General features: G+C 40.8%; 15 protein-coding genes, 2 long non-coding RNA genes and 1 other non-coding gene across 46 annotated transcripts; 10 read left to right on the forward strand and 8 right to left on the reverse strand.

Moving 5' to 3' along the window:
- The first annotated feature begins 46477 nt into the window (after positions 1-46477).
- fbrsl1 (fibrosin-like 1) lies at positions 46478-407106 on the forward strand. 8 transcript variants are annotated; one of them, XM_032577744.1, is made up of 20 exons: positions 46478-47929; positions 152546-152764; positions 201726-201827; positions 207572-207607; positions 269053-269082; positions 290950-290979; positions 359893-359941; positions 384988-385408; positions 386800-387059; positions 392369-392619; positions 395533-395583; positions 395817-395912; positions 398761-398832; positions 399427-399456; positions 399759-399830; positions 400421-400553; positions 401648-401731; positions 402704-402787; positions 403640-403892; positions 404615-407106. In XM_032577744.1, the coding sequence occupies exons 1-20, from the start codon at positions 47606-47608 to the stop codon at positions 405906-405908; spliced, it is 3891 nt and encodes a 1296-aa protein (XP_032433635.1). In that variant the 5' UTR covers positions 46478-47605; the 3' UTR covers positions 405909-407106. The 8 variants fall into 8 exon arrangements, with proteins under 8 accessions (XP_032433635.1, XP_032433636.1, XP_032433637.1 ...); XM_032577745.1 differs by having other exon boundaries at positions 401648-401725; XM_032577746.1 differs by having other exon boundaries at positions 392369-392598.
- Positions 209643-220596, reverse strand: LOC116729314 (uncharacterized). The gene is made up of 2 exons (XR_004341132.1): positions 220372-220596; positions 209643-210437 (listed from the first exon to the last, which is right to left on the reverse strand). It is a non-coding gene; the product is annotated as an uncharacterized LOC116729314 (long non-coding RNA).
- An 18802-nt stretch (positions 407107-425908) lies between the features above and the next one.
- chfr (checkpoint with forkhead and ring finger domains, E3 ubiquitin protein ligase) lies at positions 425909-438799 on the forward strand. The gene is made up of 18 exons (XM_032578585.1): positions 425909-426038; positions 426882-427003; positions 427676-427775; positions 428063-428172; positions 428259-428318; positions 428400-428588; positions 428680-428763; positions 429874-429997; positions 430831-430985; positions 431950-432112; positions 432222-432439; positions 433433-433552; positions 433691-433774; positions 433939-434009; positions 434224-434311; positions 435559-435666; positions 435761-435833; positions 436006-438799. Exons 2-18 carry the CDS (start codon positions 426898-426900, stop codon positions 436046-436048), a joined length of 1896 nt encoding a protein of 631 aa, XP_032434476.1. The 5' UTR covers positions 425909-426038; positions 426882-426897; the 3' UTR covers positions 436049-438799.
- A 340-nt stretch (positions 438800-439139) lies between these two features.
- Positions 439140-475105, reverse strand: LOC116729801 (uncharacterized). 2 transcript variants are annotated; one of them, XM_032578583.1, is made up of 7 exons: positions 474697-475105; positions 456584-457563; positions 451610-451661; positions 450022-450142; positions 447779-447921; positions 441646-441882; positions 439140-440786 (listed from the first exon to the last, which is right to left on the reverse strand). In XM_032578583.1, exons 1-7 carry the CDS (start codon positions 474775-474777, stop codon positions 440091-440093), a joined length of 2310 nt encoding a protein of 769 aa, XP_032434474.1. In that variant the 5' UTR covers positions 474778-475105; the 3' UTR covers positions 439140-440090. The 2 variants fall into 2 exon arrangements, with proteins under 2 accessions (XP_032434474.1, XP_032434475.1); XM_032578584.1 differs by lacking the exon at positions 474697-475105 and having other exon boundaries at positions 456584-456850; positions 456937-457086.
- A 3744-nt stretch (positions 475106-478849) lies between these two features.
- On the forward strand, positions 478850-501086 carry golga3 (golgin A3). Of its 3 annotated transcripts, none has more exons than XM_032578095.1 (24): positions 478850-479096; positions 480702-480988; positions 483925-484191; positions 485854-485966; positions 486603-487315; positions 487393-487501; positions 489127-489433; positions 490035-490237; positions 490333-490470; positions 491204-491365; positions 491456-491824; positions 491910-491987; positions 493088-493351; positions 493465-493559; positions 493771-493987; positions 494123-494266; positions 494360-494557; positions 494690-494806; positions 495883-496022; positions 496121-496253; positions 496479-496601; positions 497444-497608; positions 497706-497872; positions 499351-501086. In XM_032578095.1, exons 2-24 carry the CDS (start codon positions 480868-480870, stop codon positions 499538-499540), a joined length of 4533 nt encoding a protein of 1510 aa, XP_032433986.1. In that variant the 5' UTR covers positions 478850-479096; positions 480702-480867; the 3' UTR covers positions 499541-501086. The 3 variants fall into 3 exon arrangements, with proteins under 3 accessions (XP_032433986.1, XP_032433985.1, XP_032433987.1); XM_032578094.1 differs by having other exon boundaries at positions 478851-479096; positions 497703-497872; XM_032578096.1 differs by having other exon boundaries at positions 478851-479096; positions 483925-484065; positions 497703-497872.
- Positions 501087-501186: 100 nt separating this feature from the next.
- On the forward strand, positions 501187-517789 carry ankle2 (ankyrin repeat and LEM domain containing 2). 2 transcript variants are annotated; one of them, XM_032578099.1, is made up of 13 exons: positions 501187-501273; positions 503973-504479; positions 505312-505506; positions 505644-505828; positions 508789-508977; positions 509063-509185; positions 509490-509553; positions 510627-510802; positions 510895-511001; positions 511093-511283; positions 512192-513035; positions 514540-514671; positions 516005-517789. In XM_032578099.1, exons 2-13 carry the CDS (start codon positions 503984-503986, stop codon positions 516216-516218), a joined length of 2916 nt encoding a protein of 971 aa, XP_032433990.1. In that variant the 5' UTR covers positions 501187-501273; positions 503973-503983; the 3' UTR covers positions 516219-517789. The 2 variants fall into 2 exon arrangements, with proteins under 2 accessions (XP_032433990.1, XP_032433989.1); XM_032578098.1 differs by lacking the exon at positions 501187-501273 and adding an exon at positions 502360-502551.
- Positions 517790-518011: 222 nt separating this feature from the next.
- On the reverse strand, positions 518012-527333 carry pgam5 (PGAM family member 5, serine/threonine protein phosphatase, mitochondrial). Of its 2 annotated transcripts, none has more exons than XM_032578103.1 (6): positions 526843-527333; positions 522107-522279; positions 521895-522020; positions 521692-521780; positions 520018-520151; positions 518012-518562 (listed from the first exon to the last, which is right to left on the reverse strand). In XM_032578103.1, exons 1-6 carry the CDS (start codon positions 527070-527072, stop codon positions 518412-518414), a joined length of 903 nt encoding a protein of 300 aa, XP_032433994.1. In that variant the 5' UTR covers positions 527073-527333; the 3' UTR covers positions 518012-518411. The 2 variants fall into 2 exon arrangements, with proteins under 2 accessions (XP_032433994.1, XP_032433995.1); XM_032578104.1 differs by having other exon boundaries at positions 520018-520148; positions 526843-527332.
- Positions 526969-610195, forward strand: zdhhc8b (zDHHC palmitoyltransferase 8b). Of its 3 annotated transcripts, none has more exons than XM_032578100.1 (13): positions 526969-527063; positions 528377-528443; positions 528749-529161; positions 595739-595860; positions 598933-599090; positions 600312-600484; positions 600608-600710; positions 600835-600926; positions 602106-602238; positions 603227-603332; positions 605056-605162; positions 605249-606312; positions 606850-610195. In XM_032578100.1, the coding sequence occupies exons 3-13, from the start codon at positions 529058-529060 to the stop codon at positions 606959-606961; spliced, it is 2274 nt and encodes a 757-aa protein (XP_032433991.1). In that variant the 5' UTR covers positions 526969-527063; positions 528377-528443; positions 528749-529057; the 3' UTR covers positions 606962-610195. The 3 variants fall into 3 exon arrangements, with proteins under 3 accessions (XP_032433991.1, XP_032433992.1, XP_032433993.1); XM_032578101.1 differs by having other exon boundaries at positions 602106-602196; XM_032578102.1 differs by lacking the exons at positions 526969-527063; positions 528377-528443; positions 528749-529161 and having other exon boundaries at positions 595739-598816.
- A 1269-nt stretch (positions 610196-611464) lies between these two features.
- ranbp1 (RAN binding protein 1) lies at positions 611465-617062 on the reverse strand. The gene is made up of 6 exons (XM_032578105.1): positions 616923-617062; positions 615551-615684; positions 615142-615299; positions 613697-613825; positions 613554-613622; positions 611465-612691 (listed from the first exon to the last, which is right to left on the reverse strand). The coding sequence occupies exons 1-6, from the start codon at positions 616935-616937 to the stop codon at positions 612543-612545; spliced, it is 654 nt and encodes a 217-aa protein (XP_032433996.1). The 5' UTR covers positions 616938-617062; the 3' UTR covers positions 611465-612542.
- Positions 613194-613321, reverse strand: LOC116730500 (small nucleolar RNA SNORA77). Its single transcript, XR_004341331.1, has one exon. It is a non-coding gene; the product is annotated as a small nucleolar RNA SNORA77 (small nucleolar RNA).
- Positions 617063-619476: 2414 nt separating the features above from the next.
- Positions 619477-624691, forward strand: trmt2a (tRNA methyltransferase 2A). 2 transcript variants are annotated; one of them, XM_032578215.1, is made up of 12 exons: positions 619477-619607; positions 619972-620596; positions 620709-620817; positions 621069-621250; positions 621389-621503; positions 621586-621701; positions 621783-621894; positions 622679-622801; positions 622998-623073; positions 623149-623265; positions 623359-623455; positions 624346-624691. In XM_032578215.1, the coding sequence occupies exons 2-12, from the start codon at positions 619983-619985 to the stop codon at positions 624488-624490; spliced, it is 1806 nt and encodes a 601-aa protein (XP_032434106.1). In that variant the 5' UTR covers positions 619477-619607; positions 619972-619982; the 3' UTR covers positions 624491-624691. The 2 variants fall into 2 exon arrangements, with proteins under 2 accessions (XP_032434106.1, XP_032434108.1); XM_032578217.1 differs by having other exon boundaries at positions 619518-619646.
- A 40-nt stretch (positions 624692-624731) lies between these two features.
- dgcr8 (DGCR8 microprocessor complex subunit) lies at positions 624732-635464 on the reverse strand. Of its 2 annotated transcripts, XM_032578213.1 has the most exons (14): positions 635337-635464; positions 634031-635025; positions 633579-633747; positions 632388-632530; positions 631206-631518; positions 630913-631110; positions 630727-630828; positions 630201-630299; positions 629303-629385; positions 629122-629222; positions 627979-628085; positions 627732-627859; positions 627510-627623; positions 624732-626415 (listed from the first exon to the last, which is right to left on the reverse strand). In XM_032578213.1, exons 2-14 carry the CDS (start codon positions 634739-634741, stop codon positions 626332-626334), a joined length of 2352 nt encoding a protein of 783 aa, XP_032434104.1. In that variant the 5' UTR covers positions 634742-635025; positions 635337-635464; the 3' UTR covers positions 624732-626331. The 2 variants fall into 2 exon arrangements, with proteins under 2 accessions (XP_032434104.1, XP_032434105.1); XM_032578214.1 differs by having other exon boundaries at positions 634031-635453.
- A 267-nt stretch (positions 635465-635731) lies between these two features.
- tango2 (transport and golgi organization 2 homolog (Drosophila)) lies at positions 635732-662314 on the reverse strand. 4 transcript variants are annotated; one of them, XM_032578912.1, is made up of 10 exons: positions 661245-661356; positions 657714-657789; positions 657512-657596; positions 652008-652096; positions 648638-648757; positions 648418-648535; positions 641026-641093; positions 640668-640818; positions 640341-640445; positions 635732-636961 (listed from the first exon to the last, which is right to left on the reverse strand). In XM_032578912.1, the coding sequence occupies exons 2-10, from the start codon at positions 657769-657771 to the stop codon at positions 636841-636843; spliced, it is 915 nt and encodes a 304-aa protein (XP_032434803.1). In that variant the 5' UTR covers positions 657772-657789; positions 661245-661356; the 3' UTR covers positions 635732-636840. The 4 variants fall into 4 exon arrangements, with proteins under 4 accessions (XP_032434803.1, XP_032434806.1, XP_032434804.1 ...); XM_032578915.1 differs by lacking the exons at positions 657512-657596; positions 657714-657789 and adding an exon at positions 662160-662314 and having other exon boundaries at positions 661245-661367; XM_032578913.1 differs by lacking the exons at positions 657512-657596; positions 657714-657789 and adding an exon at positions 662160-662314 and having other exon boundaries at positions 640668-640821; positions 661245-661367.
- Positions 662315-663812: 1498 nt separating this feature from the next.
- arvcfb (ARVCF delta catenin family member b) lies at positions 663813-934485 on the forward strand. Of its 9 annotated transcripts, none has more exons than XM_032578546.1 (22): positions 663814-664191; positions 739723-739810; positions 783532-783623; positions 788299-788346; positions 789808-790017; positions 843061-843228; positions 844500-844520; positions 853912-854552; positions 863480-863985; positions 874887-875070; positions 890799-890916; positions 890997-891168; positions 892519-892536; positions 895533-895604; positions 917917-918044; positions 920733-920883; positions 921044-921236; positions 923178-923289; positions 924068-924155; positions 926475-926566; positions 928707-928820; positions 931664-934485. In XM_032578546.1, exons 5-21 carry the CDS (start codon positions 789826-789828, stop codon positions 928806-928808), a joined length of 2958 nt encoding a protein of 985 aa, XP_032434437.1. In that variant the 5' UTR covers positions 663814-664191; positions 739723-739810; positions 783532-783623; positions 788299-788346; positions 789808-789825; the 3' UTR covers positions 928809-928820; positions 931664-934485. The 9 variants fall into 9 exon arrangements, with proteins under 9 accessions (XP_032434443.1, XP_032434439.1, XP_032434442.1 ...); XM_032578547.1 differs by lacking the exon at positions 663814-664191 and adding an exon at positions 703470-703583; XM_032578552.1 differs by lacking the exon at positions 928707-928820 and having other exon boundaries at positions 663813-664191.
- A 1069-nt stretch (positions 934486-935554) lies between these two features.
- On the forward strand, positions 935555-966796 carry txnrd2.2 (thioredoxin reductase 2, tandem duplicate 2). 2 transcript variants are annotated; one of them, XM_032578555.1, is made up of 17 exons: positions 935555-935670; positions 936802-936867; positions 936941-936997; positions 937075-937219; positions 937631-937705; positions 939176-939254; positions 940059-940121; positions 940739-940809; positions 944622-944641; positions 946126-946217; positions 946321-946495; positions 952782-952918; positions 957291-957386; positions 957934-958026; positions 962070-962141; positions 963437-963534; positions 964597-966796. In XM_032578555.1, exons 1-17 carry the CDS (start codon positions 935595-935597, stop codon positions 964718-964720), a joined length of 1539 nt encoding a protein of 512 aa, XP_032434446.1. In that variant the 5' UTR covers positions 935555-935594; the 3' UTR covers positions 964721-966796. The 2 variants fall into 2 exon arrangements, with proteins under 2 accessions (XP_032434446.1, XP_032434447.1); XM_032578556.1 differs by lacking the exon at positions 935555-935670 and having other exon boundaries at positions 936913-936997.
- A 4608-nt stretch (positions 966797-971404) lies between these two features.
- LOC116729780 (uncharacterized) lies at positions 971405-974901 on the forward strand. Its single transcript, XR_004341204.1, has 2 exons — positions 971405-972852; positions 973373-974901. It is a non-coding gene; the product is annotated as an uncharacterized LOC116729780 (long non-coding RNA).
- Positions 974902-978416: 3515 nt separating this feature from the next.
- On the forward strand, positions 978417-1010114 carry gnb1l (guanine nucleotide binding protein (G protein), beta polypeptide 1-like). The gene is made up of 7 exons (XM_032578558.1): positions 978417-978521; positions 986352-986486; positions 986968-987093; positions 987350-987512; positions 992623-992715; positions 1000091-1000306; positions 1008420-1010114. Exons 2-7 carry the CDS (start codon positions 986377-986379, stop codon positions 1008696-1008698), a joined length of 987 nt encoding a protein of 328 aa, XP_032434449.1. The 5' UTR covers positions 978417-978521; positions 986352-986376; the 3' UTR covers positions 1008699-1010114.
- A 5235-nt stretch (positions 1010115-1015349) lies between these two features.
- LOC116729778 (T-box transcription factor TBX1) lies at positions 1015350-1025265 on the reverse strand. The gene is made up of 8 exons (XM_032578557.1): positions 1024708-1025265; positions 1023239-1023584; positions 1021415-1021516; positions 1020877-1021048; positions 1019940-1020095; positions 1019237-1019304; positions 1018631-1018731; positions 1015350-1017489 (listed from the first exon to the last, which is right to left on the reverse strand). Exons 1-8 carry the CDS (start codon positions 1024874-1024876, stop codon positions 1017107-1017109), a joined length of 1497 nt encoding a protein of 498 aa, XP_032434448.1. The 5' UTR covers positions 1024877-1025265; the 3' UTR covers positions 1015350-1017106.
- Between the last annotated feature and the right edge of the window lie 33683 nt (positions 1025266-1058948).

Below are 1058948 nucleotides of genomic sequence, written 5' to 3' on the forward strand. Positions count from 1 at the left end.
TGCCAAAATTTGTTTTTTTTTTTTCAAAATTTACTTGTTCCATTAAGCAAATTTATTTTCGAAATGTCTAATTACGCAATTATGCTGTCAATGGAAACACAGCCAGTTATTTCCCATTGTGTCGACACCCTGTGAAGTTGTAAGAGTTTTTTTTAAAGTGGCGGAGTCACTTCAAAAACTGTGGTTCAAAATGCGACAAAGAGGGAAACACAGCAGAGCCGGGACACTGAGAATATGTAGGACTATTATACTGTGGAGCAATAGGCCGACTGCACCACTCATCTCCTTTTGCTTCCATTATTCTCTGCTGATAAATGACTCTCACAGCTGCCCCTGATAAGAGCCTTCCCTGCCTATTCATCAGTGGAGAATTCAAGGCTGTACACTCACAGTATAAAATAAAAAAAAATTAATAAAAAAAACCTTTGGCAGCAGAGTTAATGACTTACGGTTAGCTATCAGAAAAAAGGCGACCATCGTATGCACTGTGCCGAACAGTTGTCGATAAACCACCGGCTGTAAAGGCCCTCGGAGTATTCACTCAGGGTTAGAGTGTTAACATTGCACACAGAGAGGTACATGTGGTGTCAAAGCTCCTTGTAAGTGTGTATTCATTGCACCAGGGACAGATCAGTAACACTTTGTTTAAAGGCTCTTTTATTGGTGTCAAACGCTGGATCGCTAGTGTGATTTTTTTATTTTATTTTTTTGCTTTGACCATTTTGACATGAAGGAGAACTGAAATCAAAATCTCCAAACACAGCATGAATGTCTTTTAGTGAAACACTTCCACAAACCACTCAATTTCACTGACATAAAATCGGAATAACTTGTTTTTAGTGTTTTTGTCAATAAATGACGAGGTGGGGCAATTTTGGGGGGGCGGAGTTACAGTCCTCTACCGTCCTTGTCCTTATATGCTACAAAAGACTAAGAGACCACTTAAAATGATATGTTTCTCTGATTTTAATCTTAATAGGTATATGTTTGAGCAAAATGAACACTGTGCTTTTATTCTATTTACTATTGACAGCATGTCTCTAAAATTCCAATCAAAAATTTAGTATTTATTTGCAGAAAATGAGAAATGGTCAAAATGACTAAAAAGATGCAGTGCTTTGAAACTTCAAATAATGCAAAAAAAAAAAAACAACAACCCCAAAACAAATTCATATTCATTTAGAAATAACAATGCTAATGTTTTAACTTAATAGAGTTCAGAAATCAATATTTGGTGGAATAACCATGAGGTTTTCAATAGAGTTCAGTGCAGTGGGCTCTTCATATTTTTCCAAACATGTATATACAAACATGTATGCAGGGCTGACTGCACCACTCAAAATTGATTTGTCTTGGCACAACAAGCATATTTTATGAGTTTCTTTTGCTTGATGTTAACTTAAAAACACTTTCCAGTTCTCATTTGCTCTTTACTTGTTACCTGTTATTATGTAGCAGAGTATTTCAACACACATACCCTCCAATGTGCATTTTTGTAAGGGAATTAGATAAAAATTGATGAACTGTACTGGTAAAATGCACTAACACTCATACATTTCACACCCAAAGTATATAAAACCATTCCACTGTATGTCTGTTTTGACTCCTGGAAGCTCTCATTCCATTTCCCTCCAAAGTGTCAGAATTACTTTATGCCTTAGTTTAACTGCGTATCAGATGTTTCAACATAAACTAAAATTCTTAAAAAAAAAAGAAAAGATAGAAAATGTTTATGTCAGTGTGAACTGTTTTTGTGTTGACAGATGCCTGTAAAAATAAAATCTTGACATTGTTAGTTATGAGCTGAAAAACGGCATCAGACATCAAGCGGATGCCTCGCCAAGTTCAAGTCCAAGTGTTAAAATTATGAAGACAAAAAATGATCTGGAAAAAAATGTCTCCACACACAGACCACCGAAATGTTACCGACCTCCATTTTTGGATGTTACTTAAAAGACGTGCTTCCTTTGCCATGGTGGAAATGTGTCATGGATGGAAGTGAAGATTTGACTTTAATGCTTGCTTTGCCAAGTTTTAAATACAAACTTTTAACTAAATGTGTAAGGATTTGAGCTTTTCTGTGTGTTTATTTTGGGTTTCTGTGTCTTTTGAGTCTCCGTGTTGTCCTGTGCACCCCTTCAGTGTCCCCAGGTGTGTCTCGTTCAGTGATTACCCTCTGTGTATTTAATGCCACCTGTGTCTCTGTGGGATCCTCGTCTCGTTTAGAGTCGTACCAGTCTGTCAGTTCTGTTGTGCCGCATTTGATTTTTCCAGTCTCCACCAGTTTTGAGCCTTAGCTTTCTGCTCATCTGTGCTGCCTGGACTTTTGGATTATTTTGTGCCCTTTTTGTTCAACATTAAACTTTTAGTTCATCATTCCAACCTGGGTCCTCCGCGCTTTCCTCACCACCCTACAACCGCACCTCATGACAAATGGTGATTCTGAAAGTACTCCAAACTTCCAAATGTCCCAGGTTTCGGCAAGACATAATTCAAAGAAAAAAATTGCAAAAACACATGAAGGTCAGAAATTTTGTCACAAAATCAAACCTAAATAATAAAAAGCATTGATATCGGTATCAGAATACCAGAATTGACTTGGTATCACATCGATACCAAAATATGGCGTTTTGCACTTCTCTACCGGCTCCTTTCAGTGAATACTTGATCTGTTGTTTTTGTCAAAAACTAACATTTTCATATGACAATAATGCTTTACGTTTTATACTCATGTCAGCTATGAAGAAGGAGCTGAAGCACAGGCTTGTAATTTTAAACAAAAGTATTGTACAAGTCAAACCATACAAAGCAACTGAAGCACGTAATCCTTAGCTGGTGTATTTGTTCCCTCTTAATATAGAAAATAAAGGCATTCCTATATTTGCCTTTGAATGAAGTTGCACTAAATATAGATGTATTACTACCAGGACAGCTGCTGTGACAACGAAGAGCTCAGCGGCGCTCATGAACATTCAAGCCGCGCCGTTCCGACTTGTATTTTGCTATTCCGCCGTTTTGCTTAATAAACCTTCCTCTTGCACATGATTAAGTGTAGTAAACCCACCGAGGCAGTCCATCTAAACAGCATTAATCAAATCCCATATGCTCCAGTGAGACAGCTATAAGTGATCACTCAGGTCAGGGAGGCAAAGAGGACTGGGAGCTGCTCAGTTAGGAGGAGAACGGTCAGCTGAAGCCCTGCAAATTATCACACGCACACAAGCGTGAGGATAAACATTTGAACGAGCCAAGGACAGTCACACACACACACACGCTCGCACACATGCGTACCCTGAGAAGAGACAAACACTTTCTCTCCCTCCAAACGTGATCATACAATGCAGTGAGGTAATGGGCGTCAGGGGCCTGCTGCTCTGTTGTTGCAGCCTCAGCAGCTCTTGCGCGGTTGGGTTGGGGGGGCCCCTCTCAAAGGACCGTTCTGTCTGAAGGGGAGGGATTTCAGAGACGCGCAGCAAGCCAGTTGTCCTCGCAGCAAGAGTAGCTATGTTCCCACTTTGTGCTTAAATAGCAGTCTTTTGTAGCAAAGTCCTGGCACAAGGGGGAACACAAAGCATGTCCTCTGTGCTTGCTGGAACTGCGTCCTTCTGTAGAAAGTCAGGCGGCGGCGGGGGGAAGGGGACTTATGCTCACAAACAGTTACGCTCCTCAAGAGATGCCAATTACAGAGCATGTATGCGATGAAGCAGCTTTTTACAGTGTTTTCTTTTTCAGTTGTGTTCAGGCTCGCAGCTCGCTACGATGGAGTGTTAAAAAAATAAATATTACGAGAATAAAGTCATGGGAATAAAGTGGAAACAATACTAGGATAAAGTCATATTGTTGTGAAAATAGTCATATTATGACTTTATTCTGGGAATTTTATGACTATTCTCATAGTGCTGACTTTATCCTCATATTATTATGACTGTTCTAGTAATTTTATGATTTTATCCACATAATTTTATTACTTCTCATGCAAGCTTATTCTCACAATATGACTTTGCTCTTGTCATTTTACAACTTTTTTCTGGTAATCTGTTTTTTATTTTTCTTTTATCTTTTTCTTGGTGTGTATACTGTGTCATAGTTCGCAGTATACACATCTGAAAACAAAAAGTATGCAAAAAAGAATTAGCAAAATACAGGAGATCAGGCAGCTATTATTGCAAAAGACTAAACTGCAGCTACAGAACACGCAACTAGGGCATCAACTTATAAAACAATGGCAGCCTAAGTGAGTGTCTTGGTTATCAGGTAGTGTGAGTAAGGAGGTTCCACGCTTCATTATTATGTTATGTTTGTTGCAGTTAGCCTACATTTTCTCCACTCTTCTCTTTGTTTCCATCATGTTAATCAAGCTAGCTTAAGCATCTTGGTTACTAAACTCTGTCAGCTTTGTTCATCCAGGGCAGCACAAAGTCCACATCCATCCATTCAGTCACTTTCCATACACAAAGCCCATATGACAAGCTAAAAACGCGTAATGCTGCACCCATGCTAAGTGATAAGGCATCTCAACTGAAGTATAGTAGCCTGCAAAGCAATCCATTGAGATGTGATACGATGCTGCGCCAATGGTTATTGCGATTCAGGATACGATTCAGTTTGTTCCGCACCTTTACAAAAGAGCACACCCACGCTTAGCATTAGCAAGTGGTCTGGTTGGAGTGAATGGAAGTAGCTAATATTCTTTCTGTTGTAGACGAGGGTTAGTTCGGTGTTTTATTTGTGAAGCATTACAGTAACCTGTCAAAGTGTTGACTCGGTCTGCAGTTAGTTTTATAACCAAAAACAAAGCCTTTTTGGTTGTGCATGCCGTGAAAAATACTGATCAATCAGCAATCGTTAACCTCATATTTGTTTAAAAGTCCATGGCTCTTGTGGAGGGAGACAAATTAGTTTTTAAAATGATCTATCTGATGAAAAACTATGGAAAGACCAACTGTAACTGTCACTTCTGATTTGTACTCTTAAGGTTTTCTCTCTCTAAATGTGATGATTTTTGGCCTTGCAGTGAAACAGAACAGACTCATTAGCTGTCATTTCCTTAGGATCATCAACAACCTCGGTCCCTTTCGCGGCGCGGCGTGCGGGAGAACTGGAACTGGAGGCGGTGGTGATTATTGCTGTTTATAAAGAAAACGTTTGCTATCAGAGGTTTCAGAGTACAGGCATCCTCCCACATAATTGGATCCAGCACAGAAACCTCAACAAACTAATTCATCAACCTCTGCTGTCAGTGGTTCTTGACACCAGCTGTCTGCTGATGTCAGCTGAGAGAAAGCTTGCATCAGTGCGTGCGGTGCGGTGCCGTTGTCAGTCTCCGCCACGCAGCCAGGTCACTGTGCAGTACTGCAGCTGCAGTCGAAAGGACTTAGTTCAGGATCTGAAACAAATCTCTTCTTGGCTTTAACACCCTCAAGTGACTAACCTGAAGCTGTTAAACGTACATTTGTAAATGTGGTCGGGATTACTTTAGATTAATACTTTTTATCGTGCTTATCTTCAAAAATGAGACGTTTTTAATGTTGATTTTTTTTTTTTTTTTTTTTTCTCGTAGGAATCAAAGCTGCTGTCTCCGAAACCCTGGTTCATTAATATGTGGTGAAAAGGAAGCGAGATGGTAAGATAATTAAGCTGTCTTAAGTATTGCAAGATAATAGATCCCAGAAAATCTGTGCATCTGTGGAAGAGCTTGGCGACAGCAGTTTCCAAATGCTCCCTGTCATCGCGTGGCTCACAAAGGATTAAAACAATAGGGCGCAGCAGACTGTGTTTAAAATGTTTAAGTTGAAAAGAGCTGAATATTAACAAGAGAGAGATGAGATTAACTGTAGGAGTTTGTGTATGCGGCATGTTTTATTCATCGTTACTGCGAGAGAGGTTGTTTTTTTAATGCCCTAAAGCCTGCACTCTTCTGCTGCAGAGTCTCTGAATAATGTCCGCAACACTCGGGTCAAGTATTCTTCTGTAGATTGGTCCCAACTGAGGCCAAATATTTTCTGTTTACTGTAATAGTTTCCATATTAGCCATTATTTATCTGAGGGAAAATGACTGAGGTATTTGAAGACTACTACGCTAGTCTGGATGGTTAACCTTAATCAATCAAACCAATCCATACTGACATGCTAGCAGGTGTTGGCATGTGAGCATACTGACTTGCTAGCACTTGCTGACGTGCTAGCGTGCTATATTGACATGCTAGAAAGTGTTGTAGTCAAGACCACCTAACCCGAAACCGAGTCAAGACCAAGACCACGGCAGGGCGCTACACGACACAATAAAATGTGAAATATGACCAAAATTGCTTGCTCTGAAAGCTCCACGTTCCCATAAAAACACATAGACATTAAATACTTAGAGCTGAAATAAATTTAACCAATATCATTATCAAGTCAAGCTCTTCATTCTTCCATCTCGGTGCAACAATCCACGGAGGTCTCTTGCCATCCCTAAAAAGATAACGCCCTGGGCGGTTGCCCATATTGTCCATGTCAGAAACCGCCACTGTCTGCACCATTAAACATAGCAATTAATGTAATGCCCTATTTGTAAACAACGCTCAACTATGAACAATGTCCAAGGAGCAACAAGTAACAAAGCACAAGGCTGCACCATGACTGTTCTCACCCTCTTTCCCGCTGTAACATCTGCCGCCATGACAGGTGACGAAAACAACCAAAGAGCAATGAGCATGCTCTGCGTGCTCTTCCTTTCTTGTGCGTTATTTATCTTCTAATTAAATAAATAAATAACATAAAATAATAAAAGCTACTGCAGTGTACACAGAGCATTACAAGAACAACGAACAGCTCTCACCGAGTCTCCAGACCTATTGTTCATAGTAAAGAGCCGTTCAGAAGAATCTGATCGTTCGTGAATCTCACTTCACTGTATTGCAGATTTTGGTCACAGCGTTGTTCTATACATGCGACATGTCAATAATCCCCTACGCGCAATAATTCAGCCGGTGAGTGACGTTTTTTCATAACAAATGCAATTTGTCCCTGCACAGCTAGCTTTGCTGACCTCACATCCGCAGAGCTTACCATTTTTTGAGCTTCTTTTCAAAGTGTCAACAAAAGTTAGACGCAGTTCCCAGTGTCTGTGCAAGCGAAGTGCTGCTGAATTTACATGTTACCATATCTTATGATTTATGTAGCGGGATTCTACGCAGTGGTTTTCCCCGCTGCTCAGAGAAAACCACTGCACATGTCTTGGACCTCCATGCCTAGGTACTGGTTTTTATACATCTGTGGAGATGGAAGTGATTAAATTTTACTACCTGCTCTCTGTTTATGACATTTTTTTTCAAACAGGTGAGTAAAATTGTTTCAAAGAAAAAGTCATGTCAGAGGAATTACAGAGATAAAAGGATAAAAGGGAGGAAAAGTCAAAGTCCACAGAGTTTCAACAAAAAGACAAAAGAGCTCCTGACCGCCTGGGTGTCTCGTCTCTATATCTCAAAATGACCCACTTCTCTCTGCAGTCTAAGCTCGTCACTGAAAAAAAAAAGAAAGAAAGGTGTGAATATACAGCAGCGCATGAATAAAGAAGTGGGAGATAAGAAGGAGCTCTATCACTGACATTCTGAAAACTATAAAAGAGCTCTAACCCTGTCCCAGGCTCACTCCATTTTTCAGATGGTTATTAAAACACATCCGCTTGATTCTGGGGCTTCTAATCTTCCACAATACAAATATCCAAACTGTAACAATGACTTTATTGTCCACAAAACCTTTTGTTATATGCCACAGTTTTATTTCAAACTATGTTATCTGCTGCCTTTTAGTGTAAATGTCTTTGTGTGTATTTCTGTTTTGCTTAAATGCCTTTTAGGGACAGCGCCCAAAGACATCTGCACCCAATAAAATGGGATAAAAAAATTTATGTTTTCTTCAGGTAATCTTTACCTGACTCTTTACCTCTTTACCTGAATGTTTGAAATGGTAAATGGACTGAACTTATATAGCGCTTTTCCAGTCATTTTGACCACTCAAAGCGCTTTACACTAGAGTCACATTCACCCAGTCACACCCACAAACACACGCCCACACACATTTATACACCGATACGCAGATCGGTAGGCAATTTGGGGTTAAATGCCTTGCCCAGAGGCACATCGACATGTGGAAGCTGGAATCGAACCTACAACCTTCCGATCGCAAGACGACTACTCTACCATAGAGCCACAGTCGCCCTCGTTGAAAAATTCAACCCATCATTTAAAATTTTAAGCTAATCAGAGAGAACTTTTAATTTTAAGTACATGAAAGCCTCCCTGGGTATAGCACAACACGTCATTCAGATATGTTGAAAAACTCTCCATATCTCACCATCAGAGAGCAGCATCAAAGTGTGGCATTTTTGGGCTTCCAGGTCTCTATAAAAACTATTTGACGGAAATAAATTTCATAAATCCGACCCCAAGATGTGCAGTTGATTCACTCTTAGTGGTGCACACGCCCCTGCACCTTCTTAATCTTGATGACAACTTTGAGATTTATTTTAGGCTTTTTAACAAGAACACCTCAGGCAGTATGGACAAATGGGGGCCCGTCCGGGAAACACCCGTCATCCACAGGGTCAACTCAGGGTGTATGTTCTCTTTTTTTTGTATATTTTACACACATACGACTGTAATAGTGCCTATAAAAACGGATGTCAAACCACTTCACAAAACAGTCAAGGACAGCTCCGTGTCAAACTGTCACCTGGAGCTGAATATTAGTAAAAGAGAGGACAGGCTCATGAACTTGAGGATAACTCCCCACTCTGCTATTACCGACAATTACAATACAATGTTATTTAAAAACGAAGAAAAACAAACTCAGTGTCAGTGGTTGTCTGGTGACACTGAGTCACCAGACAACTGTAACTTTAATTGTAACAATTAAGTTTATCAGCTGCTCAGTCCAAGTTCAAGGGATCTCTAGCGGCGTCTATGAACAGACTGGTATGTACTTGGGAACAACTCTCTCAACTTTGACCAACACACTGCAGCAATTTGCCAGAAAAGGCCTACTTTCATAGGTCTTTTATTTTCACATTTAGCTTTACTGCTTGGTACAGCAATTTGTCCTTGAGAAATAAGAACGGTCTGTTCAGCCTTGTTAAAATGACCAGCAGTTGGCATTCAAAAGAGCTTTGTGTCTGATATCTGGAACAGACAGATTGTGAAAATGGCCAAAGCCATCCTAGCCAGCAGAGACCACGCCCTTCTAGAGAAATTAGTTCTCCTTCCCTTAAGGTCAAAAGTACAGATTACTCACTGTGACTATTCCTTTGTCTTGAGCACCATCAGCTTTGACCTATATTTTAGACAGTTGTTTTCCTTGTAAATTAGTGTGGGAATTGTGTTGACGTGTGTGGATTATTTCTTGATTGGATTATGCCCTCATCCGTCATCTGAGTGTGTGTGTATGTGATGCTGTGGGCTTATTTTTCCTCCAGATGTTGATAAGACACATTGCATCAAGAAGTCTTTGAAGAAACAGGAGAATTTCATTCAAGTAACATGGAAATTATTCACTTGAAACAAAATGGCTACTATGGCCACCTCAGTCCTAAATCCCATAGAAAACCTATGAAGTGAATTACAGAAAGGAGAACAGAGAGAAGCCAAGACTTTGGATAATTTAGAGATTGCATAAGGAGGAATATACAATACTATTGTAAGAAATACTCTTTAATAGTGCTACTTGCTGTTCTTCCAGCCCCATTTCACCAGTGGAAGTCACCACCCATCGTCTTTACCCGTGTATTCTTTAGAGTCACTGGCGAAGAAGCAGAATGCACTCTGGACATAAAACCAGTCCATCACAAAGCAGCCATTACCACACACTCACACCTAAGGGAAAATTAGGGAGACCACCTAAAATAATTAGTTTTGGACCATGGGAGGAAGTCAGAGTACCCAGGGCGGACTCACACATGCAAAGGGAGAACATGCAAGGACGACTCCAGAAAGGGGTTTGAACCTGGGACGTTCTTGCTGCGAGACGTGAATAAACAAATCCTTCTGATTCTTCCTCTTATTGTTGCATTTAGCCAATACAGATAATTTTGGTAACTCCAACTGACCTAAAAGATGAGAAGTTTGTTCTGATTTAACATCTGATTTCAGCTGTAGCTAATCCTGTTGGCACTTCTCTCAAGAAGTCACTCAACCACTGAAACAGGAAGAGGAATTGCTCATTAAGGGCAACTGATGCTGCTCGGTCTTTGTTAAAAATCACAGGCTCTTATTTTTTAAACACTGAGTGCCCATTTAAAGAGACATACAATGGTCATTAGTTTGAAAAGAGGAATAATTTTATTTCCCCCTCAACCCCAAGTTCTCTGTTCTACACATTTGTAGCTGTAACCATGTATTTTAATGGGGATCGATTGGACATCTACGCTGCGCAGTCCTCTCTCCGCCAATTACACGATGAATAGCAAAGAGCGTCAACAGTCATTTACTACAAAAAGGGCAAGAAAGGACATGCAAGGAAGACACTCACCTCAACGCTGTATGCTTGACCTGTAGTGTTCACGTTTCACAGCAAATTAAAAGCGGGTCGGTCAGCCAGCCAGGCTGCATTTTAATGCATCATGAGCTGATGTTTTCTACAGCTCACTCACCCTGGGCCCTGTGAGCCTGTGATTTGCCTGCAGGGTGCTAATTTTCAGCAAGACTGGCGGTCTGAACTGTGTATATTTAAAAAAAAGACAAAAAAAAAAACGGGAGTGTTACGTCAATAGAAAAAGTGTATTTTTCCATCTGTAGTCTTTATTCAGTGTTCCAGCTGAGGCGTAAAAAAGAATAAGCTGGCACGGGGATGTAAGCGGGGAGGACGTAAAAGTGCATTGTAAAAAAATAATAAACTGCAACCATTTCACTGACTCTACCTTTTGTGTCGAAATGTTTTAGGCGGCGGAGATGCCATGAAATGGATTTCACACGGCAAACGAGCTTGAGTTTACCTGCAGCTGGAACCCACCACCCCACCCGTCCCCGTCTTGGCGGAGGTACATCGTCTTCTACTTTCTGCTCGGCTCCAGGATCCAGGAGGTGAGATGAATTTGTGCTTCATGAGGGCAAAGCGTGTGGGCGAGATGTCACTTTTTTCAGCCGCAGTTTAGTTGGGGAACGCTAGCGGGGGTTTTTTTTTTTGTTTTTTTGTTTTTCAGACCATAATATCAAAATTCTTTTTACCACACTGTTACACGGCTCTGCTTGATACCTGATTGCTGTGGGGATGGGGAAGGTGTGGTGTCTGCTAAGTGTCCTTCCACTCTTCAGAGATCTACATTTGGGGTTAAGCTGCGGGGTTTTGAACTGAGTGGAAACACCAGCGTTCTTACTGTCTTGTAATGAAAATGTTTTTCTTTTTTTTTGTTCTGAAGCGTGTTCTAAAAACTGCGCTTTGATTGAATCTTAAACAGTTTTCCTGAGGGGCGCTACGGCAATAGTTGACCAAAAACAATATGCATAGTGTCAGTATGTCAATATATGAATATATTAGCATTTGTCCAGGAAGATTGTAAACTTTTAACTCTGGATGCAGACAGATGTGACCCAGTGATGCTGGCAGAGCAACTTAGCTCACTGATTTTAGCATTTCTTTTTATTATTAATGTTATGTTTGCTCTAATGCACATGTAGTTATATAATGTATATATAAGTGTAAATAACGCTCATATTCCCATGCGTCAAAATGCATTGGTTGGGAATACGGCACATGTTGGTCTGAATCAAAACACCAAGTGAATTGTTGGCTCAGGACTCTACTGACACTCATTTTGGCTCTTCTTCAGATCATCCAGATTGCGGCGCTTCGTTTTCCTTCACGTCTTTCTGGTTCAGATTTTCTTTCCAAAGTGTTTCAGAACGTTTGAGCTTGGCAGCCACTCGTTTTGAGCACAAGACACTTCCCCTTGCGTTCTTGGTCTTTGTTTTTCTCCCGTCTCATAAATGAGGACCTCCCCCTTTTGATGAATTGTTTTTCATTTCTACAGAATGAATGTAGTCGCTGATTAAACACCCCATTGCTATCTTTTTTTTTTTTTTTTAACGGACCAGCCTGGTTCAATCAACGCTTTCATTTCAGAGCAGCAGGCGTGACAAGACTTTTTTGTGGGTCTGCTCACCTGCTGGCACGTTTCTACCAAAAACAGTGATTGATCTGGTTAGAGACGTGAACTCTGCTTGTATGTCTAATTTAATAACAAAAAAAATTTTCTTGCTCGTAAACACTTTGATACGTAGTTTAAAACAAAAAGTGGATAGCCAATGGTTTTTGTTGTATTTCTTTGCACTAGAGTTGCAATAAAGTTAGAAATAGTGCCTACATCCTATTTGTCTCACAGAGATTGTTTAGATAATAAAGCTGTTAACCATTTTAGTAACCAAAGGGGATCATTTCTCCTCTTTCTTTTTTTTTTCTTTTCGTATGCCAAGAGGAAGAACAACAGACGGAGAGATGCGTTTGAACACATCTGTCCCCAGAGGGAAATTTTAGTGTTGTAGCAGACACATCGTTCAAACAAAGTATGAAAGCTGTATAAAACTACAGGTGTGGAAAACAAATAAATAACACTAAAATATACTTTGGTCGGGCATTCTAAAGAGGATGAGTCTGTAGCACACAAATAACAGACTTACCAGGGGAGCATTGTGTATTTTCCAGTCACATAGCCCAATTTTATAGCACAATCAAATAACTGTGACGTTCAGTTGTGACAAAAAGAAACAAAAAATGCTTTTTAATTCAAACGGTCTTTAAAAGAAGTTTGACTTCGCAGTTTGACGCCTTGAAATTGGCGCCAACAGTTTCAGGCTGAGGTTTATGGCAGCGCCAACTAAGCAACTAGCTAAAGTATATACATTAGTACTTATGTACTAAATTACCTCATAATTACATAATAGCAGCCATTAGCGCAGTAGAAGCATGTGGACCCTGGTAAATAAAGGGAAGGCTGTGTGCCTCCGAAGTGAGAAGGCTTTGCAGCGCTCATCTCGTGTCTCAAAATGAATGTCTGAATCCTCACATGATCTCACATGACTTATTTTTCTGTTTCAGGCTCATAAAATGTGTTCTCCCTTGTATTGGTCCCTTACTTTGGAAGTAAGGGACCTCTTACTTTTTTACTTCAGCATCTTGAAATGCTGAAGTAAAAAAAAAAAAGAAAGAAAAAGAAATGTCATGGGGAAAGAGTGACAAGTCAGTTGATAAATTGGTGACAGGTTTTCTTTGTAGCAACTTAGGAAACGCTAAATAAACACAAATTCACCGGATGTCAGAATCCTGACAGAGTGTGACATGAGTAAGTTGGGGTGAAAAACCATAAAGAGTCCCACCTTCAACCCAATTGGACACGTTTGAGATGAACAAAAGCATAGATTGTAGGTGAGACCAACATCCAACATCAGTGTCTGACCTCGCATATGCACTTCTTGAAGAATGGTGACATACTGCCATAAACACACGCTACTAAGCCTTAAAAGTGTTTAAGGTGTTACAAGATTAGAAATATTATATTTTGTGAATTCCATAAGCATGTAGGGAAATCCTTTTTAAAAAATACTTTGTAAAATCTCTTTGTGTTGATCCTCTAGGTTGCCATATATATATAAAAAACATCAACAACAAAGTGTAATTTCAACAGCACAGGGGAAATTAAGCTCTCAAAAATAAATAGAAGGGGCGTGCCGTGGTGGCGTAGCGGTTAGCGCGACCCGTATTTGGAGGCCTTGAGTCCTCGACGCGGCCGTCGCGGGTTCGACTCCCGGCGACATTTGCCGCATGTCTTCCCCCCTCTCCTTCCCCGTTTCCTGTCAGCCCACTATCATATAAGGGACACTAGAGCCCACAAAAAGACCCCCTGGAGGGGTAAAAATAAATAGAAAATTCCTTCCTGGGATGTGCTGTGGTGGCGGAGGGGTTGAGCACAACCCACATGTAGAGGCCTTGGTCCTTGATGCAGCCGTCGCGGGTTCGATTCCCGGCCTGGCGACCTTTGACACATGTCTTCCCCTTCTCTCATTGCCCCATTTCCTGTCAATTAACTATCAAATAAAGGCCACTAGAGCCAATAAAACCTTTATTTAAAAAAAAAACAACCTTCCCATTAATTTTTACACTCCCTGATAACTTGGACTTCATTCTGCCGCGGTGCGACCATACCCAGTGAAAAGCGCTTTTGTGTCAGAGAGGCGTGAATTTGCTCCACCATTGACAGCAATAGCTCAGCGTTAGGCAGTGATGAAAGAGAATTGCTATTTGAACGCAGCTGTGGGCACTTTGGCCAACTCGGGGAGCTGGATGCTTCATTTAATGATTTCCCAGACTCTGACAAAAAAAAAAAAAGTAGTAACTATTTTATGAGGAGCCAGTATATTACCAGGGCGGTGAATCCAAAAGCCTTTTATAGACGAATCTCCGCTGCACACTCGCATCTTCTATGCGGCGCAGCTGCTCAAATGTTTCTGCAAACACTGTATCACATCATTATCACATTATCTGTAAGCGAAGGCCTGTGGTACAAATTTAATGAGGCGGTGTTTACTTTTCCTGCAACCTCTCCAACTGTAGTTTATATACCAATGCAGCCGAAACCAGATGTTTACATGCACAATATAAAAAAACCCACCTTTTTTTCCCCACTCGCTGTCTAGAATGAAATCGGAATAAATTTTGTTCATTATACATGTAAGGAATACAACGTTGTTTTTTTCTTGTTGCAACAAACCTGAATAAGGAGGAGGAAACCCGGCCAATGTAACGCTTCCGAGAGGATAATTCATAACGTTGATTGAAAGCACATGTGTGGCTATATTAACACAACACGCTGCTTTCTTGTGTGGAAAATCGATTTCGCTCGACATCGGGAAGAGAACTGCGAACCTCCGAAAGCGCGGTTGGTCCTCGCGAAGAATTTCCAGATGGCTGAAGGCTGAACGCTCACCTGCGAGATAAATCGATTCCAGGCAGGTTAGAGCGTTGGAAATTGCCAGCTATTGTGCCGTTCGGAAAGCAGACGCACCTGTGTTTTGATGGGAAATGTTTGTAACCAGCCAATGGGCAGCCTGTGCAGATGAAGTGGGTAAAAGGAACGTCACCAAGGCCGCTCAGAAAGGAAGACGCCATTACTCCAAAAGCACAGGAAAAGGACATTTTCAAATTACACCAACGCTGGCGTTTTCACTAAACAAAACGATGCGCTTTGCCATCGTTGCACCATCGCTGGTGATTTTTGCATCACCGTGGCAACTGCAAAACGCAGGTGTGTGGGGGTCTTTTCCTGCAGGAGGGACCGGTGCAGTTCACAAAAAAAAAACCCATACTTCTTTAGAACAAATCTACAAAATATAAAATTGCATCTTCCTGTGTCTTCCTGGCAGCAGCCAGTCACTGCATGTTGGCATTTTGGATCATTTCGCTCAGCTTGTTTCGCTACATTTAGTGCAAGACCTTCAATCTCCCCAAATCCAAACCACTGTTTGTTTGTTGTTGTTTTTTTTCAGAAACTGTACAGAGCAGATTAACAAAGATAAATAAATAGAAACATAAATACAGAGTCAATTTGTGGAGTTCAGACAGAGGATTTTTGTCATGACTCGTCATCTCAGAAGAAGGAGGAAGGCTCGGTTAGGTAGGAAATAACTTTTATTACCAGAACCAAGGCAACGAACCACTCAGCTTGACAAGAGAATGCAGAGAATCCCACCCCAACTTAGGACTACAGGTGAATTTAAATAGGCTGGGAAAACAGGATTAGGAAAAACTCAAAACAGCTGCGCTAATTAACCCCCAAGAGGCGGGAATGACGAAAACCAACCAACAACAAAAAACACATTCTGACAATATTTGTAGGAATCGTTCAGTTAAAACCACTTTCTGCAGGAGGAATGGGTCAAGCCATTATGGGAAGCTAGTGGAAGAAACCCCCAAAACATTTGGCAAACGGAGAGTTTTAAAGGCAATTTTAATAAATGTGAAAGAAATATATGTAAAGGTCCGATTTTGAATCTATTTCTGTGTTTTATTAGATATTTATTTAGACCTTTTTTTTCCCAGGAATCTTAATGAGAAATACATTCTCATTTTCAAGAGAGATCTGTTTGAACAAGATATGAAACAAGACATTTAGCTAAACATAGCTAGTATAAATATTTGGTAGTAAAAAAAAAAAGGAAAAGAAGTCAGATTAAATACTCACTTTGAGACATTTTCTGTTGACAAATATTTTAACTTCAGTTTGAGTATTTTAAGTTTTTGTTCATTTTTTATTTATGTCTGTTTGCTTGTTTCTATCATTTTATGTCCGAAGTAAATGCTTAAAAAAAAAAAAAAAAAAAAAAAAAACTGTAATCCTAACTGACCTAAAACGTTAAAGGTTTCAGTCTGATTTAACATCATACAGAGCACAGAAATATCTGGTTTCAACTGTGGCTTTACTTCTATTTATACTGTAACCGCAGCAGTGAAGAGCAGGTAGTGATCTACCATCGGGTATGGTTTGCATTAAAGCAGCTAGAAAAAAAAACAACAATCCATCTGAAACAATTTTGCTTCTTTCTTTTTTTTTTAACAAACACACAGATGGCAGACAGAGGTGTGATCTGTGCCCTTTGACTGGTTCTGGGTTTCATTCTTGATTTTTTTTTTTTTTTTGGCACCACAAAAATTGCAGAGCAGCTGCCAAATGCTCTGCTCTGGCCCTCACTGTAAATATTAAGAGTTAATTCCTTCTGGAAAAGGCAGCTGTAAACCATGTGAACTGCTCTTAATCACAGCGAAATCCCACTGCCAACATTTCCACTTGCTCTCACTCGAACTTTGCAGCGCACAGGCCGCAAACATTCGGCGCTCGCTCACAAGACACACAATCAAAGTTCAGATTCACGGCCTTAATCTGTTTGCCAGGCACCGAGAGGCATCTGGAGCGTGTTTTAAAGACACACACACACACACAGAATCACAGCTGTTGGGAGACCGGTGAATTTTGCGATGTGTGATTTAATTGCACCCCCCCATACCCCGCCCCACACAACATCCCTCTTACAGTAGGTCGGACCAAATCGGAGAGACGAGAAGCGCGCGGGGGGACGAAAGTCCTACGTGTCAGCATTTTATCACAGCCGAGTGGCTCGAGGTGCAAAGGTCAATCCCATTCTGTTTTAGTTTTTTTTTTTTTTCCTTTTCAGCCACACTCACCTTGTTGTACCGACAGAGCTATCTAAAGGCAACATTGACTAAATCAGCCATCTGCCAACTCTGCAGAAGCTCTTAACCGGCTAATAGAGCGGCCGGACCAGATGGGAATACAAACCCATCGACATTATTGAACGCGTGCCACGCAGTTATGCCAACAATACAAACTTTAAATTCCCCCGCCGTGGGTTTCACTGCTCTATCTGCGGTTTTGAAGTATTTTTATGTTTTCCGACGGAGCAATTTGAGAGGCGAAGCCGACTGTGAACTTGTTAGGGGGAGAAAAGAGAAAGGGGGAAAAAAAACAAAAACTTGTGCACTCGAGTAAAAAGCGTTATTGTGGTGGGGGTTTTTTTGTTTGTTTTTTTAAAAATAATTTATGAGGCATCGCTCGAGGTAAGGTTATCCTGAGTTGAAGTCATGGAATCTTAAATTGCTGCCTAACTGATTGCTGAGCACCGCAGATCATTTTGCAGTTTTTGGTTTTCCTCGAACCTGCTTCTTGCACAATGCCAAAATTATGCAGCATCCCTTGGACATTTTCTTTTTTATAGTTTGTCATTTTACAACCACAAGCTTCAGTGTCTTTTTATTTGGATTTTATAGCCTGATATAAATTGTTGCTCACTTATTTGAACGTGGGTTATTCTGAATTTTCCAGGCACATAGTGATATTTTTTAGCACAATCAAGAGACTACGTTACCTCCAGTTGTTTTGAAAATATCGAAAAAATAAACTTAAAAAAAAAAACTGCATTGAAATTTCCCTCTGTGTCTTTAAGAACCTCCCCGCTCTTTCCGACGTCCGATGCAGGTGTTCACGTATTGCTGCAGCTGCTAGTCTGATGGAGCTCACACGCGGGGAAGCAAATGTCCGGCTTCTGTACTGTAAACGCTGCATGCAAAAGAACAGTGTATACATATGGATCATTTCAACATATTCCAAACGGAGGAGAACGTTGTGAGAGTGTGCAACTCTTGAATGACCAAAATGTTATTTAGCGTCTTTAATCTTCCATTGACCTGACGTTCGATTTCATCCCGGGGGGCGTTTAAGTGAAATATGTCAACATGAGAACAAACTCGACGCGCTTGTTCGCACGGATGACGTCCTTGTTTTGATTTCAGATTTTTTTTCTCTCTCTTCACACATCGCTCATTTGTTTGATTCGACGTTCAAAATTGCACATCAAAAGTGAAAGAGGCGGTGAGAAGAGGAGGGGTGTGTGTGTGTGTGTGTGTGAGGGGTTTGGGCTGTAAATGCTGTGAAATGACAGGCAGGGATTGGAAGGGAGGTGGTGCCATTGAAAAGCAAGCTGATCCAGGGAAACGAGCTGACACTTGAACACAGCAGGCTGACATGAGCAGCCAGCCCTGATGCAGCGCCTACCCTCACGACCTCCCCTATTTCCCCACACACACACACACACGCGCACGCACACCCCTCCTCTGGGGGATCGGTGGAGGCCTGCGCTGGTTCATTAGTTGTGACTGTAGAGACAGATGAAGCCCTGAACAAGAAGAAGTGGTGTGTGCTCAACTTATCCGTTATGGTTAAAAAAAACAAATAAAGAAAATGTCATGAGTCACATTCCAAATTAGACAGAACTTTATGAGAAATACATTGGATCAGATTGGATCAGATCAGAGCATTAGCTGGGCAGGGGAATCCACAGCGCTCATCTCCCTGCTGTCACACACACACACACACCCCCACACACACACACACACACACACACACACACACACAATCTTTTAGTTTCTAAAAATTATAATCAACACAAAAATTTAAGCAAGTTCCTTTAAGTTATTGAATATTGGATTTTAAATAAAAAAGACCTTCTATTACAGAAAGACGGTGAAGCTGCACACAAAGTGGAAGCTCTGCATCTGCCAAGACGAGCCAACACTACAAATGCTGCGGTTAATGCTCTGTCTGCTGTAGCAGGAAGTCGGTCTGCCACTTGTGTGGAGGTTACCGCCGTCGCTCTTTACTTTGTGTTGATTTTGGTCATGTGAAAGAGTCAGAGCAAGAGACAAACGGTTTTAGAAACCGAGTCGTATCTCACGCTTACAGGTACGCGTACGGGATTCTGTAACAGCTAATTTGACAAGAGTGCAGCAGATACGTCTATGTAAACGGAAAATAAAATAACTTAATCAAACGTAAACAACAGAAACATTGTCTTGTTTTATTAAAATATATTTTTCAGTGAGGAAAAAGCATTTAAGTAATAACATCAAAGCCTGAGGTTTGATTTTCCTCAAACTTGTAATTTCTTAGTTTTTAGCCAATTCTTGACGGATTTACTGGTGTCTTTTGGGGCGCAGAGTCTTGTCGCAGAGTTCACTTATGCTCCAGCTTTCTTGTTTTTCTATCACCTTCTCATGCATAGAAGATATTAGGATGGAATCAACACGATAATAAGCAGGTCATCTTGTCGCAACAAAAGTTTGACACTTTCAGCTGGATGCTCTTGTCCTCTTGTTCTGGTGTTTTACTCTCTTTTGTAAAGAACATCGTTCCAGATGTCTTGAGTATTTTTGGTCCAGTTTCTAGTGGAAACATTTTAGTTCACTTGAAATAAGACAAAACCAACTTTCAAGTAAATTTTTGCAAGTTATAGGAGCTTGTTTTAAGTCAGTCATTTCTTAATATTGATGAAAAACTACTAATTCCACTGGTAGATTATTTCACTGACAAGACATTTTCCCATGTTACAAGTAAAATAATCTGCCAATGTAAAAAAGTACTTTTTAAAATTAATATTAAAGAATTATTGACTTAAAACAAGCTTCTATATCTTGATGAAAAGTTACTTAGAAGTTAGTTTTGCGTTATTTCAAGTGAACTAAGACATTTGAAGTAGAATCTAGACTACAAATACTTTGTAAGATTTTGTGTTTTTTGCAGTGAAGCAATAATAAAAAAAAGCTTTCTTTCTTCCACAACTCCCAGGGAATTAAACCTAAAGATTTATGCTGTGTGATTTTAATTGCTTTTAAGTTGGAATAAATCTAAATGTGTCCTAATTTATTTCTGACCAGTAAGTGTGTTGTTTTACATTTGAGATTGTGAAACATCTTTTCTTCAGTTTGTCATGACTTATTTTTATTATTGATTTTTTATTTTTTTTTTTAAATAACTGATTAGAAAAAGTTTCAGTCCAGATATGCTTATAGTGCATTGAGAGTTTAACAGGATGTTCTACTTTTTTCATTTGACAGTCTAAACAGAAACCTGGGTGTTGATTGAAACAACAACAACTTTTTGTTACTTTTTCCTGCAGAACAAAACATTCCTGTAGTTTCAATAAAGGACATTTAAACACAATTCTGCTCCAGTGAAATTTCATTCTGTGTTTAAGTCCATCCTCGGCAGTAGCCTGTGTCAGAACACGGTAACATCCTGCTCCTGTTCTGTGAGGCTAAGTGGCTGACTGCACCATCCTTTAATTCTGGGTATTTAGTTGGCCATGATTATATTTAATTAAATACTACTTTATTAATCCCAGCAGGGAAGTTATTTGTTCACAGCAGCATGTAGTATCAATTAGTGTATATGGAAGATTTGAGAGAGTGACAAAACTGTTTCGGCTTGGCAGCCTAAGCTTAATAACGCCAGCTGCATTTACGGTGCCATAAAAGTATTTACACTCCTCCCACATTATGTCACGTTACAATATGCAAACTTTAATGTGTTCCATTGGACTTTTATGTGCCAGGCCGAAAATGAAGTAGCGCACAGTTAGGAAGTGGGAGGAAACCGACTAAAACGAGTTCAGATTCAATTTAGCCCCTTGTTACTTACTTTTGCTGTCGTGAAGTGTTTGTTGGTGGACCCAAAATGCAGGCAGGAGAAGGGAGCATAATTCATGTTGATTTGTTTTTAAAAGATCAAACTGAAAACTTCCAAAAATCACAGGGAGCAAAGAGCCAAAACTAAACCAGAAATCAAGGAGAAACTGAGAATGAGTTGCATATATATATATATATATATATATATATATATATATATATATATATATACTGGGAAGGTTGCTTACTGAACAAGGAACAGATGGCTGGTTAGGAAGAGGTTGCAGGTGTGAGTGGAGAGAGAAGGAGAAAGAGAGAGAGAGTACACACGGGACTAGGAAATATGAATCTAACACTTAGGCATAACTAGACATAAGACACATATTTAAAATGGAGTAGCACGGAATAATTAGAGATAAGAAATAAACATCACCAGAAACACTACAAAGGACAGAAACACAGCTGATCTATTGAAAGAAAAGGAACGAGAGGACACAGAAATGATGAAAACCCAAAATCAACTTGAGCAACCCAACTCAGAGGACACTAAGATCCCATGCTTTAGACATCTCACAGATTACTGTTTAGTCCATCATCAACGAAGGACACAAACGTGGAGAAAAGTGCTCTGTTCTGATGAGGCCACGATTGCACCTTTGGCAGAAATCCTGATTGCCATTTGTTGCAAAATGCTTACAAACTAAAGAGCATGGCGGTGGTGAGATCATTTTTTGAGGGAATGCAATTCTTTATTGGGATAGGGCATCTGGTCAGATTTAATGAAAAAATAAATTGTTAGAAATATACTGAGAGAAAAGTATTAGAGAGACTGTAAACATTTTGATTCTGAGCAGAGGTTAGGATAATCTTGCTAAAGCCAAGACCTCAATCCTCCTCCGGGGACGAAGATGCAGTTTCCAAGCTTCCGCCTCATAGAGCAACCCTCTCCCATGACTCCTCCCACTCTGCTCATTCAGACTAGCCAGCAGCAATTAGCAAACACCTGGAGGAACGGCACATCTGGTGGGCTCATTATAGGAGCTACTTCTCAGCTCCTCAGTGCAATGCTGGTAAAAATGTTGTTAAAAGGTTAATGGAGGAGCCATGTTGTGTTTACTTCCTGAGTGTTTACTGCTCTTCAGAAAGAGCAGGAGTTTTTTTTTAAAGAAACAGAGGCCCAATTTCAAGCCATTCAATTAAGTAAAATTTCTTTCAAATCAAATTTGATATATGCAGCACTCTTAGAACAACTGAAGATAACAAAGCAACATTCTGTGCTACAAAATGATATAATATGGCTAGAAAACGTCTAATACTGCCCTGTCAAAGCAGTTTCAAAACCAGATATTCTACAAGTATATGCATTACTTTGTGTTGGTTTAATCACATAAAAACTCAAAAACAATATACTTATATTTGTGGTTGTGACAAAGTTGTTTGGGGTTTTGGCTTGTAAGGTGAAAAACACTGCTGTGATTGGTTGTGGCTTTGTTCAAATGAAAGCGCAGCTTGACTTTTAAAGCAAACAGACTGGGTGTACTTTGTGAGCCTCATGCATACATGAGTGCTCAGGGAGATTGTTTTGTGTTTTTTGTACTCGTGCATTTACAAATGACTGCATGTTTGGGGGTGGGGGTGCGCATTTGTGTTCGGGTTGGGGTGTGGAAGCCCACTCTCCCAGAACACACTAACCCCCAGCTGCAAAAAAAACAAAACATAAAACAAGTGCAGCACGCAGGAAGAGAAGAGCGCTTCCAATGATCCATCAATTCCCTTTGGTTTGGACAGAGGGGGGGGGATTTATTGACTGGCACAGTAAATTCAAGGCTTACTCACTGTCAACACAAGCCAAGAGAGGCAGTGTGCTGGAAAATCTAGTTCTGCGGCGCCAGGTCGCTCCACATAATTCCCCCTGTAAGGGCTGCTGTCTGCGATGAGCCAGGCTCCGTGTGGCTGTGCGGCTGCTGGGAGGCCTGTCATTACAGGCTGCGCCCTACGGCCAGGCGGGAGGACCAGACTCAAACAAGATACACTCCAGCAGCATCTACTGCGTCACTCTTTAACCCCCCCACCCCCACCCCACCCCCGCTTATTTGGATTCGGGCTTTGGTTAATATGTCGTTAAGCGTTCGGGAATTAAACGGATATTAAACTCTCGGAAGCAATCGGAAAGCCGTCAGCTAATGATTTCTGATTGTTGGAAACGATGCGCAAGGTTGCTTTTACGCTCACGTTGGGGTTGGCTTCCCTCGACGCTGTGTAAGGCTGCCGTTGAGGTTAGCAGCACGGCCATTACTGTAATCCCATGTCAGCGGGATCACAGGCTTACGATTCGACTCGATCGTGTTCAGAACGTTGAACCATTTGGTGCAAAACATGTTTTCCATGCAGAGCCTTGAAAGCTATACACACACCTTTATTAACTTTTTCGGTTCAAAACGACACACTGCTTTGCATGTCCTTCGGATGTAATGTGCATTATTTTGAAGGGGAAGGAAAATGATACATTTTAAAGTGTGATGCACATTGGTATTAAGCCTGTAAACCATAAACCGCTAGCACTGACTTAAATTCAAACACACACAGAATAGAAGAATAAATGCAGAGACTAAACCCAAACGGAAGCGGACGGGTACGGCGATACTTTTACAGCAATATTATTGAACTAAATATGGCAAGACCTGTTGAGGAAAAATGAATGAAGGAACTGAGTGGAATCTGGTAAGATCTGAGAAAGTAAATTAACAGTAAGGAAATTAGCAAAACAGATACCAGTCCCTATCATCAGTAACTACTTCATAAATACAATAACTGTGTGTTTTATTTGTTGTCAGATCATTCTGTTCTTTCTTTCTTTTTTTTGTCTGAGCCTCGGTTTCTCTTAGGCTTGTTCACCAGTTTGGTTGGGATCATGCCCATCTCCCGCTGCCTGCATTTGGGTTATATTTGCAAACAGAATGTAGCGCTGGGAGATTTATAATTCTTTTCAAAATTATATTAATATTTTCTTCTGAAAAGTCATCAGTTTTGCAACCGTATCCATAAAAACGAGAGGAAATTAAACACCTGTTGTTACTTTCTGGCCTACGGTACTAAAATCTAGAACAGACTGTTCTTTTTGTCTCTCATACATGCTCTCACTTTAAAGTGCCCCCTCACCCTTTTCGTGCCCCCCAGCTGATAGATCTATTATTAATGAGAGCCCTTAGCACTAAACTAAATTTAGTGCATAAACTCCACTTGGTGAGCTCAGGAGAGGGATCAATAAGATTGCAGCGGCCACAGCGAGAGCCTCATTTAGCCGGCTGGAAATGCGGGATGTGGAGCGGCTGACCCTGAGTGCAAATGTTCCCTGTGACTAAATGAGAGCTTTAAAGTGGAGAGCAAGAGGTTCTGACAGTACAAGCCAAAATTCACTGGGTTATTGCTCTCCAATTATTACCTTATAGGTAATCTATAGAGGGGACCATTGACAGGGTGAGTTTTGGTGTAATTGGGTTCAAACGAGCGCAGAGTTACTGCCGGTTCAGTCGCTCGTGCTGCCTGAATCACATCTGAATCTTTAGTCCGTATGAAACTGAGGGAATTTTGCCTCCAGGATAATCACAGCTACAGCGGAAATCATTTTTTACCTAAGTACATGGTGCTAGCTGAACAGAGAGTATTGTCTTTAGCAGGAGTACTTATAAAGTAGACATCTGCTGAGGCAAACATTGAAATTTGCAAGAGAAGTATGTTTTTTTTAATTTTTTAAGGGAAAATAACCACTGAAATACCCCAGGTGATACGGTGGGGAAAAAAGCATGTTTCAGTAAAATAAACACAAACAGTAAAAGAAGTCTATGTTACCATGTTCTGCAAGCACTGACATAAAATGAATACAAGTGGAGGCGCCTCTCAAGTCGAAACATCGTGGAGTAGCATAATTTTACCAAGATCCCAGAAATCATTGCAGTGTCTGCTCTGTGATAGTCCTGAAGCACACTTCTGGTCCGTTTGATGGTCAGATAAATAAATGCCGTGACAGAATCTTCACCAGCCACCATTTTGAAGGTCAATTTAACCCAAATATTAGCCTACTAATATTTTTTTATTCAACTTATAGGTAATTCTTTTCAACTAACTATTTGATAGTCTTACCTTTAAACCTATGAAAACACTAAACTGGTATTTTGGGTCAAACCAAGAATACTAACGTTGATCAGTTAGGGGTTGAGTTAGTCTTTGACCCAGGAGGTCTAGAAAAGACTGAGAGGTAAAGTTAGAGAGGCCAGACTGAGATGGTTTGGACATGTGCAGCGGAGAGACAGAGGGAATATTTGGGAAAGGATATTCGAGGTGCAGCTGCCAGGAAAAAGACAACAAGGCAAGCCAAAGAGGACGCAGTTAGAGGGGACATGGTGGCATTCGGACAGAGGACGCAGGAGACGGAGATAGGTGGAGGAGGGTGACTCGTAGTGGGGACTCCTAAAAAGAGAACAGCCAAAAGTTAGAAAAAGGTTGTTCTTCGCTTTAGTTTTTTTAGAGAATATCTCTTAGCAATGGGTATACAATGTTACACTTTTTTCAAACCGAAACAAATATTCCTAGAGGAAGCCTGGGAGTGCCTTGGGATTTCTCAATATGCTAGCGATATTCCTGGATACATAAAGCACAATGAATGGGTCTCTTTTTCTATTCTTTAAAAGTCCATAGTCCTTGCACCGCACAATTGATTTCATTTTGCCACTTTCACACTAAAGGTTGTATCAAGCTCATGAAAGCAAATGTAGCTTTAATAAATGATCATTTTTATGAATACTTCAGCTCCTCTTTTGTAAGAAGCAACCAACACATGCCTAAGTTCGTGCTACGAATAAATCCAAAATTGATACGTAGCAGCTGCTAGCCACGGCTTGATCCGTCACTAATTATGCACCACAATCTTTATGCATGCGCTGCGCTTTAAATGGTCTCTGACCATCACATCTTGTTCTTCAAAAAGGTTCTCCCTTCATCAGTTTTCTTCACCGCGCTCGCTTATTAAAATAAATGAGAGGAGATGAAAGGCACTGTGTCTCTGAAGTTTACCTGTAAGAAAGGAGACGATGCAAAATGAAGAGGGCGCATTTATGCGCAGTCTGTGAGTGGGCGTACCTTAAAGCAGGCTTAACTTGAAGTGGATGTAAATTGAAGTGTTGCAGGCTTCAGATGGATCAGATGAACCGAGCCGTGGCTAATTTGAGTCTATATTTGTTGTTCCTGTTTGCCGGGGCTTGGAATGCGCTGCTCGTCTTTACAAACTGCATGAATTCATCATGTCACACGTTGAAGACAAGAAGCAAGGTCTCAGATTGGTTAAAAAATCAACCAATCTGGTTGATTGCCATTTTTTCCTAGTTGTAAATGTGAAATGGAGATCAAGCAATCAGAAAAAATGTACAACTTAAACTCTATTAAAGGTCTGGATGATGTGGATGAACAACGTATCACAATATAAACTTTTCATGTTAATAAAAATTGATAATTATTAATTTTTGTTTATAATACCTGAAATACTGTCAAGCTTGTGGTGTGTGTGACTTTTCCTGTTTTCCACAGTTTTCACTCCATTTTTAAGCTGTTATGAGGCAAGATGGCAAAACCTGAAACTGCTGCTGTGCAAGTTAAGGTCAGAGTTCAGTAAAATGATTGAATACTCCATCAGGCATATGATATGTTGTTATTGGAGGTGACGCTAACGGTTTGAACATACAGAGGGAGCTTGTCACATTGTTGCCATATTTATGAGTATTCACACCCCTCTAACACCTCTTTTTCAAATGATTATAGCAATAAATTTAGCAATTTCTTCTGGGTTTTACCCGCCTGCTACTGATCAGGAGGAGTTCGGCAAATGTCACGGTCGGGGGTGTCCCGCCAGACCGTCAGTTCCCAGGACAACACACAACCCACATGCACTGTAAAAAGTTCTAGCCCGCTAGACCGCTCACAGAGTAAACATCAGGAGGGTTAATAAAGACTCTGAATTGAAAACGTGTATCATTTTTAAGGCTCTTCCGTACTTCATCCGCAACTTTGAAATCGGCCTCAGACTTGTCTTGCAATTTCTCAAGCTGGCAATTTGGATTTTCTTCCATTGGTTTGACACCAACAAAAAGTGCCAAGATACAAGAGGTAAATGTTTTTAAAAAAATGTAAAAGTAAAGACATGGCTTTTCTAATCCTAAATGAAGTTCGACATCCCCAGCCCTGAGCAAGAACAGAAGAGTTCATGTCGCAACAAGCGTTTGGAAAGGAGTCGGTGAGTGGGTGCAGCGGCATCTCTCCACTCACTCACTTGAGACACACTCACGCAAAGTGACTGAAACCCTGTTTTGCCTTCTGCCCACGGGGCTGGCAGTAATTACAACACATCATTCACCTGCGGCCAACACCGGAGCGAGGGGAAAAACACGGCTCACTTTCCTGACAGTCGGTCTTGGGAGAGGCGAGGGGAAACCTGGGACGGGCCGGGGAGACGGGCTTCATGAATGACAGGTTTGCTTGAACAAGAAGGCGGATTTCAGTCGAGGAACGACCGATGGCCACAGCTCTAAAATAAAGGATTCATTTGCCTGACGCAACACGAGAGCGATAGTGACTGAAATATCAAAGCTCGCAGTGTGCCGGGTAGGCTGAGGAGTAGCTGCTGTTGCTGTTTGATCCATCACACAGCTGCTTGTTTTCTTACTAAAAGCTTTCCAGAAGCCTCTGGGTGCCAGGGAGAAGTGAAGCGAGGTGGAGAATCCTTCTAGTCTCTCTCTCTCTCTCTCTGCCTCTCTCTTTCTGTCAGTTCGCCTCCCTCCCCTGCATTCTCAGCCTCTCTCATCTTGTACAAATTTGCGAGAGCTCCTTTAGGCGCAGCGGGGACGAGAGAAAGCGTGGCGTTTGCCGGGACGGGGTGTGCGCGCCAATGCACACGCGAAAAGCGCTTGCTCCGCAAATATACACGCGCCGACGTGTTTCTGCTTACGCTTGGATTAAAGGTAGATCTTTGTCTCGCCTGACTTTTTATTTTCACAAGCGCGCAGATGCTTCTGTTTTAGCTGGAACATGGGGAGGAGGGAGGGGGGGGGGGAGCAGCAGCAAGAAGAAAGTGGAGAAAATTGACTTCTCTGTTATCTCTGCGGCTGCTCTGTTGCTCGGAGCTGAAGTGCATCTCAGGAGAGAGATCAGTGAGCGGAGCCTGCAGCTGAACAGCCCCAGAACTGTCAGCCCGGTTGCCACCTGGAAACCCACCAAATGGAGGCATCACCAGAAACAGTCATGCCCTCAATCTGTTGGACTGTACTTGTTGACTTACTTTGAGGGAGCCTGTGTTGTACTGCAGAGAAAACTGTCTATGCAGTTTGTTTTTGTGTTTTTTTTTGTTAAGCACCTTTCTAGGAAAAACACACTCAGCGAAAAGCTTACTCAGCGCCGACTGTTCTGGTTCAGTTGCCTTTGATCACAGACGTTAAAACTGTGCGTATTTTTATCCCCCCCGTATTTATATGCTACGACTGCAAACTTTGCTGTGTCTTACTGGAGGAATCCGTGGGATAGACTTACACAAAGTAGTAGAGCATAATCGTAATTATGGGAGGAAAATTACAAAATGCTTACAAGCCGAAAATCTGAATAGTAGAGTGCATTTGTACTTGAAACCCCCGGAGTTAATACATTGTAGAACCACCTTTCTGTGGAATGACAGCTGAAAGTCTGCTGGGGTTTGACTCTGGCAGCTTTGCACATCTTCAGATTGAAATCGTTGCCCGTTCTCTTTTAGCCAGCATACTGCTCCGGGTCAGCCAGACGGGATCGAAAGCATCAGGTTTTTCAACAGATTCCCAGTTAGATTTAGATCTAGATTTTGACTGGGCCATTTTAACACATCGATGTCGTTTGAAGGAACCAATTCCATTGCAGGTCACACGTTGTCAGCCTCACAGCATGAGTCGCATTTTAACATTTTCAGGAAAATTAAGAAAAAATGTGAATAAAATACGGGGGGGGGGGGGGGGGGGGGGGGGGGGAATCCAGATTTTGGACTGTAACAAAGTGTTCTGATATACTGAGGACATAGGCAATTAGGCTTGGTGATGTTGCAGTGTAAGGCGACTTGGCCAAAAATATTACTTAGGCAGTTATGCTATGAGGCTAACGATGTAGCTTGTAGCATGAAGGTCAAAAAGTTCCATTTTGATCCAGTCAAATGAAACTTTGATCCATTTGATTGATCATTTGATTGATCCATTGGACCAAATGGATCTACATAGCTTGCATCAAATGTGAAATAAGACTACTTGTGGCTTTTTTTTTCTCTACGATGATATTGTTCCCATTTCTATCCTCATCCAAGATGGCTGCCACAAAAGACCAACCCACACGGTAACCTTTCAAACATTTCCACCGCACACACACATTTCCACCTTCACTCCTTTATTGTGAAGGAATGTACACATTCCTTCACAATAAAAGGCTTGCAGCCAGTGGCAGATTCTAGAACTAAGGGTTAGATGGGAAAATACCCATTGCTTCTTAACAGTCTGTCATATAAATTCCCAATAAAACACAAGTTTGTTTTAACGTGATAAAACGTGAAAAAGCTGCAGCAGTTCGAACAATTTTGCAAGTCACTGTGTGTAAAAATGCTGCTTGTTTTTTTTTTTTTTATTGAATACTGCAAATACCCACACACCCACTACACAGACACAAATCCCTTGAGCAAAATTCAGTCTTGCAAGGGCTTTGGACATACAGAATGGGCTCTGGGGGAAAACCCTCGCTGCAGAGAGAAACTTGGTTTGATTTTGCCCTCGCCTTAGCAATTCCTCCCACCAGAGACCGTCGCTGAAATTATCTGCTGAGAAAGAGCAGCAGAGAAAAAGCTACACGTGTTGGTCGAACAGCATAAAACACACTGCAACATTCTGCGTAAGGATGTGGTGGGGTGAAACCTGGTCAATCTCGTCATGGTGCAATCTTCCTCTTGGATGTGGATAGGCTTTCTGATTGACACCGGCGCCCGTCATACCTTCAGTTGCTTCAGTTCGACTTGAAGCTCACTGACACTCCACAGGGTTGCCCACCGGTCAGTCAATGCATATTTAACAAGCTGTCTGCAGCAACTCCTCCACGAGGCTGTGGAAAGATGGATTCGGCGCGCCGTAGGCAACGAGGGCAAATGGGCGAGAGCGTTTCATCGCGTCCGTCCCAGCGCCGGGTATTAGCGACGGAGCGCGACTTCCGCGTTGCTCCGGCGCCCGCAAACCCGAGCACTCTTCTCAAATGAGATTCAATCATCTGAGTAGAAGTGGCCTTTTACTCTTAAATGAAAGTAGGACAAAATCTGCTTATCTTCTACAGTCTGGATCCTCTGCGTTTCACAGAGGATTAAGTGCTGGCCTTGAACTAATGATTTTAATGGGTGCGCACATTGTGTTGCGGAAGAAAATCCCTCAGTGTTATGCCATCCAGCAAGAGGATAAACACTTTCTTTCTCTTTTTTTTCCATATTTGCCCGAATGCAGCTGTATCAATTTACAGAAGCAAGCCGCTTAGCGTAAACCGGCTGGTGGAAGCGGTCCCCCTCCATCTGTAACGATGAAAATCTACCATCGCACACAACCAGAGATATTACATTTCAGACTTAAATAATTCATCGGCAGCTTGCTGAATAACTTATGATCCGAGTCATAAATTATATTTAACCAAGTCATTACAAGGGATGAACTCAAAAGTCGACTGCAGCGTTTTTTGTGAATAAAAGTAATATGCCAGCCAGGCCTCGTGTCTTCATTTATAAACCAAATTATCCACATATTCGCTCACAAAAGCCTCGCGCCTTATGCAAATCGTCCCGAGGTGCTCCTTCGTGATCTTTTTTTATGCCACACGCACCTCTTCCTCCTCGCACACTCAGCGGCAGCAGCTGTGGGTCGGGGCGAAGTGTGCAGATGCAGAACCCGAATGTGCGTTCGCTCCGGCCTCGTTTGCAATCCCGTATAAATGTGAGCAAATTCTTGGGCGTTAAATTATGCATGAAAACAAATCCGACTTGTGTAAATTGACAAGCTCTGAAAAATTATTCCTGCATTCCCGTCAATAAGCGGATTCACGTGGCACCCGCTTGCATGTTGTACATTGTCTGTAGTTAAATGCAACACACACACGCCCACACACGGGACGCTGCTAACGAGCACATGGTGTCTGTTTCCCCTGCCTCCCCAACAGTGAAGACATGAGAAACTGAAAGATCGCAAAATAAAAAGGCAACAATAGAGCTTACACTGGGGGGGGGTAAGCTACTATTATCTATTACTACCAAAAACAACCAATCAGAGCCAGGAGGAGGGAGTTAGCGCTGTCAATCACCGTTCGTTTATCGCCATTGTCAGTTTTATAAAACTCGAGTACTGCAGCTTTAAGGATAAATTCAATCTGTTGATTATTTTTAGTTTTAATTCTATTCAAGAGGGAATAAATGGTTTCAAACCAGAAGTCACAAGTTCCAATTGCAACGATATAAAATCTCAATTCAACTAAACGATATGGACGATTCACATTTTTCAGTGTAGAAACTTATTAGATGCCCTCTTTGCCACTCCGTCCACACTTCACCTCCACACAACTTCCATTTCTGTCCACACAAAAACGCATGCACTGATGCAAAGCAGGTATACACACACACACACGCGCGCCGACACGCAAAACTACACAATCAGATGTGGCTTAACTTGAATTGATATAGTTGCTTATGCAAGAGGGGGGAAAAAATGACATTTCTTTGCTGTGGAGTAAATCTGCTCCAACACAGTCAGGCAGCCAGACCCAACAAACTGTTTGCCTAAGCTGACAGGAGATGTAAAATATAAATTAGTAAATAAAAAAAAGTGATTTGCTAAAGATGACTCAAAATAAATATTTCATTTTGAGTTGACCTACCATCTGGGTGCAGTGATGGACTCTGATCTGAACCTTCGGAGCCACATAAAGACAGCTACAAAGTCGGCCTTCTATCACCTGAGGATTGTTTCCAGGACTAGAGGACTAATGTGCCAACGAGATCTAGAGAAACTCATCCACGAGTTTGTCTTTAGTCACATTGATTACTGCACAGGTCTGCCTTAAAAAATCAGTCGTCCAGCTGCAGCTGATCCAGAATGTTGCTGTTCGCGTTCTCACTAAAACAAGGAAGTTAGAGCACATAACCCAGTTCTAAAGTCCCTACATGGACTCCTTGTATCTCAGAGAATAGACTTTAAAATACTGTTGTTAGTTTATAAATCACTGAACGGCTTAGCACCACAATACATGAAAGATCTGGTGGTGTTGCATCAACCTTCCAGACTTCTCAGGTCTTCTGGTTCTGGTTCTGCTCTGCATCCCCAGAACCAGAACCAAACATGGAGGAGCAGCATTCAGCTTCTATGCATCACAAATCTGGAACAAACTACCAGAAAACTGCAAAACACAGAGCTCCTTTAAACCTAAACTAAAAACCCACCTGATTAGAGTTGCTTTTGAAACATCATAAATGAAACAAAATGTAATATTCTGACAAAATGTAGTTTCAAGTATTGACTTCAAGCTATACAAAGTTCTATGACTTTGTATTTTTGTGTTTCTTTTTAAGCTGTAAAGCACTTTGAACTGCCTTGTTGCTGAATGTGCTACACAAATAAACTTTATTGATTGATTGGTTGATTGATAACATGATTAAAAAAAAACCTAAACACGAACAAAACCACGTCCAAGAGGCAGTATCAGAAGCCTTTCTACTAAGAAGAAGCAGCAGCATAAAAATCGTCTCTGTCTCTTATTTTCCTGCAGTAGATGCGCGCACGCATCAAAAACTCTAATTGTCCTTACATGCGAACCAATGCCGGGCCTTATAAATGTGTTTTATCTCAGGGGCCGCTGTTTGCTAATCAAGAGCTTTGTAGAGGCCAGGGGACCGTCGCAAGAAGCGGAGCATAATACCGCCCGTCTCTCTCCCTCTGTGAACACACACTCATTTTACAGCCTTTTAACTTTCAATCTGTTAGTCACTGATTTGCTATTCTTCCCTCTCATTTGTTATTCTGGAAGCCTCTCGGCTGCTGTTAGGGTGTGTGAGCCGTATCTACACTTGAGATAATGCATATCAGCGCAGCTCAGAGGACAGGAAACTATAGCTTTTGTCATTCTTTTGTGCTTCTTTTCCTCTTTTCTTTTTTTTTAGTTGTTGGAGCAGTAGTTATATAGGGTTTGAAGATTAATGAAATGCGTCTATGACTGTCTTTTTTTTATTTTCTTCTGGCAATTGAGTCTCCACAAGCGACAGGTCAGTTCTGATCTGTTTTGACTTCAGACAGCATTAAAGGAGCACTGCAGGGCTACTGCTAGCTTTAAGTGAGAGATTGTCCTCCTTAATGGGATATAAGTTGGGTTTTTTTGTTTGTTTGTTTTTTTACACCAGTATACTATTTTAGCGTTTTACCTTAGTGGGTGTGTTTTGGGTTTTTTTTCCTTCTCAATAATCTGCTATGGTTGTTCCATCCTCTGCTTTTAACCGTAAGAAGCTTTGAGATGTTTTGTTTTTTAACCCTGTTCAACTTCCCAGAACAGGCACTGTCTTTTTCTTGTTTTACTTGCTGCCGTTTGTGTCCGTCTGATTTTTAAAAAAAAGTTTTAACACGCGTTTCAATTCGAACACAGCACTTTGTATCACCGGAAGATGAAATGCCACGATTTATCACAGCGCGCGCCACGAACTGGTCCCCGGTTCTTTATCTCGTGCACTTCAGACCACGGAGAAGGATGTGGGCTCGTCTCGGCGGCTCCCTCATTACGCGGGACGCAGACAGCGAAGACCGTCTGCCTGCCGTCAGTCTGTTTATGCTGCCTCCTTTGTTTACTTTTTTGTCTGTTAACATTGTGCTCATTATACCATGTTGAAAACAAGCAGAGAGGAGAATATCTCTTTCTCTCTCTCTCTTTTTTCCGTTGTTTTCTTTTCTTTTGCTTTTCTGTGTCATTCGCTCGATTATTCACACGTCCTTTAAAATGAGGTCCCAGGTGAGGGAAGTCCTCCCAGGCGGCGTCTTGTCATTTTGTGGCAGTCTGCTGAGTGCCACTGAGGAGACGTCACCCCATTGCTAACGTGGCGTCGCGTGACCTGGCTTTCCACGTTGAGAAATGGGCCATTTGTGAACAGTTACAGGCTACAGTACCCCACGGCTACGTCTCCGAGGATCTTAAAATATACTGTAGGTAAAGTGGGAGGACACTTTTTGTGTGGCTAGGTGGGAGGTGGCTGTTTGGTATTACGGTGTATTAGCACCATTATAGATGAAGGAGTAAATACCCGCCAAAAAACTACGAAATTTAGAGATTAATCTCAGAGAATTTATAGGGGAAAAAAGGACATTTTGGAGTTCCATAAGCCAAAGATTCTTGACTTTTGAAACTCGTGAATTTCGGAATTTGAAAAGTCAAACATTTTCTCGAAAAAAACAAAAACATTGTGAGTTTCATCTCAGACATTTTCTAAAAATTATTATTCTTTTTTTTTTTTTTTTTAAAGGAAATTTCAACAATTTTTGACTTTTGAAACTCAGAAATATCTGAGTTTGGAAAGAGGAAAATTTTCTACAAAAAAAACATCTAGAATTTTGTGATTAATCTCAGAAATATTCTGGAAAATACAAGAACATTTTTGAAAAACTCAGTTGAAAATTTGCAACAAAAAATATTTAGAATATTTTATGAAATCTTCGAAATTTTCTGGAAAATTTTTTTTTTAATTTTTGAGCTGCAATAGTTGAATTTTTTTTTTTTACTTTTGAAAATTTCTTACTATGAAAAGTCATAAATAGCAAGTAAACAAGTCAGACATTTTCTATAAAAAAAATTTTGTGACATTTCTGAGTTCCAAAAGTAAAAAAATCTTCCATTTTTGAAACTCAGTTAATTTTTTTCTAGAAAACTTCTGAGATTAATTTCAAAATTTCCGATTACTTACCCCTCCTTATGTTTTTTACTCCGTCATAGTTTGGGGACTTGACACAAAGCAACCGCTGCAGTGGGTGTGGTTTGGCTGCTCTGGTGCTAATTGCAGTGTGACTGTTGTGAATACTTGTCTGTCTCTCACAGAGGAGACAGAAAAGACACGCTGCATGTCAGAGGAATCCCCTCCCACCCCCGTCGGTCTTTGCTTCTGCTCAAATAGTTTAAGAAGTTTGGCGCTTGTGCACTGGTGTCAGAAAAGCTGTGATCGCCTCCGTGTCGGAGCTGCAGTGTGACGCCGCTGCTCCAAAGGTCACAGACCATCTAATTAATGGCACACATTGTCATGTAAATTATGCAAATTAATTTAATCACTTTGAAAATTAATTTTATACACAAGTCAGCTTATTTCGCCGAAAGAAATGCGTTGACCTTTGGGGACACAGCGTAAGCCCTTTAAAATTAACTTAGCTTTGCTTAATGAAAGCTCACATTTAATTACACTGTAGGGCTTCAAAGACAGCGTTCACCGAAAATATTACGATTTAATAAGTTGGACTGGTGTAACAATTTGTGCCCTTGTTATATAGGTAGATTCTATTTAGTATTTCTGAGCAGAAATTCTGTAACTTTTATTGCTGAACTAAACAATAAACCAAATTTAAACCCATTTTTTAAATGAATGTAATCATCTAATTAGAATAAATGAGACTTTCAAACTGAGAATCAAAATGGGGAATTATGTGGGGTCTATGTGATTTTGAATGCGTTGTTTCAGTTTAGCAGGCTGGTCTGAGTGTTTCAGAAACTGCTCATCTGGGATTTTCATGCATGAGTTTCTCTCCGGTTAACAGAAAAGAAAAAAAATAGATGTTCACTGGATGAAAAATATCCAGTGAGCAGCAGTTCTAGGCCTGTAAAATGCCTTTGTGCAGGGTGGGAGTTAAGACAAGAGTGAACAGACCGGTAGCTCAAATAAATAATCAGTTTAACCGAGGTATGCAGAATGCCATCACTGAAAAACACAGCAAGTTGCATCTTGTGGCAGCTGGGCAACAGCACAGAACATGAAACAGCTGAGAGATATCTTCTCATGACATGTGGGACTTAATATCATGTTGAAACACTCGCAGTCCAAGAGAAAGGTGCTGCTGAACTTGTCCTTCCCTCTAGGACCACAATGGACTCATACTCTGAAAGCTACATCCAGCAGAAGAATATACCATGTCACAAAACCTCAGGGGAATGTTTCTGACTCCTTGTTAAACCTTACATTACTAAATAATACAATTATAGTATGTACAGATTTAAAACGTACAAGCTGTGACGAGGCAATTCCAATTACACTGGATCCTCCATTTTTCAGAAAGAAGCTTCCCCTTTCGCTTATTTCAGTTATTTCATTGGCTTCATCTTCCATCTGAAGAAGCGTTTTGATGATTAAGGGATACAATGGTAACATTTTAAATCCAGTCTAACAACCTTGGCAATCTTTTCCTCGAGAATCACAGCTTCGCAATGACTGTCTCAGACCCTTGCTAGCATGTTTGACTTTAACGTTAGCATCACTGCTAAACACGCCAGAGCTTAAAAACAAACTTAACGTCTTGCTGCGACACCGAAATTTTGATCAACCACAATATCTCATGACAAGTCATAACTGTTACTCAGCTAATATTCTTCCATAATAAAATAAAATACGATTAATATGCCCCATAATTACGTATCTGGTTTCCATTTTAATAATGTAGGATGATTTTAATGACTTAGTTTTAGTTAAATAATGGCCTTCGTACACGTGATTCAAAAACATACTCAGCTTCGTGAACAGCTAAACCGGACTGCCACTGATGTTTTGGACACTTCTAAAGTAAAAGCGTTTAAGTTCTCCGATACAACAATGATATCTAGAGATGGAATCCTATTGCGTTGGCTTTCTTAAATCAAGACTGCATCTAGCATCAAAGTAGGCAGGGCCACATTGCTGTAATAGTAACCCGTGTTTGCATGACCTACAACCATTTGGATTATTTATGCGTTGGTACAAGAGTGTGTGGCTGCGTGTGTACGTCATCCCCCCACCCTAAAGCGGCAGAGTACAGAGTGAATTTTACCCCATTAACACCAATAAACACACACACCATACAGAACTGGGGGACATAAGCATGAACAAAAAAATTGAAGCCTTTTCAATTTATTTATTTACTGCAGCATATGAAAGAGAAAATATACCAACTCAACCAACATCTTTTGTTATATTGTAATAAAAATTTAGGTAGGATCACTCACAAAATAAAGTGATTAACAATTTAAAAACTATTTGTTGAATATATACTTCTTTGTTAAAATTTCAACAACTTTTAGCAGGTAAATTCCCTTCAAAATTCCCTTTCGTGGGGTAAAAAATAAAAAAATTAGAGCTAATCTAAAGAGAAATGTCAATAATCAATCCAAACACACAACGAAAGCCTTTCAGCTATTAACATTAGCTCAGATCAGTGGAGCACTTGAGAACATACCACATGCGCATAATGTTACAGCGATAGAACAACTTGGCCATGAGGGAATTTCAGAACTGAACAAGCGATGACTTCCTGACTGTACCTCCAGGGAGACGTGGTTCGCTGCACACACTCTTAAAGATATGAGATGATAATACCATCCGGGTGGAAGCGCCACAAGATGTGTGCGCTCATCTCAGAGATGAAGTCAGAAGACATCCTTATTTTATCTTTACACCAGCCGATGGGAATCGAAACGCCGATGGAGTGAAATATTGATCGGCTTTCCTTTCGGGGAGGCTTTTTTTTCTTTCTTTTTTACGCTGTCACAGGCGATACGGAGAGGCAGAGAGCTTTGTTGCTCTAACATCAGAGAGGGCATTCCACATCAAGGATCAATAAAAAAATCATAATGGCTTTTTTTTTTTTTTTTTTGCTCAAAATGTTGAGCAAGGCCTGGAACTGAAACAAGAATGCAGTGGCGAGGGGGGCGGGGTGGGGATTCTTGGCTCCGGGATCTCTGGGAGCAGGAAACACATTAAAAGATTGTTTTTAATGTTGGCATTTAACATGACATTTATCCACATCACTCTCTTCACTCAATTTATTTCACTAAAAAGGCTGGTCGCATTACTAATTCCACCCTGAATGATGACTGTAATAAAAGCTACAGTGCCTTTTCAAGTGTTGCCAATAAATTCAACTCTCTCGCCCGCACGGCTCAGGGGCCAGCAGGGGCCAGTCTTTCTGTTTGATTAGACCTTGCTCCTCGGTGGTATGAAATATCCGAAAGCGCTCGAATTTACAACCTGCCCACTTAAATTATTGGCATCTGAATGGCTCTGTCGACAGCTTTTTGTGAAGCGTTCGGTTGTTCCCTCGTTTATTCGAGGTGGTGGCATCCTTCCACTTGTGATGATGGACTACACAGCCAGATTAACGTTTCATAGAAGTCATGTTAATTTGGGGCTATTAGGGTTATTCTTATTTCAATGTGCGTTGAAATCACTGTCCAGATGAAATGCCTAATTTTGTCTCCGTTTCAACAATTCAAACTTGTCTTGCTTTTTCATTCCACCCAATTAACAAAATGACACTGAACCCCTGACAGAAAAATAGACCCTTAGTATGATTACACCACCTCCATGCTCAACAGTTGCAGTGGTATTCTTAGGTTTAAGTCCCTCATTGACTATTTTTACCCTTGTTCCTTTCATTGTTGCCAAATAACTGAAATGTTATGACTTCTAGCCACTAAATGTATCCAAAAGACATTTGGTCTGTACAAGTGGGCAGCTGTACATTTCAGAAATCCTTTAAAGTAGCTGCACTTCCATTGACTATGTATTGGGTTTCCCACAGAGTATTACAAGCCTGGCGGGCCACCAGGCTTTACTTGTCCCCCCACTGAGTTTAGTATTGTTTATTTATTTTAGTTTTTAGATATTTTTTTTAAATTATTGGCTTTTTAAAAATTTTTATAGTTGGTGTTTAGGTATTAATCTTCCAGTCTTCCAACAAAACATATCTAACAAGTGACATTTTCAAATTTCCTGTTGACATTAAATGTTTTTTAACTCAAAAACATGGCATCCAGCTGGATGAATGACTGCGCTAGCTTCCTGAGCACGGGGCTTAGCGAGTTTTCTGGGGGAAACTTTGATGTGGTTGCGCAAATTGGAATTAGGAAAATAAATTTTTGTAATGTAAACACTCCAATTTAAAGGAAAAAATGATTTTTTTTCCTTTTTTTGCTAGGACGAGGCGTTTTTTGTTGGCTGCGTCGAAATTAGTGTATTTCGCAAAACTGCAATGGAAACACTTTTTTTGCATCACACGAGTCATTTGATCAACCACTGCATGCTACTGCTGGTGTAAAAAAGACGAAGAAGACGACAGGAAGTGGTAGGAAGCATGTTTTTTTTAAATGAATTAACATGTGAATGACAAACTTATTCACGTGTAATTTTAATTGGGCTACGTATTTAATGGAATTGCAGCAATTTCGAAATTGCGGTTTTTTCCAAAATAGTAGAATATCGACAAAGGTTTAGGCACATTGGTAAAGGAAATGCAGTGAGTGTTGATGTTTGAGTGGCACTTCCTACTTGACAAACATCTTCTCTGTCTTGGCTGATGTAGACATTCTCAACTGTGAATAATGAAGCCCTTGAGTCTATGTGATTTTTGAGGTGCTTTTGAATATCATACGCCATTTTAATTTATCTAAGAGTGGCAGTTTTAAAACAGGCCACAGAAATAACACAGATCCACACAGAATAGGAGAGATGAAGATGAATAGGAAGAATGAGCAGGTTAATTTTGCACGCGGCGGTTGGCGTGATCTGACCCCCTGCGGTCCCATCGTTGGCCGTGGAGTGTTCCCGAGAGCAAAGCTCGCTGACTGAGGGCCCCGGGCTGATTTCTTGTTGAGTCCGCCTGTAAATTGCCACCAAACTGGTGAATTATTCTGTGATGTGTCACAGAGGAAGCCAAAAGCCCCATAGGCAAGCAACCACGTACTTATGTTTTCCCTCACAGACAGCCTGCCCCAGGAAGCAAATTGAGATGTTTCAGTCGGGAGTCCAACGAGTGCATATTTAAAACAACTGAGTGTTTGAGACTATTGAGATTCATGCTTTTTGCAGTTCGACAGATAAATAATGGCAAGCTATTTTAAGCAGCGTTTGAAAGGGTATACTTACGTGCAATCTTCCCTCATTTAAAGATCAGATTTATTACTGCATGTTGCTAACATATAGTTAGCACCCGAACCTGAAATACCGAGTTCTTCCATGTATGTGAAGAATAACCAACAATGTGAGAATGCAGTTGTTTACAACTTATGCTTAGCTCATGCAATGAGTTCTAGTTCCCTCTTCACAGGTAGGCTACAGCTTAGGAAAATCTGGATTCCAGATTCATCAATTTAGCTCTTGAAATCTCCAGGCTGCAAAGGCAGTTATGATGGAGACAATATGCTGTTGACGTTATTTAGTCGACTTCTTTGACATGTATTTAATATCATTCTTTCTACATGCTTACTTCTTTAAGTGCCTTACAGCAATGACATCTTCAACTCTCCTGGAAAAGCTGTCCAAAAAGTTTAGGTTCATGGTTGTGGAAAGTTTTCATTGTTGTTCCAGGAGAGTATCTGTGAGGTCATGCACTAATTTTGGGCGTGACAGCCTGACTTGCAGCTCCACCCCAATGGTGTTTTATCAGATGGAGGTCAGGGCTCTGTTCATCTTCCACCTCACCCATCTTGCTCGTCCGTGCGTTTATGGACCTTATTTTGTCCACTGGTGCACAGTCATGCATCCCCAAACTATTATCGCATAGTGGGAGCATAATCCCAAATGTCATGAAGCATTAAGAGCTCCTTGCACTTGAACTGAGGGGCTGAGTCCAGCTCCTGTGAAACTGCCTCACACCACAAGTCCCCCTGCGCCAAATGTGAAACTGGGCAGCCAACTCCCAAACTCAGACTTTGCGTTGGGTTGCCAGAGAGAGAAGTGTAATCAATCACATGTCCAATGCAGTAGACTCCAGTGGTGGTGAGTTCTATACTGCATTCAACACTGCATTGAATTTGGGGTTATAATAGAGGATTACATGCCCTGCGACAGACTGGCGACCTGTCCAGGGTGTACCCCGCCTCTCGGCTGAAACTTTCATTGGAGATAGGCACCAGCACCCCTGCTGACCCCATTAGGGACAAGTATGTTAGAAAATGGATGGATGAAAGACAGGGATACAGCTATATAATTCAGAGATGATGCTAAAAGTCAACTGGAAAATTCAGTGAAATTAAGGGTGCATTCACACCAGCCTCCACTTTAATCAAACTCCAATTTGTTTGCTTAGAACAGGGGTGCCCAAAGTCGGGGGCCTCGAGGGCCGGCATCCTGCGTGTTTTAGTTCTCTCCTTGGTTTCACACACTTGCATCAAATGATGGCTGATTAGAGGCCTAAGAAGAACATTGACATCCTGAAAAGATTGTTATTACCACCAGGGAGAGAACTAAAACACGCAGGATGCCGGCCCTCGAGGACTGACTTTGGGCACCCCTGGCTTAGAAAGTCTGATTAGTTTGGGGAGGTGTGACTCGAACTCTGATGCGGACCAAAACAAGTGAACTTTGATTTGTCTAAAAATCTAGGTCTCGGTTCGTTTGAAGTGAACTCTGGCGTGATTTGAATGCGTACATGGATGCAAGCGCAGCAGCGGAAGCAAACCAAGGCACAGGGAATAATGGTGAATACAACCAGAACAAACGTGAGAGTCTAACGCTAGCGGAAAAAGTGGCTTATGGTCTTTTACCAAACCAAAACAGAAACCCTACAGCTGCTAAAATCTAATGGCATTGACATATTGTTTACATTTTTCAAAAGAAGGCCGTTGCTCTCATTTAGTCTTCTGAGGTTTTAGTGTCTTTTTCTACAGTGATTTTTGGAGCAGCGCCACCACAGGCGAGGTGGTAAACAGGTTTTCAAAAGAGTTTGAATTGTTGGACAGTGTGTAAGCGAACCGCACCAAGCTGGAAATGTAACAAATGTCGCAGTTTTGGTCCCCAGTCGAACCGAGTCCACTGGACCACCAGGTGTGAAAACACCCTAAAAGCCATTTCTTCTGTGTACTTACTTCCTCAGATCAGAATCTCATTGGTGAACACTTATAACCCACCATTAAAAGTTCCAAAGTTGTTAATATAATCTGCACTCAAGACCTCTAATTTTTGTTGTTTATTCTTTTTGGGCTCTAGTCTAGGTGTCTGACCATATTTGAAGTGGCTAATGTCAGAAGATAAATGCCTTTCTATTTACACCACATGTGGTCCGCGGTAAGACTGCGGCTGTCTTTCTTAAAATACCTTTTAAACAGAGTATTTATCCAACACAAAATGTTTGTGAGACTCTTTCGGCTTATTCTGAGATCTTCATAGTGCGGGCAGCGGTAAGTGGCAATCCCGAAATACTTGCAGCTAATGTGGTGGTTCTGGGAAATTGCGAAGCAAAACTACTTTTATGCAAATTGATTGTGCTGTCGGGTAGATAGAGTACAGTGTGATGTACTGTGGGTGATTATACCAAGGACTACATTGAGCAAGTGAGGATAATGAGATTTTTTTTATTTTTTTTTATTCACATCTGATTATGCAGTGTATCTGAGTATAAACAAACATAGAGATGTTAGACGTCTTATTTCCTTTTGGTTTAGAGTACGAACCTCCATCTTTCTCCCTCGGTTGCTGTGGAGAACAGTAACTGGGTAGGTGAGCAACTTGTCAATATTCAAACCAGCGAACGGTCTTGTTTTCCTGTCGTTTTCCCCCCACTGTGAATAAACCCCTCTCTGTGTGAGCAGCTTTGCGAGAACTAATTCAGTAAGGAGCTTAAAAAAAAAACGGAGGACCAGGTATGGAGAGAGAGGGCTGTGAGGGAGAGGGAAGAGATTACCTCTGTTTCTTCCATGCTACTATTTGCCGTGAGTCTAATCCATGGCTATAGACTCTGAGCTCCCACATCGGAGTCACTCAAACACTGGTTTCTTTGAAACGCTTAGAAGCGCCTGTGCTTGGAGGTATGGGGGTGGGGGGAACGAGCAGAGGGAGGCTGTCACGCTTTTATGATGTATAAGTGGCAGAATTGTCTCTCTTTTTTTTTTTTTTTTTTGGTTTGCATCCTCGGCCACAATAAGGATTCGTTCAATCCGAGGTCAGGGGCGAAGACTGGCTTAAGGTTATTTTTTGATGAGATACAGTGATTCCGACAGTGTGTATTTTGTTCAGGCCTGGGACTGAGAAATGAAGGATCTGAGGGAAAGTAATAAAAAAAAAATAAATCTCTTCACACATAAACACCGTATCCTTTGTAAATGCTCTGGCTCCCGAGAAATCAATACCTCTAGATTTCACAGTGGAGCACCAGGCCGCTGTAAGATGCTCAAATCCCTGCTCTGCAGTAAAAGAAAATACATTCTGCTGGAGCTGGAAACATTTGTGCAAACATCCTTTTAGTGTATGAGGACATATTCTGGAAACAGTCCCTTGAATCGTTATGTTTTCTTTATACGGTAACATTTTTGGCATTTAATGTGGCCAAGGCAAACGAGATTCTTCTTTGCAGTCAGGGTGGTAAAAACACCAGCGTGCTGGAGGTATTTACATCTTCATCTTTGACTCGAACACTTCTCCAAAAATAACATTTTAAGTGTATGTTCCCTAGTCACCAAAATGTATGTAACTTTGAATATGTGAGACATATTTGTTGATAAAAACAGAAAAAAATAACCCTTTAACTCTGTAAGTCAATACTTAATACATTGTACACTGCGAAGGTATTCAACTTTTTTCTTCCATTTTGTCATTGTGCAACCATAAACTTCAATAGGTGTATGTGCCAGAAAACAAAATACCCCATTGTTGTCAATTATTTAACTATTTTTTAGTAATTGAAACTAAAACAAAATGCTATTCGAATAATTTAACCAGTAGGACAATCTCTGGAGGAGCTGAAGAGATATAGAGCTCAGGTAGGAGAACCTGTTGAGAGAGCAACTACACTATTTGTGTGAGCTCTCCCACTGTTGCCGTATGGGAAGAATGTCAAACAGAAAAACATCATTGAAAGAAAGAAAATGGAAAAAGGAGGCTGATCACTTGCAAAAGGTTATACTTCAGAGTTGACCACTATCTTGTCTGTACATTTTTACATAAAATACATTTACGTTTGTGATTCTGACAAGATGCTGTGCTGCAGCAACATCTGAGTGACATGTCTCTAAATGTAGGAGAGACGTGCCTAAATGTATTTTTCTCAGTAATATTCCTCAAGGCTTTTATGAATGAACTGATGAATCCTTGGGTACAGCAATTTAATTCGTAGCACAGTCTGCTTTAATGACTCTTATTTTGTAGGTTTTGTTTACGTCCCTTATGTATTTTCCATTAAAAGCACAGAGGTAATCCCAGCGAGAGACACTTTCACGGGAGATTACGGGTGATTGTTTCTGTTGCAGAGCGCAGAGTGCGTTTGTTGAAATAGTGGGAACGACATGGAAGAAGTACAGTAAGTTTAAACAGTGCAAAGAACCACATCAGTGAAGTTGCTTTATTTAGATCCATAGTTTTACGAATGACTTGCAGCTGAGGAGAGCATCATGCAAATCATAATCAGATATTTGCAAAACGGGATTTTTATTTATTTATTTATTTATTTATTTTTGCTTACTTATGAATGAAAATTAGATGTCTACACTCAATATAAGAACAAAAAAAATAAATAAATCCTGTAACAATGTGGCAAATCAATCCCAATTCATTAGAGTTAGCACTTTAATCCCATACAGGAGGTTCAGAGAAACTTTAATCTGTTGCTGCCATTCCTAAACGTTTACCTCAGACCTGTGACTATGTCACATATAGTGAATGAAAAGTGCTGCAGAAGTATTCATGGCAGCGTAGGTGGAGACATGACGCAGCAGAGAACTGAAACCTAAGGTTACACAGTGCAGTGATTGCATAACGTCGTTATCCTTAACTCCTGATCCAAAGGATGTACCTTAATCTGGCAGCGGTACAGGATTCCCCAGATGTCACTGGGGAAGTTTCCCGCGCTGCAGATCCAGAAGCACATGAATCTAAAAAGCCTAATCCAAGGGTAAGCTCGACAACCCATATGTTTCAAATAGTTACAGCGCGCTCATGAAATGTTGACCTTTACAGGCCAGTAAAATGTGGCTGAGCACACTTTGTGTTGGTAACTTTAGCAGAGCAGCAGACGGAGCTTTCACAGTCTGATGATGGATGCGTCGGCGTGTGGGCGTGTGCGTGTGTGTGTGTGTGTGTGTGCTTCTATTTTCTACAAGTGATAACCTGTCGTAAGGAAGCACATGACTCAGCTGGTTGAGTCTCCAATGGGGAAGGAGAGGCTGGGGGTCTCTCAGAGCTCCATCCACAGAGCATGATGCTGCTCAAAAGAAAACTCTACATCTGCACGTGTTTTGATAAGTAACATTTTTAAACCAGATTAATCACACTATAGCGCTGTGATTAATCACTATTGATCACCACGCTTAACTTTATAAGCTTGAATTGTAAATGTAAAAAAAAATTAAAAATTGCCTGTTGTCACAAGAATGTTAAAGAAAGTCTTTTCATTTCTCAAACCAAACCAGGTTTTTACATTCAGGACGGTTTAAAAGAAATCACTTTGATTCAAACGTCATTTAGACACGTTGACTATATGAACTGCCTTCATAAAGGCTTCGGTGGATGGATAATTCATCATTGCAATAACTACAGACTACTAATTGATTTTATCCAAATGTCCAAATGTTGTTTTTTAAAGTGAAATGTGCCGCAGAGCACACTAGTCTGACCATGCTCGCTCATCTTTTCGCAAATGCAAATGACCGCAGTACAAGACCGCGCTGTTGTGAACTTAGTAACCCTCTGAAGGAGAGAAAGGTTTGGGTTAAAATCAATCTGCATTATGTAATATTAATGCTTTAAACTTTTCAGATTAACCGCATGCATCCATGGACTAACGTGCGGACGTCAACAGCCCTAGTTTTTGATACAAATTAAGAAAGGAAATGACATTTAGCTGGGGGATTTATTCATGTATTCATGTCATATTTTTTAGTCCTTCACATAAAGTCAGTTTTTATTGCCAGTCATTCCCCAAATACTGCAACTATGCCAGTAAAAGTTGATGAGCCACCCCAAGATTCCAAGCAGCCCCCAGCTGACAACCCCATTGTGTATTTCTAGAAGCGCCCCTGGATGTAGCATCTGCTTTGGCACACAGACATACAAAATACACCCAAACCGTGTCAAAGAACGATTTTCCCCCCCTTTCTTTTTTTTCTTTCTTTTTCTTTTTTTTTTAAACGAGCTTCCTTCCTTTGGTAAATTGTAGGCCACGGGTGGCGGAAATACGTCAGTTATGTGGGTTTTCTGAAGCTCGAGTGCGTCTCTTAATTTCGGATGAAGGGAACGAGAAGGGAGGGAGAGGAGATTTTAATCACTCCTGTCGCTTTAAGGACACATATCAAAGCCTTATTATGCGAATTGAAAATACCATGAGCCAGTGAGCCAACTGAGCTGCCAGGGGGACGGACTGGAGTGGATTTATAGGGGAAACTCAACATTATCTGAGCTGGAAGAGACCGCTTCGTCGCCTTGTGGAGTTTGATTTCACACTGGATGGTTGGTTTATTCGGACGGCTCGGGTCATTTTTAATTTTTTTTTAATTTATTTTTTTCTCCCTCCTTGGTGGAAATATTGCGCAGAAGTACAGCTCTCTCAGACTTGGGATTCTTTACCCCCTGAAGCGAGGAGGAGGAATATCACTTAAAAACTCAACGCGTCGCGTGCGGGGATTATTCGCGACACTCGTACGTGTTGGTTTCGGACGGATAGTATCCCGCGAGCTCCCTCTCCGTGTCTGACAGCCCTGGATCATGGGCTGGGGTGGTGGAAAAGAACAACGGCCAGCGACATGATTCCTCTACGCCGTCTGCGGTACGCTGCGTGGTCAGGCTCGAACATCGCTGGCTATGATTCCCGTGCAACAAAAGTTGCGAGGCGGCTGTAATGCGCGGATTTTTCCACAGTTTGCCCGTTTTGCACCTGCTTTTACGGACGCCGCGTCGACACCGTGCGGATTCGTGACGGAAAAAGCGTGCGGATCCGCGCCGCTTCGCCCGCTCCCTCGCCGACTGTGCGGGATACTTGAACATTTGCCTCGCCGTAGTGGAAATCGGGGAGGTTTGTACTCAAGGTCACTGAGTGTTTTCAGGCGTTATTTGCCTTCCCATCCACACTAGCGCACACAGACGCCTTCGCGAACACACACACACACACACCATATACACACCATAGCGCACGCGCACATGCTCGCGCGCGCGTACTTGCACACGCGCGCGCGCGGCGCTATCCGCACGTTATAGCGCAGCCTCTAATTCTCAGTCCAGTGTGTGTTATTTGTTATTATACGGTTCCGCGAGTCTGTGGGCGTGCACGTCCTGTGGAGTTTTTTTTTTCTCCTCCTCTTCTTCTTCTTCTTCTTTTTCCTTTTTTTTCCCGTGTTATTTTGACACTGCATGCAAGCTCTTTCCAATAACATGGATGGGAAACTGAAGCAGGGTCGGAGATGCCGGGCCAAGCGGGAGAGGGTGCGGAGGTTGCGGGAGCCGGGGAGCAAAGACGCCCGCAGCCCCGAGCCCAACTCCTCCTGTTCTGACAGGGAGGGACAGAGTCCCGGGAGAGACGCCGCCTCCCCGGCCGCTAAAAAGACGCCTCACCCCGCTGCCGCCGCCAGAGCCCCGCGCCCCCCTCGGAGGAAGAGACGGGAGTCCAGCTCGCAGGAGGAGGATATCATTGATGGATTTGCTATTGCCAGCTTCATCAGCCTGGAACGTCTGGAGGTAAGGAGGAGCTGTATCAGTTCCCTTTGCGTGTGTGTGTGTTTGTGTGTTTCTGCTCATCATCAGTGATGCTTATCGAAAAGTGCAGGGGGTCACTGAGGTTGAAGTCTGGTCTAATTTGTCATTAGTTTCCTTCAAATGACGCCAGGTAGAACCTTGACTCTTCATGTCAGCTGATAGGCTGGATCAGCTATTGGTTTGATGATGATTCCTCAGGGCTGCTGACAGCTGTGTGGGTCCATATCTGTTTGTTTTGGGGGGCTTCCAGGTCTGTGCTGACATAAAAAGGAAATGGGGGGAAAAAAAATGTTTTGCAGCTACAACATCTGTCTGGTTTACTGAATCTTAGAAGTTTTGTGTCTGAGCGGTTAATTATTGACAGCATCTGTTTTATTGAGGGGAAGAAAAAATAAACATGTTGTCCTGTCACTTTTGGCTATGGCTGATGTGTTGCTTCATATTCTCATTCACTACCAGCTATCAGTGTGCTCTTGACATTGTGCCCTTTGATAAACTGCCTACTGCGGGGTTCATCTGTTATAGCCTGATATACCATGTGCTGATAAGTCTGTTCCTATCATTACTCTCTGGCATGCTGGGTGTCAGAAAAGGAGGTTTCTCCTCCTGACACCTTTCACTGTTTATTCATTTGATTTTTTTATTTTTATTTTTAATACTGCCATATTCTTTTGCTTCTTGGCATGTTTAAGGACAGCAATCCCATAGAGTGATGGTCATAAGCACTCCTGCTTCCTACATGCAGCTTAGTCAGATTTGCTCAACCAGTTGTCCACGCTCACGCTTCACTCAGTTGTAGCTGCATCATCAGTTTCCTACCTCCCATCTGTAAAGTTCAGCAGCTATGGGTCAGCAGTGGTTACATAGCTTTTTGAGTCAAAATGTACCAAGCCATCTGCTAGTGACCAGAGAAGAATTTTTTTTTTAACCTGAACACCCCAGGCTGGGGACTGGCAAGTTGGAAACTCACTCTAGATAGCGATTATGTCACCAGGTTGTAGCTACCATTTATGTGGAAGTTGGTACTAAGTCAAGATGAGTCAAAGGCAGCCCCTGCTCCAGACAAGTTTAACAGGTTTATTTTTGGGGGGAAAAAACGAATCCACGTAGCAATAACAATATTACTCAAGTAAAAGAAAAGGGTACAGTGCAGTAAAACTACTCTTATAAGTACCTTTTTTACAAAAAAGTTACTCAAGTGAATGTAACAAGTACTACCCACTTTTGAACATAGACAACACCAGTAGCCTTGTTAACAAGCTTAACGTGGTGTGTTGGTGTTAGCTAGTCATCTTTTTGCTAACACCTGCATCCAACAGCATTACTCAACTCAGTCGGTTGGCTTGGAGGAAAAACTATGCAAAGTTCTTCGCGTTTTGCTGGTTTGCTGCCATGATTCTAACACACACCTGAGCAGCTCTTCACAGCAGCAGCAGGTTGCCTTCCCTGCCGAACAGGTGTAAACCCAGCGCGCGTTGTAGCGCTAATGTTGCGTTTAAAGGCGGCTCGGAAGAGCAGGTTACGATGTGTTAACAATGGATTACACACTTTTAAGTGCTGAAAAAAGTGACAGAAGGAACAGATGTGGGAAGTGCGGAAGCCCCTACTCTATCAAATTGATGTAGGAATTACAGAGAGTTGGCCACTTTAAGGTTAATAAAAGTGGCTTCCAGTCCAGGGGGGGCACAGCTGACTGTGGGCGGGCAATGGCCGCCAATGACCTTGGCGGCCAGGCCCAGCGCCCTATTGGCGCAAATATTGCAAATATTTTTAGCATTAAAATGAAGCCAAATGAAGTCTTTGAAGCTCTTTACAAAGAAACCGTCACATCAGACATGTTTCTGGTTTAATTCGGCTGCAAGACAGAGAGAGAGAGAGCAGCTCTTTAGCAAATAACAGGAAGGCTAAAAAAAATACTGCACCACTGTTCTGTTTATCCTATTGAATTTTCAGTAAAAGTCTTTCATGGTACATTTTTGATTTATACATATTGGTAGCCTTTTGAAAATCTCAAAGTTAAAGTAAGGATTCATATACAGAAAGTAGTGTTTTTGTAGTTCTAACCAAAACAAACCATTATACAATGCTAAAAACCATTTAAAATGTGAAAAACCATTTAAAATGTGAATTCTGTTATCAGTCAGTCTTACTTTCGTAATATTAACAATATTCCACAGTGACTGCACTCTCACACACATGGCAATACTGCGACTGTGTCCCTGTTTCTGATGCAAATAGATGTAATCGGAAAAAGTTGATGTTGGGATGTTGAAGATATGTAGTGGTGGACCAATTGATTGGCCATTGACTAAAATTGGACAATTTGTCACTGAACAAATCAGTGTGCATGTTCCTTCTTTACGATCACCTCTGACTGGTGATCGGCAAAACAAAATCAGATTTCATTTAGCCTTTTAATGGCATCTGAAGAACTTTTGTAGCCCATGTTTGTTAAATTTGAGTTTAAACAAAAAGTTTACACATAACCATTAAAGAAAATCAGAGCTCCAAGTAGAGTATAAATCGGCATTAGCCAGTAAAAGCCTTTGTTGGTATGCGCTATAAAATGACAAAAAGTCCTGATTTCTTTGATGATTTACATCGATGCATCGTTTGATGTCCACAATAAGAGACAAACTAAAGCGTTTGTTTTCCCCCCAAATAACTTTGTTTCAATAGAAACGCCTTCACGCAGTGTTGTGTCGAGTATTTCTACCCTTTTGAGTTTTATGGACACCACTTCTAGCTGAGAGAGAGAGAGTGAGACTTTAAAGTCAGACGCAGCAAAGTGCCTCTGACTGGCCCTGTCTGCAAGGACGCGGGTGAAATTCATGCTCTGTTGGTAATCTTTTTACGTCGGCTCTCGTGCAGTTGTCATTTTAGTTTCCCCGAGTTTCACGCCAGCCGGGTACCTCGCTGCAGCAGAGATTGGGTTTCTTCTGAGGGCTTTATCTTCAAATGAAAGGAGATACTGGCTGGCGCTGGGGGATGTGAAGCCAGATAATTATCCAGTTTCTGTTTTACACATTTACCAGCAATAATAGTTTTCTTAGTCAAGTGCTAAATCAGTGTTGAGTGAACACAGAAAGTAACAGTGCGCTCTGCTGTACATAGAAGCTTATGTTTCAAGGCTAAGCAAATGAGGCATGATATGGCTCTATGTGAAATGATACTTGCATCCCAGCTACTTGCTGGTAATTGGTCTGATTTGCATGCAAATGGAGTGCGCTTATTAAAGGGTGCTGCTGGATCCGGTGAAATTAAAATAAGCTTTTTAGCGCCCTTTGATTCTTGTGCGTGTGTGGGGAGACGGAGCGAGCGCGTTCACTTTGTGCCAGCTTTCATCTCCCGTTTGCCGAACGCGACAAACGCCGCGTTTGTTTGCGCCGTAGCGTGAGTGAAAACGCCCCTTTAAAAAAAAAAAAAGAATTAAAAAAAAGTCTGCATCCTCTGGAGGCATCACATCATCGGCCGTGACTCATGCTTTCACCTGCTCGCTGCATGCTCGAGTGCAACTCATGACCTACACTACCTGCGCTAATTACCCATCAATTATGAGGAGGACACGGCAGCCAGGGAATAGCTCTGACCTATTGCATCACGCTCCAGTAAGCCAGCATGGCCACCGTTGAGCTGCTGTGTGCTGCTCTTAACCTCTTCGAGGTGACTGATAGCCAGCGCTGGTGTGTTTATATCTACGTGTAAAAATCGGGGAAACTCCATCTTTAAATTATACACCAATACTTTTGTAATTTTTCTGGAAATTGGGGCGGGTGGACTTGGAGCTTTATCATGATATTTTGTGGTACTATTGACGATAAGAGCTATGTGTTACTTTTATTTAGGTAAGTGTATGGCATAGAAGTCATACTCCACAAACACAAATGCTACTTTTTAAAAATATAGGCATACAGAGAAGTGGGATTTGCATGACTAAACTGCACACACTAATTGCATTCAGTCATATTTTTTTCAATTATTGATATTTATCGATACTACCATTGGACAAACAGTGGAGGAAATAGTAAAGCCAACAATCTTGACAGTTTTGGTGGGGGGAGTTTTAAACATTAATTTGAATTTATGGTGACAATGAGAATCAACATTTCTCTCATAACATAAATGTTCTCTCATAACATTCGTGATAAACTTTATCACGAATAATGATAATCGGTACCATAAATCCCCATTCCTAAATCTCACTATTCTGTATTTATCTGATTTTTTTTTTTTTCCAACGATGATTCATACAGTATGTGGACAAAGATGTGCCAGGAGCCTAAAAATACATTCACCTCTCATGTCTTTGTACTACCCTCTCTCACCAGAAGGACAGGGTTTAGTATTCTTAAGCATTTTTGAAAGTTTGGCGCATGCAGAGAGAGAGAGAAATCTTTGAGCATTTTTCTTTGGTGTGACCATTCTCTCTAGATCACTCACAACATGATTCTACAGAACACATGGTCCAGTACCGGTTCGGTTCACGTGCCGAAAATCGGCATTTTGTTGAGAACCGATACTGGTTTCCTTCTGTTTTGGGAACCAAGCATGTGTGACCAGCTGTGTGTGTTACACAACATGTACGAACAGCAGAAGAAGAGTAAGAAGAAGGCGGACCTTGATGCCCTGTGCATGTTTCTTCTTTATGTACACATATTTCTTTATGTATCCATTTCTTTCTTTCTTTTTTTTTTGTGCGGTTCAAACTTCTAATTAATATGGAATATGTTTACGGAAATAACAATGGATGCCGCCGACCGTGGATCCCATTGTTTATTCAGCAATGGGAGCCGACAAGATTGCCACAAGATCATAACAAGACGATGGAAGCTAACAGAAAAGAACAACTAATAGTGATGGTCTTTTGTGGGACATTGACTGCAACTTCTGTAGAGAAGTCTGTCTGGATTTGAAGTCAGAGCTGAGAGTGGCGGGATTATGTTGTGATGTGCGTCAGTGGCGTAGACTTCCTTCATAATTTTATAATTATGATTTTCAGCACTTGTTTACATCTGGTCTGGCTTCTTTGACACGTCTCATGTCAATGGTGTAAATGTCGGATTAAATGCGACATGACAGTTCAGACCGCAGGCGCTTTGAAAACTATGAGATACACATCTGGAAGTGGTTCAAATCTGTTTTCTTTTTGGGGAGGAGGGATGAAAAGATCGTAATTGTGCCGTTCAAACTGCCATGGAAAAGTCGGATATAGGTTGCACATAGGAAAAAAAAGTCCAATTTGGATTGCATCTGCCTGCTGTGTGAATATAGTCTTTTCTCCAAGTCACCTTAAGGGACTACTTAAGAGTTTACCACCTATAGAGTCCAAGAAGGTTTCCAGGGCATTTGGAAGAGAAACAGGCCCACACCGTGACACACCCTCCACACACACTCAACCTCATGGGACTCATGGGACTACTGAAGAGGTCTTGGACTTGATAAGCTTTTCCACATTCATCCTCTTAATTATATTGAAATTTAAAGTTGGACTTTACATCTTTCCTTAGAGTAAAACAAATCTCTCAGTGTCTGTGTATCTTTAAAGTCTGTGCAAGTTTTCAGAGTAACCTTTTCTCAACTATGTGTGTTTATCTGCAGATTATAGGTTTTTCTCTAAAGCATTTTGGCTCTAAAAATCCTCTGTTCCTCCTTGTTGTTGGTATTTCATCTCTGCGCTGATGGGACTCAGGCAGTACGGTGGTCTCGCCTGCTCCCCCATAACCCATTTCATTGCAGCCCGGAGCAATTTATAGCCACAGCTGCATTTGATTACGTCGTGTTTATTTGCTTTGAATTCCCCGGCTTCACATAGGAAAGCCGCTTACTTACCTGTGCAAATCGACTGTACATGCACAGCCGCGGTAGTTTGTCACACTTTCCTACACCGTTCAGAAAAGAAAAAAAAAATTGTTAGCGATGGTTCACTTGGAGGTATTCTGCTTCTGTTGGTTTCTGGAGGACAGAAATGTACAGCTACTGATCCTCTGCAAGGTTTATGTGCTTCCTTTAAAAAAAAATTGAGATGAGGGAATATTTTACTATCTGTGCACTGAAATTGCTCAGTGAACAACCTCTTTCTCCCCCGCAGCCCACTGCAAAATAGCCTAAAGGGAACAATTTGGACCATAAATTAGAATGATCCACATTTGGGAGTTATTCCAGTTTCTGGAAGTGCAATTTCCTGGACACTTCCTGGATAGTTTGTCACCTTACAGCAGTGCTGTAAAATAATTACCAGCTGCAGCTTAAAGCCTCCCAGTGGGTATCAAACAAGTGAGCGGATAATGGAAATGACACAATTATCCATCTGTCACAGTATTAATAAGATGTTTTATTTGCTCCATTTGGTGCGTGTGTGACTCTGAAGTTGTAAATCTCCCCTCCCTCTCTAATCCTACAATCCTTCTGTTCATCTGCTTCAACGTGAATTTGCAGATTTGTTTGGGGTCCTTTTTTATTATAATTATTATTATTATTGTTATTGTTATTCCAAAGGGTGATTTTACAAAATCACTTAAATGGGGATTTAAGTCGGACACTGTGGCGACATTAGGGAGAGGGCGAGGTGTTCTTGCAGTAAACAAGATCGTAGGTCATGACTGCATTTAGGATCTGTAGATAAAGACTTTTCTACCTCACGTCTGTGTTTGCCTAAAGTTTTGCACACTAATCGTCATCTGCTCTTGGCAGCTCTTCTGTGCACAATGGACAAATTAAGTCCTTTGCCCGAGGGGGAGCTTGGAAGTAGCTGTTTGAGAAGCTGGGAGTTTCTGTTCTATTGTCTTCAGTCCATATGTTACCGTATGAATCCGCGGCGGCAGCGAACCTCCTTACGGGTGTGTTTTCTCAGATTTAATTAGGTGCTTTGAAGTCCTCCAGGGAGCAGATTTCCACCTGAAATACTGACACTGTTGTTAGCACGCAGATAACACCACTTGTTGGCTATTATCTATCATCACAGTTCAGCTTGCACTCAGCAGATGACAGTTCAAGTAAGAACATCACCTTTTTAGATGAAAGACATAGTGGGGGGAAACGTTTATTGACGCCCCGGGTGATGGTGTGTAAAAAGTGTCAAAATACAGCTTTCATTGCAGTGGCGTAATCTCACAGTTTTTTTTTTATTCAGTGGAGAGAGAAAAAAATCTAACTTAGGCAACTGCAGTTATTGATATTTTTATAACAATTAGAATTGGATATTTGGTCAATAACCATTAGTCATTTTTTTTTCTTTAGGCTTCTATTTCTCTTATTCTGCTTGCAATTTGTTTTTTATGTTTGACTTAGTATTTGGTGTTTTTGGAATGCAACACTTTGGCCAGCGGCAGTTGGGCCAAGATTTATTTATGTAGCATTTAAATGTGCTATATTAAGAAAACAACTTGCGCAAATGTAAATGAGAGAAAATGAGGAATGTGGAAGATCAAGTCCTGTTATGTCTTAGAAGTATTTGTTGCACTTTTGATGCTTTCCTAATCTGAAGAGTCCATGTGTAGTAAGATCAAGGGAGTGGATTTCACATTTTTCCGCTGATTCTTTGTATCACCATTTTGTTGGTTTTTCAACCAAATTAACTGAACATTTTGGGAAGGAAATGTAAGGACTCCTATGGTCCCCAATATTTATTACTGTAATGAATCAGAAAGGAAGTATTACTGTCATTTTCCCTTCCAGTTTCAAGCATCCATCATGCTGATGTGAGGGATGCCACGACATAACTTCACATGATTGTAGTGCTGGGGTTAGCAGTGAGGCATAGATGGATTGTGAAAGTTGTGGTGCTTATTTGGTGATATGTTCACAATGTGACATGACCATAAAATGTGATGCAACCTTAAAATTATGCAATTATATTTTTGGGTACTTATTTTGATAGTAAAAGTGACAGTAGAATATTATTTTTCTTATTATTTGTACCGTATTTTCCGCACTATAAGGTGCACCTAAAAACCTTCAATTTTCTCAAAAGCCGAGAGTGCGCCTTATAATCTGGTGCGCCTTATATATGGACCAATATTGAGCCACAACAGGTCTCGCAACTACGGTAAGCAGCCGCCGACTTCATTTTCCCCCGTAGAAGAAGAAGCTCGCGGTGCGCGCTGGGTTTTGTGTAAAAACCCCAAAATGGCTCCTATTAAGAGACACGCTAACGACGCAGAGTTTAAGCTCAAGGCGATCAGTCACGCAGTAGAACACGGGAATAGAGCAGCAGCAAGAGAATTTAACATGAACGAATCAATGGTGCGAAAGTGAATATATATTGTGATTGCACTAACGTTTGATTTACCGTAACAGTATCAGACTGTTTTTTACGTGTTTATTGAATCGAGGAAAAGTTCCCCTCCACTATATGTTATACCTTGCTGTTGTTAAAAGATAAACTGTGTCACGAAAATACCACGTCACTGACTTTACCTCGGGGAAAATAATAAAACAGATGTTTATTCATTTTGGGAATGAACGGAGTTTTCAGAACGCTGGTTTTTAATCTATTAATAAAGTTTGACTGACCTATCTGACTATTTTGTTGACATTCCCTTTAGCGCAGCTCCATCTAATGGATGCATAACGTAACCCCAGCCTCTACTGTAGCGTCTATTCTATGCGCCTTATAATGCAGTGCGCCTTATATATGAAAAAAGTTTTAAAATAGGCCATTCATTGAAGGTGCGCCTTATGATGCGGTGCGCCTTATAGTGTGGAAAATACAGTAGTTTTTATTTTTAGGTAACTGCATGTCTCTGCTGTCAAAATCTACAAACACTGTTCTTAAAGAACATACCTATTTCAAAATTGGCTTCTCAAGGTCACCAATAACTTAAAAATAGCTATTATTATGACTAAAATGCATAAATAACAGCATGTATCATACCTTTGAATTTATTGATATTAAATATGGTCATATGGAACCAGCAGTAGAGAAAATATTAAAAATAATCTTGACAGTACAGCTAATCTTAGCTTTTTTTTTCTTTAAAAAAGACAGCACTCAAAGTTGTTAGAATCAAAATACTTGTCATGGAAAGGAATTGTTCACTCCACAAATAAGCAATATAAATACTCATACCTAGCATCAAATGCATAATAAGCATTATTTTATTACCGTAATACATCGTCTTACGCCATTGGAACAAAAGGCAGACGTTGAATTAGACTCTTAGTCATCCTAAATTGTTAAACAGAAAACATCTTTCATCCAAACTGTTTCTTCGGTTCTGAACATAGTTTTCGACTTTCAGGCTCATAAATCGTAGTCCAAAAGCTGAAACTACTACAATAATTAAAGTCACTAATAGGACTGTTATGGTCACGAGTCACTGACCCAAATCTGCATCCTACTTTGTGTCACTCATGATTTGCTACCTAGCAAGGGTAAGATGTTAGTTGTTCTGGTCACTTGGCTCATGGTGTGGAAAACTGACGACGATGTGGAAAAACACATAAAGCCTGCTAAGCATGGTGGATGATGTGTAATGTTCCTTTTCCAAATGCACTGGAAGCCTAGATGGAGTGCACCGCTTCACATAACTACAGTTTAAAAAAAAAAAAAACCAAACAAACAAGCAAACAATAAAAAACAAAACAAATTGGGACTGAACGTCGGTGTCCTGCTGCAGTAAAAAAAATCAATTCAGTCCGGGGTGTTCCGCAAATCATTACCGCCGGTTCCGATAAACGAGGCTGGCACATTACACGTCATGTCGGCCGTACCTGCGCTCAAGCTAACAGTGGCGCCGTTTCAAGATGTTTGGGTTGCAGACGCCTTAAAACAGCCTGAAAAATCCAATAATTTCACACCTTTTTTCCCCCCTCGTCCCCACAGTCTGTATAGCGTTTCTCCGCTGATTGCCACTTGAGGACAAACTGGTCACAGCCACTCTAATCCTCTGCTGCCCGCCTCGCTGTACTGAGATGTCTTGCCTTTCATGGTGAGGCAGCAGATTTGTTGCAGGGGTTGCAGCAATCTTGCTTCGCGTTCTCACTCTTTCCCCCCCGACAGTGATAGCGCTGTGCATCATATGCCGGCGCTGACAAACAACTCCGGCTTTAATTAACAAGGCAGCCCCCCCCTGAGGCTGGGGCTGCTCATTGGCTGACACATCCCACAGAGAGAGCTTTCTTAATGTTAGTGGGACGTCCCCGGGCCCCAGCTCTCTCTCTAACTGTCACACGCTGTAGGCAACAGCACGGTTGATAAATGCACCGTCACATTCACAGGCCTTCCTTCTCTCTCTCTCTCTCAAACATACAGTCAACATTGGACTTCCTCCGTGCTTCTGTTCAAGCCATCGACCAGTGACCTAAATATATCCACTCAAGAAAGGGTCTAGTGTGTTTGTGGAAGTGTGAGGATGTGGATATGGAAGCACGACTATCACTTACAGCTAAACCTCGCTGTGAAGATATGGGAAGCTCAGTCTGGCTCAGAAGCACAGGCTGAAAAGCGAAAGAAAACAAACTGCGGCCATGTTTCTTTTTTTTTTGTCTTGTCTGGGTTTACTTTTTATTTGCCATATTTCAAACATGTTTTTTTTTCTTTCTGGGAACAGTCTTTTTTTCCTTTTTAAAAAAAAGCTGATTAAAAGGTCAAAATTCATCTCAGCCAGAAATGATGAAAGTGAAAATAGTAGTAATAAAAAAATCATTTGAGAACTTTTTGGCTCACTCCAAATTATTTTGGAGCACATGTATAAACTTCACCTCTGACACGTAGCACTGCTTTGAAATATTATTTATACCCCTTAAGCGCATTCACATCTTGTCTTGTTGTGACCACAGGTTTCAGTGAATACTGTTAGGAGTTTAAGTGACAAACCAACAGAATGTAGTGAATAATTGTGTAACAGCAGGAAAACGGTGCATTGCTTTCAGAGCTCCTGGTGAATAAAAAAAAAAAAAAAATCTGAAAAGTGTGGCATTCAACGATTATATCAACAATTTGGTGCAGTGTTTTGACGTTTGTATTTTCCAGTTTTGCACATCTGAGAGATAGAATTTTAAAATCTTGTCTCAGATTCTCAAATGGATTCAGGTCTGGACTTTGACTGGGCCGTACTAATACGTATGCTTTGACTTAAACCATTTCATTGCAGCTTTTCTTTCAAAAATGGCTGCCTTCTTGCCATGAATTCTCCAACCTGAGCCACTGATCACTGCAGCTCATCCAGAGCATTTGTAGTTACAAAAAGATTCAATTACACACCTTTACTTTTTTTTTATCAGAACATTTTGTGAGGCAGATTTTCCACTTGTTTTTGTTGTTAGAACCACCAAAGTAACGGAGACTTTACCTTACAGCCTCCTGAGAGGCTGCACATCTCAGGATTTTATTGGTAAGACACTTTAATAAGCCATAAATGATTTTTCTCTAATTTCAGAGCCTATATGTTGTTGGTCCTATAAATCTAAAGGAAATAGACTAAACTTTTAGAATGGAATGTCACAAAACATAATAGTGGTGGTATTAATATGTTTACAGAACACCCAGGTTAGAAAATTCACCTATATAATGGCAATAAATACAGCAAACAGGGAAACTGCTGCACACAGCAAGTTTTTTTTTCTTAATAGTGGTCACAAAATGTGCTAAAACATGACACACTTGTTTAAGTTTGAGCAAACACACATTTTGTGCTACTTTGGTTTCCCCAATGAGCCAAGATGGGACTTTCTAAGCACACTGTTAGTGTGCCAAATCAAACACGTACTTAAAAGTCATAGAGAAAAAAAAAGATAAATAAAAATGATTTAGTTATTTAAATTCATTGGATGTAATTGGGGTTCTTCATTTTTGTAAGGCTGAAAAAAAAGAGCTTGAAATCCTGACAGCTTTTCCTTTGCTGAGACACTCCTCTTGTACTGCCAGATTTTGAAGTATCGCTTTACAGTTTGAGCTGCAGCTCTTTGAAAGCATAATACTCCAAAAGAGAGCTCTCTTTATTTACAGACACTTAAAAGGAGTAGCGGAGACACTGAGCCTTGACAATGCATCTGACACACATTAAGTGGCACACACAAAGCTTGTTTTAGGCATTATACATATACATCTATATCTATCCATTTCCTGCCAGTCGTTCTGTGTCATCTTCCATCTTCCTGCCTGTGTGTTTGTATTGCGGTGAATGACAGGATGTTATTACGCCGTGATTAAGATGTTGTCTCTGAGTCTGCGATAGATTAAGGACGGTGCTGTCAGATGGTTCCCCCCCTCCACCCCTCTTCCGTAATTATCTGCGGCTGATTTGTATCCCCCCTCCAGTTTTTCACCTTTCGACCAGCCCTTTCCAGTTCCTCGCCTCGCTGATTCCCCTCACGTTAATAAACGGTGTTAACGAGAGTTAACAAGAGTTAACAAGAGTTTGGAGAAGAAAATGAGTTGAAAATGAAACGGCGGTAATCATATTTGTCACTCGGCGGAGGTATTTTCCACACGTGTGATTTTTAGTTGTTATTTAATTCAGCGCTTGTCCGCGGAGCAGCCAACGAGTGGAGGGTTTACCATGAAAATAATGAAAACTAAATAGAGAGGGCAGCCTTTAAGTGGCTCATTAAGTAATGGCTGTTTTCCTTTTCAGCCGTGTCCTTCGCTGACGGAGAGAAAAGCGAGAGCTCTGAAAGCCCGGCTCGCCTTGGCCTTCACATCACTTGAGTCTCTTTTCAACATTTTTGTTTGCGTGCGAGTGCAGGTCTTTTTTTTTTTTCCCTGCCTGAGAGACTCATTCAGCACAAAGCGCCGTTGACTGGTCTCGCTCGCCAAGTTGTGTGCGCATAGGGAGAAGTTTTTTATTAGCGATTTCAGTACAGCTCTCCTGCAAACCAAGGAAAATACTTTTTAAAAAAAAGGAAAATGGGAAAGAAAAAAAACTGAACTTTTTTCTAAGCAGCTAAAATCAAACTTATACTATTTAGTTGGAAATAGCTGAAGAATAAGGGTTGTGCTACTAAAGTTACTGCTGCATAGGTTTAACAGCCTATTGACATAAGAAAATATGTTTTTTTTTCAACATTATCTTTATTGATTTTTCAACAATGTTTCCAATAATATACATGACATAAGTGTGCTTTCACATCAAAGGAGAAGTCCAGGGTAGCTAAATTATTGTCCAACATTCAAATTGTCTTTTCTTGCATGCCAGGTTGTTATGGGATATTTTAGAGCAGCACCATATTCATACAGAATATATGAGAAAAGAAAAACAATACCCTCAACCCCAACCCTCCCTGAAAAGAAACAACAATTACAACAATAATGGTTTCTCTATTTTCCAGGAAGTAGCCCAAATTATTTTAGTATTGTACATGGTTCAGAAAATACAAACTCGAATGTATAATTCAAAGTAAAGTAGTGAAGTATACAAAAAAAGAAGATTATTTTAGGACACTGCAGGGGACCAACCGCTACTATAACTCACCCCCGACACCCTTCATATCCATGCTTTCTATATATTCCATAAAAGGGCCCCAAATATTTTGAAATAGCAATAGTTTCCCTTTTATAGTGGAAGTAATCTTTTCCATTGGTAAGGTTGTGGATATTTCATTAATCCAGTTAATGAATTTTGGTTTACTGGTACTCTTCCAAGAGAGCGCTGTGGCTCTTTTTGCAAGTAGTAAACATAAATCCATGGCAGTAATAATCTTTCTGGACATATGATGTCTGTCGGAATATAAACCTAGAATGAACAATTTGGGGTCAAGAACTAGTACAGTCTCTAGCGCTTGTTTAATCTCCCTCCAGAATTGTATAACTTTCTTGCATTTCCAGATACAGTGGAAGAATGTTCCCTTCTCTTCTCCACATCTAATACACAGGTCTGGGATGGCACCATTGTACTTATTAAGCTTTTCTGGCGTCACGTATGTTCTCATTAGCCAATTATATTGCAGTACTTTGAGGCGTGTATTGGTAGTTTGTGTTTGTGTTTCAAAATATGTTTGTTTCTTTACTCAATTCTAGTTTATTTCATTAAGGACTGCACAGTAAGCAATGTCACATGATAAAAACAAGCAGTTATTGTTATGTATGAAGGTTTTCTGGCCACAGGCTAATTTGCAAACCCAGTCCTTGGTTAGACCTTACTTATTTGAACATGTCCTGAACAAATCAGCTGTTTAATATGCTGTTTTAGAAAGAATTAACACTGCAGCTCACGTTAATACTGTTCACAACACGCACCCTGTCATGTGAATGTAGCCTTTCAGGTTTATTTTGCCTTAAAGTGAATTGTGTGTTGTGTATAAAGGGTGTATTTATAAACTGTCTGACAGAAAGATTTGATTTTTTAAATTTTTGGATACTTAGATGTGAAGCCGAGCTTACCCACCAATCTTATATACCTCCGCAAAGGTCTGAAAATCAGCCATTGCCAGGTCTGCACATTTGCAGTTCATAGTCGTCCCACTTTTTACAAATTAGCGACTTTGCTGTTGTAGTTAGCAACTTTCAGGAAAAAATAAAATCAATCAGTATCGGACAAAATTGAAATCAGCAGGTCAGGCTTTTTAAATGTCGGTGAGCGGATAGAAAACTGCAGTCTGTGCACCCCTACTGTGTATTACTAATTCCAACTCACTCTAACTAGAGTGGTAAAATGCTAGGTAAAAGCCCCAGTGGGAAATTCAAGCATGATCCCAGTGGGTTCAGCTAATGTATAACGGCATGTCAGAAAGTGGCTTAACCTGTCTGCTGTCAAACACTAAACACACAAGTAACTATAACCTCTTTTTTTTTTTTACTTGAAAATAAGACTATAAATCTACTGGATTTTGGGAAACAGCATTCAGAACTGACAAACCCACTACACTCTACAACAAAGATAAGAGAGTAACTTTTATTTTCCTACAAGTCTCCAGTTTAAATGAGGGTTTTTCAGGTCCATGAACGATTCTGCAACATGGTTACTGTGGTAGGGCTCTCATCTAATCCGAAACAGAATGGAGTTTGCAAAACCATCCTCCGGTCCATGTGGTCCATTTGGTGTTGTGTGAGAGAGGGCCGTTTTGTTGTTTTTTGTTTTTATCTTTCATCAAAGGCATGACTCACACAGTCGTGACATTGCACAGAGTCTTTCTGCGTGTTTTCTTAATAGATCGCTCTTGGTGTGAAAGTAATTAGCGGTAACAGTTGTCGACATGTGCCTCTGCTACCAACACTCGCTATCAATACCAGCTCAGAGGGGAATAGTCTTTATATGGTGACAACAGTTGCTCAGCATCCTGTCTGAAATGTTACACAGAGAAATGCTAGGATGCTATTTATTACAGCTCATTGTTTGTCGGTATGGTAATTGTGTGTGTGGCTAGCGAAGCCAAATAAGGATTGTTGCTTCGGTGGTTTGTATGAAGGCTTTGGCAGCTCTGCAACAAGCCGTGGCCAAGATAATAGAGCTTAGATAAGGGACTGCTTATGCAACGTGGAATTCCTCTGTTTTCCCCCACTGCCACTTCTGTTCCATTCAGCGTCTGCGTGAGCTTTGCCTGACGACTCCAGGCTGAGCTGCCATGCTCAGGTTTTCCTGTCAGAATGAAGCGCGCTGTCTGAATCCGTGCTTTGCAGGTGGAGCGTTTGAGGAGGAGTTTGTCATTTGCTGACATGCAGGAAGCGAAGGGACTGCGTGTTTGTCACTGTGTGGGAGGTTTTCCTGATTTTGATGGTCAGCGGTGTCTACTTGCGATAAGTCGGAAGTGATGCAGTTCTTTGATTCTGGGTAGTTTTGACTGATGGATTCTTTTCAGAGGACGTTCGTCTGTAAATCGGAACATTTCAGAGGAAAGCTGTGGCCCGTTTACCGGCTCTAGCTTTTGATATGTGATAAATGAGGTATTTTTAAGAAACATTACAATCACAGTGTGTTTTGTGTTTTAGCACCAACTGAAATGTATATGCTTAGCTGGTTGCAAGGAATTTGTTTAACTGTATTGTTGTATAAATACATGAAGTAACCAGATCTCCTGTTCAGCCAGCTGACCTACAATGAGCCGCAGCAGGTTGTTGAATTGCAGAACTTTCTTTCTTTCTGAACAATTAAGATCTCAAGAAAACAAATACAAGAAAGAGACATGAATTAAAACATAAAGTTTCCAGTAAAATGTTCTATAAAACAAGAAACATTACGCACGAGGAAACTATTTATTGCAGGTATCTTTTTAAGAACCCTTTGCATCTTAGTAACAGGCTGGTTACTTTTTGAAATCTGTGGGTATCTGTGTTTTGATCAGTTGAAAGGCTTAATTGGAGTTACATAGCATAACAGAAAATCGTTTTAGTTGGGTCAAGATACAGCATCACAAAAAATTGGAATCAGCAGATTTCCAACCAGGTCGGCTGTGACTGTCATCTTGCCTGACAGAAACTGAAAAAATGTTTTTCTTTCAAATCAGTGAACACAAAGTACCTAAGACAAAGATTTCACGCTGATAAGAAACGCCCTTTGGTGTGGATGCTGCTAAAGAGTGAAGAAGACTCAAACTTAGAGATACTGTATTTAGAATCATGAAGATGTTAAAAATGAAGATAAAAGGAGTGCTAAAATATACCAAACTGAAACTGTATTTTCTGCTAAATATTTAGAAATGTCCGTGGTTCGTTCAGGCTGTGAGAAAGCGAGAGAGAGAGCAGGACACGAGTGCTGAACGGAGTCACGTAACAGAGTCAACTCTAATGGACACATTAGTTGATGTGAGGATCTAACTGCTGTTTTAGTCAACTGTAGCCTTGATAGCCATCAAATTAGGATACTTAAATCTATATTAGATTATTTGCTTTAAAATAATCATGAAGTTTTACACCTGCTTATCCCCAACACTTAGAAATAATTGACTTCTTGAAGCAGAAAAGTTAGAAAGAACCAATCTTGAATGCTGGTCTAATTTCTTGTGCTTCTTAAAGAAATGCTAAAATCAATTAAAAATGGACCAGGACATTGAAAATCTAATTTTGCAGCGATCTTATGTAGTAAGGAATAGAAAATAAATCTACGTTGTTTTCATATGACGTAGATTATATAGTCCCAGACCCTGAGCAAGCACACGGTGACAGTAGAGATAAAAACCTTCCCGTCATTAGAAGAAAAGCACCGCCTAGCAGAATTGGCCTCAGGAAGAATGGAGATCTGCTTCTCCCATCTGGTTTGTTTGCGTTTCTCTTCTTTCAGCCTTGCCCCTCCACTCCTTCATTCGGTCTGTGAGAAAAAGAGGGAGCCGCAGACTCCTTCACAACAACTTGGTGTCTGGAATTTGTTCAAAAAGGCACTTAGCAACAAATTAAGTGGCCTTATCGCAGCTACTTCCCTTTGGCGAGAGCAGCTTGTTGCACGGGTGAAATCAGCTCATGTGTGGGGAGTGACTCATGTTGTCAACGTTGCTCGGCAATGACTCAGCAGCATCGGTTGATACTGCAAACATGATGTATCATATTATTAAAACCGATATTTCACTGACTAACCCCTCGGTGTTATTCTGGGCAGTTTGCATGCCGGAGATATGTGCAGAGATTGGGATGGCTGATTTGGTTCTGAAAGCAACTGTGCATCAATAATACATTTTGTACAGTTGATGAAGAGCTGTAGTCAGTGAGCTGAGTTGTAAAAGGAAACTAGCGATGCTCTTTGACAAGGCAATCCTGCTTCAGGCATCAGTGGAAAACAACCTTTAGTGAAATATTGAAAACATGAAAACTGCAAATCTAGCTTTGATGTCTTGTTCAAGAGGAGGGAATTGAGACAGAAATATCGTCATATCTTCTGCCGATACCAATTTTTTGCTGATTCTCACTTTGCTTTGTGAAGAAAATTGTAAAAAAAAAAAAGAAAACTAATGCAAACAGCTTTCCAAAATTGATTTCTAGCCTTCCTACTGTATGAATTATTTACATGACACTATGTGTGAGTGAGCTCTGTTTCAATATTTTAAAACAAGAATAAAAAGATGATAAAGCTTAACATTGCAAAGTAGTGATTAGGGTTGCTATTCTGGCTAGCATTACTAACTTATTGTGTGGATTCCATAGAGAATATTGATCCTTACCTTAACTCTGACACCTACGTTTTCAATTCTAACATATTTAATGACAAAGGTGGACAGCTTGTTGACGTAGAACAACTTGTCTGTCTCATCTAGCCTAAAAAATCTCACTGTCTCACAAACTATGGGCAGCATGTCACAGAAAACAATATTGGCTGTTCGTGGTTCAGTATTTGCGTAAATACTGAACCAAAGAATTTGATTCTTGAAGTTATTCTTCAAAGAATTTGAATTCTTTGTAGAAAATTTGTCTATTTGCTGATACGTTTTGTAGATCGCATCTAAAATGTTTTGAAGAAAATGCAGTTTGGTAAGCTGAAACGACTAGGCATGGCTCTAGTTCTTCTGGTTCTAGTCTACTCTGCAGAAACGGAACCAAACAAGGAGAAGCAGCAGTCAGCCTGTATGCAGGGATGCATGGTATTGGATCTTTGGTCCGAAATACCGATAATTGGCCGATACCGATATAAATAATTTACTGAAAATATGCAACTCTTTGTACTGTGGAATTAAAAACCTGCATTATCTTTGTCAATGTATCCTGCTACTAAATGCAAATGCTAAAAAGGAGGCTGAAAATTATCTAACACTTTCAACTTGCATTATGTTTAATGTCTAATTTATTCGTGACATCTGCTTTCTCGAAGACGATGGCAAAACTCAAACAGTGCAAATTTGACATTGTGCTGTGCTGCAGGCATCATTGTCACTGGTTTGCTTATATATGACAAACCAGCAACGCCTTTTATATCGGTGAGTTATTTTGACGGAATGGTCGACGTCCGATATTAAATTTTACAGCTAATATTGGCCGATACCATGTCAATAATATCGTGCATCTCTACTTCTATGCACCGCAAATCTGGAACAAACTTCCAGAAAACTGCAAGGATGCTGAAACACTGAGTTCCCTTAAATCACGGCTAAAGACCCACCTGTTTAGAGTTACCTTTGATTAGTAGCAAGTGGAACACTGATCGATATATTTGCTGTATATTAGCTTGATGGTTTTGATGATGGCATTTAACAAAATGGAACGCTTATTGCTTGTTTCATAAATGATGGTATGATGTTTTTATAAACGGAAACTGTGCTCTACAAGTAAACTTGACTAGGCACAGTACTACTTGCTATGCTATTGTCTATCTTTTGCTAAGGAGCTAATACAGGAGTACTATTGATTTTCCTTGGTACTGATTGGCTGTAACCCCAAGAGCAGACATAAGGAAGACTGTAAATGTTAGCTTCTGTGCTAGCGCCAGCACTGTTTCCACTGTGTGTATTAATGCATATTCAGAAGGCGTGTTTTTTGTTTTAACTATTAAAACAGGCAGTTATTAGCGTTTCTAATAACTGCCTGAAGTATTTGCAGATGTTAACTTTTTGCAGGCGGTTCAGGTCTTTATACGGTTCATTCATTGATCAAAAAGAGGTCAGACTTTTCGATCTCTAACCAGCCAGTTCATTTCTCGACGGATCTCAGAAAACAGTCTCTTGCAGTTAAAGTTCATAATAGTTTTATAGGTTCCCTCTGCAATGTTCACTGTACTCAACACCTCACTGAGGTGATTTAAAGGCCCATTGATTTCTTTGTGGATCTCTAGGTAATTCTTCTACTTTTGTGGAACTCATCACTATTTAACAGACTCAACATTGCACCAGTTCAGACATTCGCTTTAGAAATCCTCTGAAATTCTATGAAAGCTGGTATGGAGAGACTTTGTGCTCAGCAGAACCAAAAGGAAGCATGTGTTTGAAATGAAGCGGGATATAAAATAAGGCCAGTGCAGTGAAAATCTGCAAGGACAAGTTAAGCTCCGTCACCCAGAGCGATCTGTCTGTCGGATCTGCCAGCAACAAGACCCAGTTTGTTCCTTCCCTCTATGCAGAAAGTCTCTGTACATCCATTTCCTTTTTTCTCCCCTTTTAATCTGTAGGTTGTTTACCCATAGATCAAAGGCAATAAAATGCATCTGCTACCCCCTTTTTTTTTTTTTTTTTGCAAACGGGCCACTTTGTCAGTGCGTCAGAAATTAGGACACACACCTTAGAACCAGCGGGGGCTTTTACCCAGAGCGTGGAATATGATCAAAATGACACACACGCATCCTCCGTACACACGCACACACACACACACGCCCACCCCCCCCCCACACACACACGCACACCCCAGCACAAGGCCAGTTGTTGAGTCAATAAAGAAAACGGGCATAGTGTGAGAAAGAGAGAACATAAACAGAACTGTGCCAAGCTTCTGTTTGCACACTGCATCTCTTAGCTGCATAGCTCAGCAGCAGCTTCAGTCCCATGTAGTTTAAATACTCCACTATTTATAGATACACTTACAGTATAATTTGCACAGATGGCTTTGATTGAACACTTACTGAATACATAAAATCAGTGCGGCTCTGTTTATTAAGCCGCCAGGATACAACTAGACACCAGCTATGAGCAAACTCCCCACCCCCAACATTTTTCTTCCTAAACAGAAACTGTAGACTTCAATACAGATGTCTCATAATAGTTTTAGAAGGTCATTTCTATAGAAGAATTGCTTGTGGAGCTTATTAATGAATGTTCTAAAGTTAAGTCATTATAAGCTATGTTTAACCGTTTTTTTCCTGATTTTCTTTTTTTTTTTATAACCACATTTACTATAGACGAAACTGAAACGAAACTGTTACACTTTAATTTGACGTACATAATCTGGACCAAGTTACCACATCACTACACTTGAGGTGAACTCCAGATGCTTCACCATTAGTCTGCCAAATATCAAAGAATCTTTTTTTGTCATTTGTCAGACAAGGTTTTAAATCATCTTCAAAGTTTAAATCGAAGCAGCTGTATGTTAGAAAAAGATGACACCAGTTACTGGCCATGGACTAATGGTACATATTTTCCTTTCTAAGCTTTGTGCCTCAAGCATAGTTAATGTCATCAAAAGAGGATTTGTTCGCAAGGTTTGTCGATAGAGGTACAGGTTATTAGAAAGTATTTCAAATGTAAACTAATTTTCTGACTTTATTTTTCATAAACGAAGAGACTGAAGGCCTACCAAACTTAAATGGATATTTTCCTGTGAACTTATTCAACTAAAACAATGTGGACGAAGATTATCTTCAGATTGCAAGTTAGTTTTGAACTACCAGACTCGATGTACATTTAAGCTGAGCACTAAACCTTTGAAAATGTGCTGATAGGACAGACCTAAAATCTTTCTTTTTGTTCTCTTTATCATGGACTACAATTTTTTGTGTTACAAATGGCTTTATATCATCTGCAAAGAAAACTCTAGACCAATTTAAAAATGAAGACCATGAGATTACCCTGACATGGAAAACAGGACAGATAAATCATTAGTATATTAGAAAATGTATGGAGTTCGAAGGATTATATGTTTGCTCGGTGCAGTTTATGAAAGGCAAAAACTACGATATTCAAAATGGTAAATTCCACTTATTTTACGTCATATTACATTAAACAAAAAATATCTATGAAGATTAAATATACTTTTTTCCCCTACTAAATATTCATGTAATTTTTGTTATATTTATTGAAATATGTTTTTTCATCCACCTTTGCTACAGGGACGGTTTACTAAAATATAAATTTTTATACCCTGATGAATTCAGTTATTCAGTTTTTACAGGCTAAAATGTGGATTGCTATTTTTTTGACAGTTTGATGCCTTGATTTTTACCATCTAGAAGTAAAAAAAAAAACAGCAGGTAAAATTATTCTGAAACGTTTTGTTTCTAAAGACTAAGCCGCACATGGTGCTAGATTTCATCTGATCTGAAGTCCCGGCATGTAGAGGAAGGACTGGGAGTCTATCTGCTGCCATGTGGGAGAAGAACATCCATTTCTTCCCAACACGGAGGCAAATGAGACCTCAACTCTCCCTTTATCAGCTTATTAATGAGACACGTTGCGGGGGTGAATACCTTCCCTCTCCTTCAGCTGGCCTTTGACACGGCTGCCCACCAGATCTTTAAAGTAGGAATCTAGTGTGAAAAAGAGCAGCCAGAGCAGACACACACAGACACAATCCTGAGGGTAAAGAGTTATAAAGCAACAGAGAAAAGAGAGTTCAGGGTGTCGTATTCCAGCTTCCTGCTTAATTGTTTTCTAGCAGCAGAAGTAGGTTGTCTCTCCAGGCATAAAACCTCCTATTTCCATTTAGCTGCTCCAGGTGTTGATGAAACTATTCCTCCCCCCCCTTCCCACTGAATAATCATATTTCCCCCTTTTCTGCTCGCCAGGACACTGAAAGAAAGTCAAGCACATACACACCTATGCCACCCATCACCCAAATCGCTTGCCGTACCTCGTCTTGTGTGTGTTCGCGCGCGCGCGAGCTCTCCGTGGCTTTTCAATTTGCACAATAATGCAAGGGGTGGAAAATGGTTACACTCCACACAAACAGTTGCAGGCCACACTGGAGCGACTGTATAAATTTGAATGTGTAAGATGGTTGCTACTCCGGCGCGGAGGAGGCCTTTGTCAGCTTAACATTTATTCAGTAAATAACTCTATCAATAGAAAAGCATGCAAGCAAGCTTGACAGTCCTCGTTCTGCCTGGTTAGTAAATCACTTCAATCCCTGATGAAATTTTTTGATTTATTTTGAACTGGAAACCTTTGATTTGGGTCTTTGGATTATTTTTTTTCTCTTCTCCTCTTTCCTCATTAGCAACTTAAATTCAGTTAAATGCCATGCCATTTTGTGGAAAAATAGCCTTCCTTTTAAGCAGCTTCCAGTCATTCGGCAGCCTATTGTACTGTCTATCATTCCTCGTTCCTAAAGTCTACACACTTACCTTTTGTAGCTGCAGGGGGAAATGCTAAAACCACATGTAACCCTGAAGGGGTTTCTGCTGTCATCGCCGCTTTATTTGTGGTAAAAGATATTCCCTTTTTCTGTGGAGTCAAAAGTAATTGTGTGTATTATTTCAGATGTTTGTTCTACTGATGACAAGCAGTTCAAACGGTAATCAAAGTCCCAATTTGGCAGGTGCACCGCTACATTCTGGGCTTCGTGTTTTTTGGTCGGTCCCGTCTGCCTTGCTGGCATCGCAGCCTGTTCCATGACGGGAATCCACTGCGAACAAAAGGGGACAAAGTGAGCTTATGTGTGTTTTTGACCCCCTTCAGCAAAACAGCAGGCATTGTTTCCAGCAGAACGCACAATGGTTTTTCTGTTCCAAACCAACACAAGTGAGAGCCTGTCAGAGCCGAGGGCGGAAAGATGGAGGCCAAGAGGAAAGAGGGTCTTGGTCACAAAAAGCAACCTGTGTGAGTGCTGCTGGTACGCTTTTAACCTGTTGGGTACAGTTGAGTGAACAGCCAAAGGTTTGAGTACTCCTCCTGTTGTTCCTCTTCTAAAAGAAACTTCTTTATTTTGTGTCAAAAAAAATAAAAAAAGTAGAGACTCAGCGATAGGAATTTTCTGGCACATATCCAATCTCTGATTTTTGCAAAGCTTTTATTCAGACTGTGTGTCGTCTTTTCTGCTGTGATTGGTTTACAGCAACAACAAAGTGAACATGGAGTTCTGTCTTCATCAGCGGTTAGTGTGTCTGACTTCACCAAAACAGTGGCGTCTGTGTGTGTTCTTTTGAGATCCGAGTCGGTTCCGGCCACAGCGAGGCATTGAGCGCCCGCCTTGCCTTTGACTGGAGTCGTTTTCTACATGCAAGTCAATAAAATGTGGTTTTATGACTCCAATAAATAATATCTACCCACAGGAAGTCACTCAGAGTTATCTTGATGTGATCAGGGTCATAATCGGTAATAATTTGTGAGTTAAGTGGATCAAACTGACATCAGAATCAGACTGAATGGGAATAGAGTCTGCAGACATTTTTGTAGGATAATAATATACAGACGAAAGGTGAGATTTGAGCATTTTTATCACCTCTTGACTTTATTCATAAAAATACTTAAATACAACAAAAAGTATGTACAAAACTGAAGTAGTCAGAGATGAAATAGTAATTTTAACTCTTCAGATTTGTTGTAAGACTGGAGATTCCTGGTCCTTGTTGCTCACAGCATCACTATACACAACGGTTCTTAAGATGATATGCTTTTAATTTTCCTTCCCTAAAGTATTTTGAATTGAATTGTATTAAATTGAATTTTGAAACTGAATTTTGATTTGAACTGCATTAAATTCAATGTGTAGCAAACGAAGCCAGACTTTCAAAATGACAAAGAATACTTGATGTCTTCATGTACTGCTCCATATGTCTGTTTACCACACAAAGTCAATGGGAATCACCTTTTTAATGTTCTAAATTGTAAGAGTAGTAGAAAATACTGAAGCTCACCAATTTATATTCTTAATTTTTTGAAAAAAGGAGTAAAAAGTGAATCAGGGTTAGCAATACAGTTTTAGCTTTAAAATTATTTTGTAAATGTTGTTTTTAAGCATTTTCTTTTTTTAACAACTGCCTCTCACATTTATATTAAAGTAACATAAAAATGAGCAGCTGTTTTCCTGTGTCAGTAGCTAAAGCAAAGTAAATAACCTGCTGTGCTCCGTCTCTGGGAATGCCAGACTCGGCCTCTTTTAGCTCATGTTTAGGTTCGGAGTGGATTCGTCACACATGCACTTTGTACATATTTGCCTTGCAGCCACCGATGTCTGTCAACTTTATGCTTAACTTGACGTGCGGCAATTATTGAGGCATTTAGCAGCCATCACGGATAATTGATACAGTGCTTTTAAACCATCTGCGCCGTCCCTTTAAATGTGAAAAATGTATCTCAAATACATGAATAGCCTGGAGCTTTATTTAATAAGGCTGCGTGATTCATGTAAATAGCATTGACAGCAAATATATCTCACAGTTACAACTGTTTAAACTAGTCAGGCTGAGTCCTAGTTTGTGTAAGAAGCGCTGGGAGCTATCAGTGAGCAGGAAGGATTAGCGATGCAGACTCTGTTTTTGTAGTAATCAGTGCAGTGATTTTAGATCAGCTTTTGTGGATTAATTGACTCGATGACCCGAATCTGGTTAGGGAGACGTCGGGGTTGTATGGGGAGACTCTCTCCGGCTGTGGAAATTTCGTCTGGTTTCTTTATTGCTTGTGTTTGTGGTGGGTCTGAGAGGGAGCCTGTCAAAGCTAATCAGCCCACAGCAGCTAGCCAAAAGCAGACATCCTGACTGCAGCGCTCTCACGCACACAAACACACCAAAAGGCACGCATGCACTCGAATTAAAGCAGGAAAACAAGCAGACTCTCACATTTATGTGGAGGTTTGTGTACTCTACATGTAAAAGGAGGAGGGGAAAAACCCCAGTATTGTTAACAAATATTCCTCCCGTTGTCGTGTTATTAGCGGATTCTTGGTTACCTCTGCATGTAGCCGAAAGTGCAAAGACGCACAATGTAGTGACGCTCTGGGAGTGGATGCCCAAACACATTTATTCAGATATGATGAAGCGTTGATCTCCGTGCTTCCTCCCCAGCTCCTGTAATGTAGTCGGAAAGGAACGGAGATAAATCTTTCCCTGTTCACCTCACTGAATAGCAGTATATTTAATTCTAAAGTAAAAGGAGAACAGCTCGGCACATAAATCACTTCCAACAAATGCGTTCTCCTCAGTCTAGCCAAGCTACGGGTTTCATGGGGAAATGTAGGCTTTCAGTATACTGACATTTTAGTACAATTTCCTTTTTTTATTATAAAGGAATAGGCTAAAGTAAAAATTGACATTTTGATCTTTTTTTTAGTTCAATGTAATGTTTTGGAAATGTATTTTCATCAGAAAGTGATTAAATCGGTTTTGCTGGCCTGTTTGTAACAAGCTAATGTATTTCTGGCATTTTGACAAGTTTATCTAATAATTCCTTTGATATCTATGGAAAATGCAAGGCTGTTCATACAGTTAATTGCGGAATACACAAACCTAAAGTCTTTGCATATGTATATTCTACAGATGTACTGAGAAATTGTATGGTTAGACCCATATGAAGCTTAGAGATGTTCCAATCAGTGGGCCGACAATGTGCAAAAACCACCTGTGTATGGAATGGAAGCAAGTACCGTACCTAGCTTTTCAAACGAGGTGATTAAAAATTAATTCAGTGGAAACACAAACATGCAAGAAGCTACATGAAAAAGGCCTTTATTCTGTACATGTTGAGTAGTACCTGCTGACTGCTGCATTCATACTTGAGTTTTCAATTTATCACTGAGAACATGAGAAAAATGTCTTGCTATAAATGGAATTATCGGCCAGTGGAACTTGTACTTTTTCATCAATATAACGGATTCATTGACTTAAAACAAGCTCCTATATCTTGTTGAAAATTTCCTTGTATGTTATTTTTGATTTATTTCACACCTGCTAAGATATTTGCACCAAACCAAAATTGCTTGCTACGATTTTGTGTTTTTGCAGCTTGCATCCAGCGACATGTTAAACAAATCCATGCAAAGCTAATAAAAAATGATCTTGAAAGCTGCCTCTGACCATTCAAACAACTATTGTGTGTTTGTTGTGGCTTTTTCCATCCCTTTCCCAAGCATTGTGATCGCAGCGATGATGCCAAAGTGACCAAAGGATTGCGTAACTTTAGTGCCGCTGCATAAACAGAGGCCTCCGATGTTCTGCGTTTCATCTGTGAAACGGGTTCGAGTGAGGCGGGGGAGAGGCAGGGAACAGCCCACACTTGTTGTGGATTACTCCCACACTGAGATGGAAGGAGATCAGATACGCTGAGTCAACGCAGCATGTTGATGGAGAGCCGCGTTAAGTGAAAACAATAATTAGTGGTGTTTTTAAAAGCTGTTTTGAAATACTATGGGACTGTAAAGACCCTTGTCAAAGATGAATAATTACAGCGTGAGCGTTAAATGTTTTTCATTTCTGTTTGATTGCTCAGTGCTTTATTGCTCTTACAATGCTGTGAGCATGTTATTGATACAGCAGCTCACGCCAAAGAACCTTGACCCTTATTTATTGATTGAATAAGTGCTGAACAGCACTAAAATATTTCTCGACTAGAGGAGATAGTGCTAAATTTGTAAAAAGCAAACAATGTTGAAGCACACTTTCCAAGAATTCAACCTTTATGGGCATTAGAATTACTGATGCATACAAATCAAAAAGATGTGTTAAATTCTACCTGGTGATGTTGATTTGTGGTTTGATTTCTAGAGGTATTTCAGCTAGATTACAATTAAATCGGGTTTTTTTTATTTTTTGCTGGGTTTTTTTTGTGGAGATGAACCAATCAGAGATTTTAAAGCTTTGACTGGTGACAGATTTTCAATTTTTAGTTGTTCCATCACAGACAGATGTTGAAAGCTCAAAGGTGCAACTTTGCTAACTTCCAGGTGTCTGCTGGCAGTCTTGCTTTCTCTCACTTTCTCACAGCCTGAATGAATCGCAGGTATGCTTCGACAAGTCTTAGAAAATACGGTCTCCCTTCAGACATCTTCTTAAGTTTCTGTTCTTCCACTGACTTTATTTTTAAATGTCTTTCCGTTTTAAAAAATTTGCCAACAGTGTGTCTCTTCTTCTAAGAACAACTCCCGCACCGAAAAGCAATGGTGTTAGCATAACCTTATATCACTCTAAAAAGTGAAAATCCTGACCCAGTTTCATCAGTTCTGTCAGGAGGAATGGGGCAGGATTCTAGCAAATCTGATGAGAAGCTTGTAGAAGGACAATCAACAGTTTTGACCCAAGTCATACAGTTTGAAAAACAATTATCCTTGATACTGACTAAATTTATGAAAGCTTCGAAATTCAAAGAAAGCTGCACAGAAAATCTTCTAAAAACATATTTTCACAAAGTTTTCTGGCATTTAGCAAACAGGAATAATTTTGGTAATTCTTAACTTGAAACGAGAGAAATTTGGTCTGATTTAACGTTAGACAGTGAGAAAAAAAATGTGAATGTGTATTTTTATTTGTTGTATGTAAATATGTGGTTTTGACTGTATGCGGTTCAAGTGGAAATAAGTTGAGAGGGAAAAGTTCTGTCTTAAAACTTACAATCTGTATGAGACTTTTGTTATATTCCGTAAAATTAAATGAGCATATTATTGTGTAGAAAGCGAATCAAAACTGAGATGTGCTAAGAGACGGAGAACAGCGAAACATTTGAAGCAGACCTGTAAACGGTCAACTGCGCTTTTGTCCCTAATCCGTCTTTCCTTTTGGGGAAGGGCTGCTGGTTGTGGTTTGCTGACAGAATGAAATCACTTTCTTCTTATCGTCGTCGTCTTCTATACTTGGAAGGATCCATGACAACACAGAGCAACTGGGACTAGATCTTTATTATCCCCGAGGGACAATTAACGTTTACGGCAACCCGTCATTACCACTCGGCAGAGGCGGAACAGGTGCACCACACCTCCACAGATAAACTCCTCAGCAAGTCTTTTGCAGGGAACTAGGAACATGCATGTTTGCATTAGACTCTATCAGAATGAAAATATATAAATTTCAGGTTTTGTTGACAGAAGAAACTTGATATTTCTTTATTGTGAAGGTTTGCTCTGAGGCTCAGTGACTGATCACCTTGCTGTTTTCTCTTCAAATTTATCAGCTTATTGATTTAGAATTGCCTCGTGGAAATAAGTTGTACCTAAAAATCATTGCTGTGTCTCATTGTTTTCTGTTGGCTCAGAGACAGAAATAGAAAAAAACAGTTTCATATTGTTGAATGTGCTTTCACTCAAGTTCTGACATGAAGACTTTGAGAGCTTGGCAGAAATTCAGGTGGGTAAAAGTTCGCTGCTGGAAGCACTGACTTTTTATATCTGTGCTGCTGTTCGTTAACCTAAGAGTTTTTATGTGTTCAGAAAGTTTTGGTTTGCTGTTGCCATTGCTATTGCTTCTTAGAGGGCAGGCCTCGTTCTGCTTGTGGAGTTTCTAGGTTTTGATCTTGTCAATTTTGAGTAGCTTTGGCAGGTGACCTTTTGGTTTGACAGTATCCAAGGATCATCATGTATCACTTCTCTATAAAACACGACGTCTCTTTAGTTTTACTCATCACTTTTTGTTTTTATTGTTGAGACTAAAAATCGAGAGCTCCGAGGACCAGCTTAGAAATGATACTAGAGTGCAGCAGAACATTGTTTTATAGTCACATCTGTTTTTTCTGCACCCAAACCCACCAAGGAATTTGCCCTTAAAAGCACATTTTATGATCATTCTACCAAATAGACAAAAAGTGCTGACCTTTTGTCATCTTAATGTACTGATAAGTCATATATTTTAGATTCCTCAGATCTTGCATCAGTGTTTGTATTTGATAAGCAGCAGATGGTGTCATAATTGGTCACTGCAGAGCACATCTGACCCACTTTTTCCAGTTTCCATTGAAGGTGGAGGACTGAAAAGCAGAGTTATGAGTTTGACTCTCAGATTCGTTCATATGTAGAGTCAAGAAACGTGAGCTCTTTGCGCTGCGGTGCTCAGATATCTGATGCTTCCTGGCATTGCCAGAAATGTTGGAAAGGCACCAAAATTCTATAAAATTCTAAAAGTGCCAATGACTACCTATTTTAATAGTGTAGACACCAAATATAACTTGATTTGCATTAATACAGATAGTGGAAACCATCTTAGCACTACCACAGAAGCTAATATCTACAGTCTTGCTTATCTCGGCTTTTGTGGATATAGCCAATCAGTGGAAAATAAAAATAAAAATGTTTCTTTATTGGGTGCTTTGCAAACGCCAGTCCACAGTGTGTCATGTAACATTGTGCATTGGTATTTTACTTCCGTAGCTGCATTTTCTTTGAATATTTTAGATATGCTCATAGATTTTAGAGCATTTTAAGCAGTGCTTTGTATTTTATATAAGCGATTAGCACTGCTATACAAGCTAGCTTTGACAAAACACCAGTAGCTCTTTTAGTTTCCTGAGAGTTTAGAGCCTTACCTAAACTCTGAGATTTACGAAATGCTTCCATCATTTTCAGATTTCACATTATCCCTACCACATAGGTTGAAAGCACGAAAGAATAAAAGAGAGCAACTTAGCTGTACTGAATTTAACCTTCTTGTTATCCGCTTTAAGTCTCGCACGCTCTCAGACAAAACAGAGACGTGAAAAGCTATTTAAAAGGAAACCACATTTCTCTGATTTCGTTCATTCTGAACATAGCTACCGTTGGGGGGAGTGGGGGTTTCCCACTCAGTAACAACTTCTACAATGAAAATTGTTGTGTTCAGTGCAGCCTGGTGGTATTTAAGATATTCCTTGATCGCTGCCTGAAAAAAAAAGACTTTTTTTTTTAACAAGTTGATGCCTCTCTACCTTCAAGTTCACATCATTTCCACAAACCAACTCGCCAAAGGAAAATGTGCATCATCCTTTGTCTCTGTACTTTTTTTTCTCCTTTTGCCATTTGCTCTTTCCGTCTTATTACATTTACCCTCCTCTCATTCCCATCATGCATTCTTCCCTCGAGTGTCCTTGTCTGGATCACAGTCAGTGGATGCTACAGAGAGAAAAGGGAGGTCAATAGTTTGTCTCCCAGGCTTATAAATAATATGACTCAGAAGCTGACAGAATGGGTTTGGATGGTGGCGAAGAAAGAGGGGGATACTTTAACTAGCACCACCACCACCGCCTCCACTGCTACTGCTGTTGTTGCTGCTGCTGTGCCCTTCTCTCTCCAGCTTGACTTGTGTAATCTAGGCGACAAAATACTTGTCTGACCTTGCGCCGTGTCTCTTTTCTGTTTGTTGTTCTTTAATGGAGTTTTTCTCCTTCCTCTCGTGCGTCACCGCTGGTGTAATAGCTGAGCAAGAAAGTGTTTTCTTGTCAAAGAACCATGTAATCGCATTACCCTCCACGTGTTTCAGTGTAGAACGTGTGTGCATGTGCGGCGCTGGCTGAGTGGCTGGCGGCGCTTGCGAGATTTACACACTCTCACGCAGACAAAGCAATGCCTTTTTCAAACATGTGTGTCAAGCGTTCGGGGTTATGTGAAACGCATTCACGCTTGCGTGGGGATGTTTTTTCCACGCGTACACGCATGACCGTGTCGGCGAGTGCTTCCCTGTTCCCCCACGCCAATTGGTGCGAGCGCTCCTCCGGGTTTTTGAGCGTCACAGTTCACTGCTGGCTGCTGCAGCGAGGGGCTCAGGAGAGCTTTGCCGTGCTGTAACTGAGCAGCTCATGGGAGAGGATTGTTGGGGTTGTTGAGGTGGGGCAGGGGCAGTACAGATTTCCTGTGGTGCCCCCGCTGCTCGGGGTGAACGGCGGTGTCAAGTGTTGGGTTACAGCTCAGTGTGGAGGCTGCGAGTTTTGTGCAGCACAATCGCTAGCACCAGTGAGTCTACTACCATCATGTCTTGGATGCATAAACATTGTTGTACGGCACGCATGCTTGCATGGTGATGTGAGATCACCAGTGGACTGGTTCATTATGATAAAAACCAGGCATACTCCAAGCTTCCAATGTCTGATTGGATGCTTGTAGTGCTGACTGTCGACAATAGAGGAATATGTGTTTGAATGCAGAAACAAAGAGTCATATTGTGTGTGTCTAAATGACTGAATATTTAATTAAAACAAAAATCTAAGAGCCTTTGTTTTGTACTTGTTGCTAAGATATTCATCACTAGTTGTTATAGAGTGGATATTTATCTTAGCTACAGGGCTTTGCAAGAGTATTCACCTGCATGCATTTTGTTGGGATTTATTGTAGGGATGCACCAATGTGAAAATTTCAATCTGATATGATGGCTAATAAATTATATATGTATATGTTCTTTGAACACTATAAAAAAATGGCCACACTGGTGATGCACTGATCCACTATTTTCATATCCGATAGTTTAGTATCGGCCGATACAATCTGATGCAGAAAAACGGTGTTGAATTTACTAAAAATGTGCCTCCTTTTAAATGTACTGAATTACATATTTATTTGATAACTCTGCAGCAGTACAACACATTTAAATACACCAATACACGTTTTACATGTTTGACCACAAGCTTGGTCAAACATGTAAAAACAACTTTAATTTGTTCAGTCAACACAAGTAGGTGTATGACAGTCAATGTAAAATACATAATGAAGAAACTGAAACCGACAAAAGCAAGAGGTTGACTACGTTGGTCAAACATGTAAAAATCAAACTGCAACAAACCTTCTTTTAAATGGTTCAGAAAGTGCAATTAGGAATTCAAAATATAATGTAAAATAATAACTGATGACATCACTCAGAGCTCGAAGTATAGAGTTAGACTCAATAGATATACCCTTAGGTATCGGGCACTTTTTCACTGATACCCCATCTGGAATTTTTTTTTTTTTTATATCGGAACCGATACAGATATTAATATCGGACCGGTGATTCTCCAGACCACACTACTGACATTTCCTCTCTGTTTCAGCTAAACGCCCCACAGTCCTCCAACTGCATCACCATAATTGTCACATGACCAAACAAATATCACATGACCAACCCCATCCCAAAGCACACACAAAAACGGCAATAAAATGAAAATATCTGACCGATACTGACATGTTAAAAATGACTAACATCGGCTGATACTGATGTTAATGCCAATATGTTCTGCAACAATAATTTATTATAATAGACAGAACACAAAATAGTAGATAATAATTTGACAATGTTCTTTTTCTGTCTTTTTTATAAACAGAAAATGCTGTCCAACCATACCTGCTTACCAGGACATCCATGGATAGACAGCATTTCAGCACAAACACCTATTTTTATTTTAAATGTGCTTCATAGATCTTCTGCGAAACATGCACACAAACAGATATAACAAACCCTCTGACGTTCGCTCTCTGCCAGTAAAGAAACAAGTTAGAACAAACCCGCTCCACAGCAACATCTGTGGATGCACTTACCCCCTTCCTGGGTCATCTTCATCTTCACTAACAGTAAGAACATCTCAGACTCGTTCCTCTGCCAAGAGCCAGTTCAGTGTGCACTTGCAGCTGTTAGCAACCTACCTTTGTTACATCGTGGATCCAGACACAACTATGTGTTTCTCGCCCTGCAGTCAAGCATCTCCAGAATCTCCTCCTGCGTTCAGCAAGCTCCTTTTCTCATCCCGTTTCCATAATTGTTGCCTCAAACTGTTCAAACATGACACAAATAAGGTTTGCTCAGTGGTATTTTAAGCTTTTGTACAAAAAGATATAAACAGATATTACAAAAAAAAGTTAATCAAATTAAATATTTTAAATCAAATAGACAATGCCGAGTATTGTCACTGGCACACAAATTTGGCAAGAACTCTGCAGAAAGAAATGTCGGCCAACTGGTCACAAGTACGCATTATTTACTTCAAGTTGTGAAGCCAAAAACACCAATCTGTCCACTGGCTTGAGTGAAACCCTGTGGCATGTTACAACATTTCTACTAAAATCATCCACTGAGGCAGATAATTTCAGGATAATTCCTCCATGTAAAAAGACTGCCATGCCGCGAGTCACAAGACTGAGTCCTGTCTGCTGATTGGCTTCTGAGGATTTTAATGCACCTCTTTTTTTTTACCTTTTATGCACTGTGTTTGTTTTTTTTTCTTTTTGAGATGGTATGAATACTCTAATGCAAAGTTACACATCTTCAAAACAACATTTACAATATTATTTATGATGTAAATCACCCTCCTCTAGCAGTTACTATGAAGAAGACATAGTCAATGTGATAGAGCGCCTGCCCTTTTTCCTCTGGAGAAAAAAGTGCCCTTGTGAAATCTTTTTTAGTTTTTTTTTTTCTCTTACATTGTATTTTTTGTGACCCTAGACAACATACGTCTGTTGATTTGAAATACGTATATATACATGATGTTCAAGCTGTGCCTGTACAAGAAACCTAACTGCTAAGGCAGCTGGCGCTTCCATGTGCTAAACAAAATGCCCTTTTTTTCACCCCCACTTCAGCAGCTTCCCCCAAAATGTCTGTGTACGCCCCTGCAAAGCTACAGTCTACAATGCAGTGGTCTAGATAACACTGCTTTGTATTGGAAATGGCCAAGTCAAAGTCCACGCTTAGGCTTTCCATAGAACCTCAGCTGAACTTGTATTCAAGCGGACTATGTGAGAGCTAATTTGCTTTAAAAGATGTTTCAGTCTCTAGATGAGACACAAACCAAAATTAAAGAGAATACTGATTATTTACATTTACGTGCTGCATTATGTTGGTCTGTCACATAAAGTCAAGGATTGGGAAAAGTCTAATTTTTCTTCTGAATAAAGCTATAATGAGTTTTTTTCCTCTCTAATTAACTCACAAGTAGCCTTTGTGTTGATATTTTGTGGTGTTTGTAAAAGGATCTATGATTCTAATGGTTTATTATTCCACTTTTTTTCTGAGAAAATAGGGATCACAGTAGCCCAGCTTATCCTTGCCTTCCTTATGCAGTAAAATTCCTCCAGATTCTATGATTTTGCTAAATGAGATTATACACAGTAGAGGAAAAATTATGCAAATCCCTTTCAGTCTTTGTTAGAGAGACAATTTTATGAAACAGCCCGTGATTTTCTCATCCAATTGCGTCATCTGTCAGCTCTTTTAACAACTCAACAGCTCCTTATTGCTAATGTCTCTAAATCGCCCTTCTGGCCACTCAAAACACGGCTAAAATACGAGAAAAGCAGTTGATGCATTACGGTTTATATGCGTATATCACTCAATTTCAACCCAAGCTGCTTCTTATTTCGCACTGTAACACTCGGCGCAGACGTGCGCACGCCTTTACTGCTGAGCCTCTCATCATTTTCAGCAGCCGAGCTCTACCTCAGGAAAAACTGCCTCTCTTGGGGAAGAGCCCTCAAAGAGCAGTTTGGTGTCTCGTTGGTTTTCCCTCTCTAACATTTGGATGTATCGCAGTTTGAAATGTCATTCCAGCTCTAAATTGACTCTTCAGGGGTACCTCGGCTTCTTTCCGTCTGTCGTTCAGCATTAGAGGGCAAAGATGAAGGCCTCTCTTCCCACATTGATTCAAGTAAAACACAATGCTCTGGCAAACACGGTTGCGAAATCTCCATTTGATTGACCGACATAATAAATCCAACACTCCCTTATTAATTAGGTAAAGTAGTTGGTAATTTAGTGTTTGATCTGTGCGTGGTTCAGATGCAAGAGCGGAGATTATGGTTTGTGGGCACCATGGTGTCTGTGGCCATAGAGCAAAATTACTGCACTAAGCATTTCCATAATGGGTTATGGTATAACATTTGTGCTGGTATCTGCTTTGCTCCGAAACGCCTAAGCAGTGTGGATCATGTTGCACGATTCACACAGTGCCTCATTTGATTACAGGCGCCACAGAAGGGGGATCAGAGGCAGATCTGATGACCGTGCAGTTCACGAGGCTCCGCCGCAGTTTTTGTAGGACATCCAATAAAGTCTCTCTGTAAGGCACAATGAACGGTCCACAATGTGATTTAAATGGGTTATCCCCGATTCGTCAAACTCTTCCCCGTTCACTGTAATTACAGCTGTTTGTGTGTGTGTAGGCTGGTGTGTGCGTGTGTTGCTTAGGACTTTATTCTGGCTGCTTCTCCCAGTGCTGCTTTGTTGGTATTACATCAGATCCTCCTATTAGAAGACTAAACGCTTGTCTTTGGTTTTGTGAAAACCAGACTTTGATTTCATACTACAGTGGCTTTGCAAGAGTATTGATGCTAAGATTTTTTATTTTTGTATTACAAATTGCAACCACAAACCTCAATCTGCTTTACCCCGCTTTACTGCTGAAACAATTAATCGGATTTGTTGCGTTTAATCGATTATTGAAATGATCCTCAACTAATTTAGTGAGTAATGGAGTATACACTAGCAGTAAACATCTGCATAATTTTTCTTATTAGACATGTCAAATCTGCATTACTCATTAAACTAGGAAAGTAGAGCGCATCACCCCAGTTCTTAGACCAGCTCCCTGTAGCTCAGAAAGTAGACTTTAAAGCATTTCTGTTAGTTTACAAATCATTGAACGGCTTAGGATCAAAATATATCTCAAACTTTATGTTGTTTGAGATATATTTCAAATGTTGTTGTATCAATGTTGTTGTTTGAACCTTCCAGACCTCTCAGGTCTTCAGGTTCTAGTTCTGCTCTGCATCCCCAGAACCAGAATCAAACATGGAGAAGCAGCATTCAGCTTCTGTGCACCACAAATCTGGAACAAACTTCCATAAAACTGCAAAACAGCAGAAAGACTGATTTCCTTTAAATCAAGTCTAAGTTGCCTTCAATTCATAGTAACTGGAACACTGATCAGTATATTTGATGAGTATTCTTGATACTCATCAAACATTTGACAAAATGCAACATTTATGGCTTGTTTCATAACTGGTTACTCCATTATGTTTTTATGCTGTGCAGCACTTTGAGCTGCCTTGTTGCTGAAATTCGCTACACAAATCAACTTGACTTTTCAACATTCATCATGCTGCACATATGGATGTAGAGGTCTACTGAGCACGACGTAAAGTTTTTTCTGTGTTGGATAACAGTTTTCACCGACTTCTCCTTTAATTTAGAGCATAAAAAGATGTGGAAGGTGCCACAGCAAATGCGCCCCTTCACTTCATCAGTCTGCTTTCTGGCAGATGCGGCCTGATCTCGTCTTAGAAGTGGTGTATAATGAGCATGTGTGCTTGTGTGTTTGGGGTTCAGTTTTACCGTGAATCTCTCTCTCTCTGTCTTGCTCTCACTCTCGCTCTCTCTGTCTCTGTCTCGGTGTGTATATGTGTTTACTCAGCTATGGATGAATGCTCCGGAAAGCAGGCTGCATGTGCTTTGTCAGCAGTGTCCCTCCAGACTTGTTCAGGGGAAGGTAGAGACTTAGTAATGGACTGATTTGCCTACTTCTTAGCCCCATCCTTCTGCTTCTCTTTGGCTGCATGGCGGCGCATTCTCCACGCGCTCGTTAACAAAGCCGCTACAGACATGAGGGCACACTTTTTGTCAGTTTTGCGTCACCCCCTCCTGTAAGCAAAGAAACACGAGCAGTGCCATATTAGCATATCCGGATGGGTAAAAGTGGTGTCTGCTTGCAAATGAATTGGGGGGAAGAGGGGTGTAAAAAAAAAAAGTATAGCACTATGACTGAGGATGACTATTTCACACCAGCACCTGTGTAGCAAACAGTTGTAGAAGTGCGGCCTGATAATGGCACTTACCTTGCAATAAAGATTAGTGTCAAAACCGGGCTTTTGAGCGCCCCCCTGTTCCGTCATCTCTCTCCTTCTCGATCTCTATCTCTTGCAGACGTGCTTTGCCCTAATTTGAAGTCTCTGCACTCAGGGTGATGTTTGTTCCCAGATTAATATGAGCCCGGTGGCTTTAAAGACAGCGTCAGATCATTAGCAAAGTCTGCGTCATGTATTCGCAGCAGGGAGGGTGGAACATGTGTCTCAATTTGTCTGTGGGAGCCCGCAGCGACTCCCATCAAAGCCGCCTTTCACAAAGTCTGAATCAATCAGTTTGTCTTATCTGATGCCCTTCGCTAGGGAAGAATAAAAGAACTCCATTGATTTTAAATACGGGATTAAACTGATCTTTCCCTATTAAAATCCCGGGCCAAGCACATGCTTATGTGCGTGCCAAGTTCCCGTCCCGCTGAAGCAATCGTTGCTTTGGCGTTCAACGGAACAATGCAGAATCAAAGTGCGTCGGCCTCTTGAAGCCATTTCCTGGATCTATTGTATGATCTCATAATTCTGTAATTAAGTGGATCGCACAAAAATGTGGAAACAACGGAGTAAAATGTTAGCTTTTATTTCGACAGCATTACTTTTCTTTCAGGCAGCATATGAAAGACCCGTTACTCAGCCGTAGCTCTGTTTGGTCGGGAAGTGTTTAATTCCTTTCCAGACTGGCATCCAGTGGTCAACGGGATGAATTTTGAGGAAAACAAAGCTACTGCTTTGTGATTGCAGCGGTAAGGGAGTGCCTCATTTCACCTACCACAGTCTGACCAACTCGCACCACAGTACGGGAACAATTCGTCAAAACCCAACGGTTGTTGGCCAATGGAGGAATTGAAGGCAGTGGATTTAAAAAAAAAAAATTTTATGGTCCATGCCAAATATTATTAGTGAAACCAGTAAAGACTGAAACTCCCTCAGCCAAGAGACTTCCTCAGTTTAATTTTCTTGGCAGAATAAAAACATTTTCCCGTTGGAAAATGCCTTCCGTTGAGCTGTCATTCATCATTAATCCACTTTTAAACATTTTGCAACGGCCTTACAGCAGAGACTTACTCATGACAGCTTCCAAAACTTGCTGTAGCTGTTTTTCCTTGAATGCCAGCCGTGCGTCACTTAGTATCCCCCAGGGATACTAAGTGACTCTGTAATAGGGCATGTTGGAACTTGCTAATATACAAACAGATAAAGTTATTATTATGCCATGTGACAAGCTTAATGCTTTTAGCCACTTCTATTAGCCACAGATTACATTAAGGATCGTTGAAATCTTTTGGATTTTCTGTCCCTCATAAGCGAAATATCTAAAAACACTTGTTGTTTCATGTTGCCAGAAACGACTCACTGTTTTGATTGTCAGTCATCAAGTGGGCTGTTCCAAGAAAGGGGAGGGCAAAGTGCCTGTAGTGTGGCTACGCAAAGTTGAAAATGATCCATTCTGACGCAAATCTGTATTTTTAAAGAAATCTTTAAGTCTTTTTATTATTATGCAGAAATAGAAATCAGTTTTCTAATAAATGCCCTGTGAAAACGTCATTACAATAATTAGAGATGGACCAATCAGAGTTTAGTGGAGTTCTAATTTTAGTTTTTTGTAAAGTGTTGATCTGCCATTACATATTGATTTCTGCAGAAAAGCTATACATTGGGAACATGCAGATTTTATTTTCTAGCCATGCTGATGTGCCCAGTCATAATTACACTCAACCTCTGCCTATTTGCGGTTCAGTATTAAGGGATTCATCTATTTCTGGATTTTTTTTAGTGAAATGTAACTCTAAGTTATTAGCAGAAACCCACTATATTTAAAGTATTTGAAGAGAAATGCAACTTGACAAGCTGAAATACCTATGCACCATGCTTCTTAGCGCATTATTGGAGGCGTTTGCAAAGCAGCCAATCCAGGAGCAACATTTATTTTCCTTGGCATTGACTGGCTGTATTCCAAACAGCAGTGATGAAGAACACTTTACTTGGTATTAGCTCCTCTGGTAGTGCTGAGATTGTTTCCTAAAATATTAATGCATATTAAGGTACATTTGGTGTACCAAAATGGTGCTCTGACAGGAAGTGGTCAGAGGATGATTTCTCAGCATATTTTTTAATGACAAATTGCATGAACAAATTTATTCACCTGCGATTTTAATTACATTTCTGTTTTAATGATAACGCAGCAGTTGAAAATTTTTATTTTTTTGACATAAACTGAATATCAACAAAGTTTTGTGCGCATGTAATGGAAACACGGCTACTGTAAACATGGTTGTATGAGTATTTTAAAACCAATGGAAAATACAATGGAGCTGACATTTTCAGCCATCTCATGTTGGGGATTAGCGCAGTTATGTTAGTAGTTAGTAGTAGTTATGTTAGCATTAGTGACTGCTATAAGTAGCAGTCTTTGTGGTGATTCCTTGTAGAGTGAGTACTCTCAAATACTATTTTAAGCCTACATTTTAGGTGAACACAGAGCTGAATCGCAGCTATGACTGTCAGGACAGCTTCGTTTGCCAGCTCCATTATGGGTAGCCAGCCTTAGCAGCTGACCTCGTTCCAGATAAAATGGGTGCACATCTCTGGAGCTGGTTAGCTGCTAATGCTGGGAGGCTGCCACCTGGGTAGATCGCCTCTCCGTTCAGCCAACACAAGCATCGCTCTCAACAGCTTGGATGGAAATTAAAGTGAGCCTTTCTAGAAGGAGTACCAGCACTTGGCTCCTCTGAAAGATTATTACATGCGCTGTATTGTTGATTCTGGTGCCAAGTTTCAGGTCACAACAGCAGCATAAAAACCTGAGCAGCTTCAGTTTGGAGCTCACAAAACTTAGTCTGTTTGTCACATTGGCTGTTGCAGCGGGGATAAACGGAAAATTAATGAAACTTGGAGCGTGTTAATGGTATTGTTAACTTTGCCGGTGAATCTACTGCAGCTCAATGCAACAGTTCACAGCAGACGCGACCGGCTTCGTATTCTTTATCAATTTCTGCCCTTTCCCCCAGTGAGCCAGTGGATGTCACAGTCATAAGACAAGATTAGGTGAAAAGGTGGATTGGTTGTGAGAGGGCCAAGGGTGACTCAGAGAGGCCGTGAACACAACAAAACCAAGAGGTGAGAAGTATATGCATGAGTAAGAAGAGAGCACGGAAAGGCCAAAAAACAAAATTATGACAAGGATGTTGTTTTTATCTAAAACCCATGTCTTGAGAAGAAGCACAAAAAAGGTGATAAAATATCTAAAGTTAACTGTCTAGTAGCTTTACTATTTTTTTTCCATTGTACTTTTATTGAGATAAAATCTACTCTTCCCAAAACAAGATACTGTATGTGACATCACATAAGACAACAGGTCTGAGGTCAGTATATCCGTTTTTTAAAATCAAATTCCTTCTTTAAAAAGCGTTCAGTTGTACAGCAAAATGTCTGAGCCATTTCCTTTCAAAACTTGGCACCAACTTAGTGGTGCCAAGTTTGGCACCACTAAACTTGGCGATTTGTGGAGAGAACTAGGTCAAACCTGAATGACCAGATTTTCTTATTAAAGTTAAACAGCAATTACAAGTGAAGGTGTTAAGAAAAAAAAAAAAAAAACGTGGTCAGGTTGAGTCATTCAATTAATATGATCTTTGAGTTTCTTGGAAACTGGTGCACCACCTGCTTTAAAAGATCAATCAGCAGAGAGACTTAGGGTGCTTTCACACCATGCCTGTTTACTCAACTATAAACTGAACTCTAGTTCATTTGTCTAGAAAGTCTGGTTAGTTTGGAGAGGTGTGAATGTGGAATCAAACTCTGATGTGGACGAAACCCCCCCCAAAAGACCCCCCCTCTCTTTTTGGGGGATCTGGTCTGCCTAAAAACGTAGGTCTTGGTTCGGTTTAGATCAACACTGGTGTGATTTGAATGTGTATGTGATCACCAAGCGGACCAGAGACCAAGCAGACTGTAACGCAGGGCATTATGGGTAAAAACAAAAACAACAAAAAAAATCTCGTGCTTTCTATGTAATTTCCCTCAGTAGTTCATGGTGCAACACCTCCACAGGTGAGGAGGAAAGCAGGTTTTTTAAAGGGTTTGGCACATTTGACACAGAGCAGCGTGAGAGCGAACCACTCCGGCTGAAAATGCAACAAATGTTGCAATTTTAGTCCTCAATCTAACAGACTCTACTGAACTATATAAGATGTGAAACATCCTTATAATTTACCCAGTCATAACTTTTACCCCCACAATTAATTCACCTGCATGACGGCCTAGCCCCTCAGCCTTTCCAACATAAGTAAGAAAAATTTGGCTAAAAGTATGATAAAGTAGTTCACACAGTGCTATTGCACCAGCAAATCATGTGTCTGCTTAAGATATGTGGTTTGGTTTGGGTTGAGGGTCGGGCCTCACCAATGACAGGTCACTAGTCAATCACAGGGTAACACAGGACAAGCACACCCACACACACACACACCCACGCCCGCACGCCCACCCCGCCACACACACACATATACCAAGTGAGACTAATTAACAGTCACAAGGTGAACATGCAAACTCCATGCAAACCCCAGGATGGTATTTGAACCCTTCCTGCTGTGAGGCTGCAGCGTTACCCGCAGTGCACCCCGAACAAAAACCAATCAGCTGGAAAAACTCAAAGAGGAAAATAAACAGGTTTGTAATGGTTACGGTTCTGAAGGCGGTCATTGTTTTCTACGGTACAGCATGCCACCCAGCTATAGTGGCTGTCAGCAGCTCCGTCCTGCTTTGTGTGAGCCCTGCTGCTCGGCTGCCTGCCCCGCAGCCCAACATCTGCTGAGCGCAGGAAGCATTTGAAGGATAATTAAAAGGACCGGCTTCCAACTCATTTCCCGCCTCCCATGGCTAAGCAGCAACATGCTGCTTGACAACAAGAACTGCAATTATTTAGTGAATTGCGAAGAGAAACAAGTAAGTATCAAATGTGAGCAACAAGCAGATGTCTTTAGCTTTGAACGCAACTCTTTCGTGTTTGCTTTTCTATTAATCGCTGGAAGGTCCAATTAGTCGCCAACCCAAGAGCTGTGTCCTTTTTTTTTTTTTTTTTTTTCTTTTTTACCCCTCCAGGGGGTCTTTTTGTGGGCTCTAGTGTCCCTTATATGATAGTAGGCTGACAGGAAACGGGGAAGGAGAGGGGAGAAGACATGCGGCAAATGTCGTCGGGTCCGGGAGTCGAACCCGCGACGGCTGCGTCGAGGACTCAAGGCCTCCAAATACGGGTCGCGCTAACCTCCACGCCACCACGGCACGCCCAGAGCTGTGTCCTTTTGCACGGCCAACAGGAACACTGCTCTCTTGTTTAGTGCACTCCGAGCATGAGGCCGAGGATTTGTAAGAGCCGCCTCGGTGCTCTGCGGAGCCAGCTGAAACTCACAAAAGGCAGCAAATGTGCACATTCTTCACCCCTCACTAAGCCTTTTCAAGAAGATCCTCAATAAAGCGTTCCCTTACTTTAAGGGGTGGGTTAGTGTGCGCCGTTAAACAGTAGAGAGGTGAAATATCACATCACCTGTAATGAGAGCCGAGTTGCCTGGATGACACTAATGAGTTAGTGTGACTCTGAAGTGCTTGCTCACTCGGAGATGTTAATCAAAACGGCTTAAGGCCAAACGCTCAAGGCTACTTTTTGTCTTCTGAGCAGCCAAAAGAAAACAGAAAACTCGGATTTCATTTGGAGCGACAGGCTACGAGGAAGGATTCGTTTAGCTTCCTGTAGCTGTTGAATGAGGAGTCCATTATGTGTCCACCAGGGAAGGAATGACTGTGGCAGTGTGTGTTAACTGGCAAAATTTGAGAGTTGAGCTGAAAGTCTGGCTAAAAGGGATAGTTTGTATTCTTTTTTTTAAAAAAAGTCTGGTTCTGTGGAGTAATTGGTGATATGTTTCTCAGCTGAAATAGGTCAAGCGAGTTTGTAGCAAAGGGAAGAAATCTGTAGAGCAGAGACAGCTGATCAGACAGTGGGGAAATTCAGGTGCACCTGCAGAGATAAACGTTAGCGGAGAACAATCAATTTGACTTTACTTGGACCGTAACAATTTCTTTTGTTTCTTTAAGGAAATAATCCAACCAAACCAACTTTTCTCGACTCTTAGTTAAATAATCCTGTGGGTTTCACATAAAAATGTTTATTTTGGTATAATGCCCACAGCTGTGGTAATAATTAATGACTCATGATTCAGTAGGAACAAAAATCTGATTTATTTATTTAGTTATTTTGTATTTTAGCCAATGATGATTCATAAGGTCTGGTCCACATGAAGATGAAAATAAATGCATCAGCAAAAGTATATTGTCATTCAGTTCAAATTTATATAATGAAGGACAGCAGCGTAAACAATGCTACATGTTCGTTTGTACATTGGTTTTCTAGCCACATACTAATTTTTTGGATAGAAAAGGAATTTGGATAGGAATTGGATTTGGATTGCATTTTTGGATACCAGAAATGATCATGTAGGAAAACAGGTTCCAGAGTGGATACATTTCAAAACACAGGTTTCATGTTTCAGTTGGTAAATGCAGGCTGCGTTTTTCTCTTTTTTTTCTTTAAACGATGACGTCGTAGCTCCATCGCTCTCTGCAAACTGCATTCAGCTCATTCCCAATAAAAGAAAACATGGCGCCTGCGTCGTTTGTTGTTCACAGTGTTCTTGCCTTCGTTCAGTGTTGCAGCGCCACCAAGTAGCCTGGCATAACTACTGCAGTGTTTGTCCTGTGGACCGTTTACACAAATTTACAATGTTCGTTTCTGCGTGGATGAGACGTAAGTGTGGATCAAGTGGAAATTGTCGAATTCTGATTTTTGACTAATAAATCTGCATATTTCTTTTGAAGCCTCTGGCTGTTTTCTAAGGAACGACCATGTTGCAATTTGAAGCCATGCTAGCGCCAATATCCAAGAGTACAGTGCTCATTGGTTGTTGACGACTTGGAGCTTGACGGGGTTCAGCGGCTGATGGATAAAACCTGCAGCCTCCACAAATGTAACTTTACGTTGGGACAGGTTTGTTGTTTGATTGAGAAAATGGGCACAAATTTAGCCAGACATGCATGTATCAGATTGTCTCTTGCTAAAGTTTAAAATCTTCTATTACCCTCACTGGTCACTTCATTAGACACCTTGCTTGTCCCAGTTTTGCTTTCAGAACTGCCTTAAATGTTAATGCCATATGAGTTACGCTTTAACGATTGCTTAACTTCCCTTTAGTTTCCCTTTGATTTGCTACATGTGGTAACAAGCAATTGAACAAGACCTACTAAAAAGAATCATGAGTTTGCAGTGTTGTGTCCTTCAGATACAAACATTTTCATTGTGTTGTTTTAATTAGCTCAAAATCGAGCCCACTAGCCTCCCACTGCTCTGTTCTCTGCTCTTTTCCTGCTTTTCTACACGCTCACTCTGATTTGACATCTGTCTCCGGCAGGTAGGGGCCCCATTTGTGATAGTAACTTCACACTGCCTGACTTCAAAAATCAGAACTGTCCCTTTAATCTGTTTTTTTTGTGAGACAGCAGTCATGTGAATAGGGACCAGAATGGACAGCCAGTCGCCTCTCTCCCTGCCAAGTCATGTGCAAGTCCCAACGCAGTAGCAGCACTTGAAAGAGAAAGCAATAATCAATTTTGCATAGTTAGCCTCTGAAAGGCTTGTTTTGTTCTCTTTGCCCGACGATTTGAAACCAAGAGGCCAACAGTGGCGTTTGTGAATTCTTTTTTTCATTGAAATAAACAGCAACATGTTGTCCAAAAACCCCCGGCGCTGCGGAGAGTAAAGCTTCATTTTATTATCTTTATAACCACGATGCGTTTGAGTGCTCTCTGAGTTTACAGTCGCTTTACATTTTTATCATGTGAAAGGGCGCTTTTACCACCCAATCTTCCAGGTCGAGATACTTGAGAGGACACAAGCCTTTTAACTGAGCGTGTTCTCACAGGGCTGAGATTTTTTTCGGCAGGACAGCCAAACCAAAAGCTCTTTTGTTAAAACCGGTATATGCAAGTATTTATGGCTGCCTCAATTGGCTTTTGTTGGCAAACACCGGGAGGGGGTCGCAGTGATTTGCACACCGGCTCTAAAGTCTTTTGTCAAAGTCAAGAGAGAATCAGTCAGGCGCTGCTGCGCCTGGCGGCAGTGAGCAAGGCGGGGTGTAGCGCAGCTTTTCTGTTTCCCCCTGAAGGTTGTTTATCGGCTGAAGATAGCGTCTGGGAACTTACAGGGACCGTCTCGGGCTTTATGCAGCTGGTGTATATCAAATAGCGACATTTACCTATCTCTCCTACTCTCCACAATGTTTGCATTATTCCAACTTAAAAAAAAGCACCTGTGTAAGTTCTGTTTGGGCCAGCGTGAGATCTTCCCGGTATTATCATGTTGAGTGGAAATAGCACGCCTTTAAAGTGGCGTAACCTTGACGGCTGACTCGCCTGTGATTTCCACAATCCAAGTGAAGTGTAGTGGAATTTCTATTTTAGCTAGTTGACCGGCGGTCTGCAGGAACTAGTGTGGGAGGGGCAGTACTATGTTTCTTTCTTGTCCATGCAAATGAAGTAATCTATGTGCCCTTTCATGATTTTAACCCATATGTCAGAATATTACTATAGTAGCTGTTGAAAACGTTGCCATTGGTATCATTAACCTGTTTTTGAAAACGAGCATCTAATAAATTAGAAATCAGAGATTGGTGGTTGATTTCTGATCTCCAGTTTTTATGAATTTTTGGCCCCACTGTACGATTTCTTTTCACGTTTTATTGCCAACAACATTCAAAACGTTTCTATTTTGCCTTCTGCGAGCTGACATTAATTATTTGTCTCGGCAGAAGAGGCGACGTCACAAGGTGTGTGGGCAAAACTATTACCTCAACTTAAACCTTTACAGAAGAATGACATTTCTAAGTCCAGCATAAACCATAACTGCTAGAGGTTTAAGTTTTTAAAACTTTAGGTAGGCAAAATGATTCTGTCAATTAAATGCTCTGTTTACACAGTAAAAAAGTTTTATACCACATGATGATGTGTACATAAAATTATAATGATTGGTTGGAACATATGGCAACCTTTCTCTGCCCCTATCAGATAGTAAAATCATCAATTAAGATAATTTGTTGACATAAGAGGCGGCCATTTTTCTGAGAAATACACAAGTTCAAAATATCCCACATATAAAATAGAGCAACTTTACCTCTTTGCCAGTTGAAGGAAACTTCCCCAAGCCATTATAAGCCAACATCCTTAATGAACAACTAAATACCACATCTTGCAGCTTTTGTTGGTTCCTCTGACTATTGATAATGTAAATAGCTAGCTGACTTTTTTTGCTTTTTTTTATTGCATACACTGAATACTATTGCGGTTACAATTAGCTGTTATAGTGCATTGCATTTGTAGTCAGAACTCGGAAAATGAAAATAAAAAATTAACTGGAACGCCATCCAAAGTCTGTCTTACCATGTGGAAAAATAGAAGCATCTCAAACTACCCCCAGTTACGACTTGTAAGTCCGAATTTGCGTTTCAATATGGCCGATCTTCGCAATAACAGCAGTAAGTTGCAGTGGGAACCTGCTTATTTTACAAGGCACACTTCTAAGAGTGGATCTGAAAGTAATATCCTACACTGAACAAATTTGTTGGTCGGTTCAGGGTTGGTACAATGGGTACTTAGGCATCGGTGTGTTGAAATCTCGACTGTGTTAACTGGAACAGGGGAACTTGAACACAGCATTAGTGTTTTTGTACGTTGCATTCACTTGTTGGAAAAAGGTCAAGTTTTTGAGTACCTGAGTGACCAACCACCCATTAGTCAGTCAGGCTGAAAATCTGCCGATTCCAGTCAACAGATGATTTCTCAGTTTGTCTTCATAGAAGAACCTGTGTTAATAAATCATGTTTATTTGCATTCATTGATATATTTTTTTGCCCTTTGTGTAGCCGGTGAAGGGTTGATAAATGGCTTTCCCGTCTGTTTGCCGCCTGTTAGCTCTGCCCCTCTGTGCATCCACACGTGGATGTGAAGCGTTCACTGACCCGTGACCAATTGCTTGTGTATAATTACTGTGATCACACACACTGCTTGCCTTTGGCCAGATGACACCGCACGCCCTAAGGCGCGTGAACGGGGTCAGCCTCTTGCTGAAGGTTGTCTCCCTTTCTCCAGTCCTCCAGACATGTCCTCTGCCCCCCCACATCCCCGCCGGGGTCGTCCGGGTTATATGAAACCACGGCGACCACCTCGAATGCCAACATTTCCTGCTAAATGTCAGCCATCTTCAGTGTGTTTCTCTTTTTCCGCTCTCCTTGTCTTAATAACCCTTGTAACGGGGTTCAATTAACACCCGGACCAACCTCCCTTCCCCAGAGAGATAGCTGGGATTGTGCTGCTCCGCTTCGGCCCTAAAGATTTCCTCTAAGTGGGATGAAATGAGAATACGCTCAGCAGACCACAATGGCTCCTTTCCAGGCCTTGCCTTGTACAATAAAACTTGGCTCTGCTCAATATGATGGGCTCTGAGGAAGCCTCTGGAATGTAGTAATTGAGAGAAGGGATGTAGTGGAAACTGTTGCCATTGCAGAGCACGTTTTCTTTTTTTATTATTATTATTTTTTTATTTCTGTAGTGCATGCTCCTTTTGAAAAATCGATCTGCTGACCAAGAACAAACACCATTTTGCAGACAACTTCTCAGCTAGAGAGAGATATTTTGTTACCTTTTTTTATCCTCAATGTATTTTTTTTAATCGAGTTTCAGCAGCAAATATCTCATTCTGATGTTTTATATACGCTATATCTTTTATGTCTTCATAGATCGTTTCTAAAATATCCAAGTAAGGAGTTTTCTTTTTATCACGCTGACCTTCTAAAATAAAATTAAGCCTTTGGGCTTTTTATGATTCTTTCTCAGCTCTAACCTGTGAAGCAAGGTGTATCAGTTTATTAAAAACTTGTTCACTTCTCTGGTTTTCAAATGTTTCTGTGCTCTCTTCATACAATCTCTGTGCTTTATTTTGCTACAGCAACATTTTATTCAATACTCACCATCTTGTCAGTATGAAAAAAGAACTTGAAATGATGCCCTTGAGACGTTCCCTATGTGATAGCACCACAGAAAGAAATCATCTTATCAGAGTGTTTACACAAAAATATAACATGCAGATGAATATCATTGTCTGCTTGTTTTTTATGAGCATAGAAAAAACAAGACAATTATTGCTACTGCTTCTATTAAAATGCAGTATTGGAATGTATGCATGATTTGATTCATTAAAAAACTAAATTGTAAAGTGCCTTTAGATGACATGTGGTATTGACGCTATATAAATACACTAAATTCAATTAAACTGAATTAATATATCGATGGTTACAGTAAAAATATCGCTTATTTCTTGGTTTTATGAAACAGAGGGAAAAAAAGCAAACATACACAATAAATGCCCACTGGTTTTATTGTTAGTTCTAAAGTGCTTATTGCTCACAATATCACACCTTCTCTTTAGAAAGTAACACAGAGGGCATAACAAGCTGATATGAGCTCAGATGGCACGTCTGTATTCCTCTGCTTCACAAACATGACACCCTCAGCTTGCCAACTGTAATTTTAAAGGAGTGTGTCTATATGAATATATTGAAAGGATTTCATGCTACATCGTTTGGACAAGAAATGCATCGAAAGAGAAAGTGTAAGATGAGGTTGGGAATCTTATGGACTTTGCATTTGGGGCTTCAGCTGCAACTCCCACACCATAACTATTTATTTATATCAAAAGCAAGAAAAAGGTGTATGAGTTTTCTGCTTTTAGTTGGCTGAATATTAGTGTGCAGCAACAAGTGGGGAAGGGGGACATATGGTAAGGTAACCTGTCTTTGCTCCAATCAGATTGTCATTAGCTATGTTTCCATTCAACTGTCAAGCAAATTTTTAGCTAACTTTTAAAATTTCGTTAAAAAAAAGAAAAGAAAATGAAAATTAAGTGCATTTCTTTCTACTGCTTTTAAGCAAATCAATCAGGCTACACAGAGTGTAATTTTGTCAAATGTTGAAGCTACACCTGGCAGTAATACACAGGAAGTAGAGGTTGCAAACACACACATCTGAGAAAATATGAAGAGAGTTCTCCCCTCCAAGCTGGAGGTTTAGATTTAGAAATTTTCATATACTGTAGTATAACAGTGAATGGGAAAGTTTGCTATGTCACAACTTATTTGGAAAATGTGTTTCCAACTCACCTGTTTTTGCATGAACTATTTTGGAAATCCAAAAACTACTGCAAGTGGACGCAAAAACTTTTTTTTTGCAAAACTGATGAAGTTAATTGTTAATTTTAGCGTTTCTAATGCGACGCTTTAAAATACGCATAGCAAAAAATATGGATAAAAAGATAGCTACCGTCTGCTATCTTTGCGTGACGGGTGAGAAGTTCCAAGATGGCAATATGTTGTCCAAAAAGCCCCAGCATCCTTTGAGTCTAGATATGTCCCTGCTCCAGCACGCTTAATTCAAATGGTTGAATGATCTCTTCATCTTGTTAACAGGCGTGGAGCCTGCTGATCACACATTCAGGTATAGACACCATTACAACCACAACCACTATTGTTTTTATTCCACATACCAAGGTGTTAGTCAGTGAGTCTGATCTCAGAGTTTCTCAATAGATAGAAAGAGGCCAAATATTCTCTGCTGCGGCCATCATGGATTTTCTTTTTTAAAAAGACTCCTTTTTCATTCCTTTAAAGCGTCATCGCCCCGCCTGATGATGATGACATATGTTGCCACTCTTCACATTTGACAGTTTCAAACGGCATTAGAACAAGCATCGAGGCTTTTCTGATTGAATATGGAAGGAGTCGGGAAGTTATACCACTGCCAGCTCAACACTCCTCGTGAAAGAGGGATGTTTTCGAAAGCAATTAAAGGAAGGCAATAAACTCCCTTAACGTTACTTTCTCTTGCTCCTTGCTGACTTTTATTGGCAGGCATTCCTGTTTCAGCAGGCAGACCGTTCTGGAGAAAGGCAGCGTTTCAGTTGACGTGTAGGCAGAGGTGTTTCCATTGAATCACACACTGCGGTTCGCTTTAGCAGAGATTTCCTACCCAGCTACTTAAGCACGTTTAGACTGCTCTGTCTGTGAAGCATCTGCAGCTGATTTTTTTTGGGGGGGGGGGGGGAATCCTTTTGAATGGTGCTTCCTGCTGACTTTGTGAAATGCATATTTAATGTCTTTATGGTAAACAGGTTAGCTAGCCCCGATAACAGCTTGGGTCCAGCTCAGATTTAACTAATCCCCGTACCTGCTGAGTTGACCTTTTTTAAAAAACCGGAGGCAGCTTTGCTCAGGCTTCATCCGAACAATATTCATTTCGACTCTCTTGTGTTTTGGCAAACTGCCTGTAAACAGACTCAAGCTAAACTGTTATAAAAAGATAACAGTTTATCTGTTATCTATATGCTTTTGTAAAATTCAAAATGATCCTAAATTGCAAAGACTTGGGGCAAGGTGTTAGTTGGCTTTATGCAACAATTAAATGACACAGAATTCCTCCTTATGGAGATGCACAAAACTGCTGTGGTTCAGCGATGCAATAAAGGCATTGTGACATTTGTGCATAGTAGGACTTGGATATAGTTTGGTGGGAAAGTGCAACAAGCCTATGACATATTAAGATATTATTTTATGGCAATTTTACCAAAATTCTCTACTTCTTACCAAAATGTTTTTTTTATCACTTGAACTTTTACACATCTTTCTATATTTCTACCACAACCTATAATGTATTTTACTGAGTTGGGATGTGAATGACCATAATTTTACAATTTAAAAAATTATATTTTTCAAATGTTTTTTTTTTTTTTTAGAAATAATAATTTGAAAAGTTTGGCTTTAGTTTTCTTTATATTCTAGAATTATGCCACATTTAGTAACAGCATGTAGTTGTAGCTCTGGTATGTTATGTTCTGATTTTTTTTTATTTTTGTAGACTTTTCTTAATTTTTTGGGGGTTCAGGCTTTGTAGTCAGTGATTTGCAGTAAGGAGAGCCAAGTGAGAAATTGCCTAATCTGTAACCCTGAAAAGTAAAGTAGATGCTAACAGTAATGAGAGAAAATCAAAACTTCCTATAATTTTTTTCAGAGGGAGTAAAAGACTTCTAACTGGGACAGAGGTTCACCTTGCGTAGACAAGGACTCTACACAAACCGCTAGAGCTACTAAAGACTGATTGTAGCACATTCTTGTGGCCTAGTACAAGCCCATACCAAAATTCATGTGGAAATCTGAGCAACGACTTGAAAGTTAGGTAAAAATGTCGGTCTGTAGATGTGTAATGTTGTAAAAGACTTGCAGCTGAAAGGCGTTTCTACAAACTATTTGACTCAAGTAATTTATGGCTTAACATTCCAATAAAATGCATTTGACTAAGAAAATGTGAAACATTAAGGAGTATAAATTCTTTAACTGTGCATAAAAAGTAAAACTCTACCCTCCCCAGCCCCTTCGAGGAGAAATAAAACGAGTCAATGTATTTTGTCTTAAATAACTATGTCCATAAATTACTCAAATCAACATCTGCTCCTGTGTGCAGACCCAAATGAAATGCAGTGTTCAATTTGTTTCTCTCGGCTCTAATGCAGCTGTGGCAGAAATCCAGTAATTCTGCCATAAATAAAACATGCTCATTTTATTCACCAGTGAATAGACAGAGCCTCCTGATGGTTAATAAACGAGCTCTGCAACAAGATGTTCTGGGCCTTTTCTTTCCCCCCTCTGTTGAAGATTAAAACTTGCTCGCTCTAAAAAACAAAACAATTGTTTCACACTTTTCTGATCGCCTTAAGTCACTGCATTACTTGTACCTTCCTTGTGCTGTGTCTTCACTTCCTCATTTCATTCATCCTTACATTTGATTCAGAATATTTTCCCTCAGGACAGGTCAATGGTTGCATTGAGAGAGCATCAGTCTCTTTTTTTTTAAAACCAGCCTTTAAGAGAACCAAATTAGATTATTGAAGGTCTGTGCTGAGAGATAAACTCTCTCTGTTGCGTCACACTGCCTTTGAAAGATACAACACCAGACACATTGAGTGAATGAGTGCAGCTGTTGAACTAAATCTGAACCTGATGTGGTAAGATTGGTACACTAAAGTCACAGGTCTAGTACAAAAAAAAAGAAAAAAAAAAGGGACGAATATGCTGCTTAAAGTTCGCTGGTATTTCATTTCACACAGGGACACTTTTTTTTTTTTCTTTTTTCTGAATGCTTGTTGCTTAATGGAATTCTTATGCCGTCTGCTCACTTTTCAGTGAGACATTCAAAATGGATGCCGGAAGCAAGAGAGAGTTTGGTCGCGTCTCATTGATGCGTGGAAAGCGTGCTTTAGGTGTGTAATGGCTTGCCCTGTCTATTGCTTTTGTACTAATGAGAAAGGAAGATGAAGCTGCGGCGCGCGTCGTCTTTGACAACACGTTGGGTCTCAACAGAGGACGGCTGTAAAGGTAAAGCTGCCGATTTTTGAGATGCCACGATGCATTGTTGGTTTATAACTAGGTTAAATGCATTCGCGTGGGATTTTACATAAGCCGACACAAAATAGTACATGACTGTGAAAATGTAAGAAAAGGGATATATTGTTTTCAGTGCTTTGCGGGGCCAGTCATTTGAATTCAGCCCCTCTGGATCAACACTTTGTAGAATATGCGGCATGTTTCTACCACCTGGAGACGTTGACAGTGTTTCCTGTCAAGCACACCTTGTTCAAAACACCAAGGTGTTTTGAACAAGGTGTGCTTGACACCAAGGTGAGAAGGTTGAAAGTTGCCGCAATGTTGTGGACCAAATGGAGGCATTGTTTGAAGAGCATCTGACGTAAAAGATGAGAAAATGTAAAAATTTGTATAATACATCTATGAGGGAAGGTAAGGACCTTCAAAGGATGCAAAAATACTTGGGAGGAAATAGCTCAGACCCTGCGTAAGGATGAGCCGCTGTGTCTAGTTAAATGAAATTGTGGGAAATGAAGGAATTCGTCACGAGAAATGTAGGAAACTGGTACGCTTGATTATTAAATCTTAGCAATTCATGGACAATTTAGTCTTCATGATGCCTGCTTTTCAGTTTCTCAATGGTTGTGGTCTTGGCACGACAAAATGTGAAAGAGTACAAACAAAACTTTTGCAAGGATCAGAAAAGGGTCAGTCAGAACTAAAGGTGACTTCAAGAGGCAGTTTGAAATGATAAAATGGTAAATGACCTGTAATTATATACCACTTTATCATTATCACCCGTTCTCACACACACATTTACACACTGATGGTGGTGAGAGATACCGTATCCACAGCTGAACTTGGGGTAGACTGACAGAAGTGAGGCTACCGAACAAACACCACCAGCAGGCAAAGCAGGTGAAGTGTTTCGCCCAAAGACACAACGACTGAGATGGACAGATTTGGGGTTTGAACCTACAACCCTCCGATTACAGGAAAAACCCCTACCTCCTTGAGCCTCTGTCGCCAAATAATAAAACATCATTTGTGAAAATGTTTATTTTAAGTCATAATAGATCCTTGGGTCAAACTCTGAGCCAGGCTGACAGTAGTGATAAATCAATCGTTCAACACTAGAAAACCAGAGGTTCACCTAATCAGAAAGTGTGTGTGTGTGTGTGTGTGTGTGTGAAGAAAGATTACTTCCAGCCTTGTGTAGCGCACAAGCCGAGTACCAGCTGAGCCCCTGCAGCTGTCACTCATAGAAATGACTGGGATCTCTTGACCCCCACCCACACTGGTTTGTTGTATTTGCCAGAGTGCTGGCTTTGCCTTTTTGAAAGCTGTTCAGGGCTGGAGGGCTTTGCAGAGACACTATTTGACTTCATAGCTTAGCTGTCAGAAACACAGAAACACGTATATCAGATTGGATCAAATCTGAAAGAAAAAAATAAATAAATAAAAGTTCAACATCTCACTGTAATTTATATAAATTGAGTGTTTATGTGTGCCTGGGGTGTTGTGGCATTTCAATGTGGTTGGGAGTATTGATGCATTTCCAAGTGAGAAGAGAGATAATATTTTCAGTTATGAACTTCTGATACAAAACACAGATGGGGCCGCAGCATTGCAGATATTTACTCATTATTTGACAGCGCCGGCTCACATTTCCATCAAACTGGATGGCTGATACATAGGTTAGTGCTAACAAAAACAACTGACTTTAATATTCCCATGAGTATTGCCATGGTATGTTTGAGTTGTACTCTGGTGGTGAACATTTTCAGTTCCATGGCGGAAACATCAAGCACTTGCTAAACTCAGAGATTCATTCATGTGGTCACACATATAAAACAGGGTGAAACCCGCAAGAATACACAGTCTAAATGCACACCGTACATTTGATGTTTTCTGTCAAATTTAACTAACAGCGCATAGTATTGATACAGTCCACAGTTGTATGTTGTACGTTGAATTGAAATCATTTTATTTGAATGGGACAATGCACATTAATGAATGGACAATATTACCATAAATACTCCGGATTTAATCAGATGTTAGTTTCCCATGCAACAAACATCACAGCATACAAAAATGACAAATAAATCCAATATTTTGAATATATTGGGATATTCAAAGTGTATTTTTTATTTGGTAATGCTATTGCTAATAACAGTTAGCATCACAACAATTAGCATATTCCTAGCGAAGTCCAACTAGAACTACATATGCCCAGAGGAATCAAAGTAAATCTTTTACCAATCAGATGCACCATAAATTAGCTGCAGGGCATGTTGCAGTGACTTCAACAGTCTTCAGAGTGGATGTTGTCACAGTGGGAAGATGACTCAAAGACAGCCGTTTTCAGTATCCGTTTGATGTTAAATGATGAGAGCAGAAGATTTAAGCAACTCAAATTATTTTCTACATGTCGAGGCATATGTCCTTATCGTTCAGGCTGCGGTAGAGGGAGAGAGAGCAACACTTGGAGCAGATAGCAGAAGGCTAATAAATAAAACATGTCAATCACTGTGACATATGAACACCATAACTGTCTATGTATGAAAAGTAATAGCAAAACAATGTTTGAGACTGCTTTCTCTAAAACACAGAGGACTGTCACCTCTACTCTGTATCTAAATAATTAATGACCATCCACAGCAGGAAGGCTAGATAAATATTTTTGAATAATTGTATGTCTTCTTGTAATGTGTTTTTTAAACATTAAGAAATATATGTATATATTCAGAAATTCAGAAACATGAATTCTGATTTGATCATCTAACATGAGCCCGACTCAAATGTGACCTCAGATGTAATTTTCCAGCTTGAGGCAAATCAAATCCAGCTTCAAGATGTTGTCAGTTTCATCCTCTCAAGATATTATTCAAACAATGTAAGGATGTTTGAATTAAACATAATCATATTTGGTTTATGATGCTCACATTAGTAGAACTTGGCAGAGAAAGTCAGCATTTCATTGTCTCTCTCTTTCTTTTTTTATTTCCCAATAAAACTGCTGTTTGTCTGAATGTTTAAAACATTGTCTGCTTTCTAGGAGTGTATATCCTAGAAGAAACATTACATAAAGCAAGAAAAAAACTGTAATGCTTCATAGCAGTGCCTTACAGAAAAAAAACCAACCTGGCAGGGCTTTTTTAAAATTTTAGTAAAGCAAACAATGTCATTTAAGATGCCCTTTGAGTTGTTGAAACAACTCTTTTTTCTTGCTTAGAGTATGAGAGACAGATTTAGTGAATCAACACTTAACGTTTTGTGCAGGGTTTTTACATGATCTCAAAGCTACAAGTGACTTTGACAGGAAGATTAATGAGGTGTGACTTTGCCCTCTCTGGCGTGTTGCCTTAAGAAATGCTTGCACAGTAGGTTTTGATAAGATCCTATCTGCTTCGGCTTCTTATCACTCTCATTTTAGCAGATGATTGTTGGATCCGACACTTTGCTCTCTCTCTCTCTCTCTCTCTCTCTCTCTCTATAGCTGTGGTAACTCTTAACATGGCTTTTGGTTGGGAGAGCTAGCGTCTTTTCTTCAACCACAACACAGGAGTCTTGTTTCCCCACGAGTGTAAACCGGAGGATTGTAGCAAGTAAAGACATCAATAATTTGTTTCAGGAAGGAGTGATTTACCTCAGTAGCTCAACCAGAGTCTGTTTTCATCTTTTTCTTCAGCTGTTACCATCTCTGTATTATTTATGGTTTGCTGCACAATAAGAAAGCAGGCTTGTTCAAACGACGTGAAAGACAGCAGGTTATTGCGAGAGGTGGAAAGCCGCCAACAGATCCTGATCCTCTGCAGTGTGTGAAAACAAAGGGTTGTGGAGAACATGCTCTTACCTGCTCATGCATTTGCCACCCTTTCACTGATATTTAACTGATTTCACCCGACTGTGTTGCTTAGAGTTACCAGAGCATCTGTCTTCTTTAGGAAAGATGAACTGCCCCAGTCCTCCAGCATGAATTTCTAATTAGCTGATGTATGCTTTCAAATGAGGCATGGGCTAGTTACCGATATCAAGACTCATTCTGAAATCGCGAACAAGAATGAATGAATAGAGATGCATATTGGCTCCACTCCAGAACATCAGTGTGCAGGATTTGGGTACCGGGGGAATCACTTGTTCTTTTTACTGCAGGAATCCAAATCGACTATTAGCATGAGATGAAGACAAACTAAGGAAAACTTGAAAATGTGATGGACTATTTCAGTGACAATTAACTGATACAGGGGCTTTAGGCATAACATATTTATACTCATTATAATATTTTAAATGATTATTATTTGCTTGAAATTATTCTGCAAAAGTAGCTATTTTACAACAAAATTCAGTTTCAAAGAAGATTTCTTTTTTTTTGCGGTCAACTCATTCAGAATTCATAAAAAATATAAGAATAAAAAGAAACATTTTTTAAAGAGGTTTGTCATTATTAAACCAGCTAGGACACAGAGTCAAAATACTCTTAGTAATAACTTCTACACTGAAGATTGCTGTGGTTCTTTTCTACTGGCATCTACTCGAATTGGCTTTACTCTGTTATAAGGGTTTAACGCTAACGTCTACATGGTATCAGCCTATTTTTTAGAACCCACTTTGCTGGGGTTCCAAGCGTGCCGAGTTGGGCTGAAAATATCAGAAAACTGTCACAGATTGTGAACGGTGTGGAGTCACTGGTGTCATCACAAGGAAGACTCTCCGTCTCATGTACTTCTTTGCCCACAACTTTTTCTGGTTCTTTTTTGTTTTGACAAAAAGTCACAATTTACCAAGTTAAATACATTATATAGATTAATTTCACACAGACTGTGTTCAAGCCTTTATTTCTGTTCAATGATGATTTTCTGCTTACAGCGAATCGAAACACATTTAAGATTAGAATATCATATCAGACCAATAAAAACATTTTAAATACAGAAATATGGACTTAATAAAATGTTTGTCAGATTAAAATGTATAGCCAAACCTTAGAGTGCATTTCTCTTTGTTGATACTAAATATTTGACACATTTTACTATATTGGACATGTGGAGTTTGACAAGAAAACATATTAGCAAAAAACTGTTAATTATTATTATTATTATTATTTTACATGCATTTGCATTTTCCAAATGTTGAATAGCCATGAGAGCCACCAGAGCACCAGACAGGTAGAGCAGGGGTGTCAAACTCCAGTCCTCAAGGGCCGCTGTCCTGCAGTTTTTAGATGTGCCACAGGTACAAAACACTGGAATGAAATGGCTTAATTACCTTGTGTGGATAAGTTCTCCAGAGACTTGCTAATGACCTAATTATTCTGTTCAGGTGTGGCACAACTAAAAGTTGCAGGGCAGTGGCCCTCCAGGACTATAGTTTGACACCTGTGGGTTAAAGCTGCAAACTACAGGCTGGTAAACATCCTAACTTTCTCACAGAATACAAATGATCTACTTGTGGTTTGCCATGTCTTCTGTTCATTTTCTCCGAATTACTACTCAGGGTGCTTTTTGAAGCTAGGATCTGCTGCATGTCGAGTTTCAAGTCCATGTCAAGTCATTTCCTTCTGTTGGGCTGAGATCAAGGTTTTGCTGTTCCAGTAACTTCAGACGTTGCTAATATTTTCAATTCTACTTTCACCTTTGAGACTCGGCTAGGATTTCATAAAGGATTTTCGCAAGATCTTATGTTTTGAGCAAATGTAGTCATCTTTGTGAAATGTTGATTGAATTTGTGTTCAGATCGTCTGGATTTTTTCGTAGTTCCAGATACACTAATTCTGATTCAGATCAAGGAACCTAACCCTAACCTCTCATTTAACCAGAGGAAATCCACCACACTCAGTTTTGTTGGACTGCTAGAAGCACCCATTTCAAAGTAAACACAATGATAATATAGATATTGTTACGTCGACTAAAGATGCAAGCTGTGGTTGGCACTCAAACCACAAGTAGAAGTCTAATTTTGACATGTTAGAGTTTCTGTCACATTCAGCCTGTCTGGTTACAGCTATAGAAAGTAAGCACACCTATCTGTTCCTACAGTTTCTGTCTAATAATTGGCTATTGCTGCCTGAATTCCATGTTTTCACAGGTACAAAGCGCAAATGTAATTGCACTGTAGCAGTTTACAAACTTTTCGCTCCTCTGTCAGCTGCAACTTTAACTTTAGGAGCAACCCAGCAACAGCTGTCTCCCACTGTCTCGGTCTCACCTAAGCGTTTGTCCCTCTCTCTCAACGGCCGACAGAGAGCCCCAGGAAGCTGCTGTCAGCTGCCCTGGGAACAGAGTGAGCGATGCAGGAAGCGGCCATCAATCCCTCCTCATTTCCTCTTCTCTCGGGGGCCCCTGCCTGCTGGTTTTGGACAGGGCACTCCCCGAGCTGCACACCATCAATATGCACTAATGATATGAATTAGTAATAAACCATTGGACGTGGACATTATGCAGATCAACAAGACGCTTGTTCCCCCGTTTAGCATGCTGCTAGAGCAAAGGAGCTGCACCCTGTGCAGATTAGGAGCAGATTGAATTAGCTGTGGCTGGACAACTATAAGAGAGGCCTTTAGTGGTTTGTGTGGTATGAAAGTACATGTGGTGGAGGCTGCAAAATTTGAAAGGCAGAGGAAATGGAAGTAGTGAATAGAAGAGCCCCGAGAGGCCTGTGAAGCACATTTTTTTCCATGATCATCTCTTTGTCTTGTAACAAAGACAGGAAACATCAGAAGTTGTCTGGTATTTTATGCCAGCACACTGTCGCCTATATTTAAAAGACTGTTGACTTGTATGGGAAGATGTTAGCTGACTGACAACAACTTTCTTTGACTCTTTACATCGATTCAAGAGTAACCAAATGTGAGCTTACGGTTTGTCTTTACATAAACAGCCAGAAAAAAAGTGAAAAAATATATGTAGCTACATATCTTATCCATTTAGCAACAGCAGAAACATGGTACAGACATTCCTTTGGGTTTGACTTATTGTATCTACTTGTAGCTAATAAAACAATTTTTTATGAGCTTTATGTTAGAGACAAAGGGTTATGTTTCTAACCCTTTGTGAATCAGAAATAATTCTCCAGCCAAGTCCTCTTGAACGCTAGCTAGCTCATTAGCTAACTTTAGCTGTTGTGGTTTGCCTTTGGGTTTGCTTACATTAGGTGCATTCATTTACCATGGCAAAATTAGCAGTCATAAACAGTTCTCTGGGTCAGTAATTAGGTTTTCAGTCCTGTGACAACTACTGCAAGTAGTCGTCACAGAGCCACTGTTTGATAGAGCTGAAAATCATCAGCACAGAAATAAGACAGATCAGAAACTACCTAATAATTTGTCCCACGGTGATAATATGCAAAAGAAAGAGAATGGATTCCAAGACTGCACCCTTAGGTGTCCCACATGGTAAGAGTTTGACATGATCTGGTTTGCAAAAAAGACAAAATGTTCTGCCTGAAAGGTAGGAGTTAAGCCACATTATAAACCTACAGCAGCTAAGAGAAGTAAGGGAGAGCTCAGATCTGGGAATGATTTTAGAGTTCAGCATGTTCTGGATTCAATTAGTTAACCTTTGGTAGCTATTTGCTGTTTGCTGTAGCACCAGCTGCTATAAGCAATAAGCATAAGCAAATATTAGGCATATTCTTTACAGTTTATGCATTGTTCAGGACTGTGTGCGACTCTGGTTATTCATAACTCAAAGATTTGGTGTTAAAAAGCTTAAAACTGAAACTTTTGCCCCGTTTTAGATGCCTGGCAGCCATGTTGGATACTAAACATAAGACTGCTCCACAAACTCGGACTTTTCCAGAACTTATTCATTCTTCAGTTGGCATTCTTGTTTAATTTTAGACTGTGAGCTTTGGACATCTAGAAAATACAAAATATATAAACTCAAATCTTGTCATTCTATTTCAAGTACCCTATTCATGAAAACCATGATTGTTGAGAGGTTCTGTAATAGAAAGTTTGTGATTTGTAAAAACAAAGAAATTTGGGATTTTCCCCTAATATTTTCCCTCTCATTCTCATGAACCCCATGTTGTGTATCTTAATTGAGCTGTTGAAAGTCTGTTCGTTTTGGGTATGTTGCGGTACGAAGACGGGAGCCCAACAAGACTCCCGAAAAGTAACACAATAAACTCTGTGTCTGACGGGGATAAATACGCTCATTGTGTTGGTGTTATTGAGCTCTGCTCTGAGTGTGACTAAAGAGGCATTTCTGCTCCTAATCATCGTGTCAGCTGTCTGTCATTGAGCGCCGCTGACCTCACCCTGACCTGTTGCTGAAGAGGGTGTCGTTGCCTCGGGGCCAGATCCGACCAGTGTGGACAAATTCTTTGGTATTTCTTAATATATCGTTTATGGAGGAAGAGCAAACGGCACATGCCTTCCGGGCAAGCAGCCTGGTTGTGTGAGGAGAGAGTTAACCAATTTTCAAGCATTGTGGCATTGTTGTCTGCTTTTACATCTTTTCCTCTACTTTTTCTTTCCCCTGTTTCTTCATCCGTCTCTGCATAAACATTCCGGACCTTCTAGGAGTGGCTTTAACAGCTGGAGTCGATTTTTTTTTTTTTTTTTTCCACAAACCACAGCCCAGTGTTCTCCACATTCCCTCCTCCACATGGAAGTTACTGTGTTTCTGGCGTTGGAGGACTCCTCTTCCGTCCTCAACAAAAAAACTTTTGCTGACTTTTCCCGTTTGGGGCCAGATATTGTCATCGGCATAAAGACTTCCGCTTCCTCGCGCTTTAAAGCAATTTTGTAGGAGACAAGAGGCAAAAGAGTGTAATTGCTGGGGTGGAATGTCCCATGCACCAATTAATGGCAGTCTCCTCTGAAAGAGTAGTATTGAAGGGGTGGGAATGACTTTCACCCTCAATTGTTGCATCTTGATTGAAGCCTCTTGAACACAAGGAGGCAGTCAGGATGGAGAAAAAAAATAATCTCACTCAAACTCACTACAAAATAAAAAAAAGAGAGACATGTACAATAGTGATTCACCCAATTTCAGACTCCTGTTAGGAAATTTGAACAATCTCTACTCAGAAATGATTCAACCCGTCTTGACATCGTTTTATTGTTAAACAGAAAGGATTCAGGAGGGATGATTCTTTGAAGTCAGCATCCACCCCTTGTTTCCTGCGCAGCCGTTACATCAGACGAAGCTTGCTCTGTCGAGTTTACATCTCGGCCCTTCAAAGGCGGCACAGCTCAATTTCCTGGCTTTCTCTTGTTCAATCGAAAGCCTGACAGTTCTCTGTGCTGCAGGAGTCTCACGAAAGCCTCACGACCCACATCAAACGGTCCGACGGCCGCGGCGGACACATGCAGGTTGCCTTATGTATTTTTGCTGGTTGCAGCACCAATGGACGGATTGCATTGTTTCCCATAATAAAGCCTGTTTAAGGCTTGCAACGCTTTGAGGCTTGTGAGAAAGTGATTTCAAATTAAAATTCCCCAAGCAGCATTTTTCTGTAGCACAAAAAAAAAAAACACCCAAAAAAACAACACACACATATGGTTTGTTTTCTCGGAGATCTGAGGGATGACTGATCTGTTATTCGTCCTCCGTAGTGCTGGAGCTCTGTATCGTTTCATGCCATTCAGACCAGCTTTGATAATCCAATGAAATACATCAAACGTATCTGAAAGTGAACATCCTCATCCGTCACCCCCTCCCCCCCCAAAACTCCCTGCTAATCCCCATCATCTGTGAATCATCGGTTTACTAGTTTGGCGGCCACTTCGCGCGTATCGAGGATCGTGACCGCAAAACACAACTTTCAGAAACACTTTCAGACTGAAACCGAACATTTAGGTTGAGGTGTCTCTCTTAGATAATGCTGACTAAATGTAAACTACCAGTGACAAAAACAACAAACTTCTGTGGCCACCAGGCCTCTTTATGCAGAGAGAAAAAGAAAGTGAGCTAACAAAGGAGGAACTATATATCAAATGGGCCACAGCTGTTTTGCGGGGCACTTAGTCTGTTTTTCACAGCGTCATGAATCACTCTGCCTTCCAGCTAGGATTTTTAATTAGACTTGATTTTCCACATAAATAGAGTCTATTAAAAGAAGTCACTGAAAACTTGTCTCTTTACATCAATGTCATTGATTCATAAGAAGTCTTTTAAAACACACTTTGTGCCTCTGATTGGCTCTGAACTCTGCCTGCAATGTGAACATGTGACAAAGCTTTACATTTCTTCACTGCTTAGCCTTGATATTTTCTACTTTAATATTTACTCCTTGTTTGTTTATGTTGGAAGCAGTCAAGGACTGCAGGCAGACAGGTGCAGAACCTGTATTAGTGTGTTAATTATGGCTGAGCATGTTCCTCTTAGACATCCTTTATGTCATCTTTTAAGATTTTTTTCAAAATCGCTGTGAGCTTTTCTGCTCTAATGTGCACAGAAAAGTCATTTATTTAGCACCAATGAGAGCATGGCAGCATCTGGTTTTTGCAAAGTTGACCTGCTGATACGAATTTCAGTCAGTTGCATTTTTCTTTTTAAGGACTACAATAAACAGTACGTATTGTGTAGTAGCAATTGGCCAAGTTAGCATCTCTAGCTGTAAATGTAGGGCCGGAATGTCCAAACATTATTAAAAAACAATTATAGCACAATTGCTTGATGCAGATGAACATTGTTCTTTTTCCGTATAGTTCTAGGTTCTAATACTTTAAACTATGCATTTATCTGTCATCTGCAACGATTGGTTGCATTTATTTTAATTCCATAGTAAATGGAATCCAGGCAACATCCATTCATAAAAGTTGACCAACTACATCAAGTGTTTTGTTTTTTCAAACAGAGGAGAGCAGATATGCATTTTGTTTCTTAGACATAGAAATTAAAACAAGAAATGAGGACACTTCATGCCTTTCTTTTAGTGAGAAATAAGTGAGATCCGTATCACGTTGCAGCTCTACAATGGTTTGCAGATTCCTGTTCTTCAACAGACTACTTTGATTAAAACATGTTTAGTTTATTGTTGAGCAGGTAAAAGTTAATAATAATAATGAAAAAATGTCTTTAAAAAAAAGGTTTTCCAGAATAACCCCTTGCATGTGTTTCATGTCTAAATGGGAGAGGTATGTTGTTCTTATTGGAGCATAGATGTTATGACCTTTTTTCTACGTACTTGGAACTGTTAGAGAAATATCTGTTTATGTGATGATTTTTTTTAAAAAGAACTATCATAAACTAATAGCCCAAGGATCCTAAACAGAGAATTCAGGTGCTCTTCATTAACCTAATTTTTGCCTTATTTTTCCTTTGGCATGGTACATCCATTTTTCATTACTCCCTTGTTACCTCCCTGCAGCGGCAGCCTGTAAAATTACCTTGGCATTTACGCTGGCTCGAAGCAAGGTCAAATACCTCGGATATCTTTTTTAAACACCGAGGACGGAGGAAAACAGTCCGATACGTTTGAGATCAGTGATGAAAACTTTGACGCGCAAAGGTCAGAACAAGCTGGCGCTGCCTTATGAATAACAGCGAGCAGCGGGCAATTGCAGGATTGTTGTTCAGAAAGGCGCTCACACCAGCAGCAGCAGCCCAGTCTCTGTGAGATGCAGTGACAGGACTGACAAGGGTGTAGCTAAAAGATATTCGTGTGCCTCCCCTCGCACGTCTGAGATCAGGCACTGACTCTGAGCGCGTCCAAACACACACCAGGCTGCCAGAGACAAGGCCATGTTCAACAGCCAGGCTTACCCCCCTCCATCATCAAAGCAAGGACTGGCATTATATTCATATATTTCCATATATTTCACTGCTGGTCCTTGATGTGGCACCACAAAACTTTTAAATTAGATATAGATATTGCATTTCAATTGAATTATGCACACATTTTTCAGCATCCATATGCAGTTTGTAGGTATTTTGACTGCAATTTCTGTTCCAAAAGAATACAAAAACAATGTAATCAGAAGAAGTGAACGAGTCGGCCGCTTTCCCTTTCCTATAATTTTAGCTTTGCCAAAATAGAATCCACTGTATAACGCCTAACATTGTGGAACTTAGTAATATGTGGATGTGATCAAAAAAACATGGGTCAGAATTCAGAACACTTCTCGTCCACACCGCTCCTCCAGACTAGTGGCAGCAATAATTAGCAAACATCTGGTGGAATTGCACATCTGCTGAGCTCAATATACAAACTACTTCTCAGTCCAACACTACTAAGGTTGCTAGTAAACGGCATAATGGAGAAACTTCGATTTTGATGCACTAAAGGCGTAGCATCTGAAAGAGTAGGAGCTTCTTAAAGACACTGAGGCCAATTTCAAGACATCCAACTGCGAAGTCAAATTTCTTTTTAAGTGAGTTTAAAAGAAATTGAAATAAACTTTAATTTTGGTTTGAATTGGTTACTTTCATTTGTTACCTTTAATTAAAACAACTGAAGGTAACATACTTTCTTGATTGTGCTATAAAAAGGCACTTTGTGCATGAAAAATGCTTAATACTGTCCCTTTAAACTTCAAATTTAGCACACAAGGACAATTTTGGTAATTTTTTTATAATCGCCTATATCTCAAGATGCAAACATAAAAAAAAAATTGTCACAACTGAACTGAATTAATCCAATTAGACTGATAAGGAACACATGATTCAAATTTTTTTTTTAAATCCAATATTTTCTTTAAGTGCAAAACACTCGATGCTTTTTAATGCTCATCAACAAAAAAAGTATGATTTGCTAAGTTGGCCAGCACTAATAGCTTGCATCGCAGACACATGTATGCAGACAACTGTCATGCTTGGCACAGGGATCAGATGAATATGCAGACAGGAAGGTGGAAGTCTCGTGACAATCAATTTAGTAAAGAGTTCAGCTAAACACTTACAGCAAAACCTTCTCCAGGGAGGAGAGCGGGTGACGCAGAACACCGGGGTAACACAAGGGAGAATCTGACACAGGTAATGGGGAGCAGAAGGGCATATAGGTGTAATCAAGGGAATGAGGAACAGCTGGAGGGAGAGCGCAAGCAGAGGAGAAACGAGGAGATAGATAACAGCTGAGCTGAGAGACCGGCTAACGTGAGGAAGGAGGGAGAAATAGAACCAAGCAAAGTGGAAAACCTGAAAGTGACAAAAACAGTAACAGAAAGAAACATTAATCAAAGGAAGCGTATTCTAAATGCTCATTAATTAATAAACCAAGAAGAAGAAACTTGACACACAGGAGAAGTCAAGTTTATTTGCACAGCACATTTCAGCAACAAGGCAGTTCAAAGTGCTTTACAGCATGAAACACAATAGTCACCAACTATAAAACAAGCAACAAACATTACATTTTGTCAAATATCTCCATCAAAATCATCAAACAAACGCAAATCAAACACGCTGACCATTGTTCCGGTTTCTCTAAACAGATGTTTCGGCTGTTCTCAGGAAAAAACGGACGCAAAATGTTCTAAGTAAAAGAAAAACAAGGAAACGACCAAAACAGAAACACGAAAGAATTAAGAGCATAACAGAAAACTGCTAAATGTAAATCTACTAAAGACTTCGCCTAGTATTGACTGTAAATCCATGTAAGCAGCAGTAAAACCATTTGGAGAATGTTTCTTTTCTTTAAAAGCAATGTTAGCTCTTTGCAGCTTATTCCACTCCTGAAGCCCTTTCCACTGCATCGGTAACAAAGCTCTTGGAGAACTGCCACTGGACTCTCCACTCAGTCCCTCATCGCGATTGCTTAATAACATTTCTTATATTCAAATTCAAAAATGCCTTTAATCCCATTAAGCGGGCTGTCTGCTGCCAGGACCGGGAGTTTGTTTGCCAGCTCTGTTTTGGAAATGCTTTTAATTAAATGATATTAAAGGAGAAGGGGGGGAAAAAAATAGTGTGCTTTTTTTTCTCCAGTTGTGTCAAACGTGGCGTTTTATTAGCCTTGTGTGATCCAAACAACGTTGACGCGACGCTGATTAGAGAACACTCGCAGAGCGCTGCGTGCTTTGTTGATTTCTTTTGTCATCATTAAAAGCTGAGCTATTGCCTTGCTGCAGGAGGATTTTCATTTTCTCTTCCTCGTTTATGGACTAAAATGCCTGTGGCCTATTTTCAGCTAATGTACTCTCGGGTGCTGGAGGCCTATTGTGTTTCCCACAGACAATCTTTTTAGTTACACAGCCTTTTGCTCCGATTAAACTGCTTCGGCTTCGTCTGTGCGATCCGCTGTCATGGCAAACCTCTCTGCTTGATATCAAAACAAAGGGAGGGGGGGAGGGGACCAAACAACAAACAATGCATCTGAATTCGCAAAAGAAGGAAGAGAGGAAAAAAAAATAACACCTCCTCTTAAGGGTTGTGCCAAGGTTTTCACACCCCGCCAAAGTCTGAAGCCATCACTTAATGTATCGGCTCCACTTCTCCCATTACGCGGCTAGTGTGAACCGCCAGCCGTGCGCCGTTAGCCGCCGAAGCACGTCAAGAGGTTGGCTGATGGAGGAGATGAGCATTCTAAGCGCGCTACATTATTAGGTCCACAGCTGGAGGCCCGCAAAGCCTCTCATTTTGGATTGCCGCGACGGGAGCATAAACAACGGTGTAATCTCCCTAACTTCAATGATGTAATCAGCGGTAAAAACTGCCGACGGTCCGCTGCGAACGAGCCCGCTGTGACACTGATGCAACACAGGCTCGTTGCGATGGCAGCGCCGCGCTTTCTTTATGCGGGCTGTCAGTGCGAAGGAAATATGTCCATTGTCCTCAGCCGTGTGGGGCCACTTAAGGTCAGATTACGACTTGCATGCTGATTAGTTTATTGATCTGCACTTGGAAACGGGGTAATGAGTCATGGCGTGCGTTATGTTGTTCGACTGGAGGCCACAGATGATCCAGCTTATCTTTCTATCTGTACGAGTAATCAACAGCTGTCTCTTCAGGCGAACGTAGCTGGAGGGGTTGGCTCGGTGAGAATCATCTGTTCCTGTGTTCTGCTTTTAGAAAACATGCATAACTGCATTTGTTGTTGTCGGTTTATTTTTGTAGGTGTTACACATTTTTATTGGAACATTCAAATACGTTAGAAGAGACTGCGATTCTTGCCCTTACGTGAACTTTGTTTACATAAAAATAAGCTTTTATTTACAAACTTTGAAATGGGGGAAAAAAGAGATCAAAACCGCCATTAAGACCCAGCTGCAACTATAAATACATCACAAAGTTTATGACAACCATTCATGACCTTCTACAGTGGTTCTCAGGTATTTGCTGGGCTTAACGACCATAACCGTCTGTGAATAGCTAAAGTCCACAAATACTTGAGAAATCCTCTAAACATTTACATAGTTCAAGCACCAAATATACCTTAATATGTGTTAACACACACAGTGGAATCCGCCTTAGCACTACTGTAGAAGCTCAATTCTATAGTTTTCCTTATTTTCACTCTTGGGGGTTCAGCCAATCAGTGCCGAGAACAATAAATGGAGCTCCTGGACTGGCTACTTTGAAAACGCCAGCCAAAACCAAACCAGTCAAGTAGTATTGCACCTCTTCAGAATATTTAGAATATTTTAGGTATGCTCTGCAAAAAACCATCCCCAAATAAGTGATATTTCCATCAGTAATTTTGCGCTACGTTCCACAGACAAATTTGCAAATAGGTATCAAATAGGCGAATCCACGATTACTGAGTGGTGAATAGTTGGGGGTTCATTGTACCTGGTTCTTATTTAGCTAATGCTTCAGTTTTAGTCTGAAATGAGGCCAGACATTATTGAGTTTAATCCTCAGACGTCACCTTACATCTCCCATTGAACAAGTCAGTCTAAGATGAATCAAAAGGTGGACTGAGCACCCAAAGTAACCTCACAACGCATTTGAAAATCTGATTACAATGTAAGAATTGAATGACATTTTAAAAAGTTCAGTTCAAGATTGTGACAGTGATGTGATTCAATTGGCTTCTTATCAAAGATCATCCTCCTCTGTGGTTTGACTGTAAGTGCTGCTTGTGACTAAGAGATGTAAATCATACCAACACTGTTGCGTAAAAGTATGAAAGCTAGCTTTTTCAACTCTGCATAACATACTGCTATGCTTGTCAAACCTCAAGCATGAATCTAAGATGACACCAAGAAATTCTGCATCTGTGACTTGTGTGTTAATTTAACAATCGGTCTTTAGATTTGAATCACTACTGTTCAGAGATTGAGACATTGAGGGACAACAAATTGAGACAGTTTTGTTTACCTTTACGTTGGACATTACTTATCAAATCATATTGCAGCAGACTATATCGCTCTGAAATACTTACCAGACAGAGTTATATGTATACATCTGAATAGCATTTATATGTCTGAAAAAGAAGTGGTCCAAGAACGAAGCTCTGAGGTATAAATTTTGCAAAGCGATGAGAGATCTCGCCACTTAAGGCAACATATTGATCACAATTCAGAAGATTTGAAATCACCTACTGTGAAATTAACTTAAAAAATATTTGTTGATCATTCCTGAATGAGAATACGATGGTTGAAAGCGTCAGAGAAACTTCTTTGAGATCCAGATCCCAAATGGATCACAAAATTAATCTAAAGAATATCCTATCAAGTTAGTTATTGGTTAATATTCAATGCAGTTCTTTGAGATCGCTTCAAGATGCTCTGTTTATCAATGCAGCTCTTTTTCTTTTTTTTTTTTTTTACCAAGTTTTATGCAAACTGACCTGATGAATATTTAATCACCAGACAGACTGAAGCACAAACGGCAGTAGTTCGTTAATAGCAAATAAGACAGACTTTGGTTTATTTCATTGTGATTTTAAGTGACAAACCAGCAAGTAGTAAATACCTGTGAAGTGGAAGGAAAATAATTCATCAAGCTCATTTGTTTTAAATAAAAACATGCAAACTGTGCGGTGAAAGACTATTTGAGACCCTTAAAAAAACCAGTGCCAGCAGTTGCCCTTAGAATTTATCAAAGCAGCCCCCCTGAATGCAGTTTAATGTCTGAATACATGTAGCTCTTTTATGAAGACCTGGGAGGTTTGTTAGACAACATGAGTGAAGAAAGAGCTTCATGTTTTACACTTTTATGGCTGTGGGGAGATGAGATGAGGCAGTTAAAACTTAGCAGATAAGATTGTTATAACTCTCAGGATCAGGTGTTAATGAGTTGCTGAGCTGCTCCTTAGAGTGAAAGCAGAACGTTAGCACCGACGTTAGCATCTCAAAGGAAGACCTCCTTAAGTTTATGCCTAAGTTTATGCTTGATTTAAGGCATATTATTTGTGCAACACTCAATGATAAAGCTGTACAAATTATATGAAATGTCTTTATAATGACATGCTGTCAGTATACTCTAGTACAGGGGTGTCAAACTCAATTTCACCAAGGGCCACTTCAGCATATTGGCCACCCTCAATGGGCCACATTGACGGTATAAATCAGGAATCCCCAAGTGCAGTCCTCCAGACTGCAACTTTTAGATGCGTCTCTGCTAAAACATTCCCCAGACAAAAAGTTGACTTCCCTCATTAGCAGCAACTCAGTTCTGTAGAGGGCTATGAATGAGTCAATGATCCAGGTGTGTTAGAGAAAGAACGCATCTAAAGTTGCAGAGTGATAGGTCTGGAAAACTAGACTTGGTCAACCCTAGCATAAATGTATGAAAATACAATGTTAAAAATAAATTAAACAACACCTCATATTGTTAAATAACTGATTTTATGTATTCAAGTTTTAAATATTACATTTGAGTTTGCATGGATGTAAAATTACTGCTCAGTTTAAAAATTACAGTATTTTTAAACTGAGCAGTTTAAAAATATGCTCAGTATTTTTAAACTGCTCAGCTAAACTTCGCTCTTTAGCTTGTTAGCTTGTCGATGTTTCAGTTTTATTCGCTGGGAAAATTAATCTTTGTCTGCTTTGAAGATAAGCAGACAAAGAATAAAAACAAGTTTTGATATTAACTCTCAACTTCATTCACAAAACTTTTTCGTTATTTATTACACAACGAACATGTATTTCACATAAGAACAAAACAATGAGGTGATGTTGCCTGTCCTTGAACACAACGCTGATCCTCTTCACCCTGTCACCAACTCACACACATCCTCATTGTGTTGTGTTCTGTAAATAAACACAAAACACAAGCAAAATCAATAAACTATATGCATATTCCAGTATACTGAGTTTTGGTTTTACATTCATTCTATTTAAATTTAGGTTGTTTGTGCTTACCAATGTTTTCTGGCCGGATGTCAGGCACCGTTTTCCCCTGGTCAGTTCGTCCATGTCTGGTTTTAGTTCTATTCTGTGGCAATCCGCAAAATGGCGTGTAGGTTTTCGTCAGTAATGCGCGACCTGTGCTTGGTCTTGTTTAAATTCATTATTGAAAACATCTGTTCGCACAGATAGGTGCTTCCAAACGTGGACAAAACACGAGCTGCGTGGAGTCGAAGCTGTGGCATCAAATCAGGGGGCAGTAGACGGTAAAAGTCCTCGATTGAAACATCACGGAACTTCGCTCTTTAGCTTGTTAGCTTGTCGATGTTTCAGTTTTATTCGCTGGGAAAATTAATAATCAGCTTGAGGTGACTCTGCTGCACTCTAGTGGCGAGAAGCCGTAATGTTGGCTGGTAAGAATCGGAAGGCATTATGGGAGATGTAGTTTGTAGTCAATTCGTTCTCAAACCCTATTTTAAGTCAATCAATGTGGCTGTAAAACGGTGGTGGGGGGGAGAGGGCCACATAAAATTACGTAGCGGGCCACATGTGGCCCGCGGGCCTTGAGTTTGACACATGTGCTCTAGTAGATGATTGCAGATGCTCAACTATTAGAAGTGTCTTTATTGTCCAGAATGAGTTCCACTTGTCTCAGTTCTGGGCAATATGGTTTTTGAGAAATAGGCTGGTGGACATCGTTACAGTAGACAAGGTCTGAGTGATGATTGGTCAGTCAGGAACAAAAAAATCTGATCTACTTTTGTGACCATTGAACGCACCATAAGAGGTTTCTCTTGCAGTACTTTTCAGTGTGGAAGTTGTTACTGCCGCAGGAAGACACAGCTCACTGTCTTCTGTAACTGCTCCTTCTCTCACGGTGTGTAATGTCACACACTTACATAATATAGTATAAGTGAGTAGATGTACCATATTTTCTGGAGTATAGGTCTTATCAGTCAAAAAATAAATTATGAAGAGATAAAAAAAACACATATTAGTTGCCCTGGACTGTAAGTGTTGGACTTGCCAAACTATGAAAAAACCGGAAAATACAGTAATAATATAAAATGTAAAAGTGTTTTTTATTTCTTGTATGATCCCAGAAAAAATAAATACGAGTATATTGTGTCACAGAATGCTACATTTTAAATATGGCAAAGATTGAAGATACACAATATCTGTCTTCAATGATGCCGAGATATTCAGCTTTGAAACTTTGTCCTGTTTTTTGAAAAAAAATCCTTCCCTAGATATTAAAGATAAACGATTAAAACAGTTCAATTTTTGATCTAGGCATTTTGTTGTTCTTAAATCAAACTTGGAATCGGATCAAACAACAGATTACAACTTTGCAAAATTACTGATCGGAGATCAAGTTTTCAATCGGTGCAGCTCTACCTCGAACTGCAACATAAAACCAGATTTTGGTTGGTTGTTAATGCTGCGCATCATTTTCAACATCTTGTGCATTCCAACTTTTTTTTTTTATGGTGGGTTTACTAACCCATCATAAAGAAATACTGCACTCGGATTCATATGCATGCAGTAAAATTCCCAGTAGTTTTAAGTGGATTTTTCAGCACTCAGCTCAGCGAGCTAATTGACATCAAACCCACAGCGAAGCAAACCATTCTCCTGATTAAACTCAGCTGGCGGGCAGCAGAGCTCGGCCTTCTCTGACGTCTCACCGCATTTACCATTAAATTTGCTTGTGTCTATAAAAACATTGTACGACATGCCGTGTTTGTAGCCGTGCTTGCCCTGCGCTTTACCCCGTAAAATGGTTTACGTTACACATAAATCCGCCGCAGAGAGCCACGTAATCACCCGGCTTTCTCCCCATTAGGGTTTCCATGACAGCGGAGTGCGTGGGGCCGGGCAGGTCGCAGAAGAGATGAGTACTGCTCACCATATCCAGCGTCGTTTGAACTTAGTAATTATATTCAGCTCGAGAATATAATTATTCTCAGTTTTTCTAAGAAAGTTTTTTTTTCCGTTAAGCTCAGTTTCTTGCCGTTTCTTCACGGCTAGTTTAAGCGCCGCTTATTGAGCTTTTAACAATACCGCTTTTGTGCCAGATAAACCTTCTAGACAGCGCTCATCAGCGCGGCGTAAGATCCCTGCCTGCCGGAGCACAGAGCGCCGCCCCGGGGGCATCTTATCACTTCGCCGACAATCACAAATACCCACCGAGATAGATGGGCTTCTCGGCGCTCTCCGCGGGGAGCCCTTCATCCGACAAAGATGGCTCCTCGCTATCTGCGGACGTTTCTGAGTGGCAGCTTGGCAGACAGACAAATACAAAAGTACAGGGAGAAAACGAGAGCTATTGACGGGCGGAGAGCCTGCAACCCACACACAGAGAGGTAGTGGTCTCCTTGTACACAGTCACCGAGTGACAGATTGGCAGGCAAGATGGAGATGAAGGCAGACAGAAAGCTGACATATGCATATAACACACGCATGAGGATACATTTATGCAATAGTGCTGGACACACACACCCACATGTGCACGCCTGCATTCCACTCTCCCACACAGCAGCTCTCTGTCTCTGCATTCCAGCCATATTTTACTGAAAGCTGGAATGGCAGGATCCACACATGGATATTTGTGCATTATGTTTATTGAATTCAACACCAAGCTCAAGTGGCCGTCTCACCTCTCCAGACTGACGCTCATTCTTAACTCAGCTATTGTGTTACTCTGGTGGAACGACTGCAGTGTTTCAGGAGTTCAGTATGGGACTTGTGACTTGGTGAAACTTATGAAAATCTTTAGATTTTTGTCTCACTGCAAACCTCAATGTATTTTATTAGAATTTTACACAAATTAGCTCTTCTTCAATGAAAAAAAAGGCAATAGCTTTACTTATTATTGCTCAGCCCCCTTTTACTTGAATAACCTAAAATAAGCTACAGTAGGTTTGAAAAGTTTGTTAGAGTGCATTAGTGAATAAGTAGCATCATGAATCCAGAGGAAAATAAACAGGTCAGGAAGAATCAGGATTAGGGCTTAAAAAAGGGCCACGACTTTAATACGTTGATATTGATTAATTAACTAATAGACTTTAATTTATAAAGATTTTAGTGTAATTTTTTTTTCTTAGAGACAAAAGTCTCAAACTGGAACCTTTCGTCTCTTCTTGTTTGTGGTACACCCGTAAATCTGACGCACAGGCGACATCTGCAGACAGCAATGGACAAAAATCCTGCTTCTCTTGGCTCACTAGGGGTTAATTTTTACTTCAAAAAATGATCTTATGGGAAGCTGGAAACGACTACTGTACTGTTGCGTGGTAGTTGTGCAAAAGTTAGTCAAACCTAAAACAGCATCTCAGTGCTAAATATTTTGCAGCTAGCACAAACGTCCACAAAGCTAATGTCAGCAGACTAGAGCACACATTTCTGAAGGAGCTACAAGAATCATAAGGGCTTCCTGCAACACTTGAAAGCTGAATAATTGCACTTTGCACCGATTTGACGGTTGAAATACCTAAATGACAGATTAAAACCAATGAACATCTTTGTTTTTGAGCTTATATGGTTTTTGAGCTGAAAATGTTTATTTTGTCAAGTTTTTTGGATTAGAATGTGATTCATTTTGATGAATTAATTATAGACCCTGCATTTAACTCCATTGAAAATTGTAATTGAGTCCCACGAATAGTTTTAAAACAATACTCTAAGCTTTATAAACACTCCACAGGGCCCTATTCAGTCTGACATGACAGGCCATGCAAAGAGGCTGGCCACTAGAAAAGCCACAGAAAGCGCTCTGGTCAAATGCGACCAAAGTTGAACTTTGTAGCTAAAATTGTTAGCTTTCATACTGAAACTGTGCATCATGCTGGGAAGCTGGTCAGAGTTAATGGGAAGAAAGATGGAGGTGATCCTAAAGTTGTTGTATTTTCTTACGAATTTCATCGATTGTTAGTTGAAAAACATGGTGCTACATTCGTTGAATTACTTTCATACAGTGTGTCTGATGAGTACATACCTCTCTGTGCTTCTGGGAGATGGAGGGGGAGGGTTGATGTTCTGTGCTTGTGATTCAGGCACAACAGACAAGCCATTTGTCTCCATATTGTAATGAGTCAGTGTTTCAAAACAGTAATTACCTTTTAGAACTGCTGACAAATGACAAGAATATTGCCGACACAAGGGCCGACACGGCCATGTGCTCCGGTGCGAACCTGCGCAGATCTGAGGACTGCGTCAGGTTTGTGATGACCTTCAGTCTCGCTGCTGTCACATCATCTCTGGATGGGAGCTGTAAAAGCCAGCAGATGCTCGTTAGTGTGGAAAAGTCCTGGCACACGCACAGGAATCTCTACGATGTACAGATTCCACTCCAGGAAATTCGAACGGGACCCGAATCATTTGCCTTGTAAAACTTGACTCAGTAGACGCTGAGTTGAGTAAAAATGTTTTTACTTGCTATTCAATATTTTGAGCTTGATGGATCAGCGGTGGCCAGAGCTATCCACATGACCTTTTTGCTTTATATAGTGGTAAAAAGCTGAGTGGGTCTACAACTGGATTTTATATGCTTTTTATGGTTTTTCCTCAGCCCAAACGCAATCCAGTCTCACAGGATATCTGAAAGAATCTGATTTAACAAGACTCAGAGAGACTTCTAGCTGCACAAAGTCTCTCTTTGCTTCCGTTTTAGAGCTTAAATGCGGTGCATACAGGGTGTGCGCGCAGCCCAGAAGCGAAAGCAGAATTTAAAGAGTTAGGAATGGACCGGATGAAGGAGATTTTTGTCACAATGATAGAATATTTTGACGAGAGGTGATTGTCCCATTAATGTCAGCAACATCCAAACTATTAAAATTGGAAAAAGAAGATTTTGGCTTGTTGAGAGGGATTTCACCTGCAGGAAAATCAAAAATAAAGTTTAGAAGCTGGGAGCAGCAGTGTGCAAGCGATGTGGAAAGAATGTTTGAACTGCTTTTAAGTTGTAGGGAGGTCACCGGTTCACACAGCTCCAGGTGGTTGTGTGCCTTCGTCTCCCTCTCCACCTGTCACAGCATTGGCTTCATTTATTCACAACCTCTGCAAAGATGTGGTAAAAGCCTTAACGTAAAGTATCACTGTGTTGGAGTAGCAAGATCTCAATCCAAAAAATCTTTAAAAAATCAATTTTTTTAACATTAGCACAATGCAGTTAAGAACTGGATATTAAGAAATAATTGGTGACTGTACTGGTTTTGATAGGCTTTTTAACTCAGCTGAGTCGAATCGTTTCATGTTGCTCACCTGTCCCACCAGTATGTATACAGTGCTCCGTCTCTCTTTTTAGCTTTTTTCCAGGATTGGACTGAATTCTGGATAAATAAAAGTCCATCAACCATGTTTGTTATTCAGCCTGGTCCATTCAAGTTTTGATCCTAGGTTCTAATGCCAGGCAATCTAAGATCTTAGACCCATTTCTTTCAGCCCCTGGCTACCAGAATGCATGAGGATCCGTATTTGTCTTGCCACTGCAGATTGTGGGCTGGAAAAATAGTAAAGGAGGTATCCAGATCTCTTCATTAGTAATGCATAAGAAAGTGTGGTATCTTGTGGTCCCCACATCTCCATAGCAAATAGACGCTATGGACCAGCTTATGCTTAGACTGTAATGACCCTGAAAGGCCTTCTCCATCCTGTTGTCTCTAAATATGTGGACTTGGCTAAAATCTGCTGGACCACATGTTTTGGTTAAATCGTATATGGCAACACAGGAGTTGTTCAACACCAAAAAACATGCAAGCGTTTCTCACACAGAGAAAAGGACATTCAATCCGATACAGTTTTATGTTTTTAGTCTTGATGTTTATTTTGCGATTATTAACTAGTGATTGTCTGAACACAGCGGTGGTTGATTAGCAAATTTAAACAGCTGCTCTACTGATAATCTGTCAGAGAGTTGGTGTGTGAGTCGCCTTTTTGTTTATCTTTTTACTGAACTAAAACACACCAAATTCCACAGCACATCTTGATGTTAAGGTTGTCAAAGGCAAGCTAGCATAACTGACCTGTTTCCCTGTCCCTCACTATTTTGAAATGTGACACCCTTGAACCATGTTATCTAGTTGTCATAGTGTTGACAATTAGTAGCAAAGCACTTTATCCCATTTTCTTTTATGTATCACTCAAACACTTAAGACTTATGTTGACAACTTGAAAGTTAAAACCAATCTTCGGTGAGCAGTTTTTGCGCGTGATGTCACGTTTAAAAGTGCAGCACACGGTTGTTCTAAACTTCTTAGTCTCATCTTTGCAAAAAACAAAAACAAACAAAAAAAACATACATCAACAACATAAGATATATGACCTGGATTGCGAATCAGCTGTGGGGAGAGAGCCAGACACGTCTCTGTAACACGGCGAGCAGACTGCTGTGAATGGATGGTTTCCGTGTTCTGAGAGGGACTGTGGGAGTTGGAGGCACATTTACATCACTCCATCAGAATTTAATAGGGATAAAATGAGGTGCTACTCAGCTAAAAATGAGAACTGGATTGGCAGCAGTCGTTTATAAGGCCATTTGAATATTAAGTCACTGGACATGAGTGGAATAGACCTCTTAAAAGCGAATGCCCCGATGTCATTAACGAGGCTAAGGGAGACTGCGAGGGACTGAATGAATAGAGCCAGTGAAGATATGTGTTTCACTTTATTTAATGGTCTTTGAACTGGAGTATATATATATGTGTGGGGGTGTGTGTGAGGGTGGGGTGTGTGTGTGTGTGATATTAGTTTTTATAGGGGCTGTAAAAAGTTTAGCTGTACGAAGACACAAATCTGGGCTAGCCGAGGCAGGGCCTTTACTGGCAGGCCCGGGTGCACTGCTGCCGCCAGCTCTCTGGGTGAAAACCCAAACAGACAGTCCCAGCGAGCACACAGCACGCTGATCCACATAATGCCCCGTGGAAAGACTGAGGCAAAACCTGGCAGCGTGAGTGATTTGGAGGCTGAGGATGCATTTTTCTCCACATAAAGTCGGTCCCCAGGCTGCATTTCCATGCTGCGAAATCAAACCCCTGGCAGTCGGAGCCAGAGTGATGGACTTCGTGTCACAGGATGCATGTCACACCACGCTGTGATGGAGGGCTACCGAGTCACAGATTCCACAAATACATCTCCATGAATTAGATCTTTTTTCCCCCCACAAATTCAAATGAAAACGCAAATTTATATATAGATGCATTAAAGCTGCAGTATGTAACCTATGTTACATACCGCAGCTTAAGCAGAAAGTGATGTAGGCCTATTAAGCAGAAAGTGATGTATTTAGTTTAGTTTAATGATTCTGAATCTCAGAACATGTGGATATCACATAAGACAGATTATAGAAAGGATTTTTAATACAGAGCGGATGTCCGGAGGACGCTTCTAGCCCCAACTGGCTCGAGTTTGCTAGTGCTCATCCATTAGGATTTTGGGAAATAAAAGAATTTCTCACAAGAAATGTAGACAATCGGTACACTTCCCTGTGAAATCTCAGCAGAATACACACTTGTTTAATGTTTTCACTGTTATCCATAACTGCTTAAAAAAAAGATCAGGATAGAGCAAAAGGAGAAAATGAGAACAACAGCTTGAGGAAATTGCGAGTAAAAGAGGTAACCTCACTAGTTTGGAAGTTTTTTGGATCTTTAAAACAAACTAATGAATAATTATCAACGGATTTGAAATGCTTATGTTGTCATATGTTTTACAGCCATATTACCCAGCCCTAAGATTGGCTCTTTAAGTACTTACTCTAGGGAATAGTCCACACTTTTTGAATGCTCTGAAGGCTGCAGTCATTCATGTGCACTTTTCTGCCACAATTTGATTTTCATTCAATTTCCCATTAATCTGAACTGGAATAGCACTCTGTGTACAGCCAGCTTCTGTAGTAATGGCGGTATGTGGTTTACTCTACCTTTATGAAGGGTGTTGAGAACTGCTGGACATCGTCAGCAGTCCGAGCCATGAATAAGTCTGATCTGTTCTAAACCTTCTAGCACGTAAAACATTCAACAATTGTACCATTTTATTTGTTTCTGCTAATTGTCTCGCAGCATCCTTTTCTCCCTCAGCCTCCTCAGAGTTGGGTGACAGAGTCAGCTGTCAATTCCCGATTACAGCACGTTGTTGTTGAAGAGGAGAGCCCATTGTGTTTATCTGCTGTGACAGCCGGCTGGAGGCAGCTGGGGAACACAAACTGTCACTGTGCCTGGTTTGTCTGTGATCCGGCATCTGCCTAGACACTCCACCTTCAGTGCTTCTTCACCTGCTCTGCCCTTTACTCCTCTGTTGTGGAGCTCCAGCTCCGACCCCAGAGCAGATTTAAAGAGTTTATTCGTTAGTCATGTGTCCTTTTTAAGATTGCACACGGAAAGGAGAACAATCCAACCTGGATTGGAAAACAGGTGGGTAAATTTTGTTTCCCTCTAATGTTTGCCGATTACTACTCCTGGCTGTAAGCATGCAGATTCCCCCCGCTGCGCCCGAACGCCTTTTGGCTGTGATTATTTCATAATGCAGGTAGCAAGATGAATCACAGCTACCTCTGCTCTCTGACTCGGACTCTTAATTTTCTCAGAGGGTGTTGGGGGGTTGTGGGATGAGGGTTGCCTTTATAATAAATTGTTGCAACCGCAACAAACTCTCTCACCTGTCACGCTGGGCTTCATTTCGGGCAGCCGCTCGGCCATTGTGACCTCACGGAAGCAGGCCGCGATAAAAAGCCATTGCAAAGCCCAGCGATACGCTTCTGAGTCGAATGCGATTTGGTTTGCTGCATTTCCAAAAGGTGCTGTGGGGCAGAGAAACTAGATCCTCCAACGGACCTGAACGAGGGTCGGTGGTGAGGGAAATTCCTCTATTTGTTAACTCAGAGGTTTGTTTGTTTTTTCGGCCCGTTCGCTGAGCGCAAGCCGTCTGTTCGCACTCTAGCTGCCGCGCTTGATGTGTGTCTCTTTGCCACTTGCACCGCGGTTCTGTTGACATTTGACCAGAGTGCTTCTGTAATCAGTTTTTCTGCTCCCGCGGCCGGCGAGCTGGAGCTACATAAACATGTCCTTCCTCAGCGGGAGGCGAATGGATCACTCCTCATTAAAGTGTGGGAGTAGGGAGACAGGAGGCGCACAGCACAACCCACTACTGCTGTTAGAGTCTGCTGAAGAAGAAGAAGAATCCGGTGTCACATGGAGAGGTTTACAGACACGTACATGTTGGCTGTTGGTTCAGTTTTTAAATGTTTGAGTATTGTATACATTAATGAAAATATAACAATATTAAACGACACACTTCATATGGGCCTATGAGCTTTGTATGTAAAATATGCATTGCTTTGCAAAAACTTTATAAATCTTTGGAACCCTCATAAACTTGACGCCCTGGGTTACTGCCCCTGGAAACCGTTTCTAAAGTCCTGCTGGTGGCTTACTGTGACTGGCAAATGTAGTCATGCTTCTTGAATGAATACATTCAAGTCATTGTTTTTTAAGGGGATTACAATGTTATAGGCCCACACTAAGTAGTATAGGATTTGGAAGTTTAGCAAAGTAAAGTAAAGTTTAGGGGTTTTTTGGATAAAAACTCACCTAAGCTAACTATCAGTTTAGATGAATGACTGTAGCAAAAATGTCTGCACATCCTTAAAAAGTCTTAAGTTTATAAACAGAGCTTTTGATTGAAGCTACCGGTGACTAGCTGCATGTATTCTATGCAAAAATGTTTGCCATTCTTTGGCTAGCATCTGCAAAGGACCCAATGTAGCAGCACAATTTATTTCCCTTGGCGCTGACTGGCTGTAACCTCAAGAGCAGAAATAAGTAGGAGTGTAAATATTAGCTTCTCCAGTAGTGCTAAGATGGTTTCCACTGTGCATATAATATTGGCTGTTACAAGCATTTTTAGAAGGCTTCTCAAGTATTCACAGATTTTAGCTTATTCCTGGCTAGCTGTGGTACCTTACCCCCACTTATACCGGGGGTCAACTGTACAGGTTTCAATGAATCTGAGACTATTAATGATGCGACTGTTGTGATACCAGTGTAGATAAGTGTAGTGACTATCAAAATCTTTTACACTCTTCTTATCATAGGGCTGTAGAGGTTGAGTTGACTCACTTTATGACTTTTTTATCTTGAAAATAAATGGAGAAAAGTACCAGTCTGGCCTTTTTCTGCCTCACTTAATTATTAATTGGAATATTAAAGGAGCAGTATTTTGTACAATTTACTTTTTTGAGCTTTTCATCATGTTATGATGTTATCCCCTCATCAAAAACATACCTGGAGTGTTTGCTTGATTTTTTCATGCATGTTTGAAAAAATTCTTTCATCTCCATTGGCAACCATTCAGCTGTGCAAAATGCCTGGGTGAACCTGGTGGGGCCTTTGAGGCACAGCTCCTTCTTGGAACTGCAGTTTCCAAGCTTGCAAGCTTCTGCCTCATAGAGCACCCTTCCATGCAACTCCTGTACTCAGCTCCTTCAGACTAGCCAGTAGCAATTAGCAAACACCTGATGAAACTGTGCATCAGCTGAACTCATTATAAGAGCTACTTCTCAGTGCAACGCCGGTAACAACGTTGTTGAAGGGATGTTGTGATGACTTCCTGAAGGCTAGAGTTTCAGAAAGAGCAGGAGTTTTTAAAGTGACAGAGACCCAATTTCAAGGCGCTAATTTACAAAGCCAAATTTATTTTAAGTCCTGCTTGATACACTTTTATAACAACTGAAGGTAACATTGTTCCTTGCTTGTGCTGTAAAATGGCACTATGTGGCTGGAAAATGCATAATACTTCCCTTTAAATGTGCTTAAACAAACTTACCCTGTCTTATGGAAGTATATTAGAGTTCTGAGATTTAATCCTAAATTAATCAAATCCTTAACTTTTTCAGGCAGGTGCCACTAATCTAGTCTATTTGCGACCAGTTTGACCTGAGGTTACCATCCCAGGCCCGTCCCTCACCACACGTCAAAGCACAGCGTGGTGGAGCTGTAGCCGACGCCATGGTAACAAGTCGGCCTCGCACCACTGCTCTGACACCGCAGTGGCTGATGAGTCATCATTCTGACCCACTGGACTCTCCAGGCTGGGCCAGCAGTGCTGTACTGTTACATGCCCCACTGGGTGACTGACAGGTCAGAATCTGTTCCAGTAAGGCAGCATGTGGAGAAGCGCTGAAAGAGACAGAACTGGTTCACAGAGGCAGATGGCTAGAGATGTAAAGTTCAGGCATAAACGGTGTCGCATTCTTTTGACTCTTACTTGATTACTATTATTTTTAATATTAAACAAATTTGCCGAGGTGTTACTTTTTGTGCGGCCGTTCACATAAAGAAACGTTTAAATGCGGTTTTGCTTTTTTTTCTAGGCTAATTTGAGTGGCATAAAAAACGCTGTTAAATACCATGAATGCAACTGTGACAGTAGGGGTTGTTGATGTCTGAAATGCGCCGTTGTGAAAGGCCTTCAGAGTGAAACTCACTATTAATAATTGCCTGAGTTCAGTGTAACTGGAGTTTTATACTTGGAAGTGAACTCTTCTCCGAGGGAAGACGATCTTTCATAAAGATAAAACATGAATGATCCCGATTGGGAAATTGGGCCATTGAGGCAATAAAAGCATTGGCGATATTTGCAGAAGAAGAAAGATGAGGGAAAGGATGGCAAATGAAAAACATTTATCATAACCGAGCCGCAGTTTACCACACAGAAGAGCTGTTTAGAAATGGATCTAAATTAGACATGGTTAATAACCTTTGCAGTGGCTGAATGGAAAAGCACTGAAACAGGAGTTATGCTTATAATTAGCAGACCGTACTGATCCCTGAGAAGAACTGTATTTCTCACAGAGAGGGTAAACTTAATTCATACATCAAGCTGTGTATCACAGGCTGCCTGAAGTGCACTTGTGTGGCTGCTGTTAATCAACCTTTTTTACTTATCTGGGGATTTCTGACCAGTGTATTCTGGGCTTTGTTTGACTTTCAGTCTGATAGGATTTGTTTAAGCACTGCAGGTAAAAACTGCAGACAAAAGGACCAATATGGTTAATGCGTTGCACTTGCGTAACACATTTTTAAGCTTATCTAGATTCTGTGAGCGGCTTTGTAATGCGTTGTTTATCACAGCCATTAAAATTAACACTCAAACACAGCTATTTCTGTGTTTTATTTGCTCTTTCCCAAGTACGCTTAAGCACTTGGATTTTTTATTTCCATTATAAAGCCACATCCAGTGTAAATATGTATTAGAAAGGATATGCCTTTGTGCAATTGGAGATTTTAAGCTTAATCATCACCAATTATATTTTGAATCCATGAAATATGTTTATCATATTGTCAAAACACACAAGGGATGCAATATAGGGATATGTAGCATGACATATCCTGATATTAAAACACTATAATTTTTTGTTAAAATAAATGTTTTTTTGTGTGACTTAATCAGCTGAGATAAGTGTAAGCCATTAACATGAGGCCTGGATATTAACTTCTTGGACTCTTATTTTGAAGTAGCTCTCTAGTGTTGAGATAGTAGACCAATAAAGACTTCTCGTCAAACTAGTTGACGACCATAAGGACCAAAAAGGCCTCAACCACTGTTAAATTGTTCATGTGTCAGCGTTTCATTTACCTTGAAGAAAAAATAGAATAAACTGTATAAAACAAATGACTTGTAAACACTATGAGAGTACAATTGTCTGTTAGCGGCTATAGATTTGTAGCTTCCAGTCAGCACTAAACTAAACGGCTGTCTCACAGAATGAGTGTGTACCATGCTTTTGATTATCTTGAGTTAAAGACATGTTAAACTGTAACGTTTATTGTAATGTAAAGTTTATTGCTTGATTCATAATTGCTTACTGTTTTTATGGTGTAAAGCACTTTGAACTGGCTTCTTGCAGAAGTGTGGCATTTAAATAAACTTCATGCTCAGACTAATTAAACCTGGGGTGGATATAAATCTCAATGTTTCCATTGTTCAGAATGGCCACATTGATCAAAATAACTATAAGTTAAGCATTTAATAATAATTTTTGAGAATTCACACCCTTTTTCGTATTTTCAATCCATTCGAACGAAAGTGATCGCATTGAAAAACGTGATGAATTTCCACACGTCTGATTTTTACATCCCTGCTTAAAGGGACGTGACGTACGCGTAGCAACGCGTACGTCACGTCGCGGACGTCGTACTCGAGGTAGACTCAAAGCTGACATGTCTGTACAAAAGTACATTTTTTACAAACGCATACTCTGTCGCACAGTAAACCATTTGGCGGGAAACATCATTCACATCAAACTTTTTGTATGCGACACCAAGCTGATAAGGTTGAGAGTTGGCGCAACTCATCACAAAAGAAGGCCAGTCCACGTGACTGCCACTCTGTGCCGCACTGACAGGTGTGCGATGGCTAGCCTGGTGGAGAAGAAACGGAGCAAGGCACCTTATGAGTTTGTCAAACCTGCTAATGTCCATTTACATTGTGGGAAATGAAGGAATATGGCACAAGAAATGTATGTCCGAATAAGGGGGAACCTTAACAGTGAGTGCGTGGTACAATCAATACTTTGCCAAATAAATAGGGGGGTAATAGTGCATCGCTCTTTGCCATTAAGACCACATCAACATTAGGCAGGCTTAAAAACCACAATGTATGGACTAGTAAAACCCAGGCTGAAATGTTCTGCACTGACTGCAGATTCCTTTAAAAACCGTTTGTGCTTTGTAAAACCATTACTTTGGGTGTGTGAAAACATTTCTGGAATTCTGAATTTCCCCTCAAAACACTACATAAATCCTGTCTTGTTTTCTCAAAGTCAACACTATGCGTCGTCTCGTCTTGTGAACTGGATGTATACCTACGCCTCTGGAACCCGCCGGGCTTCCCTGACATGTTGAAATTCCTGCCAAACTTTCTGCAATTGCAGGTTAGAATATTTTTAGCCATATCAGGTGGGAAGATGTGTGAGAAAATCTGATCATCAGCGGAGCAGTGACTCTTCTTCGCTGTCTTGTCCTAATATTCCCACTGATTATTAACACCCGTCAGCTATGAAGCACGGCCAGGCGGGGCTGTCTCCCCGTCTTGGCAGCAGGTGGATTGGTGTGTAATCTTTTTCTCCTGATGTAGCTCTCTCTGTGTCTCTCCTCGCGGTAAAGTGATGTAAACCCGGGGCTTAAGGTAAGACCTAATTAGCCCCGTTCTCACTGTCTCTCACTTTCCCTTCCCTTCAGTCTGATTCTGGACCTGTTAAATGCAGGATTAAAGTGCACTCGGCAGGGTGCAATTATACAGTGAGCGCCGTTGCGTCCGGGGTTAAACACAACCCTCACTCCCTGCTCACTTGTCTGCTGTAGGCTGCTGCTGCCTGGAGATAATTGTATTGCTGTCAGCCTTTGGTTGATGAGTTGCCACTGTAATTGCTTTACGGTTTGACCTCTGGTTTTTCAAACAAGGATCTGCACCGGGCAGATGAAGGATGAGAGTGAGAGTGTTGTCTTAATGGCTCATATGATTTTGGTTGTTGGTAGAAAGATTTAAAAAATGCTCGTCCCGTCACTCCCTCACTCGTGTCCTTTTTTTATTCTTATGGTATCTTTATGGACTGTCCCACCCGTCCAGTTTAAAATCAGCCAGTCAGTAAACAGTGTATCTCTTTCACACACTGTTACAGACCGGGCATGGGCTAGGATGAGTTTCTCACATTAAGATAACCTTCAGTAATAGTACCATCCTAATTAAACATCCATTCATCGATTGTCTATACCCAGTTCTCCTTGCAGGATCATGGGGGAGCCATAGTAGATATCAGCAATTGTAATTTCTGCTTCTTTTAAAAACAGAAAAGCAACAATTGTTTCTACAGCTGCTAAAATAATTTTAGGATTTTCCCCAAAGACAATCTTAACACCTATCTATTCATGTTTTTATACCCTAAGCAATAGCCAGCTTAGGGTTAGGTGCCTTGCCTGAGGGGATATCAACCTGAGCTGAAGGAAGCTGGAAGGAAGTCACAACCTCCTGATTGAAAGATGACAGCTCTTCCCCCTCTTTAATCCTTCTGATAGCTGGAGAAAGCTCTACTTTCTCAGGAAAGAAGGAAGGAAGAGAGGGAGAGTGTGTAATACTTAAGTCTTTTACAATATTACTGAAAGTCTGGATATTTACATAGGTAATATTACTTACTCCAGACTCCCCCTACTGGTCTGGAGCAGTTTTGTTTTGTGGAGCAAGTTTGCAGCTTTTCACATTTGCAGTTGTTTTTGCTATTTGCACCATTTTCCCAGAACAAGACACAAGAACTCTCAGACTGGGGCTGCAATAAGACAATGATGTATTTTTTTTTTTCTTACAGCCCGAAGTGAGAGAATAAATTTGTTCTTTTAGAGTATGTGTTGGCTTTTGGACATACCTTAACTGTCAAATACAATTGTAAACTTCAAAATAAATAGCAACTTGTTTAAAGTGTTTTAGTAGAGATAGAATAGTAAAGGGTTATTGATCAATAGCAGGTTGTTTTCAGACACAGAGCTCATTGGTGCATAAACTACTAACAGCTGACATCTAGTCCTAGTTGGTTGCAAAGGACTAGAAATCTAATTTTTCCCATTTAGCTTGTACTTTGACAAAAAAAAAATAAAAATAAAGTTGAAAGTTAACCATGATTAAAAAGGAAAAATTTTATCATTTGTAAACTATACACACATGCATCCTTTTGAATGAAAACTTTTTGACAACTGGTGAGTAAAATATTTCCAACATTTTTAGCCCATTTGGTTGAAAACATATGTTAGTAGCTATGCTAAGTTATGTGCAGGAAGACATTTATGATTGTGTTTTATGATTATTTATTTAACTTTGGGTTTTTTTTCTGATGCTTGTTTGTTTGAATCTAAAAAAATCCAAACCTGAGTATTTGAACTAGCTCTAGGCCAGTATGCAATTTCTACTTAATGATAGCCTAAAGTCAGCTTTAGGTAAGCAAGCGTATTGTGCTGAATGTTATCCTCTTTTATCATTGTGCTCTTTGTAGACTAAGACTAGAAAATCTAAGAAGCTGATATTAGCTTGCCGTCAGCTGCTGAACCAGGCACCCTGTAGCTACCTAGATTACTAGCTTGCTATACTTTCAAAACAGTGCTAATCAATTAAGAGTGGCATTTCTTTAGTTTCTACTCTGTGGCTTTACAAACTGCTGACTTTTTCTACCATGTATGAATGCTAGCATAAAGTCAGTCAGGTTTTAGGTAAGCAGGCATATTGTACTGTTTTGTCTTTCTGCTCTTTCTAGACTAACACTCAAAAGTCCAAGAAGTTGATATTAGCTTGCAGTCAGCTGCTAAACAAAACATCTTGTAGCTACCTAGCTTGCTAGTTAGCTACACTTTTAAAATGGTGCTAAACATTTCAGAGTGGCATTTCTTTACTTTCTACTCCGTGACTTTACAAACAGATGACTTTCTCTACTTTGTAAGAAATTAATATGTGTAGGAGTGATTAGTACCGTGGAGGAATGGGTGAGGAAATGGTTAGAGCAGCACACCATGTCACTTATTCTCTGGCCTCTCAATAAAGACGTTAAACCGTAAGAACAGTATAACTGAAAATTCAAGCAGTTTTGAATATGTAACATTAAATATAAGTATATCTTGGTCATGTTAAACAGTGCTTGCTACACTTTGGGAAGCTAATGTTAACTAATTTAGAATGGCTTGCTCATGTAGCCCAACCCTTCAGCTTTACCATTAAACTTTTAAAAATATTTATTAGTATAGTATTTTTCCCACGGTACTCCCATAAAGTAAGTTCTTGTATTGCTAAATCTTTTTGGCTTTAGCATGAAGTAGCATTCTATTCAAGCTATTGGTCTGAAATTGCTCAGCAGGTCTTTAAGTAGGTAATATTTAGGTATACTTATTTAACATTTTCTTAACAATATCCTAATAGAGTTCTACTGTATGCCTCTTTTTGTTTCAATTTATGAAAGCTCACAATGACAAGAGACGTGGCTAGGTCAGTAGTATCCAGGACCCCCATTAATTTCTTTAGGGTTAGTTCATGAATGTGCAACACATACCCAGTGGGTTAGACTAAGAACACATGATACCAATAAGTCTAAACCCAGAAACGTGCCTTGACTGACACAGGAAAACTGTTGAGCAATGCTATTTCAGCTGGAAATCAGAAAAAGTAAAAGAATAGAATGTAGCTCCATCCCTTTAGCCAACGCAGTTTTCACCCAGTAACCAACAGGAATTTGTCTCCTAATTGAGCAATATGTTCTGTTTAAACTGATGTCTGGGAGGATCCATCATCACTATGTCTATAGAAAAATGAAGACAAGTGTGTGGTTATTAAATTTAAAAATGGTTATTACAGTTCAGACAGGTGCTGCCCTGACTGCAGTGATACATTATGAGGCTGCTGGTACATCTGTGCTTTTTCCTATCCTGTCGTCTCGGTCTGGGATTTCTTTGCACTGTCAACACCCTGCTGTGAGAACAAAGCCGACTCTGCACATAGATTCGGCTCACAGCAGGACATGATCAAAAATTCAACTTCTGTCAAAACACCTCTGGGTTAGTCAGCAGTGGAGAGGAAACTCATTTTTGTAATCTGTTTGGAACCACTGTCAGAAAACTGTCAGTAATCCAGATGGAAGAAAAAAAATGTGCTTGTTAGTATTCAAAGCTCATTCCTTTCTCTTGTTGGAGAAGCTTGCCATTAAAGTCCCGGGTGTGTTTTTAGCAGTTCCACCCATGAGGATCATACTCAACAGTTGGTGCTGAAAATATGTTCGGCTGATTTGTTGACAGTGTGAAACCAACACAGTGTATTTACAAGAGTTTATGTGTTATTCACTTTCAGCAACGGGGGAATATCTGTTGCCGAGGCAACACTTCTCCTCTCGGGAGGATATAAAGGAAGGAGAAACCTGAGGAATGACACCAGGCCATATTTTTGGGCTGCAGTATGTGGGCTGAGCAGTGGAAATCTCCCAGATTTCCTGAGAAAAATCTAGCTTTACAGGACAAATAACCCTCTTTAGGAAGCACCTCTTATACTGAATGTTCCATCAAGTAGTTCCTGGATAAATCCAGAGGGGATAAGACTTATAATACCAGTAGCAGGTGAACTCTGCTTTAGGAATCAGACTTATTTTTAACATCTGTCTTATTCCAAGAAACTACCAAACATTTAAAAATGAATCAGTATTTTCATTGAAACTAAGTGTGTATATTTTAGCTTGACAGCTCAGGAGCTGTAAATCATGCGTTCGCGGGGGATCAGTGCACCCAGCTGTAAAGAACCATAAAACACGGAGCCCGTGAATGCATGCTGGGCTTGCAGTCGGAGGAGAAATGCAGCAGCTGCAGCAGCATCAGCAAAGTGCTCAGCAGCTGAGGCTGAGCAAATGAGTTAGACAGCTGAAACAAACAGCTCAATTAGTGTTAGCCAGTTCAGCCCACACATTAGCTGATGTAAAGTACAACATTTACATTTCAATTTATTTTCAGTTGTTTGTTTTTTTTACTCCATAGCCGGGCTGGCATTTAACGAGCTTTCCATTTCAGCTAAGTAAAAATGTGTTCTCAGAAGATGTTTTTGACACAAAGTGTGATCTTTGCCAAATACATGTGCATTATCACAATGAACACATTGTGCTTTCGTGTTCATTCTCTAATGATCTCTGTGACTATTACTTGCAATTCTCAACTTATGCATTTATGTTGTTTTTGATTTTAAGCTTTTTTTTGGGTTTAACTACTGCTGCAAAGTTGTCCTCCCACAGTCCAAGAATCTGCATGCTAGGTTAACTCAGCACTCTAAAGCTGCGTTTCCATTACAAATGCAAAATGTTTTTGATATTTTGCTACTGTGGAAAACACTAGAGTTATGCAATTGGGGTGTTTGCAATAAGAAATACAATTAAAATCACACATTAATATGCTTTTCTGTGTGATAAGTCATTAAAAATCCTGGTGGCATCGGATGTAGACACCTGCTTGAAATAGATTCATATTTCAGTCCGTGGCAACCATTACACAGTGCCTTAATGCCTTCTCATACAGTGCACCTCCTATTTACTGAAGCTCCTGAGCCATAGAGCAAATCTTCCCTGTGGCAGCAGCAATAAGCAAACACTTCGTAGAACTACGTGTCTTCTGAGCTCGTCATACAAACTATAAGTCTCCTAAGAACGCTTGTAAACTGCGTCAATGGTCATCAAGTGGAAGCATTGTTGCGATGACGTGTTGAAGGGGGAGTGTCAGAAAGAGTTGGAGCTTCTTAAAGAGATAGAGGTCCAATTTGTAGCCATCAGATATGGTTATGTGATAAAGTCAAATTTCTTTTAAGTTTTTGCTATGGATAACATTTTCATAACAACTGAAGGCAACTTGATTGTGCTATAAAGTGGCGCTATGTGCTTGGAAATTGCATCAATCCAAGCTGCGCATCTGTGTAGCCACAGCAGCACATTAGTCATTTCCTCCTCTGCTTTCTGTCTGCTTACTGCATTCATCTCATTTATACAGAACAATATGGTGGAGGGCCTGTTGCTGCTCATACTAGCCAGCTTCTTGTGATCTTGTCCAGGTGGTTTGGTCCACTTTCAAAATTTTCCAGCATTCCGTGGCTAAATCAAATCCACTCCACCCCCAGCCTTCCCGACTAGCCTGACTTGAAAACTCTGTAAATCGAGCGCGAGTGCCTCCATGCATACTTACTCTCTCTCGCTGACCTCTGGAGATATCGCCCTTGCACAACTCCACACACATCCAAGGATCAAGCATGTTTGGGTGTGGCCAGTGAATGGAGGGATTTAGCATTTGTGCTTTCAATATATTCCTTATAGAGAGCCTCAAACTACTCAGATGCCGTAAAGTGTTTCCATGTTTTGTCATTACAAACATGAGAAAATGGGCTTTAATGTGATCTTATGTGATAGACCATTACAAAAAAGGCATATATTTGTGCTCTGCTGTCTTTGTAAAATTTAGTGCCACCAACTGTCTTCAGACGTTTCCTGATCAATGAATAGATTTTACCTGTGCGATTTTGTCTTTATATAAATCATGCTGTTCTGTGAAGGTGTAGAGCAAAAAGTAGGTCATAAAACTTTGAAGATATCATTGAAAATTGTTCAAACCGTCATGGGAATTAGGAAAGAGTATGGTGCAACTGTAAGCCATCCACCTAAACTAAAAGACCTGCCAAGGAGAGAAATAATTAGACAAACATCGAAGAGACCTATGATAACTCCAGACCCTGCAGATATTCACCGCTCAGAGGCTAATACTGTCACAGAACAACTATTTGTTGGGGATCCACAAATCTTGACTTCATTAAAGAAAGGCAGAATCAAACCCAAAGCTGCGAAAATCTACATATGAATGCCGATTTTATTTTATTTTTTCAGATTTGTTGAACATTAAAAAATTTTTTTTAAAAAACATCTTCATTTCAGCCACTGCATAATCGTGAACTTATTTGATTTGCATTACCACATAAAATTCTCATTTACGGAGTGAGATAATAACGACCAAGTGAGGTGGGAAGAGCGCGTATTAGTTAGCTTTTATGAGTGGGATAGAAAAAGCATTAAGAGCTGCTGGACGCGAACACCTCACACCTTCTGTTCATTCCTCTGCTCTCCCATAACACTTTTCACTGCTTACATTCACAAAGAGTTAGGCCTCGTACTCTGTAGTGAAATTAGGAGCGAAAAAACACCGCGTTCATGAACGAAAGGGGAAAAGGATGTGGTTTATTTAGTGCGAGTTCTAGCCAATTAACAACAATGATACACTGTAGAAATGTGTCGTCTCTCTCGTGTTCACAGCCTGATAATCTCCTTGGCACAAACTTTGTTCTCATTTTTGTTTTCAAGTTAAGAACCATCTAATTATGTGCTTTGAGAGAACGAAGGGAGGGGTGGAGAGAGCCAAATTAATCAGAATTGGAATTAATGTAGCTTCCAGCAAAACGAAACAGAAGGTGTACGCATTCTCTGTCGTGCTTCATGCACAGCAGCACCAAAAGCTAGTTGGTGCTTCATGATTAAATCAATCCCGTCGACACCATGACAAGTAAGGGAGATTTATCAGGCACGCCAGGAGCGCCGTAATGCGTTCAGAATCCGTCCAACAACTGAGCAATAAATCTAAACAACCCGACTGCAGCCAGCTTAAAGGGAGCTAAACACTGTTGAAGTGGTGTGACAAATGGCACTTCTTTGCTGCTTACATAACAAATGGGAAGACAAAAGAGCCAAGCTTTTCGATATCTTCCACATTGGAGTTGCAAGGCAGAAAAGCACAGGTGGGCCAGAGTATATAACTCAGTCCAGCTACAGCACATTCTTGCCGGAGACTGCAAATCTTTTTCCAATAGCAGCCCAGAAGCCGATTGTCAGACCATGATGACAGATGGCTGGGTTAATGTGAGGGGAAAACATCAAAGAAGCTCTGGACTGAATATAGTTGTCATACAGCAAGTGCAAACAGATGGTTGTATAAACCTTTAGAATAAGTAGTGATACTCCTAAAAGGTGGTTTTTCTTCTTTGCTTTTAGAAGTTTTTAGATCCGTGTGCGACATCAACTCACAAATAAGCTTTATTCATTCATGTTCACAATATACTCTAAATACATTTACGGGTGAAAGCTTTTATGACGGAATACAAAGAGATATGTTTTAGTCTCGTTGTGGTTGTAGTGTTCTGCATTTACCAGACACTTCATTAGGTACGACCTGCTAGTATTTGTTTTGACACAATTTTGCCTTCGGCACGGTCTTGATTCTTGATGGCATAGATTCAGCGAAATGTCAGAAATGTTCCTAATGTTTTGGGTCATATTGACGTGATGGCATCACACAGTTACTGCAGATTTTTCTGGCTGTACATCCATGATGTCAACCTCTCAAGTCATCTCAAATCAGTTTGAGATGGCAGAGCAGTACTCATCAGAAGATGGGTGCACCGTGGTCATAAGGGGATAGACATGGCAAGGAACTCTGATTGATTTTGGCATTTCAACAATGGTCAATTGGCATTAAGGGGCCAAGAAAATATCCCACATGCCACTACCACCACCACCACCACCCTGACCCATTGATACAAGACAGAATAGATCATGACACAAAGTTCTTACCTCACCCTTTGAATTTTGTGGATGTAAGGCTCTGGATTAGTTTCTGGAAAGCTAAAAGATGGCTGATTGTTTATGAAATACTTGGACCCACTCATCTGGCACCAACAGCAATCCCACATTCAAAGTCGCAAGAGTCCCCTGTCTTTCTCATGCTGCTGTTTGTCCCTAGATCAGCAATTTGTCTTCACTTGAACTAAATGGCTAAGTGTTCTTAGCCATTTAGTCTTAGCCATGGCATGTTCCTGCCATGCGACAGGCTGATTTGATGGCAAGGCCTAAGCAAAGAGCATGAGTGCTGTAGTTTTTTTTACACTACTGCTGAAGTTTGTTCAGATGTCTTCAATTGAATTTGTAGCCTAAAAGATGTGGGGCAGATGTCTTGTGTCTGAGATGATGACTGCATTCTCACATCATATCCACATGGAAATGTTTTTTTTTCTCAAATGGGTTGTTGATTTTGTTGATTTTGTTGACGCATGTCCACACCGTTTACACCCACAAGGAAACATACAGTGTTGTATAAAGTACTGAAATCTCAGAGTCAAGTAAAAGTACAAGTACCTCTCCAAAATATGACTTTGGTAAAAGTCGAAGTCACTGACTGAAATGTTACTTGAGTAAAAGTCTTAAAGTATTTGAAACTTCTTGTACTTAAGTATGGAAATTACTGTAAAAATGGATGTACTCAAGTAATGTAATGAAAAGTACAAGTAAAAAGTAAAACAAAGCAAATGCAGTTTGAATGACATTTTTTATATTTTGGTAAACTTGTCAAATACACTTAAAATAATGTACACAACCAAGTGCAGGCAAAATTAAACCTGCTAATAGATATACCTGCAGGCATCATTTAGTTAAGAAAATTAGGTGCTTTACCTATAGCACAAGGTTAACTTAACCTGCTTTACAACTGAACCAGCTTCTTAGTATACCCTCCAGGACAGAAAATACAAAGTTTTTGTAAGCCTTAAGTTTTCCCTTCAAGTAAGGTCAGTGCTGAAAATGAGAAAAATAAATAGTACAGAAAATGCGGCCAACATGAAGAAAAAGAGCTGTTACGATTACTCTACTTCACAAATCAGTGAATCAGTCAATGCTACAGTCAGTAGGTGGTGCACACAACTGGTCATTATGCAAAAGAAAAAAAGAACTGGGAGGAAAATGCAGCTTATTGGCATCTGTAAACCTGGTTTTGAACTTGCTTGCCTTTCCTATATTCGTTAAATTTAGTCTAAATTGCTATCGCTATGGCTTCTGTCCCCCCTTGAACAGAGGAGTCTAGGTAGCCTGCTACAGTCAACATTAGGCCTAAGCTAAATACACCACGTGTGGAACTGAAACAATGCCAAACAAAGTTCATTTATGGTCAAGATTTCACAATACAGTAGTGCCTAGTGACCAAGCTATAGTTACTGAAACACGAGGATTATAACCATTTCATAAGAAGTTACCTCGATGTGTTTCTTCAAGTTGGACGGGGAGTTTTTGTAAGATAGAATTTCCATGTGACTGCTACTGATTGCGAGACTTGCTTTGTGTTTAATGGGAGAAGCGAAACAGGTGTATCCTAATTAAAAGTAAAGAAATCAAGAAATGGCAAAAAATGTGGAATGAAGATAAGAAAGGAAGAAGATTATATGAAGTACAAAAGTCAGTTTGAATTCGAAGCATTAATGAACGAAACAGAAGAGAAGAAATAATAATTAGTAGATTAAGAGTAGGTCATACCTACTTAAATGACATGCTTTATAAAATAGGGAGGAAAAATAATGATAAATGTGAGAGATGTGGAGAGAAAGAAAATGTAGAACACATATTGATGAACTGTAAGTCAAATGAACTCAAAAGGGAAGAATTAAAGAGAATAGTTAGAAATATGGGGCATGAATGGAATCTTAAAGGTATATTAGGAAATGAAGGAAACATAACAGATATTCACAAATTAAGGAAAGCATTGTTTATTTATCTTAAGAATACAAAATTAAAAAGTAGAATTTAATAGATATGAAGTAATGCTTCTACACACTCATGTACAGTAGGTGGCGGTATGCACCTTAAAGTTGCTTGTGATCCCTCCGCCATAATAGAAAAGAAGAAGAAGAAGAAGTATCCTATTGGTGGTGATGAACAAGCCCAGGCACTTTGTTCGGTAGCCTACTTGCTACTTGCTAATCAGTAGGTGGGGTCAAAACACTTGCGTTTCTCTCTCTCGCTTTTTTGTAACGAGTAACTAAACCACACATTGAAAATGTATCGGAGTAAAAGTACGCAATTAAGTTCGGAAATATAGTGAAGTAAAAGTGAAAGTCATCAAAAATTTTCATACTCCAGGAAAGTATGAAGTACTCCAAAATATACTTAAGTAAAGTAGTGAAGTATTTTTACTTCGTTACTATACAACACTGGAAACATAAACCCCCCCCCCACTATTTTTACTCCCCCTGACCTGTGGTGCTGAACATAAAGTATGGGACATGCAGATAATGCCTCGACACAAAACGCAACGAGAGTATGTCGTCGTTCATCAGCCTTGACTTTTCGGTCAAATAGTATAGCATACACAGAATTTCTTGAAGTTGATTGATGAGGTTCTGCAGCACAACTACAAACACATAGTCCACCGTTGTTGTTATGTATGACGCATTCAGGGTTGTAGGTCGGGTTAGAGGTTGGGCTAATATGTCAGTGTTTTCTCTAAAGGGGCATTCTCACTATCCACATGAATACACATTGGGGAATTTTTCGCTATAGAACCAGGAAAAAAAAATAAAAATCTAGTAACGGTTAAGAATTGTCCAATTTTAGTCAAAATCTTTCCTGTGTGGACTGTGAGACTCAAGAGGCTTTCATAGAAAGGCTAGAGACTAAACACAGACTTAAGATTTGGGACTTAAGGCTCTTAGGCAGTGTTTATCTCAGGTAATCAGGGGTCAAAATAAGCTGATAAGGAAGCTCCAGATGGCAGCTGAGGCTGGCATGTCCAGGTCTTCATGTGCATTTTATCAAGGACATTCAGTTCTCATGCTGAGTTCTCTGTTAAATGACTTCAGGTTTATTCAGTATGAAACAGACTTACCCTGTTTCCATCGTTGTACTTTATTCAATGTTAAACCAGCACAGATGATGATTTCTTTTCTTACTCTGAAATTAGATATTAACCAGATATGTTTTTTTATTGTACTTTTTATTCTTTTATCGTTTTAGTTTTCTTTTTTATGTAATTTGGACTTTAAGTCTGTAATAAAAAAAAACTATCTATCTATCAATGCTAACCAATTTTCAATTTTGTCTTCATACATCAGTGTATTTTTATAGTTAACATTGTGCCACATCATTAGAAATAATTCACAACTTCTCTCAGCAGTCTGTTTCAGTGCTGAATGAATAGTTGAAAAAGTAATTATTAAACGTCCATGTATTTACCAGAAAAACAGTGCATGATTGAAATGAATAACTTTTACAAACAGTGTTATTTAATGAAGGAACATTCATCTCAGTGATTAGAGACTTCTTGTACTTGAGAAAAAAACATATTTCTCTTGCATTGAATTAGGACTAGAGGTTTATTTCACTAAAAATTTCTTAGAGGAAGGACAGTTCAATCTATTGTGCCTGTTATAGTTTCACTTCCACAAATATTACTGTTTGAAAGAATTTCGATTGTCGTTAGCAAAAGAAATAAATTCCAGCAACTCTTTTATTCATAATTTATTAACCTTTTCTCTCCTACATACAATACAAATCTTTGTCAAAGTTAACGCAGACAGAAGGAAAGTTGTAGATGGCGAAGGGATAGAAAAGTTGTTGTGGACATTGGAAATTCTGCACCACACCCTTTTAAAAACCTGAAAAACATAGAAACTCCCATCAAAGTAGATCTCAGAGGAATCCCTGTGTTTTAGCTCCGACTGTAAACTTCAAAAGTTTTTCCCACAAGTTGGTAGTCAAAGGATTAGGACTCCAAGACAGCAGCTGTGCTAACATCTAGAACTGATATGTATGGGTGGTTTGGTTAAATATGTATTGTTACGTTCATAAACAGTGTCTTGGTACACTTCTTTACTTGATTTTTTTTTTTTTAGCATATGATCTATTTGATTTAGCTTTTAATGAAGAATGGAAAGCTGTTTTGAAATCTCCTAATTGCCAGTTTAGTTTTCCGCTCCGGTGCGACAGAGGGCACTTTTCAAGATTACACTGTAAACTCTTTGTGGCACTGCTTATTGTCAAGGGAGGTGTATCCTGCAGAGCTCTTTGTGTCTCTTAAATAATTACTGGCCTTCGAAAGAGGAGAGTGCAGGGGAGAGAGCTGGTTGGCAAGCATTAGACGGCCCCGCATGTCTTTATCTGCAGCTCTCTTTGCTCAAAGCGTCTACTTTTTCTTCACTCCAGGCTGTGCTTGTGAGGAACCCCTTCACCCTGTGGTTTATGCATGTCTCAATCTGGCCCCTCGGCCTTTTTGCAGGCGGCGTCAGGAGCGCTGACATTCCTCTGTTCAGAATGCATGAACTCTCCTTTGGGAAGTAAATCTGTTTCCATAATTGGTCTCAAGACCACAGGATAAATCAGACATCCCCTCGCTTAATTGTTACCGGCGCAGAAACCCGGGTGCTGGGCTGGACGCAGTCGCAGCCACATACACACTTGCACGTCTCTCCCCGTGCAGCTTGTACCAGTTCTGTTGCCAGGGTAACATGATCAGGTCAAAGCGGTTGAGTGATCTCTCCTGTTCCCAGCTGAGGACACTCCCCCCACCCCACCCTCTCATTCCCTTCACCACCACCTTCTCACCGTCTCTTCACTCGCCCATCTTTTGCTCTGCACTCTCTGTCCATCCTCTTTATCCTCTCCTCTCTGCCTCCTCTCTGTCATACGTTTCCTCTGCCTCATCACATCTTGATCTGCCTCTTCATCACTGCTTGGTTTCTGTCTGCCACACAGGATCAGAGTGAGAAAGGTCAGCCTTTATTTGCCTGCTGGGTTTCAGTAAAATAACTATGCTAACACACACAGGTGTTCTTTGAAGTGGACAGAGAGATGGCAATAATGAAGTTGTATCACGCGAAGCAATAGCAGATAAAATCTAACTATACATACAGCTCTGGAAAGAATTAAGAGACCACTGCAGTGAACCCCTTTGAAAACCTCACAATTATTCTAACAATTATTGATTTTTGAACTCTTCCTGAGTTAAAACAGTAGCATTGTTGTTTCTAATTGAATATGAACTTGTTGTCTGTGCATCATTTGAGGTCTGAAAGCATTCATCTTCTTCGTTATTTTGACCATTTCTCATTTTTTGCAAATAAATACTAAAATTTTGCTTGGGAATATGTTGGGAATATGTTGTCAGTAGTTCATAGAATAAAACAACAATGTTCATTTTACTCAAATATATATCTATTAAGATTTAAACCAGAAAACAGATCATTTTGCTGTGGTCTCTTACTTATTTTTTCCAGAGCTGAATATTAAATATGTTTTTCTGAAAAGGTGCGTCCGTACTAAAGCTGCACTATGTATTGAATTGCCATCACAATATTGGTGTGTGCAAGTTCACAGCTATAAAAGTGTGTTTGGATGTAATATTTGGTACAGTGATATGCAAGTGTTGTACAAGCAAATTTCTCATGCCAGTATTTTTGGATATACATTTAGCGTCCAAAATGATTGATGTACATTTTTAGAGGCTAAGCTCATAAACAGTCCTGGGACATTGGGATGTAAGAAAAGAAGAAAAAGGGTCAGGAAATGTGAGTTAATCATATTTGATATTGCCATCCCGATGTTCAGTAATAGTATTGCAATTAAATATTTACCTGATATTGATCACTCATAGTCCTTAAGTTAACTCTTGCATAATCAAAATGCTGCCATCATTTTCAAATATGGCACGTTTCATGACAGCGGTTGGAACTTTAAGCGATGGAAACTACATCTTTGCTGTAGCCTTCATGTTACCTGCTGAAAGTCTTGCTCTCGCTCACTTTGTCACAGCTTGACAACTTCAGAATTGCCTCTACATGCTCTTGAACAGTGTGTGTCACCAGGGGGCCCTAGGGAGGCCTAATAAAATAAAAACATAATGTTTTTTAATCAGAACATTTTCATACATGTTTTTTCTTTATCATTCTTGTAAAAGGCAAAATATTTTATTGAAATGCTATGAGACATGCTCATCTTTCTGATGGGCTGCCGGTCAAATTTATCAAGCTGCTTTGCCCCTCAAACTAGCATGGCGCGGACGGCTTAAATTGAAAGGTATGAGACAGCATTTATGCTACGCAAACATAATAATTATTGAAAAGAAAGTAAAAGTTCTAAAATTTGATGTTTCTTTACATATTTTGTAGCATCGTCTTGCGAATGGGGTTCCTCCTCAGAAGCTAACGCTGTTTTGAGGGGCATAGCATGGAAGAGTTTGGGAACCCCCGCTCTAGAAAATACTGCTTAAAATAGCTTCTTCCTCTCTTTGCTTCTCCTTACTAACACTAAAAGTAACTGTTTTTCCGTCTTTTGCTGGTTGTAACAGCTTTTGATCTGCAAAGTGTTGCTATTGGTGTGATTTCTTAGCACTTATAAATGGCAGGACCACTATTGTGAAGCGCAGGGGGAACTTTTCAACCTGAAAATGGCCCAGTTTTGATTACTGGACAATTTTTCTATGCATCTCTAAGGACAAAAAATTAGCTCTCTTTGAATAAAGATAATGTGTTAAATGACCAAGGCACCAGCCTGATTGTGCTAATTAACTCCTCATAGAGGTTTTAGCAAAATTACATACGCATGTCTGCAGTGGCATTATTACTTTTACAGCTTATTGAAAGACAAAATAACCACAGGGATTTGCTGCACAAAGTCCATGTTTCTATTAATAACCGCGGAGAAGGAAGCCTGCCCTCCATCATGGCTGACAGTCACAGTTGATATTTAGCTCTGACTTAATGGAGTAAAAATCCTGGTTCTGTTACATGCACTGGCGTAACAGCTCTTTAAATATGGCCCTCCAGGTGATGAATGGCATGACAAGTAGCCTGTTAATACCATCTGGTCCCTCGTGAGAAATGATTGTGTTTCTAGATGAGGTGAGAAGAGCTGCTTTGTGCTGCTGGGATGTCAGCGAGATAATGTTTAACCGTGCTGTCAAAGTGGTGTCAAACTGTGAGCGGGGCTTTGCTTACAAACCGTTTGTCAGTGTTTAAAAATGTATTTCGCAAGAGTAAAATGACAAGACTGATACAATAATTACTTCCCCCCCCCAAATACAAAAGCCTTAGTGGTTTTAATCTTTTATTCGGCGCTGCTTTAATTAGCACAGTATGTGAGTAATCAAGTGTTTCCCTTGCACAGCAAAAAAAATGCCGCCAGTGTCGCACCCAGCCTCCAGAATGTTTGAATGATTTTTTTTACTTCCAAATCTACAGAGAAGGAAATCCTAAATCTCTGTGTGCGTGTGTGTGTGTTCAGTTGCTGACACATGGACACCTGTTGCGATAGAAAGTGTCACACCATCTGCTAACTTTCCAACCTTGGGCAGATCATTTTGCTTCATTTGGGCTAAGTTTTGTTGGTTTTAGCTAGATGCTTATACATCAGTTAGCTGTGGTGTCTACTGAGAGCGTTAGGCTGTAAGGTTACTGTTTCAAAACACGCTGTACTCTGTCTACTTCAGCTCACACCAATCAACCTGAACTGAGTTCAATTCTGCCAGTATTTCTGCCATAAAGCTTAAACGGTTCCTCTCACGTCCATTTTAAGGTTTAAATAACAAGAAAAAGTCTCTGGTTACTTGTTTGTGCCAGAGAGCAGAGGGGAAAAACGGTCTAGCCTAAAAAACTGCTGACCAAACACTTCAGTTAGAAATGTTGAATATACTCAACATTTGCCTAAATAGATGTTGATTTAATTCTTCAGAAATAAGTCACTTCAGACTTTAATTTTGATGACTCAAGGCAGGTGGTACGTGCTCAAACAATGACCAATTCCAGGCTGGAAAAGGCCATGTTTTAACATCCAGGTTTTAGTTGCATACCTTAGAATTGGTGATGCACCGATCCGATATTAACACCCCTATCGGTCCTGATATTGGAAAACATTCCAGATCGGATATCGTGAAAATGCACCTGATCCATAAAGGCACATCTACTCAATCCAATTCTATCCTTTGTGCTGTGAGTGATGTCATCCTTTTATAACTTATTTATTTACATTATATTTAGAATTCCCAACTAATTGCACTTTCTGAACCATTTGAAAGGTTTGTTGCATTTTATTTTTAACATGTTTGACCGATGTAGTCAAACATGTTAACATGTAAGCTTCAGTTTCTTTGGCTGCTGTACTCCTAATTGCGCTGACTGAACAAATTAAAGTTGCTTTTACATGTTTGACCAAGCTTGTGAAGCTGTTGGTGTATTGAAGTGCTGTACTGATGCACAATTATCAAATAAACTTGTCATTTAGTAGATTTACGTCTGTGTTTTAAAAAAGAAACCTCCAGCATTGTTTTTCTGTATCGGATTGGTATCAGTAAACACCAAAACGCTGATATCTGTATCGTATCGGAAGAGAAGAAAGTGGATCGGTGCATCCCTAGTTAGAATGACGTCAAGCAAGATAAAAATGGTGCGTTAGTTCAACAGTTATTTTCTGCGCTTTATAGATACATCACTGACGCATAGCAGGATCCATAATATCACTTGATTAGTGGGTGTCCTCAATAGATACTCCTTCATTGTCAGTATATTTCATCTTGGGTCTGTTCAGAACAACATGCACTGAGGCAGCCATCTTCTCTGTGCGCCTGCTGGTGTTTGAGGGCAGAGACGGATAAACCAACCATTTATCTGGTGAAGTTCTTTCCGGTCTGACCCGGCTGGTTATGTTTAAACCACTGAACTGGTATCCACCCTCCTTCAGAATTATAATTAAGCCAACACGTCCCACTAGACTTTCCCTCACAGTTACCCACTTGAGTCTTTTCACTGAAGCTTTTTTTTTTTTTTTTTTGCATAGATCCTGGAGTCCATTTCATTGTTGAAAGGAATGAGTTGTAGGAAGGTTACCAAATATGTTTAAATAAAAAAAAGATGTCATTTCTAACCATCACAGTAGGTTCAAACATTAAATAAGAAAAAAAATCTCTCTCTCTATGTGTAATGACTTCACCTGAAGAAAAATAAAGTCTTAAAATGATCTAAGACGAGTCCAGAACCAAAGACTTGGAAAATCTGTGGGGGTCATCTGGACCGGGCTGTGGAAAAGAGAAGCTCTCGTAATTTAGTTATATTTGGAGAACATGTGCAAAAGTAGAGAAGAAAACTGTTGCCAAGTCTAGATGTGGCATGTTGATAGACTCCTAAAAAAGAACACCAAGTGCTAAAATGGAATGTGCCTTAACAAAGTTTAATCCAAGGGTATGCATACTTCACTAAGCAGGTTATTGTACCCCTGTTTATTCTGTTTAAAATGTTTTCTTTTCAGATGCATTCATTTCTCAGTTGAACTCTACTGGATAAATGTCACTTGGGAAGTGAAAGATACTTAGAGTTGTCCTTTTGACATTTCATAAAACTGACATTTTCTCAGAGATGTTTCTACTTTCTCTATCTACTTCAAATATGTGCAGAGTCCAACATTTCCAATCTCAGAATAAAAACAAACTAATAATTCTGACGTGGCTGCAGGTCCTTGCTGCGCTTCAACGTCAAACTGTGCTAATTGTGACGACGACGGCTGAAATCTCCACCAGGCTTGTTGCCGTCTCACAGGAAATGATGCATCCACGATAATTTGATTTATGTCTTCCACAGTAACGTCAGGTTCGAGGAAAGAGAACAAGCTCGAGCTCTTACAGTAACTAAAACAGCACTTTGAAGTGAAAATATTTTTTCTCCCTATATTTAGCATTCTCAGCGGATTTCTTGGGGGAGGACGTAAAAAACAACAACAACAACAACCCAGAGTCGGATATCAGGATGTGCTAAATTGTTTTTGAATTCCTACAAGCAAACACTGGTTCAACCCGGGCTGTAGCCGAATTATAAAAGGAACGATTACTTAAAGAGGGGAATTGCTTGGTCATAGTTGAACTGTGAAGCAACTATATTTTCTGCAGTGTGCAATAAAGGAGCACTTCATATCATAAGCTCATTATATCTGAGCCATAAAGTGATTATGTTCTCCAGTACAGCATTGTTCTGCTGCTGACAGGATTAAAGATGACTTTAAAAGAGGAGGTTTAGCATCGCCGCGCTCCGCTCTAGTGTTTGCTTGTTTTCTATAAGCCAGAAGTGAAAGGGGCCGTGCACTTGACTGTTTGCCAGCTGCGGCACACCCACCGTCCTTTCTTTTAACGCATTTATCTCCTGCCAGTCCGGCTATCCATCTACATATGCCCGCCTTTGTTCTCGTTGGAAGGCAGCGTGAGCCGCTGCTTTTCACGAAGCCGTCAGCGCCATCATTTCAAGGTTTTTAGGAAAATCCTTGAAATGTTCGAGACTGTAAATCTGACACGAGTTTTGCATTGATCCGTCTGTCACTTGATGCCGGATTCTGATTGCGCTTTGTGAATTATTCCTACCCCATGAACTGTATGCTACATATTTTTGGTCTAGTTTCTAATGCAGATATCTAAGTGCACTTGAAAGGAGACAAAACTAGATGCATCACCTTGTTTTAAGTCAATAATTTCTTAATTTCTTGATAAAAGTGAAATTATCTGCCAGTGGAACTAGTACTATCTCATTAGCATTAAAACAAGCTCCTATATCTTCCTGAAAAAATACTAGTAAGCTAATCTTGTCTTATTTTTAGTGTTCTAAGATATTTGCACTAGAAACTAGACAAAAAAGGTGGTACAATTTTGTGATTTTGCAGTGTTCAAATGTTAAGTTTCGTCCTCACTGTATAGTTTTGTGATTTTTTTGTGTGTGTTTGTTTTGAATTATTTTACACCCTTGAGTAACATTCAATGCAATCAATTACTTTCAGTAGTCACCTTTTTATTAGTCTATTTGGGCAATTGGAGTAGCTTTGTTGCTCTAAACTTAGCTTCTAGTGTTTTGGGATATGTCTCTATCAGCTCAACACATTTAATGCAGAATCTTTTGCCTTTTCTTCGTTCTAAAATTACTCAATCTCAGTCAGATTGAACGGAGAACATCTGCGAACATCAACATTCATGACTTAACAGACTGGAAAGTGAACCTCCACTTCAGTGTCGAGTTTCAAGTGGCGGCCTCTTACAAGCTTTTCATGCAGGGTTCCTCTACATGTACATAGGCCAAAAAATAAAACTTTTGTCTCCTCTGTCCATATGTCTGTTGTGTTCAAACTTCAAATATAACTTCTTACGACAAAATGACACTCGAGGTATTGAACATTTCACCAAGACGCTGAACATCGTCTTGTAATAAAATCCTGTAACAAACATATGTGAGGTCATTTTTTTTATACCCTACTCACGCTGTTTATATAGTTTTAATTTCTGGATGCTTGAACACATGTGGCACGAGCATCTGCCGAAGTCTGACCGTGACATCTTCTTTGTCTGTAGAAGAACACCAGTGTCATGAAGAAGGAGACGAAGGAGTGGTGGAAGGAGAAGAAGACGACGAAGCAGCAAAAGCATGAAGACGAGGACAAGGAGGAGGAGGAGAACGTCCAGCCGGCGGTGGACCCTCTGGAGAACGGCTTCCTGCACCACGCTCAGCGGGAGCAGGAGAGGATGAACGAGAGGCTGCTGAAGAAGACGTACTCCAAGAAGAACAAAATGGTAAGCGTTTACTTCTGGGTTGTATGGTTCCAGTCTTGCCCACTTGAACGGAGGCCAGGTAAGGTCTAAAGTGTTGGCTGTGGTAGAGGAGAGGTCTGACGGGGAGAGAGTGTTGCTTTTTTATTCCTTTCAGATTTATGAGTGAATTTACTGACCTTTCACTTTTTGCTGTCTTATGTGACTTTTTAGTAGGATGTAGGATATTTCGTCAGTTGTTGCAAGGATTTTATATCACATTTCTGGTTTGCAATCTGCAATCTTTTTTTTTATTTGATGGGTGCTTGTGTTTATATTTTCTGAAGTGGCCAAGAAGGTCAGTCTGTTGAATAAACCACCTTTCTTTGCAATTTAAAGTTCCAATTACTTTCAGGTGAACTTTCACACTTGAGTTCAGTTACTGGCAGTTTTTAAAAGGCTGTCAACAAATATGGATACATGTTATATTTATCCCTATCAACTTTGATCAGCTTCCCTATTTCTACTAATGGAAAGCACATCACCACAGCATGATACATCCACTACCATGTTTCACAGCGGGGTTGCTTTGGTCAGGATGTTGGTTTTCAGTCACTGTTAGTGTTTTCTATGTTGACTAAAAAAAGATTCTGGTCACATCTGACCACAGCACCTTAGTCCATATTTTTGTTGTGTTCCCTACATGGCTTGTAACAAATACAGTGCACCCCCACTTAGCAGTGGTTCAGTATTTGCGGATTCAACTACTCGCAGATATGTCCTGTGGAATTTAACTCCAAATTATTCACGCAAAATTTGTCTATTTGCTGGTCTTTTGTAGAGCACATGTAAAAATCCAGCTTGGGAAACTGAATTACCTCAGTGCATCGCTAATTGACACTCTATTGGCTGGTGTTTGCTAAACAGCCAATCCCTGCACACCAGTCATTTCCTTTGGCACTGATTGGCTGTACCTCCTGGAGCAGCAATAAGGAAGACTGCAGATGTTAACGTCTTGTGCTAAGACGGGTTCCACTGTTCACATTCATTTATATTAAGGCATATTTGGTGTTTGATTTCTGAAAATTAAGCACTTATGTTTGTTTTTAGCACTGGCCTCCAATATTTGTGGATTTTAGCTATTCGTGGGCGGCTGTGGTACCCAACCCCCTGCAAATACCAGAGGTCTACCACACTTGTTATTGGCTTTCTTTCAACAATGAACTTCCTCTGAAGTTCAAAGGGTACGAACATTTTCGACAGGCCCTGTGAATGTGTCCTGATAAAATGGGTGTTTTGGGAGTGTACTCCTCTGCTCATTTAACTTAATAAAACAAAAGAAGGAAACAGATGAGATCGACTGGACAGGCGTGTTGATGGGGGAAATCAGGCACACAGCACTTTTGTTCTGTCATTAAGAAGATCCCTGTAAAATGTTTGTTTACCGCTGAGCCATTGGCTTCCAGAACTGTTTGTCTTTCATGAACAAACTGATAGTTTGCTGCCTTCAGGTGGGTTTCCACTCCAATCCCATCCCTATTTTCCCTCCCTCCATAAGTGGCTTTCTGCTTGTGCCGATAGAGGACTGCCAATATCCTAAGCTTTAAGCACACTGCTGAGCCCACCAAGTCTGAGTCTGTCCCACTGAGATAGCTCATTTATGTGTTAACAGTTTGTTTAAATGGCGGATGTTTTTATGCTCTTGTCCGAAGCCAACATCCACTATAGGGCTGTTGAGGATAAGAGGGGAAACATAGTCAGGAAGCCAAAGCAAATAATGAGGCAATGCAGCCCGGAGGCCTCCACCACAGACGAAAATATCTCTCTCAGATAAGATTTCCTCAGGAAGTTAACATGGCTGAAAACGTGTTTTGGCCGTGATACTTAGTTTGCTGAGAAAGTATGCGTTTAAGTTGCTGCTCTTATCCAGCGTGCAACGAAGCTTCAGCTACTGAATCACATCTACATTCCACTACAGGTAATAAAACTACTGTAAAACCACGGCCCACTGCAACTTCTGCCATTCTGAACTTTATGTTTTAGAGTCACTTATGTTTTAGATTTAAACACGATCAAATAAAAGAATACTTGCTAAACAGTTCCCAGAGGAATCCAAGATCAGTAACTGTTTTTTTATGCAAATTTTGAAGTATCGCGTTAGAAAAAGTTGATAGAAAACAGCAAAATTTGAAATAACTTCCTCAATTTCACAAAAAAATGTAATAAAAAAAAATCACTCACTTGAGATGGTTTTTGGCTTTCCTGAAAAAAGAAAAGAAAAGGAGATTGAAGCATATTTGCAGAGTAAGTTCTGGTACACTTTTGAAAACGATTAAGAAAAAACATGCATCCACACAGAAAGATGCAGCGCCGCAGAAAATGTTGTAGTAGGTATGCTAGTCCAACAGGTGGCACTGTAACACCCATAGAGAATGAAATAAAACACACAGAAAGACACCCTGTTTATTTTTGCGACTTAGGCTCATTATGTATTGAGAGGGAGATGGAGCTATGACATCATCGTTAAAAAAAAAAAATGCATGTACAATTGAAGCATGAAATTGGCATCCTTAAATGTATCCACTTTGAAACCCGGTTTCAAAAATGATTGTTTCTGGTCTTCCAAGACTCCGAATCCATGTGGATGTACAGCCTAAATGTCAAAAACACTTAAAAATACACACTTTCTTTTTTGCAACCTTTTAAAAGTCTCATGACAAACAGAAGGAAACATAGCTAATGTGCTTGAACAACTCGTCTATATAGCTGTCGGTGCTTTAGTATCTCTACCACAATTGCTTTGTTCAAACTTACCTCAGAAATAGCTGACACCAAGATTTCGTCTACCAATAGACCATATGACAATTGTCTACTACAGGTAAGAGCAGTGAATATTACTGATGGTAACTTCACTTAAAAACATCCAAACTGTCCCTTCTAGACCAGCTTGTAGTTCTGACTCGCAGCCTGGAAACAAGCTGCTTCGCTGTACTTTGTTTACAATATGTTGGCTAACTCAGGGTAACTGTTGATGTTAGTCTCACAACCACATTTCTGCATAGGCTGTCATTGTTGAGGCGTACCAGCAGCTCTGCAATGCTCATGTGAAGTAGAAAGCAACAAAATGCCACTGCAGGAAAAAGTGCCTCTCATGAGTAATCATGTTGCATACCTAATGAATCAAATCTACCATGAATTATTCATCTGCTAATCCAAATCTCAGCTGGAGTGTTTCTGTGTCAGGTTTTCTCCCTGCTGTGTGGGTTTTCTCCCAGTGCTTTGGTTCTGTACCGCAGTTCGAAAACTTGTTTTGTTGGATTAACTGAACACTGAAATGCTCATTCTTTCTGTCCCGCTGCTGATGACTAACTGTAGTCCCCCAAGGCCCTGAACAGGGCTAGGTTGTATGTATCTAAGTAAGAAGGAACGAATAAGGAAACTAAGAAGGAACCAAGGAAGGAAGTAAGAAGGAACCAAGAAAGGGATGATGCAAAATAAGGAAGAAAGGGCTTTGCTTGTATCTAAGGAAGGAAGAATATAGGTTAGAAAGAATGAAGGCTCTAGGAAGGAAAGAAAGGAAGAAGGAATGATTTAGGAAAGAAGGAACCAAGGAAAAAAATTAAGAAGGAAGGAAGCAGGAAGTAAGAAATTAGGAAGCTTGTATGTAATAAAGAAGGAGCAGTTTAAAATAAAGAACTAAGAAACAAAATAAGAAAATACAGAGCTCTGGGAAAGTTTTTTCTTTTGCGTTCCCTCGCAAAACTGTACTGATCAGTTCATGCAGCATAATTGAATACTGTAAGCCTTTCTTACGGTGGCTGTCGTACTTTCTGCTTTAATATAAGGTTATGTAAGGATTTTCCATGAATGTTAATATCTCGTTGTGAAATATCTGACGTTTTATATCTTTTTCTTTAGGATAGAAAGGCGCCACAAACCTGTGATATAAACAGAAACCTTCCGTAAGAAGGAAAGAAATAAAAATACATCCTAATTTGGGCTATTTCTGAGTTATTATCGCGGGTAAGAAGTCATCTGACAGTTTTGATTGTGTCTCTGTTGTGCTGGTTGCCTGAATGGTTTAAAGGGCCGTTTTCATGTTCAGTTCCATCTCAACCTTAACAGACATAAACATGCAGTGAATAAATCGATTTTCAATCAGTGTTTTGCACCAAAGACTTAATAATAATAATAAACACGTTTTGTTATTAAAAACACGACAAACTAATGATGGTAAAGAGCCGCACTAGGTTAACTCTGGGAATCTCATCTGTCCGTGTATCAATCAACTCCAAACCTCTTCTTTGTTCTGTCACAATTATCGATTTATTCCATTTTGATGATCATGCTCCAAACTTTGCAAGGACTGACCGCCCCACTCACCGCTTCCTCATACACACAAAGCCAGTGTCCTTCCCATTCATACCTGGTGACGTCACGCCCACATCGACACACACACCATCCAAGTGTCAAAGCCGCTGCTCCTGTCATATCAATAATTACTTATTTCATTCATATGGCTCTTACAGAGCCTCAGTGAAAATGTGTTTATTATTATTAACTGTTTGGTGCAAAACACTGATTGAAAATCGATTTTTTTTTTTTACTGCATGTTTATGTCTGTTAAGGCTAAGATGGAGCGGCACTGAAAGCAGCTCTTTAAACCATTCAGACTACGAACACAACAGAGACACAATCAAAACTGTCAGATGATTTATTACCCGCGATAATAACGCAGAATAGTTTGGATGTATTTTTATTCCTTTCCGACTTACGGAAAGTTTTTGTTTATATCAAAGGTTTGTGGTGTATTTCTATGCTAAAGAAAAATATATAAAATGTAGATATTGGAGATACAAGGAGATATTGGCTTACATGGAAAAACCTTACATCACCTTGTAATAAGGCAGAAAGTACAGCGGCCTCCGTAAGAAAGGCTTACAATATTCAATTATGCCGCATAACTGATCAGTAGATTATTGCGAGGGAACGCAAAACCTTTTGCGAGGGGACGCAAAGGTTTTGCGAGTTAACGCAAAAGAAAAAAAATTCCCAATGTCCCCTGGAGGGCTCCGTAAGAAACAAACTTAAGAACTAAAGAAAAAACTAAGAAAGGAATGAACTAAAGACGGAGGAAAAAAACTAAAGTGAAAAGGAAGTGGTTACATAAGGAAGCAATGAACTACGGTAAAAAGGAAGTGAAGAAGAAAGTAAAACTAATAAAACCACTAAGAACAGAATAGAGGGACAAAAAAAGGAATGAAGAAGCTGAAATATGAATGAAGGAATTAACTTTCATCTTGTGTCTGTGTGTCCAGAAGCAAATCCACGAGTCCTGTGTTGTTGTTGTTGTTTTCATTGTGATCTGCAGGAGAATCAAGTTACATCATATCCAGCAGCATGTATTTGACCTTCAGCATGCTTTAAATGGGGATCATGAATAAAACATGATGCTGACTTGTACGTCCTTCAGCACAGTTGCTGTGTTTTTGCGCATAAGAAAGCACCTGTGGACATGGTTATTAGCTGGGACCTGATGCTTGCCTCAAGCTCTTCATCCTCTCACTTTCAGGCCGCCCTGCTATCACAGAGCACCACCATTTCGTGTGCCCTTTTCCTACTGCAGCTGCCTGAAGATTACTTCCCCGAGTCTCATATCTAGGTGTGTTTATAAGGGGTAAGCCAACTGGAGGCTGATAAGATAAGCTGGGGCATTGACTGTGCAGCAGAGCATGGTTCAGGGCTAACCCGAGAGCTGCCGAACACACAAACACCACTGACCTGCAACGTTGTGTTTAGCAACTTTCATGTCAAATATATTTTTACTCGAGATGGACCGCTAAAAGATTTAGTGTCCGATTTCTGATATCCAGACTTATAAAGCTGCAGATATGCTTTTTATTCATTTCTGATGTTTGTTTTTTTGTTTAGCTATTTTCACATTCATAACATACACATATATAATCTATGATTTAATCAGGAAAAAATCTCTTCCTTAACATAAAATAGTTTTATCATAAAATTTGAACTCAAAACATCTGTCTGGCTGAGAATCTAAAGAAATGCAGCATATTATTCTTATAAATCAAATTAGAACTCACTATTTTTTTTCTATTGTTTTGCGTATTTCGAAGGTAGATCTATAAAGTTATTTCTACAAGATCCATTCAGTAAATGACAGCTGTGTTGTATGTAATATTTGAGAGAGAAAAAAACAGATGACATATTATGTCATTTTATCCATTTTATTCACATTAACAATAAAGAAGCTTAGAGGCTTACTGTCATGACTGAGCATAATTTACTTTTGAACAATGTGTGTGTAAGGGGGGAGCAAAATGTATGCTCCATATATCTGCAGTCAAATATGATTTACTTATATTTCCAAGGAGAATATTAGTACAGTTATCCATTGCTCTGGCAGATGTAAATTAAAAGTGAGTTTCATTCAGTCAGAAAGGGTTTGCAGACATCTAGAAAGATAATAGAGTTGTGTGAAAGGGGTGTCAGTTTTAGAAAACATTATTGATCTGTTTTACTTCTACATTTTGATAACAACAAATACTATGTCAAATCATATTTATACATATGTAGGTTATTATAGGAAGACTCTTCACTGGCACAATACCAATGACGAGCACTACTGTAACATGTAATATCACCCTAATCTTTAGCTTTCAGATTCTGATTGGGCTTCATGTTGGGACTCTGGATTGGCCATCCATCTTCCATATATGCCACAAAACACTAAATATTGTCTTGATTATTGAACCTCTACTGCCGTCTCCGTAAAATGAACATGTTTCACTTGTGGCTCTTTAAGGAGATCATTGAAAAATGCCACACACAAAAAAAAAACACCTTAAAAGCAATTATGTGCTTGAGAGCTTGTAAGCGGGAACTTGATAGAGAATGTCTTTCTTCTGTTCGTCAAGTTAACTCCGCAATTTAACAAGAAGCATTATGAGATGAGTGGATAATGAGCCACGGCGCAGAGGTGTCTGCAGGCACGTTGCATGCAGGAGCATGCGCTGGTTTGCGCCCCGGGGGTTTGCGTGCGCGCACAGACGCACGCGCATTCTTAGACGACCACAAACAGACTAGAGTGGGTGACCGTGACTTTTAACAGACCTTGACAGATAAAATAGCTTAGCAGCACTTGGAACGTGCAGAGGCTTGCTGGATCACAAAGTGGATGTCTCTCTTTACCACATCAGCTGTCAGGTGAACACTGCACAAGACAAATAAACACCAAGAAAATTAGTTTAATTCAAAACTACAAAAAGAATGATTAAGCTGGCGGCTGTAAGCAAGAGTTTCCAATGAAATCATATCTTGCTTGCATCTAATTATCAAATAATAGAATGCTTTCATTTCCATTTTGAGCAATTTGTTTACATCGAATTAGGTTGTATGTTCTTATCTTTCTACCAACATAACCTTGCTTAAAAAAAGATGTTTAAACTTTCTGGAACTTTTTATCCACAGCCTGTATAGATTTCTATTTCTATTGAACTTTTGCAGTTGCGTTGCTCAAGGATGCCTCAGTCACAGCAGCAAATGGGGGGAGAAAAAGTTTATTCTTTCACTAAGTTTTCAACCTGTAGTCATAACGCAAAAATGGAGTCAGAAAAACTATGACATGAAGAGATGCACTAATCACCCTAAATACTGCAGGGCATGCCAAATTTCTCTTGTTCATTGAATACATCAAACAAATTAATTCCACCTTTTTTGGTCTATTACTCAAAGTAACGGCGTATTCTTCGAAAATTAGAAGAAAGTTGTTGAGATATTCTTGGGAGTAGAACAGAAATACCCTTTATTGTTCCGCACATTGAAATTCTGATGCAACAGCAGCAAGGTGACAGGCAACTGAAGCATGATTCACAAAGAAAAGAATATCAAATATACGGTATATGTAAAAACAGAATAAAGAATGACATACTGTAGAATGAGGGCAACATTTCAACATAAACACTGTTAAAAATACTCCAGGCCAAAGGAAAGTGCAGTCAAGTAGGTTAATTTGAAAACAGAAAACATAATGTGCATTTGAGCATTAAAAAACAACAGGCTAGCTACAATAAGTGACAATTGAACCTGTGCAACAACAGAGATGTGCAGATACCAGCAGAAATGTTTTCTAAACTGAGCAAAACTGTGGAAATACCAGCATGTATGAAAACGCTTGTTGAGTTTGTTGGAAGATGTGGCGTTTATAGAGTGAAGGATTTATGATGACGCTCCTTTGTTCACTTAGGAGCTCTGCAGTTCAGCAGCAGCAGTCTTATGAGCTCTTTCAGTAGGAGTTAAAACTTTTACCTTTATCAAATCTGTTTTACATTTTTCTCTTTTCTGTGCTAAAACTCGTTGAAAAGAATGAAATCAATCAAAACTGGAACCAGCAGGTCAGATGTCAAACGTAAAACAAAATAACGACGTTAGCATTTTCAGAAACTGATGAAATGTTGGTGGGAAAAAAAACAACTTAGTAACTAATTCCTTCAAAAACAAAATTCAAACACCCCCTTTAAAAAAAAACATGTTCTCTTGCTTTATACAATAGCAAGTTTTATACATGAACAAGATCAAGATATACTTTTCTGTGTATGAAAAATGAAATCAAATTCTATTATTTTTGCAAATGAAATTCAATGAACACAGCGAGTCTTTACTGGAAGGGCATCCCTGTGCGAGAAACGTTTCTGGGAGTATATATTCCTTTTCTTTATGTGCAATTTCAACTTTCCTAAATGCAATCTATTTCTGCTCAGCAGACAGCCTGACCGCTGTGGATTTAGTTAGAGGAGCCAAACTCGTCCCAGTGGGTTTCCACTGGAGCTGCCCGTGTTGACTTTCCTCAGGATTCGAGGGGGGAAAGGCTGGGAAAGGCGAGAGAACAGCTCCACTGGTGTACAAATAGAGGCTGTGAGAGGGCAAATTTTGCGTCTGCCTCTCCGGTCTCGGGGGAGGGTTCGGACGTTGAATTTGGAGAGCCAGTAAAACTTTGAGGTTGAAAGGATTTCTGTTCCTACTTTGACCTGAATGAAGTATTTTCAGGCAAATCGAAACTCGTTACTTCCTTTGACTGCAACCTTTCTGAATATTTGTCCGGTATAATTTCTTACTGAACGGCGTCCTGGCCACGCTCCATGTCAGCAGATAACAGAAATGTTCACTTTGTTGTTGTGCAACCGCCATTAATAATGAACAAATTCTTTTTTTAATGGGACATTACATATTAATACCATCTACATGTAAACAAATGAGATTATAGCCATGTGGCTAATTTCCATCTATAGTGAAATAGGCAGGTTGATATTTATGATGTTTAATAATAATAACAAGAAAACGCAGCCTCTCACTACTGCACAAATAAATTCCTCAACATAAAAACAGTTTGTAATTTGTAGTCTATGATGATTCGATGAATTTCACTTATCAGCTTACTTAAGTTGATAAGTAAGTTGAATAGAATCAAAATAATGGTGCTAAAAATAGTTGCATAGACATGTTCCAACAAGATTGCTTGCCAGCAATGATTGCATCGGTTTTAGGCTGTAAAGTTGTCAGTTCATATCTAAAATGTATGCATGACATATAAAAGAACAAGGGATGCAGTGCTTTGATACTGATTGTCAACAACTAGATAACAAGGTCAAAAGGTATCGCGTATCACAGGTCAGGAAAAGGTTTTACTCAAAAAAAAAAAAAAAAACTTGAGTGAGGGAGAGGGAAGTAGGTCAGTTATGCTAGCTTGACTTTGACAACCTTAACAAGTAGCTATGCTGTGGAATTCGGTGTGTTTCGGTTCAGTTAAAAAAAAAGGCAACTCGCACACCAGCTCTCTGACAGATCATCAGTAGAGCAAGTGTTTTAAATTTGGTAATGAACCACCGCTGTGTTCAGACGATCACTAATTAATTAATAATCGCAAAAAAAACATCAAGCCTGAAAACATAAAACTGTAGCGGACTGAATGTTATGTTCTTTCTGTGGGAAATGTTTACGTGTCTTTTTTGGTGTTGAATCCTGATACACTAGTGGAGCTGTTTACACTTGCTATGGTAACGTAACCAGCAACAAGAAAAAAGAAAGATAAATACGAGAGGTTTTGAGTTTTTTTGTGGGTTTTTTGCGTTATTTTCTCCTTGCTGTGGCGCGCTGCACTAAATTAATAATCCTTACATCTCCAGGTTTTGTTTTGTTAACAGAATTGTTATACCGTGGTAATGTGGATAATGCTGGCTACAATTTTCTACCGCATAGTTTTCACATGCTAAACATGCCATGTACCTTGTTTGACGAAATAACAATGGACGGTTTTGGCCCACCGTCCATTGTAATCTAACACTGTAGTCTATTTAGATGAAATTGCAATTTTAGTGTGTCACCCTTGAACAGTTTGTGTCCCCGCCTGGCTCCCCTGAGAAAAAAAAAATCTAGCCACTCCCCTGTTTACTGAAGCCTTTAGCTTCACCTGCTGCTTTCTTGGACTATAAGACCAAAGAAACAGACCCTGAAAGAAAGGAGAGCTAGCATGATTGAACAAACCCAGACAACCTCTTCACCCGCTGCTCTTCTCCGGGTGAATATTGCATGGAACAGTGCTCAGTGATTAATATCAGGCCATGTAAGGTGGCTGGCTGGATTTGGTCTATACACACACATGCCATCACTTTCAACAAGTCACGGGCATTGAAATGTAGCCGGGTTACCGCAGAGCAACCACTCTGGGGACAATTAGTCCTGGAAACAGTCGTATTTCATAATTCCTAAGTGCTGCACGGGAGAAGAGGTTTGTGTGGAATCATGATTCATTTCACATGCTGTTGCATTTCTATATTTCAGAACAGTCACTGGCTTTTAAGCTAAAGAGGTCGGGGTTAGCCGTTGTAAATTTCGGACATTATTTCCCCTCAACTTTGCAAACGTTGTCCTTGTGATTGCCTTTTTTTTTGTAATTTATTAAAGTGGGACTTCTGAGGCTACATCATACTCCAGTTCTGCATCTGCTGGGGAGTGTGTAGCTATAGCAACACCTATATTGCTCCTGGTAGATGTTTAACTAGAGCAGACAATGGGGACCGATGCTTTATTACATCCTGTGCTTTATGACTTACTGTATCTTTGGGGTTTATCTTACAGTACTGTTTAGTGAGCGTATCAGGAATGTGTGTTGCATTAGGTCTCTGGAGCAGGCAGTGCTATATCTACTTCAGAAGCTTACTACAAAATCTACTTCACTTGAGTTTACATTTGTTGAGAAATCATTTCAATAAATTTGATGTTTACAGAAGTCTATGTGGAATTAAAGTATTTTAACCATTTAAATATGAGGCAAACAGTATGTGTAATTGCTTTCATCTGTGTGTTTAGGTGTACACACACTTTAGCTTTAATAAAGATTTTTCTTTCTGCATCTACTACTTATTTGAAGTGTCACAGGAAGTGCTGTGTTGCTTTGAAGCTGAACAGCCTTTAAGACCTGCTGAGCTCTCTGGGGAACAGGGAACAAAGTGTTAGAAACGAGGTTTCTCAGCGAAGATTACTAAATTCTGTCGTTTTCACTCATCTTGGACTAAAATATGGAACTGGGTGTATACAAAATTTATAATAGCTTTTGTATGACCCCAGTTTACTTCTTAATGAAAATGCGCACTGCTTGAGAATGCTTTAGAACTTAATTTTTTCTAAATATATAACATGAAAGCATCAGATTTTCTAGGTCTCTGGACAACATATGCATTGTTTTATCACATGTACCTAAAATCTATTGTCGTTGCATTTGAGTGAATTCTTAAAAAAAAAAAAAAAAAACATAATCTGATTGCAATAAAGTTGATTCTGAGTTTAAAGTCATGTTGAAGAAGAGGGGTCAATCAAAGTATGATCCTTATGACTAATATTGGTGAGATAAATGTTATTTTAAAAATGCTGACTTGTTTTTTTTTAGGTGGAAGTCATCTTTAAGAGGTTGTGCTAAGAGGTTTTGGGGTTTAGGATTTTTTTTCACAGTTATAATATGTACATATCAGGGATACTTAAGAACCCTGCTACACTCCTAAGGAACAATTGATTATCAACGATCACTTTAACAGCAAGGTGAAACCTAAAATACTAATCTGTTTCAGCAAAACATATATTTTTAAATTTATCTGTACTTATATGAACCTGTTTACTTTGCTCAGTACTTGTTCACAAACTTGTTTGCTTAATTCATTCAGTATTTACTTTGTCTTCCTCAGTACTTGTACTACTTACTCCTTTTTATACTTACTTACAAAAATTAATAATTGTGTATGCGTTTGTGCATGTGTGCAGAGGTAAGTACCTAGGAAACCGCTTACTTACTGACTTACTTACTTACGTACTTACCTAAGTAATAACCTTATCAGTTACTTGTGCATTCATACATGTGTAGGTAAGCATATGCTAGCCTAATTACCTATCTACTTGCACTACTTGTTAACTCACCTGGATTCACACCATTGTTTACTCACTTATTCTTTTTACTTAAGATCCCTACTTATCTCACTACTTCTTAAATTATTTATTTGCTTACTTAGACAAAGTCGAAATACTTATTGACTTAGTATTTCCCTTCCTTCCTTACTAACGTATCTATGTACTATATTAATTAGTTGTGTATGCATATATTCGATACTTGCATACCAACTTATCTGCCTGTTTATTTACTTAATTACTTACCTAATTATTTATTCTCCTACTTGTTTATTTACTTATTTAATTAACTACTTACTAACTGCAATAGTTATTTACTTACTGAGTTACTTACTGTAAGTACTTATTCACATGCAAGTACGTTTTCCGACTTACAATTTAACTTCCTGACTTACTCATAACGTGGGTGCTATCCTAATTACCGACTTCATTTATTACTTAGCTTCTTACTTATGTACTCTATTTACTTGCTTACCTAATTACTATTTGACTTCATTTATACTTATTTACCAAGTTACTTACCTAAGTAAATACTTAACTAATTATGCATACTATATCAAAAACTTACCTGTTTACTTGCTTTCTTGTTTATTTATATACATATGGATTTATTTTATTTACTTTTTGCTTTCTTATTTACTTAATTTCCACTTGTTTAATTAGTAATCTCTAGTATTACTTCTTCACTTCCTTATGTACTGACTCAGCTAATTACTGTACTTAGTTATGTGTTCATTCACTTTAGGTACTTTATTAGCATACTTGCATAAGTAAGAACTTAACAGACGACTTAATGACTCATTTACTTATTCATGTTCTTGTGTCAGTTCATGTGTAAAAACACGTCAGTAGTGTGGTGACTGAATGTAAGTGTGCTGTTATCACTGTTAGCATGAACTATTACAAATGAATCATTGCATTTTTATAACTAAACTTTTATGAACTATATTTAACCTTTAGCCTTGGGCAGAACAATAAGGATTTATGAAATGGAGGCACCACCCATCCTCCTTACCAGAATTAGGATATAGAATCAAAGTTAACTACAGGACTAAACAAGATGGAAAGACTTCAGTGACTTACTTTTTACAACAACAAAAAGCCAAACATAAACAGACATATAGCTGACCAGGGTAGAATTGCCAGACAGAGAAAAAAATGAGTATATGTATATATACATATATATTTGTTATATTCATTGATGTTGGGTATAAGACAATCAGGTTTTATTTTATTACTTAGAATGACATTTGCTTTTGAGTTTTCAGTGCATTTTACTGCTTTGCATTCCTTAGTTCTTTGTTCTTTTCACTGTGGTTTGGGTATTACATGGTGTATTTATTGTATATTATGCACAAGGTCAACACATACCTCGCATTTTAAAGCTTTTAGCTCATCTACTTATGTATTACTGCTTGTGACCACCCTTGATTGACAGTAATGAAGCGTCTGCCTACTGCGTTTTGTAGGATGTTAAGTGTTTCAATGCCTCTTTAGTTCATAAAGGTCATTATGTCAGCAGGATTGACAGTCCATGTTTTTATAGCCTTTTACTTAATATGACAGGGGTGGGGGTGGAGGTCAAGGGGTCATCAACACAGGGCTTTAAAACTGTGAACGATACTGATGTCGCTGAGAAACAAGCAACTCTTGCTTTTTCTCCAACTAGGCCCATTTTTTTGCATGATACAACACTGACCCCTGCTGTATTAGACAGTCATTGCACTTAGATATACTTGCAGGTGGGGATGCTGTTAACCCTTTGGAAGACTTCATTGTCTCGTCCATTGGGGGTCACTGTTCCCATTTGAAAAAAAAAAGAGTCTTCGCTAGGCTTCCCTTTCTGCCATTTTGACTGCCTGATAGAAAATATTTCAGGAATCGCGAGAATAAACGCCCAGCAGAAGACGCTGAGCAGGTTTCATCAGCGACTCCTGCTGTAGATTAAATTAATGCAGCTTCAAAATGTCATATTGCCACAAAGAGAGCATAATCAAAGGTAGTGAACGGCTTTTTGAATTTTAAGGGCATGTTGAACAGATATGTCCCCCTATCAGTCATTAAAGCAGCTCTATTACGTCAGGGTAAACAACTCCTTTTTAACTCAGAAATCATCCCACGACAAGGACACCCTTCAATTAGTAAGTAGGCTTGCTTAAACATGATGGATTCAAAATGTTGACGGCAAGAATGACATCATGTTTTCATGGACTGTGATTTAAAGGCTATTGTTCAGAATTATGCACCTTCAAGTAGACACCATGTGTTTTGTCCCGTTTTTCCTTCTCCTTTAAAGGCCATTCACACAGTAGCAATTGAACCGAGGGCTATAATTGTGTTTTCATGTACTATAGATCCTGTCATTAGGCCCCCGGGTCTGTAGGCAGTTATATGATGACAGCTGACGAGGGGGCGCGGCTCCTTTGAGGAAGAAGGGGAGGGAACTGAAGGGTGGTGATGCGGGAGAGAAGTGGAGAGGGGGGAGGGGGAGGAGTGGGGACCACACGCACAAAAGCCACAATTACTTCCTGGACGGTCCCCAGAGCTCAGCGGTTGGAGTGTGTATGTAAAATGATGTGGGATAGGCCATTTGCAAAACAAAGAGAGGGGCGGTTGGCTGGTGAGAAAGATTGCTTTGGTACAACAGTGCATGTGTACCCTGAGGCAGGAGGGTTAAAGTGGTAGACGGAGGGGTGAAAAGGGTGGAGGGGTTAGACAGCCTTAACAGACTGTGAGGATCTGAATCCAGATGGGAGTGCGGTTTATGTGGTTGACCTCGTTAGAGTGAGGGGGGGTCAGGGTTCATTGCTGTTACCCGAAGGTGTGAAGATTTTAGGGTATAGTGGCCTTATTATAATGTGAAATAAACAATGTTTACTTAGGGGAGGGGGGTCGGTAAAGAATTGTTTTACAGCATGGTGGATTTAAACCAATTTTTCTGAATTATATTAGTATATTAGATGAACTGAGAGTTGAATGTTGAACAGGGCAGAGTTTTCTGTGGGTTTGGCGGTTCTGTTGTTTTGTCTTCTATGAGTTGGATCATCTCAGAAACCTTAAAGGAGAGTATTCAGTTTTCATGTGATAGACCGTCAGGAATTATTGCATAGCTGTGAAGCAGAAAAATAAATGATTGACTGTTTTCGGGCATTTTTAAAAACTACAATCTGGAAAGTGCGGCACACATTTGTAATTAGCTGCGGTATGTAACTTTAATGAAGAATGTGGGGTTTTTTATATTTGTTAAAGCTGTCACCATGTCGTGACTGTGTATGTAGAATGAAACAGATGATCCTTGATTTAAAAAAAAAAAATCAAGCTCCTCTACCTTTTGCCAGCACCCCCTTCAAAAATACAACACTCAGTCAGAAACAACCAATCAGAGCTAGGAGGAGGGTCTTAGTGCTACTAAGTGCAGTAGTGCTTGTGTACACGCTGCTCACGGCCTCCCCCTTACTCTTTGCTACTGCTACCGTTTCTTCCTGATAGCAGAGCTTGTTGTAAATGCTAAGGCTAGTTAGCATGGCCACTGATGACGGCAGATAAACAGTTTTCATGGGACTGTATGTTGTTTGTTGATGCTCATTGTTCACTAAACCTCTGAGTCCTTCATAGAACAGCTGGATTTGTCATGACATTAATGACATTATGATTCTGTTCGCTAGTCCGTGACTTCTAGTGGCAATGGGTCAGAAGGTTTAAAATAGTCCTGCCTTAGACAACATGCAATGACTGAAATTGTGCAAGTTCATCCTTTGAATTAATTATCCCACATGCCCAACATTTGTGTCCAAAAGAAAACAAGTTGATCTCATTTGAGGTGATCAGAAAAAGCTGAATAGAAATGCGCACCAGACTTTTAAGACTTAAATTTGCTTAAAAAAAAGGTTGAAATTATGATTATTTTTCTTTACAATTCATAATTATACACGTTTTGTTGGCTTTATCACAAAATTCATAAGAAAATAAATGGGAAATTGCGGTTATACCATGACAGAAAGAAATGGTGTGAATAGTTTTGCCAGGCAGTATTCCCATAATTTTAATTTCACAAAATCACCATTACATTTATACTTACAGACACTTTCTCCACTATTGACTGAAAGCCAAGCTCTACTGTTACCATGGCAGAGTTTTAGTAATTGGAGTTTTCCTCTCTGTTCCCTTGCTAGAATGTGAAAGAAAAGCCTAATTTGAGAAGAAAATAAGACAGATTGATTAAATTAAGGAAATTCTCCCACCGTGTTGAAGGTCTCATCCTATTTTGAAGTGTGAAGATGATAGCTTTCAGGCTTTCTGAGGCCATATTGTTATCCTGGAATGAAACCAAAGGATTGGACTCGAACCGGTTTTCGAAACCACTTCGAGCACGCTCGCGTTATTAGACACCATACAACATGAGAAACATGTCACAGTAATTGGGACATATGTCATGCGTTTGAAGTCAAAGGCCAGACTAAAAGTAGAACAGTGAAAAGCAGACATAACATCACCAATTAGCGGCGTGTGATTGCGGCGCTGATTGGATAACATCTGAGTGGCGCAGTGAGCTGTGAGAATGTTTTGCAGGGTCACAAAGCTGAATTAGCCAGGTCTCCTTTAGTTTAATTAATGACCCAGTGGTAGCCACATAATTGCCTGTTAGAGTAGGGTCTCATCTGATGCTGATATTGAGCAACAACTTGCATGGAAATGTAGTTTCTGGTTCTGTCTCCCTCCCACAGGGGCTGTGTTTGCCAATGATCCTCTCAACCCTTAACCTCTGACCTCTGCAGCTGTCCCAGTCACACAGGAGTATGTGCTACTGCTACTGGGGCACATTAAATACCAATTACTAAGCAATCTCCTCCATATTTGAAATAATACCCTGCATTTGTAAATGTACTCTGTTTGAACCTCTCTATATTTTAGGCCTGGATTAAAATCATCCTTGGGATGATGGAAATATAAACAGTAGAAGAGGATGTGAATAGGAAAGACTTCATGTTGAGATGATGGGATAAAAAAACATCACAGAAAACATCAAATAATGTTTAAATGTTGATTTTTACTGTATGTATTTCTTGGGAAAAAAACAGGAAAGGAGGTTACAATGGTGTGTTATGTCTATGTCTGGTTTTTCATGAAAGCAGCCAGTCAAGGTTTTTTTCCCTGTGTTGCAAACAGTTGCTATTAATTTCTTCCCCGTTCTCTACTTTTGCAGATTTGGTCTTTTCATGGCCATTTTGACAACCAATGATTTAAAGTACGTTTTTATAATCTGTTCATATCTGCTATGAAAAGTGTGTATGTTACTTCAGTAAATAATGTGTGTCAGCATAAGGTCACTCATAACTAATGTAGAGATCATAATCTGTCATATTTCATGAAAGCTGACTGACCAAGAGGAGAATCGGTGTTACAATCAACATAAATGTGACTTAAAACCCTCTGATCAAATTATCTGTTCTGTTTTCTGCTGAGTCACCTCGATCATTCATAAAAATGTCTTAACTAGAAACAGAAAAAAAACAACACAGACCTAAGGATGTGGTTGTAAACAGTTACGAAACAAATGTAGAAAGGAACAAAATGGCAAAAATGTTTTGAATTGGAGAGTATGAATCGACCTAAAGGGTTATTGACCCTGAGCCATCAACAACATGCGCTTGCCTGTTTAATGAACCATCAGTAGTTGCATTCATTTTCTGTTTTTGATTTTTGTAGCAAAGACGAATAGCGTTAGACCAAAGTTTGCTACCCACTGTTCTAGCCTAAGGAAGTGTTACGAGCAAAAACTATAATGTGTCGGCGGACATTCTCAGAAATGCACTGAGCTAAAAAACCTGTTTTGAAGTTTGCGTGACACTTGAACACACAAAATCCCAGAAACAGTCACTTTCAGATTTTCCTTTTATTGTCTGATTGTAATGGAACGCACACGATGGCACAGTTTCCCTATGTGCTTGTGCACCTCAGTTCGGACAGCAAGCCATTAAACATTAGTGCCGTTTCGTGGCACAGCTTATAACATGGTTATTCCAGTCACTGAGCTCGCCTTTTCCACTGTGCAAGTCCGCTGTGGCTCTTTTGTTTGACAAAGCCAGGACAAATGTCTAGCTTTAGGGCAAGCCATCTTGCGAGCCCTGGGGTTGTGAATATGAAAAACATGAACTCAAATTACAGAAATTGTAGTTAGATTGTGTACGCCAAATTCTTGTCATGGTCCTGCTTGAAATGTCAGCACACATCCATAAAGACGTTTCGTAAAGACACAAGCTGAGACTAATGGAACGGTCAATGTTAATCCATTAATAGTCTGCAAACACAACCTCTCTTAACCAGTAATATGAAAGGACTATTATTAAGACAATTGGGCTTTTTCAGATTAATAATCATTTCATTCAGCATCAAATTTATTTTATGTCAGCTGATGGAGAAAATGTAACCATAGCATTAATCACCGGCCACCCAGCAAATTAGCCAGAGCAGTTTGACCTTTCACTGGTTTTGTTAATGTTGGATTGTACTCAGTCCAAAAGTACATTTTGTTGTCATTCAAGCATTAAGGGTAAAAAAATATCTGAAATGTGGTGTAAGTGATCAACATTATTCATTTAGTTCAGATTCATAGTGTTACAAGAACAAATGAGGCAACTTTCTTTTTAAATTTTCTTGTCTTTTATGGTGACAAATTGTATTTTAGTGTTGGATGAGAAATTGACATTTTAAACCATTTTATGACTTTCAGTTTTCAGGGCTAGTAACTTTAAGCATCCATCCATCCTTCCTTCCTTCCTTCCATCCTTCCTCTAACACCCTTGTCCCTAGAATCTGGAAAATAGATCTCAGTATTTCCCAGGTCTTGGATGAAATACAATTTCCACACTTCATTCCCACCATTGTTCAAGTGTTGTGACCTTCCTTTTATCTGTTCTTTTGTTTCTTTCCTTGCTTCTTTGTTTCTTTCTTCCTTTGGCTCTTTGCTTCATTCTTTGTTTCTTTCTTAAGTTTCTACCTGTTCCAGCTTGTAGAGGCGAAGCCAGTCTCCTGTAGTAATATCTGCCATAATGTCACACTGAACCTTATGACTTGAATGAACATAGACGACTAAGAACTATGGAAAGCTGAGTCTGGAAAAATAGGACATTTTTCTACTGCAGATGGTTTTAGTGTTTTAGTGTCGTCAGTGTAGAAATTTACAGCCTATAATCTAAGTTATTTCGATTTTAGTTCAGGATGGTTACTGTACATACAGTCCAGACTGTTTTTGTATCTTATCAATCAATTGCACTGAGCAGCTCTAGATTATTTTCCTTTCTTACTTTTAAACAACAATCTCAAAATTGTGCATCCTAAAGACACAGTTACCTCTCTAGACACAGTCACATGCTGACTACAGCTTTGGTAGACAGACTTCACTCTGACAAGAAATGTCTTGACCTTGTGATATTATGTTACTGCTGTATGAATGAGATGTAACGGTAGTAAAAAGTAACTTTAGTCTACAGCGATTGTCTTAAAAATGTGAATCATTTACCAGCTACAGTGCTGGTAAGGCTTCATTTGGATCAGACGACCTCAAGAGTCTGTTATAGGCAAATAAATCTAAGACACTCCAACTCTGGATGTCTTTTGTTGTCATCCATAAACTAAACTAACATTATTAAATCATACTTGAGTCGCAATCTTTGTTTACATGATGGCAGGAACTTGTTGCAGCTCGTCCAGCTGCTGGGAACATCTGCTCTGTCTGAACAAGGAATCTGTATTTACCGCCAGATGAATGTCTGTACTCGACGCATCACTTACCGTACAGTTCATCAAATATTATAAATGGTGCTGCTCTGATCTGGCTGAGTCAACAGATGAACTGAATGTCTGCTCTCTGCTTTACTGAACAAGGCTTCATAGTTTATATCCCAGGTTAAGACCGGAACAGTAGGGACTCATTAAGCAGCAGACAGCTACAGGACAGCTATCATCAGTCAGTCTCAGTGGCTGATTTTATATTTATTTTTTTGTTTAGCAGTTCTGAACATATTTAACCGTTTTGCTGTATTTAAGGAAAGCCTCTCAGCCAGAACCTGACATGTTTGCTCATTAAATCTTGACTTAACCTTTCAGTCTGAATCGAAAGCCTCTAAATTACCACCAACAGAGGAATACGATAACGCATTATAGAGCAGGGGCAGATGGGGTATTAGCTTGCTTTTCAGAAAGGGCCCTTGCATGTCCTTCTACATGACAACCTCAGTGACACCTCTGGCCTTTGGGTGGCGCAGAGGGGTTTGTCTCAGCAAATGACATTGACCTCCCCGGTGCTCCACTCCCCTCCCCGCCACCTCCTGGTGGAATTGATTAGACATAATTGGAGGGAGTCAGAAGCTGAGGCAAGTGGCGCTAAATAAATTTGGATAGTGTTAATTGCAGATTCCGCTGTGTCTGTGTGTGGTAGTGTGAGGGGCGCAGAAACACTTAGCCACTGGCTGACAATGGAGGATTAATTGGTCTCCTCCAATGAACATAATTAGACTGATTGTTGGGAAAGATAAAGCAAAGGTTTTTTTTCTTGTGTGCAGCAGCACTGTCACTGTTAAGAATGTCATCTTTCCTCCGCATTCCTTCCTCTCTCTGGCTCTCCTTCTGTAGCATTATACCCTGCACACAATCAGTGGCTCTTATTTGTCTTCTGGCTGTAAGAGAGTTAAAGTCTCTGCACTCAAGGGTAGAAGTTGATCACAGGTTTATGATTACCAGACCTTACAGTGCTAACATCTCTTTAGAGAAAAGTCCATTCTTGTATTCGAACAACCACTCAGACATATTGTTCCTGTTTAAAGCTGCTATTGATTGATTTTTTTTAAATGCAGTGAAAAGGAACTGAAAAATCTGCCTCAAATAATGAAGTTTCATATGTTAATCAGTCACTCCAAGTTACTTGCCTACATTGGTGTGATGTAGGTAATGATAGTGACATGGTGTTTTAGACTTGAATCGCTGATAGGCTAACTAATTTTTTGCACAACTTACACTCAACAATGGTCTTTTCCATTGTGCCATCAGGTCATTTTTTTGAAGCGAAAGATGAACCTCCAGCGGGCCAAGAGAAGCTGCTTTGTTGTCCATCGTTGTTGCTTGTGGATGTCGCTTGTGCGCCACAGTTATGGGCGTACCTGAAACGCATGAATACAAATTTTCTGGCCAGTACTGTTGTATGTAAAACAAAATATGATTAATTGTGTAAAAAAAAAAATTATGTGTTAAAATCTATGTAATTACTTAATCTAAATTAAAGTCCGGGTCCAAATTAAAAGTAATATTAATCACACATACAAGGTATATTAACAAGAAAAACAGTACATAACACATTTCCTTTCAAACTTAAAGGGATTTAAAGTTTAAACTGAGTAACTTGCAGTAAAGCAGTTTTGTGTGTAAAGCTTCATTGTCACACACCAACGTGCTTGCTGTCAAACAGCAGCAAGAATGATTCACTAATTATGTGTTTCACAAACATCTGGAGAATCCCTTGAGAATAGTTCCAAAAATGTCCAAGTAGGAGAATTAAATTGTGTTAATTTTGAAAACCGCATAAGTCTACAGTATAGTTTCTAATGTCATCTATCGCTGTTGTTTTACGTCAGATTCACAGGCGCATCAGAAACACGCAAATACAAAGGTACCAGCTCGGGACTTTTGGCTTAAAATCTATGTAATTAAGTAATCAAAATGAACACATTGTGGTTTGAGGTATTTTGTATAGGAGAGATGTTATTTTTGATCATCTTTTTATAATAAAAAAAAGATGATTTGTTGCCTTCCAACTCAGTCACATAATCACATGTTGAAGTGTCTAAAGATTCCCACCCCTAGTAACTACTACATGAGAATATTTAACAATCCTCTTCTCTGTGATTTATTTGAGTGGAAAGCTAAGCTTTTAAAGCACTGAGATGATTTTTTTTCAGCATCTTCTATTTCTATGATCAATTGTTCCTATGAAGTTAAACATTCACTACTCTGTTAATTGCTTGATCTTATTGGATATTTTTTATGATGCAGCTGGTAAATACAGTTGATACAAAATATACTCTATTGTCATAGCTAAATCTACATATATTTTTCTTCTGTTCAAATAATTCTCCTGTCTTTTCTGCTCGACATATTGCGCAGATTCAGTGAAAAACTGATCTCACTTGTTAAAATAATCCTCCAAAAATCTTCAGACAACTGGAAACATGTGTACAAATGTGGTTTCCATGGACACCTGTCATGCTTCGGCCCTGCTCTGTATGAGAAAACAGTGTCGGGTTTCTGACCTGAACCAAGTACTAAAAAAAAAAAAAGTCAGCTAGCTTTCCTGACTGACAAGCAGGCAGCCTGGGGGTTTGGCTGAGCTGAGCAGGGTTGCCGTGGGCTCGGGGTGAAAACCTTGACTCCGGCACCCGGAGTGTGATAGAGAGACTTGGCCTTCCAGCTAGACAGAGGCCTCGGCTCAAAGTGAGGTACCTCAGGGAGACGTTTTGATGCATGATGGGTGGAATAACATAAAATAAAATGGGATCATCCCTTGCCCCGGTTGGTTATGGTGGAGGGGGCAGGGCGGTAGCTGTAGGCCTCTGGCAACACACAACCTAAGGCTAGCGTTGCCTTCTCTCATCTGTGTTTTAACTTATGAAACTCCCACTGGTGCCCTAAGAGCAAACAGCTTGTTTGAAAATGTTAAGAAGAAATACTCACACATCATCATATACATTTTAACAGAGAAAGGGAAAGAGACTTCCCTCTGAGACGAGCTCCCTGACCTTCAAAGGAACTTTTAAAGAATAGAGCCAGATTTTTTGCCTTTCGTATTTTTCTTCTTCGGGCTTCATAACATACAAACTCGGTTGTAAAGTCATTGACTTATTGCTCTCGTCATGCCTGTACTGTTAGTTGTTACTGCTTGACAATCTCTGCTTTGTCTTAATCCATTACATTAGCTGCTTGTGAGCTAAAGGCTGTGTTATGACTGAGGCTGAAGAGCACCGTGACAAACTGTGTTTTTCAGATAGTTTATGAACTTAGTGGCTTACAGAGGGAAAAACACTGATGCACTTGGTGCAAACTGAGCCCTGTATGCTCTTTGATTGATTGTTCCTCTCTTAGTGGCTCTTTCTATCAAAGCAGGGCCGTGGGGGAAACAAGGCAGAGGTGGTGATCCAGTGTGTTCTCTTCAAGAGGCCATCTCATTATTTTTGTTTTACCTTGGCCACTGGGTGGCTCCCACTTGGCCCCAGTGGGGTTGTAGCTGCCGAGGGTTGGACGAGGAGTCACGGCCACAGATTAACTCTGCTATTTATGGCCAAGCCCGTCTAACTGCTGCCCAAGAGATGGGAAATATTGCTCACTTAGCAGGATTACTGGGTGCCGTAATGCCCCAAAGGCCTGGTTTATGGCAGGCCATAAATGTTCCCAGGGAGAGGCAGCGAGAGTCAGATTGATTAGCGCTCTGGTGGAAAGTCGATCTGTTACTCACGCCCCGCTGGGGAACACTGTGATGGATGCTTCCGGGATGTGGAGAGAGACACTGAAAGGGAGGAGAGGCCACTTTTCTCTGCATCATGCCAGTCTTAGACATCCCCACTGTGACACAAGATGGAAGGCTCCTATTGCTTGCAGGGCCATGGGAGGTTGTCAGGTTGCCACAGACCTATATATACTCTATGCAACGGCCCTTCACCATCCAACTGGCAGACAAATGAAGAGGCGACCTTGACATATACCACCATTTACCAACGCCCCCTTTGACATCATGCATCCCTAAGGCATCTGTCATTTCTAAAGACAGATCCCACCAACACATAGCCCCTGTGCACCAATCATTTTCTGCAATTAAAGGGCTAATGTACAACCTTCTTCCTTTGCCACTAATGTTTTTGTTAGTTGTGAGAACAGTTTAATCTGTGCCCATGTCTTGCTGTAAAATTTAAAAAAAGAAAAAAACTAACCAAGATCTTACTATACAGGCTAGTAATAGTTTTTATCGATGAAAGTCAAGGTGTTTGAAAAATCCACAGTGGTTCAAAACCATGGGCATCAAACTCCCACACCTCTACTCTAATTTTGGGTGATGCCCCTTTTCCATCTATTTAAGGGTCTGGAAGCTGCCTTGATGGTATCACAGAAAGGACAATCGATCAAGCAGTCATTAGCATAACTGTCAGGCTGCAGATATTAGCATGATCGGTTTACCCAATATAAGACACCATTATTAGGGTTCAGAAAGTTTTAGATTCTAATGGTAAATTGGTTAAAAGTTTTAATGGTGTTAACATTGTGAAATTTCCAATGACTAGTGTTGGGTTTTGTAATTCTCCATCAAACAATACTTAAAATTCAGTCAGGGGGAAATAAAATTATAATGAATTCTATCACCCTACACTTTGACCATAGTTGTATTTTGGATTTACACCCAAGCAGGAAGGACTGCTCAAAGTGTTTTTATACGTATTTATAGAACTCTGCTTATTTACAGTATATAGGGATGAATTATCACATTGTAGTCACAATGCTAAAGTGTCCTGTGGTAAAATCTATATTTTTTTGACCTTTGTTTTTTTGGGGGGTTTTTATGTGTATTTTAGTTGCATCTTGTGCAGCTTTTTGGGATTTTGTACTTAATCATAATGTATAAATTGGCGTATTCATTCAAATTAGGCTCATTTGTCAGATAAATAATATATTTTATAAAATATTAACTTTTCAGCAGAAACATTAATATTTAATAAAAAAATTTATTTTGTTAAGCCCACATTTCTGCATAAAATGTTTTTGTTGGTCTTATGTAACATTTGAATCTTAAATGTGTTTTCATTAGCTCTAAGTAGAATGCCATCACAATTAGCAGAAACAAAAGTTTGAAAGCATCAGTGTATGTGTAACTAATCTAATGGTTTTCATTCAGTGAATTGAGTTATTGAGATAACAAATAATTATTGAATATTATTCTAATTTAGTAAATATGACTTGGAAGTTTTGCATGAGCTCTTCTGTCTGGTTTTATAACATGTATGTTTACTCTTCTTGTGTTGTCATATTATGTATTGTACTTTAGATCATTTTTTGTATAAATTAGGGACATAAAGTAATAAAAATGCGATTAAAATTTAACAGTAAAACGATTTATGTTGCTGAAGAAAAATGGCTAGCATGAACCAAGCTTATTATGACATAGTGGAGAACATTAGAAATGGACATAAATTGGAGGCATAGTCAAGCTGGTATAAGAATTGATTTATTTTGTTCATTCTGACCAGGGTTAAGCTTGGCAGCAGCTTGGGACTGAGGTCTACCTGAGATTCAAGCAGTGTGAGAGACATGCCTGGTAGTTAGTCTTATGTTCATTTTTTTTCATGCTTCTATGTACTAATTTTACTGTTGATCTTTAAATTTAGTTTATATCTTTCTAATAAAATTCTGGCTGTATTGGACTGCTTTTTGTAGCCTTGTACTTACTGTTCCTGGCGATGCTAATTTTTTATCATTTTTTTTTTACATCCTGTCTGTACCATTTAACTTTATCATTCACAATCATCTGGTGATTAATTTGAGCCTTTAGCATTTATGATTTTAGCTTGCACAAAATTCAAAGTACAACAGGATAACAGCTAGGTGGGTGGACTCAGCGTCTCACTCACCAGGTAGTACTGACTTCTTTCAACATGCTTGCTACACTTCTCTTGTTGTCCTCATGGCACCCTGCTGTTCTTCAGCCTCCCCGACATGCCTTCACAGTGGGACTGCAGCTGCTCTTACACGGGCCTGTCACTGGCTTAGATGTTTTCCAGATGCCTGTTTTAGGTTGTTGCTTGCATGTGCGTGTGTCGGCTTTTGATGTTTGTAAGAATCTGTTCGTGAACAGTTGTGCTTAGAGTTTATTTTCAGATTCATGTATTGTACGTATGCCAAATGAGCCTGCCCATATCTGAGGTGCTGCAACACTTCCATGGCCATTTATCTTATTTGTGGTTGGGTGCGGTATGATGAAAGAGATTATTAGTGTAGCATGCCTGCAGATGTAGCCTTCTTCTGAAAATACATGCCATTTTTTCTGGTGTAGGTACAGGTTGATATACGATTCTGAGCGTATGATAATCTTAAGTAAAAATACCACAGTCTCACTGAATTTACATATTTAAAAAAAAGCATTTCAAACAAACTGTAAGACATGATTTAAATATTTTAATTTGTAAAAGCAACAGTTATCCAGACTGCTGCTAAGGTAGTTTAAAATTTACATAATTTCAACTTTTATTATATTTATAACATTTATAATTCTTTTATCTTTAATACACAGACTTAAGAAAAATTGTTGACTAAAGCCTCACAAAATGTTTTTGCACATATTATTATTTTGTGCTTTTACTACTATTACTACTACCATTTTAACATTATGTTCATTCTGCCCTTTATAGAATAACACTAGGAGCATTTCAAGCTATTTTCTAGCCGATTAATCAGTGTATTACATTCTGTTCATTAGGGTTTTGTTTTTTTTTACTTGTAAGCATGTATAAAATGTAGTAGCCTTCAGTTCTGCATTGCTCTGTACAGCCATATGAAAGTCATGGCTGTACTGAAGTGTATCACTCACTTCCTCTGCCATCTTATTAAAGGAACGTTAAACCACAGAAACAGGTGGGCAAAAAGGTTTTGTTGTTTGAAGTGCCATGGCTAGCATGATGTGGTGTGTATTCTGGCTCTTGTCCATTGAACAGTTTTATTATTCTTGACCACAGCCTAATAGTATATTGTCTCTCGTTTTGGTGCCAAAACAACCATTACCCATCAAGGTATGGATTCCCTTAGAACCTTGATGGTGTAAAGTGGGAAATGGTACCAAGATTTAATCAGCAGGCGCTTTGAGTCCTGCAATTTGCAAGGTGGAGTGTTTGTCCATCGTCCAAGCACATCTGACAGGTATTAAATTGGACTGAGATTTGGGGAACTTCATATTGTAGCTTCCTTCACGATCAAGCTAGGGCATTACATACATCATAGCCAAACATTATTGATTAAGTAAAATCACGTCCGGTCGTTTTAAACTTCATCAGAGTCCATGCCTCAAGCAGGGAATTGGTCCAGATCATCCGTACAAAGCAAAGCGTTGAACAAGGGCATGTTTTTTTTTGTTTTTTTTTACCAGACTGATGTCAAAGTAACAGCAATATAGATCACGAAATACATGGCATCCTAAGAAAACATCGGCCCAACCATCACACAACCTCTTCATGTATTTTAAGGTTGGACTACTCAAGTCCTTGAGCGTCACTGTTCTACAACTTTTGGATGCGTCCTTGCTCCAAAATACTTAAATCAAATGTCTGAATTACCTCTTTGGAATGTCATCAAGTTTTGCAAGGACCTGGTCAGTAACCATTCATTTGATCCTAGTAAAACATTGATGGACTCCATGAGAGCTTCAGGTTTGGAGATGTGTTCCCCCAGTTATCTAGCCATATGCAGTCCTTATTCATGCCCATTTTTTCTGTTTCTACTGCATCAACTCGGAGGACAAATAGCTCACTTGCTGCCTAATGCAGGCGCTATAATGAAGAGAGAATGGGTGTTCCTCACTTCACCTTTCAGGGTGTGTGCTTAACATTATTTTTGCTACACGAAAACTCTTAGTCGATGTAACTGGCAGCTTAAGACTGTTTGGCACAATGTGTGGTAGGAGTTTCTTTTCTTGTTCAACATGTTAAACAAGAAAAGCGAGTGTGAAGAAAAAAAAGACTGTCAAGCAGATAAAACTGATTACAGTGCTTATCTGATTCATGGGGGTAATTATGATGGTAATGCAATAGAAAGAGCAGTGGAGATAATACAAAACTTCCCTGCTGCCAAAAACCCATGGCAGGTGATGAAGAGATAGAACAAGTATGCCTAAACTGTGTTGCAGAAGACAAAGCAGGGTTGGCATGAATTCACAAAGCATACCTCATTCCAAACATCACAGGTCAGTACCCACAGATCAGTCCTGAGAATCTACTGGGATATTTGAAAGCATCTAATTTGGGAGAGAGTCAGTTGTTTCTGATGAACTAGTTCAAGTCTCTTCATGCTTTTTTAAAAGATTTGGCCAATAGCACAACTGTCCTGGTAGACAGTCCTTTGCTTGCAGGTCTTAGTCATTATAGGCCTCTGTAAGCTTGGACAATCCCCTCTTCCTCAGCCTTCATGTGGGATGTACCCTCACTCTGAGCCTCTGTCGTACTGCTGTTAGTATTATTGAGTTACTGTCTACTTACTGTCACTAACCACACCAGGCTTAAAGCACAGGGATCACAGTGGCACAAATGGCTTTTTATGATGCCTTTAAAAACAAATATCCAGCTCTATTGGATATTTGATCACTTCAACCCCATATATATATATATATATATATATATATATATATATATATATATATATATATATATATATATATATATATACTATATATAGTTGGAGTGATCATATATCCATCCCTCAGTTCATATTTTATTGATCATTTCAAGCTGAAATGATCATCTTGTTTTTTTGTTTCTTAAACCATTAAAGAAACAAACCATGCAAAGAGGAAAGTCCAATGCTTCATGCACATTCTAGAAGTGACCCCAACGGCCATGTAGCTTTTTACTGAATTAATACAAAAATAGGTCAGACTACTGTTCCATTGGAACCATTTCAAGCACTTGTATTAGAAGAGATGAAGTACTGTTATCATTGGCTCATCACTATGACACTTGAGTAGCAGCTGCATATTTTTGTTTTGTAGTGGCACATATCTAAGGTGTATATATGGCATCTCTAAGTTGCAACAGAATTTGTTGTATGCCAAATGAAGTCCATGCCAGCCATTCTTAGCTGGAGATCACATTACATGTTTTACAGTAGCAGACAGTTTAAAAAAAAACAATGCTTACCATTGAAACACAAGACAGATAAGCAGTTTGGGTATCCGGAACATGGCAACCATTTTGTGGCATTGCCTTTTAATTTAATTAGGTCCATCAAAGTTGTGAACCATCTTTAGGGTAGACAGAGGCAAGACATAGAGGAAATGTCCTGTGATTGACAGTTGTGTGGACAAAAGTGTCTTCTTGACATTAGAGGAGAATGGCCATGCTGGTTTGAAAAGAAACAATAGCTCAAATAACCACTAGTCAGTGCCAAAGTATGTAACAATATTTGTAAACACATAAGACATCACACGTTGGAGCAGATGGGCTACAGCAGCAGAAGACTACAACTCCTCTCAGTTAAGATCAAGAAACTGACGCTGCGTTTCACACAAGCTTTTCAGAAAGGGACAAACAAAAATGTTGCCTGTTCTGATGAGCGTCAGCTGCAACATTCATTTGGCAGGTTCAGAATTTTCCAGAAATAACATGAAACCATGAAACCCTGAAACCGTCCTGCTTTGTGTAACAGTTCAGGTTGCTGAAAGTACTGTTGTGATGTGACAATGAGCTGTACTCCAGTAGCCTCCACAGTCACCATATCTCAGCAACAGGACATTTGCATCATGGAAGTGTAGCAGACAAAGCTGCATGAACTGTGTCATATTGATATAGACCAAATAGTTTCTCAGACATTGTGAAGTTCATGCAATGAAGACTTAAGGCAGTCCTGAAGGCAAAGGATGGTCCAACCAAGGACTTACAAGATGAACCCAATAAAGTGACCGGTGAGGGTGTACCTATAAAATTGAAAAAAGCCATATATCTGGGACACAAATCCTCTCCAAAACTAGAAAAGTATAATGAATATACCCATTGATACATGATCAGACTTTGGTTTTATGGTGTAATTTGGTTCAAATTCCAGGGAATCTGATATGATGTGCTTAGTTAGTCTTCAAGGTGGCAAAACAAACAATAGAATAGAATAGAATACAATTCAACTTTATTGTCATTGCACTGTCACAAGTACAAGCAACGAGATGTAGTTTGCATCTATCCAGAAGTGCTCTGCGAGATATAAATATTTATTTACAGATGTACAAGACTATGTATGTATGGACTATAAGGGGTTATAGCAAAGAGATATAGATATTGTGTATAAATATAAATATGGGAGCTATATGCACAGATTATACAGATTATACAAGAATGTTAGGGAATGGATTATATATGTATATAATATAATACAAATGGCAGATAAAACAAGTTCTGCACTTTAAGGAATCATATGCAAATGTATTTTGTTTTATTTCCCCAAATGCATGAAATAGTATCATTAACTCTGTAAAAGAAATTATGCTAAAGTTGCATTTGTAACTCCATTTAAAACAGCTCTACAATAACTCCAATGGAAGTGCTCAAGACAAATAATCTGTACAGTAGAAGAAAGAATTCCTAAGCCTTTGTAGAAAAAGATGCATTGAGTAGGAAGTCTGTGTCAAAATACCATTAAAGTTCTATGACTGGACCACAAAGCTGTATGACAGCAGAAAAGCAAGACAGACACCTCTTAGTAATTTTGTGTTTACCGGGGTGTGTTTGAGTGCATGTGTGTGTTTGTCTAGGTCCAGGCTAAGACTTTGAAGGCTACTTGTTTGGATTCAGCAGACGGAGGCGATCCTCTGGGGAACTGACATCATTAGAGCTAAGAGCAGGTCCCACCTCCTCTTCAGCTTCCACAAGAAAAGGGGAGAGGAGAAAGAAAGAGATGAGGAGAGGAGGGCAAGTTTAAGCAATGCAAGGTCACGACGGCTGCACAATTACCCTGGCAGTATTGTGCCCTGGAAAGCCAAAGCCCCTGACTTTTCACCCTGCCAAGGTTGCCCAGGCCCCTCCCCTAGACAATTACCCTCCCCAAATCCTCCTGTTTTCTCATTCAGCACTCACCCACCCACCCCCCCCGTCTCCAGCTCCTCACTCTGCATTGCACAGTACATTTTCTCCTCCTACAAACCAATAACTTTCCAAAATGGATTCAAAAACTAAACATTGTATTTGTTAAATCAACCTAAGCTAAAGTGTGTTTGTGCATATAACGCTACGTATGAGTCATCAGTTGTGGATTGGAAAGGGTGTCATGTCGAGCACAGGGACACATTGTAACAGGGATGTTATTTCTGAATGTGGGTCATCTTTGACTACATCACCTTGGGCAACTCTGCTACGTCATGTTCTGAAGAAACAATGTTTGGTGACGAGTTTTAAAAAAAATAATTCTCTCATGTATATTGTCCATATTTCATGTAGCTGAAATTCTGCTTTTATTTATTTTGGACTATTGTAACTGCTTTATTCCTGTAGAACCCAGATTACATCCTACATTTGGAAACTTTGACTGGGACTAGGGCTAAAAACTTACCAAGATATAAGTCAATATCAATAATTGTCTATCGATAATTATTGATTTGTTTTTTTGTTTCAAAAACCTAAAATATCACCAAACTGGTGCCGTGATATTTTCTGTATTCTCCACAATTTTCCCTCCACGGCGTTCTTTTCATGGTTAAGCTGTTGTAAGGCATGGTGTAAGGCTTAATCTGCTGCTGCGATTTTTACTCAACAGGTTGTAACCAAAGAGTGAGTGAGTTACTTACCATCAGAGGTTGAGCGGCTAACGTTTTTCCTCTGCCTACATCTCCCAAAATGCTGTGCGGTTCTGCATCGAAGTTCAACAAATATATATATATATATATATATATATATATATATATATATATTACTGATTTATTGTCCAGCTTTGACTGGGACTGAAATACAGTATTATACTTACAAAAATTCACTAATAAGTGCCACTATAAAAGTAATGACATTTCGGCCTATAACATTTTGGATCTTTGGATGATTTTGAATTTGATGAGGCAAGCCACACCAATGTCTATCTTAGCATTTATTTTATTGTATTTTATTTTTTTGCTGCTTCGTAATAAATGAAAAACCTTCTAACTAGATTTCATCCTGCTGTTTAAGCTTTAATGGCCTTGGAGGAAAGATGGAGGATTTTTGAAATCTCGAGAAAGCTGCACTGTTTTTTGTTTTTTTTTTCTTCAAAAGTTTTCTCTGTTCTTGGTCATTTGAGACACAAGAGAGTCTGATGTGAATGTAGAATGAATAAATGTTAAATAATTATTAGCCCTATTAACAGGATACCACCGCAACTGTGTGCATGCAATGCAACAAGCAGTGCCTGTCAGATCCTCTAACATCACAAACATGCTCACCCACACACACCCCCACACGCACACACACCCCCCCACACACATTCAGCACGGCCCAAATCCCAGCACATGTCAGCATTTTGAGGGATCATATAGATGCAAATGCAGCCATGTAATTGCAGAAGCAGTAGATCTTTTCTCTCCAGACTGGATGCTGTCATGTCGACGGCTGATTCCATCTGCCTTTCATCATTTCTTTTTTTTTTCTCTCTCTCTCTCCAAAAACCTGATTTCCATACCAATCCAAAGCTTTGGAATCCTCTCATCTTATCTGCTCCACTCTTCCCACTTTCCTCCTCCGTCTGCTTTTTTAAAACTTCCTCAGCAACTTGCCTCTGCTAGTCCTTGTCAGGAGTGAAGCGGCTGACAGCAAAGAGGCAGATGTCACCGGCAAACTCACAGAAATGACACGGAGGAAGCTTCCTGCATCATCTCTGTTCTTCTTCCACTTACTCCCGCCTATCTGCTCACCTGAAGCCTGAATCTATCCTTCTCTCACTTCTCTCTCATCTGAGATGCAGCAACCCTTTCTGGATGCATTCTCCATTGATTTTACACTCCACCCTGCCCTTCCACCCCAGGCTTAGTCAACTGTTCTTCAATCCACAGCTTCCTTCTCACTTCAAGTTAACTCTTCTGAGTTTACTCACATTTCACCCTTAACTTGTTTGAACTCCACTTGTCCTCAGTAACCTTAATATTTTTTATTTTAGTTTGACATCTGTTGCGCAAAGCTTTGAATGAACTTTCGACGTTTTGTCCACTTATAACTTACTTTATGCGTCTTTTGGGTATTTAATGTGATAGATCAATGCAAAGTGGTGCATAGTTGTTAGGTGGAAGAAAATGTATGTTTTTCAAACATTTTTTTTCTTCATAAATACAAATCTGAAAAGTGTGGCTTAGTCCCCATTTCTTTAATACTGCTAATTAAAATCCAGTTCAATTAGTAATATTTATCAACTGTGTCTTCATGAAAACCAAGAAACACTGCAGTGGAGCTTTATTCAGAGAATCAGCCAATGGGTGATTGGAAGTACTGCATAAGTTCACAGCTCAAGAATATCTTGATAGGTCAACTGTTAGTCAGGCAAGGAGAAGGAAACCCCTCATAACACCAGCAACCAAGTGTCCCAAACATGGTAGTGGCACCATCATTCTTTGGGAATCTTTGTTTTGTTTCAGCTGGGGCAGTCAGACTTGACGTGTTGATGCGATTGATGAAGCAAAATACAGGGCAGTCTTGAAAGAAAACATGTCAGGCTTAACGGTTGACATGGAGAATAATCTTCAACGCACAGACAGATCTACAGTGGAGTAGTTTAGATTCAAGCATATTCGTCTTTTCTAGTGGTACAGTCAAAGTTCAGCCCAAAATCTGTTCAGGAATTTGAGGCAAAACTCAAAAATTGCTCTTCCAACACTTTTCTGACTAGCTTGTGCTGCTAACAAAGAGATGAGCAAAAATGTCCATCTTTAGCTGTGTGAATCATGTAGAGACATACACACCCCACACACTCCATATGATATAAAGAAGTTACTGCGGTATACAAACACACACACTCCATATTTTTAAGAGTTTTAGTTGTAAAACAAATAAAGTCATGCATCACTTCCCCTCCACTGACATGCACTGCTGTCTATTGGTCCTTAACATGAAAATTCCAGTAAAATATATTGAAGTTTACAGTTAGAGCATAAAGAAAATGGATCAATTCAATGGGTAGGATTGTTTTTTGGCAAAGCAATCCTACCCATTGCTTTGTAGGAATGGGTAGGATTCCTACAAAGCAATGGAATCCTACCCATTCCATGGACTTTTTTTTTGCCTGACCAAAAAAAAAGTCGCCACCTGGATTTAACTAAGCAAACAGGTACAAGCCTCCTATTGGATAAGTACTGCATAGGCGATTATCTTTCAGCTGGCAACAAGTTATTTAACCCCAGCTGATGCAATGAGTAACTCCTCATTTCTTAAACAACCATGGCAAAAGACACATCCTGTGGTCGTGGAAAAGACGTTAGTCTGTTTAAGAAGGGTCAAATCATTGGCATGCATCAAGCAGAGAAAACATCTAAGGAGATTGCAGAAACTACTAGAACTGGGTTAAGAACTGTCCAACGCATCATTAAAAACTGGAAGGATGGTGGGGAACCATCGTCTTCCAGGAAGAAATGTGGTCGGAAAAAAATCCTGAATGATCGTGATCGGCGATTACTTAAACGTTTGGTCAAATCAAATCGAAGAAAAACAACAGCAGAACTCAGGAGTATGTTTAATTGTGAACGCAAACGCATTTCCACACGCACAATGCGAAGGGAACTCAAGGGGTTGGGATTGAACAGCTGTGTAGCCGTAAGAAAACCTCTAATCAGTAAGGCTAACCAGAAAAAAAGGCTTCAGTTTGCTAGGGAGCATAAAGATTGGACTCTGGAGGAATGGAAGAGGGTCATGTGGTCTGATGAGTCCAGATTTACCCTGTTCCAGAGTGATGGGCGCATCAGGGTAAGAAGAGAGGCAGGTGAAGTGATGCACCCATCATGCCTAGTGCCTACTGTACAAGCCTGTGGGGGCAGTGCTATGATCTGGGGTTGCTGCAGTTGGTCAGGTCTAGGTTCAGCAACATTGTGTGCCCAAAGAATGAGGTCAGCTGACTACCTGAATATACTGAATGACCAGGTTATTCCATCAATGGATTTTGTCTTCCCAAATGGAACGGGCATATTCCAAGATGACAATGCCAGGATTCATGGGGCTCACATTGTGAAAGAGTGGTTCAGGGAGCATGAGACATCTTTTTCACACATGGATTGGCCACCACAGAGTCCAGACCTTAACCCCATTGAGAATCTTTGGGATGTGCTGGAGAAGGCTTTGCGCAGTGGTCAGACTCTCCCATCATCAATACAAGATCTTGGTGAAAGATTAATGCAACACTGGATGGAAATAAATCTTGTGACACTGCAGAAGCTTATTGAAACAATGCCACAGCGAATGCGGGCTGTAATCAAAGCTAAAGGCGGTCCAACAAAATATTAGAGAGTGTGACCATTTTTTGGTGGCAACTTTTTTTTTTGGCCAGGCAGTGTATGAACATATGGGAATTTTAAGTACCCCTCATTCGGAAGTTATAGTTTCATAGTCTTTTTATTTTAGAGCGTGACAGGAGATATCAGTGTTCAGTCCTGCATCAAGCTCAGCTGGACGAGGAACGTGTTAGTGATAATAATGTGCTAAGTAATCCCCTGTCCTGAAGTAACCTATAATGTTTTACCTTCTGGAGGTTTTCAAACCTTGCAAAACAGAAATGAGAACTGATAGTGTTTTTATGATTTTATAAAACCCACATCTGTGTTTCCGCAAAAAAAACACAAGCTTTGCAAATGTAGTTGTCAATAAAAACATTTAATAACCAAAATTTCTTTGGATCCATTTAATTCCTCATAAAATCCCAACTATGTGCTTTACGTTATGCACTGCTAGTGTGTATTAAAGTATTTCTTAGATATTTGATTCAGCAGAGACTTTGGACCCACTGTCTTTGATTCCATCTTAATTTGAACGTGCTGAAGCCAAAAAAAAAAAAAAATGCAACCACTCAAACATTTATGGTCCATCTTGTGTATTTTTTACATTTCAGCTCACATGCAAGAACACGCATTCAAATAAATCCATTTGAGTCCGACACACACATACACACACACACGCCCTCAGCTCTTCTTCTTCATCTAACACATAACACTTCCTCCAGAATTTACTAGCTGTGTGTGCTGTGCAGGCATGAGATAACGTCCCAGAAGTTTTCCAAGGGCAGAAAGTGCGCTCTGAGCTCTCAGACATCAGAGGGAAGCCGCACCGCCGAGCCGAGGCTGATTCTCTACATGTGTTGCATCTGCCTTCTATTAAAAAGCCAGGAGCACTCTGGCTGCTTCTCCTGGTCTCTCGCTCTCACTCTCTGCCTGCAAACTACCTTTCTGACTCGCTTCAACCTCCTCTCCTTCTTCTTTCTGATTCTCTCTTAAAACTTCTTCCGTTTCATCTTTTTTTTTTTTTCCTTTAAACTCGCGGTTCTCTCTGAACTTATGGTTTATCTCCTAATTTTGGTAGATGACTTCTGACACAGTGTGACAATTTAAATTAGAGGGGTGTTGTGTTTTTTCCCCCCTCAGTATTTGGAATATCTGACATTAATGTATTTTTGTCATTCACTTTACTGTTTGTTTTTTTTGGGGGGGGTGGGGGCTTGGGGGGGTTGCATGAAGTTGGTTTTGTTAATGTTAAAGTTAGTAGTTTCTAAAATTGAAAAAAAAAAAACTATTTATAGCTCACTAAATACCAACCACCAAAGTGACTCTGTTATTGTTATCGTCACATTATTGGTACATACATTTTCTTAGCGTGTTATAATCAAAGCTAATACTTTTGCCGCTATGAAAATGTTAGCTTAATCATTTCCCATATGGTTTGTCGCACCCATGCAGAGCATCTCATATACATGTTTACAGTCCTGGATGGAGCCTTTGCAACTTATTCAGTCGAGGTTTCAAAAACACCTCTGTTAGGGGTTTGCAACATTCTTTTTCTCATGCCTTTCTTGATCATTTCACTTGATCTCAGTGCTGACTTTGATACCACTGGCCTTGAAATCCAACTCAATAAGTAAGAAGCTTTTGGCTTCATGTGGCTTCGTGTTAGACTGCTTTTTGTCATCAACTTTCACTATTAGGACAAACCAGTTTCCTAATGCTGCTTAACCTGTCTGGTTCCACAAGGCTCAATTGGTCATCTTTCACGTTTTATGTCGATGACATTCAACTTTAAGTTTGCAAGATGGATAGTCTGTCCTCCTTAGTCTGCTGTTTGACCCAGGTCAGTGACTGACTCTCTTGTCTTGAAAGCAAACTCGACTTGAGTTACACCTGAGAATCAGCAGTGCTCTTCATCTCGGTTTAATATTTGAATTGGCCTTGAGTTTTTATTTAAATATCAAATCTGTTTCTCATCCGTGTTTCTCACATTTAAAGGACATTTTTGAATAACACCATATGGTTTCCTGTACGGGGAGAGATTATTTGCACTGGCTCCTGATATAATTTAGAGTTCATGTTGAAATGTTCATATTGACCAATCACTTTGGACCAATCAATTTGGACCAGTCTCTTTGGACCAATCAATTTGGACCAGTCTCTTTGGACCAATCAATTTGGACCAACCAATCTGCTTTGGATCAATCGATTTGGACCAATCAATTTGAACCAGTCACTTTGGACCAATCACACTACTAGTCTCAGAATATGTCGTACCCCATTCTATATTAACAACAAGGCATCACATAGCGTTGTCATTGTGCCACAGATTGAAAGGCCAACTTTCGCAATGGCTAACTTTTTTTAACAGATTCTATGGATTATTTTAGAAGCAGTTAAAAACGTTCTTATTTAACCAGGGTTGTTCTGGAAGTTTATTGATTTCCATTGGTTTGTGGGACTTTTCTTCATTATCCTTAAATGGTGTTTGACTGTCTGTGAAAAGAGCTTTAATAATAAGTTGTACTTATGTTACTTAGATGTACGTATATTCTCTAAATTGGTGCTTTGTAACGTGTATGTGGGACATTGGCTTCACATTATAGTTTTTCAAATTGCTCAGTGCATTAAATCTACTAGTCTATTAATCATTTTTATGGTCACTCGACTCATCATGCCAATCTATAAACTGCCTACATATGTCTTTATGTGCTATACATTTGAGTTACAGCAGAATGCGTTTTTTATTGGCTATACATTCTTCAGACACAAGGAAAGTGTGAGGGGAAAATCAATAATAAAATGTTGTCTAATTTTATATTGAACTGCAAAACATCAATATTTTAACTAACCAACATTTTAATATTAAACTAACCCGCATTTGTTTGTATTGGTATGAGATGCTTCATAACCTGTGACTGTTTTTAAAATTGGTGCAGTGAAATATGTCCTGAACAGCACAGTTCTGTAATTTGTTGGCAAATAAAAAAAAGATCCAAATTAAAAACAATTGTTGCTACAATAGAAACTTTAAGGAACTGAAATGAACAATGTCTTGGTGAGGAATGGAAATCTTTGATTGAAATTCTGATTGAGATTGAAATTCTGTCGCCAAATGTGGCACATCTGTGTTGATTAAAAACCTCATTTAGTTTTGGGATTGAGTCTGAGTTGCTGAAACTTTTTTTTCTCATAAAGAAACAGAGAAGAGTCATTCTTCCATGTAATAGTTCAGAGCGGACACCTTATGTCTGTTTTTCATTTTCTTATTTTTAACTAAAAAATGTAGCAGTTCTTGGGGCTGCACTTTTGCGTTGACAAGAGTGGTCACATAAAGACTTGTAAACACTGTGAAAATACTGCTACTGCTAATCACGTGACGCTAGCATTGCTAAAAGCTAGCATCTGCTTCAAAGCACATTTTTCAGCTTGTAAAAACAAAAAAACGGTCAGTTTTCTATAAACATTGATCAAACTTCAGCTGAAGATGTTTAAAGCAAGCAGCTTTCTAAAACATGCAGGGCAATTTGCCTTGAAGACCAGGGTTATAAACCTCTGCCCTAATCAGAAGGCTAATTAAAGTATCTGCCTTACCTAAGTGAAAAAAAAAACAGTCTAAGGTTAGTCTGTTCATCTACCACAGTTTTTAATCAGTTGCTCATTTCCTTCAGCCCACAGTCCTATCTTCAGTGTTTAAATTATGGCAGGCTGAACGACAGCTGGGGCGAACCTGTGTGTGTTTGCGGGGTGTGTATGTGTGCTAGAGTTTGGCGGACTTGTTAAAAGGAGCCTTTTTGCAGCACTTATGTCGGCTTCGGCTGATAATTATTTCAGATTACATTAGAGGAAATTAAACATTTCTTAAAGTACGTGTGAGGGTGACAAAGTTATCGAGTGCAGACGGAGGAGAGAGTGTGAATGTTACACGTTGAGAATTGTAATTTTTTTGATTGCTAATAAGATCATTTTCAAGTGTTAAAAAATAATTAGTGGCGGCAGATCAGTTGAGTAGAATGGTCGGCTTGGTGCCACGTTCAACACTGATGGAAATTATTTAAGAACAACTTCAGGTAAAAAATAGAAGTTTTAAGACAAGTTTTAAGACATTTAAATAAAACATTTAAAAATATTTTTTTAGACCACGGATGCTTAATACTGCTTTACAAAGCAGTTTAATAATAACAATAATGACCGATGTTCAGAAAAAAAAATCTAGCAACCAGAATTTGTCCATTTTCAACTTGAACATTTTCTTACTGACAGGAAAACACTCAAAAGTTATCTACTTTCAGTATCAGATGCATACAATGGAGTCATAAGAAATTAGAAAGGACACTGTATTTTCTATGGCATGTATTTTCTATGAATTGTGTGCGTTCAGTTCACTCAGGCTGCAAGAAAATGAGAAAGAGCAAGACTTTCAGGAGATAACAGGGAGTTTTACGTCCAGCAAAAGTGTAAGTTTCTTTCCTGTAACCTGTTGGGATTCAAAATGTTGGCTAGCTTTTGGAAATCAGAGTTAAAGTGAGAGAGTACCCACAGAGACTACTGTTTACCAATGATAAAAGCCCGAACCCTGAACTAGCTAACTGCTTAAATTGACTTGAACAACTTAAGATGTTCAGATCAGTTTAAAATGTCAACTCTTTAATCAATTTGTCTTTCTTTTAAAATACTACTAAACCGATGTTTCACATTGACTGATATCAATGTAACGTCTTTCCATCCCTGCATCATCCACTATGAATCACTCACCACAAGGAGGCTAAAAAATCTCTTAAAGGTAAATTACTACCGGCTAACATCTGTATCAGTGCATCAAAACCCTAAAACCACAGATTGGAAATCAGTCATAATATTCTGACTGGATACCATTTATAATAATGATAATAGTAATAACAATATTTGAGTTTTTTTTAAACTCAATTATCATAGATGTTAAGGCGCAAGACGTAATGGTTTCTTTGATGTTATGACAGTTTTTGAGTTCATGTTGTGTAAATCTGTGTTCGTACTCACATATAGTGGTTTCAACATCTGTCTGGCTCACTGAGCTGTCCTACCAGCAGACTGCCATCAGCTGATAAGAGTGTTTACGTCTGCCTTATCTCTGTCTGTTTAAGTGTTGCAGCCTGCTACCGAAATGAGATGAGAGATGCAGCGTGCCTACACTACAGTGAAAGTAGTGACAGAACTACTATAGAAGCACAAGTAATGGTGGAGCAATATGAAAATCGCAAAATTAAATTCCAGCAAAGGTGAAGAATACTAAGCTGGTATGTTAATAAAAAATAAAACAATATTTTTAGGCCCTATATTTTTTTTCAGGAAACAACTTACATTTCTGTGCTATTGCTGTTGGACTAAATGTTTTCATTTTTTACTGTTAATTCTGGTAACATCTGTTTTGTTAAGAATCGCAGACATTGAATTAGATCAATTTTACAATACCGATCATAAAATGTGTGAAAAAAAAAAAATTTGTTTTCCATGACAAAAGAACCTGCAGTACAAATAAATAGATGAATAGAATTTTCTATTTCTTTATTTTAAGTTAACACCTATTTTCTAAAGCAACTGGTTTGTAATTGAAAATATTAGCAATTTTCTTCATATTACATTCATTTGTAAACACACCTAGTTACAAATCTACACAACTAGTTACATGAATGAAAGCTACATGCACACCAAACATGCAAATGATTCTCATTTTCAAAGGATACTTAGATTTTTTGTTTTTGTTTTGTTTTGTTCTTTAATTGCGTGCAAATCAAAGTACAACTGGAATTGCTTGAAGCGATAGACAAAAAAATATATATAATAAAAGTATAAATTCTTGAATTAACCCAGTTAGATTTTATTAGTGAGGTAAATATTTTCTAAACTACCTACAATGCTGATGTCACGCACAAACATACAACTTATATTCCTGGATAAGAACGAAGAGTGTAGAGAGATAACAATAATAAGTTATTAGCATTTTGACACCACTAGCTTAATGGCTGCATGTAGGCGTGAGCGTGCGTCTTCCCTGATGTTTGACTGAACGAGGTTTGGGAGTGAGGGGCGAGGGAGGGCTCTGCTCTGCGGTCTTGTGCTTATCAGCGCAGGGCAGATATTGTTCCTGTGGTTCAGGCTGACAGTTGAGGTGTGCTGGCATGCGTGTGTGTGTGTGTGTGTGGGGGTGTGTGTGGGTGTGTGTGTGATAGTTGCATTTGTCAGTGAACCCCCAGGACAAGTGCTGAGGGATGGTTTTGTATTTGGAAGCAGGTGCTCCTCCCCTTCCCCCCTTGTTCCCTTTTTCCCCTAGGAGGCATATGGTGAGAGTGATTGCAGAGACCTGATGCCTGCGGGGATGGCTCCTCCTCCCCTGCTCATCTGTTCTGGATGGGGCCCTGTGGGACACTCTGGGCTCTCCTGGGGTCTCCGTTGGCTGCGAATCAGACCCTTGCTTTCAGGTTGACTTCTTTGTTGCGCCGCTGGGCGCTAGCTGCCCTGTCAGCTTTACACGCCGCAGCGTTCTGTACAGCAGTGTGGAGGGGAGGACAAATGCCAAATGGCTTGTAGGTCATACCCTCTGATTTGTTTACACCAGACCTTTTTTGTACATATTGTTGCCTCTAATCTGCTGACTCCAGCTTCTGTTGTCATTACTCGGAGTAGAATACCATCTTGCTGTGATTTTTCACAAGCTCATTTCACAAATGCGATGCGGTTCAGAGCAGGGATGGGGATGGGACTCTCATAGTAGGATAAATTGCAATGAAAACAAGTCTGTTGCAATAAGCAATAAATCTATTAATGGGGCAATAAATTAAAATGAGCTAAAAAATGTCGCTTTTCTTGTCTCTCAATGAAAAAATGGATAACAGAAGTCATCCATTTTGCTCTTTTTGGAAGGACAATGTGGTTTACAGAAACTTCAGTATCCATGTTAATTGTGGTTTCAAGTTTTTGTTCATGGTGGATATCTAAAATGTCTCCCAATTCCAGTTTTTAAATGTTCATTACAAATTAAAATGTATTTATATATGAAAGGATGAACTTGCATTATGATAGTTTTCTTTGCATAACTTGAAAATGGTCTTGAAACAGCGATATTATCGTTTATCATAATAACTTCTGGAACAACTTATTGCCCAGCAAAATTTGTTACTCCGACAGGCCTAAATAAAAGTTTTATGACTTTATTGATTACCAATTGAGTCAATAAAAGACCTGGATAATATTATCCAAATGGGGGTTTTTAAAATCCAGATTCTTTAAAAACGTAGACATAATCTGTTTAGAGCTGCTTTTGAATCACAATATATGAAATATGGACCAACATATTTGATGTGTGCTGTTGGTCTTGATGATGGAACTTGTCAAAATGTAATATTTGTCACTGGTTTCACCGTTGTTGACTGTATGATGTTTTCATGACTTCTCATTCTTGTGTTTCTATGATGTGAAGCACTTTGAACTGCCTTGTTGCTGAAATGTGCTACACCAATAAACTTGATTGATTTACTTTTTACATCTAAATACGAATAACCTGCAAATGCCTAGTTCACAGTAGAGCTGGGGAGGTGCACATTTCAGACCTTATTTCCAAACGTGCATCTCTTCCTCAGTGGTAATTTATTATAAGGCGAGCCCGATGAATAATGTATGATTAAAAGACTTAATGGATACACAGGGACCCATCAAAATAAAAGTAAAAATCCATTTGCTCTCCCTGCTCTAAATCCACCGGCCTGTCCTTGGGCTAATTTCCATCCGCGGCATTGGGGAGGCGTACGTTTTGAATTTGATTAAATGGGAGCTGCTGTTTGTGCCCTTAATTCGTAGAGAAAAGAAACGTACGCTGTGACACGCAGGTGAGGAACACACCCACAAACACGGAACTCTCCAGACGCATCCGTTCTTCGAAAAGCCCAACTCTCCGGCTCTGTTCGTCTACAGCTCCGTCCCCCTCACCCCCTCTTTCTCCAAGCAGCTGCCTCTTGTGCGCCTGAACAAAATGAAGGCAGATGAATCAATTTGGCCTGTGGCCCTAAAGTGCACTTGTCTGCGCCCCAGCTTGGGCGTGGGGGATAATGAGCCAATAGATTGAGCTGGTGCCGCAGCCCGGCACTAAGCACCGAGGTCTCCGCCTGGGCCGCCCTCACACACACACACACACGCCTGCACGCACACTGCTGACGCCTCCCTGAGCCGCAGCAGCAGCTTGTCGCCGGGTTAATAGAGGTGAGGGTCCTTTGCGCAGGACACTTTTCAGAACAAATTAGAGAAATGATCTGTATCCGTCATCTTCAGCTTCTTGCCGAATCCCTTTTTTCCCCCTTCTCTTCCCCCTCCTTGTCCTGCGCCGGCGAAGCTCTAAGAGCAGCATCGTAGCTTGAAAAAGAAGAAGAGCATCGAGGGAGCTTGAAAGGAAGGAGCAGGTGGGAGGGCGAGGTCCTAGATCCTAAAGTAATGAGGATTGACACCGGGACAAGAAGGAGGCGCAGCTTCCCCTCAGTGCTAATGACAGGTGATGGCAGCCAAGGAGAGTTGAGGCAGAGTGAGAGAAGAAAGGGAGAGGAGTGAGGTCAGAACTAACAGGCTCTCTGATCCAAGGAGGAGGACGAGGGGAGACCACACAGGCCTTCTGATGCCCCCTCACTCCCTGCGCCCCCCGCAAAGTGAAGGAGGAGGGAGGATCAAAGGAGCAGGACAACAAAGCTTCACCCTGTAGCCTTCAGCCAGGTCCCTGCTGACAAGCTGCGGATTGATTGACACCGCAAGGGCAGCGAAGGAAGAGAAGGGAGGGCCAGCCAAGCCGAGCGCGTTCTGATGTGAGCCGTCTCTGCCCGGTGTAGGCCGTACTTCACAGGGGGTCTCTGTAACTTAACCCAGGGTTAGAGAATTATAAATGTACAGACCTCAGCCAGCATTACTCAACTAGGGGGAAATTAAGATGCTGGAGGGTCCTTTGAAGATAATTAAAGAGCACAAAGCAGCGGCCTCCAGAGACAGACTGCAGACATGTTCAATACCGAGACTAATGGAGCTAATTTCTAGTACATTATTCATGTAAAACCCAAGCCTTTACTTAGCTGTGATTTTTTTTCTCCCTTCTCTTTAACATCTATAGACTTAAGTTGTACCCGTCATGTTCAACTCTCCTCAACACAAACACAATTACTCACATTCATTGCTTTAACCTGATTAACCTTGCCTGACTACTTCTTAAGAATATCTCTGTTTAAAAGGAACGTTAAATAAAAATAAAAAAAATGAATCCCTAACTGCGAATTTCTTAAGCAGCTCATTAGTGAATGAAGCCTAGCCAAAGCCTTTCCACTGGTTCCAGAGTTACAGTGAAACCTCTTAATGCCCCAAACATGTATTTTACTCTGTACATAAATGTAGAAGATGACCTTGGCTGGTATTCAAGCAGTCATACTGCACAGTTCGTTGTGATTTTTCAATTTGGGAGAAGTTTAAACTTCTTTTCCTCAGCGCTGACGAAACAAATCTGTTGTCTGCTGGCGAGTAATTTAGCACAAAAACAAAGTTGTGGTGCATTTCAACCATAGGCCAGAAAAAAAACTCATATTAATTTTCCTGTTTTTACTTGCAAACCTTTAGACATTGATACGAGTTTCGCCAGCACTTTTAAATGTGGGTTGTACGGGGAGCCAGTGCTGCCAAAATCTTTGGCAATTGTGTTGGCTAATGGGCCAAGTGCAAAATTCTGCAGGACAAGTCAAAAAACTGAATGATTGCCTCAATTGTGGTGACTGGGTTTGTTTCAAACAGAAACAAATTCATTATTGTTATTATTATTATTATTATTATTGAATTCTTTTGGTTGCATTTTGCCATTCAATATTATTGCTGCTGCTAGGACGAATGAATAGAAATAAATGTAACTTATGGTTTTCAAGACATAAAAATCTCATTTGAATGAATTAAATTTGTATTTTGATGTTCTACTATTTACATTTTTTAAATAGGGAATGATCACACCTCTCTCAAACACAAACAGCCTTTCATTTTATTAAATAGTAGTGTGTAGCAAGATCTATATTGTCCTATCCCATTGAGTGAATTAGTCACTTGATGAACTGTGAGCTATCAGTGAATCTAAAGTTTTCCACTAAAATTTGAAGTGGGAAATGAGTTGCTTTGTTGACTGAATCATATAATAAAGACTTGCTGTCTGTCTGGCAATATTCAGTTTATAAAAGCACTTAATAAGCCCCCACTTCTTTTAAATAATTTGTGTAAGAATATTTTGGCTTGGCACTAGAAAAAAAAATGCAGACAAAATCCAAACCATTTGTAAGCCCTCGGGGAGTTCCATGCTTGGCTAAGCCTTAGCCGCTAACAATGCTGATGTTAGAATCTGCTTCATTGCGATCAGCTCCAAATTAAAGGCCTATTTTACATCATAGACGTCTCCTCTGATGAGTAACTGTATTGTTAGACCCACACTAAAAGGAAGAAAGAAGAACCCAGGCCAATTAAGCACCTCCCCAGACAGGAAGTTAGTCCCTACATAATCACAGGCAGTCAGGATTGCCAGTCTTTTGTCAGAGTTTGCGAATTCCTTCCCAGATCAATTGCCATTCTGTTCCATTGAACTGCAGCTTGGGGAATGGTCCTTGCACACCGCATCATTAACCTAGATGCCTAATTAGAAGCTTTGCTCTGATCAATTGCCAAATTGATTGCGGACGTGGTAATGTACCCCCAGGGCCCTGGAGAAGATGAAAACACTTTGGGTGCCTTCAGGAATTTGTCAGCAATACCGATGGTGGGTAAACAAAGTAATCAACAGCAACACTTGACACCGACGTGACACCGACTGTACCTCGAAGCTCTGTCTCTGCTGATGTGCCTGCTTGCCTGCCTGCCTGCCTGCCAAGGAGGATTGCTCTCTTTGTGCTCCCTTTGAGAGGAGGAAATCAAAAGGGCCACCTTCTATTTTGAGATTCAAGAAGTGATTAGGCTGACAGCAAGTCTAGAGAAACTGAGAGAGGCTGAGGGAGACGCAGTTAGATGTGGAAGTCAAACCTGATTAAGCCCACCTGCCAGGTTTATCTTCCTTCCATCACTACATCCTGATTGCTCGGTAGGAGCCCCCCCTTCCTTCATCTCCCCCTATTTAGCCCCTACACTATCACTATTGACCTCAGCGGACTGCTGATGCCCCTTGGCCAATCAGCGTGCAGGCATTGGCAGCAGCAGGGTAATTAAAAGTGAATTGTCTGCTTGGCATGTAAGCTGGTGGGCACAAGGGTAGGCAAACACTTTCTCTCTCGGCTGCCCTGTCTTCCCCCTCTTTCCCAGCCAGGTGGTAGCGTACAGGACCTGTCAGATGAGCTGATGACCCTTTTAATTCTAGCCCAGCCGGGGGCCATAATTGATATTTACCAGGAAAGGTTAATTGTAGCAGTGATCTGCTTAAATTACAGTGGAGATCAGGAGACCGGGGCCAGACACCACACTTGCCACCGGGGGAGCTACTACACGCTCACTGCTAGTCAAATGGATTACACCCCACAGTCATCACTGTTGTAAGCCAAGATGGAGAAGCAGAGAGAGGCATTTTCATTGGCTACTCCACATCAGCGCCGGGTCCCCCTCGCCGAGTTCGCCAACCTCCCATCTGGCTGGGAATTTGGAGACACGCCAACTGTGTGGCTTGACAGGCTGCAAGATAGCAAAGCGTTTATTATAAGGGTAACACTGATGCGGGTCAGAGAACATGCGCTCACTTGTACGGTTATGTTTAACAAAAACAGATGCACATAATTATATATACATATAAATCAATTAATCAGATTTAGATGTAAAACACGTTACAGCATCAAGGCAGTTCAAAGTGCGTTGCATCATAAAAGCACAAAAATCAGCAATTGGAACATTACATTTTGCAAAGTGCCGTCATTACAGATCAAAATGTGTAATGACTTGTTCAGCCTTCTTTTAAAGCTGTGAAAGAATTGAGACGGATGAAGGATAACAAACCCTAAACATGAAACCAGAGCTACAATTAAAAGGTATAGATCAAATCATATTTACATGATATTTACATGCTAGAATGTTCCAAAGTGTAAACCTAATCCAACTGAGTATCTTTGGAGAAACTGGAGTGTACCGTTTACTTATGGTGAGCTATTTTCAAAATAGGATGAACAAACCTTTCTGTCTGGTGGTGGCTGGTAGATATTTTTCAGATTTCCTTTTTTTTTTTTAAAAAACAACTCATGTGTCTATTGTACTTATGCTGCACAGATATGCTCAGTTGTTGTTGCTATAAATAGTGGGTGAGAATAAAATAAAAGAGAGAGCTTTAGGAATGCCAGCCTGAGTTTGATCTACCTAAATTTTGGACATCAAACTCTCCGGTATAAATTACGTCTTGGAGTAATTTACACCAAGATGTACTGTATGTCGTAAAAGCTCCAAATTCAGAGAAAAACAAACCCTATTGTTTTTGTTACTTCAATGTGCTAATGACTGGTTGAGTAACCCTTACACTGGTGTGCAATTATTTCCACCCATCCATCGTCTACAACCATTTATCCTTGCAGGGTTGCACTCATATGGCGAAAGGCAGGTTACACCCTGGACAGGCCACTAGTCCATCACAGTGCTATTCAACTATTTAATTGTTGATAGTTAATAATAGTGAATTAGTGATGAAATATCAGCAGGTGGAAGTCTTGGTTCCTTTGGTCTGTGGATCTGTAATGGTTGCTGTGTTTCAGTCAGGGGTTGAGCTGGTAACGCAGAAGTGAAATTTTTCTTTCTTCTTTATTTTTATTTTTTGTACTCCTTTTACATAGAAAAAAATGAACTTTTCATTTCACAGCCAATAAGTTAAAAAACACACTTAGAAGTAGGTTTATTAGTGAACATGAAAGCAGAAACAGCATTGCGAACACCAAGGAACACAACAGACAGGTCAGAGAGAAAGTGGAAGAAAAGTTTAAAGCAAATGGGAATGTTTCTCAAGTGCTGTAATTGTGTTTGTGACAGTATGATTCCTGCATCATGCAGTCACAGCAATAGAATTACCTAAAAATAGGTATTAAGTTGTTCTTCTTGTCACTTTTATCATTGTCGCAATAGTACCACAAAATATTGCGGTAAAAATCCATATCGCCCAACCATTCACTAAAGTTTGTGGCATTAAAATGACATTTGAAATGATTTAACAAAGGTGGATGTTTGGTTTTTTTTGGAAGGTCATGTAAATGGTATATTCCACTTGTGTGCATGTTTGTTTATGTGTGATTATCAATATAGTTTTTTCAGACTTCTTTCCTTGCGTGTCTTCGGCAGATCAAACCTTTGGCGCCGCGTCCGGTCAAACTCAGAGAGGACGAGACTTTCCAAGAATTTAGTCGGCCGCACAGGAGCAACTCCAAGGAGCAACTCAGCGAGGTGAGTCCCCTGAACAAGAACCTTCCCTTTTCCCCCAGACCTCCCACTGAGAGCTGCAGTTTTCATTCCCTCAGACTAAACCCAGAAACCTGTAAAATGAGAATTTGGACAGAGGATGGCAGCACTGAATGTGCACTGAGGCTGAAATCAGAGGACAGGTGGTGTGGTGCTGTCGCCTCGTAAAGCTCCTGTGCATTAATAAGGAAACCAACATACAGGAAATGATTAAGGTGGTTACACAGCAACAGCAAGTTGGCCTCATGGTTAAACGTAGAGATGACTTAACATAAATCACCCTGGTGTGAGCTGACCCCCGCCAACCCCAGAATGGAACGAGTTAAAGAAACGCTCCAATTATCGCCTCACCGACATCCATATGCAAGCCCATTTAGTCGGAGGAGTAGGTGGCAAATCAGAGCGGAAGCCAGGCATCGCCGCGGTGTAAGGAATAAAATAATACAATTTAGAAACAGGGAAAGTAATGAGAATTTATGCAAAATCCCAAGCGTCTCATTTTAAAGAATGTAGAAATATGATTCTTAACTAATGCCTGTCAAGCAGGAGCCTCCCAAACCTAACGAAACCTGATTGTTCATTTAGCCGAAGAAAGCCTGCAGAGAAGGGCGGGAAAAACATGGAGATTTTTTTTTTTTCCCCGGAGAGGAGAGAAATGATGGAAACAACAACGAAGAAAATACAAACTCATTAGGTTCATTGTTTTAAGCTAGTCAGCATTTTAGCTGGGATACAAAGAAGTGCCTTAAAAAGATTGTTTTTTAAATCAACCAGGCTAATTTTTTTTTCCAATTTTCATTCTTTTTCTTTTCTTTACTGTGCTACTCAGCTCCTTCGGCACAATACCCCCCCCCACACACACACCCTCTTCCCTCCACTCCCTCCCCTTATGCTATTTCTCTCAAATTTGTATAAAAGGGTGTCTCTTAATGAAAAAGTCAGGAGGAAGAGGCGGGCTTGTCAGATAAAAGACCGGCGCTTGTTGACAGCTCTGACAGGGATATACGACAAGCACCGAGAGGGAGGGGGAGCGAATGGAAAGGAGGTGGGGGTGACGGGAGCGGCGGTTGTTGTGGTGATGGTTGTGGGTTGGACGGGAGGGGGGAAGCAGAGGGGAGGAGTTTGGGGGATTCACTGTTGAAAATTGCATGCTGTAATCGCCGACGGTGTTAGATGTGGCATGTCTCTCTAATCTGTTGCCAAATAAACGACGGCCAGACGCTGAGCGTTGTAGCCATGGCATATCCATCCATCCATCCATCCATCCATTCATCCATCCCTCTCTCTCTCCCTCTTTGCCTGTCATTAACATTTCTCCTCCCTCTGTCCTGCTTCTCTGCCTTCTTCCTGTCTGTACTCTAGTTAAGGCCTGGCAACATTCCTCACTGCCACATTGTCCCCATCGCTTATAAATATATATACATATAAATATAGCTATTTTTTTGAGTATCTTTTTACAGATCCGTGAAATCTCGACGAGTGCGTTGAAAGCGCTGCTAATTTTCATAAAACGTGCTCCACCACATCAAAGTGGCTCCCCGGCATTAAGAGCTCTCGACTAATGATGCCTCGTCGGCGACGGGTAAAACGGATTTCTCTTGTCTTGCCGCCAAAGGAAAGAGAGACAAATGGCACGTCCGCCCATTCGCCTGTAAAAAAAAACAAAAAACAGTCATGCGTCAATTTGGTAGAAGAGGGGGTGGGAAGTAAAGTTTAAAAAAAATTGCAGGGGGATGTTTGTTCATTGCCATGGTGGGGGTCTTTATCTGCTTATTTTGACTAGGTAATTGTGCCTGCAGTGCAGCGGGGCTTCACCACTGAGCCGCAGAAGGATTAGGGAAATGTGAGGTGGCTTCCTCCGCATGTGTGTCGCGCAGAGAACAGGGTGGTTCCTTCACGTACTCCTACCCACACACACACAACCTCATCGTTCTACTGCTGAGGGCAGACGTGCAGTCGTGGTTCTAGAAGTCGTTTATTCGTATAGCACATTTACAGCAACAAGGCAATTCAAAGTGCTTTACATCATAACAACATAATGCAAGAAACGAGCAATAAACATCACATTTTGTCACCAATCATCAAGCAAATACACATCACTTATGTTGATCAGTGTTTGATTTACTGCTAATCAAAGGAAACTCTAAGCAGGTTGGTATTTTAGTCTTGATTTAAAGGAACTCAGCGTTTCAACTGTTTTGCAGTTTTCTGGAAGTTTGTTTCAAATTAAAGGACCACATAATCTGAATGCTGCTTCTCCATGTTTGGACATTAGTGGAATAGAAAGTTGATACAACAGCAGCAGATCTTTAAAGTATTATTTTGCTAAGCTGTTCAGTGATTTATAAACTAACAAAAGTATTTAAGTCTATTCTCTGAGCAACTGAAGATAAATGGATGGATGAATTTCTCTATGTCCTTTAAACCTGGAAACGTTCTTCAGGAGATAGAAGGCCGACTTTGTAACTGTCTTTATGTGTTTCTGAAGGTTCAGGTCTGATTCCATCGCTACACCCAGATTTCAGACCTGATCTCCCGTTGCTAGCTGTAACAATGAAGCTGCGTTCTGACTCTAGATCGTTCCTCTTCAGGTCCAAAGACAACAACTTCAGTTTTGTTTCCGTTCGGCCGGACAAACTCATGGCACATCCACACATTGATTTGTTCTGATTGGCTTTCCCCCGGCAGTGGCAGAAATCACCCTCTGGTTTGAAAGAAGACGGACTGGACACTCCCCTCCCATTGCCATGTTTTTCTTTCTTTCTTTATTGTCAAGAGAGTGGAGGAGGGGGGGGGCATGAAAATAGGGAGAGGATTAGGGGCTGGATTTAGCAACACTTTTGTTCTCCAAGGCTGTTTAGTTAACCCTTAAATGTTGCCAGCATCCGCCCCATCCCTCTCGCCATTAGCCGTCGTAACCACCACGCATACACACACTCTTCGTCTGCCACCATCCCCCCTCCTCCCCCTCTCTCCTGGGCGGGTTCTAAATCCTTTTGAAGTCCTAAGCGCTGCAGAAATCCATTGAGAGCCATGTATAATGGCTTTTAAAGAGAGAGTGTTTAGCTGTATGCCGACCCTATGGCTTATGAACCGCTGGCGTTTTAATGGATCCCCCCCCCCTTTTTCCCTCCTCTATTTTATTTTTTTCCCCTCCTTCACCAGCACTAAATCCAATGGATTGTCCCTCATTATCATTTAAATAAGCCTCTCTTTTTACTCAGAATGCTCCAAGTTGAATGAACTCTACATAGTAGGGCTAATTCCAAACGGCTCCGGCTTCCCTCCACCTATGCGCATATGCTCTCGCACAAACACACGCATATAGACTTGAGCTGACAAAACAGCACGCATCCCTAGAAATATGAGCACACTCTGCCTTCCTATTTGGTCTTTTTTGTATTTACAGATTTATTTATTTTTTTTGCCTTCTGTGCAGTGTTGCCTGCTCTCTCCTTTCTCACTGTGGCAGCAAGGGGTGCAGAGAGGTTGAGGAGAGAGGGAATAGCCTTTTGATTCCCACAGGGCCTGCTTTCCGGTTCGCGGCAGGACTCCTTGGTAATCGTCGCCACAGGAGCTGTCCTGCGAATCAGAGGGGCACACAGGCGTTGATGAGGGGCTGATGCCTAGAGCAGGTGTAGGTGAATAGTTGAGGGGCACTGGGAGAGTGCAGAACAAGGGAGGCAGGGGCAGCGGGTGTGCGTGTGTGTGTGTGTGGTGGGGGAGGTCATTTTGGATTGAAGGTGGACCTATGGATGAAATTGCTCTAGCAGAAAAGTTCCCTCCAGAGACCAGGGGGGAGAAATTGCCAATCTAGACGGAGGAATAAAAGCAGTGAAAAGTGGAAGTGGAGGAAGGGATTTGGAGATTGGTATTCGTGCTGCGCTGTGACACACAGAGAGCCAGAGAACAGAACAAAAGCTGGCTTTTTCCCCCCTTGTCCTCTTCCTGCTTTGCTTAGCATTTTGGGGGAAGTACATAAAAAAAAAAAATTACAGAGTTAGTTTGATGGCGTTCCAAAACCCTTCCATAAATTCATAAAGAGATCGTCATGCTTGATACAATAAGCGCTTTAGGAATCTAATATGACTTGGCTTGGGTAAAGGCAGCAGAGATTGAAATAATAATAATATTAATAATAATGATAATAAAACTGATTAGTTAAAATAATGACATCAGGTAAATTGCATTAAAGTTCTATTTACATAAGTATTACAGTTCCTTAAGTCTTGCATTAATGAGCATTATAAAAAAGCTGTTCTCAAAAAATGTTACAAGTTTAGAAGATTAGCTTTCCTTTGCAAACGCGTGCATTAATTCAGTTCAAATTCAATTCAAAAGAATACTGTATTAATCCCAAAAAGTGAAATTAAACACTGTTGTAACTCATGCCATACAAGCATCTTCAAAGAGTTGTGGTGGAAGGTGATGCAGTAGCAGTCAGTCTTGCAATGAATTTGAAGAAGCCTCTGACTGAAGATGCCGTCGCTGTATGACTCATGATCCTCATGACAAGCTAACGGCTCAATATCCGAACAGCAGAGATGACAATTTACAGCAAAATGTCCCGGATGACACCATAAGTTGCTGGCAGTGCTGCTAGTCCGCCTCATTTGCTTTTGCGACGCCTCTTTAAGTCTCCGTCTGGTTTTATGGTTAGAAAGTCAGGCAGAGAGCCGCTGAAGTTGGAGATGTGATCTCTGCTCATTGTGATCGATGGAAGAGATGGCTTGAACTTCCTCCTCTCTCTGCTCTTTTGTCCTGATGTAAATCCAGGAAACCTATATTTTCTTTTAACTCCTCTCAGGTTTGGGGTTGTAGTTCAGGGATTATTTGAGCTTTGGAGATGCTAGTAATCTGCTCCTCCAAAGCAGGTTATTTGCAGAAACAACACCTTGCTGCAATATAAACCAAAGACAAAATGGATCTGGTAGTCAATCATAACCTTTGCATATTTTATTTGTAATTAGCACAGTTTGAGCCGTTAGCTTTGCCATTGACTCTGAAATTTCCAAAGGCATTCAATTTTCCAAAATTATTCAACCTCTGTTGATCAACAGAGGTTGAAAACAGGGCTATTTTGTTGTCCTTTGATGAAACTTGTTACTTAAGCAATAGAAAATAAAAAATGTTTTCCTTTTTATAGTTTATTTTATCTCAGTGCTTCTTCTGGCTTCATTTTTGAACACCTGACTCTTACCTTAGTAAAACCATCCACATCGAAGAGTGTTGTTGTCACCATAACCCATTAGCTCTTGGTATGGGGCATTCACTGACCGACTGGATTATTGAGCTTCAACTGGCATTCGTTTCTGGACTAATGGTCAGTGTCTCGTTAAGTCACTACTGCTTAACCTCTGGTGCTGGAAAAGCCACAATGTTTGAATTTATAAAATGCTTATTTTGCTAGATACGATTTAGTTTGGTCGCTGAGCCCCAAAAATGAGCAAATTTAGCTGGTTTTCCAATTTGAAAGTAAATCCTGCTCAGTGAGGTGTGACATCATCCCCACAATCCCTGAGAGACAGAGTGGCAGGTTTCCCCTGGATCTCCTCCTCCGTCCAGGCAGGAGGAAAAAGGAGTGATGTGCGCAGGTGTCGGGTACATGACAGGGTGGGCAAAAGGTTAACGTGAATATTGATATTAAAGCGACGTTGCTTCATCATGTCTGTGTGAGCGAGTGAATCGCTCCTCAAAGGTCATCCTTGTTCTCCTCTCTCTCCCCACAGAGCTCCACTCACTCTCTGTCGGGCCGCGGCTACTCGGTAAGTGACATTTTCATGCTTCATAGCTTTACGGCTGAATTACAATCTCCAACGACTCGCTTTATGGCCCCGGCGCTCGACATTTTAATTATGTTAAATAGAGTAATGGAGAAATCATGATATTAGGAACATTAATTCTGGCTGACTGAATGATTAAATTGTGGGAAGGTGTCCTGCACTACCTTGACGAAAAGGGCCCCGCTTTATTGGCATTGATCGGTGCCATTCGCCAGCAGTGCAATTTGGCACCGAGTTTCACATTTTCCTGCTGTAACAGTCAGTGGGGCATCTTAATGTTCATTACGATATAAATCCTGTTTTCCTTAAATAAGGCAAGGTGTGGGATGGCAGCTACATCTAGTCTTTATTCTTCAAAGAAAATTGGATTAGAACTTTCTAATGATTCATGAAAAACGAGTGCATGTGATGGGTTTTCTTATAAAACACGGATTGCCTTTTTGTTCTGGTTTGTCTTCCTGGTCACAGTCAAATGTTTCAGATCACCGGAACTGTTTTAATATCAAACATAACCTGAGTAAATAAAAGTGTAATAGTTTTCCATTCAAAAGCTAATTTTCTTTTAAGAATTAAACAACAACTATCCAACCCGACCTGGTCCTCTAACATAAGATCTCATCCTGGGCATTAGCAAGAGTAACACAGTTCATAATACAACATCTCTATCAGATTTATGTCCTGACTTGCAAAATGTGTTTTGGGGTGGTTTTTTGGCCATTTAGAGGTAGACTTGCTAGTTCTTGACTAGGTCTTTAAAACCTTTTGTTTTTTGTTTTTTGTTTTTGAGGGACAAAAACAAAAAACATTTTAATTATGTTAAATAGAGTAATGGAGAAATCATGATATTAGAAGCATTAATTCTGGCTGACTGAATGATTAAATTGTGGGAAGGTGTCCTGCACTACCTTGACAAAAACAAAAGGTAGCCCCGCCCTTTGGCAAAAAGGGCGGGGCTACCTTTTCGTCAGGTAGCTCACTTGCAGCTACCTGAAGTGAGCTTTAACTGAAGGTCACAAACCGATTGCTCTGTCTTCTCCTTTAAGATTTTCTGGGTGACAGCAGAACTTGTCCAGGTTCTGAACCAGCAACGCAGCCCCAGCATTGGCTTTGGCCCTGGAACTCTCCCATGAATGCCATTTGCCCTGTCTCTTACTTATTGTTGAATCATCAACAGTGACTTTGACTCAGACGAGTGAGGCATGCATTGCTTTCATTTTCTCGCCTGCTAGATAAGTTGGAAATGCACTCTTGGAGTAATTCTGGTAGACCAGCCACTCTCAAGGTTCATCACTGTTCTACGTTTAGTTCCCTTTGCAGATATTTTGTTTCATTAGATTTATCACCTAATGAAAGGCCAGTGCCTCCCATTTTTGATTCTTCAGGCACCTATCTACCCATATCTTATGTTTGTTTGTTTGTTTGTTTTTGGACGGGCTGTACGGAAATGTCAGTTTCCTCCCTGGGGGACTAATAAAGGTATTCTATTCTATTTTATTCTGAATCTCTTTCAATAGAAGAATGACTTGGTTTTTAACTTTATGTTGCTGAACAGATGCTGTTAAAGTACTTTTTTTATTCTACTTGTATGGTAGCGATCAGGCCCAGTCGGGAACTTGGATTTGCTCCTCTGTCTAATCATATTTTGACAGGACCAGGTTGGTTGGTATAGCATAGAATTTGGATTTATTTTTCATTCACAAGAGGAAATTGTCACTTGAAAACATCTTGTATTTACTCAGGCTATCTTTGTTGATTTGACGATGTGAACAATTTAATATAACAACAAATTTTTAAATGGGCAAATGTTTTAGAGTTTATTTCTATAGTTAACCTTAAAAAAAGGAGTTACTTTGTTTTTATTGTTTGTCAAATCTTTCCACCTTCCTATTTTTATCCCATTTAAGCATTTGTTTCCCCCCCCCTTTGCATTGACGAAGTAAAGCGCATTCCTCCGCTCCACTGTTTGTTGCCACGATGTGTCAAGTCTCGGAATAATGAAGACAGCGCTTGTCCTTTATGCCCTTTGCTAAAAAGGGAACTCATAAGAGGTACTTTATTTAAGACATGCTCCTTATTTGCAAATGAGCGGCATATGGTGCGGGTTATTGTCGCTCGGAAGCAATCACCCAAACAAACAAAGCAGCTATAAATGGTTTGTCATCCTTAATCTGCCTCAAAGGGCTACTGTTAAAGCGCCGAACAAAGCAAACTTCAAAAAACATTGATCTCTGTGGAATCGGGGGGGAGGGAGTTTTTTTTTGTTTCTTTCTTTCTTTTTTTATGTTGTTTTAATAGAACATGTCACATTCCTGCTCCCCGGCATCAGCACACTCACAGAAGGATGAAAACAAACAAGACCTCCAAAAAAAAAAGCTGGCAGAGCCCTTTGGCTCGAGCTGTCAGTTTAAGTTGGAAGGGAACGGGGCCTTCTCTTTATCTGAAAGGCGAAGGGGAGGGATTCGGAGCGAGAGAGGTGCAGCATGGCTCGGAGGTAGTGGTGTGGGAGGAGGGAGTGGGTGGGGGGGAGATTGTGCAAGCAAAGCAAAGTCTAGTAACGAGGCCAGGAAGTTTCATGTTGTCTGGCTCCCCCTCGCCGGCTATCTGATGGTGCTATCTGCAGTGTTTGTAGCCTCCAGGCACCTCCTGGGTACTGAGCTCTGACACTCAATCTGCTCGGCTGCAGGGTCCGCTTGATTTCTGGGGGCTGCTTATCTGCAAGTGCTCCGGGCTTTACAGTACGATGGTTTTGAAGGAGGGCTCAGGGTGCTGGGTCAGAGGAGCTACAGGGAACTGCAGGGCAAAGGCTGAAAGGCTGTAGGAGGAGGAGGAGAGTGAAGAAGAAAAACATGGGTAGGAGAGAGAACAGAACGTTAGAAAAGAATCAAGAATTCTGTCCGTCTAAGACAGACCCGCAGTAGCATTGATAAGTAATCTTATAAGTGACTATTTAAATTGATTAAGATCTAATGATGTACCTCCCCGCAGATAAAAACTAATCAGTCGCGTGTGTGGAGACTGTTTAACTGACCCGAACCAGTAAGAGAAGATTAAATATGTCTAATATGACGGAACATTTCAGTTCAAGTTTGACAATCTGACAAAAAATTTCATGATTTTCTTTATTTTTTTTACACAATTTCTCTTTATTAAAATATAACTATAAGAGAAAAAAATCATCATGTTTTGACAGCATAAGACAGATGATCAGTGAAAAACGAATTAAGCACTTCTGCCTTTTCCCAGTTCTCCCAGTAATAACAAAAATACGCCACTCAGTCAGAAACAGCCAATCAGAGCCAGGAAGAGGGTCTTAGCGCTATCAGTCACTCTCATGTGAAAGCTGCTCTCACCTTCCCTCTTGTTCTCTGCTGTGTTCACCACAACATAGCCTGTTGCAAATGCTAAGGCTAGTTAGCATAGTCAATGATGATGGTGAGTAAGCGGTTTTCCTGGAGCGGTGAGTTGTCTCTCTGCCATTAGCACATGTAGCAGCACATACACAAGGTTGATTAACCTTCCTCCTGGCTCTGATTGGTTGTTTTTGACCAGGAGCTGTACATTTCTTCAGACGGCAATAGTAGCACTGGAGGAGGTCATAGATTATCTGTCTCATATTATACTGTTATAACATGGTGATTGTTTTAGCAGTTAGGGTAAAAACATATTTTTGTTAAACTTATATACTGCAGCTTTACAGTTGAAGAAACTTTCTGTTTGCCTCAAACAGTTTCCCCCACTCCCCAACTCAAAAATGCTGTTTTATTTTAAAAGATTCTAAATATTAATTTCACGTAAAGTGCACTCTTGCGGTATAATAAGTTTGAAATTCAATAATCATTACACCGTGCAAATTTATCAGTGATCTTTTTAATTTCTACATTAATTGTTTTATAATCCCTATACTAGTAGGGGTAGTTATATAGCAGCAGTATTACTTATTTTTTTCTTATTATTTTAGTCCTCTCTCACCACGCTTCTGCTAGATTATATTTGTCAGGCAGTAATTACAGTTCGGGCACACAGTGCACCCAGCATTCAAACAATCTCTGGCATTTGTTTTTGTTGGGTTTGGGCCCAGAATGTTCTAGGATTCAGAACACACCATAATGTCATAATGGACCATTCAAAACGACGCCCCCCACCCGAAAAAAAAAAAGTACCTCTTAACCATTTCCATTATGTCTGTTGCCTTGGTTATTTATTTTCAAATAAGTTAGAGGATAATAAAATATTTGAAGCAATACCATAATATAGAGTTAGATGCTCTGACATGTTGAAGATGTTTTGACAGAAGTGTCGTTAGTAGGTAGAAATTATCTTAATTTCCATAACTGGCAATATAATTTCCATAACTGGCAATGGGAAAATATGTTTCCATGTATACATTTACAAGATTAAGAAATTGCCTTTTGGAACAGATCAATTTTATATTCAGTGGTTCCTCTGTATGAACTAAATACTAATACTAAAATACACCATGGTAATTGATAAAATCAGTTTTAGTTTAATCCTTACCACTTAAAAAAAGTATTTGCTAGCTGAAGGGAATGGAGAAAAAATAACCTGGTGCATTGCAGTAACAAGGCTTTGAATGTCTCTTACAGGCCACCGTACAGTCTCTCTGCTTGGCAGCTACAATCTAATTTCAGTTTGTTCATGCTTCCCTGTTACTCTGCCTTGCCGGGCTTCGATGTTTCAGTCAGTCTGAGGCTACCATGTCAGGTTGAGTTTGTTTTGGTAACGCTAACCACTTTGTGCTAATCTGCAGCATAAGATGCTAAAGACAAGTTTAAAATCTAAATTTTTTTAATTTAGTCTATTTTACTAAATAATAATATAACCCTGTTTTCTAGCAACTGCTCTCTCTCTCACTCACACATAGCAAAATTTGTATTCTCTGCTCGTACCATGAATAATTAATGACCACTCTAATTTTTATTTCTTGCCTTATGGTTTTACAAGGGAAGTTGGAATTGAATAGAACGAATATCGGCAAGTCAAACAAAAACCACAGGTGGGCAATTGGCGGATCTAATAAATATCTCATAATTTAAGATGCAATGTCAGCTTTGGTTCTTTTCTGTCACAGTAAGAGCAACTTTTCTCAATAGTAATGTATGAACTACAGTATATCAGGTTGTTATAACGTGGCATTTGTGCTTCTGTGGCATCACTAGACTTTCGGTGACATTTAGCTAAGTGACTGAAGAGGGACGAGAATTAGAACTAATCTTTGGAGCACCGAGTGACAACAGATAAGCTACGCTTCGACTTATCCTTACTGTCTCAATCACTGTGGAGAACTGGATAGGGAATTGTTTCCCAAACCAATTCTCTCAGCGCTTTGGGTGGCTTCATTATAACCTTAGCAGTGGGGAACTACAGTATGTGGGGATTATTTCCTTTGCTTAGCACCTGCTTGTTGTTCAAGAAGAGATGTGCAAGGGTTCCAGGCAATTTATCATACTCTCTGGGGCTTCAGGATTAAGAACCCCAACATCTCCCTCTGCACCCGGGAGATAGGTGCTGCAGGAGATGCAGAAAATGTCACAAAATCTCTTTACAATGATCTGGCCATCCCGTTTCTTCCTGTGGGCTGGGCAGATTGTACCTCGCGTGTTGAAGAGGGGAGAAGGGCGGGGGGCAGATGGGTTTGGTGGGGTGGCATTTCAGCTGAGCTTAAAAGACAACACACCACTCCTTCCCTTCAGATGAAGTGATTAAGCTCAAGTCTCCAACCCCCAATCTTTTGAAACCACCCAAGGCCAAGAAGCAGCTCTTGTTTTCACGCACGATAAAAGCACAGAGCTTTGTCTGTGACAGTATATTCTGACTAGTCTGTTTTGGGAAGGTTTATCTCCACGGTGTCAGGGAGTAAAAACCTTAGCTGGAGTGCTTTTGGTTGAGCACGGAAGCTCAGGCTCTCAGACACCCCTTCAGCTTGTCATAATCACGTTTAACTCTAAATGAGTCTACTCTCTAAACAGAGCTATTCTCAGAGTCATGTGTGCATCCTTTAACAGTTTTGTTTAAATAGATTTGGATTCTACGACCCCTCTTTGTTGAGGAGAAAAAGACACTTAGCTCCCTGCCAGATGAGGTTTTTTCTAAAGATCTCAATCAAATACTGGATTATGTCAATTATAATTATCTAATAAAACTTTCACGCTGCATTGCACAAAGCAACAGTAATTCATTGGATTAATTGTTGCATCCAGTGAATATAAGGCGATTGAATACAAATTATATTTTTTGCACAATATAATTTTTGTAGCGATAATTTGCTGTGTTGCTAGTTTCTTTTTGAGCAGTCACTGGTGTTTAACTTTCTCATTTTTCTTTGTGTTAGAAATAGAGAGACAGAAGCTGTGTTTTTATTGACCATATGATTGTACAATTTGACATTTCGAAAAGAAATTCGCTTAATGGAAACTCAACAGTATCGGAAAAATTGCAGTGCGCTAGGATGAGGCAGTTTTTTTTATTAAGATTAGCTTGAACTGAGATGGAAGTACTTTTTTGAGCATTTCACGAGTCACATAACCAACAACTGGATGTTACCAGTGGTGCAAACCATGAAGAAGAAGATGGCAGGAAGTAGTTGGATATTTTTTAATGACTTATCGCGTGAACAAACCTATTCATGTGTGATTTTTATTGCCGTTCTTATTTAATGGACCGCATTAAAGCTGCGCCTTTTCTATATTAGCGGGATGCTGACATTGTTTTGCTCACATCTGTAATGGCGACGCAGTTACTGAATAAGGCTGGTGAACAGAATCCGACAATTTTCATCTTGATGAACTTGTTAAGAACTCTGTGAACACAGTGAACACAGCGTATGGAAGCTCTTCTTGTCAGGTGTGGAAGTTGTTACTGCAGGACAAATTCTATAAGCACATAGAAATAAGAAGGAATTTACTTGCAAGAGACTGAGAGAGAGCAGTACTTCCAACAAATAACGAGAAGGCTCAATGTGGTACAGCAACGTTTCTTTATTTTATCCTTTTGAGCTTTCAACTTGTGCTTGTTAGGAAGCATATTGGATTTGGAAACCTCAGAGCCAAGACAAGGATTGTCATTTTCTAAGGAATTAGTACATAGACCACTGTTCTGTTTCAGTTTTGCTAGCTATGCTAATCCTGCTAAAAGCAGATTAAAATGTCAACTCTGTGATAATTTTTTCATATATTTGTAAAACTCTGTTTTTCTATAACCGTTCTCTCAGACATGATGTTGCCTCTGCTCCCAACATAAATATTTAAGAGTCGCTCGCAGCAGAAAGGCAAAAAAAAATAAAATCAAATGGAGAATGACAGTTGGCCACAAAACTCTTATCGGTGCATCGCTGCTCCGCTGCTCCGCTGCTCTTTTTTCCCCGCATGCCTCTTCCAGTTTTTTCTCACTCTGCTTAATTTCCAGAGACATGCAGGTGTCTCTATACCACTGACTTTTCACAGGGTGAAAATTAGAGATGGAAACCAGGAGCCCAGCAGGACTCGGCTGGGGCCCCGACTTTGTCCTGGCCTTTGGGTGAGGCACTGCTTGTCAGGGGCCTCTCTAAGAGGGCTGTCCGCTATAAAAGAAGAAGAAAAAAGAAACCCTATTTGTTTATCCCTCTGTGCGGTCGGACTTCAGTTCCTGAATCTCGCTGCTTTTCGCGCACCAGGGACCTGAGCTGTTGCCGGTAGCAACAGATAAAAATTGCTGTTAACCACAGCAGGTCCCATAACACATCAATCAACGGGTCTGCAGATAAAGGCTGCAGGCTTCTGGGGCCCTGGGTGAATGGCGCGGATGAAAATCCTTTCCCAGTGGCTGAGCACACAGCTCAGATGATAAAGGCCTGCTATCATTCAGAGCTGTGAGAGGAAACTTCATCCTAAGCTGTGCAGCTCAGGTTTTGTTCTAATGGGGATGCATTAAAACAGCACCAAGCATAAATGGGACTCCAGGAGAAGTCATTTGAATAAAAAGGCGACTCGTAAAGCGGTGATGACCCGTCCTCAGAATAACGACTCTAACATACTTTGCTCGTTCTTAATGAACTCCTAATTGCTTTTTACCAGTTGGTTTTGCTTTAAATACTACTTAAAGGCTGAGACGTTCAGCTGCTAGGGGATCCGTATGCTTAAGCTTTTATGTTGTTATGAAGGAATTCAAAATCAGCGCCTGGAAATTACTACATTCAAGAGTTTTTGAAAGACCTTATGGGTGGAACAAAATCACAAGTTATTAGAGATACCACTCCCATAAATGTGTGTGTGTGTGTATATATATATATTTTTATATTTATATATATAATTTTTTGCATTGTTATGGTGAGAAATCTAGTTCAAGTAAAGATAGAAAAATTAAATGCTAATTAAAGTGATAGCTTTGTAAAAGATTTACATAGTGAACATTTTAGAATATAGTAAATCCCTTTTGGCGTAAGTAAGTCTGTCATGGTAGACCACGCCGCCTGCTGGTACCAAATGATAACTAAATTTTGCCAAAATCAACAAATCTGCTCTGATCCTTAGATGTTCATTTAAATCTATCAAATGGTGTGTTGCCCTTTAACCTGAACAAAAACAACAACAAAAAAAGATTATACATTTTCCCAAAACCTTATTTTGTCTTGTGAAGCTATGGTTGTGCCGGATGTAACTCTCCTCTCTTACGCTCCTGTGGATCTCTACGTACATCCTGTTGGCCAAAGCGTCTGTTCATACAAATGGTTTCTTGAAGGTGACTTCCATGGATTATACTAATTCTACTGCACTGAAATCTAATTCATGATGATAGCTTGTGTTCCTGGTAAGAAAGAAGAGCAATAATGACCTTTCCTCATATTAAATCCGGTTAATGTATTCCCACATGAAGCTCCCTGCTATCACCCATGTTAAAGTTAGTCGAAATGAAATGCGGGCTCTCATGGGTAAAAGCATTACTTTTATCCCCACAAGCCCAGCCTTGATTATCATGATTCTTAGTTTGTCCTGGATGCGCTCTCCCCTAACTCACATTTGCCCCACTTTAAACAAATAGGCCTATAATGTAACAATCAAAGAGTGCTCCAAGGATTTGTTTACCGCAGGCCCCTCTCACCATTAAGTTTCACGGACACCGTAGACAAATAAAGTGGTAATTCCACTTTATCATATGTTACATATACCACAATCAAGCGGCAATTACATGCTCCTTCCATTTGTAAGAGCTCCCAGTGCTGACATGGATGTTTTAATGAGGGCTGTAATGAACGCTCAGGGTGTTTGGCAAGTCTCTGAGATGATGCCGAGGCTTTTATGGCTTCCCATTATAACGTACAATTTGCATCAGCAAATTACAATGCTCCATATCATTATCCTGCACTGAGGCCCGATCATAAATTAGAGCTCCAATTACAAACATCTATCTGAGAAGCAGGAATGAATGCAGTGGCAGCCCACCATTTGCAGACAGACGGGATTGAAAGCCTCCTGTGGACTGTGGGATGACATTTCCGTAGAGGTGTGATATTACCATAAACCATCCTTGTAGGGAAGGAGCAGACCTTGCTGCTGTTTTGTTTTGTTTTTGTCTCTGCCGTTCCACACGACATGTTTCACGTCAATAAAGTTTTTTGGACTTTAATTGCTGTCCACGAACAAACAGTTCACACTGATTTCAGAGGCAGACTGTTTCACACTTCTCATTCAAACATATGTAAACCGGCCCACTGAGCTGGGAAGAGAAGGGAAGCCCTGACTGTTGTGCTTCTGTTCGTAACGAGCTGGGCCTCCATCCTGTCCACTCTGCTTCTGCTTCAGTGTGACCCTGCTGGACGGTGAACAGAGTAAATGACCCCATCTCTTAAGACCGCGGGAGAGTTAATCAAACTTCAGTTAGTTTGACTGGAAAGTCTGGTTTGTTTGGGGAGGTGTGAGCGCGCAATCGAACTCTAATTCTGACCAAAAAAGCGAACTCTGGTCCACCTTAAAACCTAGGTCTTGGTTCAGTAGAAGTGAACTCCTGTGCATATGTGAATGACAAGCGAACTGGAGATTGCTCCAAAAGCAGGAAGCGGACTATAACATAGGGCATTCTGGGTAAACACAACTAAAACAGATGAGCAAATCTAGCACTAGTGGGTGCTAAAATCCAGTATCACTCCATCTTTGTTTACATTTTGTGAAGAAGGAAGTTGCACTCCGTGTCTTCTTCAGAGGTTTGTGTCCTTTCCTTCAGTAGTTCTATGTGCAGCGCCACCACAGGCGAGGAGGTGAACAGGTTTTTCAAAGGGTTTGATTCATTTGATAGAGAGCATTGTGAAAGCAAACCGCACCGGCTGAAAATGTAACAAATGTTGCAATTTTGGTTCCCAAACAAATCTACAGGTAAAAATACCCCCAGCTACAAAATTTTCCTGATTTAAAGAGGTACTGCAATCTTTTTGATATCTCCTAAGAAACTCAGAGTAAACCAGTGACAATCGTAATTAAAAACCCTCCCCTACCAAAACTCTTAAATCTTTTTGTTTTTTATTACAATCATACACACCGCTCTCCTTTTTTAATATAGAGACCCACCATTCTCCCAGGCGCAAACTGTAGCTGCAGATGAAACGAGCAGCAGTGTGTCTATGATGACTGTGTTGCCTGTAATCTGCGACCTGTGACCAAATCTTGCATGGAGAGGTAGAACAAAAGGCACACGCCAACAGATCGCTGCTAGCAACAGGCAAAAACCCACCTCTACAGATGAGACAAAAGGCCCGCGGGCTTGCTGCGAGCCCACAAGAGCTCCGCAACACTGCACAAATATAGCCTGAAATTAGGAATAGCCGAAGGCAGGCCCATTTCTACAGCAGAGTTAACATGTTGCTTTTTCTTTGTCTCTGCACATTTCTAGCATGGGGTTGTAGCAGGACAAAAAAAAAATATAGAAGAGATTTGTTGTTTTTGCTCAAATATAAAGGAAAACCAGGTTTATTTTTTCCCGTTTTCATTCTCCAGTTGTATTCACACCCCTAAGAGCAATCTGTAGGCTCATTTTAAAGGTATGGTAATGTGCATGTTTTGAGGGGTTTTTGCATTTGCACCTCATAGCAGTTATTACAGCTACTGCTGCTGCTCCTTTAGCGCTGCTATAAATCAAGTTTGGGTGGCTTAGGTACCCCCTACCTCCCCAACTCTGCCTGTGCGAGCAACATTTGTGAAACCTTTACAGTAAAAGAAGTTCTACTAAGTAGGTCATGTTCTGCCACTCTCCTTCTAATCACTCAACGAAAAAGAACATGTTTTTTTTTTCCTTCCCCGCCCCCCTCTGCCCGCCATTGGAGCCCCTCAGCCTCGCTCTTGGGATTTTTAGGAGCAACACACATTCATTTGATTTTCCTGGCATGTGTTTTCTCCTTCTTCTCTCCCCGCACAACCCTCGTTAGTTTGCTTTCCTCGTATCTGACGATACACGAGCAACACCTACCCTGCTCCAGCTTCCCCTCCTCCCGGTCCTCCTCCTTCCCCCTCACTCCCCCCCGCAACTCTTTCTCGCTCACGCCGTCTCTCCGTCTCTCTCTGTGGAGAAGGTGTCTGACAGCAACAGCAGGCAAAGTATAAGATTACAGGAGAAGCAGGGGCAATTATACCTCCAGCCGATGCTGGTGTGTTTATGAGCAGAGTAACTGTTAATGACAGTGTTGTGGTTTCTCTAGAGTCCAGAACACAGCTTAAGCATGCCTCCTGGTTCTGTTAGCCGTGGCAGACATTCTGATTTTTGTTCTCTTTTTCCTCTCTCGAGCTCTGCCTGTTCTCGACACCAAGTAGACCTCATTATTAAGCTAGGTAACCTTTTGCTGCTGACTGATTAGCGATGAAGAGCATTTTTTAATTTTTGTTGTTGTTGTTTTTCTGTGCAAACACTTGTCCTAAAGAGAAAAAAAAACATGCAGGTGTTAGCAACTGGATATCCATCAGCAGAGCTTCGGCCACTTTTACCACTTCCCTCCTACGAGTTTTCACACACAGCAGACAGATTGTGTAGATTGGAGCGCGGTTCATGTTTAGATAAAGGAGCTGAAGCATAATTGCCCCATAGGTTTCCAGTGTCCAACAGACAGTTTCCATATGGAGTGCTCCTTGGAGATATTAAGCTAATTTTTAAACACATAATGTTTGATATTATTGGTTATGCTGTCATTTTTTTGTTATTCCCCTAAACACCTTTGTTTGTAAAGATCCTCAACTGTTAAAGTTTTAGCTTTATCTGGTTCAGATTTAACTAGAGGAATGCAATGGTATTGCATTTTAGGCAGTAAAATGCTTATTATTTATATTTATTATTTTATTCCATAATTAAATTATGGAATAAAAGTCTTTAGTTGTCAACGAGAAATATGTAGAATGTGGGATTTTTTTTTTATCCGATTAATTGAATAATAATAATCACAATCGTTTACTATAATAATTGTTAATTGCAGCCCTAAAATACTTTGAATGTTGTGGTTTCACAATGTCTAAGGGGTGTGAATACTTTTGCGAGGCACTGCCTTTTCCTAGTAAAGGACAAATCTTCAGCCTAAAAGTTATATTTGCCAATCGTCACCTTGCTAAACACAATAGCTACAGTTCAGAAAGAGTGCATTAACATGACAGCCGCCCTCAAGTCTTTTACCCCTGACCAGCCGCGCTCAGAGCCCGTGCTCCGCCACCCCAGCATGTGCTCGGCCTTGGCCCCCGTTCACGCTGGGGCACATGAGAGATTAACTGGGCTGGCTTACTCACTCAGCAGGTTCCGCGACTCCCCTCCACTCATCCTGGCCCAATCTGTCAGCTAACCTCCTGCTCCGTCGAGCCAAGGCAGCAGGACATCTCAAGCCCGACCCGCCTTCATTACGCCTGCCAGATGGGCTGAGAATTAGATTCGAACACCCACTATGGAGAGGGAGTGGAGAGAGATTGAAGAGGGAGGGAGGTGGTGGAGGAAAAAGGAAAGAGGTGTAGGGTGGGGTGGGGGGAGCGCTTAAGAGAGAGAGAGAAAGATGCAGGGGGAAGAAAGTAATGTTTTTTTGTTTTCATTTATGTTGCAAGTTATTACATTTTAATGTCACACCCCTGGGATCTGGCAGCATTAAATGCCTGTTCTTGAATAATCGACACTAACTGCAAGCAAATGCTGGGGAGAAATGAAATTAGTGAGCACAGCAATTTGGCATAGTGATTATCAGCTCCTCGGAGGCACTTCCTGGTGATTTAAGAATGCTAACATTTAAGCAAGTCAGATCTCATTACTCTTCAAGGTTAAATCGAGCTGTGGCGTAGGGGAGGCAGATGCCTGATTGGAAGCAGTGATTCGCTGTCTCTGTGTCTCTCTTCATTTCTCTTTGTTCGTGCTAATGTTTCTCACTTCGGTGGCAAGACGGCGCAAGCAGAAAAGAGGGCCGTGCGAAATCTGTCAGACCCCAATGACACCTTTTGCCATCTCTTAATTAGATCAGGAATCCTCGCTCTCGAAGGCGTAATTCGTCCTTTACTGGAGATCATCGCTTGTTCAATGCCTTGTCGAGGCCTCGGTATTGTTCTTGATGTTAGTCCGCTGCAAAGGCAAAGATCATTGAAAATGAATTAACCAGAGAATTTACTCTGCTTTGATGGCAGATAATCTTGGTGGTGCTTTGCAGGCAGGTTTTGACCACACCAGAGCGCTGGAAGATTATGGTTAAGTGCAATACGTTATACGATACGTTTCAAAAGCCATGCATCAAAAGCGTTTATGAAGCTTTACTGGATCTCAGTACTGCATTTGACATAGTTGATCATAACATACCGACAATTTTCCATAGACTGTAAAATTGCTCAGGAATGTTTGTTACTGTGCTAAACTGGTTCAGATCTTACTTGACAGTCAAGGACAACTTTGTGTCATTTACCAGTTTTACGTCTAAGACTACATCTGGTGTTCCACAAGGTTCCATTCTCAGGGCATAGCTTTTTTTCTATAATATGCCCCCCTGTAACTCAGACTATGAAGTATTACTTTACCATAAATATACTGATTACAAACAGCTTTATATTTCTATGTCACAACATAACAGTAACATAATTAGCTACTGTTTTTCACTGAGCTGTATGGCATTAGTCAGTGCGGTTTGGTACCCTACTTTTTTCTGTGTCCAGTCTATACAACGACCCATAACACACCATTCCTGGCCCCCCTTCAGATGTAGGATCATAGGACAATAAGATATGGTTAGCATGGAGCTGCTGGTGTCACACAAGACAGTTTATTAAGAGACAGAATAATGGCAAAGCTTGCAACGAGCACAAGACATACTATTGCAAAACGTTGGTCATCATGCTAGCTTGATGCCACATTAGCTATTTGGTTATAATTTTTGTAATCTTTCCAGTGAGAGTCCATCTGCTAGTGGAAACATGCTCTTGACCATAATATAGTGTACCAAACCGCACCAACCCATGCTGTACCATGCACCGGAAACAAGTATCAATCAATCAATCAATCAATCAATCAATCAATCAATCAAGTTTATTTATGTAGCACATTTCAGCAAGAAGATGTTTTACATCAAAAAACACAAAGTCATTGTACACAAGTCAATGAAACATTACATTTTGTCAAGTGCCATTGTTATAGATCAAAATGTTAATTAATGTTCATTTATTATGGCTCAAAAGCACCTCTAAACGGGCAAAGGTTTTCATACTTTGAATGGACAAGCAGAGTTTTATCCAGCATCATGAAGGAATGACAGATGTAAATGTTTTTGGTTCCAAAAAAATGTAATGTAATGTGTCATGATTACTTAAGCACTCAATAAAACTAAAACCCAAAATGCATACAAGTTTTGATGCTTTAGAGATCAACTCTCTAAAACATTTGATTTTCAGAAAATGATTGCCTCTTCAAATCAAGTCCAAATGAATGACTATTTACTGCATATTTTCTCTTATTGTATTAGATGTTTTTTTATCAGATCTTAGCTATTCATTTTTTAAAAATTTAATTTAACACATTTTCTATTTCATAACTGCATTTTTCTTTTACTGCTTGAATATATTTGCTGCTGCTGATATAATTTCCTTTGCATCTGTTCCTTTTTATTTTATTTTATTTGCATTACCTTGGGTGTCAGTGTCACTATACAAATACACTTGCCATACAAATCCACTTTGAATTCATCTGCTACTCAACTCTTTAATGAACAAAGTAATCTAAGGAGTCTTTTATCCATACCAGGAGGGAAAACGTTTATTACCTTCCAGGTTGTGCAACAAATATGCTTTTATGCTGTATTTCTAAGCCGTTCTTGGGAGCCAGCGACATTTTTCAAAGCAATTTCGGTTCTGGCACCTCCTGGTCCGGTGTTTACCTCAAGCCAGCCGTACACATCTGTTCTCCACACACACTTGATCCAATTAGGTGACACCAGACAATGACCGACTCCTCAAACAAGCCCAGCTACAGCACCAGGGGCCCAGAACAATACGGAAGTGTTTTTCTCTTCCATTACGTTGCGTCAGATCCTTTTAAATGTGTTTACCTGTTGCCGATGTGTCAGCCCGTGTTTTCCAAAAGCGGGTCTCGGCTAGCTGGGAGGAAGAGAACTTGACGATGTGACTAATACAGGTGCACTTTTCACCTCCCACCGCCCTGATACAACTTTAGGGGACAGATGGGTTGGACTGTTGTTCTCACTTTCTGCACGCCAATGAAGTCAAAACACTTTTTCCACTACAGTGATGAGATTTATTTACAGCACTAACAAAGCCACCTTTGGGAATATGTCTATTTGTTTTTCCAAGCTGTTGTTTTCTTTCGCGGGAGGGGAAATCATTGCAAGTCAAATGTAATCATTCCACCGCTTGGTTATGCGCCGTCTCGAATAATAATAGTATTAGTTCAGTCCCTGGTATCGCATACATCAGGCTTGTAATTTTAATTTCTGAGACACAAGTGACGGGGCTGATCATAACCAATCATGGATGTCACTTTTTTTTGTTTTGTTTTTTTTCTTCCATAACAGCTTTATTCTTGGGTGCGTTCTAAAAAAAAAAAAAAAAAAAAATTTGGCTGCCTGAATTCATTATCATGTGCAATCCATGTTGTAAACAAACATGGTAAACTGCAGTGTGGGAATGTTTTTCCTTCTACTTACACGGTATTTGCGCTGTTCCGCATCTGATCTCCCTACATCACATTTCATCTTTGTTGTGGCCAGAAGGATTTCTGGATTATAGCTGGTTTACCCCAGGAATGAGGGAAAGGCCTCTAAATCGTACCTAGACATTTCCACATAAAACATTCATACTTAAGTATGATTAGAGGAGATTAAGGTGGGTTTGTTTTGTGTTTGAGGCGGTCCCTTGACAATTTGGGAATGGATTGAACAGCTTTCGCTTTCACAGCCTTCTTAATGCCAAGCCAGAGTTTTCACCCAGATTTACACTGTTATTTACATTGCAGTTCTGCTCTCAAGAAGCAAGGTAGTGGTTGTAGAGCTAAAAGTAATTACACCTCTTGAACTTTTCCACCCTGTAACATGACAACCAAAAGCTTAAAATTTATTCTGTGGGATTTTTTTTTTAACATGTAATAGAGAAACACAAGTAAATATTCTGGAATTATTTTGTTCTCACTTTGCACAGATTAAAATGTGAATTTTGTTCATATGTATTATTGCAAAATAACTCGCACTCAGTCAAATCTCACAACAATGTTGAGTCTTGCAACACATTCTCAAATGGATTTAGGTCTGGACTTTGACAGGGCCATTGCAACACATAATTATACTTCAATTCTAATCATTTACCTCCATTGCGGTTCCAGTCTCAGTGTTTAGTGTGACTAATATTTGGTCTTTTAACAGATTCCCCCCACATGAGCCGTGGATGACTCCAGCTCCCCTTGAGTCATCACTAGCACCTCCTTTTGAAGGACAGATGACGGACATAAGAAAACGTCAAATAAAATGCAAAAGAACAAAAGAAACAAATAAAACTTAGATGAACTTGACCGCCAAAGTTTTAATCAATGCAAATTTAGCACAATCTAAATTTCATTAGAAGATTTACAGCCATGGAAAGAAAATGAATATGAGATGTTTGAAATTGAACCCACAACTCTCAGATTTCAAGATAAGTACCCTTCCCACCAAGTCTCAGTGGCGTGTGAAGAATTTCACATAGAAAAGTTTCTGTTGTAACGCAAAAGCATTTGAAGGACAAGGAATATGATGAGGGATACGCAATTCCAAGGCTTGTAAGCTAAACCCACTAACTTTATATTAATAAAGAAAAAACCTGAATGTGTGTGTGCGTGGAGTTCACAGAGTGTTCAGTATTTTGGGCATTGGGTCCAACCCCGAGCGCTCTCTCTTCAAATAGCGAACTGTTCTCCCAGATAGCGATGTGAATCCATCTCTCCGTCTCAGCCGTTCTGCTGCCATGTATCCCATTTCCATATCATCTCCGCATCATGTATATGAGACGGTGCCCTCCCATGTGCTAGATGATGCCATCCCCAGATAGATTCGTTCAAACATAATGATAAAAGATGAGTTTGGACAGAGCTACTTATTTGACAATCATTGAAGTGCCACTGTGATGGATGGCAAGGAGAACTTCCACTCCTCTCTCCTCCCACCCCATAACCGTGGCTGCGATCCCCGATCCCTCCTTCTTTATTTCCCCTGCCTGAGCTCAAGGTCTTGTCTCAATTTGAAAGAGAAATTTCAAATTGAATTAAAATTGCTCACTCACCCAAAGCAGGGGCCTATGCGCCTTAAAAATCACATAAATATTCCGACAGCCCCCTCCTCACGCTACCGCACCCCTGCTTTTATGGTCACCTGGTAATGTAAATTATTCATGCCAGGGGGCCCACAGCATCACTATTACATTAAAGTGCCTGTGACACAACTGATAGCACCACCAAAGGCGTCACGTGTTAGCTATGCTAACATATTTGGTAAGGTGAGTTCAAGGAAAAACATCAGAGATAGAAAATCTGACTATATGAAAGATATTTTAAGGAGAAAAACACACAGCTTCAGCTTGCTAGTCTTCACAATGAATCCTTCACTGAAGTAATGATTTTATGTCTTTGGAATGGCAATACGAACTGGGAACTGCAGGGTCACTGTTTGAAACAGATTAAAAGAACTTGTTGCTGTTATTAGTGCTACATAAGAGAGATTAATCTTATACATTAGTTATGTATAAGATTAATGCACATTAATCATGCACATATAATCCAAACCTTTCTAAAACCAGCCCCTTCCATAAAAGAGGTGACGACTGTGGCTCAGTGGTAAAGCAGTTTGAGTGGTCAATATGATTGAAAAGACGCTACACAAGTTCACTTTATTTATCATTTACCAACACAAAGAAGTTAAAGGACAAAACAGAGCAACTTTGGCGTTCAACCTTCTTCGTAACAACTAAAATGACCTCTGGATTGCTTTGCGTCTTTGCCAAATTCGTAAAATGTCCCCAAGGCGGGTATGAAAGAATGCTGATGGCTTCATTTCAAGACATGTATGAAACATCCAAAACTGCAAAGGTGTAAAAAATTAAGAAAAGTAGAAAATGTCTTCCACTTTTTAATGAATTCCTACATGATTCCTCTGAGGTCCTTTTTAAGTAACTCACTAGCTGTGTTTGCATTACAAATGTGAGCAAAACTTTGACAATGTATCGCTAATGTAGAAAGAAAACATAAGTTCGCAATTGCGGCGTTTCCATTAAATAATAAATCTAATTCAAATCACAAGTGAGTGAACTTGGTCACGCATTAAGTTAAGAAATTACATGTGGCGCCATCATTCTCCAACTACTTCCTGTTGTCTTCTTCTTCGGGGTTTGCTCCAGTGGCAACATTCGGTTGTTGATCATGTGACATGTGTGATGCAAGAAAGTGTCTCCATTGTAGTTTTGTGAAATACACCAATTTCAAAACTATTTTTTTAAATCAAAAGATGAATCTAATTTAATTGATTTAAGCAATTTTCAAAATGTCAAATTGCGCACTCATACGGTCAATGGAAATGCATCTTCTGATAATCAAATAAGCTAAATTTGAATCTTCTTTTCTTGCAGTTCTTGTAATCTTGGAGTTACTGCGTCCTTGTAGCACCTAGGTAAGGTGTGTTAACTAGTTGGAAATTATGTCCTTTTTGTGGAAAATCTTCTAATTCTTGTCACTAGTGATTTTTCTTACTGCACCTCTCTAACCCATTGTAATGTCTTGCTCAAGTTTCACTGTCCACATTAGACTCCATTTTAAGACTCAAGCTTTTTGATCACTTCAGCAGGGAGATTATCTTTCTGCTCCTGAAAGAATGCTTCTCAGTAGCAGTCAGGCCATTACTTTGCATCCATACTGGGCGCTATTTATTGGAACCAGGAAATCTAATCTCTGAGCTCAGTTGTAAGTGCAAAGAATCACTTTGATCACGATATTGAATGAAAAGCAGCAGTTTAGCCTCGTGGAAGAACATACCCACAGTGAATACCTCTGATGTAGTATAATGTCGGCCCAGAGGGACAGGACATCATTCAGCAATAGCTTTTATACAAAGGTTTAATAACGACTAAGAATTATTTGATTGATTGGGATTTTCAAGCTGTCACATCTTTTATCACTACTACATATGTACCCAGCAGATTTAGACACACACACACACACACAAAAAAAAAAATCAAACTTTTCACAAATTACATTTTCTGAACTTGCAATGAGCCACTGCAAGCTGGCGGTGTTGGTGTGCAAAGTAAACAAGAACAGAAAGAGAGAAGACGAGAGAGGGAGAAAAGAAAAAAAAAGGTTGAATAGGGTATGAAAGTGTTTCCACTGACAGTTTGTGTTAAACCGGTCTCAGATATGCTCTTTGTGAAGCTTTTCTCGCCTTTTCAGAAACCACCCGCGCGTCTGTAAAGGTGCTGGGCGAGATGAGCGCAACTGATACTGTGGTTCCCACACGCTTTGCCGTCTGAAATTTCACAACTGATAGTGGTTACTGACAGGGAAGGCTTGATAAAATCTCACCTGATTAGAGCGAGAGAGAGAGAAAAAGAGCCAGAGAGGCAGTGAAAAAGAGTTGAGGTATCGGTGAGTAAAAACGAGATGAAATGGCAGGCTTCGCTGGGTCTCTGAGGTTGCGTTTAGGTTTCAGTTGACACACCTCTGGCTGGGCCAACATGCACCGCCATCTCTACAAGCCAGTGGGTTGAGTCAAGACAGTCAGAAGAAAAACCACACAGACATTGCTTTATCTTGTGATTGCAAATTTGCAAAGAGTGGGTTGTGAAGGTCGGTTACCAGGTTTCTTTTTCAGAAGTTGGATTTTTAAAAGAAACAGCATAAGCACCTGCTGATTATTATGTTTCGTTGTGATGCGTTTCGTTTTTTGGCTTTCATTGTTTATAGTTTCTACTTGAAACTACCGACAAGTCAAATTCTCCACATGGTTTCGTAATTGCGACTCACTTTCCCCAGCCCAAACTAGGCCTGACAAGTGGGACGCCTCCAAGGAGCCGAAAGATGAGCTTATCCCCACGTAGGCAGAAGATCTGACCCCAAAATAGCTAACCTTCCCGGCTCCTGGGAGCTGTTAAACCGAAAATGAACTGCTAAGAGAGATAACATCGCAGCCAGGCAGCGACTTTTTTTTCTCTCTCTTTTTTTTTTCTTTTTTTTTCTTGTTGAGAAACAGAAGAAGGAAGGAAGGCTTCAAGATGGCATCATCCTGTTTGCTCTTTTTCTGACTAACTCCACCGTGATTATTCTCTTCCTATCTGATTATCTCAGATTCTATGCGCCCTGTGTTGTTGCCATTCAAGATCAAAAAGAAAGGAATTCGCCGGGCTCATCAGCATAGGTGCGAACGTGTGGCAGCGAGCGCTCTCTGAAAAACAAATTTTCTATCTAAAATTTACTCTTTTTTCCCCGAGATGATTGAATCTTTCAAAGTTCAGTAAATAGACATATGTCAGACAGAGTCCACCCTCTCCCCTCCTACCCATCCACCTCTCTTCTTCCGTTAGACATTCTTGCTAGCAGAGTTACCATAGTCCCTCATTACAGTGACAGCTCCGTCACAACCTATTACACCGACTGGAAGCCTGTGTGCCTTGTAACTGGAACCAAATATTGGTTTTGCAGATAAATTTAGGGGTAAAAAAAGAGAAAAAAATTACATTAATGACGAGAAAAGTAAACAGGAGGCTTGTCGACAGGATGGGGGTGGTCCCTCCCACAGGGAAAGGAACCTCAGGGGTGTAAAAATAGCAACGGCATCACCCAATACGGCTCCCACCACCTACCCAGAAAATCTCTACCCCTTCTCAGAGAAAGCTGCTAAGGCACGCGATAGCTCCAGTAAGACAGCAGAAGATTTCATTTGCCCCTCTGCAAAGATCCCAATCCAAAAGCACGCCGCCTTTGGGGTAATGTTAGGTCTTTTTATAAGTTACAAAGATGTAATTAGACAAATTAGCTCAGCAGACACTCAGGGTTGTGTTTTTTTTAATAGCGGCATGTTGCCTAGCTTGGTAATTAGCAGGCAGCCTCTTGCTACAAAAATCACACGCTGCTCCCGAGGCCTTGCATTTGTAACCTGACAACCAGTTTCTGCACAGTAATGAAGGCTTATGCATCCCACAGGCTCCATTTGTCTCAGTTGCAGCCAGGTTTGATGTAGGAATTCACACAGAGCCACTGTGCAAAATCTCTTGTTTATTCCCCGCGTGTCGTTTCCTCGCAGCTTAAAACGCATTGGTCCTTTTTTTTCCCCACCGCGGCGACGTATTCAGATCAGGCCGACGTGTTTTTGCTTTTTGGGGGGGTTTTGGTTTTTTTTTTGCCTGATAGGCAGAGACTTTCATTCGAGCCAATCACCTTTATGGCTCAATTCATCAGGGCCACAGCCGACGTGTCCTGTTGGGTCTCCTGGCACCCGAAGAGCCGATCAGCCATTTCCACACCGGGCTTGCCGCTCTCCCACTTTTAATGACTTTGCCAATGGTGTTTTTGACTAAGCGTCTGTTTTTTATTAACTCCGAATAAATTCCTCATCTGCATGACACTAGATATTCTCTGTGAATTGGATGGAGTGGGCCGAATGCCAGATCGCAAAAAAAAAAAGAAAACAAAAAAAGGCCCGGCGAAATGCAGATTAACTGGGAATGGAATTGATTTGCCTATTTACTCTGTGCGACCACATTCAATTTGTGTCTGTTTATCGCAAATATGCCTTAGTTGCGAGCTTTTCACACTTACAATGGGTTTTCATATGCGGGCGGAAATTGATTTTTCTCTCCGTTTACTCTTCGTTTGTATCCAGTCGCACAATGAGAGGCGACTTTTTATCTGAAAAGACATCACATGTAAGGTGCTTTGACTGGGAGCACATAGTAACTCACTTCATTCACCAGCATTTCTCTACTCTTAGCTAGTATTATTCAAAGCATGTTAAGGCCTTCTGTTTCATAAGTTAAAATGATTGTAAACCATCAATGCGCACAGTACTGTCCAAATGCTTGATTGTTTTCACATTTTTTCACATTGCATTCACAGATTTAATGTACTTTATCGGGGTTTTATTGATAAACCAACAGAAATAGTGCTTAATTGTAAAATGGAAAGAGAAGTAGAGCATAGTTTTCAATTCTATTTACTAAATTAAATTCCAAAAAGTGTGGTGGACAGTTGTAGTCAACCTCTTAACTTAAATGTCTGCAAAGACTTTCAGCAGTCAACTGAATCGAATGAATACATTATATTGGTGGAGTCCAGATGTGTGATTTGGTATCAGTATTAATCCATCTGACTAAGCAATAGTCTAACCCTTTTAGTTGTTACTAAACATTTTTTCTTTAGCAACAACAGAGAAACAAACTTCAAGAAAGCATTTTTGATATTGCTGCAAATAACTTTAATTCACAGTAAGTCAGACATTAACCCATTAAATATACAGCCAGAGCTAAATGAGTGAAATGTTTGTGTTTTAGAGTGTCCTAGTCAAAGTCCAGACCTAAAACTTAACTGAAAATCTTTTGCAAGGATGAAAATTGATGTTTGCAAACAATCAATTCTGAGTGAACTTCTGTGTCTAGATTGGAAAAGCTAGTAGAACGTACCTGAAAAAGTATTGACTGAATTCAAACATGTTCACTTTTCCTACTTTTCTTTGGGAAAAAGCATAATTTCCTTTACACATAAAAATCAAGCAATATGTTGTTCTATCACATAAAATCCCAATAAAACAGATTGTATTTTGTCATTTTAACAAAATCTGAAAAAATCTCAAGGAACATGAATCATTTTTTATTTTAAGTATATATTTATCCTTCTTTGCTGGCGACTGGTGTGCCGCTGTCATACACCCTGACATCAGTATACATTTTCCTCTCAAACATAGTCTTATTTGTAAGCAGAATCTGGCACAACGTCCTGCATTCACCCACACTGCAAGTGTACAGTTGGAGTGTGTTGTGAGAGAATACCAGCACCCATAACACATGAGCTTTGTGGTACAAAAAGATAAGGCTGGAGCTATCAGTATGACAGGGAGCACAGGACTGGAGGACAAGAGAGTGCAGCCTTAAGGCCAAAAGACTGGGCCGAGAGTAATGAGCGCCAGCTCTCACCAAGGCTGCAGGGGCAGCTGCCAGAGCAAGACAGGGTGAAGAGCAACAGCAGCCTTGGAAAGCAGAAATGGCTGCCTCCAAGTGGTAACTCACTAAAATTTGGAAAGGATAGGAATGAATAATAAGGAGCACATCTTTAGTCAGCTTCATTTTCAATCAGCTGGGATCCTAGGGAGCTGTGCTGCTAGGGGTTGGCATTTATCGTATCGGTTATTATTTATCGTGATACAGTTCTTAAAATAAGAATTTTGATTTATTGTTGTCGAGGTAAATGCCAATTAATGCTGTCTAAATTCCCCCCAGACCCTCAAGCTGTCCATATTGTCGGGATTGTTAGCTTTATTAGTTTCGTGTACTGTTTGATCAATGGGAGTAACAATAAATTTGATAATATGATTAAATGCAGTTACTGTTTGCAGTTTAGTGATACAAATCGCTCTTCTTTATGTTTATCAACAGCGTTATCGGTGTTTGTGAGGCTACGATTGCCCTGTCATGCTGTCGCCGCCATACAATCACCGAAAAAATACGCAACAGTTCTTATCATCACCTTTATGAGCGTCACAATATTTCCTCAAAATATTGTGATAAAACCTTAAGTCCATATCGCCCCGCCCTGCTGCCCTCAGCTGCTCCCTAAGCTGTGGTTCATCTCATTCCGACTCTTGCTGTTCCACCTCCTAACTAAAACTGTGAACCCGCGTGCCTTCAAAGCATCAGCAGGTTACATTCCCGCTGCAAACATGTTAGCATTTTGCTCCAAGCACTCCTGGAAATATGCACATATTTGTTTTACCTCAGGAGTATTTGGCAAATTAAGGCTAAACTGCGTGACAGCTTTTATTCCTCTTGTAAGCCTTTCAGTACCGGTTAGGAGTAAACACTTTATTTGAAAACTTCATTCCAGTAAAATTACTTCAAATATATATGAAGTAGCTTTCGTGTGTTTTACGTAATAGTGCAATATTTGAGAAACGCACGAAGACGGGAGGCTTTGGGGAACAATAATCAGATCTAACCAGGGGGAAGGGTCAGGTGACATCTGAAAAGGAAGTGACTTTTAAGTCACTGGGGGCCCCAGGAAGCTCCTCAGAGGCCACGGTTTGAGTTGAAAAATACTTTTAATTTGAGCGCCACTGTTTCTCAGGTGTGGATTGTGACCCATCAATTCTCTATTACATCTTTAGCTGCCTCTAATGGAATTTGCAGGTCTGTTTCGCTCCCTCTTGCTCCATCATGTCATCCACACACACACACACAAAGCAGTGGTTTTCTGTGACAGGGCCTGCCCATGGCACAGGCATGTTGGATCATTTGATTCCAGCTAATAACCAGCACCAGCCCAGAGAAAGGCATAAATGAGTTGTGGCCTCCCTCGGCTCTTCGCGCCTCCTCTCTGATGCCGGAGACGGCTGGAAGGTTTCAGTCGGAGACTCATTCTGTCACAAAGGTCTGTGTGTCTTCCAGAGGAAACTTTATAAGCTGTATTTTGTGGGGGGGAAAAAATCAAAGTTTTTATCTGTAGTATCATAAGCACTGACTCCTAAATGAAAGTATTATTGCTTTGTCTTAAACTTGGTTATAGTTTTATTTGGTTATTTGTTGCATTTTGTTCTGCCTCTGTTATCCAGTTTTTTCTTTGGTGAGTCATTTGTAGTGCAGAAGATGTCACGGGACGAAGATTTGTTATCGCACACCAGAGTACAGTCTACATCCTACACAAACAGCAACACCCGTAGATTCACTGATATGACAGCAAAACCTGCTCCTTCCTTTACACTTTCACACACAAATACATGTTCTCAGGTAAAACGAGACAACTTCCTTTTTGACACATTTTAGTGCTTTGCGGTTTGATTAATGAGAAAAAAGGAAGTGGTAATGAACTGTGAACATGCTGTTTCCTTTCATTTAGAGACCAAGCATCAGCTCACTCAGCTCATTCTTTAACTCTCCCCCACTAAGACTTTAATGCTCCGTTCCTACAACGCTCCCAATTACCTCTGGCAGCTCTGCTGTCCTCTCTACATATTCAGTGTCACAACGGCCATTTGCTCCAGTTTTTGTTGCACATCGATCGCGGATGGGTTCTTGGTCCACTGGAAGTTGTCACATTTCGAAAGTTCGTGATATTTGTGTTGTTATTTTTAATGCATGACTGACTAAAGACTGACATGTCTGCTGGTTAGCGTAGCGCTGTATGGATGTGTGTGGCAGATGAATGTATGTGGCTCTAGTATAAAGTGCTTTGATTGGTCAGTATGACTAGAAAAGCGCACAGGAAGTACCAACAAGTAGGCCTGTTGCAAAGAAGCAATAAATCGATTCATCGCGGAATAAATTAAAGAGAGCTCAATAATTTACACCTGCATGATTTATTGTTTTATTTTCCTCTCTGAGTGGTCAGTTTGTTGGTTTGGTCTCAACTAACTCCTATTCTAGGAGAAACAACTTTTTTGCTTATTTATTTTTGAGATATTTAAAATGTCTCCCAGTGTTAAATGTTCATTAGAATTTAAAGTTTATTGATCTGTGCGGATTTTCTCCAATGCCAACTTCCTGCTGCAGGTGGAAGGAAATGCTTCGATCTGCAGGTCGACCTTAATGGTAAAAATTTCATAGGTGCTAAATTCTAACACTGAATTGTAATCAGTTCTGTTGAACCAGCCCTCTATAGTAAAACTCTGTAATTAAATTTCTACTCAACAGATACTGTAAATGTAAGTATGATTGTATCGTTTTTCTGTGTCGGTCATGAGGATATTTACCACCACACAGAAAGATCATGCACATCTTGTAAACTTTCTGGTTTACTGGAAACATTCAACTTTAAGTTTGGCTTTGAACTTTGATTTAAAGCAGTGACCCACTGATCTAGTCTCAGGATGCGTCGTTTGGCTTCACATGTGCCATCTGTCTGATGTGAAAAGAGTTCAGTGCAGCATTCTGCAGCAGCTTGTTCCCCAGGACAAAAAGACTACAAGCTACAAAAAGGCTTTTCCATTTTTAACATTAGAATCTATTAAGTCTGCAATTAAGTCTTATGAGGTTTCAAAGTCAACATAGTTTAGTTCTCCTACTTGGACATATTTACAGCCATTCTCAAGGGACTTTGCAGATGTTTGTGAAAAGGATAATTAGTGAATCATTCTTGCTGCCGTTTGACAGCCTCTAACAAGGTGGTGTGTGAAAATGAACCCTTGCGCACAAATCTGTTCTTTATGTCCCTTTGAAATTAAAAGGAGATATAATATGTATTGTTTTTTTTCTTTTTAATATACCCTGTGTGATTAGTATTACTATTAATGTCTCTATAAAAATGGGCAAAAATAATGTCCTGGCAGAAAGGGGTCAGTACATTTTCTGCGTTTCTGACTGCTTTGACATATTGCAGTACAAGTAGTTCTGCTAATTAAGAGCAGAATAGTGTGTACTTTCACAATGTATTCCCCGTGACACAAATATCTAAATGGTTATGACATTCAGACAGGCATAAATATATCAAGTTCAGTCAGAATCATAACATTTTATTTTTCCCCTTACAGGCTACTCAGTTTACACTTTGTAGATCCAGACATACAGTATAAATGAATCCCTGTGGCCTGAGAGAAATACACAAAAATAAAACACAGTCAAATCAGCAGCAATACTTGGACTGTCCACAGTGGACTTAGCTCAGGCTTCAGAATAATGTTTGCCATGTAACTACACTCGAAGAAATGTCACCTATTTGACCTGTTGTTTGATGCAGATGGAAGCTTTTTACATCTTAGGGCAATATTTTTACTTTCAAATAAAATTGCCCTAAATCAGAAATAGTTTGTTAAAAGACAAAGTGTTCTCTCTTTATCAACCACGTCCATTTTAAACTCATAGCAATCTGAACCACAGAAATTCAGCGACTTTTACTCAAAAGCAGACTTGGACAACTTGACATTTTAGGCACTCAAGCCATAAATCTTTGATATCATTCCTACAGGATCAATATTATTTAAGTAGCCTGATGGCTGAAAGAGTGAAAAAAACAAAATCGTTCTCTAAAGGTACGTAGCACCATTGCTAAGACGGCATCAACACAATCTTCTCCGAATTGACACGGTTCCTTTTATTAGTAATTCTTTTGACTTTGACAAACTAACTTCCAAAGACGAGGATTGTGTTATGGTATTGAGTCAGTAAATGATAAAAAAAATTTAATATAAAATGAACTGAGCAATATAAGGATTATAACAGCTGTTGATATAACATTATATGAATCATTTGCCCTCCCCTTGCTCGGCTCGTTCCTAATCACCGGTCTCCCATGGGTTCACATAGGCGTACATACCGAGACAAGCAGAACCCCTTGCAAGCACGCAGACAGATGGCAACCATTATTTGATTTTTAACTCAGAAGGAAATCAATTCATCTACCAAAAAGCAAATTAGCATTGTCTAAACATTTGAAGAATGAGACCAACGAGGACGTTGTCTGGAAGACTGATTTTTTCAAGGATGGAAATTGTAATTTTGAGCTTTAAGCGAAGCCATTAGCGGGGAAATAAATAAGTGGTGGAGCGGAGACGGCCGTGTCGTTAACCTCGATGACACGCCAAGGCGCAACGGCAGGCAACGTTGTGGAAGTGTGTTCTTTGATTTTTAATTTTTTTTTTTTAAAGTTAGACTCTCTCCTGCACAGGATGCCACATGTCAAACAAAGACCTGGGGCCTCACACAGGAGGAAGTGTCTCCTTTATACAAGCACTCTGCAGCGCAACTGCCAGTGTGCTATTTGCCAGATGGCCTTTGATGCAATCCAGTATGCAGCACTTCTGGTTCTTCTTTGTCCTTTTAGGTTTTTCTGGATAACTTAAAAACTTGAGAGTTGGTCAATAAATGCCAGAAACACAAGTGCACGTCAAAATTTTGATTTATGATTCAAAAAAGAAAGGTTGTGTTGGTGGATCACATAAAATGTTGAGGTTACAACATGGAAGTTTGCAAGGTGTCTTATGTGCTGTTCTTTTATTCGGGTTATGCTAATTATTAATTATTAATCACTTTCTTGCAATTTGTAAACCATTTTTACAAAAACTGGACTACTTTAGCACCTGCTGTAAATAAAACCCAGATTTCTGCTTCTGATCTCAAAGACACTAAAGCTGAACTTCTAAGACAACAAAAGCTGTGTTGTGTTGCTATGGGAGCAGTAATCTCCGAGATTTGGCTTGTTTGACAGAAGAACATTTATTTCGGACTGAAATATTGCTTTCTCACTCTCTCCTGTCGTGCACGTCTTGACCTGACTCCACTTGAGTTATCCCAAAGAAAAATGTATCCTTTGACTCTTAGAAAGCGGAGAGAGAGAGAGAGAGAGAGAAAAAAAAGTCTCCCTCTTGTTCTTCCAACACCAGTGGTCCAGGCACCGTCGAAAAAGTTGAGCTGTAATCTAATAACTGTAACTGATATTTCTGTGAATTGTGAATTGTAAAAAGGGAGATTACAAAGCTTCAATGTACCCTTTAGGTCAGGGGTCTCAAACTCAATTTCCCCGGGGGCCGCTGGAGGTAGAGTCTGGGTGAGGCTGGGCCGCATTCACACACACGGTCTCCTCAGCCGAACCTTTCTGATTGCCTATTACCATATTTGGCTGTAGTCAGGCGCTGTAACAGCCGTAATTGTGTAGTGTCTCTTTAAGATACTCTAGTATTGCTAATGATGTCAGAAGTATGCGCCACGGCTTCTCTGTAGAGAGCCTGGGAGAAACGTGCTAGACGAACATGTTAGCTCCCTAACTTTTTAGTAATGTTACGGGTTGTTTGGACGCTGCTCAATTTTCATGTCTGATAATATAGCAGCCGTTCAACCGGGCTTTGTAAGGTTGGTGAAGACCGTATTTATTAAAGGACAACACTGTGGAATTCCCAGTACCAGTGTGGTTGTGAGTTTTTGACCGTCCTGACGAATCTGCCGCCTCCTCTCCTCCCTTAAACACAACCCAAGCGTTACAGCGCCTAACCTTAATTACGTTACACTGATCAGCGACTTCCGGGTCTAGACTGGATGCTGAAGCACGTGAAGCGGGAGCGGCCGCGGAAATTGCGCATGTACCGCATGCAAATAATGACAAATAGAAAATGCAAATAGGCCCGGCCGATGTCCCGCCCCCGAGAGCAATATACTCCACCGTGATTGGTAAGTTCGTTCAGCTCCGCACACAACACTGAAAAGTGCCAATTATATCAAACTTGCGGGCCGCACTAACATTAAACTTTCATATTAAGGCAGGGGCCACAAACTATCGTTCCGAGGGCCACAGTTGGCCCGCGGGCCGCGAGTTTGAGACCCCTGCTTTAGGTCATTATCATCTGGAGCTTATTACTTGCCTATAAATCTTTGCTCTGACCTCCACCAGGTGCAACTAAAGAGATCCACCGCCGATATTTTGGTCAGGTTTGTCTGTTTGTCGTTAGCGACATTTACAGCCTGTATTCCCTCATTTTATATATTTCTTCAGGTTACTGCGTCGTGGATTCCTTCAGAACTAAAAGAGGCAGAGTGAGATAATGCGGTGTGCCGCAGACGGCGCTTTAAGTGTCCTCACCCTGACTTTTACAATGATAGAAAGGTTAAGTTAGCACTGTGTTAGATTTATGCTGCCTTTCAAGCATCCTTCAATTCCACTTACTTTCCAGATCAAGCTATCCTGGACCAGTCTATAAAATCCCACAGCTTACTTTTCCTTAATTAAATGCCACTCGTAACGCTCCCTGGTGCACCCCCGTATATCCGCAGCCGTGGCCCGCTTCTTTAAAAAGCAAAGCGCCGCCTTTAATGCAGCTGCACCGAGGGGAACGTCGCTACCAGACATTCATCTTAACAAGGTCACGCTGTTTGATTTTTCTTTTTCTTTTTTATACATAACGGTCACTGCTCGGGCCCTCCATTGAAATATTATCGTTCATTAATGATGTGGAAGCAGACCCTCCCCCCCCTTTCCCGTCCTCACAAAACCCATCAGCGATCGTTCTCCACGTGAGGGTGAGCACAGTCAGATCCATGGTGAGACCTGCTCCCACTTACTGCCAGATCTTGGCCAAAACCTTCGTTTTATAGGGCAACTTTATGGCATTCATTATGCACTCTTAACAGCCGCTGTAATTCTCCCACATGGGATGACGAAGTGAGGCGATTAGCTGCTGGGTCTGAACGTGGGCTGCCAGAGACTTTGACCTTTGTTTTGGACATGAAAGATGATGTCTCTGGCTCATTCTGGGACATTTTGTCTCTCTTTTTCTTTTTTATCTGTGCGGTTAGTACTCTGTTAAGTTCTCCGCCTGTATGATCGGAAAAGACGTCAAGAAGACTCAGTAAGGTCTAAAAACGAAGAATTTAATATTTTCCTCACGGCTTGTGTAAGTGTTGCTTTTTTTCCTTTCTTTTTGTTTGTTTTTGTCTTTTATTTTACTTTTTCCTTTTCCCACTGTTAAGGGTCTATTCATGAGGCTTAAAGCACAAAAGCTGAGCCGAACTGACTGGAAGTAGTATCCGCTTCGCTACATGCGAAATGTAAAAGTAAAGCTCTGAGGGTCAGGGTCGAAGACATCTCACACTCCTACGCAAACAGCTTATTAGAGGGAAGCTTTGGTGGAGTGGTTTGACTTTTCTGCACTTGTTTTCTGCTTCCCACTCACTTAATGTTGTGCAGGGAAAGAGGGGACAAACATTAAAAGCAGCGCTTTGCAAAAGACTGCAGATTGCACTTGTTCTGTTTTAGAGCGTTGAATCATGTACACAGAATCATGACTTGTTCTGTATAAATTGTTTTTTTGTGTGTGTGTGTCTGCCAGATAGCACTTTAACCAGGCCTTCAAAAACACTTTTTTTTTTAAAGTGACCCTATTTGGATGCACAAAGTATTGGCAGTCAAGGGAAATTTAGGTAATAAATCTGCAGGCAGTGACCTCATAAAGTGCGCTTGACCTCAGAGATGAAGACCCTGAATGGGTCATGAATCATTAAATCCACTCCTGCCATTCAGGCTGGATTTCCCTGCTCAAACAGTATGCGGTCAGAACCGGTGGCTGTGTGGAAACACACACTGAATCGATGTCCTGCCCCAGCGGCCAAATGGACCGTGGCTAATATTTGACCACGTTTTTATTGATAATCAACCTCACAAATTCAATCCTGATTGGTACCAAAAAAAAAACTTTACATTCATACTTAGGCTGTCCAGAAGCGTGCTTATTGGTTATGTGAGGATAAACTCCAAAGAGTGAGAGAAATACACTACATTTATCTGTATAGGCTACGGAAGACGCGGATGGCCATTGCTGCTATAAATACTACTTAGTGGTTTGCTCCAGATAACAAGCATTGCCTCATTATGAATATGTGTTGTGAAAGTTATTTTGTGACAAGATAATTTCACAAGAGCCACAACATCGATAAATCTATTTTATCATGTAATAACATCATTTCATTATCTGAGAAAAAAACAAAAACATGTTTTTATTGTGGCTAGATAACAAGATGGCTCATTATCTCGAGTGCGGGACACACAAAAAGAGCACCCGGCAAATCTATATATATTTCATTATTACATGTGAATTGTGAAGATCTTACATTAATTTAAGAGGAAAAAAAAACACACATGACTTGGTTTTCTCTTGAGCTTAAAGTTGAAACACAACAATAAGAGACAAAGCAGACTTTAGTCTGCTCCGGCGGTACTTTTTAAGAGCTCCACTTAAAGTCTCTTTTGAGGTTCCAGATGTTTTGTGTTGCTTTTTATGAAGCTCGTAAACAGGCCGACAAAAAGCAGCTGGCATAATGATGGAGCGGGAGAACGGCAGTGACATTATTGGACGGTCTTATAAAGGATAGCTGTGTGCTTAATTTGATGTGAAGGTTCAGTTGGGGACTTCGCTGCCTATCGAGAAGGTGGTCACCAAATATAAATGCAAAGCAGAACATTTTTCTTCAATTCATCAGAGCTGACTCAATCACTTGGAACTCTGCCCCCAAGACAAAAGGAACAGCGATGGTTTAACAAAGTCATTTTCAGAAGAGATGTTTTGGTGAAGGTTATCTGTAAGAACTCTGATATGAAAAAATAAATAAATTAAAAGCGTTATAAATATTTTCATCTAGCCTTCCTGTGGTTAACAGTTATTAGTTATTTATGTTCTGAGCAGAGGTAGCAACTTGTTGGAGTGCAATAATTACTGGATGATATATTCTTAGCGTTTTGAAGTTGTATTTTTCATGCTGATGCTATATTTAGCTAGCTACTAGTCTCACGGCAGATGCTAACACCGAACACAAAAAATGATATTGCTATAAATGCTAAAGTCTGCATACTGTGTGAAGCACAGATTAGAAAGAAAGGGAAGGAATAAAACGGGCCTATATCGCACTTGGTATCATCATCGCAACATTTACCAATGCTGTTGCCGTCACTAGCCCTAGCCTTTAGCATCCCTTTAGGGATTAGCATGGGTATGATTATTAAAACAGACGTCTACTTAAGTGTCTTTGCTGGAAAATATGGATCTTATCTTAATATCAAGACTTCCAAGAGGTTGCCAACATTTTCAAATCCATGACAGAGAGAGGACAAAACACAACAACTTTACTGAGCTCTGTGGAGCCTTACTCTAAGACCCTCATACCTGGTTTTCTTTTAATTAGCTTCTTCTTCATCTTTGTTCTTCCTCTGATTCCATACGAAGTCCAAGACCGACAGTAGCTGATTTTGAGTGTTTTGCGCTAATAGTGTGTTCTCACTCTCACATGGTAGCACTCGCATTTTATCAGAAGAAGATCATAGTTTTGGGTTTCCAACTGGCTCATCACCAGCCACGTCCGGTCAAGCTGAAAATCATGCACTTTAAGTCAACAGCTGATTACTCTTTTCATATCTACAAAAAAATCCACCTTATTGACATTACTCATCTTGCACGTAGTCAACAAACGCTGATCCTTCTAGGTTTGAGAAACTGCCATTAATAGTATGGCAAGTTTCGGATTTTAGTATATTTGTCTCATGTGAAGTTTTCTGTTCTGCTGTTTGAGTCCAAAGTACATCTTCATATTTTATTTGAACCTGGAATTTTATCTTTTGAAAAAATAAAAAGTTAGCAAGCTTGCTGAATTTTTCTAACACATTTCAGAGATAAATGTTAGAAAACACTTTGATGCTTTCACATTCTTTGACAGTTTTCATTACTTTCATTCAACTAGACACACAAACACGCACAAACAGTCCTCCGTGTCTAACACACACACACGCGCACCCCGTCACGCACACACATGCGCACCCATATCTTTGTTTGACGTATGGCAAGTCCTGATCTGTATCTCCCACACACACTTCCCCAGAGGATTGATTAAAATCAGAGAGACGGGCCTTGAACATAGCTGCTTTGTGTGAACAAACAAAAGCGGCTAGTAATTGGATTCACATTGAGAGAGGTATTTAAAACAGCCTGATTAGTAACACAAGCTCCTGGCTTTTGTGACCCAGACACCTTTATCGGTCTCGCTGTGCTTCAGCAATACACACTTCTGTTAGACCGCCCCTTCTCTAACCTTGAGGAACATTATTATAAAAAAAAATCTATAATTCAGAACACCTCACTGGTCGTTTAGCTTCCCTCACAACCCCCCATTCTCCCATTATTATTATTTTTTTCTTCACTTGTTAGACACTGAAATTCGTTATTATTTCAATAGAATTTTAAAACTGACCAATATGTTTTGGATAAACGTCGAACATCTGTGTGCGACGTTTAAAGTGATTAAATGCAACTTAAAGATAAAGAGGGCCTGTGAGAGGCTGACGTGACCTGTGGGAGTGTAATCCAAGCAGGGCAAAAAAAAAAAGAAAGAAAAGAAAACCACAAGTTACAGATAATTAAACCAGTGAAGGGCTGATTAGAGACAGTGAGACAAGAAATCAATGAAACATGGCCCAACAAAGTGTGTCTGATTGTTTACATACCTGGAACAGGGGCAACAGAGAGGAAAGGAGAAATGGGGAGAAATGACTGCCATTTTATGTCTGGGTTTGAGGTGAACAAGATAGAGATCAACACCAGATGGCTGCAGTCGGAGGTGCTCCGGGGGCTCAGGGGACGCCGCCGCTTCACAATTTATCTCTAACCGAGACACAGACACTCCATTACCCTTGGTTCTGGAGCTGGATTAAATCCTATCCTATTGATGATTGTCTTTCCACCCTGGCTCCGCCGCGTTGACAATGGCCTCCCCAGGTTGAGCAAGCAGCTCCGGCTGATAGCTTCAGCAGCACGACCCAACTTGGCGGCTCCTGGAAGATTAACCCAGGAGAGCCAAAAGAGATCTGAGGGGTAGATGATTACACCAAGAGGGGAAGATGATTGCACCACGATTGCTGGCTATGTTAAGTGCATTTGCCCAGAAGGTTGTCCTAGCAAGGTGATAAACATAGGGAAGGCTTGTAATCAGACCAGGGATGTTGAGTAATGCTTTGCTTATACGAGTGGCTTATCTAGGTTTGGCTACATATTATACCACCGTGTGTTTGCTTTGAAACGTTGACCTGTGGTCTATCAATGTTAAAAGCTTTGTGTTGGTCGCTCTAAGGTCAGGAGGGTTCAGCAAGGGTTTTCCCTCAGTGGTTTCCAGGAATGGGTTGAAAAGTCAGTTCGGTTGTCAGAATGTCAGCGAAATTATTGATGTTTGATAAGAGCTGTAACCTTATGAAGACATGTCATTTTATTGAACTAATAAATGTCCCATAAATGTTTTTTTTTTTTTTTTAATGGGCGAAAAACATTACGGCATATTTTTATGGATGATAAAATAGATTGGATGTAGAGATCATTGCTGAAAAATGTGTGAAACTGTATTTTTGACTATACTTAGTATTAGCACTTATTTTACATATTCCACTACTTGTGCGATGTTAGGCATTTTTCTCAAGTACATTTCAAACACTTTAACCTCTTGAGTAAAACTGTTACACAAGATTATTACACTGTTTACTAAAATACATTAAAACATTTCAGTCTTTGTTCCCAAAAATGGTTTCTAACTTTACTGCAACATTAAAACTAACCTCTGGATGCATAAAGTGACACATGTGCAAACCACTTTGATAGGTAACCTATATGGATGTTGTGATAAGTAACGCAAATAAAGAAAATATCCTTTATACGTAGAAGGTAAACAACTATCATTGACATTGAGTGAAAGTGTTGTACCTCGTTTCTTCAGTCAAGGTTCAGCTACAGTGAGCGTATCTTTCCATTTTTTTAATCCTGTCCTTCATATTATATGTATCAGAGTGTGCCATGCAGCAAAACTGAATTGCACTGGGAATCATCACATGCAACATTCTTACTACTCAATGAGGCAACTTGTTGCACTGAAATAAACAGAGAAAATTGCCTCGTTGAGGATATATATTAGTTTATTTTCACTTCTTTATTAACGTGTTTATTTGATCCTAGGTATGCCGCAAACATGGCTAGATTCCTTCATCTAGCCAATATTCTTCCACTCATTCTAAGTTTAACTATCTTCTCAAGGGAATTATAAGTTAAAGACAGGAAAGATGCCATTGCCATTAAGAAGCAACATGAAATGAAAGGAGAACACATATTTACATAAAGATGTCTTTAGATCTCCATATATGGTTGAAAGATTGATCGTATGGGATATCCAGTTCTGTCTCTCAAATTTCTTTGGTATGACTAAATTTGGGACAGAAAGTAAAAGTTTTAATTTTATTTTATATTTTGGGGCTAAAAAATAAAGAACTGTTCAATCTGATTTAGATATACAAAAGATGCCCAGTGTTGAAGGTAGTAGTAGTTACTAGATATTACTAGTATTACTAGTTACTAGTAGAGATATCTCAAAGATTCCTTGCCATAAAAGTGCTCATCAGCTGCTCCTAGTGCACTGTTATTGGATATCTTATATCCAGGATATTGTATTTGTTTTTTGTTATGATCCCAATCTAATAATAATTGGGTAATAGATCAGTGTTGGAAGGCAGAAGAACCAGGAAACTGAGACCTGTGCCTTTTTGATCAGCTCTTTCTTCGCCACAACACACCCATTCGTATGTCCTCTGCTTCATTCTGCCATCATCAGGATCAAGATATCACAATACTTGAGGCAAAGATTCAGTTCAGACCCAGTTGGAGCTTTATGACCTCAGAAGAACTGACTCATCTTGACTGATTGACACTCTGCTGTAAGCCACTTCTGTGTTTGCAGATGCTAACAGAACTATGTCATCTGCAAGGACCAGAAGTGAAACTCTGAACTAGACCGCCAACTCTCTGCAGCTTCATCTTGCAATTTTATCTAGGAGCACCGCAAACTGAATTTGCAACAAACAGCATCCCTGACAAATTTCAGCCTGTACTGGGAACGTGCTTGATGCTGTGTTAAAGACTCTTCTGTACTTCTTCCTAAACGGTGAAATCAGTTCTGATTGGTGTTGTAGCGTGATGAAAGTTGCCTCTTCTTGTTGGCAGTGAGGCATTCTCCTCTCCTTTTCGACATCTGACCGGTGTTGAACTATTTCGCACAGAACTCTGAAGTGTTGTGTGATTGGTCAGAAGTTTCTTGTTGTATTGCTGAACATTGATGTTGATATTTTGCTTCAACTAGTCCACTTCCACGGTCTGGTCGCCTTCATGTCTGCAGGTGACATGAATAAGTTTGAGGAGTGTTTTCTTAGACGTGCTGAGAAATTGCGTACATTTGTATGATTCTTCACAAAATACCTACAAATATTGTCAAATGGCAAAATAACTAAATGATGAAATTGTCAAGTCATCCATAGCATGCTTAAGGGTGTGACACTCTTTCTATGTGTGGTATGACCTACACTGAGAAACGGGAGGAAAGGAGGAAAAATGTGTATGAACACAAAACATCTCGCAAACAAGACTACGTCGACTGTTCGGCAGAAGTACAGGAGAGCCTTAAGAAAGCTGACAAAAACGTCCCATAAAAGTTCTGCTTGCATTCCCTGCAAAAATGCTTTAGGGCAGGGGTCTCAAACTCCAGTCCTCAAGGGCCGCTTTCCTGCAACTTTTAGATGTGCCTCTGCTGCACCACACCTGAATAGAATAATTAGGTCATTAGCAAGGCTCTGGAGAACTGATCTACACAGGAAGGAGGTAATTAAGCCATTTCATTCCAGTGTTTTGTACCTGTGGCACATCTAAAAACTGCAGGACAGCGGCCCTCGAGGACTGGAGTTTGAGACCCCTGCCCTAAAGCATTTTCCTCTCTCTGTGAGTTGCACTGTTATTTTATAGTTAGGTTCATCAGTTGCTTTGAGCCTCCTTTCCTACATCCTAGAACAAACATCCCTGGGGGACTGAAATGTGTATTCCCCTGATAGCTGGAACACACTCTATGGATCAATTCATTCACACGTAACACACATCAGTTGTTTTCTATTACACAGCCCACGCTGGAAGCATCGGTCAACGCCTCAAGGTGTGGCGAACTTTTTGAACCTGAGAAAACTACCCACGGCTAAAGTTCAGTAACCTGTTTCAGGCATCAATTGACGAGCGTTGATGGTCCTTATGCCCAGATATATTTTCTTCTTTACGTATGTAGCACATTATGAAGAGTTTAGCTGCTTTCCTTCTCCTTACCGTCTTAGTTGGGGGGAAAAAATAGTTCCAAGGTACAATATGAATAGCAAACAATAGAGCGAGGTGATATGTACTGAGAATGAGTGGGCATTTCAAGCACATTGTCATTTCAGAGGGGAAATTACCTGATTGAAATGGGAAGTCATTCTTATTATGATAAAACAGACCAGCTACAGAATGAAGCTGAAAAATGTAAAACTATACATTTCCCAAATATAAAGTCCCAAATGGACAGGAAATAGAAACTCAGCTGTAGTTTTCAACAGCTTTAAGTCATTTCCATCTGAGGAGGGTGGAGCAGCGTATTAACAGAAGCCTGTTCAAGGTATACAAATCAATACATTTAACTAATATATTTAGCAGCACTACCGCAAGGCTCAGTTTCCCTCTTCATCTTTAAAGAGTCCTCTGTGTTCACCACAGAGTAAATGCACTGATGAATATTTATGCTGTTATTTATTCCGTTTGCATTATTAATTACACCAAAATAGCCCTCCAAGAGGATCTCATTAGGGTGGGAAGTTAGTCAAAGCTAATATTGTTCATAATTTTTTTTTAAAAAAGCATCTCTGCACACCATTCTGCATTTCCTCTTTTATTTCTAGTTGTTTCCAGCGCTGACATTCATGAATGGCAACGTGCATGTACTGAGTAAAATTAGTATTTCCTCAGACTGAGCTGACTGGAAAAAAAATGTTAGTGATTAAATATTAGTTTGAATATAATTAGCATTTATTAGCAAACTCTGCCACGGCTGATAATGAAAATCTTAATGAAATGCTTTGTTGAATTTTGTATCTGGAGGGGGAGACTTCTCTCACATTTGCAGTCAACATGCTGAAGCTCAAAGAACAATATACTTAAGCGTGTGTGTGCGTGCAGGGGTGTGTGTGCGGGGGCGTGCATGTGTGTGTGTTTGGTATGACTAAAATTGTAGATGGCAGCTGTAATCGTAACATCCAACCGTTGGGCCTTTCCCAGACTGTGTTTTGAGTCCGTCTGTTACATTCGGCAGCCTACAGTTAGTTTAATGGGCTCCTCTGTCTGGTGGAGCTATTACCAATTCCAGCACACGCCATTAGGCTGCATTGGCTTAATTACAAATTAATTGGCTAATTAGTCCTGCACTTTGTTTTTTCCCCATTTTCTCAAATCTTCTCCCTCGTTCTGGCAAGCACTTGGTCATTTAATAGATTTCCCGGTTTTATTATGTTTCCCGGCGCAGTGCGAGAACGTTGCCGGCGCTGTCATAATCCAGCCTGAAAGTTGCCGTGGGGAGCAGTTTGCTGCGTGTGGGTGGGAGGTTGCGGCTGAGAGGATTGATGGAGGCCCCGGGTTGTCTTTCTCCCGCGTTGTCATGTTGACCCACAACACTCGCTGCGTTTCAAATCTCTTGCCAGCGCAGGAGCCAGAACAAGGCGCACACAGATAAATAGGCTGGCACTCTCTGGTCCTCAAGGTAGGTTATTTCAAAACTTTTTTTTTCTTTTTCTTTAAAGGGATTTTATTAGAGCCGTCCTCGTGTTTCTCCCCGCCGCCATTGTCTGCGCTTTAGGCGTGTGCCTCGGCACTCTCAGATTGCCGCCATTAAAACCCGGGGAGCCATCTGATGGAGTTATCAAAGTAAATGTTTGGCGCATTTGATGGCGTTTGAAATATCCTCCCATAATAAAGCTCTCTGGGGAGAGAGAGGGGAACAGGCTTTTCATGCAAATAGCTGGGTGTCTGATATCACACGGCGCTGAAATATCCACATTTGTCTCTGCGTTGTCAACAAATACACAGAGGATCTCCTGAAAACGGAGGTTGATGTCTGGGAGATGAAGGAATTGCATTCACTTCTAACACTGTGGGCCAGACGACGTGTAATGAAGTCATTATCTCAAACTTGCATTTGCCAAGCTGGAGGTCGAGTTCATGGCAGTTTAATTGCTTGTGTGCGAAACATATGGAAGCCAGGCAATTAGACAGCAGAGATGATGTAAAGGATCTCGGTGAACACATATTAAATTACAGACATGTGCTACTGGATTTAGATCTCCTCTGTGCTGCATTATAAAGGCTCTTAGTCATCAAATCAATTTTTACTACCACGCGTGACTGAAGCCCCAGTCTACTTCATCTCCGCATCTTGTTAGCATGTGGTGGATAAAATGGACACCTCCAGCTGGCCACTCCTACACACAGGAGCAATGTTCAATATGTCAGAAAATAAAATTTAAAAAACCATTTTTGAACATTAGGGCATTATGATTAAGCTCAGTTATGTCAAATGATTAAAGGATAAGTGTTTTAATTTAAACATTGCACATGGATTTATTATGTCCATATGTGCTTTTTCAAGGGGCAATTATTATGTGTTTTCCAAGCACGTAGTGCCATTTTATAGCGCAATTAAGTAAGCTGTTAAAAAAATACTATATATATAAAATATGACTTAAATTTGTTTTAATTTACCTTGAAATTGGGCCTCTTGTTGCTTTAAAAACTCTTGGTCTTTCTCAAACTGCCTACAGGAAGTCATCACAACAACATTTCTCCTCTATTAATCCTTCAACAATGTTTTTGCAACTTTATGAAGCTCAACAGACGCAGAGTTCCACCAGGTGTTTGTTAATTACTAACTTACTTTTGAACTAAGTTAGGTGAAATTGTTGAGTCATGCAACTGGGTTTTTTTTTGTGGGAATTTAATACATATATTCAGTTCATGTTTTACTTATTGGGCTTCCCTGCAGTGCAGCAAAGTAGGTGTCAAAACATTAGTCTGAGCACATAGGAAGAAAAATAGACCAGTCCTGCAGGTAATTACAAACAGGACCAACATAGAGAACAGTTATTAATATAATATTGTAAAGCGATAAATGGATGCCACCAGATAGTTTGTAGGTGGTAAGACAGGACAATATCCTACTTGAGAAACTTTATGCTCACAAACACCTGCAGCTGTCACTGTTATTCTGGCATTCAATTGTTCCATCTCTTGAAGCCAAGATTTGAGTAGTTTCACAATCCTCAGGCAGGAAGGATTTTGAACACGGAAATGTTGTGCTTTAGCAGGTGAGTAAAAATTCCCCAATTCACCTATTTACTTCAACTCAGAGAACCTTTACTTTTAGAGAAGGAAATGTTCTCACTTTTTTCCTTCTTATGTGTTGCAAAACATTTATTAACCACATTATCATTAGGAAAGAAATATTTTTAAACAACAACAGACAAAAAGGTTGTTGTGACCTTCCCCTGACGCTCTGCCTTAACAAACAAAAGCAATAGCCTCCTCTGCCCGACCCCGATGGGTTCCCTCCCGATTAGACAAGTTAAAGCTCATTGGTTGAGTATTTCCAGAGAGGAAAGCTGTACTTGCTTTAGTCTCCGCGTGTTAACAAATAGCCATAAAGTGTGATTACTCCAAATGTTAAAATGTTCCCAATAAACACCGGCCTGTTTTCGTTTGGTTTATTATTCATCCCCTCCAATTACCTTTCTAAAGGGGAATGTTTCTTGCCAGTCGCGATGGGAATAGGAGATTAAAAGGCAATGAGGAAACATCTGTGTCTCTGCTTTGCCACGAATCTGCATCTCATTCCGGCAGTCCGCATTTCAATAGATGGCGCCTACAATGTAGGGTAAAAAGCAAAACGCCAATGCTCACAGGGCTGGCAAATAGAGGGAAGGGTTACCATAGAAACTCATGCCTCACATGGGTTTTATGGGCAGCATCCTATCACATGCTATCAGGAATTACCATAAATCTTGTGGCTGCGAGGGCGGTGGTTAAGGTGCACCTCAGCAGTGAATGACAATGTGTTGATCCTCGCATATCTGCCGAGGCTTATTCAGCCTCGGAACCGAAAGGAAAATAAAAATCAGATTTATTGAAAGATGGCGAGTGTGTCTAATGCATTTCCTTTCATGAGCTCATATGCCCACAGATATTTTATAAACCAAACGAAACCAAGACGCTTTTTTTTTTCTTCTTCTTTTTTCCTCTTGTATTCACGTCTTTGTAGAGATAAATGACTATAAAATCAAAGACTTGGTGGAAAGCATCATGTGCTTCGGGAGCCGTACGTGTGCGGCTCGTGGATCGCATCGTGCTTGTTGTACAGCTGTCTGCTGGGGGAAAAAAAGCCAAAAGCTTTTGCAGCGGGAACAGTGTCAAAGCACAGCGGCGTATCAGTGCAATTTTCACAAATGACATCTTTCCCTGAGCTCCCATCCTCTCGACCTCTGGCGCCGAGCGGCGACGCTGAGAGCATTATCAGATGTGTTTGAGCAGCTCCCGTTGGCGCGACCCCGGTGGGCGGCGCAGATATCGAGTGACCTTTTCTGCATGGTTCTCTGATATTAACGCAATCTCCTACCTTATTACCATGGGAACATTTCACAGAGTATTAGACTTAATAAATGACTTTTTCCTGGGCTCCCATGTCTCCTCTCCCTGTGTCTTTTTTTATTATTATTATTCCCACTCCCTGGTCGCTGGCGCTTCCGTGCCCCTCGTTTTCCATGCTCCTGAGCCGATAACCCAACCTCCCCGGGGGCCCAGCCTCTATAATCGCGTCAGTTCATGGCCCTCTTATTCTTGCAGAATTGGTTAATTGGTATGTGTTCTACATAACTGTAAGAGTATTAGACTCACAAATGAAGGTTAGAACCTCAGTGCTTGTAATCGACTGAAAGAAATTGATTTGTGCTCAGCTGCCCTTCTGGGACGAGACTTTATGGTTCTCTGAAGAAATGAAGCTTTTATAATTGTGTGTTCTTTCCCCCCCAACACTTGTTCTCTCTGTCTTTTGCTCATTTCCTCAAAGCTTACCGCCTGGTGGACATTCATCAAAAGGAAAACTGACAGATTCTAATCTGACGGGCTTATGCTATCGCATTTTAAGCAGCAAATATCGGTGTGTCGCTTTTCAGATCATATGTGCATTCTCTTGGTTGCTGATGGAAGTATGAGGTGGTCAGTTTAAATTTTGACCGTGTCCAGGAATACATCAGTCAGATCAGAATTGCTCAGCAATAAGAACTCTAATTTTAAATGTCATCTGTCTGATTAAGCTTTAATGTTTTACTTTAAAATTATATTTCTCATACTATTGGTATAGACTTGATTGTGGTACGCAAAACCACTTGAACTTGCCCACCTTTTGCCACAGTAAAGTCACCCTTGGGACAAATGGTTTGCGAGTAAAAACTTCTTACAAATAAAAATGTTTTTTTTGGTAGGTTTCTAGCAGTTTTTCAGATGTAGAAACCCACATTTTTCTTTACCAAATAGCTCAGGGTGACTAAGATTACTGTAATTTCCAAACTATTGAGCACACCTGTGAACTGCACGCACTAACTTTAAAAAGAAAAAAAACATTTTATCCATAGGCTGCACTTGTCTATGCACCACAGTTGTCCATGTTTCACTAGAACATATTTAAGCAGTTTTTTTCTTCTTTTTTTCTTGTAAGAAGATGCAAGAAATATGCGTCACGGTAGCATACACAAATACGAGTAAATGCTTTTTCCAAACAGTGCCTCTCTAAAAATACAGTCGCCCACCAGGAGAAGTCATTGATTGCCATCTTCATGTTCCTCCTCTGCACTAAAACCACTAAGGTTGTCTTTTTCTTCAGAATCTTCAGAATGACTTCATCACACACATTCATCAGTCTCTCTTTCATTGTTAAGCTCAGTAGTGTCGATATTCTGCTGATGTCGACAAAAACACAATTTCGCAATTGTGGTGTTTCCATTTAATAAGAAAAACACAAATAAAATCACATGAATAAGTTTATTCACGCAATAAGTAATTAAAAATCATGCCGCGCCGTCTACCTCCTATCATTTCATGTCGTTTTCCTCGTTCTTTCAGCCAGTAGTAACATCCGGTTGTTGATCACATGACTCGTGGTGTGAAAAAAAAAATCCTATTGCAGATTTTGCAAAAGACACTAGGGGGTGCGCCCCACACTTTGGGAACCACTGCCATAAATCATTCCGTAGAAGCTTTTGCCACATGTTTAGAGTTGGTGTACCACTGGAAGGCCTCAAGTCCAACAGGTTTTTTGTAAAAGTTTGCTTTTGAACTCATCAAACCAGAGCGCATTCTTCCACATGTCCTGCACAGCTTGTGAAAACTTTAAACATTTCTTCTTATGGCTTTCTTTCAACAATAATTTTCCCCTTGCCACTCTAACACACATTTGAGGCCTTCACAGAACAGCTGTATTTATACTCAGACTACATTACACACACACACACACACCCACATACACCCACACACACATGGCATCTGTTCACCAGTTTAATGACTTTTGAAGGTAATTGAATTTCCTGGACTTTGTTTAGGGATATCACAGTACATGGGACTGTATTCAAATGCATGCCATGATATTCTGATTTCTATTATTAAAAATGAAACTATGTTGGTTTTTTTTGTGCTGGCAAAATAGCAAAATAATACATTGAAGTTTGCGGCTGTATGATTACAAAATATGCAAAAAAAATTTTTAAATGTAGCAAGGCAGCACATGTTATTTAGAAAATAAATCTATGGCATGGACGTTTAAAAAAATCAAACGCACAAGAAAATAATAATAATAATTTTGTGTTCCTCAGGGAGGATTTAAGGATCTGGTCTTCATGTGTTACTGCAGCTGTCTGGCAGCTGTCTCATGCATGACAACCTCTCCTGAGTTAGGTGACCACAGATTATTCACGCCTGCTTTCCAGGTGGAGGGGGGGAGAGATAGACTCAGATGTACGCGGCGCCGAGCTTTGCTCAGCGCAAAACACATCGCATTTCACGCTCGCGCTAATGTCACCCGGCAAGTGAAGAGGAGTGAGAACTGGCAGGTAGTGTTTACAAATGAGAGCACCCCGAACCACAAGCAACCCTGACACCAGATGCTGATTTGATTATGCGGTGGCATGTAAAGTTGTACGAATGCATGCAGCAGGCGAGGTGATGCATTCACAGTTGATTAAGTGAAACAGAAATGACTGACGCATTTATTTAGCCTATTTTTGCCCAAACAGACGTGGCTGCGTGTTTTGAGATCGTTGAAGACTTCTAATTCCGTTTAAGTGCTTTCAGACGGAGTTGTTGGTTTGTTTACTTCTTTAAATAGTTTTTTATTTTTCTTTACTTTTTAGTTGCAGACATTTTTTGTGTGTGTGGGGAAACATTCTATGTTCTGAATATGGATTTGTGGTGTGTTTAAGCTTTGCTGTAGGTGTTGTCTGTTGTGTTCAGATAGGGACATGTTTACTGGTTCAGTCAAATAGGTCAATTTAACCAACAGAACTTCATTGAAAACTCAAAATATGTCATGTAATTTTTTGAGAAGTTTTATTGTTTTTTAAAAAAAATAAATAAATAAATAAATCTGTGGAACAATCTGCAGCCTGGGCAGATGTACTCATTTCCAGCACAATCAATTAACTATATTACCTTCAGTTGTTATAAAAAATATTATCTATATGACATGACTTCAAACAAATTAGACTTTTTAATTTATCACCTTGAAATTAGGCCTTTGTGTCTCTATTAACCCTTTAACAATGTTTTTACCTGCGTTGCTCTGAGAAGTAGCTTGTATGATGAGCTCAGCAATGCACAGTTCTACCTGGTGTTTGCTCCTCCAGACTAGTCAGCTGCAGTTAGCAGAGTGGGGACTTCTGCTCTGTGAGGCGGGAGCTCAAACTCTTGGAAACTCCGACGATGAGTTTCATCTCGAGGTCCACCCCAGGATTTTGTCTAGCTGAATGGTTGCCACAGGAGATTAAAGGATTTCTCAGACATGCATGAAAGTTTCGAGATAACACTGCAGCTAAATTTTTAATGAGGGAAAATGCTTTAAATGCTGATAATGCATGTATTTTTTTAACATTCGTTTGTCACTGTTGATTCTGGTGATTCTGCCACCACCATGTTAATACAAACAGTCCAAATATAAATTCTACACACATTTCTCTGCAAGCACTCATTTTTATCCTTAAAAATGTGGAGTCCAAAAGACTTATTAGATATTATATCCTCTCTTGTTTGAAATATGAGGTTAACATTCTACTTTAGATGATCTGGACCTTCTCTGCTTACTTGAAGCCTGGACACACACTGGCGGTGTTGATTGCTGGGGCTCAATGACACGGCATATTCTGCCAAGGCTTAGCCAAGGATAAGCGTGGATCAGCCTGTTTTAGGGGCTTTTGTCGTATTGAGAAAGATAAACACCACAAGGTCATGTGTGTGACATTATTTATTTATTTTCTTCTAAGATGAGCAGACCTTTTATCCAGATGGGGACCAGTTGGGAGAAAACTGAACCGTATATTTAATGTTTAATTTACAGAATAAGTCCTCCATGAACTTACCTTAGTGCTTTTCAGGGGGCGGATCGTAACTCCAACGCAGATAAAGCAATTTTTACAGAAAAATATAGATTCATATATGGCTATGCTGGCAGACAAAGGGACATGTATTGGTTGTAATTAATTGCAAATTAAGCTTTGACGCCTCCTTCCACTTGTACTAGACTAGTCTAAGCCCGTAATCAACTTTGTGTGATTCTAGCGTGCATCATGGGCATTAGTATTCCAGAGCAGGAGCCCCGCTTGGATCCAGGCTAGGATTATCCAAGCTCTTAACATGTTTGCTAAGCTGGTTAACACCTGTTTTTATTGACATCTGAACACCATCCCGGTGCTCCATCTTTTCTTCCCATGTATAAAGTGCTATATATGCTAATATAGGTTCCCACAAATGTCGTAGGAGTAACTCCGTGTTAGAATTAGGTACAAAAGAAGAATGTTTCTTATTCTCCTCTGTAGCAAATTGATAACTCCTCACTTTTAGTAGTCATCTGGCCTGTTTTCTGTAGGTTCTGACCTCTGCTGTTTCAAAGTGCGTAGCTAGAGTGAGGAAGGCGGGGGGGAGGAATTTAAGATTTTTCCAGGGATTATTCTAAATATGAAGGGTATGTATCCTCTTAAGCATGGCGGGCATTAAAGCTGAGCCCTAATAATGGTTCCATTAACCTAAATTTCAAACCAGGCTTCACAGAATGACCACTACGGCTTCCCAGATTTTACCCAGCTCTTGATCCCTCGCTTCAGACAGATAGGGACGTCTGCAGTTTTCTGTAATATGTCCTCATAGGTAAAAAAAAAAATAACCACAATGAAAATCTATCTCATACATTTGAGATGAGGTGAACAGGGAATCATAATGGCGTTAGCAGGTGGGTAGAAAGCGTTTAGATTGGCCAAAGATAACGTCCCAATTTACAGATTTATTTTACCCATTCTAAATGAATAGCAATCATTTTGGACCGAAGGTGGGGAAACGAAGGAGAGGAACGAGCGTGCGCCTTCATTAGGACTAAGGGAGGGTGAGCAGCAGAGTGTCTGACAAGCCAGCAACGCCTCATTGTTCCTGATCTCAAGTTTCATAAATTTCCACGGCTCTCGTTAAAGGACGTGTCGCTGCTGTCACCAGGCGCTAACTCGTTATCTCCTCGACGCCGTAAAACGCTGTAATTAACATTCAACAACTGTAACCGATCCAGCATTGCTCCTCTCTCCGATAATTGCCACACTGTTGTGCTTCCACATAAGTGGGGCTTTTGTGTCTGCTTGGGGGTACGCGTTTTTTGCGGCTCATTTTGATTGTAAATAGATGTGAGCAGATCTTCTCATCCGAGCTAAAAGGTGAACGGCTTCTGCCAGGTTTCTCTGTCAGCTCTCGTTGGGTTCGTGCCTCAAAGGTTCCTCTCAGCAGCTCCTTTCTGATTGTTTTTGCAGAAATGTTGAGCGTCTTCTGCCCTGGAGCATAATAGTCTTTCTCGGGGAGTGGCTTAATGATGTTACCTGTGTTCTGCCACTGAAGATCATGCTCATCATCTGGCGCTTTGGGAAAGGCTGCATACGCCCTGAACTTTTCCCACATTTTTTCAGCTTACAGCTTCAGCTTTTGGTGTATTTTTCCTGGGATTTTATGTGATGAGCCAACAGAAGTAGTGCTTAAATGAAAAAAAGTGGAATAATCAATAGTTTGCAGAACAACCTTTTGCGACTATATCTCCTCACGTTCTGCATATCTAATACCCATTTTTATTAGCAAAACTGCTTAGATTTGAGAAATAGAGTTTTGTATCTGTTGAATTTCAACTTTCATGTCTTTGCACAGATATTCAATTGGATTTAGGGGTTGCCTTTAGCTGTACTATTCTAAAACATAGATATGCACTGCATCATTTCATTGTTGCCCTGGGTCTGTGTTTCAGGTTGTTACCTAGTGGAAGGTGAATGTCTGCAAAATATCTCAATAAAATACATGCAACTGTTTTGGTTGCAGTGGGGATATTGTGGGTCTTTGCCCATATGGAGGTCAGTATTTGCAGATTCAGCTATTAAATATAATAACTCCAAATAATACAAAACAAATTGGTCTATTCTGGATTTCTGAAATATTCAAACAAAAATCCAGCTTGGAAAGCTGAAATGCTTTTGGGCATGATTGGGTGACTTTTTTCAAATACAAAGAGAGGAAATAAGGAAAACTGTAGATATTGGTTTCCACGTTCGTACTAAGATGGTTTCCAATGTGCGTATTAATGCATATCAAGGTATGTTTGGTGTTTGAACTATCAAAAAAGGAAGTTATACGCCTTTTTATGGAGGGTCTCAAGTGTTGGCGGGCAGCTGTGGTCCCTCATTCCAGCAAATGTTTGGGTCCAGTGTAGATTTGGAAAAGCTCTGTCTGAACTTGCCTGGGAACATTATTTTACCAATCACAATTTATCTGTGTAAAACCTTCACTTAGGAACTTGTAGTTTTCCAACTCCTATCCACCAACCATCCTACGTTGTCTGGAGAACTCTGTTTACTCTTATGGACGTATCTTTTTTTTTTTACTTACTTGGGATTACATTTTATGTCCTGACACCCAACACTGCCAGTTCTTGTTTTCTCAACTGCTTCTGTCTGACTTGATCGGAGCGGCACCCATCACAATAAGGCCTTATGAATAATTGGTCCGGGTCAACTGATACCCTGCGGCTCCAAACGCTGCCGTTATCTACAGCACTCCGTCTGTGCCAGCCAAAAGCCACTGAACCGTGCACAGTTGCTCCCCACGTTGAATGACTCTTGAAGTATAACCCGCTCTACGTAAGTCGATATCTCGCCCATCGAGGCTAAGCGCAGGACGGAAGAAGGGATGCGTCACGTCGGCCATGTTTGATGGCTGCAGCTACCACGGTGGTCCGTCACTGATACGCAGTCACCTGTTTGGCTGGGCTTTCTTTTTTGTCTGCATACAGGCTACCTTGCATTTCATTCACTGGGGATTAGAGTGAACGTGAGGGTAATGTTTCTGGAAGCCCAGGCAGCCTCGGGAGGACAAGCAAAACTAAATGGTTGCCTGGTGTTTCTTGTCCTGGTGTCATGTTCAGGTCAGAGGAGAAGTAGTGCAGGCGTCTGGGGATTCAGATGTATTGATGGGGGTGAGCTGGAAGCTTCATAGTCAAGCATTCAATAAGCTTGCGATATCATTTGTCTTTCATTGTGTTGTATTTTTGAACTGCCCAGCAGAAAGGGACACTTTAGTGTTAAGCCACAGACATCCAGAGTATTAGTCACTCCATTTCGATACGAAACTGTATCCAGTCTTCGCCTGTTGATGGAGTTGAGGGGATATTTTTATACTTGTATCGAAGTGTGTGGAAGCTTCTGATGTGAACGTGCGTCTCCTCTGACCTCTAGGTGAGAAGAGAAAACGAGTGTTTATTTGTCAGGACTGAAGGTTCGGTTTGTGTTGGGCTGCGGTTTCAGCCCATGTGCAGGTTATCTGCTCTTTTAGCAAGTTCTACCACTCTGTGGTTTTTCAAGTTTGCACAATAGGCACATAGGTTGTGGTCTCTCTCGTTTTCTCAACGGATCACCACCAACAACGCAGCTAAGTGTGAACTCTCACCGCCTCCCCTCCTTCCTTCCTGCTAGACTTACATACAGACTGACATGATATCTCATTAAAGATCTGCTTTCCCCCAGAGCGATGACATCGAGCCGAGGTTCCAGACATGCAGTGCCTTATAGAAGTGCTTGAACTTTTTTACATTTTGTGATATTGCAACCACAAACTTTGATGTATTTTTTATTTTTATTTTTTGTAATTTTGTGACAGACCAGCACAAACCACACCAGGAATGTGAATTAAACAGAAAATAATTCATGGTTTTCAAATTGTTGTGTTTATATTCAGCCCTCTTCACTCTGATTACCCTAAATAAAAGCGGTTCTCTTTAAAAGTACTCTCTCAGTAGAAATTAACTTTTTTTTATAAAGGTGTCCGGTTTCTTTTTGTAGAGAGAACAAGAGTGAACAAACAGCATCTTGAAAACCAAATAACACAGCAGGCAGGTCAGGAAGAAATTTGTGGAGAAATTTAGGTTAGGTTATTTAAAAAAGAAGAAAAGTAATTGCTGAATAATAATTCCAATTTCCACTTTGCCACAATCCATATAAAAACAGATCTTGGTCAGATGAGCCTGAAGTGTAACTTTTGGTTCTACAACCACATTCAACCAATTAAGATTAGGGTCCTAATTAGGATTTACCTTTTAGCAAGTATTATACATATTGATTGACAATAAAATATTAATCACAAATGTTATGTTTTCATTAACCATAAGCAGAAAATCAACATAATTAACAAAAATAAAGGCTTAAAAATGTTAGTCTTTGTGTAAAACATTATTTTTTCTCTTAAGAAATTGAGTTACTGCAATAAATTCACTTTTCCAGAATATTCATACAGTACAGACCAAAAGTTTGGACACACTTTCTCATTGAATTCAATGAGAAAGTTTGGACACACTTTTGGTCTGTATTGAATACAGACCAAAAGTATATATTGAATATTAAAGGGATAGTAAAGGAGGAGCGGAGAAGGATTCCAAGTGAGAATCTGTGACAAGATTTAGAAATGTGGGTTTTTTTATGGAGGCCCCTGTCCAATGTGACTGAGCTTTAGTTATCTTCAAAACATTTTTTACTTTGTAAGTTGTAAAGTAAAGTAACGTTGTTCGGGGTAAATCAATTATAGTTAACTTGCCCCTAAAGACAACTATAATTGACAAAATGTGAAAAAGGGAAATATTTGTCAAAACTCCACTGTTCGCAGAAAGCTCAAGTGTCTCATTTTATGGGAAATTAGAAACAAATTGTTAAACAACAAACTTTTTAGGTTGCTTTTTTTCAATTATTTTTTTTAGCATATCAGTGTTAGCTGATGTTTGGATAAGGCAAGACGACACCGTCCACTTAAGTAGTAAATTGAGCTCTTAATAAGTTTTCATGCTTTTATTGGTTCATATTTGACCTAAAACTTCATTAGAGCCATTTGAGTTCTCTATGCTTGCTCAACTGGACATAGACCTAGAAAAAAAAGTTTCTTCTGATGAATTTTATTTTAGGCCACACAGATGGTGGCACACGGTTACAGCTCAGTTCTCCTTTCACAGGCCCTGTGAACAAAGGAGAAGTTATTCTCTTGAAGGGATTGCAGAGGAGAAAATGGAAAGCATAAATGAGGGAAAGTGTCATCATATGGCTGTTTTTATTAGATTGTTCAAGATAGATCTAATTTTGATTTGGGCTAATGCGAGGAACACTATCAGCCATTGACTAAGGGTGTCTTATGACTTAGTTGACGTACTTCGCTCAACAGTCTTGTGCTTTTAGTCTGCAGTTTCGGTTCAGACGCCGTTCCAAGTTCAGGACTCGTGGTAATTTTAAAAGCTCGTGCAGCCTCTATTTATTTCATGAACTTTGGCGACCCCGCCTCCCTCTTTCCCTTCCCTTCAGCTCCTAGAAGTGTAACTATATTAAGATCCTCCAAAGAGCGTCAAAACATGTTCATACAGACTTGTTCAGTCACTGTTGAAGTACCTGTAGCAGATGAATGTTCACGGAAACCCATTTGACACAGAGTCTCCTGCTTCTTTAGATGAGCTACATTCATCATTTGGAAAGTTGGACCTCTCTGACTTTCCTGATTCACTTTCCTGTTTTTGTCGCAGAGTTGAGGCTGGTACGACATAAAAATATGTACTGCAGTTAAATTAAAGGCCAAAGCAGCTGCTTACTAACACTTGCACTGGGTGCGGGGGACATTTTACAGCTCTAATGAAGGCACTAGGGAGGGAAATAGACCACTTGTTTTTATTTGTTTTATCTATTCCAGTCGGTGAACTCTTGGAACAGATTGATCTTTTTTTTTCCTGTCCCATTGCACTTTTCATCTTCAACATAGGCTACTTTGTTTTCAAGCAAACTACACAGCTTACGCTTGTATGCTAATATATATACCGACATTTTAGGCCACTTTTCTTTTCATAGGAATAGCAGCCACTATGTTCACACGAATCCTCCGCCCGTACAATGCCGGTATTTTTTTATGTTGATTGGGAAAGAGTTCCACATTTAGATGCATCCAAGACACTTTGAGTCAGTTGTAGTTATCATGCCAGGCCACTAGATGGCAAAGCTATTTTAGCATGTAATTGAAAACGCATGTGTTTTTTTGACCCTTAGCTTGCACCTCACTAGCTAAGCCGTCTCCCATGAACGAAGTGCTGATGTAACTCATATATTCCTTATCAGACATTGTGGTGAATTCATCTCTCCATAGAATAAACCCTACAGCCAGGCCTTCTTCATCTGTGTGAAAACTTCACATCTACTGTATACTTTGGTGTTACAGAAAAGTCTCACTCTAAAACCTGGATTTCAGAAAGTTCTGGTGCTGGATCGCAACAAAGTTGTCACGGTTTAACTAAAGAGCAGCTCAGTGTAAACTGGCCTATATTTGCTAAACCTTTCTAATAGCGAGTAGAGAACATTCTTAATTCTCCACAAGGTGTCTGAGACATTCCTCAGAGATTTTGCTCCGTACTGACATGATATCATTCTGCAGCTGAGGCAGATTTGTCGGCTGCACATCCATCATGTCAGGTGGGGGAGGTTTTAATTAGGTGACTCTGGAGGCCATTGGAGATGGTTGTGAGAACCATTTTGAGATGATTTGGTTAGAAGATGGGAACACAGTGGCCATAAAGGGATGGAGGTGGTCAGCAGCAGTGCTCAGTTTGGCTGCGGTCTTTAAACAAAAGGCCCAACTGCTAGTAAGAGGCCCAAAGTGTGAAAACCATTCCCCCAAAACATTCGGTTATGATTTCCTGCATACCTTCGTTGTAATGAGTGGCTAATTTAGCTTCTGTTACCTTTCTTTATCTGGAATAGAGCTGCAACTAATACTTATTTTAGTAATCGATTATTCTATTGATGATTCTGTCAATGTCAAAAAATTTTACATTTTGTCTTAAGCTTTTTAATACAATGTTAGAAACACTTTAATATTTTTTTTTAAACCAAAACATACCTTTTATTCCCTAAAATGTAAAAACACATGTAGTGTATACTTCAACTATTTGTAGCAAAGGATGCATCTACATCTAGAAAACAGTTCTAACATCAACATGTGAAAAGCTCACCTGTTTCTGCTTGACTTAACATCAATACACTGTAGGGATAATCTGTTGACAATTTTTTATAATAACTAGTTAATAATTGGATAGCATAAAGTGCTTATAGGAGATTTTTCTTTCTTTCTTTTTTTTTTGCAGAATTTGAACCAGGTGAAGTTAAAACGATTTTACTTGAGGAGTTTTGGGTAGAACGTACAGATGATAGTTAAATGAAAAATGTATATACACAGTTTTGGCTTAATAACTGCTCTGAGCATGTTCTGTCATTAAAAGGCCTTTTTAGAGTCTATGAAGTCCATTGGATTATTTATCAATTGCTAAATCAGCGGGTGATTATTTCAAGAATCGGTTCATCATGATTAACCTGATTGTTTCCTTCCTAATCTGGAACCTGCCTGTCTTTTCTCCATTTATCATTGATGTTAATGAGGCCTTTCAGTCCACTCACCTGCCACTCTTTGAACATTTTCTCTTCTTCTCTCTGTTTGTTTGTGTAAACCTGAGCGATGTTTGTGGGTGAAAATCCCAGCAGATCAACAGTCTTGGAAATAATCAGATCTGTCCTTCTGGTGCTAACAGTCACACTCAAAGTCAATTAAATCCCACTTTACTTCTATTTTAGTACTTCAGGTTCAAATGCCAACAAACAGTCCTCACCTTGAGATACAGCGATTTGCTGCCATCTGATTGGTTGACTCTCCATATGTGTTAACAAGCGATTGAAAGCGTCTACCTCGGGATTGTAAGCTTCAGCTAAGGATCCTGCGACTCAGAATATTATACCAACATAGAACTGACTGTAAACCAGCATCTTCTTATGGCTATTTACTGAAACGCTCATCTGTGAATCCCTTGTAGGCATCGGTTAGCTAAACAACACGTCTGAAGATTGAGTTAAATTACCTTTTAAATCTCGTCAGCCCAATCCTTCTTTGGCTCTCCCGCTTTGCTCTCTCCCTTTCCTCCCGCCCCTTGCTGACCTGACTATTTACCCAGCATCCCTCACTCTAATGAAGGGCATTCCTTCGGCAGCCATGTTTATACTGTAGAGAGGATTAACTCAGCTAAAGACTTAATGCACAGGCACAGTCAACCTATGGTCTGTTTGCCGTTTCCAGGCTGCAGATTGACATCCAGCTCTCTCCCGCTTGTTCTGCGTGTCTCTGGGCTCCTGTCGCCTCCGCCTCCTCCCTCGTTCTCATTTTGCCTGAATTAATTGAGTTCTCTTTTTTTTTTCTTCGTGAGAAGGCTCACAGGAGGGCTGTGCGAGGATAGAGAAGAGTGATAGAGAGGATAGGAGAGACAGAGAGATCAGCGGCAGAAGCCTAAGGGGCAGAGCTTTCCCAGAGGTAGACAGGCCCCCATTTCCTTGGGGACCCTGTGGCCCCTCCACAGTGACTTATATCTTTATCCTCTCAACAGTCATCTCTCAGCACTTTAGGGAAAAGACTCATAGTCTGCTAATCGGGGTCAGGCAGATATATTTCTTCAGCCCTCTCTGTCTCAAGGGAGGTTTTCACCTAATTTAAGCTCTTTGTATCTAGAAAGCTGCATAGAGCACAAATTGAGAAAAGTATTAAAAGGATATGGCTGCTGGCAAACGACTTCAGAAATAATACGTATGCCGCGCTTTGCAGAAGTATTTATACTGGCGAACTTTTTCACATCACCGCTACAGATTTACGTGTGTTTTATTGAGATTTTATGGGAGAAAGCAGGGCGTGATTAGAGGGGAAGGGAAATGTGGCATAGCTTTCAAAAATGATCCTAAATCTGTCTGGGACACATTCATATTCAGCGCCCCTGAGTAAATATTTTGTAGAACTACTTTCTGCTGCTGTTACAGCTAAAAGCTAAAAGTTAGTCTTTACAAGTGCAAAGCTGTAGATGTTTTTTTTGCCCATTTGTTCCCAAATAGCTCAGTGTTTCTGTCTTTGTGATGCTTTTTTGCCTTCACAGAACAGCTGCATTTACATTACGATTAAACAAGATAAATGGAGTTTATTTTATTAATTGACTTCTAAAAGTATAAGTAGCTACAATAGAATTTATTAAGGGGTATCTGAGTAAGGGGAGCTGAACACAAATTCATAGTACAATTTCTTGATTTTGATAATATTTTTGAAACTATTTTAGTTTTGCATCTCAGCTGCCCTACTTTGTGCCGGTCCATGACATAAAATCCCACTGATAACACAATAGCGTTTGTGTTTTTAATGTGGGAAAATGTGAACTTAGCATGTCGTGAATACTTTTTCTTATGCTGCTAACTACAAACTAGTCAATTCTTTTCTCTACAATGACTAGGTGAGTTTGTCAGATACTTTGAATTGTATAAAAATATGAAATAACTTACCGAAGGGGTAATGCAAATTATCCTCCCGCAACGTTTGTTATGCTGACATGCCTGGCTGTAAATATAAGTAATAAAGCATTTTCTCTTGCGTTTCTATGACGTCACAGCGACATGTTGACCTGTTGACCTCGCCTTTAAAAAATATGAAGTCGTTCAACCCCTACTACAAACTTAGTAAGCCCAGCAAACGCAAAAATAAGAGCCTAAGTGAAAGTAGAACCTTTGAAAGCCTCGTTCTTTGCCGACACAGCGAGCTGCCAACATTTGAGTACAACTTGATGTTCCCACATAAAGGATTGACAACTTAAAGACATCCACTCAACATGGGACCCAAGGACTGAGTGCGTTCTTTCCGTGGAAGCGGCCCGCCGCTGGATGGGACTCCGTGTTTTGTTTGGCTCCGGTCGTTACGACGACAGGAGAACTGAAAGAACAGACACGATGTGCACCCTGGACTCCATCTTGGTCTGAACCCTTTCAATTATAAACCACTACAACTTCATCCTCTGCAATATTCATGCGCAGGGAGATAACTCCATCAGATGTCTTAGATGGCTGTAAGTTGAGATAAACACTTGCCGAGTTGTTGCAGCCAATCGCCCGCCTCCATTCTTCAATGTCACAGCCTTAGCACTCAATAATTCAAAGCTTGGCGGTAATGAGCTCCCCGTAGGCCCTGTCCCCGAGGAGCCTCCCCGCTGTGCCCCTACTGTAATGTAGTTATATCTCATGTCAGCTTTCAAATCAATTACATTTCTATCTGATGGCTAAGTAATTGTGCTTGATTGAGTTTTTGGCACGCCAGCCAAGTGTGCGGTTCTGGAACTCCAGCCAGTCAAAACAGGAAGCTTCATCAAATGAAACTGTATTTCATCCTGATTGAGGCTGCTTGCATGATAAGCACAACTGTAATTATGATAATAATAACAATAGCAATCTGTGTTTTCTCAGCTTTGTTGTTGTTATTCTTTTCTCTCTCTTTTTTCCCCCCGTCAGCTCTCTTGATGAATTCTTGCCCAAAGGACAATGAAGTAGTATTTACTCAACTCAAGATGCTAAAACTGATTTGATTGTTTTTAACTTGTGCAATTTAGTTGATTAAATGCAATTTCTAGCAATAATCTTGAAACACATCATTCTTTTGGATGTCGATCTACACACCGCTCTATACTTTGTGATTAATTCTTTACATCTTTGAGGCATCTGGCAAGAAAAGAAGTGGGAAGTGAAGTTTGAAATGTTGTTTTTGGGTGAAATTGAGATCCACTAGTTTTTAATGTTTGTATCAGTAAAATACAATTGCTTTTGTTATTTGTTTTGTAAATGAGATCACAAAGGGCTCTTCTTCCACTGCTTTTCTTGGAGTGGAGCAATGCTATTTTCATCAAGCTATGTTATCACAAAGTGCCGCATAGTTTAAAATTTCTCCACAGTTTCTAACATTTTCTTGGCACTTGTCTCTCCATAGCTAGAAATAGCACATAGAATCAACAGCGTCAACAGTATAGGTGTAGCGGAAACGAGTTTTGTCTTGCAACACACAAAACTTCCGACCTGACCACAATGTGCTTATTCCAGGGCAGATCATTTCCCTCCAGGATATTCAGTAATCAAAGTACCTGAATTATTCGACGAATCGTTTCAGCCCTAGTGTTAAGCTAAACTAAAGTTTTAAATGGTTATAGAAATGCAAGAGACTTCCGCCTTTCCCCTTACTCTCTGCTTCGTAACAGCTCTGACCTGCCATGAATGTGGAAGCTAGCAATCATGGCCGCTGGCGATGATGACGGATGAACGGTTTTCCTTTAACATTAGGTTGTTTCTCCACCATTAGCACGGCTTCTAGCTTGCGTTTGTGCACCCAGCAGGAGGGTAGGGTGTGAGCAGCGTGTACACAAGCATGACTGACGGTGCTAAGGCACTCCCTCTGACTCTGATTGGTTGTTTCAGACCTGGAGCTGTGTTTTTCTGTTTCTGCAGATGGCAGTAGGACCACAGAGAGAAGGTAGAGGAGCTAGAATATTTTTTCACAGATTATGTCTTGGGCACAGCGATAGTTTTAGGAAATTATGTAAAAAGAATATATTGCCATAAAAGGCTCCTACCGTCGCAATAAGAGAATTTGGAAATTTTTTGTTATTTGTTATCTTTTCTTTGCTTCACCATGTTTTATTGTGTGGAACTAAATCATCTTGTATTGAATCAAAGCACTGAAGCTGAGTTACTTTAAATAGCACTGAACCCTTTTGCTACTGGTGCTTTTGTAGCATTAAACTAGCAATAGCAATAGGTTTGGATAAGCTAAACCTAGCATACCAGCAGCTAGCATGGTGCAAAGGTCATGTACCATGTGCATGGTTTACTTTCACTGACTGAGGGTATTGATAGATGTGTGAACAAATGATCGAGGAGTCTCTGCATATGTAGATGAATGTATATAACAACGGATGGACAAATAGCCAGAGGGATGTATGAATGAATGCCTGGGCGATTGCTCACATGAATGGGTGGACAACTGGAGATATGCAGGGAAAGATGGATCAACACAATGCATGCCTGAGTGGACAATGGGATTCTCTAATGGAAAGGTATTGATATAGATGAGGGGGAGGATGGTGTGGTTAGGTGCATCAGCAGCTAAATAGTGATGAATTGTGGCTGCTTTCAGCAGCACTAAGTATAACAGACACAGTAAAGCAACCGAGCTCATCCATAATCTGCAGACACAAATGACTGTCTTCATGCCAGAGGAGGACTTCTCTGGAAATGAAGCCCTGTGAGTATCTGCCAACCTGCCTCTCTGTCTCCGCTTCATCAGCCTTTTTCTTTCTCTCTCTGTTTTTTTTTCATGTCTCCTTGTTGTTGGCGTTACCCTTTAACTCCACGTGTGTTTTATTCTCTTGTCATTTCTCTCTCCAAGACAGTAAAGCATCTCTCTGCCTGTCTCTAAAGCTGTGTTCTGTGGGGGTTTTATTTTGTTCTCTTATTTTTTTTTTTTATTCATTTATTTATTTATTTATTTATTTTGCAGTCAGGGAGCCACTGGGTGCACATCTACAATCTCGCCTTTCATTTCATGGCTTCTGGAAATGGATGTTTTACTGCCTTCATTAAGGCGTGCAGCAGTCAGCGCTGTGTTTTCCCTCTGAAGTTTAGCTCCATGAACCTCGCTATTAGAGGACATTATGGCCCCAGATTTCAGGGCACAGTGGAACACTGTATAATTTGATTAGTGTTATTAATCAAGTGTAATACTGCTTTTTGCCCTCGTCGCTCTCTCCCTCTCTCTCCTTCTCTCTCGCCCCCTTCCCCTCTTTCTGCTGTTTTAATTCTACTTTCAAATGCTTGCCTTACCTCTTCCTCCTCCTCCTCCTCCTCGTCTGTACTCGGTGTACATCACCTGCAGTACAACAAACATCCAGAGAAATTGACAAAAGGCTCTACACCTTCCGGTTTAAAAACAATGATTTACCACTTGTTATTTTCCTCTCTCCAAACCCCGTAACCTTGCTTTCCACCGCTACTCCCCCCCAACACACACACACACTGAGTGATGCCCCCTCATCTCTTTACCCAAGACATAAATCAATTGAGATGAAAGTTCCATAATTGTGCTTGCTGGGAGGGATTTGAGCAAAATTGCGCTATGAATTTTTTAAAGGGAATTTTTACTAGCTCTTCAGCGAGACTTGGGCAGCGAAGGAAGGTGAGGCCACAAGGATTTATGGGCCTGGATTCTTCATTACTGAAGTAATTTTCCTGCAAATGATAGTGCAGCACCCTGGAGGGGCGGGGGTGCTGTGTAGAGGGGGCAGGAGAGAGAGAGCGCTTGGCCGCCTGAGAGAGTACAAACCTGCTTAATCTCTTGTGGAGAGAAAGAAGCTCAGAGCACTAATATCATCTGTAAGAGACCGAAGCGCCATTTGTTCACATCTAAACCGCAGCCAGTCTATTTGTGATTCATAGTAATTGATTGCTCAGATTTGTTCCAGGACTAGTGGTACGAGCTGAATTCATTACAGGGGAGGTGGGATTCACACTGATACAGGACCCACCTTCTTGCCGGAGACGCAACAATCAGAGAATTCGGGGCTGATTTCCGATCTCGGTTTTTTGAAAAGCTTTGTTCTGCCGCCATTTCCAGTCAATTCAAGTTATCTCCTTAAGAACGCCAAACAAGCTACATTCAGAGTGTTTTATTCGTAGCGTTCTTTAATTATTTCTATGAAGGGCAGAGGCGACGTCACACTGTGTGTGAAGAGAGGAGTTTTAGAAGAAGTACCAAGTCATCACAGTTGACATGTTGGCATATTAGCATTACTAGCAGGTAAAATCAGTTTCCATTTGTCTTTTGTGGAAAATGCAGAATATTACATGAACTCGAAAATGTCCCCAAACTGACAACCTTTTCTTTTAGACCCTGCATCCTCCAAAGCAACCTGAGTAAAGTTGCCCCTTTCACCCATTCAAATCAAACATTGGTGTCAAACGTTTGGGCATCAAAAAATTTTGTTTGTGCCACTATCTTTTTTAAAGATATTAATAGATATTCAAAGATCAAAGGTCAACCAACCCCCTCCCCCCCATATTTGCAAAATGAAACAAATTTGCTTTTGCTAAGTTGCCATATTGTTTTGGTATCAATAAGCTGCGCTACCAAATTTTAAGTTGCACAAACATAGCACAATTAATTTTTATCAAGGTTATCTCTGGTGACCTCTGGAAATTTTGTTTTTAAACTTTGAAAAATTTATAACGGCACAAACGACACCACTGATTCTGTGAACGTAGACTGGCTGGTTGACCTTTACTGACCTCTGGAAGCATTTATTAATATCTTTAAAACGATTTCAAAATGAAGCAACCTTGCTGTGATACGTTTAGCTGTCCTGGTACGTGTCCCTACCTATTTGATGATAATATCTACATTTTGTCAGTGATGATAAGTTTTGAGTAATACAAAGACCGAAAGTGTCAACATGTTGACCGTGATACTGTAGCTAAGGTTTGTTCTAATGCTTCCACTTTTTTCTTCGTGCGGTTTCCATCCTTTTTCTATCTGCGTGTAGAGCCTATGCCCACCTCATATTGATTTAGATTTGCTTTTGCCAAGTTGCCATATTGTTTTGTCATGAAGAAACAATATGTCTCTCCGTGTCTGTCTCCCTCTGGTCTCTCCTTCTTCCTCGTTGAACCTTTCTCAGTCTAATATGGCTGACATTCTGTCTCCATCTCTTTAGGTGCAGCCAGCAGCAGTGGCCCTCCACAAGGTTAGTGTGTCCATGATGCCAGGTCTCATTCTGTATACTGCCTGCTGTCCAGTCAATTTTACAGCTCAGTAGCTTGAGAAGCACAGGGGCAAAATCTGCTGCAAGATGGAGAACGAGAGGGAGAGAGGTGGGGGGGAAAGATGGGGGTGGAGGGAGAGGGGTGAGGAGGGACGGGAAAAACAAAATTATTGTGCACCCTGTCACCGACTGAAGTGGGTCCCCATTCCCAGCACACTAACAACTCAAGACAATTAGTCACTTCTCACCAGGCGAGACCTGAGAATTACTTAAGTGCCAAAAAGAGGCAGGCTGTAAAGAACCCTCTAGAATATCTATGAACTGCAGCTACCGAGGCAACTCAATGGACTGAGTGGAAACAGCAATGAAATAACTCTGCCTGAGTTTTTTATGCAGTGCCTTTTTTATGACAGTGAGCTAGAAATAAGGTTCTTGAAACTTTACTTTGGCGAAATAATGGCTTTTAAAAAACCTACCTTTAATTTCTGGAATTAGGAGCAAAAACACTCCAACTAAAATAGTTCTTCGGATTTTTATTGGCACACGCTTAAGCAAAAATGTACCAGATAAATTTAGTTTCAGTTTTCAAATCTGTGTTGAATAAGTTGTACTCTCTTGCTATTCTATTCCTCATCAAATAACCCTCAATGTCATATAGAGTTAGCTAACTTTCTTCTGCTAACCAGTTCATACCGACTGTCACCACATACATCATTCACAAAAGTCTGCACAAATTCTGCAGGAGTCATTTCAAGATAAGCATAGCTCAATATTACACCGTGTTCCAAATTATTATGCAAGTGATATTTTCTCAGATTTTCTTAAATGGTCAATGCAAATGATGGTCAGTATAATTTTCAAGTCATGATCTATTACAGTATAAATCAAATTTGACTGAACAAAGCTCCCCATGAGAACAGTATTTTTTTCAAAAATAAAAAACTCAAAATGCACTGTTCCAAATTATTATGCACAGCAGATTTTCTAAATATTTTATGGATTATAAAGAACTGCAAACGGTCATTCTTTGAATGTGCAGCATTAGGTGGTCACATGTACTAAAATCAAAAGCTATTTCAATCAAAAATATCTTAACAGACAGAGTTACATGTTAACATGGGACCTTCTTTGATATCACAGCACAATTCTTGATCCATTGAACTTGTGAGTTTGTGGAAAGTTTCTGCTTGAATTTATTTGCAGGATGTCAGAAAACCTTCCCAGAGCTGCTGGTTGGATATGAACTGCAATCCACCCTCAGATCTTCTGCTTGAGGAAACTCCAAAGGTTCTCAATAGGTCAGAGGTCAGAGGAGGATGGTGACCACACCATGAGTTTCTCCTCTTTTATGCCCATAGCAGCCAATGAAACAGTGGTATTCCTTGCAGCATGAGATGGTGCATTGTCATGCAGGAAGATGATTTTGCTACTGAAGGTTCGACTCTTCTTTTTGAACCATGAAAGAAAGTGATCAGTCAGAAAGTCCATATACTTTGCTGAGGTCATTTTCACACCTCCAGGGTCTCTGAAGGGGCCGACCAATGATTCTTTCCCCATGATTTCAGCCCAAAGCATGACTCCACCACCTCCTTGCTGACGTCACAGCCGTGTTGGGATGTGGTGGCCATCCACCACCAATCCACTACTGCATCCATCTGGGCCATCCAGGGTTGCACAGCAGTCATCAGTGAACAAGTCTGTTTGAAAATTAATCTTCATGTACGGCTGGGCCCACTGCGACCGTTTCTGCTTGTGATCTCTGGTTAGGGGCCCAATAGTAGATTCATGCACCACAAGCCTCTGGAGGATCCTCCACCTTGAGGTTCCAGAGGCACCAGCAGCTTCAAAAAACTGTTTGCTGCTTTGTAAGGGCATTTTAACAGCTGCTCTCTTAATCCGGTGAATTTGTCTAACAGAAACCTTCCTCATTCTGCCTTTATCTGTACAAACCCATCTTTGTTCTGAATCAGCCACAAATCTCTTCACAGAACGATAACGCTTCAGTTTTTGTTAAATATCTAATGTTTTCATACCGTGTCGTACGGCTCTACACTATCTGATGATTTTCGTCAGCAGAGATCCTTTCTCTTTCCCATATTGCTTGAAACCTGTGGCCTGCTTAATAATGTGGAACATCCTTCTTAAGTAGATTTCCTTTAATTGAGCTCACCAGACAAACTAATCAACCAGCTCTCTGAAATTAATTATAGTGATTCAAAGAGCCCTGACACACAATACCATCTATAAATTTAATAGCACAACAAAAAATTTAATCTTTATGACACTTAAATTCAATTTGCATAATAATTTGGAACACGGTCTAATACTTTATTCTTTAAGAAACCTCATCAAATCAACTCCGTGTTTGCTTGAAAAACAGGGCAGCATCATTTTTATTTTTCCATCAGTGACTTTTAGGATAATCCAGTCTCTCCTTCCTTTTCTAGACAATGAACAGACAGTCACAGTTGCTCTCTGGAGTTCAGCCTCAACATGCTTCTCCAACTCAGGGTTAGCTAGATAAGGAAGGTTACTATGTTCTTACAATAGGTCAGCTAAAACATTATTATGTCTTACGTCTTTGTTTTTAAAGGGGTAAAATATAATAAGTTGTGTTTAGGCTGAGCTAACTGCACTTTCTTTTTCTACCCTGAGAACTGTACCATATGTCACAACCAGACATGGACCCCCGTCTCGTCTTTCTCACTGTAAACATCATCGTAAAGAAGGAAACGGGTAGAGACTCTCTGTAACACCCCGATTAACTCCACAAAATAATGTACACAAACTGGGATGCAGTTTTACAAGGAGTGCATGCAAAAATTAAGTTTGTTAAAGAATTTGCTCTGAAAAACACAACTGCATGTGTTGTTAGGTGTTGATATGACAGACAGTAAACCAATAACAGGTATCAATCAATAGTCGAGTTTCATCAAGTAATCAGCAGGAGTGCACCAAATGCAGTTTTCTGGCCGATCATGAGATTTAAAAAGCCTGACCTGCCAATTCCGATTTTGGCCGAAACGGATTTTTTTGTCTGTAAAGTAGATAATGTTGTGTCAAAGCGACCAAGGTGGCAACAACGGGGACATCTGCTAATTTCAAGACATTTGCGGAGGCAGAAAATATTGCCAGATAAAATCAGTTTACCCTTTACGTATCGGCTGATTGCACATCTCCTAAAATTAAGGAAATTGGGGCCAATTTATCAATCAACTGATATATCAGTGCACCTATACTAACCCGATAGATAATGTGATCAGGACCCCCAGTCAACACCTTATGTCAGATCAACAAATTTTGAGTGGATACGGAGTTTACTTTATTAGCCTATAACTGTCTTGATGCAAATTGTGTTCAATTTCATTATTTTTTATTACTTCTTTAAAGCTGCAGTATGTAACTTTATTTTTAAAAAAAAGTATTTTATTTACATATTTGTTAAAACTGTCACCATGTTGTGACAGCATGTCATGAGACAGAAAACCTGTGAAAAAATGGATCTCCTCTACCCCCTCCCTGAGCTACTATAATTGCCATTTCAAGAAATCCACTGCACATGGTCAAATACAACCAATCAGAGCCAGGGGGAGGGTCTAAGTGCTGTCAAACATGCTCATGTACGAGCGGCTCAATGTGCTAATGACAGAAAAACAACATGTGGTTACAGGAAAGCTGTTTATTTGCCAATATCAGTAACCATGCTAACTAGCCTTAGCAATCTTGGCAAACTCTGCTATCAGGAAGAAGCTGCACCATAGAGGAGAGCAATGGAGAGGGTGTAAGCAGCACATACATGAGGGTGATTGATGATGCTAAGCCCCTCCTCCTGAATCTGAGTGGTTGTTTCTAACCGAGGTCTGTATGTATGCAGCTAGCAAAAGTAGTACTTGGAGAAGGCAGATGAGCTCAATTTCTTTTCGCAGATTATCTATCCTATACCATACTAACAGTTTTAACAAATATGTAACAAATATATTTTTTAATAAAAGTTACATAATGCAACTTTAATTGGAAAAAAAAAGCTAATATGTCAATCACACTTTACATACACCGAGTAGTTCATCACTTTTGTTTTGTGAGTGCCAGCCACCACATCTCCCCTCCCCCCATCCACCCTGAACAAAAGTAAAGCCTGACTAAGGTGGGTGGTGCGTGGAAGATCAGGGAGAAAAGTTTGTCCTGGCCCCTCTGCAGAGACTCAGCGTGACCAATTGGGGCGAAGGGGATGAATAAGGCCATTCACTGGGCTAATGAAAGAGCTCCCGCCGGGCCCTGAATGAGGGTGGGCCCATCTGCAGCACATAGGCGTGCACAAACCAGTGACCTCAAAAATTACCCAGGAAGCACTTCAGGACAGTCACCCCAGCAACAGGCTGGGGTTTGCATGGTAACCAGCCGCTTCAGTCGGTGCCAGGCAGCGTCTCACACAGAGCTAATTTCTCTCTCGGCATTGAAAGGAGTCCGCGTGAAATCAACGTCATGGGACAAACCCCAGGCGTTTTCCTGAGGGGGGAACTGTCAGCGCTTCTCTCATGTGAAACTATGCAGGAGCTGTCCTCTCCTTTTGAAAGGTGAATGATGCTGCCATTAAGTCTTTTTTTTTTGTATTCTAAATTAATCCACCCAACTGGGCATACAGTAAAGCAGTTTGGAAGATGAGACGTTGTTACAGTCTTACGGACGAGAGACAAAGATCCGTCAATACCCTACGGACCAGACATAAGGTTTACAAACATCTCTGATAACAGCGCTCATTGGGCTTTATCTATGATATTCGATTTAATATATTCATCCTTGATGAGCCAGGTCATTGAAGTTTCGCTGCCCCCCCATCCCCTGTAGAACTTTTGACAGCATGAAATGACAAGCCGCCCCTGCATGCATCTCCCACGTCAAAAAGTAATGAGATTGTGCTGCTAGAAATATCACTACAAAGAATCGGGCCTGCGCTCGGGTCTGACTGCACCTTCAAACGGCGCTGCCTGCCAGCTCGCCTGCCTCGCCTGCTGCAACAAAAAAAAAAGAAAACGAACAAAAACAATCAGAATCAGAGCGAGCGAAACGGCAAGGGAAGCTCCCCCGCGCCGACACAAACGAACATGCCGGGGCCTTTCATCCTGAGAGTGATTAGCCATCCGAAACGTTTTAAAAAACCCCGGCTTTGAGGGGCGTTCGTCAAACGAAAGCGTTCCATTGAGGAGCGGCGGTGAGATATTTCTCGCCGGGAAGTGCCAGTGATCTCGTCTCTAATTGTGACACCGCTGACAAGGATGGTGTTTCTGGGAGCTTTTTAAGCGGGGCTTTTCGCTGTGCTCTTGTTTCCCCCCGTCCTGTCAGATCCACCACCAAAGGCACTGGGGGGAACAAAAAGGGCCCCTCAGATTCTGTTCTCTCATCCATCTGCTTATTGCATTGTGCATGAATACAGGCCTAATATAACACACTGTGGCCTATTATGACCTGAGCTAGTTCCTGGTAAGGCAGCATTTGGCGTTAGACGTTCAGAAATAGTCAAAATAAGGACGATCTCGGTTGGTCGGTTCGCCTACTTACCTGCTTCATACCTGCTTCTTGCCGTTCTAAACCCTTGTTTGTGATTTTAATTCCCATATTGTCTCACACCATAACTGAGCTAGCATATCAATTGGCTTTTCTTTGTAAAAATGAATTCATGAAGTATAAGTTATCATAGAGGCTACAAAACATTCCCCAGGTGGCGGATAATAGGACAAAGGTCAGTGCAGAATGTCCAGTTGGGTATGAAATGACCCAACTGGACATTTCATACCCAAGTTGTTGAGGGACATGTATTTCTGCAGGTTCTGCATCATTAACAATGTTTGTCAAACTTACGCTATCAAGTAAATACTTTGCATTCTTTCTAAGAGTGTAAAAGGCATTGTTCCTGATAAGTTGGCCACTAAAGTCTACTGCGTGATTCAAGGTACAAAGTGAGAAAACCAGGAAATGTTTCAGTTTTTAGTATACGGCTTAACAGATTCTCATCTTTCTGTTCTTCTTGATTTTCCTAAAGATAGGTAAATTCTGGCAGTGGCAAAAATAAATGACCAACTACTGTACTAACTTATCATAAACTAAGCTGCAGGTTCGCCAACTCACCAATTTTTATATGAAAGGTAACTTCTAATTATTAACGGAAAATTCTTCTATTTATGGCTTTTTGGTATAGCATAACTAAAACATTGTGATATTACATGCTATTGTTTAGTGTTTGCAAAGCAGTCAATCCAATACCTCCATTCATTTTCCTTACCGCTCATTGTTCATAGCCGTAAGAGAAATAGATGAGGAATACCGTGGATGTTAGCTTCTTCAGTTGTGCTAAGACAGTTTCCCCTCTGTGTATATTAAGGTGTAATTTCTCCTTGAACTATTAAAATGTACAATTCTATGCATTTTCAGAGGGCTTCCCAACTATTCCTGGATTTTATCCCAGGGTTCACTGTACATTTTAAGTCTTAGAGAAGCAACACTTTTCTTCAAGCTAGCTTTTGAAGTCAAAGCTAGCTTGAAGCCTTCAGAATTTGGCTCAGCTTTCCCTCGCTCCACTCGGATGGCAGATTCTTGAACGTTTCATGAAAAGGGGGGTTCTGCGGTCTGAAGAATCAAAGACTCAGTGATGGTAGGGGGCGGGGGGGCGAAAAGCAGGAGATATATGCGTCAAATAAACAGGAAAGAAGTTAAGCTTTGGCTCATAAAAATCAGTATTATAACAACATTAATTGATGCTGCTGAGTGCCATATGTGGCACCATATGGAATAGCTGCCCCAGAGGCCCGCTATAATAGACAGCCTGCAGTGGTGCTCACAACTTGGCACATTTACAAACAAGGGATGTCCCATTAATATCAGCTACACAGACTGAGCAGCAGACAGTGAGAGAGAGAGAGAGACAGAGAGGAAGGCAGAAGGATCAAATCTGGCTCTGTTTATGTGCCATCTCCTATTTATTATTTTTTTTAAAACTTGCAAGATATTTAATGTTTATAAATATCCGTCATATTTCACATACAACTTCAGCTTCGCTATTCCCACGGTACCTTAATTGCAGTAATAAATTGCCCCTCCCTCTTGGGTTGCTCAGACCTCACTCTGTCCGCCCAATTGCCACTCCCTGCACAGATGTCCAGCAGACCTTTCATGGCACATGCAGGTCCACTCTTCAGCAGGTTAGGTGATTCATGACAGCTTGATAAAGGTGGCGTCAGCGAGCTTGGCTTAACCTCTCGAAGCCTAACTGTAGGGCAGCTCTTTATTTACAGCTGCTACCTGCAATTTGCAGTGCTTCCTGTTCACAGTGCTGCTGCTTCTGCTGCCGTCTTACACCCAATGATGGCTAAAATATGTCCAGGTGCCCACAATGTGAGATTCCTTTGAAACGCATTTCATTTAAACCAAACTATTCAAGTGGATAACTTGTTCTAAGTGTTTGTAGTGCCTTACATAAATATATCATGTCACAAATGCAAACTTGATTGCATTTTAGTCAGAGATTATGTGATGGAGCAACATGTAGTAAATTTTAAAGGGAAGGTAAAATGTTTTATGGTATTTGAGAGTTTTCAGAAACATGTATGCATGTTGAAGGGTCTGTTATTTTGTGGAGCCATGTTTTACTGCATTTCCAGCTGCAGGACTGTTTTATTCGTCTTGGCAAAACAGCTCAATCTGAGCTCAGCTCAGATTGGACAGAACATCTATGAACGAAACAGCTGTAAAGTCTTGCAAAAACTCAGGTGAATTAAGGACTGGACTAAAGCTGGGAAATAAATCAATAACAATATGTACAGTGATAGACACACAATGAATATCAATAGATAATACGTCTGATAGAATTTTCAGCGGTTTCACTGAACTACAGTTCAGAACCGCACAGGATTCTGGAAGATGTAGACAAAGAAAAGCTAAGCTAAGCAAGGTTGGTGGCATCAACCACTCACTCTTTGGTTACCTAGCAACTACCTGCTGAGGAACATGTGCAGCAGCAGTTTCAGGTTTCACCACCATGCCTCATAACTGCTTCAAAATAAGTAAAAAAACAGTGGCATGGAGTGAAAACTGGATAAAAGAATAAAGGTTATGTTGCCGGTTTGGCAGTATTTCAGATATTTAAAACAAAAAAACCGAATCAATAATTATCTATCAACCAACACAAAATGCTTATATTGTGATACTTTTTTCAGCCATATTATAAACCCTATTCTGGACTGTGACTGTGCATCTACCTGGGCTGTGGAACGCTGCAGCTCTGCATTTCCATTTAGTTGGACAGTCACGTCTTCAAAGGATAGCAGCGGTGCCTTTCTCTTTTCGTGAATTGTTCCCTCACATAAACAGCACAGTGAGGTCGGTGGCTGAAGAGCGTCAAAACCTGAACAAGTTCAAGGGTTGAACATGCTTATTGCAAGGCGCTGTGTATGCCCCTGGCAGGGAAGGGAACAAGGTTCTCATGAAACAGAGTTGTCAGCCGTTCTGTTGAGCTTCATAGAATGTGAGGTAGAACAAGAACAGTGTACAGCTGTATCCTCTCTGACACAGAGGGAGGCAGATGAAGAGCAAAAGATGGGAAAGAGATAGAAGGAGAGAGGAAGAGGTAAAGCAAAAGAGAACTCTCTCTGATGTGCACTGATGTAGCTACAGCTCTGGGTCAAACGCTGCCAGTGTTTTGTGTTCATCTTCGTCTCGTCTCCCCAGTGCTCCTTTAAATTATTCACAGCCTGCAGTATGCAATGTGCCTGCCTCCCTCTTTCCCCTCTCTCCTCCCCTTCGACATCGCTCTGTCTCTCTTTGACTGTCTTTCCATCTCTTACATTATCCTTTATGTGACAAAGAGTTTCCGAACCTTCCAGCCTTTTCCATCTACTGCCAAGCTATCAGTACAGACACCATCCCTCTCGCACATTTCCAAAACTCTTGCTCTTTCCTCCTGATGTCAGAACTAAAGTCAAGGGTTTCTTTGTGTTGGAGGGTGAGTGTGCTAGCTGTTAGCATCAAGTTTCTGGAACTTCCAATCCGTACTATGTATCCAAATGTCTTTAACACTCCGTAACTTTACTTCATCCAGGATGCAGTGATTAACCTTGATTAATGATTATGATGTTTATGTTGTTTGTTTAGTTTTTATCAGTACATATACCTACTATAAACCTAAATTGCATTTTGCATGTAGGGAAATTTCTTTGTGCCAAGATGTTGGTCTACAATACCAACTCACATGCTATGTTAGCAAGATTCAAAGACTGTAATTAGGGCTTCAACATTAACACATAAATTTTGATTAATTGATTATATGAATTTTTAAAAACACTTTTCTTTTGGATGAGCTTTTGGATGTTCGTGTTTCTGGTATGCCTGTGAATCTGACGCACAAGCAACATCAGCAAATATCAGCATTGGACAAAACATCGGATTCTCTTGGCTCACTGGGGGTTAATTTTTGCTTCAAGAAACAATCTGATGGAACACCAGGAAAAACTGTAGTTGACTGTAGTTGCACTAAATTTAGTCAACTTATCACCGAAGACATTCAAGCCTAAAATACCATCTCAATGCAAAATATGTTGCAGCAGTGCAGATGTCCCCAGCAAATACAAGTCATGTTTGATAAGCTAGATCTGTCCTGGTCATAAACTCAAAATCAACAGTTTTTGGTGTGGTGGCTGCTACTTATTGAAGAAGACTGAAAGCCACTTTCATCATCAGTGAGGTGTTTGAAATGAAGTGAGCGCAATCTTTAAAGGTATAAGAAGCAACAGAGCGAGAGACAGCAAGACTTCAGCAGACAGGCTGAACATATTGCAGCAAAGTTTCTTCAGTTGATTATTTGTTTTTAAAAAGTTCTTTATGACTCTAGTGGCCATTATTTAATAAGTGTCAGACTGGACAGTAGGCAATGAAAGAGGATAAATGCATGCAGCGAACCTCATCTTCCCGGGAATTGAACCAGTGGTACCTGCGGTTAAAACTAAGGCCACCGCGGCACGCCATTATTATTATTGTTTTAAATATCTGTCTATTATGTTTAATGTTGATTGGGCAGAAGTAAAGTGCTGTAAATTGTAGTTCTAACAGAAAGAGCCACAATTTTACAAAAAAACAAATACTGTAAAATCAACCATAATATTGAAATCGGTGCGCATCCAGAAGGTCTCGGTGAGAGGACAAGCTGTGCCCCTCATGGCCACCTACGGAGCGAGCAGAGCTCAGAGATTAGCTGATTCCAGTTCCAGCCATTGCCCACAGGACTCTCATTTGTAATTCTGCACCCTGTCTGTAAGAGTGTTTGATCATTGCAAAGAGTAAAGAGGAGGAACCGGGGAAGGGCTAGGGGAGCCAAAGCTTTTGCCCTCTGAATCACCCCCACCTCCCCAAACTCTTTACCCGCTCTCGCAATTGCTGTCACCCTGTATGAATGCCCCCTCTGGCCTGATGACAAGTCTAGCGTGAAACACTTGGCTGCCCCCTGAAATTAGCAGTAGAGCCCCCCGGCAGCACAAGCTTCTCATGACCAGCACACAGTGGGCTACCGCCAGAATCTTTTCATTATCACTGTGGCCTGCCAGCCCCCCTCACTCTACTCGTTCTGCCTCTTCCTCCATCAAACCTCCCTCTACTCCTCCTTCCCCCTGTGCCTCGGCCAGAGCTCAGTCAACAGCATCTGTAGGGCTCATCACGGTTTGTCGGAAGGAAGAGACAGAAAGAGCGTTCCAGACTTACTTCTTCATCTGCGTACATCTCTAGATGTTTCCTATTCGTGTTAAATGTTTGATTTGGTGCGAAGAAATCCCGCACATGCATATGTGCTGCGTTTCTATGCCTCTGCATGTTGGCTTGACTGGATTAGTGGGGGAGAGAGAGTTAGCAGTAGCAGCATGGAGTGAGACAGAGAGAGGGAGAGAAAGAAGGAGAGTAGAACAGAGCAACGCCTGGAGGCTCAATCTGTTCCTCACTGAGCTACATCAGTGTTAGAGACGGCGGCCCGGGCCGCAGGGAAGCCTCCACTCGCTCCATCAAACTGTCAGGCAGCCAGCGGAGCTGCACAGGGAGACTCTCAGCTGCCCCCGGGGCCAGTTCAAGTCAACATCCCATTTCCTTGCCTCCTCACCTAATTTCTCCTAGGCCCTGACTTAAATTTCCAATGCCCAGTGTCTCCCACTGCAGCTCAGCAGCACGGGTCCAGGGCCATGTCAAAACACAGCGCGGTGCTCGGTAGTCTGCGTGTGTTGGGTGTGTTTTAGCATTTCTGACCTTATGAAGCCCATTTTGTCAACATATACTACTATGTGAGGACTCGCTGCTCTTTATGGGGCCCAAAGTCGAGGCGCCAGAAGAAAAAGGGCTGTTTTTGGGCCCAGTGGTTACGCTTAAGACTAAGGAGTAAATGGGGTTTATTGTTAGACTATAGAAATGAATGAAAAATGAATGGAAGTCAATGCAAAGTCCTTATGAAAATAAGTATTCTATATGTGCGCCTTGTATTTCTTACATTGCAAGAAACATTTTCCTAATGTGTATTATGTTGTGGGGACCGACTGCTCCTTATGAGAACCAAAGCCTGGGCCCCATAAAAGGAAGTGCTGTTTTAGTGTTAGGAGTTAAGTTTAGGTTTAGTGAAATGAGTTTAGGTTGTATTTAGGGGAAAGGTTAGGGTTGGGCTATGTGTCTAGACCGATGTGTCTAATGGACACTAAAGCCCAGTCCTAGTACAGTGGATCCTCTTGTTTAGGGTCCACTGTACTAGGGTTAACAGAGTTAACAGGCATGATGAGAATTAGGTTTTGGTTAAGGTTCGTGTTAGGAAGAGAGTCGTACTTATCAGGGTTATGGAAAATGCCTGGTTTAGGTATTAATGCAGTTATTAAAAGTAATGAATGTCAATACAAAGTCATAATATTGGTAAAAAAAAATACCAATGTGTGTTTGTGTGTGTGTATACGCTAAACACTAAAGTTGAGATAGCAAACCAGCTATGGTCACACAAACAACAGAGGCCAGAGGAAGTAAGAGAGCTTATGAAAAAAGTGGGTTTCTTATTTCTTCCAGTCTTTCTCATCCTTTGGCCCATTTTTCTTCCTCCAATGTATTCATAGCACAGTTGTGTATTCCCCGTCCCTTCAGGTTTTTTGGCAGTTCTTTCTCTCTGGGCTGAATAAATGCTCCCCATTTGCTCATACATCTGCCATTACTGTCTGTTTTTTCCCCCTCACCAAACTACTCCAAGCATCACACTAGCCGCTCCGCCAGTTCTGTCACTCCCCGCCGGGATTTTGCTGAAAGCAAAGGTTTGAGGGATTTGGAGAGGACAAGCTGGTCATTTGATTTAGTAAAGGAGGGGGATCGCTCTTCAAGTCCGCACTGCTATCACCATCAATCTGTCCAAATCCTGCAGCTCTGCAGCCCGCTCCCCTCACCCCCCAACCCCACCGACTTCCTCCAGGACTTCTCCAAATACTTTGCATGGAAGTGAAGTGAAGCAGTGCCAGGTCTCAGTGCTGTTTACATGGACTCTGGGTAATGTTAAAAATCTGCTTAGTTTGGCCCCAGGTCAGGACTATATCTCTCCTCGCCCTGTCTTGATTTACATGACCCCTGCTGACTCTTCCCTGAAGTGTGTCAGCTCTAGACCAGAGGCGGCTGCTGTGTCTGTCTAATGCAAAGAGCCCTGAACTTGTCTACTTCAATCCCCCTCCACTCTCTCATTCACTCTCTGTCTTCTCTCAATAGCCCCCCCCCCACCGTAAAAAGAGGCTTTTTTTTTTTTTTTTTTGCCGACACCTTCTCTGTTTGCACAGCCAAGTCCAAGGTCCCGAGCTCAAATATGGTTTTGCTTTGGAGCCTGTCTAGGCTTCCCGGTCGATATCATTTCTGCCCGGCAGAGCTTTTTCTTCCAAGCTCATTCCCTGCGGACCCTGCATCTTCTCTGCGATCAATACTTTCCTAATCCAGGACTCCCAGGTTGACCCTGAGTAATCAGCTGACTTCCCATTCGGCCCCGTCGGGGAGGTCAAGTGTCAAATGGTTGTATATATTTGATCCTGTGACCAGATCGCTGTGCTGGGAGCTTCTCTCACATGCAGCCAGAGGGTTCAAGAGAATTCACTGGACAGATGTTGTCATTTTTAATTTGACTGAAATGCGCTTCAGTTAGCGCCACATTGGTAGCTGAATTACAATACTTGAACATGTTTGATTTGTTTTCTCTGTTTTTGGCATTTTTGCTCCATTTAAGTCTGAATCTGATAAAAAAAAAATATTCCAGCACAACTTAAGAAAGCAACTGAAAAAAGTATTCACACCCAACAAACTTTTTAACTTTCACCCTGTTGTAGCCATGCGACTGTATGTGATAGACCAACACAAAAGAAATGCCTCAGAATTTTTAATAAATAAAAATCAGAAAACATATTGGTGCTCATTTCTCTTCAGGCCCTTAATGTTAATACCGTGTGTACTTTAATCAATCTGTAAGTAAAATTGTTCCATGAAGACATAGCTGTTCACTTGAGCTGAAATTTAAGCACACCCATGTTAGAATGGCCCAGTTAAAGTTCAGACCAAAATGCAGTTGAGAATTACTTTTTTTTTTTTTTATCGCCCCACAAGGGGTCTTTTTTGTGGGCTCTAGTGTCCCTTTTTTCAAAGTAGGCTGACAGGAAAGGGGGAAGACATGCGGTAAACGTCGTCGGGTCCGGGAGTCGAACCCGCGACAGCCGCGTCGAGGCTACGTTTGCCTGAATGTGGGTCGCGCTAACCCCTCCGCCACCACGGCACGCCCGAGAATTACATTTTTTATGCAGATGCTTCTTAAGGAATTTGTGCTATTTTTTAAAAGAAGTATGAGCAAAGTGTTCACTGTAAATATGCGAAGCCAATCAGGACATAGAAATCTATTCGATAAATTGAAATATTATTGAAAAGTTCAATTATTTCATGAACTTTATCAATAAGTGAAACACATTACGCAGATTAGTTACACCAGGATAGATGTTTAAAAGACTTTAGTTTCTGTTAATTATGATTTTTTTTCCTGATACTTAGTTAACAATCCTCCAAACGCCCCCCAAAAAGCTGGAATGCGGTTTTAATGAAAAGTATGGTTAATACTTGCTTTTAGAACTTTATTTTCAAAAAGTACTCTTAATCATGCAAACAATCCTCACCAGAACACATACTGTAATTTAATAAATATGACTGTACCTCCAAAAACTGTGGTTCATCAAAGTATTAAATCGGGTTGGCTGAATACAAAAGCATATCGCACAAAATACTTATAGGCATGACATTTTCAAAATCATAATTTTTCTTCCTGTGATGGTTTATCATAAACACAAAAGTTCCAATAAAATCCATTGAAATTTGCTGTTTTAACATCGCATCTTGCGCAGTAGTTTTTCAGGCTCTGTACGTGAAAAAGGCAAAGTTTGCTTCTTTGCACAAGGTAAATGAAACTTCCTGATGTGTCGCCGACGCTCCACACACTTGACAGCACGTCCACGGATGGATTTGAGGTTCTGTGTCCACGCCCCCATCCGAACAGCCACAGGTCCCACACACCCCCACACCTCACACCTCATCCCAGCATCTGCAGGAGGGAAATTGCAGGAGAAAATTGTTGTTGTTCAACCCTGTATCAGACACTTCTTTGGTCCTCAACTATCTAAAAGGACCATTACCCCCTCGGTGGGCTCTCACTCCAGGAGGTTGGGGTTTGTCAAAACTCTTCTTTCTTTTTTTTTTTTTTACCATTTATGGTATCTCAGTGGAAACATCTTCTGCACTTGAAGCCAATTGTGCATTTTTTGCATTGTTATTCACTTGAATAGTGGACTGAACCGGCAGCTGTCAGAAGTAAAACAAATCATCCCAACATCTGCAATGTTTCTTGAATTAATCCATAGTAACCTTAGCTTCTATTTTTTTTTTAACTCGTCTTCTTTGCATGTCACGTACTACACCGTAAAGCTTAAGGCCACAAGGAATTCATCACAAATTGCCACTTAAACAATCGTTTGCATATGATCTCCTCCTCTGTTTTGTTTCCCTTTGTCTATAACTTCTATTGGAACAAGCAGGAAGTGACAAATAAATGCCAGGAGCTCTGGAAGCTCTTGCATTGCATTTTTTCTCTATGTCTTCTTTTTCATTCTCTTTCTGCATTTCCCGCAGCAAGTACAGGGTTGCGATCAGTATTCAGGATGACAGTTGTTGACGCCCTGCCAGTATTTACTTAACCAGGCAAGTTCCTCTTTGGTTCCCCCCACCCCACCCCTGCTTTGTGTCTCTGAGGCAGAACCACGGCTGACCATGGCATCGTCTGCTCTGACAGTGACGGATGGGACCGTGTGATTAATTTGCTCTGTCATTTTAATGCGCTCGGGGACGGAATGCGTTTATTTTTTCTCCCCAGCTTGAAAACGCAGGCATCCATCCATCCGTCTGATTTCGGGTTGCGTTTTCTCCTTGGCTTCCTCGGCTCTGCCGTGTTTCAGGGGTGAGCCACGGGGTCGTCATCGGGGACGGCCCAGGTCGCGGCCTTGCTCACTCCAGGGCTGCTGGCTGGAATAAATAGGGTGTGTGTGAAGTGTTGAAAGCTGTGTAAATGTCGGTTCATGTTGTGAGGAGAGGAGGGCATGCAGAGGAAGTGGTAAACTGGGTGGATGAAAGGGAAAAGGATTTGCTTAGCAAGGCCTGTCTGAGTGTAGGAATATTGCAGGACAGAGGTTTGTACAAACTCATCATCAGCATGAAGGACACTTTCATTTTGGGCTTTTGCTTCATTTATAAAGATTAAATTTTATGTCTCCAATCCACACAAAATTACACATAAATTATGACATTTACACAGACACACACGTTAATCTGTGATACAAGTACCAGCACCACAATCTACTCCTCAAAATTTGGCTAAAAGTTTCAGTCTCTCACATGGACAAGCCGAATTTGTTCCAGAGGAACATCTTAACTGTATGGTCAGAGGATTTGATAGCTGGGTTTCCATTGACCACAAAGTTGCACATATTGGAACTACGAAAATGAACTTGCTCAAGGGAAAAACGGAGATTAAAAAAAAAGACCAGTTTTTCAATAAAAATGCTTTTACGCCAGGAGGAGTTGGGTTTATTGTTTAAGTACTTTTTGTTTGCATCGTGCTAGTTTGCATACAGCAACAAGGCACTTATTTGTAGACGCTGGCCTCCTTGGAGAATGGACAGCTAGCTCCACCCGAGGTCTCAGCATGGCAGCGTTCATCAAATCGTGTGTTTGTTGTCTCTTCTGTAAAATCGCCGGCTACAATTTCCCCAAAACGGTGCAAATATTTGTAGCTGCTCCCAAGTATAGGAGGCTTGCCGCTCCAACACCTGAACAAGACGCTGACATCTTGTCTGATGATGAGCGTTAGTGCTGTGACTAAAATATGTATCTCTTGTAAGTCTCCCCATCATGAATCTTAATGATTTATCACGTGAACAAGCTTAGTCACATGGGATTTTAATTGCATTTCTCATTCAATGGAAACGCTGCAATTCCATAATAGTGTTTTGTTGACATTAGTAGAAAACCAAAAAAGATTTGTGCACATTTGTAATGGAATCTCAACTAGTGACAGAGCTGGTTGAGCATAATGACAAAAACGTTAGGAGGACTGAAGGTGACGTTTTCGAACTTACTAACGTACCAAATGCCTGGCGATCGTAAGGCATCACAGTGCAAGTTTACTTATAGATGCGTTAGGGCTGCATAATGTATCACAAATATATTATCATCTCAATATCAGTGTGTGTAGAATATCGTAAAAGACTCTTTGCAGTGCAATGATAAGAATAATAACAAGATGATGCTGGTGATGACTCAGTTTTTTTATCCACAAGCGTCTTGGTTTCTGTCAGGCAGTTTGGTGAACAGCATTTTTCAATGTCCACTTGGACAACTTTGCATTTTCATAAATTCATAAGATGCCTTTTTTCACAAAGTATTTGTTAAAACTACTGTCCTGGAGATGACACTTAAAGACGCCCTGGATGTTAAATGACAGTCTCGTTTTGCGTCTACGGTCACAATTTTCCGCTTTTATTGTATTCCTTCCTTCGACTTGCCTAAGTGAAATAGCCCAACAGGGCAATCACACACAGTACCGACAAAATTGCTGGAACATTACATCCATCCTCACTTCCCTTCATCTCTGTAGCATCCCCCTTTCCCCCCTGCCTGTGCTTAGTGTTTAGCTTCCCCCGTTCCACCTGCCTTCCCCCTCCCCTCCCGCTGCGTTGTGCTGTGTCTCCGTCCCCGTCTGAGCTAGTATTCCCCTTTACGCTCTGCTCAGTGCATGCTTCTTGTAAAAGGATAAGCACCACGCTGTGCTCTTTTGATATTATTTTTCCTCCTCGCCTGCTCCAGCCTGACGAGGCCTCATCTCTAGTGTCAAGGCTACCGCTGCAGCAACAAGGAGAATCGTGCACCTGGGGAATAGACAGAGCCAGTTGTTCATCTCCATCACCTACGGTTTATGCTCGTCCTTTTGTAATAGAGTGGAGCCCACAACCGCTGTGAGATGGAAGTCATCCTTTTAGCTGCATGCCAAGAATACGTTACGACCAATTTCGTGAGGATACACGATTTCATCCATTCTCTCTCTCTTTTTTTATTATTTGCTTTGTTTTTGGGCTGCACGTATAGATCAAAATAGAAAAATATGCCTATTGTTCTCTAAAATACTGTAGCACGTTGAGACAAATAGGAAATTTAAATTTGGACTTAACTAGCGTACAACACCAACTATAAAGGGTGGTGTTCTATTACAGTCTGATAACGTAAGACAAAATTAGTAGAAATGTTTATGAATTTTCAGAAAAGAGAACATGAGCATATAAGTACTAAATGTTATTTTCCAATGACCTTGGAAGCCTTAATCTCTGATCTTTATATCAGTACCAATATAAATGACAGCAAAAAGTATTTAAAAAATCATTTTTATATCATATTGTCTTTTTACAACACATCTGTCATTGTATACAGTAAAGTCAGAGGCCAACAAACAACAATATTGCTGTGCACTTCAAAGACACAAAATCTTACCAAGTATTTTTGGTCCAGTTTCTAGTGCAAATTTCTTAGTACACGTAATAAGACCAAACTAAGTTACAAGAAACTTAAAGCTTGTTTTAAATCGATAGCCCTTTAATATTGATGGAAAAAATACTATTTCCATTTTCAGATTTTCTCACTTACAACAAAACATTTTTTCTGTTATAAGTGGAAAAAATCTGCCAATGGGACTAGTACTTTTTCATCAATATTAATGAATTATTGACTTAAAGCAAACTCTTACATCTGACTGAAAATTAACTTCTAAGTAGTTTTGTATTAAGATATTTGCACTAGAAACTAAACCGAAATTACTTGCTAAGATTTTGAGTTTCTGCAGTGTAAAAAGAAAAACATCACAGCATAGGCGACTTGAGTGCCCCAGTCACAAGAAGTGGTGCTTCTGCACTGCGCCGCTAAGCAGTACACAATAATTGAATTTAACTATACAGTCAATATGGTTTAAATTAGATTGATGTTAATTGAGCTTTTATGAAACCAACATTGAAAACATAATAAAAGTCTGGCAAAATAAAGAAACAATCCAATCATATTTTCAGTTTTTCACCAATTAGAGTTTATTGTTGTCACAAGAAATCATAATTCTTTTCACAAAAGAATCACTGAAGTAGTTACTTATTAAAAACTGGGCAATTTTTCCGTGTCAAATCAGCCATATTTCCTGTTTCTGACAAGCACTTAACCTGCTGAATACTTATTGTTATTTAAATAATAGAAAACGTTAAACTTCTATCAGAGAAGCTTTGTCTGTGAAAATATAAATTTAGGTTTATTTGAGTTCTGTGTTCAAGTGCAATATCGTCTTAATATAAAATTGAATGGTGTTATGTTAAGATTTGATGAAATTATACAATATTTATTACAGCTACAGAATACATATATGTAGTTTGGCACAGGTCCGCGCTGATGCATTTATTAATATAGTGTGATTTAAAAAAAAAGAGAGAGAAACCCAAGATGTAAAGATCATTCTTAAACCTGCAAGATCTACAAATGAAGGTTAATGTCAAAATAAATAAAAATTGTATTAAAAGGATGTCAACAGGTCAGCAGCATAAACTTGTTTTTAAAAAAAGTAGGCATTCACAACCCTTAAATTTTTCACATTTTGTCACCCTAGATTCACAAACTTGAATGTATTCTGTTAGAAAACTAAACATAGTAGTGCGTATTTGTAAAATGGAAGCAAAGGCATAGAAAAAAGTGACAAGGCTCAAGAAATATGGGTACTTTTACAAGCCACCTCATATATAAATGCCTGATTATAGCTGACTAGTAATAATTTATCTGATAGTTTTCCTTCTGTAGACGCAGTGCCAGTATGTTAACAAAAACCTCAATTCACATTAGCAAGAATAATACTTGTTTTCGTGTGGAAAAAAGAACCCAGACCTTCTTTGAGTGTTTATGCTTCAGTTAGTAATGTAAGCCCTAGCATTATAACCCCCCTAACAGGCTGAGAGGCATTGTTCTTTTTCCCATTGAAGCCCTGTCGCAGCATGGACGCCTGCTGTCTCAGAGCAGTAGGAGGAATCATGCTTGCACGGTTCCCCACACATTCATGCTTCCATTATCGTCTCCTGAGAGATCCTGGTCACCGAGTCCTTGCTGTGATTACTCTCGTTACTTAATTATACATTTGGACCCACCGCGCTCACAACAAAAGGCTGCTGTGCCTCCATTGACCCGGGTCCCTCCTCATCGTGCCCAGCCCATACAGGGAGTCAAACAAAATGAAAAGACTCCACTTAAAGATGTTGTGGCAGGGACTTCATTGACACATCGAAGGCAGATTTGCGCCGGGGACCACTCCGCTCGCTCGTTGTGGCTCTTCGCTTCAATTGCCCTGCCCCTTGTGCATCCCGCTGTGGGGTCCAGTGGGACGGTCCCGCGGTTCCACCAGTCCTGTTTTCATGGCTTCACCACATACTGTCTCAGGGGGAAAGGGGTCACAAGTGAAAGCTTCAAATGAGTAGCTGCATTTTCATTGGCCGTAAAGTTGAGCAAACTGGAATTATAAAAATAAATTCACCGAATAGCAAACAGAAGTGGAAGTTGTGAACGATGGCGTCGATTTTCTGATTTAAAGATGTAGTCTGCCTGTAGTTTTGGCAATGGCAGCGGAGGAAGTGAAGCTTCATTCACTTCCTCCGCTTCATTCACTTCGGATTGGCACTTTTCTCTTCGCAGTGGAGGATGGTTGTTTCCGGTAAACTTCATAGCGCCACGCCAAACATTAGCGATTGGGTAAAATGTTAAATTTCAAAAGAATCCACGCCTCCGGGAAGCAATCGTTCTGCATAGCCGGGAGTCCAGAGGGTCTCCCTCTGCTTTGCTTTACGAAGCAAAGCGTAGAACAAGGGGTTGGTTTTTACTGGACTAACCCGCACCAAATTACCTAGCTATAGTGCAAGATAAAAAGCCTAAATGGTAATTCCACTTCATCAGAAGTAAGTAGCCATTCAAAAGCATTGAAACCATAGCTCTTCTGTACAATCTTGAAGTAAAAGTTCCTCAAAACATCACATAGCCGTACTTGCTCCCTAGTACAAGGGGCTTGTTTCTCCAACGCCTCAATAAAACGCAGATGTTTCCTCTGATAGCTAGTGCTGCGGCTGAAGTATGAATATATCTCATGTAAGTGTTTACATCCATCACTTTTAAGCTTATTCACATTTGATTTTAATTGCATGTCCTTTTTAATGGAAACACCACAATGGCGAAATTAAGTTTTTGTGTTTTGTTTTTCAAAATAAGCAGAACATCTTAGAAAATACAAGAAAAAGTCTTGTGCATATTTGTAATAGAAACGCAGCTATTGATAAAAATGCAATAAATGGATTCAGTTTTCAACTTTTACCTTTATTATCATTAACTTCACCTTAACTTCCTCAGAGTAATTTACAGCATTTGTGTAAGTCTTTTTGAACGTATTTACTTGCTGAAAAGAGACATTCCTGTCTGTGAGCATACCTGAAATAAAAAGCCATGTCCCCCATTATCTGTTTCTCTGCGGCAAGGTCTTGGATTTCCTTTTGTCCTCACAACACCTCTGAGCCTAATCGTCACGCGCTTTAGAGGCGAAATGACTTATAAAAAAAAAGAATTTCAGCGTCGAAGACAAACCACTTCACTTCCAGGGTGAACAGAAAGTGATTTGGCCCTCTGCCACGCTAGTCAACGCACACGTCAGAAAACAGCCTTTCTTGTTATTCACTTCGTTTACCCTTGTAAAAGTCTGACATAGAAATTAAAGGCGGGCTCGTCACAACGCAGATTTGAAATACCACACTTAATAGGCGCAGTGAGAATTCAAAGAACCTGCGTCCTTGAGATCCTGTCGTCCAATTTTAAAGCACACTTAAAGCTGCAGCTGAATGCAGAATTACCGAACGGGGCTCTTTATTATAGAACCGTGTGTCGCAGAATTCGTTTTCACATCTTTTGCAAACTTCCAGCATTGAATTTGTAACAAAAACACCAGAATGGCTTTCTGTGTGTCTGTGCGCTCCTTTTGAAACTTCGAGGGAAAGAAAAAAAAAAACCCTCTCTCTTTGACTAACACACTCTCCTTTCCGTCTTCATCCTGTGCTGTTTGCTCTGAGAGCTGACAGTGAATAAAAGGTGGCACACAAAAATAACATCTGCAATGATCATGCTACGTGGGGGAGCCGAATGAATAATTCCTAACATTTCCCCGTGTTTGTCTGTTTTCTGTTACAGTGTGACAGCGAAAGTGACATTGACGACAAGGTAAGGCTGCTTTTCCTGTGTTTATTCACACGCCACATGAAGTGACTGGGAGTTGTGAATAACAAAATTAAAGCTCCCGTCTAGAGAGCGAGAGAGAGAGAGAGAGAGAGAGAGAGAGAGGAGGTAGTCAGAAGGTGTGGGGTGAAAAAAAAGCCGCAAAGAACCACAGCCTTTGTTGATTATTTTTCATCTTGCAGAGATTAAAAAAGCCAACAGAAAGAGTCACAGAATGAAATTTATTTTATGTTTTGTGTAAAACACTGGATTTCTTTGAGTAATTTTGAAAAATCTTGAGCCGTACAGCATCTAGCGTAGCAGCATGTGTGATATTCAGTCAAATTTTGCATCTCTATGAGGCATGCCATTGCAGACACAAACAAATTTTACATCTAAAAATGTGTGAAAATCCCTGGTGTACTGATGGCACAATTATTGGCAGCCCCAATAATTTCTTTTAAAACATGGCTGCTTTAAAACCTCTATTTACCTTGCCACCATGCACAGTGGACAGGATTTAAAGGAGTTTAAATGATATACAAACCATTTCTCAACATTTTTCTCTACTAAATAAATCCTCTCAAGGTAAAGGTTGATTTTTTTTTTTTTTAGCATTTTTCTGTATGAGGTTATAGCACTGCAATTAAAGATTAATTTAATTTAAGGCTTTTTACACGCATTTACCAGAGGTACTGACAAATGTGTCTGTCAGTGAACATTCAACACCTAACAGAGGTTTCTTATCTGAAGGTTAAGCGTTTATTATTTCAGCTGAACATTCCAGAATTGTGTTTGTAAAAAGAAAAAGTTTTCTCCTACAGGGAAAGTTTTTTTTTTCTTTTTTCTTAAAGTTAACCATTTTGATAATTCCCTACCAGCGCCATATCAGTTTCACCTTTGTGAATGTGTTTGTTGCCGACTTAAAAGCGGTTGGCTGATAGCAACCACCTGTTTACAAGATGAAACACCTTTGGGGAATCTCACGGATCCTAATTCCTCCACAGTTTAGCAATTACCCTCTGGTAAATGAATAAGATAGCATGCCTAATCTTCTGTAAGCATAGCTTTCAGTTCTGTGAAAACGTCTGCACCTCTCCTTATAAATAATACATTGATAGCAAGCGCAATTTGCATTAACTGTTGCCTGGCAAGTCAATAGGCTTTTATCTCTTTACTGAAGCGAGAAGGAGCGGAAGACGCTTGCTAGTTGACACGTCAAAAAAAAAAAAATGCAACTAGCCTGTCAGTTTCCACGCTGCTGCCGAGGAGTAGCGTGGAGGGTAAAACTGGATAGGAAACTCAGAGTGTTTCTGGTACAAGGTTTTGTTTTCTCTTCTGCTCAGTTACTTCTGACACACATCTTAACACTGTGTCAAATTTAGTGCTATTAAAGTTTGATTCTGTAGTTGAAAAACAAGCTGCGTTCAAGCAGTTTCAAAGAAACTCAGGGTTTTTTTTTTCCCTATGTGTTTCTGGTAAACAGTCTAAACATTTTTTTCCATATTTAGTGTTTGAATAAATGTCGTTGAAGGTTGCTTCAAGGCCAGGTTTTTAGCCAACTTATGTCTTTATTACTGCACTCTCCACTCTTGCCATATAACTTGGACTTTTTCCACATTTTGTCACATTGCAGTTCCAAACTCCAGCATATTTTATTGGGATTTTAGGTGATAGACCAAAACAGAAGTGTACAATGGTGAAGCGGAGGTCAACTTTTGCAGTAAAGAACTCAAACGTTTACCATACATTTGCGTTCAGCCCCATTTACTCTGATACCCCTGAATAAAGTAAAACAAATTGTCTTCTCAAGTGACCTAATTTGTAGATCCAGTCGCTCTGTATGCAATTTAGTCCAAGTATAAACTCTGCTGTTCTGTCAAGGTGTCAGAAGTCTAAAGAACATCAGTGAACAAACAGAACCATGAAAACCAAGGAACACAGCATAACACGACAAGTCAGTGAGACAGCTGTTGAGATGCTTAAAGGAGGTTTGGTTTCAGAAACAACAGCTCAAGTTTTGAAGATTTCACAGAACACGCTTCAATCTGTCACCGCAGACTGGAAGCCTAGAAAAATGTCCTTCCTGAAAACAGCCACAGGAAGTCCTGCTTTCAGTTTGCCACAGTCCGTGCTGGGGACACAGAAGGAAGGTGGTCTGGTCAGCTGAAACCGAATTTTGTTAATATTCATCTGTGTGGTAGGAAACTAGCACCGCACCTCAACGTCAACACAGTCTGCCACGTGTTAAACGTGGTGGAAGCAGCATCATGCGTTTTCTTTGACAGTGACGCTGACGCTGGCCACAGTAGACAATTTAAGAACACCTTTCAGACAACGACCCTCAACATAAACCCAGACCTGCACTAGAATAGTTTAAATCAACAATTATTCATGTGTTGAAATGGCCCAATCAGAGCCAACACCTAAATCTAACTGGGAAACTGTGGCAAGACCTGAATAAATTGAAAAGTGATGGATGAAAACCCAACAAGGTTGAGTAGTTTTATAAAACTATTTCAGTCTTTAAAGTTGCAGCTAAAGGTTGTCTGGCAAAGTGGGAGACTGAATGCAGAAGCAAGCCGCACTTTTCAGATTTCATTTGTAAAAGAAATCTCACGTCCATAAATAGTTCTGTCTACTTTGCAAATTGAATTGCATTAGTTTGATGTGCCACATAAAGCAACTTTATATGGCACTTTACTGTCCTGTACAAATAGCTGAACTTTCATTTTAATAATATGTTTGAATTGTTAGAAAAAAAGTTGTTGATGGGATTTTTTTGTTTATTTATTCTTATTTTATGCAGTATTATACATGCTCAGAAAATACAGAACAAACCACATGGAAAATCAACTTTAAATTCAAAATCTTTTCCCCATCCCACTTTGTAAACCTTGTTTCCATCCATCCATTATTTCATTCATCCATCTAGCAATCTTTTTGCTGTTTTTTTTTTTCCCTGGTGATCTTGGGTAGGCTTTTCGTCCTAAGAAAATAACCTCCAGGTCTAGAAATTAGTGTCAAATTTTAACATGAAAAAGATGGAAGAACCTTTGCACCAAACCACTGAATGCAATAAAAATCTAGATAACAACCAAAGCAGCGATGACCTTTTTGTTCCTCCTAATCGCACCTTCCACTAATCAAGGTGATGAGAACTGTGAAACAACCATATCGAATTACTGAGCGGACGAGGACGAGCAAAAGATAATTTGACAAGCCATCACCAAATTCAGTTTAAAAAAAAAGAAAATGCTATGAAAGAAATTGGGTTTCATAAGGAGAAAGACAAACACTGTCATTTGTAATTGCCTGCACTGAAGATAGCTTGACAGCGATAATTTTCTGCAACCTTGTGCTGAAGCAGGTGCCAGCTCTTCCCCATCTATCCCGTGAAAAAGAAAAGACTCCTTTCATATCAGATTAGCAGCCACCTGAACACCCACATTGTCAGGATTTCACAGATTAACTTCATTAGAATTTGGCTTCCAGGTGCGGCTCAGGGGTGCAATCAGTTACGCTGTATTTGAACAACAGTCTCGTGTTTACTACAGCAAAGTCAGTTCGGGTGGCTGCGTGTGGAGAAGCTTCCAAATATCGGCGCAACACTTGACAAAACCCACAGTGATGTGAATCCAGCACGTATTAGACTTCAGTTCTCTGAAGGTTTCCGCCAGTTCTTCCAACATGACTCAGTATCTGTGAACTTAACTCCAAAACGACGCACATGAACAATATATTCCAAAACTATTCAGTTTGCCCCAAGACCAGAACACGAGAAAAAGACTTAACCTTCCCACTCATTTCTTACTCGACCTATGATTCAAGCTTTTAGTCTGTCATGTTGAAGGACAGGTTGACAGTGACTGAAAAAGGAAATAAGTCCATGACTGAAAGTGTTCTGAAGTGAACATTAATATAACAATGCATTCGTGACAGCGTAGCTTATTCATAGAGGTGTGTACCTCAGTTATTTCCTTAGAGTCGGTTTGATGTAACCCCCGAGTCACGGTTAACATATAAATGTGAATACTTTATAATAAAATGGGTACTATCTTGGACCTTTCACATGATTTTGGTTGGTCTCTTCTACAGCGTCCTTTCTGTAGCTCAGAGCATGTTGTCATGTTTAAAGCAAAACACTAAATTTTTGCTCAATATTGACTTTTTATGCAAACTTTGTCTCCATCTTATTGATTGGAACCACTTTAAAACAGGCAAATTATCAACAAGTCATATCAAAGCAGAGGCTTGCTAACATTAGCTCCAAAAGGTGAGTTTTTTTAAGGTTGTAGTTGTATTTACTGAGTCAGATATACTGTACATTACATTTCTAATGGTACCGTTATGTAGTTAGTTCTATATTACCATTTGTCTTCTATGTATAAAGATTATATGCTATTTTCCAGCAGTTAGCTGTCATGTGAATGTTCAGCAGGATGAGGTAAATGACTGCAAACAGCTATGTGTCCGTTTTGGACATTTTTTTTGTTTTACACCAACGTAGTAAAACAGAACCTATCGACAGTGGATATTGTTAAATGTGTTATTTCAACTACAGCTTTGGAAATCTTCTTCATGCCTCTGTTCCACATGTAGAGCAAGAATCCGCCAAACGTTTCGATCTCTGCCCGTTTGAAATCAAAACTATCATTCTCTGTTATTTGAGAGTCGGATAAACGGAGCGGGATTTATCTCCTGTCAGTAATGGCGATAGGATGACATTCTTTCAGAGTCATCCTATCTTCATTATGTCCACTTGTCTGTCTTGACCCGGCTTCTCTGGTGTCTTCTGAGTTATCTCCGCTGTGCCGATATTGCGTTTGATGTCCGTCTGTGTATAAAATTGCAGAAGCGTCGCAGAATCGCCACCGCCTTGGCACAGAACACCCGGTTGGCTAATTCCATTTGGTCCCATTTGCTGAGCAGCGTCTCAGCAGAAATTGTCTGTCTCTGAGAGGGTCTTCGAGAACCATCGTCTTATTCTATCTGTGCTTCTTTTATAGCTCTGATCTAGTCGTTTATCGGGGCCGCTCCCTGCCTCGGATCGACATTTTAATTCCTCCTCTTCCTCTGTATCTTCGTCCAGGTTACAGAATGATGCTGCACATCATTTACACCATCGGTTATGGTGAAAAACAGAGATGTTAGGATGCAAAATAACCCCTAATATAGGTTTTTCACGTTCTTCATGCTCTCTCTGCTCTCCTGAGGTTGGTAGAATACCCAAAGATTTCATTCAAGTAAAAGTAGCACTACTTTAACATATTTTTACTCAAGTAAAAGTAAAAAACAGCCAACCAAGAAATTACTCAAATAAGAGCGAAAAAAGTATTTGGTAACAAAGGAAACTCAGTTAGCCTTTTGATCAGACTCTGCAATAATTAATTTTAAAATTATGTTGTTTGGAAAATTTGGTATTTTAAAGACATAAATGAAAATGGTTCATTTAAAAACCATAATAACAAAATAACAAATCAGGCAAAAGAAAAAAAATTTTTTGTTCAAATTTATATATTGTTTCAATATAAAACTTATGAAATTCTAGCAAAAACAGCAGGTGTGTGTGTCACGTGAATGTTTGGTTAAAACAAGCTTTTTCTTCATTCAGTGAAGTCACTCACATTGGCTCGGGTATTCAGAAACTTTACTTGAGCAGCATTAGAGATATTTCAGTTTGAGTAAAAGTAAAAAGTACACCATTGTAAATCGCATCTGAAAGTTTTTTTATTTTTGATAAAGTTACTCAAGACTGCTACAGCTTCTTTTCTGAAGCTGAAACACCAACCACTAATTTTTTTATGTTTATAGCAAAACACTAAATTTATGCAGAAGATTGACTTTTTATGGAAGTTTCGTCTCTATCTGATTGATTGGAACCACTTTAAAACATGCTGCCAGGAATATTATCAACAAGTCGTATGAAAACAGAGAGCAAACATGCTAACATTAGCTCTAGCAGAAGCAAGAAAGTGAGTTTGGATATATTGAGTTGGATACATTTTAATAAACTAACCATGGATTTATGCACATTTCAGGTGACATGTTGTTAGAACATACAGACGGGTTTTTTTTAAGTCTACCAGGAAATGTAACTGAGTAACTGTAACTAGTTACTGCCCAACTCTGCTGCTTGCTAACTTTTAAGGCCAGGATTTTTTACTTCTCCTCTGTTGCCAACTTCAAACACTTAAGAGTGGACATCAATTTATGTACGACATTAATTTAATTCCTCCTACACACTCATCCATAACCTCTGCTGCTGGGTTGCATCCAGCCAGGCCTCCCAGAGTCATCATATTCTATCATAAACAGACCACCCACCAGGTCACTGACAACCTCAACATTTTTTTATTTTTTTTTTACCGACGTTGAAAAGGGATGATGTTAATGTTTCGACACAAGTGATCATCCGTCCTCATCTCTTTAATGAAATTAGATTAAGTGCACCTGGGAAAGAGCTGAGAAAGCAGAATGCCTTGCCACCTTCTTTAATCTAAAACCAATTTGCCAGTAATATTCCTTCCCACCCACCCCCCAGCTTGGGATTCATCTGCCCTGATTCAAAATGGAGGAGGAACGAGATGAGACCAGAGCTGACTGGTTGCATTCAGCTCCCCACAGGCGCTGTGAAATTAGAACTGACATTGGCAACACAGGCCTTAATATGGAGATGTCATTTTTCTGCTCTTGTCTTCTTTTTTTTCTTCTTCTTTTTCCCCTCTTTCTCTTTCTCTGGCTTTTTGCTCCTCCTCAGTTACATCCTTTCCTGGAAAAGACAAAGTGTCATAGAACCCAACAAGACTTCCCCCGAATTTTGAGAACGTTTAGATGCAAACAATTTGAGTAAAGAAAATAAGAGTGGCTAGTAGATTTTCTGTTAGAAATAACCCATAGTCACCAGGTGGTCATATGACACTTCCTCCGTTTAGTCATTTCACAAGCTGTAATGTCTTTGCTGTGCCTAATTAAAAGTGGAACTGTTTCATATTTTCTCATATTAAAACCAAAAACTTCACCGTATTCCAATAGGATTTTGTGTGTTGGACACAAAGTAGCTTATGATGAAGAAGTGATGACAATAGAGAATTTTCAACATCTTTTACAAAGAAAAATCTGAGCATGTGGCATTCGGTTTTATTCAACTCCCAGCAAGTCAACACTTTTTGCTGTAATTGCAGCAGCAAGTCTTTTGGTGGATGTCTCAAACTCAGTCAGATTGTGTGGAAAAGATAAAAATCGAACAATACTTAGAAATTACAAAAGACAAAAAAAAATAAATACAGAGCAAACAAAACAAGTATAACATACTAGGGGGAGACTCTTATTCCAGTATCACAAAATTCAAGGGTACCGTTCATACCCGAAATTAGTCCTGTAGCGTTGATGTGATGTTTATCCATTTTTCCCATTTGTCCTGACATTGCTCTTCTCGTGTCCTCAGTCTATGTGTTAGAATGCCACCATCATTTTTATAGTGAGGGTGGAGTCTACAGGCTGATGTGCTGGGTTAGCCTTTTGAATAAAGGGCTAAAATCTTCCAACTGACCAAAGTACAATCTTGTAAGTCTATGTCCCTTCAATGGTTTGAAGAAAAAAGCGTAAGCTTAATGTTTTAATACTTTCTTTCAACAGTAACTTTTATCTTTTTAGTCTTCCATGAAGGCCAAATTTGTGGAGACTTCCCCTCCTTTAGTTGTGGATCTCTACATCTTGGCTACTTCTTTGATCAATCCTCTCCTTGCCCAGCCTGTTGGTTATAAAAGCTGACCCTGGTAGGTTTAGAGTCATACCATATTCTTTTCTTTTTCAGATGATGGATTGTTCCCTGAAATCCTCAAAGCCTAGGATATTGTTTTATAACCTCATCCTGTGTTAAATTTTCCTGCAACTTTCTCCTGTTGTGTTTCTTGGCCTGCCACGTTTCAAAAGCCATTTACCATTTTCATTCCACTTCTCAATCGTAAACCACTTTGTGTTGGTCTATTGTGAAATTCCACTAGTATGCAGTGGAAGTTTGAGTTTTTAAACAAAATGTATACATTTAACAGTGTATTACTTAAATTAAATGAGCATGTGGTGGCAAGGGAGCACATTTGCCTCTGTCGTGAGAAAGGGCACCCATAGTCAAAGCAGCGTGTGATGCGCATATGCATGTGTACGTGTTTGTCGACGAGCTGGGAGGCAAGTGAGTCTGCTGCCACGCTTGGAGGTGGAGACCAATCCCAGTGCATGTTGGGAGGAAAAGGCGTGATGACAGAGAAAGACTCTTTGAGCTCCTGCAGGGCTCGCCGGCAGACGGAGCCAACTGACATCAGCGAAGACAGCTTGTCAGTAGCAATGCATGTCATCCGCTAATGCAGGGACAGTCAGCGTGGCTGCGGCGTCATTGATGTGGCATCCCGTACCCCGGTCCAGATTCCCTCTTAAAGGTTAGCCATGATGCCGGCATCGCAAATAAAAATGGAAGGCTTGCGGAGGCAAAAGCACGCTCCCCGCTCAGAACAAAGGAGGTGTGAAAATACAACACGGCATCAACACTGTAATCTTCTTCCACTTACCGCCATTGCTCCGGGAAGCTGTTTGTGGGGCAGAGAGTGTCATCAGAACTTCCGTTTGTTCTGGAGAGGTCCTGACGAAGAGTTTGCTTCGCTTTCTTCCAAAACGCCAGTAATCTTAACAACTTTTTGAGAACAACCCCGTCTCCACTCAGCCATGTTTAACTGCTTTCGATGATTGCTGTTGAGGGAGTTATTGTCACCTGGATGAACACCAGGTTTTGATGTGTGTTTTTTTTTTTTGTGCTCTTGCTAGATCCATTTTTAGAGGTTGGTTTTCTTCAAACACTGTATTTCTCCCACCTGAAAGCCCCGCTTCTGTAATACAAGTCTTCAGCAACGGCTGGCTGAGACGCTCGATTGAACAATTTTCTGCTAGAGATCTCTTTAGTTCAATGATACGGCAATAGAGAAATCATGGTACGCCGTATCAAACAAGACAAACTGGGCGGTTTTACACCATTTCTGTGCCATGTTCTGTCTAACTGGTTATGTATCTGAGCATTACTGTTTCGAAGTGTAGGGAAACAAATGCACAATTACTTTGCATTTTTTGGAATTCATGTGAAATTTAAATTGAAATCTTTATTTTGAACATGTACAAAAAATTCGGAAACTAAAAGTAGGAATAAGGATCAAACTTAGAAAGAAAACTTTCACATTCAAATTGAAAAGAAGGAAGGAACCAATGATAATTAAATCTACCTCCAGTTGACTCATCCAGTGTATACATTGTTTCATTTTAGAATTTTTTGTGCTATATTTACACATCAGATTTGTTCATGTCTAAATTTCTTCACTTTCAAAAATCTATGCATATAATTAATTTATTAATATACACTTTGTACCATCTATTCTACCTACAAACATGTTATTTAGGTTTCAAATGCATATTATCACACATTTAAATGCAATGATAAAAATCCAACATCCCATCAAATAACAGGAACAAAACTGTCCAGGAGTGAAACACTGAAATGGCCAAATTTTCACTCATTGTTCACTTTATTATGCATCTCTGTTCAGTTGCTTGTAGTGACTGAGTTGGTTTCAGGTCAGCAATAATGCGGTTAAGATAACTTGCTGTAGTTTAAAACTAGCTTCAGGAAATGGAATTGGATGGAACTGAAGAAACCTTGAACCTGGCATGGTTGTTTGTGCCGGACAGGTGGGTGTGAGTATTTCATAAACTTATTATCTACTGGGATTTTCATATCCAAACATCACCAAATGGTTGTAAGAGGTTATAAGGGGAAGGAAAACCTTGTTTGAGGAGTTACAAAGGCAACATTAGCTTAAGTAACCAATTGTCAACAACCATTGTGGCACTTTTTCAGCTACAAGTTACACAGGCTCTCTAGAATTGGACATTCGAAAATTAGAATACATCGCATGGTCCGATGAGACTTGATTTCAGCCGCAATATTCAGAAGGTAAGGTCACATTTTGGTGTAAATAATATGAAAGTGTGATCCATCCTGCTTTGTACGGATGGTTCAGGCTGCTGATGGCGGTGTAACAGTCTGGGCGGACTTTTTCTCGAAGTCAAAACAACAGGAATCCGACGACTTGCAGTTAAACGGACTAGCTCCCAGCTACATGCCTGTCCACTCTGCTAAAAACCTGCATGGTACAACATTCTGTTTTTTTCCAAAAGGGCCTGTGTTTGAATAACAATCCCGGACTTATATACATTTTTCCACATGAGTAATAAAAGCAAAATTGATTCCATACTGAGTGCAGATGTTCTGTGGAAATATAAAAAGCCGCAAATGTTTTTGTGTGTGTAGATGTACGATTTGAGCGTTTCTGATCGTGCATAAACACAATGCCTAAGTGAGTTTTTATTCAATAAACATGGCTGGACTGTAATTACTTACACATTTCTTCTGGATGGAAATTCAAGACAGACTTTTTATGCATTTGGAGTTGGCACACTAAAACCCGATGTCTCTCCCTGCCTTGGCTCGTCCGCCGAAAACTTCTTAATGCTAAAAGACTCGCTTTTCCCTCCACTGCAAATGGCATATGCAATCGGGACAAATATAGAATTCTCCTGGTGGTTTTTGGAACCTGTGCCGCCATGGATCATTTTCCCCCTGAAGAAGTGCTGCTTCCTCTTTGGTCAGAAAAAAAAAAATGGTTCGGGAAACTCAATAAACGTTTGTGTAAAAGAGATCTGTCAGCAGACTAGCTCATTTGCCAAGTTTAAAAATATCATCATCCATTTTACATTTACCATAAAGGCGCAAACCCTAGTTTTTTTTTTTTGAATCCCTGTGTTTTGCCTCGAGAGGCCAAATATTTATTTCTAACGCCAAGTGAAACAACTTTGCATCTTTAAGGGGAAAGAGTATCCACTGCCCACCGAACGGTGAGGATTGACAATCAAGGAAGTAAGCAATGAGCCTCTCTCCCACCCACTGCGACCATTTTTCTTTTCTAACCACTTGAGGGTCTCCGAGTCAGTCTAAATACTTGGATGCCTGTGGATGTGCTGGCGACTGTCAGGCCTCAAATCCCCACCGATCTTCACGTGGGCTCTGGAGGAAATTTTTCTTGTGGGCAAATGTGTATGGGAAGAGGAAAGCTGAGAACCCCGGAGAGTACACCGAGCTCTGGCCCAAACACATACAGAGTCCAGCTGCCTTCAATTAAGCTAGAAAGCCCAGCCATGGCAGTCCCTGATGTGAAAAGCCAGCCTGCTTTGATCTGCACCAGCTTGTGGCAGGGGGGGGAGAGGCACAAGGGCTTCGGGGATTACTGGAGAAAAAAAAAAAATTATTGTATACCCCATTAAAATTAACAGGGATTTTTAAGGTTAGAAGCAGAAGGTGGTAAATGTTAATGATGGCTGTCGCTCATGTTCATTTGCCACTTATTTTCGCCTTCCTCCCTCGGTTTCAACTTTAATTAGCTGAGAACACCTGGCCTCTCTAACAAGTGAACTGTGGAACATTCCGGTCGTAATTCCTATGAGCGCCGAAGAACGTCTCTGAATCGACCGAGGCGCGGTGGCGCAGCCACGGATGATATGCTTGTCAGTTTCATCGTGACACACAGCATAGGAATATCGGCTCTTGGATATGTATGAGGTTTGGAGCCTGAAACTGAGATTGGCGTCAAAGCTGTCCCCCTGCCAAGCACCTCAGATGCAGGCAGCATGGGCATCCATTAAATTAATTTGACTTCATTAGTGCAGACCTGCTAGGACTGGGGTGCCCACAGAGATGCCAGTGGGTGGGAAGAATGGTGAGCAGAGGGGGGATAGGAAGGAGGGGTGCTTAGTGGTTGAGTGGCACCAGCCGCTGTGCTTTGAGGAGAGCAAACACATGGCGCAGACAGGAGGAATATGGGCCCAGTTCTTGCACCGGGACGGCTGCCAAGCAAAGGCAACATGCGTCACTGGCTGTAGGGGAGCTTCAATCAACACCCAGTCAGAGTATTAACGCCATGTGCCCCACGCCACATCAGTCAGGAGGCGGCGGGTCACTGGACAGCATCAACTCAAGCGTGTGGAGACGGTGTCTCATAATAGGGAGGCGATGCGACTAATAAGAGTTACTGCCGTTACTTTTGAATGTGCTTTGAAAAAATTATTTTGTGTTGCATAGTTCCTCTCAATCAAGTTTTCACACTGTCTTTTTAATGATGCTGGGGATTTTTTTTTTCAGTACTTTTGTTTTTTGGTTTCAATTCCCATTGATTTGGCGAGGGGCGGGGCTTCAGCGCACATTAGAGAGGCTGACACATCACATGTGTTGACCAAGCTGCCGTCTTTCTCCAGCTAAAAAAAAAAAAAATTCTGCAATGGCTGCTTCAAGTCCAGGTGGGCCGTCTCAACCTCAGGTAAGTAACCTTGTTGTCTATCCTCGCTATTCCACCGGACCGAACCGTTGAACCTTTGGTGACTCGGTCAACTAATGATGAGCAGCTCGGAGGCCCCGCCCCTCTGGCACGCCAGCAGACGCCAAAACAGTGATGAGAACTGAAACTGAAAAACAGCGGCACTAAAAAAACTCCATCAGCAAAGAATTGTCAGTGTGAAAACTTGGTTGTTTTCAATTTTTGTTTTACTTTCAATACTAAATTTTTCAGTTGCAATTATGTTTCTTCATGCCAGTATTTCTTTTCAGTTTCATTTTAAGTTGCCATCATTTAAACCCCATTGTCTAGATGATATCAATCTTACCCTGTCTACTTAGATCAGTGGTACCTTTTCTGAGGTACCGAACCCATCAGTTTCATATGCGCAGTCACCGAACCCTTCTTTAGTGATAAATAAAAAATTTTTTTTTTCCAAATTCAAGACATAGGTATATGTTTTTTTGCTGGTGCACAAAATGAGTCGTGCATGAACGTCACCTTTGCTCAAAGAACAAAACCATGAACTCATGACTTCATTCTGGCCCCAAAAAATATTTCGGCCCCATAAAAGAATTTCAGCCCCCAAAAAAATTTTTTTACTATTTTACTAATTAAAAATAAATTTGGATTTTTTTCAAAGAATTCAAATTTTTTTAAATAACTTCTTTGTTTTATTTTAAATTTAATTTGTTTTTTGTTGTTTGGAATCCACAAAATACTTTTTGGGGCCAGAATAAAGTATTGCACAAATGACATACCTGCAAATCAGTGTGACTCCTGCTGTTGTTTTTGGGAGACCAGTTCAGAGAGGCGTGGCTTCACCTTGGCAAGTGCGTCTTCAGAGCAAAGCCTGTTCATTTTCTTCTTCTTTTGCTCGACATATTTAGTGTGGATTAAAATATTAAGAAAGAAACCATGCGACGTACAACTACAACAGCCGCTGATACTGCGCGCACTAAATTCCCCGCAGCACTGATTGGCCGAGCAATGTAACATGATCCTCTGCAGCAAGTGATGGCCAAGCGGGGCGGGTCATCACGACTTTACACAAGTGTGTCTTTACCTCCGCAGCAGAGGCTCCGCTGAACCCCTGAGACCGACTCATCGAACCCCTGGGGTTCGATCGAACCCAGGTTAAGAACCACTGACTTAGATAGTTCCACTTCAAGATTGGCTATTGTACCAGGGAGAATGAGAGTGTGTTGATTTTTCCAAGCACTGCATTGTTCTGGCAACAGGATCCCAGAGGTTGTTCCTGGAATCCACCAAAACCAAATCCACTGGTTTGGAGTCACAGCCCAAAGTGCTTCTCTAGTTCCTTTTAGAGAACTTGACATCCTTCAGCCCTCTTCTTTTTTTTCTCTTGATTTTGATGTCACTTGGTATCGCTTTGTCTATCACTAATTACATGTTTTCTGCTTTGACCGACCCCACGATGTCCGGTTGGTTAGTTATCACGTGTTTACCAGTCCAGATTGATTTCACACTGGGTCTTACGCCTATCTTTCTCACCTACTTTTGGTTCTTAGTGGTGCCTCTCACATATGGGATCAGCATATACATATCACTGATCTTCCTGTACACTATTCCAGTGAAAGTGTTTTGTGCAGTCATCTTATGTCCTGCCCATTGTTGTAAACCCCAGCCTTTATTGGCCTTGTGCTGAGTGCTTGTTCCTGTGCTGCCATGATTATTGAGTCTTCGTTGTCTTTCAGTCCAGCCCTCTTTAGCCATTGATATGTCAGCTTGATACCCACCTCTTTTTCTTTAATCTGTTGACTGTACAGCACATTTCATCCAGGGTCTTGTGACTCCTTCATGGCTCGTCCTGGTCTATCCAATTTCCACCGCCTAAGATTTTTTTTGCAGTCTCATCCTGGATGGTGGATCTTTAGCACAGGCCTCTACCTGATCAATTCATAGCTGAATAAATAAATGAACAAATAAATAAAAGCAGACGTGACGTCCTGTCAGAACTGGAGAGGTAGCCTAAGGGTGCTAAGTGTTCTGCCTGACAACAGCAAACACTTTGATCATAAGGCCCCTGTCTGAAGATCGCTTCCACATCTGCACATGGGGAACGAGCTGTAAACTGCCAAAAAGCATTTTAATGACAGTTGGATTATAAAATGAAAGAGGGCTCCAGATGGCAGGCAGTGCAGCGGCTGTGGTTCAGGACTGGAGGCTGTTTAAACTGCTTTTTTATTGATAAAATATGGGGTGAAAAATTGTGCTAGGCTTATTAGGCGTCCCGCTGTGATGTTGCTCAGCTGGCCAAGCTGTTCGATGTGGCCCTTGTCCAAATGTGCCTCCATAAATTTTTTTCTCAGTTCTTTTAAATCTGGAAGACCTCTGCTTGTTAAATTCATCCCAGTTCACTCAACCTCCCCACCCCCCTCTTTTTTCTTTTTTTCTTAAAGAGTCAGTCCTTTGAACGACCGACTTGTTTTCCCTGTTTTTTAAGCCGGTAGGATGAAAGCAATACCAGCAGCACAGCATGGATGAAGTGAAGTGGAGTCCCATCTAAAATACTTATTAATACCAGCAGACATCAAATTTCAGACTTCACGTGCCAAGACAAGCCTAGATAGACCTTCATTGTGTTTCAGAGCTACACGTAGAAAAGATTTAGCATCGATGTTGTCCTGAGCTGGCACGTACTGGAATGGGTTTGACTATCAGATAAGCCTGCTTTCTGTGTGTATTCTCGCACGCCGACATGGCCCGTCTCTGTTTGACACGCGCAAATTATCCAAACCGAAAAGCAGAGCCAGCTTCGCGAGGGTGTTTTTCATTTCACCACTAAGATTCAGTCTATGTGCGAAAAGGTCTTCAAACAATTTAATTCCTCCAATTATTTTAATAGCCGTGCTGTAAAACAGATTAAATCCACCTGACTTCACCAACTCGACACACTGTGCTGTCATCAGAACGTGGGGATGCTGAGCAATAACCTTCACTTCGCGGCTGCAGCAGCGGTCTTAAGGAGGGATGGGCTCCATACTGAGTTAAAATCACAGCAGCGTGGCAGGACTTTGATAAGAAAAACAGAGAATTCTCCAACATTGAGATGTTACACACACATGCTGCCTGGTAAAAGCAAATAGTCAGGAGGACGAATGATTTATTTGCTGGAGTAAGTTTTTGTCTTTTTCTTTTGCAGTCGTATTTCATAATCATAATTTTAATCCTGGGCTCAAACGAAATTTGCCTACACTTTTATTAAAAACTATTAAAACTGCATAGCATGGAAACGTGGTTTTATCCCAGTTGGCAGGGGTCATTCACAGGTCTCAAGTAAAACCAAGGGTTTTTAAGAGTTATTGTTTTTGAAGCTGCTACAGTTTCCCCTCATATTATTTCCATGGTTAAGTGTTTTTAATGAGATGCGGGAGAAAGTGCTGAGTTTTTCTCTGGAGTACAGTGTAACTCGGTGTTTCATGTTTTTGCATTAGTTTTTCTGTGAAAATCAAAATAATAACCAATACTCAACATGGTGTTCACTTTTAACTGTAGCAGCAGTAGCTTTTACTTTCTTTTTATAAAACAAACATTAAAAATAAATAATACATACTTATTCTACATGTTTGAATCCCATGCCTAATGCCTGTGAAATGTCTATGTATCAATATTATACATTTTGTTTCATTTTAGCTCATTTTTTATCGATGTCAGATTCAGAACCACTGTGTTGCCAAACAAATTTCACACACAAGTCATTTGTATTGGTGTGAGTGCATATATTTAATGTTTTAGTGTTGGATGTAGTCTAAATAATGTTAGCCTTTGTGTCTTTGTTCAGTGAAAAGCCAAAGCTTTGTATGATCAATTAAAAAGCAGATTGATTTCATATTTGACTAATTCTACCTCATGTCTCTCCATCCAGATTATCACCTGGATCTTGTCAATCTCATTTATTGTTTATCAATTTGTTATTGAATCAATTTGTCAATTCGGTTGTTTGTTTGGCTTATGTCACTTAAAAACTTTCATCTTCCGTCCATAAACGTTTGCCTCAATGGTGCTCCTCTTTGTTCACACCTTTATAGACAATAAGACATGAATCCTTCCAGTACTGAGCTGAGAATGGACAAGGCTTGGATTTGTTTTAATTTCACAGAGTGTTCAGCTCTGGGACAGATTATGACACCTGATCCTCTCCCTTTACTCTTCTGCCCTTTTTGTTTTTTCCACCAATTGTTTCCTGTTTTTTGGGTTTGTGAAAAAAGCGATGGCCATGTTGCTTTCGGCACATTCTGACGCTCAAAGCTCCTGGCGCCTTCCTATTCCCCTTTGCTTTCCAGCCCAGTACCCGTCTCACATCTCTACCTCCATTCTTTCTCTACCTTAACATGAATCCCCTAGGATAGAACTGGGAAAGTATCTCTGAGCATTCGGATGCGTTTGAAGTGCAGGACAGATGGGGGGAGGAGGCTTAAGGGACTGTGAAAAAATGAAGTGAGATAAGGAACAGGAGAACTGTTTTGAATACTCACCCTTATAAGTTATTTATTAGGTGCCCTTTGTTGTGGAGGAAGGCTTCACATAGCTGTTAATATAACATCTAATGACTTGTGGTGGGAGGAAAACATTAGCAGGGAAGTTGCTCAGTTGTCCAAAATAAGGAGGAGCAACACTGACGACTCATTTTTCCTAGGATGCAACTCTGGTTGGAAAAGAAGTGTGCAAAGAAAATGTCCCAAAGCCCTCCTTCAGTGAATGACATCACAGAAAACACAGAAAAAGAGATTCTGTATTATAGTATGATTTTAGAATAAGTGGGAACTGGCTTCCTATTAAGAACCAACCCCTGTGGTCACCTGACCAATATCTGACAAAATATTCTGGATGAATCAGCCAATGAATTGGTGAAGATCTGTGAAGTATGTGTCGCCCATGATTTGATTAGTATGTGGAAGGTTTAGAAGGCAATCCATAAGAGAGCTGAAGTTGTTTTTTATACTGCTGTCAATATCTTTTTTTTCTAAAGTTCTATAAGCAATGTTCTGTTCACAGTCTAGTAGTACCTCTGATAGGTCAAATAATTATTGGCTGAATTAATCAGAAAATGCGTTGAGCATTCGTCTTGTTGTACCTCCTTCAATCAAACGGCATGCAAAGATGACTGAATCTTGATAAATGCAAAATAGCTTCTGTATGTAACATGAGATTAACCAATTGTATTATAAGAACATTTTGAGGAGTACTTCTGTAAATTTCTTAGTAACAAAGCACACGTGTGGTAAAAATAGCATCACTAGTTGCATTTCCATTGTAAATGAGGGCAACTCTTGGTCCATAATGTCGAAAAAGTATAATTTCACAAATGCAGTGTTTCCATTAAATAAGAAATTAAATTAAAATCACACACAAGTAAGCTTGTTCATGTGATAAGTCATTACAAATCATGGCAGCGACTGATGTAAACAGTTACATGAGGTATATTCATAAACCAGCCATGGTGCTAGCCCTCATCGTCTATCAGCCGTCAGAGGAGAATTTGGCATTAAAGTTGTGACTGTAATGCCATTGTATTTTTTGTCATCAATCATATGCCACGGTATTACTATAAGCAACATATAGTTTATTGAAACACAAGATAGATGCATAAGACCATTTCCAGTGCATGGCATATTAAAACACGACTGAGATTGAGTCAGCACTTCAAGAGAAACTCTCCTACTAAATGAACTGTAGCTGGTAGCTGTTTAAAGCCCGCTTTAAGTCATATATCTTCTCTAGTCATGTCCTTATCTTACATTACATACATTAAAGGTCTGTAGTAACATTTTTCCCAGAAGGCTGAGCTCACATTTCATCTTGATCTTTGAAAGCATTGAATGTCCAATTCGGCAAAAATGTGAACAACCATAGAAACTGTGGTCAGCAAAAAGTGCAAAAACTACTATCTATTACGACCTGACTGTGCTTATTGCATTGCTGTCTTGTACATGTGTAAAAGTATACCACTGATGCATGTGTGAGGTATTTTTTAAAATACTTTTCAAGAGACGTATGCTGCCATGAAGGCAGCATTTTACATGTCCATAGTTACAAACCCAGAGCTTGTTCTTCAGTTTTATGAATACAGAGTGTGTGTGGTCAGAGAGAGCTTTTCCAATAGCAGTCTCATAATGGCACCTATAAAACAGAGAAAGTGAATCGAAATGTAGCTGGGAATACATGTAGTGCTGTTACAATAGATGGCATTGTCTGAATAATATTGAGTGCTGCAGTAGTGACAGTAAAAATCATTTCATGTATACTTTTGTTTGTCCACTTAAGGTGCAAAATCAATCCACAAATTAAACTGCTGGCACATTTCCAGAGGCTACAACAGTAAGGAACACGAGTTACCTGTTTTCCCGCTGCTCTCCAGGATCATATTGTTCTTTGGCGTCAATCTGCATGTCATCATTTCATGACAGGCCTCCACACAGCTAAACTCCTCCCCCCCCTCCCCCTTACAGGCCAACTTGGGCTGTTTCTGATCACAGGAGACTAACGGCCTCTGAACTGATCACTGAGGCTAATAAAGACCAGCTAACAGCTCGTCCGCTTCATTTGTAGTAATTACTCTCCCTGGACCTCTGCTGTGGCCCCTCTCTCTCAACATCTGTCATGAGCATATTCCTTGACTCAGCTCAAGCACCCTGCCCTGGGCCTCAAAGCCGAGCTCACCAACAGGAACAATTGTTCTCTTGTGTTCTTTAACTGTATCATGGCAAAGCAAGTGAAATTTACCTAAAACAGTGATTGATCACTCTGAATTTCATTAATGAATGATCACTGCATCACGCTTGAGCACTTTACTTTGTTTCCAAAGCGCCAAACTTTGTCGAGAGGCCTAGTGCAACGACTGTTGCTGTGGACACGGACTTTCCCTATTGCTGCGCCAAGGATTTTTTTGAAAGAATGTCACCCAAAACTCAACAATGAATCACCGGAGAGATGTTTCAATGCTGCATATATAAAATGTTAAAGTAACAGACAACTTAGCAAATAAAAAGGAAAAACTGTGGATTGGACTTTTGTTACAAAACTAGATGCATTCAGTTTAGTTGAGTGGACATACCTGGAATGGTTGGCATTACGAAACGGCTCTCTATCTTTAGCCTGAGGTAGAGTTACGCCTGTTCCAAAGTAAGTTAGGTTTCCATGCTGAAAATTGCTAGATTTTAGTTCCTTACCTGGTGTTAAGTAAGAGTAGTGCGTCATCTGCATTTTCCTGATTTACAGGATTATTTTTCATACTTTTTTACCCTACTACAATGTGCAGTTGTTTAAACAATGTATAGATCATTTAGGTAAAGTAGGGCCACTTTTTCAGTGTGGCTGACTAGTAATGTGGCAGTGGTGATTTCAAGAGACTGACGTGTGGTGCAGCATGACAATGGACTGCAATTTGCATATCATTTCATGTCGGGGATATTAGATTAATGGCTTGTGACTAGTGTGATGAATACTAATTTAGCCTTAAATCATGTCACTGTTAGACATCAACAGCCTACCTAACAGTCCGCAAAAGCTCAGCAGCTGGACGTTTTATAAGGTCAGCTTACTTCTCTGGCCAGATTCTTCTTGTGCTTTATTCACAACAGCCCTTTATGGCACTAGTAAATGTGTGGCATAACTGGGGCATTTGGCTTTGCTTTGAGGCTATATGGACCCACAACTGGGATTAATGCCATCTCAATTAAGGCTGCCAGAACATAAAAACCTGCTGATAGAGGAAGACCAGTCCCCCCTCCACCCACCTCTTACAGGACCCAGTTTGACTCCCAGCATGCCGGTTTCTGGGGTATAGTACGCGTTTGTGGCCACAAGGTGTCAAGATGTTAATGTTGTGTGAAAAGGCTACAGAGTTACCTAGGAGAGCAGCATATCATGCAGCGCTTTAATGCCGTTTTTAGACGGTTGGGACATATTCCAAAAGGTTAAACCGTAAAACAGCATGCGGAACCTGGGTGGAAAACCAAAGGCAACAGTGATTACTGTTCAGGATTGATAGTTAAATAAATTTGCATCTGATTAACTAAACTAAGCTAAGCTAAAAATTAATGTATTTCATGTTCATTTTTATCTTTTTAATGATGCAATGGAACATAATTAATTGTGCAACCTTGAATCTAATCTGCACAGTCCAAATATTCTATATGTGATATACATACACACCCAGTGAGAAATTATTGAAATGCCTCTAGCAATGGGCACTTTAGGTTCACACTGGCTGAAGCCATTAACAAACATCTGGCACAATTCCGGTTAAATATTTGCACATTTTTCTTGGAGGCCTTGGTTAGAGTTCATTTCATTTGGTCAAACGCTCCAGCTGTCAAACTTTGAAGCATGGTTCATAAATTCTCCGCATGATTGAGGTTGGTGTCATTCCAGAAGCCTAATGTTTAACCTTGCCAAACCAGTTTGATTTGTCTTTTGCATCATGAAACTGTAACATTCATACAATTGTACTCCATTTCCAACTAAGCAACTCTGATTAGTCGAAAAATTTAGATTAGTCCTCCGTCTTTGTATAATATGCTAGTACCACCAAGAACAAAACCGGAGCCTCTGCAGGATTTTACCACCATTTTACGATGGCAATCCTCTTGAAAAAAAGTTTACTCTCCCACACACCACACCGACGTGTCTCAAAGGCTTAAAATTGGTTTTGTATGACCTTAAACCGTAAGTGGGCGGCTGCAAATTTCAGTCGATACCTAAATAAAAAGAAAAAAACAGTAACACTGTTGTTCGAGCATCTCAAGCTTGTGTGGTTCCTGTGATATTGTTAAAACATTGGAGGTACTAGACCTAGCAGACTCCAAACAAACATAAAGAATAGTTTTGGAGGCCTTATGTTAGAAAACCCTGTCCTCAACAGAGTATCTGACATTCATGTCCCATGATTGATGTACAATATGTAAACATCTGATATTAGGAATTAAATTTTTGTCTTACCTTTGTATAAAGTAGCTGAGCTAAATGTTTTGCCAGAACAAATCACGAATAAGTCAATTTGACAAATAGTTTATCACAGCTCTCAGTAGCACTCGAACTTGACAGTAGATACAAACATATCATACTGTCTGCAGGTCTTTAGAAAGCTAGTTAACAATTATTCCAAGTTGTCACAAATTTCCATATGTGCTAAACCATTCTTTGTGATGTTTTTTTTTTTCCTTTTTTTTCCACTTAGGCTATCGGCATGTTTGTGTGCATGTGTCAGTTGATAGGTTCTCCTGAGAGTAGATGGCTAGCTCAGCGTATGGAGGAGGGAGGTGGGAGGGGGTCCGGAGGGAGCCGTTTGATTGATGTGTTTTAGGGTAGGGGAGCTGTGGGAGGGGTTGGTTACATGAAGAGGGGATAGGAGCTTGATGGGATTCTGCTCTGAGACGAAGGCATGGCTACTAACAGGAGGAGGAGGGAAGGAGGGAGCCTGAACAATCTCTAGATTGTTAGTGACAGGCAGATATTTCAACACTTAAAGTAGAAGGTTTGATTTAATCACAGAGCTGTCATTTGTTATTTGTCTGGCTCACTCCTCTGGGGCCATGGCTGATCAACTGCCTGGTCCCAGGAGAGCCCCTTTTCCCCTGTAATGTCTAAATCCTCTGCACAAATTACAGCCTACATCTCCCATCCCTTCCCACTCTCTCTCTCCCCCTCCACTCGCTTTACTCCTGCCACATTAACAGATGAAGGCCAGAATGGAGGATTCACAAAGAGAGGAACGTGTGTTGGCAAGAAGGGAGCCGGGGAAGGGGACTGGTACGGGAACAAGAGATGGCGAGATGGAATGGCCCGAGGGCCACTGAAGATCATTAATAGGACTGTCAGAGAGGTTTCCAGTTGGTTATCTTCTCATAAATAACAGATGAGCTCCTCCCTCCCTGCCTATTCTAGTTAATTAATAATGCCTGCTGTGGCTATTTTGTTGCAGTGTACTTTAAAGGGAGGAGAAGCGGGGAGATGGAGGGATTATCAAGGGAATAGTAGGAATGGACTGCCCCTCACGTTCATGGCCTCCGAGGTAATCTGAGAGGACAGCATCCCAAATTAACATTGAGACCTCAATAGTACAGCTCAGGCCCGATTAATCCCACAACTAGTTATATTATCAAACTCTGAGGACTGGTGACAAAAAAAGATGAGCATTTATTCAGAAGTTCTACTTGCTTTGCCTCGTGATGGCTCTTAGAGGGGTCATTTGGGTGTTTTGAAGCAAGGCTTGTGAAATTATTATCAGTAATAGTTCCCTTCACTGTGAAATCCAACATGAGAGCTTGATGAATGAATTATAATATGATAACCATAATTTAATTTCTCTTAATGTTTTTTTTGTGTGTGTGGATATTTGTAAGTGCAAATTATTGGAAAAAATGCTGTTCTGATGGATTTACTTTGAATTGAGAATGATACTATAAGAAAGTTGTTTTCTAATTAACCAAATAATCTACATATGTTAACTTAGGTTTCTTTAAAATAACATTAACTTTGTTATACTGTCAGAAAGTGGCAGATCTGTATCCTGTACCCAAATAAAATGCTGGTACAGATTGTACCACCATAGAGGGCAAGGTGAAAACTGCCTCAGCTCTACTGCAGAAGCTAATATTAACTGTCTTCCTTTTTTCCACTCCTGACAGTACAGCCAATCAGTGGCAAGAAAAATAAACGCCACTAATGGATTGGCTGCTTTGCAAACATCATCCAGTAGAGTGTCAGGGTATTTCAGCTTACCAAACTGCATTTTCTTTTGAATATTTAGACATATTCTTCAAATAAATTTGTGAATACGTGGATTTTCCACTAATAAGTTCCTCTGAATAATCCATGAATGGGTAAATCCAGGAATACGGAACATTGCAGTTTAGGAGATGGGAGCGTAGGGGGTTCACTGCACCCAGATTAGCCTGGTTCAGATCAAGAAATCCTCATAACATTGCAAGGCTAACAGCTAGTCTCCCAGACCACCCAGTTTAGCTGATCATACCAAATCAAAACAACAGACGTGTTTATCAGTGGAATACAACGGTTAGTCACATATGTCCAATGCCATAAAGGGGAACTTTTACTGAATATAATCCTGTCTTTTTGTTGCAGCTATTGCAGGGATTTGTTTGGTGTTTGGGAACTACGGAGGACCCTTGTTTACATCAATCATTCTGAATGTATCTCAAGAGGGGGAAAAAAACATCAGACAGAAAAGTGTAATAGTTAGAGCACCAACAAGCAAGTTTGGAGAGCTAACCCTAATTGCACAATATTTGCCCTCTAATTAGGGTGGAAGGATTTGATTCTTCTGTAAAGGCCATGGGCTTGGGTGTTGTTGAGACTGATAGAGGTTAATGTCCTTCATTAACCCTTCTTCTTGCACCTCCTCCCCTTAATCCCAAATAAAAGGCATAGGCAGGCCACAAATGACAAGGTGAGTTACGCTGCTGAGTCTGCATGCGGGCCTGAGGTCTGCCAGGACAAACTGGTTTTCCCACCAGAAGGAAAAGAAGCCTGCCGTCCAGCTGTGGCCCATTGAAGCCATGTAGTTACATCTGCGCTGCCCAAGACGTCATTTACAGTAAAAGTGTCCCTAAAAGCCTTTAAGTAAATTCAGCTTTTATTGCAGTAGGATAATCTCACACTGAAAGATGTCTAAAATGAGAACCTATAATTTGATCTCTAACTTTCAGTATTGAAGGAGTCTACTAACTGCTGTATACTTTCTGTAACCAATATGGGAATATTTGGGATGACAGTGTCTTAGTGGTTAGGGGATTGTCCTTTGGGTTGCCTGTTTCAATCCCTTGCTCTGTCCATCTTATTTCTTGTGTCCCTGGGCCAGACACTTCACCCGTCTTGCTGGCTTTTGGTGGTCAGAGGACCCTGTGGTGCCCTTGCTTTTGTCAATCTATGCCAGGGCAGCTGTGTCTACAGTGCAGCATACTACCATCAGTGTGTGAGTGTGTGTATGAATAGGTGAATGACTGTAAAGAACTTGACAGTCCTTGGACTTGATAAAGCGCTATATAAATGTATGACATTCACCATTAGTTTCTCCATATAAATTGACTATTCTTCTGAATGACAAAAATAGCGAGTCTTGTTGATGTATAGATTCGTGTGTGTGTTTCTCAGACACTTTGACCTCTTTCTCTTTCTTATAATTTCTGCTTATTGACTGCAGTCAAAATGAGGGGGGCGGTGGGTGAGAATAGTTGGGAGACCAGTGGCAAGAATTTGATTCATTCTTCCTCCCTGGTCCTGATTAGGAACCTTGAAACTGTGATCAGCTAACCTCAGACAAGCCTCAAATCAAAGGCAGATAATATATGTGCTGAGTGAGGGCCAAAAACATAAAGACATAAAGGGCTATGGCTCTAAGGTGCACAGCGAGAGGTTGATTCACTTTGTGCGGTACAACTTGAACAAAGGACAATGACAATAGGGTCAGGGAAAGATGAAAGACTGGCATACCCCTCCTGGTGACTGTGTTGTGGCAGAAAGGCCGCACCGTGTTCTCCGGTGGGAGCTGTCAAACCGTAAACGTGGATGAGCCTGACCTCCCTTTACTCCTGTCTTGTGCATCACTGTCATGGTCATGCAAGGTAAAAGTCAACAACAAAGTAAGAGCAAGCACATTCTGCTACTCCTCTTTAGCCAACCATTTGATCCAGATGCGTAATCTCCTCATCATCCAGTCCACTGCACCCAGATCTTATTTGAGCTCATGTAGTCCCTGTCTTTTTTCCGTCCAACATTGTCCCTCCTCACCGTCTTAATCCGCTGCTGATGAGCCTTCAAGAGATGAACACACTGCAAACAATTTATGGTGCCTTTCTTAGGAAGTAAGATCTGGCCCAAATACCTTGGGATTGCTTTTTCTCTTCATTTCGTTTTTTGCTGTGCTGCCAAAAGAACATTCTGATATGTAATCTTTGGCTGGAGGAATGGCAGACAGACAGACAGATGTGCACAGTGCACATTTGTTTTCCTGCTCTTGACCTACGATCGACTGTAAAGCTGTGGAGAGAGAGGGAGTGAAAAAAAAAGTCTGCTTTACAACAGATGGTTCTCCTTAAGGAGCTGAGATGAAACTCTTTGTGTTGCAAGTGCTCTTTGGTCTTTTTTGAGACTCCAATCGGTTCAGGCTCCCCCGCTGGGCTTCATTCCAATGTGCTGAGGCCAGCTGAGTACGCTGGCATGTGTGGATACGGTCATGTATGTTCTCACCTGTTTTTGCAACTGGAGGTATTGGGCAAAGTTGATTGATTACTTCTGAAATTGATTTATGATGGCACTGAAGTTAGAGATGCACAGGCAACTTATCTGTTGATCGGAATTGGACGATTTTGACCTTCAGCGACTGGCGACAGGCCGGTTAAAGACAAAGAAAGTCTGATTATTTTCTGGGTGGTAAACGCACCATATCAAATGGAATATGGACAACCATCTTTAGTGTAGATGTCTTTCACAGAGTGACGAAGGTTAAAAGCTGAGTATTTCATTATCAGTGAGGTGTTGGTAATGAAATCAATGACGGGAGATCAAAGGAAAACTGTGTCTGTGGGTTTCTTTATACTGTGAGAAAGTGAGAGAGAGCCAGACTTTCACCAGATAGCAGAAATGCTGAGCAAAGTATATCAAAGTTTGTCTGAACTCTTTTTGCTTTCTTTTGACCTTTTAACCCACTGCCTGTTATGCAATATGCTGGCATGTTGCCAGCCTTTTTGGAAATCCTAGTAAGATTTCCAGTTACATTAATCACTAATATAACAGGCTTAACCACTTTAAAATATGAACTACGTCCTTTTTTTCTGTCTTTGTTTTGAGATGGCATATGTTTGAGGAACATGTCTCTCACACACTCCATGACATCGCCTCTGCTCCTATATGAATAATTAATGAGCCTTCTTGGCAGGAAGCCTAGAAAAAAAAATGCATTTTGAAAGCTGTTCTTACATACTCCTGTAGCTCCTAAAGAGAGATCACAGCTGACCAAAATCTGCACTGATGGGTCAAAACTTTACAAACACCAGGTATTGAAAATGAACTATTAAGCCCTGATTGGTGAATCTGTATGTATATATATATATATATATATATATATATATATATATATATATATATATATATATATATATATATACAGTACAGACCAAAAGTTTGGACACACCTTCTCATTGAATTCAATGAGAAAGTGTGTCCAAACTTTTGGTCTGTACTGTATATACTGTACGTATATATATATATATATATATATATATATATATATATATATATATACACAGTATATACGTATATATATGTGCATTGTGATTGATTTTTAACTCAGGTTTATATTATATCAATACAAGACCAAACTATGTCATTTGTATGAAGTAACACTTTTTTATAACATATGCTTGAGGTTTATTATCAAAGTTACTTATAAATAACTTCCTTGGCCTTTTAAAGCAGATATGTTCAAATGTACCCCGCTGAGTTAACCCAGTATTGTTGTTTCTGAGGCTTTAATGAACGATCACTGCACATGTTCTCATCCAGCAGTCTGTTACAACCGATATCTGGAGCCTCCAACAGATTGATGTTGAATCTGAATAGGAAATGGAGTGCATCTAGCAGCTGAGGCATGTCTCAGAAGGAGGTGGGGAGCAGGGGTAGGGAGGGGGAATGTGGGATTGCATCCCAGCCAGCACGATGGCATCACTTCTCAAAGCGCACACGCTTGTGACAAGTAAACTGAAATCATCATTGATGTTATTTATTTTCAAATGCTCCCCGCTTGACAGGCGACATCTTGTTCGCCGTGTATCCCAAGGGAGAGCTCGGTGCTCAGCGTTTCTCGGCTCCATCACGCTCAGACAGCCGCTCAGTGCTGACACCAAAGCAGTGCGACTCGCTAGAGACTTGCTCTGGAATTTGTCACAATCCTGCACCATGCAAAGAAAACACAAATGCACTCAACTCCCTATTTACACTCATATACCGATCCGTCTTAATGTCTCCTACTTCAGCAGCTGTCATCGGGATGAGGAGGAAATTGTTTCCTAAAATAAAACAAAACAAAAAACAAAAAAGCCATTTTAAATGTTATTTTTGAAAAATGTAATTAATGTCTGTCAAAATCTTAAAATATTCCCCAAAAGTGCTACCTAATATGTCTCTGCTGTTGTGATGTTTTGGTATGTCTACCAAGAAAGCAATATTATACAATGGCCACTGGTACATTAGTCAAGCATATTTTGTTCATGTTTTTATGGAGATCCAGACATCCGAAATTTGTTGTCAATTTTTAATCTTAAGTTTTTATAAAAAATTTTACATAACACCGGTTTGAGAATATTCCAATTTCTCTAATTAACAAGAAATGTTTTTCTAGCATTCCTGTCGTGAGTAGTCAATAATAATATATATATGTTTGAAGCTGAGGCGATGTCACACTGTGTGTGAGAGAAAATATAAGATTAGGTTTTATTAACGTAATACAAAGACAAAATTATTACAGAATTTACATTCTATGTTCCTACAGAATCTTATATAAGGGGTTAACATGATTACCAATATTAGCATTACTAATTATAAACATTAATGTTTGTGTGACTTGAAATTTTTACTGAAACTGAGATTTCCAAAAAGCTCCCAACGTTTACAGATCCAGGATGTGTAAAGACAGAAGAAGGTTGAAATCCTGAAGGGATAAAATTACGCTAATCTGCCGTAGTCTGTTCAACTATTATGTTTTATGCTACAGTCAACAAACTGGAATTTGCTAGCCAACTGGAAAACATGCCAGACAGCTCCTGTTTGAATCCAATAAAATTAGATGAGAAGAAAAACTGCAAAAAGACAAAAACACACAACCTGTTCAAAATACCTACGTTCTTTTTGGGGGGTTTTTTCTTTTAAACACACCACCTAAACTGAAAATAGCTAACATGAGTCTTGTTCCCTCTGTAATTACTTCCACACCAACGACTGATATTTGCTAGCATGACCTGTTAATACTCAGGTTGGGTGTGTTGGCCGATCATAAAAAGATGGCCATGTTTGACTTTGGTCATCAGCAGACTTCTTGTTGCACCTCTACTAGTGTTTATTCTGAAGCTAGCGCACGTTTTCCTTTGCCAGGTTTCCAGTGTAATCCATCACAGGCTTCATAGCGGTGGCTCCAGGCGCACAAAACCAGATCAGCCTGCCAGCACTTCCTATCCCAGTCAGGCTCAGTGTCTTGTGTGTATGATTGCACACTGGTGTGTCTCTGAAAAGCCCGGCCCATCCATTCATGTGTACATGGCCTCATTAACAGTTGCTGTCGGACCTCTGGGGAGGTGGTTCAAATGAAGAAGCGAGCGCGGCGGTGGGCAGGTAAACCAGCCATGAGCCAACAACAGAGCCTAGATACCCTCAGCAGAGCTCTGCTAAAGGAGTCCATTTGTCAAACGTGCCTCCGCCGAGCATCGCTAGGGAGTACATTAGTGGCTGAGGCCCCTTCAGGGATTGGTCCTCTGACTCCCAGCCACTCTAACTCACCAGGCTGGCCGCCCATGGTGCTTCCTGCAGTCAGCGGTGACCGGCCCCTCCGCCTGCGCTCTTTCGATTGGCTCATTAATAAAACAGGCCCGACCCAAGAGCACAGGACATGCTCCGACGCTCTGGACATCACTCTCTCCAGCTAATGGGACCAGCCGGGAGAGGCTTTTTTGTCTGCGTCTGACTTCGTCACATCCTTCAACATTTCAGACAGGATGGTGCAAGTATGGAGGGAGGGGTTTTGGTGTAAAGACCAGATCATCTTGTATTTTATCCAGGGCTAAGTAGTCGGTATTTATTGTGAAACCTTAATGGATCGTCAGTCTGAGGGAAATTACCATTGTGGCCGGGGGGTTGAGGGGAGTGCTTTCTTTCAACACCATCCTGGACTGCCTTACATGTGTCAGCACCCTGAGATTGTCTTCACATCACTCGGTGTTTTCATCCAACTTACATCAAACTCCTGTACCTCCCTTTGTTATTGTTAAACCAAGACACTGTAAACTTGGTTTTCCCTCTCTACTTCTGTTTTGCATGTTGAGGCCTGATAGAAGCCGCTCTGATTCACAGCTGCACTCCTGTGGGAGAAACAGGAGTTTTGTTTGTGTTGTTGTAGGATGTAAATCTCACAAGAGAGGTGGAGATGGAGCAGTAAGGCTTATGGATCCCTCCGGAGTCTTACTCAGCCCCTCACTAAATAAATCTGAATTGAAAATACATATGGAGCTGTAAACTGTTCACATAAAGGAGCGCTTGTTCTCCTCAAGGAGAGTATCAAATTTACTAGCCCCACAGTCTACTGGATCCCACCCTTTGAGCGGTAACACAGAAAAGGAAAAGCAAAAGAAAAGAGGGAGAGAGACACACAGCAAGCATACGCAAAACTCAATACCGCGCACAAAGTCAGCGCCCTTGAGAAGTTGAGAAGTTGAAGTGACATCCGCCACATGAAATATTTGTCTGAGTTCACTGCAACCCCTGTTCCTCTACGCATCTCAAATGAAATTTGGGGAATATTTTATTGCAGTTATTACCAAAGATATACATTTCCTTTTGACTAGAGTGCTGTGTCTGCACCATGATATTCCCAGACAGATCTTGCAGAGGGATGTAGCCCCCCCCCCTCTCATCTCCCCATTATTAGCTTAAGGAAGCAGCCTGGAGATTTATGAATATTCCCAGTTGGCTTGGAACGGCTCTAGTCACTTCCATATGTGACCCTTAAGCCGAGCGGTTGACAGGGCCCTTCCAGGCAGATTAGGCCTTGCTGAGAGGCCTCCCTTGTTGGCAGCTAGGGGCCAGGGGAGCGCAGCCTCTTGAGCTCAATTGGTAAAGATCACAGATGTAGAGGCCCAACGAGGGGTAGCTAGTTACTGGGGTTGCCACAGCAAGTGAGGCCCTGTTCCTTGACACTGGGTTTACTGTTACGCTCAGTCCCTGGAAGAGGAAATAACAGAGCCACCAATTAAAGCTTTAAGACGTAAAATAAAAACCCTCTGTTGTTGCCTTTAAAACATCCCACTTAATTCTTGTTTGCCTTTACGATGGAGCCCCAGTCAGCTGCCATCACTGTGTTTTTGATTAAAATGAAATTGAGTGGTTTTGTGTTGGGTTTTTCTTCTTCTTCTCCTACTCCAGATTTTGGTTTCCTTGCTTGCCAGCTTGCAGCTTAACTTCTATATAAACAAGCTTTTTATTGCTTAAAACATTTTTTTAGGGGGAAGGACTTTTATGTAAAGTGAAAAACTTAACCCTGCGAACATCAGCAGATGGTACTAAGTATATTTTCTTTAATGCAAATTTAAAGTGATCTCTCCAATCAGAAGATTGGCCTTCCCTGATAAAGGACTCATGATGAACCATGAGACATTCTGAGGTTTTGACGGCCTGATTATTAAATCTAGCTATTTAAGAATCCCTGGAATCTAAAAGCTCTTCTCAAATTGAACAGACTTTAAGTCAAAGACTGAAAAAAAGGTTTTAAGTTGAAGGGCAGATTATTTTCCAGCTGGTACGCTGCAAGGCTTTCCAAACAAAACCCAGATACTTTCTGTGCTGTTTGTTGTTTTGATTTTTTTTTTTTAATGATACGTCCTTCACTTTTTTTCTGTGAAGATGCATATTGTAATGTTTGTCTCCTTTTATGATTTACTCCATTTCTGCGCAAGCCTCCTAATGAAACACAGCACTCATTAGACATGACAAAACACAATATTCTGCTCATAACATGATACAAGATTTTAGAGCTATTTTGGAAAAACTAAGATGCACTTCTTGATTTTGTTTCTTGTTGTGTATCTTAAAGAATTTCTGCACAGGGTGGACTTATCATGTTTTAAGTTTGGCCAAAGGAATTATTTTTGATTTTGAGTAATCAAATACAGGGCAGACAAATTTCTGAACCATTGACAGTGCCCAAAGGAAAAGATAACTAAGTTTTGTTAGCAGCTAACATTTAGCCAGTCACATAATTGTCAAGGTTATTGCAATTCTTTCTTAGTTTCTCTGCTACTATTTTTTTTTTCTATTGAGAACCCACAATTATCTTTATGAATAGATCAGGGGAAACTCAAGAATTATTTCCTTTCTAACGTCAAATGCAGATGTGTAAAAATTCATTTTCAGGAATGGTGATAATGGCCTATACCTAAGCTCAGCTGGTAACATGCAACCGAATAACATTTTGCAAGACAAGACTTCAGTTTGACAAGGCATACAATGACAATCTCATGCCATGAGATGCTGTTAAACTCTAGTGTTTCTGAATAGCTGGAGAAAAGTTTTAAAAAGCAGAAGTACATTGTGATCTTCTATTTTTGAAATTATCCACTCACATAAAATACATCTTGTTCAAACACTTAAGAATGGGTCATGCTGTTAGAGATTTGGTCAAAAATGTCCACGACCAGGAACTTCTCAGGAAATCTCAAGCGAGAAGCAAGAAGTTCTGATCTGGACTCTGACAGAGCACCCACAAAGGAACAAAGGGACAAAAGACCAACACAAAATTATGTCAAAGGCTCTTAGTTTTTCCTCTCCAAAAGCTGTATGGGTGTAATTAGCGAGGAAGGCCCTTGCCCTTGCACTGGTCTTTTGTCAACCCCACTCCCATTCCCACTGGGCTTCGGCCTGTGCGGGGCTGGGGTGGTTTCCTTGAGGGAATGGAAGAAGTGGCCATGTGGGGTAAGTCCCCAGGGATAGACGGGGTTAGAAGTCATGACAGGCCTGCGGCCAGCTGAATGAGCGAGCTGCAATGCAAAGAGGCTTTTCTGGAATAAGACTGAGCTCCCCACGAGCTAAGTACCTAATCCATATTACATACAAAAAGGTCTTGCAGTTTCGCAGCCATTCTCCTCCCCAAAAATAAAAAAAGAATTAAAACTTATCATGGGAGAAGGGTCATAAAAGTCTGGAGGGAAAAAAGTCCTTTTAACAACAACTGCTGAGGAGACAGTTGACTCAAAGGTCCTTTGTAGGTTAAGAAATTCAGGTTAAAAAATCTTAACCTCTAGTGTGGAAATCATTAGTTTGGAGGCCAAGAGTCTTTTTTTTGCTAAGAATATAGGATTTAGGATACTGTAGACTATAATGGAAACCATGTGACTGGCATTAATGTTATAACTCATTTACAGTGGCTTTTCTCCACACAGACTAAGGTTTGAAAGCCAGACAGGCAGTAAAATCTGCTCACATAGGAACTCAACAGTAATATAATGGCTGTAGGCATCGCCTGAGTTAGACTGTACTTTATGTAATGAGATGTGATTGAATAAAGGCAATTTTCTGTTAATGTGCTATAAGTGGTTGAAATCTAATTTCACTAATTTTGTTGGTCTCTTCGTCATTAATTTGTCATTAGCTGCGTAATATTCCACATTATTTGCCTAAAGTGGGTCTTCTTGGGTGAAATGGCAAATAGGAGTTACATTATTGATATTACATAAGGACAAACATGATGATTAGAAAAATCTATGGCTTGGTTGTAGAATTTTAATGCTATGTGCTCTATTTTAGTCTGAAATAGCTGGACTTGGTTATTTTAGGATCTGTTGTTCACCTGACAGCAATTAGGTAACTCGTGGTTTGTTTACCTTGATTTTTTTTTTTCTCTTTTTTCAAGTAGACTCCTTAGGACACCAGGGAGATTTGTCACCAGTTCAGTAAGGAGTGTAAACATCTGGCCTCTTAGTCCCTAATTCCATTAAGAATACTGTTGGACATTTTATTTTGGATAATGTAATACTCCTAACTTAATTTAAACTAATTACTTGCTGTTGATTTGTATTACGCAGGGGGACTTTTTTTTGGACCATTTTCCAATTTAATGGATGGTTTTCTTCCTTCTTTGACATGAGTTAATATTAAGTTACGCTGCTGGTTTTAATGCCGTCTGCGCTGCAATCAGAGGCATTTGCGCATTCAATCATGAGGAAATCATTTAAAACCATTATTGGGGCAGCAGTCTGCACAATCTGAGTGGTTGAAAACATTTGCAATCGTTTTATAACCCCTCGCTAACTTGTCTTTGAGCCTTTTCATTAGGACACTGCTCCATTAGTCTAAAATTGGGCCAAGGGCAGAGTTATTCACAGAATTTGTTTTTTCTTTTTTTCTTTTTGAGGAAGGATATAAAAAATGAAAAGCACAATTTTCCCACTCCGTGTTCCTTATGAGGCAAATCAATAAAACTTCACGGAACATGGTTAATTTATCCGCCACCATCTTAGCAACCTCTGTTCAGCATGAGAAAAGCCGGCAGCCATTTTGTTTCCCTGTTATCCTGAGCGGCTCCTGTGAAAAGCAGCCGCCTGTGCACGCAGTTAATTAAGCCATAGTTTTAGAGCCATAATTGATTGAATCATAGAGTCATAATAGAAATTGCAGGGCCTCAGCAGCTGTGTCTTACTGAATTAAAACCAGTGGCATCCTCTGCTGGTGAAAGGATATGTTAATAAGGACTTGAATGCAATCAGAATTTGTTGTTTTTGTCCTTTTTTTTGAAGCTCGGGTGCTTCTTTTTTCCTCAACACTTTTCCTCAAGGGGACTTATTACACACTTCTGTAACACTGGAGAGTTTGTGCACGGCGCAGTGGGATGCCCAAAAAAGACCCTCCCCCCCGGCTTCCTTAAATCTGTCAAAGCATCTGCCTCATCCACCCTGACAAATCCTTTGACGTGTGGGGCTAAAGATCAAGCCTTGTATCATTCATGAATGCTGGTGGATTTCCATATCTGACACCGCGCTGCCTTACTGCTGCGAGACTTGTGTCCAAGTTCAATCCGCCACCAAATTGTGGCAGCATATGGCGGCCATGAGGATGATCCCGGCGCACAACTGTTCAACATCATACGCAATCAGCCCACAGCCGTTATGTTGCACACATTCAATTGCTGTTGTTGCCCAAATAAAGCGAAAAACTGGAAATCGCAATCTGCTGAAAGCAATGCACGCAGTTTTACACCAAGCGTTCGCCGTGTCTGTTGTGATTTCTATCATCTCTCTTATTTGTGCTCCTTCTTGCACCTACTCACTCTATTTCCTCGGCTGACCCTATCTCTGCAGTGCTATAGTGCAGGGAGGTAATGATGAGAAATGGAGTTATACTGCTAGTTGTTAAACCTCGGGCCATACAACAAATGTGCTTCAGAGACCTTGCATTTGTCTCTGAATGGATTAGGTCTGTGCTCCGGTAACCCTATATTTAATCTCTTTCCAGTCTCTCTTGGCAACTTTGTGTTCCTCTGAGTGAGAAATATTTTGTCATTTTCTTTTTTTTCTCGAGTCTCTCGTCTCCAGACAGAAGACTAGAAACCCAAATGCTTCCTTTTGTGTGTTTTCTTGTTGGCCTTGAATGTCAAACTTGCTTCAAAAACAGCTGGTGCTGTTGCAAAAGTTGTTCTTTATGCCAGACTGAGTGTCATTGCTCACCTAGTAATGTTACATTTCAAGATGGTAGTTAGTTGTTTCCTGCTCATTCTTAAGTAATTTTTGAGTTTTAAGCCCATCAACTAGGTAGGTCACTAGCAATGGCACGTTAACATTGTTTTTTTCTGTTCAAGTGGAAGTTGTGTACTTATAATACAGGATTTGTTGTTGATTTACAATCTTGGCTTTTTGCCTGTTTTGACCTGCCAAGGAAAAAATTTTGTATTCAAAATCTTTCTAGCCTTCCTGCTATTTTTTGCAATAGAATCAGAGGCAATGTCCAACTACGTGGCAGAGTGAAGAATAGCATTGAAAAGTAGGCTAAAATTAAGGTGCATGTTTTACACAGTCTTTAGCATCCTGGATTAACAATTAGCCCAATTAGCATGGTTATTTTAAGTCCTAGCCTATGTCCATGTGTTTTTTTCTGGAGAATGAGGAAATTTACCTAGCATAAAACAGACCAAGTTTGTTGTAATACATTCAGCCTTCCTCCTGAAGTCAACTGGGTTTATTTGACAAAATTTGATGGCGAATTCAGCGAATTTCACAAATTAATTTGGTATGTCTCCTTTTCATACCTAAAATAGTCGATTACTCATATTTTGTATCTTGGATATGAAGCTACCAAAACTACAAAAGTAGAAATTTGCAAAGGAATTAAATGCTGAAATGTAGAAATCTGTTGTAGTAGCTTGAATGGACTGCAAAAACTTCACTTAAAACGGATTCTCCCATGTATGTGTGTTTTGTTACACCTCACTGATAGTGAAAATAGCTCAATTTGATTCTTCCAGCAGTAACAACTTCCACACTGAAGAGTGTTGTGGTCAGGCGATCACCGACCAAAAGAACATTCACAGGGCAAGACCTAAAAAAATATAAAATCTTATGATTCTGGTTACCAACCTCTTTGTCTATGCGACTTTTCTTATTGTTTTTTTTGGTGATACTAGATTAGCTTGCGGACATCTTATCTTTTACTAATACTTTTAGCTTTACCAGGCTTTGACTAGCTGATATGGAAATATTGGTTGTTTCCTCCTAAGGACTACATATTGTATAGAGAGTATTCTCAGAGAGGAAGAGAAGTCATAGAATGTTAATAAACTGGTGCCAGTGTGTATTAAATTATCAATGTGCATGAAAAATTCATCCCCAAACGTCTTTGGCTCTCTCCGAGTCAGAGCACAATTCACTTTTATCTTGTTAGAGAATGGAAATTTTATTACAAGGGAAAATAACACCACTTGTTTTTAATTTTACGTCTCACATCCCAAGCAGATAGTTCGGAGTGAGATAGTTCTGATGACTGCCAATATGTGCAATATTCACGCATAATTTATTCACACTCCGCATTTCCTGTATGTATGCCTAATAATTCTGGAGCAAGTCTCAGTTCAGAATGAAACATTAGAGATATCATATCGTAGTAATATACTCGCTGATTTCACTTCTGCAAGAGGAAATTTGAATTATGCTCAGGTAGAGACAATTGGACTGAAAGACGCCACAAGATTAAGCCTTCTGTTTTCATGGTTATTAGACAAAAGAGGCGTTTGTATTTCCATCATTCTGCCCAAGAACTCAGGAGTGGTGGGGGAGGACAGAGGACTTGTGTGTCTTTGAACAATTGTTTACTAAGTGCCTGATCTAGTTTCCACACCTCCTTCTTCCAGAACTGTGAACACAATAAAGAATGCCAAGGTGACATGTGCATGCGTTTGGTGTGAGAATAAAGCCAGAAGTGTCCTTACTGATTCTATCACGGGGAGCCGTTCTTTACCTCTTTCACTGAAAGAACAGAAAGAGAGAGAGAGAGAGATGGAGGGGGTTGGGGAGCGGAGAGGGGGGAGCTCTGAGAGGGAGGTGCTTGAGGAGAACGAAAATCCAGCGAGAGGGCATAACATCGCTCCCAGGAACGCCGGTCTAACGAATGCTGTTATCAGCTCCCAACTGCTTTCCTCCCTTGATCGATCTGCGGTGTTGGGCAATGCAAATGGATGCAGCTTGCCCTGGGTGTTCCATCATCAATGGAGAGTAATTATCTTCGGCAACAACCAATATTGGATTGTTAAGCCTCAGGATAAGGTAGCTGGCAGAGCCTTCAAACAGTCACTCACCTCCATGGGCTTGAAGGCTGATGGATGGATCAGCTGGGACTAGCTGCTACAGGCGCTCCCGAGGCAAACTAGCAGAGCTACCAGCTCTCATCTCTCCCCTCTCTCTCTATCTCTCTCTCTCTGCCCTAACAGCCCTTTGAATCCCAGAGAAAATTCATTTTTAATCTGCCCGGCGGAGGACGCTTTTTGTTCTACATCGCCTTGATCAATCGGGGGGACGATTCATGTTAAACAGGAACCTCCAGAAACATTTTCCTGATGGGTTTTGATGAGAATATTCAAGGCGGTTTACAAAAAAAGATTTTTTTCAAGCATAAAATAGACAGTACATGGAAATATGACAGCAAAAAAACCCCCAAAAAAACACTTAAAGATGTAATTCTAATGCAGTAGTTGTTATTCCGTTAGTTGTGTATCACTTGGGTTCCCTGCCACTGTAAAGTCCTTCTGCGTGTCGCATAGTGTCTGACGTTCTCTGGCCTCTGTTCTCAGGAGAAGTACTCATGCTTTGGAGAGCACTGATGCTCCAAATGGATGACCTAGAAAGCCTGTCCATATTGAAAGATGGGAGTCATTGAATATAGGTGCTCATTCTCACATCGTTGGTCTATGCCACTCGAGCCCCCGTAATGAATAAATCATGGCCTCTGCGAGGCACTCTCCAGACCGAAATTACAATGTACAGCCGCAGAAATAAAATGGAATAAAACATGACTGGGTTCCGTTTTGATGGCGACAGCTAATGTTATGCGTCGGCACCATCATTCCTTGTAGTAGTCGGTGTGGAGATAAAATACTGTCTAAGCCAGCGGTGGAGTTCTGTTAGCCTTGGTAAAGCAGCTGCAAAATGTTTTGCAGCCTTGATCATCCATCCAAGAAAACAAAATGTCTGCAGCTTCTCACAAGGGCTTAAGTCCCAAGTATTTTATTTTTCTTAAAGAAAGCATGAGTCAACAGTTTCAAATATTTGCTTAAAAGCTTTGAACGAAGCTTGTTCTTTATGGTCAAAATAGTAAAGATGGCCTGTCATCGCTGCCGTCCTTCTGCACAGAAAAGCTTTTAAAGTGCATGCACCTATTTTAGGAGGCTGTTGAGGAGGGAGGTATTGTATGCCAGATGCTATTTCCACAAGGTAGATATTTGGACCAGGCCTGCAGATCCACTCAGTCAGTGGAGGCTTACCTGAGATTAACTGTTCTTCTGGCTGAGGCTGGTAGCATTAGTGGTCCACAGCTGAATGGACTCGAAGCTGAAAGCTGCTTGTTAAAGAGCTGAAGGTCAGGAAATACACTTCGGCTTTTCTCGCAGAGTAAATGCGGCAGTTAAACTTTCTGTGGTTTTTGCTGTTAGCATAGACTGACTTGCATTACAAGGTGGTTTTATTTACTTCTACTTCTTCTAGACCGCTGTATATAAGAAACACTGTTTGTTGAACACTGGGCATCACTTCAAAGATTGCAGAACACAGTAGGTATGAAAACCAATCAACAACGATAGATAATTTAGTGGTATTAGCAATGACTGTGTGTCACAGAAGAACAGTGACAGGCGATACTCTTCAGATTACCAGCAACAGTTCAGTCGGGTTTCAGTGTTTGGCCCAGGCCAAAACACAGGTGTAGTGATCCATCCTACCTTTTAGCATCTTTCCATTATAGAATTAAGGAAGTTTTCTAAGATAACATTTTGGTCCATCTTAACCTTTTCTGGTTTTGTTTATTTTCCTTCACAATTGTATTTTTGTGTGTGTGTGTGTGTTATGTTTCAATTTCTCCTCCATTCATCAGTTCAATTCTATTCAGTTCATTCAGTTTTCCTTCAACATATGCATGATCTTGGATACGTTGATCTTGGATCAACTTTTCTATGATACGTTGCAATGAGAACACATCTGGAAGGAGAACCAAGGCATTGTACTCGCTAGCACATTCTAAGCTATCCTTTTTTGGCTTTAGTGGCCCTTATTTGATGGTTGACTGGAAAGTGGGTTGTGAGAGAAGGGGAAGAGATCCGGCAAAGATCAACAGGCTGGGACTCGAACCTGTGATGGCCACGTAGTAAACTGAAGCCTCCATCCATAGGTTGTGTGCTTTTACCCCTGCAAAACTGACACGCCAGTTCTAAGCAATCATAGGCCCAAACTGATATATATATATACAGTATATATATATACAGTCCATCCAGCAGGTTTTGGGGGTTTTGTGCCAAACGGCTTTGAAAGGGGAACTTTCAAAGTGAGGCACCATCGAGGACACACAGATTAGGTGCCCTAACCACTTTGATAGACTCCTTCCGATATGGATGAGCATTGCCTCCACATTCGAGCTCATGACGGAGCGCGACACCCTACCTTTTAGGCACACCGGTAACTCTTAAGTTTGGCTTTTTGGTTCAGCTCTTTCTTCACCACATTATTCCAGGTTCCTGCAAACAAGATCCAAAACACTCTATTCATCTACCGCTTCATCCACCCATCATATGTGAATAAAACACCACGGTGCCTGTAGTTGTCTGCTTGGGGCAAAGACGGACCCTGAACCCAAAGGGAGCAATTCACTGTTTCCATGTGAAGAACTCTGGCTTCAGACTTAGAAGATCTGGCTCTTATCCCCGCCTCTCTCTCAGGGATATCTGTGGAGTCTAACCCAGCGCGGCACACAGTAAACATGGATCTTGAACTTGTCTTTAGGGAGGATGTGTTGCAAAGGATTCCCTCAGCCCCCCTTTTTTTTTTGCCTTAGCATTTTGCAGGCATAGGCCTCTTTCAACCTGACTTCAATCAAGGCTAAGTTAAGCAGGTCATAAGAGCGAACAGGATAACCTCAGGGGTAACTTTGTTGGAGATGTCAAAACTCCATCCTCCTCTTCTTTACCCTCAGAGAGTTTTTCTCTAAAATACATTAGAAGGTAAACATCTTTGCTTTACAAAAGAAGTACATAGAGGAGTCTGCACGCTCATGATGCCAATCCATACTCCCCGTGGCTACGAAGTTGTAGGGAATTGTTATAGACTGAAGGGGTCAAAAGGGGAAGGAAAAGGAAACCCCCCACCCCTCACTGTACAAGAAGACCAAGTATAGCTGAAAAGTAGAAACAGCTTTTATCCATTTGGTGATCATTCCTTATGTAGTACGGTTTACAAATGAGCACAGGCAAATGCTCTTCATACATTTTTATACTTTATAGATTCAGTAACATGGACGCTAAGACTGTTTTGCAGTACAATGTGATGAGTTCATGCAACATGAATATTTTGTGTCCAGCTAAACAAAAGAGTACATAATTGAGAAGTAAGAGGGAACATGTCTTGTGGGAGATGCCGCTTCTAGCTTTGCACAGCTGCAGGACTGGCTGACATGACAGCTGAAGCTCAGTCAGTTTGGATGGGGAGCAAACCTCGCCACAGACTCTTCATTGGACTCGGGTTTGGACTTTAACTGGACCGTTCTATCACACGAATGTCTTTTGATCTAAACCATTTCATTATAGCTCTGGCTGTGTGTTTAGGGTCATTGTCCTACTGGGAGGTAAAGTCTTCGGTCTTATAAAGGCTTTTTACTTTCAGCTACTGCAGAAAGGCATTCCCACAGTATGATACTGCCAACACCATGGTTGACAGGGGGAATTTTGTGGTCATCATAATGTTCGTTTTCCTCCACATAGGTTTGACCAGATTACCTTACTTCACATGTTTGAGCATGTTTTCCGAGTTGGTTGGTCTCCATGGCGCTGTGTTAACCTTCATGTGTTAACTATTAACAGTTAAACTCTATTTACTAATTAGGCAGCTTTCTGAAGGGAATTTGGCTTTATTTAGAGGTATCAGAGTAAAGGGAGCTGCATGCAAATGCACAAAACACGCTTCAGAGTTTAATGTGTAAAAAGTGTTCAAAATAATTGATGATTTTCTTTCTACTTCAGAGTTAAAATCCAACAGAAAGCAGTGGCGTTTGTAGTTTCATCCTTAAAAAAAACAATATGTGGGGGCGGGGAGGGAAGGGTGTGAATATTTTTTAGAACGCAGGCATTTGATATCTAAGTTTACTGGTCATGCATGTATAAACATTAAATATTGAAATTGATTTATATTTTATTCGGAGTGCATGTATGCACGGGAAACACATTCGCACACACCCCCACTAAATAATCCATGTGAGCCGTTAGAGGAGGACAACCTTAAGCAGAAACGCGTTTAAACGGATTTAAAGGAGGGAAACAAATCCCCGGTTCGTTATTGGCAATAGTGTTAACAAATCAGATCAAGCTCTCGTACATTGATTGCTCTGGTCTCGTCCTGTCCTCATTTTCAACAGCTGCTGCCACACACACACGCACTCGCACACGCACCCCGCCTGACGCGCAGAGCCGCACTGCCTTCTTGTTCTGCGCGCAGAGAGCAGGTCGGAGAGCAGCAGAGCGCACTGCGTTTTTTCTCGCCCCGCTGTCTTTCCACTTAATGTGCCCAGGATCTTATGGATAACCGTCCGCCGCCTTCCCCGACGCACGGCAGAGCCCCCGCGCGGGTCGTGGATCTGTATTTCTCCGCGTTCGCCGCTTAAAGATCGACAGATACTTTGTGGAATCTACACCGTGGACGATCCTCGGCGCTGCCTCTCGCCGTCCGGCAGCTTGGAAAGCCGCATGAGCGCCGCTGGCTTATGGCAAATGCCCGCTGCGTTCTATTGAGCTCAAATAATTGCATTTGAGAACTTTGCTTTTTTTAAAAAAAAAAAATAAAATAAAATAAAGAAGAAAACAAGTGTCGAAAAGAAAGAGACTGAAAGAAACTAAGGCGTTTTCTTTCAAGAGACGGACGCGAAGATTTATTGTTCCAGCAGGTTCTGAGCTTTTCACATCGTCCACAACCTTTGAACAATCTATTCCCCCCCAACGTTTTCATCTCCAAGTTGGATTTAACCATAACAAGCATATTTATGAACGTGTGTTGGCATTTTCTTCAGCCTGGCTGATTTGGATATCCTCCTCGACCGATCGCTGCGCATTTGGAATCGGTAAGATGGCATTCAGTCGATGTCTTGCCCCCCTTTTTTAGTGTCATTTTTTAGTGTCTATATCTGAAATTATGATTACACGGACACGGACAAACATACACGGTTTCCGCTAAGACGAAATCACTCCAATATTGGAGTAATCCGCTTGCTGGGAGCTATGTTCTTTTGTAGTCCGTCAGCGTCGGCTGCAGGCGCATTTCCTCTCCGACGAGTCGCTTCTGCACACTGCAAGAACACGATGAAAATAAGTTCCGAACTTCGATGACATTTTTGGCTTGTTTTTTTTTATATCGGATTTATTTATTCATTTCTGCCCACCTTTTCGACTAGTATTTCTATAAACGTAGGGTAAGTAGATTTGAATACGTGGACGTTTTTATATGTGCAAGATGAGGTTTCTAAACCAAAAAGAAAAAGCGAACAGCAGCCAGATTTAATTCAGATCTGGTTGTTTTGTTTCTGTTGGATCCGGTTTAAGTCGGATCTGGTTGCAGCCACGATGCAGTCACGCAGTCTTCCATCCATTAGGCGGGAGATGAACACAATCTGCGTCTGTCCCGTGTCTTATACAACCACGGGAGGGGCTCTTTAATAAGGCTCTTTCTCCCCCCCTCCACATGTCGACTCCAGGAATCGGAACCACCAAGGTCAGCCTCACGTTGGCTCCTCATGACACCATGCTGACAGTCTGGTCCAGGATTAGCCTGAAGCCACAGAGCAAACTCTTGTTTTTGTTTTGCTTTTGTTTTTGAAGATTTAACAACCTGGAACATTTTTCAGAACAATCCTACAGGGGCTTATAGATGCGTGTCCCATTTGTGAGCTTATGGTGCTTTGGCCCACTTTATTCTTTTCCCAGAGCATTACCAGAACACCGTCCAGGGAGACCCACAAGTGTTGTGTTCATTAGTGATGCACTCCTCCGTTCATCTTTGCTCTGTGTTTATCCGCAAAGTGGGAAAAACAACCTTGAATCTTCAGGAATTTCACTCGAAGAGGGAATAAAATACTTTCGATGTAGTGATTCTGAATATCTGCTTCTTATCTATGTTAGTCTGCAAAAGTTCTCAAATATCTCTTTAGTATTAAACTAAACCTAATTGTTTTGTTTTCCTTTTACAACAGATTATATACTGTATATAGTTATACTTGCACTGAGTAAAATGCTATTTATTATCCTTTTCTTAAAGGTCTAAATTAAGATTATAATGACATAATCCAGAAATAGCAGATTACAAATTCAGTACAGGACATACAACAAAAATAACACAACAACCTCCAGAGAGAGAACATAAAATATGACGGGTATTATTATTCAGCATAATCAAATAAACAGCCGGTCCATGTGCAAAACAGCATCAATGCCAAACCCAATCACATTGACTGGGTCAACTCTGTTTTTTTTTTTTTTTCTTTTTCCTTATTCCATTAAAACAGGCTTACACTTCCTCAATGTAACCAGTTCTGTCTAATTCAGCTCCTGTTGTGCATCTTTCCAGGAAACAGGAAACGCTCTGACCTTAGCAACAGACATCTGTTATCCAGAATACAAAATGTTTTTTAAACAGAATGTATATACTTGTAAAAGGTGTGCATTTAATTGAAAAGTACCTAACGTGCAGTAAATGTTATAAAATACTTGTTTACCGTTTTCTTAAAGGTATAATATAGACATAAAAGTATTCTTTTGCAATGCTCTTACTCTCATGTGCAACACTGCACACATTATGAGCTGCTTGAATGCAGCGTTTGGGAAATTATTATACTTTTAAGTGCCATGCATCCATGTTTTGAAAAGAAAACGGCGAGTTCGTCATAACTTGTGTCATCATCACAATATTTAGCCGCATCACTAATAATGCAGCCCTACTGTCTAGTGCTGTAATCTCCATAAAGGCTGCTTTACAAATATCATTTTGTTCTCATCAGATTTAGTGGGAAGCTACTATTTAAAGGGATCAGAGCAATAATGAAGTTCCCACTGAATCTTCTCAGTCCATTCATTATCTCCTCGCGTCGCCTGTCGGTTCCGGGCCTCTTTGGGATGGGAGAGCAAATGACATTGTAAAACCAAAATTGCTTCTTAACCTGCGACGTCTCCCACCGTCATGTGAAAATGCGAATCTATTTTCCGCTCGCTGGCACCTATCTGCAATCTGCTGCAGATGGGCCCCTGGAATTAGCTTGCAAAAACCCTCTCTTATTCCTATCTTCAAAAGCCCATTTATCTCGAGCGGAAAGCCGATAAGAGACAGGCCTGCTTGGCAAATGTGATAAGAGGGTGAAAAATCCTCCAGCTATTTGTAATGTAAGAGTTCGGGCAGATCACAGCTGGGGAAGACATGACAAACCCCGCATCATGAGACTAATGCCTTGTGCCCCCCGAAGCCTGGATAGGAGATAGAAGAAGAAGAAGAAATGGAGATTTATTCCGGATGCGTGCATGAGCTCAGAGGTGAAAAATGAACGAGAGCAGCGTTCGAGAAAATAGTCCCAGCGTTCAGATGCGACGCTGTATTCTCAGTCGTGACGACGGCGCCCTGGAAATGCAGAATGCCGGAAAGTCTGTTTGCCGGCTGCTGTGTGTCTGATTTCTGTTCCTCGCAGACTCCCTCTGATAACCTAAAATCAAGGGTGAGGTGGGGAGGGAGTGTGGGGGAACTTTCAGTTTTAGATATGTTGCTAAAGCGGCGCTTAGGGTGGAGCTTGTACTGAAAGTCCCAACTGGAATCTGTCTAAAAATGTGGAGTTTATCCAAATTGGCTTATACAGCGAGACTTAAGCTGTCCTCTGAGATACTCCAAGAAATATAGAAGGGTGCTTGTGCTGCAGATTTGAAGAAAATGTTCCACTCCTCCAGCCTCCAGGCAAATGAATGCCAGCAGTACTCGTCGTACTGTGTGTATATATATATATATATATACATGTATATATATATATAAAATCTGTTCTATCTGCAAGTTGTGACGTTCTTCACAACTTGCAGAATAAAGCGCAGGTTTGTTCTGGCCGTTATCTTTCTGGTGATGAAAATCAAGTCTCAAAAATCTTTGAGAAACCCTCGTGTACTTTTTCAACATACCCACACCTGAGTACTGAAGCATTATTATTCCTTTAATTTAAAAAAAAAATAAAATTTATAGCACTGGTCCACAACAGATACAATCTTTAGGCAATTTACAAGACAAATAGATAACAGTTTATTTACACAAGTATGTAATCTAATCTGTTCGGAGCATATAGACGGAGTCAAATTCAGTTCCTCCAGCCCAGTTTGCCAACTGATTAAAGGTTGTCTATAAATCACGCTGTGGATAAATTTGCTAAAAGCATGCATAGAAAGACTGAGTTTCATAAAATGTACTCCCAGCTAGCAATTTCTCTCGTTCAGACGTGTGGGTCAGAGGAGATGTGGACATTCATCACTTCCTAACAGTTGATGCACAGCCTGTGACGTTAGTACTTCAAGGACACTCCCAGAGCTCCGGCACCGGTCGGCGGAAGACGGAGAATTTATGCTCGTCCCTCTGGCACTTAGATCTACATCTTTATCCTGACAAGAGACCCACCATAAAACACCCTCCCTGCGCTAGAAACGGAACGAGTCTTCTCAGGGGGTGCAGTAGTGGGGGGGAAGCAATTGGCAGGCGGGTTTCTTAATGCACATTACAGATCCGTCTCTGTTTTCAACATTTAGGGTTATAAATAAACTTTAGGTGCTATGCAAAGCCAAGGGGCTGTGAAGGGCCAAAGCCATGTCGGCAGGAGAAAATCTATTTTTCCCTTCCATTTATATTGTAGTGCTGTGATTTTTCTTTTTTTATATATTTTAAAGCTACCGGTGTAACTTCCGTCAGACAGCGGGGGATTTATGTCAAGGTCCAAATGGAAGTGACCGGTGACCTTTCCTGTGGCGTTAGCCGGCTTTCAAACTGCCACACAATTGACTGTTTCGACAATGAGCCACAGCTCTTTGTCCTCATCCCCTTCCCTCTTCTGATGCTATTTCCTAAATGTGGGCATCTGCTCGCCGAGGGACCCGGGGCTTATAGCGCCGCTGCTTTTTTTAAAATTTGTTTTTCTCTCTCGGCTCAAAATGTCAGCAGCGTGCGGCTGCGGCACAAAGCAGTCATCCAAGGTCTTTTGTATACCTCGAGGTCGGCTGAAGGCCTGGGTCACTCGGTCGGCGGGTAATATGTGTTTGAGGCTGCGGGCTGAATGTGCAGAGCTCCTTGCATGGCTTCTCTGGCAAGTGCCAGAGAGGCAAGGTGGAAATGGAGGACTGTGTCCTCCTGTGATGTTATTGTTGCTTCCTCTTGTCTGCCTGACAAGGTGGAGCCCTTTTCCTTCAAACAGCTCCTGTACATATTCCAAGGAGTTCTCCCTTTAATCCCCCAGTTCTGCTACAATTAGCGTTTGCTAGCAGGTCACGATTTACAGAGGGAGGGGGGGAGACAAACCAGATTCTCTTTGATTCTGAGCTGCTGAGCATCTCCTGCCCATCTCAAGGAGACGTGGAAGGCTGGGGGGAGGAAACACTCGAGCGCATTCCCCCCCCCCGTCTTTTGAAGCTACCGACCTGGATCAACCTGTGATTCTGGCAGTGGGCCACGTTCCACCTCTCTCTCTCTCCCATTTTCCGATTTTCCCAAACTCTGCTTCCCCAAGAGCGGGCCGCGTCTTTTGTTACCTTTATGAGGCGTAATTAAATGTGCGCGGCATGGCACAATGTTTGAGCAGGAACCCCAGGCGTGCCATTAGCCAGATGTAGCTGCTCAGCCCCTTAATGATAGAGGAACAGAGGCGGAGAAGACGAGCCCAGGAGTCCTTCATCACGCTATCCCGAGGTGTTGTGAGGGCCTAATTGCCCCATCGTTTTGTGCACCATACGAGCCCCCGTGACACAGAGCTTCATGCATTCATTATGTCTTCTCGCTGTGCTGCTTTAGGTCGTGGTGCTTAAGTGTACCCAGAGGTGGGCGTTACACTCCAGCAATACTTTCAGCAGGGAAAAAGGGATTCTTGAAGGGACTTCCTAACACCTTTCTTTTAAACATTGGGCATAAGTCATGGATTAATGTACATCATGATCTAAGTATTGGAGAGTTTATTGTAGAGATGAATAATTCATTCCTCCATTTTTCTCTCATTTTGCTTAGATCAGAGATTGTGGGTCTAATACGTAAGGGTACATTCACACTAGCCCTCTTTGGTCCACTTTAATCAAATTCTAGTTCATTTGCCTTGAAAGGGCGAGTTGTTTCGGGAGATGTGAATCCGCAATTGAACTCTGATAAGCCTTGGTCTCAGTTTGGTTAAAGTGAACTCTGTTGTGGTTTGAATGCATATATGAAGGCCAAGTGGACTATCGTGCAGGGCATTCTGGGTAAATACGACCATATCAAGAGCACAGATCAAGCGCTAGCAAGAGAAATGGCTTGTGGTTTTTAGCCAAAGACAAGAGAATATATTTTATTCTGAGCTCAGAATAAAGCAGCACCACTGCAGGCGAGGTGGTGAGCAGGTTTTTAAAGGGTTTGGCTCGTTTGACACGATGTAGTGTGAAAGCAAACTGCTCCAGCAGAAAATGCAACCGATGATGCAGTTTTGGACCACAATCCAACCTCAATTTCTTCCCTGATCAACTAATTTCCGAGAAACCAAGCATGTACTTTAAATTACTTTTAGAAGTTGGTAAATGTTAGCTATTCATAAATGGTCAAAGTTATGTAATTCCTAGATTTTTGGTTAGATTCAGTAGAGAGCTGCACAATACATGGAACAGCAGTCCTCACCACAAAGTCAGCATGTGCAACAGCATGAATGCAATATATAGTAGGCAATAATTTTTCAGGTGCTGTGCACTGAAACTCTACTTTTCAGGAATATTTGAACTTTCCCACACATCTGTGAGATCTCGTGTATCAAGATCCTACACAGGAAAGAGACTAGTGTGGAAAGTGGGCCTTAGTCACAATACTGAGATTTTAATATTCAACAATAACTTGAGGTGGTGTTTTCTAAGCCCCCAATTTAAAACTACTACTTCTGTCAAAGCACTTGCAACTTATTTTTTCTTTTTTCAGAGAAAACAGAAAAAACAACCTAACCAGTATTGGCCTGGAAACGCCTTATCACAGCATCTCTGGTTGAAAGTGTTTGCTGAAAGGACGCTGTCATTACATACTGGCATCATCTATGCGCCTAAAAAAAACATCTTAAACCGAACTGTTGTTGCTGATTCGCTGCCAGTTCTGGTGTGGGTTCTCTTTGTGTGTGTGCTAGTAGTCAAGAATTGATGTACACGTGAAAGAAGAAGCTACCAGGAGTGTTAAAAAGACACTTTTCTAGAAACAACTTTCTTGTCTGTTTCTGCCTGGGGGCTTTGGAATTGCTCAGGGATCAGACTGACAAACTCTGACTGATCGGCTCACATTCACACAGCATTTCCTTCCAGCTTCGCCTGAGATCTTACCATAGAGACTTCTCATATTTCTTTCTAAGCCCCTTTCACTTGTAGTGTATTAAAGCCTCCCCCCGCTTTCCCATTCCACTTCACCGCTCTCTCCTCGTCCTCTAATCCAGGCCGTGTGTTTTTTCTTTTTTTTTCCTTTTTCCCCCCTTAGTAAGCAGATTCGAGTCGGGAGCTTTAATTAGATGTGTCTTCTCCGGGATGTGGATGTGTCGGGTGGTCCAAGCACAGCCTGGGGAGTGTTGGGTGGAAACGGGCCTACATACCAAACATACGGCACCCTCGCTGAAAAGCAGGCCTCTTCGTTAGCGAGGAACTGACGAGCTGCCGCTCACATTTGGGTAATTAACACTGCCACAGATTGTGGAACAGCTGTGCAATTTAGCACTGTGGAAACACCAGCGAGTCGAGAGAGACTCTGCAAACAGAAGACGGAGATGAAGTGGATTCATAGAGCACCTCGCTCAGGCCTCATCCAATGTCTCTCCGGCGGCCAAACATTACACTTTCCTTCAGTTGTTTGGCAGAATGGCATGACAAATTACTTAAAATCACATTGTTTGAAGGAATTCCACTGAATGGATGCAACCAAGTATCACTGAAATTGTACGTTCAGGCTTAGTCCACACGTAGCCGGGTATCTGGGAAACTGAGTCGACAGGTCCACATACGCATTCCATCGACACGTAAAACTCCGGGTAATGTCACAAAAAATTATTATTGATAAAAACTCAGACCAAAAGTGGAGATTTGCGAATTCTCCTCATTTGGAGGATTGTGTACATTGGAAACTAGAGATTTAGAGGTCAGCGTGACAGTCTGCGACAAATAATGTGCCGCTGACATCACATATGTGCATGTAGTGGAGGAGAAATGGCTGCCTCTGAACCACGGTAAAAACCAGCATCTCTCTGATGACGATTTGGTCATTGCTGCTCCAATGTGTTGAGTTGCAAAGTATTCAATTCAATTCAAAACGTTATTTATCTCCAGGAGGCAATGAAAGTAAAAACAGCTACTGAAGATCAGCTGTTTTACACCAGCTATTCCTCCCAATATGGAGGCAGAATGTCTTTCAACGGCCACATATTTGCTTTAAAATGACTCTCTGACGACGTTGTCTTGTGTTTCATTAACTTTACATTCACTCATTTACAACACGGTACCTCTCTGTCTGTCCTCACATATGAACCTCCTGGTGCCATGTTTCATTCCGAACAGGAAGTCAAAGTTGGTTTGAAGGATTTCAATTGACTGATGTAGGTTTTAGCTTTGCCCTCCGCTGCCCCCCATGGGTGTGGCATGTTTAAAACAACCCTCACTGTTGTCATTCAGCAGGTGGATGAATGCTCTTCTTAAACCGATCCTGTTTGTGTGACATTGTTTCTTCTTCTATTTTTTTTTTTTTAAACGATGTGGCAGAGATCATTTGTTTTTACGTGTGTACAAGCCCTGACATTATGAATCCCAGAAAAAGTCGATTTCTTTTAAGAAACTACTCCTCCTCCTCTCATTACCAGTGCTTCCCAGCTCTTTTTATTTAGTCTCAGCCATGTTGAAACAACTTGAATCCATCAGGGTTACAGTCTGTTCCCATGGGCCGTTTACAGTAAGTTTTTAATACAAATCATCAGCCCTGTCTACAGCTGTGGAGAATGGATGAAGAGTGTATGTACAAAGCCTCTGCACTTTTTTTCCCCCGTGTAATTTGAGTTCCTTTTCATCTTTCCCTCTTTGTTGAGCCTTTCTTGCCCCATAAAACCAAATTATATGCGAGAAGAAATTAAATTGTCCTGGTCTTCGTTTTGTTTCTGTTTGATTACAGTTAATGTGTACCATTCCCTCCACCACTTTTATTTGCCTTGTATTTTATCTCTACTGATCCGCAACATCTGGTTTTTGGTTTAAGCATCAGGGAGTGGTGAGAGCTCAGGGGGAAAAAATGCTTGTACACATTGAGTTGAAGCATGACACTGACTGAGGGCCTCTTCCTGCTTGTTACCAAAAAAATGAATACAAGCATATTGGGATGTGTGTTTTATTTTATTTTATTTTTTTATTTTTGTTAAGATAGGTAAATTTTACAACAGTGCAATGATACAGAATGCTTTACAAAAGTATTCACACCCCCTTGGACGCTTTCATATGATTTAGCAACAGTCTTTTATGTGTCGTTTTGGGATTTTGCGTGACGGTCCAATGCAAAGTACTCCACAATTTTGAAGTGTAAAAAAATATTTTTTTATAAACAAATATCTGAAACGTGGCATGGGATTATTCTCGAGCTCCCAGAGTTGATTCTCTGCTTTGGTTCATGTCTTTACCAGCTTTGTACCGACTAAATACTCAAGGAAATTTTTTTTTGAATGTTTTGTTTGTTTTTGGGGCTTTTTTTGCAAAATAGCTCAAGCTGACTCAGATTGTCTGTGAATAGAACAGAAATGAAATTCCGTTTTGAAGGAAAGATGAGAATAGAAAGTATATAAAAACATGATAAAAAATTAAATTCTGAAATTACTGTGTAGTTATTAAAAAATAGCTTGCATAGGATTTATTGGACCTATAAGTCTGGACTTTGACTAGGACAATTCTATTCAATGAATATGATTTGATATAAATAGTTTAGTGTTCTTCTACAAAGTAGACCTGAGTTGAATATATTCTTCACAGTATAAAACTGCCACCACCATGTAGGTGTGACATCCTTTGCTTTGTGTGTTTGTTTTGTTTTCAAGCGTAAAAAATTCGCCTTTTGTCTCATTTGACCAGAGTGGTTGCAAACCTCAAACAGAATTTCTTTCTGCATGTTTTTTCCCTCTTGCTACTCTTCTACAAATGATCTCAAGGCCTCAGTTTAGCTCGATGTCCATGTCTTGGTAGGTTTGCAGTTGTGTACTTCCTCTATTTTCAGGTAAATGATTAACTAGTTCTCTGTGACCCTTTACTAATTCTAATCCAGGAACTTTTAAAATACAAGTCGTGTTAGTGGAAGGATTGACATGGATTCTGTTAACGAGGTTTCCTTTTGAAGAGAAACTGTTGCACTTGATTTTATTTATTGAGAAGTATCAAAATACAGGGGGCTGTGTCAACATATTCGCCATACTTTTTAAGCACACCTTAACACCGTCTTGCACTGATTTGTCTTGGTGTGTCACCAAGACGAGTTTGTGGAAGTAACATGCCAAAATGTACAAAAGGGCTTTAAATATCTTAAGAGGTAATGAATATTTCTAGGTTTTTAATACCTAAAGCTGGTGGAAGGTGGTATGATTAATTCAGGCGTTTCAGGGTGGCTCCTCATCGCCTCTCCTCTCGCCTTTCCTCTCGTCTATCAAGTGTCAGCGACGGCGTCGTGTCCAGGCCTGTCAGGCGGCCCTGTTGTGGCACCTCAGTCTGTCAGGCGGCGAGCAGAGAGAGAGCGAGCGAGAGCCCAGGGAACTTGTTAAAATTTCTGCAACGCTAGGCCATGCTGACTTTGACAAGAGACATTCCCCTCCCAATCTCCTCGGGTCCTCCGCCGGCATCATCAGCCACTAGCTTGGCTAGTGAATGGGGCAGCAGATGACAAAGCAACAATAATAATGTGGAAAAATGTCTATCTGCTGTAATGCCAGGTGAAGGGAAGCGGACAGGCAGGGAGCCTCCACGGCTTATTCCGGGAGGCTAGGCCGAGCCCCGGTGGAGCTGTCATTTATTTATCTACGTGGAGTGTCTTGAGAGGTGGAGGAGAGGCAAGGTGGCAGAGGCTTCACTCCACCAGAGGGGCCTGGCTTGTTCTTGGGGGAATAGGGAATATAATTGGCCTGCTTTCACCCTTGGCTGTGGCACCAATCAGGCATTTTCTCCCTCCTCCTCTCCCACCCAGCTGGCTCTCAGACATAGCTGAGGAGATGAGACAGTGCTGGCCTTTCGGGCCCCGAGCAGGGACGAACCCAAACAAGACTTGTCACTTGTGCTTACAGTGGCATTTATTTGATTGGAGGAGTATTTTCCTTCCTTCCCTCCCCCTCAGCTCCTCGCTCTGCATTCCGTTACCGTGTCTGCCCCAGCGCTGGAAACCCGAGCGTTTTGTGGCTCGCTCAAGACTGTCCGCGGCCTCTTCCGTGTGTGGAGGACGACTTTGCTGTGAGGGACGGGCCACCTGTTAGTGGCAGGGTGAGGCCGGGGGTACATACAACAAGTGTAGCTGTCAGGAAGGCAGTTAAAGTCGACCCCCGGCAGTTTCGATAGTTTTCCGCTAACCCATCAATCATCGCACATTGTGTGCCTGCAAATGCTCCCCACGTATTCTCCCATTATAATTGCCACTCTCACAATGTTTGGAGCTGAATTTCCCCGGGTAGCCAGCAGGAGAGATCCAAACCGAGCCCTTTTTTTTCTGTGTGTGTGTGTTTGGAAGCTTGTTGAGTATCTGTCAAAATGGTTCATAGCATAAGCAATGCACTTAACCCCTGAGCCGATCTGTTTCTGTAACTGTGTTTTTATATGGAGTTATTGATCTGTAGTGGGTTGCAGGAGCAGGGGATAAAAATATTTCCTCCCAACTCTGGCATCCCACCAGGAACCCTGTCAGCCATGGATCTGGGCTCCAGTCAGAGGAAGCATCTTAGTCTTCCAGGAGCCCACTGGGGTTTCCAGTTACATGTCGCTGGCTGGGACACCACGGCATGCTGCATCATAAGGACACCAGCCGCTGCTGCGCTGCACCTGAACAGTTTTTTCTTTACCAACAATAACTTGTAAAACGCTATAAATGCGCTCATCATATATCGTGACAAAAATCTTACCGTGATAGGAATTTCAATTTATCGTTGCATCAATGGATTTAGATTAATAAAAACAACAAGATAACGAATGCCTCTTTAGTCATTCTTATCGTTATCAAATTAGTATCACAAAATATTGTGATAAAATTCTAACCTTTTAAATCCTGATAGCACAAAGATTCTTTTATAATGAAATATCAAATGTGTTTCATTGTGCAAAAGAAACCATGTTTGACTCATTGTATTATTTTCTACATTTCTTTGTAGCATAATTAAAATATCAGACTTTTACGCTGATTCAACCGTCATAACCAAAAACATCTATTCCGTATCCAACATAAAAACAGCATTATATAGTTCTTAAAAAGCATTTATTGTGCTTACCAATTCAAGAAATATATAAAATATATGCATTTGGTGTTAATGGGCTGTATTCATAAGTAATAGGTGGTGCTGCAGGTGCTTACACATTATGACCATGTCGGGTGTTTTGTAACCGTTAGAATTTCCAGCTGCTAAATTCTTTTATTGTTTTTTTTAGTGATGGAATCAGCAGGGCTCAGCAACAGGTGGTGGAGGGGCAAAGCTGAATCACTTTATGCTGCAAACACCCAGATAAAACTCAGGTTATTATTTGACTTTAGCTGGCATCAACATTATGAAAACCTTTCAGCTTTTCTGAATCTGTACATTTTTAAGTCTTTGGTATATCCTGATCCTGGTAGCTTGTCCACAGTTTATGAAAAACCCCCCCCAGAAGAACAGGAGTAAATCATGACTACATTGTATCCAGGCTCTTAGAAATGCTGATAGAATCCTTCTCTCTTCTATCAAGCTCCTCATTTTACTAAACAACGATCAAACCCAAAAAGGTCTTGACCTGATGATGGTATCAACGTCATCTCCATTCATGCAGACTTTTCTAATCTTCCACCTTTTTCGGTCTCGACTCTGCTTGCATTGGATTCCTCGGCTCAGCGGTATGCATCTTTGCTTGTGACAGACATGCCTTGCAAACATCCATTCACCTCCATGCGCTGAATGAATGCAGTGTAGAGGCCCTAGGGCCCGGACCAACTAATCCACGGATTCTGGCAGATGTGAGAAAAGGCTGCTTGAGCACACAAGCTGCTCCCTTCACTTCATCTGTTTGCATATCTCTTATTCAAATACTTGCGGTAGCCATATGGGTCGTGCCGGGTGGGTCTGGATGAGCATATGATGAAATAACTACAGAAAATAGAACCCGCCGTAGGATTGCTTTCAATAAACAAGCCGGTTTTCGGCTCAATTTGCTAATCAAGCCAGTCGTTAGAGAAATAGAGGGAAAAGAAATTGGCGAGGAGGGCGAGTTCCTTCACAAAAACACCTCAGCGTTCAGGACGCCATTCACCAGGATAATTGTCCTGGTGGTTTTATTGACAGGACGTTTGCCTGTTTCGACAATCCTCCACTGGTAATGACTTGGTAAGCCTAGTCTTTTCCAATACACTGCAGACGAATCAATCCAGTGCAATATGTTTGCCGTCTCCATTTACATCACTGGTGCTGGCATTTTGAAGCAAAGTGACTGAATTCTCCATATGACTAGGTTCTGCAGATTTATTTTGCTTAGACAAAATATAATATTCAACAGAAATAAAAGCTTCCAACAAGCACCAAGATATTCATTAGTGCTACAACAAACAAGCCAGGAAAAGCATTTTAGCGCTCTGGGGAGCAATTGCTTTGTTTTTCTTTTTTCTTTACACGTAAATAATTTAAGCAGCTGCATGTAAGACAAAGTTGCATTTACTTGCTTCATTATATTTTAATCTAGAGCAAATTATGCTACACATGCAGTAATGTGGAAAAGTGTTCATACCCATTGAACTTTTCACATTTTGTCTCAGTGCAACTACAAACCTTCATGTGTTTTTAACGGGTTTTTGGATAGATTAACACAATGTAGTTCATAACAATGAATCCACAGGAAGATGTTACTTTATTTTCAGATTTTACTCGGCATGTATACAGCGGTGGGAAGTAACGAAGTAGAAATACTTCGTCACTGTACTTAAGTACAATTTTGATGTTTCTGTACTTCGCTTAAGTAGATTTAATAATCTATACTTTTGACTTTTACTCCACTACATTTTACAGTAAATGATGATTACATGAAATCCAGGGCAACCAAATTACTTCAGAAGACATTAGTCCGATTTCAAGTTATATTATCCTATTGCTGTATTCTACATCTGTTTTGAATGAAGGAGTGCAAACACAAAAGTAAGGGTGTTTTATATGGTGGAATAGGAAGAAATGTTGCTTAACAGAAGAAAGACTTGATTTTCTTAAAACATATAGTGCAATGTGCAGGTAATGGGTTTAAATATTCAACCAAGCTTTTCTAATCAGATTTGCATTTCATAATTTTTTGGTGATAGAAAAGTTTTAAAAAGAGAGTTTTATTTGATTAAGTTTTACTGAATGGAATATGCAGAAAGAATAGAATTAGGCTGAAAGGCGTCTTGGTTTATGGAGTATTCAGGTAGTACGTTGTTTGCGTTTGGTTAGAGGGGAACAGCAAATGTAAAAGAAGTTGCTCAAATAACCTTTGTGACCTACATGCTCCTTGCTATACGCTAACATTGACACTGCCAAACACGGTGGTGGCAATATAATGCCTTAGGGATGCTGCTCTTCAGCAGGGACTGCGGGTCAAAGTTAAGGAGCTTCACAACTTGGAAAAAAACCTTTGTTGAGGTCATTAAAGGTGGTTCTACAAAGACATTACTTGCATGTCCATTGTCAAGGTCAGGACAGAGAATGCCGTCCCAGATTGATAACACTCTCTAACAGTCCAGTCTAAAACAATGAGGACTTTCACAGGACCTCTGCAGTTGTCATGGTGGCGCTAAGCTAGCCTCTCCCGGCTTCATAGCGATACACATTTAGCTTTCCTCCTCTATCATCTCGTCCTGCATAAAGCAAATCTCCTTACATGTCTGACTGATATGTCACCACGGTTATTAATATTTCCGCACTTCTCCTGGAAAAGTTACACATGTGGGCTGTCAGTGACTGAAGAGCTCTGCCATGTCATAAAACAGACACAAGAGGAATGGGAGATTTTTTAGCTCATTTTATGGCTTCACTTTCCTTTTTCTTTTCCAAATGATTTCTTTTAAATCATTCCTAAATCAGTTAGGAATGATTTAGTATGAAAGTCAAGCATTAATAGTTTAAAGCTGCAGTATGTCCCTTTTATTTAAAAAAAATGTTTTTCTTTTTTTTCTTACTTATTTGTTGAAACTGTCACTGTATGGTGACAGAACGGTATGAGACAGATAATCTGTGAAAAAATCGAACTCCTCTTCCTTCTCCCAGTGCTAACTAGAAACAACCAATCAGAGCCTGGAGGTGGATCTTAGTGCTGTCAATCACAATCTCATGTGCTGCTGCTCATTCTCCCTCCACCTCCGCTCATTTTCTCTCTGCTACGCTGCAGCTGGCATAGCCTGTTGTGAATGCTCAAGCTTGTTAGCATGGCCACCGATGACCGTCTACAAGCAGTAAGTTGTTTCTCCGACGTTGGAACATTTAGCAGCAGGTACATGAGGATGATTGACAGCGCAAAGATGCTTCTCCTGGCTCCGATTGGTTGTTTTGGTCGGGAATGTTGTATTTCTTCAGACAGAAAAACCAGGTCAGGGAGGAGGTGGAAGAGATCAATCTTTTCTCTTGTCTCATGTCACAACATGTTGACAGTTTTAACAAATGTGCATATATATATATATATATATACAGTGTATGTATATATATACAGTATATATTCTTTATAAAAGTTACAAACTGCAGCTTTAACAGAGGGCTGGTCTACCAGACGAAATTGTCAGTAGCAGCTAAATAAGTCTGATAAAATCTGTCTACAGAAACACTCTCTCCCCACCCCTCCCCAACATTCTTCAGCCACCACCTCCAGCTCTCTTCTGCTTTTATAATGACAGCTGTGCAGCAAAGGCATATGTAAAGGTGACTGCATGGGTATTCGGTGTCCTGGCAAACCCTGCAGTAAGGCTTCCCCCCCCCCCCGAGGGAGAAGCTTGGGTTTCAGCTGCTAGAAACCTGAGGCTTGATGTCCGCATCAAAAGTAAATTCCACTTAACGTGCCACATCCTTTTCCACAGTGGCCCAGGGGCTTCAGAAGCCACAAACACCTTTATATAGTGCATGCCATGTTTGCCTTGAAGTAGGACGGAGGTGTGAGAGCAACCGGATGCTGGGCAACGGGTGCCAGTCTACTCTACCCCCCCTTCCAGGTTTCCACTCCACCACTTGCCATCTTGCTCCTACCCAACTGTTTTGTGGCTCAGTAGAGCAAGTGGTTGTCTTTATCCTTGGGGCGTTGTTGGTTTTTACAGGGGATAGAAGTGCTCAGTATCTTGTAAAGTATTTATACAACTTGTACTTTTTCACACTTGGTCATGTTACAACCAGGGAACCACTAGTTCACTTTCGATACTGATACAGATGTCTATGGTTTAGTATTGGCCGACACTGATCCCTTTCAGAAAAACAGTGCAGAAAAACAGATTCTGGTTTAGACTTTGACTGGACCATTCTTACATTCGAATACCTGTTATCTCAGCCAATCTTCCCAGAATGCTCTGTGTTTAGCTGTATTCATTTTGTACCCCGTACATGGCTTGTGGCGAACTTCAAACTGAAATTTGCTTTGCTATCTTCCAACAACGACTTTCATCTCACCACTCCTACATAAAGACCAGATTTGTGGAGACTACTAGTTGTTTTTTTAACAGATTTTCTAGAGTCGTGGATCTCTGCAGCTCCTCCAGAGTTACTATTGACCTCTTGTTTGATTCTTTAATTCAATTTCCACCATGTTTCAGTAACCTTGCGAAACCTTGGGTCATCCTCTTTCTGCTCTTAGATTGTGGAATCTCTAAAGCGTTGGACATTGTTTTGCTTCATCCCTTGACCATTGGTCTTCATGACGCTGAAGCTAAATTGATATTGAGATTAAACTACACACAGATGGACAATATTTACTAATTAAAGACGCTTGAAGGTGGTCGTTTTGACTGGACTTTATTTAAAGGTGTTCGACTTGGGGGATGAACACAAATCCCAAACCTTTCATAAAAATCCCAGTTAAATCCATTGATGTTTGTGGTGTAGCGCAAAAAATGTGCGGCATTATTTTGTTCCTGTTCACCCTCAAGCCTCCATCACCTGGTGCCAATCATTTGAGAGTTCTACATTTAGCCGAACCTGAATCCGAGGGTTCACAGACATGTAGTGGGCTCATCGTGTGCAGACTCTGAATTTGTGGGATGCAGAATCCCACCGGGGATATGGAGGCTGGTAAAAGCTTGGATCCCTTTCCGTAGCCTAGAGTCGGCATCAGGCTCCCACCGGTATTAGAACAATATTTATTTGTGTTAGAGGGGAGGTGATTCATTTTACTCAAAAATCACTGGCATAGCATGGGTGAGAGCTGCCTCTCGCTGCACATTTTTTCCTCTCATTAAAGGTGTCCGCGCCCAGAGGAGCGAGCCAATGCCTACCGCAAATTTCCGTGTAGTGCCAGCTCCGGCTTTTCTTGTCTTTGTGAGCTGTCTTTGCCCCTGCAGAACAAACTCACCATGTGTGGGTTGAGGCGAGGGAAAGGGTCACCGCTTTTTCTTTTCTTTTCTTTTTTTAATCGCTACATTATTTAAAATCCTACTGAGTTTGTTTGTTTATCTCTTTTTCTCCCCCCCCCCACCCCTCTTAGCAAATTCATCCAAGTCAACAGCAAAGTGTAATCTTGAGAGAAAAGAAGAAAGGAAGAATGTAAGTTGTGTAGCCTGAGGTGGGCGATGACTCACCTAGACATTGTTCTGATGGACTGGGAAAAAAACCCTAAAAAAACAAGTTCAATGGGAGATTTTATTGAGCAGTGCTTAAAGCCACCTTTCTCTTAACAAGCTGCAGTGAGAGGTGGTTTGCCTACCAAGCTCGCCTGCAGCTCTCTGCAGGGTGATTATGTCACAGCGGGCCAGTCAGAATGATGTGTATCTCTCTGTTACAAGGCGGCTCAAATGCAGCAAAGGCTCTGACTAGGAATATTATTATTATCTCCTCCAGGATCCTCCACTCGGCATCAACACTGGTGCATTGTGAGAGCTCTGGGGGGGAAGCTGTTTTTGAAATAATCCGCCTGTCTACTCTCCTGTTTCTCAGACAATAATGTTCACACAAAGGCTTTTTTTTTTCTCTCTCTCTTCATTATTACTATTTCCCACCACCCACACGGACAATAGTGGAAAGGCTGTACGACAAAGCGATAATCTAGATGCGCGGAGAGTGAGCTTTTTGTGTCCCGCCGCCCGCTATCTTGCCTTCTCATGGCAGCCCAAGGGGAACGTTTTGGTTGTGGCTCCTGACCAACCAATCAGGGAGTGGTGAGCCGTGTCTTTACAGGGCTATCTGCCATCTCTGCTGGCGTGAAGCCTGGCGAGCCAGAGGAGGCCGGCGGTGCTCCGATCTATATCAGGGCAACGGTGTAATGACGAGCAGCCTCCTGATACCGCAGAGATTATCCCAGCTTCTTATCGCTGCTGGCATACATTTTGACATTAGAAAGACAAGACCACTCCGCCCCCTCTCACACTCACTGTATAGCTCTGAGAGTGGACTTTAAATCTGCGAGTTTATAAATCACTGAATAACTTAACGCCAAAATACATTTAAAGACCTGTTGTTGTTTTTGCTATTGTCAACCTTCCAGACCAGTCAGGTCTTCTGGTTCTGGTCTGCTCTGCATCCCAAGAACCAGAACCAAACATGGAGAAACAGCATTCAGCTTCGACGCACCACAAAACTGGAACAAACTTCCAGAAAGCTGCAAAACAGCTGAACAGTGAGTTCCTTCTAATTAAGGCTGAAAACCCACCTGTTTAGAGTTCCCTTTGATTAGTAGTAAGTGGAACATTGATGAGCATCGATGTGTATTTGCTTGATGATTATGATGATGGCATTGACAAATTGAAACCTTACCAAGTATTTTTGGTCCAGTTTCTAGTGGAGTTTTTTAAAATAAGACAAAACTAACTGGCAAGTAACTTTTCAGGATACAGGCACTTGTTTTAAGTCAATATTGAAGATAAAATACTATTTCTACTGGCGGATTATTTCACTCATAACTTGGGGAAAATGTGTGGTTAAAATTAAATGGAACTCGTACTTTATCATCAATACCAAGGTGTTTTTGACTTAAAATTAGCTCATATATCTTGCTGAAGTTACTTGGAAGTTACTTTTGTCTTATTTCAAGTGTGTTAAGGTATTTGCACTAGAATCTAGACCAAAAATACTTTGTAAGACTTTGTGTTTTTGCAGAATATGATGTAAAGCACTTTGAACTGTCTTGTTGCTGAAACGGGCTGTACAATTAAACTTGACTTTCTTCTCTGAAGAGACTCGGCTCATTTCCTGCTTCAGTTTCCCCACCGTCTTCCATTTGTCCACCCTGGACTTACTACCCCTCTGGAGCCTGGCGTGCTTTTTAAACCACCAAGCTCCAAATCTAAGCGTTTCGTTAATTGAGTTAAATGGATTGCGGTGGTTGAGATAATTTGTCTGTCGGCTTTTATTGCCGCAATTTAGGCTGTGCCTCATTGCGTTATGCCACCTAATGAGAGCCCTCACCAGATGTTTTGTCTCCTCTGGTATTAACATCCACATGTTCACTTAGGCGGAGATAGCGTCGATGCGCTGGCGCTAATTTCCTCCAATTTGTAGCTGTTAATCGAATAAAGGCACTTTCGCAAATGGAATTCCTGTACTTTTCATATTCTGTATCTATTATTCATGGAGTTCCTGTCTGTCTGTTGGGCTGATGTCGTGATTTGTTGCCTCATCGGTCCCTGCGCCCCATCCCTATATTTCACTCTTGGCCCCCTCGCAGGGAGTTCGAACAGATCTGGAGCCCCTCTAGTGAAATATGTCTCGTCCTTTTTCCTTCATTTCTCCTTATCTGGTTAGCGTTGGCTGCGGGCCTGCTGCGCCGTTGATTTGTGACTTTCTCTGTCTGCGGCGGTGAGAGACCTTAATGCAATGCGCGCCTCTGCCCTTCTCCCTACTGATGAAACGGGCTCCTGCATTCCCCTGATAGACTGCTAATTTGTATACTAAACTGACAGCCAGCAATGATAAGGGTTAGCAACTGCTTCACAGCCCAGGAGAGAGAGAAATAGAGAGAGAGAGGCAGGGCGGAGTGATGGCGCGGGGCGCAGCAAGCGAGATCGAGGGTAATATTTTACACAAAGCTCATGCCCCCGTGCACTTCCATCGGTATTCATTTCCTTGCGTCTGTTGCTAGGGCGAGCGGGGGCAGGAGTTTCCAGCCCTGGTGCTCTGCCATACACATGCAGGCGTTTATGTGTGCCTATAAAAATGGCACTTGGGGCTAAGTACAAAGTGGTTTGTGTGTGTTTTTTTTTGTTTTTTTGCAAGCATGCGAGGGGAGGCCACTTCATTCTACTTGGTCACCATGGAATTCATTATCATCTTAATGATCCTCCAGTCGAGGCGAGTATCCGTCGGTTGACAGTTGCGTGGGATCCTACCTCTCTCTCTCTCTCTGTCGTCTCGGCGCATCCCGACGTGCTTGCCGGGGTTCCGCATTATTACTGGCTCTCACCTGTTCTGACAAGCCGGCAGCGGTGGATGTGTAGAGGAGCGGAGGGTGGGAATTGGAGGCAAGGTAGATGGCGTCTGCTCCCATGGAAGGCACTGCTGCGGCTCATAATAAACGACCGCTCGGGAGGTCATTAAGTTTCTGGAACGGTGTGAGGACAAATGCTGGGGAGATAATTAATTCGGTGTCTCCTGTTGTGGCCTGGGAGCTGTAGTCCCACTGTGCATGGCTAATGCAGCATTTGTTGCAAAAGTGGCTTCAGCACAATGTCTGGGGGAAGAAATGGTTGGGGATGCAGAGTGATCTTGTGGTCATGCTGTTGTGCCACAACAATAAACAATTTTAAATTTTAAAAGTTGCACGCATTTTTGATTCATAAAGTGAATTGACTTTGCTGGCCTGGTGTTCCAGGCAACTCAGCCTCACCTGTGAGCCACACCATCCTGAGCTCGGGTGGCCAAATGTGGCTTCAGGAGACACTCAATGGAAGTTAGCAGAGAGGGCAATGAAGGAGGAAGCTGACAGTGATGAAACGCCAGGCAGGGAGGCAAATTAACACTGCATAGGTTGGAGTGTGGGTGTGCACGGACGTGTGTGTAGGTAAGGAGAGGGATGGACAGACAGGTTCAACCTGGGTAATTGAGCGCCTGATTGCCCGTGCTAGGAAATGTGCCCTATGGCCCATTTGGCTCCTTTCATTTTCCCTCTCATTTTCTTCTGGCCTGCCGTCTGCTGAATCCTTTTGTGCCGTGTCACGGTGCAGCAATATAAATACAAACATGGTGGTGTGTACATAGAGGCCTGTCAGGCATCTTCGCTTCCAACGAGATTTTTGCTTATCTTGTCTACAGGAGCTGGGCCGGGCGCTGAGGCAGGAATAACAGTGTGCTGGGTTTTTTTTGTTTTTTTTCTTCCGTGAGTTGCCTTCTTTTGTTCTGCCCATTAAACTTGTTTCAGGAATTGTTCTGTAAGAGGTGATATTTCTATAAGAATATTGTCATCTTCAAAACTTTTTGGTTTCCAACTAGCCCGTATCTGGTGCTTTCCAAAGTATTCATATCACTTCAACCTGCCTGAGCTACGTAATAGACCAAATAGTGAAACCCCTCTACTCCCAAAATTCTATATTACAAGGTTTTTGGAAGGAGTCAGTGTATGATGTGCTGAAACAGTAAATAATAAAGCCACCTGTTTAACGCGATGGAGAGCGTGACTGAAAAGTGCTGGAATCGTCAAGTGGAAGAAACACCGACTGCCTTCGGGAGTTACTTAATTGGCGAATAGAGTCCATCTGTGTGTAATGTAATCTCAGTGAAAATCCAACAGTTCTGCAAAGGCCCCAGAGGTTCATCATAAAGCAAACAGCATCATGAAGACCAGGGAACACAGTAAACAGGCCAGAGGTTAAGTTATAAAACATTGTCCCAACATCTCTGTTCAATCCATTAGCGACGACTGATGCTTGTGTGTACTCTGCAAGAGTTCAGAAGTTGGTTTTTCCTCCTTCGGTTCTGCTTGTTCTCAACACATCATTCAGCTGAAACAGATTTTTTTTTTTTTTTATGTGCTCTGTCTGACAACTATTGTGTAATTGGTCAGAAATTGGAAGCGGGCCTGGTTAATGCAGCATAGGGGAGATGTTATTTCTTCCGCAATTTTTCCGTCATCATCCCAGGAGTTCGGCGCTCGACATAAACTTGGCCGGTGTGAGCTCCGTTCTTGTCCTTGCCACCTCGAGTAAACTAATGTCTTTGTTCTCGCAGTGTATGTACAGAGAGGCCTTTCATCATGTGTTCCCAAATTCTGGCGCTTGCAGTAGATTTTAAAAAGAAAAAAAAAAAGCCGTGGAGAAAGGAGGAAAGTAACAAGACGTTCTGTTTGCAGCTGGTGACACGGCAAACATGTGGAAAAAAGAGCTCTAGTAAAAAATAAAATAAAATTAGACCAAAATGTAACTTTTTGACCTCCAGCATGTTGTGTGTGAACATATCATCCACATAGAGGTGGCAGAAATATGATGGACTGAGTTAAATTAAGATGAACATTTTAAAAATATCCTGTCGTACGAATACTTTTCTCTGGCACTTTATATATGATTAACACCAAACACCTCAGACTTTGTCCAACAGCTTTCTGTCTTATACATAACACTCCAAATGAGTCAGAACTAAATAGCAATTACAGTCTTCACTGACATGAACCTGCAACAAAGCCTGTCGACAAGTTTGTTGTTTTAACGCCAAAGCCGTCGTGATTAAGCTGCCTCAAGGTGTTTAGAAATGTACCATGGAAGGGCAAGGCTGTTCTTCCTTTACCCAGAAATAGAGGAGGGCTGTACCAGGAATCTGCTTGTATTTGGTCTGGGGCTTACCTAATCTCTGACTGCAAGGTTTCTTACTGCTAGGAGATAATTTGCTCTGCTATGTGGAATGCAGGGCATTAAATAGAGCTCCCAGATCAAAGGTAAGACTGAAAGCCTGGGGATCATTTGATATAAAGCAGGGAGGGGCTGATGTGTGCTGGGTTATGGGATGTGGGGGGAGAAACTGGTCTCTCAGCAGTCTTTACTAAATGAGGTTAATTGAGTCTGGGGTAATTGCTGACCTTCGTGTCTGAGTGAAATCACATCCTTAACTGATCAATGCTTTTCATAAATTTTATGCCTCAAGGTCATTCCGCTGATTATTCGGCCCTCCCTCCTCGGCTGGATTGCCTTGCTCCGGTGGCCTATTGTGCAGAAATGAAGCGTGGAGGCGTTTCGCCATTAAAAGAACGCTATTAAGGTTGTCTCCGATATTTCCAAATTAATTAGCCAGCCGTGTTGTTAAGTAAAAGCAACGCGGACATGGAGACTTTTCTCTCCGCTCTTCCACTCCCTCCCTCGGTTTGCCTCCTCGTCTGGCCTCGCCGTGCGCGTCTCACTCACCGCCTCCCCCGCTCTCCCTCGGCGGCTGCGCCGTTGTCTGGAGGATTTATGGAGTGAATAAGTCATCTGTGTTCAGGGGGGGGGAGTTTTTGTGGACTTCTTAAAACAAACAGCAGACGTAATTTGTAATTTGGCATTCCCTAAATCTGGGGAATTATTGTCCGGCATGTGGCGCTTTAGGGATTTAGCGCTGTAATGGTGGGTTTTACTGGCCAAGCTCTCTCCTTAACTCTTTTCTCTCCCCCCCCACGCCCCCTTCCGTGTTCTTTTTTACGCCTGCCGAGGAAACGGGAGGATTTCACAGCTGCTGGGAGCTGAGCTCCGGCTGGGCCCCGTGACCTCCTTCTTTCTTCCCCCGCTCCCCCTCTTCATCCCCCTAGCCTCACTTCGTTTTTCTCCCTCTATCCAGCAGTCTCTTTCCTCGGGGAGCTCTTGTGTGGCTCAGAGGAAGCTGAATCATAAAGCATAGCTAATGAATAGAATAGAGAAGGAAAGCGGAGGCCAGCTGACGGCCCTCCAGAGAGGGGGCCAGGCCCCTGAAGCCCCAGGCTCAAATAGCAGACGGCCCTCGCAAAGGTCAAGCTTCCTGCAGCCCGCTCCGAGGGCTTTTTGGCTTCTTAGGCAATGTGGCTTAAATTCCCTCCCCTCCCACCACCACCCTTTAGTTTTGTTTAATGGTTAAATTTCCCCGCTTCCTTTTGAAAACCGTGCCCTTTGCTCCTCCGTTTCGTCGTCTTTCGGCTTCCCTCCATAAGCATTTCCTGTCCGTCTCATCTTTCTCTTGGTCGGTAATGGCAGTCGGGGTCGCCTCAGCAGAGAGAGTGTGAAGAATTTGTTACACATGACCTCCTCGCACCCCAACCGCAGGCGGCTCGGTGAGCCGGCAGCGCGGCCCCGAGAGAAACCGAGAGAGAGAGAGAGAGAGAGAGAAAAAGTTGTCAACCTGACCAACAGCAACGTGCAGGAAGAAGCTGCCACAAAAAAACAACCACCAGTAGAAACAAGAGCTCTGCTGTGACATGCCCTTTTTTAAGCATCGCCTTTACAAGCCAGCCTTGTAATTGTGGATTGTGTGACTGACTCATGCAGACTTGGCAGGTGCAAAACGCAGCATTAAACTCTTAAATGTTGGTTCGCTGTTACTTGGGATTCAGGTACAATTTAAAAAGAGCTTCTGTTCATCATGGGGTTGGAATGGGAATGAAGAGATGTTCCAAACACAGCTCGTCTGTTCCTGGGAACACACTTTGTCTGTGCCGCACTCCGGATAACCACTTTGGTCTCAACTGTTTTTAGCTGTTACATGGAGTCATAGCCTCACCTAGCTCGTTTTTATTTTATTTTATTTTTTTCTACTTTCGTGACCCCGTGTCACTCTGAGCATGACCCTAAGCCACCTTCTGTGTCCATTTGACAAGCTTCATTTCACTCTGAGCCCATATTTTTCTTTCAGGGCCTGCAGGGCCATGATTCAAGGCTGAGGTTGTGCTGTTTTCGGTGCCGAGGGTTGGTACTGGAGCGTTTAATTTCATCCAAAGCCAACAAAAGAGTCCGTGCTGGAGCCTGGCCGCTCTGGTTTCGGGAGATTGAAAGAGGGCAATGCACAACTAGTCTTTCTCTCCTCTAGAGCCAGATCACTTTGTCTGCTGCAGGAGGAAACGGAAAAGATTTCAGCTGAGAGTTTGTCCTTTTGTTCCGTTTGTGGAGACCAAAGAAATGTTATTAGACTTCCTACACAGTCTCAGGCTCTGACGTATGACTCAAGTGTTTTCAGAATATAGGCATTCAAAAATATTTGTGTTTGAAGACCTTCATCCATGTCCAGTTGTATAAATGATTCAATTTATCAATTAGTCTATTTGTTCCATGTTTCTTTCCGTCTGTCTTTCTGTCTCTTTTTTCTGTATTTCTTTTGTTGTGTCCCTTTTTCTTCCTTTCTTTCTTTCTTTCTTTTTCTTGTCTTTTGATCTTTCTCTATTTCTGTCTTTCTGTATTTCTCTGTCTTTCTTGCAATATTTATTTCTATATTTCTGTCTGTCTCTTCCTTCCTGTTTCTTTTTTCTTTCTGTCCGCTGCATTTGAAATAAACCTCAAAGCGATTTATTAAGGTGCATGTGGGTGTGTGTGTGCGTGGGGGTGGGTGTGTGTGGGCGTGTGGGTGTGTGTGTGTGTGTGTGTGCGCGTGTAATGCTCCACTTGTTCAAGCAAATGTGTTTTACTTCTTTGCACTCAGACATCAACTCTGAATGCCACGCTGCTGGACAGGACGCATTAAGAAACAAAAGGGAAGAAAAACAAAAAGCTAAGCCTGATTAAAAACATAAGATAACGTCATTGTATTATAAAGTGATAAATGAAACGTGCTGACACATCCAGACGTATCTAAAAAAAATAATAACAATGATAAGAAGAGGCCGTAATCGATTCAGTTTAAGGCACTTTCACAAAAATAAAATGATTTTGTCAATTTGTCCTGTCACCCAGTAGTTTCTGTTCACTCTCTCTACTCATTTATGCATCTGTCCTTCTGTTCATTCATCCATTTTAAACATTAATCTGTGAATGTATGTATTGATCCGTCCATTCAACCGTCCATAAATGTGAAAACTTTCAGGAATCTTGAATATTTGCTGCGCATTTGCGGTCTAGTAGAACCCATTGCCGACATGTTGCTACTGCTACTCCTCCTGCGGTAGCTAGCATCTGTCCACTCAGCAAGCAGCTAAAAACAAAACACTCAGTTAAAGAGTTTTGTGCAATAATCATCGAGTGTTTATGTCGAAAATCTGTTCAGTCCATTACTGCCTGCAATCTCTGTGGAGCTTCAACCAAGTGACTCACGACGTCTCCTCGTGGAATATATGCCGCAGAACTCGACAGAAAAATATTTCTTTGTAGTCATCAGCGGATCCTCTCCCCTTTAATGCTTTCCGTTTCTGATTCGACTGTCGAGTTCCTCGGCGGAGGCTTCCCCTGAGCTTTCATATCTCTGTTTTTATGCCCTGTTAATAAAGCAAGTTCATAAGAGAATCAACTTTCTACTCGAGGTCTGTTGTGGTTTGCGAGAGAAGAGACATCCAAACATAGTAGGAAGGAGAAAAAAAAAGTCAAATCTCAGTAAAAGTCGGAATCCGAAGGTCTTGGAAAGAAGAGGATGTCCTCAAAACACTTGTGAAGAACTAACTGGGATGCCAAGGACAGCCATCTGTGTTTACAGAATCATCCGCTTTCTCTCTATGTCTCCCTTGTATGCTCTCAAGATTCGCTGTTCATTCTTTACATATGCTCCCTTTGTGCAGCATGAAATACACGCGTGGCAGTTAAGGACACTCGGGGGCCCTCTGGGTGGAACATATGCCGGGCTCCTGCGGATTTTTTAACGAGTCAGACGAAAGGAGCTGAAGCAAAGGGAAACAATCGCCTGGAAAACGGGGGCTGGTTTTTCTCCCGCTCACACAAGTTGCGTTGCAGCAAATTTGATTTAAGTCGCCAAACTTCATGTGACCATCAAATCGTCCTCAGCTTCCCTCATATTGACCTCAACCAACATCAGGTCTCCTGCTTACCGACTACAATGTCATAGCACCATGAGAGATCCGTTGTTGAAATGAAATTAGATGAATTAGAAATAGAAGTGCATAGTGTTAATTGGTGGAAAAATGTCACTGATTTCCTAGCAGCAGCATGTTTTTTTTTCTCCCCTCCATGTCTTTGTCCTCTGATGCTGCATTGTCAAGCCGACTGCCTTCCTATGTCCTTGACAGCGTTTCTTGTGTGGGGGTTTTCAGGTGGCCCAACACTGCCACCTAATGTTACCTCATCAGGGGAAAGTCAGGCTCCAGAAGCAGCTTCCTGTCCTTGTTCGATCGGGCGACTGCTGCTGATTGACTCTGTGACGCCGTCACCTGCAGATAAATAAATCAGCTTCTGCAGTTGTGGTTCTGGAACAGAAATGCTAGGAGCGCGAATGATAATTTTAATTAGTTTCTTTCAGATTCATGTGATCTCTGAATTTCTGTGTTTCTTTTTTTTTCTTCCCCCTCCAGGTTTCTGATGTAGGATCAGAGAAGCTCTTTTCCCCTACCGCACCCAAAGGTAAGAGCCTCGTCCGTTTTCTCCTCCGCTTTATTCATAAACAGAGCAAAATCTGTGCCCTTTTTTTTAATTTTTATCTTTTTAGTATTATTGCAAATGAGCCCACGGCTCTCTCTGGCTCTCTAATCCTGCAGCTCCCATTCAGATTTAAATGTCGCCAGACATAAGCAAGGTCTGGTGACTACATATGCATGCGTTTTTTTTTTGTTGTTGTTTTTTTTTTCTCCTCCTGGTGCACAGTGGTGTTTCTTGGACGACCCCGCCAAAGGCTTAGCCCTCCTACATATTGGTTCATTAGGGAGGATTTAGAGCCTCCCTGCCACATGCTCCCACAAATGGGTACTTCCCCTCAGGCATTACAAGCTCTCTGACAGCAGGCCTGGATCATAATTGATGCCAAAGGAAAGACAGAAAAAGAGCTTTGTCAGCCCCCAGACAACACGAGCTCTTGTCCGCATTCACATATGCACATATGTGAATTATTAGGCCCTTGTTTTTGTTTTTTTTTTTGTTGTTGTTGCTTTTTTTTCTTTCTTTCTTTTTTTTGTACGCCGTGACCACTTGGGATTCCACATGCTTTTTGTGTGTGTGTGTATTCTGTGACACACATCAACAGGTATTTCTGGCACATGAATATTTACCACATGCAGTGAAGCTCAGCTGGTCAAATCAGGGGGTGAAAGTGTCTGAGCTGCAGATGTGGGTGTGGGGTTTGATGGGCACAGCCGTGACAGATAGCAGCAGCATGGCGGCCGTGTCCCCTCTGGGCAAGAAGCAGGAAGGAGGGCCCTTTAAGACAAGGTGAGGTTGGAATGAGATGGATCCACATTGTGTGAGCTATACGGACAGATGAGGAAGGTTGCACAGGGAGACTCAACAAACACATCAGCATTCATCGGCTTGAATCGAACGTATTGATAAACTGTGTGGTTCAGATGATCCATAACCAACATGAGAGTTGTGAAACAAGCATTTCTAGTAACTTTTATGATATCTTACTTACAGCAAAATTTCCCCTGTGTTTACCAGGTGAAGGAAAGACTCTGTAGTTGGTGCTACAGTGAGCACAGGGCAGAGGATTAAATGGCTGGAATTAAATCCAGACAATCCAATCAAAGTCTCTCTTGATTATCACACAGATCATCCAGATCCTATTTGGGCGATGAAGGCGAAGGGTCCAGAGGAAGAGGTTAGAGAAAGTGAGGTGGCAACAGAATCTTTAAAAAAAAAAGAAAAAAGAACATGAAGGACAACGTTATCACAGTTAAATTGGGATAACTTCCAGTCGGTTCTCATCTCACATTCCAGTCTTGTTTTCTGGAGCTGTAATAGATACTGGGACGCTGTCTGCTTGTGGCCAAGACGGGTTTTTCTGTGTGTGGACATTGTGTGTAATACAGGGAAGCCCACAGGCTGTTTTCCTCTGGTTTGCTGTACAACACTGCATCTACAGTGTGTCCCATTAGCAGCTTGGGGCCCTGAGGGACTGCCGAAAAGGAATGGCTTCTTTCCTTTAATCACCAGGCCTGTGGAGCTGCTAGCTGGTAAAGTCAACAACAGATGCAAACACACACACTCTTACCATAAACATATACAGTACATACTAGATTAATATACATACATAGTGCTGTGAATATGCTTGTGTGATTCACTTGATAGGTGTTTGTTTTGTTTTTATGTTGCTTTTTTTCAGCTGATGTCCTGATTGCCCACAATAGATTCGGGCTGGTATGTGATTCTAATGATTAAGAAAAAAAATGTTACATAAAAATTGAAACCAGTAGTAGACTTACTATTATAGGAACTATCACTATTATTAGCTCCATGTTCCTATTAAAATTCATTTTTTAAACAGTTTTTACTTATTACAAACAGTACAGTTTTAAATAGGAAAATGTACTATTAACTATTAATGAATTACTTGCAGAAAAAGAATGAAATTCAGTGTATCTTAGTAATCTATCCTTGACACAATAATTGTGACTCCATCAACGTTTTTTGATGCGCGTTTCGAAGAATCGTGTTAGGAGAGTGTTGGTGGAATCTATGAAATTGGAAATAACTTACTGAATTTAGCAACAATCGTTATTGCGCTCACTTCAGGTGTTTTTTGGCTTTTCCAAAAAAGAGTTAATGCTCTACAGGGAAGATGGAAACACGTTTTCCGAACATTTACCTGACATGACTGATCAGTCGATTCTTTCCTGTCCTTTCTCTAACGTCTCTGACATGATCAAACATTTACAACTTTCCTGATAGCGACACATTCCTGAAAATTTCTCTCCATTTTTCTGAGATATGTGGTCCATGCTAGCTTTCAAACTCTACTTCCTGTTTATTACAGCCGTGCATAGCATAAAAATTTGACAAAATTAGGCTCGATTCACTCGAAACCATTAGATGGAAACAAAGTTAATGTACTTTTTTCTCCATTTTTGTGACATTCTTCTCAAAATCCACACAACAGTTGAAAACAGGCATAGCTACTAGTTAATAGAGGTGCACCGATTGCATTTGTCTGGCAGGTCGCCGATTAAAGACCTTTTAAAAAGCTTAACCTGCCGATTACGATTTTGGCCAATACCAATTTTTTTTTGTCTGAAATGTTGCTCAATATAGTAAGAAAGTTGTTGAGTTGGCAACAGTGGATCACTATTATTAATTGTAAACGAGTAGACATAACTTGGTGAGCCGGTCTGTCAGTCAAACCTTTCTCTCCGGAGAGCAAAAGAGGACAGTGGTTGATTCTTAGAGCTTTGCCAAGCTAGATAAGATCGGTGGATAAGATCGGCTTCACATGTAAAAATCGGCTGATCTCCCAAAATTAAGAAAATCTACACCGAAAATCGTTGCACCCCTACTAGTTAATAATCAAAAACTCAGAGATATTAGTGTCTGTGGTTGCTGATGAAACGGGACTCCCTTGCTTTCTCTCTCTCATGTTTCATTTTTATCATCTCTCCACTGCTGCTCTTTTGACAACCTGATGATAGCACAGCGTAATAGTATCAGGAATGGCACTGTGCAATTCTCTGTGGACGCTTTTACCCAAGAGCTAGTGCGAGTTCAGTTGAGTGTCTGTGTGTTGGTGGTTACGATGTAGGAAGGTGCATCAGAGGGCAAGCATTATCTAACAGTTATTGGTTTTTGTTTACTTCCTGCCTTAAACCTCCTGCAGATTATCGATTTGCTGGAGGATGGCGTGTTTAAGTAAAGATGCTGCAAAGACTTTTACGCTTCACCGCGAGCTGCTGTTATTGAATCGAAGGTCAGAGTTTAGCGTTGTCACTTGCTCGAAGGCGAATAAAGAGCTAAAAGTAGCTGCCGAACATGCACAGGGCTCCTCCACGGAGCACAGATAAACACTTTTACATGACATTTCACAATGCCAGGCCTTTCCAAGTAGCAGGGAGTTATCACCCAGCTGTCAGCAGCTCGAAATATCTGAGAGGAACTCTTAGGAATCTGCACTGATGATGTTGAATGTTGCATGGGTGGGTCTTAAAACCGCCTTTCGCCAGGCCTGTTGTACTCTCTGAGCATCTATCGTCTTCGCCTGACGGGTAAGCCAACACGGTGTGCTTCCCAACCAGAAATCCCAAGGCATCTTGGGATAGCAAAGGAGGGGCGGGGAGGGGAGGGGGGTAAGATTGGTAGAAAACCCATTTCTGAAGTGGATTTGTGCCCTTGTAATCCTGATTAATTTTGACCCGTTGTGCTCATTTTAAACAGAGCATTACAGTAAGCGTGAACACAGCAAGCTCCGGGGCGAAACTAGGAGCTTAGCGGCTTTGGGAGGCTTAGCTGCAGATGGCATTTTAAGCCGGACTTAATAAATTGTTTCCATTAAACTTACCGGCCCACACATACTGGATTAGGCCAGTGGAACAAAAGAAAGAGGAGAGTGTGCGGAGTCGGAGGCAGAGGGAAAAGAGAGCGCACACATCTGCCGCCGTTCGCGTCTGACACCGTTAGTGTTTCTCGGAGGCCAGATAGGAGGTGAAGTCGAGGTTACCGCGGCGTTGGGGGAAATCGCAGCTTTTAAAAGACATGACTTCAAAGTTCACTCGCTCAGGATCTTGTGGCTCATTTGGGGATGTCGAACAAATTAGCCTAATTGACATCGAAGTAAACAAACTGGGGGGTAAAAAAAAAAAAGTGCATAAAACCATTTAGCTTGGCGGTGGATTTAGGGCTAATCCCCTAACTCTTGTTTATATGTAAACACATTACCAGCACTGTAGCTTAAGGATTTAGTTTCTGCCTGTATAGTTTTTTGTTTTTTTTTCATTATTATTATTTGGACCATTTCTTGCACAGATATCCAAATTATTTTGTGTCCAAATGGTTTTCTTTATGATAAAAACCCCTCCTCTCCTCCACTGTCAGCCCGCTTCCACTGTACCTCCATCCCCCCATCGGTTCATGGCTCGCTCCCTAAGCTCTCATGATGTGCTAGACAATCTAGGGTCCCTGTGTCGAATCGCTAAACAACCACCCTGTCTGTAGGCCTTTTCTCTCAATGGGTTCTGAGTGGCCTTTGTTCCACCGCCGCTGTTTGCTGCATGTCAATAAAAGGACCGGGGTCCCCTCCTCTGCTATTACTCTGACCGGGGCCGGCGGTGCAGAGGTCGCACTCGGCTGTGGGAAGCCCGCGTTAAAACGAATCGCAGCATCACCTGAGCGGCAGAGAAGGGAGGAAGGATGGTGATTGCCGAGGGTACGGTAAGGTCAGGGATACAGGGAGGGGGACTGAGGAGCAGCCCAGACATATAGCGCCAGACGGGGAGAACATGTTTGTATTCGGCTGAGCGGCTCTCCTCTGGCCGGGTCAGCATAATGTATCACTAACCTCTGTGGCCGGCTCTGCCGCTCGTAGCCTCTCGCCTATTAAATAATGAATGTAGGCTGGCCCTCTGACCGACTAATCAGCTTCTCGACTCCGCTAAGTCAGGATTGAGTGCTGGTAGCCAGGAGAGGGTGGCTGGCTTTTAGGCACGCCCTGTAGCTGGAGATTGGATGTGACACTGGAAAAACATACAGGGCTCCACGCAGCTTGATTAGCATCACAGGTGTGAAATAAAAACCTGATGAAAGTCAACTGAGTTTATGTTGGACAGAAAATAGTTTGTAAGACCAATACTTTGTTCAACTACCTCTCCACAAGACTGCAGATTTCAATATATGATGTCAATGTATGTTGGACCTAATTTTGCTTTATGAAAGATAAGCTACCAAACAAAGTGACACTGATTTGAGATTTGTGGCCAATGTATGATTTCAGGTCTTTTAGAGCTTTGACCTACCAATACCGATTTTAGCTGCCTCAAATTCCTGTTTGAAAATTATAATTCAGAGGAACAAAAATGTTTTTTGGCCTTTCTACTTTAAAGACTCGTTATATATATATCAAAGCAGAAGCACCATTCCGCTGAGTGCAAGAGAGTAGTTGTAAAACTGGGTTTTGCTCAGTTGAAGCAAAGTGATGTATTAAAATTAACTTTCTTAAGAGTCTTATAATAGAAATGAGTGTTGTTAGGTCTGTTTCACAAAGTGTAAACATTAGTTCATGTTAGTCTTCGGTAGAAGACGCATTTTACCTTAAATCTTAAGATTTCCAAAAGGCTGCCAACATTTGCAAATTCAGAATGTTCCAAAAGCCTGACCTGCCGATTCCGATTCTCACCAGTACCGATTAGTTTTGCCTGAAAAGTCGCTCAGTTGGCACCAGTGGGGTGACTATTGTTAACATTGAACTTGCGGACGTTACCAGTCAGTCAGTACTCTCTCACGGCAGAGCACAATGGGACAGCGGCTGATTTTCAGACCTTTGGGAAAGTAGAGAAGATTGGTTTCTCGTAATCTCCCAAGATTAAGAAAATCTGGACAGATTTTTTTCCCTAATACAAATATTAACATCCTGTGGCAGGTGGCCCTAGCAAAACTGCAAAAGTACAAAATAGGTAGGGATCAAAACGACCCACACCTGTGGAAACTCTGTGTTGTAGCAGCCTGAGTGAACAACCAACATTCCTCTGTAGAAAACGCAGCCTTCGTTCTTTCTCAGTGTCGCTGAAAATGACAAACCTGAAGTCCTTCACCTGTCGTACCAACCTCCACCACTCAGTCTTGTAGTTAGACCAATCCAGGAAATTAGTTTTATTTACCGTTAGAGTAAACTCATCCAGTTTCTATAAGGAGAATTTCTCATCATTCTTTGATGTAGAATGATAAGAATTAAAGAAATACAACATTAAAAGGATACAGAATTGCTACAGAGGGCAAAAGGTTTGGTTAGATAAATATTCAGGAGGGATTCGGTGAACAAAAGCATAACTTCTTCTCCGTTAATCTTTAGTATATTACTGATCACAGCCACAAGACCGCTTGTGAGCACAGGGATTCGTTTTTTGAAGAAAAAGCCCGATATTAAGCTCCCATTTATTGATAGCGCTAATGCTGTTTGTGCAGCCATCTCGTCGGAGAGATGAAAATAAATAGGGGGGGGAGCTCAGCTGAGATAAGACACGTGTTTAATTATTAATTGAGCCATTACTGACAGAGATTGGCTTTTTTGATTTAAAGCAGGAAGGTCCGCTTCAGGGACAGAAAAAGCAATTACAGGACTCCCAGCTCTTACTGCAGATGCCCATCGTTCAGCGTGCGCAACAAAAGGAGGAGGAGAGGAGGGACACAAACGGCTCCAGCCCACATAAATTCTCTTCTGTCTTGTGACATTCTGTTGTCCAATAAATAATTTTCATTGTTCCTCAATATTTATAGCTTTTAAAATTAAAATGGTCTTGTCTTGTAGTATTTATGTAGTGTGGCAGACGGTTAAGGGGGATGAAGGCAGCCTGTGGCCTGGCATCCTAAAAAAAAAAAAAGCCGACTACAGAGAATTGTGTTTGTTTGGTAAGATTCAGACAGTGATGTCAAGGCTTTTACACGCCGCCTGTTTTCAAAGGCTTGTTCGGCTTTTCGATGCGCCGCTATTATCTGGCTTGTAAAATCACTGCTGATCTTCCACACTATTCCCCAGTGCCACTCCTCGGCTCCTTTAGTGCATTATTGTGTCCATTAGAAACATGCTTGGTATGTGCAAAGAGCCTAGGGTGCATCAAATATTAACTTACTCCCTTTAGAACATTTGTTCGCTGCTGATTGAGTTTCATTGTTGAAACCAGAGGCCCGTTTGATGATCAATGCGTTCCTCTCCCCCTCTCTCGCGGGTGTTCGTCGTTACGAGTCGGGACGCTCGGCTTCTGTCAGTCAGCGGCGTGCCTGGCAGCTGCTGTGGCAGAAAGCGGGAGTCGCGTCAAAAGTGCTGCGTGTCCGGGGCTCGTCGTGTGGCTGTGTAATCATTGACCGACTATGGATTCAGCTTTAGCCGCGAAGAGAGAGCAATTACACGATCACTAGAGGCTGCGAGGGACTTTTGGAACAGATTGTCGGGGTCGCGACCAGCCTTTTGGAGGGCGCGAGTTTACAGAGTGAATCGGATCATGTTTTTGCTCACTTTTCAAGCACGTCCCTTCAAATTAAGAGTTTGCACTTTATCTTTTCCATTTTTGCCATTATTGTTCCTCGATTCTCCAGCACTTCCACTATCGTTACACTGATGCTTAGTAGAAACATATGTTGTTTTTGGTAAAGAATGGTCCAACACCGCCTTTTCTTGGATCTGATGCTGTAGCGTGTTCAATTTGATCACTCGGCTTGGCTGAATGTTTGGTTTTGTCAAGGGTTTTAATTTCACAACTCTGAGACACTGTATACACAAATGTGCGTTGCTGCTACTGAATTTACTGCTTAGTGCTACTTACTCAAAATGCTATTCAAATGTTGTAGGCCTCCTTAAGCCTACAACAGGTGAGTGTTGATATTAATTGTATCTATTGACTGTATCCTTAGGGACTACAGATGAAAACTAGCCTTTATGGCTAACTGACATATTATGTGACTTGCATTGTCCCTTTTGAAATAAATAAATAAACAGCCACCATGAGCCAAGGGAGGATGGCATATTCTCATGCCACATTGTGCAGTTGTTCTGTCTGCACTGATGAAGAACCACATTACCAGATGAAAGTTGCTCAACTTAGTTACTGATTTATAATTAGCGGGTCATCTCTACAGCTTTAAAGAGTAATTTCTAGATGTCCAGTAGATCTTTAGATATAGAAACAAATCAAAAAAACATTGTGACATCACGTTAAAAGTTACATCTTGAAGCAGTTCAACGCTTTGAATGCTACACCATTTGTCACGCACTGCATGAAATGGGCAACATTTTACAAACTATCTTCATTTTCTCTAGTTTCGAAAAAAGAAAAAGCTCTGCCTTTATAAGTGCGTAGCCCCTCAAGCAGTACCAGCTGCTGTAGTTCATGAACCAGCTTGCATTATCATCTCACCGCATAACAGGCATTTGGTAAAATAAAATCTAGGTCTGTGTTTTGTTTTGTTGTTTGTTTTTTTTTTCTTATGAGGGAAGAAAATAAAATAACGGCTAACACTGGAGAACAGCAGCTTTCACCACATCTTCTGTCTAATCTTAATCCTCTTCCTCCTCCAATGAAAACACAGCCAGCTACATTGTGGAAGGCTTTCTCATTGTTTACTTATGAGAATACACAACCGGCATCTTATCACTGCTGTCAGGCCTGAAATGTAAAGTGTGACGCCTGTGATCACTTGCAGGTTTTTCACGCTTTTAATCTTTTATTCCCAGCTTTAGTCTGTCTGCCAGCAAGACTGTTTTTCTTCCCCGCCCTGGATTTGTTTGAAGATCCCAGCTCCTTGCTCTGTGCGTTTTAAGCTCATTTATGTCGAGAGGTTCACAGCCAATGTTGTTTGCAGATGAAGCCGCAACGCTCATTGACAAAGCCAGATGGTAGGTGATTGTAGCCAAACACAGTGCTTGGATAATGGACAAATGTTGGCTGGGGGACAGTCGTCAGCCTAGATGGATATTACAAGCGTGCTCGTAATGGATTGGACATTTAGGGAAGCAGTTTAGAGAGGCTTATAAAAGACTGAAAAGACGTCGCCAGGAACAGAGCGGGTATGAAATGCTTTGAATTCCATGACAGACGAGGACATCCAAACATCAGAAGAATGCGCCGGAGTTTCCGCGGCAGGAAGGAGACCATCTTCGTAAACACAGTCCCAAGGAAAACAGATTCATCAAACTCTCAGTTGAAGAGTACGGCATGCGTGATCATATCCTCCAGGTCATAGTTCAGTATGTCTCATCCCACGATATTACCGCAGGTTTGACAAATGAGCGGCTTTGAAAAGTTTCACTTTGGAGACCGGCTATCCATCTCAAACACATGGTGAAAGGCGTAATCTGACACAATTCTAAGAAAGGGCTTGTGTTGGGTTAAGTGTTTCACCTGGAGTGAGCGCCATTAATCCTGCCAGTGCTCAGAACAAAGGGAATAATTCATCCAGACACAGAGGTCTGTAATTTTGGCCGTATCAGCGGTGGTTAGGAAACAGAACATGCACACTGTGGTCTTCTCCAATATTGAAGCGGTCATCTGTTTGGCTGTTGTTTTTGGCTACTAGCGAACTCCCTGCCCTGGGCCCTGGTGCTGGGGCCCCTAATGGCCTTTGACTGACTGTAATACCTCATTCAACAGAGCCCTGGCTCCAGCCTCTGCGGCTGCTAGATTGAAGCTGCTGTGTTGAGGGGTGAGCAGCAGGACTGGGATCTCACTGCTGTTTGCTTTGGAACGAGATTGTTCCAATGTCACACAGACCAGCGAGAGAAGAAGAAAAAAGTGTTCAGAGCACAAACAACAGTCAGAAGCAGGCTAGGGTTGTTGAAAACTATTGTTGAAGTTTGCTCACACCAGCTTGTTCTGACTGATCTAACAGTGAAATGTAATATTCAGAATGAATACTGAAATATTTGTATATTTATAAATGAATTTATAAAGATTTAGAATTTTAATGTGCAGTAATCAGAAAGGTCTGTTTCTAATCTCTGTTTTTTGAAAGCTTCAGCCTTACTATTCAGGTGTTTGTCTTAAACATGAATTAAAGAAGATGTAAAGATGGGATGTAAATAGTTTTTTTTCCACCAAACCTTCCTGTCATGACTGGGCACTGATTATTTATATTAGGAGGCAAGGCAATATCACACTGCAGTGTGAGAGAGCAGTTGCTTTTTAAAATAAAACATAAGGATTATTGACTTATCATTTTAAAACAGCTTTAGTGTCTAATGTCCTATACAAGTAGTTAGCTTGTATATGTCCTACATTAATGGCCACAAGATTGTAAATATGTATAAAGGACAAGCTTTGTATATAACTTTTCTATATACAAACAAGCTATAGCAGTAGCTAAGCAATATCTAACTTGTATTGTTAGGAAGCTTGTACAGTTAGCCTGCTAACCATATAAGCTAACTTGTATGGTTAGCTTTTATAGGTCCTATAAAAGCTATTTAAAAACAAACTGTGCAAGCATAGTTAGCTTGTGTTAGATATACAAGCTAACTTGTACATGTTGGCTTACATAGTTAGCCAATGCTTTTCTGTGCAATTTGACTCGATTCTCATCTCTATTCACATCTCTTGACCTGGATTTATCCCATTGAGGTAAATTTCAACCGGGCCAATCAGCAAACAGAAGGAGGAGTTATGAACGATGGCATTGATTTTCTGTTACGTTTTAGAAATGTAGTCTGCCTGTATAGGGTTGTACTTTGGTAATGGGAGCAGAGGAAGTGAACGAAAGCATTCAGTCTGTGTTGGACACACGTACTAATATTGAGTAATTCAAGTTGGACCAAGAGGAATGTATAAGACATTTTATTGCTGATATGGTGACCTTACTCTCCACAGGGTTCTTTACAGTGCACGCAATTTCGGATAAACTTGATTGAACTGCGACATTACATGCTTTACAAATGTTAGCAATTTGTACAAATCAGATCCAGTCACTTAAAACTTCAACAGAGTCCATGAAGCAACCATTTCTCAATAGCTGAGGGTCCAGACCCTTTAGACAAAGTAAGGTGTAGAATAAGGAGCTGTTTTTTTACCAGGCTACACTAGTTAGCAGCGCTAGCATTATAAAACAGCAATGATGAATGTAGGCCATTAAGTAGAGAACACAGACCCCTACAGTAATTCTGAGATTTCCAAAGGGCTGCCAGCATTTCCTGCATGTTCCATCCTCTCTCTCGCTCTGAATGAAGCGCCTGTCTAAGAAAGTAAGGTTTCCTTTTAAATAGCTCCTTGCATCTCTGTGCTTCCTCTGACTTCATTTTGACCATCTCGCTTTTGCTAAAAGTATATACCTAACTTTCAGTTTCCCTTCTAAAATTTTATACACTTTCTTGTTTTTTAAGTTAGTGCAACACCGTGACAAATTGCCACATTTTGAGATTAAGAAAAAACAGAAATCAATGAGCAGCTATTGCTAGCGCTAATGATACATTTATTGACCCGTCAGCCGTTATGTCCGGGGCAAGTGCTAAAGTGCTCGGGGCATCTTATGTGCTGTATTAGCAGCACCCAATCCTGGCAGCAGGTGCCTGTGTAGCTCGGCTACAGCGGACATGTTTTTCAGGCGCGATGAGCCATCTGGGTCTTGCTACTGTATAGTGCTTAAAACCCTCTCTCAAGTGTGACACTCCCAACACTTGGCTCCGAGCTGCTCGCTTTAATGTAAGAACTGGCTGCTAAAAGGAGGGAAGGGGCCGTAAAATCTCCACGGTTTGATGAGGGTCAGAGTCTCTGTCTCTCTTTGTGGAAACAGTCGAACACATTGGACTGATTTTAAATTCCCTCTAACTACTTTAGCATTGTCATCACCCCTTGCAGTCTGAAGTGTTTTGAGCCGTACAGAGAAATTGTGTTTACTTTAGACTGTTTGATTTTTCTTTTGTGCCACCCAGGCTTGTTTGTCACTTTTTTTGGAACAGGGGGAGGAGGAGGGCTCTTGTTGTTTGCTTTTTCTTTCTTTTTTTTTTCCCCTCCCCGGTGTAGTCTGTTTCATCTTGCTAGCGATTTGTATCGTTACAGAGTCCAATTATGGTCAGTGTACACCGCACACACCCCCTCTGTCCTTACACGCATACTCACATTCACACATTTCCCCAAACTGTCATGCAGCTTTCACACTCCAAACAAATCTTTTCTTCTCTTGCAGCGCTTGGAACGCGATAGTGAAATGTGGCAGCTCTGCAGATGTGAAGGCTGTTGTTAATGTCCCCTGTCCATCGTGCCTTGAGAAAACCAGACTCAGTTTACGTCAGAGACCTCTGTGTGTGTGTGGTAGGAGCAGCCACACGGGTCAGGCCTTGTCTCCAATAGTTTATTTAACACAAATCTTTAGCCAGCCCTCTCCTTATTCCTCTGCAATCCTCCCACCCATGTCTGGGTCACTTTACTACTTTTTTCAGCCTCTCTGTCTCTCATTTAGAATGATGAATGAGTGTCAGTGAAGGACAGCACGTTTGCAAATCCGATACCTCCACTTGTCACCCTTCCTGCAGTGCTGAGGTTAACTGCAGCTGGGAGACGAAAGGCGTTGGCGTGTGTTTTCTAAGTTCTGTTTTTCAAACTGCTTCACTGCAGTCCTCTTAAGTGTGTCATCAGCTCTGAGATGTTAGTTTTCAACACCCCTCGCCCAACCTTCCCCCAAAAGAAAAGAAAAAAACACAGACTTTAGCAACAGTTCCTAAAAAACTTCCCTTTCAAGTACGCTGAGCTCTGATGGGAGAAAAAAAAAGCAACTTGTAGTTCATAAATAATTTTGACATGAAGGGGAAATGATGGTAGATCTGGTCTCGTCATCAGCAGCTGCTGGAAGCCTAATTAAAGCCCAGAAGCAGTTCTGCTGCAGGATCCTTGTTTGCATTATTAGGCACATTCTGCACTAATGTTTTCACTTTCTCCTTACTGATATGTGAAACTTGTGTTGAAATGTCCTGAGACACAGTGGGACTCTAGCGTTTGAGAAGTAGTCTGCTAAGATGTTACAGATCATTTCTGTCACATGAACATTTATTTTCAATTGAGGATCATTTAGAAATAATCAAGAGTTAGGTTGAGGGCATGCTAGTTATTCATTTTTTTTGTACATGTTGCAATGCACTTACCTACTGTAATGAACTTTGGTTTTAAAATAGACACTGGATATTGTTGTGAAAGTAGCTTTTTTTTCATCTGAGACAACTGGCTAAAATAATAAAATATCCTGTCAAAAGATGGAGTTAATACAGAAATCCATGTCCTTATTACAGCTAAGGATTGTTGAGAACGGCTGGGTAAAATGAATCATTGGTAGCTAGTTATTCTACCTCTTGTCGTCAGCTTGTGAGAATTACTGCTGCACAGTTTTTAATTCTCTGCAGGAGCATTTTACTCCCGTTTTATCATCAGCCTTTGCTGCCTATTCACGTTACAGTTCCTTTAAAATCATTTAAGTGCCTAAGTGGTTATTTCATTCTGTTTGAATGTATTTTATTCTATTTATTTCTGTTTTTTGCCTCTACATCCATTCAGCCTGCACTTGCTGTTTTTTAAGTGGTGCATAAGTAATCTTGGCTTGACTTTATCCTACTGTAACTGATTATGCGGTTTTATTCAGAAGGCGCACACAGTCTGAAAAGCCTGAGGCATGATGTAATGTACAATTAAAGGCCTGCTGCACTGATGGAGTCTTGAAAGATTAGAAAAGTGGACGCAATCTTCTATCAACGTAGCGAAGACCAGAAGCCCTGTCTTATAATAACAACGTGCTTCGACGCGGAAACGCGACAAAAAAAGAAATGTAGCGGCTGACGGGTGATGTAGCTCTCAGGCACACGTTGATGATGGGATTATTACCACCTGTACCCCCACCTGGCAGGTACATCAGTACCTTTAGCTTAGTTCATTTGTTTTAGATCATGAAATAGCGGGAGCACATCTCAGACAACACTTTAAGTCGCTGCAAAAACACTTGACGAAATGCGATATGTTGGTGGTGGAGATGTTTGTCCACTCCCCCGGCCCCTCCGTCTCGTTGCACTTAGCTTTGACGGCTGCAAATGTCAAAACAGTCAGTGAGGTATGGTGAACGGTTGGGAGCTGTCAGCTTCCAATTGTTGCTTTGAGCTCTGGATAGTGAAAATTGAGATGGAGGAGGAGGAGGGAGGAAAAGAAAAACACACAGGCTCTTTCAGCCCACTGCCACGCCACTTAAGATTTGTTGAAGGATTTTCACCCAACCATTTCCATCCCATTGAGAAGTAATCAGTACGGCACTGAAAGATAATATTATATCCACTTAGAGGCATGTGGGCTTCTCGCGTGTTTATACATGAAACGAGGGTGGAAAGCTGTGTCTCTGTTTGCGCCGTCGAACGCTCCCGCCCTGCATCCCTGCTCAGACTTGAAGCTTCCCGGTGAAAGCGGCCCTGTCTTTGTGTTTGTTAAACTCCACCCCGCTATCACCCTTTTATTTCTAGCTCCCTTTCTTGCTCTCTCTCTTCGGATTGCGAGCCAGCTGGTGGGCTAATGGAGGATGCTTTCCTGTGGGGCACCAAGCTGATACTGTTGAGGCGTTCTGCAAGCTTAAGCAAAGCTGACACGCTGCTCAAGATCTGCGGCCCACACTGAGCTTCACAGAAGCCCGTGGAGAGACGCTGAAAAGGTCTTAAAGGTACGGGAGACGCGGGGAGGCTGCCGCCGTCCTCCCACCGCTGCGCTGTGATGTGGGAAGCAGGAGTTAAGTCCTTTATTAGAAGTGGCAGGCGGTGTCTCCAGTCACCTCGATAATTGTGGCGCCACGGCTGCCGCTGTAATCAATTGAGACAGCTGCTGCAGCGGCGTTCAAGTCCATCAGGCAGGCATGTCATGCTAATTAATGAAATGATAAGGCTAGTGCCTGCAAGCATTGCACAAATAACTCCTGGAGGATCTTCTTTTCAATGCGGAAATCGTCTGCAAACTCCCCTCTGTTTTCCTTCGTGTTGGTGTTCTGTCCGCGGCGGCCTCGGAGCACAAAGGGTCACCGGTTCTGGTTAGGGGTCGCCGACGGCAAAAAGGGGTCAAATTCCAGGCCGGCAGGGTGGGCTGATGTCGGAAGGGCCATTAGACGCGAGCTTTTCTCTGGGAAGTCCCAAGATGTCCGCCCTTTTTATTTGGTGGAACCCAGCAGCACTGACCTCAGACGACCCAGCGGCGGTCATAAGAAGCTGTGACTGATGGCTGTTCCAGAGCTCTGCTGTGGGGTGGGGAGACAGAGGGTGGGCTCTCGTGGATACTCCAGGAAGGATGTGTGCGAGTGGAGGCGTCTTGTTTGTCTGCAACGCGTTACTGTCAGAGGTTAATGGCGGTTTAACTGCAGTTTGGGAGCTCCACTGGACTGTGTATGACATAAAAGGACCCAAAGAGGCAGAAGCTTCTTTTTCAGAGCCGTTTCATCATAAAGGGGAAACCCCTCTCTGAGCTGGTGATTCATGAGTCACTAATCAAGCCAGTCATGTCCCACATGTGAGTTTTCAAACATGAAGCTGGCAATGCAGAAGGCTTGGGGTTAGGGTTAAGGTTGACCTACAGTCTTACACATGTGGGGTGCTTCTTATTCTGAAGGCAGAAATGCATTAGTGTTGTCTGATGCCTCCATCAGTCTAGTTCTTACTTATTTCACCTTCTTCAGCATAACCTTTCCAATGTGAGCTACACATCAAAGTAACACAAATAATTGCCACAAGTTTGCTGGAACCCGCTGTCCTTTCAGAAGACGCTTTGAGATGGTGATGAGGCCATACCTGTCAAGTCTACCGTTTTGGCCGGGGAACTATCCTTTTTTTTACCCCCCTTTCCCGCCTTGCTCCTGTATTGCTGTTTTTCCGTAAATGTCCCATATTGTGCCGGCCGCTCTCACGGTTGTACACAGTAGCACCGGATGGCGACATTTCCAGTATTCTGAAGTCCAAAACTTGACGGGTATGGATGAGGCATCTTAAGTCCTGACTTTAAATGGGGCAGTATTATCTATTTTCCAGGCATATAGTGCCATTTTATAGCACAAGCAAGAAACTATTTTAACTTCAGTTGTTATAAAAATGCTGCATATACCAAATGCAACCTAAAAAGAAATTTGACTTTGTAATTTGACATTGGGCCTCTGTCGCTTTAAGAAGCTCCTACTGTTTTTGACACTCCAACACAACAATGTTTCTCCATTATGCAGCAGACTCGCAGTTCCAGCAGGTGTTTAACTGCTGCTGCCGCTAGTCTGTGGGAGTGGAAGAGGGGTGTTTTGTGAAGCATAAACTTGGATGGAGACTGCAGCTCCGAGGAAGATCTTTGTTTAGAGTTTTGTCGACAGAGCAAGTGTTTGGGCACCGCTGAATGGTTGCCATGGGAGATTCAAGGATTTCTCTGACCTGTGTGAGTCAGTCAAAGCAACACTCCAGGCGTGTTTTTGACGAGAGAATAACATTATAGCATGATAAAAAAAAAACTCAAAAGAGTCAATCTTACATAATACACCCTCCCCTCCATGTGCCTTCTTTAAAAGCTTGTTCTCAGCCGTTCTCCCTCTCTCACTTTTCTCTCACCAATTTAAAGCTACGCTTCCTGCAAGTTGCCTCCCTTCTACAACAATAGCATATGTGCCACAAGGAGTGACTGGCATATGCGCCTCGCGCCATATGGCCCGGGTTTGAGCCGGGATCCGATCTGCACAGCGAAAAAACTTCATCATCCCGCAGCTTGAGCTGCCAGCTCTCTGAAACGAACATTAGGCTCCTTGATTTATGCCTGAGCGTCTACTGTAAACGTGTTGCAGCTTAACACCCATCCTCATTCTTGTGCCATCAACTCCTTTTGTGAGCCGAAGCACGGAGACGGAGAGGAATAATTGAAACGTGCCAGCTGTCCCCACTCTTCAGCTGTCTTGGCCGGCTTCTCGCTTTTGCCCACTCCCCCCGTTTAACATCTCTGAGTGATTTGCGAAAACATCGCCTTGGCTCCCCTCTTCACCAGCTTGGAGATGCTAGAAGCAGATTACATAGCGTGATGGGGGGGGGAAGCAGGCCGGTGTGAATATCTCCTGTGATTTTATTATTGGCGCAATGATTCAACACAGCTCAGCCCTTCTGTTCCTCTCATGCGAAATCATTTATTTGAAATCACCCTGCCTAATTTTTTTTTATTTTTTGATGACTGAATACCTCATGGCCATGGAGTGTTGATTGGCAAGCCTGTGGTTTGCACAGTGCTGCCAGGTTCTGCTCCAGCCATCTTCCACAGTTGCTCGCTCGTGAGCTAAGCTTTGGCTCTGAGCAGGCTGCTCGTCTCAGAGAGGAACAAAAACCAAATCGTCGCGAGCCCGACTGTCAAGAGCCGGGGAATATGTTGTCACCCAAAACCGGTGGGAGTCGGATCAAGATCAGCCACATCCCCACACACCTCATGCATCCTCCGACATCTTTACGCAGATATGTTGCTTTATTTAAATACCTCTGTTCATGTCATTTGTCAGTGCCCCAACTGTTTATGCTTTGGCAAAGCCGTGAAGGGAGTGAACCACAGTGTTTGCTTAGGAAATGAGAACACCCAGCCGCCTTAAGCTTCTTTTATACCACAGCGTCCCCCCGGCAGGGGGAGAATTTGCATATTCTCGTATCTAATCTTAAAGAGGTTTTTTGCATACAGGTTCTGTTTTCCTGGTTGTTGTGTGCGCCTGGCCCTGGTGTTAGCAGTGAGCAGGTAATTTATGTGACGCTGCGATTTGCATGCGCGGCATTAGCTTACTGAGGGTTTTAGCTGGGAGCCGAACGTTCTCTCAAGCGGTTGTCTCTAAGCCTGCCACAGTAAATCAATTAATCTCGTGGTGAATAAAAATGAGCGTGATTAGGGCTGGATGATATGGCTGATAAACGGATCACGATTTAAGCGTTTCACATCAGTCGATATTGATAATTGCATATTAGAGTTTTTGCTTTACATATCTGAAATATTGCCAAACTGGGGAAGTTTCCTGTTTTCCCCACAGTTTTCACTTTATGCTGCTGTTGTGGCGAAACCTGAAACTGCTGTTGCGCAAGTTACTCAACAGGTTGTTGCTATGTAACCAGAGAGTGAGAGAGTTAGTTGATGCCACTAATCTTGCTTAGCTGGCCATGAAAGATTGAATGGATGAAGCCATTCTTCTATGTACATCCCCCAGAATGCTTTGCGGTTCTGGATTGAACTTTGGTGAAATGATTGAGTTTTCCATCAGATATATTATGCATATTATGCATTATATTATATAATGTATTATATTATGTCCCCCGGAGGAGCTGGAGGAGGTGGCTGGGGAGAGGGAAGTCTGGGCCTCCCTTCTGAGGCTGCTGCCCCCGCGACCCGACCTCGGATAAGCGGAAGAAGATGGATGGATGGATGGATGGATGGATATATTATGCATTCATATTTTGATCACATGCCTATCACAATATATATTGTTTTTGATTTGTGTTCCATAGTTTCCATTGGACAACCATCGTTAAAGAGACGCTTCTCTTTAATGTCGTTGAAAACTTATTTTGAGAAACATTTCAGTTGTTACTTTGGCTACCTGCCACTTTTGCCTGTTTTCCCTGTCTAAGCTGAAGGTGATTACTTTTTCCGACATTCAATTTTGGTTACTGAAACTTAATAATCAATTTTAATTATTGTTGTTTTAATGATTTTGTTTGATTATTTTGGATATTTAAAATGTTTCCCAGTTCCAGTGTGAAATGTTTCTTAGAAAAAAAATGTTTTTCTTTGAGTGCATACATGCATTAGTAAGCCATTATTATTATTATGTTAGTTGCAAATGGTCTCAAAATGACAATATCATTGTTAATTGCAATAATTTATCGCCCAGGAAAATTTATCATGGCAACTTTTGACCGCAACTCTTTGGGATTTCACAACAAAGCTCCACTGTACTTTTTGCTTTTGATTCCCGAGTCAAAAGGTGAAGCAGTGCTTCCTCTAGATGATCGTAATTAACCCATCCTTGTACAGCTCAGAGTCAAACCGTTTCAGACCGTACCATGCTGGACCATCTGGCGCAAAGTCCCCTATAGGATCAGATCGGCGCTGGCTCTCCAGATGTTCCACAGGGACAAACGGGGTCAAATGTGAAGGATGGCGAAGGCGAGAACAGCTGTGCAGCGACGCTTTCTTCACCCCGGATCCCCCCTTTGGACACATCAGTCATAACCAGCAAATCTCTGCAGCTTGTTGTCCATCTGCCACCTCGGCCCCTCTCTGCCCCCCTTCCCAACATGCAGAGTCGTAGCACTGTACACCAAGGCACGTGCCCCCACTGCAAGTCTCTATCCAACCTCCCCTCAATGAGAGAGCCACGGGTGCAACAATAAAAAAAAATCAATACTGGGATGAGATGTCAGCTGGTAAGCAGACCTGCCAACACCCCCTTGGGAAAGTCCCTGCCCCCCTCCATCCCCAGTGTGCTAACCCAGCTAACAGGAGAGGGGGATCTGCCCCCGGCCCCCTCTGCCCCACCACTGGGCTGCCCTCCAACCTGCCTGACTCACTAACACCATCTGCTCAGGTCTGCAGGCAGGATTTTTCGACACCATTTTTTTTTTCATACACACACTCGTAAGGCATTTGTTACACAGGACTTCCTGTGGATCTCCTACTGTTTTCTCAGCAGGAGATTGAAAGCAGCGCTTGTTTTATGTCCAGACAAGAAAAAAAAAAAAAAAGCTGAAAGTGGGTGAATCCTGAGTTAAGATGTGAGAGTTTGTGGCAAGTTTCCGTTTGATTTTTGTGTGTGTGTGTGTGTTTTTAAAGCTCCTGCCTTTACCTGATTCTAATTCGTCTTCAAAACATCTACAGTAATTATTAATGCAATACGTTTTTCTACTTTATGGATGAATTGAAAATTTAACTGTTTTAATGATAAAATCTTTCTGGTTAAAACAATCAGTTATTCTTCAAAAAAGCACAGAGTTACTGCGTATCAGTGCTTCATTGAAAATATAAAAATACTGTAAAATAATCTCGGTTCTATGCATCATATCTATATTCAATCTTTTCCTGCAAACTTATGTAGAAATAACTAACACCTGCATCCCAAAAAGCTCTCTTTCACACACTTTACAGTTTGTGAAAGAGAGCAGGTGATTTATTAATTTTTCACTAGTCATCATTATACAGACTGAAGATTTAAGATACATATAACCCCCCTAGGGATTAGCATGAGCAGAGCTATTAGTGGTTAGCTCTAACAAGTGTATAAGTGTGTAAATGTAATTATTATCTTAATAGTGAGACATTAAATAAATTGTCAACATATTTATAACATGAACTCCAATGTTGAGCATCACACCGGAGTTCCAAAGTATTTGAGTTCTAGCAGGAATAGTTTTTACGATGCTAGCACCATGACAATAATATTGTGTTTCTCTCCACTTTATGCATTAAAATGCAAAAAGAATATTCTGGATATTTAACAGCCCTTTGTGTGCTGCTGGTTTTGGAAAGACACAGTCCATCACAAATCCAAAAAAAAACTATCTTATCTCAGCTCCCTTTATTTGATTAAATATGCCTGGCAGCCATGTTGGATACTAAATTTGGTGTTGTTTCAGGAGCTCCGTCTTTTCCCGTCCTCATTCCAACTTCAGAGGGTTTTATTGTTTTTCTGATAGGAAAATTGAAAAATAGGACTTCCGTGTGAGCGTGTGGCACGTCTTGTGAAAGTTACAGTTTCCTGGAAGCTTGTTGCAGCTTTTCTGGTATTGTTAGCTGTATTTTTTTTACATTCCTCAATGATGCACTCCTTCCCCCAGCTACAACACCCACACTGAAGAGTGTTGTTACACTCAGCACAAACTGGTAGCATTATGTATTTTGTCCTTATTGTTGTGGAAAAACATCAGATTTGTAGTTTCTGACCTGGCAGCCATCAACCAGTGCCAGTTTTTGAAGAAACAGGATGGGTTGATATACAGAAATAGCAGCCTGAAAGAAGAAAGATGGTATTAAATTAAATTTTAAAAAGTAAGTGTAGTTTAATTCTCTCTGTTGTTGTAGTAGCAATTACACACATCTGTACTCAGACTGTCAGACACCAAAAAACCCTGTTGATGCCATCATCCATTCAGAACCACATAGACAATTTCAGTGATCCATTGTTTTGCTTTGTTCGGACAATTGTCTCCTTTTTTGCTTTTTGATGTGCTCTGATAAAATGAAGATGTATGGGCTTAATTTGTTTGCGTCTGCCTGTGCCAAGAGTGAAAACACCAGTGTCTGTCATTTGTTGTATTCATATGTCCGTGTGCGCGAGCTTTTTGCAGCGATTTTAATGAGGGGTCTGCGCCGATACCTCCCAGCCTCCATTAGAGCCCATTAGCATCATCATTAAGATAACCTGGCGCTCGCTGTGGCCCTGCCGCAGCGGCATTAATATGAGAAGCCCCCTTCCATCTCATGGCGGTTGTACCGAGACATTTTTCAGGATCGTTCGCCTCGCATTGTGTCTGAGAAGAAAACCAGTTGCCAAGGCAACATCACCCGGCGGCGACATTTCGACTGGATATTTGTGGTTTGTGTGTGGATGCTTGTCTCTCTGTCGTTGCCTCGAGTCTTCCTTTTTCCTTTTCTTTTTTTTTTTTTTTGCTTTTTTGCTTCTTGCTTGCTTGCATCAAAAAAAAAAAAACAGGCTGACAGTTTAATCCAAGTCCCAAACCTCTATAAATCGGGAGGTCTATATACGCCTGGACTCCAGAATTCATTTGAAAATCGTGACATCTTAGCTAGGCCCAGTTCACTAATAAATGCAGGGACGAAGGGCGGGGGGAGCTCAACAAATAAAAAAAATAAAAGCTCTGCCCTGCCTTTTTATTGGCCTTTTTATGGGTGTTAGGATCCTTGAAAGATTAAGCAGCCTGTTAATGGGGACTGGATATTCCATTAGTCTGCTCCATGTCGAGTTTTACTGGCTTGACAGCAGCTCCCAGCTCTTGGCTTTTCTTTTTTTTTTCCTTCTTCCTCTTTTTCTCTCTTTTCTTTTTTTTAAAACCGCCAGGAATGCCCATGGAGCTTTTTTAATTGAAACACGAGTAAGGCTTTGACTGAAGTACCGCTGCATCTTAGTTGTAGATTAAAAAGACTGTTCTCATCATTGGACTGTCTCTTTCTCTTCCATTGTCGACATGCATATGTGAATACCTTCTGTCTTTGATGTCTCGGCGCATGTGATCTCCCCGTGCTTAGCGTGAACCCTACCAGCCGCAGCTTTGATTAGCTCTAGAGCTTGAGAAGTAACGTCGCCATTTCATCAAACTCCTAGAGGTCCGTTCTGCTTTTCATTTGACTGTAGGGGAAGCAGACAGTCTCTCTTAATAAAACAGAAGAAACGTCCAGCATTCTAGTCCTTTTGGACTTTGTGATAAATGCATTAGGATGCTGATTATTTTTGACACATTATAGGTGTTTCCACACCTGGTAGTCCGATAGACTTCGTTCGATTGAGGACCAGAGTTGCAACATTTGTTGCATTTTAAGCTGCTGCGTTTTGTTTTCACACTGCACTCTGGCAAACGAACCGAATCCATTGAGAAACCTGTTTAGCCCCTCGCCTGTCGCTCTGCACCTCGAACCAATGAAGGGAATGAAGGGAATGACAAAATAATTGTGCTTCCTTTACAAATGTCTGCAAAACTATGTCAATATTTCGCTAATTTTGGAAAAAAAAAACATTCTGCTATTACGTTGTTTCTATTAAATATGAAACACAATTAAAATCACAATTGCGTAATTTTTGTCTACATGATGTCATTTAAAAACCATGTCGCGCCATGACTTTCCCACTGCTTCCTGTCATCTTCGTCAGTGTGTTTTGCACCAGTAGTAACATCCAATTGTAGATGTGCATTTTATGTGATGCCAAAAAAGTGTTTTTATTGCAGTTTTGCTAAATAAACCAATTTCGATACGGCCATAAAACCAACCCGTCCTAGTGGCAAGATATCTTATAGAAAGTCTAGAGTTTTTTTGTAATTGGCATTAAGCAAATTTATTTTTGAAATGTCAAATTGCGCAATTATATGGTCAATTGAAACACAGCCAGTGAGCACAACTTCTTTCTTCTTGAAATGTGAACTAAAATTTGAGTGGCGTCAGATTTGAGGAGCCATAGGATTTTTTTTTTGTCCTTGGCAAAAGACCACAAGCAATTTCTCCTTCTAGCACCAGACATACAAGTTTGTTTTGGTTGTATTTACCCAGAATGCTCTGCGCTATAGTCCGCTTCCTGCTTTTGGAGCAGTCTCCAGCCTGCTTGGCATTCACATACGCATTCGAACCGCGCCAGAACTCACTTGAACCGAACTGAGAACAAGGTTTTTAGGCGGACCAGAGTTTGCTTTTTAAGTCCACATCAGAGTTTAATTGCGCACTCACTCCTCCCCAAACAAACCGGACTTTCTAGGCAAATGAACTAGAGTTCGATTAAAACTGAATAAACAGAGCTAATGTGAATGCACCCCTAATGTACCTGCCACAAAAACACTTAATTATAGCCATTAACTTTAAGAAACAAGAGTACCAAAAGTAATTTAGGGGGAATGTTGGTGACAACAGCATCTGCCGTGTTAAAAAAGACCCCTAATGAAGAGAGTTTGGCCGAGTCCGTTGGGTTTCCTGTGCTTTCAAAGATATCTGCAGACTGAACAAGAGAGCCAGGACGTAGTGACTCAGTGACAGAGAGGCCATCATCTCTCTTTACAGCACAATTGAAACATAATTATTTCATGCCAGATTGTGTGCTCAGCAAAGCCCTGAATGGGCGCTGACATTTAACTTTAATTAGCTGTGATTTATTCATACTGACTTGATCGCAGGAAGAAATTGGATCATCTGATTATAGTCAAGCATGAAAATGACCTGATTAAACACTTAATGGAACCTAGGGAGAGGAAACAAGGGGAACCTTGCTCAGAGGACACTGGAGCGATGCTGGGAAGGAGGAGAGGGGCGTCCTTTTTACTCCATCATGGAGACCCATTGATTAGCTATAATTTCTTTAGCTACGCACAGCTGGAGAACTCTTTTGTGACTATTGGAATCTTTTAATAATGCAGGTTAATTTTTCTGCTCAGTTAAAACTTGTACACTCACCTGCCACTGTATTAAACGTGTTGGATTCCCGTTTTGCTTTCAGAAGTACCAGGAACATTTAGCCAGTAATGACAGATACCATCACGCAGCTTCTCCAGACTTCTTGGCTGCACGTCCATGATGCAGATATCCAGTTTGACCACATTCCACAGACACTACTCTGATTTGATTTGAGCTTTGTGACACGATGCATCACCTTGCTGTATGTAACTAAGGTACGGTAGCAGCTGATACCTTCCTGTCACCTCTAGAACAGTACACCCATCCTTCCTTGAGTTCTGAAAAGTTTTTTTTCTTTCATCCACACAACTGCTGCTCTCTGGACACGTTCTCTTTGAGAGATGATTATGAATCGACCTGTCTGGTATACCATGTTCAAAGTTCACTTCTTAATTCTTTTGTTTTTACCGTAAGAGATTTGGTTGATGCCGTGTGATTGGCTGATTTCTCATCTGTGTTACCAAGTAAAGGAACAATCTGACCTGATAAAGAGACCGGTGAGTGTATAGTTGCAATATGGCAGACAAGAGGGTCCTGCAGAAGATAGCAAGGGGAGCTGAAAGTTTATTGTGATGAGAATTCTTTACTCATTTCGCTGCAAGCTGTTGAATATACAAATCGAGGCTAAAAACATTCGGCTGTTTAGAGTTGCCTTTGATGAATAACAACTGGAACATTGATCCACATATTTGATGTGTGTTTGCTTGATGGTGGTGTTTGACAAAATGTAGCATTTATTGCTTGTTTCATAATTAGTGACTTTATATTTTCATGGTGTAAAGCAAGATGAACTGCCTTGTTGCTGAAATGTGCTTTTCAAATAAACTTGACTTAAAATCATTTGAGTTCAATTTGAATGTTGATGTTGATTATTTTTGGTCATTTCTTCCTCAGGTGTGCCAGCGAATGAGAGCTCCGTGTCCAAGACTTGTGGCTCCGCCAAAGTGTCAGGACTCCAGCGCAGCCAGGAACAGAGCAACACTGAGGTGCCCTTTGCACCGCCCGTGCCCAGCCCCACCCCGGCTTCGGCACCGACGGGCTCCCCGGCGCTCGCAGCGGCGGCAGCCCCCCCTGAGCCTCGGGGCTTGCGCCTTCTCACCCCGCCGCCCCTCAGCGTTAAGAAGGAGCAGCAGCCTCCGCCCCCTGTCCCGACCCCGCCCCTGCTGAAGGCCCCGCCCCACGCCCCGCCTCACCTCCCTCACCCGCACTCACACCCGGAGCCCCGCGTGCTCCCGCCCCCGCCTCACCACGCCCGGCCGGTGATCAGCCACCAGGTGCACCACCCTCTGCAGTACAACAGCCTCCACGACATCAGGTAATTTAAAGAGTTGTCGTCGCCTTTGGTGGTACAACCATAAAAATAAAAAAAAGTGGGACTCTCGGTGAGAATTTAGAGTGGAAACACTGCAGGTTTATGACAAACTCACAAACCTGCACAAGAACACTCATAAACATGCATGCTGTACATAGACGGTGGGCAGATCATAACTTTTAACCCCTTCAGACCTGATATTTTTTCTGGTCTCAAAATCTGGTCTTGCTCTAATTCTCAATTTGTTCCCACTTGCCTTATTTCTTAAATCCAAGCAGCCGAGGTCAGATGTACTGTATCTCCATTTCCTTACAGTATTAGAGTTTATATTCAATCATGAAAAAGACAAAATGCAAAATAATTTTGAAACTACAATTTAGCCTTACGATGCCTAAAGATACGTTTTTCTTTGCATGGTTGCACTAAATAATTAAGAGTTGAATAATGTAGCCAAACTCCTGAGGTCCAATTGGATGGACATTTAATTTAGAAAAAAAATCCTGCAATTTCATATTTTCAAAAATAACTTCAAATACTGTCACTTGAAATACTTCAAATTATACTTGGAGCACTTTTTGTAGCCTAGCATGAACATAAATAGATATTTTTGACAGAAAACAGACACTTACTCCTTCCCTTCTGTGGTTTCATACCCCTGCTCATCTTTTTCTGATGTTGAGAGTCTGAACTTTACTTTAATTTAATTTATTTGGTAGGGACAATGCACAATAATTAACATTTTAGTAAATGTGCCAGAATTAGCCAAAAGGCTATTCTTCATCTGTTGTCCCTGGACAATGAGTAATTAGTCTTGTTAAAAGCAAACAAAAGTTATGCAAACAAGGTTAGAATGACTTAACATTCAAAATGTTGTCAGTCAATTCAATAATTATGTTTAACAATTAACTAATCAGTAACAAGCAACATGCAAATAACAAATTCAGTAAGTAAAACCTTTTAAAAATGTCTTCTCCATTCCAGTGAACAGATTAAGATGGCAACCTGAAATTTGTTGAGCCACTAAATTTTATGTTTACCTTTCAAAATGTAATGTACTACTTATGTTGGTAACAAAATTAACAAAGAGACACTTCTAAATTATACAATTACTGATTTCTCTCGTGCGCTCTGCTCCACCTCAGGAGATGTCAAAAGCAGCTGGGCGATTTGCTGTTTTGCTATTGAGTTTTACTGCCGAGTTCACTGCTTCCTGTTGCACCCTGTCCATTCGGAGCACCGCCCCCCGCTGCGGCCAGATTAAGCAATTAGAAGTCTTTCTGAAAATTGAAGCTTTTTAGGAAATTTCTCCGCTACTCATTGAGAAATGCATTCAGGCTGAAGACTGTGTTTGCTACTGCTGTAAATAATCATTACCTTTCCTGTTGACTCTCCAGCCACAGCAGCAGTCCGCTGGGTCTCACCAAGCAGCACTTGCCCCCGTCCCCTCACCACCACCTCAGCGGGCTCCCGTCCTCAGCCCCTGCCTTGCCTCTGTCCATAGCAAACCTCTCTACCTCGCACTATTCCTCCCTACGGAGTCCAGCCCATCGCCATTCGGCCATGTTTGCAACCCCAGCCACACTGCCGCCACCGCCGACCTTACCGACCAACAGTTTAGTGGTGCCTGGACACCCCGCTGGCACCCCCTACCCAGGTAAAGCCACACACCTCACATGCTTGGTGCTAGCTTCAATGCTACTTCTCATCTGTCAAACTTACGTAATTGCAGCCAAAAAATTTTCGTTTGTCCCATAACTTTTATTTCGCATTCTCTCAGATTACAACCACAAGCTTCACTTTATTTTATTGGTACTTTATGTGACACAAAGTAACAAATAACTGGGTGGGAATGGAATGGCAAGATACATGTAGCTTTTCTTAAAGGGGCAGTATTATGTAAAATGTTCTTGTTTGAGCTTTACATCATGTTATAGTGTTGGTTCCTAATCAAAAACATAGCTGGAGTGTTACCTTGATTCTTCCGAGCATTTTTGAGAAATCCTTTAGCTGACTTCCCCACTCAGCTCCTTCAGACTAGATAGCAATAATTAGCAAACACCTGCACATTTGCTGAGCTCTTCATAGGAGCTTCTTCTTCTTCTTCTTCTTCTCTTTTTTATGGCAGTTGGCAAACAACCTTTTAGTGCATTACGGCCACCTTCCGGATTGGAGTATGAATCAGATGCCTTCACTACTACAATCTCCCCAAAACGCCCGGTCTTCTTAAAAAAAACTAAACATACTACTAAAAACTAAATCCCCAGATGATCTCTGAAGCAATTCCCTTATGTCTAATTTACTTTTATTCGTATCTAAGTTTCTAATTAACACCTCTCTTTCACGAACATACTTATTACACAAAATATACTGTATGTTGTACAGGAGCTACTTCTTTCGTGCAACACTGGTAAAAACGTTAAATGGTTAATAGAGGAGCAATGCTGTGATGACTTCCTGTAGGCGGAATGTTGGAGAGAGCAGAAATTTCTTAAAGAGACAGAGGCCCAATTAAATAAATAACGAAGTCAAATTTCTTTTAAGTCATTTTTGGTATATATAGCATTTTTACAACAACTGAAGGTAACATAGTTACTCGATCATGCTTTAAAATGGCACTATGTGGCTGGAAAACATAATATTGCCCTTTTAAGCGCTATAAGATAGTTTGTGGGTTTATAAACTAATTTATTTATATACGACTCTTTATGGATTCCAAATATAATTTTTCTATGCATAAAGTTTTAAAAAGTAGCTATATTTATGTGTCACAACAATTTAGTCAAAGTTCTGGCCTAAATCCAATCGAGAATATACGACTGTAACCCAACAGCTGAAGTTATTCTGAAAAGTTGTTAAAAGTATTGACTCAAAAGGGGTTGAATACTATTAAAATCTTCATTTGTTAAAAAGAAATAAGTTACAACTTTGTTTTCCTTCCCCAGTATTGTGCTAAGCCCTCATAAAATACCTTGAAGTTTGTGGTTATGAAATGAGTGGAATTTATAGTCGTAGCTATATTAATAAAATTGCAAGGCGCTGCAGATGTGGTGTCCTAATGTTACTTTTAGTTTTAAAAAAAGTTCAAATTTTTCAATAGCCGCTTAGCATAGAGAAGATTTCATGTTCATTTTCCCTAAACCTCCCTGTATTACACTACGGAAGAGCAGGACGTTCAGCCGACAATCAATAAGTATGTTTTATTGGGCTGAAAACAAAGTAATGTATTGTGGACTCCTCTGGTAAGTACTTGTTTATTATTATTTTTTTAAAAATTTCCACTTCTCAAATGATTTGTGTGGATTTTTTTAAGTAGCTAAAATCTACCAGAACTCACTGTTTATCTCTCCCATCAGTGAGTTTATCTAAAGAGGCCATTTCTTCAGGGTACAAGGTCCTACTCATAGCCGCTGGTGTTTATCTGGAGGACACTTTGCTTTTGGTTAACCTTGTGTTGGGAAACATTGCTTTCATTATTCTCTCTGGTGTTTAGCGAGTTTAATTGGTTTCCCACAGTCCTCACAGGGGGGACAGGAAAATAAATCTATTTTGAAAATAATATGTGGAAGTTGATGAAGTAGAAACACTAGTAGATAGTAAGAGTAAAGCACCTAATTATCTTCCCTGAAGGCCTGCAGCCATCTTTAAGGTTAGTGATGCTAACATCAACAAGCTTAGTCGAGATTTTCAACCAGAAACACACCAAATGATTCCACATAATCACCCTTAAGCATCCAGGATTCCTTCTTAGGTAAACTAATTAGCATCATAAACGTGTTGTAAACATTGGTTTGATGGCGCATCACCAGTAGATGGACTGTATTTTTACATGTTTTTGCATTGGAAGAAGGGTCATAAGGTCACAGTTAAGAAAGCATTGAAAAAATGTCAGCTAACGACTCGACCGCCATCCCAGCTGGAGACTTTAGAAATTAGCGAGAGCGCTGCTTCAAGTGAATCATGGTGCTCTCGCAAAAATCCTGCCAAAACCGTCTGATTTGCATCCCTTTAAAACTCCATATAGACTATAACTATTTTATTACCAAAAAATAAACAGACATATGGGGCACAAATTTGTGAAATAAACAAATGGAGTCTCCAGTGATGATGGGTGAATACATATATATGTATATATATATCACCTTGCAAAAGTATTCCTACCCTTTGGTCTTTGTCACGTTTTGTTACACTACAACCACAAACTTCTATTATGCCTGTGAAGCGGAAGGAAAATGGTACAAGGCTGTTACAAAGAAAGTCTGAAAGGTTGGGTGTGCCTTTGTAGCCTTTTCCCCTCCAACCCCAACCCCAGTCGTTACTTGTAAAACCACTTTTTGCTGAAAATTCAGCTCCAAGTCTCTTGAGTTGCACCTCTATCACCGGTTACCCCATCTCAAGACTTACATTGTTGCCTGTTGCTCTTTGCAAAACGTCAAGATTTGAGTCAGTTTGGATGGAAAGCATCAGTTTTAAAGCCTTGCCTGAGATTTTTATGTTGGAAATTGGCCCACTCTGGCATGGGAATCCTTGGAAGGTGTCTGCAGGGTATCTACCGTAAAATGTAATGTTGGTCTCATCGGACCAGAACACCTTCTTCCTACATTTTTGCAGTTCCTCTACCTGATTTGTGGCAAACAGCATTAGCTTCTTTTCTGATTAGCTTTCTTGGAATATTGCTTTATAAACTAAACAATCTCTAAACTTTATCACAACTTTTCCACCCTGTACTGACTGATTTGTTCTCGAACAAACCTCTTCACAAAACAGCTAAATATACAGCTCTGGGGAAAAAAAAGAAGAGTCCACTTCACTGAACCCCACTGAAAACCTCATGGTTATCAATGAGGTTTTTATTGAAAAAACCTCATTGGAAATCAACCAAATTTCTTATTTCTGAACTCTTCCTGAGTTAAAAACAGTAGCATTGTTGTTTCTAAATGAATATGAACTTTTTTTTTTTTTTTTTTTGCATTATTTGAGATTTGAAAGCACTGCATCTTTTTTGTGACTTTGACCATTTCTCATTTTCTGCAAATAAATACACAATTTTTGCTTGGCATTTCAGAGACATGTTGTCAGCAGTTCATAGAATGAAAGAACAATGTTCATTTTACTCAAACATATGCCTATAAAGAGTAACATCAGAGAAACTGATCATTTTAAGTATTCTCTTAATTTTTTTCCAGAGCTGCATATTCGTATTAAGATACATAAAGTTAAACTCTCCTTACAAATTAGTGGCTTCTTAACAGAGGTAGCGTCAACGGAATATATTCCGTATTTGACCGATTACTATTTTAAACGACGGGAAAATTTGAAGCCCGTCTGTCATTTTGACAGGTTATAATTAACACCCTTGACTGGTGCATATGGGCAGACATTACAACCTTCATGCAAAGTGTTTATCGCAGAGGCAACTAAAATCAATTAATAAATAAAATTCTTTCTGAATATCATCTCATGGACACTGAACTAAAGGCGTCTTTCTGACCGGGAGCTGACGGCGTGTTGAAGGGTTATGGACCGCACGCTTTGGAGCGTCTGGTTCAGAAGTGCATTCCAAACTTTTGGTTAAAATGGCGCGTTTAATTCCAGTCTCCTGTACATACAGAACAGAGAAAAATGAAGAGTTTTCAATGTTGTGTTAATCCATTTATAGTCTAAACAGAGGAGCCGGCAGTTTATCTTGAGGGAATAAATAAAGGTTCAGAAGTTAATTAGAGTGTAACATGCGCAGTGCGCTGCAAAACCAATGCGGACGCGGGCTCCACTGCTGCGAAGAATTAAACTTAACTCATCCTGCGGTTTCAACAAATGGAGCTGGAAGACGGTTACCCTCCTGCGCTCAGAAGGAGAGCGGCGTTCTGGAAGAGCGCAGCAGACGAAACATCTGTCCGTCAAAACCACGCAACAAAAAAAACCTCGTAAAAGCGCAACGTACGGACCGCGCACAGGGTAAAAACGCGCAGAGTTCACAACAGATCCAACTGACTGTCTGACTTCTTTTTTGTCACTACGGAGAAAAAGTTAGATCCGTTCATCTGCTTTATGTGTGATGGGATCTGATTTCACAGTTCAACTAGGTGAATATTAACTAAGCCACATAAAAATGCAGCTAAATAGCCTATGATTTAGCTACATTTTTATGATTATAATTTGACGGGTAAAAACAGTACATAACCGATTTTTTTTTTTTTTTTAATGCTGTCGGTCAAAATGGCGGAGAACCAAAAAGTCTAGCACGACCTCTGCTTCTTAAGGCACTGGAATTTATTGTGGAGGATGGAGTAAAGGGGCATAAGTACAAATGCACACCAGATTTTTCTTTTATTTCCTTAATAATCCCCTTCCTTCCTCTTCATTAATACTTTGTGGTTTATCACAAATCAAAGGTTGTAGTGTGAGAAAATGTGGAAGAAAAAAAAAAATATATATATATATGTATATTTCATACGAATACTTTTGCAAGGCACCAAAAACCAGTTGTGCTTTTCTGACCTCATAGAGGGCAAGAGTGTGTGTTTTCTGCTGGGATGACTCTTGGTTCTCTCTTGTCTTTAGATACCAGCCTGTTGATATCATTCAACCAACCAATCATGTATTGCCAGCCTCATTCGGGGATTCTGATTGGCACATTGTCACAGGCAACTCTCTTACCACCACCAATGAGTCCCCACGTAGAAAACCCTCACAGCATGAGCTGGAGAAACAGAGAATGCCAGGTGACTATTTTCTTTCTTCTACCCTTGTTGTGAAGACTGACTCGGCGCTCGTGCCTTTTTTTTTTCTTGTGTCCCCTCCCCCCCCCCCCCCCCCCCCCCGAACTCCCAACTCCTTTCCTTTCCCCGCCTCCCATCTTTTTTTCTTTTTTTTTTCTTTCCTTTCCTTTTTATTTTCTTTCTTTCTTCCTTTCTTTGTTTTCTTTTTTTTTTTTTTTTTTTTTTTCCTCGCTCTCCTTTCTTGCAGAGCATGACCTCCTGAGGCAGGAGCTGAACAACCGCTTCCTGGTTCAGAGTTCGGAGCGGGGCCGGGGGCCGTCCGCTTCACCGCTGGCCCCCGTGTCGCTCCTGAGGGCCGAGTTTCACCAACACCAGCACATGCACCAGCACCAACACACCCATCAGCACACCTTCACGCCCTTCCCCGCCAGTCTGCCCCCGGCCGCCATCCTCACCCCGCCCACCGCACCCCCCATGGTGCGTACCCAAGCCAGAAATGTGAGGATAAGTAACAAGAAAAGCCCCCACCGACCCCCGCTTCTCCCCCCTTCCACCCGTAAACCTCCAACCGACTCACCTGTCGCACCTCCTCGAATCTCCTCTTCAATGCGCTCCTCTGTTTTTTTAAATTATTATTATTATTCTTATCTTTTTCCTCAACTTTGTTTTTTTGGGTTTTTTTTTTTTTTTTTTTTTACCAGATAACGTCCCAAATCTTTTATGAATTTTACATTTCTCCCTGCTTTCTTTCAACCGTTCTCCCCGGAACGCTGCGTTCTTTCGATGAAAAATATTCCAGAGGAACTTTCCCAAAGAACGGCACGCCCACGGCAGCGCCGCGCTTTTACAGAACTCCACAGGCTAATTTCATTTAAACCCTCGTCTTCCCTCTAACTTACACTTAAGATTTTTGCAGATCAAACAGCAGAAATGCCCTGAAGGCGTTTTTTCTTTTTCCCTCTCTCAATTGTTTGCATATGGAAGCGTTTGCAAAGAGCAACGAAAGCCCCATTAAACAACTCTTTCTCCCTGTGCGTGCGTGCGTGTGTGTGTGTGTGGGTATGGGTGTGGGTGTGTGCGTGTGTGTGTGTGGAAGCATTCCTGCATATTACATGGTTTCTATGTGGGGGGAATTAATTTATGCTTTTTTTCCTCTTGTATGTGTTTGTGCATTTATGTCTTTAGTTTTAAATTCAAAGCTTTGCTCTCAGTCAAGATGACTTCATTGCAGATAAAGGCTGATGACATCACCGCCAAACTGTTTTGATAACTTTTCTAATTGCTTCCTTGCCTCGACTGCCATCAATTCAGAGAGAGAGAGGGAGAGGTGGGGGCCAGTGGGGTTGCAACGCTGGCAGCTCTCAGATTATAACTGTTCATTCATCATTTCCAGCGCACAGCCGATCTCCGGCAGCCTTCTCAGATGGGTCCCCTGTTTGTAGCTTTTTGGCATTAGTTTAATAGATATAATCCATCACTCTGTGACCTTCTGATTAAGAGCCTGTGGTCCCATTAAGGCCTCTTACAAAGATTATTCCCATCATGTACATTAGAAATCAAAGTGCTGGTGTTTACGCCGCAGACTCGGGATAACTACAGAGAGAGCGTGCGGCAGGTTTTCCTGAGCCAACATGCTTTCTTTTTTTTTTTGTCTTATTATTTTGTTATCTGCTCTGCTGCTCATTCCTGACATGGTTTGGAATTATGGTGCAGTTTGCAAGTCATCCCTTTGATCATGAAAGGAGTGATTTTTCTTTTTCTCCCCCTAGTTTCATTTTATTACACCCGACAGCTAATTTTTGTCCTTTTTCATGGAGAATTTACTTTTTTTTTTGTTTCACTTTGCTCCAAAAAATTTTTTTTTATTCCCTAAGAGAAACAAGATTCATGATGATGCTATTGCTTTTCTGTGAAAGGACAGAAGCCGTATTTCCTCATTGTGTTCTCTCTCTCTTATTTTTTTATGTATTTTTTTTTATTTTGTTGTTGCTTTTTGTGTTTTCTTGATGCCCCGAGTCAATTAAACTAGCCTTTGGCTAATGGCTGTAATTAATGAAATTATGAAGCTTCTATGTTTGTTTATTGCTTTACGCCCTCAAGCAGCTGGCTTGCCAAATGGTAGCAGCGACCGGCCGCGCCTCCCTTCCCCCCCCCACCACCACTTCCATGTCTTTGAACAAGGAGTCTCCCGAATTGTTATAAGATGGAAGTATTAAGGTTTAATTAGGCAAAGATGTTTGCCATAAATCTGTGACAGCTACTATAAATTATAAAGGCCAGACTTTGTGTTTTCCTTTTTTTTTTTTGTCTTTTACAAGGCCATAAAGCGTCCGGCATTCTTTTTCAGTGTCAAACATTAAACAAGCTGCACCCCTCAGAAATGCAGAGCAGCTGTTTAATGAGCTCTGCTTCTCTCCCCCCCCCGCCGTAGCTGCGTCTGCTCTGCCGCTTCAGGTTCAGATGCAACGAGCCCCTGCGACAGAAGACAAAAAACGAAAACTCCCGACCCGACCCTGGAATCTGATTCGTAGCCCTTTGATTTAACGATTTTACACCCTGTACGCCGAGAGGGCTTTGCAGAAGCACTCTCTCAAAGTGCCTGCAAACGGCTTGTGTGTTTGCGGAATGCGCATTAGCTGCCGCTTCCTGTAATGAGCAAATTTCAAAATAGAAGACCAGTGTTGGTGTGCGCCAACCAAAATTCATTCATGTGTCTCCCGCTCGGCTTCACATGCGTTCGGGCCATGATTGGAGACGTTTTATTTTTCCAGCCTAACCACAGGTTTTATTTCATGTTTTACTTTTTATGCTAAAATCCTTCTGAAATGATTCTAATTGGCTCAAGCCGTGACACAGGAAGGGTTTCTTCACTTCGCGTCCTCCGTGAAACGTTGTCAGTTTCATGCTGATCTAGCCTAAATTGACTCTGAACCATTGCAAATGGGTTCATTTAGTTTCAGTCAAATGAGACTCATGCTGCTCATGTAATCTGCTCATGATGTTGTGCACAGACCTGCTTTTTGACCAAATTTAATTTGAGATGTGCTTTTTCTAACGCTGGGGGAAAAGCAAAAGCTACTCCCTTTCTGTGTTTATCACTAGTGCATTTTGTCAAAAAAAAAAAAAAGTATTAAAAATATATATATATATTTTTCTTTAAATATTACTCTGGCTTCAAAATAATTTGATCCCCATGACTGTACTTTTAATTAGAAAGTCAAACTTTGCCATGTTGTATAATGAAATCTGTGGCCAGTGCAAGCTAGCTGCTTTACCTCAGGGCTTTTTTTTATCAATATTATTACGGATATGTGTCTGAATTTGACCAGCTGCACGTGTGTCATGTTTTGTGCTGTAGCAATATCCGTGTGAGACGCTCCCTAATTCTGTCCTTCTCTTCTTCTCCTCCAGTTCGACAAATACACCCCCAAACTGGACAATCCGTTCATCAGACATTCAAACGTGAGTTTCCTCTGTCATTCGAATGTAAATATGTGTTTTGCGTTTTGCAAATCAAATATTTGGCATATTTGAATGCTGCGTAGTGGGGGCGTAGATTGTGGCCGTGGCTTTGCGTGTGCTGAATCGCTCGCGTCCTGTACGAGCCTCTGTATGATTTTGTGTGTTGTTTATTTTTTTTTGGTTTTTTTATTTCTTTGTTTTCCTCCCTCCATCCCTCCCTCTGTCCTCCCCAGTTCTTCCCCTCCTATCCCCCGACCATGCCAGGCATGCCCCCGCTGCTCCCGCACTCAGGACCCTTCAGCTCGCTGCAAGGAGCCTTCCAGCCTAAGGTCAGACCCACATCCCCGCCCGTAACCCACAGGCTACAAAACAGGCCGGGAATACCAGGAAATATGCACACAAACTAGCGACTGCATAGTTGCAAGACGAAATGCATGGGTTTTTACTGTTTAGATGCGCTATGCTAACACAACAGGTCAACTCAAAACCTACTTCCTTTCACGATGCAAAATACGAGCTGTAAACGTAGATGCAACCTGTTGTGACCCGTAGATGCTAACAATATGGCTCTGTTTTAATTTTGTTACATTCTTTTCCATATAATAGAGAACTCTGTATTTCTGTTTACATCTTACGAGTACTTGAATAATAATAGATTTTTTTTATACAACTACACGGCATTTATGTCGAAATTTTGCCCTTAGTTACAGCATTTTTATTCTTCTGTGTCTTAATGTATAAATATATATATTATATTCTATCTTCGTGAGAGTCTGTTTCCTGTTATTGCTTGACATTTTGCTGCTGTTGCAAGGAAATTTCCCCATTGTGAGAACAATATAGGATATTTCTGTTCAATTCTCTAATACTACTATAACTAACAGAACCTAAGCCGATGTCAAAACTGGTTCCTAACCAAAGCTATCACAAGTAAAAAAAAATTAAAAAAGCAAAATTCGTGGTTGTATTTTGACATGCACTAAACTAGAGTCAATAATTCTCAACATAGTCAACAAAACAGGCCAATTCAAGAACTGCTTCCTCTTTTTAATGCACAATAAGAGTTTTAAACATAGATACAACCCAAAGTGATGGCCTAAATCTGTTTCATCAGATGAGGTCAGACAAGAATTATGGTTTTGTGGTGTTCCTAGAATAAACTCAGTACTTTTAGTCTTACAAAATGCTTGTGTAACATCACTATACCTAATAGAACCAGAACCAATGTCAAAGCTGAGTCCTGACCAGGTCAAAATAAACAAATTGCTATTCAGAGAAACCAGAGGGGGAATCAGGGAGGGGATGTGAAGGGTTAGGCCGGGTGAGTCTGTCTGACATATACTCAGAGGCTGTGACCTGGAGGAAGACACCAATCAAAGCTGGCCCAAATCCGCTGGCCCCAGTCCCAGCTGGCTCAGGCACTGAGGGACCCTTCTGTCGAAGACCGCTCCAGATGGTCCAAGCAAGGCTCTTACACAAAGCCCCTGCTAAGTATTCTTGGAGATGAGCTAGGGGTTTTTTGGGGGGTTTTTTTGTTTATATTAGCATCAGCTATATAGTAGCAGTAATTACGGATTAGGGAGCTTTAGTGTTACTGAGGAAGGCCGGGGTTTGATATTTATCCTGGTGACATAAATCTGGAGGATCACACAGTGATTTTTGAAAAGATTTTCTTTTCTTTTTTTTTTTCTTTGCTTTTGGCACACCTCGTTCCAAAGTCATTGGACCTCAAAGTAAATCATGAAGTTTTATTTCCCAAGTGATTTTTTTGCAAAAGTAAATGTGAATAAGCCATTTCATTAGACTTATTTTCATTTTTGAAAATGTATTAACTGCTGCCTAAATGGCCCTGTGTGTTAAAAATATGTTTCTCATCTTAAGATAATTTACCTGGAAAAATAGAGGATATAATGAACCAATAGAAGTAAAAAAAATTATTTTAAAAATTATTCTTATTAGGAGCAAAGCCAACATTCCACTTTGTTAGGAGACTTTGAAAAGAAAAATGTGAGAAATATTTAAAGGGAAAGGAGATTATACTGGAGTCTGCTCCTACACCTGCAGAAAGAGAAAAACGAAACATAATCAAGAAACCATGTAACAAACAACATAGGCATATATAATAATAACAATTACAACGTCTCTCAATGTTGCTCATTTAAAACTAAAATAAAATAACCAGGAACTGACATTTCAAACCATCCTTACTGTCTTACATGTCTGGTTAGCCTGATTAGCATTACTAGAGCTAATATGTGACTCAGTGTGCTTTTTCCTGGAGAATGCAGACTTTGACATTAACTCTATGGTTTCCAAGATTCCTTAACAGGAAGAGGTTGACTTAGAAGTAAACATTTTGGTTCAGTAGTTAAAATAGGTCAACTTTCCTGTTATATGTTCAACCTTCCAGTTCTGTGTACATCTGCCATTTCACCAATTTGATGAAACATCTCAGAGTTTGGCGATCATTGTCAAAACATCTGATTCAATTATAAAACAACCAAGTATGAAATGGATCCAAATGACCAGCAAACACTAAAATGTAGCTCTCTGTTTTAGTAGCCTGAGTAAACAGCCGACATGCCAATTACAATAAATAGTTTTTTTGCTAAATAACTTGTTGGTGCGTTTGTCATTCACATTACTTCATTTTCAGATACCTCGACAATGCTTAAAACAGCTAACTTCAGGTCTTCTTTGTCTTGTAAAACAATCTCTGTAGAGAACAGTGTTGTTAACCTGTGCTCTTGTGCACAGTTTCATCAGTCGGGGCCGGTCAAACCAAACAATCTGTCAAATCTGGTCAAAAACCTTAAATTTCCCACTGCATTTCTAGTCATACTTTACAGCAGCTTGAAATTAAAAGCAACAGAAAAGCAGCAAAACTTTTCTGTTCCACAGAACTTGGATATATCAAGTTGGATACAGCAAGAAGCTTGACATCGCCACAGAACAGAAAAATTGGCAAAATGATCAACAAGAAACACCCAAGAAGAAATGCACTAATCCACTCAGGGAACACCTGAGCACACCTGCTGAGTTTAAGAAATCCACATTGAACACGCCTCGATCACAATAATCTTCAAAGAACACATTAGGTTGCTAACGTCTTGTTTTTGTCTCTTTTAGTTCAGACTTACTTTTAATACCACACATCTTTTCTGTTGTTTCTGTCAGGCTTCTAATCCCATTGACGTAGCAGCACGTCCTGGAGCCGTTCCTCACACACTTCTACAGAAGGATCCGCGGGTAAGCATGGCCGCCGTCATTCTGCTGTAGTGCTTCTGGTAAACACACCACACACACCACAAGTGAAACTGTCGGGTGCGTTCCGTTTACCTCTGAAGTTGGAGATGTGTTCGAGGTAATGACGTACCGGTTGCCATAGTTGGAGAAATCGGGATTTTAACATGGCGGCGCGCAAGTAGACGTTGTTTGCAGTACTGCCTACGAACATCGTTTTAAGCGAACGCCACTTTTTAATTTGTTCAGGTTAAAGTTGCTTGTGCATTGTGGGAATGTTGACTTTAGATTCACTGTTACAAGTGTGTCTTGTAAAATAAAATGTTTCCACCACAGCTTACTGCTGTTGATGTGGGGAGCAGCCATATTGAAATGCAAAGTCGGCCATAGAAGTCTTAGCTGGGGGGTAGTCAGAGTTACTCCGAATTTTTGACTTCAGTGGACTTTCCAGTAGATTTTTCTGACTGCAAATGGAACGCACCATAAGTCTTAGCATCTTTAGAAACTTGCATTTTATGAGTATAAACATTAAACTTGCTTTTTTAGAATTTGGCATATGTCTATATTTCTGTTATTAATGATCCTCTGTTGTCCGTACAGATGAGTGATCCGTTCAGGACGTCTGTTAGGGTGAGTTGACACATTTGTTGATTTATCTAAAACCCTTTAGTTCTCTGGCCAGGCCACAAAGTCTCATTTACAATCCCAGTCAAGCTGGTGCTGGGCTTTGGAGTATTGGGGTTAAACATAAGCTGCGTACTGGGTTCAAGCCAGGGATACCTATTTCTAAATTGGTTGCCTGGTTCAAATTTCTGACTTCCGCTTTGTTGTCTGGCCAGAAATTCCTAATGCCAGCATTGATTTTTTTTTTTTTTTTAGCTAGCTAAATTAAAGCCAGGACGCTGACTGTAGTTTCTCTTCAAATTTTTTAGAAACCTGGCAAGTGGTGTGCAGTACATGTCCAGATTGCATGGCAGATCTACCACCACCAGCAGAAAATGAAGGTGCGTGAGACGGACCGTTCTGTCTTCCAGGAGATTTGTTGTCATGTCAAACCAGACACATAGCAGTGATTGTTAAATAATCACCTACTACACACAGAGATTACATATGCTAAGAATAAATTACCCACAAACAAGCTGCTGGTTTGAAAAGACTAGGCAGAGCTGGTAACTGATGGTCATGAATACTTTGGGTTCACTGTATTAACGCAAACCATATAAACCAGAATAAAAATGATCTAAATGTTTATATTAAAAACAGGAAACGCCAATTATTCCGTCTTCTAATGATTATAGTAATATTAATATCACTATAACATATACACTATATAATATCGCCGATAATAATTTTATCTGGAGTTTTTTTTATTTATTAGTTAGATTTTGATTGAAAGGCTTTCTTCGGGTTTGGACCTTTGTCATCAAGGATTTATTGTTCCTAATCAGCTTGCATGGATGGTTTGACAGAGCTAGCCAGAATTGGAGAAACGTAGCGACAAACGAACAAACCGCCCGCTGTGTCACTGGAAAGGCCTCGCTGGCCTAGTTTTCTTTTGTCTGACTGTCGTCGCCTCTGCCTCTTTGAATTACAGCAGATGCAGCTCGACCCTCACAAGCTAGACATGAACGGGAAGCTGGACCTGTTCAGTCGACCCCCGGCCCCAGGAGTCTTCCCGGGGTTCCCCTATCCTCACGACCTGGCACGACCCCTGTTCCCCTCCACAGGTCAGCTGATTTCCTAAAACCTAAATGCAAAAATCACAAATGATCTGATTACTGAAGCTTTTCTGCCTTTATGCAAATAAGAATTTCTAATTTCATAAAAAAAAAAAAAAAAACATGCTGATGAAACAGAGTGGGTATTTTTCTTCTCGTGTAGTGTTCGGTTAATTATAGGGCTTTTTCAGCAAATGTTTTGCCAGTAAAGGAAATCAGATTTGTCTATGAATATGCATGACTCTCAGTTAGGTAATTGACTGATTTGCCCTGCGTTGGGGGGAGGGGGGGCTACAGCAGAAAGGAGAATGCCCTTTGACTGGTAATTATGCTGTGGTTTGTCAGAGGCATTCATATAATTGGCTCTTTCATTAACAATTCATGAGATGTGGTTGATAGTAACAGTGTTTTGTAAAAGAAGCCATTTAGTTGCGCATTCAAAAACTGACCTTGCCGTGCCGCTGTAGGTTCAAGCACAAACGCGTAACCGTGGCAATAAAAGGAAAATGTGAATGGCAGCCCGTGTCTACTCTGTGTTCAACATGTTTGTGCATTTATTCACATTTTATTACTTCTTAGCGTAGGAGCATTTAAAAGAACAGATCGAGATGTTTTTCTTTTCAACGGGTTTCTGTGGAGTAGTTCTCGGTGGTCAACATCTTACCTGCACTGAACTCCTTCGGTGTCTTTGCTTAGTGTAAATCTAGGTCTTATAATAATTCTAATCTGAAAAATGACACAATTGTTTATGCAAATGCTTTTTTTTTCTACTTTGTTACCATCATTATGTTTGCATTATGTGATTACTTACAAAGAAGCTGGTAATCTGATAAATGTGTGAAGATCAGTGGAAAACAGAAAGGAACATGTAAGGATTGTTGCTAGAGCACCACCGTCTTTTTTTTTCTTCTCCATTAAAGATTTAAAAGTTGAAAAAAACAACAACATTAGGATTAAACCCCTGTTATGTTTTTGAGATTGGATTTTAAATCTCCCACACCAACTAACCTACATTTATACTAAACAAGACTTGTTCTTTGGGGAGTTTCTTAGAGATAAAATTGCCATGTTACTGAATAATGTGAGTGCGTCTGTGTTGATAGGCTCTGCACACCCAGCACCCTCTCCGTATGGCCCCGCCCCCCACCCCAGTGGCTTCCTGCCTCCGAGCCATTTGGCAGGTAAGTGTAAGTAACCGTATATTCACAATCGTTTAACCATATATCTCCTCTTTCTCTCCATGCATTCTCTGCTCATTCTCCCCGTTTTTTGACTCATGTTTGAACATGGCGTAAAAAAAAAAAAAAAAAAAAAAAAGCCACCAGGGTGTCATTCAAATCGCAGATAAACAAAGTTTGGATCTCAGGTTCGTTTTTTAACGATCCCGTTGACCACGAGCAGCTCTATGTTTTTTAAGGAGACACGTAGCTCATGGATATATCTGGTATAACTCCGTCTGGGCTCATAAACACAAACATGGCCTCCAGACAGAGACTGTGTTACACTATTTTCTGTGGAACATAAATTTTGTCTTTTACGGAAACAGATTGGATTTTACATTTATTGTATTCCATTTATTTCATTTTTTTAATTACAGAGAGCTTATTTGGACCTAGAGTTACCGACTGATTTCATCCAGTAAACTGAAAATCGAATTAATTTTTATCTGAAGAAAATAAATAGAATTAAATGAAACATTCTAATAATTTCAGCTTTTTTTTGATGAATTATTCATTTAAAATAGACTGATAAATGTTATTCATACGTTCCCCCCCTCACTCCCTGTCAGGCTGCTACACTGAAGTCAATCATTCACCAGATTTTCAGTTTAATTAGCTCTCAGCTTCCCTGTCCAGCACCGGACCACCATCAACATTGCTCCAAGAAATTCAAACTAATTTCCACATCAGGGAGATTTGTCTCTCTTGCCCTATCCAGCTCCAGTCAGTGCCAGTAAATCCTGCGTCCTGGCTGCCATACGATTTACCAGGCAGGGAGTTAGGATGGAAGTGCTAACAAGAAAAAACAACAAAAAAAAGAACAGACAAAAAAAACCAAAACTCGCTTGTAAGAGAAAAGCTGAGTAAAACGGGTTGGTGTTGGGGTGAGTACTGCTAACCGGCTCCCCCTCTTGCTAATCCCTGTTTGGCATTTTGCAGATCCTTTCAGTCGCTCCAGTTCCTTTGGCGGCCTCGGCAACCTTTCAACCAGTGCCTTCGGAGGATTAGGCAACCCCTCGCTTGGTAAGCGCTGCCCGGCTCTCTCCTCCTCCACCGGCTTCCCCTCTTCTCAGTCAGGGCCCCCTGTGGCCAGAAGCACAGCACAGAGCAGAGCAGAGCAGGAAAGCGTTAGGCAACAGGGAGAGCGAGGAGGGGAAGGCAAAAAGACACTTAGCTCTAGTTTCTGTGTCAAACCAAAAACCCCTGGCCCTGGGAGACCCGACAAAGCAGTACAACACACAGCAAAGCAAGGCTCCTCCCTGCCTCCACTTCATCCATCAGTGACGTTTCCAACAGCCTGACTTTGCTGCTGCCAGCAGGCTCTCTTAGGTTTGCTGTTTGGTGACAATTCATCTATTAATTATTCGACAAGCCCCCTTTTTGCATCTCCGTGGAGGGGCTTTCTCTTTTCTCCCTCTGCATCCTTCCCTCTATGCTTTCCTCTCGTTTTCATTATCCCTCCTGTTTCTGTGTGCCAAATCACTCACCCTGTTGTGAAAATGGGATGTGATTGGACTAGACATGCTGTGGAATGCTAAGGTCTCCCTTGGCTTTTCACAGCTTTCTTCTCCAGAGGGCGAGTGAGTCTCCTCTGTTCATCCGGTGCAGAAAATGGAGAGGGGGGAGACATGGGGGTGTTGGGGTGGGGGGAGAAGCCCTTCAGTCCCAAAGCAAAGCCTGTGTTGTGGGGAGCCATTAACCTCTAACTCTTCCAAGCAGCTTCGGGGAGAGAACCTCCAGAGACAAAGACAAAAGCAGCTTTTGTTGTCGAGTCTTTCTCGTCTTATGTGTCCTCAAGAAGGTTTTGTGCCCAATTAACTTAGAGAGTCCAATGTCTGTCTGCTTTCTTTCTTTCTTTCTTTTTTCCACCATCAGGGTCCAATAGTGTGTTTGGTTCCAAGGAGGGGCCAGGAGGACTGCCCACTTTTGGCAGCCCCCACCACGACACCTGGAACAGGCTGCGACGCACACCGCCATCTTTCCCCACCCCACCGCAGTGGCCCAAAACCGGAGAGGCTGAGCGAAGCAGTTCCGCCAACAGCCATGACCGAGAGCGGGACAAAGAGCGAGAACGGGACAGAGAGAAAAGAGACTCGTCCATCGGGAAAGAGGAGAAGGATAAGGACAGGTGGGTAGAGGATGGATGGGTTTTGTTTTCATACACTTGGGACCTTGTTTAAATCAATATTAGATGTTGGTGTAACCCTCTAAAATACTATAAGTTTTGGGTTACCAGATCAATCCCCACTTCGTCCGTCTTCATCATTTTGTTCTTGCGCAAGACACTTCACTTGCCTGCTGGTGGTGGTCAGAGGGCCTGATGGTGCCGGTGTGTGCAGCTGTGGCTGCTGCACAGTAGCTTGCCACCATCAGAGTGTGAATGTGTGTGTGAAGGGGTGATTGACTGAATGTAGTGTGAAGTTCCTCAGGGATATCTGGACTTGATAAAGCGCTATACAAGTACAGGCCATTTACCATTTCCTTCTAGACAATGGAAGAGCAACTGGATCTTGAAAAATGTGAAACTCCAACTATTAACCCTATGTAGTGTCCATGTAAAGTGATTTCTAGTTGCCTCCTATATGTAGATAAGCTATATCACAAAGCAAACTAAAAGCAGATGTCTGAAAAAAGTTGACAAAAAGAAATTGGGAGAGTTTCTCTAAGCGAGGGCTTAGCACATTGTAGAGGTGACTGAAATTCAGAAGCAGAATGTAATTAAGATGAAGATGACAAATTGATTTTTCTTTCGGAAAACTACTTTGGAGGCAAAATAGTATCATGTGATTGAAAAGAATCTGCTTAATATAATGTGCTGATTCGACAAATTGTTCCGTTGTACCATTACAGGGACTCCGTGGATCGCAACCGCCACTCTAACCGCTCTTCTCCTGCCTCGGCACCAGTCAGCTACCAGATCAGCAGCCTGATTCGCTCAAACAGTCAGAACTCTAGCGATTCAGGTCGGCATCACAGCGGCAGTGTAGACCGCGTCCGGGAGGCGGAGAAAGAGCTGCTAGAGCGCCAGAGGGAGTCCTCTCTAGCCGACATAAAGGTAAAGGAGAGCCGCTCGCCGGGGAAGGAGATGCTGGAGAGGCGGACCTCAGAGGACTCCATCAAACCCACGCAGCGTACGCCTTCGCCCTACTCCAAGGCCATGATCAATGAGCAAAGCATGAAGCTAGCCGGTGGGCTCCCGTCTGTGATCAAGGACATAGAGAGAAAGGAGCCCCCGTCTGCAGAGCTCCTTCACAAAGTGAAAAATGACATGAAGATTAAGGAGGAGAGAAAGGAGGAGCAAGAGGTCATGGTGGTGAGTTCAGAGCCAGCACCCCAACCTGCAGTACAGATCCTTCCTGTCAGCCAACCAGGAAACCCTCACCACCACCACCCACCGTTGTCACAGCAGCCTCATCTTCCCTCGCCCCGTGGCAATGACATCCCGACACCGGGCCTGCACGGTGTCCCCATGTCTCACTCTCTTCCTCTATCCATGAGTGCCATGCCTCAAATGGGCAGCCTCAACGTACTGGACAGAGCCCGTATGGCTCCCTTCATGGGGGTGAGCCCGCTGGCAGGACGAGAGCGCGTGCCACACACCGCCTTCCCCTGGGACCCACTTCGAGAGGCCTACCGCAGCCTGGACCTGCAGCGGCGCATGGACTTCCAGCTCAGGGCCGAGCAAGGACACCGCTACCCCAGCGTGTACGAGCAGGAGCGCGCCTACCGCGAACGGGAGGCTCACGACTACTCTCACCACGAGCACCTCTTGGAGGTGCGCAGGGAGCACGAGAGGATGCGACAACAGGCGGAGGAACGAGAACGCCTCCACCTGAGGGAGGAGCTTGACAGGGCCCGCCTCCATCAGCTACACCAGTCGCCGATGGAGGGCCATCTACCCCACATGCCCCCCTTTATGCCACACTTAGGAGGCATGCCATACCCAAGACTTAGCCCCTCCACAGGACACAACGGTCCTCTGAACAGAACGCCCCCTACCGCCGCGTTAAGCGCGCCCCCGCCTCTTGTGCCAGCTGGCAGTACCCGGCCAGCCTCACCCAGGAGGACTACCCCCCTCACCACCACCCAGGACCCGAGGGACTATTCCCCGTCTCGCAACCCCAAAGAAGTAGAGGCTCGGTAGTTTCTGGAAACTCGACAAGCCTCACTTCTGTTTTGTGGAATACCATGATCAAAGATGCACTGCTCCTTCACCAGAGAGGAGCGAACCTCCCCAAGGGAAAGGGTATGATTGTACAAAGTAAAGGTGTGTAAGGCTAATAAAGCACATGCCATGGCTATTTTTAGTGGACTGGATGTTCAATAATGTCGGTAAAGATGACACAAATGTGTGGATGTTTATTTCCGACTTAAATATTTGATAATTATTAATATATTAATCCAATACCTTATTTCTGCTTTGTGCCGAAAAGAAAGGTCCTAAATAAGTTTGTACATTTCCTATCTTTGTTCCATGTATAGATATGATTTCTATGAATTTTATGTACTTAGTGCATTAGTCTTGCCTTTTACAATATTTATCCCAGTCTATTGTGAGACATATCCTTTATGATAATGTAAAGACTTGACTTTGGATTCAACCATCAGTAATTTAACCTCATGGTACCTGGATATCCTCAATGATGACAATGTACATTGCTACATTATCAATTTATTTTGTTTATTTGGTTTGCCTTTGAGATATGCAGATAAATATATATATATATATACATATATATATAATTATATATATAATGTTTGTTCAGTCTCTGTAAAGAAAACTGATGTAAATAATCTGTTAATATTCTTTGCTGCAAGATTGCATTGTAAATTTATTAGTCTTTTTAACCATTTCTAGAAAAACGAAATTAAACGAAACAACGTGGAATCACCTGCCTGTTGAAAATCCTGGTGTCAAACAGCCGGCCAACCGATGGAAGTCACGAAGGGAGGGTGTTGTACGGAAGCCTAGATGGATCGTTTGCAATCTATGCAAAGCAGCACACAACACCCTAACAAAACGAAATCTACTGGAACAAACTGACAATACTGGAGAAGCTGAGAGAAACTTGGATTTAGCACATGTTCATATGTACCAATGAAAATCATCTGGATTATTCAAAGACTTCCAAGTCAGAAACTGGACCAGCTCCAAACAGAAAAGGACACTGTTGGGTGGACATCAAAAGGACTTTATCTGTCAACCTTGTGGTGTTGTGCAGTTGTTTTTCTTAGACTCTTGTATACAAAAACAGTAGCGTTTTAGGCGTGGAAAAAAAAAAGAAAAATGAACATTCATGGTTTAAAATGTACGGAATAAAGTTTGGACCTAATGTCAAACACTTCCGGTCTACCTTTCGTCCCGCAGTAAAAACGAGTAGCTAATCCGTCTGCTGGTTAAAGCTACCGAGTGGTATTTCAAGATGAGATTGATGGCTTTGCCGATAACGCTTCTGCCTCCGTTTTTTCACAATTCAGCGCTTTCTCATTTTATATCAAGCTATTACTCCGAAATCATAAAGTCAACTGAGCTGGGGCAGCCAAGTATAGCCCCGGCCATCAGATCATTTGACCATAATCTGTCATACATGGGCTGCAGAGCTCTTCGTGGTGGAATCAATGGGATTGGGCCAAGGCAATACAGGGTGGACTAATAGAACATTGATTTTGTATGAAAGCGGGTTTTGAGTGTTTGTGTTGCAGGTAACCGGTATCGACTGGCAACCCAGCGGCATATTGACCTGCGGTCTGGACTCATTACGGGGAGCAACGCCTGGGAGGAAGGCTATCGGATGGCGGGGAAGAAGCTCTCCCTTCCTCGTGCGTGCCACTCATCTGCTTTTCTAATGAGGCCGGAAGTCTCTCCGGAATGGGTTGCAGAGGGAGTCCTGAGGTGCCCCCGTCCTGTTATCGACAGGGCAGCGGCTGCGCTCGCCGCCTGTCTAGAGACGGCCAATTCATCCTGATAATGCTTCGAATACTCATCTCGCCGCACGGCGCTCTGCACCTCACAATCCCGTGCCATGGTAGCAGCCCCGTAATGACAGCGTGGATCAAACCGTGGCCAGGTCATTAGGGGATGTTATTGAAAATCAATTGTGCTCCTGTGTCTCGCACACTCCAACAGGGTTTTTTTTTCTTTTTTTTTAAAATGGCTCCTTGAAAAGACTGTTTGCCAGAATGTGGCCGGTGTATTGGGAAGGCTTAAATCACTATCACTTTCAATTTAGACTCCTGGTAATTGAACCACATATTCCTCATGTGGGTAGCATCTGTCAGAGGCCAGCCTCGCATTAGCACTGAGTGGTCTTCGACCCAGGATGACAAAAAAACAAGGACAGTGTTTAGCAAAAGTATTCATATGCTTTGTTATATTACGGCCACGGCATGCAGCTGTACAGACTCATTCATTGAGTTAGGATGTTATTGAAATATGCATTTATTTCAGTAACTCCATCACCAAGTGGCACACATTATAAAGATTAATCAGACTAATACTGATGTTTTAACACCTTTATTTCTCTTAGATGATTTTCTGCTTACAGTCATTTAAAAAACTAAATATAAGACTAAAGTATAACACCAAAAATAAAAACAGTTTAATAGTAATGGTAAATTTTTATGTGCCACTTTTCTAAAAATGGCGACAGTTTACGGGAATCAAGCAAAATTACAAACGTAGCGCAAAAAACAAAATACTAAAAATACATAGCAGTGGACATAAAAACACACAACAAGCATAAAGCAGGACATTATTTGTACTTTAGAAGCTGTTCTGAGAAGGTGCATTTTGAGATGTTTTTAAAAACAGAAATGTTGGCTTGATTAAAATACCTGCTTAAAGGATGTTTTCAAACGGTACTTTTAATCTGACAAACAAAACTCAACGGGATTCATGTTCTAATTTATTGAATGTGGCCGTAAAGTGTAAGAAAACTGATATATGGTTTATAATTTAGTTTCTTCATGCTATGAAAACTCATTTTTTTAAAATTTGGCAAAACAGGCAAGCTGGTATCAAAAAATACAAATGCATGCCACACTTTTTTAGAACTCTATTTGTGCATAAAAATAAAAAGGAAAACCATAAATCATTTTGTTTCATCTTCACATAAGCATTTTTTCACCTCTGGTTTTGAAATCCCCTGAAATTTATGATTGTAGCAAAAAATGTCAACAATTTCATTGGGTGTGGACACTTTGTGAGCCCCTGATTCATTTATATACACTGCCTGGCCAAAAAAAAAAGTCACCACCAAAAAATGGCCACACTCTCTAATATTTTGTTGGACCGCCTTTAGCTTTGATTACAGCCCGCATTCGCTGTGGCATTGTTTCAATAAGCTTCTGCAGTGTCACAAGATTTATTTCCATCCAGTGTTGCATTAATCTTTCACCAAGATCTTGTATTGATGATGGGAGAGTCTGACCACTGAGCAAAGCCTTCTCCAGCACATCCCAAAGATTCTCAATGGGGTTAAGGTCTGGACTCTGTGGTGGCCAATCCATGTGTGAAAAAGATGTCTCATGCTCCCTGAACCACTCTTTCACAATGTGAGCCCGATGAATCCTGGCATTGTCATCTTGGAATATGCCTGTTCCATTTGGGAAGACAAAATCCATTGATGGAATAACCTGGTCATTCAGTATATTCAGGTAGTCAGCTGACCTCATTCTTTGGGCACACAATGTTGCTGAACCTAGACCTGACCAACTGCAGCAATCCCAGATCATAGCACTGCCCCCACAGGCTTGTACAGTAGGCACTAGGCATGATGGGTGCATCACTTCACCTGCCTCTCTTCTTACCCTGATGCGCCCATCACTCTGGAACAGGGTAAATCTGGACTCATCAGACCACATGACCCTCTTCCATTCCTCCAGAGTCCAATCTTTATGCTCCCTAGCAAACTGAAGCCTTTTTTTCTGGTTAGCCTTACTGATTAGAGGTTTTCTTACGGCTACACAGCTGTTCAATCCCAACCTCTTGAGTTCCCTTCGCATTGTGCGTGTGGAAATGCTTTTGCGTTCACAATTAAACATACTCCTGAGTTCTGCTGTTGTTTTTCTTCGATTTGATTTGACCAAACGTTTAAGTATTCGCCGATCACGATCATTCAGGATTTTTTTCCGACCACATTTCTTCCTGGAAGACGATGGTTCCCCACCATCCTTCCAGTTTTTAATGATGCGTTGGACAGTTCTTAACCCAGTTCTAGTAGTTTCTGCAATCTCCTTAGATGTTTTCTCTGCTTGATGCATGCCAATGATTTGACCCTTCTTAAACAGACTAACGTCTTTTCCACGACCACAAGATGTGTCTTTTGCCATTGTAGGAGCTATTTCTCCATTATTTTCAGTTAAAGTTTAGAATGTAGATTATTTAGTTTATTTTTTTGTTTTGTAGTTGATTTATAATTAGAATGTTTATTTTGTTGTTTCTAAATAAGTTTTTGGTTAGTAATTCACTTAATTAGTTAATTGATTTCAGTTTGGGAAGTGGGTGTGTTTCACAGTATAAATACGTAGAGTTTAGATGAGTCTTGAGGCATATGGGTGGTCTTATGGTTTTTTACCTGTCTGTCATCAGTCAGTCAGTTTTATCAGTGAGAACAGGTGCAGGAGTTAGGGTAGGTTTATCCGAAGCCTGTAACTTGTTTTAGCCAAAAAACTGAATAAAAGTAAACAAAGAGCTGCATTTTGACTGTTTGACCTTTTGTTTGGACTGCGTAAACCAGAACCCATGATGCCCAGTATTGACTGTTTGAGTTTATTTCATTTTGCTTTGATCACTTTTGAGATTTGAATTTTTTCAATTTTGGAATTAAGTTTTTGGGACAAATAGTCAATACAGTCATGGTTGTTTAAGAAATGAGGAGTTACTCATTGCATCAGCTGGGGTTAAATAACTTGTTGCCAGCTGAAAGATAATCGCTTATGCAGTACTTATCCAATAGGAGGCTTGTACCTATTTGCTTAGTTAAATCCAGGTGGCGACTTTTTTTTTGGCCAGGCAGTGTATATATATATACTATATATATATATATATATATATATATATATTTTTTTTTTTTTTTTGTATCAAAGTGTTTACCAGGTGAGCTCTGGTGTACAGAAACACACTCGATCAGCCTGCCTTGTGTTTCAGTTGTTTTTACCGCTGCAGCCCTCCAGAGATGAAAAGCTCCATCAATTTCACTCATCGTCTGGCAAGGTCAATTTATTTCAGCACACAGTCTATCATCAGATGGGAAACAATTGACACCTCGCCTAACACATCCAACCTAAGGTGGATTATAAGAGAGTCTGCAGTTGTCACTTTCTTTTTAGAATCATTACTCATGTGTGAACGCGTTTTTTTAAAGACTGGACTGTACATAATATTTTTCTTTTTTTATTTCCTCATTTGTCACTGACGTTGATTGTCGCTATAACAGGATTTCTTGTTACAGCGCCTTTGCGAGATGGAGAGAGCGCTCTTTTTGGACAATTTTTTAACATTTTGCTCATAATCCCAATTAATAGGATACAGCGGCATTTGAGGTAAGACATTGTCTTATTGTTCCAGTAATCCTTTTTTGTTTCATTTATCTGGGAGAAACCTCGATGCTGAGGGTTTGGGATTGAATTTTCATGGTCTCAAATAGCTCCAAAAAAAAAAAAAGCGCCTGGCACAGAGCTGCACCCCAGATTCAACGAGCAGTGGAACAGGCCAGAGGGACTTCTTACGGAGCACAATGGCAGCTAATAACACAGTGCCAAGCTAATAGGATGGGCAAGAAATGAATGGTTCGGTCCAAGCTTCTTTTCTCTGTCCTCCCCCGGCTGATAAAACATGTATGAAAGCCTTTCTGAGCCACCGTACTGTGGCTCCCTTGACTTCTTTCCCCCCAGCGAGACTTAATGCATTAGTTCTCATTTGAAAGCTGTTTTGAAATGGAAATTGCTAATGAGGCGGGAGGCCCCGGCCATGATCCGCATTTGGATTGCCGGGCTCCTTTTTGCTGGGGCCTGGTGATTTGGGAGGTGGCGGCGGCTCTTCTCGGTGTTCAAGCCTTGTCTGTCTGTCTGTGGGGGCCAGCAAACCCTGACGAGTCGACAGGCATTCTGCGCCACGAAACTACATCTGAACGGAGTGAATTTGGTGAGAGAGCACTGCGTCGAGGAGGGCTCGCTGTCACAGTTCTTTCTTTGTGAGAGTGCGTGTTGTTTTGACCGCCTAAAAAGGCTAGCAGCGCACATCCTTCATCTTTTTTTAGCCCTCGGTGTCAACTGAGCTGCAGCTGACAGAAGCCAGGCCACTCATTGGTTAAGGAGCTGACTGGGACACGACGAAATGGTGTGAATTCCTTCCCCGGGTGACAAAGTGCTGTCTAATGTCTTTGCACCTCTGGACCTATGACAAATATTCCAGCTGCCTCGCAGCGCCGCCTCTAAAGCTATGCCGGGAGAAGAGAGCTTTTTTTTTTTTTTTTTACCCCTCCAGGGAGTCTTTTTTGTGGGCTCTAGCGTCCCTTATATGATAGTGGGCTGACAGGAAACGGGGAAGGAGAGGGGGGAAGACATGCGGCAAATATCGTCGGGTCCGGGAGTCGAACCCGCGACGGCCGCGTCGAGGACTCAAGGCCTCCAAATATGGGTCGAGCTAACCACTACGCGCAGGGGAGAAGAGAGCTAGTAAAATTGGAACGGTACGGGTGACGTCATCGACTTGCGCCTCTGAGTCGAAACTGCGACATCCAAAATGGCGGGAATGAGTATTAGGGGCCGTACTAATAAAAAAAATAACAGTATAAATTTACGAGAACAAAGTCGTACAATTATGAAAATAAAGTCATAATATTGGGAGAATAAACTTGTGTGAGAAAAAAGTAATCAATTACAAGAATAAAGTTTTAGAGAATTAAGTCGTAATATTACGAGAATAAAGTCAGAATATTACCAAAATAAAGTCATAAACTATTACTTTATTTGCGTACTTGTTTAATCTCATAATATTATGACATTGCTCTCGTAATTTTTTAAAACTCTATTTCGTAGTTTTGCCATTCGTACTTCTAAAACGTATTATATAACCATAACTAGCAAGTGATTTTAAATGTCCAGCATACGCATATCTGCGTCCCAAAGTCATTTCGTGAGATATGTTTTGGTTGTTCCAATGTGTTTTGTTGTGACCTGTTGAACACAGCCAAATTCAATATCATTGATATTCGTACAGTAGAGTGAAACAAAAAGCATTTCAACACTTTACATTTGAAAACTGATTTTTTTTTCTCCAACATTGCCACATTTCTGCCTTTTAATTGAGAACGTCACATGCAGCAATGAATTGAATTGTGGGTGATACACTTCGCCGAAGTCCACTTGGATGCGGGCTTTAGGCGAATCTGAATCAAGGGTGCAAGACCACACTGGAGAAGTGGGACACACTACACACTTGAACCCTTCGGCAGGAGCAAGAGTCACTCAGAGGAACCTCGGAAAGCAAACGAGACCGGCGGAAGCAGAAAAAGCAGATGGAAAAAGAGCAGGTCCAGTTGAAAAGTAGATTTTCCACTTCGATTCAATTTTCAGGATTTTTCCAGCCTTTCCCAGAGCCTCGCAATCTCTCACACTGGCCGTATTGTGTACACAAGCCGAAAAAAAAAAAGAACATTTATGCAGCTGGGTGCATCTGGCAGTGACACGCTTTTCATTCAAGGACTCTCAGGATGGCAGCGTGCCTACCCCCGCCACCCTCCCCGTTCCATGTATGGACACCAGACAAAAGCAGACTTAAGGAATGGGTATGTTGGGTAAAATGAGACTCCCAACGCTTTGGTCTTGTTTTAAAATTAGAGAGATTCTGAGGGAAATGTAAGCCATATGCATCTTGTCCAATTTGGCACAGCCAACGCACATGATTAACCGAAGAGACGTTAATCAAAAGTGGCTCAGCATTTGAAGGGGCGGTGAGAAGCGCTGCCAGCTGGTGACAACATGGCTTGTGTGCGCAGGCCAAGAGTGAAGTTTATTTGAATATGCGTCTCGCCGTGACCGTTTTAGTTTTCTTTTTCTTTTTTTTTTCCCCCTCCTCCACCTTGACTCGCTCAGCAGAGCATTCCTGGCTCATCGCTGGAATCGCCTCAGAGCCGTTGGCACCTGGGAAAGACGGAAGTTTTCCCAAACCACAAAATTAGAAATTCTGTTGTAGCCGATGCCTTCTGGTGGCACAAGCTTTTGCTCAGTTTGACATTGGCACACCTAGTTTCTGGCGTCCGTGAGTCAACGTTGCCTGTGCAATTGGAAATTATGGAATTCATACCAAACAAATTACCAGCACATTCAAAAATAAAACACACTTTCTTTCCATAATAAGCTGTTTGATGCCCCTACTGAAAATATTCTGCGGTGTTTGTAAAATATAAATAGAGCGTAATAATTAGAAGTAAGTTAGAGATTTTATTACACAGGAAGCTTTGCTTGCTACTAATATTTAGCAGTTGTCAGGAATGTGATTCAAAACAGCCCAGAGGATTGAAAAAAAAAACCCTAAGTACTGCATTTATAATTTTAGGAGTCTAACTTCATCTTACAGACTTCAATGTTAAAAAAAAATCCCAACCCAAAACATATTAAAGTCACACGTTAGCCAATAGTGCTTTGCACAGTCTGTCTAAACACATCACCTTTAGTTCCTCTTTCTGCAGACTTTCAAACTCAGATGGAGTCTGACAGGCCAGGTAATTGATCAAAATGGTGGTGTGTGGAGCAGCTGCCCATTTTTTTGTTTGAAGTGTGACTAACTAACCACATCGTGGACATTGTGTGTTCAGTGGTGATGTGGAGCAGATGAAAAGTCTGGACAGCCTCAGGAGAAGTGCCTTGGACACTTTCCGCTGCTAGAGAGAATAACTCTCCTCAGGATGGACATTAAGCGGTTGTAGCCATGTTCATTTGTAATATGCAGTAAAAGCAGAAAACATCCCAAAAGTAATAATCTTCCATTGTTTTATGAAAATAAAACGTGTTCTCGTTGTCTTTAAAGTCTTTCTCAAGTGGTACAAGAGGATTGTGTGTCCCATTTTATATTATATTATATAATATTATATTATATAATATTATATTATATTATATTATATAAGAACAGTTACAGCATAGGGTGTATGAGAGTCATTTTATTCACAGACTTCACATTTTTTGTGTCTTTGGTGTGTCATGTTAGCAACCAGCTAACATAACTAGCTAGTTTTTGTAATGGTGAGCATTACAAAAACAACTCTCTCTGTCCATATATTGTAGAAAATGTAGATTACCTTGCCTTGCTTTTATATTTTCCAAGTAGCTGTAAACTTCCAAATTCAACATGTTTCCCTTGTCAGTCTACTTGTTATCTGCAGAAAGTCTTGCTCTCTCTCACCTTCTCGCAGCCTTGAAAAAGATATGTCTCAAACCGCAATAGAAAATAAAGTTTCCATTTTAATGGTCTCCTATAGTTCTGAAAATACTGAAATATATTCCTTAAATAATAGCATCCCGACCAAAGACCATTGTTATCAATTCAAACTTCCGGCTTATAAAAATCAAATCAAATTTTATTTGTATAGCACATTTCAGCAGCAAGGCATTTCAAAGTGCTTTACATCATATCAAACACAGAAACACAATGCAAGATAGAATCAACAACCAAAACAAAACATTAAGTCAGGTTCCATCAATAAATTTGTAATTGATTACGTTCAAATACAATCCTAAACAGGTGGGTTTTTAGTCGAGTTTGCATCCATAAAAGGTTTACCTGTTACACTTCTGCTGTGTTATATGGAACATATACCTACCTGTTATATACCTATCGTCTTATCCTGAACCATAAAATCAGGAAGCCATCTGTCTGTTGAGTATCCAACGGACCACTAACCAGAGCTGAAAGTTGTCCAATTCCAGACAAAAGCTGATTTCCCCCTGTATTTCTACTTTTATTACATGTAGCTATATGCAGTGGGGACTCGATACTTTTGTATTTATGTGATCAAAAAGCTTCTTTAAAAGAATGACAAGGAAGCTATTATAAGGTTTGTATCATATTCTTCGTTACATCCGCTCCAACAGGCCTTCTCACCATCCCAGCCCTCACCTCCCATGCTTCTTTGGAAATTTGTCTGGCAGCAAACACACTTTGAAAAGCCTCTTATCTCCCAGATAACACGCATTATCTTATCTTGCTGTGTTCGTTAATGTCACAGCTTGTTCAAGAGGCTTGTTCTTCCACTTGCAGTGGGGCTTGTAGAGCGGATTGTTTTCAGATTAGTCAGCGGTAGGCCTCCGGAGGTCCTGGACCCCTGTACGACATGCCTGTCTTCTCCCACAGGTACGACTTTCTCGCATTCCCGTGTGCAGTCTCGTACGGCGGAAACTCTCACCCAAGTCGCTCAATCAAGACTGTGCGACGTCGCTTTTCATCAGATAAAGCTATGTGCCAAAAAGCGTACCATTCAGAGTTAACCGTGCTGCTGAATATTTTGCAGATGACTTGGTGTTACTCAGCTACAGATTACCACAAAGTCCTTATCTAAGATACACATACTCGAACCTATCAGTGTAGGAAAAAAAAAAATCCCAGGTTCCCATACTTGATAGATCTTGTCCAATGTGTGTGTGTCCGGGTCCGTGTGTTCGTGAAAAAGAATGGAGGCGAAGCTCCATTGGCTGAAACCATCTGGCTATCTCACGCAGCCCCTTGGCTACACAGTGGCTCACTCGGCGATTGATTGGGGTGTTGAAGGCCAGCTATTTAACACATCAGAACAACAAGCTCCGCTATCATGCTGGCTCTTTCTCCTGTCTCGTTTCTGTGCCATTCAAGAATGTCTCTTATCTCTTCCCCCATTCACCCCCCTCCTCTGCTTGTTGGTTTTAGCCAGACAAGCATATGCCCACATTCCCAATCGCAATAGACTGTTGTACCTCCGGTGCAACCCTGCGTGCAGATGTGCTGTAGCTTTTACCCTTGTGCTGCTTCGTGAGAACCAAACCTACAAGTAAAGAAATAACAAAAAGCTGGTTTCGACGTTGCAGGGGGATTCTTCTTTTCGACGTACCCTCTCCGGACGGTTTACACCGAAAGAGTGACAGATGAAAAATAAAGCTCTACTGTTCCATATCATTAAATCCCACTCTCTCACCTGATTACGCTCTTATTGTCTCCCCCTGTTTTTCTCTCGTTATTGTTACTTCTGGGTGAGACGTGGCTGATAACGCGTGCTCGCTCGACGGATGCGCAACCCGCTCGTTGCCATTTCTGATTCTTTGTTGTCGACGAATGGTTTTTAAATGAAACGTGCGACTGCGCTGTAATTACAATTCCGGGGGTATTATGAAATCAAATATCACAATGAGCGTAATTTTATTTGCTTGTAATCTCGCTCACCCAGGCTAATAGGCCTCTTTTCAAAGGACACACTTGTGTGTGGGTGTGGGGCTTTGAGAAGTGGACTGTCTCCTAACAGAATTGCTGGTTTCTGGTCTCCTTTGGCTCTTTTGTCTCTGATATACACACGCCGCGCTTGACAGTCTGGGGGATGAGGGAGATTCATCCGGCCTGTGATCTCAACGCTTCTCTGACAAACGGGCGCTTTTGGCAGGGCTGCTGGAGGTACGGCTTCCCTGCCCCGCTGGAGTCCAGATCAGACTGCTGCAGAGCTGCTGGTGATGAAGTCAGGGCACCGGACCAACCTGCTGCCACAAACCACCTTTGATCCATGCACGGAGCTGATCCTTTACCAGTAACCGGAAATGTGTGCCACACGTTTTTCTGCGTAGGTTCGTCATTCTTTAACTTTTCATCCCGAGCACCTCATGAGAAGACTGCGAGTTTTCCGAGTACTGCCGTTACGACTTGCAATAAAATGCACTTGCACAAGTTTACGGTGCTTGGGTGTGAGTTTTGGTATCTTAAAAAAATTATTTAAGACAAAGGTGAGCTGAGTAAGATTTCAAATGGTGACTTTTTAAATGATGACGTAACAATTTTAACCATTAGGTAACATTCTGAGTTCAATTTCTTTAGAAACATACTTCTGCCTGAACATCATGAAATCACTTGAAATAGAAACAGTCTGGCTTTCCTGATCTAAAGACATTTAATCACAAAGGAAAAACAAAGTCATCTACATCTGTCAATATGGAAAAGATTACAAAGTAATCAGAGTTTCAAAAGAACCATACTGTGTAAAGCTGCAGTATATAACTTTTATTGAAAAAAAAAAAAAATTACATATTTGTTGAAAATGTCCTGACATTTTGTTATGAGACAGGTAATCCGTGAAAAGATCAAACTCCTCCATCTCCTTCCTGAGCCTCTTTTGCCGCCTGAAGAAGTGCAAAAACAGACAAAAACAACCAATCAGAGTCAGGAGGAGGGTCTTAGCGCCGTCAATCAACCTCATGTACTCGCTGCCCAAAGTGCTAATGGCGGAGAAACAACTTGCAGTTCCAGGAAAACCATTTATCCGCCGTCATCGGTGGCTATGCTAATTAGCCTGAGCATTCACAATAGGCTATGTTATTGTGTAGCTGATCATCCTCTTGGTTGTTCCCAGTTAGCACTGGGAGAAGGAGGAGGAGCTCTATTTATTCACAGACTAACTGTCTCACTAACTGGTTTTAATTTGAGGCTTTTCTGAATTAAGCTTATGTACCATTTGTGGTACATGTACCACACTTTGAGAACCCTGAACCTAGATGAAAAGAGAAAAACAATTTCAAACAAAAACCGCCAAGTCAAAAACACTTCATGTTTCATATTTTCCAACAACCTAACGTGACCGCTGCTGTTTTGTCTGCATCCACATTTTTTTGGCTCGTGGGGTAATCTGGGGGATGCAATCGCCAGCCAGTCAATCTTCATTACATTCCACTCAGCCGCTCCACCAAGCCCACAATTGTTTGACATTGATTTAGCAGATCCTCTGCGTCCATGTAATTCCTCATGCGGTGTTTGGTAAAGATCTTTCCTCTTTTTTTGTGTGCGCGCGCGTGTGTGTGTGTGTGTGTTTGAGAATATTTTCCGCGCAAACTCCGATGTTAACAGATTGCATCCTTAAAATTTAAATCCTTCCCCTCCCCCTTTAGCATAAATGTACCCATGTCAGCTGCAGGCTGAGCAGGAAATAGCTCATATTGATTGTGGACATTCCCATCCCACACTGAGCAATCTCAGGCCGTGAGTGCTGCTCACTCGGTGCAGTCCAACATGGTTGCCTCTGATTTCAGCTCACAGTTTGAAGAGTGGGGTGTGTGTGTGCGTGTGTGATTGTGGTTCATAGGAAGAACAAGCGCTACCCCTGGTGGCCCAGCCGGCTCGGTGCAACAGCGGATGAATGGCACCTCCAGCTGCTTCTGGGCCCCCTTCAGATAAGTTAACCTTGTGATAACATGCTAATGCCTGATTAATGTTGCAGTAATTAGACACAGCTTTTCACACTCAGTTAAGAGGACATCCTCCAGCAATTAGCTGGAGCCGCCGAGAGATAATTTCGGTGAACACAGCGGAATCACGCTCCTCGCGCGCTCGCTCGCTCGCCTCCGTTCCCACTTGGCAACATTAAGGGTTTTTTAAAATTTATTTATTTATTTTAATTATTATTATTTTCTCATTATTTCATTTAATCACTCGTTTGATGTTTTATACAGCTGCCACAAGTAATCTATGATCCAATTAGGAAACGCCTGATTGACGTGAGGGGTTGAGGGCGTGGCTTTCAACGAGCGGCTCGTGACCTTATCAGAGGATCTGTGGAGGTTTAACGGAATAACATCGAGGCTAATAATTGTGCTTGAAATATAAACTGCGCGGGTGCGTCTTTGTGTGTGGGGGTGGGTGTTCGCGGGCGTGTGTGTACGTGTGTGTGTGTGAGAGAGAGAAGCAGGCTCGCGCAGATATCTTACAATGAGGAATGAAGCCATTAGTGAATGGAGGCCCCTGTGCTCAGAAGCCCGCACACTGAACATTAATAATGCACTGCCAGGGAGTAGATGGGGGTTTGCTGACATTAGGCCTGCATTAAAGACTCGTTTGCTGTTTCTATTAGAGACACACTGTATAAGGAAGGATCTGCCCTCTTATAATTTGACGGAAAAAATCTGCTACCGATGTTTTATTTTTCTTTCTACTCAGCCTAAATTGTAAGTAGGTTCCAACAGATTCATTTTATTTTCCTACATGGACATTGGTTACACACCTTTAATGACTAGGTCTAAAAAATGAATGACTGTGAGATTAAACCAGATTATAGAGACAGAAAAGAAGCTTTCAGTGTTTATCTGAGGTGAATATTCAACAAAATGAGAAATTGTGCTATAAAGGGGTATGGAATGGAGACCCTTCTTCTTTAAGGAGTATTTTAAATAATTTAACATTATGTAATTGTTGTCTGTTCACTGTGGGGGGGGTGCATGGCGGCCCACACCATTACACTACCTCCACCACAAGTGCCAGAGAAGATTGTTCCCTGATAGCTCCCAGTAGGTCATACTGTCAAAGTTAAACTTGAATACTTTAAGTTTGGTGGATTATAATGCCATGTTTTTATAAAACGTTTAGTGCCGAGTTTCTGGACCCCCAAAGGCCTTTGAAGATTAATTTTCTACACTAGCTCTGTGTAGTGATGCAAAAGCAGGACTTTCACAGTCACAGGGATTTTAACTTTATTTATTCAACTTTAATGATTTAGTTGAATGTTTCGCATAGAAATAACCCTCAACGTCCTCCAGTGGGGTAATTCACCGCTATAAAAGTGAAGCCTGCAGACAAAAATAAAACGCAGAAAAACAGAAGTAGAAATAATAGATTATGCTGTAAGGGCAAATTTACAGACTAGGAAAATAGTGTGCAGATATTAAAAATAATATACCGTAATACATTTAATAGCGACTGAGTAGGATAATTAAGAAAATGTACAAAATGCATATTTGTGCATAAAAACAACAGACAATAGAAATTGTTATTTGTGCAGAGAACAAATGTCAGTTGCTTATTTGCATGTTCAGCCAAAGGTCAGTCCATCCTCCAAAGTTAAATGCCACTGAGCAGCTAACATGAACCAGAAAAATCTTTATTCTGTTCCCGGAAAGAAGAAAGATTCTTCAACATATTGTTGAAATCTAGTCTGCCTGTACAGTTTGTACTGTTTTCCATTAATGTGCTTCCCTTTCATATGGATTTCAAACATTGTAATCACATGAAGTGCTCACACTCCAAAAACTGCCAAGAGATATTGTCGGACTGTACTATTCACATTATGACTCCCTAAAATTAGCAGATAAATTGTACATTTGTTGACAACGTAATCTCTCCTGTCTCTTGTTTGTGAGTTTGAAGCCTGAAATATTAAATATAAGGATGCAGGATCCTGGAATGTCATCCACTTAGGTCATGTTTGCACTTGATTTATGTTCAGTTTTAATCTGTTTTATTAACTATGGCTTAACGGCTTGCAGTAAATCTTGACTGGCGTTCTGGGCTTGATGTATTTACCCACTGAAACAGCATAAGCATGAGGATGAAGATAAAAGCTTCATAAGCACAAATGGCAGATCATATATCACAGTAATTAAAGCTTCTCTTTGAGAAAGTAGAAATGAAACCCTGACATGATGAAATAGCTCTGCTGTTTTATCCCGCATTTCATAATACTGGTTAAAATCAGCGGCGTTCCTGGATTTTGTTTTTAAGTGAAATACTTGAATAGACTCAAATTAAAGCTAACATGGGCTTCCTAACAACCAACAGATGAGTGGGAAGCATTGTTTTTCTTCATGACCAGAGCAATGCAGTGCCAAAGAGTTTTTTTTTCTTTCTTTCTTTCTTTCTTTCTTTCTTTCTTTCTTTCTTTCTTTCTTTCTTTCTTTCTTTCTTTCTTTCTTTCTTTCTTTCTTTCTTTCTTTCTTTCTTTCTTTCTTTCTTTCTTTCTACAGCATCCAAGATTTATGTAGGGAGTGTGAAATGTCTCATTTATTTTGGCTAGAATGAACAGTGACTTATCTCCCAGACACTGGAAGATAATGAGGGTCGAACTGATGCAGATAGACAAATCATTACGTGTGAAAATGCAGCAGAAGAGCTTCGGTCTCTGCAGACAGCATCAAAATTTGCTCGACTCTGACAACTTTACAAGACCTACAGTGCCTTGCACAAGTATTCAAACCCCTTTAACCACAAACTTCTTTTTTTTTATTAATAGTTTGTGTGATAAACTAAGTAGAAGAAAGGAAAATGTTTCTTTATGATTACAAATTTGGTGAATGTGACTTGTATTTGTATTTGACAACCATTTTAGGATTAGGAGAATTGAGAACTGGTTGATGTGGGAGTTGGTCAATACCAAATCTGGACTATATGGAGGAATGGAAAAAAAAAAACAACTTGCTTTTTTTAATCATTATTTTTAAAAAGATCCATACAAAACCTTGTTTGGGCAGTGCAAGGGACACAAAAACTGTGCTAGAAAGTACTGAGGTCAGATAAGAACGGGATTAGACTTTTTGATCAAAATGCAAAACGCTTTCACCCTGAACACATCATCGCCACGGTGGCATATGGTGGTAGAATTACCAGGTCCAAATCAAATTTATGATCTGCAGCAAAATTTAAAGAACTTTGTGCAAAAAAAAGAACTGGAGTTGTATTTACAGCAAAAGGTGATTTTACCTTTACCATTGACTTATGGTGACTGAACATGCCACACTTTTCAGTTTTTACTTGTAAAAGAAATTCCAAAACCATGAATGCTTTTCTTTCAACTTCACCGTTATGCATTACTTTGTCTGTCACATAAAATGGCAACACAATTGCCTTTTTCTTTTTATCATATTCAAAAACTTGACAAAATGTGAGAAGTTCAACGGGTATAATTACTTTTGGAAGTTATTCAGGGATGTGCACAGATAACCACTAGGGGGTGCTAGAGTGCCTTTCTTTTTCCTATGGACAAAAAAGTGCCCTTTTGAAAGCTTTTTGGTTGTTTTTTTGTTGTTTTTGTTTTTTACAGTGCATTATGTGTAGCCAAGACACAGTTATTGATTTTAAATATTGAAATCAACTGTGGAAAGACTTAAAGTTAAAGTAAATGCTCTCTTGTAATGTATAAAATCTCTTAATCAGCTTGTAAACAAGATTTTTTTTGTAAATGCTTTGACTAATATCAAGTTGTATTTTAGTCCTATTTTTAGGCCCAAGCAGCTAAGCGCTGCAAAGGCCAATTGTAATCATCCTGTTTGTTATTACGATCCTGCCCCTCTAAAGAGGTGGCTTTTTAGAGGCTTTATCATATTCAAAAACTCACCAAACTTGGCAGACGCGTCAAGTCAACATTAGCATTCTGGAAACAACCAAGCTAGGGTGTAAAAGTAATATATTTTTCATATGAATGCTTGTCTAAGAAACTGCCCAATAATCTGATAATACAATTTAAACAATAAGATCCTTATCTGTTAGAAGGTAGTCGCTGCAAACTCTGGCATTGTTAGTTTCTGCACCTCCTCATTTTTCCTGTACACTGCTGATCCATGTTTGTCTTCTTTTTTTCCATACATACATGATTTTAAATTAACTCCCTTATGACCAACTACCTTCAGAACATGAAAATAATATTGATTTTTCTTTTAATTAGAACAGTTTGAACCATATACGACTCAAACATTAAGCATTTTGAAGCTGGATCAGTGGAAAGTAAACTGGCTCCATTTCCTTCAGATGAAATCCCCAACTAGCACCAACGCCACACACTGCAGACTGCAATCAGGACGTAAATGCAGCCAGTTTACTTCTGTTGATCCAGTTTCAAAATGCCTAGAGTCTGTTGTGTACAATTGTTTCAACCTTTCTAATCAAGAAAAAAAACAAACATTATTTTCATGTTTTGAAATAGTTTGAGCCATGTCTGGTGTTGAGTTCAGCAGGCACATGCCTTTCTACTAACAAAATGAAGCAGTTTTTGTCATGAAATTGGCTTAACAAGCACCAATTTTGGCATTTCTTATTCTCAACGAGACATATCTGGTTAAATAATGGCTACATACAGTACTGTACGTATATATACATACATATTGTTCAAGCTGTGCCTGTAAAACGAAATGTCACTCTACTATAAGGTAGTCAGCGGTTCCATAAAACATGAAAGAGGAATTGGAGAAATGCTACATCCAGGAGACGTTGTGTCCTATTCTGTGTCAGAAATGAGTTTTACAAACAGAGCAGGGATGTAGTTTGGATACTGAACAATCAGGTTTTTCGATGAGCCGTAACAAACTGTTAGCCTGACAGATAAATCTCTAAATGCTCATGTCACCCTGGTTTCCCTCAAAGTAAAGAAGCACATGGTGATGAAGATGGTCTTTTCATCTGTACTCCCGATGACCTACACAGCTTTGGAGCCATTGTAAGGTTCCTGTCGTGTGACGGAATTGAACGGTGCATCGTTGCTTTCCGTCTTCATGACTCTCTGTTTTTCCACACTCCAGCTTGTAGCACCTGAGGATTTTCAGGAAATCCCTGAGGTACCTTGAGGAAGACAGGCCTGAAATTTGGCTGCACCTGGAGGTAATCATTACCCCGATGATGGATGAGAGGCAGACCAGACAGGGGGAACTGCTGGACTTCACGAAGGTGCTGCCACCTCCAGGGATTTCTCCTGGCTTTACATTTCTAACTCTGTCAGCCTCTGTATTCCAGGGAAGAACGGCATATATGACTCTCGCCATTGTAATGAGTTTAAAATATAGTTAGTAGTTATTTTGAACTTAAATCTAACAAACGCAAGACTAGCTTAAAGATGTGGACTTTGGGGATCATTTATAAAGAGTGGATTGTTTAAATTATATGTGACCTGCTGCAGAATTGCATTGTGGGGAAATTTTTGTGATATATGGCTTTTCATTCTTTTTAACAGTGTAACCTGATATGTTTTTTTAGATAAAAATGTTTTCTAGTTATTATTATTATTATTATTATTACTGTATTATTATTATTATTATTGTTGTTGTTGCCTTTTTAATGGAAGAAGCTTGTTCTTTTGCCTGTGTTGCTCTGTAATGAGGAACCACAAATGAAAACTACCCTTTATGGCTAACAGTGACATATTATTTTATGACAGGCATTGTCCATTTTGAAATAAGTGAACAACAACAGAACAAAAGCCTTTGCAATCAGTTTTCTCGGGTTGCAATGACTTGGGTGTTCCCTCATTAGTCATTGTGCAGACACATGCATTGTTTCCCGTCGGTTATTGTTCCTTTCCAGCCTGTTGCAGGCAAACTGGGCTTTTTAAACACTGGTTCACTTGGAATTAGCTTTACAACAGCTGTGTAGGTTGTGTGTTTGGTGTGTGTAACGTGCTTAGTTTAAGCATTCATGGTGATTGGTCACAAAGCAGAAGAGAGTTTATCAAATCATTGATCCAACCCTGGCAGATCCTGCTGATAGTTTCAGTCTGAATTTGTTATTTTCTCAGAATTACAAACGTCAAGGAAGAAATAGAAAAGCAGAACTTACTTGGGGAAAAAAAGCTATAGGGTTTCTTTTTACTCTCTTGAATAAGAATTATTAATAGCAACAATTGAATTAGATTTCTAAAATGAGTTTATCCTTGTAAAAATTTTGTTTCGGCTATCTGTAGTGTTCACCAGAGATAGGAAGAATGTATTTGTGGATAGGTGTAAAATCAACACACATGAATTGAAAACGAGACATTTTTCCTAGAAAAATATGAAGTAAGTCATAGCTGGCATGTTGATTTTTAGATGGGGAGAATTCTTACGCTTTGAAGGGATTTTAAAATAACCCAAAGGCATTCCTCATCAATATACATTTTATTTTGACTAGTTGGAGCGTCATAACTGATATCTCAAATTTAAGTGCAAAGTCAGAGGATCTATTTTCTTTTATTATTAGTCATTTATAATAATCAATACCTTAAAATAGAATTCCTACTATAGAAATACACTTTTTGATAGCGTTATTTTTTATTTTTACTGGTACAAATGCTATATGACGAGGAGGGATTATATTATCTGGAAACAGGTGTATGCTTTTTTTAAATTATTTTTATTAAATGTTATAACAGCTTGCCATAGCCTCCTGCGCCCCACTTTAAATAAGGTATTAACGCCCCTCCTCCGTCAGCTGACCGCGGTCCATGTTGTCAGGAAGTGCTTCGTTTTTCACATCTAACCGGAATATAAGGAGGAGTAGCTGTTTAATCCTACGCTCCTGGAACATCACACCGAGCGTTTCATGGTAAACTAGGAGCTGTGGGACATAAGTGTAGCGGTACAGAGATGCGGGTCTGAGTGGACGGTTCTGGTTGGTTTTTGCTGGAACACGGATGCTAATGCTAGTAGTTTGGTTAGCTTAGCACTGAGCAGAGTTGTTTGGGTTTCGTTAGTTGCTCTAATGACACGTTAGGCGAAAACTTTTTGAAGCGTTGGTGCTTGGCAGTTGGAGTAACTGTGACTTAGTTTTAGTTTATGACGAAGTTAAAACAGCTGAAAGCTGTAATGTAGTCAGTTTTTGTTTTTTTAAAATGTAAATCAGAATTATAACTACAGCTCATATCTAATTCTGCCTGTTTGGCAAATTGCTCGTTCTCTGTAGTTGTAGATAATATTTTTTGTCAACGTAGAAAGTCTGTTCATGACGTCGGCTTTCCATAAATTTTACAACAGCACCTAATGGCACCCAGTCTGTTTTAAACTGGCCACTCAGCTGTGTTTTCACTAAAAAATCCACTGTATTTTTTTGGCTGGTTCAAGTTGGGTTAAAATGTCCAACGATCGCTGTTATTATTTAGGAAAACATGACTTAAAAATAGCTGCACGGTTAAACGTGGCAAAGTTATTTTTGCTTTACTGTAAAAAGCCTGAAAAAAAATCACACATATAGATTTGATCTGGAGATTTAAAATTCTAGGTTAACATTCAATTACCTATATTGGGTGGTAAATATTTTACATTCTCAAAGTTGTTTAATTTCACTTTCTGTTTGTTGCACTATGTCATTTCTCTAAGCAGTACATTCCAATAAGAAATAGTAAATGTGTCACATTTAATCTCTAAACTTATTTTTTGATGCTTTCCCTAGGGTCATCCATTGAGACATGGAGAACTACAGCAGTGGTCGGCCATGGGGGAAGCTAGTCAAAGTGGACTCCAATGAAACAGTTCTGCTTTTCACTAAGGAATGTACAGTTGGCAGAAAAAAAGGTAGGAAAGTTGTGGGGGTTTTTTTTTGGAACAGACAAAGACGTCTCATTTTCCATTTCTAATTTGTGTTATAAGCGGCTAGTGTTGATCCCAGTTTTCAGAACTGCTCTCATTGAGTAAAAGTCCCCATTAAGAGAAGACGGCCTTTTCTGCGCTGTAAACGTCTCTGTCAGTGTCTGGAGCCTTTATAACCTCCCCCTTGAAAACACAAAGCCTCCTTTAGTGCCCCAAACTTAGACAGCCCCTTGTGATGAGAACAAAAGATGTCTATTGACAACATGCGTGTAGAATATTAAGTAGATTTTTTTTTTTGTATGGGTTTCGCTTTAGAGCTGGTTAGGGCTATATATCCCCCTGTGTGTGCTTTGTGGTTGAGAGATTATGGGAATCTACTTTTTCTTTTTTACTATGCAGAGCCACTGGGGTTTGCAAAGATTGCATAAATTAGCCAATGTCTGGGTAATAAGAGTCAAACATGTCATGGCAACTTAGTCTTTAGGTGCAAGGTGGGTTTGTTTTGAGAGAATTGTTCACTATATGTTGCTGTATCATTTAGAATTTGTGATAAGAATGACAATTTTGAAGAATAAAAAAGTAAATATTTAGTTCTGGATAAGAAAATGGTGTTTCCTAAATGACACTTTTTGTTTTACTTTTATGCTTTTTTTTAAGGCTGCTATCTGTCCTTTCCATCCAATAAGCTTGTCTCCGGGGAGCACTGCAAGATCGTAAAAGATGAACACTCAGGGCTGGTTTGGCTTGAAGACACGAGGTACTGTACCCCAAGAGTTTAAAATGAAATTTTAAATGTGGGCAGGGGGTTAAGCACCAGGGGTGTACATAGTTTTGGATGCCACCATAATTGTATTTCCAGACTTTGCATATGAGTTTTCCTTCATTTAAAGAAGGCCTAATATTTCCTAAACTTTGTGGCTTCAAAAAAAAAAAAATCAAAAATACTTGGTAAGATTTTATACTTTCATATGAGTTGGATTTAATTTTTTCTAAATGAGAAAAGATATGCATTGACTTGTTGCAACTCTGAACTGTTTTCTGCAGCACTAACGGCACAGTGATCAACTCGTCCAAAGTGGTCAAGAAGCAGACGCATGTGCTGCAGAACGGTGATGTCATCTACTTTGTGTACAGGAAGAGTGACCCCGATCAAAGTAAGTTGCTCAGAATCGGTCTATGCTCATTTATTTCCACAGGCCTTTAATAGAAAATACTCACAGCACGTCTTGTTACTCTCTAGACATTGCCTATGTTTACCACTCTTTAAACATGGAGGCCGCTGTTCCAGAAGACGGTTATAGTGAGTAGATGGATAACGTCCTACAAGTGGCTCGTTATATTCCGAGTCTGTTGATAGTTTTCCATCTCCGTATGCATACAGAGAGGCCAGCCTGCAGTCTTTTTCCGGTTCTGGCTTCAGAGATGGCCCTCTCTGTGGAACCCGTAATGCTCACAAGAGCTCCTTTGGAACCAACTCAGGAGGAACCTCAGCCTTCCACCTCCACCTCCCACCTTTGTATTAAGAAGCCCTCATCTAAAGCCCCCGTTTCATCAGCTTCTTCTGCTTTGGGTATGTTGTTTTTTGTTTTTTTTTTTTTTTTATTGATTGATTGATAAATTTCTTTGATCAAGTAATTTTTGACGCGTGTTGGTCTTACCAGGCCAAGTTAAGGATGGAGCCTCGGCAGTAGAAGAACACTCAGGCAACCGGGAGCCAGAATGCAAAAGGAGGAGAACAGATGATGGTCGGTTTCTCATTTTGTTTTCTGCGCAACTGTTTTTGTCTTTTTTCTCTTCATGTCTTATCTGGAATGTTTTTGTAAGTGAAACCAGACAACTGGTAAAAAGTCATGGTCAGCTGCAATTGATGACAAATTAGGGCTGTTGTAAACAAATATTTTAGTAATCGAGTAATCTTATCGATTGTTCTTACGATTTATTGAGCTATCGAATAAAAACATTGATCAAATAAAATATTGGTAAATCTGGCATAACACTGGTGTTACTCTCAGATATCAGTCCAATTTTTCATATGTGAACTTCCCTAACAGTAACTTTTTTGTAGTTTAGAAAATTAACCTGTAACAATAATGGCTCACTTTCTAAGTTAACCAGAAGAAAATTTATACAAAGATCTGAAATTGTATTCAATTTAATAATAAAGAAGTAAAATACGCTTATAAAACATGTCTATACTCCAGCTTTTGGTTTTTTGGTTTATGTATTCATCTTCAGTCAGTTAAATAGGTGAATTCTCACCTTGCCCCATACCTGTCAAGCTTTGGGTTTGAGAATACGGGAAATGTCGCCTGGACTTGGGGGGGCTTGCGGTGGTGGGGGTGGGAGGGGCAGACGAACGAACGACCGTAAGATGGGGTGAGAGGAGGAAATAGACCAGGGGACAGACCAACGTAAGTTCAGGGGGGAAAGACGACCGGTAGACCAGGGGACGAACGTAAGAACGGGGGGGAGGGGGTCATTTTAAGTGCCAGTCATTTTAAGGATGCCTACTGGTCCCCCAAACAAACGATGTAGACCCAGGCATTATCATTAATTAATAAAATCCCCACGGGCCGAACTTGAAAATTGGATGTTATGCCGCCAACACTTAACTTTCTTCAACAACTCAGAGGCGGAAGTGAGAGCTACACGCAACGCAAATAATGTCCCGGCCGGAAAACGGTGCGCTAAATAATAAAACATAAATTAACAAAGCTTCAAGGCAGGTAAATTTTCCTAGAGGAATTTTAATAATCGAGGTACTCGAATCATTCGAGGAATCATTTCAGCCCTATGACAAATACAAATGTTTTTACAGACTCTTGATTTGTGCTGAACACGTACCCTTTTTACAGATGTGACAGGATCAGCTAAGGGGGATGTTCTGTCTACACCGCCAGTGAAAGAGACTAAAACGGACAAGATGGAGGAGTCGCTGACATGCGTCATTTGCCAGGACCTGCTGCACGACTGCATCAGGTGAAAAGTCAGAAGAAAGGTCCTCAGGGACAGATGAGCTCCAGATGGGTTTGGAGCACCGGCCCTTTTCATCTGGACATAAAAAAGTGCCCTTCTGAAATGTCTTTTATTTATTTATTTTTTACAATGCATGGAAGCCAAGAGAGGACTTACTGCATATACTTTTTCCAGATGCTTTTCTCTAGATAATTAGTTAATTTCCTGTTTTTTTGAGAAAACAAGTCAATTTCTAATTTTCTCAACATAGTGAGTTAATTTATTGATGGTGTTCTGGAGATAATGAGTTAATTGCTCATTTTGCTGACATAAAAAGTTCATTTACCAATGGTTTTCTCAAGATAAGTTAATTTCCTGATGGTCGTCTCGAGATAAGCCAGTTAATTTCCTGATGTTTTTCTCGACATAACGAGTTGATCATGAGATGTTTGTTGTGTGTGTTAAACCTGATTGTTGTTGCTCACATTTGAAGGATAACTCGATATTTCAAGAAAACCGTTGAGAAAATAACTTGATCTCAGTCAAAATTATGCAGATTCATCTGCTTTTGACTTCTGTAGTGCTGTGTGTGGCTCAATGTAGCACGATTTAATAACCCATGTTGCTTGTCCCCCACGTTTTTGTAATTTTTCCCAACAAGACTTCATGTAATAAACCTCACACTGGCTAGGAAAAGGTGCCATTTTTTTCCATTTGAGCTCCTGTCCCCCAAAATTTCTTTGCACACCACTGCAAGTCCTTGAAATTTTTTTTGTTTTGTTTTTTTGTTTGGTCTGGAGTGTAATTTGCACTTATATCAGAGTTATAAATTTGGCTCTATCGTTTTGTGCTTTCAGCTTACAGCCTTGCATGCATGTTTTCTGCGGCGCCTGCTACTCTGGCTGGATGGAGCGCTCGTCGCTGTGTCCCACCTGCCGCTGCCCCGTGGAGAGGATTTGTAAAAACCGCATTCTGAACGACCTGGTGGAGGCCTACCTCATCCAGCATCCAGGTTTGCACACACGCACGTGTGATCATGACATGCAATAACACAAGAGAGACCAGGGCTGGGCGATGTGGCTTAAAAATAAAACTTCTTTTCTCGGTTTCCAATTTTAAGTGATTTTTTTTTTTTTTCCCCCAATATTTTTGAAAAACTGGCTTTTGTTTCAATCGTCTCTTCTGTGAGTTGTGCGAATTTTTGTTTAACCCCTCAAAGCCTGACACACAAAATAATTCTCAGAACAAAGCTTTTGCTGAATTCTGTATCTAAATATTGAAATTATTTCAGCATTACATTGATAAATTGCTCACAAAGGGCTAATTAAAAATATATTTAGTGCAATACTGTAGTCCAAATGGAGATGTGAATGTACTTTTTTCATGATAGTATAAAACAGTCATCTTAAAACTCTTCAAAATAGACCGAGTCATTTGCTCAATCTTCTCAAGTTCTGCTGCTGATAACAATTTGATGCGTTAAAAGATAATGTCCTTATTCGTAATCTGATACCAAATTGTAACTTGACAAGATGCTCAACATTCCTCTTTTTAATTTTGGATTTTTCATGTAGGAGTTCCCATAACTTACCACCGCATTCTGCTAATATTGTGACATTTTTCTCGTATTACTGCAGCTTTGTTCTTGTAACATTATGACTTTATTCTCGTCATAGTAACAATAAAAAAAAAAACATAGCCTGCCCTTAATGTTCTGTTGTGGAGTTGACATGAATTTAAAGTCCAAATAAATAGAAGCTGTAAAACGCGCTTGCCAAATAAGTCGGTCGGCCTTGGGTGTCTCTGAACTACAGGAAACCAAGGAGCGCATTGGTGGGAAAAAAAGAAAAATCCCAATTTTTCAAAGATTACATTTTCAAAAATCGATTTTATCTCCCAGCCCTACGAGAGACCAAGATGTGCCAACCTCAAGATTGTGTTTCTAAACCCGAAGCGTGCCTCTCTCTGTCTTACAGAGAAGAGTCGCAGTGAGGAGGACCTGAAGAGCATGAACAGCCAAAACAAGATCACTCAGGACATGTTGCAGCCCAAAGTGGAACGTTCCTTCTCTGAGGAGGAGGGCAGTTCAGATTACCTCTTTGAGCTGTCAGACAATGACAGCGACTCTTCAGACATTAGGTTAAAAGAAAAAACAACAACAACAAAAAACACAGCTTAGCTAAACCAGAGAAGCATGTTTGTTTCCTAAGACCTTACTCACCTTTGCTTTGCATTTCTTTCCCTGCAGTCAGCCCCTTCTGATGTGCAGGCAGTGTCCGGGCTACACGCGGGATATGGGCCAAGTTCTGTTTGCTTCGAGCTCAAACTATTTTTTCACTGGTCTTCCAACTCTACCACCTGTCCAGCCTCCTCCCACACCTGCTTGTGGGGAGGGGGCAGCAAGGCCGGCCGGAGAGCCGGCCGGAGAGCAGCCCTCCACGTCCTCCGACCGGCCCTCAGCTGACGGTGAGTCTAGATTAGGCGCCGGCTGGTGTGAAGTTCAAACAGTATGAAAACTGAGTTAAAGTGTCACAGTCTGTCACAGTCGGCTAATTTTTGTAGATTTCAAGTGTGTAATGTGTAAAATAATGTAACGGGCCAAACGGGACATTTTTGTTCTTGTAATAATGACAGACAAAACGGGAGAGGACAATAAAAAATAAAAAAAAACATGTTAAAATTTCGGGGTACAAAAATTAGAAGTTTAAAGCGATTGTGTTATTAGGTTTATTTAATTTGCATATACATTTTTTTAATGTAATTTTTATTAAAAATATATATATATATATATATATATACACACACACAAACATCAGTTTGATACACAAACTGATGTTTGTGTATCAATTTAATTAATTAAAAAGGACTAAATAAGTTATGAAAAAATATTTGCAAGATCAACTTTAGCTTATGTTTAGCACTGCCATGGTTGCTAGGTAGCAAAACATATGCAGGGGTAAGGGAGGCTAGACGGTTCCACGCCGTCACACACTGTAGTTTTGTAATGTATTGTGAACAGAAAATGTTTTTTGTAAATTTGGAAGCAAAGTGTCTAAGCTTTCTGTCAGCCAGCTGACCAGCAGTTACAGCAATAAGTGGAGGAGGGAAACCTCGCTGTCATTCCTCCTCCATACAGTCGGAGACAACGCTTTCTCTGGTATCTCATTAAAAAGCATTATTACTTTAGGGAAAATGTCAAACCTTGAAACAAAACCTTGATATATCAGTAAAGCGGGCCTTGTCGAGACTAGACACCCATCAGATCAAACATTGTTTTCGATTCTTTCTTCCAAATTTGACAGAATAACATTTTATTTGGGTCAAGACCAACAAATTCTGATCCCAAACTTTTAGAAAAGTAAGATTTCAGGGGCTATTTAGTTTTAAGCAGAAGCTCACTATATAAACTAGCCTTCCTGTAACGCGTCTGAAACTCCTCTTCTTGCCTCTGCTGCACAGCACCTCAGGAGTACTGCTGCCCCCCGCAGGGCCGCCACCTCATCTGCACCTGCTGCCTCCAGCCGATGCCAGACCGGCGGGCCGAGCTCAGCAGCCAGCAGCAAGTTATCGCTCAGCAATGTGAGTTGTCCCATCACCTGCTCGTCCCTCTTTGTACCTTTAAAAATAAATAAATAAAAACGTGTGCCTTATAGCTGCACAGAGCACGATAAATGAAGCTCAGCTGTGTAAAAACCTTCATATGTTGCGTGTTGGTAGGTGTGCTGTGCCAGAGTCCGTTCTGCCACATGTACTGGGGCTGCCAGAGGATTGGCTGCCATGGCTGCTTGGCTCCATTCAGTGGTGTGTATCACAGCCATTCATCATTTAACATATGTGTGGTTTACTGATTTGATCGACTGCATTGTCTTTAGCTGAACACCAAGCTCCTACTTTCTCAGTTTCCATTAAAAGCACTTTGTGACCTGTGACATTTTCACCCATTTTTTATTATTTTTTTTCCCCAGAGCTTAATCTGACTGAAAAGTGTCTGGATGGCGTGCTGAACAACAACGCATACGAGTCAGAGGTTCTACAAGTAAGTAAGGCCTTTATTATTTGTTTCAAATCAGAGTTGTTGTTTTTTTTTTTTTTTTTATAGCATGATTTTTAAATGCTCATGTGTATGCACACCATAGTGGAATAGAACTTCTGACTGCAGGGTCTACTTTGAATTTGCATGAAGTCTGGATATGAAATCCACATATCAGTGTACTATGATATTTAGTGTATTGTTTTTATATTTTCACCAGAACTACCTTTCTGCTAAGGGAAAGACATGGAAAGATCTGCTCCAGGAGTCCTTGCAAGGCTTACAGGAGGGAAAGTTTCTCCTGACAGGTGATTACGCACTTCAAAGTTCTTTAATTACTGCTCACTGAATCTTTTTTTTTTACTCAATGCTTCGCAGAACTATTTATTAGCCCTTGAACAGCCTTCAACTTCAGTGCATTCCACTGGAATGTAATGTGGTAGACCAACACAAAGTAGGGCAAAGTTGTGAAAATAAAAGAGAAGGTAAAATTAAGGAGAAAAAGGAACAACAGACTGGTCAGACAACATAGCCATTAGAGTGACCTAGTCAAAGTAATGATGCACTAATTGCAAACACATGCCACACTTTTCAGATATTGGTAACGTTATATTAGGGCTTCTATTAACAATTATTTTAATAATTGATTTATTCTGACGATTAGTTGATTATTCGGATAAAAAACATTCTACAGATTTTTTTTTAACCATTTTTTATACAATATTAAAAATACATTAAAAGATGCAAATAAGATTCAGTTCTTTTTATTGCCTAAAATTCTATCTGAAGATCTGAAACAGGCAAAGCTAATGGTACACCGCTAGAGGAGTTTAGGCTAAAACATATTTCCAGAAAAAGGGTGGGTTTTTTTTTTGTTTGTTTGTTTGTTTAGTTTTTTTTTTATCTTTAATGCAAAATGTTTACGTTATTTGTACAGTTTTGGCTTAATTGCTGCTCTAAATGTGCTCTGTTGTTTTTTTTGTTTTTTCCAAAACAACTTCTTTTTTTTTTTTGAGTCTGTATACCCCAGTTAACGATTAATCAGTTGCTAAAATTAGTTGACGATTAAATAGTTAAATCCGATTAACCGCTTCACCCCTACTTTATATTCTTTTTTTTTTTTCCCTCCTAAAAATGACTGCTGCCCTGCAGTAGCACTAAGTCAAATAATGAGGTCATTAGCAGGACTCTGGAAAACTTAACTGCACTTGGTTAAGTGCAGTTAACCAAGTGCACTTAACCAGGTGTAACCAGGGAAGCGATTCAGCTGTTGGATTCGAGTGTGTTGGACCAGGGAGACATCTAAGAGTTGCAGGACACCGGCCCTCGAGGACCAGGATTGCCCACCCCTGCACTAAGTGGATAATATGTTAATATATTGAATAAAATCCCAATGAGACACGTCGACGTTTGTGTAATAAGAAAACACAGACAAAGTTCAGAGAAGGACGAATACTTTTTGTGTACATTCACAAAATGCCCTTTTCAAGAACACATTGGCGCTCTCGTTTTGATGATGATGATGATGATGATGAGTGCTGACTGTCTCGTTCAGATTGTCGCATCTCGACGGACACCCTGCTGTGTTTCTGCTGCGGCCTGCGAGCCTTCAAGGAGCTGGCCTACAAGTACAGACAGAACATCCCTCCGGCTGAACTGCCAGGTCTGAATTTTGCTACGCCGAAGCTGCGGATTTTCTTTACTTGCACATTTCAAAACACTTTGACTGCGTTCTAATAGCATTCGTTCATCCTCAGCTTCTGTGACATCTCGTCCCGACTGTTACTGGGGGCGTAACTGCCGCACGCAGGTGAAGGCGCATCACGCAGTGTAAGTCCTTCAGCCACCAAAGTTTGATGTCAGAATTTTGTGCATGTCTTATCCCTACACAACCACTAGAGGGAGACCTTGTATAAACCCCTTCTTTTTGTCTGAACACCCGGGGAAGATGTTTCTCTGTGGTTCTTGAATGCAAAGCTAATTCTTTCCTTCATCATTTCAGGAAATTCAACCACATATGTGAACAGACGCGTTTCAAGAGCTGAAGGAGCCGGACGGTCGGTTCTTCTGAGTCAAATGCACATGTGAAACACGACCTCGATGCGTCTCGCTCTGCCCGCCGTAGACGACCCGCCTTATGCAATTGCCTAATGCACTTATTAACAATCAGTGTCCATTTACAACAATGACCGTGTTCTCCACACATATTCAGGAGAACGGTATCTATGCACATTCGGATTATTCCCTTTTGAGTGAAGGTCTTTTCACTCGTACAAGTTGCTGTTGCTCAGAATAATAAACACCCCGAAACAGCCGATATCTGGTAAAGGAATCATTTGTTTAGGTGGTGAAATGGTTAAAGGTGCTAGTTAATGTCGCTGTCACCCTGGGCAACAAAAACTTCAATTTTGTTTTTAGATTAGAAGTTATTTGTGTATGGAAAAGGGATATGTACGCATGCTAAACAAGCTTTTTTTTTTCGCCCCGTTTTCTTCATGAGAGAATTATTTTTGAGCATTTTCCCAATATGCTAATGTTATTATTAAGGGATTTCCATAATTCATTACATCTAAATAATCATGTGAAATACCTTTTACTAAGTAAATTACAATAGCATTCATTTATTTCACAAATTCTACTCAAAAAGTGAAAGTCTTGGAAGATAAAGATTCATTACTCTGTTATGTATTTCAGTGTTTTTTGTTGCTTTTTTTTTATGCAATTGAAGGTTGAAATGAACAAAATTCCCAAAAATTACTTGAGGGAGGAGGGAAAATGGGAAAAAAAAAAAACATGTTTTGGTCGTTTGCAGTATTTTCTGATTTGATGTCATGGCAAACACAATCACTCAGAAGACTACCAGCAGAAATGCACTGACTGTTTTCATTGAAAGTAAGCCACAAAAGATGATTGCTAAAAGGATCTGGAAAGTTGAGTGGAAGGAAAAAAAAAGTGTGGCACATCTGATTTTTCATATTGAGTTACTTACTCTTACTCTTCCAACTTATTCAGACGCACCTACCAGGGTCACCGGAACAGTAAAGTATTTTCAGTTTAAAACAGCCCATCACAATGCTATATGTTGCTAACATTAACCAGTTAAGTATTACCGCTTAGGGATTTTTTTCCCCCTGCTTATATCACTGCGTTTCCAGGCAAAAGCAAAAAAAAACAAACAAACACACACACACTAAAACTCTAACACATTGTGGTCCAGTGTGATATCTGTACAGGATTTTGTTGTTGCCGTGTAGTAAGGGCTAATCTGTGTGATGAAATGCGTTGCTTCCTTTTGTAGAACTTCAGGGATAGAAAAGCAACATGAAGTCATGCTGCGTTTACAGGAAACTCTTAGACGGATCAAGCCAATAAGAGACGCGGCATGCGCTCAGTCGCTCGCATTCATCTTACCTCTCATCAGAGCGTTGGATCTCTGTTGATTTTTCTCTCATCGCTCCTCAGGTTCACAACACTTTTATTTTGAAACTTTCTTTGCAAAATGGGCAGGGGGGGGGGGATCTGAAGCGCACTGACATCCTCTTTAAGACTATCAATATCTCCGATTGTTAATATAGTAACAACTGGACAAATCACGCTTGGCTTCTAGTTTCTGTCTAGCTGACACTTTTATAAGGTAGATTTAAAGTTTTTTTCATATATATATATATATATATATATTAAAACTCTAAACGTATCACTAACCTTCCGTTTATTAGTGTGTTGAAAATGGTGATGGATGTAAAGAAGTAGAAATGCTTAAAGCAGGCCTTAGAAAGGCTAAGTTTCACGTGGATTTCTTATTGATTTTTTAAATTTATGCAGATTTGTTTTGTTTTTATATTTTCTTGGACATGGACGATCTTTACGCAAGTTTCTCACATTTAAGAGAAAGTTCAAAACATTACTAAACTTCCTAAGACATTCTGTGCTTGGCGCATTGAAAATAAATTGCCTGCAATATCTGGGTTTTAATTGTACAGAAAGATTAATTCCACAATATAATGGAGATTTCCGCACAAACAAAATTCCTTTATAGTATAAGAAAGTTGCTCATTTCTGATGTACATGTAACTTTTATCATATTTAGTTTTATGTTGCCTGTTAAATCAATGAGGCAAATAAAATAAAAAAGTAGTTAAAGGGCACTTTCCTGCTTCTACCTTTGTGTGTGGGGTTAGGTCACTGTTTTCTGTATTTTAATTTTTAATATATATATTTTTTTTATTTCATGCTGAGTCTAAATATACATTCTTTAGCAGCTCAGCCTCTTGGCACAAGCCTGATCAATCCCGCCCGCAGACGAGTTTTAATTATTTGCTGCAGGAGATCCGGCTGAGCTAACAACAATCCCAAGCCGCTCCAATGAGGAATTGGTATTAGCGGCTTTTGAGGGGTGCTGTAAAAAAAAAAAAAAAAATAGAAGAGTCCGGACGAAGGTGCTCAGGAGTAAATCAGCAGGTTTCATTCTACCTCATCGCAATACATATGAAAGATGTTTGGATTCAAAAAGGACAACAGAGAGAAGCTGCATGTGCTTCCTCTGTAAGAGGGGGTGTAAATCTTTCTAAATGCCTGTAACGCTTGGATGCATTGCACTATTTTAAGAATGAATCTAGATCATAATCAAGTTCTAGTTGAATCGTAGATCAGTAGGGAGATGCAGGAATTAGCCGTGGACTTTGGGGAAATGTACGTTTCGTCGCGTGGTGTCGGCAGTACTGAAGCTGTGTTTGAAATGCCTTTAGCTCTGATTTCTGATCATTTAAATATAATAAAATTGATATAGTTCAAAGGAAGTCTGGGTTGCTGTTTTTGTTCATGATAAAAATGTACTTTACAGCCAAACGACGAACTCGCATGTTTTAGATTTGTTTCTGTTTTACGATGTAAAAGTATCGTCCATGCACACAGGACTCAGTCGCTTGCATTGGGAACGTTGGAACAGGGACACATTTCTCTTCTATAAAATTTTTTATAAAAAAAAAAAAAGAATATATGTATGTATTCATAAAATAAATGGGATTTTCAGTGATATTCTAATTTATCAGATATGATAAAACCTTCACGGGATGTTCACAATTTCGGTCAAAGCATCCAAGAACTTTTTTGTTTTTGCCAAATTAAGAACACCAGACGTTAACAGTAGCGTGTTTATTGAACCTTTACTTGCATACGAACAACTAATGTTTAAGTGCTCTGTACTACATAACGGTCTCTATTCTCACTTTATATAGTAGTCCAACTTCCCTTTTATAATCCGTTATCAGTAGTAGGAGAACGCGTACACCGACGTGACAATGATATAAATGATTTGTCTATGCCCTACGTAATACTTGTGGGTAAAAAGCGATGATGACCACATGGAGAGCCGCAGGAAGGTGCAGCGGCTGAAATACAGGAACTAAAAGAAATGAAGAAACGCCGTTCGTGCTTTTAACAAAAACAGTACCTCTGGAAAATCAACAGCTTTTTCTTTGTCCAAGAGCTTTTTTATATGTGTACATATGAAATGATAAGCCAGCGCAAAATCTTGCCAAGTATTTTTGGTTTGGTTTCTTGCAGTACCGAATAATGTTGTAGTACGCTTGAAACAAGACAAAACTGTCTTAAAAGAAGCTTTTCAGCTAGAAATAGGAGCTCGTTTTAGGCTAATTTCTTAATATTTATGAAAAAGTAATAGTTTTAATCTGCCAGTGGAACAAGAGATGTTTCCCATTTTACAAATTCTAATTTGGAGGAAAATGGCAACTTTCAATATAAAAGTTATAATATAAAAATAATAACTTTTAATATCATTTTTGTATTAACAGTTATAACTCAAGCTTTTTCATCAATATTAAATTACTGACTTAAATAAAGTTCCTATTTCTTGCTCTAAAGTTAGTTTAGTCTTTTTATTTCAAGTCTACTAAGATATTTGCACTGGAAACTGGACCAAACATACTTGGTATGACAGCGTTTTTGCAGAGTGGAGTTTGTAAAAGTTGATGTCAGAAAGAAAAAAAAAAAAAAAGGTGTTTTTTGTTGTTTTCACAGTGCCACTAGTTCAGAAATCCAGGTCTCGGTCAGCACAGTCTCGGCTCCTGGTCACATGTGGTTTGTCACGGAGCACAGCCCCGTGGACAGACTAACGGACGGCTGGCCGTTCTTCAGCGCGTCTGACTCGTTGGACGCTCCTGAAGCTGGCGGAGCGGCTCCCCCCGACACCTGACTGCCCCACGGCCTCCACTCCGGCCTGACCCTCTTGGGGCTGACGCCGCCCGCGGGAGGCCGTTTGCTCTCGTGCTTCGCCCTGACCGGTCCGTTTGTCTGCTCCAGGTGCTGAGCCGAGACCAGCGGCTGCCTGTCCTCCTCCTCGGAGATGGCGAACACCGGCACGCTGATGTGATCGCCCTCGCCTGGGAACTCCAGCCTCTTTCCGGCCGGCGCGCTCTTGACGTGGCACTGAGCAGAAGAGGAGGAGGAAGAGCAGGAGGAGGGTGAGGAAGAGGAGCCAGGGCCGGTCTCTGAGGGGACGCAGCCCGGGTGGACGCCGCCCCCCTTCGGTGGATCTTTTGTTTCGGAGAGAAGGCCGAAACACGGCCCGGTGAAGCGGGAGCGGCGCAGGTTGCTGGCGGAGTTGAGGCGTCGCTGGCGCTGTGTGGGCTGCATGAGGGGGTAGGAGACGTTGCTGGTGGAGGAGTCCGAGACGATGCTGCTGTTCGCCTGGGCCTCTAGGTGGGCGTCGGAGAACACGTTCCTGCTGTTGCGGTCTTTGCGGTCGGGGATCAAACCGGATGGCGGCTGAAATGAAATATTCGACGGGTTAGAAGATATGAAACTGGGCTCTCAGTCGCCGTAAAGCACCACGTGTCAAACTCAAATCCAGATCTTTATGCGTCCCTTCAACAGTTGTGTGCTTAAATATTATTTTACCAATCAAACCAAAACGGCTTTTATCTGTGTACTGCCAAATTGCATCTATCAATTCCAATTCCACGATCGCGGAGATCCACAGAAATTTACTTTTTGTCCTGTCTTTAAGAGTATAATTTTCTGCAAGACAAGCCAAAACTTTGGGTTTAAGTGATGCTAGGGGTAATACACTGAGCTACAGAAATCAAACAAATCTGGTGTTAATCACCTGTGCTACGTTTGTGCTGCAAAAATTTTCCAGCATAATATTTAACACCAATTTTATTTGAATTGGGTAACGTGATGGGGCCGATTGAACCATTGACATGTAGATGTTCAATAATGTCTTCAAACCAAAAGCAGCACAAACAAAACAATTTATTCTGCTGCACAAACACGCACAAACGTAGCACAGCACAAATTTGTTTGATTTCATAAATGTGGGAGAGGCTGGTTGACCTTCTACGACCTCCTGAAACTTTTAATATCTTAAAAATGATAGCAGCACAAACAAATTGCTGCACATTCTTAACATTAAATAAGAACATTATTTAATTTACTTTAAATAAATGAGATAATATTCATGCATCTCACAATAGCATTGTCTCATCAAAGGCAGACAGTGCTATTTGTTAACATTTTAACAGCTTGTTAGTGGGTTTTATGAATCCGTTCAGGCTCAATCGGCCCTTTATGCCCCAAAGTGAAACTGAGTCGGGAGCCCAGCAGTAAAGAGCCGAGTACTGACGTTGTCCACCAGCTTGGTGAAGGGGCTGGTGGAGTTCCAGCTGCACCACTTCTTGTGAAGCTGCGGCAGCGGAGGCAGGAAGTCCTGGAAGGTGCGTACGCTCCACGCTCTCGGTCGCGAGCAGACGCTCTCTCGAAGGGACCTGGCCCCGGCCGGCGAGGTGTTGGGGTCCGCTGAGGGCCAGTCGCATGAAGGACCGGGGCCGGTGTCACTGTGTCGCAGGAACCTCTCCCGCTGCTAAGAAACACACAAGTCTTTCAAGTAAAACGTGAATATGAAAGAATCCAACAACAACAACACAAACATATTGGTACACTTTATGCAACTGTCACGTTTTATCATGTTGCAGCCGTCAACTTTAACGCATCCTATTGGACTTTATGTCATGAATCAACAGGAAGTAGATGATAGTAATGGAGTGGCAGAAAAGAGAGACATGATTTTAAGCCTCTTTTTTTAATATTCAAATAAAAATCTGAAAAGTGTGGCATACATTTGTTTTCAGGTCCATTTGCTATGAGACCCCTGACTAAAATGAAATAATAATATTGTAAATATTTTTAAAGTGTGGCACAGAAAAATCCACCAATACTTGGTCTTTTATCTGAACTAACGTGCCAGACAAGTCGGGCATTTATCATGATAAATTTCTTAATAATTTTTTATTTGTTAAGTTTTAAAAAATTAAATTGTCCATGTTGTCACTTTTAATATTTTCTCCAGTTTATCCTATGTACTATCATTACATATCAATAAAATTAAAATAATGCAGTTTCTGTGTGCAATTTAGTGACACGTCTTCATGACACTGCATTATATGTTGTCTTCCATAGTTCATCTAAGTTAACTTTCCTTTTTTCTTCCAAATCTCACAATTAAAAAATATATATATATATATATATATATATATCGCCTACTTTTTTTTCTTTATCATTTATGTATTTTACACTTTTTCTTGGTTGCTTTTTCTGAACTTGCAACCTCTGCCTGTGGGGATTCATGGATACCAAACAAAACAAAGGAAGAAGCTACGTGGCAAATAAATGAGCAGAGTTGCCCAAACACTGTAAACAAATAAATTAGAAATGAGGTTCAACAGACAACATAAATAGCTTCCATATCAGAGACGGCATTATTCTTAAGCACTCAACTGCAGCAGCAAGGTCGCTGACCTGCACCGGGCCGGACAGGCCGTCAACAAATAAGGCACGCCTCTCTGCTTGAGCAACAACCGACGTTCGTTGCTAAGGACGTACAATCTGTGTCTTTAACTGTCAAACCGTCGCCTGGAGAACTAAATTAGACCGAGATTAGCCGGTTTCTTATTGTTAGTGTTGCAAACTTAATGATTAGTCAGTGTGGTTTTCGCAGGTTCTTTTATTCAATAAACGCTGGTAACAAGAGCGACAGCGAGCGCCTCCGTTACCGTTGGCTCTCTAAGTCAGGAGCGCTCACCGTGCTCCATGTGCCAACTGGTGGCGAACTGCTGTAACTGCAGTTTAATGCATCTCAGTTCAAGAAGAAGTGCAGCTTATGAGTAAAGTCAACAGTCCTTAAATAAAGTAAGATAAAGGGAGGGGGTGTAATTATTTCTAATGTCCATTCTGTCACATTAGCATCCTCTGCTGTCAAACGACGGTCAGATACGGTTTGTTTCAGAGGGAAGACAGCTTTACACCTGAGCGTCCCCCAACGCATCTAGTTTACGATGCTTTAGCCAAAGCAAAGGGTGCTGATTAGCCGAGCCCACTAACTGCTCGGCTGCAGTCTCTTCAAATCCTCATCATTTTTTTTATTGAGGGTTAAAAAAAAAAAAAAAAAAAGCTGTTAGGAGCACAGGTATTAATTTTGGGATGATTTCAGTCTCATGTGGAGCAAAACTGCACTGCAAAAAAATAAATAAATAAATTACCAAGTGTTATTGGTCAAGTTTTCTAGTGCAAATGTCTGAAATAAGATCAAACTAACTTACAGCTAACGTTTTGGCAACAAATAGGAGCTTGTTTCAAGTCAATAATTCCTTAATATTAATAAAAAATACTAGTTCGACTGGCAGATTACGTCACTTATGACTTGTACATTTTCAACAATATTAAGGAATTATTTACTCAGAACAAGCTCTTCTATATTTCTGAAAAGTTTCTTGTAAGTTTGTTTTGTTTTGTCTTCTTTCGAGAGTACTAAAATCTTTTAACTAGAAACTAGACCACGAATATTAAGATGTTACGTTTTTGCAGCGCAGACACACACACACACACACAGGCCTTTTTTTCCAAGTAAATGTAAAAAAAAAAAGAGCAAAAAAGAAAGTGCAGCTTTTGCGTGCTTTTATAATATTCTTTAAATCTAGCTGCATTTTTAGATTTGCCACACCATCATTACCTAAACAGAGATGAAGCAAAATGCCAAAAAATTACTAAAATAAAAAAAAAAAAAGAAAGCCGCTTCCATTGAATTTTTCTGGGAAAGTAGCGGTCAGGTGCTGCTCGTCAGATGCACTCGATTAGCTGACGATAAAGCAGACGTGCGCTGAGTGGACCAGCCACTGACCAGGTTTGGATCATTTTAGGTTAATCGACCCCGACGGGTGGAAACTCAAAAATCCTTTCTCCTTTTGATCAGTGAACCAATCACAGAGCCAACCTGACGCAAAACACTCTCTTCGAGGTAGAAGTTGTTACCAAGTGGAGACGTCTCGAAATGGGTTGAGTAAAACAGTGAGGGGTTTCAAGAGCGAAAGACGCAAGAAGGAAGCTTTATTCGTTGTGTCATGTGGTCGGAGGTTGCTTCAGGTTGTGAAAGAGAAAGACTTGAAGCAGTAGAATACACACTGCAAAAACACAAAATGCTTCTGGTCTAGTTCTTCAGTACGCTTCAAATAAGACTCACTTTTCTGCAAGATAGAGGAGCTTGTTTTAAGTAAATAGTAACGACGGGAAAGATGCATTTTCTATCAATATCGGTAGATTATTTAACAAGACATTTTTCCAATGTCATAAGTCAAATAACATAAGGTTTTGTGTTTTTTGCAGTGCAGCAATGGGCCCCGTTTTAAAATTTAGAAAAACCTGAGAGTTAGGATAATGGTGCGACATACACATGGAAACCGGTGGTCCAGGGTGAATGCTGGACCTTAAAATATCAGCAAACTTCAACAAACTGAAGAAAAGTAATGCGGCAAATGTACCACGAGCAGGACGAATAGTCATACAAATTAAAATAATATTTTAAAAAAATTACTTTAGCTCATAAATAATGATGTAGTAGAATGTGGAGGGGAGATTACATTTTCATTTATATAATTTCATAGCATTTCATAATGTCCTGATATGCAAAACCCCTGAGACGAAATAAAATCGGTCGTTGTGGCGTTTTTGATGCACATTACATGTTGTAGTTTTCCTGGAGCGGCAAAATCCAGTCAGCAAATTAAAAGTGCAAAAGTCACTTCATCAATTTTGATCAGCCAGTTGCCCCGTCGATCAGCACAGGACGGAGGCTTCGGTTGTTTCAGAGAGAACTAATCCTTCCCACAGCGGCTGCAGCGGCCAGCTTTGTCTAGACTAGAATTAGCGCGGGGGGCTTTAATTAAAACGTTCTTTTGCCCGGTAAAGCCCCGCAAACACAATGGCAACTTTTACATTTGACACGAGGCAAGAGATCAGCAACTCCAGTCAATCAGAGATCGAGCTGGAAACATTTCAGGAGGAGGTGGGAGGCGGAGCGGGTCAGCGGGTGGGGAGAGTGTTGCTCGGGGAAAAAAGCTCGGCACACACAACTTCACACAGATTAGGAGAACCTGTCCAACGTCCAGGCAGCGAGTAACGAACCGTTCAGAGCCGGAAAGCTCGGCTTTTCGGCGAGAATGCTGTCGAAACGAACCATTTTCTGATAGTGTTTTTTTTTTTCTTCTTCTTCTTCTTTTACACCAGCAAAAATATCAAATCCAAGCCGAAGCATTTTTAAAAACACGGCAGTTAAGGACCCATGCACGAACATCTACCTTCCAACCAACTTCCACGCCCACTAATTATTTCTGCAATGCGTCGTTCTCATGTAACATTTACCAAACATTACTGACATGGTTTTCTGAATCGAGGACACACACAGCCAGACCACACACTGTGTGTCAAAGCATGCAGCGGCACAATACAGCGACACACACACACACACACACAAACACACACACACACACACACACCCCCACACCCACACACACACGCACACACACGCACACTTTGAGCTGGGAATCTGGCTCTGAAGATAATACTCCATTAGCCTGGGCTGCAGAAAAGCCTGCCAGTCCTTCAAAAAGCTGCCAGAGTTGTTTTATGCCAACTCTTATTCCAAAAGAGCACAAAAGAGAGAAAAAAAGCGCCTGTTTCCTCAAAGCTATTCCTCCTCTTTTAATTATCCTCATTTCCCATTCATGTCCTCATAGTTGACATAGTTTTAGATTGTACCTTGCGCACGTCGGAATAATCGTATCGGTCTTTTTGGGAACATTAGGTCAGTTCAGGAAGAAAAAGAAGGAAAAGCCAATGCTCTGCCACCTCCCGATGTTCATTTGTTCTGGGAACTTTTCCACATTAGCGGGTCGAAACACAGAACTGAGGGGTCCGCCGCTGCGATTACATAAACTTTTTTTTTATGCTGTCGTCCTTACAGCATCGCGTTTGGGCCGAGACCTTTGAACCAGCGTGCAAAGTGAGGCAGCACTGTGAGGAATTCACAGCCGTGTCGCGCCCCTGGTTAGCGGATAGCATTCAGCGCCATGCTCGTCATTTCACATCGGAGAACCAACGTTAGCGCGCTGGTGCTACGAGAGGAACGGGGTCAGGAGCTCAGGGAGAGCTGCGGGGTTTCGTTCTCCTACACTGGCAACAAAAGTGAAGGGGAAAAAATGATCTCTTTATATTGCTTTAAGCTAACTGAAGTTTTCTTAAACTTCAGTTAAGCTAACTTCTGAGCTAACTTTCTTAAAGCTAGCTTAAAGCAACATGTGCTGAGTCCATGTAGATTACCTGTCCTTTTCAGTGCAGCACATTACTGTAAAAAATTTCAAGTGAATACAAGCTTAAAAATTTGTACTCTCACCCCTCCGGTTGTATGTTTTTCACATTTCCCTGTGAGCCACTCGAATTTCAGGACGACGGTTGTTTTTCAAGATGGCCGCCGTTTCTCAGCCTTTTAAAACCAGTCATTGCCATAAGATGTTACCTGTTTTCATGACTTGAATAAATTGTATGTCGTATCATATGCTTTCGACTTTGGTCATCCTGTGTATACAACTTTAAAGTAATAATATGCATCAAATCAGAAAAACATATTTATTGACAGTTGCTAGAATGTTATTGATGTAATTGTAGTGAAAAAGAGGCTGAGTAATAAAGCATGTCACAAATTTCAGGACTTTTCTCTCCTCATTTTGAAAAAAAAAACATGTATCAATTTTAAATTTTGCTGCCACTTCAAAACTGTAGGCACGTTATTGTTTGCATCCGCAAATTTCGCGGATGCGCACAGCGCTGGAGGGCCAGAGAGTATTCTTTTATTTCCTATCCATAGCCGCTCTGCCTTGGTAGAACAATTCTGTTGTTAATTAGTGATCTTCTGAACACAGCAGTGGTTCATTAGCCAATTTAAACATCTGCTCTACTGATGAACTGTCAGAGAGTTGGTGTGTGGGTCACCTTTTTTAAAATTTATTTTACTGAACTCAAACACACCAAATTCCACAGCACATCTACATGTTAAGGTTGTCAAAGTCAAGCTAGCACAGCTAAACTACTTTCCTGTACCTCGCTATTTTTAATTAAAACTTTTTCCTGACCTGTGAAATGTGATACCCTTGGATCTTGTTGTCTAGTTGTCATAGTGTTGACAATTAAAACCAACGGTAGTCATTGCAGTATTTTGCACTCCAGCAGGGAGCTGGAGGGCGGGGTCTTGCGCACACGGCGTCACTTTGCAACGTGTCTACACACTATTTTGTGTCAGTCTATCAAATAACCCCCCCCAAAAACACATTGACATCTGTGACTGTGGGACAAGTTCTGGAAAGTCTCTCAGGGTGTGTACTGTTTTCGTAAGGTTCAGTAGGTATTATGGTTAACATCCAACAGGTTCTTACAGCATAAGGATAGAAGGGCAGCCGGCTTGGGCAAGCAGCTGGTGATACAATGAAAACCTCATCTGCACCGAGATCAAGTTCAGTCAAACCGCTGCAGGAGAGCTCCACGTCTACAGTCTGGGGCGCATCGCCTTCAGCAGCGACTGCAGAAAGACCGAAAGAAAAACTATTAGACAACTTAGCAGGGGCTTTGTGTCCACGCAGACACACTTTCACAGCTAGGAGGAAGCTTGCGAGCTGCAGCAGTTCTCTGTAAAATGATCTGCAGCCTGATCTGTGTGGCTCGTCACCAAAGGTAATGGCATTTAAAACAAAGTAGGAAGCTTCTGAAGATGGAAAACAACCTTTTTGTTGTTGTTGTTTCTTAACAATATTAACTGGAACCACAATGGCGTATGTAGTAAGCTAAATTCTCAATATTAAGTTGTAATAAAGAAGAGTAATTGTGCTAGCATTAGCTAAGCACTTCCTCAGACCACTCGAAATGAAAACACTGTAAAAGACAAAAGGAAACAAAGGTAAAAGGTTGATAAATATGCTGCTGATCTTCTGCTGATAGTTTCTTAAAATTAGAAACTATTTCTAATTTTAAGAAACTATCAGCAGCATATTTATTTAGTTTGTTTATTTCATTCATTTACATTTGGAAATGAACCCATTGTCACACGTTGACATAAACAAACGTTTTGAATGAAAAGGAGTAGTATGAAGAAAAAAGAAACTTATATAGTCAACCCCTTCTCTCAAAAGTCAATTCACTAAACCATAAACAACTAAACATCAATCAAGCATCCATATATATCTTTAAACACAATATAGACAATGTGTATAAACAGATAATAAAGAAAAAATATGGAATTTTTGCAACGACAGTGCTCTACTGAATCAATGCACTACATTATTCGTTTTAAATATATTATATTTTATTATTTTCATCAAAGTACAAATTGATCTACTCTCTTTGGTGTCTTTAGACAGATTGTTCAACATATTTGTTCCAACAACAGAAATACAGAGCTCCATTTATTTAGTTCTCACTATGTTTTTATCTTTATCTCTGATCTTCTCAAATTATAAATGCCATCTCTTTTAGTGAATCCGTTTTGTAAACATGTTTGTAATATACTGTTACATATTTTGCAGACTATAATAGTACACCAAGTCGTGACCTTTCATGAATTTGAAGTTGAAGGTCAGCGGATTTGTTGGATCTCTGTGACGGTTTCTGCATGTATTTTTTGCAAAAATAAAAAGAGCACTAGCACGTGCTTTACAGGTTGACCCGCAGAAAGTTCAGTTTGAACAAGCCCATACAAAACGCTTTGCTGCACTTCTCTGATAGCGACCTTAGTGAGGTTTTGCCTTGACATAAACGCCACCGCTGTGAATTTATCGAGCCTCGGCTGTCACAGATCCAGCTGTTTAAAACATTTTGATTACTGCTCTACCTGAAGATATGGACAAGTTTAGGCAAGTACATACAAGGATAGTTTCTGCTATACCCGACTGGCATGTTCTCTTGTCTTTCTTATTTTGTGAATGGTTAAGAGAAATGGAATTATGTGTTGCTTCATATTAATACAAGAAACAGGAAGTAAGGGATTATTATACGGGTCAGTTAAAAAAAACAAAAAAAAAACAAATGAATAAATAAATAATTCTGTTACTTTTATTTTCTAGAATTGCTGTGATGCTAAACCTTTGACTCAGCTGATTTGATTAAAAACGGCTGGACTTTCTATTTCTTCTTCTTTTAATGTGAGATTAACAACAACGGAATGATTTCATTTAAGGATTATAACGCATGTTTGGCAGACGTGCATATAACCCCTGGCACTTCACAAGTGGAGTACTTGTTGAAAGAGCAAAGAAAAGGCAGCGTGTAAATCAGAGAATCCATTCCCACGCAGCCAAACTGATAGATCTTCTTCCCCGCCCTGCGTGGAGGAAACACTTTAACGTCTGAAAGAGCACAATGACCACATGAAAAGATTGATGTCCTTGATGGTGTTATTATCATTCATGAAATATTCCAGCCAAAAGTCAAAAAAAGAAAAAAAGTGGCGTGAATAAATCTAAATCGACATCCACAATAGCTTTGCTTTTGAAGGGCCCTCGGCTCTTGCGTTCCGGGGATCATAGAGTTGAATTTAAGTAAATAGCTGAGCAGAGTAGTTGCTCAGTCATTAAGGAATTCACATTGTGGGAATACATGGATCTGTGCAGGTGTGTCACCTCCCAACCTGCACGGGGCTGGTTGCTGTCGATGTCCTGCTCTGCGGTCATCTCCGGACCAGCTTCATTCTCAGCCATCAGCTGGAGCTCACTGATCTCGGCGGCAACACTCTGGACTCCCTCCGCGACCTACAACACAATGCACACAGATTATTCATCATATCAATGCTTGAAACACATTGGGTGCTGTGTTAAGGCCCCACAAAAAAACAAAAACAAAAAAAACATGAAAATCTTGGAAAGTATAGCTTCACCATGGATCTGACAATTTCCAACATGACTGGCCAAGTTGGAAAGTAAATTTGGACTTTTTTCCCCAATCAATAACACACTGGTCACAAAACTCTTCAGTGTGGAAGTTGTTACTGAAGGAAGAAGAGAGAACAGTATTTGGATGTAGTCTTTACTGGGTGCTGCTTATTTTTCATTCTGGTTGGAAAGAAGATTTTCGGCTTTACAAAGTTCGGAGATCGGATATTGACCAAATTTATCCGATTGGTACTCTTCTCTTGTTTTGCTTTTGCTGTGCTCCACATGTCAAGACAAATTAAGTTGGTAGTCTTGAATGACTCTGCCTCATGATTTGAGATCATTTGTTCACACTTAGTTTATGATGTGAAAAATGATGATTTTTTACGCTTTAAGCAAAATAAATGTGCCTTTTTTTTAATTAGCTGGTTATAATCACGTTTTCCGTTGACTGAAGAGTTGAAAAGCAAAAATGAATCAAAGTCTAATTTCCACTACAACAACACAGATAAGGATAATAAGGCCGTAAAGCAGGCTTGGCAAATGTTACCAAACAGCCTTTGTTGTAAATCTGTGACCTGGAGTGAACCTCTGCTGGTTCGGCTCAGTGGGGAGTGGGTGAGGTAGAGAGCCACAGAAGTAGGCGGCGTTGGCCCTCGGTAGCGAAAATATATTAAAAGAAATGTCCGGTGATCCCGGATAAACCTCCATTTCCAGAGGAATGTCTGACAAATGAATCAGACAGCAGAGACAAGAAGGCAGGTAGGGGATAAGTCTCATGCGGAGAAACAAACGGGGATGAGCGAGGAGAAGCAGACGTATTTAAACAGGGACCGGCATCTGATCCTTCTCATAAACAGTCTTTAGATGAAGACGGTCCACTTGAAAATATTACGAGAACATTTTAGCATATAAAGAGGAATAGATTTGTCAATAGCAAATGATCTCTAAATCTTGTTTGTTTTCTTTCTTTTTGTGAAATTCCGTGCCAGACACGTAGGCATCCCGCAAATTCTTTCACCACACGAACAGCTATGGAAAAAAGAAAAACAACAGGCGCCTTGACGTCAGAGATTTAAACAAGACAAGGTCCACCTCTCACTCCCTATGGAGTCTCTAATAATCAGCGCTTAATATGGAGCCCCTGACTCCAATTTTATGGATTTAACAGTCTGGGGTTGTTCCTCCCCCCACCCACACACATACACACACAGTTCAACTAAAAAGTTACTAAAACTGTTAGCTTTGTGCATCATGTATTTCCAGCACCAAATTTTCAGAAGAATAAAATGCCAAACAGAGAGGATGTTCAGGAAAATAAAACAAAAAAACATTTTGTTTCTGTACCTCAGAGTTGCTGGACGTGCAGGAACTGGCTCTTTTTGGACACAGTTTGGGTCTGGAAAACAAAAAAAAATAACCATGATCAATTCAAGTGCTAATTAAAGACAGATCTGTGAGAGAAAGCACTTTTTTTATTGAAGGAAAACCATTCTGATGTTCACAATTTGACCAGAAATGTAAAAATGGACACAGTCCCATGTAGCTGTGCTGAAATGGGAGCTTTCTGGCAATATAATTACCTCCATTAACTTTTAGTATAATAACTCCCGCATACCTGTGGCGATCCGACTCAGTATTTGTTCTGTTGTGGCCCTGAATAATGAAGCAAGATGCACCGCAAAAACTTGATTTCTCACAAACGCTCTAGTCGTCTCCAACCGTTCCTGTAATGGCTGTTGCTGAGCTGTCGTTGCATTTTTTCACTGGTGGGAATTTCAAACTTTGTGATGTGTGATAACAAGCTCTAACCGGTCTCTCCATTACCAATAAAGGAGGATCGGCATTATTCCTACATTTGCCTTGCCTTAAACCCATTTTTTGACATGTTACAACCACAATCTTAAATGTGTTTACAGGGTTTTTTATGTGATAGACCAGCACTAAGTAGTGTATAATTGGAAAGTGGAAGGAAAACGATCCTTTTTTTTTTTCTTGTAGTCTGTGCTTGTAATCAAACCCCAGAGTCAGTGAGCTGCACATTTACAGACTGAATTCTTCCAGTTATTCTCAGCTAAACAGAATAAGCTTCATCAAACTAGACTGACGGAGTACATAAACATCATGTTTGCCTCATTTTCCCTAAACTTGAATGGACCGTTCCAGTAAAGGAATGCTAACATTTCACTGCAACCAACTAGGAGTGCGAGCTCTTAATGGACTTCTGACTAATTGTTGATTAATGGTTTATTAGATTGAAATTAGTTCCAATCGATTGACTCAAAACATCCGCTTAGACTTTTGTTCACTGTTGCAGTTTGCCTGTCGTCCAGCAGAGGGCGCCTCCAGTGATCCAGAAGCCAAGTCAGTTGATACAGAAACAAAGATGGCGGCCCTAGACTAGGCCAGAACGGTTCAGAGAAATGGTCTGAACAGAGTTTGGTGTTTAATGACAAATGCGACTTAGGCGGTTCTGTTTTGAAATATAAAAACTCAACAAGCTGCTTAAGTTTCACCTTAATAGAACTCATTCAAATATTACTTAATTGCCGCAAAGTATATAAGGACTTTCTGTTTATTTAGTCAGTGTTTAATACTGCTGACACAAAATAATGTAATAATATATAGTGTAATAATAATGTAGCTCTTTGTGTTATGGAAAGAGGATCAGCCCTTTTGACAAAAGAGAAAAGCAGGTGTTGTTGTTTTTTTTTTAAAAAAAGGCCGTTAATTAATTAATTGCTAGTCCATCGATGAGATCAATCAACTTTAGATTAACTCATTAATTGATAACTTGCATTCCTGCAAACAAACTTAGGCTGTAAAATTAACCTCTGTCCAGTTTCAAGTTACTTACATCTCCTAACAGGTCTTCAAACATTTTCCTGTATTTAAATCCATCCATCTTCCCATAATCCACCCTCTCCTTCGCCCGCACAGCGTTTTTCATGCAGGCCAAAAAGTTACATTTTGAATTTACCTAACTAGAACACATTCTCCCCTGTTTGCTTTGTCCCCCACCTAGATAGTGGCAAACTTCAAACAAGACTTCTGATGGCCTTCCTTCAACATTCGCTTTCTTGTTGTCACGAAAGGACAGATATATGGAGTGCGCGGCTAATAGTTGTCCTGACAACTTAAACTGCGGATCTTAGCAGCTGCTCTAGATTCACTGTAGGGCCTCTCGTCTGCTTTGGTGATTAATGCTCTCCATGTTCAGCCCTGTCAGATTAGGCGGTCCATCGTTTCTCAGGTCGCTTTTCGTTGTGCCGTTCTTTTTCCATTTGGATTGAACAGAGCTCAGGGAAATGTTCAAATTGTATTTCATAGCCTAATCGTGCGTTAAGCCTCTCCATAACTTTCACCTCAACCTGTCTGCTTGGCCTTCATGTCCACTGTTAGCCTCTGTTAGCCTCAAACCTCTGACGTCCTTACATAGTAGCAGGGTTTATCCTGAGATTAAATTACACACATGTGGAGTCTACTCACTAATTTGCCAGAAACTGATGGTGCTTGAATGCGCCGGGTTTAATTTAGCGGTATCAGAGTAAACTAAGTTGACTTTTCAGAAGTATTTATTAAAAAATATATTTTTTTTAAATGTGGAAGATCCCAGGATTCTTTCCTTCTTCTTCACAATCATGCACCACGTTGTGTTGTTTTGTCATATCATAAATGTCAATAAAATACGTACATTGATGGTTGTTGAAAAATGTGAAAAACTTCAAGGGGAGGGAATATATTTTTGAATATTACCCCCCCTACACACATGGCCATTGTTATTAATATTCTTAAAGGATGGAGTACATTGTCAGTCTTTTCTGGAGAATGTGCCTAACTTTCCTCCCCGTTTTGAGATTTATTTGACCCAGTCAGGTATGAAATACACAGGCATGGCTCTTATTAAAAGTGAATATCACAGCTGAGTGAGTTCATTACCTGTCACCAGTAAACAGACAGCAACCCCTGTGGATACCCTCATCCACCTCTGGCTGTTTCCTAACAATTTTCACCTTTGAAGGTGAACTCAGTGCTACTTAAAACCTGCATGATTGTGCCTGGCTAGCCTGGCTTGGTGCCAGCTGGTTCAGTGAACTCGTATAAATTAATAGGGAGCATCAGGAGGGAAAACAAAAACAAAACAACAACAACAACAAAAACAGCTACTGAGCTTTTGCGTTTGGAGTTGCATATTAACGCGTGTTCGTGCGTCCGCGTTTGTGGTGTTGTTGTTGTTGCTATATACACTTTCCTTTTTATGGAACACGTGTTTCTAATTTTACTGGCCTTATAAAGTGAGAGCCTGCAGAGTTATTGTGCTCGCAGAGGGACCGACGTACCAAGCGGCTCAAATTCTTTCAGAAAGTTGAGGATTATTACAGGCACAAATGTAAACCCTTCCAGAGGTTCAGACCCATCGACAGCAAGGGGGTAAAACAATCAGCTCCGTCAGAACGGATAGTATTACGTTTTCTTAAGATTAGCTCCACTTATTTGGGGCTGGGAACAAATGTAATTTACACCTTTATAGCAGCCTTTGAATGGTACTGCTACCAAACTCATACTGGGCTCTGGCTCTCCCGGTTGTCCCCCTAGACGCTCAGTTACCCGCCCTTTGCTTTCATCCTGCCTTTCTGGTTTTGTGGCGCTGGAATTGATGCCAGGTGCTGCACCTTGAATGCCCTCTCGGTGTTTGGTGAGAAAAGCCGACATCAAGGAAGACGCACTGCCGCAGCCAAAGCCAGCTAATCGCCAAAGGTCACCACATCAGGCACCGAGGCGCCCAGCTGAGTCAACATTACAGGGGTGCGACGACGCAGGCCAGAGTTTGTGCATTTTCTGTCGAGCTACGCAGCAGGAGATGCAGGAGTTCAGATCTTGTGAATCTCTCTCTGGGTTACATCGCTGTGTTCAATTTGCCACATAAGTCAGAGCTCTGACATGAGAGAGACATCACATCAGTGAATCTAGAGTAAAAAAAAAACTGCAGGTTTTGCTATCTTGTTGCTTGCATTCTGTTGCGATGCTAGAAATGACTGTAAACACCAAAAACAATGCATTACAAAACAGGTTTACTGAGATACAACCCATCAGAAGTACTGATGAACAATTAGTTCTTCACTTTTACCACATTTTAAATGCATGGCAGCCATGTTGAATAGTAAATTCTGACTTTCCATGTGGGATTTTTACTGCGTTCGATGCTCTATTTGACTTTTTCAATTTGGAAATCGAAGCACTAGGGAACAAACTGAACTCGCCATATTAACTGAGGCCTCATGTATTGGTTTTGCATTTGAATTTGGGTTTTGACTCCTTCCAAGATAACATATTTATATTAAATAAAAGCAAAGTTGCTGCTAGCCTTAGCCCTAATCCAATTTTATTATAATTCTTATGAAAATTTGATTTGTTGAATAGATTTTGACATTTTTAAAAGACTCATAATGATTTCTGAGGGTCCTTAGCCATTTTGTGTACGCAGTATTGTTTGTTTTTTCACACAGATTTTTCAGGTACGAAGCAGAGCCATCTACCAGGAAGAACATTTTTGATAGTAAAGTATGCGGCATCATATTCACGGCAATAACAAGTGTTTTCGTTTTGAACTCTGTCTGTTATGGAACAAGGTGTGTGCTTGAGGCTGAAACATTTCAAACGTACACCTTGGAAATCTTCATGCTAACATAAGGTTCTGCATTCTCTGCGGACTACACCTGGAGAATCAAGTTCACGGATGCTAATATTGCTAATCGCTAGCAAAAGATGCTGAAGCTAACTCAAAATCATTTTTGCCTTTGTTTTTGTAAAACCTTCCTTTACAGAAGCTGCTCTCTCACATAGAGGGACATCACTTCTACTCAAAATATAATTAATTAACATAAAAATAAATATTTTGGTTTTTTAATGTTGTTTAAGACTTATAAAGAGAAATAAAAAATAAACTAATATTGATATTAATGTAAATTAAGATGTATATTAATGTAAATCGGAAATTGGTTGTAAAATTCTGATTAGTGTATGCATCCATCTATTCCTCTGTCGTTCCAAATTAATCAGTCAACAAAAAACAGTTAGCAAAACCGAAAGTGGTTTATTATTTTACATTAAGTTAATTTAGAGACTCCAGTTACTCATCTTCCAAGGAACAAACTTGCCAATGTTTAATGAAAACCGCGAGAAACTTTTAGATGGTGAATTTCTGCACCTTCCGGTGTCAAACACAAATCACCGACTGTATTAAGATCAATTAACTGTTCCATTAAGCCTTTTTCTAGGCACCATTACCAGTGGTTTAAATTGTTTGGTTGCTTCTGTTACCTGAAAATGATGCAGAGTACAGTCGTGAGTATCAGAGCGAAGAATGCGGCTCCGCTCACAGCGGTAAGAAGGGAGTCCACCTTGCCGCCTGATGGGGACGTGGTTCGTTGGTCCCCTCCCGGCTCGGTCAGGTTGTGGTAGTGGAACAGAAGCGCAAATCCGCGTCCCCAGTGGGTGGTGGTGATCAGCTCCATGATGACCTCCACCATCTCTTGGCTTGAGCCAAAAACCAGCTGGCTGCTGGGGGGGCGGTTGGACCCGCAGAACCTAGAAGAAAAGGTGATGAGGTCTGAGATGTAGAGGACGTCGTGGGGGCAGGCGTCAAAGATGGACTGCTGAGTTTCAGGGCTCACAGGAGGAGTTCCTGTGGAGGGTGGTGAGCCATAGGTGGTGTCCTCCATAACCGCGCTTGGGTTCAAAGTGGGACTGAGATTTTCATTTGAGGGAGAGGCAGAGATGGAGTTGTTGACCTTGTCTGCAGGTGGCGCAGCACCAGGTAGGAGAAGGAGGGAAGAAGGGGCCAATGAAGACAGACTAGAGGACAGGTCTGCAGATCTTTTGGCAGAATTTGAAACTTTGGCAATCTCCATTTTTGTAGACTGTTCCTGGACCACGACTTGATTAGGAACACCATCTCGGGAAGTCTTTAAAAGATCCCCTGTGCTCTGAAGCGCTGGTTTTGCGGCTGCCGACAAGCTTTTGTTAGCGGATAAGCCGGTAGGGGTGACCTTCCCTCTTTCCTCTGCTGCTGCCTCTTCGTCTTCTTCTTCAAAATTAGAGAAAGCAGAGTACTGAGCTTCGGAATCGTGACTTTCGAAGACGTCAAAGTCAAATATCTCCAGAACAAGCTGGTAATCGACTGGAACAACAAACTGCCAAACACAGTGAGTACCAGAGGAGTAGTTGTAGGGGAAGCCAGGAGACAAAATGAGGCCCTGAACGTCCATCACATCCACCCTGGCACCGCAGTCAAAGTACACCTGAAAAACATAATAAATACAAGTCATTCTGCTTCCTCCCGGCGGTAAGAAGATGCACATTTTCACTTAAGCCTGCAGTAAATCTTCCAAAAAAGATATCTATGTCAAAGATATCTAGCATCATTGTAAAAAATGAATAAAGCTAGTTTAGAGACAATAACAACTGACTATAGAACTGTGCTACTAAAGACATTTACAGGACAATGAAACTGATAAGAAAACCCAGTGTTTTGAACATTGAACAAAGTGGCAACCCCAGTAACCCCTGTAGGGGCAGCTGCCACGAAGACCTGGTCTCCGTTATCTTTTTAATCTCAATGGAGTTTCAAGAGTTAAAACGTCACTGAAAGCCTGAGCATATTCCCACAACAACTGAGAAATTGGTTTGTTTAGTCAAAGTGGCAAGAACAGAAAATGTTTGTTCTGGTCAGCACATTTTGTACTTTCTGAGAATCTCAAGTGCAGCGCTCCAAGGAAATCTTCATGGCTCCTTTCATAGGCCCTATTTCTGGCCATGCACACAACAGCTGTCGGGACGCCACATGAGAAAAGAGCTTGTCCATATCGTGTCCCAAGAATTTCCAGACTAGAGCCGCTAAACAATAATAATATCATTCTTGTCCTACAACTTTGGGTTTCTCGGTTCTTGCAGAGTAGATACAGGACTTTGGGTAGTCAGACACCAACATAAAGGCTATTATAACAGTCCAAACACAAGAAAAGACACATGACTTTTTCAAGAGCACTAAATAAATGCAGCATTAATCTTTGCAATTACCCATAACTGAAAAAAGCGAGTTTTAAAGACAGAGTCCGGAGTCCAAAATCCTGTCAAGGTTTCCAGGAAAGGGCAAGCAAAACCACTCAAAGGGTCAAGTTCATAATTATAAGTAAAAAAAAAATAGGACTTCTACTTTGTCTTCATTTAATTTTGATTTAGTTTCATCTATTCTTAGAAAATTAGAAAATGTTTCAAAATGGCTTTCAGAGGTGATTTAGCATTATGCTTCATTCATAAATACACATATTTGTCATCTGCATAGTGATGAAACAAAATGTGACTGGGCATTTAAAAAAAAAAAAAAACTTATTCAATTAAAAAAATTGGATAAAAAAAAAGAACAGGTGCAAATACGGACCCCTGAGGTACACCAAATGAGAGAGGAGTTTCTGAAGAGAGTGTGTCTTCTTGTGTGGCTGCAAAAATTCTGTCAATCGATTAAGACTTAAACCTCTGCAATGTTCCTCCTTTAATCCATGGATAAGAAATAATGCTGTGGTCTACTGCATCAAAAGCTCATGTCTCAATGTGCCAAGGTGGTAGGATTCCATGAAGCAGTAAAAGATAATTTATGACTTTTAAAAGTGTAATTTCTGCATTGACTAGACTAAAATCGTCTAGTAATATCATACTGATTTACAAACTGCAAACGCAAAAGAAAGACAACTTCCCCCAGCAACACGGAAATAAAAGAAAATTTAGAAATTGGTATGAAATTAGCTTACACTGACTGTCTGGATTAAGATTGTGTATTTTCAGGAAAGGATTCAGTAAAATATTCTTAAAATCAGCCACAACATGCCCATATTGAAGACTAATATTAATAAACAGATAAAACATTCGTCCCATTATGTGAAGTATATAAATTAATAAGTGAAATGGGACGGTGTTAAAGCCAAGTAGTAAAAGCACACACTCCCAAATCGATGTGAAACAATGTAGTTGTTTTTTGCCTTTTAAAAATTAAAACGAGATTCTCATATCTCCTATTATTTCTGCCCTACAAGTACAACTGTTAAATGATGCGATTTTGTATAGTCGCGATCTTGAAATGAGTGTTTTGTTTGAAATTCAATCTAATGGCAATCAATGACATTGATCTGATAAAATATAACGAGGCCAAATCAAGCCGTAGTCTTGATTTGCTCACTCATATGAACCATCTTGGAGTTGAACTATTCAACTCTGCCTGTGTAGCAAAAGCCTGTGTGCTGCCTGTGTGGTTGGCCTTGGTGACCTTTTGGGGGCATTCCTTCAAACCCCACTGGCAGTAATTCTTCCCAGGTGTATGGAGATTTAAAAGGGGCCCTGGCCCTAAGCGTAGGCATAGATGTTTATTGGTCCGGGGAGCCGAAAACCAGACCTTTGTAGGGGAGCTGTGCGTTTATGAGGCTTCCTGCTCACCTCGGTTCTTAACTGTGGGAAAGCCCCAGACGAGGAGACCCCCCCTCCCTCGCCAGACAGGTAACAAACTCAACACCCTGCAGCAACACTTGCGTTGGAGACAGGAAGAAAAGTAGACGGGGCTGCTCTGTAGTTCCACAAAAACGTTCATGTTGCTCCTAAATTGAAGCTTGGAAGTTTTTTTTTGTTTGATAAGAGTTCTCAGCAAGCTAGCTTTTTTTTTTTTGCTCCTGCTTCATTGTTTGTGAATTATAAGCTAATAAGGATCCACAAAATTCCATCAAAATACAATTAGGGCCTACTCAACAAATTAACTTCATCACCTGATTGCTTCTTAGCGCATTCATAAAAGCATGTGTTTGGGAGTTTGGGGCACATGGATGTGTATTAAGACAAGGCCAAACAGGAATATCATCAGCAATAATATTAGAGAAGTCAAAATTGTGTATCCAGAAATCTGAGTGGTCATTGCCAAACTTTTCTGAGTTCATCATATTTCAGCTAAAAAGATTTTTTTTTATGAGGTCCGACCTCGTAAAGAAATACGTGAAAACACTTCATGGCCTCCGTTAGCATGTTTACAACAGTACAGTTAGAATGATATGTGTGGGCTGTTCAACGGGGATTCAGGCTGTTTATGTCTTACAGAAAGACGGGGCAGCTTGCTGAAATACATTTGACAAAAAAAAAAAAAAGCTCCCATAAATTAAGTGGAGCTGACAAGTTATGAAAATGAGTCTGTTGATATAATTTCCGAACAATTTCATGAGGTGCTCTAAAGATCTAGGACGTATTTACGCTCGTTGAACTGTTGCCAGTTTTGTCATATTACAAGCACGCACTTGAACGTAACCTGTTGGGATTAAGCAGTACTTAATAGCAAAGTGAAAGGAAAATGACAGACGGTTCTCTACATCGCTTACAAAAACGTGGTGTGAAACTGTGTTTTAGACCTCCAAGGTCAATACTTTCCAAATCCACCTCTCACAAAAACCTGCTACTGTTGGTATTTGAACATTGTGAACCATCCAAACATTGGCCACTTTTGTTGCCTTTAATCAACATTGCTTTACTTTCCACTCGGCCATAAAAGTCAAAATGATCAAATGCATAGTCGTCCCGTCAACAGCTTTTCCCACCTGAGCTGTGTATCTCTGCAGCTCCCTCAGAGCTACCAGGGACCTCTTGGCTGTTTCTCTGATTAATGTACTCCAATTCAAGCCTTTGAGTTAAGGTGGACAGCAATGTCTTCAAAGCTTTTCAGTCGTGCTACGCTCGTTTCATTTTCGGATGACGAAGTAAACCAATACTTGAGATATTGATTTATAATCCAAATTTAAAACTTCTTCGTAACGTCAACTGTGATTGGTCTGCTGTGATCCCTGGTCTTTGTGATGCCCGTTTGTTTAGGAGTGTTCTTCAAATGTGGTTGGATTGTCTTATCAAAAGCACACTATGCTGTAAGTTGATCCCAAAGTGTTTTATGCACAAACCTCGACCTTACACCACAAGTGTCTGCTCGTAACCACTCAACGCTCTGCTTCAGTGAGAACAACAGCTGGAGATACAGCAAGCTGCAAGTCGAATCTTTGTGCAAAATTATCTTGCACTGAACTACAGCCTCTGACCAACTTATGCGCAATGGAAGTGCAGGCATTAGAAGTTGCGACGCGGGTCTTGGAGAAGGCATGTCAGACATATTTGTTAGCTCCAACTGACTTTCCAAGAGTTGCAATGGGAAAGTGTGTGGCTGACCAGCTATGCAGCAATTTAACAAGCTTACTTCCCTTGCATACTTTGCTAATTGCATTTACAAACAGACATACCATTGTCGTAGACGACCCCACCGTCTCTGGCACATGAGTCGTGTTAAAACTGGTGAAATGAAACATTTGCCGACTTTGAAAGGGAACCACGCGCACTGATGTCAAGTTAGCCGTTGCTGGTACTCCTTTGGAACGGACATTTAATGTAATTACATTAGCGCTTGGCATGCTTCGCTTGGCCTGCCAGAGCACCGGAAGTTATCGTTACAGGGTATGCTGATTTAGGTGTTTGCAGCAGAATTGAGCAATGAGGGAAACCACTTTGAATTATTATGGTGGAAAGGAAGGACAAAGTGCTGCTTTTTGGATTTAAAACATAAACAAAAAAACAAATGGGCTGCTTTTGTCAGCCAAAACGAAATAGCAGATGGTCAACGAGACAAGAAGAGGCAGCAAATATTGCCCAGCCTGGAGTGGGTAGTGGTGAAAAGACAGCTGTGTAAGTGATGAGACCATCTCATTTCTCCCTGGCTGGGAGGTCCACTGCTCACTGGGACGTACATGGTAGACTACACATGAAAGGACTCTGAAGTGCAACAGTGGCGAGTGGAAATAGGGCATTCTTATAATGCCAAACATCTCAGTTCTGTTACATCACAGGCCATTCCACTGGCAGGCCGCTAATTATTCCAGGATGCCTTTTCTCATGGCAAAACAATGAGGCCGCAGTGCTGTTTTAGTGAGCCACTCCACAAATGGGCAGGCTGGCTGGATCATATTTTAATGAAGTGATGCTAATAAGGTGCAAGTTGGAACTTTATGTAAGAACCAGCTAGGGCGCTTGTGTCCCAGTTGGGCTGGTGGCAGCAGGTGCGTCCCTGGGCAGGGGAAGGTCAGCAGAGGACATGACGGCCTGAAACGTCTCATTCAGTGGGACATCTGAAAAGATGCGGCTATCTCCGAGAGGGTTGATTTGTTTTTGGAGTGTAACTAGGTTTCTGATTGAGCTGGTGTAAGAGCTGAGTGCACCTAAGAAGGAAAAAATATGCTTCCAATGTATACAACTGAACCTACAAGTTTTCATACCTCTAATAAAAGGACACATGCCCACCTTTTCTCTGAAGTTAACGTCAGATCAAACGTGTCTCTTGTCTTGGGTCAGTTAGAATCACTAAACTTATTTCTATTTGCTCAATGCCTCAAATTGGAGAAAGAATATTTGTTTACACCGTGTTCCAAATTATTATTCAAGTGACATTTTCTCAGATTTTCCTAAATGGTCATTGCAAATGATGGTTAGTATAATTTTCAAGTCATGAACTATTACAGTATAAATCAAATTTTACTGAACACTGAGAGCCGAAACACTGAGTTCCTTTAAATCAAAACTAAAAGAACCCACTTGCTTTTGAGCCATAATAAATGGAACATTGACCGTCGTGTTTGATGTGTGTTGATGATTTTGATGATGCCACTCAACAAAATGTAACGTTTGTTAATGGTTGCTCAATCCGTGACTGTGTGCTGCTTTATTACTTTATTTTTATGATGTAAAGCACTTTGGACGGCTTTGGTACTGAAATGTGCTATACAAATAAACTTGATCAACTGACAGTTTTTTTTTTTGCTTTTTTTTTTTTACCTTTCCATCTTGTCAAACACTTAAGCTCGAGGTATATATTTTTGATAATTGCTATCAATTACAGCAAATAGAAATCATTTTCTATGATCTTGGAGTGTAACTATGTTTCTGATTTCAATCAGAAACTATTTTTGATTGAAATCAGAAACTATTTCAGATTGAAATAGTTCAATCAGAACTTCTGGTTTCAAACTGCAGCTCATGAAAACACCAGGACCAGCACTTTACATGTAAACAACCCTCTACTTTACAACTGAGACCATCAAGCTGCCCTGTTTGCTGCACAATGCTTTCTTCTTTTTTGTTTTTTTGCAACCACCCAGGCTGGTGACGCTGCCGTGAAAACTCTGCAACATGAGCCACCTTCTGCTGAAGTACTGTTAGCGTGCACGCACGCACGGACACACACGCACGCCGTCACACCAGCCTTCATGCACAAACACTCTCAGACTGGCTCACAAACAGGCAGGCAGGCCCCTGTAAGGGGGCAGGAATCCTCAGCAGCCCTGTTTACTAGAGGAGAAGAGTGACACCGCCTCACAGGCTTCTGCTTCAGAAAGCGCGATCCACGCGGGAGGCATTACAATCATCCATGATATGTGGAGGAAGCAACGGCAAGAAACAGCAAAAATGTAGCAAAATATTAATAAAAAATTTAATTTGTAGATTCACCTTTCAGTTCGACGAGGGTCGGTGTGAAATCCTGGACGCAAATGACAAATTTTTAGTTTTGTCATTTGTCATTTTGTTCATATTTTGGATGAACCAAACTAACGTCCAAGACTGAAACAGATTTTGTAAAGAAATCCTCAGAGAGGACAAAAAAAAATTCTGAAAAAAATAAGAGGAATTATGCAATTGTGTGAATGTAACAAAATTACGACTGCCTCTAAATTCAATTTTAGAAAAAAACGATTTTTTTCTTGGAGTTCAACAAACATACAGGAATTTTCCTGGTTATTCAAAGAAACCTTGCAAGTTCTCCTACAGTCCTTAGAGACGAGGAAAGAAAAACTCAATTCTCTCATGAAGTTTCTTGTAACCAGGACAGACACAGCCACCATTAAAAAGGACACACACATACACACACACACACAAAAAAAGGTTAGGTTTAGTTTTGGATTTTTTGGCACAGCTGCATGCAGAAACTCTGATAGGAGAGGAGCTCCCTGAGGTCCCTCTGCACAGCTGTGGAAAGGCCCTGATGCTGTGCTCTGGGTTTTATCACACACTTTTTTCTTTGTTTTTCCAGATTGGATCAGTGGAAGTGAGTCCACTCCACTGTAGGTTTTCGAACACAACAAAAAACAAAAACCGGACTTATAAAAAGACCTCTCTGAACCCAAAACAACAGGCTCGCTCCACATAACAGTAGTGGCCACGGAACGATGGTCGTCACCGGAGGCGTGGGGGAAACCGTAATTGATTGCTGCTGCGCTCGTAAAACGTGCACAGATATGTGGCCGGGCGGGCGAGAGAAGAAGCCCTCTTTTCCATGTCTGTGGTTTGAAAGCAATTAACATATTTTCTCATAAAAAAAAAAACAAACTAGCTGCTGCAGCTGTGGTCGTTGTCAAGCGAGTCTGTGGAACTCTGTGGTGAATCCTGACCTCCTCTCCGCAGTGGTAAGAAAAAAAAAACAGTTTTAAGAAATAATTCAAAATTTTGTTTGATATCCAATGAATGCCTTTAACTATAATTACAGGGTTGCAGGAGAGCCTCGCTTGGCTAAATTGCCAAAAGTAATAGTCTGAAACATTTTTTTTTTTAAAGCTCAAAAAAAGAAGTAGAAACTGACTTTTTTGAGGGGCTGCACAGTGGCGCAGGTGGTAGCACTGTTGCCTTGCAGTAAGAAGGTCCTGGGTTCGATTCCCGGCCGGGAATGGAGTTTGCATGTTCTCCCTGTGCATGCGTGGGTTCTCTCCGGGTACTCCCACAGTCCAAAAACATGACTGTTAGGTTAATTGGTCTATCTAAATTCTCCCTAGGTGTGTGTATGGTTGTTTGTCCTGTATGCCCTGCGACAGACTGGCGACCTGTCCAGGGTGAACCCCGCCTCTCGCCCGGAACGTAGCTGGAGATAGGCACCAGCAACCCTCCCGACCCCATTAGGGACAAGGGTGAACAGAAAATGGATGGATGACTTTTTTGAGCTTTACATCATTCTATAATGTTATCTACTCATCAAAAACACACCTGGAGTGTCGCTTTGATTCTTTCATGCGTGTTTGAGAAATCCTTTAATCTCCCGTTGCAACCATGCAGCTGCACAAAGCGCTTGGTGGGTCCGAGAGCTGCTTTCAAGGACAAAGCTCCTCTTCAGAGCTGCAGTTTCCAAGCTCCAGAGCTTCTGCCTCACTGAGCAGCCCTAACCTCTGCTTTCAGCTCCTTCCGACTAGCCAGCGGCAATTAGCAAAACATCTGGTGGAATTGTGCATCTGCTGAGCTCATTGAATATAAGTCCATACATGTCCTTCCAGAAGAATTCAGACCCACGCAACTTTTTTTTGCTTCTGTCACATCAGAACCACACATTTAAATCTGCCATGTTGGAATTTGTCATATAGATAAACTAGCAAAAGTACTGTGAAGTGGAAGTGAAATGACACAATTATTTCCTCTATTTTTAAACAAGTCAGTATCTGAAAAAACGTGGGATACATTTTCAGCTACCCGGAGTCAATACTGCACATCCAGAGACTCGATTTCTTTTTTTTCTATGCAAAACAAATCTTGGTCAGATTGGACGGAGAGCATTTGTGAAGCACAGATGCAGTGTAGTTATCCTACTGCCTCACCTTCCAGTTCTTTTTAGACTAGTTCTCACATTTGTCCTTTTCCTTTAGCTCCTTTAACTCTTCCATTTTTTCTCATCCCAGACAGAAAAAAATTTACTAATACCCACAGCATTTTGCACATAAGCCAAAAAAAAGTGCTACATTGCTGTCAACTAGCCAGAGCACCTTTTCCAGGGCTTATTCTTAAGCCCTTGAAAATATGGCTTGAGAATAATATTTTTTTATACAAAATTTGATTTCCGATTATCATCTATTTTTGTTCCTCACTTCACAAATGACAGAAAATATCTTGAAAGCTGGCTTTTATTTCAATAATTTTTTTTTATGTGAGTTGACTTGAATTCAAAGTCATAATAATTGGAAGCTGTAAAAAAAAAAGCTCTTCAATTAGGATGGTAACTGTAGGAAGGGCTAACATCAAACTAAGCTACGGAAACCTAAGAAGTGTGTTGCTAGAGAAAAAAAATCCAGATTTTCCACAAATTAAACCATGAAAAAGAAAAGAAAATGATTAATCGATCAAATCTCTGCACCTTCTCAAGAGTTAAAACTAACATCTTGGCTGCTTCTTTGATTTCCCATCTCTTTACTCTTTGAATTCAGATTTGAACTTCTCAGGCTCAAGTTTATTATTCATACAACACATTTCCAACAACTCATGCTCTGAAAAATGTGCCTCACAAACTAAAATAAATTAAATGCACCAAAATGACGCAGTTTTATCCCTGCCCTGTCAAAGCTCAAAAAATACTTTGCGTGTTGGTTCTGATTAAGGATATTGGCAAGTTGGCTGATTCCTCTCCTTGACTTTTATTAGGAACATCAGAGCAGGTGGTACATGTTGAACCGATGACTAATTCTGAGATGGAAAATGAGATAAAAATGGTCTGCGAGTTCCACAGTTACTTCCTGCCCCAAACAGATACATCACTGATGCTGCATAATCCACGGTCTGTCGTAAATGGTGGGTGATCTAAATAGATACTGAGTTGATGCCCTTCCTTATCAATACAAATTGTTTGGGAACCGTTCAGAACAATACGCATTGGAAGTACCATCTTCACTGTGCGCCTGCTGGTGTTTGAGGAAAGAGACAGAAAAGCCGGTCAGTTATCTAGTGGACTCCTGTCCGCTCTGACCCGGCTGGTCGTATTTATCTAACCCTCTGAGTTGCAGCTTACTTTTCACACATTTCACTCCTCTTAAAGTGGCAATTAGAAAAGCATTCATACAGAATGTTTATACCTCAACACCTGTGTGCATTTACTAAACAATGGACCACTGAAGCCAATTCGTTGCACTGAAATCTTTTCCGTAGTATCCAACTGATGTTCTCTTAAACATTTTGACACCTGCTGTAATTTAACTAATAAACACAGACAGACTTACTGACTTGGATATGGAGACCTTCTTTATTTTTTAAGGTTTCTCCTTGTTCTCGGGGCCTTTATTTAGTAGTGAAACAACAGGAAAGACATGCGGCGCAGGTCAACAGGTCAGGAACCGAACCTGTGACGGCCACGTCGAGGACTAAGGCCTCCATGTGTGGATCCCATGCTTTACCACTGCGCCACTGCCGCGCCCAGTTCAATTCAGCGACTTCTGAAGGCGGTTGGTTTTACTGGATTTTAGATGTGGTCGTAATGGAACAAAACGCGACAGAAGACAATTACCCTGGCAGCGGATACTAGAATAGCACACTGTGGACCAACGCATGTGTGTCTGTGGATTTTTCAGTGGAACATAACTTGAAATTATTTGTAAAAAAGAAAAAATTGACTATTCACTCATTTTTCAAAGACCATATCAAAAATATTCAAAGCTGAAATACCTAGATGCAATGCTACTTGACACGTTATTGGTGAATTCTGTCTTTGGCTGAGCAGAGATAGGGAAATGTCATGTTCCGTGTTTTTCTGTGTGCTTATTTTGAGTTTCCTGTGTCTCTGAGTCGTGTTGTCCTGTCTTCCCCTTGATTGCTCCCAGGTGTTTCTTGTTCCCTGATTGCCTCCTGTGTATTTAGTCTCACCTGTGTCTCTGTGTGTTGTTGGGTCCTTGTCCATGCGTGTAGCCTGTTGCTACCAGTGCTGAGCCCTAGCCTTCCGCTCGACTGTGCTGCCAGGTTTTTTGGACTTTTGGGATTGTTTAAGCCTATTTTCATCATTAAACTTGCATCATTCATCTCATCTGGGTCTGCTGCGTTTCCCTCACCGCTTTCACCACCGCACTTCATGACAGGAAGAAGTGCAGTATTAAGTGCCAAGATGGTTTCCACTGTGCATATCAAGGTGTGTTTGGTGTTTGGACTGTTAAAAGTGTTTTTAGAAAGCGTCGCATGCATTTGCGGATTTCAATTATTCGCGGGTGGCTGTGGTCCCTAACCCACTGTGTGCCAGGACCTGGGGTCCGCTGTACATAACCCAGAGTTTATTCATTCATCTTATCAAGGAAAGAAGAGAAAATAAATCGCCAAGCCATCTGTGACCATTCATTAAGGAAGGGTTGATATGTTACCACAGAAAAGGTATGCTACTCATACTTAGTGTTAGGCCTGTCACAATAATCAATAAATCAATTAATTGCATGATAAATTAAAACAAACTCAATATTTTCCATTGGCATGATTTATCGTTTATCTCTTTTTTTCTCTCTTTCTAGCAAAAACTGGATTATAAAGGTCTTCAATTTGGTGCTTTGGTCTCAACTAGCCATTTTTTGAAGGACAATTTAGTTTACAAAGACTTAAAAATTCATTTTATTTGTTGTTTTTTAATTTATTTTGTATATTCAAAATGTCTTCCAGTTCCAGTGTTAAATGTTCATTAGAATTTAAAGTTTACTGATCTCTTAGAATGTGCTCCTCCATTATTATTTTGCCATTACAGTATATTACTTAAAAATGGTCTCAAAGCAACAATATCATTTATCGCAATAACTTCTGGAACAATTTATCATCCTGCAAAATTGGTTATTGTGACAGGCCTACTTAGCGTTATGTAACAGATTTAAATGTTCTGGCTGCAGGGCTCCTCTCTCAAAAGTTGGGGAAAAAAAAAAAAAAACTCCTTGAGAATGAAATCAGGGCTTTTGCACAATCTCCTGCTCATTTGAAACCCTCTGATCACTTAGCTGGTGACCGGAAGCGGTTCATTTTCAGCTCAGCTGCTCTAATCAGACCCTGGCAGATCCCAGTTATTTATGCTTTCGCTGATAATACAGGCTGCAGCAACACATCCTGTGAACGGCCCACACATATCCTCGCCGCACAAGTCTTTTCAGGGTGAGCTAGCAAGGCAACCTGTAATTTGTAAGATTGGGACAACAAACTTAATCTGCCACTCATAATAGCCCCACCTGGCTGAGCACGCCTAAAGGGAGAACACAGGCAGCCGCAAACGCTTTTTTCTATCTTTTACTGGCATCGGTGATGAATAAGTAAAGCCAGGACAAAGGAAATGATAGAATTGCTCAAACATCATGACCACCCACCTTTTAGCAGTTGAGAAAAGAGCTTGGAGGAGGCTGATGCACCAACACACAGTGCAGGTGATCAATGTCAGAGGTGTTGTGAATGGAAATTATTCATCACATTTTTGTGCCACACAGAAGTTACAAAAGTCTAGTTCAAACAGTGGCCTCCGGGGGATTCTCTGTAATCAGTAGGGATGTTCTTCTGACCCGATCCCAGGCGTTGGGACTGATAAAAAAAACTTTTTTTGAGAGATCGAAATTAAGAGTCCCCGAAGAAGCTCAACTCACATCCACGTCCTTGATCAAGCAATTCAGCTAAGTTTTGCACAGAGAACTTCAAAAAATTAAATTAAAGAAAAACAATTATTGGTGTAACAAATCCGGGATTTTCTCTTACAAGCTGCTTCCAAAGTTTGCACTGATGTTCAGTACAAAGGAGAGACTGCCAGCTGTGCCCACACATCTCCATTTCTTCAGTGTTTTTTTAACAAAAGAAAAAAAAACATTGTTGAATTTTACTCTGCTTTAATGTGCAAAGTAAAGTTCTGAGTTTATTCACCACAAGAACAACTCTTCCCGTCTCTTTTGTCTGCCAGCGATTGACTGGAAACACGTGTGTTGAATTATCACTGAATCACATTGACACAGGAAGTAAACATGCCAGCGTTAGCGTAGCCTAGCTTAGCACTTCATCAAACCGCTTCGCCATTAGGAGCAAGATAGTAAAAACTACTATTAAAGGCTGTAGCTGTATGTTTTGAGCAGTATTTGGAAAGAAATGATACAGGTATGTGCATTTTAGGTGACTTTATCTAAACACTAAAGTTGCTGTTTAACATAGTTTAGCCTTGTTTGAGCAAACATGTCGAAGTTCCAATCAGGAGACCTCGGCATCCAAGCTGTTTGTGGAAACATTTGTGAAAGAATGGGCTCTGTAAATTCCACAACGGTACCTATGGAATAAGTCCAGTTTTGAACTCGTTAATAAATATCTCCCCGTGAACCATTAGTGGTAATATAACAAAGTGGAAGCGATTAGGAACAATAGAAACTCAGCCATGCAGTGGCAGGCCAAGTAAAATCAAAGATAATGAGGTGCACGGAGCGCCGAGCCCACCAACTTTCTGCAGAGTCATCAGCCACGGACCTACAAACTTCATGTGGCACTCGTCAGAAAATGCAAAGAGTTGGATGGTGTGTATAGCGCTCCGATACTGGACTCCAGACTGGTGTAGGTCTGCTCACAAATGTAAAGTTTTGTGCAGAGGGTGTTATGGTGCAGGGCTGCTTTTTCAGGAGTCCCTCAGTTACAGTGAAAGGAAGTCTTGCTGCTCCAGCCCATTAAGACATTTTTGGACGATTCCACGCTCCCAACTTGGTGGGAAGAGTTTGGATTTCATCTCTTCCTTTTCCAAGCAGGGTCCAGGAAGAGAAGGATGGGCGGGGCCATTTCAGAGACTTGATAGCACACTTTTGGGATGAATTAAAGTAGAGGAGTGTGAGTCAGGCCTTCTCATCCAACACAAATGTCTGACCTCACAAATACGCTTCTTGGAAAAACAATGAAAAATTCCCCGTAAACAGATTCCTAGAGCTTCTGGGAAGCTGCTGAAGCCGTCATGGGAGCCTGACATAAGAAACCCCCCCCCCCCCAACAACAACAGATTAGCAGTGGGCATTTATCGTATCGTTTATCAACTATTGCGATAAATTTCTTACCATGATAAGAATTTAGATAAGATTGGTAATTGGACAAATTCAAATGAACAATGTTTAAAAAGCTGTCCATATTGTTGGGATTGTTAGTTTTACCATTTTCTCCAATATTGGTTCATTGAAAGTATGAATAAATTCAATGAATTCTTTCACTTCATTATCTGACTGGTGCCCTCAAGACGTGAATTACAAACGGATGTTTTTCCAAGAAAAGTATTTGTTTGTGGGATATGGCTACTGTGTCGTACAGTCAGAGCCATACAGTTGCCTAAAAAAAAAAAAAAGTTCTTATCATCACTTTAATTATCATTATAGCACCACGAAATATCATGATAAAACTTGAAGCCCCCGCCCCCTTTCTATAGATTATCAATCATGATGTCACTTAATTTCTTCATCAAAGATCTGACTGGGACTATTTATCACCATATGTGTATTTTTAAATGACTTCGCTCTGCACTGGTGACAAAAAAAATCCACAGTCCTTACATTCTAGCTGGATTTTATTTGTGCCTATTTCTAGAACACAAATATAATAATGCGAGTCTCAACCTGTTGGTCCTGTCCAAACTCAAACTACACATAAAACCCAAGTCTGACTGTTCAGTGTTCATCCAATCCAACAAGTTAAATCATCAGCGGTCATCTTTTACAAAGACACTTGCTGCAATAACACTGCCCATTTTCTCTGTCCTTTCAGCGAAACTTCAAGCTGTACCTGTGGGGGTGGGCCCCTTTTTGTCCCATTCCCACTTCAGTCCACTGACACTCGATGACATGTTTAGCTGTAGACGGGCTGTGTGGACATATTGTCTTATAATTCACCAGAAGAATAAGTGAATCCACTGTTCACTTGTCCCACAACTCACTTCAATTAGTAATGAATGCCCGCCTCATTCCATCTCAAATAAAACCTTCCGAAACACAAAGCGGAGCACTAAAACAAAGATCAAATTCACTCTCCTGCCACCAAAGAGCTGAGAGAGTTGTGGACCGACCGCCTCTGTTGCTCTCAGGGGGCATAGAATAAATTCCAAGCTTATTTATGCTGTTCCAAAAATCAACTTAATACAAAAGGGAAACAGAGGACAAAGCCATCATTTACTATGCCCCCTCAGGCAGATAATCGCAAAGATAGTGGGCACCCTATGCACATGGGAACTAAAGCGGTGGATGCAAACAATTCGATACACCGACGGTTTATTGCAGCCCAGTTCTAAGAAGTCTGCTGCAGAGCCGACCTGCTCCATAAGCGGAAGAGGATGAGTCCTGACAGATGGAAGGCATGGGTCTTCCTCCGCTCCTGATGACCTAAAAATATGTGTGCCAAAGGTAAAGCTCCTTAAATTTAGACGTCAGTCACAGGATTCAGTCATCTATAAAGAAAAAGAGTCAGCTGAGGAAGTTCAAAAAGTACTTTTAAAGGCTGCACTTCAGTCGGTGTTTACACGTACATAGGAATTACGTTTTAAGAACAAAAATTGTGAAAAAAAAATCATTTGAAAAAAGTATTCACACATGTAGTCACTTGCACAAACACCGGCGAGGTTTTCCCCCCAGAAAACCTGCTGAGCCCGATGGTAGGGGCACTAGGGCAGTCTTCCAGCAGCTCACGGTGTTTCTGAGCTAAGAAATGGTTTGAGTTGAAAGGAAATTTGAAAACTTGACCAGGTAGTTGTGTTTTTGGAAGACAGTATAAGCAACATCTATACATCAACTAAAGTCTCCAAAAAAAAAAGAAAAACTAAAATAAACAAACAACATTCAGCCTGGTGGGGGTGCAAGTAAAGCCTGGTGGCCCGCCAGACTTATTATACACTGGAGAAAACCCTGTTTGGTATCTCATCAGGGGTTTTATGAATAAGACCAACACAAAGCATAATTAGGAGTGTCCCGACACAACTTCTTCACTTCCAATACGATACCAATTTTGCAGCTTTGCATATTGGCCAATATTGATATTGAGCCGATGCAATAACGGCACAAATCAAACCCACTTTTATTGCTTCTATTGTGGTGTGGAATGCTAAAAAAAAAGGCTAGATCAAGCGATATTACGCAAACAGAGAACAATAGTCAACAACAACAAGTATGAGAACAACTGACCCACTTATTATTGACCAGTGAGTCAGCGTGTGGGATACAAACACTTCTGGGTAGAAATGATGGGGCGGACTAAATGCTGGAGAGGATTGCCGTGCCTAAGTCAGAGATTTTAGATGCGGACCGATATAACACCATTCTCTCTCCGACATCAACGTCGGATCGGGACACCATGATATGTTATTGTGCAGAAAGAGGAAACTTACACCGATTTTTTTTTTTTTGCTATTTAAAATCTGAAAAGTGAGGTTTGTTGTGGGCCATTCTTACTCCGCTACCCTTAAATCAAACCCAGTGCAACCAGTTGTCATCAGAATTCACTTATCTTAGAAATCCACTCATCATTTTCCTTCCACTTTGCAAATAGGCCTACATAAAATACATTTAAGTCTGCTTTTGTAGCACCTCGAAACCTTTCATCGGGGTACCGGGATTTCACTGCACTCGCACCCCAATCAGCCAGACCTGAATGCAAGAGCCTTGACAGAATCCAAACAAAAGCCAAAGCATGCTGAACAAAACTGACAGTCTGGGCTTGCCTGTATACACATTATATAATGTCAGGAGCAAAGCGTGGGATTATATACTGAGTGAAAACATACAACATGAGGTGAGCATACGCTCAATGTGGTTCTCGTTTCAGCAGTTTGGACTCTGCACGCCATTCTCCAACCCCGAGCTGCGCAGGAACATCAAAACACACCTGTGGCATCAAAACAACCCCTGAAAGCCGCGCTGCACGCAATGAGCAACGTGGAAGTTCAGCTTAGAAATAAAAAATAAATTAGGTAAATAAAAAAAAAACAACTAAAGATTGGATGGATGGTGAAGTACAGCAGATCTGCTTGAATCGAGATGAGTAAATAAGTCCCCACCGACGTGACGGCGGATTCTTTTTTCTTTTTTTTTTTTTTAAACTGTCAAACGGCCGCATGCGCGTTCCTGCTCAACAATCAACAAAAGTCAGGAGGCAACACGAGGTTATCTGCGTCGTCGACACAAAGTAACGCAGGCTAAATTATTTTGAACACACACACACTTTGAAATGTCACATTTCACAACGTGTTAGCTTGTTTTCAGCAGTTCACGCGCGGTTAGTCACAGCAGTGCGTTAAGAATGAACGTGCAGATGACGCAATAGGTCCATCATGTATCATCTTTATCCCGAATTGAAACCTAGTTTGTCTTTTGAATAATAAAAAAAATCACTTTAAGTCTCACAGAGTCAAAAAAACAAAACAAAACAACAACAAAAAACCATCGCAAAACTTTGAAGTAAACAGCTGATTAAGTTACTCAGATGAAGGTCGTGGTTTGAGTGGTATCCAGGAGAAAGACACGCTGGACTAAGGCTGTGAATCACTTTTTTTTCTTTCTTCTTCTTCTTCTTCTATTTTTTTTATTTTTTTTATTTTTTTTTTTTTTAAATGCAGCAAACCAACGTTAACTTACTTTCTGTGCGAAACATCCCGCAACGAAGAGCAGACATGCTGTCAGTGAAGCGGGCGCTCCGGGCGACGTAACACAAGTCATTTTTCCTCCAACTCTTTGGCCGTTTCTCTAACGCGACGCACCAGCGACCAGCGTCCCGCTCCTCTGTGCTTCCCTCTGGATCACCTGAAGTGTCGGGGGCGCGCTCCCATCGCTCATGGACCAACCGGAGACCCCCGGAGCTCCCTGCCTCTCCACACACTTCTACTGTCAAATAATACGCCTCCGCCCCCTCCTCGCCTGTCTGCTTACGTTACTAAATGTGTCTTATTATTATTATTATTATTATTATTATTATTATTATTATTATTATTATTATTATTATTCCCGAAGGCTCATTCAGAGTATTAATTGGTTAAATTATACTAAACGCAAACGAGTAGGCACACGGTAAAAGATTGGAGTGCTATCTGTCTCTTATGCGAAGGCTTTGCACTGACTGATAATCCCACACAATAACTAAAGTCTCCACACACACACACGCTTCAACTCAGTGGTGCCCCTAAAGGTGTTCAAAGAGGTTACAAGGATGATGTCCGGTAGCAGTCAGTGTTGAGACAACACAGAAGAGGCCTCTGACTAAAGTCTGTCATGACATCCTAACAGCTCGGTATCTGGGCAGCATAGAGGATAATCCTCCGTTGTCGGCCAGCGCTAATCTGTCTCATTTGTTTTTGCCACTTCCCTTAAAAATCTCTGCCTGGTCGTATGCACGCACCGTTTCCAAAAGTTGCCTGGTGGACGTCAAGGCAGATGCCAACTTGGACCACGAGTGTCCGATGTTGAGTTGCTTTGAGTTCGGAGATTAAATCTTTTTTTTTTTTTAAACTATTGAATAAAGTCAATGAAAAGGTAGAATGTGATCAATTCAAAGCTAAAATTCAGCTGGTGTGAGCAGTTTCTATTTTATTTTATTTTATTTTTTTCACCCAAATAAGTGTTTGGCTCTCCAGTAGTTACCTTTTTTTTTTTTTTTTAAACAGCATCAAGACTGAGACCAGGATCACAGCTCCACCCATTTATATTTATGTCTCTGTGTACTTTCTGATTCCTCTCAGAGCTTCAACTCTCATGTAAAAATCTTCGACTCGTTCCTGTTTCTTTCACTTAGGAAGCATTTCTAAGCTGCGACATATGGTCTCTTCTGCTGATCTGGAAACAATTATTTGCATGCATTTGTGTCATTGCGGTGGGATTATTTCATTAAAATTAACGGGGAGGAATGGGCGGGCGGGGAGGGGTGAAAATGCAATCTAGACTCCTTTACGACCACTGAAATAAGCCTTTAATTTGCCACTGAATTGTGAGGTTAGAAACCAGTGGTTGATGATGCTGAGGAAGCATCATCAGCCACCAGCAATGTAGAGCAATATCTTCTGATGGCGCTTACAACACAACGCATTCAATACCATTATACACTTCAACTGCTGTACAACTGGCACAGAGCCATGCCACCCATATTAAAAAATGTAATTTTAAAAAAAAGCTAACCAATGGGGGAAAAAAATCATTTCTGGGGAAAAAGCTGTTTGTGAAAGAAGAAAAAATAAACAAATACTAGGCCTAATTGTAAAGGATGTGATTTATTTTGCCCAGAAAAAAACAAAACAAAACCCTATCTAATCATTAGATCAGAAAGATAAAAATCTACTCAACATCATGTGTGCTTGACGTGAATTAAAGTATATCCACAGACTTTAATTCCAAGGCATCATCATGCCAACTATTCTCATCTAATTTTTTTTTACCCATCAAAAATGCATATATATATTTACTTTCATCATAACAGTAAATTTGCAGGGGTGGCTTTTAGACTTTGTATTTGTAATTCTTCGTATTTACCGGTAGATGGCGACAAAGTAACCAGAAGTGCATGGGTGAATTTATTATGTATGTGTACCTCGAATTAATTTTGCGCTTTTTGTTTACATTTATACATCTCATATCTGCGCAATAGTTGTGTGCTAATATTTTAATAAGAATACATAAAATATATTACAGCCCACTAAAATGATAATTAGCTCAAACCATGTTTACTGTTTATGGGATATGCTTAAACCGAAGGGTGAATGTGGCTTAACTCAAGTTCTCGAAGCAAGATCTGGTTTAATCTTATTACGTAAAGCGCTGGCATGATATAACAGCTGCACTTCATGCACTCAGTGGCTCATCTGGGGTAAGGTTCATGAACTGACACCAGAGGTTTAAAGCGTATCTCACATGAGAGTTGCACAGCTGGAATGCGGCGATCAGCTGCAAAGCGCGAGAATGAAGACTAGAGATTCAAGAGTAGACGCTGCATCACTCTTGCGGCAGAGTTGCCGCCATGTTGTGAGTGGCATCTTTGAGACAAGTGTTGAAACTGTGAGGATTTAGCAGCACAGAGACAAATTTGTCTCCCAGGACCTGTCCAATTGATAAATGAAAAGAAAGAAGGGGGAAACAACACACAATTATATTTCTTTTTACAAACATACCTTGAAACAAACAGAAACACAATACTTACATGGGAATTTCTGAACTAATACATAGGAATGTAACCAGTGTTTCCGAGAGGGTTCAGGAGGTTTGGACAGCTTTCTGCAATTTCTCTGCATTTCTTAGTTTTGTCTCAAAAATCATGTTTGATGTCAACCCCACAATTTAACTATTGAACAATGTTGTTTGCATTAGGCTGGCCATAACATAATATATTGTTTGTTTTCTGTTGTGTTTCACTTTCACTTACATGTCATTTTTAATTTTGGTTGCCATTTCTTTGATTTGTCTTATTCAGCCTCTTTTCTTTTAACAATGGGACTTTGGGGCGTGCCGTGGTGGTGTAGTGGTTAGCGCGACCCGTATTTGGAGGCCTTGGGTCCTCAACGCGGCCGTCACGGGTTCAACTCCCGGACCCGACGACATTTGCCGGATGTCTTTCCTGTCAGCCTACTATCATATAAGGGACACTAGAGCCCACAAAAAGACCCCATGAAGGGGTAAAAAAAACAATGGGACTTTGCTTGGGATTTTTGCCAATAGCTTGGCCTCACGTTTGTGTTGTTGTTTCTTGTCTTCTTTTTAACAGTGCTCACAGGAAACTACAAACTATATTTTACCACTCTAGATCAGGGGTCTGCAAACTTCATAATTCAAAAAGCCATTCTTTTCCTCAGTGAAGCTAAATAAAGCTAGTTGACTGTAAAATAGAAGTTTTTTTTTTATAAATATCTACCATAGGAAATGTGCTGCCATTTTTAAAGAACTACATTTTTATAACAATTTGGAAGTTATAAAATCAGAAAAAAACATACAACTTTTGCTGGATGATGAAAGCAGACCGTTTCCAACTTAATGACAACAAAAATTAGACGGCAAAATTTTAGTGGTATTTCTAGTGTCATCCTGTTGTGAAAATTCAATGCAAATATTCCATAAAAAATCCTTCATCCTTCATTTTTTGCCATCTATCTATCTATCTATCTATCTATCTATCTATCTATCTATCTATCTATCTATCTATCTATCTATCTATCTATCTATCTATCTATCTATCTATCTATCTATCTAGATATTAATTCGATTTATTAACCGACACAGCTACGTTTGGAAATTCGATTACTGTATACATATCTATCTATATCTATATAGATAGATAGATAGATAGATATATCTATATCTATCTATCTATCTATCTATCTATCTATATATATATATATATATATATATATATATATATATATATATATATATATAGAGAGAGAGAGAGAGAGAGAGAGAGAGAGAGAGAGAGAGAGAGAGAGAGATATGTGTGTGTATAATCGAATTTCCAAACATAGCTGTGTCGGTCAATAAATCGAATTAATATCTATATAGATAGATAGATAGATAGATAGATAGATAGATAGATAGATAGATAGATAGATAGATAGATAGATAGATCTATATATATATATATATATATATATAGAGAGAGAGAGAGAGAGAGAGAGAGAGAGAGAGAGATGTGTGTGTGTATAATCGAATTTCCAAACATATCTGTGTCGGTCAATAAATCGAATTTGCCACACACACTATGGAGGACCGTTTTTACTGGGCAAAGAAGCCACGCAGTCTACTTGCTTCTATTTCTATACATTTTACCACATACGACACTAGAAACTGTGTTCTCTCCATGTTATGATTCGTGTAATTAATATACCAGTGTTATTAGCATCTGAAGGATAACATCCGAATAATTTATATATCATACAGTAAACTCTCTAAGAGGACAGCTTGATTTCTTTTTTCTTTTTTGCACAGTCGTTGTCTGTTTCTCGTCGGACGGGTAAAGGAACGGAAACTAAACAGCCACGTAGTAAACGGCGGAGCTCACCGAAAGGGTGAGTTTTTATTGTCCTTTAGGGAATTTGTCATCTTATCATTTGCACTTTGGTGCGGTAATATACTTACGTGATGTTGGGTAATTGGTTTGCCTTCTTACAATTTTCCAGAAAACGCCTTTCAGGTGGCGTCGTTAATTTATGTTGCTAGCAACTTAGCAGCTTTAGCTTCCCTTTGGGTACACACCTAGCTGTTTTGTTAGCATGCTAACCAGCTTTAGCCACATACAGCCTGGTCTGTCATCTGCTTCTGGCTAGTGTGGGTGAGCCAAAAATAACCGAGCTAACCAATCTTTACGAAACATCTGGATTCTGTTGATCAGTTATGGGTTTGAATCGTTCCACTGACCGCCTCTACACCTGACCTGCAGTACGTAACCTGTCCTGTCTGCTGTACAGTAGGTAAATTAGCCTCCAAGTCAAAGGTTGTCATAGTCTACACTAAATAACATGATGCAAAACACAAAGGAGGTTTGGGTGATTCTACGGTGACAGTGCTCCTCAGTTCAAAAGTTAAATATTTGCCCAGTGACTGACAGAATGTCACTGCTTATTTCCACTGAGTTTTGCATTTATTGCAAATGCGTGCTGATCGATTGTTCTGGTGCATTCGTGGACACTGGGGCAAATTTCCCGAAACAATTGAGCAAACTATTTGACAGTTTTGAGCAGGGGCTCGAATACAAAGCCGCTGATATTTACGTGATTTTTTCCCCCCTATTGCAGCTGTTGTTTTTGTAATTCAATTCAAAAATACTTTTTTATCTCAAAAGGAAATTAAATGTTGTTGTAACTCATATCACCCAAGTATCTTCAAAAAGTCATTGTGGACGGTGATGCTCCGGAAAGAAAGGATCTCTTGTAGCAGTCAGTCTTGAAACGAATCTGAAGAGGCCTCTGACTGAAGACTTGCAGTATGACGGTCTCATGACAATTTGTTTCCTCCAAAAACTAAAAGCAGATTAATTTTGTTTCTGTGGATTTTGGAATAAACTTTGTTATAAATTTCATGTCATAAAGTAAAATGTAAACAAAGGTTGTAGTATACGCATGAAGTGACACTTGACTTGTTAGAAAAAACATGTCATTATGTTTTCATGACCACTATTCATGTCAAATGTGATAAGATTGAATTGCATCATAAACAAAGAGTAGGCTACTTACTTTTATTGTAATAACGGAGACCGTAACATTTTCATGTAACCTAGAAACGAGTTGTATTTACTTGTGTTATGTATGAGTTTGTCTTGAATATTTCTTATTTATTCAGACATCAGCATCATTTACACACAGTTGGATGTGACAGTAAAATAGATTTGGTTGGCTTGGTAATTTCTTTAATTTCTGAAGTTTGTTTATAGGTGTCAGAAATGTTAAAGGTAAAGTCAAAAAAAATTATAAAACTATTTATATTTCGACTAGACAAGACAGCCCTGTTTACAATTTAAGGGGTTCTCAATCTACTTAACTGTTGTAGCAGCTTGTTACAGTGCTTGACTCTGGCTTATGTTTAAAGTACGCTGTGCTGTTACATAACACAAGCGGACACTGGTGAGAAGCTGCAAGATAACTGATGTATTAATTGTCATCCTTTTCTCTCCTCAGTCATCAGACAGTAAAGTGTTCCTTGGCTCAGACACGTTCCTGGGGAGCCTCCGTCCCCAGAAAATGCTTTAAATAAGACGTCATTTGCAATACAGCGCCCGCTGCGCCGTGACTGTTGCTCTTCTCGGTGGAAGTGGATCGTGGTGGTAAATCGGAGGCTGTTGAGATGGAGGCCAGTAGAGAAGACCAAGTAATAAGATGTGAGGAAGAGGGGGACTCCACTGTGGAAGTCAACACACTCAAAAAAGGGCTGGAGAGCATCCAAAAGACAAATGAGCTTCTTAACGGTGAGTGCTCATTCTGTACGGATAAGGATTATTTAAATTGTGTGGTTTTGAATGAATGGTATGCGTTAACGTTAGCCTCCACCCTACACTGCGTGTCAGTGACGTAAAGAAGGTCGCTGGGTAACTGGAGCAGTTACGAAGAAACGGGCACTAAACCCCTTGGGCCTCCTCTTCATTCCTCCATAGTATCACACATACTTTGTTCAGTTTCACCTCTGCACTTTGTTCTGCAAATGTCCTTTTCTCTATGCATATTACTGCTAGTTTGTTTCTCCACAGTTTAGTCTTTTGGCAGGTCTGGCCCGTTTTTGGTGATTACCACCAAAGGCTGAGCTTCTTACTGCTCCATGTCTCACAGCTCTTTGAACTAACATGCTAAATAACTAAACAGAGGTCTCATTAGTCATCAGCTATGTTTGTGTTCTGCGCATAGCAAGCTTTAGGAGGGGGAAAAAAATAACTGTGTTTTAGTCTTTGATTTGTAAACAGTAGGGGGGAAAAATACAGTAAAACAACATAAACAGCTTTACACACGACAAGCTGTATTTTTTGCAACCTTTGTTTTTGATTTTGGCTTTTTAATGCCAATAGCATTTACATTTAAGGAACCTTCAGCTCAAAGTTTGTCATCATTTAATGGATAATTTAATTTTAATGCTGAGGAGCAGAGACAACGTGTCATAGCGATTTGGTGTATGACTCTGTAGACCTCTGGAAACCCAAGAAAATGTTGCAAAAACCCTGTTTCACACACAGCTTTGGTGGTAGTGAATATATTTTGAAGTTTTATTGACATATATTTTTTTAATATTTAAAATGCAAATTGATGCGGGCATCAATATCTCCAACTAGTGCGTATGCTTTGGGCATCCGCTCATTCCCCAAGTCAATACACCATTTGAAATCGTGTGTAAACTCTATAATACTAGGAAGAGCAGCAGCATTGGCAAATATGGCAAGTTGTGATAAATCCCCATTTTTCCAACACTTTTCTCATGTGTATTTCTGCCATTCTTTGGTTGCTGTAATGTAACGTGTCAGGTCTGGACGTTGACGTCAGCGACGCTTCATCCAACTGCCAGTGTATTCCAAATGTCCTTTGAGAAATTAATATTGCACTCACTGATATTGCAATTACTATGTATGTACCAATTTCTTCTGTGGATGCCAAGTGATGTGCACAGATTAATAGCGATATTTTTAAAAAGTCTATATTTTTTTATTTTATGATTTGATAGTGACTAAAAGCTTTGTTACTTTAAAAACATAGGTCAGACAGTCTTAAAAAGGCTTTAAAAGTCTTAAATTCTCCATCTAAAGTCAAGGCCTTAAAATGCCTTAAATTTATTTTTTAAAAGAAATTTAAGTTGGTCCTATTTACACTAATCACAAGTCTTAAAATTATTTCATGACAGGAATGTTCAATCTTCCATACAGTGTTGTTTTTTCTTGCATGACTTTCTGTCAGGTAAAAGTTTGAGTCTCACACAGACGTCTTCATTATGTTTCGTAACTCGAGGCAGTCGGTAGCTAGCTGCAACTTATCATAGGTAATAACCCTGGCAGCTAGTTTTTCTCTCTCTGTGTGTGTGTCCGTCATGGATATGTGCAAATTTCTGACCAGGCGACGTCCATTTTTACCACTGCCTCACTTCTGTTGCCAGCCCGTACCGGCCAGGAAGATCCCCCAGTCATTCCCGATCATTTTCATTCCAGCTGGCATTAAAAATGTCTTAAGTTTTACATTTGGATTGCTCAAACCTGCAGATATCTTGGCTGTCACAATACTTTGTGGGTTTGATCAGTTTAAATGGTCTACTGCTTAGCAGATAATAAAAATAAATAAATCCTAAGAATCTCTGAAAGCAACAAATGACATATGCGTCTGTTAATATTGCGACAACCTCTTACCATCCATAAGCCAGGGTTTGTTTATGATGTAACTGCTACTAATGATGAAGCAAATAGTTACTTGAACAATACGCAGTTGTGCAAAAGTAAAGGCAGCCGCAGGGAGGTTTTAGCAACCAAGTGTTGCTTTAAAATCACAACATAGTTGCTCGACAAAGCTGATCAGCCGGTTTGTCAGGACAATCGCATCTGCTACAGCTGGTTCATGGCTACGTTTCACCTTCCGTAGAGGAATGCTCGCTTAAGGAATTTTCAAGTTATGTTCACAAAGGAAGCGAAAAACGCCTATATGTGCTCGAATATTATCCGCAAGGCCCGTAGACGCCTCCCATTCTCCAAAGAAATGTCTGCTGTGGCATATTTAGAGGGAATCGGTTGGGGGAAGAGTTGTTGTGCAAGATGTCACAGCTAAACGCTCCAGACAATAACGGTACAAGTGATGAGACGTGGGAGAAAAAAATGAATCCAATGAACAGGACGGAAAGCTTGGCGAAGAGAGGATTGTTTACCAGAAAACTGGTGACTGTTTCAGCAGCGCAAGATCATGAATAACTGGGAAGCAGAAGGTGTTTAGAGCTGCTTTAATATCTTTTTGTCTTAAATCACCAAATAAGAAAAACAAATTAGACGAAGGGGGAAGGTTGTATATAAAATAACAAACTGCTTTCTATACATTTGTGAAGTTTATTAGTACAGCACATTTCAGCAATAAGGCAGTTCAAAGTGCCATAAAAGCAATACAGTAACCAATTTTGAAATGTGCAATATACATTACATTTAGGCTAATACCACCATCCAAATCATTAAGGAAATACAAATCAAATGTGTTGATCAATGTTTCACTTACTACTAATTAAAAGCAGCTGTAAACAAGTGGGCTTTAGCACTGATTTTATAGGAACTCTGTGTTTCTGCATCTTTGCAGTTTTCTCTGAAGCGTTAAATCGCCATAGAAACGTAATGCTCCCAACAGTTCAAAAATCACCCGAAACCACTATGACGTTTTCCATTCCCATCTTTTTCAGGTCCTCTCTCTTCAGACGCGCTGCCAAACGGGAACGGACCGGCAGACGGCCTCGGTGCCGCCGGAGGCACCCTTCCAAACGGATCCCCTCCGCAGAGCAGCAGCTCTCCCATCAACCCGCCGAGCCAAGAGTCCTCCCCAGGTGTGGCTGCTTATCCACCCATGACGGTAGAGAAGGCTGAGGGCTCTAGTGCTGAGGTCAAGGTTCACAAGGGTGACGCTTTGCAGTCCCTCAAACTCAGTATGCCTATGCAGGAGACTGAACTGTGTAAGCAAAAAAACAAAGCAACAAAATATCAGGAGTGAATGCCCCTTTCTCTCCCTTTCTCTATTTTTAATCCCTTTTTGCTGTGGAATGCTGTGATTGTTCACTTGTGAGAAGGTTTCATTGGAAGTCTCTTTATAAGTGTTGTTTTTCTGCATTTCTAATCTGGAGTTGACGGATATCTTGATCAGTTTTTGGTGTGGGTGCTTCATTTGGAACATCGTGTGGGCTAATGGCTGTTTTGGAACTAATCCCTGTGTCATGTTAACTTTTCTTTGGTGATGTTTCAGTTTGGTGATGTTTTTTTGTTTTTTTTTTGTTATGATAAATGCTGTTTGTACGCATGAAAAGGCTTATTTAGTTTTGCTCCTTATTAACTTCTAACTGGAAAATAACAGCATCATTACGGCATGAATCTGCTTAATGTGCGACATGCAGGGTTCCTACACTGTCTTGTTTTCTTTTCCATGTCTCAATGGGGATGCAAGAACACAGAACTACACTGTGTGATTATATTTTTTTTATATTATTATAGGAATTGCAAATATTGTATTCATGCCATTTTAAAATTGAACATGTTGAAATTGTGATCGAAACCGCATTGTTCAGATATTGGGCACCTCTAGAAAACCACATTTACAGAGTTAATTCTGTATGTTAGCTTCTCTAAAAGACTAAAAAAAATAAATAAATGAAGCTTGAATTTGCTCGGAAAATTAGCTATTTTTTATAGTACCTTAATATATTACCTTTAGTAAACATTGGGAAAGACCCAACGAATCCAACTTAGTTTATGATTGTGGATGTTAGGATATTCTCGTAACTCGACTCTGTGCACTCCTAAAGTTTAAATAGCTTTCTCTATTTTACGCTAGTTGTAAACCTAGCTTTGTAAAATGAATATGATCTTGTATTGAAGAATATGTTTATAAGAATATCAACTCATAAGAAATGCTGAAAAGAACAATATACTTCCATAAATGCTGCTACTTGTTCTGTACTTTCAGTTTACAGCACATTGTTGTTAGGAGTGCGCTAATTGATCGGCCCCAATTTTCTCAATTTTGGGTGATGGGTGATAGTTGCATTAGAAGCTGATCTTATCTGCTTTCACGAAGGTCTGAAAACAGCCAGTCTTCCCTTTTTCTCTGCCGTAAGAGAAGACTTACTAAAAGGAAAAAAAAGTCACCGCACAGTTGCCAATTTAGCAACTTTTTTGCCAAGTCTAGTTGGCAAAAAGGGACTTTTAGTCACTTTTATTTTTAGTGACTTTTCAGACACCTCCACTGACTTTTTTCCCCTTAAAAGCCCCAAAAAGCGACAAATCTGTATATTTTGATTTTATACCGGACAGTTATTTAAAAAAAAGTTAAGAATTGGAATCAACAGGTCACGATTTTTAAAGATTGGTGATCGGCCAGAAAACTGCAATCGGTGCACTCTTAGTATTTGAAGTTGCACATAAATAAATTTAAAAAACTGCCAGAAAACAAAAATTTTGAAAAGTGTAGAAACCCTGTACAAGTCTCTACTATTCCATAGGGATGTTGTGTAGATCCTTTTTTTTTTTTTTTTTAATTACTTGCTTTTCTAAGTGGCCTTCTGGGAAGCTTTACCCATTAAGGAGGAAGAGTCTTCAGTTTGGCCTACTTTCTCTCGCTGCAGCCAACCAGAAACCATGCCTAGAGATGGAAAACGAGGAAAAGATTCGCCTGGAAGCTCGCCGGCGTCTGGAAGAGCAACTCAAACAGTACAGGGTTCAGCGGCAAAAGGAGAGGGTGAGTGAGTGCTGCCACTGCTTGGCTTTTATTTCCATACTTATGTCATCTTTGATGAATCCAAGTTTGCTCTTAAAATGAGCCACGCTCGAGCAGAGCCTCTGCCAAAACTTGATATAAATCAAATTATTGCCCCAATTTGGATCGTACGAGCTCAACCAAAGGAAAACGATTCCTCTTTTTTTTTTTTTTTTACCACCTGTGCTCTAATCCATTTGTTGTGCTCCTCTGCCTTCATGCTGCTGTTTATTCACTCATTCAGCTGGATTAAAGCTGGGATTAAATTTCACACAGAACAGCTCATTGCCTAGTTAGGTGACTCTGACCTGAAGGCAGTCGGGTGCACTGGAACTGGAAGACATTTTAAATATTAAGAAAAAGTAAACAAAAGTACAGAAAAAAATAAAATGTATGTAAACAAAATTGTCCTTCAAAATAAGGGGCTTGTTGAGACCAAAACACCAAACGGAAAACTTTTGTCAGTTTTTGGTAGAAAGAGAGAGAGAGAAAAAAACGATAAATGATGCAAGTGGAAATTATTGAGCTTGTTTTAATGCATCATGCGATTAATTGATTTATTGCTTATTGTGACAGGAATAGTTATTGATAGTTTTTATGACTCTTTCCTCTTCCCAGGCTCATCGTACCCCTAAAAGCCGGCCCTTCAGTACTCTAGATCCTGAACTAATGCTCCATCCTGAGGCGCTACCGCGCGCTAATACTGTTGCCATGACCAAGGAGTATTCTTTCCTCCGGACCAGTGTTCCACGTGGCCCCAAACTGGGCAGCCTTGGAATTCCTCCCAGCAAGGAGAAGAAATCCAGATCTCCACGTCCCAGTAAGATTCATTCCTTAGCTGACTACAAGTCTCCTGAGAGCGACGGCGGAGGGGGAGGCGGCGGCGCTGGAGGCGGGGGCATGACCTCAGCAGATGTCAGCCGGTCCTCCATCAGCTCCGTGTCCACGCTGTCAGAAGTCAGCACGCTGTCAGAGAGCAGCGCATGCGAGACGGACTCGAAGGCCAGCACTTCGCTCCAGCTCAACGACAACAGCTCGGAGATGGATGGCAGCGAAGCCGGAGCGAAGCCCGGCAACGACGGCAACGACAGCGACAGCTCCTCCTACAGCAGCGTGTCCACGAGGGGAACCTATGGGACGCTCTCGGCCGCCGTGGAACGGCAACAAGGGCCGTACACGGTGGAGGGGAGGGAGATCGCCCCCGAGGCCATGGGTCAGTTCCCGTCGCTGCAGGAGGTGCTGCAGGCGGCGAGCGACGAGCAGCACCTGCTGGAGATGGAGAGGGAGGGAACGGGAGAGTCGCGCAGCCGGAGGGACAGTTTCTCCAGCAGGTATTGAATATTGTGTTATCCTTTCTTTTTTTTTTTTTTTTTACTTTTTCTAACTCTTCTGCATTTTTAAATTGCAGCGTTTCTTTGGAGAGTTCAGTGATGGGTCACGATGAGATGCTCCAGGTGCTAAAAGAGAAAACGAGGCTCGAGGGGCAACTGGAATCCTTGTCATCTGAAGCCAGTCAGGTAATAAGCCATTAATGTCATTTTGTTGCTCCTTTCACATAAAATATTTATTAATTAAATCAACAGTTTAGATATCCTGGGAGAAAGGCAGAGAGGAAGCTGAATCCCATGTAAGATGTTAACTAGATAAGATTTTGTGTTTTTAAAATACTAAGTGATTTATGAGAATTTTTTAATATAATGTGTTTTTTATGGTTTATGGGAAACTTTTTTTATTACCATTTGTTCTTATTTATTTGTATGCGAGGTCTTTTAGTTTTTAGTCAGGAATGTAATTTTGATTCCTTGTTTCTCCCTTGTTTAGTGCTTAATCAATTGACAATAAAGTAGACTTTAAATAATTTGGACAAAATTAATTTAGAGATTTTTAAAAATCATACAGAATAGAATAGAAATATCCTTTTATTGTCATATGGTAGAGAAATTCAGGTTTAACAGCAAAGATAAAAAGGTATTAAAGATATATAAAAGCAAATTAACAAAATGAAGAAAAGCATGCCGTACATTAAAGATAAGAATATAGCTTAATCAAACTGCAATTTTTGGAAATAATAATTGCACATCCCTGATCCAAGGAATGTGCAACTGAGTAGGATATGTCTTTCAAAGTTGTACATAATGTGTTTGTGTATTTTGAGACCAGACTATTTACAACATTTAAAACTGTATTTCCGGTTTGTAAAACCAAATACCAAAGTTTAACTTCACAAGATGCTCAACAATCCTCATTTTATTATTTATTATTTTTTTGTGTATGAGTTCTCATATAATTACTACTTCCTTTTCTTAATATTCTGACGTTAATCTGGTGATATTATGAGATTATTCTTGTATTATTACGACTTTTTCTAGTATTACTGTTACTTTTTTTATATTAAGAGATTATTCTTGTATTATGTACGACTTAATTGTCGTGAGACTTTATTCTCATACTATAATGACTTTATTCTTGTAAAATTACAACTTTATTCTGGTAATTTAATTATTTTTTTCTTAGCCTAGTCCTAGTACTAGGCTAAGTACTCTATGGTGTTTCCAAATCCAGTTTTTTTCTCGAAAATATAAAACAACCTTAATGTATCGTGTAAAGCCTTCCTGTTATCTCCTCAAAGTCTTGCGCTTACTCATTTTGTCGCAGTCTGAATGAATTATATCTCTCTACATGTCACACAAAGTAAATTTTTTTCTCAGTAGGTCTACACACCTCTGCTTCGTCTGACTTCATTTTAAATCTCTCACTGAAACTGAAAGTAGCCTTCTGTGGGTTTTTTGATGCATAATGATTTTATTTAATTTTTTTGCCTGAGATAGTGCTGTGGTCAACGCAAGCTGGTATTACTTAGTTATTGTGGAAATAAAACCAGAAGAAGTGTTAATGCTGACGGTTGAGATCATTTCCCCCCGGTACGGAGTGGACAAAAGCAAGACAAATCACAAGCCAAGAACTAAATATGTAAACATCTTTAAATGTCATCAAAAAAAGCATGAATATTACAAGTGTATTGGAAAGCCACAGATGCAACACAAATGAATATATACAATCATGCCACCCATAAACTATTGCTACTCACGAAACTCCTGGAACACTTGGCTGAAGTTCTCTTACTACTTCCTGTTCCCTCTAGGCTCTCAAAGAGAAGACAGAGCTCCAGGCCCAGCTTGCAACAGTGAACGCTCAGCTGCAGGCCAAGAGAGAAGAGGCTCAGATCAGCCAGGAGAGGCAAAGTGCTCTCAGCTCAGAAGTCGGCACGCTCCGCCAAAACTGCAGACAGCTAGAGAAGGCTATGGTGGAGCTCCAGGGCAGTTTGGAGAGCAAGAACGCCAGTTTGACCTCTCTAAGCAACGACCTGAAAGTTTCTGAAGACCAATACAACCGGCTGATAGCGAAGGTGGAGGAGCTGCAGAACACGATGACTTCAAGGGACAACTCAGGTGACTTAACAGAGACAGAAGGGTTTCCTTTACATGTAATTGATCATTGCGCCACCACACCTTCAGAATGAAGTAAAAAAAAAAAATTCTATATATATACAATACAGACCAAAAGTTTGGACACACCTTTTAATTCAATGAATTTCCTTTATTTTCATGACTATTGACCTTGTAGATTCACACTGAAGGCATCAAAACTATGAATAACACATGTGGAAATATGCACTAAACAAAAAAGTGTAAAACAACTGAAAATACCCCTTATATTCTAGTTTCTTCAAAGTAGCAACCTTTTGCTGTGATTACTGCTTTGCACACACTCTGCATTTTCTTGATGAGCTTCAAGAGGTAGTCACCTGAAATGGTTTTCACTTCATAGGTGAGCCCTGTCAGGTTAATAAGTGGGATTTCTTGCCTTATAAATAGTCATGAAAATAAAGAAAACTCATTGAATTAGAAAGGTGTGTCCAAACTTTTGGTCTGTACTGTATATATAAATATAAAAATCTATCCTTGAGGAAACCCTGGACCTGTAGAGATAAGCACGATTAGAAAACTTTTTTTTTTTTTTTTTTTTGTCAACTGTCATTATTTTTTGCAGTTCATGACTTGCGTCAGCAGATGTCGGGCCTCCAGGGTCAGCTGCAGCAGGTCCAGCTGGAGCGCAGCACCCTCCAGAGCCGACTGAAGACCTCCCAGGCTGAGATCGACTCGCTGCAGCAGGTCAGGCAGTGGTACCAGCAGCAGCTGGCGCTGGCCCAGGAGGCCAGGGTGCGACTGCAAAGCGAAATGGCCAACATGCAGGTAGGAATCCGCCGCGGTGGCAGTGAACTAGCAACGCGTCGTCGGGACGTTGCAGTTGAGACGGGTTGCTTTTCACATCAACCTGTCTCTCGAAGGCGGGGCAGATGACTCAGTTTGGCGCCATGGAACACCTGAAGCTGGAGAACGTGACACTTTCCCATCAGCTGACCGAGACCCAACACCGCTCCATTAAAGAGAAGGAGCGCATCGCTGTGCAGCTGCAAAGCATTGAGGTATACTCGGGTTCATATGAGTGCTTGAAATCCTTGGAAATGCTTGACTTTCAATCAGATGTGGAATGTGCTTGATATTCAAACTGCACAGTTTTATAAGAAATGCAATCTAATGTTTGATTTTATTTTTATTTGTTTTAACTAGAACACCTAGAGATTCATCATCTCATTTTCCAGGGGATTCTTACAAAACAAACAAACAAAAAAACAGTAATAAAAATCGTAGTAAGTAAATCCGATATATGATACCAAACATTCGAACACGGAAAACATTTACAGTTGAAACTAGATATTTTCATACACCTAATAAAATCCACACACACTATTTCTTATTCTTAATGTGTCAGTGATTTATTGATCTGTTGTACTTTACACATTAAATGTTATTAAAATAGTTTTTTTCTTTTTGTTAAATTAGTTTTGTCATCTGTGTTGAGAGAAAAATTGTAAAACATAACATTTTGCTGTATTTTAGTTATCCTTGTCCCAGCTGTAGAACTTAGAATACTTTCTAAGACATTATTAATAACAGTACCGGTGATAAACAGTATCAAATAATAGTGAGTAATTGAAACTGTCTTTTTTTTTTTTTAGTTCAGTTTTAATCTCCAAAGTGCGGTGTGGGAAAAGTTTGAAAACTTACGTTGCAATTGCTTGAAAAATACTTGGAAATAAAAACCTAAACTAAAAAGCCGCCAGGTTCATGGTTTGAATTTTTCCGTTTGTGATGCAGGCCGACATGCTGACGCAAGAGGCCGCCTACAAGCAGATCCAGGACGCAAAAACCATGGTGGAAGACGACCTGCAGCACAAACTGGAGGAGTTTGAGGAAGAGCGAGAGCGCCTGATAAAGCTGGCTAACACAGCGACAGCTCTGGAGAGGGAACTGGAACAGGTAGTTTCTGCAAAAGCCAGAGAAAAGCTGACTTGGGCGGTAAACTTTGTGACCTCCTCTGACATACGTCTTTCATTTGTTCCGCGATAGGTCAAGTTGACACTTTCCCAAAAGGACTTGCAGCTGCAGTCGCTTCAGAAAGAACATCTGGAGCTGATGCGCCAGCTGACGACAACTCAGGAGACGCTACAAACCAAAGAGCAGTCCATCAACCAGCTGGAGGCCAGGTACCAGGAGCTGGAGGCCCAGCTGGCCGAGCTGCAGACGGAGAGCACCGCCAAGGACGACACCATCCAGTTCCTCCAGAACGAGAAGATCGTCCTGGAGGTGGCGCTGCAGGCCGCCAAGGCCGATAAGAGCCAGCTGGACGAGGGGGCCGAGCGGCTGGGCGAGGACGTCCTGGTGGCCTCGGACGTCCTGGACCAGCTCAGACAAGAAGTCCAAATCAAAGCCAGTCAGGTAGAAGACAAGAGTGGAAAGGGTTTGTCGTAGTTTGAACACTTTCTTGAGGATCACTTATTTAAAAATGTTTCAAAATGTGTAGATTGAATCTCTGCAACAAGAGAATAATTCTCTGAAGAAACAAGCGCAGAAATTAAAGGAGCAGTTCCAGCAACAAAAGGTAATGCATCTTCTTCTTTTAGTCTTTTTTTTTTCTTGTCGTCTTTATTGTTAAAATCTGAAGACAGGACGTAAATGTAGAAATTTGTCCTGAATGTCCCAGCTGGTGACGGTGTTGTGGGAGGATGCCAAACGGCAGTCAGCTTCTCTGACGAATGCCTGAAGTGCTGGTTGACGTGCCGCGCTGCATGGAGCAACGGCTGCTTTATCGCTCCGACAGGCTGTCACGCAGAGGGTGGAACTGATTGACAGAGCAACAAAAAAAAAAGTTCAATTTACTGCATCTTTAAAAGTTGGAGCTTTTTGTCGAAGCGTCAGCGCTCGTGTTCATCAAATCTATGAAAGCAGTTAGCCGGCGACGGGTTTTGTGGAAAATGTGGTTTGTGTTCGGTTCAACGTATCTGTGTGAGAGAGGCAGCAAAAGCATGAAGTTGTCAAATGTGCTTTCTACTGAAAAGAACAAAAAGCTAAATATTTCTTTTTGTTACTTCACAACCACAATATATACATATATATCTTTTGTTTATTGTTTGACACTAATTACACAGCCCACGGGAGAATAGGTGTGTTTAATTAGCCAATGAGTTTTGTACACTTTGGGTAGTTGATAGAATAGAAATATTTATTGTCCCACAGTGGGAAAAATTTGTTGAATTTTTGTCTCATTTGTTATTTTTTATTAAGTTATATTTACCTATTTAATTAATTTATTTTTTTAAATACCCATACATTGCACATAACTGTGTCTATTAATTTATATTGTGCCTTGCCAATTGTTACTATTTAGACATGCTAAAGTTCCTAATGCAGGTTTACTACATTTCCTAATGGTCAGTAAGAAGAAAACTGTTTTTGACCTGTAAATTTTATTATTATTATTATTTAATTCAGACGATAAAGAAAATAAGGTTACATTTCTTTTACTCACAGTGTTATCTTAACATCTGACCCGAGTTCCCAAATGATGAAGTAGGATTAAAACAGCGTTGTCGCTCAAAGCAAATATAAGCAAGACATCTCTTTAAAAAAGTTCTTTCTGAACATTTAATCAGACTAAAACAAAACAAAAGTAAAAAAAAATCAATGTTGCTGAATGGACAGGTGATGGTGGAAGCGTACCGTCGGGACGCCATCTCCAAGGACCAGCTCATCAGCGAGCTGAAGTCCACCAAGAAGCGCCTGCTGGCTGAAGTGAAGGACCTGAAGCAGGAGCTGCTGAGCGCCCAGGGCGAGAAGCAAAAGGCCGAGCTGGAGCAGGCCCGCTTGCAAACTGAGGTGGCCAGAGTCCAGGAGCAGATGAACAACATGGAGGCCCATCTGCAGGCCATTCAGACGGAAAGGGATCAGCTTGAAACCCAAATTCAGGTACTGTTGTTTAAATCAGTTTTTTTTGTTTGTTTTTTTTAAGGAAATTTTCAGTTTATTCAAAGTATATTTTGCTGTGAAGGAAAAATATCTTCTGTCCCCTCCTTACTCAGTCCCTGCAGTTCGATCAGAGCCAGCTCACCGCCGCGACTCAAGAGAATGAGAGCTTGAGGAAACAGGTGGAGCAGATGGAGGCGGAAGCCAAAAAGTGAGTCATGTTCTGCTTTGGAGATTTCAGCAGTTAGAAACAATCCAACACAGATTATTTATATACGTCTCAGAAACACAAACAACACGGTTCTCGTACAGTGTCGATTTTGTCTGAGGATTAACACATCCGAGTTGTGCCTGTGTGTGAAGAAGCCTGCCCTTTATGTTCTGAGCCGGCCTCGTTTTAACTGCTGCGTGTGTCGAAACAGGGCCATCTCGGAGCAGAAGGTGCGCATGAAGAGGCTGGGAACGGATCTGACCAGCGCTCAGAAGGAGATGAAAGCCAAACACAAAGCCTACGAGAACGCCGTGGGCATTCTGAGCAGAAGGCTCCAAGAGGCTCTGACCGACAAGGAGACGGCGGAGGCAGAGCTAGCCAAGCTCCGCGCCCAGCTGTTGGATGGCGGAAACAGCCAGGCCTTACAGGTGACGTTGACGGAGCTTTAAAAATCTTTAAGTGAATATTTTATACACAGCTGAAACTTTGAATCTTCTTTTTTTTTCTGGCAGAAAAATCTGATTAAGTGGCTAAAAGCTGTTAAAATTATATATTTTATTCAGGAAAAAATTGAGGCTTTGCAAGCCGAACTGCAGACTGTCACAAAGAGCAAGACCATGTTGGAAAAGGAGTTACAGGAAGTGATCACTCTCACCTCCACGGAGCTGGAGGATTACCAGGAGAAGGTTCTGGAGCTGGAGGATGAGGTTAAAATAATAATAATAAAAAAAGCTTTTTTTATTTTGATCTTTCAGAATTTCTCAGAGTTCATGTTCTGGGTCGTTTTTTTCCCCCTACAGCTCCAGGAGTCACGCTGTTTCAAGAAGAGGATCCGGAAGTTGGAAGACGCCAACAAGAAGTTGGCGCTCGAGCTGGAGCATGAAAAAGGGAAACTCGCTGGTTTGTCACAGTCCCATAATGCACTGCGGGAGCACGCTAACATTTTGGAATCTGCCTTAGCAAAGAGGGAGGCGGATCTCGTCCAGCTAAACTTGCAGGTGAAAAAATAAATTACGTTTGCAGCTCAGTTTAGGCAACAAGCTTCTCTATGGTATGCCTGAAATGTCGAAAGAGAAAAAAAAACAGATGTGAGGAGTTGGCTACATTTTTTTCTTACCGTTTCTCTTTAGGTCCAAGCTGTTCTTAAGAGAAAAGAAGAGGAGGACCAACAAATGAAGCAGTTGGTTGAGACTTTACAGCTTGCTCTGGAGAAAGAGAAAACCAAAGTGAAAGACTTGAAGGAACAGGTATGAAGAATAGCAAAGTGAAGTGTGAACGGAAGTGGTTAAAAATCACACTGTAGCATAGCAGGGACCAAACTCCTTAAGATTTGAATTCATTACACTTCCATGAAAGGAATTCGACTTTTGCATGATTGGTATCTAAATTTAGATGGTCTTCTTACACTTTTTTTCCCATATGTGCCATTTAAATGATTTTAAAATAAAACTGTTGTTTTTTAAAATAATTGGCTGGAGTAGAGAAAATACCTCTGCTTTTTCAAAAAAAAAAAAAAGAAACGTGTTGCATTTACGGATGTTTATAATCTTTAATTTCAGCTGAATAGGTGAATTTATTATTAAAAGTTGATTACTTATTGTATTGGAGTAACGATTGATTTAAAACTAAAGAGGAACTTTGAATAAGAGTTGCACAATATAACAAATCGCCATTGCAGTATCAATATGAATATTATGGCAATGAAAATAAATTTTTTGGCTATAACATGTTTAGATATTATACTGAATATGCATATACAGCCACATTGAATATGTATGTGCACAATGCTTTGGCCTGTTTAATGGACATTTGTTGCCCTCAGTGTTTATATTTAAGTTTTTGGCAACATTGTGATTAAAGGAAGAAAAATAAAGAGTCAAAAAAATCTGAGTTAATTATAATCAATATATTTACATTGCAGTAATAGTGCAATTACATGCTCCCCCGATATCATACATAATGAGCATGTTTTATATGAGACAGATTCTAAAAATAGAAATAATTGGGAGCTGCAGCTAATTATGAAAGGTGCAAATGGAGGAGAAAAGTTTGTATCTTTACAGATTTCATGCAAAATATAACAAGAAAGGCACCAATGAAGAGATCTACATGTAATAACAAAATTTTATGCAATTCAGCTTGACCATTGTAAAGAATACAGATACAATTATATCTCATAGCATAGTTAGAAACTAATATATAATTTCTAAAAAAAAGATTTTTATTATACATATTTGTTGCGTTCTTTAATTCTGGGTTAGAACTTGGAGATTCTGTAAAACTTTGCTCTTTTCAGGTTGTAATTCTATGATGCATCCTCTAGGTGGCAGCAGCAAAGGCAGAGGCAGCCCATAACAGGCGGCACTACAGGGCGGCCATGCTTGAGCTGTCGGAGATCAAGAAGGACCTGCAGGCCAAAGAGGACCTGGTGAAAGCTCTGCAGAGCGAAGCTCAGAAACTACAGTACGTGCACGTTGCCCTGACGACTGCAGAAATAGAAAATGCACGTTTTAATCTATAGTCGCATGCATAATCCATGTGGAACGTGTCGCGCTCTGCAGGGCTCAGGACGACCAGCACGCTCAGGATGTTTCCAGGTTCCAGCAGGAGCTCGCTGAGGCTCATTCCCAGCTCCAGATCCTGCGGAAACAACTCGATGAGGAACTCGCTAAGCAGCCCCTCACCAACCAGGAGGTATAAACTTCCCCAAAGCTTATACCTAAATCACTGAAAAGCCACAATATTCCTGTTGATGCTTTTCTTCTGCAGTTCCTTTTATAGCCGAGGCACTTTGGATGTGCAGCCTTTCAGTTTTATAAAGACTGATGCAGTTCTTTTTTTTTTCTTTCTGACCCATCACTCGTCGTAGATCAAATATCTTCGAGTTGCATGGATGCCTAATATTTTCTGCTGATTCAGGTTGAGGACCTGAAGTGGGAGGTGGAGCAGAGGCAGAGGGAGATTGAAGCACAGAAGCAGCAGGTGGAGATGATGGAACAAAGCCACCACAGAGAGCTGGACAACTTACAGATCGCCCTGCAGGCAAGCCTCCACTTTGCTTCTAAAGCAGTGTTTCTCAATCTCATCCCATTTAACAAACATCACGGACCACCTAGAAATTCCACCTCCGCGCAATAGCAACATCTTAATAAACACAAACTGAAATGAAAATATTAGTCTCTTTACTCACAAATGAGAAAGGTGGTGCTGCTTTGTAAATGTGACTGGCCAGGAACAAGTTTGCTCAGGCCGCTTTGATTCTGAAAGTGTGGATTCTAAGCTTTCCGATGGTTAAAGAACACAAGCAATTCAAAAATGAAATAGTTCTTTCTTACAAGTGTTGTATGTGTTAACATTTTAGGGCTATTTGTAATTTAGAAGCATAATAAAAGAAAAATAGACTCAAGTTGCTTTGGCAGAAACAAAAACCTTCTTTCGGCGCGAAGAGAGCCCGACATAAATAATAATTTCATTTTAGGTATTAAGATGCAGTTAGTCAGCGGTGGGGCGCAGTGCTGGTGGCATGCTATGTACCGTAATAGTGTAATAAAAACAAAAGTTGCTCAACTCATCCCGAGAAACTATTCTTATCTATGACTATTATTGTCCATTATTATTTTTAATCAAAAACCTTTGATAAGCTAATTTCGCATCGTACTTTGAGGTTACGTCGCTGTAAATTAGCGCTCGTTTATATACAGTACCTTGCGGATCACGGTTTGAGAAAGACCGTTCTAAAGTATACACACAAAACTATATGGAATAGTTTAACGAATGTTTAAATCGTGGAATTGCTTTGAACAAAGCTACCTGTTCGTTTGGCAGGATGCCCTGGTTTCTGCTCTTTTTGTTGTTTAAATTGAAGTACAGCTGTCTTGTTTCAGAACATAAAGGTGGAGCTGGACACCGTCCAGGAAGAGCTGAGCAGCACCAGGAAGGACAAGTTCATGCTTCAGGCCAAAGTGGGCGAGTTGAGAAACAGCATGAAGACCGTCCTGCTGCAGAACCAGCAGCTCAAACAAGACCTCAAACAGACTCGTCTCAGGAAGGTAAGACATCTTTCAGCTCCCTTTATACGAGGCTGTGTAAGAGTTGAGAGCTGACGTGACTAAACGTGTCCCTGTGATGATGTCGTCGTTGCAGCAGCAGCGGATGGAGCTGAAGAGTGACGGGAACCCATCAAACCCAGTAACCCCAGTTAAGATCCCAGACTGCCCGGTGCCTGCCTCGCTGCTCGATGAATTACTGAAACCGTCAACTTCCGTAAACAAGGAACCTCTGAACAACCTGCACAACTGTCTACGACAACTAAAGTAAGCGAGTGAGCTGAAAGTAATCGGCAAACTTCGATGTGATTTATTGGGATTTTATGTTGTACCGACACAAAACTCGACGTAATGGTTAGAGAGGAAGTAACTCTGGATGAGCTACAGAGATTCACAGCTCTATAGCTGTGAGAGAGAAGATTTTTTTACAGGACAACTATCTGTTAGGCAGTCCACAAATCTGCCTGTTTTATGTAAAAATGGAAAGAAGAAAGCAGTTGCTGGAGGAAAGTCACAGGAGATCATGTTTGCTAAAATCTATATGGGGAACATAGCAAACGTGGATGAACAAATGAGACCCTAATGTAACTAAAACTAACAATGTTTAGACAAGCAGAGAGGAAATGGATGTGGTAGAATGACTAATGACAAAATCCAGACTTAAATGCTTCTGGAAAATTGATGTTCAGAGCTACTCTCCATCCAATTTCACTGAGCGTAAAACCATTTAGTAAAGAAAAAGCGGTGTAAACTTTAGAGTCGGTGTGGGAAAGTACTGTATACACACCCCGAACAACCTACAGTAGGAATTTCAGCAACATTATTGTTTTATCAAAACAAGTCTCTCTTGTAAATGAGATCTTGGATCTCAATGAGAGAACCTGTATAAGTAAAGATGAAATAAAAAATAACATGCATCAAATCAGGTACAAAGTATCAAATCAGGGCAGGGCTAACCATGCATTTCAGTTTTCTTCCATTATTTCTCTTAGCTTAACAAAGATATTGAAAATCATTTACTACAAGGGTGTCCACACCGCTTTAAAAAGTCTTATGAAGTCTTATATTCTTGTATATAAAATTGAGGCATTAAAGTGTACTAAAACAATCCCAATTAGCCTTGTGTACATTAATCTGAGGTCTTAAATTTTCTCGTGACAGGACTGTTTATTCTCGTTTTGTCTTTCCAGTTTATTTTTCTTGTGTGAATTTTCTGTCGAGCAAATATTTGAGATGCATGCAGACACCTTCATTCCGGTGTTTGAGGCCAGCGCTAACTAGCTACTAATAGGCCCTTGCTAGCTAGCTGGCTAACTTTTTTTGCCTCTGTCACCGCCAGTTGACTGGGCTACGTTCGTCTTTGCCACGGGCTCCCTTCTGTTTCCAGCCCATGCAGGGTTTACACACGTTCTGCTACTTGTAAAAATTGTATGTTTTACAACATAAAATATGCAATTTTCTTTTGACCATTTCTGTTGTGATACAGGTGTTAATTTTCCTTCATACTTGTCTTAAAAAGCATTAAATTCGCGTTTGTGAACCTGGAGAAACCCTGTATTACCTTTTCATTACTGTGGCTTTATTATATTCTATCACATGAAATTCCAATAAAATGCAACTTTAGTGGCTGTAACATGGTGAAATGTGGAAAAGTTCAAGAGATATAGATAGATTTCCAAGGCACTGTATTAGCTGTTGTCACATGGCACTTTGGGATTAAAAAGCCTTCTCCTTTTTGCTCTTAGGGAGGAGATGGACAGCCTCCAGAAGCAGATGGAGGAACACACAGTGACTGTAAATGAATCAATGAACTCATGGACAAACGCAGAAGAGGAACTGGCTCAACTGGGATTTGACAACAATACCTCCAACTCGCCAAGTGCGGCAAAACGTGTTGTGGAAAACAATAACGAAGCAGAACAGCAGCAATCATAACTACACAGCCCTTTCTCAGAGGAAGCGGGACGGGGGGGTATTATCCACAAAGGCACTTTTGAACCCCCATACTCGCTTTCTCTAAAAAGAAATTGCTGCCAACATTTGGCATTCCTCCCTTCAGCACTCAAGTGCTTTTGCAGAGTGATACTTTCTATACCACAGCTTTATTTTTTTGTGTTTATTTTATGGGTTAAATTTATGTTATGCATTTGTCACATTTATTTATTAAGACTTAAGAAATTAGAATGTTTGAAAATAATTTCCTTATGAGGATCCCCCCTGTAAAAGTTTCAGAAATGGCATAAAGATGAATCCTGTCCCTCACAAATTAGCTAGTTTTCTCCACTAGATTCCAGTAAGTCCTCCCTCCCTCCTTGCAAAATCGGTGGCGTCGATGCTGCTCAGCGATGAATCGTGATTTTAAGAAGAGCTTCTGACAGAAACTACATCCTGTTCTTCCATATATTCGTGCCTGTTTTCTTGTGACGTTTCCCATCTGCTGTTTTGCTAACACCGACTTCGGTTTGTAATGAAACTGTTATCACTCCTTTTCGTAAAGTTAGACGTCATGTACAGCTGGCGCTCAGACTTTTTTTTTTTTTTGGATTGCCTCCTGTTAAAATGCAGTGTTTGTCAGGTAATCATATCAACTTTTATTTCCAACCTGTAAAAATATTTCTGTTATGTTAGTCTAACATGAACTGCAGTAATTTGTATGCAAAAAAAGCCTTAAGCAATGTTAAAAATGCTGTACAGGACAAAGCTGTTTGGAATGCGTGTCTTTTCTGGTCAGAGTGTGTGCAAAATGAGATGTTATTGTACAGGTGAACTAATCCTTACTGAAGAGCAGTTTATTGTAAGTAAAACACATGAAGAGATATTGCACACTAGATGTTCAAGAATGAACTGACAAAATAAGCTGTTAAAATGAAATGAAAAGTTACATCTACTAACAGCAGGTACTATTGCTTGTTTATTTTTGATTGTTACATTTGGTACTTACTGTATTTACAAAAAAAAAAACTAAACTTGGATTCACCAAATGATATTGGTGAACTCTGTTCCTGGGGTTATGGGAAGGTTCACTGTTTTTCAGAGGTTAATATATAAATATGTGTCCTTTTTGTTATATTAAGTGATCAGCTTTATGATGGAATAACAATTTTAAAAAAACCTGATATCGAAATGCAAAAAGAGATCTAATGACAAATCAACCAGGATTTCAATGTTAGGGTTGTGATGGATTGTTTCTTTCTGCATGCAGTTGTGCTGCAGCCCTTTTGCTCCTGGATTGTAATTATTAGTCCTATGCTACTGTATTCTTGTAAACTATAAAAGGGACACCAATATTAAATAAATGCCTGTTCGGGGTATTAATAACAAATGTACTCAAACTACACTATTCATTTATTTTGGGACGTCTGTATACTTACTCTGGCTGTTTTGTTCTTCTTTTCTCCCCCAAAGACTGGAATTGTTCCCGATGAAATGTTTGTTTTGGAAAATGTCATCGCATTCATGATAAAGAAAATTGCACTATTCATATTCCATCTCCTGTCGTCCTTCTCTGTGTGGTTTTTAGGTATTGTTGTCCCTTACAATTCAACGTTAAAGGCGTAATTTTGTTCAGGCGATATGTTGGACGAAAGAGGGTCCTGACGCTCAGCATTTTGAAAGCGTCGCGGTGAGAAGACACCTAGCATTAGCAGCCGGGGAGAGAGGAGGAGGAGGTTGGCATACTTCATTTAAAATATTTATTTCTAGCCAGCAAAGCATTATGTTTTAGTTGCAAATATTGTATAACTGGGGCTGAAAATTATTTATCTGTAGCAAAGTCACTGATTAATATCCAGGTTAGTTTCGAGTGTTTGTGGTGTGTAACCACTAGCTTGTCATGCTAGTCGGCTAATGACACCGTACAAACTGTTCCTTACACCAAATCATTAAGCTGGTGTCGCTGTAAAGTTTTTTCCGAGTCCATATCTAACACACTGTTTCACAGGCATACCCTTGTAGAGGAATTAGTTACGCCTTAAACGTGTTAAGCATACGTTGGCTCACATACATATCGGTTATATATTTTATAGCTATGTTTACGTTTCTGCATGTTCAAACGTTTCGTCATAAGCTGTCATATCTCATGTTGGCAAGAGAAACGTGATATCAAGTTTATCAAGCGTTCACGTCTTGCTTTTTAGTGCAAGGTGCTGCGTTCACGCCACACGGAAAATACGTACACACACCGATTAGGTATAATAACTTGGCCATCTGTGTGTTTGTTCCCTATTTGTTGCCAAATCAGTCTTGACACATACAGGCATAGGGTCACTCAGTACCTGAGAGGGGCTGTGGTTTAGCTGCAGATCGTGTAAGTTGCCAGGTGGAGCCTCCCTGGATCGGACTTTTTTGGTCATATTTCACGGATGCTCGACTTGATTGAGACCTTGGGAATTTGAAGGCTAGATCACCGTTTCAGGCTCATTTAAGCAGGATAACGACTCTGCAATGAGAGACAAAATTGTACTTGCTGCCCAATTGGTTCCATCCACTAGTATGTGGCATAAGGATGAGACCGTCAGTGTTATTCCCTTTACCTGTCAGTGGTTAGAATGCTATGCATAGCTGGTGCGTGCAAATAATTTTTTGTATTTGTTTACAAAAGGTTAGGATGCTTATAAAAATAGTGCAGTGCTGTAGAAGTTAATCAGCGAGACCCGTCTGATGTTGAAATCTGTCTCTGGTGTTTTGTATTCAACACTGAAACATTGTTGTTGTTTTCTGTTTAATCGTTTTGTGGCTCGGTGGTTATCGCTTTCAAGCCGTGGGGTTTTGGATTTTCCTTCGGGCCGCGAATGCGACGCGCGCCCTCCCTTTAAAGTGAGCATGCGCATGACATGTTGTAAACAATGAGGCTGTTCCAGACCGTCTTGAGCTTTGTGTCTAAGTTTATCTGTGCAAAACTAACCGGTACTCCACACCTGCGAACCTCTGCAGCGAGATGTTCCTCGGTGAGTATAAGGACATTATTGCAGATGGATGCCATCGCTTAAACACGTGGATGTTTATCAGCATCATTTCCACGCATCAGATTTGTCCGAAAAACCCGTCTCGAATGACATACTTGGGCGTGACAGCATGCGAAAGTACAGTCCAATATTGACTCCCCGTTTTCAGCTCGCTAAGCAGTTGCATTCGTCCTTTTATTCAGCATTAATAATTTCCGCCGTAACAAAGCGAAGCGGTTTGACGTGAGCCGTGTGTTAGCTTTCGTACGCTCTCACTCCCCGGCTTCTTATCTCGAGCCTTCCTGTTAGCATCCTAGCCAGCCGAGGCTAGCCCAACTTTAGTGTCGTCTGTCCTTCTCAAATTATGTTCGGAGTGAAATTTTTACTGTTAGTACACATTTTTACGAGTGTTTCTTTAAAGTACTCCATTAATAACCGTGCATTGAAATTAATTTGAATGATAGAAAGCTATTATAAATATTAAATACGTCCTACACAATGAAAAAGAAACGCCTGTTTGTCGTCGGCTAGCATATTTTATCTCTTAAAAAGCTCCTTAATGTTAGAAAAAGTGATGAAATTCACATTTAAACTTAGGCAACATTCGAAAAGATTGGGTTAAAATAAGTTAGAGATGTCAATCCCTATGTCACGTTTTAGTTCGTTTATTTCCTGGATGTTGTGCACCTTCAGAGATACTCAAATTAAGTTATTTATAGCCTTATAATTTAATTTATACAAAAATTTTCAATTCTATAATTTTGTATTTGTTTTTTTTGTATAATATGCATATTAAGATGGTGCCATATTTTTCTTTCTCACTGTCACTAAGGTTTTAAATTTCTTTATGCATAGAGATTCTCCAACCAGTCGACAAGAATGTGGAATTTGCTGATTTTGCATTGTTGATGCAATCTGTAATTATCAAGTCAAATATTTAAATGAAAAACAAAGTCAAATGACTCGATGGAATCTGCTGGATTTCCTTATGTAGAAACGTTTTAATCTACTTTGAATAATTAATTGCGCTTACTGTACTGTGTGATAACAAGGAACAACTGGAATGTACGTGTGGATAGAATTGATTTCTTTTCTTTTGTAAAGTGCCTTGACCTTTGTTGTGAACTGGCACTATATAAATAGACTGAACTCAATTGTATTTATTGAATTATAACTAAGAACTGCAACATTTTTTCAGTACATCAGCTCATCCAACCAACTTTGATGCACTTTTCGAGCTTGATAAAAATCAGATAACGCTTCCGCACATATTTTTGGAGGAAAAAACAAACAAAAAACTGGAAATCTATGACAGCTGGGAAAAGCCTGATTGGTGCATCTCTTAATTCACTTCTTTACGCAGTGTTTATGAAAATTATGAATTGCAGTGATCATAGTTGCTTAGAGTGTGTGTTGCGTTCCAGGGAGCTGAAGAATGGAGGTGGTTCTGACCAGGCTGAGGGGGCTGAGCGCCGCCGAGCTGTCCGAGGAGTTCGTCAGAGCAGACCTAAAGTGTGGCCCCATCACATCGACGACCCGAGCCACCTACGAGAGGAAGCTAGCCCGAGTTCTGGCCGGACAAGAGGGAGCTGCTGCCGCTGAAACAGACAGCAGCTGTTCATCCCAGGTCACAGACGGTGCCGCCAGTTTCTCCAAACCTGCGGCAGGTGACACCTCAGCAGTTTCACTTGAGTCCGCTGCAGCCAACAGCAGCACCTCTCAGAGAAATGGTGAAGATTTAGACTTTGGATATGATGTGGGTCTAAACCCTCCCGATGAAGAGGAGATCTCAGGAAAGTCAGATTTTAACAGCTCGGCCGACTGCAGCAGCTCTCAGTTCAAAGCAGAAACCCCTTCAAAGCCAGCACAAGCGTCTCCGACGTTTTATTATGGAGTTTGTCCGCTGTGGGAGGACGTGATGGCACGAACCGGTAAGATGGAGAACCTACTCCACTGGGGTTCATGTAACTGTTCTTAACTGTTTCTCTTGGATGAAAAACAACACATTGTTTACTGATGGATTCTTCTTAGTATGCAAATAGCCGTTTGAATCTATCTATTTTTAACTGAGTCTGAAGTCCTTCTAAAGTTTATCCTGACTGTTTACCAATGACTGTTGTCAACTCCTCTGTTTTTTGTAATTTTTCTCCCTCAACATGTGCAACTTTTTGTCTATTTTGAACATTACATGGGTAGTTTTTTTTCTCTATTTTTGCTTTAACTAAATCATTTTGCTTTATATTAACTCATATAAACTCATTGTACTTTTATTACGTGATGAGTTAACTTCTTGTGGAGCATACAATTTAGCATTTTCAAAATTGCCTGAATAGGCTCACATTACAGATGATTGGGGAGCAGGGGAGAGCAGAAAAGCTTTCAGGAAGCAACAGAACAGAAAGTGTGAGGTTGATCAGGACATTTGGCTCCTGTTCTTCCTGTCACCCTTCGTGACTTTTGATGTCGACCACGCACCAGGGACTTTGGAGTGGGCGCATTTTGTCATGGTGCAATCGCAAACTTCATTTTCATTTTCTTATTGGGATTTTATGTGACAGATCAGCGTAAATTTAGGAAATATCTCTATTAGTTTTATAAATCAGGTAGATGAAAGTTACACTATTAGAAAATCTGGTGACGGTTTTGGTAAATATTGTAATGATGACATTAAGTAAACATGATGGAAACATTTGGGCCTAGAAGCACTCGGCAATGTAGTTATCACCGAACAGGGTTGAGTGTCTTTGTGTGTGTGTACTGCAGAGGGAGCACATGTTTACACGGATAAGAAAGACGCACTTCAAGCTGTAAAGACCAGGAAGGGTGCACGCTTCAAAGCCTTTACCAGCCGGGAAGAGGCGGAGAGGTTCTCTAAGGGACTCTGTGACTACTGCCCATCTCCCAGCAAGTCCACACCCTGCATCTCGCCCATCAAACCCGGACTATTTGTCGGGAAAGGTGGGATTGTGTGCGTGGCGATCGGACCTGTCGCATTATATGAAAGACGAATAAAATCACAATTTTTTTTTTTTTTTTTTTTTGCTTGATCTTTGAATACTGGTGCTATTTTATTTTAACTTTTTTTGGCATGACAGAACACGTGGAGGTGGACACAATCAACAGGGAGAAGGCCAACAGTTTTAAAAGCCCGAGGAGTCAAGACCTGACAGCCAAGCTCCGGAAAGCCGTGGAGAAGGGGGATGAGCAAGCCTTCAGCGAGCTCGTCTGGAGCAACCCTCGCTACCTGATCGGCTCGGGGGATAATCCCACTGTTGTCCAGGTGAGAGCAGGAAGTTAATATTTTGATGTTATTTAGCGTTCGGCTACATTCACACAGCAGGACTTGGTGCGAAATTACAGTCACACAGCAGCGCACCGTTTATGGAAAAAGTATTGGATTGAGCCATTTATGGATGGAGTTTAGAGTTAATCAGCAATAGGAGTAGATATTGTTGTTGGATCATAATAATAGTAACAAAGCTCAACTAATAGTGATGGGCTTTTGTGGAGCATTGACTGCAACTCCTGTAGAGAAGTCTGTTTGGATGTGTAGTCAGAGTTAGTGGTGGAATTGTGATGTGATGTGCTCCACACTTCTTTCATATTTTCTTAATCATAATCTCCAGCTTTTGTTTTTGTCTGGATTTACATTATTTTGATTTTTCCGATGCAGAAATTTTGACGTGTCTCACATCAGTGAAATAAAAGTCAGAAAGAACGCGGCAGTCAGATAAATTTCGGGTAGGAAATAGATTTCGAATCCGAAATTTTTGGGGGGCTGCTTTACCTGCAGTGGAAAAGCCGGATATGGGTCGCGTTTGGAGGGGGGAAAAGTACATTTGAGTCACATTTGAAAGTTTCCCTAATTCTTTAGTAGATGCTAAAAACAACATTGTAGGGATTTGTTGGTCAAATATTTCAGCTTGCATTTTATCAGATTTGGTTTTTTGCCTACATTTATTTGTGTTTTTTTTATTTAGTATCAGTCTCTGTAGAATCTTTAGCTGATCTCTCTAACATAATGGTGTGACGGGGTCTGTGGTGCATTCATGGTCATCTCTTTCAAAGTCAACTCCAACCATCAGAACCGTTGAGTTGTTACCAATCTGTCGAACACTTGCAGCCGGTTTCCTGCTGAGGTTTTCTTGTATTCTTCCCCCAGATCTGAACTTTGATCAATTCTGGTGTCAGTATTATGCATACAGCCTGACTGAATTAAATTTAATTTAGGCAAACGGGACTCCAGAAATTCCCCTATTGTCTATGCATTAGATAAAAGAGGAAGAATCCAACCGTGTTTGAAAAGGTCACACTTGCATTGATAAAAGCTTTTAGTCAGCCTCCTAAACCACGGCAAAAATGTGCAAGACCAAATGTGTCAGCTTTCTGTTGGAACAAGCTTCCCCCCCGTGCAGGAGGGGCCGTTAGTCAGAAGAGGTGTTGGATTTAGCTGAGAAATCAAACTTTGCAATAATATCTGCTGAACATTCAAAAGCCAATCTCTTCTCTGTTTTTTTCTGTTTTACTTAAACGTATTTGAGATGTTTTTATCAAAACCTTAAAATTTTTCACACCCAGTAGGTTATTTTTATTACACACACTATCCACATTGTGAAATATAGTTGTGGCAGGTCTATGTTGCTAGGGAAACTGGTCAAAGCTGATGAATAGGCTTGACCTAAATACAGGGCAATGCTAGAAAAGGAGAAAACCAGATGGAGCCTCCAAAACACTTGGAACCTTGGGATATGTTTCCCTCTCAGCAGAGCAACCTTAAACATAGACCCAGAGTTACAAAGCAACCTGTTTATTGTTTATTTTTAATTCAAAATGCAAAATAATAGAAAAAAAATTGTTGTAGGTCCCAAAAAAGGCTGCAGAGGTTTAGATCAAAACATGTTCATCTGTTTGAGACCCAGTCAAAGTTAAAATCTTGAGCTATTTTGCAAAAATAAATATATATATATATATATATATATATATATATATATGAGCAAAACTTTCAGGCTATAGCTGTTCGAAGTTAATGAGGACGTCCCATAAATGACATGCAGCTGTAATTTCAGCTAAAGGAGGTTCTATAAAGTAACTACTCATTGGGTGGGGCTGTGAGGGAGAGGCTAAATACAGATGGATGTTCTTACTAAAAATTAGAAACTATATATCCCTTTCCTTTTACTTCACAGCTATGAACTCAAAGAAATCCAGGCGTTTGCGGCTGTAACGTGAAAAAAGATTTAAAAAAATATAAAGTTTTTTTTTTGCAAGGCAGGCGAAGGGGATGAATCCACATTAGAATAAATCTGAATTAAACGGCCGACTTCCAGAGTGAAAGGGTATCCATTCCTACTAAACCTGATGACTCTTTGGTTGTAATTTTGAAGCCAAAGTTCCACAAACTCTGGAACGTCTCTTCTATTAATAGAGGAACCCAGTCCGGCCTGGAACCTTGACGTGTGTTGATGCGTAAACATCTTTTCCATTGTCGGCGCCAGCCTGCAGCAGCAACTTGCTTTCAGCCAGCATCAAGAAGAACATAGCCAGTGTTGGAGAATAAGAAAATACGCATTTTCTTTTCTAAAATGAGATGCCTTCAGTAAATCTGACCCCAATGAAGCTAAAACTAATAGGGATGTGTGATCCACTATTTCACTTCCGATACCGATACAGATATCTGAGATTTAGTATTGGCTGATATGATCCGATACAGAAGAACAGTGTTGAATAGACTTGAAATGTTTCTTTTTAAATAAAAAACACAAATATAAATGTACTGAATGAAAAATATGTTTACTACTGTGCACCAGCATAGCGCTCTTGAATACACCAATAGTGTCACAAACTGGTCAAACGTATAAAAACAACACAACTTCAGTTTGTTCAGTCAGCGAAAACTATTTTTGTATAGTTTTGGCTTAATTACTGCTGCGCATTTTTCAAATGGCTCTTTTAAGTCTGTATACCCTAAACTAATATGTAAATTAACAATTATTTCAATAATTGATTCATCTGATGAATTGTTGCCTTTGTCTCTTGATTGCATAAATTCACTACATAGTGTCTCGATATGAGGCATTTCAACATAATACTAACAATAATGGCAGTTTTGAGCCTTCATTCTTTAAAAATAAGCGGACGCTGACAAATTTGTAACTTCAGCTGGCCAAGTTGATTTCTGAGTATCATTTCTATACGTTATTTTTTTTGTGCGTCTATTTTTTTTTTTTTTTCTACCGTCAGGAGGGTTGCCGGTACAATGTGATGCATGTGGCGGCCAAGGAGAACCAGGCGGGGATCGCTCAGCTGCTACTGGACACCCTGGAAAACCCCGAGTTCATGCGCCTCATGTACCCAGACGACCAGGAAGTCATGCTGCAGAAACGAATCCGCTACATTGTAGATCTTTACCTCAACACTCCAGATAAGGCTGTCAGTTTTAGCTCCATAACCTCAACCCCATTGACTTGCACGTCGTTTCGAGACGCATAAGGAGAGTTTTTCGTTTCTGCTTCAGAGCTTTGAAACGCCGCTCCACTTTGCCTGTAAGTTTGGATGTCCGGATGTGGTCAACGTGCTCTGCTCGCACCCCGACATCGAGAAGAACTGCAAGAACCGGGACGGCCAGAAGCCTTCTGACGTAAGGAGTTATAAACACTTCCTCATCTTGACAAACTCCTAGTCAATATTTACTGCGTTGTCACAAAGAAAGGCTTCATTAACATGTGAATGCACACAGTCAGAGCTGTCAGTCAGCTAGCTAGAGAACAACCATGCTTATTTTTATGTTGTGTGTGAGTAGCTGCAGAGGGTGTGACCTTTTTCAAATATGTTGGCAGTCACTGACTAAATAATGGAAGCTAATTATAGATGGGCAAATTGTTCTGACAACAGTGGCGTGTGCAGACTTGGCATTGCTCATTTGTTTTCCTTTCCTTCCACAGCTTATTTGTAGCAGGAAAAATAAAACTGCAGAAGTGAAACAGAGAATAAGTGACTACTTGGAGGGTAAGGATGACCTCTGTTTGTTCTTCCTTTTGCCTAATATGGAGTTGCATGTACCAAGAAGGAACAAGCTAATGAGGAATGTTACATCATGGAGTTTTGAATTTGATTTGGACTTTTTAAGTTATGTTAAGGACCAAAACTATTTGTTCAAAGCTCATGGGGGTCAGCTGATTGATGATTGGCTGGTCAGAAGATAAAGACGCTTTCTGTACATGAGCCCCAAAAGATCGAGCTAACACTCACTGTTCAGTGTGGAAGATGGAACTGATGGAAGACTAAAAGTTAGCTAGTTTTACTATCAGTGAGGAGACCCACACAGATCACTGTTTATTAGGGAATGTTTCCAGTCTTGGTTATCTCATAGTTAAGGTACGGGTAATAAACACAGGTAGTGCTGTTAGAAAAGCTAACAGCACTACCATGCGATGCTGGGGACCAATTTCAGATAATTTAGTCAAATCCAGTTAAACTGCAAAGCTATGTAAGATAGACACTCTCTCTAGAAGACATGATAGGATGCTAACTCTGGTCTTGATATTAATAATTAATAATCAGTCATGCTCTCAATAGTTACAGAAAACCTAGCCATAGTCTCTCTTGTGAAAGTGTAAATTAGATATTCTGCAATTATTTTCACTCAAGGTTTGTATTGGTAAAAGCTTCCCAAAACCTTGAACATTTCATGATATTTGTACATTTCTGGATGACTATAACTTTTGATATTTTTATAGAGAAATCATTCATCTGTTTTCCTACTTGATGTGCATGGAAAATACATAATACCGCCCCTTTAAAATAAGAATCCTCTGGATTTTTTTTTTTTTTTTAAATTCTGGGTTTTACAAATGACAGATGCTGCTTGTAGACCAGTACTGTCATGATTTTAGAACTTGGTGCTGGTGCATTTCCTAAATGGCCGCCAGCTAAATACACCAACTCACGTTCTTGTGGCAATCCACAACGTGACGGCACTCAGTTATCGCTTGAGCTGTTTGTCTGGAGTGAAAATGTTATCCAAATTAGACGCATGGCCACAAAAACCTATGTAAAGTTTATGTTGCGTTGCCTCACAGACCGCTGCTATATTCCCTTACTGAGGGCGACCGACAACACCTCTCTGCCCATCATCGGTGCTTCCTGGTCGCCAGAGTCCTCGGAGAGCCTCTCTCTGATCCAGCGACACACAAGGAGCCCCACAGATCCTTGGATGACGGTCACAGCCTTCGCCGGCCCACTTAGCCCGTCTAAAGCAAGTTCACTACTCTGTAGCTTGGATGCTCTATCCCCAAAATTAACCACCGTCACCAGTTGTTGACAGCAACGTATCGTCATATCCTGCAGGCGGATGATTTTCGTCGGTCCTGGAAGACGCCACCAAGAGACCGGGCTGAGTTCTTCCACCACATTCTTAAATCCGACCCGGACAGAGGGGCTGAGAGGGTGGGCAGGTACGTCCTAAGCCTCACAGTCCTGACAATAGTGAGTAGAAGGTTTCTGCTGTCTTAACCACTGAGTAATCAATAACTTCTTCGAATTCAGAGACCTGGCTCATGAGATGGGGCACCCCTGGGCTGAGTATTGGGGCTTCCTGGACTGTTTTGTGGATCTGTCCTCCTCCGAGGGGCTCCGTAAGCTGGAGGAGTATCTGAGCAAGAAGGATTTTAATCACCGGGCTCATGAAGGGGCGGGGCCAAACGAGACCAGCAACAGGTTCAAAACTCCCTCGCCAGGTAGGTGCCTTCTGTTTATTGAGAAGCTGCAAAGTCTTAGTTAGTGGAATAGAAAACAAATGAACTAGAGGTGCACTGATGAATCTGCATCGATTTCCTTAATTTTGGGAGATCGCGACAGACCGATATTTACACGAACCGAACTCATCCACCAATCTTATGTACCTCGGCAAAGATCTGAAAATCAGCCCACCAAGTCACGCCTTCACGCATGTGAGAGTAATGGTAGTCGCCCCACTGTTGTCAATTTAAGTGACTTTTGTCCCTATATTTAGCAACTTTTCAGACAAAAAAAATCTGTATCGGCCAAAACCTGAATCAGCAGATCGGGCTTTTTAAAGATCGGTGATCAGCCAGAAAACGACAATCGGTGCACCTCTTGTTTTTACCCGAATAATCGTGTTGTTTGATTTTATCACAATAAATTAATCGTAATAAGCATTAAAAAAGATGATAAATGAATTAAATTGTGATTTATTGTTGTACTTGTCATGATAAATGTTATTGTTCTCACAATAAATTTTAATGGATGATGTTTGAAGGACCTCTCCACTGTTTGTTCAATGAATATTAATACATTTTGAAGCATGATTAAATGTGCAGTTTAGTGATTCAAATCACATTTTTTGTTACTGTTGTCCTAAAGAAGCATTTTACAAATGGAAATGCTTTTCAATAACAGTATTTATTTTTGTCAGCCATACATTTACCTAAAAAAAAAGTGGTAAATAGTTCTTGTTGTACTTTTTAATGTTATCACAACAGTTCCACAAAATATCGTGATAAAACTTGTAAGTCCGTACGGCCCATTCCTAGAAATTGCCATAGGAAGTCATGGATTTGCATGCTTCTTTTGTAATTGGCTCCTTTCTTAATAAATCCATCTCGATTATTCTTTGTGTTCCAAGGCAAGCCCAAAAAATTCTGCAACTCCATTTCAGTCGGTGCCTTCCTAGATGAGGGTGACGACATCAGCCTGGAGGAGATAAAGAACCGTCAAAACGCGGCGCTCTCCAGCATCACCTCGTCCGCCGTGTCCAAAGACACCTTGAAGGGCGCCGTGGGCGGCCGGGAGTTCCACATCGCGCTGCGCCACCGTGGGGCCGACTTGATCGAGAACGCCGCCGAGCGGGACCTGCTGTGCTGCTGCGACGACGGCCTCCTGTCGCCCGGCGTCGTCTGCAAAAGCGGAGCGTGCGCCTCCTCTTCCTTGTCCTCGTCCAGGGATAGAACTCACAACGGAGAAAAGGCGTCCCCACGCGGCTCTCCGTCCTCCTCCTGCATGCTGTCGCCCATCTCCAACCTGATGGCGGAGTTCGAGCGCATGTCGCTCCGCGAGCCCGCAGACAGCCCCGCCGGATACTTCGAGCGGCGGGGCGGCAGCAGGAACCGGCACAAGGACGGCCGCAACTCGTGCAGCTCCTTCTCAGCCACGGACCTCAGCTCGGGCCTGAACCGCCTGTCGCTTCGGCAGGACGGCAGGGACCGGGCGGAGAGCAGCGGGAGCGGTAGCAGCAGCGGTAGCTCAGACGAATACTTAACCGCCGAGGAGAGTCTGGAGTCGCTGGGGAGGACTAGAGGGTCAGCGTCTGGGGTGCGCAACTTCTGCGCGAGATCCAAGTCGTGGGACCACGGAGGCCGGGACCTGAGCAGCTCCGGCTCCTCGGGATCTTCGTACAAGTCTCTAGATAACTCCCACGAGTTCCTACCCAGGACCCCGCCGCACTTTAGGAGAGGACTTTTTATCGAGGGGTGAGTCGCGTCGCTTTCCGTTGCTGTTTTTACATCTTTAGCGACATCAGGAGGAAGTTAGTCATTTCATACTGTATATTATTATTGCTTAAGTAAAGCTCTAAAGCAGGGGTGTCCAAACGTTTCACCATGTTGGCCGAAACCATCAAGTTGAAAATGATTGTGGTCCACAAATACGCCAGTCGCAGTAAGTCAATTAATTGCATGATAAATTAAAATGAGCGCGATCACTTCCATTATGATGATTAATATTTGTTCACGGAGACTTCATAATTAATTTTATTTGTAGTTTTATTTATGACTTTTGGGTTGTTTTTTTATTTGGTTATGTAAAATTTCTTATAGTTGCGATGTGGGGTGTTCTGTACAAAATCAAGGTTTATTCACCTTTTGGTAGTGCGATCTGACATTGTTATGCCATTAGTTGCAATAATTTCTGGGACAATTTATCATCCAGTAAAATCTGTTATTGTGGTAGGCCAGGCCTCAAAATGTTATTAGTATTATTTTTTTTCTATTTTAATTTAAAAAGTTTTTACAAACTCTTTGCTTGAATGACTATAAACAAAACACAGTATGTAGAAAAGGGAGCTGCAGATTATCGTAAAACTGAAACAAAATCTCTGAACAACGTTCTTAAAGACGATTACTTTACTATCTTTGGATTTTTTTTATTTATCGGTTGTTCATTTAAAAAAATCTTGCAATTTTTAGCCAAGTTTTCAGAATGGATGCAACAAAAGTAGATGTTTGCTGTCCTGGTTACTATGAAACTGAATCAACATGAAAAACGTTTTACTCATCTTTTATCTGGTTGATAAAAGATGAGTCCTTCGTCTTGTGTGCACGGCCTTATTTAAAAGAATAAGGGGCCCCTGGGTTGGAGTCAGTTTTGGTGCCCTATACCAAGAAAACAAAAATACAGTTCTCATCCAAACAATAATAAACAGTTTAAAACGTATGGCTGATGGCCCCAAAAAGATCATTTTCAAAGATTTGAGTGCAGATTGAACTAATAAAAATCAAACTTTATTAAACAAAAAAACACATGCAAAATGAGTCCATGAGTTTAATGTAATGTTTGTAAAACATACACAATATATACAAAAAAAACAAAACATTTCTTTAGGCCGCCCACAAAACTCGTGGCCCTGGGCTGCTGCCCCTATAAGCCCCTTCTAAGGTCTGGCTCAGCTTCAATCTTCCACTATTAGATTTTAAAATTTCCTTCTTTTTTTTGAAAGGCAGAGAACATTTTTCTCTAAGACTGTTTTCTTTGCATGAATATAAACTATTTATTTGTGCCACAAATGGCCCCTCGGCCACACTTTGGACACCCTTGCTCTAAAGGCAACAGCTAAAGCTTCATATTTTGGGTCCTGTTGAGTCTAGTGTGAAGCAGCAGCAGCTTCTACTCCAGCTTTACTTCCACAGCGGGTCATGACAGGTGGGGAATGAGTGTTTTGATAACAATGCAGCTGATGAATCCTGCGTGCTTTAACAGTGACTCGCCCACTAAGCTGGACAGCGAGGTCATGTCAGCGTTGCGGGACGCTGATATCGATCCACAGAAGTATCCCAGTGTGCATAAGTGGAAGAGCACAATGAAGTCGTACTCTCCATCGGACATGCAGAGGTCAGTGGGTCGGCAGTCTTTTTCTTTCTTTCTTTTTTTTTTTTTTTTGCGCTTTCAGTATCTGATGACTTCAGATTATAATATATATATATTATATATGATCCTAACCACTCCTAAACTCTATTGAAGAGTACTGTTTTCACAATCTTAATCTGCGAATATTTCCAGTCACACCAGTTGGACTCCTTCCAACACCCAAAGGCACTGCCTGAATATCTGCAGGACTACGTAGTCTTCAGTGTCTTCTGAAACTATTCACATGGGAATTTTTTCACATGTTGTTGTTCAGCAAGTACAGAGTTATTGGGATTTCATTTTATAGACCAGCATGTTGTGAAGTAGAAGGAAATAAAAAGGATGCACTGAAAGGATTAATCGTGATTAGTCGATTACTGAAATAATTGACTAATTTAGTAATCGATTAATCGTTAACTGGAGTATACAGACTTTTAAAAAAGGCCATTTGTTGAAAGAACAACATACTCGGAGCAGTAATTAAGCTAAAACCAAAAATATATATATAAACACCTAGCATTTTTGATAAACCTTTGTTTATAAATATGTTCTACCCAGAATTTTTAGTGCCATGTTTAGATTCACCTCGTTTAGATTCTGTAAATAAATGAATACATAAATAAAAATCTTCTGTTAAGCATCTTTCGCTGTGCATTTATGATTTTTGTTAAGCAAAAAAAATTATCGACAGATCAGCGCCGCACTGTATTGATTAATTAATTCACGTGTTGATCGATTTTTTTTTTTTTTTTTTTTTGTCAGATGTAGTGTAGAGTACATCACAAATGATCAAGCGTACACTAAAGGGACGCTGCTATTGCTTTTTAGGCAATACAATTTCTCAGTTGAATTTTTTATTTGCATGTTTTTATGTATTTTTAATATACAAAAGAGGCTTAAGTTGATGAATGAAAAATCTGGAGCATATTCTCTCTTTTTTTTTTTGTCTGATTAGTCGATTAATCGTCAGAATAATCAATACAATTCTCAATTACTAAAATACTAGTCGGCTACAGCCCTACTTCCTGTTGAAGGATGGAACCGCATAATAAGGATAGTGTTCTGGAAATGTACTTTTTTTTTTAATATACATAAAACCAGATTTACTGAGTGCACAATACATTTTTTTTTTCTAGCAACAGGAGCTTGGCCCAAACTCGTTTAGTTTTCAGGCGTTGGATTGAACAGTACTCTGTGATTTATTTATTTCTTTTTTTAAAACTGTAGAAGACTGTTTTAGATGCAGATGCATGCCACATTACTTACTTTTGAACAGGCGATACAGGAAAGCCTAACCTGTGTTGTGTTTGTTGCTTAGCTGGCCAAGCCCTGCCGTGAAACCCCGACTCAGGATGCAGCAGCAGCAGCAGACCCCCGGTTCCCCCGGCAGCGGCCTGATGTCTCCCACCGGTCGCTTTAGTCCGGTCCGCCACGCTGCCTCGCCAGACTTTAGTCCCAGCCGGTACAGCCCTGCCAACGTCAGCTACATCCAACGCCTCCGCTGCAAGCACCTGAGTGAGCCGCTATTCTAAACTGCCCCCCCTACCCCCACCCGCCTCTCTCTTCCTCACTTCTACCAACACACACACACACACACACACACACACACGCCCTCCACCCCAGCTACACCCAGGTCACAACACCCAGAGCTCAGAAACCACCAAACTTGACAGAAATATGCACAAGTGTCTGGAAGATTTGTATCAATGATGTATGGTACTACTAATGTAAAGCAGGAATTCTCATCAACATTAGACTGTAAAAAAAAAAAAAAAAAAAAAAAAAATGGAGCATTTGAAATGTTTGTTGACGTACTGTACGGGTGTGGAACTATGTCGAAATTCATGAAAATGTGTTCGTGGCAACTGTGAAAACACCTCTGATCATAGCCGGAGTCCACTTTTTTCTTTCTTTTTTTTTTTTTTTATTATATTGTGAACACATGCCACACTTCTCCCCCCTTCCAAAAAAAAAAAATGTTCAGCCGGTCACTTAAAAAAACAACAACCCACAGCCGTCAGGATTCTGTCACCGAACAATGTCGTGGAAAATACTAAAACGAGTAAAAAAAAATTGTCAATATTTTAAATATTTTTTTGTATGTTGGTCAGTAGCACAAAAAATAAGAAATGTTTTTATTAATGGTGTTTAAAACTGCCATTTCCTGTGTTGTTCCTCAGTTCAGGAATCGCCTTAATTTTCTGAAGTGATTGATTTGTTCTGTCGGTTTAGACTCACTTTAGCTCGTACATGAAATGTATGAGGAGACAAAAGGAGAGAAAAAAAGCGAAGATCTTCCATATTTTTGTGTTGATCTGTAGTAAAAAATTAGCATTTTTTTTCATGTCTACCAGATGGCTCCAATATGTTTTGACATTCTGCATCCCATTAAGGGCAGCCTTAAACAGTGCCATTTCCTGTTTGGTTTTTTCCATGTCATAAGCATGTCCTTCAGTGCATAATTGGCACTAACCAACCATAAGTCAGGTTTAATTTGTTTTTTTCCTATCCGGAGATCAGATTTAAAGCTGATTTAATAGGGTGGGGATTTTTTGTTGGTTTTTGTTTTGAGCACTAGAGGGCGGTGTGACCCAACACCACCATCCACACTTGTTTAATATCTTGAGGATCCATTTGAGATAACATGTCAACTAAGCAGAAGCTGCCTTATGTGACTAGACGAGTTGCATCCAGTATTTATATCCGTTCTAACGATGCAAAAAAAATAATAATAATTTGACTCCTGGGGGGGGGGGAAAGCAACTTTAATCAACCAAGCTGTGTGCCAGGAGTCTTGTTCTGACTCAAAGTGGCTTACCGCGTATTCATGTTACATGTTAAGGTTTTTCAGAACTAGCTGAGTCAGTTATGTTTAGATGAAGGTTGGAAAAAAAAAAATATTTCCAAATTGACACCATCCTCACTCAAGTTGAGAGCAACAAACGTTCTGAATGTATTTTTCTAACCTTTTGTCTAAGAGCACAATCCACTTCACCAAGAAGATTGTATCGTCATTCTCGTGCTCTTAGGTGATGAGATCGAGTTCTGGTCTCTGAATGTTAATGAATGTGGAACTTTGCAAAAGTGCACCTAAAAAAAAAAACTGATTTGAACATGCTTCTTGTGCTTTTAGCATTCTGTATTTTTATTAAAATAAACTTTCATGTTTTTGTTTTCTTTATGTATAGACTTAATTTGCTTTTATCTAATCAATAAACCTTCACTCCCACTTTCCCTGCCGTTGAGTGTTCCATGCTTTTTTTTTTATTTTCTGTTGAATGTTTCATTTCTGGCCCGGGGAAAGAAAACGCAGCAAGAACCCAGAGACGTTTTAAACTCTTTATTTACCACAATACAACAAATATACCTTCAAACTTAATTGAATGCAATATGTTAAGCTGACGACTTGAAATGCATTGACTGCTAGATAAATAGAGCCTTTTTGGTGTAAAAATCTGTCACTTCTGTAAAAGTCAATTACATTCAGCAGGAGTTGCTATGCAGCCGATTCTCACTTCTCTTGGCGATGGCGTTGAAGTAACCGCAGCAGCACAGCCTCGTATCATGATGCTAGGTTGGTTATAAAATGAATTCATCAAAAGTTTATTTTCAAGACACTTGAGGAGGAAAAATAATTTAAAAAAAACAACAACTGAGATTTAACCCTGAAACCTTTTCAACTTTTTTTTTTTTTTTTCCCCTTAAAGCTGCTTTGTGCTGAGATTTTAGGTCCGTGTCAGTTTGTCTGGAGGCATGAATCCCGCGTCTCCCAGGGTCCTGAGGGCCACCCTGCCGCTCGGGCGGATGGTGAGCCAGGTGATGCTGCCGTTGTTCAGGCCCATGCGCAGCCAGCCCTCAGGGGGGAACTGCAGCGCTCTGAGTGGGGAGAAAGATAAGTGATTACAACTGGAAATTTACATGTGCAGGTTTTAGAAATGCTGCGTTGAGTTTCATCTGCTTATAAGAAACATTTAACTGATTCTGACTAAAGGTTTTTCAGCAAACTAAGTAAAATATTAACTAGATCTCTATCAATGTGATAAAGTTGTTGTCTGTACTGAAAGTTTTTCCAGACAATGTTTTTTTTAATTGGATATTCACTTAAGACGGAAATCTAGTCCCTGCACATTTTTCCAGAAGCTTTCTGGGCATTTGAGTACAAAACATTTGGTAAAGTTCTGATCTGTAAGTTTGACAAACAGTATTCAAGACAGTTTATAACATGGTCATGTGTATTTTTAACTTCACTGCCTTTTGAGACACAGATCAATTCAGATCAGCTGTATTTATAAATCTGACGCTTGAACTTTATAAATCTGGACTGATTATCCCACACTTAACAGATTCTCTGAAACATGGTTTGTGATCTACGATACATTTATTTTGTTTCTAAAGAAATCTTTTGTTTGACATCTAGTACATAGTAGGTAACTAGAAAATGTCTGAAAAAATGTAAATGTGGTCTGCCAAAAGTATGCGCACCAAACCAGGGGTTCTGATGGTAAAAATTAGCAACAATGCTAAGGTTAGCTAAAATGTAGTAAATATCATATGAGGTATCAATAGCATGTTGACCAACATGGACTGACTCCATACAGTATGCTAAATATAACTAATATAGCAAAAATGAGCTAAAATGCTTTTTTAGACAGTAGGGCTAACGTTAGCTTGAGGGCTATCACTACCATGTAGAGCGAGTAGCATGTTGGCGCCATCAGTAGAATGTGGGTTCTCACCAGCATGCTGACCAACAATGACATTCTGCATGTAGGTAAGTCTAACTGTTATATAAAAATTAGCTAAAATGGTAATTTTAGCTTAAATGCTACCTGTAGTGTGAGGGCTATCACTAGTATGTCGACACTACCATTAAAATGTGTTAATACTGTAGTATAATTATAGTATCTAATGTAGCATAATCATAATATACTAATAGTAATATAGTAAATAATGTAGTATAATAACTAGTATAATGTAGAGTAACTACAGTAAATGATGTAGTATGATTATCGTTAAAAATGGCTTTCTAAAAGTTGGTTCACAGCTATTGCCATGTCCCAGCCCGTTTTTCATTGGCTGTTGCCAACACGCAGTTGGGTTAGGTTATGGCGACCCCCAAGGTTTTATGTGACAAAATCTCCCTCCTTGTTTTTTTCTGAGTAATGAGTAAACATTTGGAAGAACATGAAAATGTATGCAACTGATGAAAAATAATTATTTGGGGGGTGGGAACACAACAAAACAGCAGTGTAGTGTGTTGGACAGTGGTTAGCCAAGCAAAAAGCTGCAAAACCAAACTGTGGTTTGAGTTGAGCCGCCGCCGCCACAAACCTGCAGACAAAATAACGGATGACATTGGCATGACACACGATGATCTCATAGCTGTCCTCTTTCTGCTTGGGGTCAGCCCGGTGGATGTAGCGGCGGAAGGCTGCCTCAATGCGAGCTCCGTCTTCGTGGTACTGCTAGAGGACGGTAAAGAGGTTGAGAGCCAGCTTTGTCACATGAGAGGGTTCAGTCTGAACCCCATCATTCTGGGCTAAAATCATTACATGGTGCTAGCTGCTGTGTACTGCCAGGAATGGGTGAAAGGTTTCCTTCCAAAGTCAGATCCATTGCCTGAAAAAGCCTTGTGGGAGAAGGCTATACAAGCTGCTCACTGTGTTTCTAGGTAATAAATGTGGCCAAACTTACTTTAAGGATTCTTTGAGATTACTTCTCAAAATCGTGATATTAAAAACAGTTAACGTTATTATGAGTACCAAAGTATTCAGAACTGGAAAGCTAAAAACTGTTCGTTTTTTTTTTGGCCTAAGCTGAAGAAAAGCAATTCACTGTACAATAAACCATGTCACATTTGTCAATTGATTGGAAAACCCGACCAAGCAATTAAACCGGTACCTTTGTGCCCATTTCCACCGATATGCCAACCGTTTAAGTGCTTTCTTATTGACTTTGTGGGTCTACCACTGAGGTCAAAGGCAGAAAATGTGTACTTACTAACTGTGACATGTTTAAGCACTTGTCGTCCAGCTGCTTGCCTGATACGAAACGTTACCTCTAGATCATTTTGTTTTGGGCCCTCTAGCAGTTCTAGAGGACGTGTGGCACAGGCGCCGCTTACTGTGAATCTGGCAAAGTGTGAGTTCGCTAAGGTAACAGTCACTTATCTGGGTAAAGTGGTGAGTCTGAGCCATACACCATTTCCCATCTCCATCAATGAAAAAGGCAGAGATCAGAGATCCACAGTTCAGGCAGGAGAATCTGTTAAGTACTCTACAAATCTGACCTTTATGGACAAATGACGAGCTTGCTTTTATGACAAGGAAAGCTAAAGGAAGTCTTGTTTGCAGCTTCAAACAAGCAATGTGTTTAACCCGGCACACATGAAGGTGTAGTGGTGGCATGAGACCAAACTAGCACTTTTAGGGGCTACATGCACATCACTTGCTCAGTTGATGAGAAGATGAATCAGGCAGAATACAGGACGATTCTGTAAGAAAACCTGACTTTAAAATACTTAAAGCAATACAGTCAGATCAAAGCACACTGAGGAGTGACAAAGTCCAATCATAAATCCAACCGTATCTGTGACAAGACTATGGAAATGATCTGATCTTCAGACTTTATTTAATCTAACTGACTATGAGCTGTGTTGCAAAGAGTAAGCAACTATTTCATGCTGTGAGTGTCAAGTACTGGCAGTATTCTGCAAAGCATTAACTCACAGTGTAAAGTGACAAAATGCAAAAGCTCCAGGAAGTATCAGTGCATTTTAAATCCACAAACACCAATCAATGGATCATCTCTTATCCAACATCAGGCCTTTGGAAGTTAAGTCTTTTCCCATCCCATCCCTGCAGCAGTGCACTGATATATTGCTAGTAGAGTAAACAAGTGACATCTGCTCACAAACAGGCAGCACAGAGTGAATTTAACAAGAGGAAACAACAACATCGAGCTGACAGTCGATTCCACGGCCAGAGTTTGAGAGTTTTCACTCACCACAGCGTCAGGCTTCCAGTGGGTGACCGGAGGAACTGGTTCCACAGGAGCTCCCTCTCTCAGCAGGTCACAGCTCACCAGATCCACACCTACATTTGGTTAGGGGAAGAAAAACAAAAAACTAAATTGCATAGCATTTGCATTACATTCTGTCCTCAAATGACAGCGTGAAGCTTCTGTGGTCTGGTTGACCTCTGAACTACCTGGGATGTATTTGCTGATGATGTGTGCAGTCTCGGTTGCCCTGGTCATGCTGGAGTGGATCAGAACGTCGTATTTTAAACCCAACGCTGCCAACCTCTGACCCGTCAACTCGGCCTGCTCACGGCCTGAGAAAAAGGGAGGGAGACGTAAAGCCGGCCGGAGAAATGAACGGACTGCATGCTAAATCAAGACATTAGGTGACTGTTAAGACCTAGTGGGGTGAGGACCCTCTCCGTGTCGCCGTTTCCACTCAGGTTATACTGGGAATGCCTGATGAGGAGAATGTGGCGCGTTGCTTTGGGCTTGCTGTTGTCCTTCTCAGAGCTGGGGTCTTCTGTTACACTCTCCCTCTTTCTCCCGTTGGACAGAACAGACGGATCTCTCCTGACAAAGAGGTGATTTTGAGATTAGGGGAAGCTTAGCGTAAAGGGAAAGAAAACATCGTTGACCCAACAATCGTCGAAGATCATGAGGAGAATCTCTTAATATGGCCTGACAAATCCCTACACTAAACTGTACTTAAACTGTTGCCCTTTAAATTGACTTGCATGTTGCTGACAATCCATCTCCTGGATTAACAAACGCTCTAACCCAATTCTTGTGATCATGACTAGAAGTTCTCCAGAAGTGTCCATCTGATATGACAAAGATTTATGGATTGATAAACTAACACGCACAGAATGACGCACTGCTACCTTGTTTGCGTTTGAAGAACTGAATGCCTTTACGCAGGCGACACAGAGTTCAAACAGATACGGCGTGTTGAAAGATATTTCTGAGATGTCGGTGAACTCAAGCTTATATATGCCTCTTCCTTGGAACAGAGGCATATATACGCAGGATGTTTTGATAGCACACACACACAAACGACAGATCTCACCAGACCGACTTGTTTCATTAAGAGGAAGTAGTAAGTACATTCCATCCAATGCTTCTCTGTGAAGCTCTTGCCAAGTTGTCTTTACTCTATCTAGGGTATTTGCATGCTCTCTGTTATACTAAACACGACTAATGTATTTGACCTGCAGAGAATGTAATGGAAATATTTGGTTGCATAGGTGACTAATGCATATTTATGGCCATTACTGCTCTTAGGTAAATGACCTATGGTATCCATGGCTATCCTCTCATAAGGAACAGTCATTATTGGTAAAGTCTGCAACTGGGCACGGTCTGAAACTTAGTGGCTACTAAATGATAGTCATGGCATGTTTTGCAGTATTCAGCGACATCTTTATATAACCCTGGCCAATAAAAACTCAGGATTACTGAACAGTATTCTTTTGGCACAACAAATCCGGGTTCATCAATGTCTGCTAGATACAAACGTTTGTCCTTTATAATGAAAGGTTCTCCAGCTAAACTTTTTAACTCTACAGTACTTTCTTTTTCACCCTCTTCTTTGTGTGCTTTGTTAAAGAGACATTTCAAAGGAGGATTGTTTTCCTGATTCTCTTTAAAGTTATTAGGGAGATCAATGGGGGGAGTTAATGGCAAGGCAGGTTCAGCAAGTTCTGAACTGCTTTTGTTCTCCTGTCTACATTGTTGTTTTGATTCTCTAACTTTACTTCCTCCTTCATATAAATCATCATCTGCATCCGGCAGGGGTTCTAATCCCTTTTTCATTGAACGAGTGAGGACAGCACAGGAATATGCATCAGAGTTTTCTTGAACCAAACTGTCTAAGATTAGTAAATCTTCCCCTAAGATAATGTCATATACTAATTGATTCAAAACTCCAACCGTCTTTGCCATTTATTATCACATCCACCACATGCTTGTAGAATCAAACCATCAGAAAGTTCATAATTATGATCTTTGGAAGGTGCCACACATAACTCTGCTGACCTAGGTTTTCTTAAAGGACATAAGGACATTTTGTGACCAGGCTGCTGACAATAATAACAAATGAGGTTACACTTTAGGCTGTATTGTACAGGTTTCTTGCCACCCCTTATGTCCAAGTTGTCAACATTCATTGCACCTGGAGGTTTTACCTCCACAAACCTTGGTCTTGACTTTGAAGGTTCTCTGTGAGCAGCCAGGTAGCGTTCAGCCAGATCTGCAGAGTCCCCTCCTGTCTTTAGCTTGTTCTCCTTCGCCCGTGTGCGGATGTCTGATTGAAGCATATGTAGATACTGCTCCAAGATGATGGTTTCCCCAATCTCTTCTTTACTCCGACTGTCAAGCCACATCCATCTCTTGTAGAGTCCCTTTTTTTTTTTTTTTTTTTTACATTTTTCTTTCCATTTTATTCTCCGAAGAGTTTTTGCGGCGCTAGTGGCTCGTATTTTTGCGACAGTAGGCAGACAGGAAGGAGGGTGAGGAGAGGGGGGAAGACCGGGACCGGGAGTCGAACCCGCGATGTCCGCGTCGAGGACTAAGGCCTCCAAACGTGGGGCGTGCTAACCCCCTGCGCCACCACAGCACGCCCCATTGTAGAGTCCCTTTATCCAACTGTAGATTCCACGTACACTTTCCCCCACTGGTATAATGGTGTTTCTAGACTGATATTTGTAGGTCTTCTCTGACACATTAAGCTTGGATAACACTGCAGCTTTAACAGCATCATAAGAGTCAGACTGTTCTTCATTCATTCCAGCATAGGCCTCAAGAGCTCTCCCCGTCAATAATGTGACCACTCCAGCAGCCCATTCAGCTGGTTGCCATCCCCATGTTTTAGCTATGCATTCAAAACATATGAAGAAACTTTCAGGATCCTTACCTACCTTAAAGTCAGGTGTTCTAGGATCACCATCATGGGCACCTTCTGCAATACGCAGCTGAGGCTGTGCAGGAAGTGGTTGAAATGGAGAATGAGGTTCAGCTTGGTAAACAGAAGCTCTTTGGAAATGCTCTGCTGCAGACAGCTGAGACAGTTTCCTTGTCTCTCGCTTCGGGAAAACTGCAGCTGTAGAAATGTCAGTCTAGAATAGACAGACGCCTCATCATGTCCAGTATAAACATCATTTTGAAGCTTTGGCATATTACTGCTGAACTGTTTAATCTGTTCAAACAGTATTAGTTCAATTTGTTTTGAATGTCGCATAAATTCTCTCATTTCATCAATGTTGTCAGGTTCACAGTTGGTACTCACAGCACCTACTGTGCCGTACTTGGGCCGCACCACTGGTCCAAAAACATCTTCACCATCCAAGGCTCCTTCAGGCGGTGGATCCAGCTCAGTTGTTCCTCCACTTTCTCTTTCTTCCATATCAGAGGGCGGGCTTTTTCCTCGTTCCACAAATGTTGTTCACATCCTACTCCCCTCATTACGCCTGCGATCTTCCTTCATTCACAGGCGTAATGAATACCACTTCTGACACCCCTTTTTTGCTGAGAGGTGTGGTGTGTAAAAATAAGTCAGTCAATCTTAGCTGTACAGCAAACACAGCTGGTTTATTAAATCTGGTTCAACACAGCGGATTTCAAATATGGCAGCCCTCCCATCTGTCCTCCTGCTACATCCAGCAGTCGGACTTAAAACTCGCCTCCTCAATTTTCACCGGCCAATCACCTCACCCTTCCAGAGCGAGGGGAGAAAGCGAACAAAAATAACTTTCACATACACAATGTAAACACTAACAATTATTTATTAAAAATGTCAGGCAAACATTTAATGTATGCAAAATATATCATTTTATTTCTTTTAACTACTTTAAGCTTTAGCCAATCAAACTCCGGCTCTTCTCACTGCTCTTTCCATTAAAGAGCCAGGCTTGAGGCGGGCCTCTCCCAAGATGGCTGCCACTAAACACATGCGACATTTCAACCACATACAAAAGGTTCGTAATGCTCACTCCAGAGCTACGGTTAGAGAAAAACACAGTGCTTCTTAACACCGACTTGTCTAGGTTTTTTTCTACACTGTTGCTCCTAAACTTGTTTTTCAGTTTGGTTTCGCTCCTTAATCAGGTCTTTTCTGATGAGACAATTGAAACTCAGCAGTTGGAATCAATGAGGTCGTCTCATAATTCGTTTTACATTATCACCACCCGTTAAAAGAATCGTACTACAGTATTAGAGATAAAGCAAAACAAAAATGACATCACAAATGCCCTACCTGGCATTTGACAATTTCCAATATCACACATTTAGGCTCTCATTATTACCAGCCTTTTAAAGCTTAGGTATAAACCATGTTAACAGTGAACATGTTGTAGATATTAAAGGAACAGCAGCAGGCTGGTTTAAATAGTGTCTGTTAGACAGATTCCAGTTTGTTCATGTGAACGGTAAACCATCATTACACTCCAGCGTTACTTGTGGAGTACCACAGGGCTCTGTGCTTGGGCCAATTATTTTTAGTAAATGTATCTTCTTGTACATTTTGAAATTTGACAGTATACAGATAAAAACTGCTTTGATTTAATTGATATTCTATTTATGTAGCCGTCCAGAGGGTCACATAAAAAGCTACGGCGGACCGGATTTGGCCCCTGGGGCCTCGAGTTTGACATGTGAAAAATAGACTGAACTGAAATTGAATTAAATAAAAGTGGTGTGGCAGATAATGGTATCAGAGTATATGTCCACCCCACATTTTCCAGCACACTGCAGGTCAGCTGGCTGAAAAAAAGCCTGTTAAACTAAACTAACAAAATAAATAATTCAGGTAGGAAAATAAACAAGATGTACGCAACAAGCAGCACAACCTGCTAAGCAGCTGACTGCAACCCAGCTAAGTAGCCAAGTTATTAAACCTATTGAATTTATGTATTATTACTCGCAAAAGGGATGAACTGATCAGTAAACACATTAGGTAGGAAATTAGTACTAAATTCCTTAGGTGTTTTGTCTGCAATTCCCTTAATCAACTGTGCAGTTTTAAAGAAAACATGTCAATGTTATACATCCCTGCTTGCCATTTTAGTGTAAACATCAAAGCGGAACTGTCCATGACTAATTAGGAGAACCAGACTGTCGCGAAGGAGCAGAAGAACCTACTTGTCCCAGTTGAAGTCCCAGCCAGGTCCGGTCGCGGCTGGTGTGTGGTTTACCGGGGTCCGAGCTGGCTGCGCCGCGTGCAGGACGGCAAATCTCGACCACCGGCTCGCTCCCTCTCCGCGGTGCTCCCCGAGGTACCCGCGGGAGTCGGCGGCTGCAGCCGCGAACACGACGGCAGCAGAGCCTCCGGCGAAGCCGCAAATCAGTTGTAAAGTTTTACGGTACGACATGCCGCCGCCGAACAGGCCGAATAATGTGGGCTAATTAGCCGGACTTTAACGGGTCTGCTGTAAATACAACACGACGCGGTTTATTTACTTCAGCTGGAAGGCGTTTAGCTGTAAATTTCAACTCGAACGATGTAGATAAAAACAGCCGCTGTGCGAAAAAAATGTAAAATGGGCGAATTCACCCAACTGAGATAAATTGAGTGAACGTGAACGCAAGCTAATCAAAGCAGTGTCTACAAATAATACGGTGGCCCGTATGAGCCATAAAGGTTTAATTTCCGTTATTTTTGTCATATCTTATTCCTTGTCACAAGAGGGCGCTCTTGTACTTATTTAAGCAGTAGAAACACATTGACAGGGAGTAAATTTACTGTGGAACAAATATAGTTCTTCTTCGACGGTGGTTTACAGTTTTACCAGTGGCATCTAACAGAAATGAGTGGGGCTTTTTACAAAAAGGTTTGAGGTTTTCGATTTCTAAAACTTAGAAATTTATTCTTTGGAAAAACATTTTTTGAGCAAAAAAAAAAAATTAGTATGTTTTAGAAGTTGAAAAATTGCTCGACAAAATTCAGGTATCAGAAAAAAAATCTTTGAAAAGAAGAATTTCAGTTTGAGAAGTCAAAAATTTGCTTGTTACAAAAATATTTCTTTGAGAAATACATTTTCAGGTTTAAAAGTACAAAATCTGCTCGGCAAAACTCTGAAATTTTTGAGGAGAATAAAGCATAAAATAGCATAAATCTGCTCAAAAAAACAGACAAATTTATTAGAAAAATTATTTTTTTGTTCAAAAATTTTTAAAGTTTGAAAAATAAAATAAAAATACTAAAACAACTCAAACCTTTTAAAAATAATTTTTGACAAATAATTTTTTTTGTTTGAAAAGTCTAAAAATTTTCTCAAATGTACTCAAGCTTTTTAGATTTTTTTTTGATAAAATATATTTCAAAGCTTGAGAAGTCAAAAATGTGCCTGACTAAACTCAGATTTTAAAAAAAAATTGTTTTTAACAAAAAAGGAGAAATTCACAAAACTAATTCTAAAACATTTCTAAGTGTTGTCAAGCAAATTTTAAACTTTTTAGCTGAAACAAATTCTTACATAATAAACATTTCTCTTTTGTTGTCTTGCTTTATTACGTTTTTTATTATTAATGTTGGTGGAATTCTAGGATATTTTGTAGAAACTTGAATAAGGGTTTTATAAAATATTATCAAAAAGAGACCAACAATTACATATTCTATTGAATAAATGTATTAAGTTGATGATTCTGATCCCAGATTTATTCTAATAATTTCCAGCTTTGATGCATCGTTGGTAATGATGTGCAGAGACCACGCCTGCCGGCGTCTCCCCGGGTTACAAATGGTGCGTACCCACAAAATTAATGAGTGGAAGACAACCTTGAAAGTTTGCATAAACTGCAAAATGGGGCAACATCAAGCTGGCACAGCCTTAGTAGAGAGACCAAATAACGTTTATAAGCTAAATAACAGATTTTAAGAAATTTGATGGAAAAATCATGTCAGTATGAATTGAGTTGTGGGCAGGAGTCGGTTATAGTTGCTTGTAAAAGAAGACAATATTATATTAGCTAAGACTTGGGTGGAGAAAAAAAAAAAGTGTAAAAACCCAATAAAACAATTTCTCCAAACATGTTCTGACGTTTTCAGGTTTTTGCCAAGCGAAGCTCCACCTTTTCGAGCGGCTCGGTGACCTCAGCAGTGGGCTGGATTGGAAAGGGTGGGATTTCCAGGCTCTCGCAGAGCTCCGCGTTTTGCTGCTTATTAACGTCTTGGACCTATGCGGCTTCAACCACCGAGCAGAGACGGACCGCTTGTGCCATTCACAGCCACAGAAAGGGCTCCCCGCACCCCGCACATACTCACACCCCGCTGCACGCTGGACGCTTTCTCTTTTTTTTTTTTTTCTACATGCGCCTCCGACCGGAATAAATAATTGAGGAATGTGGAGAATACAGAATGCCCAACAGCGCTGGAAAGAGATTTAAACCCACCAAATACATCCCGGTGTCCACTGCTGCCACGCTCCTGGTGGGATCGACCACTTTATTTTTCGTTTTCACGTAAGTTTGCACCGCTCCTTTTTTTTTTTTTTTTTTTTTTTTACTCAATCTGTGCGTGTCTAGATTTTTTTTTTCACCCCCTCCCACCCCGAAAACTGTGTGCGCCCCTGGGACCATTATGGCTGCAAGTTCGAGCGGCTGGATCGAGCCGCTGAGGTGTTAGAGAAGTGGCGATAAGGGAGAACATCTTTACCGGCTGACGGTAGCAGCAGATCTGCAATCGTGATGCGAGGAGCAGCTTTAGTGCGTTTATCAGTGCAGCTCTGGAGAGATTATGAAGCTCGGATGCTTTCCAGGGAAACTTCCCATGACACATGCAAAAGGCTCTTTTCCTGTAACTTCGTATAATTCCAGTCAGTGCGGGGCGTTTAGCAGACATTTGCATTTGTTTCAGTTACAGCGTCCTCCTGGGAGTTGAGGTGTTTGGTCAAAGTTGGTGTCTGCAGGGGCGATCCTGACGCGAATGCGGCCTCGGGTAAGCTGGCCCTCCCTCAAAAAATAGATTTCCACAGCTAGAGCGGCCAAGGAAGTGGGAGTACCGATTGGAAAAAGCTGGAACGTTAACAAGGCTGCTGTTCATGTAAAAGATAGGGAAAGTTTTTCGGCTGCGTTAGCGGAGGTTAACTAGCGGCCACCTGCAAATAACTAACGTCCACAAATACTTGAGATGCCCGCAAGTATTTTGCTTATAACTTTCCGTTTCCGTAGGTCAAACACCAAATATACCTTAATAATACATTAATACACACAATGGAAACTGTCTTAGCACTACCGCAGAAGCTAAAATGGACAGTCTTGCTTATTTTTGCTCTTGGGGGTACAGCCATTTAGTGTCGAGGAAAATGAACGACACCCCTGGATTGGTTGCTTTTGCAAATGCCAGCCAGTAGCATGTCAAGTAGCATAGCACCCAGTTGTTTTAGCTTCCCAAGCTGCATTTTCTTTCCCATGTTTTAAATGTGCTCCACGGAAAAGTCCGCAAACAGACGTGTTTTCCACAAATAATTTAGAGTTTTGTTCCACAGAAGAAGAAAAAAAAGAAAAACCCAAATACTGAACTGTGAATCCACCGTTAGCTGGATCTAACGTGTATCGTTAAACCAGTGGCACAAATAGTGCTGTAACCAATTCAAATGCATTTCGATGGACTTATGTATCAATAACAACATATGGATTACATATTAACTTCAGCAGTCATAGAGACCTCTGAACTTGTACCAGGACTGTTGTAGCTACGATTCGCTCCAGTGGCGACGTCTGCAGTGATATGTTTCATATTGAGATGATCATGTAAGCTTGAACTGCTGCAGCTTTCAATATATCCAGTTTATATTAGGGACATTATCGCCACCGACTCGTCTAGAGCGTTTACAAGAGAGTTAGCAACAGTGAAGGGAACTCAATTCAAATTCAGTTAAATTCAGAATACTTTATTGATCCCAAAGGGAAATTAAATGGTGTTGTAACTCTTATTCAAATTCTTCAAAGAGTTACTGCAGGTAGAAAGATAGAAGATATTGTAGATATGTTGTAGATAGAAGAAAGGTTCAATTGGAATCTATTTTCAAAGGTGTGTTTCAAATAATCAGTGCTCAGTTTACTTTGTTTCTTTTCTTTGTTTGACAAGTTCATATTTTGGGATTTTTGTATTTTTTTTCTATATTTATTTTTAAAATGTAGACATCATCAATCTCAGATTGTGTTTTGAACAATCAGTGTTTAGTGTAAAATATTTCAGTCCAAGATTTTTTTGTTTTGTTTTTAGAATTTGATATTAAGATCATGAAGATTCCAGATTCCTTAAAATAAGCATTTAGCTTAGCACCGTAGCTAGCTAGGTGTCATCAACTTCCACCAATATATATTTTCATACACTATGCACAACACATGGGGAGAACCAAGGCAAATTTCTATGGACTGGACATGCAAATAAGTTGTAGAAAACTTGATGGAACAACCTCCCCCCCCAAAAAAACAAGTTAATTAAGTTCCACCCCTTAATGGAAGAACACCCTGGTCTACCACCCAGATCGTAAACCATCACTGGAGTCAAACTAAATTTGAAACACCTTTTACATTGTCAATGTGGGTCACACAGTTGCTAGGCCTTTGCACACTCCTCCACCTGAGTAATGTGGAGGTCAACGAGGTGAGCGGGACGCAAAGCGAGTGATGCCGTCGGTCTGAATTATCTGGCTCCTATATATTTCTGCCTGCAGAGAAAACCCGTCAGGTTATCAATAAAATCCACATCCTGTTCTACTCTACATCTGCTGCGTAGCCTAAAGGGATTCTGGAAACGTCTCGGCTTCTAGATGTGCGGTAAACTGACGGTGTTGTGGAGGGCCGCACTGGGTTATCTCGGAGAATTTCAAACTGTCCGACGCGTGCTCCGATACACTCCAGGCCGCTTCTTTGTTGTTGCAATCATCAATTTATTCCACTTTGACTGCCATACTTCAGACTTTACAAGGACCGACACATACTGACCAGGCTAAACCATACAAAGGTGCAAACAATAAACGCCATTACTGTATAGCATTCGTCGGACAGTTTGAAATTCCCCAAGTTAACCCAGTGCAGCCCTCTACAACACCGTTAGTTTACTGCACATCTATCGTCAATAGAAATTATGACCACCCCGGCACACCCGCTTCCTCATACATACAAAGCCAACGCGCCAGTATGGCTCCCATTCATACCTTAATGACAGTCACGCCCACCTCGACACACCCACTACCCAAGTGTCAAAGCCTTGTGCCCCTGTCACATCAGTAATTGCTTATTTCAATCATTTGGCTCTTACAGCTTCTTTCGGTTACATCTGTATTCAGGAGAAGTGGAACTGCTGTTTGGGATTCCTGGCACCAGGGAAGCTGACACGCAGCATGTTCGTGATCCGTCCCACCAAGACGATCACCGAGACTGTAAAACCCAGAAAAAGCCTCAGCTGCTCTCTGAGTGCTTCTGTTCTCAGTTCAGTGGATGAGGCTGAAGGAAGCATATGTTGTTTTCATGCTTTGCTTCCAGGCGGGACTGTGTCTTTAAAAAAAAAAAAAAAAGAAAAAAACATGCGCTCCTTGGTGTGCTGCTTGTGGCTTTGCATAAACAAATGGTTTGTTGTACAAGTCTTTATAAAAAATGAATGTATCCTTCGTTTAATCGCCCATAGGAGCCACTCTAGCTAGCAAGCATTTGCTCCTTGTAGGATCATTATTCTTTGTCTGGTTGGGTTCGGCGTTTTAAAGATGCATCCTGGAGCAGATGGTTGCAGGTTCAGGATTAAGACCACCACTAGTTTGCTCTTTCATCTGCTGGTATAAAAAGACCCCGTGTTTCTAGCAGCAACCAACCAGGAGGGTTCCTTTATGTCACACGGCGGCCATTACAGTGAACCCAGTCAGGCCTCGTCTCCTGCAGGAGCAGAAAGCTCCGCAATTACAGCGCGAGCTTGAGAGCGGCATGCCTTTATCTTAGTTCTCTGAACCAAAATAGCAAGAGTCCAGGGCAAAGCCGGGGGTATAGCACATCACATGACCAAAGTTTAGACGCACTAGTCCGTCGTGTACACATGGACGGACACACGGAGGACACCGAGACATGCAAGCATATACTTTTGTTTAAGAACAACACCTTGCCTAAGTATTTGTATCCCAAGGGCTTTTTCCACCACAAATGTTGACATAATTACTTGGACTGGATGTGATTGTCCTTCACAAAGCAGTGCATAATTGTGAGGTGGAAGGTAATGCAGAACTTCTGTCTCTGCCTTAAGGCTTCGGCAGACTTCGTTAGAGATTTTTCTGGGATTATTTTGCCTTCCGTATTTCTTCCCATCAGCTCTAACCAGCCTCCCCACAGCATGATGCTGCCACCTCCATTGTTCTGTAAACACAAATACACATTCATATATTGTTCTTTTTTTAAAATAACCTTATTCCAAGGTGTCCCCCAGAAAACCGTTTCTTTTTTATATTTTTTTTTACAGTTGTGTAAATCTGCGCGCTTCCATTTTGCCTGTGACTTTGCTGCAGGTCCACGTGAATTTTTGAAACCAGGGGCGACAAAGGCTACTTCTGTGCGCTTAGTTAGCATGCATGTTCTTTGAATTCGGCCAAACTGGAATTGCGTCCACGCGGCACGACGCTGCAACCACAGTTTCTCACCAAGCGGATCGTGTGTTAACCTAAACAAAAACAAAACTGTAACTTAGAAATTTTTTCATTTGTGGAAAAAAATAAATAAAAATGACACTTGACCCACCTCGAATCGCACCCCCTCAGCATGTTGCAGCCGCTATCTCCCACCATACGGGTGGTGTGTTAAGCTAAACAAAACAAAAAAAAGTCTTGCTTAATTTTTTTATTCATTTGTAAAAGAAAAAAAAAATGAACATATGTAATCTTCTTCAGTACTATGCTCTACTTACAAAAATAAATCAAATACATGCAGGTTAGTAGTTGTTACATGGGAAGGCTCTTCATAGTAGATTGAATCCCAGTGTTGCCAGCTGGCTAATTGGTGTCAAATGGTAAACAGAGAATGAGAGCTAGTCCTTGCACATTAGCACAGCTTGATCACAACAAAGACGATGATTTCAACCTCATCGCCATCTTATGCAGACATTCAAAGTCTCTGTGTCTAAATTCGCTCCAAATGACCATTCTTGCAGTAAATAAGCTCCCCCCCCCTCAAAACGTTTTAGCGATTCCTCACAATGGCTTAATCCCTGCCTTTAAACCATATGTCACATGGATAAATTATCCAGGAAACCAACCTGCCAGCTTGGCCTGTGCTGCCAAGCCTCACGCTACACATTTTAAAGTCCGCAAGGCGGTGTGTGGAAACAATCAGTAGATCATCTGGACAGGGCTAGTGTTCAGCAGGGGTTTTTTTAATATTTTTTTTTACGCTTTGTGCTGTGCAGAGGTGAGTTATGAGGGAGGTCGGCGGCGGTGGCGGCAGGTCGGAGAGCCGACCGTAGAGCCACCGGCCTGAGAGGAGCAGAGCCGAGCTGCGCGCGAGAACAGGCCCCCGTCAGGAATCTAATCTTCACCTTCCGCAGCTGTTTCCTCCTTTTCACTGCAGAGCCAGCGAATCAGACGTCATTCACATCCATCTCGGCCTGTTGTTTCGCGTTTTGTCCTCCAATCTCGGGGGCTGCTGTAGAGATTTTTGAAAGGTATTTCCTGGCATATTGGTTAAGAGAGAACAGAACAGTGCGGAGATGTCGAGCTGCCGTCAAAGGGTCATTTTCATTCACCAAATAAGACCCCTTTCTTTTTCTCAATTCAAAGTGTCTCTTCTGGCTACAGAGTGCAGATTGTTTTGGAGGGGGACAATAATTGAAAATGTAATGGATTTTGTTTTTGTTGTTTATTCATCCCAATCAGCCTCTGTCGTCCTATTTTTTTCTTCTTTTTTTTTGCCAAAGGGGTACAAGCTTTGTAATTATTGCTGCTCCGGTCCTTAGCTGTGGTGTCCGTCCTGTGGGACATTGTTTCTTTGCGTTTGTCTGCAGTCAAATGAATTGTTGCGTTAGCTAATCCTGTTTTAAGCCCAGCCTGGTGGGAGCCAGAACGTCTTAGCCTGCTTTAAATACTGCTCCCATGACGGGGATTGCTGATTTGAGTTTATTTTGTTGTCATTTGTTAACAGTCGACTCCAATAGGAGGATTTATCATGTATCATTTATCATTACAGCCTCTGGATGTAATGCCAATGCCCAGGAATAATTAAAGCTACTACCCAGTCTTCTCTGTAAAGTCAACCAAACTCTTTGATATAGCATAGAACAACATGTCATGATGAGTGCTTCTGTTAGTTTCGCTATTTTATTATGTAGTCCAGATCAAATTTGTCTTATAGTAATGCACATTTCTCTGATGACATCGCAAGTGGTCAGAGTTACGTTTGACGTGTGTACTTGTATTTCTCGTATTCATTCTTTATTAGTGCGGTTACAGAGATTCCTCCTTCAAAAGGTAGGCTATTTACTGTACTTTTTACAGTAAAACATTTGAGGCGCACAGGAAAACATGGGATGGATTTCCCAACCGTCAGTGTTAATCCGATGGTAACAATCCCAATCCCACCAGTTGCAGTGCCACTGTACATACACGTCACTCAAACATTTACGTCAGTATAGGCAGAACACCGCATCTGCTCATTTTACGAAGGTATGTACAGAAGGCAAGCAGAAATACAACCAGATTCATAACGTCAAGTTTTTAAGGCAATCACTGTCGTTGCTTCAACTTCATGGCCTGGGCCTCACCAGGGTCAAACATGCGGTTTGAACTACTTGCAAATGCTGCAAAATCTATGCCAAAATCAATCAAAAGTCGCTCGACTATCATATAAATTACTAGTCGCCAATCAGCTCTGATCTTGTGCCTCTTCTGAATTCATCGACCCCAATACTGAATTAGGCAGAAAATAAACCCACCGCTGGATCTTATCTGCAAAGAGCAGATAGCTATCTGCAAGAACACACAAAACTTTACCATGAGAGTTCTAGATCAGTATTCAACTTCCCCCTGTCCTAAAGTATCAGGTGTATAAGGTATTCCTCAAAACATTGTTAGAGCCACACACACACACACATTAGGGTTTCGGTCTCTTGGTTGTGGAAGATTTGTGGCAATCCTGGTCTCATCTTTTATCCGAGATACAATTTTGGACAACACATTCATGGGCGTTTTGGCTCTGGTACAAGTGCACCAGAGCCAAAATGTCCCTTTTGGATCATTCATAATACCCATGCAGTGCAGTTCACAGTTTTGCTGAGATAGCTCATGTAGCTTATTAACTGTAGATAAGACCAACAGAAGGTTGTAGCAGAGAGGGCTAGCTTTGACAGATTAGATAAGGATGTAATATCCTCTGCAGGTCCTCATTCGTCAGCTGCCTGGAGTGAGGGGCCCGGAGGTTGACAGCAGCGCCGCAGCACTGTGTCACCGGGACCGGGCTGCCATAACAGAAGAAATAGGTCTTCATTCACAAAAGGAAGACAGTGTAACCATAGGCTGAAGGCGTGTTGTTTAACATTGCACTCCTAATGGCAGTTAATGGTAGATCTTCAGTCTGCAGCGGTTTATTGTTAATTTTCACTCTAATTGTGGGTTGTGTGGCTCACCACAAGGCACATTTCCGCCCTGTAATTTTAGTGAAGTTGACCTTTGTCTCTGCTTCTGCAGCTTTACTCCGCTGCAGCAGCCACATAGTGATATACACCGCCTTGCAAAAGTATTCACACCCCCTAAAACGTTGTTTTTTTTTGTCCCATTGCAATCGCAAACTTCAGAGTACTTTGAAGAAAAGTGGTGTTAGAGGATTTCTTTGTGGCCAGAGCATCCTCACCCTAACCTTGCACGTCTGGAGACTGAAATGTCTGGTCCCTTGACAGCAGTGGTTATCTGATCATCAAGACTCACTGTCCTTCATGTTTTAGATGTCTCTACTCTAACAGTTGATTCCAATGATTGCGTGCCTCCTCGGTATACGAAATAGATCATTGATCTGCGAAGCAGTATCAAGCTTGGATAGATTGGATGGAGTGTTTGTGTGTGAGCGTCACTTCTTAAGTCTTCCCACACATCCTCAGATGATCAGGCTGCATGTTTAGGGTCATCATCCAGCTGGAAGGTGGCCTTCTGACCCAACCTCAAGTCTTTTGCAACCTCTTGACAGATTTTCATTCAGGACTGCCCTGAATACTATCTTTTCGTCTGACAAGATCTTCTCTTTCTGGCAGCATCCCCACAGCATGATTCTTTAACTATCATGTTCCAGAGGGACTGAGTGTGTCCAGGGTGATGTTAGTCAGAAAAAACCTTTTTTAAATTGTTTTGAATCTGACTAGAGAATCTTCTTTCATCCCTACATTGCTTGTGGCAAACTACAAACACAATTTCAGATCATTTCCACCATAATTGTCTTTCTGCTTCACAATTATGTTTTTTTTTGTGTTGGTCTAGCACACATGGCAAAAATATTATATTCATACCCTCAGGCTTGATGTCATAACAGACAAAAAGTTCAAGGATGACTTTGCACAGCACTGTATGCTACGAAAATATCGTATTTCTCTTTTAAATGACCATCAGTGAATCAAGTCATTGACTTTTGGATTCGTTTACTCACACAAGTAGTAACAGATGATATTAAAGATAGAAATTCCTCTAAACTTCTGTTTGATTCTATCCTGCACGTTCACTTCAACATGCTCTGCTTTTAGTCCTCAGTACCTTGTTTCACATCTGCAAGAGGATTTTACATTGGCCAGCAACCAAATCCCGACATGTTTTTTTTCTTCTTTTATTAAGTAGATTTGATAGAGCCAAGTACAAAGTACTATCCTCACTCACTCATCAGGCCTATGCTAGTCAGCCGGTGAATGATCTGGGTAAAAGTCATGTTAAAGAAGCCATAGCAATGGTTTGTTGAATTTTACATGTCGCTGTAACTCAGGGATGACCTGTCGGAGCAATCCTAGATTATTATGTAATAATGGTCATGGATGAATAAGATAAATGTGGCACCTTGGAATATAAATCATCAGGCACCACCTGACAGTTAGACAGACCGGCTCAAGTGGCTCTCTAAATAAAGAATAAATTCCTAAATGAAAAGCATTTACATGATGTTACACACTTTAGCGTAGATTTTTTTAAATAAATGCGGTGACACTGAGAAACCGCAGTAGCTTCATAAGAAGCGATGATCTACTCAATGTCTTTCACTTTTCTTCTATCTATTGTTAAAACATCTGGGCTGCTTTGTATTAGAAATAGGTTCCACTTGGAATATTTTCATATGACTGAATTGTTTTGATTATATGTTTCTCTGTATGGACTTAACCTCAGTCAGTCTACGAAAAGCACCTTTAGGTGGCATGTGTTGTTCACTGGCAGTATATAAATTTACCGCATTAAGCTGCATTGATTCAGAGTCTAAGTCCCACACATGTCCTGTCCTCCATGATCTCCGACATGCCACCCTGGTCTGTCAGCGTAGGCATGTCCAGCTGTTCTGTGCCCTCAAGGTAAAGTTAGAAGTGGTTCTGGTTGAGGGTGTTAGTGCAGTCCCATGATTTTTTTTTTTTTTTTGAAAGACTCGTGGTGTTTATGTGTGTGTTACAGTATATTAACAAGGGTAAAACACCCCCGCCCCCACACAGGGTCTTCCTCATGTCAATAGGTAACTTTTCATCAGGCAGATAAAGGTCACATGTGGGATACCCCAGGGACTCCATCTCCGGCTCCTCTTATTTAATATCTACATGGCTCACACTAGTTTGTATTATAACAAATAATACTAGTTATAATAGCTACACAGATGATACACACATTACAATGATGTAAGGGGACTATGAACCCATTCAAGAACTGGACGGATGCTTAGGATAAATCAATGCTTGGAAATGCCAGAACTTTCTTCAACTAAATAGAAGCAAAAATGAGGTACTTATTTTTGGACAATCAAGTGCTTCAGCTATAACACCTAGAAACTAGAAAAAAGGCCCAAAATCTGGGTGTAGCGATTTACTCAGCCTTGAATTTCTAGAGACACATAAACACAGTTACAAAGCCGGTCTTCTATCACCTGAAGAGCATTTCTATGATTAGAGGACTAACGTCCCAACAAGGTGTAGACAAACTCATCCATGTGTTGTTTACTGCAAGACAGTAAACAACACTCTGTTGGTAGACCTGTTGCTCACAGGTCTACCTAAAAAAAAAAAAAAATCAATCGTCCAGCTGCAGCTGATCCAGAACGCTGCTGTTTGCATTCTCAGTAAAACCAGGAAGATGGAGCACATCACACCAGTTCTACAGTCCCTACACTGATACCCTGTAGCTCAGAGAATAGACTTTAAAATAGTGATGTTAGTTTATAAATCACTGAACAGCTTAGCACAAAAATACATTAAAGATCCGCTGTTGCTGTATCAACGTTTCAGGGTCTTTGATTGCTTATTGTGTCGTGTCTTTATCTTGTAAAGCACTTTGAATTGCCCTGTTTCGGAAACGGGGCTGCACAAATAAACTTGACTCTGACATGCTGGCAGAGCATTCATGCAGTGAAAACGGTCTGCGACCGTCAGCGTTATTGAGTCAAACAGATCCTGAAGAATAGAAGGGCAGCTCTTTTAATCTCATTCCTTCTCAGTCTGCCTGTCACCAGTCGACAACCAGGTTAAGATAATGCTGATTGATCCTCGTCCACGGCCCTCTGGCTCTGCGTCCCGGAGCCAGGCCTCTGGCAGCGCTCCGCGCTAAACACACATGTTGCATCATTCTTTAGACTTTCTGAGCACATTTAGTGGCTTGTAACGCCGATTTGTTTCAATTACGACTACATGCGGTCAGCAGCAAGCGAGGCCGGGTTGGTGAGTGATGTCCTTTTTTTTTTTTTGCTCGGCGTGATGAGAATTTTCAAAATGTGAACAGGCTGAGATCATTGTTCGGTGATTATCACGATTTGTTCAAAAATGAATCAAATCAAGAACATCCTAATCTGAAGCAGCGGGTGACTAAGAATGTAATTTATGTGCTTCATGGCCTGAGCTTGATATTTTTCCAGCACATTTAATAGAGAATTAAGCTTTTTTTTTTGTAATTAGCTTTTCTTTATTCCAAGCTGCGAATTGTGCTTTGAGGAAATTTTCCACACGTCTCAGAAAAAACACGGTGGATGTGTGGAAGCTTGGTTCCGGCGTTCCAATGGGTTCCAGATCAAAAGCTTTTTTTTGGGTGGGGGTCATTTACGCTGATTTCCTTTGTCACTGCGGTTTCTGGTTGTCGTTTTTGTTCAAAGTCATCTTAAACCCATTTCAGTCGTCGCAGAGCAGTGAATTTCTGGATCTCCAGCGCTTGCCAAAAAAAATCAATTGTGCCTTGTGATGCCATAGTTGAGCTAAATAGATCCACGTGGGTTGAGTGCGCAGCAGTGTGTGGGCGAAAAGTGCGGGAAAGTGCACCAAAGAGCTCTCGGAGTTTGGTTGCACTCCGCCGCCCTCTCACTGGCCGAGCGAGTCCTGGCCGTCTGCAGAGTTTCCTCCTGGGGAACATGTGGGATCAATTTAGACCTGCAGCCTCTCCCTCCTCGGGTGTCTCCACCCTGTTCCTCGTGCTGTTTTGCCAGAGGGAGACTGCGACTGGTAATAAGGAGAAACAGAGCTCCGAGTCTTAACACTCTCAGCCGGAGTGGCCCTCTTAACAGATCAAGGAGGCTATAGAGACGAGGCTTTGGGGGCTTACGAGGGGAATAGCCGTGTCCTTCTGTGGGACGCAGAGAAAGACGGGGCACTCTTGACATTAGGAGGGATCTGACTTATTTCGAGACACACTGGCGGATAAGGCTGGACGATCTGGCTGAGAAACGTATCACAATATAAGTGTTTCAGATAACGATATAAAAAATGATTGATTAGTTGTTTTTTTGTGTTAAATATTTCAAATAGTGCCAGATGGCGTGATCTTTCCTGTTTTATCCACAGTTTTCACGCCACAATATTTTTTTATTTTATTTAAGCAGTTATGAGGCGTAAACTTAAACTGCTGCTGCTCATGTTACTCAACAGGTTGTTGCTAGGTAACCAAAGAGAGAGTGAGTTAGTTGATGCCAGCCTGGCTCAAAGTGAGAGGTTGGGCACCCAAAGCCTTTCCTTTGCCTACATCTCCCAGAATGCTGTGCAGCGGTGGATCAGAGTTCAGTGAAGATTTAATATATTGAATATTCTATCAGATATTTTATATATTGATTTTTGGAAATAGATATTTAATTTTTAATTAGTAAAATTGTGGCAGATTTCTTAAAATGCATTTGTCCAAATTTGAGTATTACAATGGGAGACATAAACCAGACATTTTATCACTACATTCTGTAGTATTTATTTTTGTGACAGTGAAAGTGACATTAAATACTATAAACTAATATCCATTGGTCTTTTTTGTTATAAACGTGCTAGCGCATGTTAGATGTTAGCCAGTTGCTGTACATAGATGTTTCAAACTCTTGTGATTTCAAAATGTTTTTGTTGGACCATTTGTGCGGAGGAAGAACGGAACTGATCCAGTTTCCTATTTTCTGCGAATGCATGGCCAAAGAAATATCAAAGCAAAAAAAAAATCAAAACTGCTGTCTGAGCGCATTTCTGCGTAAAAGACGGCTACGGGTTTCTGACAAATCGCACAGAGCCGGATGCGGACAAGATTACGCTATTTTTGTCACGTCATTATGTCAATGAGAGACGATTTCGGCACTTCGGATGAAGTATGGAGGAGCTTTCCTATCACAATAATACGTTTTTTTTCCTGTTACACAGCATATGATATTACCCGTTTTTGACGTCGAATTCATAAGTACATCTTGTAGCTTCTGCCATCGGGTTTTTGCGTTTAAAATCCAAATTAAATGTCTATAATAAGGCGGCAAGTTTTAGGTTGTTTTAAATCCACAGGTAATGTGTCGCAGACTTAACATTTTCCACTCCGTTTACTGGTTTTCCGCTCCACAGCTCACCCTCACCGCTCACACTGAGGTTGTTTCCTCTAACCCCCACACACACGCACATACATGCACATGACAAAAAAAGTTTTATATATATCTTTAAACAGCTCTACACTTTCAACCCAGAACAAAGCAGCGATGTATTAATAACTGGCTGCTGAGGAATGCTAGTAAAGAGAAAAGACGATTAAAATGGCATCGTATTAGCACTGATACACTGATTTTACACTACAAAATGAGTGGAAAATAAGTAATACAAGTTTATGTAACAAAAATATCTCAATACATGTAGCTTTCATTCTAAGCTGATGTAGATCTACCATATCCATCAAACGTGTGTGCATAGAGTGACATCCTATAAATACAAGCTGACTCTTTGAAGTCATGAATCCAGGGGGGCTCCAGGCAGGTTTACCTCCGTAGCTTTGGCTTGTTCCCTTTTAGGTTTTTAAAGGTGACCTTATCCTGCAGCCTATACTATACTATACTATACTATACTATACTATACTATACTATACTATACTATACTATACTATACTATACTATACTATACTATACTATATTAGCAGATCTTTCCAAGCAGTTGAAGATCAAGCATCTGTTCCACACTCATACATTTGATCTGAAGATTGAAACTTACTTTGTGGTCCTTCAACTTTGTTTTGGATCTCGTTGTGTTTGGAAAGGATGAGGTCGTATTCTTTGTTGGTTTTATTTGAATGTGTTAACTGGGTGTGCTAAAAATGTTAGACCACCACTAGTAAGAGCCCTGCAATTATGGCACGAGTAACGCCGGTGGGAACCGGGCTGCCTTTAATGTTACTCAGAGCGGTCTTTATAAGGCAAATAAGGACCATATTGCACTTGAAGGTGTAAGCGGCTGAGAAATTTCCAACTTTCCTGCTGGGAAATAAAACCTCACACGGATGGCTTTGTTCATTTTTACAACCTGGAACTTGTAACTTTTGACTTCAGATTAAAAACGGACTGCATAGTCCAACCGCGTCCTTAAACTAAGCATGTAGTCCATAATACATGACCTTATTTTTCTTTCTCTAAGTCCTGTTGAACTGTTGTTAGAAAGGCTCTGTCAATGTCGTAGTACTTGGAAGTCTGATTATTAGCTGAAGTGATTGAAAAAGTTTAAACCTCTGAAATAAGGCAGTCTAAACTTTCAATAATAACCACTGAAGGTTAAAAAGATTTTAAAGAAGTAAATATTTCTTCCACAGTTTGAATCTACAGGCGTGGTTTCGAAAAGTCAGAGTGCAGTCTGGCCCAATCCGGAATCAGGTTGCCATCTAGATTCCTGTAGTCACTTTTTGCTTATGTGCAGCTGTAACATTTCATTAAACTGTTGAGAAATACCTCATTCAAATGGAAGGTGTTTTTTCACCACATCTCTGACAGAAACAAGACTGATAGATATTGCTAAAGTTCTAGTTCTGTCTTTGAAAGCCCTGGGTAGGGGGCTCAAATTTGGATCTGTAAGCTAAAACACCTTTTTAGAAATCAGTCATGATAACCGGGCCATCTGGAAGATTTCAGCAAACACTGTGGAATGTAGTTTCCTTGACATCATCGTGTCTTATCTTTCCTGGGAAGAGGATGTCTTAGTTTTGTTTTTTCTCTTTTTCTTCAGGAGATTCTAGTGTTCTTCATTTCCCACTCTTAATAGATGAACCATTTATTTATAACATTGTAAAACTGAATTTATAAAAAGTCCACAAGGGAAAGGGACATAATCAAGTTCAGCATGTTTAGCATGTTTAGCATGGTTAGCATGGTTAGCATGCGCAGCTACCGACTCATAGCACTGAAGTAGCTTTTAGCAGCTAGGCCAAACACTTTCTGACAAGGTAAGATTTATTTTGACCGTGAGTCATTAGCTTGATAAAGTCTAGTTCAAGACTAGCCTGTCCTGGTTATGTCTGTGGAAGATAGTATTGCATTAGCTTAGTGGGCCTGAAATACAAGTACAATTGGAGTTTAAGTTGTTTGACTTAGGACTTTCAGAGAATACAAAATATGCTAGGAACTAGCTCAGACATTGAGTGAGGATGAGGCACCGTGTCAAGCTAAGTGGAAAATGAAGGAAATCGTCACGAGAAATGAAGGAAATTGGTATCCTTGACTATGAAATCTCAACAGCATGCAGAGTCCACACGGCTAGCACAATAGGCTGCGCACAGTATGTCTGAGTATGTGAAAGTCTTACATGTATAATTCACAAAATCCTTCTAAGTTGTTCAAACCTATTCTCCCGTCATTGTAGCTACTAGTTGTTGACAAGTCTTAGCTGTAGCAATAATCATGTTGTGGAGTTGGAGTTAGGCGTCGAACCTGCCCCAGAGCAGACGCTTCACTCTGTTTCAGGATGGGCACACTCTACAATTGTTTTTACTTTTTTTCTTACACAGCTCAGAACTTTCTGTCTGCCCTTTTCAGTAAAACTCTTTATAGCAACAGGCCAAATGAGATGGCGACCTTAAACAAGTCATTAGGTCTCGTGCTGAGAGCCACTTTACTCCAAATTAGGTTCTTAGTCGGAGCCTTAATCCGACCAGAGTTTGTGAGAGTTGTTCATTTTCAGTGACCTGGTTCAACCTAATATGGTCAGCAGCCTAAGGCCTTTTGTCGAAAACTGAAGCGAACCGCAGATTTTGTTCAAGGATGTCTCACCGTCCCAGTTGCTTGTGCCACAAAGAGCGACCGCTAAAGTCCTTATTAAACTGCCGTGGAGCTATTAGGCTCCTGGCCAAATACTGGCTGATCCTTTAAACTGTTAATTGTTGTTCCTGCTGATACGAGTGTCGCTGTGGGGGCTAAAGGCACGAGCATTACGTCAAGACATAAACCTGCCGTCAGTTTTTACTTCAGACATGTCAAACGACGTAACGGGCGTCTGGAGAGCCCCGCATAAATGCCGAGTTTGATTTCTGCTTTGCCTTTGATAAATTTATGGAAGTTGTTTTAGAGGTCACGTCAGCTTAGTTTCGCTCTCGGCTGAAACAGCCCACTTCCACTTTGCTCACGTAATTTCAATAATGCAGCAGAACTAATGTAGCCCTTTTGCATGATTCCCACTAGCGTTCTTGCGTTTAGCTTCGCTGAACGTCGGGGAGAATAACCACTGAATATCAACTAGTTTCACTGCTATTTTATTGACACTATCAAGCTTACCACCTGCTATGCTCCTTAATTCATTCATCCTCCTTCACCCTGAGTTTCGTAACATGTCAGCTTGTGTCACTTTACATTTTGCTCCTACTTTAGGGCTGTGACCTGCCTAAAATCTTCATGATCTTAAAGCCAGCCTTGGGACAGTGCAGATGATTGACATTTAGGCTTTGGGTGTCTATGCAGCAGCTCCAAACACCGTATGTCAAATGTGTTCTGCTTAGGTCGAGGAAATGCACTTGTTTTTGTCTTCTCCCTGAGGAAGATTAAAGATCCTCCTGTGGGCGTAGCCTCGCCACGCGCAATCTATCTCGCTTCATGTTAATGGCATCGTTCAGGGCGGTGGAGCTTATTTTCTGGCAAGTCTTGATGTTTCTGGTTTCTATAATCCGGTGTGATGCAAATTGAGACGTTTCCCCTGAGAATGTGTGCAGAATGTTATTAGCTCATATCAGGTCTTCCCCAGAGAGGGTTGTCACATTTTACTCCGACTAACTTTCTTTTACCTTCTCAGCTAAAGAGCAGAAAGTGAAGTGAGATAAGATGAAAACATGCCCTAAAAAAAGTTACATTTTTTAACTAGGCAGTGAAAAGTTCTTCATTTATAGGTCGCAACCAAATGATATTCAGGAGCAATAGAGGTAAAGCTACAGAAACAAATAAGAAATTATATCAACGTGTGATAAAAAAGAGTTTCTGAAAGTTTGCAAAACCAATATATAAGTACAAATAGTATGCAAGTGATACAGTCAAGTAAAAGCTGGCAACAGTAGCATCAACCGTGGCAGAAATAACATGTTTGTATTTATGCAGATTTAACTTAGAGTTACATTAACACTAACACCAACTCCAACCAAAAATACATCATAGCTATTTATGCCAGCACTGCTTTATAAAACCATAAATCTCAATCACTTTTACTTCGTGTGGTTATTTACACAAAATTATTACATACGCAGGAAGTGGATGGTGGAGGCGGTGCACCTCCAATTACCTTCCTATGTGAAACACATCCACTGCTAGCCGCTTAAGACGGTTTCATTTTCTTACCACATTCATTTTGTGTTAGACGGTTCCTCTGACCAAAAGATGTTTTGTCCTTTGTACCTCCGTTGTCTGTTTCGCACAGGAAGATCATTGGTGGCGCACAGCCTCTTACTTCCATTTCCTGTGTAACTAATCACCTGCTTCTATGCAAACAACCACCCAATGCAAACATGACGGCAGTTTTGAGGTCCACTTAATATCGTTCACCGGAACGACTGAGGCCTTTGACATTGAAGTTGGTTTCTGAATATTAGCTATAGCATTGGGGCCAAATAATGCAAATTTATGCTAAATGAAAATGTGAAAGCTACTACTGCATCTCCTGTTTGCTGCAGGTAAGATATTGCCTGCTTATAAGCTTTTAACAGAATCTTGACTTGCACTTATAGATGAATAAATCAAAGAGTCTGTCAAACCTTTACATACAGGGAGAGAATTTAGCAGCATACGGCTAGCAGAGTTGATATATTACTGCTCCGTGCCTCAGATCTTAAATGCATAAATAAGGTTTGTGTTAAAAGTTTCCCATTATGGAGGAAAATAACTAGAAATCTGATAAATTAATAATAATAATAATAATAAAAAAAAGATCAACGTATTTATTTTTTTAAAAGAGTTGTAATTTCTTAAGGCCTGTAGAGTCCTAGTCGTTGTCCTTCTCCCAGGACGGGGTGACGGGGAATGTGACAACAGCTGGCCGGGACGCCTCTGCCTTGTTGTGGCCTGGGTTGAGGCGCAGTGACAGCTGGGTTGGGAAAACACACAGAAATGAGCAGAAATAAACCTGTGAGGAAAAATCATTAGCCTGTAGATTCTTGCCAGATGACATTTCTCCACCTTTTGCCTAAGCATCCTGTCATGTTGAATTTAGTTATTTTCTCCTCTTTTTTTCCTGTTTGAAGTCTAGAATTAAGCAGAATATTCTTGTTTTTTTGTTGTTGTATGTTTTATTGGCTCTAGTGGCCTTTATTTGATAGTGAATTGACTGGAAAGCGGGTAATGAGAGAAAGGGGAAGACCTGCGGCAAAGGTCACCAGGCCGGGAATCGAACTGTGTCCAGGACTAACGCCTCCATATGTGGGTTGTGCTTAACCCCTGCGCCGCCACAGCACACCCTATGCAGAATATTCTACAATGCTGTAGTAACAACAATGAAGACTTAAATAATATATTTTGTTACCTCTGAGGAACTTTATGTTTTGAGACACAGGCACGTTTTAAACAGAAACAAAATATTTAGAAATGGATTTCTGTTACATTTTCAGGGCCTAATTTGATTTGCGGCCTCAAATCTCAGTACGGATCTCGCTGCAGAATCTGGACCTCGGAGGGAGGTTAGGGCGGCTCAGCCTGCGCTCTCCCGCGTAATCTGGGTGACTCCAGGAGAAACCAGTCGGGGATAATACAGTCTCTGGGTCACGCTGCGGGGGCGAGGAGCATCCATCGCCTGGCCGACTTCACACTTCATCTGTTAGATGTGCACAAAGCAAGATAAACTGTAGTGAAGGGGCGATCGGATGCCGCTATACCAGCTTTGAATAATAACATTTAAACTTGTCTGTGTGCATAAATAGATTTTTATGGTATGATAACCTTGAGTTCAAAGTGCCTTTTACAGGATAATAACACAAACCAGTGACTAATTAAGAAACGAGCAAAATTATGAAGAGTAATCATCATCAACTATATGTGAAATATATTGATCAATTCCATCAGTACCAGATGTTGTTAATCAGAGGCAACGCTAAGCAGATGGGTTTTTAGCCTTGATTTTAAACCACTGCGATGGTATGATGAACAATTTTAGGAGCTTTGAGTTCTACTTCTTTGATATGATTAAAAAAAGAGAAAGAAACGTATCTATTACAATGTTATTTTGACAAAAGCTTCGATATGAATCTATAATAAACACCCACTAGATTTAGTTGTTTGGACATTAGTGTTTAGCGTGTTTTCCCTCGGCACAGAGGGTATTTGCCCCAGCTCGACCCTGAGGCGGAGCGCTGCTGTGAAGCAGTCGTGTGATTCCACCCGACGACGCCTCCGACCCGCAGCGTTCCTCCAGATCAGAGCCACGTTGAGGCGCTGCGGCTTAATGAGCCACAGAATGAGGAAGGGTATCAATCTTCTAACGCGTTAGTAAAAATATTAGGGATGTGTTATTTGGTAATCGATTATTCTGACGAGTAATCGCATTAAAACATTGTGACATTCTACAGATTTTTCATTTAACCATGTAAGTTTTGTTTTTTTTTATTCAGTACATTGGATTAAGGTGCAAAATATGAGATATTTTTTAATTTGCTTTTACAGAATTTTTACCAGGTGAAGCTAAAACTATGCCACTTTAATACTTCTGTATATAACATGTTTAGAAAGTTTTTTTTAATCTTAACTTTTTCATTTTTTAAATGTTTTTGTATAGTTTTGGCTTAATTCCTAGCCAGAGAGGCATGTTTTTTCAGCAAATGACCATTTTGTCGGGTTTATACATTCCACTTAGCGATTTATCGATTACTAAGTTAGCTAAAAATGATTTCAATAATCAATTCACCATAATTAATTGTTTCATCACGATTAATCCGATTAATTGTTTCATCACGATTAATCCGATTAATCGTTTCAAATCTTAAACATGTACTACATTTATCATGCATATTAAATAACACCAACAGTTTCTCAGATTTGTACTTTGACAGCTGAATGTGTCGGCGTCTCAGCGTAGTGTAACCAACATGCGTCTGCCTGTGAAGACCATCTATCACCCTCCCTGTCACCAAGAGGAATCAATTCTCCCCTCGGTGTCAGACGCTGCCTCACTCGGCTCGTCACCACGGCCACTTTTTGCCACTTTTCATCCTTGAAATATCGTCGGGTCCCCTTTTGGACTGAACAGCCCCACACAGAGCGACAGGGACCGCCCTCGTCCTCGTCTGCCGTGCGTTCGGACCCTTAACGCACGGTGAGCGTTTTCTGCTCAGTGCGTTGCTGCTTTGCAGTCAGTGTGTGCTGCAGCTCAGAAAGCCAGCAACAAGGCCTGCCATTCAAGGCACTTCAGTCTGCTCATTTACAATCTGTTCTCCATGTTTCCAGGCTAAGTGGTGACTGAGCGAAGCCTATTTTTATCTCCCCTTCCTCTTGTAACTGGAGCACAGCGATCTCTCATTGAAATGGGTAACAAGACCATGAGGCAGGTAGTTGTCAGTCAGTGGCTACGACAGTTATTGCTTATTTTAACTTGCCTCAGGCTTCTCTTTTTTTAAAAAAAAAACAGCAACATTTAAACAGACTGAGAAATAAAGAATAAATTAGCAGTCAAACGGCCTCAGGATCTTGTTCTCTGTTAATGCAACTGTTGCTGCAGGGAGCCTGTAGGTGTTTGCATTTAATTTGAGAATATTAGTTGCATGTTTTGGGGCTCATGCTGATCGTCAATCCAGACCCGGAGGAGGAATTTATCCTCCCTGCTTGTGCAGAAATGAAGAAGCTGAGAAAGGCCTGGCAATTTACAGAGTATACTGTTTTAATGAAGTTAAATGGATAATAACTATATAGGTTTTACGTTGCGTTATGTTGATCTGAACCATTTTCAGGAGCTGGTAAACTTGGCAGAGATACTTTTACGCCCAGTGCTTGACGTTTAATCGCTCCCTGCTCACTAGCTGACCTGTAACGCCCGTCTGTGGCTGTGATCCGTTTGCTTGGCGGGGGGATGTATGGCAGAAACAGATGGACCTGGGGATTATAGGTCTCTCTGCGGTTCTGTCCATCACACCTGTTCACCACAAGTGTTCCTGGTGGAGTCACTGCAGCATGTGTCTGCGTGCGCACGTTGATCTCCTGGTGCTGGTGTAGGCCGCGGTCAGATCACACTCCAGCAGATGGCCATAATGGGCTGATTTAAAAAATTGTTTGGTTTTTTTGCGTATCAGACCAGAATCATTTTGTTGGACCAAAAGAAAGGCTTTAGAAGGCTTCTGTATCTGCAGATTGTTCATTTTAATCAAAGTGGAAAAATGGGTTAAAAATGCACCGATCAGAGATACCGATATTCAGCCCATTTTTCTCTAAACGGTATGATTAATGATTTTTAAAGGGGCAGTATTATGCTTCCCTTGCCATTTCATAGCATAATCAAGTAACTATGTTAACTATAAATAACCTCAGTTACATATAGCATATTTTAAAAATGCTATATATATTAAATATGACTTTGTCATTTAGCGCTTTGAAATTTGGCCTCTGTCTCTTTAAAAACGACTTTTTCTGAAACTCCACCTTCAGGAAGTCAGTACAACATGGCTTCTCTATTAACCCTTTAACAACGTTTTTTTTTTGTTTTTTTTACCATCGTTGCACTCAGAAGTAGCTCCTATAATGAACTCAGCTGATGCGCAGCTCCATCAGGTGTTTGCTAATTGCTGCTGGCTAGTCTGAAGGAGCTGAGTGGGGGACCAGCTCAGACGAGGACCATTCAGGTTTGCGCAGCTGAATAGTCGCTATGGAGATTGAAGGATTTCTAAAACATACATGAAAGAATCAAGGCGACACTCCAGGTACATTTTTGATGAGAGAGTAACAGCACAACATGATGTAAAGCTCAGAAAAAGTTAATTTTGCAATGTAAACATTTTTAACAAATTTTGAAAAATTCCACCAAAGAGGGCGGAGCCAAGAGTCAACGTCGCAATGTGGGTACGGTGTTAATCATGCAGTGAAATGGGGCTTTACTGGTCGAAAACAAAGCCAAAGCTGTCTTCAGCATTATTTATGAGCTCAGTAGCTTTTATTGGTTAAGCACAATTTGTGTGGATACCATCGCTAACTATAAGCATCATTCTTTGTCAGTATTCCCCAGGAAAGACCGCCGTTTATTTCCAGATCCAGCATGTTAATGACAGAAAGGAGCTGAAACGGCAAAGAGAAAGAAACCAAGGCAACAACAATCTTTAGTTCAAACTGAGCAAACAGTGCATTTGTTGTCGATCCTTTTCACATAAAAAGAGCACATTTTTGCAGGTCCAGGATTGCGTATTACTTATTGACTGAAACTAAGCGACTGTGAATAAATTAACGCATCGCTTAGAGTGACAGTGTGGCTCGCTGATGTGCTTTTAATGGGTTTTGGGCTCAGTGGAGCTCTGCAACACAGGGATGATCTATATTAAGCCTCGATGACACAGCCAATGTCAAAGGAAGCAGTTTGTAACTTTTCATGCGAGTTGTTAAATTAGGAGGGGGAATAGTAAGATAAGGCACATGGAGTAGTAAATGTACTAAACTAAAACACTTCTTGAATTCATTCAGTATTACTGACACTTTTCAGAGATCTACGATTGCAGTAAATGTCAAGCAATCCTTTAAAACCCTCTTAAGGAAGTTTCAATTTGCAATTTTTGCCCATTTATTTTAGCATGCCTTTTTTTTTGCCATGAACTAAAATCATTTCAATGCTTATCGAGTTCTCCACTTCCACCTGACGCTTCTCAGTTGTATTTCATTTCTGGTCTTGCATGTAGGCAAAAAAAAAAGATTTGCTGGACAATAAATTGTCCCAGAAGTCATTGCGATGAACGATAAAATTGTTGGATTAATACCGTTTTCAAGTAATATGATGGTAATGGCATAATAATGCAATAAGCTCTCTGAAAAATCAATGAATTTAATTTCTACTGAACATGTAACACTGGACGTGGAAGACATTTTAAATATCCAAAATAATTAAACAAAACAAATAAAATGCAAATGGAAGTCCCTTTAAAACTAAATTGTCCTTCAAAGAAGGGGCTAGTTGAGACCAAAGCACCAGTGTGATGGAGACCACGGGTTCCATCCCATGTTGATTATTGATATTATGTTGTTTTCAGTTCAAATGTGTTTGTATTAGTTCTTTGTTTAGTTATTTTGTGACATTTGGTGAACATTCTTTGTGGGTGGGGAGACTGGCCATCTTTCCTGTTCGGAGAATGTGGGGGGGGGGAAATGTCAGTTTGTTTTGATTTAGATTAGTTCAATTTGAGTTAATTGAGTATTTGCCTTTCTGGGTGTGTCTCAGCAAGGTGGATCAGAGAGGGAGACGAATGCTCCTGGAGCATACCAACTTCCATTAAGAGGGGGAATACTCTGAGGATTTATATTTAGTTATATTTACTTTTGATTGACTTTAGATTAGTTTAATTTTAATAATTTGCATGCATGTAAATATTTGTTGGATCATTTATTGTTAGGTTTGTGTAAGTAGTGTTTGTTTGTCTTTTCTTTTTGGATCACCCCTTTACCTGGTGTAAGTGTTGGAACTTACCTCAGGTATAAATGTCAGCTTCTTTGTTTCACTAAAATAGGAGGGTGCTGGTGTAATGAAGATTTGGAGCTCCCAAATAAATCCACCTCAAAGACATTTGTTGCCTCACTTCCTTCATTAAACGCAGAGCCTCCGCCGGTCAAAGTGACAAATGGTGTCAGAAGTGTGGCTTTTGGAGGAACAATGAGACGATGATGACAAGAGGTGGTAAAAGAAGTAATGAAACTGAGAATCCAGAGAGTAGTGCTGCTATGAGTGGAGCTGAAGCAGCTACTGGTGCTAGCGCTGATGACAAACTGGATCAGCTGGCTAGCCTCGTCAAGTCACTGATGCAGTCTCAAACTGCCCGAGACCAGCAGATTGAGAAGGAATCAGCACGCCAAGAAGTAAGATGGAAGAATTTACAACAACAGTTTCGACAACTCCAGACTCATGTGGAGGAATTGAAGGAGGAACGACAACATGAGGGTGACTTTTTGGAGGAGGATCCTCACACTCATGATGACGACGGCGACAGCCATGATGATGGACGAAGTCAGATGTCTTTCCAGCTTCCAGCCACACAGAGGGAGCCAAAGCTGCTTCCATTGGCTTCTGATGATGATGTGGAGCACTTCTTGACAACTTTTGAAAGGATAGCTAAGGTCTGTCATTGGCCTAAAGAGGAGTGGGCAGTCCGACTGGTTCCGCTACTTACTGGGAAAGCACGTAGTGCTTATGTGCTGATGGACATTGCTGATTCTCACATGTATGACAAGGTGAAAGATGCCGTTCTGACCAAATATGAGATAACTGCCGACACCTATAGAAGGAGGTTTCGATCCCTGGACATTCATCAGGGTGAGACGCCGAAAGCACTTTATGTTCGGCTCAAAGACATGTTCTATAAGTGGGTTAAACCAGAGACTTCTACAGTGAAGAACATTTCAGAACTGATGATCATGGAGCAGTTCCTGAGGATGGTGAATCCGAACTTGGAGGTGTGGATCCGGGAACGAGCCCCAACATCTGCAGAGGAGGCGGCAAGTTTGGCAGAAGTCTTCTTGTCAGCGAGGACAGGGACCAGAAGAGCCCACTTTGGCCGTGAAAACTTTCCTACGGGAAGAAGTAAGTCTGATGGGGGTGAAAGGGGTGGTGCGCTAGGTCAGACTAGGAGTTATTCAGCTACAAAGTCATTTTCTGTTGCTAAACCCAACCCTGCTAAGAACTACTCTTCCTCAAGACCAGATGTCAGGTGTTTTCAGTGTAACAGAATGGGTCATACACAGTACACATGTCCTGCCACTATACGAAGTAAGCCCTCTCTTCTTTGTTCAGTTCCCAGACCACCCTCCCCATCCCCTGCCCCTGAATCTGCTCACACAGTCCCTGTGTTGGTTAATGGTCAACGTGAAACAGCTTTGTTAGACACAGGAAGTTTCAAGTCTGTGGTTCTGTCTAGCTTAGTGCCAAGAGAATTGTGGGGTGATGCTAAGACAAAAATAAGTTGTATTCACGGTGATGAAATGGAGTATCCTGTAGCTGAAATTTATCTGACTATAGGAGGTCAGACATTTCTATTACCTGTAGCATTAGCTTCAAGGCTGCCTTATGCTGTCATTTTGGGTTTGGATGTCCCCATTTTGACTGATTTAGTGTCGAACACAGCAGTTGGACATTTGACTCAAACTGATGGCCAGGAGGGATCCCGGGTAGAAACTCAGAACACTACACTCTTCCAGAAACATGTCCCCATAGTGGCGGGAGTAGAACTTTCCTCTCCAATTTGTAGCTTGGTCACTACTAGAGCCCAGGCAGTACAGAACTCACTTAAGGAATTACCATTCTATGATGTAGAACTGGAGGTGGGTGGTGTAAAACCATCCAAATCCAGAGCACAAAGAAGAAAGGAGAAGTTTTTGGGTTCGGCCAGAATGGAGGTGGAAGGTAAAATGAAACCTTGCCCTTTATTTGACTTTGATATTCCTTCAGATATTTCTGCCCATCAGAGATCAGACCCAACATTAAAACCATGGTTTGATAAGGTTACAGAAGTAGAGGGAAAGAAGCAGGGTAAACTAAATGCCTTGGAAGATGAAACTTATGTTGTGAAGAATGGTGTCCTTTATCAGGTTAAGGGTAGATCGGAAGCCATTGCTTTACCACAGCAGCTAAGGGGAAAAGTGATGGAACTGGCTCATTCAGTTCCTTGGGCCGGGCACCTGGGATTTCAGAAATCCCTTCATAGAATAGCGAGTCGGTTTGTGTGGCCAGGCATGTACACACAGGTGCAACAGTTCTGCTCTTCCTGTCACACGTGTCAGTTAACTACGAACAGAGGTGTTTCTAAAGCACTTCTACAGCCATTACCTATCATAGAAACACCATTTGAAAGGATAGGAATGGATGTTGTAGGTCCCCTGGGGAGAAGCTCCTCTGGTAACCGTTACATTCTGGTTATCTGTGATTATGCTACAAGATACCCTGAAGCTTTTCCTTTGAGATCAGTGAAAGCTAAACAAGTAGCTAACTGTTTGCTTCATCTGTTTTCACGGGTAGGCATTCCTAGAGAGATCCTTACAGACTGCGGGACTAATTTCCTGTCAAACCTTTTGAAGCAGGTCTATCAGTTGTTGGGTATAAAGGGTATAAACACCACCCCGTACCACCCCCAGTCAGATGGACTGGTTGAACGTTTTAACCAAACACTGAAGAACATGTTGCGCAAGTTTGTTTCAGAGACTGGCACAGAGTGGGACAAATGGTTGCCCTATATGCTTTTTGCATATCGAGAAGTTCCACAAGCGTCAACTGGATTCTCTCCATTCGAGCTGCTGTATGGACGACAAGTACGGGGGCCGTTGGATCTTCTTAAAGAGCAATGGGAAAGCCCAAGTCCATCGGGTGAGCATGTGGTGTCTTATGTGATAAAAATGAGAGAGAGACTTGAACAAATGGCTGTAATGGCACATCAACACATGACAACTGCTCAAGCAAAACAAAAAACCTGGTACGATAAAAAGGCCAGGGAGAGGAGTTTTCATCCTGGACAGAAAGTGGTGTTGTTGCTCCCCACCAGTGATAATAAGCTTCTCACGAAATGGCAGGGACCTTATGAGGTCACACGATGTGTTGGGAAGCTTAATTATGAACTGTATATGCCAGACAGGAAGAAGAAACATCAGACTTTCCATGTTAATCTTTTGAAACAATACCACGATTCACCACAACAGTTTGCAATGCCGTCTGTTTCTCAGTCATCTCAACAGGTCTCAATGCAGAATAAGGAGCATGCAGACACTGTTGTACCGCAACTCTTTGTGCGTGTGGTGGACGATGAGGAGGAAGATGAGCTATTTTTTCCAGCCTGTAGCTCCGCACCTGTTGCAATTTCTCTCTCTCATCTTCAGCCATCCCAACAGCAGGACATGAAACCCCTTTTGGATCCAGAGTTGTTTCAGGAAAAACCTGGGTTTACAAGCCTGATGCAACACAGGGTTCACCTCAGAGACGATGCTGTACCTCGCAGGAAGTTCTACAGGGTTCCGGAACGTCTCGTCCCACAACTCAAGAACGAGATACAGTTCATGTTGGAGCTGGGGGTCATTGAGCCCTCTGTGAGTGAATGGTGCAGTCCAGTAGTGCTAGTACCAAAAAAGGATGGCACTTTAAGGTTTTGTATTGATTTTAGATACCTCAATAGTGTCTCTAAATTTGACCCTTATCCAATGCCTCGCATTGATGAACTGTTGGAGAGAGTTGGGAGATGCAATTTTATTACCACACTTGACCTCAGTAAGGGCTACTGGCAGCTGGCCTTGGCATCAGAGGCGAAAGAACTGACTGCGTTTAAAACACCATGTGGGGTTTTTCAGTTTAGGGTGATGCCCTTTGGCCTGCAGGGGGCACCAGCGACATTTCAGCGCCTCATGGACCAGGTGCTGAGGGAGGCATCTGACTTTGCTGCGGCATACCTGGATGACGTGGTGGTTTTCAGCCAGACGTGGGAGGAGCATGTTCATCATTTGCAGCATGTTTTACAGCTCATTAGATATGCGGGCCTTACCATTAACCCTAATAAATGTAAGTTGGCTCAGAGGCAGGTAGAGTACCTGGGCTATGTGGTGGGACATGGCCAAGTTAGACCTCAAGTGGGAAAAGTAGAAGCGATTCATGCATACCCAGTTCCTACGACTAAAAGGAAGGTCCGTGCCTTTGTTGGGTTAGTGGGGTGGTATAGTAAGTTCATTCCCCATTTCGCAGACAGGGCTGCTGTTCTTACAGATTTAACAAAAGTCTCTGCACCAAATAAAGTACAGTGGACTGAGGGGTGTGACAAAGCTTTCAGGGACCTGAAGTCTGCAATTTCCAGTGACTCTGTTCTCTACAGTCCAGACTTTGATGAACCGTTTATATTGCAAACTGACGCCTCTGGAGTAGGCCTTGGTGCTGTATTGCTGCAGGACATTGATGGTGAGAGACATCCTATTGTTTTTCTCAGTAGGAAGCTTCAAGACAGAGAGACCAGGTATTCCACAGTCGAAAAAGAATGCCTTGCCGTTAAGTGGGCTGTGGAATCACTGCGGTACTATCTGTTGGGCCGCCATTTTACCCTGGAGACAGATCATCGGGCGCTGACATGGCTACACCAAATGAAAGACTCTAATATGCGCATTGCAAGGTGGTATCTGTCACTACAACCTTTTGATTTTACAGTGCAGTATCGGTCAGGGAAGTCTAACCTTGTGGCTGACTCTCTGTCGAGGATGTTTGAGAACTGAGTACTGTTGTCCTGGGTGACGGGGGAGGAAATGTGATGGAGACCACGGGTTCCATCCCATGTTGATTATTGATATTATGTTGTTTTCAGTTCAAATGTGTTTGTATTAGTTCTTTGTTTAGTTATTTTGTGACATTTGGTGAACATTCTTTGTGGGTGGGGAGACTGGCCATCTTTCCTGTTCGGAGAATGTGGGGGGGGGGAAATGTCAGTTTGTTTTGATTTAGATTAGTTCAATTTGAGTTAATTGAGTATTTGCCTTTCTGGGTGTGTCTCAGCAAGGTGGATCAGAGAGGGAGACGAATGCTCCTGGAGCATACCAACTTCCATTAAGAGGGGGAATACTCTGAGGATTTATATTTAGTTATATTTACTTTTGATTGACTTTAGATTAGTTTAATTTTAATAATTTGCATGCATGTAAATATTTGTTGGATCATTTATTGTTAGGTTTGTGTAAGTAGTGTTTGTTTGTCTTTTCTTTTTGGATCACCCCTTTACCTGGTGTAAGTGTTGGAACTTACCTCAGGTATAAATGTCAGCTTCTTTGTTTCACTAAAATAGGAGGGTGCTGGTGTAATGAAGATTTGGAGCTCCCAAATAAATCCACCTCAAAGACATTTGTTGCCTCACTTCCTTCATTAAACGCAGAGCCTCCGCCGGTCAAAGTGACAACCAGATTGCAAACATTGGTCAACCAGTGTTTGGTAGAAAAAGAGAGTGATGCAAGAAAAACAAACAATCACGCATCAGAAATTATACTCGTTTTAATTTATAATGCGATTAATTGATTTACTGCTTACTACGACAGATTTAGTTGCATTTTCCCAACATCAGACAATTGGCCCAGCCGGTCCGGATCAGGGTCCTGACCAGGGTCCTGACCAGGTTATTACTGCACTCTGTGTTACACACACACACACCCACACCTGTCTCTGTGCACCTCACAAATTTGCCCGCGCTGTAATGTTGGCCATGATGTCAGCGTTTCGCAGCTTGGGGAGGGAAGGCATATGTTTGCATAATTGCCACCTGCATGCTAACCAACAAGCCGTGCACACGTCTCCATATGTGAATTAAACAACCATGTTTTGCCACACTGCGCCTCATACGTGCACACGCTCAACCCTGCCCCATGCCGCGCTCATACATTTATATGCACCACGTCTACGCTGATGGCTCATTACCATATTTAAGCAGATTGGAGGGGGGAAAAAACACAGACAGCTGGTGAGAGCAGAACTTTGAATAGTGGAACGAGGCTCGTTCTTGTAACGTTTTGTCCCCCTTTTACATGAAGAGTGGAATATAGCACATCCGACGCAGGCACTTTGTAATTTTATCCCTTTTAAGTTGAGATAGAGTGTCAGGTCGCTTGTTTGATCACGGGGAAATGAAGTTCACTCTCTGTTTTCAGTTATTCTTTTCTACTGTCAGAAAAAAAAAGAACTGAAAACGTATTATGCTGGTGATTATGATTCAAACCAGAGCTGTACCGATCAGAGTTTTGTGGCAGGTTTGCTATGTCTAGGTTTTGGACGTCTCCAATAAGCCAAAATCGACCTTAACTGACTACAAAGTCGCTTTAAGAGCTATAATGACTATAAAGCAGCGTTCAATATTTTTGCTCCTACCCTCCCTTTGTGAATAGTAATTTATTTTTCATATTTGGATCAAAGGTGATGTCATGTCACCTTTTAGAGATATCAATCAATTACTAAGAGACAAAATTATTATTTTAAATATTTGGGTTCATTTAAAGTCTTCTTTTCAAAATGTTGTTCACATTGTGAGTTTTAAACCAAATATTCAATTAGCCAGCAAATTATTTAGCTTAAATATCCTTCCTGTTTGTATGTCAATATTTGTATTAAGTGAACCAGGAAAGTGAACAGAAACGTAGTTTACAAACTAAATATTTAGCTTGCTAATTAAGTATTTATCTAGCAGTGTAAATATTTAGTTAGCAAAAGCAGGCTAGCTAAATATTTAGATCCATCCATCCATTTTCTAACACCCTTGTCCCAAGTGGGGTCAGGAGGGGAACCCACGCATGGGCAGGGAGAACATGCAATCTTCGTGCAGAAAGACCCCAGGCCGGGAATCGAACCCAGGACCTTCTTGCTGCAAGGCAACAGCGCTACCAACTGCGCCACTGTGCAGCGATATTTAGATAGCATGCTAAATAATTCCTTAGCAAAAGCATGCTAACTAAACATTTATCTCCAAGCTGAACACTTATCTGTTAAGCTAAATATTTGCCCAGCAAGCTAAATACTTAGTTAGCAAAAGCATGCTAGCTAAATATTTAGCTCCAAACTTTAAGCATTTAGCTATGAAGCTAAATATTTAGGATAGCAAGCTAAATAATTAGCTCCAAACAAAAATATTCGACTCCAGGCTATACTGAGCTTGCTAGTTTGCTTGCTTTCAAGCTAAATGCCTTGAAACCATCATATTCATAAATAAATGACCAGCTTTACAGAAAACACAGTAGCGATAGTGCTAATTGAGCAGTCATGTGATTTCAGTGAGATTGTGGCTTTGCGGCTCCGGCTAAATATCCATCAGTCCATTACATTCAATCGGACGCCGCACAGACAGACAGACAGACAGACAGACAGACATCTCCCCACCGCTACATGCGGCGACAGGGTTCCTGCAGCGCAATTGTCACAACTGTTGTTAAAAGTGTCAGCGGGCCAGAGAGAGTGGACACAGTCTTTGTATGGCAATATTTGTTTTGAGTGACCCGTCAGGGCAGAGGTAAGCTTTAAGGTGAACGGAATAGTCAAATCAGCAGTTAGAAGAAACAAAGCGCAATGTTCGATTTGTGCTGAGCCTCCGACGTAGGTGCTTAAACACAAAAGGCGGAGGCAGCCGCGTCTCACAGTGAGATCTGACAGCGTGAAAAGACTAAACAGGCTGTGCACAAACAACGCAAGAGCATACTTAGCTGAGGGTGTAGATCTTTTCATCTGCTTTTTATTATTATTTTTTTTTTTTTTTACGATTTGGTCTGGCTGTGAAGAGGTGTGAGGTCATGGCAAGGCGACCGCAGAAGCAGAGTCTGGCTTCTCCCGACTAATTATCCCTCCTGGATGAGATTATTAGCTCCACATAATCACGGCTCATTCGTTCTCGCTGCTTCTCTCCCTCCCCCGTTTGGTGCATCAGCACATCTGCAGCTTTGTATCCTATAACAGCTATTCAATGAATGTTTTTATCTAAAGCACATTTGTTGAGACACAGACCATAAGTAGGCAGTGTGCACACACTCCATGGTGCTGTAATGTCCTGCTTTTATCCAAAGTGCCTTCATTAGATGGATTATAAATGTAGCCGGTTGCTGGCTCCAGGAATAATGGAGACTCTACCTATGGAAGTGAAGAGAGAAGAGTGCATAAAAAATATATATATATATATATATATACACTGCTCAAAAAAATAAAGGGAACACTCAAATAACACATCCTAGATCTGAATGAAAGAAATATTCTCATTGAATACTTTGTTCTGTACAAAGTTGAATGTGCTGACAACAAAATCACACAAAAATCATCAATGGAAATCAAATTTATTAACCAATGGAGGCCTGGATTTGGAGCCACACACAAAATTAAAGTGAAATAACACTACACGCTGATCCAACTTTAATGTAATGTCCTTAAAACAAGTCAAAATGAGGCTCAGTATTGTGTGTGGCCTCCACGTGCCTGTATGACCTCCCTACAACGCCTGGGCATGCTCCTGATGAGGTGGCGGATGGTCTCCTGAGGCATCTCCTCCCAGACCTGGACTAAAGCATCTGCCAACTCCTGGACAGTCTGTGGTGCAACGTGACGTTGGTGGATGGAGCGAGACATGATGTCCCAGATGTGCTCAATCGGATTCAGGTCTGGGGAACGGGCTGGCCAGTCCATAGCTTCAATGCCTTCATCTTGCAGGAACTGCTGACACACTCCAGCCACATGAGGTCTTGCATTGTCCTGCATTAGGAGGAACCCAGGACCAACCGCACCAGCATATGGTCTCACAAGGGGTCTGAGGATCTCATCTCGGTACCTAATGGCAGTCAGGCTACCTCTGGTGAGCACATGGAGGGCTGTGCGGCCCTCCAAAGAAATGCCACCCCACACCATTACTGACCCACTGCCAAACCGGTCATGCTGAAGGATGTTGCAGGCAGCAGACCGCTCTCCACGGCGTCTCCAGACTCTGTCACGTCTGTCACATGTGCTCAGTGTGAACCTGCTTTCATCTGTGAAGAGCACAAGGCGCCAGTGGCGAATTTGCCAATCCTGGTGTTCTCTGGCAAATGCCAAGCGTCCTGCACGGTGTTGGGCTGTGAGCACAACCCCCATCTGTGGACGTCGGGCCCTCATACCATCCTCATGGAGTCGGTTTCTAACCGTTTGTGCAGACACATGCACATTTGTGGCCTGCTGGAGGTCATTTTGCAGGGCTCTGGCAGTGCTCCTCCTGTTCCTTCTTGCACAAAGGCGGAGGTAGCGGTCCTGCTGCTGGGTTGTTGCCCTCCTACGGCCTCCTCCACGTCTCCTGGTGTACTGGCCTGTCTCCTGGTAGCGCCTCCAGCCTCTGGACACTACGGTGACAGACACAGCAAACCTTCTTGCCACAGCTCGCATTGATGTGCCATCCTGGATGAGCTGCACTACCTGAGCCACTTGTGTGGGTTGTGGAGTCCGTCTCATGCTACCACGAGTGTGAAAGCACCACCAACATTCAAAACTGACCAAAACATCAGCCAGACAGCATAGGTACTGAGAAGTGGTCTGTGGTCCCAACTGCAGAACCACTCCTTTATTGAGTGTGTCTTGCTAATTGCCAATAATTTCCACCTGTTGTCTATTCCATTTGCACAACAGCAGGTGAAATTGATTGTCAATCAGTGTTGCTTCCTAAGTGGACAGTTTGATTTCACAGAAGTTTGATTTACTTGGAGTTATATTGTGTTGTTTAAGTGTTCCCTTTATTTTTTTGAGCAGTGTATATAAATACTGGTCTAAAGTTAGTGTCTGCTTTTAAACTGGGAGTCTGCCGGAGCTCCAATTATACCTTGTTGCCAAGCAGACTGGGGAAAAAGGTTTTATTACTGCGACTTAAATCTAAAACTTCCTCTTCTGATGTTTGCTGAGAATAAGACATTTCAAATTAGAACACAAAGCAAACTTTATAAATATTCAGTGTTACATGTATAATGTGCTTCTTTTTTTTTTGCAGCTTTAAATGTAGAGCTAACAAGCGCGACAAGCATCTTCATGTTTTTGTTGTATGGGTTACCATGGAATCCAGCCTGTTTTGTAGACATATTGTGTGTTGGAAGGAAGATTGTTGAGTTCACAGTGTTCTTGGAAGGATAGGGGAAGTTACTTTTTGCCGTGACCTCAATGTGTTGTTCGTTCTTTTTGGGGGGGGTGGTTTCCCATCCGAAATGATTACCTAGCCATTTTGGGCTGAATGTTCAATAATTCTCTTTATAGTGTATGAGTGTCCTCAAGTGATTTATTAATTGTTAGCTGAATTTGTCAGAAGACTGGGCTAGGTCCCCTGTCGCGTCAGCGAGTGTTTAGCAAGCCGAGGTGAGCAGATCTTCAACGGTGCAGACATAGCGTCTGCGTAGCGCAGGATGAGACAAGACGATGTTATTGCCAGGTCATTGCTGTGATGCTTGAATAGTACATTTCACAGCAGTGGAGCATATATGTTCCAATTTTCAACTCTCTTAGTGCTCAAGTTTGCAACTTCTTCAAACAGCATGTTGCCGCTTGACTTCGTCCTGTTCCTGCTCTCCATTACAACAGCTTATAGGAGTCTGGATGGTAAATAAATATGCCTACTAACTCTGTTAATACTGAAGTCATTTGTTACATTTGGTATCGAGAATAAAAATAGTTTTAGTCTCTCAGGACTGCAGCCACTGGTCTCATCAGTTCTCTGCTGGCACGACTGCATGTCCGTCAGACATGCCGGCAACACAGGGAGATTTATATGGATGTCTTTGATTTTATTTCCAAAAACATCAGTGTGACAGGTCACTTTAATGTTGGTTTGGTAGTGGGAGACAGTGAGTGTGGGACCTGAAGCCTGTCACGCCGCTTCCTCCATCATTCTCCAAAAAGCCGGCTTGCCTTGCTGGACTTGGCACGCTTCGACGATCAGGAAACGGATAGCCGTAGAAGAGGGTGGCATTAATCAGCCGTGTCTAAAGTTTTAGGCTTTGAGCTGAAACGATAATTAAGACTGGTGTTGCAGTTAGAAGTCTAAGAAAGAAGCACATAAAGAAAAACTCATAGCCACTCCTGGGAAATAATCCATTTATAGGCAGCTGTTATCATTCAAATCTACTGCTCTACCCTGTTGGCAGTTTCAGGGACACTTTAAAGAACCTGAATGCAATGCTGGGAAAACAGTATTTGCCAATTTACAGATAATCTGTATTTTCATCTTTTTCTTTTTTTTTTTTTGCCACACTTAAATGTTTTTGGATCATCAAATTGATTCTCGTGTGAAGCTAATCTGACATAAGTAAATATAAAAAGCATATTTCAGAGTATGTTTTGATTCAGCGAGGAGGATAAAGCTTCCCAAACTATGTGAAAATATACATTTCCCCTTGTTAAATCATCGATTATCTATGATTAACCACATTGTTTTCTGTCCTGTAACCAATACAGCATTTCAGAAAAGTAAGTTAAACTTAAAGGATTCGAAAGCCGCTTGTTGTGTTTACTCTATCAAAATTAGTTTAATGATCTAAAATGATTGGGACAAGACTCCAAAAAAATTACATAAAAACACTTTTCCATGGCACTGCAACATTAAATTTGTGCATTGTGTCATAAATTGGGTTTCCAAAATTCTATTTTTCTGTTTTTTTAAAATTATTATTCAGTAGAGGAAGGGGGACGTTTAGGTGGAACCGTCACTGTTTCTGCGTGGCGTTAATGCATGAACGTGTGGGCGGATGAACCGCAGAGAATGTAGGTTGAGGAGGGAGAGAAATGGGACAATACGAGCTTTTAAAAAAAAAAAAAAAGCTTTTGGTTATCAGAATACCGTTTTCAACAAAGCATTGTGCTGTAGTTGTTCTAGAGCAATTATTTCCACGCCCGTTATGCCAAAACTCACTTCCCTCTGCGCTCTGTGGTCGTAGCAACGCATTTTTGCGGTAACTGTTTAGACATTTTTCTGCAAAGCGTTTTTGTTGCCGCCATGAAATGACCACTTCAGGTCACCACCCCAGCAGGTTTGGGACTTTTAAACTCCCTCCTCCAAGTAATAAAGACAATCTCTCCAATCGCACGGTTAAACCAACAGCCTCAGCTCACGAATTCATAAATGTCAAGTATGTTTAATTTTGGCTGCCACATCTCTGATGAGTTCAAGACCCTGGGAGGATGAGGCTGCCCTGAACTTGTGACAGACGGCATGGGAGGAATGACTGTTCAGCTGATGAGAATGGTTCTGTGAGGCGCTGCTCAAATCAAATTATGTTGTCAAAACAAAGCCAGCAGTTAGGATGCAGTTGTGCAGATATATTAGTTTGGCAACAAGTAACATTTTCATTGGCGTTTTTTTTTGTGTGTGGAAAAAGAGGATGTGCTGTGCCGGGTTGAGTGAGTTTCTGCAATCACTTTGCGTTTTCACATCTGTGACTTTAAAGCTGTGTCTCATTATTAAGATGTTTTGGCACAAGACACATCAAGACTTTAACATAGAAGTTGTGATTCAGAATGAATTCAATTTATTCATGTCAAAAACTCGTCCAAATTATCGTAAAAATGTCATCGTGGACGGTGACGCTGTAGGTAGGAAGGATTTCCAGTAGCAGTCGGTCTTGCAACGAATCTTGAAGAGGCTTCTGACTGAAGAGGGCTGCTCAACAGCTCAATTTCCAGGCAGTCAAAAAATAAAAAAAGATTTCCATGTCAAACTTTGATAGCTGTGATGCACGACAGGAAGCTGTGGGGTTGGTATTGTCTTCGTCGTCTGCTAGCAAGCTAAATTCAGACTGAGCGAAGAGCAGCGAGAACAGAAAGTGTGGCAACAGAAAGCAGACGTGGACTAAAGTCGTTTCTGGTTATTCAGTTAACTGCCAAAAGTGTTGATAGAATCGTTGGTTACCAAAGTAATTATCATTTTCACACCAAGCCACAAACAAAGGAATCCATATTAGATTAAAAAGATATCAAGAGAACTGTTGCAGCACCAAAAAACAGAATCTGGAAGTTTAGCAAAAAAAAAAAATTGTTTGTGCTTTTTTATTTACATTTATATTTTAACAATAAAGGCTTTCCAACAAATTATGGATTCGTTATAGATAATGGTCAGACTTTGCTGAGGACTTTCAAGATGACTTCCTGGCATTTCTAACTTTTACTGGGCCTAAATTACTTCTTTTTTTTTCTTACCTACAACTGTAGCTTCAGAATATGGAAGAATTAGCTGCTGGAGTGGTGCAACAATTACAGAGATCCTAACACAAAGCAGAAAGAGAACAGATATCGGACTCCAATTAATAATGTAGCCAGAGGCGATGACTCTAAATGAAGCTGGAGACGTTAAATCTGCTCAGAGCAGCCAGTACAGAGGAAGCAAAAGCTTCTGGCTGAGCATAAAGTATTCTCCCAGGTTTATGGGAATCCTTTTGCCTTGGAGGGATATAAAAAAATGGCTCCCTCAAACTCTATTAAGGTTGTAGATTTTCTAGTCGGAACAGAGTTCCTTAAAATTATTCTTCCTAATCAAAGCTGTAGTTGCAGGAAAGGGTCACTTTTTGGTATTCTGAAGGCCAGCTTAGTGGAGCTTTAAGCTTAACACATTCCTTTTTGTGGTATGTATTTTTAACTTTAAGGCCCTTCTTTCAAAATGCAGACCATAAAGAAAGTTATCAAACACCAGAGAAGATATTGACTGCTCATAAACTCTCAAAAACCTCCTTGTCAAAAAATAAAGTGCTTTTCTCTTCTTTTTTTTTGTCACTGTTGGTGTGGAGTTGTGTGACCTGACTAGTAGAAATAAAATATGGGATTATTCCATCGTTCTATTTTTAGTTGCAAAAATGATCTTAACTCTATAATCCAATTTAAAGTGTGATCAAATAAGGCTACACAAATCTGACACTTAACTGAACTTCTACATTTGAAAGGCTCTGCATGTGTAGCTCTCACTCTCTCACTCTATACACTTAAAAAACACACACACACACACACGTTTGCACAGCTATCTTTGCGGGGACTTTCCACTGACTTCCATTCATTTCTACAGCCTAAACCTTACCCTTACCTTAACCCTAACCCTATCTATTACATACCTAACCCTAACCAAAACTCAATTCACACCTTAGTCCTAAATCTGACCCCTGACCCAAAAACAGCATTTCCCCTTGTGGGGACCAGGCTTCAGTCCCCACAAAGAGCAGTGTGTCCCCACAACGTAGTACATGTCAGGAAAATGGTCCCCACAAGGTATTAGAAACAAACGCGCACACACACACTACACAAGCACATATTGTGAAGGTGAACTTATGTGGTATTTGATGTGGATGAAATCGTTCTGCCGTGTCAGAAGGCTCTTTCACCCTACCTGCTGCTGGCTGTCGTATTTTCCACTGTGGGCGGGAGCGGCAGAACCTCCAGGCCCAATAAAGCCCTCATTCATTCACGAGAGCGAGGGAGGAAGCTCCAGGCTGCACCAATGAATGGCTACTTACAACATATTTAATGCATAGAGGGAGAGAGCTGTAGTCATAATTGGAATTTAAGGTGACATTTGTGATTAAATGGAGAAGTAACCAAGCTAGTATCTTTTTCTACACAAACTAGTGCATCATTGTGTAGCAGAAGGAAAACAATGTATTAATTATTTTCCACATTTTTACAAATTAAAAATCTTTAAAAATGTGTCAGACGTGCATTTGGGCTCCTGATTCAATAATGTGTAGAATCGCTTTTTCCTGCAGTTATAAATATTTGGGGTCTGACTTTATGGGGTGCCATTTAGTCTGTCAAAAGAAGTAAAAAAAATTAAGGCTTAATTTTTCAAATTCATATTTTCACCATGTTATTTCTTCATTTATAAGCTAAATACTTAGGAAGCTAAATATTCAGTTTGAATATAAATATTTCATTAGAAAGCTAAATGTTTAGCTCCAACCTAAATATCTGAGTAGCTAACTATTTAGCAGCTCCAACCTACATTATTATGTTAGCAAGCTAACTGTTTAGCTCTAACCAAAATGTTTCATTAGCAGGCTTGGTATTTAGGTCCAAATGAAATATTTAGCTCCGAGCCAGCTAACTATTATTTACAAGCTAACTAGTTAGCTAGCTCAGAGATAAATAGTTAGCTAATATGCAAATTCACTTGCCAATAAGTGGTGTTGCTATATTGCAATGAAATCTGGGTCTTGAGAACTTCGGCGTAAACGCCTGCTAGTGAAACTGACTCCTCTGTTGCTGTAAATAAATAAAGTGATAAATGTCTTGAAAATGTCTCAACATTTAGCTGAACTGTTGTGTTAGAAAAGAGAGAAACAAACAGTGATAAGGAGGATTGGAAAGCAGCAGTTTATTAAAAGGTTCAGAGACTGAGCTTTTATTTTGATAATCCACTTCCGGTTATCATCGTCAAGTGAATTTTCATATTATGTAAAAATTTAGGTTCAAACTAAATGAAGCTACATATTTATTTTTGCTTACTACAATCGCATTTTGGAACTGTGGCATTTATAAATGAATGAATAACTCGGTGAATATACGACTTAGAAAAAATGAACCCCCACTTTTTTCTCCGGTGCCAGGCTAAATAACCCGGATTATTGCTGCTAATATTTGACTGCATAAGTTTACAAAAGGTGTCTTTTGCCATCTCTGAGCATCTAGAGACGGACATTTTAGTCAGATGTGATGAATAACGTCTGTAAAAACCAAGCGTCAGTTCCTGCCACACATTTTGAAATTGATTCGGATTTAAACTTTGACTGGGCCACTTTAAACTCCTGAAGTTTCCTTTGTCCTAAAACCATTCCATTGTAGAGCTGCCTGTATATTCTACCATCGGTGCACCTCCAGTTTAACGTGATGCCAGTGTTTGGTATGACTCACTCAGGACGATAGTGGTGATTTTACAAAGAACTAAAATAATCTTTTGTTTGTTTCCATTCCACTGATATCCTGCGTGCATAATGCAGGTTTTACCCCACGCCCTTCACCTGCCTCTGCTTTTGTGACTGAGATGCACATGAGACGAGTGTCTGTTGTTATCCGTAAAGTAATTAATATACCTCTCTGGGGCTTTTCTCAGTTTAATTTTATGAGACTGTGCTCCACCCTCTCCCGCTGAGCAGCAAGCACGAGAAATCTTACCACCAACTCCTTTCTTGACTGTAAAATGGAGGCCAGGGCGGTTTTACCGGATCTCGTTCTCAGTTCATGCTTACCTCCAACATTATTGACATCGTTGCCAAATAGATGATCGAATATTATTTAGTCCCACCTCACAATACAGGTGATCTGCTTCAAGCGAGCCGTATTTTCCTCCAAGGAGGGACCTCTGTTCAGCTCCTGATACTCAGCAACAAGCCGGTTCTCCTTCCAGAGAGAAAAAGACGATGAGTGCTCAGCGTTTCGAGTTTGAAAAGTGACAAGGGAAAATTGTGCAGTTAAAAATAGCGACATAGTAAAAACCGGGCGAGATGAGGGAGTTTTTAAAAGCTGGATTTGATCTTTTGCTGAGAAGGAGCAGACAGATCACAGCGGCAGAGTTGTGTCTTTTCTTCACTTTGTAAAACTTGCGCTAAGTCACATTCACTGATGCGTCCATGTGCCTGCCCTTGCGTCTGCCATCGCTAAATAACATCTCGACTCCAGTAAAAGATTTCTTTAGACGTGTTCTGTGTGTATTCTGCTGCTGCAGGAAGCCGAGCTCGACCCGGCTCCATAATGAGAATTGTCTCAGTGAAACGCCGGGTTTCCTGACTACCTAATCTCCTCCACGCTCATGTGCACCACGGGATGTTCCTGTGGTAATCATTTCATGTGGGATATTTTGCCCCCCTCATCGTGTGTCTTGAGTTCTGCCGATGATGTCAGGCTGCATGCTGGAATCACAATGAAAAAGCTGTTCAGACAGAGGCCTGGTGGGCAGAGCTGTGTGTGAGTCTGGCTCGTCGTACGGCGGTGAAGTTGAAAAAGGGCAGCGCTTAGGTTCATGTTGATTTAAAAAAAAAAACAAAAAAACGTAATCTCAGCTGATTCGCCTGTCAGTTGAGATGGCTAATGAAACGGCTTTGGAAAAATACAAAATTCTGATTGGAGGAAAAGTGTGTACTTCATGCTGTCCTCTGTTGTAAGTTTAGCAAACTATTCTTTTACTCTTGAAGATTATAAATAAGAGGAACTTTGTAAAATCAACTTTACTGGCTAAAAAAAATGTATTGTGTACAAAATTGTGTTGGGTAACTCGGAGCAAAGGGAAGAACAGTTCCTCATCGGTAAAACATTTGATCATTGTTCGTTTCTGTTTGAACCTGTTCCTTTGATAAGATCAGTTTCCCTCAGTAGCTGCATTTCCGTTGACCATATAATTGCAAAACGTGAACATTTGGAAAATTAACTCACTTAATCTAAACACAGCAATTTCGGAAAATTGTTTTTAGCTTTTTGATGAAAAGCTTTGGCGCGAGGATTAGGTGTTTTTTTTTTTTGTTTTTTTAGCCGTGTCAAAATTGGTTTGTTGTGCAAAATTACAATGGAAACACTTTTTTTCAAATCACACATCACCAACAAACGGATGCTATTACTGCCGCAAACCATGAAGAAAACAACAGGAAGTAGCTGGATGATCTGACTTCTCCTGTGGACAAACCTGTTCATGTGTGGGTTTAGTTGTAGTTCCTATTTAATGGAAAAAACAAAATTAGTTTTTTTCGACATTAGCGGAATATTGACAAAGTTTTGCATACATATGTAACGGAAACGCAGCCGGTGAGACGCATTGTGGTGACTTTGTGAATATCTTTGGTCGTTTTGTGTGAGCAGGTTTTCAGTTTAGCAAGCCGCACAATGTAAATATGTCTGTGAATGCTTCACAACAACAAAAATGAACATTTGAAAAAATTGCGATACAGCAGGCTTCAACCTGAGAAGAAAATGTAAAGACATTGCTAGCCCTGTCGCAATAAGCAATAAATCAATTAATCAATTAATCACATGATAAATTAAAACAAACTCAATCATTTTCATTCACATGATTTATTGTTTTTTCTTTTTTCTCTCTGTTTTTATCAAGAACTGAACGACTAAAGTCTTCAGTCTGGTGCTTTGGTCTCAACAAGATCCTTTCTTCAAAGGACAGTTTTGTTTACAGAGACTTCATAATTCATTTAATTTGTTGTTTCTGTTGTTTTGTTGATTTTTTTTGTCTATATTTGAAACATTTTTCATTTCCAGTGTTAAATGTTTTTTAGAATTTAAAGTCTATTGATCTTTGAGAATGTGTTAAATCTATAATTATGCCATTACCATTAGGTTGCTTGAAAATGGTCTCAAAACAACAATATTATCGTTTATCGCAATAACTTCAGGGACGATTTATCGTCCAGCAAAATGTGCTACCGTGACAGGCCTAGACATCGCAACAGAATAAAAACATTTATTTGTATAAGACTGATTTGTTTCAGGGGTTTTTTTCATGCTGAACTCATCTCACCCAGGTTTTTAAAAAACAGAAGTAAAGGAGGTTTTTGAAGTAAGCATCGCCGTCCCGCTCCACGACACCCCCGGCCTTTTACCTCCCTTTGTTTGCCGCTGAGCTGCTGCGGCCCGTGGATGTCACATTGTGTTCGCAACAAAAGCCAAGACTGCCCCGGCTGCAACCAGATTCATATTTAGAAAGGTCGCGATTGTGCTTGTGTGAATAGTGTGGCTCCAAAGACCGGCCCCGGGGCCTGTCAACCATATTCCGCTCCTTGGATGGTAACAGCTTCAGACTGCTGCAATAAAATCCTCGTCTGCTCGCTCACCGCCTCCTCCCAGCATTTGTACGGGTCTGAGAGGAGGGATTGTGATCTCTGCACTTTTTGAGGCTGAATGTAGATCTTGGGGGAAACGCTTTTGTTAGTTTTTCAAACACTACCCTGAGGTGTTGTGTCGGGCTGATGGAGAAGGCTTGGTGGGATTGAAAGCTGAGACAATGTGGTTTCTGACCACGCGGGGGCTAGGGGGCTGAAATTAGCAGCCCTTGGGCTCCACTCCTTTTTAGCTTTTGATTAATGGCGCTCCAGCAGTGCGATGATAACTCTGCACCAAAAGGGTGTGATCAACCTGTCCGGTGGCTGCTGCTGAAGCCGGACTCGCACCATGTTGACCCGTCACTTGATGTCCAGCAAGTGTTGTGCCTCCCAACTCGTCCCTCAGCGTTGGCGTTGGAGGAAACGCAGCAAAGTGTGAAGCAACACCTCCTCCCTCTTTCCCCCTTCTTTATTTCTTCTGCTCCGATGCTTTGTCGTCTGTCTGGAAACACAAACTCTCTTCTTTGCAGCCCTGGCAGTCAGGACCTAAAATGTGTAAAAGTAAGAGGTTGTATCAACTGTTGTCCGAGTTCATACAACTTAAATATCCTTTTTGTATCATTGGTTTTGACTTATTCCTCCTCGGTCCTACAGTGGCTTTCGAAAGCAGACATTCTTTTTACATTTTGACATTACAGCTGGGGGTTGGCATTTATCGTATCGTTTATCAGTTATCGTGATACATTTCTTATCGTGACGTGACTTTTGACTTATTGTTGTCACAATAAATTCAAATTAATATTTAAAGGCCCCCAAAATTGTCTGTATTGCTGGTGTCATTGTGACTAATTTCTTCACTTGTTAAATGAGAGAATCAATAAATGTCAATAAATATGAAAATATGATTAAATGCAGTTACTCTGTGCGGTTTAGTGATACAAATCACACTTCTTTATTTGACTGCTGTCCTAAAGAACCATGTTTCACATGGATGCAGCTGTTATTGTTATACAGTGACCTACAAAAGAGGTAATATGTAGTTTTATTGTCACTTTTCTAATTATCACAATAGAACCACAAAATAAAACTTAAAGTGCGCCCCGAACATCAGTCACAAACTCGTAGTTTGTTTTTTTTTTAGGTGTTTTTATGTGTGGATTAATGTGTTTTATGTGATAGATTAGCACAAATAGCATATAATTGCAAAGAGAAATTAAAATAAATGCATGAATTTAAAAGTGGGGTGTGCATTTGCATTAGTTTGAGGCCCCTAAATAAAATCTCTTGAATTTAATTGGCTCACTTAATTAGTAGTTTGGTTCCTCTGTGTGTAATTTAATCTTCATATCTATCTGGTCGTTCTGTGAATGGCGGTACTTTAGAATATTAGAGGCACTGTGTATAAATATGCACCTTAAAAACAAACCTGAAAAATGTGAAGAAGAAAAAAATGTATATATTTCTTTCCACACTTTAGTCCTGATAAAATTAACAATGCAAAAACTGGAACGTGTGCGGATGCTTTTGCCAACACTTAAGAGCAAGATGTAAACTCTGAGTTTCAACATGGCCTTCACTTAATATGCCTGAATGCAACTTTCTCCAGTGAGTTCATCCAAACATTAGTATTCAGAGTTGGCTGCCTCGCCCTCTAAAGTTCAGTATTTAGTTTTTACTCCACATTGTTTGTGCTGGAATTAAACCGGTGGAGTTGATCAAAAAAAGTAAGAAAACGTTCAAAATAGTACGTAGTCAAAATCTGTGTTTGAATGGTTCCATTGTATTGGTGCGTTATTGATTATAAGCCTATTTTTTGCCAACTAGCAAGCAGAAAAGAAATCATGTACCACTTCAGCAGGACATCCTCCCAGGAGTAAAAGTGATGAAAGCTTTAGTTTCTTAAGTGCTTTTCCTCACGCACATTTTCACGGCACATACAAGACCGAACTGCTTTGGTTTTCCTTCCCTGATCAAGAGAATATTGGGAAATAAAACATAACTGGAAAACAGATCCTAAAGATGCAATAGGGGAACCAGAGGGCTGGGATACCGATGGGGTGGATTGGAGAGGATTTGGTCCTTTAAATAGAAGCACCTGTTCGGTTTGGATTAGTACAAAGCAGAGCTCTATTTTGGTTCACTATGGTTGTTTCCTAATCCCGCTCCGCGACCCGACGGCTGCCTGGGTGCGGAGCCGAGCTGCGGCGCTCCAATTTGAGGTTGCGGTGAGTTTGAATCACGCTGTCCTGGCACGACACCAGAAAGTTACTGGTGCAGATTTCTGCACGGGTTGGAGGAAGCGGTCCTCTTTCTACCGCAAGTGTTAGAGAGCAAATTATTTTTTTATTTTTTTATTATTAGGCCTCTTAGACTGGGACATGAGTTCCAATTTCACACCATAAACGTAAATGTGAGCTGGTACGACACTAAAATGAACAGAATCCTTGGAATTACAGTTCAAAAGTAATCATACCTCCAGAACTTTAAAAAAAAATTTTTTTTTACATTTTGTCACATTACAACGACTATTTTATGAATGACATTTATGTGATAAACCGACACAGAGTAGAGTGGATAATTGTGAAGTGAAGTACAACAAAAAAAATAACAATTGACCTTAAATGCGAAACATAATGTGTAATGGAAAATGAGCAGAGCACATTCTCCTGAATGAACCACGGTAGCGGCACCATCATGCTGTAAATGTTACAGTTTGTCAGCAAACGTACATCAAACATGTTGATCAATGTTCCAGTTGTTATGAATCAAAGGCAAATCTAAACAGGTGGCGCTTTAGTCGAGGTTTAAAGGAACTCAGGGTTTCGGCTGTTTTGCAGTTTTCTGGAAGTTTGTTCCAGATTTGTGGTGCGTAGAAGCTGAATGCTGTTTCTCCGCGTTTGGCTCCGGTTCTGGAGATGCTGAGCAGAACCAGAACCAGAAGACCTGACTGGTCTGGAGGGTTGATATGACATTTTTTGTATGAATGCTTTGATTTTGCCACGTTGTACTTTCTTAGATGCTGGAAAGCGAACAGATTACAGATATTGTTAAAAGTAAAAGTGCAAATGTTTCCTTTCAGCTGACTGAAGGTTGCTCTTTTATTTCGTGAAATTCTTTGAGAGTTGCCAAAAAGGCAGAGGCGGTTTTAGTGACACTTTAGCACTACATGGCGTCTCTTTGTTTTTAGAGTTAGACATATACATATACATGTATGTCGTAACATTCTGCTAAATTCACTAAATCATTCTGATTCACGTAGATGTATCCACTCACAAATCTCAGCTAAAAACAAAAAATCAAGTTGTTGTAGTTTATCTTTCATCTTCTGCTATCTTTTTATATCGAGCTCTAATTGTTTTCAGAAGATCTCCCCAGTCCCAGCCAACTCATGAGGATTTTTTCTGGGTTTTTTTTTTTTCTTCTTTCTTTTCTTTTTGGCTGACTTCAAACAGACTAAATCTCAGATGACTCTACTCCACCTATAATTAGGTCAGTGTGGGTATTTATAGACTGAGTTCTTTTTTCTTTCTTTCTTTTTTTCTTCTTCTCCAAGACCACAAAGCAAAAACTGAGCTAGTTTGGCTAAATGGCCCAAATTGCGCTCACAGTAAACAGCCATTATCACTCGCCCTCATTAGCGTCAGCCTCACCCAGAGTAAAATGCAGCTCGACAAATCTGCAACATGGACATGCAAAGGAGAAGCAGGCTGTGTTTGTATTTGTGTAATATTGCACAAATGAGATCCCCCCCCCTTTGCTGTAGCGAGCCATGCGAAGTTAAATGGCTTGAAATCACAATGCGGTTATTAAATCCCAGTCTTCCCGCGAATGTGTTGTTACTGTAAAAAGCCCAGCGGAGCAGCTCCAGAGAAAGATCCCAACAACCCCTCTAAGCGGATCAGGCCTCACATATTGCTTCACAATTTCATTAGGGTGGAGGCAGGGGTGGGGTGGGGGTGGTGGGGCCACGATCGCAGAGGCTGTCAGCGGAGTAATAAACTCCGTAGCAGATGGTGAGACCCGAGCGATCGGGGGAAGAGCCGTCCGCGAGAACTCCTGTAATAAGGGAGGTGAGCCACGGCAGGCGATTTATAAGTTGCCTCCTGCCTCCTCTTTCCGTATACAATATCCACAACATCCTTTGCTGAGCCTGTGAAGACCTGCGAAGTTGTAAATGGTAGCGTTGCTCCATCGGATGCTGCTTTCCTTTTCAGCGTCTGTATCTGTACGTTTACATGGACGCGTCGCCATTTATCCACACACAATATCACAAGATAACATCCGCAACTTAACTATGTCTGCGGCTTAAAGCTGAAGTTTGTAATTCTATAAAAAAAATTCCAACATATTTATTGAAATCGTCACCATGTCTTGACAGTGTATAATATGAGAAAAAAAAATCGATCTCCTCTGCCTTCTTTCAGTGCTAACTATAAACGACCAATCAGAGCCAGGAGGCGGGTCTCAGCGCTGTCAATCAGCCTTTGTGTGATGCTGCTCATTCCCTCCTTGCTCTCTGATACTGCTGCAGCTTCTTTCTGATAGCACGGCCTGTTATGAATGCTAAGACTAGTTAGCATGGCCACCGATAAAAGGTTTTCCTGGGACAGTATGTTGTTTCTCCACCATTAGCACATTGGTACAGCGAGTACATGAGTTTGATTGGCAGCATTTAAACCCACCTCCTGCGTCCGATTGGTTGTTTTTGATCGGGAGCGATGCATTTCTTCAGATAGCAATAGTAGCTCAGGGAAATCAATCTTTTCACATATTAACTGTCTCATATTATACCGTCACAACATAGTGGCAGTTTTAGCAAATATGTAAAAAACAACAACATTTTTTTAAATAAAAGTTACAAACTGCAGCTTTAATCTTTCTCACTTACAATAGATGTGCAACCATTATGTCTAAAACCCCTAATGCACCCTTAATCGGGTTGCACCGATTTACTGGCCAGCCTATTTATCAGAGCCAATTTCGTCATTTTTGGGAGATCGGTGTTTGGCTCACACTGCATGTTTGCAGTTAGCAAAAACTGTTGCCTAAATTTTCTTGCTGTATTTAGTGACATTTCAGACAGAAAAACTTGGTCTAGACCTAAATCGTAATCGGCAGGTCAAGCTTTTTAAAAGGTCGGTAATCGGATACCAGCCAGGAAACTGCGATTGGTGCAGCTTAACTTGGTGTTAACAGTTCCTCTGAGGAATCTATTACATTACAGCCACATCATATCAAATGAAAGACATTTTAAAATGCTATTTAATGGAATGGTAAAACTGTATTTTACACTCTATTCGTCGAAAGAATTTCTGAATGCACACGGCAGTGAGGGCTGGAGAATTATTCTGAACGCTGTTCTTGTTTCTTGTTGTCATTTACAAAAAAAAAATACAACAACATGATAATCACAAATCTGCTACAAAATTCTTCGGTAATGGCAGCTTTTTTCCAAGCCTCAGCCACCAGTCACCATCGTTTCTTTGATGTGCCTCATGCTGGCCGACCTGGATCCTCCATCTACTCTTCATTACTGCAGAAGCTTATTTTGTTGCTGGTGGGGCCAGGATGCTGTAACAGAGGCTGTGTGGGTTTAATGTCAGCAGCCTATATTTACTGCTGTTCTCTGGCAGCCTGCTTGCCAGCGAAGCAGAGCTCTCTGAGAAACGGTGTGTAGACTGGCACTTGTTGACGTAACATGCTAACACATTTCCCCCTCTTTTTTTTTTTTTTTAAAGGCTGCTTTTCGGGGTGAATGTGTCCAGTCATGCAGCTCTACTCCACAACGTGCTGCATGTTCAGAAAGCGGGTCAGTAGAGTTTACTGACCCTCGCCGCCCACTTTCTGTTCCTTTCTTTGTTCCCAAGTTCTCAGAGAACACAGATAGGATTCTGCCCAGCGCTGCCAGCCACTTTTTTTTTTTTTTTTTACTAAATGGAATCATTGTGTTGTTTTGTTGCTGCGTGTTAAATCAATGGGACCCTTTGTTCGCCGTGCAGCACGCGGGACGACGAGGCCCGGCCCGTACAGACGTGTCATGATTGCGGCTTGCTGATTGTATAGACTCAGCAGTTTGGGGAGATTTTTTTTTTTCTTTTTTTCTTTGGGTGTCATTTTAGAACTAGCACTCTGTCACATCTCAGTCCAATCAGAGTAGAAATGCAGGAATTATATCAGAGTTGCCATTGGATTCCCACCACACTTTTTTCTTTTTCTCAGCCACACTGGAAGGAAGTCTTAGCCACCGGTTCATTCGTGGCTGTGTTTCCGTCTGCATGCTTGGCGGCCCGGCCTTCCGTGCCTCCAGTTGATTTCACGACGCTCCCTTGCAGGATGGAAAGGAAGATAAAACCTTGTTTGACAATTCACAATTAAGATTCCTACAGATGTGAGGCAAGCGCAGATGAGTTCCTTCTGCCGGAGGGAGCTGTGCGTGTGGGAAGTTGTGCAGGCGGAAATGGAGAGAGGAGGAAGAGCGAGCGGGCGGAACTGGCGATCTTTGGGGAGGTTCAGTGAAAGCACCTGCCTCGGTTCTGGGACTCGTGATGGATGAAGAGAAACAACTGAGCAGGGGAGAGGAGAGGGAGGCGGTCTTGATTCCAAAGCAAAGAACATTTTGTTCTAAATGGTTCCCTTTAGGCAGAGCAAATCACAGGGCCATGCTAAACATGGGGTTCATTTGTGTTCGAGAATCGATTATTTTTAAAGCACCCAAGGCTAAATGCTTATTGCTTTGTGAAACTCTAAAGCAGCTCTCATTAAAGTCTTCTCAGCCTCTGTAGCCTGACCAAATGTATGCTTTCGCTGGTGTCATTTCAAGATTGGTTCTTGCAATTATTTTTGTTTTGGCATGATTAAATCATTACTACGTGTTTCCAAATCTCCCTTAAGTTATAACAAAACAGGAGACAAATTGGCTCGCTGCATTGAGGCTGCACCAGATTTTTACTTTGCGTGCTAGTTGGCTGCGCTTGGTGCTCGTTAGTTCGCCGAACAAAGTCAGGAAGTCGTGTTTGGTGAAAACATCACAGGATTCCTTTTTTTTTTTTTTATTAAACCCTGTCTAGTCATCTGAATAGGCCTGTCATGTTAAGCTTTGCTGGACAATAAACTGTCCCAGAAATAATTGCGGTAGATTATAATATTGTTGTTTTGAGACCATTTTCAAGTAATATAACGGAAATGGCAACAAAACAGTCTCAAAGATTAAGAAACTTTAAACTCTAATTTACATTTAACACTGGAACTTTAAAACATTTTAAATAAAAGAAAAAAACAAACAGAAACAACATTAAATGAATTATGAAATCTCTGCAAAGAAAATTGTTTCTAAAAAAATTAAAATAAAAAGGCCAAAGCACCGTGAAGACTTCTGTCATCCAGTTTTTGGTTGAAAGAGATAAAGAAAAGAGAAAAACAACAAATAATAGAAATTATTGAACTCATTATCATCCATTTAATTGAGTTATTGCTTGTTGCGACATCTAAATAGGAACATATATATATGATGTTTGAACATGAAAGAATACCCTTCATTAGCAAAAACAACAACAACAAAAAACATAACAACAGTCACAGAGAAGATTATACTGAATCTTCTTTCTCTGAACACTGGCAAGCAGAGCACTGACTCACACCAGTTCACAGATCATTGAACTGGTGAGTGTGCAGGATGCAGTCGTCTACCTGCAGCACTGAATGCTTCAACATCTGCTGAATGCTCTGAGGACTGGGTCTTTAGACTTCCTCTGGGCTTCCAGAGCTATCTAACCAGCACTGCTCAGCTGGAAGGAACCGGAGTTGATCATCGTCTGCTGCCTATGCCATTAAGTACCTCTCCAGCTGACAGCAGAGTGCACGGCTTTACAAAAAGCATTGGTGTGGAGTACACAGCGTGGGAATCCTTTTCAAGTTTGCTTGGATAGAAAGGAGCAGTCTCTCAGATTTTTGTGTTACTTGTACTTTAATGGAAAGAATCAAACCTTGAAACCTTGGCAAATCAAAGCTTCAGATCCATCCACTGATTTTTTTCAGGGTCAAAGTCTAGAGACTGGCAGTGCTACTTTCTAACCCTAATCTTCTTCCTTTATTTGAGTATATTGTCTTCATTGTTGTGAGTGGTGTGGAATAGGTTCTCCATCAACTCTACGTAATCTTGTTTGTTGGCTACTTCATGCATAATGTCATTATGTAAGCTCTTGCATAGCAGGAGGTTTCCATCTCTGTGGATTGGTATCTTTAGAGTCTTCAACTCTTTTTCCCCAAGCACACCAAATGCCAAATAACTTTCTGTTAAACCTTGTCTGAATCATTTAGATGTTCACAGGCAAAACTAAAACAGCTTCAGTACAAGGCAGTGCATTATCCTGCAGTGTGCTACCTATGGCGTTTGTGGTGACTGTTGTCCAATTGCCTTCAGATCATTAACAAGCAACTCACTTGCAGTTGTGTTATGATTGTCTACCTTTTTCTTGATCATCCTCGTAAAATCACGAAAGACATTTTCAAGTATCACACCAACATTTATCGCCTTTTGTATCAAGCGTCTTGTTTGTGTGTTCCGAAGCCCATCCCGCCCATGAAATGGATCCTATGGACAAGTGTCGTTGGTTGGTTGGTTGGTTGGTTGGTTGGTTGGTTCAATTATTGTGGCACATGGGCCCATAACCAAATTGTGTGCCAATCGTTGAATATGTCAGGACAGAGCAAGTTATGGTACATAAAAATCAGTCCCAGGTTTAATGAGTGATGTTGCCCTAACAGCCAAACCTCAGTGTCACAAAGATGAGGATTCCCAGACAAATCACTTTACTCTAAAAGATTTGGTCATTTTGTAGGTACCTTGGTGCTTACACCAACAGCAAACTAGAAAAAGTGTGAAAGGTCTCATCTGTTGGGAAGAGTGAGGATATTTGTTTTGTGTTTATGTATATAAGGAGGACTGTCCTCATAGTTCAAACTATAAAGAGGACAGTTTGAACCTTCAAAGAGCTTTTGAAAGTTCAAAAGCTCTTTGTGTTGTTCTCTGTCTGAAAGACAGGAAAAGAATGAATAAAGTGGCCAGAAGGACCAGAATCTCTCGCGATTTCTTTCTCTTTCGAAATATGCGGACGAAACAATGGGGAGCGTTTCCACCTTGGAACTATGGGGCATCAATAACAGTTCAGAAACAGCAGATAAAAATCGTTATGCTTTTTCACAAGAAAGGGGCTGGTGCCTATCTACAGTTATTAGCTGAGACACAGGGTACTCTTTGGATAGGTCACCAATCCATCACAGAGACACAAACCATGAACACATGACCTCATAGTCTTGTTTTTAGACTTTTGGAGGAAGCCAGGGAGAAACCACACAGACACAGGCTGACCATGCCAGGATTTAAACCCAGGACTTTCTTGTTGCAAGACAACAGTGCTACCACCAACTGCACCACAGTGCCGAACATCATGAAACAATGTTTTCTTCTCAAGCTGTGGAGGGCAAATTCTGTTACTTCTGCTACTTGTGTTATCTTGCTTTGATTCAGTTTTTATCCTCAGTGAAAATTACCCTCACAAATACAAACAATTTTACGTAGCATGGCTAAATGCGCGTGTGTGACATCAGCAATTCGTGAGATGAAGACGCACAGGGAGGCACATGTGGACAGCTGTGGTGGGAGGGCAGGTCTGGTCCCGGGCCTACTCTGTCGTAATGCATCCAGCCATGTAAGCACCCAACGGAGGCGGGGCTGTTCCGGCGCCCACCACCACGCCACAAAAACCTCCCTTCAGTACGAAGGTGGTGCACTTCATATGGAGCACATACGCTCCATTGTGGGCTTTAAAAACACACACTTTTAAAAATACTGAGGTGTTGGCTTACTGAACAAAGAGCCCCTTGTGCTGAGCAGAGACCTTACATTGTTGATGCCTGATAAAAGGGTATTTCAGGATTATGAAGAGGAGGAATGTTCTGATTTTCTTTTTCTTTTTTTGAAAGAACAAGTTGCGTCTTTTTTTCCCTGCTTTTATAAGGCAAAATTTGAGCCACGCTGAGGTGAGTGGTAGTGATTTCAACTTACTTGAGTTAACCGTTTTGAAGAAAATGGACGTCTAAGAGTGGTTTTACTACACCGCAGTTTTTTCTTTTAACCGTTTTGAAGAAAAGCTACTCTTAGCTGAACACAATCTCTGTACTACTCACAGCGGGTCGTTTCACTGAGTGCAGAACAGGAACAGTTTAACCAGCCAGGCACTCTCACAGGCACAAAGCCAAACAGTTTACGTTAAAGTGACTTCTTATGTATATGAGCTGCCTTTCTCTAAACTTGTTTTTCATCTGCTGACACGGTTGTGCCATTTGGAGGTCAAGTAAATATGCAGTATATAGAAAATCTCATCCGTTGATGTGGTCGTTTTGTTCCACCTGTGAAAAAAAATGCCAAAATTTTACACTTTATTTGAATTATTATTTGAAAAATAACACAAATGTACCTCTAATTTTATGTTATTTTACACAATTTCGCAAAATGAGTTAAACTAAACATTACGATTAAGCAATCTCTTTTTACTCCTACTTGGGTTATTTTTTCGCTGCTGGTTGACTAACTATGGAGATGTGACTGTATTTTTAGTTTAATATGATTTTTTGCTACTCTACCCACTTCTACAGCCAAGTGATAAGATAGTTGGAGCAGAGATTTTCTGCTCAAGGCAATATGTTTATCAAACACACCGTGTTGCTGAGTTCACATGAAGCAGTCAACACCTTTGAAAGACAAATAAGCAGAATATTCCTTGAGCGTAGGAAACGAGCAATGTGTTTATTGAACTGTGACATACTACTGTACCAGTGCGTGAAGCTGTAGAAACATCATCGAAATATTCACATTTACACAGGACTGCAACGACTGTTTGCTTGCATAAGTCCAATCAGATGTAATGTAATATTTCGCGAGTTGGACAATCTGATGGCAGCTTGGACACAAATGAGATTCTTCAGAATGCTAATAGCCTTTTGAGTGATGGACACAAAGATAAGAAAGAAGAAAAGAGGCAGAGATTGCAGCTGATGCTGTCTTTGCAATATTTGCCGATATCCTGCAGGTGTCATTTATTGTTTGCATGCGAAAAAGCAGGGGAAAAGTCGGAAAATTGTCTGAGCGACTAACGGTAATGGAAATATATAACTAATAAATATTTGAGTTGGCTTTTCAAAGCCTGTCTGTTTATATTATACAGTTATTAATTATTGTTCGGGTCAATCTGACAATCTGACAACGCCTGACTTTCAGAGTCTTTGTACTAGAGGCGCACCGATTGATTGGTCAGCAGGTCACTGGGCCACGATTTTCAGCAATCTGCTGGTACTTACATGTGAAATCGATTTGATTTACATTTATGTAGCCACAACGCTGTTTCAGTTGGGCTTTTTTTTTCTTCTTTTTTTTTTGCAAACCTTATACACAGGTCACTTTACTGGTGGTTTAGTTTGTTTTGTTAGTTTGTCCTCTAATGACTGCAAACCTTATAGTTTTTGTAAAAGCAAAATAATGCAGTGGACTTTGTCTTTGGTAAGAGGCTCAAATCAGACATGGAGTCTAAAGTGGTAAAAAAGTTTTGTTTATTTTTTTAAACTGTGAAAAATAAAAGACTAAAAGTACTGACCCAGTCTGGTGTCATCCATCTCTGCCGTCCTCCGTATCAGCCTGTGCTTGAATCAAACTGATTGATAAACAGCTTATTAGGCTGATGGGCTCTGCAGGGCCAGAAGAAAAAAAAAACAAAACAACACATTGGCTAATAAGTTGGAATTAACATCCAAGCATAATTTGCTGAGGCTTGGCACCGGCCACTTTGCCGGTTTAGCTTTGCCAATTACCCGAATGGGAATTGCATTATCGCACAATATGGCTAATGCTGTTATTTTCATACAGCGGCACGCATCCTGCGTAGTTTAAATGTTATTGGTGGTATGTTTTTAATATTAAGTTGATGAGCTGTGTTTGTGCTTCTGATTTAATCAGTTTCTTTGGACTTGTCAAAGAATATCCTGATTGAAATGTCCCCCGTAATACAGTGTGGACAAGTAATCAGCCTTTCTGCCTGGACAGACGCAATATGACACACATTTGTGCGTGCAATTTAGTTGCTCTGTTCTTCTTTTTTGCAATTCAGGTAATTTGTAAATTTATCCCCCAAAGATTTCATGAAAAAAAAACCAAACCTTTCATAATTACTAAAGCTGCTTTTCTATTGCAAATGTGTGCAACTTTGTCGATATTCCACTAAATTTCACGGAGTAAGTCATTAAATAACATGCAGCCACTTTCTGCCGTCTTCTTCTTTGTCGTTTCCGTCAGTAATATCCGACAGCGTCGGGCCCTGCTCTACCCAGGTTTTATTGTGTTCGTTTGTCTTATTTTGTTCTTTCGATGGACTGTAGTGAAACAAATTTTAAAGGCTGGCTCCAATTCTTGTTGATCACATGACTCACGTGATACAAAAAAGTGATTCCTTTGCAGTTTTGCAAAATATGCTAATTCTGATACAACCACTTCAACCTAGCGGAAACACTTTTTATCAAAAAGAAAAATTCTTTTTTTTTTCCAAAATTGCCGTCCTTCCATTCTAACTTTGTAATTCTAATTTACGCAATTTTCAGGTCAGCGGAAGCACGGCGTAAGTTGACTCTGCGGTGAAACAAAGGTTTACCTTTATTGCAGACAAGCTTGAGCTTTGAGGACACGATCTGCCAGGTTAGTAAGTGCTGCAGACTATGAGGGCTGTTCTGTTTTATGGAGAGCAGCTTGTGTTTGTGTCGTTTTGGACTCGACCTCTCTAAAGCCAAATCTCAGTTTCCTTCAGAAAGCAAAAGGAGAATTGGAATGGAGCAGCTTTTGGATTGGGTTTGCTGTAATAGTCACAGTTATGCTGGACAAGGTGGCAGCGCGCGAGGCTCGGTTCCAGAGAGTGAAGGGTCATTGTGCATTCAGCACACAACTATTTAGGTCAACAGCTTCTTGACTTGCTTCCTAAAACTCCGAGTGTGTTGGGTTGAACCAACCGCCTTCAGTCTCCGTGTGTCTTTTGCTCTCTATTTATTCCTCAGCCTGTGTGTCTCTGTGCCGGCTGCTGTAATTTTGGACTACCTCCTCGGGTTTCAGCTCAGTTCCAATTATGTGCTCCTTGCTTTTTCTTGGAATAGCTTTGGAAGCCTGGTGATGGATCATAGCTTTGTTTTGGAGCCAGCTGGTTAAATCCAAAAAAAAAAAAAAATGCATGCATCAGACCTAGTATTACGTTTGTCTACAGCTGTCAGGTAATGTGTATACCAAATGTTCAAATCACCACCATGCTGACAGCAACCTTAGAACAGCCGTACAGCAGAACTTGAAATTCTCAAGTTTGTTGTGTTGTGCTGTAGGAAAAAAAGAAAGAATAAAGTTTTTTCAATTATTTCTGTTAGGTTGGTTGATGTATATGGTTGAGTTCTGCGTACCAATATTACTCAAAAGGTAACATTTCCAAGTCAGAGGTTGGAAAATAAAATAAATATCCCACATGAGAGAGTATCAAAAGTTCAAGGTTTTTTTTTAACCTGCAACCTCAAAATCAAATTTGGTTGCCATGGATATACAACTTAGGCAATGCTGCAGTTGATAAAAAGAAAATTACAAAGAAAAGTACATTGCACTTCTAAATCTTTTCAAATTTAGCGGTGCTATAATACTTTGAAAGTAGGCAATGCAATACATTGCTTTCGATAGATACAAACTGTTAGATTATGACAAATATTAATAATTTATTCCTGCCACATTAACTGTTTTAAATGTGGAGCAGCCATATTTAAAGAGGCTTTAGGATTCCCCAAAGCATTCCGATTTAGAAAACTCAAACTTTGATTTTGAGGATAAATCTTTTTTTTTTTTTTCTGATTAGGAACTCCAAAAATTTAACCATTTTATTTTTTACATGCTTTTTTTTTAAAGTTCTTTAAGGCGACATTTGCTCTGAATCTGTGCTACATAAACACATGAATTGAACTGAAGGTGAATTTCGGATAGAGTGAAGAGGTCCTAAATGAGGAACTCACAGCTGAGCGTATTTTAAGACGACAAATTCCACTGGAGCACTTTTTTGGTGTGACGGCTTTCACTGCCGCTTAAGTTTAAAACATCTGTTTCTTAAAAAAAAAAAGAAAAAGATCTGTGATGGAATCCAACAGTTTTTTATGGCACTTTTACAACAGGTTTTATAGGGTGAACACCATTCATTCTCCCTGTTGCTATGATGACTATACTTAACTACTGTAAACAGCTACCATCTATTACGCCGCTACCTAAAAACAGCTAGCAGACCAAAACGAATGACTCCGTTGCCTCCCGAGCGGTCGTAACTCTCGGCGCTCCTGACGGTGGCTGCACATGTGGGTTGTGGTGCTTAGAGCCTAGAATAAGGTCGCCGAGGAATGTGACGGAGGAAAAGCCAACTTTCTTTCTCCTCTGTACGTGCTAGCCTAGCAACTGGAGGTGTAGCAGGCTAGCAGTGGCATGCTAGCTAAATCCACTCTCTTATCTGTGTCCACACCCTTGAAAGCCACTGTCCGTATCGTGGGGACGTGTAGTTTCATATTTGAGATTAGCAAAGAACTTGATACAAACACATTAACACACGCACACGCGCCCACACACATAAGGACAACAGTTGTGCTAGCCAAAACTGCTCCAGTCCAAATACCCACAAATATTTACTACGCTTGTCTCGCTAAGCCGCAGCGTATTTTAGCTTGTTGAGCCTCATTTATAGCAGCTGACCCATGGTACTGTACTGGGTTTTAGTTTCCCACGGAGTGTGTGTGGAAAAAAAAAAAAAAGCCAACACACATGTCCTCTGCCCCTTGGGGGAAGTTCTGCCCTTGCCTTGCCCAACACACAGTGGATCAGAGTGTGTGTTTGCTGTGCCTCTGTGATGGCAAATGTTTCCCCAAGCTGTCTTTCATTAGGAAAAGTAATTGACGTTTATTTTATTGGATTATGAGAGCAGGGAATGGTGATTTGTTGAGTACTCCCCGCCCCACGTCAGAGGCATTTCTCATTGAGTCGTGGTTAGCGAAGATGACCGAATCCTGTGGACTTCTGTCCTCTTATACAGTTTAAAACCGATAAGATAATGAGAGATTAGGCAGATATTGTCTCGTCTTGTTAGACGAATGAAAATGGGAGCTAATGTGCCAACTCGTTCCTCTCACTCAAAGAAAACATTTCGAGGGATCAGTTAGAGCCATCTGCTCATCCCAAATGTTTATCTACATTGACCAAAGAAGAAAAAAAAAGCTTTCAAGGCATTATGTATGGAGCATCATTTTTTATTGTCATTGATTTAGAAGGGGTTTCTAATTCATATTTACAACCGAACGGCACGCCCGGCTTCGGGTCAGGTCCCATTCATCTGGCAATCAGATGTTGAATGGAATATAAATCATTCTGTAATGAATTTCCATGCCCTCTAGTCTGTCAGTCTGTCTATTATTCTATGCATCCTGATTCTGCCTCTCCTGCCAGTGTAGTCAGAAAAAAAAACAGTATTTCTAAATGTCTCAAGTTAGAAAAGAACCATGTTGAACTGAACTCCTCTGTTGATGTTAAAAATGTCCAATACTGATATTTCTTTAACCCCGTATTTTCCCACTCCGGCTCAGTTTCTTACTGGATGTTTCCGTCATCTCGCATTGTACGCTCCACTACACTTGGTGTTTTATTTTGTACTAATCTGAAATCATACCACAAGTGTAAGTGAGTGGTAGATTTGTATACAAATGACAACATTTCAATGCATGCTGTTAAAATATTTCGCTGCATTTATATTCCAAAACCTTCCTGGAATAAAAGAATCGTTGACCGGTTTTAAAGAAAGTGATGCTTTCCTTCAGATCACAATCATGCAAGTTTTAAATATATATAAAAAATTATAATTCAATAATAAATAAATATTGTAAACTTCTTCATGCTTTGAAATTAATTTAGTTTTGCTTCACAGAGTATTTTTTGCTAAATAATCACTGTAGAATCCCAGGTTGTAATCCTGACCAGAACTCTCTCTTTTTTCTACTCCGACCGACTAAACAAGGATGACCGCGAAGGTGAAACTCACTGAAACTTTGTCAAAGTTTTACCTTTCCCTGAAGCTTTGTGTGACTTTATGGGAGACATGCAGTGTAATTGCTGTGACAGAATCTTAGTTTTTAGTTCTGCTGCTGAAAATCACAGGAATTTTTATCCCCACAGTTTTTTTTTTTTTTGTTTTCTAACATTGTCTAAATAAAATGCCCAGATGGAGAAATGTGTTTGAAGTTGCATATTTCTACAGAGTTTGAATCAATAGCTTTTGATTTTGACCTTTTTTTGTGTGTCTCACATTCTTTTTTTGTGCTGCAATTCTTTTCCTCAGATCACAGCAGCCATACTCAAGAGGAGTTTAATTATTGTGTTTTTGCAAACAATTTCACACATTCCCACTGTTAAAGCTGGAATTTAATACACTGACGGGTAGTATTGCATGTATTTTAATTCTTACTTGTATTAAATATTCAAAGTAGTGAAAATATTGCAGGAAATAAAATAAACACAGGCAACTGAAGGATCTGGTAAAATCAAAGATTCAGGGAGAAAGAAATGTTCCAGATAATATTGACCAAAAAAAACCAATATTCCAAATTATTAATGACCCCTTAGATTTCATCAGTTTTCATACATGGCAAACGATTCAACATAATCCTTTTTGGTGATAAATTACAAACTAGGAATGAAATTTGAAGTGTACGTCTTGCATGTAGTTAGAGTGCGAGCTGCTTTTCTGGAACAGAAAAAGAAGTTTTCTTCACCAGGCAGCGGGTTGATAAATATGTAAATATATGTAAAGGCAGACTTTGGGGGCAGAGTACTTCATTGCTTTTCATGTGGCCTCCTTATTATTAAAATGCAAATGACTGTGAGCAAAAAATGCACATGGAGATGAGCGTGCGCCCTTCAGCTTCTCAGGTTTCTTGGTGTGTGAGAGGCAGCCTTGGTCAGTAAATCATACTCAAGAAGAAAATGATACCAAAAACTATTAATATAAAATAACAATGACAGCTTAAAAGTGTTCACCTGCAGGATTCATAAAAATGAGTCAAAAGACCTCTTGTGTCACATTAGGACCCTGTTTTATTCCTAAACTTTCTCCTAAACAAGTTGGACCTTGGGTAGACATCAGCCAGTTGGCAGCAAAGTTCTGACTGAACAGAAACAAAAGAGCTCGGTTAAATTGGTTGGTTTGATGGAGTCGGCCCAGTTTCCAAGCCTACATTTTTAATGGGGTTCGGTTTGGGGCCATTCCAGGACATGATGCAATCTTGCTTTATCCATTCCAAAACCAGTCTAGGTGTTCATCTGGAGTCACTGTGATAAATATCCTGTTGGACTGCCCAATGTTTAACAGTTTAGCTGTTAAAACTTACTTCATAGTTTATGAAGTAAGTTGTGTCTTGACATATCCAGACAGAGCTTTTTCTTCCCCTCTTTAGTTCAGGTATTTAGGTATAAAACTTTTCTCCAGAAGCCAAGGCGTTTGGTTTGTCCACATTGGTAGCTATCGTGCATGAATTATTTATGGAAAAGTTACCGATTCCTCTGAGGCAGACGACCACATATGCACCCAGAATATATGAGTTAGCTGTTCTCATCCCTATTGTTGTTGACAATTGTTCGATGTTTGAGAAATATCACGTGGTGAAGGCTTTTCAAACGTTCCACACTACAAAATAAGTAATACAAGCACGAATGATTCGTGCTGAAATTGTATCGGGTTAGTATCGGTATCGGCCAACATTCAAAGCTCTGATATCTGTATTATATCAGAAATGAAAAAGTTGTATTGAGACACCCCTAGAAAAAAATGGTTCAAACGCTGGGACAAGTATCTGTAACCACGTGAGTAAGACTAAAATTTAAAGTAAAACTCTATAAAGACATTATTTACCTTTCTAAAATGTTATCCAGAAACATGTTCTGTGTTTAGAGCTCACTCTGAAATCTGCTCTGCCTTTTGTGGTGTCCAGGAAAAACATATCCTTTATGAATGACACTGGGAGCTGAATTTCATTTTGCCTTCTCGGACTGTAAAGTTGTGCTCCTCGCCTGACCTTCCTGGAACTGCTCGGCTCCACGCCATCAGAAAACATCTCCTCTATCGCCTCTGACAACAGTCTCTGCGCTTGTGTTGGGGTGTGTGTGTGTGTGTATATGTATATGTATGTGAGAAATACTGAATACTGTGTGCTGGGACGCCGAGTTTCAGGAGAGCGGCACGTCCCGAGATAGTACGGAATAAGCGATGCTGACATTTCGGTATCTTAATTGGAGAGTGGTGATGATTTTTGAGAGGGGGGAACAACATCCATCAGAGACCAGTGTAGAAAAATTCTATGAAGGACTCGTGAGGACGCTGATATAAATATAAAAAATATTTCTACTTATGCCTCGGAGTTGACCTCTATAAATCCTATTTTTTTGTGATTTCCCTAAAGACCCTGCTCTTAAAATCTCCTGATGGGTCAAACTGATCTGACCTGGCAACAGATTCTGGATCAGTGAGTGTCAGCGGGCGACCTGTGTGAGAACAGGCCTCCCCTGTGATGCTTTCTGGGTTCAGACTTAATGAACTAATCAATAGGACGGCTCACCAGGAGTTGAATACATTACTGTAATTGTTCCCAGTAGCCTGGTGGCATTGCTCGGTGGTACAGGAGCCTGTCAAGTTCAGCTTTGGCTCTAATCCACATATAAAGCACTTTTTCCTTAAGGAAACATCTATAAAATGTTAATTATTTTTAATAGCATACAGGTTTGTTCATTAATGAGTCACAGTAACTACATTTTTTTATATTAGTGTCATATGACTTGAAGTCAACAGGGAAAAAAGAACATTGCGAATGACTTTTAAAGTGAAAAGTTTGCCAAAGCATATGTTTAACTCTTTTAGGACCTTTTGGTCATGTCTCTGAAATTATGTCACCAGTGTGATTTTTGCGGTTTCATCTTAAGCTGTCTGCTTTTTCTTACTCCTGTAAGGCTGGTAACTGAACACTAAGCTGCTTCAGAGGTTATTAGCTAACTCTGCATAAGGGTCAGGTAACTGTGGGTCTTCCATGTTATTTTAGTGTTTGTATCATAATATTATGCAATTTTCTATGGTTTTAATTGTCAAAAGTTGTATTGCTGGGATTCATTGATCCATCATTAACAGCTTATTTTCAATCTCGCCCGAGGAATGGCCTGAAGTTGACGCTCTGAAAGGACGTTAGGCTGTAACACTAGCGGTTAGCCTGGTTAGCATAACTAACACTCAACATCAGTCTTTGTGTGTATTCCCTCCAGAATGTAGACTCTTTACTTTATCATTGAGACTGCCAAAAGTCCCGGTCCAGAATGTTCCATAAGGCTGAACCTCAAAATGATAAAAAAAAAAAAGAACAACTTTGCTGTCAGTCATTTAGCTTTTTGGTTATGTACCAAAGACGGGCCGTTTGCCTCTGTGCCTTTTTGACATAATGAGTTTAATAAATGAATTAATTAAAAGCAGATTTGTTTGCACTTAAGTCTGTTTTTGAGTATAAGTAATTCAATTAAATTCAAAAATAATTTATCCCTAAATAGGGAAATGAAATGTTGTCATAACTCACATTATTCACATTTCTTCAAAGAGTCGTGGATGGTGATGCACTGGGCAGATCTGGACGGATCTCCGGTAGCAGTCAACGTTTCAACAAGTCTGAAGAGGCTTCTGACTGAAGACTGTTGCTATTTGACATTCTCATGACTCTCATGTCACGCTAGCAATATTTTTACAGCAACTTGTCCTGGATGATACTGTCAGTTGTTGGCAGAACTGCTAATCCAGCTCATTTGCTTTTGCCGCTCCTTTTTAAATCTGTCTGGCCGGATGGTTAGAGATGCTGAAGCCTCATTTCCAACTCTTCTGGGATTTGGGGTCGTAGTTCAGGTATTACTCAAGCTAATCAGCTGCTCCTAGCTGTAAAAACACCTCATTGCCACAGTTACGCATCATAACAACTGTCCAAAGGTTAAAAAAAAGAGTCAGAGAAAATGTTCTCCAAGCTGCAGAGCATCCAAAACCAGAGGGAGTAATTATCCGGACATGCCATGCCTCAAACAAACAAACAAACAAAGAACAAAAGTCTACAAAAAGAACAAATCAGAAGTAACATAACAGCGCTACGTCAACCTGCTGCCACCATGGATGTGGTTTTTAGATCTCCTCTCAGTCTCAGTCAGGTGGTGGAATGAAAATAGTCACCTCCTATTCTTTTGAAGGCTGTTTTCGTGCCTCTGTTGTGACTTTGTGTTTGATGTTCAGAGGCTGCACACCGGCACCTTTAGATGCTGATTGGTTGGAAGGGGCGCCTGCTCGCTCAGATCTCCCGTTTTCTGTCTTGGGGCATTTCGATTGTCATCAAGAATATGCGGCCCAACTCGGTCAAAGTCATTACATTCCTGCACTTTTGGCAGCGAGCGCTACTGAATGAATCACTGCCCGCAAATTGGACAGCTGATTGGTTTTCTCCCTCTGTTTAATTATCACACAGTAAAATAGACTAGCAAACAATGTTTATAAGAACTTAGTATTTACTTGTTACTCCTACGCTATTAACGAGCGAGTGCGTGTCCCTTAATTAGACTTTTCCGCCCACACTGTCAACTTCCAGGCGACTGAGCTGGCGGCCATTAACTGCACTCCTTGTCTCTTTTTTTGGCAGCAGCTTCCCACTGTGGGTAAAAATACACGAGCCTTTGAAAGGTAAATACATCGTTTTTTGTAAGTTGTTGGGACCGCTTGCTGTTGCGTTTGTGTGAAGATGCTTTGAAAGATTTGGACGAGCCTTGCTTTGTTGCCAAAGCTGCGATGGCGGCCCGGCGCGTGACGGCGACTCCACAGAGAGCCGCTTTGATCTTCGCTTCTTGTAAAAGTAAATGCGGCATCTGTCACAAAACGAGCCACTGAAGCCGCGTTGTAGAGAGACCGAGGCCGTGAAGATGACTTTTGAAACGCTCCAGCCGTGGAGTCGGGCGGCTTCGTGTCAGTTCTTTTTGACTGACTTAAATGAGGAAAGCGCGAGTTTATTTTAAAGTCAGCCTACGACTTTATAAATCTTAACTTGCTGCTGTCATTTATTGCAGTGGATGCGGAATAGACTAAATTCATCCATCCATCCATTTTCTGTTCACCCTTTGTCCCTAATGGGGTCGGGAGGTGCTGGTGCCTATCTCCAGCTACGTTCCGGGCGAGAGGCAGGGTTCACCCTGGACAGGTCGCCAGTCTGTTGCAGGGACATACAGGACAAACAACCATGCACACACACACACTCACACCTAGGGAGAATTTAGAGAGACCAATTAACCTGACAGTCATGTTTTTGGACTGTGGGAGGAAGCCGGAGTACCCGGAGAGAACCCGCATGCACAGGGAGAACATGCAAACTCCATGCAGAAAGACCCCAGGCCGGGAATCGAACCCAGGACCTTCTTGCTGCAAGGCAACAGTGCTACCAACTGCGCCGCCACTGTGCAGATAAATAATGATACTAAGTGATACTAAATGAGACTAAATTCGGGGATAAAAAAAAAAAAGAAAGTTTGGGGTTTTTCGTTCTAATTTAGTTGTTTTTTTTTGTGACTTTTTATCTAATTCAATAATCTAATTCGTTTTGAAGAGCGTGTTCGCTGGTTTTTATTAGTTATTATTCGATAATTATTGTTTGGTTTTACTTTAGTTTTTTTCTATTTCTATTGTAGTTTTTGTCATAGTTTGGTTTATTTTTAGATGCAGAATTCAAAGAGGTCAAAGCATTATATTGTGATGACATACATTCATTGGGTAGTGAATACTCAACAGAAAAAAAATTATAATTGTTGAACAACCAACTGACTCTGGGCTTTTCTCCCAATTTTCGCTGTCGCCATTTTGTGGGCTAGCATTTCAGTTTGTTTTTTTTATTATTTGTTTCATTTAGCTATAATAACCTGGAATCCATCACTGTAGGAAAATAACTTAATAAGCCATTTATTACAATAAGTTGTTCTGAAAGACAATTTCTGATATATCTTCATTGTAATAATTTTCTTGTACTCCATTTCTTTTTCTCTCTGACCTACTTATGTATACCACAATGTGCTCTTTACAGATGTAGCAGATGTTTGGGTAACACTATTTAACGGGGTGTGCATTAGACTGACATGACAATGTCATATACGTGATGTAGCACCTGTCATGAAGATGAGGCAGTTTTCATAAATGTTTACAACTGTTGTCATGAAGTCATTTGGTAAATAATGACACTTTTATTGCAAAATTATATTAAAAGTCAATTAAAATGGTCAACTTTGCATTAAAAGTATCATTATTTACCGAATGACACTTTGTGACAACAGTTGTAAACATTCATCTTCATGACAGGTGTTATGTCATGCTTGACTGTGTCAATCAGTCTCATACACACCCCGTCAAATAAAGCCTTACCGATGTTCGTAATGGGATGTAGAAGCAATTCTCAATCTTCTTACAACCTGATAACCAACAGGTCTCTTAACTCCTTTATGCAGAGATCCATCTGAATTTTTTTTTGGTCTGATTTCCAGTCCCTAGTTTTTGTAAACTTTTGATCCGTAAATACTAATTGTCTTTTGGAACAGCCAACTATAAACAGCCTACATTGTAACACTGTATTGTAATCAGTTGTCGCGTTGTGGCAACTTGCGCGTAACCAAATAAATGCAGTTTACTTTTTTTTTTTTCTTCCTTTTAGCACATTAAATGTGCGGTCAGCAGGGCTAGCATTAATGAACCACAGGCTTCATCTTTGTGTATTCCTCAGAGAGTTTTGTTTGTTAAGTCTGACATGCAATTAAGCTGGCTTAGGTGATGCTCAGAACAGCTACGCTGCAGTGACTGCCGGCTGACTCGGGTATGATAACTCACAAACACCCACAGGAAGAAAATTAACAGTCCCGAGACACCTGAGGGAGGTCAGCCGTGACTGCTGCCGGTGACACGGCCAGACGAAACCTCCCACCAGGTTGCCACACAGTTGATGACAAGAGAGAGGCCGGCTCTTCTTAGCAGCTCTCTATATTCTGCTTTAGCGGCTTTTTTGGAGCCACAGCTCTGAATAATTCAACGAAGCAGAAGAGGACTGTTGGGGCAGCAGAGGAGTTATGGGTTGAAGATGAAACTCAAGGCTCAAGTACCAGAAAATGCTTTTGTTTTTTGTGACGTCAGAATTACCTCGAGTGGCATGTTCAAAGGGTCGAGTGAGCTTATGGCGAAGATTTGCGCTATAAGAGTTGGAGTCATTGTGTCGAAACGCATGGCAGAATAAGTAGGTCTGTTTGTGGAATACTGTCCCTCCTTCGTTTTTATGAGCCTCTGGCTTTAGTCTAGTTTAATATGTCTAGAATGACAGCACAAATATTTACGTTTACCGGCAGGAGCCCATTTGGCACCGGTTGCGTTATTATTTGATTTCAGGTGATATTCGTTTGCTCATTAAGAGGAATTGCTGTAAAGTCAACAACTCGGTGCAATTTATCGTTCGCTGAGGCCACATGATGCAGTTGGGTGGATTTAATTTAAATGTTTTAATTTCACCAAAGGGGATAGTAAGCTGACCCTGAGTGTTGCATTATGACTAGGGAAGGCAAGGCAAGTTGAGCAACAAGGTGATTTAAAATGCGTGGCATGATGAAATCAAAAAACAGCCAAAGACAATAAATTGCACTGGTAAAATATAGGAACTAAATTAAAGGTCATAATGGGTTTTTAGACTTGATTTAAAGGAACTCAGCGTTCCAGCATTTTCCAGCTTTCTGGAAGTTTGTTCCATATTAGAGGAGCATAAAAGCCGAATGCTGCTTCTCCATGTTTGGTCCTGACGCTGGGGATGCAGAGCAGAACCAGAACCAGAAGCAGAAGACCAGAGTGGTCCAAAAGGCTGATACGACATATTTTCATATCAACGGGTTTGTAGAACTGGGTAATTTCCTCCAGGTATATTGATTTGAGACCAGCATTTACGCTGGACTTGGTACCAGACTGTACAACACCAGAATGTTCTCAGTAAAGAAGTTGAGAAATTCATTGCAAGTCCTCACAGTGTGAAGTTAGGATGACACAGTTCCGGGAGGATTTGTTAATCTCTCAACCGTGGCCAAACAAGACTACCAATAATAGTTTGCTGTTACTATTTATCAAGTTTTGCTATTGATTTCAGAAGAGAACGATTCCGTTTCATGATTCAATTGCAATTTATGTCTGTGAAGCCTCTCCACCAGGATAAGAAGTAAAAAGGAGTATGGAACTGAATTTGATTTGTACTTTGTGCATCTCACAAAGTACATTGAAATAACATTGGTTGGGAATTAGCAATAAGCAAACTGAAATAAATTATGTAATTAGTTGGTTTTTTTTGTGTGTTTTTTTTTGCAAGTTTGACATTAAAACTTTATGCAGCAAATTTAACTTTTGGCAAAATCTGGTGGTTACAATATTTTTTTTCTTTAGCCTGGCTAAAGAATTTTAATTCACACGGATCAGTGCAAATGAGATGACACACACGCATCCCGTGGAGATTTCAACACACGTCGAGTTCAAAGCGTTTATGTTTGCGGGCCTTCTTGTTCAACAGCGTCGTTTTTATTTTTCAGGTGTCCCTGGTTGATGAAGGTAATCTCTCCCGCTGTGCCTCTCTACAATGGCCTGGTCTTCCTCTTCGTCTTGGCCAACTTCAGCATGGCAACCTTCATGGACCCTGGTATTTACCCCCGAGGTTTGTGCTTAACTCACACACCTGTCCTGACTTTCTTCCCACATTCATCATTCAAATCTCCGATAGCCACCTGCACTGCTGCCGATGAAAACGAGCGTTTCCATCCCCGCTAGTCCTTGAGGAGAAAAGTTTATCGGGGGCCACATTTATCAAAGCGCTAAGCTGCGGCACACGGTGTTTCACTGCAATGTGCTCAGAAATGATAAGAACCTGTCAGGAGGAGGTTATCATGTTTCTCTTCACAAAGGGGGAATAATCAGCAGGTTGTAAAGGCTGTTCCCGTCTCTTTGTGTCACATTCTGTTGGCAGCCCAAATTAAATCCTAATAATTAAAACGCTGGCACATAGAACTCAGAAAAATAAAAATAATACAATTTTAAATCTAGTCTACATTGTCAAAGTGTGTGTGAAAGCTTGATAGTGTGTACCTCTTCCAAATGTTCTACTTTTTTTTTTTTTTTTTTTTGCATTTTTATTGCCTTTGGGGGAAAATGCATCTTTTGGATTGAAAATGGTTTCCAGAACTCTTTAAATAGCTTCAGTGTGAAAAGATTTATTTCTACTCTTATTAATTGTTCAGATGAAGGCTGACTTTTATCATTTAAATAGTCAGAACTAGTGCAGTCCGTTTCTGCTACGCCCTATAGTGAAAAAGAAAAAGCATTTCTGTTTAATTCAAGATAAAGTTTCAAGTAAAGTTGCAATAAGATATAAAATTGTGTATATAAAGAGGTTTATTAGCAGTTGTTAAAGCAACAACTTTCCTCTGATCTGGATAAGATGTGTGTATGAATTTAATCCATTTTTTTATTTTAAAACCTTAAGTCTCTGCTACACTCACAGCATCTTCCCAGCAAAAACAGCAAAGTCAGTAACCAGGCAGTAATGGCAAGAGAGCGTTTGAAACTTTTTATACAGAATAGCTCATAAAACAAAGCTCAAGTAAAAACTCTGTTTTACTTACCCATCGGCCAGTTATAGGAACCAAGGCAAAGCGAGGTTTTGAAAAGTTATAGCTTCAAAAAACGCTCAAATGTCTCCTGCTTCCACTCTTGTTGTTTTAATGTTTTCCATCAGACAGACACCAGAGAAAAGATTGTTTATTCTGCCGCTGAGTAGAGCACGTAGTTTACCGCCATGTTCCCTCATTCCCACCTACTGCTGGTGAGCTGCAGGTCCGGCCTACACGACGGATAAATCCATCTGCTTCTACACTTTTCCTCTTCTGAAAAACGGTGAATCACTTTGGTGAAAGTGTAACGCTGTCTCGAGGCCAGAGTTATGAGCGATGAGTCACATGGCGGTAAAACGGCTAACTGCAGGCTACCTGGCTACAGCATAGCTGATTAACTAGTAAATATCTGCCTGCCGTACATCTGTTAGAGCAGAAATATATTGTTTTGCTCAAAAGGCCCTGGCAAATCACAAATATATATTTCAATCTGTCTTTTTTTTTTTTTTTTTTTACTATTACACGTAGGTAATAGTAAAAAATTGTCTCCCGCTGGTCATTTACTACCAACCACGCATCATTTCGTACACGGGGAGGATATTTTGTACCTTTTTTGATAACCAGTGATTTAGATTTTTTTTCTTTTTCTAATAATTTGCTCACAGTTTGCTCTACGGTGCTGGGAAGCATAGTTGTATCCAGTAAACAAACTAACAGCAAGTTGCTTAGTTATTTTAGGTAGATCAATGTTTCTAGATACGAGTCATCTGACTCAAACCAGAATGAGACCTGCATTAATTTGAGATAAGGTGTAATATGAAGTTTACAACAAATAATATACAGTCAAATGGCGTTTGGGAAAATTATCAACATAAGTCATGAAAATAAATCCTATTTATTGCCAACAGGTTTGTCCTCTTTGAAGAGGATGAATTTCCCTCATTTCATGTGTCAGGTGACTCATGTTTTCCAGAGATAATCAATCGGCCACCGGTTAAAAATCCTCAAAAGTGCACAACCTAAACCACACACTGAGCCGAATTCGTAGTTGTTAGGCTCAGACTTTACATGTATGTGAATGCAGTTTAGATCAATTAAGACCGTTACTCGTGATATTTAAAATTTTGTTATACAAATATGCACACCTTGTGTAGCAGGGTGGAAAAAGCTAAACACTATAAAAACCTAAATGTCGTGTTTGGCTGAATAAACGCTGAAATGTCTTTGAAAATGTAGTAAATGGGTCAATTATTTTTGCCTATTTGCATTAGAATTTGTAGCAGAGAAGCCGAGAGAGAAGATGCTCTCTCCCTGTTCAAATCTATTCAAATCGACTTGAGAGCCATTATAGCAAAGCTAATGTCTTTCTGTGTTGCTGCTTATTTCTGTGCTCTGCTTTTGTTTCGTCCCCCCCTCTCGCTTTTATTTCACTTGCCTTGGTCCGCTTTCTGCCACAGAACCTACCTAGCTCTCCCCGCAGTTATTACTGTACTGTGAAATTATTTTCTCAAGTTCAGGCTTCAGTTGAATGTACCCTTTGATCAGGTGAAAGACTTTCCCCCCGCCCCCCCACCATTTTCTGCTGCAGCTACAAAATAAACACTTTGTGCTTTCAGTCACAAGGTTAGGCTTTACATAAACGGAATAAAAAAAACAAATAAAAAATGCAATAATAGACAGTTGAAGGTTGCGGTTTTAGTTACCGCTCTCAGCAAAGAGTGAAACGAATTCGCGGAGAACTCGCACGCAGAGAAATAAAGCCAAGCTATTCACTCTGTACATGAGTCACAACATTCCCATTAATCTGTGTTAATGTTCGCAGCAGACTGAATAGGTCACGTCCGCACAGAAGCGTTCGCTTCTCTCGGTGTGTTTGCTCTCGCCAGGAGCAGCCGACAGCAGGGACGAGCTTCGTTTAAAAGGTGCTTCCCCGTTGTCCCTGTCAGATGGATTCATAAATCAAAACCGTGCGTCTTTCCGTACGTCTGCGTTCGTCACACCTGAGTGAGCTAAATGATTTTTCCTCCTGATCCGTCACGGGCATCTCTGCACTCTGATAATGTCTCTGTGGGCGTGAACACGCAAGCATGTGTGTGTGTGTGTGTGTGTGTGTCTCGTAGCTGACGAGGATGAGGACAAGGACGACGATTTCCGGGCGCCGCTTTACAAAAACGTGGAGATCAAAGGCATTCAGGTCCGGATGAAGTGGTGTGCCACCTGCCACTTCTACAGGCCGCCCCGCTGCTCACACTGCAGCGTCTGCGACAACTGTGTGGAGGTGTGTATGCGGGGACACAAACGCGCACCACTTCAGCGCACGTGCAGCCTAAACGTGTGCCAAGGGTAGACTGAAAGTTAGACTAATAAAAGCAGTTGTATCACAAATGTCAGAAATGACCGATGCAGCAGCCCTGCGAAACATAACGCTTGTTTTCACCCAATACGTGTTTGGAGATTGGCTTATCTCGCAAGAACACAAAGGAATTGGCAAGAGAGCAGCGGTAAGTGACCATAGCTACCGGCATGAATAGAATATCTTGGCCATTTCATCCACTTAACGGTGTTATCAGCAACAGCTTTTAAAGTCCTATCTTACTGTTGCACCAAATAAATAAATTCAGAGATATCCACATTAGAACTTCACACATTCTTTTGGGTTTGGTAGATGGAATTTCTAATAATTAAATTAAGAGAATTGTTTGAATATTTGCCAAAAGAATGTCCCAACCACATTGTTTACATACACTATATAGATTGACACATCATTTGTCCTCACTGTCTCTCATTAAAGTAAATGGCTAACAGTTAAATTGTTTGATTTGAGAGGTTGTTCTTTTATGTATTGAAGGGGAAGTATTATGTCACGACATGTTACTCTCTCTACAAAAACATACCTGGAGCATTGCCTCCATTCTTTCATGCATGTTTGAGAAATCCTTTCGTCTCCCTTGGCAACCATTCAGCAGTGCAAAACGCCTAGGTGGACCAAGCTCCGCCGTAAAGGACCAAGCTCCTCCTCCGAGCTGTACTGTAGTTTCCAAGCACCTCACAGAGCAGTCCTACCCTGTGGTTCCCTCACTCAACTCCTTCAGACTAGCCATCAGTAATTAGCAAACAAATGGTGTAACTGCGTATCTGCTGAGCTCATTATAGGAGCTACTTCTCAGTAAAAGGCTAGTAAAAAAAACATTACAGGGTTAACATAGGAGCGGTGCTTTGATGACTTCCTGAAGGCAGAGCTTCAGAGAGAACAGGATGTTTTTAAAGAAACCTGTTCGATATATACAGAATTTTTAGAACAGTTGGAGGTAAATTAGTTACTTGACTGATCTATAAAATGACACTATATTCATGAACAATACATCCTACTGCTCCTTTAAGATTCTGAAGTTTACATAAATTTCATTAGTATTTTTGGTAGACTCGCCTTTTGACTTGAGTCGCATATTTTGTATTTCTTCCTACAAGCGTCTTACAATATCTTCCTTCCTCTCCTCAGGATTTCGACCATCACTGTCCGTGGGTGAACAACTGCATCGGTCGGAGGAACTACCGTTACTTCTTCCTCTTCTTGCTGTCGTTGAGCGTTCACATGGTGGGAGTTTTCTCCTTCGGCCTCATATTTGTCCTCCACCACAGAGAAAAGCTGGGAGGACTCCACACCACCGTCACGTATCCTTTCACTGCCGCAGTGCTAAACTGTAGTATATAGAGTTTAAAAAGTCCCCTGCTATATAAATCGACAATGGCCGCTGAGCAGGATTTCTACGTTTCGCCTTGACTTGTGCGAACCAGCATGGTGGTGATGTGCATAGCGGGGCTGTTCTTCATCCCGGTCATGGGCCTCACGGGCTTCCACATGGTGCTCGTAGCTCGGGGTCGAACGACTAATGAACAGGTGAGGGGCGCTGATAAACGACTCTGTAATAAAATCCACACACACGCTCATTTTTCTGATCGTTCTCCTCCGTCTGTAAATATCCGCGTTTTGTGCGACCTTGTGACGCATTGTGCCTCCTCAGGTGACGGGCAAGTTTCGTGGGGGAGTAAATCCATTCACCAAGGGTTGCTGTGGCAACGTGGAGTACGTCTTATGCAGTCCGCTGGCGCCCAGGTAACATGCTACGCTCCAACGTGAGAGCGTACACACACTTGCATGCATTTTAACTTCTTTTTTCCCCCCCTTCCCCGTGGACACCCGTGTGCAGCATGAGTCAGCACATGAATCCAGATGCTGTGGCTCATTAAAAGCTCATGACATCGACGCCGTTTGCACAGACTGATCGGCCCCACCCAGTCACTGCAGCGGCGTCCTGCATGTATGTGGTTCTGTCTGACAGCAGCCAGCAGAACCCTGTGGGGGAAAGGCAGATGGCCGAGAGATTTCACTCACCCTGCACAGAAACGGCTAAAGGGAAGCAGAGGCAGTTAGCATGATCTGTCGTCTAACAGAAGGTCCTTAAAGTGAGCAGATATTTGAAATCCAAGTGAGATAAGGCCCCATCCCCAGAAACGGTAGACACTTAAGATGTGCTCTGTTATCTGCAGCTGCTGTTTAACTGTTGCTTGGAGATTTTTGGATTTACACGACTGCTGGTTCAAATCAGGTTTAGTATGATTGCTATAGCAAACACTTAAGATGATTTTTTTTTTTTTCTTTTTACACAAATCTGGTAGCCAGTCAGGGATGATGATTTAGTAATCTTGTAGTTGCTTAAAAATACAAAAGAGAACAACAACAGCATTTTTAGTTTGTTTAAAAAAGAAATCCTATCTTTTCCCCAAAAATATTTTCAATTTAGGAGTAATTTGTTTGGATTTGGCTTTAACTCGTGGCTCTCCAAACTCCACAGAGCAAGTACCAGCAGAAATATTCGCAATGCAGTACAACCTGACTTACAGTTAAGCCTAAAATTATTTATACACCTGGCAGATTTCGGTTTTCATTCAACCAAGAAGTTTATTTCTGACAGGAAGTCAGACAGGTTTCTCTCCAAAGATAATAAAACAACGTAAAAATATCATCTTTGAATTTTTTTTTTTTTTTTAAATGTCAGGTTTTAGCCTGGTCACTGAGTATACGCTTTAGCTAATCCCACCTGTTCTCTATTTTCTCTTTTTGAAAAGGGAAGAAAAAACATTTACCTTCCAGACGTTTGATCCCAACATTCCCAGTACGACCGGTAGTATTTGTACAGAGTTTCAGCATGTTGGGTCTAAGGTTCAGCATGTGTCAGGAAAGCTGAGTCCTGGATGAAGAGCTTGTCTGTTCATGTGCCGCCATTTTGTACAGGTACGTGTTGGACCCCAGGAAGAGGCCCCACGTCAAAATCCAGCCCCCGTTCATACGACCGGACCTCTCTGACCGTCAGATCACCATCAAGGTCAGCGACAATGGCATGCACAGCACGATAATGAACTCCAAGGTGAGCAGCTTGCAGTTACCACTGAACTCCCCCCTCCGAAACCCTGGTCATCCCGTCAGCGTTATAAACAACTCCATCCTCCATCGTTGCCATACTTCCCCATTTTTAGACAATAGTCAAGTCCTTCATATCAGAGAATTTTCCATGTGACTGCCTCAGGAGATTATTAGATTCTTTGACTTCAAAAACAAGTGACTCAGATAGGAGACAAAGAATTTGATTAGTAATGACTCAGAACTTTTGTTCTGTTTGTCTGGATTCAGTGCGTGGTTACAGTATAATTTTTTTTTTTTTAAAACAGGCAAAGACAAACGTTTTGCATTTATGGTTTTGTATCTCAGTCAGACATCTTGCTTTTGTCGACAGCATGGAGAGAGGGAGATTTACCGACGCACGATGATGGCAATTAAAGGAGCTCTTAAAGACAACATGTTCCAAGAATCTGTTTAAATGCCATTGCTTTTAAGTCGTTTCATAACACGAATAAATAAATAAAACCTTTTCTACAGCTTTATGGGATTTGCAAAAATATTTGTACGCCTTGAACTTTTTCTAAAATGTTGTCATATAATAACCACAAACTGCTCCATCCAAACACAGCTAGCTGCCTAAGGAAGAGCGGTAATCATTGCACTAGATTTCCTCAGCTTCCTTCATCTCTGACTGGCAAACAGCTTGATCATCCATTGGCGGCTCGCAGTAAACCCCTGGAGATTTTACTCCTAACAGAGCTACGCAGGCATAAACCTTGATTAACAAAATACTCGCGTAAGATGCATGAAAAATGTTTTTATCCTTCATTAGTTTCCACTTAGCAAAGAATGCATTTAACGCGAACAAGTTGAGTTGCTTCATGCAGCCGTCCATGGGAGTTGCATTATTAGTGCATCCTTAGCAACAACAGATGGTCCTCTCAGTTAAACGTGCCAATCCCCCCCCCCACTCCACCTGTTCTGGATGCCTTTATCTCTCCCTCTCCTCCTCGTAGTCCAAAAGCAGCATCGACGGCCTGGACGGCAAAGAAACCCAGCCGCCGCTGCCCCCCAAAGCTGACAGGTACAACCAGCTGAAAGGCCAGCTGACGTCCAGCGAAGGTACGACACTCCTTTGCACTTCTGGTATTCATGATCCTACCCTGGTTAGTCTTTTCTGGTAGGGTTGCACCAAAAGACAACCTTCCCAAACTCCATCCGTAGATGACAAGCATCCTAGTTCTTGGAGTTGGCTCTGGATAAGCCTCGTGATGAGTTCATGTTTGTTCCAACAATCTTTGGTCGTTTTAGTGTCCGAGCCAAGGAACTGGCTTGATCTGTATTGAAGAGACCAGCTCTGCATAGAGAATCAGGAGCAGATTTGGGGGGGGGGGGGAATGGAAAGAAATTTTAATGAATCACTGCCCTTTCTTTTGTAGGTTGTCAAAAAAACTATTTCTTTACCTAAAAAGGTTGTATAAATCTGTGTGAATGGTACTGAGTAGGTAGAGTCCCATTCATCAGCATGAAGTGTCAGAGAAGGATAAAGCAATGTAGGCAGCAGGTTAGCTACTGAATATCCTGTCATGCTGCATTTTGTCAGGGAGGGAGCACGTTTTGATTATCCACAGAGCACCACTGCCATCTGGTGGTGCTTTAAAGTGCTGCTGGTGTTTCTAAAGCGTATTTGTTGAAAAAGGTCTAATCATTTTGTCAATTTGTCATTAAAGTGGTAATTCTGCAGTCCCTGCTGCCTAAAGCTCTCATGGACAAGTTTTGACTTTGCTGAAAGCATATAATTCAGTAGGGGGAGAAGACAAACAATGCAACATTTTAAACACTAATAAAATAATTACATTTTTCTCGTCTTCCTTTGTTTTAAAAACTAGGTTGGGAATCCAGCGTTAACAGCGAACTACCAACAGTCCTGACTATCTTTTTTCCTGCATCAGGATCTTGGATGTTTATTTTAAAACCTTTAGAAGACCATACTTTGATAGTTGTTAACGTGGCATGCAGGAATGAACCTCAGAACCAGTCAGATCTTAACCACTGCAGTTGACAGCTTGTCCTTACTGCATTGCCTGTAAAATTTCAATGAAATAAAAAGCAGAGTACCCAGTGGAGAAACTTGGGCGGTGACGTGGGGTCAGGTGAGGCAGAGCAAGAGTAAGAGACAGTAACAGCGAGCTAGCCATACCGTCAAGTGCAGCGATATATTTATAGTTTTCTCCTATTACCACAGCAATCACTTATTAATAATCGCAAAATAAACATGAAGCCTAAAACCATACCACTGCATCAGACCGAATGTTCTGCTTTTTGTGTGGGAAATATTTGAGTGTTCTTTTTTGTGGCCTTGTTAGTAGCTATGGCAACAAGAAGCGCATAGCTGCGCTGATACAGAGAGCGAGAAAGACGTGGTTTTGAGTTGTACTTTTAACGATTTTTCCCTTTGCTGTGGAGCACAGCACGACATTAATGATATCTACATGTCCAAGTTTGATGGCGTTAACGGAATTATTCCACGGCGGCAGCGCGGCTATGCATGTAGAAGAACAGTCTTTTTGCCCTCCAGCGTTGTCCACATGCGCGAAATTATTTGTAAATCTGATTTTGATTAAGTCAGTGCCTCACCAGCCATGAACCTCACCACACGTCACTGACCTTAGGGTACACCAACACTACTGTCAACCATTTCAAATTGTCGCGTAAGCACACTGGTTTTCTATTACCTTTTATGCTTCTTTTTATTCATTAGAGCACAGAGAGTGTCATTTGTATAAAAAAAAGAAAAGCAAAAGACAACTACTAAGTGTTTTCTTTGTATTTTTTGTTTATATAGAAAGCTCTCTTTCTGGAAAAACCCACCCTTCCACACCAGCTATGTACAGATTCAAGCCATCCTTTGGCACAATGCCGAAAGTCCACTACCAAACTGCCGGAGAGAAGGTAAGCAGAGATCTTTCCTTTTTTTGGCTCTGAACTATTGTTTCAAGGTTTATGAGGGTTGTTTTTTCCCCCCCTTTGCTTCTCAGATTGTTATGCCAGATGGTCGAAAAAATTCAGCCATCTTGGAAGAAGGTGTACGATCTGACTATCGATCTGAGCCAAACCTGGATCTGCCCGAGTATGCCAACGCTCCGCTCCACCGCACTTTCCAGTCCTCACCTCACCAGCTGGATGCTGATCCCACCAACTCCCGCACGCTCAGCCTGAAGCAAGGTCACCGCCGGCCAGAGAAGGGCCAGTTGCAGGCGCTGCCGCCCCAGACGGTCGCTTCCACTGCGTACAAGGGTGTTTTCTCTCCGAACACTCTCTCCAACCGCAACGGGAGTCTGTCCTACGACAGCCTGCTCAACCCCAGCATCTCTCCAGCCAGTGCCAATGAGTGCATGGCCCATCCGGGTATGCCATCCATGGGATTCCATTCACCCTACCTGCCCACCAAAATGTGCCACATCCGGGAATCTGAGATCCATAGACAACAGGTTGCTCAAACTTACAGTCCGGTGATGCCTCACAGAGGGTTGGGCAGACAATCCCCTCACCTAAGGGACAGAGAGCCATCTCCGGTGCGCTATGATAACCTCTCCCAAACCATAATGGCTTCCATCCAGGAGAGGAAGGAGAAGGAGGAGAGGGAGAAGCGGCAGATGCTGCATGGACTCTCCCAGACCCATATCTACGCCCAGGACTCTGGCGTGTTTGACGCAGGTTATGGCCCACCCGCCAACGCCGGCTTCCTAGATGGACCTCGTGGGCACGGGTCTAGAGGCCCGACACCGCCAGCGTACGGTGGCTCCAGGGACAATCTGATGGGGGTCGGGCTGGCAAACTACGGCCAAAGAACCCCCATATTGCGCCACGCTGGTACCACTCTTGGCCGGGCCCCCAGAACTTCATCCACCTCCTTACACACAGACCACAGCAGCTCTAACAGCAGCCAGGGCAGGGGCCCCAGCCACGAAGGCTCCTACCGCTCCCCCACCCACAAGCCTCGATCCCCAGCCATGCCCAGATCCCCCTCCTACTCCCACCAGAAACTTTCCTACATCAGCGCTCACGACAGGACAGACTCTCCTCGGTTAGGGGGCCAGAGGTATGAATCCTGACATTCCCCCCCTCCCAGGGGGTTGCATGCGTTGTAGCGATCGAGAGGGAACTGTTGGACTTTCCACTGGAAGCTCTGCTTGTTCTGGTGATCATAGCCAGCAGTTCATCACCTCTAATGTGTTACGCCTAACTGGGGCAACTTGTAGCATCTTTGTCCTGTTTATGGCATTCTGTTCTCCATCTATTAATTTGTTCTCTCGGTGTGACTTTGCACATGTCCTGTATGATTGCCTTCTAGAAAACACCTTTTTTTTCCTTTTCTTTCTCAATTTGTCCGTTTAATAAAATGATCTGAGTCCCAGTTTCGTTTTCATGTGCATGCCTTCGTTTCGACCACTTGTCTTCCATCTCCCTTTCTCTCCTCTAACAAAACACACCAAAATAATCCTCCATGATGCTGTTGAGATTTCATTCTTTGAGATCCGAACAGGTAACCTGCATGTTTCCACTCTTTGTTCTGCGTTGAAGCGCTTTTGCTTTTGGTGTTGAATCGTCTTTGTTTTTGTCTCCTCTTTCCACTTAGAGAGGCCATGAAAGTTAATGGGCAGATGGACTGCCACCTGAGCCCCAGTCGCCACGGTAACGTCAAAAAGGTAACAGGCGTCGGAGGCACCACATACGAGATATCTGTGTGAGCGAGGAAAGCACCCTCAGCTTTTTCACAACAACATCGCCGTGCAGGGGAGAAATTGTCTTTTGTCCAGTCGGGGCTCGTTAGTACCTGGTGATATGATTTAACTGTCCAATCAAAGGAACTCATTGTGTGAGGCGGTCAAAGCAATACTGTATGAATCTGTGCCGACGGAGAACAGTAGTAGAAAAAAAAAGAGAAAACGCCTCGAGAAGTGGTGTGTGTGAGCGTGAAGGCTTTTGTCGTCAAGAATTCTGACTCGCCATCTTGGTCGGTGGAACAGGAAGTCCGGCAACTTGTCGTGAGGCGGCTGCTCCGGACATCCGAACCTCGGCAAGAAGAGTCGGCGTGGCAAGAATTTATGGTGCTTCACTTTTTTCTCCTCCAGTACCGTTCACGTCGTCTCCGGGGTGTTCTGACGGACATCTTAAAGGCTTTGAGAGTCAGCAAGGAAGTTTAGGAAACATAACAGGAGTGGAAAGAGAAGGTGAAAGTTTTTCTCATCTCGTCTGATGGTTGCATTCCAAATTCAGTTGCTTTTGATTGAAAAAAGGAAACGATAACCTTGTGTTAAAAATATTTTTTCTCAGGAATTAATGCAACCGGCAGACATGCTAGTTGACATGAATTCATATAATATGATTGTGTTTTTTTCATTGATGTTTATTGCAGATTATTTAGGGCTTTCTTTCCCTCTTTTACCGTCACAAGAGGGCAGTGTGGAGCTGTATGCCCTTGTTTTTCAGAGACTGCCCTACAACACAGGAGCCGGGCTGGTATGTTTGCATTCTGAAATACTAGAATACCTCATCACAATATTTCTCATGGACTCCAGATAAGTTCAGACTTGCACAGCCCCAGAAAAACTCATGTTTCATCAAATAAAGAAAAAATATATATACATGTGATTTCAAAATGAGAGTCAAATAAGGTGTCTTTGATACAATTGTAGTAGGTTTTTTTCCCTTTAACATGCCCAATCGCTTAAAAACCATGTTTGATAAATATTTTTATACCTATATTTGGTTGGATTTTAATGTTTAAAGTGAGGCACTCCTGGTAGGTATGCTAAAAAAATTAAGAAATTATGAAATGATTTCATCTTTTGCTTGCAGTAGCATAATCTAAACCTGATTTGTTTTTCTGAAAAATTTAACCTTTAACTTGAGTATATGTATTCAGTTGGGGGTAAAAAAAAAAAATTATCCAAAGAAATTAAAGTTTTTAAACACGTGGCACAATCAGTGCTACTCCTACAAATCGCTTTAATAGAAAAGTTTTATTTAAACTTTGTAAAGCTGATCAAAGTTTCTAGGAACTGCTGAGTATTAATACACAGCACTGATGTCTTGGAGTAAATTTATGACATTAACAGACCCAGGCTTGGTGGGGACCTACATTTATCTTGCCATCCTACAGTGAGCAGGGTGATAAGGCAGATGGTAAAAATATTTCCAAAGCTCACTGTGATGAGAAGACTGGCGTCCTGCTGCCACAAAGTCCCCATAGCAAGTGTTAGACAGTGAAAACAGGTTGTTTGGAAGGGATGCCAGCAGAAATGCTTTTCTGTCGTAACATCACAAAAGAAAAGATGGATTTTGCCGTCTTTCTGGAAGAATAGCTGGAAAGTGAGATGAGACTAAGATTGAGCTTTCCAGCAATACCTCAGGTAGGTTTGGTGTGTAATAAAGAATGAATATGAGGAATAGCAACTTATACCCACTAAAACACGGTGCAGGATCTGTGATGGTGCGGGGCCTTTTTCTCTTCTGGAATGCTTTTTGGAACTTATCTTGGTATTTTGTTTTGCCTTACATACCAGGACTTTTTAAATAAAATGTGCAAACGTTGTTGTTCTGTAAAAGGCAAAGTACTAATAGCAGGAGTACCAATAAATATGCCACTTTATGATTTTCTTTAATACATGTTTTTTTTTCATCTGGATAAATATACTAAAAAAAATTACTGACAGATTATGCTACTGTAGCATAAGATCCAATTTATTTTAAGGTTTGTTTTTAACACATCTTTACCAGAGTTGCCAGTAAATGTGTCCAGGTATGTAAATATAACATTGCCATGAATTCACTAGATGAATCAGATCATGGATAATAGGTAAATTGAAATTTTGCTTGTTTTATGTTGCTGTGCAAGACTAAGTCTATGGTAAATCGTGACGGATAGATTTGTGTTTTGGAAGTTAACGTTAAAGTGACATGACTAGTGAGCAGTCACATGGTCCTTATGGTCAAACATTACAGATCAAGGAATGTGCATGTCATTAAAGCTGCCTTGAGTTATCAATGCCAAACGTGGCCATACTTCTCGGAACACAGCAAACGGGTGACATCTGCGCTTAAGTAGGGTGGAAATAATCGGACTACTTGCAGACGCTGTCTGGTACAGCGTATCGACGTTTTTCTTTGCTGTTGAGATGTAAAATCCTGGAGGCAGAAATTAATACAAGCTACGTGTCAGATTTGTTTGCGCTACAAGAAAAGCCACCGTTGCCTTTTTTTTTAGTGAAGAAACCGTTTCCTACACAGCTAAGTGTGTCTGAAACACTGCTGAGAGACAATGAAATGCAATCTGTTAATCGGATTGAGTAGAAAGTGACTCTGGAGAGCAATTTGGGCTGGGTGAACCTTTTAAACTGCAAAAGAAAAAAAACCCAAACAAACAAACAAAAAAAAAAAACAGGGCGACTCGAACGTGCAAGTTAGGAAACCCCAGTTCCTCTCATCTGGTTGGTTTAAATTTCTCTGAAGTTCAAAGCAGAAAAACCAGAGGCTTTTGCTAAGGTTGAACCTTTACTAACAGTCTGACCAACATGGTTGCTCTTTAAGGTCTCACCCAGCTGCCTTAAACAAAACGCTCTTGTGAGGCTGTGGTCAACAAGGCTATTTTGGCAAATGCGATGGTTGGGTGAACCAATAAAACATAACGGTTGTTTTGTTTACTTAACTCCTGTTTGTAATGACTTTCAAACCCCTGTCTGGCCATGTCTCCAAATGCAAACAACCATCATTCCACCTTAAGGTGACTGCCAACGTTCCTTTCCTATGATGGACATCACTGCAGGTCAGGGCCCCATTCCTGACGGTCGACAATGACCAACCATTTTGTTTCAAAGACATGTATGTATAATAGAGAATACACAATAGCTGTATATGTGTTCCTATTTTTGTGAAGAGGAAATATTCCCAATGACCCAAAAGAATAAAAGTTCCAACTCTGAGCGAATCTGATTCATTCTTGATGATCACCTGCAAGAGGAACTGATGTCTTATATGTACTGTGTCCAAAAGAGGGCGCCAGAGCTCAATATGCTCAAATCGCCACAGGCACACAGACTTCGTGGTGATTTGAGCAAATTGAGCACTACCGCCCTCTTCTGGACAGCATCATGATCACAGTACACCTCAACCAGAATTCGTCATCACAGGCTGTTGTATACTATTTTAGTAATCTATCGATTATTCAGACAATTGAGTATTTGAATAAAAAAACCTGATAAAGTAAAATATGGTAAATACTGTCAAAACCTGCAACAGCTCTTACTTTGAGACTTCATCTGGATCCGCCAGTTGCTTGACCTTATCTACCCTTGATGAGTCGGGTGGATCCTCAGCTTGCTTGCAGTGATCGTTTCAGTGTCCATTGTTGATCTGCTGGTGGTTCCAGAGGCCATTTCTTCTCCTCAGATGTTTTGGGGACGCCAGCAGCCAAACAAACCATCGCTGAGAGGCCATGGTTGGTCGGTGTCTTGCTGCCTTGCTTAGACACAAAAATGGCTTCCAAAACGCCATCAGGGACAAAAAAACAAACTTAGAATAATGTTTCAGAAAACACTTCAACATTTTAAGTTTTGAAAATATAAATTTTTCTAAGAACAAGCCAGTTTATATCATATATAGTTTTACAATAATTTACAGAAACGGTGAAAATTCATTATATATATATATACTGTATATCACGTATATATATGATATTCATTTGCACTGAGACTAGAGTCAAGAGCCCCCAGAAGAAAAAAAAAAAAACCATTACATGAGCTACAGCTGTTGCATTGTGTTAAACAGACATCAGAAGTTTCTTACCTGGACGGTTGCCTAGTGGTCTGAAGTTTTTCCATAAGAGTAAATTTTATTGGGTTTCCTGACGAGCTTCATGGAGGCGCTTTTGTTTTCCAGCAGGATTTGAAATTGGCTCACATTGTTAAAATGACCAATGGTTACTGAAGCATGCAAGACGAATCACTAAGAACTGAGTGAACATGCTGTAAAGTACATGCACAGAATTTTTAGTAGGGAGACATTTCAGTACTAAAAATCCTTTTTATTTTCCTTATAATATTCAAGTTTCCTACTAGAAAAGTGAGTTTTCATTCATTCTAGCCACAATAAAGCTATATAGTTACAAATTTTTAAATGATTTAGTGAAATAACGTTTCCGATGACATTTTAATTTACCGAGATGCGGTTTTTCATACATAAATGCAAGCGTGTGATCTTTACCAGCTTTTATTTGAAGGTGGAGGAAACATTTCAGATCATCTGAGTGCAAACGAAGAGCAACATTTCATCCATATACATGTATTTACAGATGCACTGGCACTTGGATGCACTGAAGAGTCAAGGTAGAGAGAACGTATTCGGTGGAAAGAGTAAAGAGCGGGCGGTGAGAACACAGAACCAAGATGGGGCGCACTCCGTTACATACACTTTACATGCTTTGAAGTCTGGGAATGTTATGAGCTAAAAACATACAAACTTATCTCCTGATAAGTTGACATGAGTCAGGAGAAAAGGAAGAAAAAAAGCTGCACAAATTAATGAACCGTTTTTACTTTGGACTTAATAGTTTTCAAGACTTTTTAAAAGAAAAAGAAAAAGAGAGATTCTTAACTAAGTGCATCTCATTTGTGGTGGACACTGTGACTTCGAAACACTCATCTGATGCTCCCCAACTGTCCAGAGTGAATTCCTCCTTTAGTCAGATTCCGACTGAACTAAACCGAGGGGTAAATCAACTCAAGGAGACGTCTTCACCTTGCCGTCTAATAGTGGAAGTCTGGACAGGACGCACAGGCCAATAGAGAGTCATCAGTGGGGGTCACCTTCAAAATGCGCCTCCATAATGCCTGGTTCCTGACCTGGTGCTGCTAATGAGCAGGCTACATTATCCCCTCACCCTACAATTGAACTCTGCTTCAGAATAACAAAAAACAAAACAAAACAAAAATACCCCAATGTGGGAATCATCGCTATCACAAGCCTCTTTTTCACAGTTTGTTAATCGTAATGTCAAACTCTCAAAAGTAAGGGTGGAAAAGTGTGGGCTTCCACCGAGCAAATTGGGAACAGGGTCAGAGAAAAATATATATTTGTTATTAACTTTGTTTCTGATATTTTTTCCAGTGGCTTCAAGGACTTGTGATCTTGAGGCAAAACAGATTTAAAAAAACAAAAAACTAATATGCAAGAGTCCAAATTCAGTTCATAGAGTCTATTGTAGAAAAAGAGGAAAACTGATAAAAACAAAAACAAAAAAAACTGAAGATCAGCAAAGCAAGTTCTTGGTTCTTAATTCTTCTCAGCTTTCACCTCCTTTTTCTCATCTTCATTCTTCTCAGTTTCCTTTTTGTTCTCTTCCTTCTTTCCCTCAGGAGCCTTATCTTTTACTGAAAGCTCCTCCAGCTTCTCTGCCACCTTGTTTGCACCGTCAGTGTTGCCTGTGGCGAAACAATACAGGATCCATTAACATTTTTAGCAATTTTCTTGTCTTAAAATGTATCCTGATTTCTATGACTGCGTATTAAGGTCATTGTAGATAGAAAGAGTAAATTTCTACACAAAGAACTCAGAAACAAGAAAATGTCCAAGTTTGAAAAATCAAAAAATTTGCTAGAACCCCTCCGCCCCGAAATTTTGAAAAATTACAAATATTTGAAAAAGTTTGACTTTTGGATATCATCAGAAATGAAAAAAACAACAAAAAACAAACATAATAAATAAATTGTGAGGGTTTTTTCTGGCAAATTTGCCACTTTTCAAACTCAAATTAATGCAATTTTTGGGTGTAAAGTTACTCCTCTTTATTATTATTATTTTATCTACAATGGCCCTAATCCACTGTCATATATTTCCATCGCTGGTACAAAGTATTTAAAGAAAAAGAAAAAAGAAAAGTTGCCTCTTAACCAAAAATGAGTAGAAATCTATTTAAAAAGAAGCCGAAATGTAGAAAAATGCAACACCAGCAGACTTTTAGCAAAGCTAGTCGTGTTACATTCTGCATGTTTATGTAGCAGACAGAAAAAGTCCCAGGCTGGAGTAAGCAGCAAAGAACAGAGTGTGTCTGCATTGCATTTACATTTTATAATGTGTTTTTATTATTTATGTCAGTTCATTTGGTAGAATTCATTTTTTGTTATAAATAAATTCTACCAAACATCATCCAGCTAAACTGGGGTCCTGGAATGAATTAATGCTTGTTGTTTTATTCAAATGTGTCTACAACTGTAAACAGCACTCTCAAATGTACTAAATAAACTAGGAAAATCTGAAAGTGAAAAAGGCTTATGCATCATTTACCTGATCCCTCTAGTTGCTTTTTAACTTCCTCTTTACATTCGTCAAACTTCACCTTGAACTTCTGAGCGTCTGTTGAAGGAAAACGCAGTTTGTCAGCTACAGCAAACAGGAACGGCCTTCTTTAAATACTGGATAGGACTCACTTTCCGCGTTTAAAAAGCGTATCGCCAGGAGTTCTGGTTTGGGACTTTCGTCAGTGTAGTCTGCTAGTGTGTTCCACACCCATGCTCTGTCGCTGCCGGAGTTGGGCTTCAGCTCCATCAGCGGGCTGACTGCAGTTTACAGGAAGGTCAAACTGTTACAAAGGGAGAACCGACTGGAAGTACGTCTACGTGAGGACGACACCGCTTCACAGTTTATGAGTGCTGTTGATTTAAATCAATGTGAAATGTTAGTTCAGTCCACCAGAACCGCCTAAATGTGCTAGAACAACATTATTTGCTTTACCTTTTCTCTCTGGCTAACAAGTAGGAGGTGAGAATTGATTGCACTATCTTGATAAATTCCGTGTCACGATTATTTTGATTTATCTTTGTCATGACAAATTCCAATGAGTGGTGTTTAAAATCCCCCATTACTGGCCTTGCTGTTGGGATTGTCAGTTTTACCATTTTCTCCACTGTTTGCTCAATTAAAGCATCAATAAATACCAATGAATTTGAAAACAGTTTTAGCACTTGCAGCTCAGTGATACAAATCACACATCTTTATGTGACTGGTGTCCTAAAGAAGCGCATTGGAAATGGGAATGTTTTTCAAGACTGACATCTGTGTTTGTGGGGCTCTGAATGCTGTGGCACATGGTATATATAAAAAAAAAAAAAGTTGCATACATTTCTTATTGTTACTTGTATTGTTATCACAATAGTACCGCAAACTATTGTGATAAAACTTGAAGTCCATATCGCCCACCTTTACTAGCAAATATGTTTGAAGTGCGACAGAAAACGAGGCACTCAGTTCTGATTTTAATTTCATGATGTTATTCAATTAGATGTAGACATGGTTATACTTCTTGTATGATAACTTAGGTTAGAAAAACTAAAGTCTCACAGTATAAACACTAAAAAAGCTAAACATTAATAAAAAACAACCAACCAGGCTTCTTTCAGGGTACTATGAGACTGGCGGGCTGCCAGGCTTTACATGACCTTCCATCAGGCTAAGTGTCGTTTGTTTATCTCAAATAGTGATGAACAAACGAGCATTACAAAAAAAATTTCAGAACAGTAATGACGAATTACACTAGGTTTACAGACGGTGAACCAATTGCACCGTCTCTGCACTTGCCCTTTGGCTTCACATATTATTTTAAAATGATGATTCCTGCTCCAAATTTTTGTAACTTAACATTTGTCAACACAAAAAACGGTGGGCCACTGGTGGACTACCCGTCATCGCCCCCAACACCGGGCTTAGCAGGTTTTCTGAGGGAAACCCTGAATAGATTTAGTTTGTCTCCAGATCATGACAGTGTGCTTTGGCACCTGAAACATATATATACTATATATATATCTTCTTTTTTTTTTTTAACTGGGAAATATTCTAGTGATCCCTTGTTAAGATAGCATTCGGGAAGCTGACTCACTCTGATGATTGGCACAGATCTTCAAAGTTCGGTCTCTCCTCATCAGGAGGCGGATGGTGCCCTTCTCTTTGTGTTTCAGCAGCTTCACGTCCCCTGTCCCCCTCTCTTTCCACTCTGGAGGGTCGTTCTCAGAGGCAAAGCGATACAGTTTGGCTCGCCTGGGTAGACAGCAACACTTTGTTTCAAAAGATGCAGATACAATTGAAGTGACAGTTTGGTAAAGAGGTTTTTTTTTTTGTCTTCGACTTACACTACACTTAAATATCAGCCACACATTGATAGGATAAGCGTTGGCTTCTGGAATCTAAACAAAACTTGGATTTTAAAATATCTACTCAACAAATTGCTATGCATTTCCATCCAACAAGCTATAAACCGAGATGTGAAAACCTGTGTGGCAAAAACTTACATTTTAAAGAGCACCTCTTCGTCCTCTTCTAATGTTTTAACATCCTGCTCAGGAAGAGACACGATGGGCTCAAAGTGGGGATCATGATTAGTGTCCTCGGCACCGTCTCCAGTGGTTTCATGGTCTTCCTGGTCCTTGAGGGAAAAAGTGAAATTAGTTTCTCCAATAACAATGAAAAGAAGTGCCCCGTCTAAGCAAAGCCCCTATATTCTGGGGTGTGCATTATAGATTAAAATACTCTAAAACCAAGTGATTTCAGTGAAGGCACTAGCGGACCATGGTTCAATGGAGGCGAGGGGGGAGGTGGAGGATTATATGTATAGCTTTTGCGACAGAGGCAGCAGACAAAGCCTTTTGTACATGACTGCTGCTGCTGACCCCAGCTTACTGAATACCACTTGGCTTTATGTGATGAGAAAAATAAATTTAAGGAAAATAACCACCAAATTAAGGAAGACCCCAAAACAAATTATTGCAACTTTAAAAGCTGATTTTTAACATTTTAATAATGTGAAGGTGTGAACCCAGCTTGAAGAACACGGCTGTTGGTTTAGCTAGTAGGTAATAAATCTGGAGCTGGCGAATGTTGTGATCTCATTTGAATTTAACGCCAGCCAACAAACTGCTGTTTCACTTTAATTTTCTGTCAACTTGTAAAGTTACCCGGCTTATTAAAGAGGCCTCCACCTTAGCAGGCTAACAGCTAGTTGCTAAGCCATTAAGTCTATTTAGACACTCCCTACTACATGAAAGGCAAGCGGCAACTTACACATAATGACAAACGTTAAGTTAAGCGAGACTCGTATATCGTTACGCTAAAATACAACAGCGAACGGAGTTTCTTTCTTCAGCGCCCAGCCATTAGCGCTAGCACTAGCAAGCTAACGTTAGCTACCATAATAAGGAGACAAAGGTATGTAACGAAACTGAACCCGTTATTTCTGTGCGGCACATTGAGTCGGTTCAATTAGCTGGCAAAAATAATAATATTCATATATTATAGCAACGTGTATTCACTGCTTAATGACGCTCGTGAGTAGAGTAAGGAAGCTAACATGCTGCACACTTCACAGGACTTCTTCGAGCTCGTAAACCTCAACTCTAAAACGACATGTTAAAGAAAATCAAGCATCTCATGTGTCACTCAGCACTTCTTACGATTCTACATGAAACTAAATAGAGTCACATTATTTATCATGTCTGAAAAATCCTCCCAAATATATTTTCTACAGTCAAATGGCATACTTGTCGGCTTCTCTTTTCCCTTGCCTAAATTTGTCGAATTTCCGCAACAAAATATGACTACCATCAAAAAAATTCTGGCTTTAAATTAAAGCGCGTTTATTAACTAACCTAAAAAGCTTGACCCTACCTTCGTGTCTGCCATAACAAAGCAGATGTTAACAGATTATAGAAGTTGCGTGAGAGGTTCAAATCCCGAACTGGCCGCCGTTTGCGTTCTGCTGCTCCCACTTCCTGCCGGAGCTTCGCGCGCCGAATTCTCTGCGCATGCCCGCGCGCCCAGCATGACAGCGCGCGAGCAGCCTCGTTCTGCTCAAACACAGGAAACTCTTTGATTTTATTTCACAAAAACGTTCTAGGGCCGTGGTCCGCAACCAACGGACCTCGGTCCGGATACGGACCCATATGCCATCCCATCCGGACCCGGAGTAAATTGTTAAAATATTTGTTAATTTTGACGGGAGAATTAATTTTAAACCGGAGCATTTATTTTTTTCCCTATCTGACACAAGTGCTTTTACCAACACTGCACTGAGCAAGGATTGGAAGCTACAAACCAATCGCGTGCGAGTCATACTAACCACGTGGTTCAACTAGCGAATCAAATCGCCAGCCTGAACTCAGAGCGAGTTGTATGAGCAAACCGAAGCAGAGGTTTGTAGCCAGGCACAGATATCCACGCAGTGTGATATAAGGAAGAGGAGGTGAAAGGCGAGCGAAAAGCGATTGAAGCGAGAAACGCAGGGAGGTGATACAGGAAGATAGGGCGTGAATTACAGTCAGAAGAGGTGCAAACACTATGGCGCTATCTAAAAAGAGAAAAGTAGATGCCGAAAATCGAGCGTTCAACACGGAATGGACGGATGCATACATGTTCATTCTTCCGCCCGCGAGCACGAAACCAGTGTGCCTCATATGCTCCGAAACCGTGGCACTTGTTAAAAGTGCCAATGTCAAGCGTCACTATGAGACTAAGCACAAAGCATTTGACCAATCATACCCCCCTAAGTCCGAACTCCGGACGCAGAAAATTCGAAGTCTCACTGCCCAATATGATCAGTCCACCAGGGTATTAAGCCGTGCTTTCAGCGCACAACAAACATACACAACAAAAATATCGTTCCAAGCTCACCAATGAGCATCTGCACATGTGCATGAGAATGGCCCTGACCTCCTTCAAGCCCAGATTTAAAATGTTGGCAGGGCAAGCCAAAGCTCAATTCTCACACTGAGCAAGGGAAATTGGGGGAAGACAGATGTAAGAGAAATCTGTAAGAGAAATAGTTCAGGTGTTTTGAGAGTTGTTTTGTTGAGCAGAAATATTGAGATTGTTCAAACAAAAGGAAACTGAAGCTGCTATTTTTTCTTAAGCACTTTCTTTATTTTTGAATACATAATTTAGTTATTTTTAATTTAAACTGCAGCCACACAATGTTATCCTGTGTTTCAGTGCTAATAAACTTTTTTGAAATTATTTTAACCTGTATTATTATTTTTTTTAACACCATGTATTCCGATATTGTCATACTGCAAATAGACGATATTGCGGACCTCTGCTTGAGGAAATTTCTTTGAACTGGACCTCCTCACAGTTTTCTTGAATACCCCTGTTCTAGGGTGAAGTAGTTGTTTCAATAAATAAAGCGTCTTATCAACACTTTGCACGTCATTGATTTTGCTTTCAGAAATTAAACAGACAAACAACTAATTGTGTGGGACGACTTAATTTCTAAACAAAAACACACAGGAAATTTTTTTTTCTAGAAGTTGGATAATTTCTTGAGAGACTGCAGCCATTGAAAGCAGCTGTCAGTTTTGCCTTTAACAAAAAAAAAGAGAAAAGAAAATAATTTAAATGTGTTTAAATACTCACAGCAAACCATTTTCTAGCTGAACCTTAAATGCCCAAAGCACGTTTTATACACACTTGGGTCACACACAAATAGTAAAAGCTATAAAATCACTTCACTTTGAGTTTTCTAATTGTACTATGATATAACACAAAGTGAAGGGTGGAGCCAGGAGACTGATGGATTAAAAAACAAAACTTAAACAACTTAGTGTTGTCGTAAATCTTAAAATGCCCCATCTTTTCTAGAATTATATTTGAGCGTGTGCATTCATGTTCCTTGCTCCTCTTGTGCTGCTGTCAAATTAAGAGAGTAATTATATGACACAAAATTCAGGTGCAATCCTTTGCTGTAAGATAAAACCCAGTAGCAATAAAGTATTAAATAAATTGAATTTAACGAGCGTTTTTTTTTTCTTTCAAAAAATGATGGGAGATAAATGAGGGACTATAAGTACTTTCTCTTTTATGATGACTGAAAAACTGGTCCAAAACAAGCGAATACAAATGTAATATATTAGAATATAATGTATGATTATTGATTTGTATTTTTTTTATGGCAAGTTCTGTCTGTCTAAACTAGCAGGAAAAAAATAGCGTTTTTGTTCATTTATTTGGTATACTTTTCTTGCTCAAAATTTTGAGGTTACCATTTCTTGTTATGAGATTATTTTCCCCCCATTCTTCCCCTTGAAGCTTAGTTGTACCGCTCTAGTGTCACATATTACTAGATTTACATCTTTAAAAGTTCCTCTTTAGTCTTGTTAAAAGTCAAATACACATTACGCCTTACGTCTTCCGCACAAGTCCCATTCTGGACAGTCTGTCTCTATCGTTGTCCGAATGCGAAAGGGACGCTATCGCTTTAAGAAACTCGCGGTTGACGCTGCACGTGGTCGGACCAACATGGCGACGCCCTGTTCAGCTTAGGTGGAAGTGAAATCGACGTTAAACAGGCGTCTGGAGGTAAGACGCGTGGAAAACATCCACTGAATATTATTGGGAGTAAGTCACTGTTGTCGTTGATGCCGTTGAACATGAGCTGGGAAGTTGTGAATGTACAGAAATGCTCTCCTCTGAACAATATGTAACTCCTGTATTTATCTAAACATTACAATCTAATTCAAGTGATGAAGATGCATTTAAGACCCTCGGACAACCAACACTCTTATTAGAAATCCTTCTATTAACATTGGGGAACTGTGAAAAACTAAACGGTTACTGTTACATTGAAGTTGGTATGATTAATATCGTCTACTAAAACTGATAAGCAGACTGTTTACAATGTTTTTAACGTGCATGTAAGTGCCTTGTGATTGTGTTATGACAGCCGAAAGAGTGATGGCGGATCTGAGTGGTGTTGCAGCATCAGAGGCTACATCCTCAAAGGAGGAGAGACCTGGCGATGATCTCACTCAACTCTCCAAAACTGACGCCCCCAAGCCTGATCCTCCAGCTGAAGGCAGCGAGGCCGACACCAACATGTACCGTTACATCAAAGTAGACCTCTTCACCTCAGAGATCTACAAAGTGGAGATCAGGAACCTGCCCAAGTTCGTCGGATTCAACGACCTGAAGAAGTTCCTGGCCAAGCACGGCCTGAACCCGCACAAGATCAAGCTCTTTGGCAAGCAGACGTTCGCCTTCGTTACTTTTAAGAACGAGGAGGAGCGCGACAAGGCCATGAAGATGGTGCACGGCATGCAGTGGAAGGGCCAGGTCCTGAGCGTCAGGCTGGCCAAACCCAAAGCGGACCCCATCCTGAGGAAAAGGAAGCAAGGGGAGGAAGAGGGGCAGCCGGCGTCCAAGAGAACAGAAAGGGGTGATGAGGAGGAAGAGGAGCCGCTCAGCGTTCAGATAGCCAACGCCGTGACTCCTCTGTGGAAAGTGTCTTACGAGGAGCAGCTGAAGATCAAGGAGCAGGAGGTGGTGGAGATTCTGCAGAGGCTGGCCAAGTAGGTGGCCCCATTCATCTGGATCCATATCAGACAAATTGTTTATTACTGACTTTTGCGTTCGTGCCTTGTACGATTCATTGCGACTGACCCATCATGTTTTGATCTTCAGGGAGATAGGCAGCACCAACAAGGCCATGTTGCCGTGGCTCTTTGCGCAGAAAGGAAAATTCAACAAAATGTGTTGCCCTCTCGAAGCAATTCGACCTTCTCCAACGCAGGTATTTAACCCACATTCCAATATTTAACTATTTAAAAGACTGCGCAGGAATGGCTTGTTAGTGCCAGGAAGTAGCCTCATCTCGTAAACATTGGACTGTAGCTTAGGTTTGCAAAAGAGGACCTGCACTTCCTTCAGGGCTTTTAGAAATGAAGTGTTGATGTTGAAATGTCTAAACCAATAAGTGTTCTCATTCAAAGAGTCTTGTACAATATGTCAACGTTTCTGCTCGTGTTTCTGGGTCTCGGTTAGACGGAGTACAGGAACAAGTGTGAGTTCCTCATCTCAACGGGGGCAGACGGGGAGGATAAGACCATCGGCTTCCGCCTCGGGAAGTACAAAGGAGGCTCGTGCGCCGTGGTTGGACCGGCGGAGACCTGCCACGTGTCCACCGAGGCCAAGAGGGTGGTCCACGAGTTCCAGAAGTTTATCAGGTGCTTCCACTGAATACTACCAAGGATGCTATCTTTTCAAATTTTCCAAAAAAAGGATTGTTGGAGTTCTTATTCCAAGCTTGGAAAATGTCAGTAGCTTCTCGTTTCATGTATTTTTCTCTCCAACTCTGGAAACAGGACTACCAAGTACTCTGTGTACAGTCCTGAGACGTACGAAGGCCACTGGAAGCAGCTAACCGTACGCACTACGAGGACCAAGCAAGCTATGGCGATCATCTTCTTCAACCCGCAGGTGAGGACATATCGTCAGTTTAGCTGCACGTCATTTACTGTTGATTTCTTCCCTTGTGAAGCCCCGTTCTATATTCTCACAGAAACTTGAAGAGGAGGAGCTCAGCGCCCTGAAGAACTCCATGAAGACGTATTTTCTCGAAGGAGAGGGTAAAGAGAGCGGCATTACCTCCCTGCACTTTGTCCGAGAGGGTCAAAGGTGAGGAAGATGAACTTGAATCAGTCCCCCAGAGTGAGCTGGATAGCAGAGTTAATCACACATTTTCGGCTTTGTTTGAAGGACGTCTCCCAACCTAGAGGACCTGCCCTGTGAGCTTGTGGCCGGAGAGAGCTGCATTCACGAGGAGCTGCTCGGCCTGAAGTTCAGGATATCCCCGCATTCCTTCTTTCAGGCAAGCAGGAGATTCATGGCCACTTGTTAACAGAATCTCCCTAGAAATAAAGTCAAATTTATCTTGAAAAAACCTCATTTAGGTTAGTGTTGTGGAATAATATCAATGACAAATACAGTGGTGGCCATGTTTATGGTCATGGTATGGTAAATGTGTGTTAAAGGCCTTAAATCCCCAGAACAAGAACCAAACATGGAGAAGCAGCGTTGGGTTTTTATGCTCCTCTAAGCTGGAACAAACTTCCAGAAAACTGCAAAACTACTGAAACAGAGTTTCTTTAAATCAAGGCTAAAACCTCCACTTTTTTTAGAGCTCCCTTTGATTCCTAATGACTGGAACACTGATCCAATATATTTGATGGATATATTTTGATGATGGCATTTGGCAAAATGTACTGTATTGTGTTTTCATGGTGTAAAACACTTTGATATGCCTTGTTGCTGAGATGTGCTATGCAAATAAACTTGACTTAAAATAATTGATTTTACTGCAGTAGCACATCAGAGATTTAAAAAAAAAAAAATCTCCAAGCAAGTCCACCGCATCACAGATCCCCCACCGTTTGCAAAATGTGTCTTTTCCCAGATATCGTTCTTTTTTTGTTTTACACAGGTATTCCTACAGAGCCTGATGTTGTTTTGCTCAGTCTCATTCTAGATCCAACGCGTTTATGTTTGTGGTGGTAGAATTAGAATCATTCTCGTACTTAACAAGGCGATTGTGCACGTATTCATTCTTTTTGAGTAATTGTACGTAAAGATGAGTGTAGTGTGTTTGTTTCCAGGTGAACACAGGAGCTGCCGAGGTGCTGTACTCGGCCGTGGGGGAATGGGCTCAGCTCGACCAAGACAGCACGGTGCTGGACGTTTGCTGCGGGACGGGAACCATCGGCCTCTCACTCGCTAAAGTGATTTTTGTGTTTTTTTTTTACGTAATTAAAACAATCACGCAGGCAGTATTCACGTCTTCAGGATAAACTGCATTGTTCCTTAAATATCTAAAGTTTGTCCAGGCTATATTGAACACGTCCTATTGTTGCGGAAGACATCAACAGCTCCATGTTGGAGAAAGTTCATGGAGTTTCCAACCTTTTTGTTTTCCAGAGAGTTAAAAAGGTGATCGGCGTCGAGCTCTGTCAGGAAGCGGTGGAGGACGCCAAAATGAACGCCAAGCTTAACGGTACGGCAGCCGTTTCCTCATGTGGGCACGAGCGTGAAGTCACGTTTTTTTCTTTTTTTCTCTTTGCGTGCGAAGAGCTCAGCAATGTCGAGTTTCACTGCGGAAAAGCCGAGGACGTGTTCCCCAACATCCTGAACGCTCTGGTGTCCCCGAACGTCACGGCCATCGTGGATCCACCGAGGGCGGGCCTGCGTGAGTAGATACCCCGGAGAAATGCGAGATGCGGTTGTTTTAAAAAAGCGGCAATGAGAGTTTTTTTAATTATGTTTTTAATTTATTAACCAGACACCAAGGTCGTCCTCGCCATCAGGAGAGCGGAACACCTGAAGAGGCTGGTTTACGTGGCGTGCAACGCCAAGGCGGCCATGACCAACTTTATCGAGTGAGGACTTTTAGCTTGTTTCACCCGTGGGAAAAATTCTCCTCCATTTTAAATAGAAGCCTCACGGGGTTTTCTGAAGTGTTTAAAATAACATACCCAAATCAAATCAGCAATTACAAACTATTTCAAAAATTTAAATTAAAGCCAACACTTGGGAGACTCCATCAAAAGTGTAATTACAGCAGCTGCTTTAGTTTCAGAAAACATTAAGATGCAACATTAAAAAAAATTGGGATTTTTTTGTGCCTTGCCAGCATTTTTCCTTTTCATTATAGAGCATATGAACTTTTTAGAAATATCATATGGATGCAAACATTTAGAAACCATAGATGCAGCCTTGGTAAAATTAAGCAAATTTAAAGGTTTTAGTCAAAAAAATCTACAAAACTGGGGATTTACTGTTTTTACTTACTAAATTTAAACTTATTTTTGCATGTCTAAAATTGTTTTTGTTTTTTTATTCAATTTTGATAAAATATACTGCTATATTTCACTCCAATTGAAATGTATTGTTTAGATCTAGTGTAAAAGAAAATGTAATCACATTTTACAGAAAAAAAAAATGTAATCCACCAACATATATTCTTTTTGGCACTACCAGAGCTCCCTAAAGTGTCTTTTTGATGAAGGTTCCTGGTCGCGGACATCAGTCCCACTGCCCATGGGCTTCTAGCCAACAGTTTTGACGTTTCCATGGATACCAAATGTATCTTCTGTTTAACAGGTTGAAATCTGCACCTGGTATTGGATGGAGTGGGGTTTTCTTGGGTCACTTTGGTTAAACCTTGGCATTTCTACCCAGCCCACGTCTGGATGGTGCTGAAACTGTCGTTATAAAAGGAAAGCGCATGCTTTCTCAAATTAACGGTCAATGTTTTTGTCGTCCTCAGCTTGTGCAGAGCTCCCTCCAACAGAGTTCACGGCGCCCCGTTCCGTCCGGTGCGAGCGATGGCCGTGGATCTGTTTCCGCAGACCAAGCATGTGGAGATACTTCTACTGTTTGAAAGAGTGGACTACAAGTCCCAGCAGACTTAGCATCGACTGGAAACAGATCAGCTGTTACTTTAGTGCTTTCTATTCTCTAAATGTATGCACACTTAACTAGCTTAGTAATTTTTTTCCCTCTTTTTTGGTAACAAAACAAAGTCCTGAAATATTTTGGTTTTGATCCGCAGCATTTCTGGTGCAGAAGAACTCGCACAAACTGTGTATATGAAGAATAAAGACAGTTCTCTACCTCTCTGTGTGGCTGAATAAACCAAAGCACCTCTAGATGTCAGTAAAGACATTTTTATTTTGCATAACAAACATCACTGAAGTCAAGAGTTCAGGTTGCAACACAGTTTCTAGGCAGCAACGTTTTCAAACATTTTATTGATGCAACGCCACATAAAACCAGAATATTATTTCTCTCCTTACATCATGACTTGGTGAGTCAAGACACGTACAGATGAGGGGAGGGGGGGAGACAAAAAAACACATTCTTGAAGCAATCTACACAATCACAAGAGCATTGCTTAAACATATGCCTCCTAAAATTGTTTTTTTGTAGAAAAAGCACAGCAGTTTGTATTTGTTTTTGCTCCAGCTAGTGCCACGGTTAAAACTGATTTTTTTTTCCTGCAACATGTAGATTTCTAGAAAATGCATAAGACTGGATGTAAGCTTTGGTATACACTGTTCCTCCCAACTTGAACAAGGCTGCCTTCAGAGTTTATTTTTACTATATATTTATAGCTAGCATGATCTACTGTAAGGATGATGGCAAACGTACAAAGTACACACCAATTAAGACAACTCTGAGAGCGCGTCTCCACTTAAAACGTACCAAATGCCTAAGGAGTAAATGCTTTATCAAGTAAATGGGGGTTGGTCTTTCCACTTCCTGTTGAAGGGCGTTTTAGGTCCGACCTCTTTAGAGTCTGAGCCCTTCATGAAATGAATTAACTAAGGCAACGTGTAGCTGACTTTGTTTTTTTAAAATGGACCAAAAAAAAAAAGTCTGAAATTAGCAGTAGTGTAGATTAAAAAAAGCTAGTTGTTAAAAGAAATGTCAAAGCTAGCGGTACCTCCAACCCTGGGTCGGGTTTACTGCGACTAACTGTGTCCTACTCAAAACAATCACGTCCCCACAAACGGTTATTCTCCGAACAACAGCGGAGAGTGACGAGCGAAAAGTAAAATCCAACCAGACACGAGTGCATGGTGACGTTTTTTTTTCCCCAAACGGCCACTTCATGACGCAAGTCATGCAAACAAACACGACGACTTTTCAGATTGATTAACAAAAGTGGTACACTTTTTTTTTTTTTTTATTATTATTATTCCTCTATCCTTTAAATATCCAATAAACAAACTGATTTTTTTTCCAATTAATTGACTAGTATAAATACAAGCATTAGTAGTCCCTTTTGAAAACTTCAAGCACTAAAAAGAAACAAACAAAAAAAAATAAAAAAAACAAGTGCGAGTACTAAAAGATTGACTTTTTAAAATAACACATTGACAACAAAACCAACGTTAGGATTGGCTTCTTTTTTTTTTGTAACAGTTAAAAGCATGCATTTCTGTTCCGATGTCATTCATATTCTTGTTGTTTAGGACGCATCTAGAGAGGTAGACAGTTTTTCCCCCCCCCAAATCTCTAGGCCCCCGTAAGTGCATTCAGTCCTAACCCTCACACTCTTTCTTGCTCAGCCTTTCAGGCGGAGCCGTGGGAAGCGAGCGGCGGCGGCGGCTCCGCCGGTCTGATCAGTGTGACGCTACGCTCCTCGCCGGATGTCAAGTGATGCGTTCTGTCGTGGACGCCATGATGCGGTGTGATGTTTGACAGTGACTGGGGTTTCAGGGCTGTGGTTCGTCAGTGATTCCGAGACTTAAACGTCGACAGTGCAGAGGGGCTCGCTGCCCGGCTGGGCCGACTCCATTATGGTCATCTTGGGCTTCTTCCTGGTTTCCTCCTGATGTGGAAAGAAGAGCAAGCGACCACAACAGATGACTGACGCATTTAGAATGGGACTAACGTACTCGGCTATGGAATCACAGCTACATGCCTTCAAATATAGGGGTTGGGGCTGAAACGATTAATCGGGACAAATCGATTATTTCAAATGATAGAATTTAGTAACCGATTAATCGTTAACTGGCATATACAGACTCAACAAAGGCCATTTGCGGAAAAAAGTATATACATCTTGCATTTACGGGAAAAATAAGTTTTTCGTCTTAAAATATGTTTTACCAAGAATTCCACTTACGGCACAGTTTTAGCTTAACCTTGTTCACATTCACTAAAAGAATGATGTTATTGCATTTAAGGGAAGGAAATATTTTCGTTTAATAAAGGAGTTTGTTTATTTTCATTAGTTTAAAGCATTTCTAATATGACATTAAAAAGCTTAAGTGGTGAAATAAAAGATCTGACTATTTATTTAAAATTCTAATTAAGCCATTAGTCGTCAAATTAATCGATAGAATAATCCATTATTAGAATAATTACTACCCCTGGTAGAAATGGGGAATGGTGCATATTGTACACTGCGAGGAGAGAATAAAATTTATTCTGATAGGAATTAGTAATTCTGTCATTAACCATGAGAATATTGGCCAAGTACATTCCATTAGAACTTCTTTTTGTTTTGTTTATAGAGAAATTGTGTTTTTGAAGCTCAGAAAGGAAGCAGGCTTTGATTCATGGTCAAAATAATTGATAATAAAAAAAGGTATTTTTTTTTAGCCACATTACAAATAAATGCAACCAATATTGTGATCAACTGCATGAAAAAAAAATACAAGGACTCCTGTGCTACCAAGTTTCTGCAGCTCGTGTTTCTACATCCAGTTATGAACATCAGAAGCTGTTCTAGAAAATATGGCCATGTTGGACAAACAGGGTGTGTGTGTGTGTGTGTGTTCAGACTGCCTTCCTGCTGAATCTGAGACTCAGGATCTAACAAAGCTGCGATTATTTTCTTCTGCTCCGCACAGAGAAATACAGATCAGAAGAACTAAACACCAAACGTGTAGCAACACACCAGACGTCACAGACTCTCACCCTCTGAGCTGCCAGTTTCGTCATTTCCTCCTGCAGTTTGTTCAAGATGTGAAGGTTTGGCTTGTTCTTTTTGGCGTACTGCTGCAGCTCTATCACGCTCTTGTCTGAACTCTCCTGAGAAAAGATTGTTTTGTGCACAGAGCTTTACATGAGCCATGCATTCAGCTCTCCAACCCGTGGAAAAAAGTGGCAGAAACAGTGCGAGACGTTGCGGATCTTCACCTTTTTGACCATCTTGTTGCTTTCTCTGCCGTACATGCGCAGCAGCGAGCCCCAGTTCTTGACATGGGGGTGAAGCATCTGGAGGATCTTCTGGGACGCCAGCTGTTTGCCGACCCTCTTGTTTTTGCCTGGTTGGGACAGAAAGCCAAGGAACAGAACTATTCTGAAAACTCCGCGTGCGTGGTTCCGTGAGGTAAGGAAGGAAAAAGTCGTAAATTGACGAGACTCAGAATTTGGTTCTACTTACACCAGCCTCGCACCGTGTGTTTCCCACACGTCATAACATATTCACTCTTCTGGTTCTTTCCCGGGATCACCTCAAATTTAATGCTGGTGTCCCCCATTCCATGGTTTCTGAGACAAAAAAACAACAACAACAAAAAACATCAACATTTATCTAGGTCGTTTTTAATCTTGCCACACACAAGTCAAAAAAAAAAAAAGCTGAAAAAACAGAACAAAAAAGCAACAAAGAGATCACTCTAGTACAGAAATAGGTAATTACATTTCTGTAATTATTGGCAAAAACACAAAGTGTAGACCGAAAAAAGGATCACTTTTAATACCTTCACCTTTTTTTTAATACCTGCAGCATCATCAGAATCAAAACAGCCGGATCTTTCCTGTACAACTTTTGAAAACGTCTCCAAGGAATTCCAACCAAGTCTAAGCAACATAATTAAACCTTATTGCACTTGTTTAACAATTATTTTTTTAATATTTGTCCTGACCTTTATTAAAAAAAAAAACTCAAACAGAAAACCTCTCTTAGCTCTTAAGTTTTTCCCCCCCCCACTTCAAACCCTTCCTGCATTCACTTTGGAAGTTTATTCACCTTGGAAGGAGTTTATTCACATTGGAAGGAGTTTATTCACATTGGAAGGAGTTTATTCACATTGGAAGGAGTTTATTCACATTGGAAGGAGTTTATTCACATTGGAAGGAGTTTATTCACATTGGAAGGAGTTTATTCACATTGGAAGGAGTTTATTCTAGGCTTTATCGGTGCTGTTCTGAGCTCTACTGAATCATAGCATTTTAAAGTACGCAATGTAAGAAATATTTCATTAGTTGGATGGAAATCGGATGCAGTTACATATTGTCACCTTCCTAAACACCTTTTAGAAAGAAAGAGGTGGTGATTTTATTATTTCTTTTGCAAAATTCACTTTTGTCAATAAAGACTTAGTCCATTATTTTTGGAAGAAAGTGATATGAAACCCGTCAGTCCCACTGGAATCCTGTTGGTGTTACAGAAAAAGTTCCTAATTAAGGACCAGAACTCTTTAGCCGCTAGCCATGTAGCTGTTGTGTGACAGTAACAGACAGCAAACCGTTTTCCTCCCAGTAACCCGGAAAAGAACAAACTAAAAAAAACAATCAAATTTACCTTTTAAGGCACTCATGAAGAATCTGATATGGCGAAAGTAGACCTGCTTTGTTGGTCAGCTCGTACACTCGCGAGTCTTCTATACTGATATGATTAAAATACTGCAGGACAAAAGCAGCAGAGGAGAGAGAGTTATTTCCGTGGTAACGATTCAAAGGTTCCTAAAGTCGGCGCGGCGTACCTCCAGCTCGTCGCCCTCGACGGGTTTCTCCTCCGAGGTCTGCTTCACAAAGTCGGGGATGAGGATTTCCAGTGTGGCTCGGGCTGAGGAGAGTTACAAGCGAGTTCGGTTCTGTTACATGTTAGCTAGCAGAAGCGCCTGGGAATCTCGTTGGCACGCTGCCATTTTATCTCGCTCCACCGCGCACGTTAATGTGCAAACGCATGGAAATGAAAAAAAAATAAAAACAATTAAGCAGGGTTCCATCACAGTTTCTTTAAAAATAAAAAAAATACAAATTTGTCCAGGTTCACATTTCTATTTTGTGTCGTGGCATCTTTTAAACTTGTCTGTCGAATAAGGATTACAAGCTAGACTTAAATTTTTGAACAAAAAAAAAAAAAAAAAAGGAAGAAGGAGCAGATAACACTTTATTAATTTCCCCTGATTTCATTTGAAGACCAGTTCATCCTACAAAATTTGTACCAAAATTATGAAATGTCCCTTTTTATGATTCTTCAATGTACATGCACTGAGTACGGATAAACTGTTACAAAATAAAAGGTTCAAAATATTGTTTAAATATAAATGTATTTATATTTGGGGCTGTGTGTTTATTGTATTGTTTACCGAGATAAATTTCTTATCACAATCAGATTTTGATTCATTACTGTCACAATAAATTCCAATTAATAATATCTGAAACTGTCCGTGTCGTCAGATTACGCTATGTTGACCATTTTTCTCCGCTGCTCGTTCAATGTAGTTGTGTCGATAAACATCAATTCCAAAATATGACAAAATGCAGTTACTGTGTGCATTTTAGCAATACATATTATAGGTTTTTTTTATGTGACTGGCATCTAGCAGCAGATCCATAGAAAATGTGCAACAGCTGCAAATGAAAATGTGAAATTACCAGCTTTGTTTTTGGCAAGTTTTTTACTGCTCGCAGTTCCTGTGCCGTAGGTGACTCCGTCTATAATGACTGAAGCGCCAAAGGGTTCACTTGAGTTCTCTGTAGGGAACAAAAACAGTCGGCTGTGAGTATTCACACAAGTTATATAGAACAACAACATCACAAAACTAAAAACTGAACTACTAGTTTATTTGCAAAGCATTTTAAGACAACAGCAGCTGAAACAAAGTGCTGTAAAATCATTCAAAACATGGAAAGGACCAAAAAAAAGAAAAAAAAAAAAAAGAAGAGGCAATAAAACAGAACTAAACACTTCTGTGGTGACAAGGTAATGCATTTTCAGTTTGGGTATTTAGATTAGTCAAATAAATTGAGGAGACATGTTAGTGTTAGCATTAGCCCGCATGCAAACATAGAAAAGGAGAACATTGGATGCAGCTAAAAGGCTCATATTACAGGTCACTGAACCACAAAACAACAATTGTCCACTTCCTCCAGTAACTCCAGTCACTACAAAACAACTTACCACAATCAAAAAAGTTGTAAACAGGCCGAACCTTCAGGACCCGCTGCATGTATTCATGCAAGATGCAAACTTCAGACTTCCCATTAGGATTGATGACAAACTCTGGAAAAAAAAAAGAAGTATATTTTCAAGAATAACTTCCTGACTGTGACAGAACCTCCAGCCTCGCGTCGCCGCACTCGTTACCCTTCTTAGTGGGAGCGTCCTGGACCGACAGGGTGATGAGCTTCTGGTTGGCGGGAAGGATCGGCCTCTCCGACTCCGCCTGCTTCCTCTTCATGTCTCTGTTGAACTGCCGCCGCTCGGCCCAGGTGCGGAACTTCTTGACGGTGACTTGTTCGAAGTCAAAGCATTTTTCCAGGTACAGACGGAATTCTTCAAGTTCTGTGAGGGATTTTTTTTTTTTTAGGAGATATCCTGTTTCATATCGAAAACGGAGACCCAACGTAACCCGTCCGCTCAACGTCAAAACTCCTTACCTACGGATTCGTCCTTGCACACCTCCACCTTGGCCTTGACCTGCCCTAAGGCGCCTTGAGCCGTGTCGTACGCCTGCCCCTCTTTGCTCTGTGTGCCGCTCTCGTCCACGCTCTCTCTGACTTGGCCACTTTCGCCGACGGTGGACGAAGGGTGTTCCTCCTGGTCCTCCGCCGACTTGTCCTCCTTCTCCATGTCACTAGCCTTCGCAGCAGCCTCGTTAGAGCTTACCTCCCCGTTGAGCTCCCTCTCCTCCTGGTCCTTCATTTTCTTGTAGTGTAAGCAGGGGATGCTGCTAGTCGGCGGGTCGTGTTTCTGAACGAGAAGCCACGAGAGTTCAGAAACGCTTCTTCGACAAACCCGGATTACGTCTCAGGTTTGTAAATTAAATCTTCCAACCGAGAAGATCGCCTACGACATGCGTACTGGCCGTGTTTCTATTGACCGTAAAAAAAATTGCGCAAATTGAAGTTACCAAAATAAATCTGCTCGATGGAAACACTGAAAATTTCGAGAGCGTTTCTCAGTAAAAGGTTTTTCTGTGCTAGGATGGGGTAGCGCTTTTTTTTCTAGCTCTATCGGTTTTCAATCTGATTCAACTTCCAAATTGAGACTCACAATTTAGAAAGTCTTTGTTTTCACAGAACGTTCTACCCGTTAAAGGTTGGACGTGCTGGGACACACTGCCTGTCGCCAACAGAGAGAGCTCCTCCAATCAGCTGAAAGGATGGCTGGTTGGTACCTTTGAGGAATTCAGCGTTTAATTTCAGAAGCAGACATAGTTTTGTAAACTTTTTCCCTGCTATGTACAGTTCTTTTTTTTTTTTTCCAATGGATGGAAATGAGCATTTCTCTAAATCCGGTATATTTTCGGTAACATTGTACGTTCTTTATGCGCCGTCTCATTTAAATCAATCGATCGCTACTTGCGGAAAAGACGAAGAAGACTACAGGAAGTAGATAGAGGATGACGACGGTGTGGCATGTTTTTTAATTAGTTACTGTGTGAGCAAACATATGCATGAGTGATTTTAATTGTGTTTCTTTTTACTGTAAATATGGCAAATTGTGTGTTTTTTGTTTGTTTTTTTTTCTTCAAAATTAGCAGAATATCAACAAATTTTGCACTCATTTGCAATGGAAACGCAGCTATTGTTAAGACATGAGCCTTTGCTGCAGCTCACCCTGATGCTGCCCGTTCCCAGGAAGTAGGGCCTGGACCAGGTGACCACTCGGGTCTCTCTGTGCAGGTAGACTGGAATGCCTGAATTATGGAATGTCATGATCCAACCGTCGGGAAGAGGCTCGGTTGGTGGACGGCCTCGACCTGTCACACGAAAAATTAACAAAGAAAAAAAACCAAAACATTAATATACGGTTAATTAATGCTGCCGTGTGCCAGATGATAAGCAGATCACGAGCTGAAGACACTTAAAAGAAGTTAAACTTGTAGAAAGATCAGTTGCAGAAAATGTGGTTACTATGATGCAATACTTTACTATTGTATGTAGTACTTTTTATTTGTAGGATCGACACCTGCATGTATGCGATTTTAATTATGCATATGTCATAAAAATCTTTATGCATTTCCACAGCAACCATTTTCTTGACAACCAGTTCCAAAAAACAATAACAAAAAAATATTTTTACAGCATTTGTTTGCACACCATCTGATGAACTGCGACCTGAACCTCCAGAGACACATAATAAGATAGTTACAAAGTCGGCCTTCTGTCACCTGAAGAACATTTTGAGGATTAAAGGAAAACATGAAACAATAACAAATTTTTCTGGACAATAAATTGTACTAGACGTTATTGCGATGATAACACTGTTGTTTTGAGATCATTTTCAGGTAATACACTTCGATTTCAATGAACACTTAACATTGGAAATGGAAGACATTTTCTATATCCAAAATATAGAAACAATACAACAGAAACAACAAATAAAACAAATCATGAAGTCTCTGCAAACAACATTATCCTTCCAAAAAAAGGGACCAGTTGAGATCAAAGCACCAGACAGAAGACTTTTGTCCTCCAGTTTTTGGTAGAAAGAGAGAGAGAGAGAGAGAGAGAGAGAGAGAGAAAAGAGAAAAACAATAAATCACACAAATGGAAATTCTTGAGTTAATTTAAATTTTTCATGCGATTAACTGATTTATTGCGACAGGCCCAGGACTGATGTCCCAACAAGATCTAGAGGAACTAATTTATGCATTTATCTTCAGTCTGATTACTGCAGTAGTGTCTTCACAGGTCTTACTTAATACCAGCTATATGACCGTTAAACACATCTTTAGTAGGTGTGCAAAGAAAAGGATATCTGTTACGTAAAAGACAGAAACCAGTCAGAACGAGTCCACCACTCACTTTTCAGCACAGTCTTGATTTTGGTCACCATCGGCTGCACCCCCCCTTCGCCGTCTCCGTCGAACTGGTGATCGCTGTCCCCGGCATACTTGTCCTCCGCTAAACGCATCTTTTTTGGGACTGGCATGCCCTCTTCCAGAAGAGCATCCACATCGTTGTCGAAGCCCTCCTGGAAGAGGAAGCGGTTAGGATCGGCAAACGGAAACGGCTCGGAAATGCAGTCATGAATGCTTCCTCTTGGGGAAGAACAGACCAGACCACACCAGACACAAAGACTCACGAGGGTATATAAAAAAAAAAACGATAATACCAAAGGACATTCTCTAAATTGAATGCCTTGTACAATTTTGCGAGGTGTTATTATGGTGAGAAAAATGTATCTTTTTTTCCCCCTTAACTCTACCTTGTAAAAGCGGTTGAACTCTGGACAATAAAAATGAGCTCAGACGTACCTCGTAGGCGTAGGCCGACGCCTCGTCGTGCACCTCCTCCTGCTGAACTATGGCATCAGATTTAAAGCCGCCCTGCTCCCCATCGTCCCGGTCCAGGAGGTTCTCGTAGTAGTCCTCCAACTCATCCAAGACGGCAAACTCTACCTTATTCTCCAGGTCTACCTCGCTGTCCTCCGACTTCCCTCCTGCTGCGTCCCCAGCTCCACTGCTACCCTCAGCATCCTCCAGCAAGCTCGTCATGCTTTCCACTTCACCATTCAGACAAGCTAAGCCATCTTCACTTCCTGCCTCCTGGCCCTCGCCTGTGTATAAAACCTTCCTGTCTTTGCCGCTGCTAACGTTACTGGTACTGCTGCTGCCGCCTTCAGAGAAGCTCACCCTGATCTTAACATTTCTGAGCTGCTTCAGGTCCGGCAAAAACTTGGTGACCTGAGGAGCGTGGCGGGCCGTTCTGGGGCACCGTGGGTTGGGACTGGCCTCACTGGAAAGGTGGCTACAGAAGACCAGAGAGCCCTCGCTCGTGCACTCCTGCGTCTTTGCTTCCCCGTCCCCCGGGGTGTATGTGTGTCCATCACCACCAGAGCTAACGTCCATTACCTCTGCGTCACTGGACGTTTGCAGGGGAGGTGGTGGAGGGGCTCTGCTCTGGTCTAGGCTAAAATCATCAGGTGGCTCCAAGGGGAGAGGGGGGAGTACGTCATCTGTATCCATTTAAAATATATATATATATTTAATTTTTCTTTTTTGTGTGTGTGGTTAAGTTAAAACCTAAATCTGATGGAAGCTGACAACTATGAAGAAATCTTTGCAAATTTCCAATGCAGAAGATCATCCCTGTATAGGCCACGTACCAGATGCTGAATATGCTAAGCTGACTACATTGCTCTTTTCATTAATGTAGACAGCCTTCAGAATCACTGTCTCAATTATTGGAAATCACAATGCATTCAGCTTATTTTGGAACAGAGGCACTGATCATTCTCCGCTGCGGACATCTAGGAGATAAAAGGGGGGAAAACGACCACAGAGAATAGGCATCGGATTAAAATACATTCAGGACCAACTTCGTAGTCTGTTCGCGCGGCAACTTCACAAACGGCCACCAAAATTACAAAAGTGAGCCACAGACACAAACTCGTGGAAGCCTAAAATGGAGAGCGAGCATCCCTTCAGCCTGGAGTTGCATGTTAGGCCTATACGATGGCGATATTCTCGATGCTAAAGTGCTAACGAGCAAACACAAGACGCATGAAACACTGCTTTCGAATCAGTAAACGGCTTAATAAAACGCCGAGGAAGTACTCACTGAGAGATATACGAAACGAATCTCTTCACACGGCTCCACAACCTTTTAAAATGATCTTATTTTCCAACTGCTGCCATTCGGCTCCAGCAGCAGCTCCGCCATCTTGAGCGAAAACACATCGGGCAATCTTTACATGCCCCGCCCACTAGCACCGGCTTTTTTGATGACGGATTGGTCATCGGGCCAATCGCTGCCTTTTCCCGCTGTTACGCAGATTCGGGATCCAGCCAATGAGCAGGTTCTTCATGTTAAACTGCAGACTCAAACGAAGGTAGGTACCTTCAGAGCTTACAGAAGTTTTAGGTTTCTCAATTGTTTATTTTGTATTATATTTAAATATTTACTCTACTGCATGGCATGATAATTTTGCTTCCACCAGGATTATGACAACGAAATAAGAAACAAATGCTTTATTTCAGTACACTTGACCAGGGGATGTCGCTGTTTGCATGCTGATGTAAGATGAGCTACATTGCTGAATTGTAAAATTGAAACATACTGAAAGGTGTTATTTGTATGTAAAGATGTTGGGTTTTTAAACAAATAAATCATGCTTAAGACTTCATAGTTTATCATATTTAGGCACAAATAACACCATTGACTTTAATCACCCACAGTTGCAGTCAGAAGTTTACATAAAATCATCAAAGAAATTAGAGTAAATGTGAAACCCCACAATAGCATTTTTTTTTATACCTTTCTGGAACCGTTTGGATCAAATAGCTCAAACTTTGATCAAGTTGGGTGTTCTAATCAATACCAATAACAACCACCTGCATAATAAAACACACGTCTCAAATGTTTAGGAAACTAAATTACATTCAAAATGTAAAAAAGAAACTTCAAATATTAATTTTCCCATGATGTATTTTTTTAGACTGCGATTGAATAAACGGTATTCCATGTCTAATGGCTGTAAATTCATTATTCAACAACAGAGGATGCCATAAATACCATAAAATTTCTGAAATACCCAAGTGCTGTCAAAGTAACCACTAATGGAGAGGGTTACCTTCATCTATAATATGTTGTTCTGTCCTCAAACTTTGGTAATTTGACGTTAAAAGTTCCAGTCTGAAATCTGGAAGAGTCTATTTCTTTTTTAAATTTAGAGGTAGAAAGTTTGACTCCAACAACATTAGACGGCATCACGAGGACTTTATGGTTGCCTGGACAATAACAGATTAGACGTTCTCAAGCATCCCAGCAGGTGTATTCTGTGACATGTGGCTAAAACGTTTTTATTCATAAAAATGTAATTGTCCTTTGGCGATTTATTTAACTTAGCACAATTTAAAAAAACAAACAAACATTTGAACTCAAGGGCAGAGAGTTCATGTGGTTGATGTACATGAGACAGACGGCGTCTAGCTGAAGAAAAAAGTGCACACAAGTCTTTCTGCTCTTGGTGCTGCAACGAGGGCAGAGCAGCTGCAGCAGAGTGGCTGATGGAGGGGGAGAGAGGCTGCAGAAAGGCACAGAGTTGGTCTCCTCTAGCTCATCTTCATGCCTGGAGGTTGAACTGGAAAGAATTGGTGCTCCACTTGCTTGTGTCGACGTCGAGCATTGTGCGCTCTGTGAAGGTGACATTCCCCTCTGCATCTATCAGGATTATTGTGTTGGTCCTGAATGGGAAAAAGAAAAAAGAAAAAACAACAAAACAAAACAAAAATTAAAAAAAACAGAAAGAACAAGTTGTCACCTGAGAGTGATCAGCCAGGGTCAAACAACACGTCAAGGTTTTCTTAAGGTTAAATAAAGACATGTTTAACAAAAGTATTTGCATCCTTTGAATCTTTCTGTATTTTGTCGTATTACAACCAGAGGCACAAAAACGTATTTTCTGAGGTGTGTGTGGAAATATTGTAGGCGCCGCCCTTATTTCATGTTACGCATGACAATCAAAAACACACAAAGAAATTGTTTTATAATAAAATGTAACAGTAGCACCCAATGCTCAATCAATTTTTTGTTGAATACACAAAGCAACGTAGTTTTTAAAAAATAAATATCTTCAAACTATTCACTTGTGATTAAATGACTGTTTCTACACTTCCACGTGACATTAAGCCAACCTGTTGCTTTCCCCTGTCTATCCTGATTCTTTCTCTCTTCTTCTCTTCTTTCGCTCCAACCTCACAGCTGAATTACATGAACTTGGTGTTAAGTATGTTTCTTGGATGCTGCATCCCATCAGACTTCTCAGATACTTCATCACTGCCAAGTTCTATAATTTATCTTTTTTTATGATTCTAGTTACCTAGCTAAACAACTGATTTCTGTCTGAACAACAAAGACAAAGAGTGCCGACTAGAAACAATTCATCCGCCATCGCTTTGGCGCCCCCTCTACTACAGCGCCCATATGTTTTGATATAGTTTAATACCCACTTTTTGCACCACTGGTGCACCACATGAAATTTCAATAAAGTACATTTTGGTTTGAGGGTGCAATGCGCCAAAGGTTCAAGAGGTATGAACATTTTAGCGAAGAACTATGGCTACAGTAATGTCTGCGTCTGCGTATCACACCAAACGCTGCCCCCATTTCATTTTCCTGCAGTGGTTGATTTTAGATCCGAATGTTAAAAAAAATACGTCACAGTGACTTCTTTTACTTTTACATTCTCAAAAATAAACTTATGGAATATTTTAAAGAGATAAAATGGTAACACTTTATTTGAAGAGGTGTCCATAAAAATCTAACGTGACACTGTCGCAAACATGACATAACATGTCGTGAAGGAGTAAAGGTAAAGGTAATTTTATTTATACAGCACATTTTCAGCAACAAGGCAATATGAAGTGCTTTGTAGGAATTATACGGAAATGGAAACAAAATAACAGACTAAAGGAAAGACCAAAAGAAGAAAAAGCTAAAAATGTTGATCCAGAGTACATAAACTAGATACTCCTCTTGTTGTTAGGTAAGTATAAGTAAGAATCCTCTGGTCTAATTCCTTTTCTGGCTTGGAAGAACAGGAGTCTAAAAAATAGTTGCTAAGTTTGTTTTTCTGGGTTCCAAGTTCTAATCCCTGTTCTGGGTTGCTAAATAAGTTTGTGTAAGTAAGTAAGTAAGTAAGTATCTTCTGGGTTGCTAGATAAATATAAGTATTCTCTGGACTTTCAAAGTGTGCTCTAAATTTGTAAAAGTAATGAGTACTCCACAGTTTCTAAGTAATAATAAAAACTAAATGTTCCTGTTCTGGGAGAATTTTTTCTGGATTCTAAGTTCGTTCTAATTCCTTTTCTGGATTGCAATAATAGGAGTTTTCCTGCATAATAATCTAAAAATTAATCTAATATTGATCTAAATAGTGAGTTCTGTACACTTTCTAAAAAATAAGCTAAGGATATAAGGATAAACAATCTCCGTCCTCTACCCCCATTCTTTGTATTTGGTCTAAAACATGGCTGTCCTAGTGGTCTAGACGACTTGGCATCTCAGCTGTCTCTGTTTGTACTCAGTCTGAAAGATGCTTATCTCCTGTTTTTATGGACTTTTATGTTTGATTCTTAAGTTTAAAGTTAAATCTAAAATGACAATTTAAAAAACAAATCCTTAGGTAAGATTAAAGCAACCCTGCAACTAAAACACTGTCTTTCTGGCTGAGTACAAACAACCAGAGCTAAGGTAGCAACTCGTTTTACATCACTAAAGAGCAGGAGATAAGCGTCTTTCAGACCGAGTACAAACAGAGACAGCTGAGATGGCAAGTCGTCTAGACCACTAGGACAGCCATGTTTTAGACCAAATACAAAGAATGGGGTAGAGGACGCAGATTGGGTAGAGCACTAAAGAGCAGGAGATAGGTGTCTTTCTGGCTGAGTACAAACAATTGGAGCTAAGGTAGCAAGTCGTTCAGACCACTAGGAGAGCCATGTTTAAGACCAAGTACAAAGAATGGGGGTAGAGGACGCAGATTGTTTATCCCGCAAAAGAACAGTAGGGGTTGTCTTTCAGACTCACCAAGAACAGTACAGGGCAGTGATAAAGAATTACAATAAGTCATTAACATCTGCTCTATCTAATGACATCAATAGCTACCACCCGCTGCGGTCAGAGGTGTGAAATTCATTAACACAAACCCCCCCCCCCAACTCTCCCTCTATTTTTCATATTCATATTTGGTCATAAATTTTGATCGAAGTGTGTACCTAATATCTTTCCCCAGTCTTCTTGTTAAGAAAATTTGATCAGTTACATTGAAAGTTCGGTTGACCAGACCCATAATTTGTAGATCTGGAGGATGTGCAAAGAAAGACTCCAGTTAAAGAGACAGGAGAAAAACAGAGCAAACAGGGCAGGCATGGGCAGGGAGGGAGCTGAGGAAAAAACCGTCCGCCTTCACCGAGAGCAAGAGAAGCCTTTATAAGTGTTTACGATTGTTGTGCAACATTCAGTGCACCTTTGCACATTCAGTGCAAAGGTGCACTGAATGTTGCATTAAAAGTTCATTAAAAGTGCCAACTTTGCATTAAATGTGTCATTATTTACTGAATGACACTTCACGATTCATAAACATTCATTAAGACTCTTTTTTTAAATTTTGATTAAGAATCCTTCACGTTCACAACAGGTGTTAGGTCATGTTTCTGACAGTGTCATGTCAGTTTTATACACACCCCTTCAAACAAAGTGTTACCAAATAAACACAATTGTCAGATTTTTGAAGAGCATAGATTTGTTTATTAAAAGAAAGACACATCTTTTATGAAAAATTTGGAACAATTGCTATTCTCAACACAAGAACAGAACGCGGCTCAGTTTTTCGTCATAAATGCTGTCTGTGACTAATTCAGTGCTTGTCCTGGTCGGGTCAATTTGTACTGTTCTTGACTTGCAGGTGTGGGCTGCCCAAAATTACTCTGAAGGCCAGAAATGGGCCCCTGTGCCGCACTTTGAGCACCCCTGACCTGAACAATCTTCTGGTAGTCCTTCCAGTCGCAGCAGGGTGGCGGTCGGAACAAACAGAGAGATTTGTGGAGGTTGGGAGCCACTGACCTTGTGCCATAATGAGGAGAGCGGACGCATACAGCTGACAGAGCCTGGACCATGGACCTGCTGTATCCTTCACCCAGCTGCTCTTGCAGTGGGTCAGGTGTGTTGCTGTACAGGAAAGCACGGAAACAGAAAAGAAAAATCTCTTAGTAAATATACTTTATGTGAATTCAATTGATACATTTTTTTTCTGACACATTTATAAAAGTTGGGACATTTAAAAAAAGAATTTTCTCTGAAACCTGTTTTTTTAAGTGTCAGATTGAGAGAAAAAAAAAAATCACAACAGAGTATGTTTTTCATGCTTTCGCGTGGGTGTTAGTCACTCACAGCTCCTCGTTGTTAAGGACGTGGAGCAGCGCTTGGACCAATCCGTCGCCGGACAGCGACTGGTCACCGACGACGTTGGTAAAGTGCTCCTTGCCTTTCAGAAGCTTCTTCCACGGAGTGTCCAGGAGTGAATTGCTTAAGCCGTAGATCCCTGCTGAGGAGAGACAACATGAACGATACAAAGATGCGTCTACACAATCTCAGCTGGGTGTCCTTTTGGCGTGAGCTTCAGCAAACGACACAAGCTGAGAGCAACACCGACAGAAAATGTCAGGCAAACGCGGACGGGCCGGAGGCCAGGAGGAAAGGTGGATGGGGAATGAACGGTTTTTACAGCAACCATAATAAAAACACAGACCTGGATTCAGACGGATGGGTTCAGAGCTGCCTCTGTTTCCATAGTAACACACAGTGTCTTGTTTGGCTCTAGATGGGACACAACAGCATAGAAAATTTGACATTTTACAATTAAATACATCTATGTCTAGGTGAGAATGCAGTGGCAAGAGTAGTAATGCAGCTATGCTAGTAAAATAAACAAGTACAGAAATTATGAGTCTATGGGGAAAAAGGTAAAAACAACAGTGCATAATACATGTTTCACTACATACCAGTCTAGGATTATTGGAATTAATACATTTACATCACTTTTGCAAACTGTTTGTATTGGGAACTAGAAAAAGAAGACACTGAAGGGACTGTGGGATTGAACATTGTGCTGAACTGTCGGGGAAAACGACGGCTTTCATTGTACAATCCAATGCTGCAGAGCATTTAACTACAGTGCCGGATCTCCTTTCGAACCGGTCCGTTGCGGTGAGTTAATTCATTCTGAGAAATCTATCCAACATCAAGGGCATCTGTCACAGATTTAGTACAGCAGGGAGAATCATAAATTATGACCAGATCCTTTGAACTGGAAGGCCAGTGAACTTTTTGATGTCAGTTTTATGTCGGCCGTAGCAGTGGCATCAGTCAATCTGAAATGTGGTGCAATACCGCTCCAACATCGAACTCGGATGCTATTCAGAGAAGAGCTGGAAACTTAGAGCATGATGCCGGGTCTGTGGTCGTAAAATGGACAGTGACATGTTTCAGAGTCATGGAACCCACAAATATCGAAACCATAAAACGTAAATCATATTCAGCACTTAGTAGTTTTAAAAACTCTTCGGTGCTGTATTTGTATCCATGACAATTAGCAGTAGTAATACTGTTTTATACTTTGTGTATGAACCAAATGAAGGAGAGAAGATTTGACTGCAGATGGCAGTCTTTAGTTGTTGGTGGTTAAATGCAGCTAAATTCCAGTAATGCAAGCAAAACACGGCCTGAATATGTGGAAAAAACTGAGACATGCATAGTCAGCGCTAAGCTACCTGATACAAAGCAGGCTATTCCAAAGAGAAGTTTTTGCAACATATTGATGGTACCTGGTTGTGCACATCAGAATCCCAATGCTGATCAGAATATTTCAACATGGATCTGAATAGAGGCAGAATTTTGGTTGTTTGAAATACAGTTCTGTTTACAAGTGGCCATTTGCCACTATGGTGAAATACAGACAAACTGGGTAGAGTATGTGGTGAGCCTCAACTCTAGAGCCTACAGACATGTTAACACAACACTGGAGGGTAAAAAGACGATTCTTTTTAATTGCCATCCATAGCTGCGGTGCCGGAGTAGAACGATACCATGAACAAAATGTAACCTGGAGATGCAGCTATTATTAATTTAGAGAAGTGCGTCACAGCAAAGGGAAAATAATGCAACAAAAAACCCACTGAAGAACATCTTAAATTTTTTCGTCCTCTGTCGGCTATGTTATGCATAGAGCCGTTGCTATATCAACTGACTGACAAGAGCCCCGCTAGTTCTTATTGCTTATGTATCAGGATTACTTGCAAAAACGTCATGAGATAGAGCAGATGTTAATGACTTATTGTAATTCTTTATCACTGCCCTGTACTGTTCTTGGTGAGTCTGAAAGACAACCCCTACTGTTCTTTTGCGGGATAAACAATCTCCGTCCTCTACCCCATTCTTTGTATTTGGTCTAAAAAATGGCTGTCCTAGTGGTCTGAACGACTTGCCACCTCAGCTGTCTCTGTTTGTACTCAGTCTGAAAGACGCTTATCTCCTGCTTTTATGGACATTTATGTTTGATTCTTAAGTTTAAAGTTAAATCTAAAATAACAATTAAAAAATAAATCCTTAGATAAGATTAAAGTAACCCTGCAACTAAAACACTGTCTTTCTGGCTGAGTACAAACAACCAGAGCTAAGGTAGCAACTCGTTTTACATCACTAAAAAGCAGGAGATAGGCGTCTTTCAGACCGAGTACAAATAGAGACAGCTGAGATGGCAAGTCGTCTAGACCACTAGGACAGCCATGTTTTAGACCAAATACAAAGAATGGGGTAGAGGACGCAGATTGGGTAGAGCACTAAAGAGCAGGAGATAGGTGTCTTTCTGGCTGAGTACAAACAATTGGAGCTAAAGTAGCAAGTCGTTCAGACCACTAGGACAGCCATGTTTTAGACCAAGTACAAAGAATGGGGGTAGAGGACGGAGATTGTTTATCCCGCAAAAGAACAGTAGGGGTTGTCTTTCAGACTCACCAAGAACAGTACAGGGCAGTGATAAAGAATTACAATAAGTCATTAACATCTGCTCTATCTCATGACATCAATAGCTACCACCCGCTGCGGTCAGAGGTGTGAAATTCATTAACACATAATCACCCCTCCCCTCACTCTCCCTCTATTTTTCATATTCATATTCATAACCGGTCATAAATTTTGTCGGCTATATTATGCATAGAGCCGTTGCTATATCAACTGACTGACAAGAGCCCCGCTAGTTCTTATTGTATCAGGATTACCCGCAAAAACACACAAACATTTCCCACACAAAGAGCATTCAGTCTGATATAGTTTTATGTTTTCAGGCTTGATGCTCATTTTGCCTGTTGCTGCGTTGCTGGACACAGCAACAGCTAATTTAAACACCTGCTCTACTGATGATCTGTCAGAGTTGGAGTGTGGGTCTTTTTTTTATTTGTATGTTTTACCTGAACTGAAACACACCCAATTACACAACACATCTACATGTTAAGGTTGTCAAAGTCATGCTAGCATACCTGAACTACTTTCCTCTCCCTTTTTAATCAAAACATTTTCCTGACCTGTGAATCATCTAGATGTTGTAGTATTAACAATTAGTATCAAAGCACTATGTCTATTTTTCTGAAATGTATATCAGGCTTGCATTTAAGATTTAGTGGATTATGTTGACAACCCGACAGCTAAAATTAATGGTAGTCATCATTAGCAAGCAGTTTTTTTGCCATCCAGCAGGGAGCTGGCTGGCGTGATCTCATACATGTGATGTGTCTGTGGAAAATTAGCAAGAAGTTACATTAAATATTGTCACATAAGACTCTAATGGAATACTCTAAATCATTAGCAAATATCCAAACGTGCTTGAGGAGGGTGCGAACTGACGCATGGCAGATAAAACAAGTCCTGGGGCAGACAGTTCCCCTTTTGTACCGCAAAAAACCCTGGGCACAAACAAGACCAAAACTGTTAAAAAGTACAAAACTGAGAAGGGCGCAAAAAAAACCAAAAAAAAAAACACTCAGCCATACGCTTTAATATCAGCAAAACCACACTACACTGAGGAGAAAAAAAAACACAAGGGTAGTCTGACAAAAACAAATCTAACACTTCTGAGCAGAGCATGTTCTAGAGGCACGGAAATACGTGTTAAAGAAGGAATCACCAGACACACAGAGCAATCCTCTAAGCTGCCAGCTGACACTACGAAATCCTTCTGACAACAGCAATTCCACGTCCTTAATATTGTTTCTTGTACCCAGAGCCAGCTAAACATCATAAATAAACAACAACACTGTCTGCGTCCTTACGGTGACAGTCAGCACAGCGGCAGTAGACGGTGTTGACAGGAGTGATAACAGACACTGCTCCTACCAAGCTCTGATGCTAGTCATTCAATAAAATTTTTTTTTAAAGCAGCTGGAAGTGTAATCTGAAGGGAAATAAAAGAATTAGTAAGGCACAATAACCAAGCACAGAGCATGAAATATTAGTTTTGTTCTTGGAATTGTGGCCTGAACTAAAGACCCTCATGTCGGTGATGTGGATCAAATTGACCATGGAGGAAGCAGGTGGAGGATTTTGTGGAGAAGTAGAGAGAGACAGAGAGAGAGAGATAGAAGAAGAAGATAGAGAGTGGCCGTTTCTGCTTCATGAAAGTAGCTGGAATATTGAGGTTCCCATCAGCAGGGCTGTGGGTTGATTTGGGCAGAGATGAGGGAACAGCAGGAGATCAGAGCCACTGGGCATAAAAAGAGAGACGGCAAAGAGGAAAGAGGATTTTTTTCTTGAAAAAAAAAAAAAAAAGAAGGAGCTTTTTTTTAAGATCTCCGGCAGAGAGATAATCAGTATGCCGGCTGAGATTGGTTCAAATGAAGAGCCCTTTATGTTGGCGCTGTAAAGAAACTTCCCTATCGCCAGCTGTGGCGCAGTTGCCTGGATGAGCTTCCAGCGCAGGAGAAGGTGGGTCGGGCTTTTAGGCAACGACAACAAGCACTCTGAAAACTCATCGCCCAGAATTTTAAGTGCACCCATAAATACAGATGCACAGGAAAAGCCACGGATAGGGGGAACATATCCATCAAACAGTAATCTTCAGTTAGAATGAACCGATCAAAGTCCGGACCAAAACCTAGTTGAGCTTCTAAGCTTGAAAGATTATGTTCAAAGACGCTCTCCACTCAATCTGACTTTCTTTTACAAAGACAAATTGGTAAATATACCAGTCTGTACATGTGAAAGCTGCTGATCCAAAAGACTTTCTGCTGTAATTGTGGTAAAAAAAAAAATAAAAATAAATAAACATTTTGGCCAAGTATCGAGTGGAGGGAGGTGAAAACAAAAGACATCTCAAATTGTCTTTTGAGAATTTTATTTATTTTAAAAGCTGAAAACAAAAAATGATCTTCCTCCTTTTTCACATTGAGGTTTGTGGCTGTAACCTGACAAAATGTGGAAAAGATGACGGTTGGGATTACCTCTGCAAACCACTACGGCTTCACATTAACTTCATCTACTGCTGTAATTCAGCCAGGCTTTTCAGAATTATGTTTATAAAGTTTTTATATGGAATTTCTGGAATTTGTTGACATACCATAAAGCTATGAGGCCAAATCTTTATGAAATCCAGTGGCTGCGCATGGCAAAAGCAATTAAACGAACCAATCACATTTCCCCTCTGGTTGTGTTCTGTGGTAGCTTATGAATAAGAATATCTAAAAAACCTAATGATTGGATAAAATAAAAAAAACTTTTGTAGAAAGATAAACAGGAAGATTAAAGGCCCACTTTGATTTCTCATCCTCCAATATTGACCTCAGTATAAGCTTTTAAGATTTTCTGTTTGATTTTCTAAATGTTCTCTTCTTCAAAATTCGTCGTGCATTTTTTTCCCACTACTAATTTCCTTTTTATTTGAAGTCACTCAAGAGGATGTAAAAAAATATTCTGTGATCCAAGACTGCTTTTATTCTGGACACAGCAACGCTTTCTTTGTTTCTCTAAAAAAAAATTGAGAACCACTAATGCTGTATTATTTTAAAAATAATCATCGTAGATTTTCCTTTAAAACAACTAGAGTTTATCTAACCCTTCTACTTTGTAATGTGTATTATTGGCAGAGTCTCAATGTTTCTTTCTAAGCTCAAGCAAAGTTCTGCCAAGCATCACAACCCATGCTTTTAGGCAAAAAGGTTCGGCTAATTTCTGAAGTTACGATTCCAAATCAGCTGCACTCAAGCCGGAAGCAGGTAAAGCGAGAAATTTCTCAGTAGGTGAACATAGAATAGAATAGAATAGAATAGAATAATCCTTTATTGTTTCGCTGTGGGGGAAATTCAGGTGTAACAGCAACATTGAGGCATGTAGATGGAGCAAAAGGTGCTAAAATTCTATTTAAAAAAATACAGGATATACAGTACAGTAAGGACAAGCTCGTATATTTCAACCGCTTTATTGTGGGGTTTAAAACCCGCTGTAAGGTACCCACTGATAAAAATGAATCACAAAATCAGCCAGTTAAAGGTTAGAAATGATTATTCAAAGCATTATTAAGTAGATCACAGTGCCAAAACAAATCAGGAAAGAAAAAAAATCCATTACAAAAGAAGGCAACACCTTGACCTAATCTTCAGCTTCATTTGGAGTAAAGCTGCTCCTGGCAAATGAGTGAGAAATCCTCTAATTACAATATAAAGCAGTGGCCGTCTCCATCCACTCGATGTGTTATTGATTGGCGAAGAAGCAGCCTATTTCTCCAGCGCTGTGGGTCACACTGCAGCCGAGAGGAAATGAATTGCTAATGCCGGCGTTTATTTAGAAGATGAAGGCTTTCTTTCTCTGTGTTTCCTCTCTGTCCGCAGTGAAAGCAGTTTTTGGTATTGTTTTTTTTTTTTAACAAAAAGAGAAATGTGTTCTTAACGTCGTTCCCATTCGTGCAAATATGTAAAAAAAAAATATGTGTAGGAAATGTGAAACAATCGGACGGTTTTTGTTGCGTCGGAGCTTTTGCTTCAGGAAAGAGACGAGTTGCAGCAGGCGACGATCCCGCTTGGTGGAATCGCAGAAATGTTGATAAAACAAAGCAAAGAAAGGGAAGCGCAAGCTAAAAAAAAATAAATTACATTTTAAAAAAACGACATCGGTTCAAGATCCAGCTAGAGGCCATGTTAGCAGGATACACACCACCTGACACCAAAAACACCTTCCATCACACCTTTCTTCCCCTGCAGGAATCCATTTGGGTGTGTTTGAACCCAACTTCCAACCTCTCCCTGGCAGTCAGTGATACAGGTTTCCATGTCAGTTGCCTGCAGGGACTTCCTGCTTTGCTAGCATCTTAGCCTCCACTGAACCCATTTTGAATTCTCTTTCCTAAGCAGGTCACTGGGATTCAGTAACTTCAGGCTGGTGAAGACAAAATAAGACAACCCTATGTTTTTAATGCAGTTCAGCATCACTTCCTTTTTCTTTGTGCTTAAAATTGCTCGTATCAAGAAGCAGATTTTACAGCTGTGTTTTGTTGCGGCAACAAAACACAACCTAAGAATAAAAAGCTAATTGTTTTGTTAAATATTACAATGTGACAATGCATTTAAAGAGTTCTTGTTCTTCATGAATATAGAAGACGCATGAAATTGCGTACAAGACGATAATTGTTCTGTTTTCCAACTTTAGCACATAGGCCTGTCGCAATAAGTAATAAACGCATTAATTGCGTGATAAATTAAAACAAACTCAATAACTTCTGCTTGAATTACTTATTGTTCTTCTCTTTTATTTTTCTTTCTACTAAAAACTGGATGACAAAAGTCTTCAGTCTGTTGGATTGGTTGTTTACAGAGACTTTTTAATTATTTTATTTGTTGTTTTGTTTTATTTTGGATATTTAAAATATCTCCCAGTTCCAGGGATAAATTAGAATTAAAGGTTTATTGATCTTTTAGAACGTGGTCTTACATTATTATGCCATTTCAATTATATTACTTGAAATTGGTCTCAAAACAACAGTATTATTATGTATCGCAATAACATATCATCCAGTAAAGTTTATCATGAGAGGCCAGGTCTGGCTCGCCTATGTCCGTGGAGGGCGAATAAAATAAAGGCACAAGTTTCACCTTTCACTCACTTGAACTCAGCTGTGATGAGATTGAAGCCGTTGTACAAGTGGCCTTCTGCAGACACCTTCTTCAGGTAGGAGTAGCTGTCCACATCCTTATCCATAAGGTAGTTCGACACAAGGAACCCTGCAGACCGGTAAACGGGGAAACGGTGAACAACGCTGGCATGTGGGATGGGTAGCGGTCCAGATGTGATCAGATGTGGTGACCCCGGCGTGGCAGGCTTACCTCTTCCTTGTGCATTAGGGTTAGGATGTCCTTCCATGTAGTTTGTGATGGCGGCCAGCTTGCCCCTCTTGCTTATTCCCAGCCATGATCCACCTTCCTTACCATACTCTAGGTCCAGACCTGGTAAAGAGAAATTGGTGCAATGTTTAATCTATCAGTCCCTCCAGCATAAAAACAAAAACAAAAAAAAACATTTGTGTGTGATTTTGTTTGCAATCAAAACCACTGGTTTTGTGCTGCAGCATTAGAAATATTTGCGAGGAGTTTGGCAATATTTTAAAACCATTCCGAAATCTACATGTAGAAGAAAGAAAATGAGAAACAAAGTAACAACTAAACAGCTCAATTTTTGTTATTTGGCATTTTGATCATGGACAATAACTTGACATGAAGTAAGGCTTAGGCAGCAGTATAGTGGCAGTCACTTAAACCCAATGTTTTTGACTATTTTTGCAGAAAATTTACAATAATCTGACAATTGTGCGTAGGTGGGGGGAAGGGAGGGAATGCAGGGATCTGTTGATTTTGCGTAAATTTCCGCAAGATTGTGAAAAACTGGAGAGACTGATCTTAACTGATCCAGAAAGGCATTCCTCAAGTTCTTTTAAATTCTGTGATGTCATGACAACAAACGTCAATGTATTATATTTGTACTTTATGTGATAGACCAAAGCAAAGTAGCCTCTAACGGTAAGGTGGGAGGAAAATCTAAAACAAAAACAAAAAATGAGGTGAATTTGTATTCATCCCACTTTACTCTTAAATAAATTTTAAAAAAAAATAAAATTTGCTGCAACCATCTGCTTTTAAAAGTCACCTAATGAGTAAGTGGTGAACTCTGTTTACTAAGCGTTAGTATGTAGTTTAATGTAACTATAAGGTAAGGTAAGGTAATTTTATTTATAGAGCACATTTTCCAACTAAGCAATTCAAAGTGCTTTACATAATTAAAAGGAAATACAAACAAAATAAGAAACCAAAGGAAAAAGCAAAAGAAGAAAAAGAAACTAATAATGTTGATCTAAAGTAAATAAACTAGATGCTCTTGTTCAGGTTAGATAAGTATAAGTAAGAATCCTCTGGTCTAATTCCTTTTCTGGGTTGGAAGAACAGGAGTCTAAAAAGTAGTTGTTAAGGTAGTTTTTCTGGATTCTATGTTCTAATCCCTGTTCTAGGTTGATAAATCAGAGTAAATAAGTAAGTAAGTAAGTATCCTCTGGACTTCTGGGTTTCCAGATAAGTATAAGTATTCTCTGGACTTTCTGCTCTAAATTTGTAAAAGTAACGAGTACTCCACAGTTTCTAAGTAATAATAAAAACTAAGTGTTCCTGTTCTGGAAGAATTTTTTCTGGATTCTAAGTTTGTTTTAAGTCCGTTTCTGGGTTGCAATAATAGGAGTCTCTCTGCATGATAATCTAAAAAGCAATGTAAGAAGTATAATATTCGTCTAGATAGCAAGTACTCTACAGTTTTTAAAAAAAAAAAAGCAAAAGAGTGACTAAAAAGTGAGTACTCCACAGTTTCTAACAAGTAATTATCTAAAAAGTAGGACGAAAAGACTACATTGGGCAGGATATGCCACATATAGTAAGACAAAGACATGCCGGCAAAGGCATTGAGGTCAGAGGGTTGTGTTTGTCTGTAACTATGATGTGCTTACAGATTAGCCCAAGTCTCTCACAGCCTGTTCTCCCAAAGAAAGTCTCTGATAAAGGTGAAATAATCAAGAGTGAGTCCCTGAGAGTTCAGCCATAAGATTCCCCGGGTGACTTCAGGAGGGTGAGGTGATGGGAAGGAGCAGTTTGTCTACATAAACTCCAGGAGATTTGAGATAGCCGCCAAGGCCAAAGGGAGCCAGATTCAGAATAACAAATTCTCTTTAGATCGGGAAGACTTAAAATTTCTGTCTGTCCCAGTGTCTTTAACTGGTATATTTCTTATAGTTTTTCCCAATTATCCAAACTAGTGTGGCTGTTCCACCAAACCAAAGCTAGCAACTTCTCCAAGATCGATTCCATCCTGTTAGTGGGTTTTGAGTCCTCAGCTGGGCTGCGAGTCTCAGCAAGACTCACATCCACCTTGCGTCTCTGTCCCACACCAACAGTCTGAGTGTTCGCTAGCTTGGCCAAATCCGTCACAAATTGTTCGGTAAGCCAGGTATCCGCAAGCTCCAAACAGCAGAAATCCTGTTATCATGAATAAATCCAGGGTGAATCCATCCCGACCGGTGTGTGCCCGCAGGACAAGAGGGCTCTCCTGTGCCCAGTCTTCTCGTTGAGAAAATTTGATCAATTGCATTGAGAGACCAGTTGACCAGATCCATAATTTGTAGATTTGGAGGATGTGCAAAGAAAGGCTCTAAAAAAAAGCAAAACAAAAACAGAGCAAGCAGAAGAAAAAAGCGTCCGCCTTCACCGAGAGCTAGAGAGAAAAAAAAATAGACTCTGTGAACTGTTATAAACTTTGACGAATAGCTTTTATTAAAATCAATACCATAAATCTTCTGTTTTATTGTACTGATAATGAAATAATGTACTGAAGTACAGATTATCCAGTTTAACATAAAATTTTCAAAAGTATTTTAATTATGCCTTATATACTGTATGATTGTATGTATAGTACGGACCATTAAACACCAAAAATTATAATTAACAATATTTCTTTTGGTATTGGACGGACAAATTCAACGTGTTGCGTCGCGTTAAATGAAACAGAGTCCATTCCCTAGCTGCTTTCTTTCTGGATTCCTCTCCCTCACATTGCCCTATTAAAAGGTGAGTATGTCAGCAGCGCTTCCTGGTGATCAATTAGGACAGGTCCTCTCCACCGAGAGCTAAATGCTCCCGTTCCTCTGTGGGGGGGGGGGTAGATAACTGCACAGATCCCTCGGGGTGCTATTGCTTACTTCCCTTCATGGTCTGTCTCCTTCAGGGTCCTGCTGCTGCCCCCCGCGCCAACCCCCTCCTCCCCTCGTGCCAGCCCTACAGATAAGGCAGGGCCATTTATTCCTGTCACATCACATAAAAACAGCCATCAATTACGGACCCGCTGGTGGAGTCCTGACCCCTCTATTAAAGTGGCGAGAGGAGATTGATGAACAACGAGGTTATGTCTGTGTTTCCTTCTTACGCGGGAAGAAAATAGCAAGAAAATAAAAAACAGCAAATGATTGATTTCCTCTGCACCGGGCACCTGTAAGATTGGATATGGTAGTTTAGCTTACTGTGGGCCAGGTTGTTCTGTGGCACATTAGAAGAAAGACTAAATGGGGAAGTAAAGAAGTAATTCCACCTTGATTACTGGAAAGACAGTTAGCAAAGAATGTAAAAGGCAGTCAGGCAGTGATATATCTCTAAAATGTCAACTTACCACTGAGGATTTCACTGTTGGTGCCCCAGAAGTCGGCAGCTTTGGACGGTCTGTTGTAAAACTCATCTCTATTTGCAGCCAAAATTAGCCTGAGGAGATTGACAGAGAGGCCAGAGAAGTTCTTTTTTTAGATTTGGTCAAAGAACACAAAGCCCCTGAGCCTTCGGGTGACAGGTGAGTTTTCCCACCTGGTTTGTAAAGGCACTGAGATAAATCACAGAATTCATTTTCATACTGGAAGTTTTCAACTGTGCAAAAAAAGTAATTCATACTTCTTACTTTATTGAAAAACCTATTGATTTCCCTTAAACCTCCCGCGTACTTAGTGCGGTGCTCAGGAGGAGAGTGGCAGATGTCACGGTCAGATAGCGGATGGGTTGTCCCGTCAGACCGTTAGTTCCCGAAACTTGTAAAAACTCACACGATGTCAGTGCGACCTCGCTGGACCGTACAGAGAGTAAAAAAACTTATGGGATCCAAATCACCCCGACTCTTAAGACCGCACAAGGGTTAAAATGGTGCCACATTTGTAGGGATGCCACATTTATGCATTGAGGATCTGTTGTGCCCAAATCCTCTCTGCCAAAGCCAAACGTTTTATTCTACCACTCACTTGTGTTTGGTGTCCCTTATTGGATTGGATTATTAATGTTCAAAGACACAAGACACATTAGCAGGGAAACAATTTATTCCCTTAAACAAGGTCAGTACTGCGTGGAAAGTAGAAAGAGCTTGGCACATCCTGCCCCTTTTTTTGATCGTCTGGTGACCCATCCAGTTGATGCTGCATATGCTCGCCTGTCACGGTTGATAAAAAGATTTGGACCTCAAACCACAGAATTATCGATTTGAAGCTTGCCATCTCGCCACCTACTAAGGTGTTGTTGTGGGATTGAAAACGCTGATGGCGATGTTGTCGTTCCAGGAGTTTACACCGACGAAAGCAGTCTGCTGTAAATGAAATCGCTTGCGAGCAACCCCTGGATTGCTCTACCCCTCAGGTTGCAAAAAACAGGGAGGAACACCACAGGATCTGCAAATGGAGACGAATCTGGCCGGGGCTGACTGGAAAAGAACTCAGTCAGCCTGTGGAGAAAGGGCTTAAGAGTGGAAAAATGGGATTGCTGCTGGTTGCAGAATATGAACTTGACATTTTTCAACTTGTAAAGACGATAAGCCTCATTTTCCCATTGAGTTAGATTCCACTCCACACCATCATGCAGGAAGAGAGGATTTCCCAAGCTTGAATGCAACACCACTAAGGTAAGATAAGTAAGATTTACAAAAGCAATATTTATCATTAAGACAGCTAAAAAATTTAACCAAACTCAAAATTTAATACTTTTTTTTTTTGGCAAGATTTAAAACAAAGCCAGAATGATTTTTGGAGAAGTGGTCATAACATTTATTTATTTTTTCTTACCATTTACATACCAAAGTTTTATGTGCACATAAATTTACTCTCCAAAATTCAAAGACTCAGCACACAAAGAGAGCTTGTTACTGAAATAGAGAAACACAATAAGGGAGTGAAAGTGATGAAAACTAAAATAACCATTACTTAAAAGTTCCACTTGTGTAAATAACCACTCCTGATGCTTTCCCCACTCTGGTGTGTCAATTGGATTTTACTGACACATCATGACTGCAAAACAATTATAACCTTGAATGGGATTGACAGAGTGTGCCTGTAGGTTAATCCCAGAACTGAACTTTGACCCGAGTTACTCAGTTTCTCCGAGAGAAACGTTGCCATTATGTTTATGTCTTTAACTTTTTTTCAGCTCCTACAGCCCATGAACTATCATAACATTATAAATATAAACCTGCTAACCTCTACTAGTAAACTGAAAAAACGCTAGAACATCCGTCGACTTTACTTGTCATGCTCAACAGCCAGGCTAACTACCAGTAGCAACACAAGCCAATAACAAAGTATCTCTCTGCATCCTGTAAATTCAGTATGACAACATGCTCAGCATAACAAAGGCTACAAATAAACAATAATACAAATAAACGGTTCATCACTGCAGCTTTTGCAATATTGTAAGTATTATGGCAGCAGATTTTCCCACTTCTGTTTCAGAATTTACGATATCTTCCTGTTTATTTGTTGCAACTCTTAAACATTTTATTAAATCATAAAATAGTAAAAGTCCAACTCCTGACTGCTCTTTAAAAATGGCTATCATTAAAGTTTTTTTAATTTGTATACACTCACATGATACATGAACCAGCGGTGTTGCTGAAAACTAATTATGCTAATTACGACTGTGCTAACTGCTGTGATTTTCTTCTGCAGAAATGAACATTAAACCTTTAAGCTACACCTTCAAGCTTTAAGTCATAATTTATTCACATACAAAAGTGCATTTTATAGGATCTTAACATAATATCACAATTCTGCAAAGCACATGGACTTAAACTAACAATAAAATGTATTGATTTAAACGCCATCTGTATGTTTCCCCCGAGCTTTGGCCGTGCTCCACCAATTATTCTTTCAACTTGGCCGCCAAAACACAAGACTAAACTCTCCTCTTGGGGTGTTTCAAAGGCTAATGACAGCCTCCTGCAGCCCGCACTATGTGAGTCACCAGTGTTAACTGGAAACAAAGCAAACACTAATGATGCTACACCGGGCACAGCATCTGCTGCTGGATCCTAAGGGGGAGATCCCATGCAAGCATCTCGATCTCCAGTGTCAGGCAGCCGGCTGTATTGTGTTGAAGGCATGCTGGGAAGCGGAGAAGGATCAAAGCGAAACCAGACCTCAGATGACATTTGTTTCTTTTTTTGTTCAGCAATGAACTCATGCGAAATGTTCCTCGCAATTTCTGTCTGCCCCTAATGATTCATCTGGTTCACGTATGAATGACCCTGAATGTTTGGGGTTTCTTTTTGCAACTTGGAAAACATTATTTCGATGTTTAATGGCAAATCTTAGTGAATGGACAGAAAATTGAGAGGGTCACCTCGGCGATCTTTTGTGCAAATCTGAAAGGGTAGGATGGTGTGGCATTAGGGTGAAGGTTTAGTAAAGTCGGAGCCATCCTCCGGGAATAAAAGATGTTTACAAAAACTTTGATCATGAAGGAAAAAAAACCAAAAAAAAAACGATGTTGGTGATTGTACTGCAAAACAAATTTGCGATTTTGTGTAGTTTATGTGTTCACATGAGCAAGACTATAGAAGGTGTGCGTAAAAAGATAAAAACAGAACCCCAACAAAATCTGGCAAGTCTTAGCTGAAATGCTGAAATACTGGAGCTCCAGTCATACGGTGAGAAAAACACTACTATTTATGAATCAAGCTTGTACCACTGCCACTAAGCGCTGTGCTAATTGTTTCAAGCAACAATTTATGTGTTTCTGAAAAAACTGCTGAGGAATTCTGCCTTACTCTACTATCCAACTAATACATTGTATTTATTTATTGGTTTATTTATTTATTGATCTCCTTTTTGGTCTTGCTAGCACCTTTTTGGTTGATAGGTTTTGTGGTTTTAACCTCCACTGGTTGAAGTTGTGGAATTTAACCCCAGGCCCGCTAGTTAAACATTAATTGCTGGTGTGTTGTCGTAAAATGAACTGCCCTTTGGGACATGAATAGATAGTAGAGTAATGCTATGTTATTGCATTTTAGGCAATAAAATTTTAATATGTTTTATTTTTTTTAAAAGATATTCAATTATTTGCTCATTTGCATCTTTGAATGCATCATTTGTAGCATTGCACAAAAAAAAAGGCTCAAGCGGTTAAAAGAAAATTCTGCAAAATTAGCATTTCTTTTATTTGATTAATGAATTAATTGTGAGACTATTCAATTACTAAAATAATCGTACGTTGCAGCCCAAATATTTGGCCAACCACAGCAAATCAAAAGTAAAGTGGTCAATGCCGATCTCTGGCCGACTGATTGCCGCTCGTTAAACTCGTTTTGATTTTTTGTTTATTCAATGGCACAAATCAACAAACAGGGAGGGGAAGAGGAGATCTAAATTTTGTGAACTACCATTTCAGAATGTCTCATGAGTATGACTGGAAAACTTAGTATTTACTAAAAAGACAACACCAAAGGACGGTAAAGGTTCAAGCATCAAGAACAAAAAGTTATTGTGATAAAGAGAACTAATACAAAAAAGGTAAAAACGAATGTGGAAGAAAAAAAGAACAAGCTACAAGGAGAGCTACAGGCCTCCAGTCATAGTAGAGGGGAAATGAACTACATAAATAAATTACCCTGTTTTTTAGCTTAGTCTTTGCTGAATAAATAAGTGTGAGATATGTAGTTTGCCAGTTTTTAGAACCAATTGCAATATTTGTACCTGAAACCAACCAGCAAGCCGAACGAGGACACACCATAATTACATCATTATTTTAAATACGACTCTACCGTGTCTACATATAAACCATAATCACATTACAATGCCGCTCGGCTGCTGGGGGAGTAAGTTTTGCTATGAAAACTCGCAAAAGGAGGAGAACAATATAAACCAGAAATTAGACGTCAAGATAGAGAAATAACAGCATGTGGGTAATCACTGAGTCATCCAAGCTGATTAAGAAGCCGTCTCACTCCCGCAGAAACATTTCAGTCATTTTGTTTTGCGACTTTAATAATTACATCTGATGAAGTTGCAAATTTGTTTTTAAAACCGCAGAAACCAGAAGTTTACATACACCAAATAAAAAGGCACATTGTGCAAACGTAAGGATGGGAAATGTACAAATGGAACCTTATCAGTGCTGCTTGGAGTTTACTGAATAACTGGCTGAAATGGCTGGCTAAAATGTATTGAGTAGTCATATTAATTATTACAATAATATCCCTTATTAGTGTCATATCTCTTATAAGACAGGTCTTTAATGTGTTCTGTCTGCAGGACCAAAAATGACAAGTTGCACAACAAATATGGGTGTGGTTGTCCTCGTTAAAAGAGCTGATGAGACCCAGAGAAGTATAAACTCAAATCTAAATGTTATTTAAATTCGAGTTTGCCTTGTGTTCGTAGATTCCTGTGGTCAATGTCACTGATCTAATCTCTGCTACAACATCTTCACAAATATTTCATCTTAAGTTCAAGCAGAATAAATACCTCAGACTGTAACCCCACCTGATCAAACAATATAATTCCTCATCAACAGTGAATTATTGTGGTGTCTCTCAATCCAAGTTGTGTTATTTAAATTATAGCTTGCATACGTAAAATGAAACTAAATGGCGCGTACAGTAACTGTATTAACTACAGCACAAAGACAAGAAAAAGACTTTTCTCTGCCTCAACTTGATCAAATAACCCTGAATACATGTTTAAATGAAAGAGGGTTCTTCTCAACAATAACTCACGTTCATCTAACTTGCACAAAAAGAAACAAAGTATTTGAAAAAAAAAAAAAACAGCTGGACTTGAGTTTATGTAATTACTTTGCTATATTTTTTAAACCGTTTATGTTTTTGTCCTGGATGACTGAGGACCTTCGCCAGCGTAAACTTGCACTTACCTGTGACTCTTTGACCCTGACTGACTGTCCCTCTCTCTCTCTCTCTCTCTCTCTCTGCGTCCCGCTCTGTTCTCTGTTGCTTTGCCTAACAACACCATGACGAAACAATTTCATAAAAACTTCAGCCATTTTTTTTGTTTGTTTTATGTTTAGAAAATGGTGTCATTAACTTCCCTTTCAAAGTGCAGCGTTTCTTACTTACTTGGCCTTTTTGCTGCACTGAAAAATGATCGGGTGTCATTTCTTCGTTTTTCTGCCATATTTACTGACGTGGTTGGCTAACAGAAAAACACAAACACACACTGCATGTTACTTGCAGAGAAGCAGAGAGGCGGCAACGACCTACTGTGAGGAGCTTGTGGAAGGAAACCCAAAACATTTGACCACAAGTCATACGCTTTAATGCTCCCAAATAGAAAACGCATCTAATCTTTTCTGATATATTCTTTCATTATAGTGGTATTAAGCAAATAATTTTTATGAGTCTAACTGACCCAAAACAGGAGAAGTTTGGTCTGATTTAACTTCCGACAGAGAAAAGAAACGTGCTGTTTTATTCAGGGTATGTAAACTTATGGTTTCAACTGTACATAATAGACTTCAGGTAAATGTAGCAGCACACAATACATTTCAACTCTCCCCAGGTCCCACTTAGTACTCATAACACACCTCTGTTGTCCACTCCTTAGGCAAGGTCAGGGCTGGAGAAGGACAGAGCAGGACTATGGCCAGGCAGAGAGTTTGCCCTCAACCTCTGGGGGAATATAATGACGTACACCTCCGTATTGCGCCATAGCCCACACTGACTGCTTGTAGCGCACCAGTCTTTACTTCCAGCTGAAAGGAGTTGCCATTTACTACCGGATAAGGAACATGGAAACCACAGGAAAAACAAAACAAAACTGTGAATTGATAAAAACTGACTGTAAAAAAAAGGCTTTTGCTTAGGAAGTCGAGTTTACATTTGAACAATTATTGTGAAGTGATTATCTAATCTCTGAAGTGAAAACTAGGAAGACATCGATCCACTTTTTTCACTTCCGATACGATACTAATATCTGAGATTCCGTATCGGATAATAAATATCTGATACAGGAAAACAGCGCTGAATTGACTGAAAACATACTGAATGTACTGAGGTTGTATTTATTAAAAAATCATGCGATCAACTATTTCAATCGGCGCATGAAGTAATGAACACTAAAGTCATATAAATAAATACAATGGCCTCACTTCAGAGCTCTGTCAGCAACACGATCAGCCCAAACTAAAGTAGTACAACTTTTTCACTTCTGACACTATACCAATGTTGCAGCTTTGAGTATTGGCCGATCCAATTGGCACAAATTAAACATTCTTGTATTACTTATTTTGCAGTGTGGAGTGTTAGGAAAGGCTTGATCGAGTGATATTAGTCGGAGAAAAATAGCCAATAACAATAGGCATGAGAATAGCTGACCTATTTATTATTAACCAATGGGTCTGTGCAGGATACAATTTCTATTGGGGTGAACTAAATGCTGGAGTCGAGTTCTTCTATCGACGGCGGCTTTAGACGTAGGCCGATCTTATCAAATATTAGATTTTTTGGCAGATGTCAGACAAATTTCTAATATTAGTATAGAATTGGGATACCCATACAATTTAGTGTTGGGATTACAGTATTATAAGTAGCAATGTTCCACTGTCTGGACAGTACCAAAATGTTTTTATTTTTATATTGAATGTCAATATAAAAACACAACAGGTCATGGATTCCTTCTAGTAGTTCTCATCTAAAAAACTACTTTAGATGAAAACTAAAAAACTACTTTAGATGAAAACTAAAAAACTACTTTAGATGAAAACTAAAAAACTACTTTAGATGATAGCTTTGTCGCTTGTGATTATAACGGTAATAGATACAGCTCAAAAAGGCAAAAATTAAAAATTAAAAAAAAAAAAAATTTTACCTCATCACTTGTTATTGTTTTGTCTGCCTTTAGTGATTTTGCTGGTTCTCACTCTGGAACCTTCTGGTTGTTTTCTGTGACAATACCTGTTGGCCCCAACTCTGTTGTTTGTGTCTCCCCCCTCAACCTTTGCTACTGCTGCCAGCAGCATCCTTTCTCATTATTTCTGGGAGAAGCAGCGGAACCCTCCGACAAGTGGAGGCCATCTGACGCACATGTTGTAAGAGCCTCTTATTTACCGTCACTGATTTTCGTCCTGTTTAAGCAGCTGTGCTCTAGCGACTGAGTTTCAGATCGACTGACAGTCTGGAAAGAGTGCATGAACTGGTTATGAGGCAGGGATACTTGAAACTAACGCATTCGATCTCCTTGCACCATCAGGGCCTCTCATTTCTAACCAAGAGCAAGCCGGCCGAAGCATATCCCAGCTGATCTTCAACTGCTGTTTTCTTCTTTCCTGTTCTGGAGTTGTTCCCGCAAACGGCCTGTTTGCCCAGGGTTCGAGCATCACAATTTATCTGTGTCACAATTCATCAAAATATGTCAGTTTCTGTTTTCCACTCTGATGTATCCACGCTGTGACTATAAAAGTGATAATGACACATTTTACACAAAATCTCCATTTCGTAAGACGTCTGATGCGTGACCTGTGTTGTGACATTTTTCCCTCAGCTATATTTCTGGTGATTCAGCCAATGTTTACGAAACTCTTACACATCTATTTCACAGCAGGACGAATCAGATCCAGCACGCAGAAAAATCATGGAGGACATTTTAAAGTTAATCTCTGTCGATGCTCATGTGGAAAAAATCCGACCCAGTTAGACTTTATGCCACCCTCTTTGTGTAAAACTCAAACAGATCTTATTCCATAATAGCAGATATATACAAACCACTCTATTATTTATCTTCTAAAACTGGCTGGCTGTTATACTCTGCATCGAGAACTGTACCCCAGAGAATTAAAACATAAAACTTAAGCTACTTAAGCTGCCTTACTTTGTACTTATTCATAGTTAATGTAGAAAAGCTTTAATTATATATGAATGGGTACATTCTGAACTTGATTGGTCATCATAGGCCAGAGGTCTGCAAGGCATAAGTGGCTCTTTGGACCTTCCACAATGACTATTAACAACTATCACAAAAACAGGTAAAGAACAAACTAATGTTTGTAAATATGGATAAATACAGACAAATTCATAATTTAGCAGCTTAAAGCTTTATTTTCTTTTTTTTTTGTGGCATAATTACATTGAATTTCCACAACAAAATGACGCTAAAAGCACCAGTAATCAATATTTGGATCAACTTTTCTTGTCAGTAGGTTGGCATTTTTAAAGAAATTTTTCCACAAATATCAACACCCCACAAAAACACCCCCACACCCCGGGGTGTAAAATGCCATTTTACGGGCATTTTACACCCCGTAAAATGCATCCATTTTCTTTTTTTGCTAAAGTTGTTCTTTAGTACAAAACATATGTCAAAACTAGAGGACTAGTCAAAATGCATGCCATTTTTCAAACATGTCTGGTAACGTTTGTGGCTCTAAATGAGTTTTACTAAACTGGAGTGGGGGCAAAAATGGCGTTTTAGACTGTAAAGGTTGCAGACCTCTAAAACCTAGATTAACTAATAATCTAGATTATTAGATTATTAAAAAAAAAAAGGCATCTTATAACTTCCTGTTCTTCCTACTAAAAATCAGTTTAAAGCACTTATTTCCTTAAGTTTGTTCAGGAGGTTTTCACATCAAAGCATGGATGGTTTCGCCTTACCTGTAGGCATTTTTGGACGCAGGCCGAGGATCAAACTTTAAGAAGATTATGCACATGGATATTCTGAAGCCTGGTGACAGGAGTATCACTCAATCCACATCTGTCTTTGTTTAAAAGGTATGTCTGAGGCAAAAAGAGAGAATCAGATCAATTGTTTAGTGTTGAGAGGATGTAATATCCGACTATTTCAAAGTGCACTAATATCCACCACTGACATTCTGAGCCAAGATAAAGGCATTTTTATGATGCAAAAAAAAATTTAAAAAAAAAAGTAGTCACACATGACAAAACTTTTGTTTGATGCATGTCATACACGCCGTCTCCAGCTGCCGAAAGCCAAAGCATTCTTATAGTTTGAACTTTCCCACATTTTGAAATGGCACAACCACACCAAACACATCAATGGATTTTGCTGGAATTTTACTAAATAGGTCACCAGGATCAACACATATTAAATTAATTTGACATGAAAAGAAAACATATTAGTGCCAATACTTAGGAAAACACCATTTCACTGAAGGCCTTTTAAACAACAAGGGGCTATACTTTTTGCCAAATTGGACAAACAAAACACATTGAGGTTTGCCATAGCCAAATTCCAGGAAGTTCAAGCGGTATAAATACTTTAGCAAAGCGTTGCACCTAACAAGCTAAAAGGATAAAGGCTGAGACCTTGACTGTATATTCCACTTTATTGTTCACAATATATAACTCAGTTCAACTGAGTTAGCGAATGGCATTGACACAGACTATTGGTGTCCATTTGCCCGAGTTGCTCTTCAGAATGAACAAGCATAACTGCGACAATAATGGATAATAAAGGCTACTTTCAACATAACTCAGTTAATAACCAGCTAACATTAGCCTACTTACAAGGTACAGCGAGAACACAGCAGGTGAAGTTCAGCTGCCTACCTGACCGACGTGACACTACAGAACAGACGCGGTTATTTGTTCAGCAAAGTGTTTCCCAATCGTCTTGAACACCATTTACTGCTAAGAGCTACTGTTCAGTATCCATTCACATTCCTTGTTGACAACTAAAAGGAAGCGCTTCCAAAGAGTTGCCTCGATTTGTCCTGTCGATTGAGTCGGGCTTCGCTTAACCAACGATGTTTGTCTGGTTCGCCATTAACCCCGCCTTTCTGAGCTTTATAAAATAGACAAAACGAACGCATGTCAAACGGGGCTCAGGGGTTGGATGCAATTCGCGGCTCCGCACCATTTACCCGCCTGCGTGGCAAGCGGCACGGCGAGCAGCGGGAGTTTTCTCTCCATTTGATTTTATCCGTAGCAAGCGGAGAAAGATGTACGTGCAATGACTGAGTAACCGATAGTTACATAGAAGGGATGATGTTCACATCAATATATTGTTTGGTATTTGTCAAAGTGAGTCTGCTTAACACCATTAATTCCAGATAGGGTGTTAATGAGCATGTAAACTTGGTCGGGCTTTCCCCCCTATATTTTTCAATTAAATTATCAATATTTATTGACCTAATAATTGATTTGCCTCGCAGTCCGAGGTTGAGAACAATAACTTTGCGATTCATTTCACCTTGAAACGCCTCCCTTCCGCCTAAATCACACGCCGGTTGACGGAAAAGGATTAAGAACGACGCATTGGCTTCGTCGTCCTTTAGAAATGATACGTTAGTGCGTCCGCCATATTGTGAGTGCCAGGGTACCCTGTACAGAAAACAACGAAAGGCATGGCTAGAGACTTTAATTAATAACTAATGTTTATGTCAAAAGCAATTTTTAATAGACAATATATTAACATATACAATTTACGAATGACGATACGAAGTGGGACAAGAAATAACAACAAAAATATTAGGGTGGAACAATTTTGTTGTTTTTATGCTAAATAAGCCTCTTTATTTTTCCTGTTATTTTATATTAAGTAGTATAATATGGAGAGGTAAGAAAAAAACCTGTATTATTATTATTATTATTATTATTATTATTATTATTATTATTATTATTATTATTATTATTATTATACTATCACATCCAGTAACTTAGAATAAGTGTTTCAACAAGACATTGTCAAATTAAAAGTACATTTTGAAAATAACCTTTAAGCAGGTATTAAATATACTTTTCATTCAACTCACTTAAAAATTTTTTTTGTCTTTTATTGGTCTGATGTAATATTCTAAGCTTATGTCGTGTTTTCATTAACTACAAGCGGACAATCACCATAATTAGTGGAAATAAAAGCTTGCAAACATCAGTCCGTGTGTAAGGGACCTGTATATTGTGTTTCACTTGTGAATTTACTACTGAAATAAATAAACTTTTCAATGTTGTAGCTTATTCAGCGGGACTATATAGGTAAATAAGCTAAAAACAAACAAGGGGTAATGATACTCATTAACAATTGTTTTGTGGAATTTAGAATAGTCGTTTAAAAAAATATATATTTTTGATACAGTTTTCGTACATGAAGTATTTACATCGGCGCAATAGATTTACTGAAGTCATTAGAGTAAATAGCAGATTTCCACCGCTGCACAAGTGGCGGCGGGGCGGAGACAAGACTCGCCGTGACCGGCAGCATCCAGCACTTTTTGTTGATGACAGGGATAAAGCCTGCGCTCCTGCTTTTCACTCAACGTCAACGTCGCAGTAGCTAATTCGCTATTAATAATGACCGCTTTGAATGCAACTTTGCAAGCAGTTGGATTACTTTAGTTTTTTTTTTTTTCTCTCCCTATGTGCCACTCGACCGAAGAGACACACAAAGCTGGCAGGTCCGACCGGAGATTCTGGAGCTTGTAAGAAAAAAAAAAAAAAAAAAAAAAGAGAGTAGTCTCTGCAGCAGCTAAGTTGCATGCAAAATAACGGCGTTCATCTGAGGCTCCGGTTCTGATCCGCTCCCTCACAGGGGGCAGAGTCACTTCGGCTTCGAGGACAACGATGACCAGGAGAAGAAACTGAGGTACAGTTGCAATACCGCCGCCCCCCCTTTTTCTGTGCTGTGGCTGTAATGCCAAGTTTTGTTTTTTTTTTTTGTTTTTTTTTTGGCTCGTGCCGTTGCTGCTCAGTAGGAGGTGGGTGTGACAAAAAAAAAAAAAAAAAAAAATTAAAATAAAATTAAATATCAGCCGTGTAGTAACGCAGTCAAATAGCACTGAGAAAGATGCACGCGTCCTTACGGAGGAATTAGTTCGTGGAGCGTAACGACGGCAAGGATCTGCTTTGTTTACAGTTATCTAGTTCAAATGAGACTTGAGGGGAATGTTACTGTTAATGAGGGGTTAGCTGCGCAAAATAGGCTGACGGATATAGCTATTTATTATTATTACTATCACTATTATTATTATTGTCGTGCTCGTGGCTGTGGTCCTGAACGCGTCTTGCCAATGGATGCAGTGAACTGGACCGAGCGCTAGCCGCAACGAGCTGTCAATCATCTTTCTAGTAGTCCATTGTTTTGCTCCTCCTGTTAGTGACGGAGTTACCATGGAGAGTCTTCCGGTTTCCCCCCCTCCTGTAATCACCTTATTTGGAGAAGGGGCGGCCATAAAGCAGTTTGACGGATGGGTTTCTTGTTTTAGTGCGTAGTAAAACGCTGGATTGGAGGGGCGGTGGGGGGGAGACGTTTCAGAACAACCATCAGCAAAGACCTCAGACAAAGTTCTCATTAAAGTTTAATTGGCGCTGGTCAGCTTTTTCACACCCGATAGCCTCTAATAGCCTCAGGAGGCTGGAGGAGGCACTTACTGCTAGCGTGGACATCCACTTTGAAACTCGAGATTTGAGATATGCGCGTTTGTGTTGTTGATATTAGTTTCTTTTACGCCTCTTATATATTGGCTACTCAGTAAATTAAAAGACACATTTGCCTACAGTCATTTTCAATATTCCTGAAATAATACATCCTGATAAAAAATATTAGAAAATTATCAATTGACAGTTTTATTATTATTATTATTATTATTATTATTATTACAAAGCCCACATCTGTTGTATTCATTCATAATTTCCCCTTTTTCGTCATCTTTCGTTATGCTTTCACCACTCTGGGATCTTGGGCATCAGATGTGGATACACACAGCAGCAAGATTAAATAGGTTCGTTATATTGTTAGCATGTAAAACATAAATTCCTGATGCCTGGGTCATTGTTGTCTGTATTACATTGCGAGCAGTGCTTTGGGATATTAATATTGTGTTATGTTAACTGACATCACAATATTATGTGATACATTGCGAAGCTCTGAGTGCACAATTCAAGGCAGCTTGTGACGCTTGTCTACTGGCTGTACAGTGTCAACAATCTGTGTGTTTTTTTTAGCTACTTCTGAAGATTTGTTTCATCGTACTTAAATATTATTAAAATAATGCATTCGAAATATTTGCAATTTGCAAAAAAGCTTTTTTTTTTATAGTTTTAAATCAATGGTCTGCATTGAAGGTAAATACATTTAATTTTGTGCTTTTTGCATGTTAGCGTGGACTTGAACTGTAAAGTTTTGTGGAGATAGCTAAGGAACACCAACAACCGGTTGCGAAAGCAGTACGAAAATGAGAAATTAGAGGAAATTAGAACAGAGGCAACCCAAGATTTTTTTTCATTTATTCATTTCAATCCCTCTAGTTGTTGTTATAGTCCAGAGGTTATTACCCAGCCTCTATAGGCTCATGCCTTAGAAAGCATTGATCTCTTATTTGTCAGTCTGCCTCTTGAAATTAAATTACATGTTGGCAACATTGAAATTTTAACAGGATGCATTTTGTGCTCATTTGCAGTCAGAGAGCAAATTGTTCTCAGCATAAAATATTTTCAGATCACTTTCTGAACACGACCAGAATCGATAACTGACGAAAAGTGAGCAAAGCTCTGCTAAAGCGGAGGACTAGACATGAATACTAACGTTAAAATATATACATAATACTCGCTGGCTCTTTCGCATATGCACAATGTGATGAATATCTTCCTTTTTCCAGTCAGTGTTCAGTGCAGGTTAGCTAGCTGGGATGAGGACCTATTCATTTTGTTTGTTACATCCAACTTCTCTTTCCTTCCTTTTTTCCTTTCCTATTATGAAATGCTAAATGTGGATGCGCCGCAAGTTCTTTGATAGAAGTAGTAGGTTTTAATCCAACAGAAAAATAAGGAATCGCATCATCCCTAGGTATGCATCAGAGCAACAACACATAATATTTATCTCATTTTGTATTAAACTCAAAACAATTACACTAACCTACATGGTGTTAGTTGTTTAAAAAAACCAAAAGAGAAAATAAGAAAATCCAGAATTTTCAAAATTTGATTTACCAATAAAAGGGAGAACTAGTTCGAACTCGGACTAAGCTAACTGAGAGACTTGTATTGTAAATGTCACCAAAACATTGGGGTATTTCTACTATACACACATGGAGTCCTCAGGAGAAATGCAATACATAACACTTTGGTGTGTGCGTTAGAGCGGTGGAAGACCTACAGTGTATCTCATAAATGTAATCAATAGAAAAGAAATTACCTAATGCCACCCTGTGTATCTCAATGTAGATATGTTTCAGACAGTATGCCACGCATACTGTCTACAGAGACAGTATGCTCTGCAGACAGAACATTTTTTCTCTTAATTGTATTAGCCCTGCACCCGTCTCAGTGTAGTTGCATGGTTAGTGTAGCATTTCATATCCAAATGTGAATCATATTTTAGGAGCAACTGCAGTGCGATGTATTTATTCTGTTGTCTTTATGCTTCTTAATGACTGCAGCATTTATGAGTTGAGCATCTGTGTATTGAGACTGAAGCAAGGTACTTTTAAATTTGTCCTCTGATTCACACAGACCATTTATTAAAGGGACAGTATTATGTATTTATAGTGCACTTTCGCGTAACTGTGCTAACTTCAGTTGTTATAAAAAATTATGTATATATCAAGCATGACTGTAAAAAAATATGACGTTGCAATCTAAAGCCTTGAGATTGGGCCTCTGTCTCTTTAAGAAACTTCAGCTCTTTCTGAAACTCCGCCTTCAGGAGGTCATCAAAACATGGCTCCTCTATTAACCATTTAACAGTGTTTATATCGGCTTTTCACTGTGAAGTAGTGAAAAGCTCCTGTAATGAGCTCAGCTGATGTGCAGTTCCACCAGGTGTTTGCTAATTGGTCCTGGCTAGTCTGAAGGAGCTGAGTGGGGGAGAGCTGCTCTGCAAGGTGGACGCTTGGAAACTACAGTTCAGAGGTGGAGCTTCGTCCTCGAAGGCGGAGCTAGGCTCACCCAGCTGAATGGGAAAGGGAGATTAAAGGATTTCTCAAACATCCCTGGACTGCGGCCATGAAACAATCAAGGCAACAGTCCATGGATGGTTTTATTGAAAGAATAACGTTATAACATGAAATATAACATAATATAAAGGTTAAAAAACAGGTCAAATTTACATAATACTGGCCCTTTAAACAAACAAACAAACAAAAATAACAGTACAAAATGCAAATATATTGTCTGACAGGTTACGTTTATGGCCGATATGCGCGTGTGAAAGCTGAAGTGTCTGTGATTCAGAGCTTCCTTGGCTGTGATGGATTGTGCATGAGAAGTGCGTTCCGGTGGCTGGGAGCTGACAGAAGCGGCTTGGAATAGCAAGCGGTTTGGGGTAAAGCCAGTCCAGTCAATGGTTCTTTGTAGAGGAAGCACCTGCAGCGCTCTGCCTTCTGCTCCTGAAGTGATTAACATTCACCTCCAAACTCCACGCTCTCCCCTCTCCCCAGCCCCTAAGCCCTCCCATCCTGACTCTGCTCTGTTGACTTGGCACCTGCACGGCATCACCGGTTCTGGAAAGCCCATAACTCACGTCTTTGTCTAGATAGTCAAGGCAATGTGACAGAAAAACTGTGTTCAGGTGTCCATTAAATTCTTTTCCCCCTCTTCTTTTTTTGTTCAAGTCAAGTTTTTATACCTGTTCATTTACCCAACTAATTGTTTTATTGGTTTAATTAGGAACTGGATTGGATTGGTGTGCTTTCGTTTTAACGGTGTCTCCACAAAAAGGCACCTGCTGGGTTAAAATGCACTTGTAGGACCTAAAGAACGGATTTCCTGTTGTTCTCTGTGATTAAGCAAAAAATAATTAGCGAAAATCCAACAATTGTGGAGATTTAGAGAACCTTGTTTTTTTTCCCCGAAAGTATATTTGAACCAGTAAACAAAATGTGAACTAAAACGCGTAACCTTTATTTGGGTGAATCTTTTTCTGCGTGTTTTGGTTCAGAATTATGACTTTAGTCACAAGCACAGGAAGTAGGCCTGTCGCGATAAACGATAAATCGATTAATCGTACGATAAATTAAAGCTATCGACGTCATTTTAATTATCGGCACCATCGTCTCTTCCGACCTTTTTCTCTTTCAGCTAATGAGACTGAATGAAAAAAGGCTCAACTCCGGTTCTCTCCACCGACTCCTCCCTTCCTCATTTCCTTAGTGTAAAGCCCAGCGCACACAACACGATCTTACAGCTGCCAGCCGATTGTCGGCTCATTTTCAAAACCTGACAGACCACACATTAGCTGACAGAAATCCTAGGTATAACGGTTCGATCGGGTTCCTTCCTGCCCTGTGGTGTCCAACAATGGGCACAAAATAATGGCTAGAAGTTCAGTGAACTAATTTTAAAACCAGGCATTAATCAATGCTTTACTACAATCTACCTGCAATGCATGTGGCTAGTGTCAGCGTAAAGTCCTGACTGAATGAAAATCATTATAACCTATTTACGTCACGTTAACGAAGAACAGCTGAAAAGTTACCGGGTTTATCAACTGCGGTAGCAATTTCGCTCCAACTCCTCCCCTTGTCATTTCTATATTCTTTGCATGTTGAATAAACATTAATGTTGTTTCCACGTATCATCTCCAATGTCCGCTGGACTTCGGGTTGCGCCGTGTCAGCTGTTTGGGATTCCCCGACGTAATTTCCCATCAGAAAACACGGAGGGAATCCGCGCTTTCTGATTGGCTACCTGTCACATTCAACAGGCTGCGTTAAGATCCCAGTCGGGGAAAACCCTGATTTAGATCGGAGCGGCAACGATGATCTACCGTAACACACCACACAATCTTAGAAAGACCAACTTTCTAAGATTGTTGTAAGGGGAAAAATAGGAGCAAAAAATCATGTAGTGTGAACTATTGCATCAGGTAGTCGATGTGCCCATCTTCTCTATTTAAATCTAATTATTACTGAAGGGCAACATAATATACAGACTTCATAATCTGCCCTCTTTTGGTTGAATGCAGTATTTATTTCCACTTTGGCTTTATGTTGTTTAGGTTTTTTTTCCAAGTGAGTTTTTTGTTAATGGAGACTGAGAATCCATTTTATTTTTGTTTTTGGTTGTTTTGTTTATTTTGTTTATCAGTTCCAGTGTTTAGTGTTCTTTTGAAAATAAAGTGTATCTATCTTTGGCAGGAAATCGCATGGATTATTATGTCATTTCCATTAAATCAGTGTAAAAAGATCTTCAAACAATATTATCGTTTATCGCAATAATTTTTGAGACAATTAATCGCTCAGCAAAATTTGCTATCGTGACAGGCCTAACAGGAAGTAAAGTAAGTTTGGTGCTGATCCCAGTTGTAGGAATCTTTGGCAGGAGCAATGATTTAAGGAAAAAGTTAAATATTTTAACTATTATAGTATGTTCCAGTTAGCCCTCTCATGATAAGAAATTTGGGCGGATTATAAATTGTCCCAGAAATTACTCTGATGAACAATAATATTGTTATTTTGAGAGCATTGTCGGGTGACATAACGCTAATGGCATAATAGTGCAAGAACACATTCTCAAGATCAATAATTTATCAATTGAAATTTGACAAAGGAACTGGAAGACATTTTTAATTTCCACATAAATAAACAAAACGACAGAAACACCAAGTAAAGCAAATTATGAAGTCTCAGTAAACAAAACTGACCAAAGAGCGTGTGAGTTAGCTGTTGCCACCCACCTTGCTTAGCTAGCTGTGAGAGGTTGAGCTGCACAGCATTCTAGATCTCCCAGAATGCTGTGCGGTTCTGATTTGGAGTTCAGTGATTGTTCTGTATGTTGAATATTGAATATTCTATGAGATTGAAAGTGAAATTAAACCGATGTTAACCTCAGAACTGCATGAGAATTTCTCCTTAATTCCAACATGGACCAGTTGCATTACTGTTAGGCTTTGCTCAGATGCTGCTATTGTGAGTCATATTCTCAGCGGGATTAATTCTTTCTATTTTTATTTATTTGTTTTTGGCTCAGTGAGTGGTTGTGTCCTTAAATTGCAGGGTCAGAGCGGACAGCCCCCTTTCTGTCACACACACGCACAAACGCAGTGACGTTTGTTTCAAAATTGGTTTTAAATCAGATTTTCTCAGCATCATTTCCCCTGCCCAGTTGTTGGGACCTCCGTCTGCGTTGTTATTAGAGCATCAAGCGGCCCGAGCTTTGTAACATGCTGACTCGCTGATAATCCACTCCCCTTTTCTTACGCCGTCCCCCGTGTCAGGGCTCTGCATTAACAGATAGCGCTGATTGAATTCCTCTCCTGACTATTCCCCAACCTCGCCTGCCTCCTCACCCCCTTCCTTGGTGGATTGAAAAAAAGCTTTAAATCTCCATTAAATCTTAAAAAAAAAAAAAAAAAAAAAAAAAAAAAAAACCCAGTAAGATTCGCAAACACATGCTGACTCTGAATATTCGCTTTGACTGAGTCATAATTGGATATTTTTTTTCTTCAGTTCGCTTCCAAATGAGATTTCGTTAAACAGAAAATAGTTGTCCGTCTACTGTTAGCTCTCCATAGATGCTGTAGTTTACCTCCCTGCTCCACTCCCCAGCTTTGGGTCTCTGTGTCACTGACGGATTAGCCCCACCCGCTACGTTCTGGTGTGCCTTGATTATGTCCAGGGATAAGAGCCGCTTAATTGTAATCGCTGGAGCTGCCCAGAGCACTGTAAACAGCGGAGCACAGATCAGCTCAGGGTGCACACTGAAGCACCACATGAAGAGAAGAAAGACAATTAAAAAAAAAGAAAAAAGAAAAGCAACACTCCTGCTCACACAGCCAAATATTTTGAAGAAGACGATTGAATTACGTCCCACGTCCAGTGGGATGTAATTCTTGCATGCAATTTTCAGTTACTGACAAAATTACATAATGCAGTTTGATTTCTTGAATTGCCCGATTCGCTGACTATGCGGTCTCAGCACTGAGTCTGCATTTGCATTGCAGGTTTCATTTGAATATCTTAGATAGTATATGTTATTTATTGATTGATTGTGGAACTGTGACCCAATTTCATTGTGCTTGTGTACACTGTACGAAAATGTACAACGACAATAGAAACTTTACATTACCACCCCCCCCCCCCCCCCCCCCCCCCCCCCCCAATCAATGGATAGTCAGATTCTTCATTTTTCTACAGAAAACTTTGCATTTAGGTGAATCTGCAAATGGGCTGGGGTCCATTGTAAATTGATTGATTGACTGACTGATTAATTGATTGATCCTCCTCTTTGCAAATCATCGAATGTCAGGCAATTGCCATTTATCATCATGTGCCATAAAAAATCTATTTATCATCACTTCATAGCCTTCTGAGTGGCCATCAGGTTAAATTGTGAAGTACCTAAAGATTCCCTACAGAAACAATGTTAGTCATCCTGATCCAGCATTTTACTCTGAGGTATTTTGCCTCAAAAGGTCAAACGAAAGGCTCATTAATTTTGTGCTACTTGTGCAGATTGTGTAATTTCATGAGTAGATGACCTATTGTGCCTGAAAAAAACAAACAGAAAAAAACATGGATTGTAGAGAAAAAGTAATGGTGTTGTCTTGTGCTGGTTATCTTTAATCAGAGCCTAAGACATGCTCCTTTCCATCACTGCTCTTCTTTACCGTTATTCTGTGACCTCCTCTGGTTAGCCACGTAACTGATGCAACAATCCTAGAGCAAGTCTTTAATAGACACTGCACCAAGCCTCTCATCTTCCACAAACCGTTTCCTCTGATCCCCAGCAACAACTCTCTTTTGTATCTTTCGGTTTCCTAATTTTTGGATTCCTTTTAATTCAAAAGTTGAAGAAGTCCTCGGATCCTAGAAGTGGCTGCTACCTTTCTTGCTGATAATTTGTGGCTTTGTTTCTATTGGATTTCTGAAGCTTCAAAGTGTGAAATGAAGTTGGCACATCATCAAATGGTTTTCCGCTGTCAGGGAAAGGGGGAGGGGGGGGCGTAGGCATAAAGCGTCTGGCTGGTACGTACAATTTGTCTGGTGTAATCGGTAATTGTTTGGAAGAGAAAAACGGAGAAAATTCACTGGGAGAGGAAAGTATTTTTATATTTCTCTGTGGCAGTGAGATTCTCTAGTCAATCTCCAGAGGTCCATGACTTCTAACCCCATCAAGAAAGAAGTGTAATATGATGTCTTTGCTGTTTGTGTTTCTCTCATTTCCAAAGGAATCCGCATTTGTTTTTCCTCTTCACTTATTCGACTCGATTTTAAAGACCTCCTTCGTTCTCTAGGTTTTGATATTAAGTCTGCCTTTCGTTTCGAAATCTCTTCTATCATCTGTGGCGCAGGCAGCTTCTGTTTAGAGATACTAAGATCTCTGCTTCTGAGTGGTTACCACAGCTGCCGGTGTTTTACCGTAAATTAGAGGTGTTGTTGTTGTTTTTTTACAGTGTACAGTACATGTTAATAGCAACATAATAAAACTAGAAAATGAACTGAACCTACATGATAGTGGCTCAAGCTTCAGACTCAGGTTCGAGTCTGATTTAAGTCAGAAAACCAAGACTTTAGACATTATGCCTGACCTGTAAAGTTTGGACTTAGACTTGTTATGTGAGACTTGAATTGTATTTAAACAACATCATTATTTACTTGTTGTATCAATCAATCCATCAATCAATCAATCAGTCAGTCAGGTTTAGCACATTTCAGCAACAAAGAAGCTCAAATTGCACAAACCAGGGAGGGAAAAAAAGTCATACAAACATTATACAGTCATCAGTTTGTGAAACCAGTAACAAACATTACACTTTGTCGACTGCCACCATTAAAATCATCCTTACAGGTCAAATATAATGGCCAATGTTCCATTAATTATGGTTCAAAGGCGACTCTAAACTGGTGGGGTTTTGTTCTTGATTTGAAAGAACTCAGTGTTTCGGCTGTTTTGCTGATTTCTGGAGGTTTGTTCCAGATTTGTGGCACATAGAAGCTGAATGCTACTTCTCCGCGTTTGGTTCCGGTTCTGGGGATTCAGAACCACACCAGACAACCTATGATCAGTTTGCAATTGCCTTATGTAGCTCGCTCACCGAGCACAACAATCAGAAAATTCAATGTGTTTTCGGACTTACGACCGGAACGCTGTTACGCTAAAGTTGTCCCAAGATTCCAACAAAAGTAAAGAATGGACAAACTATTGCTTTCAACAAGCAGAAATGTATAGTTGATTGTTTTTCCGTTTGTAGAAGTTTAAAATAATGTCACAATTATTGGATGTCACCGTCTTGTGTTGACTTCCCTGATGCTCGACGAAACAGTTGAGGAGACTGAAGTGCTCCCAAAATAGACCTCGTCGCATCAGGAAACAATAAGGTCTCCTGCTGAATTAAATAAAAATGCAAAACAAAAATGGCATCATTAGTGAAACCATTCATCTGCATTGGCGCTTTTCAAGATAATGAAATCGCGCGGATGATATGTGATGCTGACAGGGATGACTCATCTGAAGCCACAGGTAGGGCAAAAATGGAAATCTCAGCAGCCTGTTTATTTCAGCTTTCTAAATGAGCAAAGATGAAAAGAAGACACAAAATCTGTTAACGGGATAAAAATACTGTGTTGTGTCTCGAAGAGCAGGAAATATTTACAATTAAATCACGTATTCTATAATGACGCCGAGACGCAGGCCGGCCAAACATTTAGTGACTGGAATGAAATGTAAAAAGTAAAATAAATAAAAAAAAGTCCCTCTAGGTATGAATGTGTTCGGATTCAGGATGTCGAACCTAATTAGAGAAACTGAAGGTCTTTCTCTTCGCTTCATTGATGTTTGCTCTCCTGCTGCGCTGTTCATCTTTCCCGGACGTTCACAGGAGGCGCAATTTGGGCGAGAAAGGCGGCAGAGTGCATCAGTCATTTCAGAGGCTTTAGGTGAGAAAATCATAGCAAATAGCCTAATAAATTCGACTTTAAGGGATTAATGAGATCAGTCTTTCTCAATGTTTTGACTGTTTTCTTAGTTTAATGACCTATGAGGATAGCATTCAAAGAAATACTTGTTTTAATTTGAATTTGGTTACGACAGGCATACAGCCGTTAGTTTAACTTTGCATAAAGTGCTTCATATGAACCAAAACCTGTCTGTCAGCACAGACTTAGTTTATGCCCGTTTTTACTCATTATTTTTGGATGATGTTGATGCAAATGGACAGCTCCGTTCTCACCAAGCCCGATGTGTCTCCTCAAGATTCCAATCATAATCCACTCCTTTATTTGGTGTCAGACCTTTTTGATCTTTTTGCAAACAAACCTGGTCAACATATGAAACTGCCGCATACGATTGCAGCCGGTGTGTAGAGCTGTGGTCGTCAACCATTTTTGGGCCAGCGCGCCCCCTATGTATCCACTATTCAGGTCCCATATCTCCCTGCCACATCAAATAAGATATAGGCTGCATTCACCGAAAATTATTTTATGAAAATCTTTGCACATCTTTGAATTGTTAGTTTCCCAGGGGACAGAAAGAGCCGCGTGAACAGAAAGTTTTACAAGCGTAAGAAAAACACGAGCATCATTCAACTTAAACTTGGGCGGCCAAACAGCAGCAAATCAGAACGGCTAAAAATTTCTATTCAAATTTTGATTGTAACAGCAGCCATTTTGTTCATGTTCTGATCCATTTTCTTATACCATAATTCCTAAGTCTTGCAAAAATGAAACAAACAAAAAAACATCCAAACAAAAGGAAAAGAGAGTGATTTGCATAACAACACCAATTCGAACTACTTGTCAAAAACTGTGCTCCGCAACATTAAACATGGATACAAGCGCAGCTGTATCTGTCAGCTTCTTGTGATGCAGCTTCGTGCTGCATTCAGGAGATCAAGATGTCAGAGTATCATCTGCTAAATTTCACCCCATAGCATTAACTGCGTAAACCAGCGCTCTAAATGTTAAAACACAAGTACTGGTCCTCTAAATGTCATACAAATATGGGACAGAAACATGGGTGATATTTTTATATACACTTGTTTATCGATTTATAGGTCAGTAGTTTTACTGCACAGAAATGACAAAAGTTCTTAATCAAATCCACACGAGCCAAACTGAAGGTGTCATGGAGTCACACCAGGGGAACTACAGTGAAATGAATCTAACATTAAGGAATAACTAGGCTTTAGAAGCATAATTAAACTAGAGTAAGAAAGAATAAACTAGAACCACTGAGCTGAACTAAAGTTAAAAAAAAAGAAGAAAAAACCCACTGATCTAATAAAAATAAGAAAGTAAGTAACACAGAAAAAAAAAAAACCCCAAAACAACTCAAACAGACCAAGATCCTGGCAAAAAATATTGAAAAACCCCCCACATCAAATATGATCATATATCAAATCTAACGCGCGTGATTAACGCTTCCTTCCGCATTGTGGTCAAGCAGCGTCGCGGCACCTAATTTATGCAGGGGGTCATGTGAGACGGCCTCATGAAGAGGCCTGTCAAACGAAGACAGGAAGATGTTTTTCTCCCGTACTTAAGAGCTGGCAGTGGGAATAAAGGGACACTGTCGCGACATGAATGTCCTGAAGGAGGTGCCAGCTCATTCATCAATGCCAGGCTTTATGCGTGGGACGGTTTTTGATGTGCAGGGCTTGCGCTGCAGAGGTCCTCTGTGGACTCTGAAAGCCAGGAGCTCTGCCCAGCTGGGACAGGGCGACGGTGGACGCCGCTTGCTTTTCCTGCCTCCTACTGCAAAATGTTCTTGGCAAGAAGTTCCCAGACCACGATAATGAAGCGTAACCCATCTCACTCTGAGAGATTCTGGTGACTGGAACTCAGCCGGTTTGAGTCTTTGAGAGGGTAATATAGAATCGGAGCCCATCTCCAGTCCTTGAGCGACCTCTGTTTTTTTGCGTCGACGTCTCGTATACTGAGCTCTGTGCTTCATGTGCTGTCCAATTTTTCGTGATTGTGATTAAATCAATTCCTGCTGCTGCACGGCTTTGCGGCATAGAGGGCAGCGCTGCAGTGGTTATGAAGAGTTTTCTTTTGTTGTTGTTTTTTTGTTTGTTTTTTTTTAGCCACTGACTGACATCTACTGCAGTAGATTTTTGCAAACACGGATGTAGGTAATTACTCCAAGGACTCCCTGCGCCTCGTTTGTAGCATAATTGAAGCTCAGTCGGCATTAGAATCCACATAATCCTGTTAAACTTGACTGCCGATGAACAAAAAAACAAAGACAACCTTAGCCTTCTTTTTCTCCATCCCTTCTTTGACAAGTGTGTTGCTGAGTAAATTCAAATGCATGTCCTTGGTTGTTGCTATGGTATCTGTGCAAACTCCCCTTCATTTTATGTGCCTTAAACACTGTAATCCTCTTATTCTGGTAGTTGCCCCACTTCAAAACCTCACTTCCAGCAGGCCCCGTCTGAGCTACTGCTGCTGCTGCTGCAAGTTGGCGCTCCGTTTGTGCCAAGGTACTGCCTGAGTTACTTCTGCTCGGGACTTCACTGCATTCCCAACCAGAGGTCACCATGGAAACCTGCAAGCGCCTTAACAGGACGAAGTGGTGCGAATTGATACATGTAATGCAGGTGTCCGGGTCAGTGCATGTGTAAAATTGCAAGCCCGATATTAGTGCTAGTCCCGTGCATGTGGTTCCCGCTGGGTAAATGATGAGTGATTTCACAGCTTCAGTTCTACGCGAGGAAGTAAAGAGAGATGAACAGATAGGGAAAAGGCTTAGCAATACTGGAGTGAGGGTTGATTTCATCTTGCGCCTGTTTCTTGTGTATAAGTCTGAAAACTTTTTCACTGGGAGAAAAGTGTTTCAACTTGTGTGGAAATCGTAATAACATACTGTATGTCTGTGACATTTATTTATTGTTATTTTGATAAAGAATGGACACAGGGCAACGTTTTGCAGTGCAATTTGCTAATTGTGGGTGAGCTAACCGTTATTAGCAGTACAAGTCAGTGAAAAAATTTTTTTTCACGCTTCTAAAAATTACTTACGGCACTACGATAACTGTCTGTTGTGCCAATAAATAGTTTAAATTTGCAACTTTTACTATGTTTTATTTGTTTACTACAGGCACAAAAACTCAGGCCTGCTCTGTGATCGCTAACTTTTCCAACTGGGATTCTGACTTTAGGGAACATTCTTGTTAAGAACTTGAAAGAGACCCTTTTTTTAGTATAAATACCATGTATCAAAAAGACAAAAACATGAGGTGTGTTCATTGTAGCACAGTTCAAAATCACATCCAGCTATTACATGAAATCAGGTCAGTGGATTAATGCAGTGGTCCCCAAAAACAGGGCCGCGGACCGGTACCGGTCCGCGGCCCTGTGGAAATAATGAACTACTTCCGGATCTTTTATTTTGAAAATCCTAAACCGGATTTTACCGGTTACGTCTTGCGCGTCAAAATTGAGCCAACTTGCAGCAGAATGAGTAACAAAACAACATCGGAGGACTGCGGGCGCGCATCCCACCCCCCCACCGAACAACTGCATCGGACTCGATACTTACTTTTTTAAAGTAAATATAAATGTTGCTGAAAATATTAGACATTTTTGTCACAGTGTACTTAAGTAGTATGCCATTGGAAACTGAAATAAGTTAGCCAGCCTATCTGTTTGAGTTGCCAACCTACAGTCTGTTGTTTTACAAGCATTGTGCTGATAAAAGCAGCTTTAGTGAGAGGATTGGGTGGCACATCTTTACCTCCCATTACCAGGACATTTTTAAATAGTTGCATTCAAAACCCAGTGATTTGCATAACAACAACAAAAAAAGTTGCAAAAAAGAAAAAAAAAAATCATCCACCAATCAAACCCCGCCTTCTCAATTTAAATTGGCCAATCACCTTAGCCTTCCAGAGTAGGGAAAAAAGAGGGAACCAAGTTAGTTTTTTCACATACAGAATGTAAACTCTAAGAATTATTGATCAAAAATAAAATATCAGGCCAACCTCTCACGTACGCAAATGAACAATTTTCAAGTCGTTTTATTCTTTTAATTACGTTTTGTTTCAACCAATCAAACTCCAGCTTTTACCACCGTACTTTCTATAAAACAACTGGGTTGGAGGTGGGCATCCTCTTTAGAAGGGACTCAAGATGGCTGCCACAAAGGGCACACCCACAAGGTAACAAACATTTCATCAGGATGTCGACACAGAATGTTCATTTACACACTAGAAGTAAAAAAAGAAGAAGGAAGAAAGATTAGAGAAAAACATAGTGCTTCCTGACAGCATGTTTGTATTTTGATCATTTATCAGTTTAGGATAAATAAGCAAGCAAAAACACATTATTTATTTTGTTTTTTATTTCATGGGCCAATATATTTATTTTGAGTATTTCTTAATTATTTATCAATAACACTATTTATTTATTTATTTATTTGAACATTTCCATGTTCTCTCCAGTTCCTTTCACTTATTGTTTGAAACGTTTTGCCATAAAGGTTAATTTCTTTTTATTTAGTTTCTTAGTTTATTCTTGTTTTCTTCCTTGTACATTTATGTCTATTTCTCTTGGGTTAACGACCTTTTCCCTTTATTTTTTGAAGTTTCTTAAGTCTTCATACACCTTTCCTCAGTTTGCTGTTCTTCACAGCTGTTCCCCATTAGCTGATTATCCTCTGCCTGCATTCTGCCTCAGCATTCTGCCCCATTTGCCTCTGATTAGCTCATCTGGTTCTGTTGCCATTTCTCGCCCCTGCCTCCGAATTGTAGTTGTACTGTTGCATGGTCCTACAATATCTGTAAGTTTTTATTTGCTCTGTGGTTTTATCTGTTTATACTTGTGTAGCCTTTTGCTGCTTCTGCCTTTCTGAGCCGCAGTTGGTAGATTTTTACGTCGCTGAGTTGATAGAGGAAGGAGATTGAGAGACAGGTCTGTGTGGGGACGGGAAGGAAGGACTCCCAGAGGGAGTTGGGGGGGAACAGACTCTCATCCCAGGAAGTGATTCCTCTGTGCTCCTTTTTCGAAGGACGAAATCGACGTCCTCCGGGACCCGGTTTGTCCCAAAGCATTTTGCAGTGGAGGGCTCTCTTGAGGGATTGTCAGACTTGGCTTATTGGTTGACAAAACTGCACTAGCTTCACGCTAGCAGTATGTTTGCAGTGTTTGGCTGCTTTAATTGAAATTTCTGGTAGCGATGCTTATCTAATTGTGAGTCTTGCTTGCTGGTTTTTCATATCAGATTTTTTTTTTTTAAACAATCTATAAGAAGCACATGGAGTCTTTGTAGTCTTGTCACTGAAAGCAGGAAGCACTGAGACAGCTTGCAGATTGGCTGGTAAGATGTCTGAGTTACCAGAATAACATCTAAAGATAAGTTTAAGCATGTCTTTCTTGATATTGTCATTCCTTAAGCATGTCAGACATTTTTACCTGATTGCTTGTTATAGACATAGAAGATTAACAAAAAGTTGTGAAGGATATCAAATCATAAGTAAAGTAGGAATCAATATTGACTTGATGAATTGTGAAACAAAATATCACTCAGATGATGTACAATTTCCAAAATTTTCACCCCAGTCAGCCCTTCTGACTATTGTCTTTTGCTTATCTGAGTTTGCGTCATGGAAACGTAGACATCCGTCTTTCCAGTAACATCCTTCAGCTCACTTTGGGTCAGAAATGATTTGGCAGTCATTTAAAAAAATAGGAATGATTGATAAGTTCATGTATTGTAGTAATTGAATTCACAAAGTGAAACATGTTAAATACATGCAGACCAAGGTATTCCAGGCTTGTGTGTGTGTATGTGTGTATATATATATATATATATATATATATATATATATATATATATATATATACACAGTATATTTGGGCTTAATGAAAAGCATGTGTAGGTTGTTGTTTTCAAAAGGTACATTTGATCTTGTAAATGAGCTTTACCAGATATATTCTGATTCATTTGACTGTATATAGTTTGGGTCACTGTCCCCTCCGAGTAAGACATGCCAAGAAAATTTTGTACTCCTGGCATTATGATTAGACACTCAGGGTGCATTCACACCAGCCCATGTTAGTCCACTTTAATCTGTTTACCTAGAAAGTGCAGTTTATTTGGAGAGGTGTGAATGTGCAATCAAACTCTGATGTAGACCAAAAAAAGCGAACTCTGGCCCGGTCTCGGTTCGATTAAAGTGAACTCTGGTGCAATTCGAATGTAGATGCAAGTGGACCGGAGACCGCTCCAAAAGCAGGGAGTGGGCTTTAGCACACGGCATTCTGGGTAAATGGAACCAAAACAAATGTGAGGGTCTAGCACTAGCAGGAAAAATGGCAAAGATTAATTCTACAACCACTAAAATCTATCTCTGTTCCCTTTTTGTTTAGATTAGTCAGTAATCTGTAACCACTGTGAACTGCAAAGAGTAAAACTGGGTTGTGGAACCAGAGTAACGCGGTATGATGCAAAAGGTGGCTGCGCACAGACTAGAGGCACCGCATGATGCAACAGTTTCAATCTGATCTGAGAAACGCATTGGACAAAAGACAAGGTGATCAGTAATGTTTGTGGAATTATAATCTGAAAGGGGTGTAGGGCTCACCCCAAATCAGCCCACCTGCTTCTTTGTTTTTCATTTTGTATCTCATTGGCTGCTTTTGAGTGTCATTCCTGTCTTGATTTCCTCTCCAGGTCCCTCTTTAAAGTGTAACAAAACTTTGCATTACACTTCTCCCCCTTACTCTTGTCACGCTTCCTCAACAACAACGTTTTTCTCAGCTTTAATCCAATGTTTCTGACCTTTTCTGGACTTTGCTGAGTCAAGAAATTAAACAGCCATACCACAGTTGACTTTGGGGATTGTATTAATTCAAGCTCCTGTGACATTCAACTAATCAAGCACCAACTCCACTGTATTCCCATTAAACTATTTGAATTATGTAAAAGGCAAAAATTCCTTTAAATACCTTGATTAGTTGAGCAGTCTTAGACGGCCAAAAAAGAAATCCAAGAAATTCAAATGTCAGCTTGAGATCTGATCAGGAACATCAAAAAGAATAATAATCCTCTATCCTATTTGTTTCCTTTATTGCCTTGCTATGAATAAAGTTTGTTTACCGGGTGTTGTAGATTAAGCTAACTGCTCCACATTACGGCGCTGCCAACTGTTTGTGCGGAGAAAAGCTTAGGGCTGTGTCTGCTCGAAATGTTCTTGGCAAGAATAGTTCCATCTTGTAATTGCCTCAAATAATCTCCAGTCCCAATAAAACGCTGGATGTTAATGTGTGTTTTTTTTGTGTGTGTGTTTAGTTTTTTTTCTCTGTCTGTGCCGAGCGGCCCACGTATAAGCAACACTGATTCAGAAGGATATTGCTGAAATCGTTTGACAGCAGGGGAGTGCAGTTCGACTCGGCTTCCGAATGCCGCACCGTCCTCTCGCAGGGCCGCGCCGTGTAGCTGCTCCTGCTGGGTCCGCAATCTGCATTCAGCTGTTTGGGAGATGATATGAACATTCGGAGCTGTTCTCTTGCAAACACAGCAGTGCATTCTCTTCTGATGATGCCATTTGCTACAAGACGCTCGTAGAGAGCAACCTTTACGCGTGTTGTGTTGAAAGCAATGGCCCGTGTTCTGTGTGGAATCACTGCCGTAGCCAGGCTTTTAACATGTTCCAGTTTGGTAATGAAAGCAACCCCCCCACCCCTTCCCTTTGTAACCTCTTTCTTCCTGTTTCCTCATAATCTGCTCTTTTGGGTTTCAGCCTATGGCGTCTTAAAGCTCTCCCTCTCCAACAGCTGGTGAGTGCACGCTGGTTGGCGTGCGCGTGTGTGTGTGTGTGTGTGTGTGTTTTAATTCGGTCCTTGCATCCCTCTGAATGAATCCCACACGGCTCGCTGCTTCTAGCCACTACAAGTGTTTTTGATCCCTGTGTGTTTTTTTTCCAAGCCAGCAAAGACGCACTGTTTGCGAGGGATCCTTTGCAGGCCAACCTCCTTGCAGACTTCTTCAGATTCTATGCACACTGAGCTCATCAGCATTGTTCAGTCCATGACAGAGAAAATATTCAGTTGCTTTGAAACTCTTAAAGCTGAAGGAAATCTGTGTTGTTGTTTTTTCTCACTTTGAACCTTTTTGCAGATGTGACTTTTTTTTTTTTTTTTTTGCAATTGCCTGAAGCTCAGCTTACACCATTGGAAGAACATTTTAAATTCATATGCAGTCAAGTGGTAACAATTCTGTTTGTTGGAATAAATATCAACAGCAGGCAGTTGGGTGCACAATATTTTTATTTTATTTTTATGCATGTTGGGTGTTGTGGAAAAAAACTACCAAGGACTGTTGGATGAAATCACTCGGACAGGTTTATTCATATATTGTGCACAATACAGAGAGCTTATAAGACAGTCAATAATGAAGAAGTTCTGAATGAAAAGCTCCCCGAGGCAGAGTTGATACAAGTTTTATGCCAAGGTAAGGAATCCAAAACATGGGAAAGACAGTCTGGTTCTGCTGCAGCTGCAGCAAAAGCGACTTCCGACCTCGTGTGTGTGTGTAGCCCAAACAGGTTCTTTTGGTGAGAGTTCACAAGCATGTAATATAACATGATCAGCAGATGTTAACTTGTAATACTTTTCCACCACAGGAGATCAATTCACCAAATATAAGCAGTTATTTGTTTGTACATTACAGTTATGCTGGATGATAATTTGTCCCAAAAATTAATGCGATAAATGATAATTATAGAATATACTTTATTGATCCTCAATGGGAAGTGGCTTAGTAGTTGACAAACTACTCAACTAATGACCACATTTGTATTAATGCGTTGAACATTAGTACAAATATAACCATAAGCGATAAAAATTTTATAACATATATGCACCTAAGTGAGATGTAAGTACTTTGTCTTTGAGACAGTTTAACAAATCCAATGATGCAAGTTTGCCTTCTTAAAGACTAATTAACTTTAGTTTTGTACAGAAATTGGAACTGGAAGATATTTTAAATATGCAAAATAAAACACGATAAATAAAAAGGCCTTGGGGGAAAACACAATCACAAGCATAAATAAAACGGATTATGAAGTTTCTATTAAAAACTTGCCCACATCATTTTAATTACGCGATTGTTTATTGCGACAGGGTTAGAAGTGAGTACGAACCAGATTAGCGTTTCCAAGGCCATCATGTTCCATAAAAGACCAAGGTTAAAGGCTTAAAGGGATAAAACACAGGAACTTTGCTGTAACATGTTGAGGCTTCCTGGTGACTACTGAAGTTCACTCACCAGGTCAGTCTGTCCCTTCGGCAATTTAATGGGGAAATAAAATCCAAAGGGAGGTACCAATTGGCGTCCAGCGACAGATGGGGACTTTTGTACCCCCCCGAAAAGAAAGTAAAGTATAAAATGTTCTAACCTGCAAAAATGTGAATAGTGAAGTGGTGACCAGTAAGTCTCTGCGCTTTAGTGATCGCTACTCTTAATGGCATAAATGTTATTGCAACTCATACAAGTTTCTTCCTTGAATGTTTCCCCATCTACATTTTTCTTAGTTGTTTTGAGATGGCGGTCATTTCCTCTGAGAAAACAACTTCTTGGTTGAATTCAAAATAAAATTCAATCTATCTCTGCCCATTGAATGAATACTGTCTGTGTGGACCGTATTTAAAAATGAACAAAATCAAGGTGTCCTGCTGATTCTCGGCCAACAGTTTGAGTCACGGGTACATGTAGGCCATTCCACTTGTTCAAACCCCAGAGTTCAGCTTTCACACGGAACCGGGCAGCTGTTTCTGTCGAGCCCTGAGACGCAGTCATCTGCTCTCTTTCTGAGATGCACTGCAGCTGAGAAATCTCTGGAGATTTCTTGTCACCTCACATTTGCAATTAATAGTCTGCGATGTGTGATGCTCAGCCAAAATTAAAAAGTGCACATGACCTGCGTTTCACCTTGCAGTTCGGGGAAAGCCTGCAGACCTGTTAACAGGAGAGCGACGGTTCCACTGTACTCTCCTCTTTTTATTATTATTTTTGTCTCTTTCATCCGGGTTCTTTGCTGAAAGCAATGCAGACTTCCCTGCGCATAAACGCACTGCGAAGCTTGAGCATGAAAGTCAACATGAAGTTGTAATTTTGCAGTCCTGAGCGAACAATATACCTCTATTCATCCTTTTCCTGTTAGAAACTGTTGCAGTGTAAAGCTTCGGCGGCACACGATGGAAACTACAGCAGTGCGCGGAGAAAAAAAATAAAAATGTCAGCGCTGCCGTAACCCTGGTAACGTTGAGAGGGATGGCTTGTAGATTATTCTTGGTGTCCAGCCATTAAGTTAATATGGAATGTCTTTCAGGTGTGTGTCTGTAATTTTCACATTCGGGCCCTGATCAAGCCTCTCGTGGCTCTTAATTTCAGCTTTACCACAACTGAAGTGAGTCTTGATTTCAGCGGAGGATTACATGGCCATCCAGCAGCCGATCAGTTCAATGTAAAATATCTCAATCCCTGCACACATCCTTCCCCCCCCAACCTTCAAATGTTTCATTTTGTGTCATCTCAGTCCTGCTGACTGCATTTGATTTTCAGAGTACCCATTTATAATTTCTCAGCACTGCTACTGGCATTTTTGATCATTTATAACTGGCTCTGATGCGTCATACACGTGCAGTTTAACCGTGTAGCCCCGTTTGTATTTGTGTGCCAGATAGTGGTACGCTGCGGTTTATAGCGTGGGTTTACAAGTGTAATCACCACTATCGCATGCTTCCGCCTGAGGCAGGAGTAAAATGTGTGCTGCTGCCTCTGTGTCTTTTCAGGCTCGGTTCCAACACTTCGGGCCACTCGCCTCTTTCAGGATTTATTAATGAGAACCTAAAGACCTCTTGTTTAAAGAGACTCACAAAGCAACCAAAGCACATGGCTGGTTGGCTAAAGCAGAAGTACGATTCCTTTTAAAAGTTTTCACACTGTACGGGTGCACCGTTGAATTGGCACCAATTTCCTTAATTTTGGGTAATCAACTGACACCTGTGAAATCGATCCATCTCAAATACTTCTGCAAAGGTCTGAAAATCAGCCTCTGTTCTCTACTTGCCTTTTACAAATTGGCGATCGGCCATTAGAATGCAATCGGTGCACCTCTCATTCCCACCCCTTGAACTGTTCCACATTTAGTCACATTTCAATGTTTTTCATTTGGATGGCCTAGTCAAAGCCCAGACTTTAAATCCACTAGAGAACCTACAGCAGAAATTGAAAACTGCTGTTTTCCAGAACATTTATAATCTGTGGTAGAGCTGTAATTGCAGTAAAATATGATTTCCCATCTTTTTTGTTAAAAAACATATAAACTTAATTTTTTTTAGACAAATTTGGCACTGAAAGATTTTCATAATATAAATAGGTACAGTATTTTAATTAGAATTTAGTTTTGAAAATAAATGCTTAGATTTACGTCGTTGCATTAGTGTCATAACTTGGTTATACCTTGTGTGTCTATGTAGTCACAGCAGTTTGGCTCATTTCGTCTTGGCTTATGCAAAACCTCCAGATGCTTTAAAGGAAGTGAAAAGATTCCCTTGTTCAAAACCACAACTGGAAAAAAAAAGATCAATTCTTCCTTCCTTTAAACTCCAGTAATCAACATTTTTCTCTGATTTTCATTCTGCTGCACCCCTCTGAAATTGGACCTGATAAGGAAAATTAACACAAAGTGCCGAGGAAACCAATATTGTAGGATGTGACTCACAAAAAGGCGGCCATTTATTCCAATTCCACTGTTGTGACAGAAACATTATTAAAATCAGAAGCGGCTCTGCTTTCATATGCGAGTGCATTAAGAACTCCAAGTCGCCCTTGTCGGCTTCGTGGTTCCTCCCACTTCATAGAGGAGGACGTAATCAGTTCTGATTATGGGCTCTGGCCACTTTCTGCCAAGGAGACTCTCGGTTTAACACGTGTGAAACTTGAGTTTGTGAAGAGTGGAAAAAGTGCTGCAGCGCTTGAATTATAGCAAGCAACCTAGGTTCTGTAAATATATTTGCTGACACATAGTTTATGTAGCATTGCTGCTGCTTATGAACCCAATCATGTTCCAGTTTATCAACAATAAAAACTATACAAAGAGAGAAGACACAACTCCATGTTTCATTGCAAAGCTTCGCGACCTGGCTTACCGTTTGCAAGAATTCTTTTATGGAGGAACTGTAAAAAAAACCCACACAAAATCTTAAGAGTATTTTTGGTTTAGTTTATTGTGCAGTGTGACAGCTGTCCCTACTGTGAGACCGGAACGGTAATCGTTTTCTGTTCACCCTTAACATTACTTTACATATTGATTAGTGAATAGTTTAGATTTTTATCTTTAAAATTATTTTCATTAGCCTGACTCTTCAGTTAACTAAATGTGTGCACTGCAAATAGTTAGCTTTATCTGTCAGTTCTTTGTATTTTTTTGTTAAATGCAACAAATAAATTTCTTCCTTTGAGTTACCAGTTTCCTCTGGAGCCGCTGCTGAAATCATACAGATGAGCTCCAGCTGATTGATGCCCTTATATGGCTGGCAAACCTCCTCACTGGGTCGTCCCATATGTTTGCCAGGGGAAGGGGAAATTTGGTCTCTACTTTAATTTGACCATTTCTTTAATGTTTCTTCTTTTTGGAAGTTAGTTCAGTTCTAATATTTATTTAATTTAAAGATTTAGTGATGTGTTGACCAGTATTTGTTTAAGTTCTTGTGTGTTTAATCAGCCACTATTTAAGTTCCCCTCATGTTTTCTTTGTTAGGTCAGTTTTGTGCTTCAGTTCTTTGTGTTACTACCTGAGTTGTAGTTTATGTTGACCTCAGTTTTGGGCCCAATTCATCATTTTTGAACTACTTTTGGACTTTTTGTAATAAATTAAGAATATATTTTGGAATCCATTGAACGTCTCTCTGGCTGGTCTGTGTAAAACCCTCACATGCAGATATCTTGGTACACTTGAAATAAGACAAAACTAACTTGCAAGTAACTTTTCAACAAGATATAGGAGCTTGTTTTAGGTTAATAATTCTTTAATATTGATGAAAAAGTACTTTCATTGGTAGATGATTTCACTTATAAAAATATTTTTTTTCCATGTTACAAGTGCAATAATCTGCCAGTGATAATGATACTTTTTCATCAATATTGAAGACTTATTGACTTAAAACAAGCCCCTATATCTTGCTGAAAAGTTAGTTGTTGTTTTTTTATTTATTTCAAGTGTACCAACATATTTGCGTATTTGAGAAACTAGACCAAAAAGGTTTTGTTTGTTTGCTGTGTGCCTATTTCATATTGATTGCACATAGTAATAGCAACGTCCAATCAAATTAGAAAACGTCTCCTTTTGCTGTGCAATTCCCTAGAAATGCTGCATTAAAACAGTTTAGGATTTCTTTTTAAGATGTTCTTGCTTCATAGTAAGTGATTGGGGGAAAAAAATATTTATGGAAATCGAAGATATGACTCATTTTGGGTCTTTTACTCTTGGTGAGAAAGAGATTACAGACCATACATTAAGCACCACCATGATAAATTTAGCAAAACTTGAGGCTTAAAGAATGAGACAGAAACGCTGACCAACGCAGGAACGGTTTGATTCAGTCTCGAAGGATGAGCGTCGGAATTTGTCGAAAGAGTTTTATAGGTCGATGTTAAAGATTAAAAAAACCGTCAACTTTTCATTTGCAGACACCGTTTTTATTTATTTTTTTTAAAAAACCCTCTATCAATCAGATAAGTCTTCTCACTGCTTCTCCTGTCAAATTATATTTCAGAGGAAAGGCTCATGCTATGCTTGCTTCATAATTTAAGAAATAGGGAAGAAAAAGTGCATTGTCACCATAATGCTCTTATCTTGGGTGCATAAGTATTTTTGTGGGGGGAATGAGAACGTCAGTGCAGAAGACATCACCATCTGGTATCTTATGCCTTTCACGGTGAAAAATGTCAGAGAGCCTTTTTGATCTGCTACATCTGAAAGCAAGCTTAGAATTTTAATTTCAGCTGCTTTGGATTTGGAGTCTTTCGACGGTGCCGTAGCTCCTCTGGGACGGTGCTACTTAGCTGCTTTCCTAAAGGCAAAGTTCAGCCCAAAAGGAACCATAAAACTTTGGTTGTTGGATCCTGCTGTAACTTCAAAATGTGCAACTTTGATCACGTAACAGAGAACTTTTAAGTTTAGTGTGGTAAAACTGCAAAGCTACTAAAGCATAGGCATCCACCTAAAACGCCAGGCCTGGGGAATGAAAAAAAATGAATCGGGGAAGCAGCAGGTTAGGGAATCTGACCGTTTAAAGAAGATGGATCGGTGCCCAAACTCCAGCCTCGTCAACCCCCAAAAATTAATAACCTGGGAATCTGCTGACTGGATCACTGTTAGATGTGTCCTCCAAGCTTGATCAAGCAAATCAATCGAGTTTATTGATTTGCTCATTTCAGTAACAAGGCAGTTCAAAGTCATTTACTGCCTTTGACTATTATCATCTACAGACATGTACCGCTTCCTGTCAAAAACAACCAATCAGAGCCAGGAGGAGGGTCTTAGCGCTGTCAATCAACTTCTTGTAAACCGCTAAATGTGCTAATGGTGGGAAAAACAACTTACTGTTACAGGAAAGCGCCATGATGGCAGATAAATGAATGACTAGTGAATAACTAGCTTAGCATTTGTGGCACGCTATGTTGTGGCGAAGCAGCTGTAGCTTAGCAAAGAGTAAGTATGGTGGGAGGGGGGGAGCTTTGAGGGTGGCCCTCCTTCTAGCTTTGGTTCTTTCTGATTGGTCTATTTCTGCAGCTAGTACTGGGAGCAATTAAAAAAGGCAGATAAATCTGTATTTTACTGTCATGACATCATGATGATTTTAACAATTTTCCTTTCTTTTTACAAGTTACATACTGCAGCTTTAAATTGTGTGAATAAACAGAGTCTTCAGGATGGAAAATTAAGGTTCACATTTTAGGGTTTCTCGTGTTTCAGTCCTAATTTTAATCCAGCATTTGTTCAGGAAATACAAGCTTTTAAAATGTTGCGTGAGAAAACCATGTATTGCGCTACTGCTGGAAGCTTAGCAAGAAAACAAAAATGCTTTGACAGTTGTAAAATTCGTAAAGGTTCATCCTCCCCGCAGGTGCAAAGAGGGGAACACTCTGACTAGTGGGCCTCGAGGAACATTATCTGACAGGTTGCTGTCCCTCTGCAAAAGGTTACAAATCAGTTCTAATCATGATTGAAAACTTCTCTCTTTTTTATTTTTCAGGTGTAGCTTTGTATAAAATGAGACTCTAATCTCTTCTTTTAAAGGCTTGAACACAATAATCTGATATAATCCTTTTTCTTTCTGCTGCAGTGTGAGTTTCTGTATAGCATCACCGGTGCACTGCCCTGTCTAGCATAGGCATCACATGCCAGCATTCAGGAGTGAAATATGCCTTCAAAAAGTATTCACACCCTTCAGTTTTATGACATTTTGTCTATTAAACCACAAACTATTGGAATTTTAGTTTTTGCAAACCATCAGCATAAAAACAATAGATGTAAACTGAGGAAAACAAATGCATCTATTTTTTTTTTCTAAAAATGTGACACGTATTTATATTTAGATGTTTTAAGAAGGAACATATTTAGTGAATGTTATGCATTTGTATGTGTCATAATCTCTGTATAAATCCAGGTGTTCTGTGAAGGCCTCAGTGTTTTTAGAGAACATTAGTGAACCATCATCATCATCAGCGTGCTTTCACACCAACCCTCTTTAATCCATCTAAATACAACTCTAGTTTATTTGGCTAGAAAGTCGGATTTAGTATTTTTTGTGGAGGTGTGAATGCAATCCAAACTGAGACGCAGGGCATTTTGGATGAATACAACCTTAACACGCAACCGTTGTCTTTTACCAAAGATAAAAGACAAATTCTTCAACCGGTAAAATGACACCGCTCCATTGTTTTTTGTGTCGTTTCCTTCAGTAGTTCTTGGTGCAGCGCCTCCACAGGCGAGGAGGGTACCAGATTTTTCAAAAGAGTTTGGATCGTTTGACACAGTGCAGTGTGAAAGCGAACCGCACCAGCTGAAAATGTAACAAATGTTGCAATTTTTGGTCCCCAGTGGCGCAGAAACTCCCGGATTATAAGGTGTGAAACACGAAGGAAACCACGACGCAGTTCAAGGAAAACCATCTGGCATTTAAATCAGCTGAACTGACAGGCTGGCCAAGGAGACACCCCAACCAGAAAAAGCAGTCAACACGCTGATGCTCATCACCCTAAATGAACTCTCCAAAAGGTGAAACATGGTGGTGGCAGCATCATGCCATTACGAAGCTTTTCGTCAGTAGGCTGGTCAGAGCGGATGGAAAGATGCTCTCTATTCATTCAAACTGAGCTTGAGGTATTTTGGCAAGAAAAAATTGCAAGAATTTCAGTCTCCAGATGTAGAAGAGGTGTAAGACATTCTTCAATAACACTATACTGAAATAATTTGTCCGCCTGTTTCATAAAATGTTAATAAGGTGCAATCTTATTGGAATTTCTGCGGCAAAAATGTGGTTAGGACATAAAACAACTCGAGGTATGAATTCTTTTGGAAGTCAACGAAGGATTGGATGAAATGTGAGTAGAGCTCATTTAGTTATTCTGAAGATCTTATATTGAGACAGAACAGTAACAACGCTGACCTTGACACAAAGCACATCAGTAATTGCAATTTCTCATGTGTAACTGTGATACTTCCTTCCCTACCACAGCTTCCTTTTTATCCAGATTTTATTTAAATGAAATATTTTGATCTGACATATCTGCGAATCTTTCTGCAGCCTTTCAGGAACATCGTTCGTGCAAAGACGAGGTTCAGACCCTCTGAAATCTCTGCCTCGTCGTCCCCGCTTTGCCTCCCCCATCCTTCACCCCTCTCCTTTTCCCGTCTGTCGCTGTGGCTTTGCCGTCGCTCCTTTGAGGAGCTTCCAGCACACTGGAGCTGATCATATTTAAAATTGCTCACTATCTCGCTCGAGATGAAATCTCGCCGCGCAAGGATTTTCTTCTTAAGACGGAGGATTTTCTCGCCTTTACAGCAGAGACGAGCTCATTTCTCCTCATTTTCTTACTTCCCCCCCCCACCCCATTTCATGCCGCCGCCCTCGCTTTTCGGCGGATTCCTCCGCCGAACGTTGTTCTCTCCGTCGTGTGTTTCTTTCACAGGAGAGATTTCAATCTTCTTGAAAGCTGTTGCAACCGTGTACAGAGAGACTGCTTTGTTTGGAGAATGGAGTCGGGCGATGTCTTTTAACGTAGGGATTTATTTGTTTATCTCGACTTCTTCCGAAACATTTTGAATCCCAAGTCATTTCCTGGCTTGTGCAGGTCAGATAATTTATGGAAGTGCTCAGCTGAGGGCCCGGGCCAAACTGACAGGTGTTGGACTGATAGGAAATCCTTGGCAGAGATCATTTGGATTAAATGCTTTGGCAGAAAATAGCTGGGTATTTTCACTGCAGTCCTTATCTGTAACACACGGTTCCAGAATTTTACCGCGTATCTGATCAAATGTCATAGTGCCGAAAAGCGGAGCTACTCTAGCCAGAGACGGCAACAGGGTCGCAGGTGATAGGCTGGCAGATTGAGCTGTGAAACCAGCTGATTTCCTATTTCAGTGTGTATGTAATCCCTAATAACTAATCCCTAACTAATATATTCTGCATGCTTTCATAAAGAATGTTTAAAACTGTTTAGCAAAGGAGCCTCAGCTTCTCATACTTTGTTATTGGGAACTGGTGTTGGGACTCAATTAAAACTTTTAATTGAGTCGTGTTACTAATTAATCACAATTGCATTTAATCAAAGTATATATGAACAACATGAGCAACATATTTTTTTTTGCCAATACCTCCCCACCCCTTTTTTTTTGACGTGTGAGCTCAACAACAAATGTAGATTTATTGCTTTTATTCTGTTATTTTGGTTCTTCAGCCATCAAACTGGTGTAAGATACTATTGTACTCATTTGTCTTTTCAATTGTTTCATTTATGGAACTGCTTTTAAGAAGTATTTCTTTAGAAATGTGGACTGTGGATGCTAGCGCTAGCGTTGGAGACGTGGGCGTTGTACGGGAATACCACAAACGTACCCGTGCAGTGGTTCCGGTCGGAACCTTTTTGCATATCAATCAATCAATAAATAATAAACTAAAATAACGTTTGATTAATTGCGTTAAAATTTTTGACACGTAAAGTGTATGTACTTAAACAAAATGAGCGCCAGCCAATCTTGCAAACTCAAATTTCTACATTTATCTGCTTTTTTTTTTTTTAACTTGCCAATCAGTACATACAAAACAAAAATTGGAGACTAACAAAGCAGGTCTACAAAATATCATCCAATTGGATAAAAAATGAACCTTTTGCATCTTTCCACCACAATCTTCTAACGAGAACTGATGAGGCAAATGGAGTAAAACTTTGCTACAATTGACCTGCAAGCACCTGAAATGAATGAAAATATAATTGCCATGTTATATACATCATATTTCCCAACTCCTCCGTTATGTTTTTGTTTGCTTCGCCGTGTTAAAAGACCGAATGTCACAGACTCGAAGCTATTTTCACTTTTAAGTATTCTGCTCACGTTTGGCTCAAGGAGAAGCTTTAATGAATGCTTTTTCATTTAGATTTAATCCCTCGCTCAACAGGTGTTATTTGCTCAATCCAAGTGCCTTAACAGTTCAACATAAGATCCAGAACAAGTGATCCACGGGGCTTTGACTCGCCCATTATTGAATCATAATGAGAGTTATTGTTGACTCTTCTTGTCTCCCAATCTGCTCTCCCCACCTGCTCCTCCTGTACGCACCGACAAACCGGAGCCCTGCTGCGCCCACTCAGGACATCTGGGAACTCGACAGGTTCAGACGCACGCCGGATGCACGCCACGTGCGTCCAACGTTCCACAGGCCATCCTGCAAACCGTCTCGGTTTGTCGCCCGCTGCGAGTTTGCTCTGGTGTTGCGTAAGATCAGCACGGGCTGACAGGCGGTAAATCAGTCAGCCATCATTAATATTAATGCTGGAGATTTTCTTAGCCATCTGGAGGGTTTCATAGTCAGAAGTGGGGGTCATCAGTTTGGGCATTTATGAGAAATTATATATTTTTTAAAGTTCTGATTCGGCTGTCTAACAATGTTCTGGAGCTTAACCTGTAGTCGTTCCTTTTGAAATGTTTACGGTCCAGAGATACTAGTGCAGCCTTCCATGTTTATCTTCTGATTAATTTAATTTTTTTAAAAATACCAAGACAGTGATATCACAGCAAAAATAACTGCCTACACACGCAGCGCTAACATACGCAGCAAAGTAAGAAACTAGATTCATTAGATGTAATCTATAAAGCTTAAAGTTATGACAGAATTTCTTCTTTTGAAATTTTGCTGGAAGTCTTGATCCTCTGTGATCCAACTGAAGCATTTCACGTACATGAATGCAAGCAGCAGCAGCAGCAGCAGCCTGCTGCAAAGAAGAGGCTCAGAGTGGTCACGCTCCCATGAGAAGGTCAGCTGTCGAGGCTTAGGACCCTGGCGTGTTGAAGTGTCCTCTGGCAAGACTTTGTCCCTCCGTCCCCCGTCCAGTGATGTGGAACTGCACAGAAAAAGTGTTGAACTTTTAAAGTGCCTACAAATGTGACAGGAAGACCTAAAAACAACAACAACAAAAATCACTTTGCAGAACCTAGATGATGTCAAACAGTATTTTTGACTTTTCATCATCCAGCAAGGTTTATTTATTGTGGCGAGTTCAGACCCAAATGTGAAGTTTTGAAATTTTTTTTTTCTTTTGAACAAGAATTTTCTTCAGATTAGATTTACTAATTAAGCACAAATGCTCTTTAAACATTTGATTTAAAAAAAAACAAAAGGTTGACAGATATATTGACAGACATTAATGTAAACCATAATTAGCCTGATCTGCCACCAGAAACTCTTAAAAATCACGAATGTTGGACTTTTAAAAGTAAAACTGACGCTGATCCGATCCTGACTGAAGCCACAGGAGTTTACCCATCAGACAGAAAAATCTCGTGTGTGACGAGATGTGTGACGACGGTGAGCCGGTTCGTGTAACGGTTGTTAATGCATCACAGATTAAAATGTCATTTTTGCGGCCGAGTGTGGAGTTCATTAAAACGAGAAGTGTTGGAAACGGGATTGAACTTGTACGCGGTGGACGGCTTTAATGTTGCCGATGATGTCTGAGCAGCTTCAGTACAGCAGCTGGAACAGGATTTGATTAAAATGTCAGTTAGTTTTGGTATTTTATGGGAGTCGCAATGACATGAAATGGGGAAAAAAAAATTTAAAAAACCCCCCAAAAACAAACCAAAAAAACGGACTGTGTTCTCATAGCATGACCCCTTTAAACTGGCTGTTTAAACTTTATTTATTTAATTTTTTTTTAGCCACTGGTAGGCTGCTAGGATACATTTTCATTATTGAACTTGGAGAAGGCTCTCGCACAGCTCTGAAAATCTTAAAGACGTAAATAATGTATGACAGGCCAGTAGGGACTGCAGTGGAATGTGGCTACTGCATTTCAGATGCTGGCTGCGAGTTGAGATGTGCTTACATTAAGCAATACCCGACTGATTTAAAACGGACCGCTTCACGGTCAGGGCGGTTCAGAGAAACGTCTTTTCTCTCTCTCTGCTGCTTTCAGTCGCCTCGGATGGCACCGGCGAGAATCCACAAATGACCTTTTTGCTGCTGCTGCACTGAAAACGGTTTAAGAAAGTTTTCTTTAACTTATCCTAAATCTTCCTGTGTGCGTGTGGGCCATCCTGTCACTGCTTTGTGCTTTGAATCTTTTATTTATTTATTTTTTTAAGTGAAGAGCTCCCTCAAGTGTAGTTTGTATATTTTTCCATTGTCCCGGTTTGGATATCACACTGATGTGAAAACGGTTACAGCCATCTCCCTGATTGTCCTTGAGGAAAAATAAAAACCAGAAAGTGGATCCTTCAGACAGTTAACCTTGAAGCTTTATTTCATAGCGGCTGTTTGCTCGTCATGGTAAGAAGCGGTGAATGGAGAACCTGTCAGTGCTCTCATTGATTGCAATCTACTCTATATGCGAGTTTGCTCACGAAAAAGCCAGACATAAAACATTTCTCTTGATTTTTCTAAAGTATATTAAAAAGGTAAAAGTTGTTGCTGTTGCTAAACATGGACTATCTTTCTCATTTCTACAATAATTGTATTTTTATGACAAGCTGCTGTAATGTACCATAAAATATGTCCTTTTATAACAAATTTGTCACTTTGCCCAATTTTAGACGATCTTGGTCTTAAATTCTGATTTCTCGATGACATGCAGGATGTTTAGTCAGTGTTTTTAAAGCTAAAAAGTAATTAAAGTTAAATAGAGATTTTTTTTTTTACAAATATTCAACATGTCCATTTGTTTCTTTATGTGAACAAGCGTTTTGTTTATATTGTAATTATATTTTCATTTGTTTCTCTCTTTTGTCACATGTTTGAAGATTCTTCTTCAAACGTGATTTTCATTTTCTGCTTGACTGCAACAAAACATTTAAGATTTTTGAGAAATTTTAGCCAGATGGTTAATTTTCAAATTTCACACACAGAAACCGACTAGACAAAACACTTCTGACAGGATTGAAAGTTATATTTGCAATTAGAGTTATAGTTACGTTATCACTTGCTTCATCGTTCACAACAGCAGCCGTCATGGATTGAGGGTCACAAGCTGTACTAATAAATAGGATCATTCAGAATCGATGTGGAAATCTGTCAAGAAAAATGAATCGGATTTTTTTAAATGTCAAATTTAAGTCCATTAAGTATCTTTGAATTTAAGGTCGTGCAGATCTTAAAAATCTCGGCTCTTCTGGTGGGAAACGACCCTTCACAGCTCGGCTGTGTTCTGCGGTCATTACACGTGATCATGAGAGAAAACGACACCAGTGGATATCGTTAACAAAAGGTAAAGATTCAAAAGAAATGAAATCGCTGGCCTTTAACACAGCAGGCACATTCATGTCGGTGCGTTTCCACCTCTGTGACGTATTCTGCGGATATTTTGTGCACCTTTCATCGCGTGTCGCTGGACTGGGTCGACTAAAACAAACGTAAAGCCACTGCGAGACGGAGCGATCTCATGAATGAGCAGCTCAGTGAGCAAGTGAGCGACTCATCCGGTTGTGTGGGTAGGCGACTAAACGGACGAGCCAATGTCTGAATGAGTCGGTGATTAATTATCATGGTTGCACCGTGTTTTGTTGTTGTTGTTTTTTTTGTCCTCTCTTGGCACCGCTGTGAATATTCCTGCAACGTGTTTTAATGTTTCCTGACAGCCCAATCGTCTGTATAGCGGAGCAGTCGTTGCTGTAACTGGTGCAACTGCGGAAGATGATGCTCTGTTCTCAGCTAGCAACCTCGCTGCCTAAAAGAAAAAAAAAAAAAAAAAAGAAACACTCGATGAACTCTGTTCATGCTCTCTTCCTCCCCTCACAGCTCCTCGGCTTTCCCGCCGCTCCTGGTTCTGCTCCGGTTGACGGGGAGCCGGCCTCCAGGTCAGAGCCCGTGCTCCGTTACCTGACTTCTGCAGCTGTAGAGGTGGAAGTGATCCAGCCGTCCTCACAACGCCTCGGTGATGCACGGCACATTTAGATTAGATTTTTTAAAAACAATTTATTCTCATCAGTTAGCACCGTTTATCACAATTACCAGTATTTCCTATAAGCACTACATATAAATGAGTTCCCACCAGGCATGTTGCCAGTGGCAGCTGAGTATAATGATATGAAGTGACGTCTATGTGGCAGCATCCTGGATTAATGCAGAGCGATTCTGATGGGAGGGTCGGTTGTAAAATCCAGCAGCTAACTAGCTGCCGTCTGTCTTCTCCTCTCAAGTCTGCTGACACCAGCAACGTTGCACACTTCCATCTGAGGCGCATCTTCTTTGAAAGCATCCACTTGTGTTGCTTTTGACAGAAAATCTGCTCATAGCAGGAATTTTCCACATATTCCTCCCATCTTGTCTGTTCTTTGCTGGAGTGCACTTCACAGCATGTTGGGTTTGATCTGAAGGAAAACCTGCAGGTGAGAGGATTTATACCAACAGCGCATCAATCACAATGTCTGATGTTTCTTTTGTTTGTTTGCTTTCACCTGCCGATACAGATTTTAAGCTAATCCTTTTGAGGGCTATAAGGAACTGGTCAAGCTAAACATAATAAATATATCTCTGCTTCTGGTAATCGGTTGATTTCCTTCCTTCTCTTCTCCCTCGCTGTAGAACAACATGCTCTCTGGATCTGTGTGTCCCGTTTTAGTAGATCAGAGTTTTGTGTTTCTACCTCGTTATTTGCGGTTTGTAAGCCCGACGTGTGAAAGGCAGTGGGGAAAAACACTTACCTTTTATTTTTGCTATATTGAACTTGGCCTGCAAAAAGCCAGAACCTCGGACGCAGAGAACCCTAGAACAGCTCGGTGCTCTGAGAGCCTCACAGCATTATTCTACAGGCATGAGAAATTATGTAAGGCCACCACAGACGCTTGGCATTCCAAGCAAGCAGGCAGGATCTGTTCTTCGGCACGGAGAGCCCACTGTTTTCTGCTTATTTTTTGTTCCCCCCCCACTCTGCGGCTGCAGGTGTTTGGTGACATTGGCGACAGAAGCTGACTAATTACAGTCCAGCAGCAGCAGCAGCAGCTCCTCTCTGGCTTTTCCAGCCAGGATGCAGTACAAACAAACAGAAGCTGCCTCTCTGCTGTTCTGCATTGGTTTTCCACCCATAGGGGGCAGCTGCGCTCTCTAAATCTCTCCCCACTCTGACAGAAGGGGCAGACCCACACAGAGAGGAAAACACACAACAGGTTACCAAACACCAACGTGTGTGTTTTCAGGCAAAATACATTTTTAGTTCTTTTTAAAAAAATGTTTTTAACATTTCTTGTTAAAAAAATGTTAATGTGTTTAACATTTCTCACACAATGTTAAACCCGGCAAATGCTGAACTCTTCCAACTTGTCCCGCTCTCTTTTAATCTCAGTCAGAATCTTTCAAATTGGCTGAGTTCACATTGTAGGTCGTTAACCATTGGTCACCGCAGCACTAAAACGAATAAAGACTGACGAATCGTGACCAAGTGGTTCTTCGGCTGCAGTTGTTCTCCAGTGATGCGGTTGACTTGGCAGAAAGAGGCGTGTAGACGTTTTGGTGAAGCAGACGCAGCGGAGAAGAAAAGGGATGGAGCAGAGGAAGGGCTGGCATGAGATCAGCCCTCGCAGGTCTGTGTCTTGGCAGATGCTGGACTGCAATAAACCAAACAATATCGCATTAACACTCGAGGTCCAGCTTTAATGGGGCCTGGCTCTGACCAGCAGACCGAACTCACGCATACGCACAGGCACACGCGCGCTACTGTTAGGATCTTGATGTCTCCCTACTGACCGTTTAATTCTGAGGCTCATGGTTGACTTAAAAAAAACGACTCGGCTTTGCAACGCCCATTAATTTGAGTTGTATTATGAACTAATTAGCTTGCGTTTTTGTGCTCTGTCCTGCTGAACCCGATGGACTCTTTGTGTTATTGATCTGCATAACACAACTCTATTTCGGTTTCTTTAATGCATAGGGTGGTATTTGACTCTGAAACCCACTATAAGGGTTCAAAATGAATCAAGTCTAAAATATTAATGATGAAACATTAGTATTTTTTTTCTCTTCCCTTTTATGTGATTTTTTTTTGTTTGTTTTTTTGACGTGACATGAATTTGTTTTCATATTCTTTTAGCATCCTTTCTCATCATAGTCCCAATGTATTCGGTGCTTGTGAAATGAATTTGTATTAATTGGTTATTCAATTAATAACCAATTAAAACAATACATTAATGCTGTGAAAGCCGGATATAGGTCGCATATTGATAAACAAAACAAATTTGGGTCACATTTCCCTCCTGTGTGGACGTAGCTATCATCTCTACAGTTTTCTTATAGGTATTTCTATAAGGCTATCAGAGTAGGGAGGACTGAATACTAATGTATGACGCACCTTTCAGACATTTTTGTGAAACATTGAAAAACAGTATTTTTTTTATTATGCATTATTTTCGTGACATTCTGTCACTGAAAATCTCAACGTTCTTAGCTTACTTTACCAAGACACTGCAAATAAAACTGTTTGTATACCAGCACTTAAATACTTGACTGTACAATGGTAACATATTACATTTCTACAAAGATCTACATTTATTTTAGGATGACTGGCCTAAAACCTCTAAACAGTATGGCGGCACCTAGTAACATGTACCCTGGAGCTTTGAGTTGAAGTTATGATGTACTAATAATCAGGTAGTAAGTTACATGAATATTGTTGCTTCTAGCAGTGTAGAAAAAGTACAGCTCTCACAGTTTCCTCTAAATGTAATTGATAGCCATTGCCATGGCTATATACAGTGTATGTATATAGCCTGTATATGTTTAAACAATGTAAATCCTAAGAGATATGTGTGTGTCGCCTATATTTGTGCATATATATTTAGCATAATCAGAGTTTGAGAATCAAAGTTCACTTTATTTTCAAAAAGCAACACTGACAGCTCCTGTTTGTTTGACTGAGAAGCTAGCTAGTGTGCACTGTGCAGCTCTCAGGAGTGAAACCCCCCCCCCCAGCAGTCCAAAGGTGAAAGAAAGTTACCTAAGGAAGGAGAAGTTGATGGCCCTGTTGTTAATGTATGTTGTATTTCAATGACATTAATGTAGTTTGGCCTTCAGTGTGTAATGTGTTGGATACGCTCTGAAGACCACCACAGTTTAAAGAAGATCCTAGAGGAAACCCTGGCTCACATTCCTCCGTTCATTTAATTTAATTTCCACAGTGTCTACATCTGTCACTGACGGTAGCTGCGAGTGCTAACTCTAACAGATTGGGAGTGGGTGACGGCGGCGACCTTTCCGAATCTCAGCTCTGCTCTCATGACTCTGAAGTGACGCCGTTTCATAGAAGGTTTAGGCCCAGTGAAAGTCATAAAGTGTCAAGACACAGAACGGCAAGCTTGTAGGAATCCAATGACTCGTTCAAGGTTTCTTCTTGAGAAAAGAGCGCTGAGTGTCACAACAGCAGGTTGGCAGCAAGTGGGGCATGTAATATGATGTGCACACCCAGCCGCCTCTACATTGCACCTTTCATCCAACCATAGAGGCAGCGCATACTGTGCTTGATATGCCTATTGCCAGTTGAAGCCCTCCATAGCTTAGCTGCCAGCCCATCACAGACATCCACTGACACCTTTATTTAGGTCTCCACTTCACCTTATCTCCATGGTGCGGATGAAATGCTTGACTCTGCTTTAGCAGCAACAGATCACTTCTACCAACCTTCATTTTTTTTCTTTTTTTTTTTAAATTCAACTTCTACACAAGTATCCCAGCCCTGAAACATGATCAGATTCTCAATGCTGTTCAGTGGGGATGGTTTGGCATTCCAAAAAGTTTGGTAATGTACTATAGCTACGGTAGATCCAATCACTAGGAACAGAGGTGTCCAATGCCAATAATTAAAGTTGACTATACTGCACATTTTATGTTTGTCTTTCCTCCATAAACCAGATTCAAATGGCTTTATGATATTTTCAGGCTGTTAATAATTTTAGCAAAGGCAACATAATGACTCAGTAATTTAAATCAGCCGTATGGAAGCCGTAAGGCATCCAAGGCATCAGCCAGTGATTCTAATAAGTTGCAACATCTGCTTTACCTTACAGACACTTTGTTTTCTGAGCGGAGGTAACTGTCTGCAGGTCTCTTCTTGAAGATCGTGAAGTTAGTTTCACACCAAAGACTCTAAACTAGATGAGCAACTACAGTCAAAGGTTAGGGTGCCTGTATTGCTCTCGGTGTCGATGCACAAAAGCTGAGATTATTTCTGAGACAGTGCTAGCAAAGATTCAACTAACCACAAAAATAAGGTGGGTTTGGTTTACATTGTTGACGAATTTAAATGGATTTCTCAGCTGAAATACCTTTGCTACACTGAAATGTTGTTCTAAAACCAATCGGCCTCAGGTCACACAAAGAGTTTACCCAATCTTAAAGCACACTTGAGTTAACAAGATCAAAGTATTGTCCTTATATGTACTTTTTTTTGTCATTCAAAGCATCATATATTGTGTGTGTCCTGCAAATTGAGTTGGTGTATGCAATATTGCAATCACTTGAATATCAGTTTTGGCAGTCTGATATTTTGTGGCTTGAATCTGAACTCTGCCTGCCAAAAGTACAATTGGTCTCTAGGATGGACTTTCACTGCCCTATACACCCTCATCTGGTCGAAACCTTCCATCGAGATCCAATCGCTCAGAGCGACTGGTGAGAACACTGCGATGATGGAAGCCGGGGAATATGTTGGCTGCAATCAATATCATTCCAATATTCAGAAATAACATGTTTTTTTAATGTTATTGTTAAAGTATTAATAAACAGACTATAAACAAAATTCAGCATTCAGTTTTCTCTTGTCAGCTTCTGTCAATGTGCTGGGGCTTCAGCCAGTATCAAATGCATCATCCATTGTTGCGGACCGAGTAAGCTATGCTATCATGTTGTTAGCCTTCATTGCCATATAAACCACAGGTTGCAAGCTAAAGTGTTTTTATGCCTTTTGCTTCTATCTCTGCTCCAACATGTGGAAGTAGTTGACACGCTCACACTTTGGGTTTTGGACTCCACCCATCCTTCTGAAGGCTCAACGCAGATAAGTGTCCGCTTGAGAACCCCCGGGCCCCTCGCATTCGATTGGTTGACTGCACTCGTTAGTCGAATTTCACTCCTTCAGGAAAAAGGGATTTTGTTTTCCTCCCAGGCTTGTCGATCACTGGCCTTTCATGCGTCGCGCTCCAAAAAATTTCCATCGATCAGCAAGTGTGCAAATAAAGCGCGGCTCCCTGTTCGAGAGGAATATTTTCACGGGATGATAGAATTTACATTTGTTTTGGGAATTCGCCGCGCACCAAGCTCTGGTCTAGCAAATTAAAGCTCCTAACTGTCTGCGCGGTTGTATTTTGCAAACTCATTGTGTAGCTGTCAGGGGAAAAAAATAAAAAATCCCATGCCACATCTGAGCCGTGGCTGTTTGATAGCATCGCTGACAGTCAGCCAGAAACCTCAGGCGCAAACCACGAGATGTTCTCCTCTGAAACCCCTCCGAGCGCCTCAGTCTACCCTCTCTACATCTATATTTTATATGCGACCCGTCCTTAGTCTTTGTTCGTTTCTTGTTTTTTTTCAATCCTTCACCTGCTCAGGCATCGTTTTAGAACATTAGATTCTGTCTCGTATGTAGCAGGCGCCACTTGCACGTGGAATTTGATGGGAGTTTATGCGTCTCGTATAGCCACGGCACAAAGTGGAAGACGTGACGATGCATCCATTTCTCTGGCTCTCGGGCAGACGCCGTGGCGTAGTTAATGCACTAAATTCATCTTTTTATTGCAGCAGCATAATCCCAAACTGAAAAGGAATGAAACCTTGAATTTTAGTGTCTTTGCGCTGTGGGAGGGGAAAGATATCCAACGCTTGGATATAATTGTTTTGAACAAAACCAGAAGCTGAACAATTGTTTGTATCCTTGCTGTCAATTTACTTTGTAGAAAATTATTTTGCTGAAAGGATAACATTTAGTTTTCGCTCGTTCATTTCCAAAGGGAGCAGCGTACAGAGAGGGCTCTGTCACCATTTTTCCGTCATTGGTCTTCTATGTCTGTTTTGAATCTGGTAAACCATTTGTTCATTGATTTAGCCTGATGTCAATCATTACACTGGTCAACAACCCGAAATATTGTCTGGGGTTTTTCCAACTGTTTTAGTCTTATTTTGATGTGCTGAATCCAAAAATCACATTGGTTTTTGCTCCGTCAGGTCAGCTTTCTGAACCGTGGAGCAACATGAGCATCAAAATGCATGACTCGTTCTCACATCTAGATCGGTTTCCTGAGAATCTGGGATCAATGAGTGGCTAGCAGGAGGAGAGACTCCACCAGGACAGAAAAGAGACGAAGACATGATGTTCAATTCACACGTGCTTACCCTGGTCAGTGTTCATCATTCAATGTTACAAATCCAAGTTTGTAACATTTAATTACCGTAATACACTCTGTTAGAAAAAAAAAATTCTCCTAAAACCTTTTTTGGATGAGATATATTAACAGAAATGAACTGATAATGTCACAAAAAGGCCGTTGATTTAGTCGGAAGATCGGATTTCTCTAAATCAAATTAGAAAAATGGATTTGGAATGCATTTTTGGATTCAGCGGTGCAAAGTAGTCATGATTCAGTTGAAAAAAAGGACAACTTCCAAATAATATTTTTTGTAACCCTGTGTTATCTCATTCAAACGCCCAAAGATGACCAATTTATAAGTTTACAGATGGATGCCAACAGGTGTTTAATTTAAAATCTCCTGGCATTTTAAAGGGATTCCAAAGATCAACTTGGAAGAGCAACCAGCCCACAGCATCACTCATAGGTGCTTTTAGAGATAGATATCTTTGCTTCTGGGCCAAACTCATCATAGTGGGATCAACTTTATTTGTTTTTTATATGTGGATGCTACCTATAAACTGACATGTGGGTAGTTTGTTTCTCTCATCTGGCAGCACATGGTTAAATTTACAGCCCTGTTGGAGCTTAATGGCACTCGATACGTTTGTTATGGTAGGACGGAAAAGGCTATTTTCTTGATGTGCCTCAAATATGAATTTTGAGCATACAGTATGTTTATTGTTGTGTAGACCTGGTAAAACATTTGTGACATTAATTTTTTTTATTTTTTTTACCTCTACATCCCTGCTCAGTGTGTGTGGTGACTAGATAAATATGGGTTTTGGCAAATATAGTTGAGTCACCTTTTTGTGTTGCTCTCTCAAAGATCTGCCCCCTCCCCCAAGCTCCTCCCTCCTCCCCCCATTATTTCCAAGGCTTTTTAGGTGTGTGTTTGCGTGTGTGTGTGCTGGATGATGAGCCTCATTATCCATGGTAGAGCCACCAATTTTTGGGAAAAGTGCGACAGTAACAGGTCTGTCAGCTACTTTTCACAGGTCCACTGATTGGCTGACACAAAGGAAATGCTACACAGGATGCTGACAGACCAAACCTTTATAGCCACTGAGATGGTTTTTGTTCTTTTTTTGTTCAACTATTCTCTCACACCTTTTTTTTTTTTTCGGCCTCTGCAGCTCACTCCCTGTGCTCTGCCACAAAAAAAAAGGACTAATAATAACTAGAATATGATGCTTGCATCACAAAATAAAATCACTGAATAGTTATTGTTGCCTGGACTTCAACACAAACTATAAAACAGATTGAGTGCAAGAAAGTGCAATGCTCAAATATACTTTTACAAAGCAAAGCAAGTAAAACAATATTTCTACAAATATCCCCAGCATTTACGAGTCCATATAAGTACAAGTGGAATATATCAAAACTCAAACTTTTTCTTTGGTTTTAAAGTAGTTCTTGGTAAATAGTGGAGGAAATAAATGTCAAAAAAGTGCTTCTCTGCCAGTCAGACGGAACATGGATATAAACAATATCTTCTGGAAAAAAGAGATCAGGCATACTGTAGTTTTCAGAGAATATCCTGACCCAGGTAAGTCCAAAGTGCTGCCCTCTGAAGGATTTTTTACAGCCCCCGGTTCTCAATAAAAGCAGAGGTGGGTGCAAATGAACAATTTTCATCTTCTAGACCAAGGTTTTTACAGAGAACATCTTGAAAAACACGAAGAACAAAATACAGATTTCCATTTATTAATGACACTTTTGCATTCAACTTCTTTGTAGGAACTCGAACCACAAACACGACCTACATTTACTCAAAACGCAAACCAAATAAGAAAACAATACTCAACCCTGAAAAGTTTGAAACTTTGCCATTTTTACTTCACTCACTATTTCTGATAGAACACGATCACCCATCAGCTGAATAAATTCCTCACATGTTTGGGAAGAAAGATATGAGGGTTTCCCTGAACCTGCATTTCCATATTTCTCTATGTGAGACTTCAGAAAAGGATCAAACTCGCTGATTAACTCCAGTATTCCCAGATAATTCCCATTATCAGTTCTTCCAAATTTGTCACTGGCTCCTCTCAGAGCCAGTCCCCTCTCTGCTAAAAACTTGACAACAGACACAGCTCTTCTCAACACTTCAGTCCAATATGAACACTCAGATTCAAATTGTTTCTGCAGTTCTGTGTCTATCCTCCCGCTGGCTGCTGCAAGTGAAACATATGTCAGCGTTGCTTTTCTACGATGTTCGCTGTTTTCATGCTCTCTCATGCGTTCAGTTGCGTGCTTCCAGTCACTGAAACCAGTCTCAAAGTTTGACTGAGTATTAGCATTGCTGAAAATGCGGCATGCAAAACAAAATGCAGCTCCGGTGGATGGAGAGTAGAGCAGCCACGGTCTTTCGATGTACTCACCATTTAACATCTTGCGTTTAAAGTGAGATTTGGAGAAGTGACGCTTTCGATGCTTGTACACCCGTTCTGATGCTCGAAAGCCAACATTCATATTTTGACAGCTCTCCGGTCCTCGCTCAGCCCAGTAAGCTCGCACGGACTCGTCAATTTCCCCCCAATGCGCCGGATCGGTACTGGACGGATCCACAGTCGTCTTTCCATCTGCGGAAGAAGATCCCGCTTCCACCGACTCTGACTCCACAGACGCCAGTCCAGCCACCGACTCAGTCACGGTTAAAGGTTCTGGCTGGATCTTAGTGCCGGTGTTAGCATAGCTAAGGGTTCGAGGAGCGGGGGAAGATGGTGTTTCTGCTCCATCTCCGCTAACAGGTTGAAAAAAGCCTGTCAGTTTAGGCATTTTGTTTGGCGCGATGCTCTTTTTCTTTTCTCTTCCTTCTTTTCTGCGCTCCGCTGTCATATTTTCTGTTGTCCGCCATTGTAAACTAATATTCCCTTGACGCTCCTCCTCCCCAATGCGTAAGATGCGTCAAAAGTGGACCAATAACAAGCAAGCATTCAAGATGGACGTTTGCCAGAACAAATTGGAACATTTTTCATCGGTGCTGGCAAAATCATCGTAGTCATTGATTAATTTCTGACACTATCCATTCACAAAAATATAAAACATCCTTCGGGGCCCCCGAAATGCCGGGGCCCCGGGCTGCAGCCCCGGTAAGCAGCCCCGGTAAGCCCCTGCTAAAATCCGGCCCAGCCGACAGGACTCGCTATGAAGCCCTGGAGGTCAGCCTGGAGACCAACGGGACTTGCCACGAACCCCTGGAGGCAGGCTGCGAGACCGACAGGACTCGCTATGAATCCCTGGAGGTCAGCCTGGAGACCGACAGGACTCGCTATGACTGCCCCGGACTGCCTTCGGGGCGAAGGCAGTCTGGGAGACCGACAGGACTCGTTACGAAGCTCTGGAGGCAGGTCGCGAGACCAACAGGACTCGCTACTAATCCCTGAGGTCAGCCCGGAAACCAACAAGACTTGTTATGAAACCCCGAAGGCAGTCCGGGAGACCGACAGGACTCGTTACGAAGCCCTGGAGGTCAGCCTGGAGACCAACGGGGCTCGCTACAAAGCCCTGGAGGCAGGCCGGGAGACTGACAGGACTCGCTACAAAGCCCTGGAGGCAGGCCAGGAGACACTGCTGGCCCCAAGCATCTCATCTGACGCCTAACTAAAATAAAAACAAAACTAGAGTTCATAATATAACTCTATGATCTGGCGACAAAGGAGACCAGAATTCGATGGCCTCAAGTTCCCGTGGCACCGCAGTCCTGCGGGCCTCAAACTCTCCTGCCAACATCTTTCAAGCGTTAAGCTCTTCCGCCATCAACCCCCAAGTGTCAAGCTTCCCCTGACACCGCAGTCCTGTTGTCCTCAAGCTTTTCTGCCATCGATAAAAGCTTGGAGCCCTCATGACACTTCTTTATTTAGAACTTCAATCTTTCATACCAATACCTGAGAGTGTCAATACACATTTTCAGAAGTTTATTGAAGAAGCCTCCGATCACACGACTCAATACAGGCGGCTGCACCTGTGGCTGGTCTGAAACTGATTGAATGTCTTCGTGGGTTTCCTCTGATGGCTGCTGGTTCAGCTGTTCCATTCTGACCCTCAGGCAATGGCTCAGCTCTACCACTTTAAGCTGCAGGTCAGTGCTCATATTCTCAAAGACAGTGCTTTTCTCCTCCAGGGCGGCTTTTTCCATCTCCAAGGCTGTGATTATTTCCTCCAATGCAGTGCTTTTTTGATTCAGAGCTGTGATCCTCTGCTTCAGGTTGGTGTTTACCTGCTCCAAGTAGGTGCATCTCTGCTCAAAGGAGGTTCTTCTCTGCTCATAGTAGACGTTTTCCGACTCCAAGATGATGTTTACCTGTCTGAAAACTGAGTTTTCCTTCTTCAGGACTTTTTTTCTCTTTTCCAAGGCTGTGTTTTTCTGCAGCAGGGTGGTGTTTTCCTGCTTCAGGGCGATGTTGTCCTGCTCCAGGGTGTTCATTTTCGTCTCAATCGAGGGTCTTTCCTGCTTGAATAAGGTGTTTTCCTTCTCCAAGATGGTGTTTACCTGGTTGAAAAAGAAGTTTTCCTCCTTCAGGTCATTGTTTTCCTTTGCCAAGGCAGTGTATTTCCGCCCCAGGGTGGTGATTTTCTGCTGCAGAGCAGTCTTTTCCGTCTCCAGGGTGGTGTTCTCCTGCTTCAGGTTATTTTTTTCCTTTTCTAAGGCGGTCTTTTCCTTCTCCAGGACAATGTTTTTCAGATCCAAGTCGGTGGTTTTCTGCTCCAGTATGTTGTTATCCTCCTTTAAAGCTCTGTTTATGTCGAGCAGTTTTTTTAATTCCTCATCTTTCTCCTGAAGCAGCTTGTCTTTATCATGTGTAGCTTTTTCCATGTTGACAACTTTTATCTTCAGCTCCTCGTTGCTCAGCTCCTTCTGAGTCTCTCTAGCTAAAGTCTGTTGGTCAGAATCAGAACACGACGCTTTACTGCTCTGATTCATTGTTAATCTGTTTAGTCTGAACAAATCCAAAAGCTGTTCCTTTATTATTATCTTGAAATGCTTTCGTTGTCAATCTCTTGTTCGGATACAATCCTTCTACTTCCTCTCTCTCTTTCTTCTGCAATGGTTGTGACCGTAGAGTTCCAAGAATTCAGCGTTGTGATGCAAAGTGTGCATCACTCTTTGTGACATCAATTTGTGTGATGTCACAAATTGATGTCACTACCTCAGCAGAACAACTAGAAAACTGCTGAAGTTTGAATAAAAACGAACTTTATGGCTGAATGCAGCTCGGCTTAGCTGATGGCTATAGAAGACAGTTGAGCTGGTAACATATCACCAAGGCTTAAATCCGCACTTGGGAGACAGCGGCTCTTGAGGACAATGGACTGGCACAGCAGGGTGCGAGGGCCAACGGTCAAATGGAAACATTGTGCCCAAAAACAGAAAAAGGGGAAACGGGCAGGCCGGTTGACCCAGCTGATGCATATAGGAAGCCACCAAGTCCGACTCTCTTTCTGGCCATTATCCGCTCACTGGATATGAAAATGGACAACCTCTCTCTAGCTAAGCAAGGTTGGTGGAATCAAATAATGTTCTCACTCTTTGGTTACCTAGCAACTCACTCATTCTTTGGTTACCTAGCAACAGCCTATTGAGTCACTTTCGCAGCTTTCAGCCTTACCATAATTAGACTATTTCTGTGTTTAAAAGCCGTTTTAATTAGTTATTATTTAGGATTATTTTCTGAGAAATTGAGTTTGATTAGTTTGAATGTAATCACTGAAATTCGTGGTTTGGGTAATGTTATCATTAACCCAATCTATATGAGTTACAACAACATTTAATTTCCCTTTGGGATCAGTAAAGTTGAATTTTGAAGGCAAAATTTTACCAAGTATTTTTTTTTTTGTCCAGTTTCTAGTGAAAATATCTTAGTACACTTAAAATAAGACAAAACTGACCAATAAGCGACTTTTAAGCAAGACATAGAAGCTTGTTTAAGTAAATAATTCCTTAAAATTGCTGAAGAATTATTAGTTCCATTGACAGAATATGATACTGAAAACAAAACATTTTTCTCCAGTTATAAGTGAAATAATCTGCCAATGGAACTAATATTTTTTCCATCAATATTAAGGAATTAAAACAAGCTCCTATATCTTCCTGAAAAGTTACTCATAATTTAGTTGTGTCTTATCTTAAATGTACTAAGATGTTTGCACAATAAACTGGACCAAAACTACTTGGTGAGATTTTGTGTTTGTGCAGTGAGGGAGTTGAAAACAATCGGAACTCATTTTTATTTCCTAAAGATGTGAAAAATGATGCGAAATTCTGCACTAAAATAGAGCGTACTGAAGGTCATAGTTATAATGTGTTTAGATTTGTATTAATATGATTAATATGTCTGTTATTAATTGGAAGAACAAACACCCGAACAACCATGTCTTATTGACGAAGAGAGGAATCAACATAGTTAAAGAGTTTGTGAAAAAACAATTAAGTCCCATGTCATGGAGGGGGAACACATTTTGTCAAGTGGCTAAAATATATGGTTCCCCCCCAAGTAAGTTTGATAAATAAAGAGTAAATATTACTAAATTCACAGGATTTGTTGCTGATGAAGAGAGGACTAAGAACAGTTAAAGAGATTGTGAGAAAAATAATGATCTCCCATGTTGTGTGTGGGGAACAGGTGATTTCAGGCAGCTGAAATATGTGGTAAAATAGCGTAAACAGAGAAAATAGCACTTTTATTGTGATAAGTTTTAGTTGTTGCTTAATGTAAGTGGTGTCTGAATAACAGTCAGTAAATGGATACATTTTAATTTACAATTTTTTTTTCAGAGCAGTTTATGTGTCTGAGGGGTTTTGATGGCATGCAATGATAAAAAGTATTTTTTTTTTAATATTTTGTGATAACTGCTATGAAATGGCAGTAAAGTATTTTTTATTTGCATAAGACTTTCATTTTCATTGGAACTTCCGATAAAAAGTGTCTTTAATACAGAAATGTCATGTCGAAAATTAAAAGACGAATAAGGATGGGAAACCTTTTTATTGTAGTTACTTCCACCCTGTGACCAGCAGGTGGCATTATCAGTCGAAAATCAAATCCCAAAGCATCGCTTCAAGAAATGTGCAGAAAATGATAAGCAATGACAATTGTTTTTTTTGTTGAAAAAAAACAAAACATTTTATTAAAGAAGTTTACGTTACTTTACGAGCTACCCAATGAATTTACAGAACCAGCCGGCGTTCAAGTCCTGACCCCAATTCAGTCAGGTTACACTCATCAGAGAAATGTCCGCACCTTACCAAAGTTTACCTGCTCTGATGGGGGGGCAGGGAGAAAATGTGACTATTACCAAAAACCTGAAATATGTCCTCCACCTGCAGAAGTAAAAGATTTGTCACCGAACGGCAGTGCTGTCGAACACGTACCGATCAGCACCAAATGAACTGTTACTTTTGAAATATTGAAGAGAAACATGAGTCGTTGAAGCAGGTTTTTAAACCATCCCTGATGTTGGATCACGGCTCCCTCACTTCGTGATCTACATCCGAGACTCATCTTGAGTAAATGTAGCGGACCCAACCTTAATGCTCGATCATCACACCTGGAGCAGACGTGCTTCTGAAAAATAAGCTGTAAAAGTAAACATCTTCTGACAAATACTTATTTAGACATTGATTTTTTTTTTTTTAATGTAGAAATATGTACAATTTAGAAATAGGAAATAGTGACGAGATGCGAGGTTGTTTTTGTTTTGACGATTGTATTTAATGATAAGTCTCTGAGAAGGAAGGAACATTTACAGTTTAGAATGAAAAGGAACGAAACACATTTAAAATACTAATTAAGTCATTTCAGATTCCTTATTTTTTTGTTGTTAATAGATAGAGGGGCCCCACATCAACTTCTGCATGAGGCCCCCCACACCCCATGGGCCCACTCCTGTTTGGGCCAGTAATTTAAATACATGCTTTTTATTTCACAAAAATACATTTAAGTTTGTGGTTGTAATACAAGAAAAACGTCTAAAAGCTATGAAACATTTTTTTCAGTGCTCTTCACCTCAGCACAAACTGTATCTTACCTCGATGAAGGAACTGAGATCCTGTTTGGAGCGTTCGTTCCTCGAAAGGAGAAAAAAGAAAAATGTAAATCTTAATCAGATTCACAAACTAAATGCAAAGACAAAATGATGCAAATGCAAAAAAAATCTGTCAAATTTACTACACACTTAAGAACTGTTTCATGATGAAGACAATAAAAGTTTGGAAAACACATAAAATATGAACGAACGTACAGAAATGAGATTTAATTAGGCCCGAGCAGCAAAGCGCTGCGAAGGCCTATTGTTTCTGTACTGTTTCTTATTATTAGGCCCGAGCAGCAAAGCGCTGCGAAGGCCTATTGTATCTGTGCTGTTTATTATTAGGCCCGAGCAGCAAAGCGCTGCGAAGGCCTATTGTTTCTGTACTGTTTCTTATTATTATTAGGCCCGAGCAGCAAAGCGCTGCGAAGGCCTATTGTATCTGTACTGTTTATTATTATTAGGCCCGAGCAGCAAAGCGCTGCGAAGGCCTATTGTATCTGTACTGTTTATTATTATTAGGCCCGAGCAGCAAAGCGCTGCGAAGGCCTATTGTATCTGTACTGTTTATTATTATTATTATTATTATTATTCTTATTATTCTTCCACCCAAATGAATTGCCTTTTTGGGGGCTTTATCATATTCAAAAACTCACCAAACTTGGCGGTCGCGACTAGAAAAATTCAAAATTTTGAATTTTAAGGTTGTCACAAAAATCGCAAAAAAAATTGCTCAACGGCGGCAACTAGCAATTTTCTGTTGACACAATGGTATGAACGTACTTCATCGTAGAGACATGAAATTTGGTACACTTGTAGAGCTCACCAAAAGACTCAGAACTTACATTTAATGTTATAAGCCAACTATCACAGGAAGTCGGCCATTTTGTATTGAAAGTCCATTTTTTACCTCGATTTTGACGTTTACAGCCTTCGTATTTGATCGAACTCCTCCTAGGGATTTTGATTGATCGGCTTCAAACTCGGTCAGTCTGATCATAAGGCATGTCTGATTTAAAGTTATCAAATTGGTGAGTTTTGGAGCATGTTGAAGGGGGGTTAGCAGGGGTCAAAGTTCACCTACTCGCCATGAAACACGAAACTCTTATATTTCCTATACAAAAACACAGAGAGGGACCAAACTTTCATTGATTGATTGTCATCGGGTGTCCTAAAATACCCTGTGGTGAAATTATTTTTTTACGTAGGCCACGCCCCCTGAGAACAGGAAGTGTCATGTTTTACTGTGAACGGTCGCTATCTTAGCCCTTTGACCTAATCAACATGAAACTGTGTCCAGAGACAGAAGTCATGTTGGTGTGTTGTGGACTCCAACCCCGACCGGCTGCGATGAAGCAGGTGGGCGTGGCGGCGTTGCGAACGCCGTCAAATTTCGTTTGGCTCTGAATTCCACAGTTTCGGGGTGAGCTGCTCCAAACTCACTAGGATGGATCCTTATTGACCCGCCAACAGGAATTCATAACAAAATTTGGAGGGCGTGGCCTAATTTCTCTATATCGCCCCCTAGAATATTTCAAAAACTCAGCCCCAAGCCATGCTTTAGCTTAGAATTACGAAACTTGGTACACATGTGTATCTTGTCAGGACGTACAAAAAAGTCTCTTGGAGCCATGCTCTAAACCCAACAGGAAGTCGGCCATTTTAGATTGAAGTTCATTTGACCTCGATTTTGACGTTTACAGCTTTCGTATTTGATCAAACTCCTCCTAGGGATTTCGATTGATCGACTTCAAACTTGGTCAGTCTGATCATAAGGCATGTCTGATTTAAAGTTATCAAATTGGTGAGTTTTGGAGCATGTTGAAGGGGGGTTAGCAAGGCTCAAAGTTCCCCTGTGATCGACTGTGTAATACAAAGGGCTTTGTCATGTGTAGGGCAATGCTGCCCTCTGGTGTCGAATTACTGAAATAATGAAACTATTTCAGTTATTTCAGTAATTCGACACCAGAGGGCAGCATTGCCCTACGGAATGACAGTTCAATGTTGAATTATAGAGGAAAAAATTAAATAATTTGTAATTCTAACACAAAAACTGACAGAGACACCAAAGTTTGAGTTATTGATCATCCTCGGGTGTAGAATAATATCCAATGGTCAAATGATGACATCACGTAGGCCACGCCCTCTGACAACAGGAAGTCTTGTATTTTACTGTGAACGGTCGATAGCTTCTGCACCAAACTTTGCACGAGTGACCCTGGTGGGATCCTTGACGACCCTATGTCATCATATTATGACGTCATCTAAGCCCCGCCCCCTCAGAACAGGAAGTGCCGTTTTTTTACTTGGAAAGCTCCGTTTATGGCTCTCTTGACCTAATCAAGATGATTCGGATGATAAACTCTGTCAATGCTCGCTGCTGGCTGAACCGTGTGGGCGTGGCCAAATGGCGAATATCAGTCCCTCGCCATATGCATACGTTTGGCTCTTATTCAGGCATGGATCATCCGATTGGCGCAAAACTGGATATGTATGACCTTTGTTCACCTCTAAAGAGCCCAACGGGTTTGAAATGTAATTTGGCTCCACTGCGCCCCCTAAGTTAATACATGGGTTGTATCTCCTCGACGCATCGACCGATCTGCGCCAGATTTTTCGACAGTCGTCGGGGAGCGCCGCCGAACGCATTCACGCCTGTCGCCCAGTGGACAGGCGGGGAAAACGCGCGACAGCTTCTGCGGCGGCTAGCGGGCGGCGATGCTGGAAACTGCGGCAGAGCTTCTGCGGTGGGGAGCGGGCTGCGGCTCTGGAAAACGTGCGAGAGCTTCTGCGCTGGCCGGAACCCCCGCGGTGGCCAATAGGCCGGAGCGGCGCTTGCTGCGAGGGCCGCCCGAGGCTGCTTGCAGCTTTAATTATTATTACGATTCTTCCCACCTCTTCGTGTGCCTTTTTGGGGGCTTTATCATATTCAAAAACTCACCAAACTTGGCGGTCGCGACTAGAAAATTTAAAAATTTTGAATTTTAAGGTTGTCGCAAAAATCGCAAAAAAAATTGCTGAACGGCAGCAACTAGCAATTTTCTGTTGACACAATGGTATGAACGTACTTCATCGTAGAGACATGAAATTTGGTACACTTGTAGAGCTCACCAAAAGACTCAGAACTTACATTTAATGTTATAAGCCAACTATCACAGAAAGTCGGCCATTTTGTATTGAACGTCCATTTTTTTCCTCGATTTTGACGTTTACAGCCTTCGTATTTGATCGAACTCCTCCTAGGGATTTCGATTGATCGGCTTCAAACTCGGTCAGTCTGATCATAAGGCATGTTTGATTTAAAGTTATCAAATTGGTGAGTTTTGGAGCATGTTGAAGGGGGGTTAGCAGGGGTCAAAGTTCACCTACTCGCCATGAAACACGAAACTCTTATATTTCCTATACAAAAACACATAGAGGGACCAAACTTTCAGTGATTGATCGTCATCGGGTGCCCTACACTACCCTATGGTCAAATGATGACATCACTTAGGCCACGCCCCCTGAGAACAGGAAGTGTCATGTTTTACTGTGAACGGTCGCTATCTTAGCCCTTTGACCTAATCAACATGAAACTGTGTCCAGAGACAGAAGACATCTTGGTGTGTTGAGGATTCCAACCCTGACCGGCTTTGACATAGCAGGTGGGCGTGGAGGCGTGGCGAAGTGACCTGTAACGCCGTTGCCATACGTTTGGCTCTGAATTCCACAATTTCGGGCCCAGCTGCTCCAAACTCACTAGGATGGATCCTTATCCACCCACCGACAGGAATTCATAACAAAATTTGGTGGGCGTGGCCTAATTTCTCTATAGCGACCCCTAGAGTATTTTAAATGAACAGCCCTAAGCCATGCTTTAACCTAGAATTACGAAACTTGGTACACATGTGTATCTTGTCAGGACGTACAAAAAAGTCTATTACAGCCATGGTCGAAACCCAACAGGAAGTCGGCCATTTTAGATTGAAGTTCATTTGACCTCGATTTTGACGTTTACAGCCTTTGCATTTGATCGAACTCCTCCTAGGGATTTCGATTGATCGGCTTCAAACTCGGTCAGTCTGATCATAAGGCATGTCTGATTTAAAGTTATCAAATTGGTGACTGTCTGAGATTGCTGAAGGGGGGTTACCAGGGGTCAAAGTTCACCTACTCGCCATGAAACACGAAACTCTTATATATCCTGCACAGAAACTCACAGAGACACCAAATTTTCAGTTATTGATCAACAATAGGTGTCCTAAAATACCCTGTGGTGAAATTATGACATCGCTTAGGCCACGCCCCCTGAGAACAGGAAGTGTCATGTTTTACTGTGAACGGTCGCTATCTTAGCCCTTTGACCTAATCAACATGAAACTGTGTCCAGAGACAGAAGACATGTTGGTGTGTTGTGGATTCAAGCCCTGACCGGCTGCGATGAAGCAGCTGGGTGTGGCGGCGTGGCGAAGTGACCTGTAACGCCGATGCCATACGTTTGCTTCTAGATTCCACATGTTTCGACCGAGCTGCACCAAACTTGGCCTCAGTGATGCTGTTGTGATGCCTGACAATGCTATGTCATCATATTATGACGTCATCTAAGCCCCGCCCCCTCAGAATGAATTAGAGAGATCTTCTGTGTAATTACATAATAAACAGTACATGTTCGTCGTTTGTAGGGCAATGCTGCCCTCTGCTGGCCACTGAAATAGTTTCATTATTTCAGTAATTCGACACCAGAGGGCAGCATTGCCCTGCAGATGAAATTCTTCGATTTTGTAATACACAGGAAAAAATGAAAAATTGGTATTTCTAACACAAAAACTCACAGAGACTCCAAACTTTCAGTGATTGATCGTCATCAGGTGGCCTACAATACCATATGGTCAAATGATGACATCACGTAGGCCACGCCCCCTGAGAACAGGAAGTGTCATGTTTTACTGTGAACGGTCGCTCTCTTAGCCCTTTGACCTAATCAACATGAACCTGTGTCCAGAGACAGAAGACATGTTGGTGTGTTGAGGTTTCCAACCCTGACCGGCTTTGAGATAGCAGCTGGGCGTGGCGGCGTGGCGAAGTGACCTGTAACGCCGATGCCATACTTTTGCTTCTAGATTCCACATGTTTCGACCGAGCTGCACCAAACTTGGCTTGAGTGATGCTGGTGTGATGTCTGAAAATTCTATGTCATCAGATTATGACGTCATCTAAGCCCCGCCCCCTCAGAACAGGAAGTGCTATATTTTTCCTTGGAAACTTTCATCTATGGCTCTCTTGACCTAACCAAGGTGATTCTGTGTTGGATGACAGATAGGAAGTTGATCTCGCTTGCTTTAAAGTGCCAAGAGTTTTCAATGGCGGCAACGCCATTCGTATACGTTTGCCTCTACATTCCACATATTTTGACCGAGCTGCATCAAACTTGGCCTGAGTGATCCTGGAGGCTTGCCCGTCAATCCTACGTCATCACATTATGACGTCATCTAAGCCCCGCCCCCTCGGAACAGGAAGTGCCATTTTTTTCCTTGGAAAGCTCTGTTTATGGCTCTCTTGACCTAATCAAGATGATTCGGATGATAAACTCTGTCAATGCTCGCTGCTGGCTGAACCGTGTGGGCGTGGCCAAATGGCGAACATCAGTCCCTCGCCATATGCATACGTTTGGCTCTAAATCACACACGGATCATCCGATTGGCGCCAAACTGGATATGTATGATCTTTGTTCACCTCTAAAGAGCCCAACGAGTTTGAGATGTAATTTGGCTCCACTGCGCCCCCTAAGTTAATACATCGGCTGTGTCTCCTCGAGGCATCGACCGATCTGCACCAGATTTTTTGACAGTGGTCGGGGAGCGCTGCCGAACGCATTCACGCATGTCGCCTGGTGGACGGGCGTGGAAAATGCGCGACAGCCTCTGCGGTGGCTAGTGGGCGGCGGTGCTGGAAACTGCGGCAGAGCTTCTGTGGTGGGGAGTTGGCTGCGGCTCTGGAAATCGTGCGAGAGCTTCTGCGGTGGCTGGAACCCCCGCGGTGGCCAATAGGCCGGAGCGGCGCTTGCTGCGAGGGCCGCCCGAGGCTGCTCGCAGCTTTAATTATTATTACGATTCTTCCCACCTCTTCGTGTGCCTTTTTGGGGGCTTTATCATATTCAAAAACTCACCAAACTAGGCGGTCGCGACTAGAAAATTTAAAAATTTTGAATTTTAAGGTTGTCGCAAAAATCGCATAAAAAATTGCTGAACGGCGGCAACTAGCAATTTTCTGTTGACACAATGGTATGAACGTACTTCATCGTAGAGACATGAAATTTGGTACACTTGTAGAGCTCACCAAAAGACTCAGAACTTACATTTAATGTTATAAGCCAACTATCACAGAAAGTCGGCCATTTTGTATTGAACGTCAATTTTTTTCCTCGATTTTGACGTTTACAGCCTTCGTATTTGATCGAACTCCTCCTAGGGATTTCGATTGATCGACTTCAAACTCGGTCAGTCTGATCATAAGGCATGTTTGATTTAAAGTTATCAAATTGGTGAGTTTTGGAGCATGTTGAAGGGGGGTTAGCAGGGGTCAAAGTTCACCTACTCGCCATGAAACACGAAACTCTTATATTTCCTATACAAAAACACATAGAGGGACCAAACTTTCAGTGATTGATCGGCATCGGGTGCCCTACAATACCCTATGGTGAAATGATGACATCACTTAGGCCACGCCCCCTGAGAACAGGAAGTGTCATGTTTTACTGTGAACGGTCGCTATCTTAGCCCTTTGACCTCATCAACATGAAACTGTGTCCAGAGACAGAAGACATGTTGGTGTGTTGAGGATTCCAACCCTGACCGGCTTTGACATAGCAGGTGGGCGTGGCGGCGTGGCGAAGTGACCTGTAACGCCGTTGCCATACGTTTGGCTCTGAATTCCACAATTTCGGGCCCAGCTGCTCCAAACTCACTAGGATGGATCCTTATCCACTCACCGACAGGAATTCATAACAAAATTTGGTGGGCGTGGCCTAATTTCTCTATAGCGACCCCTAGAGTATTTTAAATGAACAGCCCCAAGCCATGCTTAAACCTAGAATTACGAAACTTGGTACACATGTGTATCTTGTCGGGACGTACAAAAAAGTCTCTTAGAGCCATGCTCTAAACCCAACAGGAAGTCGGCCATTTTAGATTGAATTTCATTTGACCTCGATTTTGACGTTTACAGCCTTTGCATTTGATCGAACTCCTCCTAGGGATTTCGATTGATCGGCTTCAAACTCGGTCAGTCTGATCATAAGGCATGTCTGATTTAAAGTTATCAAATTGGTGACTGTATGAGCTTGCTGAAGGGGGGTTACCAGGGGTCAAAGTTCACCTACTCGCCATGAAACACGAAACTCTTATATATCCTGCACAGAAACTCACAGAGACACCAAATTTTCAGTTATTGATCAACAATAGGTGTCCTAAAATACCCTGTGGTGAAATTATGACATCGCTTAGGCCACGCCCCCTGAGAACAGGAAGTGTCATGTTTTACTGTGAACGGTCGCTATCTTAGCCCTTTGACCTAATCAACATGAAACTGTGTCCAGAGACAGAAGACATGTTGGTGTGTTGTGGATTCAAGCCCTGACCGGCTGCGATGAAGCAGCTGGGTGTGGCGGCGTGGCGAAGTGACCTGTAACGCCGATGCCATACGTTTGCTTCTAGATTCCACATGTTTCGACCGAGCTGCACCAAACTTGGCCTCAGTGATGCTGTTGTGATGCCTGACAATGCTATGTCATCATATTATGACGTCATCTAAGCCCCGCCCCCTCAGAATGAATTAGAGAGATCTGTGTAATTACATAATAAACAGTACATGTTCGTCGTTTGTAGGGCAATGCTGCCCTCTGCTGGCCACTGAAATAGTTTCATTATTTCAGTAATTCGACACCAGAGGGCAGCATTGCCCTGCAGATGAAATTCTTCGATTTTGTAATACACAGGAAAAAATGAAAAATTGGTATTTCTAACACAAAAACTCACAGAGACTCCAAACTTTCAGTGATTGATCGTCATCAGGTGGCCTACAATACCATATGGTCAAATGATGACATCACGTAGGCCACGCCCCCTGAGAACAGGAAGTGTCATGTTTTACTGTGAACGGTCGCTCTCTTAGCCCTTTGACCTAATCAACATGAACCTGTGTCCAGAGACAGAAGACATGTTGGTGTGTTGAGGTTTCCAACCCTGACCGGCTTTGAGATAGCAGCTGGGCGTGGCGGCGTGGCGAAGTGACCTGTAACACCGATGCCATACTTTTGCTTCTAGATTCCACATGTTTCGACCGAGCTGCACCAAACTTGGCTTGAGTGATGCTGGTGTGATGTCTGAAAATTCTATGTCATCAGATTATGACGTCATCTAAGCCCCGCCCCCTCAGAACAGGAAGTGCTATTTTTTTCCTTGGAAACTTTCATCTATGGCTCTCTTGACCTAACCAAGGTGATTCTGTGTTGGATGACAGATAGGAAGTTGATCTCGCTTGCTTTAAAGTGCCAAGAGTTTTCAATGGCGGCAACGCCGTTCGTATACGTTTGCCTCTACATTCCACATATTTTGACCGAGCTGCATCAAACTTGGCCTGAGTGATCCTGGAGGCTTGCCCGTCGATCCTACGTCATCACATTATGACGTCATCTAAGCCCCGCCCCCTCGGAACCGGAAGTGCCGTTTTTTTCCTTGGAAAGCTCCATTTATGGCTCTCTTGACCTAATCAAGATGATTCGGATGATGAGCTCTGTCATTGCTCGCTGCTGGCTGAACCGTGTGGGCGTGGCCAAACGGCGAATATCAGTCCCTCGCCATATACATACGTTTGGCTCTAATTCACACATGGATCATCCGATTGGCGCCAAACTGGATATGTATGACCTTTGTTCACCTCTAAAGAGCCCAACGGGTTTGAGATGTAATTTGACTCCACTGCGCCCCCTAAGTTAATACATCGGCCGTATCTCCTCGACGCATCGACCGATCTGCACCAGATTTTTCGACAGTCGTCGGGGAGCGCCGCCGAACGCATTCACGCCTGTCGCCCGGTGGACGGGCGGGGAAAATGCGCGACAGCTTCTGCGGCGGCTAGCGGGCGGCGATGCTGGAAACTGCGGCAGAGCTTCTGCGGTGGGGAGCGGGCTGCGGCTCTGGAAAACGCGCGAGAGCTTCTGCGGTGGCCAGAACCCCCGCGGTGGCCAATAGGCCGGAGCGGCGCTTGCTGCGAGGGCCGCCCGAGGCTGCTTGCAGCTTTAATTATTATTACGATTCTGCCCCCCCAAAGAGGCGCCTTTTTGGGGGCTTTATCATATTCAAAAACTCACCAAACTTGGCGGTCGCGACTAGAAAATTTAAAAATTTTGAATTTTAAGGTTGTCGCAAAAATCGCAAAAAAAATTGCTCAACGGCGGCAACTAGCAATTTTCTGTTGACACAATGTTATGAACGTATTTCATCGTAGAGACATGAAATTTGGTACACTTGTAGAGCTCACCAAAAGACTCAGAACTTACATTTAATGTTATTAGCCAACTATCACAGGAAGTCGGCCATTTTGTATTGAACGTCCATTTTTTTCCTCGATTTTGACGTTTACAGCCTTCGTATTTGATCGAACTCCTCCTAGGGATTTCGATTGATCGACTTCAAACTCGGTCAGTCTGATCATAAGGCATGTTTGATTTAAAGTTATCAAATTGGTGAGTTTTGGAGTATGTTGAAGGGGGGTTAGCAGGGGTCAAAGTTCACCTACTCGCCATGAAACACGAAACTCTTATATTTCCTATAAAAAAACACATAGAGGGACCAAACTTTCAGTGATTGATCGGCATCGGATGTCCTAAAATACCCTGTGGTGAAATGATGACATCACTTAAGCCACGCCCCCTGAGAACAGGAAGTGTCATGTTTTACTGTGAGCGGTCGCTCTCTTAGCCCTTTGACCTAATCAACATGAAACTGTGTCCAGACACAGAAGACATGTTGGTGTGTTGAGGATTCCAACCCTGACCGGCTTTGAGATAGCAGCTGGGCGTGGCGGCGTGGCGAAGTGACCTGTAACGCCGATGCCATACGTTTGCTTCTAGATTCCACATGTTTCGACCGAGCTGCACCAAACTTGGCTTGAGTGATGCTGGTGTGATACCTGAAAATTCTATGTCATCAGATTATGACGTCATCTAAGCCCCGCCCCCTCAGAACAGGAAGTGCTATTTTTTTCCTTGGAAACTTTCATCTATGGCTCTCTTGACCTAATCATGGTGATTCTGTGTTGGATGACAGATAGGAAGTTGGTCTCGCTTGCTTTAAAGTGCCAAGAGTTTTCAATGGCGGCAACGCCGTTCGTATACGTTTGCCTCTACATTCCACATATTTTGACCGAGCTGCATCAAACTTGGCCTGAGTGATCCTGGAGGCTTGCCCGTCAATCCTACGTCATCACATTATGACGTCATCTAAGCCCCGCCCCCTCGGAACCGGAAGTGCCGTTTTTTTCCTTGGAAAGCTCTGTTTATGGCTCTCTTGACCTAATCAAGGTGATTCTGTGTTGGATGACAGATAGGAAGTTGGTCTCGCTTGCTTTAAAGTGCCAAGAGTTTTCAATGGCGGCAACGCCGTTCGTATACGTTTGCCTCTACATTCCACATATTTTGACCGAGCTGCATCAAACTTGGCCTGAGTGATCCTGGAGGCTTGCCCGTCAATCCTACGTCATCACATTATGACGTCATCTAAGCCCCGCCCCCTCGGAACCGGAAGTGCCGTTTTTTTCCTTGGAAAGCTCTGTTTATGGCTCTCTTGACCTAATCAAGATGATTCGGATGATGAGCTCTGTCATTACTCGCTGCTGGCTGAACCGTGTGGGCGTGGCCAAATGGCGAATATCAGTCCCTCGCCATATTCATACGTTTGGCTCTAATTCAAGCATGGATCATCCGATTGGCTCCAAACTGGATATGTATGACCTTTGTTCACCTCTAAAGAGCCCAACGGGATTGAGATGTAATTTGGCTCCACTGCGCCCCCTAAGTTAATACATCGGCTGTATCTCCTCGATGCATCGACCGATCTGCACCAGATTTTTTGACAGTCGTCGGGCAGCGCCGCAGAACGCATTCACGCGTATCGTCCGGTGGACGGGCGGGGAAAATGCGCGACAGCTTCTGCGGCGGCTGGCGGGCGGCGGTGCTGGAAACTGCGGCGGAGCTTCTGCGGTGGGGAGCGGGCTGCGGCTCTGGAAATCGTGCGAGAGCTTCTGCGGTGGCCGGAACCCCCGCGGTGGCCAATAGGCCGGAGCGGCGCTTGCTGCGAGGGCCGCCCGAGGCTGCTTGCAGCTTTAATTATTAGGCCCGAGCAGCAAAGCGCTGCGAAGGCCTATTGTATCTGTGCTGTTTATTATTATTATTCTTATTATTCTTCCACCCAAATGAATTGCCTTTTTGGGGGCTTTATCATATTCAAAAACTCACCAAACTTGGCGGTCGCGACTAGAAAAATTCAAAATTTTGAATTTTAAGGTTGTCGCAAAAATCGCAAAAAAAATTGCTCAACGGCGGCAACTAGCAATTTTCTGTTGACACAATGGTATGAACGTACTTCATCGTAGAGACATGAAATTTGGTACACTTGTAGAGCTCACCAAAAGACTCAGAACTTACATTTAATGTTATTAGCCAACTATCACAGGAAGTCGGCCATTTTGTATTGAACGTCCATTTTTTTCCTCGATTTTGACGTTTACAGCCTTCGTATTTGATCGAACTCCTCCTAGGGATTTCGATTGATCGACTTCAAACTCGGTCAGTCTGATCATAAGGCATGTTTGATTTAAAGTTATCAAATTGGTGAGTTTTGGAGTATGTTGAAGGGGGGTTAGCAGGGGTCAAAGTTCACCTACTCGCCATGAAACACGAAACTCTTATATTTCCTATAAAAAAACACATAGAGGGACCAAACTTTCAGTGATTGATCGGCATCGGATGTCCTAAAATACCCTGTGGTGAAATGATGACATCACTTAAGCCACGCCCCCTGAGAACAGGAAGTGTCATGTTTTACTGTGAGCGGTCGCTCTCTTAGCCCTTTGACCTAATCAACATGAAACTGTGTCCAGAGACAGAAGACATGTTGGTGTGTTGAGGATTCCAACCCTGACTGGCTTTGACATAGCAGGTGGGCGTGGCGGCGTGGCGAAGTGACCTGTAACGCCGTTGCCATACGTTTGGCTCTGAATTCCACAATTTCGGGCCCAGCTGCTCCAAACTCACTAGGATGGATCCTTATCCACCCCCCGACAAGAATTCATAACAAAATTTGGTGGGCGTGGCCTAATTTCTCTATAGCGACCCCTAGAGTATTTTAAATGAACAGCCCCAAGCCATGCTTAAACCTAGAATTACGAAACTTGGTACACATGTGTATCTTGTCGGGACGTACAAAAAAGTCTCTTAGAGCCATGCTCTAAACCCAACAGGAAGTCGGCCATTTTAGATTGAATTTCATTTGACCTCGATTTTGACGTTCACAGCATTCGTATTTGATCGAACTCCTCCTAGGGATTTCGATTGATCGGCTTCAAACTCGGTCAGTCTGATCATAAGGCATGTCTGATTCAAAGTTATCAAATTGGTGACTGTATGAGCTTGCTGAAGGGGGGTTACCAGGGGTCAAAGTTCACCTACTCGCCATGAAACACGAAACTCTTATATATCCTGCACAGAAACTCACAGAGACACCAAATTTTCAGTTATTGATCAACAATAGGTGTCCTAAAATACCCTGTGGTGAAATTATGACATCGCTTAGGCCACGCCCCCTGAGAACAGGAAGTGTCATGTTTTACTGTGAACGGTCGCTATCTTAGCCCTTTGACCTAATCAACATGAAACTGTGTCCAGAGACAGAAGACATGTTGGTGTGTTGTGGATTCAAGCCCTGACCGGCTGCGATGAAGCAGCTGGGTGTGGCGGCGTGGCGAAGTGACCTGTAACGCCGATGCCATACGTTTGCTTCTAGATTCCACATGTTTCGACCGAGCTGCACCAAACTTGGCCTCAGTGATGCTGTTGTGATGCCTGACAATGCTATGTCATCATATTATGACGTCATCTAAGCCCCGCCCCCTCAGAATGAATTAGAAAGATCTTCTGTGTAATTACATAATAAACAGTACATGTTCGTCGTTTGTAGGGCAATGCTGCCCTCTGCTGGCCACTGAAATAGTTTCATTATTTCAGTAATTCGACACCAGAGGGCAGCATTGCCCTGCAGATGAAATTCTTCGATTTTGTAATACACAGGAAAAAATGAAAAATTGGTATTTCTAACACAAAAACTCACAGAGACTCCAAACTTTCAGTGATTGATCGTCATCAGGTGTCCTACAATACCATATGGTCAAATGATGACATCGCTTAGGCCACGCCCCCTGAGAACAGGAAGTGTCATGTTTTACTGTGAACGGTCGCTATCTTAGCCCTTTGACCTAATCAACATGAAACTGTGTCCAGAGACAGAAGACATGTTGGTGTGTTGAGGTTTCCAACCCTGACCGGCTTTGAGATAGCAGCTGGGCGTGGCGGCGTGGCGAAGTGACCTGTAACGCCGATGCCATACTTTTGCTTCTAGATTCCACATGTTTCGACCGAGCTGCACCAAACTTGGCTTGAGTGATGCTGGTGTGATGTCTGAAAATTCTATGTCATCAGATTATGACGTCATCTAAGCCCCGCCCCCTCAGAACAGGAAGTGCTATTTTTTTCCTTGGAAACTTTCATCTATGGCTCTCTTGACCTAATCAAGGTGATTCTGTGTTGGATGACAGATAGGAAGTTGATCTCGCTTGCTTTAAAGTGCCAAGAGTTTTCAATGGCGGCAACGCCATTCGTATACGTTTGCCTCTACATTCCACATATTTTGACCGAGCTGCATCAAACTTGGCCTGAGTGATCCTGGAGGCTTGCCCGTCAATCCTACGTCATCACATTATGACGTCATCTAATCCCCGCCCCCTCCGAACAGGAAGTGCCATTTTTTTCCTTGGAAAGCTCTGTTTATGGCTCTCTTGACCTAATCAAGATGATTCGGATGATAAACTCTGTCAATGCTCGCTGCTGGCTGAACCGTGTGGGCGTGGCCAAATGGCGAACATCAGTCCCTCGCCATATGCATACGTTTGGCTCTAAATCACACACGGATCATCCGATTGGCGCCAAACTGGATATGTATGATCTTTGTTCACCTCTAAAGAGCCCAACGAGTTTGAGATGTAATTTGGCTCCACTGCGCCCCCTAAGTTAATACATCGGCTGTGTCTCCTCGAGGCATCGACCGATCTGCGCCAGATTTTTTGACAGTGGTCGGGGAGCGCTGCCGAACGCATTCACGCATGTCGCCTGGTGGACGGGCGTGGAAAATGCGCGACAGCCTCTGCGGTGGCTAGCGGGCGGCGGTGCTGGAAACTGCGGCAGAGCTTCTGCGGTGGGGAGCGGGCTGCGGCTCTGGAAACCGCGCGAGAGCTTCTGCGGTGGCCGGAACCCCCGCGGTGGCCAATAGGCCGGAGCGGCGCTTGCTGCGAGGGCCGCCCGAGGCTGCTCGCAGCTTTAATTATTCTTATTATTCTTCCACCCAAATGAATTGCCTTTTTGGGGGCTTTATCATATTCAAAAACTCACCAAACTTGGCGGTCGCGACTAGAAAAATTCAAAATTTTGAATTTTAAGGTTGTCACAAAAATCGCAAAAAAAATTGCTCAACGGCAGCAACTAGCAATTTTCTGTTGACACAATGGTATGAACGTACTTCATCGTAGAGACATGAAATTTGGTACACTTGTAGAGCTCACCAAAAGACTCAGAACTTACATTTAATGTTATTACCCAACTATCACAGGAAGTCAGCCATTTTGTCTTGAACGTCCATTTTTTTCCTCGATTTTGACGTTTACAGCCTTCGTATTTGATCGAACTCCTCCTAGGGATTTCGATTGATCGGCTTCAAACTCGGTCAGTCTGATCATAAGGCATGTCTGATTTAAAGTTATCAAATTGGTGAGTTTTGGAGCATGTTGAAGGGGGGTTAGCAGGGGTCAAAGTTCACCTACTCGCCATGAAACACGAAACTCTTATATTTCCTATATAAAAACACATAGAGGGACCAAACTTTCACTGATTGATCGTCATCGGGTGTCCTAAAATACCCTGTGGTGAAATGATGACATCACTTAGGCCACGCCCCCTGAGAACAGGAAGTGTCATGTTTTACTGTGAACGGTCGCTATCTTAGCCCTTTGACCTAATCAACATGAAACTGTGTCCAGAGACAGAAGACATGTTGGTGTGTTGTGGATTCCAACCCCGACCGGCTGCGCTGAAGCAGGTGGGCGTGGCGGCGTTGCGAACGCCATCGAATTTCGTTTGGCTCTGAATTCCACAGTTTCGGGGTGAGCTGCTCCAAACTCACTAGGATGGATCCTTATCCATCCCCGAACAGGAATCCATAGCGATATTTGGTGGGCGTGGCCTAATTTTTCTATAGCGACCCCTAGAGTATTTTAAATGAACAGCCCCAAGCCATGCTTAAACCTAGAATTACGAAACTTGGTACACATGTGTATCTTGTCGGGACGTACAAAAAAGTCTCGTAGAGCCATGGTCGAAACCCAACAGGAAGTCGGCCATTTTAGATTGAAGTTCATTTGACCTCGATTTTGACGTTTACAGCCTTTGCATTTGATCGAACTCCTCCTAGGGATTTCGATTGATCGGCTTCAAACTCGGTCAGTCTGATCATAAGGCATGTCTGATTTAAAGTTATCAAATTGGTGACTGTATGAGCTTGCTGAAGGGGGGTTACCAGGGGTCAAAGTTCACCTACTCGCCATGAAACACGAAACTCTTATATATCCTGCACAGAAACTCACAGAGATACCAAACTTTAAATTATTAATCATCATTAGGTGTCCAAAAATACCCTGTGGTGAAATGATGACATCACTTAGGCCACGCCCCCTGAGAACAGGAAGTGTCATGTTTTACTGTGAACGGTCGCTATCTTAGCCCTTTGACATAATCAATATTAAACTGTGTCCAGAGACAGAAGACATGTTGGTGTGTTGTGGATTCAAGCCCTGACCGGCTGCGATGAAGCAGCTGGGTGTGGCGGCGTGGCGAAGTGACCTGTAACGCCGATGCCATACGTTTGCTTCTAGATTCCACATGTTTCGACCGAGCTGCACCAAACTTGGCCTGACTCATCCTGGTGTGATACCTGACAATGCTATGTCATCATATTATGACATCATCTAAACCCCGCCCCCTCAGAATGAATTAGAGAGATCTTCTGTGTAATTACATAATAAACAGTCCATGTTCGTTGTTTGTAGGGCAATGCTGCCCTCTGCTGCCCACTGAAATAGTTTCATTATTTCAGTAATTCGACACCAGAGGGCAGCATTGCCCTACGGAATGACAGTTCAATGTTGAATTAAAGAGGAAAAAATTAAATAATTTGTAATTCTAACACAAAAACTGACAGAGACACCAAACCTTCAGTTATTGATCATTATCTTGTGTCCAATAATATCCAATGGTTAAATGATGACATCACGTAGGCCACGCCCCCTGACAACAGGAAGTCTTGTATTTTACTGTGAACGGTCGACAGCTTCTGCACCAAACTTTGCACGAGTGACCCTGGTGGGATCCCTGACGACCCTGTGTCATCATATTATGACGTCATCTAAGCCCCGCCCCCTCAGAACAGGAAGTGTCTTTTTTTTCCTTGGAAAGCTCTGTTTATGGCTCTCTTGACCTAATCAAGGTAATTCGGATGATGAGCTCTGTCAATGCTCGCTTCTGGCTGAACCGTGTGGGCGTGGCCAAATGGCGAATATCAGTCCCTCGCCATATGCATACGTTTGGCTCTTATTCACGCATAGATCATCCGATTGGCGCCAAACTGGATATGTATGACCTTTGTTCACCTCTAAAGAGCCCAACGGGTTTGAAATGTAATTTGGGGAAAATGCGCGACAGCTTCTGCGGCGGCTAGCGGGCGGCGGTGCTGGAAACTGCGGCAGAGCTTCCGCGGTGGGGAGCGGGCTGCGGCTCTGGAAAACGCGCGAGAGCTTCTGCGGTGGCCGGAACCCCCGCGGTGGCCAATAGGCCGGAGCGGCGCTTGCTGCGAGGGCCGCCCGAGGCTGCTTGCAGCTTTAATTATTATTATTACGATTCTGCCCCCCCAAAGAGGCGCCTTTTTGGGGGCTTTATCATATTCAAAAACTCACCAAACTTGGCGGTCGCGACTAGAAAATTTAAAAATTTTGAATTTTAAGGTTGTCGCAAAAATCGCAAAAAAAATTGCTCAACGGCGGCAACTAGCAATTTTCTGTTGACACAATGGTATGAACGTATTTCATCGTAGAGACATGAAATTTGGTACACTTGTAGAGCTCACCAAAAGACTCAGAACTTACATTTAATGTTATTAGCCAACTATCACAGGAAGTCGGCCATTTTGTATTGAACGTCCATTTTTTTCCTCGATTTTGACGTTTACAGCCTTCGTATTTGATCGAACTCCTCCTAGGGATTTCGATTGATCGACTTCAAACTCGGTCAGTCTGATCATAAGGCATGTTTGATTTAAAGTTATCAAATTGGTGAGTTTTGGAGTATGTTGAAGGGGGGTTAGCAGGGGTCAAAGTTCACCTACTCGCCATGAAACACGAAACTCTTATATTTCCTATAAAAAAACACATAGAGGGACCAAACTTTCAGTGATTGATCGGCATCGGATGTCCTAAAATACCCTGTGGTGAAATGATGACATCACTTAAGCCACGCCCCCTGAGAACAGGAAGTGTCATGTTTTACTGTGAGCGGTCGCTCTCTTAGCCCTTTGACCTAATCAACATGAAACTGTGTCCAGACACAGAAGACATGTTGGTGTGTTGAGGATTCCAACCCTGACCGGCTTTGAGATAGCAGCTGGGCGTGGCGGCGTGGCGAAGTGACCTGTAACGCCGATGCCATACGTTTGCTTCTAGATTCCACATGTTTCGACCGAGCTGCACCAAACTTGGCTTGAGTGATGCTGGTGTGATACCTGAAAATTCTATGTCATCAGATTATGACGTCATCAAAGCCCCGCCCCCTCAGAACAGGAAGTGCTATTTTTTTCCTTGGAAACTTTCATCTATGGCTCTCTTGACCTAATCAAGGTGATTCTGTGTTGGATGACAGATAGGAAGTTGGTCTCGCTTGCTTTAAAGTGCCAAGAGTTTTCAATGGCGGCAACGCCGTTCGTATACGTTTGCCTCTACATTCCACATATTTTGACCGAGCTGCATCAAACTTGGCCTGAGTGATCCTGGAGGCTTGCCCGTCAATCCTACGTCATCACAATATGACGTCATCTAAGCCCCGCCCCCTCGGAACCGGAAGTGCCGTTTTTTTCCTTGGAAAGCTCTGTTTATGGCTCTCTTGACCTAATCAAGGTGATTCTGTGTTGGATGACAGATAGGAAGTTGGTCTCGCTTGCTTTAAAGTGCCAAGAGTTTTCAATGGCGGCAACGCCGTTCGTATACGTTTGCCTCTACATTCCACATATTTTGACCGAGCTGCATCAAACTTGGCCTGAGTGATCCTGGAGGCTTGCCCGTCGATCCTACGTCATCACATTATGACGTCATCTAAGCCCCGCCCCCTCGGAACCGGAAGTGCCGTTTTTTTCCTTGGAAAGCTCCGTTTATGGCTCTCTTGACCTAATCAAGGTGATTCTGTGTTGGATGACAGATAGGAAGTTGGTCTCGCTTGCTTTAAAGTGCCAAGAGTTTTCAATGGCGGCAACGCCGTTCGTATACGTTTGCCTCTACATTCCACATATTTTGACCGAGCTGCATCAAACTTGGCCTGAGTGATCCTGGAGGCTTGCCCGTCAATCCTACGTCATCACATTATGACGTCATCTAAGCCCCGCCCCCTCGGAACCGGAAGTGCCGTTTTTTTTCCTTGGAAAGCTCTGTTTATGGCTCTCTTGACCTAATCAAGGTGATTCTGTGTTGGATGACAGATAGGAAGTTGGTCTCGCTTGCTTTAAAGTGCCAAGAGTTTTCAATGGCGGCAACGCCGTTCGTATACGTTTGCCTCTACATTCCACATATTTTGACCGAGCTGCATCAAACTTGGCCTGAGTGATCCTGGAGGCTTGCCCGTCGATCCTACGTCATCACATTGTGACGTCATCTAAGCCCCGCCCCCTCGGAACCGGAAGTGCTATTTTTTTCCTTGGAAAGCTCTGTTTATGGCTCTCTTGACCTAATCAAGGTAATTCGGATGATAAGCTCTGTCAATGCTCGCTTCTGGCTGAACCGTGTGGGCGTGGCCAAACGGCGAACATCAGTCCCTCGCCATATGCATACGTTTGGCTCTTATTCACGCATAGATCATCCGATTGGCGCCAAACTGGATATGTATGACCTTTGTTCTGCTCTAAAGAGCCCAACGGGTTTGAGATGTAATTTGGGGAAAATGCGCGACAGCTTCTGCAGCGGCTAGCGGGCGGCAGTGCTGGAAACTGCGGCAGAGCTTCTGCGGTGGGGAGCGGGCTGCGGCTCTGGAAAACGCGCGAGAGCTTCTGCGGTGGCCGGAACCCCCGCGGTGGCCAATAGGCCGGAGCGGCGCTTGCTGCGAGGGCCGCCCGAGGCTGCTTGCAGCTTTAATTTCTTTTTATGTTCACATTTAAACATGGATCAAGTTTCAACGTATTAAACATGAGAAGATGCATTGGGGGGGGGGGGACTTGAATGCATGTCAATAGTTAACTAGAAAATTTCTGAAGAAATTTAGCCGGGGCCTGCCAAGGCGTGCCCGTCGGTTTGGGCCCGGCGTTGTCACGCTACAAATTAGCATCGATGCTAAAGAACGCTGCAACGTAATCAATAGCATGTGGAGAATCACAAGAACGTTAAGTAAGGTGGACGTGCACCATTCAGTATGATTTAAAATTTTCTCAAGGCTTTTATTTTGGAAGTTTTGTTAAACTTCATTTGAAAGGGCCAAACTAATCCCATGCGTAATAGTCATTGGGTTAAAATAGTTATATAATGCTCAAAACACAAGTAGTTGATGTAAAAATATTAAAGGCTTTTATTTTGAAATGTTTGTTAAGCTTCATTTCAAAGCGCCAAACTAATCCCATGTTTATCAGTGCTTTGGATAAAAAATTCACATAATGCCCAAAAGAGCAAATACCTGATGTAAAATTGTCAAGGCTTTTAATTTGAAATTTTCAGTATGCTTCATTTCAAAGGGCCAAACTAATACCATGTGTAACAGTGCTTTGGATGAAAAAGTCAAATAAAGCCAAAAAGAGCAATTACATGATGTAAAAATATTCAAGGCTTTTATTTTGAAATTTTCATTAAGCTTAATTTTTATTGCCCCAATAAACCCATGTCTAATAGTCATTGGGTAAATCAGTTATATAATGCTCAAAACACAAGTAGTTGATTTAAAAATATTAAAGGCTTTTATTTTGAAATTTTTGTTAAGCTTCATTTCAAAGGGCCAACCTAATCCCATGTGTAATAGTCATTGGGTTAAATCAGTTATATAATGCTGAAAATGCAAGTAGTTGATGTAAAAATATTAAAGGCTTTTATTTTGGAATTTTTGTTAAACTTCATTTCAAAGGGCCAACCTAATCCCATGAATAACAGTCATTGTATAAAATCAGTTATATAATGCTCAAAACAGCAATAATCTCATGTAAAAATTCTCAAGGCTTTTATTTTGAAATTTTCAGTATGCTTCATTTCAAAGTTCCAAACTAATACCATGTGTAACAGTGCTTTGGATGAAAAAGTCAAAGAAAGCCAAAAAGAGCAATTACGTCATGTAAAAATATTCAAGGCTTTTATTTTGGAATTTTTGTTATATTCAAGGCTTTTATTTTGAAATTATTATTATGCTTAATTTTAAAGTTCCAAACTAATCCCATGTGTAACAGTTACTGAGTTAAATCAGTTATATACAGCCCATAGCAGCAAGTAGTTCTAAAGGCCAGTTCAGTCCTGATCTGTTTCAACTGAGCGTTCCACTATAGATAGAACTACAGTGATGCGTATTTGTAGTCCTAATCAGCAGCCAATAGCCTCTTGAGTTCCGTTGCTATGTTAAATAAGTTTCTCACCAAGGTGTGAACTGTTAGTGACAGAGCCTGAGACAGCCTAGAAAATCCTGTCGCATGACTTTGCTCTGAAGCACCGTGACAGAAAACCGTACGATCTAGATAAATTTCGAAAACATTTTACCGGAGCAGACATGCGTATCAATGTGAGGACCGATTTTGATACCAATCGTGCGATATTTGTGGGCGTGATGGCGATTTCAAAATTATTTTGGGGTGAAAAAGTTCTCTTGATTTCTCACTCTAATCAGTGAGAGACGCACTCTAATTTTAGGAAAAATGAGAAACTTTGGGTCGCTTAGAGACAAATTGTGGACAAACCGTAATTGGTATCGACGAGCCGTCTTCACTTTCGAAGAGATCACAGACGTATCTACAAAATGAAATTTGAATGGCATTTCTACGTGAATTCGTGACAACACAGAAAATCCTCAAAAATAGGGTATTTCTAGGATTTTTCCCATTGACTCATAATGGGGTTTTTTTCGTAGTTTTTTGCGAATTATGTCGCCATGTTAACCCCGAATCCCACCAAAAGTAATAGCTCCAATGGCGTGAATTTTCTGCACGTTTTGATACCTCATTTGTAGGTGTGCATGCAGCGGTACGAGCCGCATTAACGGTTACGGATGAAAAATAAAGAATTGGGAGAATAGCAATAGGTTCCTGCCATTGCTTTGCATGGCAGGCCCCAATAATAAAGGTATTACTGTTTAACTTTATGAGCAGGAGCAGCTGGTGGCTGTTTTCACGTCTGCTGCAGTACGGAGCTGATATGATTTGGTACGATGTGTTTCGTTTTACCTTTATATAATAGTTTGGCCCAAACGTCCGGCTTCAGCTTTAGAAGCTCCTGAGCTGAATACAAATACGCGGCGCTGCTGCTGCGTCTGCATGGGTGTCTTCCGCTCCTGGATGGTCTCCAGACTCAGATATGTAAATGGGTGCAGGGTTGCACCGACACCAGAAAGGCCTGTATGTGTGCTTTTGGAAAAGCAAGCAGACGTAGAACAAACACCGCTGTGACAAAGTATGTGTGCCCTTATTGATATTTTTGTTGTTGTTTTTCTCGCTAGCGATGGCTTTTGCATCACTATGAAAGAATGGTGCCAATTTAAGTGTGGACTTTGACTAGGCCACTGTGAAACCATCATCTCGTTATTTCTTTTTAAAGCCAGTCAGGGGTGGACTTGCTGGTGTGCTTTGGATAATTTCCCTGCGTTATAACAAAGTGTGTTTGAGCTTAAGATCACAAACTGATGGCCAGACATTCTCCTTCATCGTTATCTGTTAGAGAGCTGAATTTATGGTCCAGAACCAGCAGAGCGGGTCCAGATCATCACGCTACCGCCAACATGTTTAACTATAGGTATTATATTTTGAAAAGGGACCCACACCTTCCACAAAGTTCCGCTTTTGCCTCATCAGTCCACAGAATATTTTCCTGAACTTTTTTGATCAGCGTTTGTTTTTAGCGATTTCATCTTGGAACTCTTCCAATAAATATATTTCTTTTTTTGCCCTGTCTTAGTAGGAGACTTTTGACGCCACCTCCAGCTGAAATGTTTTTATCTCATATATAAACTACGGTACTAGAAGTGAGAGGAGAAGTTGGACTCTGGCTGTGCTTTGAGTTGCACTTTCACTTTCAGAGTCCTTATTTTTTCTTCCTAAAAATAAGGAAATTGAAGAAACTAGTTTTTTTTCCCTTCATGACTGACTGACATTAATACGAGCACAAAATGAGCAATTTGTGTCTGAAAATTACTCCGGAGACAATAGGTCAAGAGGTTAAACAACAACACATCTGTATAAAAGCTTTCATCATGTGACGATTGGATCTGCAGAGCACAGAGAATCCTTTTGTTACATGAAAAGTAACAAGGACGTGGGCAACTGGGGTAATTTTATTCATACCTCAGTCTGTAGCCTGGATGTGACAGGAGTGCCCCCCCCCCCCCCCCCTTAAGGGGGGGGGGAGTGCCCCCCCCCTTAAGGGGGGGGAACTCCCCCCTTAAGATTTTTTGCTTAAGATTTTTCTTAAGCAAAGAAAAATCCCCCTTTTTCTTTGCTTAAGGAAAAGGGGGATTTTCCTTAAGCAAAGAGGAAAATCTACTAAAATACTACCAAAGTAGCTAAAGTTTAGGACGGTTCTAGATGTTTTAATTCTGCTTGTCCCCCCCTGAACTTTTGCACCTCTGATAAATCATGTGACGTCAATAAGTTATACATCAGATAGCGCCTTAATTTCCACTGGAGATGCAGGCTTTTGATAACCGCTTCACAATCTAGATGTACAATTTCAGTTGTGCAAAGAGAGAATGTTTTTAACACAATTTTCTCTTCTTGCTCATTTACGTCTTTCCCTGTAGGAACCACAGCGCTTTACGTTCACGCTGACTGTATGCTGTCAAAGCCAAATCAAATCCAGAAACTCGCGCCCTTGCCAGAAAAAAATATTGGGATTCAGTTTGTAGCGTGGCTGTCTTGCAATCAGAAGATTGTAGGTTGGATTACAACGCCCTCCTGTTGCATGTCGATGTGCCTCAGGGCAACAGTTGCCTATTGATTTGTAGGCGACTCGTTGTACAAGTGTGTTTGTGGAGATACAATATTGAACGTTAAGTTATATACACATCAGTGTTTCCTCCAAAGAGAACATCCAAGCCTGGCTAGAATCTCCTAAGTGGAAAGATGGCTGGACATCCGTCCCAAAGCTCGACACAAACAAGAGCACAATACCCATAGTGCAACACGGGGTCGGCAGTGTCGTATTCTGAAATTAATTTTCGTCAGATGCAGCCTTGTATTTTCACACCAATTAATCCAAAGCTATTAGTTGTGTGCTAGAAAGCAAAAGGTCAGTCGGTAACAGTTTACGTCAGGACTGATGGGTATATTTAGCATAGACAATGAGCGTAGCATTAAATCATTGGACCCGAACCCCAGTATGGACGCAGTCCCTCCTGTTTTCTCCCTCTCTGGTGTTTCTGAGTAGCTCTGTCATTGATAAAGAAACCAGGTTGCTTTCTGAATGCCTTCCACATTAGGTCATCTGTCAACATCTTCTAATCTTCCATACAAACGTCTGTAGCTGAGCCGTACATAAACCAGGAGCCGCTAACAGCGGAAAGAACCACATGTAGCAGTTTGAGCATTTCTGCAACAAGATGAAGGGGGGGAAAAAAAAGTTTAATTTGAAATAGATTTGATTTCATTCAAACCTCGTCAGCTGACTTTCAGCTTTCTTCATTCAGTAAAGAATCAGAATGTTAAAGTTCTGATCTGTGGGGGTTCGTGGTATTGATCCGACACAAAGTAAATGAAGGGGGTATTCTTAACGACGTAGTAGCAGGGATTTTAAGTAGCAACTATTATACCGCAAATGTTCATATTTCAGGTATATTTTTCATCAATTTTGTTGTTTTTAATGGCTAAATTAATGATTTGAATATGGAAATATATACTACAGTGATGTCAAGTAGTGTTTCCCCCCATCCTCATTTTCTATTTTTTATGTATATATGTCACACTTCAATGTTTCTGAACATCAAACATATTTAAATACCCAGTCAACAAAATACAGTTTTTAAATAAGTATTTATTACTAATGGATTTTAAAAAAAAACCAATCCAAACCTACTGTACAAGATCCTGTGTGGAAAAGAAATTGACCCCAATACATTTGATCAAGACCATAATGCATTGCCATTTCTGTCCAGTTTTATTTTATAACCTAAAATCCAGCTTGTGGTGTTTATCCATGATCTGGCTGTAAAAGTTGATTTTATGCCACATTTGGTTTATAAAAAAAAAAAAAAAGAGGAAAATCAAGGCAGAGTAAAATGCGCTACAAATGATGAAGAGTTGTTCTGATTTGGAAGAGTGACAAAAACCTTGTCTGTCTAAAGAAATATTTAACATAGATCTAATGTTCCATCCTAACGATGCACATGTTCTAACACACGGTCCATTAGTGTTGGAGCAGCGAACCCACCATGCTGTCTAACCTGCAGGGGCTCGAGAAGTTGAAGACTGATGAGTGTCCACATGTCGTCTGCGTGTTTAGATGTACAGGCTTCAGTATCTGCTGCAGCGTTTTACTCCACCAACCTGGATTCTGTTGTAATACGGTGTAGATTTTTCCCCGTGGCCAGCGGGAGGCTGATCGGAGTTTTCTGCTCGGTTGCGTTCGAGTTGCTCATCAGACTGTGAATGAGGCCCTGAGTAGAGGCTGCGTGTCGGGAACGGGGTGGGCAGGAGGGAAGAGCAAATTGCTTTTTAATTGATCGTCTTCCCCTTTAAAAGCCACTCTCAGCACCTACTAGCCTGCTTCTCTTTCTGCTTCCAGGCCTGTACGAATGTTTCCTGCGTATGAGAGGGCAGCCAATAGATGACCTGCACCCAGAAATGCCATCATCACATTTTCTACTCCTGACTCGCAGCTTTTGTGCGTTGAAGGATTCCCGTTACAACCACAGTATTAGGATCAGGAGATGTTTGTAACGCTTTGTTTTCTAAAGAATGCAGTGAAATGTGAGCTTCCCAAACTGTTCCTCAGACAACAAAAGAGGAAAAAAAAAAAAACCCACCCAGATTTAAACACTACAGGGTTACTGTGCAACGTGATCGCCTTCTGAGCCCCATCTCCTTCTATCTGTTTTATCACATGCAACCCGAGCTCTAAAACCTTTGAAATATTAATCGGTCTACTGCTGGAGGAGGCTGGCGGATGTGATTTCTGAGCTGCATTGATTTCTTAATAATGCGCCTCTTGGGACATTTGAAAGTAGGCTTGTTTTTGCGTGACTAAAGGTAGGCATGGAGATGTAGCAGTCCAGATAAGGGCTGGGTTACACTCAGGGCACCTGATGCTCACCGAGGAAGAGAAAGTTGAACGGGATCCTAAAGTGATGCTTAAAACGTACATTTGAGCATTACTGCTTCGTTTAAACTTGGCAAAAACAATAGAAAAAAGTCAAAAAATGTATATTTGATGTAATATTCTAGACAAAGAGCTGTAAAAAAAAACTTGGACGACTTATTGGTGTGAAGGCACCAAACGCGTTTTGTGCGTCAGGCGCGTCGGGTTTACATTCAAAGTCTACGTGGAGGCACGTCGAGGGCCTGTCGTGGCGCGATTTGAAGCGTTGAGCGTTTGACGTGTTTTCGACAAATAGGCCGGCAACGGAAAACAACGTCCAGAGCGATTCTGACGCACCCTCGACACGCCTCCACACAGACTTGGAATGTAAACCGGACGCGTTTTTGACGCGTGCAACGTATTTGGTGTGGACGCAGCGATACTGTTGGAGTCATGACAAAACGTAAACGCACAAGTGGGAAAATCTGAAAAGCTGCTAATATAGAAATTATCTAAAAGTGGTTACATTACCTATTAGGATTGGCGATTTATATAAATACCCTAGAGCAGTGGTCCCCAACCTTTTTAGTACCGCGGACAGGTTAAGACTTCACAAATTTGCTGCGGACCGAGTGGGGGGCGCATAGGGAGGAGACCGAATTGATCCTGTTTGTGGGCTCAATGTTGCCGCGCAAGACGTAACCTACAGAATCCGGTTAAAGGATTTTCAAAATAAAAGATCCTCCAGACTCAATACATAACACGGAAATATTTAATTATTTCTTGTGCGGCCCGGTTCCAATTGGTCCACGGACTGGTACCGGTCCGCGGCCCGGGGGTTGGGGACCACTGGCCTAGAGTGATCAATTTTTAAACAATTTTTTGTTTTGCAAAGGGTTCAAATGTATTCAGTTTACATCTAGTTAATATTCTAGAGTGCAACAATCAGGTGGAACAACAGCAGAGATGGTCGACGTGCTTGAGGAGCTCAGAGTGCGGAGCGACGAGGGGGAGAGGCAGAGATCCGTCACCTGCTTATCTGCAGGCCACGCTTCATCTCTGTCAGTCTGTCACCATCTCGTTTATTTCTTTCTTTCTTTTCTTTTACTCCGGGTGTGCAACCCAAAGGTGCAGCGGCACACCGAGACAGTCTATGTTGATTGTAAATTATAAATCCGATAGAATGCGGTCGATGCAGTCAACCTCTGCCATACTGGCGCATCGTCTTAACCACAGCAGGAGTCGAAGTGTTGATGCTATGATTAATGCAACCCATCTGCACAGCAGAGGCGGATGGAGGGACGTTTGTTTGGCAGATTCAGTCTGCACATTTAAAGTAAAGACACTTTGAAACGCTTCCTCCCATGTCACGGTCCAACGACCTTTGGGATTGTTTTTGTCTGAATTCTTTGTTTTGAGGTCCAGTAATTTGAATAATTACTGTATTTTTTTTTAATATATTTAGCTTTGTTTAATTAGTCTTTGCTGGTATTTGTAATTATCCCAGGCTCCTGTTGTCTCCCCAGCTCAATTGTCTTCTCCCCACTCTGCTGCCATTCAACGTGTTGATTGCACTCAACTTTTTTCATGTCACAACCAGACCTCCAAAATATCAAAGCTTCCTAGTTTCTTTAGGTTTAGATTTCTGATCTGTTTCCGGATGTTTGCTCTTCTTTTTCCTGTTTTTTTTCCTCCTCTTTTTTTCTGCTATTAAGTCCATCAACAGCCTTCACCATCGGCGCTCCTCCTCCAATTGATTTCTCGTTTATCCTTAGTTTGTCAGAAATTAGACAAACTGAGACGCCTTCTCTCGTCTTACCGTTGATGTAATATAGATTTAAACTGAAAAGCTTTAATAGCTTTTTACCAAATAAAATATTCATTTCCCATTGCATGCATAAAGCACATACTTTATTCATTAGGAAATTTTTTCTAGTTTTAACATTTATTCCTTCTGCTGGCTACAATTTAAAAAGAAAAAGGGAAAAAAAATCTATGTTTTTAAAGATGTTTTTGTTTTTGCAGGACCAGCATCTCAAGAAGGTCGTGACCCTGCTTTGGACAGATGTCAACCGGCTCTGAGATTTGCATGGGTCGTTCTCATCAACCAAAGGTAAGATCGTCCTTTTGCTAAACCTCTCAAGTCATTCGTTTAGGCAGGTAAAATAAAACTGAAAAAATGGACTGAATGACTGATGACCTGCTTGGGTTCTGACTGTATGAAACTGGGTTCTGATGGCTGTGACTCTGGGTCGGGTGGGAGACTTTCAGCTTCAGATAGGAAATGTTGGGATTTTGTTTCATTTGTTGTTTGTCATTCAGTAATTTCATCAAGAAAAAAATGACTAAGATTGACAGTTTTGTTCAAGGGCGTAGGAACGAGTCTGTCATGGGGACAGCAGGTGATACTGTAATCTGTCTTCTGACAATAAGTGAGACTAAAACAATAGATTGCTGTGCATTAGACGGACTTCTCTTTCGCATCCTGTCCACATGTCTTGTCTTTGGTAACTGTACGTGAGCGCTGTGTTTCTAAAGCGGTTCTTTGGATTCCCCCTTCCTTTCACTGTTTTCCAAATTACTGATGTTCTTGTTTTAGGGAAGTGGGATAAAGACAAACAGTTCAGACTCTCATGCTGGTTGCCAGGGAGTCATACACATACCTATTTATAGTCGTCAAATAAAAAGTAGGGGGAGAAAGTAAAACGAATGGACATCTTTTTCTATCCCTTGACACAATGTTTCTCTTTAGCCACTGATTTACTGAACTCCGACTAACAAAGGTTTGTTATTCCCTTTCTGCCGGGGTTAATCTTATTCCTGACAGTTAAGACAAATCATTCCCAAGTTTTGGCACCAAGAGAAGACACGACTGAACTCCAAACCGTGTCCGTTTTAGTTTGGTGCTTTCTGTTGAGCAGAACTGTGTTGGATTTTCTCGGAGGAGCGGTGGATCAGCGGCGCTGCATCCCGTCACCTCAGTCAGGATTTACCTCCTGGCCTCAGATCAGACACACACTTTAAAACCTGACAAGATTTAAAGATTTGCAAAAATAAAAATGGGCACAAACGGGTTGACGTGAAGCAGCACTAGCATTGGATATGAAGCTGCTTTTAACCACCTCCTTGAGTACTGGTTGGTCATTGGTACTGAATTAATGATTGGTTCATCCCTCGCTTTTCTCGACAGACTGCACTTCTCATCTGCACCACTGCCGCAACACATTTTTGTTTGTTTTGACGTTTTGTCTAAGCTACAAAAGCTACAAAATCCTTCTTTTTGTGATTGCTTTAGATTGGAGCAAGTTGCCAACTGATGGCCAAGTGTTTCTGGCGAGTTTGGCCCTGATTTGACCTACCAAAACCTGTCTAAACTGCAATCTATGCTGCAAAACACCTTATTTATCAGCACAATATTAGAAACATTTGCATTTATGAATTTATTGTTGAATATAGGCATGATCCCATTGTATCCTTTGTCTATTCTTTTCCTTAATCACAATGTCCCCAGCAGTCCTCCTTAATTTTTGAATCATGGCCTCTAGGTTTTACACCGTGTTCCAAATTATTATGCAAATTGGACTTAAGTGTCATAAAAATAAAATTTTTTGTTGTGCTATTAAATTTATAGATGGTATTGTGTGTCAGGGCTCTTTGAATCACTATAATTAATTTCAGAGAGCTGGTTGATTAGTTTGTCTGCTGAGCTCAATTAAAGGAAATCTACTTAAGAAGGATGTTCCACATTATTAAGCAGGCCACAGGTTTCAAGCAATATGGGAAAGAGAAAGAATTTCTGCTGACGAAAATCATCAGATAGTGTAGTACCGTACGACACGGTATGAAAACATTAGATATTTAACAAAAACTGAAGCGTTGTCGTACTGTGAAGAGATTTGTGGCTGATTCAGAACAAAGATGGGTTTGTACAGATAAAGGCAAAATGAGGAAGGTTTCTGTTAGACAAATTCACCGGATTAAGACAGCAGCTGTTAAAATGCCCTTACAAAGCAGCAAACAATTATTTGAAGCTGCTGGAGCCTCTGGAACCTCAAGGTGGAGGATCCTCCAGAGGCTTGCGGTGCATGAACCTACTACTGGGCCCCTAACCAGAGATCACAAGCAGAAACGGTCGCAGTGGGCCCAGCCGTATATGAAGAGTCATTTTCAAACAGACTTGTTCACTGATGACTGCTGTGCAACCCTGGATGGTCCAGATGGATTCAGTAATTGGTGGTGGACGGCCACCACGTCCCAACACGGCTGTGACGTCAGCAAGGAGGTGGTGGAGTCATGCTTTGGGCTGAAATCATGGAGAAAGAATCATTGGTCGGCCCCTTCAGAGACCCTGGAGGTGTGAAAATGACCTCAGCAAAGTAGATGGACTTTCTGACTGATCACTTTCTTTCATGGTTCAAAAAGAAGAGTCGAACCTTCAGTAGCAAAATCATCTTCCTGCATGACAATGCACCATCTCATGCTGCAAGGAATACCACTGTTTCATTGGCTGCTATGGGCATAAAAGAGGAAAAACTCATGGTGTGGTCACCATCCTCCTCTGACCTCTGACCTATTGAGAACCTTTGGAGTTTCCTCAAGCAGAAGATCTGAGGGTGGAATGCAGTTCATATCAGAACAGCAGCTCTGGGAAGGTTTTCTGATATCCTGCAAAGAAATTCAAGCAGAAACTTTCCACAAACTCACAAGTTCAATGGATCAAGAATTGTGCTGTGATATTAAAGAAGGTCCTATGTTAACATGTAACTTGGTCTGTTAAGATGTTTTTGATTGAAATAGCTTTTGATTTTAGTACATGTGACCACTTAATGCTGCACATTCAAAGAATGACCGTTTGCAGTTCTTTATAATCCATAAAATGTTTAGAAAATCTGCTGTGCATAATAATTTGGAACAGTGCATTTTGAGTTTTTTATTTTTGAAAAAAATACTGTTCTCATGGGGAGCTTTGTTCAGTCAAATTTGATTTATACTGTAATAGTTCATGACTTGAAAATTATACTGACCATCATTTGCATTGACCATTTAAGAAAATCTGAGAAAACATCACTTGCATAATAATTTGGAACACGGTGTAGACGAAGGAAAGTAAAAATAAGAATTACCCACAAACATTGTTTTCCAGCAGACTGTGAGGGGATCGTAACAGAGCTGTTCAACACCTGCATCCAAGCAGGCGAAGTTGCACCGCTGACTGCAGTGTGACGCATTGTGTAGCTCTTAACTGCACAAAGATTCCACAAGTGGCCATTATTTACTAGACGCGGGGGAGATGACACACTGTGTGTATGAGAAAGAAGTTGCTTTGAAATAAAGTTTTACTGCTTTAAAAGTTTCTCTCCAGCATCTCATTCTTTAGCAATTAGCTGAATTAGCATTACAGCTGTAAACATGAGTTTTGTGTGTTGTTTTTTTTTTTTTAAACTGGTAATAATAGACCTTCACTTTAAACTTTGAGTTTTCTAAAAGGCAGACGATGCATCCAACGTGTTTCATGATAGACAGCGGATGGAAGGAATTAAGATCCAGACTTCCTGTTGTCGGTTCGGGGTCGATTTATCCTTTGGCCACGTCGACAGAACAACTGCTGGGCTGGTTGTAGAAATTGTTAGCTCACTTTTGATGTTTGATCGTAATAAGATCTGTTTTTTTTTTCCTTACATATTCTGACCTTGACCTTTCTGTGTAACGCTTAATAGGAGACCACATTTTTGCCTGCTCAGAATTCCTGTTTTAGGGTCATCGTCTTCAAATTGTAACAGTTTGAACAGTAACAATCTGCACAATGCGGTGCAGTGTGGGTTAAGTGCGTCTACGTACTGGGAGAACGGTTATCCGTCCACAAGCCTTCCCTGTAATATCAAGGTCGGCTTGTTCTGAACTCTTTAGCTCTCCAAAATGTCATTGGTTTAATTAATTCTCTGAAGCCTCTCTTAGGAAAGACCCTTTTAATAGTAAGAGAATGCCTATTAATCTACTGGCAAGGGGCCAATTATGGTGGACGGTCACCGTGTGAGCATACAGTGTGAGAACTAATTTGACCTCGAGGTCTGAGCCGGGGGATTTCAACTCGCACGTTCTCGGGTTTCATGTAACTGAAAATGGGAAATGAAGAGGCCACCTTGCTCAGGAGGCGAACAATGTTTCTGTGCCCGACTCAAATGCTTAAGAGAGTTAAAGCAATTTTTAATGCTGGGCAAAGATGATGACGTTAGAAAGTGGAATTGTGAAGTGAAAAAGGCAGAAATTGCGAGGACATGTGTAACGTACGTGGAGGAAATGACTTAAATGGTGAGCAAAGGAAGAATAACAAGCATTTTCAGTGGGGAAGTAATGCAAACACGTTGCTGTGAATTGGAGCTCATTACGTTTGTGAAGTCCGAAGAACCTCCACATGCTGGTTTAGAAAACATGCAGAGGCGCCTTGATGGCGTCGCCTGCCCTGTAGCAGCACAGAAGTTATCCCTGTGAAAACCGATCAGTAATGGCTGCAGGAACACAGCAGGCGGTCTCTGCTGTTCACCCACGTGAATAAAGGCTTTTATAATGAAATTAAGTGTAAAAATAAAAAGGTCCCACACTGGTGTCCACTATGAAGCCTAATCCGTCCCATTCAATCTGATTTCTACAGACTGTTGTTCCCTTCGAGATCTATTCTCTTTTTACCTTTTTCATTTGGTCACAATTAAATGTTTCAGATCATAAGGTCAATTAAAATTTTACATACAGATAACCTGAGTAAATCCAAAATACGGATTTTAAAGGATTGTTTCATATTTATATCTACAGGAAAGAGCTGTCCGAACCAACGGGACTATGCGAAAACATGGCAGCCTAGCTTGTTAAATCATGTTTTATACCTTAAGTTTAGATTTAATTTTACTGGCCACATGCAGATCTGTAGCACTAACAGACCCTATCTAAAAACAAGAAGCAGTTTGAAGAGTCAGCACATCACACACTGATCCAATGGACCTTTAAGAAAACAAGAGACGCACTTACTGTTTTGACAAAGAAGAGTTGGGCTAAAATTCCTCTTAAGTGACATAAAAGGTTCATTGTGATCGCAATTATTGGGGGTAAGAATAGCCCAACCAACTATTTTACTTAAGGGAGCCATTTTATTTTATTTTTTTCAGATAAAGCTTTGTTCCCTTAACAAATTGAATCACTGTTTACCCACGTTATTTTTTGCCTGGTATCAAAATTAGTTTGACTTAAAACACTAAAATGTGAGGAAAAGGACTTCTTTCCTTTTTTTTAATGTCCCTCTACTTTCTAAACCAGATCAGCTCTGACCATGTAACTCATCTAAATGTAAATGATTGCGTTTGGAAAAAATGTCGAGACAACTTTCTCATTAGCTCTGAATGTACGGAGGGGGGAGATTCTTGGCAGGAGTTTGCCATATACACAGACGCGTTGCTATGATTCCAACGGTTTTTAGAGAAACCAGAGTTGGTCACGTAAGATGTATAAAACCCTTTTTAATTTCTTTCTTATTGTTTAACAATATGGTGTTCCAAAAATGACTACCTCATGAAGCCCAAAATGAAATGCAAGTCACTCTGCCTGAGGGCCCAGTGCTCATTACGCCCATTGGTTTTCTTCAGAAAGTAAACAAATACTGTTTATCATTCATTTCTTTTGCTTATTTAGTGCCAGAAAAAGCCCGAAGGTACCGCTTATAATTGCATGCATTGAACACATATTACTGAACTTTATTAAGTTAATGTAAACCAAGAGAGGGCGAGCTTTTTTTTTTTTCTTTTTTTTTTTCTCTCCACTCACTCTGTCAACGTGAATTGGATAAGACGGAGAACGAAATGGGCTTTCGGCTCCAGTCCTTCAGCCGAACGTGCGATCGTTTTAGGAAATTACATGTTGCAATGACAAAGTCTTCACATCCGCATCGAATTCGTCAATGAGTCCAACCTTTCGTGTGACGTACCACTTCCAGCATTTCATCTTAGGGAAGCACCTAACAGGGGAAAATGTGGCTTTTCAGACTCCTTAGAGCAGGGGTTTCAAACTCCAGTCCTCGAGGGCCGCTGTCCTGCAACTTTTAGATGTGCCTCTGCTGCACCACCTGAACAGAATAATTAGGTCATTAAGGCTCTGGAGAACTGATCTACACAAGGAGGAGGTAATTAAGCCATTTCATTCCAGTGTTTTGTACCTGTGGCACATCTAAAAACTGCAGGACTGCGGCCCTCGAGGACTGGAGTTTGACACCCCTACCTTAGAGGATTTCATGTTTTTACCTGAAGTGTGGAGCTGGAGGTGCGGTTGGAGTAAAAGCTTATGTTTGGAGAGTCCAGACATGACTGAGATTGGTGTAAAGCTTATATTTACACCAACAGTTTTCATACTGCGGCAGCACAATGACCCCAAAGTAACACAAAATATAACGACAAAGCAGCTATGTGTGGTAAAATCGTCCATTGTGCAAATAAAACATTAAACGGTGTTGCTGTACTTGGCGCCAAGAATGGCCACGTGCAGCAAAGTGGCACAGTGCATGTTTAAATTTTAATTTAAACAGAAAATTACAATTTCTGTTTCATTTTATTTAACCAGAAATTCCGATTTCTGTTTAGATTAATTTCCGTCGACCATTTCTTACGCGCTCCACACATGCTGGTTGCTGTGTTTGTCACTAATATAATTAGCTGCTAGCACAGAGCTCCCCCTGTGTGCGGTTCAGCGTTGGGAGTTCAATCATGCCCTCGCTGTGTTGGGTTTAGAGTCGGTCTGCGTTTGGATGCGCCGTGGTGCTGCAGCGGAGAAGCGGCATCGGCAGAGAGTCGGCGAGCGTGACTAATCCACGGATCTCCTGCGCGGTGTGTACGGCCGGGCGTCCTTCACGCCTCGCCCCTCGCTGAGCGGGGAGGTTTTGTTGCTGCTCGGTGCGCTGCAAACAGACGTTGAACAGTTTTGCCTTTTTGTCTGCACACGCTGCAGGCTGGTGCTGCCTTTGGCTCCTCCAGTTCACTCCGGACAGTCCACTGTGGAACTCTTGTTTAAATTTACTTCTTGAGTACGGTGTTTTCGCCTCCACCAGCACTGCTGATTGTAGAAAAAATATTTATTTTATGTGTTTCAAGTTATTCCTTGAGAGCAGAAAAACATCAACTGGAAATGTACGCGGTAGAGCAACACAAACTCTAAGGGGAAAAATGAAGAAGCTGAGCATTTTCTTAAGAAGTGCTCATAGGAAAATGCGTACTTATTCACACTGCTTTACTTTGATTCCCCGACATAAAATCTGGTGTGAGGAACCTCTTAAAGGGGCCGTATTGTGTATTTTCCAGTCACAAAGTCACATATTATAGCACAATCAAGTACCTAGAGTTTGTTCAGTTGCTATAAAAATGCTGTACACGCCAAACATAACTTAAAAGAAATTTGAATTCAAATTTAACATCTTGAAATCGGGCTTCTGTCTCTTTAAGAAACTCCTGCTCTTTCCGATATTCCGACATTGTTGGACGTCAACATTGTGTCTCATTATCCCATTCTTAGGACAGTCGGACTGAGAAGTATTTCTCAGTTTTGGCCCAGTAGACGCGCAGCTCCATCAGGTGTTCGCTAATTTCTGCTGGCTAGTCTGAAGGAGCTGTGTGTGAGAGAGACACAACGAGTAGTAGTTGCACACTCCTCAAATCTGACCGTTAAAACAAAAAAAACAAGCCCAAAGGTCATGCAAGAAACAAGGTGCTCTGGTTTGATGTGACTGAGATTGAACTTTCTGGCCTTTTTTTTACATTTTTTATCAGACCCTTCACATCACCCTGAACACACCACCCCTATTGTGGAAACATGGCGGTGGCAGCGTCATAATGTAGGGATGCTTTTCTTCCCGGGAGAGAGGGAGGATCTGCAGCTGTTACCTCCGACAGACGGTTCTACAAATTATTCTGTTCAGGGAGACGAATAGTAATGCGCGCCACACTTTGTCCATGTCTATCACATGAAGTGCCTTTAAACTTGTTTAAACTGTAACATGGCGAAAGAAGACGAGTTCAAAGAGTCTGAACACTTTTCCGAGGCATTTTGTCCGCATAACTTCCGTTAGATTCATTATTCTAGACTTTGACCTTTTTGACTACGCAGCCTTCACTTTAAATGAATTCTCCATCACAGCCACAGCCCTTCAGAGACCTTAATTCAGCTTTAATATGGCAGTTTTCATTTCGCCCGTTAGAACGAAAATGACAAAGTTGATGAACGAGAACACTGACCAAAAGCCTTGTCTGTTCAAATTCCAAAGCAGGGAAATTGGAAGTGCCTCTCTGTTAATGGGATTGCTTTGTTCTTTTCCAGCTCCATGAAGGAAGGGAGGGGGGGCTATTGGCTGATTGCCTCTCAGCTGTCTTGTGCTTGTCCGTGTTTTGTTTTATTTTATTTTGACGTTAGCAGTTGCAGAAACTTCCATCAAGCTGAAGACTTTCTTTCTTTTTTCTTTTTTTTTTTTATTGTCTACAATTGTTTCCAGAGTCGGTTTAACTGGACACACAGACAAACCCAAAACAAACAAAAAAAAATGAGCAAAAACCTACAGACTCAGATCATTGTCAGAATGCTGTAACATGTCACACAAACTGAACATTTTGTTATTTTTGTCTGCTTGGAAAAATGTTTGTACTGATGTACACCAAATGTGGAAATGTACCGTCAGATGTCCTGAACCCAGACAGGTACAACAGTCGCTGTTTTTTTTTTTTTTAGCACTCTATTTGTGAAGTGCCTTTGAGTGAAAGAGATCAGACTCTTTGAGCTCACTAATATCTCTGTTTAGTAAATGAAAACCAGTCGTGTTCGAGACGATCATTGTAATTACTGCTTGTATTCCTGCCACCTTGTCATTGGTCATGCTTGTCCTTTGCCAGTTAGTGCCGTTGTTCCTCAGGAGCCTCTCTCCGTCTCCTCCATACAAGTTGACAAAGCAAGACTGGTCAGTCAGATAAGAGACTGCAGCCTCCTTAAGTTCAGTAGTGTTTGACCTGTTGTGACTACAGTTGAAACGTCTTGCCCCTTGACTATTTCAGGAGCAAACACTCACAGATTTCCGCACGCATTCCACCAGGGCTCTGCGCTCCATCAAAGGTGGTAATGTTAAGTGATAGAAGCAGGAATCTATAGAGGCTGGTAGTCTGTTTTCTGATGGCTTCAGTCTGAGATCTGTCAGTGAAGCCCGTGCTGCTGTGGTTCACCATCTGCATCTGGATAGAGGAAAAACCACAGAGCCAAACTGAAGCAGCTTTCACGCAAAAGTTGTATATGTACATACCACTAAAGCCTGTTGATGCATATTCAGCACTTACTATTGATAATTAAAGGGATAGAAATGGGATTCTGTCACAAGTTATGAAGTAGATGACTTCCTTGTTGGTGTGATTGAATCTAAACCCAGACTTGTTGAAGCAAACAGCTACTCAGAGAAGGATTAAGATCAAAACGGACATCTGGCATCTTAAATCGGGTCCAGTGTGAAAAGCATTGTTGGTGTTTTTTGCTAATTTTATTTTATGAATCTTTAAGGGTTTTTTTCACCGTGGACTGTGAAATTGCTCACTGACCAGTTGACTGTTAATATGGAAAACACATAAACAGTCCATTTGTTAACTTCAATACTTTCAGAGAATTACTCTGATCACAAATGCTTAAGAGGGTCCCATCGTAGTACATGTTTCCCTCAGGAAGAGTATTGGTGGAACACCACCTCTTACCACCATTTCCCAAAATCGTTTAGATGTAAATAATTATCTCAGGAAATATTGTAGATCGAATGCAAACGTAACAAAGGCTTTGAAGATATTTGTACCAAACACCAAAACTATTTTTACACCAGTTTTATTTTAAGACGCTAGAATCCACTTTGGTCTTTTATTCCCCCCAGCCTAGCCTTTAGCTAGTTCATATTGTATAATGAACTACAGTAGTTAGCTGCAGTAAGTAAAAGATCATTTTTCCTTCTTGTTTTCTCATTACTTCGTTTCAAAACGTGCAAACAAAAACTTGACAATTGTGAGAAAATCTTGGATCCTTATTTATAATTGTATATTACCTGACCTGTCAGATTGGGTTTTTTTGATGCAAGAAAGCACAAAATCCATAATTTAGTAAATATTAAATCTACAATGTGGGTTGCAATCAGTATTTTCTAATATTAAGTGATTAGTGCTTTTAATTGACGGGGAAATCTACATCCAGACTGGGAGGAGATGGTCTGAAACTGGTTCTGTGCGCTGCCTTTTGATGATTTGTTCTTTTTTTTTTTCTCCTCAGGAAAAGCAAAAATTTAGTTCCATACCACACTGTTATTCTTATATGTGTTGTCCTGCCCAGCTCAGCGAACATCCTGCTGCATGACTATTTCATGCAATGTTGTTACTGGTTTCAAAGTGTTACCAAAAGTACTTTTTGAGTCATTCTTAATGTTCTTTGTCCTGTTTTCATGTTTTTGTTTTTTTATTATTTTATTTTATGTTTGTTTTTTTTTAATATAAGAATAGGCCTCCGGGTTAAATTATTAGCATCTAATCACTTCATGCTTACATTTCTACATACATTTTACAAATATGTACCTATATATTCACAGCAACGGGTTTCTAAATGAGCCATGTCCATGCTGCGAGCGTATGAGGATGCGAGCGGCCAAGTCTCCAGTTCTGCAAAAGCCGCCGCGCCGGAATGTTAATTGGGATGCCTCCTCTTCCTCTGCGATAAGGAAGCAAGGCTATGTTCAAAACAAACCAGAGATTGGGACGTCCCGCCGCCTCAGCCCAGGAGACAGACGGGAGGAAGTTGGTGATTGTCTCTCTCTCTCTCTGTCCTTGGCTCTCTCTCCCACGCAACTCCGCACCGCGTGGCAGAAAAACAGAAATATTACAGAGCGGGGAGGTGGTTCACAGGAAGACTCAAAGCGTGTGTATTATTAAGACTGGAGCGCCAAGGTTTTGAAGTTATGCTAATGAGGACCCTTTTCGGGGCTACAAATCTAACAGCGATTTGAATAATTTCTCTGCCCATCCCTTCTCCTCTTCCTCTCCCGCCTCCTCCGCTCGTTTCTGCTTCTTTCCTCCCCTCCATCCTGTTAGAGTCACGCATTCAAGGACGCCAGCCTTGGCATGGAGCTCAGCACAAGCTGGTTGAAGGAGGTGATGGCAGATTAGAGGAGCGGCTACAAAAAAAGCTCAAACCTCTGACAGGAGGCGTCCCCCCCCACGTATCGTCTATAATGAAGTGCTCATTTTATATTGACCTCCTCCTGACATGCATCTGATTGAGTCTAGAACACAGAAAGGTCTTGTGGGATGATGTCTATTCCAACACAAACCCCTTATTGTCAGCCGTTCTCAGAGTAAAGTTCACCGTTCATAGGGGAATAATATTTATTGTTATTTATTAGAAAAATTGGTAGCAGAAATCAGAAAAATCAAACATTTTGGCAACATTTTTGGAAAAACGAAGACATTTTTAAATTGAGGATTACAAGCTCTGTGTTAAATTCAAAATCCTGATTAGAATATTGCTACTTAGCCTAAATGTCTGATGTTTATACAGACATCCAAATTGCTCTGCTCATGCAGGAGGCAAATCCGAATTAAATGTTTTATTTTTTTTGGCCATATCTGACCTTTTCATGGCAGTCTCAACGGCCCAATTACGACATTTTCACACCCCGACAAATTTATTTTGTGCCACTCCCATATTGTTACACTAAATCAGACTTGTATCTAACAGTGTTCAACACGGCTGCAGTCGGAAGTCGCATTTTATCCGACTTTGAAGCCCCATCCAAACAGACTTACCATTTTCCACAGAAGCGGCTGCATGGCGGCGCTGTTGCTTGGCAGCGAGAGCCTCGAGGTTTGAATCCAGCCCCGCGGCATTTCGGTGTGGACTGTGAAACTTCTTTCCATGCATATTAATTTCTCTCCAGGGACTCTGAGTTCCTCTCAACACTCCAAAAACATTCACGTAAGTTTTACTGGTCTTAAGGAATTTCCAAGGCGTAGAAAATGGACGGACGACCTGAAAGCAGTCGACATGTTCAAACAGCCAAGAGTCGTCTGCAGAAAAGTGGAGTTTTGTGTTTAGGAACACCTAAATTGGTTTCCAAAGAACTCTAAAGAAAAATCCAGCAGTATTAATTTGACATAATTTGCACACGGGAGCAGGTTTTCTTTAGCCGATGTACAGAGCTTTCTAGCTTTAGCAGCACTATGATCAATTATTTCGATGCTATTTTATTCCATCTGCTCCCAGAGGCAGAATGCAATGAACTGCAATAACAAAAGTAACAACCGCGGTTGGACCGCAGCGTTCGCAGCACTGGGAAGCTCTCTCATATTAGATTTGGCGAGCTGTACGAGTAATTATTGAGCGCAGATTCTCAGGCTCTGCAGCCGTGGTGTGATCACTAACCAAAGGTTATTAAATCTTACTCGATGAGTCTTGTTTTGGTGCTGTGTTTATTCTGTATGCTTCTTTAAAACTGATCCATTATATAGCACTGCAGCATTGGGTGCCTGAATGATGCCATCATTAAGGCTGTGTAAGAACAGAGGAGGGTTTGGGAAATGAGATGTAGGAAGAAGAAGAAGAAGAGTGAGGAGGAAACCTTTGTTTTTTAGCTGTTGCAGCACAGAATACACTGACACATGGCATTTTGTAAGGCAGCAAGAAATGAGGTTATAAGCAACTTATAAGTGGTGTGCACATAACGCCAACAAGAACTAAGGAACCAGTTCTTAGTGCTTTCTAAGGGGGGGAATTTTCTAAGACCTGATAATCCGGTAGACTGTAGGATGGGGGAACACAATTGCAACATTTGTTACGTTTTCAGCTTGTGTGGTTTGGTTTCACACTGCACTGTCAACAAAAACCCAACCCTTTGAAAAACCTGCACCAAGAACCACTGAAGAAAATGATACTAAAACCTCTGAAGACATAAGCGCAACTTTCTTCTTCACAAAATGTAAACAAGAATGGAGTATCAGATTTTTGTGGCTGTAGGATTTCTCTGTCTTTGGCAACAAAAAAAAAACTACAAGACATTTCTCCTGTTGGCCTCAGAGACATGTTTGCTTTGGTTGTATTTACCCAGAATACCCTGCACCATAGTCCGCTTTCTCCCTTTGGAGCGGTCTCCGGTCTGCTTTGCATTCACATACGCATTCGAACCCCACCAGAGTTCACTTCAGCCAAACCTAAACCTAGGGTTTAGGTGGACCATATATCGTATTTTTGGTTCTGCATCAGAGTTAGGGTTGTACATTCACACCTCCCCAAACAAACTGGTCTATCTAGGCAAACAAACTAGAGTTTGATTAAAGTGGACTGAACAGGGCTGGTGTGAATGCCCCCTGAAAGCATCAGAGAAACTTTATGCATCAACTTCCCCAACAAAATCTGTCTCCAGACCCTCTGCTGGAAGTGTTTGACCCTCAAGCCCAACATCGTGAGAAAAAGTCAATCCTTTACGATCAGTAGCTGCACTGTACCACAGAAAACACTTTCAGCTCATCTACGTCCAGGTTCAGTCAGCAGATGAAAACATTAAATTTCAAAATGGAATGTGTTCAGAGTTCAAACTTTCAACCACACGAATTAAACTGTTGTAATAAATTAAGACATCTGAAACAACCCAGTGCACTTGGCACATGTTTTTACTGTAGGTGATGCTGTTTTACGCTCATTCCCATCCTGAGAACCTGCTGGTCCAAATTACAGGTTTCATAAACGTAGTTGCATTGATTCAGTCTGCGGGGTCAAGGTGCTCAAACTGGGAGCGTCTGGTTAACAGATGTCTAAATTTATCACCCGTCTCCAGCTGTCCGTTTCATTTCTCTGAGCCTACAATGCAGGGGAAGAAAACGTAACATTGTGAAGTTTTTTTTTTTTTAGACCGAGGCTGATTTGATCTGATTTGTGATGGGTGATGATTTCTCCCTTCGCCGATTCCCAGAATGGCCCCACAGCAGGACCTCTGGCTGCAGACAGACCACACACGGAGGGGCGGTGGAGCATGACTCGGCGTCGGTCCCTGTCATTTATCTCTGTCATTTCTGCCAGACGTGCCATCCGCATACCAACAAGCCCAATAAACTGCTTTCTGGCTGTTTCTAAAACAAAAGAAAGGAAAGAAGCTGACGTTATTTGGGAAGTACATCTTATATAACTTTTCAGATAAGGTTATGTATCTGAAAGGTTATTCATTTTCAAGTGTAAGGAGATATCTGCACTAAAAACGAGAGTGAAAAATTCCTGGTAACAATGAGCGCGTTTGCAGTGAAAGGACAGTAATTTTCAGCAACAACAGGTTGCCTTTATCCGCATGCAGGAAGCAGAGTCGGGCCGGGGCTGTCGGCTCCCCCCTGTCCCCTCCATCGCATTCATCGTCCTCCATTTCTTCTCCAGCCAAACGCCACTAACGACATAAGCGCTCACACAGACCCTCCTCTTGTTCAGCCGTCCCCACGGACCCAGCGCTGCGACCGAGCGGGCTGACCGTTAGCGGAGGAGGCAGACGAAGTTTGGGAGTGTTTGGTGTTGCTTTCGCTCATCTCCAGGGATGCAGGAGGGGAAATCAATAATGTTTCATTAACCTGCTTCCCTCCCTGTAAATGAGCACTTCCTGCCTGGGGTGCCGGTAAACGCTGCCACAGTGACGATGTTTGCGGTGATGTCTCTGTTGTTAACTTGCACATCTCCGCAGGTACAAACACTCCAGCTGGGAAGCGAGCCACTTTCCTGCCCAGGAGTTTAACTTCTTTTAGTAGTAAGTTGGTTAAAAAAGTTGGTGGAGAACAAACTTTATATAGAAGGAACATATTTTTGCAAAGTACGTGTCTCAGGAAACCCCTACAGCTTTTTGGTCTGAGGCTGTTAATTTTAAAAAAAAATATTTTTATTTATTTTTATTTCTGCAAGGAAAATACCACAGTAATTATAACCTACAGATATGTAGAAAGTGCTATAAATTATAGATGTGCTGTTTCACAGTTAGAATGCATAATATATGGTAGAGATGAAGCCCAACTTTTTCAGCTTCATATGCACTTCACCTTTACGAAGTTTGTCCAATCCCAGGCTTAATATTATTCTGATTCCAAGTATTTTTCAGACTAAACCTAATCAAAGAGTAAATGAGTCACTTGATGCCACCAACCTTGTAGGAACACTGAAACACAGGTCATAGGAGGATCAAATGAGAAATATAATGTAACTTTATACGTAGAAACTGGCAGACTGATTTGAGGTAATAAAATGGCTGCAGTGTTACAAATGATTTAATATCAAGGTGTGTGGAGTACCATTTCAGAATGGACAACACATAGATCCTTGAAACAGATGGACTGCAGCAGCTTATGACCAAACTGATTCCACTGTCTTCTAAGAACAGCAAAACGGAGGTTTCGATTAACACGTTTTCACAAAACCTCGACAATAACTGATTGGAAAACCATCGTGTGGTTCCATGATTCTCAATTTTCACTGCAACATTCAGAGAGCAGATGGAATTTGGAAAACACAAATGTTTCCAAAAGTTCCTCTCATATTAACGATTCAGGCTTTTGGTGGCAATGCAGTAATAGCAATAAGAATATTTTTTTATCTAAGAATTATTTCAGTTTTCTTGAGTTTAGCTGTTGACCTTCTCCATCTTCTGATGGCTACTTCTACGAGAGTAATGCAATTTGTCAAAAAAAAAAAAAAATCAATTCCTCTCTTACTGGTTGTCCTCCAATAATCTCCACAGTCATTAATGCCGACCCAACTGAGCACCATTCAGATGTGTACAGGAGGTTTACGTCATTGATGATGGTGTCAGCAACTTCGTGACGCTATAGTGTTGATGCACTTGTAAATCTCTGAGGGATGTTTCCAACATTTTGTTGAAACCAAAAGGAACTGGGACATTTCTGAAGGCAGAATGTTACTGGTACTAGTAAGGAGATGCTAATAAAGTCACCAACAAGAGTATGTTCAATATCATCAATGCCTCAATTAAGAGATTAGCAAATTATTGGCAGAACAAACAGCAGCAATTGATCCAAGCTTTGGTGCCGTCTCACCCGGGTCGTTGCTCCATAGATTTGTCCATTAAGTCAATAAGCAATGTGAGAAAACTGCAACCTGTCCAAAATTAAGCTACTCGTGTAACTCTTACTTCTTGGTACTCTTGGTATTTTGCATAGAAACAGTTTTTTGCCAATGCAATGAAATATACGTGCGTTATTATCCACCGCTCCTCGCTAATGGAGCTTGGCTGAATTTCAATACACATAAATTCAAAGTGCAGTTACAATTTCTGAATATTTGTTCCTCTGAGGTTGTTTTTTCTTTTCTTTTCTTTTCCTTTGACAGCTCTTTTCATTGCCACACATCATCATATTCACCGTAACATCCATAAACTGATCTGAATTCTCCTTGGCTCTGCGCTCACTCACTCTCGTCCGATTGTGTAATCCTTCCATTACCCCACAGCAGCCGAACCACGTCCATTAAACAATCCAACACAACACAATATTCTTTAACAGCTTGCTCAGTGGCACAATTTTCTTCTCCATTTAGCAGCCAAATGGCTTATATGTAGGATTTTATGAAGCAGCTTTCAATGCAGAACAATAAGATGTTAAGCAGCCATGCACTGTGGGTTAGAGGCATCTTTTGCTCATAATGCTGCTCTTAGCCATAAGCTGTGCGCAACCAAGTTAATAAAAAAAAATCATTTCTTACTGCCTGACCATTACTAGCAAATGTTTTATAAAAATGTAATGAAGTTCCTGTTGATTTTGAAATGGTAAAAAAAAAAAAAAAAAATCTATGTATTTAGGTTCACATTGTAATGCTGGATTTCCTTCTCTGACGAATCGTCAGCCTCTCCCTGCTCTGAATATTAACACAACGTACGTGTAGTCTGGGAAGGACCTTTCTCCATGTTCGGCACAAGCTTCCTGTTTACAACTGATTAATCTCTCGATTCCCCACGTGAAGTTTGCATGCTGCGTTCCATATGTTGCAAACGCAATCCGATACTGTTGCATCTCCATGTTCTCTGGCAATGGTGTTTGCAAACACATTGCAGGACCTAAATGTGTTTGAGAAAAGCATCTGTCGTTCCTGAGCGTCGTTAAACTGCTTTCTTTTATTTTCATTGTTTATCTGTACGCACACCTGCCGGGGCTGTTGCAGCCGGCATCGTCAGTGAGAGCTGACAGGCTGAGGTGTGCAACATCCAAGTGCAACCTAGTTACATGAAGTCATCTCTGTGTGTTGTAAACCATAAAAACAGTGAATTATTTCTTTTACCCCAATTCTAGGTTTATGCTTTTGGGACGGTGTGGTTTTAATCAGACCGAGTTAAAACTGGTGACTCCATTTCTTGGTTCATAAGACATTAGGATTCTTCTCAAACCATTGTTCTGAACCAATGGTCTGCTCAGACATTACAGAACATCTGTGCAACTAATAAACAGAGGATTCACAAGCGACACGCAGTTTTCATAGATGAATGGAAATCAGTTTTTACACTTGTCTCAATCGAAGATAGCAACATTAAAAATGTTAAAGGGGAGGATGTTTAGCAATATTTTTTGGAGAAACCTACAAAACCTTGCTTTTTGTATTTTTCACAAGTAAAGTAATATTGAGCGCAGACTGGGAACATTTGAATCATCGGTCAAAGTGCATCGCCACATGTTTAGGAAGGGTTTGCACTTGGCACAACGCTGGCCCCGTTCAGCCGTCCGTGTGAATGAACAAAAGTGTACAAACTCTGGCCCCCTGTGTTGTTGATTTTTGTGTCAATTTTTTTTGGTGGGGGGGTGGAGGGGATCACTTTTGGCAAAAAAATGACCATTTCTTTTCAAAGTTCACACTATAATAATCTTGTGTTTGGTTGAATTTCAGCATTTTAGCTCCAACTGGTGAGTGAATTTGTTTACTTGAGATATTCTTGTTAGCTTTTTACTTCCTAAGTAGTTTAAGCTGGATTCACATTTTTCGCCCTTTGACCAAAGAATTCCTCACAGAATCAACATGGAAAATTGGTGACAGTATTAAATACTAAGCATGAATTCTGTCAGTCGTCTTTACTTGTTTGCCGATGAAAATCTTTAAGTCAGTGATTCTTGAGAAGTGGGACAAAATGGGTTCAAATTTTCCCCCAATTTTTAAAAAATAATTTCTCAAGCTCAGTTATTCAAATATGACAAATAATGTTTTGGAAATGTAAAGATGCGAAGCTGCAGGCTCCCAGTTCCAACATTTTTTTGAAAATTAAATTTTTAATGGACCCGACCCAGAACTTTGTCATCACCATCTGGCAAAAATAAATATACAATTATTTTTTAATGACACTATTAGTGATATTTTTACTCAGTTTTACAGACAAATGCTTCTCAAGAAACAAAAGAAATATTTAAAACAAAAAACATAAAGTCCATCTGACAGAGTTGACACAGAACTGAAGGTGGCGACAAACTAGTGAGTAAAAAGAAATACTTGATACATGTGAAGTAATGCCATTTATGTAAAATACATTAAAGTGAATTAACTGCACATTTAAGTGAGATTTGTCAACACTTTCACTGAAAGAGTCACACTGTCGGCTAAAAACTCTGACGGAGTTGACAAAATGCCAAACTACCTCAGTTTATATGATGTTATTCTGAGTGAGGCCATATTGTAGCTCATCAGGTCCATGAAATCTTTACAGTTTACTAACCTACTACAATGTTTAAAACAAAAAATATTCAGCAAACACCAGGAAAACATACATTGTTGTTGACTAAACTAACACGGCTCAGGTTAGTTTAGTCATATATTTGAAAAAAATATATTTTGTGTATATTTTATTCCAATTTTGTGCTTCATCCATAGGACCTGTTTTGTCCCTCTTCTCAAGAATCACTGAAATATTATGAGGATGCCGACATTCATGACTGCACGGTGACACAGGTGTTGTTAGCATTGTTGCCTCTCTCAAAAAAAGGTCCTCAAATCCCAGCTTGGACCTGTCCTGCTAGGAGTTCAAGTCTTCTCTCCTGCTTCCATCCAAAAAGCTGATTGTTAGGTTTATAAATATGATTTCCAAGTTTGTAAAATGTCCCTTAGATGTGAGTCCATGTACTTGTTTGTCTGTTCTGTGTGTCTCTGCGATGGACTGGTGACCCAACTTCCTCTGTCGCCCACCGACCATTGGCTAGAAGCACCAGAACCCCATGATAAAGGGCAAAGTGGATTTAGAAGGTAGCTTTTTTTTTTTATTCTAAAACATGACTCTGTAGTATACAAGGTTATGGTTTCTTCGCTCCAACCCCGTTTTTAGCTACCCAAACGTGAGACGTTTGTCACTTTTCCCCTTTTTGTGGATTGAAAAGAATCAACATCCACCCTGTTGTATTAAGTAAACCCAGGACTGCATTTGTTTCATGCATCATCTTCTGTACACCTCAGCTACATGAACGGCTACAACTCCCTACAATGAGAAGCCAAAACATCAGAATGACTGAATTGTTTCTGATGGATAACATCGGGTGAAGTAATAAGTACAAATTAACCAAGAAGGACAATTATTTCAGAGGAGGTGATCAAGACTGAAATTGAGCGAATGATTATGAATTAATTCAATACTCATGGTCTTGCAAGAATGTGCAGTATTTGAAGTTGATTCACGCAACGCCATTACATAACCTTAAACAAAGAGAGTCAAAGATCTCAGTCAAGCCAAGAGGCCAGCCCTCAGAATCTACCTAAAACTGTCAGTGGTTTGCCAACCAGGAGATTTCTAGCAAAAGAAAGATCTGAGTGGGTTACTGGTGACCTGCCAAAGACGTTGTCGGGGCAGACGGATGCGCTGGCCTCTTCGAAAATTTGCCAGTATTTGGTCGGGGGTGATTTGCTGAGCCAAAGGGGACACGAAGGGAGGAATCGCAGCGTCAACTTCGCTGCCACGGCCTGGATCCAGATGGGCCAAGACAGAAGGGGATAGATGCAAACACTTTATCAGCAGTCTGCGTTCCACAAAACACTCAAAGGACTCAAACAAAGGCAGAGCTACATGCGAGGCTGCCAAGGTTGCAACTTAGTTTTGCACCCCGAGCTCTGCTGCCTGTGAGATAAAAGATTTACACACTGCTGAATACTTGCACATAGTGCCTCGTACTTTGTCTGCTGCACTTTGAGATGTTACTTTCAGACCCAGTTTGAAGACTCGACCGGAGAGTGCGTTTGGCCCCCTCTGCTCTCCTACGTAGCCCTTCTGTTCTGAACAGGAAGCAGCCAGGGGGAATGAAGTCTGTATATCTATTTTTTAATGTCTTGTGCTGCATTTGTTCCTTTATCAAAACTATTTGATAAATAGTTGGAAGAAACTTGTTTTAGAAATATGTGAAATCCTTGAATTTGGGCGAAATGTCAATTTCCTGTCATTATTCAAGGAAAATGGGCAAAGGGTTTTTGTGTGACTGAGGGAAGGAAGTAATGGAGAGAACATGAAAAGCCAACTTGTTAGACACTAATCCTGTTCTAAATAGAAAGTTGTCAATGTGACATAAAATTGTGTTATTATTGTGGTCATTATCCAGAAAGTCTAGTGTCATTTTGCTAAGTGGGCACCAGAAGTGCCTTGTATAAGTTTTCATACCTCAAAATGTTTCATAACTTTGACGTGTTTTAAGCCAGGAAGTGGGATGTACATTTGTATTCAGCCCCTTTACTGTATCGTCTCCAGTCGCCTTGTCATTACATCTCAACCTCAACATAAAAAGAGTGATTCGTAGATTTTTTATGAATATTTGTGAATCACAAACATCACAAAGACCAAGGAACACAGTTGGGGAGAAGGTTTTGGAGAGGCTTAGTATTAGAATATAAAACAACATTCCAGTCATTTAATAGCTGAATAGGAACATTTTCATTTTAACTGTGAGTGTCCAGAGTAGTTGTTTTTTTTTCCAGCCTCAGTACTTCAGTTTAGAAACTTTCTTCTTCCAAGTCCTCATACAATACTTGTATGATGACTGTACAGAGTTACAGTAGATAGTAATTAATACAGAGTTAATAGGTTTGTACTTATACATCACAAAATATTTTTTTGTGATGTGTACAATTTAGAAAATCATTGATTTTCAGGGTGACTCTTTTTAGCATCTCTACAGTCCCTCAGGCTGTATTAACAAGTCAAAACCACAGCATGACGTACATGTACAGACCAAAAGTTTGGACACACCTTTTAATCCAATGAGTTTCCTTTATTTTCATGACTATTGACATTGTAGATTCACACTGAAGGCATCAAAACTATGAATAACATGTGGAAATATGCACTAAACAAAAAAGTGTAAAGCAACTGAAAATACCCCTTATATTCTAGTTTCTTCAAAGTAGCAACCTTTTGCTGTGATTACTGCTTTGCACACACTCTGCATTTTCTTGATGAGCTTCAAGAGGTAGTCACCTGAAATGGTTTTCACTTCATAGGTCAACCTGCCCTGTCAGGTTAATAAGTGGGATTTCTTGCCTTATAAATAGTCATGAAAATAAAGAAAACCCATTGAATTAGAAAGGTGTGTCCAAACTTTTGGTCTGTACTGTACGTACACTGTAGCTTTCATTTAAAATTTATCAAATGTAGGAATAACAATAATAATACGTACTTTAGTGTCCTTCATGTTTACCTTGAAATATCTCCAAACTATTTTTCACCCCTTACTGCCAATTAATTTCTCTTTCCTTCTTATCCTTGCATGTCTGTGTGTGTGTGTTTTTTTTTGGAAGATCAGAAAATAACTTGTATTACCACCATCTGACATGGAGTGTGGTCCAGCCTTTGAGTTGCAGGGCAGCCCAGCCCAGGAGGAGAATCCAGCACAAAAGTGGTTTCGATCTGAAGTATCAAGTTGCTTTTAGGAGTGCAAGTACTTCACGCTCATATCGGTGTCAGGACACCATCGTGTTTCACCGTAGAGAAACGTGGGGGGCAGGGGGAGGGTTAGCATCATGCTGTGGGGATGCTTTATTCAGTAGAAGCTGGTCAGAGATGGAAAGATGGATTTTTGTGAAAGACTTGAGAGTGGGATGGAGGTTCAGCTACCAGCAGGACATCAGCCCCGAGCATACAGATGGAGCTGCAGTGGAACGGTGTAGATCAAAGCATATTCATTCATAAGAGAGTCAAGACTGTACTGCTTATAACCTTCATTTATTTACAAACAGACAACATACAACATTTCATTAACCTTTTAAAAGGAGAGATGCTTGGTAGCAAAAAAAAAAAAGCTCATTTCCATTTGCAGTTCCTGGACAGGTTGGTGTAATAAATTAGGATTTAACAGATCGTGAAAAATCAGAATAAAAATTAAGATTATTTGCCGAATAATTCATTATTCAGATCTCACTAAAACCAAGCAAAACAAACTACAAACCAACAGACAATTCATGAAACAATTTCTTGGCCTTCATGGATAATCTGCTTATTCAACAGCCATATTTATTTATTTTTTTTGCCAAATGTGAAAACATTTTATAACTAGAACATGTTATAATTTAACTCGGCAAACTATTCCGTGTATCCCGGTGTACTCGTCAGTAAAAGAGAAGGCAGTTTAATTAAAAGAAACTCTACATTTTGCGATGTTGCACTCGCCTCTGGAGGGCGCCCTTTTGACTCTGGTCATGTTATCTGATCTCAGAGAGAAAAACTTTCTTAAAGGTGGAGCAGCAATGTTATGAAGAGTTCCAGAAATTAAGCAAACGTTTGCATGAAATACCATGTGCTCATTCTTTAAACTCCTATTTGGAAAGAATATGACAATAACAATATTGTGTGGATGAAACTTTCAGGCTCTTTGATACGTTGATTCAAGATGTTTCAACTGTCATTTATCCATGACTTTATGTCTCTCGCATAAAATCCCAGTACAAGGCGCCGCATCTTAACGTTTTCGGATCTTATCCAGATACATACCCAGGTTGTAACAAATAGAACCAAACCTTCACATGCGTTTCTGTTATTATTCGACAGTGAAAACACATCTTTAAGACACTCTTGTCAGTAGTATTACAATGCAACTTTAATAACCGTCTTGTGAGAGCCCGTCCTCCATGAAGACCCCTCAGCGCTCCCAGAGTAAGCAAACCTACGTGAACCAGCCTGCACATCAATGGGTTCATCTGATCCACTGAAGTCATCCATCACGTCGCTCTGTGTGCCGCTGCGCCCCTGGAGGACGCACCCTCCCGCCAAAATAAGATTCCCGCCTGCATAACTCAGACTTCTGACTGCCAGATATATCCCTGCATGACTGATGCCGAGACGTCGAAGAAGAAGAAGAAGTGCAACCTCCGTCACTCGGCGTACCCTCCGCAATCTTAACGCTAATTAGGAGTTCTTTGTTTGCATCGGCTCACATTTGGGATTTGCTCAGCCTGACAAAAGACTGTTGCAGTTTTAACTGTCAGTCCTTTGATCAAAGCGCCCTGAATGAGGCCTGCTGTCTGCGCAAACACGCTGGCGCTTCTTCCCCGCCGAAGACGGGAAGCCTAATTTTTTGCGCCTTGTTTTCGTGAAACCTCACAGCTGCAGCTTTTCACGTCAGCTGAAGAGCCTCTCCGCAGCAAACCGTTCTGGCTGTGGGCTCCGGCTCTGATAGGAACACTCAACACGGATCACTTGTTCATGTTCTTGTTTGCTTTCTTTCCCTTGAATTTAATTGCCCTTCCTAAATAAAAATTGCTGCTTTGACTCCTGCGTTACCCTGCTGGGCATCTGTGCACAACTGATGGCTTGTGATGCTGAATTTGCCCTCCACCTCCTCAACTCTCCTCCCCTCCACCCGCTTTTAGCGATGCAAGGGAGCAATAATCGCACATTTCTGAGCTTGTTGTGTGCCTGTTTTTGGATAGCGCGAAGCATATCTATCTTTGTTCTAATTAGGCTGAATTCAATACAGAGATCAAAGCCCGTATCCATTTTTTAAAAATCCGTCTTTGAACTCTATCTTTGTCATCGCACACATATGATTCAGCCGCTGCGATCGGATCCGTCTGCTCTTTGAGAATTCAATGTCGCGTTATCTTGAATCTGGCGGCACCGTTTCGCTGACATTTGCAGCACAAAAAAGGGGATTCTCTTTTCTAATCCATCTGTACATCGTGTGTGTGTGTAAACACAGGTAAAGATGAAAATCAGCTTAATGGAGTCTTTATGGTTCTGTGCTGTATTTCCTCGCCAACTAAGCAACTCAACGTTTCCAGCAGTAAAAATCCTATTTTTTTCAAGACCGCAGCTTATATAGCTAATTTGATTTCCAGCTAAGCCAGAGCGCAGTGGATTTTTTTTTAACATGTCAGAGTTAGATGTCAGGTATACCACAGTATTACTGAAGCGGTGACATAACCCAATAATTACTTTATTTACTCATACCTTACATTTTGCAAACATATAAACCTGCAGGTGAGTTGCCTTTCTGACCGATTAATTGGGCTAGTAACTTAAATAAATTTGATCACTCATCCTGGACAGTTGATCTTTACATTCGAAAGAAATAACTAAAATAACACAGATATCACAGTTAAAACTAACTCCCCCCCCCCCCCCCCCCCCCCCCCCCTCTGATGCAGCAGAACATCAGAATTTTTCCACATACTTGATCCTAACATACATGCGCTATTCATAATTCATGTGAATCAGAATCAAAATGCATGCTGGACTTTAAAAGACAATAAAGGACTTGGTACGTCACAAAATCCTTTTAATTTTCTCACATTTTGACATGTAGCCCATAACATAGATTTATTAGACATCCCAGCATCCATAGGGAGTTAGGAAACAGTATTGCAGCAACTTCAGCTCTGTTTTTTTTTTGTTTTTTTTGCTCTGTTTACTCCCGTTTAATGCTGACCTCATTGAAGTGCGTTTCACCAGTGTCACCGGGATTCACACCAGCATCGCTTATTGTCAGGGTGACCGGTCCTCCATAAACATGTGGCAGGTTAGCCTTGTTTATAAATGAGGGCTGACAAGGACCAGTTCAATCAATACCACTTATGCAGCGCCTCATTTCCTCCTCCTCCTCTTCCTGCAGTTCCTGTCGGTTACATCGTTCTCATTCTGCAGGTGGAAGAAACGGCGGCGTTGCAAATCGTAGTGCAGCAAGTAGAGCGGCTGCTCCCGCTGTCTTTTATCAAACACCTTTTTATTTTTGTTTCGTCTTTCATCGCTTAAAATGAGCCACAAACTATCACTACTGCTTCTACATCGTCATCCGTGTTTGATTATTCTAAATTCATGTACGGTATGTTGGGGTTTTACTGGATTTTCTTCTGGAATCGGGATGTTGGTGACTTGAATCGGTTCTGTGGTGTGTTGCTCCTGCTTGTGGCTGGAGACACGAACCAACCGAACCTGTTGGACTTTTATCGGCTCTGTGGTCACAGAGGTTTGGAAAATCGGCCGACAATCCTTAAATCGTGTCGTGTGAACCAGACCTAAAACTCACAAGCTCTACTCCTTTCACTGCCCTAACGCTCTCTGACTCTGGTCGCTATGGTAACGTTTACATATACCTCCAAAATAAGATACAGATGCGCCACAAAAACGAACATTTTACTTTCGTGAAAATTTTAACTCACGATAAAGACTAATGGAGCCCTGAGCTTGTTTCTCTGCAACCAGACGGTCCATCTGGGAGTGATGAGAGACAAAGACACCGGAAGTGTTGCTTATGCTCAGGGTTCTTGGTCTCTAGTGGCGAAGCAGTTTGAAGCTTCATTGCCTCATTAACATCCGGTCACCATATCATGCAGAGCTTGGAATGTGGGAATCATCTACCGGGATAAATCCATTCTCCTGTCTCTTCTCTGGGCCTTTTTCCCCTTCGCAAAGAAACTTTCCAAAGAATCTGATTTGTTTCTGACTCATTTTTCTGCTTGTGGCTCAATGTTGGCGCACAAGACGTAACCGAGAGAATCCGGTTAAAGGATTTTCAAAATAAGAGATCCTCCAGACTCAAATAATACATAAAACGGAAATATTTAATTATTTCTTGTGCGGCCCGGTACCAATTGGTCCATGGACCGGTACCGGTCCGCGGCCCGGGGGTTGGGGACCACTGCTCAGCTCTCCTAATGTTTTACCTTCAATCATGATGTTCGGTATCTTAATGGACGTTCAGACAAAATCATTTTTGTTGTTCAACGTCTTTGCAAATTTAATTAAATGGTTACTTTGAACCATCTTTGGCATTCATGGCAGGTTGATTGACAGCGCTAAGACCCGCCTCCCGGCTCCGATTGGTTGTTTCTAGTTGACACTGGAAAAGGTAGAGGAGCTTGATTTGATTTTTTATTTAATAAAAAAGCTTGATTTTATTTTTTCAGATTATCTGTCTATCACACCTTTATGACAAAGTGACAGCTTCAACAAATATGTAAAAAATAATAATAATAAAAAAATTATAAAAAGTTAGCAGCTTTAAGTAAAGGGAACACTAACCTGTTTGGAGCTGCCTTTGATCAGCAGGAAGTGTAACCTTGATCAACACATTGATGTGTATCTGCTTGGTGATTTTGAGAACATTTGACGAAATGTAATGTTTATTGCTTAACTCTGGGTCAAACAATCTGGATTCATATATGAGCACACCAAGGGCAGTAACATTATATGCAACAGAACATCACCTCACTTCACCTGAACGATTCCTTAAACCTATTTGGATCCTGGCCAGTGGTGTAACGACATCAGTTTGCTCGTGTATTAATTTGTGCATCTTAAAAATTGCATCTCACAGCATGACTCGGTATAGTAAAGGTATTTACCTAGTGCGTGTCTGCTTGTGTTTGTATTCACACCCATGCCTCCTGAGTGCAACCTTCCTCCCTCCCCCTTCTCTTTAAAAGTGCTGAGGTCCATTTTGTCCCAGAAGGGGGCAGCGCTCCGACCCCACGGGGGCGCCGTGGCAGTGCGGGGTCAATGGAGATGTACCGCCTCAGCTGCACAATCTGACAGACCTAATGCAGCTATTTGTAATGGGATTCTCTCCTTTGCAGCTCTGGGCCCTGTTATCAGTGGCCGAGCACGCTCGCTGCAGCAGGGCTCAGGCCGGCTCATCACAGCGCCATTCTCCTGGTGTCGCCCGGGCCGCTTAACAAACGGTCGTATGTAGCCGAGAAGACAGCAGCCGTGACATTAAAGCTGTTTCGTTATGACGCCCGATCGATTTTTACTCTGGCGTCAAAAGACAGCTGTGTACCAATAGCACATTTAGCTACAGACAGCAAAACATGTAAGCATCAGTCGATCATCTGTTTTCAGAAACCAGTGTTTTCTTACATCAACATCAGGGTAGATCAGGGTGCTTCATGAAGTTTGAAATGGCTTTTCCATCGACGGGAGCAGATGAGGTGCAGGTGTGCTTACTGATGGCATCGACATCTCCAGAGGAGAAGGGAAGGAAAATGTCCAAGCAGGTGGGGGGATGTGTGGGGGAGGGGGTAATGCTACAACAGAGATGCATGGACCAAAGGAGGCATTAGCTCATTTAAATGATGCTTTACAAGAATAGTAGGAGGTTAAGAGGAGCAAGAGTCATTTACAGGATGAATGATAATGTGTGTTGTTCACACTTCTGTCAGGCTTAGCTCAATCCTGAAACTGCTTTTTTTGTGTGAAAGCTTTCAATGAAAACCCGAACTGCTTCTGCCGAGCTTTGAAGTAACTTTATATCTTCTTTTTTACGCCATAACATGTCAGCGTTTACCCTCATCAGCCAATGAGCTGTTAGCATCCATGCTAAAACAGGAGGCAGGTTACGCTTTAATGTTGATGTATACTCTCGCTCTCTTTTGACTTTCTCTGGTTCCTTGAGGACATAATTGGCTCTTTAACTGCTAAACGCTCCACTCTGTTCTCTAGGTAATCATTCAGCGTTTCCTTGTCTGTCAGTAGCTGCTGGGCGTCTACAGTGAGGAGAATGGCTATTATAGATTTCTAATTGTCCGTCTACTTGAAAAATGTGTTTAACGGTCCCAAAAAAACAGCAGAAAGAAAGTAAGAAAAGTTCTTGGAGAAGCATACACATATACATTTTAAACAGATTACTACATTGTTTGATGGTAAATTGCTGACTCGTGCGTACACTGAGATAAAGAAACTATTTTGGTAGCAAGGCATGACCTTGTGGATCACTTGTGTGTCTATGGGTACTTACAGCTTGAATGTGACGGTAATTTCACAGTACCTGCTTGGTTCTTAACAGGGTATCTATTGGTTCCTACTGAGCTCCTTACAAAGTGACTTACAGGTTCCCTACAAAGTTTTTATGGCTCGCTACAGGATTACTAATGGGGTACCTACAAAACACAGCAACACCTGTGAAGTAAAAACCAATAGATAATTTACTGCTGGGTACATACAGGCTGTCTAGGGATGGAAGTTATCGATTGAGTTAATATAAAGTTGATTGATCTTGACCTAATTACTAATTAAGTGTGAATTTTCTTTTAAAAACTGAGTTTTCTCTTGTGTTCCTGGGGCGGAATTTTTCATAATATGCAGAATTTAAAAAAACATATTTTACTGTTTTTTTGTCAGCTATGTTAAATACTGAGCAAATAACACAGTTGTGGTTTCCTCACATTAATAAACTTAGACATATTTATAAAATACAGCAAAACAGGAACCTCTTGCTGAACAGCAAAATAAGACGAACATTTCCCAATGAACAGAGAGATGTTCATACAGAACTACTGTTGTTGATCTTGAAGGAATGTTAAAACTTGGCTTCTTGAGGTGCATTAGTTCACAGCGACCTTCAAAATTAACCACCATGTTACAATTCTTCCGCATAATGCTGTCCGCTTTTCTGTCACGTCCTCGCCTTTGTAGCACAGTAATGAAGTTGACGCTGCTCCGTCATGCAGCTCGGCTGAATGAGCGTTATTAAGGTGATAACTTAAGGAACTCGCCAAGTGTTTATATTTCAGAGCAATTTAAGGAGCTTGTCGCGTTTATATTGCTAAACTGAACCGCATAAAGGGCATTTGTCATCCCACACCAGACTCTTTCCCATTCCGGTATGGCCCTGCCATCTTTATTTCTGTGTCAACTGTCTCAGCCTAATGATGACTAGCAGCGGCCTCTTCTGGACGGCAGCCAAACTACAACATTAAAAGAAGGTTTAAACTGACGTAATTAATTGACTGATTGGAACTAATTTTAATCTAATAAACCATTAATTGTTTGCATCCCTTGAAATACTTACAGTGACCTACAGGAGGACTTGTAGGCAACCAGTCGGTTACATATGGTGTGTTAAAGATGCACGCAGAAGCAGTTATAGGGAATCTGTAAGATATTAACAGATTACTAGCATGGATAACTACAGGTTCAGTCACAGGTTTGGTCACAACAGAAATTAATCTGTGCTGTATCCTGAAATCCACTTCCCCGACATTAGGAAACCGTTTCAAACATTTATACAGATTACGTGGCTGTTTGTCTTTCTGTGAAGCTTCAGCGCTCTTCCACTGTCTGAGATATTAATTGCAGCTCCACATCGAGCCGACTGCTATCCTATTCCTGCAGTGGAAGCGCTGCTTAATCACTCACGTGGTGCTGTGAGATTCTTCCAGGCTTTGTGCAGATTAAGAGGACATTGCTTTGAAATGAGGAGAGAAAATGGTCTAAAGATTCCTAAATCCTCCTCGGGGAGTTTTGGTCCTATAGACTTTTTATTTTGGTATTTTCCAGCTGCCTATGTTTACCAGTAAGGAGCTTTTGTTCCCTCCAATACCTTAAATCATCCTCTCTCCTTCGCAAAGTGTGACACTTGGAATCTTTTCTGAATAAGGTAGACTTGTGCTTTGGGGCTTCGGCCACTTCTACGAATGAATTGTGGAGACAAGAGCGTATTTTTTTTTTTTACAACCGACAGCTCTCGCTGTAATGCCAAAGTACAGAGGAATACGTTTTGATCCGTCTCGCTGACAATTTCCCAGAAAGACATTTGACTGATTTTTATATATTTTTTTGCCGCAAATTACTTCGCATCTCCCCTCATATTTGTTGTCAACTGTTAAACTTTAGGAGGAATTTGAGTCACGCTGAAGTTTCTCAACGGAGCGTCTCAGGTCTTTCCCGTCAAAGTCTCAGGATGTCGGCAGCTGGAATTAAGGCTGCCTTCTCTCTGTCTTCCCATTATTGACTTCTCTTTGCTTCTGGATCCTCAGCTCTCTTTAATGATCAGTTGTTTGTCAGCTCAGATCTGGGTTTGTCACGTGATGCCGATCAAACGGCATGAGAAACAATCTTTTCTCTCCTTCCTGGGGAAGCTGCAGACATCAGCCACAATGTGCACCAATGGATAATTACAAAACGTTACAAAGGACAACTTTTGGGCTCTGTTGACTGTAGCCATTTTGGTGGAGAAAACAGCACTTTAGGAAACAGCACTTTGAGCTGCTTTTAGTATGAGGGTGCTTTATAAATAAAATTGGTAGATAGATTGGTTGATCCGTCTAGTTTTCAAATTATTTTGGGCTTAAATTGAACAAATTTACTTTCAATCATAAGGTTAGGATTTGGGTAATATTTAGGCAAATTTAACTTTAAATTTAATTAAATAAAAGCTCCACTGTTAAAAAAAAAAAGAATTCAGTAAAATCAATAGTCTGTGAAATCAAGACATAAAAATTTTGTAAAGCACATTACAGTGACGTGTTTATTCCCCAGTATGATGTAGTATGATGATGAACCAAAAATTACTGTAAATTTAAAAATAATGTTTTTTAATAATATTGTATTTTGTACAGAGAAAAGTTGTATCCTTCAAAACAACATAAGTTATAGTTTTTTTCTTTATGTATTTTAATTTCAAGAGTGTAAAAATGACAAATCATTACAAAAGACTTTTTTGTGTGTGTGTGTGGAGAAAATGGCCCTTAGGAGCTCCGTACTCCAAAAATGTCTTTTTATATCCCAGGATTACCGATTAGATTCGGTAAACAAGGGTTTAATTTGCCTGTCTCATGAAACTTGTGCACAAAGCCGCTGACGTGAGTTATGGCTGAGCAGCATGTTGGTGCCAAACCTGCACAGACTGTAGGAACAGGTCGGTGAAACTCGGCACTGCTTTTAACGGCCAAACGATCGCGCTGAACTCAGATTTGTCCCTTAAAAGTTTCAGATTGTGACATTTAGATCCAGCTGACTCTCGGGCTGAGCGGTGAGCGGAAGGGAGTAGACACGGGTCTCTTGTGTGCTTTGTCCATCAGTAGTGAAGGAACAGAGCCAGACAGTGATGAACCCTTGAGAGTGATGGATTACGGCCTCCTCTCTCTGAGACGTCATGCGTTCCCATGCGACCCCTTCCCTCATCCCAGCCGTACCGCTTCCTGCCACAGCCCTGGCCTGCACGTCTTCATACAGTACCACTTCCTTAGTCTCCGTCCGACCTGAATGCAGCTTTGTTGAGGTGAAAAGCTGCACACAAATAACTCCAGTGAATGTTTTTTTCAGCATTGTGCTCGTATTTTTATTTACATTTTCAAGTGTTGCGTTTGAACTTGTGTGGGCTGTTCTTGGCTCACGTTAACGTTAGGAAGTTAATGGAGCAGAGTCTCCAAAGTTTGTATTCCAGTACAGTTTCGTCAGTGCTTCGACAGATCCGAGTCTGCTTTGCATAAACGGAGCCGCTGAGCCGAAGAGCTGGTGTGTTTTCAAAACGTAAATCGTAAAAAAGACTGAAGGCGAGTGCATGGAGGGGATGGCAGGTTTGTAGTAGTGTCTAGTGGTGCAGCGGTTTTCTCTGAATACTTTCACAATGTGGCACATTACACCCACAACGCTTGGTGTACTTTATCTGATTTAACATGATAATATTTTTTTCCCCCCCGTAAAACTGAAGCAAAATGATAGTCTTTTCGCTTCATTGTTTTATTTGAAAGTGCCCGACTACACTTCAACTGAACAGGTTAGGATATAAAACATGTTTATCACATTTTTTGCATAAAATCATTCCTTGATAATGAGACTTTAGCCTGCCCCCCCACCTCAATATTTACTCGCACGTAAAAATAGCTGCAAAGAGATTCACAATTTTACAAATGTACGTCTTTGAAAAGCAGACTTGGAGCCTCCTGCACAGCCAACAAGAATGCAGCGAGTGTTCTGTCATTAACAAAACGCTTGTCTTTCCCAGCAGCCATTGTCCAGCACACACAGAGCAGTTAAATCAGCTGAGAAAATGTGTCCAACGTGGGTTGCTAGGTGACGGGCTGGGGTTGCTAGGTGATTGTGACTCAACTTTCAGGAGGTTTTTGAAGCGACTCATTTTCCAGACACTAAAAAGCATTAATTAATCGCCAAAAAACAACTGGCTGTTTATTTTTGTTTGTTTCTTTTCTTTTTTTTAAGCGGTTGGGTGTTTTCAGAAGTAGTAGAAACCTAATGAAAGTACAACATGCAGAGTCAATAGCACTCGCCGGCGAAGAAAATAAATAATAATAATAATAATAATAATAATAATCTAGCAAATAAAGTAGTCTGTTTTTTTCTTTCTGTACGAAATGGATGATGTTCATTGTAGAGCTAAAATATTAGGAGAATTTCTGCACGTTTGCTGTATAAAAAGACATCTAGTTTTCAAATTCTTTTTTTGCTCAATTGAATAGATTTTTAGTTATAAGAACAGGATTTGGGTCACTTTATTTCAGGATGCTTGCTACATTTCTCTGAGTTTAACAAATTAAATAAAAGCTGATTTGGGTGAGGCAAAGTCGGCTTCTCAGTAAAAGTCTCTGGATAATCGTGACTCTACTTTTTTATAAAACCTTGGTAATAAAAACATAAACACTTTCTGGCCTTTTCCATATATTAAAAAAAAATGATGTCCAGAATAATTTTACCCTGAAAAAATAAAAAGTCTCCATTTGCATCAACCACCTGTGCTGGATGAGACAAATTTGTATCATTCCTGAGTTTCTGTTGAAGGGCTGCACACAGTCAGTCCAAGGGCCACAAATGGCCCCTGGCCCACACTTTGGACACCGCTGCTCTATTTATTTAGTATTATTTTTTTATTTGGTGGTAACAGAGCAAATAGAAATCCATGATGGGCTATTCAGATTTGTATTTCCAGAATAATTAAATGTGAAAACTAAGAATTATTTCCTATCTGCTTCACGTTTATGTACTTCTTGTGACACATAAATCGCATTCGGTCTCTTGGCAGGCGCGCTTTTGATGCTGCAAGTTTCTGTTGGTTCATTACTGTAAATGTGGATGCCAGAATTTTGAACACTTTTCTTCTAATAATAAAATCTCTCTCTGTGAGGAGACCTGTTGCTTCTAGTGACCTTCACATCCAGCCGGCACACAACCTCACACACCCTCACACCGACATCTTGTTCACTTTCAATTTGGCATGAATGGCTGTGCCATGGTGTTGTTTTTCACCACTTAACTGCAATTAGACTTTGGGTTTGTCGACGGTTAATCATCTGTTACTCCCCCCTCCCGGAGTTTTTATCCGCTTGCTAGCGCTAACAAAATGTCCTTCTTAATTAGGCCGTAATCGGCATAAACAAAGTGTCTATTTTTGTGTAATGAGCTGTGGCTCGTTGCAAACGAAATACAATAAAGCCAGGCGGCTTGAGAGGCATCGCAGTCACCTTTAATTTATGGTTACTAACCAGAATGTTGTGCATCACTTTAGCAAATCTGTATAAATTTGAAATACTTTCCACTTCAACAGCTTATTATAAATCGAAGCTTTATTTTGTCATTTTGTTTTATTCTCCGCAGAAGTGTTTGCATGCCAAAGACTGCACCCCGTTGTTATAGATTACTTTGGTTGTGAATTGTGAATAAATAGACGTAGATTACTCTGTTGTTGTTTTTTTTCTAACAACTTGATGTTAACCGTATCACTGTAATGTAACCAATTATCACCCAACTGTTTTCATTCATGGTTCTAAAAGGGGAGCTTCTCTGCTTTGTCACTTGGTTATCATTCAAGGTCTTTGTAACTTTAAATAAAAAAATGTTTTGTTTTTGATTTTGCTGCTGCTGATTTTGAGAAACCTTGATATTTATTTCATCAAGGTTGAGCAGCTTAATTCTTAAGTTAAATGAGAAGAATTACTCATTTGGAAATATGTCTTTTAGACGGCAAACACAGAACTAAACAACAGACGTCTTGGAGTTTGACGTGTTATTAGCAACATAGCATGTTGCTAATTACGATATTTTTGTTTGTTTGTTTGTTTTTTAAAATAAACCTAGACCTAGATCAAATATGGACCAATCCAGGCCAGAGTTGAATAAGTCAAATATGCATCCATCCTTCCTGTCTTCCTTTGTTTCTTGTCTTTCCCTGAGATTGGATCAGAGGGGCAACAGGTCCAGTAGGGAAATCCAGACATTCTCCCGGAGAATGCAGGAAAGAAGTGATACATCTGGTCCTTCCAGAAGGTTCTGGGTCTTTCCCCAGAGTCTTTCTTCAGCAGGATTTACCTTGGAAATATTCAACAAAAAATAAAAAAAATATCTGTCACCCCTGACAACGTGTCTTCTAGGCTACATACAGCCACCCTGAGAAGAAAGGCAATTTTGTACCTAGATCTTTTTCTTTCAGTCATCAGGTTGGAACTTAGGCAGAATGTTAAATCAAAACTTGACTTTTTCCATAATTTCTTTCTTCACAACAACAGACTAATGGAGCGCCCCGATTGCCCAATCTGTCTCTTCATTTCCCATCGCTCATGGTCAAGAAGCAAAGATGCGTTGGTGCTCTTCTGACCCCTGACCTTTCATGTCATATACCTGTGGTGTCATGATCTTCACCATCACTGGAGGCTGGTGCCTACAGTGATCAACAGGCAAAATGAATTAAAACTAACCAGATTTGAAAAGTACTTATCATGTCAAATAAAGCTTTTAGTGATTAACTAGCACATTTTCATACTCGATATATGGTTAATGTTGTCTAAATAATTTTCTACATTGACTTAAGGACCAATTTGTATGTCTAATAGTTACTGAAAATAGCTAGCATAAGCATAGGCTAACTGTTTAGCCAGTTTATTGGAGCTCAAACTAACACATTCTCTAAAGTGAAGGTCATGAACACAACTCGGTAACATCATTATACAGCATCATTTCAACATTCTACCATTTCTTATTTCATGGAAGACAATCAGCAAAGTCTGAGCAAATCCTTATATAGTTCTAAATGAATGTAGTCTCTCCTCTAGTCTAACTAAACAGGTTCTTACCCAGTGTTGGTTGAAACAGTCCAAGTTATGTCCTTAAGCAGTATGTTTTTGTATGAAGTTAGTCTGTCTTAACTATGTTGAACAAAATTACATAGACCAGGCCCGGCGGGGTGGGGTGGGGGTCGGGGGGCATTGCCCGCCCACAGAATCAGCCGTGACCCCCTGGACTGGAAGCTGTTTGTTGTTTTTACCTCAGAGTGGCCAACTCTCTGTTATTCCTATATCGATTTGATACAGTCGGGGCTTCCGCACTTCCAATATCAGCGCCTTCTGTAATTTTTTTTTAGCCATTAAAACTGTTCAGTCGTTAACACGTCGTGACCTGTTTTTCCGAGCCGCCTTTAAACGCAACATGAGCGCTACGACGCTCGCGCTGGGTTTACACCTGTGCGGCAGCGAAGGAGACCTGCTGCTGCTGTGCAGAGTTGCGCAGGTGTGTTAGAATCATGGCAGCAAAACGTGAAGAACTTTGGACAGTTTTTCCCCCAAACTAACCGACTGAGTTGAGTAAAGCTGCTGGGTTCAGGTAATGTTAGCTAAAAGATGACTAGCTAATAACAATACAGCACCTTAAGCTTGTTAACTAGTAGCCTGTAGACTACTGATGTTGTTTATGTTCAAAAGTGAGTAGTACTTGTTACATTGAGTAACTTTTTTGGAAAAAAGGTACTTGTATGAGTAGTTTTACTGCACTGTACCTTTTTCTTTTACTTGCGTAATATTATTGCTACATGTTCATTTTGCCTCCCCAAAATAAGCCATTGCCTCCCGTTAAACTCGTCTGGAGCCGGGGCTCACACAGAAGGATAACCAGGAAGTAAGATGCTCACCATCAACTGGAGACTGGAAGCCTTTTAACTAATTAATTTGCATTTCAACTCTGAGTTGTAACAGATAAAACAGCAGACTGCATAATGCATACCGTTGCTTCTGCACATAACCTCTACATGTCTCCCTTTTTTCGTGAATTTATTTTTATTTATCTAATTTGTTTTTGTAAGTGTTAATAAGCAGGCTAAGGTCAGTCATGTTTTATGAGATTTTAATTGATGTATTTCCATCTGACTTGGCAAACACATTTCTGTGAACTGTGATGAGATTAATCTGAGCGAAAACAAAACAATGCTCTCCTCTGTTCTACAGAGCATCTGCTATCCTCTGGAGTACCAAGGTCAGATATTATAGACGGATAAAACCCAAAAGCTGGATGATCCCCCACCATTTTCCTCCCGCTTCTGACTTTGTTACAGCAGACACAGCGTCAGACGATGCAGCTGGTGGATCTGATTTTCCCCGTAATGAATCTGTAACAAATTTACCTTTGAAAGTCGCTCCCCGAAGTGCATGAGAGAGCCTAATAGCGCGCACGGTCCAAAATACAAACAAGCCAATCAATTTCTCCTCCTTCGCTCCCTCTACCCTTCAAACTTCTCAGGGACCTCACTCCGTCTTGGCAGGGAGTCTTTCTCTCTGTGCCAGGGCTTTTTTTCAATCACTTGCTTTTCATTAACATCTCCAGAGGCACAGAGTTCTGATGAGGTAGAACAATTTCTTCCTCCTCTCCAAACGAATAGGGTTGCTACCCGTTCCGTCTCGACTCTCCCTGTGACGTTTGAGCATTCCTAAAACTCGTGTACCCGCTTCGATGATGGGCCTGTTTTACGAAGACTAACACAAAAATGAATCGTTTTGTTGGAATTATCAATTAGCCTGGATTTTTAACGAAATCCACTCAATCAATCGCGCTTTCTGGTGAACAATTGCATAGAAACACAGAGACGTCAGGGGATGCTGTCAGTACTCCGTGTCCCACACCCGCTGCAGAAAAGTACAGGTTCCGTTTTATATATGGAGAACATGATTCATTGAGAAAATGAGTCAGTTATTCCATCCAATGTTTTCAACTATTAGGTGTGTACTTGAATAAAATGTGTTGGTTTAGTGAAGTGCTATCACCGTGTGACTCTTGTCCGGTGAGGTAAATGCAAGCTTTTATTAAATTTTAAACGTCTCAAAAAATCTAGAAGGAGCAAAAATACCTCCATAGGGTTACTGATTGTAGTCGATAACATCACATAGAAACCGAGCTGAATAACACGTCTTCAAATATACCACATTCTTCTTGTGAAATTTTAGACTATTAATGTAGTCTACTAATATATATATTGTTTGAGATTTTTGTTTTTTTAAACTACTAACTGATTAGCTTGTTAGCCGCTTCAATTATTTACTTACTTTTCATTAAGCTCACAGTCACCTATGTGTGTTTTCATTAGCAAAGATTTCTACGTGGGTGAGGAGGAAATCAGAAGAGATTGAAGACCTAACAAACACCCACCCCACAGAGGTATTCAAAAGTTCTCTGTGGAAATACAAATTTGCGGTTAATTCGGCACAGTGGATAATGACTTTCTGTGACAAGTTTTGTTGTTCGAAAAACAAAAATTCTAGCAGTATTTACAGTACGCAGGTCTAATACTAGTGAATGTTTAAATGCAGTAGAAATGGGAAAGACAAAAAAAGAACCACACACAATTTGTGAATTTCTCATGAAATTGCAAGTATTTCAAGGGCATCTATTTTTCACGCCACTCAAGCTGTTACTTCTGCTATTAGTTTTCTCATAAAAACATGTTATTTAGCATTAAGAAATTATTTTATGCAATCAATGCTCGTGGTTCTTTGAAGGAAAACCATAATTGCTGCTGCAGCCGGTTGTTGTGGGTTAAACCATGCAAATCATCAGCTCTCAGCAGATGATTGGAGCTGAGAGGACATATCACATGTAAAAAAATATATAAGGCATGATAAAATAATTTCTCACATGACATGTAGAGACTGCTGACTATCTGCTTGAGGTATCTGTGGTTGGAGAGATGTGTTGTTACTTCCCTATAAAGAAAGATTCAAAATTCAGGACCCTTTGATCACAGCAATAGGAAATTTCCCTTTGTGTTTCCAGATGCCATATCATCATCCATTTATAAAAATGTTTCTCTGTTTTAAAGGGAGGTCGCTAGATGAGTGGATTTTAAGGTTATCTGCTTTGAAAAATGATGGGAATGCAGTTTGTAATTTATTTTGATCTCAAACTCTCATGCGTTTTCTGCCCCTAAAATATGCTAACGATTAGCTTTTGACAACAAGCTGTCTTGCTTATTCTAACCATCAGAAGCCCGAATGACTGATGGCATTTTTTTCTCTCTCTCTCTCTGTGAATACAAAGAGGCTCTGACGGCCAAGACGAGGCCTTGATCAGTGCAGCGTTCCCCAGACGCTCAGTTCGTCAGCTCGCTAGCGTAGCCTCGCTTGGCATTCATTATTAATGACAGAATTTCACTGGGACCCTCCTCTAACAGTGTGGGTTGAAGTGGGATAAATTATGCAATTGTCTGCGTAGCACACAGCAGGTGGTGTATCAGGTGCTGCTACGGAGCACAAATACTGCATGAGGGTTCTGCTTGGTACTGTCACACTAGAGAGAAGGGTTTAGCAGCTGCGGTGGCGAGTGCCGACGTTTTCCAGAGGCCGGCGTAAATAATTCTGATTGTAGAGGAGTATTTGAAATACTTTTGTCCATTTGAGGCATTTAAGTTATATTTCTGTGTCCTCATTTGCCATTAAAGTACTTTATTGAACGCAGAACCCTGAAACGGAGCCTTGTTACTGACATTTCCTCCTCAATTACAGGTCTTCGTTCCATCTCGACCTCCGGTATTTAAGCAAAGCGTTGGAAGCGTGTAACAACTGGCCTTTTCCCAGTTCCTCTTTAGCCGCATGAAACCCCTCCCTGCCGCCCAAGTAATCACCATTTACCGTTATTAACCTCGGGTCAGCACCACGGGATCAGGCGGGAGGTTAAGCAGCGCTAAGCGAGGGCAGCAGACGCATCATTTATTCATTTATCATCACTGACCATCAATCTTCTCATTCCCAGGCCGGCTTTTTGTTGTGCTTGCTGCTGACCTGACGATTACAAAACCATAGCGTCACTTTAAATAGAAATTAAGCAGGAACTAATCAGAGTAATATTGTGGGCTGCGACAGCGGGTCAATATAATCTCTGTTCGGGAGTCATGCAAGGCCTCGGCAGGAATGCACAGAGACGGAGAGAGAGATACAGCCGGGCTTAGCTTCGTCTTTGATGTTTGCAGCAGAAACCCGAGCTGTTCACAGCCTATCTGGGCTTCAAGTGAACAGACCAAAAAATAAAAAATAAATATGGAGAAAAGAAGATATCCAAATCACAGATACAGTCAAGCAATGGATAATGCAGCCTATTTTCTCTCTTTTTTTCTTTCATCACCAATAGGCTTCTGGTCAAGGATAGCAAAATACTCTTCAGGTTCATTATTCAGAAATTTATATTTTACAACGGCAGTATGTTCTTGTGAAACTTCTGTGAAGTAGTTTGTCTTTTAAATTTCGAGCCAAAGCTTCTGCAGTTAAAAATAAGATTTTTCTTCTTTCGTCAAATGTCTTACGGTGACGAACATGGAGCGTGGGGAATAATAAACACTTTGTATCGCATACCTGCTGTACCTCTAAGCCACCAGGTGCCTATCTATTAATTACTGTACTCACGTTCACTAGCCAGTTTATTAGACTGATCATACAAATAGCAAACCAGCCAATCACATGGCTGCCACTAGATGCGGCGAAGACAACTTTCTGAAATTCCAGCATCAACACGTGGATTATACTCTGACTCTGTGGTTGCTCGTTTCAGTCTGAGTGGTTCAGAAACTGCAGATGTACTTGGATTTTCACATGCCATCACTGCAGTCTATAAGAAATGCCTTAAAAAAGACAACATATCCAGTGAGAAACAGTAGGAGACAGGCATACTGGACCGAAATTATAAAAAGTTGGCATTAACTCTAATAGCTGCTCATTACAAGAAAGGTTAGCTTGAAACTTCTAACTGTTTAAATGTGAAGCAAATTGGTTTCAACAGCAGATGATCACACCGGCTGCTAGAGTGTAGATTTATGACCAGAACTATTTGCTTGATGGTCAGATCAGGCTCAGGCTTCCGTGCAATACATGCAGCACGGAGAAAACCAATTGAAAATGCACAATAGTAAGTTGTGGTAACCTACTCGCTATAGTGTAAATAGAGTGTAAACCTGTTGAAGAAATATAGTAAGTAAGGTGTACCAATCGCAGCGCACTGCATGCGCATGCGGTTCCGCCTTGCTTCGCTCAAGCAACGGCGATGAGGGGATCCTACCCATCACACATCCCAGATGATTTACACTTGACTCACTCTACGGTTACAACAAGCGACAAAGTAGAGCTAGAAGACGTTAAACAAAACCATGGGATAAGTTACACTGCTTAATTAAATGGTGGTCTAAAAACAAAAGCAGTAAAATTGACCCATTTGGACCCATCAGCATCATTTGAACCCCACAGCCCACCTGAGTGTCATTGCTGACCATGACCCTGGCGTACCCATCTTCTGTTGGCTACTTTCATCAGGACAGTGCTTCACAAACTCAAGCAATCAGCAAATGAGGAGTCTTTTTTATCACCCTTGTTGCAAGAATCAAGACGCTTCTGAAGGCTGAAGGGAATCCAAAGTGGGTGTATTACCGCTGAGAAACTAACAAACTACGCGATGCGCTTCTCCTCACATCAATAAACGTTGTAAGATGAACTGCCGATGAACTCGATCGTCATCTCGGCTTGAAGCATTTCTTGAGCTGTGAAGCAAATTTTAAGCAGCTGTTATGTCCCATTAAAATGAAAGCATGAGCAAACGGCGAGCTGCAAGGGAGAGTGGGAACAGGAGAGTCTGAAGCCATCATCAGTCACATCTTCATGGGGGCGGTCAGTCCAGCGGTTCAGCTGGCAGGCCTCGTGTTTCCGCAGCCATCAAAGGGAGTAGAGCCTGTGGACAGGTCTGATTGGATGATGGAGTCATTCATCCCCTGGCATGATTCATCAAACATAATTTGCCCCGCAACTCAGAGTAAGGGCCTTTATCTTTTCCCTGTGTTTGTGATGTTTGCATTTCTCAAGTGTTTCAGTGTGAATGTGAAGGTCAGGCAGACAAATTGGTTTGCTTTGTGTATCGAGTAAGTGTTGCCTCCTTACTAACAATCAGACAAGTGCCTGGGAACCTTCTGGCTCTTTGATTCAGTGAGGAACTAATTGCTATTGTCTTGTCTTTTCGGGATGTTAATATCTGGACACTATTTGTTTAAAGTACAAATGATTAAAAACCATTTCTGACATCAGTGTCGTGGTGATGATTCCCGTGTTGCAGACTCATGAAAAAGCTGGCAAATAAGTTTATTTTCTCAAAAATTGGGATGAAGTTTTTCATTTGCTGACACCAGTCACCTACTGCAAGGGTTCCCAAACTTTTACATATCAAGGAGAAGAAATGAGAAGGAGCATAAACCTTTTATTTACTCTTCATTATTTACTCCATATTTGTGTAGCATAAATACTGCCTCATACCTTTGATTTGTAGAGTTTTTCCAGCAGTGTCCTCCAAAGCTGGATGGTTCCTTTGGTATTTTTCTTGTCAGAAACTTGTCTATTTGACTCTTGCTATGCTATACTAGCTTGAGAATCAAAGCAGCTTGATGAATTTGACTGGAAGCCAATCTTCTCCAGCTCTGAGGTGCCCCTGCTACCCCCACTTTGGAAAGCACCCCCCTCCCCCCACACACATTTATCGTCGCACATTTTACACAAAGATGTGTAAAAAAGCCTGATCAGTACATTCAGATTTGCTTCTTTTTTCCCCCTGTATTCAACAGGAAAAAAAACTTTCATTTTCTGACTCATCACTGAATGTTGCAGTGGCTGCAGGCCATGCGCCGAGTCAAAAAGACATCCATTAGTTGAAATGACACAAAAATGATAAAATTTTAGTCGAGGTGCAAGTGAAGTGGAGTTGAAAGGATGACTCATATTATTTAATGTAGGGCTTGTTGGTGAGGTTATGAGCAGCAGGTGTAGCTCAGTAGGTAGTCGGAGTAAAAGCTAATCAGAGCCAAAGTGGGTTTCTGCTCTATTGGAATGAGTCCAGTCTCTGAGTTTCATAGTACTTCATGCAAACTCTACTTTTATAAACCTCTGCATCAGTCGCTGCATTTCCACTACAAAGTGCACAAAACTTTGTAAAAAATAAAAAAATAAAAGAAACACAATTTTGCAATTGTGGGGTTTCCATTAAATAAGAAACGCAATTAAAATCGAACGTGAATAAGTTAATTCACGTGATATTTAATAAACATGCTGCTCCATCGTCATCCTACCACTTCCTGTCGTCTTCTTTGTGTTTTCAAGTAGCAACATGCAGTTGTTGATCACATGACTCATGACTTGCGAAAAACGTGTTTTACATTGCAGATTTGCAAAATTAACCAATTTTGATAGAGCCAAAAAACTTCCTCATCCCAACTCAAAAACGTTTTACCAAAAACCGTGAGTTTTCTGAAATTGGCATGTTTCCATTAGGCAAATTAATTTTTGTAATTCCAATTTGCCCAACTATACGGCGAATGGACACGCAGCTACTGTCAGCTTTTAATTAAGCATGTAACGCATAACGGAACATGGTCTTCAAGACCTTCAACAGTTCATTTTCCATGCCATTCAATGGGATGTTGCCAACATTCACTTTCGCATATTTAAGCAATTTTTGGTTTCCAACATTTCAATGAGGAATCTAAAGTTCAAACATCCACCTAGTTCTACATAAATGTTTGTAGTTACAGTTTTCTCACATTTTCCCAGAACAACCATCCTTCTGGTTTCTCCTCTCCTGCCAGTTGTTTAATTTGGGGTCTACTTTGTTTGTTGATCACTGTCATTTGAATGATTGTAACAAACTACCAGTGCAGTTGGGTTGAGCTAGCAGCTAGCCTGGTAAGAGCTAGCCCCTTGATCTATGCTTTCGTACAGAAGGATCTGGACACTTGGCTATTGAGAAATGATTGCTTACTCCAAGCAATCATTTCTCTGTTGAAGTTTGAAATTTTCCTATCACTAATGTTTGCCATGACTTGAAGGAAGCTATGCTATTGAGCTAACCGGAGGTTGCGCCCGCAGTAAAAAAAAACAACTTAAAAGCAATAAAATGTCTTAAACATTCCTTTTGGTCTGATTTTAATTGCTCAATATTTTAAAACGTGGCCAACACAAACTAAAAGCCTTCTTTGACTTCCTCCTAGAGCATTGCCAATCTACAATTCTGAAACAAGCACAGTGGAACTGCAGGAACCCAACAGCCAGGCTAGCTAGCAGTGTGTTGTCTACAAAAACTAGTAAATACACACATAGATAACAGATACATTAGTATGGTGGGTCTTAAAACCAAGAGCTGCTGTATTCATTCAAGTATTGCCAAACAATCTTGACAGCGTCTCACGGAGAGCGTGAACTAGCAGTGAATCTTCCGACTATTTGTCTCTACGTTACACAAGCGCTTTATGTTAAGTATACGCTGTCAGTGGGCTGGCGGAAAAGTTTGACCATGTTTTCTTTGTTGTTTTTAATCTGCAGATCTCCCGCGGCAGACCGAACAAACGTCTCAACTCCAGCAGGGCTCCAGCTGTCCTCAGCCTGCCTGTGGTCTGAGGGGACTGCCATCAAAGGTACAGCCCGCTTTTCTCTCTCTGCACCTCATGCCTTCTTTAATCACATTGTTCAGTTCATCACTGAGGTAATTACATTTCCTTTTTTCTTCTTCTTTTTCTTCTCCACTATTTTTAAATTTCTTTGTCTTGCCAGCTCAAGACTTCTCTGTCTTTATCTCTTCGTGGGAGAGCTATTCCTTATTGCTGAAGCACCTCGTAGGATTTGTCTTTTTTCTCCCCCCCCCCACAATACATTAAAAGTTTAATTTCCTCTAGGGACTGCACTCTAATTTTAATAATTCACACTTCTGAATCAGGTGAGGGAAACAGATTTTGTTCCCTCTTCTTTTCACAGATTACAGTGTGTTTTAGAGCAGAGTGGCAGAGGACATTTGTTCTGGTCCGGCATATCTAAAGACAGACTTGGCTGCGTAATTGAACGTTTGAAGTCTGTCACCTGTAGTTAGCTGCAACTTGAGAAACTTAATTGCAATTCAGATTTATTCTGTGCTGCAGAGACACTTGTTCTCTTTTTCCTTTTTCTTTGCACGACTCTGCCTTGGAAGTTAGAAGAAGTTAGACAGATGGCATGAGCAGTAGCTAAAATACTGACTGATGTGGTTTCATTGCCTTTACTGTGCACACAATGACTTCCTTGTGGCTTCACTTATTTGTCTCCACTTAGAAACTGCCATTTTCTCTAAATTACGCATACACTTCCCTGAGTCCTGACCCACTTATCCCTCCTGCTGTAATGCGTTTGAATTCATTAGCAGTATTAACATTTGAAACAGAAAGGAAAAAACATCTGAAACAGATAGCTTCCTATTGACCTATATGTATTTAATAACGGCTGTCTCCCTTTTAAGAAAAACAAAGACATTAATTTGCATTTATAAGTGTCTTTGGATGCATGTGCATGCGTTTGCACGTATTCCCCATGTTGAAATCCCAAACTCAATGAGATGGTTCAAAGAAAAAGGATTAAATAAAATATGGACGTTAAGCAGCACCTACATTTCTATTTTTTCCAGTTACGAACCTGTTGGATTCAGTATGAAGCAGGGATTATCTATTCCTGAGAGTTGTTGAGACTAGTCACATCAGGTAGTTATCCTAAGTAGAACTAGGTGGACTTACAGGACGGACCGTAGCTCCGTTACCATTACAAATGGGTGCAAAACTTTGGCAATTTTCCGATAATGTCGGAAAATTAACACAATTTTGCAAGTGCAGGGTTTCTATTCAATAAGAAACGCAATTAAAATCACACAGGAATAAGATTGTTCATGCAATGTCATTAGAAATCATGCCGCGTCATCATCCTTTACTTCCTGTCGTCTTCTTCTTCGTGGTTTCTGCCAGTGGCAACATCCGATCATGTGACTGATATGATGAAGAAAAAGTGTTTCCATTGCAGTTTTAATGCAGCTACAGAAAAATAAAAGAGTATATAAATGTCCAAATTTGGATCCTCCATTTGTGAATTATTAGCTATACTCTCTCTCCCCGGTTTTCCAGGGGACGATCTTGGGTGACGTATTTAGACTTTCTGTTCTCTTATGTTCACCAACAAACGACCGAGACCTTCAAAGAACAGCTGGATTTATAGCGACATAGAAAATTGGGTTTGATTGACAAGGTGATTTCTGAAGGCGGCTGGTTGCAGGGAAACATTAGAAATGCAAGCAACGCTTTTCAAACCCTTGTAAAACTGTAAGAAATTTAGAAAGTCGTTTTCTTGCTTTCGCATCACTATAATGCACTAGTTTGTTGGTTTGTCACATATGGTTGTGATGTAAGCAAGGTTATTATTACAGTGAACTAAAACTAACAAAACAATGGAACCTGAAACTGAGGATGTTTTCATTGCTGAAATAAATAAAAACGGAGCTTTAAAGGGGAAAAGCTATTACTAACTGGAACTATATTGTGTGTTTATACTGGAATTAGAGAAAAATCCAAAATGCCTGCATGTGACAAAATGTTTAAAATTTCAAGAGCCGTGAATACTGTGCAGATGTTTAACATAAGCAAACAGTCCGTTCATTTCAACCTGCCCACACAAATAAAATCCACATTATTTTCATCAAAACATAACCTTTACCTGCACTTTCTCATAAAACTACATTTTCCACAAAGAGGTTCATTCATAAACTCATCTCTTTTGGAGATTTCTCATAGAACATAGATGGACACAGCGACAGGGATTTATATCTGGGTTTTTCACCAAACCCTTTTCCAGTTTCTTGTGGTTGCCTTTTTATTTATTTCTTTGTTTATTTTATTTTTTTTTACTGCTAGGCTATTTTTAGAGCTGAGCATTTATGCTGAGATGTGTTTACTGCTCAGGAAAAAAAAGAAAAAAGTCTTGCAACAGAAGTGAAGCTCCACACATGAATTATGAGTCCCCCCCCTCCTCTTTTTAATTAGAGATGCTTATGCCATGAGGTGCTGAAATCCAACCCTTGGTGGAAGTAATAAATAATTTTTCACTTTCCTACTTTGCTCTTAATTATCCCCTCTTTTTCTGAAGGAACTTCTTATTCTTTAGGATAGTTTTGGTTTGGGAGGTTAGCTCTGATTTAAAAAAAAATAATTTTTATTTCTTCTCCATCACTTGAAGTCGATATTAACTGGAGCATGTGTAACCGAGAAGGGGGCTAAATGTGCAGACAGCCTTGGCTTTGTTTTCATCTCCTTTGACCAAGGCTCTTGGCAAACATCTGTTGAGTTGAGGCCTTAAAAATAAAATAAAAAAAGCTGCGTAGGCGGAGGGGAAATCTTCAGATACCCCTCCTCTTGCATTCCAGGCTATTTTAAGCAGGGCCAGGAGGTGGTGTTTAATGATAAGCTGTGGGGCGTAGCTGACATGCTTGCCATATTATTCCCCCCAATGACTCAGGAAGCAATGGCTCTGTCGCCCCTGGGACCCGGAGGGGTGTGAATCATTAGAGCCCATGTTCGAGTACGTCCAATCAGCCTCGCTTCTGGAAACTCCACTGATGTCACTTATCTCAAGTATCGGATGACTTACAATGCAGACAAGCAGCCTATTCTTATACGCTCCCCTTAGAAAGCCGAGATACCAGCTGGCTGCTGCAAATACACACCGACCTGGAATGTTTCGTGAGATCGACCAGAAAACAAAAAAGCAACCATCTTTTACATTCAGATGGATGTTTGAGTTTAACTTTCGGAGCACAGTCTTCTTGGCACACACCACTCCGCATGGAAGAGGCAGAATGGATGAATAAATGATAAGCATGCAACAAACATCAAAGAGGGATTGTGCGCTTCAAAGGGAATAAGGGCTTTGTGCTCAGCAGGTCCTGTAGTAAAGAATGACTACTTTTCATGTGCACACAGTCTTAGGCGGACACGTCGTGGACCCCGTTTCCAGTCCGGCCTGTTTAAAATTCAAACCGTTCCGCCCGTATTGACACTCCCCAGCTGAGTTGAGCCATCCGTCCAGTATCTTTGTCTCGGTGACATGGTCAGTATGCTATGATACGACGTGCCTGGACACATAACGTCGTCTTTATAGATTGAGATTTTTATGCCGGGCCTGTTGAGTGCTTCTTGTAAAATTGTTCTTTCTTTTTTCTTTTGTAGAGACAAGGACAGAAGGGGTTCTAGACGTTGTGTTTTGTTTAATTCTAAAAATCCCATCTGTTATAATATTTATAGAATAAAGGCCGAGGTGAAGGTGGAGCTGGGTGATAAGTGGGGTTTTGTTTTGTCATTTTAAGTTTGTTGATCTTCCAAGTATCTGGGATACAGTGGCCTTTATTCAAGAATTTGGTATTAACAAAAGTATTGAGAACCTTTTGTTGATCACTAGCAGCAGTGAAAACCTTAAAGATACAAAGAGATGGACAAATTTGTTAAGTGTGTGAAAAGTCGCTTAATAAATCTTTTATAGCATTATCATAATCCTTGACAAAAAAACATATCTAACTTTTAATTTTCGTAAATGTTTATAAAATCACTTGTGGCGCAATTATTGATATACTGTCTATACTTTGTTGATAAAAAAAACAACATTTTTTTATAAAAATGGGTCAGGCAATTATTGGCACTTTGTCATACGCCTAGTGTCATACGTGTGAATCTTGGCATCAATAAGCAGATGGAAACTAGCTATGGAATATAATCTGGTATAATAACAAATATTTTGTATTTGTTCATCAATATGCCCTGCTGATGAAGTAAATAATATTTCTTAAAATAGCACTCAGGAGGCTTTTGTAAGAATCGAGGACTAAAACAAATTAGCCCTCGATGTAATGCCGTATTCATCCCCTGGAGAAACTCTGACGCATTTTAAAAAGTTAAGCATTAATCTTAAAACCCTTCAGTAACATTTATTATAAACAAAGGATTGTTGAGGGCATCACTGATGGTGCTAAATATTGGATTTTTGTAAACTTTTTCTAAGTGACTTTATGTATTATAAAATGTAAACTTATTTACACACGCCAAATTTGTCTAATCTTTATAACTTACTTTTTTTTTTTTACTTCTCTCTGCTCAGATAATTGGACACTTGTTACGTTGTCACGTTAACTTACGACTATGTGAAATAGAAAGTTGGAGACATGCTGTCTGATTATTTTCATTTCAGATATATTTTAAATGTCTTACCTTTTCTCTCTTTTTTATTCTGTTCTTCTCCCTCCCCTCCTACCAGCTCTACATTCTTGGTTTTGGTTCATCACTGTGCTCCATTAAAACTGAGGTGACAGACTGTTTTCTAACACCTGCTTATCTCCTTGGTCCGTACTGTTGTGGATTTGTATTTCCAGCCTGCTTTGTTGCCTTGCTGTCAGCCGCCTGATATCATGCCTCCATCTGTAATGAATATCAGTTTGCGTGTGTGTGTGTGTGATTGTAAACGATGGCTGCGGGAAACTTGCATATGTTGAACGTGTGGCCTGTAACTGTGCTTGCGTGTCGGAAAGCGTGATGGCTGTGTGCATGACTGTAACCAGTGAGAGCGCCGTTCTGCCACGCTGGCTGTTATTGATCATTTGGAGCTGTGACATCATTCCTTTCACCCCTCTTTGCAGCCCAACAACAAGAATTCTTGCTTTTCCTGAGTGTGTAATGTGCCGTTTCATTTCATTTTGTGTCTGAATGTCATCAGGAGTAAGTGTGTCTTAATGACGTGATGGGCTAAAGTTTATGATGCACAATATCAGCACCCAGCTGAGCATCCTCATTAATGACTTTGCCTTGCTGATCTGGAGTAGAGGCTTCCATGCAGTTCTCCATGGAGAAAAGGGTCTAATCATGCGCCCTCAAGTCTTTGGCATTAAAGTAGCCAAATAAATTTGGGGATAAAGGGCGCCATGACCTATGACCCCAAATCTTTAGGGTGTTTTCACATCTGATAGAGTCGGTTCGATTGGGGACCAAAATTGCAACATTTATTACATTTCAGCCGGTGCGGTTCGCTTTCACATTACACACCAAATAATCCAAATCCTTTGAAGAACTTGTTCAGCCCTTCACCTGTGGTGGCGCTGCACCAAGAACTACTGAAAGAAATGTCACATTAACCTCTGAGGAAGACACTGAGCACTACTTCCTCATTCACAAAATGTAAACTAGGATGGAGTAGTGTCATGTTTTAGCAGTTGCAGGATTTCTCTTTTGTCTTTGCTAAAAGACCACGAGCCATTTCTCTTGCTAACGCTAGACACAAGCGTTTGTTTTGGTTTTATTTAACCAGAGCTTCCTGTGCTTTTGGAGCGATCTCTTGTTCGCTTGGCATTCACATATGCATTCAAACCGCACCAGAGTTCACTTCAACCAAACAGAAATATAGATTTTTAGGCAAACCAGAGTTCACATTTTTGATCTGCATTCAGAGTTCAATTGCGCATTCACACGTTCCCAAATGAACCAGACTTTCTAGACAAATTAACCAGAGTTCAATGAAAGTAGACTAAACAAGATCAGTGCACCCTTAGTCTTCCAGTCAACCATATTTTTCCATCATGCTGGAATTTTGTTCAAAACACGCTTTGCTAAATCTTGAATCATCATTGGCTTCTCCTGGTTTGTGATTAACTCATATTTGACGTTGTGATGTCCAACCTCATGCCACTCATCCAGCCTGCTGGGTCTGGGTGTTTTGTAATGACCTGGTACCCCTCCCTCCCTCTTTCTCTTCCCCCTCTGCCTGTAATGGAAGCGTCCATCAACTCTGCACATGGAGGACTATGACGTTCGTTCTGCCGCCAGCATCCTGGCCTCGGTGAAGGAGCAGGAGGAGCGTTTTGAGCAGCTAACCCGAGCCCTAGAGGAGGAGCGCCGCAATGTCACCCTGCAGCTCGAGCGGGCCAATCTGCCACCCAACCCCACCATCAGTCAGCCACTGGCATGGCAGCAAGTGGTGATGCAGGTAAATGACACCAACAGGTGGCCAACGCCCCCCCCAGTGCCTCCCGCGGCTCCGTTTGACTCGTTCAAACCAGCGTTTTGTGCTCATTCGCCCGCACCTCCTCCCTTCTTCCATCTGAGCAAGCTCATCTCCTCTCCCTGTTTGCTCATGGTCATCACTTTTTCATGATTGCAGGGATTCTGTAATCTCTGTTTAATTTCCCAGTGATTTGGGACACTTGTTCCCATTGTCTGAACCTGCTGTCCTGGATGTTGTGCAATAATCTCCTCTGTGGTGACTCATCTTTAAAAAGGGAGCTGATGAGATTCAACCTTTCATTTTGTCTCCCTTCACCTCCCCAATCTTCGCCACCTCGCGCCCTCCCGTCTTATCATCTCTCGCCCACCAGTCTCAGAAGCTGCCTGGCGGTGCTTTGTAGTGGATGTGGCCTTTTTTCTGACAGCTGAAAACATCTTTCAGGCATTATGAGTCGAACCAGGGCTTGTATCCTCCTTCCAGTCTGCCGCGGGGCAGTTGTGTCTACAATGCAGCTTACCACTATCAAGATGTGAATGTGTGAAGGATTAAATGCAATGAAGAGTGCTTTGGAGTCCTTGGGCTTGCTAATGCGCTATACAAATTAAGGCCAATTACCATTTAGAGATCTAACTGAACCCTTAACTGAATAGAAATTTCATAAAGCAATCCCTCCTAACAATTTATATTATAAGCAAACCTAAACTCAAACATTGCTAGTTTTTTCTTTCTCTTTTGAAGGTCTTGCCAACATTATATTGATTTCTTGAAAGAAACCCAGTGGTCGTACAGACATTCTCCCCATCAGTTCGGCAATGTTTTGCCTTTTTAATGAAAAGAGAAATTCTCGTGTATGATTTCTGTGTGGTTGTGTTCCAGTGCCTTTCACAATTATATTAACATTTTTTAATATAGTCCTTTTCTTACTTGAGGAGGTCTGACTACTCTAACAACCTTTAGATGCTTCACTGAATGACTAACAGACATGTTTTAACCGAAAAGTCTCAGGAGGCACAATATGTTCTATGTTCAGTGAGCAAAGATAAATAGGACAGATTTAAGGTGGGTTTCTAATACTAGGTAATGATGTCATTAGGTTTCAAATTTATAAATGGTATTGTGACCTCCATAAATAATTTTCCTCTATATTTTAAACAAAATATAAAATGTGAACAAGAACTAGTTCATGTTGGAGCAATGAACTTTGTTCAGAATGTTTAGTGGATGAGCTATGAACACAAATTGATTAATTTCAACTTAAGTAAAGTATGTTTAGAACATGTTAGGATCTTACTGGGACATTGTGGTTAGCTAGTGTCAGGGCCTGGAGTCAAGGCCAGTTCTTCTGAGACAGAGGCCAAGACTGGACCTACCAAGACCAAAGTTAAATGTTTATAGTTCAACAAATATTTCATAACATTGTTTTTTGATTGTACACTACAAAATGCAAAACTTAATTCCAAAACGATTAATTAGTCAAGCAAAACTGCTTCTTGTTATTAGACTGATAACTGTCATGTTGAGCTAATATTCAAGTTATTAGATGCAGCCACACTAAACGCAATCTCTAAGCTGAATTCATCAGCTTACATTTCATAATGGTTGTATGACACAGAAAAAAATACAAACAATGAGAGCAATAAAGATGTCATATCAAGGCATAGTAGAGTCAAAGTCAGTTCTTAGCCCAAGAACAGGAAAAAGTCCTCCACCACCCCTGGTTAGTTTATCATCATTTTCCATGTCAGCCATCTTTGAATGTTGGCTGACATGATGTAACGCAACTTACGTGATGTTGCGTTACATCACGTATGTTGTAACGCAACATACGTGCGTTACAACATCTCTGAACCCTCACTACTTGTAAATTAGGACGCCAACTTGTGTAATTGGCACCACTGATGAATCTCTAAGCTGTTTAGAGATTCATCAGTGAAGATTTATCACGGAAGTAAAGACTCGTTTTTACTTCCGTGTGAAATGTCTCCATCAGAAAAACTCATTCGAAACCAATTTAGTGTCAAGGCAGGTGGGCGAGGGGGGTGTCCAGGAGGCGATACGTGCCGTGAGAACCCGTTCTACTCGACATAAGCACCAGGGGATGAAAAATGCATCAGGTTTTCCCTTCATCTCTGCCTTCTCCTCGCTCAGCTTTCACCACACACTCTCACACAATCCTGAGGCGGAATGATGGATTAAAGCCGACCGTGGATCGCTAACTGAGGGTTTAGATTCACAACCCCAGTGCCAGACTCAATGAGGTCTGACATTACTTAAAGCTGGGGTCATGGAGGAAAAGACTGGAGTAAGTCTGATTAGTAAAATGAGATGAAAGTAGACAACTAATGAGCATGATAAGGCACTGATCTAGATAGCACTCCTCTACAGGGCACTGAGCTCTGAAAGGACCAGGCCTAAACATTGCTGGGCAGCTAACACTTTTATCTGCCTTTATCATTATTATCAGCTCATTAACACAGGCGGCTGAGTGTGCAGCAAATAAACACGAGTCCAATTATCTTTAGCTCGTGTTAGATGGAGGCTTTCAACATATTGTTACATACTGCTTTGAATACAAGACATTTTTTCTTTTCATTCTCCTCTGTTCTGGTTAGTTTCTGTTGAATTATAGTACTAAACTGCACTCTAATGATACAATAGATGATATTGTGATGGTCTGACATTGTCACAGAGTGAGCAGGAATGCATAGCATTTATGTCTTTCAAAAGTATTTATACAGAGGGATTATTATTATGCAGGTCAACACAAACTACTGTATAATTCCAATGGGAAAGGGAGGTAATAGACATTTTTTTTAAAATCTGAAAAAGTTTAGTGTGCATTTGTTCTCAGTTGTCTTTACTCTGACACCCCAAATTAAAAATCCAATCCAGATCTAACAAAACATGACCATCCACCTAATGTTGAATAAGGGAGAACAGCTCGAAGAAGATGCTATAGAAACTCATGATAATCTGGATTAGCTGCAGAGACGTAAGAATGTGGTGACAACTGTTAGTTGTGCAGCCTGTAAAGTTGGCCGTTTTGGAATGATGGCAAGAAGAAAGCTTTTGTTTGGCTTGCAGTTTGAAAAGCCATGGGTACTTGGTAACTATATGAGAAGATGCTTTGGTCAAATGAGATTAAAACCGAAGCTCTGACCCAAACGTAAAAACCAGTGGAAGACTGATCTGCATCACCTTGAAGCCACCATGAAGCATGGTGGTTGCATCATCCAGCTGTGGAGAGGCCTTTTGGTAGCAGGGACAAGAAAACTGCAGGGAGATAAATAGAGGAAAATCTGTTGGATGTTGCAAAAGTCTTGAGTCTGGGATTGAGGTTCTTCTTCCAGCAGGATAATGAACCTAAGCATACAACCACAGCTACCACTGAATGGTTTGACTTAAAGCCTATTCATATGTTAGAAAGTAAAAAAACTTTACATCATATAAGCTCTCCATACAATCTGACTAAGCTGAAGCTATCTTGGAAGGAAAAATGCAAAATGAGGAAAGCTGGTAGAAACATAACAGAAGACTTGAAGCTGTGATTGCATTGAAATATAGTTCTACACAGTATTGACTCATTAGAAAAGACAGATGAACATCACAATTTTGATTTGTATACTTAGAAAAAATCTGTGATTCTTTCTGCGTCACCATTGTGCACTACTTCCAGTTGATCTGACCCATGAAATCCCATTAATTGTAGTTTCTGGTTGTAACATGATGAAATGTGGAAAAACTGAAGGGGCATTAACAGCTCTACACAACGCTGTATTTTACAGTGCGTCAAGTGAAGATGATGTGTTGCCATGTGATGCTGAATTTGGGTTTCAGAATAAGTTCATTTCATTAAGAGGTGTCGACAATTTCTCTGTACCAAAGAGCGTGATGGATTTCTGCTCCAGTTTCTAGCAGAACGCCGATCCTCATTCACCTTGACATAACACTTTATGAATACCCATCAAGGAGGAGAATTACTGTTTATTCTTCACCATTCAAGTAGGATCATCAGGACAATGCTGTCGGAGAGTCCATTAGCTTGTCTGATGAAATTACTTGTGTAGACTCAGTGACATGGAACGATACGCCTTAGAATCTCAATCCATTGACGTCCACCAACATGTGATCACTCACACACATAGATCGCGCCTTTTTGTTGCTTAATATGAGTCTGCCCCTAGTAATTGATTTTAGCCAGAAGGAGCATTGTGATCAAGGCTATGAAAGGTCAAGTGTTGACTGGTGACCGTGTTTGGACAAAAGCAGGCAGTGCTCAGAAAATCGTGTCTGTATGGCGCTATAAGAGTAGGTGACCTCATTCCACATGCTGGACTGCTTATCTATCCGCCTGTGGCTGCTGCCCAACACATACAAAGATACCATCTTGAGATTCATAGAAAAGAAAACGTGGGGATAATTTGTCGCTTCATGGGTGTCATAAAATGTAGATGCCTTGGTCTCCGAGGGTCTGTTTAATGGGCTGCTGGTAGAGGCACATTGTGCCCTTGGTCGAATGTTATGAGGAGTTTTCAAAGGTTCTGAGCTTTACAGAGTGGGAACAGTGCAGCCTTTGATCTGTGCTGAAGATGTACAAGCCTTGGCTCTGCAATGACAACCAGCAATCGCTCAGCCCTCCCTCCCTCCCTCCACCCACTTCCATCCATACAACAACTCCCCTCCCACCACAAAGTCCTGTCTAGGAACAATGGACACAAAAGGCTGCGGGTGCTATAGCGACAGAAGATCTGTCCTTCCAATGCCAGGGCCTGGGAGCTGCTGTACCCTCGTAAATCACCTGCCTAACAATGAGCTTTAGTTTTTAGCTGACCCCCTCCCTCAGTCATCTCCTGTCTTCTCCATCAACAACTTTCTTGCCTCCTATAACTCCCCTAATCACATTGTTAAGAAAGTGTCCCCTTTGTTTATTGTTGTATCGCTCACTGTTCCCATATCCCTCCAACAACACTTTCTCCTTGTTATAAAGCAGCCTGCAGAAGTCATCCCAACAGTGTCTTACAGTAAAATAGGCTGCTTATTGCTCTTGGTTGTGTCAAATTATTTCTCACCATAGTTCAAACCTACTACAACACTTAGGAAGCAGCGTTGAACAATGAAAGACTTGTGTTAGTCTGCAAAGACAGATGCACCTGAGAAAAACTAAGTTTTATTGTAGGGTGGTTTGTCTATTAATTTGTTGGTGGACTAGTTTCTTCCCACAGCTCAATAAATTAGTGGTTCTTAAAAGCCCACTTGTACATGGTGTAATTTGCAGTGACAGTACCTCCTATGCCAGGGCTTTCTTAGACTTGAGGAAAAAATAAACCAAAAAAAGTAACTGCAAACATTTAGCCAACTTGACCAATGCTAGAGGCAAAACTGGTCAATCTTTTTGTTTTGTTTTGTTTTTCGGTACCTGAAGCTATGGTGAATAGGAAGACAGTCTGGGCCAAGCAAAAATAAAAAGAAGGAAGTATAACTATAATTATTTAAAGTTGGAACTTTCATGGACTGGATCTGAAGATGCTCCTCTGCCACAGTGTTGTCTGAAAAACCTCGGGTAGTTTTTCACCAGAAGCTAAATGAACTGCAGTCACATTTGAAAGTAGTTCATACTTTAGCGCTGTAAATGACGAGGCAGGGATGAAGAACATCATGTGGTACTACACATAGCTAAAACAGGTGAACCCCACAACGTCATTGAAACATGGATGAGTTAAGAACATGAAGTAGTTGAGGGGCAAAGTTCTCCCACACTTCAAAAACCCCCTTTAAAGACAATTCACTTCTTGGCCAATTTGCCAAAACACCCCTAAGGTTGTGTGCAAACCCACCAAAACTACAGAAAAGCAAAATGGCTGCCACTAGCTTACTTGCCATCCCTGATTCAACTTCAGCTCAAATCATTTTATTTCTAAGCCACCAATTCACAACACTTCACTGCAAGGCGCTTCAAAGAACTCAAGTCAATGATGGAGACAGATTCCAAGTGAAATGAGCACATTTTCAGTTGATCCAAGTTACCAAACGATGTGGTGAAGTTCAGTTTATTATTTAAATTGGTTAAAGCATTCTATCTGAAGAAGCCCAGCAGATTGGATCAAGTTATTGACTTGCAGCATTCAGTCCACCTGGGCCAGCATGTAGGGAATGTGGGCAGTTGCTTGCCCACTGTCTCTTTACAGCAATCCCTCATATTGAGCATGCACAAAACAGCAGTGGAATGGTGGAATTTTTTTTTCTCCGAAGAGTTTTTGCGGCGCTAGTGGCTCGTATTTTTTCGACAGTAGGCAACCGGGAGTCGAACCTGCGACGTCCGCGTCTTGGACTAAGGCCTCCAAACGTGGGGCGTGCTAACCCCCTGCGCCACCACAGCACGCCCCGAAACTTTCCCTTTTAACAGGTAGAAACCTCCGGCAAGTGCAGCAGGAAAACATAAATTGAAAGAGAAGATGGAAAGAAAGGCTTTGTGTCCTCTTTGTTGTTTATACTCCTCTAAAGAAGCCCAAACCTTCCTCCATCAAATCAGGTCTTGTCCTAATGATGATTTACCGTCATGCCATTTTGTCACAACTGCTTAAACCTATTATAATCTCTAAAAACATAAGCAGCATCAGTAGCTGCATGTTTTTCCTTTACGAGAATCTCTTTATGCACCAAACTAGATAATCAGTCGTGTTTAACTAGTCAAGGGCATCGCCTCAAGCTAGAACTTACAAACAGAAATGAAGATTGCTAATGTTTTTAATGGACGGCCCTGATAGTTTGGGTTTAAACTATAGCACATCTGTTTAAAATAACGTCCTTCTCCCTCACAAGACCACAGTGCCATCTGAGGAATGTGACCTGACCCTCTTCAGTGTCCGGCAGGATCGCTAAACAAGTCTGGATGACGAAAACAAAGTCAATTGAAAACAGTCTCACAACTTTATTGTTGGGCTAAAGGTGTTCTTCAAAGCACTGTATTAATTAGCCCCACACATATCTGTGTGACATTTTTACTGCGTGAATTACAAGCCTGTAAACGGTGAACAAAATGAGAAACAGAAGCATCAGTGCGGCTTGTTTTGGCTCTTCTTTCCACGGGTAAACTTGCACCTACTGAGCAGTGATACCAGATTCTGAGAAAGCAAACAAGACATGTATGAAAAACAAGCGTTTTTTATTTTACCCCAGTGTTCACTTTGCTGGAGTTCGTCTTGGAGCAAATACTACCTTAAATCCAAGTTTCTGGTAAATTCCAGCAGTCATGTAATCTAGGGAGCAGTTCTAATTAGAAAATACGGATGGATGTTTGTTTGGATGCCTGAGGCCAGATTCTTCATTTAAGGAACTTCCAACAGGCAGGTAAACTTACTAAAGGAAGTTTACCTGCACATTGCTCTTTTGAAATGTGCTAGTCCAGTGTTTCCCAACCCTGGTCCTCAAGGCGCACAGCCCGGCATGTTTTAGGTATTTCCTTGCTTCAGTCCAGCTGATTTCAATTGATGACTGATTAACAGGCGTTTGTTGAAGTGCAATCAGATGAATCAGGCACATTAAAGCAGGGAAAACCTCTAAAACGTGTGGGACATTATGCCTTGAGGACGAGGGTTGGGAAACACTGGACTAGCACATTTCAAAAGAGCAATGTGCTAAAAAAAACACCCAACTTCAGACAAAATCTTTGCAGAAGAAACAAGGACCTACAGGACCTTGCAGAAATATTCATGCCCCATAAACGTTTGCATATCTTCTACAATACAATCACAAACCTTAACCCACTGAGTTAATCGTCTAACAACCGATCATTTAGACATTAGATGAGTAGAAATGACTGTTACGTCGATAGAAAGTCCTGATTTACACATAGATAATTGTTGTTTATTTCAAAAGAGACAATGCACATCACATACTGTGCCAGAGTTAGAAGCTATAGAAGCTGGGTCTCCGCTGTAGTCCATACAGATTTGGTCTATTCATACCAACTCTGGTATTCATACCAAGCAAAACTACCTCCTGTTAGAATGATCCAAACTTAGTTAAAAACATGCAAAAGTACATAATCTGAAGCTAAAGGAGAGCTTTATTTAAATCAGCATGAATAACTAATTTTATTCTTCTTTAGCTGTGATATTGTGGTGACGTGTGTAGAAAAAAAAACAGATTTTTCTTCATTTGAAGTTAACGTGATGACATATTCATGCCACACTGACAGATGGAAACAATGAGCATTTTAATCTGAAGTGTCTGTACTGGCATAGTATCTCATTGATCGAGTAGGACCGGAGTTTTTAAAAAATGTTAAACAAGTCCTCAATGGTTATAACAACGGCAATTAAACCAGGATTGATGCATGTTAAAAGTCCTTGACTTGTACAGTACTTGCAGGTAGTGACCCTGGGGAATAGCTCATGTAGTAAAAATGTTGAGATTGGACCACCTAATTTATTTTAATATCTGTCATCAAGGCTAGTGAATCTCAGCTCAAACAAAAAAAAACAAAAAACAAAACATATACACAGCTTTTCTAAAAATTGTACAAGTTTAAGATCAAATACAGTGGACCACCGCCTATTCATGGTTAAGTATTAAAAACACAGCTAGGGAAGCTGAAATACCTGGGCATGATGCTACTCGACATGCTGTTGACTGGTGTGTTTGCAAAGCAGTCGATCCAGGAGTGCAAAGACTGGAGATCAGGAAGACTGTGGATGTTAGCTTTTGTGGAAGTGCTTAAGATTGATTCCACTGTGAGTGTTAATGCATACTGAGATCATTTTGGCAGTTACAGGCAGGTACAGGTGTTTTTAGAGGGGGTCTCAAGTGTTCATGAATTTCACAGGACAGCCGTCTAGCAGAGGCACTCGGACATGTTAACGTTGGTAGTTTTACTGTGACTAAATGTGAAAAGGCACAACAGGTATAAATACATTTGTGAGGCAAAATTAGAAGCAGGAGTTTTAAATTCCTGGCACAGTTGCTGATTACGAGCAACGAAGGAATAACCTAATTCATTAGAAAAGTCTGAGTTAAGCAAAAGGAATTACTCCGAAAGTTTTGCAAAAACATGGTCTTTAGGGCATAAAACAAATGTTTAACTTGCATAATTTTAACATACCCTTCAGCGGTAATCCATCAAGATTATAGAGACTCCATAACAGGGAGAGGTGTCTAAAATAAATTCCGTGTGTGCCATAACGTCAGATAAGCTCTCATTGTGTGTGTTTGTGCCTCACTGCTTGTCCTTGTTACGCAAGGGGAAAAAAAAAAAAATCTAATCTTGTTATGGGTGTACGACAAATCTTGATGTGCGAATATATTTTTGCAATATAAAAACTGAAAATAGAGCCGCCACTGATGTGAAGTGATGGCGTTTAAATAGAGTTTTATCCCCTGAAATTAAGCTAAAATTGCCTTTTCGGAAGACAAAAGCCGCTAATAGATGGGACCACAATCCTCTGCGATGCTGACGAGCCAGTTTTTTCGAGTGGAAAATAAAACATGATGGTAAAAGTCATTAGATAAGGGCTTTCTTTCTTACTTTCTTTCTGACTGTGTCATTGTTAGAATAAGAAGCAGTCAGTCAAAGCAGATAATCTTTCTCTGGAGGCTCTCGCAATTGTAAATAACTCTGGTCTTGTGACCTGAACACAGTGCAGTGATTGTTTCAGAGAAGATGGAGCAGCAAAGGCCAGTGTTGTCGTCGTCTTTCCTTTTCAGAACCCTTCTTTGTATTTGGTCGGATATTTTTTTAACCTCATGGTTAGACCTCAACAGCCAGAATAAGCGGCGCCTTCTCGGCAATGAAAGCGATTTGGAATTAAACTACACTGTCGAGACTGATTACAATATCCACATTGTTGTATGTGGTAACCATGCAGCACAATTTGTTTTGGCTTTTTGTCCTTTTTCCTCTCAAACTTCTTTTCCTCCATCCTTCTGCACATCTGCCGTCATTAACGGAAGCGGAAAACGTGATGTTAACAGATGTAGCTTCACTGGAGGTGTCTGGCTGTCAGCTCGCGTCTTGTTGCTGAACATTAACCTTTCTACCATCTGTTTCACACCATACATCTCGACAGCGTACAGCAGATTGCAAAGGCTTTCGTTCCAGCTCCAGCAAAATTCATACACCCTTACTTTCGTACCACTTCTGTTACCGGGCAAGACTGAAAATAATTTTTTTTCCCTTCCTGTTCCTACTCTCTTGCTAATTCCTGGAACAGATGAAATAACGGAAACTGTAAGACCGATCTATTTCAGTCACTCGGTGTATTTAAGCATTCTTTTCAGCTCAATTTAGTGCACTAAAATCCAATTAGTGCCTTTGAAAATATTTTTGAGCTTTTTCGTGTCTCGCTCTGTCACATTCCAGCCACGAACTCCAATGTATATTAAGGGATTTGCTTTGGTAAAGAAACATGAAGTAGATGAAATGGAAGGTATGGAAGAGGATAGGGGCCACCGAAAATAAAAAATAATTTAAAAAAGTCTGCTGTTTTTCTCTGAATTCTGAGTTTAATTGACCATCTAAAAAATAAATCACTTCAATCGGACATGTTCTTCCAAAAACTAAGCTCTCCTCCTGCACAAACTCGCATCTCAGCCATTGAAGCTGGTTGCTCCCCGGTGTCCAGGTGCTGCCTTAAAGTCAGATTTCTGAGGACAAAAATACTAATTTTGAGATTAAAGTCATAATTCAAAGGGAAAATTGGAATGAAGAGAAAAAAAACTGAGAACAAAGTCAAAACTCTGAAGAATGCATTTACATCAAAACTGTAACCTGTTTGAAAGTGTGCCAAGTAGAAAGCCATTGTTAGATAAGACCCAGATAAAAAGAAATCCTGATTGCTATAAACCATATAGGGAACATAGCTAACATGTGGGAAGAACGCTGCTTCAGTCAAATGAGCTCAAAATGTAACTTTACGGCTGACATGCTAAGCCCTGCATGTGTCAGATTCCTGTGGCGTGGCAAGCGTTTATAAAGCGTAGGGGGAATGTGGATCGTCTGGATAGTGGCTGAATGGACCGCATCAGTTATCTCAGGTATAGCAGGTACTGTAACTGCTTCTGTGTATATGCTGCTACACAGAAGTTTCTGGAAATACTGAGATTGAAAGCTTAGAGTATATTTGGGTGAGGACTGTTTTCTGATCGATTGGTCTTACTCAGCTCTGGGGAGCTTTCATCCTCAGCTGAGTTCTTTGGCCCTTCCTTAACCAATTCATCTTCATCCTTATCATGTCTGACTTCTTCCTCACTCTGTTCTTCCTCTCTTCCATCCAGTTGTCTACATTTATTCTTTCTGTTTCTTACTGTTACCGTCTGGCAACAGGACAGTGTTAGCAGCACAGGGGTTGCAAGAAATAGTACTTACTCATGCTTACATCTACAAAAACAACACAAAGCCCTTTGTGGTGAATATGTGCTACTCTTCCTGCTGAATGTGTGCTCCTGAAGCAGCTCAGACAGATTATGCTGGGGAGAACGACTTTGGCCCGACGCCTGTCATATCTATCAACCTAGCTACTTCACCTCAGTGATAAACACAGTTAGAGAGGTAGTGGCCAATCAACAGCCCATCTTGCAGACACTGAGTGACGGCAGTATAATTTTTATTTTTTTTTAAAGACTTGAGACTGGCAGAGCGGTTCATCTTCTATCCAAACTCAAAATGTACAAGTAAAGCAACAAAGGAAACGTATTGCATACATGAGAAAATGTGGAAAAAATACTGGGCTTATGAATATTTTGCAAGGCACCATAAGGATGCACATTCGTATGTTGCCCGTAAGAAGATAAGGACTCGTACATGAAGTTGCATGATGTAACCTGATGGGTTTCTCACTGTATTCTTTACAGTTGTGCATAAAGAGTTGAGTATTCATGTGACTTAACATACTGTATATGCTTTCAGTGTCTTCTCTTCCCCCCTTCATATAGTGAAAATTCAGGCTGTGTTGACAAAAGCTTCTTGGAGGAAAGATGAGACCAAACAAGCCTTTGCTTTAAGCCTGTGCTCTAAAAGAGAACAGAGATCGTCAAAAGAATTGCAACAATGTAAAACACATTCATATCAAAAGAAATAATATATAAATATTTTAGCACTTAAGAGTCCTGCATAAGCTATTGGGGATGTTTTAAATTCATTTGTTGGAGGCCCTGTGGATCCCAATCACAGCTTTCTGCTGATTCTGGCTGATTGCGACTTTGAAACATTCCTTTATGTAATTTGAGTTTTCAGATGATGAATCCTGACGGCTCTGTTGACCCATTGACTTTTCTGCTTGTAAGTTGAAGGCCATATCTCTACTTTTTGGAATGTAGCAGGGGTTTCATAGTTAAATACCACTCCACTACAAACCATGTGCATTATCTTTGGTTTCAAACCCTAAATTTATTACATGGTAGTATCAGTTTCCTTCAAAAGACATCGAGTAAGTTCAGATAGCTCCACCTCATAACAAAATGTAACATAATCTTGGTGTGCACATGGTGCAGTGCAGAGGCACTTTCAGATGGGCAATACAACAAAGACACAGAGGCTTCCCTCACAACTCAGGAAAAAGGTTCTGAAGAGTCAAAGATTAGGCTTGGATTGTAAAAGTAAAAACCTCAAGAAAGGAAGGAAGGAAGCAAGGAAGGATGCCACAGGAAAGGTCAAAGGATCTGTAGCAGTAAATGGTCTGTCCTTACGACAATCTACAGATCTAGACTTCAGGTCACAACAAACGGCTTAGAAAACCAACCCACACCACTAAAAACACAGTAAAATATATTTATAGTACAAGCGTCTGTAGCCACTTAGTTCAAAGAAGTAGACAAAGAGCCCGGCGTCTACATGTGGAAAAATAATAGACTTCAAAACCCAACATTTAGAAAAAGGAGATGGGCATTTCTAAAGTACACATGTGCAGATTAATAGGGAATCCAGAGAGCAATGCTGCTCCTTGCATCTGTTCTCACCAGTATTGCCCTGGGTACATAATGGATTTTTAAACAGTTATGAAAATCACTCTGTGTTTAAGTGGCGCAAATGGAAAGCGATACTGCAAATTGCATAAAAGAAAGGACTTTAGGGGGCGGGCGATGGTGGCGCAGGGGGTTAGCACGCCTCACGTTTGGAGGCTTTTGACTCCCGGTCCCGGCGACCTTTGCCGCATGTCTCCCCCCCCCTCTCCTCGCCCTCTTTCCTGTCTGCCTACTGTCGCAAAAAATACGAGCCACTAGCGCCGCAAAAACTCTTCGGAGAAAAAAGTGGAAAAAAGAAAAAGAAAAAAGAAAGCTTTTTATCTAAGGGTACGAGGGTTGCTTTATTAAAATGCTCCTCTGCTGTCGAATTCCTGTTGCTGTTGTCGAAAGCAAAGAGATCTAAATGTAATGGTGCATGGTGAGCCAGGGCTTTCATTAGGAAGAAATGAAGCAGTAACATCCTGGGACCTAAAACAGTGCTGCCAAGCTCGTGGAATGTGAAACCTCAGCCGTTTCCCCCCCCTCCTCTGTTTGCCATTTTCTTTGTTTTCGTCTTAGACCAGTCATCCTTTCTGCTCGCTCTCCTGTCTTTTCAACCGTCGCCTCAGAGTTGTCTTTGGTTGAGCTTCCACCGGCATTATTAGATTAACATTCCTGCTCGGTCTCGGTCACAGGCACAGTTATTTGAATATGAATTCTGTCACGTACATCCGAGCTCTCCCTTATATCAAGTGCAGCGAGAAGAGAGTCTCAAAGAGGTTTTGAGAAAAGGAGCTGTGTGTGTGGAGGGTGTAAAAATTTGCAGAGTAGCTCGTGGGATGCCTTCGATTCAATAGGGGCAACTTTTGTTTTGTGTGCGAGCCCCAGTCCCTCTCCCCCTATTCTTTTTTCTCCTCTCTCTCCGTCTGTGCCAACAAGGGGGAGGGGTTGGCGGTCTGACAGACCGAGGCAACTGGAGAGCAAAGAGGGAGCTGGTCCCACCCCACTTGATGCCAGAGATAGAGGGGAAAGACATTTACCCAATCGGAGAAAGCTGCTACATTCCCATTCTCTGGGAGTCCTCTGTTCTCCCAACCTCAGAGGTGTTTCTTCCTTTCATGCCCAACTTTTCCGGTTGTGTCCGGGTCCAGATCCAGCCTCATATCTTTAACGGAGAGCCCGTGTTTGTTTGGAAAAGGAAAGGCTCTTACGCCGCCTTCAGTGTCTCATCAATTCACACATGAATAAAACATCTCTGTCAAATTAGAAATCCCTGTTCTTTCTCAGCTCTGTCTGACCTGCCACAGACAGAATTACATTAGAGCAAGGAGATTTTTCTTTCAAAATAAAAGCATTTAGTTGAAAGAAGCAGATGACGATTTGCGTGGTGCCTGAAAGACACAGCAAAAAATGTTTATTAAAGCAAAAATACATAGGGTAAATTCATGCAAATTGTCCTAAATACCAGTATTTACGAATTAAATATTACACATATTATGTAGAACATTCTTGTAAGCTGCATGTTTCTAGTGTTGTAGTACTACACCAACTATTTTTGCAGATTTTGGCGCTCTGATCTGTAACAGATCTTCATTGGTATATTCTTGCAATTTTGCCTGGCTGTACTAGTTTTATACATTTAAACTATATTTGAGTATTATAAATTAATTAAAAATCTATTGTAGTATAAGGTAAAGTTAATTTAAAACCACAGGTATGTTAGAATAGTGACTACAACATTTGCATTGTTTTAATTTAAAAAAGGGTGGATTGACACTCTGTATGGGATTTGAATTATTATATGTATAAAAGTTTTTGTTGCAGTAAAACAAAATTACATTAATACTGGTCTTATAAGTATTTTTGCTGGTCCCTAACACAGTACCGTAATTAAATATAGAAAATATATGGAAAAAATTTTAAATTATGCAACATAGTAAGTGATTCTTGTCCTCAACGAATCCATTACTTTGAAAAGTTTTGCTACAAATCATTTCATTAGTATAATTTGTGTGCAGTTTCTAGTTTCAACTCAGACCCAAGGATTTCGTTTCAAAAACAAAAATTACTTTTTATATTCTTTGAAATTTTTTTTAGCTTTCAGTAGGTGATTCCCAAATATTATGCTTTAATCTTTACAAAGGAAAAAGATGTCAAACCTTGGAAAAAGATTTCATGCCTTCGCTTTTTCCGTTTCAAAAATATTCAGACGCTTGAGGTACAAAATGTCTAAAGCACTATTGAACTATTTATGTAAATAGTTTATTTATTATTTATGTAAATAATACAAAAGCCAATAAAATGGAAAAAAGGCAAATTCATTCTCGTACTATGCTGATGGTTTATTTATGGCTCCTGTTCTAGGTTAGGCGCATCATCTTCGCAAAGTTCTCGGTCATAAACCCGCGTCGTACTTTATTTTGAAAAAGCACCGCCTCACTTCCTGTGCCTGTGCGGCTAACAGCGGGCTGCTTCACGCAGCTGAGCAGAGGATGGCTGCCTGCGTCTGAGCTGCTGCTGCCTCTGCGCTCACAGAGGGAAAACTCAGCGTAAATAAACAAGATAAACGTGACGAGTCGGAGAAGAGAGGAGGGAGAGGAGAACTTTTTCGAGAGGAGGACATATTTCTCACGCTGTTTCCCTGGAGGTTTCTATTTTATATATTTTCATTGAAATACACCTTTAAAAAAAAATCGAACGGGGGATTTTGGACCATGCCCGCTGAAGTAAAACAGGTTAGTGTCTGCCGCTCTCATTGTACCTCCAGCCTAATTGTTTTCCTTCTTAATTGTTTAGGCTGCACCGGGGCTGCTCACGTTTTTATCCTCCAGTCTCCAAGTTCCCGTTATTTTTTATTTTATTTTATGCGTTTCCCCCTCCTCACACACCACAGCTGAGAGATAATGAGATTTGTGGATGTCTTACAGGGGTAGCAGCATCCATAGTGCAACGCTTACACACGTATAGAGCGACTGCGCATCCATTCATAATGTACATAAGTGTGCGCTGGTCGTTTTTATAATAAACTGTTTGCTTGGATAAATATATAAATAGCCATCTCCATACATGTTTAGCAGCAGTGTGTGTGTGTGTGTGTGATTACTGTGAGTTTATGTGTGCCCTGACATCTTCAGAGGCTCAAACGTGTCATTGGCTCCTATAGAAGGATGGGGGAATGCTGTGAAAAATAGTTTCTTCAAGGCTCTGAATGAGCCCAGCTTGGGATTTATTGCTCACAGACTGTTGTACCAAACGTGTGAGAACTCCTTTTGTCTCCCACTTGCACAGATACCACGGGAATGTGCCATTTTTTTCCCTTCTCCTTCTTGCCATAGTGAGTTTGTTACCATGTCTGTGTGTGGGCGTGTGCGTACTAGGGCATGATGTGCATACATCACTGGAAGCAGTTTCCTCTGTTTGAAGAGCATCCACAAGGCAGCCTACACCATCTCACTCTTCTCTTTTGCCGCCAAGCTTGGCAGCGCTCAGCGGAGTTGACTCTGAAGTTAAAAAAAAAAGGAAGAAATGGAGAGAGGGAGAGAAAGTATGATTGAATAAGGTCAAGTTGTCATGCGGGGTGAGAGGGGCGGAGATGCCGAGCTCCTGTTTGACAGATAAAAACATTCTGTCAGCTTGCGCTGATAATGACTCTTTAACAGATGCTTCTGTGGTTGAGTGTTACCTGATGGCCGGAGGATAAGCTGGCCTTTTCTCACCTACAAACTCTGTGCTCTTTTTCGCCTCCAGGGCATTTATCAAACTTATATTGATAAGTTTCAAGTCTGGACTCGAGTGAGTGCAGAATGAACTGAAGGTGTGGGAAAAGGTGGGCTGTGTTAGGACACAGGCTGGGATCACGTGAATGAGACCAGAAGCACGTCAATCTTCAGCTGTGTCCCGGAGCGGGTCAGGTCCGGCTGTGTCCGTGACCCTCCACTCCCAAAGACTCGGATTGTATTCATGCTTCTTGCCCAGAGCAGCTTTGTGGTGTGACCTTTTCAACTCCGATGTACATTCTTCAGCTGGACCAGAGCTGCAGTCCACAGTCTCTTGGAAAGGCCTCAATGCTCCTTGTACTTTTTCTTTTTCACATTACAGACACAAAATTCTACTTGTTTTATTGTAGTTTTTTTTTCTTCTAATTGAACGACATGTGCAAACTACTACATTATTGTGATGTAAAAAATGTATATTTTTTATGAATATAAATTTGAAAAGTGTAGGTATCATCCCCTACATGAGTCAACGTGTCTCCAGCATCTAGAGACTGAACATTTTTGGCCAGTCAGTCAGATTGGATGATCAGCATGCAATCTAAAAAAAAATTACACCTGTTTTTATGCATTTCAGAGCACCACAACAATAAAAGAATATTTAACAAATAATTTCAGTCTCTTTCAGTGATAGATTGGAGGGCTACAGCTGTAATGACATGCATTTAGAATCCCACCAACAAAACCAGCTGCAAGTAGCTAAAATTCATGAGTCCTTGAAACATCCTCTAGAGACAATTATAACTGCCTATTTTGACAGTTCAAAACACCAAATATACCATAATATCCATCATTTCTCACAGGGGAAACAGTTTAAGTGCTACCACAGAAGTTAATTTTATCAGTCTTCTTTATCTCCACTCTTTTGAGTATAGCCAACTCACGCCAATAAATGGCTCTCCTGGATTGGCTGCTTTGCAAATGCCACCCAATAGTCGTCGTAATAGCAGTAATCGAGTTGTTTCAGTTGTTTCCTTTTCTTATGAATATTTTAGATATGCGCTATGAAAAGATCCATGAAGATTCAGATTTTCCACAAATAATTTGGAGTCAAGATCCACATGAAGCACCGCGAATAAGTGAATTCACAAATACTAATGCGCAGATAGGAGGGAGTCTGCTGTACTCCTAAACTGCAAGGAATTTCAAATGTAATCAAGTGAATATTTGTTGATTCTTTTATTGACTCGACAGAAAAACTACAAAAGTATTTTTGGTGTTGGTTAAATGCGCCGCTTGGAGTTTCTTGTAATCATAAATAATTAATCACAATTCTTATTGTACTCCCCCTCCGCCACAATAAATGTAACACTATAATGCCCCTCCCTAGCAGGAACATTCATTTTCAAACCTTGGAGGATTGCCCTGGAATTGTCCATCCATCCATTTCCCGTTGTGGAGGATGTGTTCAGGGTGATGTGAATCTGCCATACTTCCTGTGTCTCCTACATGGCCTGGGGAACATCTGGACTTTGTATGGCTGTCTTTTGTTTCTTCTCACCATTTTTCCATGAAGGAACAGATTTGTGGAGTCCAACATTTATAATGGAATTCAACTACATGCTGATTGACTTTATGTACTAATTCAGTTACTTCCCAAAACTCTTTTCTTCTAAGAAGATATGTATAATTTTCTTCCATCATACAGTATTCACTTCTTAGCTCTGGTCTATCACCCAAAATTCCCAATAAAACGCGTTGATGTTTATTGGGATGAGTTTAGGGGTTTTTAATATGTCTGCGAAACCCTATAAATGCCCCAAGATGCGTCAAACTCATCGTCCACATTGTTGTTTTGGGTGTCGTTCCCCTTCATGGAACTGGAGCTGAGCTCATTTGGATTCCTTCCAATTGTTCCCTTTATAGCGGTGATGCTCTGCACTGCCCCCTCAAGATTTTCATCCTCTAAATCAGTCGTTATCATCAGAGGAATATTGACAGCTAGGGAAATGAGACAAATACCGCTCTGCCTTGACCTTGTTTTAATGCTGCTGCGGAGCTTACAGTAAATTAGTTTTAGCCTACTGAAGATTACTGGATAGCCCACAATAAGTGGGGGAGCCAGCGCCAGGCTGAGTTAAAAATAAAGTGGCCTTTATTTGAGAGCTGCACCGGTAGGGTAGGGCCCCAGATCCTCTGAATTCAGCTGCAGAGGCTGAAGGACCTCAAGTTCATAAAAAATAGAAGAACAGATTTGTCGCGAAGGGATGGTGTGGGGAGGAAAACATTATGAATAATCCAGAAGTTGTCATCTTGCCAAGGCCTTTGCAAAACCTGACTTTACTTTCTCTCCACAAGCGAGAAGGACCCGTCTGAATAATAAAATAATTAATCTGTGATTCAGCCAAAGACCAAAGGAGGTCTTGTCTACAGGCAGCAGGGTATTGCCAGATTCCTGACAGCAAGCAGAGAGTTTTAGATGCAGCCACTGAGCACTCTACCCCGTCTCTCAGACGCTTTTTGATTTCTTACCGAAATTAAAAAGCTGTCACACACTTCTTTCTGCGGGGGTGTTTTTGCATGACAGCTCAAAGGTCCCCGCCTGTCTTTTTCCATTCCTTTCCTAGGGCCCCTTGTGTGACTGAAGAAGACGAGGCACGAATCAATATTTGAAGACATGTAGAGCATAAGGAGTGCCGGCGTTCTGGGATTGGGAGGTCACACAAGAATGATGCCAATGACCGGAAACATATGAGGGGCTTAATAGCTGCAGAGAGTCCATTATTGCACTGGGGGCTGGGTAGGCGATGGGGGTCTGCTGGAGTTGTGTTTGCTGTGGTGTTTTGGAGGCAAGAATGTTTTGATCATATGGTGCTGCAAGGCCCGGTGACTGGTTATACCAGATGGCATGGTACCCCATCGTACAGCCTTTTCATGCTTCCCATGTTTCTGATACCGTGGCTTGACATGTCACAGTATCTCCCACCACGCCCTTCATGCACACCACCTACCGCTTGTGATGTTTATTTATTTAATTTACAAGGAGCAAGCTGACACCATCTACATACATTCCATCTATGTGCATTGGTGGCAGGACCTAACCCACCATACATCAGCAGCATGGTGCACAATAAGGGGTTTACAAGATTTTGTAAGTATTTTTGGGAAAACTTAGAATTCCAGTTTTTCTTTCACAAATAACTGTTTTAAATAAGATGTTGTCTCTGGAGAGTATCCCCCAAGATTGACTAACCCTGGTTGTCTCAATCTCAGGGAGTGCTAATCTAAAGAAGGAGCAATAAAAGTGAACAATTTTTTTAAAAAATAGTGTAAAAAGTTTCATAAGCCTTAAACTGTGATTTTGAGAACTCATGTTCAGTGTAGAAATATCCAGTTCAGGTTGGATTTTGTTGTACATCAGAATTTAAGACTTTCCCCAGGTTTTGGACCTTTTAGCTTGGATCCAACCGACTAATACAGTACAGATCCAAATCTGTACTGTAGATCTCTAGTCCATTTGATCATGGACTAGAGATGATCAAATCCCTTTGAAAATGGCACTGATGGGAAGAGCTAGATGTTTTGGAGGCTAATGGTTAGCCAGGTGCTGTACAGTTCTTCTAAATTGTTTGTACGTTCTCTTTTTCTGCTGAGTACCCAAACTTAGAAATTTAGAAAATTCTTCCTATCTTTCAAACCTTGCGGCCAGTCAGAGCTTTAAAGAGGTGCGGCAAAAGCACATGAGGTGGATTAGCACTGCTGGCCAACAACTATTGGTGTCATGTAGGACATGTTACTGTGAAATATCATCTCTGTTTATTAATCTGCTAGCATGTCATGACAGTTACGAGGCTGTCGTATAGCAAAAGTATCTTTAGTTAGACGCCTCTTCAGATTTGTTGAAAGACTAACCACTACCAGAGACCGTTCCTGTACACAGCATCACCATCCCCAAAGATACGTTCAATGTACTTGGGTGATTTGAGTTACAACAGCATTTGATTTCCCTTTAGAATTTTGGCCTCGAGTCCACATGCACATGATGGACAACCTCACAGGTATGACTCTGTATGCTTTGTTGTGATCAAATGAACATGCCCTGAGGTTTTGGGATGTTACCTCGGGGTTATGTTTGCCGGAGGAGCAAAGGTCTTTGCCTCTTAGCGGTTGGAAACACAGAGCTCCATCATCCCCTCTGCCTTGGCTCTCATTCTGTCCATCCTAACCCATTTGGCTAGCTGACAGTGTGACCGATGCGGCCCTGCACTCCCTCCCTCACTGTCCAACCACTGGCAAGAAGCGTAATGCCCTCTCAGCTTTCATCATCACGCTGATGGAATTAGAAAATAGGTGAGTGGCAGTAAATTGGAGCTTGGGCTGCAGGAGATGGATACCTTCACACTGCTACCTTTGGAAGCAGTGCTGGGGAGAAGAAGAGGTGCATTAATGAGATGGGAGCTTATTATCTTGTCTGAGTGGCTGCTTTGGCTTTACCTGCTAAGATTTGCTTGTATATTGCATATACTATCAAGATTAGACACATTTATACTTCGTCCACAACTATTTTCCCTCTCCCTTGTGAATGACATCACTTAAGAGCAATTTTTTTGCACTTCATCCTTGGCAAGTTTGGCAAGTCCTTTACAAGAATATGCAGATAAGGTGTCAGACAATCCTCACAACAACAAACTCATACACATACACCCAAAACCTGGAGTCCCAAAAGGAACTAGGTTTGGATCATTAGCTTATTTAAACTGTTTTGTCTGTGGGCTACAGACACTGCAGCCTTGTTTATGAGGGAACGGGATTCACGATCCCCCTAACTATGTCCAACAAACAGCTTCCTATCTCTGATACTGGAAGCCAGCAGTGGCTGTGGGTGTTTTCGATCGGGTAGATAAGAAAGCCACTTGGCCTGGAGAAAGCGAGGGATGTCTCTGTCACTGTGATGGAGGAGGAGGAGAAAACTGGGGAAGCAGAACTCATCAGGCTCTCTCTGAAAAGCCCTGTTCAGGCCTGCTTTGAGGCAGTAATTGATGCAGTGATGATATTTTGTGATTGTTTATTAGACCAGAGTTATGACATGAAACAAACATTCAGATTTATACACAAAAACACTAGGATGGAGATAATCAGTTAATTGAGTTGAAGCTATAAAGAGCAAAGTATCTACCTTCCCCTTTCTGTTTCATCCTGTGCTACTCATTAGGAATGCTGCTGCTATTCAGGATCTTCATCAAGAGAGCGGATGGATTCTGGGCCTTTTTTTTTCTTCTTTCTTTTCAAAAGAACCAGGGCTTTCCTGATACTTACACAGGATTCATAAAGGCTCCACCCTTTATGTTCTGCTGCTGAGAACCCTTTCGAGGGGCCCTGAGGGGGGAACATCAGAGTATTCATAAAGCTTTCCTCAATCAGAAGTGCAAGAAACAAGCCCTTCTCTACTTCTCCCGTTCTCTTTTCAGACCCCATCTAGCAACATCTGCACCTTATTGGTCCTACATGGAGCGGGTGTGGGGAAGCCAGAGGTGGTTCAACCTTCTCTTCCATGTTTAGTCTAGAACCCTCTTTTGAGGGATTAGCCCACATCCTGTTACTTGGCTGGAAGCAGGCAGGGTAGCAGAGGAACCATTGATCCTCCATCATTGTACCATCTGTCTCAGAATGCCTTTTGGGATTATTGATTCCCTCCAACAGCTCTTCCGCAGGGATTCATCCCAACCGGAGGAGCATTCAGATGTCGTAATGGGCAACTTGCATACATCACCTGTCATTCTGTAATAATGTCTACCGTACATCTTAATTCTGTTGCTTGTTATTGTTGATGACAAGCAACAATAAATCCCTCCTTTTATGGACTATTTGGTTATCCACATCAACTTAATGTAGCTTGATCACAGGCTGTTTAAAACAACAAGCATCTTGTGTACTGTTCTCAACATAGAATGTGTGTTGAGCATTTCCCTTAAAGCTAGTGACCATTAAGTACAAGTAAAGTTGTTTTTAGCAACATCTTATCTGCATCAGATGCCATTGTATGACTTATTTGCTAATTAGACAGACACTGAAGGGTCAACTATGTATTGGCTCACTACGTTATAGTTTTTCCGCTATATTAACATTTTACGGTCATTACGGGGCTGTGACGGACTGACTGAAGAGGGTTGTTCTATGACTCATGACTTTGATGACATGCTAACAGCTCAATTTCTGGGCAGCAGAGACAATATTCCACAATAACATGCTAGATAACACAATTGTTGACGGTGTCATCTAACTGCAGAACAAAGACTTTGAATTTGTGATTTTGAATTTAAGCTTTTTGCGTTTAATCTCAGGCATAACTCTAGAACATGTTGTGGAACAGTTGTTTTCATGCGAGTCAAAGATTTTAATCTATGATGAGCTGATAATTCCATCTAACAAGGTAAAATGATACACAATGTGGGAATCAAGAGAATGAGCTCAAGTTTTTAAAATGTTTTTTGCAAAAACCAAGAAACCCTCATTTTTTGTCACGATTCACAACCGTTTCCTTGACTGGTATCGTTAATGATTCTTCAGTCAGTGTAGGACATCCAGTCCAGTTTTGACCAGGACTGGATTGTGTCTGTTGTCATTGGGACCATCTTAAAACGACACAAGCCAAAGACTTGAAAATTATTCAATTTATCAAAATACATGTTTCATAAACTTCAAAATTAGGAAATGATCTAAGTTGGGATAATTCACATCATTTAGATGTTTAGCAAGACGTCATCAAAACTGACGCAATCTGTTGAATTTGTACCGATCCTTCAGTTTCACGGAGGTTGCTAGCTTTAAAGTCATTAGCAGCTAATAGGTAAAGAGTCTTTTGCAGCGTACCCAAATTGCTGCTCCACGGATGACTAAATGTGGTAGAGATTTCTCCAAACCCTTGTCCACACAACAAGGCAAAGAAAGACCTACTTCCTGTCTTAGTTCAAAATTAGAATTTGAAACTTAGATGTAAGGTTTCAAGTGTCAAGTTTAAAGCTAATAATAATATCCAACACTTTACCAGTAACTTGCTGCCAGTAGTTTGATATCTCTACTTGTTGCTTTTCATTTGAAAAGCTACATTAGCGATTTTAACTGAAATCAACATATTTTTGACCTATTTTTGTTTTATTGCTAGATTTTTAACCAGCAGTTCCACTCAGTGAGGAAATTTGAATCGTTTCCATTCTATTTTTAGCCGGATCTCACGAGAACCAGAATATGAGAAACCAGGCTGCATTTGGCTTTGTCACGCTCACTCAGAGTTCATTCGAAATCCCTGTTGGGTGTCTGAAGTGAGATCTGTCCGTTACTGACCCACGGGTCCTTCAGTTGCGCTGATGAGGCCCCAGCTCTTCATTAAAATGCTGCTCTTTAACTCACAACATGCAGACCCTGCTGTAACCGTCTGCAGCCCTGAGTTCAGAGGGACGAATAAAAGCGACTGGTCGAGAAGGATGGAGGGGAAAGTCCAAACCACTGTAAGCTGATCAGCCTTTGCTGAGTAGCGGCCTCAACGCCAGCCAAAACTCTGCCGACAAACAAACATTGTGCTGACCAGTAGCAGGAGTTCAGCCAAACCAGAAAAAGAACCTCAGAAAAAACCAAAAAACGTGAACAAGTTTCTGGTATTTCCAGCTCTACAGTTGCTCCATTATGACAGCTTAACTATTTTTTTTCTTGTTACAAATGAAGCACTTAGACTGTTCTCTGTCATATGCCATTAAAAATGCGGGCTCATCATTGTGTCCCGCATCGCCTCGTAATCTCCAGATATGCGCAGAGCGCGCTCCCAGAGGAGCCGCTGGTGAACAGCGAAGTGATGCGCCTCTTTTTGCATCCCACAAGGCTTTATTGAGCCGTCTAATGAACCTCTGCTGTTCGGTGCCGGGGCTTCACAAAAATACCATCGCATCCTCCCTCGTATGGAACTTGTTTGGAATGAGCAACGGGGCTGTGAAGTGGAGTGCGCTGCCACGCTGGTCTGTGCCAGCCAGGTCTGTGGATACAGAGGGACAGATGCCAGCCGTCATCAGAAGGTTTAACACTCGTTGCGCTAGATTGGACTGCGTACAACCTCGGCCCCGTGGCGTCTGCTTTAAGAGCTGCCAGCATCCTGGTGCTCCAGACAAGCAAGCTTTTAGTTTAGTAATAGAACATGGTGTTCTAACATGGTGTGGTCTTTTTTTTTGAAGAGGAGATGGTGGAAAGACAGAAAGAAGAGGTTGTAAAAGAATTAATTTACATTTCAGTTGGAACAACTCACTTTCTTTCTGCTGTCATAATTCTTTGCTTGATTAGTGGAAGTCACACCCAAGGGTATGACTTCACAACCATTGCTCTCTCAACAAAGAGAGAGCAATGGTTGAGTTTCTTTTTGACATATTACAGTTCATTCTAGGGGATATATTGTTGTTACGTAGAGGCTTTAATTACAGTTTTGGCTTTTTGATGAGCTTTTATCCAGATATTGTCAGAGAGTGAAACTCTATTAGCTATTGAACTACCAAAGCTCATTGTTTCCCATCATTTTTATGGTGTATATGTCAAAAAAGACAGCGGGAAAAGAAAAACAACCACCTTGAGCCTCTGGAGTTCTGTCAGCATGTCTTTGTAGACTTTGTGAACTGAAAAAAAGACATTTGTGCAGATATAAACTTGAAATGTGTTGTTTCTGAATCATACCCAGGTCTGTCACACTCCATGCTTTCTTAACTGAACAAGACTGGGCCTCACCATAACACTCCAACAGGTATTTATTTCCCTATGGCTCTTTTAGGTTGCTGTTGGTTACCAAGCCGCTTTCCTAGGTTCCTTAGAGATTAAATGAGGGGGGCTCAGTTTAACAACATCATTGGTGTGCAGTGGGGGTTTTTTTGTATTTCTTTTCATTTCTTCTTCTTTGTTGTACCTCCCCAAACTTGGGATGTGTGGAAAAACGTGCCATAAACCCGGCAAAGTCTCAGGAGTTAAGCAAATAAAGCCTGTTGACACAGACCTCCTTGAGTTCCTGAATTCTTTCCATCATATTCTGGTACAGTTAAGAAAGGCCTAATCCAATCAAAACCATCCTCTGCCTGTTTTGTGCTCAGCCTTTTTTGAATGTGACTCCACGTCCAGCTGCAGTCTGTGTTTTTCCGGCCTCAACGGAGCACGCAGCGGTGAAGGAGGTGGGCGAAGGTTTTGGGGGCGGGGGTGGTTTTGGGGTCACGAGCGGCTACATTCCAGACTTGCATTGTCAGATGGGAGCACTTTAGAACTGAAACATTCCAGCTCCCAGCTTTAACTCACCTCCGCTGTTTTCCACATACCACTTCTCCTTGGCCCCGAAACGCTGTGGGTAATTGCGACTGTCAGTGACGGGTCAGAGGAACGCTGATCGATGCCCCTCGTCGTGCAGCGCTCAGTCGTCGCTTAACGGTGATCCACAAGTCATGGGAGACCCTCTGTCCAAGTGCGGACCCTTCCTCTGACCGCTCATGTTCGCACGTTGTTCGTGTTGTGACTTTGACACGGCCTTGTTAAAATCTTTTACTGTTAATGGTGATGAAAGCATTGTGCGAGATGAGTGCTTTACTGCCTGCGGTAATTGCCCACAGAGATCTCAGATCCTCACAAAGAAGCGAAGGGTCACGTAGCGAGTTGGGGGAGAAGCTGTAATTAAAATGTATTAAAACGTGTGTGTCACTGCTGGCAAGTCAGAGACCTGGTTGTCCAAATTCCAAAATCAGCCCATTTTAGCTGTCAGGTGTCAACAGAGAAACTAGATTATCAAACGGATTCAAAAAGCTTTCCTGCACATTAACAAGCTAATGCAAAAGCTTTAGTGCCAAGCTGAATGTTAATTTTGTTTTATTCCTAATTTTCTGTTCCCAAACTCCTTTTTTTTAATGAATTTCAGATTTATTGGGATTTTATGTAATAAACCAACTCAAGGAAAGATGTCATTGTAATTAGGAAAGAAGTAGTGGATGGTTTTTGAGATTTGGTTTCAGGAAAGTGTGTTGTGTAGCTTTGTTTAACCCCCTCGACTCAGTACTTTGTTGAACCAAAGCTCGTCTTAAAACCCATCTATTTTATTTGGCTTTCAACTCTAGCAGGATCTAGTTTTAAATTGTATGTTTTTGTTTTTAAACTGTAAGTTTTTATTTTATGTTTATTGTTATGTTGCGTTTTGATGTACAGCACTTTGTATCAGCTGTGGTTGTTTTAAAGTGCTTTATAAATAAAGTTGGTATGGTATGGTATGGTAACCACTTTGGTATCAAGAGGCAGAAATTTTTGCCCGTTTTTTTTTTTTCTTTAAACAAAACAGCTAAAGATCAGTTGGATTGGATGCACAGCATCTGCCACCGATTCCCAGTTGGATTTGCATCTGAACTTTAATTGGGCCATTCTAACACATGGATATGCTTTGATCTAAATCATTCTTCAAGGTTTTTTTTTTCCAGAATTTCCTTCTTCTGGCTTTCTTTAAGCATAGTTTTCTTCTGACAACTCTTCCATAATGAAGGAATGGCTGTCTCATTGTTCGACTAGAATTTTTCTGACGGATTTCTGAAGACATTTGGTTGCACAAGATTTTATTTAGGGGTATGAGAGAAACATACAACGGCGTTCGGACCATTGGAGATGGAAATTGGAGTAAATTTTCGGCAGAGAAAAATCATCTTTTCCAGAAAAAAATGAAAATTTCTGAGTTTCAAAAGTTTAACATTTTCTTCTTTTGAAATAGAAGTTTCTACGTTTTTTCTAGAAAATTTTAAAGATTTTTTTGGTGTGAATTTACTCTTTTGTTCTAACTACAATGGCTCTAATGCGCTACATAATTTTTTATTTATCTCAAAGGAATATTCGGTCATCCAAGTATTCTTTGAGTCTCAGATGGTGATGCTGTGTTGCAGAAACGATCTTCAGTAGCAGACAGTCTTGCAACCAATCTAAAGAGGCCTCTCACTGTTGCTCTATGACAGTCTCATAACCTCATGTCCTTTTGCCGCTCCTCTTTAAACGTCTACTTGAATGCTTAGAAAGAGGGGCCGAAAGGCGTTGGAGTTGAGAACATGATTCTTGCCCGTTATGATCAATGGAAGATAGTTTGAACTTCGTCCTTTTCTCTGTTTAGTCCTTCTCTGCAATTCTAGCTCCTCTGGAATTTAGGTTTATTTTCAGGTGTCATTTGATATCTAGAAATGCTAATTAACTGCTCCTATATGTTACAAAATAATAATAATAATGTTGCCATGATTATGCGTAAAAAAATTGGCTGAAGTAGAAAAAAACAGATAAACCAAATGGAAATATCTTCCGTTTTTCCAACCAACCTTTCTGGAATGGGGTCACCGAATCAGCTCTGTGTGTTGGCTACCAAATCTTTGATACTGCTTTCAAAGGGAAGGGTATTGTCCCATGCCATGCTGTGGTGTGGAAATCACACTGAGAACGTGCACAGAGGCCAATCTGAAATGACAGTTCCCTCCACCCATTCTGTAAAATCAGAGGTTTGCAGGCGGTGGGGCTGGCGTGATGTCTCTCGTTCGTCGAGCCGCCAATGCCACAAGCTGCTGCTGCCGCTGCTTTTCTCTGTGGCAAAGCAGGCCTCTTGTTTTGTTTCCCCTCCAACAAACCTTATTAACTCTCCTCCTCTAGGCCAAACTCATCTTCTTGCTTTGAATCCTTCTTATTTCCAGAATGTGCGCGCTCCTTCAAATTGTGAATATCTGAATGCCACTTCACTGCACATGATCACTCAGAAGTTTATTTAGAAGTCAGACTTGAGCAGGTTTTGAAGGCTTTCAGGCTGCAGAGCCTGGAGCGGCTTCCTGCTGCAGACATCACCTCTCTAGGGAGAAGCTGATATCTGCAGGATGGTGCTTAAAATTCGCCTTATTTTCGTGATATTTGCAACTGAGCGACTCCGTTTACGCTCAGTGAATGCTGATGTTACAGGGGCTGCTACGTAGAAAATCCTGTATATATTTGGAAGCGTTTGTGAACTTTGCGAGCAGCGGCACTGCAGTATTGTGCAACGAGTTAGTGAAGTGGGTCACCCCCTCTTCTGTAGTGCTGAAACTCCCGTTTTTCCCTCATAGGAGGATAGTTAGGCCAGGAGAAATTTTGCACAAGAGGCTTTATCAGGACAGTGACTTCACCCATTTTTGTCTCACTGGAATATATAGAAGCTTAAAAAGACGGTAGTGTAGCAGGTTAGTTGAATGCTACCTTTTTTATGAGTTGATCATGAAGTTCTATATGTATTTTTACCTTCAAAAGCCAGATATGGGAGGTTTCTTCTGGGTCAGCTGTAAGTCTAAGTGTGCATTCACACCAATCCTGATTTGTCTGCTTTAATTGACCAAACTTTCTGGTTTGTTTGCCTAGAAAGTCCAGTTTGTTTGTAGAGGTGTGAACGCACAACTGAACTCTGATGTGGACCAAAAACGTGAACTCTGGTCCGCCTAAAAACCTCGGTCTTGATTTGGTTGAAGGGAAATCTGGTGCGGTTCAAATTCATATGTGAATGCCAAGCGGACCAGACACCGCTCCAAAAGCAGGAAGTGGACTACAGCGCAGAGCATTCTGGGTAAATACAACCAAAACAAACATGCTAGAACGAGAATTGGCTTGTGGTGTTTAATTAAAGACAGGAGACAAATCCTACAACTGCTAAAATATGACGCTATTTTTGCTTATAATTTGTGAAGAAGGAAGTTGCGCTCGTTCTCTGCTTCAGATGTTTTCATGTCATTTCCTTGTGTAAATCTTGGTGCAGTGCTACCATATGCGAGTTGTGAACAGCTTTTTCGGTTAGTAAAAGCAAACGGCACAAGCTGAAAATGTTACAAATGTTGCAATTTTGGGCCCCAATCGGACCGAGTCCATCAGGTGAGAAAACGCCCTAATTTGCTGGAGTGCAGTCATCCCTCTCAGTGGAATCAGATCAATATTTTTGGGTCGGATCCACCTGAGGCCAGTTGTGGAGCAGTCTTCAATACATTACTGAGACTTGCGGTTTGTTTCCACTGCAATTTTTCATGCTCTTGGCTCGTGGTTACAACTCGGCTGTGCTGACTGATGAGTGTTTGGCTGCTCATGGATCTTTCTGTCGTTCCTGGCAGGTGGAGCTCCCTTAATTGTTGCATGCCTCTGGAACGTGCCTCGCTAATAGAGCTGCTGGAGTTCCAATCAGTCAGCGCTGTGTTCCCTCTCCCTCTTTTAATATCCCGTCTCCAACAAGACGGGATGCCGTGACGATGCGACAGAAACGGTCGCCACGCAGGAGGCTGTGGCCCCCGAAGACACAGTATCTCTCTTTCAAGCCTCTCACACTGTCTGGTGTGAAACGGGGATCCAGCAGTGATGATGATGTTATGGTAATATCTGTTTGTGGGTGTCACTATGCTGGTCTTGTGCTTGAATAGTAACAAATTTGATGAAATATGACAACCAGTGAGTCATACAACTGCAGATGCTAATTTCTCAGACTGTGGCAGCCTACAGTCATTCAGAGTGGATGAGCAGGGAATCTTTTTAAATCTCACTCCTGAGAAAACGCCAACAGAGGGCTTTGTTCTGTTGACGCCGTTACTGAACTCCAGTAAAGCAGCTCAACCGGGGCCTGTAATTCACTTGGACATGGCTGAGCACTCAGACAGGTGAAAGGTCATGCATCAATGTCAGACATGGAGAGGCTTTCCTGTAATACCTGAAAGATTTGCATAATGTGAGCTCATTCCTTGTTCCTGGAGTTGTGAACTAAAGTGAGAATGCCACCATCCAGTGACAGGTTCCAGAGGATGAATCATGGGGTATTTCCACAAGTCTGTGGAGGTCATTTGGTAAACCAGGACAGGGTTCTGAAGTGAGTCATGATCCATGCGACAAGCCCCCCTCCATCTGTCCTCGTCTACCTTCCCCAATGTTGTCAAAAATCCAGTCTGTTTCTAATCACTTAATGAATTATACAGTCTCTCCTTTTTATTGGGATTATGCAATTGCGGAGATTACCGCCAAATTAACAAATCCCAACATTTTTTTTGCGCTGATTCATAATTGTGAGTTTTATTACAAATGTTCTGCAAAAATGGTCAAAACATTAGGTTTAAAAGACTATCACTCACCTGCAGGTGACAGTATTTCTTACTTCTGCTACATTGCTGCCTCAGTCTTACTTGATGTCAGGTAATAGTCCTTGATCAATATGGCAAGTAGCAAAAATCAAACTATTTAAGTTCTTTAAAGACTGAATATGTTTGTGTGTCCAATATATCTGCTTGTTTTTTCCTCATTTTTTCTTTGTGTAGATTTTGGAATGGGCTTAATGACAAATAAAATAAATATTTCAATAGTAGCATCACAAAATCTGTGATTTTAATTTTCAAAAAAATCACAAAAACAATCTTGAAATATTGGAGTTAATGATTACACCAAGTGTTACTAGATCACCCCAACAAGTTTTCAGTCAGATTAAGTTTGAAAAATTATAAGATTTGTTTTAGGATTTGTGGCTTGTATTCACAGTAATCACACAGAATTAGCAGAAAACGAATGACGGATGCTTGAAGCAAAGGTTTCAAGCTTGGGAATTGAACCCCAGACGACTGTGTCAAGGACCAACAACTTCTGCTTCACTGCAACACAGAAAACATTGTTATGTTTAGAGAGGATGCACCTCTCTAAACCAAACAGTTCCATGCTGCTGGTCTTTTTTTGTCTTAATCTTTTTAAGTTCTGGAAGAAGTGATGAAACCCTTGGCGTTGAAATCGAACCCCCTGACAGGCGGAGATGCGAGCGCCTTGTTTCCATATGGGGTTTGGAATTCCTCAGAGCTCTGCAGCATGCTAGGAACCTCACAGCCTTGTTGTTTTTTCAGCCTACTCTCCACGTGTTCTTTTTCTTTCCCTCCGCGACGTAAAACTGACATCCAAAACCTGTGTGTCCTGAAACACAAATGGTCGTCACCGGAAATCCACAGCGTCCATGTCGTAAAGTAAGGCAGTTTAGTGTGCGATACAATAGCTTTATTCCTGTGATCAGTGAAGTGGCCCAGTGGCTCAGCTATTGTTCATGGAGGTCCGGTGCCGACTTGCTAAACGGCTTCTGGTGATTCACAGCCGTCTGCTTCCCAGACTGACTGATGGCACCGTGCCCAGCTGCCGAAAGGAGATTTGAATAAGAATGAACCACATTAATCATCTGCTTCAAGTTACACATTTTTAGTCGATTCAGTTTCATTTAATTTGCCTGACTTATGAGTTGCCAGTTTTACATTGTATTTTTTTCCCCCCGTTTTTGGGTGAAAATAGCAGTTTTTGCTTTCCCCTCAGACAGACAGACACATCTTCAGTTGTACAAATGAGAATCCACAGTTTGGATGGCACAGCATCGCACTCGCTGTGAGATGTTATTGGTGTGGGTATCGGATCCAGAAGAAATGGTCCCTGCTGTTATTTTTGAAGCTTGACGGGTGTGGAGAGGAGCAGGGGACTGGTGGTGGGTCTGCTGGTGAAGCAACATGTATTTTTCATCTATGTATTTTTTAAATTTTATTTTTGAACAGACTGTAGAACTAGATGAATGTGTATTGCGTGATGTTTCTCCCTGCATCCCTCGGTGATAATCTGAAACAGGCCGTTCCCTGTTTCATACATTCCACAGGTTTAGCCGAGGTCCTCAGATATCCTCCGTGTTTAGACTTTGTTCACCGATTTAGCTGCGGAAGAAAAAAAAAAAGATGTTTTCACCATTTTGAGATATTGCCTGGCTTTTTCTTGAGGCCCTTGGACTAATGGGTTTTGGTCTGTGGATTCCAGCTCCATGTTTGCCCCCCCGCCTCTCTCATTGGGCCATTTGCTGAGGCCCCACTGGGGCAGACAACAATAGAGTTCATATGAAATATTCACCATGACTGGGGCATTCCAGCAAGCAGTTGATCTGTTGATCGCAGCATTTTAGTGGTGGGATAAAAATCTTCTGTGATTGAGGGGGGAAAACACATCTATGCATGCTACAAGGGGTTGAAAATAAGATTTAGTGTTTGTTTTCTTATTGAACAAGGTCTGTTTGTTGTCTTTTCTGAATGTGTGGTAGGCCATATCCGTGCTGGCTGCCGCCTTCAAATGCTCAGCTTGGAGAAGAACTTGGGCTACATTCACACAACAAGTAAATGCGACCTACATCCTACAAAATTCTCCTTTCTTTGTTGATAGGCAACCAATATCTGACTTTTCCACAACAGTCTGAACAGCACAATTCCGATGTTCTCACCTCCAAATAAATCTGATCCGTGCCACTTCCCTATGTGGTACTAATTCAGATCCATATCCAACAGTTTTCAAAGCGTCTGCAGTCTGAACGGTCGTGTTGCATTTTATCTGACTTTTACGTCATTGATCTGAGACGTGCCTCATGTTTCCGCACTAGAGAAAGCCCGACGCGGTAATACTAATTTTTGAATGAAGCACTGTTAATCCATCATATAAAGCTTAAATAGTACATTTATCTGCAAACTGCATCGCCATCCACCTACAGTGACAAGTGAATCACTTTGGTCAGATGAGGCTGTTATAAATGTGCCATATAAATAAACTTTGACTTGAACACAGCAAACACGTGGAAGAAGGTGCTCTAGGTAGATGAGACCAAAACTGGGCTGATGAGTTTGATGGATGGAGTTAAATAGGTTCTCAGTTTAACACGATGATCCAAAGTATTCAGCCAGAGATACCACAGCATATCAGAATGATCCAGTCAAGGTCCAGACCCAAATCATTTTTTTGCTTCTAAATCTTTCACATGAAATCCCAGTGAAAATACGTTGACGTTTCCCGTTGTTCGAGTTCAAACGGGTGCGAATACTTTCCCAAATCCGTCTCTCATGCCCATCACACGCTGCCATATTGTTAGCACCTCTAGACCAACGGCGTGAGGGGTTTTGTGTACGCTTTGCACCGGGCGACAGACCACCTCTGTGTACGAAGGCCCACATTCCCGCTGAGGCAGGAAGGAGGAGGACAATGCTGCGGCCACAAAAGGGACTGGATATTAGCAAGTATTATGGGTAATGCTGTTGGTGTTGGTCCAGCTCTCCCATTCAGTTTCCTACGCAGTGCTTTTGTAACCTCTGCAATCTTGCGTGAAAAGCTGACGAAGACCTTTTGGAAAAAGAAAAAAAAAACTCGCATATCTGCCTCTTTTTCTCACAATGTAAAAGCTGACTGAAAAAAAGCCCTGTGGTTATGTCCTCCCAATGAAAGATTTGCTTTCGATTGTGTGCCTGCTTTTTTTCTTTCTCTCTCTTCATACAGCTCTTTGTCATGGCGGATTACTGCAGAAGGCCGTCACTGTCCAGTATTCCTTTTTTTTTTCCTAAACTCAAAAATAAAAGTTTTGTGTTAGTTGCGTGGGTGTGCGCGTGTGTGTGTGTGTGTGTGTAACTCTGTTGTGCTGTGCCTCAGTGCCCAGCTATGTTCCAATAGACTTACTGTTTGGCTGCTACTGGGAAAATATGCTGCTTTACAGAGCATGAATGTTTGAAACAATATATTTAGACCTTTATTAAACATTGAGCAGGCGGCCTAATCCTTTGCGACCACAGCTTATAAAAGTTTCCTTCTAACAACTGTTAAAACTCATGTCTTTCTCTGCTAATTATTCCACTGTGTCATGATTTTACAAAGCAGCTTGCGGAAGTCTGTGTCTGGGAGCTGCGTTGGACTGCTTCAAGGAGCTTCTAACAATCCTTAAATGTAGATTTCGGCTTTGTTAGATCCTTTTGCGATATTCCCAAGGCGGCAGTGAGTTTCTCCTTCCGTTTAAATATACGTTTCACGGCAACAATCTGCCGCTGTGAGAAGAAACCTCTCTACAACCGTCAGCGTGGCCGGACTTGTCTCACTTCCACCGTTCTATTTAAAGCCTCCAGACAGAGCTCAAGGGCTCGCGCACCCTCGAGTGGACCCCGGTCCTGTCTGTGCGAGCCCGAGGACTGGCTTCTCCTCGCTCCAGACGTTTACACACGCACCTCTGAGCAGCTCCCGCCAGCTGGTGCAGAGGTAGCAGCTGCGGTAACCTCCGCGACAGCGAGGTCGTGCTCAACCCCCGCCCAGGATACACTGGGACTCCAGAGGATGCTCATTACACACGGCTTTCTTGGAGGAGGGCTGAGGTGTTTGGCAGAGAAATCCCACTGGGGCGTAGGATGTACACAAAGTCACTGCACTGAACTATTTAGGGTCTATTTTTAGCCAGATTCACTCTAGGCTTGGGGCAGTATGATAACAGTATGATAACCAGGGCCGGATATACAAGGGTGTGGGCCCCTGGGCTGGATGGACACAATTTTGGTTTCCTATCCACTACAAAAAATTCATTTTACTAATGCAATTTACAGAACATTAATATGTTAACAGGTATGAACTGAGGGATGTTAAGACAATAGCTCCATGTTTTTCCCCCCAAATTCTACTATAACGTCAGAATTTTCACATACATGATTGTTTATATTCTTATAAATCTCAAAATATTAGTAGAACTCACCTAAAACTGCTTGTTAGTTTTATATAAAGTACAATGTTTGCAAAACACACATTTGTAAGAAAAAAAGTTAATTAACACACAGAGTATAAATTAATTTTATTTAACATGGTATAAAATACAATGCAATATTCCATTCATATAGTTCTTTGTGATTGCTGTTTTGAAATATAACGCAAATTGATATTGCAGTGATTTACAGTTCCGTAAATTGTGCTGCTCTAGACTTAATCAGATTTCTTTTTTACACCAACAAAACTAAGTAGTAGCTTTTAAGCTATCCACCAATCTATATCACAAATTTTTAATCTTCCTGTCTTTTAGCAAGTAACACTGGAAGTATAGTAATCTGATTTTAGCTGGTTAATTAGTCTGACTCAAGAAACCAGATGCTTTACAGACATACCTCTAGTAGCTTACTAAGCTTTCTTTTGAATCGCATAGTGAAAGTACCAATCAGGGCTTTAGACTAACATTTCGCAGTAGCTGTACTGGTGTGTCTAACAACTGTTTTGTAGATGCAAAACACACAAGTTAGGTGTACTAATTAATATAACTAAGTTAAATTGTCTCAGTTTTTTTTTTAAGCTGTACAAACGGTGTGACATAAAATTGTAAGTCTGTGTCATACCTTGATGAAGTCATCACCCAAGCCTTACTGACCAAATCTGAAACAAGTGTCTGGTGACGTTTTGATGTTGCGTTTCTTGAGTTATTCGGTGATTAAACGCTGATGTAATCCTACTGCATCAGTTCAGTAGCAGTGGCAGCCTCAGGGTGGGGATGGATTCCTCAGTGGACAGACAGCAGGAAGGTGACAACCCGCCTTATTTCCTGTCTGGGATTACTATGCCCAGTTGCCCCCCGTCTTCCAGCGCAGTGCCAGCAACATGCCTCTTCCCATTACAATTAGATAAACAAGTACTCAAGGGGTCAAGGAAATGGTTTGACCTCACTTTGCTTTCATTAGCGGGAGTTGGCACATCTTATTGATTCACTTGTACTGCTTCTCAAATTCCAGTGCCATTTAGATAGCAAATATGCTAATTCAAATATCCTAATAGAGACTCATTTTAGATGCCATCGAGCTTGCTAGACGTCCTCCCCCATCGCAGAGCTGGAAAGTACCTTTATTTTGCCCAATTAAGACAGGGAGATGAGACTAAACTGATTTAGCATCAGAACTGTGGGTAATCAGATGGCTGGCCCACACCGGACGTCCTCTGTCTGACGAAGACAGAAGCGCACAACCTTCTCAGTGTTTCTGATAATCAGAGCAGCAGACATGGAGGCGCAGTGGCTCTGCGTCCTCTTCAGGGTATATACGAGCCTCAGGTTCCAGGAAGTCGGTGGCTAATTACGGCCTTTGTTCTTTTTCTTATTGCATTTAGATGATCCATGTCCCACTTAAAATAAGATACAGGTTAAGCTAGTTTTGGTGCTAATCTATAGTGGAGGAACTCTCGGAGAAGATGAATCTTTGGGATTCAGTTAGCTGTAGTAGACTTTTAATTTTTTTTTAACCAATAGGTGTTGATAGGCTCTTTATTTATTTAATAATAAAAGTAAATTATAACACTCTGGAGTACAGAGCTAACAGCTGTCATGCTAAGATTTTTTTTCTGTGTAAATGTGAATTTTTTCCTAATTGCCCTTGTTGAGTGAGTGAGTATGTGTTCATATCTTTTGTCCTTTATCTCTATATCGAGGATGTACCCCAACTTTTATTTATGTAAAAAATGTAAAATGTTTGTGAAGCGAACCTTATTTTACAATCCACTTTTTTTACAATCAAGTGTAACGAAGCTTTACACCTGATTAACTACTGAGCCTCATATTACTTTAGAAGCATATTATTTGCTAATAAGATTTTCTAGTTCAGACCCTAAATATAATAGTGACAGAAAAATGAGATCTACAGGTCCAAGTAGATAAACAAGACTTCTAAACCAGAGCTAAAATGGCATAAACAGCCTTGTTGAAACCACAGCTTGTGATTTCTTTTTTTTTTTTTAGCGTTTAGCTGGGTTTAGCATCAGAAGCAGCTCCCTCTGATGTCCCAGTGGACTTTAAAGGGCTGGAATGATTTCCTTCCTGTTGGGAGTTGTTTCTTCAAGGGTTGGGTGATGTCTTTCATCCAAAGCACCCTGACCTAGCGCTTATTAGAACAGTTTGAAGCCTGTGGCCAATCATCACTCCTCTTCCAACTGATAGCTGTTTTCGGGTGAAGATCCTGTTTACGGGATGTCTAAATCTTCAGAAGTCAGCATTTCCTGTTGCACAGGAAAAAAAAAAAACCCAGAATGATGGCAGATAATACAGAAGACTGGTGGAGGGGGCTTGGGGTTTGTTGGATCAAGGGGAGAAGATAGATAAAGTTGTTAGTGTGTGTGTTTGGTTGATTAAAGGTTGGGTGGGGGGTGCTTTAGCAGCTAGATGCTATAGGCCTGCAGCTGGTTAGCTTTGTGGGAGGGGAGCCACAGTAAAAAAAAAAAATCAGCGATGCCAGCGAAGTGGGGCTTAGCCAGACACTGAGAGGAGATAATCCATATTTCATCTGCATCCCTCCATCCCATTCCCCCTCCTTCTCCTCCCAGCCACCTGCAGAGCCTCACAACACAGACCCAGAGCATGAATAGTGCATGACACCAAAAGAAAAATTGGAGAAGCTTTTACACTTTAGTGGGTTTTTTCTTCTTCTTTTTTTTTTTTTTTTGAAAAAAAAAGGGAACGTTTTTTCATATCCAGCACTTTTAGGAGCTCCTCAGAGTTTTGGAGGGACTCTGTTAGAGATATTAAAAGTTACCCCTCAAACCCAACTTATTAGGAAAAAACCTTCCTTTAAAGCAGCGCAGCCACCTCCTCAGTTTGCAGATGAAGCCAACAGTCTTACGCTGTGTTCATATTGCATGTTCTCCAGAGCGATTTTGAAAACGTCTCCCTCTTCTCCCGATACGTTGCTGTGTATCCTGCAGATTGTAGCGGTGAAAGCCACACTCGTAGTGAATTCCCCCTTAGCTTCAAAGATGCCAGTTCTAACATCCCCTTCATAACATCCTCTTTCTGAGGATGTACCATCGGCTGATTTCGCATGCAGGGGAAAAAAAGGCCCACTACCAAAACATCGTTTTAGATGTCTGCCTGGCTTTAAATATTCATCGCCTAGTTGTAGCTTTGAAAGTTAGCTTAAAAGACGCTTTTGCTCGCTCAAGCTCATGTACCTTCAAACATACCAAACACTCAAACCAGTTCTGTGGCTTTTTAATGACTTTCTTTCCCCCAGCTCTGTCGAATTCTGAATGAAAAACTGCATTGCATGAATGTCATTTTTCACAAACCGATATAGATTTTATTATAGCTCAGTTTAGCCGTCTTTTGGTGTGTGTGTGTTTTTCAGTGGCGATGGAACTGTTGCCGTGCCGTTGTCTCCGTCTGAGTTTTTTGCCGTTCGGAGCCTTGTCATAAAAAATGCTCTTTGAGTAGATTTCCACTCGGCGAGATGAGAGGGAGCTCTGATTTTGTTCCAGAGTGATGAGGAGGGCATCGTGTCTACGTACTCTGGTTGACCCGCAGATATCAGATGTGCGGTCGTTTCACAGTGAGCTCTGGCTCCAAACTGCTCAGACTCTGAGGGATGCAGTTGATCTTTACAGCCTGCTGTCATTATCATTCAGGAAAAAAAAAAGTTCTGCTTTGAAACAGACTAGGGATGTGTAGCACAAATACGGTTTATAGTGTGATTTTTAATAAATGTAGAATGCTGTGATAGTGAGACTGCAGTAGCATTTAGATAATCCAATGGGCTTTGTTGTTATATTTTAATTAATTTAAATACATATATTTTATCTTCTGTTCTTGTATGTGAACAGGAAAGCCTTGCAAAAGTATTCCTACTTTTGAAGGGGTTGTTGAAGGGGTATTCATATTCACATAGGAATAACCACAAACTTCAGTGTGTTTTTTGGAGATTTTCTTTGTGACGAACCAAGATGAAGTAGATCATAACTCTAAAGTGGAAAGCTAAAATTTTGAATTTATTTTTATTTTTCCAAAAGAAAGTTTTAAAAACTTGACAGGTCGATTCTATGCTACCCATTAACTAAAATTAGTTTCAGCTAGAAGGCTTCAAAAGTCATAAAATTTTTAAGTAGAGTCCATTTATGTGTAATTTCTTCTCAATATAAATGTGGCTACTCTATGGTGGCTCTAGAAGTTAGCTAACAGTGTCTCAAAATCCAAGGACCACTGCAGACAGTCTAACGCTAAATTAGGTTTTAAAAAGTATCCCATGCTTGGATACTTTTTATCCAAGCATAAACGCATCACTAAACACTCAAAATGGAAAGAGCATATGGCAACCAACAAGACAGAGCCATTCATCCAAAGGCTAAACAAGGAGAGCATTAATAAGAGAAGCAGCCAAGAGGCCTATGGTAAATCTGGAGGAGATGCAGAGATCAACAACTATGATGGGAGAATCACCTGACTGGATAATTATTAATCACAAAATCCACAAATCTGACTTTTAGGGAAGAGCAGCAAGAAGTAGATCATCATTGGAATTAAACCCTTGAAAATTCATAGCAAGCTGTAGAAGATGAGCAGAGCTGAATTTCAGCCGGACCGATTAGGGAACAGAAGGAGCTGGAAACATTGATGTTGATTTTCTGCTCTTCTTTAGAATTGTTGAATTGTAGTTTGGGAATGGCAGAGGAGGAAGTGAACAAAGCCATTCGGTTTGTGCTGGCCACGCTTCCATAATGAGCAATTAAAGTCACAGCATGAGGATTGTTTAAGATATTTTATTGGCTGGTGAAGATGTCATGGCCTTACTCCCCACGGGGTTGTTTACAATTTCTGGCAATTTCCATAACCAAACGTTAGCAATTGGGTAAAATCAGATCCAGTCATTTAAAAGTTCAGCGGAGTCCATGCCTCCAGCAAGGAATCGTTTCTCAATAGCCAGGGGTCCAGACCCTCAGCATGAAGCAAAACATAGAACCAGTGATTGGCTTTTACAAGGCTAGATAAGAAAACATGTTGGAGGCAACCAACATGTTGCTAATGACTACTTGCCATAAGTACTCCTTACAATGGAAGAAAACCCCTAAACATCCAGCCAGAGTGACAGGAAAATGGTTCACATCAAAGCATCTTGTATATTTTATTGGTCCAGTCATCGTCCAGTCCTGGATCTTGAGAATCTGTGGCAGGTTTTGAAAAAGTATTGAAAATGTTCACAGACAACGCCCACCTCAACTGACTGAGCTTAAACATTTTTTCCAGGAAAGACTGCAAAAAAACTGAGCCAAATGAATTAGGTACTATATCTACAAATAAGAGATTAATGAATATTCTTTTATTTTTCCCTAAGTTGGGAACTTCAGTGTATAGTAATACACAGGTGAATTGTCCTGGGTTACTTTAGACCTAAGAATATTTTTCTCATCTGTTGTAAAATGTGCTGCCCTTTGGCTTAGAAGCAGTCCATTCCACAAATTGCTTTCTCACACCAACATTTTTACCTGCTTTGTGCTCCATAAAGTCTATAGAGCAGAGCTGAGCAAAACAGATGAAATATCACATTTCTTTTATCTGACGGAGAGAAATAATAAATAAAAGTCACTGGGCTATAGCTCAGCCCCTGATAGATTTACCAAGCTGCACAATGGCTCCTTTATAAGACACACATACATCCAGCCTCACCTTATCACTTGACCCGTTGAAGGTTAGCTGTAAATCAGCTGGGATTTCTCCAAAGGCAGGGTTCTTGCAGTCGGTGGCTGTGACTCCAAGCTGTTGCTCACAAAATGAGCCTAATTTTTTACCAGACGGTTGGCACAAGGCTGTAAAAATATCCCGGGAGAAGCTTTAATCTCATCTGACCGATGGCATGTTTGAAAAGCAGTCGCACTTATTGTGATGGACTGTGTTAGTCCATCTGGGTATTATCTGAGCTTTTCCCCTCCTAACCCTAGGTTCCTCTGAAGGTTTTTGAGCTTTAGGGTCACCAAAGTCCTTCAGCAGAGCAAAGTGTGTTCCAGATGCATTAAGGTGTATTCACCGTAATATTTCTGTTGCACCTGTTGCTTGTAAAGGTACAGGGTGTGCTTAGACAGATTTGAAGCAAAGTATTTTATGCTTAAATTTGTTTTAGTGATCAAAAAAATCTAACACTTTCTCTATTACCCGTAAAGTTTCTGTAAAGAAGAAGAAGCCCACTCCCACAGCCCAACACAGCAGCTTAAATAGAGAAAGAAATATGTGCTATGCCTATAAAATCTGTGACAAGCTTCACTGCTTTTAACACAAGAGACCCAAAAAGTAAGCCTGTATTGTTGAAAAGGGAAGGGGTAAATATTCACTAAACAGGACACCCTGGGGCTGCACACACAGACAGTTTTTGCAAAAAGGGTGTCAGGGGGACAATAAGTGTTGCGTTTGTAGCCTGACAGGAAGTGAAGCATATGTCCCCTTTCCAGTTCTCTCCGTCTCCTGTGGACCTCATGTGAACTGAGCTTCTGGCAGACCTCGTCTCACTGCCGCCTCCTAACGCTTCAGCCCATCACTCGCCCCTGCCTCCCCTTTCCCCCACCCCGCCTCTCTCAACCCCCTCCAGTCACCAGTCTTCTGACAAAATCATGCTGACAGGGATCCAGAGGCTAAGAGGAGGGGCGCTGCAAACAAGCCACCCTGTGGGAACCTAGAGCTACACCATCGCAACAAGCCCACCCCTAACCCCACACTCCGCCCACCACCCGTCGACTGCTCCAGGCTACTGCTGGTCTTCATCCTTGCCAGATGAATTCTTCTCTGACCTGCTCCTCATGGCCACACCCGCTGTCCAAACAATCAAGCCTCGACTGTGGGTGCTGACCCCTCTCCGCCGCTCATTGATTTAGTTTGCTCAACGAGCTCCGGTGATTCCTCCTCCTTTGTTTTCCTTCATTATCCGCCTTCTTCTCTTTGTCTCCTTGGCCACTTACTAAATAACTATACAACTTATTTCTGCACCCATTGCTCCAATTTGGTGACGGCTGCGTGGTTAAGGTGACTCTCTGGATCTTTGACTCCCCAAACTGACTGCTGGCCATAAAATACGAGGAAAACACATGTGGTATGTGACTCCGTGCGTGCAAGAGTGCTTGTGTGTATGGCGCGTAATTGATGGCATATGTTAGAAATTATCCTAGGTTTTAAAACATCTCCTGGCCAATTTGCATGGGAATATTAGTCTTTCTAGAGATTAAGGCGGTGTCGAATGTTGCCATGGGTTCCACGGGGGCTTCAGTCTGTCACTAGATAGCCGACTCCAAGTGGGAAAATGCCTTTCGCGATGCCACAATCACGTCTGAGTCTGTCAAGACCTGGCTAAGTTTTGTCCCGTCTCTAAGCGCTGGTGCAAAGGAACAAAAGGGCACATCAACAGAGGGTGACGCATGAGTCGGGGGGGAGAGGAGGGAGATTTCGGGAAAGAGGTGGAAGAATCAGTCATGGGGAAAGGTAAATAAAACTAATGTCTAAAATTAAGAGACCAAACGGGAAAGGGGTGAAAACGGAGGCCCGGATTTGGCTGAGGATCAGTCATCGGAGGAGAGATTAAGGTTCCCGTCATTCTTAGTTGTATCAGCAGGACGTCACCCTCCTTCCTTGGTTATTTTCAGTTCACTGTTGTATAATTGAAATATGCCTTTAAAAACACAAGGGCTCACTTTACCTCTTCAACAACTCATACTCTTTCCACTTCGTCCCTTATTGGTTTTACTTCATGATCATAAAATCTTCTGAAATATGGTAAGGAACACTGATCCGCCCACAGTTACTAATGGTTGTAAATGTTTCTAGGATCAACAAATCAATCTTTCCTTAGAGAATACTGAGTTGAAAATAGAAAATTACCTTCAATCTTCAGCTGTCATAGTGAGCGCAAAACATCCGCCTGCTGGGTACAAAATGACGCAGTTGAGAAAAGAATGCTTTGGCAGATTTTGTATTTGAAGAGCAGATCCACAAAGGTAGAAGTGGTGAAGGCACAAAATGGCAGAAAGCCAAAGCATAAACACACAAAGATTAGCACTGCACACCTAAACACTGTGCCAGCCGAACTTGGAACTATTCCAGGCATTGGGGACCTCTGCCCCAGCTGTAACTGAGGTTGGACCTGTCATTGACCTTGGATGCAACTGCATTCCTCCCCCTTCTCCTTTTTCACCCTTGGAGAGCATGCTGTATTGGGTGTCTGCCATGTATTATCACACTTGCTAGTTTCCCCTACCCACTTTCTTGACTTTCTCTCCCCTCCTGCTCCATCCCACAAACCTTCTTTGTTTCGAATGCTTGGATCACGCGGCCATAGTTCACATTTGCTTTTTCACCCCAGTGCACTGCCTTCTCACGCTCTCCCTCTGTCTCTTTCATTCTTGCTAGAACTTTATCACATTATCCTCTGCCATGGAGAGCTGCTGGTAGGGCAGGTGGTTGAAGCAGAAGGGGCTGATGGGAAATTGGACGACCCGAGGTTTGCTAGGCGATCTTTGCTTGAGGATTAATTGTGTAAGAGCCATGTAATGATTGCTGGCGTGGCTCCGGAGTGAAATCCTGTTAGTCTCAGCGCAGGGGTCAGACTGAGCCTGAGCGTGTTGCATGTGTGTGCATTAGGAAGGAAGGTGACTGATCACACCAGAATGGTTGACCAGGTGGTGATCTGACAGAGTGTACCGTCTGAAAGCGAAGAACCCGAGCCTCCCTCCTGCTGTGTTCCGACTGAGACGTACAGATCTAATTTTTGCTCTCGTGTGGGAGTGAGTGGGAAACGTCTGCTGTAGTTTGCAATTGGAAACATGGTTCCCTGTTCATAGGAACTATATACTGCAGATGATTGACTTTACTGGACTCAATAAGTCTCCTTCAATTTAGAACTTAAGGATAATGTTTATAGTTTTCAATGTCAAGTCTTTCTTAGTGCAGCCTTAATATTGTTGTGATATTCCCTTAATAGGCAATGATTTTTGCACCTATTAAGTTATTCTTTTATCAAAAAAATGTTATGATACGATGTCTGTTTTTCTGATTAAAGGGTCTAATGAGAGAGTTTCTTTTCATGTCTCATTGGTCCGGTTTTAAAACTCAGATATATTCTAAAGGCGAGTTTGAATCCTAATTTACACATTTATTCAGGTCTCGAAAATGGCAATTTTCCTCACCAAATGACAAATCTGGCTTCTGCATATGCCTAACATGACATCTTTGGAGCAAGGCTTTAACAAAGCACACCATGGTTTTCTATTTAGAATGGCAAAATGAAAAAGTAAATTTATCCCTTTTCTGTAATTGTTAGATATTAAATCTGCTGGAGAAAATATATCAAAGTCTTCTCACATAAGTAGGCACTTTGGATTTTATTTTACAAAATAAAAGAAAAATGACTAAAGATAGAATTTCTAGGTGTTGAGAAAATCCGTTTTGCTGGCCTCATGATCGGGTCACTGCTTTTTACACATGATGTGTTTCCGTTGACTTCATCAGACCATGATCACCAGCTTTCACTGCAGTAGTTCGTAGCGAAGGGCGAAGCGGCCAGGATGAAAGTCAGCACCTCCAAATCCGAGATGATGACGCTTGAGCTTATAAGAGGGTAGACTGCCTTCTCTGGATCTGAGATGAGGTTCTGCGCTACGTTTCTCAGGGTCTTGTTCACGGATGACGGAAACATGGAGTGGGAAATCAATAGACACATTGGTGCAGCCTGTACTCTAAATGTACCAGTTGATCTACGTTCCTACTTTATCTATGGTAACAAGCTCTGGGCAGTGACTAAAAGAATAAGATCATGGATGCAAGAGGACAAAATGAGTGTGCTCTGCAGGGTGTTTGGACTCTCCTTTAGAGATGGGGTGAAAAGTTCAGTTGTGAAGGAGGGACTTCGAGTAGAGACACTGAGTCTCCACATTGAGAGGATCCAGTTGAGGTGACTCTAGCATCTGGTTAGGATGCTTCCTGGAGGACTCTTGGGTGGGGTGTTTCAGGCACACCCTGCCAGGAGGAGACCAAGGATAAGACCCAGAACACACTGGAGGGACGATGTGTCTAGACTGGCCTGGGAACATCTTTGAATTCTACCAAACAGCTGTCCCCAGCGGTTGGACAGAGGGAAGTCTGAGCTTTTCTGCTTATTTTCTGTCCTGGTGGCCCAATCCTCAACTGAGTGAAAGATAAAGGATGGACAAAAAAAAAGATTAATTTAGTGGTGGGCTATAAGACACAAATATCAAATCACAGTTTTCCTAAATTAAAGCTATGATCAGTTTCATCATGATTGACATCATGATTTTATGTAGAGAAAAGAAAAATATAGAACATACCATAACTTGGGGCATGAAACGTTTCTAACCATGTTCTTATCAGATTTCATGATTTTGACAAATTCTGTCAAGTGCAATTGAAGTTGCATATGTTTCCATTTTTAAGACATGAGTACAGTATCTCAAACTGCTTTGTCTAACAGAAGAACAATGTATTTTAATTTCAGAATAAAACAAAAACTCAGGTAAAAATCACTGTTGCCAACATGTAGATATGAACCCTTAAATAAAAAGGTTTATTTTTCAATTGATAACAGTCATCAGTTTGACTTTGCTACCATTATTAATGCTACCATTATTGTTGGCATTGATTGTCGTTGTAGAATTACACCTGCTGGCAAACTGGTATACTTTCAACGTGAGACTGATTGTAAAGGTGTGCCACAATGACGTTATAAATGGAGGCATTCATCGTTGTTATTCTAGTGGCTGCTCTGCTGAGTGTAATCAGACTCTTATGTACATTGCCAGGTCCGATGAGCCGCTAAAAAAAAAGAAGTCAAAATTAAAAATGTTTTTTCAGAAAATAATGGCAATTACATATAAATATTTAACATTCAATAAATGACTGTGTAACTTCCAGATATCAATATGTTTCTTTTAATTAACCAACCATCCAACTTTCTTTGCTTGATAGCACAACTTAAAACAAAAACAATTCAACCTATCCTGCAATCATGGCTCATTCTCAAGTTCAACACAAGTTTTTCTTTGACTCGTCATCCGAGATGCTCCTCATCTCCTTTCTCTCGCTCTCTCTGCTCTCAGACAACATCCAGCCATCTTATTGAACACTGATGATGAATGGGGTTGGATTGATGGCAGATAGCTGGTTGGTGCTAATTGACACCACTGCATCACTTAATCTCCTGCCTTTGTATTCCTAGTTATCCTCCTTTTCCTTTTTTTTTCTGCTTAGAAATCCATTACTGTTAAGATTGGCTCCTTTGAAGGAGCTGAATTTCTGTCCATGATCCATCGTAATTATATGGACCCCACAGGAGATTGTTCTGAGCCTCTTGTCAAGGGTAATATCTTCTGGTGGAATCGATTGATGCGGCTCTTGAGCTATGAGTATGTACACCTTGTTAAGGATGGTCTGCCTTTGGTTATATGCAACAGATTAATAATATTTCTCTGTAGATTTATATCAGCATGCTCATACTTGACTGAATCTGTCAGTCAATGAAGTCCTTTGCTAAATCTCACCCTTACTTTGTATCCATTGAATTTTAGCTTAATTTTCCTAAGTAATTTAACTGCTATCAGAGATAGATTTTCATAAAAAATGTGTAAATCTTGCCTAATTTGTATGACCTTTACATTACTTGATGATCAAACCTCACTATCCTCTCTTAGTTTCCTTCTCCTAGTGGATGTTTTGCATTGGGGTCAGATCACCATATATCAACATTTCCTTACATAGAACTATAAATAGATTACAGAAACCTAATTTAAATTGTTGGCTGTTGAAGTAGGCATAAAAAGCCCCCAAGAAGCTCACTCTTCTTTGGAAAAGTTCTCCATGACGTTTTCCTTCCATCCAGCCTTCCGATTGTTACAACATCTCTTTTCCACATGCTTCTTCATTGACAAAATCATTCACACCTGATCCTGGTGCTACTTCTATTACCTCCTGTTCTGTACATATTTTGTGTTTTTTGTCATGTTTAGTGTTAATACTTTTTGAGTAGTTGCCCAAAAATGTACCTTTTTTGCCTGTGTTCTGTCTTGTCGTGTCTCCAGTTTTGGAGAAATGTTCTGTTTTTGTAGTGCCACTGTTGCACCATATCGAGAACAAAATATTCACTGTGCTATAGAGTATTTACAGTGCTGTGTTTTTTTTAATCCTGCCCTTGCTGATGCTTTTATAGATTAAAAGTCCTTTTAATCCTCTGTAGATGCTCTACAAACTTTAGATTTAGCGAAAGAATCAAGCTGAGAAAATGTCAGAAAAAAATCCTACTGATGCAGTCAAGGTTTTTAGCTGATTTAGATTCTCCTTAGTTGAGTTTAGGTCTGTCACCAAAAAGGCTGAACACTGGAGAAAAAGTTTTATTAAATATGATATACGTCTAAGTGTATGCATCCTTTTACTATCAGGTAATTACTTCGTTTCTGTTTTTACTTTTTGCCCATCAAATTGACTTGTATACGGAATGTGTTTGAAAATATTTATGATCCTTTTTTTTTTTTTACATCATGAGAAGCAAGTATTTTCATATGAGTGTGGTCTTTCTGTAGCCATAGATCCTGTGTTTGATGGGCAGGGAAGAAGTGCCATTCCTCAGTAACCAGTGGAGAAAGTTTAAGTCACAGTGTAGCTGATATAAAAATGGCTCATCTTGCCTTAAAGTTTCTTTATGGTTATACAAACCATTTTTCTAACATTTGCATGCGCTTAAGCCTTTCCCTTTTCCTTCATCGCATTCCCTCCTCCAAGCCCTTTATGCCATTTTATCACTCCTCTCTCAACAATCAGTCACTGTACTCCACCTCTCCTGCCCTTGACTGCTTTCTTGAGTCTCCTTGACTCACAGTCAGTCCCGTTCTCCCCTGTGACTGGCAAAAAGCCGAGCTAGCCCACGGCCAACCACCTGTTAATCACTTATTTAAGGGCTGAAATGTCACATTCAACTTCAGTCTCCCACCTAATGCCCACTGAGTTGAGGGGGAGGAAACCTTGGAAGTGAGCAACCCTCCAAGGATCCCCTCACCTCTTCCCATCCAGTGCTTTTACATGGTTTAAATCAGTGGTTCCCAAAGTCTGGGGCGCAGTGTCATTGCAGGAGGGGTGCGGGAAGAAGTATGGATGAATGAAAAACAAAAGTTACACAAAAGTGTTTCACTGTACAGATGGTTTGTAGTTTGTTTTGTTGCAACCTGAAGTGTGAAATAAATTTAAGTGGAGTTTGAAAACAAAATATGTGTATAGGTTTATCTCTGGTTGAACGATGTGTGTGCCCAGTTGGGTTTTTTTTCTTTTTTGGGGGGGTTGTTGTGATCCATAGGGGGGGCCAGAAATTCTTTGGGAACCACTGGGGGGGCCCAGAAGAATATCGTTGGGAACCACTGGTTTAAATAAATGTAGAATGCTGCTGCTTTCATGTTGCTCTCCTGCTTGAATTGCACCTCATCTGAGTTTGCACAATGAGCCTACAAAGACCCTCAATGTCACAGGGATGTAGCTAATTAATTAACGGGGATTGATAATGGGTCCATAATTGAATATGGAGAGTTTACCCATAGCATCCTTATCCAAAGCAACATAAATCCTTCAGTCAATTAGCGTAATGATGCATTCAGTTCACAGGATGGTAGATGGTATGAATTTTACAAGATGGGTTTTAGCAATATTTTGGGGAAAACTAACAACCGATTTTTAAGTTAAAATTTCACAAGTATCAATCAATCTAAACAATTCAAGTCCTGGTTTTCATACTTGTCAAACTTTTAGGTGTCCAAAGGAAACACTGAATGAAAGCCTTATCTTCTGTGTTTTCTAAAAGAGTTTTTAGATATCAGATTTTGTTGGAAAGTATCAACCAAAGATAATCTGTACTCCATAAAAAAGAAAACTTAAAAACTGAGCCATGATTGAAAAATATTACACAGATGTCAGTTTTAGGGATGCTAGCAGTTAGCTAGTAGCAGTATTTTCCCAATGTTTACAAGTCTTTTTTATCTCGACTGTCACTCTGTCACGGTTTGTTGATTTTTAGTAGACAAATGAATTTAAGTTAGTGGAAGTTTTATTTTGTTACATTGTGTTCTTGTTTTTTATTAACTGACTTATCAACACAACTGGAGTACTCAAAAATACTTTCTTACTTTAAAATAAAGACTCTCTAACCTTAACCTCTGTTTACATTAAAGTTCCTTGAAATATTATTACCAGCATCAGGTTATGTTCAGAGTAAATATTGGCTGATGACTAGTATCTCTACAATTGCGCTGCTCTTGGTGGCAGCATGTTGGAGTAGCCCAGTTGCATTTTTTTGGTTTATGTTTTTATGAAAAATTATTCCACATGGTTTTGAATGCTGTGCAGCCGGATGGATTTTTGCTCTTTCAGTTGTTATAATATGTAACCGTGGCAACAAAGTGTTGTTTTCACAACTAGAAGCAGTTGATTAGCATATAAAAAGTTTAAATTTCACCTGAGCTATGACCCAAATCCTAGAGTGTTTTAAAAAGGAAACCTGGATCTCTTCAAATCATATTCCTGACTTCTGAGAAGTGACAAAAGCAAAACAGGTGGATTATCAGTGCTTGCCAACAATCACTCAGGACATTCTGCAGATTAAAAAAACTGCTTTTCTGTTGAGTTGACATGACGTTTGACCATCAAAGTGCTGTTATTCTTTTCTGTTTTACAGTCGAAGCACATTTTCAAGGATAGATTGTTGCTGCCTGGATGCCAATGAATCCCAATAAGTCCAGAAAAGCAGTATATATTTCTGACCTTTCGGGCCCTAAAGCGAATTTTATACAGTTAACTCGTGTTTCTTTCACTGCACTTTCTATTTTGCAATTTGTGACTCCTCAAATAAGGCCGTTTTTGTTGCCAGCACGCAGTCAGGAGGGTAATTCACATTTAGAATCGAGCATTACAGGCATGCTGATTGCAGGGAACTAATCAGCTCTGACCTTTTCTCTCTCTGTAGGTCTCTCCCTGTAGAACGGGGCGGTTTAGCCTCAGGTCAGCTGTTTAAAAAAACATAATCTTTTCGTCAGCTGGCTATTGACTGCTTAAATAAACGTGTCTCTTTCAGTGGAGCAGATAGCCTAGTTGGTCATTAGTTATATTATTGGTTCTAATGGCTAAAACACTCTCATTGGAACCCTTTTTTCCACATCTAATGGCTAAACTGACTTCTAATTGACTCTGAGTTACTGGATAAAGTGGAGCAGGTGCACAGTGTCCGTTTTCGTGCCCTTTATGAGGTGATATTTATCCCTAAATGTCAGCTCTGGTCTTTTTCCCATCTGGGGCAAAGAAGCAAGAGGGCCAAGGGATTATGCAGAGAGATCCTCAGCCTAAAAAGTGCAAACGTTTGACTGAACAGGAAAGACTGGAGATCAATGAGGACTGTTTGGGGGCTTTGAAGCCGGAAAAAAAAGCTGCCGAATCAATGAAGAGCTGTTCAATTATTAGTGTCTTCAAAGACATGAAGAAAACAGGCAGTCTCTCTCGACAAGCTGTCACCTGAAGAGTTTCAACAAAACGGAGGGGAGGAACAACTGTGAAACTTTCTCCTTGATCTCACCCCGTCCATCACATCAGCTCTTTGTAGCTGATTGAAAAAGACTCATTGGGTTAGATTTTTGTCTTAATTGCATCTGAAGACTTGTAAAACGAGGAAAATTTCAGATAAGATTTCTGGTTGTTAATTGAGTTGTAGGTCATTTGTCTATAAAGTTTGGTTTGTTTGGAAAGGTGTGTGTGTGTGTGTGTATGCAATCGAACTCTAATGCGAAACAAAAAAGCAAACTCTGGTCAACCTAAACGCCTAGGTCTCAGTTCGGTTGAAGTGAACTCTGGCACAGTTTGATTTCATGTGTGGATGCAAGCGGACCGGATACTGCCCCGAAAACAGGAAATACCAACACCAGACTGCGGGGGGCTTTCTGGCAAAATACAACCAAAACAAACATGAGAGTCTAGCACTATTGGGAGAATTGGCTGGTGGTCTTTTACCAAAGACCAAAACCGCTAAAATCTGATGCCACTCCGTTTTATTTACATTTTGTGAAGAAAGAAGTTTTGCTCAGGATCTTCTTCTGATGTTTTGTGTCACTTCCTTCAGTAGTTCTTGGTGCCAAACCACCACAGGCAAGGAGGGGAACAAGCTTCTCAAAGGGTTTGGTTCGTTTGACAGTGAGTGCAGTGTGAAAGCGAACAGCAGCAGCTGGAAATGTAACAAATGTTGCAACTTTAGTCCCCAATCGAACACAGTCTCCAGGACCATCAGGTGTGAAAACACCCTGAAATTAGTTAGTTGGGCACATTGCATCAATGTGACTGGCATTTTTCAAAAGCAATTCCTTTAGGTCAGCTTCAGCAGTACGGTCGACAAGTTCACAAACCCCCTGTTTTCCTCTCTTACCAGGTCATCAGAAAAAGTTCCCACTGACTCCTCTACTCTGCCTCTCTCCGCTTTCCCTGTTACTCGTGATTTCCTCTTGCTCTCTTGGCTCCGTGCTGTTTTGGTTATCTGTGATTGCCTCAAATGCCTTCCTTCCCCTCTCCATCATGAAAGCTGTAATTTTGTCCCACTCTTGTGCACCAGCAGTCCAAGCCAGGGCGTTGCACGTCCAAACACTGGCTCCGTATTGTTTTTTTTTGTTTTTTTTCTATCAGCTGGAAATGCAGCAGGAAGCATATTTTTCTCAAGACTTTTTTTTATCAGGTGAAAAATGTAGAACTAAATACTCACTTTCATCCGTCGCCCGTAGAGACAGTTTTTTCAAATCCATGACCTCCCAGTAAAAAGTGGATCAAAAATAGTCCTTCCAACTTCCACAGAGTTTCAGTGATTGGTGGGTTGGGAGGCGTTTGCTACTCACTGCGTCTGCATTATGGAGAATGCCGTTTCCCTTTTCCTTCTTTTGTGCGTTTGAATTTTAGATGAACAATTGCATACGTTTGTTAGGTCAACAAATGTATGTAACTTAAGTCTTGTAAGGATTTAGAAATCCAGATGGTCAGTTTGGTTCCAGAAAACTTTGACTAAAGCCATTTTGGTTATTTTGTTGAATCTGTCCAATTAGCAGTGGGACATTTTGGGGACTTTTAGTGGTTTCGAGAAAATATGTATGGGTTTCCTAAAACCGTCTGACAGTTTGCTTGAAATTTCCTGGAAATTTCTTTTGGGAAAATTGCTGAGCTGTAGAATTAAATTTGAGCTAAAGTCCTAATTTCCTTACAATCAATAGAACATATTATTACACCTGAACTCAGTACCAATGTATATCTGAAATGTTGTCTTGCTGGGAGTTCATATTGTCAATAAAAATGCAGGGATGCAAATGGTCTATTAACAGCTAAAAATGTAAAGTCATAGCTTTAGTTGTTTTTCATTTTGTACAAAGTTATTTTTTCTATTTCTTTGTCACGATCACATGTCATTTATCTCATGGTTTCAGTGTAATAAAAGCCTTTTTATTTCTTTCTTATTAATTTCCACACTTCCTATCTACCTAAAACAAACGCGTCGCATTTCAAATCACGAGAGGCATTTCAGCAGGCTTACGCACGACGCACCTCTCCTCTGCTGCATCTTAATGCGGTTTGTTGCTATGGCAGCGCAGATGCAGGTTTATCTTGCTGTATGTCTAACAGATGATTACCTAGAAGTTGTTTTCCCCCCATGCTGTGCAACAGCGATTAGGAAAATCTGCTTGTTGAGCCCTGATTGCTTTAATTCATCTCTCTCCACTCCTCTCTGTCCAGGAGCAGAGCCCCAGTAACGCCACGTCCCTGGCTATGATGCAGGAGCCGCAGGAGCCGCAGGAGGTGGTGGAGGAGACGGTTACCATAGAGGAGGACCCCGGCACCCCCACGTCTCACGTCTCGGTGGTCACCTCCGACGACGGAACCACGCGGCGCACAGAGACCAAGGTAATACGGACACTCTGTCATCTTGACAGAAATTAGATATAGATGAGGCGATTGAATAGTGTTTTTTTTTTTTTTTTCAAAATCTATACTTTCAACCTGAAACTGCACAAAATGTTACCAAATATTTTTGGTCTAGTTTCTAGTTGTAAATATCTTAGTAAGTTAAAGTTATAAGATAAAACTATCTTACAAGTAACTTTTCAGCAAGACATAGGAGCTTATCAATAATTCCTTAATATTGATGAAAAAGTACTTGTTCCTCATGCAGATTATTTTCCTAAAAACAAGCAGGCCTGTTGCAGTAAGCAATAAATCAGTTAAATTAAAAAACTGAAATCGAGCTCAATATTTTCCATCTGCATAATTTATTATTTTTCCTCTTTTCTCTCCCTACTTAAACCAGGATGATAAAAGTCTTGAGCCTGGTGATTTGATCTCAGTTAGCTCTTATTTTGAAGGACAATTTTATTTACATAGACTTCATAATTCATTTTATTTGTTTATTTATTTTGGATATTTAAAATGTCTCCTAGTTCCAGTGTTAAATATTCATAAGAATGTAAAGTTTATAGATCTGTGAGAATGTGTTCTTGCATTATTATGCCATTACCATATGTTGCTTGAAAATTATGTCAGAGCAACAGTATTATTGTTTATCGCGATGACTTCTGCGACAATTTATTGTCCAGAAACATTTGTTATTGTGACAGGCCTAACAACAAAACATTTTCACCATGTTATAAGAAATAATTTGCTAATGAAATAATTGCATATTTTGCCAATATTAAGGAATTATTTAATTAAAACGATCCAGTATATTGGTGAAAAGTTTACTTGTTATATCTTATTTCAAGTGTGCTAAGATATTTTCACTAGAAAGTAGACTAAAATTGCTTGGTAAGAATTGGTAGTTTTGGAGTGTGGCACGAAAAAAGTACAGCTACCTCCCTCCCCTCTCAGCTTAGTATGACGCCTAATAGCATTTGCGGCAGTCGTTGTCGCCTATGGATCCAGATGAATTCAGAGTGTCAAAATGAATGCCATCCAGCAGCATACTCTGCTCGCAATCCCAGATTTCCATTATTAGGGAGTCTAAATCCCGTAATCCTGCTCCCGAAAGAGGAGCCCTCCCCCCACGCTCGCAGCTTTATTTCTGTTTATTTCTTCTTATTATTATCAGTCAGTTTCTCGATCATTCTCCCAGTTGTGTGCTTCTCAGAAACCCCCTTTGTTGACTTTCTCTCCACTGTGTTTTGTTGTTCTTCTGAAAGGACATGTCAACCAATGTGAAGGTGAGTGTGGTTTTATGTTCTGCTGCGGCTTCTGTCACCATGCCGCTGATGTTTGCCCATACACTCTACCGCAGCCGTGCACAGCACCGTCTGTGGCTTTTCAAGCTAACACAATTGACCATGTTTTAAATCACAGCTTGCCGCTTCCACCTCTCGAGATAATCTATCCCCAGTAATACTGTCTTCTGCATGTTTTGCTCCTCTTAGTCTAAAACGCCTTTAGGGCAGCAATGCAACATAATTTATTAATAATGATTGTAACATTAAATCCAGACAAGTAATTAAAATTCAGTTAGACAGATATGTGTTTTAGTGTTCCAATAATGTATTGGAGAATGCCTCAAATGCACAAGTGTTGAAAACAAGTTCAAGTTGTCATCCATAATCTGTAACCACATGCTGACTAATGTGTTCACAGGCTGCACACCACTTCTAGAAGTGTCAACAAATTATACCCTCATTAACTGAATGTGTTTCTGTTTTAAATATGTTGTGAGATGTAGCACAGGAGCTTCTTCCTGCATCGAAAAGGTACATTGTCGTAATATTTCTGTTTTCAGGTGGATTGATTTCAGATAAAAATGTGGGGTTTTTTGTGGGGGGTTTTTAAGTCACACTTTACAGGGCATCAACTTCTGCAATAATCACTGCAGTCACAGAATGGAGAATTTCTGTCAAGTTTGGTTTTGGAAAAATAAAATCAGCTGAGGAATCTGTTGCCATCGTTTTGTGGAAACTGAGACAGAAGAGAAATTCTTTCAGTCTTGAGTAGAAAGTTATTCTCCTGTCATTTTGGTGTTTATGAAGGGGGTGCTCCCTTTCCCTTTAATTGCTTTTAAGTGAAATCAAACTTCTCCATGATATTTTACATGCATTAAGTACTGCCACTACACATAAAACAGTGTTTTAAATTACTGTCTAAGGAATAAACAGTCCTGATTGAATAATAAGGAGGAATACATCATTTAAGAGCTGTAGGCTGGTGCTTTTCTCTGTTAGCCTGTTCACTGTTAATGACAACAACAAGCTCATAGCATTGTGAATCAAAAATCATGCGTAAAGGTATCTTGAGGTAAGAAAGTCCTTGTTCTGCTGTCTTTAACATCCTGCCTATCTTCCCTTGGCGTTCAGAGTGTTTCCCACTAAGTGAGTTGTTGATGTTAAACATTTTATTTTTAGTCATAATTTTCTAAAGTTTTATCCATACATCAGGCTCATAACATAAAAACGTTGGTGATTTTTGTTTCACAGGAATGAAACAGGAGATTTCAGCAGGATCTTTGGAGAAACTGAAGACTTGACTTTTACAGATTGATTGAAAGAATCTATAAACATACTTTTCCACAAATATTCTCTGTTGGACATTCTTTGTGAAAAAGCTTTCACAAAATCTCGATATTTGTGTGTCCATTAACTAAAAGAAGAGGGACTAATAAAAGAATAACTGTTTGGTATTTTATTGTCTAGTCTTGGTTTGGTTATTTCAGATTTTAAACTTTAGAATTATCCAGTTCAGTCGAGCTTCGAACAACATTTTAGTTTAGTTTAGTGATAGGATGCTCTGAAACAAATACTATGCTTAGCATCGGTATGCTAACTATTAGCTGCAGATGTTGTTCTCACAGTTCTTACAAATCATTCATGTTTTCTGACACTCTGCCATTATTTTATTTCTGCTGTGTACTCAAATTACTGCAGTGCAAACAACTTAAGTGCTGATGGCTTCTTTATTGTTTTTTTTTATTATTATTTGCCAGGGCAGTATTTATTAGTCTTTATTAGAACTACATCCTTTCCTGTTTCAGAGTATGAGTTTGAAACCTAGATTCAGGGTGCAAAGCTTTTCGTTATTCACTTTTTTATATAGCAAAAGAGATACCTTGTTTTATTCAAGCTGCTTGTTTGCCAAGAGGGGAGAGTTCTGCTGTTTTTAGTCCAGACACGCTGAAAAAGAAGAAATGTTTAATTTTAAAGTGAATTTACCTTATTTACACAACTTGCTACCTTTTGAGGATTCTCACTCAAGGATCTCGCACAAGGTTGGTCAAAAAGGAAACTCACATTTGGTGTTTGTCTCTCCTCTATGGCATAAAAGCTGTGCTAAACCATGGCAGTCAGATGTATTCACAGAACATTCCTGGTAGTGACTCGTTATCAACTAACAAAAATACATTTTAAGTTGTCGAGACCGCTTAAAGACTCTGTGCTAGATGCCCTCTTTATAGATGAGTCTGGACATTTTCCACATTTTCAGACATACCTCCATAGATTAAAAAATTTGCTTTGCAGCGTTTTGGATGCAGATAGCAACATCGCTGCAGTAAGTCATTCCCCTTAGGCCATCAGATGAGTGGAGAGAGCACAGCGTGGAGCTTCTAGTCCAGGGACTGTGAAGCTGTAATTAAAAAGCCAGCTCTAATCCCTCATAAGGGAGGACCCGTTGCCCTCCAGCCTGTTTACTGCGAGGGGATTGGCCACATTCACACTCTTTCTCACACTCACATGTTTTATACACTGGGTGGGGGGGGAATAACTTGTTAGGAATAAAGCACACCAGTGCATGCAGCAAAACATCACACTAATCAAAGGCTTTGCTGAAAACCAAGGGGAAGGAAGGACACAACTTTAAAGGCTCTGGCACCCTACTGAATGGAGGAGTTGGGTGTTTTCTTGAAATTACTTTGCAGAGTAAAGCAGATTAATGTCGAGGGTGAACTTCAAATGGATCCAAACTCTTTAACGTGCCATCCGCTCTCATCGTCTCTTCCGTGTGTTGGTTTTACCTCTTTTCTCTTCCACCGCTCCAATCATTTGTCAGCAGCTCACAGATGTATTTCTGTGCATGTCTGTTTCTTTTGAACCGAACGTCTAACCGTGCTGTGTAATTCCAACACAATTCTGTTCCTTGATGGTTATCCCACGTCTAACTGCTGGAAGATGAAACGCAGAAGCTTCTCTCGTCGTCTTGATCTGCCAGCAGAAAAGTTGCTTCTGTGGTAACCATGTGTTTTTGCGATAAACTTTCAGCAAAATCTTTAACAGAATACTGTGAAAATACTGAAAAGCAGTAGCTGCTGTAAATAGATTACAAGGTACAATTCAGCAGGGTCGCCAACGTCGATTCAGAGTAAGTCATAGCTGACAGTACAGATGTTACTGTTTTTTTAACTAATGGCGTACAAAAAAAAAACAAGAAAACAAGATATTGTTTGTCTGCTATCAAGCAAACTCCCCCACAAAGATCACAAACGTTTAAAAAGTTTGAAGTTGGTGTGAGAAGCCTCTGACGTTGGTCGGCTATGTTCTGGAAGCAGATACTGGACAGAAGGTAGAGCCCTCCAATTTCCTTTTCAGTTCCCCTCACTATCCTTTGCAGGACAATAAACTACATGGTGGCAGACATTCATCGGCAGAGTTTGAACTAACACCACCAAAAATTCTCAGTCAAGAACCCCTTCCAACTCATACTTGTTGTTTTCTCCAGGTTTGCCGCCCATGTACAATTTCTCTCCAGGTTTGTGACTAAACAAGGTAAATGTAAACCATACAAAGGGAACCCACTGCATTCATGGGTCTTAGTGACCACAAGCAGCAAAAATAGCTGAACTCCTCAAAGACTTGAGTCCCCCCCTCTAGAAATGCATATAATAGTTCACACACCAAATATACTTTAATATGGATTAAAATGAACAGTGGAAACTGTCTTGGCTATTACCACTGAAGTTTGTAACATTTGGTCTTTCTTATTCCTGCATTTGGGGGATCCAGAGTATCATCACCAACGAATAACACTCCTGGATTGGTTGCTTTGGAAGCACCAGCCAATAGAGTGTCAAGCAGCATTGTGCCTAGGTATTTTGTCTTCAAAGCTGCATTTTCTTTAAAATATCTTAGTCATGCTGTACGAAAAAAATCCACAAATAGGATGTTTCACAAATATTTATGGCGTTCCAATAGGTGAATTAACAAAGACTGAACTGCAAATAGGTGGGGGTTCCTTGTATAACTTTACAAATTAATGTAAAGTGGGTTGGCTTTTAGGTCAATGTATGGTTAATGTTGCAGTTCGGTTAAGATGTTAGCGCTTGATGGCGGAAAATTTCTGGAAGTCTGGAATTTTTGACTAAAAGTGGTGGGGCCTGAGAGTGAACAGACCTGAGAATGAAACTTGATATTTTCTCCCTACATTCCCCTCCTGACTGCCGTATATCAGCTTGAGTACCATGATGAGATGCAATACGGCAACACACTCTGACCCACAGCTTTGAAGGACGTTCAAAACCAGGATTCTGGTAGGGAGTGATGCTGGTGGCAGTTTCTGTTTCATGACCACACTTTTTTTTTTCTTTATCAAGGGAGGCCATCAGAAATCTAGACTTGGAGGAACTTACACTTATCTACCCTCTCTGCTACATGGGCTGTGATGCTGAGAGTCGCGGCTTCAGATCTTGACCTCTGGGAGTTGATAGTCATCCCTTTCCTCTTGTCCAATCTCTCATCGCTGGTTGATTCATTTCCACTAAACTGATGTACCATTCCCGTTAAACCACCCCACTACTGTGGTATCATCTGCAAATTTAATGATCAAGTTTTCCTCATGCGGGGATGCACAGTCTAAATTGTTAAAGCAGATTAACTACAGATTCTCCCTACGTTCTCAGCTCATTCAGCTTATAGTCAATTGGCCCGCAATGTGTAGTAGAGTCTATGGGCGCATGTAAACAGTCAATTATATCCACTTTCATCCTGCTGCCCCAGTGTGAAATACTTTCCCTTGGCCAGCATCCAGACACTCTTTCCTGCTGGCACAGAGTCTCCATGAACCAGACGTTTTCGACTTGGACCAATAAAAGTCGCATTCTTTCTCCTCTCCTCTGGATATGAGCGAATGAGAGTTGCGGTATACCACCTAAACAAATAAAATCATTTTATTGCTCCCGAACGAGGTTGCTAGCCGACACTTGAGCAGGTAAAGTGGGGGCGAGTTAAAACGTTCAGCTCAAAATAGTAAATGGTCATAATTGGCTTTTAAAGTCAGAACTGTTTATTCTTTCAACAAAGCAACGAGCGGTTTCTGTTCAAGTCGTCTTCGCAAGAAGCTCTCTTGCTTGCGTGAAAATCAGTGGCAGGCTTCATCATTACATCTTCCTTAGCAACATGATTTACTGCCTCCTCCTGTCTCGACTACCCAGCCTCCGCACACATGGATTCTCCCATTAAAAAGTGGTAATAAAACATCTTACATTGTTTTAAATGGATTTTCTCTGTCTTTACGCCCATTTTTAACAGCCTGGCAAACTAGTAAGGACCGCGTCCAAGTGCCTGCGATTGTTTAAAACTTTTTTCCCTACCGATGGGATTTTTTTTATTTATTTTTTTCTGTATTCTAAACCACATAATATCAGTAGAGTTGCTACATTTGTGGATAATTACTCTCACTACCAATTCAGCAATTCCCTTTGAGGTGTGTTTACCCCAACTCCAGCAGAACTCAGTCGTTCCTCTGAAACCCAGGTCCCTCGTCTCCCCTTTGCGTGATGGTTTAACATCTTGTGAACTTGGGCGTACATCAAAGGGTGTATGGAAATGGGTGATGGATCCGCTCGCAGCCCTTGCAGATTGCCTAAAAAGCTGTAATAGTACATGCCAGCTGGGCATGTCGAGGCAGGGAAGCTGTAGCATCAAATCCTCCCCTCAGCTTCTAACAGCCATAATAAAATAGAATAAATGATGACTGCTTCTTAGGTTAATGTGAACATAAACAGACTGCATTTGTTGCTTTGGTGAATGGACTGTAAAAAAGTGCAATCTCCTTTAGTTTGAGTTTTTCTGTATTAGAACACAATGACATGATCTGGTCTAAGAAACGCTTAGGTCTAATCAAAGTGTGCACAAGTTCACAACAATCTGAGATAAAGTGAAAATGGAGACGCAATATGTAGTTTAAAAATAGACACCTTTGCAGCAACCTTAATTTAATGAATGTTTTTATATTAATTAATCTGTCTACCTCCTTTAAACCAGGAGTTTTGGCAGTTTGTTGCTCTGGAAAATGCAGTACATGTAGGGGTGAACATTATTGATCATACCACTTATCATTTATCGCAATACATTCTTATTGTGATGAGAATCTTAATTTATCGTAGTCATGATAAATTCCAGTTAATGTTTAAAAAAACTTTAACTGTTCATATTATTGGGATTAATTTGACTATTTTCTTTCTTTTGATCAATTGGAGTATCAATTAAGCCCGTCACAAAAACATATTTTTCTGGATGATAAATTGGCCCAGAAGTTATTGCGATAAGCGATAATATTGTTGTTTTGAGACCATTTTCATAATAATGCAAGAGCACTTTCTCAAAAATCAATACACTTTAAATTCTAATGAACTTTTAACACTAGAACTGGAAGACTTTTTAAATATCCAAAATAATTAAGCAAGACATCAAAAACAACAAATAAAATGAATTATGAAGTCTCTGTAAAAATATAGTGCTAAAAAAAAAATAAAGGGCTAGATAAAACTGAAGCACCAGACTGAAGGCTTGTGTCATCCACTTCTTGGTAGAAAGAAATGAAAAAGAAAAACAAAAAATCATGCAAATGAAAATTATTGAGCTCGTTTTAATTTATCCTGCGATTAATTGATTTATTGCTTATTGGGACAGGCCTACTATCAATATATCAATACATTTTAAAATGTGATTAAATGCAGTGAATATGCAACTTAGTCATACAAATAACTTTTTTTTCTACGAATGGGAATGCTTTTCAAAAGCAGTTTTTGTGAGACTGTGGTTGTTGCGTCATAAAGTCAGAGCAATGAACTTACCTAACAAAGAAGTAATGAATAGTTATTGACACTTTTATTGTTTCTGCAATAGCACCATAAAGTATTGTAATAAAACTTTAAGTCCATATCGCCCATCACTAAGTACAGTTATGTGTTTAAACAGTGTCTTCAAATAAAGCATTCTGCAATAATCTTTGAGAACTAGTTGTTTCTGCACATCAATCTCAATTGAGAGATATTTTCTCTTTTTCATTATTCAGGCATTTAGCAAATAGTTAATTTTGGTGATTCTAAATGACCTATAAAGAGGGTTGAGCTGATGTAACTTAAGGCCATGAAGAAAAACAGGTGTATGTTATAGTATGTATAAAAATCACTTGTTTTAACTGTACTTACTGTTAGAGCTCAGGACGGATGCCTTAAAAGCCAACTCTGGTTGTTGAATTACGGAGCTAGCATTGTGATTTTTGTCCCGTTCTAAAGCTGACCTGAATCCAGCAAATGAGCTCTAAATTTTACCTGTGCAAAGCCGAGGCGGACTGGCATCGAAAACAAACTACTCTGTAATTACCTGGAACATGGAAATGAACCTTGATGTCCCTGAAATGGGCTTTGTTATGTAGCTCAGTCAGGGTGTAATCAAGAAACGAGGCCAGTGTAAATTTCTATTTGTTTCAGCCAAGGTAATGAGGATACCATGTTAAACAGCCAATCTGTGGTTTGCTCTTCTGCTCCTGGCACCCCCCTGTGTAGCATGGGTTTATTTTTCCTGGTAATTTCTGATATCTTGCATCTCTCTGTCCCTGCTGCTGATTGAAGATGAAATTATATCTTTGATTCGATAGTATAGAAAGCACTTTACAATTACTTGGGCTGTTGATCAACATTAAACCTCTTGATTAGCGGGATGGGAAGGGAGCTTTTTTATTATTGCTATTTTTGTTTCTTTTTCTGAGCCAATCAGCTCGGGTCCGCTCCTATCAAGTGGAAATTAACCTCTCTCCAACACCTTTTCCAGGGTAACATGAACTCCACCAATCGTGCACATTCGCAGACGATAATATATTTTCATCAGCCTCATTAATTTTGAAGATGAATTTATAACCCCGGCCAAAATAGGCAATTATTGGCCACAGGAGAACTAACTGGGCGCCTAAATTGTTTTCTGTATGAACGGAGAGCCCGGAGACAGAGCTGGGCTTGCTGCCTGTCGTCGCTATTCACACAGCCTACAGCAGAGGATATAAAGATATTAAGCTAAAAGGAGGGGGTGGGCCTCAGAAATGGATGTATTCTGGTTTGGTAGTCTCGTCCCCCCTAGCCACAGAATGGGATGCTAACGTTTTCCCTAGAGTGCTAACAGGATGCAGGGTCTGGTGGAGCAGCATTTGCACATTCACATGTGCAAATGCTGCATCAAACTCTAGGAGTTTGATGCAGCAAACTCTAGGAGACTCAGTCTGCTCTCATTCTGTGTGTGTGCAATATTGTGGATCTGAATGTTTCATCTAAATTGTTGTGTTTAGCAGTATATTGTATGTATGGAAGAAATAAAAAGAGCAGTTTTTTTTCCCAACTATTATGCTGCCATTTGTCATTAAATATTTATAGCAGGAGCAGATGTGATTTCACACTGCTTGTGCGTCACAGAAGAAAACTGGATTTTACTAGTAATTCAAAACAAAACTGAATTGATTACATAGTTTTAAACTGCCCTCAGCATTTTATGTTAGAGATAAATGCAGCATCCATCGCTAGCATTACTAGAGATTTTTCAGGGTGTATTTAGAATATTGCCCATTACCTTTAGTTAGAGATTTGAAAATGGGTGTTGTTATTCCCTTATTCAGCATATTTCATAACTTACAGATGTTGAAAGCTCAAAAGGAAACAAAAAACAGCTGTATTCTGTTTCGTCTTCTTGTTAGCAGTGAAATCTTTCTTAGCCAAAATGAACCACAGACATGGCATAACACCTTGTGGATAAAAGTTTCCCATTAAGTTCCTCATGTCTCTTTCCTATTGTCGTCACCTCACTGATCCTGAAGATTGCCAACTTTGAGTCTTCTTTCCTTGGTTACAGCATCCACACTGAAGATTGTTGTTGATCTCGTAATCTGTTAGTACACTGGGATGTGCTGACATCAGAACATGGAAATGTTCTGATGTCAGAACATTTCTGACATCAGAAAGTCGATGTCGACCAATGCTGGTAATCATCTGGTTACCCAGTGCAAATCTCTTTAAAGTGTTGGTAATTTGTATCACAGTAGCTTGAACATTGCTTTAAGGAAATTAATGTTTTTATAGTGAGAATGAAAGTGTCAAAAGTTGCTGCACCTGGTATTTTGTTGCTAATATGGTGAATTGTGTTTTTAAAGTAATATTGTTGTGAAGTACTCTGAGGATGACAATCCGAGTGAAAAGAAATGTATAAAGATGTTTTCTCTACTTTACGTTTACCTGATTTAATTAGGTCTTCTTTGTTCAGATGTTGCCCACACAGCCGGAAAATGCTACAGTATTATTTGTTTGATGCAAAGAGCTTTAAATCTTCATCATTGTCTGACATATGCATCTTCCCCTCTCTCCAGGTGACTAAGATGGTGAAGACGGTGACCACCAGAACAGTTCGGCAGGTCCCCCTGGGCCCAGACGGCCTACCTCTGCCTGAAGGCACATCCCCTCTGAGCAGCTACACCGATTCCATCGACCGACGATACATGAAGAACGGAGGCGAACGCTTCATCACACCCCAAGCGACCTCTACCCTGACCCGCGCCTACAACAACTCCTACAACGACTCGTACGTGGAGACACCTGAGAGCCAGTACATCCGTCACTACGGCCTCCACGACGGCTACGTGGATTTGACGGACAACTACGGTAGCCTGTCGCGTGGTGTCAACTTCCGGCCACCTCGCTACCCCTACATGCCCAACAGCTACCGTCCAGAGAACAGCTACACTCTGCCAATTAGAAAGGACGACTACGGCCATGTGGCGCAGCCCCAGGTGCCCATGGGGAGCAGCACAGTGGATCTGAACCGCTCGCAACCTGAGCGATTCCAACCCGAGCCTTATGGTTTGGAGGACGATCGTCGCAGCTTGGGGCCCGAAGAAGAGGAGCCGTACGAACTGGAACCCGACTACTCCACTGCCAACCGCCGAACCCTGCCGGGGACGAACCGGGGCCGCACTCATAGGGAACCTCTCCGTGATGTGCACAGGGTCAGGTAAGGAGAAACTGCTAACCCCTACATTGCATTCCAAAGTCTGTTTTTTGCAACAAAAAGCAAACTCTTGCTAAATGCTTGTCTCATTGCCTTGTTCTTGAATCAGAAAGACTGCTACAAAAACATGATTCTTCTTGAACAATTTGCTAAGAAAGGAAGTTTGGTAGAAACAAATTAGCTTGGATTGGCTTTTTCCTGTAAATGGACAGTAAACACTTGTTTGTGTCAGAGATTAAGAGGCGGGAATGACTTGAGATGTGACAAGACAGGAGGAGGATGAAAGGAGAGTAGAGGAGTGTGGCGGGATTTCAAGCAAACTTTCAGTACAGGAGGACAACTCTTCGTCTTAGGGGACAGGAAAAGACCCGTCAGCCCCTAACAATAAACCCTATAAACCAACTGTTGTCTGCTAATAGCTCTCAGTCAGTTTGTTGTCAACCTTAGGAGAGCCTGGGGAAAAAACGTCCAGACTGAAGTAAATTGGACCATGGGATTGAAGCTGAGTCAGTGTGTTAGACGACGTTTTTTTGATCACTGATCTGTAGCAGATGGATATTTTCAAGCTCTCTGCACTTTTCCACTAATCTGAGTTAAATGTTTGGCGTCTCGCCAGTTCCGACGGAACCAAGAGAAGAGGGCTGAAGAGCAAGAATGGGAGCGAGGCTGGAGCGTACGCGTTTGTTTTGGTCGTCATGAAGGACGGAACGGTACGCAGGCTTCAGGCTTCTTCAGTTGAGCGTACGCACTGGATTTAAAGGCTCCCACATTGATGCAAAAGAGCAGAGGCCTAATCAGGGCCTCTGTCATTACACACTTGTGACTGTGTCAAACACACACACACTCAATAAAATCCCATCTTCAGAAAACAAGTCACTCCTCCAAGAGACACTTGCTGTGACAGGCAATTTGTAACGTGCCTTACATGTGTCACAACACATCTCTAACAGCCGCATGCATAGACACACAGTCACTCATATGCATTCCTAAACACCAGCATGCATCTAGCTAATTTAAATAACAAAAAAACATACATTTTCTAGTCTTATCTTTGCATTTGCTTTATTTTCTTCCTTGAGTACAATTCCTTTTTTCCGGCCTAAGAACAGCTACTATCAGGTCCCCCCGCAGCAAACAGCCTCCTAAGCTCTGAGGCTGTGATTAGTATTCTTCCAAGAAGGGACCAGCGTCTCTGAAGTGCTGTAATGAATCTTAGATTTAACGCGCTCTAATTACAGCTTATCATTTCATGCAAGCCTTCAATTATGCACAGACAAAAATGGTGATATTTAGTACTAAAGCGGCTTTCTGCGTCGGCGCCATGCGCTTGTTTTGTCGCCACAGCGGACTCCATTGTGCGTCGCCGCGCCGATGGGAATGATGATTTGTTGCCAGGGTTTGCTCCGCTTTTTGACTTCAGGGTTAATTCTAACTTTGCATTGTGGCGCATTAGGACCAACGGCGCCCTCTAAACACTGCCTCAAGTAGATTCACATGTCGCTTGCCATCCTAATGACATAATAGCTACACCAGTCTGTTATTGTGACAACCCATTTAAAACAGAGCATGCCCCACTTCTTCCTGTGAATTAGGAGTGTAGATTGGACTTTCTTATGTTGCTTCAGTCATTCTAAAGCTGGCTTGGGATTGTTCTGCAGAAATCTTAGTGTTGGTGGAACGTGTCAAAGCAACATTGATATTTATGCTGGTATACGTTGCACTGCAAGGGGGGAAAAGGCTCAGTACTCAGTAAGCTGTCAGTGATGTTCTGTCTTGATCTGTGTGCCATTCAGCATGCCTGTAATGGAGCATTTATGATCCTCGCCTCATTTACTTTTATATTTAACATCTGCTAGTAATAGTAAAGTGGAATGTTTTTATGACCTTAACTCTTCTGTAAGGTAGAGGCATGGTGGCATTAAGAGCTGCCACTGTGTGTCGTGTATTTATTTACCTTCTTTAGTCAGTATCTTTTAGAGACACTTTTTTTCTGCTCCGTCTGTTTTGGGTCATTGTCCTGTTGAAAGTTGAATCTCCACCTGAATCTCAACACTTTTGCAGGTTTTCCTCCAGAACCACGTTTCATTTAGCTCCATCTGTCTTTCTGTCAACTCAGACGAGCTGAAGAAAAGCGAGCCCGCAGCATGATGTCATTTGGAAGATGTTTGGTCCGGGTCATGTACAGTTTTAATTATCACCACATGTAGTGTATTAACGAGGACAGCTTTGGGCTAGTTTGAAAATGAATGCCTTCTGGAACATCAATACACAGCAACTTTATTTATACTGACCCATTGGAGGGCATTGCCTCCAGTGGCCGCAGCCTTAGGCACCTGTCTACCCATGTCTTATGTTTGTTTTTTTGTTCTTTTGGACGGACTTTACTGAAATGTCAATTTACCCCCTGGAGGACCGATAAAGGTATTCTTATTAAATTACTCACAAGTGGACTCTGCTTACCAATTAGGTGACCTCTGAAGCAGTGACATAAATAAATTTATTACCTCTTATTTGTTGTCATGGCATTAATTTTTTTTGGATATGAGAATAAAAAGGAGCAAATGAGGGGTGCACCGATATTTGAAAATCTGACCTGCTGATCCCAATTTTGGCCGATACTGATGATTTTCAGACCTTTTGTGAGGTAAACTAGATCGGATATATTCTCCCTACTTTGTGTTGGTCTATAACCACAATAAACATAATCAATGCATGAAGTCGGTGGTGGAAATCTGACAAAATCACATTTTTGTTTGACTGTTTTTCGTATTTAGCCTGTAATAATAAGGACATACAGTACAGACCAAAAGTTTGGACACACCTTTCTAATTCAATGGGTTTTCTTTATCTTCATGACTATTTATAAGGCAAGAAATCCCACTTATTAACCTGACAGGGCACACCTATGAAGTGAAAACCATTTCAGGTGACGACCTCTTGAAGCTCATCAAGAAAATGCAGAGTGTGTGCAAAGCAGTAATCACAGCAAAAGGTTGCTACTTTGAAGAAACTAGAATATAAGGGGTATTTTCAGTTGTTTTACACTTTTTTGTTTAGTGCAAATTTCCACATGTGTTATTCATAGTTTTGATGCCTTCAGTGTGAATCTACAATGTCAATAGTCATGAAAATAAAGAAAACTCATTGAATTAAAAGGTGTGTCCAAACTTTTGGTCTGTACTGTATGCACAAAGTGGTGCGAGGGCATCTCTATTCCCTTTATGTCTGGACAAGCGGTGAATAGAATCTGAGCCCTTCCAACTCTAACACAGCCTTCATGACACAGTGTTTGTGTGTATGAGGACCTCTCTGTGAGTGTGGGTGTCTTCATGCCACTGTGATTAATAGCCACTTTGGAGCTGTGACAAACCACAGGGGCGTCTTAAAGCTGATCTCTAATGGCTCATCTCTCCTTGGGCAATCCACTCCGCTCCAACCTGCCCACCTGTATCCAGAAGTCACACACACACACACACGCACACACCCACACACACACACACACAGTTGGATATGAACACATGCACCCATGACCATAGCTGCTCACCACTTAATTGAGAAGGGTGGGGGTGTTTTAATCTAATCCACTGATGTTTCTATACTGAGTGGCCCATAAAAGAGATGTGACCCTGGCCAATTGATCCACCTCCTCCCTGCTCACATACAGTGCCTTGAAAAAGTATTTGTACTTCTAAATCTTTTTCACGATTTGTGTTGTTACAGCCACTTTATTGCATTTTATTGAGGTTCTGTGTGACAGGCCAACTCAAAGTAGTATATAACTGTGAAGAGAAAGGAAAGTCGGAAAAACGTGGCATGGGTGTGTATTCGGACCCCTTATTTCTTCCTTGCATCCTGAAACCAGAAGTTTACATACATCAAATTAAAACACACACACTCCTCACTGTCTGGAGTTTAATCAGTCTGAATCACCAAAATTATTTTCTTCTACTAATCACCTCTATAATGACAAAAATATTATGTCACAGATTTATTTATTAATGTCTTCATAACATTAATAAACTTGGTAGCATTGCCTGTAATCTCTGTCTTGGGTCACATGTTTTGGGTTTCCTTCCACAAGCTTCTCGGTAGTTTGTTGGCGATCTGGTCCATTCCTGCTGACGGAACTGGTGGAAGATCTGCCCACATATTCTCAATAGGACTGATATATGGGCTTTACGATGACCACACCAAAACATTGGCTTTGTTGTCCTTAAGCCACTTTGTAACTAATTTGGCTGTATGTCCATTACAGACATTACAGCTGTATGTCCAAGACCTAAAGCTTTAACTCCTTGGATGATGTTTTTAGATGTTTCTTCAACATTGCATGACATTCTTTGCCACCCCTTATACTTCACAGTTGATGTGGTGTTCGAAGCCTTACCAGCATCTCACTTTTTCCTGCAAATGTTACGATGGTCATTATGGCCAAACAATTCCACTTTAGTTTTGTCAGACAACAAAACACATCTCTAAAAATGAAAGTCTTTGTTCCTGTGTGGATTTTCAAACCGCGATCTGGCTTCTTTTTTTGTTTTTTAGCAATGGCTTCGTCCTCACTGAGTGGCCTTTCAGTCCATATTGGCAGCGGCCACACTTTATGGTGGATGGTGATACTGTCTTACCAGCCTCAGGCAGCATCTTCACAAGGTCTTTGGCTTTTGTTCACGGGTCAATCTGCACATTTTGAACCAAAGTACACTCAACTCTTGGTCACACAAGAGTTGAGGTTTTCTTTATATTACTAGTTCAAATCCCATTCTATATGTTTGAGGTTTCTCACAAGCCTTCCCTCTAAATTATAAATGAAACACTGAGACTTCACTTTGATGTTGAGGAAAATCTCATCTAAAAACCAAGACTTTTTTTTTTCTTCCTCCTGTTTTCTCTTGAAAACTCATCTCCACAATATCATTCACAGCTCAGAATGACCAATTTATCCCCCAAGGAGTATCGGTGAAAAGATCATAAATGTAGTAGAGAGGGGTGTGCGTGTGTGTGTGTGTATACATGAGGTGCACACATTTTCAGAGTGTGTAATTCTCTTCAGTTTACCTCCTTTGATGGATCTGCAGAAGAGCAGGGTCACGTACGGCTCGAGCCGGGAGACGATGAAAGTCGCGGAGAAAACAAGAAGAACCATGAAAGAGAGAATAGTGAGGATGTGCAACTGTCTCTTTAATCCGGACTTAAAATGAATGCGGCCACGCAGGCCCCCTAAATCAACATCTGGATGCTCCCAAACAGGACGGACGTTTAGCAGCTCGATTAACACGAGGAGGGTGATCTGCCATAATCAGGCAGAGTGTATTGGCTGCAGAGGGGCCCTTTCAGGTCCCCTGAATACAGCCATCCTGGTTCACACAATGCCGCCAATATAAATGCAAATCCTGACATTCCCGTCACTCAGTCTGCTTTACCAAAAGCCCCGCCGCATCGGCCCCGGATCTAAATGAGCCGCGATCCACACAACTGTACATATTATCTGTGTGCCGATGTGTCTGCGTGACAAAGCGAGTATAAAAAAAAAAAAAAAAACACAGTGTGGGGCATAATGAGAGAGAAGGCCGGAGAGAAATAGAGATACAAAAGTGACAGCAGTGGCAGTTTATATATGCAGGTCTGCTTCACGGCGATGATTCTGAGATTGTGAACTGTGCTCTTCCTTCGGCGGGTTATCCTTGGCTCTCTTTGCCTTGTCAGGTCCAATATCCTGCTGCACAAAAAAAAAAAATTCTGGGTGATGGCTTGGGTGGCGAGTACGTGTTTACGTCTTGGTGTACGCGTGCGTGGATGCATTTAGTAACCACCAGTGTCTGTATGCACACATGCAATTTTCTCATGTTTTTTGCATCCAGTCTATCATGTCACTCAGTGTTTTTGCCAAACCTCAGAGCGCCGGTCTCTCTCCACATTATGTTCTGTAATCAGAATCTTGATTCGCCCCTCCTTCTACGCTGTGGGCGCAAGCTTGTTCAACAAGAAACAAGAAAACAAATCTTTCCAAAGTTAGCATTTGGAATGCCAGCTCTATTTAAATTAAGGCTAGCTTTGTTTTCTTCAAAGTTTGTAGTTATTCATAGAAGTGGAAGTGGATGAAGCATTTGCACGAATGTTGTTTTCCACAACCCCGCTGCTATTCTGTCTCTGTAACTTTTGGATCCAACTCCACTGCCTTGCAAAATGTTTTATATTTCTGGCACTCATTCACATCTTGACATGTCATAACCCTATCGATTAAGGTATGTTTAAGAGATTTTACAAGACAGACTAAGACAAAGCAGCTTTCACATTAAAAAAGCAACACAAAACTGCAGAATAAACTGAAAACATGGCATGAATTTACCTTAAGGCTCTTTTACTAGCTTCAACAATGGCCTTTAAAGGTTGCTTAATTAAAAGAGTCCCTCTGTGTTTCTCAGCGTAGGTACAGATGTTCTGTGACAATCCCAGAGGTTTTTCAGAGAAAATTAGCGAACAGATAATCATGAAGACAAAGAAACACAGGAGACCAGTCAAGGATGAAGTAATGGGGGAAAATTAAAGCAGTGTTATGTTATAAAATAATATCCCAAGCATTAAGCATCTCACGGAGCTCTGGGAATCTGAAAATGGGAGGAGTATGGCACAACAACCAATCTACTGAAACTGGCAATCCAGGTGCGGTGAACATGAAGCAGCCAAAACGTCCATGGTAACTCATGAGGAGCCACAGAGAGCCGCAGCTTTTGTGCGAGTATCTGTTGACAACACAAGTTATGCATAGACCTGCACAGTAAGCAATAAATTAATTAATTGCATGATACATTAAAACGAGCACAATAATTTCCACTTACATCATTTATCGTTTTTCTCTTTTCTTTCTCTCTTTCTACCAAAAACTGGATGACAAAAGTATTCAGCCTGGTGCTTTTGTCTCAGCTAGCTATTTTTTTTGAAGGACAATTTTGTTTACAGAGACTTTATAATTCATTTTATTTATTGTTTCTGTTGTTTTGTTTATCTATTCTGAAAATTGAACATGTCCAGTATTAATTGTTGATTGAAATTTAAAGTTATTGATCTTTGAGAACGTGTTCTTGCATTATTGCATAGGTCTATGTTCTAGTGGGACACGCCTTTAAAGATGCAGTCGGAGCTACAATAGATCAGTTTAGATCACACATATCAAAGTACAGTATGTTGATATGTTAGAATGGCCTAGTCAAAGTCCAGAGCTAAATCTAGGCAAGAGTCTGCCACAGGAGTTAAATTGGTCTTTACATGTTTGCGTCCATCAGTTTGGTTGAGCTTTGGCTATTTTGTCGTGACGAATGATCAGAAATGTAAGTTTATAGAAGCTGGTAGAGACGGTGAAACTGCAGCAAAAGGTGGTTTGGAGTTGTAGCTGCAAAACGTTTTCAAAAATGTCAACATGTGACCAACATCGGACTTGAAATGTTGATGCCACAATATTTTTGCAAGGCACTGTGTCTCTCTTTATCATCCAGCAGAAAAGGGATTTAGGATTTTTGACACATTGTTCAGGAAGGAGTTCATCTCTTATTGATTTCCATGGCGGAGAGATGCACAAACTACAGTAAATGCCACAAAATCCAATATGTTGCTGCGTGGCTTTTTGAACGAGGGATACACGAGAGTCGAGGCAAGACGGCATATTGATCCCCTTCCAGTTTTCACTGAATGCCATAGAGAAAGCTGTAAAATGACATAATTAGCATAAAGCTCATTAAACGTGGAGCGCCATGAGTAAATTCTCGTGAGCAACCAACTCTGGACACCACTAACCACCATGAAAGATGGTGAGAGGAGACCATCTGGATTATGTAATGAGGGTAAACAAGTCTCAGTCTGAGTGGTAGGGAGGGATGCTAAGTGCTGCGTGTAGCTACACAACACTTTAGTTTTGCTCCTAATGACAGAGCGCTGCTTGTTTTGTTTTTTTCTGCCTTTTTGAAAAAGAAAAAAAACATTTAAAACATTCCCTGACTTTGTATGTGGTGTCAGAAGTGGGAAGCCTTCTCAAGAGTTTAAGAAAAAACAGACAAACACTGCTGTCGCTGGATTCAAACAAATATAGTCATCCATGTTCCTATGAAGAATGTATGACAATGTCTTTGGAGTGAAGGACCGTAGAGAACAGACTCTAAGGGACTTTGAAAATGTCGGATCAGTGAAGTACCCCTCATCCCCCTCGGTGGACCACTTTGCTCCTTAATTCTGTCACCAGAAAAGCAGTTAGAGCTCAGTACTGTTTAAGTCCCCAACACTAATAGGAGAACTGCTAATGAGGGTAATGCTAGCAGAGAAATCCCAGAGTGTTGGTCATTAACATTTCAGTGACTGCATGCTAGTGTTTGGAGCTGTGAGCAAAGGGAGCCCTGCAGGCACTGTAGGGGCTCCTAGTCCTCCCTGGGGGAACTGCTTGGCTCTTTTCTCTGCCCCCTGGGGGAAGAGATATCAAATCCTTTTTTTCTGGGTTCCTTTAAAAAAAGAAAAAGAAAAAAAGACTTCACAGGTCTTTCCCTCAAAGCTTTTGCTTTTTTTTGTTGCTGCTCTGTCTCTGTTGGTTTCCAATCGTTTCCTGTCTCCTAGTCGCTTTCTCTCGATGTTTGTTGAAGTCTGACATGTTTGTTACTCCTACTGACAGGGAGTAGGGAGCAGAATGCTGCAAATCATTTCGCTTATTGCAAAGGGCTGCCATCAGAGTCCCGCTGACAAACCTGATGAGAACAGATCCAAACATCGGCTCACCTTGTCCTCTCCTCTACCTTTTCCCCTCATTAGTCAGTGAGTCTCACCTCCGTTGGCTTTTCTTCTATCCTGTCCCCTGGCTGTCTGATGCTTCTCAGACAAATTCAAGTCGCCCTCCATTTACCTCTTCCATCTAACTTGTCTTGACTGTCCTCCCTTCTGTTATCTTGCAGAGGGTACCCAGATGACCCCATTGAGGCAGAGCTGATTGATGAGCGCCACCCTTACATCCATGGTATGTATTCAGCACCACTTGCTCAGCCCGAGAGAGGAAGCATGGCCAGTCTGGACCGAATGGCCGGCCGGCGTTCACCTTCCATCGACAGCATTCGCAAGGACCCCCGCTGGCGGGACCCCGATCTCCCCGAGGTCATCGCCATGCTGGGTCACCCCATCGACCCGGTGAAGTCCAACGCCGCCGCCTACCTGCAACACCTCTGCTACGAGAATGACAAAATTAAGAAGGACGTCCGCCAGCTGAAAGGGATTCCTGTTCTGGTCAGCCTTTTGGATCACCCCAAATCCGAAGTGCACCGGAAAGCCTGCGGCGCACTTCGGAACATCTCCTACGGCAAGGACAATGAAAACAAGGTGGCCATCAAGAACTGTGATGGTATTCCGGCCCTCATCCGTCTGCTGAGGAAGACCAACGACATGGAGGTTCGAGAACTCATCACCGGTAAGAGGAACATTTCCCAATAAAAATACAGTTTTATTTTCTGTCTAAACTTTTCTAGTTTTACATCATGCTATAATGTTAGTTTTTCATCAAGACATACCTGGAGCTTGACTCATTCATGCATGTTTGAGAAATCCTTTAATCTCCATGGCAACCATCCAGTTGTGTAAAACGCCTGGGCGGCCCTAGCGCCTGCAACTCCAACTCTCAGCTCCTTCAGACTAGCCAGCAGCAATTAGCAAACCCCTGGTGGAAGTGCATGTTTGTGTAATCACTGTACAAGCTACTTCTCAGTGCAACACCTGTAAAAACGTTGTTCAAGGGTTAATAGAGGAACGATGTTACAAGCACTAGTTTTTAAAGAGACGGAGGCCCAATTTCAAGGCATTAAATTATGACGTACAATTGCTTTCAAGTCATATCAAGCATCTTCATAACTTAAGGTAACAGTTATGTGATTGTGCTATAAAAAGGCTCTATGTGCCTGGAAAATACATGCTGCCTCTTTAAATAATTAACATCTGCTTACAGCTGCAGAGGGAGTAAATTCTTGTTTTTGGGTTTTAAACAACTTATATTCAGAGGGGGAGGAAATTGCTACTGCCATATTTTATCCATCAAAAATCTGCGACTGTCACAAATTTCCCCCAACTTCTTTGTGATTATAATTCGATTTGACAGCATAAACGCTGTAGCATGATCATAAATTTACGGAGAAGAACAGGGGGTTTTATTCCCCACTGGATCTGTCTCTCCTCTCCTTTCATAGGCGTTCAGAACACAGAACTGTGTCTGGCAAATCTCTCTAAAGTTTGTTACAGCTGCACATTAACATGCCATTTGAAGCTCACGTAGTCGTTACAAAGTGAAATTGCTGCAACAGAATCAATAGGCTAAAAATCATAACTTTCAATTACACGTTAAAGACTCTCTCTTTCGCTCTCGGTTTCTTGGCGAGAACTCGGTTGACTCTGCTCCAGCGGCAGGAATTACTGCTAGGCCCTTTTTTCAGAGTCCAAAGTGAAAACAAAAAGTGTCCAGGTCTAATAGTCGAAAGAGGTCTTAATAAATTTGGAAAAAGAAACACCATGATTATTCAGTGTGTAGTCGACTGGCACTAAAATTACATATTTTGCTTCCCGTCTACTCTTTGAAGCTTTACCTTTCTGCAGTAGTTCTTTAGTTTGGCAGTCCTCTCTATTTCTCTCCAGTTGGCTGCCATATCTTTTATATTCTGCGTTGCAGTGTGCTCCTAGTTATTGATACAAATTTATTATGCTACAGCAATTCAGCGATGTTAACGTCTATCTGCTTGGACCTCTTACTTTATGTGATTGGTTTGTGTTGCAGGCGAGATAGATTTTTTGTCTTCTCTCTTTCGCACTAAGCCACGTGAATCAAAGTTTGTCGCTAGGAAGAGATAAGTGTGCGTATATCGCCTGCAGAGCTGCAAATTACTCTCTCTTCTAATCGTGGAGCCGATACATTTCTGTAAAAGACCTGATGCTCCACTGTAACGAGGAAGCTCTGAGTCTTGGAAGCAGATTTGATCACAGAAACTCCACGGCTCTTGAACCAAGCCGGTGTGTGGAAACAAATCAGGTGATATTTAATTACTTAACGCACGGCGTTCTGTACTGTAAGCAGAAAAATGGACTGAGAGCTAGAAGGTCTACAGTCAGGAAGAAACAAAGAGCACACGAGTATCGATCCTTGTAGGAAAGTCTGTAATCTGCATCGGATAACCGAAGACGTTTTAATTCTTCTTGGAGAAGCTATTGAATCAGACGTGATGCTCCGGTAGAAATCAACTGGGAAATACATGTGTGTGCATTTGTGTGTGTGTGGGTTCAGTTTATTCCAGCTGATTTAACCTGGCACGCTCACACACTGTGGCATCTGAGAAGAGGTTTTTCTTTTCTTCTTCTTCTTTTTTTTCCTGTGCACTCGTGTGAAAAATGAGACACTTTAAAGTGAGATACCCAGACCTTGTGAAGTAGGTGCCAAGTGAAAACACAGAGTGCATGCTGAAATTTAAGGAGGAGGGGGATGGATTTGGTGTTTATGCTCTTTAGGGGAGGAACGTCGTCGTCACGTTAGGTTTCCAGCACTGACAACCGCTCTGACTCGGCGTCATAATACGAATATCTGTGCAACTGTCACCCCAAACTACAAACATACAGGCTATTATTTACGCTGACGCCAGTCTTTATAATCCCAGCGCGTTACGAACCGTTGTGGGCATGCATGCCTAAGTGTTTGCATAAGTGAGTCTCCTTTGTTTTGACAGAGATGTAGCAGTGAGCGATGGCGGTGCCGCTGCAGAAATGATTGCCTTTACAGCATCGTGTTGCTCCCTATTGAAGCTAAAAATAACCCTTCACCACAAGACAAGGAGGACGGAAGGGAAGGAGGCTTTTCTCCCCCTCTCTTACTCATTATTCAGCCCTCCCACTCTCAGTCTCTGGGTTTTTATTTTTTTATTTTTTCTTTCCCTCTCCTTCATTCATTATCTACAGACGGTGATTTTCGCTCTCTCGCTGGTTTACTCTTTATCCTGCTTTAGGTGGTCATTGCCCCGCAGGAAACCAGCTCCTCACAATGCAGGCTCATCTCCCCAGCCACTTGTCTGGAATCGGCCGTGCTTTTCTGCAATTAAATATAATTCAAGGTTTTTTTTTTAAAAATACGGGGCTCCTTTTCTTAGTTCATATGTTTAAGGGTTTTGCTGTGGAAGTATGCGCAGCCCTATGCAAAAACCGCTCAGAGAGCTCTGTTTTCTCCTAGTGGAAATGGGTGACGTGGAAGGAACCTAGTGGTTTCATTTTCCAACACACACATCCACACCCACACACACACACACACACACGCAAACGATACATGCAGACAAGTCGTTTATATTTTTAGAACTTTTTTAGAAAATTCTGTTTTCCTGTTTCAGCAGCCTCTGGGCTGTTTGTGGCCTCAAGCAGATTCATTTGTGAAAAGTGAGATCATGAGGCAGATTGGTTCTGCATTTTCCACAGATTTTATTGCTCATATGAGACTACAGACAAGGCCATTTGACATGAGAAATCAATAACTGAAGAGGAATGACGTCTGAGTTGGACCCGATTGCAGTCTTTCGGTTGTTTAACGTCAACTTGTCTTAAATTAAATGAATGAAAATAATAAAACGAATGAATTGGAACTTAATTTTCAGCGATTCTTTTAATTAAAATAGAAAAAGACAATTGCGATTAAGTAACTATTCAGCTTCACCTTGTTCATCACCTAGTCGCTAACTTGATGCGTCTTTATTAGAATTGTGATGAACACTAAAACTCTTTCACAGTAATAAGTTTGTCAAATTGTTGCAGGAGAGCTAATTAAAACATTATTTTTAGTGAAGTTGCCTCCCATTCCTTTGGTTTTGATTATTTGATTGTAATTTCCTGGATGACTTTTTTTTCTCAGAAATATATGACACTTGATGTGTGTTTAAAAAAAAAAAGAAGGTACAAATCAAACAACATTTTTGCTGCTAATTTATTGAACAGATAGACAACAGCTCAACAGCAAAGATGTTTATTGGTTCTACTACAGACAGACCACAGGTATTGTCAATGGAAATCTAAAACTACTTTGATTAGGCCACTAGACTAGTACCGGGGATCTGGTCGAGACATCACTAGAAGACAGTTTTTTTGTCTTCTAGTATTGTCTGTAGTATTGTCAATACTACAGACAATACTGTCTGTAGTATTGGTTCTACTACAGACAGACCACAGGTATTGTCAATGGAAATCTAAAACTACTTTGATTAGGCCACTAGACTAGTACCGGGGATCTGGTCGAGACATCACTAGAAGACAGTTTTTGAGGGAGCCAACGGCTGACGTTCGTTAGTATGATCCATGAAACACACTGTAGACTTCAGTTTCTGTGTGATGCCAAGTCCTTCCAGTCACATTTTAATGACTTTTTTTATTCTCATTAATCGCTTTATACACATTTATGCACGAGTGTGTATGAGAGCATGTACATAGTCAATAGTGTGAGTCCACATATTTAGGTTTCCATCTCTGTTCGGTTTTTATGCACTTTGCATCCCCTTTGCTAAACTGCGTCCCCCGCTCTCATTGCCACTGTGACGTTGATGGATGGCAGGAGGGGTGAAGAGCAGAAGGAGAGGAGGAGAACGGTAATGGGCAGAACTAAGTTAATAGCGCTGCTTGATGAGCAACATGTCTGCCAGTGGTGCCTGGAAAATTTAATTACCCCCCGGTACAGCTCCAGTCTCGTTCCCAGTCCTTCCAGCTCCAGCCTGTCCAATCAGAGACAAACAGGCAGGGCGGGACGTAAAAGGAAAAACAAGGCAAGAACTGAGACTCAGAAGACAAACGGACTTCCTTTGATGAATTTTGGCCTTTTAATTGGAAATCACACAATGCCACCGTTTTCATGCTCCCAGTCAGACTTTGTTGTTTTTCAATTAGTTTTGAAAGGAGACCGGTACGACCCAGTCCGACCGTTTACCCCTGAGAAGTTTCCTCAACAGATCAACAGCATTAATAAATCAGAAAGGAACAGCACTTCCAGACCTTGAAAGTGGTCTGACTTGGTTATCAAAGTTGCTTGTGGAGTATTTTAAACTCTAGATCCTGACTCTATTTTACAAAAAGAAAAGAACGCTTATGTAAGATCAGCATTGAGTGGTCAATTACTTCTTTTGGGGTTTTTTTTTTGCTTTTCCCAAACCTCAGTTGGTGTCATGATTTATGCAAGTGCAACACCAGTTTGAACACTTTTATCTATCATTCAGCAGCTCTGAATTTTTCACAAGCGATGCCATCCTCAGTGCTCTCTACAGTTTTCATCCTGGTTACATATCTGCACGATGCATTTAAGGTGAGCTATTAGACACATTTACAAAGTTGTGCACTCGTACCAGGTGCTAGGTGGATGTTTCTGCCTCGGATCAGCCGTGCCTGGAAGACAGCAGGACTCCCCTCAGGCGTCTGTCTCTCACAATCTGACAGAGGACAGCAAACTGACTAAACCCGATCCAGAGTCACTGGCCTGAAACAGCGACAGGACGCTGGATGGAGATCGTCACTTCCACGGCGCTCTGTCATCCTGAATAACGCTCTGTCAGTGGGCTGTATGCCTGTCGGACTTGATGGATCGCCGCCACGGCAAAGACATGTCTTTCCCTCCCCTTAGGCTTATGTGATCAGCGTAGAGGTGACTGATTCCAGCGGACTGAGCAGTATTTCAGCTGGAACACTGGAGGTGACAGCCAACCAGCCGGGGTGGAAAGATTTGGCGAGGCCGCGTGTCTCATCATGCGTCATCTCTGGCAGAAAAAGATCCCGGTACCTTTTCACTCCTCGCTTTCTTCGTTTCTACAAATTGCCTTATCCACGTCCGAGCCGTTGAAAGCAGCGGTCAAAGATCGGCGAATTCAAAAATTCCGTCCGATATGTGTAGTTGAAACAGATACCGTCTAACTGTTGAGACAGAACCACTCTGGCACCGAGTTAATTAAACCATCATGCAGTTAATTTCATGGTAGGGTGGAATATATTAACAAACGGCGAAGATGATGAAGATGTATCTTGCGGATTACTGGCGTGCTGTTTATCGCTCATCCGCTGAAAACGTGGAGCATGTCGCCGCGCTGGAAATATGGACTAGATATTTTCTGCACAGTTTGTGACCAGGATGATGGTGTAAAAAGATCATCTTGGTGCTGCGCTCGCTCTGTTTTGACTGCACACTGAATGCTGCCTGTCACAATCTGATGCTAATGACACAACGTAATCAAGCTGTCAGCCTGGCAGGCATGCGTGAATTTTCTTCTATCTGTCACAATACCAGCGCTCATACAGCTCATATGAATGTTTGATTGTTGTTACATTCTTGCCTGGATTTTTATATTTCCTTTTAACTAGGTACGTACCAGCATAAACTTGTCAAATACCATAGCACTGAATAAGAATAGTAAAATAGAAGATACAATTAGTAGGATTTCATGGAATGGCTCCATCTGATGTTTTTTACCTTTAAGGGAACTTTTGTGTACATGCCACTCTTTCTTGGATATGATGAAATCTAGGTTAAAATGTGGGGGTAATCACGCTTTCACTTTGACTGCCTCAGAACTGTGGAATAGTTTACCTCGGCATAGACCACGGCATAAAACTAGTCTATTTTCCTAAGCCATTAAATTTCATACAGTATTAGACTCTAAGCATTGTGTGATCAGTTCAATATTATTCTTTTTTTCATGTTCATTGTATTAATTTTTCCCTATTTTGTCTACTGGCTATCAGATTTTTGTGCAAAAGAGGCATGAAGTACCATTTTCACCTTTTAAAATTAAATATATTGTAATATAATATATAATGTTCCTAAAATTTGTTCTGTTTTAAAAACCTTCTCAGCAATTTCACGTATATGCTACAACAGACTGAATGTTGCAGCGAAATACAGGAAAGGAACACCTGGGTTTCAGTTTTGATTGATACAAAGTCATTATGGAAAGTTGTCATTTTAGCTTTCACTGTCTTACATGTTCCAATTTTATCCTCATAAAATTCAACTGTCTCAAAAGCTTGCATTGTGGGATTATTTAAGACAATAAAAGGACAGACAACAAAGTTATGAAGAAGTTTGAGGATTGGAAATAAACACCAGTGAATCATCAGCATAAAGGATCACATTCATTTCATCTTTAGATGTCTTGAATGTGCCAACAGCATTGGCGGTTGTGGGGAGGCAAGAGTAAGTACAAGTTCTTAAATATGCTGAGTATTTGATTCATCAAATAAAAGTTAGTCTGTATCAAAAAGTTACTCTTGAACACAGCAAACAGATCAAAAGGCACCCTGGTATATTATCATAAGGTAAAGCATTAAAGGAGCAGTGGCAATCCTTAAATATTATACTGACATACTTTTGAGAAATGTTAAAATCAACATTTATATGTGACATTGATTTGAAGATATAATTCTTTTTGACTTGTTGTCATAAAACTTATGGCTGCAGCATACCAAGATGCTGGGCACTCGCCTTTGTCAATCGCTTTAATTGACCAGACTGTTGTAATGGAATGAGCTGCTTAAAAGCCAAAGAGAAAAACAACTTGACCTGGTTAATTTCCCTGACTGTCTTTGGAAAATGGTGCATCAAGCTTCTTTCTTTGGATCTTAGAGAGTTCTGTGAGATCCAAATGGCCAATAAAAAGAATATAATTCCTTTATGTCATTAAAGACTTTGAGGAGTTGATCTTCAGACGTTCAGTATTCGTTATACATTGCTATAGATGGTCTTGACTCAGAATCCTTTGAGTTTATTCTGGCAGAGACAAATACTTTTTTTAATACTCACCTACACCTTTAAAAGGTACAAGCTAAAGTGAGCTCATAACGCAAGCTGTTTGATCAGTATAGCCTCACTATATCTTGCAAGATAGTTTATATGTCATTAAGGAATAAAAGAGATGCACACACAGCAGTGTAGTGTGGTGTTAGTGCACCTCGCAGCTCTAAGCCTCCATCTGGAATGTTTAAATTAACCCTAGAAACTGAAGTGAAGCTGTCTGGTTCTTTGAGGCAGTTTTTGGACTGATGTTTACTCAGCCATAGATACAATTGCACAGTTAGCAGTTCAGTTCAGTTTTTACGTCTAGGTAATATAGAAGTATAGCATTTGGAGCATCTCCTGTTGGTATATGAAAAAGGACAACAGCTATGCCAAGTAGTCAGCTGCAGTTGTAGGAAAAAGTTCTGGGATGGGCAGAAATTTAGTTTTTCTCACAATTTAGTTATTTTGCCACTTGTTTCTATGGTATTCTGACATATTTTTCTATGAAATGCATCAAGTTTATTTAATTGGTTCTCATTGGTTTTTAAATGTATAGTTTCATGACCATGATCCAAAAATTTCCTATTAGTCAGCAAGTAGTTTCTGAGTTGTAGAAACCTGGGTTTATTGACAATTGCCACCTAAAACATTTTTCCGCAGTGTATGCTTCAGACTATTCAGTGATTATTGTGACCACACTGGCTAAATTATACTCTTTGTTGTTAGAAAACCTTTCAGATGGTTCAATAAATGAACACAGTTCCAGTGTTTTTACGTCCAAATAAAGCTTTAATTATGCTGATGAAAGCTTATCAATATGTTCAAGTTAAATGTACCACAAAAGTGCTGTAAAAAATGACTCGATATTGTATTATAGAGGTATGAAGTTTACTGTGAACAAAGCACACAATTATTCAGCAATGTAATTACTTTAGCTTTGGTTGTGTTGTGCTTTGGGAATAATTTGCCAATGGATACAGTCTGTCAGGCAGTATATGAAGTTTTTATTCCTGGGGGTTGCTGAAATTACTCCATTCATTTGCTAATATGATGTTTTCCCAAAAATACCTAGGATTTTGTTGAGTATGTCTATTTTTGGACAGATATGTTCTTTAGCTTGATGACAAAGTTGGATTAAAGACGCAAAAAAAACGACAACGCGGAAAAATACGTATTTATCCTAACTTGCCTATTTGCATTCATGCATTCATTCAGCAAATCTTTTAGAAAATGAAACAGTCTCTCTCAACCAAGCCGAGAGTTATTTTTAGTCCAGCTTCTTTTTTTTTTTCTTTTTTCTTGTGTGTGTCTGAGCACGACTGCACAGAGGAAATACTGACCGTCTGGAAAATGTACAGGAACTTTATTAAAGAGCCATGCCAGAATGTACGACAGCTTCAGCGCTCTGCTAATGGTCCGCTGTTCAACTGCACAACACAACCACACACCGCGGGCGTCTGTGGACGTGCGCTCGCAGTTGCGTCCGTGTGTTCACACACGCATTGAGCATGGCTGCATGTGGGGGTGCACAAGCATGTGAATCTATGTTTAATCTTAATACTTGAGCCCCCAGCTGTTTCTCTGAAGCATGAGGCTTTCGGGCAAAGAGATGAAGACAGGCTGGCACTGTGGTTTTCCCCCCTATAAACAATAGAATATATGTTAGTTTTTGACACACTATGCATTTTTGAATAGAAACTTCATACTTTAGGTTTGCACCCCACACTTTAAACTAATACAATGAAGGGAGCAATAGAAATGGATTAAATGCCAGTACTGTCATATGTTTTGACGCTAAAACTCATTTGCAACATACATAGCCATTGCATAAATCTGAGGATTATTATTATTATTATTATTAAAATCCATTTATTTCAGATACACCTTATATAAATAAACTATACAGGTGGACATTTATTTCTGCTAATTATAATGATTTTCCACTTACAGTTGAAGAAAACATAACTATAGATTGTTTACATCAGAAACATATTAATATAGAAGTGTTGGCTTAATGAAAAGTATATTTAATGCCAGCTTTTAGGATATTTTCAAAATGTACTTTTGATCTGACAAACGAGTCTCAGCAGAACAGATATTCTCATTTATTAGTGATGACTGTAGGTTCATTCAAGGCTTGACTGAATTTGAAGGCACAAAAAAAACACAAAAAAATGGAAACAATGACAGAAAAAACTTTTGAATATTCTGTAAAATATTCATATAAAATTTGAGACATGTGGCCTGTTTTGAACACTTGATTTGTTTTGACCTGCCGATATTCCATGACGGACAGGCCCAAACAGAGCTACTCTGCTTTGAAACATTGAGTTTTCCTGTTACCTGCTGAAGTTTAGCTCTCTCTCTCCATGTCGCAGCCTGACCATCTCAATATGAAGTAGAAAATGCAGTTCCCTTTTAAAAATCTTCTTCCATCTCTGCTTAAACACCTCACTGATGCTGAGAATAGCTAATTTCTTCCCACAGTAACTACTTTGACAACATCGGGCATTACAGTGACATTACCTAGCAGTGTTTATGCACACTGTGTTCACTCTTGTGAAATTACCAGAATATTTTCACATTTCAACTCCTCTGTATCCACCTATTTCCAGTCACAATCCATATCTTTGTATAAATCTAATATACATTGTTGTTTTTCAAATTAGCGGTCCGATCACTGCAGCGTGTGTTAAAACCCTGTGGAACAGAATATTTTGTCTCTGCGTCTTGCATGGTTGTGCTTCCAAATATTTCTTCTCTCACTCAGCTTTATCTTCCTGCTTCTCTGGTGGAAAGCAAACTCTATCTGGTTTCCTGCATGATTTTTTGTTCCCTTCTCCTTTTTATTTGTTTTGTTTTGCTGTTTTTCTTTCCTGTAAAATAGGCTGGAGGTTGTTTTTCTGTGATTAGATGTGCAGCCACTGCTTCTCCGTTCGTGTTGTTTGGAAGGTGACTGATGCGTAAAATCTCTCTCGGTGCCGATTTCATAGGGAGCGAATGATCTGGACGCACACAGCATCTACAAAACAAATGGTTACAGTAGCTCTCGAGGTAGTAAAGCTGGCTGACGTATATGAGCTCTGTTAAAGTGAAAAAAGTGAGTGTGAACATGCTTTCAGTGAAATTTTCACATAGCGATTTTCTTTTTTATATATGTGGGATTCTGGTGAGTCCAGTTTGTGGGTGGTTTAAGACAGAACTAACTGTGTTTTTGATTTCAGTCGTGAAGCCTGCTTGACTTGTCTTTGTCTGCTACTAAGCTTTCACTACGTTGCATCACTTTCATTTTCTGTCGACGATTTTCTCCACTCCTCCTTTCTGGCTGCCTGGCATCTCTTTTCTCATTCTTTACCTCTTTTTACACTTTTCATTCTGATCATTTTTCCCATTTTTCTACCTTAATCCACCCTAATGTCACCTTTTGTCAAATGTCATTGAACATATCTTCAGTGGCTTCTTCCTTTTTCTCATGATCATACTTTTTCTCGTTGAGCTCTTTGCTCTTACATAATGTCTGTATTGTTTCTCCTCTCTGCCGCCCCCCTCAGGTACCCTTTGGAATCTGTCGTCCTACGAGCCCCTGAAGATGGTGATCATCAACCACGGGCTTCAGACCATGACCAACGAGGTCATAATCCCCCACTCGGGGTGGGAGCACGAACCCAACGAGGACTCCAAGCCCCGGGACGCGGAGTGGACCACCGTCTTCAAGAACACGTCCGGATGCCTCAGGTAGAGTCCGCACCAAACTCGGTTCTACACAGGATCGTCTCAGTCCGAGGTGTAGCACACATTTACAGGTCACCTACTCACAACACAAGTTCTTGAATCAGTGCTTTACAGCGATATTCATGTGACTTTACAGACTTTATTTATTTTATCAGGATTTCAACATAAAATTAAGTACAATTGGGATTTTATATATATATATATCCATCCATCCATCCATCCATCCATCTTCTTCCGCTTATCCGAGGTCGGGTCGCGGGGGTAGCAGCTTCAGAAGGGAGGCCCAGACTTCCCTCTCCCCAGCCACTTCTTCTAGCTCCTCCGGGGGAATCCCGAGGCGTTCCCAGGCCAGCCGAGAGACATAGTCCCTCCAGCGTGTCCTGGGTCTTCCCCGGGGCCTCCTCCCGGTGGGACGTGCCCGGAACACCTCACCAGGGAGGCGTCTAGGAGGCATCCTGACCAGATGCCCGAGCCACCTCAACTGGCTCCTCTCGATGTGAAGGAGCAGCGGCTCTACTCTTGAGTCCCTCCCGGATGACTGAGCTTCTCACCCTATCTCTAAGGGAGAGCCCAGCCACCCTACGGAGAAAACCCATTTCGGCCGCTTGTATCCGCGATCTCGTTCTTTCGGTCATGACCCAAAGCTCATGACCATAGATGAGGGTGGGAACGTAGATCGACCGGTAAATCGAGAGCTTCGCTTTTTGGCTCAGCTCTCTCTTCACCACGACGGACCGGTACAGCGCCCGCTTGACAGCAGACGCTGCGCCAATCCGCCTGTCGATCTCCCGCTCCCTTCTTCCCCCATTCGTGAACAAGATCCCGAGATACTTAAACTCCTCCACTTGGGGCAGGACACCCCCCCTGACCCGGAGAAGGCACTCTACCCTTTTCCGGCTCAAGACCATGGCCTCGGATTTGGAGGCACTGATCCTCATCCCGGCCGCGTCACACTCGGCTGCGAACCGCTCCAGCGAGAGCTGCAGATCACGATCTGATGAAGCCAAAAGGACCACATCGTCTGCAAAAAGCAGAGATGAGATCCTAAGGCCACCAAATCGGATCCCCTCAACACCTTGGCTGCGCCTAGAAATTCTGTCCATGAAAGTGATGAACAGAATCGGTGACAAAGGGCAGCCCTGGCGGAGTCCAACTCTCACCGGAAACGAGCCCGACTTACTGCCGGCAATGCGGACCAGACTCTGACACCGGTCATACAGGGACCTGACAGCCCGTATCAAAGGGCCCGGTACCCCATACTCCCGGAGAACCCCCCACAGGGCTCCCCGAGGGACACGGTCGAACGCCTTCTCCAGGTCCACAAAACACATGTAGACTGGTTGGGCGAACTCCCATGCACCCTCCAGGACCCTGCCGAGGGTGTAGAGCTGGTCCAGCGTTCCACGACCAGGACGAAAACCACACTGCTCTTCCTGAATCCGAGGTTCGACTATCCGACGGACCCTCCTCTCCAGGACCCCTGAATAGACCTTGCCAGGGAGGCTTAAGAGTGTGACCCCTCTATAATTGGAGCACACCCTCCGGTCCCCCTTTTTGAACAGGGGGACCACCACCCCAGTCTGCCAATCCAGGGGAACTGCCCCCGATGTCCATGCGACATTGCAGAGTCGCGTCAACCAACACAACCCTACAACATCCAGAGCCTTAAGGAACTCCGGGCGGATCTCATCCACCCCCGGGGCCCTGCCACCGAGGAGCTTTTTAACCACCTCGGCGACCTCGTCCCCAGAGATTGGAGAGCCCAACCCAGAGTCCCCAGGCTCCGCTTCCTCAGTGGAAGGCATGTTGGTGGGATTGAGGAGGTCTTCGAAGTACTCTGCCCACCGGCCCACAACGTCCCGAGTAGAGGTCAGCAGCACACCATCCCCACTATAAACAGTGTTGGTGCTGCACCGCTTCCCCCCCCTGAGACGCCGGATGGTGGACCAGAATCGCCTCGAAGCCGTACGGAAGTCTTTCTCCATGGCCTCTCCAAACTCCTCCCACGCCCGGGTTTTTGCCTCAGCAACCGCCCGAGCCGCATGCCGCTTCGCCCGCCGGTACCCATCAGCTGCTTCCGGAGTCCCACAGGCCAAAAAGGCCCGATAGGACTCCTTCTTCAGCCTGACGGCATCCCTCACCGAAGGTGTCCACCAGCGGGTTCGAGGGTTGCCGCCGCGACAGGCACCGACAACCTTGCGGCCACAGCTCCGATCGGCCGCCTCGACAATGGAGGCACGGAACACGGTCCACTCAGACTCCATGTCCCCCACGTGTTCGAAGTTTTGCCGGAGATGGGAGTTAAAGCTCCGTCTCACAGGGGATTCCGCCAGACGTTCCCAGCAGACCCTCACAACACGTTTGGGCCTGCCAGGTCTGACCGGCTTTCGCCCCCACCACCGGAGCCAACTCACCACCAGGTAGTGGTCAGTGGACAGCTCCGCACCTCTCTTCACCCGAGTGTCCAAGACATACGGCCGCAGATCCGATGAATATATATATATATATATATATATATATATATATAGGCTGCACAGTGGCGCAGTTGGTAGCACTGTTGCCTTGCAGCAAGAAGGTCCTGGGTTCGATTCCCGGCCGGGGTCTTTCTGCATGGAGTTTGCATGTTCTCCCTGTGCATGCGTGGGTTCTCTCCGGGTACTCCGGCTTCCTCCCACAGTCCAAAAACATGACTGTTAGGTTAATTGGTCTATCTAAATTCTCCCTAGGGGTGTGTGTGTGTGTGCATGGTTGTTTGTCCTGTATGTCTTTGTGTTGCCCTGCGACAGACTGGCGACCTGTCCAGGGTGTACCCCGCCTCCCGCCTGGAACGTAGCTGGAGATAGGCACCAGCAACCCTCCCGACCCCATTAGGGACAAGGGTGAACAGAAAATGGATGGATGGATGGATATATATATATATATATATATATATATAGTTGCCAGCTACTTAATTGGATTCTCAAATGTATTTAGTTCAGGACTTTTACCTGAAACATTCCATTGCAGCTCTGACTATATGTTTAAGATTTTTGTTCTGTTGGTTGTAGGACTGAACAATTAATCAATAGCAATATATATTGCAATAGATATAATGTAATCAATACCAATAGATAGACTTTTCAGTCATTTCAATGAACTCTGATGCATTCTGGGGGATGTAGGCAGAGGAAAAACTTTAGCCATTCAAACTCTCACGGCCCAGCTAATCAAGGTGGGTGGTGTCAACTAACTCACTCGCTCTTTGGTTGCCTAGCAACGACGTGTTGCGTAACTTGAGCAGAAGCAGTTTCATGTTTTCCACAGTGCCTCAAAACTGCTTATAAATAAAAAAATAAAAAAACAATGTTGTGGAGAATAAGGAGAAAATGAATGCAACAGCCTGAAGGGAAACGGTGGATAAAACAGGAAAGGTCACGTCACCAGTTTGGCGGTATTTCAGATACTTAAAACAAAAACCTAATCAGTAATTATCAATATTGACTGATATGAAGCCCTCATGTCATGATTCGTTTTTCAACCAGATTGTCCAACCCTAGATGGAAGGGAAACATCCACCTCAAACTCAATTGAGGATTGGACCATATTTATCATCCCTCCTCCTATCAACCAGGTTGCTTTTTCCCTGTTGGAGGAAAACTTCCCTCACAGCATGATGCTGCCACTTGTAGTGTTTTGCATGCAGACTGAAAAGTTCAACTTTTGGTCTCATCTGAGCAGAGCACTTTCTCCCAGGTTTGCTGTCAAGCATTGTAAATAGGGCTTGTTATCGCTCTTTAAGTGCTGTGTTATTGCTACTTTTCTAAAAAAGAAAAAATAAATTGAACAGTGAAGCACAAGACTAATAGTTGTTCTCTATTAAACCTCTGAGCCTTTACAGAACAGCTGGATTTATGCTGAGATTAAAGTGCAGACAGATGTTTTCTGTTTATTAATAGAGTGGCTTTGCCCTGGATTTTATTTAGTGATTTCAGAGTAAAGTGGCCTGAACACAGCAAGCCGCACTGCTCAGATGTTTCCATATAAAATAGTTCATCTCTTCCCTCACACTGTCCAATTATGTCCTCAATTGGTGTTGGTCATAAAACACATAGAAGCTCTCAGTTGTAAATTCACCAAATGTGGAAAAGTTCAAGACTTTTGCAGGGCACTGTGGATGAAGGAGCAAATAATAGATTTTTATGTAAAAGGTAAAAATTAATTTTGAGTAAAAGGGAAGTATTTAAATATTAGTTTTTAAAAAAAAGGTTTCTAGTTGGCAAATTAGTTTGCGGAATCTCATTTAATAAAATGTGCAGTTCTTCTGTCAGTTTCGGGACTGATTGAAAACTGTATATATTTGGGTTTTGGACCAGCGTTTGGCTCATGTTGGACGGACGAAAGATAATTAGCTGCAGTCCCGCTCCGACTGTCTCCCGCTTCATCCAAAGAAAAACAAATTAGATTTATAAAGGCTTCCAGGGAATGTTCCCAATTTTTTTGAAATGATAATTTAGAAAAATACAGTTTTGGCTTGTCTTGGTTTAAAAAAAAAAAAAAAAGAAAGCCAGTAATATGTTCTAAAAGCTCAGACAGATTAAAAACTTCTGGACCAAACCAGTTTTTAGGAGAAGAACAGATGCAGAGAGACGACAAGCACAAATGGGCAGCCAGATGGTCCATTCATTCAAGTTAAATCTTCAGAGTTTCTAGTATGTGCACACATTTAAGTGACCGTCCTGGATTTAACCAAGGATTATTTTAATATACACAGTGGAAGGAAAAAAACAAAGCAAAGCCCTTCCATATTTGTTGTGACTGGGCCAGTTGCAAAGTGAGACAGGTGTGGTGTATATTAAACTGTTAGTGGACCGCGGGTCAGGTCCGGTATAAGCTCTATAGGTGCTTTATTGATTTATGACGCAGCAGATGCAGGGTTCCTCCCTTCCTGACTTGTGGGGATTTGTATGTAAGGAATGCTGGGGTGTCCGTACTGGGATCACTGGGCGACTTTTGTCTGCGACAAAACATTAAACCTATCTGCGTCTCGTGGCGGACCTCCAACCTCCGTTTGTCCACGTGCAACATGCAATCGCTTCTGAAGAGGTTTTACAGCTTCTTGTTTTGTGGGAAGTAGTTCACCTCTAATCTTTCTGTTTTTTCTGTTTACTTCAAGCACACCACAATCTGATCAGTTAACTACTGGGTTCCAGAAGGGTCAATAGAATGCAAAAGCCAACATGCAACACCAAAAAGCCATAACAGAAGTTATGCTAAAGCAGAAGTTATTATAAATTTTGCTTTAACCTGAATTCCGTTTTAGAATAATTCTGTTTTAGCAATATTTTTGTTTCGGCATTACTTCAGTTTTAGCCTAAATCTTGCTTTAGCATTAGCCTTACTTCTGTTGTTTAGCCTTACTTCTGTTATTTAGCATTACTTCTGTTGTTTAGCCTTACTTCTGTTTCAGCCTAAATTCTGGGTTAGCTTTAGCTTACTGCTGGTTAAACATTACTCCTTTTGGGGCGTTTGTTGCTGTGTTATGACTTTTGTTTTTGCACTGTATCTTTTGCATTTTGTTGACCCTTCTGGACCACCATAGTTAACAATCTCAAACAATCAGACACTTACATAAATAAAGTAAACCCCCTACTTGGGGCTTGCAGCTTGAGTATTGTTTAAAACGATCAAACAGTCGGCAACAGTTGGGTGATGAAATCCTAATTACTGAATAAAGCTGTAGGCAGTAGGCTGAATTATACTGCTTTAATTTGCTTGTTTTTATCTTTGTGCCTAAACATATATTCTCAAAATATGTCCACTGTTACATTTATGATTCATCTTCCTTACCTAAAGAGTCATTTCTTGAAAAAAGATTATATAATTGTGCCTTAATGACTTTGGGATAAGAGAAAAAAAATTTATCAGTTATTACTCCCACTGTCTTGTGAAATTGCCTCTGGCTGTGCAATGTTGTGGTGGTTTCCGTTGTTGTGTCACAGAAACAACGTCATGTTTGTTCACATCTTGATTGGTGGATATATCGGTGAGGTCACCTGCTCTCTCGTCGTTTGCAAAATGTTTTCTGTGGGGGGCTTGAGCCTTTCTGCCAGACCACTGTGGTGCATTCTAATCTTTAAGATCGAATTATTGTTTTGTAAAAGCCAAAAAGAGAAGGTAAAAAGTTTCCTGAATTCAAAAGTAGTTGGATCGGAGCAATCTGTGATGTTTAATCATTTTTACACCTTGACGTCTTTGACCAATATTTCAGGTGTATTTCTCTATCCATGTACAGTTAATGTCAAAGTTATTAATGCAGTAGAGAATAAAAAATTTTATTCACCACAAATGAGACATCTTGTCCTTCTGAATAATAAATGGATCTTTACTGGAAGAAGCCAGTTTTTTTTTAAATGTCTGACCAGCTTTTTGCATGTTTCCACTCGTATTTTTAAAGATTTATCTTCGGATTGGATGGCCTCCTAGCCATTACCCTAATCTTTACTTGGGACTCTGGCTGAATCCCTCCAAAACATTTATTTTACTTCCACTCTGAAGAAAAGTTTTGGTATAATTGAAATATTCCAGGAGTATTAATAACTTTTGGTTGTAGTATTTAGTTGTAGTATGCTATTCTGGAGGAACGTAGAAGAGATTTTAGCAATCTTTTTGGGAAAGCAACATTAAAGCTTTAACAAATCACAAAATTGTTAATTAGTAATCAGCACAGAATATTCCAATCCAGATTTGACTAGTTATGGTATTGCTTTTTATGCTTGTTTTATTCTGATAGGGTGCTAATGGCAGAAAAGTTTTGAAAAAGCTGCTTTTTTTTGTTTTCTACATAGCGAATAAAGGTTTTATGTATTTTAAAACGTATACTATTTGTTTAATGTAGAATTATTTGGTTCAGAATCAGTCTTGATGTTAACGTGAATTTGAGCTCTGACTCAATCGAAAACGGTAAGATATCTGTTTAGTTTAGGAGGTGATAGAAAATTCACTCAGTCCCCGTTTCTGTTCTCAACCAGGTCCCATTTATCCTGCCAGATTACATGATTTCAAAGATGGCGGTGTCTTCCACGCTTACATAAGAGTTACCAGTCAGTCAAACCAAGCGTGTTTATTAGCAGACTGTGTCACCTCAGCAGGGTAACTCTAGATCTACTTCCCTTCTCACTTCAAAATTAGACACGTAGGCATCGCTACAAAAGGGGGTCAAGCTTAAACTACACTGGAGTGACGGCTTTCCCTTACTTTAACGACGACAAAGTCATTCCGACAGCCTCTGGTTAGCTCTTTATGGGATGGACCGCACTTTCCATCTTACTGTTGAATTTGCGAGCTCTTGCACCAAGAGCCAAATTAAATTCAGCCGAGTTACTGTGATGTTAACTCTAAACACCTGGAAGCTAAACCTAATATTTCCACGAGCCTTTGAACTAATCAGTGTAGGACCGTCTTCAGCTGAAGCAGCTGCTCCCACGGCTCCTTACAACAAGCTTTGCTTCAACAGCTGATCACAAGGGAGCTGTGTAACACACGCCCACCTTCTGACAGACACTTCTAACCTTCTCGACGCTCTGATCACTTTTACTCTGTAATACATTTCAACTGATGTCGTCAGTGTTTTCTTCATCATTTAGGTTACTCTGCTTCAAATTGGAAATGTTGAGGAGGACGTCGTCTTCCTTCCCTAGAGCGTCTTGAGAACTCATTACTAATATGAAAACGTTGTTCTTCTGTTACTGAAAGGGCAGGATTTTTTTTTTTCTGTTAATTTGAAACCAAAAGCCTTTTGAGCCTTTTTAATGAATCTTCTATTTTACTAATGCCAGCATTACCGTAACAAGTTCAAACAAACCTTTAAACATATGATGTCACATTGGCAGGTGGTAATAATTACATAAACAGCTTATAAATGAAAAACATCCCCATAAATGTTACTTAAAATATTTAAAAGTTAATATATTACTTTTGTACTGAAGTTATGAGCTTTGTAATTCTACAGGGCAATGTAAATACAAAACTGCTTTCTAAGAAAGGGGAACGCATGAAGTTGTTTCCAGATATGTAGCTTGTAGGGGGAACATTTCAAAAACACAAAATCTTAACAAGTATTTTTTGGTCCCGTTTCCAGTGCAAATATCTTAGTATACTTTAAATTCGATAAAATTAACTTACAAGTAACTTCTAATATAGGAGCTTGTTTTAGGTCCATAAGTCCTTAATGTTGATGAAAAACTATTAGCTCCACTGCTAGATAATTTCATTTTTAACTATTACTTTTTCATCAATATTAAGTAATTATTTATTCAAAAAAGCACCCATTTCTTGCAGGAAAGTTACTTGTAAGTTAGTATTTTTCTTATTTCAAGTGTACTAAGATGTTTGTACTAGAAACGAGACAAAAAACTTGGTAAGATTTTGTGTTTTTGCTGTGTACTGTTGTATATGAAGAGATGAATAAATAATGTTCTTTTTTTTTAACAAAAAAGTTCCATCGTGATAAAAAAACTATAAAACATAAAACTATCTAGTTTATGATCTACATTTTTATTTATTCAATTTTTCCAGTGAAAAGCCGCTCGACGTCATTTTTATACGTGTTTATGTTTATTTATTTCAAACCAAAAGTTGTGTTGATCCAAATAAAAAAAATAAATAAAACCACATATTTTTAGATGTAATTTCCCTCGTCTCATATTCCTCTTGTTTCCATCAAAACAGCTTCCATTTTCCATCCATTAGCTTCCTTCTACCTTCCTGTGTTTCTGGCTTCCTCTCAGAGTAACAGATGGTAGTAACGTGTAAATGCGCCTGTGTGGGTGGAGGGGTGTGTGTGTGTGTGGGTGTGTGTGTGTGTGTTACTGTGCCTCATGTCCGGCCGCGCTGTCTCCGCCCTGCCTGGGCCAGCCAGGCCTGTCTAGACTGCAGTCCACACGGCTCGTCTTTCTGTTCTGGTCGATGTCCAGAACAGCATCGCTGAGAGGCGGCACCAGTTACACACAGCGTGCTGCTCTGTCTGCCTTAAGCGAGTGTGGAAACTTGCTTTTTACTTCCTGAACCTTCTGCTCTGAATATCAACACCGGCAAACCAGAAGGGAATGAGGGAAAGTTTTTTGATCTAGCTGCGAGAAGTCGTAGCATTTGACATCGGGGCCTCAGAGGGCGCGCTGTTGTCACTTCCTGCCGCTTTGTTTCACGATTTTATTTATCTGTCATATCTACTCCTCTTGTGAGTTCAGGTTGCAAACATTTTAACACCCTTGATTTGTACTTGGCTCATTTTTGTCACATATCACTAACTCTAACCATCACCCGCTCCACTCCTTTTGACCCAAGATGCTGGTCCTGCTGAGGAAGAGCCGTCTCCATAGCAACTGTAGCTAAGCCCCACAGTTGCCTAGACGCAGGGTTTGCGCACGGGGGAGAAGTGCTGATGCCAGGGAGAATCTGTTTACCGACGCTGACGGAGACCCACTTAGAATGGTTTTTAGTTTCTATAAAAGAAAAGATCATTTTCCATTTCTTTTGTTTAAAACCAAAGCTCAGACCACAAAGACTAAAAAAAAAAAAAAAAAAAAAATCACTAAATTACCTTTTCCATTTTGTTTTCTTTTGAAATGCAAATATTTGCTTTTGTGTATCCTGGAGATTTGTAGGCGCAGTTATAGACGAGAAGAAGATGGAGACTATATGATATTAAACATAAAGACATTTACACTAGAATATTACATATTGCTGCAGCTAAACCAATAACCTACTTATTATTATAGTCATAATGACAACATATAGATTTTATTTCAGTACATACACTCACACATGCAGAGAGTGACAAAGCTCAGGTGAGTGTTGAATGTTTCTCTGTTTAAAATAACAAATTCATGCTTCATACACAAATGATGTACTCATCAGTTCATTTTAGCTAATCACATTTCAGGAAATCCTACAGTTGTAGGAGTCAGAAAAATATGGAATAAACACTGACCCAAATGCACACAGGACTTAGGAACAGGTGTGTTGATGAGGAAAAAGTAAAAAGAAAAGTCAAAAACAAAGGGTATAAATAAGGCAGACTGTAGACATTACCTTCCGCGGTAGCGCTAAAATGCTTTCCACTGTGCATATTAATGTGTATTAATAGTTCACTCATTTGGTGAGTGAACTATTAAATGAGGCAGTAATTAGCATTTTCAGACAGTCTTAAGTATTCACAGATTTTAACTATTTGCGGGCCAAACCCCCCTGATATCAAGGGTCCACTGTACATTAGTTCCACTTGCAATACTCGACATACTGGAATTAAAGGGAGTGTGCCCCACATTTTGAGAATCACTGGTATAAAGGAACACAAGTACTATTGGCTGACTTCAGCAGGGTTATTAGTTCCAGTCTGCAGTTGATTGTGTCACTTTCTAAATGTATTTTTAAACCATTATTTTAAACCCTTATTATGGTCTTCTTTTAGTTCCTGCACCACGACTGCCTGTGTTTTTGGCAGGCAGAAATATTTCCAAACATCTGAATTTGTCTGTTTTTGTAACCAAGGGGAGATAGTACACTATCCTCTTTCAGCCAGCTTATCATCAGGGTGCAGGAACAACTGCACAATTCTCTCCAAACAACCATAAAAAAGGATTTTAAGTCATAGGAACAGTAAGTTAGGCCTGTCATGATAAATGTTCCTGGATGATAAATTGCCCCAGATTGTTATGGCAATAAATGATATTGTTGCTGTTTTGAGACCATTTTCAAGTAATATAACAGTAAAGTCGTAATAACACAGGAACACATTCTCAAAAATCAAGAAACCTTTCAATTCTAATGAGCATTTAGACACTGGAAATGAAAGACATTTTAAATATCTAGAATAAAAACAACGAATAAAATGAGTCATAAAGTCAGTAAATAAAATGATCGTTTAAAAAAAAGAGACAGTTGAGACAAATGAAGGAGACTGAAGACTTTTTATCACCCAGTTTTTGGTGGAAAGAGAGAAAAAAAGACAAAACCGTTAAATCATTCAAATGGAAATTATTGAGCTCATTTTAATTTATCATGCAATTAATTGAGCTATAGCAATTAAGCTATTATTGATCATATTGTTGTTCATTATGATACCTTTAATAGGCCAATAACTTAGTGGAAATGAAAAAGTTAATAAATTGACTTTAAGGACATCAAAATGAGGTAGCTGTACAGATTGCAACAAATATGCAAAAGTTTAACAAAATGTGCAAATTAAAGTTCAAAAATAGTACAACCAGCCCATCCTCTGCAGTCTTTGACTAGATCCTTGCATTGACAGTGACGTGATGAAACCTGACGATAACGTGTGCTTCTGGCACTTCAAATCTGACGACTAAACACATCGGCTTTACTTTCTCGCTTTTTGCCCTTTATTTATCCGGCCGTTGTGAGAACTACCCGACGAATAACAAGATAAGAAGAAAAATCAATAAGTTAAATCCGAGTTGGGATCGGCGTGGTAAAAGCCTAACCTGAGGGTGAGCATATGGTCCCGCAATGCTGCTGTTAACCTTGCCGGCCGGTAGCAGAGGGCAGCCGCGTCTCCATCCATCTCCATCAGTCCTGCTGCAGCCCATTCCTCCCAGCTGCTCCATTGTCTTCTGATGACCAAGCCGCTCTGCGTGACCTTCACACCTACGCTTTATCTGAAAGGGCTCCGGCACCGTAGACGCATCAAGATCAAGTGTAAAAAAGGTCTGAGAGTGTCCTGGCAGGTTTCCTGAGTGCACACTTACTTGCTCTCCGAGTCCCTCAAAATAATAGAAAATGTCGCATGAAAGTTATGAGTTGCTTTCTTTGAAAGGTTATACGTTTAGTTTCTGCTTTTTTTTTTTTTTGCCAGTCAAAATGTCCAGTTCATTTATTTAAGGATTGACTGGCAGAACTAGAGTCACAGTGCAGAAAAGCCCAAAATCTTCATTATTTTTGACATGGAAATGCTGCCAAGATGATCACTTATACCTGAATGTAGTTTTTTGAAAAGATTTATACAATAAAAAGTATATATGCTTAGATTTACCGCTAACCTGAACATATGGGAAAAGAATTGGGGCCACTGAAAAATAATCTTCTTGAATACAAACAATAATACTAAATCTTGGTGAAAACATTCTAACGCTGAATGCAAATAAATCTTGTGACATTCCAAAAGCCTATCAAAGAAAATGCTACAACTCATGGGTACTATCATACAATTTAAAGACAGCAAAATGAAATATTAAAGTGGGGCGCCTTAATATTATAACACGCCCTCGTTAGAATTTCAGGTTTTTAACACCTAAAAATATCCGCACTATGTATCTTTTTTCCACCTTTAATGTGATGGATGCCCTGTACAAATAAGACCTAGATGGGAATAAAAACCTTTGAATCTTTAAAAAATAAAAACACTGCAGTGACCTGATTTCACAGCTGTGCAAACTCTTAAACCAACACTTTGTAGAAACACTTTACGGTTTAATATTGGACTTCAGTCATCCAATCAACTCTTGGATGCATGTTAACAATAAATGTTGGAGGGACAAAAACAGAGAAAATTGTACGTTTCAAAGAGTTGGAATTTTAAACGCTTCATTAAACCAGATCTGCTGAATTGCTTATTAATTTTGGTAGCGCACAACAAAATCAGACCGATGTCACCCGCAAGCCTCCAAAATGTCAGCTAAACTTTCAAATCTGCAGCTCCGCTGTTCCTCTTACAGTTGCCATAGCAACCCAACACTACTTCCAGGAGTTACGCAGCAACGAGTGAGTGAATGTCACAGCAGCAGCTGATGCAAAGTTCTCGCGGAGCGGGCCTGAGCCACTTGGAAAGGAGTGAACTCGGCCGGCTGCAGCCTCATCGCTTTCCGAGTATTCTTATGAAGTTGCAAACTCTGACAACTGGTAAAATGCCAGAACGGCTCCGGATCAATACTCATCAAAACTTAAAGGTCATAAACCATCTGAAGGACTAAATATTTCAGGGGCAGACAGCAGCAGCCTCCTCCACCGCCTCCCCGACCGCCCTGACTGCCTTCACCAACAGATGCACGTCCACACACCTCCCACGTCAGGCCTCCCTCCCCCAAAAAGGTTCTTGAAAATGAAACAGCTGCCAGTAGCGCCCTCGCTTATGCCAGCAATACCCCCAAACTCACCCCTGTCAAATAAATCAGAGGCAGACGCTGCTTTGGATGTGTTTACAGAGGTGGTGGTGAGCCTTTTTTTTTTTTTTTTTGACAGACGAGTTTAGAACTATGACCGTACCGCCGGCCAGGTCTCCGCTGAAGAGTAGGCTTTACTTTGCAGATTAAGCGTTTAAAAAATGGCTGATAGGTTGTTGTCTCATTTGTAAATTTGTTGGTGAACGTAAACAGATGCATTTGTTTGTTTGTTCATTAAGATCCCCTTATATTTACATAAGAATAAAAAAACTGTACATTTACTGATAAAACATAAAGCAGACAGGTATTTACACTTTTCCTTTACACAACCTATTGCAATTACTCTTTGTACATTATGTGAACATATACATATCGAGTGTTCACGCAAATACACAAACATATATATACTCGTATATGCACACGCACGATTCCTACTTCGATGTTGTTTTAATATTTGTGAATTTATTCAGGTTAGCGGTGAGTTTGATATGTTTAAATTACATTTAACGTTCCTATTTGCACTTTCTGAACCAACATTTGAATGTAACAAACATTTGAAAGAACGTTTTCATTCAATTAAGCGCTTCAGTTTGTCTGCATCAGATCGGTATCGGTCCACACTAAACCCCAAATATCGGTATCAGAAGTGAAAAACTTGGATCGGTGTATCCCTAGTCATCCCTCTATCCAAAAGGGTAAGTTTGGTGTTAGATCTGGCTTTAGGTATGTCAAAGTTTCCTACAGCTGCATGCGTTGTCATATATTTATGAAAGTAAAATAATAAAATAATGGAAATAAAGTAAAAACTAATGATCTGTTATTTACTGTAAATGGGTCATTTTATATGCCTGCGCTCGGACTCAGCCTAATTTGCAGCCGTGTTGGATGTTGATGCAGCAATAAAAGCGTGAAAGAAAAAAAAAAGTATTCTGCTTACCTCTGCAAGGCTGCCAGCCTCCACAGAACTGACTGGGGGTCAGCTAATGGGATTACGTGGGTTGGAAGCCATCATAAATGAAGTCCCCGGTGAGGAGCGAGGAGCCCTGTCTATCCTTTAACCCTCTTTAGAGCCTCGCCTTTCACAGCCAGTCAGACAGCCACACTAAGACTCCTCCAGCTCTGCTGCTGCTGAACCAGCTGTGCTCCGGCTGCTCGCTGTGTAAGAGGGATGGCTTTTCACGTTTCTCCCCCTAGACACCAAGAAAAGAATTTTATAATTTTATATTAATAATTTAACTTTTTCTTTATAATGTTGGTACTTGATTAAAATGTTTAATTGAGTTAATTGCAGTATCTGTAACTAATTTTTTGCAAGTAATCACATTTTAATCCAAAATTACACATTGACAAAGTAAGCATTTTAAGCTTAAACATTTTTTGTTGCTAAATTATCGAATTGACATATAAACTCAACAAAGATATTTATTGTTTTTTAAACTGTCGTTTAGATTATTCAACCATCAAATTGGTGCGAAGTGCTGAACAGCTTTCAAGAGTTTCAGAAACTCCTGATCATTCATGTAACTTCTTCGAAAAATACTCCTTTACAAATGTAGACTGTGAATGCTAACATTAGCCTTGGGGATGGGGATTATTTGATGCAGCCAGTTTAGCATTGAGATGCCATTTTATACTTGAATAACGTATTCTTTTAGCACAACTTCAACACAACAACAGTCTTTTACAGCGTCAGATTATATGGTTTTGAAGCACAAATTAACCACAAGTTGGCCAGGAGAAGCAGGTTTTTGTTTGTGGATGTTGCTTGTGCGCCAGATTTATAGACATACCAGAAACGTTCAGGTACAAATGTTCCAGCTGGAACCTTTGCATGTTAAAAAGAGTAGATGTTAAGAATTTTAACATCAATACAACAAATTGAATCAAAATGTATGCCTTTGAATCTTCTCTGTTACTCACTAAACAGCTCTAGGTTAGTGAGATTTGTATACATTCATTCTTAACACTTACCACAGATTCCTAACTGAATTTAAGGCTGAACTTTGACTGGGTCATTCTTACACATGAATATGACTTTTTATCTATAAACTGCTGCATTGTGACTCTTACTTTGTTTATTCGTTGTGTAAGTCTCTGCTCTGATCTGACATCTTTTGCAGCCTCTAAATCAGGGGTGTTCAAGCTTTTTGTCAAATCTGCCAAAATCATCACGTAGAAAATATTGTCAATTTCTTGTACCTTCTTCACAATAAACTTACAATCAGTTAATCATAACTTTAGGGATCCAGTCATATATACAGTAGTTCTAAATAGTTTTCTTCCAGGAGTTCCCTGCATTCAGCTCCAAACCAATCAGCTTTGAACAGCTTCCCAGTCTCTGTTGAAGCAAAGCATCCCCACAGCTTGATGCTGCCGCCACCGTGTTTGTGTCATTGTGTGTTCAGGTGATTAGCTTAAAAAGTCAAATCTTGGTCTCATCTAACTAGGTACAATCAGTTGTACAATGCATTCTACTTTAAACCTTTTACTTTCCCGGCATGTGTACATCTAATATGCTAGGACTACCCTCTCCTGCGCGCGCTAACGCTAACTCCTTGTGCTTTCTTCGTCCTGCAGAAACGTGAGCTCAGACGGGGCAGAGGCTCGGCGCAGACTGAGGGAATGCGAAGGCCTGGTGGACGCTTTGCTGCACGCGCTGCAGTCCGCCGTGGGGAAGAAAGACATGGACAACAAGGTGAGGAAACGACCCGGCTTCCGCCGCATGTGCCGCAGCAGGTGCAGTCGATGCTACGGCTGTCTCTCCTCTCTCCGCAGTCCGTGGAGAACTGCGTTTGCATCATGAGGAACCTCTCCTATCACGTGCACAAAGAGGTGCCTGGCGCCGAGAGATTCCAGGACCCGTCGGCCCTACAGGCCCCCGGATCCGCGGGACCACAAAGAAAAAAGAAGGATGATGCTGGCTGCTTCGGGGGAAAGAAGACCAAAGGTGAGAAGACGGAAAGGGAAAGAGAGGTATCATAAAGTTGCTGGGAAGACAAAACTTTTCTCCTCCTGTCCAACAATGATATTTGAAATTAACCTGCTGATGAAAAGTGGCAACCAAACAGTGACCATCAGTTCAGAGATCAAGCCCACTCCAGCTTTTCACATGTACAGATTTATACTGAAATCATTTATCCACATGTCTATAAACACACTGAGTATTTACACGTTAGAGCAGACATGGCCTTCTGGCCCTTTAGGGGTCTTTGAGCAGTCTGTGTAAAAATCCCAAAATCCAACATGCATTTCTGCAAGCAAATCAAAGAAAAAAGGGGTCCTTTATTTTGAAAAGCTGGGGTAAGGCAACTGATTTAAACACCTGTGTTGCCATGCTTGTGCAGTCCACTGATGTCAGCGGGCTTCACTCCAATAAATATGAGATACACTTCAAAATTTCAGTTAATGCTGATAAAAATTGCAATGGAATATTAATTTGTAGAAGACAGACATTATTATTCACATTGCGGATATTATTATATTTAAAGGGATTCAAACATGAGGTGTTTTTCCCTTATTTTGTAAAAAGAAATGATACTCTAAACGTACAATGTCTTCCTTGTTTTTCACATTTGTTTATGTTAGTAAGTAAATATAATGTCCTGCCGTCAGTTTGCTAGGTCACATTTTAGTTTCAGTTGCCAGAAGAAGATAGAAAATTATATAATAAGGAATATAATTGGAAAAAGAAGATCTGGCCTTCAACAACAGACACAGTTTCTAGGGAGAAATAATTGTTAGCATGCTCTCTGAGAACAGCGCTAACACATGGTGGTTTCTGTAGAGCTGAAATGAACATAGACTAGATCTAACCGCAATGACACAGAGATTGAAATCCAGATCTGTGATCAGCTCAAACCCAGTCGTTCACATTTCCAGGCTCTTATTCCTGCTCTTCCCACACAGCCATTCTGATAAAACACTTATTCACACTCTGACATTCGATGCCACTTTTAAACATATTCCCTCTTTGACATCCTACTTTCCCTCATAATGGAATCTGTTTTTTGCCTATTAGTGTGTTGTCACCAAATCCTCCGTATAACACCGTTCTCGTTGCAAGTCCCCCTGCACACACAGAAACACCCTTTATTAACCGTCTATTACGGCCTTCACTGATCCACCTTCAGGAAATAATGACTTATTTTTGTGTTGACGTGTGTAACACTGTCCTCCTTCACACACACCACACACACAGACGCACGTCTTTTTTTTCACCATGCCTATTCTCTCTTTGTGTTTTTCTCCTTGCTTTGTGTTTTTTTGGCATTGCTGCTGCTTCCTTGGATAACAATAGAGGAATGGTTTAATCAAGGTGAGTGCCCTCCCCCCCATTCTCTCCTCCATCTCAGCTCTCCTCCTCCTCATCATCTTCATCCCTCCTCCTCTCCTTCTTCTCCCTCCTCCCCCTGGCTGTAGAGTGCAGTTAGAAATAGTTTTGGTGTCCTCCAGAAGACCCTGAGAAACTTCCAAGGATTTCAGAAAATTGTAGCATTCGTTCCATGTGCATTCCCTTACCATAGCTAACAACCCCAGTTCAGAGTCAAACGTTTTTTGTTTTGTTTTGTCGATATTTTAAACTTCAGAGCTAAAGTATCTGATTTGTATCCTATAATGAGAAAGACTTAGTAGGAAATGCTCTCTAAAGTGTTTCCCCTTTAGTTTAGCAGCTAAACTAAACCATGTTTATATAATATAAACATGGTTATGAACTTTTTTGCTACTGGTTTGTATTTGTGTAGTTGTGAACATTGAAACTTCACTTGATGTGAGCTAGCGCTGGGTAAATATGGAAAAAAAGTCCTGTAGCGATAAGGGCTGCAACTAACTTTTTTTTAGCTATGAAGTATTCTATTGATTATTCTGATGATTAATCAATCAATTATATAAAAAAACATTGCTACATTCTGCAGATTTTTCATTTAAGCACGTAAACCTTTTTTATACAATATTAGAAATGCATATAAAGATACAATAAAATTAATTAGTTTGTTGCCTAAAATGCAATAACATAGCGTTCCATTAGCATACACTTAATAATTTGTAGCAATGGATGCATTTGAAGATAAAAAGAGCTCCTAACATCAATATGTGAAAAGTTCAGCTCTTTCTGCTGGACTTAAAATCCATAAAGTGCAGGGCTCTTTCTGCTATTATTATTTTATTTCACATTATTTTATTTTATTTATTTATTTATTTATTACAGAATTTGAACCAGGTGAAGCTAAAACTGTCCCTTAAAGAGTTGTGGGTAGAACATCTTTACAGACAAGGAAGGTGTTTGCTTATATTTTTGTACAGTTTTTGCTTAATTACTGCTCTTCTGTTATTTCAGCAAATGGCCTTTGTTAGAGTCTATATTAAAGATGGATAGATTTCAAAGCTTGACGATTATTATTATTGATTTATCTCAATTAATCCAATTGTTACAACCTTGATTACAATATTTTTTTTAAATAACAGTTGACAGTCAATATATATCACGATATAAAACAAATCTCTATTTTTGTCAATTTTTAATGTTTCCTGTAACTGTTAAGTGAAATCAGATGTTATCAGCTTGTTTGTCGATTTATTGATATCGTTGAACATTATACAGCTGCTCTCTGCAGCCTCTGCCAGATCAATAGAGGATTCATTTAAACTAAAATCTTCAAGCATTACAAGAGAACAAAACAAAAATGGAGGTATTCTTTTGTTGATGTCAAATAAATAAAATCGACATTGGAATATAAATTCCCAAAATATTTCCTTTGTATAGCTCACTTTAAATATTGCTTTTGAAAGTCCAAGCTATGAAATAGAAATAAGCTTGTGCTTGAGACATAACTCTTCTTTTTTTGTTGTTGAACTTCATATCTCCACACAACTGAACTGTTCCCTTCTTGTCAACAATGTCATTCGATGCGTCTTCTTCTTCTCTTCTTAAGTCATGTCCTACCTGTTAAGTAATGCTCAAACCTAAGCCGTTAGCGCGTCTGGCAGCTACTGTTCCTTCTGCGTCAGTCTAACGTTGGATTGCTCTATTCCAGCAGCATGACCAGTCCGGCTCGGAGCAGCTCTTCTTATCATTGGCTGTTCACCTTTCCTATATATGTATTGAGAACAAATTACTTTGAGATTTATGTATCGTTTTTATCGCGAACGTTGATTGTGGCTTTCTCTGTGCTGCGGTTGCAGTCTGATTTGATGGGATATACGGGGTTTTGTGAGCAACATTACCAACAAGATACATGAGTCCTAAAAGGTTAAAGTGAAACTACACTGCTTTGAGAAAATATTCATTCCCAATTTAACTTTCCCGCATTTTGTTGACGACAAACTTTCCTGTATCCATCCTTTCCTGCTGTGTAGCATGGTGATGGCAGCATTATGCTCTGGAGATGAACTAGAGAAGTTAGAGATGATTTGTTAAAGGCTTTGAACGACTTCAGTCTGGGGTAGATGTTCAGCTTCCCTCAGCGAGATACCCTTACCTTACAACCAGAGCTAGAATGGACTAGAACCGCTTTGTCGCCATCTAGTGGTTGGAATTATGCCCATATTTCAATATACTTGGCTAACTTGCACATGAAATACCTGGATGTGTAGCTTTGGTTTGTTCTATATTAAAACTATGAATTCTACTTAATTTAGAATCTGCTTTACAGCAAAATGTATTTTTATGTCATTGTACGTAGAAATAAATTATATGTAGAAATATTTAAAAACCCATGAATTTCTTTCCAGTTCACAAATATGCACTACATCATGTTAGTCAAAAAAATCCCATTAGAATTTATATGTAAAGTAGCGTTCGTTTAACAAAGTTAATTTCAACATCTGTAATTTGATGCTAAATTCTTGAACAAATAGACATATTAGATCAACAACAAAGATTTATTGTTTTTAATTGAATTTGTTTGCGGATGTTGCTTGTGCGTCAGATTTACAACTGTGTTTGAAAGTGGTTTTGTTGTTTGTTTAGGTTCTTTTTGGTTCACGATCATGAATGCTGTTCATTCCCATCTATCTGTTTCTTGTGTAAATGCAAAGACTCTTGTTTCTACGTAGGTGAATGTGTTCCCATTAGTTGCAGCCCAGGGTTCATTTATGTTTAGTTAAATTTGGACTTTTTCCAACTTATAACTCATCCACATATTGTTATGTCTTTCAGAAGTCCGTCCATCATAGAAAAATACATTTCGGGTCCAACTGGTCCATTAATACTGATATCAACCTTCCAACCTTGTATCTTGTTTGTTGCATCATCCTTAGAAATTCACGTTTCTGCTGGTAACATCTTCTTCTCTCTTTATTCCTCCCACGCAGGCAGAAAGAATGGTGAAAATGACAAAAACTACGACACTTTGGATCTACCTAAACGTACAGAGCCTTCCAAAGGTACGTCCTTCCCTGGGAAATGAAGAACTTCCCTCCGTTAACGGAGGCTCTGGAAAAAGAGCAGATAAACGGTTAGGAGGCATCTCGGGTGATTAATAGTATGGGAAGCTCTTGATAGAAAAAATAGTTGTTTTAGTTGAGTTTATTTTTGTGTCACCAGTGCTGATTATTCACTAATTATTACAGAACTTCTATTACTTGGTGCAGCAGAAGAAGAGGATCTTTATTTCAGAGTGAGCTCTAGAAGTCTGCATTTGAAGAACCTCTGCTTGATTTAATCTTTCAAACTGTAATGTGTATTTGATAATTGGGATCGAAGTTGAAAATTAGCCTCCTACTAAGATGCTAATCAATGATTTAATTGTTGTTGAGGGAAAAAAATAGACATATTAAATCTGATTATGAGCACAAGCTACAGATTTTCTCATCTTAACTTAATGCTTTACAAGCAAACAAACAAACTCCTTCTCTCCTCATTCCTCCCAGATGATAAAAGCCTCTGTTCTACTTTGTCAGTATAAGTACATCTGATTCTCTACCTTTCCCCTATTTACAGACATGTTCAGCATTTCCTGCTGAGTTTAGGAGCCAAGCCGCTTCTTGGCCACAGCCAGAGTTTTCCTGGAGTCTTCACTGTTTGACTCCAGTAATATAGAAACACTACTAAACCCCTTTTTAAGTACTCTCTAACCATAGTGACCATCGTTGCATTCTGAGGAAAGAGCGGGAACACCGCCTAAACTGTGGAGTACGGTAGTGGCACCATCATGTTGGGGGGCTGTTTTGCACCAGGAGGAACCGGTGCACTTCATTACATAGATACCATGATGAGGAAGGAAAATTATGTGGAAATGTTGAAGCGACATCTAATGGACAATGACCCTAAGCTTGCAGTCAAAGTGGCTTAAAGACTTTGACTTTTGGTGTGGTTGTCATAAAACCCCAATGACCTGAAAAGGTATGTAAACTTTTCATTTCTTAGATACGAGCAAATGAATCTGTGAGATAACCTTTCTCTTAATTATGGCGTTTAGCAAATAGAAAGAAGTTTGGTAATTCCAAACACAAGAGAAGTTTGCTTTAATTTAACATCAATAAAAAGATGCATGTCTTTTTAATTAGGTTGTATGTGAACGCATAGTTTCAACTGGGCATCGTTTCCATTATGATCTGAGAGTATTTTCAATCAACCAATTTATTTTTTTTTTACAGATACTAGCCCTCAAAAATGTATTAAACGATATCAAAAATAAAGTGATATTTACGAGTATTGCTTATAAATAAAAGAATGTATTTTTACGTACATTGCATTTAAAACAATGTTGTGAAAATGTATCTAGTCAATAATCAGTAGAAAAACATTTCTTGGCATTACGTCAATCAACCTCTTGTGATAACTGCCGACCAGCTTTCCGTACGCTTCCATTGATATTTTTACATTATTTTTAAATAAAATCATACAAATTTAAACAACCCTGACTGTACATTTCGTGACTGTCATGGGACAGAGTGTCTTCAGTCAGAAGCTCCTCCAAATTTGTTGTAATACAGACCTCTACAGGAGATCATTCCTGCCCACAGCCATCAGCATCTACAATAACTCTTTAATTAAATGAGTTACAACAACATTTATTTTCCCTTTGGGATCAATGAAGTACTTTTGAATAGAATAGAATATTTTTGACAATTTATTTTTGTTAATTCCAAGTCATTGAGTTTGGAATGCCTCCTTTCCATCTCTCTCCAAAAACAATCAGATTCAGGTCAGGACTTTAACTGGGCCACTTGAAAATTTCAATGTCACTTCCAGGCAGAAAAAACTGAATTTAAAAAGACCTGAAACCTACATTTACCGATTGTATGAATAATTCTGGGCTTAGCTGTATAAAAAGCATAAGAGTAACAATGAGTTTTGTTACTATTATGTATTAACGGCTCTAGACACAGAGGCATCAACTAGCCTTCCAGCGTGTTAGCTGACTGTGTGTGTGGATCTGTGTGAGTGAAGGATGTCGGCGTGTGTGTGTGGGTGTGTGTGAGAGAGGCCACCCATCCGTCTTCTCCCGTCTGCAGAATTCACCTGCACTCCTCAAACACTTCGGCGAAGTCTATATCACTTCCTTTTGGAGCCATAATTACCTACATTAACACAGCAAAGAGGGCTCTTTAACTAGATCACCGCTAATTGCCGTGCCTTTCAAAGTTGAGGCCATTTTGCCCTTTTTTTTTATCACTCCTTAAATAAGGGATAGCAAATGAGCTCCAAGGATGATAATTAATACTTTGTCTGCTGGCTGGGGTTTATGGACGAAAGCCAAGCTGAGACGCCGTAGTTGAGGCATGGGTTGCATTTATCTTCGACGGTGTGGAAACAATACCCCTTCTGAGTTTGGATGGCAGTTACCTTTACAGACAGATCTAAATGTCAGCCGCAGCTTTTTATTGTAAACAGCAAGCCATATATTTACTCGCCTGCAGACAGAAAAATCGGTTCAATTTGATGTTTATTAGCTTGACATGCATAGCAACAACTAGGTACATAAGCTTAATAACCAGAGCCAAATCCGCATTAACCTTTAGAAGACTTTTCTTTCTTTTTTTTTTCCACTTTCTCCTTTCTGCTGCTGATTCAAAGGTGCTCAGTGCTGCAAGACTGCAGAAGCCTTCAGGGAACCTTGCTTGTTTTACTTTTATTTATTTATTTTTTTTACCTCTCTGTGTGTGGTTCCTCACCGCTTCCACCGGTCAGCTGTGGGGATTTTGCAGGGGCAGCAGCTCTCATTTTGTGGCGATGGCTAAAGAAGATATGGGAGATTACATGTGTATCCCAGTCCTGATGTGTTGCTAGATAGAGAGAGGTCAGTGCATGGAGCAGACTGGATGTGGCAGTGGCCAGTGCTTAATCTTGGTGTGTGGGTGGGGGTGTGGGTGTGTGTGTGTGTTGGAGGAGAAAGGAGATGGAAAGAGCTCAAAATATGGACACTAACATTAATATTCTCCACATTGTCTTTTTTTTTTTCTTTTTCCAAATTTTTTTTAACCCAGCATTATCAGCAGATTTTTTAAAATCATCTTGCTATCAGAAAAACGTTTGTATTTCAATTTATCCCTTCATAACTGTGGAAGCAAGGTGTCATTTTTACAACTGGGAGTGGCTGATTAGCATCTCAGGAGCTCAAATGCAACCCCCAAACTCCAGTGGCGTTATAAAGGAGGCTCCATGGATGCATTAAGAGGAAGTTCAAATCATCTCTTCCACCCATCATAATGGGGTAAGGATAATATTTCTGACTCCAACGTCTCTCTTTTCCCACGTTTCTAACTCTACAGCCAGGCAGTGACTTAAAGAGGAGCGGCAAAAGCAAATGAGGCGGATTAGCAGCGCTGATGGTGTCATCCAGAACATGTTGCTATGAAGTATAGTCTTTGCTGCCTGGATGTTGAGCAATTAGTTTTTCATTCAGTCAGAAGCCTCTTCAGATTTGTTGCGAGACTGACTGCTACCAGCATCACCATCCACAATAACTCTTTGAAGATACTTGGATGACATAAATGACATAATTTATCCCCAAAGGAAATTAAATGAAGTATTTTTTATTTGAATTGAATCCATCCATTGTGCTATGAAAAATAAGAACCTTCAACTCATAGGAAACTTGTGAATCCAAACTTTAAAAAAAACACACCCCAAAATCAGAATGAAAGCTCTGGACATTGGAGTCTGAAAAGATGGGGGACTGCAGCAAATGTGTAGAAATCCTATAGTGGAGAAAACTCAATTAAGAGGAATATGAGAAAAGTTATCCGTAACGGCCAGTAATTCCTTCAGGATGACTTCCGTTTGGGACAAATGTCCACCGAGATATATGTAGATGCGCTACAACCTGAAAACATTTCGCTTTTAGGTTTCCACAAACAAATAAAATAAAGCCTGGTAGTTAATAATATAACTATTCAAGGCAAATATTGTTGAGTATTGTTTCCTTTTCACCATTAAAATAATCAAAAAAAGATTTTAAATTGTCTTATATTTTATTTGGAAATAGGTATTTTCGTCTTACCTTACCCCAGTCCCTGTGTTACTTTCACCATTCTTTAATTATTCAGTTTCCCTTTGGGATCAGTCAGATTTTTTTGAACTGAATTGAATTTGCTTTCAAAGCAACAGAGACAGATTGCAGGTGGCTGAAGTGCAGAATCACAGAGACCCGGGGAGATTGGATGGATTTGTTTTTTTTCATGCTGGCTTAGATCCTGAGGAACTGAAAATAACAGCGCGACCAAAGTAATTAGCTGTTAAAAAGAGCAGTTTGTGTGGCAGGGACTGAAATTATAAAATACTTTCCCGTCACTTCATTGAAACCACATAATTTAACTTTCAGATTTAAAAAAAAATCAGTGGGACGAGTGGAGTAAGGAAAAAGAAAGGCAAAGGTTTCACATGAGAAAACTCGCCTTGTACAGAGACCTTGACTCCTTTCTTTGCAGGAAAATAAATTCCTGTTAAACATCTTTTTTTTCCTCCTGAGTTGTGTCTCAGACTGAAGGGAGGTGCACAGAATACCGAATTAGCTGTTTGTTGCTCTGGAAGGAACTCTGTGTATGTCTCAGATTAATTAGCCTTCGCCCGTTTTTCGCTGAAGCCATCTCTGCCTTTCCACACTCATCTGGCCTCTCTCGCACTCGTATCGCTCTGCTGTGCTGCCGCGGCTGAGTGCAGATGAGGGAAAATGCCTCACATCTTCTCGGGGTGTGTGGGTGTGTGTTCTCAATGAACCGAAGCAAACACACTGAATGAAAACAAGTGTTCACTTCTATGTGGAAGTGAAATGAGGATCCTTTGAAATTAAGAGAGGAGGAAAGCTGGGATCCTTGTAGACGTAAATACTGACAGGTCATTTTCTGGGGTCGTTTCGGTTTGGCTATGATAACCTAATCACAGGCGGCATCTCGTGACTAATTTTGCTCTGGCAGTTTCTTGTGCACCGAAATTCCAACATTGTCAGTTCAATAAAAAGAAGCAAATTTATAGTTTGACTGAACTCAACAACATGAAAAAGATAACAGAAAGCAGATTAAGTGGTTTATGACACATCAATGAAGCCTAAAGAATTTGTACAAACTGAATTTGTTCTGCCCTGTCCGGGTTGTGCCCCGACTCTCGTCCAATGTGTCAAAAAATTTCTACTTAGGATCAATCTATGACTTCCTGTTTCGCTGGGGGATAAATATAATGTGACACAGAGGTCAGTTTCTCTTGCCACTAGCCCAGAGGAGGACAAGCATTTATCTTGTCAAGACGAACAGGATGGTAAGGGAGCTCGGGAACTCACTATTGAAGAACCAGATTTTACCCATTGTCCGCAATATACATGACAAGTGTTTGTACGGCCAATATTAGCCTTTTCTGTCCTACCATCACAAACATAAATATTTAAACTTTACTAAATTCTAAAGGGACTTGAGACTTTAATTGTAAGCATGTTTTTAGTCATATGAGACTAAAATTGAGCCTTTCAGTAGCAAACACCAGAGGTTGGACATACTGGTCTTACAGTTCACTTTGAAATGGCCCAAGAAACCTTTTAGCGTGCGTGATATGATAAACTCTGAATTACTAGAAACAAAAACAGATGGCTCTATCAATAAGTTTAAAATGGGTCGCTACTATATACAGAAATACTTCATTAGACACAAAATCAACCTCATCCTTTGCTGTCCAAGCCTCCACGCGTCCTTCCTTCAGAAAACCTGAGCATAGGGAGGACCCAAGAATCTTTCGTTAGTACTGCCAATAAATGTGGAACCAGATCACTGAGTTGACTGGAATAGTGATAGATTTTGAGGGTCTTTTTGCATAAAAAAATACTATTAAAAATGTTGACCCTACTTTTTTGTTGGACTGGTATCTGGCATGGAACAAATGAGGAGTCTAACCTTAAAAATCTCACGTAAAGACCTAACTTTTATTTCTTGATGTCGTATACATACATGTTGCCAACCTCTTTGTCCAGTGGGTCTCTTTCTTTTCCTCATTAATCAGACATAGTTTACTAAAAGGGCCACTGAATGGTGTAATGCTTTCCTTGTTTGCCCTCTTGCACTCCCTGTTTGCCATTTTGAAGGACAGAGAGGAGAGTAGAGCTGTTGATCTTTCATATTGTAAATGAGCAAGTTCAGATCGTTGAGGCGTTTGGTAAGAGACCTTCCCAAAAGCCCATTGTGAGAAGTTTTCTTTGCCAACTCTGAGCCACAGAAGGCTTCAGGCCAGACCCAAGATTCACTGAAGAGAGATTTATTTATAGATTTATTAATAGATTATAGATTATTTATAGACTGGGTTAGAAGCACTTCGGCATCCAGACAGAAGACCTGGAAGAGCTCCCTCTAGTTCTCCTTCCATCCTACGGATTATTTTGCTCACAATTCACAAAACTGCAACATCTACTGAGATGACTTCTCTGTTGCCTAGAAGCCAGGTATTTAACTTGTATTGTTGTTTTGTTTGACAGACTAGACAGTAGTGCCGGTGTTTGAAGTATTGTATGACCCTGTCCTATATCGGCCTACTGAATCTGTGTTTGCAGAAATGCCAGAGTATCTTTCTCTTAAAAATGGAGCTTTATTCTTATTGTTTGGGTTGGTACAATCAACTTTCTGTTTGTTTGCACTGTTGCATTGCTGCTTTATCATTGATTGAGAGCGGCAGCAGACCATCGTCCCAATGATTTTAAAACTATGCTGTTTGCAGAGAGCAAATACGGTGAAACGGGTTCATTTTCCAGCACTATACGTCTTCTGTAACGACTGCGATCCCTGAACTCCTACAGGCTGGAGTCTTTCTCTTCTTCTGTTTCTGCTTTGTTCCCAAACTAAAAACAGAACTCTGGATTTTAAACTCCAAGTGGCGTATGTCGCATAAAACCCTTCCTTCCTGTGGAATCTAACACCCGCGTAGCGAATGCTGACTCCAGCATTCAGTGTGCTGAATTCATACTACTTCCTGCCAACCCGTCGACCGCCGTGGCTAATAACTTGCCCTTTTATGCCCTAAATGAACACTTCACTCAGTTGTTTCAGTTTGCTTCCTTCCCTCCACCTCCTCTTCCTCGCTGGTTTCTGTCACATTTTGCAGTGAGGTGGTACTCTGAGCGAAGATGGAAACCTCCTGATCCCTTGACCCAGACGCACTGAGGTCCAAGGCAGTGACAAAAGGCATCTGCATGGGCGTATAAGCTTACACTGGCACACGCTGATGCACAATCACACCGTGCTTCTCACCCTGGGCTCCTTTGCTATTTTGACACATAGCATCCATCCACCTAGCGTTGGTTCCAGACTGTCTGGCTCTTTACATCGCTTACTTTATCTGTGTAGCGTCTTTTATTGCAGTTACCCAGGCATTGCGCCTTTCTTTTGCCAAATATTTAATGGGTTGTATGGTATTTTTGCTCTGGATGCTATCATGACCAGAAGCTAAACCTCTCCCACTCTTAAAAATAAAGGAGGTCAGTGAATCATGAAGAATCATAAATAACTTATAAGTTTCCCATGCTACACCAACAGTAAGATGAGTCAAATTAAAGTGGGATACACACAGACAGGAGCCAAAGAAAGTGCTTTATCTCATGGGTGTAAAAAAAAAAGCTAAACAATATCCATTTGTAATATTACTAATATACAAAACCTTATAGTGTTTCACACATAGAAAAAGAGGAAAAGTTTAATACACCTCTATAGCACCCTGTTTGTGCCTTTTGAGTCCCAGTGTACAGCTAGTGAAGAAAAGAAATAATTATAAAGCAAGAAGCAAACAGCAAAATGTGAGAAGTTGACTTAGGTGGGACCACCTTTGTGTTTGTTGAAGACACACAGAGGTTTGCATAACAATGCTATTCCAAGGAGGGCTCGACAAAAGCTGCTCCAGACATCATTAGCGGAGATGCATCATCACAGCATTTCTCCACCTGTGTTTTTTTTTTGGGAAAAGAAGACTTGTCGTTTCAGTGCGCAAACCCAACCGCAATGCTTCAGCCCACTGCAGCATTTATTTATTTCATCTGTCCTCGCCCTCGAAACTTCACTCTCTCCCCCTCCCATCCTCCTGTTTTCCTCAATGAATCGGAAAATGATGCTGGGATTTCCCAGGAGCCCGCAACATCAATCTCTTAACTGATTATCCTCGTCGTTTGCCGCTCTCGTCTCCCCGGACCCGAGAAGTTGGAGGAAAGTGATAATTGGAACAAACATGATTTCAGGGAATTACTAAAAAAAAAAAAGAAAAAGCTGCAAGTCTTAGTTTTGTCTCATTCGAGGCAGAGGAGGGTTGCTTAGTGTTTCTACGAAGGACTCTTTAGTGTACTTAAAAGCAGATTAAAGTTTTGCTGATTATAACAGGAGGGGAAGAAAACCAGAACTCCACGATGTGTCATTTCACTGTTACTATGATCGGAAAGGAAAGTCTTCAAGAACGTACTCGAGTGTAAACAGTAGAAACGCCTGTAAAACAGAGCAAGAGGGAAACTGGGATAGTGAACCTGACTTTCAGAGAGCACAACATTAATAGTTTTTCATCTTATGGCTTGGAAAGCTGTGTCTTTTCATAACTTAACGTCTTATTGCATTGTCATCTGTCTGAATACTCAGAAATAATAAAAAAGGATGCAATCAAGTTACTAAGAAGAGAGCAATGTAACCGTTTCCCATTTTTCAAAGCCCTCCTGTTTGTCTGGGCTGTGACTGCCAGCGGTTTAGATTTTAATACACATGTGATTCAATGACGGGTTCATTGAAGCCGGCGGGGATTAGGGGGCGGGGGACCCATTTCATCCTCTCTGCCTTTTATTGGACTCTTATCAGCACACACAAATCCAGATTCATCTGAGTTATTGTGGCTGTCTGTAAACAGCCGTGGAGCTTGTTTACTCACATAAATATTTTCAGAGGCCCTGCCTTTGTGTTCCTCGCACACACACAGACACAAACAAAGCGCGGGGTCGTCAACCACAAACTGTGATATCATGTCGCTATTAGAGGTGATGATGTTTATCCAGGAGGTTAGAGAGGGAGGAAATATTGCCAGGGAAAATCCAGCATGGGCCGTCTCTGTCCGTGACGGAGAAGCTGAAGGGTGCGAGAGACGTCTGTGTCCGTGACACCGACACGGACGCAGTTAATCCCCACATGGCCGTGATGCCAAAGCTCTGATTGAGCCGGTTGTTTTCCTAGCTTCCTAAGAAGCATTTTCCAAATAAAAATCGGAAGTGTTGCATTTAGGCATTCAGCTTCCTCTGAATCAATACTTTGAACAATCAGGTTTTGGCTGAAATGAAAGCTCTAAATCTTCTTGGGTATGTCTCTACCAGCCTTTCAAATTTATGGCCCGTTTCCACAAGCACCTGCCAGCGCCACTCGACTCAAGTCTATTCTTAACAGTTTGTGTCGTTTTCTGTTACAACTGAGTATAGTTGGGCGGTCCCAGAGTCCAAAAAGTGATATGTACGCAACACACCAACGCAGGATGTGGAAGCTATGGCGAACATTCGGCTCAGTCTGTCTTAAAAACTCCAGATATACTCAGTCGCTGTAGTGAGTTTTTACAAATGGTGGGTCAGATGAACGCAACTAATGACTTGACCCTTAGCCAATCAATAGCTGACTGTCTTGTGGCATTACATTTTAAGCCCAACTCTGAACGTTTAGAACCGCTGCAAAGTAGGTTTTTTTTAAAAAGGGGCCTGTACCATGTAACCTTTACTAGGGGAAAACACTTCAGCGCTAGTAGGGATGAGCAGGAGCTAGTACAAAAGGATAAATCAGAGGCTAACAAGTTCATAGGCTCTGTATACTTTTGCAAGTCACTGTGGAGTGTCGGGGTGTACAAAGTGTGTTTCTTCCTGACCATCTTGAAAATACTGTTCATGTCATCCAGTCTTAGCCTGTTTTCAGTCCTTGTTTCAGTCATTGTTTTATTTCTCCATCAGCCCCCTATCACAAACACACACACACACCCACACACACACCCACACACACGTTCACACCCAGTGTCAGTTCTCTGGATTGTCTCTGCACATTTTCAAAGCCTGGACATCCAAATTTAACCTTTGTAGAAGTTCATAATTTTTTTATACTCTACATTTGGATAACTGTATTTCCTTGCTGCGCCGAAGTGATCCACTCTTACCTGCTCACTCTTTATCAGACAGCTGTCCCCATCCACCATGCAATATTCATTTCTCAGCCTCCACAATTTCTCCTTGCTCTCTCTCCAACTTTCCTCTCATTTGTCCCAGTCATATTTCCTTCTTTTCCCAAAACCAACAAATTATTCCTCTTTTCTCTCGTCACTTGCTTCTTTTGCCTTTTCTTTCTTATTCATTCCCAATTTCTTTACATATCTCAACATATTTTTTTTCTGGTTTTCTCATCCCCCCTCAGTCTTCTCCTCGTGTATATAGAGACGTATATAGGATGTAAGAACTCTTGTGAATTTGTTGTCGAGCCATAGCTCCTCCTTGACAACTTAAGCTTATATTCATGATTTACACTCAAGTGAGCAACCAAAAAAGAAACCGTGGAAGATCCATCTTCCTCCGTTGCTCCTTTTTCCCCAAGACTTGCCTCTCTCTCTCCAGCATCTTTCCTCTTCTCTTTTACATTCCTTTTCTCATCCTCTTGTTGTTGCAGGAGTTTAAATTTGGTTTGTGTCTGGGCAAGGACGTGACTCGCCTGGGTAAGGACAAGCAGGCACTCAAGGTGATGCTGATAGACTATTAAGCCATAGAAACATTCTTGCAGACACTGAAACACTTGAAAGCGCACCCCGACGTCTCCTCTCTGTGAAACACTTGAGCGTCTGACAGACTGCTACACGGGCCACAAGCAGGTCTCAGGCTCTAATTGCTGGAACTTTGGTCAGTTCCTGAACAACTGGAACAACATTTATAAATGATAAACATCTCATTAAAAGTTCTACATTTCAACATGTTATGTTGTTTTAAGTTTTATCTTCTAAATGACAAGAGTTTACTATTCTGCAGGGAGTTTTTATTTTCCTTTTTCTGCTATTTGTGACCTGATTTATTGATTTTCACACACTATGTTGCATTTATGCTGAAACCCCATCATATATTGAAAAACCTCTATACTTAGACACATGAAGCATAATGTGTAAAATACCAAGTCCTGTCTTGTCTTTGAAATGTGTGTCTCACTGCTTTTGTGAAGTGTGTTTTTGTTCGGCTAAAAGTCTTACTTGGTGTTTGACCGCATCAGGACCAGGTACATTACATTTTCCTGACATTACTGTCTTGATTGATTTATTTTTAAAATTTTGTCACCTTCCTAAAATAATGGCCCAAATCTTTTTTGTTTGGTTTTGACAAACGTGATTATTTTTTCAAAATCAATGCTTCTTTTTTTTTTTTTTTTTTTTTTTTTACAAAAAGATGATTTAGACAAACAAAACAAATCACTAGGCAAAAATTAGGCCGTTATTTCAGGAAGATGACAATATGTAAATGAATATACCGTGTAGGAATGAAGGTTCACTGTTTTATGAGTCTCTCCAATGGGTGGTCAATTAATCAAAACATAGGTGGTGCATCAGTCAGCTGGAGCAACTTCAGGCATTTAGCATGCAAAAGTGAGGGAATCTCAATCAGAGCAGACAGAACTAGTGTATTCTACTATAATAACGATATTAACACGCTGTTGCTTTGACATTTGTGTATTGCATCGTAATGGCAGATATGTGAAGTAACTTAGCGTTGCAGTTGAAGAATTTTCAAAATGCACAACAAATTTATTGTTAGCTAATGATCAGAACATGCTACAGCATCAGATGTGCAGGGCAGTGATGCGACAGTGCTATTTACTGTACTGAAGGCAGTGTCACTTCCTTCAATTCCTTGAGTATTGAAATGTAAGGCATATCTGAACAAGTGTGATATGTTATAAATTAAGCACACAATTTATGTATTGTTTAAAATGAAAGATTGTGTGTTACTCCCAGACACTGTCCTGGTAGCTGGAGGCATTTGGAAGTATTAAGTTGAGCATTTGGTTCTCACCATCTTAGTCTTTCCCCTATTAGATTAGACTCTACTAAGGAAAAAGGATTGGTATTTGATCATTACCAAATACCAATCAATGTGAATCTAGATGAATCAAAGGAAAAGTGACTTGTAGGAAAATATTGTAAGTTTGTGCTATATTCCACAAGATGATGCTTAGGAAACTGTTGAAGTCAGACATGTTTCAATGCAGGGCTTGTTGTTTTGATTTTAAAGCAGCTGGAAGCATGACAGCTTGCTTCTGTTTTTGCCGGAGGTAAGCAGCAATGTATTCATGGAAATATCAGTTGTTGCATAAAACAGAGCTTACATTGTGTCTGCAAACCTTGATTGTCAGCAATATGCATTCTCATTCGTCTCACTTCCCAATCCAATTGTCATAAAAAGGCCGTTACATCCTCCAACACTGAAAAAATGTCACATGTGCTTAATGTGATTTTCATCCAAAGGGATTATAACTTTTGCGTCTAACAGACACAATAATTTAACCGGGTGCCCTAAAACCCACTCCCTTCAGCAGAAGGGACACTGGATGGAAACGTTCTGTGATGCATGACACATTCTTGAATTGGCCACAAAAAGACACACTAGCTTTTTCTTCGGCAGTGACAGAACCGCTGGGTCTGTGTTCGTATCCAGAAGTCAAAGGTTGCAGTAAAAAAAAAAAAAAAAAAGACGGAACATCTTCGATGAACTTTGTGAAAGAAATTCATGGACATTTCAGACAGTCCAGTTTATCAGCAGGTCTTTGCTACCGGTGTTTGATTCTTTCTACCAAAAAGGCACAGCGGGGCTTCTCTGGCCTTTGAGAACGAGAAAGAGGAAGAAGCCCCTCGCACCGGAAAAAACAGCTTGCTGCTAAGGGTCCCATTGTGCTAATTGTTAGGATTCCAGCTTTTATGGACCAGACTTACGGTAGTGCCAGAGCAGACACCTGCTGCGAGGTGGCAAAGAATGAAGGAGGTAGTGACAGAAGGGTCAGTGAGGCACAAGCCTTTGTGCCTTTTGGAGTATCTTTTTCCTCTCCCCTCCTTTCAATCATTTCATCATGCCAATACACTTTGTGGCACAAAACTGACGGGTAGCAGTCCAACATGGAGGCCAGTGCCTCTCTTTGTCAACATCCAAATGAAGGCCAACCACCATGTGGGTATGCTAATGTGTGCTGCCCTGGGGCTTCTCATAGAGATGCCAATCTGTGGCTAGAGCCCACTGACTATGAGGGGTTACGATGAACTCTGTCAATCTGAAGGGGTGACTGGAGGTTGAACAACTGCTGTCAGACCAAACGAAGCTCTCGCTTCGAACAACTGTCAGACATTTAAGAAGAGATGTTGGAATATCTCTTGTCTCTCTTACATCATCATGGGAATTTAAGTTTCAATTGCTGTTGAGACCGTCATAAGAAAATCTAACTACAGCGCAGAGTTGGAGAACATCTTTTAGCATCAGTAACTTGTATTAGTCTTTTTTTTTGCTGTAGTATAAGATTTTGGATCACATTTTCTTCTTAATCTTACTTCAGTTCATTGAGACTCTCTTGAGATTCCGCCTCAGGATTCCAATCAAATTGAGATCTGGACTTTGTACATTTGCTCTTATGTTTGGGATCATTGCTCAGTTAGTGAGCCACTTTGTTTCTAGCTTTTCATGGGCAGAAAGATTGCCTCCAATTTGAATCTAGAACACAATGGTGTACAGAGGAGTTCATGGTGTCATCACTCAGTGACTGGTGCTCAAGCCAAAATATTCACTCCTCCACCACGTTGCCTAATAGGTTGTGTTTTTGTTTTAGGCAATGCACCGTTTGCTTATTTTATTTATTTAATAAAACGTAGCTCTATGAATTATGGTAAGACCTCTCTATGTTGGTTTCATTTGCTTACAGGACATTAGTCCAAAACTCTTTTTGTTCATTTTGATGCAGGTTTTTCAAGCAAAACTGTGCTGCCATATTCTTCTAACAGTAAAGATGCGTTTCCTCCTGGCCATCTTTACAACAAGTCATTAATGTTCTGTCTTTTTTCTAATTGTCCTCTCATGAACTTTATGTTTTTATCATTTCTCTGAACAATGTGTGCTATTACCTTATGGTGAATTTGCTAGGGTGTCCACACTCCTAGGAAGATGGGGTACTGTCCTCAAGTAATCTCTTGAAAATGTTGGAAAATTACCTTCTTATCCTTCTCCAATTGTTGGGAGGTGAAAACTGAATTTCCTGCAGCTTTTAGATGTGTCCCTTGTCCTACACACTTTAATTAAATGGCGTAGTTGCCTCACTTGTCTGCAGTCAAGCTCCACAGAGCTGATGAGCTAATATTGGAGCCAGGTGTGCTGAAGCAGAGAGATGTCTGAAAGTTGCAAGACACCAGGTACTTGGGTTTTTCCTCCTTAACATTATGTTAACACACAACTCCAGATCAGCAAAACTACTAATATTCCTGCTTTTATAGGGGTGGCCACACTTGCTAATGATCATATATTTAATTGTATTACATTAAAAACACCTGGCTGCTGTTTTACTTGTTCAATGCTACGGAGGCAGATAGGGTGTACTTAGTATTTTCCCATGATTGTAGTAAAACAGATTTTCACAGTGGTTTGCCACTACAGAAATTAGAGTAGTGGGAGCCGTGGGAAGGGAATTTGAAAGTCAATTAGATGTACTTCAGTGAGATTTACACCTAACATTAACATGCATCTCCAATCAGGGCCTAATTATAGTCACAGCTGACATTAACAGGGATCTTTAGCATACAAATACTGTGCAGATTTCTAATTACCACAGCTGATATTCTGATGTCAGCTCACGCCACCTCCTTTGCTGATACTTCAGACGTCTTTGTCCCCACCTCCTCCAAGGATATCGCTGCGTTATGTAAAAAGTATGCCACCAGAGACGTTGTTGCGTTCGCATTTTCTCCAAAAATAAAAACGCAGCGAACCACAGCTCGTATTTACAGATTCTCTCTGTGTCCAATATTCTATGTGCTGTCCTACTCAAAGTAATTATCATGTAGTGCGAAGCTGACATGTCAGTTAACAACCGCCATCTGGTTCTGCTCCAAGCAGAATAAACAGCAACATGAAAGCGGCATTATTTGCTAACACTGAATGACTCGGAGTCGCCGTGGCGAAGGCCTCAGCGAACCTCGCCAATTTACTTGTTTTGTTTATGCAGTTCCGCCGCTCACCTTTTTTTCATTTTTTTTTTCATGAACCCGAGAGGGTCGAGAGCATTATTCCGTCTCAGCCATGTTACTTTTAATGAGGTGCGATGTTTGGCCAATCACGGCACTGTGACTCCTGCCCCGAGAAAGTCTTCATTAGCACCGCAGCGCTGTCCCATGTGCTGCGTGCGCTCGCATAAAGACGCTCAGACATAAAAGAGGGGTTTGTGGAGTTAAGCTCGCATGAGTTTCAGATGTGGAACTAGACCAGAAACTGGAGGCTTCCCCCATTGGAAGGATTTCATTTATTTATGTGGTCTATGTCTGGTGGAGAATGTGGCCTTGTTGCCAGCATTCCTCTGGAAGGACAGTTTTCTTTCGTCTTTTGATTCGTCTTCCTCCTAAAACTGTCCTTAGAGGTTTCCATCAAGTATTTGTGAAAACTTGCAGCCAGGTGTTTGCATCACTGTGGAGAATTTATGTTTCTTTCTTCCTGAATGTTTTAACTCAGCCACACTGGAAGGTTTCAAATCATGAACATGTTTAATGCCATTTTAGAAGATCTCAAGTTTAAGACCAGACTTTGACTAGGCCTCTCCAAATTGCTTCTCAGCTTTAGGTCATTAATTTTCTACAGAAGCTCAGGTGTGCATGAGTTCAAGATCACAAACTGATGGCTGGAAATTGTAGATAAAGATTTCTAGAATGCATGGTTCCATCAGTTACGGCAAGTCGTTTGGGTCATGGAGCTGTAAAGCAGCCAAAGACAATCGCATTCAAAAAATTACATTTTTGTCTCATCCGTCCTCATAATATTTTCCAGCCACTCCTGGGAGGTATCATCCATGCTCTGTTTTTTCTCCATTTGTAGACAAAGTCTCTAAATCAGGGCTTCTCCAGCAAACAGGTTCCAGAGGTTTAGCTGGAACCTGTCCTAGAGCCAACTTTTGTGAAAGATTGGCGAGAATTTAACCACTAAAGTACTAAACTTAGCATAGCGCCATTGCTGTTCAATACAAAAAAATGGTGGGGATTCTTCACAGTCTTGAATTAAGCACAGATTTCAAAGCTAGATTCATGAACTTCAACTGGAAATATTGAAAGACTGCCCAGAAAAAAAACCTGTCAGAAATAAAGTCATGAGTTGTGAGCATAGTGTAGATGCACTTTAAACTACTTAAACTTTGCTGATCAGAAACATTAAAGTGTGACCAAAAAGCAAACGCAAAACCAGCAGGAACCTGGAAATAATCCTCCTTCATGGCACCGTGCATGTTCTCCCTGCTTTGTGGAGGTGCCATGCTGGAAATAGGAGGTGTAAATAAACGGAGCATCGGTGTAAATTCAAGAAGGAACCTCTAACTGGACGTAGGCAGACAGAATCGATGGACATCACTTTTTGACATGCCTCGCCAAGTGTTTGGTGTGTTTATGGATTTAGGTGTGCGCACGGAGCTGTTTGCAGAAGCATGTATCCGGTTTTGCTCGAATGCACTCGACTATGTGAGAGCAAAGCAGAAAGCCCTGAAGATTTGCGAATGTGTGGTGTTTGCCCCCCCCCCCTCGTACTGAATAGTCTTTGCGGTGTTTGCATACATACATTAATACGTGCATGCGCATCAATGAATCCATTGTTATTTACCGTTCTGTCACAGTGGAATACATCGAGGCAGCAGTGGAGCCGCCTGAACCCAATTACTGCTGCAGCTCTTCACCAGGCATCGCTCAATCACTCGAACCAAACTTAGTTTCTAACCCAGTTTTCATGCTCCGGAGCACAACAAAGCTCCTTATCTTCGGGACCCCGGCGCTAATTGAGCGTCGCCTCGATTTGCGGGAGTCGTCGCCATCGTCTTCCGCTTTGGAAAAGCAGCCTGCCGCTCCTCCCTCTCACCCCTCGTTTAGGCTCTTTCTCCTGCCATGTGCCCGTTTGTAACTCCGTGGCTGTGCGGCCCAGCTTTAGTTCCTGGGCGTGTTTGCGGGCACTGCTGTATATCAGAGCGCAGCAGGAGCTCCGTAAGGAGGCCACGGCTGTGTGTGATGTGTCCCACCAACATACAAGTGTTGGAAATAGGCTCACGGGGCTGAGCTCGCAGGGAGCCGCCACTGATGCTGGCTACGCTTTAATGTTTTTATTTACGGCATAATTTTTGTAGCGTTTGCTTTCGGCATGTGGTGGAGACGCGGATGCAGAATGCCAGCGGCTTATGTTTTATTATGATCAATATGCAATCAAAATATTACAGGAAATAACAGCTTGTAAAATAGGAATACCGGCTTTGAACTTTACTGCAAGATTAACATCTTAACGTGTAATCATAGGTAATCCAGTGTGGAAATCCAGCATTGTAGATGTGCACCGCTGTGTAGATATATGGTTCTGTAACTCTTTGATGACTTCAACACAAAAAGCAGAAGACCTGTTAGTGCCTGTTACACCATGACGCTGCAAAGTCATTTTACACTTTCAGTCTCTATGGCAACTAAAAGCTCATCTTTGGTTGGTAGTTACATGTCATTTTGTGTGGAGGAAACAGCACATGCTGGAGTTATTACAGCCATTACAGTAAAAACAGCAGCCTGCCGCTGCTGCACCACAGTTATTTAGATCTGCTAGTGGAGCCACTGTAATATACACTATATAAAGTATATGACAAAACTGTACATAATGTTGGATTCATAAAATAAAATTATAATTTACCAATATTATAGGGAACCCTAATAAAATGTATTTTAACAGAATAAAGCATTCAAAGACCAGTCTGTTGTTGTTCAGCAATTGAATAAAAATTGATTGAAACAAGTTTTTAAAAACTCTGTTCATTTGTAGAAATATTCAGTTTTATCCAGGTCAATTGGTCTTACTGTAGAAATGATCAAATGCTAAAACAATCTGAAATAGCCCTTTAGGCCAGCAGTGGAAAGAAGATATCAAGCACATGCGAACTTCGCTATTGTTGGCTAACAATTAGCTAGTCTCAGTGTTCTCAAAATGCACAGAAAGAAAGTTTTTATTTTCTGTCATGATCTGCATTAAAAAGAAGGATAAAACAGAGCTGGATGCTTCCTTACTGCTGTTTATAACAGAATATTGTTGGCTAGCCCAACAAACAGAACTACTTCCTTTCTTACTTCAAAATAAGAGCCTGAAACGAAGATGCTACATTGAATCAAGCTTAAAGCAAACACCTTCATAACCATATTTTCTAATAATAATAGCTCATATTGACTTTACTTTATAATGTCATGCCAGCACACTGCATCGCGAGACAGAATTCTCTTTTTAATATCTACACTTATGGTATATTCTGCTAATTATATTGCACTTCCGATATACAGTGCTAATACAGTTTTATTTCACTAAAAATGTCACTTGCATATACTCCCAATCTGAGCTTGACGGAGGAAACTTCATCATCTTTTCCGTCTGGCACAGAGCCGTAGTAGATCACATCTGCCCCGCAGCTCATCTCCGTGTCCAGATTGTAATTCTGTCCAACAAACTGGCAGCCGGCACCAACAACAACCACAGTTCACCGCAGCCAAGAATGCAAACTGGCAGAGGGCTGATCAGGATGAACCTGAGGTGGTGACATTAAGCCTTCGCTGCAGCCGCAGATGATTAAAAACTTTGGCAGAGATATTTTATGATCCAATAAATAAAATACTCCTCTAATGATACAAATGGTTTGGGTAGCCTTACATAAAGGTAGTGTTTGGTTGTTTTCACACTCGATAGTTATTTTCAGGTGGTGTGGTTCACTTTCTAGACAGATTAGAGTTTGGTTAAAGCTTGTGAATTCACAGAAGGACTTTTTCAGTCTGGTGCATAAGAAATCTCCAGAACTGGGCCAGACAACATCTTTGGTGTATTTTTTTTTGTCGTCGTTTCTTGAAGGCCTTACTTACTGTACAAAGACTGAACAATTTAGCAATGAAATTCCAAAGTAAAACCTTGAAAGGCTTTCAGAACACTTGCAGAACGATAGAGGAACACTTAGAGATTTTGTGAATATCTCGTTTCTTTTAAGGAAGGCATAATGAGGACGGCTTAACGTTTGTACAATGTACTGTATATAGACTGCGGGAAGGAACTGTGTATAGAGTCCATAAGAGTAAGAGTTCAACACGCCTGACTTGTTTTCCCTCAGACAGAATCTGCTCTGGAGATGAAATGTCTTTTAACAGGTCTGGCAGACTACAGTCTCCAGTCTGCTGAGTTTGCACCCAGAATGCCCAGAAATATGAGGCGAATGCAGAATGTTGCTGAGTGGAGGGGTTTGCAGGCTCCCCCTTCTCTCGCATTGCCCCTGAGCGAATCTTTTCATCTGATTCATGTTTTTAGCACATGGTTACAACCATGCTCCGCCTCCGACATCTCCTGGTCACGCTGCTTTGCCGGGAATCGTTCCGATACTCCCCGAGGAACACTCGCCTACTACCTTGAGTTTTTACAGGTCAAAATGACAGAGGTATGAAAATGAAGGCACTTCTCTTTCTTTGCTTGAAAAGATTGTGCCTTAAAGCTTTTACGAGTTCAGGTCTTTGAAAATGAGCTCAACATTTTTCAGACGGCACCTTCAGTTAATTTCGCCCGATCTGGCAGTTCCTCCCACACACATTCTGGTGGAGGGATCTTGAAGGGAAACGCCACGGGGAAGTAAACCACATTTCACGAGTGTTAACCGTGTTGCCGTGTCTGAATGTGGCGAACTTAGAGGGGAGCCGAGGCTGCGGCTCTCTGCAAATGATGGGTGTGAGATGTGGGATTTAGATGAATTTAAGGACACAAGTTTAACTTTATGTTTCCGTTACCTCCCAAGCACAAAACTCACCCACTCCCCTCTGGTTTTTTTTTTGTTTTAATTCTTCTGCTATAATAAACAGTACCAAAGAGGAGCGTTCACTTTCATACTTACACTAAGCTTTGTTTTATGACAGTAAATGCTCTCAGAGTTTGGCTGGTCTGTGTGCGATTCTCCTACTAGGTTCCTATTTAATGGTGCCCACGTAAATAGAAGGGTTTTCATATAAAAGCTGGCCTCAGAACACATGAATAAACACAGTCACATTCCATTTCATTTGAGCCTTGGGGCTTTGGAAGACGAATCTGAAATGTGCTGTGGTCGAGAATAAACAGGCTGTTGTATTTATGTAAGATTATTTTACTCACTACTTTAGGCATGGTGAGGAGAAGTTAGGTTCAACTTTTATGTATAGCCAATCTGTAAAACTCATGACCTTCCTTTTGGGGTTTTGTTTTAGACTCCTTAACTCAAAGGTGACACATTTGACCGTTGCATCTTTTTACATTAGCACATTTGTAAAGATCATGTAAAGTAAGATATGAGTAATATATTTTGTTTTCCTTGTATCTTATGAATAATAAAAAAACACAAAGATTCCCCCCCCCTAGATAAGTTATCAAAATCAGGGCTTTTTTTTTTAGGATTTTTGTTTTTTGTCTGATTTTCAAATGTTTGTTATTGCAAAGCTAACCCATCCTGAGATTGTGGTGGCAGTTGATTTTTCTAGCTTCTCTGACCTGAGCTGTCGTTAATTATTGATATATTTTTAATTAATAATCTACAACAAATTAAAAAAGATTTACAAGTGACACAAATTAATTCTCAGCAGAATTTGCAATTAGCATGATTAGCACCGTTAGCAAGGTTAGCATTATTGGCTCACAGTCTCTGTGTGCTAAAACGGTTTCCTCTGTCCATGGCAATACATATTATGACATACTGTAGTTGGTGTTTGAACAAAAAAAAAAAAATAGGCAGTGATGGCCATTTTTAGAAAGCGTCTTAAGTATTTTCAGATTTTCGCTATTCACAGGCGAATGTAAAAACCGGGGGTCCGGTGTAGTTGCTAAAGTTTCTATATGTGGCATTTTCTGCAACAGCCAGAGGTTGATATTGTGAAAGGGAAAAAAATGTAACTTTGCTGTAATACCTTTAGCTTGCAATGTATCTGCTGAATTTAGCCCTTGGTCTACTTGTTCCCAAGGCATACACCGATTGTAATCCTATTTGCTTCACTTCGTACTGACTTTTTCAACTAAAAAGGCAAAGGTACAAAATGGCAAGGGAACTTAACCACCAGCAACCGCCAAAGTTTAGCTTTGTTGTTCCAAAAATGTACAGTTTAATTTCCAGAGGTGACAGCTAATTTCCAATGGCTAACTAGTCTTCTTTCAATAGTAGCATCTTCCACACCAAAGAGTGTTGCAGTTAGCGCAACCTGGTTGTACTTAGGTATGATGCGTCCATGGTTGAAATTTTAGGTTTCTGAGCTCAAATTTGTCCAATTCCTTTTACCACCTCATCGTATGGGTTTGTCTCTGCTTCCTTCAAGAAACTTGGAACAGTTTAAGGCCATGTTGTTCAGTTGTCAGCTATATATAATTGTACAGCTTTGTATTGCTCTGGTTCTTTGTGAAACACTGATGAGCCTATTTGTTTGAAGTAAAAAAAAAAAAAAAAGGAAGCCCTTTGATGGATGAATTTGATTTCAGTTTTTATTAGAAGCCTCTGCCTCCCTCCCTTTCTTCGCCTGCTCTGTCTAATAGCTGATAAATGTAATTAGGTTTCCATCAGAGAGAGGAATAATGATCGACTGTGGCTGGATGTCTTGTGTGTTAGTGAGATAAAACTCCCTCTCAAATACTCGGGTTCAAACTTGAAAGTTGGATCAATAATCTGTCCTTGTGTTCTCCTGTAATGCTCGAGTGTTTTCGGCTTTGCTGCTCTTGTGTTGCAAAGTGGAACATTTTCGACTATTCTTTCTGAAAGGAAAGAATTCTTTTCAGCCATTTTCTGCTAAGAGATTCTCTTCACGTTTGTATTTTGAAGCTTTTACTGAAAACAAAACGTTTCGACCCAAATTTTCAGCCATTTGCAGGTGTTGTGCATTATTGCAACCACGAGCGTCTTTTCTCTCGTTGAGCAGAAGGACTCCGAGATAACTTTTGTAATACGTTTGCTGGCTCCTCCACAAAGTCCATCTGCCTCGTTTGCCCTCCCAGCGGTTCCTACCAGTTTGTCCCTCTGTGTTCCCCTACAGGCTTCGAGCTGCTGTACCAGCCCGAAGTGGTGAGGCTCTACCTTTCTCTGCTGACGGAGAGCCAGAACTACAATACCCTGGAGGCGGCTGCAGGGGCTCTGCAGAACCTCAGCGCTGGACAGTGGACTGTAAGTCCTCGGGTTGGAGGGGTGGGAGTGGTACAAAGGCAAGACGCCATGTTCAAACTGACTTTTTGCTTAATTGCACACTTTCTGCAAACTTTGATGTTGGTCGTGGCCTTTCGGTGGCGAAACTTTTACAGCTGGAAGCACCAATTAAGGGTAAATGGCATCCCACTGCGCTTTAGCGGAGGACAGGGACGATAGAGCACTAGAAGCAGCAACAGAGTTGAGCTAAATGCTAAACTGGATGTGCGTTTACCATAAAGGTGACTGGTAGACAGCTAGGAGACTGGCTTTAAGGACAAGCAAAGTCAATGGACTTTGATCAAAGAAAAATAAATTCCCAGGGTTCCTGCACAGTCTGGAAAACAATGGAATATGACTGAAGTATTTTCCTGGACTAGATAACTATCAGAAACCAAAACAAGGTATTCAAATTTCTCCTTCCTGTGCTCTTTTGAGATGTCATATCTGAAGCTTGACTTTGTATAAATATCTGCCATAAATTAAGAGAGAACCTTTATACAATGAACCCTCGTTTTTCGCCGGGGTTGTGTTGATAGGCGAAATCCGTGAAGTAGTTACCTTTATTTTTTTACAATTATTATACAGCATAATTAAATACTCTACATTGAAACCAAAGAACAAAACCTGTTTTCAGGCCTAAGCATTTTTTAAACAAATAGAACGCTTTCTTACAAATAACTACAGTGAAATTATCATTTTAATCATCAATACGTACAGTAGGACAAATTGTGACTCTCGTATTTCACTGTTCCTCTGACTGTGACGCTGCGGCCTGACTCCGCTCTCTAGTGGCTTTTTCTTCTGAAGCCTGTGGTGCAGGTGTGTTTTTTCGAGAGAAGAACATAGTTATTATCAGTAGTTGTTGTTGTCGCCCTTTTTTTCTTCTGGGCAAAAACATTTGTCAAAATTTGCCAAGCTGTATTACGTATATTTAAATTACCGTAACGTTATTTGTACACAGGTAGAGAAGAAGCACGGAGACTGTTTAGCCAATCAGGACGCAGAACACAATGCACAGTGGGGGGAAAAAAAACTGCATAAAAAAATCTGCAAACCAGCGAGGCCGTGAAAGGTGAACCGCGTTATAACGAGGCTTCACTGTATTGATGCTTTCAAGAACTTAAAAGAACTGAACTTTTTTTTTTTGAAATCTTGACATAAACAACGTGCAGGAACTTTGGATTTTTGTGAAGTTTTTATCAAAGTGGAAAAATTAAATTGTACTTATTGCCCACTAAAGCTAATTGTAGTGAAATTAACTAGTTTTGCACCAGGCGTAGGTGATATGAAGTTAAAGTTTTATCACAATATTTGTGGTACTGTTGTGATGATGATTAAAGTAACGATTAAAAAACTATTTACTACTTCTCTCTAAGGTAACTGTATGGCTGTGACTGCATTGCAAAGCAATAATAGCCCCACAAACACAAATACTGCTCCTGAGAAACACACCCATTTATAGTGCGCTTCTTTAACACAACAGCCACAAACGAGTGTGATTTGTATCACTAACCTTCACACAGTATTTAATCATTTTTTTCAAATTTATTGATATTCATCCATACTATCATTGAACAAACTGTGGATAAAATACTAAAACTAACAATCCCAACAATATGAACAGTTTTGGTTGAGGTTATTGCTAAGTGGAATTTATAGTGACAACAATAAATCAAAATTCTTACCAGGATTATCATAACAAATTTATCATGATAAATAATAAACCATACAGTCCTATTTTGCAGGCCCAGTCCATGAAAAGGAAAACATAAAAAAAACGGTGCAATCTACCTCAGGACCTCCCATCTGGTTGAAGTGACGCGATTAGAAAACAGCCGTAGCCCACACTCACTCTTCTCATCCAGCGCAGGGCTTTCTGCGCTGGATGAGAAGAGTGGCTCTCCAGCAGCAGTCAGGTTAGTCACTCCAATCAGAGCGGTTGTGGAGCCGCTGAGACAGAGGCTGCAGTAAATTATCAGCGTGGAAAGGCTGGCTGTCAAACGTTACGCTAAGCACCTCAGGCGAGTGCGGTCACCTGCGCGCCTCAGCAGACAGGTCGCACTCAGCCCGCCGGGGTGTCAGCGCCAGCGTGAATCTTTTCAGCAGATTTTAACTTTAAGTTCCTGTGGAATGTGCTCAGATTTGAGTTAATTCAGTATTGACTTGCAGTTAAGGTTAAAGTTGGCTTCCTGTTGAATTAACCACAATAATAGCTGTTTTTTTTTTTCTTCTTCGCCATAGCAGGTTGGAGTCTCTGACACATTGTTGTTAACAAACACATCCTGACCCTCGAGAGAATATCAGAGATTTTCAACCACACTCATTCCCTGATTTTTTAATTTTTTTTCCCCTTCCTTTTCCCTCACGTTTTCCACAGCTCACTACTGCCACCTGGTGGCTCAGGCGTTCCCATTCTCTGCCTAATTGCATCTCTTGGGGTAGCAAAGACCCCTTTTATGTCAGAGTTAATGTTTCATGCTACAAAAAACAAGAAGAAGTAAAATCCAGTGATGTTTAAATTCAGACAAATTAAAGCGCGTGTTCGTTCAGAGCCCCGCTGTGTGACGAGTTGAGCAGAAGGAGAAGCCAAACTGGCAGCTGCAGAGTGAGTGATGTGCTGTGTTTGTGTGTGAGAACGCTAAAGATTACTCCCCCAATGTCTTCCAGTGGTCCAACTACATCCGAGCCACAGTGCGGAAGGAGAAAGGTCTCCCCATCCTGGTGGAGCTGCTGCGCTCCGACTCTGACAAGGTGGTCCGAGCTGTGGCCATCGCTCTACGCAACCTTTCCATCGACCGGCGCAACAAGGATCTGATAGGTATGGAGGATTTGTTGTGTCAGGTGCATTGAGACCGTATGGGCGTATTCTCCTTAATGTCAAGATTGAAAGACTACGCTGGACACACCTTAAGATTTAATCATGTTTTGGAATTAATTCGACTTCACTGTTTCGCTTCAAAAACCCCTTCACCTCACAGGAAATTACGCTATGCGGGACCTCGTCAGCAACCTGCCCAGCGGCCAGCAGCGACCAGCCAAGAACCTGGAGGAGGACACCGTGGTCGCCATCCTCAATACGATTCACGAGATTGTGACGGACAGCTCGGAAAACGCTCGCTCCCTCATCCAGGCCCAGGCCATCGAGAAGCTGGTCGCCATCAACAGGACCAGGTGAAGATTTACGAAATACTAAGCTGGGAACCGATCAGCACAAAGCAGTGGAGAAGTGTAAGAACATTGAAAAGTGGTATATAGCAGCTGTTTATAGGACAATACTTTGTAGAAGTACTTCTACAAAAGGCTAGCAATTGTGCCTCAAAGTGTATTTGGCTTTATATAGATATATACAGAGACAAAGAATTTGTTATATACGAAATGGCTTAGTCTTAATCACTCATTCTTATTCCATAGTTTCTTAGTTTGATTTAAGTCTGGACTGTGGGATCGTTCTAACACATTAATGTGGCTCAAGATGCTGTTTTATGTTTGAATAACTTTGGTTATAGCCTAACTCCTTTTAGCATGACTTGCACACATCGATGGCCTTTCCCATCATTCCATCAGATCATTTCTTTGACGTGAAAATTAACCCCCAGTGGGCCAAGACAAGAGTCTTTGTCCTCCATCGCTGTTGTTTGCAGATGTCGCTTTTGCGTCAGATTTACAAACGTACCAGAAACATGCCAAAGGTTCCGCTTGGAACTTTCCTATGTTGGGGGGGAAAAAAGGTTTAAATTGCATAAAATGTTTTGACATGTTAAAGCCTGTGGGATTAATTATCAAATGAATGTGTTAAAGTGCCAACCCTAACTTTATTGTGTTGGTGTAGATGGAGCTCAATGCACTTTTCTCACTTTTTTATTTCTGTAAAAAAAAATGTCAAAACCAGGAATTGTTTTTTGTCCACTTCATAATTATCCACTGATATGCGTGACCAAATGTAAGAGTACAAATTCTTACCTAGTATTTGTTGTCAAGTTTCTAGTGCAAATAGCAGTTGAAAATAAGACAAAACCAACTTAAAAGTAACTTTTAAGAAAAATATAGGAGTTTATTTTTAGCCAATAACCCCTTAATAATGATGAAAAATTACTAGCTCCACTGGCAGATGTTTTCACTTATGGCATGGGAAAAATGTCTTGCTACAAGTGGAACTAGTACTGTTTCTTTTAATCCATATTAAAGTATTATTGGCTTAAAACAGCCTTCTGTATCTTGCAAAACAATTCCTTGAAAGTTATTTTTGTCTTATTTCAAGTGCACCAAGATATTTACACTAGAAACCGGACGTGAATACTTGAAAAGATTTGATGTGTTTGTATTGTGCAAGGCACTAACAATCACACTGAACCAGACTCTCAGAGAGTGTGTTTATTTAAGCCAATCATGTATTAGTTTGTGATTAAAAGAGACGTCATACGCGTGATAATTCTAGTCAGGCATTGAAAACTGGTTGCATCATGAGCTTCTCATTAGCATTCATGGAGTATAACATAACGTATCTCTAATAGTAAGACTTTGCCTTTCACACTGTGAATAGTGTGAGCCTGCACACATTTCTACCTACCACAAATGATTTAATAGGCTTTTACCTCTGGAGGCAATGTTCTCGGCGGTGGAGCTTTGAATCTGCAGATTTCAGGCTGGTTCTAAACACTTAGAGGACTGACCTACCCCACGATACCTTCTTCTTTTACCAGCCCTGTTCAAAGACCTAATATTGTGTTAGGACGTATTGATCGTATTGGCAGCTGCTAACCACCGCGAATACACATTGTTCTGTCACGGAACAAAAAAGCCTGAGTTTCTGTTCGGCCTCCTGAGGTTAGCTTTCTTTGATGCGAGCCACCCTCCAAGCCACTTTTTAATTAATACCGGTGGCTCAGAGGTAACTAATGAAAGGAAACGTGCCCTCATCTGGTTATGAATTAAAAACAAAGGCAGAGCCTGAAGCCAGGCGTGGAGGCAGAGCCTTTTGAATAAAGAGATTGATCGCAGCCACACAGATCCATCACAGCAACTGTCACCGTCAGGGGAGGGGGAGTTTCGATTGGCTTTCTTGCTCTTGTAAATTCCTCATTTATCCACCGCTTTTATTTGTCGTGCCCTCAGCCAATCGGCTCGCGAAACAAAGGCAGCGTCGCACGTCCTGCAGACGGTGTGGAGCTACAAGGAGCTGAGGAACGCTTTGACTAAGGACGGTTGGAACAAGAGCCACTTCCAGGTACCCAACTTTACTTTAGCGCAAGTTTTACTTCCCGCTCTGCACTGGAAGAAATTTAGCGATTAAGTAGCAAAACTTAATCTAACATGGGTTAACGTGAATTTATATACATATACATTATACATCATTCAGTACTTCAATGACATATATATTTATGACAGAAAATAGAGTTGCCCTACTTTTCAAATCAGTCAAAATATATGTGGGCAATGGATACTTAAAAACAGAAAGAAAAAAATATGTACTTCTTAGATAGCAGTAGTGGTTTTGAATCTAAAAGAAATGAAGAGATCACATGGTGTACGTCCCTAACCTTTAAATTGCAAATGGACTGAACTTAAAGAGCTTTATATGATTTATACTTGCACACAGTAAAAGTAGATGGAAGTGACTTTTATCAGCAAAGTTCTTAGCTTGGATCCAGCAAATCAGTAGGCAAAAAACTTTAAACTTCCAGTGTTTTATCTGCCAGTCACTGATCAGAGCCGATCTGGGGAAATCAAACTGGGATTGTGATCTGTGACTGACTCTGATGGATCTCTAACGCTCGGCATTAATGGAGTTGGCTGTCACTATCCTTGATGCCAAGACCTGATTGCAATCTTAGCAGCCAAGATCCTAAACCTAAAGAGTTATTTAGAAGAACATTAAATTTTTAGCACTTTACATGCTTTCGTCAATTTATAGAATAATTACTAGTACGTCCTCCAAAGCTAAAATCTGCATAAATTTGTTTAAAAAGCAGCGTGACATTGCTTGCTTCGTCTCTTTTACTCAGCCCACTGTGACGGCCACACCTAAAGCCACCAAGAACGGCAAACCAGGTTATGATGACACCACTCTGCCACTGATGGAGAAGAACCAAGGTCTGTCTGCGTGTGTGTGTGTAGTTGTCTGGCTATCCTATTTTGGATAATTTCTGGCATATTTACTAACCTTCTGAAGACCGACGAACATTATGGGGACCAATATCACGTTTTGGTACTGTGGACGATCTTGTTCAGATTTAGGGGTCAGAGGTTTGGGTTAAAAGGTAAGGTGGAAATGAGGTTTTGGTTAAGGTTGGGGATAGGTATAGACTAGTATTGGTTGGGGTGGGGTTACGTGTAAAAGCAATTACTAAAATGAATGGAAGTCAATACAAAGTCTTTATATGGGTAGAAATACAAACTTGTGTGTGGGGGGGAAAGGTGGCTTCAGGTTGGTTTTAGTGGAAAGAATTGGAAATGTTCTCCAGAAGAATGTACGTAAATTTTAAGGCCAAAACTGGACTTTTCTTTCAGCTATTATCAGAAAATCTTATTCGCTCTCCAAAAAAAATAGTTTGTGCTTAACCACAATTACAAATTCAATCACATAGTAAAACGGTATTTTTAAGAAAGATTAAAAAAGTCTTGTAAGAATCGTGTTTTAAATCTGTGCTATGCTGAATATTGTAGGAGCCAAAATGCTATGGGAGTAATTTACTTTAGCTCAGTTAGCAGGCAGCCCTGGCTGTAAATAAAAAAAACAAAACATCTTTTTGACTGAAATGCCAGTAGCAAAGCAACAGATTACCATCCCACATTTTGGCAGCTTGCTGTTTTTCTCTTTGCATTAATTCGGTGACATTCGTCTCTTCACACTCTCCGTTTGCATTCTTTGGTTTGTGGCCAAACATCATCACCCTGGAAAGCTCCAGCATTTTGCCTCTGCTGCTCTGTTTGTTTACATCTTTGCTCCAAATGGCACGTATTGTTTTCAGGCACCGTTTGTCTGAGAGGTGTCACATCACCATGTACATTGTGCAACTGGTGATAAGACACTTTTAGAGAAGCTGGGTGTAGGTAAGAGCCAGGTTATATGGTAGCCGTCAGACAAAAAGGGAACTATCTTTCTACTAATTTTTCTCCAGCATCCGATATTTCCGGTATCGATTCGTTGTCCGATACTTGATACTGCAGTACTTTTAAGTCCTCAAGAACAACACGCTTTGATGAGTTTAGGAAAGGAATCTGTTTGTTGTGTTTTACATATGTTGCAGTCACAGTTGGAAAAAGTTTTGGGAAATCTGCCACAGTATTACGATATCTTTCTTTATTACAGTTCTACGAAAAATAGTCCTCCTGTTTCATAAACTTTGTGTTTTGCATGGAATGTGATAAAACTTAACGAGTGTTTCAGCTGTGCTCTCCCACACACATCTAGCATTTCAGGACTCCAAAGTAAGCCATATGACAGACAGGGTGGGGAGATGCATTAACCAAAACAGTCTCTCTTTCATCATAAACATCTTTGTTTTTTAACTGTCTTTAGCATCTGATTATAGCAATCGGTTAGCTAGTACGAGGACAACAGCAGTCTCTGTGTATTCCTTTAGAAAATACAACTCCTTACCTTCACTCTGTGACTACCTAAAGGTTGCTAACATTTCTGAATCTGCATGTTCCATAACAAACAGAGGTTACTTTGTTTAGTGTTCTTAACTGCTGAAACTATTGCGCTCCGTTGCTTTAACCCTTAATGAACTACAGACACGTCTTGGTATGTTGCATAAAACACAATTTCTCATTAAATCGTCTCGAACGTCTATGTTCTTCCTCTGTTGTAAGCACTTCACTAATCCTTAAAAAATATGCAACTTTGAGTCCTCTATGCTCAGTAACGACTTCCAGATGGAAGTCCTCCGTGGTTAGTACATCCATTTTGTGGCACCTGGTTTTGTCGTGTTAGCGGATCATAAAAAAGATCAGATTTTTCGCCATTCCGACTTTGGTCCCTGGTGAGGGCTGATAAAGCTGAAAGGCATCCGACTCAAGTCAACAGGTGATTCCTCAATCTGTCTCTAGAAATGGATTTTCCATAAACAACCGGTGTGCACTCTGTTAGTAAAAATGTAAAAATGACTGGTGTAAAACAATTTGACAAACTATTGACTAGAATGCCAAAATCCAGCTATGGAAAATTGATTAGAATTTGACCCGAAATAGCCCGAGTGTTTTCCGAACACAGACATACCATCCATTTTGTGTTCAGGGTCTATTACCTCAAACTGTGAGTGCGGACGCATGTGTAATCTTCTTGTTTATGTTGGAAAACCTTTCCAGTAAGTACAGGAAAAAGCTTTGTCTCTGTGTCTTGGAAATCTTTAAACAAATGACACCAATCAGAGGAATGAGCTGACCACGGTTCTCTGATCTCATCAGACGGCTACTCCACCATTGACCAGAGGGACAAGGACTGCAAATACAAAACAGATGACGGGTCGGCGGACCTGACAGAACGGGAACCATTAAAGGTACGCACAAGCCTCCTCTCATCTCCAACAATGATGTCACGTGGAAATATCATTCCTTGTCCTCTGCCCGTGTGTCTCTCCCGTCTTTCTGCGGTGGTCCTCATTAGAAGCTCTTAATTCTATCGACTCTTCAAACAGGCTGGAAAGTCGTCATCCTCGGTTAACGTTGCTCAGCGCTGCGGACGCCCTCAGATCTTTGAGACACCAGTTAATTGCCCGTAAGCTTTTGGAGTCCATAAAGCAATTAATCTGGGGCTGATTAAAAGAACCGCCAACAAGCACGCTTTCCTGGAGACGAGCCTTGTTACAGAAATGAGCGCGCCGGCGAACTGTTGAGAGGTCGTCTGCTGATTATGCAGCCGGAGCTTGTTTATTGTCGGGCAGAGCGAGAAGATTATGGCCGCGGAGGACGGCCGACATGTCGGATGACTTTCAAGCACTTTTTGGCTGTTTAGTTTTCATCTAGTTAAGTGTGTGATGGATGAGATTGGCCTTGTGGGAAAATGAAAAGTCTGCCTGCATCAGTTCATCTTCATACATAAATTAAGGTTCCTATATTTACTTCTGAGGGAGGGTTTTAGGTCATTCTGAGTCATATTAGAAGTTAGTTGCACGTGTTTACTAAAAAAATAAGATATATATAGTCTAGTGACAGCTTATTGATATTAATTTATATGTTTTTTGAGGTTTAGAAAGAAAGTGCATCCTTTTCCATTCTGCCTGACCTCAGATGACTTATCTGACATTGGCTCTGCTGCAAGACTATTTACTTCCACCACAGCGGTCTTTGGATTTGATTATTAGTAAGATGTGATGTTTACATAGATTGTTCAAAACCTCACTGCAACATATCAAGCTGCGTCTGTCTTCTCACGGACTCCGAGACTAGAGTGGTGAGAAACTAGAGGCTTCTTCAGCAAAAAAAAAACCCCAGTGATTTCACAGGTGCATACTTTACTGAAACTCAACTGAGAGCTAAAAATAGCCTTAAAGCAAAACGAATGGTAGTGCAGTTGCCCCAGAACTGTGAGTTTTTATATGAGGGTGAAAAACTGTGAAAACATTGGTGTATGGGTCGAGAACGGATTATAAATAAAAACGACTAAGAAGTCAAAAGCAGTAGCTCACCTACAGAGGAGAGCAGAGAGAAGTTGGCTGGCAGCGAGGGTGTAAATAACTGAGGGTCTCACTGGCTCTCCAGTTGTCCTATTGATCTTTTGCAACTATGTCACCTAATCAATCTTAGGTTTTAATGATGCATTCAAACTGATTGCAGGATGGAATGATTGTACAACCAATATCTGTGGTAATGTCCAATAATCCACACAGGATCAAGCTTGTTCACAAAAGCTTCTAAATACTGGAATATGTGCACTTTAGTTTGTGCTTTAATGCTCCTTTTCAAATAGTCACCAAAGAAATCAGGCATTTTTGTAGACATACAACAAGCGTCTGGCATAACTCTGCCATGTTTGACATCTTGTCTTATGAAAAATAATAGATTGGATTGAAACTGGTTGGTTTTATGGCCCAGACCAGACTTTTAATAAATATATCCGCCTGCTTTATCAATTCTAATAGCAGTTTTGATGTGTGGTGGGCGGGGAGCTCCTTAGCATGATACCCACACTGCCATGCTCAACAGTTGGTGTAGTGGTGAGCTTCACCTTGACTCCTGCAAACATTCTCCTTGTTATTGTGTCCAAACAGCTCCATCTGCATCACTGACTATGTATATATAGTCAGTATATATAGACATATTTTGTTTTACAGTTAGTAGGAAACTATATTCCTCCAAAAGCTTAAACCAGTTTCTCCAAGATGTTGCAAAGTTTTTTTTGTGATTGCTGTGGCGTAAAATTTCTTTACATAGAAGCAATTTGTTCTTTGACTTGATCCTCTGCCTGCTTTGAATTCAGCTTCTATCTGTTTTGTATGTTTTGTTTTGCCGTTTTCTGATTTCTTCTTTCCACAGCTCTTCTTGTGGCAGGAAACTAACTCTGGCTTCTCTTATCCTTGGATGCGGTGCATGTCTGTTTTTAAGCCTTTATATAAAATGTACTGACCTCTTTGTTTTCCTGTTTTTTTTTGTTTTTTTTTGCTTTTTGTTTTTCCTAACTCCTCCTCCCCGTGGCGACAGAATGACACAAATAGGAAACACTATATCAGGAGTAACAGGCCTGCAGTCAGTCTGGTGGACGCTTGTGATGTTAAACCTCAGCCTGTTGACTCCTGGGTGTAAAGTGCATGCATGGTAGGTCCCTGAAAAATCAAAAATACAAACTAAAGCATTACGCTGCATCTTCTAGATTTGATCCATTTTCATCCTACCTAGTTCATCATTTTATCCCTTTTTCCTCCTTCCTCACCTCTCACTGCACCATGTAGAAAATTTTACTTTGGTCCTTGATCAGCTAGCCTGGACATACTTCTGTACTGCTCACAGAAACAAACTCCAGATCAGCTGAAACTCAACTTTTATGAGACCCATTAAGCAACAACAATCCCTGAACCAGTTCAAAATGATCAGATCCAGTGACATAAAAAGGCTAAACAGCTGGTTCTGTTCTGGAGACTACTCTGGAACATCTGCAGATTATTGTGCAGAGAAGGAGTCTTGAGGAAAAAAAATCAAGAAAATGCGTGTAGACAAAGCTGAGCATCCTAGACAACAATAGTACTTGCGTTTCTATTCACCTAAAAATTGCACAAATTGGAATTTCGAAAATACATTTGCTTAATGGGAAGCCCTGCAATTTTGAAAAAACATTATTCAATAAAAGGTTTTTGCACTAACATGAGGTGGTTTTTCGGCAAAATCAAAAATAGTTTATTTGGGAAAACTGCAACGGAAACTCTTTTTTTCGCATCACATGAGTCGTGATCAGCAATCGGATGTTACTACTGGGGGAAAAGACGAAGAAGACAACAGGAAATGGTGCAAGGATGATGCAGCAGCATGTTTCTTTTAATGACTTACTGTGTGAACAAACTTGCAGTTAAATTTACGTGTAATTTTTTAAATTGCATTTGTTATTTAATGGATCTCCTCAATTGCGAAATTGTGTTTATTATAACGTTCTTAGGCGTAAGAGTTTATTCTCATCTATAATACTATGAGAATAACTTTATTCTGAGGATTTTACGACTTATCCAAATTTATTTTATTTGTATCGCCCAAATATCTTATAAGCTAGCGTTATTTGAAAACAGAAAAAGTCAAACAGACGCTAAATTTGTCCGACCAAGTGTGGCTTTTGAGATGACATCCTCGTCCAATCGAGTCGCGGTTCGGTCTGTTCATCCAATCAGATGCGGTCCTTGAGTAGCGCCTTGTTTTTTTGTCTCTCGCCAAATCAGGTGTGGCTCTCTAGAAACATCGACTTCTTCTTGTCCTCCATTCCAAAACTCGCAGGGCAATACGACCAACATTCAATTTGTAAATACGCCAGCAGACCTCTCTTCTCCGTTTCACTCGCGGAGCATTGACAGAGTTTGGTCTCTGTCTACAATTGGACTCCGCCTCCCTCATTGAAGTGTACTCCCACCCCGCGCCCCGACGGCCTCTGCTGGAGCCGGCGATAGATAGAGGGGAGTCATTCTTCTTCTGTCTGTAGAGATCCTCCAGGGGACTCAGGTGGCCCTTAATGAAAGCCTCCTGGGAGAACCATCCAGACATGTGCAGGAAGCCCTGCCTGTCTGCAAAAAAAAAAAGAAAAGAAAAGAAAAATCAACGTGGTGCAAAATGAGTTTCTCAAGGTTGCCAGCTGATCAGGGGTTGACCTCTGCTTTTCTCGTTTCATCAGCAGCATGCCTCTCCTCCTGCCTCCTCATCCTGATGTCCGTCTTCTTGTCAGCTGTCATTCATTCAGTTCTTTGTTCCCATACATTGTGCTGTCATAGTAGCTCACACAGTAAAGTCATTTGTTTTATTTTGTGTATATTTTGTTCCTCTTCTTTGGAAAAAAAAAAAAGAAAGGTAAGTTGTGTTCTCACAGGATTTCATCCAGAACATGAAGCATCTGTTCGTCCATCTTTGGCTATCATCTGCACTGCCGAGGCCGAATCAATAACAGGGATGACTTTTAAAGGGCATATATCAACATTTCATTGATAATGGGGCTTTCATTTTGCTCTAGTTACATTAATTTCAATGAGTGAAATAGAGAACAGTTTTGAGGGGGGAAATGGGAAACGATGTCAGCGGAGAATCTGGTTGAAAGTCGCGACAAGTTGATGATGTGATCAGTTCTGGAGTTGGATATAGAAATTCAAAATCCAAAATGGGAGCTCGCATTTTATTTTTGATCTCAGTTGAAACACTCAACAGTTTTAAAAGCTGTCAGTTATGTTGTATTCAGTTTCACTGTTCAACAATATGAAAGCAAGAGAAGCAAACAAATATTGAACATAAAGCCAATGTAGATTTTTCTTTTTGGTTGACGTCTCTTTACTGAAATTGAAAGCTGGGTATAATCATAAATTTATTTGTACATGAACTCCGTGCTCCTATTCTTTCCCACGAATATCTCCGTCACCAGGTTGTAAAACTGTCCTCGTTCAGCCTTATTTTTTAAAATTCAAAATAATCGTAACAGAGATGATCGACAAACTGGAACAATCCTATTCCGACTGTATTTTTAGCATTTTCCTGATTGCTTACAGTTTTTAATTCATAGAAGAATAGCAACTGTTGTCACTGCGCATTTATGGCTCATCAGAAAGACTAAATATGTCACACAAGGTAACTAAATATATTAGACAGACTGGGCAGTCTGGAGAATGGAGAATCTTTTGGGAAAATAATAGAGCTCTCTCCTTTTTTTTGTAATACATCACATCCATTCAACATATTCCAATTAATAAAATCAATTTTTTTTGTCAAGAAAACAGTCTCAAGTGCTCACTGCAACACAAAATATGATGATATCTGCCCTTTAAGTAATCTGAGTTACTGTTGCATATATGCGTTATTATTCACACAATTTAAATGGAGCGACCTGGATTTTTTTTTTTGAACGAAACTCTCATTTTCTTGTTCTTTCCCATCTGCCGGGATTGTTCTAATATTTGTTTTCCTTTCTCCGTGTGCTTCAGGCTTAAGACAGCAATAGCGCGACATCCCCGGCTACAAGAGGATCTCTCATATCACTACTGCCATTTCACAGGAGCTCATTTTTGGAGAGGGACTTTGTACAGAGAAGAGGATTTCAAAAGAATATGGCCATAACAGAGACTACCCAGTAGCAGTCGAGTTTTCAGAAGAAGAAAAAGATATATATACACTTCCTACTTGGTCATATCTACATTCCTCGACATCATGTGAATTTTCCAGTGTGGACTCTTGCTCTGAGAGTAAATTTGATGGAGGCCGGCGAGGGCGCGACGAGAAGAGGAGGAAAGGTAAAGCGGAATAGAGGGAAAAAGAACGTGCAATGAAAGGATACGGGGAAAAGGACGCTCCTTTTTTTTTTCTTTTTGGTGTGGTTTGGGGAGTTTTGGAGAATATGGATGTTGTTTGATTTTGGCACGTCGTTGTGATCAGAGTTGGGGAAAGAGAGCAGAGAGAAACAAAAGGAGATAACCGAGCCTGAGAGGAGCCGTAGCATTGTAGAGGAAAAGAGGAAAGAGTCTGTCCTCATGAACTAAAAAAAAGAAAAAAAAATCCATCTGGGTTCACTGTGTGTTTATATATATATATATATATATATATATATATATATATATATATATATATATATATATATATATACAAAAAACGACATAAAACTGCTTTTACTTCAGTATTGTGCGTCAGGTGATCAGATTCAAACTGATTCATCAGATTCAGGTGATATATTTGTAGTCAAGAACCTGCAAGTTGGGATTTGGGGAGAGACAAGTGACATTCTGAGCAAGACTGGAGTTTCATCCTTCACACGGAAAGCTCAAACGGTTCCAAAACCAAATCGGAGGAGAGTCTCTTTCGTCCTGTACGAGCTTCACGGCTTCGCTCACGCAGCCGCCATTTCTCGTGTGACACTCTCAGGTTGTGTAGCGGTGTGTTGTGTATCGAAGAGGACTCAAGGCATTATGTTTATAAATGGATTTGTGTTTCTGAGGAGAAGCAGACTGTAAAAAAAAACAAAAAAAAAAAAACAATAATGAGGATTCGTCTAAAATCATTTATGTTGGATTTTATATAAATGTATATTAGAGTCAGACAACAACAAAAAAACAGGAAAAATTGTGATTTAAAAAAAAAAAAATCAGATTTCTTACCTGTATATTAATATCACCTTGTTTGGAAAGCACATTTCATTTGATGAAGGCTCACTGTTTGTAATCGAAAAATAACTCTCTTGCATAACTTAAAGATGTGTCAAAGCATCGCCGAGCCACACCGGCGTTCACCTATTTATATTTTGTATTTGTGGGAAAAGGGTCACAGGAAGGAAAATGAATCTGGATCCGTGTTCTGTGGCAGCTCCTGTGTCTTCAAAACAGGAACAAGAGATGATTTTTAATTTTTAGAAAAAGTACATATATATATATATATCTTCCTCATGCGTTTGTACGTGATTCGATTGCCACCAACTCACCTAATCTGCTGCATCTTTAAGGAAATGATCCAGTTGTGAGCATGAAGATGTTTGTATTCTATTCTTTTCTTTTCCAAGTGCCAGTTCTTCTTTTCTTCGTGGAGTCGTTTGGGTGTTACTTAATCCGCTCGTGCAGGAAGATGGCTGGAGACGAGAAGGACAGCGCTGTAAATTAAAGATGGGGTCTTATAGTATATATATATTTTTTTTACAGTCGAGTTGCAGAATCGTCGTTGCCATTGCAGAGAAATCGAACCCCGTCTGGTTTTCATGCGTGTCTCACTCAAGGCGAACGGCATGTGCCTGCGTTCAAGTCCGAGTTGATTTTTGATTCCTTTTCTTTTTCTTTTTTTTTTTTGTTTGTGACGTATGTGACTTTGTAAAGCTTGCATATTCTACAGTGTTTACAAAGGTGTACGTTGTGGTAAAGAAAAAAAAAAAAATCAATGGAGTTTTAAAAAAGCATCGTTCCTGTATGTTAAAACCCAGACTTCTAGAAGGAAAAAAAAAAATGTCGTCATGGCCCGAACAACCCCTCCTGTGTGTCGTCAGACGTGCGTGCTTTCATCGGACGAAGTCCCACGTCGACCGTCTCCTCCTTCTCGAATGCACTACCACAACCAAAGGATCGGGAGTTGTGCTCATCGTTTCTGAAGTAATAAAGGGCTCTCGGTTGTGTGAATGTGCAGCCCGCCCCCAACAGTTGTACATTCGCAGAACGCAGAGCCACGCGTCTGTGCCGTTAAAATCCACGAACGCAAATACACACACGCGCAGAATCAAGACAAACCTACCTGTGTAGATTCAACCGATTCAAGACCGTGAAACTAAAGTAACTGAGTAGCAGATGTGTTTGTACCTATCATGTGCCTTAATCTTTTCCATGCTAGATAAAGAGAACTGTGTTTTATATAACTCCCATTCCACAAATTCCCTTTCCTTTCCCCAACCCCTAGTGTCAGACTCCTTACCCTCCCTGACCCCCGCCATTCAGCTCATCAATCCATCCATCCATCCAGACCCCTCTACCCCAACTTCCACCTCACTGTCCCCCTCCTAAGTAGTTTAGACTGTTGGCGGGTTGCTGCCTTGATTTACATTGTAATATAAACTTTTAATGAGGTAGAGAGCATTTGACAAATGGGTTTGATTTCCTAGAGAAGTAAAGCCGTCGGAGCTTTCGTAGCGAGCAGGAGCGATGCCACAGAGACAGAATGTAATATGTTAATTTTACTAATACCCAGAGGCAAATATTACGCTTGTTAAACATAATGGAAAAATACTGGTTTGTAGAGTATAAATTTGGTGTGTTTTCAATAAATCATGCCTGGAAATTAAGGGTTGTCTGGTTTTGTGTCTCGTTTGCTTACAGTCCAAGCCAATCTCCCTGCACTTTAAAGGGCCAGCGTTGTGTAAAATCGACTTTTTAGATATATGGTGTTATTCCTTCATCAAAAACAAACCTGTTGTGCTGCCTTCATTCTTTCATCCATGTTTGAGAAATCCCTTAATCTACCATGGCAACGATTCAGCTGTGCAAAACACTTGAGTGAACCTAGCGCCACCTTCGAGACAGTTTCCAAGCCTCCCCAGATCTGCCCAACAGAGCCGCCCTCCTCCCATGACTCCCCCACTCAGCTCCTTCAAACTAGCCAGCAGCAGTTAGCAAACACCTGGTGGAACTGCGTATCTGCTGAGCTTGTTATATGAGCTGCTTCCCAGTGCAATGCTAGTAAAAACCTTAAAGGGTTAACAGAGGAGCTGTCCCTGCCACCAAGTGAGCAACTCCACAACAAAAAAAGTACATCAGACCTTTATGGAAGAGCGGCAAGAAGAAAGACACACTTAGTCCGGTTTGCAGTTTGTCCAAAGCGATGTAGAGGGCACCACAGACACAGACAAAGGTGTTTTAGTAAGATGAGAGCACAATCCTAAAAACACCAACATAATACTAAGATAATATACTAATATATTATCTTAGTATTCCTTTAATTGTTTTAAACTATTATAATGTATTGAGTTCTGCTCCAGGGTAAGGGATTTTAAAGATACCATCCACCTACTACACTGTTTAAAATAAAAAATATTCAGCAAACACCAGGAAAACATACATTGTTGTCGACTAAACTAACACGGCCCAGATTAGTTTAGTCAGATATTTGAAAAAAATATATTTTGTGTATATTTTATTCAAATTTTGTGCTTTATCCATAGGACCTGTTTTGTCCCTCTTCTCAAGAATCACTGTAATACATTTACGTACAACATAGAATTGTTGTATTCATTTATGTATAAATAATGAATGACTATTATTATTATTATTATTATTATTGAGAGACTGTTATACAATGAGATCTTAAACCTTTTTAATTTAATTTTAGAGTAATTTATTCCAGGCAATTCTGTAGACGCCTATATCCGGTCCGGGGTCCTTCTATAATAACATCATGGCTGCCCTCTGCACAGTCAGACACCGGTGGAAAAGGTTGAAATGTCTGCAGGTTTTCACCAGAAACCTTACAGGTAATGAAAGCGCTATTTAAATAGAAGTTCTCGTTTACAACAATTATGTTGTAAACGTATGTTGTCTATGTTTACGTACGGACTCTAGCATCGCAAAATCCTTCGGGAGCTTAATGTAACTTCGCCTGCCTTTACGTAATAACCTTTTTAGAACTAATATTTCTAAAATAGTCTTTTTAAAAAAAACAGTTTTCCTAAGAGACTAACATGCTTAGTGCGTTAGATTCGTGCAAACGTTACATTACTTTACCGCCTGTCTGTATGCAAACCAGTGACATTCTTATTAGCATATTTATTGTCATTACCTTTATGATTGGGTTATTCTTTTGGACTGCTAAAACTTAAAAAATACTTCAGGTTTGGTGTCTGAGATTGTGGTCATATTTAATAGTGATATCGTGCGTTCTGAACTCTTAGAGCTTGTCCATTCATTTCGTTCATGTTGCATTTTATTTGTGTTTTTTGTATAGACCAACTTAAAGTGATGCACATCTGTGAAGTTGAAGAAAAGGAACCTATGCTTCTTTTAGAAAAATGCCTCCACAGTTCTTTCTTGCTTATCTTACGAAAAAGCAAACCGAAAAATTTAGCAATTATTAACGTACAAACAAGCCTTGTAAATAACCCCAAAGTATAAAGCTAACCAAGACCAAATGTAATCAAAATACAAAGTAATAAAAATAAAGAATAAATAGCTATAACAGTTATATTATTGTGAGATAAATGTCATATTATGATTTGCCTTTATTTTAAGAATCGCTACACATTATCTAAATGCCTAGATAGAGTCCTTGTGTTAGTCAGATGCTTACATTTCACAGGCTTACCTATGCAGTTGTCATTTTTATATGATGTTGATTGAAACGTGACGTAATGTTTACTAAATAGAGAGTAAATGTGGCTCAGTGCATGCACACACCACACTTTCCAAACTTTTCACCTCAATTGGGATAGAAGTGATAAGTAAGAAGCACATGTGATTTTTTTCTTCCACCTTCGTTTCATGTTTTATTTGTGCTGGCTTGTGGCATAAAGTTCCATTCAAATGTATTGATGCTTGCAGATGTAGCATGAGAAAAATGTGAAGAAGGTTCCCGTTTCTGGTAGTTATCATTCATTATCATCTGACAGGGAGCTATGACTATGACTTGGTGGTTGTTGGTGGAGGCTCTGGAGGCCTGGCCTGCTCCAAAGAAGGTAAACTGTTGAGCACATTTTCTGAGGTATTCAATCATTTGTCAGATTTCTGTATAAATCTGTAAATCCACAGCGGCACAGCTGGGACAGAAAGTCGCCGTTTTAGATTATGTTGAACCGTCTGCTAAAGGTAAAATAAATTCTACGCCATTCCCCCCAATATGGAGGGTTTGTTCTCTAAAATGCAGCCAATGCTTCTCCAAACAGGAACAAAATGGGGTCTTGGTGGGACGTGTGTTAACGTTGGCTGCATTCCTAAGAAGCTCATGCATCAGGCCGCTCTCCTTGGTACTGCAGTCAAAGATGCGAAGAAGTACGGCTGGCAGATGCCAGAGACACTCCGCCATGACTGGTGAGCTGAGTCTAGTAAATATGTGGAAGTGTTTTTTGTCTTGAATGATTTTTGTGCCAACCGTTCCCAGTTTTGTTTTTTTTCCCCATTACTTCTGTCCAACTAATAGATGTTCACCAGGATAATTCACAATCTATAAGGTGTTTTATTCACTGGGATCAGGACTGTTGGAGCACGATTCCTAAATATCCTTCACTGTTGTGTTTAGCTAATGGCACCATCTGGTGGTGTAAGTGGGGAAAAACACCACTGCAGCATAACGTTAGTCTACTATAATTTTTTTGTCTTCTTTTCATCTCAAATTTTCTTTTTTTGTTGAATGGAAATTCAACGTAACATATTGTTTTATTATGTTACTGAGCCCAGTTGAAGATGTGTTTGATGTAAAGTGATGTTTTCACCTTTTTCCAGGGCCACCATGGCAGAGGCAGTTCAGAATCATGTCAGATCTTTAAACTGGGGCCACAGAGTCCAGCTCCAAGACAAGTAAGTGACAACAGAGACTCTAAATTCCTTTCCAATCAACCCGTTGGCTTTTCTTTCACTGCTTAATTGAATTAGTCAGCCAACTAAAATGAAAGAGGTAATCACAGAATAAGACAACATATTTAATGTGCGAGACGAAAAGGCATGAAATAAGTCAGTTTATTGTCTCAAAATGTGAAAAACAAACACATCTGCTGTAGATTAGAGATAAAAGATGTATCTAATTGTAGTTTTAATGCAGGAGGCTGACATTTTAATTACACAGGACTACTTGGACACACTATTAAGTATAACGGATTAATATTTTGCTTTTCAACATTGGATTTGGATTGACACTTCAGTGTAATCGTGGCTGTGATGGAAAAGCAAGTGGTTAAAAGAAAAATGTTAATTGCCTCATTCAACTATATTGAAATGCTCTGTTTTCTTGGTATCATGAGCCATACTAAAGATGCACTGATCACTTTTATCCCTGATGGGTTTTTTTCGAACTGCATGTACAGATTTTAGAAGTTTCCCATTTCTCTAGTTTAGGATGAAAGTGCTGCCTTAGAAATGTTTATTTTTAGCATTTTTCCCTTGAGTGACATCACGTTGGTAGAGAAGTATTTGTAAAATAAAAACAAAAGAATTTGTGATATTTAGATACCAAAACTGTGAGATTGGACACAGATTGGAAGCTCTAAAGAAGAACATGACACTGATATAAATCCAGCTGGATGTTGACTGGATGAATCGCAGGCATGCCTTGACTTGTCAGAAATTCAGTAAATTTTTCCCATCGATTTCCGATCAAACTGGAAACAGCCCTGTTCCTTTTCCCAGCTGATTTTTTTTTTTTTTTTTTTCTTTTGGTGCATGTCTGTCATCCAGACTGACACCTCGTACCAGAACCAGAACCAAACATGGAGAAGCAGCATTCAACTTCTATGCACCACAAATCTGGACGAAACATTAAATCAAGACTAAAACCCACCTGTTTAGAGTTGTTTCTGAACCACAATTAATGGAACGTTGACCAACATTTTCAACATGTATCGATGATGTTGATGTCACGTGTTTTTCACGGACGGCGTGCTTCTCAGGAACTTCATGTTCACTTGTTGATTTCCTTTCAAGGAACTGCGATTCTGTTTCTTTTCCTTCCTTTTTTGTCATCACTTGAGCTTCTTCAAGGCTGTACATGTGTGTTTCACACACACCTGCGGGACTGCAGCCACATGCTGATGGAGTGGCTGCTGGAGGGCGAGCAGGTGGTAACCTCCTCTGTCCAATCAGATCCTGTACTTGGAATCAGCTTTATAATCCGCTTTGAAACTTCTTTTTTGTTAAAAAAAAGAAAAAAAACAAACAAAAGAAAACTGACATTTTATATAGATATTTTTTGCACGTCTTGTTAGCCTCACTTGTTCTTCTTAACTCTTCATGGTGTAATGAATTGTTAGTGATATTTTTTTGTGTGTTTTGCAGGAAAGTCAAATATCTGAACCTCAAAGGCAGTCTGCTGGACGAACACACAGTGAGAGGTCTGAGCAAAGCAGGAAAGGAGGTGGGCTGTTTTTTTTTTTTTTTTTTTCTTTTTTTTCAGATAAAAACAGGAAAAGCTAACATTAGGGATAGAACCGATTATTATTTTAGTAATAGATTATTCTATGGATTACTCTGATGATTAATCAATTCATCGGATAAAAAAAAAACCATCAGCATGTTCTCCAGAGACCAGGCTGCTCTGTGCTTTAAAAGCCTAAACTGTGTGGAAATGTGTGAACGGCACCAATCCTGCATTGGAAACCCACCGAAGGCTGCAGAAACTCACCCAGAATGTGATAGAACATTCAGCATGAGTTGAATCAAACTGTCTTCCTGAGTGAATCCTCATCTGAGTGAAGTCTTTGTTTAATATCTTTGTCTAATATCTTCTGGCTCAAGAAGATATTGATGTGATAGATTTCGCTGTTGGTGCCACATTGAGATCATTGTTTTCTTTCTATACACTTAAAGTTGTGTATATGACTAAACTCTGCATTTTTGAATTCCCAAAGTTCCTTTTAAAGAAATAAACTGCTTCACAGCAGAGCTAAGGAACTAAAAATCTCTGCCACTTTTGACCGTCGCAGCTTTTTAGCCTCTCTCTTCCTCTTAATAAAATCCTTCTTTGAAATAAAACATAAACCAGAATCCCAGGACGCTTGTCTGCCTCCCCGTCTGCATTGTTTGACCAGTTTCACAGTTTTCCCGTCGTCGCCTTCCCATACAGCGCCGTAGAGACCGCTCAGTTTTATTTGACGTTTCCTCGCCGTTTCTGAATACGAACAAAAGCTATTACCTCACATTTCCCTGTCCTTTCCTGCAGACAGTCCTGACCGCCAAGAACATTGTGATCGCCACAGGTGGACGACCAAAGTACCCAACTGAGGTAAATAAACAAAGTGTTCTGGACACTCTTCCAAAACATGTCCATGCGTCCTTAGAAAGTCTCAAATTTATGTATCTAAAATTGAGACCTTAAATAAATGTTTAAAAAAATGTGGGATGGCTTTAAATATGTTAATCACTGGCCTTAAATTTTGCTGTGACAGGACTATTAGCTCTTGTTTATTTAATGTAGTTTACTTTTTCATCAAGCCAAGATTTGAGTCGAGTGGAGACAATTTCATTGCGACTCAAGGCGGTTGAGGCTACCGCTAACCAGCTGCTAATATGCGCTTGCTAGCTGGCTAGCTTTTTTGCATGCGTCATTGGTAAGTGTAACTTTATTGCCAGTTGGTTGGACGACATTCGTCTTCACCACTGACTCACTTCTGTTGCCGGCCCACACCATTCTGTGCAAAAAAGCTTGGTACTACTACTATATAAAACATTTTAAAAAAATTATTTTGTACATTTGTCATGATACAGGTATTAAATTTCATCCATAATGGTCTTAAAAAGCCTTACGTTTGAATTGATAAAAGCTGCCATAACTGTGTTTTAGAGAGAGCTCTGTTCTTTCTCTTATATTAGTTTTATGGACAGTTTTATTTATCGTTCCAGATCCCCGGAGCTGTGGAGCACGGCATCACCAGCGACGACATCTTCTGGCTGGAGAAGTCCCCTGGGAAAACGTAAGCCTGCTTCTCTCAAGCCGCTAAAGTAGCCTTAATTTAGCGGCTTGGCTTTGGAGTGCTGAAGAAAACCCTCCATCTGACTTTGAGATTTTCGACGCTCCCTTCTACCTGACGGCGCCTTGTTGCTCGCTGACGCTGCACATCCCGCTGTCGTGCAGCGCCGTCATTCATCAGGGACGCGCGGCTTGTTTTTCTGCCTTCCTGTCAGCCTGTCTTCGCCTCATGATTCAGATTATCAGCGTGCATCCTGACCTTTACGGAACAAGCCCTTTAATCCAGCCATTTAGCCGCTGTCATCACCTGGTTAATTGGGCCTTCCCTGACGTTTCCTCTTGGCACGTCACGCGCACGGTGCCTGGTGCCTGTGGTGTACCTGGAGGTTGTTTGCAACGCGATGAGCGATAAAAGGAAATAAGCATTTTGAAATTTAAGCACTTTGTATATCTAATTTGTCCGCACCTGAGGACAAGGAAGCGCAAAACATTCTGATTGTTTTTTTTCTTTCTTTTTGAATGCAGATTTTGACCATTTTGGCAGCTTAATAACTATTCCTTTAGTTTGTTTATTTGGGAATCTTCACTAATTTAATGATGCTTTTAGTCATCAATGTTATTTAATGATCTTTCACATGTTATTATGAGTTTGTGAAATAGACCAACACAAAGTGGCAAATGATTGTGCAGAAGAAGGGAACTGATTTGTCAATTTTTGTTTTTACAAATCAAAATTTGAATGGTGGGGTACAGCTTTATATTCTGCCCGTTTTAACTCTTGTGCACCTAAATAATTTTTTTTTTTTTGTTGGAATAATCAATTCACAACTCACCTTATTGGTACAATCTGCCACTGTAATTTAGTCTCAGTATTAATCCAGCTGTTCTGTGAAGGCCTCATAGGCTCATTAGAGAATATTAGTGAACAAATCCTACAGAGGAACACGGTAGTGGCAGCCTTATGCTGTGGGGATGCATTTCTTCAGTGCAAACTGAGAAGCTGACCAGAGTAAAGCATGTAGGGCTGGAAGAGAACCAGTTAGAGGCAGGAAGACCCTAAACATGGAGTCATCGCTGAAATCAGAACAAATTTATGTGACAGAATTACCCAGTCAGCGTCTAGAACTGAGAATCTGTGGCAAGACTTGAATTTCACTGTTCACTCTCCATCTAATCTGACTTAGATTGAGTTACTTTGAGTGAAGATGACAAAAAAGAATTGGAATGCTACATTTTCATGCCTCACTTTTCAGATTTTTGTTTGCAAAATATCTTTAAATCCACGTATCATTTTAGGTCAACTTTGCGTTGGCCTGTCACAGCAACAAATGTTGCTGGACGATAAATCGTCCCAGAAGTTATCGCGATAAATGATAAAATTGTTGTTTTGAGGTGATTTTCAAGTAACATGATGGTAATGGCATAGCAACGCGAGATTTTTGAATTACTCAAAGAACAATAAACTTTAAATTCTAAACTTTATTAACGCTGGAGCCTTTTAAATATCCACAATAAATAAACAAAACAACAGAAGCGACAAATAAAATGAATTATGAAGACGGCAAACAGAATCGTCCAAGATCTAGTTGAGACCAAAACATCAGAATGAAGACTTCTGTCATTCAGTCCAGACGAATTATAAATCTTGCAAATGGAAATTATTGTTTGTTTTTAATTTATCGTGCGATTAATTGATTTATTGCTTTTTGCAGCAAACAGGTTAATGACAACTTTGGGGTTGCATGAAAATCTGATTTTAAAAAAAACAACAACATTGCCAAATTAAGCTAGCAAAACATGGGAAAAGTCAAAGAGGGGCTGAGTATTTAAAATATGATGAATTCCTAAACATCCGAGCATCACTGTAGCTTTCACTTAGTCAGGACAGTTTTGAGAGCACTTGAGCAGAGGAAGTGCTTTGATGTAAAAGCGTGGAGGTCAGGGCAGCGCTCTGCACCCCCCTGCAGGCAGAAGTGGCGCTTGGCGGCGTTTCAGCAGCGGATTCTTCCAGAAACGATCTCCAACTCACAGGAAAAGCTCGAACTGAAGCTGTTTTGGTCTGTCAAGCCATCAGCTATGCAGGTGAGGTCCAGGGAGTTGTTTCTGCAGGCAGGATGGGTGTGTGAGGTTACAGGTGAGGGATGGGTGTCTAATGAGCCCTCAAGCCTTCACACACACACACACACACACACACGCCGACAGGTAAATGACAGATTTGGCCTTAGGCACTGAAGTCCAGAATTGACTCCCTTCATCATGCTATGAGGAGAAAACAAAGCGTGTGCCAGGAGGAAGTGGTTGTACCAGTAGGCCGCTGTAGGCAGCCCAATTGGTTGGAGAGACAAAAGTAAAAAATGACTAAGAACTGAAAGACTAAACGTGTTTAATCTGTCCAACATCTCCCAGCTTGGTTTCAAATCCCAACTTTTAGCAGATACATGCATGAAAGAATACTACACTTTCTTATCAAATATCACAACGTGAGTAATACAATTTTCACAAAAAATAAATATAACCGAGCAAATGAGAATTACTTTGTTCCCCATTAACCTCCTTCTTTTTATTTTAATTGCACTGTTTGTTGAGAATTCTGGATGTGGCTGATTTTGATGCAACTAGTTAGCAGGAAAAAAGTCGTCTTTCACTTGCTACATGTTTTCCTTTGACCTGGCAGTCAAAGCAAAACGTACCATCCCTGATTTTTGATTGCAATGTACTTTTTGAACACAAAGATCCGCGTTTATTCACAGGTATCAGAACACCAGGTATTAGTTTAGTTTTTAGTGTGAGATCTGTGTATTTGACCATTTATGTGAATCTCACACCAGCATGAGGAAAAATAAAAGCCTTTCATTTGTGGCATAAAAATCATTGACCTTGCACTGCCCTCAGACTACAGCAACAATGTCCACCTCCTAACTTTGGAGGCAGATACACAAGAATATCATGTTGTGGTGCTTATCAGTGATGGAGGCTTTTTGAAGAGCCGCCCAAGGTTGAGAAGCGCTGATCCGAACAAACCTCCCTCAGTGAGGAGAAGTCCGGGGGTTTTTGGGCGACTTCAGGCAAATGTTGAACTCACTTTAATTCTCTCTTTTAGACAAATAAATAAATAATAAAAATAAGTTAAGAAGAATTCTTGAATCCCAGATTTGATGGCCTCTTGTCCGTTACGTTTTGACAAAAACAGGCACACATCCACCCCACAGAGCATAGAAATCCATCACTAAGGGTGTTTGTCGCAGCTTTGCGGATGTATAAAACACAATGAACCACATTGAACCAGAAAAAGTGTGGGTGAGTGAGGCGTCTTCTCCGTGATGAAAGTTTTGGATCACGGTAAAGCTCTTTGCCTCGTCTTTTCTTAAGCCACTTCTCAATGAGTCCTAATTGAAGCGGTACTTTACGAGGAGGCGGAGGAAGGGCAGGGAGTCTGGTTTGCTATGCTAAAAGCGACTGAGTGACGGACTTCACTCAGCGCGCCGACATGCGGGTTTAAGCCCTGAACATGACACACGTCGTCCGCGGGGATCAGCCCTCCTCAGCACCGCTGATCTTACTGCTGGATTACAGCGGTGATTCACCCAGACCACACACGTAAACCTTTAGCTTTTTCCCGTCCTCCATTTTCTTCACGCCTCTGAGGTTAGGAAGCTTTGTAATTCATCACCTCTCTAATTCTAGGATGTGGCAGGAGACCTGTGCGAGTTGGGATTATTGTTGTTTTCTTTAGGCTAAAGTGCACTGAGGAGAAATGGAAATGTATCTTGTTGTGTTTGTAATTCTTTTGAGAGCTCCTCCGTCTTTGTGTTGCAGACTCGTGGTTGGAGCCAGCTGTATCCTTTATCTACCCAGGGGGAGGAAGAAGCTCTTGTGCTTGGTCTGCCAGATTTCAGCAGACAAATTGTACAGAGTTTGATAAGTAAGCAACATAGAGCAGTAGACAAAGTATTGTTATTTAGACGGGGAGCACTGATTGCATTTTTTTCTGGTCATAACTGACTTTTGAAAGCTTGATTCGATTTTTTTTTTTTTGTCCGAAAAGATACTAAACATACCAAAGAAATTGCCAGCTTGACAGCAGTGGGGAAACTGTAGTTAACAACAGACGTGACCTGATGATGCTGCCAGTCAGTCCTCTCTCTCTCACAGCAGAGCAAAAGAGGACAGTGACTGATTTTCAAACCTTTGCAGAGATACATAAAATCATTTTCTCATGTAGTGGCCAATCATCCAAAATTCAGAAAATTACCACTGATATACGGGTGCACCCCTATGTTTTATTTTAACCATTTGCAACACTTTGTTTAAGCCACTGGCATTGTTTTCCACCTTAAATCCGTCTTTAAACCCATACTCATCATTTTGACCTAAAGTCAGTGAAATAAGTCTCTAAAACCGTAAGCGATTCATGACTCTCTCCCTCTCTCTTATCAGAAACTCCCTGAATCCTTCAGGTTTATTTGCTGCCGACTGGCAGCTTCAGCCATCTTTACAGCTGCCCGACGTCTGGAGAGTAGCTAAGTGTTGCTTTGGCGGTTTGCTATGCTAAAAGTGACCAAGCGACGGACTTCACTCAAACATTTTTCATCCTGGAACACCCATACACAAGCCATCTGTGACCCAACCCAATGAGGGGAAAAGAGGCAGCCAAAAACCAAGATATGTCCACTCATCGTTCGTTCTTTTTTCATTCTGACTAGACTCAGCAGTTCAAGTTGATGCCCAACAGCTTGAAAATGGTCCCTACTTTGTCTGAAACCTTCTCTAAATCTTTCAGACATTGACTTTGAAATGTCTTGTTGCTGAAATGTGCAGTACAGATAATTTTTTATCGATTCAATCAGTGAATCAATTGACTGATTGATTCACTGGCATTCCACAGCTGCTGGATTTCGATCCATAATGGCAGAAGGTCTGACCATTTTTGTTCTTGGTGACTTCGGTCCGTACCGTCAAACATTACCAAACTCCTTTCTTGTAACGGTGGATGGATTCCCTCCATCATGATCGTTCTCGCCCCATCAGGGAAGATGTTCCCATTATAAACCAATCATCCCAAAGGTTGTAACCTTCTTCACCTGGCCTCTTGTAGCCTATCACAGCCATACATAGACATTCTTCTGACAGGTCTTATTTCTGGTATACAGATTAGAATGGAAGAATTGAAACAAGAGCAACCATATTGTCACTCACCCATTACATTTAGATATATTACATTTAATTATTTTTTTAAAATAAAATGATTATTTTATTTTAAAAAATAAAATAAAAACATAATTAAATAGACTACCGCTATCCTCAACGTGGCTTAACCCAGACGTCGCGCTCGAGTGTGCCGGCTTCCTCACAGGCATCGGCTTGGACGCCACGGTGATGGTTCGTAGCGTCGCCCTCCGGGGTTTTGATCGGGTACGTCTCTCACAGCCTGCACGTTCTGAAGATCTGCAGTTTTGTTTTTGGTTTTTTTTTGTTGTCCCGTTTAAAAGCAAACGACCCATTTCACTCTGTGCAGCAAATGGCGGGTCTTGTGACGGATTACATGGAAGCTTATGGGACCAGGTTCGTTTGGAGGTCCGTTCCCAAAAGAGTGGACAGGCTCCCGTCGGGAACCCTTCAGGTGACGTGGAGCGACACCGAAACCGGCAGGGAGCACAGAGACACCTACGACTCGGTGTTATGGGCAGTGGGTGAGTCCTTCTGCTGGAGGCTTTTACAGAATCTGTGTTTGATTGTATGTTGGCGTCCTTTCCGCGCTCTTCCACAAGAACGTTTCATCTTAAAGTTAACACATGGCATGATGATCCAAAGCCAGTTTAAAGATGACTTTTTTTCCACATATCTTTACACCTAAAGCTTGTTCATTGGTAACAACTTTAAAGCTGCAGTATGTCACTGTTGGTAAAAAAAATAAATAAAAAATTTACATATACGGTATGTTGAAACTGTCACTATGTCGTGTCAGTATGATATGAGACAGACAATCTGCTGCTTAAGAAAAGCATCCCCACAGCATGATGCTTCCACCATCATACTTCACTGTGGAGCAAGGAATCTACAATCTTTGTAATCTATAGAGGCACTTCTGCCCTCGGTTCAGCTAAATTATTTTAAATTATGTAAATTATTTACAGCCAAAAGTGTTACATTACCTTTTTTAAAAAAAAAAAAAAAGACAAAAAGTACTTTTTGACAGCTATCAACTGTGGGGAATTTTTTTAAAGAAGTTCCATTTTATTTCAAGTTTTGGCTTTAAAATAAAGAAAACCTCTAACATTTCCATATTCTCTTATGAGACGTTGATATTTTTGCAAAATTATGTTTGAAAAGCACATATTTTCAACCAAAAGACAAGAAAACTTGAGCTAAAAGACAGAGCTGAAAGTGTTAGTGTCATTCTGTTGCGGAAATTAAGTGGAAAAAAGGGAAACTGATAAAAGCTGCGTCTGTTATATCTATATTTAAAGGTTCTGTAGCTTTTTAAGCGATAGTTATTAAGAGCCAATGTGGAAGGTCGAAGGTTGTTGCCGTTTGTAACGACAAAATGAACAGGGCATGGACACTTTCACAACGCGTTGTCATTTCCCACTGATGTTACAATGTTCCTCTGAAATAAAACATTGGTGTGAGTCTGCGGTCCCCTTCCACCAGCTCCTTTGTCATCCTTAAAAAGTGCAGTGTCAGCAGGTACAGCATGAATCAAGCATGAAAACAAAGTAATAAAGCCAGAGTGATGGGAATAGGCAGGGGAAGTGTCGCTCGCTCACTGCGGGCTCCCCGGTTGGAGCGGGGCAGGATGCACCCAGGCGCGGGTCACCGCGTTCCCCTCTTTGTTCTCGCTCTGCGCCTTCCTGCCCCGTGCCAGCTCCGCGGAAACCGGCCTCGCATCTGTCACTGCCCGCCGGGCCTGCGCCGCCTCTGCCCGCCGTCACCTGTGGCCGTCTTCCTCTTTCTCATCTGTCTGCTTTCTGTTGCCCTGTCATTTCTCCTTTTTCCAGGCAGCAGAGTGATTTACAGTGGAAGGGACATCTGTCAGGTTTGTTTGTGTTGAACCCGTTTAAAAGCAACACTTCCCAAAACTCGACCGTGAGGCTTTTGTTTTGTTTTAGAGCATTTGTGTAAGGCAGTGTGTAAGAGAGAGTTCAGATTCATGGCCCAAGCCCGACGCAAAACCGAAATTCTGTCCGGGTCGGACCACAACCATTTGCTTGATGGTCGTGTTGGGCTCAGGCTTGTGACACATTTAATAAGCCTGCAATACGGACAGCACAGAGAAACCCAACATTTAGAATGCACAATATTAAGTTACTATAATGTAAATAGAGGAGTAGCTGGTTTAACCTGTCGAGGAAATAAAGTAAGAAGGGTGCAGAGGGTAATCAGATTATAACAAGCACAGCGCGCTGCATGCACGTTCGGCCCTGCATGCGCGTTCCCTGCCTGCTCCGCTCCTATCACTCACACATCCCAAACAATTTGCTCTTGCCTCACTCTGCCGTTACAGCAAGCGACAGGAAGGAGCTGGAAAACGTTAAAAATTACTAATGGGACAAGTTACACTGCTTACCTAAATGTTGATCTAACCAAAAGCAGTAAAATCTTAAAATCCATCTGTGTCAACCTTCTGTGCTGAACGGGACAAATTTGTATCATTCTTGAATTACAGTTGGGGGACCGCAAAAAAAAAAAAATCAGTCCGCGGGCCAGAGTGACCCTACTCCACACTTTGGACACCCCTGCTCTAGAGTTTAGAACTTCAAAATAAGAGTTGCGTCTTGAGTATTATTTAATCAGTCAAATCAATTCAGTTCATATTTGTATATTCCCAAATTGCATCATGTTAAATATGATCTAATTTTGTTAAATACTTGTGGAATACAGAGTAATATTTCAGCTGTTTTTATCAATAGATTGATGAGGACATTCATGATCTTGATTTGGCCCGAAATGAAAGCAAGTTTGAAAGCCCTGCTTTAGGAGATATAAATAACAAATAGAATCTTTTCCTCACACACCTTACATTTTCAGAAGACTGCCTACATCTCTAAATCCAGCAACTTCCATGAAAGATAAAATGGGACCAATTACAGCCGACATGCCCCTGCATTCATTAAATGCCTCACTGATGCTAAAACTAGCTAACTTCGTAACCATGCCGTTTTGCAATTCTTGCATATAGCAGGTTCAATAATCATGAATCTATTTGTAAGGTTACAGACACATCTTTCTGTTTTGTCTGTTGGACGTCAAAGTAGTTTTTCTTTGTTCCGCTTTACAGTTTAAAAGCTTACAGACTTTATTACAGCAGCTTCCTCTGTCTTGCCGTAACTCGGCAACATCTATGTGAAGTGGAGGTTTTTGTTCCCATCCGCCTCAGTGAGAACCGGCAACAATGCGCCGTGCGCGTCTTTGATGTGCAGGAGTTACGAGCACAAGGCCACTTCCCTTCGCCGTGGCCTCCGTCGAGGAGCCAGACTGGGGTCCTGGGGCCCCTGTGGATCTATTAAAGGCCAGAGGGTAGCGGGGGACAGTATCACCACTGTCTACCACATCCTTCTCAATGGCTGCGCCTCCCTCCACCTTTTCCCCCGCTCCTTCCTGACCCCGCGGCCGGTCCCCGCCCGTCCAGGTGTGGCCACACAAACACGGCAGGAAACAGAACATTTCCAAGCTTTCCTGTCTGCGTAACGATGGTGGACACTTCAGTCTCCTCCCCCGCTGGCCTCTACCCCACCAAAGGATGTCATTAAAAATCATTTCCTTATTTTTAAAGGGTATTTGCCTCTCTGTTTTATACTAGAGTCGACTTCCTAAAAAGATTAGGTTTGTGTAGAAGTTCCTAAAGCTTCCCAAATGGCCACTTGGGACTCGGCCCAGAACGCAGTCTGCCTCACAGTAACTGTACGCAGTAAAACCCTGCTGGAACATCACTCTTCTTTTATGTTTTACTTAAGTTACACATTAGAAAATGTTTTTGACACATTTCTTTCGCGAGAATGTCCTGGCACAGATGACGGCTGGAAAAGAAAAAGAAAGTTTCATGGTTGGTTCTGATCCAACAAACAGCGGAGAAAAAACTAACAGAGACTCGATACAAAACCGTGTTCAGAAGAAATCAGTCTTCATACAATAGGGTGACTGCAGCTGCTACATTGTGTCGATGTCAGTAAATGCAACACACGTTTACTGACTGTGCTGATAAAGTTTGGGCTGACTCTCACCACCTTGTGTTAGACTGTATCAACAACATTTATTACGTTTTGTTTTCAATGAAAGACATACAGATGTGCATCACTGCTGCATAGCTTAATTCATAGTATGACATAATTGTGTTCTAAATGGACACACTATTGACGCACTTCATTATCGGTATATAATGTCTTGCCGTTGTTCAGAACAATATGCAGTGAGGGAGCCATCTTCTCTGGACACCAGCAGGCGTCCTCAAACGCCAACCAACCAACAGGTTACCTACTGAAGTTCTGTCCAGCCCGACCCAGCTGGTCGTATTTATCTAAACTGGCACTTAGAAAGGTATTCATACGCTACTCTCGGCATCCAGGGCCTCCTTCTGATTTTTGTTTTATTTTTTATAGCTCAACAATACCTGACTGACCATGGTTGTCTCTTATCTGCACCAGCGGGCTCAGAACCCATTTCTACCGACTGACTGAATTTTCAGCAATGCTACTTTCTCAGCTCTCTCCAGGACGCCTCCCTTTTCCTTGATCCCGATTACAATCCATAGATGCTACAGTTTTTCTCTACAGCCTCTTATCAGTTTGCCTCTTAAAATCTTTTTTGGCTCGAAATGAAACGCGTCGTCATCATCACGTCTTGTGGCGGTGTGCACGATCCGTTCCACCCCAACAATAACAAGCTGCCGCCACGCTGCTCTCCCTTTTGTCCGTGTTCATTAGTTTGATCAGATAAGCTTCCAGCTCTCGCAGACGTTTGTTGTGGCTGTTTAGCTTCCTCTTAATGTCACAACAGGCTTTGTTCCGATTGGCCAACTCGGCCGCTTGGGTGACCGCATCAGTCGCCCTGCCGAGTCTGAAGTCGGAACTTCACTCTCACGAGGCCGGAGGTATAAAAGTACAGTCTGAGTCGCAACAATGGGTTTTTGTGAAAGTGTTAGAACCTTAATCACCAAAGTTTTACAGTTAGCACATTTTTCACATCACTGCATCCCAGTAAATGCCATATTGTTGTTATTACGTTGACAGTCAGCTTTTGACTGAATTTTGACTGCAGTTGTCCCTGCTGTGGTCCTCCAGTCACAGGTGTTTGGGTCACAGATGCTTTTGGGCTGCAGGCGCCACTAAATACGTCTTGTATTAATTGGTATCATGTGTTTTTCCAATAACGTTTTCAGGGTGGGCAACATGGATGGAAAGTTTTATCACTATATTTTGTGGTACTATTCTGATAACACTAAAAGTGACGATCAGAACAATTTATTACTGTAACTGTGACTGCATGGCACAGCAATCAGAGCTCCACAAACACAAATGCTGCTCTTGAAAAACATATCAGTTTGTAATGTAATTAATTAACATTTATTTTTCTAGAAAACCAGTATCACAAAAAAATTATTTACATCACAAAACTGAACACAGTAACTACACTTAATCATATTTTAATTTTCTTATATATATATTTATTGACGTACTCATTGAACAAACTGTGGAGAAATAGCATTTCCGACATTATGCACAATTTTAGGGGGTTCCATTAATTGGAATTTATCGTGACAATAATGAGTCAAAATTTAAAAGAAATTTAACACAATAAATGATAAACAATACGATAAATGCCCACTCCTGTGTTGTTTGTCGCTGTGGTTTCTCTGTTTTTTTTCTCTCTTTCTGCAGGTGTATTAGCAGACTTCTACAGTGTTATCTTAGTCTCTTTGTCCTTCTTTCGCTTCTCTACTCCTATCTCATTCTTTCCGTTTCCTTTCCATCTTGTGAAAGTAGATTTGTTAAAGTTCTCCTTGGCACTCAGGCAGCAATTCTGACTGCCACACTGTTGGAGAGGACGCGCTAAAAAAGAAATCTGCCTCACGACATTGTTTGTCGTTGCTCATCGAAGCTTTAAAAAACTGCGTTTTAATAACAAGCACATTTTTTAAAAGAACTATAAACACTAAATCCACATCAAATCACCAACACCAGTGCAGTGAGAGGATGCCATTCATTGCCGTGTTTTACTCTTACAAGACAGGAAAATATTTACAAGTCCAGCCTTAGGGAATCGGTCCTGACTGGCCGACTTCCCCTCTCTCCTCTCTCCCCTCTCTGTGTGTTCTGTCCCATTCACCCACACACGTTGTAGAGAACCAGACAGTTCCCCGAAGCCCTCCCCTCACCCGCCCAGGACTGAGAAGATTGGGAGTGGAGGTGGGGGTCGACGTTATTCCTCGGCTCCAGCCAGGAAGAGGGGTCTCGGGGGTTTGTTATTTTTGCTGTCCGATAGCATCTACATGGGTTCCTCAAGTCCCGGCTGTTTATTATGCTGCCCAGACAGGTTGTGAGGAGCTGTGTTCGGGAGGGTGGAGAATATGGTCCGAGCTCCATCACCATGGAGACCTGCTGTCGACAGCATCCGTCAGTCATCTGCCCAGAAAGTGTCAGAATTTGCACCCCGGGACGTCCGCGGGATCTTTGGGATCCCAGCTGGCCCTCCCTCCTTCTGCTTCTCAGCTGGCCAGATGTTGCTTAATCACCGTTACTATCTCTTGGGATGTTTCACAGCGTTAGAAAAATCGTGTTAGGTCCACATTTTTCTCTTGTTGCATATCTGCAAGCCTAATCGCCAACACGTTCAATAGTTTGGTCAAAGATTTAATGGATGGACATAAAACCTTTTTAATCAGAGCGCACACTCAAGAGAAGCCCGAGAACAAATTTGTGTTTTTAACACTTTCCTCCTTCTGCTCTTGACATATTTCCACTTTTGCTGGTTCCTCTGCAGGAAGGGCCCCCGAAACCAAAACCCTTGGACTCGACAAGCTGGCCGTGCAACTCAACCAAGAGACGGGGAAAATAGTCGTAGGCCCAGACGAATCCACCTCGGTGCCAAACGTCTATGCTTTCGGAGACATCGGCGAGGTAGGTCACCGTTGACAGGCGCCAGTCTGGCAGCAGACATGATGCCGATAACAAACAGGAGGAGAAGCACTCTATAATTACTGCTTTTAATTTTGACGCGGAAAAAATACACAACAAGATCCCACGACACGCCACTCCCATCAAAAAAACTGGAAATACCTCTCATAGTTAAAACTGTTGTGGCTCACTATATTATTAGTGCAGCAACATTAAAAACACAGACTTCAATTTCATTTTATGGAAATTCTCCGTAATAGACCAGCCAGAAGTTCGGCTGAACTGGAAAGTGGAAGGAAAAGGAAACTTGTTTTCAAATAATTAAGTCATAGGACTCCATGGTGATTGATGACAACATGACTGATAGTCATGCACTCCATAAATCTGCCATTTATGAAACAGAAGAAGTATTGTTGGCAGGTTGCCATGTAGGGAATGCAGCAAACCTGGAAGGAAAAAAAAAAATCTCTTTTCTGCTTGGAGAGTAATTTGTGTCAGGTAAAAATGAAAAAGTAATATGGCACTTCAAGTGGAACATACCATCCCCACTAGGAAACATGGTGGTGGCGGCATCATGATTTGAAGATGCTTGTTGTCAACAGGAGCAGAAAAACTATGCAGAGGTAATGGGACAATGTCGAGACTGCAAATCAAAGGTTCACCATTCAGCAGGACAACACTCCTAAACATAAAGCTTGAGCTATTGGAATGTTTTATTGTGTCAAAGTCAATAATAATAAATATCATTAAACACACCTGACTGATGTGTTTGTCTAAAAACAGTAGAGAGTATTTTCAATCTATAGATGTGCAACACTGTCAGAACAGTAATTAAGTCAAAACTGTACATAATGTATATACATTTAAGGTTTAAAAAAAGGAGCGCTGTTGTTTTAATTTAGGCAATAAATGTTAACATTCTTATTTAAAAAGGAATTTGATTATTTGGATTTTTTGCATCTTTTAATGTGTTTCTTATATTGTATAAAAAAGGTTTAAGTGGTTAAATAAAAAAAATTGCAGTGTGTGGCAATTCTTTTATCTGATTAATCATCAGAATAATCGATCGAATTATAGATTACTAAAATAATTAGCTGCAGCCTTAAACATTGCCATAAAATACATGGATGTTTGCTGTTTCCATATCAGAAAACATGAAGACTGCGAAGACTTTTAACTTCTTAAAGCACTTAGTGTCCAGTCAGTCTGAAAACTTGATCATCTTTCCAAATGTTGACTTATTGTTTGCTGAAGGCTTTAGTTTTGGCTACATTTTAATCAGTCTGAGGACCAATTTTCCTGTTTCTTACCAGCTTCATGCTGACGCAGAGTAGATTTCTGTATAATAACATGCAGAGGAAATGGTTTAGGCTAGCTGTGATAGCTTTATTTTATATGTTTTACCAATCAAAACTAGCTGGGAAAAAGCCACTTCACTTCCTTCTGCGTGCACAAAAACAGTTAAATGTTCAAAATTTTACCATATCTTAGCACACTGTGAGGAAAAAAATGACCTGAAATCAGAAGGAATTTTGGTTAAAAATAACAAAAGAGCTGAAAGCTGGGTGAGCAAAGCTCATTATCACTTTGTGCAGAAACTCGCAATACTTTTTTTTCCCCCTCACCTGGAATAACTTTAATAATGTGGTGGTAGAAGCTCTGGAGCTGGCACTGTGTTATTACAAGTTAAACCTGCTGCATGTCAGCATTGTTTTTTCTACCACAACCAACTGTGAGCTTCCTTCCTGCCTCCCAGGTCTCATGACACACACACACACATGCACCCCCCCCCCCCCCCCCCCCCACACACACACGCATTCTCTGAGTCCCTTTGATTGACGGCTAGCTTGGATGAGTGCTTCTCTTCAATCTGTCTTGCAGCTTTTTCCCAACAGCAAAGGCATTTTTTCCCTCTTCAGGTAAAAACTGGTTGAATAGTATATATACATGTATATATATATATACATGTATATATATATATATTTTTTCTGTTACCTTACATGCAGTATGATGACTCATTCTAACCGGCTTGCAAACAGCGATTGGAATGCCGCAGCGCGCCGCCGCATACGTGCGGAATCGCTGGAGATGTTTGCTGATAACAGGATGTGTTGCTGATTTAACAAGTTGAAGTCATGTCTTTAAAACTGCCCTGCAGCCCTACTGTTTCCTGAACGCCACAGTTGGATGTGCGTCTCCATGGCTATGCGTTTGTCTGTTGGCAAGCAGCCAAAACAATAAAGGAAAACACACACAGGGAAACATTTTCCAAATAATTTCACCCCTTTGATTTAATACGCAGTTACTGAAATTATGTGTTTACATCATTTTATGCATCAAATGTTGTTGTATGATTTGGTTCTTTTTTTTTTTATTACTAATGATCAAATGTTTTAAAACCTACGGTTTCATGTTCCTGGAACATTTCCACATTTTATCACGCACCATCCACGAAGCTCAGCGCAGTTTACTTGGATTTTATCCGATATGGCAACATAAAAATGATGAATGATTGTGAAGTGGTATAAAAATTTTGCATGTTTTTCAAAATCCAACCTGAAGATGAGGCGTGTATGTCCATTCTCCTTTACTCTGACACCCCAAAATAAAAGTCCAATGCAGCCAATTGTCTCAGAGATCATTTAATTGGCACAGTGTTCTGTGAACGTCTTAGACGTGTTTTTTGGAGAACATTAGTGAAGAAATTACTCCATGAGGACTTAAGGAAGGGAGAAAGGTTAAAGCAGAACATATTATGAATCAATACCCCAAGCATTGAACATCTAACAGAGCTCTGTTTAATCAATCACCTAAAGAACTGAAATAGTATGAGGCAACGGGAAAACTACCAATTCACAAATTCACCTAAACCATTCAGAGATTCACTCTTCAGATAGGAGAATCTGTTCACAGGACAACTATTAGACACACACCCAGTGCAAAGAGTGGCAGGAGGAAAATCAAAGGAAGACTTTGTCACAGACCATGAGAAAACTCAGTAAACGTGTGGGAGAAATTCTGCAGAAAGAATTCCAGTATCATTTTCAGAGAATCCACTGACCCAGTGTGACTGAGGATCAGCTATTGGCAAAATATTCCAGTGTCTGGATGTGCAAAGCTGGTCAAGAAAAAGAACTGCGAAATGTGGTTCTACAAAAGACTCACCGGACAACAAAATGTATTCAGATTATTCAGCTGGAATAATTTAGAAACCCTACCGCATTTTGTTTCAACTTTGCAATTATACACTATAATATCCGCTGACCACAGACGTGCTGTACGTTTGTCACTAAAAGACGCTTTTTTCATAGTTTGGCTGGTCCTTCCTTATGTTTTTTTTAAAATTTTTCCTCTCTTTGTGACGTTTTTTGACTGATGCATTAAATGTTCATTTGTACTGATGGACATGAACCCAGGAGTAAACATTACCGAGGCCAGCAGAGTACTGACATCAGAGTGTCGGAAGCTGCAAGTAGATTTCCAAGCCGAGGTCAACCGATCCTGTGAGTTGGTTTAAAATCAGGCAGCTGAACACAAAGTGTCACCTGATCATGTTCTCAGCATGAACAAAGTCCCCCTCAGGTTTGACAATTTCTAAGAAAGAAAAAGCGATCTATACATTTTCTTTAGTTTGTTTTCCCCCTCCCTCTTCCTGACACATTTTTTGACTGATTAGACTTGTGGTCCAGAAAATCTTAATAAAACTCACAGAGGATATTAAAATTTAACAAAATCAAATTATTTAGCGTTGTTGCATTTCTGACTGGCAAACTAAATTGAACCTGTTGAGACTGTAGTTTTTATAGTCAATCATGTATTACAAGCCATTTTCTGTGGGTGTGTTGGGTTAGTGCAGAGTCTGGGATGATGAAGGATTCTTTAATGTAATCCTGATTAACTTATTAAATTGAGCACCGAATAATTCTTCTAATTGACTTTTGAAAACATTCGATGTATGATAGTTGTACCCTTTACTAATGTATACATTATTAAAACTGCAGTGTGTAACTTTTATAAATAGTGTGATTTTTACATATTTGTTAAAACTGCCACCATTGTCGTGAGAGTTTGAGGCAGATAATCTGTGAAAAGCTCGATCTCCCCCACCTCCTCCCTGAGTTGCCGTCTGAAAAAATGCATCAGAAACAACCAATCAGAGCCAGGAGGAGGGTCTTAGCGCTGTCAGTCATCCTCATGTACTCATTTCTAAATATGCTAACAGAGGAGAAACAACTTTGCAGGAGAACCGTTTCTCCGCCATCATCTGTGACCATCCATTGTTCTGCTGTTGCTTTTCATTCATATGTTGAATGAAAAGTTTAATATATGTAATAACAGATGGATTGGAGTAATTTCACATTTCTCTTTACTTAAGGGTCGTCCAGAGCTGACCCCAACTGCCATCAAAGCAGGAAAGCTCCTTGCCCACAGGCTTGCCGGCCAGAGCACCAACCTTATGAACTACGACAATGTAAGACACACACACACACACACACGCCTTCTCACACTAACAGTAATAAAAGCCTTCATCTTTCCACACCTCAAGCGCTTGTGGCTTTTTACGTTTATCGTTTTCTGCCAGTGCGAGGCTGTTATTTGGTTGGTCTCTCATCTGAGCCTCCCCTCCATCTGACTGCTAGCCTCTCTTTAGGATGATTCATAGCATAATGTACCAGCAGTTTCCACGACGGCATCGTCCTGCGTCGCTCTTGGTATACGTACTCGTCTGTCTGCAAGTTGCAATGAAGGTTTTATTACAGCGCCTGTGTTCAAAACAGATTAAAGGCTTGTTTTAGCTGCGTGTGTTGAAGTATTTGTCTTAAAATTCATCTTCACATATAAATATTTTAAGCAAAAGGAGCATTTCTGTCGTTATTGAAATGAACATGGGCAGCCTCCACCTGCATGCGACGTTTTGGCAGTTTTGTAATTAGGCGCTGCTTGGGATTTTCCGAAAGAAATAAGCGGGGTTGTTTTGGCAAAGTGTAAACGTTCCCAATTGTGTTTGTGTGTGACAGGTGGCCACCACAGTGTTCACCCCTCTGGAGTACGGCTGCGTCGGCCTATCAGAGGAGGAGGCCGAGAGGAGACGTGGAAAAGACGGGATAGAGGTGGGATCAGTCCTTCTCATCCCACCCTGGTCTGGAGCGTTAAATAATGGATTTTTTAAATTAGTTTTTTACCAGAGTTATTTAATAATAAGACCATATTAAATAGTCTGAAATATATTTATGAACACCCTTCGTAAGTGTTTAAACACCCTTAGCAAGCTGTGAGATCCAGCCTTTCAGCATTCATTTTAAATAGAAATCGACTTCCATTAAAAAACATATTGTCCCTTCATCCTCTCCAGAACCAGTTTGGATCATTTCACCATTGAAACACAGACACAAACAATTGGAGGCAGTACTTTGTTATTCCCACAACTACAACTGTCAATAAAACGGGCGCTTAGCATCATGCTACCACCTTAGTTGAAGGCACCACAGTTAAGTAAACTCTACTTACGTGGCACATTTTACAGGTCAGAAACTACAAACTGCTGTAGAAAATATAAGACATAAAAACACAGAAGGTAAAACCTCCAAAAACAGCATACATATGACATAAAACTACTTAAAAGCCAATCAGGACTAATTTGTCTTGTCCTTATGGACTGACAGGTCAGTATTTGTCTTGTCTCATGCTAAGACTTTCTCCAGAGGGCAATTGACTCGTCCATGTGGGCAGCGGCCACTTCCAGTTGACCTTAAAATAGTTGATTTATTGGTTTAATGGTCCTTTCTTTGTATGCATCCTTATATTCCAGGTTATCCCTGATTCACCGTACACAGGTGTCACTGGTGTCCCAGTAACTTCCATTTTATTGAACCTTGGTCATCCCTAAGAGTACTGCCCAACTTTATGTCTACTGACCTTGACAGTTTGAGTCAGATGAGTAAAACCCAGGCACAGCTGGAGGTCCAAGAGGGCACTGCTGAAAATGTTTCCAATTATGGGAATAATAAAAAATAATCTTTTATAGTCATACAGCATCTCTCTCTCTCTGTCTCTCCTTTTCTTTATTTTCTCCTTCTTTCTTGTTTTCTTGCTTCCCATTCTCGCATTGGATCTCTGGCTGGTCCACTTCGATTCAGATCAATCAGAAGAAACATGTTGGCAAAAATTAAAAGCTAATTTAAGATTACATCAGCCAGGACATGAATACTTTGGGTCTTATCTTTATGCTTGCCTACAGTTGAAATATTTGCCATTACTTGATTGGGGAACTTTTACATTTCTATGTTTTAAATTCGGCACAAAGGAATGTGGAATCTGGAAAAAATGGGAATTGTCACAAAACAAAAACTGCGTTAGAACACTGGCTTCAGTCACTCAACTTTGGGAGGAAAAAAATAGTTAAAATGCATCATAAAAAGCTTCAAATTAACATAATATTCAGGCCTCCTACTTCTAAACAGAACCATGTAATTCCAGCTTAAAAACCCACAGGAAGCATTACCTGTTGTTGGATGAAATGGATAGAGTCTTTAGGGTCTAGTACAGGGGTCACCAACACGGTGCCCGCGGGCCCCCGGTCGCCCGAGGGGACCTTGTCAGTCGCCCGCAGAGCAAGTTCCAAAAATAGCCATTGTCATTAGGGAGCACTGCCAACGAAATTATTTAATTTAATGTTTTTACATTGAATTAATAACATTTGTTTATATTAGAATTTTTTTTTAAAGCAAATTACAAAAAAATGTTAAAATTAATTGCTTTATGCATAAAGTTTTTTTTCTATGGTTAAAGTTCAGAACTGCACAGACGCCTGCAGGATTTTATCGGAGGGCAGCAGCGCCTGCAGCTGTACGGCTGCACCCACTCTGCCTACCTTAAGATTTTCCTTGAAGTAAGAAAAGAAAATAATAATTTCTGAAAGTTTTATTATCGAACCCTCTTTACAATTCACAAAATTGTGGAGAAAAAAAAAAGATCTTATGTGTCAAAACATCTTGTACGTAGCGCACGTCTGAGTCTGTGGGGGGAGGGGAAGGGCACGCCAAAGCTTAAATCTGATTGGTCAGTTTGCTTTTGTTTATTTTGCGGCTTGGCGCTTTTTCTGTAAGATAAAAATGAATGACAGGAGTTTGAACCTCCCGTAGCTCTAAGAGCGGTCGTTTGGATCCCGGCGAAGCTTTTTACAGTGTCGGTTCTGGCGGGTCGTCGGTTTCTGAGATTCTTTGATGTTTCCCGAACTGAGAGCTGATGGGTCACCTGTCGGCTGACATCTGCTGCTCTTCCTGAGCGTCGCGCTAAGACTGCGAGTTAAACAATTTAATCTAGTCGAAACGTTCCCCAAAAGAGTAGAAATTAAGCAAACATTGTTGCTTCACCTTCTGCTCCTTTGGACGTCTGACACCACCTGAACCTGGGAATCAACATCCTCCTCTTTCCGTGGATCACACGGGTCGGCTTCGCTTCCATGTCTTTATTATTTAGCATCGTTTGTGTAAAACGAAAAAAAGGGTTTAGGTTTGTGCGGCTTTTGTGCGACGCCACATGATGAGCGTTGGAGAGGTGGTTGTGCTCTTGCAGGTCAGGTGCAGTGATACTTTTGTACGTACCTTCCAATCTGTCGGACAGTTTTTTTTCCGACATCTGCTGGTGTCAGCCAGCTGGTGACCCGTCAGCTTTTAAGTTTGTGAAACCACAAACAAAGCTAATAAACCGGCGACTCGCCAGAACTGCACACTGTAAAAAGTTCAGGTGGGATCTTAGAACTATGGGAGATTCAAACTCCACTCATCATTTTTAGCTCACAGAAAAAGAATACTGACCAATCAGATTTAAGCTTTCGCGTGCCCTTTGACCCCCACAGACTCACACTGATGTGCGCTACATACAAGATGTTTTGGCACAAAATAACTTTTTCTTCTCTCCACAATTTTGTTAATAGTAAAGAGGGTTGGATAATAAAAAAATACAATAACGTTTCTTTTTTTTATTTAAAGGAAAATCTGTACAGCTGCACCAATCCAGACTCTTCAGTCACTTGTGGGCAATTTAGAATCACACAGAAAAGCTCCAAAAGGGAATCAAACTGAAAACTCTGAACTAAGAATTTCTGATCACATAATAGCAATTAACCATAGCTGCATGGTAAATTATTACTGCTAACTATTGTCAGTAGTCCCTAACATTAATATGATCAGGCAGCATGCAATCATATGTCCATATACTCTTATTATAATGGCTGAGCCAAGAAAATTTATGTCTGTATCAAACAAGTAGCCCTTCGTGTTACTCTGTACCCGTGAAGTAGCTCCCAGTCTCAAAAAGGTTGGTGACCCCTGGTCTAGTATATATTTTAATATATAAGAAAAGTAAAATAAAATCCATGCATATTTCATTTAAAAACAGCTGTACTATTATTGGAGAAATGGGGAACATCATCGAACAAGTAGATTAGTCTGTTTTTATAAATGTTTGTATTTAATTTAGTTATCATCATTGAAAGTACAATGCCCCCCCCACAACAGCTTTTCAAACACTGACACACACGCACACCCATGTACGCAGTACATTAGCGAGCGGCTCTTGAGTTTACCTGCCAGATGGTAGCAACACCTGCAGAGGGCTGACGATAAACGTGGACCCCTGCCTTTGAGTGACGGGCTGGCAGGAGGTCTGATTGAGGTGTGTGTGAGGTGACGACAGGCCCGCCGAGATCTGAGGAGGAGCCCACCCCCCCACCCGACAGCTGCACGGCCCTCACAACTTGTGTCGGCACGTTCGCTCGCAGAATCAAACTCTGTACATCTCAGAAAGGACTGACACACTGAATGGGCTGTTTACATTTTGGCAATTGAAGCTTTGCTGCTTGTTTTCTTTTTTTTTTTTTTCTCCATGGCAACACATCTTCATTTTCAGTTGGATGCTGATTTGTTTGAGTTGTGATCGTGATCCCTTTAAGTTTCTTTCTTTTTTTTTTTTACTATCAGCTTTTGGTTTTGTGAAATTTCACCAAATTCATCATAGCGACCCTCATGGGTTTACACAACACCAGCTGAAATCTCCCCAACTCTTTTTCTTTGACGCTCGGCTAGATGTTGTGAAGTCTCCGTGGAAGCGATTGTTGTCAGCTACTGAAAACGAAATGTTTATGTCTCTGTAGGTTTTCCACGCCTTCTACAAGCCACTAGAATTCACCGTCGCAGAGCGCGATGCCAGCCAGTGTTACGTAAAGGTAACCCCGGAAGGGCATCCCATCATCCTCAGGGTTCATTCATGATCTTTAGGTCTAAAAAAAAAAAGGATTGTTTCAACTCTGCATAAATATGAAAAAAAGAAAATAATAGCGTAGAGAAGAAAGTTTCTGTTACCAGTCTTTGCATCCCTCGAGTTAAATATATTGATATTGAGCGAGTTGAACCAAACAGATTACATGTCAGACTTTGTTTACCATTCAACAAAAGCAACTGCAAACTGATTCATGGACCGATGTTTGGAGATATATAGAGACAGTACTCGTTTCTAAACTCATGAGGAAAACAGCGGAGGAACGCTTCTTCCTGTTTTTTAGTTTTGAACGACTAACAGCTGGTATAAAAAGACCTGACCACAGTAAAAGCAAGTTGTGTAAATGTAAATTCAGCTGAATGTGTTTATATTAGTGCCGTCAATCAATTTAAAAAAATGTAATCAGATTAATCACTATGCCTAACTTTGTAATAACCACATTCCAACCTTTTTGTAGCCATACTCCGAAAATAAGGGAAACTTATTTCACTCAACACACATGCAAGTACGAGCAAACCTTTTTCAGGCGACCAGATGAGATATATTTTATTTAATATTTTTTGGGTGCCCCACACCTTTCTGATGCCGCCCTGGGCAACTGCCCATAAAGCCTATATCTAAAGCTGTCGCTTTATTCGCATTTTCAAAAACTGTTTGATTATCTCAACCCAAACATGTCTGAAGATTCTCAATTTTCCCTGTACTTAATATTCGGGAAGGTTTAAAGGAAGCGATTTTGTTTTGTTTTAGAAATGTTCCTCTCCATTGATTTCCCGTGGAACTGGTGCGATGAGGCGACAGCCGCTTGTCTTCATCCAGCCAACCGACCGCTGTAATTCGTGGATGTGGATTTTCGAGTTCGTGCACATAGACGTGCGCAACACGAGAAAGTTGAAAAATGCTCGACTTTTGTTGCTGTCTGGGAAAACTTTCACCTCTTGCTGTCGTTTGCCGCTGCCTTTGTGTCGAGTCTGTAATGCACTGCTGTGAACTAGGTAACGAGAGAGGCTTTTAAGTCAAAATAGTGGTTTGGTTCATCTGCGTTATGTAATATTAATGCATTAAAATTTTCTGATTAATCGCATGTGTCCACACGTTAGTTTATTTATTCAAAACATTGGGAAACCGACCAACAAACTTGGACATCTTGAGTCCGTAGAAGCATGTAATTGTTCTTTGTAGTAACTGCGTCTGCATTAGCTAGCATTGGGCTAATCCTGCTGTTTTTCTTTTTATCTTCAGGTTATATGTGAGAGGGGAGGCGACCAGAAGATTCTGGGTCTGCATCTCACTGGTCCGAATGCTGGAGAGGTCATACAGGGATTCTCTATGAGCTTGCAGTAAGTTCAGAATAATCCCGGGTTACATTTGTGTTTAACGTTCACTATGGACCATAAAACAAATACTGGCTTTTGGAATAAGAGGTGTTGTTTCGAGGGGAATGAACAGTTATTTTGCAAACAGAAAAAAGATTTCACACAGTTTAACAAAGTGGTGTCGGAGTCCCACAAGGTTCACTGTTGGGACCTGAACTTTTACATTTATATACTCACATTTGAATTTGAATGATTGAGTTAATTAAAAGTTGTGTTGATTGCAAAGGACACGTTTTTTTCCCTTTGGGGAATAACTTAAATATACTAACAAAAATTGGCGAAAGAAATTGTTAAATTCAAGAGCTTTGATAAGCTATGGACTAAATCTAAATCTTTGTAATGAAAAATGATTATTTTATTACCATGGTAATAAACATAAATACTAAATAATTGTACATCCTTCTAAGTGATGTCTTGTTTTAAATGTTAATGTTTATGCTGTATTTAAAGGTCCTTTGTTTTTATTACTAAGGAACTTTTATTATTGCCTTTGTCTATATTTTTATTAACTATTTTATTATTTATAGCACTATGAGAATTCTATAAATGTAAAATACATTAATGAAACTTCTTATAAGTTAATTAAATAATTATTTTTCTGTTATTTGGTAATAAAAAACATAATCTGAGAAAACACATTCTGACATTATAAACATTTTATAAATTGTTATTTGAGAAACATGATGATTAGGCAGTTATTTGGTTCTGGATTTGTTTTGTGAAAATAATTAATATTCCCGATTTGCCATATTTTCTAATAATATAAAAGAGAATTATTAATTTTTTTATTTTGTTCTGATGGAATTTTTTATTTTTATTTTTTCAAACTTTGACCAAGTTTGAATTTGGGGTGTTAATACTAATATATGTAATGTATTGAAATGTCTGAATAATCAAACCTATGTAGAATCCGGCTCCTTTCTCTGCATTTCAGACTATTTGTTGTCACGGATCTGTTGGATTTCATCAGCTTTTATTCTGAATAAAATCTGGCATTAATAACTGTATTCGTGTGCCGCCTCTTAGGTGTGGAGCCACGTATCCTCACCTGCTGCAGACCGTAGGAATCCACCCCACCTGTGCTGAGGAGGTGGTCAAGATCCACATCACAAAGCGTTCTGGTTTGGACCCAACGGTCACCGGCTGCTGAGGTTAGGCCCCTCGGTTTCTGAACACAGCGAGCACACGGGGCCCCTGTAGTGGGGGCTTGAAGGGGGGGCTCTTATAGGGGTTTTCCCAGTTTCACTTTACCTACCGGGACTGGTTACTGCAGCTCCTCCACTGGAAGGTCTCGTCACAAACCACCAATTCGGGTTATCATTGTTCGCTAATGCCATTTGTTAACCAGGTCTGTTATTAACCTGTACACATAGATGTGTGCCTTGAAAGAACATAAGGTAATGAGAAAGAGAGAGAGGGCGAGAGGGCCCTGGTGTGGAATGAGCTGCTTTTAAATAACCCGGCTCATCAATCAGGAGGGAAATGCACATTTAGGATTTTTGCAGAGAATTCACAAGAAGCGGGCCTGAATTTTCTTCTGAATATACATTCTGCAAATATTGTTGTTTCTCCGGCTGTACTTCCTGTCCATTAGTCTTCGAGGTGACACATACCATACGGCCCCCCAGCCCCCAAAACGTGACACTGATGGATGGCCCCAGGGCCGTCGCCGCAGCGACACCGCTCCATTTCCCATGGACGCAAATAGTCAGCAGGGCTGCTGTCAGTCAGCCTGCAGAGGCCTGGACTGAGGAGTTTACCCTCAGTCCAGGGTAAAGTTCTCCATCCACAGGCAGGGACAAATATACTAATAGGCTTTGTCAAAAAGCTGCACGAATGCAAAATCCAAGACTTACACAGCTCCATTTCATTTTACTTCAGCTGTTCTACCCGAACTCACCCACAGGCGGCGCTGTTTCCCTCCTGTTTCTGTAATGCATTCTGAGCCGACAGTGGAAGACGGGATGAAGCAGTCACTGTATAAAACATGAACCCGAGTGCATTCAGGTTGCACATTTAATCCCTTTAATCCCCATTAGAGATGCGTGCCTCCAGTAGTCTGACTTTATTGGTGCCAAGCTGATAAGGGTTATCGGTTGTATATTTACACGGATGGCAGGTTGGCCCTCGAGAGTCATCACCCCTGAAGATAAGGCGACTTGTTTATATCAATAAAGCATTAACTGAGCCCCGCGTCCGCCAAAGACCGTTCATCCTGCCGCCTGCGTCGGACATCTTGGCTTCGTTAAAGTCGACGGGGAGAAGAGGACGGGGCAGAACTCGAAGAACCGGCGAGTACGTCGGAGTTTGTTTTTATTTGAAGTTTAATCTGCCCCGTCTGATTAATGATTCCGATGAAGGGAGTGACAGACCGTCAGGAGATGTGGGGGGGGGCGAGAGGAAAAAATGAGAGCAGGAAAGCTACCAGGTTTGTTTGAGAGAGAGAGAGAGCCGAGTACCAGCCCCGGTTGGGGAGGGAAAGAGGGGGGATTCCTGTGTGCTCTGTTCAGGGCCGAGGTGCTGACTGAAGGACCCTGACCTCCGCTCAGCAGGAACAGCTTGACTCTATCACTCGGAGCACAGAGGGCTCATGTGGTGTAGCAGAGCACAGCAGGGGCCTGGGTGGAGGGGAGGAGATGAACAGAGGGGGGGGGGCAGCATGGGCCAGGGAGCAGACCAAACCAACCAACACAATACCGAGTTGTGCCCTGGGTTACTTAGTCTATGTTCCTGTGCTTAACGAGCCACTTCAGGGGGCCGCCAAGGTGGGCCCGAGGCAGCGCAAAGGAAGTCATTGAGACTATCAGCCAAACTGTAATATCTGTTTGTTTTTACCCTTCACTTCCCCTTTAACCAGGTCCCGTCGTCTCTCCTATTTACTGCTCTTTCCAGCCGTTAACGCACACAAAAAGACTTATTTCTTTTAACTTTACTGAGCTATGTCACTGTTTGGTATTGATATTGAGGTCAAATACTTGCCCTCAAATCTTCAGCTGTGCGAGTGGGGGTCAGGGCTCAACTTTCAGGTCGGCCAGCTAATGATGACCTGCACTCAAAACCAGAACCTGGGGAGTGCAGGCCTGATGTCACCTGGCCACAAACTAGCTGTAAATAAACAGAGAAATGTCATTTTACAATAAAGCTTTGTGATCTGTTATTTATATGTAAAATGATAACACGCTCAGATAGCCGTGTCGATAATAAAGAAAGTGATTCAAAGTCTGAAGGTGCTGCTGTTCCAACATGAGTATATGATAAAAATAAAACAAAACCATTTGTAAAGGAAAGACAAAGTGAAAGGCACTTTAAAAATACCCATCAAATATTGAGAAAGATGCTTGCATGCCAATTATTTGTAATGCTTAGGTTAGCATTAACTGCTAATCTTGCTTCGTCCAAAAAAGGGGGAACTGTGTGAGTGTTACTTCTATTCAGAAGCAGCCATTTTGTTTTTAATGCCCAGACTTTTATCATTTCTTAAAAAAATGTTTTGTCCTTTAGAGTAAGCTAAGAATTCTCATTTCCTTCAATCACAGATTTCATGCTAAGCTAAAGAGACATTTTTGTTGTTACCTTGATAACAATTTGCTCCAAATATTTACACCTAATCAGTCATTGTGATTCTTCACTATTTCGTACTTCTGCAGGTTACAGAAAATACCTGAGCAGGTAAAACCAATCTGTAAAACACATGAAATGTATGAAACCTTTAACCGTAGTTAAAAATGAAGCTAAATATTCTGAACTGATCACAGATTTATTTTAGAAGTTTTAATTTGTAAATCTTTTTATATGTTTGGGTATCTGACACACGAGGGCAACCAGGGTAAAGTTCACACAATAACAGTTCATTTTATCCAGGCTAAATAGGAATGACAACCACAAGTGGAAATCGATTATATTATATTTTCCAACTCTACTACATAATGAAATTAATCATGAGATTTATGCATTTTTATATATTTTTTTCCTTTATCAACACAATTTATCTGTAACTGAAAAAGAGCTACACTGGTATTAAGCTTATATGTATATAATGAAAGTACATGAGTAAAAATGGTGAAGCTTGAATTCCAATTGTCAAATAAGTGAATTGATATGCAATTATTATATGCAGAAACTTGTGCAGTTTATTTGCTTGGCTTTGCTAAATTTCGTCTTTCAGATGAGGAAGGAGTAAAAGAAAAACCTGAATTTACACTCTGGGCCAAAATGACTCAAATCATAATGACGCTTAATACGATGCTACGTTTTGTTATGTAAGATAAGATTATACATGTGGCTAAACGTGTAGGCCATCTGAACCCAGAGCAGTTCACTGAAATACATAATTATGCTGTGTTTGATCAAGAAAATGTTTTTTATTGAGTAAAAAAAAAGAAACGTTTCACAGCTGTGGACAAAAACACCCCAGTCTAAATGATAAGAATGTATATATTGTGTTGCACAGTGTGTGACGGCGGACATCATGCTGCACATTTCCACCCCAGCTGATGCGGCGGTTCATCTGCGACGTTTTGATGGCAAACCCCCGTCAGAGTCGACGGTCACTCTTTGACCCCCGGGTTGTCTCCGCTGACAGCCGGCCCTGCAGTGCGGCCCCGTCACTCAGCTCCGGGCACCAACAATAGCAAAAATTCCAGCGTGTTTGTTTGGTTAAGGAGAGAGCTCTCTGAAACCCCTGAACCTCCTCGAGATCCACGGCAGCCTCACTCACCCTGCGCGCCAAGCCGGTGTCGGTCCCGCTCAAGAAAGACGGTGGGAGGAAAGTTCAGCCGCTCTCTCAAGAATGCTCGGCCCCCCGATTGGCAAATTGTGCGTCCTGTGTTACTCCACAATGGAGCAAACGGGTTAAATCTACCTTGAAATGCACTTAGCAGAACATGTCAACATGTCAGGGTGCGCTCTGCTCTACGCCCCGTCTTAATCCAGCCCATTGAACGCTGACAGTTGTCTGTGAGTCAGATATTCATGGGGTCTTTGTCACTTTAGCTCTTGAGCTCCAGCAGACCTGCTTCAGAGGGGTGGGGGGGGAGCAAAACTCAGGTAACATGTTAAAACACACTTGCTAGTCGCAATGCGCCGCAAGTCACAGCTGAGGCATTGGGATGTGGAGAAACTGACCCAAACCTTGTGTAAACATGTGTTAAACGTGAGGGAGAGGATAAACCAGAGCAAGGATTACTGGTTGAGAGACGAATGTGGCGCGGTTGTGGCCGCTGTTGTTGCTCTGGCGGTATCTGGCTCAGGAGCCGTCATCCTGAGCTGCCTGCAGGGTGTGGATGGAGTGCAGTAGCGGCAAACAGGATCTTCTGGGAACTTTGTGTCTAAGAAGAAGGTGCTCGGTTGGATTTACCTACAGATTTCAGTCAAGTAGTGTGCAAAGAGGTCTCTTTGACTAAAGTGTCTGGATTCTCATCAGGACTCTTGACAGCGATCCATCAAAGCAATGGGTTTAAAGGAGAGCACTTTGTATAATTTTGTAGCACAGTCAAGTAACTATGCTGCCTTCAGTTTTTATAAAAATGCTGTCTGTTAAATATGACTTGACGTTGGGCCTGTGTCTCTTCAAAAACTCCTGCTATTTTTGAAACTTCACCTCCTGGAAGTCATCACAACATTGTTCCTCTATTAACCCTTTAACGACGTTTTTATCAGTGTTTCACTGAGAAGTAGCTCCTATAATGAGCTCAGCAGAGGCGCAGTTTCATCAGGTGTTTGCTAATTGCTGCTGGCTAGTCTGAAGGAGCTGAGTGGGGGAGCTTGAGAGCTTGGAAAACATCTCAAAGGCCGTCATAGGCCAACCAAGCATTTTGCACAGCTGAATGGTTGCCACGGGAGATTCAAGGATTTCTTAAACATGCATGAGGAAAAAAATCAAAGCAACACTCCAGGTATGTTTTTGATGAGTTAATAACACTCAATGTAAAGCTCAAACAAATTTATTTTACATAATTCTGCCCCTTTTTTAATGTTTTATTGGCTCTAGTGGCCTTTATATGCAGTGGTGGAGAAAGTACTCAAAAAATGTACTTAAGTAAAAGTACAAATACACAGGCAAAAATGTACTCAAGTAAAAGTCAAAGTACCACATTAACATTTTACTTAAGTAAAAGTAAAAAAGTACTGGCTTTTAAAAATACTTAAGTATTAAAAGTAAAAGTACTTGCTGAATACATAACCTAATCGCTAATATCATTAAGTGTGCCGATAGTATTTAATTTGAATACATCATAAATGTGCCATTTTAATAAACAATGTCACAGATTAAACATGTTCTTATTGTGTTTATTCTCTGTAAGAGTTTAGACTTAGATATGTGATTCTATGCATCATAATTTCAGGGATGGAAACATCTTATTTCCTGTCCTAACGTAGCATGAACTTCATTAGTGACATTTATTTAAAAAGAAATCCAACTGAAAGGGGATGGAACGAAGGTGTGGGGGGGAAGACATGCAATCGAGGAGCCACGTAGCAGAGTTGTAGTCAAGACCACTGAACACGAGACCAAGACCAGCGCCCTGCGCTACATGACACAATAAAATGAAGTGCACCTATCAAAATTGGTTCTCAGATTGATCTGAAAGATCCACATTTCCATAAAAACACCTAGATATAAATACTTAGAGCTGAAATATATTTAACCAGCATCAATTACAACTCATTTCATTCTGTTTTGCTTTCATCGCTGTGCTACAATCCGCAGAGGTCGCCTGCCATCCCTATTGAAATAACGCCCTGGGCGGTTGCCCATATTGCCCATGTCAGAAACCACAACTGTCTGCACCATTAAACCATGAAACATAGCAATTAACTGTAATTGCTATGTTACAGTTACAGTTGTAATTGTAACATTACAACAACACTATGAACACTGTCCAACGGCGCAACAAGCAGAAGGAGCACCATGACTGTTCTCATCCTCCCTCCCACTGCATGTTTGCCACCATGACAGGAGACAAAATCAATCAATGAGCATGCTCTGTGTTCATACGTTCAACTTTTACTTATTCGGCAATTAAATAAATGTGTGTGTGTGTGTGTATATATATATATATATATATATATATATATATATATATATATATATATATATAGCTATATATAGCTATTGCAGTGTATACAAGAACAAAGAACGGCTCTCAGTGAGGCTTCAGTCCCATCAACCTTAGTAAAGATCCGTCCAGAAGAATCGGATCGTTCCTGAATCCACACAATAATTCAGCGCATGAGTGACAACTTTTTTTCATGGCAGATGCAACATGTGTCTCAGTACAGCTAGCTTTGCTAGCATCACGTCCACAGATCTTACCTTTCTTTAAGCTTTCCTTCCAAGTGACACTAAAAGTTGGACAAAATCCCACCGTCTGTGAAAGCGAAGCGCTGCTGGTTTTACATGTCGTCATATCTTATGATTTATGCAGCTATTATCGATTAGTTAGACGTCTTCTCCCGCTCAGAGGAAACCACTGCGCATGTCTGGAGCTCCGCGTGCTAGTAAAGGGGGAGGCGATGGGTGACAACAGACACTAAGTCACGTTATTGCTTGGATTTTACGGCGCCACCTTAAAGTCCCTGAACTTCATATTTTAACGGACAAAAAGAGAGCATTGCGACTTGGATGTAACGAGTAACGCGACACTTTTGTAGAAATGTAGTGAAGTAGAAAGTACAGATACTTACTGTAAAATGTAGTGGAGTAAAAGTAGAAAGTACCCATTATTAAATCTACTTAAGTAAAGTACAGATACATGAAAATTGTACTTAAGTACAGTAACGAAGTACTTGTACTTCGTTACTTCCCACCACTGTTTATATGATAGTGAATTGACAGAAAAGTGGGTAATGAGAGAAAGGGGAAGACAAAGGTAATCAAAGCCAGGAATCGAACCTGCGACGGCCGCGTTCAGGACCAAGGCCTCCATAGGTGGGTTGTGCTTAACCCCTGCGCCGCCACAGCACCCATTCTGCCACCTTTCTAAAACAAAACGAAGGTTCTTCCTGATGTTTAGAATACAGTTTCACACACTGCCAAGAGCATTTTCCTCCCGTCTGCTGTGCCAACACAATCTGCATGCTGTATACTCCCAGTCGGGAATGTCAAGGTTGTCTCATTTCTTTCCCTTGCCCTGACATCAGCAGGTCTCTTTATGAAACAAATGTTGCCTCTGCAAAACTCCCATTGACCGTTCGTTTCCTCTATTGACGTATTTGGATGAGAAGGTAGTGATAAAGGAAGAGGCCAGCTTCTGTCAAGGTGAGGATGCTTTTTTCTTTTATTTTCTTTTTTGGTAGTCCAGCAGAGGTGAGGGCCTGTGAAATGAGCTTATCTGACCCCTGATAAGAACAGGATACCCTCAGGAATGGCCTAAATTCAATACATATGGCTTGCCCTGGGATGCAGTTGTTTGGAAAGGAGAATTACTGTAGAAGCAAACGGTCTTACATAGAAGACCATGGTATCTATCTCTAGGCGAGTAAAATGTTTGCTTTATGTTCCTGTAATCCCCCAAAAAAGTCATCTAGAGAATGATTCCAATCAGCAACCTCAGCTCCTAAATCATTTAGTCAGGTCTTCTGCCACACAGGAAGCCGTCTTATTACCTCTGGAAGCAGCACAAAGATTTACTGAGCTCATGTTTGATGACAGCACACAACAAAGGAGCCATACTTGTGTGTATGTGGGGGTGTGCGTGCGGGTGTGCTTGTGTGCCAAATCGTGTCGGTTTAAACCTGAGCTGTTTGCATGCAAAAACAAATCACTTTCGCATTCTCTTAATGTCTGGATCCAAACAGGACGCGTCACGTCTTGTTCTCTTTATTTGGACTCAAACAACCTCTTAGTCACCGTCTGCTGCATCGGATACAGTTTCCTTCCCTACATCAGTCGTCATGTCAATTTAATTGCCAAATTGATTTGTTGTTGACTACTGAACCAGCCCTGAGATGAGCAATAGGGCCCCAAGTGGACAAGCTGGTCTGGTTGGGCTTCAGTCAGAAAATCAAAACTAAAGAACAATGTCATTGACAAAAGGAAAGGAGGTGGATTAGTGGTGCTTTCCAACAGCTGATGTCGTCCAGGACATGATACAGTGGAAAATTGTCTGCTGCCTGAAAATTGAGCTGTTAGCATCTCATGACAGTCAACAGATAGCAACGCCCCTCAATCAAAGTCATTGCAGGACCGACCACTACCGAAAATCCTTGGCACCCACATCATCATTGTCCACAATGACGATCTGAAGATGACAGAAAGCAAGGAGAGCACTAAACAGAAGTGTAAGTATGATTAATAAATCAGCACCAACAGTGAAACTTGATGTTCCCAGATTCTCTTCATTTGACTGGACTTAAGCGAGAATGGGAAATTTTCAAATCCTGAATGATCGAAGCAGGTAGAGTCAAATTGTACCGAATCTGGTTTTGCTGGCGTTTTGCTGTACTAGCAGCAAAAGGTGGTATTACATAAAATTCCAACCACAAATCCTTCTCTAGTGGAAATGTTCAATAGATATGAACACTTATGCAGGACAATAAATTCTGCTGACTTTGGTAGACCCCTTTTTATATAATATATTTTACTGTTAATGAATTGTCCTAAACTAAAAACATATAAAATGAACATTTCTGAAACTGTATTGATAATACATCTTGAAGCTAAATCTTAAAAACCCAGTGCTACATTAGCCTAAGCAGCCCAGAGAGGACATATTTCCACTCTGATTTGAAGTTGGCACAATTTTGAAGCTAATCCGTTTTACAAGCTGCTGCCTAACAAACTGCTTTTTGCTTCCGACAGAATTTGCCGAACACCAGCAGAGCCGAGAAATCATCAGCACCGAGCTGACGGCTTCCCTCCGACAGGGTCCGCTTCAGGGCTCTGGTGTTATCAGTCTGAGTCACTTCACATAAATCAAAGTGCCTTCCACTGCCGTGACTGCTTCTCCCATCTGCAGCCAGCACATCTGGCTGCAGATGGGAGAAACTGCTTCGGCCGGAGCTGCGCACAAATCACAACTCTCGTGGAATGTCATGTCCACGCCGCAGCCAGCCTTCTGCGAGGACAAGACGCAGACGGGTCGAGTAGCGGAGACAGACTGCACGTCAACCTTGCCTTGTGGCTTCTGTCTGACAGATTCTGTCTTCCCTGTTTAGCTAATAAAAGCGGCGGGTGGCTTGAATCAGACTCTCACATAAACACTGAACTCAATTGTGGATGTGCTGTGTAAGCTGTGCTTCAGAAGCACGTACTTATGGCTGACTGGGTTTATTTTTTTTGCCGCTTATCTGAAGAGAGACACTGGTCTGTATTTGCATGAGACGGTGTGTGGCTGTACCATGTGTGGTCAAGCTGGAGAGAATGACAATCCCTCTGGACCATTTAGATTTCAAACTCTCATGTGCAGCATCGACTTGTGTCCACACTGTCACCTTGAACGTTCGCTGAACATCAAAATAAAACACCTTTAACTTTCCAACGGACCTTGTCTGCGAACGTTCAGCCAACATCTGGCCAACGTCCAGCCAGTGTTCACTGTTGATGTTTCATTTTGCCCTTTGCCGAATGTTGTCTGCAGTCGTTGAAAGTTTGCAGACAACACTTTGCCGAACGTCATATTGGCCTGGATTAATGACATTGAAGACTATGAAGGCAAATGTATTGATAGAAAAATAACACTTTATTCTACTATACATGAATGTACATAGGAGATATCATCAGTAAAACGTTCATCCGAAAAATACTGCTTAAGAGTATCAATTTTAATGCAGTAGGTTTTGGAATAAAGAATGCATAAAAATAATGATAAGAGGAAGAAGAAGAAGAAATAACTGAGAAAATGTCAGCATTTTAAAACATCCATTACTTAGATAAATACCATATGATATTTCCAAAACCTTAATGCTGTGACGATACATACGTTTACTGTTGGCTGATCTAAAATTATTTTTTTAAATTGGCAAGAAATAAAGAAAATCATTCTTATCTACCAATCTGGAAAGAGCTACAGAGCTATTTTTGAAGTTTGGGGGATCCAACAAACCACATTAAGCCAACAAGTGGCTAAAACAGGAACAGTGGAGAAAGATGTGGCAGGTGTCTGAACCACCAAAATTATTCCAAAAATTTATCTTTTTCTAATAATGAAACTCGTTTGATGATCCAAAACGTTTAAGTCTGACAAAAAGATCAAAACAGAGGAAACGTGTAAGGGGGCAAATAACTTTTTCAAGTCAGATTGCATAGAGATTTTTGAGGATTACATTGTATTTAGTTCCATCTCTGTCCATCTTCCTTCCCTGCTGAATAAAGGCATCCCTACACAATGACACTGGTACTTGCATTAATGTTACCCCTTAAACACTATAAAATAAAGACAATTAAATCTTGAATATACATGGGATGCATTCACAAGCACTGTTTCTGCTGCTTAACAGTAAGGTTAGAGATAATGTTTCTGCTTGTGCTACTCATTTTTGTGGACAGGACCTTGAGAAACGGCTCTGTCTTTAAAAATGGGGAGTTTCAAAAAGAACTGATGAGAACATTAAGCCAGACACGGGTTGCCTCCCTGCTTTCACTGCACAAAGGGAGGACGGTTCGATGTTGCTGATAGTGGCATTAAAACTGCATTTCGCTCCACTCCTCAAAGTGATAACCAGGTCGGTCACTCCTCGCCCTCCCTGACTTCTCTCCGTTCTCACCTGCAGAGATGCCCAAGAAAAACATGAGCCAGCAAGGCCTCGCTGTCACATGTGATGATACCGGCACGTACTTCTAGGCACCGTATCTTCTTCCGCTACAGAGACAACTTAATGGATACTCATCCATGTGCTCAGGTACTACTGGGCCTCACCTTGACTCCATAGCTACTCTGTAGGCCAGTTAGCTCCCGTCTGACGTCTGTTGATTTAGGAACAAACTTTTCTTTCTTGGTTGACGTCTTTTCAGTCCATGTTGGTGTTAAACTTTCTTATCCATTGACGGCAGCACTTCCGTTTAAGGGTACGCTTCAGCTGCTTGGTTGTTCCTTTTTTTGCAAACGTGCGTCTGCTTTCTGGTGAAATTGATACAGCCATTTAATTTGTACTGTTGGGTCTGCATTTGTCAATAAGTGGTGAGTTCTTGGGTCTTTATGAACGTCACTGGACTTCACAATTTCTCCGGGAATACAATGAAATTAGAAATGTACAGTGTCCACAGCGACTTAAGTTTATTGGCAAAATCCAAAATGTTCAAGGAGCTAGCTAGATACAAAACAAAATGTAAGGACTGCATTCAATTGTCAGGTGTGGTCTCAGGTATGCCTGCTGCAACAAAGTGCTTCTTTGGTTGCATCAGGTGTGCTGAGTAAAGAACAATTCAAACAACTGGACAGTTGACAGTAGCATCAATTATTTTAGAAACATCAATCAAGAAAATTGTCGAAAGCATTCAGAGATACAGACTGTTGCCTTGTACAAAACGGCAACGGTCAAGGAAAATTGTACAATAAGATGGCAAAGACCCTGGACGATTAGATCGGAAGCATATTTTGTAGTTTTAAAGGAACAATGGCTTCACCACCTAAACATGGTAGACAGATGAAGTGTTCTAAAACTTTGAACACTTGCCAGAAAGCAGGTGTTCAAAATCTCTTGCCACAGTAAATTGACCGTGACCACTCACCTCACCAAAACCACACAGACTTAAACTGTAACATGTTTTCTTCCAGAATTGTCGGTGATTTAGCTCCATCTATCCACTTCATTCCCAAATCATGCTGAAAAGGTGCCTCCCTACAGCATCATTCAGCATGCATTAGTGCAGGGATGAAATGTTAATCTGCAGTGTTCATTTTCTGCCATACACAGTTTATTTTTGTAACTAGGCTTGCTGTGTCCTCTACATCAATCAAGACTTTGGACGCCTTTCTTTCAAGAATAACTTTCATGTAGTCTTTTTCTTCTACTTCACATTGACACGATAAAATCCCAGAAAAATGTAATAAAAAAACAAGATGATAAATTTTTTTTGTTGTTCAAATTTGAAGGTTTATTTGTGAGTTTTTCCAGAGACCTATACTTCTCTGCGTTAAGAGAATAGCCTGGGGACAGAATGCCAACAGACTGGAGCCTCAGAGATCTCATCCGTTTCAATCCCACCGTGGTCTGCCGGTTGCCCAGTCTGACCCGCAGCCTTTCTAATTTGGTGATGAGCTGTAAAGTGACCTGCCTGCCCCGGGTTGCAACAGGAGTGGGATTCCAGGGATGGGTGACACCGTAGAAGGCACACACATACACGCACACGCCTACACACACATACACCACCACCCTTGTCATTCTCTCCCGGTCCTCCCTTGGACCCACGGGGAGACCAAGGCACCTGCTCTCAAGGGCACCCCGACATTATCCCTCTGCACCCATCCAACTTATGGGTAAGGTGAGAAGCCAGGAATAATTGATAATGATGTCAGCAGTGCTGTCTGTTTGGGCAGAGCAGGAGACACTTCCTCACCCTCCTGCAGAGGGCTTACTGTCCTGGCACTTCCATTAGCGCTAATTAGTTTGAAGTCTGCCATTCCGTATTTGTCATTGGGCGCGTATACGTTTTTGATCTAGTGAAATCATTTTTATTCCTCTGCTACTTAGGCCTTTGCTGTTTAGTTTGATTGATTTTCTTAGTCTCAAACACTCTGCTTGCTTTTTCTCTCTCCTGCTCAACCACCTGCACTCTTTATTGTTTCATTTTTTGAGGGGAGGTGAAGCAGGGGGGAGTTCAGAGAGATTGACTGACTCTAATCCAAGTCCACAGAAGAGGTTTAAAGCACTCTAGTTTCAGCTAATCTTCCAGCTCGGGCCTAGCCGGGCATGAAAGTCGCTTTTTCCATGATAGGAATGGACAAATAAAGGTTTTTCCCAGCACTCCTATGAAAGAGGTCTGTGTGCTCTGTGGATTAGAGAGCCCAGCGTTTTCTGTCTCTGTTTCACAATTAGACTGAAATGGATGATTCCTCAGTCTGTGTTTATTGCAAAAGCTTTTTTTTTTTTTTTTTTTTTGCAAGACTACAAAATCCTATATTTTGTTATATTGCAAGAGCAGGTATGAAAATAGATCTTCTTAATGAAAAATGTGACATGTGTTACTTTGATGCATTCAGAATGAGCTAAAACCAACTTTTCATTTTATTCTCCAGGCCAGCAAGCCATCAAAATGCCATCAGTCTTTAGATCTCAACAGTGCTGATGAACAAAATTTCATATTTGTTTCTGTTTATTTCTTTCCTTTTCCTCAGTCTTCTAAATGCTATGACCACATGCCTCAACGGTAAATAATCTCAGAATGTAATTGATAAGTGCGGAACAACCCCTCTGAAAGGTTTGAACCAGCCTGAAGCCTTTTGGAAAATGTTTCTAACAGATATGCGCATAAAGACTTGTGTTTTTGACAGTTTTCCTCAGCAAAATAGTTTGAACTCAGTCACATTGTATTGAGAACATCTGTGACCCTCAATTTTTCTGGTCTTGCCACAATCAATTTTTCAATAAAATTTTGCTCAGGGCTTTAACTAGGCCATTATTGAACATTAATATTACTTGGGTAAAAAAATGCTAAAGGCTACAAAAGACTTAAGACTGAGGAGAGAATCACCTTTCAGCAGGACAACACAACCAGATTCATTATAATGGTAGTTATATTGAAACAATCTTCAAGTATAGAGCTAAACCTAACAGAGAATCTGCTCTTCATAGAAGTCAAAGTATTATTCACGTAAGAGTAATGAGTGAGAGAGAGGAAAAAAAGAGAGGCGCGCTCCTGTGTGTCTGTTTTTGTGAAAGAGAGAGAGAGCGCGAGTGAGTGACGTTTCTGATCAGGCACTTAAATGGGCAGCTCCTTCTAAAGGGGGGGGTCCTCCTTGAAATTCAGTTTCCCTGGCAACTCTTGACAGCACCGCCGTCTTCCAGACATGGTACTTATTTTCTAAACATTTAGTGGGTTGGGTTTCTTTTTTTGCTCTCTAGACTGACAGTGAAAGCAGGCTGACAGCAGCCGCCATGTAGCTATACTGTCTGTGCAGTGTTTGTAGTTCTATCTGTGGGTTGTTGCTAGTGTTTAGCTAAAGTTAGCCAGTTTGTTGCTCAGCTTCTCAGTCTTTCAACCATTAAGAAACTATTGTTTCGTGGATTTGTAAGCTGGTTAGGTTCAAAATTAGGTTAATCTTCCGGCTGGAAAATGTCATTGGACATTATTAGAGAAGATGGCATCCAGCTCCGTTCAAAGAACAGATTAGCATACGTTCATACTGCAATCAGTGCCCAGCAGACCTTAACATGGTCTGTACAAATAATGACCAATACTGAGCTACTTTAAAAGCAGACAAATGTCCACGATTACTTGACGATCCTTATTTTAAATCCCAGTGTTTGTTTTTTTTAGCTTCATGGATGAGACAGACGTGTTAGAGATCTCAATTGGCTTTTCTATTCATAAATCATTACTTGAGTACATTCTTGCAGAAAAGAAAAATTCCAATGTTGAGAAATATTTATTTTTAACAAAGTCATCATCTGTACAATCTGTTTTATTGATCCATTCAAAACGAATTTAAATGAAACATTTTTAAAACATACTTTACTTTTAAAATTGATGAGTATCTAAGAACTTCTAGTTAGTAATCAATGACTTTCTGTTTCCCTGTGGTAAAAATAAAACCTGACACCAACGTCCCTGTTTTTTTTAATCCACTCATTCCATGATGGCACAGTGACTCATAATTATGTTACCACAGTAACATGGGAAAATATGTCTAAAGCTTACCGTCAGTTGTCTACACCTGGTATCCGTAAGAACCATTAAAGATCATCAATCTGCCAACTGGCTCCTTGTGAGGCATTTCTGTCCTACCATCATAAATGTAAACATGTGGAGTTTTATGAACATTATACTGTAAGTACTTTAATTGGAACACTGTGACTAAGTTTGAGGTTGTAGGCAGAAAACACAACTGAAGGTTTTGTTGTGGAGACTGATGGAAAAGACAACTGCTTAGTGTGGTGGAGGATCTGTGATGCTGTTCTGTTTTTGGTCTTCCAAAGGCACCGGGAACATGCTAGAGTGTATGAAATCAATTACAGTATTTGAAATACCTGATGATTAAAAAAAAAATCAAGTATGTCATAAGATGAAGAGATAAAAGCATAAAAGAGCTGTGGAGGGTTGTTAAAAAAATAAGTAAAACACTCTCACTGAGCGCTGTCCTGTTGCCAAAATCGATTGTTACAAAGTATTAACAGCAAGGGATCCAATAATTGTACCACTGATGACGACTTTATTGAAAACACTTATTTCTCGGCATGGACTCTTGTTCACCACTGAATAAATATGCTTAGAATAAAAACAGGATATGTCAACATTTTTCAGCGTTAAATTATTCTGCTCCAATACAAGATGAAGTTGTGTTAAGGCTTTTTATCCAGTTTCAACTGGGGTGTAGTGAGAGTGCACTACTTTGACAGGTGTATTAAATATTTACAAGGTTGAGCTCTGGATGATCTCCACTATGTACTAATAGTTAAACTCTGCCAAAAAAATAATTGTTCTTAGTTTGGTGTGCACCAACTTGCTCATACCTCCCTAAACATGACTGACAGCTGAACCAGTGAGGGGTGTCATGTTTGACATGCTGTAACTCCTGTTTTTTTTTTTCCTGCTCTTAATCTCTAGTTGCATTATTGGGATTACAGCACAATAAGACCTTCCTTGTTTTCATGTGTCAGCTGTATTCACAGCCAAATCCACCCCATTTCCAGAAGACCCATCCCACCCAAAAAAAAATGCGTGGTGATGTACGATGACACTTGAGCTGTCAACCCTCTTGAGTCCCTTTGTGCTGTAGTGCCCAGGTAGATGACCTCGTGGAGGAAATGGCTGATAATGCAAACAGATAAGGCTCCTGGTACCTGTTGACCACAGTCAGAACCTCCTAAATCAGGTCTTCCTGACACGCCGCTCCATCTGCGACTGCCTCAGCGACACCCACAAGGCATTGAGCCCTTATCTGCCGTGGCCCCTGCTTAGCATTCACGCCATTCATGCGAACAATGCTACCGCTTCCCGCTCATTGGATCTGTGACTGACAGTGGGTGTTGGTGCACTTGTGTCTGACTTCAGCCTCTATCTGACACCGGGCTGTTTGTCCAGTCTCGATACCCCCACCAAGACACAATAAAGGGCGTGCCGCTTCCCTTGCTGCTTTTTCCAACTGGACCTCAGTAATGGAGCTTGCTCTCTATTCGGGACATCGGCTTCCTCCTCAGGAGGACTTGCATTAGATGGGGGAGGGTCAGGACAGAAGGGCTGACTAGTGGTGAGTTCACCACCTACTGACCAGCCCGCGAGGTAAAAATACCATTATGTTCAGACAGTAAAATGCATGAAAGCAACAGATAAGGGTCCTGAATAGATGAGATACGATGGGTTAGCCAAAGATTAGGCCGTGCATTGAGATTGATCAATGATTTAAAGTGGGGGTGTCCAAACTTTTTGTCACATGGGCCAAAATCAACAAGTCAAAATAAGATTTAAATAGTTTTATGGTTGCTCATTTGTGTAATTCATGAAAATACATGAAAATGTGCCAGTGGCACAATGGGTTTAGTACATGGGTACGAAATGGGTCGTAAGGTACCAAGTGGGGCAAGAAATGAGGGTTTTGATTGGTTAAGCGGTGAATTGAGCTGCTGCTACTTTGTGCTTCATACGGACATCGAACCGTCCAGTCGCTTTCTCTGGCGTCTCTGTGAAATTACTTTACTTTGTCTGAGAAATCGTAGCAGTTTTGAGACCGTAACGTTTTACCGTTGGCCGAGCCACGCCTAACTGGAACTTCTTCGCCAGGTGTCGGTTTTGGGTTTTCATCGTTCGGCTCACGTCTCATGCTCAACTGGTCCGATATCGGAGCTCGCATCTCCGGATCCTCCGTATTGGCCCCCGTGAAGCGGGGCCATTACAAAGCTCCTATAATACACCCTTGTGATCGGCATGCCCCTCCCTTCCTGCTCGCTCTTATTTATGAATGGCACATATTATTTTTGACAAAGGGGGCAACTCAGGTGGGTAGCTGCTGCTGGGATCACATGATACTCTGTACAGAGCGAGGAATGTGGACAGGCATCCCTCCCTCGCCTCTAAACTTTGATGCAGAATATCATAACGAATACGCCTGACACATGCTGCGATGAAGATGGGGGGAGAGGGGCTTTTTCTGCAGTCATGGGGGCATGAGGGGGCACAGATAGTGACTGTTTGATCTGGAGGTCGCCAGCCCCCTCGATGGTGTTGAGAGATCCTTGGCGGACGAGGCTGGCTCTTATTTAATAACATGAAGGGGAAGCAGACCTTTCTCTCATAATTAGGCCTAATTACCTGGTAGGTGTGGACAGACAGCCCAAGAAGAGACAAACTGCCTTTATCCACAGTCTTAGAGTCAGATTACCCCCAAGCTGTCTTATCTGTTTGGAGGCCAGCAGGAACCTTGGTACTCTTCTTCTCGCTGGCTCCTGTATATTAACCAGTCAACCTGATTTATTACGGCCTGGTCCGTGGCACCCGGATTTAATAATGCATCTTCATTACTCTTCTCTGTAAGTCGGAGAACCTTTTCCAGGATGTAAACCGGGCGACGCGTAGTTCTGCTGACCTGTTTTTCCTCTGCAAACCGATGCAGAACGCGTGTGAGAAGGATCCAGTCGGCTGTTTGTAAAAAGTCCCGTCTTCCTCAGCCGAACTGGGAAGCAAAACACGCACACTTATGAGATTTCAACAGAAAGAGTTTGACAAACGTCGGCCGGACTGTTTGCTCGGCCACCTCCGTCTGTTGGCGAGCAAGGCTCTAAGGGTTCGTTTGAGTGACATCTCGCCGGTGGTTTGTTTGTTTGCAGTATCTGTGTCTCTTTACTCGAGCCGCCTGCGTGTTTGTGTTTGGGTTTGTGGGCGACTTACTTGCAGCCACAACAACAGGAGCCATTGTTGGAGGCAGTTTCAGGGACTGGAAATGGCTGATGCCTGGGACAAAAAAAAACAAAAAGAATGGCAGCACTCCCAGGAGGAGCTTGTGGTTTTGGGGATAAAGTGGCAAACATACTTATTTGTTGCTTTGGTTCTAATAGCATCTCGGTAAATATGAGGTTTTCCAAGTTAACGCAAGAGATTAGCCTGTTAGTAGGCATTCAAGAAATCACCCAAGTAAAGGTTTAAAAAAAAAAAACTATTAGGTGAAAAAGCTACTCAAGTCCAAATTGACTGAAATGTCTGATTTATCTTTAGAAATGGTGTAGTCACAGACATATGAAATATTGTGCAAATACTGGAACTTCTGAATAGTAAAGTGGAAAATAAACAAAGAAATCAATGACGTATTTACCAGACAACCAATTAAGGAACAAAAAACATACATTCCAAAACCTGAACTTTTCATAACGTGAACCTTTTGCACTCATCAACTGGATAATCTGACCCGTCCAATTTTCTTTTTTGGGGGGGGCTCTGATCGGTGATTGGCAGGTTTAATACTGAGAAATTGTATAATTTTTTTCCTTATTCAATGAATGCATTAAGACAAAGAACATTCATTTTCTGGCTATAAATACACTAACCAACATCAAGTTCTTTGATTTTATTAAACCTTTTTGAGTTTAATAAAAAAAAATAGAGGGATATGTTTTGCAACATAAATGAAGATACACATTATTTTTGTTCTATTATTTTCAAAACGTCTTTCCCTGTCAGTGAACCTGCAGCACATGTTTTGTTATCCTTAGAATTAAAAATAAAATCAGAATTGGTCCAAATCTGAATCGGCAAATAATAAAAAATAAAAAAACAACCCAAAAAAATTTAAGTAAACCTTAAATTGGTGTTGGCTTGGAAAAACCTGATTGGTTCTTCTGATAATTTATACATCATCAAATCTCTTTTTTAAAAACTTGCTTCTACAAATCTTTGAAAGTAGCAAACCAGAACTAAAAAACAGAAATACATTGTTATTAGGTCGTGTTGCTAATAGGAGTTAGTTTGGTCACTGAGCATATTAAGGAACAAATCCCACTGGATTTTAAATCTGGAAGTTGAACACAGTTACTCTGGGCTTCCAGCTTCTGAATTAGAAGGTTGTTTTTCTGCTTGTTTTAAATGTTTAAACTGTTGAATTTTCTCCCAAGCCTGCCACCGAAGAGCCAGTTCATTTGCTCCTTGCTCCTGGCCTGGGAAGTTGTTTTTTTTTTTGACTGACAGCTGGTTATAACACATGGCTGGAAAGTTTTGCAGCTTTGGGGTTTTTTTAGACAATGAGAGGAGCCAGTTTTCTGTTGTTGTTTCTCTGACTCAGAGCTTCATCAACCTTGCTGCAAGAGGACAATAAGAGATGCTTAATCCACCTGTTATCAGGATGAGCCTCCTGCTCAGGAATGCAGCCTTACCCACCTTTCACTAGAGGAACGGCTTAACAGACAACCCCCCCATAACAAAAGCTCAATGATTTTCTTTTCTTTTTTACCTTCCCTTTCATATACAACCCCAAAACAAAGTTATTGGTTTCTTTGTAGATGCATATAAACACAAGCAGTGTCCTGATCAGGTTTTTCCAGACTTGTCTTAGTTTTGGAGTTTTCTTGGAGGCTTAATTACAATTTCAGGAAATTGCACTTCTTGTATTTCTAAGATGTTGTTTTAATTCAACTATTTCATGTAACAAACATTGACGTTGGAATTAAACATGCTGGTTCTTTGGCTGAGAAAGTCATTTTGAATCCAGCAGAAAATGAAGGGAATTAAAGAACATCCATTGCATGACAAAGTTAGCCAAATATACCTCTGTTTGGTATTGTGTTTATATACTGGAAAAATTGTTTGATTTTTCAGTTTTGATTCATTTAGTGATCAAGAAAAAAGTTCAGATCTCCTGATCAACAGGGATGTATACAGGCCAGAAAAGTCTGGAATGTAAAATGTTTCCCTGATTTTTAAATAAAAGATTATCTGGACTTATTGTGTGCGGCTATGTGTGATGGATGGATATTTGGATTGTCTAAGTGGAATTTGCCTTGAAAATTGTGTAGGATTCCTAGATATTTGTAAAACTGTCCAATTCTGATCACCGTCTGATTGATTCCATTGATAAATACTAATATCTCAAGCAGTCATAATTTTGTGCATGTGTTACTTTTGGATTTCTAGAATAAAAAAAAAAATGGAAGGGCGCATTCAATTTAAGTTCATTCAACTACAGGAATACTTTATTCATCCCAAAGAGAAACTAAATATTGTTGTCGTAACTCGTATCTTTAGGGACATTGTGGACGGTGATGCTGTGGGCAGAAAGGAACTCCAGTAGCAGTCAGTCTTGCAACAAATCTGAAAAGGACTCTGACTGAAGACTGTTACTGTATGAAAGTCTAATGACTATCACGACATTCTGACAACTCAATATTTGGATAGCGGAGACGATATTCCACAATAAAAGATCCTGGATGTCACCATCATTTGTTAGCAAGAACTTCTAGCCCACCTCACTTGCTTTAGCTACTCGGTTTTTTTTAAAAAACATCTTGCCACGGTTGCGCATCATAACACCTGTCCAAAATGAAGAATAAAAATATTTCCTGCTGCCCATCATCCAAAACCAGAGGGGAAAAAAATTGTCCAAACGTGCAACGCCTCAACGGCCCCCCACAAAATATGAACAAAAGGCGACAAAAAGAACAAATCAGAACTAACGCAAGAGAACCGTTTACCCGTTCTTGTGGTGCTGGTGTACCGACTGTGTCCTTGTGTGGCTGCGGTCCTTTGAGCTTAATTAGGCGGGCTTGTCGGGGGTCTCTGTCTCTCTGCTTCGCAGGTTGACATGGACAATTTAACCACTAACCTCCTGAAATGAGCTGCTTCTGAATGCCTCAGGCTCCAGTTTCAGTGTCTGCTGATTGCAGGGGGCTACGATGAGTAAAAGTAAAACAGGAAGGCAGATCGTAGAGAAGCTGCTTTTTACCTGCCAAGCACAGCTGAATGCTACATTAAGTTTATGATTTCACATTGTTTCTCGTCTTTCAAAATGTTCCGGAAAACTTCCGGATTGACTGTAGCTGTTCCTGTGCTGACTCACGACGTCAAAGAGTTCATTCAGTTGTGATCAGATGCAATATACGCTGGATGGAGTAAGATCTCAAGGAATGCAGCCTTTAAAATCCGTGCAACACCTTGATTTTTTTAACAGGTTTTTGTATAAACATTGGATTTAAACAAGAATCGCTAAGAGTTCCTCGCATGAGAAGATACCCGAGTTTCACATAGGAGAGTCGTTTCCTCCCAGCGTGTCTGTGGTTGATTCGGTTTCCTCGCCTGCCCAGCCAACAACCGACATGAAAAGTCTGAGATGTTACCTTTGCCTCTGGGACAACGGCTGTTGATCGGGAGAGGAATGACGAACCCCAATCTCTTGTGTGTTTACTGTAATTAAAGTGTCACGACTTTTGATTTATGACGCGTTGAGTAAGAGAGTTGTTATCACATGAAATCATAAAAAAAGGTAGGAGGGTGGTTGTACTTACAGAGAAAGTAGGAAATGAAGACGCTGAGTCCTGTGTTAAACCCGAAGCTTGAAGGCAAAAGGGAGCTAATCTCAGATTGCCTCTGTTCGAGGTTTGTGCAACAACAAAGTTAGAGGGCTTTGCAGAAGTTGCAGAAGCACAGTTTTTATCAGTCACCAAGGCATGTTTTTAATGGAGTCCAATGTAATTTTATGTTTCAGTGTTTGGCCTGCACTTGATTGGTCGATGTCTCGTCCAGCTCCATGTCCCGTTTATACTTTAAGAGGGGCCGGCGCTCCTCTTAACACCCTCCACTTCAGATGCTCTGGAGGTGACAGCCCCCTGCTGTTTTCTGGGTAAGTCAACTAGGGCTGAAACGATTAATCCGATTAATTGTGATGAATTGCGATGAATCGATTATTGAGATGATTATCAACTAATTCAGGAATCCAATCATTATGTGGAGTATACAGACACTGAAAAAGTTAATTTGCTGAAAGAGCAACATATCAAGAACAGCAATTAGAGAACTATTAGATCTATATGCATTTTGCATTTAAAAAAAAAACTTACCTCATAACTTATGAGTGGAGCTGTGAGTTGAGTAATGCTTACTCTTACTCATGTTCATGACAGGTGTTATGTCGTGTTTATGACGGTGTCATGGCAGTCTTATTCACAACCCGTCAAATAAAGTTACCAAAATTTTTATGTTACACCTCAGTAGATTATTGACAAAACCGCTGTATTTTTTAGAATAATTCAAAAAAATATCTGGTGTTTGTACATTTGCAGTAGAGACTTTGTAAATAACCAAGTGTTTGCACCATTTTGTAGGTCTGCAAAAGGCGCCGTCCACATCTGGAACCTGAAGAGCCGGAGGGCAGAGCGGGTTCTAGAGGGTCATGGTAGTAATTCAGTCATCTGGGTCAGCACACTGCGGACAGGAGATACTCTCATCAGGTAAGTCTCAAGATGCGCTCCTATTGGTTGGTCTGCAGACACCTGCTGCTGGACCCACCTGCAAAACTTTACCTACGTCATCTCCTATTGCTTTACCACATTAGGATTAAAGGATTTATTTAGTAAAGCATAAACTACTGTCAATAAATGCTTTTAAATCTCAGAGTGACAATTTAAGCTGACTATACATTTGTGTATGGATCTTAATAAGCATAGCTTCTGTCCCTTTTTCTTCTTCTCTCTGTAAATGGAGCAGTCAGGGACGTGACATGCGGGTCTGCCTGTGGGATCTGACAGAAGGCCGCATCGAGGCGCTGGACTCCGTGTGGACGGGCAGTGTTGGATTCTGTCAGTGCTCCGTGCTGGAAACGAGCCCGTCCAGCTACCTGCTGGCCTTTGCTGGCCCGCAGACCGAAGAGGTGAGAGGTCAAGGCACAAAGGGTATTTCTAAAGGTCGAGGCGGTTAAGTCTACCGCCTTGATTTTACAGCTTTGCTAGCTAATTTTTTTGCATCTGTTATGGGTTAGAGCAAATTTATCGGCAGTTGGCTGGACAACGTTTGGATTTGCCTCTGGTTCACGTCTGTTGCCAACCCAAAGGCTACATGCATTCTGTTTATTACTAGTTTAATAAGCAGTGCACTGGTGCAAAGGAATTGTCAACAGTGTCTTTGTTGACACTGAAATCTAATTTATTTATTTTTGGCTTTTAGTCGGTAATTTGTTAATGGATAACTGTATGTCTAAGCAAGAGCTGCTTTCTTATTTCTGAATCCACTCAAGGACTGCGAGCGAGTTTGTCAAGACTTAACATGATACATAAACATAAAATCTGCAGCCAAGAACAGTCAAACAGTAACAGTAATTAGAATGACATCATTAGAAAAACAGCAGGGAAGAGCATGAACTTGATACCAAACACAGTGTCATTAATCTGGAGCTTTTATAAATGGATTTGTAGCGCTGTTTTTCCTGGACGGACTGGTTATATCACAATCAACTTTAAGGACAAATGTCGATCTACACTTTTTGAATTGGTTGTAAATTTTCTCTAATCGCCGTCTGATAGTTTATAGTTGATTTGCCTTAAATTGTGTATCTGTGTATCAATGTGTGAAAGTATCTTTAATCTTAAGCTCTTTGAGTTGTACGTACTTTTAGAAAAGCACTGCATGTATTCAGTCCTTTCACCATTTTTACACCGACATAAAACATTTATAACTCTTTATAACTTTTGGGGAAAAAAATTAAGTTTTAAAGCGAAAATATTCCTTAATATAAGGAAGAAGGAAGAAATTTTGAGTGCTAGCACTCAAAATATACAGACAATTCTTCTTTAAATTAAAAATTGTAAAGGCAATGCCAGTAGTGCAACAATCTGAAACTTAACACATTTCAAAAATGTAAAACATTTAATTATCTGAAGGTGTGTCACGTTAAGATTTGGCCTGTTTTCCCTCAACTTTATGTGTGTGTATGTAATGTGAAATAGTTTTACTGTAATTACGATGTAAAATACTTCAGTCCATGTTCTGACTCTCTTTTTTTTCAATTAGACAAATATTACATCTGACTGGATTACATCTCAGTCAGCATTTTCATTAGATTTCTAAAAACCAAACAAAATTGTCAAGCATTTTATCATACTTCTCCTCTTTCAGGATTTGATTTGATTTAGTTCTTTTGCACGAACGAACAATTTTTTTTTTTATTGAAAACTATTGTAATTTTTTTTTTTTGTCAGTAAAATTATGACTAAATAACTGGCTGTTATTTACAGAAACAGAAACAGCAGCTACAAAAACTGATGCTTAAGCCTAAATGCAATTTTACACAACTAGTTTCATGGTTTCACGAGTCAAAAATAACCCGATTCGGTCATAGTAAAAGACGAAATGTCATGCATGGTGGTGGTAGCATCATCCTGGGGGTTTCACTGCAGGTCTGGTGTGAATGAAATAATAAAGGAGAATGTCTACCTCTGAAATTTTTTATTTTCCTCATATTGGAAGAGCTAATAGACTTCTAGAGTGACTTAGACTCCAACCCTATTGAAAATATATGAACAGTGATTGGTTTATGTGATGGAAACCAAACAATTTAAATGAACTCCTTCAATTCATATAAGTTCTTAAACATCCAACCAGAATCACGCCAGAAGCTTGTTGATTGCTACCAAAAGTGTGTGGCTTCTCTGCGATTTACTAAGGGATTGCTATCTAAATAGATTCTCGCCAATACTGTAAATCTCATATTTTAAGCCAGAAATTGTCAAACAGTAATCAGAATGTTTTCCTTATTAAACCTCTGTGGAAGAATTTAATCTGGACCAGGAGCTAAATGTCGGTCGGTTGCGGTCGCGGCTGGTGACTTTCCTTCTTATTGAACGCTCTTGTCTAAAGCACCTAATAACCCTCAGCGATCCTTCGAAAGTAAGCTAAATTGTGAGTTTCAGACGGTAACTAATGACGAAATCTGTTTTGATTGATGAAATAATCCAGGCGTCTGCTTTATACATTGAATCCACAGGGAGAAAAAAAAAAGGAAAGAAGTTAACTTGGAGTGAGATCACACTTCTGTCCGTCTCGTAGTTAATTCACGACGCCCGCGAGCTTGTACGGTTTTTGTGTGGAGCCACTGTCTGAGAGGTGAGACTGGATGGGGAGAAGGCAGCCAGAAGCTCATTCAGCCATCTTTTATTGCCTCCAGATTCATGTTACGCGCAACTTGAAAGGGCCGGGGACGGTCACCTGATCTGGTCAGACGTGCCTCCGCTAACCCCTGGGTCCAGCATGCCCGGCCAGCGGGGCGCCTGTGACTCCCAGCACCTCAATAATGCCATTGTCCCGACAGACACAGACAGAGACACACCTATGCAGCCATTAAAGGCAGACCAAAACGGACTGCGGCCCTCCTTTTTTTTTTTTTTTCTCTCTCGTCATTTGGCATCTCCACCCCATTCCACAGACATAACGGGCCAAGACAGATGCTTATCATGCATGTGCAAGTAAAACACCCTCATTAACGAATTTCTGCAGAAACAATGCACAGGCTCATGCCAATAAGCACGCACAATGGCGTGATTTACCACATGCAAAAAACCCCCCCAAAAAACAGGTCAGTATTTGGATATATGACAAAAAAGCAGACAAAACAAAAAGTTCCTACTGAGGATTTTTTTTTCTCTCTATTTACTGCTCACATTGACATTCCTGCCAGCAGCAGATAACTGCTGCGGCAGAACCATTAATTAATAGCGTGGGCGTTTTATTTATGGGGCAGTTCGATGCCACACATGAACAGAGATCACCTGAGGCACAGAGGAGTCTTAAAAGCTCCCTTTGTCAGGCACGCAGAGGTAAACATGGAGGACAGATGTGGCCTAGTGATAAAATACAGATCACTCCCTTAAAGGGCTGTTTAACGTGAGGCCTAATGACGATGAATATGCGAATCATCGGCCGGGAGTAAGCCGGAGGAGTTCGTTTTGCCCCTAATGAGGGTACAAACGCGCGCACTTTATCACTCCATCTTTTTTATTAGAAGTTGGTTCCAGCGTGTGCAGGGAAAACAGGGCTCATGTCGCCGGGTAAGGCTGCAGCTGGATGGGTCATAGACAGCTATGTGCTAGCTGGTGGTGGAATGATCTGCGGAAGTCTAAAAAAACAAACAACAAAAAAACAATAATTATAATGACATGATTCTGGTTGCAGCTGTGATGTTTGAAATCAGCAGGCAGGTTCTGACTTGCAGCTTGTAAACAGATATTGCTCCCGCAAGTGTGCTTCCCCCAAATATGCAGCCTTCTTCCAGTCGTGAAGACAGATTCATTAAGATATATATACAAAAATAATTTGAGTTTAATTAGGCTAAATACAGTGCAAATAAAAGGTTTTTATTACCCCTGATTCTTTTCATATTTTGCCACACCACAAACTTCAAAGTAATGCATTCGAAATGTATGCGATAGACTAACACACAATTTAGTATAATTGTGAAGCAGAAGAAAGGTGCATGTTTTTCTAATTTATTTATTTTTCACGAATTTACCATCCCTTATGCTTTAATATTGCTAAATAAAATACAGTGAAACCAATTGTGTTCTGATGTCAGCTTCACTTGTTTTAATAATTTATTGATATTGATGAAAAAGTAACAGCTTATACGTGAAATAATCTGCCACTTTTTCCTAAATTGTTGGCTTAAAACAAGCTCCTATTTCTTGCTAAAAGGTTACTTCCAAGTTAGCTTTGTCTTATTTCAAGCGCACCAAGATATTTGCACTAGAAACTAGACCAAAAATATTTGGTAAGATTTTGTTTTTGCAGTGCGATTATGATTGTTAGTGAGGTGCACCACAAGTCTAGGCTTTTATCCAACGCATCATGCGAAGTCCCAGTCGGTGTTTGCCAGAAGACATGGAAGGAACACAGAAAACAAGTGGAAGATGGAGCTTTAGTCAAATTTTTTGACCTACACTCGGATTGCAATGTGTGGCAGAAAACACATTAGTGTCATGGTGGAGGCAGCATCATGAAATGACCCAGTCAAAAGTCCAGGCCTAAAGTCAACAAAAAACAAATCTGCAGCTAGGCTTGGAATTTGCGTCTCCTAGACACTCTGTCCACCAAAGCATGAACAAAAATATCAGTGTAATTGCAGTGAAACATATGACTCAGGGTTGCTGAACACAACTTCACACCACAAACGCCAACCCATACATCTTTAACCTTCTGTGTCACAATTATGCGCCACTGCGTGTTGTTCTAGCTCACTAATATGCAATGAAATGCATGAATGTTTATGTTTTTAACCTGAAAAAACGTGAAAAAGTTTTCACTATTTACTGTGCAGGTTAAAAAGACGTTGAGGTCTTTAAAGCTGGATGCAACAATTTGGTTTAGACTGAAGTATTTAAAGGAGGGGTGCTGTGTATTTTTCAGGCACAAAGTCTCATTATATAACACAACCAAGAAACTATGTCACCTTCAGTTATTATAAATATGCTGTATATATATACACATATATCAAACAGAAATTAAAAGAAATTTTAAGTTGCAGTTTGATGCCTTGAAACTGGCCTCTGTCTCTTTAAGAAGCTCCTACTCTTTCACAACAATCCTTCTCCATTATCCTGTTTACAACTGGAGTGTTGGACTGAGAGGTAGTTTGCATGGTAATCTCAGCAGTTCCACCAGGTGTTTGCTAACTGCTGCCGCCGCTAATCTGGAGGTGCTTAACTGGAGACTGCACCTCCGAGGTGGAGCTTTGTGGAAATAAATAGTGCTTTGCGAGCGGGCGTTTAAGCACCCTGGAATGGTTGTCATGGGAGATTCAAGGATTTCTCAAACATGAATGAAAGAATCAAAGCAACACTCCAAGTATGTTTCTGATGAGGGACTAACATTGTAAGATAAAGCTAAAAAAAAAAGTCTATCTTACATAATACCAGTTCTTTAAAAAATGCAGCCTTACAGCTTTTGCACACAGGCATGAATCCCAACTGAAACGTTTAATCTGTTCTCCACAGATCAAGATTATCGAGATGCCCAGTAAGAACCCGGTCTGCACGCTGACACCAGACACGAAGCTGGGAATGGTCATGTGCGTACAACTGTGGAAGGTAAGCTAGCTCTGGCGCCATCACCCCTTTTCTCTCCTGGTTGTTTAAATCTGGACACAACTGTGTGTCCAAACTTTTGGTCTGTACTGTATATTGAACATGCTTTCCTTTCAATTGCTCCAAATTACACGACTAGCTGCAGTAACAGACAAATCAACAACAACAAAAAGAAAAATCGCACACGCAGGAGACACAGTCTGATTTACGGCTCAACGACTCGTCCCGGGCCATTTTTCCATGCACTGCTTCTCAACTGGCAGCCGGCCCCAACACTGTAATTAGAGCGTTTGGAAAGGCCGTGGGTTCACATCCATATATCAGCCTGCAGCTGTATATCCAATCTGATCTGAGCAAAACGTCTTTGTTTTGTTTTGTTTTGTGGACAGACACCGTCGAGCCGTTTTATTTTCCTCTCATTAATGTGATCTTATGATTATTTTCACCGTTAACATTGGCTTTTTTTCCCTTTTTAATTTTTTTTTGTGGCAGTTTTGGGACCATAGTTAGAGACTCCCTGTTTTTGTGTGCGTTTTATGAGCTTGTTAAAGTTTACAGGCAACAGAAATTAAAACCCTGCTTATTGTGTTTAAAACTACAGCCAGGCAGGCTTCCAGGAGGCCTGCGCCCGGCGCTATTAAAATAACTTGAAAAACAAACAGGTGACGGTCTGTTTCAGAGCGTGTCGACGAGTTTGTTTCCAAAACCTTCTTTGTTTTGCTTTGATTCTGCTTGCTGTGCCTACTTTTCATCTTCTGATTTATGAACCGGTGCTGCCTCCGCGCTGAGTGCCAAGAAACCAAATGATCAATTATAGGATTATAAATGATATAATATCAATGTAATACAGCACAGGCAGCTGCCTGACTTCAAAGCTAAACAGGCTCAGGTGACTGTAAATCATTTTATGGGGATTCCTTAAGAGACAAACACTTACTCCCCTGCTACACTTATTTAGTGGAAAACATATTTTTATGATTGTGTACAGATCCTTCCTTCTCTGTCTAACTCACTCGTTTAATAAGTTAAAAGAAAGAAACATCTCTCCACATCAAATGTTTATGAGCTGCCCACTTCTTCCTTTAGCCCACAACGCTGGAGGCAGTGGCCCCGCCCACAATGACCTCTTCTCTCCGTCACTCCTCTCATCATTCGCCTCTCGCCATTTAATAGTGATGGTCCTTCTTATTTCTAAAAGCAGACTCACTAGTAGATTTGCTGTCAGCCAACAAGACCCTTTGTGGAGGTCTTGTCGGCTGACAGAACTCCACAAAACAACAGCAGCATTAAACAACATTATTCTGTTTCACTTTATTATTTTATTCTCTTGAAATAAGTCCGGCTTTAGTTCTGGAGATGCAAAACCTGGCAAAAGTCTTCACAATCCTTGAACGTTTTTCACTTTTCGCAACTTTACGACTATAAACGTGATTAACAGTGTAGTATAAAATTATATCGTTTTGGTTTTTTTTAAAATTATAGAATATTATATTAGGAGTAGTAATATGATACTACTGCATAATTGTGCGCTAAATGCTGAAGGAAAATGTGTTTTTTTTTACCATTTTCAAGATTTGCAAAAATCTAAAAGGTGAGCATTTTATTGTATTTTAGCCCCTCCCACCTGCTCCCACCTAAATAAATCAAAGTATTTGATTTACAAATACTTTAATAAATCAAATCTTGCAGCAATTTCTATAATATAAAGTATTTGCTCAGATGCAGAGACCAGACACTTACATTTTTGACTGTTTGCAGGACAATTCAGATCAGTCACATTGGATGCAGATTACATGTCAAATCTTTCCAGAGATTCCCAATTAGATTTAGATTGGACTTTGATTAGGACATTCCAACACAAGACTATGCTTTGATCTAGGGCTACACTGATAAGTTGGCCCCGATTTCCTTAATTTTGGGAAATCAGCAATCGGCCGATAATTATATGAAAAACCGATATCCAGCAATAGGCCTTTGAAAAAGCCTGTTGCGCTGCTGTGGTAGAGGACAGACAGACAGACAGACCCTTCCACCACATCTGTAGGTCCGTGGTCAACAGTAGTCTCACCTTAGCAATTTTTAAAAATTATTTCTCAGACAAAAAAATCGTTATTAGCAAATCAGGATTTTTGAAGATCAGTGATTGGTACGTAAACCATATGTGGTGGCAAAATGCAGCACCCATGTACATCAATTACTCTCACTGCTATTGATTTACTTTGTTACCTAAAAACCCAATAAGACTCATTAAAGTCTACAAAATGTGAAAGAACTCCAGGGAATGGACTCTTTCTTAAAAATAGAGGTGTATACTGTTCTATCCCTCCCCATCTGATTGGCTTTGATGGAGCGAACAATCGAAAGTGGCTCCACATGTGGCTTTGACTGGCGCGAGGACGCCGGGCCCTGGCCGCGGGGACGGTGGTGATGTACGACGTGCGAGGCTTCTGATGTGAGCGGAGGCTGGCTGGGGAAAAAAGGAAATGTTCCTTTACAGATATCCATCACTCTGAGCTCATCACCTCGCTGCCTCGTGGCCATCACATGGTGGCGGGAGCTGAACGACGACCACAGGAAGCGATTGGTTCCTTATGTGGAAGCAGCTCCCGCCCGAGGCCTGCGCCGCGACATCAACAACTCAGGCTTGTTCATGGGTTATAGGGAACTAGGTTTTCACTTGGAACTAAAAGAAGAAAAATAAATACATTTCTAGTTTTCCTTAGACAAAATAAAAAATTACCCCATTTATCTTCACATTAGCATATTTTTCATTTTGGTTTTCTTGAGTCCCTTTCTGCAGCCAACCTTTTTATCGCTTTAAAATTTCAAAAATGTTAATGTTGATCTGAACGAAACTCCTTACAAGTTATTTTTCATCCAGCTATCCCTTTCCTAGGTGATCAAATCATTAAAATTTGATCATTACCGAGATCTCTTACCTTACCTCGTATGTTTTGTTCGATTTACATCAAGGTTTATAATTTCTTTTTCTTTTTTTTGTGGTTTTATTCATTTCTACTTTTTAAATCCTGTGAGGTGTAAATAAATAGCCTATCAGAAGTCCCAACAGAGCTGGAGAAGTACAAAATACCTCCTGTAATGTTAAACGCTACTATTTACTACCGTAAATAATTTTTTGGAAATGTTTTTCTTTCTTTCTTTCAAATTATGAACAATAAAAGAATTCCACTGCACGGAAAATAGATTAGTGCAAAAACAAAGAAAACTGTAGTTGGCTACAGTATAAGTAAACAAAAAAGAAATTATTTAGTGACAAACGTACATGTTTATAAGCTGTCGTGTGGTCAAATTTAACATTTACATAAAGACATTTCAGATGTTTTCTCCTTTTAAGGTGGATGTCGCTCTATAATCTGCACTTCATAAGCAGATAGTCAAATTCACACATTTATTCAGTGTGCAAAAACTTGCCAGTGTGACAGTAAAGTCCAAGCTCCACTAAAGATTTATAGAAAGCTCTGTGGCACAAAATATGCTGTTTGTTTATTCAATTAACTGAAGGATGCGATTGTTTTCTCAGAGCCATTAAGCAGGGTTAAATGAGAGGGGAAAAAAGAGTCAACAGGAATTAAAAGAAGTTCATCTATCAAGGATTCCTTCCCTGCTAAAACGACTAAAATAGAACCAGAACCAAATACTGTCAGAGAAGAGAACAGCCTCTTTCTCTAGCAGTGTGAGGTGTGTGTGTGTGTAACAATATTAGAGTAATCAGAGGTTTTGAGAGGAGTTCAGGTCCTCAAATAAATAATTTGAAATCTCCCAGAGATTAGCTGCTTCAAAATATTTTAAAAAATACTTTCTTTCTTTTTTTTTTTTGGAACGATTCATTAAAACAGTTCTTGAACAGATCTTCAAGATCCAGCTCCCTTCAAACAGCTGTTAATCCCATCTGTTCGCATCACGCAGCAACCTGAATTTACACCGGTAACCAGCCAGGACTGGTTTAAAAATGCTCAAAATCCAAATCATTGAACAGGAAGAAAATGTAATTAGATACATTAGTTTAAGTGACTTTAATAGTTAGAAGTTAGCAAGTTAGCAACTACCAACTGTAAACATTTTTAAAGTGTCCTACCAAGCACTGGCAGAGACATAATTTGCAGAGAAGCTATGAAAGATCAAAATAATCGCTTTGTATGAAGATATAAGTCAACGGAAGAGAGAAAACAAACTTCCATAGCTTTCTTTTTTTTTTTTTTTACCCATCCAGGGGGTCTTTTTGTGGGCTCTAGTGTCCCTTATATGACAGTAGGCTGACAGGAAATGGGGAAGGAGAGGGGGGAAGACATTCGGCAAATGTCGTCGGGTCCGGGAGTCGAACCAGCGACGGCCGCGTCGAGGACTCAAGGCCTCCAAATACGGATCGCGTTAACCTCTACGCCACCACGGCACGCCCCTCCATAGCTTTCTTTAGTGCACTCAAGACGGTCTTTAGTAATTGAACAAAATGTATAAAAACCCCTAAACTGCAACAGTAGAAGAACTGGATGTTCTTTCAAAAATAATGGAAAAAAAAACAACTAAATGGAGGCTGGTCAATGAGGCTTCCAAGAGCCTGACATCAACCCCTGAAAGAGCTGCAGGAATTTCTCAGATGGTGGATGTGTTCTACATGTGTCAGCAATATCCCGTGTTCTCCATATCTCTGGTGTAAGGGCTGCAAAACAGAATCCTTTCACTTCCAAAGAAAATATCTAAGCCTGGATAAAATTTTCTAAAAGTAAGGTTATGGTCTGACGAAACCAGACTTAAACTTTTGCACTTCAATTCCGAAAGATATGTTTGGCTCAACCGACCCTGGCCATCACCAAAGACACGTCACACCCAGAGGGAAACATGGATAAGGTGAAGATCAGTCCCGTACACTAACCTGTTTTTATCCCAAAATGTCGAGGTGTCTATTTAAAAAGTGAACAAGAAGATTCATTTTATGCTTTAGCATCACTTTGAGGGACAGGATATGCCAAAACAACAACATTCATTAATTAAGCCAAAACTGTACAAAATATATATACATTTTGCCCTTAAGATAAAAATGTGGCGGCGCTTTAGCTTCGCTCGGCTCAAATTCACTGATGTTATGCTGTCATTGCAGATTATGAAGTATTTTTAAAATAGTTTTCTTATTTATAAAATGAACTGTTCATTTACATTTGGTAATATATAAATAAAAAGACTTAAGAGGTCAAATGAAAACTCTGTAGAATGTGCCAATTTTTCTTATCCGATTAACCGTCCCTATAATACTTCAAACATTGCCCCTGAGTTGGCAGTTCAAACATTTCTTTGAAATGTTTGAACTGCTGGTTTTTAAAAGAAACCAGCAGTTTCTTACTTTTGGAGTTGTAATCTAATTTCATTTTAACCAATGAAACCCTGGGTAAAATCTGCACCACTTCGGTCGCCCCGGCACGCTGCTGTTCTAGGAAAGGCGGTTCCTTCCTCTGGTCCGTCTTCTCTTCTTCTTTGCAGCTGTTCTCCTGTGATGAATCTCCACCCAGTGCCCCAGCCCCACTCCAGCAGAGAGAGCCCTCTTGTAGAAAGGCCTGTGGAGGATATAATGAATTAGGTGTCTACCCAGGGTTCCCCGACCTCCGACCCATGACATCATCAATCAATGAGGTCCTTCTCTTAAGTGAAACGCTGGGCCCCAATCTGGATCGCTTGGCCCGGTCCCTGCCGGCAAGCAGGGGGCAGGGGGCCACTGATTTTCACTTGTTTTTATTTGTTTTCATAATCCCTCCGTGTTCGTCCTCCGCTGATGTGTTTGGAAGGCGTACACGACTCTGTCTATAATTTGTTTCAAGCTGGAAGAGGAGAAATATGGAGCGTTAACAGAGGAGAGGACTTGAACATGGATGAAAAATGGCTGACATGGTCTCTGTGCACATATGGAAAAAAAATTTCCCTCCTGGCTTCTGCATGGTACTGCGTTTTCTTCTTCTTCTTTTGGTCTGGTGTTATTTTAAGAACAAAAGGTAGAGCCAGTGCAGCGCAGAGTATCTGTGTTTATTCCTCGATCATCTGAAGTCTGGATCTAGCGTTGACCTTTCATAAGGCTCGACAAAGTTCAAGGCTTTGTCCAGACAGTTGCCCAACCAGGTGTGTGTTTGCTGTGGTGTGTTCAAACTTAAAATAAGAAATTGTGTTTTTATTTTATTTTCTGTTTATTCATAAGAAACTGGGATCTCAAGAAAAAGACAGTGGTGTTCCTATGAATCCTAAACCTTTTTCCACTCTTTCTGTTTCAGTCTTTTTCTCCCAATGTTAGTTCAATTACTCTTTATTTTATTATTTACTTATATTAGACAACATCTCAACTCTACCATGTACTTTTAACTGCACAAGATTTATCCTTTTAATAGAAATATATGCTGTGCTTCATGCTTGTTCTCCTGTAGGTCATATACTGTCCAGAGACTTAGGGGTGGGCGTTTATCGTATCGTTTGTTATTTATCGGGATAAATTTCTTATAGTGATAGGATTTTGATTCAACATTGTCGCGATAAATTCCAAATAACAGTGTTTAAAAACAAAACTAGAACTGTCCATATTATCAGGATTGTTATTTTCACTATTTTTCTCCCCACTAATAAATTAGAAAATATCACTAAATGTTCTTATAGTGCATTTCAGTGATACAAAATAAACTTCTGACTGGTGTCTAAAGAAGCGTATTACAAGTGGGGATGTTTTTCAAGAGCAGCTTTTGTGATTACTGTGCCATGAAGTCACAAAATATTATGATAAAACTTTAAGTCCATATCGCCCACTCCTGCAGGGAATATTAAAAGGCGCTCATGTCTTAAATATTTTTGACATTGTGCCACAGACAAACACAAAATTGCCCATTTTTTGTAATTAAAATCTGAAATGTGTGGCATGAGATCAACCTTTCACTGTAGTGATAGCTGTAAGTTTTTTGGGATTCAATTTTAAAAACGAAACATTATTTCACAACCTTAATATATAAATCCCAATTAAAAAAAACATCCAAATTTGAAGGTCTGCCATGTCAAAATCATAGTCCGACTAGGGCAAATTAAAATACTAATTGCATTTTGTGCATTGATAGATGTTGAAAAGTATCAAATGATGGATAAAATTATACTGTTGTGCTGCAGAGAGCAGCTGACTGACGAATGGAGGCCACAACATCTCTGAGTGTCAGCCAGAGCTTCCAGACTGATAACCTCTGCTCCTCTCAGCTCCCAGCACCACACTTGTTGTTTTTTTCTTTTTCTTTTTATGGCTTTCTAAACCCCCGTGTTCATCTCACTTCTTAACTTGCGTTGCTCTCCCGCCGTTCCTGCTGTCCCTCCTCCCTCTCTCCCGTCTTCCTCCCCTCTCTTGCAGCCTGACTCGGGTCTCGGACCGCTCCTGTTGGCTGGATACGAGGACGGTTCCCTGTTGCTGTGGGACGTAACCCAGAGGTCCGAGCTGAGCCGTGTCAAAGCCCACCCCGAGCCCGTTATGTGCCTGACCTTTGACCCCGGCCGTCTGAGGGGCGTATCGGGCTCCTGTGAGAAGAAGCTCTCTTCGTGGATGCTGGACGGCCAGAACCACATACAGGTTAGGAGGCTCAGGGCTTATCCAGCTGATCTGCTCGCGTTTGTTGTTTAGGCTGCAACTCTAGAGATCCCGAAGATGTGTTGCTACTTTCTGACTTATCCAATCCCTTTATTCGTCATTTTTGACCGTTTCAGCTAGCAGTTGCCATCTATACATCTGTTTTTATTCCCTTTATCATTTTCTGAGCCTTCGGCTTCTCGTCCTTAATTATAGATATCCTTGTTTATTCACAGTATAGCATCAGCTTCTCCATGTCAACTTTATGCATTACTTACAGCTAGCTAAATTATTTTTTAATATTATAGATTAGAGAAGGACAAAGAAGCCATCTTTGGTTTCTAGTAGCGGAATATTTTTCACTTCTCACCTTGAACGACCTTCACCAATGACTGACAAGCAGGAACGATTTTGTTGTACCAACAAAAGCTCTCCTCGGTGTGGAAGTTGTTACTGTGGGAAGAAGAACCTTGGATTAGCTACTTTCAGTTTTAGTGAGCTTCTTAAAAACTTAATCCAAGGACGTAAGCAGATGTAAGGAAATTGAAACTGTATTTCGCTGCGACAGAGCAAAACTTCCAACGGATCACAGTAGGACTGTTTTGTCCAACTGAGCTTTCAAACTCTGCTCCGAGTCATGTGACAGTTTTGAAGTGGAAATGTTTGGAGGAAGGTAAGAATATGAAGTGTGCTGCAGTAATGCTTCCTAACCATGCTAGGAAGTTTAAAAAAAAAAAAAACAACTGATGTCCATAAACAGTTTGTCCTTGTTTTAATATATTAGCATGGGTGAGCACACTTTCGCTAGTGCGCTAATAGTGGAACTTATTTTTCTATTAGCACTTTTATTCCTTGGAACAGTTTCCGTGCTTAGTTTCCCCCAATTGAACTTTTCTGGATGAATTATAATGCACTAATTTACTTTGCTGGTTTGTAAACTTTCAGTTGAATAAAGATCAACATCTGTTTGGACAGTTGAGAACTTTTCAAGTAGATGTTAATATTCATGCTCTTATTTTGAAAAGAGTGAAGACTTTTTTTTCTATTTTCTATTTCCTCTCTTCACATTCTCTCTCTCTCTCTCTATTTTTTCCCCTTATAACTTTGTTTCAAACAAGGAATGTACAAGAACAAAATAAAACACAGACGGTAAACATTATAAACATAAACAAAAATATCTAAGGACATCGTAGAACATGTAAATTATAATCTCAAAATGAAGTTGGTGATTGATGGTTATAGTCTTTCAAGGGCAGATACTTGAATTAAAGTTAGCTCTTTAGCATTAGCTACTGCTAAATACCAGGTTGGTGTAGTGTTAGCAGAACTATTATTTGTTTTTAGGGCTTTAGTGTAACTAACTGTTTAGTTAGTGGTGCCCACCATTAAGGATTAGTTAAATCCTGTTTAACCACAACTTCTTCTCTCACACATGACATGACGTCACTGCTCCTAGTATGAATAATCAATGACCGCTCAGAGAAGGTAAGGCTGAGCTTCACTGCCTGCTAACTGATTGTTGCGCCCAATGGTCATCTAAATCCCATGGAGTGGAATAAATGGTACCAGAGGAGAGGAGAGTGTTGGCTTTCGCCCGACTTGCTTGGAAAACATTAGGGGCCAAAGAGGAAGAGGCTCAGCGGGGCTCCAGGGGCCATAAATCAGCTGCTGGTTACACAGTGTTGGCAGGGCTAGGGGCCAAGGGCCAGACTGAGGCTGTCACTCCAGAGTCAAACCACCCACAGACACTCTGGAACATAGTCTCACAATAGACCTTGTTAATATGTTCACAAATAGCAGTTGTTGTTCTGAGGAATCTCTTTGTGCAGCGAATAAAATTGGAAATTTTAACTGATATTTTAAGAGTAATATAGAAGGAAATTGTTCGTACGTACACTTGGACTGGACGTCGCAGCCTCTCACACTAACGTGTGTTTTGCGAGAGTTCCAAATTCACACTCCCCCGCCCCGCCACACTTAAAGAGATCACATCAGCTTTCGTGCCATAATTCATTTTGCTTAGCAGCTCCTGCTTCAGAGACTTTCTGCCTCATTTGAAGCTGTATTTTCTCTTGATTTCATGAGCAAATAGGAATGCTTCTATTTTTCAGTCAAACCTCATGAATCAACGCCAAGGGGAACCTACGACTGATATAGTGGGCTCCTGCTCCGGCGAAGGGGTATTATTCTTTCCAGGGCTTTTTGCAAATGAACGCTCGAATTAGAAATATTTGCAGAGCTCCCATTTTCTCACCCCGAATATGTGTCTAGACAAACACGGCGCAGGATTTCAGTCGGTATACCATAAACAGGAGGCGAGCAGTTATTGGGGTTTATTTTGCTGGAGCAACAAAATATTGATTCAGCGTGTGATCCAGGATGAGGATGACAGTAGGAAAAAAGCACAAGGAAGAGGGAAAGGATTCAGTTGGGGCTCTTAAATTACTCCGAAGTGCAGCTCAGTGTGACGTCCAGACAGCTATCCTCGGCGCTTCCCACAGACGTATTTTCTGTGTGGCCGGGGTGGAGGTCCTGCCGGGTGGCAGGTCCGGGCCACGGCTTCTGACGGACGACCTGCGAGAGGTAATAAAAATATCAAAACCTTGGAGGCCCCTAAGCCAAACAAAAAACACATCTGCAGTAAGGGGAACAGTAGTTCACGGTGGGAGGCTGCAATAAAGACTGGGGAGACTGCAAGTGCCACAGCATCTCACTTCCCACAAATTACCCCGGCAATAAAGTCCAAAAAGAGTGCAGTGGATCTGGCTGGGCGAGGCAGATGGATGGTTTTAGTGAAATCCAGGAGGGAACTGAATTTGACACAAAACAGCACAGTTATGATTTAATGACACTGGAAGTCTATGAAGTGAGCTTATCTGGGCCAGATAAAGACAGATGGGCAGAGGAATGGAGGTTAATGTGTTGCACATGGCTCCCAGAGGCCTTTATCTGCCGTGTGACCCTGCTGGCCTCAGATTGTTTCGTAGTAACGAAGCATCGTCTTCAGCCCTGTTTCCCTTCTACTGGGCATTTTGGGATTGTGAGGCAGTGTGGGTGTTGGGGTTTACTAGCCGTTAAATTACGTAATATATATACATGGATTTAACTCCTTGCTAAATCCACAAAATGCATCATTTAAATATAATTTGAGTTCATTAATACCTCAGAAACAAATAAATGGCTACTTTATTTATTTATTGTTGTTTTGTTTTTTTTACAATATCACACATTCGCACCACCACTCGAGTACAATACAATAGTGTAGAATACAATAAATCAGCAGCATTTTGCACGGTCTGCAACTGGCCAAGAGTAGATTTGTTTAGATTTGTAAATGCATTCCAATAATTCAGATGAGATGAAACAAAAGCATAAATTAAGATTTCCATTCCAGGAACAGAGATGAAGCAGGATGGAACGGGGGATTTGACACAATTTTCAACCTTATCCCAAGGTTTTGAACAGTAGATCAACCTTAAACACCAAAAGGCCTAAGGATCTCCGTTATCTTTTAGTTATTATTTCTGGTGCAAAGATAATTATTTTTATTATTATTATTAAATGAAGAAAACCGTCTCACAGAGCAGCCCTCCAACTGCGTCTTCCCCATTCAGCTCCTGCAGACTAGCCAGCAGCAATTAGCAACCACCTGGTGGAACTGCACATCTGCTGAGCTCATAATGGGAGCTACTTGTCAGTTGCTAAAGGGTTAATAGAAGAGCCATGTTGTGATGAATTCCTAAATGTGTAGCTTCAGAAAGAGCAGGAGTTTCTTACAGAGACAGATGCCTTGTTCTATCTACTAATCTTAACAATAGATGGCAACAAATTGTCCCACTTCAATGCATGGACAAGTGCAATGATGAGTTTGTTCAGGAGAGAGAGAGAGAAATGCAGGCTGTGGCCTGTAAAAGGCAAAAGGAAGACTTCCAGAGTAAGTCGGTCATGTCTGACAGCTAAGCTCTAACTGATGACAGTTCTTGACAGGAAGTCCTGCTCCTCATCTTTTAATGGGACTGTAACAATATTCCCACCCAGTGGTCACCTGTATGGTTTCTCTGTCAAAATAGAATGGTTGTCCTGAGGTTCTCATCCTCACAGGGCCTATCCCACTTCTGCTAAAGCAGCTTTCATAAAAAAATAATAATAATAATTAAAAAAAAATTATTGTTTTCCCTCTCCCAATACTTCCTCTTCTCTCCTCCGGTCACCTGTTTCACAAATTCATATCACGTCAGCCAGAGCCAAGCTCCAACCGACAGGGCGACAAAAGGCTGTAATCTCCCCTCCGCCGAGTGTGATTCAGGGACAGGGCGTGTCGGGAATACCTGCGAAAAAGCTTCCCGGCCGCTGGGCGCGAGTGAGTGAGCGATGACGGGACGTTTCAGTGGATCCGCGTTAACAGCAAGACGTGTGCCAAGACGAGGAAGAGAAGTGGAGCAGAGCGGGATTGAAACCTGCCACCCTTTCTTCGGTGTGTGCCGAGACCGATGAAATGGGACAAAAGAGGATGGTGAAGTGTGAGTTCGTGTCAGGACACTTGGCGACCCACGGCGAGTGTTGAGGATCCAGCTGTTACGTTAAAGTGATATCTGGGAAAGTGGACAGTTAAACCTGCAACGTTCGTGTGTGTGTGTCTGCGTCCTGAAACACACGCAGTACAAAGTATGAAGTAAGATGTTCAATGTGTCCCTGTTACAGCCACTCGGCCCAACAGAGTGAGACCTGGTTGTTAGTCAACTCCACTTTTTCAATACTTCCCTATACTTCCCTAGATTTATTCCCTAAGGTAAAAAAAACAAGACAGTGAAATTAGCTCAGCAAAAAGAGATACGGAGCCTAGGTTCGTCTGTTAAAAATTCAACTTAAATAAGTAAGAAGATGGACATCCAAGGAGCTAATAGTAGGAATAAGATGATAAAAATAACAACAACAAAAAAAAGGTTGATAAACTAGATTTGGCTTTTCCTGCTCTTTGCTTTTATTTAGAAATCTTAAACATCCACTGAAAAGTTTTACAACTGTCTCAAAATAAGTTTCGACTTAGATGTAGCAGTCTTTGATGCAGTTATTTAAGCAACACTAAACTTGTGCAGCCTTCTTCGTCTCAGTTCCAGTTGTGTTAAACTTCCTAATTATTGTTCTTCTAGGCTTAAATAAGTTTCTATAATCCTTTTGCCAATTCATCTTCTAAATGAAATACAAAATGTAAAAAAAAAATGCTTTATTTATATATATTTTAAAGAAATTGCAAGGCTGAACAATAATAAAAATCACTGTGTCACCAGTGATTTTCTTCATCTTTTTTTTCCACTCACTGAAAAATTTTTTGAAATGAAAGTTTTCCTACATGTGTCAGATGTGGGACTATGCTACTGCAGTAGAACACATCTTTTCCATTGGTATCAATAAATGTGAAGGGCACTTATAATATTTTGAGCTTTATTCTAAGAGCATAATTATATTGACTGGTATGCAATGTGGAAAAAAATGTTTGATGTTGGATTGATGTTAGTTTTTCTAATGCATTTATACGGCAAGCATATAATAACCCACATTTTTCCTTTTCTGTTTTTTTTTTCTTTGTTTGTTTAACTAAGTTAATTTTGTAAATCATTTAATTTAATTTATTTATTAACTTAATCTTTTATTTGCTTGTTTTCCCCTCGTGTGTTTAGTCCAGGGACTGTTGCCACAAGAAATCCCCCAATAAACAGCGACACAGCAGCCGGGGGGGGGACTGTATTCGCCGCTGCACATGGGCATCTTTCATTTTAAATAATGACACAGGACGACCTTTCTCCCGTGTAGCAGTTTTCCTCTCCGCTCTCTCTCTCTCTCTCGCTCGGATAGAAAGTAAAAACAATTAACGAGGCGGCCTCGCTGACTGACCATTACTGCAATCATTAGCCATTTACCGCCTGCAGTTGACCCTTAAATGAAACAAATGCCTTTTCCTGACACAAACTATGGGAAGCAAAACAAACAAAAACAGACACTTAAACCCATCATTATCAGGCCTCTAATGCAGACCAGATGGGGAGAGGTAGGGGCATACCACATACCTGAGGTAATAACAAAGCTCAGAACAATCTCTAACTCCCCTGCTTTTCTCTGGATCTGTTTACCCGTCTTGTTCTGTCTGAATGGGCACACACTAGTTTTCATTACAAATGTGTGCAAAGCTTTGTTCATATTCCGCTTAGGACACAATTTCGCAATCGCAGTGTTTCCGTCGAATAAGAAACGCTATTAAATTTACACAATATGCTCGTTCATGCGATAAGTCGTTAAAAAACATGCTGCGCCAAACATACTCCTACCACTTCCTGTTGTCTTCTTCGTCTTCTCCGTCAGTAGTAACATCTGGTTGTTGATCACATGACTGTAACTCCCATACTTTCCTCAGGATCTGGTTTTCTGGCTTGTTCTGCCTGAATGGTCACACACTTGTTTTTTTTTTTTTTTTACAAACATGCGCAGAACTTTTTTGATATTCCACTAATGTAAAAAAAAACAACACAATTTTGCAGACTGCGGTGTCAACATCAATTAAGAGACAATTATAATAACAGCCAAATATGTTTGTTCACAGGGTAAGTCATTAAAAATCATTCCACGCCATCATCTTTCTACCACTTCCTGTCGCCTTCTTCATCTTTTCATCTGGTTGTGATGCAAAAAAAGTGTCTCCATTTCAGTTTTGCGAAACACACTAATTTTGATAAGGCCAAAAAAACCACTTCATGCTAGCACCAAAAGTTATCAAAAAACTTTGTTTTCTTTTAAATTGCCGTGTTTCCGTTAAAGATGTTTTTTTGTTTTTTTTTTGTAATTCCAATTTGAGCAATTTTACAGTCAATGGAAACACAGCTACTGTTTTACGCTACTGATACCAGCAGGGAAGGGTTCATTACCAAAAACAAAATAGGAAAAATGGCACCACTAACTGTTTTGAACTTCTTTCCTTTTTCTTTTTTTTTCTACTATGATCAATGACATTCCTCTCTCTGTTCTCTCTCTCTCTCTTTCTCTCTCGCATTCCTCTTGATTCACATCTTGTACCTGGCTTATATCTCCCACATGCAGCTTGCGGACGGGTTCCTGCCCAGAACGGGAGCGTGCATGCAGATACATTCTCCCAATATCTCCTCCCATCCAAGGCCCATTAGTCTCCCCAGACGCAACTTATGAAGTCAATTTTACGCTGTCCAGTTTGATTTCTGCTCCCACGTCCAGATGTTCGCGGCCCATGTAGCGATCCGGCAGATATCCCCCGCCGCAGAAAGAGCACGTTCTCTCTGCAGGAACGCCCCGCCGCAGCAGGCCCTCCAGATACCGATCTGAGCCATTCATTATAATATGTCAGAATGTTGCCCTTTTAGAGAGATTGATACAGTCCTCGGGACAGTAGATCACAGGGAGATGGCGGGGGAGACGAGGGGGGGCTGTGGCTAATCTTTAGCAGGCAGAAGCTACATCAGCGTATTCATCAGCAGTCTTCACCTGCTGACCAGAACGTAATTCATCAGAGACGCTTGAAGCAGCTGAGTTTCTGCAAACGTGTTTTTCAGCGAGAGGGCCTCTATATATTTTTTTTCTTTTCTTTTCGCAGTGACACAGGTAACTCGGTTTCCCCACCCCCAGTCCCCTCCTGCGCCCCAACCCAGCGGTGCTAACTCCAAAGCAAATAATGGGACTCTGAGAGATTTCCTCGGGGCTCTCGCGGCGTAATGTTTTATGGCCGATGATTGAGTCCTGGGAGTTTACGGCCAGGTTCAACAGACCTCCAGCCCTCGCGCCTGGACCTCCGTCATCGTATCAGCTGATAGCATCTTAGTGTGTGTGTTTTTGTTGGCCACGCTTTCCCTGGGGCGAAGTGACTTAGTGATTTATTGACCTAATTTTTATCTTACTAATGTGTGTTTTCTGTTTACTTTTGCTTTCCGTCCTCGAATTCTCGGTTTGTTTGGTTTTATTCTCATCAGACAGTCTCTGCAAAGAAACTACTTGTTAATGTACTCTTCAAACACACAGAAGTGCTTCAAATGCAAATATTTCTCATCCTATCCAAGCAAACTGTTTGCTGAAGGCCTTTGTCTCTGTGGTTTTGCAGCTCCAGGACTGCGTGACGCTGGTCAATCCCGGCGTTTCTCAGCTCTGCGTCAGAAGCGACGGGCGGCTGCTGGCATCTGCGGGCTGGGACCACCGAGTGCGAGTGTTCGGCTGGAAGAAGCTGCAGCCGCTGGCGGTCCTTCACTACCACACGGACATGGCGCTCAGCGTGGCCTTCTCTGATCACCAGGACCCCAGGCAAAGACTGCTGGCTGCTGGGTCAAAGGACCAGCGCATCAGCCTGTGGTCCATTTACAACCAGAATGCCGACACATGCTGATTCAATGAGCTCTCTGGGTTTCAGTCTGCAGAGTGAAATCAAAATATCATCTGCTCTGTTTTATAGTGACCCAGTTTGACTCTTGGCATGGGCCGGTATCAGATTCTCTCAGCTTGAGAACTCCGAGGAACAAATGGAAGTTTTACGAAAGAACAGCACGTAGTTTGCTTTTCTGTTTTAAAATGAGAAAAGCAACAAGTATTGCTTCTTCTGCTCAAATATATTGTTTAAAAAAGCTACAAAAAGACTTAGGTTAATTTTGATAGCCTTAACTGGATTTAGTTATTGATATTACTGGCTTAATTAGTAGGGCTATCTGCTGCTGTACCTAGTCTGCAGCCAACTGCCTGTAGCTTGCTAGCCGTAATTCTACATAATAATATTAAGGTGAATTCTTCACCTTAATAACAAGACATAAGTGGGATTCCTTTAATTTCCACATCATGACTGTCCTGTTTTTTTTAACCAGGATTGTGGAAAATGTTTTTACGCTTCTTTCAGCTTTAACATCGGAGACGAGGCGTTGGCGTCGCTCCCTCCCGTTTCCTGCTATCTCATTAAAAGGTTTTTAAATTACAGCTGCACCTATGAGTGGTCCATGAGATCGGAATTGTGTAATTCGGAAATTACTTGTTCAAATACTGTACATTTTTTGTGCATTTTTTTCTGTTGAGTAAATACATTAATAATATAAGCGACAATTATTGTTTTTGATCCATACATTCAATTGTGAGAAGAAAAATCATAATTTAATGCATGGATATCATAATCTCAAGTAATTGTTTTGTGTAAATTTCTTTATCAAAACACCTGCAAATTTTTTTAAAAATCATTTCTGCATTACAGGAAGCATTGAAATTGATAAAAATTCAAATAGACCAGTCAGATCCCTAAGAATACCAGAAACTGGTGTTGGTCTAGAAAAGACTAATTGTTGTATCCCATTAACTCTTAACTTCTTAAAACTTTTATACTTTGATACCGGTAACCGCAGTGATTATGTTGACTTTTCAGATGGAAGCTTTGCTCCAGTGGACATGAATTTGAGGTGTATAGCTCAAAGCGCACCTGAGCAGCTTTGTAATCCTGTGTTGTTATTCTTCCAGCTTTCAGCCTGACCTGAGCTGTATTAGTCAAACAAAGTTCACCAGAGGGAGGGCTGGCTACTTTTGTTGCAAGGCGTAGATAAAGGAAACTCTACTAAGTACAATGGATCTACCAGACTGAGGGTTTTTTATGAAAGTTGGCCAATTGTGGATGTCTTTTCTGGAGTAGATAAAGGTACAAGGACAATAAATTTCAAATTGTTTAAAAAAAAAAAAAACCCAGACCGTCTGTATTGGCAGGATTATTTTAGTTATTGTTCAGTGAGAGTATCAGTAAATACCAATAAACTTGAAAATATGTCTAAATCTAGTTGATGTGTTCAGTTTAGTGATTTTAATCAGTTCTATATGTGTTTCTAGTACAAATATCTTAGTAGACTTGAAGTACTACAAGCTAACTTACAAATAACTTTTTTGACTTTATATAGGAGTTTGTTTTAAGTCAGTAGTTCCTTAATATTGTTGAAAAAGTATGAGTTCCATTGGCAGATTATTTCACTAATACCAAGAAATTTTTCCCATGTTATCAGTGAAATAATCAGCTAGTGGAACTATTACTTTTTCAACAAAATTAAGGACTTGTTGACTAAAACAAGATCCTAAATCTACCTGAAAAGTTACTTGTAAGTTAGTTTTATCTTATGTCAAGGATATGTGCTCTATGAACTAGGCCAAAAATACTTGGTGAGATTCTGTGTTTTTGCTGCGCAGTGAGAAACCATCAGGAAAGAGAGGAAGGACAACATCATTTGGCAAACGAGATACTTTGTCGCAGAAAACACAACGCAGAATTAAGAATTTATTGGGGTTTTTTTCTTTTTTTTATAAAATTCTGCCCCTTGAGTATATTTTCAAAAACTTAGTGACTTGCTTCCAACGCTCAGTGAGGGAGTTCGTCTATACCTTTTGTCTCCGACCCCTTTGCTGACACCTTGCATTCATGTTAGCTTCCTAAATTCATGTTGGCTTTGAACAAACACTCGGGGTGGTGTGGCCCAGCTTCCGTCCGTTCTCTGATAAATCAAATGCTGCCTCCATTGGCGCAGATGTGCTCTGAATGGAGCAGTCAGAGAGCCGTCGGCCTCAGAAGCGCCTGCTGGGGTGCCGGCCGCAGATCTCGTAAATCACCTCCATAATGGATCTTTTAGGAAGTCAATAAATGGACAGGGGGACTTTGTGCACAATGGGGCTTGTGCTTCACTTATCACCTAACGTGTGTCTTCTCTGGCCTTTAAGGTCAGAGGTCAGTTTGGGTTGGGACATAATCTGGTGGGCTGCACGGCTCTGCACATGTAGATCTGATCACTCCCTACGTCACTACCAGTGGCTACCACTAGAGGCAGCGAGTTTGACTGAATCTGAATCAATGAAAATAATGACCCTGGAATTATTTTTAAATTAACCGTATGCAATGTTTCATTTAAAATGGTTGTAAGTCATTTCTAATTTACCTTAAGCAGAAACACTGTTTGCTTTTAAAAGACAGTTGAGGGTGTGTGCATAAATCTGTTGGCCCCTTTGGTAAAGAAGGACTTGGAATTTATTAAAACAAATTCATCTCTTTTTGAGCAGTATAACAAACCCCACACACACTCTGGAAAAAATCCAACTTTTAATATGAGTAGATTCACATAGTGAGTAGAAAAATTTAATTTTAAGATTTTTTGTTTTTCAAAATCCCAGGAGACCCAATTACTGGTACCAAAAACATTTTCTTTGAATTTTTCATTTTTAATTTTTTAGATTGATCATGGTTTTTAGGAACTTCTAATTGGTAATACAAGCATTTCTGTTTACTTAATGAATAAATATGACTTGACACACCGGCCTACTGGACCAGGACCCAAATAGGTTTGTCTTGCCACAATAGAGAGCGCAGGACTATAAAGAAGGTGAAAATAATCCAATGTTCACTGCAAAAAATACAGCAGACAATGGCATCTTGTGTTACCAAGTCTCTGTTACAACAAGTAGCCACTCTCTGTACATGCTAAGTGTTGTTGTTTAGAAGGCGTATTCAGAAAAAGCCTCTTCTGCACATGTAATGCCCTACCATTACAAAGGTAAACGTGAAATTTGATCGACTCAACAAGGATTTCGACTGGGACAAGGAACACTCCTGGTGGTTTTGATATGAAACAAAACGACACAAAGCTTGAAATGTTCTGTTATAAGTATAAAGGAGGATCTGTAATACTTTGTGTCAATATTACCTCCAAAAGATCCTGAGCATCTTGTAGGTATGTGGCAACATGGACTCCACCAGAAAACTGGGAGCTCCCTCTGCTCGATGATTTAAAACACATGGTCAAATCAACAATCCTTCCGGAGCCATCTCAGTCTTCAGATACAACTGCTTTGGAAACTTGATGACCTGGATAAATGAAAAGATCCAGTGCTCTGTACAATTTAAAGAAACTGTTTAAAAAGGAAACGTCAAAGATCCACGTCTCTGTATGCGCCATGGTGCAGGGTAAAACAAAAAAGGGATTCATTACTGGCAAGATGGTGCCATAAAAGTCTCCCCATCTGTAACAAACGTATCTTCGAGTACCAAGATGCTGGGCTTCGTTCCGTTCCACGTTTGGTGTCGAGTCAGTTTGGTTTACCCGGTTTGTTTTCAAGCCATCCGTGGTTTGTGGCAAAAGGCTCATCAGCAGAGATTTACGCTTTGCTGAAAGCGAGTACATCAAACCCTTGATAGGCCTGTCACAGCAGATGATTCAGAGGAGTGTCAAGTGATCTTTCAGGTCACATTATCATCTGTCCTTCCCTCCTTTGTACGTCAGTGGCAAATATTTGGGCCCTTTTTTATCTGCAGGATCAGGGAATTAGACACATAAGTTTTTAAGTAGCTTTTTCAACTTTTTCCTTTGGTGTGCATAGATATTTGTAAAAGCAATCTAATACTGTTGACGAAGTCTAAATATGTGCAGAGCTATACTATTTTATTGTGTATGCATGCTGAATATTCTCCAGAGTAGCTGTGCTGATTGCATTCAGCAGATGCAGATGTGCAGTTCATTTCATGTTCTCCAGCAGGCGCAATTTCCAAAGTTTTACAGCTGGAGCGCAGTGAATTGGAGCTGCTCTAATTTATACCAAATCACTGACAACTACTCAGAGTGTTTATCATGCGGATTGTGGCAAAGCCTGTTTTTTGGGTATATTACGGTACGCTTGCATTTGAATTCTTACGGTGTTTTACATTTATACATCACTATGCATGACTGAATATTTGGGTAATATGCACAAACACTTGTATCAACCATAAATAGAGGATGGTTGTACTATAAGTTTTTATATTAGATGATATAGCAATTCTGACACTAAGCTGTTAGGTAATTATGGTAATAATGGTAATAAAGATAATTACTTGTTTTGCTTACTTACTTATTTTTCCATGTTCATATTTTTGCCCTTTTTTGCAACACATCTTGCATTATTTATTAAATGGCTGTAATGTTTTTGGCCACATAAAACGGTTTAATGCTGCTATTTAAGGCAGTGGACTAAACTCACTGTTACTTTGGAAAACATGACAATTTGTTTGTAATCTTTGAATAGATTTCACAAAAGTTCTTTATAGCCTACTTTGAGGCGAGGGGGTATCTGTCTTTATTGTGATTTTCATGTCAGACTATTTTTTCATGCTCACACAAAATTATAAATGTAGAAATTAGACAGTCATTAAAATGCTAAAGCTAGTCACTAGCTACAGCTGGTGTTTTATTAGCAAGCCAAAGCTATAGTAGTAGCATGTAGCTAACCCAACTTAACCCCTGCAGATGCTAAATGAAGCAGAGATTGTTCATTTGAATGTAACACAACAGACCAGGATTAACTCGAGCTGCGGCAAAAATACTTCCAATATAAAACAGTGTGTGTGGGAAACATGTATCAGCAGATATTATAAGGACACAATTGCTGTAAACCCAAGACTAGTTTCAGCAATGTCAAAGCAACGGTCTACAAACTTTTCAAGAGCTCCTTTGGGGTTGGTTGACACATCCAGTGAATTTAAGATAAAGTCATGGAATATTATTCTCAGTTGTTTTTCCACTTTTAACAAATTTACAGAAAATGTTTTAATTTGACTTAGTTTTGACTTAATTATTCTATTCTGCATAGAATAATTTGCATTTACAAAACTCATGATTGTTTTGATGAAGTGCTTTTCATCTCTAAACTAATATATAAAAAAAACCAGATCAACTTTTTTATTTTTATATTTTTACTGAAGCTTCACTGAAAACTATGCAAACAAACTAACCTGCTGCTTGAGGCCTCCGTGCCAGCAGAGCCTCCTGCAGTGCTTGGCTTCTCACACAGAATACACACTTGCATTTTCCATTTTTGTAGATATGTTTCTGACAAATCAAACTACTTCTACATTGTAGAATCTCTTAAAAAATGCTAATATTTTAGGAATCTTAAGTGTTCAAGGGCATTAGCTGAAAGGGAAATGTAGTTCACATGTCAGAATTGAAAACTAACTCATCTTGCATTAATCATTCATGCTGCTTTTTCTCTGTGCTGTTGTCATATTCACACACACACACACACCCACACCCGCACACACACACACACACACCCCCACACACACACACCCACACACACACAAAACCAACCAGCCGAATAAATAACATGTTTCCATGTTTGCCTTTAAGCAATAACTATGAGTGATTTGCTTAGCTGGTTGGGCCCAAATCAAAATCTGTTGAGGTCCCCATATAATCTTGGGCCGGCTCTGCTGACAACTAACCCCATGTAAGCGTTGTCATAATTAATTAATTGTTATTTTTCACTTTCTTGCAAAAATGAGAAAGACAGCAATTGTGGGCCCGAATGTTGAGCTTCGATTAAATTAAGACATAGTTATTGAATTTTTAAACTACGAACACTTCATAGAAGAATAAACGACAACTCAAACGTGTTCAACTGAGATTAACTCACTTTGGTCTGTCTAATTTACAAAACTTGTTACTGGGAGCTTCTTCAAGGTCCTCGAGTTTTCACCAACATCCTTATCCTTATTTAGAACAGTTTCCTATAAAACAACGCGTATGGGTTCTATTGATGTAAAACCTGTAATTAGCCCGAACATTTATAGCCTTTTCACCCACTCGACTTTAGTCCTCACGCGACACCCAACAACAGCGCGAGCGGTGTCGCAACAAACTCTGTACCGTCACGTAGGATCTCGCGCCCATCAGTCAGGCTGATATGCAACACCTGCGGCCGGCTGTCTGTGCTTATCGCTCGGCTTGGCGTCTCCGGGGGCACCGCTGTACGACCAGAAGGTAAAAAAAAAAAACAAGAAAATAAATTAATACAATAGTTAAAACATACATGACTTTTTTTGTACGGGGAATAAGGTTTTCATGGCGGCCTTAATAACAAAAATGAACAATTTTGTATTTCACTAGCTTTAATAAAGTGCGTCATTGCCGTTTTTAAACTGTATTTCTCTTTGTAGCGAGCCGTCATTTTGGTGAAAACTTTGACGTTGAGTGTGCGGCACATTTTGTTAAAACAGTGACTAAAGACATTTTTAAAATGAACAAAACGCAACAGCTAACTTTTAACTCCTACATTTCTTAGGCTGTAAGTTACCATTACCGTGTACACGTTATAAAAATATTAATTAAAAAAAATTAAATGTTAGCATTAGCCCATATTTTTGGCCATTGCACGAAAACAACCAAACAAAAATGATGCAACCAATTAGCCGTGATTTGAGAGAGTGGAAACATTATTTAACCTCTGACACCTTTACAAGCCATTTAACAGTCAGAGGTCAGGGCCCCCCTCTCCCCCCCCGGCATCATTTTTCCATGCTCTCTGCTCTATGGGAGCCAAAAGGAAAAGAAGAAAAAACACTATCATGATGAATCATTAGGTAACGCTTTCCTTTGAATCTTTGACAGCCACAAATCCACAAAGCCGAATTTTTCTCCCAAAGAGATTAACCTTGACAACAAAGCATTCCTCATAGGACTTCAGATACGAGATGGCTGGAAATGGCTGCACAGACAAGCAGAGGGGTCACATTCTCAAAATATCACCGAGTGTCACATTATAAATGAGTGATGATATCCGTCTGGGGGGAGACTGGGAGGTGCTGGGGTTGAAATGAAAAATAAAGGCTGCATAAGATGCAAGCTCAAATGTCCAACAGGTAAGCTAAATCTATTCTCAAAGCGCTTATGATTTCTTCTTTCCTTATAAAGTTTTAAATAGTTTTACTCCAAAAAGAACAAGAAAGTCTAAATCCTTTATGTAAAATAAAAATAATTGCAAGCGGTAAACCCAGAGTCACTTTAGCAGTTCAGTTTGGCTAAAAGGTGAATGTGTGTGTGTCTCTTTTCATATTTCACCATTTGAATCATTCCCATGTTTAGACAGCTTTCAAATCTTGGCTGCCAATAACTGCAGAAGCAGCAGACACCTCAGCCGACTTCAACGGGGCAAATCCGGTCGGACCGTGCTATCAGAGAGGCAAGGCTGTTTTTTTTTTTTCCTTTAAACCATTCCCTGCTTTTTTGTGCAGGGAGCACTTCAAATGGAAGACCAGCACAGAGACCCTTTCGTTTGGATGAATTACAAGAATTTAATGTTTATTTTACAGATACAGAAGAGCTCTTCCTGCTTTGTTTTTATTTACTGAGAATTGCTGCACGTCAGTGCCATGGTACAAGCTACTCAGAGCGGCTCGAGGTGTTTATAAATTTTTTTGAAAAAGCAAATTTTCTCCTTTTAAGCAAAAAAAAAAAAAAAAAAATCCATTTCGGTGTATTTTTGACATCCTCTCCGATGAGCTCAACATGCAAACTGCAAACATCTCGTCTACTAACCTAGACGGTTCGTGGGCGCTATATAACGTATGGCTTTTTTGTTTAAAGCAATAAAAACAAAGCAAATCGAAAAGTGCATCAAAAAGAAAAAAATAAATCAATCCCAGTCTGTGATCAAAAGTCTTGTCCGTCTTGAGGAACGGGGTCCTCCTTTTCCTCCCCACTGCCTGATGGCTTAACGTCTTGTGCTGCTCGAGCAGGAGCTCTTTCCATTCAGGTTCAAAGGTCAAAGCTGACCCATTTGAGGGCTTAAAACAGGCGTCCATGCTTAGATGCATTTCCTTTAAATAAATATGACAGGATTTATCCAGCAGAGGGGAGTCTCAGCCTCTGATTAAACCCCACGTGTTGCAGAAACCATCGCCTGAATGAGCCGTGTTGCTGTTCCTGTCCACCTAGTTTTCCCACAGTGCTTTGCGTCATTATCCTTGACGGACAGCAGTCATTATCTGGGTCCGTAGTCGTAGTTAGACGGGCCGCTGGTTGCCGAGTACATGTTAGTTGTGGCGGGATTCATGTGGTGATGGTACGTGTGTCCCCTGATGCTCGGTAAAGGGTAAGGCGAAGGCCTGGTCTTAGCTCCGAGGTAGTGTTCGTAAGCGGTGGGGTACTTGTAGGGGTGATGGTGCAGGGTGTCCGGGGGCAGTGGGTGGGGATCGGGCCGGAGGTCGTGGGGAGGGCTGGGTCGGCCGCTCGTCAGCGGCACGGCGTGCAGGCCTCCTGGGACGGGCAGAGCCGGGCTGAGGACACGAGACATCAGCTGGTGGGCCGGGTCGGCGTGAATTGGGGTGCCGCTGGGGTCTCCTTCATATTCCCGTCTGGCATCTTCTGTGAGGGTTCAGAAAAATGAAGAAGTTAGAAAAAAACAGACTGAAATGCAATATAATAAGTAGGCCTGTCGCCATCGCAAATTTTGCCGGACGAAAAATTGTCCCAGAAGTTATCGCGATAAACAGGAATATTGTTATTTTGAGATCACTTCCAAGTAATAGAATGGTAACGGTTTAATAATGCAAGTAAATATCAATAAACTTTCATTTCTAACAAATGTTTAACATTGGGACTAGAAGGGATTTTACATGTTCAAAATGAATAAACAAAACCACCAAAACCAACAGATAAAATGGATGCTGAAGTTTTAATAAAGAAAATTGTCCTTCAAAAAAGAGACTAGTTGAGACCAAACCACCAGACTGAAGACTTTTGTCATCCAGTCTTTGGTAGAACGAGAGAAAAGAGAAAAATAAGCATGCAAATGGAAATTATTGAGCTTGTTTTAATTAATCATGCAATTAATTTATTGGAAAAGCCTTAACAATAAGTTTCTTTAGAGATATTTTAAAAGCCTGTTCTTATTTCTACCAAATTAGCAGTATAGTGAAAACCCTTTCTATGTCTAGATGAAAGTATGGACCAAAAAATAATTGCAAATTGGATTAAAAATATAGAGAATAATAGTAATGATACAAATAAAATCACAGATCTTTTTTTTTGTTTATCTCTGGTATAAATTCCAAAAATAACCATAAACACAGAATTAACAACAAAAACAAAAATAATTGTGGCAGCTACAATAAAACTCTTGGATTCTAAAAACATTTGAAGTTATTCTAAGCTAATGAGTACATCACTCATTACTTCAGATTATATATATTTTTAAAAATCTAATTTTCCTTCCAGTCTTTGTAGCACGCTCTGAATCTGTGGTCGGTTATGCAACATAACCTTTATTATGTTGCCAGCGCATGACATAGGCTGACTGATTTTTAATGTTTAATTTAAAACCAACAATGGGCTGATACAGCAAATGCACTACTGCGCTTCAGTCGAGGGAAAGACGTAAAGAAAAAAAAAGCCCAACAGCTGACAGAAATACAGCACCACAAACACAGAAGAGCTCAGCCAGCCTCTGCTGGATATTCGATCGCTGGCAAGAAGCTTGAAGTGAAACAAAGCGCGAGCTGCAGACCTTTTTCAGTGCCGTTCTGCTGAGGGGGAGATGACATTGGGTTTCTTGTTCTGGCGAAGGCACTCATTATTGGCAGGGAGCCTGGCCTGTGATTCCTGGGCCTGCAGCGGGAGATTGGAGTCGGTTTCAAAGTCACTTAAGGATTGTCAAGGGCACAGTTTCTTTCGATGTTAAGGGGATGACAACTCATTTTAATATTCTGGACTGATGTGTGCGAGGATCATTTTACAGTGGAGGAATAGAGAGTGGATGTGATGTAGAAGGACAAGCATAAAGTAATCCAAAAATAGAGAAATCATCCAAAACACTACTGATTTTAATTCATGTGTTCTAAAAGTAAAAACACGACTTAATAATGAATATTTTGAAAAAGTCCTTATTTCATTCATCTGACACACTGGGAGTAGAGCAAATTCAGCAACAGACAAACACAGTTGATTGACTTCCAAACAATATCCTGTGATTTCTGCAATTCATCAGTTTCTAAAATAAAATCAACCCATGTAGCACCTCTGTACATAACCAAAACATATATATTTATTCAGTTTCTATGACTTGTGGAAACATGACCGTGACTGTGTAATGTTTGAGTATAATAAAGCTCACCAGTCCTCCGGGTCACAGTCCCTGAAGCCCTTTGCAAACGGATTACTGGCGATCTTCAGCTGTGTGATCTGCAAAGCAACAGAAAACACCAAAATAATCTCAGTGCTTAACACTCCATCTTCTCGATTTAGAAAGTGATTTGAAAAATTATTAGAATACTATTATATTTATTAATAATGCTACTATTTTTAAAACGCTTTATTTGTATTATTGGCTTGTCATTTTTAATAAAAGCTCCATAAATTGTTGCAGAAACTTTTCCAGCTCTCGGCTTTTGCTTTTATTACAAACAAAACAAGTTTGCTGCTCGTTTCTGAAAATCCATAAAATTTTAACTGAAATTAAGTAATTCCTTTTTTTTTTTTTTATTGGTGAACTCTGACTGAATATTGATAAGAAAAAAGCTGATTTGTTTTTCCAGAAAACTAATAAACACACTGACGTATGACTCTAAACATCCGGAGAGGACGGCTGACGTAAAAGAAGATGGCACTAATTGCTCTGAACCAAACACGCTCCAAAAACGCGAATGGTTTCTGGTATCGATTATTTATTCATTAAAAAAAAAAAAAAGGCAAAAACGTAAATTTGGAACTATTTGTTTTAACTCTACCAGCGCGGTAAATACGCACTTAATGCGTAAACGCAATGCCGCGCGCTGACTACACTGCAGACTTTACGCGGGGCGGTAAACGCCTCTTACCCGGTGGTTCTGGTACGCTGTGACCGCCGTGAAGCGAGTCTCTTCAAAAACAAACGTCTTATAATTTTCCTCTGCGTATTTCTCACTGTCCTTGCGGGGATCCACGTAAACCACATGGAACCTGGGCTGGTAGCGGTGCATGGAGTTCAGGATGATCTGGAAAACAACATCAAAGTCAGAGGGAGACCAAGTTTGGTTTATATTACAAAGACTTTTAAATGCTCTTTAAATGACGGTAGTAAAAACTAACAAACTGCTGTGACCAGAATGTATGAATAAACAAAAGAAGAAAATAAAAAACAATCAGTAAAAATACATTAAATATATATTTAACCAAACATGGGATTATTAGAAATAGTTTACAAAAATAAATAAATAAAAAATAAAATAAAAATTAAAAATAAAAAAAAACGCTATTAAGTTTACAATCACTCTTTGAAAGAAAATCCAATTTTGTCTGCACCGTCAGCTAATAAATTGTTGAATATACCTAAATGAACAATAAGTTATCGTCCATGAAGAAAATATTATGTATGCTGAACCCACGGACCTGCATGTTCATATCCATTCTTTTTACGCCAAATTTAGTCCATTATTTCATTACTAAGAGGCGTCAAGAGTAGCGAAATTACCTTTAGGATGCAAAATGATCCGCAATGCCATTTCAACGAATAAATCACCATTATACAAAATATCATGTTAATTAATCGAAAACAATATTCAATAACTCTCTGATGGTATATTTTCAGTTTATGATAACACAAATACTATCCATGTTGTGCTAAATTATGTTCCTTATTTTTTTTAAACTCCGCGAAGATGAGTTTGATTGCTTCTTGCTGAAATATTTGGCTTTATCTCGATCACCGTGACGCGGAACAAACAGCACCGGTTTGTTCCTCGGCGCAGCTCCGTTTCCTCGCCCGGCTGTACTTACATGTCCGTTGTCGTCCAACAGGTTGTTTGTTAGCTTGAGCTTATCGAAGGAGACGATCTGCTTCATCCACTGGGCGCCCTTGGCTGGAGAGTCCGGATGGTAATGCACCCTCCCCGGTGTGGCAGGATCAGCTTTACCCGCCACCAGCCACGACGAGCTGTGGAAAGCATACCTGGAAGGGTAATTAAAAAAAAAAAGTATATTAATAGCATTATGCAACTTTATGTGTGCAAAAATATCACCCAGTTAAGGCGAAGAAAATCGGAAATGAAAGTTTAGTCAAATTAAACTGTGTGGACAAAACATTTATGGGATTTCTGTAATCCCAAAAATACGGTGAATTTAAGCTCATTAATTATGGAAGCTTTTTTTTGTGTGTGCGTGTTTTAGTCCAACTTTGTTGCCTGTAAATGTTCGCCTTTCTGCCTTTTATCTTTGCATCAATTGTTTCTCTATCTGATTAAATTTAATGCGCGCCCTAAAACAAAAATAAACACTCGCAGAGAGAAAATAGCCGAAAGAAAGAGGAAGACGTTACCTGTATCGCTTGTCGTCTACAGGCAGGAAGTCCATCAGCAGCATATAGTCTGCCATGGGATCCATCCCGAAGATTTTTACTTGGAAAGTTGGAAACATTCTCCTGAGAGGGAAGAGAAAACCACAGATTCACTGTTTAATTCTTTATCTTAGCTGTATTTCCTTCACAATATATGACGTAAGGCCCCGTTTCCCTACAGGCCGATTATTAGCGCGCTTTAGTCGTTGACTAAATTGCGTCGACTTTTGTGGAGGGAAAAAAAAGGGGCATATTTGCATAAGTATAAATGCCAGCAGGCATTTTGCTGGGATACGTTGAGCTCAGGGCCCCATTTAGCCTGAAACTGCAGGCAGGAAAACAAAACTGTGATTATTAAAAAATCCTGCAACCACGTCATGCGTAACTGGACAAAGTCCCTCCAAATGCTGCCACGTATATGATGTGTTTTCTGCTGCACTTAGACTTTTTTCTGCCCCTTAGTATATTTCTACTTCTTATGCTGCCTTTTGACAAATCCCAGATATTTTCATGCTAGAGCAAATGTAAATACACACCCGCATCCGGGTGCTAATCTGGGCAGTAACTCGGTCGATTCTGAATCTGAACTTTTTGTTTGCACAAAGAGGGAACAGTTGGATATTAATAAAACATTCGTCTAATGCACAATATTATCCTCGCGTCCTGAAACAAATACATTTGTGTTATATCTTTCGGGAGGTGTGCTGCGATTCTGCAGGATTTTAGTTTTGTGTTTTTTTTCTTTTTTTTCTTGCCGAGCCTCTTTCTACCACATAAAGCTCGTTTTCACCCTAAAAGTTGCTCAAGAATCCGAGAGGAAAGTTGAGTAATCCACCAGTCGAGTCAGTGAAAGGGATCCCAAAATCAACGCTCAATTAACGTCAGTGTTGTGGCTAGGTGAGGCTGAAGGAGCTTTTAAAGTGCTCTGCAGCAGATCTCCTTTCTCCTGTCAGACAGCACGGAGAGAAGAAACTCAAGCCTCCCATTCAGGCTGCAGGCTGCTTTCCCCTTATTATTACCTCTGCATTCGGACAATAGTAATAATAAAAATGTGTTTCCTATAGTCGACTCAGTGTTATGTTTCATATTTCAGATTATTATTATTATTATTTTAATGGGCCGAATTTACCAACAGAATACCATTAAATTATTTTTGTTATAATTTAGCCCCTTTTTTTTTTTTTACGGAGGAAGAGTTTAAAACTAAAAAGCAACGAGATACAATAAATAACGAAACAACGTCGTATTTTCACTTTGAGGCGCGTAAAAGCAACAATATTCAACATAATGGCGTGAAATTGATGCTCGCGATGAAGAAATGCAGCGGAGAGAATCTTCGTCTTTTAAAACGGCAGTATCAGGCATTTATTGCAGACGTATTCTACACCAAACAAAAGCCTGGAAATGTGTTGCTTTATAATTCAAATAAACTAAAAGGGAAATGTTTTATTAAAGCTGTCTCATTCTGGGAGAAACTTCAGTTACACAGTCGCGGAACTGCATATGTACTTTTTAAAGAGACAGTAGGGAATTATAAAAAATATATGTATCTAATGTATAATACATATGAAAGCCTAATAAAAATTATGAGACCTCAATTCGTATTCGGTGGTGACGAATGGTGGTTATGATTTCCTTGTTAGATTTTTTTCTTTTTTTAATTATTATTAATAATAATAGTCATAACAATAATTTTCGTTTCGTCTCTGGCGCGTGATGTTCATGCACTATTGTGGTGACTTGTTACAGTAGAACATGTCCGATCCTCTTTCTCTCTCTCTGGTCGGAGCTTTAACGCGGTCTCACCTGCCAGCCTTGGTAACGATCATCTCCGTGCCCAGCTGGTTAAACTCGTCCCACAAAGCCTTCATCTCCAGCTGGACGCTAATGTTGGCCACCTTGGGGTTTTTCTTCACGATGCTCTTGCTGTTCGGCGTGGAGCTGGAGGACGACGACGAGCAGTTAGGAGTCCCGCCGTCGCTCGCCTGGCCCTGGCTCTGGCCCGGGTTGGAGCCCGGGTAGTTGTAGTTGTGCTGGGCGGCCGGGCAGGGCTCGAAGTGGGACTCATGTTGGCTGTACGGGTCCCCGGGGGACGGGGAGAGGTGGTAGCCCCCCGGCGTGTTGAGGCTGCTCAGGCTGCTCGTCGTGAAGGCTGCAACATCGCAAAAATGGGACAGCTGCGTCAGCCACGGGCTGGATATGGCTGAAATCATCCCAGAAAACTGCTTTTTTTTTTTTTTTTTTTACTCTTTAAAAGTCGACTAAAACACAAACGGTGAGAAGAAAAAACAGAAGCAGGGTCGAATAATTCTCCGATGAAAGGTGGGAGGCTTAAAAACAGCCCTTTCTGCTCAAAAACGGATCATTTAGTCCTCGGAGTTGCGTCCAATGCGAGCTCAGCCTGACTAAAAACTTCCTGATCTAAACCAGCAGAATTCCCCAACGTGACGAAAGGTTTCCAAAAAGTAGAAAAAAAAAATGAGAGAGAACCCACGGCGAGTCGCTGAACTGCTCTCAGATACGCGCTGCTTCGAGTGCGTGTGAGCTGCTTTTTTTTGCCCCTCTTCAGATCGATTGCGCTCTGACGTTGTGCGCTGTGTGTTAACACCGCAGCGCAGTCTCCTCTCTTATCTGACGCAGAGGGCCTCCCCTTCGCGATAAAAACCGGTTCTTATTTCTATTTAGATAAGGAACTGCAGGTAATGTGCCTTTTCCTCGCCCTGGGACGAGACTGATTGACACCGAAGTGCGCCCCTTCTTCTTTTTTCTTTAATGGCCTTTCCGGCACCCATTGAACTTTTTGGATAAGGGTATCGCCCACATTTGCCCCCCGTTAACAAACAAAAGATGATCTGGCCTGCAGAGAGGAGTGCGAGGTAAACACTGATTTGCATGAACAAACAAACAGGCTGCCGGTGACTTGTCGCGCTCCCAGTTTATGGACAAATACACGAGTGGGATGGATTTGCACTCGCCCCCCCAAGGAGGCTGGTGATTATTATGGTCTGTTTTTACCATTACGCACGGGGTGCCCCTGTAAACCCTCCTCCTATTGGCTTCTTCCTCGACGTGATCTTCGCGAATTAGTGCTGACTCTGAACGCTGCGGGGATTTGGAAGCTTTTGTCTGCACTTTTCTCCCTGCTGAAATCAGTGCAACGGTGATCAACTGCAGCAGTTTCCGCCCTCTCTGTAATCATCCCCTTCCATGCATCCAAGTGTTTTCTTTTATTGTTATTTTGTATATATATTTTTGCGTTATCTACACAGATTTACCTTCCATTTCCCGGGTGACAGTGCTGTAGTGCATTTTACAGTAACTCCGGCTGTCCAGACCGGCGCCTTGTTTGTCAAACGCCGTGTTTCCTGCTTGCTCTGCAGCCGAAATCAGAGAGGCAATACTGAAAGCATTCGCCTTTGGAGAGAGGGGACCAATGTCGTCCATAGACAACTGACCGAGTCGTTATAAGCCGACCCGCCTCCTCCTCTTTCTACTTCACCACCACCACCTCTTCCTCTGCCTTCCAGCCGCGCAGAAAGCAGAAGAAGGCGGCTCTGCGCGGTGCAGATGAACATGCGCCAAAAAGGAAGTTTCTCACATTCCGCCACCGGCCGCCGCGCAGTGCGAGAGTTTGGCTTGAAGCGCTCCCCTTGAAAGTAGTCCAGGTACAAAGGGTTTCCCCGAACGGATCGAAGTGTGGTGCATCCGTAAAGAGCGATCTGTCCTCGCTTCTCCTCCGATCACCGGCAGGGTGTTGTTGCCTGAGCCGCGCTACGAAGAGAATCCACTGCTGCCACGAGAATGTCAAAAGTGAGCGAGACAGATCCACGCCTCCCCACCCCCACCCCACCAACCCCTGCACAACTGCAGGAAAAACGCGTCCTGCACTCTGCGCTCAATGTTTTATTTCAATAAGTTCTTGTCACTCATTTGAATTGAATAGCAACGTCACTGAACGCCCGTGCGCCTCTGCGTGCGCGCGTTTCAGCGACCTGAGCTCCGTAGAGCCTCCAGCATGCACCGAGGCTACATGTGAAGCTGAAACATCTTAGTTGTTGAGTTTAAGTTCAGTCGGAAACCTTAACAGCAGATACGTCTCTTCTATTGTGAACATCTAAGTGATTTTTGATATTGAGACAAAGAGACGTTACTGATACCGAACTTTCTTGAAGGACTTACAACTTTTAGATATTTGGAGAACTTAGTGCACACTTTTTAAACTCAGGGATGTTTTTTTTATACTCATCATAAGGAACAATATTGTAAATAATCTCATCAGCGAGAATATTTACTCTTTGCACAACCTGCTGTATTGCGACTGATGCATTTTACTGAAACACAAAAACAATCTTTGGTCAGTAAACAAACTGAGATGCTGACTGAGTTTCTGCAGGCCTGAGCTGGACTTGACCTCTACGCCTCCTGGCCCGATCCTCCTTCTGCTGCTTCTGTCGGGGCTCAGCCACATGTGCGGCCGCTTAAGGTGAATTTAATTTGTAGAAGTTGAAGCGATGGGAGCGGATAGCATTTATTTTAACTCTGTTGGTCAACAGGAAGCCAGTAATGGGATGAAGCGGACGGAGGATTTCAGCCCTGTTTGTTTTGGATGTTGCTCAGTGGGAGGCAGAGAGCACAAACAAACTACTGACACATGCTGTTTGGAATAGATAGATAGATAGATAGATAGATAGATAGATAGATAGATAGATAGATAGATAGATAGATAGATAGATAGATAGATAGATAGATAGATAGATAGATAGATAGATAGATAGATAGATAGATAGATAGATAGATAGATAGATAGATAGATAGATAGATAGATAGATAGATAGATAGATAGATAGATAGATAGGATGGTAGTCAGTTTTTTCAGTCAGTGCCAGTTCACTTCTCTTCATCAATGCCAAGTCGGAAGACATCTTTGTAAACACTCAGGTGCTAACAGACAGAAAACAGAGGCGAACCGAAATGGGACGCGACCGCGCTGGAATCCGCCTCTGCAGCGGACAGGGTGGTAAAGGCATTTAGCGCCGCAGAGGCTCAAACGTACATAGAAATACAGAGAAGCAAAGTTTTCCGTGATCTGCATTTGTTCCCCGAAATAACCGCTATGAAATATTGAAGAGCATGCATAGATTTTTATTATTTTTTTTTAGAATAAAATAAGTGTGTTTATAAAAACGAATTTTTAGAGTATTAAAAGTATTAAAGGTTTTGATCAGGAATCTTCGCTTGCACACGTAATTTTAAATAAGCAATAATTTATTACATGAACCGATTTACTTTGATTACAGATCGAGAACAATTCAATCAGACTTTAACTGAATATACAGTTTCAATCGAGTAATCAGAGTCGCTGTGTCCGACAGAGAAAACGTAATGAGTTTATTCATATGTAAATATGCAGTAGAAGCTTTAGTTGAATCTGGCCTGAGACTTATTGTAGATCAATGTTCTGTGTTGGAGGAAGGATTAAGGTGTGTATACAGCTTTACCCAGTTTAGCTCGAGCAAATGATGAAATCAAACTTGCTTCTAACCCCGAGGCAATCACCAATTACACGCTAAGTCGTAGCTGTAGTTACCAGATTAAATGTTTACGTCACCTTGTTAGGGTGTATTTTAACCGTTTATTCTTATTTTACTAATATGTTGTGCTTTAATCACAAATCTGTTATTTTCCTCTTCTTTCTCCTCAAAGATGACCAAAAACTGATTGGATTTCTATTAATTTATGCAAGAGTTTTCTTTTTCAGCAGTTAAAGTAGCATAATGTCGACGAAACATATTTCCAGATCAAATATATCCAGACTGTCGCACGTCTTTTATAAGTTGCACTACAGGGACTGCAGATGGATAATTATCTCTGAAAGTTAAAATCGAATTTGAATCATTAGTTTTCTTTGAAACATGGTCTCTTCTCGATAAGCAACACAAACAACAACAACAAATCAAACAGTGATTTAAAACTGTTCTTACAAATAATAGTAAAGCACTATCACGTTTAAATTACGTCCAAATAACAATAAATGTATCTGGAAAAAGAATCGCAGCATGTAACCTGAAAACAAAGTGAGGAGAAACTGTCACTGACTACAGAATTTCAGACCAGACAGTGTTTGCCTATTGGATGACAAAGTGATACAATAATAGATGTTTTTGGGTTGACAGCTTCAAATATGGCTTACCATAATAACCGGACCTATTTTGGAGATAATTAATGATTTTTCATTACTCGCCAAATGAAAAATCCGAAAATCTAGAGAAGTGTGAATCTGCTTGATAGTTGGTGATTAGAAAATGGAAGGTAAAAATAATGTAGACATTTAGTACACGCGTTTGTTCATGCTGGTTTATGAGATAATAATAATAATAATAATAATAATAATAATAATAATAATAATAATAATAATAATAATAATAATAATTTGAGTGAGAGAGCGCGAGGCTTAGGCATATTCAGCCATATGGATAGCATTTGGCGCGCGTTTTTACGCACCAATCTGCATGTTTTCTCCTTGATGACTGTACAGATAAATCAGTGTGATTGTAAGTGTATCTTTGAAGCACAGTCCCTAACACGTGTAGCCTATAATTACGTCTCCCAATGCAGGATATTTTCCAGGTCTGGTGATAGTTTTCCCGCTGTCTTATTTAATCTTCTGGTCCTCATGAACTGGGCGCCTGTGTGGTCCTGCGCGTCCAGTTGAAGTAACACCGCACACCATCAAACCAAAAACTCCTGCCCCATTAAACTAGCACAGATGAGCTACCCTCATGGCTCGGTGGCAGCCATTTTTCCTGCTTTTAGTAAACAGAGATGGGACTGAGTAGTATCTGCGCGTAGCTGCGAGCGCGCTTCCTTTCCTTTCTCTTCTTCCTCTGCAATAAAAACAGCATGTCCTCCCTGATGTTTTTCAGGAGTCAGAGAAGGATGCCCATGTGTCCAGGCTTAAATTTAACGAGCCACTCTGTATCACAGACACGCTGATAAAGTTATTACAGCAACACGCCCCAGCTTACTCGAGTAATCATAAAATCAGCTATTTCACATTCATGCCCCGTGACTCGGGCTGTGCGGCGCACTGCACTTATAAAACCCTATCCTGTCTAAATATTAGTCTAAATCTCGGTGCAAGAAGGAGAGGAAGCTGGCCGTTGACAGGAGAGGGCCCGGGGTGTCCGGTCTCCCTGCGGGGCCTCGGGGAATGTGCGGAGAGACGCGCGCAGCTACACAGAGAAGGAAATATTCCACAAGGTACCACGCTCCACAGGGGGAATTACACGAGGAGGGGAAAGAAATAACTTCAATACATTTTTAAGATGTAATGAGCTTCTTCACTGAATCATCTTGATTCTGTTTTAATTATTTTTGAGGAGCGATTTAATGCATGCAAAACGCATTAATTGTAGAATGCATGCGAAATCTAATGTTCAGCGACGTTCCTTTACATTAAATAAGACCAAATGAGCATTACGTGACTTTATATGTGTGTTTTATTTCATTTCCAAAAATGAATGTTATTTTATTTCTCTGTCACTGCGATTAAAGTGGTCAGGAGAAATCAAAACACCACTGCGCTTTAGTATCTTATATGGCCTTTCATAATGTAATTCAGCTCAAATGACAAGCTTCTTATTTATTCACAATGTTTTACGTATTCATATAACATTATTATTATTAGTAATAATAATAATAATAATAATAATAATAATAATTAATTATAACTAGTGTGAAATTTTTCCAGTTGCGAATAAGATCAACAGGTGCAGGAATCCTTTGTGTCATACTGTCGGCCGCCCCAGTTAGTTAATGAATGCCTTTCCCGAAATGACTTCTTCGACGTCTATCCTTACGTTTACGTCTACCCGTTATTATTTTTAATTTCGTTTCTATAATTTGAACACGTTTCGGGATTTTCGATACTTTTTCTGTGGTCTTTGTTGGTTTGCATGATAAATAACATTTTATTCGCTTGTTGTTTTTTGCACCTTGTATTTGAATGAATTTGAATATCGCAGTCGGCCCTGAGCTAACCTTGCATTACAGGTGTTTTTAGATTTGAATCGCTCGTTAGTGGCTTCTCGCTGACCCCAGAAGTCAATTACAGCTTCGTGATTCTTCAGTCCTGACACAAAAACAAAAGCTGAACATATGCGGCTAGGAAATCCACATTTCGGAGTGGTTACATATAAAGTGCAGATTTTTTTTTTTACTTCTCCTTTTTCAGTTTTAAAGATAAAAGGAATGGGTTTTTTTAATTAAGGAAATAAAATATATTTTATCTTTGCAAAGGAAAAAACCCCAAAACCACTCAAAATTGAAAAATAAAGAAATTAAAAAGCAGCTAATTTCCTTTTTGGCATATAAATGTTGTTTTCCTGTCCAACCTTGTTCTCTTGTTTTTTTCTGTGGGTCATCATTAAAAGGACACGTGCATAAAACACAATGGGCATGAACACAATAGCTGCCCTAAGGTGAAAAACATGATTCCCTTGTGTCAGAGTCAGGCAGTGGCCCACAAAAATTCCCACACATAAAAAAAGGCTAAGCAAACTATGGAGTTTTTTTATTATTTAAAATGGAAGAGGATGGAGGTTTGTATTTTTAGAACCTTCTTTACCTCATGCATGAGGTAAATGCATGGGAACTACTTCCCAGAAATTACCGTAAATCACTGTCTTACTATTTATTTGCAAAACAGTAATTGCCAAATATGAAAAAATATTAAAAATGTTGATAAAACACTTCTGATCAGGAGTGTTTTTTTGTGCATTAAGTCATTCATTTACATTTAGCTTCTTGTTCTCTTTATTTGCAAGATCCTGATCCAATAATATCTTTTAAGGTGTGTTTTGTGTACAGCTGAAGCAACAAATTTGAAGAGTGAAACATTTGGCAGCAGTAAAACACAAGCAGTTTGTAAAGAGAAGATGGGCAGACTGGAATTGAACTCGAATGCCCCAGGAGTTATGTAGAAACATGTCAAATATCACTTTTCTGCTATAAAGTTTGTCAGTTGATCAGGTCTATTTTTTTTTTTGTCTCGTGTGATGTCAACTAAAAACCACATTTAGACTTTTTTTTTTTTTTTTTTTAGATTTTTTTAATCACAGCAGGATTTATTAGTTTTGCAAAATCCTACCTTGAAATTTCATCCTTCCTTAGCCAGCTGAGTGTTTATGGTTGATGTCCCTTTGATAGAGAAAAAAGATACCTAACCAGAATTTTTTTTTTAAAAACTGCACAACTTTTATTTATTCAAACTAATATAAATCTTAAAATGAACAGAGGAAAAACAATGTTTTTACTTTTACCCCTCCTCCCTTTTACAGAGTGTCACTTCTACTATTTATTTATTTTGGGAACTCCACATGTCATTTCAGAACCAATGAACACAGGCCTGACGGCTGTCAACAGATTCCCACACAGGGTCCTACCGCCCTCTGACTAGGATCTGTTTCTGATGCTTTTCTAAAGAAGACACCATCTAACTACCTGGACATTACTATAATATGGATTTCACTATAAGATGGATTTCAATCATCTGTGGCTTGTCAAAATACAAAGTATATTCTTTCATTTGATCAGAAAATGAACTGAATAACTTATGCATTTGTAAACTCATATTGCATACAAATAAAAAATGCATCTTTCTGGTTAGGTATGATTGAGACAGGTTATGCAGAGCTAAAAAATATAAGAAGCAGAAAACAGTTTGGAATGTGTGCAGGACATCAGAGGGGTGGGGGTGTGAGTGGGTGGGGGCGATCTGCGCTCTGACTCAGATCCCTTTCAAAATCACTTCGTCTCTTTTCCCCTCCCGCCTTTGTTTTAAAACTGGGAAGCTTTTAGCTTTTGAAAAGTATCCTTTTCCTATCTGCGGCGCGGCGGTCCCGCTCGTCATCACCTCGCCTCCCCCTCGTCCCTTCCCCAGTCCTATTGGAGTTCTGGTAAATAGCTGGCATTCCTGCCACAAAGAACCGATGATGTGGACCCGGGGCCTCCGTGATCTGTCCAAATTAATTAAGGCCTTTCTTCTCTCCAAGCAGGATCCGCGGCCTTTGTCTCCCTAATACGTCTTGAGCCTGGTATTAAACGTGAGGGCAGAGTCTGTGCTCATTATAAATCTGTCACTGCCTGCTTGGCTCTTCCCAGCCTGGCCCCTCATCCTAAATAGGCTTCACTGTAGATCCTCCAGCCCGGCTCTCGCTCCTTGCCTCCTCCTTAGCTGCTCCCCACAGGCTCAGTATTTATTTAAATATGAGAAGGCCTGCTTGTTGTTTCTGGCAGAAGGGGTTAGAGGCTGTGACCCCCCACCCCACCCCTCTCCCTTCCCTTCTACCACCGCCTCATGCCCCTCATTCCCTAAGCATCTTCCATCCCCTGTCCTTCTTCAAGTTTGCTTCTGCTGATTTTGTGAACTTGAACCAAAGGTCTGTTGCCAAAAAACCAATACAGACCGGTCCACTGTGCACATGCACAAGCGTATTGGTGTTTGAGTGCATGCGTGCATAACGGCATGCCCTCTCAGGGTGAAATTAATAACTTTGCTTGTGGAGTTTATGTCCAGGCTAGTAAAGTGGTCAGAGGGTGCATTCACACCAGCCCTGTTTGGTCCACTTTAATCAATCTATAGTTCATTTGCCTAGAAAGTCTGGTTCAATTGGGGAGGTATGGACATGCCTAAGTCTTGGTTCAGTTAAAGGGAACTTTGGTGCGGTTTGAATGAACGTGATGCAAGTGGACTGGAGATCTCTCCAAAAACAGGACACGCGCTACAGTGCAGGGCATGCTGGGTAAATACAACATAAACAATTGTGATAGTCTAGCACTAGCGGGAGAAATGTCTTAAAAAGACAAAAAAAAAATCTTACAAACGCTAAATTTTGATGTCATTCCTTCCTTCTTACATTTTGTGAAGAAGGAAGCTGTGCTCAGTGTCTTCTTCGGTGGTTTTTGTATAATTTCCTATGGTTGTTCTTGGTGCAGTGCCACCACTGGTGAGGAGGGTAAACAAGTTGTAGTAACTCCACCAATTGACAATGTGACAAATGTTGCAATTTTGGTCCCCAATCAAACAGAGTCTACTGGACTATCAGGTCTGACAACATCATAAGTCTCATTGTTTTCTGCCCTGTAATGCTAGAAAATACACCACACAGATGCAGAATCCCATCAGCCCATATCAACAAAGAGCACAGCCTAGTTCTAGTGAGGTGACAAGACCGTGTCTCAAATTTGAAAAGCTAAAGGTATTTAGTGTGGATTTGACTCTACAATCTGTCCTGTAGCAGCAGGATCAGGATGGCCTCTCAGTGGGAGCAGGAAGTGGATAAGGTGTCCATTAGACTCCCCTACATCAACCCTAGACAGTAAAATTAGGGGATCAACAGGCGTGCTATGATTTGACCTCCTGGAATGCCGATAGCACTCTCCTTGAGCAGAGGAGACAGGAAAACAAGCTATAGTGTATTTTACAAAATACATGAAATTGTGCTTTTCCTTTGCTCCTTTTCAACAATGAAGGGTTATGAGGAGGAAAACAACATGCAATTTGAGGCGGGTGTATGTTCCCAGATTCTGTATTGTTGGCATGACTGCGGATCAGCTGATAACTGACCTTTTCCTCCATCAACCCGACTCCATGCAGCGCAAGTTTTCCCCCTTCCAGAAAATGTTTACGTTGAGCATAGCTTGGTGTAATATGACCTGCGGATTTTTATTTTTTTGGCTCAGTTATAGTGTATCTTGGGATCGGTTGTATCTCAGGTCTTCAAGTCACAGATCTCACTCTGTGGCTCTTGTCATCCAGTCACGCACAAAATGTGTCAAAAGTGGCCTCCACCAATCACTGCGAACGCTCGGCAGTCTGATGCTAATTACAGCGATTCATCATTTCAGGCTCTCCCTGCCACCGCATGTTTGTTTTGATCTCTTCCTTTGCCGCACAGTGACAGTGAAAGATGAGGGACCATGTGGCGGGGGGCCGGTGCTGTGCCACAAAAAGCCAGCATCACAGGCAACCACTCGGGGTTCTAGCTTGGGGGTTCTGCGCTCAGGCCGCGTCCTTGTGGCACAGAACTCCATGTCGAAGTTTGGAAATAGGAAGCTCAGTAGGGGGTGGGGGTAAGATTTAACCGGTGTGCTAATTGCAGACCCAAAAGTGTAACTTTAGGTGATGGGGGGATTAAGGCATGTTGACTTGTGTTCACCAGGGGGGCTAAAGTGACACTCGGTCCCCGCTGAGCGGACAGTTCCTGGAGCCCCTGGATTGGGGCTGGGGGGTCTGGGTCACATTAAGGAGGTACTGTGTGGCCCGTATGGGCCGCGCACATGAGCAGCTTCTCTAAAGAAAAGCACTGCTGTGTCCGTAATGTCAAACACTTCCTCCTCCTGCATCCATTAGGCAGCTTTGGTGGCGGCGAGGAACATTTGAGAAGCAAAGAAAAAACAAAAGGTCCAGAGATTACATGACTCTGGGTAATTAAAGCTGTTCTCTCCTTTAAAATACATTTTTTAATACATTTTGGATAATTATGCTTTCATCTTCATATTCATGTTCTTTGTAAGTCAGATTTTAAAAAATCAGTTTTAAACATTGCCGGAAATATTGCTGTTTATTATTTGTGTCCAAAATATTTCACATTGTTTTCTCTCATTAATATGAACTAGACAGGAATTTACGAAAGATACTTCAATGTCTTGGAATATTTAGCTTTTAAGTAGAAATAAAAAAATATATAAATATTGCTAATTAATTGATTCATTAATTTTGCATATACATATACAGTATAAAGAACATCAAAAATAAAGAATAGCAAAAAAGGTTTTTTATCGTTTCAGCAACCATTTAAAATATGAAATAAATTGCGTACAGCAAATTACAGAAATATGAAGAAAAGGACATCCATAGCGACCAGTATATTTAGCCAATATATAACAATATATTTGGTATATTTGGAATCATATATACCAAATATATAACACCTTATCTAGTCTACAATGAAAGGTCTGCAAAATCAATGAATATTTATTTTTAAATAAAATAAAATTTCTGCTGCAGTGAAAAAGAACCTTGAATGCACACACATCTAGAGTACATTCTGTCCCATCTGAAATAATGCTGAAGGAATATAGAAATGACTTCCTAGTGCAGACAAGTAGAGTTAAAACCTTTTGGAAAAAAAAAATCAAACTACTTAGAAAATGTGAGAGCTTCATCTTCTGGAAATACTTCACAATAAATTTGTTTTTTCATGTTTTTTTATTTCATCGTTGAGTTCCATTTATCTACCGGCTTTCAATAGCTGTATTTACACTTGAATTATTCACCTGGATGATACTTTCATAGAGGCATTCCATCGCCTCCTATCATTATCTCCCGCTTCGCAGAATGTGGGTCGACCTACTGACAGACGAACGAGGCAACACGGATGGGCAGAAATCTTTCTCATCATACGTGTTGAAGCAGCCTCCCATGTGACTCCGTGAGAGGGCCTCACCACTGAGGTGAACCGAACGTGAAGGGGAGAAAAAAAATCACCCTTGTGTTTGGGTCTGACTTCTCAGCTCATTAATCCTCTCTGTGGTCATACAGTGTGTCTCACAGACTGGCATCATTTAGCCATCTTGGATGTAATGATATTTATTTGAACATGTCCTGTCCTGCTGCATTTCTCTGACTATCTGACATCACCTCCTGCTCACTGCGTCGTGTTTACTCAGGGCGACGGCATCACTTTATCATTTTCCTCTTATTTCTCTTGCTTGACAAATTGTATAAACTGCTGACATTAATTTTATCCTGTTTTTTTTTTTTTTTTTAACCTAAAAATTTCTGAAAAATGTTTTTGCTGAATAACTTTCATTGCAGAAAAATATTCTCACGTTTTAAAATTGTTTCAGTTAACGTGCCTGTGACAGCAACTTTAAAAGTATAATACAGGCAAAAAATATTTTGAAGTGAGCAAAAATCACAACACATTGTAATTTTAATGGTACAATAAGTATTTTTGAATCATCCCAGATCACAGTTTCACTATTTACAGTTATTTTCATATGGGTTATAATCTCTGGCTTTGACAATTTATTGAACTATAATTAAATCAATGCATTCTTAGATTACAAAACATGTTAGTTGCAAGCTGTGGATGTGAAAGCAACTTTTCATAAAGGTATGATCAATTAAAAAAAATATAACACTAATATGAGCAGAAATCATAACACACTGTAATTTTAGCAGCACCGTAAATACTGTTGAATTATCTCAGGTTTGTTTAATAGTTAGTGCAGTCTCACTGTGCATTTTTTTTAACTAGAAATCTTTGCAATTCATTTTGCTGTAATTAAATTAATACATTGTTGCAATACAAAACCTGTTAGATATATGTTATATTAACAGCATTTGAGTTCTGTTGCTGCTTCCTGCTACATTGCTGATCTGTTCTGATCCCAACAGCAGATTAACTGTGAGGAAGGTCTGGATGAAGAGAGGGTGTATGTGTGCGTGGGCGTGCGGGTGTGTGTTGCAGGCTTCATAAAAAGCAGGAGCTCCCCTGTGTGGTTTGCTCTTGTAAGAACACCTGGCACTGGTGGGTGAATTTGGATCTGAATGAAGCAGCATGATGAAGACCCCTGAACCCGGTTGTAAAACCCAGAGATACAAAAAAGTACAAATGCAACCTTCGTTATAGTTCTGGGTGATCAAAATCAGGCGAAACATCGCCGATTCGGGTAGTACACGCGTCTCTTTCGGATGTGCTCGCTCTTCAGCCTGTGTTCACTTTGTCGAGACCACACCCAGAAAACTCCATCATCACGCTTTCTCCCTACATGACACAGTTATGACAACAATTCTGCCAATATTCATACACACACCTCATGCAGATCCACACAAGACTTCTCGTGTTTACGTGAGCAAATATGCTCATGGAGGCTCCTCGTTTTCGCCGTTTGGTGGGAAGCATTCTTTTTATGTTGTCGTTGGTTGCTAGCTGGGATGTTTCTCGGCTTCAGAAGGAGCCCAAAGCAGGATCAGGTGTCCCTGTCGAGTATTTTCAGATTGCATGAGCTCTCTCTGGACACTGGACACTTCATTGACCCCCCACCCTCCAAATATTTACCTGACTTGTCTCAGTGGGTGGTGGCCCATCTAAAGAAACATGTATACACACGTTCACAATGATGGATTTTTTAGCATACACACATAAGGGCTTTACTGATTTATGTTTTGAAAGTCGATATGGATGTTGTTTAGGCCCAAGTTAAGTCACGGTTTTCTGTACTTTCATATCTAAAAATATGTCATTTTTTGCTTTTAAAAAGCGTATGCACCATTATCAAATTCTAAACTTGGCCCATTTTTAATTTTCTTTTTTCATTTTTTGGACCATACTGGTATAAATAATGTTTGGAGTTTTTTTTGCAATAAAACAAAGGTATTCCTATAGAAGTAGGAAATAAACGCACAAGCACAATATTAAATAAATGCGGAAACATACAAACTTGCTCACAGCACCCACGTAACTCCATTCCCGAGTCAGGCATCATTGGTGTTGACGCTTTGAAGTTGTCGGCTGCTTGTTTACTGATTCAAATTAGCAGGTTGGCAGTCTTTGGAGGAGCAGAGAGCGTGGCAGGCTTTCTGGGTGGTGGGTCCTGCCTTTTTAACACGGCAGTCCAGCTCTTCGTCTTCCATCCATTCTGCTCAACACCCAAACAGTGGAGGAATGCTTTCAGATCGTCTCATCAGGTGGACGGTCCTGTGTCAGGACGCTGGAGGCCGAAGTAAACAGACCTCTTTAGGATGGTCTTCAGGACGTTTCTTGGGTTCCTTTGAAGGCCGTTGATTCTAAAAACAATCTGATATTTAATTCAGGGAAGGAAAACTAGTTTTTTGTTTACATCTTCAGTTAAATGCTATGTTGTTACATTTTCATTTCTTTCACTGAGTACATCGTTTCACTGTAAGTGAGAAAATTGTAACATTTTCATGAAGTTGCCAAAATTATATAATAGGATGCTGAGCTTTGCATTGCAGACATCCTGATTTAGCTGAGAAACAGGAATCTGCTTCGTACAGAGGAGTGTGTTCAGCCAGTAAGGAGCAAAGAAGCCAGTCAGCATGGATCTCTGCAGCTTCTGAGAATGACACACTCCCAATGACTGGTTTCTATTTACAGTTATATTTGTATGATGTACAAAAGCATACAGTTTAGTATAACCCAAAAAATTAAGCTGATATACAGCTGCAATGAGAACCATTTAATAAAAACTTTTAGTAACATTGTGTCACATCTCTATATCATTAAAATAAGAACATTTTTATTTGTTTTTCTGTTCCTATTTTCCAAGTAAAAAAAGGAAATGCATAATTACATTACATGCTGTCGACTATTTGATTAAATCTAAATGTTTAGACTCTCCTAGACTGAAATATTCTAGCACCCCCTTTAGGCCAGTTTGTGAACTACTGCAAGAAAAATTTAATCCACTAGTTTTGCAAAAAAAAAAGAAAAAAGAAAAAAGAGCTTGAGTAAGCAAGATGCAAGAGGGTTTTTGACTAACTCATGCATGTGGTGTGTGGGTGTGTGTGTGTGTGTGTATTATGTGAGGTGAGGTTGCTTTGAAGCTTGATCTTTACTGAGGAAAGGAGCTATCTGCCCCTCACCCAGCTAACCACTGCACTACTTCCACCCTGTCACTCCCCAAGTAGTTTGTGTCAGCCGTCACTGTCAGTCATTGAGTGGTCCGTGTGTGTGTTGTGTTTGCGCTGGGGTGTGTGTGTGTGTGGGATGGCGTGCACTAGCGTAGGCTGAATAAACAGGTTTCGAGTTTCCTCTGAAGCGTCTACAATATTATTCCTTCCAAATAAAATAAGGAAATATGTCACACAGATGAAAGTAGCACATTACTTGATAGGATGAGATCACATTGGTCAAAGAGGATTGCAAAGAAGGGTTAGGTAATGTGTTGCCATGAAAACTGCACAAACATAAATTAAACTCAGAGCGCTGCCTAGGTTTTGATAAGTAAAAACAGTAATCATCCTTCACTGCTAGAAAATGTAGGGTTTCGTTTTACACCCACACATGAGCCTATCACACAGTTTTTATTGTTTTTCTCCACAAACTTGAATTAAGGGATTTCAGGCTGTACAAATTGTCATTTATCTTCCCACTGATTCCCAGATGAGACGCTGACTTATTACATGTTAGCAGATTAGTTCATGTCGAACCAATCTGAAACTTTGCCCCCTGCTGATGTCACCTCTAGTTGTGTTTTTGTGTGTTTGTTTTCTTGTGTTGCCAAAAACCTGATAGTAGGGACAAGTTCCTACGTGCACCCAGGTACCAAATAGCTGTAAACATCTGGGAGCGGCAATAAAGACTCAAATTCAACGTTTATCAGATGATAAGGTTTGACGGTGAGATGTGTTGGATTGCATCACAGGTGACCCATAGTCTCATTTCATGCAAAAATACAGTGGTGGTGTTTGGGGAAGAAAAAGTGATACAACCCTTTATTTCAAATTTCACTTTGGAATGGATGGCAGACATTTCTACATCAGTCAGTTTTTAACAAAGGAGGTATACGATAGGCAGAGGGTTAGATGGATGGTTGGGGTAGTTATGGAACTGTGCACATTTTTACGTCTTTTTCTAGACCCGCAAAATATCTAATTCAAATTCTGTACTTTTTGGACTTCATAGGAAAACCACAGAAGACTGGACCTCTGGTACTCCTGGGTACTGTTGCGACCAAGGACTAGCTAAGATCCAGACATCTTTCTGGATTTAGCTCTAAAAACGCTTATAAGTGCCATTTCAACAGTTCACACACCAACTATACCATGATTTGCATTAATACCACAATGGAAACTATCTTAGCAGTACTGCAGCTAATACCTACAGCTTCTCTTATCTTGAAAACTAATATCTTTACATATGCTCCACAGAAAAATGAAGAAATAGATAAATCTTCAAATCCTGAACAACAAACAGGGGTTGTCTTTTGTAAACACTACAAAAATAACGTGAACCTAGTGATCACTTCAATTTTGATACTAATATTATCTGCATTTCTCTAGTATTGGCTGACAGTATTCATCGTTTAACCTCCTAGCAACACCTTTTGTTTTGAGCCTCAGGCTTCTATCCTGAAATTTCTGCTATTTCCTCAACTCTCAGTCTGTTTCCCACCTCCCCCTAGTTCACTGATTTATCCCCTGCTATGTTTTCCCTGGCCCACATGGCTCGGGAGTTTGCCCCAGCTCAACTCATCCAGAACCAATGTCTTTTGGATCCAGTTAAATAAATGGCCCTATAAATTTTCTCCAATAATAAGTCCGGGTGCTGCTGGAATGTGCAGCGGCTTGTTGAGGATGGGACCGGAGGCCTGGTGAAAAAAAATCCCTTCAAACCAGTGACAAAGAAAACTTGGGACAGTGTGAGAAACAGGGAATGTGTTGTAGACGATTGACAGTTTGCATGTGTGTGTGTGTGCATGGGCGGGGGTGGGCGTGTGTGTGTGTGAGGTTTATCCACTGGGACTTACAGAAAGAGTGGGCAAGAGGGAAGCAGGACGACAGGCGGTGGATTCTGGGCCCTTGTCCATTTCTCTACCTTGAACGAGACCTTAGGGACACTTTAAATCAGCCCACCCAAAGACACACACACCAATCAGGGCTCTGTCAGACCCTCTAAAACAAGACAAGTCCAGCATGATTGTGTGTGTTCCCTCAGCAGATGGACGAGATGTTTTTCTCTACATGTTCCAAACTTGAATGTCAGTTCTCATATCTTACTCGTCTTTGCATCAACAATTAGATTATGTATTTTTGACTCTATTGTACAAGATGTTCACTCTAGTTGCAGCTACTCTCCTTAAAAAATTATCACGATGTCTGAATAAATATTAAGCCACAAATCTCAGTGTGTTTGTTTGGGCTTTAACGTGATGAATGAACACAACATGATTGAGAAGCGACAGGGAAGAAGACTTTTTTGCCTTTTGTAATTCAATCTCATTACAGTTGAAGTTGTTTTGTGAGACCATTTGAGATTTGTTGGAGAATATTAAAGCACAAACAGAACCATCAAGCACAAGAGATGAAAAACAGGTCAGGGACAATGCTATGTAGCCGTTTTAGATCAGAATAGGTTATAAAAAATATCTAGAGCTCTGAACATCTGAAATCATAAAAAAGTGTGCCATATAGGAAAAATAGGAAATGTGTAATAAAGTTACTTTGATCAGATTAGACCAAACTGCTCTTTTTCTTTTTCGCCTGCATAGAAGCACTACATTACGCATGAAGCTAACGCTGTCCACCACCCTGAAACATGGTGGTGATAGTATCATGCTGTGGAGATGCTTTTTCTCAGAAGGGACAAAAGGCTGCTGAGGGTTTTTAGGGAGTTGAACAAATCTAAGGAATATTAATACTTTTACAAAGCTCTGTACGCTGCATTCTAATTTCAACAGGTTCATACAGAGTTATAAGTTCAGAATGCCAGGCAATGTTAGGCTAAATCTATTCTTAGAATTGGTATCTACAATTTCTTACATTTTGGTGGCCTTGCTACAGTGTTTGTGTAAATTAGGACATTACTCATTCGATACATACTTTTACTCTAAATCAATTAATTCATTGCAAACCAGTGACATTTACATCAGCTAATACAGTTTGAATAAAATACGATATATATATATATATATATATATATAGTACAGACCAAAAGTTTGGACACACCTTCTAATTCAATGGGTTTTCTTTATTTTCATGACTATTTGTAAGGCAAGAAATCCCACTTATTAACCTAACAGGGCACACCTATGAAGTGAAAACCATTTCAGGTGACTACCTCTTGAAGCTCATCAAGCAAATGCAGAGTGTGTGCAAAGCAGTAATCACAGCAAAAGGTTGCTACTTTGAAGAAACTAGAATATAAGGGCTATTTTCAGTTGTTTTACACTTTTTTGTTTAGTGCATATTTCCACATGTGTTATTCATAGTTTTGATGCCTTCAGTGTGAATCTACATTGTCAATAGTCATGAAAATAAAGGAAACTCATTGAATTAAAAGGTGTGTCCAAACTTTTGGTCTGTATATATATATATATATATATATATATATATATATATATATATATATATATATATACATACATACATATATATTAGTTAAAATCTGTAATGGCGGGCTAGTTTTTCTGCAAAATGTATTCTGGAGCATCCCTCTTCTGTTTACACTTCACATCCAAAACTGAACCACCTAACCTGTTAGCATAATTATAGAGTAGTACTTGAACTCCGACCTGACTATCCAACAAACATGCTCTACAGAAGGAAACTTCGTTTTTTTTTTTTTTGTTGCGCTTTGCTTCCATCACAGTCTGTGTGTTTACCTTCATCTCATTTCTCAGCTCTAAATGCGGCAGCTGGCTGGTAGCATGTGAGAAAAATGTCTGACTGCTTCATGAACCAACCCTACGGTGCGAGCCTCTGTGGGAAAAGGGGCAGCTCGGTATTATTTCTCCTTAACACGAGGGCAGAGGGGTTCAAGCTTCGCATTCACTGATTTATTTCAAGTCATATAATAGAAGAAAATCCATGTTGAACCCCTTACAAGATAAAGGGAACTATGTATATATATATATATATATATATATATATATATATATATATATATATATATATATATATATATATATATATATATATATATATATATATATATATATGTATATATGTAGACAACATAAGCAGTGATATGCGTACAGTACAAACAAGTATTTATCTAATTCGTCCTGTCATTGTCATGTGATGCTTACTGTATTTATATATGAACAATACATTTAGCTCAATAATTCAGTTAAACTGATGCAAAATAATCCTTCCAATATAGTGTCGTGTTAAACACATCCCCTCCGCCTGGTACTATAAAACAAACACTCTGCAGTTGCTGTTGACGCTGCAGTATGTAACTTTTGTAAAGAATGTTTTTTTTAACATATTTGTTAAAACTGTCACCATGTCGCGACAGTTTATGAGACAGTTAATCTGGGAATAGATCGATTTCCTGCACCTCCTCCTGAGCCACTATTACTGTCTGAAGAAATGCACCAAAAACAACCAATGAGAGCCAGAAATAAGGTCTTAATTCTGTCATTCAACCCCTTATACTCACTGCTTAATGTGCTAATGGTGGAGAAAGAATTTAATGTCACAGGGAAACCGTTTATCTGTCATAAGTGGCCATGCTAACTAGCATTAGCATTCGTAACAGGAAATTCGAGCCCTAGGAGAGAGGATGAGTGTGTTACACACGAGACTGTGTAACAGATTATCTGTCTCACACCAAACTGTCACAACATAGTAACAGTTTTGACAAATAAAAAAATATATTTTGTGTAAATGTTACATACTGCAGCTTAAAGCTGCAGCAAGAAGTTCATATGACAGCTTTGTGGCAATATGAAGGAGGTGGAGCGTTCCCACCCCCCAACACAGTGCACACAGCCTCACTCTTCTGCCCTGTCCTGTTCTGGAGCTGAGTGACTGGTCCACTGTGTGATGCCAGTGACCCGTAACCCATTTAGTGCCTTAAATCGCTGTCCCCTGCTCCCCCCGACCCCCAGCTCCACCTCCACCTCTCTGCACTACCACACCACTAACCTCATGCCCGACTCCTTCAGACGGTGACAAATCACCTTCAGATCCGTTAAAAAGACCGCCAGGGCCCCAGCCCCGCCCCCTCCTTAAAGCCTTGCCCCGTCGGCTCACAGAGAGGATCCCTCAACCTGAGACCAAGCAGTGGGCATAAACAATGCTGCCCAACACCCTCTTCATCTCTCTCCCTCATATCTGTGTTTTGATCAGACTTACACGGGGGGAAAAATAAACATCGTTTGAGCAGGATGTTGACAGATCAGGTGGAAGGAGGGAGGACATTTATCATTCGGAGATCCGATACTGTTTGGTGCACGAGGGTCTAAACTTGTGTGTATGTTGCATTTATGTTGCATGAAATGATCCGTCTGAGTGTGTTTGCATACCTGTTGCTTGAATTGGTTGGGGTGTACGTATGTGTGTGTCTGGCTGCCAGGTGAGGCGGTAAATCTATCATTCCTGCTGCGTTTACCTACCACTTCACAGAGCTGTATGTCCAATGTAAACAACGTTTATCACTGCATGCAAATGAGCGTCTATAACTGCGGCCGACACAAAGACTCCATTCATTCTCTGTGCTGGCTCTTGCTGGGGAAAGTGAATCTTACATCTGGGATTACTGGCTTATTCCTGACTCTTTATTGTTCCTTTTCTCTCTAAGATAAATTTTTTTAAACTTTCAGATTACAAACAGGATTGTGCTCCAAAGCCAACATTTAAACGGTGAATGGTGTTATGACCAACACCATTCCACATAAATGTCATGCTTCTAAATTGGCAGCTCTTCAGTGAGCACAGGAGACAAGATTTATTTCTTCCCCACCTTTTCTCCTCCTTATCTCCCCTTATTTCCTCTTCTTGTTACTCTTCGCCTCCTCCTTTTTCTCTCTCAGTCCTGCCTCCTGTCGAGGAGGCAACTGCAGGCATAAATTACAAGCAGCGATGCTTGGATTTAACTACACAAGCTGTAGTAACTACTGGATTTGTGATGTCCTGTGATGATTCTCTGCCGAATGTAACCAACAAGCAGATCTTCACACTGAGCGAACGCAGCACGTGCTGTTGTAAATTACTCCCCCACTGGGAGTCAGGACAGATTTATAGGACACTAATAAGCACTATCTCTCAAGCAGATAGCACTACAAGACTCTTGTCTGTGCATGTGTGTGAGGGAGACGGTGAATAGGAAGGGGAGGAAAGGAAATGAGAAATTTCCATTTGTCACACAAGATTTAAGTAAGAATATTTAATGGGCAACTGTCGGGATTTGCTTGGGTAAACCAGAATGTGGTGTCTTCAACACAGTATACACAGGAAAAAGAAACAGAGAAAAGCAGAACTGATTTTAAATGTAATCCCAATAAAAACAAACAGCTAGCTGCATCACTGCGCAGTGAAAAGGTACTCGAAACGAAACTGAGGTCGAAGGGTGCCAACATGATGACAAGAGTACGGCGCGACTCTTCCTCTTGAATTCCACTGAGTGTGTTTGGTTTTTTTTTACCATCTACTTGTTTACAAAAAAACAAAACAAACCAAAAAAACCCCATTCCTTACCAGTAATCTAAGAATTTTTCATTCTTATTTATTATAGGCCAAGTTAACCAGACAGATGTTGATTTGAAAGCAAACAACCTGTGTAACCCATACTGAGGAAAGCAAAACTCAACATGTAGCAAGCTTACCTGGAAACCTTGAATAGGCCGTTTTTGTGTCTGAACCAGGACCTTGGTTTGGAGAAGCCTTTTATTCGATCGCACAACGGATTTTTAAAACAAAGGAACTATGTTTACAGTATGGAAACACTAACTTTCTTCAGCGATCAAAACTACTGTGTGTGTATTTAATGATACACATTTTGACAATAAATAAATAAAATCAGCCAAATACTGTATCATAGAATAAAGAATAACTTTCAAAGTTGTACTGGCCGTTTTACATCATGAATCCCCCCCCCACACACTCAAAAAAACCGTCATAATTTTCAACATGACAACAAATAGATGATGGCATCTTAATTTCTTGAGAACAGACTACCTTTTTTTAACAGTGACAATATAAAAAATATAAATTTTCCTTCAAATATATACTTAAATTTCTCATGACAGATATTTGAAATTAGAATGAGATTTTATGTTTGTGATGAAAATGGTAGATTTTACTGGTTTATAGTGATTAAATTCAGTCTATCAGGTAAGAGAGTGTGCAAAAGACTCGCTCTAGATAAAATTAATTTACAGATCTGTTAGGAGAAAGATTAAATATGTTTGAAGAAAAATAAATCAATTTTATATAACTTTCAGATGTTTAAAAGTGAAGGTTTGAAACACAACCCTTCGATCTTAGAAGTTTAATATAATCCTAAGGAAAGTTATATTACCAACCCAATCCCACATTCTACACCTGTACCTGGTATCTCCACTCACCTGTTTATCCTCCTCCTCTTTTGTCTCTTTCTTTTTTATTACATCCTACATTTTTACACTTAGTTAAAAGTGTAAAAAAGAGGGAAGGGTCATACCAGAGATTGGTAGTCGTACTTAAGTCACAAAAACAGACTTCAGACTTGGTTTAGACTTGTGCTCTTTGTATTTGAGACATGACTTGGACTCTTGATCTGAGACTCAAAGTCTCAGTAACAGTTTTTTATCTCATTTAATAAAGGGTAAAAGAAAGTGGAAATATGAGCAGCAAACAGTGCAGGTTTGGATTCCTAATTGTTACTTTAATTGCTAGAGACTTGAGACTCTGACTTGGGGCGAAAGACTTGAAACATGGGAGACTTGAGACTTGGAAAAAGATAACTTGTGAACATCTCTGGATCCTGCTAATAAGGACATTTATTCTCAAAAACAGCTGAGCTTATGAGAATAAAATCCCAGCTGTCTCAGCCGTGTGACTGTGACTCTTCTTTCTCAGAGAAGTAGCAATCAAAAAGATTTGCTTTTAAATTCAGAAAGATGTGTGTAAGTTAAGACATGTTCCCTGTCAGCAGAGTTGTTGGCTTAAAAACGGCTGCTTCCACCTAAGAGCTGTCTTTGACAGAGCAACAATACCATGACATCTGGCTGAAGAAACTCGCACACAGCAAGAAAGAGAGCTAATATGCTGATGTTTTGATTGTGTGGATGTTCCTCCGTTTGTGCCTTTTTGCCCTTTATTGTTGTGCGCGTCTCCGTCTCTGTGTGTGTTCACCTGTGACAGGGGCTATTCATTAGATAGAGATGAGCTCATGAGGGTGGGTCCCACCGAGGGATTGGTGAGTGTATCTCAAATCCAAGGTTAATCCTGGCCTTTCACTCTGGAGAGTCTAGTTAACAGAAAGCGTGGTGGGTGGGTTTGGACGGAAGAGGCAGAAATAAGAAGCGTAGTTGGACTGTGCTTTTGTGAAAACACTTGGTGGTGTTGGGGGATTGGAAAAAATACAGAAATATGATCCTTTTCTATTACAATGTCAACACTTTAACATTTAAAGTAGCAGTGTGAAGTGCAGATAATATATATTTTCTTGGAGCTCAGGAATTTACGTTCAATTTTTGTGACTTTACATAACCAGTATGGTTTTCAAAATTGCAAAGAAAATAAAATAAAATAAAATTTAAAAAAATTGGAAAAGTAGTTCAACATTTTCACTGGAAATTAATGAATACATTGGCTTCCAAAAATATTCATATCCCTATAAACTTTTTCACACTTTGTCACATGATTATGTGACAGAACATCACAATGCACTGCATTGGCATGATGCTGAAGAATAGTCAGATATCTGTGTGACAAAATATATCAGTTCGATTATCACTGATACATTAACATCTTGGGGGGAAAAAACGATTATATTCCCCATTTTATTGTTTTTTTCTTTATTTAAGACAATGTCACCCACTAACTATGTGTTACTGGGTAGCCGTAGAAAGGTGTGTTAAAGTACAACTCTGCTTTCCGGTTTGAACCGCCGGTGTGTTACTGTTTTAGAGGATCAATAAATACCTTCATATTCCCCGAAAGAAGAGCTGCTGTGTCCAAAATGAGATGCCTGGGGTGTCTCCTGAAGAGCCTGGTTGTCCCCACAAATGTTCACCAAAAATCAATAAACCCCACAATGTGTTTCAGGCACCACCATGACAAGCAGTGGCTGAACAACTTCATGTCTGGTCAAATCAGGGAGAAATTGCAGAGCAGGACACTGTTTCTGTTTTTGAGTATAGTAGCTGACGGGCTCTCCTGTAGAAGCGCTATAACCTCCGTGGCTCCACATTGGATAACAGGTCTTGGCTAAATGCTGGTTTTTCAATAGAGATAGGTCTCCAATTTTGATGATCTACAAAATCTATTTACATTTATTAGATGTAAATAAACATTTGACACACAGACAAGGACAGAGGAGGAGACTCATAGAAGACAGAGAAGAAGAAACGATAGTTTGGAACAGCTGGGTAGCCATAGCGTACATATCTTATCATATCTTAACATTATCTTAACAGAGAATGTTAAGATAACCAGAAAAGAATTGAGTGAACCACAACAGGTTAACAAATGTGAAGCGCAATTCCATAAAACAAACGTTTTTAACATGCTTAGGTACAAAATAAATAAGATTTGTTACAGTCAACAGAGAAATTTAGAAAATTGAGAGAATTTCCGAGCGTAAACAATTCCATTATGTACAAAAACTAACAGGAAGTGACTCGACACACCTTGCCCACAACTACTTTGTGTTGGTCTGTTACAAAAAAATCGGAGTCATACACACTGAAAGTTTTTTTTGTAACATTACATAGAATTGAAGGGTATGAGTCAGAGGTGCTCAAACCTTTTGAGACCTAGATCTACTTTTTCCCTCACCAGCCGGCTGAGATCTACCTCATGACACGAAGACATACAAATTGTAAATTAAACTCTATTGACTTACTTTATATGCGAATATACATCAGTTATAGCAGAAATAACAAAGTGATATAAAACCTAATGCAGTTTCTTCCTCAGTGAGATTCTGACACTGGGAGGAGGTTACTGGTTTCTCAGTCACAAGCTGGTTGCAAACCTGAGGCCAGCAGGTGTCAGTCAGTTATGGTAGATCTGACATTTGGTTTGATGACGTCAATATGAGAAGCTACAGACTGATAGGAGGAACCAAAGAGCTCTGTAAAGGTAAAGGCAAATCTTCTGAAGCTGGGATATAATTAATTTAATTTCACATAATTACCGCAGTAGAAGCCATTTGTTTGTTAAAATTTTATGAAATATATTTGTTCTATTTGATGTTTGTTGTGAATGACGTAAACTCACAAGCGAACGAGGTAATTAGTCCAACAATTAGAAACTACAGCGGCTGTAATGAGCCACAGCAAAGGGAAACAAAGGTAAAATAACCCGAACAGGTGATCAACTCAAAACCACTCCTACCTTTTTACTCTCTCTCTCTCTCTGTAGTTTAAGCACACCTGTTACCGTGGCAACTGCCTGCGCCCCGCAAGACGAGCAAAGATTACGTTAAAAACATAACATTCAGTCCGTTACGGTATCAAGTTTCCAGGCTTGATATTTATTTCTCGATTATTGGTTGATTAGCTAATTTAAACTCCTGCTCTGACTCAGTCTTGTCTCTGAATCGTCTGTTTTTTTGTTAATGGAACTGAAACACACTGAATTGCGCAACACCTTGTTGAAACAATAATTACTGAGAATATTACTTTTTAACACGTTTTGTTGATTTTTTAAAAACATTTTTATTCTTTAATGAAGCTACAAACGTTTAGGATCTTAGTGAATATTTTGATAAGCCTGTCAGAAGAGGAAGTTCTGGTCTCAGCGTCCTGGCGGCGTTCAGTTTGTCACCTACTGCCGAGATCAACCCAAAACCTTCCCAATCGACGTATTGAGCCCCCCTGGTATGACTGCTTTTACAAGGCACCATGAATAGATGAGCGGTAGGCGATACAGACACGCAATCTGTGGGAGTTTAAAGAGGATTTTGCTCCCACACACATCTGAGTGTTAACCCATGTCATACATCTCTGAACAGCGTGCTGCTCACACACTTAAGACACTGAAAAAAAGTGGGAATCCACTATAAATGATCAAATGCACCCTCTGAGGTTTATTTCCCTGCTTCCCAGAGTTTCTTTCTCTCTGTTGCCTGCTTTGACTGATTGTTTCACTGTGTTTTCGTCAACAGAGAATTCCACAGGAAACGAAAGTAATTAAGAAATATCGATGCTGGATACATCTATTTGCTTTTCCAAAAATGATCATTAGCAAAATGTGGCTGCAGTCATTCATCACTGTACAGAGGCACTTGGCGTCCGATCCACATACCCGCTGCGGGCCTATCCCAACATTTTTCTTGGTTATGACTTCATTAGAGCCCTTTGGTGTCCTGTAAACATGTGTCTCTCTGGGAGATATGATATAGCGACTGGACTAACTGTTCATCAGTCTTCCATACACGTGTTAAGGCATAACGTCCCAGAGCAATTCACGGAGGTGGCCAAAATGCTGGAATCACTATGACAAGGGCTTTCATTTGGTTCAGTGATAAGTTTGTGTTAACCGTGAAATAGGCCTGACGACATATTCTTAGAGAAATATGAGGCAATTAGTGATGTTCCTAAGAGGAACAACATTCAGCAGAACATCAGTCACATAAAATGAGTGAAGAAAATGTGACATCATTAAAATACACAGTTTCTGCAAAGATAAATAGTCTGTTCTCATTTTAGGAAATGTAAAATTCCTCCAGCACAGTGTAACCCTTTCAGTACAGTAGGCTACTGTAAATGTAAAAACTAAACTATACAGCAGCTCGTAGGAAAGCTGTGTGTTTTTTGGTGGGGATAACTTTTAAATATCACACGTCAAGCAGACTAACGATGTGCTGTGTGTCCACCTGAAGTAGTTGTGTTGTTTTATCTCCACTGAAATAAAGACACATCTACTGTTCTTGATGCACAAGCATTAGTTATTTGGTCTTTCTTGTTTTGAAGTGGTCCTGCATTTTCATCTTTAATTGGTTCCTCATTTTATGAATTCTTGTGTAGCATTATGTCCAGATATCTGTACTTTGGTCTCATCTGTTCAGAGGACATTTTTCCAGAAGCCTTGTGGGTCATTCAGGTGCAACTATTCACACCTCAATCATGCTACTGCATCGTTTTGGGTAGATCTGCTCTCCAGGCAGTCTTTCTTTCTTCTGCCTGCTGGAAGCAGCAGGCCTACATCAACTGGTTTAAATGCAGACATACTCATACAGCTTGTGATTTATTCGATCTACCTTATCTATTTATTTTGTTCATGTGTGCAAGTTATTGAGATGTTGTGAAATTTCTCATTTTCTAACCAGTACTGTGACAGTGACTTAATGTCCCTGATTTTCTCTGAAGTCTAGAGACATCGCAAGCCAGCCAATTGAAAGAATCAAATAGCTTTAACGTTATTTTGGTTTATTTAATTCAAAAGTTTCATCTTAATACCTTAAACAATGATGGTAAAAATATTCTCTTGTCAATCAACTTTGAAAGTTATTTAGGTATTGAGAACATCTGTACAGTATGGAATAATACACGGCAAAAGAGAAAATTACTTTTCTATTCCACCTGTATGTTTTCAGGAAAACCCGGAGGCAGACTTTTAATAAATTTCAAAAAAAGTTGAAAGCAAAGTTGACTTCTGGCTTAGCTCGTGTCCTGCTGGAGAAACAGACATGAACCAAAAAAACCAGTTCGACAAACTCATCAATCCTGACACCGACTGAACCGATGTCACTTACGAGATAAACAAAAATCTTCATCTATTTGCACAAGCCGTCTGTACAGGTTCAGTTTCACCTTTAATTCCTTTGCCGAATGTATTAAGAGCAACAAGCAAAAGGGGGAAGATCACAGTCTTTGTGAGACTCCTGCTGATGTTCAGCACCACAAACTAAACGTTTCAAGTTGAGTCAGCTTGTCTCCTCACTGTTGGTGTTTCTTCCTAGTTTAGGCCAAACACTGCGCATGCAGCAAAGAGAGTAATTTACGACAGTGTGGAGTACAATTTAAATGTTTAAAGACACAGTTTTGCAATACTCGGCGAATCCCGACGATGCTTTTACAGTGAAAGCCACGCTCATAAATCAGTCGCAACAACAACCAGTATCAGGGAGAGGTGTTTGAAACGATGGAATCAGGAAAGAGTGAATCATTGCTGTTAACAGAGTTAACACCTGATGAGACTCTTAAGAACAATTTAATGATATCCACTTAAAAAACAAGATCTGTCTGGCCCAACGCTATTAGCTTTCGGTTTTGCAAACTCAACTTTGCACATTTCTGCTCGTAGTATTTGGCGTCTTCTAAATGAAACTGTAAAATCATCGTAAATGCAGTTAAGATAACAAATTTAATATAAAATCTGTAAACCTATTTAACATTTTGGTGTCATTCACACAGTTTTTTTTTCTGATATGATCTCAGCCAGTCATAAAAACCATCATAACTCTAAAATAAAGTCCATGTCACAGTCAGTTTTGGGCTTTGGTCTTATCCTCAGTGCTATGTTATTCACAGAGGTGAGGAGACGACATTGTTGATCCTGAGTCATCGTAACGTGTGCTACGACTCTCCGCTGCTTATGTGCTCACCTTTTCTCTGGCACTGCACTGCTGTTGCTTCTTCTTTCATAAGTCATAAAACAACAGTGAATCAACATATTAAAAGAAAACAAAAACATGATGCTGAACAATCACCTGCAAGAAAAGCGACAAGGAAGGGAAAAAAAAGAGGAATAAAATTTGTCACCTGTTGTAACTTGCAGCGTCCCACAGAGGAAATTAGGGAGCTTGATTTCTGTAGAAAAGCCACAAATATGTTGTATGGTTTCTTTAATTCCTACACCAACAAGCACACGATTTGAACACACTGAGAAGAAAATCGTAAATCTAGAGCACCCTTCCCGTTTTTTGGGACCTTGATGACAATGATAAATTAGACCTTTTCTTTCAGTATTCATATTCAGAGATAAAGGCTTTATTTTACGTTCAAGGTGAAAAGAAAAAAGATTGACTGTAGATGCGTAATGTGTTATGAGACTCGTTGATCGGCGGGTCTTGATCTACCTTTCCTGTTGTTGACCCGATATCCCGAGTGACCCGACGGATTCAGGGAGAAGGCTGCTGGAAGGAGATCACCTGTGTGTGCTTTAGATCCTACTTCCTCCTCCAACTTCTCAGGAGGTCCGGTCAAGGCTGGCAGCCCCTCAAAGACGCCCTTCTTCTGCCCCTCGCCCCCAGGGAGGGCAGCCTCTGACATTTATGCAAAGTCAACAAGCCCTAATTGTAGGATCAGCTTACAAACTAAATTCCTCTTGAGCCCATTAACAACTGCAGTTAATTATAAGGCAGGCGGAGGGAGGGGGGTGCTGGACTGTGAGCGACAGCGGGAGGAGGCGATGCAGAGACTTGACAGAAGGAAAGCTCCGTCACTGTCAGGATCCACCAGCTTGTAGCTGCGTTAGCCCTTTTTTTGTTTCCAAAAGGACCTCCCAGACAAGAGTAAATCTCATCTTCATTGGCCTTTGTGCCAGGGATTTGCTCTAATGAAGGGGAGGATCAGAGTGGTAAATCTCACATTGTCAAAAAGACATTCAGGCAATTTTCCTTCAGCTTCAGTGTGGCAGGTTTAACAGTGGGATCCACCTCCCCTCTAATTACACCCATGGACAGCTGAGGGCACTTTCATGTAAAAACTAACACTGTCTGAGGAGCTCTGCTTCAAAAAGCACATCAAATGCTTGGTGCTCTACCTGCTACAGCTACACAGAGACAGTAGCTGCGTCTCCATTAACCATATAATTACGCAAATTTGAATTACGAAAATAAATTTGCTTAGTGGAAACACACCACTTTTGAAAAACACTCTTTTGCTAAAACGTTTTTTGCACTCAGAGGAGGTAGTTTTTTGGTTGTATCAAAATTTGTGTCTTTCACAAAACTACAAGAGAGACTTTTTTTTTCGCATCACACGAGTCATGTGATCAACAACCGAATGTTATTACCAATGGAAAAGACAAAGAAGACGGCAGAAAGTGGTAGAAGGACAATGGATGTTTATTAATTACTTACAGCATGAACAAACTTTTTCATGTGATTTTAATTACGTTTTTTATTTCATGGAAACACCGCAATTGCAAATTTGTGGGGGTTTTTTCAACGTCACCAGAATATTGACAAAGTTCTACGCACGTTTGTAATTAAAATGCAGCTCATAATAGTCGTACAATACATAATTTCCATAAACCCCCTGTTTCATATTAGGCGGTGGTCACTAAAACTCACTTAGTTCTGCCTGCTTTATAAATTTGTATAAAAAACGTGTCTAATTTTTCCATTTTGTGAGATCGCAACTTCAAATCAAGCCCTAAGAACCACATTTGAAGAAGACGAGCCGTTTTCCACATTCCCTGCTACATTTTCCACTCTGATGCATGTCCTAGCAGCAGCTTTCAGCCTCACAAAATCTTATGAACCCACTGCGGTTTGACCAGTGTTTCTGCTACTACGTCTGCTGTCGTTAAGAGCTGAGCTGGCTCTAAGTCTCGCTTATTGAATTCTCTGTTGACTTTATGAAGGCCAGGCTAAGACACAACCAACAGGTGTTAGTCTGACGCAGTGCTGGGATGTTCCCTTTGACCCCCAGAGAGAGAGTGGACAGCTGCAGTGTCTGGGTGTGGGACACATGTTGTTCATGAGGTTACAGTGCCTTGTAAAAGTTTTCATACCTTTTGAACTGTTTGGCATTTTGTGATGCAGCAGCCACACATTTCAGTGTGTTTTGTTAGAAGCACATCTCACACAAAGAACACAAAGAAGTGCATAATTATAAATGGAAGAAAAATATGTGACATACGTTGGTATTCAAGTCCCTTTATTGTCTTACCCTACATAAAATCCACTCAACCTCAGTCTAAATACAGCTGATTTGGGAAGGCTTTAGAGGTTTGCTAGAGAGCATTACTGAACAAACAGTATCATGAAGACAAAGCAAGACAGTAAACATTTCAGGGGGAAAGTTGTGCAACAGTTTAAAGCAATATTCATCTGAAAAAAGGAAGGGCATGGCACAACTGCCTGCAATTGTACCAAGACAAGGCTATCAAAATAAGCCGACTGGCTGGGTAAGGAGAGCACAGGTCAGTTTAGGACAACTAGGAGTGTGCACTCCACCGATTTGGCCTTTTAGAAAGATGAAAGCCATTGTTCAAGGGCTACAGAGTTGAGAACCAAATAAAGCTTTTGGCACTATATAGCCTATTTAAGAATAGTGTACATAGCACCAAATACATCAACCTCATGAAACATGACAGACATCATCACCCTGTGGGGAAGGGAAGTTATTCTGAGTTGATGGGAAGATGGATAGATGGACATGAATACTGGGCAATCCTGAGAAAAACCTGCCAATTACTTTTCTCATTTCTCCTTTTTTTTTCTAATTTCTGGCTCTGAATGTCCAAAGCTGGTAGCAACATCTGTAAAATGACTTGCAGCAATAATGGTGAAAAAAGATCGTTCTACTTCTTTGTGTTGGTTTATAGCATTAAATCCTAGTAAAGTAAAGCAGTATAAGTTTTGTGGTTGTGTTAAGTTTCAAAAACGTTTGTGAGTTGGGGAGGTTCGTTTTGAAGAATCAAAGCAGGTGGTTACATGTTGAACGAAGGAATAGTTTCAGGCTGGAAAAGGCAACGTCTTAGCAGTCAGGTCTTAGTTTTACACCTTATAAATATGGTGTAGATAAAAATGGGGCCTAGTTCCGTAGTTATTTCCTGCCCTACATGGATATGTCAGTGAAACATAGCAAATAATCAGTAGTTTGAGATAGTTGGTGGGTGTTAAAATGGATTCGCCATTGATGCACTTCATTATCAATTAAATTATCTGAGCACTGTTCTGAACAATATGCGCTGAAAGCACCCTGGTCCCTGTGTGCCTGCTTGTGCATGAGGGCAGAGACAGATAATCTGCTGAAGTCCTGCCGGTCTGACCCAGCTGGCCGTGTTTATTTAAACTACTGAGTGCCAGCTGCTCTTCCACATGTTTCTGTCCTCTTAAACTAGCACTTAGAAAAGTATTCATACCCCTCTTCAGCAATCTGGGTCCCCATTCTGAATTGTAATTTTTTTTTACCTCAACAGTAGTATGTGGCAGGGGCAAATTAGTATTTTTGCAAGACACTGTAAATATGTTTTTAAGTCATGGCTAAAAAAAAAAAAAAAAGGTTTTACCTTTTTAAAGACATGGAGGAGTTAGAGTACAATTAAAGACATATCCAACCAAGTCCTTAGGCATGCTTACTTTGAACAAGAGATTAAGATAAGAACAACAATCATAGCTACAGTACAGTACAGATAAACGACCAGAGATCCTGCTTCAAATGTTGATAAATAAGGGGCTTAAAAATAAGTTTGAATCACTGATCTTGTGATTCTTTTTTTCTTCCCAAACGTTCGCTCCGTTTACTGACATCCAATCTGTACTTGCTCCATATTAGCTCCAAGGACGGGCCAGCAATGTGTTTATGGTTTTACAACAGTGCTGTGATATCAACTTTAGCTGAACCGATCCCAGGAAAAGGTCAGAGATTAAAGGGGGAGTACAAAGAATATTGTCAACGAGCGTTCAAGTGAATTTGAACCGTTTCTCTGCTGACTCAGGTTTTCTTAGAAATCTGAGTGAGCTGTGTTACACAAACAAAAGTGGTGCAGTAACTGTGTCGAGTAGTCCTAACCCTCCACTGTGAGGCTGGGCCAGCCTGACAGGGACTGGGAAGTTTGCGAAGGACACAACAAGTTTCTGAATGTCTTTATTAGGACTCCCGAAGCAACACCAGAGCCAATTGCTGGAACCCTTTTTCTGACTCCCTGCTCTTAACTTAGCTCACAGCTTTCACCCCAGTGTCTCGCTCCTGTCCAGCTGCAGACAACAAAAGCCTCTAACTATTCGGCCAGCCGGCCAGAGGGCCCTGCCAATCATCGTCTGCTTCTTCCCTTGCAGCGCTGCATGAGTTTTTCCATTGCATAAGTGCCACAAAGTACCTTCTGAGGTTAGACCAATAAACAGATTTAAAGCCCCACACGGTTTACCGGGAACTGCCTTCAGTTTAGTAACTATGTCACATCGCTGAAGTACACTTGCCAATGTTAAAACTATAGTCTAAACAAATCATGGTTATTAAGGCAAAACTGAGTAGCATACAATCAGAATCCTATTTAATCCAGTATCTGTCATGCATGCTGTCTTTTTGAGCAACAAAATGACTCTTACTGCCTTGAATTTTTATTTTTAATCACAGGATTTAATATATATTTTGGATTTTACATGAGATCAACTCAAGGCAGCCATCGCCTTACTATGCAAATCCCCTCGATTCTCATGTCCATTAGTGTTTTCAACCAATCAATGTACAATGACATTGATTTTTAAATGTCTGCTGTATTTACAAAGCTTGAGGTAAACTGCAACTCTACAATGCCTTTGGGATTTCTTTCAACAATCCCCCTCCTCTCGCCCCTCTTCCATATGTAGCAAGTGTGTAAAACTGTTTATATTTCACCTCAAATCCATCCTCATTACCTGTGTATATTTGTTTTTTCTTAGTTTTTGAATTGTATTTTATTTTGGCGGAGAAGCTTTTATTTTCTTGTTTCCTGTCTCCTTGTCATATCCTGTGTGTTCGTGCTGCCCTCCTCAGTTCGCGCCAAGCTGCGCTGGGGAGAGGTAAGCGTACAAAGTTGTCTTCTGTTTGTCTGTTGAAGTATTCAAAATGTCCTTAAAAGTATTTTTGCCAAACTCGCAAGTTTTTATATGTTGTTCCCCAACTGTTTTATGTTTAGCGCAGCACTGTACTGGGCACTTAATTCCCACGTTAAGGACATTTATTGAGTTTACCGTGCCAATGTGGTCATTTTTGTTCTTTTGATTTGTTAAGGTGTGTGTGGGAAGGCCAGAGCCCAAGAACTGGAGTGCTGATGCATTTTTGTTTTAAACAGGTATGTGAGTTGCTTCAAAATGTTATCTGAATGTTAGATTAATGTATTTCATATATTTTCAGTTTGAATTATAAAATATTGTAACTAGTGGGCAGATTATTTTTGTTTGGGTCTTATTTTAATTGTTTTGACATTTTACTTTATTATTTGTGAATGTCAGAGAATTTTGGTTGGTTTTACCACAGTCCTGGAGTTCGCGCCAAGCTGCGCTGGGGAGAGGTGTGTGTGGGAAGGCCAGAGCCCAAGAACTGGAGTGCTGATGCATTTTTGTTTTAAACAGAATAAATCTGCCCTACTGCTGCAATACACCCTGGTGTCCTCGTCTGCTGGTTCCCTTTGCCTATACACACAACGCAGAGTACATGTACAACAGATGAGTCGGATGAGAGCGGCTACACATATAGGAAGAAGAAATAATAGTTGTCATGCCACTGGGATTTCCCATTCTGGATTATGTGCGGTTAATCCAGAATTACCATCAGACTCTTGGCTGCTACTCCTCTTTTATGGTATTTCAATTTGCACTGTAAAATAATAAACTCGTTTTAGAGAAATCACAATAATCAATCCATCATTTGAAGATAAATGATGGTGCAACAGCAATAAATAAAGCTGCTCTGTGAAGGCATATTTATTAAGAGATTAATTTAGACACAGGTGAGCATGATTTTGTTTATGGGGTATCAGAGTGAAAGGGTTAGAAACATGTAAACTTTTATTTCCCTGAAATTATGTTACCCAACTGCGTTGTATTTACTGATTAGTTGTCCTCTAAAGCCAGTTGATATCACAGTGCTTTATTTAGGGGTATCAGAGTAAAGGTAGCCTGGTAGAAACCAGCCCCTTGTTCTACGCTTTGCTTCATACAGAGTGTTTGGACCCTCTACTAGTGAGAAACTTTTGCTTGCTGGAGGCGGGGACTCACGTTTTAAACAATTAGATCTGATTTTTAACATTTGTCCGTGACGTTTGCAATGAGTCTGTGACCCCGAAGGAGGCGGAATACAAATGCAAAAACAATTTTTCATATTTTCATTTGTGAAACAACTTAACTATTACTCACTAACATGTGTCTGCCTACCTCATAAAAACGACTGTGTGCATAAGCAGCGTGGTGAAGCTACGGTAAATATTTATCATGTTAGATTTATCATTATTATTATTCTTTTTCAACAAAGGATTACACGTAGTGTGAGTAAAACAGCTGTTAATCTCCATTTACTCATCATTTCTTTGAATCCACCACATCTAAAACAGCAACAAGTCATCTCAGTGCATCAATTCTTTCAGATCCAACTGCAGTGGTTGTATGTGTGCACCTGTGCACACATTTGCTTCATATCTATGGACTTAAATATGTTTTCTTTACCACTGCTCATCAAAGGAAGATTTACTGAGTACACATTCTTGTGCTCGACAGTTCCCAGCTCCATAATCTCAGGTGCTGTACACTCAGCAGCACATTATGGTGTCATTAAAGGAGAAGAAAACATCACAAATTCCTTCTTTTTTTTTCCGAAGATGTTTTTGAAAACAGTAAGAGGAACCTATCCCAACCTGGAACATAGGCAGGACGGAGTGACTCACAGCTTCCAGGACTTGGGAACTGGAATGCTTGAATATTAGTATTAGAAATGTTTACTTTATTTCAGCTCCTGTTCAGAATTTAAATCTCTACTAGCAAATTCAGAGAACAATTCAATTCAATTCAATTCATTTATGTAGCACCAACTCACGTCAAGACACTTTACAAAAAGAGTAACTTCAGTTCAGTCACACATGCATTCCAATTGGTCCTAGTAATCAAACAATAAGTTC

This window comes from Xiphophorus hellerii, chromosome 12 (genome assembly GCF_003331165.1).
Source record: "Xiphophorus hellerii strain 12219 chromosome 12, Xiphophorus_hellerii-4.1, whole genome shotgun sequence".
Classification (NCBI taxonomy): Eukaryota; Metazoa; Chordata; class Actinopteri; order Cyprinodontiformes; family Poeciliidae; genus Xiphophorus; species Xiphophorus hellerii.

Coding starts and splice junctions, on each gene's coding strand:
- ankle2 (XM_032578099.1), top strand. CDS start 503,984: ATGGAGGTGGTTCTGACCAGGCTGAGGGGGCTGAGCGCCGCCGAGCTG. Junction 509,186..509,489: donor ACGGCCAGAAGCCTTCTGAC/GTAAGGAGTTAT, acceptor TTCCTTCCACAG/CTTATTTGTAGCAGGAAAAA. Junction 513,036..514,539: donor AGAGGACTTTTTATCGAGGG/GTGAGTCGCGTC, acceptor GTGCTTTAACAG/TGACTCGCCCACTAAGCTGG.
- tango2 (XM_032578912.1), bottom strand. CDS start 657,771: ATGGCAGAAAAACGAAGAAATGACACCCGATCATTTTTCAGTGCAGCA. Junction 648,536..648,637: donor CCCTAATGCACAAGGAAGAG/GTAAGCCTGCCA, acceptor ACCGGTCTGCAG/GGTTCCTTGTGTCGAACTAC. Junction 640,819..641,025: donor ACCCATCCGTCTGAATCCAG/GTCTGTGTTTTT, acceptor TCTCCTCAGCAG/GGATCTACGGCTTAAGCAAT.
- fbrsl1 (XM_032577744.1), top strand. CDS start 47,606: ATGCAAGCTCTTTCCAATAACATGGATGGGAAACTGAAGCAGGGTCGG. Junction 387,060..392,368: donor CGCTGGCACCCCCTACCCAG/GTAAAGCCACAC, acceptor CCTTTCTTGCAG/AGCATGACCTCCTGAGGCAG. Junction 399,457..399,758: donor CGTTCAGGACGTCTGTTAGG/GTGAGTTGACAC, acceptor CAAATTTTTTAG/AAACCTGGCAAGTGGTGTGC.
- LOC116729801 (XM_032578583.1), bottom strand. CDS start 474,777: ATGACTTGTGTTACGTCGCCCGGAGCGCCCGCTTCACTGACAGCATGT. Junction 451,662..456,583: donor GTACTCTGCATCATTTTCAG/GTAACAGAAGCA, acceptor TTTGTTTTCCAG/ACCCAAACTGTGTCCAAAAA. Junction 450,143..451,609: donor GCACGTCCAGCAACTCTGAG/GTACAGAAACAA, acceptor ATTGTGTTGTAG/GTCGCGGAGGGAGTCCAGAG.
- arvcfb (XM_032578546.1), top strand. CDS start 789,826: ATGGAGGACTATGACGTTCGTTCTGCCGCCAGCATCCTGGCCTCGGTG. Junction 790,018..843,060: donor GGCAGCAAGTGGTGATGCAG/GTAAATGACACC, acceptor CTCTCTGTCCAG/GAGCAGAGCCCCAGTAACGC. Junction 923,290..924,067: donor GGAACAAGAGCCACTTCCAG/GTACCCAACTTT, acceptor TCTTTTACTCAG/CCCACTGTGACGGCCACACC.
- ranbp1 (XM_032578105.1), bottom strand. Junction 615,300..615,550: donor GAAGAGGTGCTCTTTAAAAT/GTAAGTTTTTGC, acceptor CTGTCTACCCAG/GCGAGCCAAACTGTATCGCT. Junction 613,826..615,141: donor GATCTGTGCCAATCATCAGA/GTGAGTCAGCTT, acceptor TGTAAACTGCAG/TCAGCCCGCTGATGGAGCTG.
- trmt2a (XM_032578215.1), top strand. CDS start 619,983: ATGGCGGATCTGAGTGGTGTTGCAGCATCAGAGGCTACATCCTCAAAG. Junction 621,504..621,585: donor TCATCTTCTTCAACCCGCAG/GTGAGGACATAT, acceptor ATATTCTCACAG/AAACTTGAAGAGGAGGAGCT. Junction 621,895..622,678: donor CCCCGCATTCCTTCTTTCAG/GCAAGCAGGAGA, acceptor GTTTGTTTCCAG/GTGAACACAGGAGCTGCCGA.
- LOC116729778 (XM_032578557.1), bottom strand. CDS start 1,024,876: ATGGACGACATTGGTCCCCTCTCTCCAAAGGCGAATGCTTTCAGTATT. Junction 1,018,732..1,019,236: donor GACTGTGACCCGGAGGACTG/GTGAGCTTTATT, acceptor CTCCCGCTGCAG/GCCCAGGAATCACAGGCCAG. Junction 1,017,490..1,018,630: donor GCAGAACGGCACTGAAAAAG/GTCTGCAGCTCG, acceptor GAACCCTCACAG/AAGATGCCAGACGGGAATAT.
- zdhhc8b (XM_032578100.1), top strand. CDS start 529,058: ATGCCCAACAGCGCTGGAAAGAGATTTAAACCCACCAAATACATCCCG. Junction 599,091..600,311: donor TCTGCGACAACTGTGTGGAG/GTGTGTATGCGG, acceptor TCCTCTCCTCAG/GATTTCGACCATCACTGTCC. Junction 600,711..600,834: donor GTCGAACGACTAATGAACAG/GTGAGGGGCGCT, acceptor GTGCCTCCTCAG/GTGACGGGCAAGTTTCGTGG.
- txnrd2.2 (XM_032578555.1), top strand. CDS start 935,595: ATGGCTGCCCTCTGCACAGTCAGACACCGGTGGAAAAGGTTGAAATGT. Junction 946,496..952,781: donor CTCGGTGTTATGGGCAGTGG/GTGAGTCCTTCT, acceptor GTTCCTCTGCAG/GAAGGGCCCCCGAAACCAAA. Junction 952,919..957,290: donor CTTTCGGAGACATCGGCGAG/GTAGGTCACCGT, acceptor TCTTTACTTAAG/GGTCGTCCAGAGCTGACCCC.
- dgcr8 (XM_032578213.1), bottom strand. CDS start 634,741: ATGGATACAGATGACGTACTCCCCCCTCTCCCCTTGGAGCCACCTGAT. Junction 631,519..632,387: donor TGGGAACGGGCAGCATCAGG/GTGAGCTGCAGC, acceptor CTTCTCGTTCAG/AAACACGACCCGCCGACTAG. Junction 630,829..630,912: donor GGACGCTCCCACTAAGAAGG/GTAACGAGTGCG, acceptor TTTTTTTTCCAG/AGTTTGTCATCAATCCTAAT.
- gnb1l (XM_032578558.1), top strand. CDS start 986,377: ATGTCTCGTCCAGCTCCATGTCCCGTTTATACTTTAAGAGGGGCCGGC. Junction 987,094..987,349: donor ACAGGAGATACTCTCATCAG/GTAAGTCTCAAG, acceptor TAAATGGAGCAG/TCAGGGACGTGACATGCGGG. Junction 987,513..992,622: donor CTGGCCCGCAGACCGAAGAG/GTGAGAGGTCAA, acceptor TGTTCTCCACAG/ATCAAGATTATCGAGATGCC.
- pgam5 (XM_032578103.1), bottom strand. CDS start 527,072: ATGTCGTACCGTAAAACTTTACAACTGATTTGCGGCTTCGCCGGAGGC. Junction 522,021..522,106: donor GAGGGTCCTCACCCCACTAG/GTCTTAACAGTC, acceptor CCTTTTTCTCAG/GCCGTGAGCAGGCCGAGTTG. Junction 518,563..520,017: donor ATCCGTTATTTTGTCTGCAG/GTTTGTGGCGGC, acceptor CTCCCCACTCAG/AGCGCTGCAGTTCCCCCCTG.
- golga3 (XM_032578094.1), top strand. CDS start 480,868: ATGGAGGCCAGTAGAGAAGACCAAGTAATAAGATGTGAGGAAGAGGGG. Junction 487,502..489,126: donor TGTCATCTGAAGCCAGTCAG/GTAATAAGCCAT, acceptor TGTTCCCTCTAG/GCTCTCAAAGAGAAGACAGA. Junction 497,873..499,350: donor AACTGTCTACGACAACTAAA/GTAAGCGAGTGA, acceptor TTTTGCTCTTAG/GGAGGAGATGGACAGCCTCC.
- chfr (XM_032578585.1), top strand. CDS start 426,898: ATGGAGAACTACAGCAGTGGTCGGCCATGGGGGAAGCTAGTCAAAGTG. Junction 427,004..427,675: donor TACAGTTGGCAGAAAAAAAG/GTAGGAAAGTTG, acceptor CTTTTTTTTAAG/GCTGCTATCTGTCCTTTCCA. Junction 432,113..432,221: donor AGCGACTCTTCAGACATTAG/GTTAAAAGAAAA, acceptor CTTTCCCTGCAG/TCAGCCCCTTCTGATGTGCA.